General features: G+C 48.1%; 354 protein-coding genes across 354 annotated transcripts in view; 169 read left to right on the top strand and 185 right to left on the bottom strand.

The window, feature by feature from the left end:
* Positions 1-4,435, bottom strand: part of nte1 (lysophospholipase) — a gene marked incomplete at both ends in the record, with an annotated part of 4,448 nt that extends 13 nt beyond the window's left edge. The window contains 2 exons of the mRNA XM_040790119.1: positions 1-4,218; positions 4,281-4,435. The exon at positions 1-4,218 is cut by the window's left edge and continues 13 nt beyond it. Of these exons, the coding sequence (XP_040647072.1) occupies positions 1-4,218; positions 4,281-4,435 (4,373 nt within the window). The remainder of the gene's footprint in view (positions 4,219-4,280) is intronic.
* A 1,137-nt stretch (positions 4,436-5,572) lies between these two features.
* On the top strand, positions 5,573-10,116 carry PGRI_024050 (putative vesicle-mediated transport protein (Imh1); the record flags this gene model as incomplete). Its single annotated transcript, XM_040790118.1, has 6 exons — positions 5,573-5,581; positions 5,633-6,068; positions 6,122-9,074; positions 9,130-9,150; positions 9,531-9,565; positions 9,632-10,116. The coding sequence occupies 6 exons, from the start codon at positions 5,573-5,575 to the stop codon at positions 10,114-10,116; spliced, it is 3,939 nt and encodes a 1,312-aa protein (XP_040647071.1).
* A 385-nt stretch (positions 10,117-10,501) lies between these two features.
* On the top strand, positions 10,502-12,912 carry PGRI_024040 (anoctamin family protein; the record flags this gene model as incomplete). The annotated part of the gene is made up of 5 exons (XM_040790117.1): positions 10,502-10,580; positions 10,628-10,781; positions 10,840-11,125; positions 11,178-11,609; positions 11,656-12,912. 5 exons carry the CDS (start codon positions 10,502-10,504, stop codon positions 12,910-12,912), a joined length of 2,208 nt encoding a protein of 735 aa, XP_040647070.1.
* A 779-nt stretch (positions 12,913-13,691) lies between these two features.
* Positions 13,692-14,961, top strand: PGRI_024030 (bZIP transcription factor, bZIP-1; the record flags this gene model as incomplete). The annotated part of the gene is made up of 4 exons (XM_040790116.1): positions 13,692-13,745; positions 13,956-13,971; positions 14,144-14,409; positions 14,461-14,961. The coding sequence occupies 4 exons, from the start codon at positions 13,692-13,694 to the stop codon at positions 14,959-14,961; spliced, it is 837 nt and encodes a 278-aa protein (XP_040647069.1).
* Positions 14,962-18,061: 3,100 nt separating this feature from the next.
* On the top strand, positions 18,062-19,546 carry PGRI_024020 (uncharacterized protein; the record flags this gene model as incomplete). The annotated part of the gene is made up of 4 exons (XM_040790115.1): positions 18,062-18,319; positions 18,387-18,491; positions 18,621-19,057; positions 19,114-19,546. 4 exons carry the CDS (start codon positions 18,062-18,064, stop codon positions 19,544-19,546), a joined length of 1,233 nt encoding a protein of 410 aa, XP_040647068.1.
* A 313-nt stretch (positions 19,547-19,859) lies between these two features.
* PGRI_024010 (GMC family oxidoreductase) lies at positions 19,860-21,664 on the bottom strand (the record flags this gene model as incomplete). Its single annotated transcript, XM_040790114.1, has 3 exons — positions 19,860-20,809; positions 20,862-21,575; positions 21,625-21,664. The coding sequence occupies 3 exons, from the start codon at positions 21,662-21,664 to the stop codon at positions 19,860-19,862; spliced, it is 1,704 nt and encodes a 567-aa protein (XP_040647067.1).
* A 1,751-nt stretch (positions 21,665-23,415) lies between these two features.
* Positions 23,416-24,414, top strand: PGRI_024000 (uncharacterized protein; the record flags this gene model as incomplete). The annotated part of the gene is made up of 1 exon (XM_040790113.1): positions 23,416-24,414. The coding sequence occupies one exon, from the start codon at positions 23,416-23,418 to the stop codon at positions 24,412-24,414; it is 999 nt and encodes a 332-aa protein (XP_040647066.1).
* Positions 24,415-25,042: 628 nt separating this feature from the next.
* On the top strand, positions 25,043-25,639 carry PGRI_023990 (uncharacterized protein; the record flags this gene model as incomplete). Its single annotated transcript, XM_040790112.1, has 1 exon — positions 25,043-25,639. One exon carries the CDS (start codon positions 25,043-25,045, stop codon positions 25,637-25,639), a length of 597 nt encoding a protein of 198 aa, XP_040647065.1.
* A 233-nt stretch (positions 25,640-25,872) lies between these two features.
* PGRI_023980 (M20 family metallopeptidase) lies at positions 25,873-27,288 on the top strand (the record flags this gene model as incomplete). Its single annotated transcript, XM_040790111.1, has 4 exons — positions 25,873-25,965; positions 26,013-26,809; positions 26,864-27,003; positions 27,065-27,288. 4 exons carry the CDS (start codon positions 25,873-25,875, stop codon positions 27,286-27,288), a joined length of 1,254 nt encoding a protein of 417 aa, XP_040647064.1.
* Positions 27,289-27,919: 631 nt separating this feature from the next.
* Positions 27,920-29,814, top strand: PGRI_023970 (Major facilitator superfamily domain, general substrate transporter; the record flags this gene model as incomplete). Its single annotated transcript, XM_040790110.1, has 8 exons — positions 27,920-28,065; positions 28,118-28,211; positions 28,267-28,316; positions 28,388-28,444; positions 28,498-28,656; positions 28,706-29,075; positions 29,128-29,535; positions 29,614-29,814. The coding sequence occupies 8 exons, from the start codon at positions 27,920-27,922 to the stop codon at positions 29,812-29,814; spliced, it is 1,485 nt and encodes a 494-aa protein (XP_040647063.1).
* Positions 29,815-30,545: 731 nt separating this feature from the next.
* On the bottom strand, positions 30,546-31,592 carry PGRI_023960 (uncharacterized protein; the record flags this gene model as incomplete). The annotated part of the gene is made up of 1 exon (XM_040790109.1): positions 30,546-31,592. The coding sequence occupies one exon, from the start codon at positions 31,590-31,592 to the stop codon at positions 30,546-30,548; it is 1,047 nt and encodes a 348-aa protein (XP_040647062.1).
* A 1,535-nt stretch (positions 31,593-33,127) lies between these two features.
* On the bottom strand, positions 33,128-35,347 carry PGRI_023950 (uncharacterized protein; the record flags this gene model as incomplete). Its single annotated transcript, XM_040790108.1, has 8 exons — positions 33,128-33,366; positions 33,416-33,491; positions 33,550-34,057; positions 34,135-34,416; positions 34,466-34,568; positions 34,630-34,810; positions 34,882-34,918; positions 34,971-35,347. The coding sequence occupies 8 exons, from the start codon at positions 35,345-35,347 to the stop codon at positions 33,128-33,130; spliced, it is 1,803 nt and encodes a 600-aa protein (XP_040647061.1).
* Positions 35,348-37,715: 2,368 nt separating this feature from the next.
* Positions 37,716-40,159, bottom strand: cat2 (bifunctional catalase-peroxidase Cat2; the record flags this gene model as incomplete). The annotated part of the gene is made up of 4 exons (XM_040790107.1): positions 37,716-39,533; positions 39,594-39,631; positions 39,696-40,018; positions 40,104-40,159. 4 exons carry the CDS (start codon positions 40,157-40,159, stop codon positions 37,716-37,718), a joined length of 2,235 nt encoding a protein of 744 aa, XP_040647060.1.
* A 3,127-nt stretch (positions 40,160-43,286) lies between these two features.
* On the bottom strand, positions 43,287-43,852 carry PGRI_023930 (uncharacterized protein; the record flags this gene model as incomplete). Its single annotated transcript, XM_040790106.1, has 3 exons — positions 43,287-43,320; positions 43,374-43,644; positions 43,696-43,852. 3 exons carry the CDS (start codon positions 43,850-43,852, stop codon positions 43,287-43,289), a joined length of 462 nt encoding a protein of 153 aa, XP_040647059.1.
* Positions 43,853-44,306: 454 nt separating this feature from the next.
* PGRI_023920 (isopenicillin N synthase family dioxygenase) lies at positions 44,307-45,401 on the bottom strand (the record flags this gene model as incomplete). Its single annotated transcript, XM_040790105.1, has 3 exons — positions 44,307-44,972; positions 45,025-45,189; positions 45,246-45,401. The coding sequence occupies 3 exons, from the start codon at positions 45,399-45,401 to the stop codon at positions 44,307-44,309; spliced, it is 987 nt and encodes a 328-aa protein (XP_040647058.1).
* Positions 45,402-46,574: 1,173 nt separating this feature from the next.
* On the top strand, positions 46,575-51,012 carry PGRI_023910 (putative RNA helicase/RNAse III; the record flags this gene model as incomplete). Its single annotated transcript, XM_040790104.1, has 5 exons — positions 46,575-46,676; positions 46,914-47,166; positions 47,222-47,369; positions 47,425-48,486; positions 48,537-51,012. 5 exons carry the CDS (start codon positions 46,575-46,577, stop codon positions 51,010-51,012), a joined length of 4,041 nt encoding a protein of 1,346 aa, XP_040647057.1.
* Positions 51,013-51,203: 191 nt separating this feature from the next.
* PGRI_023900 (uncharacterized protein) lies at positions 51,204-52,457 on the bottom strand (the record flags this gene model as incomplete). The annotated part of the gene is made up of 3 exons (XM_040790103.1): positions 51,204-52,086; positions 52,148-52,383; positions 52,434-52,457. The coding sequence occupies 3 exons, from the start codon at positions 52,455-52,457 to the stop codon at positions 51,204-51,206; spliced, it is 1,143 nt and encodes a 380-aa protein (XP_040647056.1).
* A 241-nt stretch (positions 52,458-52,698) lies between these two features.
* On the bottom strand, positions 52,699-53,617 carry PGRI_023890 (pyrroline-5-carboxylate reductase family protein; the record flags this gene model as incomplete). Its single annotated transcript, XM_040790102.1, has 2 exons — positions 52,699-53,003; positions 53,068-53,617. 2 exons carry the CDS (start codon positions 53,615-53,617, stop codon positions 52,699-52,701), a joined length of 855 nt encoding a protein of 284 aa, XP_040647055.1.
* Positions 53,618-54,242: 625 nt separating this feature from the next.
* On the bottom strand, positions 54,243-54,681 carry PGRI_023880 (uncharacterized protein; the record flags this gene model as incomplete). The annotated part of the gene is made up of 2 exons (XM_040790101.1): positions 54,243-54,302; positions 54,361-54,681. The coding sequence occupies 2 exons, from the start codon at positions 54,679-54,681 to the stop codon at positions 54,243-54,245; spliced, it is 381 nt and encodes a 126-aa protein (XP_040647054.1).
* Positions 54,682-57,697: 3,016 nt separating this feature from the next.
* On the top strand, positions 57,698-59,192 carry PGRI_023870 (aldehyde dehydrogenase family protein; the record flags this gene model as incomplete). Its single annotated transcript, XM_040790100.1, has 2 exons — positions 57,698-57,727; positions 57,786-59,192. The coding sequence occupies 2 exons, from the start codon at positions 57,698-57,700 to the stop codon at positions 59,190-59,192; spliced, it is 1,437 nt and encodes a 478-aa protein (XP_040647053.1).
* A 347-nt stretch (positions 59,193-59,539) lies between these two features.
* On the top strand, positions 59,540-61,143 carry PGRI_023860 (amidohydrolase; the record flags this gene model as incomplete). The annotated part of the gene is made up of 5 exons (XM_040790099.1): positions 59,540-59,911; positions 59,964-60,208; positions 60,257-60,463; positions 60,518-60,572; positions 60,634-61,143. The coding sequence occupies 5 exons, from the start codon at positions 59,540-59,542 to the stop codon at positions 61,141-61,143; spliced, it is 1,389 nt and encodes a 462-aa protein (XP_040647052.1).
* A 111-nt stretch (positions 61,144-61,254) lies between these two features.
* Positions 61,255-62,358, bottom strand: PGRI_023850 (glycoside hydrolase family 88/105 protein; the record flags this gene model as incomplete). The annotated part of the gene is made up of 1 exon (XM_040790098.1): positions 61,255-62,358. The coding sequence occupies one exon, from the start codon at positions 62,356-62,358 to the stop codon at positions 61,255-61,257; it is 1,104 nt and encodes a 367-aa protein (XP_040647051.1).
* A 618-nt stretch (positions 62,359-62,976) lies between these two features.
* Positions 62,977-64,856, top strand: PGRI_023840 (uncharacterized protein; the record flags this gene model as incomplete). The annotated part of the gene is made up of 5 exons (XM_040790097.1): positions 62,977-63,387; positions 63,450-63,727; positions 63,781-64,299; positions 64,353-64,564; positions 64,615-64,856. 5 exons carry the CDS (start codon positions 62,977-62,979, stop codon positions 64,854-64,856), a joined length of 1,662 nt encoding a protein of 553 aa, XP_040647050.1.
* Positions 64,857-66,037: 1,181 nt separating this feature from the next.
* On the top strand, positions 66,038-67,268 carry PGRI_023830 (putative endo-1,4-beta-glucanase; the record flags this gene model as incomplete). The annotated part of the gene is made up of 4 exons (XM_040790096.1): positions 66,038-66,224; positions 66,290-66,635; positions 66,689-66,863; positions 66,909-67,268. The coding sequence occupies 4 exons, from the start codon at positions 66,038-66,040 to the stop codon at positions 67,266-67,268; spliced, it is 1,068 nt and encodes a 355-aa protein (XP_040647049.1).
* A 458-nt stretch (positions 67,269-67,726) lies between these two features.
* PGRI_023820 (NPP1 family protein) lies at positions 67,727-68,647 on the bottom strand (the record flags this gene model as incomplete). The annotated part of the gene is made up of 4 exons (XM_040790095.1): positions 67,727-67,827; positions 67,889-68,215; positions 68,290-68,354; positions 68,418-68,647. 4 exons carry the CDS (start codon positions 68,645-68,647, stop codon positions 67,727-67,729), a joined length of 723 nt encoding a protein of 240 aa, XP_040647048.1.
* Positions 68,648-69,139: 492 nt separating this feature from the next.
* Positions 69,140-70,134, bottom strand: PGRI_023810 (5'/3'-nucleotidase SurE; the record flags this gene model as incomplete). Its single annotated transcript, XM_040790094.1, has 3 exons — positions 69,140-69,766; positions 69,818-69,912; positions 69,966-70,134. 3 exons carry the CDS (start codon positions 70,132-70,134, stop codon positions 69,140-69,142), a joined length of 891 nt encoding a protein of 296 aa, XP_040647047.1.
* A 533-nt stretch (positions 70,135-70,667) lies between these two features.
* Positions 70,668-75,422, bottom strand: PGRI_023800 (putative ABC multidrug transporter; the record flags this gene model as incomplete). Its single annotated transcript, XM_040790093.1, has 13 exons — positions 70,668-70,762; positions 70,815-71,258; positions 71,313-71,472; positions 71,534-71,740; positions 71,794-72,104; positions 72,170-72,263; positions 72,312-72,487; positions 72,542-73,435; positions 73,489-73,768; positions 73,986-74,851; positions 74,935-75,070; positions 75,120-75,164; positions 75,219-75,422. The coding sequence occupies 13 exons, from the start codon at positions 75,420-75,422 to the stop codon at positions 70,668-70,670; spliced, it is 3,912 nt and encodes a 1,303-aa protein (XP_040647046.1).
* A 508-nt stretch (positions 75,423-75,930) lies between these two features.
* On the bottom strand, positions 75,931-77,928 carry PGRI_023790 (fungal specific transcription factor domain-containing protein; the record flags this gene model as incomplete). Its single annotated transcript, XM_040790092.1, has 5 exons — positions 75,931-76,479; positions 76,528-76,751; positions 76,807-77,105; positions 77,161-77,357; positions 77,428-77,928. 5 exons carry the CDS (start codon positions 77,926-77,928, stop codon positions 75,931-75,933), a joined length of 1,770 nt encoding a protein of 589 aa, XP_040647045.1.
* Positions 77,929-79,547: 1,619 nt separating this feature from the next.
* Positions 79,548-81,320, top strand: PGRI_023780 (putative MFS transporter; the record flags this gene model as incomplete). The annotated part of the gene is made up of 4 exons (XM_040790091.1): positions 79,548-79,800; positions 79,852-80,125; positions 80,177-80,808; positions 81,013-81,320. The coding sequence occupies 4 exons, from the start codon at positions 79,548-79,550 to the stop codon at positions 81,318-81,320; spliced, it is 1,467 nt and encodes a 488-aa protein (XP_040647044.1).
* Positions 81,321-82,707: 1,387 nt separating this feature from the next.
* On the top strand, positions 82,708-84,556 carry PGRI_023770 (putative MFS quinate transporter; the record flags this gene model as incomplete). The annotated part of the gene is made up of 4 exons (XM_040790090.1): positions 82,708-82,985; positions 83,051-83,240; positions 83,294-83,422; positions 83,477-84,556. 4 exons carry the CDS (start codon positions 82,708-82,710, stop codon positions 84,554-84,556), a joined length of 1,677 nt encoding a protein of 558 aa, XP_040647043.1.
* A 214-nt stretch (positions 84,557-84,770) lies between these two features.
* Positions 84,771-85,466, bottom strand: PGRI_023760 (uncharacterized protein; the record flags this gene model as incomplete). Its single annotated transcript, XM_040790089.1, has 1 exon — positions 84,771-85,466. The coding sequence occupies one exon, from the start codon at positions 85,464-85,466 to the stop codon at positions 84,771-84,773; it is 696 nt and encodes a 231-aa protein (XP_040647042.1).
* A 596-nt stretch (positions 85,467-86,062) lies between these two features.
* Positions 86,063-87,626, top strand: isn1 (IMP 5'-nucleotidase ISN1; the record flags this gene model as incomplete). The annotated part of the gene is made up of 7 exons (XM_040790088.1): positions 86,063-86,087; positions 86,138-86,148; positions 86,202-86,222; positions 86,269-86,283; positions 86,337-86,484; positions 86,540-87,474; positions 87,537-87,626. 7 exons carry the CDS (start codon positions 86,063-86,065, stop codon positions 87,624-87,626), a joined length of 1,245 nt encoding a protein of 414 aa, XP_040647041.1.
* Positions 87,627-88,349: 723 nt separating this feature from the next.
* Positions 88,350-90,840, bottom strand: PGRI_023740 (ATP-dependent 6-phosphofructokinase; the record flags this gene model as incomplete). The annotated part of the gene is made up of 3 exons (XM_040790087.1): positions 88,350-89,501; positions 89,576-90,037; positions 90,100-90,840. 3 exons carry the CDS (start codon positions 90,838-90,840, stop codon positions 88,350-88,352), a joined length of 2,355 nt encoding a protein of 784 aa, XP_040647040.1.
* Positions 90,841-93,480: 2,640 nt separating this feature from the next.
* Positions 93,481-94,765, bottom strand: PGRI_023730 (D-alanine--D-alanine ligase family protein; the record flags this gene model as incomplete). The annotated part of the gene is made up of 3 exons (XM_040790086.1): positions 93,481-93,642; positions 93,700-94,266; positions 94,334-94,765. 3 exons carry the CDS (start codon positions 94,763-94,765, stop codon positions 93,481-93,483), a joined length of 1,161 nt encoding a protein of 386 aa, XP_040647039.1.
* Positions 94,766-94,972: 207 nt separating this feature from the next.
* PGRI_023720 (Monooxygenase, FAD-binding) lies at positions 94,973-99,103 on the top strand (the record flags this gene model as incomplete). Its single annotated transcript, XM_040790085.1, has 8 exons — positions 94,973-95,215; positions 95,270-95,522; positions 95,579-95,749; positions 95,811-96,040; positions 96,103-96,143; positions 96,192-96,934; positions 97,613-98,157; positions 98,213-99,103. The coding sequence occupies 8 exons, from the start codon at positions 94,973-94,975 to the stop codon at positions 99,101-99,103; spliced, it is 3,117 nt and encodes a 1,038-aa protein (XP_040647038.1).
* Positions 99,104-99,501: 398 nt separating this feature from the next.
* On the bottom strand, positions 99,502-101,551 carry PGRI_023710 (mediator of RNA polymerase II transcription subunit 17; the record flags this gene model as incomplete). Its single annotated transcript, XM_040790084.1, has 3 exons — positions 99,502-100,772; positions 100,832-101,217; positions 101,280-101,551. 3 exons carry the CDS (start codon positions 101,549-101,551, stop codon positions 99,502-99,504), a joined length of 1,929 nt encoding a protein of 642 aa, XP_040647037.1.
* Positions 101,552-102,907: 1,356 nt separating this feature from the next.
* On the bottom strand, positions 102,908-104,786 carry PGRI_023700 (glycoside hydrolase family 1 protein; the record flags this gene model as incomplete). The annotated part of the gene is made up of 4 exons (XM_040790083.1): positions 102,908-103,825; positions 103,884-104,024; positions 104,089-104,511; positions 104,571-104,786. 4 exons carry the CDS (start codon positions 104,784-104,786, stop codon positions 102,908-102,910), a joined length of 1,698 nt encoding a protein of 565 aa, XP_040647036.1.
* Positions 104,787-106,086: 1,300 nt separating this feature from the next.
* Positions 106,087-107,313, bottom strand: PGRI_023690 (zinc-dependent alcohol dehydrogenase; the record flags this gene model as incomplete). Its single annotated transcript, XM_040790082.1, has 3 exons — positions 106,087-106,778; positions 106,832-107,122; positions 107,193-107,313. 3 exons carry the CDS (start codon positions 107,311-107,313, stop codon positions 106,087-106,089), a joined length of 1,104 nt encoding a protein of 367 aa, XP_040647035.1.
* A 423-nt stretch (positions 107,314-107,736) lies between these two features.
* PGRI_023680 (glycoside hydrolase family 76 protein) lies at positions 107,737-109,228 on the bottom strand (the record flags this gene model as incomplete). The annotated part of the gene is made up of 3 exons (XM_040790081.1): positions 107,737-108,306; positions 108,361-109,064; positions 109,120-109,228. The coding sequence occupies 3 exons, from the start codon at positions 109,226-109,228 to the stop codon at positions 107,737-107,739; spliced, it is 1,383 nt and encodes a 460-aa protein (XP_040647034.1).
* Positions 109,229-110,922: 1,694 nt separating this feature from the next.
* Positions 110,923-113,697, top strand: PGRI_023670 (putative glycosyl hydrolase; the record flags this gene model as incomplete). The annotated part of the gene is made up of 2 exons (XM_040790080.1): positions 110,923-112,206; positions 112,264-113,697. The coding sequence occupies 2 exons, from the start codon at positions 110,923-110,925 to the stop codon at positions 113,695-113,697; spliced, it is 2,718 nt and encodes a 905-aa protein (XP_040647033.1).
* A 476-nt stretch (positions 113,698-114,173) lies between these two features.
* PGRI_023660 (uncharacterized protein) lies at positions 114,174-115,355 on the bottom strand (the record flags this gene model as incomplete). The annotated part of the gene is made up of 1 exon (XM_040790079.1): positions 114,174-115,355. One exon carries the CDS (start codon positions 115,353-115,355, stop codon positions 114,174-114,176), a length of 1,182 nt encoding a protein of 393 aa, XP_040647032.1.
* Positions 115,356-116,044: 689 nt separating this feature from the next.
* On the top strand, positions 116,045-119,305 carry PGRI_023650 (Six-hairpin glycosidase; the record flags this gene model as incomplete). Its single annotated transcript, XM_040790078.1, has 6 exons — positions 116,045-116,450; positions 116,654-117,110; positions 117,787-117,824; positions 117,903-118,150; positions 118,206-118,655; positions 118,730-119,305. 6 exons carry the CDS (start codon positions 116,045-116,047, stop codon positions 119,303-119,305), a joined length of 2,175 nt encoding a protein of 724 aa, XP_040647031.1.
* Positions 119,306-120,386: 1,081 nt separating this feature from the next.
* PGRI_023640 (Amino acid/polyamine transporter I) lies at positions 120,387-122,086 on the bottom strand (the record flags this gene model as incomplete). The annotated part of the gene is made up of 2 exons (XM_040790077.1): positions 120,387-120,412; positions 120,484-122,086. The coding sequence occupies 2 exons, from the start codon at positions 122,084-122,086 to the stop codon at positions 120,387-120,389; spliced, it is 1,629 nt and encodes a 542-aa protein (XP_040647030.1).
* A 363-nt stretch (positions 122,087-122,449) lies between these two features.
* On the top strand, positions 122,450-123,974 carry PGRI_023630 (Pyridoxal phosphate-dependent transferase, major region, subdomain 1; the record flags this gene model as incomplete). The annotated part of the gene is made up of 3 exons (XM_040790076.1): positions 122,450-122,501; positions 122,554-122,658; positions 122,713-123,974. 3 exons carry the CDS (start codon positions 122,450-122,452, stop codon positions 123,972-123,974), a joined length of 1,419 nt encoding a protein of 472 aa, XP_040647029.1.
* A 734-nt stretch (positions 123,975-124,708) lies between these two features.
* On the top strand, positions 124,709-127,505 carry PGRI_023620 (Major facilitator superfamily; the record flags this gene model as incomplete). The annotated part of the gene is made up of 6 exons (XM_040790075.1): positions 124,709-125,019; positions 125,076-126,062; positions 126,118-126,249; positions 126,306-126,468; positions 126,759-127,276; positions 127,325-127,505. 6 exons carry the CDS (start codon positions 124,709-124,711, stop codon positions 127,503-127,505), a joined length of 2,292 nt encoding a protein of 763 aa, XP_040647028.1.
* Positions 127,506-127,587: 82 nt separating this feature from the next.
* On the bottom strand, positions 127,588-128,887 carry PGRI_023610 (uncharacterized protein; the record flags this gene model as incomplete). Its single annotated transcript, XM_040790074.1, has 5 exons — positions 127,588-127,938; positions 127,989-127,995; positions 128,051-128,081; positions 128,135-128,202; positions 128,253-128,887. The coding sequence occupies 5 exons, from the start codon at positions 128,885-128,887 to the stop codon at positions 127,588-127,590; spliced, it is 1,092 nt and encodes a 363-aa protein (XP_040647027.1).
* Positions 128,888-129,550: 663 nt separating this feature from the next.
* Positions 129,551-130,912, top strand: PGRI_023600 (O-methyltransferase, family 2; the record flags this gene model as incomplete). The annotated part of the gene is made up of 4 exons (XM_040790073.1): positions 129,551-129,730; positions 129,781-129,907; positions 129,972-130,544; positions 130,596-130,912. The coding sequence occupies 4 exons, from the start codon at positions 129,551-129,553 to the stop codon at positions 130,910-130,912; spliced, it is 1,197 nt and encodes a 398-aa protein (XP_040647026.1).
* A 527-nt stretch (positions 130,913-131,439) lies between these two features.
* PGRI_023590 (uncharacterized protein) lies at positions 131,440-132,421 on the bottom strand (the record flags this gene model as incomplete). Its single annotated transcript, XM_040790072.1, has 2 exons — positions 131,440-131,819; positions 131,872-132,421. The coding sequence occupies 2 exons, from the start codon at positions 132,419-132,421 to the stop codon at positions 131,440-131,442; spliced, it is 930 nt and encodes a 309-aa protein (XP_040647025.1).
* Positions 132,422-134,970: 2,549 nt separating this feature from the next.
* PGRI_023580 (glycoside hydrolase family 71 protein) lies at positions 134,971-137,040 on the top strand (the record flags this gene model as incomplete). Its single annotated transcript, XM_040790071.1, has 6 exons — positions 134,971-134,973; positions 135,030-135,561; positions 135,616-135,841; positions 135,915-136,372; positions 136,426-136,903; positions 136,962-137,040. 6 exons carry the CDS (start codon positions 134,971-134,973, stop codon positions 137,038-137,040), a joined length of 1,776 nt encoding a protein of 591 aa, XP_040647024.1.
* A 344-nt stretch (positions 137,041-137,384) lies between these two features.
* PGRI_023570 (mandelate racemase/muconate lactonizing enzyme family protein) lies at positions 137,385-139,846 on the bottom strand (the record flags this gene model as incomplete). Its single annotated transcript, XM_040790070.1, has 6 exons — positions 137,385-137,763; positions 137,827-137,966; positions 138,016-138,086; positions 138,591-139,333; positions 139,398-139,619; positions 139,671-139,846. 6 exons carry the CDS (start codon positions 139,844-139,846, stop codon positions 137,385-137,387), a joined length of 1,731 nt encoding a protein of 576 aa, XP_040647023.1.
* A 408-nt stretch (positions 139,847-140,254) lies between these two features.
* PGRI_023560 (FMN-dependent alpha-hydroxy acid dehydrogenase) lies at positions 140,255-141,843 on the top strand (the record flags this gene model as incomplete). The annotated part of the gene is made up of 4 exons (XM_040790069.1): positions 140,255-140,345; positions 140,396-141,159; positions 141,221-141,438; positions 141,504-141,843. The coding sequence occupies 4 exons, from the start codon at positions 140,255-140,257 to the stop codon at positions 141,841-141,843; spliced, it is 1,413 nt and encodes a 470-aa protein (XP_040647022.1).
* Positions 141,844-141,953: 110 nt separating this feature from the next.
* On the top strand, positions 141,954-143,121 carry PGRI_023550 (ketopantoate reductase family protein; the record flags this gene model as incomplete). Its single annotated transcript, XM_040790068.1, has 5 exons — positions 141,954-141,991; positions 142,040-142,133; positions 142,180-142,246; positions 142,302-142,498; positions 142,549-143,121. 5 exons carry the CDS (start codon positions 141,954-141,956, stop codon positions 143,119-143,121), a joined length of 969 nt encoding a protein of 322 aa, XP_040647021.1.
* Positions 143,122-143,746: 625 nt separating this feature from the next.
* On the bottom strand, positions 143,747-147,613 carry PGRI_023540 (DUF3433 domain-containing protein; the record flags this gene model as incomplete). The annotated part of the gene is made up of 3 exons (XM_040790067.1): positions 143,747-145,584; positions 145,634-147,331; positions 147,571-147,613. 3 exons carry the CDS (start codon positions 147,611-147,613, stop codon positions 143,747-143,749), a joined length of 3,579 nt encoding a protein of 1,192 aa, XP_040647020.1.
* A 728-nt stretch (positions 147,614-148,341) lies between these two features.
* Positions 148,342-148,878, bottom strand: PGRI_023530 (uncharacterized protein; the record flags this gene model as incomplete). Its single annotated transcript, XM_040790066.1, has 1 exon — positions 148,342-148,878. The coding sequence occupies one exon, from the start codon at positions 148,876-148,878 to the stop codon at positions 148,342-148,344; it is 537 nt and encodes a 178-aa protein (XP_040647019.1).
* A 1,718-nt stretch (positions 148,879-150,596) lies between these two features.
* On the top strand, positions 150,597-151,341 carry PGRI_023520 (uncharacterized protein; the record flags this gene model as incomplete). Its single annotated transcript, XM_040790065.1, has 2 exons — positions 150,597-150,876; positions 150,944-151,341. The coding sequence occupies 2 exons, from the start codon at positions 150,597-150,599 to the stop codon at positions 151,339-151,341; spliced, it is 678 nt and encodes a 225-aa protein (XP_040647018.1).
* A 347-nt stretch (positions 151,342-151,688) lies between these two features.
* PGRI_023510 (uncharacterized protein) lies at positions 151,689-153,932 on the bottom strand (the record flags this gene model as incomplete). Its single annotated transcript, XM_040790064.1, has 3 exons — positions 151,689-152,223; positions 152,288-153,590; positions 153,641-153,932. The coding sequence occupies 3 exons, from the start codon at positions 153,930-153,932 to the stop codon at positions 151,689-151,691; spliced, it is 2,130 nt and encodes a 709-aa protein (XP_040647017.1).
* A 374-nt stretch (positions 153,933-154,306) lies between these two features.
* PGRI_023500 (putative MFS transporter) lies at positions 154,307-155,848 on the bottom strand (the record flags this gene model as incomplete). The annotated part of the gene is made up of 3 exons (XM_040790063.1): positions 154,307-155,394; positions 155,454-155,661; positions 155,714-155,848. The coding sequence occupies 3 exons, from the start codon at positions 155,846-155,848 to the stop codon at positions 154,307-154,309; spliced, it is 1,431 nt and encodes a 476-aa protein (XP_040647016.1).
* An 826-nt stretch (positions 155,849-156,674) lies between these two features.
* Positions 156,675-158,768, top strand: PGRI_023490 (putative glucokinase regulator family protein; the record flags this gene model as incomplete). The annotated part of the gene is made up of 4 exons (XM_040790062.1): positions 156,675-156,838; positions 156,898-157,351; positions 157,403-157,782; positions 157,838-158,768. The coding sequence occupies 4 exons, from the start codon at positions 156,675-156,677 to the stop codon at positions 158,766-158,768; spliced, it is 1,929 nt and encodes a 642-aa protein (XP_040647015.1).
* A 173-nt stretch (positions 158,769-158,941) lies between these two features.
* On the bottom strand, positions 158,942-160,270 carry PGRI_023480 (Winged helix-turn-helix transcription repressor DNA-binding; the record flags this gene model as incomplete). Its single annotated transcript, XM_040790061.1, has 4 exons — positions 158,942-159,704; positions 159,772-159,895; positions 159,961-160,096; positions 160,148-160,270. 4 exons carry the CDS (start codon positions 160,268-160,270, stop codon positions 158,942-158,944), a joined length of 1,146 nt encoding a protein of 381 aa, XP_040647014.1.
* A 663-nt stretch (positions 160,271-160,933) lies between these two features.
* On the top strand, positions 160,934-162,010 carry PGRI_023470 (uncharacterized protein; the record flags this gene model as incomplete). The annotated part of the gene is made up of 1 exon (XM_040790060.1): positions 160,934-162,010. One exon carries the CDS (start codon positions 160,934-160,936, stop codon positions 162,008-162,010), a length of 1,077 nt encoding a protein of 358 aa, XP_040647013.1.
* Positions 162,011-163,854: 1,844 nt separating this feature from the next.
* PGRI_023460 (Male sterility, NAD-binding) lies at positions 163,855-167,175 on the top strand (the record flags this gene model as incomplete). Its single annotated transcript, XM_040790059.1, has 5 exons — positions 163,855-164,112; positions 164,167-164,394; positions 164,443-164,906; positions 164,959-165,982; positions 166,036-167,175. The coding sequence occupies 5 exons, from the start codon at positions 163,855-163,857 to the stop codon at positions 167,173-167,175; spliced, it is 3,114 nt and encodes a 1,037-aa protein (XP_040647012.1).
* Positions 167,176-167,463: 288 nt separating this feature from the next.
* On the bottom strand, positions 167,464-169,164 carry eng2 (putative GPI anchored endo-1,3(4)-beta-glucanase; the record flags this gene model as incomplete). The annotated part of the gene is made up of 1 exon (XM_040790058.1): positions 167,464-169,164. One exon carries the CDS (start codon positions 169,162-169,164, stop codon positions 167,464-167,466), a length of 1,701 nt encoding a protein of 566 aa, XP_040647011.1.
* A 4,216-nt stretch (positions 169,165-173,380) lies between these two features.
* On the bottom strand, positions 173,381-174,009 carry PGRI_023440 (uncharacterized protein; the record flags this gene model as incomplete). Its single annotated transcript, XM_040790057.1, has 2 exons — positions 173,381-173,748; positions 173,793-174,009. 2 exons carry the CDS (start codon positions 174,007-174,009, stop codon positions 173,381-173,383), a joined length of 585 nt encoding a protein of 194 aa, XP_040647010.1.
* A 1,604-nt stretch (positions 174,010-175,613) lies between these two features.
* PGRI_023430 (phosphoribulokinase/uridine kinase family protein) lies at positions 175,614-176,321 on the top strand (the record flags this gene model as incomplete). Its single annotated transcript, XM_040790056.1, has 1 exon — positions 175,614-176,321. The coding sequence occupies one exon, from the start codon at positions 175,614-175,616 to the stop codon at positions 176,319-176,321; it is 708 nt and encodes a 235-aa protein (XP_040647009.1).
* A 75-nt stretch (positions 176,322-176,396) lies between these two features.
* On the bottom strand, positions 176,397-176,979 carry PGRI_023420 (GFA family protein; the record flags this gene model as incomplete). Its single annotated transcript, XM_040790055.1, has 4 exons — positions 176,397-176,428; positions 176,482-176,602; positions 176,652-176,813; positions 176,872-176,979. 4 exons carry the CDS (start codon positions 176,977-176,979, stop codon positions 176,397-176,399), a joined length of 423 nt encoding a protein of 140 aa, XP_040647008.1.
* A 262-nt stretch (positions 176,980-177,241) lies between these two features.
* PGRI_023410 (translation initiation factor eIF-2B subunit family protein) lies at positions 177,242-179,969 on the top strand (the record flags this gene model as incomplete). Its single annotated transcript, XM_040790054.1, has 5 exons — positions 177,242-177,357; positions 177,410-178,478; positions 178,527-178,860; positions 179,029-179,489; positions 179,553-179,969. 5 exons carry the CDS (start codon positions 177,242-177,244, stop codon positions 179,967-179,969), a joined length of 2,397 nt encoding a protein of 798 aa, XP_040647007.1.
* Positions 179,970-180,231: 262 nt separating this feature from the next.
* Positions 180,232-183,187, bottom strand: PGRI_023400 (putative kinesin family protein (KlpA); the record flags this gene model as incomplete). The annotated part of the gene is made up of 4 exons (XM_040790053.1): positions 180,232-180,408; positions 180,462-182,026; positions 182,081-183,101; positions 183,170-183,187. 4 exons carry the CDS (start codon positions 183,185-183,187, stop codon positions 180,232-180,234), a joined length of 2,781 nt encoding a protein of 926 aa, XP_040647006.1.
* Positions 183,188-183,783: 596 nt separating this feature from the next.
* Positions 183,784-186,029, top strand: PGRI_023390 (coronin; the record flags this gene model as incomplete). The annotated part of the gene is made up of 9 exons (XM_040790052.1): positions 183,784-183,817; positions 183,867-183,895; positions 183,946-184,005; positions 184,074-184,216; positions 184,270-184,318; positions 184,369-184,472; positions 184,526-184,987; positions 185,039-185,789; positions 185,850-186,029. 9 exons carry the CDS (start codon positions 183,784-183,786, stop codon positions 186,027-186,029), a joined length of 1,812 nt encoding a protein of 603 aa, XP_040647005.1.
* Positions 186,030-186,518: 489 nt separating this feature from the next.
* Positions 186,519-188,764, bottom strand: PGRI_023380 (Zn(II)2Cys6 transcription factor; the record flags this gene model as incomplete). The annotated part of the gene is made up of 8 exons (XM_040790051.1): positions 186,519-186,960; positions 187,011-187,160; positions 187,218-187,377; positions 187,433-187,610; positions 187,669-187,735; positions 187,790-188,205; positions 188,314-188,572; positions 188,622-188,764. The coding sequence occupies 8 exons, from the start codon at positions 188,762-188,764 to the stop codon at positions 186,519-186,521; spliced, it is 1,815 nt and encodes a 604-aa protein (XP_040647004.1).
* Positions 188,765-189,023: 259 nt separating this feature from the next.
* PGRI_023370 (NuoB/complex I 20 kDa subunit family protein) lies at positions 189,024-190,203 on the top strand (the record flags this gene model as incomplete). Its single annotated transcript, XM_040790050.1, has 3 exons — positions 189,024-189,205; positions 189,273-189,710; positions 189,972-190,203. 3 exons carry the CDS (start codon positions 189,024-189,026, stop codon positions 190,201-190,203), a joined length of 852 nt encoding a protein of 283 aa, XP_040647003.1.
* A 351-nt stretch (positions 190,204-190,554) lies between these two features.
* On the bottom strand, positions 190,555-193,428 carry PGRI_023360 (RING finger protein; the record flags this gene model as incomplete). Its single annotated transcript, XM_040790049.1, has 6 exons — positions 190,555-191,584; positions 191,649-192,417; positions 192,472-192,712; positions 192,768-193,162; positions 193,225-193,334; positions 193,388-193,428. The coding sequence occupies 6 exons, from the start codon at positions 193,426-193,428 to the stop codon at positions 190,555-190,557; spliced, it is 2,586 nt and encodes an 861-aa protein (XP_040647002.1).
* Positions 193,429-194,347: 919 nt separating this feature from the next.
* On the top strand, positions 194,348-194,979 carry nctA (negative cofactor 2 transcription regulator complex subunit BUR6; the record flags this gene model as incomplete). The annotated part of the gene is made up of 2 exons (XM_040790048.1): positions 194,348-194,633; positions 194,723-194,979. 2 exons carry the CDS (start codon positions 194,348-194,350, stop codon positions 194,977-194,979), a joined length of 543 nt encoding a protein of 180 aa, XP_040647001.1.
* A 395-nt stretch (positions 194,980-195,374) lies between these two features.
* Positions 195,375-200,184, top strand: PGRI_023340 (Major facilitator superfamily domain, general substrate transporter; the record flags this gene model as incomplete). Its single annotated transcript, XM_040790047.1, has 8 exons — positions 195,375-195,383; positions 195,434-195,541; positions 195,591-196,273; positions 196,324-196,548; positions 196,599-197,964; positions 198,360-198,771; positions 198,823-199,069; positions 199,125-200,184. The coding sequence occupies 8 exons, from the start codon at positions 195,375-195,377 to the stop codon at positions 200,182-200,184; spliced, it is 4,110 nt and encodes a 1,369-aa protein (XP_040647000.1).
* Positions 200,185-200,582: 398 nt separating this feature from the next.
* On the top strand, positions 200,583-201,695 carry PGRI_023330 (lysophosphatidic acid acyltransferase LOA1; the record flags this gene model as incomplete). The annotated part of the gene is made up of 3 exons (XM_040790046.1): positions 200,583-200,613; positions 200,672-200,909; positions 200,972-201,695. The coding sequence occupies 3 exons, from the start codon at positions 200,583-200,585 to the stop codon at positions 201,693-201,695; spliced, it is 993 nt and encodes a 330-aa protein (XP_040646999.1).
* Positions 201,696-202,256: 561 nt separating this feature from the next.
* On the top strand, positions 202,257-203,855 carry PGRI_023320 (FAD-binding oxidoreductase; the record flags this gene model as incomplete). The annotated part of the gene is made up of 3 exons (XM_040790045.1): positions 202,257-202,459; positions 202,513-202,607; positions 202,675-203,855. The coding sequence occupies 3 exons, from the start codon at positions 202,257-202,259 to the stop codon at positions 203,853-203,855; spliced, it is 1,479 nt and encodes a 492-aa protein (XP_040646998.1).
* Positions 203,856-204,938: 1,083 nt separating this feature from the next.
* PGRI_023310 (lipase family protein) lies at positions 204,939-206,370 on the bottom strand (the record flags this gene model as incomplete). The annotated part of the gene is made up of 4 exons (XM_040790044.1): positions 204,939-205,233; positions 205,279-205,926; positions 205,984-206,137; positions 206,190-206,370. The coding sequence occupies 4 exons, from the start codon at positions 206,368-206,370 to the stop codon at positions 204,939-204,941; spliced, it is 1,278 nt and encodes a 425-aa protein (XP_040646997.1).
* A 1,504-nt stretch (positions 206,371-207,874) lies between these two features.
* PGRI_023300 (putative protein kinase) lies at positions 207,875-209,823 on the bottom strand (the record flags this gene model as incomplete). The annotated part of the gene is made up of 2 exons (XM_040790043.1): positions 207,875-208,422; positions 208,476-209,823. 2 exons carry the CDS (start codon positions 209,821-209,823, stop codon positions 207,875-207,877), a joined length of 1,896 nt encoding a protein of 631 aa, XP_040646996.1.
* A 2,316-nt stretch (positions 209,824-212,139) lies between these two features.
* Positions 212,140-213,359, top strand: PGRI_023290 (putative cyclase; the record flags this gene model as incomplete). Its single annotated transcript, XM_040790042.1, has 5 exons — positions 212,140-212,306; positions 212,370-212,481; positions 212,533-212,575; positions 212,628-212,732; positions 212,794-213,359. 5 exons carry the CDS (start codon positions 212,140-212,142, stop codon positions 213,357-213,359), a joined length of 993 nt encoding a protein of 330 aa, XP_040646995.1.
* Positions 213,360-213,593: 234 nt separating this feature from the next.
* PGRI_023280 (Zn(II)2Cys6 transcription factor) lies at positions 213,594-215,441 on the bottom strand (the record flags this gene model as incomplete). The annotated part of the gene is made up of 1 exon (XM_040790041.1): positions 213,594-215,441. The coding sequence occupies one exon, from the start codon at positions 215,439-215,441 to the stop codon at positions 213,594-213,596; it is 1,848 nt and encodes a 615-aa protein (XP_040646994.1).
* Positions 215,442-216,568: 1,127 nt separating this feature from the next.
* Positions 216,569-217,240, bottom strand: PGRI_023270 (protein transporter TIM23; the record flags this gene model as incomplete). The annotated part of the gene is made up of 2 exons (XM_040790040.1): positions 216,569-216,592; positions 216,647-217,240. 2 exons carry the CDS (start codon positions 217,238-217,240, stop codon positions 216,569-216,571), a joined length of 618 nt encoding a protein of 205 aa, XP_040646993.1.
* A 370-nt stretch (positions 217,241-217,610) lies between these two features.
* On the top strand, positions 217,611-224,424 carry PGRI_023260 (Armadillo-like helical; the record flags this gene model as incomplete). The annotated part of the gene is made up of 10 exons (XM_040790039.1): positions 217,611-217,714; positions 217,772-218,700; positions 218,752-219,730; positions 219,781-221,069; positions 221,120-221,260; positions 221,317-221,599; positions 221,651-221,945; positions 222,014-222,825; positions 223,039-223,374; positions 223,437-224,424. The coding sequence occupies 10 exons, from the start codon at positions 217,611-217,613 to the stop codon at positions 224,422-224,424; spliced, it is 6,156 nt and encodes a 2,051-aa protein (XP_040646992.1).
* A 1,145-nt stretch (positions 224,425-225,569) lies between these two features.
* Positions 225,570-226,813, top strand: PGRI_023250 (uncharacterized protein; the record flags this gene model as incomplete). The annotated part of the gene is made up of 2 exons (XM_040790038.1): positions 225,570-225,800; positions 225,848-226,813. 2 exons carry the CDS (start codon positions 225,570-225,572, stop codon positions 226,811-226,813), a joined length of 1,197 nt encoding a protein of 398 aa, XP_040646991.1.
* Positions 226,814-227,499: 686 nt separating this feature from the next.
* Positions 227,500-228,833, bottom strand: PGRI_023240 (putative endo-arabinanase; the record flags this gene model as incomplete). Its single annotated transcript, XM_040790037.1, has 4 exons — positions 227,500-227,562; positions 227,678-227,706; positions 227,760-227,938; positions 227,989-228,833. 4 exons carry the CDS (start codon positions 228,831-228,833, stop codon positions 227,500-227,502), a joined length of 1,116 nt encoding a protein of 371 aa, XP_040646990.1.
* Positions 228,834-229,671: 838 nt separating this feature from the next.
* Positions 229,672-231,834, bottom strand: PGRI_023230 (PX and BAR domain-containing protein; the record flags this gene model as incomplete). Its single annotated transcript, XM_040790036.1, has 6 exons — positions 229,672-229,767; positions 229,820-229,933; positions 229,984-231,033; positions 231,089-231,355; positions 231,406-231,674; positions 231,741-231,834. The coding sequence occupies 6 exons, from the start codon at positions 231,832-231,834 to the stop codon at positions 229,672-229,674; spliced, it is 1,890 nt and encodes a 629-aa protein (XP_040646989.1).
* Positions 231,835-232,520: 686 nt separating this feature from the next.
* PGRI_023220 (uncharacterized protein) lies at positions 232,521-233,507 on the bottom strand (the record flags this gene model as incomplete). The annotated part of the gene is made up of 1 exon (XM_040790035.1): positions 232,521-233,507. One exon carries the CDS (start codon positions 233,505-233,507, stop codon positions 232,521-232,523), a length of 987 nt encoding a protein of 328 aa, XP_040646988.1.
* Positions 233,508-234,657: 1,150 nt separating this feature from the next.
* Positions 234,658-242,003, bottom strand: PGRI_023210 (Peptidase C19, ubiquitin carboxyl-terminal hydrolase 2; the record flags this gene model as incomplete). The annotated part of the gene is made up of 6 exons (XM_040790034.1): positions 234,658-235,325; positions 235,382-236,018; positions 236,070-237,424; positions 237,492-239,235; positions 239,307-239,431; positions 239,969-242,003. 6 exons carry the CDS (start codon positions 242,001-242,003, stop codon positions 234,658-234,660), a joined length of 6,564 nt encoding a protein of 2,187 aa, XP_040646987.1.
* A 1,930-nt stretch (positions 242,004-243,933) lies between these two features.
* PGRI_023200 (F-box/WD repeat-containing protein) lies at positions 243,934-245,955 on the bottom strand (the record flags this gene model as incomplete). The annotated part of the gene is made up of 1 exon (XM_040790033.1): positions 243,934-245,955. The coding sequence occupies one exon, from the start codon at positions 245,953-245,955 to the stop codon at positions 243,934-243,936; it is 2,022 nt and encodes a 673-aa protein (XP_040646986.1).
* A 1,195-nt stretch (positions 245,956-247,150) lies between these two features.
* Positions 247,151-248,815, top strand: PGRI_023190 (autophagy-related protein 17; the record flags this gene model as incomplete). The annotated part of the gene is made up of 1 exon (XM_040790032.1): positions 247,151-248,815. One exon carries the CDS (start codon positions 247,151-247,153, stop codon positions 248,813-248,815), a length of 1,665 nt encoding a protein of 554 aa, XP_040646985.1.
* A 671-nt stretch (positions 248,816-249,486) lies between these two features.
* PGRI_023180 (serine/threonine-protein kinase RIO1) lies at positions 249,487-251,199 on the bottom strand (the record flags this gene model as incomplete). Its single annotated transcript, XM_040790031.1, has 1 exon — positions 249,487-251,199. One exon carries the CDS (start codon positions 251,197-251,199, stop codon positions 249,487-249,489), a length of 1,713 nt encoding a protein of 570 aa, XP_040646984.1.
* A 326-nt stretch (positions 251,200-251,525) lies between these two features.
* PGRI_023170 (chromosome segregation protein SMC) lies at positions 251,526-255,353 on the top strand (the record flags this gene model as incomplete). The annotated part of the gene is made up of 5 exons (XM_040790030.1): positions 251,526-251,563; positions 251,630-251,789; positions 251,838-253,048; positions 253,103-255,000; positions 255,061-255,353. 5 exons carry the CDS (start codon positions 251,526-251,528, stop codon positions 255,351-255,353), a joined length of 3,600 nt encoding a protein of 1,199 aa, XP_040646983.1.
* A 284-nt stretch (positions 255,354-255,637) lies between these two features.
* On the bottom strand, positions 255,638-257,160 carry PGRI_023160 (Winged helix-turn-helix transcription repressor DNA-binding; the record flags this gene model as incomplete). Its single annotated transcript, XM_040790029.1, has 5 exons — positions 255,638-255,948; positions 256,028-256,485; positions 256,537-256,660; positions 256,712-256,838; positions 256,918-257,160. The coding sequence occupies 5 exons, from the start codon at positions 257,158-257,160 to the stop codon at positions 255,638-255,640; spliced, it is 1,263 nt and encodes a 420-aa protein (XP_040646982.1).
* Positions 257,161-257,877: 717 nt separating this feature from the next.
* PGRI_023150 (uncharacterized protein) lies at positions 257,878-259,277 on the top strand (the record flags this gene model as incomplete). The annotated part of the gene is made up of 6 exons (XM_040790028.1): positions 257,878-258,048; positions 258,099-258,492; positions 258,543-258,660; positions 258,712-258,779; positions 258,831-258,861; positions 258,926-259,277. 6 exons carry the CDS (start codon positions 257,878-257,880, stop codon positions 259,275-259,277), a joined length of 1,134 nt encoding a protein of 377 aa, XP_040646981.1.
* A 621-nt stretch (positions 259,278-259,898) lies between these two features.
* PGRI_023140 (uncharacterized protein) lies at positions 259,899-260,291 on the top strand (the record flags this gene model as incomplete). Its single annotated transcript, XM_040790027.1, has 1 exon — positions 259,899-260,291. The coding sequence occupies one exon, from the start codon at positions 259,899-259,901 to the stop codon at positions 260,289-260,291; it is 393 nt and encodes a 130-aa protein (XP_040646980.1).
* Positions 260,292-260,853: 562 nt separating this feature from the next.
* On the bottom strand, positions 260,854-261,561 carry PGRI_023130 (GIG1 family protein; the record flags this gene model as incomplete). Its single annotated transcript, XM_040790026.1, has 2 exons — positions 260,854-261,377; positions 261,444-261,561. 2 exons carry the CDS (start codon positions 261,559-261,561, stop codon positions 260,854-260,856), a joined length of 642 nt encoding a protein of 213 aa, XP_040646979.1.
* A 222-nt stretch (positions 261,562-261,783) lies between these two features.
* PGRI_023120 (cytochrome b5 reductase family protein) lies at positions 261,784-262,883 on the top strand (the record flags this gene model as incomplete). The annotated part of the gene is made up of 4 exons (XM_040790025.1): positions 261,784-261,788; positions 261,853-261,986; positions 262,041-262,675; positions 262,734-262,883. The coding sequence occupies 4 exons, from the start codon at positions 261,784-261,786 to the stop codon at positions 262,881-262,883; spliced, it is 924 nt and encodes a 307-aa protein (XP_040646978.1).
* A 2,358-nt stretch (positions 262,884-265,241) lies between these two features.
* On the top strand, positions 265,242-270,391 carry PGRI_023110 (arginine--tRNA ligase; the record flags this gene model as incomplete). The annotated part of the gene is made up of 12 exons (XM_040790024.1): positions 265,242-265,463; positions 265,552-266,846; positions 266,913-267,326; positions 267,848-267,943; positions 268,074-268,261; positions 268,320-268,560; positions 268,633-268,891; positions 268,951-269,407; positions 269,459-269,538; positions 269,595-269,748; positions 269,799-270,076; positions 270,149-270,391. The coding sequence occupies 12 exons, from the start codon at positions 265,242-265,244 to the stop codon at positions 270,389-270,391; spliced, it is 3,927 nt and encodes a 1,308-aa protein (XP_040646977.1).
* Positions 270,392-273,414: 3,023 nt separating this feature from the next.
* PGRI_023100 (uncharacterized protein) lies at positions 273,415-275,406 on the top strand (the record flags this gene model as incomplete). Its single annotated transcript, XM_040790023.1, has 1 exon — positions 273,415-275,406. One exon carries the CDS (start codon positions 273,415-273,417, stop codon positions 275,404-275,406), a length of 1,992 nt encoding a protein of 663 aa, XP_040646976.1.
* A 1,368-nt stretch (positions 275,407-276,774) lies between these two features.
* On the top strand, positions 276,775-277,950 carry PGRI_023090 (uncharacterized protein; the record flags this gene model as incomplete). Its single annotated transcript, XM_040790022.1, has 1 exon — positions 276,775-277,950. One exon carries the CDS (start codon positions 276,775-276,777, stop codon positions 277,948-277,950), a length of 1,176 nt encoding a protein of 391 aa, XP_040646975.1.
* A 491-nt stretch (positions 277,951-278,441) lies between these two features.
* PGRI_023080 (guanylate kinase) lies at positions 278,442-279,074 on the top strand (the record flags this gene model as incomplete). The annotated part of the gene is made up of 1 exon (XM_040790021.1): positions 278,442-279,074. One exon carries the CDS (start codon positions 278,442-278,444, stop codon positions 279,072-279,074), a length of 633 nt encoding a protein of 210 aa, XP_040646974.1.
* Positions 279,075-279,418: 344 nt separating this feature from the next.
* PGRI_023070 (uncharacterized protein) lies at positions 279,419-280,952 on the bottom strand (the record flags this gene model as incomplete). The annotated part of the gene is made up of 2 exons (XM_040790020.1): positions 279,419-280,855; positions 280,914-280,952. 2 exons carry the CDS (start codon positions 280,950-280,952, stop codon positions 279,419-279,421), a joined length of 1,476 nt encoding a protein of 491 aa, XP_040646973.1.
* A 708-nt stretch (positions 280,953-281,660) lies between these two features.
* On the top strand, positions 281,661-283,127 carry PGRI_023060 (uncharacterized protein; the record flags this gene model as incomplete). The annotated part of the gene is made up of 7 exons (XM_040790019.1): positions 281,661-281,734; positions 281,787-281,989; positions 282,038-282,312; positions 282,366-282,432; positions 282,486-282,532; positions 282,592-282,764; positions 282,827-283,127. The coding sequence occupies 7 exons, from the start codon at positions 281,661-281,663 to the stop codon at positions 283,125-283,127; spliced, it is 1,140 nt and encodes a 379-aa protein (XP_040646972.1).
* A 624-nt stretch (positions 283,128-283,751) lies between these two features.
* dbp9 (ATP-dependent DNA/RNA helicase) lies at positions 283,752-285,783 on the top strand (the record flags this gene model as incomplete). The annotated part of the gene is made up of 4 exons (XM_040790018.1): positions 283,752-283,962; positions 284,017-284,093; positions 284,162-284,640; positions 284,697-285,783. The coding sequence occupies 4 exons, from the start codon at positions 283,752-283,754 to the stop codon at positions 285,781-285,783; spliced, it is 1,854 nt and encodes a 617-aa protein (XP_040646971.1).
* Positions 285,784-286,375: 592 nt separating this feature from the next.
* PGRI_023040 (Tetratricopeptide-like helical) lies at positions 286,376-289,753 on the bottom strand (the record flags this gene model as incomplete). The annotated part of the gene is made up of 9 exons (XM_040790017.1): positions 286,376-286,622; positions 286,712-286,891; positions 286,953-287,562; positions 287,633-287,820; positions 287,877-288,444; positions 288,501-289,067; positions 289,122-289,320; positions 289,388-289,658; positions 289,707-289,753. 9 exons carry the CDS (start codon positions 289,751-289,753, stop codon positions 286,376-286,378), a joined length of 2,877 nt encoding a protein of 958 aa, XP_040646970.1.
* Positions 289,754-290,432: 679 nt separating this feature from the next.
* Positions 290,433-291,480, bottom strand: PGRI_023030 (uncharacterized protein; the record flags this gene model as incomplete). Its single annotated transcript, XM_040790016.1, has 4 exons — positions 290,433-290,536; positions 290,600-290,844; positions 290,902-291,095; positions 291,148-291,480. The coding sequence occupies 4 exons, from the start codon at positions 291,478-291,480 to the stop codon at positions 290,433-290,435; spliced, it is 876 nt and encodes a 291-aa protein (XP_040646969.1).
* A 1,967-nt stretch (positions 291,481-293,447) lies between these two features.
* On the bottom strand, positions 293,448-294,572 carry PGRI_023020 (uncharacterized protein; the record flags this gene model as incomplete). The annotated part of the gene is made up of 5 exons (XM_040790015.1): positions 293,448-293,560; positions 293,609-293,779; positions 293,841-293,999; positions 294,047-294,143; positions 294,192-294,572. The coding sequence occupies 5 exons, from the start codon at positions 294,570-294,572 to the stop codon at positions 293,448-293,450; spliced, it is 921 nt and encodes a 306-aa protein (XP_040646968.1).
* A 563-nt stretch (positions 294,573-295,135) lies between these two features.
* On the bottom strand, positions 295,136-297,153 carry PGRI_023010 (Amidase; the record flags this gene model as incomplete). The annotated part of the gene is made up of 10 exons (XM_040790014.1): positions 295,136-295,314; positions 295,366-295,557; positions 295,615-295,734; positions 295,782-295,890; positions 295,957-296,352; positions 296,404-296,506; positions 296,560-296,576; positions 296,633-296,677; positions 296,726-296,827; positions 296,908-297,153. The coding sequence occupies 10 exons, from the start codon at positions 297,151-297,153 to the stop codon at positions 295,136-295,138; spliced, it is 1,509 nt and encodes a 502-aa protein (XP_040646967.1).
* A 3,206-nt stretch (positions 297,154-300,359) lies between these two features.
* On the bottom strand, positions 300,360-301,952 carry PGRI_023000 (uncharacterized protein; the record flags this gene model as incomplete). Its single annotated transcript, XM_040790013.1, has 1 exon — positions 300,360-301,952. The coding sequence occupies one exon, from the start codon at positions 301,950-301,952 to the stop codon at positions 300,360-300,362; it is 1,593 nt and encodes a 530-aa protein (XP_040646966.1).
* A 269-nt stretch (positions 301,953-302,221) lies between these two features.
* On the bottom strand, positions 302,222-303,552 carry PGRI_022990 (tafazzin; the record flags this gene model as incomplete). The annotated part of the gene is made up of 3 exons (XM_040790012.1): positions 302,222-303,035; positions 303,270-303,288; positions 303,354-303,552. 3 exons carry the CDS (start codon positions 303,550-303,552, stop codon positions 302,222-302,224), a joined length of 1,032 nt encoding a protein of 343 aa, XP_040646965.1.
* A 443-nt stretch (positions 303,553-303,995) lies between these two features.
* On the top strand, positions 303,996-304,480 carry PGRI_022980 (mitochondrial 54S ribosomal protein mL60; the record flags this gene model as incomplete). Its single annotated transcript, XM_040790011.1, has 3 exons — positions 303,996-304,036; positions 304,107-304,336; positions 304,428-304,480. The coding sequence occupies 3 exons, from the start codon at positions 303,996-303,998 to the stop codon at positions 304,478-304,480; spliced, it is 324 nt and encodes a 107-aa protein (XP_040646964.1).
* Positions 304,481-310,250: 5,770 nt separating this feature from the next.
* On the top strand, positions 310,251-311,498 carry PGRI_022970 (uncharacterized protein; the record flags this gene model as incomplete). The annotated part of the gene is made up of 3 exons (XM_040790010.1): positions 310,251-310,647; positions 310,821-310,901; positions 311,215-311,498. 3 exons carry the CDS (start codon positions 310,251-310,253, stop codon positions 311,496-311,498), a joined length of 762 nt encoding a protein of 253 aa, XP_040646963.1.
* A 3,078-nt stretch (positions 311,499-314,576) lies between these two features.
* On the top strand, positions 314,577-314,876 carry PGRI_022960 (uncharacterized protein; the record flags this gene model as incomplete). The annotated part of the gene is made up of 1 exon (XM_040790009.1): positions 314,577-314,876. The coding sequence occupies one exon, from the start codon at positions 314,577-314,579 to the stop codon at positions 314,874-314,876; it is 300 nt and encodes a 99-aa protein (XP_040646962.1).
* Positions 314,877-318,133: 3,257 nt separating this feature from the next.
* PGRI_022950 (uncharacterized protein) lies at positions 318,134-321,898 on the top strand (the record flags this gene model as incomplete). Its single annotated transcript, XM_040790008.1, has 1 exon — positions 318,134-321,898. The coding sequence occupies one exon, from the start codon at positions 318,134-318,136 to the stop codon at positions 321,896-321,898; it is 3,765 nt and encodes a 1,254-aa protein (XP_040646961.1).
* A 595-nt stretch (positions 321,899-322,493) lies between these two features.
* Positions 322,494-324,616, top strand: PGRI_022940 (uncharacterized protein; the record flags this gene model as incomplete). Its single annotated transcript, XM_040790007.1, has 5 exons — positions 322,494-322,697; positions 322,749-322,958; positions 323,011-323,489; positions 323,542-323,769; positions 323,827-324,616. 5 exons carry the CDS (start codon positions 322,494-322,496, stop codon positions 324,614-324,616), a joined length of 1,911 nt encoding a protein of 636 aa, XP_040646960.1.
* Positions 324,617-325,054: 438 nt separating this feature from the next.
* On the bottom strand, positions 325,055-328,379 carry PGRI_022930 (uncharacterized protein; the record flags this gene model as incomplete). The annotated part of the gene is made up of 5 exons (XM_040790006.1): positions 325,055-326,412; positions 326,474-326,834; positions 326,884-327,096; positions 327,151-327,901; positions 327,955-328,379. The coding sequence occupies 5 exons, from the start codon at positions 328,377-328,379 to the stop codon at positions 325,055-325,057; spliced, it is 3,108 nt and encodes a 1,035-aa protein (XP_040646959.1).
* A 976-nt stretch (positions 328,380-329,355) lies between these two features.
* On the top strand, positions 329,356-330,090 carry PGRI_022920 (EXPERA domain-containing protein; the record flags this gene model as incomplete). The annotated part of the gene is made up of 1 exon (XM_040790005.1): positions 329,356-330,090. The coding sequence occupies one exon, from the start codon at positions 329,356-329,358 to the stop codon at positions 330,088-330,090; it is 735 nt and encodes a 244-aa protein (XP_040646958.1).
* A 442-nt stretch (positions 330,091-330,532) lies between these two features.
* Positions 330,533-331,520, bottom strand: PGRI_022910 (Prolyl 4-hydroxylase, alpha subunit; the record flags this gene model as incomplete). Its single annotated transcript, XM_040790004.1, has 2 exons — positions 330,533-331,118; positions 331,225-331,520. 2 exons carry the CDS (start codon positions 331,518-331,520, stop codon positions 330,533-330,535), a joined length of 882 nt encoding a protein of 293 aa, XP_040646957.1.
* Positions 331,521-335,603: 4,083 nt separating this feature from the next.
* Positions 335,604-336,038, bottom strand: PGRI_022900 (uncharacterized protein; the record flags this gene model as incomplete). The annotated part of the gene is made up of 1 exon (XM_040790003.1): positions 335,604-336,038. One exon carries the CDS (start codon positions 336,036-336,038, stop codon positions 335,604-335,606), a length of 435 nt encoding a protein of 144 aa, XP_040646956.1.
* A 2,602-nt stretch (positions 336,039-338,640) lies between these two features.
* Positions 338,641-339,255, top strand: PGRI_022890 (GNAT family N-acetyltransferase; the record flags this gene model as incomplete). The annotated part of the gene is made up of 1 exon (XM_040790002.1): positions 338,641-339,255. One exon carries the CDS (start codon positions 338,641-338,643, stop codon positions 339,253-339,255), a length of 615 nt encoding a protein of 204 aa, XP_040646955.1.
* Positions 339,256-339,669: 414 nt separating this feature from the next.
* On the top strand, positions 339,670-341,401 carry PGRI_022880 (uncharacterized protein; the record flags this gene model as incomplete). Its single annotated transcript, XM_040790001.1, has 2 exons — positions 339,670-339,939; positions 339,992-341,401. 2 exons carry the CDS (start codon positions 339,670-339,672, stop codon positions 341,399-341,401), a joined length of 1,680 nt encoding a protein of 559 aa, XP_040646954.1.
* A 407-nt stretch (positions 341,402-341,808) lies between these two features.
* Positions 341,809-343,367, top strand: PGRI_022870 (putative mitochondrial carrier protein; the record flags this gene model as incomplete). Its single annotated transcript, XM_040790000.1, has 2 exons — positions 341,809-341,844; positions 341,943-343,367. The coding sequence occupies 2 exons, from the start codon at positions 341,809-341,811 to the stop codon at positions 343,365-343,367; spliced, it is 1,461 nt and encodes a 486-aa protein (XP_040646953.1).
* A 495-nt stretch (positions 343,368-343,862) lies between these two features.
* PGRI_022860 (GNAT family N-acetyltransferase) lies at positions 343,863-344,558 on the top strand (the record flags this gene model as incomplete). The annotated part of the gene is made up of 1 exon (XM_040789999.1): positions 343,863-344,558. The coding sequence occupies one exon, from the start codon at positions 343,863-343,865 to the stop codon at positions 344,556-344,558; it is 696 nt and encodes a 231-aa protein (XP_040646952.1).
* A 754-nt stretch (positions 344,559-345,312) lies between these two features.
* PGRI_022850 (uncharacterized protein) lies at positions 345,313-346,839 on the bottom strand (the record flags this gene model as incomplete). The annotated part of the gene is made up of 1 exon (XM_040789998.1): positions 345,313-346,839. The coding sequence occupies one exon, from the start codon at positions 346,837-346,839 to the stop codon at positions 345,313-345,315; it is 1,527 nt and encodes a 508-aa protein (XP_040646951.1).
* A 238-nt stretch (positions 346,840-347,077) lies between these two features.
* PGRI_022840 (agmatine deiminase family protein) lies at positions 347,078-348,229 on the bottom strand (the record flags this gene model as incomplete). The annotated part of the gene is made up of 1 exon (XM_040789997.1): positions 347,078-348,229. The coding sequence occupies one exon, from the start codon at positions 348,227-348,229 to the stop codon at positions 347,078-347,080; it is 1,152 nt and encodes a 383-aa protein (XP_040646950.1).
* A 479-nt stretch (positions 348,230-348,708) lies between these two features.
* On the bottom strand, positions 348,709-349,338 carry PGRI_022830 (histone H4; the record flags this gene model as incomplete). Its single annotated transcript, XM_040789996.1, has 2 exons — positions 348,709-349,010; positions 349,329-349,338. The coding sequence occupies 2 exons, from the start codon at positions 349,336-349,338 to the stop codon at positions 348,709-348,711; spliced, it is 312 nt and encodes a 103-aa protein (XP_040646949.1).
* A 1,309-nt stretch (positions 349,339-350,647) lies between these two features.
* On the bottom strand, positions 350,648-352,808 carry PGRI_022820 (protein phosphatase regulator GAC1; the record flags this gene model as incomplete). The annotated part of the gene is made up of 2 exons (XM_040789995.1): positions 350,648-350,908; positions 350,961-352,808. The coding sequence occupies 2 exons, from the start codon at positions 352,806-352,808 to the stop codon at positions 350,648-350,650; spliced, it is 2,109 nt and encodes a 702-aa protein (XP_040646948.1).
* Positions 352,809-359,994: 7,186 nt separating this feature from the next.
* Positions 359,995-362,801, top strand: PGRI_022810 (SH3 domain protein; the record flags this gene model as incomplete). The annotated part of the gene is made up of 2 exons (XM_040789994.1): positions 359,995-360,042; positions 360,111-362,801. The coding sequence occupies 2 exons, from the start codon at positions 359,995-359,997 to the stop codon at positions 362,799-362,801; spliced, it is 2,739 nt and encodes a 912-aa protein (XP_040646947.1).
* Positions 362,802-369,424: 6,623 nt separating this feature from the next.
* On the top strand, positions 369,425-371,542 carry PGRI_022800 (annexin; the record flags this gene model as incomplete). The annotated part of the gene is made up of 3 exons (XM_040789993.1): positions 369,425-369,741; positions 370,079-370,107; positions 370,161-371,542. 3 exons carry the CDS (start codon positions 369,425-369,427, stop codon positions 371,540-371,542), a joined length of 1,728 nt encoding a protein of 575 aa, XP_040646946.1.
* A 1,163-nt stretch (positions 371,543-372,705) lies between these two features.
* PGRI_022790 (uncharacterized protein) lies at positions 372,706-377,229 on the bottom strand (the record flags this gene model as incomplete). The annotated part of the gene is made up of 1 exon (XM_040789992.1): positions 372,706-377,229. One exon carries the CDS (start codon positions 377,227-377,229, stop codon positions 372,706-372,708), a length of 4,524 nt encoding a protein of 1,507 aa, XP_040646945.1.
* Positions 377,230-379,381: 2,152 nt separating this feature from the next.
* PGRI_022780 (SAP domain-containing protein) lies at positions 379,382-380,278 on the bottom strand (the record flags this gene model as incomplete). The annotated part of the gene is made up of 1 exon (XM_040789991.1): positions 379,382-380,278. The coding sequence occupies one exon, from the start codon at positions 380,276-380,278 to the stop codon at positions 379,382-379,384; it is 897 nt and encodes a 298-aa protein (XP_040646944.1).
* A 1,195-nt stretch (positions 380,279-381,473) lies between these two features.
* PGRI_022770 (uncharacterized protein) lies at positions 381,474-382,187 on the bottom strand (the record flags this gene model as incomplete). The annotated part of the gene is made up of 1 exon (XM_040789990.1): positions 381,474-382,187. The coding sequence occupies one exon, from the start codon at positions 382,185-382,187 to the stop codon at positions 381,474-381,476; it is 714 nt and encodes a 237-aa protein (XP_040646943.1).
* Positions 382,188-384,968: 2,781 nt separating this feature from the next.
* PGRI_022760 (NADH-quinone oxidoreductase subunit D) lies at positions 384,969-386,681 on the bottom strand (the record flags this gene model as incomplete). The annotated part of the gene is made up of 3 exons (XM_040789989.1): positions 384,969-385,006; positions 385,067-385,787; positions 385,857-386,681. The coding sequence occupies 3 exons, from the start codon at positions 386,679-386,681 to the stop codon at positions 384,969-384,971; spliced, it is 1,584 nt and encodes a 527-aa protein (XP_040646942.1).
* A 256-nt stretch (positions 386,682-386,937) lies between these two features.
* On the top strand, positions 386,938-388,185 carry PGRI_022750 (DNA-directed RNA polymerase core subunit RPC40; the record flags this gene model as incomplete). Its single annotated transcript, XM_040789988.1, has 3 exons — positions 386,938-386,982; positions 387,033-387,137; positions 387,211-388,185. 3 exons carry the CDS (start codon positions 386,938-386,940, stop codon positions 388,183-388,185), a joined length of 1,125 nt encoding a protein of 374 aa, XP_040646941.1.
* A 254-nt stretch (positions 388,186-388,439) lies between these two features.
* Positions 388,440-390,013, bottom strand: PGRI_022740 (NEDD8-activating protein UBA3; the record flags this gene model as incomplete). The annotated part of the gene is made up of 6 exons (XM_040789987.1): positions 388,440-389,197; positions 389,254-389,550; positions 389,600-389,679; positions 389,738-389,743; positions 389,794-389,895; positions 389,946-390,013. The coding sequence occupies 6 exons, from the start codon at positions 390,011-390,013 to the stop codon at positions 388,440-388,442; spliced, it is 1,311 nt and encodes a 436-aa protein (XP_040646940.1).
* Positions 390,014-390,342: 329 nt separating this feature from the next.
* On the top strand, positions 390,343-393,631 carry PGRI_022730 (telomere length regulation TEL2 family protein; the record flags this gene model as incomplete). Its single annotated transcript, XM_040789986.1, has 6 exons — positions 390,343-391,183; positions 391,234-391,584; positions 391,640-391,726; positions 391,780-392,323; positions 392,377-393,093; positions 393,148-393,631. 6 exons carry the CDS (start codon positions 390,343-390,345, stop codon positions 393,629-393,631), a joined length of 3,024 nt encoding a protein of 1,007 aa, XP_040646939.1.
* Positions 393,632-393,860: 229 nt separating this feature from the next.
* PGRI_022720 (Sec1 family protein) lies at positions 393,861-396,179 on the bottom strand (the record flags this gene model as incomplete). Its single annotated transcript, XM_040789985.1, has 4 exons — positions 393,861-395,351; positions 395,407-395,618; positions 395,859-396,054; positions 396,102-396,179. The coding sequence occupies 4 exons, from the start codon at positions 396,177-396,179 to the stop codon at positions 393,861-393,863; spliced, it is 1,977 nt and encodes a 658-aa protein (XP_040646938.1).
* Positions 396,180-396,540: 361 nt separating this feature from the next.
* On the top strand, positions 396,541-397,858 carry PGRI_022710 (putative plasma membrane SNARE protein (Sec9); the record flags this gene model as incomplete). Its single annotated transcript, XM_040789984.1, has 2 exons — positions 396,541-397,740; positions 397,799-397,858. 2 exons carry the CDS (start codon positions 396,541-396,543, stop codon positions 397,856-397,858), a joined length of 1,260 nt encoding a protein of 419 aa, XP_040646937.1.
* A 555-nt stretch (positions 397,859-398,413) lies between these two features.
* Positions 398,414-399,979, top strand: PGRI_022700 (uncharacterized protein; the record flags this gene model as incomplete). The annotated part of the gene is made up of 1 exon (XM_040789983.1): positions 398,414-399,979. The coding sequence occupies one exon, from the start codon at positions 398,414-398,416 to the stop codon at positions 399,977-399,979; it is 1,566 nt and encodes a 521-aa protein (XP_040646936.1).
* Positions 399,980-400,850: 871 nt separating this feature from the next.
* PGRI_022690 (C2H2-type zinc finger protein) lies at positions 400,851-402,026 on the bottom strand (the record flags this gene model as incomplete). Its single annotated transcript, XM_040789982.1, has 3 exons — positions 400,851-400,969; positions 401,024-401,502; positions 401,587-402,026. The coding sequence occupies 3 exons, from the start codon at positions 402,024-402,026 to the stop codon at positions 400,851-400,853; spliced, it is 1,038 nt and encodes a 345-aa protein (XP_040646935.1).
* Positions 402,027-409,843: 7,817 nt separating this feature from the next.
* PGRI_022680 (U2 snRNP complex subunit HSH155) lies at positions 409,844-413,536 on the bottom strand (the record flags this gene model as incomplete). Its single annotated transcript, XM_040789981.1, has 1 exon — positions 409,844-413,536. One exon carries the CDS (start codon positions 413,534-413,536, stop codon positions 409,844-409,846), a length of 3,693 nt encoding a protein of 1,230 aa, XP_040646934.1.
* Positions 413,537-415,059: 1,523 nt separating this feature from the next.
* Positions 415,060-415,885, top strand: PGRI_022670 (DUF3455 domain-containing protein; the record flags this gene model as incomplete). The annotated part of the gene is made up of 2 exons (XM_040789980.1): positions 415,060-415,704; positions 415,778-415,885. The coding sequence occupies 2 exons, from the start codon at positions 415,060-415,062 to the stop codon at positions 415,883-415,885; spliced, it is 753 nt and encodes a 250-aa protein (XP_040646933.1).
* A 228-nt stretch (positions 415,886-416,113) lies between these two features.
* PGRI_022660 (aminotransferase-like domain-containing protein) lies at positions 416,114-417,538 on the bottom strand (the record flags this gene model as incomplete). The annotated part of the gene is made up of 3 exons (XM_040789979.1): positions 416,114-416,573; positions 416,627-417,003; positions 417,065-417,538. 3 exons carry the CDS (start codon positions 417,536-417,538, stop codon positions 416,114-416,116), a joined length of 1,311 nt encoding a protein of 436 aa, XP_040646932.1.
* A 1,651-nt stretch (positions 417,539-419,189) lies between these two features.
* On the top strand, positions 419,190-420,132 carry PGRI_022650 (uncharacterized protein; the record flags this gene model as incomplete). The annotated part of the gene is made up of 2 exons (XM_040789978.1): positions 419,190-419,440; positions 419,490-420,132. 2 exons carry the CDS (start codon positions 419,190-419,192, stop codon positions 420,130-420,132), a joined length of 894 nt encoding a protein of 297 aa, XP_040646931.1.
* Positions 420,133-420,625: 493 nt separating this feature from the next.
* On the bottom strand, positions 420,626-422,015 carry PGRI_022640 (serine/threonine-protein kinase; the record flags this gene model as incomplete). The annotated part of the gene is made up of 4 exons (XM_040789977.1): positions 420,626-421,440; positions 421,491-421,647; positions 421,703-421,878; positions 421,943-422,015. The coding sequence occupies 4 exons, from the start codon at positions 422,013-422,015 to the stop codon at positions 420,626-420,628; spliced, it is 1,221 nt and encodes a 406-aa protein (XP_040646930.1).
* A 2,165-nt stretch (positions 422,016-424,180) lies between these two features.
* On the bottom strand, positions 424,181-426,256 carry PGRI_022630 (uncharacterized protein; the record flags this gene model as incomplete). Its single annotated transcript, XM_040789976.1, has 2 exons — positions 424,181-426,004; positions 426,062-426,256. The coding sequence occupies 2 exons, from the start codon at positions 426,254-426,256 to the stop codon at positions 424,181-424,183; spliced, it is 2,019 nt and encodes a 672-aa protein (XP_040646929.1).
* Positions 426,257-426,705: 449 nt separating this feature from the next.
* PGRI_022620 (putative serine/threonine protein kinase) lies at positions 426,706-429,288 on the bottom strand (the record flags this gene model as incomplete). The annotated part of the gene is made up of 1 exon (XM_040789975.1): positions 426,706-429,288. One exon carries the CDS (start codon positions 429,286-429,288, stop codon positions 426,706-426,708), a length of 2,583 nt encoding a protein of 860 aa, XP_040646928.1.
* Positions 429,289-429,445: 157 nt separating this feature from the next.
* On the bottom strand, positions 429,446-430,884 carry PGRI_022610 (uncharacterized protein; the record flags this gene model as incomplete). The annotated part of the gene is made up of 2 exons (XM_040789974.1): positions 429,446-430,619; positions 430,676-430,884. 2 exons carry the CDS (start codon positions 430,882-430,884, stop codon positions 429,446-429,448), a joined length of 1,383 nt encoding a protein of 460 aa, XP_040646927.1.
* An 871-nt stretch (positions 430,885-431,755) lies between these two features.
* Positions 431,756-432,922, bottom strand: PGRI_022600 (Peptidase A1; the record flags this gene model as incomplete). The annotated part of the gene is made up of 2 exons (XM_040789973.1): positions 431,756-432,654; positions 432,709-432,922. The coding sequence occupies 2 exons, from the start codon at positions 432,920-432,922 to the stop codon at positions 431,756-431,758; spliced, it is 1,113 nt and encodes a 370-aa protein (XP_040646926.1).
* Positions 432,923-435,537: 2,615 nt separating this feature from the next.
* PGRI_022590 (elongation factor 2) lies at positions 435,538-438,446 on the top strand (the record flags this gene model as incomplete). Its single annotated transcript, XM_040789972.1, has 5 exons — positions 435,538-435,545; positions 435,603-435,618; positions 435,773-435,875; positions 435,941-438,372; positions 438,429-438,446. The coding sequence occupies 5 exons, from the start codon at positions 435,538-435,540 to the stop codon at positions 438,444-438,446; spliced, it is 2,577 nt and encodes an 858-aa protein (XP_040646925.1).
* A 764-nt stretch (positions 438,447-439,210) lies between these two features.
* Positions 439,211-441,619, top strand: PGRI_022580 (CCCH zinc finger and RRM domain protein; the record flags this gene model as incomplete). The annotated part of the gene is made up of 5 exons (XM_040789971.1): positions 439,211-439,275; positions 439,361-439,479; positions 439,535-440,053; positions 440,264-441,243; positions 441,302-441,619. 5 exons carry the CDS (start codon positions 439,211-439,213, stop codon positions 441,617-441,619), a joined length of 2,001 nt encoding a protein of 666 aa, XP_040646924.1.
* Positions 441,620-441,767: 148 nt separating this feature from the next.
* Positions 441,768-442,469, bottom strand: PGRI_022570 (putative lactoylglutathione lyase (Glo1); the record flags this gene model as incomplete). Its single annotated transcript, XM_040789970.1, has 2 exons — positions 441,768-441,806; positions 441,861-442,469. 2 exons carry the CDS (start codon positions 442,467-442,469, stop codon positions 441,768-441,770), a joined length of 648 nt encoding a protein of 215 aa, XP_040646923.1.
* Positions 442,470-442,643: 174 nt separating this feature from the next.
* Positions 442,644-443,426, bottom strand: PGRI_022560 (O-methyltransferase; the record flags this gene model as incomplete). Its single annotated transcript, XM_040789969.1, has 2 exons — positions 442,644-442,843; positions 442,949-443,426. 2 exons carry the CDS (start codon positions 443,424-443,426, stop codon positions 442,644-442,646), a joined length of 678 nt encoding a protein of 225 aa, XP_040646922.1.
* Positions 443,427-443,934: 508 nt separating this feature from the next.
* On the bottom strand, positions 443,935-446,231 carry PGRI_022550 (transcription factor domain-containing protein; the record flags this gene model as incomplete). The annotated part of the gene is made up of 2 exons (XM_040789968.1): positions 443,935-446,088; positions 446,220-446,231. 2 exons carry the CDS (start codon positions 446,229-446,231, stop codon positions 443,935-443,937), a joined length of 2,166 nt encoding a protein of 721 aa, XP_040646921.1.
* An 899-nt stretch (positions 446,232-447,130) lies between these two features.
* On the top strand, positions 447,131-449,127 carry PGRI_022540 (Major facilitator superfamily domain, general substrate transporter; the record flags this gene model as incomplete). The annotated part of the gene is made up of 7 exons (XM_040789967.1): positions 447,131-447,602; positions 447,660-447,737; positions 447,791-448,222; positions 448,297-448,755; positions 448,831-448,925; positions 448,983-449,060; positions 449,113-449,127. 7 exons carry the CDS (start codon positions 447,131-447,133, stop codon positions 449,125-449,127), a joined length of 1,629 nt encoding a protein of 542 aa, XP_040646920.1.
* A 246-nt stretch (positions 449,128-449,373) lies between these two features.
* Positions 449,374-451,052, bottom strand: PGRI_022530 (uncharacterized protein; the record flags this gene model as incomplete). Its single annotated transcript, XM_040789966.1, has 3 exons — positions 449,374-449,395; positions 449,441-450,276; positions 450,327-451,052. 3 exons carry the CDS (start codon positions 451,050-451,052, stop codon positions 449,374-449,376), a joined length of 1,584 nt encoding a protein of 527 aa, XP_040646919.1.
* Positions 451,053-451,962: 910 nt separating this feature from the next.
* Positions 451,963-452,449, bottom strand: PGRI_022520 (uncharacterized protein; the record flags this gene model as incomplete). The annotated part of the gene is made up of 3 exons (XM_040789965.1): positions 451,963-452,078; positions 452,136-452,248; positions 452,301-452,449. The coding sequence occupies 3 exons, from the start codon at positions 452,447-452,449 to the stop codon at positions 451,963-451,965; spliced, it is 378 nt and encodes a 125-aa protein (XP_040646918.1).
* A 562-nt stretch (positions 452,450-453,011) lies between these two features.
* On the bottom strand, positions 453,012-456,682 carry PGRI_022510 (GTPase BMS1; the record flags this gene model as incomplete). The annotated part of the gene is made up of 3 exons (XM_040789964.1): positions 453,012-456,422; positions 456,481-456,551; positions 456,625-456,682. The coding sequence occupies 3 exons, from the start codon at positions 456,680-456,682 to the stop codon at positions 453,012-453,014; spliced, it is 3,540 nt and encodes a 1,179-aa protein (XP_040646917.1).
* A 543-nt stretch (positions 456,683-457,225) lies between these two features.
* On the top strand, positions 457,226-458,216 carry PGRI_022500 (urea carboxylase-associated family protein; the record flags this gene model as incomplete). Its single annotated transcript, XM_040789963.1, has 2 exons — positions 457,226-457,961; positions 458,020-458,216. The coding sequence occupies 2 exons, from the start codon at positions 457,226-457,228 to the stop codon at positions 458,214-458,216; spliced, it is 933 nt and encodes a 310-aa protein (XP_040646916.1).
* Positions 458,217-458,719: 503 nt separating this feature from the next.
* On the top strand, positions 458,720-459,088 carry PGRI_022490 (uncharacterized protein; the record flags this gene model as incomplete). Its single annotated transcript, XM_040789962.1, has 4 exons — positions 458,720-458,734; positions 458,783-458,823; positions 458,877-458,945; positions 459,001-459,088. 4 exons carry the CDS (start codon positions 458,720-458,722, stop codon positions 459,086-459,088), a joined length of 213 nt encoding a protein of 70 aa, XP_040646915.1.
* A 493-nt stretch (positions 459,089-459,581) lies between these two features.
* PGRI_022480 (alpha-ketoacid dehydrogenase kinase family protein) lies at positions 459,582-461,020 on the top strand (the record flags this gene model as incomplete). Its single annotated transcript, XM_040789961.1, has 2 exons — positions 459,582-459,778; positions 459,850-461,020. 2 exons carry the CDS (start codon positions 459,582-459,584, stop codon positions 461,018-461,020), a joined length of 1,368 nt encoding a protein of 455 aa, XP_040646914.1.
* Positions 461,021-461,108: 88 nt separating this feature from the next.
* PGRI_022470 (MmgE/PrpD) lies at positions 461,109-465,160 on the bottom strand (the record flags this gene model as incomplete). Its single annotated transcript, XM_040789960.1, has 8 exons — positions 461,109-462,247; positions 462,307-462,609; positions 463,055-463,261; positions 463,322-463,714; positions 463,783-463,914; positions 463,964-464,477; positions 464,540-464,845; positions 464,903-465,160. The coding sequence occupies 8 exons, from the start codon at positions 465,158-465,160 to the stop codon at positions 461,109-461,111; spliced, it is 3,252 nt and encodes a 1,083-aa protein (XP_040646913.1).
* A 512-nt stretch (positions 465,161-465,672) lies between these two features.
* On the bottom strand, positions 465,673-467,797 carry PGRI_022460 (T6SS phospholipase effector Tle1-like catalytic domain-containing protein; the record flags this gene model as incomplete). The annotated part of the gene is made up of 2 exons (XM_040789959.1): positions 465,673-466,943; positions 467,032-467,797. The coding sequence occupies 2 exons, from the start codon at positions 467,795-467,797 to the stop codon at positions 465,673-465,675; spliced, it is 2,037 nt and encodes a 678-aa protein (XP_040646912.1).
* Positions 467,798-468,402: 605 nt separating this feature from the next.
* Positions 468,403-469,744, bottom strand: PGRI_022450 (uncharacterized protein; the record flags this gene model as incomplete). Its single annotated transcript, XM_040789958.1, has 5 exons — positions 468,403-468,800; positions 468,850-468,914; positions 468,973-469,364; positions 469,414-469,521; positions 469,583-469,744. The coding sequence occupies 5 exons, from the start codon at positions 469,742-469,744 to the stop codon at positions 468,403-468,405; spliced, it is 1,125 nt and encodes a 374-aa protein (XP_040646911.1).
* Positions 469,745-471,294: 1,550 nt separating this feature from the next.
* PGRI_022440 (uncharacterized protein) lies at positions 471,295-473,304 on the top strand (the record flags this gene model as incomplete). Its single annotated transcript, XM_040789957.1, has 3 exons — positions 471,295-471,393; positions 471,448-471,570; positions 471,676-473,304. The coding sequence occupies 3 exons, from the start codon at positions 471,295-471,297 to the stop codon at positions 473,302-473,304; spliced, it is 1,851 nt and encodes a 616-aa protein (XP_040646910.1).
* Positions 473,305-474,176: 872 nt separating this feature from the next.
* Positions 474,177-476,232, top strand: PGRI_022430 (aminotransferase-like domain-containing protein; the record flags this gene model as incomplete). Its single annotated transcript, XM_040789956.1, has 8 exons — positions 474,177-474,347; positions 474,441-474,477; positions 474,551-474,582; positions 474,635-474,677; positions 474,734-474,901; positions 474,959-475,035; positions 475,089-475,913; positions 475,975-476,232. The coding sequence occupies 8 exons, from the start codon at positions 474,177-474,179 to the stop codon at positions 476,230-476,232; spliced, it is 1,611 nt and encodes a 536-aa protein (XP_040646909.1).
* Positions 476,233-476,563: 331 nt separating this feature from the next.
* Positions 476,564-486,293, bottom strand: PGRI_022420 (uncharacterized protein; the record flags this gene model as incomplete). Its single annotated transcript, XM_040789955.1, has 3 exons — positions 476,564-486,104; positions 486,155-486,190; positions 486,238-486,293. The coding sequence occupies 3 exons, from the start codon at positions 486,291-486,293 to the stop codon at positions 476,564-476,566; spliced, it is 9,633 nt and encodes a 3,210-aa protein (XP_040646908.1).
* A 341-nt stretch (positions 486,294-486,634) lies between these two features.
* PGRI_022410 (OSTA/TMEM184 family protein) lies at positions 486,635-488,793 on the top strand (the record flags this gene model as incomplete). The annotated part of the gene is made up of 6 exons (XM_040789954.1): positions 486,635-486,735; positions 487,008-487,095; positions 487,154-487,944; positions 488,098-488,179; positions 488,233-488,588; positions 488,667-488,793. The coding sequence occupies 6 exons, from the start codon at positions 486,635-486,637 to the stop codon at positions 488,791-488,793; spliced, it is 1,545 nt and encodes a 514-aa protein (XP_040646907.1).
* Positions 488,794-489,574: 781 nt separating this feature from the next.
* Positions 489,575-490,816, top strand: PGRI_022400 (uncharacterized protein; the record flags this gene model as incomplete). The annotated part of the gene is made up of 1 exon (XM_040789953.1): positions 489,575-490,816. The coding sequence occupies one exon, from the start codon at positions 489,575-489,577 to the stop codon at positions 490,814-490,816; it is 1,242 nt and encodes a 413-aa protein (XP_040646906.1).
* Positions 490,817-491,385: 569 nt separating this feature from the next.
* On the bottom strand, positions 491,386-495,553 carry PGRI_022390 (uncharacterized protein; the record flags this gene model as incomplete). The annotated part of the gene is made up of 2 exons (XM_040789952.1): positions 491,386-495,060; positions 495,125-495,553. 2 exons carry the CDS (start codon positions 495,551-495,553, stop codon positions 491,386-491,388), a joined length of 4,104 nt encoding a protein of 1,367 aa, XP_040646905.1.
* A 339-nt stretch (positions 495,554-495,892) lies between these two features.
* On the bottom strand, positions 495,893-496,855 carry PGRI_022380 (putative pyrimidine 5'-nucleotidase; the record flags this gene model as incomplete). The annotated part of the gene is made up of 5 exons (XM_040789951.1): positions 495,893-496,059; positions 496,126-496,551; positions 496,611-496,646; positions 496,716-496,728; positions 496,787-496,855. The coding sequence occupies 5 exons, from the start codon at positions 496,853-496,855 to the stop codon at positions 495,893-495,895; spliced, it is 711 nt and encodes a 236-aa protein (XP_040646904.1).
* A 414-nt stretch (positions 496,856-497,269) lies between these two features.
* Positions 497,270-499,816, top strand: PGRI_022370 (uncharacterized protein; the record flags this gene model as incomplete). The annotated part of the gene is made up of 1 exon (XM_040789950.1): positions 497,270-499,816. One exon carries the CDS (start codon positions 497,270-497,272, stop codon positions 499,814-499,816), a length of 2,547 nt encoding a protein of 848 aa, XP_040646903.1.
* Positions 499,817-504,264: 4,448 nt separating this feature from the next.
* On the top strand, positions 504,265-507,580 carry PGRI_022360 (KH domain protein; the record flags this gene model as incomplete). The annotated part of the gene is made up of 6 exons (XM_040789949.1): positions 504,265-504,783; positions 504,870-505,151; positions 505,204-505,665; positions 505,720-506,044; positions 506,097-506,461; positions 506,519-507,580. 6 exons carry the CDS (start codon positions 504,265-504,267, stop codon positions 507,578-507,580), a joined length of 3,015 nt encoding a protein of 1,004 aa, XP_040646902.1.
* Positions 507,581-508,174: 594 nt separating this feature from the next.
* On the top strand, positions 508,175-510,325 carry PGRI_022350 (glycoside hydrolase family 2 protein; the record flags this gene model as incomplete). The annotated part of the gene is made up of 3 exons (XM_040789948.1): positions 508,175-509,574; positions 509,655-510,071; positions 510,142-510,325. The coding sequence occupies 3 exons, from the start codon at positions 508,175-508,177 to the stop codon at positions 510,323-510,325; spliced, it is 2,001 nt and encodes a 666-aa protein (XP_040646901.1).
* Positions 510,326-510,709: 384 nt separating this feature from the next.
* Positions 510,710-516,167, bottom strand: csmB (putative chitin synthase; the record flags this gene model as incomplete). Its single annotated transcript, XM_040789947.1, has 4 exons — positions 510,710-510,807; positions 510,867-512,173; positions 512,227-515,814; positions 515,866-516,167. The coding sequence occupies 4 exons, from the start codon at positions 516,165-516,167 to the stop codon at positions 510,710-510,712; spliced, it is 5,295 nt and encodes a 1,764-aa protein (XP_040646900.1).
* Positions 516,168-517,899: 1,732 nt separating this feature from the next.
* chsE (chitin synthase class Va) lies at positions 517,900-523,625 on the top strand (the record flags this gene model as incomplete). Its single annotated transcript, XM_040789946.1, has 4 exons — positions 517,900-518,009; positions 518,072-518,260; positions 518,313-523,540; positions 523,594-523,625. The coding sequence occupies 4 exons, from the start codon at positions 517,900-517,902 to the stop codon at positions 523,623-523,625; spliced, it is 5,559 nt and encodes a 1,852-aa protein (XP_040646899.1).
* A 3,317-nt stretch (positions 523,626-526,942) lies between these two features.
* Positions 526,943-528,746, bottom strand: PGRI_022320 (putative alpha-1,3-mannosyltransferase; the record flags this gene model as incomplete). Its single annotated transcript, XM_040789945.1, has 2 exons — positions 526,943-527,430; positions 527,498-528,746. The coding sequence occupies 2 exons, from the start codon at positions 528,744-528,746 to the stop codon at positions 526,943-526,945; spliced, it is 1,737 nt and encodes a 578-aa protein (XP_040646898.1).
* A 2,978-nt stretch (positions 528,747-531,724) lies between these two features.
* PGRI_022310 (DUF3712 domain-containing protein) lies at positions 531,725-532,953 on the top strand (the record flags this gene model as incomplete). The annotated part of the gene is made up of 5 exons (XM_040789944.1): positions 531,725-531,885; positions 531,936-532,357; positions 532,407-532,421; positions 532,477-532,601; positions 532,654-532,953. The coding sequence occupies 5 exons, from the start codon at positions 531,725-531,727 to the stop codon at positions 532,951-532,953; spliced, it is 1,023 nt and encodes a 340-aa protein (XP_040646897.1).
* Positions 532,954-534,679: 1,726 nt separating this feature from the next.
* PGRI_022300 (sugar porter family MFS transporter) lies at positions 534,680-536,457 on the top strand (the record flags this gene model as incomplete). Its single annotated transcript, XM_040789943.1, has 6 exons — positions 534,680-535,514; positions 535,569-535,609; positions 535,668-535,936; positions 535,990-536,072; positions 536,120-536,205; positions 536,260-536,457. The coding sequence occupies 6 exons, from the start codon at positions 534,680-534,682 to the stop codon at positions 536,455-536,457; spliced, it is 1,512 nt and encodes a 503-aa protein (XP_040646896.1).
* Positions 536,458-540,367: 3,910 nt separating this feature from the next.
* Positions 540,368-540,895, top strand: PGRI_022290 (uncharacterized protein; the record flags this gene model as incomplete). Its single annotated transcript, XM_040789942.1, has 1 exon — positions 540,368-540,895. One exon carries the CDS (start codon positions 540,368-540,370, stop codon positions 540,893-540,895), a length of 528 nt encoding a protein of 175 aa, XP_040646895.1.
* A 71-nt stretch (positions 540,896-540,966) lies between these two features.
* On the bottom strand, positions 540,967-544,167 carry PGRI_022280 (ATP-binding mismatch repair protein PMS1; the record flags this gene model as incomplete). Its single annotated transcript, XM_040789941.1, has 4 exons — positions 540,967-543,767; positions 543,827-543,913; positions 543,977-544,073; positions 544,129-544,167. 4 exons carry the CDS (start codon positions 544,165-544,167, stop codon positions 540,967-540,969), a joined length of 3,024 nt encoding a protein of 1,007 aa, XP_040646894.1.
* Positions 544,168-544,441: 274 nt separating this feature from the next.
* On the bottom strand, positions 544,442-545,799 carry PGRI_022270 (serine incorporator domain-containing protein; the record flags this gene model as incomplete). The annotated part of the gene is made up of 2 exons (XM_040789940.1): positions 544,442-545,161; positions 545,212-545,799. The coding sequence occupies 2 exons, from the start codon at positions 545,797-545,799 to the stop codon at positions 544,442-544,444; spliced, it is 1,308 nt and encodes a 435-aa protein (XP_040646893.1).
* A 1,358-nt stretch (positions 545,800-547,157) lies between these two features.
* On the top strand, positions 547,158-548,967 carry PGRI_022260 (uncharacterized protein; the record flags this gene model as incomplete). The annotated part of the gene is made up of 5 exons (XM_040789939.1): positions 547,158-547,238; positions 547,299-547,370; positions 547,421-547,553; positions 547,604-547,708; positions 547,766-548,967. The coding sequence occupies 5 exons, from the start codon at positions 547,158-547,160 to the stop codon at positions 548,965-548,967; spliced, it is 1,593 nt and encodes a 530-aa protein (XP_040646892.1).
* A 1,052-nt stretch (positions 548,968-550,019) lies between these two features.
* On the bottom strand, positions 550,020-551,016 carry PGRI_022250 (putative GATA transcription factor (AreB); the record flags this gene model as incomplete). Its single annotated transcript, XM_040789938.1, has 2 exons — positions 550,020-550,688; positions 550,789-551,016. The coding sequence occupies 2 exons, from the start codon at positions 551,014-551,016 to the stop codon at positions 550,020-550,022; spliced, it is 897 nt and encodes a 298-aa protein (XP_040646891.1).
* Positions 551,017-552,863: 1,847 nt separating this feature from the next.
* Positions 552,864-555,230, top strand: PGRI_022240 (1-phosphatidylinositol 4-kinase LSB6; the record flags this gene model as incomplete). Its single annotated transcript, XM_040789937.1, has 2 exons — positions 552,864-554,360; positions 554,415-555,230. The coding sequence occupies 2 exons, from the start codon at positions 552,864-552,866 to the stop codon at positions 555,228-555,230; spliced, it is 2,313 nt and encodes a 770-aa protein (XP_040646890.1).
* A 1,682-nt stretch (positions 555,231-556,912) lies between these two features.
* Positions 556,913-560,790, top strand: PGRI_022230 (DEAD/DEAH box helicase; the record flags this gene model as incomplete). The annotated part of the gene is made up of 2 exons (XM_040789936.1): positions 556,913-557,942; positions 558,008-560,790. 2 exons carry the CDS (start codon positions 556,913-556,915, stop codon positions 560,788-560,790), a joined length of 3,813 nt encoding a protein of 1,270 aa, XP_040646889.1.
* Positions 560,791-561,746: 956 nt separating this feature from the next.
* On the bottom strand, positions 561,747-562,405 carry PGRI_022220 (med21 domain-containing protein; the record flags this gene model as incomplete). Its single annotated transcript, XM_040789935.1, has 2 exons — positions 561,747-562,304; positions 562,364-562,405. The coding sequence occupies 2 exons, from the start codon at positions 562,403-562,405 to the stop codon at positions 561,747-561,749; spliced, it is 600 nt and encodes a 199-aa protein (XP_040646888.1).
* Positions 562,406-562,540: 135 nt separating this feature from the next.
* PGRI_022210 (uncharacterized protein) lies at positions 562,541-563,515 on the top strand (the record flags this gene model as incomplete). The annotated part of the gene is made up of 1 exon (XM_040789934.1): positions 562,541-563,515. One exon carries the CDS (start codon positions 562,541-562,543, stop codon positions 563,513-563,515), a length of 975 nt encoding a protein of 324 aa, XP_040646887.1.
* A 200-nt stretch (positions 563,516-563,715) lies between these two features.
* Positions 563,716-564,431, bottom strand: PGRI_022200 (kinetochore Spc24 family protein; the record flags this gene model as incomplete). Its single annotated transcript, XM_040789933.1, has 3 exons — positions 563,716-563,893; positions 563,947-564,344; positions 564,405-564,431. 3 exons carry the CDS (start codon positions 564,429-564,431, stop codon positions 563,716-563,718), a joined length of 603 nt encoding a protein of 200 aa, XP_040646886.1.
* Positions 564,432-564,685: 254 nt separating this feature from the next.
* PGRI_022190 (mitochondrial fission 1 protein) lies at positions 564,686-565,430 on the top strand (the record flags this gene model as incomplete). Its single annotated transcript, XM_040789932.1, has 5 exons — positions 564,686-564,701; positions 564,763-564,781; positions 564,858-564,951; positions 565,032-565,322; positions 565,374-565,430. The coding sequence occupies 5 exons, from the start codon at positions 564,686-564,688 to the stop codon at positions 565,428-565,430; spliced, it is 477 nt and encodes a 158-aa protein (XP_040646885.1).
* Positions 565,431-565,688: 258 nt separating this feature from the next.
* On the bottom strand, positions 565,689-566,411 carry PGRI_022180 (beta-class carbonic anhydrase; the record flags this gene model as incomplete). Its single annotated transcript, XM_040789931.1, has 4 exons — positions 565,689-565,922; positions 565,999-566,138; positions 566,205-566,242; positions 566,326-566,411. The coding sequence occupies 4 exons, from the start codon at positions 566,409-566,411 to the stop codon at positions 565,689-565,691; spliced, it is 498 nt and encodes a 165-aa protein (XP_040646884.1).
* Positions 566,412-566,837: 426 nt separating this feature from the next.
* On the bottom strand, positions 566,838-568,280 carry PGRI_022170 (putative aminotransferase family protein (LolT); the record flags this gene model as incomplete). The annotated part of the gene is made up of 2 exons (XM_040789930.1): positions 566,838-567,510; positions 567,607-568,280. The coding sequence occupies 2 exons, from the start codon at positions 568,278-568,280 to the stop codon at positions 566,838-566,840; spliced, it is 1,347 nt and encodes a 448-aa protein (XP_040646883.1).
* Positions 568,281-568,985: 705 nt separating this feature from the next.
* Positions 568,986-570,134, bottom strand: PGRI_022160 (bZIP transcription factor; the record flags this gene model as incomplete). Its single annotated transcript, XM_040789929.1, has 2 exons — positions 568,986-569,999; positions 570,054-570,134. 2 exons carry the CDS (start codon positions 570,132-570,134, stop codon positions 568,986-568,988), a joined length of 1,095 nt encoding a protein of 364 aa, XP_040646882.1.
* Positions 570,135-573,404: 3,270 nt separating this feature from the next.
* On the bottom strand, positions 573,405-574,251 carry PGRI_022150 (uncharacterized protein; the record flags this gene model as incomplete). The annotated part of the gene is made up of 3 exons (XM_040789928.1): positions 573,405-573,680; positions 573,743-573,790; positions 573,916-574,251. 3 exons carry the CDS (start codon positions 574,249-574,251, stop codon positions 573,405-573,407), a joined length of 660 nt encoding a protein of 219 aa, XP_040646881.1.
* Positions 574,252-575,339: 1,088 nt separating this feature from the next.
* PGRI_022140 (glycoside hydrolase family 16 protein) lies at positions 575,340-576,514 on the bottom strand (the record flags this gene model as incomplete). The annotated part of the gene is made up of 3 exons (XM_040789927.1): positions 575,340-575,758; positions 575,822-576,382; positions 576,430-576,514. The coding sequence occupies 3 exons, from the start codon at positions 576,512-576,514 to the stop codon at positions 575,340-575,342; spliced, it is 1,065 nt and encodes a 354-aa protein (XP_040646880.1).
* Positions 576,515-580,015: 3,501 nt separating this feature from the next.
* acyA (adenylate cyclase acyA) lies at positions 580,016-586,566 on the top strand (the record flags this gene model as incomplete). Its single annotated transcript, XM_040789926.1, has 3 exons — positions 580,016-580,194; positions 580,306-586,192; positions 586,258-586,566. The coding sequence occupies 3 exons, from the start codon at positions 580,016-580,018 to the stop codon at positions 586,564-586,566; spliced, it is 6,375 nt and encodes a 2,124-aa protein (XP_040646879.1).
* Positions 586,567-587,539: 973 nt separating this feature from the next.
* On the top strand, positions 587,540-589,880 carry PGRI_022120 (putative sister chromatid separation protein (Src1); the record flags this gene model as incomplete). Its single annotated transcript, XM_040789925.1, has 2 exons — positions 587,540-589,110; positions 589,256-589,880. The coding sequence occupies 2 exons, from the start codon at positions 587,540-587,542 to the stop codon at positions 589,878-589,880; spliced, it is 2,196 nt and encodes a 731-aa protein (XP_040646878.1).
* Positions 589,881-596,183: 6,303 nt separating this feature from the next.
* Positions 596,184-598,354, top strand: PGRI_022110 (fungal specific transcription factor domain-containing protein; the record flags this gene model as incomplete). The annotated part of the gene is made up of 4 exons (XM_040789924.1): positions 596,184-596,743; positions 596,853-597,287; positions 597,355-598,237; positions 598,310-598,354. 4 exons carry the CDS (start codon positions 596,184-596,186, stop codon positions 598,352-598,354), a joined length of 1,923 nt encoding a protein of 640 aa, XP_040646877.1.
* Positions 598,355-598,491: 137 nt separating this feature from the next.
* Positions 598,492-601,244, bottom strand: PGRI_022100 (ATP-binding protein; the record flags this gene model as incomplete). Its single annotated transcript, XM_040789923.1, has 2 exons — positions 598,492-599,508; positions 599,562-601,244. The coding sequence occupies 2 exons, from the start codon at positions 601,242-601,244 to the stop codon at positions 598,492-598,494; spliced, it is 2,700 nt and encodes an 899-aa protein (XP_040646876.1).
* Positions 601,245-601,660: 416 nt separating this feature from the next.
* Positions 601,661-604,743, top strand: PGRI_022090 (serine/threonine-protein kinase; the record flags this gene model as incomplete). The annotated part of the gene is made up of 4 exons (XM_040789922.1): positions 601,661-601,895; positions 601,949-603,837; positions 603,890-603,952; positions 604,012-604,743. The coding sequence occupies 4 exons, from the start codon at positions 601,661-601,663 to the stop codon at positions 604,741-604,743; spliced, it is 2,919 nt and encodes a 972-aa protein (XP_040646875.1).
* A 572-nt stretch (positions 604,744-605,315) lies between these two features.
* On the bottom strand, positions 605,316-608,663 carry PGRI_022080 (DUF3591 domain-containing protein; the record flags this gene model as incomplete). The annotated part of the gene is made up of 1 exon (XM_040789921.1): positions 605,316-608,663. One exon carries the CDS (start codon positions 608,661-608,663, stop codon positions 605,316-605,318), a length of 3,348 nt encoding a protein of 1,115 aa, XP_040646874.1.
* A 459-nt stretch (positions 608,664-609,122) lies between these two features.
* Positions 609,123-609,987, bottom strand: PGRI_022070 (RNA methyltransferase; the record flags this gene model as incomplete). Its single annotated transcript, XM_040789920.1, has 4 exons — positions 609,123-609,367; positions 609,417-609,709; positions 609,760-609,858; positions 609,914-609,987. 4 exons carry the CDS (start codon positions 609,985-609,987, stop codon positions 609,123-609,125), a joined length of 711 nt encoding a protein of 236 aa, XP_040646873.1.
* A 183-nt stretch (positions 609,988-610,170) lies between these two features.
* On the top strand, positions 610,171-611,345 carry PGRI_022060 (uncharacterized protein; the record flags this gene model as incomplete). Its single annotated transcript, XM_040789919.1, has 3 exons — positions 610,171-610,344; positions 610,403-610,486; positions 610,539-611,345. 3 exons carry the CDS (start codon positions 610,171-610,173, stop codon positions 611,343-611,345), a joined length of 1,065 nt encoding a protein of 354 aa, XP_040646872.1.
* Positions 611,346-611,593: 248 nt separating this feature from the next.
* On the bottom strand, positions 611,594-612,510 carry PGRI_022050 (MICOS complex subunit MIC26/MIC27; the record flags this gene model as incomplete). Its single annotated transcript, XM_040789918.1, has 3 exons — positions 611,594-612,232; positions 612,310-612,402; positions 612,484-612,510. The coding sequence occupies 3 exons, from the start codon at positions 612,508-612,510 to the stop codon at positions 611,594-611,596; spliced, it is 759 nt and encodes a 252-aa protein (XP_040646871.1).
* Positions 612,511-612,726: 216 nt separating this feature from the next.
* On the top strand, positions 612,727-615,114 carry PGRI_022040 (mitochondrial intermediate peptidase; the record flags this gene model as incomplete). Its single annotated transcript, XM_040789917.1, has 1 exon — positions 612,727-615,114. One exon carries the CDS (start codon positions 612,727-612,729, stop codon positions 615,112-615,114), a length of 2,388 nt encoding a protein of 795 aa, XP_040646870.1.
* Positions 615,115-616,673: 1,559 nt separating this feature from the next.
* Positions 616,674-617,561, top strand: PGRI_022030 (uncharacterized protein; the record flags this gene model as incomplete). The annotated part of the gene is made up of 1 exon (XM_040789916.1): positions 616,674-617,561. One exon carries the CDS (start codon positions 616,674-616,676, stop codon positions 617,559-617,561), a length of 888 nt encoding a protein of 295 aa, XP_040646869.1.
* Positions 617,562-619,142: 1,581 nt separating this feature from the next.
* PGRI_022020 (uncharacterized protein) lies at positions 619,143-620,219 on the bottom strand (the record flags this gene model as incomplete). Its single annotated transcript, XM_040789915.1, has 2 exons — positions 619,143-619,588; positions 619,817-620,219. 2 exons carry the CDS (start codon positions 620,217-620,219, stop codon positions 619,143-619,145), a joined length of 849 nt encoding a protein of 282 aa, XP_040646868.1.
* A 1,320-nt stretch (positions 620,220-621,539) lies between these two features.
* PGRI_022010 (RING-H2 finger protein) lies at positions 621,540-622,554 on the bottom strand (the record flags this gene model as incomplete). Its single annotated transcript, XM_040789914.1, has 4 exons — positions 621,540-621,665; positions 621,716-621,743; positions 621,805-622,245; positions 622,295-622,554. The coding sequence occupies 4 exons, from the start codon at positions 622,552-622,554 to the stop codon at positions 621,540-621,542; spliced, it is 855 nt and encodes a 284-aa protein (XP_040646867.1).
* Positions 622,555-623,703: 1,149 nt separating this feature from the next.
* PGRI_022000 (uncharacterized protein) lies at positions 623,704-625,295 on the bottom strand (the record flags this gene model as incomplete). The annotated part of the gene is made up of 3 exons (XM_040789913.1): positions 623,704-624,630; positions 624,694-625,155; positions 625,209-625,295. 3 exons carry the CDS (start codon positions 625,293-625,295, stop codon positions 623,704-623,706), a joined length of 1,476 nt encoding a protein of 491 aa, XP_040646866.1.
* Positions 625,296-625,627: 332 nt separating this feature from the next.
* Positions 625,628-629,187, top strand: PGRI_021990 (putative DNA damage repair protein Mus42; the record flags this gene model as incomplete). Its single annotated transcript, XM_040789912.1, has 2 exons — positions 625,628-625,682; positions 625,733-629,187. The coding sequence occupies 2 exons, from the start codon at positions 625,628-625,630 to the stop codon at positions 629,185-629,187; spliced, it is 3,510 nt and encodes a 1,169-aa protein (XP_040646865.1).
* A 294-nt stretch (positions 629,188-629,481) lies between these two features.
* On the top strand, positions 629,482-631,096 carry PGRI_021980 (uncharacterized protein; the record flags this gene model as incomplete). The annotated part of the gene is made up of 4 exons (XM_040789911.1): positions 629,482-629,755; positions 629,816-630,462; positions 630,523-630,675; positions 630,758-631,096. 4 exons carry the CDS (start codon positions 629,482-629,484, stop codon positions 631,094-631,096), a joined length of 1,413 nt encoding a protein of 470 aa, XP_040646864.1.
* A 628-nt stretch (positions 631,097-631,724) lies between these two features.
* On the bottom strand, positions 631,725-633,577 carry zrfD (putative plasma membrane zinc ion transporter; the record flags this gene model as incomplete). The annotated part of the gene is made up of 4 exons (XM_040789910.1): positions 631,725-631,983; positions 632,036-632,135; positions 632,196-633,269; positions 633,328-633,577. The coding sequence occupies 4 exons, from the start codon at positions 633,575-633,577 to the stop codon at positions 631,725-631,727; spliced, it is 1,683 nt and encodes a 560-aa protein (XP_040646863.1).
* Positions 633,578-633,984: 407 nt separating this feature from the next.
* Positions 633,985-635,564, bottom strand: PGRI_021960 (serine/threonine-protein phosphatase 2A activator; the record flags this gene model as incomplete). The annotated part of the gene is made up of 3 exons (XM_040789909.1): positions 633,985-634,470; positions 634,523-634,874; positions 634,939-635,564. 3 exons carry the CDS (start codon positions 635,562-635,564, stop codon positions 633,985-633,987), a joined length of 1,464 nt encoding a protein of 487 aa, XP_040646862.1.
* A 153-nt stretch (positions 635,565-635,717) lies between these two features.
* On the top strand, positions 635,718-637,634 carry PGRI_021950 (uncharacterized protein; the record flags this gene model as incomplete). Its single annotated transcript, XM_040789908.1, has 2 exons — positions 635,718-637,452; positions 637,507-637,634. 2 exons carry the CDS (start codon positions 635,718-635,720, stop codon positions 637,632-637,634), a joined length of 1,863 nt encoding a protein of 620 aa, XP_040646861.1.
* A 1,092-nt stretch (positions 637,635-638,726) lies between these two features.
* On the top strand, positions 638,727-642,461 carry PGRI_021940 (M protein repeat protein; the record flags this gene model as incomplete). The annotated part of the gene is made up of 1 exon (XM_040789907.1): positions 638,727-642,461. The coding sequence occupies one exon, from the start codon at positions 638,727-638,729 to the stop codon at positions 642,459-642,461; it is 3,735 nt and encodes a 1,244-aa protein (XP_040646860.1).
* A 745-nt stretch (positions 642,462-643,206) lies between these two features.
* PGRI_021930 (Saf4/Yju2 family protein) lies at positions 643,207-644,408 on the bottom strand (the record flags this gene model as incomplete). Its single annotated transcript, XM_040789906.1, has 3 exons — positions 643,207-644,275; positions 644,324-644,333; positions 644,396-644,408. 3 exons carry the CDS (start codon positions 644,406-644,408, stop codon positions 643,207-643,209), a joined length of 1,092 nt encoding a protein of 363 aa, XP_040646859.1.
* Positions 644,409-649,021: 4,613 nt separating this feature from the next.
* On the bottom strand, positions 649,022-649,953 carry PGRI_021920 (aromatic alcohol reductase; the record flags this gene model as incomplete). Its single annotated transcript, XM_040789905.1, has 2 exons — positions 649,022-649,873; positions 649,924-649,953. The coding sequence occupies 2 exons, from the start codon at positions 649,951-649,953 to the stop codon at positions 649,022-649,024; spliced, it is 882 nt and encodes a 293-aa protein (XP_040646858.1).
* Positions 649,954-652,330: 2,377 nt separating this feature from the next.
* On the bottom strand, positions 652,331-653,609 carry PGRI_021910 (Transketolase, C-terminal/Pyruvate-ferredoxin oxidoreductase, domain II; the record flags this gene model as incomplete). Its single annotated transcript, XM_040789904.1, has 3 exons — positions 652,331-652,368; positions 652,425-652,990; positions 653,050-653,609. The coding sequence occupies 3 exons, from the start codon at positions 653,607-653,609 to the stop codon at positions 652,331-652,333; spliced, it is 1,164 nt and encodes a 387-aa protein (XP_040646857.1).
* Positions 653,610-654,440: 831 nt separating this feature from the next.
* On the top strand, positions 654,441-656,097 carry PGRI_021900 (argininosuccinate synthase; the record flags this gene model as incomplete). The annotated part of the gene is made up of 8 exons (XM_040789903.1): positions 654,441-654,455; positions 654,555-654,597; positions 654,646-654,687; positions 654,741-654,761; positions 654,816-655,012; positions 655,066-655,634; positions 655,686-655,761; positions 655,810-656,097. The coding sequence occupies 8 exons, from the start codon at positions 654,441-654,443 to the stop codon at positions 656,095-656,097; spliced, it is 1,251 nt and encodes a 416-aa protein (XP_040646856.1).
* Positions 656,098-656,447: 350 nt separating this feature from the next.
* Positions 656,448-658,079, bottom strand: PGRI_021890 (putative salicylate hydroxylase; the record flags this gene model as incomplete). The annotated part of the gene is made up of 7 exons (XM_040789902.1): positions 656,448-656,485; positions 656,534-656,862; positions 656,920-657,658; positions 657,709-657,766; positions 657,828-657,904; positions 657,973-657,977; positions 658,033-658,079. The coding sequence occupies 7 exons, from the start codon at positions 658,077-658,079 to the stop codon at positions 656,448-656,450; spliced, it is 1,293 nt and encodes a 430-aa protein (XP_040646855.1).
* Positions 658,080-659,937: 1,858 nt separating this feature from the next.
* On the bottom strand, positions 659,938-661,388 carry PGRI_021880 (uncharacterized protein; the record flags this gene model as incomplete). Its single annotated transcript, XM_040789901.1, has 2 exons — positions 659,938-661,278; positions 661,329-661,388. 2 exons carry the CDS (start codon positions 661,386-661,388, stop codon positions 659,938-659,940), a joined length of 1,401 nt encoding a protein of 466 aa, XP_040646854.1.
* A 1,706-nt stretch (positions 661,389-663,094) lies between these two features.
* Positions 663,095-666,268, top strand: PGRI_021870 (glutamine amidotransferase subunit DUG2; the record flags this gene model as incomplete). Its single annotated transcript, XM_040789900.1, has 7 exons — positions 663,095-663,292; positions 663,371-663,496; positions 663,550-663,603; positions 663,667-663,681; positions 663,733-664,275; positions 664,334-664,520; positions 664,572-666,268. The coding sequence occupies 7 exons, from the start codon at positions 663,095-663,097 to the stop codon at positions 666,266-666,268; spliced, it is 2,820 nt and encodes a 939-aa protein (XP_040646853.1).
* An 892-nt stretch (positions 666,269-667,160) lies between these two features.
* PGRI_021860 (putative LaeA-like methyltransferase) lies at positions 667,161-670,473 on the top strand (the record flags this gene model as incomplete). Its single annotated transcript, XM_040789899.1, has 8 exons — positions 667,161-667,219; positions 667,401-667,502; positions 667,572-667,837; positions 667,923-668,288; positions 668,706-668,785; positions 668,835-669,172; positions 669,244-669,703; positions 669,754-670,473. 8 exons carry the CDS (start codon positions 667,161-667,163, stop codon positions 670,471-670,473), a joined length of 2,391 nt encoding a protein of 796 aa, XP_040646852.1.
* Positions 670,474-670,841: 368 nt separating this feature from the next.
* Positions 670,842-673,556, bottom strand: PGRI_021850 (beta-glucosidase; the record flags this gene model as incomplete). The annotated part of the gene is made up of 3 exons (XM_040789898.1): positions 670,842-672,422; positions 672,475-672,726; positions 672,807-673,556. The coding sequence occupies 3 exons, from the start codon at positions 673,554-673,556 to the stop codon at positions 670,842-670,844; spliced, it is 2,583 nt and encodes an 860-aa protein (XP_040646851.1).
* Positions 673,557-674,605: 1,049 nt separating this feature from the next.
* On the bottom strand, positions 674,606-675,528 carry PGRI_021840 (peroxiredoxin; the record flags this gene model as incomplete). The annotated part of the gene is made up of 4 exons (XM_040789897.1): positions 674,606-675,034; positions 675,096-675,173; positions 675,225-675,328; positions 675,381-675,528. 4 exons carry the CDS (start codon positions 675,526-675,528, stop codon positions 674,606-674,608), a joined length of 759 nt encoding a protein of 252 aa, XP_040646850.1.
* Positions 675,529-677,098: 1,570 nt separating this feature from the next.
* PGRI_021830 (uncharacterized protein) lies at positions 677,099-678,900 on the top strand (the record flags this gene model as incomplete). Its single annotated transcript, XM_040789896.1, has 2 exons — positions 677,099-677,235; positions 677,541-678,900. The coding sequence occupies 2 exons, from the start codon at positions 677,099-677,101 to the stop codon at positions 678,898-678,900; spliced, it is 1,497 nt and encodes a 498-aa protein (XP_040646849.1).
* A 264-nt stretch (positions 678,901-679,164) lies between these two features.
* Positions 679,165-681,515, top strand: PGRI_021820 (putative DUF21 and CBS domain protein (Mam3); the record flags this gene model as incomplete). The annotated part of the gene is made up of 2 exons (XM_040789895.1): positions 679,165-679,422; positions 679,494-681,515. The coding sequence occupies 2 exons, from the start codon at positions 679,165-679,167 to the stop codon at positions 681,513-681,515; spliced, it is 2,280 nt and encodes a 759-aa protein (XP_040646848.1).
* A 506-nt stretch (positions 681,516-682,021) lies between these two features.
* Positions 682,022-683,643, bottom strand: PGRI_021810 (uncharacterized protein; the record flags this gene model as incomplete). The annotated part of the gene is made up of 2 exons (XM_040789894.1): positions 682,022-683,547; positions 683,622-683,643. The coding sequence occupies 2 exons, from the start codon at positions 683,641-683,643 to the stop codon at positions 682,022-682,024; spliced, it is 1,548 nt and encodes a 515-aa protein (XP_040646847.1).
* A 2,352-nt stretch (positions 683,644-685,995) lies between these two features.
* Positions 685,996-687,026, bottom strand: PGRI_021800 (uncharacterized protein; the record flags this gene model as incomplete). Its single annotated transcript, XM_040789893.1, has 4 exons — positions 685,996-686,285; positions 686,357-686,519; positions 686,599-686,934; positions 686,991-687,026. The coding sequence occupies 4 exons, from the start codon at positions 687,024-687,026 to the stop codon at positions 685,996-685,998; spliced, it is 825 nt and encodes a 274-aa protein (XP_040646846.1).
* A 354-nt stretch (positions 687,027-687,380) lies between these two features.
* On the bottom strand, positions 687,381-691,524 carry PGRI_021790 (HECT domain protein; the record flags this gene model as incomplete). The annotated part of the gene is made up of 3 exons (XM_040789892.1): positions 687,381-687,503; positions 687,556-691,249; positions 691,319-691,524. The coding sequence occupies 3 exons, from the start codon at positions 691,522-691,524 to the stop codon at positions 687,381-687,383; spliced, it is 4,023 nt and encodes a 1,340-aa protein (XP_040646845.1).
* A 496-nt stretch (positions 691,525-692,020) lies between these two features.
* Positions 692,021-693,538, top strand: PGRI_021780 (putative C2H2 finger domain protein; the record flags this gene model as incomplete). Its single annotated transcript, XM_040789891.1, has 3 exons — positions 692,021-692,220; positions 692,285-693,467; positions 693,521-693,538. The coding sequence occupies 3 exons, from the start codon at positions 692,021-692,023 to the stop codon at positions 693,536-693,538; spliced, it is 1,401 nt and encodes a 466-aa protein (XP_040646844.1).
* A 589-nt stretch (positions 693,539-694,127) lies between these two features.
* On the bottom strand, positions 694,128-696,976 carry PGRI_021770 (uncharacterized protein; the record flags this gene model as incomplete). Its single annotated transcript, XM_040789890.1, has 5 exons — positions 694,128-694,499; positions 694,664-694,842; positions 695,106-696,401; positions 696,459-696,674; positions 696,724-696,976. The coding sequence occupies 5 exons, from the start codon at positions 696,974-696,976 to the stop codon at positions 694,128-694,130; spliced, it is 2,316 nt and encodes a 771-aa protein (XP_040646843.1).
* Positions 696,977-698,791: 1,815 nt separating this feature from the next.
* On the top strand, positions 698,792-699,802 carry PGRI_021760 (uncharacterized protein; the record flags this gene model as incomplete). The annotated part of the gene is made up of 1 exon (XM_040789889.1): positions 698,792-699,802. The coding sequence occupies one exon, from the start codon at positions 698,792-698,794 to the stop codon at positions 699,800-699,802; it is 1,011 nt and encodes a 336-aa protein (XP_040646842.1).
* Positions 699,803-699,963: 161 nt separating this feature from the next.
* Positions 699,964-701,573, bottom strand: PGRI_021750 (hydroxyacid-oxoacid transhydrogenase; the record flags this gene model as incomplete). The annotated part of the gene is made up of 3 exons (XM_040789888.1): positions 699,964-700,970; positions 701,027-701,085; positions 701,149-701,573. 3 exons carry the CDS (start codon positions 701,571-701,573, stop codon positions 699,964-699,966), a joined length of 1,491 nt encoding a protein of 496 aa, XP_040646841.1.
* A 334-nt stretch (positions 701,574-701,907) lies between these two features.
* Positions 701,908-702,486, bottom strand: PGRI_021740 (Bys1 family protein; the record flags this gene model as incomplete). Its single annotated transcript, XM_040789887.1, has 1 exon — positions 701,908-702,486. The coding sequence occupies one exon, from the start codon at positions 702,484-702,486 to the stop codon at positions 701,908-701,910; it is 579 nt and encodes a 192-aa protein (XP_040646840.1).
* Positions 702,487-703,853: 1,367 nt separating this feature from the next.
* Positions 703,854-705,335, bottom strand: PGRI_021730 (arylsulfotransferase family protein; the record flags this gene model as incomplete). Its single annotated transcript, XM_040789886.1, has 1 exon — positions 703,854-705,335. The coding sequence occupies one exon, from the start codon at positions 705,333-705,335 to the stop codon at positions 703,854-703,856; it is 1,482 nt and encodes a 493-aa protein (XP_040646839.1).
* A 2,865-nt stretch (positions 705,336-708,200) lies between these two features.
* Positions 708,201-709,318, top strand: PGRI_021720 (uncharacterized protein; the record flags this gene model as incomplete). Its single annotated transcript, XM_040789885.1, has 4 exons — positions 708,201-708,359; positions 708,437-708,723; positions 708,796-709,009; positions 709,061-709,318. 4 exons carry the CDS (start codon positions 708,201-708,203, stop codon positions 709,316-709,318), a joined length of 918 nt encoding a protein of 305 aa, XP_040646838.1.
* A 789-nt stretch (positions 709,319-710,107) lies between these two features.
* Positions 710,108-711,393, top strand: PGRI_021710 (zinc-dependent alcohol dehydrogenase; the record flags this gene model as incomplete). Its single annotated transcript, XM_040789884.1, has 4 exons — positions 710,108-710,258; positions 710,338-710,711; positions 710,769-710,847; positions 710,909-711,393. 4 exons carry the CDS (start codon positions 710,108-710,110, stop codon positions 711,391-711,393), a joined length of 1,089 nt encoding a protein of 362 aa, XP_040646837.1.
* A 22-nt stretch (positions 711,394-711,415) lies between these two features.
* On the bottom strand, positions 711,416-712,475 carry PGRI_021700 (putative C6 transcription factor; the record flags this gene model as incomplete). The annotated part of the gene is made up of 3 exons (XM_040789883.1): positions 711,416-711,796; positions 711,851-712,298; positions 712,348-712,475. 3 exons carry the CDS (start codon positions 712,473-712,475, stop codon positions 711,416-711,418), a joined length of 957 nt encoding a protein of 318 aa, XP_040646836.1.
* Positions 712,476-713,454: 979 nt separating this feature from the next.
* PGRI_021690 (DUF967 domain protein) lies at positions 713,455-714,073 on the top strand (the record flags this gene model as incomplete). Its single annotated transcript, XM_040789882.1, has 2 exons — positions 713,455-713,481; positions 713,531-714,073. The coding sequence occupies 2 exons, from the start codon at positions 713,455-713,457 to the stop codon at positions 714,071-714,073; spliced, it is 570 nt and encodes a 189-aa protein (XP_040646835.1).
* A 363-nt stretch (positions 714,074-714,436) lies between these two features.
* On the bottom strand, positions 714,437-716,572 carry bipA (Hsp70 family ATPase KAR2; the record flags this gene model as incomplete). The annotated part of the gene is made up of 3 exons (XM_040789881.1): positions 714,437-716,108; positions 716,162-716,326; positions 716,391-716,572. The coding sequence occupies 3 exons, from the start codon at positions 716,570-716,572 to the stop codon at positions 714,437-714,439; spliced, it is 2,019 nt and encodes a 672-aa protein (XP_040646834.1).
* A 993-nt stretch (positions 716,573-717,565) lies between these two features.
* PGRI_021670 (putative translation elongation factor EF-1 subunit) lies at positions 717,566-722,526 on the bottom strand (the record flags this gene model as incomplete). Its single annotated transcript, XM_040789880.1, has 12 exons — positions 717,566-718,773; positions 718,833-719,015; positions 719,066-719,800; positions 720,011-720,061; positions 720,162-720,435; positions 720,801-720,913; positions 720,975-721,175; positions 721,224-721,654; positions 721,743-721,999; positions 722,058-722,198; positions 722,253-722,413; positions 722,493-722,526. The coding sequence occupies 12 exons, from the start codon at positions 722,524-722,526 to the stop codon at positions 717,566-717,568; spliced, it is 3,789 nt and encodes a 1,262-aa protein (XP_040646833.1).
* Positions 722,527-722,791: 265 nt separating this feature from the next.
* Positions 722,792-723,856, top strand: PGRI_021660 (fumarylacetoacetate hydrolase family protein; the record flags this gene model as incomplete). The annotated part of the gene is made up of 4 exons (XM_040789879.1): positions 722,792-723,068; positions 723,121-723,257; positions 723,325-723,694; positions 723,750-723,856. The coding sequence occupies 4 exons, from the start codon at positions 722,792-722,794 to the stop codon at positions 723,854-723,856; spliced, it is 891 nt and encodes a 296-aa protein (XP_040646832.1).
* An 801-nt stretch (positions 723,857-724,657) lies between these two features.
* PGRI_021650 (putative monooxygenase) lies at positions 724,658-726,934 on the top strand (the record flags this gene model as incomplete). Its single annotated transcript, XM_040789878.1, has 8 exons — positions 724,658-724,741; positions 724,794-724,920; positions 724,980-725,105; positions 725,185-725,413; positions 725,470-725,610; positions 725,664-725,732; positions 725,791-725,964; positions 726,046-726,934. 8 exons carry the CDS (start codon positions 724,658-724,660, stop codon positions 726,932-726,934), a joined length of 1,839 nt encoding a protein of 612 aa, XP_040646831.1.
* A 719-nt stretch (positions 726,935-727,653) lies between these two features.
* PGRI_021640 (uncharacterized protein) lies at positions 727,654-728,739 on the bottom strand (the record flags this gene model as incomplete). The annotated part of the gene is made up of 2 exons (XM_040789877.1): positions 727,654-728,198; positions 728,262-728,739. 2 exons carry the CDS (start codon positions 728,737-728,739, stop codon positions 727,654-727,656), a joined length of 1,023 nt encoding a protein of 340 aa, XP_040646830.1.
* Positions 728,740-729,279: 540 nt separating this feature from the next.
* PGRI_021630 (uncharacterized protein) lies at positions 729,280-729,777 on the top strand (the record flags this gene model as incomplete). The annotated part of the gene is made up of 1 exon (XM_040789876.1): positions 729,280-729,777. The coding sequence occupies one exon, from the start codon at positions 729,280-729,282 to the stop codon at positions 729,775-729,777; it is 498 nt and encodes a 165-aa protein (XP_040646829.1).
* A 574-nt stretch (positions 729,778-730,351) lies between these two features.
* On the bottom strand, positions 730,352-731,644 carry PGRI_021620 (transcription factor domain-containing protein; the record flags this gene model as incomplete). The annotated part of the gene is made up of 1 exon (XM_040789875.1): positions 730,352-731,644. The coding sequence occupies one exon, from the start codon at positions 731,642-731,644 to the stop codon at positions 730,352-730,354; it is 1,293 nt and encodes a 430-aa protein (XP_040646828.1).
* A 1,122-nt stretch (positions 731,645-732,766) lies between these two features.
* Positions 732,767-736,459, bottom strand: pan2n2 (poly(A)-specific ribonuclease; the record flags this gene model as incomplete). The annotated part of the gene is made up of 5 exons (XM_040789874.1): positions 732,767-733,739; positions 733,802-734,920; positions 734,973-736,135; positions 736,187-736,264; positions 736,331-736,459. 5 exons carry the CDS (start codon positions 736,457-736,459, stop codon positions 732,767-732,769), a joined length of 3,462 nt encoding a protein of 1,153 aa, XP_040646827.1.
* Positions 736,460-737,373: 914 nt separating this feature from the next.
* PGRI_021600 (fungal specific transcription factor domain-containing protein) lies at positions 737,374-738,974 on the bottom strand (the record flags this gene model as incomplete). Its single annotated transcript, XM_040789873.1, has 6 exons — positions 737,374-737,939; positions 738,036-738,144; positions 738,276-738,451; positions 738,504-738,652; positions 738,704-738,828; positions 738,882-738,974. The coding sequence occupies 6 exons, from the start codon at positions 738,972-738,974 to the stop codon at positions 737,374-737,376; spliced, it is 1,218 nt and encodes a 405-aa protein (XP_040646826.1).
* A 1,153-nt stretch (positions 738,975-740,127) lies between these two features.
* PGRI_021590 (type 1 glutamine amidotransferase) lies at positions 740,128-741,138 on the bottom strand (the record flags this gene model as incomplete). The annotated part of the gene is made up of 1 exon (XM_040789872.1): positions 740,128-741,138. The coding sequence occupies one exon, from the start codon at positions 741,136-741,138 to the stop codon at positions 740,128-740,130; it is 1,011 nt and encodes a 336-aa protein (XP_040646825.1).
* Positions 741,139-742,245: 1,107 nt separating this feature from the next.
* On the top strand, positions 742,246-743,376 carry PGRI_021580 (NmrA/HSCARG family protein; the record flags this gene model as incomplete). The annotated part of the gene is made up of 4 exons (XM_040789871.1): positions 742,246-742,425; positions 742,480-742,617; positions 742,680-742,731; positions 742,793-743,376. The coding sequence occupies 4 exons, from the start codon at positions 742,246-742,248 to the stop codon at positions 743,374-743,376; spliced, it is 954 nt and encodes a 317-aa protein (XP_040646824.1).
* Positions 743,377-743,778: 402 nt separating this feature from the next.
* Positions 743,779-744,510, top strand: PGRI_021570 (uncharacterized protein; the record flags this gene model as incomplete). Its single annotated transcript, XM_040789870.1, has 2 exons — positions 743,779-744,408; positions 744,460-744,510. 2 exons carry the CDS (start codon positions 743,779-743,781, stop codon positions 744,508-744,510), a joined length of 681 nt encoding a protein of 226 aa, XP_040646823.1.
* Positions 744,511-744,640: 130 nt separating this feature from the next.
* Positions 744,641-745,459, bottom strand: PGRI_021560 (uncharacterized protein; the record flags this gene model as incomplete). The annotated part of the gene is made up of 1 exon (XM_040789869.1): positions 744,641-745,459. The coding sequence occupies one exon, from the start codon at positions 745,457-745,459 to the stop codon at positions 744,641-744,643; it is 819 nt and encodes a 272-aa protein (XP_040646822.1).
* A 772-nt stretch (positions 745,460-746,231) lies between these two features.
* Positions 746,232-748,710, bottom strand: PGRI_021550 (ESCRT-0 subunit protein HSE1; the record flags this gene model as incomplete). The annotated part of the gene is made up of 9 exons (XM_040789868.1): positions 746,232-746,866; positions 746,934-747,134; positions 747,189-747,821; positions 747,873-747,993; positions 748,056-748,154; positions 748,230-748,305; positions 748,379-748,413; positions 748,489-748,538; positions 748,671-748,710. The coding sequence occupies 9 exons, from the start codon at positions 748,708-748,710 to the stop codon at positions 746,232-746,234; spliced, it is 1,890 nt and encodes a 629-aa protein (XP_040646821.1).
* Positions 748,711-749,751: 1,041 nt separating this feature from the next.
* pakA (mitogen-activated protein kinase kinase kinase kinase STE20) lies at positions 749,752-752,394 on the bottom strand (the record flags this gene model as incomplete). The annotated part of the gene is made up of 4 exons (XM_040789867.1): positions 749,752-749,856; positions 749,918-750,252; positions 750,300-750,399; positions 750,466-752,394. The coding sequence occupies 4 exons, from the start codon at positions 752,392-752,394 to the stop codon at positions 749,752-749,754; spliced, it is 2,469 nt and encodes an 822-aa protein (XP_040646820.1).
* A 2,603-nt stretch (positions 752,395-754,997) lies between these two features.
* Positions 754,998-756,269, top strand: PGRI_021530 (uncharacterized protein; the record flags this gene model as incomplete). The annotated part of the gene is made up of 3 exons (XM_040789866.1): positions 754,998-755,388; positions 755,456-755,647; positions 755,734-756,269. 3 exons carry the CDS (start codon positions 754,998-755,000, stop codon positions 756,267-756,269), a joined length of 1,119 nt encoding a protein of 372 aa, XP_040646819.1.
* Positions 756,270-758,059: 1,790 nt separating this feature from the next.
* Positions 758,060-759,164, top strand: PGRI_021520 (Glycoside hydrolase, family 43; the record flags this gene model as incomplete). The annotated part of the gene is made up of 3 exons (XM_040789865.1): positions 758,060-758,320; positions 758,392-758,862; positions 758,919-759,164. 3 exons carry the CDS (start codon positions 758,060-758,062, stop codon positions 759,162-759,164), a joined length of 978 nt encoding a protein of 325 aa, XP_040646818.1.
* Positions 759,165-761,065: 1,901 nt separating this feature from the next.
* PGRI_021510 (putative RNA binding effector protein Scp160) lies at positions 761,066-765,117 on the top strand (the record flags this gene model as incomplete). The annotated part of the gene is made up of 4 exons (XM_040789864.1): positions 761,066-761,447; positions 761,504-761,751; positions 761,810-764,084; positions 764,138-765,117. 4 exons carry the CDS (start codon positions 761,066-761,068, stop codon positions 765,115-765,117), a joined length of 3,885 nt encoding a protein of 1,294 aa, XP_040646817.1.
* Positions 765,118-765,871: 754 nt separating this feature from the next.
* Positions 765,872-766,628, bottom strand: PGRI_021500 (cytochrome b5-like heme/steroid binding domain-containing protein; the record flags this gene model as incomplete). The annotated part of the gene is made up of 3 exons (XM_040789863.1): positions 765,872-766,033; positions 766,178-766,457; positions 766,498-766,628. 3 exons carry the CDS (start codon positions 766,626-766,628, stop codon positions 765,872-765,874), a joined length of 573 nt encoding a protein of 190 aa, XP_040646816.1.
* Positions 766,629-767,362: 734 nt separating this feature from the next.
* Positions 767,363-770,979, bottom strand: PGRI_021490 (putative ubiquitin C-terminal hydrolase; the record flags this gene model as incomplete). Its single annotated transcript, XM_040789862.1, has 5 exons — positions 767,363-770,395; positions 770,452-770,569; positions 770,619-770,777; positions 770,827-770,906; positions 770,965-770,979. 5 exons carry the CDS (start codon positions 770,977-770,979, stop codon positions 767,363-767,365), a joined length of 3,405 nt encoding a protein of 1,134 aa, XP_040646815.1.
* A 93-nt stretch (positions 770,980-771,072) lies between these two features.
* On the top strand, positions 771,073-773,440 carry vps27 (ESCRT-0 subunit protein VPS27; the record flags this gene model as incomplete). The annotated part of the gene is made up of 5 exons (XM_040789861.1): positions 771,073-771,140; positions 771,236-771,368; positions 771,431-771,712; positions 771,772-772,543; positions 772,599-773,440. The coding sequence occupies 5 exons, from the start codon at positions 771,073-771,075 to the stop codon at positions 773,438-773,440; spliced, it is 2,097 nt and encodes a 698-aa protein (XP_040646814.1).
* A 577-nt stretch (positions 773,441-774,017) lies between these two features.
* On the top strand, positions 774,018-775,883 carry PGRI_021470 (uncharacterized protein; the record flags this gene model as incomplete). Its single annotated transcript, XM_040789860.1, has 1 exon — positions 774,018-775,883. The coding sequence occupies one exon, from the start codon at positions 774,018-774,020 to the stop codon at positions 775,881-775,883; it is 1,866 nt and encodes a 621-aa protein (XP_040646813.1).
* A 471-nt stretch (positions 775,884-776,354) lies between these two features.
* Positions 776,355-777,320, bottom strand: PGRI_021460 (uncharacterized protein; the record flags this gene model as incomplete). The annotated part of the gene is made up of 1 exon (XM_040789859.1): positions 776,355-777,320. The coding sequence occupies one exon, from the start codon at positions 777,318-777,320 to the stop codon at positions 776,355-776,357; it is 966 nt and encodes a 321-aa protein (XP_040646812.1).
* A 985-nt stretch (positions 777,321-778,305) lies between these two features.
* PGRI_021450 (uncharacterized protein) lies at positions 778,306-781,387 on the bottom strand (the record flags this gene model as incomplete). Its single annotated transcript, XM_040789858.1, has 3 exons — positions 778,306-780,894; positions 780,983-781,081; positions 781,151-781,387. The coding sequence occupies 3 exons, from the start codon at positions 781,385-781,387 to the stop codon at positions 778,306-778,308; spliced, it is 2,925 nt and encodes a 974-aa protein (XP_040646811.1).
* Positions 781,388-782,415: 1,028 nt separating this feature from the next.
* PGRI_021440 (Lipase, secreted) lies at positions 782,416-783,828 on the bottom strand (the record flags this gene model as incomplete). The annotated part of the gene is made up of 1 exon (XM_040789857.1): positions 782,416-783,828. One exon carries the CDS (start codon positions 783,826-783,828, stop codon positions 782,416-782,418), a length of 1,413 nt encoding a protein of 470 aa, XP_040646810.1.
* Positions 783,829-787,467: 3,639 nt separating this feature from the next.
* Positions 787,468-789,733, top strand: PGRI_021430 (dynamin family protein; the record flags this gene model as incomplete). The annotated part of the gene is made up of 4 exons (XM_040789856.1): positions 787,468-787,833; positions 787,894-788,508; positions 788,551-789,347; positions 789,397-789,733. The coding sequence occupies 4 exons, from the start codon at positions 787,468-787,470 to the stop codon at positions 789,731-789,733; spliced, it is 2,115 nt and encodes a 704-aa protein (XP_040646809.1).
* A 1,000-nt stretch (positions 789,734-790,733) lies between these two features.
* Positions 790,734-795,635, top strand: PGRI_021420 (BTB domain and ankyrin repeat protein; the record flags this gene model as incomplete). The annotated part of the gene is made up of 1 exon (XM_040789855.1): positions 790,734-795,635. One exon carries the CDS (start codon positions 790,734-790,736, stop codon positions 795,633-795,635), a length of 4,902 nt encoding a protein of 1,633 aa, XP_040646808.1.
* Positions 795,636-796,040: 405 nt separating this feature from the next.
* PGRI_021410 (cytochrome P450) lies at positions 796,041-797,778 on the bottom strand (the record flags this gene model as incomplete). The annotated part of the gene is made up of 4 exons (XM_040789854.1): positions 796,041-796,097; positions 796,157-797,233; positions 797,303-797,500; positions 797,563-797,778. The coding sequence occupies 4 exons, from the start codon at positions 797,776-797,778 to the stop codon at positions 796,041-796,043; spliced, it is 1,548 nt and encodes a 515-aa protein (XP_040646807.1).
* Positions 797,779-798,206: 428 nt separating this feature from the next.
* PGRI_021400 (NADP(+)-dependent, decarboxylating phosphogluconate dehydrogenase) lies at positions 798,207-800,157 on the bottom strand (the record flags this gene model as incomplete). The annotated part of the gene is made up of 5 exons (XM_040789853.1): positions 798,207-798,647; positions 798,711-799,139; positions 799,194-799,645; positions 799,708-799,895; positions 800,141-800,157. 5 exons carry the CDS (start codon positions 800,155-800,157, stop codon positions 798,207-798,209), a joined length of 1,527 nt encoding a protein of 508 aa, XP_040646806.1.
* A 1,014-nt stretch (positions 800,158-801,171) lies between these two features.
* Positions 801,172-802,263, top strand: PGRI_021390 (RNP domain protein; the record flags this gene model as incomplete). The annotated part of the gene is made up of 1 exon (XM_040789852.1): positions 801,172-802,263. The coding sequence occupies one exon, from the start codon at positions 801,172-801,174 to the stop codon at positions 802,261-802,263; it is 1,092 nt and encodes a 363-aa protein (XP_040646805.1).
* Positions 802,264-804,015: 1,752 nt separating this feature from the next.
* PGRI_021380 (uncharacterized protein) lies at positions 804,016-808,670 on the bottom strand (the record flags this gene model as incomplete). Its single annotated transcript, XM_040789851.1, has 5 exons — positions 804,016-804,653; positions 804,710-805,360; positions 805,408-808,230; positions 808,292-808,577; positions 808,629-808,670. 5 exons carry the CDS (start codon positions 808,668-808,670, stop codon positions 804,016-804,018), a joined length of 4,440 nt encoding a protein of 1,479 aa, XP_040646804.1.
* Positions 808,671-809,181: 511 nt separating this feature from the next.
* PGRI_021370 (WD repeat NOL10/ENP2 family protein) lies at positions 809,182-811,438 on the top strand (the record flags this gene model as incomplete). The annotated part of the gene is made up of 2 exons (XM_040789850.1): positions 809,182-809,398; positions 809,460-811,438. 2 exons carry the CDS (start codon positions 809,182-809,184, stop codon positions 811,436-811,438), a joined length of 2,196 nt encoding a protein of 731 aa, XP_040646803.1.
* Positions 811,439-815,546: 4,108 nt separating this feature from the next.
* On the bottom strand, positions 815,547-816,131 carry PGRI_021360 (mRNA splicing protein SMD1; the record flags this gene model as incomplete). Its single annotated transcript, XM_040789849.1, has 3 exons — positions 815,547-815,857; positions 815,969-816,018; positions 816,118-816,131. 3 exons carry the CDS (start codon positions 816,129-816,131, stop codon positions 815,547-815,549), a joined length of 375 nt encoding a protein of 124 aa, XP_040646802.1.
* Positions 816,132-820,752: 4,621 nt separating this feature from the next.
* PGRI_021350 (uncharacterized protein) lies at positions 820,753-823,443 on the top strand (the record flags this gene model as incomplete). Its single annotated transcript, XM_040789848.1, has 1 exon — positions 820,753-823,443. The coding sequence occupies one exon, from the start codon at positions 820,753-820,755 to the stop codon at positions 823,441-823,443; it is 2,691 nt and encodes an 896-aa protein (XP_040646801.1).
* Positions 823,444-823,939: 496 nt separating this feature from the next.
* On the bottom strand, positions 823,940-824,826 carry PGRI_021340 (anticodon-binding domain-containing protein; the record flags this gene model as incomplete). Its single annotated transcript, XM_040789847.1, has 3 exons — positions 823,940-824,053; positions 824,115-824,625; positions 824,696-824,826. The coding sequence occupies 3 exons, from the start codon at positions 824,824-824,826 to the stop codon at positions 823,940-823,942; spliced, it is 756 nt and encodes a 251-aa protein (XP_040646800.1).
* Positions 824,827-825,863: 1,037 nt separating this feature from the next.
* Positions 825,864-827,815, top strand: PGRI_021330 (Zinc finger, MYND-type; the record flags this gene model as incomplete). The annotated part of the gene is made up of 4 exons (XM_040789846.1): positions 825,864-825,980; positions 826,045-826,306; positions 826,365-826,942; positions 827,351-827,815. The coding sequence occupies 4 exons, from the start codon at positions 825,864-825,866 to the stop codon at positions 827,813-827,815; spliced, it is 1,422 nt and encodes a 473-aa protein (XP_040646799.1).
* A 115-nt stretch (positions 827,816-827,930) lies between these two features.
* Positions 827,931-828,704, bottom strand: PGRI_021320 (S-adenosylmethionine-dependent methyltransferase; the record flags this gene model as incomplete). The annotated part of the gene is made up of 1 exon (XM_040789845.1): positions 827,931-828,704. One exon carries the CDS (start codon positions 828,702-828,704, stop codon positions 827,931-827,933), a length of 774 nt encoding a protein of 257 aa, XP_040646798.1.
* Positions 828,705-828,998: 294 nt separating this feature from the next.
* Positions 828,999-829,554, top strand: PGRI_021310 (succinate dehydrogenase assembly factor 3; the record flags this gene model as incomplete). Its single annotated transcript, XM_040789844.1, has 3 exons — positions 828,999-829,214; positions 829,315-829,414; positions 829,484-829,554. The coding sequence occupies 3 exons, from the start codon at positions 828,999-829,001 to the stop codon at positions 829,552-829,554; spliced, it is 387 nt and encodes a 128-aa protein (XP_040646797.1).
* A 690-nt stretch (positions 829,555-830,244) lies between these two features.
* PGRI_021300 (GNAT family N-acetyltransferase) lies at positions 830,245-831,018 on the top strand (the record flags this gene model as incomplete). The annotated part of the gene is made up of 3 exons (XM_040789843.1): positions 830,245-830,626; positions 830,682-830,791; positions 830,848-831,018. 3 exons carry the CDS (start codon positions 830,245-830,247, stop codon positions 831,016-831,018), a joined length of 663 nt encoding a protein of 220 aa, XP_040646796.1.
* A 497-nt stretch (positions 831,019-831,515) lies between these two features.
* Positions 831,516-834,626, bottom strand: PGRI_021290 (KAR9 family protein; the record flags this gene model as incomplete). Its single annotated transcript, XM_040789842.1, has 1 exon — positions 831,516-834,626. One exon carries the CDS (start codon positions 834,624-834,626, stop codon positions 831,516-831,518), a length of 3,111 nt encoding a protein of 1,036 aa, XP_040646795.1.
* Positions 834,627-835,510: 884 nt separating this feature from the next.
* On the bottom strand, positions 835,511-837,013 carry PGRI_021280 (uncharacterized protein; the record flags this gene model as incomplete). The annotated part of the gene is made up of 1 exon (XM_040789841.1): positions 835,511-837,013. One exon carries the CDS (start codon positions 837,011-837,013, stop codon positions 835,511-835,513), a length of 1,503 nt encoding a protein of 500 aa, XP_040646794.1.
* Positions 837,014-837,643: 630 nt separating this feature from the next.
* PGRI_021270 (alternative oxidase) lies at positions 837,644-838,850 on the bottom strand (the record flags this gene model as incomplete). The annotated part of the gene is made up of 3 exons (XM_040789840.1): positions 837,644-838,175; positions 838,251-838,541; positions 838,594-838,850. The coding sequence occupies 3 exons, from the start codon at positions 838,848-838,850 to the stop codon at positions 837,644-837,646; spliced, it is 1,080 nt and encodes a 359-aa protein (XP_040646793.1).
* A 2,609-nt stretch (positions 838,851-841,459) lies between these two features.
* On the top strand, positions 841,460-843,568 carry PGRI_021260 (putative glycerol:H+ symporter (Gup1); the record flags this gene model as incomplete). The annotated part of the gene is made up of 4 exons (XM_040789839.1): positions 841,460-841,694; positions 841,756-841,823; positions 841,905-842,486; positions 842,555-843,568. 4 exons carry the CDS (start codon positions 841,460-841,462, stop codon positions 843,566-843,568), a joined length of 1,899 nt encoding a protein of 632 aa, XP_040646792.1.
* Positions 843,569-843,796: 228 nt separating this feature from the next.
* Positions 843,797-844,621, bottom strand: PGRI_021250 (putative HIT finger domain protein; the record flags this gene model as incomplete). The annotated part of the gene is made up of 1 exon (XM_040789838.1): positions 843,797-844,621. One exon carries the CDS (start codon positions 844,619-844,621, stop codon positions 843,797-843,799), a length of 825 nt encoding a protein of 274 aa, XP_040646791.1.
* Positions 844,622-844,967: 346 nt separating this feature from the next.
* PGRI_021240 (uncharacterized protein) lies at positions 844,968-845,448 on the bottom strand (the record flags this gene model as incomplete). Its single annotated transcript, XM_040789837.1, has 3 exons — positions 844,968-845,048; positions 845,136-845,241; positions 845,315-845,448. 3 exons carry the CDS (start codon positions 845,446-845,448, stop codon positions 844,968-844,970), a joined length of 321 nt encoding a protein of 106 aa, XP_040646790.1.
* Positions 845,449-845,688: 240 nt separating this feature from the next.
* PGRI_021230 (dopey family protein) lies at positions 845,689-851,577 on the bottom strand (the record flags this gene model as incomplete). Its single annotated transcript, XM_040789836.1, has 7 exons — positions 845,689-846,957; positions 847,010-848,475; positions 848,533-848,759; positions 848,811-851,035; positions 851,096-851,245; positions 851,302-851,383; positions 851,459-851,577. The coding sequence occupies 7 exons, from the start codon at positions 851,575-851,577 to the stop codon at positions 845,689-845,691; spliced, it is 5,538 nt and encodes a 1,845-aa protein (XP_040646789.1).
* A 299-nt stretch (positions 851,578-851,876) lies between these two features.
* PGRI_021220 (guanine nucleotide exchange factor MON1) lies at positions 851,877-853,988 on the top strand (the record flags this gene model as incomplete). Its single annotated transcript, XM_040789835.1, has 5 exons — positions 851,877-852,468; positions 852,521-853,377; positions 853,436-853,617; positions 853,679-853,913; positions 853,980-853,988. 5 exons carry the CDS (start codon positions 851,877-851,879, stop codon positions 853,986-853,988), a joined length of 1,875 nt encoding a protein of 624 aa, XP_040646788.1.
* Positions 853,989-854,219: 231 nt separating this feature from the next.
* Positions 854,220-858,593, bottom strand: PGRI_021210 (proline iminopeptidase; the record flags this gene model as incomplete). Its single annotated transcript, XM_040789834.1, has 15 exons — positions 854,220-854,531; positions 854,590-854,686; positions 854,751-854,889; positions 854,943-854,963; positions 855,014-855,178; positions 855,234-855,319; positions 855,390-855,634; positions 855,687-855,940; positions 856,502-856,819; positions 856,899-857,266; positions 857,323-857,679; positions 857,734-857,940; positions 857,998-858,121; positions 858,244-858,377; positions 858,433-858,593. The coding sequence occupies 15 exons, from the start codon at positions 858,591-858,593 to the stop codon at positions 854,220-854,222; spliced, it is 2,988 nt and encodes a 995-aa protein (XP_040646787.1).
* A 2,411-nt stretch (positions 858,594-861,004) lies between these two features.
* Positions 861,005-862,483, top strand: PGRI_021200 (pyridoxal phosphate-dependent decarboxylase family protein; the record flags this gene model as incomplete). Its single annotated transcript, XM_040789833.1, has 1 exon — positions 861,005-862,483. One exon carries the CDS (start codon positions 861,005-861,007, stop codon positions 862,481-862,483), a length of 1,479 nt encoding a protein of 492 aa, XP_040646786.1.
* A 230-nt stretch (positions 862,484-862,713) lies between these two features.
* On the bottom strand, positions 862,714-864,853 carry PGRI_021190 (putative Kelch repeats protein; the record flags this gene model as incomplete). Its single annotated transcript, XM_040789832.1, has 3 exons — positions 862,714-864,150; positions 864,206-864,351; positions 864,409-864,853. The coding sequence occupies 3 exons, from the start codon at positions 864,851-864,853 to the stop codon at positions 862,714-862,716; spliced, it is 2,028 nt and encodes a 675-aa protein (XP_040646785.1).
* Positions 864,854-865,226: 373 nt separating this feature from the next.
* Positions 865,227-869,903, top strand: PGRI_021180 (uncharacterized protein; the record flags this gene model as incomplete). Its single annotated transcript, XM_040789831.1, has 4 exons — positions 865,227-865,545; positions 865,612-869,156; positions 869,216-869,294; positions 869,347-869,903. The coding sequence occupies 4 exons, from the start codon at positions 865,227-865,229 to the stop codon at positions 869,901-869,903; spliced, it is 4,500 nt and encodes a 1,499-aa protein (XP_040646784.1).
* Positions 869,904-870,092: 189 nt separating this feature from the next.
* PGRI_021170 (uncharacterized protein) lies at positions 870,093-871,184 on the bottom strand (the record flags this gene model as incomplete). Its single annotated transcript, XM_040789830.1, has 2 exons — positions 870,093-870,944; positions 870,999-871,184. 2 exons carry the CDS (start codon positions 871,182-871,184, stop codon positions 870,093-870,095), a joined length of 1,038 nt encoding a protein of 345 aa, XP_040646783.1.
* Positions 871,185-871,958: 774 nt separating this feature from the next.
* On the top strand, positions 871,959-873,527 carry PGRI_021160 (telomere maintenance protein PBP2; the record flags this gene model as incomplete). The annotated part of the gene is made up of 2 exons (XM_040789829.1): positions 871,959-872,456; positions 872,517-873,527. The coding sequence occupies 2 exons, from the start codon at positions 871,959-871,961 to the stop codon at positions 873,525-873,527; spliced, it is 1,509 nt and encodes a 502-aa protein (XP_040646782.1).
* Positions 873,528-873,915: 388 nt separating this feature from the next.
* Positions 873,916-874,693, bottom strand: PGRI_021150 (uncharacterized protein; the record flags this gene model as incomplete). Its single annotated transcript, XM_040789828.1, has 2 exons — positions 873,916-874,418; positions 874,507-874,693. The coding sequence occupies 2 exons, from the start codon at positions 874,691-874,693 to the stop codon at positions 873,916-873,918; spliced, it is 690 nt and encodes a 229-aa protein (XP_040646781.1).
* A 2,140-nt stretch (positions 874,694-876,833) lies between these two features.
* On the bottom strand, positions 876,834-881,610 carry PGRI_021140 (FG-nucleoporin NUP159; the record flags this gene model as incomplete). The annotated part of the gene is made up of 3 exons (XM_040789827.1): positions 876,834-880,732; positions 880,789-881,470; positions 881,527-881,610. The coding sequence occupies 3 exons, from the start codon at positions 881,608-881,610 to the stop codon at positions 876,834-876,836; spliced, it is 4,665 nt and encodes a 1,554-aa protein (XP_040646780.1).
* Positions 881,611-882,156: 546 nt separating this feature from the next.
* On the top strand, positions 882,157-883,128 carry pup1 (proteasome core particle subunit beta 2; the record flags this gene model as incomplete). Its single annotated transcript, XM_040789826.1, has 3 exons — positions 882,157-882,282; positions 882,354-882,401; positions 882,469-883,128. 3 exons carry the CDS (start codon positions 882,157-882,159, stop codon positions 883,126-883,128), a joined length of 834 nt encoding a protein of 277 aa, XP_040646779.1.
* Positions 883,129-883,447: 319 nt separating this feature from the next.
* PGRI_021120 (uncharacterized protein) lies at positions 883,448-885,755 on the bottom strand (the record flags this gene model as incomplete). Its single annotated transcript, XM_040789825.1, has 2 exons — positions 883,448-885,387; positions 885,443-885,755. The coding sequence occupies 2 exons, from the start codon at positions 885,753-885,755 to the stop codon at positions 883,448-883,450; spliced, it is 2,253 nt and encodes a 750-aa protein (XP_040646778.1).
* A 542-nt stretch (positions 885,756-886,297) lies between these two features.
* Positions 886,298-887,166, bottom strand: PGRI_021110 (class I SAM-dependent methyltransferase; the record flags this gene model as incomplete). The annotated part of the gene is made up of 2 exons (XM_040789824.1): positions 886,298-887,004; positions 887,061-887,166. The coding sequence occupies 2 exons, from the start codon at positions 887,164-887,166 to the stop codon at positions 886,298-886,300; spliced, it is 813 nt and encodes a 270-aa protein (XP_040646777.1).
* Positions 887,167-892,007: 4,841 nt separating this feature from the next.
* On the top strand, positions 892,008-894,988 carry PGRI_021100 (uncharacterized protein; the record flags this gene model as incomplete). The annotated part of the gene is made up of 4 exons (XM_040789823.1): positions 892,008-892,574; positions 892,626-892,829; positions 892,882-893,212; positions 893,289-894,988. The coding sequence occupies 4 exons, from the start codon at positions 892,008-892,010 to the stop codon at positions 894,986-894,988; spliced, it is 2,802 nt and encodes a 933-aa protein (XP_040646776.1).
* Positions 894,989-895,521: 533 nt separating this feature from the next.
* On the top strand, positions 895,522-897,465 carry PGRI_021090 (uncharacterized protein; the record flags this gene model as incomplete). The annotated part of the gene is made up of 1 exon (XM_040789822.1): positions 895,522-897,465. One exon carries the CDS (start codon positions 895,522-895,524, stop codon positions 897,463-897,465), a length of 1,944 nt encoding a protein of 647 aa, XP_040646775.1.
* Positions 897,466-897,687: 222 nt separating this feature from the next.
* On the top strand, positions 897,688-898,943 carry PGRI_021080 (BSD domain-containing protein; the record flags this gene model as incomplete). The annotated part of the gene is made up of 2 exons (XM_040789821.1): positions 897,688-898,594; positions 898,657-898,943. 2 exons carry the CDS (start codon positions 897,688-897,690, stop codon positions 898,941-898,943), a joined length of 1,194 nt encoding a protein of 397 aa, XP_040646774.1.
* A 526-nt stretch (positions 898,944-899,469) lies between these two features.
* On the bottom strand, positions 899,470-901,636 carry PGRI_021070 (RanGTP-binding protein; the record flags this gene model as incomplete). The annotated part of the gene is made up of 5 exons (XM_040789820.1): positions 899,470-901,195; positions 901,248-901,348; positions 901,410-901,467; positions 901,525-901,556; positions 901,616-901,636. The coding sequence occupies 5 exons, from the start codon at positions 901,634-901,636 to the stop codon at positions 899,470-899,472; spliced, it is 1,938 nt and encodes a 645-aa protein (XP_040646773.1).
* A 432-nt stretch (positions 901,637-902,068) lies between these two features.
* PGRI_021060 (translation termination factor GTPase eRF3) lies at positions 902,069-904,269 on the top strand (the record flags this gene model as incomplete). Its single annotated transcript, XM_040789819.1, has 2 exons — positions 902,069-904,153; positions 904,207-904,269. 2 exons carry the CDS (start codon positions 902,069-902,071, stop codon positions 904,267-904,269), a joined length of 2,148 nt encoding a protein of 715 aa, XP_040646772.1.
* Positions 904,270-904,685: 416 nt separating this feature from the next.
* PGRI_021050 (pre-rRNA-processing TSR2 family protein) lies at positions 904,686-905,249 on the bottom strand (the record flags this gene model as incomplete). The annotated part of the gene is made up of 1 exon (XM_040789818.1): positions 904,686-905,249. One exon carries the CDS (start codon positions 905,247-905,249, stop codon positions 904,686-904,688), a length of 564 nt encoding a protein of 187 aa, XP_040646771.1.
* A 4,411-nt stretch (positions 905,250-909,660) lies between these two features.
* On the top strand, positions 909,661-911,254 carry PGRI_021040 (Ergosterol biosynthesis ERG4/ERG24; the record flags this gene model as incomplete). Its single annotated transcript, XM_040789817.1, has 3 exons — positions 909,661-909,737; positions 909,793-910,097; positions 910,149-911,254. The coding sequence occupies 3 exons, from the start codon at positions 909,661-909,663 to the stop codon at positions 911,252-911,254; spliced, it is 1,488 nt and encodes a 495-aa protein (XP_040646770.1).
* A 1,294-nt stretch (positions 911,255-912,548) lies between these two features.
* PGRI_021030 (ABC transporter, integral membrane type 1) lies at positions 912,549-916,704 on the bottom strand (the record flags this gene model as incomplete). Its single annotated transcript, XM_040789816.1, has 11 exons — positions 912,549-912,720; positions 913,161-913,343; positions 913,401-913,433; positions 913,488-913,859; positions 913,932-914,532; positions 914,622-914,809; positions 914,860-914,983; positions 915,037-915,399; positions 915,466-915,628; positions 915,690-916,435; positions 916,488-916,704. 11 exons carry the CDS (start codon positions 916,702-916,704, stop codon positions 912,549-912,551), a joined length of 3,162 nt encoding a protein of 1,053 aa, XP_040646769.1.
* A 2,183-nt stretch (positions 916,705-918,887) lies between these two features.
* On the bottom strand, positions 918,888-920,023 carry PGRI_021020 (oxidase ustYa family protein; the record flags this gene model as incomplete). Its single annotated transcript, XM_040789815.1, has 3 exons — positions 918,888-919,328; positions 919,416-919,684; positions 919,747-920,023. 3 exons carry the CDS (start codon positions 920,021-920,023, stop codon positions 918,888-918,890), a joined length of 987 nt encoding a protein of 328 aa, XP_040646768.1.
* Positions 920,024-921,454: 1,431 nt separating this feature from the next.
* Positions 921,455-922,183, top strand: PGRI_021010 (uncharacterized protein; the record flags this gene model as incomplete). Its single annotated transcript, XM_040789814.1, has 1 exon — positions 921,455-922,183. The coding sequence occupies one exon, from the start codon at positions 921,455-921,457 to the stop codon at positions 922,181-922,183; it is 729 nt and encodes a 242-aa protein (XP_040646767.1).
* A 2,964-nt stretch (positions 922,184-925,147) lies between these two features.
* PGRI_021000 (isoflavone reductase family protein) lies at positions 925,148-926,204 on the bottom strand (the record flags this gene model as incomplete). The annotated part of the gene is made up of 2 exons (XM_040789813.1): positions 925,148-925,553; positions 925,687-926,204. 2 exons carry the CDS (start codon positions 926,202-926,204, stop codon positions 925,148-925,150), a joined length of 924 nt encoding a protein of 307 aa, XP_040646766.1.
* Positions 926,205-927,558: 1,354 nt separating this feature from the next.
* Positions 927,559-928,528, bottom strand: PGRI_020990 (uncharacterized protein; the record flags this gene model as incomplete). The annotated part of the gene is made up of 2 exons (XM_040789812.1): positions 927,559-928,465; positions 928,512-928,528. The coding sequence occupies 2 exons, from the start codon at positions 928,526-928,528 to the stop codon at positions 927,559-927,561; spliced, it is 924 nt and encodes a 307-aa protein (XP_040646765.1).
* Positions 928,529-930,030: 1,502 nt separating this feature from the next.
* On the bottom strand, positions 930,031-931,057 carry PGRI_020980 (Concanavalin A-like lectin/glucanase, subgroup; the record flags this gene model as incomplete). The annotated part of the gene is made up of 2 exons (XM_040789811.1): positions 930,031-930,598; positions 930,714-931,057. The coding sequence occupies 2 exons, from the start codon at positions 931,055-931,057 to the stop codon at positions 930,031-930,033; spliced, it is 912 nt and encodes a 303-aa protein (XP_040646764.1).
* Positions 931,058-933,130: 2,073 nt separating this feature from the next.
* On the top strand, positions 933,131-934,993 carry PGRI_020970 (uncharacterized protein; the record flags this gene model as incomplete). The annotated part of the gene is made up of 1 exon (XM_040789810.1): positions 933,131-934,993. One exon carries the CDS (start codon positions 933,131-933,133, stop codon positions 934,991-934,993), a length of 1,863 nt encoding a protein of 620 aa, XP_040646763.1.
* A 2,834-nt stretch (positions 934,994-937,827) lies between these two features.
* PGRI_020960 (uncharacterized protein) lies at positions 937,828-938,473 on the top strand (the record flags this gene model as incomplete). The annotated part of the gene is made up of 2 exons (XM_040789809.1): positions 937,828-938,355; positions 938,420-938,473. 2 exons carry the CDS (start codon positions 937,828-937,830, stop codon positions 938,471-938,473), a joined length of 582 nt encoding a protein of 193 aa, XP_040646762.1.
* A 2,621-nt stretch (positions 938,474-941,094) lies between these two features.
* Positions 941,095-941,607, top strand: PGRI_020950 (DUF1993 domain-containing protein; the record flags this gene model as incomplete). The annotated part of the gene is made up of 1 exon (XM_040789808.1): positions 941,095-941,607. One exon carries the CDS (start codon positions 941,095-941,097, stop codon positions 941,605-941,607), a length of 513 nt encoding a protein of 170 aa, XP_040646761.1.
* A 1,911-nt stretch (positions 941,608-943,518) lies between these two features.
* PGRI_020940 (non-ribosomal peptide synthetase) lies at positions 943,519-948,522 on the top strand (the record flags this gene model as incomplete). The annotated part of the gene is made up of 3 exons (XM_040789807.1): positions 943,519-943,541; positions 943,674-944,456; positions 944,505-948,522. The coding sequence occupies 3 exons, from the start codon at positions 943,519-943,521 to the stop codon at positions 948,520-948,522; spliced, it is 4,824 nt and encodes a 1,607-aa protein (XP_040646760.1).
* Positions 948,523-952,548: 4,026 nt separating this feature from the next.
* On the top strand, positions 952,549-953,307 carry PGRI_020930 (type 1 glutamine amidotransferase domain-containing protein; the record flags this gene model as incomplete). Its single annotated transcript, XM_040789806.1, has 1 exon — positions 952,549-953,307. One exon carries the CDS (start codon positions 952,549-952,551, stop codon positions 953,305-953,307), a length of 759 nt encoding a protein of 252 aa, XP_040646759.1.
* A 1,777-nt stretch (positions 953,308-955,084) lies between these two features.
* On the bottom strand, positions 955,085-955,932 carry PGRI_020920 (uncharacterized protein; the record flags this gene model as incomplete). Its single annotated transcript, XM_040789805.1, has 2 exons — positions 955,085-955,778; positions 955,835-955,932. The coding sequence occupies 2 exons, from the start codon at positions 955,930-955,932 to the stop codon at positions 955,085-955,087; spliced, it is 792 nt and encodes a 263-aa protein (XP_040646758.1).
* A 1,233-nt stretch (positions 955,933-957,165) lies between these two features.
* PGRI_020910 (CDR ABC transporter) lies at positions 957,166-964,711 on the top strand (the record flags this gene model as incomplete). The annotated part of the gene is made up of 18 exons (XM_040789804.1): positions 957,166-957,622; positions 957,671-957,681; positions 957,732-957,903; positions 957,950-958,853; positions 958,909-959,031; positions 959,082-959,180; positions 959,227-959,351; positions 959,403-959,450; positions 959,506-960,172; positions 960,223-960,300; positions 960,347-960,908; positions 960,959-961,210; positions 961,259-961,548; positions 961,605-962,058; positions 962,151-962,195; positions 962,258-962,316; positions 962,901-963,512; positions 963,568-964,711. 18 exons carry the CDS (start codon positions 957,166-957,168, stop codon positions 964,709-964,711), a joined length of 6,102 nt encoding a protein of 2,033 aa, XP_040646757.1.
* Positions 964,712-964,946: 235 nt separating this feature from the next.
* Positions 964,947-966,847, bottom strand: gmdA (putative general amidase GmdA; the record flags this gene model as incomplete). Its single annotated transcript, XM_040789803.1, has 4 exons — positions 964,947-965,080; positions 965,141-965,549; positions 965,608-966,489; positions 966,572-966,847. 4 exons carry the CDS (start codon positions 966,845-966,847, stop codon positions 964,947-964,949), a joined length of 1,701 nt encoding a protein of 566 aa, XP_040646756.1.
* A 428-nt stretch (positions 966,848-967,275) lies between these two features.
* On the bottom strand, positions 967,276-968,428 carry alkB (oxidoreductase, 2OG-Fe(II) oxygenase family; the record flags this gene model as incomplete). Its single annotated transcript, XM_040789802.1, has 2 exons — positions 967,276-968,063; positions 968,134-968,428. 2 exons carry the CDS (start codon positions 968,426-968,428, stop codon positions 967,276-967,278), a joined length of 1,083 nt encoding a protein of 360 aa, XP_040646755.1.
* Positions 968,429-968,785: 357 nt separating this feature from the next.
* nimX (cyclin-dependent serine/threonine-protein kinase CDC28) lies at positions 968,786-969,932 on the top strand (the record flags this gene model as incomplete). The annotated part of the gene is made up of 4 exons (XM_040789801.1): positions 968,786-968,834; positions 968,897-969,402; positions 969,459-969,622; positions 969,674-969,932. 4 exons carry the CDS (start codon positions 968,786-968,788, stop codon positions 969,930-969,932), a joined length of 978 nt encoding a protein of 325 aa, XP_040646754.1.
* A 5,602-nt stretch (positions 969,933-975,534) lies between these two features.
* PGRI_020870 (transcription factor domain-containing protein) lies at positions 975,535-980,270 on the bottom strand (the record flags this gene model as incomplete). The annotated part of the gene is made up of 11 exons (XM_040789800.1): positions 975,535-976,450; positions 976,506-976,661; positions 976,710-976,934; positions 976,983-977,115; positions 977,168-977,376; positions 977,428-978,397; positions 978,510-978,592; positions 979,095-979,266; positions 979,327-980,073; positions 980,126-980,173; positions 980,225-980,270. 11 exons carry the CDS (start codon positions 980,268-980,270, stop codon positions 975,535-975,537), a joined length of 3,705 nt encoding a protein of 1,234 aa, XP_040646753.1.
* A 1,073-nt stretch (positions 980,271-981,343) lies between these two features.
* On the top strand, positions 981,344-982,469 carry PGRI_020860 (uncharacterized protein; the record flags this gene model as incomplete). The annotated part of the gene is made up of 2 exons (XM_040789799.1): positions 981,344-981,807; positions 981,860-982,469. The coding sequence occupies 2 exons, from the start codon at positions 981,344-981,346 to the stop codon at positions 982,467-982,469; spliced, it is 1,074 nt and encodes a 357-aa protein (XP_040646752.1).
* Positions 982,470-982,802: 333 nt separating this feature from the next.
* PGRI_020850 (PH domain protein) lies at positions 982,803-984,443 on the bottom strand (the record flags this gene model as incomplete). The annotated part of the gene is made up of 3 exons (XM_040789798.1): positions 982,803-984,077; positions 984,134-984,259; positions 984,324-984,443. The coding sequence occupies 3 exons, from the start codon at positions 984,441-984,443 to the stop codon at positions 982,803-982,805; spliced, it is 1,521 nt and encodes a 506-aa protein (XP_040646751.1).
* A 1,363-nt stretch (positions 984,444-985,806) lies between these two features.
* On the bottom strand, positions 985,807-987,849 carry PGRI_020840 (arrestin family protein; the record flags this gene model as incomplete). Its single annotated transcript, XM_040789797.1, has 5 exons — positions 985,807-986,688; positions 986,745-987,170; positions 987,221-987,539; positions 987,593-987,736; positions 987,788-987,849. 5 exons carry the CDS (start codon positions 987,847-987,849, stop codon positions 985,807-985,809), a joined length of 1,833 nt encoding a protein of 610 aa, XP_040646750.1.
* Positions 987,850-992,464: 4,615 nt separating this feature from the next.
* PGRI_020830 (SNARE domain- containing protein) lies at positions 992,465-992,954 on the bottom strand (the record flags this gene model as incomplete). Its single annotated transcript, XM_040789796.1, has 3 exons — positions 992,465-992,623; positions 992,733-992,841; positions 992,929-992,954. The coding sequence occupies 3 exons, from the start codon at positions 992,952-992,954 to the stop codon at positions 992,465-992,467; spliced, it is 294 nt and encodes a 97-aa protein (XP_040646749.1).
* An 880-nt stretch (positions 992,955-993,834) lies between these two features.
* On the top strand, positions 993,835-997,728 carry PGRI_020820 (FAD dependent oxidoreductase; the record flags this gene model as incomplete). The annotated part of the gene is made up of 10 exons (XM_040789795.1): positions 993,835-993,896; positions 993,949-994,075; positions 994,133-994,188; positions 994,242-994,331; positions 994,386-994,675; positions 994,755-995,476; positions 995,698-995,792; positions 995,865-996,207; positions 996,375-997,471; positions 997,536-997,728. 10 exons carry the CDS (start codon positions 993,835-993,837, stop codon positions 997,726-997,728), a joined length of 3,075 nt encoding a protein of 1,024 aa, XP_040646748.1.
* Positions 997,729-998,066: 338 nt separating this feature from the next.
* PGRI_020810 (RTA-like protein) lies at positions 998,067-999,181 on the bottom strand (the record flags this gene model as incomplete). The annotated part of the gene is made up of 2 exons (XM_040789794.1): positions 998,067-999,012; positions 999,060-999,181. 2 exons carry the CDS (start codon positions 999,179-999,181, stop codon positions 998,067-998,069), a joined length of 1,068 nt encoding a protein of 355 aa, XP_040646747.1.
* Positions 999,182-999,899: 718 nt separating this feature from the next.
* Positions 999,900-1,001,078, top strand: PGRI_020800 (uncharacterized protein; the record flags this gene model as incomplete). Its single annotated transcript, XM_040789793.1, has 2 exons — positions 999,900-1,000,343; positions 1,000,398-1,001,078. 2 exons carry the CDS (start codon positions 999,900-999,902, stop codon positions 1,001,076-1,001,078), a joined length of 1,125 nt encoding a protein of 374 aa, XP_040646746.1.
* Positions 1,001,079-1,001,998: 920 nt separating this feature from the next.
* Positions 1,001,999-1,003,105, top strand: PGRI_020790 (ankyrin repeat domain-containing protein; the record flags this gene model as incomplete). The annotated part of the gene is made up of 1 exon (XM_040789792.1): positions 1,001,999-1,003,105. The coding sequence occupies one exon, from the start codon at positions 1,001,999-1,002,001 to the stop codon at positions 1,003,103-1,003,105; it is 1,107 nt and encodes a 368-aa protein (XP_040646745.1).
* A 2,032-nt stretch (positions 1,003,106-1,005,137) lies between these two features.
* On the top strand, positions 1,005,138-1,006,854 carry PGRI_020780 (uncharacterized protein; the record flags this gene model as incomplete). Its single annotated transcript, XM_040789791.1, has 3 exons — positions 1,005,138-1,005,821; positions 1,005,876-1,006,250; positions 1,006,306-1,006,854. 3 exons carry the CDS (start codon positions 1,005,138-1,005,140, stop codon positions 1,006,852-1,006,854), a joined length of 1,608 nt encoding a protein of 535 aa, XP_040646744.1.
* Positions 1,006,855-1,008,376: 1,522 nt separating this feature from the next.
* Positions 1,008,377-1,009,875, top strand: PGRI_020770 (GPI anchored serine-threonine rich family protein; the record flags this gene model as incomplete). Its single annotated transcript, XM_040789790.1, has 6 exons — positions 1,008,377-1,008,425; positions 1,008,476-1,008,554; positions 1,008,606-1,008,746; positions 1,008,797-1,009,069; positions 1,009,411-1,009,545; positions 1,009,629-1,009,875. 6 exons carry the CDS (start codon positions 1,008,377-1,008,379, stop codon positions 1,009,873-1,009,875), a joined length of 924 nt encoding a protein of 307 aa, XP_040646743.1.
* Positions 1,009,876-1,010,454: 579 nt separating this feature from the next.
* On the bottom strand, positions 1,010,455-1,014,924 carry gem1 (ERMES complex Ca(2+)-binding regulatory GTPase GEM1; the record flags this gene model as incomplete). Its single annotated transcript, XM_040789789.1, has 7 exons — positions 1,010,455-1,010,501; positions 1,010,552-1,010,627; positions 1,010,683-1,011,166; positions 1,011,220-1,012,156; positions 1,012,233-1,012,410; positions 1,013,034-1,014,862; positions 1,014,915-1,014,924. 7 exons carry the CDS (start codon positions 1,014,922-1,014,924, stop codon positions 1,010,455-1,010,457), a joined length of 3,561 nt encoding a protein of 1,186 aa, XP_040646742.1.
* Positions 1,014,925-1,015,528: 604 nt separating this feature from the next.
* Positions 1,015,529-1,016,942, top strand: PGRI_020750 (SYLF and SH3 domain-containing protein; the record flags this gene model as incomplete). The annotated part of the gene is made up of 4 exons (XM_040789788.1): positions 1,015,529-1,015,571; positions 1,015,654-1,015,757; positions 1,015,814-1,016,871; positions 1,016,921-1,016,942. The coding sequence occupies 4 exons, from the start codon at positions 1,015,529-1,015,531 to the stop codon at positions 1,016,940-1,016,942; spliced, it is 1,227 nt and encodes a 408-aa protein (XP_040646741.1).
* A 1,642-nt stretch (positions 1,016,943-1,018,584) lies between these two features.
* Positions 1,018,585-1,021,154, top strand: PGRI_020740 (putative telomere silencing protein Zds1; the record flags this gene model as incomplete). The annotated part of the gene is made up of 2 exons (XM_040789787.1): positions 1,018,585-1,020,873; positions 1,020,930-1,021,154. 2 exons carry the CDS (start codon positions 1,018,585-1,018,587, stop codon positions 1,021,152-1,021,154), a joined length of 2,514 nt encoding a protein of 837 aa, XP_040646740.1.
* Positions 1,021,155-1,021,998: 844 nt separating this feature from the next.
* Positions 1,021,999-1,022,439, bottom strand: PGRI_020730 (YciI family protein; the record flags this gene model as incomplete). Its single annotated transcript, XM_040789786.1, has 3 exons — positions 1,021,999-1,022,031; positions 1,022,082-1,022,301; positions 1,022,360-1,022,439. 3 exons carry the CDS (start codon positions 1,022,437-1,022,439, stop codon positions 1,021,999-1,022,001), a joined length of 333 nt encoding a protein of 110 aa, XP_040646739.1.
* Positions 1,022,440-1,023,920: 1,481 nt separating this feature from the next.
* On the top strand, positions 1,023,921-1,025,677 carry PGRI_020720 (uncharacterized protein; the record flags this gene model as incomplete). Its single annotated transcript, XM_040789785.1, has 2 exons — positions 1,023,921-1,023,950; positions 1,024,058-1,025,677. 2 exons carry the CDS (start codon positions 1,023,921-1,023,923, stop codon positions 1,025,675-1,025,677), a joined length of 1,650 nt encoding a protein of 549 aa, XP_040646738.1.
* Positions 1,025,678-1,026,316: 639 nt separating this feature from the next.
* Positions 1,026,317-1,026,813, top strand: PGRI_020710 (peptide-methionine (R)-S-oxide reductase; the record flags this gene model as incomplete). The annotated part of the gene is made up of 2 exons (XM_040789784.1): positions 1,026,317-1,026,371; positions 1,026,434-1,026,813. The coding sequence occupies 2 exons, from the start codon at positions 1,026,317-1,026,319 to the stop codon at positions 1,026,811-1,026,813; spliced, it is 435 nt and encodes a 144-aa protein (XP_040646737.1).
* Positions 1,026,814-1,027,166: 353 nt separating this feature from the next.
* Positions 1,027,167-1,029,129, top strand: PGRI_020700 (uncharacterized protein; the record flags this gene model as incomplete). The annotated part of the gene is made up of 5 exons (XM_040789783.1): positions 1,027,167-1,027,275; positions 1,027,370-1,027,538; positions 1,027,592-1,027,636; positions 1,027,693-1,027,795; positions 1,027,849-1,029,129. 5 exons carry the CDS (start codon positions 1,027,167-1,027,169, stop codon positions 1,029,127-1,029,129), a joined length of 1,707 nt encoding a protein of 568 aa, XP_040646736.1.
* Positions 1,029,130-1,030,443: 1,314 nt separating this feature from the next.
* PGRI_020690 (putative integral membrane protein) lies at positions 1,030,444-1,031,630 on the bottom strand (the record flags this gene model as incomplete). The annotated part of the gene is made up of 4 exons (XM_040789782.1): positions 1,030,444-1,030,874; positions 1,030,931-1,030,998; positions 1,031,050-1,031,423; positions 1,031,490-1,031,630. 4 exons carry the CDS (start codon positions 1,031,628-1,031,630, stop codon positions 1,030,444-1,030,446), a joined length of 1,014 nt encoding a protein of 337 aa, XP_040646735.1.
* Positions 1,031,631-1,034,397: 2,767 nt separating this feature from the next.
* On the top strand, positions 1,034,398-1,036,718 carry PGRI_020680 (Zn(II)2Cys6 transcription factor; the record flags this gene model as incomplete). Its single annotated transcript, XM_040789781.1, has 3 exons — positions 1,034,398-1,034,880; positions 1,034,940-1,035,428; positions 1,035,504-1,036,718. The coding sequence occupies 3 exons, from the start codon at positions 1,034,398-1,034,400 to the stop codon at positions 1,036,716-1,036,718; spliced, it is 2,187 nt and encodes a 728-aa protein (XP_040646734.1).
* Positions 1,036,719-1,038,269: 1,551 nt separating this feature from the next.
* Positions 1,038,270-1,039,967, top strand: PGRI_020670 (carotenoid oxygenase family protein; the record flags this gene model as incomplete). The annotated part of the gene is made up of 2 exons (XM_040789780.1): positions 1,038,270-1,038,323; positions 1,038,375-1,039,967. 2 exons carry the CDS (start codon positions 1,038,270-1,038,272, stop codon positions 1,039,965-1,039,967), a joined length of 1,647 nt encoding a protein of 548 aa, XP_040646733.1.
* A 614-nt stretch (positions 1,039,968-1,040,581) lies between these two features.
* Positions 1,040,582-1,042,927, bottom strand: PGRI_020660 (putative chromatin remodeling complex subunit (Rsc9); the record flags this gene model as incomplete). Its single annotated transcript, XM_040789779.1, has 3 exons — positions 1,040,582-1,042,437; positions 1,042,498-1,042,836; positions 1,042,894-1,042,927. 3 exons carry the CDS (start codon positions 1,042,925-1,042,927, stop codon positions 1,040,582-1,040,584), a joined length of 2,229 nt encoding a protein of 742 aa, XP_040646732.1.
* A 1,103-nt stretch (positions 1,042,928-1,044,030) lies between these two features.
* PGRI_020650 (uncharacterized protein) lies at positions 1,044,031-1,045,639 on the top strand (the record flags this gene model as incomplete). Its single annotated transcript, XM_040789778.1, has 4 exons — positions 1,044,031-1,044,246; positions 1,044,320-1,044,454; positions 1,044,522-1,044,777; positions 1,044,834-1,045,639. The coding sequence occupies 4 exons, from the start codon at positions 1,044,031-1,044,033 to the stop codon at positions 1,045,637-1,045,639; spliced, it is 1,413 nt and encodes a 470-aa protein (XP_040646731.1).
* A 359-nt stretch (positions 1,045,640-1,045,998) lies between these two features.
* PGRI_020640 (putative C6 finger domain protein) lies at positions 1,045,999-1,048,638 on the bottom strand (the record flags this gene model as incomplete). The annotated part of the gene is made up of 5 exons (XM_040789777.1): positions 1,045,999-1,046,870; positions 1,046,929-1,047,518; positions 1,047,572-1,048,012; positions 1,048,064-1,048,176; positions 1,048,240-1,048,638. 5 exons carry the CDS (start codon positions 1,048,636-1,048,638, stop codon positions 1,045,999-1,046,001), a joined length of 2,415 nt encoding a protein of 804 aa, XP_040646730.1.
* Positions 1,048,639-1,051,423: 2,785 nt separating this feature from the next.
* PGRI_020630 (copper fist DNA-binding domain-containing protein) lies at positions 1,051,424-1,053,018 on the top strand (the record flags this gene model as incomplete). Its single annotated transcript, XM_040789776.1, has 2 exons — positions 1,051,424-1,051,499; positions 1,051,553-1,053,018. 2 exons carry the CDS (start codon positions 1,051,424-1,051,426, stop codon positions 1,053,016-1,053,018), a joined length of 1,542 nt encoding a protein of 513 aa, XP_040646729.1.
* A 2,842-nt stretch (positions 1,053,019-1,055,860) lies between these two features.
* Positions 1,055,861-1,056,841, top strand: PGRI_020620 (endonuclease/exonuclease/phosphatase family protein; the record flags this gene model as incomplete). Its single annotated transcript, XM_040789775.1, has 1 exon — positions 1,055,861-1,056,841. One exon carries the CDS (start codon positions 1,055,861-1,055,863, stop codon positions 1,056,839-1,056,841), a length of 981 nt encoding a protein of 326 aa, XP_040646728.1.
* Positions 1,056,842-1,057,354: 513 nt separating this feature from the next.
* On the bottom strand, positions 1,057,355-1,058,909 carry PGRI_020610 (putative alanine aminotransferase; the record flags this gene model as incomplete). The annotated part of the gene is made up of 2 exons (XM_040789774.1): positions 1,057,355-1,057,609; positions 1,057,665-1,058,909. The coding sequence occupies 2 exons, from the start codon at positions 1,058,907-1,058,909 to the stop codon at positions 1,057,355-1,057,357; spliced, it is 1,500 nt and encodes a 499-aa protein (XP_040646727.1).
* Positions 1,058,910-1,059,845: 936 nt separating this feature from the next.
* Positions 1,059,846-1,061,450, bottom strand: PGRI_020600 (proteasome regulatory particle lid subunit RPN7; the record flags this gene model as incomplete). The annotated part of the gene is made up of 3 exons (XM_040789773.1): positions 1,059,846-1,060,038; positions 1,060,095-1,060,921; positions 1,060,986-1,061,450. The coding sequence occupies 3 exons, from the start codon at positions 1,061,448-1,061,450 to the stop codon at positions 1,059,846-1,059,848; spliced, it is 1,485 nt and encodes a 494-aa protein (XP_040646726.1).
* Positions 1,061,451-1,062,909: 1,459 nt separating this feature from the next.
* Positions 1,062,910-1,064,723, top strand: PGRI_020590 (putative MFS phospholipid transporter (Git1); the record flags this gene model as incomplete). The annotated part of the gene is made up of 6 exons (XM_040789772.1): positions 1,062,910-1,063,083; positions 1,063,183-1,063,781; positions 1,063,832-1,063,850; positions 1,063,914-1,064,224; positions 1,064,287-1,064,557; positions 1,064,610-1,064,723. 6 exons carry the CDS (start codon positions 1,062,910-1,062,912, stop codon positions 1,064,721-1,064,723), a joined length of 1,488 nt encoding a protein of 495 aa, XP_040646725.1.
* Positions 1,064,724-1,066,401: 1,678 nt separating this feature from the next.
* Positions 1,066,402-1,067,359, top strand: PGRI_020580 (PEX11 family protein; the record flags this gene model as incomplete). The annotated part of the gene is made up of 3 exons (XM_040789771.1): positions 1,066,402-1,066,468; positions 1,066,654-1,067,131; positions 1,067,188-1,067,359. 3 exons carry the CDS (start codon positions 1,066,402-1,066,404, stop codon positions 1,067,357-1,067,359), a joined length of 717 nt encoding a protein of 238 aa, XP_040646724.1.
* Positions 1,067,360-1,068,902: 1,543 nt separating this feature from the next.
* On the bottom strand, positions 1,068,903-1,070,660 carry PGRI_020570 (uncharacterized protein; the record flags this gene model as incomplete). Its single annotated transcript, XM_040789770.1, has 1 exon — positions 1,068,903-1,070,660. One exon carries the CDS (start codon positions 1,070,658-1,070,660, stop codon positions 1,068,903-1,068,905), a length of 1,758 nt encoding a protein of 585 aa, XP_040646723.1.
* Positions 1,070,661-1,071,570: 910 nt separating this feature from the next.
* PGRI_020560 (Alpha/beta hydrolase fold-3) lies at positions 1,071,571-1,072,653 on the bottom strand (the record flags this gene model as incomplete). The annotated part of the gene is made up of 1 exon (XM_040789769.1): positions 1,071,571-1,072,653. The coding sequence occupies one exon, from the start codon at positions 1,072,651-1,072,653 to the stop codon at positions 1,071,571-1,071,573; it is 1,083 nt and encodes a 360-aa protein (XP_040646722.1).
* A 590-nt stretch (positions 1,072,654-1,073,243) lies between these two features.
* PGRI_020550 (uncharacterized protein) lies at positions 1,073,244-1,073,766 on the top strand (the record flags this gene model as incomplete). Its single annotated transcript, XM_040789768.1, has 2 exons — positions 1,073,244-1,073,331; positions 1,073,408-1,073,766. 2 exons carry the CDS (start codon positions 1,073,244-1,073,246, stop codon positions 1,073,764-1,073,766), a joined length of 447 nt encoding a protein of 148 aa, XP_040646721.1.
* A 4,499-nt stretch (positions 1,073,767-1,078,265) lies between these two features.
* acuF (phosphoenolpyruvate carboxykinase PCK1) lies at positions 1,078,266-1,080,576 on the top strand (the record flags this gene model as incomplete). Its single annotated transcript, XM_040789767.1, has 4 exons — positions 1,078,266-1,078,447; positions 1,078,507-1,078,582; positions 1,078,663-1,078,863; positions 1,079,236-1,080,576. The coding sequence occupies 4 exons, from the start codon at positions 1,078,266-1,078,268 to the stop codon at positions 1,080,574-1,080,576; spliced, it is 1,800 nt and encodes a 599-aa protein (XP_040646720.1).
* Positions 1,080,577-1,081,229: 653 nt separating this feature from the next.
* On the bottom strand, positions 1,081,230-1,083,229 carry PGRI_020530 (cytochrome P450; the record flags this gene model as incomplete). The annotated part of the gene is made up of 8 exons (XM_040789766.1): positions 1,081,230-1,081,517; positions 1,081,738-1,081,873; positions 1,081,921-1,082,081; positions 1,082,130-1,082,240; positions 1,082,295-1,082,624; positions 1,082,674-1,082,765; positions 1,082,814-1,082,928; positions 1,082,987-1,083,229. The coding sequence occupies 8 exons, from the start codon at positions 1,083,227-1,083,229 to the stop codon at positions 1,081,230-1,081,232; spliced, it is 1,476 nt and encodes a 491-aa protein (XP_040646719.1).
* Between the last annotated feature and the right edge of the window lie 3,202 nt (positions 1,083,230-1,086,431).

The raw sequence follows: 1,086,431 nt of genomic DNA, 5'->3' as shown, positions 1-1,086,431 counted from the left end.
CGGCGGGGAGCCATTGTCCGTTGTAGCTTGCGCTTTTCCTCGGTTTCCTCCGGGATAGGCAGTGAGCCCTCGCTCTTCAAGCGATCGAGGAACTCCTTTCCATATGCGTAACCAACTTTGTAGATCTCGTCGAATTTTCCGAACTCTAGGGTGCCGTATGGGTCGATAGGAGGACGCATGTATAGACAGCCAGGTGTACTCTTTGCGCGCTCGAGATTGTCGAATGATGAGACATAGGCCAGTCGTGCTTGGATTTCAGAAAGTGTAGGTGGGTTGGGGAGTGAGGAGAAGGGGTTCCACCGGTTAAACACAGACCAGAATCCTGACAACGAGTCTCCGAATCCTTGGGGCGTGGTGTCGTCGATAGACCCAACATCAATTGCGAAGATGACATCCGCACCAAGACTTTTCATATGTGCCACAGTGAGATTGTCGATGTAGCCACCGTCAAGAAGCATACTGCCTTCGTCACAGATAGGAGGCATCAGGCCAGCCAACGTCATCGAAGCCCGAACGTACCGCCAGACGTATCCAGACGAGTGATACTCGATTCGAGATCGGCTGATATTGGTTGTGTTGCAGTAGAACTCTAACCAAAAATCTTCAATTTGGCTGTCTCCAAAGGTCTTGAAAATACCGCGGTTGAACTCGTGACCCGTGGTGTAGGAAACGGTGGGATAGGTCAGGTCCAGAGCAAACCGCCACATACTTCCCATGCGGCCGGAGAACTTCTTGGCTCGCCCGTACATGGGAACAACATCAGCGTCACGCGCGTACAGAGCTCCAATGAAAGAACCGATCGATGTGCCACCGATGATATCAATTGGGATTCCGGCCTCCTCGAGCGCTTTAATGACACCAACTTGCGAAATACCACGCGCTCCACCACCGCCCAGTACAAGACCCACAGACTTGCCGCACAAACGCCGAGCCAGACGATGGAAATCACCCTTGAAAGGGGTCTGCGGGGAATAGAGTGGGGTTTGTTGTGCACGTCGGGACGTATACTTTTGAATCTCGGCTTGCAGGATTTGCACGCGCTGCTTCAGTACAGTACCAAACTTCTTACTTGGCTGATGCGCAGGGTCGGTGGTCGAGCGGAAGGCCATTTGGATGTGGTGATGGCCGCCGTTAATCCACACCCGGTTCTTGAGCCATTCTCGGGTGAGTCCAGGTGCACAGTATCGTTCCGCATGCAAAAGAACCAGTTCTTTGCGAGCAGTGGTCTTCATACCCAGTAGGAACCGCTCATATTCACCAATTCTTGGCGAAGACTCTGCAAGACCCACCAACAGAATAGAGTCGGCTTGTGCGATGCAAGTCTGAGTCCACGGTGCATTCACATTAGTGTCAGCGATGTACAAGACCATTCCGAATTTCTCTTCAAGGTCAGCCAGGTATTGGGAAAGCTTAAGCTTTCCCATCTTACTGAAGGCATGGCGCCCCAAGTGGTTCAAAATCGTCGCTTGGTTGAGTGACGTGACACCTCTAGTCACACCAACTTGGTGCAACGCCTGCAAGAGTCTATGACCAAATTCCACAACCGGGACGCCAGCCATGACTGGAAGAATTGCCACGGTGCGCAGATTGACTGTTGAGGTTGCAGTCTGAACACCACCAGCCTGTCTTTGTTCAATCCCCTTTTCAGACAGCGGATGCTCAACTAAATCACGCATTCGCTGGGCAATGAGTTTAGAGACCTGAATGGTAATTCCAGGATGTTCCTGGGCAAGACTGTTGAAAAGAGACCGGGGGAACTTGGCTAGTTCCGTTTCCCGGATGGCATGCAAAGTAGATGGTCTTGTAGATTCAGTCATGACTTCAAGTTCGCCAACACTCTCACCCTGACCGTGTTCGCCAATGACAGTAATCTTGCCGTTTGGCCCTTCAAGGACAGACCTCAGACGACCGTTTAGAACAAGATAAATAGCATCGCTTTCATCCCCTTGGTGATAGATCACTTGCCCTGCGCTGACCTGAACCCACTCTAGCGCGAAATCAATGTGAAGTAACAAACGAGGCAACAGTCGTGTCAACCGCTTCGCCAGCGTTAATAGGGCAGCTGGATGTCTATCTGCAATTCTCTCGAGGGAAGCACGGGGAAGGAATCCAACATAAACATCTGTCTTGGCCACGACATCGGTGTAGGAGCGGTACGATGCAAGAGCACCTACATACCCTTGAATGCCTCCAGGCTTGATCAGGTATAGCGATTTGCGGGACTGCGTTTTCCGTCGAGGGTCATTGCTGCCTGCTGCACCAGAGGCGGTGCGCGACGATGCTGTTGTTGTTCGTCTCAACTTCGGGAACAGGTCCTCTTGCGCCTGCGAAGCAGATCCATGAGAGGACCCAATAAGCGTGTCATCGCGTTCATCCGCCGGAATACCCGCGTCCAAGAATCCATCAATGACGTAGTAGAGACCTGGATGGCGCTCGCCCTGTTCCACCAGAACCGAGCCTTGTGGGAAGTACACCACTTCAATGTCATGGAGGAGGTCTTCCCGCAAATTTGTGATAGGCGAAGTCCCCCCTGCGCTCGTCACTGACATGGAGGACATCATGGATTCGCTTTCGCCATCACCGGACCCTTCGTAGGGATCCATGAAGCCAAAAGCATTGGAGAAGACTGCCTTCTGGCGGCGGTTATCGTAGGAGAGAAGTCTCGGCGACGCGTCCCCGGAGTGAGTGCTCTTGCGCAGATTATCGCGTGTGCCTTCAGTGAGTCCAATACCCTTCATCATACAGTCCAGGATCGATTCGCGGAAAATAGCGTCCTCGTCAACTGACTCATTTCGCTGGAAAGTTGCAGGCAGACCGTTCATTGCAGCAGATACAAATTGAGGTTGTTCCCGCTCAGTAAGAGGAGTCTGGATGCGAGGTGCTAAATGTTCATGTCGCGGTCCAAACCGGGACAATTGTATCGTTGATAGCAGATCACCGGGGCTGACACCTGCCGAGTCCCTATCAAGGAATACCGATGGTGGCCTTTTTGGGCTCAAGGGTGTGAGAGAGCGCTCACTGGCCACCTTTGCTTGCAAAAAGGCTTCTTTTCTAAGAGTACTGCTCGACCGTCCTCTGCGGCTGACAGAAGGATTGTGAAGAGCAATACCTTTTCCAATTTCCTCTGGCCCCAATCTCTCTCGCTCCCGGGTAAATTTGTCCTTCAGGCGATCCAAGACACTTCCTCGAAGATTATTCGGAAGGTCCCATGAGGTGTATTTAGACATTTGCCGTTCTATGCCCAAAACCTCACCAGTAAGGCCCAGATAAGAATGCGCTGTAGCGAACGTGACTCGCTGGAGACGTGTCAGGATAACCTGCACAATATGTGATGTTGCCCGTGGGTAGACCCTAGTCAGGCGGCGAAATGCGCTCGCTGGGATGATAGCAATCGTCGTGTCCACTGTAGCGCGTGCCACGATATCTGGATGTACCGACTTGCGGTGCTTTTTGTGGTCATTTTGATTAGTATCCGCCTGCGGGATCTCCCCGGAGTCCTGTCGGGGCATGGAATGGCTCTCTCCAATATTGAGCGGAGGCACCGAGGGCAATGTATCGCTAGATCCATTCTTTGCCGTGTTCAAGTTTCCGGAATCTCTCACGGTGGACCCAGGGCTGACAGCAAATGAATCAGGCACATGAGTCTGGCCAATACTAGGACTGGATATACTGGAGCTGTGACTTCGCGAATTGCGGAGCTCAATATCTTCAGTAAACAGTTGGAGAATAGAGAATAGAGACGACATCGAGGCACCATTCTTGACCTCGGTGAGGAGCTGATAGCCCTGCCGGTTGTGAATGTTCCGGTCCTCCTCGTCTGAGTAGTCATCATCCATGTGAAGATTCTCTTGCGAGCCTGACTTCCCATCGCGTGCAGATTTCACGAATATCTGGACTAGTCCATCTACAACCATACAAAATCCCTTCTCCTCCTCCAGCATGAGCGTCTCCCCCGCAATCAGCTTCCTGGTCTGCATCGTCCGGGTCAGCTCGTGGAAGACGGGTCGTTCAAGGTAGCCGAAGACTTTGATAGCGCTGAGGAATTCATCAAGGTAGTTGGCAAGCCCTGGCTTTGAATCTCCTTCTTGGATATCGGGGAACAAATCGATTTGGGCTTCTTTGCGTTGAGGCTCTGGGGGTAGACGGCTGTACATGTTCAAGTAACGGTAACGGATGAACCAGCTGACGGTCGATACCAGGACAAGGAATATTAACATTCTAAGGGTCACGGTTGATCAGCAACGGTATCTTTGAAGAATACAATCAAGACTAGGACTTACATGGTGGTGAAATTCATGGTGAAAGTCAAGCTCATGGAGAAGAGAGTGAACAGCCATGTGGGCAGTGTAATTGTCGAGAATGTGATTATCGAGTACAGAACGCTTGGAATAGTTTGGAATATAAAGGTAAACACCCATCCGATCCACCCCGCCATGGTGGAAGGCGCTGTATGGAACGGTGGGGGGGAGAAAGAGGTAGAAATAGAAGTCAGAGCGGTTGGCGCGCTGAGGCAGAGGGATGGGGCCAGGCCAGCCATAACAAGATTTGAGAGCTCCGCTTAAAGTTCTAAGCAGGTTCTAAGGTCCAGACTAACTCAGATATGACTTAGATCAATTCAAAGTACCCAACCGTGGGCCCGTTAGGCCTGAAGATTGAAAAGCATCGTGAGGTGGATAGGTGGAAGAGGAAGGGGAGAGTCCCGCGTCACATGCAACTTGCATTTCATACTGTCAAGGGTATTTTTTTATGTTATTCTATTACACGTTATATTCTATTAGTATTCTATTATATTCTCTTATTATGTGTTAACGTTCTGATATTCTATATTCTAATTAAACTAATAAATTTTCCTTATCATAGGGCCAATCCACAGTGATGTAATTGATTACTATCTTCTAAGCCTCAGACGTATATAGGCTTGAAATTTATATATCCTTGTAAAACCTTGGAATATTCTGGCATCTTTGACATACCTATGAACTTCAGTAGATATAATGATTTCAGTTACATATTTATTAAGAGAAACCAGATGTCAATACAAAAAAAAAAAAAAAAAAAGATTGGTTTTAGATTACAAGAATAGTCGGCGGCATAAGGGGCCTGAGATATCTTTTTGGTCTCTTTGGTCTTCTCAAAGATCATTCTGTTTACATGTGCCAGTTTTATAGGTCGACGGCAAAAAAAGGCGGAAAAGGGCTGAAAGTATAACCTTTGAAGTTATATTGGACGCTATCAAGTGCTATACAGCAAATATATATGCTACATTGCAGTACAAAAAAAAAGCAACAGAGAGAAATAGCAAGCTAATAAAAATACAGACTCAATTCTACCTGAGGATCTATGTTATTAATACACGTAGAATGAAATAGGTATCATCCAATCTAATCGTTGGCGAGTAAACAGCCGAAGGTGACCTTCCACATGGCAGTTCCGCCTTGGCTCTTCCAAATCAATGATCCCCCTCACTTCCATTTGCGGTCAACTGCTATTCTTTCTGTTTTTAGTAAATACACTAGCCAGTGGTCTTGCGTTTTTAGATTCAGTTGTCGTCTGGGTTCTCAGAACCGTGGCAATGTTTCAGGTACTTCTCCCTTTTGATGATCCGCGTGTACCTTGCCTAACTCCCTCACAGCGCCTCCGCGAGGCCATCGACTCTCGCATCGCAGAGGAACAAGCTCGTCAAAAGTCCGCCCAAGATAACATTGAGCGCTCCAACTCCGCTCGCCGTCCGCCTGGCCGCAACCAGTCCCCGAGTCGGCGCTCCCGTCCGAGACGCAATACCAGCACCCCCGTTCGAGGACCCGACCCCAAGGAGTTTGAGGCTGAATTTACTATCGGCGACGACGATGAATCTAGCAGGTCCGGTACCCCTCAAACAGATACACCAGAGGCTGCTTCGGAAGTAAGCGCCTCTAAGGGAGACAGCGAGATGGTCGACGGCAAACCGGCGGAGACGCCCGAGAAGGAGATGGCACAGGAGACAGAGGCTAAAGAGACTCCACCTGTGCTTCCACCTGATGTTCGTGCGAAACTTCGACGACTTGATAAGCTAGAGTCCCGATACCAAGGTATGCACCTGCCTGACTAGACTATACGGCGCAAGACTAATTGAACATACTAGATTTACTCAAGGCTTACCGTACTGCTCACTCGCGCGTCCTATCCATCGAACCCTTCGAAGCTGCCCTGCGCGAGAACACCCCACTCACCTCGATTGGCGAACCAAAAGCTTTCACGGAATACCTCAACCAATCCACCTTGAAAAGCGACATGGTCATGGAAGAGCTGAAGCGCGTAACCGAAGAAAGAGAAGACTTCAGAAAGAAATTTGAAGCAGCACAGCAGGCTACTAAGGATGCTTTGGATGAGCTTACTGGCCTCAAAACGGAGAAACCCCAAACCCACACACCCACGGGGACAGATGGAACCGAGGAGCAGACAAGTGAAGAGTTCTTTTCGTTCGATAATGAAGTTCCCCGACTGGAAGGCGAGCTTAAGGAGAAGCAAGAAGAGGTCGAGAGCCTTAAAACCGAAGTCGAAAAGCTGAAGCGCGATATGTCTGTCACCCGTGAGTCGACCGAAGGCATGGTGCAGAATTTGGAGACAGCAACTCGCGAGCTCGTCGAGCTGCGTGACACCAAGGACAACCTGGATGCCGAAATCAAGACCCTACAAAACGCTAAAAAGGCCGATGTCGACGACCTGAAGGCGAAGTTAGCAACTGCAGAATCCTCTCTCAAATCAACCACGTCCGAGGTTGAGAAGCTCAAGTCGCAACTCAAGGAGAAGAGCGAGGAAATCGAGAAGCTCCAGAAACAGGCTTCCGAAAGAACTGAGCCTGATTCGGACCTCGCTGCTCAGTTGGAGACGACCAAGGAGGAAAAGAAATCCAACGAGAAAAAGCTCGTTGTGCTTCAGGGCTTAGTTGACGGTCTTCGATCTCAGCTTAAGAACACCGAATCTTCCGTTTCGAAACTGAAGAGTGAGATCGACGAGAAATGCAAAAGCTCTGCTAAGCTACAAGACATCTTCGACTTTGTGAATGAGAACTTGAAGGAAAACGCGATGTGGGTATCTACAAGGGAGAAAGTCTTCGCTGGAGAGGCGGCCGACTTCAATGATGTCGTCAAGACCCTAGCGCCAGTCAAGGCAGAGCACGCGCCTAGAATTCCTGCTCCTGCTTCTGCCCCGACCGAAGAAGAAACACAGCCTGCTCAAGCTACTGGCGGTGGCAACGGAGGAAAGAAGAAGAACAAGAAGAAGAAGAAGGGCGGAAAAGCAGATCAATCTTCTAAGCCAGCTGATGCAGCTCCCGCAGAGCAATCGCCTCAAGAGGCGCCTTCGTCAGCTACCAATGAGCTAGATGAACTCAAGCAAAAGATCGAATCTCTCATCCAGCAATTGTCCGAAAAGGAGGCCGCCATCGAACGTCTCAGTTCTAAGCTGAAAGGCGAGCACAATTTGAAGGAGGAGATTGAGTCCCTGCGCGATGACCTTGTCAACATTGGCCAGGAGCATGTGACAGCCAAGGACAAGATTAAGGAGCTTTCAGCAGAAAAGGCTTCTCTTGAAGAAACTATCAGCAAGCTCGAGAAGGATTTAGGGGAACTCCGCACCAGCAACGCTTCGACCTCAGCTGACTCGGAGAAAGTGCACTCCTCACTGAAAGAGGAATTCGATAAACTCAAGGTCCGCTCTGCTACCTTGGAGACCGATCTTTCCGCTGCACAGCAGCTAGCTGCCACTCGGTTCAAAGACCTTACAGACCTCCGTGAGACTCTTCAGAAGGTTCAACCTGAGCTGCGTAGTCTACGTGCCGAATCTTCCGAGCTGAAGACTCTAAAAGAAACCCTCACCAGCAAGAATTCAGAGTTGAAGGCCCTTGAAGGCAAGCATGAGGATCTGCGTGCTGAGCTGAAGGCTTCCAAATCGAAGATCTCAGAGCGTGACACAGAAGTGGGCACCCTCAATAAGAAGATCCGACAGGAGACCGACAGCCGATTGAAGGCCGAGGAGAACCTTAATGTTGCCCAATCGAACCTGCGGTCTGCCGAGAGTAAAAAGCAAGATGCTATCAACGCCAGAGACAAGACTACTGGTGACCTCTCCAAGGCCCAAGACGCGTTGAAAAGTACTCGCGCCAAGATGCGGGAGATGGATGAGCAGATTTCCCAGCTGAACAAGGAACTCGGAAATCTCCGAGACGAGATTCAGCTAAAGACAGCTCAGCATAGCAGCGCCCAAAGCCTAATGAACAGCATGCGTGACCAGACCACGGAAGTTGCAATGCAAATGAAGGAGGCCCGTGAGCGATGCGAGAGCTTAGAGGAAGAATTAGCTGATGCTCATCGTCTGCTGAGCGAGCGAACCCGCGAAGGCGAGACCATGCGCCGTCTGCTCAATGATATTGAGGGTCGTTCGGAAGCCAAGGTGCGAGACTTTAAGGAACGCATGGAGGCTGCTATTGAAGAGCGAGACCGTGTCGAAGATGAGGCCAGCACCCAAGGGCGCCGGCGTGCTCGTGAGGTGGAAGAACTCAAGGCTAAGGTCCGTGAAGCTGAGCGCGCACTGCGCACGGCAGAGCAAGACAAGGAGGAGCTTGAACAATCCCAAAAGGACTGGCGCCGCCGTCGTGACGAGCTCGAGTCAGTCTCTGAAAAGTCTTCACAGGAAGTGACAGAGATTCGACAGGCTATGGCTGGTCTACGCGATGCCCTCGACGAAAGCGAGAAGCAGGTTCGCGACCTCGAAAAGGATAAGGCAGAACTTCGTCGTTCGGTGGAAGAGACAAACAACCGACTGGAGAAGCTTCGAAGATCCCATAAGACACTCGGAGAGGACGTTCGTCTACGTGGCTCCCCGTCTCGGCAATCCTCGCGGTCTTCTTTGGATTCAGGCTCTCGCCGGGCAGTTGTATCTCCTGGGAGGAGCGAGTCACTTGTTGGCCCACCCAGCAATGCATCTATTGACTACATGTACTTGAAGAATGTTCTTCTCCAATTTTTGGAACAGAAGGACAAGAACTATCAGAAGCAGCTGATCCCTGTTCTGGGAATGCTGCTCCATTTCGATCGGTGAGTTTCCTACTGAACCCTCTATTTAACAATGGCTACTAACTTTACAAACTAGAACTGATGAGCAAAAGTGGATGTCAGCTATCATGTCCAAATAATTGGCTTTTATACCCATAGGCGTGGATTGCATATCTTGAGTCCCTTGCTCTGTACAATATCCCTCTGTAGAGGTAATATTATGTTTCTCTATTTACGTTAAAAAAGACATTTAATTCACTGATATTCTCTGATAAGCATTGAAATATAAACATAGTATCTCCTCAAAAAGAAATTGAAATCCAAGTCAGCAAAAGTTGAACTCGTCATGTAAAATAAAAATCGGCAATATTGCCTAATGTGGAATAGTAACTCCTGGAGTTATTGCGAAGCTTAGCAAAAAGAAGCGCGCATATACTAGCAAGTACTAGCAAGTACAAAAGTCCGAAAAAGACTTCTGAGCTATATGGATTATACCAGTCCTCTCACCAAGATGACCGACCAACCTACCATTCGTCTCGCGACCCCCGAGGGCAAGTACATTGACCCCTTGAGGGCGCACCCCAACTAACACCAGGTAGATGTCCCTCTCATTCTCCAATTCATTTGCGAATTAGCCGACTATGAAAAGGCCCTCCATGAAGTCGAAGCCACGGAAGAATCCCTTCTAGCGACCCTCTCCTTCCCCGACACCCCGCCCCGACGCGGCGCCGTCTACACAGCTCTCATCACCCCTCCACCCACCGCCGAGACTCCGAACCCGATCCCTGTCGGCATGGCCCTGTACTTCTACAACTACTCAACATGGAGATCCGCCCCTGGTATCTACCTCGAGGATCTGTATGTGCAGCCCAGCGCGCGGGGTAACGGGTACGGCTTCAAGTTGCTTAAGTACCTTGCCAAGCAAGTGCTTGAGGTATCGGGTCGACGGTTGGAGTGGAGTGTGCTCACCTGGAACGAGCCTAGTATTAAGTTCTATGAGCAGGTTGGTGCGCGCGGTATGGACGAGTGGATGAAGATGATGCTCGAGGGGGATGCGTTGACTCGTTTGGCCGAGGATGCGTAGAGGGATGAGGATCATTTAACACTACAAAAGCCATTTGAATGATCGATTTAAAGCGGTTTATTTACACTGCAGAGCTCATTGCAGATTGGGAGCGAAAGTGAGCTGCTATACATGTACCTTTAGCATATATATCTATGATCACAGCTACATATATGTCTCGATATTATATTTTGAGAATGAAATGAAATATATCCAAATACAAGAATCTCAATCCTACGTCATCAATGTAACTAAATATAAAAGAAAACATCCAAATTGCGTAAATTGCGGTCTGATCGATCGCTTCGCCCCAAGCCCTTTTAGCGCCAGGTGACGGCATCGACCCGCAGATCTGTGATCCTCGATTTGCCTGTTCCACTTTCTTTCTCCTTTCAACACCTCAGCAATGGCGACGATTCCTGATAATGTTCAGGGGTCTAATCTCCATGTGGACTATGTTATCCGTTACAGCTTCGGAGACGTAGGTGAGTAAAAGAGGGAGCTCTGGTGGGGTACATCCTAACAATTGCAGACCGATCGCAGGCTATTGTGCAGCTAGAAAAATTGCTCCAAGCGCTCGCCCAAGTTGGTCTACAGGTAGAGGTACGACAGGGTGATGAGTCGTCCTTGCTTGTTTTTGTGAAAGCTTCAGAAAAGCGGCTGAAACAGGCGGTCTATCGGTCGCGGTGAGTGATGGATGATGTTGATCCACGCCAATGTGCTAATCCCAACTTTGTATTTTAGAGTACGCGACTGGCTATATGGCATTCGCAATGATGAGCCCACTTCCAATTCGAATGAGTCCCAGACCGAGGCTGAGCGCCTACGGGTGATCAACCAGATGATTACACTTCCCAAGGAAGAGGGCGGCGCCGCTATCACCCCCAACCATGGCGAATGGAAGAATGTCACTGCTATATTCCCCCTTCACGATGTCGAAACAAATAAAAAGTGGATACGAGCTTGGAGCTCAAAGACTTTCCTTTCTGATGACGACTTGGATCAGATCCGGAACAAGTTTGGTGAAAGTGTATGTGTAGTAAGCGGTCGTTATTCTTCGGCATGGCTAACATAGATGGCAGGTTGGATTTTACTTCGCGTTCCTGCAGTCATACTTTCGATTTTTGATTTTCCCGGCTGTCTTTGGATTCTCTTGTTGGTTCCTCCTCGGCGGATACTCGATTATTTATACTATCGTGAATTGCCTTTGGGGTATCATCTTTGTGGAATACTGGAAGCGCCAGGAGGTTGATCTGAGCTGCAGATGGCAGACGAAAAACGTCTCAGCCGTTCGAACCAAACGACGAGAGTTCAAGGCAGAAAAGGAGATTTGCGATGAGGTTACCGGTGAGACGCGCGGTGTTTTCCCGGCAACTAAGCGCATGCAACGGCAGCTGCTTCAAGTCCCGTTCGCTTTGCTTGCGGCAATCGGCTTGGGTGTCATCATTGCGACTTGCTTTGCCATTGAGATCTTTATCTCGGAGCTCTACAATGGGCCATTGAAGACATACTTGGTATGATGACCCTTCCAGGTCCTTGTTACCAATGCTTACTCTCTAGATTTTTATTCCAACAATTCTTCTATCAGCGCTCGTACCAACGATGAGTGCTATTTTGACGTCTATCGCAACGAAACTGAACGACTATGAGAATCATGAGACAAAGGATGCGTATGATGTTGCATTGACCCAAAAGGTTTTTGTTATCAACTTCATCACATCTTATATGCCAATCCTCCTGACAGCCTTCGTCTACGTCCCATTTGCTGGCCGAATTGTCCCCTACCTCGATGTTTTCCACTTGACAGTTCGGCCTTTCGTATCGAAAGAAGACGCCGTCGCAAAACAATCGCATTTCCAGATCAACCCTGCTCGCCTGCGAAACCAGGTTGTTTACTTCACTGTCACGGCCCAGATCGTTGGGTTCGCCATGGAGACTATCGTTCCCTATATCAAGCAGCATGCACTCCGCAAATATAAGAAGTACAATAGGGAGCGCAATGGTAAGATGGACCGAAACGGCGACAAAGAATCGCCTGAAAGACCCGTCGTGTCATTCGACGATCCAGCCGAGGAAGTGCAGTTCCTCACACGTGTACGCAACGAGGTCGAGCTTTCCGAGTACAATGTGACCGATGATCTCCGTGAGATGTGCATTCAATTTGGATACTTGGCTCTTTTCTCACCCACATGGCCACTTGTTCCCGTCTCGTTCTTTGTGAACAACTGGGTCGAGCTGCGATCTGACTTCTTCAAGATCTGCATGGAGTTCCGAAGACCTGTACCGTTGCGGACTGACACCATTGGACCTTGGCTTGATAGCCTGGGATTCCTATCCTGGGTCGGAAGTATCACCAGCGCTGCGTTGTTGTACATGTTCAGTGGCAATTCACAGCACGGGCCCAATGGCGAACCTACGGATATCAAAGGCTGGGCTCTACTTTTGACAATCTTCTTTTCGGAACACCTGTATCTTATTGTACGGTATGCTGTGCGGGCTGGTATGGCCAGGATTGAGCCTCCCAATTCCCGCAAGGAGCGCGCTGAGCGTTACCTTATGCGCAAGCGCTATCTTGAGTCGACCACCAATGTGGAGGTGGACGGGGAGAAGGATGAGGATGATATCGCATTCATGGCCGAGTCAACTGATATGTCACGCACGGCTCTTGAAGATGATGCTCGGCGTACGTCTTTGCATGGCGCCGACCCGGCAGCTCGTTTCTGGATGCACCAGCGGGGCTGGACGGAGTCAGCCAAGATCGGAGCTGGAATTATACAGGCACAGCCTAGTAGCAGTACCGCGAAGAAGCAACAATAGTGCTTCTGGGTTGTACAGAGGTAGGGTATAGGAGCAGGGGCATGAGTGGCTGACTGTGTTTTGGGGTCAATACGAGATCACGGGATTATAGAAATTTAGTTTAGTACGTGATGTGCAGATACATGACCATCACCGATATTGGTTCGATTTACGCATCTTGTCCATTCAATGGAATGGTTGTCCAGTTCCTCCTGGTGCCTGTCCTGAGACCTGTCTTGCCTCAGGCAGAAATGTCGGGATAGGCAATAAGTATGATGTCATGCTGACTCGTTCGGGAACAAGTAAACCCGTCCCGAGCCGGATGCAGGCGGAATGCAGAGTCAGCAATAAACCTATTTATGTACATGTTCATGGGTACAACGAAAGAGACAATTGGAGGAAGATGACGAGTAATCATGGGATTGTGATGCAAACCAATCACAACTAGTAAATGCTGTCTCAAATAAGTTTGATGGCAAAAAGTGAGAGATAAATTCCGGGGTAGAAGCCACCGCCTGGCTGACCGCCTGCTTAATGCATCCACTTCGCTTACCAACTCCTTACATAAATCGACGATCGCCCGGGCCCCAAATCCTCTGACTCAGAATCCTTAAGTAATCCTCTTCCTCCACCTGGGCATCATTTTGCTTACAGCATCGGATCTGTAACTGCTTACCTCATTTTGGCTGTATTCTGGTATCAGCAAAGCAGCTCTCTTTGCTCTGAATTCTCGTGGAAACTAAGTGTGCTGTGCAAAGTCACTACCCAATTTCATCACCAATCCCCTCTCTTCTAAATCAATGCAGCCTGCACTGGCGCCAGCGCCGCATCCAAGTATGCAGACTTCTGCTCAGGTAAGCAAACCATCTTGAACGCGTTTGTCATCAGATCTATATGAAGTCCCGCGTTGGCTACTTTCTCGATACTCCCGATACAAGGCAGTCATGTCGTGTTATCCGCGCGTCGGGAACGGAGCTCGACATTTTGACGCGTCGAGTCTCCATCCAGTCTTGCCGCGTCACGATTGTTATTTTCTATTGATTCATACTAACATTTGACTATAGGATCATGCGGATCAGGGTACGTGATTGCAGCGTAAAGCGTTCTTGACTCCTGATTGCCATTGATTTTTGGGGATTCGTGGGGTTGGGGCTGAAACCTACCTTACCCTGACTTTCTACATATCTGACCTCGGCATTAAGGCTGCGCGTCACATTTGATATTGGTTAAGTGCTAATACATGATTCCATAGTCCTCCATGACCAGCTTCTAGCTGCTCAGCACCACCTTGGTGGTCGCCCACAGGGTGCTCCAGGCCAGCAACAGCACTTGCAGCCCAGCAATGCTAGCCCGCGTGATCAGGCGAATATTGACCCTGCTATCTCCGGTGCAATGCTCGGCGCTCCCCAAACCCCCACCCAACCCCAGGGTTCTCCACCATCTGACGGTGGCTCCAAGAGCTACGGCAAGCGTGAGCTATCCACTTCTAAGCGTGCTGCTCAGAACCGTGCTGCCCAGGTATGTCCTTTTGATACCGTGCGCGGAGTAATTCGCTAATCGTCATACCAGCGCGCATTCCGCCAGCGCAAGGAAACCTACATCCGCAAGCTAGAGGAAGAGGTTAAGAACATTGACCCCCTTAAGGATCAGGTCAAGTCCCTGGTAGGCGAGAACTATCAGCTCCGTGAATATATCATCAACTTGCAATCACGTCTCCTCGAAGCTCAGGGCGAAGTCCCCGAGCTGCCGGCCAACATCGATTTGAGCCAGCCCCGCACCACCGAGATGGCGCTTGCCTCTGCCGGAGTTCAGAACTCTAGCCCATCGGGCTCGGTGCCCACCCCAGGCCCCCAGGGTCAGCACCCCGGTTCTGTCTCTGACGACATGAACTCTCTGAACCGTATTGCCGCCGCAACACTAGGCATGCGCAAGCACCCAGACGACACGGCCTTCCTGAACAACAACAACAACTTCCAGCAGAATAAGCGGGTGCGCACAGATGATAACCAGGATGGAAACGACGGCGTGAACAAGCAGGAGATCACGCACGGTCTCCCTATGGTCAACTGATCGCCATGTGCTTTTCATCGCCGTCTTGACTACCTGTGTTTTGCGATCACCTTTCGATACCCGCGTCTGTGTCTTTTCTTTGCTTATGCGTTGTTCAGCTTCGGTGTTGCGTTATGCCTAACGACACATGCCATACTTCTAGCTGGCCTATGCGGCTGGATCTCCTGCGTCTTTTTCCTTGACTGTTATGTCGTGTTTCCCCTTTGCGTAATGGTGTGCGGCGCAGCGAGTGATTCCATCCTCTTGATTTCGGCTTCGCGACTCGGTGGTGTTTTGAGATTTCTTGCCTCCATTGTGGCAGATTGATGGGGGACATTCCTTCTTATTCCTGCATTTTTTGATACTTCAATTTTATCTTTGGTCAACGGATTGGTCACAACTCACAGCTATACATATCTACCCAACAGGCCTTTAGTGCCTGGAATGTTCTTATCTGCTTATTGAGTAAAATTAATTTTAGTCCGATTTGACACTTACCTTGCTCTGTGCTATCGGGATTCAGTGAGTTGTACTTCATAATAGCTACAATCGTGCGGTTTGGATATTTCCTACTGGCTACACCAAGTATATGATGTGAACAATTTTATCCATGCACACTGGATATTGAATGTAAAGGCATCAAATGTCAGGTTGCATCGGGAATACTTCGGCGAAAAAACTACTAATCTTCATTGTCATGAGTGTGACACTACCATTCTTTGTTCTTTGTTCTTTTTTAAAAAAAATTCAACAATCAGCGACAGACAGTTATTTAATTGAACCCAACGTTCTGACCCAATTGGTTCTATCCGTCTCAACGCCACGGGTGGGGACCGAGGCGGATTACATTATCAGCATTTCAACGTATAGAGAACTTCATTGCTCAACGCCTGCCCACATAAAAGTTTTTTTGGGGCTAAGGATAACACCTCCCTCGGCTTGATGTACAGCACATCTATATATCAGATGATTCAAAATGCCAGACCCGACAACCGAGCCAGCTATGGGCCAAAAACGCCCGCCAAGGAGTGCGGGAAGACGCAGGCTCGATGCACCCGAAGCTATACTGTCCGAGGTATTCACTCTCCATGGAATTAATAAGGAACAGTGGGGAAATATCTAACGCCCCGCGCAGGATCGGCGAAGCCAAATCCGCCGTGCTCAGAGAACATATAGATTGAAGAAAGAAGCCAGCCTTCAACAATCACAGAAACAAGTGGCTTTCCTCGAACATAAGATGAAAAAAATTGCAGAGTCGCTTGCAGACTACAGAGTCACTCTCCAGTCTAGTCTGAAAGACACACATTGCGACCTTCTCAGGGATTTTGACAATATACTGAATATTTTGACTTGTGCACCGGAGGACTTTGTTCAGGGAACTAGTGTCGATGACATATCACTGAGAGATACTTCGAAAAAGTCTACTCCAAAACCGCCCAAGGACGTCCAGTGTGAAGACCATTTACCCGATGATATTATGTCTGATCATCAAGCCATTGCCGAGCCAAGCTCCACATGCATTGATACAACCCCGGAAACCGAGGTCAGCCCAGATCAAGAAGCCGGGGACAGCGTTCTTTGTCAATCCCAACCCCCACCTGTCATGCAGGAACAGAGGGGGTTAGACCACTACCAACCCACTGTGCAAATCGTCGATCGATTTGGTGGAGCCAATATTCATTCATATTCATTCCTAGAAAGCTCCTTCACTCGAAGACTGAAACGATACAGCCTGGAGCACGCCTTTCGAATATTCAATGATATACGCTCTGACCCGCTTGAAGTCTTCCGAATATTCAGACTTGTCCCGTGTTTCAGAGATAGGGCAAAGATGCACCCTTACTTCAGGGACCTGGTCACCTCTGGCCGAGGAGGTTCACTGGAGATCTCTACACTGCCATTTTATTGTATTGGGGGAGCCGGAACACATTATGCGCCGAAAGACGAAGAAGGAAATCCTATCTACCCGCCGAAGATGAGGCTTCCTCGAAGAATACTCGGTACTCTACCCATGGCCGGGATTCCTGGTGACCCAAGTTCTACCCATCAGGCTCAAAGTAATCTTGAACTTTGTGGCTTCGGGGGTCAGTGGTTTGATTGCCGCGACGTGGAAGGATATCTTAGAGAGCAAGGTGTAGATTTGGATGGCCCTGGTTTGTTTCCGACAGTACATAATATAGCATTGAGCCCAGGTCAATCCGAGCTGGAATCTGGTTTATTGGACACTCAACGAATATCATTTTCTGAAACGCAGATTGGTAAGTCTATATCGTTTACCCGAAAAACTTCAACTCACAGTTTACAGATGCTACAGTCTCGGTATTACCTCAACAACCATCACGTTGCGTACTGGATCTTGAATCCTTTTTAATAGGTGGGCTTTCCCATTCATATCATGTTTAAGTCTGTTTCTAAAAATTTCTTAGGACTCCTTCGCGGGGTGGCTATCTTAGGACGAGCACCCGGTTTCCGGCGATCTGATGTTGAAAATGCCTTTCGCTCAGCCTTGATGCGAAATTTATCTTGAAATAATCATGAATAATATATCTCTCTCAAATATCGGATAATATATATTAATAATGTAGACGGGGACCACCCAAAAACTTGGACTTTGAGAAGATGTTCAATATAGCATTCAGCATATGATTTAATTTGACAATGACTACATAGCAAATGAATGTACTTGGTTCATTTACGGAGCATCTTGACTATGCCCTTGCCTGTGTCTGTCCAGATGCCCAGGTGGAGCCCTAATTTGATTACATTATCGTGAACCTCCGAGGCCCCAGAAGTTCCATTCTAAACCTGGAAGACTCGAGAATTCAGAGCCCAACAATATAGAGTCCACAAATCCCTGAATTTCATGATATTTTTTGTTGAGTGATCCACCGTAGGAGCCTCGGAACCCATAAATACAGTTCCTTGCCACACATAAGACATATATATCAACTATCCTCCATCCTTAAACATTTCTTCCTGAATCGCAGAGACAAAGAAATACATAAACCTCGCTCCGACAGATACACGCTTTAGACGGCAAGCTGGCAGATGGGAACCCCAAATCTTGAGATTAATGCTGACTAGTGACACAGAACAAACACTTTAATTCTCCATTGACGGAATGTTGGACGCCACTGACTTGCTCTATACATTATGGAGCAAACATCGTGTGACGATTGCCATCGTCTTCATCAGCTACATAGCATTGGTTAACCTGCTTCGATACCGCCGCATGGCGAAGATCGAGGCCCCATTCACAGCCGGCAAGAAAGACTTGTCAGAAATGACAGTAAAAGAAGCACATGATATTCTGAACCAGTTACAAGAACTCGAGTTTCCACATGCTTTTGCCAAAGCTCGAAAAATTGCTCTGTTGAAGGTATGACAGCGAGTCATGGCCGGTTCAATCATCGTGGAGAATGCCGCTAAGTTGAAGTATCTTTTAGGCCGGAGGTATCCCGACTATGTCCAAACTCTTCGCTGTCACAGGGCAAAACAATAAGCGCAATTCAGGCAAGCGTGCTGTCGATACGGAAATCCTCTTGCGAGAGGTACAGTCAAAGCCTAGGGACTCTGATCGCTATTCATCGGCTGTGGCCAGAATGAATTTTCTGTATGTTTGAGTCCTCGAAACCAAATTCCCTTCAGTTCAAGGAAAAGATAATTCATTGTTCTGTTAGCTGACGTGGGATATCGTTAGCCATGCCCGTTACCGTCGTGCCAACAAAATAACGGATAATGATCTCCTTCATACTCTGGGCGACGGTCTTGCCGAGATCCTGAATGTTGTTAAAAGAGAAGAATGGCGCAAGCTTACTGACGTTGAAATATGTGCCCTCGGTATCTTTCACAAGAACTTGGGAGAAGACATGGGTATTCCCTTTGACGTGCTTCCTTCAAGCTGTGATGGATGGCAAAACGGCCTCCACTTTGCAGTTGAATTGAGAGACTGGACAATCCAGTATGAAGAAGAAGTGGCAAAGCCCACGGCGACGAACGATCAATACGTCCGAGTATATGTTGATTCGGCATTGTCATCGCTTCCTGGGTTCATCAGAACAAGTGTGCGGAAAATGCTTGGTAATGACTTGGACGATGTTATGAGAACGAGCCTTTGGTAAATTTCGTCTCTTATTTAACTATGGAAGTTTCTTTGTTTACTAACATCTACAGTCTTGAGTCCCCTGGGCCAGTCCTCTGGTTCCTACTGGCTCTCGTCCGAGAAGGGCGAAAGGTATATCTTCGATACCTTGCACTTCCGCGCTCTTCGTTCAGTGCTGTTAAACTAGTGCACGACATGCCAAACCAAGAAACGCATCTATATAACTTCCAAAGAAAGACACTGCAGCCTTGGTACGTGAAGCCGACCTTCTCGTCAAAATGGGGACTCGGCGCGATGCTTGTTAGAGCGCTGGGAGGAAAGGTGCCTGGGTCGCGAGGGGACCGGTATCAACCTGGAGGATACGACTTAATGACGATTGGGCCAGATCCACAGAAGGAGCACGGAGCGGATGAGATGATGTCCGATATTGAGGTAATAAAAGCGAGAGGTGTGGCTACATGTCCGTTCTCACAGGCAAAGACGAAGTCGGGTCACTTTGAGTAAGGTTGTTCACTTACATATGTCCTCAAGGATATGTGACGGGGCGGACAAAGAGCTCCGGAGTGAGTTTATGAACATTTATGCAACAGCATAGGCTGAGAAACAAATGGATAGAGATCCAAAATGTAATAGCATTTGTCGATCAGGATTAATGAATAACCCTGACCTGCCGATACCATGATATACTATTCTTGTGAGCATCTGATGTGACCCTATTTGTGAAGACTGCCAACAGATAGGTAGCTTCTCTTATTCTCCTTCTTTTCCCCGCATCAATCATCTTGATCACTTCTCCATCTCCATCAACATTTATCATCTACTGTTCATCTAGACCATATTCCTTGATAAGAACTTCAGCACAAGTGACACCAGTCAAGTAAGCCGTAGCCTGGGTGTGGTTGTTAGTGAGAACAGGAACGACACTCATATCAGCAACGCGCAGGTTCTGGATTCCCCGAACGCGAAAGTGAGGGTCAACAGCAGCGCCACTGGCATTGATCTTGCCCATCTTCACTGTGCCAGTCATGTGCCAACTAGAAGAAAGGAAGTTTTTCCAGAACTGGAGGATATCCTCGTCAGATTCGGACGCGGGCCCGATGAGCGTGGCGATAGTATCTTTCGCAAAGGCCTCTTGCCTACTAACTTCCAGTAGGTGTCGGTAGATCTCGATACAAGCGCGACGATCGAAGGGATTCTCGAGGAACCGCGGGTTGAAAAGGAGCGGAATATCTGGGTCGGAGGACTGTAGGGTCACTTCGCCGAGGGATTGTTCGTTCATCATGAATGCTGCGAGACCCACATAGCTGTAGTCTTTGAACATATCGGGTAACATGAAATGGATAGGGAGGTGGGTGACCATCTCATAGTGGGGGATAGTTTCGCGGTTCATGAATTCTTGGACGGATGCTGGAAGTGCTTTGAATTCAGGCGAGGAGGTGATGCGGTCTGATTTGAACCAGCCACAGCCGACCTGACAGCCGTATCGGGTCCACAGGCCGGTGTTGTTGTCCTCCCACTGTTTCATTGCAGTCTCCATGGCGGCGGGGTCTTGGAAGAACGAATTGCGATCATTTGTCTCGGGGTTACGAGCAAGAATCAGGGGAACAAAGTAGTGATCTCGGAGACCCTGACCAACAGCGGGAAGGTCGTTGACTACTGGAATGTTGAACTTCTCAAGCTGTGCAGCTGGTCCGATTCCAGAATGCATTAAGATCTTCGGGGTGTCCAGTGAGCCGGCAGAGAGAATCACATCCTGAGAAGCGAAGTCTATAAACCACATCAGATGAAGTGAATAGTACAAGTGCCAAATTGAACATACACTGCTTGCCCTGAGTTTCAACTCCAACAGCCTTTTTGCCTTGCAACAAAATCCGTCGCACTGGGCTGTCTGTGATAATAACAAGATTATCAGGAGCGTCCAAAAGCAGGTCAACAGCCGTGGTACGCTTTCCATTAGCAGCGGAGTTGATAGTAGCGGCCATGCCAAGCGGGTTACCCGAGTTGTGATCCAAGTTGAGCTTGTGTCCAGCCGCTTCGAATGCATCTAGTGAGGGTGCCAGGTCCCTTTCCCAATCCTCTGCGAATCCAATATGGAGAGGACCCTCATTGCCATGGTCGCAAGCAACTGATTTGGCATATTTTTGATTCTCCAAAAGTGTGACACCACCGTCAAAGGTCTCCAAATTCTTGAAGCGGGTCTGCATCTTCTTCCATCCAAAGGTATCATCATCTACCCCAGCTGCCCACTCATCGTAGTCGTCCCGTGCGCCCACAGTGTAGACGCCGAAGTTGATTGCTGAGCTACCTCCTAGACCCTTTCCACGGGAATAGTCAAGCTCGCGCCCATTGCAATGTTCTTGAGGTGTGGTCTTGTACCCCCAGTTGAGGCCTGCTTCCATGAATGTCGTCCATCGCTTTCCGTCAACTCGTAAAGCCTTATCATCATTGCGCCCACCTGCTTCAAGGAGTAGAACTTGAGGTCTTTGGGATGATTTGGCGAGCCCTGCAGCTAGGGCGCAACCGGCTGGACCACCTGCTTCAAGTGTGAGTAGGATAGACTGCATGTATATACTAATAATTACCTCCTACAATAATAAAGTCGTAATTGGTTTTTGTTTCCATATTGAACGTAGTAGAGCAACTGAAGAAATTCCAGGTCACAAGGAGTCAGATATCTTATTTTCTGGCGGGGCATGTCCCGCTTCAGCTGGATACCCCTCTTCGTGGAATGTATCAGCAGCAAACACTTTATAGGTGGGTCGTTAGGAAATGTATACCCACCATCGATTATCAATGCCTGTAAGAGGCATAGCGTTGATTTGACTGTATTCACAGGATATATATTGTATCTTTTCCATAGCTAAATGGAGATTTGAAGCCAGCGAGTTCCGTAATTATGTTATAGGTCAAGGTTGCAGGGATTGTGCAGATCGCATGCTGCAGGATAGGTTAATTCATTAGTGGCATGTCAGGGCAATGCTGCCGTATAGTATCCATAATCAATGGAATTTGTCCGAACTTCAGTTTTTGTTGCACAACATGGCTCGAATGGTAATTCTCGACATTAAGTACACGGTGTTGGAAAACCCCATGTGTCATAGAGATGAGTACCTTTTAACACTCGAATCTTCGCCAAGTGTGTGTAGCAAGCCCCATTGCACTAATTACTGACCGATTAGACGTCGCTGAAACCTAAAGTTGACGAGTATCCCAAGAAACCAGATGTTTAGATATTCCGAAAGTGGAAATAGTGCACGGTATTCCGTAGTTCGATAAGATCTAAGCTAATGGGGATCCACATTGTGACTAGAGAAGACTAATTATTAGCAGGATATCTTCTGAAACTAGGAGGTTTCGCTAGAGTTGAGTGTAGAGCAGAAGGAGTGGGAAATATATTCCAAATTTGTAACGGGAGACCTCACGTGCTTCACGTGAAGCTATAGCGGATGTCCGGATAATGCTCATGGCCTATATAGATCCGCGATATTGGGAAGATAATATTTGGCACGGGCCAAAGATGCAGGGACGCATTTCTAGAATATACGTATTCCCATGTTGAATTATTAGAGAAATAAGAATATGGCGATGTTTCCAAGATCGGTAGACGAAAACGCACGGTTGTTTCGGGTCATTCTCCGCAAGAGGGGCCAATTGTAAGTGAACCCATTCCCCACTGTATTCCGGAGGTTAGCGCAAAATTATGAAGATTCAAGAGAGTTAAGGCATCTTTGTGAAGGGAAGTGTGTGGAATACATGGTTGTTGTACCTAGGTAGTTCGTAGCCTCAGCCACTTTAACCACTTTAACCACTTTACCCTTGGATATTTAGGCAATTGAGAATACGAGAATCCCTGCAATTTGAAATGAGAAAGGATCCGATTATACCCCGTAGAGTCCGTATTAATTTCCGTAGAGAAGAACGCCCAAAAACAAAAAGGTCAAAATTCCCGTGTGGCGGTTCCCAAGGGCTGCCCTTTCTCGGCTTAGCTTGGCATCCGGGGGCAAATATGCTGGGGATTTCTTTTCTCCCTTTCGCAACTTCTAGAGGCTTCACTTCCTCCCCTTGAGTCTTTGATCTTTTTCTCAGAACCTCCAAATTTACATATCAGAAATTTTGCTATCTGATCCTTTCAGTCCCACTCCCGAAATACGTCCCACTTTTGTCAGCCGCAAACCTCGATACTTTCGAACCAGCATAGACATTGTCGCAAATGACTAGCTCGGACTAGCACAACTATGATGGCTACGGAGCTGGTACAATTCAAGCAAAGCATACTGGACTTCTCACTAAGCGGGCCATGAAATACCCTCCCTGCGGTCTTTCCAGTCACCTTGAAAATATACGCGCTAGCCAGGCTAGCCGATTCAGCAACCATGTCAGAGATATCGGAGACTCCCGAAGGGCTTCATGGATACCATGGAGATAGTATGGCAATACGGATATTGATGATCGTCTTCACCTCCGTCGCATTATACAATGCCCTTGAATTGTTCATATTGTTGTTCTTGACTTTCAATCATTATCGTGGACTCTACTTTTGGACGCTTCTACTCTCTGTAGTCCTCGGGGTGATCCCCCACGCCATTGGCTATCTGCTGGGCTTTTTTTCCCTAGCCCCATTATGGCTGTCCTTGACTATCACCACTGTTGGATTTTACGTCATGGTCCCGGGCCAATCGATGGTCCTATATTCTCGGCTTCATTTGGTGGTCCAGAACAACACACTGCTTCGGTTTGTTCTTTGGTTGATAATCGTCGACGCGATCCTCCTCTTGGTACCGACGACCGTTCTTACTTTCTGTACCGCATACGTTGGCACTCCGACAATCGTTCGCGGATACAACGTCATGGAACGACTGCAACTGGCCTGGTGGTGCGCCCAGGAGATTCTCATCTCGGGAATTTACATTGTTGAGACCGTGAAGCTGCTCAAATTGATGCCAGACAAGGACCGACGGCGGTCCAGAATCATGTATGAGTTGCTGGCCATCAATTTCGTCATCATAGCTCTCGACATTTGTTTGCTCGTTGTGGAATACATCGGGTATTTCATGCTCCAGACCACCTTGAAGGCCATGGTCTACAGTATCAAGTTGAAGCTCGAGTTCGGTGTGCTCGGCAAGCTAGTCAATCTTGTGCAGAATCCTCGATCGCAACCCACTTCGTCCGATCACGAAGAATACCCTGGCTTCGTGGACCCTACCCAGTTAACATCGGATGTCACTCATGCAGCCCCTCGGGAATTGCGACAGGTGGGACGCAGAGGCTGGAATACAATATCAGAGGAGAGCTTGCCCAGTTCTGAGCGCAGAATTCGCCCATCTACCCGGTCGACCGACAACAGTATGCAACCCAGTATCCATCCCTCCTGAGGTCGACAGGTGGCAATGAATATTCCTCTAAATTAGACCAAATGTCTAAAAAGCCAGCGAGGCGTGCAACCGCAGACATTGGTTGTTTACTCCCCACCGCGGCGTTCTGCTGATCACAGATGGCGAAGGCTTTCGAGTGCAATCCATGCCTTTAGAAATCCTGCTTCGTCTGCCATTCACAAGATGGCCACTCAGCAAATCTTCAAGATCAACCCATCCCGCTCATTGAAATCCAAATTTCATGTTTTCATCCCGCTCGTTCAACGAGATATTTCGGGTGGCTCGGCACATTGATACTTTGATGCCTGCCGATTTCCGCATCCCAGCGCGAAGTTCAACAGCCTTGCTGTCGACTCCTGTTGGCTGTACAATATATCATGTGGTTCAACCACCATACAAAATTTTGCTAAATATACCTTACCTCAGGGCTGTGGTGCTCACACCCAGATTTACATCGGACACAATAATTATTTAATACAGTCTATCGACGCCCACAATTTGTTGATTTTCAGCCTCATGATGTAACTACTTCAATGACAATATTACGTTGCCATGACATACCATCAGAGCTCAAAATCAGTTGGAAAAAATTTAGATCTAACACAGTTCCTTTCGTAGTCGATGCAACATGGAAAGCGCCGTCACGATCCACCATGGCCCCTACGAATCCATCCCTCCCACCGCTTCACCAGGTCTTAAATTTCTCCAACGATTCCTACCAGCACTAGACTCCCTAAGTCCCACCGAAAATCAAATCACGCCTTTCTTCACACCCAGCGCTCCCATCCTCGTCGGCAGCGATCCACCAACAGCCGCAAACCAGGCCGTTATTCTCCTCGAAGTGCGCAGCCATCATATGTGCAAATTCCATCACGATGTTCATCTCGCCTGGGATATAGATCTCGGAAGGGACATAGGCCCCGTGGAAACATCGTATAAGAGGACCGCCCCAGATGAAGAGACCGCCCAGAAGGGACAGCTCTATGCCCCGCTAGCAGGGAACATACAAATGAAGCGCACAGTCATGTTTGAAGCAACATCCGAATCAGTATTCGCTGCCGACCCTGACCAGTTCCCAGTCCGCATTCGCGAGTTTAACGTGCTTGATCTGGAAGGTCGTGATGAGTCGGATTTGCAGATTGTTGAAATGCGGATCTTTTTGGATCAGAGGCCTATCCAGGCCCATTCTGCAAATTTGTTTACGGGGGCAACTTACGGATCCTAGTGGATGCTGGAGTGGTAGATTGCATAATAGAATGTGGACGTGTCTTGCTTCTCCACTGCGGAACACTCTATGTCACCTGTCCCCACTTGGGATGTGTCTTTGATGTCTTATCTTCGTGCGGAGGTGATGTTCGGCATGGAGTTCCGTTTTCTCGGCTGTTTTACTTTACCCTTTAAGTTTACATTGCCCAGTGCCGGAATTCGTGAAAATTTTGGAACATTTTGCTATTCAAGATGTTGACGGTAAAAGGACAAGAAGAGATCATCCATAAGGTCTGTGAGGCCTTGAATAAGTATGAAGCCAAGCTGAGTGAGCTCAATCAGAAGGTGTGTATTATCACGGCTAGCACAGCGACTTGATTAACATTCGATAGATCTGGTCCAACCCCGAGCTGGCATTCAAGGAGTACAGCGCCCATGACAACGTATGCGAGCTTTTTGAGTCTTTTGGAGCTAGATACCAGGTTCATAAAAAGGCCTATGGTATTAACACAGCGCTCTCGGTGATTTATAGCCGTGGCGAGGGCGGAAGAATCATGGCTTTCAACGCAGAATACGACGCCCTTCCAGGCATGGGACATGCATGTGGACATAATTTGATCGCCACAAGTTCGATCGCAGCCTTCCTGGCCACCTGTGAAGCAATGGATACTCTGTACTCAGATGATATTGGCTATTCGGTTCGGCTGCTGGGGACTCCTGCCGAGGAGGGTGGTGGTGGAAAGCTCCTGCTCATCAATGCGGGAGCATACAAAGACGTGGACGCATGTTTCATGGTCCATCCATTCCCAGTGCTTTCTGGTGCCCCTGATCTTATTAGCTCGAGTTCCTGTACCGGGCAGTATCTTGCAAACGATAAGGTTAAGGTGACTTTCACTGGCAAACCGGCGCATGCTTCGGCTGCTCCTTGGGAGGGTATTAATGCCCTAGATGCAGTGGTGTCTGCCTATGTGAACATTTCAATGTTGCGACAGCAGATTCTGCCTACGCAAAAGATCCATGGGGTTATTTCGCGCGGTGGTGACAGACCAAATGTTATTCCTGCTTCTACGACGGTTGAATACTATATGCGATCGGAGACTGCAAAGACCCTCAAACCATTGACTGAGAAAGTTCTCAAATGCTTTGAGGCTGCTGCAACTGCTACTGGTTGCACGGTGGAATACGAATGGTATGATAACTGGCGACGTTCCTATTCTGATGCGCTTCGCTAATATATTTCCAGGGAGGCTGCGTATAAGGATATGAAGATCAATAAGCCCATCTGCGATAGCTACGTCTCTGCTATGAACTTTATGGGTCACAGTACTATCTTTGATGCCGCAGGGCAGGTAGGAGGTCTTAGCGGAGGGTCAACTGATATGGGTGAGTATTGGAGTTCATTACAGTCCACGATGCCATCCCCTAACTGTCCACTACAATATAGGCAACGTCTCATATGAAGTACCTGGCTTCCATGGTGGATTCTATATTCACACCGATGGTGTGAATCACACACCACAATTTACTGCCGGGGCTGGATCTGAGGAAGGGTTTAAGCGTAGCTTGCACTGTGCAGCGGGAATGGCCGTAGTAGCGTGTAGAGCTCTAGTCGATGATAGCTTCGCCACTGCCATCAAGTTGGACTTTGAGAAGGGCTTGGAATTGTGAATTCTAGGCTGGATTTAATGTACTTCTGTGTTCCGTGTGAGACCTTCCGAAATTGAAGTGCAATTGTATGATGACACGTATTCCCTGCTAGTACAAAGACTATTAGCAAGCGCGGAATAGAGCGGCCTTCTTAGCGCACTATTTTGAATGAGTTGTGTTCATACTGACCATATCGCTTGGACCCCTCCCTATGCTAGATACGGATCGTCGACAGCTAACTCAATTGCCGTTCTTGACATCCGTTGAGGGGGAAGTGGATGCTCCCCCAGATTACCTCCGCGCTGACTGCAACCCCGGGATTTTGATTGATTAATATCGTACTGTGGGGTGCCGAGATGTATGTAGTATCTGATTGGTAGCTCGCTTGTTCTCCACGATCAGCATCGCGGGGGAATTCTGATAATAACCTAAAACTAAACTATCTGTTTTGATTGGTAGAGACATTGAGCTTCTCCCCCTTGAAAGATGCTTTGCGATAGAGTCCATGACGGAACAGTACCGGGCTTTAGGTCTAATAGGTTTGAGAGGGCTTTGTGGCGAAGCAGTACAGAGCGATACCGGCTTCGTGGGATTTTGAATAAGAAGGACTATGCTCCTCATCTAGTGGACTTGCATTTGTGTCATATTCACGATGCGCTCTTACGACGCCAACCTACATGAGAAGGATTTGAAGGGAGGAAACGAGCCACTTGGTCGGGATCTCGATCTTGGGCAAGTGCTCGCTATTCAACCAACAGCTGAAGAGGAGCGCAAAGTATTGTGGAAGCTTGACCTTATGTGAGTATTCCACTGCATTGTATCTACGTGATATGTATCTGATTCAAGGAAGTCTCGTTCCATTGATGGGAGCCGCATATTTCCTCCAATTCCTCGACAAGCTTGCTCTCAGTCAGGCAACGCTGTTTAATTTACGCGAAGATTTGGTATTTATTCCTACACAGCTGTTGGCTTAGGAGGATGTGTTGACAGAAGCTATAGAACATGAAAGGAGCAGAATATTCATGGGCATCTGCGATCTTCTATTTTGGGTATTTCGCTTGGAGTTGGTATATATTCAAAATGCCTTTGCCTCTCATCACGAATACTGATCCGACAACAGGCCTAGTTCATATCTTGTCGTCCGATTTCCCATTGGCAAATATCTCGCTGTCTCAGTGTATGTTCTTCTCCATTAAAGGATATCGCCGACGATGAGACTGACTATACAAGTTTCCTTTGGGGCGGAGTGCTAATGTGCCATGCTGCTTGCTCTAACTGGAGTGGACTTATGGCCGCCCGTTTCTTCTTGGGGGTAGGCGAGGCAGCAATTGCGCCAGGCTTCACACTGCTAACGGGAATGTTTTATAAACGCGAGGAACAGCCTTTGCGGTAAGTCTTCCAAATCGGGGTAGACCTAGGACTCACTAACAAGCCCTAGACAATCTGCCTGGTTCTTCGGAAACTTTGTTGCTGTACTCATTGGTGGATTAATTGCCTACGGTATTGGGAATATTAACACGACAGCAATTGCCCACTGGAAACTCTTGTTTCTTATTCTAGGCACTGTCACTTCGACTTATGGTCTTGTCTTGTTTGTCATGCTTCCAGACTCGCCTGCCAAGGCCATATTTTTGAAACCTGATCAGCGTGCTATTGCTGTGCACCGAACATTATCGAACAAAACCGGAGTCATGGATACGGGGGTCTTCAAATGGTCACAGGCTCTTCAAGCCATAAAAGATCCCCAGACATGGTTTCTGGTTGTGAACTCTTTCGCCTCGAGCCTGGCAAACGGTGGTCTTACAAGCGTGAGTACAGATCCTATTATCACCAAAGCTGGAAACTTATGATTTTTTTTAGTTTTCATCGATTATCATCTCCGGGTTCGGGTTCAGTGATCTCAAGGCCCTTATCATGCAAATGCCTCAGGGCGCTGCCCAGATCGTGTTTTTGTTAATTACTTCGATCACTGTGACCTTTATTCCATCTTCCCGTATACTAGGAATGTGTGTCATCACAATGATATCTGTTATCGGTCTTATCCTGATCTGGAAACTTGACCCCGATGATCAAGTTGGGCGGATGGTTGGGTTGACTTTAGCCGTCGTCTACGCGATCAATATTCCGATGTCGCTGAGTATCATTACATCTAATGTGGCCGGATCCTCAAAAAAGAGCGTTGTTAGTTCATTGCTGTTTATTGCTTATTGCGTGGGAAATATCGTGGGTCCTCAATTCTTCCTTGCCTCTGAGGAGCCATCATACCCGGTAAGTGGCCATTTTATTCCTGGTACAATTTACCTTGCACGATAAATACAAAACTAATGCCATGGTTGGGTGATATAGACTGGAATTAAAGCCTCTATGTCCGGCTTGATACTGAGCCTCTTCTTCCTTCTGTGCTTATATTCATACTACACGTGGGAGAACCGTCGACGAGACAGGGTGTATGGTTCGCCTCAGCAGATGACCGTGGGGGCTGAGTTGCAGGATGAGCTATCAAACAAGACAGATCGCGAGATTGATAGTTTTAGGTATCTTCTTTAGATGACAACACAAATTTTAGTAAACATATAGCGAAAGTTGTTCATAAAAGGGAGAAGAATTTGTTCGAATCTTGCCAATGTTAGAATCCCCTGTCTCGTGCATATTGGCCACTATCCGGGGAAGACCGATCGACAAGCCTAGCGAATGGGAGAACGTCCGCACGAAGTGATTCGATAGCTCAAAACAAAGAACAACCCATGTCAATTTGGGAAACTCAGCCATCCACTCATTCATTTTCCCTTTTTCATTGTCCACTTGCCATGTCCACATTCTAAACCTCAGTGAGAATCTCATTTCCCCCCCTCTTTCCAAATCCCCGCTATTATTCAGACCTTTGCGAGATTGTCATGGCTTCAATGTAGATCACAAGTTTCTTTGTTATACCAGTATGTATAGGATCTTTCCTATCTGCATAAGCAGACCCCGGTGCACACGTGTTGGCTTTATTGGTCTTTTATCTTTCGCTATACACTATGTACCCCCAACGAGATGGATATCACGTAAAAATTGGATCGATATATTATGAATGCGTACACTTTTGAAACCACACAAAAATTAAAACAAGTAGCAATAACAACAACAGACATGTCTATAATGACAAGGGTATAAAGTGAAACAGATGGCCGCCCAGTGATGATTCATAATTCGACTATCCTCAGTCGAAGTTTCTCTTGTAGCATATAAACCATGCATGCAGAAGTGATATCCCTCAGATTTATCGAAACCTGCTCTTACTTCGGGCGCTCGAGCAATGTCATTTCAGCCGTAGACTGCGTGTCCGACGAGTGGATATGAGGCCGAGCACTTGCCTGTGACTCCATAGAATTCACAGTTGTCAATGTCTGGCGCATTGCCTCGTGGAAATCGTATGTACCACTGTGCGCTGAATGCGCCGGGCTCGTCGTCCCCACAACAGTTTGCATCTCGGTCTCCTGTGACCGGGAATTACGCCCGAACATGTCGAAGATATTGATTTCGGATGAACCACGAGGGCTGCCATTAGCATTTTGGCATAAAGCGCATGGGTAAGTGCGCGTTAGCTCGCGGAGCTGCATGAGGGCGTGGAATTCGAGTTTCAGCTTGATACTGTAGGCGACAGTTTTCAAGCTGATGACGATGTAGTGTATTTTGTATTCGGCGACAACGACTAATACGTTGAGTAAGATGCCGAAGAGATTAGCGATGATGATTCGGTAGATGATTTTTCGCCCTTGAGGGCCTTTGGATTCGAAGACGGGTTTGAGAGCTCGGAGTGCTTCACGGACGTAGATCGCACAGATTACTGTGTCTTGGATGGCGAATCCTGATGTTTGTAGGCGGTCGTAGATTGCTGCTGGGCGGTCACATGGTATATTTGCAAGGTTGAGACAATAGAGGACTGCCATTGGAGTGTGGAGGATGAAAAAATTGGCTATGATCATCCAAAGTACCCATCGTACATGGCGGATGTCGGCCACAACGAGATGGAGTCTTGAATACAGCACTACCGCTTGTCCAGTCACCATGCAGACCCAGCCTATGAGAAACAGGGGTGACATGGTAATGGGATCTGCCATTTGTATAAAGACAGCTTGAGCTGGAATGCCATGTAACAATATTCCCCAGGCTGCAATTTGCATACTCCAAAAGTATAACCCACGATACTTTTTGAACCTCTCGAATATGCCGAACACAACTTCTAACGAATTCCACGCTCCAACACTGAACATAGAGGTTATCTGGATGATCGTAAAGTTGGCCTTTAAAACGGCGCTCACCTCCGCAGGGAGGTTGCTCATTGGGGTATCCATGGCGCGTGAATGGACTGGGCCATACGGATAAATCAACCGTGGGAAAGAGAGAGGGTATATTGATCACAGCTCGGACGCAGGTCCCACCTGGCTGACAGATGTTATCATAATAGAGAATTGCCTTCAGCCCCTCATCTTAGGCCACGGGGCCGGACTGGATAAGGTTGACCGTTGCTCTCGAGGCTAACCCATGCATGCCACTGCCGAGCCATCCCCCGTCGCATAAATGAGAGAAAATGGGACAGATACGGTCTATGGTGCTAGGCACGGGGATCTATGGTAGATCTTCCGGTTCTATAGACAATTAACGGATTCCAAACCAGCTATTGGTGCAATGATCTTTGGGAATATGAAGATCCCAGAAGGATCCGAATTTCCCTTCCCCTTAATGATGTTGGATTGAGGGGTCATTGGACACGTTAAACGAATGGTCGAATGTTGAGAGGCTATCGGCGCGCCAGACAGGGATTCTCGGGATCCAAACAAAGAAACCCAGCCAGAATTTGTGCACTGATCACATTTATCGCTGGTGGCGCTCCTTAATAGGTAACAGGAGCCTAAGCCTCACTAACATGAATTGGGAGATTGGTAATTATATGAAGACATATGGAGTTCGGAGTTCTCCGTATGGAGTAGAGAAAGATGAGAAGAATGGGAATGGATTGACGATATATTGAAGGCTTGGCGCTTTGATATAAATCCAGGGGCACGGGGCAATTATGCACGAAGTCGCGTCTACTACAAAAGTACGGAGTACTCCTTACAAGTCTATATTTTCACCGCTCCGACATCCAACACATCCAAAACGGTGCTGACACGTCCATCGAGCCTATCTAAAAGTTCAAAAGTCCAAACGTTCCGGTGTACGGAGTAGATGGGATGAGCATGCATATATTAATTATTCTGCCATGCCATGTACCACTTATCATACAAGTCTAATCTTTAAACTTTGTATGATATTTGATCTCATGTCCTTTTGACGAGGATATGACCTCTAATTTATGGGTTTCTTAGTAAAGAGATGGGAAGCAAGCAAACAAAGTGTCCGCTTAATACTCCACAACCTGATTTCTTTTCCCGAGGGGGGAAGAGAAAACTCTATAGAAAGAATTGCCAGTCACCTCTAGTAATGTAGGCTCATTAAGGTCACTGTCCGAAGCTATTCACTATGCCTAAATAGGCAATCACTCGCAGGACGTTTTTGCCTTGAAAAGTAGTCCTGTGCGACATCACAAAATCAAGGATAATAACGAGATCAGATTAGACACGTAGCCAGTAGCTTTAAAATATATGAAGATCTTTACGGAGTAAAGCCTCGCATCGTTTCTATTGGATAGTACTCCATACTAGATACAGAATTTGTGTTGCTATTAATCAATTAACCCCCTCTCCATGACTTGTCAAAATCACGCTTAGTGGTGGCCATGCAGTATGAAAACCCTGCAAACTCTGCAAACAGCCAGCGCACTCCAACTCACGATATGAATGAACCCCAACTCGGATCTCAATAGGTAAAACCGCATTTAAATCGCATATGGGTTGGTGACAAGGTCCTGGTTGACTGTCGTGTCATCACAGCACAGCTTGTAATATCCGTTGCGATCCTCGAGACAGTCATCGTTGAAGTCCAGATCAGCCCAGTCACGAGGCCATTGTGCATTGAGCTTGCAACCGGGAGTCACTTTGGAATTGGCCTTATCATCGCCATTGAACTTGGAATAGATAGTTGCTGTGCTATTGGCCTTATTTGAATCTCGGACGTCTAGAACTGTCAGACTTCACACCCGATAAAGAGAAACGATGCGACTTACTATAGGATCCTCCACCCAAGGGCCCAGCGCAAAGCTTACTCTCATTGATCACAATGCAACCGTGATATGGAACATGCTAGCAACTGCATTAGCCGTGGATAGAATTGACAAAATGGCCCTTTTAGATGACTCACAATATTGGTACCCTTTATATTGTATCCATTAGGATCTGGGCAGGGGTAATAGGGGGAGTCTTTGAAATATTTTTGGTTCCCCTCCCTAGCCTCAGCTTTTTGGATCGTGTCGAGGGTGAGGATCCCATCTGTACACACTGGCAACTGGAAGAATCCAGCAGTTCGGACACTAGGAACGTCTTTGCCAAAGGTGCTCACGATGTTATCAGTGTTCATCCCAGGATATCCATTCTGCCCTTTGTTTTGCAACCACCCGGAAACGCTAGACTCAATTATGTCCTCAATGATGATTCCACCCCATCTGCTTCCATCCATAGTAAGATGGTCTCCACCTGGAAGCTCGGTTACAAGGTGCTGGCCGTGCTCAGTCGGGTGAGCGTTTAGTAGGTAATGAAGCTTGCCGTCGAAGCATGCATTGACCTTAGGAGGCAGGCTGCGAAGGCCAATAAGGTCATAGGTACTTTCGGGGACGGTGGTGGTAGTTCCGTCGCAGGGTTCCTCGGTTCGCCTTTAGTCACCGGTGCGAGTCAGCCTTTTTTATAGTCTAGAATATTGGAATTGACCGAATTGCTTAAGGTAACATACCAAATGAAAGGATGCACGTTATCCTGAGAAACAGACCATGCGTACGGGATCATCTGACCATAAAGGATCTTTTTGACGTCGTTGCTGGTGTCGTTTAGGTCAAGAGTATTCATGATTTCGCCCATAGCACCATTGTTAATCATGTTATAAAGAGTATTGGTGTCGGTATTCTTGTCGGAGAATAGGTCGTCGAGATAGTCAGACTCAATGCCCTTCCAGGCATTCATAGTCTCGCCTAGGTAGGAATCGATGGTGTTTTGAACCTGTAGACCCTCGATGGCACTATCAATTTGTTAGCTTGGGGTGTCTTAAAAGGGAGACGAGATAGTACCCTCTCATATTAGTCTTATAGAAGGCACCCACGGCGCCCATGCTAGCGGCTAGCGCATCGGCGACCATAGCTTTAGCAACGACATTCTCTACCTGCTTCATGGCTAGTCGGTAAAAGTTAGATCACATCTACTACTGCCGTAATGGCCAATAAAACAAACATACCGATGTTGAAGACTGCAGCTGAGCCTAGGCTTATAACCAACGCCATAGAATCGAAGATATTCTTCAAAGTGACACCCGTTTCTTTAGGCGGCTGAGGGGCGAAGGTGGAAGTGAAGGAGCCAACATCATTCGATACGTCGGCTTGGACATTGCCGATAGCCTGGAAAACTGAGGCATGGAGCTAGAGAACTAATGAGTACACTGAAACGCAGCAGTTGAACCCAAGGAAGGGCCGATAGGGTGGTGACATACTTGATGGATACCCGCAAATCCATTCAAAATCAGAGCGCTACCTTGCCATTAGCGATACCATATGAGAGGGGATAGATTATGTGATTTACCCGGCCGGGATAGTAGCATCCTTGCACTCCACAGGCTGGGAGCAACGGTTCTCAGTGGCAATATCGCTACATCTCATATACTGAGGGCCATGAAGAAAGCTGCTAACAAACTGGGATAAACCACCCTTCCGGTTCTGCATCCAGGAACTCATGGTTGTATTCCAGGCAGCATTAGCACCTGCCGCCTCCCATTGAGCCTTTGCATCACCCTGGACTGCGGAACATTCTAAGGTCTTCCAAGCATCACTGGTTGGGGAGGACGAGGGAGGTACCGTGGACGACGCACTCTCACCGCGAGCCTGGTTGGTGCGGCCTACGGAAAACCCGCTCACTGAGATGGCGAGGTTGGCTAAAACGCCAAATTCTAGAACTCGCATGTTGAAATTATAACCAAATAGATGGAGGAATATTCATGAGATAGAAGAGAGATAATACTTCAATTGGCATGATAGGACGTCCTTTATATATGATTTTGTTCTTCATATAGATATCCCCATGGGGAAAGATAGACCAACCGGTTTGTAGTATACAATGTTGAGACTGGCAGGTATACTACCACTTTCCAGAACGAGGAAATGGTAAACCTCAAGACTACTAGAATACTGATACTGTCAGCAGCACCTGATATCAAGAAGCTTCAACATTATCAGCTGTGCCCAGCGCCCAGTATTATGAGGTGTGCCAAGCGGTGTTGGGTGCTTGGCACGATTACTCGCCAGAGGAGTTATACTTTCCTCCCTATGGAATACGATGATTGCCTATCTTTGGCTAGACTGGTCGGGCAATTGATTCCGCACAATCGATACCAGAGGGCTGTCCATTATTAATGACGCTCCCAGTTTGGAATACAAGGACTTCGAGAATGATGACACTGTTCTCAGCACTATGGTCTCCAATAGAAGGTCTATGAACTGATCACATATTCACTAATCTGTATTGCAGGCTCGGTTTACGGAGTAGGTGATTCCAAGTTGTGTCTAAATATGTCAATCAATTGCCCCATTGTTGGTTGCGAACTAAGTGGGTCGGCCTCGGCCCCTGCATCTTTCGCTCTGACCCCCGGGGTATACAATGGTCTTAGGGTTTGGTCACTGTTCTGTCACCCCTGGTATTGCCCACAAGACAAATTGGGGAATCCTTCTGGAACTGCCAAGCCAGCCACAACATGCAACACACTTAGGAACTTCTTAATTAACATACCGTGTGGCATGCGAGATATGCAGGGTCTTCCTGGCTGAGATAAATATGGCTTATGTGGAGTTAGGGGTGTGAGAAAGCGAAGGATCCGGTGTGCGGAGGTATGGATGTGAGGAAGTGGACGGGTCGGTTAAACTTCATCAAGTTCGCCAGAGGGGAAAGGATTGGTGTGCCTTTTGACCTATATATAGCCGAGGGCATAGCTGAGGGCATGCTCCACGCTGAGATAGCTCTCTATAGATGTTCCCGGTTCCATAAGAAAGAAGCGATATGCCCCTATTCGAGATTAATAGCTATGGCAGACTGGCTAGTTTAATACAAGCAATTTGTATCTTATTATCTATAATGAACTTCAAACCTACAGCAATCATGTTCTCTCTTAGCCTACTCCTAAGACTTTAGGTGGGTATTACCATGGGCATTCTACTCCGTACCTAGGAGCCATTTAGAGTCAGATGTATCGTCCGCCAGTTATGTGAGACCTATGTTCTATGCTGGTGATAGCGCAAGAGCCAACATGTAAGCAAATTTCCAACCAGATTGGATTAAGTAGTTACTTCAGAAATCAGATGGGGGTATAATAACAAACGGATTATTGATCCATTCTTTTTCAATTCAGCATAGTGAAGGAGATGGGCTTTTTATTGAATAACTGCACAGATCACAGATATATATATTGAGTGACCCCTTAAGCGGTGTAAAGTTGGTTATTTGCCTTATGTATTTAGCCCCAAGCTTGTGTATTTATCCCTTTCATGATTGTACTAACCAGGTGGATCAAGTCGGTGGATTACCTATCTGGGATCTCCCGGGGTCGACATCTTGGAAGATTACGGGGACAGTCCACGGGTACTTAGTGGGATTTAGGTAACGATAGCCCTATCTTTATAGCATACCGTAGAAGAGAGACCCTGCGGAGAATCAGGTAGAGTATAATATCTTATATAGCTTACCCTTACCAAATCCCAGATTGAAATGTTTTCACGGGACAGTTTATTTTAGTGCTGAAGGATTAAGCTAAGCCGACTTAATTAATAGAATGACCTAAATAGGCAAAGGAATGGGCTTGGCATCTGCGAAGTTGTACTCCAAGAACCGCCAAGACTTGGCCCAAGTAGTCTTGGTGGGAGTTTCCGCCCGGGCGTATACGAGCAAATACAGTCATATTTCACGAGTACTTGCACCTGGGTACTTCTATGCTCTGCCGGAAGAATTTCGCATCCACTCACATATAATCCTAAATCAATACTAGGAGTAATCGAAAGGCGGGCGGTCATCAATACTCCCAACCCGTGGACATAACTAAGGTAGGACTAGAGCATAATGGTGCTAGACGGGCGCCGAATATCGGTGTTATAAGAGTGGGCGGTTAAGGGGTTAGACATTTAAAGTTACGGAAAGTTAGCCACTTCATTTTCGAACTCATGTTTCAGGGATGAATGTAGCGAAAAGATTGTGGAGCAAACAGCAGGGATGTCAGACCGTAAATTTCATTGGTGATTCAGCTAAATAACACTGGAGAAAACGATATAGTGATGGACATATTATTCACAGGCGAGGACGACCGGTCGCAGGCAAGTAAGGGATATCAAAACGATCCAAATTCATAACCTTGTCCCAGGCGGCAACAAAGTCCTTCTTGAACTTATCCTGGGCATCAGCACAGCCGTACAGCTCAGAAAGAGCACGGAGTTCAGCGTGGTGACCGAAGATCAGATCAACACGAGTGGCAGACCACTTCTTGGTACCAGTCTTGCGATCGAAACCTTCAAACTGCTCACTATCGGGGCTGGTGGGCTTCCAGACAGTGTTCATATCGAGCAAGTTGACGAAGAAGTCGTTGCTCAGCTGGCCAGGGCGGGAGGTGAAGACACCGTGGTTTGATCCATCCCAGTTAACGTTCAGAGAACGCAAACCACCAAGCAAGACGGTCAATTCAGGGGCGGAGAGAGTCAGCTGTTGCGCCTTGTCGATGAGGAGCTGCTCAGTGCGAACGCGACGACTCGACTTTCCGTAGTTACGGAAGCCATCGGCGACGGGCCGGAGCCAGCTGAATGAATCGACGTCGGTTTGCTCCTGGGTGGCATCGTTGCGGCCAGGGGTGAAGGGAACAGGGACGCCGGCGGATCTTTCGAGGGCGGCAGAACCAGCAAGCACGATAAGATCAGCCATTGAGACACGCTTTTCGCCATTCTGGGCATTGTTGAAGCGCGTTTGGATGTCCTCCAACAAACGGAGGACTTCTTGCAACTGGGCTGGGTTGTTGACCTCCCAGTCCTTCTGGGGAGCGAGGCGGATGTGGGCACCGTTGGCTCCTCCACGCTTGTCGCCGCCGCGGAAGGTAGAAGCCGATGCCCAGGCAGTGGAAATCAACTTGGCAGGCTCAATACCAGTGGAGAGAATCTCGTTCTTTAGAGCAATGATGTCGCCATTGTCAATCAGGGCGTAAGTCGGAGCAGGAATGGGATCCTCCCAGATAGAGACCTCCTTGGGGACCTCAGGGCCCAGCCAGCGAGCGCGAGGGCCCATGTCACGGTGGAGCAGCTTGAACCAAGCGCGAGCGAACGCATCGGCAAACTCATCAGGGTGCTCAAGGTAACGACGGGCGATCTTCTCGTAAGCGGGATCGAAACGCAGGGAAAGATCGGTGGTCAGCATCTTAGGCTTATGCTTCTTGGCTGAGTCAAAGGCATCGGGGATGGTATCATCCGCATTCTTGGCGACCCACTGGTTAGCACCAGCGGGACTTTTGGTCAGCTCCCAGTCGAACTTGAAGAGATATTCTAGGAAGGTGTTGCTCCACTTGGTAGGAGTGCTGGTCCAGGTCACCTCCAACCCACTCGTAATAGCATCGGGGCCTACTCCGGAGCCGTGTTTGCTGTGCCATCCTAGGCCCTGTGACTCAATTCCAGCGGCTTCGGGCTCCTGGCCGACATTGTCAGCGGGGGCAGCACCGTGTGTTTTTCCGAAAGTGTGGCCACCAGCGATCAAGGCGACGGTCTCTTCGTCATTCATAGCCATACGACCGAATGTGATACGGATGTCTCTGGCAGCAGCGACAGGGTCTGGGTTTCCATCAGGGCCCTCAGGGTTGACATAAATCAAACCCATGACGACGGCGGCCAGCGGGTCCTCGAGGTCGCGGGTCTTGATGTCGCTTTGCTTAGTCTTCTCCTCTGCGGTCTCGGCCTCATAACGAGCCGCATTAGTAAACCAGACGTTCTCACTTCCCCAGTAAACCGACTCATCGGCTTCCCAGACGTCAGGACGACCTCCAGCAAATCCGAAGGTCTTGAATCCCATAGATTCCAAGGCAACGTTGCCAGTTAGGAGCAGAAGATCTGCCCATGAAATTTTGGAGCCGTACTAAGTACCGGAATTAGTATATGAAAACTAGAAATACATGAGTCTATGCATAGTACTTACCTTCTGCTTGATGGGCCAAAGTAGTCGGCGTGCCTTATCTGGAAAGAAAAGGTGCATGTTAGCATGGTGTGAATGTCGCTCCAAGTATTATTGAAAACTCACCGAGGGAGACGTTATCGGGCCAAGAGTTCAAAGGTGCGAAACGCTGCTGGCCCTGACCACCACCACCCCGTCCATCGAAGACTCTGTATGTTCCAGCGCTATGCCAGGCCATACGAATAAAAAGACCACCATAATGACCAAAGTCAGCGGGCCAGAAGTCTTGCGAGTCGGTCATAAGGGCGTGAAGGTCCTTCTTGAGGCCCCAGTAATCGAGAGTGTTAAAAGCAGCGGCATAATCAAAGTCCTTGCTTTGAGGGTTGGTGGCATCGGTGTGCTGGCGTAGAATACCCAGCTTCAAAGCATTTGGCCACCAGTCAGTGTTGCTAGATAAAATCAGTATTTCGAATCGTACCGGTGAGGGGTATATCAAAAGTGCCGAGGGAGATTCAGAGAATTAGGGGACCATACCGAGTGCCACCACCAGCAACATTGCTCTTCTTGTGTGCAACAGGACATTCACCCATGATGACAATTTTTATAAATAAATGAGGAAGATGAAAAGAAAGAAAAGAAGGGAGGACAGAGATCCCCGCAGTTTAAATGGTACAACCCTTTGGACCCGAACGGGTCGCGTATTAAGCAGTTCTTTCCATGTTTGGGGTGGATATACTATTTGTTAATTTGAAATGGCACGAAATTGTATTTCTTCAGTCTATCATTGGCCATAAAACAAAATATCTGGGGCGTGCGGGGAAAGACATAACGGGGTGACCTCATGAGTATCAGCAAATTATTCATTGGCGGAATTCGCCGAGCTGCGCCGGGTTCTAATGTGAACACACTTAATGTGCTGACCAAATGGCCATTTCTAGACGTTGGAGAACATTTTCATAGAATGAGGAGATGTTGCGAAAGTTCTAGTCTTGGAGATCTGGCCCTCGAATCTGACTAATAACCCCTTGGACTAGATTAGGTAGCTTTTGTATGACAGGCCCATACAAAAGGTACAAAATTCACCTTAGACGCGAGCTATTGTTCAGAGCGATTTCTCAATTTATATCCATCTCTAAGCGTTTAGGCATTACAATGACTGAACCCACAAATATCAATCCCAATCGAAGTGCCATTTTGAGTAATGATGAGCCCCACCCAGTCAACAAATTTTCTGTCAAAATTAGGTATCTTTTATATGGGTTTACCATACAAAAGGTACAAAGCGCTTAAAATCCACAGCTCCCATTTTCTTCAATAAAAATAGATGTTATGATTTTTGAACCTTTTGTGCCATTTGTATGAGATACGCATATAAAAGGTACCTACAACATATTTTGAACATTTCATTGACAGAAAAATATCGTTGACTTGGGCCCACCATACCATCCGCTAGCGTCCGTGCTCTTTCCCAGCTAAGCCTGTAGACGAGGCTTTCTGACCATGGATAGAGGGAAGAGTTATTAAAGAGTTCTTCTCATGAAGTTGCTAGTTCCTAGTACAACGTTTCATACCAACTTACAGCTTGTTGCTATGATGGTGCAGTGGCACTAGAAAGGCTGACAGCAGCCCCAGCATCCCTTCATGGACAAACCAAGTCAAAATCGTGCAGGTTGCAAATGATTGGTTACTTGGAAGACGAACCTCGAAGCCCGAAGCCTTCTAAGGAAACAAAAAAAGATATGGTCAGCATATTATCGAGACGAGACTAAAATAGGTGAGAAGAGATCTTACCTGGCCATATGGACAACTCTGTGGATTCTTTTGACACACGGTGGCACAAAACGTGGCTTGAGCTTGATCAATGATCGTCAAACAAAGGATCGCAAGAGCCAGAGTCGGCAACCGGAGTATTCTTGCGGTCATCGCGGGGGGAATTGTGCCTAGACAGGTTTATGGAGAGAAGATAAATGGACGGCCTAAGTGAGAAATATTCTGTCACACCACTACGGGTATAGGCATCACCTTTCTCCTATGTACCGGGCCGATGCATGACTCGACTTGGACCTAACCAGGAGTTGCGTTGCACCGATCTAGTACGGAGTAGGCTAGTGGGAATTTGTTGATATAAGTACCTTTTGTACGGGGTCCCTATACAAAAGGTACGGGCTATCGGGAAGTATTCAAAATAATATTGACTATTCCTCCATCACAATATTATATACAGAGGAAAAGAATAAACGTCCAAAGTCATATACACACAAACTTGATATCCCCACTCCGCAAAATGTCTGGCCAACTACATACTCCTTCACACAAGCTCGCATCGCGCCTTTTATTCCATATGGTCTCAAATATCTGTTTGGCCATCGATGCATGAACCAGGGCTGTTGTCCGGGCGCAATTATCAAACCACGAGGAGAAGAACATTTGTAACTCGGGGCTAACAGCCTCACAAGCAGTGATAAAAGCCGGCCATATCAGCGCAGCGTTGGTACTGTCTTTTTGGCCGCTTTCCTCCTGTTCGATTTGGATTAGGTAGCCCCGAATTGCATCGACATTTCTCTGAAGTAGCGCGGGATCAATTTCGTATATTCTGCGATGGAAGAAAATTGATAATGCCGTGTACATTGCTTGAGCTGTCGCGGTTGTGACCACTGCAAGGGCCCCATCGTAAGTTTGAATACTGCTTGAATTCGCAGTCGATAGCCAATGATCGATAGCCCTTTCCAGACCCTTTGCTCGAGTCCAAAAGTCCTTGAGGCTGAGCGGACTTTCTGCTGCATCAGACATCATTGATAAATCTCGCTCGTTGGCAAGGCGAATCACTTGGGACAGTAACATAAGAAATATTTCATCGATACCGTATAGTGTGGGAAATAACGTTGAGCTCCATCGACCGGGTATCGCAAGGTGCAGGTCACGCTGGGCCATCCCCGGATCCTTTTCCATGCTCATTGTGGTTGTCGAAAAGACTAGATTGGGGTAGAGACGGAAGTCTCCTCCATATATTGTGTTGTCATGCAAAGAGCCTCTTGACCGAGTAGGGTTGATACTCAAACTATTAGCAATGCACGTCGTCTCAGCCATGATGCGCATATAAGCATAACAATGGTGCAGTGCTCTTTTGTTGGCTGACAGAGTTGGTTGACTGAGTCCCTTCACACAGATAAATTTCTCCGTTTGGACGAGATAGGCGCGTCGCATTTCCGGGTCTCCTTTTATCATCTATATTACAGCGAACGTTAGCGGTGTACAATGGAAACGTATTGATGTCATACAAAGGCATTTGAAAGACTCAGCATTGCCATGAGAATCTCCTTATATTTGCTCATCTTCGTAGTCGAGACACAGCTTTCCTCCATGCATCGTTGGAAGTGGTATTGGGCCCGTATCAAGTAATTTCCTCCCGAGACTGTCCATTGCTCAAGACACGGAACTGAATTATTTCCCAAGTGAAGGGCACTTGTGCTCCATACCGCATTTAATAAAGCAAGCCGGGCATGATTGGAAGACCCATTCAGCATCAGGTCTGCCAGAGTTGCCATTGCGCATGGAATTACCAGGTTAATCCAAGGTGTCTCCTGTCCACGGCGTAAAGGGGATATCAACGGGACGATTCGGTCTTTGTAATGAGATAGGAGACTCCATCCCTCAATATTACCCATGCATAAGTAGGGGCTGAGCCCTGTCTGTGGACTCGGCTCGTGATAGTTTCTTTCAATGCTCTGAAATGGCTGTAGACTGCACCCTTCTAACAGCAAATCATCACCGTTATCCTCGCTCAGAGTATCCAGAGCATCTAACCTGAACGGGAAGTCTTCGTCTCTTGCCAGCTCCTCAAGCTGCTCGAACCAGTCAGTGGGCGAAGCCGGATGATCATCTGTACCGGAAGGTAAGAGGTCAAGTGGGGGCGGCTGTGACCATCTGAAAGCACCAAAGGGTCCCCGAAATAGCGCGAATGGTTCCGAGCAACTGGTATCCGAGTCGAACCTTTCCAGATCAGTTATTGCCTGGTCAGGATTCTGATTGGGCACGGAGGAGACGATCTGAAGGGTCATGTCACGGCGTTCGACATCTGCCAAACGTTGTCAGATTTAGCCAATAGGAGCTACATTCAACAGCGGACCTGTGAAGATGGAGTGGCGATGCCTGGCAGCATTTTTCGCACTCAGCCATCGAATATCCTCTTTATCATGAATGAAGGTTAGCTGCATGTTTCCTTGCATCTTGAGGGATCTTGCGCCTTGGGGAAGTTGTGGTTCTGATAAATTCCTAGTCTCCATTGGCCAAATAGGAATGTGATTCCGATATTGACATGACCGATATTAAATAAATATGGCCGGGCCGAATGACTGTGTTTGGTACTTTTATAGCAAGCTTCCTTCACAATTCTTGAAAACATTTAGGTACAATGCTCTCAGTCGCAGAAATCAGTAGTTATACCTGAGAGACCCAAAATCGAAGGGTCGGGACTTCTTGCCCTCTTCGATTATTACCCCTCTGGTAAGTCTTAGTGTCCCAACTTTGTCTTGAACTCCCAATAAACGTTTTAGATGCCAACAACAATCACTACGGCGTCGAATTCCGAACTATACATTACATTCAAGGTCGACTAGCACGTTCACTCGAAAAGAATATAAACACATCTGATTGACGATTGATAACAATTTCACTTTCGACTTGATGGAGAATGGGGATATAAGTATGACTAGGCGCCTTATCTGACCAAATAAATGTTTAAGAAAACAACTTGGCAATCCGCAGATTGTTGTAGTCCCAGGCCGTGATATCCTCGTATTTGCACGGAGTAGCAGGTGTGACGAACTTGCTTAAAGGAAGCAAGGAAGCGACACGGTTCGGCTTCGCAAAGTAGGCAACGGAATAGCGCTCAGGGATTATCTCGTCAGAGCCCACTTTGATAGTGGGCGGGTAAGTCACCCGGTGACATGCAGCCATGAATGTGTCATTGGTTAGGCGTTGGAGCGAGTCGCCGATGTTCAGAATGATCTCCGACTTACCCCCTGACTCAACATCGTGGAAGACTCCCAGATTTTGCTGGTCTTCGACCTGCAAGCCACCCGTGGAATCTTGAAACAGCATGGTAATCGTACCAAAATCTGTATGCTCTGCAATCCGGGTGGCGGTCCCATCTTCTAGATCGGATGCCGGCACAGCCGGATAATGAAGTAGACGAAATTCATTCTCAGCCTTGTTGTGTAGTAGTTTCAGATCTGATGCTGAAATCTCCAGGGCCTTCGCCAACGCGTCAAGAATCACCAACTCGACTTCGAAGCAGCTCGCATAGAAACCCTCCATAAATTTACGGAATCCGGGAAGTTTCTCGTCAGCAACCCAGATGTTGTCCACAAGATTGTCGTGTGGGGAGCCCATGTCAAGCGTTTCCTGTCCTCGTCAGAATGGCTTTCGTCAAAATTACCACGCAGGAAATGGTTACCTTGATATCCCGAACTGATTTCCCTTGTGGGAGGCCTTTGTCATATCCACTGATTGAAGAGATGGATTCCTGGCCAACAAAACTGTATCCGCGGTTTGGGTTTGCCGCAGGTGGATGTTTGGCGGTCATCTTATCCTCCAGTGAAAGGGAAAAGAATTGACGGGTCTAGCAAAAATAGTCAGCTAAGGTGCAATCCCCAATCTTCCTTCAATCCAACTTACATAGTCAAACATCTTGCTGATGAGATCTTCTGGGAGACCATGGTTCTTTAGCTTGGCTACTCCACGCGTTTTGAGCGTTTCTAGTAGAGCTGCCGAAATCGCATCTCTTTGCTCCGGAGATCCCTTCAACAAGGACAGATCAAGAGCTTGTGACATATTTTAAATGTTGTTCCAAGAGATTCGTTTAGAATTGTTGACTAGTGCAAATATTTGCTCACTTTTCGTTTAAAAAACAAAAGAAAGTTATGGGATACCCGACTATATATATATTCGATCATGGATGGAGATCTATGACCAAAGGTCACAAGGATGAACTTCATCTGGAAGGTAATATTGGATGTATGACTAGCCATATCTTCAAGCTGTGGATTACCTTCCCAGTGAGTTAGAAATAGACCTTTGTCTGTCGTGATAAGCAAAAGCCCGAAAAGAACAGAAGTGAAATGCACGCCAAGATTACCCCAACAACACATCTTCCAATGAAGCAACCTCAGTGGATCACCTTCCTATTTCAAATTCTATATACTAGTTCTTATTATTCTTCTAGCTATAACACAAATGGAGGGATCAAATATACATGGGTTCATACCTATGTTGCTATTGGGACTAGTGAAGAGTTTGGATTCGAGTACATAGTAATATCCTACAGGATACAAAACAAAACACCAATATAACCATGGTTTGACTTGCCAAGACATCAAGGTGTCGGAAAAACATTCACTCCCATTTTTCTCACTTGGTTTGTGTTGGAAAAGATTGTTCCTCAATTTTAACCCAGTCGATACGTTGAGAGTGTTGATAGTGTTGTAGGACCTGGGTTCCGGGGAGGGAGTTTCTAGAAGTAGCAACGACATTAGCATGGTAATTAAACGAGATCAGGGCGGAATTGTAGCAAATTGCATTTCCAAGACCAATGCGATCGTTCTCCATGGAAATACCTAAAATCAAAAACGCAAGCCTTGGGCTAAGTGTTTGCATAAGTTCGCGGACAATGGTAGCTTCAGATGGGGAGATAGTGTTATGGGCCCATCTTTCGATATTCAGATACTTCCTTCCCTGTAAGTGCAGGGTATGAGATAAGCAGAAAAGTAAAAGAAGCAATGGGATGTAAGTCTCTTGATGTTTGTCGAAGTATATAATACCTAAAAGGGAATCGAATGGGCCGTGATGGTCATTGGACCAAAGCTGCGTGATGGCCGCTGCACCATGCCGTAGCTCACCCCACTAACAAACAGCTTCCTGGCGCTTGCTTCCTTTCATCTCTCTCCTTTTTCTTTCTTCAATACAGAGTCCATTGATTATAGTCTTATTTCAGACTTGATATTTATCATGGATTGCACGGGTCTGAGTAGTGATGGTGCTGCCTACCGGTCTCGCGGGTACCAACTGGAAATGTTAGAGGCTAGCCGTAAAGAGAATATCATTGTCGCTGTATGTTTTCTTGAGTTTTGAGGCTTGAAAGGATACTGACTGTCGATAGATGGATACTGGGAGTGGAAAGACTCATATGCATGTTTGCAGGTGACGCTCCTTTTATCGGCACATTTTCCTAACTCTTTTGTAGTGCCATTCTTCGGATTATAGATGAACTTGAGAACTGTGATTCCCCAGAAAAGGTGATACAACTCGTTAATTCTTCGACTTGCTTTTAGCTCACATGTGTCACAGCTTGTCTGGTTTCTTGCTCCCACCGTGGCATTGAGCCTTCAACAACATGAAGTCATCACTAGCCAGATCCTCTCTGTGAAAACTAAAGTTTTAACTGGTTTGGACAATGTCGACCGATGGACTGAACAGGGTGTATGGGACAAAGTGCTCAAGGATGTCCGCGTGGTTGTCTCAACCTATGCTGTCCTTGCTGATGCTTTAGGCCATGGTTTCGTTCGCATGTCCCGACTTTCTCTCCTTATTTTTGATGAGGGTACATGACATATCTGATGGTATCGCAAAGTCCATACTAATAACATGAAATGCAGCTCATCATTGCACAAGACGCCACCCGGCGAACAAGATTATGCAAAATCACTACCGTCCTACCCTACTAAGGTTCGGTCCAAATGCTGTACCTCGGATTTTGGGACTTACTGCTAGCCCAGTAGTCCGTTCGAGTCAGAATGAGCTTGAGTCAGTCTATCTACCACATGATAAGCCACCCGGCAACTGACCATCTTCCACCCAGGACAATCGAATCTAACTTGGATGCGATATGCAAGACTCCACGTGTCCATCGTACTGAACTTTTGGAGAATACCCATCGCCCTCGTCTTGAGCGTGTTAATTATATACATTTTGATGAAGCACAGTATGGCTTTGGAAGCCAGCTACTCTCATCTCTCATAGAATGTTGCAAGGCCTATAACATAGAGGATGACCCTTGGGTCGAATCATTACGGTCAAAGAATCAGACTGCGGAGCTGACGAAGGCCCTCACTACAGGTAAGACCTTCTGTAGCGAGCAACTGAGCATTTTCCAGGCGCGCAGCCGTCATATTTACGAGGAGCTTGGAGGTTGGGCTACCGACTTCTTCATCAGCACTTCAATTGACCAACTCCAGCTTTCAATCCAAGATGCTAGTGAGATGTCACATCTGGACCAAATGGAGAGAATTTACCTCTTGGAACTGCTGCGTGCAATGCCTGCACCAGGTTCAGCCGAGAGTGATCACGTATCCATCAAGCTTGAAATGCTTATCAACTTTCTCGAAAAAATGGATGGGCCTGGGTTTTCTGGACTACTCTTCGCAAAGCAGAGAGTAACTGTTAGTGTGTTGGCTCGAATTTTATCTTTACATCCCAAAACTAGAGATCGCTTCCAGTGTGCCGCTTATGTTGGTTGGGCGAGTGATAGAAGCCGCAAAAGCTGTCTTGGTGACCTACTTCATCGTGATATGCAACGGGATACTCTGGATGAATTCAAAGCTGGCCGCAAAAATCTCATTGTCGCCACCGAAGTCCTCGAAGAAGGGATTGACATAAGCGCGTGCAATATGGTCATCTGCTTTGACAAACCTGCGAACCTCAAGTCCTTTGTCCAGCGGCGTGGGCGTGCTCGTCATAGAGAATCTACATATGCTGTCATGATCTCAAATGAGGATGAGTTGTTGAGTCTTCACAAATGGCAGGAACTGGAGCAGGCTATGATTAAAGCGTATCAAGATGACGAGCGACATCGTCGGGAACTTTATGAACTCGAAGCCACCGACGAAGATGTCAAAGACATACTATGGGTGGAAAAGACGAGGTAAGTTGAATGAATGTCTTCTCTTGATATTTACTGACATCCGTTGGCAGTGCTCGGTTGACGGCGGACGATGCAGTGCAGCATCTACATCACTTTTGCGCTGTATTGCCAGTTGATGAGTTTTGCGACAACCGACCAATGTTTTCCTTCGAAGAGAACAGTGCGGGATTGCTTTTGGGCACAGTCACATTGCCAAATTCGGTGCATCCGACAGTTCGACGAACAACGGGGAGATCTTGGTGGCGCACAGAACGAGCAGCCAGAAAGGATACTGCATTTCAAGCATACAAAGCTTTGCATTCATATGGGTTAGTCAATGACAATCTTTTGCCGTTGACACGAAAACCAGAGTTGAGATTCACGGAACAGGCAACTCTCCCATCCATTATCCAAGCTGCAGAACAGTATGACCCTTTTGTAGAACTTGCACAAGGCTGGTCTTCCCGCCAACTGTGCCAGACACGCTTGAAGATATATAGTAATGGTTGTGTCGATGAAGATCTGGCTATCTCCCTAGTTTTGCCAAGGTTGACCCCGACGCCGCAGCCTATTCCTCTCTACTGGGAACCTGAAACCTCCATGAAACTCTACTTTGATCCACAAATGACGGATTTTGAGGCCACAATAGAGACATTGGATCAAATGAGAAAAATCACAGCTCTCTATCTACAAGCTCCAAGCTCACGTCAGCGAGGAGATGACCGTGACTTCGTGGCTCTCTTTGTCCCCAATATCTCACATGACCGCCTGGGAGAATGGCTTGCGGTGTATGAAGGAAAGGAGCCCGCGCTGGAAGCCTACTTGAGGAATCCAACTTCGCCGCCCATGGGTATCATCCGTGACCAGTCCAAATTCAGCGAGCCACGGACATTCAGCAGATGGATTGTTCCCACCGAAGTATCAAAGTCATCGCCTATTGAAATTGAATGTTCATCACTTCCCCGTCGACGAAATCTCCTCCAGGTGCGAGCCGTGAATGTCGCTGAAGACGGAGAGGTAGATGCACCAAAGAAGTCTTACGTCCTACCTGCTTCGGCTTGCATTATCGACAAGCTCCCAGCAAAACAGGCTCTCTTTGGACTTTTTATCTCTGCCATTCTAGACCGGCTGGAGGCATCATTGGTCGCACATCGATTGAACGATACCATTTTGAAAGGAATCGGAATCCAAAATATCGCTCATGTCATTACGGCTATCAGCGCGCCGATTGCACAGGCCAGCACCAACTATCAGAGATATGAGTTTTTTGGTGACTCCGTTCTCAAATTCACCGTTAGTTGTCAGCTGTTTTTCCGGAACACCAAGTGGCACGAGGGCTACCTCTCAGAGAGCCGTGACAAACTCATCCAAAACACTCGCCTTGCCCGTGCAGCCCTGGACACCGGCATTGATTGCTTTATTCTAACGAGCCGATTCACCCCTCGAAAATGGGCTGCACCGTTGATCAGGAACAAGTTGGACGCATCAACAGCCAAAAGAAACATATCAACCAAGGTCCTGGCAGACGTTGTGGAATCTCTCATCGGCGCAGCATATGTGGACGGCGGAATTCGCAAAGCGCAAGCCTGTCTCCATCGCTTCTTGCCAGAAATTGATCTCTTCACAAATGATATTTCACCCCCCATTCTCCCAGAAGGGAAAGGCGTGAGCAACTTAATCAACCAACACCGACTAGCCGGTCTGATCGGGTACACTTTCCAAGAACCAGCCCTCCTAACAGAGGCACTCACGCACGCATCCTGCGAGTACGATACATCAACACAATCGTACCAACGCCTAGAGTTCCTCGGCGATGCCGTCCTCGACATGGTCGTCATGGCAGTGATAGCAGCCCACCCCGTGGAAATGGATCAGGGTCCAATGACACTGCTCAAACATTCCGTCGTGAACGCCAACCTCCTCGCTTTCTTCTGCATGGAGCTATGCGCTCCAGATGAACCTTCCCACATCACCCAAATCAACGGTGACATCAACCTTGTGCCACAATATGACCAGATCCACTTATGGCGTTTCCTACGCTCCCATGGCCCTAACATCAAATCCGCTCGGGAAGCATGTCTCGAGCGACACCAAGGTCTCCGTGGTGAGATTCGCGAGGCCCTGGAACACGGAACTCAATACCCGTGGGAATTGTTCGCCCGCCTGCGCGCGGATAAATTCTTGTCGGATATCATCGAGAGTGTTCTTGGGGCGATTTTCATTGACTGTGGGGGTGATTTGAATGTGTGTCATGCATTCGTCGAACGTATCGGTTTGGTCTGGTACATTCAGCGTGTTATTGCCGACGGGGTCAATGTTGTTCATCCGCGGAACATTGCCCAGAACATGGTCAAGGGAGCAGGTACATTGGTCTTTAAGAGGAAGAGGGTCGAGTCGGGGGGTGTGGCTACGTATCGGTGCTCGGCGATCGTAAACCAGAATGAGATCGCGCTGGTCGAGGGTTGTGCTTCTGCCGAAGAGGCTGAGGTTAAGGTCGCCAATGTTGCTATTGAGCACTTGACGTTACACCCGATGGTTTCTACATGAGCTCGAAGTCAATGATTTGGAAATTGGCGTGCTCCGAATGACCTGAATGATTTGTATGATTTTGATTTTGCTAAGATACATAGATACCACGTGAGAAGTGTTGGATTTGGACTCCGGGAATACCTTCAATAGAATTGTAAGCGATGTAGCCAATTGGCATGGCCCAAATAAATAAAGTAGTCAAATCTGGTCTACTCCTCGGCCTTGTTTCCCTTTGCACCGCGCTTGGACCGTCGGACAGGGGCAGGCTTAGGTGCCTCTTCCATCTGTTCCTCCTCACTCGAAGCCACTATCACACCCTCTTCCATGCTCTCGGAGGACTGAGTATCCGTCTCCGCCTTCGACACAGGCTCCCAAGCTCCCTCACCTGGCACAGCATCTTGACGCAAGCTGCTGAGGATCTTCGTTGTCTCACTTTCCACGCCATTCCAAGCTCCACAGCTACAGCACCGCCAGCGGCCCAGCTCTTCCGGTGTTTTGATCCCGGGGGGTGCCTGACCGTTCACGAGCCGGCACGCGGTGCACATCATGACCATCCGGTTGCGGGGTTGTGTTTCATCTTCTCCCAGCAAAACGTCCAAGAGACGATCGTACCAGTGTGGCTGTTCGATGTATTGACCGTTCTGGGTGAATGCGTTCGGTGCAAAGCCAGGTTGATCGGTGGATGTTTGGGGAGGGAGAGAGGGTGGGAAAGAGGGCTGCTGAGGTGTTTGCGGTGCCTGGGGTAGCTCGAGAGGTGGTGATGGAGAACTGGGGAATGGCGGGTCATTCTGGGTTTGCGGTGCGGAGGGACGCCGAATGTTCGCAGTCGGTGGCGGAGGGAGACCAGTGCGGGCCACGTGCTGTTGCTGCTGGGCAGGCTGGCGTGTCTCGTCCTGTCCCTTGGCCGGTGAGGGTTTTGGGGATTCGCCGCCATACTTCTCTAGCAATTGCTGAGTGGAGTTGTACTTGGTCGCGACCTTGAGCTTTTCGATGGTCTCCTCGCGCTGCTTATGGAAATCGTCGAGGCGGCGTTGGATGCGGGAAATTCGGTAGTCGAAGATTCTAGAGCTGAGAGTGCGCACACCGTAGATCCTGGAGGAAGAAGAACTATATGTTAGCGATGTTGGAAGGTGTTGATGGAGGGCAGACGTACAGCACCGGCCCGCCTACTATGGCTGCATATTCCTTGACTCCCCAGCTCTCCCATCCTAGTATGAGGGCGAGAACGATAGAATAAAATAGATAGGCAAATGTCGAGTAGAGGGTCCACAGAGCTTTGATGCGCCGGGAAGACTGACGTTGCTGGTCGAGTCGCGCGGTAGCCTGGGCGATCTTAGTCGACAGCGTGGATAGGGTCTTCTCAAAAGAAGCCGCAGAGTTGTCATCGCCCTGGGTAATGTTAGTGGAAGTAAAGTGAAACAAGTAACCACATAACTCACCTTCCAGGGCCAAAAAGAAACCATTATTGTACATACATAATATGCCTGTGAAGAAGAAGCTCCAACTGTCAAGCTGTTCCAAGTTTCTGGAAGGCGATACGCACGGGCCACTGTGGTCGGAGTCGTGACTCCAATATTGGGCAGTCTACTTAAGTCCACGTAAATAGGGGCTAATTGTATTTTGTTTATTTGTTTCATTGCGCATGACTATCTTGGATATCATTACACAGATTCCAACTATTTAATTTTTGTTGAGTTGCTCTTTCTATGGCTTGGCGAGGGTGTTTCCAAGCTCAGCAGCTCGGGTGGTGGCGGCCTGGACAGACTTGTCGACAATCTCTTTAAAGTTGAGAGACTCAAATGTCTGGAGAGCAGCATGTGTGGTGCCGTTGGGGCTAGTCACATTCTTACGCAGCTGAGTAGGGCTGTCGGAGCTCTCAACCAACATCTTGCCCGCACCGAGACATGTCTGTGTAGCCAAGCGAGTGGCTTGTTCTTCGGGGAGACCTAGAGCAGTTGCACTTGCAACCAGGTGCTCAACCATGGCAAAGAAGTAGGCAGGTCCAGATCCTGATCAGGTTAGATTGATACGCGTTGATGACATGCCGTATGGCTTTTGACGCAGAAGACTTACCGGACAGTCCAGTGACAACGTCGAGAAGTTCTTCGCGGTCTACCCACTCAGTAGCCTTGCTAACACTTCCGAGCATAGCATTAACAAGCTCCTTCTCGCCCGCTGTGACATCCGCACTAGCGAAGGCACCCGAAGCACCCTCGCCAACCAAGGCAGGGGTGTTGGGCATCACGCGAACAGTGTGGGCCGTACGGCTATCGCTAGTCGTCAACCATTCCTTCAAGCTATCAAGAGTAATACCCGCAGCAATGCTGACGACAACGGGCAGAGTAGCGCGGGGTGACCAGGCACCACCGAGCTCCTCGCACACACCCTTGGTAACCTGGGGCTTGACGGCAATGATGACCAAATCGGCATCACCTCCAGCCTCGACATTGGAAGTGGTGGTGCGCACTCCGAGAGCGGCCATCTTCTCGCGGTTGACATCCCATGGCTCCGAAACGCAGATATTCTGCTTGTTGACGCCTTTGCTCAGCAGGCCGCCAATGATGGCGGAGGCCATGTTGCCACCGCCAATGAAGGCCAATTTGCTCTCTTGAAGGGAAGGCATTGTATAGATATATAGCTGAAACGGTTCGGTTGTCTAAGTGAGTAAATCGGGGAGTCCCGCACTTATGTAAAATCTTAGTGGGGTATCCGCTATCGCACCGGCCCGGTATTGCCTTCTACCCCCGTCATTTCGATTCCTGCGTTGATTCTTTTTACCTCATATCTGATTTAAGAGTTTAATTGTGACTCTAAGCAGATATGATATATCCCGAGGTCCCCTTGTCTCGGCTACAACTGGTATGTATATACACTTTCAAAACAAAGGCGGGGTAAATACACATTGAATTCCAACCTGAAGACATGCCATCGTTAGGAATCATTGATTCTGTCTCTCCAAAATTGATGAGTTAACTAACTAGCCTTCTTAAATAATCTCGTTTTACTCTAAGAACCTAGAGGAATGACGGCTGATTGATCAGTCTAGCATGGAATAACATCTACTTTTAGGTTTGAGATTACAAACATGACATCGTCTCCTTGGAGGGTTGGGGATATTTAACAATAACATTGAAAGATATGGCTCTTAATAGTACAGGTAAATCATAGTATCTCGGAAATAACAAAAAGAAACTCCAAAGCCTCAAGGCTTAATCATTCGTAACTCGTGATGGTATACAGGGTATCAATCAGTAGACACGGTGTGCGCCACGTCCATCAGTGCCATGCATGCGGCGGGTTCCAGCAGCCTAGTTTCAAATGTTAACTCAGATTCAAGTTCAACCATAAGAGTCATTCGATGCTTACCTTGATTGCGGGGCGATGCGTCAAGCTTCCTTTCAGCTTCAACATAGCGCCAGAGACTTTGTCACCAAGAGTGGGCTTGCGGTGATGGCGAGTATGCTTAGGTGTTGCATAGGCGTGCTTATGACCAAAACGACCTCCAGTAGGACCAGTACGAGCACTGTGGCTAGTATGACCAGTACGGTGGCCGTGGACGGGATTCTGGTGTGTTGTCGTTGTGGTTTTGACGGTGCGCGATTTCGCATGTGGCCCCTTGAGTTTGGTCATCAGTGTAGGCTTGGTGGTGCGAGTAGTTGTGGTAGCGGGGCGACGACGGTGAAACATGATGATTGATTGATAAAGTTGGTATGGAGTTTGGTATCGGATGTATATTGAAGACAAGATTTGGTGTAGTAGATTGCAGTGTAGTAGATTGTAGTGTAGTAGATTGTAGTGTAGTAAGTTGATCTGATATGTATAGTTATGTGGGAATCAAGTTGTTTAAATAAGCTACAGAGGTATAGTAATTCCTGCTATTTACTTTGATGTCAAACAAAACGTACGCCAAGCATCATATCGCCTTCGAAGATAGTAGGAGGTTGACGAAAAGGCGCTCAGCCGGCTCGTCATCCGAAGGACGATCTTTTCTAGGTATCCAGTCAACTCGCACAGGCCAGAAGACAAAATTCTACCTAAAATAACAACACATGTAATTGGTAGTGTGACTATTTCATAGACAAGAATATATATTGCTTAGGTACGTCTCAATGATGGCATAAACAAGATTCTGACAGACGTAGGCAAGTTGTAGACCCCTCCACGGTCATGTCAAATGATGAGACCGGGGATGATGTCACAGGGTCTGTGCGCCAAGACATCTCAACCCGTCAGTTAAATCCTTCATACATATGTTGTATGTGTTAGAAGATATCACGGTTATACTTGATTTGTGCTACATGCACATCATGTCTCTCAGATGTACCGTTGCCTTTTGGGTCTGTGAGGAAGAATGAGATCATTAAAATGAAGCACAATAAGATATTATCTTGCAAGCTGTAAGAACTATGCAAGGAGGGAGGAAATGGCGACTGCAAGTATTAGTACAGTCAATCCAATGTGACCCATGAGATACCAAATAGTTGTCTAATAGGACTTAATACGGGTCAAGTTCTTCGAGGCATCGAACAACAGTACCAAATTTAGTGTTAACTACAGTAGCACCCACGTAGTTACCCGTTTTATGGTATGAAATGAAAAGCAAGTAAACAGTCTAGATCTTGAAGGAGAAACGCAATGTACAACATAACATTTCGATTGATCGCGAAAACCTAAACTATATAAACCAAAGGACATCGTTATATATAACCACCTTTCTGTATGTAGAAAAGACGAATCCTATCTAGGACGCGACCGTCCTATTGTCGTATATATCTAATCAGCGCGCCTTGAACCGACCCAGATATGTATCCGTAGAACTGATCGCATGAGCTGCGCCCGTGTAGTCTAATCAAAACACATCGATTAGTCACAGATTATGGAACAGCATGATGACAAATTAAAATTTCACAATTTCAGCAACTCAGAGACCAGAATGAAACAATGTAGAAGGACACAGATTCAACACATTCTTTGCAGAAAGGGAAGAGGTCAATCATCATAGAGACTGTATTTGTGGCTTGCGGGGGCAGGGGTATGGGCATATTTCAGGGGTCGATAGTTACCTGGACCAGTCGGAGCACTCCGCCAAGTGGGGGGCGATAGGTGGCGGCGGGAACCCCCAGGCGCCGGTGTAAGCCACAAACTAGTACCTGGAGTGTTCCTGAAGTTGCAGCTAGTTAGGTTTTGTGGAATATGGATATTATTTATAGCGATCTGTCAGTTAGTTACAATGTAGTGGCGGGGGGCAGTGGATTTGTTTCGTCTATAACCCTGGAACGACTCCGAACGAGTACACGTCAAAAATGATAACGTGTTATTCGGGTGAATGCCTATGACTTCAAGGAGGGTTCGAGAGTTGAAACAGAATTCCCCTGAGTGGTCTTAAATACTTGCAGGGCTAGGGCATCGGCCCTATTCAGAAATTTACATGGAGAACTTTATTATGGGGAATTTTGTCATTGATGGAGCCGTATGACGAAGCTGTACCCACCTATATGAAGTGAATATGCATTGGTACAGAGTATGTATATAACTGTTAGATAAATCTCATGGTAGAAAGACTACAAATGTTCCTATAGTAATCTTGTCTACAAAGTGAAGGCCTTGGATTTACCCATTTCAGTCGTTACTTGATCAATACCTAAAGGAGGTCTATTGAATATCAGCTAGAGTATCACGTGGGCCGAGATGCATGTACAATATTTATAGGGGGCATTTTGTAGGAGACATTTCTAGAGATTAAATGAACTGTTCTACAAGTAATGCTTGAAGTCTACCCAATGAGCCTCATTAAGCGCCTTGATATTGGAAAGCGGCTAAAAGAGGAAAGACCCACCCAGGGGAAATATGCTGACATAATACAGATCAGATTGGAAGGTTCAACCTTCCCTTGCATATTTCAATGTGGCCTGCTTCTCACACCATGCAAGTGGTCATAATCACTATCACCAGTATTTGTGATTAATATTGTTAATCCGTCTGAATGCAAATCAACAATATGTGTAGGCTCGTATATATGCACCAGGCCGTGGTGTACTGAGGTGCCTCCTAAGGCTCAGCGCCCTGCGCTCCGTCGCTACCTACTAACAAATGCACGGCAACTTTTCATTAGTATCTATCTCATCGATATTGCGTAGGCTTGAATACTATGTTGTACATACTCCCTGCCGAGTCTAGCGCCCTAGATGGCGGGATACATCTAGTCAGCTGATCCCACCGTACGTTTGTCTCATGAACGCCCAAGTCCTGAAAGATGAAGTGCCGCACTCGAATCCCGTGGCACTTGACATTTTGGCCCCCACATTGACAGCTCCCCGGGGCTACTCATTCATTGGTGGTTCATGAAGAGGAAGCTGAGGGGGATCCTGATACCCCGCTGCCAAGACGCAAATTTTTTGAGGCTAGATGGCCGAAGCACAAAAGAGCGGGAAATGCACCACAGAGATCGTCCAAAACATGCCATTTAGAGAATATTAGCGCGAACGAAATGCACTGATGTCTGCATACGGGTCATGCCAACTTTGAGGGTATTTGAGGCGCATTTCGGTAACCAATTGCAGCTTTGGGATGCCTCTAGCATGCCATCAATACGTGTCATCAATGCCTTTAGCCCCGATTGTGAGATAGCTAGGCTCTATTTAAATCAATGGTTTCCACTCGTTCAATGCCAATCTGCTAGTATTGAAAGTTAAAGCTACTCAAAATGACTGACGCTAAAACATTAGATTTTTCTGTGAGAATCTCTAAAAGCTCGATGGCACCGATATCATGACTTATCTTTGCTGAAATAGACATTCCATAATGTGATCAATAATCAATTGACTACGACATCGGAAACCCGTTATGGAATCAACCCTGCGAACACTGAGCCTAATCCACCTGTACCTGTTTCCACCCAAGATGATCTTGACAAGGCCGTAGAGGCGGCCCAAGATGCTTTCAAGAGCTGGTCCAAGACCTCTTTTGAGGAGCGACGTAAAGCCCTGCATGCGTGGGCTGATGCCATTGAATCCAACGCCGAGGGATTCGCACAAACCCTCACAATGGAACAAGGAAAGCCACTGACTCAATCATCTACGGAAGTGGGTATGGCAGGTATATGGATTCGCGGCCTCACCGCCATTGAAATTACCGATAATGTCATCGAGGAAACCGAAGATAGGAAGATAGTGCAACGCCGCAAACCCATCGGCGTGGTGGGCGCCATTGTCCCCTGGAACTTCCCTGTCCTTCTGGCCGTCGGTAAAATAGCCGCTGCTGTATATACCGGAAATACCGTTATTGTGAAGCCATCTCCTTTCACACCTTACTGTGACTTGAAACTGGTCGAGCTTGCGGCCAACTTCCTCCCTCCTGGCGTGATTCAATGCCTGAGCGGTGATGAATCCCTTGGCCCGTTGTTCACTGCCCACCCGCGAATTGAGAAGATCAGCTTTACTGGATCTATTGCCACTGGAAAGCGGGTCATGGCTGCATGTGCTACAACTCTCAAGCGAGTTACGCTCGAACTGGGTGGTAACGACCCGGCAATTATCTGCGACGATGTTGATATCGATGCCATTATCCCCAAGATTGGAATTCTTTCCTATCTCTGCTGCTCGCAGATCTGCATGATGATCAAACGACTTTATGTTCACGAGAAGATCTATGATGAGTTCTTGGAGAAATTAGTCACGTTTGTCAAGACCCTGAAAGTCGGCCAAGGCACCGAGGCGGATACCTTCTTCGGACCTGTCCAAAATGAAATGCAATATGAGAAAGCCAAAGACCTGTTCAGCAGCATTGGTACTGAGAATCTGAAGGCTGTGCTTGGAGGCTCCATTGAAAAGTCTTCCGGGTACTTCATCCACCCAACCATTATCGATAATCCACCGGAGACATCGCGCGTGGTACAGGAAGAGCCCTTCGCGCCCATCTTGCCTATTATGAAATGGTCTGACGAGGACGAGGTCCTTGGGCGTGCCAATGCTTTGGACACCGGATTGGGAGCTTCTGTCTGGAGTAAGGATTTCGAACGGGCAACTCGCATGGCAGATCAACTCCAGTCCGGCGTCGTGTGGGTGAACAGCCACTTTGATGTGGCGCCCAATGCTCCCTTCGGTGGGCACAAGCAGAGCGGTATGGGTGTCGAATGGGGTCTTGATGGTCTGCTGGCGTACTGCAACTCCCAGACTCAGTGGCTGAAGAAGAGTTTTTAGTTCCTAGTATAGTGTCTAGTTTGGATAAATTGTTTGGATCTTGACACCAGAAACTTGGAATAGTTCGATTTGATGGACCCCATTCCTCAGTATATCCCGAAATATTAGATGTCACCCGTATCATAGGCAATGTGTCAACCTTTTCCAAGCTTCAATTGTTATCTTATCACGACCTGTGTTGTTTGTGCATCGGCAGACTCCGTCTCCCGGTTTTTTTCGTCAGATGCGGGGGTATCGAGTTTGACGATATAAGTAGCCCTGAAGCTGCATTAACCAGGAACTTAACAGGAAATCTCTGTGATTGCCGGTAACATTTGATTTCGGGTTTTCAGACAAGACAATTCGCCATGTTGTACACTAATGGCACTGTTGTGACCGTGGATGCCTCACGCCGTATAATTACGGACGGAGCAATCCGCGTACTAGGCGACGTGATTGTGGATATTGGCAAGACAGATATCCTTAAGGGAAAGTACGTAGCTGACGAAGATTGTGATCTATCTGGTCGGATTATCATCCCAGGGTTGATCTCGACTCACATGCACACAGCACAGACGTTGCTACGAGGCACAGCTGACGATCTCGAGCTGGTGTCCTGGTTATGTGAGAGGATCTGGGTGTTGCAAGGTAACTTTACTGCGGCGGACGGATACGCTGCAGCACGACTAAGTATCGGAGAGATGCTTAAATCGGGGACTACCTGCTTTTTGGAGAGCATGGTACTGTATCGCTTGATTGTCCTCGAGTACTTGGAGGCTAACCTCAATACAGTTTGCAGATCGATATGGCTTCGACGGGCTATGTCGCGCTGTTCAAGAGAGTGGCATCCGTGGCTGTCTAGGTAAAATTGTCATGGACATTGCAAAATATGCCAAAGACGATGCCTGGGCCATGCATCCTGGCCTTGTTGAGAACCGTGAAACATCCTTGCTTGGTACTGTGAAGATGTGGGAGAAGTGGAATGGTGCGGCCGACGATAGAATTAGAGTCTGGTTTGGTGCCAGGACTCCCGGAGGGTATGAGCTGAGGCTGCAATTCGGTGTCTCTTGCTAATGATACATTAGAGTATCGGACGCACTTTATAAGGAAATGACCACCATTTCCAAAGAAAAGGGTATACCCATTACCATGCATTGCGCTGAAGTCAAAGCCGATCGTGACTTTTTTGCTTCGGTGTCACACACCCCGATGTCATATTGCAAATCAGTCGGCTTGCTTAGTGACTCCACAGTCCTCGTTCATATGGTCCATCTGGATGACTCGGATATTGAGTAAGAGCTGAATATATGTGACTCCATGCAACAGAGACTAATGATATCATGAAGGATTCTTTCTTCTTCGGGGACGCATGTTGCACACTGCCCAACCTCTAATGCAAAGGTAAGTCGCATTGCTAGTTTTATTCATACGCACAGGGGCTTACCAATCTCACGCCATCTAGCTTGCTTCCGGAATCTGCAGAGTGCCAGACCTTGAAAAGGCCGGAGTCAATATCGGCCTGGGTACAGATGGCGCCCCATGCAACAATACATGTGATCTCTTGCAGGAGATGAAACTCGCAGCTATTATTCACAAGGGGATCTCGCAAGATCCAACTGCAGTTCCAGCCGAAAACGTGCTGGAGATGGCTACAATCAATGGCGCTAAAGCACTAGGCTTAGATGATCAGATCGGTAGCCTAGAAATTGGTAAGAAGGCTGACTTTGTGGCTATCGATGTTCGGGGAATCCACACCCAGCCTTGGTTTAATCCAGTCAGTGCAGTTGTTTATACCGCGAGTGGACGGGATGTTGATGTTGTTGTGGTAAACGGGAAGGTTGTTGTTAAGGATGGAGTGCTGCTGACGATGGATGAGGAGGAAATTGTACAAGAAGCACAGAGAAGAAGCAAGGAGGTAGTGGAAAGAGCCGGGTTGGGCAAGAAGGTGCAGGGCCGCTGGCCAGTTGAGTGAAGATTTAATTTCACACATCACATTTCATGATTCATGATTTTTCTCATTTCACTTAATTATCTAGTGCTCTATGATTCAAGTCGTTGCCACATTTGATCCCCATTTCATTTCTCACAACAAATCACGCAAGGCTTCTCCCAAAGCCATGATCGCCATAGCCTGACCATAAGGCATCGAGGTCAATGGAATCTTCTTGTAAAAGTCAAGTGAGTCACCCATCCCGGTGCCAAAGCTAGTATTCTGCAATTCTCCTTTCTCATCCACATATCCCATCACCGCAGCGATGGCCTTCTCAGCAACAGGACGGTATTGCGCACCGATGTAACGTTTCCGGACGGCCTTGAGGATACCGTAGGCAAATCCAGCGGTCGCAGAAGATTCCAAGTACGAGTCGGGGTGGTCAAGAAGTGTGTGCCATGCACCAGATGATGACTGAAGGCGCTGGAGGGCCTCACACTGTGCCTCGAGGGTATCTATCAGGTGGAGACGGATAGGATCATTTGGTTGGAGGTCGAGCAGCTCGATAATCTCGGGAATGACTATTGTGACCCAGCTATTGCCACGAGCCCAGCGCGCATCGGCAAAGTTGTGTCCACCGTCCTCAAATGTCCAGCCATGGAACCAGAGACCAGTCTTTGTGTCGAAAAGATATTTGATGTGAGTGAGGAATTGCTTTTTCGCCTCTTCGATGTAATGGGGACGGTTCAACAGCTTTCCGATCTTCGCGAGTGGCATGACAGTCATCATCAGAGTATCATCCCAGAGCTGCTGATAGTTCTCTGTGATATACGTGATATGCTGCATCCCACCATAGCGGGTGCGGGGGAGTTCGTGCATTGCCCACTCAGCCCAGGCATCGAGCCACGGCAGATAAGTGACATTGCCGGTCTTCTCGTAAACATAGGCGAGAGTTAAAAATGCGGCCATAGTATTGATATTCTTAGTGGTGCCACCTTCGGCAAAACGGGCAGCAAACCAGTCCTCGATGATGCGCAACAATCTCTCGTCACCCGTCATCTCGTAGTACTTCCACACGCCATACAGTCCAATGCCATGTGTCCACTCCCAACCCTGCCATGACTTTGTATCAATAATTCGTCCATCAGCAAGTGGCAGCAAGAACCGTCCTGTTTCATCTTTGATGTTGACCAAATTGTGAATTAACAGGTTGACGGTGTTATGAATTTCGGGGCCCGTGGGCTTAGAGGACGACATTGTGTGATGCTGGGAGATTGGCTATTGTATTCTTTCACGAGTAAGATTTTCCCACGACTTTTTTTTCCGGGAAACAAAATAATATGTTGCTTCGGGAGGTTCAACGCTCATAAATGTTAGTAGAAGTTGTTCCACTAATGAGCTCTTCAGCCAAACGCCACAAAGCATCCCCGCGCGAACAAAGCGTGATTCGGGTGAGAAAAGACCGAGATTGAAAAAGACAAAATTACCTTGAAACTAAGTTTTCACTAGCTTTCGGCCACCGGGGTAGTAGATCCCCGGATTTCCCTACGTGGTAGAAGACTAGCGTGATGTTCCTCCTTTGCCAAGAAAGCCGGGGGAAACGAAGGAGACGGAGGTGACTGCTTGACTCGGTTTAACTCGATTTGAGTCCCGGTTAATATGATACACCTACCAATTGTATAAGCCACATGACTATTTTAGTCGGCTAATCATCTTACATGTGGTTAGAACAACTTGCAAGGTTCTAGTTGGGATCATGCACGGCCCTTACAGCAAAATCCCACGGTTATTATAAGTCCGAGTGAATATCTCGCTTTCCTGTCCTCGTGTTTCTTGGTCAACTCCGTACTTGCACCTAATAATTTTCATTTTGACATGGCCGAGGGCAAAAATGACCCCCAGCAGGGGATTGAAGTTGCCCCTCAGGACATTACAGTGCCTGCTGAGGGAATCGAAGTAGTGCAAAAGCAGCACACTCAAATTGAGATGGGAGAGTATCAGAACAAACAAGATATCTCACATGTCGAAAAGGTTCTCTCGGGCGATGATCTTGCAAAGGATAACATTGATATCAGCCGTGTCGACAAGGAAATCCAAGCATATGCTGCCCACAGTCAGGTCGACATCGACGAGGAGACTAATACGCGCCTCAAACGTTTGATTGATCGTCGTGTGCTTGTTATCATGATTTGCACATATTTCCTACAGGCTCTGGACAAGGGAACGATGTCATTCTCGGCTATTATGGGGATTAGGACCGATACGAATCTGGAGGATGGGCAGAAGGTATGCGATACTTGTTACGATTTAATCTCCTCACACATACTAAATTTTGTTGCCCTCAATAGTACTCATGGTTGACTACGTGTATCTACATCGCTGTTCTCATCGTCGAATACCCCACCAATTGGATAATCCAAAGAGTTCCAATCGGCAAGTACCTGGGCATCAACATCTGCCTATGGGGTATGATTCTAGCACTCCATGCGGCATGCAAGAACTTCACTGGGCTAGTTATTGTCCGTACCCTCCTTGGTATATTTGAGGCTTGTTGTCAACCTATTTTTGTGACCCTTTCCTCGATGTGGTATAAGCGAGAGGAACAAGCAGCTACCGTAACATACTGGTACGTGGATACTCGTCTACCAGAGCGTGCATATTGATCTAACCGTAAAACAGGTACATGATGAACGGTGCGCAACAGATTGTCGGTGGTTTGTTGGCCTACTGTTTCAGCCTTATTGGAGGAGACAAGGTGCTCAAGTCCTGGCAAGCACTCTTCCTGACATATGGATGTGTTTCTGTTCTCTGGGGACTCTTCGTCATCTGGTGGATGCCTGACTCCCCTATGCGTGCAAAGTGCTTTAGCGAAAACGACAAGCGTCTTATGGTTGAACGCCTTCGCTCCAATCAGACGGGTATTCAGAACAGACAATTCCATGCATACCAGGTGTGGGAGGCGTTCCGTGATCCTCAGATGTGGTGCTATTGCGCTGTTCAAATGTTCACCACTCTCCCCACCAGCGGTCTCGGAGCATTCTTTGGTATCGTTATCAAGAGTTTCAACTTTACTACGCTGGAAACTCAGTTGCTTGCCATGGTGCTTGGTGCCTACATTATTATTGTTCTATTGTCGTCTGCATGGCTGGTGAACAAGTATAAGCAGAACACACTCGTGATGTTGTGCTTCATCATTCCGTGCGTATCTCCCATTACTCATTCTGTAGTGAGGCCACACTAACAGTCCACAGGTCTTTCATCGGAACTATTGTTCTCATGACAGTCGAAAACACCACTTTGCCTACCAAGGTTGGCCTTCTTATTAGTTACTACATCACGATGTCATTCTGGTCTGCCCAAACTCTCACATTATCTATGGTGTCGCGAAATATTGCTGGCCAAACCAAGAAGTCTACTGTGGTTGCTGCCACATTCGTGTCATGGGCTGCTGGTAACGCAATTGGTGAGTATCTCAGTTTCCCTGTATAGAAGTTTCCAGCTAACAGATAAAAGGCCCTCAAGTGTTTCTTGACACAGATAAACCACGGTATCATATTGCCTGGAGTGTTCATCTTGCTTGCTATGCTTGCATGGTTTCCGCTGTCATCTACCTTCGCTTCCACCTCAAGCGTGAGAACGCCAAGAAGGATAAGCTGGTGGCTGAGGCAGGTCTCAGCACCGCCGATCCAAACCTCGTTCATGCATTCGAGGATAAGACAGACCGGGAGAACTTGAACTTCCGCTACGTCTACTAGATACCCTATATTGTTGTGATGGTATGCGATGTGCTTGCTGGTGTACTTGTTAATGAAGCTGTCTTGAACCGCAAAATACTTTTATTCTTCTCAAAAATTGGACCCTCGATTTTGCTATTTCCCGAATACTTGGGTGAGGTGATCAACCATGCTGGGAAACGCATGTATATCTACGAGACATGAGGTCCAATGAAAAGCACCTTTGAAGTCAGCTACCTGTACCTGCATCTATAACCCAAACCCCACATCTTGTGAAGAATCATATAGCGTAAGGCAAAAGCTTATACTTCTCCCGAATATCTGCCGAAGTTGCCCACGTTAAAAATGAGTATCGCTAACTGAAACCACACGCCGAAGTTGCGAAGCTCATGGCAACACTATATATCACTTTTAGCGAGGATCAACGCGGAAACTCGCAATACCTTCGCGGAGTCAATACCTTACCTTCGGCCATAGTCTCCGTCTTGGCGCTTGGTTCAGATATTAAGCCACTGTTACATATCTTGCTCGTGAAGACAACCATGATTTACTCCCTTTTCCTTTTTCCTTTCCCTTCTTTTCTTCTTTCTTCTTTTCCCGCTTGACTTAGTTGGGTAATACTAGATCAACAATGAACAAGTTGAATACATAAGAAGGAAACAGATCTTAAATCACACCTTAGATCGCCTCATTCAACAGGGCCTTTCCCAAAATAATGCCAAGGGCGCCTACCGACACCTTGGAGCGCCAATGTGTCAGCTTTAGATCATAACTCAATGCGCCTGACCCCTCATTAATTGTCAGGACTTCATTCTTCTTGATGGATTTATATCCTGAGCTATCTCGACACGGAGTCAGCACGACATCCGCTGGTGGCGTCGTGACTTCCTGCAGAACTACCCCGTGGCTTGTCGTTATCCCGTGCAGAATGATCACTTTGGTTCTCCTAGAGGCATATGATGTATCCGATTGGTTTGATCCGTTATTCCTTGTAATTGACATCATGAATCCGGGGTAGGTATTTAGCCGGAAGTGCAGCACATGATGCCGAGTCTATACTCCTCTGTCTCACTATAAATATGGCCCTTCGGCAGTTTGAAGAGACAAGCACAAGTAAAGCTCAACTTTGCTACTATCTTCCACTCAATATATCTATTTCTTAGAGACTCGATCTTTATCAAGTTTCCTAGAATACAGACGCAATGTTTACCTTTCTCCGTCCCGCTCTATTTGCATCTCTCGTTGCGGCCCATGGTCACGTCACCAACATCGTTATTAACGGTGTCTCCTTCGATGGATGGGACATAGGAAGTTATCCTTATACAGATAACCCCCCTGATGTGGTGGCTTGGGGTACCCCAAACACTTCCAATGGCTTCGTTGCTCCAGGTATGCTATGCCATTGTTGTCCTCTTTAACCAAAGCCAATTCCTTTTCTAACTTTATAAAATCAGATGCGTACGGGACCTCGGATATCATCTGTCATCTCGAAGCTAAAAACGCTAAAGGTCACGCGGTAGTAGCTGCTGGTGATCGAGTCTTTCTTCAATGGACCCCTGACTGGCCAGAATCGCATCATGGACCGATCATTGATTATCTGGCTAGCTGTGGCGAAAGTGGCTGTGAAACTGTGGACAAGAACACGCTTAAGTTCTTCAAGATTGACGGCGTCGGGCTAGTCGATGGATCAAAGCCCCCCGGCTTTTGGGCCGATGATCAGCTCATTGCCCAAAACTCGGGATGGATGGTTGAAATTCCTGCCAACATCGCACCTGGGCATTATGTCTTGAGACATGAAATGTAGGTGAACTTTTTTTGGTTCTTTGAGAAAGCTTGCTAATCTTGCTGTGAAGGATCGCACTCCATGGAGCAGGCAGTGTGGGTGGGACCCAGAATTATCCCCAGTGCTTCAACCTACAAATCACTGGCTCGGGAACAGACAAGCCAGCAGGTGTCTTGGGTACCGATCTGTACAGCCCAACAGACCCCGGCATTCTCGTCAACATTTACACTTCTCTGGCAAGCTATGTAAGTGTTTAATCAATGCTGGGCTGATGTCTCCCCGGTTTCCAGTCTCTTGCTAATGCGTTTGGTCAGGTTGTCCCGGGACCAACCCTTTACAGTGGTGCTGTCTCAATCACCCAAACCACTTCGGCAATCACCGCTTCGGGCACACCTATCACAGGGACAGGTGGTGGCGGTACCGGTCCCACCACCACCTCCAAGGTCACTACCACAACACTAGCAACTACCACCAAGCCTAACACTACTACTAAGACCACCACTACTACTGCCGGCGGGGGCGGAGCAGCCCAGACACCCTACGGACAGTGCGGAGGATCTGGATGGACTGGACCAACAGCATGTGCGCCGCCAGCAGCCTGTTCTTCCGTGAACGAATGGTATTCTCAGTGTCTTCCAACTGGTGCTTGAATTCCTCTGGGATAAGACGATGTGAAACCTGTGGACAAATGAGGGATTCGAATAGGAGTAGGAAATGAGTGCTATTCATGGAATATAGTGATTGATATCAATCTGAGCCTTTTAAATGTCTTACATGACTTTTTATTGCACCGAGGCTTGAGTAGAAAGATCTGGAGTGAGAGGCCACGCTATATATTGAGGGTAGATACCATTATGTTTTACCATGGCTACGTCCCTTTCTGTTGGGTTTCTATAGGATTTCTACGTGCTGTTCTTAAATATTGCCTAGGTAAACACGCAGATATGATGGAGTTATATGAAGCCGATACCTCGGGGTTGCTCCCCTCCTCTCGTGATATCCAAAGTTCATGTACTATAATTATCCCGTATAATCCACCGGGACAGCACGTCGTAATGACTCTTCCTTAACCTCATGTTCCAAGTCGATGTCCTTCTTAGCTTTGAACTCAGAACGTCGCATTTGCTAGATTTTTGGCAAAATTGGCCTCGTTGAACGGAACATTTCCTGATCCAAAGTCTGTTGTATCCAAGGCATTTTGTACGACCTCTGAATGTCCCGGTTAGATCTCTAGTTACACCATGGGAGTGTATCTTGGATGGCAACTCACTTGACATCGATTCCCAGGCAACCAACGGCTGTCTGCCGCCGACGGTAGTTGTTAGGCCGCAGGCATGATTGACAGGCCAGATGGACTCGTATTTGATCAAAGGTGCAGTCCCATCAAGCGTATAGCCATCTGTACTGCACTCCCAACCACCATGTGCGGATGGGCAAACGGCCAGGATGTTCGCCGCATTTGTGTTGGCAGCGTTGGAAAGCCAGACAATAACTCCTTCCCAATCGTGGCGATGGCCGAGATCAGTGGAGGGGGAATCTTTGGGGAAGTACCAAGAATACATCAAGGCATAGCGGTCGCCGGAGGAAGCACCTCTCACTGTGGATTGCAAACAGAAGCCCCTTGGTCAGTATATCCCGGGCTATATGAAAGAAACTTCTAAAGTTACTCACCGTATATTTGTCCTGTGCTTTTATCGCAGTCACCACTTGGCTTTCCTGTTGGCTTGAGACCAGCACTAAACCACAAATATCAAAGTTAAGCGTCTGGAAACTTCTTGAAAGGCATTTTGCTCACTCACTTTGTGTTGCCATTTGCATCTACGCCTGGGAATGGGACGCAGCCATTGACAACATGTAGATCTGGCTGGTAGGCCAAATAGAGACCTCCGGTAGCTCCGGCTGGAACTGTCTGAGGAAGTCCTACAATGTCGTCGGATCCGACTGTTCCTCTACGTGACAACTCAACCGGGCTAGCCGTAACAGGCAGCACAGCGAGAGCAGTCAACCCGGCAATAAGTCGGGGAATCATGTTGAAATAGAATGCTGTAGTGAGCTCATCCTACAAACAGCTTCCCTCGATATTTATATTGTAGTGTTCATCCCGTATGATCGGCATGTCTCTTATCTCGTGCTCTCGCTTTCTGCAGGGGTCTTACTCCGGTGAAAACGGTATGGAGTCCCGATGAAGTATAGTGGACGATACTAGTGCCTTTTGAAACGTGAATTACAGAATAGATTGCTTTTCACATGTGCCATAGAAAGCTCCGGTGATTCGCCGTATCTTCCTTGGTTTCTCCGATGCAGAATGTCTCAGTCAGCTCATGCGATTTCTCCGCTTACTCAGGTAATTGATCCTCCTTAATTGAAGCTAGTCCGGATATTAGTATTCAGTAGTGGTCTTTATACGTATATAAGGGCCCCCTTAATAATATTCTCTTATGCAACACGGCATGGCTAGATACAACACGTGGTTATGAAGAACTTGATCTGCACATTCTTGGCATCGGCGTTTTTACACCAATCACGGTAGACAAGTCAACAAATTGCCCAGGTTCTTCAAAACAATTTCCTGCATTGTAGCATTGGCGTCGCTCTTTGAAGCTGCCATCCCGACCGAGACACTTGCATAGCATCCAGACGCTAGCGATACTTCAAGTTCGCTTGGCAATCTTGAGCTTCCGCACGTGGTCACATCATCCGGGGTAATAAGTGGAAGTGCAATATGGATGCGGGAGAGGACGAAAGAGAAATCAGCCGGATTGGTGCATTTTGAGTCAGAGACCTTCCCGAAATTGACATTCAACCAGACATCGTTCGGCAGGTACGGTTTGCCAGCAGCAACCACCTGGTTTGTCAAGTTAGTTGCCAAATCGGCATAGACATCACTGTAGTGAGGTCGCGGGGTGGTATCCCATGAAGTCTCGGAGCCAGTTGCACCTGAGAACGCAATAGCGGGGATCCCAGCGTGCGCAGCGTAGGTGGCGGCGCCTACTGTGCCAGAAATGTAAGCTGTAAGGCCAATGTTACTGCCAACATTTGGACCTGCGACCGCCAAGTCCGGAGGGCCGTTGAAGAACTGCGGGGCGCGCGAATCGATTCCATATTGCATCGATGTCACCGGGTAGCTATTGACATATCCCAGTCGGGGCTTTTTGTACGATCAGTCTGTCGTTCTAGTGACAGCGGGCACAATACTGACCTCTGAGGAATTAAATCCCACAGCCGGACTACCAGATGGGCAGCTATTGAATTGGCAAGGCTCAGTCAGGACAGTCGGCGGACTTTGCTTTGACCCTGTAGCGACGGGTCAATAAAGAGGGGATTATATAGGGGAAGCCATAACATACCCTTGCCACTTTGGTTTTCGGCCGGTGCAGATACAACAACCGAATGTCCTGCCGCTCCTAGTGACTCGAAGAAAGAGCGGATGTTCACTTCTGCCCATCCATCATCGTTGGATGAGACGATGTTGACCGCACTAGCAGCCAGAGGGAATATTGCAAGGTGAAACCGCATATTCAAGGTACCCAGGAGCGTTAATAATAGTCTAAAATCAGGGTTCCTTGGACCTTTTTGTATTCTCAGATGCCACTAGTACACACGCATGTCGATCTCCTCGTGATCAAACCGTTGGCTGCCATGTCAACGGCTCGGGTCGAACACGAAACGAACACGAAACGCACAGAAATTAAATCGGTAGATCATGTTCTATCTCACATCCAACTTCCAGGCATCCAATAATTTTTTAATTGTTTTAATTGGGCTGGTGGGACGCAAATTGCACAACTATGCTTCTATGCACAAATATATATTGCAACTTCGTAGTCAGGACAACTCACGGCACGATTCTTACCGATCGGTAGATAACAAAGCGGTACAAAATTCTCAGCACAAGATTAATCAATACCGAGGGAAATGATCCGGTAAAGCAAAGGTTAAAATAGCCCATATCTCTGTCATTGAGCCCCCGCAGAAATTGAAAAAGGAGTGAGGACGATGTTAGCTCAACCAAGGCCCAATCGCCCGTTAGCGAGGTGGCGATCACTTATTCAGAACGGGCACTCTTCGTCTTCTTGCTCCTGAGCTTCATCATCAAGAAGACCAAGGCATACGATGAGATGCAGAATAGTGCGGTGATACCGGTCTAAAAAGAAACGATTAGCATCGAAGCCTAGGTCAAATCAACCAGGGTATACCCACATCTCTCCATGAATAGTATTTTTCTTGAAGATTGAACGTTTTCGCGTAATCAGAACCTTCAGAATACGGACAGAACAAACATGTCCCAGTCGAGTTTCCATCAGCTAGATAACCAGTTTGCGCGGCTAGAAAATCAGTCATGTATTGGCCGCAGGTCTGACCCGACGGCGCAGTGAACTCCACAAACTCCGATGGTTCACACTTGACCTTGACATCCCAGACCACTTCACCAAACAGTCCACCAACCAAGTAGTTGAAAGGATCCAGGTAGTAAATCCAGTATCGCCAAAATGGTTGCATGAGGGAGTAAGGAACCACCACGCCACAGAAACTAATCAGGCCAGCACCGATCACGACGGGATTCATCACAGCCGCAAAATACTCGTTAGGTGCATATGCCGCAATTGCCTGACCAATAGAAGTGTATAGGAGCTCATAGACTGTGTTTGTGTTAGATACTAGAATCAATCCTTGAAGAATTTAGTTCAACTTACAAATCATCTGAAGATAGACATGTCCGGAAACACTAGCCTCCAACGGAAGCCCCGCAGTAAAGTACCAGCATGCAAAGTAGAGTGTGGCGCAGATGATAAGGTACGGAATCTCCGTCAGAGTCTGCGCTCCAATGAAGGCGCTCCAGTGGTAGGTTTTGGACTATATGGAAGCTAGTGTGAGCGCTACTTTCATGCCAGCATTATTCCGCTGGTGTACTCACCTTTTTCTCTCGGGTCTCAAAAATATCACGACTATGCAGGAAGAAGGGCTGCATCTGATTGATGCAGCCCGGGGCGACGAAGATGAAGTTGAAAATCGCAAAAAGTCTCAACTGAAGGTCGAAAGTGCCGTTCCCAATCTTCCAGAAGGTAAAGCCGCTGAAGAGTGCCGCGAAAATATGGAGAATTATCTTGTTCCACATGTAGTCCTATATAAGTCAGCTTTTGTAACCTAATTTGGTATATGCTTGGAAAGCCGTACTGGTGAGCGCCAAATATGAATACTGAGACGCTTAGAGACCATCTTGAATTGGAACCAGTGCGAGGTGGCAAAGTCAGCAGTATCTTCGACATAGTCGGAATTATTTTTGCTGGACTCGTTAAGTGCATCAAGCTGGAAGAGTGCCTGTTTGCGCTCTTCTGACTGGTTCCAGACTTCTATCCAATCCGTTTTGTCCGTAGTACCACCTCCTTGAACAACATCAATGATGTGCTCTGCTGGATTGGCATCTGGAGGGCACGGAGCTCCATTCCGAGCGAAGTAGTCCAAGATTTTGGTTGAGTCCTTGCCAGCTGTTATCATCAACCAGTGATTAGTTCCTTGGTTTTGACTAGTTGCCTCAAGAGTAAAAACTTACTTTCTCCGAAATATGTCATTTTTCCGCCCTTAGCTAGCAAGAGAAGACCGTCAAATGCGTCGAATAGCACAGCAGATGGTTGGTGGATTGTACACTAAGAAATTAGTGGGATAAAAAATATTGTGATATATTGAGAACTTACCAACACGGCTTGGCCGCCATCAACCAGCTTGCGAAGGAAACGCACAATGTTAAACGCACTTTGCCCATCAAGGCCGGAGGTAGGCTCATCCAAGAAGAGCAATGTGGGCTTAGCAACAAGCTCAACGCCGAGGGTCACGCGTTTCCGCTGTTCAATGCTGAGTCCAGCTCCCGGCACTGTGAGGTATTAGCATAGCTGTCCAGTGGGACCAAAACATTAAGCAAACTCACCTCCGATAAGTGCCTCACTGATATCACGCAACTCCAAAAGGTCGATGATATGTTCGACGTAGGCGATCTTTTCATCGTGCGAAACCGTAGATGGCTGGCGAAGAACGGCCGAAAAGTCCAATGCCTCCTTGACAGTGGCTGTCTCGAGGTGCACATCCATTTGTTCACAGTAACCCGTAGTGCGCTGAAAGCTAATTCCAACTGGGCGGCCATCAATCAAGACCGATCCATAGATCTCTCCGCTATCTTTGCGCTGAGCAAGCACATCCAACAATGTTGTTTTTCCAGCTCCAGAAGCTCCCATAAGGGCCACCAGATTTCCGGGTTGGACAAATCCAAATACCTTGTTTAGAAGCTGTTTTTTCTCGCCGTGGAAAGGCACATGGTAGTCAAGATCCTTCCATGTAAAGGTCGATTGCTTGACCGAGCCTAGAAGTGCTCCAGCATCTGCCTTCTTTGGAGACTCTGACTTCTCGTGTTCTTCCTTTCCATGAGTCTTTTCGCTGCCACGTTTGTAAAGCAGAACAGATGATCCACTTTGGCTGTTCCGTAATTCAAGCCCGAAAGAAGTCACAAAGATGAAGAAAATCCAACACCCAATGAGAACACCAAAACTTCTCCAGATGTGATGGACTGAATAACTATATTGCTCTTGAATGTATTTTTCTCCATCAATAATACCTTCGTCGTCGCTTCCAAGGACTGAACACCCACGGTGGGGAGACGCTGAGTTGGAGTATCCGGTGCCATATGGAAGATAGTCGGGCTCTATGCAAGTAAATTTCCGTCCAACAAACTCATTCGCCATGAGTGCTTCGAAGGCATATGCTCCAGGATTGAGGTAGAAGATCCAACGGAACCATACATGCATCTTGTGGAACGGAATAAGATATCCTGCAACTTGTCAGTTTTAATGCTTCGTATCAACGGTTATATTGGAAGCTCACCTCCATAAACAAAGAAGACAGTGGTAAGCAAGCCGGATATTTTGGACGCATTTCCAAACTGCTTGCAAACAGCGCCAACAGCTCGGAATATTTGTACAAAACACAATGTCTGTACAATAACGATGATCCAAAAGGTAAAGAATTTTCCTGCATTCATTTGAAGAGCAGACATGAAGTAAAGGATGAGCGAGAAGCAGGTCACCTGGAACATCACAACTGGGATATCAGTGATAGCATTTGCAATGGCGAAGGCTGTTGGCCGGTAAAATCCGAATCGCTTCTGACGAGAAAGAATCGGCCTGCCCATAAAAGATGCAGTGGTCTCCGACAGACTCTCAAGTAGGAAATATAACACTGGGAAAAAGCAAACACCGGGGCGTAAGAATATTGAGCTCGAATCCTTGTGGTTTCAACTGTCAGCTTGGTCTTCTTAAATCATCTCAGGTGGGGTGTTTCTTGGTTACCTCTGGTAGGTCATAGAACAAACTTCCACAGACCAGGGCCTGGATGATAGCTGACCCAACCTTCACGAATAGCGAGAGCTTATCACCCCAGATAACCTGGAACTGGCGGAGAGCACAAGCGGCAATCTGGTCCCAGAGATTCGCTGTATAAACACTGCTGTTCCGAGGAATATGCTGTTTGCGCTTTTCACTGGATACCGCCAGGTTAAGGTCTTCAACTTCGTAGCTCAGCTTCCCGGGGTCCACAATAGATCTCATTTGTTCTTTGCAGATAGAACTGTTTTGATAGCAGTTCTCGAAGTCCTCGGGTGTATTAGGCACCTTTTCTTCCCATCCGGGCCGGACTGTGCGTTCGGTAACAACAGTGACTGAAGTAAGGAAGTCTGCAATATTGGCACCGTTGGGGCAGATGAATCCTAGATCTTCGAAGTATTTCCTTGCAATATGACGAGGGCCATAGTAAGTGACACAGCCTTCAGCCAGAACAAGGACTTTGTCGAACTGGTCATAAATTCCATTGCCGGCTTGGTATGTAGTGGTAATAATTGTCTTGTCGTTTCGATTCGCTTCGCGTCTGAGCATTCGAGCAAATTCCACCGCTGATTTTGAGTCCAATCCCCGAGTGGGATTGTCCCACATTTGGACTGGACTTTGCCCAGCCAGGACCTCGGCAAGCGAAACGCGCTTACGTTCGCCTCCTGATACACCTCTGATGTACTCGTTTCCCACCAAGTTCTTCTTCGTGTGTCCAATTCCAAGCGACCCAAGGATATCGTCACGCTGGTTCTGCACAAAGTCCTTGCGGTTTCTCAGATGCTCTGGCCGCTCATTGGGGATCTTGTTCCGAAGAGCGAATTTCATTGTACGGTTGACGGTAAGGCTTGGGAAGTGGACATCGTCTGTTCTCAGTGCAGTTAGCATTGAGCTCTATCAATTCCAAGTTAGGATTGCATGCCTTCGTTGTTGAACATGATCTGCTGACGGAACTTTTTGGCAGCTTTGTGATCCATGCTTCCATAGTTAGTTTCGCCCGTGACTTCATCGAAACTGTCACGATCATTGGAGAGGACTCGAAGGAGGGAAGTGCATCCGGAGCCTGGACGGCCCAATACAAGAAGCTATATTGGTTAGTTACAACATTAATATTCTCTGGTAATAGCAGCATACCATCTCCCCTGGTTTTACCTGACCTGCAACATCCTTAAGGATCGTCTGGAAGTCAAGTCAGTATATGATAACTGTATTTTCATGGTTGAATATGCTCACCCTTTTCGGGCGGTCGCCGCGCTTCAGCAGTCCCCCCAGCTGTCGCGGGTCCACCTCTGACCACAGCGTGCTTCCTAAAGCAGCATCTGGTGCTGTAACTCGGACGTTCAGGTTGCGGAAGGTGACTGTGAGTCGTTTGCGGATCTGGCCGTAGCCGTGTTCTAGATCGACTGGTGTTGTTGTGCCAGAGGATGGAGTATCCATGACGGAGGCTTATATGCCTACAATAAAAAGGAACGGCTACTGGCGATTGTACCAGTTGAAGCGAGATTGGAGGAAAGTATCATCTCGAGGCGCAGAAGAACTCTTATACTGTCACCCATTTGTTATCGAATCTATATTTTTAAATCCATATTTCCGAAAGTGGGTCATAGTTCATAGTTCATAGAACACATCACGTATGTATCGCTGTGGCGAACTTATATGGGATATGCCTTCAAACAGGTAAAAGATCTGCGAATAATATCGTGTTAGGGAGGACATCATTGTGGAAGAGTTTCTCGGAAATACTTGCGGATATATCAAAGACCCACTTAATACACAACGGTTTTTCATTGGCTCAAATTGTGTTTCTGAAGCTTCCAGAGCTTCGATCAGATCCACATTCGGATATAGATCCACTTGCACGTATTAAGTCCGTCTCGGTGGAGACTAAATGGATACGGTATGAAGGATTTGTATTCTAGAGAAATTGGTTGGGACGAGGCCTCCATTAAAGGACTGGAGCATCATTCGACTGATAAACTGAAAAGAATGCCTCCAGATCCATGGTAGAGAAATCGAAATCCCAGCCCATGTCAGACTGAGTGAAATCAAGCAAGTCTTCCCCGGAGCCCGTAGACCCTCCGGTTTCAGGGGTTTGTGGTTTTTCCACCTGTGGAAGGTTCCAAGGAGATGTCAGTATGTCAGGCCGCATTCCCAGCGATGGGTGTTGAGGAATTGCAGTGTTGTTGAGCAGTAATCGATGTCCGCGGTCGGGAGTGAGGCCTTGATGTATAGCCATTCCTCCCGAGGGCGCAACTTTATCCCTAGTTGTCTCTAGTAAAGGTGACCATTCGTATGACGGATTGATATTGCGAAGGACGGTCTGCATGGCTGAAATTGTACTTGCGATCGGGTCCCCAGCTCGCATCGTTGACAGGGTTTGCAATGAAGCATAAACCCATGGCAGATAGACAGGCGCGACACTCGGGTTGTGGATGAACTCGTAGATGAGAGTAAATACAGAGCTGCCGAAAAAGTATCCATGGTATCGTAGTTCCTGTTACATGATTAGCAGAAGTTTTATGATAGCATGTGGTCTATTTACCAAGACGAGGTCGTTAACACTTGAAGCTTCACATAGGTGACGGAGGGTCTTTTGCGCGGCATTGATAGCAAGATTACAGGCTTCGTTGAGCCAAGAAGGCGTTTCTCTCGAGCGATTTGTGGGATTGGTGCTAGACTGATTGAGTGTGATATTCCTCTCTCGTTGCCAATGACCGCGAAATATCAAGAACGGGCGAAATGTGAGAAGGAGCGTATGATTGTATACTGACACGGGTTAAAGCGGGCCTAGATAGTATGAGTATGTCAATGGTTAACTTACGGGTGATGAAGATTATTTGTCGAACCCCAAGGGAGCCCGGCTGTATGCTATCGTCAAGCCCATGGCCCAAAGCTTGCTTTAGATGTGGTTCAAGACCACGGATCTCATTCGCAATAGATCGAGCAACCCTCCACATGTGCAGAAGAGACTCATGTCGCTGGCTATATATCTCATTGACAGACCGAGTGATAGTTTTGCAGAGCTGCGCTAACAGGCGAAGAAATGGATCCTGCGCATACTCGATTGCGACATCTCTAAGGGAGAGGGAGCTAGGGCGCCCTGTATGAAAGCAGAACCAGCTATACATAAGGTTAGTGACTTCATCAAATATCGGACTGAGGGTGGTAGATGTACGTTTCATAGACATAAATAGACCAGAAGGTTACCCGTCGTTCTTCAATGTTTTCTGGGGTTTGATCTACATCATGAGGAACATCCTTATGAAGACCTGCTGATAACGCTTTGCGACAAGCAGAACCCAAATGCAAGAACGTTGAGTTCGGTCGACCTTGTTCGTTCTGGTAATTGGCGTAAAGACCACAAACGTCAGTCTACACACAGAGAAACAGGAGTATAATGACTTATCATAAGCATAGATATTTGAATAGTCTGGAGATTCACCACGTCATCGAAGGCGGTCAACGAAGCCTTGACACGCTCGAACAACACATCACCCCAGGCAAAATGAGCTGTGCCGAGTGCCGCGGTTGCCATAACAAGGAGAATGATCGCTTGGGTGAAAGCATCTAAATGATCTGTAGGCGAAGAATGGTACATTCGGTCCAGACATTGCTCGTAATATAACTTGGGGCGAAGTGGCATCAGATGATAAAGGCTGGAGAGATATCGCGATAGAAAAAGCTTAGCCAAGTCATACGGCAAGAACATCATGGATAAATCCCCCGTCCCGGGTGATTTGTGAGTCTCATAAAAATCTGGGGTTCCGAAAAAAATGCGACGGAAGCTAAACAAGTCCAAGCCAGCTCCGGCTTCCTCGACCCCGCCAGAGGGTTCAGGCTGGGAGGTAGGGTTCGAGACCAGATCTCGGTAGATATGCTGCATAAGGGAGAAATGAGAGGTAGGACCATAGTACAGCTGCATCTGACATGATGGCGATGCCATATGTGTTGCAGACACACTATTTGGGAAGTCATTCATGACAGAGGTTGTGCGCTGCCCCGATGGCAGCACTCCACTTGCGGAGTCGTGATGAATGAAATTCCTCTCGCCAACTTCCTCATACTCATGTTTCTTGCGCCGATGACGAATGTAGTCTCTGTATATACAGGGCGTATTTCGCAATTGGCAAGTTTTGCACCTGATATTATATTAGCTCAATGTATTCATTATCCGAACATAGACTAGGGGATCTCACGGAGTCACGCCATTGCATTTGATTTTACGTTTGCGGCATTCCTGGCATGCACGAGGGATTCTCCAACCCGACGGAGTTTTATCCGACGCTTCAGACATTGATAGGGACGGATATATTAAATGATGTCAAAACTCCTGTCAGTGCACTTGGACAACTTTCATCCGTTTAATCCGAGAAACTTAGCCGCCTATATCCGAGTCACGTGATGTACATTCATATCACCATGGATAATATTTATATTCCACGGCTACGAACATCGGAGAAGCGGAAAAGTCAGGAACAATACTGGAGACTCATATTTAATTATCTCGGAATTTCCACTCTAATCATAATTAGGTACCATATCACGTGCTTTATGTCTTACCAACGAGGCACTAATGTTCTCTAACAGCACTGAAACTAGCTCGTTACAGGTCATCATGCATGAATTACCAAGGAGTACGGCGTTGTTATGAACACTCTGATAATAGCCTGAAATCTTCCAATAGGGGAATCTTCGGAGACCTTTGCACCGGGGTTGTTTCCGATCGGCTAGGTTGACCTCGTCCGTGCGTCCCCTAAGGCGTGCGTATTGGAAGACTTGGCGTTTTGGAGACAACGCTTGACAGAATCTGGGGTTATGGTTGGCCACGATGACAATCCAAGAGATATTCGGATGAGGAAGGTCGGCATTTCGTATGTTGACATCTACCATAGTCACATGACAGTCCTCTACATAGCAGACTCTTATTGTTACTCCCTACTTCCCTTCAGCATACTTCTGCAGTTCTACAAATTCAGCAACATCAAAAATATCATCCCTTTTTTCGTGAACTCATCTTGTCTGTTGACTCGAAGATCCTGTAAACTGGCCCCGTTATATACAATTTATCCCCACAAAACCTAAGAACCAGAATCCGGGTAGATCCACAAGTCTGGGGAAAACCTCCGAATAGCCTAAACCGGACACTTTGTGGGGGAAGGTTACAAAGTGCAATGTGCTTAGATGCTTAGACTTTATCTGACTTCTTGGCCTGTTAAAAATCATTTTATAATTGGACCTCCCAAGCAGCCACCTTTAACTCTTACTACCGATTGCCAAGGAATTCCTGACTAGTGCCCGTGTCAGACTGAGTCTCTTCACTTGGCAGCGGCAGTTTCAGACTACAAGCGATGAGAAAAGCCGAATATTAGTTCGGAGGGAGAATAAATCCGTGATCTCCCAAAACCCCAGATGTACCGTCTGTCTGTCCAGATTAGGGTTCTGATTGAGCTATATAATACCCGGTTGCCCCTTGCTCTATAATCCTGTGCCAGGATCCCTGTCTCAGAAATTCTTACCACCCCTTATTCACCTCAAGCTCAACTCACTACCCGGTACTCCAACATGGCCGACGCCGAGAGGGGCACTACGGTCATTGGAGATGAAAAGGTCATTTCAGATCATAAAGAGGGTATGATGAGGGATGTCGCCCATGATGCCGCAGAGAGAGGCCACCTCGCGACAGATGAATATGGCCAGCCACTGTTCCAATTTGATAAGGCCGCCGAGTCACGGTTGCGACTCAAGATCGATTTATACATCGTTCCGACTGTCGCGCTCATGTATCTCTTTTGCTTCATCGATCGTGCCAATGTTGGTGTGTGGCCAGCCCCTCTTGTCACTCCTAGATTTTTGATTTTTTTTTCAGTTCAAACACTAATCCGTTTCATGTCCGAAATAGGCAACGCTAAATTGGCCGGCTTCGATAAGGACCTTGGACTTGTGGGCTATGATTACAATGCGGTGCTCTCGATATTCTTTGTCGCGTATATTGCCTTTGAGATCCCCAGTAATGTCGTGTGCAAAATAGTCGGGCCAGGATGGTGGCTCCCAGCAATCACATTGGGATTTGGTATCTGTTCGGTCGCCACAGCTTTTGTCAATGATATGCCCGCCGCAGCTGGCGTCCGCTTCCTTTTGGGGTATGTGTCCTGGATTTTGCAAACTCGACAATGCTGACAACGCTCCTCTAGCGCGTTTGAGGCCGGTCTAATGCCTGGAATCGCATACTACCTCTCACGTTGGTATCGACGAAGTGAACTTGTCTTCCGTCTGTCGTTATACATTGTTATGGCTCCCCTCGCTGGAGCGTTTGGCGGCCTTCTGGCTTCAGGTATTCTGTTGCTCGATAGTTTTGGTTCTCTCCACAGCTGGCGAATGATCTTCGCGATTGAAGGCATCGTGACAATTGGAATTGCTGTCATCGCATTCTTCACATTGACTGACCGACCCGAGACAGCGAAGTGGCTCTCCCAGGAAGAGAAAGATCTAGCAATTGCCCGTGTTAAATCTGAACGTATTGGCACGACGGAGGTTCTTGACAAGCTCGATATGCCTAAGACACTACGTGGTATCTTCAGCCCAGTCACCTTCGTAACCGCGTTTATCTTCGGGATGAACAACATTACTGTTCAGGGTCTTGGATTCTTTGCGCCTACCATTGTTAGAACCATCTACCCTGACGCCAGTGTGGTGTCTCAACAGCTGCACACAGTACCCCCTTATGTCGTCGGGGGATTTTTCACCTTGTTATTCCCCTTCCTCAGCTGGCGATTCAATCATCGCCTCTTCTTCTTCGTTATCAGCCCGCCGCTAGTGATGATTGGTGAGTCTCACGGCCCCTTGGGCAGCCTTGATCCCAGGACATAAAGATTGCAGAGCATGTGTTGTTCCAGGCTAATCATCGGAATTTGTGTAGGTTATATTATGTTCCTAGCTAGCACAGACAGTATGGTAAGGTATGGGGCCACCTTTATTATTGCCTGTGGGGCCTTCCCCCTGGGCGCTCTATGTGCTGCACACGTATCAGCAAATGTGATCTCCGATACCGCGAAGTCTTCGGCTATTGGAACCACGATCATGTTCGGAAATATCGGTGGGCTGATCAGCACCTGGTCATTCCTGCCCTTTGATGGGCCCAACTACCCGATTGGTAATGGACTCAACTTGGCAACTTCAACTACGAGTCTAATCCTTGGAGGCAGCCTATGGGCCTATCTCGTATGGGACAATCGGCGCCGCGCACGTGTCGATGTCCACGGCGCCCTAGCGGGACTATCACAGAAACAGATTCAGGATCTGGATTGGCGCAATCCTGCGTTCCGCTGGGAGCCATAGCCTCTCTAGCTCAACCAATCACTTCTGTCCTGTATCTTAATTTTCCGATGTCATGAACGACTCCACCCCATTGCGCACTAGCCTTGGTCTGGAGCATCTCATTTGATTCAAATTTACCTTTCTGGTGCTCCGATTCTCGGATAAAGACGTACGTCATTTTAAAGCTTTGTTGGCTCCAGCACGCGTAGAAGTGTGAGAAATTATGAAACAACCCGTTCTTTTGATATGACTCTCTAGATCCAGCATTATTCTAGCCCATTGTGACACTATATGTAGCTTGTAAGAGAAAGCGACTTCGAAATGTGCACCTGATTCCAAAGGATGCATCCTGCAAGGATCAATATCTCAATATCATATTGTGGAAATAAACGCCGAATAACGGACCAAATGGTCTAGAGCTGTCCTAGTTGCTTCCTAGTATCGTAGAGATTAACAAAGAATGTCTCCGGGAGATTAAAGAACATCGATATATGCCTCACCGAGAGTTAAAAATTGCGGGGCGTCTCGGTGCGTTCTTCTCCGCGACATCATTCGTCAAAGCAGGTGAGAGGAGAAAAGTGATCGGCTTATCAAAGCGCACCCCACGCCAAGCAACGGTTCATCTTCCCTTTCCAGGCGGAGAATGGGGTAAACTTGATCTGTAAACCAATTATCAGTTTTGTATCAGTCAACGATGGAGCTCTACCTTTTCGCCCCCCGCCATAAAAGGCTGGCATCTCCCTTGTGGACCTCACGATCCTTGCAAGCCACATGCGGCACACACACATTTTCTTCGGAAACTGTCCGAAACTCACCGTCAAAGTTTTATGGAGGAAAAATAACCTTGGCGGTTCAGGTACTTCAGTACTGCGCGCCGAGTAGAAGGTCAACACTGTCTGAGAATGTAGATGCGAATATCCGAGTGAAAAAAGTGAGATGCAGCGACCCTGCAGTAATCCTGCAGTAAGCCTGCAGTGATCAAGTGAAGCCGAAGATCTGATTCCAAATTATGCGACCATGTGGTGGTTCGGGTCCTCGGCCATGTCCCGTTCAAGACACCCCGGGAAGAGAAAGACGGCGACTCCATCAAATTAGATTTGAGACCCAAGCTCTCTTGGCGTTTTCCCCCAACGCTTAGCCTATCGCGATGTATCATGCGTATAGCACGGCTCATTTTCACTATAGGGACTTTCTTCCTCGGTCATGACAGGATTCAGGAGTGCTCGGATTGAGATTTCCGGTATCACCCTCCCCCAGGATTTCCCCGCATATCGTAGACCAGGATTCCATAGCTATAAATACCGTTTGTCCCAGCTTATATTTGTTTTGCTTCCCTTTATTCTTACTACCCCGGCTTTGCCTTTGATATTATCCCCGCATTCAACTACATACTTGAGTGTTGCCCACCATGGCCGGCGGAGCAAAGAAACCAGTCAATATCTTCCGCCTCAAAGACCTCGGTGAGCCTAAGGAGGTCTTTAACTGGCGATTATGGTTTGCTGTCATTTCATTTGGACTGATGGGCGCTGCCCGCGGTGTTGATGAAGGTTTGATCTCAGGCGCATTCAACTCTAAAGACTTTCAACATTACATCAACTACGACTCGTACAGTGAAGTGGAACAGACCAATATTAAAGGAAATGTTACTGCAATGGTCCAAATTGGCTCCGTTGGAGGTGCTCTTTTGTGAGTTTTGCTTGTTCTCTATTGTTTCGGATGTCATGTCGCTAACCTGCTCTGTTCTTACATAGTGCATTCTTAGTTTGTGATCGCATCGGTCGTATCTGGGCAACTCGTCAACTTTGTGCTATATGGATTGTCGGAATTGCAATTTTCATGGGCAACGGGGGTAGCTTGGGTGCAGTCTATGCTGGTCGCTTTATTGCTGGACTCGGTGTGGGCCAGACAGTTGTCGTTGCTCCTGTATATCTTGCTGAAATTGTGAGTTTCTCGTCATCCAAGTCATATTTTTTATCAACTAACATCAGCAAAAGGCCCCCGCATCTATTCGTGGTCTCTGTACTTGTGTCTTCACCGGCTTTGTCTATTTGGGTATTGTACTCGCATATTTTGCCAACTATGGCTGCGAGCTCAATCTCGGTGACACGACTCACAACCGATGGGTATGTGTGACCTACCCTGAACCACTTATATTACCAATACTGACTTGAATATAGCTCGTCCCCACCAGTCTGCACATCATGTTTGCCGGCATAATCTTCATCCTCTCCTTCCTCCAATACGAATCACCCCGATACCTAGTCAAGCGTGGCCAACTCGACAGGGCCATCTCCAATCTCGCCAGAATTCGTGGCCTACCAACCGATGACGAATATGTTGTACGCGAGATCGCCGGTATTCAAACGACACATGAAGCTGAGATGGAAGCCACAATGGGATCCGGCGCGATCGGTGTGATCAAAGAAACCTTCCTAGTCCCATCAAACCTTTACCGGGTCTACCTCACATTCATGGCTCAGCTTCTCTCTCAGTGGTCCGGTGCCGGCAGTATCACTGTCTACGCGCCAGACTTGTTCAAGTTGCTGGGAGTTACAGGCAAGAACGAGTCTCTGCTTGTCACTGCTGTGTTTGGAATCGTTAAATTGATTGCCGCAGTTGTGTGTGCTCTTTTCTTGGTCGACGTCATTGGACGCAAGCGAGCCCTTCTTCTTGGTATCACTCTACAAGCACTCTCCATGATCTACATCGCCGGCTTCTTGACCTCCGTTCCCGACATGGGAGTCGTCGATGGTTACACAGTACCAGAAGATAAGAAGGGCGCTAGTGAGGGAGCTATTGCAATGATCTATGTTTCCGGATTTGGATGGGCTCTAGGCTGGAACTCGATGCAGTATCTTCTGACTGCAGAGTTATTCCCTCTGCGCATCCGTGCTCTTTGCACTTCTATGGCTATGACCCTCCACTTTGCCAACCAATATGGCAATGCGCGCGCCGTCCCCAACATGCTTCTCCCTGTGGCAAAAGGTGGAATTGACCCCAAGGGTACTTTCTGGTGCTTTGCCGCCATTACCATTATCGGTGGTGCCTGGGTCTGGTTCAGTATCCCGGAGACGGCAGGTCGTTCCTTGGAGAGTATGGATCGTCTCTTTGCTTTGCCATGGTACAAGATTGGCCGGTATGGTAATAAGGATGCCGATGAGCGTGACCAGATTGTAGATGAGAAGATGGAGATGGCGGCGGAGTCGCATGGAATGTCTCAACATGTTGAGAGGCAGGATAAAGAGGGCCGGGTTTGAATGTTACTTGGGCTGTTATCTTTTTTTTTTTCATATTAGATTGCTCTAGTTTCTATTTTCTGGACACTAGATAAGGGTCATCTATTTTGAATAACGACACTATCATGATGAATCAACTCCTTTTGAATTATAATAACCCGTTCTCTACCTTTTACCGCTGAAATACATAAGATTGGCTTATGCCATTTTGTTGCCCACTCTTTTCTCCGTTCTTTCAACTGTCCGTTGACATCGGCCCATCCAGAGGGATGATCACAATCCTCGCCTTGAGTGCAGCCTTATCCCGAGTTTCCTTAACAGACCTCGCAGATCCACTTGTGCGAATGTCCATCACTTTCATGTCATTCAAGTATTCATCCGGCAAATCGACCCGGATCAAGACACCCCTAGGCCGAAAGAAATTCTCGTTCCATTGCGAGATATGTCGAGCAAGGTGTTCACTTCCTCCAGCCAGCGCCGAAAGCAGGTTTCGTTGTTCTTTTCGATTTCTAGTGAGACGGGCAACGAATATCGCTGGGATAGCGCCCAGAAGGCCAACCATCAGTCCGCCCACTGCCATTACACCTAGGCCTTTGCCAACCACGGTGGTCCATTGCTGACGTGAAAGCTTAGCTTCATCACAGACAACTTGTGTGAACTGTGTCCAGTCTTCTTTGGATATGTCGTAATGAGATAGTTCATCTGGATACTCGAATCCTGATGTGCAGGCTCCGGATCTGGATGGTACTTGTAACCCCCGGCTAAGAGCAGATGCAATGGCAAGCCCGGGCTCGTTTCGCTCGGGTCGGAGGATCAAAGGAGGGTTGGCTTTTTCATCGAGGAAGTAATTGAATTCCTCCGATGGGGAATACATTGGTGGGTCCTCATACTGGCCAGGTGTGTTCATGGTTGGTGGAGATACAGCTAGCATTGATGTGATGGAGTGTAGAATTTGCCGGTGCTTTTGTTCGCCGTTGATATTCGATGGTTTTAGGGTTTTTAAAGTACAAAGCTGTCCTCATTGCAAATATTTATATTCCTGCTAGTCGATCTTAGGCGTCGTAATTCCAACAAAGCATCTACTGTCCCGATACGAGGTGGCCCGTCATTGTGACAACGTTGAGGGGGTTTTTCGGGCCTCGGAATCATCTCAAGGGCCTTCAAATTAGTGATGCCTTGTATAAGCCGCAAAATTTTGCAACTTAGTATTCGAGGCACTTTCGAGAGACCAATAGTAATTGCAGGCGTTACGAGCAGGGGTCCAGGCCCAGCCAATTTAGTACGAGAATATTAAGCTTGATTTAGGAAGAAGAATTGATTAGATGCATTGTCATCAATAATAAAAGACACATTGACCAATGAAATAACTAGTTCAACTCCGATATTGTTACTCCGTGATGTTGTATACTCCGAGCTCCGTTTGAGTCCGAGTGAGTCTCCGTGAGTCACCAAACCTTGGAAGGGACGTGCACTTGCTAAGCTCCCCTCATCTCCAGGCATCATCTTTCCCCCAAATCAATAATAATCATGACAACTCGTTACAGAGTAGAATGTACGTCATATCTGTCTTTATTGCATGATCTTCTAACTAATATCTCTTAGACGCCCTCAAGGTACGAATATCCCAAGCAAAGCAATATACCCCTCACTAACCCCTCAGCCGTAGACCCATCGCCGGGATCAACTGGTAAGTCATCACTACATCCCTCAAGAATCTGACTAACAGTATATAGATCGAATGGATCAAAGTAAGTCGCTCAGTCATATCATATTGGCCGACTCTAATCCCTCGACTTTGTAGGGTCTACTGGCCGTCCCGTTTGTCCTGCATTCCCAACCCACCGCCATCTACAAGGAGAATGGGGAGGTGCTGAAGACAGTCGCGGCCGACACCCACCATCGCTATGCAGAAATTATGCGTGATGTAGAGAATTTGATGCACGATCACAGTAAGTGGAATTAGTAAAAATCAAAAAAATAGGGGTCCCTAATCCCTCTTGAAAGTCCAACACTACGAACGCAATGCCCCCGGCAAATCCAAATTGAATCTCCTCGTACCGACCATCGGTACCTTTTTCACGAAGCTATATCTGGAAGATGCATTCAAATATCAAGATCAACAGCGATTCATCAGCCGACGCCGCTTCGTGGCCCCTTCATTCAACGATATCCGCCTTATCTTGAACTCCGCCCAGGTATTGGGTCTTGTTCGATCCAGCGATGTGAAACTAGTCACCTTCGATGGAGATGTAACACTCTACGACGACGGCGCCTGTCTCACATCCGACAACCCCGTCATTCCCCGGATTCTGCGCCTCCTCGAACAAGACCGAAAGGTCGGCATTGTGACAGCGGCCGGATACACCGACGCGCCGAAGTATTACGAACGACTCCACGGTCTGCTCGATGCAATTAACGACTCAACTACTCTCACCGACGACCAGAAACAAGGATTAATCGTCATGGGCGGCGAGAGCAATTACTTGTTCCGGTTCGACCCAACCTCGGACGCCCGACTCGTCTATGTGCGGCGGAGCCAATGGTTGCTGGATGAGATGCAAGTCTGGAGTGATGATGATATTACCGAGCTTCTTGATATTGCCGAGTCTGCCCTGCGTGCTTGTGTTGAAAATTTGAGTCTGCCTGCTGCTATTCTGCGCAAGGATCGTGCGGTTGGTGTCTACCCGGTGAACGGAGTTCGGATCAGCCGTGAGCAGTTGGAAGAAACTGTTCTGGTGGTGCACCACACGGTCCAACATTCGGCTGTTGGCGGACGGTTACCCTTCTGTGCTTTTAACGGTGGAAATGATGTCTTTGTTGATATTGGCGACAAGTCATGGGGTGTGCGCGCATGTCAGCGCTACTTTGGTGGAATCGATCCAGCCAAAACATTGCATGTTGGTGACCAGTTCTTGTCGGCTGGAGCCAATGACTTTAAGGTAAGGGAACTATTGAACTCCCCTGTGTTACTGATCAGACTGACTTACTTTCTTCTGATTAGGCCCGTCTTGCATCCACAACTGCCTGGATTGCAAGCCCCGCTGAGACTGTGGAGCTACTTGATGAGTTGGAGAAGGTGGTGCACCCGTAGTCCTTTGAAACCCAAACTGGAATAATGCATCTGTCTGGGTTACTTTTGTGTGGTTTCGGGGTCAGCGCTACGCCTAATACACCCTCCGCGATTTCATGGTTCTGTCTTTTAACTACTTCTTTGATCCTCACCATAGCACTTGTCAGTAGCGTTCTTGATTCATTTGAAATAATTGCGTGATTGAAATTGATGGGTCTATCTACAACGCACTTTATGTTGTAGACCAAGAGTGTTCAAGAAGGGTAAAAAAGTCATCAAAACACAAATACCCAAACTCCCAGGCATAAATGTCACATAGACCATCCTTGGTTCTGGAGGACTTGTTGCATAGCATCGTACAAAGCGTAACGGACGTCTCGTACGATCGTCCTCAACATCACAAGTTAGCGGATGGCTCGCCGGCCAGTATTTGGAAGAAACATTCGAGGATATCCCGGGTAAGTCATTGGGGTAAATTCAATTGTTGGTTGGAAAGAAGTTGAAGTCCTGTGGGTGGGAAATCCTTTCAGGGGGAAGGCGATCCGGGAACCGAGGGAGTTGGTTGAGCTGCCGAGCGATCTGCAAAGTAGGAAACGGGGTAAATGTTAACATCCGTCTTGGAGGGGAGCCAGAAGTAGTCACTGTACGGGGAAGTCGATCCTTAAAGGCCAAACGAGCAAGACCAGCAGAGCAAAAATAAATCGCAGAGGGGTGAACAAGCATAGAATCAGTGTCGCATCCAGGTTACGTACTTTCATAGCAGGACCAGGTTTCGTTCTTGGTAGCGTTCACACGTCCAGACAGAACATTGACAACATCCTGTAGTTCAAGCCAGAACTCGGACTTGGGGCGACGGCGCACCCAATCGGTTTCGGTAGCTTCCAGTCCATTTTCGCCACCCATGGGGGAGAATAGCACTTGCGATCCTTTGACACCGATCACAGCAGTAGACAGAGGATCCGCGGCAATTTCATCACGGCTCTTGTTGGCATATGATTCGATGTGCTGCATGCACCTGATGGACATACGCATAGCACGAACACGATCCATTGGCGAAGGCTTTCCGCCTTGTTGGAAGTGACCGGGAACAGCGGAACGAGACTCGAAGCGACCCTTGGCCTCTTCCTTGATCATATCGGCGATCACCTGGGTAGTGTATGTGCCGGACGCACATTCATTGCGCAGGATGATCTTACCCGCACGGTTAGCTCCTTTGTCACGGATGAAGTTTTCGCGAAGGAAGTCGATGTCGCGCGAAAGCATCTTGATATCAATACCCTCCTCGGGAATGTAAACTGCCACGGCACCCACAGCGAGGCCAGCTGTGGTCGCAATATATCCAGATTTTCCACCTTGGGTCTCAATCACGAACACTCGGCGGCGAGAAGAGGAGGCGGACTGACGAATGGCGTCACAGAAGTCGATCAAGGTGTTCAGGCAGGTGTCACTACCCAAGGAGTATTCGGTACCAGGGACGTTGTTAGAAATGGTAGCTGGGAGCACGATGAGCGGAATCTTGAACGCATCATACTTCTCACGAGCCTGGCGCAGCTCGCTGACGGCTGTGAAAGCCTCGAAACCACCAACAACAAACAAGGCGTCAAACTTGTACATCTCAAAGCACTTTGCAGTGGTCTCCATGTCAGCAGATGGCAAGCTACGGTTCGTTCCAATGTCTGAGCCACCCTCGTTGACCCAGTTATCAGCTTCCAGCCAAGTAACTTCGCGGACTGAGCTGACTGGCTGATCGTCGTGATGACGGCACAATCCGGGAAAACCGTTATGAATGGCCAGCGGGGTGTGACCACGGGTCAGGCAGTATGCAACGGCGCCACGGGTTGCTTGGTTCATACCACCGGCCGGCGCACCGACGTGAATAATGGCGATCCGCATTCTCTGCGAAGGAATAAGTATCTGGGGGGACTGGAAAGTCTACGAAGCCCGCATGAGCTGGGGAATTGAGTGCATACCTTGCCCTCTGGAAGCATTGTCCTCGGGTCGTTTTGCTTCGCGGTGGTCATATATGCGCTGTAGTACTCCTTGAATTCAGGATCACGGAGCTCCATGGCCCCATCGAAGTCCCTTTCTTCAATCTTCGCCGTGACATCTTTGGTCATTTGAACTGCTTCCATCAAAGGAGTGCGCATGATCTTGTTCTCGCGGATCGTGATCACTGGTGAGGGTGAATCGGGTGACATCTCTAGCACGGCACGAACGGCCTCCACACCCTGCAGAGTTGACAGCCAGCGGTCATAAGAGCATGCCGCGCCACCTCGCTGGGTGTGGCCTAGAATGGTGACTCGAGTGTCCAAGCCCAACCTATCTGTGAGAATATCCTTGATTTTCGTGCTTGAGACTTTGTTCAAATCGCGATCATGGGCTCCCTCGGCGACAATGACGATCGTACGACGCTTGCCGCGTTCGGTTCGGTTCTGTCAAACCATATCAGTCAGCCAAAAAAGAACATGAGGAGGAATATGGAATTCATCCCCACCTTGGTGATTACGGAGCACATGTCATCCTCCCAACCTTCCTTCGGGGGCATCTCAGGGAGGAACATCCAGTCTGCGCCGGTACTGATGGCAGACATCAATGCGAGCCATCCACAGTGTCGGCCCATAACCTCAATGACGAAGCCACGCTGGTGGGAAAATGCAGTATCGAAAACATCGTCGACTGCATCACAAATACGGGTCAAGGATGAGTAGCAACCGATAGTGGCATCTGTTCCAGACATGTCATTGTCAATTGAACCTACCAGGCCCACAATATTCAACACGGTGTAGGGTGCCACCTGCTCAGTGGTCAAATCCCCTGCGGCAACGAGATCTGCCAGTAAGCCGGGCCATTCGGCACGGAAGACATCGGCACCAGTCAAACTGCCGTCACCACCGCAGATGACCAGCGCATCGATACCTCTCAGGACCATGTTCTTCGCTGCCTGCATACGGCCAGCACGCTCACGGAATGCCTTACTGCGGGCAGATCCGATCAGGGTACCACCGCGGGACAACCAGCCGCGGACGTCCTCCCAGTGGAGCTGGCGGATCATGTTGCCGCCATTGACCAGTCCTTCGTATCCTTCGAAAATGGCGTACGCTTCGCAGTCGCAGTGAATTGCCATACGGACAACGGCCCGTACAGCACCGTTCATACCGGGAGCATCTCCACCAGAGGTTAGAACACCGATACGGCGTCTCTTGGCCGGTTGAGTGGCAATCTTGATAGGCTCCATATTGAATCAATTGAAGGCGACCTGGGATACAGGTCGGTCAAAAGAATTAAATGAGAGGTGAGGGAGTGAAAACAAGATGAAAAGAAGCTCAAGAGTTGTAAAGCTCCAATCGTGGATGGGTGGGATGTGGAGGGGTCGAACCCAATCCGGTGAGAGAAATCGGGCAGAAGTGGGTGCTTTGCGTCACAGACAAAACAACTTGAAGCTCAAGTACTATAGATTGTATTTTGAGAAACATAAGAAATTGTTGAGAAAGGAGTTACAATTTATTATTTAACTAGCTGTATATAATCATCTCCTAAAATTAAAAGTGGTGTGACCTTTTTATTGAGCTAATATCATTCTTAGTACCTGCTTTCCCTTACAATATGCCTGCAAGACACAATGTCACCGCTTGATCCATTTGGGTTTAGTGTGGGCGGTGAGTGATTTTGCTTGACGTCACTTGATCCTGTTTGTTTTGTTTGTTTAATTCTCCCCCGGATGTCTGGCTCCAAATGACATCTTCTCTCGTTTCTTTAATTCTTGTTATTTCCTGGTCATCGACCTCATCATATTCAATCATCTTCAATGTTGTTTTACTATGGCTTATTCCTTGTTATTATACAACTAACCAATCTTGGCAAAATATGGTCTGACTTTTAACACGAACTCGGTGCACAATAATTGTAGTTATTATCAATCAGTTGCCCATAGGTAATACTTGTGGAACTTGATCATCCTCCACTGGGTGGCCAAATGCTACACTAACCTCAGGACTTTTGCTCGTTGCCACCTGCATATGGTCCGTACAACATGGGGCCTCGGGCCACGTTTTCGCGCTGACACGTTGTCCCTGCAGCCCTTTGCTGGATCCTTGTGCGAAGTGCTTCACATACCTCATTCTATCCCGCATAGAAAATATATAAACTCCAGTGGAGTTATAGCGAATACCATAAGCATCACAATCACACCCGTTATACTAATCCACTTGCTAGCGTCGGAGACATGGGCAACAGCAGAACTGAGGCCTAAAAGAGCATCCTTGCATTCAATTTGACATGATTAAAAACATAGGGGTGACCTCGTGACGCCCGTGCGGATTAATGGGCTGATGTCTACACGAATATTGTGTCTTATTGCTCGTCCGAGACCCCGGTAATGGGTTTCCTCGGCGCTCGCCGGTATTGTCCACTTCCCCACGATAGGGATCCCACTTAATTCCTTCAGTATGTATCCGGAGTCAAATGACCATGGTACAGGGCCTCGGCCGAAATGGCCCAATGTTTACCTTCATTTGCCAAGATAAACCGGCATTTGCGTACTATATCTCTAATTTAGTTAAATAAAATACGATTGATGTTGCCTAGTATCCGCTGGCACCTATTCAACCCCCATCTGACAACTCGACAACATGACTTGCCTTAATGTCAGCCTGTTATCTAGAACATCTCTCCGCTGTTGAGTTTGCCCTTTCTGAAAACGGTCTTTACGACCTGGTGATTGCTATGAGGGAATACATCTAGTCTTCTACATTGAATCATTTTCGAATTTTAACTGACTCAGGGTTCATTTATATCCTATCTTTTGCTAATCGTGCAGCTAGTGTTTTCTTACGACCAGCATAACTTAGCTGTTACGTTGTCAGCTGCAGCTTTGAGGTTGATAGCAAATCTATGGCTTACCCTGAGCACGAGTGGCTTCCCTCTGTCGCTGGGTTTTTGCATCCACTTGTGCAAAGCTTGGGGTGACCAACATCGCCGGGGTTCTTGCAATGGAATAGAACATTCTTAACATCCTCCTTCTCTAGATCTGACCCCTTCAAAGAATCCTTCAGATCGGCCTCCGTGAACCCTATCATTTCTTCAATCAGTCTGGGCAGCGATGCTTGGCGGGGAAATAAGTTACCCTTGTCTTTAATCAGGACATCAGAGCAATAATCAAAGCTAGGCGTACACGTCTTCGTTGCTGCGAGACTAGTTGTGGCCAGTGCGGAAACTGTAAGTATGATTGAAGAGAACTTCATTGTAAGGCAATTTAAGATGTCACACAATGATAAAGCAAAATAATGTGGAAATTATTGAACTATTATAGCGAGCTCACCCCTCGAAATTGAAGATATGCTCGTAGAAAATAAGACTGAAGTCATCCACATTTTTAGTTCGACGGTCGTACTCGGTTGGTATGGAATGCCATCCATATGGAATGTAGTTACGCAATTTACATGCCTCAACCATGGAGACTCATATCCAGGATAGCCAAGATTCTTCAGTTTATCCTGTACAATGATCCTGATCTTTCATTTCAGCGTTAGGCTGTGTAGTATTGATATATTCGAAAGAATATTTCACATATCAATTATGTATAAATCTCAAAACCGTCTCCTTGCTGGTCATGCTTCTTCTCCGAACCATGTGGCGGCATGCAAAGAATGTGGAGCTTGCATGCTTAGCATTGCGTGTAGAGCTCCGGAAAATATTCAACCAGTTGGGCCCAAGTAATCCCTTGTAGTGCAAAGAAAAAAAAACCCCTCTATACGGTGTACTGTTTGAAATATTTCTCTCTCCCCGGGATCATAAAGCACTGAGGAACATGAATTAACGCCGACCATATAAACAAATATTGAACAAGGTACGTTTTCGAGAATCGTATTTGGAGTCTTCAATATGAGCTGACGCCGCCCCCACCACTATCCTCTACATTCCGCCTTTGAAGGGCGCTAGCAATGATTCCAGCGATAATGTCATGGTACTCCAAACCGTTATTGCGAGCGATGCAAGTGAACAGTGAATAGTCATCTCGTAGTCCAAACAATGGGTTGACCTGATTTGAGTCAAACCTGACCAAATTATACCGTCGAGTGGCGCATTTTAAACATACCTCTATAACATATGGAACAGAATTGTCCTTTTGAGAGCTTAAGCGTATATCAACACGCGCTGCATCTCGACATCTTAATACTTTATATGCCGATAAAGCAACATCGGCGACCGTTTTCACCAGAGGGTCCGCCATGTCCGCATGGACATGACCCATATCTTGGCCTGGTCCACGGCCAGCTTTAGAAAAGCTTGTAGCAAAGTCGATCGAGGTGTCATTTTCATGTCCCTCTGGGTTGTACCATGTCATTTCCAGGGCACCTAGCACTGTGGCTGAGCTGCTGTTTCCGAAGATAGCAACAGTAAATTCCCTTCCGCTAAGGAACTCTTCTAATATTATGTCCTGGCTTGTAAATTGACACCGGAGACTTTCAATGGTTTTCTCGAGGTCTTCGTGTCGGATGATCTTGTTCGAGGGTAGAATTCCATTTGAGGTAGAGGCCGCAGTTGGTTTTGCGAAGAGTGGATATGATAATTCCTTTGCCAATGAGCTATAATCGACCTTGTTGCCATATTTCGGGACCAATTCGAACGGGCTCGTTGGTATCCGATAATGCTGCAAGAGCATCTGTAGATCATAATCAGTGTGGGATGATGAGATGGGTGGGGTCTTGACCCATAATTGTCCCACTTACCTTGGTCTTCGCCTTGTCAATACACATCGTGAGCGTGGCTGCGTCAGAAAAAGTATATAGAACCCCATAAGCTTCGAGCAGTGCCGGCACTTGCGATTCGCGTGCGGAGCCACGGACACCCTCGCTGAAGTTGAACACCAAGTCCCAATTCTTTTCTTCACCTGCTTCTAGATGAGCAACGAGGTGTTTGATGCCGGGTACTGAGATTACAGAGTGACCGAGCTTGCAAAGGGCATTGGTCACAGCTTTGACTGTCACTTCATCGGCCAAATCAGCACAGTCTGTCTCCGAGTATCCCCTTTCAAGATAATAGGCCTTAGGGTCATAAATGAAGGCGATGTTCAGTCCAGTGTCTCTTGTGTTTCTCATGTCTCTCATGTTATCCTTTAGTGCTCGCGCGCATTGACTGGTAAAAGATGCATGACGCAGCATCGAACGAGAGGATAATTTTCTCTGATTAAAGACATCAAGCCTGTTTTTAGTTGTTTTCAACCAGCTTCAAGCATCAACCATGACGTCGCGGTCACATCATCGCGAACACTCATTTACTGTACAAGATTGTTATGTTCCTAGACCTAATGCTCGTTTAGAGGATTTCACACATCTAAGCAAGAGTATTAGAAATACACCTTTTTTAAAATGCGGTGTGCAACTTCCAATGTCGACCTTTTGATCATTGGTGCTGGGCCAGCAGGACTCGCTGCAGCGTGCTGGGCAGCTCGGTACAACATTTCAACACAAATAATTGACCAGAAAAGCGGTCGGACAAAAACCGGTCATGCCGATGGCCTACAAAGCCGGACTTTAGAAATCCTAGATAGCTTTGGGATTGTCGACCCAATCTTGAAGCAAGGGACTCCAGAAGTCGACATGTGCTACTGGGTTCGTTCTACACAACTACGAAACCTATAGAATAACCTACTCATAGAAATACAGGAAATGGACTCTAAGACAGGGAGAGTTCAACGTGTTGGAAGAGACAAAGCAGAGATTGGACGCATGTCCAGATTTGGGCAAATATTGCTTAACCAGGGATCTATCGAACAGAATTTCATTGACCATTTATGCGAGAAAAGCAATATTCGAATTGAATGGAACAGAAGGGCCGAGTCCTTAAAATTCGTGGCATCTGACGAGGATGGGGAAACATTCCCAGTGACCGTGGGGGTGGCTTGTCTTGATGAGGACGGTATATCGAACCTTGAAACTGGCTCTCTACTATACAGAATATAACTGATTCGCTAGAAATAGGCGGCTCGCATTCATCCGGTGCTTTGCAAATGATACATGCACGTTATCTGATCGCATGTGACGGTGCTCACAGCTGGGTCAGACAAAAGCTAAACGTTTCGACTGATGGGAATAACAAGAGCACAGATTGGGGTGTCTTAGACATAACCCCTACCACCGACTTTCGTACACCTCTCATCCTGCCGCAATTACCCTTAATGTGGCCCTCGTCTAACAATTTTCATAGCCGATATCCACCAAGCCAGTTCAATTCAATCTGGGCCAAATGGAAGCATTATGACGGTACCACGAGAGAACAGCCTGGTGCGTTTCTATATTCGCCTCCAGGACGGGCTGAAGGAAGACGGCTCGCCCTATTCCAGTGACCCACCAAGAGCTTTGGTCGAAATGGCTGAGCGGACGATGAGGCCGTATAATTTGACTTACAAACATTGTGATTGGTGGTCATACTATTCGGTAAGTACAAATAATTATCTCCAAAGGCTCAAGTTTTGCTGATAGGGGTGATGTAAATCAAGACTGCGCGACGAGTTGCCCAGAACTTCAGACCGCACAAGCGGTAAATGGAACCTTTCGAGAGTAAAAGGTATTGGCTAACTTCTTCAAGGGTATTCCTTGCCGGCGATGCAGCGCATACCCACTCCCCAAAAGGGGGACAGGGCATGAATGTCTCGATTCAGGATACATACAACCTTGTCTGGAAACTTGGAGCTGTGCTCACCGAGGGTGCAGATCCTGTTATCTTAGAAACTTACGACACTGAACGCCGTTATGTTGCCAAGAAATTGATGGATTTAGATGCACATCTTGTGGATGCATATGAAAACCATCAAAATGGAGAAAGTAGCGGAGTGTACGAGGTCCGCGAAAAATATTCCGCCTTTATGTCAGGAGTGGGCGTAACTTATGGCCCGAGTGTCTTGATCGCTGATGGTGAGACGCATGGCAACCCGGCTTTGGCACGAAATATCAATCTGGGTATGCGTCTGCCTTCCAATACGGTCACTTACCAACGCGATGGCGCTTCCATTCATTTGGCGCAGAGGCTTACCAGCGATGGATCGTGGAAACTCTTGGTATTTGCGGCTGACCTAGGTCAGCCGAAAAAAATAGAGACTCTGGTAAAGCTGGCAGATTACTTTACCGACAGGTCGCTATTGCGTCTACCTCAGAAAAAGGATGTGAAGAGCCGCGGACCTATGATCGATTTACTTCTTATACATACAAGTTCGAAGAACACAGACATGTTATCGGACTTACCAGAGATTTTCCATCAATTCGATGAGGTGCTAGGTTGGGATGACTGGAAAGTCTTCGCAGATGATAATGGACAGGCCTACGATGGCTACGGTATTGAAGCAAACGGTGATGGCAGTCTTGTTCTATGTCGTCCAGATCAACATGTTGCTTGGATTGGCGGATTGGAAGACATGTCCGGCGTAAATAATTTCTTTTCTTTTTTCTCCTAACCCGAAAGCTTTAATCATAGCTAAAGATAAAGGATTCAACCATCATTATCAGAAACAAGCATAGATCATCCCTCCAAGGTAGAACATCCTACTAAAGCCTAGCAACGTCATTGGGTTAGCTTAGAGTAGGAGGGAGTCAGGAGGCGTTAAGAGAAAGCTATGGCCGAGGCTCTCCCAAGCCATTATGATATAAATAGGCTGGTCCTTATGCGTACAGAAGTTCTCATTCCGCTCTACTCCATGTTATTTTCCCATTTAGGCAGTTCGACCCTTGGATAAGATCAACCCCGCACGATGTCTTCAGGGCAAGATCCATACGTCTATAAGTACCGGCTCCTATTCTCGCAAAATAGGTCTGTTGTTTCTGATTGAAAAATATCAATTGCAATTTCTTAATTCGTTAGTAGCCCGAAGTATCGAATCCTGGGCCTTTTTACATCCTTTTCCATGGCGCCGAATGATTCAGGTAACCCCAACTCCCCCATTCCTGGAGTTAACTGTTGTTATATATCATACTTGACGCTATCGTAGTATAGATGGAAAGGCTAACGCAGTCCAGTTCTCAACCTCGTTACAGCTGACCCAGGCCTGCCGCGACCTAATCCGACACAGTCCTACTGGCAGCACGTTCCACATGCTCTCGCCGATGTTCAATCCTCAAAATTGCCAACTGACCGAGATTTTGCGATCATTGGGTCTGGTATCACAGGTCTATCAGTGGCTAGATCCCTCTTAGAACGCCATCCTACTGCCACAGTAACCGTTTTAGAAGCCCGTGCACTCTGTTCAGGTGCGACTGGACGCAATGGTGGACAGATGGCTGCGAATGCCGGAGAGGAGTATTTGCATCTTGCAGAGACTCATGGAGTCGAAACGGCGGGCAAGATTGTCGATTTCACATTCCGCAATTTGGAGCAGATGCAGGAATTGATTAAAGAGTATGATGCCGTGGAGTTGAGTGAGATGCAACGACTGCAGAAGCTGCGAGTCTTCTTGACCCAAGGGAAGTTTGATGACTTTAAGAAAAGTATCGCGCGCCTGGAAATGGATCATCCTTCTAAGAAAGGGCTATATACAATTCTGGATGCGGATGCTGTGCTCAAGGTGAGTCTCATCGTACATGTGAACATAGACCTCACTCTGATATTCCTCTTGTTAGGAGTACGGAATTCATGGCGCATCTGGTGGAGCACTGCTTCCAGCTAGAACAGTTTGGCCATATCGTCTTGTCACCAAAGTATTCGCAGCACTCTTGGAAAGATATCCAGGCCGCTTGACAATTGAGACAAATACACCTGTTGAGTCTGTTGAGCACATGTCAACCCTTACATCGCTCACCTCGAGACTTTATCCGTATACACTACACACTCCTCGTGGTTCACTACGAGCACGGAATGTAGCTCATTGCACAAATGGGTACAGCGGACATCTTCTTCCTCGCCTAAGAGGGCTTGTCCATCCTTTCAAGGGCACAATGACAGTTCAAGATCCGCACAATGCAGTGTCAAATCAAGGCACAGCTGTATCATGGGGCTTCCACTACCCTCCATCCTATGATCCTGGAACCAAACGTCTTGGGTATGGACTGTACTACCTAGGACAGAGTGCAAAAACCGGTTATTTCTACTTCGGCGGCGAGAATGCGCGTCTTGAGGAGTCAGTATCTGCAGATGACACCTTCGTGGCCGACCACTCCGTTGAACACTTGGAGGTCGTGCTGCCACGATTCTTTGGCAAAAAGGACAGGTCCGATTGGTGCCTAGTCAGTGCGTGGAGTGGAATTATGGGTTATTCCTCTGACGGTCTGCCGTTGGTCGGGCGGTTGTCGCCAGCGTTAACGGGTCGGAAAGGTGACGGCGAATGGATTGCTGCTGTATTCAATGGATATGGTATGGCGAACAGCCTGATGAGTGGCGAGGCGTTGGCTATGATGATGTTGGGTGAGGATGTTAGTGACTGGCTTCCAGTTGCATACGGAATGGGCGAAAAGAGACTGCAAGAGACGCTCACAGTCTCAGGGGCCGTGGATGCACTACGCTCGAAGCTATGAAGCTATGAGAGATTAACCATGCTAGTCCTCGGTATCCTCATGCTCAGACAGAAGTGCGTTTCAATTCATCTTGTAGTCATGATTTGTACAGGGTATTCAAGTCTCTGTTCATTATGTGTTGATTTTTGCGAAAGTAGATGGGGATGAAAAAGTTTTTGCATAGGCCCACTTCACTTCGCGAGCTGTCATGACTTTGTTTTGCTCCGGCGAGGAAAAATATTGAGAAACAAAAAAGACATGGACTTGCAGGGAATCGAACCCTGGACCACTCCCATGCTAAGGGAGTATTATACCACTAAACCACAAGCCCAGTTATTGAAGATCGGTGAAGAAATATCGGCTCAAGGCGGTCCAGGGTGGAGTGGTTCGGCCCGATACCAATCTGCGTTATTTGCGGGTCACGCATGTGACACCACGGTGGACACAAAGTCCATCAGAGAGGGCTGGTTGGGTAATCCGGCAATAGGGGACGATTTCCAAGTACGAGGCGCTGAATGGTAAGAAGGATGTTCACATTTTCCACGCCCAGTTCCGTCAATACAACGCACGGTGTAGATCTCGAGAGACAACACTTGGCGGGACAGATCAATCTTCATCTTTTTTCGCTTTTCTGACTTGGAAGGCGAGAGCAGAAGTTCGCCATGTTGAGGGTAAATCGCTTCCCAGGTGCATTTCGCTTGGTCCTTGTCACTCTCGGACTTTGGTGAACCGTTCTTGGATGAGATAGTGAAGACAACATCAAGCAACAAGAGATGGGTGATGGCGGCTTCCACTTCTTCCCTATGAGAAAGTTTTCCAGGAGACCCAAGGTCCGGGTACTTGGGCATGTTGAATGACACATCAAAGATGGTGCCGAAGGGTGGTGAGGACAGGTTGGTGTGGATCGAGATTGAGAACGAACCCCGAGGAGTCAAAATTTTCCCATTGAATGTAGACAGCAAGGGAGTAAGGAACTGTCCAACGATGGTCTCTACTGTTGGAGCGGGAGAGGTTAGTCTCCCTGTTGAAAATATTTTAGCGGTGTACGCTGGAGGATTCAAATTTGCCGATTGCAAAACACCAAAAAGGTCATTCAGTAATGACTGAAGCCAGCGTACATCGGACATGTGCTTAATGTAAGCTAGAGCTGGCCGAATAAGTTGATGCTCAGGAATAGATCGCGTTTTCGGGGTCAGGGGCAACGGAAGTAGAGTGCGACGCCGCAAGTTTTGACGGTGGGCATACGCCAATAATATCCGTATCGTATGTGCCAAGCCCTCTGCAAGACATGATCCTTGTTGTGAGATATCTTGTTGGGGCTGCAACGCATTTTCGTCGGTATCAACCAAGTCCAGTAAAATTTCGAGATTATCGGAAGCAGGAATTTGAATGAGATTCTGACGCGTCGTTACGCCAAAGCTCGCGATCGCCCGGGCTTCTCGGACGAGCTCGTGGAAGAGCTCGTCTTCATAAACAGTATCGCGCGCTTGTAGAATGCGATCCTCAATCGTTCCGTCTCCGTCGAAGGCGGAACGTGTTGGTTTAGAGCTTCCCGAAAGCCGACCATCCTGTATCACCCTTACTCGGACATAACGGGCTTTAGATGGGACCAATCCTTCGTCCAATAGCAAAGCCCCATCCTCAGCTCGGCGTAATGAAGCAAGGCCGCGGTCGCGGAAAACCGGCGTGGCTGTATTGTGGTCAGCAGATGCTTCTTGCAGTATCAATGTCCCGTTGGTATGCGCTCACCTTCAAGGAACCCATATTGCACGCCTAGCGCCTGCCTTTCGCGTGGGAGACGGGAAATTTTCCATCCTTTGTCCTTAACAGCCAGCACTTCATTCCAATATCGAGTCTCCGACGCGACTTCGGTTTCAAGTCGGGAAGCGGCCTGCAGAAGCTTGTTCGCCGCAGCGTTGAAATTTTGGATCCGCCATCCTCTTGATACTGTTGATATATCTTTGCTCGTAGATTCTGGCTTCGGAGGAGGGTTCACGACCTCGGCATTGAGCGAACCAAGGGGAGCGACCTGTTTGAGGAAGGCAGACATGGAGGTTTCGGCCTGGCGCGGGGCCTGTTTGGAGAGCAAAAGGGAAACGAAATCGAGGGCGAACATGGTCTCCATGTGGGCTTGCCTAAAATATTATCAGTTCTTTTGCGCTGAGGACATGACTTTCAAGGCCATCATCAAACTCACATGGCGAACTGGGTGATCTCGGCACGCCGCTTGTACAGTTGCTCCAATCGCTCCGTCGAGTCAAGATCAGTCGTATCTTGGTCACTCTCGTCTACCTCATCCAGGCCATCTTTATCTTGCTCCTCAGCAATCTTGTTTCGAAGAACATCTTCGTTCACCTCGCGGAAAGAACCCCACTGGTTGTTGATTTGCGCGATCTCCACAGGCAGGGTATCTGGACAATCACGCTGCTCAAGGATGGGGCGCAAAGGCAGAGTGAAAGAGTCTGTCATGGCGTCAATTCACCCAAAGATCCACCCCTCTGCGACCGTGAGCTTGGAACTTAGTAGAACCAATGGCTTGAGAGAGAAGAGAAAGAAGAACGAGTGGACGGCCTCTCCAGGGCTCCTCAATCCGGTGACGTAAGGCGCACGTGATCGTACTAGTTATGTAGAGCGCAGTTGACTTTGCTTTCCCCCAGTTGTTGACTTTTTCTTTTGCTTTCTAACCTGGAAGTACCTGTGGCTTTTAGCGCACTAAGCTCTAGATTGAACTACGAAGTAGCAATGTGAAAGATGTAAGCATCAAAATCTGCAAGATATATAGCCGTAACCGTCCATGATACTGGTCAGGATAATTCTGTTCAATTGAAGAGTATTGCGAGTACCTCATCAGGGCGAGTGCAGATTGTCTAGTTAGACATCACTGATGAGCCCAGCGTGTAAGTGAGTGTGGTGGCAGTAGAGCCCCAGCTGCAAGGGAAAGGGCTTGACTACTTGGTCAACAACGCGGGAGTGAGCGACTAGTCCTCAACAGGACTGGAGGGCATATGAGTTGGATACTCCGTCCGAAGACCTGCTATGATACTGATCTTATAGGAACAATCTAAACGAGATGTTCAATGTCAATGTCACTGCGACACATATTGTATCGCGATCTTTCCTCCCACTTCTGCGCAAAGGCGAAAAGAAAACAGTAGTAAACATTTGAGAACATCGGAAAGAAACTGCGTGAGCGTTTTTATGCTACCCTAGAAAGCTGACCCAGAACAAGATCTAGCACTGTAGGCTCCATAGCGATGGCCGCTACATTTCCTGACCTTACAACGCCGGCATATAAGATCTCCGAAGGCCGCATTGAACATGTTCACTGTGCAATATGCCCAGCAATATGTGGATGATGGCTTCACTTTTGTTGCGATCAGTCCTGGCATTAGTCAACCCTGTTCTCTGTTGATCGCAAATTTCTCAAACTTTACTAACATAGAAAGTGGCTTCGGACTGACCTTGGTAGCGATCTGGCAAATCTTCGGGTTAAAATGGGTGCCGATCCTGGATATCATACAAAAGGCAACGCCGGATCAGAATGGAAAATTCCTGGAAATACATGACCCTGAGTCGGAGACGCAAGGCGATGCATATTAGTATGATGGAAAAGAGATCCCTTGGTGATCAGCGTGATATGGGGAAATTGGACCGCTACAGAAAATTGGCTGCAAAGAATAGATCACTTCATCTATCATGGTACGTGCCAATTTCCTCTTGTACTACTATGTACGGCTGTTGTCAAGAACGCGATCCAATCTGCTAGTTCATCAAGTCCATTCTTGGTTTGTCAATTTAGCTACCCGGTATTCCCTGTAAGACATTTCAGTCTTTGTTTGGCTGTCGAGTTTTCACGAAATCCACCAGGTCAAAGAAGCTCTTCTTGTAGTGCCGCTGCTGGGTCGTGCGATTGACCGCTTGAATGCCAAATTGTTGCGCGTAGTCCCCGAATTCCCAATTGTCAACGAAGCTCCAAGCAAGGGCTCCCATAACATGCACACCGTCTTCATATATTGACTTGAGAATCTCAGACATGAAGGAAAGATAGTAGACGCTGCGTGGAGAGTCGAAGAGCTGATCAGAGAGCTCCCGCTCCGCTTCTGCGTGTACCGGAAACCCAAACTCCCCCACCAAAATTGGATGCCGGAAAGTGTTCCACAAGTAGAAAAGATACTCTCGGAAATGTGTCGGTGTGATATACACGTACGATTCGGAGCGATACCCAATGTTCCACCCGTAGATATTCTTTGTTTCTTGCTTAACGCAATACGGGAAAAGCTCATTCGAGCTTGCCTGGGTGGCAGCGCAAGCCTTGATACCTTCATTGGCTGGAGATACTACCGTAGCAGTATACGGATCAATCCCAAAAAAGTCCGATGTGTTGTGAATGTACTTCAATTCGGATTTGCTCAAGGGCTTGGCTCCGGGGAGTGTTTCTAACACGGACTTTGGGTATTGCTTACCCAAAAATATTGGATTTGCGAAGATACCCAGTTGCATTTCTTGGAAGCGATCAGCTGCCAGGACATGGCTAGGATTTTTCGGATCTTTAGGCACTCCGAAGTTATCGTTGAACTTGATACCTATTTTGCCTGTAGCCTTCAACGTATCATGATAGAAGTGATAGACTTCTGCATGTGCCTTAACAACATGGTCCACTCCTTTAAAATTGTATGCGTAGAGCAGCGGCTCATTGAAGGTCACCCATATTGGGACTCGGTCTGCATAATGAGAAAGCAAAACCTAGGAAGCCATGTTAGAACCGCGTGAGAATTGATGGATCGCGGATTAGAACTTATACCTTTGCATAGTTGACAAATGCGTCGGCAAATGTTTCATTTTGATATCCGGCATTGTTGTAGCCAATATCCGGGTGTTTCGTGATGTTGTCGCTGGCTACAAACATTAATGGGCTGTCGAAATGGAGCATTGTAACCACTGGCTGCAGTGATAGTTAGAAAACTATAATTTAAAAGCCATATATCGAGATATCTTGGATTCCTTACCGTCATTCCTGCATCGAGGACTGTGTCAATCAAGTCATTATAATGATCAATGCCTTGCTGATTGACGGGTGTCCCGGGCAGAGCGAAAGGCAAAATGCGCGTCCAGGGAATTGTAAAACTGTAATACTCCACACCCATTGCAGCTAGTCGCTGTATATCTTGCTTATACAAGAAATAGTTCTCGTTGGTGACATAGTCCTTCGGCTTGCTGTCAGGTACTAGTTTCTCCAACAATGAAGGGGATCGGCCATCCAACCCAATTGCACCTTCAATCTGGGCTGCGCTCCCTGCAACACCAAACACAAAGTCTTTAGGGAAGTTATAGCAGTCTGTGGGACCAAAATAGTCGCGCGGCGGCAAGACCAGTTCGCTGCTGGGCACAGGCGTTGGGCTGACAGTTGTCGAAAATAAGCCAGTGGTAGTCTAATAGAGTGAGCTTAAACTCCATTTTGAGAAGGTAAATCCCAGGGCACACGACATACATAGTTGTGAAGATCCGCCTGTAACCACATCGAGGACCACGCAGCTTGCCCATATGGGTCCTCCGTGTCAGTTGCACTGATACTGGTTTGCTCTGGAACCCAGCTGCCCCACGTTGAAGTCGACCAGGTAGTGGTCAGATGCTTGACCGCGTCGGTATAGGGCGGCGCATACTTCCGTGTTGTCGTCGGAGAAGGAACCGAGGTTGCATATCTCATGCTTTGATTAGCAAGCGACACTGTAAACTGAATGTATATGATTATTACCGAACAGTCTCATTCAAGGTATAAGAGAAGGGCTGAAAGTGGTAATTCGGGGCCACATTCGGTTGTGTACATTGTGGTCGAGTGGAGTAACCGGTGGTTGTCAAGTATACTTCCTGTGCCTGTATGGGTACAGTCAAGGCAAGAAGGGAGATAAGCGTCGCTCTCATTTTTGAGTTAAACACTGGGCAGTTTTTCCGTCTTACACGTAAGTAGGTGTCCCTTTAAGGATATTCATCTTCAGATGTCGGTAGGTGTGCCGGCTAATTGCCGGCCCATGGGAATAGCACTACATGAGTGGTGTCAAACTCAAATGGGTAATGCCATCAATTGAAATGCTTCCTGTGCCACCTCCTCACGTATTAAGTTTGCAGGTGTTGATCGGCAGTCGAAGAGACATCGCTGGTAAGGAGGAGTTGCAATGTCTTGTTGCATGTGCTCAGGAAAGTCCCCCAGGTTCTCCGCATCGTAAGCCACTGCAGATCACCTGGAAAATTTGGGGTAGGAATGTCCCGAAGTTGAGCCGAGGATTTGTTCAGGTGAGGTCTACATTTTGCTGTCACGTCATATCAACGCGTCTATATATATTTCTGCATACCACCCCGTACTTGTGTTACCTCTTGAAGATAACCAAAGTGGGTCGCCATCAGCCCATGTAGATAGATCAGGTAGGTGTGATTATAAAATTTGATGTAATGTATGAGATATTCCTTGGAAAGTTGCTGGAATGTCGAGTACAAATGTGGGGTATAGAGCTCTTGGAGGTTACACAATACTGTCCAGCCGTTTAGCTTCATAAAGCACAAAATGAAAGCTTATCCCATTCAATTGGGCTTGTGGTTTAGTGGTATAATACTCCCTTAGCATGGGAGTGGTCCAGGGTTCGATTCCCTGCAAGTCCATTTTTTTTTGGTTTTCATTTTTCTTCCATTGTCTATAAATTTCCCTTATGAATCACATTAGCTCAGCTGCTTCCACCAATCAGCTCGCATGGCTTAGTGGTAAAGCGCATCACTAGTAATGATGAGATCCTCGGTTCGACTCCGAGTGTGAGCATCTTCTTTTTGTGTATTCTTTTTATGTATTCTGTTTGTTGTTGTTTATGTATTTCTAGTGGTATTCTCAGATATCATTCCGTTTAGATAGGTCGACGGCAAAAAGAAAAAAAAAGGCCCTTTGAACTGAAGCATATAATTTTTTAGAGCAGTTCAATTGAAAATCCAGCAACCGAGATATACTATCTACTTCCACCCGTTTACTCCTCCCAGTTGAAATTGATCACAATCCGCCCGGCCACCTCCCCCTTCCGTAGTTTCTCCACAGCCTCAGGGAACCGATTCACCGGATACACTTCACTAATTTGCCGTAGCGCTCCTCGTCGTGCAAAATCCAGCGCCATGGCAGTATCACTCCGGCTACCTACGAGGGTGCCCTTGATAGTAAGATTCTTAAAGACATACTGGCAGGGATCGGCTCCTATCGTCATTGACCCTGCAACAGGAAGACCAATGCACATCACAATGCCTCCGATCCGGTCTCCAATAAATGAGACTGCATTTTTATAAGCAGCAGGGGCTGCCACAAACACCCCATGAGCCCCGACCCCATCAGAAATTTCGATCACAGCTTTGGTGGTATCGGCAACTTCTTTGAAATCGACAAATGCCTCTGCTCCCATTTCGAGCGACAGCTTCTGTTTGGATTCTCCCGTGTCCACCACGATCGGACGCATGCCCATCGCCTTGGCTAGCTGTACCCCTTGAATCCCCACACCACCACCTCCGCCAGGGAATACAACCCAAGCCCCGGATCGAAGGTTAGACTCAACCAGAGATCGATACATAGTGCTGGCACTGCACATAATTGGGCCGGCAATTTCGTCGGGGACACCGTCAGGAATTGGCGATGTATATCGTGCCGGTGATACCAAGTATTCCTGGTAAGTACCTACTATAATGAGCCACAATTCCGATCATTAGAATGATTCAAGTCGGCCTTACCTGCCGTCATCAGACCAGTAAGAGTTGCACCCTTGCAGTATGTCTCCTTGTCCTCCCAGCAAAGTGCGCACGACCCGCATGTGTCCATCATCGGTTTGATTCCGGCTCTATCGCCTAACTTGAAAGTCTTCACGTTGGCTCCAACTTTGACCACTACACCCGCACCTTCATGTCCCGTAGATCGCACACCGAACGTTGACATAGGCGGAAGACCCAAGTCTCCTTGCATCATATGGATGTCGGACAAGCATAGTCCAGTATAGTTCAGCTTGACCAAAACATCGTCGGGGCCTACACAAGAGCATCAATGACCACGATCTTATGCATAATGGGATATCTGATACTCCAATCGGGATCCTACCTGGTTGTGGCACAGGCACCATCTGTACCTCGACATGGAAATCGGGGCCTTCATTGACCACCACTCCTGCTTTACAGTGTGTGGGAATCTCAACTTGAGAATAATCGATGACTGAACCCATGCTTTGAGGATTTGTATTGCGAGACTAAAATGGATGATTTTGTCCAGATAGTCATTCGATGGACAACATATAAGGAGAAAGCCAAGAACCTTGGGAACACAGCATGATTGTACGCCCCCTCTCTTTTTGTTGGTACTATTGTCAATGACATGGTCGAGTAGTACATTTGCAGGGATGAACTCTCGGTATATCCGCATTACATTGTATGACCTGCAGGATGGACGGAAATCCGGGAATCCGGAGCGATATAGCGGGGTAATTCAGTGCGAGAATGGTATGTCAGATTGAAACAAGTATTCACAAAACGCCACTAACCACGTCGTACAGGAGTTAATGTAAGAGAGCTTGAGATTAGCAAAATATACGTCGATGGCAGAATAAGACACATATGGAAAACGCCAAAAGAAATAAAAGAAATAAAGCTTAATCCCAAATCAGCCATCCAGTCGAACCGCCGATGCCAATCATAACCAGGAAAGTCAAAATGCCTGCGCCGGCCTTGTCGGCTGTAGTTATGTCGTAGTCAAGACCAGGCGGAATCGCTTTTTCGGGCTTGGTACCCGCATTAGGGTTTCCTTTGCTCGTTCCACCATCATCATTGGTGACTGGGGCTGCAACGCGAGTGATCAGATTCGCTTGAATGACTTCAAGAGCAGCCATCTGCTGACCAAAGTCTTTCGTCTTGTCCCATTTTTGCTCTGTCCACTTGAGACCACATACATTCTCATTGATACCACCAGTACATGTCTTGGCAGCTGCCTGTGCAGATGCCCTTAGACGTTTTATGATTGTGTCATATGTGAAAGGGGCCATCTGAGCAGTTTGAGCCATCCAGCGAGAAAGATATCCCTTGAAAGACCGTTGGTCGACCATGCAAGTATTGACCGTCTCGCAGGCTCGCTCGTACATCACGTTGGGTGGATCGTGAGAGAAGAAAACTCCGGAAGAATCAACGATCCTCTGGGTGCGCTCCTTCCACTTTGGATCTTCGGTCTGTTTAAATCGTTAGATATTGTTTCAACTACCGGAAGATAAGAGTTCACTCACCAGATTATACATGTTAGCTGCGCCAAGCAAGTATACCCCGGCATTGTAAGTCCATTCAATCTGGTTGATTGGCTTGCACTCAGTGAGATCACTAGCCCCATCTAAGAAGCGATACTCGGGGGTCATGAATCCGACTTCGGCAGTCCAGTCCCATGCTTTTTCAGCCCAATCTTGGTACGTTTGATTGTTTGTGTACTTTGCCAGGCGAGACGCTAGATTGAAGAATCCCCCAGTGGAGATGGTGTTCTTATAATTGTAGCCATTGTTCCACGTGAAAATTTGCCAGCGCAAGCCACCACCACACGAAGAGGTGTCCCACCGCGGAGCTTGGGTATTGAACACAGCTTGAGCCATTTCAAGCCATTGTGGTTGGTCAGCTGGTGGGTTTGGGAAGTTTCGCTCTGCCGCGGTCATAGCAGCGAAGGCCCAAAATACTTGGTCGTCATTTCCTTCGGTTTTACTCTGGTTGGCTGGCATGAATGCTTTGTTCTCACCAGCCTGCCAGAGCATGGCTTGTATCGTGACGTCGTTCCAAGTATCATCGCCCGTGTAGAACCAGTAGTCAATGAGGGAGTTGAACATTGCACCGGCCTCCCACCAGTAGTAAGGATCCGGCAAATTACCCGGAGTGTCACCGACATTCATACCAGTGTAGTAACTCATCATGTTGGTGGCGATATTTCTGGCTGCTTTTTTGATAGAATCTTTAATTGTGAATTAGTCGTTGTGTATAGACAGGTAGAGAAGTAAAACACTTACCTCCATCGTCAAGATCTAGCTCTACCGCTTGCACAGTTGAGGTGCCCAGTAGAGCTGCAGCCAGCAAACCCATCCATGAAGGCTGTAATGCATGATTGAAAACGCGCATCGCGACTGATATATCGATTGAGTGATAGCAAATTGGAACAACAGCTGCTTAAAAGCTTGGTTCAAAGAGGAACAGCTAAGCTTGAATCCTGCAAGGACCAAGGACGCTATCAAAAGTCGGTAGTCACTTTCCCCCGAGAATTAGTGCAGTGATCGAAACAAGACTCGTGTGTATTGGTTATTGAGACAACCATGGGTTTCAAGATGAACAGTGCAGCTTCTTCCCGCTCGTTGGAGTGACGAAGATACAGAAGGACGAAAAAAAAGCCACCAGCCAACGTCACACCCCTCAAGACACATAAGTAAGAGAGGGGGATACGCGTGTGGATTGAACGGCCACATTCCAACCGCCTAGGAGCACTGGCATGGTAACAAGGCATTATCTCCCAGATCATTGGCACCTCCTGTAGGGGAAATCGTCCTAGGGTGCCTTTGACGACTGCATTAAGCATCAAATCCACAATTCCATTGTGGTTCGATTGAAGAGTGGATGGGAGGAAGACGGGAGTGCAACGCGCTGCATCTTATTTCCATGGTTCTCGCGTCGGGGCTCCACGATAAGGGATCGCTGTCGCATTCCAGAGTAGCTGTCAAACAGATCGATTTGATCGGCCGAAGAAGCTGACGAATCACCGAGACTCATGGTTGGTTAGAGGAGACAGTGGATAAAGGGCGTAGACAGGGCAGTCTAGGGCCGAAAACGAACGCGACGCAAACGGTAGGGGCCCACGTCCTGTCTCTTGTCCTTACACGCGTGGAGTAAAGTACAATCAGATTGTTACCTTTCTCTTGTCTGGTAGACTACCGTCTCGCCGTAAAACAACCGGTACCCTTATTGCAGGAGTTGTGCAACGTAGGGGCTAAGAGTCAACGAATTCTCGGCATACCGCAGGGGGAACCCCTGAGGGAGGTTATTTCTGTTTCGAGAGTATTTTTTTCAGCTCAGTCCCCAGCTACTCATTCTTTTAAGAAAATACAATCATGCGACTCTCCTAGCTTTGCAAGGAGGTTTATTTGCTGAATGAGATGAAAACCGCTGGAGCCTTGGGGCCTTGGGGCCTTGGGGCCTTGAAGCCTTGAAGCCTTGAAGCCTTGATGCCTTGATACCTGAACGCTCCCCTGAGGCTTGTTAATCAGGCAAAATAGTCGCAAATCATCGTTGACACGGAGCTTACCGTCCACATTACTACGGAGTATTTATTCCAGTAATAGCATTCTGTTTTATTCCAGACACTGGATTTGATATTAACAAGAGATCTGCGCGGCAGGATGTAGCCCCCACAAATTCCAAGAGGGCTAAGAATCAACGATCCGGGTAAGGCCAGAATAGGAATATGCCCTGTCCGTCATCTATCATCGGGGCAGAAATGAATTCCGATCATTTCCGCAGCCCGACTAGCCAGGCTTCCCAACAACTCTGTTGGGAAATTCCCCTGGTGATCCTATGCAGAACCGGGAAAGACTGCAGGTTTCCCGGAATCCCCGTATGAGCTAGTCCTAGCCCAGAAAGTCGTCGGAGAAGATAATCCAAACAAAAGAACCTTTATCCCACGGTCGTATGAATCTTCAATCGCGTGACATAGTGTTACTTCGCCCTGAACGCCACTGGGTTTTATGTTTTAAATGAACAAGCCGTCACATACATCTTACGAGCTCAGCATCACTTTTGGTGTCTGAAGAACCAGAACAACCGAAATGGTCATGTTCAAGAACATGAGTAAACTTTGCATAGCACTGGCTTTTAGTGCCAGTGCTTGTGCAGCGGCAGCAGACCCCAAACCACTTGTCGCCTCTGCCGGTGACATTGCTGCTATCCCGGGATGGTACCTCCAATCAACGACCAAAGTATCAGAAAAGATGGATGTGCTCTCTACACCGGGGAAAGACGTTTCATCATGGCACCGGGTTGGTGCTCGTAGCACTGTCATGGCGGGGCTTCTTGAGAACGGGGTATACAACGAGACAGACTTGTTCTATTCAGACAACATGGAAGCTATTGCTGATCCCTCCACATTCGAAGCACCCTGGCTTTACCGAGAAGAGTTTACGTTGAACCCATCCGCCGGCCAGCACTTCACCCTTAAGACACACGGCATCACATTCAAGGCAGACATCTATCTGAATGGAGTGCTCATTGCATCGAGCGACCAGCAACAAGGCTCCTATGGGGGCCATCAGTACGATTTGACCAAACATATTAAGGAAGGAGCCAATTGTCTACTCATTCGTGCGTTCCCAACCAACTATCTTCGCGATCTTGCTATGGGATTCGTGGACTGGAATCCCTACCCAGCCGACAATGGCACTGGTGTTTGGCGAGATGTGGAGATTTCTCAGACTGGAGCGGTCTCAATGTCGCCGTTCCGCGTCCTCACCGATTTTACCCAGCCCAACTCCAAGCCGGTTAAGGTCACCTTCCGAACTGATTTGACCAACCACGAATCAACTGGTCAGCAAGTAATGGTCAAGGGTACTGTCAAAGGGCCAAACGGCTCTGAAGCTGTGCAAATTAGCGAGACCTTTGGCTTAAAGTCAAATGAGAAGAAAACGGTGTCCATAACTGCGACAATTGCGAACCCTGATATTTGGTGGCCTGCCCTCTGGGGTCAGCAGCCTTTATACACAGTACAGGCTGACGCCATAATCCAAAAACCCAAGCAGTTGGTGTCGGATAGTTCAATTAGCCAACAATTTGGAATTCGTCATGTATCATCGAAATTGAACAAGTTTAACGATACCGAATTCTCTGTCAATGGTGAGCCCTTCCAGGTCATCGGAGGTGGCTACGGGCCGGATATCTTTATGCGATTTGACCTTGACAGGGTCCAGAAGATTTTCGCTTACATGTTGGATATGGGACTCAATACTGTGCGTTTAGAGGGGAAGCAGGAGCACCCGGAGTTTTATGACCTCGCGGATAAAATGGGAATGATGGTCCTGGCGGGATGGGAGTGTTGTGATAAATGGGAAGGGTGGGACGTAAGTCTTTCCAAGACTCTACTTGAGGCAACAGACAACTGACAAAAGAAATTCTAGTACAATGACGAGGCCAACGGCGAAAAATGGGGGAAATCAGACTACCCCGTTGCTAAGGCATCAATGCTGCATGAGGCAGAGATGATGCAAAGCCACGCTTCGATGCTTGGATTTTTGGTTGGCTCAGACTTCTGGCCAAATGACCAGGCGACCCAGATTTATCTCGATGCCCTCAAAGTTATGGACTGGCCCAATCCAATCATTGCATCAGCCAGCAAGCGCGGTTACCCCGATGCTCTTGGGCCATCCGGAATGAAGATGGACGGACCGTACGATTGGGTGCCCCCGAATTATTGGTACAATGACAAGGAGGGAGCGGCATTCGGCTTTGGCTCTGAATTGGGCGCCGGGGTTGGAACCCCAGAGATGGCCAGCATGAAAAAGTTCATGTCTGATGATGATCTGGAAGCACTCTGGAAAGAACCAGATGCGGACCAATATCATATGTCCCGCTATGACTCGCAATTCTACGACCGCTCGCTCTACAACAAGGCTCTCTTTGCCCGATACGGAAAGCCATCTAGCCTGGAAGACTACGTTATCAAAAGCCAGATGGCAGATTATGAGGCCACCCGATCTCAGTTTGAAGGATACGCCACGCAACAGAATGCCACTCGACCTGCCACAGGACTTATCTATTGGATGCTCAACAGTGCCTGGCCAAATCTGCACTGGCAGTTGTTTGATTACTATCTCAACCCCATCGGAGCCTACTTCGGCACCAAGGTTGGTGCGCGTGAGGAACACGTGGCTTATGATTATCAGAACGAGAAAATTTGGTTGATCAACCACTCACTTGAAAAGACTGGAAATCGGCAGATCAAGGTCGATTTCATTGATTCAAATGGCAAGGAACTATCCGCGACCATAGTGGAGAGCAACACAACGCCCCATTCCTCAAAGATGGTGGCTTCGCTTGCGGGAGTTAAACAGCTCAAAGATATTGGCTTCCTCCGTCTCACACTCAGTAACCCTGAATCCAAAGCTGTCCTTAGCCGCAATGTTTACTGGCTCTCTCCTACTACAGATGTCTTGGACTGGTCCAAGTCTGATTGGTTCACCACGCCAGTTACCAAATTTGCCAAATACACCAAACTGCAGACCCTGCAACCGGCTACTGTGAAGGCTTCACTACAAAACATGCCAATGCAGACCCTGGAGTTGAAATCTCCAACAGAGGAAGGGTTGACTCATGCCGAGGTCCTGCTCGAAAATCAATCTACAGGACCGGCAGTTTTCATTCGTCTGAATGCTATCAATACAGCCAACAACGCGGAGATTGCGCCGGTTTATTGGTCTGACAACTATGTTACTCTTTGGCCGAAAGAACAGCTGCGGTTGACTGTTGCATTCAAAGGAGATATCAAGGATACTGTGATTGAAGTCACAGGAAGGAATGTGGAGAAAGTGACCCTCAAGGCACAGGACGTTTGAGGAAATCAACGGTTCCATGTAGCCCAGGGGATGATGCGCAGTTATATGAAGAGTCAGCAGCTTGCTTGTACATGAAGAAGCTTTTAGCTTGCTACATAATGAATGGCCTTTTGATATCACAAAAACAATGTTCACTGTATAAAGTGGTAACTGCTTATTGCTCGGTTGGTATAATTGGGCTTGACTTCATGCACCAAGAACATAATGCCGTTAATTGTATTTTGGCTTGGGCGTCCACCAAATACCCACAACTACGAACAAGTACACACAAAAGGGGCATCGGCTTTCAAAACTCCTCCTATACAGTGCCGTTATAATGTAAATAGAGTATAGGCATTCGATATGACAAAAGAAAAAGCGGAGACATGTATTCATCGGAGCCTCCGAGGTAGTATTTCCAAGATAAAGAGTCAAAATCAATATTATAATGCGCCTCGAATGTAAAGTGTACAAAAATCCAATAAAGGTAACCTGACCTATCTTGAGCGAGGACTTTCAATCTTTGTCTGTAATAAATCCAACAAATGTGACATCTTTGACCCAGTATACTCGATCCCAAGGACAGTAGGGGGTTTGATATCTTCAGAGTAAAATACATTTAGACGCTGGCCCTTCGAAGTGCACAGTGAAGGCGTCTTTGGAATGTCCGGAAAGGTTAGGAGACCCTTAGCAGGTGTACTAGCCCAGAGATAATATAGCGAGATACTTTCCAAAGCCAGAAATCCCTGACTCAGTTCCTTGAGAAATGGAGTCCAATCACTCCCTGGTGCTAAGGAAACATGGTATAATGTGAGTGAAGCCAACTTTGGGCGGATATTCACGAGTAATTTGTGGAGATCGGGTCCCCGCATAGATGTTCTGAACAAGGCGAGTTCGCGCAGTTGAGAAAAACTGGCACTTTCAGCCAGCTCATGCATAAATTCGGATGCCAAGTCGTGCGAGCCGAGATTTAAAAGGAGGGTTTGAAGATTTGGAGCGCTAAGAACCAGCTCAAGCAGGAAGCCGAAGTTGTCCAATGTAAGATATTGTTCTAAAGAGAGTTTTTGTAAATTGCCCCACACCATCTTGAATTCCGGTTGACGATAGAGGAGTTTTGGAAGACGACGCATGTCCATGATCAAGGTGCGCGAGTATTTGTTCGCGTATATAAGATGGAACGACGAAACCGGCAGACGAGCATCGACGACCAGCGCAAAGAAGACGGCAACAGCGTCTGTGATAGTGACATGGCTCATATCTGGATGACCTTCTGGGTATCGGCAAAAAATAAAGAATGAGCGACAATTAGTCAAGTTGTGGATCAAATTATCACGCAGAGACCGAATCGCCTCGAGTTCTAGAGGAGCGGAGATAGGACCCCATGGATGACGGTCCCAAACCAAGCCGCGACCGACACCATTTTGAAGCATGAAGGCTAGCCCATTCACATAAGGACATAGTGCGGTATTCTGCGACAGAGCATTGATACGGCGCAGACTATCCCCGGAGAGGTCAGTTTTGATGGATGAAAAGAACCGCTGCGCAAAGTGATGAAATGTTTTCCTCTGAAGATCGCGACAGGTTAAACGTAGTGCTACTAAGCCATCTGCATCGAGGAAATCTGCGATCAACTCAACCAGCTCAACTGGGAGGGGAGGGAGATAAGCGCCTGTTCTCATTGTGTATGTACACCTGGGCAGAGAGTAGGATGACGAAAGGTGGAGAAGTGGAGAAAAGCTTCCCCGGACTTTTGAAATCTCCAAAGGAGTCAGTCAGCCCTGGAGGTGGCCATATATTACCCCTCACTTGGACTTAGGTTTCTCAGGGATAACCATTTTCGCAATAGTCAAATGCAGAGAGGGGTACAGGGTCGTACGATGGAAGTCTTACTCATGAGAGACTCGACTGTCACGAGGAAACATGCCAAGGGACAGTGCAAACTGTTCTAATTCGTATGACCCCATGCACATCATTCTTGTGCTTATCATCAAATAAAGGTTTGCCGGGGGTTTCCTGGAGCTAATTCTCGATAAGCTCATTCTCGTTAGCTTTCGAGGAGCTGGGATACCAGTCTGCCTAATAGTCAGTTTATGCTCGCTTTGGCACTACTGGCAGAGCCAACTATGGACCATCTTGAAAAGAGTGGATGGGAGGCAGCATGCTCGAGGCCTGAAAAAAAAAATTGTGTAATAACAAGCGGCCTCCTTCTGACAGATTTTGGTGTTGTGTAGAGATCAAACGGATCCCCCAAGAGCCAAGGGCGACAAGCGCGGTGTACAAGCGAAAGAAACCCATCACGTTCCACAACTTACTCTCAACACATTCACGATATCCATTTCAGCATCGAATACTCCCGAGGTCGTCTCAAATGGCTGACATGTCGCCCGATGACACAGATTTTGGCGACTTTGTGAGCAATGAAGATGAGGAGCTTGATCTTGAAGAGCTTGTTGAGCCTTGGCATAAGTACGATATAAAGGAAACGCCGAACGTCTTTTATCCCGTTTATCTCGGTGAAGTGCTTAACGACAGATATCTGGTCGAGCATAAACTTGGCTTTGGCGGTGGTTCTACTGTCTGGATGGCTCGTGACCTTTATGAAAAGAGGGACGTAGCCCTTAGAGTGATGTCTTTAGGAGACTGGGGAGAAAACGAATACCATGTGCAGGACGAAATCCTGAAGAACGTGGAGGATACCTCTCACCTAATGACGTATCTAGGGACCTTTCTTCTTCCTGGGGATAAACATAGGGTGCTAGTGTTCCCTGTGATGGGTCCGTGCATTTACCCTATGAGTTAAAAAAAAATCCCTATGGCTAGTCGTATGTCTGCTGCTCGACAATCGCTAGAAGCCTTGGGAAATTTACATAAAGCAGGAATTGTTCACCGTGGTTAGTAAGCCTACTCCTTTCCCCCGTTTCTGTTGACTATACTCATTTTATGTTCAGTATCATATTCTAATGAATATTTTTAATAGATCTAAACGAGAGAAACTGCATGTGGGGGATGACCCCTCTCCATGATCTTAACAGGAGCGCAAAATATGAGGCACTCGGTCGGCCACTGAAGCAAACCATACCATTTGTCGACCTCTGGAAGAAGGGGGAGCTTGTTTCGCCAGTTATTGTCCCCGAGGATCTGCGCACAGAGGAATTCTTTCTCGGTGACTTTGGTTTAGCGAAAAAACTTAGCGATAGCGCGACTCAACGAGGCTACCCACCTTCGCAATATTGCTCCCCGGAACGTCTCCATGGGAAAGATCCAAGTTTTGCCTGTGTTATGTGGAGTTACATGGTTGTATTTTCTGTGATCTACCTTGGATTTGTGCCTTTCCCTACCTATCTTAAAGAGGGAGTAATAAGTGCTTTTGTTAGGTGTTTGGGTCCATTGCCTGAAGAATGGAAGGGCCTTTGCACGGATGGGCTTGATTCCTGGTATGATCAATCTACAATGCCTAACCCGAATCAAGACCTTGCTTCGACAATTGCATACTTTCGCCCCGATGCTGACCCGATCGAACGACAACATGTGACCTCTATCATGTGCAAAGTGTTTCAATATTGTCCAGAGAAACGTCTGACTGCAGCACAGCTTTTACAGGACCCATCTTTCAGAGCCATCATGGAGAAATATGGTTGCTGATCCTCCATCCTATTGTTTCCTCCTTCTGTTCCTTATGAAGTAGTACTGTTCTTTATTGCTAGTGCTAGTGCTAGACCAATGTGTCAAGATCGCACAAGTCGCTTGAATCTGTAATGGAAACCTATATCGGACTATTCTTTTGCTCGACCGCGATATTTCGATCATCAAAAGCTTGTAAAAGCTTGGCACTTTGTCTCCACTGGTTTTATACTCCACAATGAAACTGTTGACGACGCTAGCGCCGAGGATTACGCATGCCCGTCTATATTTAAAATGCCGAATGAGATTCTCTATTTGCAAGAAAATATTTTTTCCTCCTGCCTGTCCAACAGATCAGTCCATGTCTATTCTCTGACATCTTTCATTGGTGAAATTTGTGTTGTTTCACATACATCAGCTTGATAAGATGCACTTGGCTGGGGATTGGTCCCTCTTCAGAGTCACTGTCACTGCGTTACTACTTTCTAGCGTAGCACGCGCAATCGACTTTGATATTAGCAATGAAGGTACGCGTCGGAGATGAGGTTCTCGTTCCATGTCAATCACGAAGGGTAATCAGAACTTAACCGTTGGTTTTATCACAGATTCGATCAAAGATGCCGCGAGTACCTCAACTTACGCTATGATGAGATATTATTACGGCAACGAGACAGGCCAAATTCCTGGCGCCTTTCCAGACAAATGGTGGGAAGGAGCTACACTATTTCTTGCACTGTTAGAGTACTGGCACTTCACTGGGGACACAACATACAACGAGGAGTTAAGTGTCGGATTACAATGGCAATCGGGCACAGATGGCGATTACATGCCAAGCAACTACAGTTCTTACCTGGTGAGCGCCATCAGAGTCTCATAAGGAACCATGTCTTATACCGATTATCTACCAGGGAAATGACGACCAAATGTTCTGGGGCCTGGCAGCTATGACGGCCGCTGAGTTCTCATTCCCGGACCGCTCAACTGGATTTTCCTGGCTCTCTTTGGCCCAGGGTGTCTTCAATACTCAGATCAAAAGATGGGATACATCCTCGTGTGGTGGAGGCTTGCGGTGGCAAATATGGCCCTACCAGTCTGGGTATGGAATGAAAAATGCCATTTCCAACGGGGGGTTATTTCAGCTATCTGCGCGTCTAGCCCGCTACACTGGAGATGAAATCTATCTTCAGTGGGCTAGCAAGATCTGGGATTGGTCTGTCTCGTCACCTTTGCTTAGCAACACAACGTGGAATGTTGCCGATTCCACTGATGTGGCTAATGATTGTGCGACCCAGGGAAATTCCCAATGGACATATAACTATGGCACTTACCTGGTGGGAGCAGCGTATATGTACAATTATGTGAGCAATACCCTTTTTAAGATCTTCTTTCTTTGTTGTGCCAAAGTATTTAAACTGACCCCTCGTGTCTACAGACAAATGGGACCAACCAGTCCCAATGGCTAACGGCAGTAGATGGTCTATTAAACGCTACATTTGCCAATTTTTTCCTCACCGATGGGGTTATTGAGGACTACTACTGCGAGCCTACAGAAACCTGTAATAATAACGAGATCCTCTTCAAAGGGCTGACATCCACCTGGTTAGCATTGACTGCTCTACTTGTTCCGTCCACATTTGAAAGAATTGTCGCGAAGCTCCAAACTTCGGGCAAGGCAGCAGCCGCATCTTGCACTGGTAACAACAATGGCACTTGTGGTGTTCAGTGGTATAAGTCTACATGGGATGGCTGGATGGGAATGGAAGAGCAGATCAGCGCAACAAAGGTCTTCACCGCAAATTTGATCAATTTCAACAAGACTGCTCCGGTGACCTCGACCACTGGAGGAAACAGTTCGAGCAATCCAACAGCAGGTGAAGATGACACTGATGCTTCTAGTCAAAAGACGACTAAAATCACCACTGGTGATAAGGCAGGCGCTGCAATCGTGACCGCAATTTTTGTGGCTGTCTGGGTTGGACTCATGAGTTTCATGATGTTTGGCAGTTGATTTCGCTAGAATGTGTGTCGTCCTTTTTGACTTGGCTATTGTTCATTAGTACGTCTGGAGTTTAGATTATCTGGTGCAGAGCGACTACATCAACATATCATCTTGCATTTGGAATGTGATAAGTAAATAGATAAACCGTACACAATATCCACGTTGTTAGATTCTGGATGATGGATTGAGCTAAAAGTATTGTTTTCATACCTATAAAAATAGTCGGCCGTATAAGTGGCCTTGCGATTTATTTTCAGTGATCTTTTCAGTGGTCTTCTTAGAGGAGGTTGACAAAACTAATTGGCCATTACATTGAGTAGCTTATAAGCTTATACAATCTAGAACCATTTTCGCTTTACAACATACATCAGTATCTCTACCTGTCAAAGGGGAGAAAAACAAGTTCACGTACCAAGGCAAGGATTCTAATCGGCCGATCTCTTCTTTGATAGATCAGAAATCGATGTCCTCTTTTGATAGGAATTGAAGGGGATCATTTACGGTGAATTGGGCTGACTACATGTATTATAGGATGCTGACCTATGAATCAGGCCGAAAAGGCGAAGGAGAGGCCGCGAGAATATACCGAGTTTATAGGGGAGCTTGGCGCTACGTTCGGCAAGGTATGTACCGCGTTCTTATCCTCTTAAGCAAGTTACTAATCAAATTTAGAGAGCTTTCGAGCTCAGCCGTCGCTCGGCTTCGCCCCGGGCCCGTCAAGCCCCATCCGGGAGCGAACCCCGCCCCGCAGAGTCGAAGAGCCCCGTCCTGCCCCGTCCTGCCCATCCCAAGCCCAGCCGGCAATTAAAGCTTTGTGGGAATAGCTTTATTTTGCAAAATATAGAGATTTTATGGTAGGAATCATATTAACGCCCAGATTTAGACAAATCTGAGGTTTTGTATAGTAGGAATAGCCTTATTTTGCCTACCAATTTTAAATAAGGTTACAAGAGTATTGTCTTTATACCTACAAGAATAGTCGGCCGTATAAGCGGCCTTATGGTATCATTTCAGTGGTCTCTTGAATATTCTTCTCCGATAGAGAAGGTTAATAAAACTGATTAGCCTTTTTACCGAGTAGCTTACAAGCTCACGCAATCCAGAACCATATTCGCTCTATAAAATATACGTCAGTATCTCTAATAGTCTGTCAAAGGAGGGGAAAACAAGACAAGACGTTGACGTACCAAGAAAGTTGCGAGGCTTAGGCTCTTCCCACAAGGATTCTAGCCGGTCGATCTCTTCTTTGCCAGACCAGAAATCCATGTCCTCTACCTTGACAAACTTCGTTCTTTTCAGGAACTTGTAGCCTAGGAAAAGACAAGCAAAGATGGGAATGTCAATGTAAGGCGGGATGAAGGTCTTGGCACTGAAATGACCAGGAAAGAAAGCATCAAAGCCATTGAAGAATGCCACAGTCAAGGAGAACACTATCGCAAAGCAGGCTAGGAAGGGCTGGAAAGGTGACTTGAATGGAAGGGTCGACCGTGGGATACCATGGTATTTCAGTCCTTGATAGAAACGAACATAGGTCGCAGAAATTGACGACCACACGATCAATGTGCTCACAGAGCTTAGGTTGCTAATCCAGAAAAAGACTTCAGCCGAGCTTGATGCGACATTGAGGTACACAAGTAAGCTCAAAGCAGCAGTGACAGCAACACAGGCATATGGGACTCCAAACTTTTCAAATCGGAGCAGGCGAGGCGCTTTTCCGTCCAATGCCGTGGAATACAGAATTCTAGTTGAGGCATAAAAGAAAGAATTGCCAGCTGAAAACGCTGATGTGAGAACAACGGCATTGATGATAGATGGTAGCACCTGAATACCACCATTCTCGATTGCAATAACAAAAGGGCTTGCTCCCACGCCTGCCGCGCCTGCATCAATGGCGTTGAGTAACCTATTATCTTTAGATGAGACACATAGGCCGACAAGGAACACACTGCCAACGTAAAATATGGCAATTCTCCAGAACACTCTCTTGACTGCTTTTGGAATATTTTTGCGCGGATTCTCAGATTCTCCAGCTGCGACGACGACAATTTCTGAGCCACCATAGCTAAAGGTGGCTTGGATGAAAACTTTCCAAAAAGCTAGAAAGCGGCCTAAGGATCCGTCTTCCAAATAAGTATTCATTGGACCTGGATTCTCCCAGTAGCGGAATCCTATGCGGTCATGTGTCGGAGCTCCACCAAGTGTGATGATGAACATGAGCAACATCAACCCCACAATGGTTAAAAGCTTGATAGAACCAAGCACAAACTCGATTTCACCATAGGCTCGAACAGGAAGGCAGTTGAGGGCGAAAATACTCACGTAGAGTAAAGTAATCCACACGGCAGAGGAAATGTTATTGGGCCAGTAGTCGATTACAAGAGCAGCTGCACTTATTTCAATCGGAACACCTATGGCAAATTGATACCAATAGTTCCAACCCAGCGTGAATCCCAGAGCCTCATCAACAAATCGAGATGCATATACGGGAACAGCGCCAGGTAATGGAAGCCAGGTCGCCATTTCACCCATGCTGTTGATCACCGCGTACAGATTAAATCCAGTGATGAGATACGCAAGGACCATCGATAATGGTCCAGCCACCGAAAGGATCTGACCTGTACCCACGAAGAGACCAGTTCCAATAGCACCAGATAGAGCAAGGAATTGAACATGGCGTGACTTGAGCCGGCGCTGCAGGGTGCCTACTTCTGTCGGTATCCTGACCCCCTTGTCGAGTTCGGGGTGCTCATGATGCTTTGCATCGTCGGCTTTTTTATTGTCTGCTCGCATGTCTTATGCGTGGATTCGACTCTGTACCGTCAGGCTTAAAGATGGATGCTGCGGGCTGTTTGACTGAAAGTGGCGACCGCATAGTAAAATAAGGGATCCTTCCGGGCTAATACATATTTTGTATGGAATGCACGGGCCCGTGGGGTTAGATAGTCAACCTAAAGATCGACATGCGGAGTAATAGCCGGGAGCACATGGAGGATGCAGGGTTAGCATGGGAATTACTGAATAAGGAAGTGATCATGTCGGCAAATATTGGTTGGGCCAATATTATCCCATCTCATCAATCGTTGATCGGCGGGCCTATCGTATCACAGGGATATCGGAGGTCCGAGCCTTATGTTGTATTCCTCTGTAGCATCCATGTCCGAGAAGGGAAAGCGGGGATTTGCGGGGAGTGGAGAGGAAGGGGGATGTCAGTCGTTTTGGATAAGTTTTGGAACTGTCACTTCTTAAATCTGCAACAGATAACGCACTTGGAAACATGTCACCTCAATATGAGCCAACACCATTTGGACATGAAATGCGTCGGCACTTTTCCTTTGCTCCTGGTTATCGAAACCTGAATCATGGTACGAGCACCGATTTTTTCAGTACCTAGTTCACCTGATCAACACATACATTAGGATCATTTGGAGCATCACCTATCGCTATTCGAAACAAAGCAGATGAGCTCCGCGACGAGTGCGAGGAAACTCCATGTCCCTTCATCAAATATCGTTTCCCCGAGCTGTTGGACGAATCCCGGGCTGCCATGAGTAACTTCCTTGGTGTACCAGAGTCGACCATTGTCTTTGTTCCGAACGCTACCACTGGAGTCAATACAGTTATACGAAACATCGTATGGAGCAATGATGGGAAAGATGAGATTCTTCAGTTGGATATTATATATGGAGCATGTGGTAAAACGACCAGTTATATCTGTGAAGCCAGTGGAGACAAGGTTCGCACGCGGGAAATTAATTTAATACACCCAGTGGACGACTCTGAGATGATTTCTGCATTTCGACAAGCGATTAAAGCCTCGCGCATGGAAGGTTATCGCCCGCGCATTGCTATATTCGACACAATTTCGTCCAACCCGGGTCTTCGGCTTCCATTTGAGGAACTCACAGCTCTTTGCCGTTCAGAGGGCGTACTGAGTCTGATTGATGCTGCCCACGGAATTGGACAAATCGATCTCAATTTATCCTCGCTTGACCCGGACTTCTTGATCAGTAACTGCCACAAGTGGCTGTTTACTCCTCGCTCGTGTGCTGTGTTTTACGTCCCCGAACGCAATCAAGCCATGATGCGGAGCACCCTACCAACAAGCCACGGGTTCATTACTCGGTCGTCTGGGAAAGGGTCTTCCCTCAGTCCCAAGGAGCCTGTGAGAGAAAAGACAGAATTCGTCTCCAATTTCGAGTTCGTTGGAACAGCAGACAACTTTTCTTTCTTAACAGTGCCTGAAGCTATCCGGTGGAGACAGAGCGTATGCGGCAGTGAGATCAAGATTCGGGAGTACTGCATTCAACTTGCGTACCAAGGTGGACAGAGGGTTGCAGATATTCTTGGGACCGTGATCCTGGACAATGCTGCCCATACTTCAACCGACTGCTTTATGGTTAACATCTTGCTTCCTATCAAGAAACCCACTTGGGGAGACGGGAGTCTGGTTAAAAGTCAAGATCATCCAGATATGACTGTGACTGAATGGATGCAGCAGACCATGATCAAGTCATACAAAACATTCATGCCAGTGTTCCCTTTTCAGGGGTCATGGTGGGTTCGGCTGAGTGCACAGATCTATCTTGAGATCAGTGACTTTGACTGGGCTGGCTGGGCGCTGAAAGACCTCTGTAAGAAGCTACAGGAGGAAGATGAATCTGATCATCAAATAGTATAATAGCTATGCCAAGCAAATAAAGTGTTGCAACAAATCACTGACAATAGACTTTCCGACTACAATACAAAAAGGGTCATATTCATAACCGATATTATTATCTCGGTTCAACGAAAGGAAAGAAAGCTAACAAGGAATCAATAGCCCGAGCATAGTGGGTCCCGATCCCGACGGCTTCGGCACGAGGAACACGCCAAACCGGTTTCACATGGCAAGTCGGGATCGGTCTGGAGGCAATATATCATGTAAAGATGGTGCCAATGATTAATTTCAACCTGAAAATAACAACATCTTTGAAGAGTTTTTCGTCGCCTGAAACAAAACTGATAACGGCTATGATCGGTTGTCCTCGGGGGACCACTCTATAGCAGGTGGCAGCCACACCTCCGATTGTAGCCGAGAACGACCTAAATTTTAACTGGTCAATGACTTGCATGTGTCGCGGCAATTTGACTTGATAGTGGATCTTTAAAGCATTTAAAGCCACAGCGGAAAAGTATGGATCTTCCAAAAGTAATTTTTTGCCCTAGTACAGCTCGCTTTGCTACAATCAGGGCCCATTTTACTATGGATTGCGGATTAGGCCGAAGACCCAGAAGAACTAGGAAGAAAAAAAAATGTGATCAGGCTGACCGAGACAGGGACATATACTGAGCTTGCCTTCCTCGACTAGAGCCTTGTATATTCCCACACAAATTCTCAGTCTAATCCCAAAAACTTTGACATGACAGCATACAATGGAGCATATCAATCATCACCCAGACAAATATGAGCCAGATAACGACTATGCTATGGACGCTCGCAGCCATGAATCCGACGACACAATTGAAGAAATTGATACACTCGAGCTTACCCGTATCAATACCTATCGACTGCAACAGAAAACAACTGTAGGCTCTACGAGAGGGCCTACTCCCCGTGACAGATGGCTTCCCATGGGCGCTAACAAAGATTATCCACCCATGCTCCCGGATTCTGAAGGATATGTCGTGGAGTTTGATGGAGCCGATGATCCCTTACATCCATATAATTGGTCCACCTTTAGACGGTATGTTTCCTATTCCTCCTTTTGATATCAATATACACATGCTAATATCTTAATAGCATCATGCTAGTTTGCATCTTATGTTATGGTACCTTCGCCGGATCGTTTACTAGCGCTGTCTTTTCGGCTGCTATTTCTGGCTTCAGCAAGGAGTTCAACACAAGTACCGAAATTGGCTCCCTTGGCGTGACACTCTATGTCCTTGGCTTTGCAGCCGGGCCAACAATTTGGGCACCAGGATCGGAGCTTATCGGCAGACGTTGGCCACTATCTCTCGGTCTTTTCGGATGCGCTATCTTCACCTTAGCATGTGCAGTTGCCAAAGATATTCAGACCATCATGATCTGTCGCTTCTTTGCCGGACTATGCTCGGCCAGCCCTATTTCAGTCGTTCCCGCTGTGTTTGCAGACTTGTTCAACAACACCCAACGGGGTGTCGTCATGTCGATTTTCTGCATGGCGGTATTTATCGGGCCCTTTTCGGCACCGTTCGTGGGTGGCTTCATTGCAATGAGCGATCTGGGTTGGCGATGGACGATGTATATCTCTGCAATCATGGTCTTTGTTGGCTTTGTCCTAATCTTTGTCTTCCTTGAGGAGACTTATGCCCCCGTCATCCTTGTTCGCAAGGCAGCTACCCTTCGCCGACAGACTCGCAATTGGGGCATCCATGCAAAGCAAGATGAGGTGGAAGTGGATGTAAAGGAGCTTCTGCGGAACAACTTTGCTCGCCCCATTATGATGTTGATCACGGAGCCCATACTGCTTCTGGTCTCATTGTACATTTCCTTCATCTATGGCCTCATCTATGCTCTGCTGGGCGCATACCCTGTTGTATTCCAAGGTGTTTACGGCATGAATATGGGTGTCGGTGGACTTGCATTTGTCGGAATCATCATCGGCGAACTCCTTGGCGGCGTTTATATCCTCCTGATACAGGGTTCATATAGAATCAAGCTGGCGGCAAACGGTGATAAGCCTATCCCCGAATGGCGCCTTCCATCTGCCATCATAGGAGCTGTGTTGTTTGCTGGAGGGATGTTTTGGTAAGTACCTTGAAATCTTCAACAATGTGTAGTTTTCTGAGCTAATATTCAATAGGTTCGGCTGGACCGGATTCACTCCGTCCATTCACTGGATGGCTCCTATTGCTTCAGGGCTGATTACCGGGGCGGGGATCTTTTTGATCTTCTTGCAATGTTTCAATTATATTGTTGACTGCTATCCTACATTGTATGTTACTTTGTCTCTCCAGGGCTGTGAAAACTAGTGACTAACCGGATCGACAGGGCTGCATCCACTATTGCTGCGAACACAATCCTGCGCTCAGCTATTGGCTGCTCATTCCCACTTTTCTCCAAGCAAATGATGGAGAATCTAGGAGTTCAATGGGCGGGGACAATGCTTGGATGTATCGCGATCGTGATGATTCCGATTCCTGTTCTGTTCAAGGTATACGGTCCATGGCTGCGAACGAGAAGTAAATTGGCATGCTCGCCCATTTATGATGTTGAGAAGAAACCTTATGATGTTTAATAGATATGAATTCATGTAATAGATCAATATACCCCAATTTTATTTTGAAGATCAGATCGAGAGCATTGCATTCATAGATGCCCCCCAGGGCCGTAGTTATCGCTTAACTAGAAATGACGTCACATGTCAATTAAACAACCGATCTGTCGATCGATCGGATGGTCCCAGCTCGCGACAAAATCTAACTCTAACAATAGTCTTGACAGCCTTCCCCCCCGACACTTTTCAGATCCACGATGGAATATCCTACGAGTAAACAAACGCTTTTTGGTCCGGATTGGGACCACAATCGCTGGACCGCCTCCGACGACCGCGTCCGCGGTGGATCATCTGTGTCCCAACTCGAGCCTACGGAGGAGGGAGTAATCTTTCACGGTCACCTCGACATTGAGACACTTGGGGGCGCCGGTTTTGCCTCACAACGCACGGTCGGAAATGACCAAATATGGGACCTCAGCGGATACGATGGTCTTGAGCTACATATTGTTCCATTGGACGGAAAACGATACACATTCTCCCTGACAGACGAAATCCCACAACGGAGGCCAGACGATCGTGAACAAAGTGCTCTTGTCTGGGAATATGATTTTTACCCGAGTCAGACTGGACGCGAAGTGCGTATATCATGGAAGGATCTGAAACCGACATATCGGGGGAAACCGGTAGAAAATTCCAGGCCGTTGGACTTGTCGCATATAAGGAGGTTTCGGATCATGATGAGAAGGTGGGTCTTATGTCAATGGAGAATAGAAAATGGGTGCTGATTTTATAGTTTCTTTGGGGAGCAACACGGCGACTTTAGCCTGAAGTTTCAATCGATCGGATTGTTCCGCGAGAGTTATGTTGATAGCCCTAATCTCGCAAGGGAGAACTTGCGCTATGGCGACGAGAAAGCAGAGCCGGCGAATACTCGAGAGGGTAAAAGGTGGTTCTTGAGTTGTTGTCCATCCTAAGATGGTCGTATCGACAAATGAATGACCCTGGAAGAACCGCGTTCGCGTCGTCCAATAACACAACGAATGTTCCATTTTCCGCTTATGGGGCTTTTTCAGGACCCCTAAAAGGATTCAACTGTGGGAAACGTGAACTGTCCTCATGATCCTGCCGAGGCTCTTGAGACACGCGGACCTCTGTTGTCTTCCGTATTCCAACATCTCCCAATATATTTTCCTGACTAGAATATCGGCTATCTGCTCGGTCCGCTTGCGCCTCAGTGTGAGTGGCAAATAATGAAGCATCTGGGGCACGACGGACAAGGGGGATTGGCTTCTGTCGAGGGGTCGATTCTGAGCGCATGTACGCTGAACTCTTTCGGGAGCGTTGCAGCACCACTGAGTAGGATTGTCGGAGGGTAGGCAACGATGCACAGATGATGATAACATACATCTGGTCATATTCATAAGCTAGGATTGCTTGGAAAGCACATGATTACTTACCTCGATCCTAGATTTTTTATTAACTTTTGTGAAATTTTAGAAAGAAAGGATGAATGACTTACGTATACCAAATAGTGATGTCGGCCCAAGACCCTGTATGCGCTTAGCTGTTGTGCTCAGTGATATGAAAGCCGAGGAATACCCACAGGTGATATCGGCATGGGCAGGAAGGTTCTTCAGCAAAATGCATTTGACCACCGTGGCCGCCGCCGCACTATAAAGTCAGCCTGACGCTCCTAGTGTGTGATGGAAAGAGTGTGGTACAAGATACCGGCTCCCATAACGGAGATGATTGCGAACTTCATCTTTGAGGCGAGCTGGACGTGCCAAAAGATGTAAGCCGGGAAAAGGGCAAGGGCCAAATCGTTGAATGCGTTGAAGGCAGCTTGAGATATCCCGGCAATCAACTGAAAGTTGAGACTGAAGCAGGAGCCATCAACATTCTGGTTCCAGATACGCTCCGCGGGTCGACAGAACCCAATTATAGCCACAATAGCCAGCACATTCCACGCAATTGAGACTACCATGAGGATGTATAGGAACCATCGACGTGGCGCGGATGCCGATTGTCCCATGAGCCGAAGTAGGAAGATGGTCACACTTATCTTGCCAGTTGTGGTGCTGATAACAGAGAAGTTGGGTGCTATGACTGTGTACTTGATCGCCTGAATTTGTCGAGACGCATCTGAAATTTCGTTCAAGTGGCGCCCCAATCCGTAAGAAACGGCGACTTGCACCAAAGAAGAGCATACTAGAGCACTTGCCAGCGAGAAAGCGATGAAGAAGTCATCCCAGCCAGCACGTTGCAAAGCCACCACACGTGTGTACAACCTCACACTAACAACCGCCAGAGCCAAACCACCAAAACACCATGACACTGCCGTGATGTTGACGCTCATTGTGCTATGTTGCCAATGTCATCTCCACTCTTAAAAAAAAAGAGACCTCATACTCCGTACGCCATCGCCAAGCACCCCTTATCGTATTCGCAGCATCCTACTACTGCGTCGAGGCATTCAAACGTACTGAAAAATCCATCCCTGTCAACAAGCTGTCACTTTACAGTTAAAGGGAGAATATCCTATTGGCCTTGAGATCATCATCTTGGCAAACGCGGGAAGTATATTGTTTCCCCACTTAATGAACGGCCCGCGCGGAGTCCGACAAGGCGAATGTGTTTTTTTCTTTGTCCTCCATTCTTTGTTCCGCAAAGGTGAGGTCCTCTTGCTTTTGTCAAATTTTATAGGGGAGTAAACTATTGGCAAGTCCAATTTTGGGTATCATTCGAGCTAAAACGATCGTTTATACGCCATCTTTCGCTATCGCATCATGAACCAACCAAACACACCCCAGCATGGTTTATCCACTTTCTCGACTTTAAGCGATCACTAGTGAAGCCATCCAAAAAGGGGGGGGGGAAGCAAAAGAACCCAAAGGGCAAATCCTAGCATTGCCGCCCTCAATTTCCCTACCCTGAATTCTCCTTTCAGCTGTGATTCTGCACCTTCAAAATCGCAACAGCATATACATTCATACCTATATTTCTATCCAGAATACACAAGATGGAAACAACTGTGCTTACTGAGTCAATTGACCAACTACATCACCAAGTGACAGAGTCACTGGGAGCTTTCCAATGCCAGCACGAAGAGGCAGATCGTGTCGCCGCCCTGAAGGCAGCGCAAAAACTGGTGAATGCACTACAGAAGCCGCAGGATTCCGTCTATCATCTGGCCTATTCTGTAATTATTGGACCATCCAGGGCGATGACGTTGGTGCTAACCCGGTCTAGCCTACTCACGCCCTGTGTGTGCGCATTGCCATCGACATGAGTATATTTACAACGCTGACGGAGCGTAATGGGCCGGTGTCTCTCAATGAGCTTGCAGCTGTGAAAAATGCGAGTCCGATTCTAGTTGGTATATCATTTTCTATTCGCCCTCTTTTATTGCATAGGTGACTAATACTGAACCGATGGGATAGAGCGAGTCCTACGTGTCTTAGTTGGGATTGACTATGTTGGCGAATACGACACGCGCGTTTACACCGCGACTACAATGACACGCCAGATGACCGACCGACTCAGTATTTCGGTGATCAAGTTCATATTTGATATTGGCATGCCCACTCTTGCCAAAATCCCCGAATTCCTACGTGACAAGGGCCACCAAAACCCAGAGGGCATCATGAATGGTCCATTCCAATTTGCCGAGAAGATTGACGAGCCAATTTGGACCTGGTTCCAACGAAATCCTGAGAGGCTTGATCTTTCCAATACCTTTATGGAGGCTGACCGCGGTGCGCGGCCCAGTTGGCTTGAATGGTTCCCAGTGGAAGAGCGTCTTCTATGTGGTGCTCATCCCGATGCAGAGACGCTTATGGTTGATGTCGCAGGGGGTCGAGGCCATGATCTCGCAGCATTCTTGGAACGGTACCCGGATGCGAAAGGTCGCTTGGTGCTCCAAGACTTGCCACATGTTTTGGAAGAGAGTACTATAAACACGGAGCGTATTGAAAAGCAACCATTTGACCTGTTCAAACCACAGCCGATTCATGGTGAGTTTTGTTGTTTCCATGCGATTTGGATAATCGCTGACATAGTTCCAGGCGCTCGCATTTATTATATGAAATTTATCCTTCATGACTGGTCCGACAAGGATAGTCAAGCTATTCTTACCCAGCTGGCTGGTGCATTGAAGCAGGGTTACTCGAAATTGATCATTGAAGAGTTTGTGCTGGCAGATCGCGATGGTGCTATGCTACCGGCGATGTGGGATTGGGAAATGATGATTTTCTGTAACAGTATGGAACGCTCCCAGTCCAATTGGACATGCTTGCTAGAAAGTGCTGGATTCCAGGTTATCAAGTTCTGGGCACCGCCTGGTGATGGGCAGGGCATCATTGAAGCCGAACTCAAACAATGACGGCATTTTGTTCGGACTATATCGGCGAAGCGGTTCCTGGCTCTTTAATAGAAAATCACCTTTCCGAATTCGGCTTATGATTTTGTATATTATCTTCGCTCTCCCTAAAGATGAAAGAGTAGCTTTTCAGAAAAGATGTGAAGGATTTATTACACGGTGGAATACAATACCAAGCGTATGGCTTAGTCTAGGCCCTGTGATTCAATGGGCTCGATCAGGGCTGGGCTTTCTTCACTAGTACCTTATACATGGGCTTCTGCAATATATAGTCTGAATTTGGCTCTCCTAACACAATATTTGAAGTCTTTATTCTAATCATTTACGTACTGTACTGGCTGTTAAAGACTACTCCGGATATCAAAGTACTGCTTGCATGTCTCTTGAACCAATTAAATTTGTATTTTACAACGCTTAAAAGAAATGATAACGCTTGTAAGAGATCGGGCAGGAGCACCTTAAGGGTGAAAGTACCCGAAAGGTTAAATGCCAGAGTAAATTCATCACCCTAGGGCAAAGGTGCATTCTGCTCATTGATGTGTTCGCGATATGTGACCCCTGGCAGAAGAACGATCTGCCGTGATCGCAGAGACCGCAGAGGGAGTATCGCTATAGTTTGACACTGACGGGGCGCTGCCTGGGACACTACCCGCAGGGGAATAATGCGTCTGTGGGTGGTTCGTGTACGCCGTGTAGGAGCGGTTAACCTCGAGATCAGTGGAGGGAGGTTCTTTTATGGCCGCAAGGGGTATCTTCGAGTACGACTGACTTGAATTCGACAATTTGCTAGCCGCAATTCGTCGTGCCTTTGCTTTCCCACATGCGTAGTAAACTATGGCGACGCCCATGAATACCGAGATAAAACAACAGCCAAACGCAATTGCTGCGATATTACCCCGGTGGTTCCACTCTGGGTATTGTTAGTATGATGAATATTTTTGGGTATAGATTTGATGACTTACCGGCTAGCTCCGCTGCGGTCATGCTAGTTGGAGTTGTAGTTGCAGTATCTGTCGCCGTCGTCGAGGGACTGCTGGTTGATGTTGAGGTGATTGTTGTGACTGAGGCGCTGGCCGACACCGAGGAGCTGCTAGTAGTCGAGCTGGTAGATGTTGGGGTCGAAGATGAGGTGGTTTCGGTGGTAGTCTCAGATGTGGGGCTTGTTGTAGACTCTGTTGTTGAAGTAGTTGCCTCTGATGTGGTCTCTGTTGTAGTCTCTGATGTGGTCGACTCGGACGTGGTTGTCTCTGATGAGGTTTCCTCCCCTTTCTCCGATGTGGTTGTATCAGTTGTGGATGCAGTCGACTCGGCTGTCGTAGTGGTATCTCTAGCTTGGAGGATCTCGCCGTATCCACGTTTCCCGTAGAGCTGGGCTACCTCACTCGGCTGTGAGACTGGCCATGAATTCTCAACGGATGTTGTGGCTGAATTCCATGTGATTTCAGAGACATACGGGTGACCGAGTACTCGGGAGCACAGCACAGTGCAAAGTGTGAATATCGAACTCCGCATGCTGTCGCAATCAAACTGGAAAAGAAAGGTTTGAGGTGAAAAGAGAGATGGAATATCCTCAACAGAGGATCAGAATAATTTGAGACGCCGGCAGTTGATAGATGTGAATGGGAAGAAGAGGAAAAAAAAAAAAAAAAAAAAGCCACGCGGGGTGTCAGATTAGGTAGATGCATTCCCGATTGCTCTCTGATATTCCACCTAATAATTTGTGGATTCAGGAAAGAGAAGGTTTTATTTTGAACTGCACACGCATATGCCGCGCGGCAAAACTGATTTTATTCAGAGATCTTCGGCATTCTCTATTCGATTTCCTTACTGTATAATCATTATTCCCTTACAAAGGCTTCAAAACACGTCCATATCACATAACTCTCCCCTGATAAATTCATGGCTGCGCCCCTTCAATTTTTATTGTTTTTATGGGCAACACCTTGCAGAATGCCGACTATTTTTGGAAGTTCAATTTCACTGCCAAGAGACACTAAGAATGGGACCTGAAGATCATTCGTATACGTGTATTCAAAGAGTTGAAAAGAAAGATGCGCTCACAATTGTTTGAAGAAATTCGTGAGATCCGAGATACAATTTATTCATGGAATATCGTATTTTCTAAAAATATCCGACGCGAACTCGTGATCGTTGCCTGAGATATCAGGCATACGGGGTTCCTAATCCGGACAGTTGACTAACTTATGTAGGCTAACTACCAGTCCACTTCTGGCAATTGACTGGTGTAGTCACTGTATATGAGGTCCCTGAGTATCAAATAGTATTTTCACTAACCACTGACACGGGAATTGATGATAAAGCTTTAGGATGGAATGTAGCACGTGAGATATCAAAAGCCATGTACTTTCGAATATAGGACAAAGTAATGTTACAGCAATTGTGTTGTATTAATTGTTTGAAACTATAGGTTACCATTCTTCTATGCTTTCTTGGCCTACTGATTGTTACCTAGTATAATAGGTAAATGTAAACATAACCAACCTATGGTGTTGATTTCCCATAGTAATGCCAAGCATGTCGGCATTTATGAGGAACTCGGGACATATTTATTTGCACGCTTGGTATGTATGTGGATTATATCTCATGGACATGTCGGCCAATCACGCAGTTGAGTGCCCTGTGCAAATAACTTCCCGAGCGCCACCCAACATCGGGTGCACTGTACCTACTACCCGTTTGGGAAATGAGAGAGCAAGAGCCACACGCCTATTTCAACTACATCATAGAGGTAATTGGGTGTTAGAAATGACGTAAACGTTGCACACACTTCCAATATGGAAGAATTACCTTAAATGAGTAGCGTTGTGACAAGACCATGTGGGGTTTCAAGTTACAAATTTCAAGGTTATTGAGGCACCGCAAATGTTACAATAGGATGGTTACTATGTCAAATGTATCACTTTGATACCCCGGGGCCATTTGAGTTTCGCATGTAACATACTTCCCGAGCCATCAAACCCTAACGAGAAGACACCTCCTGGTCATACGATTAGGTAGTCATCTGTTGCATCGGAGAAAAGGATAGATTTGTATATTGTCATTCAGATCTCGTTTAGCAATTTAACTTTTGGGTTAATGCCCCATCAAAACGTTCTCGCTAACCTTTTAATGTGAATGTCGTACCTGTACTCCACAGTAACAAGCACGCCGAGTAAACTATACAAATCATGGAAGTAGCTTCCTTATTCCCGGATTTTCTGTGATCTATGCAAATATCCTTAGAAATAAATAATTTAGCTCGTGGGTTACATTCGGGAGGTTTGATATCATGCCGGTAAGTTAAGGTTCAGCGGATCTTGAGTATGTCTTCCGGTATTCTACTACAATGGATTAGTTATTATTACGACTACTATCATGATTAATGATCACATTGCATAATTCAACTAGCACAGTGAAAGGCTAGTCAGTAGAGATGAATTATTTAGAGAAGAACGATGAAAATACACATTCAACGGGACTGTCCTATTCAAGGAGATGTTGCTATTTTATTTCCTTATAATCATCGGCACGTATATATAAAATTGAACGGCCACTACAACCCCAGAAATATCCGGCAAATATCCGACAGCTACCCTGTGCCGAATTGCATCGGAAAAGCATGCAAGCTGCAAGATTTTGATCATGTGGACGTCAAAGCACCAAATCTACGGGTTTGCCGACCAACAGCTTTCTGATAACCACAAGGTTTATTGAATGAAAGGCGTTCATTGGGCTCGGAGAGATAACTGGTAAACATCACGCTCATTATTCTACTGATCAAACTTTCTAGGTCAGCTGCGAGAAGTTCCGCGGAGTCATCTGGTGTATCAAAGGTATATTTAAGGACGAGATACTCACACAAGAATTCGGATGCTACTAGCTAGAATTCAAAATATTACTCAAGATAAAAAGAGGACTTACAAACCATGACGAGGGTACGGTTTATTTTGGGCATCATTGCTCTGCTATCCATGACAGTGCATGCGGTGTCTGTGGGGGGTCGGGATATACGTACTGCTAAAAGGCAATCCACGGGAGACCGACTTGTCTTTGCTCACTTTATGGTAAATACGCTCTTAAATCCCCTCTTTGTGTCGGTGATATACTGATCATCTGAAAGATTGGAATCGTCAGCAATAGAAACAGCGCGGCGGAGTATGATGATGACATGAAGCGTGCTAAGTCTCTGGGTATCGATGCATTTGCTCTGAACATTGGCGTAGACCCTTATACCGATCAACAACTCCAACTGGCATACGAATCTGCTGCCAATAATGACATGAAAGTCTTCTTGTCATTCGATTTTAACTGGTGGCATATTGACCAGGCTAGTGCAGTTGGCCAGAAAATTGCGCAGTATGCTAGCAAGCCTGCACAACTTCTGGTCGATAACAAGGTGTTCGTTTCATCATTTGCCGGGGATGGGATAGATGTTGCAGCATTGCGAGCTGCGGCTGGAAGATCAATCTTTTTCGCGCCAAATTTCCATCCAGCTACTGGAACAGACATCTCAACTGTTGACGGTCTCTTGAATTGGATGGCGTGGCCAAACAATGGAAACAATAAAGCCCCAGTTCAAGGTCAAAATGTTTCCGTGGCTGACGGGGATCGAGAATACGTCAATTCCCTGGGCGGAAAGGCTTATATTGCCCGTCAGTCTTTTTGTTTTCGTTGATATTTGGAATAATATTCTGACCGTGAAACAGCTGTGTCTCCGTGGTTCTTCACACATTTCGGACCCGAAGTTTCTTATAGCAAAAATTGGAACTTCCCATCTGATCTTCTGTGGTACAACAGATGGAATGAAATCCTTGAACTGAAGCCGCGATTTATTGAGATTGTCACATGGAACGACTATGGGGAGAGTCATTACATTGGACCTTTGAACTCACCACATACAGATGACGGGGCCTCAAAATGGGTGAATGACATGTGAGAATATCAACCCCTCTCTTTCAAAGCTACAATCCCTGCCTGAACTGGCTCAACTAACGAATCATCACAGGCCCCACGATGGATGGCTGGACATTTCGAAACCATACATTGCTGCGTTCAAAGCAGGCGAGTCGTCACCGACAAGCCATATCACATCTGATGAATTAGTCTACTGGTACCGACCTGCACCACGTGGGGTGGACTGCAACTCTACAGATACCTGTATGGTACCAGCAAACAACGGAAGTGGAAACTATTTCATGGGTCGTCCGGATGGCTGGCAATCTATGGCCGACTCTGTCTTCGTTGTATCATTGCTTACATCTCCAGCCACAGTGCAGGTCAACAGTGGCGGCAGTGTCCATAATTATGAAGCACCAGCCGGTGCAAGTGCAAAGGAGGTTCCCATGGGAGTTGGCTCACAACAATTCGCAGTCATTCGAGATGGGCAGACTATTCTGTCAGGAACCAGTTTGAAGCCAATTATCAACGGGTGCGTTTGTGGGTTGTATAACTTCAACGCATATGGTAGGTGAAGGCATGACCACTAGTTATGACCCCTCTCTAACTGGAGTGTTTAGTCGGAACACTCCCAGCAGGATTTAGTGATCCCCTCCTGGCAGATGGGCTTTCTGCCTTTAAACAGGGCCTGCGTGATCAAACATGTCAAGCGACACCCTCTTTAGGTACAGTGCCGCCAGCTCCTCCAGCTACAAGCTCGACCAGCAAATTAGGAAGTCCTCCCCCGACTACAACACCAACATCATCACCTGGAAAACCATCACCCGGACAACCCACGACTACTGTGAGCACGGTTACAGTTACGAAGACTCTGAGTCCCTCAGCTTGTCCACCCCCAAACAGCAGCGGCGGTGGTACCGGTGGAGGAGGTGGCGGTGGAGGTGGCAGCAACAATGGAGGGGGTGGTAACAGCGGAGGAGGAGGTGGCGGCGGAGGTGGCGGCGGTGGAGGAGGTGGGACTGGCGGGGGTGGTGTCGGTGGGGGAAGTGGAGGTCGTACGTGTATTGCGGGAACTGGATCCGATAACTACATTGGGCTGTGTGTCTTCTGTTGCAACTATGGGTATTGTCCACCTGGACCCTGTACTTGTACGCAGTATGGGGGTGCAGTCTCGCCTCCGCCATCGACGGGAGCTCATGGAGCGCCTCTTATCGGTGAAGATGATTCCTATTTAGGTCTTTGCAGTTTTGCATGCGACCATGGCTATTGTCCATCCACAGCCTGCCGAGCTCTTTGATTACAACTCATGCAGGGGTTGAAATGCAATTCTCCCATCGATATGTGGACGCAATGGCATAACAACGACTGTCATAGGCTAGTCTAGGTTCCGATATTTCCGAGGATATATACAGGCCATGCGCAGAAATAGACTAGTATTTGTTGGATTTGAAATCTTTGAAGTTCAAATTGTATTATGAAGATTAGTTAAACTAGATTTTGTGGCACAATCTCTTTTGTGCATGTCTGAAAGAATGAAAGGCAAGGAATGCCAGGTAAAATGGACGATCTAGCTCAATCACTACAGCAATCCTACCAGACCTTGAACCACGGCACAAGCTAGTACGAGACTAGTCGGCCTTGACCGTCCAGCGATACCCGCCATGGGGGTAGGGCTAGCGGTGGCAGCAGGCGGCGATGTCTCACCACCCGGCGCCGCGGGCGTACTTGGAGTCGTATCTGGAGCAGTTGTAATTGGAGGAGTGGTAGTGGGGGTGCTCAAAGTTGCAACCACAGCATCAGCAGTGGAAGTGATTGTAACCGGCAGTAACGAGATCTGGTCCCAAGGGACGGTTGAGGTGCTGGTACCGGGCGTACTAGCTCCTTTCCCAGTGACAGTATCTGTACAGGTATAAGCTCCGGTCGGGAGATCGGTCATATCGCAGACAACGTGATTATATCTGTTGTATCAATGAGTCATCTATCCTAGCTCTCAGTAATGGTTGACGGTTTGTTAAACGCACATGTTGTCAGCTTCAGCACTGATCAGATATTCGACAGTAGTTGGGGCTGCGGTCAAAAATAGGCCAGGGCCCATACCACATTCTGTGCTATTGGTGCGGCCGGCCGGGCAATTGATACTATATGTAGTTGTTGCTGATTGCTATTTATAATTAGTTAAATATTCGTGGATGACTCGCATTGATACGAACCTCTGCCAAAACCTCCCCCAACAGTGACTGAGGATCGGCGTTAGGAATGAACAGAGAGACGACAGGATACTCTGCAGCAAGTCCCAGAGTTGCAAATGCTATGATAGCTTTCAAGATCATTATGTGCTGGTGTCCCTCTTTATCTTTATATTATGATGGAATACAAAAGAAGAAAATATATTAGATAGACAGCGATTTCTTGAGGAATTTAGGAGCCCTACATTTGAAGGATATGTTATATCTCCGATCAAAACACTGCCATCATCATTATCTAAGCCTGTCGTCTTATTGCGGAAATTTCTTGCGCGTGTTATTGTATACAGGGATGATGAAACTCTCATGTCATACGGATCAAAGGCCGGCCAACATAAGATTTCGATCTTATCATTCAACAGTATCAATTTACGCTCAAAGCAAAGAAGAATAGGGTGGAAAATGATAATATACCTTAGTGATTGAAATTATGATCTTGCTTCTTCACGTTGGTAAATGCACCGCATGCTGAATATTTAAAGACATATCTATAATAGAAATATCCATGTGCTATAGGCCATATCGTCATTATTACCACTCACGAATAGATCCATCCGGTCCAAAGAACTCCTTGGGCTGCCAAGGCTCTGTCTCCTTGCTAATCTTCCGCACCAAGTCTTCGTCAATATCAATGCCCAAGCCAGGCATACAGGGGGCAGCGACATATCCCTCCTTGATATCAAACACCGTCTTATCCACCAAGTAACTGTTCAGATCAATATCCCCAGCTTCAGTATTGTAGTGCATGCCCAGCGACATCTCTTGGATGACAAAATTTGGTATAGACACGGCCACCTGGAGGGAGGCTGCCAAAGCGATCGGACCCAAAGGACAATGAGGCGCAATAGCAACGTCGTAGGCTTCAGCCATGTTTGCAATACGCTTAGTTTCAGAAATACCTCCTGCATGGGCAATATCAGGCTGTAGAATATCGACCGAGGAATCCTCTAAGAATCTCTTAATGTCCCACCTGGAGTATAAACGCTCGCCAAATGCAATGGGAATTGTAGTCTGCTCGGAAAGTTGCTTGATCGCTTCAGGATGTTCGCACAGCAGAGGCTCCTCAATAAACAGAGGTTGGTAAGGTTCCAGTGCCTTGGCCAGCTGCTTAGCCATAGGTCTGTGTAAGCGACCGTGGAAGTCCAGACCGGCATCAAGACCCAGAGCCTTCACCTGCTTCAATCGTTCCACGCAGGACTGTAAAACGGCGGGTGAATCTAGCCAGTTGACATCTTCGGTGGCATTCATCTTGATGCACTTGAGGCCTTGGGCGATTCGCTCCTTCCTATTGACAAAATTTGTTAGTAATTCGGTTTTCTTTCCCCTTCATTTTATTTCTCAGAACTCACGCTGCAGCCTCAACATCACTTGGTCGATCACCTCCAATCCATGCATAAACCTGCACCTTCTGGCGTACCTTTCCGCCCAAGAGCTGGTGTACGGGGACACCCAGCTTTCGGCCCTTTAGATCCCACAAGGCGATGTCAATTCCCGATAGAGCTGACATGAAAACGGGCCCCCCGCGGTAGAAACCGAGTCGCCATACTGTCTGCCAAATGTGCTCAATGTCACTGTCAAAGGTGGTTAGACTCTTTTCTGGGATAAGATGCGTTCAAGCATACTCTGCTTCGTATCCAATAATTCGAGTGATAATCTCATCAAGTGCGCCTTCGACTGCAAGAGAATGTCCTTCCAATGTGCCCTCTCCCCAACCGAAGCGCCCCTCATCATCGGTGACTTTAACAAACAGCCAGCGAGGCTTGACACGGAAATGTTCGATAGACTTGATCTTGGCCATGATGGGTTATAGAATAAACGTCTTGGATATTGTAGAGCTCTGGAATGCGACCAAGTTATATTCTGGAGGTTCGCGACCCAACCCCACACCCTAAAACATCCCACGCGGGGATCTCGGGAGAAGTCCGGTTAAGCTGATTTTCATCTATGTATCAGTTCCCCCACGTTATTCCAGTATAAGCTTTGCCTGGTTGGTGGGAAAACTGCCCCAGAGAGGGTCAGTTTCATGGGGAAGAAAGAAGAAATGTGGGCCATCTGATGGGCCGAGCTATAGTTAGCCTTATCCTCTGCGTATAGTGAACCCCCACGCTCGGATAAGTTCCGGGATCGTCAGGCTTGGGCACGACATAACCGGGGTAATGATCTTATGAATGTCGCAGTTGGAGTTGGAAATACTAAGCACTAGTACATGATGAAATTCACTCGCCAGGATGTCAACAGACATAACAACCGGGGATCGTGTTGGGTCTCGATCCATGGGGCTGTCTACGATGTCACAGGTAGGGCCTCAGGATCCTGGGGGGCTACCAACACCAGCTGACATCTGTAGACTTTTTGGACTCTCACCCGGGGGGTGCAGCTGTGATTTTGCGCTGTGCGGGTAAAGACGCGACTGAAGATTTTGACTCTGTTCACGCGGTAGAGTTATTGAGGGAAGCACTACCTGAAACCGCACTCAAAGGCTACATTGACTCTGCTGAGTTGGTGAAGCCGGAAAACGAACCTGATGCAATAGACGAGAAGCAATCAGAGCTAGACCATGAGGGCCTTCCGCTGTTGCAAAGTCTGATCAATCTGCACGATTTCGAACGAGTTGCTGGGGAGAAGCTACGTGCCACGACATGGGCGTATTACTCGTCTGGTGCCGATGACGAGATCACGAAAAGGAATAATGCCCTAGCATACCAAAAGATCTCCCTTCGTCCACGTATCCTGCGGAAGATTTCTGCTGTGAATACAGCCACTGAAATCTTAGGGTACTCTACCACGTTACCGGTGTATGTCTGTCCTGTGGGTCTTGCAAAACTTGCCCATCCAGAGGGTGAGTGTGCGCTAGCAGCTGCAGCTGGCAGGGACGGACTAGTACAAGTTCTCGCGAATGGATCGAGCATGCCGATTGAGAAAGTGATGAGGAGTCGAACCTCACCGAATCAACCTATTTTCCAGCAACTATATGTGAACAAGGACATTCACAAATCTGTTGAGACTGTGCGGCGAGCTGAAAGATCTGGTGCTAGTGCTATTTGGTATACGGTTGACTCGCCCATGGTGGGCAAACGTGAGATGGACGAGCGGCTCAATTTGAGTGTGACGGTATGTAGTCTGTCTGGGTAGGCGTTATTGTACTGTTATTGTATTTACTAATGTTCTTCAGGCTACCGACAGTACTGCGGAAGGACAAGGGGTAGCGAAGGTCATGGCTAGTTCGATATCTCCTTTCATCGACTGGGAGATTCTCACATGGCTTCGCAAACTAACGGACCTCCCTATTGTCATAAAGGGAATTCAATGTGTGGAGGACGCCTTGCTTGCCTATGAGCATGGTGTGCAAGGCATTGTACTTTCAAACCACGGAGGACGCTCACAAGACACGTACGACCCCTCCCAACTCTGATCAATTGCCCTTGCTGGTGAAATGTTTACTTACATATAAATAGGGCACAATCACCACTTCTGACACTACTGGAGATTCGAAAGTTCGCGCCTCACTTGATTGAGAACAAAATGCAGATCTTTATTGATGGTGGCATTCGCCGAGGAACAGATGTACTCAAGGCTATTGCACTAGGGGCGACTGCTGTTGGATTGGGCAGGCCGTTTTTGTTTAGTTTGTCCGGATATGGCGAGAAGGGAGTGCGACGGATGATCGAGATTCTACGACAGGAGATCGAAATGAACATGGTTTTTCTGGGAGTGACGAGCCTTGAAGAGTTGAGACCTGAAATGGTCAACACCAGTCGTTTGGAGAAACATTTGATAGGTAGTGTAAAGCTATAGATCGAAAATGCCAAGACCATTGAAGAACCCAACCCCCACGCGGGGATCCTCCGATGCGGGGAAGAGTCGAGTCTCAAAAAGCATACGATTTTCTTTTGATCCTCACAAAAATGTCTGAGATTGATGTCCTCGTATATGGATTGGGAGCGTGAGTTCCCCTCTTTCATAATAACATCCTTATCCTGACTTTCTGTAGCATTGGCTCCTTCTATGCCTTTGTCCTGAGTCGATCCGACTCCGTACGACTATCAGTCGTGGCACGTTCGAACTATGACGCTGTAAAAGCAAATGTGAGTATGCCAGGTTCACGGCATCTAGATACTCCAGTATTAATAGCTGGGCTTCAAGGGAATTGTAATCAATAGCGAGAATCACGGCCAACATACTGTGCATCCAAACCGAGGTATGTGAGGAGATGCACGAACCAAATAAAAATATTTTGCTAACAGTCCAACAAGTCGTAAAATCTGTCGCAGAAATTTCACCAGTGGACTACATCGTCTGCACCCACAAAGCAATCGACCAGGATGAGGTGGTAGCTCAATTACAGCCAGCCATCGACGACAGGACTACCATTGTCATCATTCAGAATGGAGTTGGCAACGAGGAACCTTTCCGAAAGCAGTTCCCCAACAACACAATTATAACCTGTGTGGTAGGTTCTCTCCCCATTGTCACTTCCACAGTCTGATCTAACTTCCACAGACGTGGGTGGGAGCAACGCAGATAAGTCCTGGAATTGTCGCACATACCAAATCTGAGGATATGCAGATCGGCATATTCCCTAACCCCAAGGTCGAAAACCAGGTCGAACAACAACGACTTGAAACGTTCGCCGATCTTCTCCGAAATGGCAAGACTCAGTTCCAGGTTCTGGAGGATATGCAGATCCAGCGGTGGGAGAAAGTTGTTTGGAACGCAGCATGGAACTCATTGACTACGCTCACCATGGTGGATACACAAACGTGGTTGAAGTCATCGGAAGATGCGACGCCGTTTACTCGCCAGTTGATGAAAGAAGTCATTAACATCGCCCGTGCCTGTGGTGTACCACTGAAGGATGGCCTGATTGACCAGCTTATGGACAAGATCAATGCCATGCCTGGGATTGGAAGCAGCATGCAGACGGATTGCAAAAGTGGACGGCCAATGGAGATCGATGTTATTTTGGGATTCCCAGTGCGGAAGTCTCGAGAACTCGGCATTCGAGCCCCCTTTTTGGAGACCCTCTACGTTCTTCTTCGGGCGGTTGATGGCCGACTAAGGGCTGCGCGTTAGAACAGAATACGATGTTTGATTCGGCTTTTGCTCGATGATGTAAGGTTCGCTATGGAAGCTAGACAAATTAAGGATGTACGTATTTGACATATCCCACTCAAATGGGATTCAAGTTATTTCAATCGTCTGTGATATTCCAACGGACTCGGGGCTAAGATCAGTCGTCCATCCCACGAGGGTGGATTTCACCCGTAGCACCCATATACTGTACCATTTTCGTCAAGCCCGACCTTGCTCGGCGTCGACCATATCGAAAGCAGGGCTCATGCCGACATATCGTATTTCAAGACCACTCCCATGCATGTGTACGAGACGTTGTCTCTGAACATCTCAACATCCCCAAATCCCAATCAAAACCTCAAGACGGGGTTATATGCAAAAAAAAGATGCCTCAAAGAACCTAAAAAACAGTGTGAACTTTGTACAATATGCCAAAGCGACGTCCCCACCCGTGACGTCCAAAATGCAAGCGAGCAAAGCAAGCGCGAGCTTGCTCTTTGCCAACCATCTATCGCAGATGGCTCATCAAAATAAAATAGAAAAGATGTCCATATAAATATATACCCTCAAAACATAATATAACGTATTCAAATCAAATAAAAGGTCGTAGCACATAAATAAGTCATCAGGTCTGAGGAGGAGAGGGTGGGTGTCGGATCTCTTGTAGCTGGATCGATGTAGTCTTGTCCACCTCTACCTCTGGGGTGCCGCCCGGGGAACCAGGAGGTTCCAGATTCTCTGATTCCTGGTCCACGGCGAACCTCCAGCGGTTATCGGCACCCATAAACATGCGGAAACCGTAGCGTTTGTTCAGGGATGTGAGATGAGCATGCCGTTCGGCACTACTCCATTGGTGTGTATTGGCAAAATCTTGAAGCATTTGGCTGTGCGAAATCCAGGGGATGATGGCTCCAATGGAGCGTGGCATTCGTGGTCCTCGGAACCGACCGCGTCGTGTTCCAAACACAACAAGTACGACCAGCGCGTCGAAGATAATGATGGCTAGAGCGATAGCAAGTGATGGGCCCGACGGAACCATGCACCAAGTACTGCGGGTGATGGTGGCATTTGTGGCCGGGACTGGTTGGGCCAGAGGTTCAAGATAAATTTCTCGCCAAATTGAGAAGTATGTGCTATAGACCCATTGATATACAGTTTGAGTCATATTCGTCAGAAGATCAGGGTCCAGAGCGGCAAAGCTGGGGTCTTCGCGCTCGTACAGACGGGCGACAAGGAAACCTGCCCAATCATACGAAGATATGTTGTATGTTCCGTTCTGCATGGTGGTATTTCCTACAAAGTTGCTAGGGATAGCAGCAAAGACTTTGTTGAACTGGCCGAGACTCACGGTTGCATTGTCGTACATGGTTCCATGAGTGATAGATGTTTTGGGAACAGGCTCGTGCCGACAGATCTGTCCCTTCTGGTCGAAAGAGATTGAATAGTTTTGCAGCCTTGCTTGAGGTTCACAGTGCAATGCAATTGTGTTGTTATCCGTGATCGGGGTGTCCGCCAAGTAATCCCAACGGCCGACAACCACGACAGTCGATGTCTGGCAGATGTCCGTTTCGTCGTCATCATCTGGGGATAGAAAGTGAATAGATAGCGAAATTCCTTCCTGTTTCTTCTTCAACGCAGGCATGCGTGCCATACATTCCATGGAGGAATCGTCAAATAGTTTATATCTCCAATGCTGATGACCGTTGGCTGTATTATGAACAAGAGCGTCAGATGAAAGGGGCTGACACTTGAGCTCTGTTCCAACACCAAGCGTTGAGGCGCCATATGTCACATCCGGGTTACGGTTGGTCACGTGTACTGGGACAAAAGACTGATTTGGGCTAGTCCAAGACAACATAGGGACTCCGCTGCTGATGCTGGTCTGAATCAAATCATACTCTGTGAATTCCGCAGCGAAGTCGGTCTGCCAAAATGTAGACTGGCTATAGTTCATCCACAAATCGCTGGTGTCCAATGTTGAGGTTGTCAATTGTTGAGTGAAAAGCCCACCCGCAACGACAGTCAAAGCCATGTTAACGACGCACGCAATTGACACGAGGCCCAGCAAGAGATGTCCGTCACGGACTGCCTTGAAGAAAATGGCGAACGGACTGTGGGATGAATAGTTCAGCGACAAGGAGGTCTTTGCTGACGCGTTGCCGCGTTGGAGATGGACCCAAGGCTCTAAAACACTGAGATTGCGGTGAATCGATGTACACAAAGCTCCCACGGACGATGCGACGACGGACGGTAGGAAGGAAAGAAGAATTTGGAACACACTCGAGTCGGATTGGGTCATGTGGCGGAAGCGGCCGTTTCGAAGCAAAGATGAGACAACTAGTCCGATGACGATAATGACCCCAGCTAGGGCCAGAAATTCAATAAGAAAGAAAGGTATTACGAGAAAGTGAGGCATCGGATCGACACGAGTTTTGAGATTCTCTCCAAGCTGGACAGGGGAGCCTAGATACAGTCAATTAGAATTCTCGACAACGAATAGGGTGACACAAACCATCTTCAGCGAGGATATCCAGCCTATTGCCAGAAGGACTCGGTCGCCAGTAACATCGGGCATTTCTGAAGATACGACGAAGTTGCCGGGTAGAAAATTGATGAAATTCCGCCACCGGCTCTGCGAGGATGTTCGATGGGTGAAAAATATCTGCGGTGATACTGCACATGGCACCGATGGACCCTGGGTCACTTTGGAGAAACAGCTCACGGGAACTATACATGTAAAGAAGGTACAATGCGGTCAAAGTTGCCAGGATGAGAATGAGCTCAGACCACAGCGCCGCGAAGTTAACAACGGCGATAGCGACTTGGTTCGACAAACGTGAGGAGGTAACATTCCTTGGCGGGCTATCGGGATCAAACAGGCGACCGAGTGTGAGCACGAACGTCTGCTTGACATCCCGCTCTATCTTGTTTTCAAATTCGGTCTCTGCCATGACGGTCGATGTGTCAAGCACCAGCACAGGCTGTATATCTCCTATCTCCTGGCTGATGATAGGGAGTTCAGTGACTGTGCGAGCACCCGTGGTAGCATTTTCCCGGATGAAGAGCATGTCACTGGTGAACGGAGCGCGCTGAGAGAGTAGAGCTTGGAAATGTTCGATGCTGAACTCGGATTTTGTAAGCTTGCGTTTGGTAGCTTTATCGATATCAATAGATATGATAGAGCTGTTGGAGTGCATAGACACGCGGCCCTCTGCTTTGTGATAGAGAATATCACAGGCAAAGGCCGTACCGGACGCAGAGTATTCGCTCGCAGTCGAAGTCGAGTTTGAACTAGTCATATTGACTCCAATGAGCATGCCATATAAATCATACGGATCGCAGCCGAATTCTGTGAAGGCTTGGATTCGGTCCGGAAACGCTTCTTTGGCAGCGGCACCGATCATGGGCTCCCAATACCGTAGTTGAATATAATCTGTAGCCGGGAGGAAGACACTCTCGTATTGAAAGTCAAGAAGGCATTTTGGGGAGCTTCCATATGCATCATTCAGGTCAATACCACTGGCGTTCCATGAAATCGTTGGATATGCCGCGCCGGGATCATTGATAGCAACGGTGAGCTTGTCCTCAACTGGAACATTCTCACACCCAAGCTGCGCCCAGTACAGCGTTTGATCAAGAGTCCATATTATGCTTTCGTCTTGCTGACTATCGGGTATTTCCACGGGCGCCACAGCGAACTTGGAGGATCGCGACCTGCCCAATCGATCATCTGAGGAAAGTATGTCATCAATAGTATTGTCGGCCTGGGTTGAGATCCAGTTCGCTTGTGTGTTCAAATCCACCAGGTTGGGCCAGCTTTTTACGATTCCGTAGTCCACTACCGTCGCCTCGCGTAGTTCAAGTAGCGCACTCTGTAAAGCGGGAAGGATCATTCGGACCGAGAGTGTGACAAACGACACCCAGAGAACCACCCAGTGGCGGCGGCGTGCGGCATTGATCGGAGTCAGAATAGTTTGGCCGAAGTTGTAGTTGATGAACAGAACGGCCGCCGGGGCACCCTCGGGTCGGGACAACTGGAAGTATGGTTCCAGACGGAGAACATCGAAATCGGTGACGGTCCATACCACGACGAGCACTAGGGACACGATGATAGGAACATAGTTGTAGGCAAACGATTGTGCGGAGGTCACATCTTCTGTGTAGCCAAAAAAGACCAACCCCCCTTCGCGCTCGCTATACTGCCGCAACCCTTCCAGGGTCAGCAGCATCGTTAACATCAAACATATAAGGGAGATCAGGTAGGGTGGGCGCAGAGCCACTGGGCGCCAACCTCGAGATTGAGGGCGGGCTGGAGACAAACGAAATGGTGCAAAACGACCTAGTTCACATCATGTCTCGATTAGCTTATCGTATCTCTATGGCGTCCACGGGTTCGACGCGGAATGCGAAACGAAAAAAGGGGGTGTCAAGCCGAGAACCACCACTCACCGATCTGTCGTGCCCAGCGCCATACCCCATCACTACCAGACATGCTATATAAGGTCCCGAAGGCGGACAATGTACTTGATACAGTTGAAGGGCATTGCCAAATCAAGTTTCAACCATTCAATATGACTTTGCAAACATCCATGGTTTAACAAAAAAGAGGCTAGGTGAGGCAAAGGAGAAGAAGACTATTAAAGAGATTAAAAATGAAAATGATCAGCCCAAAGCCAAGAAAATGAGATGGATCTCGGGCATGACGAAAGAAAAGAAGGGGAAAATCGATTTTGTTGTGGCTGAGAGGCTGTGCTGTGTCTGTACCCACTAAGACTAATCCTCAAATGGACTCCGTAACTAAACATCTATCATATTTAGTAATCTGGAATTCGAATTTCTTACATTCTGACATTCTGATTGCAAACTAGAAAAATAAAAATCGTAACAAACATTCATCCTCAATTCGAACGAGTGAGAATTGGGAAATAACCTCTGGCAAAAGACCCATACAACATATACACGAATGAACGTGGTCAGATCTATGTTTACATAATTGACATCCATCCTAGGGAGGAAAACCGAGCAGCACTCAAATGAGAGGACGACGAAATGACGGAGTCACACTGAACGAAGAAGCAGACCCAGTAGGAGAAGTAACAATAGCGGAGGAAGGAGCCACAAAATAGGAAGCCGAAAAAAAGCTAGAAGGCTAAAGCGAGCCAGTTCCCAGCAGAAATGAGAGTAGGGGGTCAAGAGAGGAAGGGTGTCGGCGGCGCGTTTCTAGACACCTGCGGAGGCGATAGCACTGCCGATGGATTGGACATCAGCCAATAGAGACGGAAGGTCTGTTGGAATCGACAGAGACTCGCCGCGCTTCTGGACTCCAGCAGAGGCCAGCGCAGCGGCAGCTTCCTGGGCATCAGAAAGCAACGAGGGGAGATCGGTAGGGATAGAAAGTGACTCGCCGCTTTTCTGGGCGCTAGCACCGACAGAAGCGAGGGCTGCAGCCACTGACTGGGCCTCAGATGCCAGGGACGGGAGGTCCGTCGGGACAGAGATGGCCTCCCCGCGCTTCACGACACTTCCGGCGGTGATGGGGGTGGCCGTCGAAGGTCCGGATGCAGAAGGAGCATAAGAGGACGACAGCGGCGCAGTGCTGAAGGTAGAGAACAGGCTGGGAAGAGGTGAGTTGGTCGACTGATGGATAGGAGTCGACACAGCAGAAGAGTTGGATGCAATATGAGTACCATTAAAGAATGGGGCACCCACGGCAGAGCCGGACAGAGCGAGAGCGAGAGCGGCAAATGAGGTCTTCATTTTGAAAAGGGATTGAAAGAAAGAGGTGAAAATAGTGAAGATTTAAAAAATTGTCGGTCAACGATAGCTCGCACAGCGAGAGAAGTATATATGGAATGAAGATAATCACCGGTATACAAAAAGATTCCTCGATCTGCTTGATGAAAAGAATTGAACAGACGGACTCTAGGGACTTTATACCTTTGCTGGCCGTAGCACACCATCGACTCTCGAGCACAAATAGACACTGCTTGTGTCTGCACATGGTGGGTCATTTCCTCAATCAATGTGTTTGTTCCTTAAATTGAGACAGCCTTGACTGGTTGAGTATGGACGATCCCCAGATCTCGTCATCGGTTGGATATATTCTCGAACGGTCCTCGATATCCGAGCCCTGGGTGATGGACTTTCTTGATGCTCCATGTCGATTAACTGCCTAGATTGGGCTTGGGTTGGGGTTTGCCCCTGGAAGTATACCAATGGTACACATAGGGGCATGACCGACGGTAGCAACAGTCGCAAAATTGTAAACGTTGGAGATTGCCACCAATTCATTCCAAGGTTCTATCTCACATCTCCACGATATGTGCGAATAAGAGCAACCCGGATATCGGAGGCTGGTTGTGCAGGGACACATGGTGGAACCGATAGACGCATTTGGAATAACCCCCGGGGCCCCGTAAATATGGGGCATTAGTGGAGAGAACGATTGCGTTTTCATATTTGGAGATAAGGTCCACTAGTTTGCAGAAAAGACGATCCACCGTTGGGTACGGAGTACAACATAGAGAGGCTCTGGTTGACGATTTGTCTCATCTCCACTCAGTTGGCGGCTGAATTTTCCGCCTCATCGGGGAAGCCCCAAGATTCGGCATACGGGGCATACGGGACCCAGCATGTTTTAACTGTCCCATCCCAAAGTTATAGACAATCATAAACTTTCGCCTAAAATGGGTTGGCTATTCTTTATCCGTGGAACATCAAATATAGTACCGATATAGACGCCTTCTAGATTCGCAACACTAGACAGTTATCAGCGTCCCAAATGTTGTCCCACTGGAGGACAGGCTCCTGCTAAGGTTCCATAGTTTGAAGAAACTCGAGAAGCACCATGTAACAAGGAGGTCGTCTCGATCAGTGATACATGTCAGAGTGTTCACACGGCCCATGCACCAGGGGCAGACTCATCGGTTCCCTGTGGGGAGGAGGTAGGGTATCCAAGTTGGCAAGCTTAAAGAAGGGCGGCGCAGGTGCGTAATTGTGTTAATGCAGTTCTCATTTTCCATGGTAGCCGAGGAGGGGTTGACCTCCTCCATGAGCTCCATGGGTCGGTGTTTCGATAGTAGGAGAAGCGAGGAAAAGGAAGAAAGATGAACCGGATGGTCGGCGATCTGAACATTCGATGTGAGAGGAGAGGAAAGAAAAATAAATAGAGACATGAATTGGATGATAATTCTTAATCTGATGCAAGATCGTGTATATATATTGTGTTGCCGACAATTCCAGAGTGATATCTTCACTTATTCTTCCCACTACTGTTAGAATCAAGCTAATATTTCTAGAAATATTTCCCTTCAGTCTAATTACTGGCCACTACATTTCAAAGTATACAATGAGATATAGTTGATGAAAATGGTTTAAGGCCTTGGTCTTGGCAGTCGGAGCTTTCCCCGAGGTACCCGAGAGCTCCTCCCCTCTTGCTTCTTGCTTCTCACCTCCAACTCTTCCTCTCCTCAGTCATGGGTATTTTCAGCAAATTGGCCAAGACCACCATCGCAGGCAGTATTGCCTCGGTCGGTGTCTTCTGGGGCGCCACGCGCAATGACATCTTCGAGGCCATGGACAGCTCCGATCCCATCTTTCAATCGGCCTTTTTCCAAAAGTTCAATCCGAGCCGCAACCCAACTCTTCATGATGTCTGCGTCCGCAGAATTCCCCTAGACAAGATCCAACCCTCACTGATCGAGGAGAAGGGCAAGTTGGTGGAAGCCTTCTGTGCCGGTGTCTGGGGTGGCATGGGTGAGTCCTACACTTGGGAAGCTTTGTCGCAATGAAACAGACTCTAACATGTATATTTTCTCTCCAGGATACATTCCCCAGCGAGCCATTCTTGAACGGAAGTACCGTGGCCCCGAGACTGCCGACCACCTCTGGGACCGATCGGATCTCCTCTCAAACAAATACGAAGTGGGAACCATCGTCACCGATCACTTTGAAGTCGTTGAGAAGACCGAAGACCGGATTCTCATTCGCTGCGGCGACTCCCCACGTATCCGTGACGTGCGTCCCTCTGATGGCCTCTTCGAAATTGCTGCTGTGGTCAAGCCGGCTCAAGGCGTGGCCGAATTCAGTCTGAAGAGCTGCTTCTACCAGGGTCTTGGAAAGGCGGAAGGTGCTCCCATGGATGAAAAAATGGCTTGGGCACACCGTCAGTATACCAAGTTGCTGCTGGAAACTGCCGTGCTAAAGAAGTGCATCCGGTAAGGTAGAGTGGAGGACCTTTCAACCACCCGGAGACGGAATTTGTCGGCATACAAAAATCCTAAATTTTCGGTTGGGACATGCCGTGTACATATTCCGAATCATATATCCCTAATCCTGGTCTACGAGCAATCGAATTTTGGCTCAATCGGAACATGCTGATCTACAGTGTCAAACTTCAAGGAGCTCTCCTTTTACTTTACATATACACCGGATTTTAGGCCACGCGACATGGCTTTTCGCTTTAGTGCTCACCTACCGCTTTTTGCTCACTGAGTGATTTGAGCGCAGTGCGTGTAATCACGACTTTAGACTCGATTGATATGTTATACAAAGAATGGTTCCTTAAATCAAAGGGTGCCTTCCTTCCTCATCCCCTCAACCTTTCCAGCTAGGTTAGGGTCCTTCTTTTGGAGATACTCCACAAAGCTATCCATCATATGGGTCTTGATGGCATTCCGTTTTTTCCATGGTTCAACTTGACTAGGCACTGTCGGCCCTGTATATACCTTCAACGGATGTTCCCGTGCCTCCAGCCAGAGATGCTGAAGTCCAACAGATTGTAGCATGAGCATAGGATAGAGCTCACTCCAGACGAGGTTACCTAGAATGCGCATCCGGCCCTGGTATGTTGGGGTTTCCTCCTGGGATCCTTCCTTGGCCGTATCTGCACTTTCGCTTGCATCGGCACTCCCATCAAAGTCTGGATCGACGGCTAGCACTTGGCCTTGGAAGTCGCCTTTGAGGAGGCCTGTGTCCTTTGCGTAGGAGGTAGTAAACAAGTCTTCGGTATAGGAGCCCACGCCCATGTGATCGATTAGAAGGAAAACAGATGGTGCTACTTTATGGGCCCACTCATCCGAGGACCGGATATGTTGGTAGTGTCTATGAGAAGCATTAGTCCCTGGTTCATGTGAATCTTGAAATGGAGAATTTGAGGCCCACGAACTTCCTTGCTGATTCGACGGGGTTGCTTGCGTCGAAGCCTAGTTCCTTGCCGTCGAGCCAATGCAGTTTGAGCAGTGGTTTCAGCTCGTCAGCGCGCTGGACGCCCTCACTCCATGTCGAGAAGTGAGCTTCCACGTTCCGCTGTAGCTCTTCCCACTTCTCATCGGGGACGTTGTGCGCTGCGCGATAGATTGCCAATCCGAAGCCATAGTCTTGTCTTTCCGACGGGTCCAAGCTCTGGGTTGCCTCCTGCGCCCGAAGGAGTTGCTGGATCCAGGGCTGGGCAGGTGGTTGCGGCGATGGTGTTTGGCCGCGTATTTTTTCACGCAGTTCATCTTGTACTACTGTGCTAATGGAAACGCGCTCGCGGCGAGCCGCGTCACCCTCTGTTGCGCTTGGACCTTCAACCTTTGCAGCCTCGTTCTGAGCCTCTATACATTTTGTGAGTCGGCCCATCAGGAGCTTGGAAAACCCTGATCTCATGTCTTGGTTTTTTAGGTCAGGATTGTGTAGCCCAGCGACGATTTCAGAGGGGGCATTGTAGCCTTTGTACCCGTCCATGAACATCCAAATGTCGAAATCTGCCATAGAAGTGACATTAATAAGGTCAGTCCACCGCCGTGTGAAATCTTCCATCTCTGGGGTTTTTCCTTCCTGCACCTGGATCGCAGTGAAGCTGTCCAATGTCCGCTCACGCAATTCGGCGACGTGGGTCAGGACCCAGGAATGGGCGGTGCTAGTCATGACGTCGTACTGTGCGCGAATGAATTGTTCCCAAAGCGCAGTAAGGTCGAGTTCGGCTGAAAGACCTCGGGTCTTGCGCCGGGCATTCAACGCGTCCTGCATTTCTCCAAAGTCACTAGATATCTTGTTGAAGGTGTCACGCATGTTATTCCGGATCTGAGGAATATTGAGATACTCAAAGACGGCAATCACGGAGGTAAGGTATTCATAGGCGATCGCGAAATGTTCGGGGTTGTTGAGATCCTTTTCGCGCCATCGCGACGCGGGCACGGGGGCAAGGCCTCCCCACAGGCGCCGTTTGAGGAAGTGAATATTATGTCCAACTCGGCACAATCCACTCAAATCCTCTGGGCCGGTGATTCGCTGGATTGCCTTTTGCACAATTGGGAGATCGGCGGTGTTGAAAGGAGGAGGCGCCCACTGTGAACTCGGGGCCATAAACAGTGCGAATTCATCTGCATTGAGCAAAGGTAAATCGGTCTTCTTCCCGTTCGGCAGGACGCCGGACGTGATGAATTCGACGAAATGCAAGACAGCTTGCGGTTCAATCAAGGCGTCCACTAGTCTGGTTAACGAGGCCACAATCACACATTGACAAGTAGGATCATACCAGCTCCTACGTCATGGCCCTTCCAATGTTTCTCCGTGATGCTTGATCCCTTGTAACTGGTGGCGTCGAGAATGCCAACCTCTGGTTCTGATGAGCCAGAAGCTGTATGGGAAAGTCGCGTGGTGTTGGCCGGTTTTACGCGGCATGTCCACGGCGCGACGTTACGGGTATGGCGATGTGTCACCAAGCCAGTACGGGCACTAAGGCTCGTAATGCGAGGGATCGTGCGGGACGATAACCTGAAAGCATGACGATTGACCTGTAGCAGGCTTCGGGAAAGCCTGGCTGCCATGATGCGTTGGTTGGGGTAAGCTTGTAGGTGGAGGACGATCTTGGCAGATAAACTCGGATACGTACTCGGGGAGTTCGGGAGTCCGGGATAGCTCTGGAGCCCCCTTATTTTTATTTGTATTTTTTTCAAATCAGCCACAATGTAAATACAACACTAAGCTTAATGCTTGATCAAAAGTCCACTTATACGTACAATTATGTGGTCACTGAGTCATCCCCCTATGCTATTAAATACAGGACCTCGAGCATAAAGCGGCGGTATTCCCTAACGGGAAACTCGCGACTGCGGAAAATCTGATATACACTGCTACCTAAGTGTATATTTCGACAGCAAGGATTTGCCCTTTCCCTTAACCAAGGTTGATATACAAAAAATTAGGTCTTCACTTCCCGGGCTTCCTCCGCCTCTGGGTGTTTCTCCGTCTCTGGGTATTCCTTCTCATCCACAGCTGGTGTTTGCGTATCACTGGTCATAGTGATAGCCAGGACGGTTGGGATCGCGATAACCAACGAGCCCATGCAAAGTCCCCAGTTCATAGCGAATTGGGTCATTGCGGGCTTTTCCATGGCATTGATGCGCCACGCCATCGCACCACCAGTGCTCTGGAAGGTCTTGTACGCTCCGACCAGAACGGCTGCTGTGGCGGGGGAGTTGGACTGAGCACCCACGAGCCAGTAGCAGAATGATTGCCACAACGCATCATAGCAACCATAGAAGATGTAGAGGAACATCGGGCCCACTGAGATATCAGAATCGGTGTAATCGATATCCTGCTTTAGGCCGTGCTCCAAACGTTCATCAGACCACACCTGGAACTTATAACCACCACCCCAGATGACCATTCCAGTGACAAACAAGAATGCCCAAGCGATGCGAGCGCGGTTGGGTCGACTGACGCCGGGGATGTCGAGAATGAGACCCATGATGAGACCACCCAGCATCTGCGCAATCCAGTAAAGCGCACCGTTCAGGGAACGCGTCCGGATGTTGAAGTTCATACCGTTAACAGCATTCTGCTGGTAGGAGTAGAACACGTTGGCCGAGAAGAAGAGGGGCAGCATGCACAACACCCGCCAGTTGCAAATGACCTTCACAGAGTGGCGGACAATCTGGCGGAAGTTCTTTTCGCTCTCCGGTGTGACCTGCAACTGGGCAACTCTAACATACGAGGGCGGGCAAATGAGCGCTCCAAGCAGCCATCCGATGGCCATGATGACAAGCAAGGCAATGTATGTTGCATCGCTGACAGTGCCGGTCTTCGACTTGAAGTTGAGGCCGAAACTAGCGAGAGATCCAACGCCACCGCCGAGATTGAAGATGATCCAGAAGGCAGCGATTGCGCGACCCTTCTGTGACTCGGGCACATAGGTCGTCATGATAGCGCCCTGTGCCACCCACAAGAAAGACGCGCCCACACCGAGAATGGCACCGGAGGCAATGACGAATCCACCGTTAGCGGTTGCTGTTCGAGTTCTGTTAGCTGTGTGTATAACACAATGTGGGTTGACAGCTTGACCATACCGTTGAAACACAGAAGACTGCCAGAATACAAGGCGTATGTCCATCCTCCAAGCAAGAGACAAACTCTGGGTCCAACACGATCGAAGATAGGGCCGACAAGGAAAAGTGCAGTTCCTGCAGTACATGCCAGAAGAGCTACACTGGCATTTGCAGCGATGGTCTGATCAACTTGACCGGAACCTCCAAGACCACTGAGGGCATTGTACATCTAATGCCATTGTTAGCCCACATGTATTTGACAATAACCATGTAAAACTTACTCCCGGACAGCAGAAGCAGATGAAACTCATCAAGATGATCTGGAACCAAGAATGGGTCCAGATCTTGTATAATGTTGAGCGGTTTTCATTTTGCTCAAAGCCGGCGAATTGCCCTTCTTCGACTTGATTCGACATGTTGTACGTATGGTACCAAAAGTCCGGGGGGGGGAATAACCGGGGTCTTATGTTAGAGACTCCAACAATCCTTTCCCCTTCCTGTATCGGACTACTGCACCTGTGTGGGCCATCTTATCGAGTCTGGGGCCCCACGCGATAAGGGGCTAAGGTTGCATGGGAGAAGCGAAACAGGGATTAGCGATATCACCGGAGATATCTGTTGGGTATTTCGCCTGATGTAGTAGTGAAGGTGGAGAAAAGCCATGCGATTTAGATTGCATTGTATAGTGCAACTCCTTCATCACACGACCTTACTTTTTCTCGGCCGACCAATACCGGAGAATAATCCACTATCCTCCACATCAACCTCCTTGTTGGGAAAAGTCTGGAGAAGCAGTGAGATACCCACTCCGGTCGCTTACGAGCCGGACCAATCCTATGGCGTTAAGATCCTTCGTTGCTACTCTACTTTGTAACGCTCCCCATTTGAGGTGTTTCTAGAAAGCCAAGGGCTGCCTTAACCTTACGTACGAGAATTCCGTCAGTATCCCGCATCGGCATCGTCCTCGGGAAATGGGGCGATAATAGGCACTCGGCTTGTATAGCGCCAAATAGAAATGGGTCCAGCCTCGCGCCCCCAATCATCTAAAAAGCCCCCTTATCACCCTTGTCCGCATAAGTCTGATCGTGATTCGTGCGAAATTAATCAAGTTTTGACAAGAAACGGCGTCAGGCTTGTTGTCTTCTAAGTTATCACCCCAAAACACCCTGCATAATGGATCTTGGGAGTCTATCTCAACTCCAAACGGAGGGGGTTAATCCCCGAACCGTGAATATTGATCGCATGTCGACACTTGAAATGTGTACTGTGATCAATTCCGATGATCAAAAAGTCCCTGAGAGTGTTGTTCCTTGTCTGCCCGTTATTGCGGGAGCAATTGACGCATTGACCCCGCGAGTTCGACAAGGCGGCCGGGTCATTTATGTCGGTGCTGGCACCAGTGGAAGGTGAGTCACGTGAATTATGTTCCCCTATTTTGAAAACAAATATTAAAAACAAATTTTAGACTTGGAATCTTGGATGCATCAGAAATTCCTCCCACATTCAATGCCCCTCGTGGGCAGTTCGTTGGTCTGATTGCTGGTGGAGATGCCGCAATTCGATCGGCCCAGGAGGGAGCCGAGGATAATGAAAAAGCAGGCGCAGATGAGATGAAATCTCTGAACCTGAACCCAGAGCTTGATAGTATCATTGGAATTGCAAGCTCCGGGCGCACGCCATATGTGATGGGATGTCTTGCTTTCGCTAAGCGTCTCGGATGTGTGACCATCGCAGTTGTCTGTACAGTACCTTCGGCGATTGGGCTTTCAGGCGATGCGGACTTCCTTATTTCACCTGTGTCTGGGCCCGAAGTGGTCACTGGTAGCACCCGTCTCAAGGCCGGTACTGCCACCAAGTTGGTGTTGAATATGCTAAGTACTGGTACCATGATTCGCACAGGAAAGACTTACGGAAATATGGTATGTTGTAATATCCCCCAACTGTTGTGCTCCAGCTAATGCTCTTCCAAGATGGTTGATCTCGTGGCGTCAAATTTGAAACTCGAGCAAAGATCCCGCAATATTCTGCGGAGGTTGAGTCCAAAGTGCCAGTCCGCGCCTGACGCTGAACTGGATGCTGTCCTTGCACAATGCAATGGCAGTGTCAAGCTGGCTATCTTGGTTTCAGAGACCGGGGAGTCAGTTGAGACTTGTCGGGGATACTTTGACGCTGCAGCTGGAGTTTTGGCCAACGCGCTGGCTGCCATCTCTGAGCCCATCGAACCCAAGCCCACAAGTACCCCCACTAAAAAGTTTGCCTTGTGTATTGATGGCGGTGGTACAAAGTGCGCTGCTGTTGTGGCGGATGAAGCTAATGTCGTGGGCCAGGGTTCTGCAGGCCCCTGCAATCTGTATGATATCTTCTCTGGTTTTATCCTGTGGTACTGTGAAGCTAACTTTCTCCAGAACCGACAGCATTGGAGATATAGACGGAGTTATCTCCACACTACTTGATGCCGCAAAGGCTGCTCTTAAAGACGCCATGTCAAGCGACATAGAACGCACAGAGGCTCCGTGGAAGGAACTCCTTCAAACATCCTTTAGCTCTGTGTGGGTTGGACTGGCTGGTATTGACCGAGCTGGCCTGGAGGGAGTGCTAGCACCTAAGCTGAGACAAGCTTTCGGCATCACTCAAGAAAAGGACCTCCAGTTAACCAATGACGTAGACCTATTGACCGCTGGTGTTCCACAATCACTCGGTACACCGTCCGTCCTGGTGGTAATTGCAGGAACAGGGAGTGTTGCAATGAGATACAAATGGGCCGATGATCAACAAAGATACGCTCGTGCTGCCCGGTCCGGAGGCTGGGGTCATATGCTCGGCGATCAGGGCGGTGGCTACACAATCGGCATGAAAGCCATTCAACACACACTCGGAGTCTTCGAGGATATCACCTTGGGGCTTGATAAGACTGGAGGGGATGAACTTTCTAAGGCTGTCGCAGAGAAACTGGGGTGCCAGGTATCTGAGACAGCCAGTATCGACATGTTGAACAATATTCTGGCCCAGAACCATTCTCAGGGTGTGAAGTCACGCATTGCCAGTATTGCGCCGGTTGTGCTCGACTTGGTGAACAAAAATGAGACCGCAGCGGCTATCGTGAGCTCTCAGGTAGCTTTGCTCGTGGGCGAGACTCTTGGTCGCTTGGTGAAGCCTCAAGCTGCTGGGTACCAGCCATCCGAGGCCTCTGTGTTGGTGTTGGCAGGAGGACTGATGAAAAATGAAAGATACAAGGCCACATTTGAGAAGCAACTGGAGTCACACAGATTGTATTTCAAAGGAACAGTTGTTGTTGACGATGCCGCCCGTTCAGGTGCCACCTACTTGAGTCGTTAAGCCTTGCTGGGCCATTTTCTTCTATAAAAAAACATCAATAATTAGACTTCTTTTACTCTTTACACTTCTCCTTGTATGTATCTGCTCTCTTTTCTCTACTCAAACGCTCTATCTTATCGTCCACTGAAATGCAAATACCCAACCTGCTTAAACTTCAAATTTCACTATCTGTTCTATTTCAACATCGGAACTGCTTCAATCACCGATTCCATCGCCGGGCTCTGGTTCCAGATGCCCGTGATCTCCAAACCAGCACTATGCAAGAGATCTCTCCACTGTTGTTCTGACCGTTCGACACCAGCTCCAATACTCATCATCTGAATATCCAGTGAAGCCTGCATTAGGGGAGCATCGGTATCTGGGAGGACGAAATCCACAATGAGAATCCGAGAGTAGTCCGGCGCCATCGCTGATACCGTATTCTGAAGGATCTTCTGACTGATTTCGTCATCCCAGTCATGGAAGATGGAACGGAAGTAGTATACACGGGCGCCTTTGACGGGTTGAGAATCCATGAAATTATATCCCATCACCTCGATTCCTGCGCTCTCACCATCGACGCCCTCAACAACACTGGGTAAATCCTGCAGCACCATTCTGCCTGGCAGATGACCATATTCTCGGCGGAATTTGCCCAAATCATGTCCTTGGTTACCGCCAATGTCTACCAAGAAGACAGTATCTTTGTATGGCACGGAATGGCCGAACAGTCGCTCGACAGGGTATATATCGTACCACATCGGCTTACCCTCACGACGGCTGGCCATGTACGAGTTAAAAAGCTCCTGCTGTTCCGGATGACTCGAAAGCCACTCAAACTGACTCTGTCCAACCGCCCATTGCATAGGCGACTGAGTATAATCCTGGGGATTGGCATAATTATGGGCCTGCAGGTACTCTGGCAGTTTGCTCAATGTTGGAAAAGTAAGATCATAACTAAACGAATGGTCAGTGAGTGATGACAGGAAGATATGCAAGGGTCCAAGCCACATCACCAACATACATGCATGGGATTCCGTCCCTCCCAATCGGCTGAGTCAGTGCCACGGTCTTCTCATTGGCAACATAAAGCTCGGGGGTCGGTGTGACGCACAGCCCAAGAGAAGCCATAACGCGCATTAGTCGTACTAATTTACGGAATTAGTGTGATTCACAATGTGTGACGAACTATTGTCTCCACAGGAAAAGGTACCAATTAGATCTTCTTCGGCGCCCGTGTAGTTGGCTAGCTGAGCGGCTGAGAGCCCCGTTCCTCTGTGGCGCTTCTCCACAAGCATGGGGAAAATACCCAAATCGATAACAACTCGCAACGCAGCATTTTGAGGAGGCTAGAGCCCGGTCAGAATATGAACTCGATTATGGTTTGTGGAACCCCATACCTGGTAGATCAGACGAAGCACGGTTTCTGTCGGCGTTTCCACTGCAGACCTCAGCTGGTCGATCATTCGCAATAACTCGAAGTGGGCTTGCGGAGATGGATCTGAAGCTTCCTTCAAGGCCATTTGGCCGAGTCGATTAACCAAACAGTGAAAGGGTGTAGTAATCGTCATTCTGGCTGCTCAACAGAAATAAGCACCGATGTTCAATGTAAATTTGTGAGGCTTCGAGTTTCACAAGCTAGGATGAGTGAACTATTTGGATGGATCTCGATTGCATCTTATAGTCCTTGTTCCCCCCCAGAGTGACATCGGACAAGGCAAATAAATTAAGAACCCTTGTTTTCATCGGTGTTCAATCCATTCCTTCAACAGACGGATGCAATATAGGTAAGCTTACCCCGAAAACAGCTGAAACCCGGGGCATATCGTTTCTAGATGCTCCACTATTCAGTCATTCTCGGCCCGTCGTCTTAATATGCCGCATTTGAGAGAAGCTGACCTGATCGGGATAGTCTAGGAGGTACATGCTTTCCCTACGGTGTGTGATTCAAATCCGGGCTATTTGTGAGCGTGCGTTCTGTTCTGTATTGACAACCCACATCGGAATTTTCTTTTTTTTTTTTAGAAAAACAGAAAAAGAAAAACAAATCATTGAATTACAAGATCTGCACGGAAACAGAAATCTCCTGGTGATGTGAGATTGTGATTTATAGCATTGCTATAAAGAGTGTGAAGGAGAGCATTAACAGATGTTAGTTCCATATCAACCCTAAAAACATTTTAACGATGCATTCACTTTCAACCACCCCCCAGCCCGAACTCGACTTGCGATGGAAGCCAGCTATTGCAACAGTCAGTCTAGGAGCTGCTAATCTACACCCTATCGTCGCCAAACTTGATGCTGCGGCCATCAATGGCCAACAAGGCCTTGAACTATTTCATGATGATCTGGCAGAGCTCGCCAAGACCCTTCGTGCTCAAAGGTCCGACAGTGCACCCCGCACTGACCGAGACTATGAGATTGACGCAGCACACGCTATCCGAGATCTATGCGCCGAGCGTGATCTGCATGTTGTAGCTCTCCAGCCTTTCCGACACTACGAAGGCCTGATTGATCGAGAACGGCATGCGGAACGCATCAATGAACTCAAACATTGGGTGCAGTTATGCAAGATTCTTGGCGACTCGCTCTTCATCCTGATCCCATCATCTTTCCTCGACGCCTCCGAGATCACCTCCGACCGAGAGTGTCTTGCGGCAGACCTAGCCGAGGCCGCAGATGTCGCATTCCCCGTGCGCATCGCATATGAGGCCCTGGCATGGGGAACGCACATCAACACCTGGGAAGACTCTTGGGATTTGATCAAACGGGCCAATCGGCCCAATCTCGGCATCTGCCTTGATACATTCAACATAGCAGCGCGAGTCTGGGCTGATCCCACCTCCGCAACAGGGCGACAACCCCTAAGCGCAGATGAAGATCTGCGGGAATCGATGCATCGGCTTGTACGGGAGATCGATCCGGACCGAGTGATGATGGTCCAGCTTGCCGACGGCGAGCGGGTCGACCCACTCACTCCCTTTCTTCGGGTACCAGGTCTACCTACTCTGCTAGCCTGGTCGCGGAATGCTCGTCTGTTTCCGTATGAAGAGGATAGGGGCGGATACCTTCCGATTGGTGAGGTGACGGATGCCTGCATTAACGGTCTCGGTTATACTGGGTGGGTCAGTATGGAAGTCTTCTCAAGATCTACCGGGGAAGACAATCCGGCCGTTCCGATGGAGCATGCTGCCCGGGCTCGTCGCTCCTGGCTGCGGGTCCTGGAATTGTTGGAAAAGAAGTCGGAGAAGGAATCCATCTAGGTTTTGGGCTTGAGATCAGCGTATTTTGTTTCAGTCAGTGTTATGTATTGATTTTTAGGTTCATGAATGAAAGCTTAGGTGCATTCAACCCAGAGGAATGACAATGATGAAATTGTCTTGTAATCTCGTTGTACACCCCTGTCTAGAATTGTAGACTGGTTCTTAATCTCGACAAAATTACAGTCATGCTTGATGCCTACACACATACCCTAGGTTGATACAATCCAAATGTCTTAGATCTCAGGAATGTGGAATTTGGAAGGAATTACTGTTCCAGAAATATCTATAAGGAATGCTATACCGAACCAAACCATCGGGTACGGAGTACTTCTAACGGAACACCACAGCGTCATTCCCGATACCTGGAATGCTATGCCAACTATATTCTGAGACCCCAAGAAAGAAATATAAAAACCAAGTTAGAAATGATCGACATCAACCCGATCGAACGGATCGTACGGATCAGCATTCTTCAAATGGGTCCCCGGATGATTCCCGAGAACGCTTATCCCCATATAGATCAGAAACTTGGTACTTTAGGGCATTCCCGGCATTCCGGATCCTTCTCCCGGGCCGCTCCCGATCCTGTCTGGACTCTCCATACCAACTTTGGTTTCCTGAACACCTTTTGGTATGGATGATTTGAATTATCAGTTGACCTATCTTCCAAGGTTTTCTGCGTCACCCTTCGGTGTCATTCCCTCTGGCATCCAGGGATGTGACTTCTACGATTTGAGTGAGACATCGCTTGGCCCTTTACTCCTTGTCTAGAATGATCTTAGTCCAATTTAACACCGGATGAGGAGTAAGACTGGTATCCTACAATGACATCAATAGGTAGTTTAACAATATACTTAAAGGCCAATGAAACACCAAACACTTCATCGGGACATATCTAGACACAGCGTTTTGTGTAGCCTTTACATATGACACCCAAGAGGTTCCAGACTGAAGGCTGATGTTCACTGCCGTCCTCAGTTACACTGACTTGTACAAGTAGGTTTCAGAGTTCTTAAACATGATCTAGAACTATCAATATGCAGGTAATGTTACAGCTAGCCATTCCCTGACTATATCAAAAAAGAACCTCCTTTTCTCTCCGACTGAAGCTAACAATTATTTCGGGCTTTCCCAACGGTATTTTCATCACAACTGAGGCGGATGTGTCTCGGGCAGCTCTGCAGTGGAACAGATGCCGCTGGTTGCGATTGAAATTCCACTCCGAAGATGGAGAATAATGCAGAATGTATGCACTTAGTTTTAACGCTAGACAGGGGAGTTATTCCCCAAACTTGGAATTCGGCCAGCGGTGTAGCTAGTTTGTAGTTTAAGCCACACCAGACAGAGTAGACCAATCTTGCCGTCAAAGTAACGCCATTGTTGAATCCCGACGCATGAGATCTGTGATTTTAATAGTGTTTGCAGGTCACACAAATAACTCAGCCAATCCTTGTTGAAATTGTGCTGGTTGTACATGGAGATGTGCCTATGGCTGCCGAGAGCAATATTATTTCCTCAAATCCCAACTATTCAATACGCGCCTTGATGACTTGTGTTGGCATATGCATAACTATCACAACATGGTACATTGCTGATCCTGTCCGTTTGCTATTTGGCTGAATCCGTGCGATATGTATATCCTCCCGATGCAGAAAGACCTTTTTTTTTTTTTTTGCCGGGCATCCCGAAAGCAATCAATCAGTATAGGCTAATATGGTAATATGGATCGGCTTAGCGGTCTAAACAGATAACCGTCCTTTATATACGGCTTGACCCTCAATATCCTTCTAGAACACCAAGCTGCTGTGGCACCGTTCCTCTCCTATAATCCTTCTGTACTCAAAATGGGTATCCAACGTGGAACTCAGGCAGCACTCGCTGGTTCCTCTAGCAGTATCAACCCGTTGGTGCATAAGTTTGGATCTCTTCAAGTTCTCGACGACTTGATCCGGTTACGTGCTGCTGATGTCGTTCAACATCCCATTCTCGCCTATCCTCGTTTCGACAACGATGCAGGCTCCTATGGCTACTACACTGGGAAACATTTGGATGCTATGATAAACCAAGCTATCATCATGCTCATGGATGATGGCTTCAAGCAGGTTGGTCATGAGTCGCGCTGTATGATCTCAACCCTCTAACAAATAAATGTTTAGCCAACCCGAAGTCCATCAATCGTGGCACTTCTCACTTTGTCCGACCTTAACATGGTGATCACCCTTTTCGCTTTAAGTCGACTGGGCTATACTGTAATGATGCTCTCCCCCAGACTCTCGGGCGAAGCTTGTGTCTCCTTGCTGGAAACGGTCAACTGCGAGTCAATCATATATGGTCAATCCCCCAATATCCGTGCAACACTGGGCGAGATCCTCCACCGGAGGCCAGTGAGCTGCCGCCCAATGCTCCCGTGCTCTTTATACAATAAACTACAGCCGACGTCACTTGCTCTACATCACAATCGAAACCCTGAAAAAGTCGCCTTGATTCTCCATTCCTCGGGATCAACAGGCACCCCCAAACCGCTCTTCCTCACACACAAAGCAATCATGACCCACCCTATGAGAGGTCCTGGGTTTACCTCCTTCAATACCCTGCCATGGTATCACCTCCATGGGCTGTCCACCGCGTTGCAGGCAATGTGGATGAGAAAAACAGCTTATATGTGGAACGCTGCGCTGCCTTTAACCGCAGAACTCGTTGCTAGCGCCCTTAAAGAAGCTAGACCAGAATCCGTAGCAGCGGTACCATACATGCTCCAAGTTTTGATTGATGATCCCCGCGGCATCACAGCGCTGAGGCAATGCAAGTTGGTTACATACGGAGGGGCACCCTGTCCCGATGAGCTGGGCGATCGACTAGTAAGCGAAGGAGTACATTTTGGAGGTTCATTTGGCCTGTAAGTAGGATCCTGCGGATACCTACAGAGTTACACAACTAACGAATTGTAGCACCGAGGCTGGCCTTGTTGCAGAATCAATCTCCCGACCAAAAGGTGACCCATATTGGAACTATTTGAAATTCTTTGACAATATCCGTTCATATGTCTGGATGAAGCCTATCTCTGACTCAGGCTCGCTTTTCGAGTGCGTTTATCTTGCTGGTCATCCAGCATTAACAACCTCAAATTCAAACGAACCGCCAGGATCCTTCCATTCAAAAGACGTCTTCACTCCTCATCCTACAATTGCCGGAAGGTGGAAATACATCTCACGATTAGACGATCGAATCAACCTAGTGAATGGTGAAAAGGTCCTACCACTCCCGATTGAGGGTCGCATCAAACAACACCCTTTTGTCCACGACGCAGTTGTTGTCGGGGTTGGCAAAGCTGCTCCAGGTCTATTAATTTTGCGAGCAGACGATCAGGAAGCCAACTATCTCTCGGATGCAAAATACCTCAATACAATCTGGCCAACAATCCAAGAAGCCAACTCCCAGGCAGAGGCTTTCTCTCAGATCTCCCGGAATCTGGTCGCTATCTTGCCATACGATGCCAAGTTCGCTCGAACAGACAAAGGGTCCATGATCAGGGCACAGGTCTATCGAGAACACAGCGAACTTATCGAAAGCCTTTATGCCGAGAAGGAACATATATATGGGAATCTGCTACTTGACGTAGTGGAGACGGAGCGCATTCTTCTTCAACTAGCCCAGCATGAGCTTGGAATACCCATCTCTAGTGTCGATGCCAATTTCTTCTCCGAGGGCATGGATAGTCTTAAGGCAATCCACTTCCGACGTCTCGTTCTTCAGCATTTCAAGTTCCAGATGGGTCAAGCTCCTAGTCCAAATGTCATATTTGAATCGGGCTGCATATCACAGTTAGCTCGGCATATCTGTGCATTACAAAAGGGGGAGCTATTCGAAGATGTACAAAGCGATTTATCTGTGATGACTGAATTGGTCGATAAATACTCAGTGTTTGAGAGACACATACCCCAGCCACATTCTTTCTCAGGGCCGAATAGTGTGGTGAGTAACTATCCTACTGTCATAGTTCAGGATCAGGAGCTAACATAGCCAAGTTTTTAACAGGAGCCACTGGATCAATTGGTGCCCATGTCTTGTATGAGCTTCTCAACGACGACTCCATCTCCACAGTGTACTGTCTCACACGACGCGAATCGCCACTGGAAGCAATACTTTGCACTCTAACCGACAAAGATCTTTTCATATCCCCCGAACAAATAACAAAGATCGTCGCCTTCAATGGCCGTATTGACCAGCCCGATTTCGGTCTATCTCTAGATGAAAATACAATCAAACACATGCTCGACACAGTCTCGCTCATTATTCACACAGCATGGCCCGTGAACTTCAATCTCCCACTGGTTGAGTTCGAACCACACATCCAGGGCCTACACAATCTAATACAGTTCTCTCTGTGCGTACAGAGGCGCGAGCCTGCAGTCATGATGTTCTGCTCATCCATCTCCACCGCGCTCCGATCTCCATCAGCCGAGATCCTCGAACAACCAGTCGACCTGGATTGCGCCTTTATGGGCTACGGTCAGTCTAAATTGATTGGGGAGCAAATTGTGAGTAAGGCACGTCGCAGTGGAGCACGGGCTTATTCTCTTCGAATCGGCCAAGTCTCGGGTCACTCAAAGAAGGGTCTTTGGAATGACTCTGAAGCTCTGCCATTAATGATCCGGTCGGCGCTGACACTGGGTGCACTACCTGAGCTGTCACAGACATGTTCTTGGCTTCCGGTAGACAATCTCGCGTCGACTATTCTTGAATTGGCCAGGACTTGTGCTACTTCGAATATAGTTGGGGAAAGTCAGGCGTCCAATTCGAGTATGGTTGAGTACATTGATGACTCGATTTTCAATTTGTGCAATTCTCGCGAATTCACCTGGTCATCTTTGCTACACGTGCTGAAGAATTGTGGCTTCCGATTTGATGCTGTGCCTTTTGAAGAGTGGTTGCTAAGACTTCGTCGGAGTGAGATGCGGGGTGAAGAACTTGTCAATCCCGCGGTCAAGCTCATTCATCATTATGAGATGATGCATGGGAAATCATTGCAGAATGGGCCAAAAAGGTTCATTACAGAGAAAGCAGAGAGGAGTAGTGTGGCTTTGCAAAATGGCCGATTGAGAATTATTGATGATGGCATCTTGAGATGCTATGCTAAAGATTGGTTGGCGAGGTGGACAGCATAGGGAATTATTTGAATTTGGGCGAATAAGTGTGGAGTTTAGGGATAAACGGTGTTTGAATATATGGGAAATATTGCTAGTATTTCTAGGAGAAAAAGAATCCTTCATTAACTTTACACTTCCTTTTACCTGTAGTGTGTAAGAAAAAGTAAGACGCCATGGGAGGCAAAAGACAGACTGGAATCCAAACAAAATCAAGTCTCGGCAATAGTTAGGACCTGCTATACAATGAAGAAAGAAAGATTGACCGCCGAATTCGCACCAGTTTCAACAAAATCTATCACAGATATTTTAAGACAAAAGGGCAACAATGAGTCCGAGGAAGAGGGCGGAGATGCTCATAGACAAGCGATCAGCGGCCCCAGTGAAGATAGGGCCGAATCCAGATTGAGATCCGCTAGGGACATAGAAGCCAGATGTCGCAGATGCGGTCTCCTTCGGGGCTTTGGAAGCCTCGTATGGAACGGAGGAAACAATGGCAGAGGGGAGCGCAGAAGGCTGCGCCCACGAAGCACCGAAGGTCTCACCGGGGGCGGAAGTGTAGCTAGCGTGGCCCTGACCAACCGGGACAGATGCGTGGTTGGAGAGAGGGTCCACACCAGCGGCTGTGGTCATTACCTCCGTCTCTTGGCCGTGGGCTGGGGTTTGGACAGATTTCACAGTTGGAGTGGGTGCAGTTGCAACCACAGAGTGAGCGGCGGTAGCGGAGGACTCCTCGTCCTCGGGACAGAGGGTCTCAGTTGCAGTGACTACAGAGGTAACAGTCCGAGTCTTCTGGCTGGTGGCAGGGTGCTCGACTTCTTCAGTGGCATGGTTTTTGGTAGTAGCTGCGACGGAAGAATCAAACGCAGGAGGCAATTCCTGAATTGATCCGGCTTTTTGATCCTCAGTGGAAGCAGATGAGTGCACAGCAGTAGCAGTTTGAGTATGGTGTGTCTCAGCAGTTGTGTGTGACACCACAGGAGCAGCGGCGGTCGTATCCGGTCGGGACTCGGATGACGCAGGTGATGCAATTCCCTTAACACCAGTCTGGTAGATCTTGACCGAGTTGATTTCCCAGTAACTCTCTGCAAATTGGGTCGGGTTGTTGGCGACGTAGTTGTGACAGCTCTGCATGGAATCGCCGTCGGTCATGGGGCAACCAGAACCACCATACACATTACCCGCCCAGTCTCCACAGAAAGTGACATCAAATACAAATGACTGGGCCTTGAAAGCATTGGCAACGTCGCACGATTCCTGCACCACGGCCATTGGAGTACCAAATTGCGTTACATCGGGCTTGCCGCTGGTGATCGAGGGCGGGATCGAGTTTCGGGGGAAGTACCAAATTTTGAGGAATTCATTGGTCCACTGCAGTGTATACACACCTCCCTTCTTCTTGTTGAAAGATGTACCATAACTGCCCTCGTGGCCCTCGATCACACAACCAACCGTGCCTTGGTCCAGACCACACTCTGTAGCGTTGACCGAGCCGGTCATATCCGTGTCTGTCAAGGTGCAAGTGCCGGCTGTATGCATGACAATTTCGTTGTGATTATGCATGTTGACACCTTCGATGATATCAATCTCGCCATCTCCAGGCCAATTCCTTCCGACAGACCAGAAGGCGGGCCAGGTACCGCAGACGCTACCAGGCATGTGGGCGATGTCGGCGACGACGAGAGACTGGTCGTAGTATTTCTTGCTGCCAATGCGAACTGAATCACGGCCCCTTTTGCCCTTGGGGTCTAGCTTGGTAGCATGATCGACACCAAGATACACACTCCCAGAATCGGTGACCTTGACGAGGCCTGTATTTTCGGCGGTCTCCTTGTCGAGATAGTTAACAAAGCCATGGGTCGGATCAGAGCCAACGTGGAAATTGAAATAATCCAGGAAATTCTTCCCCTGCCAAGTCTCCACCAGGGAGTAACTTGTGGCGGCCACGGGGGAAGCTAATAAAGCGAGCATCAGCGATCCAGCGCTCAATGAACGTGTTGAAGAAACCATCTTGTCTGGAGAAGACGTATAACAAGACCAAATGCTTGTGAGATAATCCAGAAAGCAAGGAAAAGAGAAATAGAAAAAGTACAATCGATAAAAAGAAAAGTAACTAAAAGAAAGACTGACAATCCAGATTGTCAACAAGGAGAAAGGAATGTGAGCGTGTCGAACATGTCTGAGCAACAATGGGAGGTATTTGACCAAAATATCTTTCGCCAGGCGCACAAGCCATATATTATTTTATCCTAAATTATGCCGGATAATGCCTTGGAAACTGGAGATCAGTTTGTCCATCCAGTAACAACTCATCAGTACCTGGAACTTCGACTACAGTAGTGAGTGGAGGCCTATGATAGGCTGCATCGGCGGAGTCGAGGGGCCTCCGTGGCGTTCTAGTCCAGGAGTCGAAGTCCACTTATGATGATCCATTCTTCACATTCTTCACAGCAATAGGTCAAGTAACACAAAAAGATCGACTAGTCGCTGTCATAGCGGTTAGAGGGGGGTGGTGTGTCAACCTGAAACCTCTAACCCACCGGAGGGATAACCCAAAACAAACGGTGAAACAGGAGAAACTTTCCATTTGAAAGAAAGAAAGATATAAAGATAGGGAAAATCCAAGTATACAGGTTAATGAAATCTTCAAGATCTCTTCTCTCGACTTTGTTAAATCATTCACATTCCAAGTGAAAAGGTGAAAATGTTTACGCGGACATGTGATGCACGGAGTTACCGCTCTCTCCCCACTTCGCCTCCAAGGCGGCTTGATCTACATCTCCTCTTGGCCATTTTAGCGCTGAAGTCTAGACTTGTTCAAATATTTTCTTTGTATTCCACATTAAAGGAATGTATTACCAAAACACAGATCATAGGGGTCTCGGGAAATTATATATTCTATATTTATATACTCTAAGAGTACGATGAGCCAATGTTAGCAATAATAAGGGCTAGGGTATTTCTTGTATCGCAACTCCATACAAAAGGTACATGAACACAATAACCTCAATTTTCTTAGCCTCCGAATAGTTAGGAGGCAATGGAAGATATAGAGCGTAAATCAGTCACAATTCGTTAGAACCAATCTTTAAAGGTCCTTTTACCAAGTTACCTTAAAGCAAGAAAAGGGTTAAATCTTTACGTACAATGTTTCTGCACAGTGTTTCAAAGTACTCTTTAGACTTTGACATGGTATATTTATAATCCATCCTAGCAATAGTAATTAGGCCAGGCTTTAGTACCATATATTTTTTCTTATTTCCTTTAGCTAGTTTGAGAGTTGAGAAAAAGCCGATGCTATGGCTATGTTGTGTTTATGTACCTTCTGTATGAAGCTGATATATAGAGGATACCTTACCCTTACAATTTGTAATCCAGTACCTCAGCCCTGGAGTTGCCCACCAGTACTGGATAGGGGTTGTGAGCATGCCATGCTGAACGTGTCCTTGCAAAATCAAACCATATGCATCGTAGTTAGTATTCATCGCAGCAAAACAAACAAACTTCACACTGGCCATTGCTATACTCATCTCCAGTGCTGATAATATTTCATGGCTTGAGTTTCTATTCGGAATATATACCTCATGACAATGCAATAGAAAGTGCTGTTATATAGAAACGACTCATCCCTATGCAGGTCACATTCATAAAAAACAGAAGCAACTTGGGACATCTTCTTTAGCCGACTGTATACTCCTGAGTTCAATGCTAAGTGCATGCCCATATATTGGCGGCGTATTAGGGTAGGTGGTAATGCCGTGTGCTGTCGCACTTTGTCAGACACGCGATATATAATCTGTGGTTTGGGGGGTAAGTCCAGTAGGATTATAGGTCAGCTGTCCCTCAATATATACACCCTACGCAACCTGTTTCCCTTACTGTGAACTATTTTCATATTTCGTTCCTTGTTCTATTATAGGAAACACGGTGAAGGAAAATCTCTCCATTAAGGTTATATAGTAAGAGACGAACTACAAATAGGATCTCGTACTCGTAATATTTTCCATTTCGGGAGAACTATAGCACGTCTGATTGGACGATAAACCATGAGTGGAACAGAGAGACCATACTACAGAAACTGAACTGCAGCAAGCTTGACCCTCTTTCGTTCCCATCGAATAATTCGTATTTATATACTCAAAAGGACTAGTTTTTCATTTTTCAGCCCTCTCAACAAAAAGTGTTCCCTAGTTGTGGGGCTGCACTATCTTCTAGCTCAAGGCAGAGAAATATCAGCACAGTGTGCATTGATTAGACAAGATGAAAAGATATTTAAATAACAAGGTTCCTCTCATAAGATGGGCTGGATCTCCTTAGTGCATCTATTCAACAGACGAGCTTTCACTCTTTTCCGTCTTCAAACATCATCGTACCACTTTTCAAGACCAGTCGTCTTATTCCATAACCATTTTGCACGTTACGAACTTGAATTATGGCGGGAGAATTCAAGCTATACCATTACAATCCGTCTGCCGGTTCTGCTGTCGCTTTTGCAGCGATCTTTGGGCTCACTACCGCCATACACATGTGGCAATTAGGTCGGAACCGAACCTGGTACTTCATACCATTTGTCATTGGTGGCTTATGTGTGTACTCCATCTTTTCCTTTATCCATTTTTTGAAACTATGCTCATCATTATGAACTATTTCCAGTTGAGACATTCGGCTACTTGGCGAGGTATGCGAGCGCAGAGGAAGCCCCGGACTTCACTACAAAGCCGTACATTGCACAAAGCCTGATGCTCCTGCTAGCACCTGCATTCTTTGCGGCTTCTATATATATGGTTTTGGGCCGCATCATTCGTATGCTGAATGGAGACTCGTGTTCCCTAGTCAGGCCATCATGGTTGACCAAGATATTTGTGACGGGTGATGTGTTATCATTTTTCATCCAGAGTGGTGGTATGTTACATGGACCCTGTATCGCTTGGAAGGCCACTAATTCTGTTTCTTTCTTAAAGGAGGTGGTCTGCTTGCCTCGGCGAAAGACAACTCGAAAGTAAAACTTGGAAACAACATGATTGTGGTTGGACTTTTTGTTCAAATCCTCTTCTTTGGCTTCTTCATGATTGTTTGCTTGGTTTTCCACCGCCGCATGCTTGCTACACCATTGCATGCTGCGGGCGACACTCGAATTCCCTGGACCCGTTATATGAAGGTTCTTTATATCGGTAGTGTCTTGGTCTTGGTCCGATCAATCTACAGAGTGGCAGAATATGTCCAGGGCAGTGACGGATTTCTGCAAAGCAAAGAGGTATTCATATATGTATTTGATGCAGCGTTGATGTTCATTTGCTGTCTACTTTTCAACTTCTTCCACCCGAGCAAGATTCTCTCAGGCTATCACAAAACCCAGGACGGCCCGGATGTGGAATTGTTGAATCATGGTGGTTATACAGGATACACAGGACAAACCAGGTACAACCCCCATTAAACGTACCCTTTTTTGTCGAATCTTGCTTTCTTTTGTATAATAGACCTATTGATCAATGCCATTTGTGATTATTATGAGGCGGCCCGCCTGATAATGCTGAGACGATATGCTGCAAGGATTATTGGTAGTTAGAACTATGCGCTCGGGGCGTTTCCGGCGCTTTCTCGACAGTGATGGTGATGTGACGTATAAACCAAAGCCTTTCTGACCCTACTGCCTCGCCTCCGTATGTTTTGATAATTGTTACCTCCAATTTTACCTTTGTGGGGTAATCGATTTCTTCAAATATATGCATGATGTCAAGCCTTGGGGAAGCCAAAGATGTCGATCTAGCTATCGAAGACGAATTGAGTGCGAGGCGGGGCTATACAGCGTGAGCTTGAACGTTCCCATTTACCTTTTGACCAGTATCACTAAGACTTTCCAGTGCTGTGAGAAATCCTAAGGTATCCAGAAAGTCCAAGCGCAATGCATTGGACCTTCTCAATGATGAGATTGACGGGGATACACCTCGACATTACGTTGATGAGCCTCCCCGGGACCAGAGTCACCCGAGTGGTCTTAGTGATACGGAAAGGTGAGAGATAATTTACGAACAATATCGAGTCAATTCCTAACAATAGTCTATCCAGAACAAAATACGAATCTCGCCACACTCAAAGTGTAGATGAATCGGAGAGACTTGATCAGTTTCAATAGGAATCCAATTATGTTGACGTGTTTACGCATTCTAGATATTGAAATTTGTAAAGGCAAAGAATTGTCTATACTGTTAAAACTCTTGTGTTTTATCTATTCTAGGGGCGCGCTTAGCATGCTTTCCTCCTCTGGCCACCTTCGGAACAAATCCTGAAGATGATCCAGTGGAGCCGAGAGCAGCCCGACTGCAGTCTCATAGCGTGGTCTCTCCAGGCCATATGAATGGGACCGAGAGGGCACAAAGATCTTAGTGCGGTTAAGAGATTCAACCAACTTCTCACTCTCGTCAGAAGTGAGAGACTCCTCCAATATGACCAGGTCGTTTGTCTCTTCGTCTTGCATATGCTGGGCAAGACCTTCCATCAACGTAGTAATGGTAGGGATGAAGCGTGGATCGGAACAGTTTAAGTCCTGGAAAACGGCAAGCATTTCCTTTAGCTGTGCTGTATCAGCATTGCTCTCTATTAACCATCGAAAGATGTAACACTTGCCGCTGAATGTTCACGCCGATCATCATCTGTTTTCGCCTTGCCATCAGGGCGAACCTTTTCCAGTGCAGGGAACACTACTAGCTCCTCGGCGACAGCGTGTCGTGCAAGTTCCCAGGTGAACTGATTTTGAAATCGGGTTTGCTCATCTTCATCTTCAGAGTTGACGATGATGTTGTAATAAGATTCCAGTTTCCGGTGATCATCTTTGATCGCCTCGCTTATCCGAACCATATTGGCTTAGTTATTGTGAACAACCTTAGAAGTCATCTTAACATTTTTTTTTCTTACATTGAATATTACCTGGTTCACTGAAGCCATTATGACGTTTCAACATTTTTATAGTAACTGCGACATTCACGGCATTTCGTGGAACGTGGTTCCGAAGTGTACAACTCCCGATGGATATCCCCTGACGTTACTCTTGAGATAATATGACCCAAATATGTCTTGGAAAGAATTAGCATACTCATTTCCCTTGACCGCATGACCTTGGCCCTTCGGCCTAATATAACATATGCACAGTGCCCGAAGTGCGTGATTTGTTCATTCCAATGCAGGGGCTGGAGGGCCTGAGGGGGTATGCATGGAATATCTTGGGTACATATCTCGTATTCGGGCTTTTTTCCTTGTTTTTTTGTTCATCACCTTCCTGCCATGAATAAATCTTATCAGTGACGGTCCTAGTAAAAGGAGAACGTCGACCTCCCACGACAGCGAGTCGGGACCAGCGGTTAGAGGTTTTTGAGGATATTCCGTGATCAAGTCTGACAGGATCTACAGAGAATCGAGAACCAAGTCAGATTTCATCTCTCAGGACAGATTCCCTGTGGTCTTATACGAGCAGATGAAGGGTGGACTTTGCGGTCGCATCTCCCAGTGGCTATGGTCTGGATGGCGGGGTACGGCGTTTGAAGACACCCCGGATTTTCAAAAGCCATACCAACTTCACCCGGGGGACTGTAAAGCCTGTCGTGAGCACCGCACTACTTGTGATCATACACGACCTCAGTGTTCTCACTGTTGGTCACAACAGCTCTTGTGCTTCTATGTGGACCCCCCGAAACAGAAAAAGCATCGGAAGCCAACAGTCCGTGAAGTGGAAACGATTTCTACATAAGGGTTGATGAAAAATGTGATGTGAATATGACTTGTCTTCTTTGCTATCATCTGCCTTTCGAGGAATTTATCTAGATGGCTGGGGTTTTCTGGGATTTATCATGGTCGCAGGTCTAGCGTCTCGAGGCTATCATAGTCTTATTTGCCATGTTTTTGCCCAGGCATTTTGCGTTTTTGCGTTTTATTTTTATTTGGACAAAGACATTTCACTCGATTTAGATTCCAGTCTCATTTTACCAAAATCAAATGAGGGTTGAAGTTCATAAATTTGATTATAGGGTGTAACACCGGAGAATTGTGCCCCGAAACGATTTTTGGCATCAAAATGGGTCGAACCATCAGCATCTCCAGTTCCCACCCCCACCCCCTTTTTTTGATATAACCCCAGAAAAGGACCCCTTGCGAAGATTCTAATTGAGGAGAAATGCCGAGCCGGGCCAACACCGAGGGCCACTGTGTTGCTTCGGAATACTGTGACCCGATACCCGCTCCACCAACGCATACATAACTTGGCCCTGAACTTTTATCAGGCCATTCGAAGAATACCTGGATAGCTGCCGAATTTGCTCTTTGCTTTGCAGTATGATCCGTTGATTGTCACTAGCCGTGGTTGAGGCATCTACTTCAGTTTGCGTCACTATAGATATATCCATGTGCGATTGATTCAAGGTAAATCCTATCTAGGCCCTCATATTATCCAATCTAACCTCAGCCTACAGATGGAATCCGAATACCGGCGACTGGCAGACGCTATCCGCAACCAGGCCGATGCTCATCCCAAATCACGCTTCCTAGTTGCCATTGCCGGCATCCCAGGTTCAGGGAAGACCACCACAGCCGAGGCAGTAGTGCAACAATTGAATCAGAGCTCAACTTCCCGTGCAGCCCTGCTGTCTATGGATGGCTTTCATCTTTCCCGGGCAGCTTTAGATCAGCTCCCCAACCCCAAAGAGGCACATATCCGTCGTGGAGCTCCATGGACGTTTGACGTGAACCGCTTTGTAGCCTTTATCTCTCAGCTCCGCACATGGGCAGACGAGGTACCCCTAGCAACTCCCTATTCTGGAAACTGGTCGTCAAAAGATGTCATTCATGCACCGACATTTGATCACGAAGCGAAGGACCCTGTCGAGGACGGGATTGCGATCACGCCCGATGCCTCAATCATTATCATCGAGGGCAATTATCTGCTTCTTGATGAGCCCGGCTGGCGTGAACTTGCTAAGCTTGTCGACTATCGCGTCTTTGTCGACTCTGATCCGCTAGAAGCAAGGAGCCGACTGGCCGAGCGCCATCTACGGGCAGGTATTGAGAAGACGCTGGAAGATGGATATCGGCGGGTGGACAGCAATGATTTCTTGAATGCGATCTCCATTCGAGAGAAACTACTAGCCACAGATATGGTTGTGAAAAGCATCACAGTGTGATATGTGTTTTAAGACTACGTGAATAGACAGGCATTGCGCGAAATTGAGCAAACATTCATCCATTTCGTTTCTTCCTTACTCATGAACTTCCTGTTTGTGGAATACATCTACGGATATTCGTCAGTTAAAAGGAGCCAGAGGAGTAGCATACTTAACTCACTTGGAATTTCCGGCATCCAGCTGGCCCGAGCCTTGCAGAAAAACTCCCCTTTGGGAGGTAATGCTTCGGGATCGTCTAAGGATCCGACACAGATGTAGCGAAAATGATCCTTGGCAGCATCCTAATTTCTTTTTTAGATGAAAACTCTCGCGCGCCAAAAGCTGACATACCCCATATTCTAGGATGAAGCTACCACAGTTTTGACAAAATTCTCGATAAATCAAAGCTCCAGATCCGTTATCCGCAACATGTTCTTTCGGTGCCCCTTTGGTGAGATTAAACGCTTCCTTTGGAACTTTGGCTGTGAGGCCATAATTAGTTCCGAAAGCTTTCTGTTCCAACATTCCAGATTTAGCGAAATAACATTCCAGTTCAATTGCCAGTGCGTACCTTGCAGTTGCGGCAATGGCAGAGAGATGTTCTCGCATCGTCATTGGAAGCGAGCTTCAGCTCGTATTCAACATTCCGGCAGAAACATGACCCTGTAAGCGTGGGCATCTTGGAGATTTGGGTTTCTCTGATACTGGGATATACCAAGATGTAATGGCGTTACTAGGCTTTGGAAGGCTAATATTAGTTTGTCGAAATTAAATGAAACAAGTTCGTACTATCTCGAGAGTTGTTTCAACTTGTTTGTTCAATTAGTACTCTACGGTAGCACGATGATGCAATAGTGACGGGTTGCGGAGATCCCGAAACCTTGAAGCTTATCTTATACCTTAACTCTCTATCTTCCAAGGTTCCCATAAACGGATGCAAGATGAACCAGAGCAAAGAGCTTAAGAAAAGGTCTGTAGTATCCTCCTTCATCTGCTCAGACGAAGGAGAAATCAAAGTCGCCCTATTTCGGCGAAGTGAGAAAGTCGCGACCTATCAGTATATACCCCGAAGCCCTTAGTGTCATTTATCTCCAGACTAACTTCTCGAGGCACCACCTCGCTCCCATTTCAGGGAGCATTGAGAGCAACGAAACACCATCAGCAGCGGCATGGCGCGAGATTACGGAGGAGACTACTCTCACCGAACGAGATCTTGAGGTCTGGCGACAGGGAAAACCATACACCTTCTGCGATCCTTCTGTCGGTCGGCAATGGACTATTTTCCCGTTCCTATTTCGACTTAAAACCTGCCGCGAAGGTGGTCGCGGGGAGGAGGGTATTCAGATTGACTGGGAGCATGAAGGCTGGCAGTGGTTTAGCCCCGATACAGTCAAAGATGATGAGAAATTCGGCGGTGTACCACGTCTGAAAGAAAGCCTCCGACGAGTCTGGTTCGAAGGTGAAATGAACGAGCGCGCTAGCAAGGCTCTCATATCAGGCTTAGCAGAACTGAAGGCAGATCACCAGAGTGGATCACACGAGCTCACCTCGATTGCGCTGAAGGCTTTCCGAGACGTTATTGCGCAGATGAGCGAGGACATCGACACAAAGTGGTGGGAAACTGCCCGTATGGCTGCATGGCATCTGTGGAAAAATGGACGAGAAAGCATGGGGGCAGCCACCTTGAATGCATTTCTAGGACTGCTCGCCGACATGGAAGAGATCGTACCCCAGACTCTCAACGGCAAGGTCAAATTGGAACGCTTATTGGCTTTACTTGATCACCATTTGAGCAAGCGCAAAGAAATGCCCATGCGCATCAAAAGCTCCTTTGCGACCTATCTTCGATGTAACTTTCTGCCTACATCAGACACAACCCCTTCGCGCCCTCTTGTCATCCTCAGCTTCTCAGCGAGTTCTACCATACGAGATAGCATCCTGGAGGCCTTCGCATCCCTTCCAATTTCAAATCTGGAACTTAGGATACTAGAATCCCGCCCGCTTTGCGAAGGAGTCACTATGGCGTCTTCCATTCTCTCTGCCTTCCAGTCACGATTTCCCTCGTCTTCCGATCGTCATCTGAAATTAACTGTGTATACGGATGCATCCGCAGCTCTCGCCAGCAATGGGGTGGATTTCGTCCTTCTTGGGGCAGACCGGATCTCGGATTCAGGCGCAGTGAGCAATAAAACTGGATCTTTGCCAACTGTTCTGAGTGCCAAACAGGTTTGCCCTAGCGCCAAAGTCTTGGTTCTCAGTGAGCTGGAGAAGGTGGCCGAGCCTGGTGCCGATGGCAACCATAGCCACGAAAAAAATGACCCGAAAGAGCTACTGAGTTGTTGGGTGGACAGCGGCATGAAAGGAATTAAGGCTCTGGTCGAGGGAACTGAGATGGCAGGTCGAGATAACATCAACTACACAGTCGAGGTCAAGAACATCTATTTCGAATGGATTTCGGCTAATCTCATAGATGCGTATATCTGTGAGGAAGGGACGTTGTACGCCACTGCCATTCAAGAGAAGGCCCAACAGGTAAAACAGAAGGCAGATAAATATTTTGGTGAGCTTTAGTGCCTGGTCAAGACAATGCTTGATTGTTTACTTCTGCTTTTCCAGCTCCGTCTTATTATAAATGACGTCATAGTTTGATACTGCTATGAATGGCCTAAATTTGGATTTCGATTCTATACCGAGCATACCTTTCACAAATTGATTCTACTTCTCATAGTGTCGTTCCAAATGTCGAAAGTATTCCAATCGGGGATTCACACCTTCAATGTTCTCGCAAAAGAGTTGACATTTGAATATGTCGTGCATCGCCCATCCAAGGAAAAAGAAGATCCACACAATCTAATTGTTGTTCAATGCCCTGGCTGGGGCTTGGGATCTGAATATCTTGAAAATGGATTGAAAGCGTTATGGGAACCTGAAGATAGTAGCACAAATGCCAGCCGTTATACTGTCATCTTCTTCCATTCTCGTGGGACGGACGGATCATCCCGGCCAGTGGGTTCTCAGATGAGCAGTATGCCCGATCTAGCCTCCGACTTGGAGAATCTCCGCCATCACCTGCATCTGGAGCGATATCCCGTCTTACTGGGCCACTCGAACGGCGGAGCGATTGTGCTGGGGTATGCAGAGATGTATCCCAGCCGCGTTGGCAAGCTCGTTCTCCTCGATCACCAGTTAGTAGGATTTCAGGATAAGAGACTGTTGCAATTCGAAGCGACGCGCATAGATCCTCGATACTAGGATGCTTGGGACAGTATGCTTGTTCGGAAAACCGATACCGACGAGGATTTTACAGAATCAGTGCGAGGCATGTGGCCTTTGCACTTCTTTCATCCGCAGCAGTATGTACCACAGCTACTACGTGATATCGGCGATCGGAAGCTATCAGTTTGGTGCTATCAAGCTCAGGGTCGATGTGACAAGGAGTTGCTAGATCCAATGCAAATGGTGGAGAGGCTTGGAGATGTGCAAGCAGAAACACTCATCATATTCGGGCGCCAAGATATGATCTGTGGAACAGGAATTGCTGAACGGACAGCAAAGGACATCCAAAATGCCCGACTAATTACCTATGGCGAATGTGGGCATTTCCCTTGGATTGAAAAAAGGGAACAGACAATATTGGATATCCGTAACTTCATTCAAGAGGCAGACTAGCATAACTCTCGCAATATAAACCAAACAGATAAAACTTCCAGAGCTTAGTTCTGTGCATTGTTTAAACCAAATGTATCATTGTCCATACAGTAAATCACACGCTAAGGCAGGAACCGAATATCCCCAAAGGCTTTGACAAAGGACAAGAAACATCAATGACATCAACCAAGACGCCAGGGTAGAGGACAGGATCGTTAGAGACCCCTACCACATAAAGAAAACCAACAAAATATATGCAAAAAGTATTGAGGTATCGTCATAATCAGGCGTCACGAACACGCGCCTGCCGCTTTGCGGTGCCAATATGGGTGTTGTGTACTTTGGTGGCGAACTTCAAGCTGGTCAAAGTCTCCGACATGTGTGCCTGGAGCGGGCTGACCATAACAAACATGAGAGTCTTCGAGTTTCCACCCAAGGAGAATTGGAGCAGGTAGGTGAGCTAGGAAGTGAGTTAGTATCTAGCGAACAGAAATGGGAGCAAAAGAAACATACCTTGCTGTTCCGGTATGGGATGTGGCCTCCCTCTTTGCCTTGGCCGAGTGCTGCAATCACATCGCCCAGAGAGCTCAAGCTACGGTTGATGTTCTGAGTCTCTTTCAGACGCTCGCCTGTTGCACCACTGTGGCTCAGGCGTTCGCTTCCTGCCAAGTCAACGAGGTTCAGCGTACCTTCACTGCGTTCACCGGTGATGTGGTTCTGGCCGGTGAGCTTGAGAATGAAGACAGAGTGGGACCGCGATGAGCGCTCGTTAGCCTTAGTCGCCGCCACCGAGCGGTTGGCATCCGCATTCTTGAGAAGAGACTCAACCATCTCAGGGGAGTCCAGGTTGACAGTGGTAATGTCGGTGATAGTAGTCTTGCCCCGCTGCATGTCATGACGGATCTCATGCTTCTTCTTGTCCAATTCATCCGGATTGCCCAAGAGATCGTTGAGGTTTTCATTGTAAACTTCAACAAAGTTGCCGGCCATTGAGTACCGCCAACCCTTCTCTTCCAGACCTTGCGCGGTCTCGTAAATCTGGTGAACAGCACGTGGGATCATGCCGTCGGCCGATGACATCGTGTGCGTCTTGCCACTACCAGTTTGGCCATAACAGAAAATACAAACATTGTAGCCATCCAGGGCGCTCTGAACAAGCTGGCTAATCTCATCAAAAACCTCAGCGTTCTGGGCGGATGGATTGAATACACGATCAAAGGTGAAAGTGTTATTCTTCCGCGTAATTGTTCCAAGGCTGCTCTTCTCTTCGGGACCAAGGATATTAATCTCCTTTCCATCGTCGGATTCATCGGGATACTGCATGAGAGTGAGGTCGGAGGCAGGTTCACTGTTAAGCGAGGGGCGGACTCGGCAGAACACGCGGATATTGCCTTTGAGCTCTTGCACCTGGTTATGAAGCTTGCGTCGGAGTGTCTCTTCCCTGCGCAGCTTCTCCTTTATGGCCTCTGTTTCAGCAAATGCATCCATCATCTCCCGATTGCACCGCTCAAAAGATTTAGACTGCTCCTCCCTTCCACTTTCAAGGAACTCAATGCGTGCCTTAAGTGCACGAATTGACGACTCTAGCGTGACGCTGTTGCTGCTTACGGTATCCAGGTTGAGTTTGAGTTCCTGCACAGTTCTTCGTTCGCGATCAAGGTCTGCCTTCAGGGCCTGTAGCCTGTCGTGCAATGTCGTAATTTCGCGGTCCTTCCTTTCCAACTCAATTTGGGACTTCTGGATATCAAGTGCAGATTGGGAAGTCAGCTTGCCCAACGCACTTACTCGTGCTGCTTTCTCGCCTTCAATCTCACGATCAAAACGTCGTTTCAGGTCGCGGATCTCCTCTTGATGTCGGCTAGTGATTTTCTCAATTTCTTTCCTGCTTTCTTGTTGGGCTGAATCCAATTCAATGCGCTGGCGCTGATAAAGATCATCCAAAGCAATTTCATGATCTCGCTTATCCTCTTTGCGCGCCTGCTCTGCAGTATGTAATTGGCTTCGCAACGAGTCTAATTCCACGCGTTGGGTAATATTGAGTTCTTTCACCTCATCCCGAGATTTCTCGAGTTCGCTTACTGGACGAAAAGATTAGATTCGTTTCATCATGATCCTTATTCAACTCAACTTACTTCTTGCCTTGTAGAGATCAACCGTCTCCTTAAGACCAGAGCTTGCTTGACCTTGTTGGTTTACCTGGGCCAGCAAGGTCTGCATCAATCCCTCCATACTCTTTTCGCGAGAATCTTGATCCCATTCCGGGCCTGTGATATTGTCAAAACTTCTGATCGAAGACCCTTTGGTCAAAAACGCGGGATGAGAGGATTTATTGACAACGCGTCGTTGGGAATGTGATGGGGTTCGGGAGGGTGCGGTGGGAGCGGTAAAAATAGAAGACGAGGAGGACTGCACATGTCCGGGTGACTTTGGGGTGGTAACAGTGGAAACATTGCGAAACGGGGTGCTGGGCAACACGGGGATAGTTGCCAGGTTGGAAGGATTTGGAGAAGGGACAGGCTTCCCTGACACAGAGAGCGTTGCCGATTCACCATTTCCATTCCAACCTTCATCCAATCCGGAGGACACGGTTCCAACGGGACAAGAAGGGATACGATTGGGAGATAAAGGAAACTGTAGCATACCCTTTCGTTTTCCTAACACACTAGGAGAGGCGTCTTCCATATGGGTATCCAATGCGCTCGCTGCGCGGGGAATCGATGCGCCGACGGGTCTGCGACCGTTGAAGGACGGTTGATACCGGGACATGGCTGATGCTGGGCGTGTGCCGGGGCCGACAGTTGAAGAAAAGGAGCCGTTGGTGGAGCGAGTCACAGGTGCAGTGGGCCGGGACATGGTTGAAGATGAGTACGAGTTGCCTCTGCCATGCGCCTTGGTCGTGGCAGTTGCCTGTCGAGTGACGGATCCAGGTCTCCTTGTTTCCGGGTTTGCGGTTTTCGGGCGGGTTGCTTCCGGCGCTGTTAGTTCATGTTGCGCCAATGATTCAGGATCTTCCATACGCGACATGCTCATAGCTTTGTTTGCGATTGTACCTGGCGCCATGATACCGGAGCGCGAGTTGGTTGTCGCGGAGCTAGCCTCACGTAGGCCAGCCTGTGGTAGGCGCATCCGAGTAGACGCCCTGGTGGTTCGGGTCTGAAGATGGTCAATTATGATCCCATGTACAATGATGGAACACAGACTCAAAGTGGGGGGTTGCTTACCATGTTTTCGCCCTCCATATTGGGATCTGTTGACCGCCAGGTTACCGGCGAATAGAGTATCCGGGCAAGAAGGATGAGCTCACGTCCAGCCACTGTCTGTGTTGGCCACTGGGACTTGAAGTTAGCGACTTGGGATGAAAGGACGAGGTATAGGACATGCCAATGGATGGTCTGGGCAGTAACCTTGGAAGTATGAGCATCAAATGAGCGCAAACTCGTTTCTGGAGGGACCGAAATGCAAAGTAAACAAAGAATTGCTGACTCAGGTGGCGCTAGTCTGAACCCGGCAATGTGATTTACTCGTATTCGTATTACCAAGAATATTTGAAAACAGCACGTGATTATTTCAAGACTCGAATATGAAAGGCTTCAATGTTCAACTGAACAAAAACAGATCAAATTAGACAATATCCTAGAAAATATTTACTATTCTTTGTTGACTCCAGAGTCCTTTTGAAGTTGCCGAAATTAGTATTCGTGGGGCGTGTGCCTCCACTCGGATTCCCGAAACGGCCCCAGTAGCCCCGTTGCTTGAGCTTCTCCAACTCTTTCACCTACTCCTTTTTCCTACCTTTTTTTTTGTCTCTAAGTCTTCGTTTGAACATTTGGTAATCATGTCCGGGCGTTTTGTTCGTTCCTCCAAATATCGTGAGTTAATTCTATAATCCAAAATGCGCCTCCCCGCTGACCTTTACAGGCCACGTCTTCGGGCGATCGACGAGAAAGGTAAGGCTAACTCCTATACCCCCCGATCTCTCATTTTCTAATCTTTGCAGGATCAATGTTACGATAACCTTCGAGTCTCCCGAAACGCCTGGGATACCAACCTCCTCAAGGTGTGTGTTTTGCCTTCCGCATCACCCCTGACGTTTCACTGGCGAACCCGGTCTTACGGTGCATCTAGGTCAACCCGAAACACATTGCGGTCAATTGGGAAGCAGGTGGTGGCGGAGCTTTTGCAATTATTCCTCTTGAGGAACGGGGCAAGCTCCCAGAGCGCATCCCATTGTGCCGAGGCCACACTGCGGTTGTTTTGGACACCGACTGGTAAGGGATTCGAATCTAGAACACCCCCGCCGCAGCTCACTGAAACACTGCAGGAACCCTTTCAATGACGATCTAATTGCCTCTGGATCCGATGACGGCAAGGTATAGTGGGACAGACAACATCTATTAGCTTTGCGACTGACCGATTCCAGGTTTTACTCTGGCGGGTTCCGGAGAACTTCACTGTTCGACCTGAGGCCGATGCCGACGACATCCAGGATCTCGCGCCTATTGGCAAATTGAGTGGTCATCCTAAGTATGAATCCTTGCCCAAACCCGTTATCGCCTCATGCTTACCCCTCCCTGTAGGAAGATTGGCCACGTGCTCTTCAACCCCGCGGCAGAAAACGTGCTGGCAACGGCCTCGGGCGACTATACCGTGAAGATCTGGGATATTGAAGCTGGTGCACCGAAGCTCACCCTTAACATTGGCGATATTGTGCAGTCGCAGTCGTGGAGTGCCAACGGTTCCTTGTTGGTCACTACCTCGCGTGACAAGAAGCTCCGCATCTGGGATGTGCGACAGGAACGCCCGGCTCACGAGACCAATGGCCACACCGGTGCCAAGAATAGCCGAGCTGTGTGGCTGGGAGAGCGTGATCGCATTGCGACTACCGGTTTCTCCAAGATGAGCGATCGCCAGCTGGCGCTCTGGGATATCCGTGCCGTTCGGGAACCCATCAACGGTTTCAAGACATTGGATTCCATTTCTGGTGTGTGCATGCCTTTCTGGGATGATGGAACTAGCATGCTATACTTGGCTGGACGAGGGTGAGTGTCCACGATTGAATCCTTAAACTCGCATTTTCTGATAACCAGCAGTGACGGCAACATCCGATACTTCGAGCTTGAGAACGACAAGTTCGAGTTCCTCTCTGAGCACAAGTCTGCCGACCCCCAGCGAGGAGTTGCTTTCATGCCCAAACGTGGCGTGAACATGCATGAGAATGAAGTCGCTCGTGCCTACAAGACCGTCAACGATCAATACATCGAACCCGTCTCATTCATCGTCCCCCGCCGATCCGAGAATTTCCAGGACGACATCTACCCACCTACCGCCGGAGTGACCCCCGCCATGTCTTCGTCCGAATGGCTGGGTGGCAAGGAGGCACTTCCTCCCAAGATCTCCATGGCCAGCTTATTCGATGGCGAGGGCATCAAGGAGGTGAAAGGAGTTGAAGAAAAGCCAACTGGCTCCATGGATGCACCTGCGCCCAAGCCCGCCGATGCACCTCAAGCCACCGAGACCCCCAAGGAGACTCGCAAGACCCCAGAGCCTGCTTCCCCAAAGCCTGCCCCGGAGCCTGTCTCTGAACCTACTCCCGCTGCGCGCCCCGCCCCATCCATGAAGGAACAGGGTGCTTCAATGGCCGCTATGGTGAACAAGTTCGCCGATGGCGAAGACGCCACCGTTTCCGACGATGACGACTCGAGCTTCGAGGAAGTTCCCAAGCCGGTTGAGCGTCCCACTCGCTCTGTCGCTGCCGAGTCTGCTTCGCCCCGTGTCAGCAGCCCATTGAGGCCGAAGGAGGTTGAGACAAAGCCTCAACCCGCCGTGGCTGCGGCTGTAGCTGTAAGTTCCCTTTCTCCTCATTCACATGTGTTACATTGTGCCAGCTGCTAATAATCTCAGTCCCCTATTGCCCCATCACCCGCTACCGATGCCCCCTCGCCCACCACTTCCATCCCTAGGAATGACATCGAAGAGATCAAGAACCTGCTTGCCGAACAAACGAAGACTATTGCCGACCAGGCACAACAAATGCAAACACTGACCGCGGAGATTGAGGCATTGAAGAGCAAGCTAAACTAAATAATATGATTCTAATTTGAGTCTCTGGAGACTGCTAGGTTGGTCAAATATTATCTAGGTACATTCATTGGGGGACTATCGGATTGGAATCCGGTGTTTGACGTATATGAGGCGGAGTGGATAAGTTTTTTTGTTTCTTTTTAGCGGAATTGTCAATACATTGTCCAGTGAAATCAAAAATTTGGATATTATTTCAATCGCCTGTGTATGTAGTATGGTCTAGCACGGTGGGACCAATAGATTTTGTCGAGTATAAGACTAGTATGAAGCTTGGAATACATGCAAGAATTCATAATATATTACTTATAAATAGGTCAATCCAAAGTGCTACTCGTCAATCGTTTGAGTCATGTTAAAATTTGGACAAGCTGGGGTGTCTATTAAGGCCATGATATATATATTCCTCCTCTGTACACATCTCGATTTTTCCCTAGCGGATGGGGCTCTCCTATTTGGGATATATCATATTTGACACTATTATTAAGGATACTATACATCATCCTCACAATAAGCCGTAGATTGAGAGGGCGAGTTCAAAAAGACATCTTCAAACAAGTTCCCGAAAGGAAACGAGAAAGGAAACGCAATTCCGATGCCATCTTGCGGAACTTGATCAGATAACCCTCCAGTGGGGTTCATCTCACCAATATTGCTTTCGTTATCAAGTTGACACGAACCATTCTGCATCTCAGATCCTGCCGGACGCTCTGGTATCCTTTCGCCATCTTGTGCCTGCACACCTGCAGAGTATCGCCCGAGCAGGGATTCATAAATTGGATAGATGGCCGCAAGTACCGGGAACCGATCTTGCAATTTGTCAAGTATCGACATGCAGAAACGGGCACGATTCTGTGAGATCATTCGGACACCTGTATCGCCTTTGTGTATGTTGACGATATAGATCGCGAGAACCGATAGCACGGGTGCAGTTCTAGAAAAGGGTTAGTAACGCACGGGATGGCGCCTTGTCGGGAGACATACATGCTGGCTGCGGCTGCATAGAGAAGATTATTCGCCACGAGTATTTCGAGCATGTGGGAGATCTCTGTACATATCTCGAATGTCGGCGAGTCTGGCCCGATATTGAGAGAGAATCTTGGATTGCTCCGATGCAAAACTAGTCGGTATTCCCTGTAATTTGGAGTCAGAATGGAGGGACCCTGGAAAGTCATGCAAAAGTTAGCTTACTGGTAAAGTATATGAGTCAATATAGCCCACTTGCTACTATTCGCTGATAAGGACCTGAATTCCGGGGAAAGGGATGAATAGCACAAGGAAATCTGCTCTAAGCAGATATCTTGCGAATGGCCCGTATCTTTGTCGTATTTAATAGTGAAGAATTGATCCACTGTAATATTTGTTAGCAACTTTCCTTTAAAAACCCAGGATGATGGATGTCGAACCCGTCTGAGCTAGTTGCACAACGTTTATCGCAAATGTATTTGCCTCATAGTCGTTGTCTGTCTCTTGAGATCCGCCGACTTGTTCAAAATCTGCTTCTGATAGAGGAGAAACATTGCAAAGTCTTCCTTGTACGTGTGGAGGACGATCGAGAAGCATCGACAGATTTATGTCCATGGCCTAGTCTAGAAAGTCAGACTAGCCATACAGACCTGGGGCTTTGTGGGAAATAACCGACATATATCATCCACCACAATCTTCGCCATAGCTTTCGATCCTTCTCTTCAAGACGCACGTATGACTTTCTAGAATACCGATTAGTTGCCTACGGTCCATATTAGAGGGTTAAGTAAACTCACGTTTGATGCAGTCCTAAAGCCTGCGCTATTCCCACAGAGATACCAACCCAGTACCAAGGGTCTTTGTGCTCTAGAATACCATTCCACCAATAGCACATGAGAAATGTGGCTTGGATGGTCACAATAGAATCGGTTTCATATCCAGCATCATAAAGAGATTTGGCTCTCTGGTAAAAGGTGAGGCTTGCAGCGTATCGGGACACAAATCCGGCATCGGCAATGACAGAATCCGCACAATATACAGTAGCAGCGAGATAAACAGCATTCAAGAGCAAGTGCGAGTATTTACCTTCCTCGAGAGTGACAAGAAACCTTGACTTATCAAGAATAGGCAGTGCAGCAAGTGAAAAGTGGAAGTAAGCGCCGAGAAGGGCCTGACTAGTCTCTTGTGATGGGAGGTCAAAAGCTCCTTCGTACTTAAGACGTTCAGTAGTAGAGATACAAATTCTTTCGATCTCTTGCGTCGTCGAGCTGCCCAGGCGAACCAGCATTGACGCGTGGAGGTGATCCTGAAGTGGACGTACATCTGTCGAACCTCCGAAGGGATTCCCAAATTGTTGAACCAAGTAGTTAAGATTAGAAGAGTCTGCAACATACTGCGTTTTACCGCTTGGTCCAAGAGCTGGGAAACACGGCTCTTGCTGTGGCTTATCTCTATCGTCTTGAGCATGCGTGGCTAGTGGGTTTGAACTGGTCACTCCTTCATACGGCACATTGCGAGAGGTCATCGAGAGACCCCTGCTTGAGCCTGCTTCAGTGGGTAAGATAGGAAGCTTTCGTTTCCTAATTCTAAGTTAGTCCTATCATTATGGCCTAATGTTATGGATCCTACCGTCCACGCTGAGATATAATTAGCTCGCATTGGCGCCGGGCATTCCGGCAGTTGGAACACGCGACACCTTCACTGCGATCGCATTTGACACGCCGGTCATGACACAGGCGACAGGCGACTTTAACTGGACCACTGCGCGGCATTTGACAATCGTGAAAGGCAATTAATCGATTGTATGAAGTCGGCGTCTTGAATTCGGCGAGGTTAGCAAAATTGGACCCATCAAGTCGCCGAATTTTAACACTTCCAATTGGCTGAACTCTTGATATCTGCCCTTTCATTGGACAATCAACACCACCTGCTTGGAAATATCTATAAAAGTTCTCGAACGAGATGAATGAGGTGATTTCACCATTTACACTTGCCTCTCGAGCTAGCAAATATTCTGGTTAGCTAGCGACAATGCTGTTGAATACATCTTCTCGAAATATACTCCGTCGCTCCAATACAAAGCAATGGTCACTAGGTCTCTTGCCCACTATCGCAACGAAACGATACGTACGCACATCTTCAGAACCTAGCAGCTCTACATCTACACCCCTACCATTCAAGAAGGAGAAAGATGGGGCATCCGGGTATCTTCTGTACGTCAGATAAACCAATTAATAACTTGCATCCGATTGATCTGTACTAACATTTTCCCGCTATTAGGGCAAAAGCCGATGATCTAGTCAACTGGGGAAGGCAAGGCTCCCTGTGGCCCTTGTCATTCGGACTAGCCTGCTGCGGAATCGAAATGATGCATACCTCAATGCCACGCTACGACCAGGATCGCCTGGGCATTATTTTCCGCGCCTCGCCACGGCAAGCCGATGTCATGATAGTGGCCGGTACGGTAGTCAACAAGATGGCACCGGCAGTGAGACAACTATATGATCAGATGCCGGATCCGAAATGGGTGATCAGCATGGGCAGTTGTGCCAATGGTGGAGGATATTACCACTACAGTTACAATGTTGTACGCGGTGTGGACCGCATCGTGCCAGTGGATATCTATGTGCCTGGATGTCCACCAACTGCCGAGGCACTTCTGCAGGGGATTTTTCTTCTACAGAAGAAGATGCGTAGGACCCAGGTTACCAGGATGTGGTATAGGCGTTAGGTGAATGTTGAATTAGGGTATATATCGTGACGAAATCCAATGCTGTCACAGTTATAGAAGCTATGTATGCTGTTTGCTACAACATACGTAGTAGTTTGCTTGCTATTTTACAGGGGTATAAATACCCTGTATCTTAATAGTTTCTCCAATGCAGATCCATCTTCCTCATCTCTCACATTGCATGTTCAGTAATACCTTAGCTCAAGTGTAACAATGAAGCGTTTCTGTCGCAGTCTAAATTGTTTCAGGCACAGCGATGACAGGGAGTCCAGGAAATCCCCAGTCCAATCATCAGTCCAATCCCCAGTACAATCCATCATCTCTAGATTTCTTCATGAGGACTCCCCGGACCAATCCATCATCATCCTAGTTCCTGACGAGGAATCCCCGACCCAATCCATCATCTCTCGATTTCTCCACGAGGACTCCCCGGACCAATCCATCATCGTCCTGGTTCCCGACGAGGAATCTTCAGCCTAATCAATTATCACCCTAGTTCCTGGGGGGCCTCTTCACGTCCAGTAGCTGGTACATATGTTGTACTGGTAGACGATTTAGCTACAAGGATCACATGGATCTTTTTCTTTTCAACATCAAACAAGGAATCACCGCAGCAAGGCACAGATAGAATAGAAAATTCATTTTCACCACTTGGAGTGGCATTGCCTCTATTCATAAGAAGCCGTTTCAGATAGCTTACACAAATCCCATATCTACTGTTGAACAAGCTCACATACCAGCTCAAGGAGATAACATGCAAGAAAGTGAGAGAACAACCCTTGACGCCATGTCCCATGATTTTGTACGGAAAGCAAAAATCAAACTCCAAGCTTAAAGTTCATCTTCGTACTTGTAGTTGATGCGACGGCCCGCCACCATACGGTCCTGCCGGCTATCACGGCGGCGGCCAGACTTGGCCTTTTCACGATGCTGCTGCTCACGCTCAAGGCGTTCCTTATTGCGTGCTTCGCGCTCAAGTGTGTAAGGGTCTTTATCGGACTCGGCCTTCTTGGTCGAGGCTCCGTTCGTGTCTCTACTACGCTCCTCATCGCCACGTTTCACACGACGGGCTTGGGGATGGTCGCCGCCGGCGGTAGATGGGGATCGATCGCGGCGAGAACGCTTGCGATCACGGTCACGGTCACGATCACGATCACGATCACGCTCCCTTGGTCGATCTCGGTCCCGCTCGGGAGCTCTGTCTTTATCGCGGTCGCCCTCACGGCGACGTTCGCGATCAGAGTCGCGGTCTCTACCACGTCGATCGCGGTCTCGGTCTCGGTCTCGGTCTCGGTCACGATCACGATCACGATCACGATCTCGGCGTCGGAGATCTCGGTCCTGTTCTCGTGATCTGTCGTCTTCGCGTCGACTACCTCTATCCTTGGTGGAGCGGTAGGTGCTGCTGATTCGGCTTGCTAAATCCCGCGACTCTGGGGCCTCGGAGGACGCCCTGATCCTGCCATTTGATTCATCTTTCTCTGCAATCTTGTCTAGGCGACCAGAGGGACGGACATCACCGTTTCGGCTTGAGCTGCGGCTACGGCTGCGATGACGACGAGAGCGTTGCGAACGGTGCGTGGTTCTTCTATCCCGCTCCCGATCACTGTCGTGATGGCGGCGTCGCGAGGATGCGCGGGATGGGGAGCGAGAGTGACGAGCGTCGGATTGTAGCTCATCAACCCGATCTTGGCGTTTGATTTCTGCCTCACGCCGACTCTCACGATCGTCTTCAGTACCATGAACAGATAGTGAACGGGGGCGAGCGGCTGGATTCTGTGAGGGGGATTGGGATCGAGACTGCGCACCTTGGGACACGGCAGTGGATGTAGCCCTTGTGCGATCGTCCTCAGTGGGTTCACTATTGACAGTTAGAATTTATATCGTCAAGACAAAACAAAAGACAAAAGAGGGGAAGGTCTTACCCAGAAACACTTGCTCGTCCTTGAATCTGGAAGCCACGTTGTCGTAGCACACTGGTATTGGGTAGCCCCTGCCGCATGGCACGCGGAGCAGCTGGGGCACCTTCGACGCCAGGTCCCCGTTCTTGTCCATACCGACCATATCTGTATTGGCCATACCCATTACTACCGTATCCAGGGCCAGTTGGTACAGAATTATCAAGGCTGTCAATGGTGGGAATTCCCTGGGGTTGGTGTGTGTTTGTTGGGAGATCTGAATTACCCGGTACATTGGGTTCAGTTTCACCTGATTGTGTAGTCTCATTTGCTTGGATGTTACCTTGGGCATCCATTGAAGTACCGTTCAGACCATTAGGCATGCTTGGGTTCTGATTGGGGTAGCCTGAGTTAGCACCCTGACGGTAATGACCTTGCATGGGTCCAAAGCCACCACGACCGGAGCCATGAAACTGGCCCCGGCCTCGACCTCGGTAACCGCCACGACCATAACCGCCGTAGTAACCAGACTGGTAGTCTGAGTGAGAAGGGTAAGCAGACATATTAGACCCGCCAAATGCTCCGCCATAAGGAGGACCCGTGCCATTTGCGAAAGCATTTGGATTGAATTTATTTTGGCCGCCTTGCCACATATTGTTGTTCTGTTGGGATGCGTCCCATCCTAAGGATCCATACATGCCCCCGCTGTAGTTCATCCCAGAGTTCATGCCCATGCCAGCCATGTTCATTCCGTACATTCCCTGATTTGCCATCGGGTCCATCCCCATGGGCATACCTGTGGAGAGATTAGCGAGGTCGAAACGGCAAAAATTGGTAATATTGATCTTACCCATCGCGTTCGGGTAATTGAACATGCCAGCCATAAAAGGATTCATGCCGTTCCCGTTCCAGCCCATCGCGGGGAAGTTGCCGGTCATGTTCGGTGTCATCGAGTTGGTACCGGATTCTCCAGGAACTTCCTCTGCCGTGGGAGCAGGTTCTCCATTTACTGGAATTTCGTTGACTGCGGCATCTTCAGTCATAGACTCAGGGACCGGTTCGCGGTTGAGTTGATCGCCAGTTGCCTCGGGCTAAACAAAGGGTTAGTTTAGGAAAGTAGAGTGTGTGACAGTAGTAGGAAATTACCTGAGCTGGCTGATCTGCCGAATTCGAGACATTTGGCCCTGGAATACTCTCTCCAACTGTGTCCGGAGCTGGTGTGTCTATTCCCGGTTCTTGAGGCTTTGAATCTGCAGGCTCTGTAGGACACGGAGGTAGAGGTGCGTCGGTTTCCACAGATGTCACAAGTTCATCCCTATTTTGATCAGGGAATGAATCCTGGGCAGGTGTTTTTGTCTCTGCAGGAGTGACAATGGATGGTGTTGGAGGTGCCGTAGATTGGCGGTCCTTTTCCCGCTTCTTTTCTTCAGTGCGCAGGAAAGCCTTGAGAGTGGTTCGTAGAGCCTTGTTTGGTTTGCAGAGATCGGGAGAGACAGGGGTATGTGTGCAGACGGGACATGTATCAGAGAGGGAAGCTTGGCCTAGAACAGATATCAGATTAGCTACCATTTGCGACAGGTGCGAAAGATTGGTTCCAACATACAGGTCTCGCAGATAGACTGGTCACAACAGGGGAGACGAAATGCATTCACCGCCAGCTTATTGCAGATGGCACATCGTAACTTGAAAGGGATCTCATCTTGGGCCAGGGTACTGCAGAATCATTAGCATCATTCCGAATTTTTGATCGGCATGTGAGTACGTACCTGGCAATGTCCATGAGACCAGGCACATCCGCCACCGCCATGGCTGGTGATGGCTGGTGATGGCTGGAGATATTAGATAACCCTGATTAGACAGAGAGCTTCAGGGACATGGCTTCAATGTCTGGTAAGAAGTGTAGAGGTTGATGCTTGAAATTGGTCGGAAAAACTATTTCGCCGAAGTTACATGTCAGAGAGAAGTAAGAACTGAGGGATGACGTGGAGCACGCAAACAAGGCGCATTGTAGATATGATGAGACCCCTCAGATTAGATCAAGTTATTTTTGGTGTTCACAGAAGAAACAGCGATACGCTTATGGTTTCATCTGGTTCAACTCGACGTTTTTGGATTTATCGTCATCGGGTATTCTACGGGTGCCTAGAGAGGGGGGAGAAAGCAGATACTACCTACAATATACAGATAATTCAATATATTGAGATTTGAATATATAGAACAAAGGAATAGAGGAGGAGTACTCCATACAGGGAATAGGGATAGATAATATAATAAAAGACAAGAGTCAGAAAGGTGAAGAAGAGAATATAACAAAGAGAAGATGGAAAAAATAAGAACAAAAATGTAAAAAAGTAAAAAATAAAAAAATAAAAAAAACAGTCAAAACAGTCAAACCCGGTAAAAACATTACCAAAAAAACACACGACGGAATTTAAAAAGGACAGCGGCGCCCGAGTCGGGTTGTTGGATTCTCCTCTCCAGGGAGCTTGGGCCACCTACTTTTTCGCGATTCCACTTAATAAATTTTTTTTTTCTTGACCATGACAGAGGACAATTATCGGCCTCGCTCTCCTGATTTCTCTCTTCCTCCTCCTCAACAACACGTGCTTCCGAGTCCAATTACATCTTATACATCACCATTCTTCAATTCATACCAACCATACCAACGAAATCCAAGTCGCGTGTCCCAGCAGTACGTCCCGCCATATCAGCCAGACGACTCTGACATGGCTCGTCGCTCAAGCCGTCTTGCTCAGTCAGACCACGCCCCTATTCCCGACCATATGCCTGAAGCAATTCAACCTATGCCTGAAGCAATCCAACCAATCCCAGAGCCGATCGCAATGGCGCCAGTCCCCGCTGTTGCGCCGGAGACAGAGGAAGAGATGCCGCCGGCCCCTCCAAGTGTGGGGATTGAAGTAAAGACCAAGTTCCCCGTGGCGCGCATCAAGCGCATCATGCAGGCCGATGAGGATGTCGGTAAGGTTGCTCAAGTAACACCGATTGCTGTGTGTAAGTACATCCTTTGCGCGTCCCTTGAACGATATTTTTTTTTTTTTTTTCATGTTTGCAAGATGTACTGACCAGTCACTTTCTTATAGCCAAGGCTCTCGAACTCTTCATGATATCCCTCGTCACCAAGGCGGCACAAGAAGCAAAGGATCGCAACTCAAAGCGCGTCACAGCTTCGCATCTTAAACAAGCCGTCGCCAAGGATGAGGTACTTGACTTCTTGGCCGACATCATCTCTAAGGTCCCTGATCAACCTGCTAGTCGGAAGCACGAAGATGAGGGGAGCGATCAGAATGAGGGTCGCCGTAAGCGGGGCGGGCGGCGACCGAAGGATGAGAGTGATTGAGCTTGACCCGTAAATGATTTGACGACGTGCTAGATGGGATTGGTATCAGGCGCATAAATTCATGGGGGTTTTATTTTTTGGGCGTTTAAATAGTGGGAGGCAGATCTGGGAGCGCATTTCTCTGTGAATATTTTTGGTTTTGGAGACTCGAATGAGTCGAGTACCCCTTACACGCACGGTCTTTTTATTCAAACTGGACCTGGACTGACATTTTCTTCTTCGCTGGAACTGGAATATGTATGGCTGTAACTGTATAAATTTGGATTGTTGCGCATGTAGTATATTGGAAAGGCGATGCCCGTAATTGTAAAGCGGCGATCAGCGCGATAAACACCGTCTCCACTAATCCTCAACCCCGTCACTTTCATTCTGTGAGATCATGCTGTCCTCACAGAATGGACTTTGTACGTGCTCGTTCCTTCTCTATGGATCCCTACTAATATACTTAACACAGTGGTCTCGTCTTATCGGCGGCTCGCGCGCGCTGCCCAACAAATCCTCCAAGGCCACCTCGCCCACGGAACGTATGACTGCCTTTAAGCGTGCCTGCAATGCCCTCCAGGTACCAACACCATGTCCGCTTCCATGACCCCAACTAACTCAATTGATAGCAAATATGGCGTGCAACAAATAATCCTTCTGGCGAACAATCGGTTGCGCACGCGCGGACGTACGTTGAACGACTCAATTCGATTCTGAGCGAGGAAGCCCGCGGGCCCGCACCGCACCCCTGTGTCGCCTATGCAGCATCTTCCCAGGTTTTTGTGACAGTGACCAAGCTTGCCCTCTCTTTTTATGATGAAGGAGTCATCCGATCAGCCACGGTATTCTTCAACACGCTGATCGATGCGGAAGTGGATGGGGTTGTGGACAACCGATTGTTCGCCCGGGCGATGGTTGATCTAGTCCGCCGCGCCGAAAAGACCTCGGATGAGATCGAGGGCCGACTCGTCGAGCTGCTGTTTGGGATTGCAAACAACATTCGTCTTCAGCCTGTTATCCTGCCCGCATGGTTTGTGCCTCGGGTAACACCCACTGCCCAGGATAGCGATTCCCAAGCCCCAAGTGGGACGGAGTTTGCAGGAGCTACGAGGAAGGACGAATTTCCTCTGTTCTATCTGCTGGTGGACTATGTCCACCATGAAGGGCGCGCCGGCGACTTTGCCCGTACGGGTTTGCTCTACCTCATTGAAACCGCGTCGCGGTCCAAGAATCTAGAAAAGTGGCTGATCGAAAGTGACCTGGCTACGCTCATGGCCACTGGACTGGGTGCGCTATACAGCCAGCTGGGACAGTAAGTTTGTTTCTTTGATCGATATGGAACAGTACACTAATTGAATATAGCTTGTCATTTACTCCCACCGACGAGGACGAGAATGTTCCTCACATTATTGCGTTATCTGATCACGCCAAAGAAGAGACCGCTTTGCAGCCAACTCTAGGTCAAACAATGGATGCATTCATGTCATATCTGTTATTTTGGCAGGATACAATCGACCATTGCAAATCGGCTGAAGTGAACGACACTTTGCTAGATCATTTCCAGGTGCTGTTTCTGGAACAACTCCTGTCAGTATACCCTCGTCGCTCTGGGATAGATTCATCACTAATCCTAACAGATACCCCTCCTTGTTAGAATCATCAGATGTAGCTGGTGGCTCAACAGCGGCGGTGCTGACCTACATGTGCCGCATCCTTGATTCAATCGATCAAGGCGAATTGGTTCATCGAATCCTACATTTCTTACTAGCATCTTCCCCTCAACCCGAGGAGCAAATGGACATGTCTGCGAGTCGACGGAAATCGCTGAATGTGCTAGCTGCGCTAGCGTCCGAAGCGGCTCAACCATCACCGTCACTATTTAATCTTCGCGATTTGGCCCTACTGGGACTCCAGTCATCAAACAGCCAGACAGTTTTAGCCACACTGCGCCTGTTAAACACCGTTCTTCAAAGACACCATCTATTTGCACGGGCGCTAATCCATACCATTCCCACTCAGCCCGCACATCAGCGCCCGGTTGGCGCTTTGAATGCTGAGCTAGAGCAACTTTTGGTTATGGGAACATCCCTCGTCCATGACCCTACGCTGAATGAGTCGTATGACAATTATGTTGCAGATGCGACATGTGTGCTTGAATCCCGCCTGTGTCTGCCCATTTCATCGATGGAAGAAGACGAGGAGACGCTACCCCTACCATTACCGCTCCAGCAAGACGATCCAATAGTGCAGGCCCTCTTCACGTGCTTTGAATCTTTCTTTACTAACAGTGTCATTGTCAATCTGGCATTAACAGGTGTGTTCATGAGCCTGGCATCTTCACATCTCTTCTCTTTGGACGGGTTGGTGTTGGTTGATCCCAACCAATATGAGGCCCCATCCTCCGAAGAAATCGACGACGAATTTGAACACGTTCGTCGGGCCTATCAGGCACCAACTTGGCCTACCACAGCTGCTCCGACATTGACATTAGCGCTCCAAAAACTCGTGAACCAGGTCCGACAATGGCAACGAGAACTCCCTGACTTTGATGTACTGCTTGCTGCCCGACGAGAACTCTTGCACCAGGAAGATCGCCCACAGACGCCAGACCGATCACGGGAGCCCTCGGAGGCTCCAGTATCTTTAACGGATCGCTCCCGCCCGTCATACCCTGGTTCGCCGGATGCCTCTACTCTAGGTTCCCGTGGCCGGTCTCCGTACCCTGTATATTCGCCCCCTATGTTTTCTAGTCGGGATCGGGATGGATCCTCTGTCCTTTCCGACTCGCGAGGATCCTTGAACACCCGGGCTGTAGCCGCTGAAGCTCTTCGCCAGCGCCTTTCTATGCCGTTCCCGCCTGCACCCGCGGATCCACAGTCCCCGTCTGCTGAGGAAGAGGCATCAGGTTCAGAAGATACTAAGGATGGGCCTGTCGCGACTCTTGGACACGTGCTGACGAATGTGGTGATTCTTTATGAATTCATCCTAGAGCTGTCGGCAGTAGTACAAGTTCGGGGAAGCTTGTTTGAAGAGGCAGGATACGACTGTTAGGAAAGGGGTTTTGTACGGAGTATATAATGGGGTATACCTAGGCATCAGGATACTGTTTTCTTTCTGCCTGACAAATTCATCAAAAATATAAGAATTTGATATGTATAAGAATAGTACCCGTATACCCGTATACCCGGAAGCCAAGTCGGCCCCCTAACCCCTGGAAGAGAAACTGCCAAGACACCGTGCCAGATTCGCTTGCGACGATTGGCAACTTGGCTTACACGTACAACATAGAACTGTTCTCTTTCCTTTCTGAAACCTTTGACAATGGTCTGATTTTACCCTCATTTATACTATCCGATCGAACTTCTTTTTATATATACCCTCACTTGACGGTATGACAGACCAAGATGGCCTCCATACGTCATGAGTCTCTCGACCGCGAGGACCGCGAGGATGCCCCATTCCTCGACTCCCATCCGAGCACCTCCGGTCCAGCCCATCGTCATGTACATAGCAAGCCGAGTATAGGCAGCCGCCCAGTGAAGGCCAATGCCTCCGCCAGCGCCATCAGTTTCCGCCTTAAGGCGATCCTATTCGCCATGGTCCTCGCTGTTGAAGTCGGCTTCGCTTTCCTGGAGGGCCCACTGGTCCGGATCATGGAGTCTATTGCTTGTCGCCAGTATTTCTTAGTTGTGGATCCGACTAAGATCGGCATGGATGGACAAGTGCCCGAGGCCATGTGTAAGATCGGCGAGGTACAAGCTGAACTGGCGGCTGTGAAAGGCTACCATATGTTCTTTGATGGGTCACTGAGTACGTTAATCTGAATATTTAGGACGAAAATATTCTCTAATAAGTTCGCAGGCGCTCTTTTGGCGATTCCCTACGGTCTGCTGGCAGACCGTCGTGGCCGCAAATCTACACTCGCTTTGTCTATTCCCGGGTTTGGGTTGAATGCAATCCTTACACTCGTTATGTTGTGGTTCTCGGATATCTTTCCCTTGCGCGCGCTTTGGTTTACTGCCTTGACGTGGGTGTTTGGCGGTGGTCCAGTTGTGTCTTTTGCGATTATATGGACTATGATGGCCGATGTAACCAACGAGGCAGAAAGGTATGTTACTCATCTAACTTGAGTATATTTTATAGGTGCTAATTAAGTGGTATAGAGCGGGTATCTTCTTTCAATTTGCCATCGTATCAATGGGCGCCGACTTCGCTTCAAGTGCTGTTAGTTCCTATCTGATGACCTTGAATCCCTGGATACCATTGGTGATTGGATTCGGAATTGTAATGGCGGGCATGATGCTCATCTTGTTGCTACCGGAAACGAAGCATGCACTCCCACCCCGTAAAGCCGAACCATCAAATGTCGAGCTGTCAGATCTGACAGATGAGCCTGAACCAAAACATTCTTTACATGATCTCAACGAACGGGAACCACATTGCGCAGAACCCGACATGAATGGTGATCACGAGGACGAACCGCCGTCTTGGAGCATCCCCTCATACTCCCACCAATCTATTCTGGCAAAGGTCCGCGCAAATTACCGCTTCTACCTCAAGCCCTACCGGTTCATTCTCAATCGAAAACCAGTGCTTCTCCTTCTCACTGCATTCCTGGTATACCGCCTGAGCCGTGGCTCATCCTGGTTTTTGGCTCAATACATATCGACCCGTTATTCATGGACACTGGCGCAGTCTAACTTCCTGGTATCTGCTCGTCCGACTGTCTCAATCCCACTATTTCTCTTCGGCCTACCTTTCCTCAAAAGCCGAGTCCTCAACCCCCGACTTTCATCGACAGAAAAAGACCTCTGGCTCGCGCGGCGTAGTATATTCTGCCTTACAATTGGAACCCTTGGCATTGGTCTCTCCCCGAGCATCGCGACTCTGATCCCCAGCATGGTCATCCAGACTTCAGGATCGGGCTTCGTTTTCCTTGCTCGCTCTATCATTACCACTTTGGTTGAACGTGATGAGACCGCGCGTTTGTTTACTGCGATCGAGATTATCCAGTCATTGGGAAATGTGGTTGCGAGTTTATCTATCACGACAGTCTTCCAGATTGGACTGCGTCTTGGTGGGTTCTGGATTGGTCTCGCGTGGATGATGACCAGCACGCTCTTCTGCTTAGTTGGAATAGCCATCTGGAGTTTAAAACTGCCCCCAAGTTCCCCGACACCGGAATTCGTGGTGGATGATTACGATGGGGAAGACAGGGCGTGATCCTATAGATCTTGTATACTATTCATAGCTCCTGTGCGCATTCAAAGCGTGTTTTCTTTTTTTTTTTTTTTGGGAGGGAACCTGCTATATTAATGTATATCTTTGTATGGAAAAGATCAAACAAACCACATAGAGCCTTGGATCCCAAGATCCCTCGATGTCTACCTCGTACTCCTACCTACAGCGCTTATGCTTGTACAAGAAATGCGAGTTGATGCCTTAAGGCATAATACCACGTGACAGCTCCAGTCGCATGTGAAGATCACCAGCTTGTCGACTAGACTCCACTATCTGTCTCAACTTGTGCTCCTGGCGCATTCACCCTTGCTTAGCGCATGACGTGTTGGTGATTGAGCCCGTATCAAAGCTCATTCTGCCCAAAGCTGTCATAACAAGAGATGGAGAGATACTCTCAGTTCCGAGATCGAGGTGAGTTTCCGCTGTGATAACCAGCCCCTCAAAGTACAGTTATACTAACATCTCCCAGGCTCGGGGATTGCACCCTTCCTCCCGATTCCCATTGAACCACTCGGCCTCCAAGCTCCCCTTCGTATATTTCTCTTCTGCTTCCGGCTCCCGCTGTTCATCTTCGTCACCCTTAGCTATTTTTTGATATTACAATGGCTTCCTATCGGCTCGCTGGGCAAAAAGGCTGCTCTATGGTGTATCCTTGGAGTTCCTAGTATCTGGTGGATTGATCTCCAAGTGGACGGAGTGCGAAAAGGGTTCGCTTTACAACATTGGAACTATAGCCTCTTCCGCCTGATAACTAACACTTCCGACATAGGTCCTTGAAGCAGCAGCAAGCACGTCTGCCACAGCCGGGCTCGGTCATCGCCTCGTCCTTCACGTCACCCATTGATGCCGTGTATCTGGCAGCTATCTTCGACCCGGTCTTCACAGCCTCCTACCCCAACACTCGCCAAGTCGAGCGCATCTCTTTGCTCCAGGCCATTCTGCGAGCTTTCGCTTTCCCTGCTACGCAGCCGGCTCCTGGAGCCCGGATGGTGGATATCTCCACCCTGGTTGAGCAGTATCCCAACAGGCCGATCGTATTGTTCCCAGAGTGTACCACCACCAATGGTCGCGGCATCTTGACCCTGAGCAACTCCCTCCTCGGGGTACCTCCCAAGACCAAGATCTTCCCCGTCAGTCTGCGCTATACACCTATGGATATTGTGACTCCTCTTCCTGGGAGTTATATGAGTTTGCTGTGGACGTTGCTTAGCAAGCCGACCCACTGCATCAGAGTGCGCATTGCGGAGTCCATTACAAATAGCCAAAACACCGCTGATACAACTTCGTCTCGCAAATCTACCTATAATACTAATTACCTGGACACAATGGACCAAAATGGCCAAGGAGAACAGATCTTAGCTAGTGAGAAGGCGCTCCTGGATAACGTGGGAGAGTCACTCGCCCGTCTCGGCCGGGTCAAGCGGGTTGGCTTGGGAGTAAAAGATAAGCAGGAGTTTTCCCGAGCGTGGAGTCAGAGTCGTCGGACATGGTGATCTTGTACATAGTTATTTTTGGTATATTTTATAGATATTTAGCCCAAACATATTGTGTGGGGTCAAGCTATTTTCGCCGAAATTGCATATGGGTTACATATGCACCTTGCAAAGGTACAGAATTAATGGTAGAGGATGGATCTGGGCCGGGGTTTTGCTTTCTATAGAGACTCCGGATACTAATATCGGGTATATGTTCGCCATTGGACAGTATGCGGTCACTTAATTAGAACTTGTATCTTCAATGTACTCTCATGTTGATACCTGGAATTGTCCTTTTTAATTAGATTCTCTAGGGCTTTTGTTTTCAGATGTGTCAGGCCTTGAAGCGATCCATGGATGATAATCCTATGAGATGACTTCGGAAGCTAACAAAAGTGGTGTACTGAGGTTTGATCAACCCTACTTGATATAATCTTGACTTATTTGATTCCTGAGGTCCGTTAGGAGGTGACGTGGTACGTGGTTTCATGGTCCCTCTATACATCTCTCTCTCTCTTTTCCTTTCCCTCTTAGCTCCTTCTCTATAGACACTAAGGGCATATCTTGTCGAGACCAACCATGCTTCTTGAACTCCTTCTCCTGGCAGTAGGGGCCGTATCGGTCCCTCTTATTGGTTCTAATGTGGCATTGAAATCATGCTTCGAAAATGCTCTGCCAAACTGGGGAAGTTTTGCCTTTGCCGGGGATCCGTTCTACGACCGCATTGTGAATCGCTACAACCTGAACATTCCTGTTACCCCAGCAGCGATGACTTTTCCCACGTGAGTATTATTAGAAACAATAATTCATTATGTTCCTTGCTCATAGACTACAGCTCTTCCCAGGAGGTCGCTGCTATTGTCAAGTGTGCTGCAGAGCACGGATATCCAGTCCAGGCCAGAAGTGGAGGGCACAGCTATGGTAACCACGGTGAGATTCCAATTTCATCTCATTGGGGAGTAATCTGATATGGGGCCTAACCTGAAATATGTGACAGGGCTTGGAGGAATAGACGGTGCTGTTGCGATTGATTTGAGGTATCTCAAGCAATTCTCCATGGACAATACAACTTGGCAAGCTACAATTGGGGCGGGGAACTTGTTGAGTGATGTGACACAACGGCTGTATTACGCCGGAGGACGGACTATGTCCCATGGAATTTGTCCTCAAGTGGGCTCGGGGGGACATTTCACAATTGGTGGTCTTGGTCCGACTTCGCGTCAATTCGGTACCGCACTTGATCATATATTGGAGGTTGAGGTGGTCCTCGCCAACTCGAGCATTGTCAGGGCCTCAGACACGGAGAACCATGACCTCTTTTGGGCTATCAAAGGTGCTGCTTCGGGCTATGGTATCGTCACGGAGTTTAAGGTCCGAACTGAGCCTGATCCTGGTATTGCGGTGCAGTTTGTATACAGCTTGCAGATTGGCACCCCCAAGCAGCAGGCGGTCCTTTTCAAGAGCTGGCAGGCCTTTGTGTCAGACCCGAAGTTGACTCGAAAGCTGGCATCCACGCTCACTGTACTTGAGAAGAGTATGGCAATTACCGGTACCTTCTTCGGCACGAAGGAAGAGTATGATAAGATGAACCTCAGCAGCAGGTTCCCTGGTGCAAATGGTAGTGCATATATTTTTGATGACTGGCTAGGTATCGTCGCCCACTGGGCTCAGGACCTCGTTTTGAGATTAGGCGCTGGAATTCCAACAAATTTCTACGCCAAGTCTACTTCTTGGACGGCCCAGACCCTTATGACACCGGATACTATCGACAAAATGTTTGAGTATATTGGTACTGTCGATAAGGGAACTTTGGGCTGGTTCTTGTTGTTTGATCTTCAGGGAGGTTACACCAACGACATTCCCATTAATGCTACATCTTACGCCCACCGTGATGTGCTCATCTGGCTACAGTCCTACACACTCAACTTCCTGGGACACATCTCCCAGACTCAGATTAACTTCCTCGAGGCGCTTGATAAGATTGTCACTAATGGGAACCTTCCCCACGCTGCCTACCCGGGCTACGTTGATCCTCGTATGCACAACGCTCCCGAGGCATACTGGGGTACCAACCTCCCTCGACTGCAGCAGATCAAATACCAAGTTGACCCAAACAATGTGTTTCGGAATCCACAGAGCCCATCTCCTGTAAAGAACGGAGAATCCTTCCTTTTGTGACAAATTATAGGGTCTTCCACATTCAGAACTACGTTGAGTAGTAGATTTTGAATCAAGGCATAACCACCGTATTCTATAAAGTCTTTCCAGAACAATTGCTCAAGATACCATCTTGACCATGCTTTATTTTGATCCGTCGTATGCGTATCTCTATTCATTCTCGCTTTTCTGCTTCGCCGCCCACTCCTCACTCTGACGAGACGTCCATTCCCAACGAAGCGCCCACATCTCTCCATACAACTTCTCTGAGCACTCAGAACACATTCCCGCCTTTATCTGAAGCCTGTCTTCGGGAATCCCGATGATTCCAATATTGAGAGCTAGTAAAACACGTCCTGTACATCGCGCTCGTTGGAAAAATGGCACGCCGAACTCTTCGCAACGTTGAACTCGTCCTAAATGAATGCAGTTGCACATAGTCCACATGTCGTAAGTCTGTACACACATCTTGACGATAATTATTTCTGTGGCTTAAGTAAAGAAGGAACACAGACACTGTATCGTATGCTTGGGATTTCCGGAGGTTAGTTTGCGATATCAGAGAGCTCTAGATAGGATATAGATGGAGATTATATATTTGTGAAGGTAGAAATAGATATTGGACACTACAAATATGCATTGATCTTTGAAGGCATTGGTCTCTTATTCCATTTCTTTGTTTCTTTAAGGTGTTGCTTTGAGCTGACTGCTACTATTACCGAGAAACCAGTCAACAAAGGCATGCACAGAACATTGTCTCAATAGACAGAAATTTCCAATGTTACAGTGGAACCTAGTTGAAGAGTCAAATCGACATTGGTATAACCAGTAATAGTGAGTGATCTTTACGATCTATGCCATACATTACAAAGATTGATCCTCAATCATAGGTCTCACTCACATGGAAAGGTCGTCTATATATCTCACGGAGTTTGCCGCTGCCAACCACGTAAAGCATTAAGAAGCCACAGAAGCCAACTACTCTTATAATGGGGACTATAATCCAACATATATCGCCCGACGTAATGTATGTGGTGATTATCAAAATAGTACATGGGTATTGGATATTTTAATAGCTTGCTAATGGATACATATTGCGATACATCATAATTGTTTGCTCAAGGCACCTCTGGCTAAGGCATCAATACGGTGAGAATACAAATCCATAAAATGCATAACAGGGTCACCAAACACCACGCCTCGGAGTTCAGGGTCTGTAATACCACAAGCATCCACATTTTCCCGCGGAGGCAGGGCAGGTGGACCACCAGGGACTTGCGGCCCCAGAACCACAGGACGACCACTCCATTGATCTCGGGGGCGAAGAAGGACAAGTCGACCAGCGAGTGAGAGATCAGATGAGGGGATTCTCCAATGGACAGGAGCGGATCTCTTCTTCCTATCATAAATAGCTAGTAGTGACCCCGGTGCAGGCGAAACATACAGATCTAGCAATGAGAGAAAGTAGCCTTTGTCCGCACGGGAAACCGGGTCACCTTCGTTGATAAAAGCGAAGAATATAGACTTTGATCTCCGGGCAGTAGGAGAGAGCTGTAACGGACGGAGAGATATGGGCGGAGCACCAAATGTAACACAGTGGATGTGCTTGAAGCAGCCACGGAGATGAGTAAGTTCGGATTGCACGGCTACCGATTCCGAAAGGAGATGTAGATATAGAAGACTGGCCACGGCGCCGCCGGCGGAGTGACCGGTGAAGACTAGAGAATAGGACATGCGTGAAGGGTCTTCTTCAAGAAGACTACGTAGTCGGGCTGCAACGGGGGCAACCATTTTTCGGGCCACGGATAAGAATCCAGAGTGACAGCAGTTGGATGGGTCATCTAGAAAGCCGGTGGGAGAGGTCGGTGCTGTGTGAACGTTCACGGCCCAGTCTAGGAAACTCTGCGTGCCACGGATGGCGAAGACGATCGTGTTCATGTCGTCGAGGGGTAGTGACTTTACTACCATGGCTTTGGTACCCTGTAGCCAATCTGAGCTCACGTATGAATGCCGTTCACGACCTGAAGGTTTGTCGTATACGCGGCGCGAGTACTTGGCAGCAAGCTGGAGGAGGGGATATGTTGGAGGATAGCTTCACTTAAGATCAGCAAGTTGGGCTAAATAGTATCTGAACGGGAGGTGGTCTTACAATTTTAGTGGAGTTAAGTGAGGTGGTAACCGCGAATTGGCATATAGATATACCTTGGAGAAGTAATCTACAGATCCTGTTGATTTCTTCTCTTTTCGCTGTGATCGGCGATCTTTCTTCTCGTCTGACTGGGAAGGAATCCTACATGCAGCAACTATTCTCACTAATGAGTATCATTCGGTAATACGAATCGGAACTAGACTTACTGAGTTCATTTTCTCTCCCACAAAAAGATCCCAAGTCGATCGAGGTAATGACTTGATCTAATAACCGTGATGTAGCCTCTTTGACATTTGCACCACCACCCAAACTCTGGCGAACCAAATTCTCGAGATCGAGGATCGTGGAATTAGTCTTGTCGACTGTATGCGATACTAAGCTGGTCATGGATTGGTTCAGATTCGTACATGACGTCCATTTCGAGGGTTTCCTTGGTTGAGAGTTCCATGATGCACTGCTTAGAGCAATTCCTGGGGAAGGATAGAGTGGCTGTGGTGCCGGTTGAGGTTGTAGATGAACCGTAGACATTGCCATGCCTGGATTATATGGGACTGTAGACTGAAACGTGTTGACTGAATATGCCCCCGCTGGCAACGCATACGGATGAACATAGTTGTGTGGTACCCCTATTGTACTATGTTGTTGATTCGGACGTGGTGGTTTTGGCGGAGGTTTTGGAGATGACGATCTCTTTGAGCGATTTGAACGGCCAAAGGCCATGGTGTGTATCCCAATTCAATGTGTAGAATACGGGTGCACGGATTCATCAATCAAATCTAAAGAGCCCCAGCCCTTGTATATCGTACATGGAGGTAAGCAAAAAGAAAAAAAAAAAAAAAAAAAAAAAAAACAAGTTATGCAGGTTCTTTGCGTCAAACGCGCTGATTTGTAGGGAACACTGCCATCATGTGGATGTTCGCCTCTGTGGCCGTCGATAGGCCCTTATACGAGCACAGCCCCAGGGCGCCTCTACAACAAATGCGATTGGTCACATGTGAAGAAAAGCTTCGATTTCAGCTGACCCTATCATTTCGTTTCTCGACAAATTTCGTACAACAAAATCAAACCTCTGCAACTACGAAGTATGGGAAGGCTTCAATGAAGCCAAGACAAATACAACAATCTACGCCGAAAGTGAGAAATGACATCGGCTTGAGTCGCATTGTTAGACCAATGTCCTGTTTGAGAGCATATTCTCGAGGATATGTCGAGCTCACCAAGTTGCTGATCGGTTAGTAACATCAGAGTCCCTCCAGGGCGTGTATTAACGGAGTCATAAACTATGGCTTTTTCATAGTTGAATCGCCTAGATGGTATGTATATATGAGTCCCTCCAATTGCCTCATTCGTCACACGTACAAACAAGCCTGATGACGGAAGTGTTTTCCAGGTGGAAGGCCACACAGATTCAATGATACCAGTCAAAGTAACGAACGAGTGACTATATTTCCAGATAGTCGTTGACTAATCAGTTCACAACACCTCCAGGGCTGGGCGCCATCCACAACCCACAGTTGGGCATTGCCAGTTGGATTCATGCAGCAGGGAGCAGAGGGAAACGCGTCTTGTATTTTCGTCTCTTACCTCTTAGAGGTAGTTGTATGTAAAAAAGGGGTATAAAAATCGGTCTAGCCATAAGAACATAACATTCACCACATAATGACTCATTCAGTCATTGTGTCTCGTGAATAATCAGAATGGAAAAGAAATAAGAGAGAAGGTATGTGGGTCAAGAAAGAGAGGAAAATGGAGGATCATGGAGGCGAAAAAAAGAAGGGAAAAAGAAGGGAAAAAGAAGGGAAAAAGAAGGGAAAAAGAAGGGAAAAAGAAAGGAAAAAAGAAGGGAAAAGAGAATAATATACGGGACATCAACGCACATGGGAGACCGGCTCTATGGTACTTCTTTGTCGCCTCGTTTCAGACCACCAGGCACATCGATAGCATCACGCACCCAATCCATAGCAGCAATCTCATCAAGGGTCTTGCGCTTCGTGTTGCGCTTGAGAAGACCTTCCACGCAGTCACGAGCTCCCTCAAGTCCTTTGCCCTTCTCGGGGTCCCATTCCTCATCCTCGTCGGCATATCTATACCAAGCCCATTCACAACGTGCGATACGATGTGGAGTCCGGGCACGAAGTTTGGCAGGATCTCCGCGAGTGCCAGGGAGAACATCAAATGGTAACCGATTCTCCATGATGGCATAGAGTAGAACACCAAGCGCCCAAGCGTCAGTGGCGCGGCCATCGTAGGCCTGACCCATTAGAATCTCGGGGGCTGCGTAGTCTTCGCTACCACACCGGGTCTGCAGGAGAGGGCTCTCAGGAGGTTCGGGGATACGTCGTGACAGACCGAGATCACTGAGGGTGACCACGGCACGGTCGTAGGTACGCCAATCTTGCACGTCATCCATAACATGAGCAGGCATGGTAAGCAGAACATCTGGACAGATGGTTAGTATAATGTGCGCAAATTTTTGGCAAATTCTGACTCACTTTCTAACTTGATATCCCGGTGAACGATGTAATGAGCATGCAGATAACGCACAGCATCAACCAATTCGGCAAAAATGCGTCGGATCAACTCCGATGACATGCGAGGAGCTCCTGATGTGGCATACTCAAACAAATCTCCACCAGGGCAATAGTCCAAAACTAACAAAGCACGCTTTTCATCACTGCCGAATGCTTTTAGCTGGACGAGTGACGGATGATTGACCGACTTCAAGATTTCTACTTCGCGCTTGAGTGACACCTCCAGTCGGCCCTCATCGGCCCCTCCAGCAGGTCCATGTTCGATGATTTTGACAGCGACTAGCTTTTGGTTGTTGACAAACCCGTGGAAAGAGCTGGCTCCATCACCATCCGGCGACAAAGGCATGTCGGGGATAGGTTCCACGCGTGCTGCCAGACTGACCTGACTGAACGTGCCCTGGCCCAATATCCGGACTTTCTGGTAAATACGTGCCTGCTCTGTGCGGACGGACCGGACAGAATATATCTCCTGGGGTGTGGAGAGAGGGGCAGGGTGACAGATGACAGGTTCATTGTCACTATATCCACCGCCGCTGCTACGAGGCGGGCTAGGGGGACGAACAGTCGGCAACGTGATACCTCGGTGGACAGCGAGATATTGTTCGCGATGAAGTCCATTAGACTTCGAGTCTATACTCGACGAGGAGGCAATGCCAAGCCCGGTGTTCCCTGACACTGCAATCGGACGGGGAGGAACAGAAACCCGGCCGGGTGGCGCATAGTCACTCAGACTGCGGTTCCGGGAATGAGAATACTTCGAGGGCGAGTCGTGACGATTCCGATTGTTCACGGATGACCCTTCCCCCTGGCCATCGATGCCGGTGTATGGTTTGGCGCGCGAACGGGGTGTGGCAGGTGGCCCAAGCATCTGTGACGAATCGCTCGAGCGAAGACTGGAACCGTTGCGCGATGCGATCGATGAGGAACGAGATAATGACGGAACATCAGCCCTCCGCCACGGCGAGGCGCCTCCAATTGGCGACGGCAATGGAGTTATGTCACCCATCGCATTCAATTGGGGCGAGGACATGAAGGATGCCGGCGACAAGGAACCCGCACTGTGTATCGGTGGTGCGAAGAGGGCACGAAGACTCGGGGTACGACGTGGATAACTTCCAGACAAACTAGACGAAGCATAAGGATCGGAGTCTCGCGAACTGGATGGTCGAATACTAGGTAGGTCGGTGCGAATCTGGAGAGACGGCAGTGGCGATTCAGGATTAAGTATGGAAGGTAGGCCGTCTACCGAAAGAGTCCCGTCATTCTCCTCTTTCTTTGTACTTTCATTGTTGCTTGCATCTTGAAACATTGTTGACATGGTCGATAACCCGAAGTCGGATATCAAAATCGAAAAGTTGTTGGGGGAGGGGGATCGGCCGCAAACGGAAGACCGGGAGCGTTGAGTTCTATCCTCCGGGGCGGGTGTGGGGGGGTCAAAGTCACAAGATATAAAAATATAAAACGGCCAAAGATAAGAACCCCCAAGGCTCCCGACCTAAATGGCCTTGGCGTGGGAAGACCCGTTAAGGGTCACCTCTTTATAGAAGATGGGACATGTAAGATTATACGGTAAAGAACAAAAGAAAGCGAGTCAACAGACTATAAAAGAAGGAAAAGTGTCATGACTGGGTGGATGCAACGAAAAGAAAAGAAAACACTAAAAAACACAAAAAAACAGAACAAAAAAAAAACCAGATTTGATCGGGGCTAGTCAGCTGACGATCCTAATATGGTTAGCCTTCCATGTGTCCCCCGCAGTGTTTACTTGAGTTTATACTGCAATTTAATAAGGGAAATATGGAGATATTAGGCAAAATACAAAAATTGGGGTTATATAATTTTATATTCATAGTTACTATATATTGTAAGATAATTAGGTCAATGCAAGTCTGATCTCACATATCTTTTAATACTGTGTTAATACTGTAATCACCCAAAATGTTTGCTCCGAGTGTATTTTGTAGTTCCCGAAAAGGAAGGTGGTATGCCTATCATCTGCACTTTTTCTGTGGGGGCCTAAGGACTCATGTATACATATGTTGTAGATTAGAGCTATCTTGTCCAAACCGAAGATCATTTCTATACTCCCTACTCCGTACATAAGTACACATCCTCTTTCCTACATACTTCAACCCTTGCGGCCCTTGGGATAATTCGGCTGGGTCCGGAAGTGCTTTACCTGCAGTCATGTAGGGGTCAAACGCGTCCTGTACGCCGATACATATACCTAATTTTAGCTCTTACAGTGGCTTGCCTCCAAACCCAAAGTCGATGCACTATGCGATCCTCCGCCTTGGCATGACTATTGAACATATGACGACACTTGGCTTGTCATTTTAGACGTCCGTACTTTTTACACTTCTTAAGGTTGCCCAGTCTTTAACTCAGCAGATACGAACAAGGCAACCCATTCTTCGGAGTACATTCCTGAGGGTTGACGTGGCCCCGGTCCATCTCGTTATAACCCATTCTTCGGATAAATCAGCCCTGACAACTACAACATAGACATACCCCCCTCGAATTGATGTATTATACCACATATGTCACAGTGCCCTTGCCATTCAGCGCCTCTCCCGCAGCCGCAATAGTTTAAGCGAGATTATGCGGGGGATGTTTCAGGGTAAGAATGGCGATCACTGTACCCTTTCTACCATCGAGGCCAAGATAAACTACATAAGGAGCAACCCAATAGGTGGAGACCTTCAAATGAACTTGTCGATCTGTGCCGTGTGCGTCCCAGCGCCGTGCCCATTTGCTGAATAAAGTGGCTGGGAAGGGATCGGCACATACGAATCGCCGAGAACCCGACAGAATCCGGCTAGACCACGGTGGGGCTATATCGTCAAGTTTCAGAGCCAAAAACGATAGAATTCCAATGGATATCAAGTGTATTACAGCCACTCAAGTGTTGGATTTTGGGGCATCCTTCTCATTTGGCAGGTACATTATTTTGCGAACTCGTTATTCTCTAGGTCAGATGGGTGATAACCAGTTTGACTGACAGGTGAACATACACCACATCTTTAATATCAGCAGAAATACGGGTTCGCCCATTTCGATCCATTCAAATGAAGCTATGTATTCGTCCGGTATATGTTGCAAGGCTACAGATTTGGGACATGACGAGGCTGCTGTCCATCTTGTTCAGAAGCATGGCGAACTTGGAGGTCACATCCTCTGGCAGGTTCAAGCGATTCTCATCGCTTCCAATCGGGCACACCTTGTCGCAACATCGTTTAGGGCCTTTGAGCCTACACGATATGTGGTAGAACGGGAACAGCCTCCTTGTAACCTTGAATCCGAGTTTTAGAAACATGATAGGAGGAAGAGATAGGTAGCACTATCGAGACAAGTGTTGCATATAATCTCTTGTGCGAGACGCTGAATCCTGAATGCTGCGCTTGGGCAGTCGGGCATTTAGGCAATTAAAAACAAAACACAAACCCACCCGGATCTCACAATCTGACAGGCATAATCAAAACAATCGAGTTCCTCTTTCATCTCGTTCCTGCGAAAATCCCCCGACGGGTATTCGGGAAAGTGAAAGCCAATTTAATCGCCCAGTCTCCGGTTCAGTCTCTTTCAAAGGTTGTTCTTCAAGTCGGCCTTCGAACCATTCTAAATTATGGCATCTCTTCCCAACTTCGATGATCTCCCACCTGTCAAGGGGATGCCGCAAGGCTGTGCATGGGGTATCTTTGACAAAGACGACAAAAAGGATGTTCTAGGCACTCTGAATCTACTCACCCCAGAGGTTGTCAAGGATGCTGTCGGGGAGGTTCGCCAAGGCGTGTCTATATCTCTGAAGTGAAATGCCCTTCACTTTGTCCAAGACGTAATCCCTAATACCACTAGTTGGCCTATTGGAAGCATCAAAATCCCAGGATTCTTTCGAACAAGCCTTCGTCATAATGTCGTGGAATTGGAAGACCCAGCATCTGGCAGCCACTTTGGATTTGACGATGAGGTATTCTGCAACTCGTTTGTTCTATTTCTCACCAGAACTAATTAATCCCAGGTCGAGTTCAATACCCAGGCCAGTAGCCAATGGGATAGTTTCGGTGCGTTCAAGAACTCTAGTTTTTGGAATTGCAAAAATGACTTCCAATCCAGCTCACTTCATGCACCTCCCAACCGGCCTCGCCTACAACGGAGCAAAACCAACAGTCGAAGCATTTCAGACCCCCAAATCCGCCCAGCATCTTCCAACACTAGACCGTAAGAAGATCCCAATCAAACTCAAAACTCAGCACTGAAAAAGGCTAACGGAGAAAAACAGACTGGCACCGACGCGGCTGTGTGACAGGGCGAGGTGCACTAATCGACTTCAAGAGTTACGCGCAGAGCCATGGGATAAGCTACGACCAATTCTCCGGTTTCCGGATTGGGACTACCGAGCTAGAGTCAGTGGCTGCCTGGCAGGGGTTAACCTTCCGAGTAGGAGATATCCTCCTCATCCGATTCGGCGTGACAGAGACACTGGGTCAAATGACTGGGGCAGAGCAGGGGGCTGCGATGAGAAGCGGCAGGATGTGTGGGCTAGAGGGAAGTAAGGAAATGGCGCGCTGGCTTTGGGATCGGCATTTTGCCGCTGTTGCTAGTGATAACTTCGCTGTTGAGGCTATGCCGCCTATCGTCGATGGTGTTGAGCAGCCTATCCATGAGCTCGTGTTGCATCAGTGGTGTCTTAGTTTGTTGGGTATTCCGCTTGGTGAGCTTTGGGATTTGAAGGCGCTGGCTCATTCTTGTAGGGCTAGTAGGCAGTATTCTTTCTTGCTGACTTCATCCCCGTTGAATTTCCCTGGTGCTATCGCGAGTCCCCCTAATGCACTAGCTATTTCGTGAGGAAGGGGACATTGTTGCAAAGTATTAACTTGAATGGGCGTCAGTTTTTGCAGTTTAGTGCAAATGAACTTTCCGGTAACTTTGGAGAGATCTGAGATGAAAGTTCATATCTGGGGAAAGGGTTCAGTATCCACTTGCTCCACACGGGCATATGGCTTGGCGTCTTGTTCTGTGGGCCCCGAATATTGTACATGGGAATAAGATCATGAGCATTGGGTATAGTTCTATTTATATTCAAACAAGCATGATGTCAAAGTCAGCTTCCCTTGCAATATCCTGCCACTGTATATCGACATGGGATCCAGCCACTGCCCGTCGGTTCCACAGAGTTTGAACGATCTCACTTAATGCATTGATATTCTGGATCCCGTGCCGACTTTTACGGGCAAAAAATGCCAACATGCGATCTTGCAGATCAGGCCGCTCGCAATCAGCCGCAACCACAAAACCCGCCCAGTTATACGGATGGCCACCATTGTTACGCGTGAGCGCATCGACGGATTCCAGCTCGTGAATTGCTTTCTCAATTAGATCTTGGACATCGCTCAATCTTGCACCGCGTAAGCTGCGGCGGAAGTATGTGATCATCGCATAGTAGAATGAGTTAAGAGCGTGCTGGACGATGATCGAACCCGGGGCGTCTGGGTTTGACGGCGACGGAAAGTTCAAATAGATCTGGAGTTCGAGCTGGTCTAGTTCCTCAATGGACAGCTGTGTCCGAGATTCAACCAGTGTGGTAATTTGAGCAAGGCATTGGATAAGTGGTGTTGTAATTCCATGCGATTGCTCTAGGTAGTGATGGGAATCGGAGGGGCCATTGAGGAGCGGCATGAGCCGTTTGGGCAGAGGTAGACAGCACATGGACGAAAGAGACAAGTAACTTTGGATCATCTTAGCAGATATCGGACTTCGGATCCAGTCGCCATGTACCTCATTCTCTAGGAGACGAAGGCATCCAGCAACATGTGCTCTCCATCGGCTGCGGCGACCAGACAAACCTTCAGCTGTAACACAAGCGAGGACTGCAACTAAGGTGGGCTCATCTAGGCAGCGAGCGCGCTGCAGGCTTCCTCGCAGATGATGTAAAGCCAGCTGGTCATGGTGGACGGCGATGGAGTGGTACCGCGAATCGTGGCGAAGGTAAGAAAGGCTAAAGGCGGAAGAGGCACAAATCGCGTGGAAAATTGAGAGATGGATGTTAGACTCTGTTGGGGAGGCATTGAAGCCTTTCAGAGCTAGAGGTAAGAACACTGTCCGGCAGGGATTGTCCGGGGTGTCGATTAGGAGCATATTTCCGCTGAGAAAAACAACCCAGTAGTGGACCAACTCTATCTCTGCTCTTGGGAGACTCAATGGACTCATGGAATCCCAAATGGTAGTCCCACTTCTGTAAATATTTGATACTGGTGTGCTGTAGTCGTTCGGCTCTAACAGCTTATTTTTGGGATTTTCACGATGAATGACATGTGCGACTGCGTTGATAGAGATGTCGTCAACCTGATAATCAGGCTTTGATAATGATGTGCATGATTCCTCACGATTTTCAGATGGGGACGGTGCGGTAGTAGATGATACACCGTCGCATGCTGACCTTGAAGCTGATTCACCATCTCTATCGCCAACTGGTGAATTAATCAAGTCCGAGCTATGCGGTGTGTCTTCCCCATGCTGGGTTCGAAGTGCACCTTCTAAGTTGCGTAGATGAACTGGGTTTGCATCTTGGGTTTCAGGACTTGAAAAAACGGAAAACACCGAGAACGGCCCTCGTTCTTGGCCATAGCCATCCCCTGAACATTCATCCAATTCAACCAGTAGTGCCGTGACAGCAGCAGACGACAACCCATGGTCCACGTCTGGTACTGGGGATCGCAATTTGCGCCGATGAGAGGGTCCACCGGGGATTTTAGACCATCCTAGGCGCAAATCATACCCCTTGCAAGCCCAACCATTCCGCTGGCACCGCCGACAATGAGGGCGTTCCTCGTCACACTTCACTCGACGGTCTCGACAAGTCCAGCATCCAGTGAAGGTTTTGGTGCGTGGTTTAGGAGCTTTCGTATTATTTGATGATATATCTGGCATTGTTAACGTTCTGAGAAGGGTGAAGGCTCTGACGCGGGCGAACCAAAATTATTCCCCATTTGCCGTCGGTAGTAGCCGGTCCCTGATCATCGCCACATGAGCGCGGAAGTTAGCGAATATTTTGCAAATATACAAAAGAATAGCCTAATGTCCTTATGCTAGTAAATGCAAATATGTTTAGGGAGTAGGGGGAGATTTACATAAGAGCTTGGTGTTGACTATATGTTGTACATGGTAGTTAGCCAAATATTTCAGATATATATTAGTGAGCTAACCTTTCTCGGAGAATTTTATATTATATTCTTACTAGCTTGAATTAATCGAAAGCTTGACCCCAAGCATTTTGATATCGAAGAGACCATTACTCAATGCAAGTGAATTCCACATTCCTCCAACTATAGACAGATTTTAGTCCGTGGTTTCCGGATGGGAACGGGGTAGGATATCCTCGCTGGTTTATACATCGAAACTAGTCAGGGGTGGCAAGCTTTCAGATTAGACCATACATGTGTAGGTCATGAAATCAAAAAGCTGAACATCGGAAGCCAGAAGAGAAATGACGGGGTTAGACAATTAGATAAATATAGGAAGACGGCCCGGGTGCTTTAGCTGCCCTCGGGATATTAGCCCGAGAATCACTCTCGCAACTCTTGTGGAATTGGGATCAATCTCCATGCCCATCAATACGGATAGCCTCATTTTCAGCTAAAATGTCAGTAGGAATGTGAACTTCATTGCTTAGAATGATCAGGATGTATAAGAAATTGTCTATTGGAAGTCACTAGCAGCATTAAAATACGTTACTGACAAGACACTTGCGAGTGCCATAGCCAATTAATCGCAGGTATGCAAGAGACTTTTCTATGTACACAGAAGAAATACAAAGTACAAACCCAGTTGCACATCCCATTCCCAACCCACGCATAAATGCGAAACATAATGCTTGAAGCGCCGGAGTGAAGAGACCCGCAGGGGGAAATAAAAAATAGTTGTAATACATCGCAGATGGAAAGACAAAGCGAGGCGGCTAATCGTCAACCGCCAATGTCGTTGAAGGGTGGCGTGGAGGGTATGGAGAGTTGGAGAACCGAAAAGCGGGGGAGTATAAAACAAGCCATGCTAGCAATCTAGAAGAAGGCCTTTCGTGTCACCTGTAGCGTTGAAGTTAGCAAAAGCCATACAGCACATCATGACGATATACATACAGCCCAGGCACCAGCAATGGAAGCCACAATGCCTCCAGAGATCATCATGGGCTTAAGTCCGCGTGTGCTCTTGAAGATCATGCCGCTCAATGCGCCGGCGACGATGCTGTTAGACGCATCGTGCTTGCCTCGCACAACTCCGAGACCCGAGTTGATACCGTTGTAAACCATAGCCACAACACCAGCCGAGTTTCCGAGGAAGGGACCGCGACGGGTAACTGAGTTGAGTACAGCGTTAAGACGAATTTTAGGTGCTGCTGTGGGTGGCGTCTTTTTCAATCCTTCTACAAGTCCCCATGCACCTCCAGTGGCGAGTGCAACGAGATAGGTGGTTCCGGTACCATAACAGAGGTCGTCTGACCATCCACGGGATGGCAACACTGATCGGGAGCCGGGGAGGTTATCAAGGGCAGAGTCATCGAGAGAGAGGTAGTCGAGGGCGTCCTGGTTCAGACCAGCCAGGGGATGGAGGCGAGAGGGATCTGGAATAGCAACCTCGGATAGGAAGGATGTAGCATCTTGCGCGCTCGAAGGGTCGAAGGCATCGGGGCCTTGGTTTTGCTTGCGGCCGCTGAGGGAGTCCCAAATCGACATTGTGAAAAGAGGTATGATAAGATAGAGGATATGAGATAAAATTACAAGGACCTAAAGAGAAGGCAGGGGCGGATGACTGGAAAAGAAGTGATGACCCTGTGTTCGCAGCTCCACTGGCATCGGAACAGCAAAAACTTCGGTCCCGTGACTTCCGACGATCCAGCGGAGAATAGTTTGGCCGAGGATATGCGCTTTACCTGATACGGAATCCCACTTTTATCACTTGGCGGCCTGAGGCATCGCGGGGAGCATAAAAATTAATCGTCGGGGAGATCTTTCGCGCGGACCGTTATCCAAGATACAGAGGCTTGTATAATTGGTGGCTCTGACTGTTGATTCATGTCAGGTGCAACGTGTTGTACCAACTAAAATGGAAGATCTTGCGCAGAAAGTGCAATTGTTCTCGGAGAAAACCCTCCGAGATATCGCCAAAGGCCCATTGGTGAAATTTACACTGACATGCCAAGAGATTGAGTAAGTGAAGTATATGTTCGAATTCATAAGATCCAATTTGTTCTAATATTCCAAAAGAAAGGTGAACCGGGTATGGCAGTCGTTGGTTCATACGCTATCGACAGCATCTATCTCGCAACCTCATTCTGCAGAGGCTTGCAATGCTACCTCTGCTTTTATTGATGCTGCCACAAAGTCAAAATGTGATGCGACCCGACAGTTGATTTTCTCACCAGAAGCATGGCTGTCAATATTCGATATTTGTTTGACTCGATATGAAGACGCCAAACCAAAGCCCATTAAAAAGCTCCTCGCCTCAATCACTGTCATCCTAGCCAAAAGTCACCAAGGAGCGACAAGAGAAGACCTACAAACTGCAATCATTAACGCCCTAACTCCTAGCATTGTGCTTGGAGAGCCCCAAACACGACTCAAGGGGTCCCTAGTGTTTCTGGAGACATTCATTAGAAAGGATGCCCTGTTACCAGGCGAGTTTATCTCCTTAATTCGCCAGTGGCTTTTGAAGAACACAGATAGATGGCCGACCCTGTTCACCAATGATTCTGAAACGCTGTCTCTCGGCGAACCAGGCCCCGCTTTTGACACTGCATCTGGTAGCCTGTCCGATGAATTAGCAGCAAGGATCTTTGTCCTCGGGCTCTTGATCCAAACCAGCAATAGAATCATGGCCGTGGCAGCTGGAAACTTACTCGCAATGTTGCTCCAGAAGATGAAGGCTGAAACCTCTCCGGAAAAGCTGTCAGCCATGTGGGTAATCCCAGTGAGACGCACGGCCTTACAAAACATAGAAACGTTGGAAGATGTGTCCAATAGGCTCCTGCAGCCTCTGTTTACCATTGACCCCCATGGTTTCGAGGTCTTCCTTGACACCCTCCCAGTGAAGAGCCTTCTTAAAGGTGATATGACCGATGCGCCTGAGGCAGAGTATATGGTTCTTTTTGCTGCTTTGCAGATCGGCAAAAAAATCAACTTGGTTCACGAAGATTGTGGGTAGCTCTGTGAATCTAATTCTCTTGGGAATTTACTAACGTGCGCAGATATTTTCAACTTTGGTAAATCCAAAATCGACGAAAACGAGGTGTTGGTCATGAAAAGCGACGTCATTGGCAAATTTCTCCTGCATCGCGAGCCCAATATCCGTCTAGCGGCTCTATCGCTGCTGATCACGGCATTTTCGACGGTAAAGCCATTTACGGTGGGAGCGACGAAGGCTATCCTTCGAGGGCTACCCTCCATGCATGCTGAATCGGACGCACATACTCGAGGAGAGGTTCTGAGTCTGACACGCAAATTCTTTGTTCGTCTGAGAGGCGGCATTGTCAAAGATGAAGATGTTGTCGAAAAGACCGAGAAAACAGTCAACAAGACAGCTCAAGGCCAGGTCAGGAATGAAACCGAAACCACAGAGTTCCTAAAAGCATACCTTAAGTTATTGAGTAATGACTTGCGTCTGGCGGCCTCGTACCCGCGCCACATCACTGCTCTGAAAGCTCTGAAGCTCTTGTTGGACTCCGGTCTTGACCCGCGGATCCAGGCCAATCTTCAAAAATCAGAGATGGAAAATCTTTGGAAAGTCCAGGTCGAAGTGTTTGATCCTCATCTACTCCGGTTGTTGATTGATCTCCTGCTCGATCCGTTTGAGGAAGTTCGGCAAACTTCGCTTTCGATCTTGAGTTTGTGCCCCCGAGAGATTCTCCTCAACGGCTTGCACAACAACACAGACCAGCAATCGGCTGTAGGCATGCGGCTGACAGATGCAATTACCCGAGCGGAAAACCTGGCAAGTAACACGAGCAGAGCTGATCACGCTGATACTGTTGCTCGTCTATACCACATCATCTTTTGCGCAGCCCTGCCAGTCAACTCCGGTCAACCGGCTTCTGATTGGTGGACAACCAAGGCATCAGTTGTTGACACAATTTTGAAAAAGCTTGAGGAACGTCTGCTGGACTCCAAGACCCTTTTCAACTCCGTTATGCGCGAGGCGCCACTTCATGGATATACGTCCGGTCTTAGGTATGTTGTTTTGCTCCGTACATGAGATAAGATGCTAATCGCAATCCTAGGTACATTGTTCTTATGCCGAACTTCCACTCCCTGATATCTGACGAGTCTGGATCCACTGCTTGGCGGTCGGTCCATGACCGCATTGTTGCAATTTGCGATAAGATCTGGCTCGAGGCGAAGCCTTTGCTGTGCATAGACTCTCCCGAAGGTCACTCGGACGAGCCCACGGAGGATTTGGATGTGGGCCCCAAGGACGCCCTCTCTTATTCCTGGAGATCTCTTCGCGAAGCAAGCCTTTTGCTCCATGCCACGCTGATAAACACCAGTTACGGACCAAGCGGCGACCACGGCCTCAATCTGGCGGATTTCGCAAATATTGGAGGCGTGAGCTTCACACAGCTGGCTGAACTCCGTCATAGAGGTGCATTTTCCAACGTATCACAGACATTTGCCACATGCTGTCAACGATGCAGCGCCTCGAAGGATCCGTCAATTCGAGAACTTCCTAGGAGTTGGTATCAGGAAGCTAAATCGACTATTTTTGGCACGGCGTCTCAACTCACTCGTCGGTCCGCTGGCTTGCCTGCATTGGTGACCGGAATTGTTGGCTCCGACCCTGGAACTCCATTCTTCAATGATGCCATTAATGAACTCCATGAAATCTCATCTCTTTCCGTACAGTACGACAAAGAGAGACAGTATTTGGAGCTGCCCCAGGTTCATGCAATGAATTGCCTGAAGGATATCTTCACCAACGCGAAGCTTGGCCCTCATACAGAGCCATTTATCATGAAGGCACTAACGCTGTCCGCTGAACGCCTAGGGTCGCCAATTTGGGCCCTTCGCAATTCAGGCCTGATGCTCTTCCGTGCCCTACTCACAAAAATGTGTCGGGTCATTCCAGGCGCAGGACCTGGCTTTGGAGGAAATTCCGGCTCAGAGCCTGGATCCCGGATAACATTCCCTAAGTACCCTGGTCTGCTTGAACTGCTCTCTGGTCTTCTTACAACGAAGCTGGGTGAAGCAGCAGAGGGCACTGAAATTATCACCGAGCGTGTGTTCCCTGCGCTGGAACTTGTTGGTGACAAAGTCCCTAGCTTGGATGATCCTACTGATGATATGCTGCGAGGATTGGTCTCTGAGCACCTGCGCAGCCCGGTTTGGGGTGTTAGAGAGCATGCAGCTCGTGTATATGCATCATTACTCACTCGAGAACATATTCCGCAAGATTTACGCACCCTTGTTACGCTTCCCTCAGAGATCACCGAGAATCATGTTCATGGCATTGCTTTGTGTGTGCGATATGCTCTTCGCCGGTACTCCTGCACCACCGATGATTTCTGGGCATGTGAGTACACTGGAAAGTCCCCATCAATACTCGAGCTAACCAGTTGGCAGCAAACCTTGATGGCCTTTTCACGACGTTGCGAACTGTATTAGAAGTCCTATTCCGTGTTGGAAAATCGCCAACTGTAGCAGGCGAGCTTGTTGAAATCCTCAATGGCACTCTGGAGCGGGCGATTCAAGCACAGAGCGAAAGTAAGTGGACATCTATTTGAGCAAAAAGAAAAAGCCACGAACTAATCAATCTATAGCTCAAGTTAATTCTTTCATCAACAAGATGTTTGAGGCTCACGACCTCGATGGGATTTTGAGATTTGTGTTTGACGTTTCTCAAGCGGGATGGAACCTCTCAAGCACTGTTAGAGCATCTGCCATAGTTAGAAGAGCGCTTGCTTGGTGCACAACATTGAAATTGCTCATTTCACAGCAGTGGGAGCAGCTCCCAGCGTTCTTCAATGGAGTATCGCAGTTCGACGCAGATGTCGCTCGTTGGGTTTTGGAGCAGCTCCACGAGTCACTTAGTGAAGACGAGAGGTACAGACAGCCGTTGACTGACTTGTATTCGTCTGTGATTTTGGGAGATAGTCGGCCAGATGTGAAAACGATGGCCGCATCCAATCTGGCTTCTATTATGGAGAACTTGATATCATCACAGCTAGATTCTGTGTCAAGTATGGGCCTTCCATGGGATACCATTGCGGATAGCTTCCGCCCCGAAACAGATATCACAACTTGGAACCGAGAGGCAACAGATGCTGAGCTCCGACTTCGAGGCTGTCTACTGGCCATGCGGCTATCTGTTGATCAGACCGCTGCCTCATTCGAAGGAGATGTCCGCAGCTGGGCTATCAAGCTTCGTTCTGCCTTGAGCGAGGAAACGGTGAGTGTTGTCGTGGCATTTTCCCTTCAACAGAGTCATTGAGCTGACTCTCTTTTTTCATTTCCCAGGAATTCACAACCCGTTTTGCTGCAGCCATATCTGTTGCCAGCTTTTCACGGGCTCTTAGATCCCCCGGTTCCCAGCCATGCGTGGATGCGGTGCTGCTAGATATCTACCTGGTCTTGTATGACTTGCTTAATGATGATGACGACGAAATTCGTGATGTGGCAGCATCAGCTGCTTCCTGGGTTTTGTCACACTCGTCCGTTTCCCCTAACGCAGATGTGACCCTGGCGCCTTTGAATGCAAGCACCCTGCTCGCCGACTTCATCATCGATAATTATAAAGATTCCGCATACCTCGGGCAACGAGTTCTTCGATATTTGACTGGCCAAGAGCCAAGGATCAGTGGATCTGACGAATTCAGTCACTTGGTTGCCGTGTCGGACCAGATCAAAGAATATCGCCAAGAGAGCACCGTTCTCTTCGAAGAGGAGAAGCAGAATCTATTTATTGATGATGTGCGTGAGGTTGAGGTTTGGTCGCGTGCTCTGTTGCGGTTGACTCGTTCGACATACACTAAGATCTCCTTGGATGAAACTTCTGCCTGGGCCTATGACGGATTAACATATTTCTGTTCTCTCGTTGGCTCCGAGAAAGAGCCAGATGGACTTCTTGGTTGGGTCTCAAAGCCCGAGATCTTCAACCTGGGTCTCCGTGTTATTGTCATCTCTTCTGCTCTAAGCTCGGAAGTCTTCCAGGTAGACCTGCCGGTGCAGCCAAATGCCTTCCGGACATCGCTTGAATCTTTCTTAAGCGCGGGCAGATTGTCGTCAATCCATGAGGATTGGTTGTCGAAAATTCAGGCTGGACTGGAAATGTGAATGTAATGTCTAGAAAAGATAGAATCCAAGTGCATTAGAATATTGAAATATCCCGAATATACCTCGTTTGCCTTTGCGAGTCTGCTCCTTCCAATTTTCTCACTTTTGCTTTCTCACCTGACATCTCCCAATTAAGGCTTTGGATCACCTCTTGATACTCTTCTTTTCATTCCCTTGCACTTTACATTCTATCATTATTTAACGTGCAGGCACATCTTCAATCCACTTCTCCTGCACACTCTCCATCACCTCAAGCCAATCTTCACTGCTTACACCATGCAGAACAATGTTCTGATTGGGGTGCTTCTGGGGGTAGCATTCTCTATCCCAGTCTTCGCATGGTTGTTCTACCTTTGGTATAAATCACATCTCACCCAGACGCAGCAAGAATGTCAAATCTTCGAGAGAAGAAGCCAGGATCGCGCCCAGGCCAACTATGAGTCCGCGAATGAAGCCCCAAATTACACCATTGGACCCTACTTTACCCCTCGGGGTTGGGTTCGCCCAAAGACCCGAGGATCATCTCATGCCCTGCGTCCGCCACAGTATGTTCACCCTCAGCAGTTGATATCTACTGGTATGCCAGATTCTGACCAATGTGTGCAAGGCTAAACCAAGCGAACAATCAGAGTGCCCAGACGGTGAATCAGCAGCCAAACCTATTATCTAATCGGCAGCAAAGGAAACAACGAGCGTTACAAAACAAACAAAAGCAGCAGGAGCAACAGCCAAGTCAGAATGAGCAGGGGGGCAAGCAGAATCGAAACAACCAGCGAAAACAGAAGAATAAGAACCAAGGCCAGAACAAGCAGAAGTCCCCCACTGCTCAGTTTCCCAAAGCCCAATCACCCAAACCCAAAGGGGGCCATGGCGAGCAACACAATCAGCGGGGGAACACGGAAGGGCAAAATGACCAAAGGAGCAACCATGATGGTGGGACTGGCTGGGGAAATGGTCGAAGCTCATGGGATAATCCACACAATACTAGCCAGAAAGCTAATTATAACAACAACAACTTGGGCGGCAATGTGAACCATGGCCAAGGAGAGCAGAGAAACAGTCGATCACGTTCCCCACGACGAAATTCACGAGACAATCAGGAGAATCACGGCTGGGGTACGAGTGACCATGGTGCACAGCAAAATAGTGATTTACAGAGCCACCATTCCAACGAAGATCACCACCACCCCAACAATGGATGGGGAGATGACTACAAAAGTCAACACAAGGAAAACAAGAGTAACTGGTGTACATCCCCGGAGCCAGAACCAAGAGGACAATCAAGCCCTAATCGTGATTGGGGACATAATGACGATGAGGGGCGCAGAAACCACAGCCGTAACAGCTCCGGCAACTGGGGGCATGCAGAAGAACACCGTGGTGGTGACGATGAATCTTGGAGGAAAGATGCAAATGTGTATGGGGACAAAAAGAAGGGGAAGAGGGAGAAGAAGAAGAAGAAGGAGCGCTGGCAGATTGAATTGGAAGAGAATATGAAGAGAGGTCTTAGTCGAAGCCCCTCACGCGGAGGATCGGATCGAGGATGGGACGCGCGTAGCCGGGCTTCAGGCTGGAAAGAAACACAGGACTGGTGAAGCCAAAGTCCTTTCGTAGATGGGTGAGGAGTTCTCTGGGTATTATGGATTTGTGTTCATCCAGGCATGATATATGTATGCACTTGTATCGACTATTTTCTTTTTCCTGGCTAGTAGAGTTTTCCTATTTAGACTGCCGCTTCAATGAGGGCGCTAAGACTTAGAATAGTCCGAAGAGATGTGAAGGTAGTTTTATCGACTAGCCACCATTGGGGATCTCGGGACCAGTGGTTGATATCGCGTAAAGCCATAAATGACAATGGGTGCTGTATTCCAATCTTAGATTCACAATGTGAATTCAAGTTGTAACCAGTTCCAAATGCAGCCTCCGGTTTATCAGACACAATCCTGCAAGTACAAATCAAATGTCTCTTGGACGGTAGAAATTTCCCCTCTTCAACAACAGTCAACAGCAGATAAAGCTCAGATTAGGGAGCGCCCAAAACAAACCAGGATGGGAACGATAGGTGTGAAGTTACGAGTCGTAGCTGGGTTTATACATTTGAACTACACGTTAAGCACCCTTGAGTATACTGAACACTACACAGAGTCTATGATCTAGGATATAGGTTAAGGTAGCCTAGAGGATGGCAAATGAGCCATTCTAACACTGGCAACTATCTAGATGACTAGTGTTACGTGTAAAAGAGAGATAGGGGTGAAAACACCCCCTATCCATGTATTCCGTGGGATCTGTCAGTGACTACTGAACTCCAAGAGTTCAGTTACCAACTTATCAGGACTCGCACGAGAACTGGCAGTTTGATTTGTATTCGGACCTTCGAAGGCCTCAAGAACTTGGTGTTGATGTCTTTCGAGGACCACCCTCTGCGCTGGCTCGGTGGGCTACGGTGAGACAGGGAGGATTGGGGAGAGGAAGAAGAGAAGAGGAAGAAAGGTGGGAGGAATCCTTTTTTAGTCCCACGTACCTTCCTAAAATGGACTCTCCCCTGCACCTTCCTGAATTGTTCAATGTCACATGATAACTTCAAAGACATAAATTTCATGTGACCATAAACCCTTTAATTGGATTCTATTCGAAGTAACTAGTTATTGCCCTAGAACTAACACCATTATGCCTCATTCCTTCTCCATTGTGTATATGATGTATACTGAACGATACACGGCAGATATACCAGCTCCTCATGTGCGAGCACCCATTCCCCGTCCCTTCCGACAATTATGAGTACATGATGAAAATTGTTGGGTTTGTGGAAGACTTACCTGTTGGGTGGGAGTCAAAACTGGAAGAGCTTCGATTTATTTCTGAGCAGAATGCTACACTGAAGAAAGTCCGTGTCACAGACTACGGAAGCGCAGAGAAACCAAAGCCTACCGATTGCACTCGATCAGATGCTTTGGCACTGGCAGATGTGGTAGCTCCAGCTGAAGAAGGTCCAGCAGCGGAAATGCTCCTACCCAGAGACGAGACACCAACCCTGTGTCGCGGCAAGGAGCACCTTCCGCAATAGCCTCATCACCGCGTCTAAGGGAAGCTTTTGTCAAGAAAGCCAACAATCCGATGCTGGCTCCGTTGCTGTCGATCATGGAAGTTTTCCTGCTGTTTCGGCCATCTGATCGATCATCACTCGTTACGGTAACAAAGTTAGAAGAGTCGGTGTTATTTGAATCGTTAGACGAGCACCTCTCCCTGGCAGTTGATGCAGCAGAGGGCGAAGAGGAGTTTCCAAACAACGATGCACTATCGCATCTTCAGCTAACCGGGGTTCAGGAGGCCGATGAACAGGCAGGACTAGAGGCTCCAGCAAGGACATCCGAGTCCCTTGTCGGTCATGAATCAGAGCCGGCGCAAGAGTTGGAAGTTTGTCAAAACAACGAAAAATCCCAATTTGCGGCTCAAACAGGGACATCGGACCATCCGACCAATCCTCTCGAACCTCAGCCAGTCTCGCCTGAGATCTCTGAGAATCTTGAGCAAGAACAGTTAGAGGTAGCGGATGGGGCAAAGGACCCACTACACGTCCAGGGAGAACAGCAGCCGGATGTGTCAGATATCTGTCACGTCGTCGAGGAATCCCAGTCGGAGGTGCAAAGCGGGACACCTGAACTGCAGACATCTGACCTGCAGAACGATCAGCATGACCGTAAGCCAGCCCCGCCTGAAATCGTGAGTGGCCTGGAACAAGATCAGCTAAAAGGACTGGATAGGACACCAGACTTAGTCGACATCCAGGAAGAACAGCAGCCGGAGATATCGGAGATTCCCGAGGGTTCCAACTCTTCACAGCTAGAGATCATGGAGGATTTAGCGGCAGCCTCAGAGGACGGGAGAGAACAGAAACCCGGACGTCGGAAGAGACTGCGTTCACATTTAGGAGAATTGTTGAATCGGAGCTGGAAGCCATGGAAGAGGCGTCGGAAGCCTTAGGGGATCTTATACATCAACATATGAAGGCGAAGGGGAACAACCGAGACGAATATTCGTATTAGATTGAAACAGGGCGTGTCGGTTGATGTGTATGGACTGGAGTACATGATTTTTGTTTTTACCTATGTGCTTTCATTCTTGTGATTTGAATCCATTTTCAGTACCGAGCAATACATGAGTGAGTAACAGAATTTTCTAGATCAAGAACCTAGTTGGTTTTCGTGAACTATTTATTTTATACTTGTAATATTAGCGCAGGCTTTCTCCAACTTACTATGCCCAAATCTAGTAGAATTCTGTTCGCTTCCGCCGAAAAAGATGTATGTATTGGCAAGGTAAATCACAATTTACAAACACAAATGATCAATGTACCGAGAGTAACAAATTATATATCCAGGGCGTGTACACCGCAAAAATGTAGACGATGAGCTTTGGACAGAAAGGGTAACGCGTATAAGCAATGGGGTCGCAAGAGGTGAATGAAAGCAGGTCTATCGATGCGAAAGAGACGAAAATGCGGCTGTTTCAAGTATGTCGGCAGGCAAGGCCGCAGAAATGTGCATAATTCGAGATCCATTCTCGAAAGAAAAGGGATGAGTTGATCGAGATCATTTTGGATGTCTATAGTGGCGGAGCAGGGTAAAGTCGAGAACGGATAGAGAAATTAATGACGTGCGAAGGTGAGATCATCCCTGAGCGACGGGCCATCCATCAACATATTTGAGAGGATTGAATCCAAGGAAAGCGTCCTGTAGTTGCATGTGTTAGATCAGATCTTGATGACGTTTGTGTGTGGTGCAAGGGATAACAAAGAAGGATCGACAGGGGTGCATGAAGGTTGGCAATAGTTAAGTATGAGCTCACCTGGAATGCAAGACCAACTGTCGTGTTCACTGCGGTGAGGTCAGTATGAAGGTGAAAGAAAGGATATTTGAGGTAAACGCACAGTAGTGGTAGTAGAGTACATCGGTATCGCCGTCGCGTATGACAGATTGCCCACCTGGGGCATAAGTCTCTCCGTTCGAACCGTAGATAAGTTCACCGCCGCCTTTGACAAGGTCCGTACCAGCCTTGTCTGTGAATGGCCCACGGGGACTGTGAGAGCGTCCAACGCGGATGGAATATCTGGAGTACATAAGTATAGAGCAGTAAGTCACTGGATCACCAAGACTTACTCTTGGCCAGCGGGTGGCAGGTTATCTTCATTGAGATTGCAGCAGAAACCATGGCTGAACCAGAGATAGTACCATCCATCATTGTAGGAGATATAAGCACCCTCAATGGCATGAGGACCGCTCGGGTCACCGCAGATATTGTTGGCCATGCGATTCGGCGAGCCGAGGGATTCAGGCTCCCACGCCAGTTGACGTTCATCTGGTTTGGTAGTGCTGGCTGGGGAAAGAAGGTCCTTGCTCAGTGGAATTTGGAATATTCCTTTCCAGTAGCTTCCAAAAGTTAAATAAGCATGTCCATCGGGAGTGACCAATGTGCTCGGGTCTATTGCATTTGAGACAGTGTAAGGATAGATATCTGATCCATTGCCCGTGCCTGTTTGGATGACAACGCCATGGTCATACCAGTTCCCCGGGCCGGGAGAGTTGGAGGTGGCCACGCCAATAGCACTATCACGGCAGCCGGCCTTGCTAACACTATAATAGCAATAGTATGTGCCGTCCACGGCGATAACGTCTGGGGCCCAGGGAGCGGCTCGATCACCCTTCGGGATTACACTCTTGGCATCTAGCACACTGCCAACACGCTTCCATGGGCCAGCCATACTCGGCGCAGTGTGGATGAAAATGTGTTCGCCAACATGATAGAGATAATATTCATCACCTACACGCAGAATAGTAGGATCATGTGTATGTTGCTGTGTTTGACGAGGAGGAGGGAAGCGGCTTATAGCCTGGTCATTCCCCAGATCTTGCAACTTCTGACCATGTTCAAAGGTCTGGTCTCTTTTGATACCCAGGCCAAGACAGACGGAGAAGAAGCATATTAAGGCAAGCAAAGGAAGCATCTTAACCCAGCGTCGAGGGAATCTTTTCCAGAAAAATCGAGAAGACCGAAGTTGAAATTCATTGTGATAGCCAGGCGGCGATATCGACCGTGATAAGTGACTGGCCCTGGCGATCATCTTGATTGATCCAGGCACTCATCGTTTTCAGTTGACGCACGGCGTTGCCACCCTGGTAGGGTGGAGTTAATGATGCAGACAGGGAGGGAAGGAATTGCAAGGCAGTCTGATCAATAGAGGCCCACAATTGGATATGCCTGCAAGGTTTCGGAATGCCGAGAAAAAGTAGTTGGTTGTTCTGCAGAAGAACAGATCAATCGTTTTGCCTTGGCGCGATGGGAGCGGAAGGATTCACGGAAGGATTCGTGGCACAAAGGCCGAATGTCAGACCAGGTTATTGTGCAATTGACTGAGATAATCACACAATATCATCTTTACAAGTCACCTAGTGAATTAGCAAGGGAGATGACTTTAGGAGGTTGATCGGTTGCAGTGTCGATCTTCCTCTTAGCTCACGGGAAGTGATGGGTCTCGAGTTCGGAATGTGCCTATCAAAAATGAAAACGGATACATAAAACCCAGGAGCATATCCTTTCCTTGTAGACTTTTCAAAATAGAAAAATAGGAGTCGGTAGGGTTACAGGTACAAAGGGACACAGGTAAGACAAATTCCCCTTCAGGGCGACATGTACTACTTTCTATACAGCCAGAATGGCCGAGACTCAATTCAATATTTCAGAGTTGCATTTCCAGCTAAAGAGTAGGGCCAAGTAAAAAGTAAAAGAAAAGGCAAAAGATATCCTCCTAACACCAGCGCCGAGCTCCAGGCTGAAGGAAATATCTATCGAGCCACGATCTTGTCTACTTCATCTTTGGCTTCAGTCCATGTCTCCAGATTCTTCCGTGCCCAGTCCAAGTGACAACGAGCATATGCGACCTAGAATATAATTAGTCATACTCTTAAAATTGTGATGTGGCGCCATGCATACCATGTACCGTCGCAGATCGGCTTCTTTGTCCTTCTGGAAACGCTTGAGGTCATGCAGCACGCCCGCGCTCGCATCCTTGACGTCCTTTTCGGATACCTCTAACGCCTGCTCCAACTAAAATTGAAATTAGTTTTGAAATAATCTAAGAACTCTACTCCACATACCTGGATCAGACTCTCTTTAGTCTTTCCAATTTGGTCCCGTCGTGTTCGTTCGGGATCTACGTCCGCGAATCCATGGATAGCGTGGCTGATGCGACCGAATATTTTGTTCGCTACGAAAGTCCCGCTGGATGACTTTCGATGAGCGGGGGAACCTGAGACTGATGAATCAGACTTCTTGAGTCCTCCGCTCTGCGACCCAGGTGGAGGACTGGTGGAATCGTCATGAGTCGGTCTGGGGCCTGAGTCAGCTGACATAGCGGAATTGCCCGCTTCGCTAGCGGATGAGGTCGACAAAGAACGAGGTTTCGTTCCTCCGGATTGAGGACTGGTGCGGTTGAGATACTGCTCAATGCGCTTGGCCTCGAGTTCACTGCGCTCAAGGGAGTCTAGTAAGGTTTTTTTCTTCGACAATTCATCGCGAGTCATTTCTTGCTGTACCCGTTTGAGCACTCTGTATCGTAGCACCCCTCGAACAACACTAGCAAACTGGGCGCTCTCCCTCATAGGTTCCGCAAAACTTGCGCTCAAAGCCGAGGATAGTTCCTCGGTTTCAATGTAAGAAGTATCCGCAGCCTGGCCGATCCGCTCAATAGCAGCAGCCACTGTCGGTGACTGCTCTGAAAGAGAAAATCCGTTGTAACGCGCTCCCAACTCCATGAGGTCCGCTGAGAGCCCTGACAAATGCGAAAGAGTTCGTCGATTAACTTTTTCAATATTGCCCTGCAAGAGGAGTTCTAGTTCCCGCGTAGACGCTTCGAAATTAATAAAGTAAGGGTCTAGTTCTTGCTCGCTAAGCTTGCGTGATTCAGGAGGGAACCGCCCCAGGATCTCGGGTCCTGGGAACGACGGCGCCTCTGTCTCACTCGGTGATGTGGGCGCTGCTGCGTTTCCGCTAGCTGTAGTAATCCCACCAGTGGGCTTAAGCTTTGCAGATGTAGATGGAATTGGGAGCCAGCCATGGGCTGGGGTAGGGTTTGCGGGATCAAGAGGTGGCGCTTTGAGGTTATTTTTTGGGACCGATGATGCAGGATGGGAGCTTAAAACCTCGCTCTGAACAAACGTTAGTAAATAAACCCATGGCGCGGAACACCAAGCTCGAACACACCCAGCTGACGTTGGGATCAAGGAATCTCCACCACACTCCATCCTCGCGGACCTCCTTCATACGCCTGCAGCGGTTGAGGAAAACACTTAGCATGCGCTTTCGGAGATCTATAATGGCTGCATCATCTTTGGCCCTGGTGGGTTTGGCTGCATAGTCCGCCATGCTATGTTTCTCGGGAATCGGCGGAATGACCAAGGTGGGATGCAAATTCACAAGGGTTTGTCGCAATGATGCAAACTCAGAATATCGACGGCGCACTTCCAGGTCCTATCAAAACTCAGCATTGTACAGTGCTCCGCCGGGCACAATTCTCATACCGCAGTCCGAATAGTGTAAACAATAAAGCCCCCGCCGCCCTCATGATTTTTCCCGGCATCGGTTATCAAGATTGGCATCTCGGGGTTCTCATAAAGAAGCTGCTCAATCCGGCTGTCATAGACGCTTTTCCGGGGGTATTGATCACTGGCGGCACCATACTCGGCCTCATCCTCGGGATCGCTGAGGTCTTCGGGATGGGTGATGTAATCGGGAGGCTCGCTATTGGAGTCGCGGCTTGATGGACGGGTTGAGTCATGTTCGTAGATAGCTAGCTTGCGTGAGATACTGATCCACAGGCAGAAGGGTTAGGATGGGAGCCGAGCGGAGAGCTTACGAGGTGACAGTGCGGCTGAATGGAGGGAGTCAGACAGGCCAGACTGATGTTGGTCAAAGGCCCCGTAGGGATTGTTGTCTTCATCGTTCCACATTATGAAGGTAGACTTTGATAAGGTCAACTATCCACGGAACCTGAGTTGGAGAAGCTGTGCCTGGGGATCTGCGGGGGGGAAGTCGTGGTGTGGCTGGTGCAGGGCGGTGTTCACGATTACGTCATGAGCGGCTTGAACTAACTTAGTTACTATGAATAGAATAGTTATGGACAAGATATACTGTAGAAGGACGGCTGAGAAAAATTCAAGTGAGTTAATAGATATTTATTGTCCCAGAATATAATGATCACCATAGTTCCAGCTTGAGTCACAGGTTTCTCATCGATCGCAACGTCACCGAATGGTGATCCAAGAGCGGCCGATGTATATACTGAGGTAGCCGCAGACCGCATTAAGATATTTTTCACATAGAAAGCCAGTTCAGCTTTTCTACGAAGCAAGGAAATTACTCAACACAACAAGCAATTCTGGAAAGCCTTTATTTGAGAGTGACGAGGTAATAAACAGCCGATGTATCGTCAAGGTTGCATGTATGGCCAAGGGGACAAAGTAAAGAGATCCGAATACAAACATTTGCAAGGCCTAGAACTCATGACCGGTTTCATATCTTAAAGTCTCACATTGTGTTCCGCCATAGTCTGAGCAAGCATCGGAATCTGCAAAGCTTTCTCCTGTCGTCAAATGACCCTCACATCTCATACTTCGGGGTTTCTGTGCCCAGTGTCTCAGTTTCCATCGGCACCCGGAGAGCCAGCAGCATCGCGTGGGTTTCGTCGCACCCGCTCTGCAACACGCATAGCTGCAAAGGCCGGCTCCATTCCATTGAATGAGCTCTGAGCACGTCGTAGAGTTGGCTTGGGCGGCAGGGCCGGAGACTGGGGAGATTGCGGAACAGAGAGCGAGTGAATCCGGCGACTGGACTCATCGGCGAAGAAGGTAGGGCTGTTGTCAAAGCCAAAGCGGTTCAAGCCATGAGTAGCCTCGCTGATGGTGGATGAACGGTTCACGCGCTGAGTTCGCAGCTCATGATGGCCGGGAAGAGTGACGTTAGCTCGGTTCTGGCGGCGTTGACGTAAATTGAGAGGAAATTCATTGTTGACGGAGCCACTGGCGGAAGTGAGAGCGACAGATTCAAGGTCGCCTGTATGGAGGTGGGGGTCAACTGGTTTATCCGAAGTGTCGCTGCCAGGTCCTGGCATAAAGCTGGGAACAGTGGTGCGGGTGATGCCGAGTCCACGATGAGCATTTGCAGAAATTGAGTTGCGAAGAGAGACGTGGGGCGAATCGGGGGAATGCAGGCTGGGACCGAGATCAAGAACACTGATCTCACTTTCGCTCAGGACTGCAGCACGGGGTCGCATGGAGGTTCGGATCGAGTTTGGGACGGTGGGGCCAGGTTCTCCTAAACTTTCAGCTGAGAAAGGAGTTGCGCGTTGAGGAGGCACCTCATCAGTTGGATGAGACTTGGAATCCAGGGACCCCATTATCTTGAGACGCAAGGCTTCAAGCCTCAGAAGGTCGAGTTGGTCACCAGCACTTTGGAACTCCAAATGTCTATCCTCGTGCTCGGAATTGATCTTTGCAATCATCAAGCGGGCCGTGGCAGAGCTGACATTGATGGAATTTGGACACAGTATAGAGATATTAGGATTGAGTTCGTGCTCATGTTCGACGACTCCCCGACGTTTCGGAGAAGGTGCAGTGCGTCTCATCTTGGAATTGGTGCGTGGATGTATGCCAGTTAGGTGATAACGAGGAGGGAAGCGTGGCAATTGGAATGTAATTGTTTGAAGAGGATAAATCACACGCACCCAGCCCTAATACGGAAGGAGCGGCTCTGGCAGCTTCAGTACCTTAGGCTCCAAGGCCATAAAGCCACTTAACTTCCTTTTCTCTATGTATATAACCATATGATATGTTCATACTACCCTTTCAATAACCATCACAGCCAAGACTAGATGACTTGCGTTGGATACCACTTATATGCGTGAGTCAATATAGGACGCTTAAAGCCCTAAGATTCAGTATAACTGACGTTAAAGATGTTATATATGGTGAAAACTCTTCCATTGGCTTTACAAGTCCTTTGTACGACGTATGGAGTTTCACTACAAACATCCATAGGCTTGAACAACCATGGAAACTGCTAGCAATATACTACGCACAATTGCTATAGAGCAAACCAATGTCCAGAGTCTTGTATAGTGCTACATGTGGTGTTGATAAAGGAAGACTGGATAAGTTATACTATGTAGATGAGCCTTGGATGTATTGCCTCGTACTGTAATTTGCTTGTGAAGCAAGTCGTAGTAACCCTAAAACAACTATGTTACATTTGTACATTTATGATTAACTTAAAGCTCTTAGAGAGGCATTTCCTTTTAGATATTTTGTCTCCCTTGTTGGTTCTATAGGTAGGTAAACGGAAAAGGCGGAAAATGCATATGCGCAGAAGAATTTTCTATGCATAAAATAACCTACATAGCAGGGCTTAGGATCAATAATCATGTTGAAAGTGAGTAACTCTAGACTAATATTTAAAGAATGCTCATGCAATTATTGCTCTCCGGGCAACTAAAGTTGATAAGAATTAAGTCCAACATTGCACAGATCGTGTGCTGATAGTTAAGTGATGAAGTAGTGAGATAGAGAACTCCTACTTTCTCTCTGGCTTCACTAGAAACTTCTTTCACCTTGGTCTAAGTTTGGCCCTACTCTTACTTCGCTTTGAGAATCTGATTGAAAGTAAAACAAGAAATCATTTTTTTATTTTGTATGGGCCACCAGCCCCATCCCCCCTCCCCCCATCCACCTCTCCCCTTTTTTTTTGTTTTTTTTTTTGTTTTCTTTTTTTCATATCATTCATGGGTCCGAGGGCATCACTTCCTCGGACCCTACACGTAGCTCCACAACTGGGAGATCATCGGAGGAATCCTCCCCCTCACCCCCAGAAGTGAGACCAAACTGAAACGGAGGGTCGATGTCCATGCCATCACCCCATGGACATCGACCCTCAAAGAGGCCATCCTCGGCGGCAGCGGCAGCATTACCACTGGAAATCTGTGACATGTCGTGAGCGGCGTCGAACGACCAAGAGGGTTCCGTGAGCTTGTTGAAGGAGTCGACCTGCGATCCCCCATCTTCGTGCTCTAGGCCGAATTTCTTACCTTCGCTGCCCCCGTCCTCCGAGCCCGAGGTACTCTCCTCGGCAGAAGAGTACAGATCATTGCCGAGGGAGTCTTGCCCCCGGCTGACTCGGGGTGCCAACCCCCCGGCCAAGGCAGACAACCCCTTGCGGGGGGCGCTGCCAAGGATACGACCGCCGTCGTCTGAAGGTGATTGGGAACCACCAGGGCTGCGGGAACCGGAGGCACTGCCAGACACACTTCCTGAGTCGTTCCGATAGCCTTCAACCAGCTCCCGCAGCTCTTGGTTTCCCAATGCACGATCAGAGCGACGGCGGTAGAACAGGAGGTAGGCACCCGCCGTGATCATGGACTGCATGTTGGTGACAGTCTTCGCAGAGGTATCTTAGATTCAAGTCAGTAAAATATCTTCCAATCAGCATATCCAAGGGGCATCGAACCGTTGCAATAGACCCAAGCACCAGACACAAAGTCCTTGATGTAGGCAGTGTAATGACCACCACCCATTCCACCTATGTGGTTGTCGACAGCAATCAAATCGTAGACTGCACTCTTTCCATCGGTGGGGCCTTGCACTCGATGGCTCAGATCCAGTCCCTCGAAGGGGAAGTTGATGACAGTGCTGATTTTGTGTCCGTCTCTGCCGCGGAATTGGCTAAACCGCTTGAGCTGAACGACCATAATATCCGGAGTTCTCCACAACTCAAACTTCTTGGTGGCCGAAACGTGGGTCTTGCACTGGGGACAGAACCAGCTATCTGCCCGAGAAAGAATTTCCTCTTTGCTGAACTCGTCCAGACATTGGTCGAGAGTAACATCTGATTGCTTTGGCTTTTTCTGGCTTGCCACCATGGAGTGATCAAATACATTCTTGATGCTTAGGTAGGTAGGGCGACCACGGAGCTCCTCAGGGTCACGTGGCTTACCGCCGAAAAGGGAATCAAAGGCATCGGGAGTCCAGTCAAGGAGGACGGCATCGCCTTGGTGAAGAAGCGATGCTGCTTGGTCTGATTCATCTGCATCGAGGTCATCATCGACGTTGTCATCTACAGAGCTTTCGGATGAAGCATCAGATCCCTGGCGAAGGTTAATAGGCTGATCCGAACGGACAAGATGGAACAAACGAACCTTCGTAGAACTAGGAGATGCGATGCGAGAGGAAAGGAGGGGGTATTTTTTGAGTGGGAGAATATTGCGTCCGTCAGGCAGAGCAGCGTTTGTGGTCATGACTTTTGGATCGAAAAGCGACAACAAACTGGAAGCAATCTTTCCAGCAAGAGGATGCTGAGGGGTCTTTACAGATTCGGAGTCAGAGTCAGAGTCTGACTCGTCGGGGCCCTCTGTAGGCTCGGGCGCTTGCTCGGTTTGCATAGAAATATCAACCATGCTGTCTTCGCCGTCGACAGAAGATGTTCTGATTCTGGAATCTGCTGATCGTGCATCATCCTCGTTTGTGACCACGGTGTCAGAGTCATCAGTTGCATGGTCGTCGTTGCTGTTTTCCTCGGCAGCCAGAATGTCACGTGTAGTCATGTTGTTGGCCTGGACCAGTAGCTTGCGGTAAATCGCCTCAAAGTCTTGAGCTTCTTCACTAGAAAGACGTATGAAGGATGGAAATCCGAAAAGCTCACGAGTTGCCTCCTTGTTCTTGCGCGGGACAAGTTTGCGGTGGAAGATAGGTACAATGACTGTGTCATCCTTGGAAGGAGAATCAGAAGAATCGGCAGATGCAGGGAGAGGACCGAGATCAAAGAACACAATGGTGTCATCTTGGGAAATGCGGAGACTGCCGAAAGTGTCGTCATCGTCGCAAAATGTTTGCCAGAAGGAATTGTGCAATGTCTCTGCCGCAAGGATTCGTTCCCCATCAATTCCCATCTTTTGGGCGACGAAGTCCTTCCAAGCCTTCAAAGTATCGTGTTCATCAAGTCGAACTTTCAAGGACACGGGCGGGCCGTCAAGAGGGTAAAAGATAATCGTCCGAGTAATCAGCTTTGGACCCGTTGGGATAGGCACAGTGACCATTGTGAAGGGATCCATGATGATGCTGGTCTTTTCGCAGTTGTGGCAAATCAGTGTTGACTTGTACATTCCAGCAAACAAATCGGTGATAATGGAGGCATTGCGAGCCTCGTAGAGGTCCCAACATTTCTTTCCGAAATCCACAAGAGCATTACGATCGTGGATCATCTCATCAGTGGAATCAGGAATGACAGTGGATGGCTTGCTGCCAACGATCCGGCTTAGATCTTCCGACAGTGCATCAAGGAGAAACATCACAAATTCCTGGCTGTCATGTTGCTCATAGCCAGCAAAATCTTCACGTTGCCGACCAGCGGCAGCACGAAACCTATAGGGATTGACAGATCGCGGCTGAGGGTCCGATTTGTACAGGTCTTGAAGTAGGTTGGCCCATTGCTTGGCAATGACACCGCCGCATCCAAGAACGTTGGTCGGGTTAAGTTCTGGTTTGTACATTCCACCTGCAGATTAAGATTAGCATCAAAAGATGTCGTTCGTAGTATCTGACACCAAGCTTGGTATACTCACTAAGGAAGTAATAAGACAACTCCTCAATGCTCCGCACACATTGCAACGCGGAGTTCATGTAACAGGTGTTCCCAAGGTTTTGCAATCCCACGATAACCTGTCGACCCTTCCGACCTCGAGAGATGAGGGCTTTAATTGGATCGGGTGCCTGGGATGGAGTAGTTCTCCCACTGGGCTGTGGTTGTGGGCTCTTCACTGCGGCTTTAGCGGCAGAAGCTTTGGTAGCAGCATCGTTCTTCGGCTGATCCACAGGGATACCCAAACTCTTGAGAGTTCTGGCAGAGGCTTCAGACACCCATTCTCCACCTTTAGAGCTGCCGATCTGCTCCTCGAGAACAACACAGTTCGCCACGCCAAGGCCGGCCATATCCAAGGTCATACGACCATTGTAGTTTGCATTTTGGGTTTGGTCCTTCACATTATCAAGCAAAACTCGGTGGCTTCCCTCTGGGAGTTCGAGGAAAGCATTCAAATCGAAAAGAAGTTTGTCGTTGGGGTTTGAGATCAGAGCCAGTGGAGGAACAGGCGATTGGCTGCGGGAGGCAGCAGGAGTCGCCGAGGCCGATGCGGTGGTGCTACGAGGAAGCTGGAGAATTTTCCAAACTCGGACTTTTGTCGACATATCGATACCAGTCTGTTCTTTGGCATCCTTCAACCATTTTTGGTAGTTCGTCTGGCGACTAGCGAGGATCTTCACCGATGGCTTGACAGTTTGTCGCAAGACGGTCGGGGTGGTACCCGAGGCGGGATTGGCTAATTTGAAGATCGTGAAAATCGGAGGATAAGTCTCATATTCGATGTTTTTAGTATCGCCGGGTTGGTTGGTGTTGTGAGCATAGCGAATGATCACAGGTGACTGGTCGGCGAGACCATACCACTTCTGTATCAGTTCCCAACCATGCTGTGGAATTATCGCGAAATCAAGAGCATCATGCAAACCAGGGCGCATTGGCACAAATGGTTCACCGGTTTCGTCTTTGAAGCTGGGAGTAGTTGGGTCGGTGTCGAGCATGATGTTTAAATTGTTGACGGGACCAACGTCACCCTCCAATGACCCTTTGTCAGTGTGATCCGCATGCGCCGTAGTGCGTGCAAGCACCTTTTTCAGCCAAGCCATTGAAACCACAAAGCCCTTTTGTCCGTCTTTCAACGGTTCCTTCATAAGCGCATTTACCTCATTCACCTGCTCGTCGATCGTGGGAATATCGCCTGATTTGGGCGATGCTGGTCTGGACAGCTCCCCGGCTGAGGATGCAGACCCGGTGTGGTCATTGCTTGAAGTTGTAGGATATGTGGGTTCATCGTTTGTGCCATCGAATGTGCGGGGGATAATGTATGTGCGCGCGTTACTGAAGCCAGTGCTCACGCCTCCTTCAGGGTCGGAGTCGGTAATCTCAGAGGCCGGGCGCTTCTCACCGGGAGAAGGGGATCGTCCATGGGTTGGAGGTGTACCCTCTCGAGTATCGGAGGGCATATCGGAATGGTCGCTGGAGAGACTAAGTCCGGCGGTCGCGGTCGCGGGGGTGAGCGAGCGGCCAGGCGGGCTTCCAGACTGAAACTGCAGATGCGCAGGCACGTAGCGAGGCGGGGACAACGACGAACTCTGGCCGCGGGAAGAAGAGGAAGATGTGTGGCGAGAGTGTGGAGGTTCGGAGCGGCCGTGACGTCGAGCCCGAAGGCCTGGACTGGTGCGAGGCTCTGGGGAAACTTTTCGTCGCTTTGGTGAAGACGTCGTGGCGAGGAGCTGCGCACCTCGTGTCGCAGCTCGGGGCAACCAGGGGAAAATAGAAGACGGGATCAAAGCAGCACCCTTACTTCCTTTTGGTGGAAGTACAAGGGGATTTGGTTGTGAAGTGAATTCAACTGGCAGAAAATCCGAAGGTAATTTTTTTTTTCCGGAGCGGAAACGAAACCCAGGGCTATCCACAGATGACCAGCGTCTGTAGATGAAGTTAAGACAATTCGTGAACAACAAGAGAAAAAAAAAAGAGTACAAGTAGCAGAAGGTAGAAAGAGAAGATACGAAAAGAAAATTTATGGGAAGAAGAGAAGAAAGATTGGAAAGTTAGAGCTGTGAAGGTCTTATACTTGAAGGTGGTCTATTCAGAATAGTTCGCACAATGGAGAAGACTCGTGAATGGGACTGATTGTTTAATAGTTATTGTGTTCTTCACATGCACATTAATTGATTTGTGTGTGGGATGATTGTATTCCTATTGTTCCATTGCGATCCTATTGCGGTACTATTGATTGTGAATAAATTAGGGCACAATGCCCTCATTATCACGACTCATCAAACAGATTTGACAATGCAAACAATTATAGGCTTGATACCTAGGCACCACATTCTTTTAGAAACATAATTGAAAATTAAGCTCATTTCATATTTTCTCAACTGAACTTAGCTACTGTTGGTAAAGAGGGCCAGCCTCGGTGAGATAGGTACAGTAAACAAGAAAGACAATTTGCAAATCAACCCTGCATGTAAAGCCTGTAGAATGTGTTGTGCTCCGCCCCCGAGAGGATGAACTCCATGTCGGCTCGGTAGTGTACATGCTGAGACGGGTCATTGCGACCCCATGCAACAACAGCATTAAGGTCACCCTTGAATCGCTTGGCGAGGTTGAGACAGTACTCACAGAGCATCAGCCCGCATCCATGCGTTTCTGCATCACAGTCCACCACAGCCGCGTGAACATCGATTGGCTGAACTTCCTGGCAAGACCCGATTGCGGGTTCTCGACACAGGCTGCACCATTGGTAAATGGGACTTGGGTAATAAGGACCAGCCTGCCCAGTCTCGGTATCAATGAGTCCTTCACTTGCATCATTTAGAAGTGATAAAGTATTAGCCTTTTCTACTTCATCTCGCGGGACCAAAGACGTAGGTAGTAGGCCGAAAGAGTTGTGGGAGCATTGGATTATCTTGGATCGAGCCCATGTACAGTCGACACACATCCGGCTCTGTGATTTTCCTTCGGCAATATGGCCATCCTGAAGCTCAACAATTGTACCGTCGTCAAGCGTCAAAACCTCTGGATTTCGTGGACCGAGACCAGTGATACCATAAGCAAAGTTGTTACACCAGTCGCAAGGGAACAATCCATCCCGGTTATCTGCGAGAAATATCACAGGATGAGCAAGCTCAGTCCAGATTCGACGAGTGTTCGCAGACTGTGAGGCGATGATATTTGAGACAGTGTCGGGAGGGGGTGAGTCAAAGAGGTCGTCAAAGGGCTCGGAAATATCACTTGGCGAGTTCTGCTTCCCCGGGGTGTCGTCATCTGAATCTGTGATTTCAATTACCTCGTGTGGCTTCGGTCCATCAACGACGGAGGACTGTGCGTTGCTACGTGGTGAGTTGGAACCTGCTAGAGTATCGATCTTCGGGGAATTCCTTTTTCCCTTAGGGTTGGATGCCTCAGGGCCTTCGATCTCTGGGGATCCATGGGGTGAGTTAGAGATTGTGGGGGAATTGGCCTTCATGGGTCTGGGTTCTTCAATCGGCTTCAATGCCTCATAGCCATCGGCCTCCGGGTAACCATGTGGTGAGCTGGGCCTTGCTGGGGAATTGCTGTTTGGAGAATTCATTTGTTCCCTAGCCTTGGATTCCTCAAGGGAGTCGAGCCCCGAGGACTCATAGGGCGAGTTGGACGTTGCAGGAGAGTCAATATTAGGAGAACTGCCTGGCTCGCTTGGTTCACTCAAGGAAAATAGTGCAAAGGGTGGGTGTCTAGCTGGTCCAGCAACACATTCGAACCCATGATTTCGGCATGGGAGACAAGGCTGGGAATGGTCATAATCAGAGTAGCGATATGAGCAAACCTCTTTCTTCCGGCCTTTGCAACTCTCGCACGATCGCTTCCATTTGGGTGGGGGGCTCACAACGCAAAAGACATCATCCACTTCACATGTTGTGCATGGATAGGCAAACGGATTAGGGTCAGATGCAAGTGAACATTCTAGACCGAGTTCCTGGCAGGCAGCGCACTCTCTCACCAGAATTTCGTTATCAGCAGTCGGCTTTGATGACGAGGTCGCGACATTGGTTGCATCTTCCTTTTGTGGCGACCCTGGCACCGATTCCTTATTGCGGCGTCGAAGGCTGTAACGTGAGTTTGGTGTCCCGATCTCGGGATTTGTGGCCCAGTATCTGTCGCTGCTGTCGGGCTCACTGTGCTGGGAGGGCGTGGAAGGCTCTCCCATCTCTGGGCTCAATCGAGAACGGAGCGTCGAAGTCGGAGATAGGCTCCTGGCCTTTTTCTCGGACCGAGGGGATGGCTCGTCCTCATGGAAAAGAGATAGTTTGCGCTTGGTCGGCGTTCGCTTGGTCGAAGGTTGGTAGTCTTCATCTTGATCATTGTCATGCCACGACGCAACAACAGCGGCACGCTTGGATGCACGCTCTCGCAAGTGGTATGGCCCAGTCAGGTGCGGCCGTACATAGAAGCTTCTCGTGCTACGGTTAAACAACTCCTGAGCTCGCGCGTGTCTCTCAGCAGAGTATGCCATTGTGAATGGCCGAATCGCCGCGAGCTGTGAGCTGTGAAGAAACTGCGGCCACGTTTGATTAACAATTGTGATGGTTATAAGAGTCTCAAGCAATTAACTCACGGCTTTCTCAGGTCAAATCGACTGAGGATAGATGGTCAAAGACGAAGCGGCGGTGCAGCAACCTGAATTGCTGATATCAAACCGTTAATCGCTGATGTACAAGCAAAAGTAAATTAGAAGTGAAGGTGAGATGAGATGATACCAATTTAAATACTGAGCAGTTCACAGACAGCAGGATCCAAATAAGTCAATGGAGGTTGTAGATACTATTGTCCAAATCTCAATAGGAACAATTGAATAGAATAGAATTGTATTCATATCGTAGTAGGTGACAATACCTTTGGAACACACAATGTAGACTATAATCAATAGCAACTCCCATCCATTCATATCAATACACCACAAAACTCAGACCATCTCACCCTGTATTCATTATATTAATTGGTTAGAGTGGTCCCAATCCCCTTTTGTAATGCCTCCTGGTATTTCTAGGGTACCACCTCCATTATTGTGGGTGCATCAGAGTAAACCTAGGTAAAATGTTGAAGATGAGTTTGAGAGCACATTGACATGCGCGACGAGTGTTTCTCTTGTGGATAACTAAATATCTTGATAGTAGAGCTTCTCTCCTCGCATGTGATTCTGGAGGGCAAGGTCAATACAGATCGATACTTGAAGCTGGTGGCAACCTCTCTCTAGTCAACTTGTCCAACAGAGCATCCAATGAGCCATTCGGATTTTTTATCACTCCCATAGAGCAGGGGAGGTCACACCGTTCGTGAGCGTAGGGACGCAAGCCTTGGTCAAAATTGTAGATCCTACAGGATCCCCGGAGATATCAACGGCAGCGGTCATAAGGGTGGCCGGCCTGGGAGTAGACAGAAAGATCTCAGAAAATCGCCTGGGGCATTATCGAACCGCCCTGGTATATGGAGGTGTATGATATTACCTTTGATTTCTCCGTTTTTGCTCAAAGTATCAACGTTATGAACTGTGTTCTGTTCTACTAGACAAAGGCTAGATTAGATCGAATATCGGTTCGAGCGTCCGCTATGGTGATTATAGTTGTTATAAGTTGGAGGCATGGAGCGCATGGGTTCCGTTTTCCCTTTTATGTCGAGATAAAGAAAGTTAAATAAGTCGGAAATAGGGTAAAAGAGGGTATGGAGATATATTCACCAATTCAAAAAATGCAGAATTTGCGTGTGATCAATGTTAAAGCTCGACTCTGAAGATGAAATAGAGTCTAGAAGACATCAAGTATTGTCCGGAATTTAGTAGGGTGGGAGAACATTAGTACCTATATTGTAGGATCAAACACGCAAACAGAAAAGCTCGCAGGTAGTCTATCAATTTGGATAGAAATCTCCTCACCTTGGAAGTTAGGTAGAAGCCATCGAAGTTAAAAGCTTCCAAGGTTAACACGTTAATCTCAAACAGTCTTAGCGTCTCGGGACCGTCCCGTTCCTCCCGCAGCCTGAAGGTTGATTTTTCAGGAAAATCAAGATAAACCTCCTTGACTTGAAATGGAGTACTGGGTAATCATGAAGTACATATGTTTCCATTCATTTTCATTGATAGTGCTATAGAAACAGAGGCACATGTGAGGAACATGAAACCAAATAGATAACAGAAGGGAACAAGCAGTAAAAGCAAAATCCAGTAGCGCCTATAATGTAGTCAGTGGCAATATACGAGTCCAAACCATCGTGTTTGAGTCCAGCCACTTTTCCTCAATGCGCCAGGGGTATCCATTCATCCACCAGGGATGCAATAATAAAAACAGAGAAGATGACAGCGCCACAGTTGTACGCCCCATCCTATGATAACAGAAAAGATCTAACCAAAAAGGGTACTTTTCATAGACAAGTGAGAAGAAGATTGGCCATTACGCTCGGAAATCGTACATGCGGACTTGGTAGTCATCACCGCCAGTGATGAAGCGGCTGTCGCTCAGGCCGATGCAGTTGACAGCTGCGCTGTGGCCTTCATAGGTATCCTGGCCGGTAGGAACACGGGGATCCCAGATCTTGACCATGCGATCCATGCCACCAGACGCAATCCGCAAGGTATCAGCAGAAAGAGCCCAAATACCTTCGAGATGTCCGAAGAAGGTCCGGAGACATCTCCCGGTGCTAGTTTCCCACAATCGGATTGTTGTGTCCACACCACTAGTAATGATATATCGCGGGGGTTCCACGCGGCCTTGATCCTGGTCAAAGGAGGAGCCGAATGGTGAGTTCTGGAGAGACAAGGATTTGGCCTCGAGAAGAGGGGAAAGTGCGCTGAGGATGTTGTCGCCATTTTGCGAAGATGTGCTGACGTGGTCGTTCTCGCAGTCTGCGAGGTGATTCTCTAGTTCAATTTCTCGGGGCAAAGCAACAACTTGCTGAACGGCTCCAATGTGGTTATGGAAGACTCGGATGCAAGTCTTGGTGTCTAGGTCCCAAAGGCGTGCGGCACCATCATCGCAGGCGGTCAAAACTGTGCGTGAAAGGGAGTCGATTTTCACAGCATTGACTCCCTGTGGGTGGGGAAGAACAAAAGTAGACTTGTCCTTGAAGTTCCAAATTTTGACAGTGCGATCAACGGAGGCGGATGCAAGAAGCGTGCAATCAAAGTGAAGGGCGATGACCGCTTCGGCGTGGCCATTGTACTTGGAGATGCATTCGCCTGTGCGCCAGTTCCAGATTCTGATGCTGCGATCCAGACTTCCTGTGATCAGTTTGGTGTCATCGAATTGGAGGCACCGCACTCCAGCCATGTGGCCTTTGAGAGTCCTCAATTCTTCGCCGGTATCTGTATCCCAGATCTTGACGGTAGCATCGTAGGACCCAGTCATCAAGATATTATCCTCGAACTGTAGACACATAACACTGTCTCGGTGGCCCTTGAAGACCTTGACTGTGCAGCGCTTGTGCTTCCAATTCATACCAACAACAAATCGATCCCGATAAACCTCCTTCCATGGACGGTAACGAGTTTTGAAGTAGTTCTCGTCCTCTTCGGGAGGCTGTGGAGGCGATGCACAATGGCGCTTTGCAAGGCCGGAGACATCTTCACTGGATTCCATCTTACGTTTGCCATTGGCTGGGAGTTCGACTGTCGAGCAAGGTTCAACCAATGCGGTATCACTAGACCCAACGGCAGGCTCGTCGTTGCCCCAGTTGCTGGCACGCAGTTCAATCTCACGCTTGGCTTCGCGCAGACGCTTGCGATCCAGAAGAGGAAGACCCCAGCCACATTTGTTACACTTTCGACGGATATGCTGCTCACACATCCGGTGCCACACCACATCATCGTCGGCAAGGGCTCTCCAGCGGTGAGAAACTTGCGCCGCTCGGCACAAGGAGGCCGTGTCGAGGTAGCGGAGAATTTTGAAGGACAGCTCGGGAGGGAGAGCAGCGAGGAAATCAATTCGGATCAGTTCGCGGACACTGGCGGAGATATAGGATAGCTGGGGGAAGCAGCACTGAGCCAGGATTCCTTGGAGCATGAGAGTGCGTTGCTTCGCTGGAGCAGCGGAGAACAGCGACCACACATGGGAAATACCCTGTTGATCACTTTGAGGAAGTAAATTCAGATCGGATTGCAGCTGGGTCATCGACTGTTCATCGGCTTGGCGTCTGCTACATTTTGAGTCCGGCTGGTGACGATAGCAGTAGCTGGCATTCACCAGGTGTTGCTGTGATGGCGTTGAAATTTGCGAACGCAAAGGCGCATATTGTCGTGGCTGATATTTTGCGAGGAACGGAGCCACATTTTGCCTCGCGAGTTCCTCCAGGGTTTGTGTGGAGTTGTCTGTCTCTTTGCGCGGCAGAGAGCGGTTGGAGTCGGCGTTCGCATTGACCCCCGAATTTGCGACGACCAGGCTCTTTTGTGCGGATGAGGGGTCCTGTGCATCGGCCATGGTGAATGATTCGGGTTCCTGCGATGTGAGGGGGGTGGAACGACCGCTCGGGCGAGAGACGGTCGCGTCTGATGTGGCACCGAGATAAGAACCGGTCGCTTTGTAGGTCTCTTTGTTCTCCTGAGTTGAATTGTTCAGAACGAGGACGGATGGACTATAGATCAATATCGCGATGCCTTCAAGGGGCTTGAAAGTTTTCTCCAGCAATCAGACAGTAGTCAAGAGGGAGTGGGGGGGGGTCAAAGGATTATCGATTCGGACGATATGAGGACCCTGAGGAAGATTAAGATAAGAGGGTTACCGAGTTTGACTGAAATGAAATTGGATGATAAAGAGAAAGTAAAAATGGGGTCAAGCGAGAGTTTTAAAGAGAATAATTCTGAGTCAAGGAAAAATTGCACAATTTGAATTGTGTCTTCGATATCGCCATCGATGGAGTCCGGGGATTGCGTGACAGCGGTAGAGCGGCAAATACGTGATTTGGGCGGTGAACCTGCACGTGATATCCCCATTGCGCCATCTCCGCGCCGTCGCACATCAATCGACCCTTCCTACGCTTCCGACAGGCTGATTTGCTGTCTTTGGGTTTAACTGGGGTGAAACGGAGCATTTTATATTCTATATGATTGACGCTAGTCCGGTAGCTATCTCACACCGATACCCTTGTGAGACCCACTGCCCCTAGCTTTGTTGGTTACTACCATTCGCCCTGCTGTGGTCTATTTAAACCTTCTGTGAGCGGCTTGCCGTGTCTGCAATTTAAGGACCTGAACCTGGTCTCGACCGAGGCATCTGGAACTAAATAAATACTGGTAAGAGTCTGTTTCTTTGTTACTTTAATTTGCAAGTCATTTCTGGGCTGGAGCTCGTGCTCACTCTTTGCCGTGTGGAGCACAGCCCCAGCTCATTGCCCAGGTGTACTGAGTGCATGACACACAGCTCTGAGCTTGATTCACGAACCATTTCCATTATCTGGCTTTGTCCAAGTTTATGACAAGTCTGGTTTGTCAGATAAAGGCCTATACTGAAGTGTCCTAGGGTTTCGGTGAAGTGAAAGTGGTGCAAGCACCGCCTTTCCCTCGTAGCTGTTAATTTCACCATTACCCCTGAGAAATTTATCCCTTCATCAACCCTGGTCTTTCTTATTATTTTAGTCCGAATGCGCCATTATCAGGGTTATTAATTGACTCGCACAATGGCGTCATCTCACTCCTCCTCATCGTCTATTCGTCCGCAGGCTGGATTCAACGACGGGGACCAGCAGACCCTACCCCAGGTTGACACTTTGATCTCGTATCTGTTGGGTGCCAAACGTTCACTATCCTCCATTACTCATGTCTGGCGAGCCAATCAAATAGTCACTGCGTCACACAGGGCACTAGAGAAGAGTGTTATTGTATGCTCCCGGACAGGCTTCTTACGCCGTGGCCTCAATGGACAACTCCGGCTTTTATACGACGTTCGTACCGAGGTCGAACAGATATCATATCGAGGTCGTGATGAGTTTTCAGTGGCACTAAAAAACCTGGATGCTGCTGATGCCCGGCTCAGAAACACGCTAGATCTGCTCCGTGGGACTATTGTTCATGCATCATTCAGACCTGGCGATGAAGAGCAAAAATCCCTGCATGACTTTGTTGATGAGCGGGGCGTTGAAGAGCTACATGCATCTTTGAAAGCATCTATCGATCGCACTAACACAGCGCGTGGCGAATTGGACACATCCAATCGTGAATTTGATGACGAACTTCAAGCCATCAGACAGTCGCTTCGTCACTACCACACAGCCACCAAGTTGGCGTCATCCCGACTATCAATCACATCTTCCTCGTCATCCACTTCCGATTCCGGCCTTCTTACTTTGTCATCTATGCCGGGTCAGATACAATCGCTGGAGGCCCATGCGCAAGAAATGGCCATTCTTTTGGAAGCCCTGGTTCGGCATTTTGATCTTTGTGTCACCGCGGTGAAGCATACAGATGGTGGGGGAGCAGTTGCACGATCAATCACAGGGGATATGCCAACTGGTGTTGATGGTAGCAATGATGGAATGCCAAACATCGGGGCAGAGATCAACGCCAATTTAAATGCACCTCTTGATCCAATGACTGACGCCGAGTATCAAGAAATGGTGGCTGTGTTGATCAAAGATGCACCCGAAGCGGATGATGTTGTCATGGAGATCCAAGATCGCATCAATGAGATGGAATCGATATTTGAACAAGTGCAAGCTCAGCGAGATGCACTACTCTCCATCTCCAAAGCAACAATTCAAGTTCACAGCCACCTATCCTCTCTCGCCTCCTCCCGCTTACCCCGTTACATTTCTCAGGCACATAATTTTACCCGCGTGTGGCTTGAAGAAAACGACCGCATTAACTCTGGCCTCGCCGAACTCACTGATCTACACTCCCTGTACGACGGGTTTCTCAATGCTTACGACAGCCTGCTGTTGGAAGTAGCACGTCGGCGTCATGTTCGCCAACGTGTGGAAAAGGTGCTGCGAGATACCCGGCACAAACTGGACCAGCTCCACGATGAAGATGCTTCTGCTCGTGACACTTTCCGTGTTGAGCAGGGAGACTTTCTTCCCTCTGACATATGGCCTGGGGTTGGTTTAGCACCAATGCAGGTGCAGTTCTTGCGCCTCTCTGGCGGCCACCTGGATAATGAGCCTGTGGCGCAGAAGGCACCTGACCAACCTAGTGTACATGAGTATACGGGGACTGTCAAGGCAGGAGTATCGGATGAAAGTTCCGAGGGAGAGCACATCCCTGACCTGCCGAGAGACCTCATAGAGGCAGCTTATGCGCGGGTCAAGGCACGAAGCCAGGTCGTGCCCCAAATGCACTCCCCGTGATTTCCCCTAATATCTCTGATGTCAGCAGCTCTTTGCTTTCATTTGATGCATATTTCCTCCCGCTACCATCAGAGTGTTGCGCCATTCCCTTTGGCATCATCGGGCTCTGAATTTCCCTCTACATTTGTAGCTAACATGGAAATTGGATATGTGGCATATCAGTACCGCTTCTAACTGCTACTACATTTCTATGGTATTATTTTTTGACTTACATGACGAAGACACAATAGGTCTGACCTTCCGTTATATTCTCCTCATGTTCCCTACTTGATGCTCATTTGCCAGATGCATACTCCTGCGTCTTTTGCGAGATGTAAGCACTGCTTTGGCACTAATGGGGAAGTTATGTCGAGATGTCGGATTGGAGTGACGTCCAAAGAGAGCTCTGATAAGTTTTTACCTTGATTTTATTTTTCGAATTAATTGTGAATACCCTCCGTATACTATGAATAGTCTACTCTAAATGAGATTTCGGTTCAGGCTTGAGGAGCTTGCATCGCATATTTATTTATTTTTCCCATTTCTATCAAGTGTAGACCAAGGTATCAAATGCCCAATGCTCCATCCATATATGCATTTCATCATCAAATCATGCCCAAGCGGTAGCACAGTGCAAAAATTCGCAACTCGTGCACATGTAAAGAAAGATAAGGTCAGAAAGCTACGCGAGCTTATTTCTTCTTTCTACTAGAACCGGAAACAAGTTTCTTCTTCAGATGTTTCGGCATCTTCTTCGCTCGCTGCTCGCGCTTCTCCTCCTTCACCTTTGCCTTGTGGTCACGCTTGGAGTCTTTGTCTTCGAAACGCTTGCCTCGTGGCGGCTTGGGCGCGAACGGGTCTATTTCTTCCTCTTCTGAATCGGATCCTGAGACGGAGACACCGCCGCTTGCATCAGACTCAGCGTCTTCCTCGACAGCATCAGTGGCAGTGGCCTTCTTTTTGCCGCCGGCCAAGAGGTCACCGTAAACAAGGTCATCACCTTGGCCGTCGCGAATGCGTTCAGCATCACGCTCGACATCGTACACCTGCTCTAAGGTCTGGGGAATATATTGTTGACGGAAGACAGCAGTGTCGACATCCTCGGCCTCCTGCTGCACATCGTCACCCTCCTCACGGGCAACGAGGAGCTTTTCGATTGCACTCGTCATCTCCTCGTTGCCAGCAGTCCCATCAAGCGGTCCTTCTGGGGCAATGATAAACTGGAACACGGTCCGCTCGGGGAGAATCAGGATGTTCTTTCGGCGGAAGAAGTCGCTGACATTTTTGATATCCATGCGCAAGAATTCCAGACTGCGTGGGTGATCGTGCTCAACACTTTGACTGACATCGATGATATACAGGCGTTCCTTATGGTACAGAATATTGTACTCGCTCAGATCAGCGTGCACCAGACGGCAGGTCTGGTACATAACGCGCATATAGCCCAACAATTCGATATACAGTGCGCGCCAGCGAGTCTCCGGCTCAGGGATATTGAAGTCCACATCCTTGAGGCGCGGTGCGCCCAGACCCTTTGAGCTACCAATGAATCCCATGACAAGCACGTGTAGACGAAGGAAGATAGGTTCTGGGCAGGGAATACCAGAGGCATAGATTCTTCGCAGGTTTCTCATCTCCTTCTCGGCCCAAAGTTTGACCATGGCGCGGTTGTTACTCTTGTTGTATCCCTGACGGAAACGGAACTCTCCAGTCACGTACTTATCACGGTCCTTGAATACCAAAATACTTGTCTTATAGACCTTGATCGCACGGTGGAGTGGGGCAGCATCCTCATCTTCCTGCGAGATGGACATGGCATGGTAGACATTTGCTTCCTTTCCGGTCGACAAACATCCATGAATTTCCGAGACAAGACCTCGGTTGATCATCTGCAGCAGAAGCATCCTCGTACGGGGATCCAACACTTGTTCCGATGTGGCTCGGTCTGCCTTGTCTCCATGCTTGTTGCTGTGGCCCGAAATACCAGCCTGTTGGTCGTCCAGTTTGATCTTTGCGGCGTGGCGAGTAAGAGACTTGACCTGGTCATCGACAGACGCAGAGGTGTTTACGGTAGGCTTTTGTGTGTTCGTCTTGGGGTATGTCCATCTCGGTACATTGGAGTCGCTAGCGAGGTCGTTGATTCTGCGTTGGCGATTGTATGCTTTCGTAAGATCGGAGTTATCGGAAGAGAGAATATCTTCACGGTCCAATTCGTCGTCGAAAATGTCATCGTAGTAATCATCTTCCTCATACTCTTCCTCCTGCTCATCGGGCAAATCTTGCCCCGCCTCGGCGGAGTCTGCAGTATCAGGGTTCACGTAGCCTTCGTTAGGCACGTAGGTATGCGACGGCGCGAGGCCATCAGCAATACCAGTTGCCTGGGGGGTTTTCTCAATTGAAGCCATTCTGGATCTTCAATGTTGAGAATGTAGAGATTTGAATATGTCCGTCCGTCCCCAAGGTTTTTTTTTTTTTCTGTGGCCCAAATTAGGGCCACCGCCCGGCAGAACCCCGCGCCCAACGAGACGCGCTAATTTCGTTCCTCGCGTAGTCAATCTCCAAGGTTTTGCAACACAATCACCATACCACTCCGCCTTTGTTTGTTCATTGCTGGAAAGATCTGCTGGTTGTGCTTATTGTGGCATATTCTACCTTTAATTTTACTCTTGCGCCAAGCGCGTTATGCCGAGGGTGTTCTGATTGAAGCTCGCGTCGCGCGTTTCTTGTCAAGATGTATGTCAAGCAGATCATCATCCAAGGCTTTAAGAGGTATCTTCCACCCCAAACGCAATATTTATTTTTATGGGTTTTTTGCTGACTTCGCATGAAATCCAGCTACAAAGATCAAACGGTCATCGAGCCATTCTCCCCCAAACACAACGTCATTGTCGGCCGCAATGGTTCTGGGAAGAGTAACTTCTTCGCGGCCATTCGCTTCGTCCTGAGCGATGCCTACACTCATCTCGGCAGAGAGGAACGCCAAGCCCTTTTACACGTATGTATCCTGGTATTACTCAAATTTACATAAGTTGACCCCAAGCAGGAAGGTTCCGGTTCGGCTGTGATGTCTGCCTACGTCGAGATTATCTTCGACAACTCCGACGATCGATTCCCTACCGGCAAGCCCGAGGTTGTCCTACGTCGTACTATCGGTATCAAGAAGGACGAATACACTCTCGACCGCAAGAATGCCACCAAGAACGATGTTATGAACCTTCTCGAGTCGGCTGGTTTCTCTCGGTCAAACCCTTACTACATTGTTCCCCAAGGCAGAGTGACTGCGTTGACCAACATGAAAGACTCTGAGCGCTTAGTTCTGCTTAAGGAGGTCGCCGGTACTCAGGTCTACGAAGCTCGTCGTTCGGAGTCTCTGAAGATTATGAATGAGACCAACAGCAAGCGCGCCAAGATCGACGAACTCCTCGACTACATTAATGAACGCCTTGCCGAACTGGAAGAAGAAAAGGATGAGCTTCGGAGCTATCAGGAGAAAGACAAGGAGCGCCGCTGCCTAGAGTACACTATCTACTCCCTCGAACAACAGGAGATTGGTAAGGTCCTCAATGAAATCGAAGAGCGACGACAGAACGGAGTTGAGGATGCCGACAACAACCGCGACCAATTCGTCGAAGGCGAGAAGGCTATGGCTCAAATCGATGCTGAGATCGCTGATTGCCGACAACAGATTGAGTTCCTGAAGGTTGACAAGGCTCAACTGGAGGACGAACGACGTGAAGCATCCAAGACTCTGGCTCAAACTGAACTGCAAGCCAAGTCTCTTTCCGATAACCAGGCTGCTGCACAGGCGCTGAAATCACGCTATGACTCTGATCTTAACTCTGTTCAGGCCGCAATCCGCGAGCGTGAAATCGAACATCAGGAAATTCTCCCTCGGTTTAATGCGTTGAAGGATCAGGAAGATATGGTCAAGTCACAGTTGACAGATGCTGAGACCTCGCGCCAGCGTCTGTATGCGAAGCAGGGCAGAAACTCGCGATTCAAGAACAAATCTGAGCGCGACAAGTGGCTGAACATGGAAGTTCGCGAGAGCCATAATTCTATCAGCACTGTCCAGGGTGTGATCTCTCAGACGCAAGAAGATATCCAAGAGCTTGAAGGCGAGATTGCCGCTTTGGAGCCGGAAACTGAACGCTTGCGCCAACAAATCGATGGACGCGGCGACACAATGCATTCCGTGGATCAACAAGTTCAAGATGCCAAGGATGAAAGAGATCGTCTTATGGACCAAAGAAAGTAAGTTTCCTTGAATCACTAATTAGCTAAAACCAGATATTAATGGTTCCACAGGGAACTCTGGAGAGAAGAAGCAAAACTTGACTCCGTGCTTTCCAATGCATCCCAGGAGGTGGACCGTGCCGAGCGCAATCTCTCGCAAATGATGGATAATAACACTAGTCGCGGAACGGCCGCAGTGCGCCGAATCAAACGCCAGCATAATCTTGAGGGAGTCTACGGTACTCTTGCCGAGCTTTTCGATGTCAATGATAGATATCGAACCGCAGTCGAAGTCACTGCCGGCCAGAGTTTATTCCACTACGTTGTGGACACTGATGAAACTGCCACAACAGTTCTCGAGATTCTACAAAAGGAAAAGGCTGGTCGTGTAACATTTATGCCTTTGAACAGACTTCGCTCTAGGCCTATGAACATGCCTCGTGCTAGTGACACAATACCCATGATCGACAAATTGCAGTATGACCCGGCATATGAAAGAGCCTTCCAGCACGTGTTTGGCAAGACTATCATTTGCCCCAACCTGCAGGTTGCGTCACAGTACGCACGAAGCCATGGTGTTAATGCTATCACACCAGAGGGTGATCGCTCTGACAAGCGTGGTGCCTTGACTGGTGGATACCACGACTCCCGCCAGTCGCGACTGGACGCTGTCAAGGGTCTAGCGAAGTGGCGAGATGAGTATGAGATCAAGAGAAATCGCGGTACGGAAATCCGGAAAGAGTTGGAGAAACTCGACCAGATGATCACCAAGGCTGTTGGTGAACTGCAAAAGCTTGAGCAACAGAGACATCAAGTCCAGAACAGCAGTGGACCATTACGACACGAGTTGAGGGCCAAGCGTGATCTCCTACAAAACAAGAAAGATACTCTTGATGCCAAGCGACGCGCTCTTCGAAATGTTGAGTCTAACCTTGCGGCACTAAACGACCAGGTCAATGCATTCCAGACCGAGCTGTCCTCGCCTTTCCAGAAAGCTCTTACTAGCGAAGAGGAAGCTCGACTAGAAACTCTAAGCAGTACCGTACAAGATCTGCGCCGTCAATATCAAGAGCTTTCGGGTCAGCGCAGCGAGCTAGAGGCCCGGAAGTCGGTGCTAGAAGTTGAGCTTCGAGAGAACCTCAACCCTCGCCTTGACCAATTACTCAACAGAGATATTGATATCGCTGACGAGGAAGTTCAGGGTAACCTGAAGGAGACACAACGTGAAGTGAAGCGCATTGCTCAGGCATTGGAGAAGCTCAATGCACGACTGAAGGAGGTTGACACCTCAATTGAGGAAGGCAATACTCGCGTGATGGATCTGCAACAGCGTAATGCGGAGACCCGGCGAGAAATTGAAGAGCTCGCTCGATCTATCGAGAAGCATCAGCGCCGTATGGAGAAGAGCATGCAAAAGAAAGCAGCACTCACTAAGCAGGCTGCCGAGTGTGCGGCTAACATCCGTTCCCTCGGTGTTCTTCCTGACGAAGCTTTCACCAAGTACCAAAACACCGACTCTAACACTGTTGTCAAGAAACTCCACAAGACCAACGAGGCTCTTAAGAAATATTCGCACGTCAACAAGAAGGCGTTTGAACAGTATAACAGTTTTACCAAGCAGCGCGAGACTCTTACCACACGTCGCTCCGAGCTGGATGCATCTCAAAAGTCCATTGATGACCTCATTTCTGTTCTTGATCAGCGCAAGGATGAGGCTATTGAACGAACCTTCAAGCAGGTCTCACGAGAGTTCCACAACGTGTTCGAGAAGCTTGTTCCCGCCGGTCGCGGTCGCCTTATCATCCAACGGAAGACAGACCGTGCTACACGACTTGATGACGACGTTGACTCAGATGACGAGGAAGCTCGGCAGAGTGTCGAAAACTACGTCGGAGTCGGCATCAGTGTGAGCTTCAATAGCAAGCACGACGATCAACAGCGTATTCAGCAGCTGAGTGGTGGTCAAAAGAGTGAGCTTTTCCAGTCCGAATCTATTTTTTATTTTACACTTGCTAATTAACTTTTCATAGGTCTTTGCGCTCTCGCACTCGTTTTCGCCATCCAGGCTTGCGACCCCGCCCCATTCTATTTATTTGATGAAATCGATGCCAACCTGGATGCTCAGTACCGTACAGCCGTTGCACAGATGCTCAAATCTATTTCGGATTCGACCAACGGGCAGTTCATCTGCACTACCTTCCGCCCTGAAATGCTCCATGTGGCGGAGAAGTGCTATGGTGTGAGCTTCAGGCAAAAGGCCAGTACTATTGATGTTGTCTCGCGTGAGGAGGCTCTGAAATTTGTGGAGGAACAGAAGACGTAATCGTCGTATTGCCCAGGTGTGCTCTTTGTATATTGTAATCAACATTTGCTTCGATGGACTAGCTGGCTGGCGTACTCGAATACCGAATTCTTTTTTTTATTATTATTCTATTTTCATTCCAATTCTTGAGACGTAGTTCTTTCCATCTCAATGAATTGTACCAGATGTTTATTTACCTGCACAAAATTGTTATAAAGTGCCATGGTATATATTTGACAGGCCGTTCTTTGCCAACAACTATAGACTGATTTGCTTGGGAAACTTATACATTATGTCTTCACAGCTCAAGCTAGCTCACACTCAATCAAACTCTCGACGCCCCTTTGAGCGGTCCAGATCTTGACAATCTTCAGTCCAGCAGACTCGAGCAACGCATGCCATTGGCGCTCTGTGCGCTCGCCAGATCCGATCTCCATCATAATCAGGTCCAAACTCGTAGTTTCCCAGTAGGCCCCCGTGTCCGGAATCACATTCTCATTCACCAGTAACTTACTATAGCCGGGACGCATGGCCGCCACAGTGTTAGCGAGAATCTTGCGGCAGAGCTCATCGGGCCAGTCATGGAGAACAGAGTGCATATAGTATGCGCGGGCTCCTATGATGATATAAAGTTAGTAAATTCCAGCCATTTATTGCAATGTGCAAGGATAGGGCACAGTCTTCGGCTTCCATACCTTTGACTGGTTGCTCAGTAAAGAAATCATGACTAGTAACTTCAATAGAGGGGTGCAAATCCTTCACGGAAGCCACTACCTCAGGAAGATCCTGCAGCACCAGACGGCCGGGGGCGCCAGGCCATTTCCGACGGAAATCAGACAGATCATGGCCAAAGCTACCCCCGACATCAACAAGCAGAACATCGTCCTGGCCGATTGTAACCCCATCTACAAGTTGCTCTTGGACTGGGTAGAAGCCGGGATCCATCCAGCGGACTCGGCCTTGAGCGTAGACTGACATGTGGTCATTAAACTGCTTTGCTGTGATCGGCTCCTGTTGCACATGTCCGAAGAAACCCATGTTTGTTTCATAGCCCATCTGGAAAGCTGTATCTGTGGGACTTGTGGGGTTTTGGTATTTGTTTTTCTTGAGGAAGGCTGGTAGGGCCATAATGCCTTTGGTGAAACGGCGGGTCCTGAAATTGTCAGTTGTTGTTCGGGGCATGGAGTTTTGATTATAAGCGTACATGAGCGGGAATGCCCCGCTATATCTCTCAATCGTGAGGACCTTTGAGAACCCAGTAGGGCAGTATTCATTGTAGCCAGTCTCGGTTATTGTTCCCATTGCAGCGAGGTGCTTCATCAATCGCCCTATATGAATTTGTCAGGTATTCGTCTTGGTTGCATAAACAAGCCACTAACCGAGCAAGATTGGATCCACGCTGGTTGCCTTAGCAAGCTCAGCGACAGTCTTAGGTTTGTCATCTGTGCCGAGAGCAGAGAAGAGGTTTATATCAACCGCAGTCTCTAGGGCTGCATAACTCGTAGACTAAACAAATTCAATACATGTCAGTCTAAATGCTTTCCACTCGCTTCAAAAAAAAAACATGGGACAGTAGGCAACACACCTCGGACCAGCAGTGTCGAATAATTGCCTCTCGGGGTGTTTCCAATGCATAGGTCAATGACCGAGCAGCTTCTAGGAGTTTGGCCCGTGCTCCAGGATCCTGCGCGAGAAGGTCGTTGCCGTGTCTCGCAACCGTTTCAAGGAGATCAGGTACCGTATCTGGCAAATTAGAGGAGAGAGCAAGACGTTCTACATCCGCCACGTCTTTGACTGAGCCATTCGAATTTCCGTTAGTGTACGTCATGATCGACTATGACTGCAATGCATATGTATGAGAAGAACAGGTGGGATTAAAAAAAAGCCCCGTAATCACAAAATCTGCTACATATGTACACTAAATTCTAGTACATAGCTAACATGCACATGTAAAGAATAGCCGAACCCCTGACAGGAGCACTATATTTTAACCCACATGAAGCCGGCTAGTATGGTAGTTTGTTAGTTAATTGGCTCTTTTCTATTCCATACTCCGCAAATTATTAAATGTAGAACCATTATCCTAACCGAGGGAATCCTACGGCATTGAGAGCTCCACATAGTGATCCCGTCTCCACTAAGGGTCTACTTATTGGTTAGAAATTTGACAGTAAATCGAAGGAAAAAATGATGCGCAAGGATTATCTACAAGAGTTATAGCAGAAACAATAGTTTATATGTAGATCTATAACAATATAATATAAAAATATGAAGGATGTTGTATATACAACCTCGCTTATAGAAAAACGCCAAGGATATGGCCGGGGGCCAAAAGTCAAATCTACTTGTCTTGCAAGCCACATGCGAACTTCAGGGTTCTTGGCAGCGGAACAAAGTAATACATAGGATGTTTTGATTAATCTATTATTTCTTAGCTTTGATAGCGGTTTCCCGTCTATTCGGTAATTTCTAGCCCTCTTCTAAAATAAATAAAGGATATTGTGGTAACTCTCCTATCATCAACAGAGCAGCCACTGCTCTCGGCATGGCAGCCATGAACGCTGAATACATGAACCAGACAAAGGGTCCGCGCATTCTAGGCGTTTTCTGGGCCTTCTTCAGTGTAAGCGTGGTAATGGTATCTGCGCGACTTTATATTCGAGCCCGGATGTTAAGGAACATTGGGCTTGATGACTATATTATTGTGGCAGCAATGGTATGTATCTTTCAATTGAGCTTAATTTACACCTAATGCTAATTTTATAGGTCATGGTTACCGCTTATACAATTCTCACCACGGTGAATGTCCTTCTGGGCTACGGAAGCCATACCCCTACGTTGATGGCAAAAGGCGGCATGGACTTGGTCGAACACGTTCTAGTCGTTAATTATGCAAACTTCACGCTAGGAATCATGTCTTTCACAACTCCGAAACTTGCAATCGCTGCTCTCCTGAATCGGATAATGAACCCCAGCCGGCTTCAACGAATATGGCTGTGGGTATTGACAGGGTCAGTGTTCGTGGCATCAACTATCTGCATCATCGTTCTTTTCACTATGTGTGATCCTCCCCAGGCTTTATGGAAGATTCATCTCATGGCTGAAGGAGCAACATGCCGTTCGACAGAGATCCTGGTGGGCTATGCGATCTTTACTGGAGGTACGTTGACGGGCATGTATTTTGCAAACAAACAACTAAACCTTGGTCAGTTCTATCCGCGATAGTCGATCTATATCTTGCAATTTATCCGACTGTGATATTGCTACGACTTCAGATGTCGATTAAGAAAAAAATGGCCCTATGCGCGGCTTTGGGGTTGGGTTCCGTGTAAGTTGGTTTATATTATCGTCTGGGACAAGTAGCTGATCGTCCACATAGAGCATGTGCGATGGCTATTGTCAAGTGTCTACAACTCCCAGGTTTATATAATACGGAAGACTCGACATGTAAGTCGTTTGCATAAAGCGAGAAATCTATAGCTGACACACCATAAACAGATGCAACAGCAGATCTTGTTATCTGGACGAGGTATGTTTTCTGTCACTCCTTAAACACTGTTATACAAAGACTTACATTTCACCTCTTCTACCAGCGTCGAGTCGAATATTATCATAATGGCATCCTGCATCCCAACCTTGGGTCCGATGTACGAAATGATGCGAGGAAAACGTTCCTGGAGTTCTCACGGGCGATATGACAGCGGCAAGATGCGCTCTTACACGGATAGACCCACGAAAAAATCAAACCGCACTCGCGAGGACGATGATATCCTTATGACCACGAATATTGGGACTACGAGGAGCGGTAGCCAGCAAAGCATCTTGAACTCGGATCAGCTCCAGAAAGAGGGCCATCTGGTCGGCAAAATTCATCGCACGGATCAGGTAAAGATCGAGTATGGAGCAAGACCTCAAGGTGACCACGAACCACGACCTTCATGGTAGAAGTGGTCTATGTGCTATCACCGTTGATTTTTAGAGAACGCTCATTTTCAACCTTTTTCCTCTCGATGCTGTGAAAAGATGTAAACAGTACGGAGTAACGCTAGTCATGTCACCCTCTTTATAAAGGCCAAAACGAATTAGTTTATAACGGCGGCCTCTCCTTACGAAACAACCATACCTATAAAAACAGATGGTTTATCATCTAAAACCACATTCCTTTAACATATATATTCTACCGACATATATCAAGATGCATATTCCATTTTCAATTGCATTTTATCGCTCGTGTACCATATTTTTGCCCAGTTAATCAGCTTCTCTTTCTCCCTTCTTACCCGCGTTCTATGATCTGTATTCCTAATCCAGTGGGCAATTTTTCGTACAGGGGACGTACTGAAACTTGGAATAATATAAATCCAGTACCTACTCCCTGCCTCCCAACCACCGCAAGATCGCATCAACACCCATCATGTCGCGAATCTGATCACTTCGATTACAGAAGACGCCATACCCCTAGCTTCCAAACCACTCGTCTGACCTTTATCATTTTACAAACCAACATGGGGCTACACAATCTACCGGACAACCTACACTCCGCAATCTGATGCCGTTTTCCCGCGTATGGTCGACCTTGCCACGGCGTACATGAAGAATGGATTTTATGCAGAATACGAATCCTCCCTCCGCCACCCCAGGCCAGATGGGTTCACTAGAACTCCCTGGGATGAAATCTGGGTCAAGTACAAGCCACGCGTCGTTGAAGGTGCTTCCCAGTTCGATGAAGTATCGATAGATCAGGTCCGCACTCATTTTAAAGCTTGGGCAACTGAGCAAAATATGCTCGATCGCTTTCCTAGTTACCGCATGTTTATTGGGATTGACGAAGAGAATTTTCAGACACAAAACGCCCCACTTCCAGGGGGCCGGCCACAAACATTAAAGGATAGCCGGCGTCATTATGTTAAAGTCGTTGAGGAATTGGAGGAAGACCCAGAGCCGCCGTGTCCAGGGTGAATGAAGTGCTCCCTGGGAGGGGTTTACCTATGGCCGTATATGGGGGACGGGGCCTACCTGGAAGAAAGCTATTCGCTGATACCCCGCGGCACAGATGTTTATTAATTTACTGTGTTATGTGGAGCTCGAGGACTACTGCAAATAGACCCAAGACTGAATAGTTGTATAGTGTCGGCTCCGCGAACGATACCGTTCACTGCATTTAATCAATTAATAGCCCAAGATATGATTGACGAAGTATGTAGAATGTCACTATCGTTATGATTACCTCTATATCCTCTATAACGGTCTGGATTGGTACGTAGTTTTTTTATCATTTTCCTGTATGTAGCACTGAACCACTTGGAAGGACTTCTGTATAAACTATAAATGTATATATGAATCTATATGGTCACTTAGTCTCAATCTAGACTATCTAAGTCAATTTTTATCTCCGATGCATATCTACTATGTAGAACCTCAAGAATAGATGTGACCTCCTCTCCTATCGTCTATTATTTATGGCGTTGGTTATGATACTGGTACGGTACGCAAAAAAGTCATCAACAATCCCCTCTAAGCCTCACTCGTTTGCCCATTCGAATAAGATATCTTCGGGAACATCACGGACCAAAATATGGACATGCTCCAATGCCCTCACGCTCTGTAGACCAACCCAATTCTTAAACCACAGCACATGGGAATCAGGATCCGAGAAAGTTTGAGGATCCTTAGCCAAACGCTCGACGAAAGTCTTTCGAACAAAAGAGTTGATCATTGCACGGGATTCATCGGTCAAATGGCCCTCAATAGATTGTACAGGGATGGGAGTGCGCAACCACACGACGAGATGTGAGATTCCGGGGGTGACCCCATATGGCCAGTCATTGCGAAGGATCTTGTAGTCATCGGGATCCGCAAAGGGACGTGCATTCTTGAAGGTCGGCTTGGTTCCGCTGGCAGTGTCTAGCGGTAAATTCCACTTTAATCGCTGCTGGCAAATATAGTTCATGATCGTGCCATACTGGGCTTTGGTCTCTTGTGTCCAGGCCAGGTATCGGCGCAGATCGGAAGGCTTCCGCTTAAGTGCGCCGAGATCATTTCGCGCTATTACCGTATGTGGCATGAGAGGAAATGTTTCCCGAGAAGATTTGGAGAGATGGGAACACTTACCGATGATGCTTCTCAAGTCTTCCCAGTCATGGTATACAAACTCCTCATCGGTCATGGCTAGGAGCTTGTGGTCCAATTCCGTTAGATTAAAGGCAGGGACTTCCGGTACAACGGTCATTTTGAGAATTTTGTAAATGAAATAAAAGCAATGTAAATCCGCCAAAGTCCTAGTGGAAGTAAACAAGTCAACAGAAAGTCGGGGAAATCGTAACCCCAAAAGGTTGGAAATTCCGTTGGGCGGAGTCAACGGGTCCCCTCATTTCTTTTTATCTCTGTCTTCTTCTCTCTTCTCCTTTTATCGCTCATTTTTTTAAAACTACAATATCCGAGTTCTGTTATAATGAGGTGAGTTAATGTTCTTCACCTCTTTAGTCCCTACTATATCGAACAATGGCTGATTTCTCCCAAGTGTCGCCACCATCGGCATGGCCCTCGCGCCCTCGGCCGTACTCATCGCGGGTGCTTACGTCTTGAAGCCCGAGTTGATCGCCTATGCAATCGCCCTCGCTGGAATGCTGGCTGGTTACTTGGTTTTCAGCAACCGTGCGTGCATCTTTTATATCTCAGAGTGGAGCTGATTAACTGACCTGACCCCAGTAAACGCACAGCCTCGCAAGGTCTTGAACCCCACGGAGTTCCAGGACTTCGTCCTCAAGGAGAAGAAGGAAATCTCCCACAATGTCGCCATCTACCGTTTTGCCCTCCCCCGCCCCACCGATATCCTCGGCCTTCCCATCGGCCAGCACATCTCTCTCGCTGCTACTATCGCCGGTCAGCCTAAGGAGGTTGTTCGCTCTTACACCCCTATCTCCTCCGACAATGAGGCCGGCTACTTCGATCTGCTCGTCAAAGCCTATCCCCAGGGCAATATCTCCAAGTACCTTACCGAGCTTAAGATCGGCGACAACATGAAAGTCCGCGGTCCCAAGGGCGCCATGGTGTACACCCCCAATATGTGCCGTCACATTGGTATGATCTCCGGCGGCACTGGTATCACCCCCATGCTGCAGGTTATTAAGGCTATCATCCGCAACCGTCCTCGCAACGGTGGAAACGACACCACCAAAGTTGACCTGATCTTCGCCAACGTCAACCCCGAAGACATCTTGCTCAAGGACCAGCTCGAGGCGCTGGAGAAGGAGGACGATGGATTCCGCGTCTACTACGTTCTCAACAACCCACCCGAGGGCTGGACTGGTGGTGTCGGCTTCGTGACTCCCGATATGATCAAGGTAAGTTTCAGTGCTGTGCTCGGCTATGCTACATCGGTATTAATTAAATCCCTTATAGGAGCGCCTTCCCGCCCCCGCTGCGGATGTTAAGATTTTCCTCTGCGGCCCTCCTCCCATGGTCAGCGCCATGAAGAAGTCCACCGAGGCTCTTGGATACACCAAGGCGCGCCCCGTCAGCAAGCTGGAGGACCAGGTCTTCTGCTTCTAAGGGATTCGTTGCGAACAAAAAGTTCCTGTTTTCAAGCTTTCCCATGCCATTTATATATGTGAATTGGCTATTAGAATATTAGCTGGACCTGACCGCGAAGCATTTTTGTTTTGATGCATAGTCTTTGCTTGGTGTTTGGTTAGATGTGTCAATCAACCTCGGCCTAAAGGGGGTTACATGGTGTCCTTTGGGACTTAAATTTCTAGAATATCCACCTAGATTGTGGTATCAATACCATCCATGGATACTCTTAATCAACGTTACTAACTGTATACATGTAATTCTATTTACCTATTACCCACTCTGATCTTCGTCGTATGTGTATACCCGACGCTTTGGACATTGTTGTTGACTCCAATTCAAGGCCAAATGAATTGAAGTATGGCTGCAAGAAAGACGATATCGGTAATCCGGTAATCTGTACACTGACGTGGGACCGAGCGATTGTGAGAATATGGATATGAATGAGAATGAGAAGGGGAACGAGGAAGAAGGGGGGGTTTATACTCAGAGATGGGGACCTAGTGCCTTCCGAATCGAGGATTCCAATTACCTCACGCTTTATACGCGGAAGGAACGACGAAGGGGTCTGGATTTCCAAGGTTCAATGATAAAACTTAGTGTTGAACCTTTGAAGGTTGAATCGAATTCGGTGACATAGCACTCCAGTCGCTCTTTCTATGTTTGAATTGCAACCACTAATTGTGGCTACATCCGTTCCAATTCCATGGATCTACGCGATCCCACTGAACTTGTCTGTTATACACTGCCCTTGTCGTGAGTACATACCCACCAAGGTAGTCTCCCAAGGTCGGCCTGTGTCCTCTGAACGCTAATTGTCTAATCTAGCTACTAACGGGATGCCAGCTACAATTAATATATTAGAGAACGCGTTGGTTATTTTATCTAATGAGATTCTAAAGCTCCGAAACATTGAAAGCACACTAGTCATATTATAACTCAGAACTCAAGGATGTGAAAATTGTGTCTTAATTCAAATCAACCAACTAACCGACTAAGGGTCTGAGGCTGGGGCCCACCACTCTGGATGCAGTATAAGATCGCACACATTACCTCTACAGCATTCCTTACCTTCATAGAAGGGCTTCCGATCAAACAGCAACTCGCGGTTGATAGTTGCATTCCCATTGAGAATCTGGACCCTGTACCACTCCGCTAGATGTAAAGCGTCCTCAGCAGCTCCATCTTTGGTTTCATGCATCGTGGAGACTGGTAACGAGATACACCACCGACGTTGTCGATCCCACGGTTCAGAAGTTAGTTTAAATTTCTTCTCTCGAATACGTTCCAAAATAAAGCAAATCAGCGCCCCGTCAGTGCGAAGGTAAAAATAGTCCTTGACAGTAAAGGCTATGTTGACCCATAGGTTCTCAGGTCTCTCATCCACACCTGAGCCATGGTGTATGGTGATATAATATGACATGTCGATTAGCCCCCAAATTTCGTGAGTTTCAAAGCTAAAGGGCCGATGTTTTCCAGACGGCGACACATGCGGAGACTGATGCTGTCGGGTTATTTAGTTGCGAGATAATGTTGCTTTTTTTTGGCCAAACTGGGTGATTGGGATTCAAGCTTAATAAATACCTGGCACTGGCCGGCTATAAAAGAAAGTTCCCTATGACATATTATCTTGAGTGCTTCGACGAGAACAAAGGCATTATGCTCCAATCCCATTGTCAAGTCTTTGATGAATATGAATCAAGAGACAAAGCGTTGACATTATTTTCAGCGTTCATTGTTCGTTTGCAATTCTATCATACCCCATAATATCTGGCCACCTCCTGTCTGAAGCACCCCGCCGCCTAAAGGCCCCGGCGCATTGGAGTATAACTACATTTGAGGAACGAAAGGGAAGCGGTATGGAGCTTAACAAAAGTATCAGTAGCCTTTGCGATATCCCACGCTTAAGATTCGATCAGGGAACTACGGTGACAACATGAGTTTTGTAGTATGTATGGGCTTATGAAGTCCATAAGGTCTCAGGGCTGGATGAACACGTGACGCTTCCAGTGGATGGATGATGGCCCCTGGAGGGTGGATAACCAAGATAAGGATAAGATAGATAGCCACGTGATTTATCGCCTTTGGGTTGGAATTTCTACCTACCACGTGATTCACCGCCCTGTTCGATTCTGAGTCAAAAGGAAAGAAAGAAGGAAAAAAAGAAAAAGAAAAAAAAAAAAAAAGATCCCCGAGAGATTTCCCCCCCTCTTTATGGGTCATTGTCTAAGCGGGGCTCGGCGGTTCACAGCCATTTTTTCTCCGTTACGTTGCCCCTCTAAACCTTCGACTTTTCCGACTTTGCTGCGCGCATTCGGTACACGAAGATTCTCAATCATGTCCACAGCTTCTCTTCCCGCCTCTGTTGAGGCTCTCTCGCTCCAATCCACCGCGCAGACATCTCAGTTCCCAGGATGCTTCCCGACACTGAACCCGATGGATATTTACCGCCAGCACATCGCGGAGGAGTTGAGCAAAGCCTCCGGTATTGATGCTCAGAAGATCTACCCACGCATTGCCTGGACCAGTACTTTGGACAAGGGTGACCTTTCATTGCCGGTAGGTGGCGGCACATGCCAAGCGCAATTCGCATGTTCCGCGTGATAATGAGGCCTTGGACTAACAATGTCTTATTTCATACACTTAGGTGGCTTCGCTTCAAATTAAGCAAAACCCCGTGGAGCTTGCCAAGGATCTTGTCTCCAAGTTCCCCGCCTCCGACCTTATTCACCCCCCAACTCAGCTTGGTCCTCATATTCAATTCTTCTGCAAACGTCAGCCATTGTCCAACAATGTTCTTGGCCGTATCCTGAAGGAGAAGGCTGCCTATGGAACAAATGGCAACCAGGGTCAAAAGGACCCGTCCGACCCTTCCAAGGGCCAGAAGAAAATCATCATCGAGTTCTCGTCGCCCAACATTGCCAAGCCCTTCCACGCTGGTCATCTGCGCAGTACCATCATCGGTGGCTTCCTCGCCAATATCTACACTGTTATGGGATGGAACGTCATCAAAATGAACTACCTCGGTGACTGGGGTAAGCAGTATGGTCTGCTGGCCAACGGCTTCAAGGACTACGGCAATGAGGAAGCTCTTATCAAGGACCCTATCAACCACCTGTTCGATGTTTACGTCAAGGTCAACCGTCAGGTCAGTGAGCAGGATGGACCTATCAAGGAGCTGAAGGAACAGATCAAGACCAAGAAGGAGAAGAACGAGGATGTTGCTGAGCTCGAGGCACAGCTTGCCAAGCTTGTGGATGTGAGCGAGGACGAGAAGGCCCGTCGCTACTTCAAGAGCATGGAGGACGGTGATCCGGAGGCTCTTGCTCTCTGGCGCAAGTTCCGTGATCTTAGTATTGAGAAGTACAAGCAGACCTACGCTCGTCTCAACATTGACTTCGATGTCTACTCCGGCGAATCACAAATCAAGTCTGAGAGCATGACCGATGCCTACAAGCTTATGGAGGAGGCCGGTGTCTCCGAGAAGTCCGAGGGTGCTGTCATTGTGGATTTCACTAAGCACGGTGCCAAGAAGCTGGGCAAGGCTATCATTGTCCGCAAGGACGGCACCCCTCTCTACCTGACCCGCGATATCGGTGCCATCACTGAGCGTGATAATGAGTACCACTTTGACAAGATGATCTACGTTGTTGCCGCCCAGCAAGATCTGCACCTGGCTCAGCTCTTCAAGGTCACTGAACTTATGGGCCATAAGGACCTGGCCTCCCGTTGCCAGCACATTAACTTTGGTATGGTCCGTGGTATGAGTACTCGTAAGGGTACCGTCAAGTTCTTGGATGACATCCTGCGTGATGTTGGTGACAAGATGCACGAGGTCATGAAGAAGAACGAAGTCAAGTATGCACAGGTCGAGGATCCTGAGAAGACTGCCGATATTCTGGGTATCACCTCCGTTATGGTGCAAGACATGACTGGCAAGCGGTATGTACCGAGTTCTTTCCCACCCGTATCCTTTCGCCCATCGGTTTACTAATTGTATGTTTTCAGTGTTAACGGCTACGACTTCAACCTGGATGCCATGACATCCTTCGAGGGTGACACCGGCCCATACCTGCAGTACGCTCACGCTCGTTTGTGCTCGATGACCCGCAAGTCCGAGTTGGATGTTAACGAGCTGGTTAACGCCAACTTCGATCTTTTGACCGAGCAGCACGCTGTCGACTTGGTCCGCCTGCTGGCCCAATGGCCCGACGTACTCCTGCAAACTGCCAAGACTCTTGAGCCCATCACTGTCCTCAGCTATCTGTTCCGCATGACACACATGTTGAGCTCTAGCTACGATGTGCTAAAGGTGATCGGTAGCGAGCCCGATGTCAAGCAGGCGCGTATGGCACTGTATGCCTCGGCCCGCCAAGTTCTGAACAACGGCATGCGGGTTCTTGGTCTCAGCCCTGTTGAGCGGTTAGTCTTCCCCGCATTTATTAAACAAATAACCACTAACGCATTATTTTTAGTATGTAAATCCGGCTTATTCGCTCGATTTTACTCACTTTTCTGTGTGGTGTTTTCCCTGAGTATTTCTCAAAGACTGGTGTCTCTGGTATACCTTGATTTTAATTTAGTTGCATTGGGCGCCAAGAGCGGGACGAATAAAAATGGCATTGTATGCTTATTCTTTTACCAAATCATTCTCAGATTTCCACTTTTTATCCTTTGTTTTTCTTTCTTTGCTTTTTTCAAAGGCCGCATTGTTAGGGTAAAAAAAGTGGAGGATCCCCGAGCCCGGGGTTTGTTGGAAACTCGTGCGTTGACAAACTCATACGCACACATGGCAAAAGCGCCATTATTTCGTTGACTCAGATCCGGGGAATGCTTTCTAAGTTCATAGATTTTTCTTTGAAGCCCATCGGCATTTTTCAGAAGATGTCGTCTCTAGGGTTCTAGGTCTCGGGGGATCGGGGACCATTGAGATCTTATGTCAGCTCGGGCTCGAGTCCCAAGGTTGAGCCCTATATTCAGCCTAAGCCGGGGACCACCTCGGACAACAATGTGTTTGTCTCGACCCTTGACAGGGATTTGTAAGTCCGTGGGTCTAGGTACATAGAATATGGGTGTGTTTGAAATTATAAAACCTGAGCCCCCGAACCTAGACCTGGGTTGGATTCTAATTCTCTCGTATCTGCCGTAACTATTTACATTATCTTGCAGCATGGGCGATCATCCACCCTTGAACGCATCCAAGACCCTGGACCTGGAGCAAAATGACAGCGGACACTTCTTGATGAATGAGACTGTTCGGAACTTCTCCTGGCAGGGTTTAACGGTCACCGTCAAGGATCGTGAAACAAAGAGATCCCGCGATCTGCTTAATGATATTAGCGGTGATGTGCAGCATGGTTTGTGTCCTTGCCTATACTATACATCATGACTATCATACTGACACCGGTTATGCAGGGGAGCTCGTTGCCCTAATGGGCCCATCAGGCTGTGGCAAGACCACACTCCTCAACGTGCTGGCTCGACGTGCAGCGTCATCTGGTGCGAAGGTTCTCGGGGAGACCTACGTGAATGACGCAGAGGTAGACTCGCGGACTTTCCAGCGGGTGACCTCGTACGTCGAACAGGAAGATGTGTTGATAGGGTCATTGACGGTGCAGGAGACTTTGAAGTTCGCGGCGGATCTTTCGCTGCCCAGGTATGCCAAGTTGGAATAACAACCGTCCAATATCACCTATACAATCCGATACTTACCATTTCTATCTATAAGCTCTGTTTCGAAACGTCAGCGCATGGATCGGATCCGGACACTTTTGGAAGCATTTGGTATTCAGAACCAGGCAAACACGTTGGTCGGCACGCCGATTCGGAAGGGTATCAGTGGTGGTCAGAAGCGACGTGTGAGTGTGGCTAGCCAGCTCATCACTAATCCAAGAATTTTATTCTTGGATGAGCCTACAAGCGGTCTAGACTCGACCGCCAGTTTTGAGGTGATGTCGTATGCAAAGCAGCTCGCACAGGCCAATAACGTACGTTCATATCAGATGGGTCAGATGTCGCCCGCTAGTATTAACATTGTTTATTATAGCTTCTCATCATTGCGAGTATCCATCAACCATCAACCTCGACTTTCCGGCTCTTTGATAAGCTGCTGCTTCTCTCAGCAGGAAAAACATGCTATTTTGGGGCAATTTCAGCCGTGGAGAATTACTTCAGTGAAATTGGCTATCCAATCCCCGCGAATACTAACCCTGCTGAATTTCTCTTGGAGACTGTGAGTTCTGATTTTGACAACTCGAAGGACTTGGCGGAGGAGAGACTCAGGGCGATTCAGACTGCCTGGGCAAATTCCACTCAGGCAAAATCAGGAACAAGGCAAGTATCTGAGCGTGTACGCTCGACAGAGAAACTTGTCAACAAAGACTCCATGGAAGAAACGGCTCGAGCGGGAACCGGTTCGATTACTGTAGCTCTACTGCATCGCTCATTTGTCAAGTCTTACCGCGATGTCATCGCTTATGGAATCCGCATTGCTATGTATCTTGGTACGAACCATCATTCGCCTTTCAAAACTTACTGGAGCTAACGTGGCACAGGATTGGCTATCATGATGGGCACAGTGTGGCTACGTCTTCATCCATCGCAGGAGTATATACAGCCGTTTATCAACGCCATTGTGAGTTCCACATGTGCTTAAAAGGAAAGGGATATTGATACTAACATTGGATATAGTTCTTTGGCTCCGCATTCATGTCTTTCATGGCCGTAGCATACGTCCCAGCGTTCCTCGAAGATCGGGCAATTTTCACCAAAGAACGAGCCAATGGGCTATATGGTGTGACGCCATTCATGATCTCAAACTTTCTCATTGGCCTTCCCTACCTGTGTATGTATCCAACCATTTCTGCCACAATGCCCTCTTTCTAATCTGTTCAGTCTTGATATCTCTCCTCTTCTCTATTGTCTCATACTGGCTTTCCAATTTCCAACCCACCGCAGAGGCCTTCTTCACCTGGGTGATGTGGATATTCCTTGACCTTGTGGCGGCGGAATCCTTAGTAGTTCTCGTGACATCGATATTCCCAAACTTCGTAATTGCCTTGGCGCTTGTCGCATTTGCAAATGGGCTTTGGATGAGTGTCGGAGGGTTCATGGTCACGCAGACGATCCTCAACCCCTTCTGGAAATACGTGTTCCACTACATTGATTACCAGGTATGATCCACTATGGTCCGAGGTTTATCTTTTTGTCTTAGAATGATCACTAACGCGATGGTACTGGAATAGGCTTATGTCTTCCAGGGCATGATGGTCAATGAGTTCTCTAAGCGAAATTACTCGTGTGGTGCCGATTGCCGGTGCATGTGGTCTACTGACCTGGAAGATCAGTGTCTTATTCGGGGCACTGGGGTGCTAGAATCGTATGGATACTCCACTGGTAGAACGGGGAAGTGGGTTGGAATTCTTTTGGGCATAATTGCGGGATATCGAATCCTTGGCTGGATTGCTCTCTATCTGCGCAAGAATTAGGGGCCGAGCTGGAGTTGTCTCCGGTAAATTCTAGGGTTGGTTAGGCTAGCGGTACAGACTGCAGCGTGGGCTTATATTTCTCCTTGTGAATATTAATTAGGCTAGGTGAACATAATAGAGAAGTATTTGTTTTGAAACCACATTTGCTTCCTGGGCAAGGTTCGGGGAGCTTCATCCGGAAGGGCAGCCACCTACTCGATACCTTGAAGAGGCGCCACAGTCCCTAAATTCACACTTGGGTTCTGTGGCACCCTAGTAAGATGGCTTTGAATCGTAGCCACGGGGACACTTAAGTTACACTGTCTTTCGTACGACATCAGACAATGTTAATTATCCATTATTGCGTGCCAAGCCCTGACCGTGGAAAAGGCTATCTAAAACTGACGAATAATGTCCCATACAAAGGAAAACAGGATGCGATCACCATGCAAGTCATGTATACCGATGTACAATGTACACGAAACTTCTATTATGTTTCCGCAGCCTATCTTCCGCTTAAACCCCCGAAGCCTCTCAAACCGAGAAAGGAATAGAGTTGAACTAGTTTCCCCTCATCTTCACCCCCAGAATATCATTTATCGGTCATCACAAAAGAGCGGTGAACATATCGACCTCGAGGAGCTGATGCCATCTTGCAGAATGAAGCAAGGGGGTGGCTCCCTTGATCTGTTTTAGTTCTCAAAGGTGAATTACTGGCGACAGACGTTGACATGACCACACTAATTCGACATGCGAGCAAAGCTTGTTGGCTGTCTTGCCATGCAATTCAAATTCAGATATTTCCCGGTGCGCACGGCATGTTCCTCGTACTTCCGGGCCCGATGCAAAGACCTGTGATCGTTTAAAGGTGTTACGGTAAAGGAAAGTGAGAAAACAATATTGGAGCCGCATGGAGATCCTTAGTTATATTTGGAGCGGAGCCCTTTTCGCTCGACTTTTCAGCCTCTTACCCTGAAGATATCCACTCCAGCCTAATATAGCATTTTAATTAGATCGGAACACGCAGGGTTTAGGATGTTTTAGATATTACCCGCTACGTGTAGCTTAAAGTGGTCATTGCTATATACCTCGTTCTCATGGTATCATTCCTACACGTGCGGAGTGAAAAACTCTGCGAGCCTCTCAAAGGACGCAAGGGATATATAAAAGATATGAAGGAGTCAATGAGAATGATAGACTATGCTGCAAGTCATACCGATCTAGCCAGTTCTGCGTTCTGAGAGAAGGTTCCGGCAATTTAGTTCATCACTAGTACAGTTTAGTGTTTCGTGTATGGAATACTTCGAAACTTGTATGGAGTACAAAGTATAGAGTACCGAGATGGCATATTGTCCCAGGTTTTCCACCATTGTGAGTCACAAATGAGAAATATGCAGGCGGAGAAGAGACAACGGCCAAAGATATCCTGCCACATGGACGAGGGGCTCTGAGGACGAATGCCATGCAGTGCTCAGTCCCTCTTCTACTTCTAGTGTCGTTTGACATTTGTGATTTCTATGGTAAAGTAAACCTGACTTTACTCCACAGTGGCGATTCTGTGTCAACACAAACAGACATCTGCCTTCGATACATACAGGGTCTGCCTATATTGTACATACTATAAGTGAGTACGAAGAAGAGGCATCTCAGTGTGTTGCAGCCTAAGTTGCAGGATGGCCACCGACTTTTCCCGTGTCCCGGATACATTGTCATTGTACTTGTCCTGCATTGACCACGAAAATGAGGAAATTCGAAAATGGAACGATCAGAGAAATGGATAAACTAAACCCGAGAACCGAACAACCGAATTTAGAGGAACCTGTTCCTTTTCAACAGGGAAGACCCTTTACGGTGGAGGCGATCATTGGGCCGCAAACCCGGTTGGGCGTTAGGTGGGATGGACTTTAGGGAGAAATAGGAATACAACATCAACGAAAATCTATTCCAACACGGGATTGGGAAGGAAATAGATGGAAAAAAGGGAGGGAAAAAAAAAGAAAATAAATAAAGATAAGAGTAAAGACCAACCATGGATCCTAAAGAATTAAACCAAGGATTTCCCCTCCAGCGGGTCCCGAGCTTAAAAAAGTAAAGTAAACAATTTTTTTACATTACAACTTACAAAAAAACATATAATATACACATATCCATTCTGTATTCTAACTACCAGAGTATACAGAGTAAAATATATATAATTCTCTCTAAATAGATAAAACACTGATGACGCTATCCCCCACCTTCTTTTTTTTTTCTCTCTCTCTTTGGTGTTGGGTACCGAGAGCCTCTTCGTGAAACTTTCTCAATAATTTTTTTCTTTACCCTTTTTTTTTAAACCCTGTGCCCTGTGCCTTCGGGTGTTTACTCTTTCCCTTTTCCTCTTTCTCTTTCTCTACTATACTTCTCTCCTTATTTTATTCTCTGGATATCTCTCTTTCACTTTCTTCTGGATATCAATATCACCCCTCACTTCAACTTTTTATTTTATCGCTGCCCATTGACTCCACTCTCCCCACTGGGTTCTAAGACCGTCAGGCAGAGGATCCCAAATTCTCAACCCAACCTGTGCAGCTGCAGTACGCTCCACCACTCATCGTCTGCCAGAGAGGTCATTTTCTATTTTCTTCCTTTCTTTGACCCAACACTTCCGCCCGACTCTTAGCCTAACATTCCACTTCGATGGAGACGTTGCGATCTGAGAAGTACCATCTTATTCTCTCCGCTTGACAGAACCCGTCGCCCTCCGCCTGCCATCGCCCGTTGCGATCGGCAGGTCCGCTTACTTGTTTGAGTGGCCCGCTTCTAAGGGTTGGGCACTGGGGAGAAGAAGAAGAAAAGAAAAAAAAAGGAAGCCCATTTCAGATCTAGGACGGGGGTGGGAGAGAATAATATCTGACTCATCGTCAAAGGGGAGCAGTGGCTTGCTGTAAGTTGAACTTGTCTGGAGCCCTGTGGGAGCCACCCACGTCGCTCTTGTCGGAAACGGGACCAACCCTGTTTTTTTAATTTTTTTTTTTCAGACACCCGATCGCCTTGCAGCCCACATAATGGCCAGTAAGGGCCCCCGGCCTGCCTGCGTCGAGGATTACGACGAAGAACACAACGCCGCTCTACCCGACACTAGGCTTTCTGCCAATATTGCTGCCAATACAGCTGCCAAAATATCCTCGAGGTTGGAAAGATTCCAGGAGCCGCTGATCGACGCCGCCAGTGACTCAGGTTATTCTAGTCGCACCGCCGCTACGGTTAATAGCACCCAATCTGGGCCGTCGGGCGGAAAAAGTCCCCCTCCTCTTAAGCTGGACAACCCCAAACGTACCGACCTCGCCAGAAAAACTTCAACCAGAGAACGCAAGGAAAAGGAACGGTCTCGACCTTCGCGCGAAGAGAAGATGGTTGGTGCCTATCCGGGCGCTGCCCATCATGCTCACGTGCCCCGGTCGTCGTCCAAGTCTCGTCGACGAGAATCTTCCCATGCCCGCCAATACCACGACAATTACTACGAATATGGTGGTCATCAGTACCATCAATCAGCCCCGATCGAACATCGACAGAGCGATTATTCCTACTACCAGCGCCCACCTATGCCAGATTACTCATCGTCCCCGCATACTGCTCGATATCCAGCCGTCACAGAGCACATTCACGTCAGTAACCCTGGTCGACCCAGCCGCTCTCATTCTTACCACACCTACCACCCAAACGGGCGACCCATGAGTTTCCAAGGGGTACCGCATGGAATGAGTTCAGGAATGGCATCTCCGATGTACTCCCAGCACCCATACGATCATGGCCCACCACCAGCCAGCTCAGCATACATGCAACCATACTCATCATCTCCATATGGAGCACAGTCCTTTTACGCTCCATCTGCCTCGGACTACGCCCCCTCGGAGTATCCACGGGAGCGGTCCGAGTCCCGGGAGCCACGCCCTCGGTCCGGATCTATCTATGCACCCCCTCCCCCACCCATGGATCCTGGGCCATATGACTTTTATGATGACGAACCTATGGAACACTATTCCCCGCGAGATGTCCATGACCGTCCTTCTACAAGGCACCAGGAACAAGATGAAGATTACTATCGGATGCTGCCACCACCTAAGCCCAAGCCCAGGTCTACCCCGCAGATTCACCAGGCAAAGCGAACAGAGCGGCCAGATCCACCACGGAAGATGCATACCTCCGCCGGTATTGTCCCCCAACGTCGTCCATCCAGAGGCATGGACAGGGACAGAGGCATGGACCCCCGAGACAGAGGCATGGACCCCCGGGATAGAGGCATGGACCCTCGAGATAGAGGTATCGACCGAGATCTAGACCGCTTGGACATGCCGGAACTTGCATCTGCCTTGCCGGCGATTCAGGATCGCAGTCATCGTCGAATGTCAAGGGAGGCCGCATTGCCAGAAAGAAACCACAGCGTACGAGATACCCGACGATCAACATCCTACCAGGATAGTCGACGGACTGCTCAGGTGGCTGTGGCGAGCTCTCGGCGGCGCAGGCCAACCGAGTACTATTACGACGAACGATCCAGTGCCGGCGACCTCGAAGACCGCGAGCGTGAAGCCGAGAACTACCAGGCAGCCCGATCCGGCCGAGCCTCAACAGCTGCACTCCCTCTCTCCGCGGAATCCTTGCTCCCTGCCAAAGGGGCGCACGGCAACGGGAGCGATAGTGGCAGTCAGAAGAGTCGGTCGAATAGCAGCCGCGGAAGCGTCACGACCTCACGGAAAGAAGATGACAAGAATATGACCCTCACGTTGAACGGATTCCAAATTGGATTTACATCTGAAGCAGTTGCAGGCAAATCTATTAACATTCGTGCTGGGGACACCGGGGCTGTTCGATTAAACATCGGTGGCCCGCGGCCAACCAAGCAGCATGTGAACGGTACCAGCTCTGATTATACGGGCGGCTCCAGTCGCCGGGCACTTGAAGATGTGGCGCGACGTCCCCGGGATGATAGGCGGTCAGAACGATCTAGTCGTCGAGACAGCCAGTCAACCTATGGGGGTACTCGGTACCACCACTGATCTTGTTACCCTGTTAGATGCTATCCTTTTTGTGTTACTTTTCGTTTTTCTTGGTTAGGTTATTTATTTTGTTGTGATTCCATCTTGTGTATGCGGAGCCGTTTGTGGCCGGCCTTGTTCGTTTGTCAAAAGTTTCGATTGTGTCGCATATGTTGCGTTTTCTTTTCTTTTCTTTTTCTTTTCTTCGGGATCAGGTGCTTGTGGAACAAAAAGCAATGGTGAATACCTAAAGTGAGACTCTGTTGGGCGACTTGGGCAACAGACTGGACTTTGTCATGAAGTCCAGAGCTGCCTGTCGCCCGACAGAGCGTCTCTAGACTGGGAGGACTTTTGGTGATTTCATTTGCAACTGTCTTGAGTTTTCTATGTGTGGCAAACCGGTCACGAACCCCATGATGTGTTTTTGTTATGGCGATATGATTGTACGATTCTGATGACCTGCAATGACAAGTCTGATGTGCTTTACTTTCTGTCTCTTTTTGTCAGCGTTTCATGTATAGCCTTTCTTGTTGGGTCTGTGTCTTTCTCCCGGTTACTTTGTTCGCGACTCCGAGTGGCGGAGAGAGGTTATACCCATATCTGTTTACTTGTCATGTCTCAACAGGTCATCTTTTTCTTTGGCCATATCTATGATTTTATGTGTTTGGTTGGTATTTTGTCCCCGCTGGGAGCCTCGTAGGTTTGCTCTCGGGCTTTGTATTGATTCGGTTGATTTTCTTGATTTTCGCAGTCTCGTTGATCTCCTCTGTTTTATCCTCCACGGTGCTTTTCCCCTGATTTTGCTGTTTAGTTGGTTTTGATACCCCGCAAGCTGGGATCACAGCTTTTGGCCGTGCCTCTGAGGCTTCCAGCGGGTGGCATTTGTTGACTTCATATAATCCATAATTAAATTCGTCTTAAAAACGCCATGTTTCAGATCTAAATAGAAGTTGTGATCTCCGTTTTATAGATCGACCCACGGGCCCAACTCTACCCACCCGTGTCCAGGTGGACCCATGTGGGGGATGATGTAAGCTCGTTTCCCGTGACAACCATCATGTAAACACAAGATCCCCAGCCTCTTCTCCAACCTCCTCAATTTTGTGCGAAATCAAGCTGAATATCTGGGTTGATAATTTTTTCATCTTATCTTTAATCTTCTACTGACACTCATCTAGACACCGCTTCATTTTTGCCCACATTCCACGCACTCTATACCCACATTCCAGTGTGTCAGGGATCCATCTCTATCTACATCTAGTGCTGATCATTTGCTTCAATGTATGTCCATATACCTGACCTTATATTCTCAAAATGCTCGAAATACTAATAATCTAATAGTGAGTCCAGTCCTGGGCCCGGTGCTCTTGACTACTCTAATACTGCATCATGCCTCCATTTTGGCGGAACGGGGACTCCTCCGACCTTCCAGCAGCGGCCGTTAACGGGCTCTATGTTCGCGATGTCAGCAATGAGAACACTGCTAATATCTTACCTGCCATCAACCTTAATGCACACCACCTCTTCCCACGAGCCGATTCAGAAGATTCCTCCAAGCCAAAATATGGCCAAGGCACGATTGACCCACACAGCATCAAGATGCAAGGCCTGATGGCTTTATTTGCCATTATTGGACTATTGTTTGCCGTAGGAGCAATCTGGTTCTTTTTCTGGGCCAAGAACGGCGGGTTCGTCTGGCGCAAGGGCGACTGGGATGACTACAAGTCCACTGTTCTACGACGGAAGGGACCCGACGGCAAGACTCTCAGTAACGCCACAGCGAGTACCAACCTCGGCGGCGGAAGTATTGTCGGCAAAGGCTACAACGACGATGGATATTCGTACACAGAAGGATCATATACCGACACAGCGACGACCGTTACAGAGGAGAAGTCACGGGGCAAGAGATTCAGAGAGTCCGCCAAAGAGAAGCTTCTCCGGCGAAACAAGCACGAGCAGTGGGAAGGCGCAGACGATGCCGACGTACGCGCCTACCGAGAAGAGAAACCCGCTCGCATTGGCGGCATGAACCGTGAAGCCGATGGAACCTATAACGGCAGCGACTACGATACCTCCGTCCCGCCCACCTCCTACCAACAGAGCGAGATGAGCCAATCTTATGATTTTGCTTACGAGCAGCCACGCCATGCCCGCCGCGATCCCTCGGGCTTTTCGTTCACTCAAGGCAGCGAAGATGTTATCAGCCAAGTAACCGAAGAGCCTCGTGTCCGCGACCCATCCACCCGCCGCCACAACCGCCGTCGTGAACGTCGCAGCGAGGTTAACCCAGCTGGCCCACCGTCCGCACCTTCATCTCGTACCAGCAGCCCCCGCAAGCAGCGCGAACGCCGCTCCGTGCCGCAGGGCCACTTCACTGAACCCCTGGATTTCTCATCAGCAGGCTCCCGGTCCGATTACCAATACTCCAACGTTGATACAGAAGACTCTGGTACCAAGAGCTACAAGCATCCAATTCCGGGCTTGACGAAGGGATACCGCCGTGATGGACGGAGTCGTCGTCGTGATAGTCTGAGTGATAGTGAGGGCGAGACACAGTACTCTTGAATTACGACTGCAGTTTGGGCTAGGGCTCGATGTACGAGGTACCGAAACTTGTATGGATTTTATTTTGAACTTTCGACAATACTTGGGTTTGGAATCAGCGTCTTTTTTACGGCATTTGCCGGTCCACTTATGGATATGGATATGGGAAATTGTTTGGGTCATGTACATAATGAACAGAATCACGATACGAATGGATAACATCTCGATACAATATAATATAGCTGTATACCTCCATGTTATTATAATACATAGCCATATTAAAATACTTAATCTAGTTCATTCTCTGGGTGGACTTGTCGCTTCCATGAGTCGGTGCGGTGAGCGGTAAGGAGGCACACACTTCGCTCTCACCATGTGTTTTCCTCAAATGACATCTTAACTCTGACATATGAATATATTCTGTATCTGGACATCATCCCTGACTTACAGTTGACTACCTACCCCGAATACCCAGTATCTATCGTCAGGCCAGGAACCCCCTTGTTGACGACATGGCTCCCTGTACGTCATTAGTTTCTACCTCCACACCATTGATTCTCACCCCAACAGCACCTCAGGATCGGCGGCCTATCGTCATCTCCGGCCCTTCAGGCGCAGGAAAAGGAACCCTTATCCAAAAACTCATTGATGCCCACCCAAACACATTCGAACTAACAGTCTCCCACACAACCCGGAAACCACGTCCCGGAGAAACAGACGGTATATCCTACCACTTTGTTTCCGTCGAGACATACAATACTCTCAAGTCCAATGGGGATCTGATAGAAGATGCAATGTACGCCGATAATTTCTACGGCACGAGTAAAGCAGCACTCGAAAAGATATTCAACAGACGGCTCATTCCGATTCTTGATATCGACATGGTTGGCGTGCAGCAGGTGACAATAAATCCCAAGTTTAAGGCTCGATATGTCTTTATTAAACCGCGGGATCTAGCTGTGCTTGAGCAGCGACTTAGAGGGCGAGGGACCGAGAGTGAGCTACATATTCAGGCTAGACTGAATCAAGCGAGGAGGGAACTTGAGTTTGCTGAGACTACGGGTGTTTTTGATCGAGTTATTGTTAATGATGATCTGGAGAAGGCTTATCTCGAGCTTGAGGGGTTTGTTTTTGGGTTAGAGTGAGGACTTGTCTAGCTGGGTTATAGTGAAGCTCATTGGCAATGCTTGCCTATACATGACTTAAGAAATTATTATTTACACCAGTAGTAAGACCTACTGTGTGCCATAAAAGATGCTGAGCAACTGTTAGCCAAAAGTGCTGTGTAACCGAGGCTTTATATGAGGGGAGTATTGCTGAGAGGAGTAGTCCAGATTAGGGCTGAGATACCATGACCGTGTATTATGTGCGATCATCAACATGTAGTCAAGAGGTAAATCAAGTTTTGATATATTGTTCTATTACTACAAAAAGATATCCAAGCTCAATGCTGTCTATGAACGTCTAATGCTGCCAAGGTATGTATGCACTACATAGCTGATTGACTCCTAATATGTTCCACACTGGCCGCTCCATCTTGAAACCAAAGCATCATCGCCATCTTGCTAATATTATCCGACCCCCAGCCCTTATTATCCAGATCTATCAGTTCAGGTGCAGACTTAAAGCGCATAATCTCAACTCTTGAGTGCCGCAACCGATGAAGAAGCCATCGATTCACGAAAGTGCCTTTGTTGATAGGATGTGGGTGCGCGGACGCAAAGAACGGTGATGAATCCTCAAATTCTGATGAGTGTAGTGGATCATTGTACGTCTGATCCTCTAGTATATTGAGCATGAAATTTTGTCTCATCTTCTCTTCGTTTTCTTCCTCCATCTGCGCAGAGCGATTAGAATGTTCCGGGTGCGACTCGATGTGATGGCGGGTTATTTTTAGCTCGGTCTCGATTTTATTCTTTTCATCTTCGTATCGAAGGAGGAAGTTGAGTGCCGCGCTATCGAGTGGGATACCAACTCGTTCGCGAAGCTCACGTTGGTCGACAAGGACTAGGTATTCCGTCTCTAGCTGTGACAGTCGTTCCGCGAGTATGCGCGCCTCGCCAATCATCGAGAGGTAGTCAGCCACTTGGGGCACCACCTGATCTCCATAGTCCGAGGTATAGTCTGCCGAGGAGGATTCGGGGTCCGAGTTCACTGGTTGGAGGTGTGCCAAGGAGCCGCCTTGGTTCTTGAAAATGGTGTGTAAACTTTCTAACCGTCTGTCGTAATCGTATTCCAGCTGCGCGAGTATTTCTTCCTGTCTTTGATACTCATTTTCAAGAATGAAATAAGACGATGTCACAGCTTGGAGGTCGTTGATAGTGTGATTAATAGCAGAAATATCCTCATGTACATGTTCGGCAGTTATGAGATTCAATTTGCTCCGTAATGCAACCCGCATATCATCTTCCTCATCACGTTTCTGTCGAAGTATATGCCGCATTTCCCGGATACGATAGCGCTTGGCTGACACATCTTCATGTGCACTTAATACTTCTCCTATAAGTTTTGCCACATTGGCGCTGGTGTGGGCCGGTTCAGGGGGCGGCGCAGGTACGCGATACCAGTTGGTTGGCTCATCTATTTCAGGGGAGTACTGAATCTGAAATGATGCGACGGATGACTCGGTGAAGGCATCATATTCATTCCGTTGTTGGAGATTTTGTGACCAGGGCTCGTTTTCGGTAGCTTCATCGCCATAATCGACCGTGTCTGGTCCGGTGTGGCCGAATATTGGCGCTGTTGATGTCGTTATTGGACCAAAGTCTCCGGGAATAAGTGATGATAATGGCAGAGTTTCCGATGCTACGGAACTCCATGCTCTAGCCCCCTTTTGCGACTCCGGCCGTGAAGTTGGAGCAAATGAAATGTTGGGAAGGCAGACTTCACTCCTATCGTTGGTATAGCCGTCTGCCGTGCACGGCGGCTACAAAGTAAGACGTGATGAGCCTCGAGTTTAATGCATATATTATAGATAAACTCACCCAGGATCCACATTCCGCTACCCCTGGCCAAGATGTCATTGTTAAAGCGTTTCACAATATCTCCCGGTCACATTTCGCAACGGAGATTATAGACCAACAGATTCGAATGTTGGTAGGGTTGAATAGTGAAGGAAAGGGGTTATTCCAAATAGAAGGGGATCTTTGTCCTTAAAGTCACACGATACTCTAGCGGGGCTGTCGAAGGCGCAGTTACTCTTTGGTGCCCAAAATGAAATCTCCAATGGCCGTTGTTCTGGAAATCTCGTGCATTGCATTAGTGCCCGCGCTTCACTTTTCGGTTGGTGACCGTGCCCTATCAACTTCTATGCCAAATTATTGTATGTCAGCCATAAATAATATACCTCATTTATTTAACTGGCTCATTGAAATCATACTTGTGGTCCATGATCATGTACTAGTTTCCGAAGCTGCTCTTTTGCGAGTGAGCGCTTCACAAAAAACCAACTTGATTCATGCCATACGCGCCATGCATATCATATCCAGATAACATTGATGTAAAACGGTCCGGGCCGCTAGGGTACAGGTACTTGACGAGTTCCTGGTGAGGAATATAGAACCCCCAAGGCCTATATTTTCTCTGAACTTTCTCTATTTCTTTGTCAGATATGTAAAAGTCATGGCTTCGGACTGGATACTTCATGCTGACAACAACCGATGGGTTCGGTCCATCTACAACCATTCTGGTAGGCATCACTGGATACATAAAGGATGATTTAGCTGACCAAAATGAAAGGGGAGTTTCTGTACGAGTGGGACTACCCAGGTGGCGCGATAAGTCCTGCGATATCAGGTCAAGCAAGGTTAGTTGTTCAATCCTGTATGAGAAGTGCAAGTAATTAACGCGGATAAAAGCATTGCGCCACGCCAGCGAAGCACATCCAGATCCGCATTTCCCAAGCAGGACGATCCACACGGGTATCGGCCATTTGTCCCAGGGCGAGGCCGCCATGCACGTCGCCGAGAGAATATGCGAGACAGTCAAGCTGAAGCATATACCAATCCCACAGATCTCGACCGATCCCCTACCACCGTATATCAACAGTTCGCCAATCATTGTATGCACGATGGCATATACCCAAGTTTAAGTACAGGGACAGTAGCAGATAACATTCCGCCTGAATGGAGTCCAGACATGCAGTATGAGGCGCGAAAAACAGCCGGTCGCCCAACCGGGTCGGATATATCCGACCGCAGCGAAGCCACCGCCTCATCAAGAAGTGATGCATCCATTGCTCCACGAGTCCACGTCAACGATCTGCAGGGATTGAGTCTCGGGGATTCAGCCTCGCATGTGGTACTACCCTATGGGGCCAGCAGTCACAGCCATCGCGATGACCCCATTCGGGGGGATGCCCAACGCAAGTATGACAGGGAGGTGGTCAGTAATATTCTTTACTTTCTCTTTGACTATTGGCTGATTTAAAAATTCAGCAAAAGTCATTGGAGCCAGCATACGTGATCCCCGGCAGTAACGGCGAACGTGGGACGCTGGATCCTCGTAAGCAATGGCCTCTTCATGCACACCCGAAATAAACTGACGATAATTCATAGGCTACAAGAGGCAGAGCGATCCTCGGAAGTTTTTCCGGGTTGGCAGGGTTCGTTCATCTATCAGATATTATTGTTAATCCCTTGCTAATAATTGATTATCATATAGGTCTTTTCCATGCTCTGGCATGAGAATGCAGGCTGGCATGGAACTGTACTCAGCGAGAGATTTCCTCGTCCATCATCAAGCCCTTTCATCAAGGGAAAGTATCAAGAGCCCATATACAGTAGTATCCGACGCATGGTAGTGGTCAAAGAGCAGAAGGGCTGCTGCTGGTGTGTGTACGTGTCCACATTCTCATCCAACGTTGGTTGCACTGCAACATACTAATCCTTCGTTTTAGACCCATCACTACTTATAGTGGGCAAGGCGTGGCCAAAGCTGGGATTGACCGAAGTAAACATGCTGTCATTCATATGCAAGGTGAGAGACCCCGGACTGTGCAGGGCGAGCCCCGAATGGCCAAACAGCCTTTGGAGGTTGATCCTGCCAGGCCTGATCAGAAGCTGGACTGCATGTCTCGAGTGAACTTTGGCAAGGTTTATACTGTTGAGCACAATATCAAAGTCCTTCCCGTGGGCAAAATCACTGAAGCGTCTCGGGCAAGATTCCTAGAATATGCTCAGAGTGAGTTTGTCAAATAGGAATGAAGCGCGCGAGGTATTGGGGGATTGTTTTATGTGAGGATTTCTTCGTTGTCAGTCTACATGGTGTATGGATGTGCTTCGGCAAGTTATCGTCTAATTCAGTTTTGTTGTTATTGTTCTCGCTCTTTTTGATTTTGTTAAGCAGGGCGATACGTTAGATGGTATGCAACAAGGTCTGAAGCTATTTGATTCAATAAACAGCAATTTTTGATATGAACGCTTATTCTTCGATTCCATACCATTTGTGTCCGATCTTGGCAAAGAAACGGCAGTCTATCAAAATTCTTATTTAGGGCATGATGTATGCCAAGTAACTGCTAATATATATTTTCGGCTTGGAGTAAGATGCCAAAAAAGTCTTGTCTATGGGTATCTGTAAATTATATTACAGAGGATAAATCAACAGTAAAACATTGAATGCATCATTCAACCATTATACTAGCGAATTCTCAAAGACTCACAGACTTTTGTCGCCCATGTGTAGTTCTATAAATGTAGTTTCCGCCTGAGGCAGAGAAGATTATGTCAACATAAAATATTCTAATTCACCGCCCGCAATAATCTCACCGCCCGACAAGATTTCCCAAAAAAGTTTCAACTTTCGCAGATTCGATCAAGCAAATGCCTAGCACAATCACAATGAAACGCAAATTGGACGCAAACGATGTCCCGTCGCCCGACGCTGCTGGGGCTGAGGAGCAAGAACTAGACTTTGAAGCCCTCAACCTCGATCCTCGATTGCGCCAGGCTCTGATCAAAGAAAAGTTCACCAAGCCCACTCTTGTACAGTCGAAGGCGATTCCGCTCGCCCTGGAAGGAAAGGATATTCTTGGTGAGATGAGCATCTTCAATCGATGAAACAAAACACAGTTGCTAACAGAAATAGCCCGTGCGAAAACTGGCTCTGGCAAAACCGCCGCCTATGTACTCCCAATCCTGCAAGCCATCCTCCAGAAGAAGACAGTTCGTTCCTTCTTTTCCTCCCTTTATTTATACTTTGTATGGAGAGTGATCTAACTGTGTACAAATAGGCCGATCCCTCCTCAAAAGCCACAACCGCTCTTATCCTTGTCCCCACCCGCGAGCTTGCAGAACAGGTCCAGAAAGTGATTACGTCTTTTGCCAGTTTCTGTGGAAAGGATATTCGGTCCGTCAACTTAACACAGAAGGTGTCTGACGAAGTTCAGCGCTCGATGCTGGCCGATTTCCCGGATATCATTGTGTCGACCCCTACCCGAGTTTACAGCAATGTTAACAACTCCGCTTTGTCGCTCGATAAAATCACCCATTTGGTTATCGATGAGGCGGATCTTGTCTTGTCATACGGATATGATGAGGAAATCAATGCCCTCTCCAAGGCCATCCCACGTGGAGCACAGACATTCTTGATGAGTGCTACTCTCACTTCAGAGGTGGATACATTGAAGGACTTATACTGCCGGAACCCTGTCATTCTTAAGCTTGAGGAGAAGGAAGAGAAGGGTGCTGGTGTCAGCCAGTTTGTCGTCCGGTAAGACAATATGCTACACCCATCATTTTAGCAGTTGCTAACTCAACTTGCAACAGATGCGCGGAAGAAGAGAAATTCCTTCTCACCTACGTTATCTTCAAACTACAGCTTATCAAGGGCAAGGTCATCATTTTCGTAGCAGATGTCGACCGGTGTTACCGTGTGAAGCTTTTCCTCGAACAGTTCGGTCTCAAGAGCTGTGTCCTCAACTCAGAACTGCCCATCAATTCGCGAATCCACGTTGTTGAAGAATTCAATAAGGGTGTCTACGATATCATTATCGCCGCCGACGAGCAAGAAGTACTGGGAGTGACCAAATCTAAGAAGTCGATCGAAGCCAAGGAGGAAGCTGAGGAGGAAGCAAAGGAAGAGATGGGAAGCAGTGAAGATGAAGAGGCAGTTGATGAGAGCGGAAACGGAAAGAAGGTGCAAACCAAGAAGCGCCGTAAGATGACCAGCAAAGAGAAGGATTACAGCATTGCTCGCGGTATCGATTTCCAAAATGTCGCCTGCGTCCTCAACTTCGACCTCCCCACCAGCTCCAAATCCTACACCCATCGCATCGGACGTACTGGCCGCGCTGGCAAAGCAGGAATGGCTCTCTCCTTCGTTATCCCCGCCGATCAGCACGGCAAGCACCGACCCACCTCAATTCCTAGCACAAAGAACGACGAAGCCTTGCTCGCCAAGATCATCAAGCGGCAAGCTAAGCTTGGCCACGAAGTCAAGCCCTATCACTTCGAGATGACGCAAGTGGACGCCTTCCGTTACCGTATGACAGATGCCCTGCGTTCCGTGACTAGACTCGCAGTGCAAGAAGCGCGAGGACGCGAGATTCGCCAGGAACTGATCAAGAGTGAAAAGCTCAAGCGCCATTTCGAGGAAAACCCTGAAGAGTTGCGGCAGCTGCGCCATGACGGCGAGCTGCGTGCCGCGCGTGTCCAGGCGCACCTCAAGCATGTGCCTGATTACCTGATGCCTGCTAAGGGACGCAAGGGTCTCTCGAAGGAGAGTGCTGGGTATGTTGGGTTCACGAAGACTAAGCAGAATCGCATCCGCAAGGCGAGAGATCGCAACCGTGCTCGTGGAAAGTCTGGTGGGAAGGTTGATCCCCTGAAGACTTTTAATCGTTCGAAAAAATAGTGACATAGTTTTAAAATCTGCGGGCGTTTTGTCCGGATACCATTGTATAGTCAGACATGAATAAAATAGGTTCAATTGCATTTCTTATTACATGTGTACGATGGGTTTTTCCCGCTCAGTGATGTTACATATTAAGTATAGAATATGAAGACCTGTGAAACGCCGACAATGACGACTTTTGACGCCAGAAATGCGTTCCTTTCCGTAACTTTGGATGTCCAACCTCTTCCCACTGCCCTGTCACACCACTGATCTACACCCACCTAGCACTGTCAAGCGCTGTGGTCTTTCTATAGGCGAGGCTCTCTACATCGGGACGATGATTTGGCCTCCAAGGAGATGATTAAACGTAGTGTCTCAATTGGAACGGAACCCAAGGTGGCGTCACGGGATTTCTGCTGTAGTGATCTCTCCCCGGGGCTGAACACATCAGAGCTCGTTCTATAGCTAACAAGAGAGAGGCTATGTTTTAGTATGCAGGAAAATTCCTATACTGGCAAAATCAACTATGTACAAATTGAAGCTGCGGGCATGCACGCATGTGGTCAGCTAGATAGTTGATTCTGGATGTGAGTATATCATTCACAATGATCTACCAGAATGCATGAAAATTCATCATGGCGTAGCTCAGATCACTATCAGGTAATTCATGGAATCGCTGTCCTTGGATCTCTCTTCGCATTGCTTCAGCTTCAACTTTCAGCCGCGTTGCTTCCAGTAAATCACCTTTCAGCTCAAGAGCCTCAGCTAGCTTTCGTTGAACACGGGCGACTTCTCCATTGTCGCCCTTGGATGGCTGTTTCAATTTCGTTATGACGAGAACCTTTTGAAGCATCAAGCTTGAAAGTAAAACTCATGGTCAGTACTGCTTGATAAAATTGTGCCAACAAGAGGCGGCGAGTGTAACCAAGGAAGAATGGGAGCTCACATTGCCTCATCAAATTCCCCGCGTTTCATTTTGATCATGGCTAATTTCATTCGTGTTGAATTTGTCGTTGGATGTGTTTCATTCTCACGATTGAATACCCCCAAGGCTCTCAGCCAATGCCGCTCCGCTTCGTCATATCTCCCTTGCGAGAATAAAGAATTTCCAACGTGATAATCGGCCCTAGACATGGTCTGTATCAGCAGAACGCAATTTCATCCTCATGTAGAAGGTAATATCCTACACTCCATCAAAATGACAACCCTCTCCCAGAAATGCGACTGCCCATTTGCGACTCTGTTCTGCATGTTCAATTGATTTGTCGTACTGCTGCAAAACTTGATAAGATGCTGCTAGGTTGATGTGCGGTATATGGAGGATCTTTGTGTAGATCTCAGGGCCGTTCAACGTGAAGATGTCAAGCGCCTTTTGATAGTAATCGATGGCCTTTTCACAGGCTCCCTCTTTCAAGTCCTGGATAATGATATTCGCATAGTTATTAAACCCATTTCCGACTTCTGGATGGCTGTCACCATAGATTCGTCGCATGATTGCTAAGCTCGGCGTCATATACTTGTAAGCCTCGTCGCAATGTGCCCTTTGACACTCCATTTCACCTCTTGAATTCGCAAGAAGAGCGTATGTTTCTCCTTCTTTGTCTTCGCAGAGACTCATCGCTACTTCCATGAGCTGGATCTCTTCTAGACACGCGCCAGACTCCATGAGGTACCTTGAAATTGTAAGCAGGGTAGATGATGTGCGGTTCATTTTCTTACCAGCCACATGAAGTAGAAAGCGATAAAAATGGATCAAATTCTCCTTTGCTTTTCGGCCGGAATTTGTAGTCCTGCCACCTGGTGCAGAGCATCAATACATGCTGTATGTACTTTTTGCATTCTTTCCAGTATGGTCGCATTGACTGACCCAAAATTAATTTTGGGAAAGCCTCATTGAGCAAGATCGAAGCCGCAACGAAGGAGTCATGCCGTCCATCCGCGTCCAGACAATTTCTGAATTCTTCCTGTATCAGCCTATGAACGAAAAGTAGGTTCTCAGCGGGATGTTTCCTGATTAAAGATGAGCTTAAGAGCTCATTGAGAGCCTCCGAAAGTCTGTCTCTGGGTCAGTATTACTTCGATCCAGATCCATTCAGGGTTGAAATGCATACTCCCAGTCATCAGAACAAAATTCCATGCCCTCTGGAAGTCTTGAGCTATCAGCTGGGTGAAATAATTCTTCGGGCAGCGCATCCGGACCGAGATGAGCAATGATGCCGAGCAAACGACTGGCGGGTGGAGTGAGATAATCAAATGTTGTCTTCCAGCAAGTTGCAAGAGACAGATTGTAGTACGATTTAACTCCCTGGACTTCCTTGTTCAGCTTATTGGAGTATTTCTCATACAGCTGTACAAACGCTGTTATGGAAGACTTCCGGAGGCGAATTTGTGAAGACATGATGACCAGGGCCAGTGCAAGACCTCCTAGGCGAGTTGCAAGTTGACTAGCTGCTTGAATTTCGGATTCGTCGTATGTATTTCTTGCAACATGCTGCAAAATTAGGTCCCTCCCGCTGCTGTTGTCGAATACTTCGATCTCCATACCACCGGCTGCCGGATCTATGCTCACAATGTCCTTGCGAGACGTGACAAGGGCTTTTCCCGAGTCTGCAGCGGGCCAGGCATTACGAAAGAGGTCCAAGTCCTCAACGTTATCAAATATGCAAAGCCATGTTCTATCTGGGGAGGACAATTTTAGTACCTAAAAACATTGTAAAAGAATGATCAAAACTTACTCGTACGCCTGAGCCACGCTAGCACTAGGATCTTATTTTGCTCGTTTGTTTCATCGTCATTAGCACCTTCTAGGTGCAGTAGTGAGGCAACATCACGGAAGCTTTGGGCCAGAGATTGCCCGGTCTCGCAGTTAAACCACAGAATTGCTTGGGTACCTGAGTCCTTCTGCTGGTATGCATATGCGAGGGCAATTTGTGTCTTGCCGATGCCTCCAGTTCCATAGAGAGCGAAGCTGCGAAAGGAGCCGGTTGATGTTGGATAGTCGAGATGTTTTGAAATTGTGTCGAGTTCTTGCCTTCGGCCGAAGAAATTAGCATTTCGCGCAACAGGAAGGTTGTTACAGGGGAAAATATCCGGTTCCCCATTTGCCAACCAAGCATGTGTCGCTGTTGAAGGAAGTAGCCCAAGACGATCCAACTCTTTCAACAAATCTGCTTGGGAGTATCCTTGAACCTGGGCCATAGCGTTCGCCTTCTCTTTGATTTGCTCAGTCCGCTTGCGAATACGTTTTAAGGTATTTTCGAATTGTTTCTCGACGTTGTGCCAGGAACGCTGTGCAGACGAGGCTAGAGCCATCAGGGTCTGTCAATACTTCAAAGAAGAGACCAGGACCACCTTACCTCGTCTGTTACGATTTAGAAAATGAATTGAATGTGCCCAAAACATGATGATCTCCACAAAAACATTCATCAGCTCGTCTCCTACTCTAGGGTTACTCCGCCAGATCTCGCCGTAAAGCTGGAATATTTCGAGATCATGTCCCAACTCTTGGAGCATCTCGATGGTTTGAGGGAGAAGGGTTTCAGTTCTACCGGCCGCCTTTATAACGTCAGATCAAATTTGCGAACACGCCCTGAGGGATACAAACACGAATTAACAAGCTCACCAGGCCCCATATTAACCCAATTTCTCGAGGAATAGGTGACAAGCACACCGTTAGCAGTGAGACAAAACTGCTGAGGGGAGAGAAAATTGGCGCCAACTTATGTAACAATGTAGGCTCAGTGGGTTGTGCAGTTGGCATCCGAATCATAGAAATATTCTGTTTACAGTCTTCAAATGTCTGGATACTTTTCAAATTTGCGCGCTCACTCTCGTTGAGTTTTTCTTCACAGATGGCGATCGCCTCCGCCCATTTCGTATGACAATAGTCTAATCTACACTTACTGTCAGCTGTATTTCCTACTCCTACTAGGAAGACTTACGGGGGGGTTCCATCGTCGGGACTAGCGGGAGTAGGTACCCCCAACATCCTGTGAATCCTGTGAAGAGTGAGTGAATGGTCTCAAGATATTTGATGGGTGAACAAGATATTTGTTGCAACAAGTAGACACTAGTAGCTTCACAAGGCACGAAAAAATGATAATTTCAGCAAGAAAAGCTCTATAACATCCTAGGCACGGCAATACGTAAGGCTTGGCATTTTTTTAGGTATCAGCTGAAAATCCAAGTAAAACAGGAAGATCATTGATACTTGTCAACTACGAGTAAGTGACCTTGTAACTAGGCGGTTTAGGAATGTGACTGAAAAGCAAATGGGTACCCAAAGTGGGGGAAGTACATAGTAGTACCCAATGGAGTACAGTGCTGAGGACAAGACATTACGTATTAAAACGGTAATTACGGACTGTTCTAAAACAGGTAAATACTTCCTACGTGTATACGGTATACCTATTAGTAGCTGGTTATATCATACAAATTTCTATAAACAGAGCTCATGTATCATCTTAGAATCACTCATAATGGACAGAACTATAACATGACTCGTAGACGAGGTCATTATCGTCTTTTGTCTTCTGTGCTTGTCCCGGTCCTTCCACAGGCCTCGGTGACTTTGTTAGATCTCTCCTTCTGATCACTCGGCTGAATCAAGCTCGCTCTCATGTTAACCCTCTTGACCTCCTATGTCCTGATACCTATGGTGCCATCAATTAATTGTCAATCGGAGTGAAAACAATCAGTCTGACTTCAATACTGCTCCGCAATGGTGCGTCCTTTCGAGCTTCGGGGTTCTTGAATGCCGCGTGGGGGCAAGCTAACCGCATCATTTAGTTCCACCCGAGAAAAGAACAAGAAACCATATTCATGGGTAACTCACTCATCCATTTGGATCCCTCAGTCTTGCACATAGAATCATAGTTAACGAAAAGAAGGAGTTCAGATGTGGTCTGATTCCGTAACCAGTACCAGCGCTGATCGGGATTGAATTGAACGTAATACATTTCAACCGCAAAATCCGGAGTGACACGATCCGTAGCCATTAAGTCCTTCGTGTCAACAGTCTGAGGGTCACATATGGCGAGTGGACAATCCTCAATTGGATTGTCTATGGTGCGCCAAACACTATGTATAGTCAGCCTCCAAAATAATTCTCGAAAGGAGCTGGAGACAATTACATACTTAATAATGCGAGCCCTAAACTTGTCGTTCATATACATCTCAGTTTCTTCCTTGGTCAGATGCCTTCGAATTCGGTTTGGTCCTCCTTCTACCGTATGATCAATGTGAGCAGGATATACAGGTGGTGCAGCTATGTTTCTGCCTCTTTCTTCATTTTCTTCATAAGCGGTGATCTCCAAGTCACTTCGCCGAAGCTATCAAGATAGTCAGTGGGTTTTCGTCATGCGTTTGAAATCATAGACCTACCCGATAGTCATAACAGACTACATGTGTCGCATTGCACTCCCTGGAAATGAGTTCGGTAATCTCATGGCAGTAAGGTTTGATATCCCCTTTTACAAGGTCGAGTGGAGATTTGGTCTGGTAGGTTAAGACTTGGAAGCCATTTTCCGCGAGAGAGAACGCGTCTAGGCCTTGTTCCCGAATATCTTCGATAGCAATCCCATCTCGTGACGAATACTCAAGATTTGTTTTACGAAAAACCTGCGAGGCTTCATTGTGCGGAATTTTTAAGAAATATGGTTTCTCTTCGTCGTAGAGAGGTAGAGATTTTATAAACGTGAGGGTAGCGGAAATCATCTTGGGGGAACGTAGTCGCAGTCAGAAAGGTGGGCATCCCCAATATCTTATACTAGTGGGTACATGCTGCCCAGCACCCATTCTAGACCCGCTCTTTAGAAGAGGGGGACAAGCTTCCAATCTTTGGTTTGCTGAGAAATAATACTTGGTTGACTACACGCAATCTCCATGAAGGCAAATATCGAAATGATGAGCTTTGAAGCCATGAAATATTTCAACTCATATCTACACCACAGGCCCTCTTAACCCCTCAGTAAAACTACCGTCGCCTTTCCGTTTTACATAAATAGTAGAAAGGATAAGTTTCAAGTCGAACATTTAGCCACCAAGACCATGCTCGTCCTTTTCTGCCTTGAGACGTATGACAGTCTGCGAGCCATTCCCCGTCAAAAACGGCACAACCTCGGGTTCGGCGAGGAAAGCCCTCCAAGGTTGAACCTTGGCAGGAGCCTTCTTGATAGCCTCGCCTGACTTCAGCTCTTTGGTATCTTGATCCATTTGTATCGAAAATCTTCAAATAAAGTCAATTAACATTTTTAGATACTGGAAGATATACGTAAGAATATTGTTTTACCTTTCGATATGTCAATGTTGATCCAGATATGATAATTGGAGAATTTTCAGAACGAAACAGATTGCAAATAACTGTCTTGAGCCTGGAAAATGGGTTTGATCCTTCTCAAAGCCAACAGGCCTCAATATACATACCCCTCAGGGGCGGTCTAACCGCGGGCTGATTCCGATTCACCCGGGTGATTTTGTAACTACGTATTGAAGAGGGGAACGCTCAAGGCTATGTACACTCTGGCACACGGGTTGATTCAGCATCCGTAATTCCACGTTGTAGCTACCAAGACATGTTCAGGATTCTTAGACTTGCGTCCAAAGAGCGAATTCAGAGAGATATAGGGGTGTGTATTCTCTATCTATATCTCCTCCGCTGATTATATAACCGCCAACAACAGCACAGAAGAAACACGTAAGGACAATATAGGGCAGTACATGAGGAGAGAGCTGTTCCCCATTACAGTATGTAACTATCAGCAGTATGATGCTCATCACAGAGGATATCAGTTAAATTTTAATTGGCCAACTCATATGATATCACAGTGGTTTTTTTACTGGCTATTCATGCAAGAGGCTTATGCATCGGTAGATACTATTCTCGGGGAGGGCGGGGGGGATATGCGGCTCCTGTAGCTCCAATTAGAGCTGATCCGCTTTAGTCCCGGAATACTTGATCATCTGCCCATCTTCCTTCTTCCAGCGGTATGCGTCAATAAATACAACATACCATCCTTTTGCAGGAAGAGGGGCAAATATGCAGCCCGTTACGCATAGCTCTCGTGTCTAATCTGCCATATTCCCGAGGCATTTGACCACCCCCATTTCTAGCGGTACGGAGTATGCATATATACATCAGTAAATACGAAGAGTGGGGAACTTTGCGGTTTGCTTCCCTTAACGCCACTTAGAACTTGTCTGCCGTATACCAGGGGTCCTTGGTAATCTGGTCATCATTTGGCACTACCAATTCAGCAGATACTCTCTTGCTACAGCATATGAATATTGATTGCTCAGACCTCATACTAGTCATGTAGTCATTCATCAAGATGTGGGTGGTACGAGTGAGGAAAGAGCCTGTGGGAGCTCATCACAGTAATCCCAGGTGTAATAATGAAATTTCACAAAAAAAAAAAAGAAAAGAAAAGAAAAGAAAAGAAAAGAAAACATTTCATTTTAATACATTACAAACGAGGGTGTAATGGTCAACGTAGAGGTATTACAGAAACATTGAATGTGAGAAACAGTATTTGGTATCTCAAAGAGGGGCTCAAAGAAAGCGCAATCCGTAAAGGTCTTTGATTTGAGCATGAAAAATTGCTTCGGATGCAATTCCATTCAAGTAGCTAGCCAAGTTGGCTCAGAATAAGTCATTCATTATCAACCACATTCATAACAATCTTCTATGCAGATACATCTGAGGTTGGCGAGAAGAGAAGGATTCTTAGTTCAATACTCTCTCGTGTATATACTGAGTTTGGGAGCGTTGGGTTTTTTGCCGATGTATGTGGGCAATCTGCCGATAGTTAGTCTCACCCTTCATTTTGAGCTAATGGGAACATACATGGGGCGCCATTCCCCGGGTCACTGTCGTAGCTCATGAAAATAGTAGCCTCATTAGGCTTCTGGTGATCAATTCTGTACCAGCGGTAATGCTTTCTCGGCTTGAGCATGTAGACCTCGCCAACGTACTCGCTTAAGACCCGGTCGACAGCGACCAAGTCGTCTGGCTGGACTGTAGAGAAATCGCAACAAATCAAGTCCCAGTCTTCGACAGTTTCAAAAGGTCTCCACACACTGTGGTGGAATTTGTCTTGTCAGCGTAGTTGGGACTGGCGAAGAAGTTGGTACTTGCTTCACAACTCGCATTCTCCAGTCTCTGTTCAGATATTTCTCAGCCTCTTCGTTTGTCAAATGTCGCTTTGTGCGTCTTGCTGCCCCGATTGGGGTGAGATCTATGAATGTTAGGTCAATGAACACAAGTTACTAGGTCTTGATGGACAACCAATATGCGCGGCCTCTGCCGGAGTATCTGGATGTTCAGCTGTTCCCACTGTGATATTTCGATCAGTCGGTTTGCTGGAGGTACTCGATCGAAACTTTTGCCTCTGTTAGTAAATATGGATAGAAACTTGTAGACTACATACCCGGCAGTCATAACAGAGGGCAAAGGAAGCACCAAGAAGCTGTTTGATAAGAATCGTGATACTTTCAATGTACTCTTGCTTTTGATTCTCTGAGCCACGAATATCTAGTTTTATCACATCTTCTGGGACTTGGATGAACTGAAAGCCGTGCTTGGAAATCAGTAACTTGCGCTCTTCTCGCCGGAGGTCTGATACGGGTATATCATGGAGCATCCTATACTGAATATTTGTACGTGAAGGTTCAAGTTCCTTTGAAAGAGGACCAGAGAAATGATATGGCTTTGTATGGTCATATTCTGCAAGATCATCCAGGAAATTGAGGTTGATACGAGACGTTGGAGCAGCTGGAAAAAGTGAGCGGACAGCCATTTTCAAATCCATTTGAGAGGAATGATAAATTAGGGAAACACTGGGGGAAATGGATTTTTTTTAAGTTTCATAAGCACAGAGGGGTAATCCTCCGTACAGTTTTCAAATTAGTTCAAGTTTCATTCCAATTCTCACATTATCCATATTCATGCTCACCCAAAATCTAATTTGATTTATGATGTATCCTGTTGTAAACAGGGAACAAAAGGCATGGGGTAAATATTTGACCGAAGAAATTTCCTAAATTAGAATCTAGAATGGAACGCGGCAAGAACGTATATTGCACAGGGTAGTCCCATTTAGGAATCCCCTTGACCCCTGGGGCCACCACCGAAAGGTACATTTTACACCATAAACCCTAAGCCCTTATGTATGCATATTTTTATACATAATCGCTTCTCCCAGTTGCCCTCGGTGTCAACCACGGCCTCGAGCCTGTGACTACAGGACCATCAATAATAAGATAATCATTATAACCAAACAAGAGTTACACTATGGCGACACACATTCTTTACCAAGGCCCATTACCTACCACCTACCACCATAGCCCTTATATCCCTAGGACCATGGGGAATCTACCCTTCCAAAACTAACTCATCCAGTGCTGGCGGGTGACGTTCAGGGAAGGTAGCCTCCCATGCACTCTGGGCTTGAATTAAAAGAGCTTCCTGATGTGCTTTGGCGACAATCTGCATTCCAAAGGGTCTTCCGTTGAAATCCAGATACCCTAGGGGCAATGTTGCACCGGGATATCCTAAATAATCGTCAGAAGAGTTAAGAGACTTGGCATGCTACGATAACTAACCTGCTGCGCCGGAAATTTGAAACAGTAGTCCATCTCCTGGACCCATGAGGATATCCACACCATTCTCCTCAAGCGCTTTGTCAATACCTCGACGGCCGCAAGCATCTCTAGCAAAGTTGACAAGCTTATGATATTCATCATCCGACATGTTCGCACTGAGGGCTCTAATTAACCCGGCCTGGTTATCGGCACCTATAACAGTTAGTGAGGTGGTGCTGGTGTGCTGGTTTATAAAAACGAGAAGCTTACTAGGTGGAAGCTCCTGCTCGGCATGTTCCTTGTTGAACTCAATAAGATCTTCGAGAGTCTGGATTTTAGAGTCGTCAATGCTAGCAAGATATTCTCTGAGAAGGGAGCTGAAAGTTGAATCTATGGACCTATTAGCGTGACCCTTAATGAGGTGGAGGATTACCTACCGAACGCTTTCCAAACGTCCATCTTGCCGTCTTCTGTAGATTCTTCTATCGATATCAAGGTCACGGGCTTGACTTCCTTGGCGATAGTCTTGAGTTTTTCGTAGGCAGACTGCCAATCTCGTAGCTGAAGGAAATATGAGCTGCGGCTCCACAGTTGCGAGGGCTCCACACTTACCATTTGATCCGTTGCTTGTTTTTCATACTTTTCAACCTTGTGCGGGAACAACCACTTCTCCGGTTCTACAACACCGACCCTAATATCTCCCCAAGATCCAGTAACAGCGGATCGATAACCGCCTTCAGGTATATTATTTTTTTCTGAGTCCACAAGAACATCGAGAAGATCTGCAAGATCCTGGACTGATTTGGCCATTGGGCCAGCAGAGTCGGCTTCGTGAGTCACTGGGATAATCCCATCTTGCGAAATGAGCTTGACTGTGGGTTTGATTGTATAAAGAGCTGCTCTATCACTTGGCATGATGAGGGATCCCATGGTTTCGGTGCCGATCGAGATAGGACAAAAGCCAGCTGCGACCGAGACAGCAGAGCCCGAGGAAGAGCCACCGGGGTTCTATGGAGCAGTCAGAAAATATTTTCCCATGAGTAAAAACTTTGAATTTACGCTGTGACCACCACTAGTATCATCTTCGAGGAAACCGCCTCGGGCATATGGGGACTGAGTCTGGCCACCTACGGCAGACCAGCCAGAATCGGCCAAGTCGGATCTTGGTGAAAAAATTAACTATCATCCTGTTTCTTGACAATGTCATATACAAACCTGTACCAAGCCCATTCCTATGAAAGTGAGAAAGAGGCAACCACAGAATCATATACTGAGGGTGACCACTTACCGAAAGGTTGGCCTTGCCTAGGATGATTGCACCGGCAGCTACAAGCTTTAGAACAATCAGTAGTCAATCCTTGGATACAGGAATTCGACGTACTCGATCAATGAGAGACGCGTTCTTCCGTGGTTTTGAGCCGACGAGCGCGAGACTGCCACACGTGGTTGGAAGCCCTAATTCTGGGCCTGTCGCGATGTTATCCTGGAACTCTCGTCAGGCTGCATGAAATGTGCGCAAAATTTGCGGAGCAATTGCTTCTAGTTCAGAGGGTATATACTCACCTTGACGAGGATTGGGATTCCATGAAGAGGTCCACGGACAGAGCCACTGGCACGCTCGCTATCGAGCTCGCTGGCTCGCTGGTAGAGCAGATCTTCGGGAGTGGTAGCAATAACAGCCTTTAGGTACCCATTATATCGTTCTATTTGGCTCAAATATTGCTGGACAATGTCCTTGCTGGTAATGGAACCGTTGTTTAGTCTCTCCTGGAGAGATGCCGCTGTCGCTGTTAAAGGGTTGAAAGACATAGTCAGGCGTGAAAAGTGCGAAGAAAGGGAAGATTGAAACCGAAATTGGGATGGCTGCAAAGTAATACAGGAATGTACTGGTGAAGCCAGAAGGAAAAGCTGTGAAGAGCAGAATCGCATTGGAATTATGGTTTATACCACTCGTACCACTAGGTACGTAACATGGAATAGTGGAGGAAGCTAATGATAAGTGGGGGGAGCACGCAAGTCCCCCAGAAATGCCAAGCTTAAGGCTCAAACTGAAAAATACCGCTCTCAATTTTCACGCCTGTATGTAAACAGTTGTATATTGACTGTATTAAGTGCATGCACGTTACAGATTTTATATATTAAATACACATGTATTTGCATGTGATGATAAATTGACAACTTTTACGCTAAAAGCAAACTGCAGCAAGCCACTCTCTAAAAGAGACTCGCTATTCAGTCAAGTCGTAATCTTTGTTTGCCCTTTACAGCTTCTTGCTTTGCTATAATTTCGAGCCGCCGCTGCCTAGATGGAAAGAGGGGCTTTTAATAGATGTGGCCCCCTTTGTCTCTAATTGGAGTGAAATGCATGACTAGACCGCCTCACTTCTGTAACCCCTGGTATAGGCTGAGGGGTATCTTACGTACTTCATATACACAGTCTCTTTGATTGATTGCTTTTTCCTATGTAGCTATATTCGGAAATATTGATGGCTAATCATGGTGGTATGGATATACCCTTCCTAGGCCTTAGCACATAAGTAATTCAGAGCCAATTTAGCAATTTCCTTTATTCATAGTCATGGTCACCCTTGTCCTGAGCCTACAGGATGTATGGCATAATATACTTGCGCGGCTGCCAAACCCGTCTGAATCAACGAAAGCAAGATGCCGAACCCACCAATAATCACGACCGCCCAGAACGTCCACCACTGGTATGAGTTGCGCGTGTCTCGCCAAATCATGCGAAGTGAATTCGGGTTTTGTCGTAGAAGGTGGTCCTGTAAAGTAGATAATCGTGAAGCAAAGATTGGAAAGTCGGTTATCATGCTGTACGAGTCCCGTGGATGAGAAATGCGTGAGACGACGCCGCATAGCTGGCTAATTTCGGGGTCTATAGACCCAAATTTGCGCAGGCGCCGTAGCTCTTTCCGTTTGAAGAAACGCCGTGAGGAGGATGAATCACCGAAAACTAACTGGTACGATAATCGGATCTCCTTAAAAAAAGCGTTACGAGTAAAACCCGTCGGACGACTAAACTCGTCATAGTATTCATCGAGTAATCTGCTAGCGTCAGATGCAGTCGATATAATGAATCTAAGAAATCGATCCTACTTACCTGGATAGTGCGACAGATTGATGGTGATGGACTTGGCAAAAAGAAGGAAGACGGAACATGAAAAGCTTTTTGGCCTCTAAGTCAAAATGAAGATGCGAGCTGATATTGTCAATCCATTCGATCTGAATCCCACCGAGATTTGAAAGAGTTGCCGCGTTGAGTAAAGACACATAAAGAGAGTCGGCAAAGAAGACGGCGCCTGCCGTCCTAGATATGATCGGATCATTCTTGACCGGTAGGAGAGGACCAAATTCTTGAAGAAACTCACAAAGTGGAGTCTCGGCCCTGTCAGACGGTAGAGCGTGGACAATTGATGAGCATTGGGCATTGTCCAGGTATAGATTTTCAAAGTCTGGTTGAAAGCTTGAGGAGTAAAGCATTGTCATCCACGAAACGCAGCTGAAGACAAAGGTGCGGGCTCTATTTCTGAGAGGCGGCTGCAAGGCATCCGAACTCAAGTGTTGGTGACTCGGGTCACTCAACAACTGCACCGCATCATCAAGGCTTAAATGATGCTCTGTTCCCATGATTTTACCCAGCCGGGTGAGCAACAAGAAACATTCTGTCGTGAGACTCTCTGCTGAAGAATGAGAATTTCCAGAATATTGGCCTCGGACAAGCAGATCTGAAAGCTCGCTCGTAGGGTAGCGACGGACTTGTTGCCGTACATATTCAAGCCATGAGCGTTGATGAGAGGATAATTGCTCGTCGCTATCGACCTTGACCCCTGTAACAGCTTGAAGAAATTGTAGTTCCTGGGGTGTCGTTGCAACAACGGAGCTTGATCTCTCTACTATCACTTAGACCTTTCTGTCAGAATCATTCGTCAAACTCAACCTCAGGGAATTTCTTGAAATCTTTACCTGAGTCAAGTTGAGTGTCTTGGACTGCATTTGTGATATTTGAGATCGACCTGAGATAGCCCAGTGAGGTTATTGGCCTCTTCAACTGGGCAAGCATTTGGAGTGAATAAGGTGGTTGCAATCTCGACTTCTGTGTTTATTCTAGATTAGCGATTCATCCTACGGGCCATTACTTGGCAGATGTGATCTATATACATACCTCGTACTAAGTTAGAAAGGCTCCGCCACAGACAGCAGACAGTCTTACAGTTCGCATAAGTAAGCTAGCCTAAAATGGTTAGCTAAGTGTAGAGAGTATCCAGTGGTTTCTCAGCCGTACTTATGTATTTTACAGAACTTTAAACCTATGAGGAGCGTGATCGGTCGCTTTGGAAACTTATTGGTATTTTTGGTAGGTAACAGGCATCGTATTCAACAATAGGATAACTTCAAAGTTATTAATGTATTATTGTCTGAGGTCATCTGACCTGTCCTGTTTGCTCCCAGCTATCTAGTCATCTCTGTAGTCTCGCTCTCCTTCTCCTTTACACAATACAAGATTTCCAGAGAGCATACCAACTTGTAGTCTCCTAGATTTTCCACATGGTAAAGAGCACTAGTTTCAACACTATCCTCAGAAAAATGAGGAGACTAGTGAATTGAAAGGGATTGGCTCGCGATGCCACTGCGAGCTGGATCACCCCAGTGGTTCTACCCCTATGCACCTGCCATTCAAAGGGAAGAGCAAGAACTAGCTGGGCAATCGATCGAGCGGCATTTCCTGTAAAATGAAAGGGGCAGTGCGTCGGGCTGAAAGCCAAGGCACAGGGGTCGGTGGGGGCTAGAGGGAAAGAAAGGGGACAGCGATGAGTGCACGATAGAGGAATCGAAGGGAGGAGAGGAAGGAGAAAAGTGATCGACAGAGTGAGGTCGGGTCTTTCATGTCAAATCTATGGAGGAAGAGGACGGTGTATTGGGGCGCTAGGGCAGAAACGGCAAAACCGACTACATCCAGTAAATCACAGGTCTCAATATTACATTGTGCATATAGCAGATTTTCATAAGTAAACTGAGAAGTCCTGCCCATCCGGCAATCTGACCATCTCAGGTTCAACGTCTTGTAGCCCTGACCCCAGCTCGATTTCGAGCCATTTCCTCCCCCTCCTTATTTGCCGAATGTGCTTCAGTACATCACGCGCATTTTGGAGGTGATTTTCAAGGATAGAAGACTCCGACGAGTCATGAGACTTCGAATACAGAAAGCCAGTGCCGATCCCAAGCCATTCGACATCTCTCCAAGATCTGTTCCACTCCGGGCCAACAGTATCAGGGCTTTGTGGAAACCCATCCGGGTCTTTTCCAACCCATTTCAAGGCTGGTAGCCAATCACCGCAGCCCTCAAGATCCAGCCATTTCAGGCAGTAGGTCGAACGAGAGAGCTGGCGAAGGATAGTTGCAGATTCCGCCCAGTTGTCGTCAAGGGCGTCTGGGGTCAAGAAGCGGGCCACTTGGCCGCGAATGCGAGCGGTCGCAGCGCGTGGATTTCGGCACGGTATAGGCCAATGCGCAAGCGAGAGATGAGTGAGGGTTGGCAAATGCGCTAGAAGATTGAGAAGAGCGGTCCAATTCGCAGCACTAGGAGTCGGGTGTGCCAGGGATAAAGCACGGAGTTCGGGGAAGCGTAGGGTCTGGGTGATGGCCTTGGGTATGGGCGGAGCTGGCAAATGATCAAGTATAGCCTCCGCAGTGCCGTTGTGAACATGTTCGTCCCATGAATTTGGGACATCCTCCCCTATTTCGTGACCTGAGACACCCACAGCTGGATCTGGCGAGACCATCATCTCGTGTGTGAGCTGCTTTAAAGTTATCCAGTTTCCCAGCGCATTTCCCAGATCCAACCGCGCTATTTTGGAGTCCGCGTCAACAACCCTCGACTCGTTGAAATCTGGGTTCTGCTCGCCAATTTGATCCTGATCTTGCCGGGTCAAGAAAAGCGGCTTCAGCCCCTTCATGTGCCCTGCGAGAGGCGAACCTCTTGCGTAGACAGCAATGTAACTCAAAAGCAATTCCTTGATATGATTTGGAAGATGGGACAGAAAAGGTCCATCATATTCAACATGCCAACTCCAGTTCAAAGCCATGGATTTCAGCATCAAATGTACCAGGCTCCTCTGGTCCGGAAACCGCGGCCCCCGAAGGCGGCTTAGCCGGTGTATTTCCTCCCCTAAATCTCCCAACATCCGCCTATGCGATCCCTGGTCTCCCAATTCATTATTCCCAGAGAGCCAACTCGCAGGGGCCGGGGGCCCAACAGTTGGTCGAAATGGACGAACCCCGAATACCGTGCGATGAACGCCGGGGCGAGGTCGCGGCGGCGGCGGCGCGGGGAGTTCGAGTACATCCCGAAGAGCGGGATGGACTGAACGTGGAGCCACAAATGAGCGCTGTGGAACTTGAGAGCTTGAGGAATCATCATCGGAAGCACTAGGCGTCTGTGTACGGCGGAGGTGACTGATCAGGTCGTTGACTGACGTCGCTGACGCGGATCCCTGCACCCCAGACCCGCCATGTTGACGAGACCCAGATAATGCAAGTCTATGATGTGCAGAGTTGGCTGGCTTTGCGTAAAATCGCTGGCGCTTTTTGGGCATCGGTCGAGCTGCAGGTTTGGCCAACCTTGTGAGTGCCTCCGGGAAGCTGTCCCGCCTTTATCGCTTATCGCCCCCACATTTGATCCAATACAATAGTCACCGCCCTGGTACTGCCAGATCTTTACCTTTTGTAGCACAAAAGGTTGGCATTTAGGGCTGAAAGGGATAGACAACAAGAAGAAAAACTAGTAGAAAGTGTACCAGTGCCCATATCTCACTGTTGCTCATAATCAAATCTATAACATGTTGTACAATATGTGCATACGGGCTCAGATATCCCGAACCCACGAATCGTCCTTCATATGGCCCTCACGCTTGGGACCCTCCTCCAGCCAGGTCTCGACCAAGCCCTCCTTCGGGTCTTCATCAGGCAATCCACGCGATCGGCGAACGTCCAATACAAGGTTCCTAATCTTCAAGGTGACCTCTTTGCGCAGCTCGATAGCTTCCTTGTCGTTCAACAGCTCATCACTTAGCACCCCCAGAGGCATATCTCGGGAATCGGGGTGGCTCTTCTCGACCCTAGCTTTCAATTTCTGCCATCGAGATCTCATTTCCCCAAATACAACTTCCGATTCTACCTTGGAGCCGAAGGTAACGCTAACATTTTTGCCAGGCCGAGGAAGGAATCGCGGGAATTCCCGACTCTCGTGCATGACATCGTCGAAGCCTTCAATCCACATCGGAACCACATCAGGACACTCTTTGGGCTCTAAGATGAGTCGCGCGATTCCCCACTTGAAATAGCGCATGGTCTTTCGCGGTGACTGGTGAATCTTGCCTTCGGGGAAGATATGGACCCACGAATTCGAGTTACAGGAATATGCGGTAGGCGCCAGGTGCGAGTCCTTGCCATCGGTTGTGTAGGCAACTTGGAGGTCAGAAAAGGGATCCACACAGACATTATGCCAGCTCCAGCGTTGACGTTCAGGTACGGCGCGGTGGTGGTCAAGGGGGAAAGGACCCTTCGATAACAAGCGAATAGCCTCGGTCATAGCGGGTTGAGCTAGGCCACCAAATGTAGAATGCGCGGAACGGTGAGTGGGCAGCACCTGTCCCATGGTAAAGAAGAGCGACAGTGGTCTGCGATTACAATCAGCACAACAATCCATAGAAGGATTCCAGTAAACTTGTAAATATGTACCTCGTTTGGTAACAAATATCGTAGCTTCCAAAAGACCACCGCTTATTCCAAAATCGCGGAGGCAAAATCCCCCATAGTAATGGGTCATCCATTCTGGTATCCCGGCGCAATGTCAGCCATCTTCACATTTGGAGTATGGATTGTTTCGATCCGAGGCTGTTAGAGGCACGTACACGCTAATGTGATTAGAGACTATTTTCAAATAAATCAATTAGCAACTGTATCAGTCGAATGAACGTTGTTGTGTCCCGGCATACCTGTAATCAATCCTCGTGTCCGTTGCGAAACGTCACGTCGAGAGTCTAACAGCTCCGTGAATGCCTCTTTCCCGTGGCATTCTGCGTGACAGAAAACCGAAAGGAAACCGCGACATAGACCCGCCACTCCCCACATTGTTGTGTTGGATAAAGCCCTCCAAGGGAGGGACGGGGCCTCTGCAGTTGCGCTCGAGTCCATGATGGATGGTATAAAGCTGCTATGCGCAATCCATGAACAAGAAAACGCTTTACACAAGCTAATGATAGCTTGGAAAGGAGTATGTTCTCCGAAGAGCAGACGTAATTGACTCAAGTGTAGTTGTAGAAAATTATTGCGTCCCTGGAAATCGACAGATTACGGAAATCACATGATTTTGGTTGGGGTAACCATTCACAGTGAATCAACAGAGGCCAGCCTTACCACTTTTCAATAATATAAACTGCATAGTAATGAGCCAGTATGAACAATTAAGCTTATTGTCTAAGGTTAAGTTAGCAATATCCCTATATCAACTATATCACTCAGTAAATGATCCATTCAATCAGTAACTTTTTTATACATCAAGTGCACGGACCAACTACACTCCCGACTCCGAGCACGATTTTCTCCCGGCTACACCCTGACAGCACCACCAACCAACAATGTTCAAATCAACCCAAGCACTATTCGGCGGTCTTCTCTGGTGCGTCTTGATCCTACGACTAGAGTCATAATTAATCGAACCCAAGCTAACATTTCTGGCCGAATAATAGGAAGACCCCGTGGCGTCTCTCCTCCCCTCAGAAGGCACGACAGCGCAAGCGCCTGCGCAACGTGGATCGGGTCGTCGACACCGTCAGTGCTGCACTCGAGCGCAATGGCCAAACCTCCAAGGCTGTGACCCGGTGGTTTGCGGAGATGCCGCGCGAGGAGGAAATGCTGCCCAAGGACAAATACACTCTCTTCGATAAGAAGGAGAAGAGCTACCGGAAGAGCATTCACAGTATGTTTTATTCCCACATCTACATGTTTATGCCAATTGGCATTTTATGACTGCGTGGATCGGCTGAACTAACCGCTTTCTTCGCCTTCAGAGCTCCCCAAGTGGACTCGTGTCAGCCAACGTGTCAACCCTCCCGGTTTCTAAACGGATTTTTCTCCCCCGCACATGTACTATACATCCGAACTCGACTCTGGCGGGGGACTTGTCAGAGCGAAAAACAACATATGGACAACCGGAGTTTTGGCTTTTTGGAATTTGCAGCGCGGCCACTCTGAAGAGGATGGTGGCTTACAATGTTCCATGATTACCCCAGCGCTTAGATCAGGCTTTCAATTCAAATGCATTTTGGCAAGGATATTTCTTTTTGTTCAATCCCGGGATTCCCGGGGTATACTAATGATATAGATGCAGCGACAGACATGGTGGTAGTGGGCGTATAGCACCAGGAGTTTGAATGTGTTTCAAATGAATGCGGAGTGCGAAAAAAATATTGGGCTACAGGTCCACGAGTAAGGCAAGACAGAATGAACACAAGGGACTGTGTACAAGGCGACCGGTTTGAGAAAAATCATGAGACAAAGAAGTTTCAAGCTCTTCTTTTGCCGGGATCATAGCTTGGGATCAATTTTCCGGATGCAGTACGACAACGCTTGTTGACTTGAGCTGCCACTTCCTTGATCCTGCCCCGATTGACTCGGCCTTCGTGTAGGGCTTTGTGGACACGATAGCCTCGGCGGACATGCTGCCAGTCGTCAAGTGTCTCTTGCCAACCTGCCCCTCCTTCATACCAGGCATGTTTCTGCGCAGTGGACATCTCAAAGCCCTGGGGCGGTTTCGGCAAAGCCCAGCAACCTGTATCGATATGGCCATCTGGCGGATCCTCGACCGATTCATCGTACAGTGTAATGGTGCGAATGGCGTCTCGTATGCCAGATACCTTCCGCTGATTATTCACTGCGGCCCGCCAGGAGTCGATACGAGGAGTCTGCGCGCGCTTCTGTTTGGACGCAGGGTATTTTGGCCTGGGGCTGAAAACCGGCCGTGGATAAGGAACGTTGAATCGTGGGTCTCCCCACGCTCGACGTGCATCGGTGGAAACTCTGGATACGGGATCGTAAACAATCCATGTTTCTCTATTCAGCCAGTGGTTGGCTAGTAAGGCAAAGTGATATGGTTTTTGCCCTGGAGTGAATTCGTTGAAGAGCCATAACAATTTTCGATCCATCCTCTCCATCATTCTCACCTCCCAATCACTCAACTCATCCACGGCTCCTCCTCTTTTAAGCTGGATTTTATCTGAGAAGCATCGAGTGACGTCTATTCTCGGCCTTTTCCCTTCACGGTGGGAGATGGTAGGATGTTTTCGGTCACACAAAAGTCGCCATTCATCGGACAATGCTGGTCTCGCTTTCGAGTTGGTCGCTTTTCCTTCAGGATGGCATCTTGCTGGGGCTGAATTCCATTGGATTGTTTTCGTATATGTCTGCTGTTCACTTGAGGACAAAACTTGATTTCCAAAGAGGATTCTGGAAGTCAACGACGTTCTATCTTCCGAGATACGCAAGTGCCCTGCAGTGCTATTTCGCTTCCTCTTGAGGCGGCCACGAAGAGACGAACTCGGATCCGAGACATAGCTGACCAACAACTCAGTCCGGGGTGTCCCTGGAGGGCCAGATGAATCCCCTAAGTTGTCAAATGCTGCCTCTTTTTGTCCCATCTGCATTCGTGCTGACCACCCACGGTATCTGCGATGATTATCATGTCGATGAAATGGTCTGTGTTCTTTTGTATACGTTGAGCCACTCGGCTCCGCTATTTCACATTGAAGACCCTCATGTTGCACGACAGTTTCGATTTGACATGACATAGCTCGAGACCCCTCACCATGTGACCATGGTATTGATCCTCGCATTTGGTAGTATTGATTCTGTCGAGATGGTAATGACTGGACTTGGTGGAGTGGCATTGATGGGCGAGTAAATGGCTTTGCTGCATTCTTGCGAGAATTAAACCAGGGTTGGTGGTCAGAACTGCCATCATTTGGCTGTAGTGGGTCTCTGAGGAGTTCCTCCATGATTGAACGAGTAATAACTGGCGGGTTGTTTATCAGCTTGGATTGCCGTGGCAGGCCTGCTTCCGATATCTCCTCATGCGCGTGCTGCCGCCGTACAGAGCCCGTCGCTAGAATAGGTTGGGGCATTGAGACTGCGTCCTCCAAAGCTCCGTGACACTTCGGTGGGGAACAAGGATTCCAAATTTCATTGGCGGTCGGAAAATCATCATAGCTTTTAAGGCAATTTGGTATCCAACGAAATCCTCTCCGTTCTTGTCGCTTTTGCTTTTCCACATCGCCTGGATCCCACCAAATCCAACTGTAGTCGTCTCGGGTAGATTTCCACCCCATTAACTTCCAAATTCGAGCGAAGAAGTCATGAATTAGTCTTTTATTTCTCTCGTGTGTTGGCCACGCGACCCAGCCATACCATGTGCGTGCATATCGGGTGTTGGTATTTTTGCCTGCTCTCAGTACCTTGTTTCGATTGAATCGTCTGATGAACCGCCCAGTTTTCCAAAACAAGACTGCAATTATAAATATTCCAACAGTTCCAACCAATAGGTCAACAAATACCGAGGGTTCGATTGACTTATGAACTTTGACTGCAATGTTTGGAGGTCGGTTTGGGGGACGTGGGATGCCAGGAACTAGAGAGTGGCTCTGCCGAGTGCTCAGTGGTGCCATTTAGTGAAAGCTTGGTATACTGTCCAGAAATCGGTAAAGATATAGAGTAGGCGTCGTCAAGACTGTCTGCTCGCAATGTGCAAATGAGAGAGAGGGTGGAGAGATGAGGAAGTTGCAAGTCAGGCACAGAACTTGCCTACCATTTTTACTTCGACATTTCTTTCCAAATTTATTACAGCAATGTCTCTTCAGGGTGTTTATTACTGCGATGAAAACATAATGACAAATACTACATGGTTGCGAAATGTTCTACAATGGACCTAAACGTCTATCTATATCGAGCTATTTGCGGTACCTCCAAGTCATCGCCCATCAAGGACGAGCAAAAGGATTAATATTTACTATTGAATATAGAAACATCATCAGAGTCAGGACCCGTGTATGCACAGGTATCATCGAGACAGTGAATAAGCATTAACATGAACCATTCCTCATCGTAACAACCAATACAGTCATCTTTGGGAGAATCTAATCAGATCACCATATATATTTTTGTTGGATGTCAATATACGGCTACGTTTACCTAATTATGCTCGACCTCTGTTTAGGGCTAGCGTAGGCATTCGGATGGACCGGATTGTGCGGACAAGCAATTCAGAGTTGGCAACGGATACAATGTAGTGGTTGATCTCTGCTGAAGATCCCCCTCGATCAGTCGTGGAGAAGGGTTCTATTCGGCTCACAATGTTCCATAACTCAGGACTCCATGCTGTTTATCTCCGTGACTTATCCTCTATTTTTTGGGTTCCACTGATAATCACAAGCTAGATAGCAATGGTGGATATCTCCCACATTCATGTATAGTTCGTAGTGCGAAGTTTGCAGCTCCAGGCATTCACATTTTTTGACGACTCATCTGAATCCAACAGAATTTTAGACGTACCAGGCACCATTAGCGTGGCAAAATACGAAAGTAGAGACACTAACAAATCCCAAAATCCAGGATCAAATCTCGGAGATCAGCAAATGGATCTCAGATGAACTCATGACCCTTGGGAATGATCGACGATCGAGTCGGGGAACTCTCGATCTATGTCCACTTGCCAAATTAGGAAATGTATCGATCCACAGCCACACCGACTCCACTCCTTGCAGTTCTAGCCACAAATCAGCCACGCTCGAGCCACTTGCGGCTGGCATCGTGGCGGTGCGATTATTACTTTTTGAAACAAGGTTGTGTCTGTATTTTGCTTTTGCTTTTTGTCGGGCTTCAGGCTCTGCATATGCAAGGGTTATCATTTCCAGTTTTGATGGGTTTCCTTTTATCCTATTTCGATGATCATCGTTCTCGTCTGGTTAGGTTCAGCACCAAGTCCTGTCTCGCAGCTGCATCATTTCCCAGCACTTGGGATCAGACTTCATTCTGCATGCGCCTGCGTTAAAATCTTCTGCCCAATTAAGGGCTTTGGGCCAGTAAAATCAAAGGATATATCTTTTTCCGGTACTCCGCAGAGTATTTATTTCCACCGCACCGACGAGGCGTCAACTAATTTGAATTATTGATGAGATCGTCGGGACGATCGCCCAGTTCTTAAATGAAGTGATAGGATCAGACAAATGTTTCAAGCTTCTGGTGGAGTTCACCTCATATTGCGAACCAATTTCCCTGTCATCCACATGGAATATCTATCAAGAGGCAAGTCTCGACCGGGGCTAGTGGGGCTGATATATCCGGTTAAAAGCCCGCGGCTACAACATTTACCCACCAATCCAACATTCTCTATCCACATTAGGCATCACTGTTCTGATAGATTTTGAAAAAAAAAAAAAAAAAGAATAAGAATTCTCATCTCGCAAAATAGGCAGAGTTCGAAATGGGATATATCGGGGTTTCCGAGTGGCTATGATGTTCACTCGGCTCCGCAGACGCCACAGTCTACCGTTGGGGTGCGGCTTGCATTTGCTGGGTAAAGGGATTAGACAAAGCCAGAAATTCCTTTGGCCCGAGTCGGGGATCATATCAAACTAGGTGGAGTAGGAGTAGGCCCCTCCATAACAAAGCTAACTCATTTTTATGTGGTGCTCCATACCATGATACCATGACCAAGATGAGATACTTGCATACTAGTGGTGCGCCACATCCAACACGACCGGACCAGCATACTTTCATACTAGTGGTGCGCCACATCCCGGCTCAGCGGTGATATTTGCGACTTACCCAAGCGCCAGTAGCCGAATGACAAGAGGCCGATGCTGCGAGAGGGACGAAACGACGTTGGGCAGGACCCCGCTGCTTGATCCGTGCACGGAACTATTGAAAGGATAGGCCCCCAAGTCACCACACGATCCCCTTGAGGCCCTGTGTCTGAATTCAAAATTCCCATCGCATGAACGTCAGTCGTGCATGCCAAGCCGTTTCCATGTCAGATTTGTCAGGTTTTCTCGGGTACATCAGGGTGTGCGAAATAGCTTTGTTCTGGAGATTATAGTGGAACCCCTGCCGTGAGGGAATCCCGGGGCCGATCCTGACACTAGCTTCAGATCTCGTGCAGTGCATCTCGAACCCACAGATCCCGTAGCTTCTCCACGCTTGGTATTTTATTAGAACGTACCCGTCGATCATCCCAAATAGGAACAAAGTATGTACCTCCGTACACGCTCGCCCCACTGTTGGATTCTGCTGCCGGAACGTGTTGCTGCAAGGATCCTGCATTATGCCGCAGACCTTTTATTGAGCTCACAAATTTGTTTCTGCGGGGATGACGACCCATGGCCGTCCCGGCTACCTGGTCTCACAGACCATCGCTCAGGCTAATCGTGTACTTATGTACTTTTGGATGGTGGCGACATTTGAGCGGCCCCATCGTGAGTACCACAATTGAGGTTATGGGTCCAAATTATGTCTTGTATTGTTCTGGGCGAGTGTCATAAGGTATATGAAGCCCTGGGTACGACCATGTATGCTTGACCTGATTCTCGTATCCATTATTCTCAGAGCTCTAAATTGGGTTGCCCTATACCCTGATCCCATCGCATCAATCTCTCCCTATTCTTCTCGTCTCTCTTCCATCCAACTCTTGTTTAATTATACTTCACGGTTACAGGTCCAAGATCTCTTCACTCCCATTACTTCTCAATTGGATTGAAGCAGAAGCCTGAATCCCTTTGATATCAAGAAGTGACCCAACGCAACTCGTCTATCCCAAAACATCATACCATTCCACAGCAACAAAAATGGCCGGTCGTGAATTCACACTGTCCTTTGAGACTACTCCGCCAACGGCCGCCAAACCCGGTTCCCCTTTCACAATCCCAGTAATCATCGCCGTGAACCCAATCGGGACACCGGCGCAAGATGTGCAGCATCTTGTCGTGAGCGCCTCTCTGCGCGACGAATCTGGCACAGGAGCAGCCGTTGGCCTGAGTGGTAATCTCACGGCGAGCGTTCGGAGCCGAGCCGACAACTCAATGAGTGGATATGCGAAACTCAGTCCGCTCACTGTCTCGCAGCCTGGCAGGTTTCGGCTGCGAGTGATGCTTAGCGCAGCTTCGTATAACGGCGTGGTAACGAAGGAGTATGTTGATTCGACAGTGATCCATGTCCACGCCGGTGCGGCTGCCCAACGGCCAAGTGGGTCAATTTCCTTTGCGCTTTGTTTCGGATCCCTTTTTACCTTTCCTTCTCTTCCTTCCCGCTGTCTGTTGATCTGCCCCTATTCGGCCATGACACTCCTCCTATTGGGGCCAATATTTGCAGCCCCCTGCTTGCTTCTTTCAGATCTTTGCTGATACTCAAAACTCTAGCTCCCACCCAGGTGGCACGACTACAGCGGCTTACGGCTGAAAATTTGGACATCTCCGCTGCGGATATCGCCGCATGGCAGCGTATGTGACTGAATGATGTAAAGCATTCTTCCTTTTTACCTGATTCGGGGAATCTCCGGCGTTACTCATGTTTAACCGTTTAACCTGTACCTCAATGTTCTTTTTTATTCTTGAACACGCGGAGGATTGCCACTTCGGGGAGAGTAATATGTCCTTCTCAAATGCAGGACCATCAACTGGTCTCACGCAATTTGTATCACTTTATCTCTGATAATTTCTGATTCGTACCCTTAATCACATCATGTGCCGCTGACTATTCCTGGTCTCAAAGAGTTTCCCTTTATATATTAGCGCATACACTAACCAACGCCAGACCAAATGTTAATCTCCACAGATCTCAACGTCGTTGCATATCAAATAGTTAAGAACGAATCACGACCGCTTTCCCTCGGTCCATGTGGAAAAAATTTGGGACTTTCTCCTTTCGCCCTCCTAGCGTATGTAGGCTTCTGGGGTGACCGCCTATTTCTTCAAACACCGGTCTTGAATCCCGACCTCGCGCAAAATGTCCTCCCGGGGCAGCCCGGGGATATTGATATTCCTATCGTCTTCTTACTGGTTCTCGGCTCCGGGCAAAAGGACCAAATGGCCCCATAATCAAACCTTGCCAAGTGTAATGGGCATGGTGATCACCCAGTATGTTGTAGAATGTTCTAGTTCCGGGTGAACTCACTCCAGTCATGATTCCTGTTTCATAATGACTTGCATGAGATAAGCATCCACCGCTATAAATAAGGTTTGTAATAGTATCTCCATTTTCTTTCTAGAAAAGGGACGATAAATAGCCGCTGTGATAAACAGAATGGGGCCGGTAGCGCAAACTTTTGGCTTCGTGTATCCACAGGCTTTGCATAGAATATATTAATGAGAGGGGCAGATATATATATTATACACGTGTCAGCAAGTCTCATATGCAATATAGATACTAGATTAAGCATAGAGACTTCCAAGGTTATTCGCATCAGCAAAAGAACAAAAGGAAAAGGAAAAGCCTGCCTAATCTGACTAGACATCCGGATTTATAGTTCCGGTTTATAGTATATGCATATCCACTAGGCGGATCGAGTTCCAACATTCCTAACCTATTGAGGCAAGACCCACGTAGAAACATACGACATTCTGCATATGAGCGACGAATGATCATTTTGGCCAATATTTCGCCTGCAGCTCGTGCCGTGCCGGAACATGATACAATCGCCGAACTGGTGTTTAAGTGGGGTGCATGGCGGAAACTTGAGTATTGAGTGGTTTCGTATAAATGAAGGTATAGGATTTAGTATGGAGTATTTCGTATGGTCATTTCACGAAGTGGGTTTTTGTACGGAATTTTAAGGTTCAACATGTTTAACAGGTTGAAGGGTTCTATCCAATTCGCTACTTCCGACTTTTGAAGGTTAGAATGGAATTGCCGATAAGGAGACGGCAAGTACGAAGTTTATTTTTTTTATATTTTTGACTTTTGCGAGACATTGAACCTTATAATCATCTATACCTCATTCAGATCTTATTTAGGAAACTTGGAATCTCTTCGATATTAGGCGGCTCAAGTTAACTCTTACGTAGAAAAGAAATCTTGATTTAGGAAACTAGCAAAAAATCCTTGCTTCACCTCAGTTCTTTTGAGCACCTTTTAGGCACCCAAAAAGACAGATGGTCATAATTTCCAGCATATAACTCACCATTCTCAAGACTTATCCATCCTTTGTAGACCCCATCTTGTCTCACAATGAAACATGCCCTGCATTGTGTCCCGAGGAGCAAGAACAGACCTAGTACTTCATCCTCTAGTCGAATGTCACACCACGACTTTATGTCTCACGACTTCTTATGCAATCCGTGGATCACAATATATCTTGTCACAAATATTTGCAAATTTGAAAGGGGTCTCACACAGGGATATAGCAACGTTTCTCATTGGACTTTCCGATGAGGCTGGTTTTGCCTTTTTCGGTTGACACAAAAATATCTACTTTCTGGTATCTTCAAATCCTGAAATACATAAAGGTCAACAGGCATCTCTCCTAGGATTAATCGTCATGCGGAGCCTAGAAGATGGTCAGTGGCCTAGGAAAAAGTGGAAGGCGAATGTGCTTTCCTAGGGCTCTAGACCCAGGCTGTACCTGTGGCTCAATGGGCTACTGCCATACTGAATCGACCTGTGTTTATTTAACAGATGGCTGGTACCTAGGTATTCCAACGGTTCTTTAGTGTCGTATGCTTCCAAAAAATGGCTTTTCTATACATTTGCCTTCTGTTTGAGAGAATAATAATATCCAACTGTTTATTTTATTAAGACAGTAATTCAAGGGGGAAAAAAAAAACCTGAGACCTCCGGATAAAGCCTGTTTTCTTCCCACAATGTGGCTATTTTTTCAAGGCAAGGTGTTCTCGCCAAACTGCTCTACCTGAAGGAGTGGTGGAGTTCGGCTATTTCCCTTTTGTTGAATAAAGATACAATGTTTATTGATACTACTCAAATGGCCGAATATCAAATATTTGAACAAACCACTGCACCTCGAGAATAAAAAGGAAGGAATAAACGAGAAGACATGGTTATAATGAGTTCGGAGACTGTCGTATAGGTTATGACCAAATCTCTCTCAAGGATAGTTAGCGTTTTCTAAACTTTGACATCATTATAACCTCCCCACTGGGGGGATTTAAATGGTTGGAGCCAATTACTTGTCTTCATCGCTTTTATGCACTCGCTGAGCTGACAGACTTGTGGGGGCCAGGTGACTCACTCAGGTATCCCGTGTCCCTCGGTTAGCACGGGATTCTAGAAGGGTGCTAGAAGGAAAGTTAGCATATTTCATTGGTCGAAAGAAGAAAATGGAGCACAGGGATGTCTAACAGGGCTTCGTCCATTCCGAATTCTTGTTTATTCTAACCTGGAGAACCCACCAAAATGACCCACTTGGGCGTAATAAGTCACAATCCCGAAAGGAAGAAATATATCTATGTTTTTCTTTGCATATATTCCGAAGAGAGTACGGGGTATAGGAGTACAGAGGATAGGAATAGGTTTATGAAAACCTTGGAAGAATTGTTGACGTGTCAAGAAAACACAAAGGTCGGTGAATCTGCGGGGTCCAAAGAGCGGGAAGAGGAGGCTCTTAAGGCAGAAACAATTTCTGATTGGCTGATGGACGGGCAACAGGGCACTTTGACCCTCCAAACCTGTCAATCTCACCGACACACTAAACCCTGTGGATTCAACTTGTTCATTTCTTCTATTGGTTGAGATGGAGACTAGTCTATTTCCCTGTCATCTTCTCTAAAGCTGATTGGTATCTCTCTACTAGAGGCTTTTCTTTGTCCGTGTTTGACTACATCATAGCTACAATTTTGTACTTTGTGCTGCAGTTTGGTTGGTTGCCCTACAGGGCACCGACGATCTCAACTGGGGAATTACTTGAGTGTCTTGAACATAAATAAATCCCTCCCGCAGGCTTCTTCATTTCTGTTTTTCATCCTCTACTTCATATTTATCCTCACACTCGGGCCATCTATTTTAAGAGATCGATCTCCAAATCTCAACTACATCAGCTACCTCAGGCTCTAGCAAGTTTTCTCAAGAGTAGAACCACTCCAAACTGTTTTTTTTTTTTTTCAAAGACCTTCCGATCCAAGCCTTCTGCACCAATAGATATCTCAAAGAGCCACCAAGACACAATGTCGCAGCCTCGTGATATCCCGCAGAATCTCAGAACTTCATACTTCCCGGATCAAGGCTACATCTCAACCAGCCCCACCCAGATGTCCAGCATGGGTTCACCCCAGTTCCCTAAGATGGACTACACTAAGCGTGCATCTACTCTCAGCCGCAAGAATAGCGACGACTACAAACGCTACAGTGGAACCGTCAGCCACTACGGTCGTCACTCAAATGACTGGCTATTCGGTGGCTTCAGTATTCGCGAGACTGTTCGTGACAGCCTCGATAAGCTCCGCAGCCAGGACAAAGAGAGCTGAATACATGGCTCTGCTCTACAGTTTTGATTACGTCCAACATGTGTGATCCCTATCGGATCTACTCTGTCTGGTTTACCTCCTAATTCACATTCATCTTTATGATGACACCCACCCCGACCTTTCCGCGAGCATCAATACCTGATCCGCCATGATCTGAAAGCTGTTTTGCTTCAAGGTCCCGGAACCGAGTGTGGTCTGCCCTGTATGGGTGTGACTGCGCTCGGGCGTCAGCCGCTGGGTAGGCATCAGGGAATCATCTGTGACCAAACTTCGTTCTCAGCTCGAGTCCCTGCTCTCGTTCTGTGTCGCCGCCCGATTCTTTAATCGTGCCAATCGCCGCTTGTGCCTGCCGTGTCTTTGATATTTTATCGTTGTCGTGATCTCTTATGTTGCGTATTGCGTTGGATTTGATGTCTCATTGTCTGGACGATTTTGCGTTCTCTGCCGTTATGCAATCGATTCCAGTATGAAACAGATATTAAATTTTCCAAATGATATTCATATACTACGAAGCGCTCCAATGTGCACAGTAAAGGTGATATATAGACATGTAGAATTTAATGTGCATGTTCGTAATGCTACGCCTAATCGTCAAAGAATGAGTTCATCTTGCCAACATGGCAAATTCCAACATCAACCAGCCAAGTGGCCGAGCAGTAACTCAGCTATCACATCTTCCTTGGTCTAGTGGTGATGATTTCCGCTTGTCATTAAAACCGATAAGCGCGGGAGACCGGGGTTCGATTCCCCGAGGGAGAGATTTCTTTTTGCGGTTAATTTGTTTTTTATTCTTTAGCTCCAGCGCTTCTTGCGCGGCTATTTGTTTTTTTACTTAATGATATTGCTAATGATAGTCAAATATCAATGTGTATTGGCTCTGGCTCTCGTATATATATATATGGCTTTTACATGGACGAATTTCGTCAATGTTCGGAAATATATTTTGCGAAAGGTAAGGCGAAAAACATTCAGATGCGACCATATGATAAACAAAATAACATTAAATGTGGGAATGAGTTCTAATCATAGAGCATGAGAAAATAATTCCTAGCCATCATTACTACATTGTGTACCTCAACCCATCTACAGGTGTGGTAGGCCAAGTTTCTAGTGCAGAGATGAGGACAGTGATTCTCTCACTATAGTAAAACAACCGAGTACTTCCTCATCAAGAGCAGTAAGGTGAATTTGGATCACCTTCTGAGAAGACGTAATAAATTCCACGATCTTAACCAACTCGGAAGTCTGGATCACCTTGCCGGATTCCATGCTCCTTATGATCCTGGCTACGAGCTCTGTCAGGCCCACTAATAAAGTTCTGAGCTCCCCCCTCTTGCTTTCACCACAGCTAAGAAGGTCTGGGATCTAGGTGAGAAAGTGTCTGCGATATTCGCGGACCCTCCCACAGAGAGTTAAGACAGCTCCCATGGCTGCATGTTCTGGCGTCTACTCCCAGAAAAAACCTCCCCAGAAACTATTGACTGTGGAAACAAGAGAGAAGTTCTCTCTAATCCAATTGGTTCTGAAATAAACTATGTAAATTTCTTGAACTGCTCTAGGTTCAGATTCTATATTAGTTATAGCGTATCCTGCGAAGGGGTGAAGCGGCCACTGTTCAGTTTCAATTAAAATATGCATTGCTGCCTTGATGCCTTCTTTAAACACAGCAGAAACTTAAGGTACCTGAAATACAATCACAGAGCCTATATAAAGCACTGAGCGATTCGCGCCCCCTCCGTCGAGTCTGTCACTGTTGCCGAGTCTGACCTCATTGCTATTGCAGCTGTTCTATCTATCCTACTTGCTACTTACCGCGCACTGCCTGCCTGCTTCGTGATAGTATGTAGACCTCTCTGTATCAAAGGTTTATGCAGAGGCTCGTTCAACCGATCGTGATACCATGTTTACCGCGTAAGAGAGTTTTTAAGACCGACACGTGGACGTATCTTAGGGAATTTGTACGGTCGGAATGGCTTCAGAGCCTAAGGAAGAGAGGATTTGAAAATTTGTATAGTGTGAATAGCTTCAATCTAATAGTTTATGCGGCCAGAGGGAGGTTCAACGCGTAAGATTCGACGAAAACGATGATTTATAGGGTGGGAATAACTTCAATTTACAGTACACTCTATGGAGCGGTGGCGAAAGCGGTCTAAAATCAGGCATAGATTAGGCAAGTTAGTTAATTCAGGTATTCTAAGGCAGCCTTGCATATTTAATTGAAACTGAACAGTGGCGGTCATAACCTAGCTAAATACAAATTAAGCATGTTTGTATAGTTTGTAACTCGCTCTGGGTTTTACTGGGTCGTGCGGAATACTACTAGAGAGGCATTCGAATACTTTTATCGCTCCCTTAATTATTCTCTTAGTAATAGTAGTGCAACCTATGGTGTTTTATCAGACTTTAAAAGCTTTTATAACAGCTCTGCTAATTTGGCAGGGGAAAAAAAAAGAGAAGCCACTGGCAGGGGTCGAACCTGCAGCCTTACGATTTAGGCATCCGTGAGGATTTAGAAGTCGTATGCGCTGCCGATTGCGCCACAGCGGCTTTTGTTAATGAAAGTGGTTTTAACTAAATGAACTAGCTAAATCCATAATCGGGGAACTTCCAAGGTATGCAAGTTGCAAGTCATATACGCTATCTAATTCCGCCATAGAGGCCAACTGGTTACATAAATAGATAGCTACAAAATGAATACAAATTTCAAACAGTAAATTAAAGAGGCCGCGGTATTTTATTTCCCTTGTTATTACTGATCCTCTGACTCTAGATAGACACGGAGTACGGACCCGGCGTCTAAAGCCCAACCCAACCCATTATTGGGGGCCTAAAGCCCATCGGCACGACTGTATCTAATAAATTGGCCTCTGTGATTACTATATTACTACCTTTTCTATCTAGAGTTTTAGTTTAGGATATGAAATCTAATTAGCGGAAGTTATATATTGATATTGGATATATATTTTGTATTCAGACGGGAGTACCACCACCTTCTAGTGAACCCTGTAATTTTTGAATAAACGCATTTTTTTGCATTTTTAAACGTGATATTCATTCCTTTTGTGTGATCGAGTGATAAATACCCTGTATTTATTCCCACAACATCTAGGCAGGATTGCGCGATGTAAGAGAGACTAAAGGGGCTGATTTTGCCACGGGAGCCTAGATGAGGCTAATCGTGCTAAGCGTGTGATATTTATTTCATGAGACCACCTCTACCGCTTCAGACTCCTAGTCCAGCAATTTGCCAAAACACCATGGACCTTTTGGTTAATCTTCGTAGTAGAATGTCTGGATTGTTTGAGGGGAGTGATGGGTCCCCCAAACAGGAAGAGCCTCTTTCTCTACTCCACGCGGCAGTTGATGCGGAAGATGTGGACCAGGTGTGCCAATTGGCTGCCACTGCGGACCCTCTCGATCTGACTGCGGCTCTATGTCGATCTTGCCAATGTGGTAAAATAACCAGCACACAGGCTCTGCTTGAGACCGGGCGGTGTGATGTCAACGCGGCCGTTGATGGGGACACGCTTTTATTCCTGGCCGCAAAAAAGGTTCAGTTGGAAATAGTCAGACTCCTGCTCCAGCATGGGGCCGATGTCACGATCAGATCGAAGAATAAGCGGCCACGAGCCAAGCTCCCAGCCTTTACGCCCCTCCACGGAGTGGTGGACAGTCTGTATCCCTACCAAAAGCTGGAAAACCTGCCCCGCTACGAAGAGCTGATGCAGATGCTGCTGGATGCTGGGTGCGACATCAACGCACAGGATACCCACGGAAATACCGCACTGCTGCTTTCCGTCCACAAGGAGATCGCGTTGGTTCCGTTTCTCCTGGAACATGGCGCGGACCCGAACATCGCAGAGGACCGAGGGGGGACAGCTATGCATTTTTTCCACCATCCCTTGGACCACCCAGAATGGTTCAAGGGATTGATGGCAAAGGGAGCCCACCTGGATATTGTTCGAGATGCAGATGGTCATACCCCGTTGCATGCCTACGCTTCTAAATGGCAACTTGGTGATCTCTCACTGTTCCAGCCATTTGTGTCGGATTGGTCGATCACTGACGGTAATGGCGACACACTTCTTCATATCGCCACTGCGAAGCATCGTCGCGGGAGCAACACTATAGTGGAACTGCTGAAGCTTGGAATTGACCCCAATCAGAGGAACCACAAGGGGGAACAGCCTATTCACAAGGTAGAGGGACCCGAAGAAGATGTCCAGGATACATTGGACATCCTTTGCGCAGCCGGTGCAGATCTTGAGGCTAGAAACTATGACGGATGCACGCTTCTCACCAAGACCATGTACGGCACGCAGGGGTGTAATCGCCGCGAACTTCTTCCCTACCTCATTAGTCGCGGAGCCAATATCAACGCACAGGATTATAAAGGTAACGGCGTACTATCTTATTTAATCAAACCGTATCATTTTCGATCGGAGCACTTAGAATTTCTCCTGTCCCTTGGAGCAGATCCAAAAATGTCGAATTACGAAGGAGACACATTGCTGCATCATCTCGCAGCCAATTTTGCTACAATTGACCAAGATACGGCTCTTTTGGCCATGATTCAACTTATCAAAATGGGGGTCTCCTCGACCACGCCCAATTTCCGAGGTCGGACGCCTCTGCACATGCTATGCAGCCAGTCTTCAGACAATTTGTTTGCGGCAACCGCACAGGGAGGCAAGTGTGCTATCGACTTACTCCTAGATGCAGGTCTTGGCGTCGCTTTAAACATGAGTGATCACCAGGGAATACGACCGATCCACCTTGCGACTACGGTTTCTGAACACCTGGTCGGCAAATTACTCGCTCGCGGGGCTGATATCACAAGTTCAACAAAGGATGGACGTAATCTGTTGCACATTGCGTCAACTGCACGCCAAAGTAACTCTGTTGGGCTGATTTTGGACCATTGCGACTCTAAGAACCTGGTTTTGATGCTCAATGCACAATCAGAAGATGGGAGAACACCGTTGCATGTGGCCTGCCGCTCTGGAAGATTGGAGACAGTGAATCTTCTCCTCGAATACGGAGCAGATGTCAACATCGAGGACAAGCACAACCGTACCCCTCTAGACGCATGCGCCGAGTCCATCGCGGAAGACCAGCTTTGGCAGGGAAGTGACGACCAAGAAAACGTAATGAACACGCGCTCCGCAGGAGGCGTTTTGGTAAAAGATAATAATCGACCGACACAGCCTACATCAAATATGGAAACGAAGCACCGCAACGGGAAAGGTTTGGGGTGGGAAGGAGAAATCACATCTGAAAGTTCGACAACCGGAATTGGACAAATCATACGAGCTTTGGCATCTCATGGGGCTTTGGCATATGAAAAGAAGTCTGGTGCTGGTCCCATGTACTATGCAGTTGAGGAGGGAAATGAGGAAATGGCCGTGGAATTGGACAGGTTGTCCCGAGAAATGAGTTTTCCGATGGAAAATAACCGCCATACCAAAACGGAATACACTCTGCTGCGCTCTCAACACCTCCCAGACCTGCTCCGGAAGCAATTCAAGGAGTATGTTTCTGAACGTAATGTGCTCCCAATGGTCTTGCTCGGCCACCACGAGGAGGTCGTACAAGCTCTAGAATCGAACGCATCTGTTATCGATACTAAATTCTCTATGCCAGCGATCATGGCGTCGCTTGCAAGGTGGGGATTTTCGGAGCTCTTTGGCCGGATTGGCGATACGATGTCCGGCAAATGGATCAATGGCGGCGATACAAATATTTGGGGTAAAAAACTGACTCCGCATCTTCTGATGGCTGCTCAGCGAGACCTTCCCAATCTGGACGTTATTCGGGTCATGGTCGAGAAATTCAACGCGGATGTGAAGATCAAATTTCAAGCAGATATGGCAGATAAGCCTAGGGTGATCTGCCGAACAAAGATGACACTGGAGCGGCATTACAAGCCGGGAGACACCATCCTTCACCAACTAGCCCATGGCACGCACTGGTGGTATGGAGGGGCCATCCGGTACCTCTTGGAACACGGGGCCGATCCCAACGCCCAGAATGACCAGGGAAAGACGCCTTTATGCTATGCAGTTTCACGAGGAGAGCTGGGGGGCTATCGCCAGCTCGAAATCACCAGAATATTGCTGGAGGGCGGCGCCGATCCTAACCTCACTGCGACGTGTGGCTATACCCCGTTGGCTATGTCGGCGCATGACACCCAGCTGTTCCAATTATTGATTGAACACGGAGCATATCCATCTCAGGATCACCCCATGGAACTCTTCGCTGCATTGTCTAGTTTCAACAAAGACGTTGTCTCCGCTCTCTTAGGAATGGACTTGGACTGCAATAAGACGGTGTTATCTGATGCGCAGCCTCATTGGCACACCCACCGTGTTAGAAAGGTTCCGGAAATCCGCGGGGCCACCCTGAGCCCTCTTTTCTACATCTCAATGCTACCATTCAACGAAGCCAACTGCCGCGAGCACGCCTGTAGGATGATTGAATTCCTCCTAGAACGCGGTGCAGATTACTTCCTGCCTTGCAGCGATACCCAAGTCGTTCTACACGAGATTTTTGCGAGCGGAGGAATCGTCCAGCCTTGGCTAGATATGCCCAACCTTGACCTCGAACGACGGGACCCTACAGGAAAAACGCTACTATTGGCAGCAGCCAGCAGTACAACTGGAACCCACTCGTATGCCTGCTTGTGTTCGGCATACCCGCTCCGAGGTGGAGAAATTGCACTGGCGCCCTGGAAGGAGGGTGACCCCACGCGTGCAATGGCCCTGTATGAACGGGGAGCCGATTTGAGGGCAGTCGATTACGAAGGCAACAATGTGTTGCATTATCTGGCCGACCTTGATTGCTCTGACGATCACTTTGCGTCGATTGAGACTCAACGGACATTATCATTGTTTGTAGACAAAGCACCGGAGTTGGTGCAGCAGACCAATGTGCATGGGCAGACACCTTGGGCGATTGCAGCGGAGAAGAACTTCGTGGAGTTCATGGAGATTTTGCGCACAGATCATTTGCGCGCGGAATGACGATTTGGATGTGTTGGCAAGGGCAAGTTCTCCAACGAGATGTGGCACAGGAACGGCGTACATTATTCACATTCTATACTTAATGAGAAAACTTGTTATTCCTTTTGGGTATCCTTTTAAGACACCCCACAGTGCATTTGGGAGTTTTTTTTTTGTCCGCTTCAACATATATAGAGGACGTGAATAACTACAAGAAGGGCTACCACATGCGTAGTCATACTTATAAATAGTCGCTCAACGGTCCCATCTGGGAGAGAGCTCCTGCTCTATGTCCCCAGTTAATACTTCTTTATCAACATGTCTTGCGGCGATATTTCTCATATTCCTAGCTACAACATGAAGAAGCGAAATAGCCTTAAAATATATATAAAAAGACGCGCAAGACACCCGTGAAGACAACTAGGCATCTAAGAAGAGATATCTTAAGCAAAGGCTAGATCCAATCTACCTAAGGTTGGTCCCTGGAAGTGGTCCAAGCTCCGATAAGATATGACGTCAAACCCCACACTTTATCAACACGGGGTTTCGCGCTAGTCCGGACGTCCACGGGTCAAGTAAGCAATTCTCTTTCCCCTTTGCTCAATAACTATTGAAGATGAGCCATGGATCGCAAATGCCTGGACACTTGGAAGATGAGAGCTATGATCTCACCCAGACAGAGGAGGTTGGCCCCCTCGAGTCACTGAGCCCGAGGCCACCCACCACTCAATGGAAGGCATCGTCACGGAAAGTAGAAGAGACTCTTGCTCAGGGCCTGTCCAATGAAGATTTATGGATGCTGATCCGGCGATTTGACAAGGTTAGTGTGGTCTCCACCTGTGCTGAGAATAACTGCTGATATGTGAACTAGCAAATATACCATGTGAAAGCGGTTCATGATACCGCTGCTCTGAACTTGGATCTCAATCGGACAGAAAATGAGCAATTTCCACCCGAAAAGCTGCGCATAACGCTTGAGAGGTTTTATACCTCCGTGGTTGTCGGAGTGACCGAGCTTTTCCGCCATATCACGCGCCTGCGATCATGGAAGGAACCAGCGAGAACAACAATATTCTGTGCGGTATGTGGATTACAAAAAGTCATGCCTTTGATAAGATATTGATAATTTATAGGGTTATTTTGTTGCTTGGGCCGTGGATCTCTTAGTTCCAACCATCCTGGGTCTTGTTGTTGCCCTGATAATGGTTCCGTCTGTTCGACTATTATTATTCCCTGGCTTGGCAAAGACAGAATACTCAAATAGAAAGACCTCGGCAGACGGACAAGTTCAATCTGAGGATAGTCTCACGGGCGCCCCAGAAAACCATAAGGGTGAAGCCGCTGAACGAGAAGCCAAAAATCTAGTCGACAGTTTCGCCAACGTTGCTATGGAGAGTGCAGCGGCTAAATATGGGCAAGCAGTTACAGAGGACACTGACAAGCCTGCGCTTATTGAGAGCCCAGAAGCCGTCGAGACTGCAGCCGGAACCCCGACAGGCGATTCCTCTGAAGACAAAACCAAGAAGCCCATGAAAAAGAAGGTAGCCAATGCGACCGATAAAGTTATGCGTATTCTGAGCGATATTACTGATATCTATGAGAAATTCGCCAAGTGAGTCCATTCCAAAAGGATATATGAATAGGCGATATTGACGATATAACAGTATCCTTTCTCCAACACCTCCGTTCTTTTTGGTTACGTCTAGACTTCGCCTTGCGAGTATCTTTACCCTGGTGTCTGTTATTGTACCCTTCACATCTAGTTATTGGATCATCAAGCTCGTTGGCTTTGCGCTTGGACTGGGCTTCTTTGGGGACCCAATATTCACCTACACCCTTGACCTACTGAACAATAAAGTACCAAACTGGAAAGATCATCTCGATTTGCAAAAGTATGGATAGCAATCCTTTTTCTATAGCCTTTTTCGTGTTGCTGACTCGAGCTGCAGGACACTTTTGGCTGGCGTTCCTACAAACGCGCAGCTCACTTTGACCCTGCTTCGAATTGGCGAGATCAATTCTTCTCCACTACCACCCGCTCCATCCCCTGATGACGACGAGCCGGTATGGCCCATTCGCCGCAAAAAGTCACAGACACCCAGCTCTACAGACCTCACTACGCAGGGATCATCTGTGAGCCTCCAGTCGTCGAGCTCTACCACATCGCTCCCGGAAACAAAGGTACCGAAGAAGAGATTTGTGTTCAAGCTTTTCAAGTTTTTCCGCCGCACAATTGCCACGGCAATCAAGGGCCATATCGCCTTTGACCGAGCCATGGCCATTGCAGGATCAGCACATACGAAGAATCTGATTGGAATGCTTCAAAGCGGAAACTTTGCTGCTGCCGCAACGCAGTTTGGGCCTTTGAAGTTTGATGCAAAGTATGAACGCAAGAGAGGTGCGGCAGTCATTGACTCGTCGAAGGAGCCTCCCATCTTGTATTTCACTACATATGCATCTGCTGGGCTGGATGATTTACGCATCGAAAGTAGGAAGAAGGGTTCTATTCTGTTCCAGATTCCTGTCACTGAAATCAAGGAGTTGAAGAAGACCGAGGGATTAGGATGGAAGGGGAAATTGATTGTTGAATTAACAGCTGGAAGTAAGGAGGCTGCGGATGGTTTGGTTGTCACCGGTGATGAGCCGGGCCAGTCTTACCATCTCACTGGTATGCGATCAAGGAATCAACTGTTCAATCGGTTGGTTGCGATTGATGCGCAGTTCTGGGAAAGTCGTTGATATCCGGGTATCTAGCTCTATGAGATTGCATCTGGTATATTTACAGTCTACTACCAGCGTCTATAGTCCTGGAAAATAAGCATTATGTATGGTTACAGCTCTATGGGCGCATGGCCTGGAACCTCGGCCAGACACCGACTAGAGTACTGGTGTGTCAAATATGAATGTCACTAGCTTAAATCACTTCCAGAGATATAGCTGAGCGTCAAGCCGCAGTCTCGCTCATTGCGGAGTGCTGTTAGAAAAGATAACTACTGTCCTTCGGAGAGGAGTGGGATTCTGAAAAGGTTGTTCATTTCTATCTGAGTGGACGAGAAAGAGACTTCTATAGGAACTTCGGCAACTGCTGCCCTTGTAATACAGCCAGAAACTCGTCTCGGTCTATGATCCATTCCGATAAAGATTAGCAGAATAGAAAGACAAAAGGGAAAAGTTCGACTAACCTTTACTTGTTCGAAAAGAAATTGACATAGCACCCTCTCTGTTTTTGGAACTAGAGTTCTTAGGGCATCGAGCCATAACATTCATCATATCAAGTGTCGTACCACGCAAGTACGGAAGACGTGGAAGGGTGACGCGACTATTCTCTTTTGAGCAATCGATGAACTCTGACGGAACAGCCATGGTAAGCCACTTGTCCGGCACGGAGTCATCCCACCGTGTGGCAAGTTGGAACGTTGTTCCCCGACGCCATAGTTGGATATCGGCGCTGCCCTTACCGGAAATTTGGAGCCCAAACAGGGAATTGCCTTTCGTTGACAGCGAGTGGATACGCCGGGAGTAGAGGAGATCGTATAGAGGAGATAGGGAGCTGAGGAATGAGCGCGCTTCGAGGTCATTCTCGAACTCGATGGTAGTCTGGGTAGCCTTCTTGTCGCAATGGGAAAATGTGACAGGGCTTTCTGGATGGTAGAGCTGGTCAACATGAGTTGAGATGTAGTCTGTGTAGTATATGCGGGGGAAATGGATGCTGAATGAGGAGTGGTCGTATGAGTAGTCGGCGTCACGATAAATATAGTACAGTTCTGAATATCGCCATGATGCACGAGTGCGGTATACTAGCACGGCTTTGTATTGCTTGTGCTCAGTGCCAGCATCAACTACATTGTAAATGAGACCGGAGCTACTGGGCTGTGACCAGGAAAACTCAGGACGGAGGCTCATTTCTAGTACGGCTTGTTCAAACTCTTCCGCCTCTTGATGCATGCCAAATTGTAGACCGACGCCGATATTTGGGGCAGTGCCATCGTACACGTAGGAGTGCAAGGTGTTATAGTTGCCGTCAGTCTTGTCAGAGCGCGCCTGGCATGTGTCAGACCACTGCAAGAGCACCTGGCGGGACGTACGTCCTCGGTTGATCTGAACAACACTGAGAGGCATGAAAAGTTCCATAGTTCCCGGGGATTTCTCAGCAGCAGAGGAAGTGATCACCATGCGTCGGATAGACCGCCAGGCTTCTCCAAAAGACCGTTCCAGAATGCGCACCTCGCAGGATTTCACCGCGACAGGCGGGTTCATTGATTTCATGGTCGGCGTGTTCAACTGCTCAAACATATCAACCGAGGTCTTGAAAAGAACGCTCTCAGTAAATTCGGTTGAATCAACTGGTTCTCTCTGCCATACAGCATCGAAGTAAGCTTTCGGAATATTGATGAATTGTGCGAGATCCCCGTCAAACTGAAATGATATCGAAACGCTCATATCATCAAATTTAAATGGTACCGGTTCTGAGACCCGGGCACCAGGGAAGCCAGTCAAAGCTGCATTTGATAACTGGACAAGGGGCGGTAGATCATCTAGTGTGACTAGCATCATCGGTCAACTCCATGAGAGGGTAATATGAGAATCATCACTTACAATTTCGTTCTAGGCACAGAGTGCCACTTTGATTGCAAAGAACAATCTTGGGTTCGCTTTCACCTTCTCGTGTTGCCAGCAGGAGCATGTAGGGGGCACCCTTGGTGCGCATGCGATACTTTTTGCCACCGATGCCGGCATTGACAAAGGTGCGGTAGAGGACCTTTTCCTGTTCGTTACCTGCATCCTCTAGATCGACGGCGATCCAGCGTAAATTATCCAAGCCAAGATCTAGATCAATGCCCCCATCCCATGTTTCCTCCGGCTGCATGGGCTCCCAAATGGCAAGACTTTGGGTTTGCAGAGTTGACGATTCGGGAATGTCGATAGAAGTATATTGGGAAAGCTCTTCGTTGATGCCCTGTATTGGATTAGTCACAGGTTCTAGGAAACGATACGAAGACACTGACTTCAGAAAGCTCGACAATCGACTTGCGATCCTCATCAACCAAAAGAGAAGAGGAGATCTCTTCTTCCAGAACGATATCGTATAGGATATATGAAGCCTTGAGGAGGTCAAGATAAGCTTGGTGACTAGTTGACCTTGACTCCGTGGAGGGACTCATACTGCCACGGGCACTGACATAGTTGTGTCTGCTACAATTTGCCAAAGTCGCGCGTGCCTGGACAAGTAGTTAGTAGATATTGTCTCCTGTTGTTTTACATCGAGAGCTCACTTTCAACAACCACCAAGTCGCCATGCGGAGCCAATCTCTTGTGATTAGCCTCGTGATCTGCAACCCATCATTCACCGACGCCTCGAGTATTTTTAACATTTCTGCAGTTGGCTTATGTAGTTGGTTCTGCGGCTCAAAGCGTATTGGTCTTGAGATATGCTCCTGGTGCCGAACATCACGAAGATGTTGCATGGCGGACGTCACGGCCTCGGTAACGTGAGGATGGCCATGACCAGCATCAGAATAGGCTCTGGTGTGATGCACAACTTGCTTCTCCGTCAGGTCGGGGTCGTTCGCCCATATTCCATCACCAAGTGTCCGACCGTCAATAGAGCCGCCAAAGAGAAGCTGCTCACTGCGCATTCGCGTATGATGTATTCGGCCTGGATGAGGTAGGAGAGGTGATGTATTCAAGGATAACCAAGAAGTCGGCGAGTTACCATCAAAGAGTGAATCATCGGACCCAGTTATTGCCGATTCGGAGGATGTGGATGTATGTCTGACCTTGCTGCTCCCCGCGGAGCTTCTGTTATTAGCCAACTCCGACATTCTGACGCGGACTTCCTCGATTATATCGATTTCGCACTCTTCTTCGTTGTTAGCAGGTAGCTCAACCAAGCCCGGGCTCGGGGTCATCGGCGAGACAACGGAGTCTGTATCCCGAACAGGTGATGCCGCTGTGCTGAGAACAATCTGTTTATCCTCTTCCATTGCCAGAACCATTGTTTTCTCTATCCGAGCAAGAGAGTCACTAAACCAATTAGACTATAAACCTTGAATTTCGGACAGGAAAAGTACACTCACTTCCCTATACTGCTTACACACAGGCTGAGATTGCAGGTGTGAATCATAATCTTAGATCTTAGATCTTCAATCTGAGTTCTTTGTGCCACCCATTTGATCTTTTTCCAGAGGCCTTTTCCGTCGCTATTTTCGAAGCCTTTGAACGGGGCAAGGAGTTCTTTCAATCGCTGTAGGGTCGCGAGACAAGTACCGAGGGACCGTTCCAACGTCTGTTTGCGATCCTCATCCATCTCCTCAAAGAAGGATGCGTTAGAGCTCACCTTGTCGCCGAAGGTACGTAAAGTGCCTTGTAACGAGCCCAGCTCAGTCATCAGCTTTTGGAATCCTTCGGGAGCACCCTTCGCGAGGAGATTGCATTGCTTGTATACGTCCCATGCCACCTTGGCCAGGGCGGGGATATCGAAAACCCCGAGATTTGAAGACATTTTTGGCGACGAAATGTACTGCCAATGAGCTGGATTGTTTGAAGGAGCACGGGCAAGAAGCTGCGAGAGGAGTCTTCCCCACAGTCATGGTCCACAGCTCCAGGTAGATAGAATGCCTCTAACGGGTCCGAGCTGAGGTTGGAAGTAGAATATAACAAAGTGTTACCGAGAGACAAGCCTAATACCGCTTAACCATCACAGTAATAGCCGTGAAAGAGACGGCCTCAAGGGATAATTCGCCAAGGGTTCCGAGCCAATACGGGGATCAGGGCCGATTCCACTATTTCATGAGTGCACCCAACCATAGGTAATTTTTTTCCCAAGTCGGCTAGCCATTCACACGGTATTGCACTGAGAGGCTGTATCAATGGTATGAATGGGTATGGGTGGAGAATGCAAGCGGCCTTTCCCAAACGCATGTTTCTTTGATAACGCGTCACTAGGTGTGTATGCTGCAGACAAACAAAGAAGTTTGGGAAAGTGGCGTCGGCTGATTACAAGCTGGGCGGGAGCTATAAAATAATTGTGAGACCAGAGAACAAGATTTTGTTCTCCTAGATTGACGTTTTCCATCTTGGGTTGGACGTGAAGTTGACCGCGTAGAAACTGACCACTTATTCCCCGGATTTTCCAGAGCTCAAGTGAAGTTGAACATTGCAATATGCGGTGAGATGCAAGGGTGCAAGGGTGTTACACTGATTTCAAGTGATACAAACGAACTCTCAAATTATAGATATAGATATGACTATAGGACTACATGTTCTACTCTTCTACTCTTTAGAAAATTGTAAGTCGCGACCCACTTCTGCCTGAGGCGTCAACTTTTGATCGCCTTCAGCCCCTAATTTTTATTTTGATTCTCAGACTTCCTCAATTCATTTCACAAAGCATGAAACACACCTGATATTGTTAATTTTAGACATCTTCAAGATTAACTATCATATATCTGCGCGATCTCCAACTAATTAAATCCACCATGGAGTCAACCGCGTCCTTCACACTCGACGCGCCGACAGTCCTGTGTCTCGTGTTCTCACTTTCTATGATGCCAATCGCCTACTTTCTGAGCAGGAATCTTGTGCCAGCACATAGGACACGTGATCGCATCCTCTTCTTCTGGCACGCGTATGATGCCCTTACTCACCTCTTCATTGAGGGTTCCTGGCTCTATGAATGCTTCTTCAGCTACATCACTGTCGCCGACAATCATAATGTGGGGCCCTTCTTCCTCAACGACCCAACCCGTATATATGGTCCTGTCTACGGGACTAGACCTAGCTCGCGTTTGTGGCAGGAATACGCAAAGGCTGATCGCCGCTGGGCTGGCGCTGATTTGACTGTCGTTTCGCTGGAGTTATTGACTGTATTCCTCGGGGGTCCAGCTGCGATATACATCTGCTATCTGCTGTGCCGGTCGTCGAATGAGAAGATCAGTGCCAAGTCCCGTGGTGGGGTCAAGGCGACGCTGTGGCTGGTTTCAGCTATGCTTGCTACAGCCGAGTTGTATGGTGGATTCATGACCTTTGCACCGGAGTGGCTGACGGGAAGCTCGCAGCTGGCTACTGAGGATCCGGTTTACCTTTGGCTATACTTGTTCTTCTTCAATACCCTCTGGGTCTTTATCCCTCTGTGGGTGTTGTGGGAGGCGGCGAAAGAGCTACGCAATGCCTTTGTGGTAGCGGAGGCTCAGAATGAGAGGAAGACTCAGTGAGCTCGGTCTGAGCGCGGATGAAATTGGAATGCTCGGATGAACTTGTGCTTGAAGGTCTTTCTTTCTTTCTTTCTTTTTTTTTTCCCGGAAATCTTGATTGGTTGATATCCATCAAGTACAAAATAATGCTGGCAAAATGTCGCCACGTCTGTCAAAGGATTGTCATAGAATAGATTGCATTATAATTCCCATTGCCTGTCTCATGTTTTGACTTCGTGAGGCTTCCGTATAAAAACCTCCCCTGCCTAATATTATCTCGATGGAATATGAAGTTGAAGACAGACTATATATAAGTTTCGGTGTTCTAACCATACTGTCCTAACCATAAGTATCTCTACAGCCTTCTCCTGAGGTCTTTAAGATTTTACGCAAGCACTGGGTTGACCATTTTCAGGGCACTACTGGTTCATTCATTGTTTGAGGAGTGTCACCTATCAACTCTCTAAGCATCGCTATTCTCAACTGCATCAGTATTTTCGGAATATGCCGTCTCCTTACGCGTAAATATATTCAATCCGGACTTCCTGCCCTTGTGTACCGGCATACCCGCATGCCAGACCCCTGGATGGCCCGTGCCATTTTCGTATAGATTCCGCCAGAACACTGCATTGCCTTGGATTGGCTTGAAGCCAGTGCCACCAGCTGCGCGGTTATCTTCGTTATCCTCGCAGTCTATAAACTTACACCAACTGGCAGGGAAAGAGCCGCGGTAGTAAGGAAATTGGGTGGAGCCACCGACGCAATCGTCGCATTCAAGATAGGCAAATATGGTCGATACCCGAGGGTTTTCCATCCCCGCGAACCAATCAAAATGAGGTCGAAACTGGTCGCTGATCCCGTACTTGACAACCTGAAGATCCTCGAGGCGATTCAGTGACTGGTAGCCTTGGAAGTCCATTGTGCGCTGTTCAATACATGCCACCACGGGATCGCTAGGGAGAACTGCCGACTTCGAGGACCGAATACTGAGATCATACTCGTCGAGGCGATACCCTTTGGACACAGGTGACTGTATAAACAGAGGATCACTATGAAATATCAGTTGGTTACGAGTTCTCTGATTCTCTTTATTTCTCCCTCTCTTATTCTCGTGGTCATATCCACTGATAGGTATGTCTAGGGGCCATTACTCACGCCAAATGGAGCAGGTATTTAGTCTCCTCGTAGGATAGATAGTCTTCAATATAGATTATCATAGGATCGGTGGAGAAAATGCGCGTCTGGTGTTTCTGCACTGGACATTGTGCTTCATACTCTTGCCTCATCTGGTCAAATATGGCAGCCTCTGTGGATTCAGGTATGATATGAGCGCGGTTCTCTAGCGATGGCGAATTGGCGTGAAGCTTCGACAGAACACTAGTGGTAGACTCTATCCATCCTTCTAGGAACCCGAGCTTTGACTGGATAACACACAGACCCAGAAGTATCATTCCAAATGCAATGGTACTCCGAGAGAAATAATGAGAGCCGGATTGGGGTTTGATTGGCATGGTGAAAATAAATGCAATGTATCATAGTCCACACTTGAAAAAGGATATAGGATTTACAGAGACCCAGATTGGGAGCTTATATATGTTGGAACAAGTATAGATCTGGTAACCTTGTAAAGTCATACTTTGAAACATACAGGAGACCGAGCTAGTATAATAACATGTATCATTCCTGACGATACATAGTACATTTGTATTATTATTTATCTAGTACCTATTAATTGTCATTTATTATCATTTTCGGACTGGCCAGGTCACTACTTCAGTCTGTGGTAGTGTGTATTCTATATATTTAGAAAAAGCTATGCCCTTGATCCTAATACCTATCCCTATCCTCTTTTTGCGACAACCATCCCCCCCCTCAATTCCAATGAATGCCCAAGATGATTTTCAGTCCGACAAGGACTTTCCTCTTGAGTCACATGGCAGTGATTCGAACTCAACACTACTTCCTCGCGCCGACCCTTGGCTACACAGGAACCACTCTAGAACATCTTCCCAGTCAGGCTGGAGAGGGCAGATTTGCAGTTATCGAAATTGGCTAATTGCCCTTAATGCTCTCGTATTCCTCACTAGTGTAGGCTTGTGGGCCAGCAGCACATTTGCTGGGAAGTTCGAGAAATGCCATTGCGATATGCACTCGTGGGGATCCATGTTTGAGCCAGACTGTGAGAACATAAATTTTCCCTCTGGAGAAATAGTGGGAATAAGTTAGCTGATCAAGAGCTTTCTACATTACAGTGCAATATACTAGCCGGGTTACTTTCCAGCCTCATACTTATTTCGGCGGACCACCGTCGAACAAGACAGATGAAATGTGGAAACGACTTTCTCCCCGTGAGTAAAGGCCCTTTTACAACTAAATAAGATTATAGCTGATTTGCCTGTTAGCGGGTGATGGTATCGTGGAGCTTCCAATTGAAGCTGCAAAGAACCTTCCTCAGTCCTTGCCCGCCCCAAATAATCCAGATACTGCACTAGTTTACGGAGTGTCGGTTTTTCATCAACTACATTGCTTAGTATGGATACCTGAGCTTCCATTATTTTATAGTTGGGATTCCTATTCAGCTTGGAAATTTCTAATCTTTCATGCAGAACTTCCTCCGATTCGCCTATCACGCTTCAACCGTAAAAGATATGGATGCAGATGAAGTCGTACTCCATCGTGATCACTGTCTTGACTATATTAGACAAGCTCTCATGTGCCATGCAGACGCTACTTTCGAGCCATTGACCAGCGTGGGAATCAACGGCATGGGAGCTACCCATCAGTGCCGCGATTTCGATAAGATCTTTTCTTGGGCGTACGAGCATCGGTCAGATAAAGTGCATGGATCGGGGTATACGGGTGGCAAAGTTACCCATACACCTGGCGATCGGAATGATTTCGACGAGGCCCATGTAGGGCATGTCCATTGATTAAAGGAAAAATCCATAATTTAGGGAAACTTTCCTATGTATTTTTGGTCTATTATCTCAGAAAATGGGATTTACACTATTTGCCTTGCACAAATCCTTTCGTATTTTAACTTTGCATCCTTTGGTGATGTTTCATCATGTATGGACTACATGCAGATGCAATTCACTCTGCAGTATACACAATGTTATTATACTCTTAAGCAAAGCGGATCGGCTATCTTTACCTAGATACTCTGTACTTCCTCTGGTCAGATGAACACCAAAAAGTGACTGCATCTCCTAGCTTTTGAAAATACGCCACCGAGTGTTATCCCCGTCGGCTTCTCCGTCTTCCCTGTTGGCTTCCCCGCCCTCGGAGATACCTCGTCTAGCTGGGTATCTTTGCCATATTATTTCAGCAGGGCGTAATAAACATTGTAGAATATCACGGCCCAGAAAATTCCAAGGTTAAATGTCGTTATTATTATCAATTTGAAATATTGGTGTCTTATCAATGGGAAAGCGGAACAATTTGAAAATATCTCTTTGGATCTGCAGCTCTTGTTCCGCTCACCGTCTGATACTCTGCTTCCTTCCATGGACTGTCAACATGTGGCCTTTGAAAAGATATTCAAATTTGAAGTATCAAGAATTAAACAATGATCGAGAAGATACATCAACTCCGGTGCCTGAAGATCGACATTGGAACCTTTTCCTATACATTGTGATCTCAATTCTTGCAATTGGGTGGGCTACGACAGGAGCTCTCTATTGGAAATCATCTCCTATTGCTACTACAATTAAAGGCAAATTCCAGGTCACCATGTTGACCCCTATCCCAGAAGACGTTTTTAAGCCAGTAAGAAGGGTATTTGAACCAGACGAGAGATACGTTGGAAATTCAAAAGAGGTCGACCATCACTGGGATGCCTTAGTAGCTGGTGAGATGGGTGAACCGCTCCCTTCAATTTTTCAGCTTGTTTAATCATCATCACTTGTAGGTCATGATGCCGTTTGGATTGAGGACCCTGATAGGTGGGGTCTGCCCGAGGGTATTGTCGCGCCTTTCGATCATCCCAATATCACTGATCCTCCACAACATGATTTCTATGTGATCTCGATCCTTCACCAGCTTCATTGTTTAGTAAGTTTTTGGTCAGCATCATATTATCAAAGTACCCCGTCTGACTCTGACAGAATATGGTTCGCTTTCAGTTCTGGCAGGCTCGCGATGGTGTCAACCTCGATACAGAGCATGATGCGGTCAAATGGAATGTACATGTTCTACATTGTTTCGAATACCTCCGACAAGCGATTTCCTGCGGAGGTGATCTTATTATAGAGGGATCAAGCCCGATTAAAGTTGGCAAAGGTAAGCCGACTTTTTTCTGTCATGTATCCTTGCTATGGACTAATCTGATGCTTCCTTGCGCTTAGGGCATGCTACTTCCGTTACTGGCTGGGGGGTCGAGCACGACTGTATTGATTTTGATCTACTGCGTCAATTTCAGATTGAACAAGAAGGAAAATATAATCTGACGTGGCAGCATGACTTGGATAATCGAGTGAGATAAAGGCTGAACTATGGAGGTGGTAAGACATAGAGCACCCCCCCCTGGGACGGGGAGACCTATAGCATATTATTGAAGCAGAATTCGATTATTTCTCTCTCCCTTATTATCTACTACGTACCCCGCAAATTTCTTTTCAGTCATATCTACCGTCCCAGCAAATGCTTGACCAGATATGTTCTTTAAAAAAGAGATATTTAATATTATATTATCCACTATTACGATGTTGGATGTAACCTCAAGAGGAAGTATATCATATTTATTGCTTTATAGGAAAGGCGGTTATGGAGGTCCAACTTTGGTGAAACTGTGTAACTGACGTGTACAAATCACAAATCTTGGAGAATGTCTAACGTACTTTGTGTGTACAGATTGGATAATTAAGATATATAGTGCATTAAGTTTAGATTAAAAAAAGGGTCCGTGTATGCACTATAAAATAGGTAGTAGTTGCCCTTTTTGAACTAGCATGATTTCTGTATGATGTATGGCTTTGCACACTAGCCTTATATATAATACCTAGACCCAGAGGTAGCTCATACTTACAGTTACTTGGAGATTAGCAATGACTATTTGTTATTGACAATTAATTCACCTGCTGATGCCGTGCTCGCTTCACAGATTGATGCAATTTTAGAATCCAAATTAGAACTTCATTAGCCTATCTTGATTTATCGTCCATCTAGGGTGTCTCAGACCTTCCAAGGTTGCTCGTCTTTTGAAAGATAAGATCATCCAAGGCCTTTTTCCCATCTAGCGGACAAGATTCCATGTCGTCTATGTAAGGGACGGGATGGTATTTTGGTTATTCTACTCTATCTGATCTTAACACGATATTCTGGTACTTCATGCAGAATCCAAAGTCTTGGAGATTGAATTTATTCCATAAGAAAGATAGAAAAATGTAGGTCCACAATAGCACTCCACTCAACAAAGCATCCCCTCGTTAAATTCCTCTCTTGTCCCAAAATTTCGTGATGTGGCTCTTGATGCATTACTTCATTCATTCTTCCCGTTAGATTAAGTGACATGTAGCCCTTAGTCTTCGGTTTCCTTATTCCTTGACGGATACATAGACAGGCTCCTCAACCTCACGCTTCTTACCGGTAGAAGCCCAGACGTAAGCAGGCTCGTCAACCTCGCGCTTTTTACCGGTGGAAGCCCAGACGTAGGCGGGCTCGTCGACGTCACGCTTTTTACCGGTAGAAGCCCAGACGTAAGCAGGCTCGTCAACCTCGCGCTTTTTACCGGTGGAAGCCCAGACGTAGGCGGGCTCGTCGACGTCACGCTTCTTACCGGTAGAAGCCCAGACATAGGCGGGCTCGTCGACATCGCGCTTCTTACCGGTAGAGGCCCAGACGTAAGCAGGCTCGTCGACGTTGCGCTTTGCAGGCTCCTCAACATCCCGAGCCTCGGGGTTCATGACCAAACCACTGGCTAGTGCAGCCAATGAAACGGCCAAGGTTGCCTGAGTGATAATGGACCTCATATTGAATACTAGGTGCAATTAGCCTATTAATGTTCCACATAAGTGAAATATAACAACGCTTGAGCCCTCACAATGCGGTATTGTCTTCGGCTTAGAAGGTTGAAATGGATTTGAACAAATATGATGTGTTGGACTTCGATGCTGACGTCGATGAAAAAGTAGATTGGAGATGGTCAACACACCAAGTATTTATAGAATCAGCGGTACGTGCAAGCTGCTCATCCTGCGGCCACATAACCAAGATTATTCTCTATGCCGTCCCTCGTCCCTCGACTCGCAGGATCGGACTTGCATCGGCTATCCTTGCCTTCCCTGTGAAAATCGAACATTGTGCTAATGCAGCGCGGAGGTAGTTGTGAGGGATGCTATGTGCTCCGAGCCAATTACTTGACTTCCCCTTTCAGCGTCCGATGAATCCTTTCTATCAATAAATCTTTTACGTACCGAATATTGCCATCGATGATAAGATAAATGTGGCTTATTGTGCATCAAGCTAAGGATAGTACGTAGTATTTTCATGGAAGCTGTAATAGATTCCTTCATACCAACGCATTCTTACGAGTTACAGACTTGGAACGAGCATGAATTGCAGCAAATACTAGTAATTTTCGATGGTCTTTCCGTTAACACGGGGAGGGTAATATGAAGCAAGTCCGTGCTAGTATACAGGTCTTAGAATCGGGATTGTATTGCCCTTCAATCCGAGGCCATGCACTAGTTAATCAACTATGCTCCACTTAGCATACGTATTCGACCATTACTGCTCTATTTATATAAATATACGCCTTTCACTCAAAATTGGTATAGCTTTTACTCTAAGCATCTTCAATCACCGCTAAAATGAAAATTCCAAGTATACCATCAATATTTTCCAGGGGTTATACACGTCCAGATACATTCCCTGAGAAACACCCGCATGATGATGATGACGATGAAGGATCTGGCTCTGGCGAAACTCTTTTGGAAGAAACCAGCATGCCATCTCATAGAGTCAAGGGTCTTTCCAAGGCATATCTTATTCTTCTCCCCGTTGTCTTTGGGTTGGGACTTGCTCTTGGATTTACCAGTCTTGGATTCTTCAAGATGCCTGTGTCCGTTCAAATACATCTAAACACTCCTATACCCAACGAAATCTTTGATAAACGGGTAAAAATACCATTTGTGCCTGACAACAGGTACTATGGCAGTGGTGATACCGTCGATCAAGGCTGGAAAGAAATCACGAAAGGTAAGCTATTCTATTGTTATCTCACCAGAGGCGAAGAAAAGCGAAAGAAAAAGTATTGATTTCCAAAACGCAGGAGGTGATTCTGTTTGGCTGCAAAATCCATCGGATTATGGCCTAGACAAGGGTATTTCTGATCCTTTTCATGAGGATAACACGGATGAGCGATTCTACCTTTTGTCAAACCTTCACCAACTTCATTGTCTTGTAAGTGGCAAATGTCCAAGGAAAAGAATGACACATTCAGTATTGTAATCTGACATCGTGTTATGGTTTATTAGAATGTTGTTCGGTTACGCTTTCGACAATATGAATCTCAACTCAGCAAACCCGTCAACGAATCAGAAACTACAGTAGCGGACTGGAAAGAGCATACTGATCACTGCTTTGAATATCTCCGTCTTTCCATTACATGCGGGGATTTCCTTGTTATGGAACCTGCCAGTCCACCAGGAACACCACCGGAGCTGACAGCTGGCGGGCTGGGATGGGGGGTGGTACATGAATGTATTGACTTTGATGGATTACGAAAATGGCAAGCCGAAAAGAGGCACGAGTTTAAAGTTTCGCTATATTAGGTTACATTCGTGTTATTAGAAAGTATTTGGACTTTTGCTTTTATCCATCTACTACAATATATATATATATATATATATATATATATAATGGGATCTCCCGGACAGGATGGGTTGTAGATGGCCCCTCGAAGATGCTCTCATCCGAACAGCATTCCTTACCACTACACCGCACCTGGTATAGCTCAATATGTGATATATGGACTTGGAAGACGTTGTACGTTTGGATGGTTACATTGAATATATGGGTTATTGTCCTATTTCCGGCGGTTTGGATGCCGGATACCCGGATTCATCATGTTTATAAAGAAGATACACCCTGTATGCATATGTACCGATAGCTTTTGAAGTGAGTCCAATGACTAGTTCGAACCGTAATTCCTTAGTATCGTCACTGGTGTACTTGGATGTATTTACGGGTCGTACCTGGTAAGATCCAGATAACGCGGGGAATGACCAAACCGGTAATAATTGCCCGGGCCGAACCGCTATCTAGATGATCGACAGGGATTGGCTTACGGTTTGAAGATCGCTGTATTTTAAAACAGCCAGAAACAAGAAACGCCTTCAGCAGTCGGGCTTCCGACTCTGGGCCGGATAACGATATTTCGAAATTTCCATTATATTACAATTCACTAGCGGAAAATTTAAGGTTGGTCTAAGGCTTATCTAAGTACGCTCGTTAATTGCCCACTCTTGATTATACCACTTGGCTCTGGATGTTCTAAATTCACCACTTACTTACTTTTACAGATGATTCATTGTACCCTGGCTACTAAACTGTCATATGAATCAAACAAAAATGGCTTCTCTATTCACAGCATCTCCTACATTTTCGATTCCTAGTGAACGCCTCCATATATCCTACTTCTTACCCGACTCCCCTGCACACTGTGCCTTCCTCGTCAAACTATGGAACACCGAAGATTTTATCAAAGCCTGCGGCCGCACTGGCATTGATACGCCAGAGAAGGCCGCCAATTTCCTTCGCAACCGCGTCCACGCTGACTATACCCGAAATAAGTACGGCATCTTTGTGGTCTCGCTCAAGCCGCATGAGAGTGCATCTTTGTCTGAAAGCACCCCCATCGGCACCGTGTCGCTGATGAAAGGTGAACCACCAAATTCTTATTTGGCACCAGATCTAGGGTATGCGATTCTACCTGAGGAAACTGGAAAGGGATATGCCACCGAAGCGGGGGTCACATTGCTGAAATATGCGCGGAGAGAACTTGGAGTCGATTCGGCATTTGGGTTCTGTGCTAAGGATGACTCCCACAGCGCGAGGGTTTTGGAGAAGATCGGGTTCGAATCTCGAGGAGTAAAGAAATTGAAGGTTTTTGGAGGGAAAGAAAGTGCTGTTTATGTGCTTCCTGGGATGAGCCAAGATCTGACTGTGTATAACTTGAATGATTGAGCGAGAACAGTTGCACGCTCCTGTTCCACGATGCATGATATACCTCTATCTTACTAGGTACGACTCAATAACTTTTTCTTTTACGCTATTTATCTGAATCTTCGCTTCATATCAGATTAAGGCCACTGGAAGTTACGGTGCAAAGACGATTGTTTCTGGCTATTTTCACTGGTCCTTATATTTTACATGTAATAGTGCGATGAGTGCCGTCAATCTCTGTAGGCAGCTACGCGGGACTTTGACGAGGTAAGCAATCGGCATGGTGACCAAATGACCCGTCTATGAAACAGATTCCGCACTTCATTTCTACTCAATTTAATTCTACTTTCCATCACTCACCCACACACAGTCACCTTTTCCATCATCCAATCTAGCATTCCTCCCTTCTTCCATCGCATACAGGACCTAACAAACATGGCATTCTGTTTTCCCATCGCCCTTCTCCCTCTCTGTTATCCGACCCCTCATGTCCCAGAGAAGGGGTTCCAGGATCTCCCTGCGGAAATCAAGCTTCTTATCATTGAGTTCCTTGATCGTGACACCTTGACCCTGAGTCGTCTTGCTGCCTGTAACAGGGAGCTATATGACATGGCAATGCCTACGTTGTATGCTAATGTATCTTTGGGGGCTCCTACTCATTACCGGATTTGGCCTGGTTTGGCATGGCCCGCCGATCGTCGTTCCGTATGATGCCCCTCTTCCATGAATTAATTGCACTTGCTTAAGCCGAATACAGCTAGAACGCTTTCTTCTTACGATGCTCCGCAAACCTCACCTTGCTATACTTGTCAAATCCCTCGATTTGACTGACCTACACGACCTTTGCATCGCGCACAGGCAGCTGAGTGCATCTCACCCAAAGAGAAAACAGCTCACTATCGAGCCCCTCTGCCCAGAAGATCATCAAATGATTGTGGATGCAGCCACGAAGATACCATTGGGGAAGATAATGGGGGAGTCACTGGGGCAGGCCATTGAGCCCAATCCACCACGGTCAGACGCGTTAGTGGCCGTTCTTTTGGGATATCTGCCTGCCCTAGAGCGCCTTGAGATGCCAATGGAGAGTGATGACCCACCCCGTGATCCTACAACCACAGCCTGGAGCCTGACTGAACGTGTCTTGGTGAGTATGGCTGGCATGCGTCCGGGGGGCACCAGCGTCGTAGCTGGTGCACAAACCCTTATGCTATCTAAGCTCACTCACCTGAAAGTTGAGATCGATGGAACCTTTCCCTCGGCTGACATTGACTGGCTTATGGTTTTTCTTCAAATTCCCACCTTGACTCATGTATTCGGCACCAAATGGACCAACCTGCCGCTATGGGTGAGACCTGCATATCGCGATTGCCAACGCCTCGTTCACCTTGAACTTCGTGACTGTACCTTTAATGGCCCAAATCTCCGAAGACTCCTCAAATCAGCCAACAAGTTGGAAACATTCATCTACGAACGCGGCTGGACGAATAAGAAGGGGTGGGTCCTGAAATCTGCGGAACTGAGCCACGCGCTTCAATACACATCTCAGACCCTAACCTGTCTTGAACTGTCGATTAATCGATGTGCCCGGAAGGTATACGAGGAGTTGTATCTTCAACCTCTCGACCTAGCGGGTCTTCGTCATTTGAAGAAACTGCGAATATCAGCCGGCTATCTTGTCCAGACTGAATCGAAGATGGAATATTTTGAAGGTCGCTTCTGGAGGCTATATGACCAGGATGGAATACTGAACAGTGGAAGACCTTTGCACGAGCTGCTTCCCAAGTCACTTGAGCAGCTGCACATCGTCCAAATTAATGATGGGCTTGAGTTTATCCTCTTGTGTGAGAAGCTATCCCAAAGTCTCTACGGCAGAGTGGTGCCCATTCTATCAGAGGCTCACCAATTTCAACACCTCAAGGAGATTATCATTGAGGCCCCCTTCGAGGATCACGGCGAGCACTTATTTGAGACACTCTCCAAAGCCGCAAACCAAGCTGGAGTGAAATTGACAACAATTGACAACTCTACCGATTATGTCAGATCTTGGATCACCGGGGAGTCACGAGTATCTTGCCCAAATAAGAAGATCGACTGGGGGTTTGACGGCAAGATTCAGTGGGCACATCCATTCACTCGGCGAGGTGCGATGAATCACGATCTCCATTGATTATTTGAATCAGAGTTGGGGGTGGGGGATGGTGGTGGGGGGAAAGGGGGAGGAATCTGTGATTGATCCCAGGGATAAGTGAATATTGGGATGAGAGATGAAGCAATGCCATTTGTATGTAATGAGTAAGCAAGAAATTACTGCCTTGTGGCCTGAGACATATGATCGACATGACGTAATCCCTCCGCAGTGGACCTCGGCTTTTAACCCAAGAGATCACGTTCGTAGTTAATTGAGAAACTTCCCACTTTCTGTAAATATTATCATTTCAAATAATCTTGGAAATAAATTACCCATGCCTCGAATCCTGATTGAAACGGATATCAGAGGTTGAGGGGCCCAATCCGCAGAATAATAACCATCAATTATCCTCAAGCACCAGATTTCGAACTAGCCCGAGCAGAGCCATGGCTGAATACAAGCTATCATACGAGTCCCAGCTGGTGTGTGCTGTAAAACTAGCTAGCTTCCCTATTTCCTCATACATCCGCATCTACTTCCCTACACCTCCATCAGACTATACTAACATGCCGTATCCAAGGACGTTTACCATCCCTCCTACCGCTACGAGGCCCATGACCCGCGCGACTGGAAATCTGCCGCTCTCCGTGGACCAGCTCTCCCGGCCCTAGGGAATGCAACTGCCGGTGCAGTTGGCGCAGCCATCTCCAATGTGGTCGTCTATCCCCTCAGTGTCATCGTCGCCCGTCTACAGACCCAGAAGCAGAAAGGCAGCAACTCGAGCGAGAAATCAGACGATGATGAGAATGCCGACGAAGAATATAACAGCGTGGTGGATGCTGCCCGCAAGATATATGCACAGCAAGGCATCGCCGGCTTTTACCCTGGTCTGGCACAGGATACTTGGAAGACCATCGCGGATTCGTTCCTTTTCTTCCTTGCATATAGTGCCATCCGTCAGAAAAGGATAGTCGCGCATGTAGGCGCAGAGCGAGCTGCCAAGAGCAAAAATATAGTCCTCCCGATAATGGACGAACTTGTCGTTGGTATCTTGGCTGGCTCGTTTGCCAAGCTATTCACCACACCACTTTCGAATATTGTCGCGCGCAAGCAGACATCTGCGGGACGAAAAGGTGAAAATACGAAGAACTTGTCAACGAGTAATATCGCAGCACGCATTCGCGCCGAGAAGGGTATACTGGGCTTTTGGTCTGGATACTCGGCCACCCTGATTCTTACCTTGAACCCATCTCTCACGTTTTTCCTCAATGAGTTCCTCAAACGGACCCTCCTCCCACGATCAAAGCGCGACAAGCCCCCTCCGGCTTTGACATTCCTGGTGGCGGCCCTAAGCAAAGTTGCCGCTTCATCAATCACATACCCCTTCTCCCTCGCGAAAACCAGAGCTCAGGTAATGAGCTCGGACTCGAAATCTAAGTCTGGAGCTGCGCAGAAGACTCAGACTTCTATCCTCGCCTCTCTCACACCCGAAATACTTCGCACAGTTGCTACCATCGCCCGCACTGATGGTATACCAGGGCTCTACGCTGGTCTACAGGGTGAAATGCTAAAAGGTTTCTTTTCACACGGCTTTACAATGCTCGCAAAAGACGCCGTATACGCTTTTATAGTCAAGAGCTACTATCTCCTTCTAATTCTGAGACGTCGCTATCCTACGCCCGACGAACTTATTCAGCGTGCCCGTGAACAGGCCGAGGAGTATACAGAGATCGCGCGGGAAGGGGCTCGTGACCTAGCAGAGAGAACCAAGGAGAGTGCCGAGGAGCTGCTGAGTGCTAATTCTGGCGGTGTTGCCGCCGATGCTGCTAGAAGTGCGAACCGTGGCATTGATGCTTCTTCAGGTCTGAAGGGTGCTGTTTCATCGGTTTCTGATGAGATTAATGAGACAGCTGAGCTGGTCGGTGATTATGTTGAGGATGAAGCGGCTGAGTGGAAGAGTCTTTATCATTGGTTCTGGACAAAGGATCATGGGTCGCGGGATTGATTTGGGGGCTAAAATTATAGTGCTTTTGGGGTTTATTTAGGCATTCTTGTACGATGATCTCGTGTTTTGCGGCTGAAGTACATAACAGAATCGCATTCCTTGCAGTGATTTTGTTATTGACGGCATCGACTCTTAGTCTTCTCGGCCACTTGACTCGTCAATAACATACTACCATCTAGGATGATCGCCTAGTTCTAGCACCACCTCATAAGACACCACTTCTTAAGACTTAGGTTGGGTTACTGAGCAGAAAAGGGCCCGGGAAAGCTATGAGTCAAATACCACCTATCTATATATAATTTCTATACGAAGTCCGGAGCTCGGGGCTCGGGAGTACTCCGTTGTTAGCCCACCTAATCAGGACCCCGAGATTACTCTACGGGGACTAGCTACTTATCTTACCCCACTTAGGCTTATTTTTTTTTGCTATAAAGAGCAATCGATAATTCCCAGAACTACCAAGGCTTACATTCCAACAATTTCTAGTTTTCCAACATGGCGCCAACACCCCTAGGACAGCTTTCCAAGTCTAGCCGACTCGTCTACCGAGCCCCAGAGAACTCCGAAGAGGACATTGCATTTCTCCAGGATTACATTATCAACGATGAGATAATCCAAACACAGAGCACTGGACGTCTCCCACGCCCAGCTTCCAAAAAGTCCGCAGAGGAATTCATCAAAACTATCCAAGAATCCCTTCTAGGAGTGCTCATATGTCTTCCTCCTCAAACTTCTCCCGAAACAGGGACGGAATCTTCAGAGGCTCAAACCTCGAGTCAACCTGTTAAAAAAGCCAAGCCAATCCCAATTGGCCACATCAGTCTTTTCAGCCACACTGGAATGGGCTACGACCATCATCGCAATGCAATGATAGGCATCTCTCTTATTGACGGGTATCGGGGGAAAGGATATGGCGGAGAAGCTATTAACTGGGCACTGGACTGGGGATTCCAACATGCTGCACTGCATAGAATCGTCATAGGTGGATTCTCATACAACGAGAATGCATTGAGGCTTTACAGAAAGCTTGGATTTGTGGATGAAGGTCGTGAACGTGAGGCCGTATACCATTGTCGTGCTTGGCATGATATTGTCACTATGTCTATGCTGGAGCATGAGTGGGAGGTTTTGAGAGGAGTTGCGCCCGCTCAATCATATCGTGCTTCTCTCCCTGAAGTGTCTGATCAATGAATGCGCAACTGAGGCTACATCGTTGAAAGTTTCATTGCTCCAGTTTGATTGAACAGTTGTCGATCTGCGACAGGATTAGCCTGGCCTCAATATGGAGAGATTTGGAGGTATAGGTTAGGGATTTGACTTGGGGGCATTTTCATGGTTGGAGATAGTTGGATTAATGAGTACTATGCACTATACATACAGACAGGAGATGGTCAGGCGGTGTTTGTGGTGTGAAATTTTGTTTATCATTTTTTAGCAACCAAACGATGTATCACTTGCGGCAATGAACGAGCTAGGTATAGAACATTTGGAAATTGGCGTGACCACTTGCACGATTCGATCTTTTTCTAGTATCAAGGCTCAAATAATCCAATTCCCGGAGGATAGTGGCAATGTATGTGTTTTAGGAAAAAGTCATTTCACTGCTAAATATCCCAAACAAAATCACGCAAGGACCTGTCCGTTTCCAACGATGCAAACGCGAGCACGGCTTTGTTCAGCGGTCATAGTGCTAGGCTGTGCATGAACCCAGTGGAACCGTTCGTGGCCAATTGGTGAAACGAGCCAGTCAATTACAGACTATGTCGCACTCTTGTAGAAAGATATAGGGAAAGTATGAACTCGTAGCAAGATAGGTAAGGCTGATAGACTCTGGTTTCATTGAGAAGTGCTACCTATTACCCCGCCTTCATACCTAAGCTTGCTGCAGAAACATGACTGAAACAATAATATACATAAAAAGATTGCTGTTGAGACCAGCTCAGGACTATGGTGGCACTGCCACACGAAGATGTGCATCAACTAATTCAAACCAAATCTCCTGATATCCAGATTCCTTTGATGCCCTAGCCACCCTCACAAACTCCTGAAGCCGCCATGAACTAGCACTTTGGACTGTAAATGAGGTGGCCAAGCGTTCTATCAACACTTCTCCGGGCCCATCGATCTCAATCATAGCCATCGTCAAAGGAAACACCACAGGTAACGCACTAGATTCCTTTATATTGACCGCTGATTTGGCAAAGAATGACAATTCAGAAAATATTCCATTCGCAAGTTTCCCTGCTGCCTCGTCTTCGACTCCTAGCGGATATCTTAGGCGATGGATGACTAGTAAACCTGCCAGACGATAGACATTCGCTTGTGTCACCATTGCTAAAACCGCATTCTTCCCGTAGCTGTCGAACAGCCCGGTAGGGGTGTGGGGACGCCATCGTCGAATCGTCTCCTCTATTACATCCAGTTGGTCATGAATAGCTGAGTATGATTCGGATCCGGGATCAGGAGCGGTTATCTTCAATGTATTGCTACACTCGCAGATGTCGTAAAAATGAGGTAGAAGTGTTGCACAAAGACCAAGATAGCGGTCGACGATGACACGACGTTGAGGGTCGAGTCGTATTATAGGGATCTCACGGTGTACTAAACACTCGACTGTGTCGATCAAGATCGGAGACATGGTTATTGTGTCCATGATAGGGGCTTGCACCAATCTGGGAAGCCATGGTTTGGCTGAGATGAGGGAGCTCCGGACGATAGAGTGGGCGGTACGGGAGTACGGTGCCGTGAGTACATTGAACACGTACATAGTCTGGCCCAGGAAGAGAACACAAGCTGCGTCGTAGTCATGTGAGATTTTCACACTTCTCAGACGTTGCAATCCCTTCGCTGCCTTATTCATATCTGGTTCGTCCCGCCGTACAACGAGGGACTTTTGGTAATTTGACATCACTCCTAGGAATGCCAGGTATCCATCGATCAGGATGGGGGCGGATAGTTGCAAAATAACGTAAACAGTCTTCTGGGATGTCGGAATAAAGCTATCTCCTAACATGAATGGTAAATGTATGATTGAGAATTGTTCCACGTCCATAACGGTGCGCAGCGCATCTGATGTCGTTTCAAAGTTGCTCGGGGCGGCGAGTAACTTCTCTGGTGATACCGTCACGACATCGGTTTCTGGTGTCCAAGCTTCGTCAGCTCTGGGAGGTGAGCTTGAAGATGAGCGCTGACTAGATGAAGAAGACGAGGCATCGCTCTCGATTTCTTTGGACTTGGCGCGATGCAACATGATACTGGAAGGTCGCAAATCCGCATGTGCGAAGTTGTTGACAGGAGAGACAGGAGAGATAGGAGAGCGGTGTCCCATCCGCTTGACGCGACGGGTGGAGCTAATCTTCAGACCACTACATCTGAGGCATGCCGGACTAGCCGGACTAGCACCTGCACCTGCAGCTGCAGCATATTTCTCCTTACTCAGATGGTAGTGGCCGCAGGACTTTGGCGACATCATTCTAGCACAAATACGCGTGTGGAAATAGTAATAGACTACCGAGTAGCTCTGTGGTAGCGTGTTTGGTCAGAGTTGTTATGACTTTAAGTCAGATCGGCCGATTTCCCCGCTCTCCCCAGGATTTCCCCATAGCCGAGGGCAGATCGACACATGGACTTCCTTTTTAGGTTCTCAAATCAGATCTCATTTAATCTTCAAGGGTGTTAATTTGATATTTATTTAGTATTCAAGTACCTATTCACTCATCCACAGAAAGAACTGGTTGTGTTGCGCAGTGGATAACCCCCCCAGTCAACGGAAGTGCAGACATTAACACAGGCCGAACCACGCGATCAGGGCACAGCTTTTGAAACAGTACCAGTGCTTCCTGATCTCGCCGAATGTCGCCGAACTGTGGAAGTATAAGCCCCCCGTTGACGAAATAAAAATTCACATAGTTGGTCGCCGGGTCACTGCAAGACAAGACCCCAAAGACCTTCGGGTCTGGCTCGTCTACTGTGTGTACCTCAAAAGGACGACCCTTCGCATCGACTGACTGTCCCAGAATATCTTTGATCTCTTCATAAACATCTAACCATGGCCTTGGCACACTAGAATGGGGTCGCGAGAGGACGACAACTCCGGGCCGGATAAAGTTGACTTCAGCATCAGCATGCACATCAGTGACATCCAAATTCTTTCTGCCGGGGAACCAGATAATTTTCTCAACGCCCAAGAGACGTCGTAGCTCTGTCTCAACTTCGGTCTTCGAAAGACCCGGGTTGCGATTTTCGTTGATGATGCTGCTCTCAGTGGCCAGAAGTGTACCTTCCCCATCCACAACTAGTGCACCACCTTCCAAACAAAGCTTTGATTCCACTAGAGTCACCAGAGACGGGGAGGCATCCGCCAAGACAACCTTGCGGGCAAAACTTGTGTTTTCTTCGATATTTTCAGGTGTCATCACAGGCCAATCATCAGGCCCATTGGAAGCCCGTTCGTGGTGGGCAATATCATTTTTTCTCCCCCATTCACTGAAACGGAAGTTGATTGCGAAACGTTGCTTGATGGATTCGCCAACGCCACGTACATAGACAGGGCCTGTGTCGCGCACCCAGAGATGATTTGTCGGGAACGGAATAACAACGATGTTGGAGATGTTACTTGGGTATTTGGTGATAGCTTGGCTGACCATTGACTTTGCTTTGTGGATATCTTCCGGGCGCGTGTATAGTCGAACTGGTTCATGGACCGAAATGACAGAGGTCAGATTAGCTATGTCGACACATGCGCTTTCGTAGTACCTCGAGGCGATAGAGACTTGGGATGGGAATCCGAGAATGGTCGCTGCATGACGGGCAGTCTCTGGGGGTAAGAAAAACCTTCCAGCCTTTAATGAAGATGAAGCCATTTTTGCAATGGCTGGAATGCTAATGGACAGTCCGTATAAGAGGTGAGTGGAAGCTGCAAGCTATGTTTTGAAAGAATAATTTAAAGTTTGGGGGGACTCTCTCCGCCCGTGACTCTCCGCTTTACGATGACACCCCCAGCATAGCCAGTCTAGTCAAACTACTCTCAATTATTTGTTACAACCAACTACACTGAAGGACACATGAGCGATAGCAGACGTTGTATTGAACTCTATAGAGTCAACTCGAGAGCTTATCAGCAACTAGATACGGACACTCTTAGTCCATTACCCAAAAGACAATCCCAATCTCGGACGAAGAAATAGTCCCAAAAAATCCCATAAACCCCATAACCGTTAACGCACGAAAAAAAAATCCAGACCCATCACACCGTAGCGCATTAAATAAAGCCTTCACATCACGTCACGTACAGTGAGTGAGTAGCAAGATCGCTCAAGGCCATTCATGTCGTAAGACAAATTTAACCACCGAAACCGTAGAGAGTACGGCCCTGGCGCTTGAGGGCGTAGACGACGTCGAGAGAAGTGACGGTCTTACGCTTAGCGTGCTCAGTGTATGTGACGGCGTCACGGATGACAGACTCAAGGAAGGACTTGAGCACACCGCGGGTCTCCTCGTAGATCATGGCGGAGATACGCTTGACACCACCACGACGGGCGAGACGACGGATAGCAGGCTTGGTGATTCCCTGGATGTTGTCACGCAAGATCTTGCGGTGGCGCTTGGCGCCGCCTTTGCCGAGACCCTTTCCGCCTTTGCCGCCTGTTTGGAATTGTTAGTTTTTGTTTAAAGAATTTTATGAGGGTAGTAGGGTTCAGTGGGTATATGGGAAGTAGAAAATAAAATAGGATGAGAGGTAGGGGGGTATAGGGAGGTGAGGTGGTTGGAGGTTGTGTTAAGATGCGCAAAGGTCAATAGCTTTTCCTAATTAGGAAAGGTGGGATGCAGTTGATGCCTGAGGCTTGAATCACGTGTCGACAGGAACATCATCAGTTCCTTATTTTGGACTTCACCTTGCCACGCCGACAACAAAGAAATAGGGGTAATGGCAATAAGACATGAAAAGACAGTAATACTTACGTCCAGACATAGTTTCAGATATGAAGAATTGAAAGTATTAGAAATGTAGATGGATCGACGTCTGTGTTGACGATAAACGATGAAAAACACGCGCTTGATGGGTTGGCGTTGAGGTTAAGAGAGGGGAAAATAAGAAAATGACTAAATGGAGGGGGAAGGCAGTTTAAATAAGGGCGATTACGCGTGATCCGGGAAATGAGTATTTTAGGTAAGCGAGCGAGATTTACCCATCATTCTGCAATGAGGCGGTGATTGGTGGGCGGGGGGAAAAGAAAAAGGGCGTTATGAAGGGTCGGTTTCCAGCGCATCTACCAGGCATTGCCGCGCCCGCATTTTCCAGCGTCGAACGACATTGATACTGGTCACGTGGTGATAAGATAAGAAATGGAGCTAGCCTAATCGGGAACTATATACCAGGACTCCACTCGAATGAATGTGAACTCCATATTATCTACATACTCCTTGGATTGTCAACGCGTGACTAGCGTTTTTGTTGACTAGTGGGAGAATGATTTCTGCTTCAATGCTGTCTTAATCATCTACGAATGAGAAAGATCGATTCGGTCGCGTTCATCATGGCTCATGTCATTTCAAAACTACGTCGCGTTGCCTATATTGTAGGCAGTCATGGATCACTTTCGCATGCCCACGTCTTCATATCCCATTCCCACGTCCAACCATAAAGGTAGGTCGTATCCGTAGACTTGAAACCGGAATAACAGACGAAATAAAAACAGAAAACGCCAGAACACCATGCAATAAAAAAACCCCCATAAAGTGGAATGCGTCAAGATCACGAGCGGAGGCTGCATACTAAAAACTTTTTGCGTTGAAAAGGGAGGGCCATCCAGCAAAGAACAGCAAAGAATCGAAAAATGCCTCAGAAAGGAAATCGTAGCGTCATCATGCGTGGCCGAAGCGACACGCAGAAATAAAGTGAGAATGGCCGCACCAGACGAAAACCGGGATGGCCGCGTCGATAAATTGGGCCGACAACTAGTGGTAGCGAGCCGCACAGCGAATGATTCAACGAAACTTCCGCGGTTTATTATGCATCGCAGAGGATTGTACAATCGCTCACATGTGCTGCTGATCAAAACCACAGGGGATATAGCAGGTAGTGTGGTGAGGTGGTTAAAAAAGAAAAAATCCACCCATCAGAGTGCTCTGATAGATGGCAGGTTCAGAAAGACGGAAATTGGGCTGACGGGTCTGTCCAGTTCGAACCCCCTTCACGAAAGCCGTCAACGATATTATTCGAAGGCCGACCGGAAGGATGATAGCCAGGTTGGACGCTGTCATAGAACAGTCTATGTTACTCACCCTCTAATGACGGTTGGAGAGTGAGGGTCAGTCATGAAACCGCGGTTAAAAGAATAGCGAAAAGACATGGGTGAAGCCGAGGGTCGCGGAGAGGCGCGTGGATTAACAGCCACAGGAGCACTGAGAGGCGCAGGAGAGCGGGGAGACAGAGGCGGCGAAGGACAGGCTGGGGCAGAGATGTGCCTTGGGGCTTCGCCCTCATGACCGCTGGAGATCGATGGTTGTGCCTTCAGGTTCGATCCTTGCGGAGACCCATACTATGAGAAGTTAATTAACTGTCTAGGTGAGATTTCCTGTCGAGGAACTTACAAAGCAGTACTTATCAACCAACTCTCGGTACACGGAAGACTCGAGCTGTGGCTTGCTAGATACCAAAGATGAAGGTTTCAGATCTTCCACACGAGCTCCGGTGCGGAGAGTATGGCTCACTGCAGAAGCAGAATCCTGCTCAAAATTGGGGGTTTTGTTGGTCGGCTTGGAGGTATCTGACACTACGGTCTCCCCAGATTTCGCACGGGCGGTCATAGCAGTCCGATCCAGAGGCGCTTTGGACCGCATAGCAGCCGACAGGGACGCTCCGAAGTCGTATCGGTTCCCAAATGCCTTGGGATTTTCACGGCGTTTAGGCGGCTCGACTGTATCAATCTCATCCGAGGGCGTGCGAGCCAAGGGCGCATCATTCGCACCATTGAAAGGGTTTGTAAATGGCTTCTTGTCGCCGAGGTCGGGGAAGTCGTAGTTCGGCGGCATAGAGTGCGGCCGCATGGTATGAGAACTGGTGAATGATCGACTGCGTGGAAGAGCAGGGCGAGATCCGCCACTCGGAGGCTTGCTCGTGGTGGTCTTGGGCACTTGGTGGAAATCAATCTGATAGTTCACAGTATCATTGTTATCCCAATACTCTTGTCCTTGCACGTTATAGCGAATGCACATGAACATGGTCTTGGTCTCCAGATTGGCCTGATCATTCAGTTTGAGGTCAAACGAAAAGCGATCGAACCCATCTGCAGCTTGCTGGCGACGAACATCATGGCAGTATGATGCTGCTACCTCCGAGGTAGTCCTCCAATAATCCAGTGTGAAACGAGCTGTCACATTCTTGTGGAAAGCAATATTGGCTACTGCCACAGTGCCAATCAAAGTGCTCTTATCAGCCGACAAAAACAACCGCTCAAGGCGGACCGGACGAGTGGCGCGTGACGAGGTATCCTTGGGCCAATTGGCAAGCTTAATCTCCCATTCCCACAACGGACCCCGGGATTCAGCACCAGATCCAAAGGGAAACTCAGCCTTGCTGTCGTGGGTATCGACGGGTGATGTTTCAGTGCTGACAGCCAATGGCCGGTCCAGCTGGAGGAAGTGACGAATATGCTCCAAGTGGGAGTCGAAGTGCACCGCCTTGGAATAGACGGGGGTTCCAGGCATACTAGATGGTCGTCGCCGTGCCGAAGAAGGACGAAGAGCAGGTCGAACGAGCTCACCTGACTTCTTACGGACCATTGCAGGCTTGCATGACATTTCCACATCACTTTCTTCGGGCGAGCTAGTCAGTGCCTGCTCCCGAGCCAACTCGATGGCAGTTTCAGTGGATGATCGAGAGTGAGTGATCTTGCGAGCTTCTTTGGACAATGGTAGGTGGGGGAGCTTGGGTCGAGTGGGCTTTGCCTCAGTCGATTCCGCAGTCAAGGACCCAGCCGAGGTTTCTGAATCTGATTGACCCATTCTTTCCGGGGAACTCTCCCTCCTCAATTTAATCGATCGAACGGCAGCCTCCAGCTCATCAAACTTCACACCCTCACCATTCCAGTATGGTGATTCTTCATCACTGGAGTTCAGTGCAGACTCAGGAGGGGAGATTACCGCCCCGGGAGGGATGATAGCATTGCTTATAGGTGGTGGAGACTGGCGGAGACTAGCATGTGGATCGATTGAGGGGGAGGCCCGAGCTGGGGATTCTGGAGCGGAATGCACTGTCGGTTTGTTCGAAGGACTCCTCCGATGACGACGGGTGTATGAGGTGGAGGAATATGAACGGGAAGTCTGAACCCGTCCCGAGGAAGATCGAACCAAACCGGGCCGCTCGCCGGGCTCGGTTGGTTTTGAGTATTCAATATGCTGCGCGGCGAGCAACGTCTTCACCGGCGCAGTGTATGGCATCCGGCCGACTTGTGTGTCTCAACACAAGAAGGGGAGTAGATAAGAAAGGTTCAATTCACAATGAAGTGAAGTAGCTGTGCCGTCAGTAACGCTTTCATTAAATTGGTGGCGAGCTTGGAGTGGCAAAAGAGGCGAAGATACCTTGCCATAGGAACCATAAAAAGGGGAGGTAACACTTGAGGAAGGTGCGAATGGGAGATGGTATGACAGGTAATACCCTCAAGAAAACTGATAAAAGGGAATTGGGTTCTTGGGGGGGAGGGAGGGAGTGAGCTTATACCTTTTTGAAGTAGAGTAGGTATTAACCAAAGTATCGGGAAAAGTTTAACATACAAAAATAAAAAAAGATGAGATGTACATATATTAAAAAAAAAGAGCCGAAAAAAAAGAAGTGCAAGCCGGCACAGCCGTAGAGGGAGAGATGAGGTGATTTAAAGGTACCTTGGAAGTACTAGACCTTGGAAGTTTAAGGCGAAATCAAGCCATTCCCGCTATGACCGATGATAAGGGAAAAGAAGGATAAAATAATCCGGTATTATAGCTTTTGAGAGAAATCCAAAAAATAAAATAAAAAAATAAAAAGTGGAACATAAATAAAGATCTCTCTCCAAGCGCCAGAAAATTATTGTCCAGGTGCGTCTGCTTTGCATAGGACTGTTAAGGTCAGTGCGTCCCGTATAGCCCTGGAGGTGGGGGATAACTTCCTGGTTTTTTTTTCTTTTTTAATTTATTTTAATTTTTAGATCGTTTCAATCATTTCAATCATTATCATTTTCCTATTTCTATTTTTCTATGTATGTTGTATTCCTAGTTAAATGTCTAATATCCAATACAATATACCCGTGAACGTCCTAAATCGTATATATCCCCAGATATCCACGGTTGACTTTTCCCGAATTCTCCGATATCTGTGGTCTGAGACGATCATTGCAAGATAATGTGTAGTTCCTTAGTGTCACATTTAGCGGACCTCCACACTAAAAAGAGGCCCATGTACACTAACTTTGCTTCAACCTGTATTCCCTGTTTTTTTTTTTTTGACATGCATATCATTTTGTATCACCCATAATTCCAACATCAAACTGAGTCTGGGGTTGAAAACCGAATTATCCTATCGTCCAATTGTATAAGGATTCTTCTCTTATCAATTGCTAAAGGGGCGTGGTTAAAAGATTGGCCAAGATTTATGGATCGCCGAAAAACCTGTTTATCCCCGAATCTCCTTGTAGACTTTGTTCACGCACAGGTAACTAGGGATACATCCATGCAAGAGCTAGAAGCATAATTCTATCCCTGCGACTACACCGTCTTCAAAGATGAAGTTGTAATTTTCCAATGCAAAGGTTATGAAACGCAGAGTGAAAAAAAAGGGACAAAAGGACGAATACCACGTCTTGAACGTAAATTCGATTGATCATGCTACACTGTTATCGAGACTTTTTTGACACTTCCGAGAATCTTGGATCATGTTCTCTACAGATGAACTTGTCTGCAGTGGAACGCGAGACATTCCCGCGACACGACCATGGTCCAACTACGTAGATATCGAAAGAAGCCCGGTTTATGTATATAATCCCTTGACGTGCATTCATAGTCTCGTTGTGCTGTACTCCGGAATTTGGTGGATCTATGGGGCTCCACCGAACGTGCCGTCAAAAGCCGGGACTTAGATATTGGAGATAGAACAGTATAAAGATAAGTATCAAGACATGGAAACGTTGAATATAGAATTTAGATAGTAATTCAGGTTTCCAACTGGATTGTACAATCCAGAGAGAATTCCAATGTCCGAATGCAGAATCATATATCGAAGTATAGAGTGAAACAATACGTGGTAATTCCACGCGGATAGTCCATGATGTCAAGGCACATTTGATAGTCCCCGATTGCCTTGGTTTTTGTCGACTTGGCGGGAGGTCTGGACCCCCGGTCGCTCGTGCAGCATTAAATCTTTTTTTTTTCCTGTACTCCAAGACATTCACAACTTCTTATGGTATTTTTTTATATACTCCTTCTAAAAAGTTAAAGTGGCATGAGCCTATACATTCCAAGGTTTGTTGTAGTTCACTGTAAAAACCTCTTGCCTACTCCGTACATAGTATATTACATAGTATATCTAAATTGGATTCTACGTTTCACGATTCCTTCAGCCCCCAAGTAGACTCTTTCCATGTCTCACCAATTAAGTGTCATACTAGGCAAATGGCAATTATTATAAAATATTTACAAAGTGCAAGTAGAGCTCTAGACCCCAATGATACTATTCTCGTTAAACGCCTACGCCCGGACCACCAACCCCTTTGTTCTGTCTTAGCGTCGCAGAGTTTTCTCTTTTCGCCACTCTATATTGTATCCATTGAACTATCCCAACAAAATACAGTGGCTGCAAGTGGCTTTCATATGGCGTTATGGCGATTTATTTCTATTTCTCAGTGATCTCCTCGGACATCCCACGAGATTGGCGAAACCCTGAACCCCTGGCTCATGGTGGGTACCCATCTCGACCTTCGTCTGACAGTCTCGAACGCTTCTGATCTGCACAAGGCGTATGGTGTTGATCTCCAGGTTTCCCCCCACTGCTTTTGATGGAGTTTTCCCGCAAGACCCTACTCCGTACCAGGTATCCACTGACTGAATATGGATACTCGAGCCTACGGGCGTACCCGATACATCTCATTCTCTGGATCCTCATTGCCAATATGAACTTCTCGGTGAAGCGGCAAGGTCGCAACATTCCGAACTGCAGGGCGATAACGTCCGTTTAGCCCCTTCTTGCCGAGACCCTGGAAACTTCCGTGCACTTTTTTTATTGGTCTTTTTATTTGCTTTTTCTTTTCTTTTCTTTTTCTAATTCAATCCCGAAATCTACCCCTCCATCGGTTGTCCGGTCCACGGGAAACCCGAATCCGGTCATGGCCCGCAACCCCTTGAATACATATTAGAACGTGTTATGGGGTCGAAGCGCCGAAGCGGTCAGACTAGCACCTATCAGAAATATACTGTGTTCATGTTTGAACCTTGAGATCACAGAGTTCAGCCTTAGGATCTTACTTTATGGCGAAATGGGAGTCTTTGCTAACCTACTCTTGAAATGATCGCCCAGATGCGATCTCACACTGCAGTTTGCAATTTACAACCTGAGCCTGTACAAATTGACACATTTCCCAACGGAGTGGTGTGCTCCTTGGAATTTGCCCTATCTCGCAGGCAGCAATTCTAAACTGCAACTCACCCCGAGGGCGTTACTGGTGGCTGAACTCAGACCCTCATCGCCAGCCTAGTTTCCCGAGGATCGTCTCGCGCAATTCAACCCAATACTGCTAAGCATCCTGGTTCAGCTTGGTGGTAAAACACGCACCCGCTTTGGGCAGCGGGCCTGTCCAGACTGCGGTCACTGCTTGCCAAGAACAAAAGGAAATGGAGTGTTCATAGTATGCATTAATGAGACCAGGGCTGTGAAATGAGAGAGGGGCAGCGCTTGTGCTAGAGAGATCCAACTGCCCCGCGTGGATACGGCTGGCGTCAGCTCTTGCATTCGTGATGCATATATTGCGAACTCGGAGTTGATGCGGAGCCCGGGTATCGGAGCGACGCTGACATGCGTTCTGATCCCTTTTTCTTACCCCGCGAGTGATAGAGTTATACCCCGGGATTTGCATCTGGTTGTCAGTGACTAGGTCTGGAGAATCTGCGAATGGGAGGTGGTTCGCTGCACTATGGCTGTAGGAATACAATCTTGCCCAGATATCGTAATCGAAACACACTCGAATGGGCACACCCGTCGGCGATGTGGATGCACCATTCCGATTAGACCTCCATACAATTGTATGTTGTGATATGCCAACCCTCCCAATTAATTATGTGTAGCACAGAATAGACGTTTCAACCGTTTCGACTCTGGGCATTTCAAATTTATGATGCATGATAGAGAATCGGACCATGATTGGCCCGCCAGCTTACTGATAGCTCAAGAATAAGAAAATCGCACGCAAGCAGTGCATATTAGCTGACTATGCAATGTCGCACGTCACGCAAATCCTAGACGCGCCTCTTCTGCAATGCACTGCACCGAGCACCACCTGACCTTCCAACATCCCTGCGGGCCATACACGTTCCCAAGGGGAATCTGTATCCCGGACGTTGTATCTCCCAAGGGAAAAAAAAATTGTTGAGCAAGTGGCACCACCTTACACATCTTGGCAATCAACCACTGGCAAGATGGATAGACGATCAGGGACAGCCGCTTTGGTCGATTCCGTATACATCTAGGTGGTATACATGATGTGTACTATAGAAAAAGCACGGACCTTTTTCATGTTAGTGCATATCATAGTAACATTGATATCAAAATATATTGAACATATACTTCAGGAAGCCACCTATACCACAGATAACTAGTCGCTAGCCTCGAAGTAAGTATATTGGAACAGCCCCGCCCCACGCTTATGCATAGCATGCGAGAAAGGGCCCCAAAGCAACCCCCACCAAGTTCCAACACCGGCCAGAACGGAGGCGCGGTAGTCAGTGCGCGCGATCCCGGAGCTACTACTCGACAGTGCGGTGATAGTGGGGCGTGGATAGCTTGATTCGTCTGCGCGGCCGTGCATAAGGCTTTGCATTAGTGCGGCGAACTGACAATTGCTATGCATGACGGGGTCAGTGCATTGGTCGTTCTGGGCTGTTGGATGTGGGTTTTATCTCAGGGGTTTCATGTTGACATGGCATTTTTATACTTTGCGCTTGGTATGAATTTTGTCTTATAGGTATGGGGAAAATGATTTGCAACTTGCAGGTGTACCCCGAAGTTGCAGGGTTATATCTCCGCAATTGCTTTGCAGGTTGATTTAATTGTAAGTTGGATTTGATAGATTAATAAAGACCTCAATTGATATAGGTATCTCCCGTATCTCGGTTAATTACAAGGTTATAAATTATAGTGAGTCACTACTTCACTAGAACGATTACCTAAAGATCAAGCCATAAATAGAAATCAAACAGCACTCGGTTACAATACCCCGAAGCTAGAGGATTGGCTGATTTGGGTCTGTTATCATTCCACCAGCGGGAGAGGCGTTATCCCGCCAGCGCTATAGACTCATTTCTGATACGAGAATTAACGCCTGTTAAACCTTCGAGATCGGAAATCCGGCCCTCCTTGCCAGTCTCTTTGAATACACTTTAACGTTTGAATTCAAAGATAAGTACGCGGGGTAGAATCTTTAGGGCCTGGAATGGACGATGATCAAGTCGCTCATCTATAGCCTCAGGTCTAGGAGTATCTGAGTAATTATAATCGCTAGTAGGGTGATCGTTTACCCTTTCTTGCTATCAAAGTTGTTTTGTCAGCCAATTACTGGATATTTAAGAGCTCAAAGGAACCATCCTAGCAACCTCTTTATCAAGATATGTAGGTGCATAGTAGGTAACTAGTTTAACTTATTAATATCTCATATATACTGTAGGCTATAGTCCGCATAAGCAGACTAATCTTATGGCTAAACCAAAAAGGCAATATCCTGAACACAGAGTAATGTTCTCGGATTCCACGGACATTGCTATAAGCCGAGGTGAGTATGGCCTGTAGCCCTGCGCCTCTCAATTGCGGGGTGCATCTGCCACCTCATACTGTCCGAGCGAGAGCATCACCTTACTATCTAATAGTCTTCCGAGGTGTTTCATGCCCCAGTAAACAGCTGACAAGGTAGTATCACGAGACAAAGCAAACAAATCCCAGCGAATTGATAACGCACGAGCTGACGAATAGATCTGATGTTCCTGCCGTCCAAGACCTCTAGAGCTATATTCTCCTCCCTATTATCAAGCCACAGCGGGAGCCAGTGACCGGGCCCTAGAAGCCGAGCTCGACACAGACCTTCCCCGCAAATTGACAGTCATCGCACGCATCTGATCACAACATGCATCTTGCGCCGGATGATCCGTGAGGAAAGACAGCGTCTAACTCCCACGCGAGGTATGCACGAAACATAGAAACACATAAAGTTCACCTTCCCTCACATGACACCCATAACAGGTCTAGTTCCGACGTTCCGGGCTCACAATGTGCTCAGACTCCGAGGAAATGGGTTTTCCAAAGTCAATTCTTCGCTTTCTAGCAGGCAACCCTTCACCGCTACCAATGATAACTAGGTCCAACCGTAGGGATGGGAAACTGCTGTGTTTGCCACAAGAGAGGCGAGGTCTAAAAAGACTTCTCTTTATCCGCTTTTTTCTTTCGCTGGGGGTCATCATCCCTCCGTCCCGCCCGCTGTGGCGGTAGGACTATACTAAAACTTGACTGAAACTTTTTCTTCTCGGCCGGCCTGGTCCTGCTCAGGGACCAGTGCTCGGACTTGTATTGCGTTGTCACTAGGAGGTACCTCTGTCTTTGCGAATGGACCGTGCGTTTTGTGCTTCGATGGCGTTGAGGGACGTGTCCTGCATCTTTGCCGCCATTGCGTTGGCGAATAGGTGGTTTTGTCGGGGAGATGGCGAAGAATAGGACAGATCCATATAGTCTGGTTTTGAACACGCTATGCGGACCTGGTGTACCGGTATCGGGTTTGAATTTGAGTCCGTTGACCGCTTGGTTTGTTCTATGGAGGAAAGGCATATACATTTATTTTCGCAGGGTTTCTTTGACAAGGTCTTTGTGTAGCATATACCCCGCGGTACGACCTTTGATGAGGATATCGCAGTCCAGTGACCATTTGGAACTTGATGTTCAAGACAGGGATCTCGGTCAATTCGTTCCTTTGTTATTGCAGCAAGATGTACTGATATTCTTTGCTGTCTAGAGCTTCTATCTAAGCTATGACATAGGGAATCTCACAACAAATTGCATGTTAAGATAATATTTTGAAATCTCTGAGCCCTTTTTCCGCCTAAGGCCTATAATCTTCCTAGACAATGGAAGACTACTATCTTCCATCTTCCACCCATTACTATGTTCAACCATTTTCAAGTTTCATCGGGCAGAAACTAACTCAACCGCTTTGTAATAGTGGTAGGCAAAATCCTCCCACAGTCCATATCCAAAGGGAAGATACGAAGTTGAAGTATTAAAGTGTGAGAAGTGAAGGTGAAGGTGAAAGCGGGAGATCACCGGTCCATTGGTGGAGCCAACCTCCCACATTTACGACCCTCGGTCTTCACCTCTTGTTTACTTCCGGAACTCCAAAACTTGCTGATGTCTCAAGTTCAAAGTTCCGGATTGGCCGACCTTGAAAAAGAGCTGGTATGCTCAGTATGTACTCCCATTCCACCCCCTTACCTTTTTGTTTCTAACACCGCTCTTTGCCCCAGATTTGTACCGAGCTCCTTTACCAACCCCTCACTCTCCTCGACTGCCTCCACACTTTCTGCGGCTCATGTGTGAAAGAATGGTTCACTGCGCAAGGGTCGCGTCGCCCCCGCGCCTCATCTCGTTTCACCTGCCCGTCCTGTCGTGCTGAAGTGCGCGACACCCGCCCAAATGCCACCGTGACGACCCTGCTGGACATGGTCTTGACCGCACAACCAGATCGAGCCAGAGCGGCAGATGAAAAGGCAGAAATTGCCACTCGGTACACACACGGCGAGTCGGTTTTCCCAGCACTTCCTTCGGGCGGGGAGAGTGGGGAGGAGGATGGCGAGGACGATAGACGACTTCTGGACGAGGTACGCGAGCTGAGTCTACGCGAAAGCCGGTCACAAGCTAGGCGGGAGGCCCGTAGGACGGGTCAATCTTCACGGACGCGTGAGCGGAGTAGCCATACGGAGAGGCCTGCAGAGGACGGCCGCTCAAGGCGTCGGAGAGATGATGATACGACGCGGCAGCATCGCACATTACGACCCGATGATTCGGAGCGTACGCGACGGGTCGAGCACCAATCCAGTCTACGGTCATTGCTGAGTTTGTCTTCTGATGCGGAGACTATGGAGGCAGAGATCTTGCGGCAAATTCTCGAGGATGGATTACTGGACAACATCAACCTTGATAACCTTGGGCCAAGGCAAGAAGAGGAACTCAGTGAACGTATCGCGGACGCTTACCGTCGGAGGCATATGCAAAGATCGCAGTCTCGTCGGCGACATGAGCCTGACGGACCTACGCGGACGCATGCAAGGTCCGAGTCCGCCCATAGGACTGCGGAACCAACGGCGGCTACCCGAGAACATCATGTTAGACGACCGCCAGTTTCCAGACCTCATCTGTTCGGTCCAGCTCCCGCGCGGCCGATTATAGGCCATCAAAGACGCAATTCAGAACAAGTGGGTGGGCGCCGAAGGACCTCGCCCGTCCGAGCAAATCAGGCGTCTGCGTCAGATGATGCTATAAGGCCTGCTGCCCGATCTTCGAGTGATATTACTGCGGATCGCCCTGTTTCTCAGGCTGGGCGCGTACGATCAGAGTCATCATCGGCCAGGACGCGACGTGCCACGGAGTCTGAACAGAATCTCTCTAGCACATTATCCGTCGGAGGACGAGAACGAAGCTCTTCTAGGCAGACTAGGAGTCAATCAGCCACGAACTCTCCCACTTCTAGCGCTGCACCTTCAAATGCGTCCCGCCATACGGCCCACGCGGATCACGCCCTTTCGTCGTTGTCCTCGCCCCTTGTTCCAGGCCGATCAGACAGACGAACAAGACCATCTTCGTCCCGCTCCAATGTTCCTGCATCTCCCACTGTACAATTCCCGGAGCCGTCTATCTCCTGTGACCGTTGCGAGAAGGACAACATCCAATATGATCTATACAAGAGATGCACAAGTTGCAAGGAAGGAAACTTCCACCTGTGTCTACGATGTTACCGTTTGGGTCGTGGCTGTCTTCAATGGAGCGGATTTAGGGCATCCGCACATACCACCTTTCAAAGAATCATATCGTCGTCTACTCGACGCCCTATACATATTAATGACCCAGGCCATATCTTAATGTGGTTCAAATATCAGCGGCCCTCCGAGACTGCCCATCGAATGATGAGCGGAGAAAGACAAATGACCAGCGACAATCCAGTACGCCGGCTACAAAGCGGTCTCTTTTGTGATGCGTGTCAATCGTCGACGAACGACTGTTTTTGGAAATGCAACCAGTGCAACGAGGGAGACTGGGGTTTCTGCAACTCCTGCGTTAACCAAGGACGATGCTGCACGCACGCCCTGTTGCCCATCCGGCGCATTACCCGTAGCCCACCTCCGTCAGCACCATCTACTACGCCGCCACCAGCCGAATCAAATACTCTTCCCACATCCGAGATGGAGAGCTTCAAAATTCTCTCATTCTCAACAAACTGCGACATCTGCACCTACCCGATCCCAGCCTCAAATACCCGCTATCATTGTCTGGAATGCAATGGTGGTGATTACGATGTCTGTACAAACTGCTACCTCAAACTCGTGGCAACGGGCAAAATCAACAAAGAGAACGGACACAACGGATGGCGCCGCTGTCTCGCCGGCCACCGTATGATAGTAGTCGGATTCGAAGACCACGAAGAAGGCCAGCGTCGCGTCGTTGTCCGCGACCTTGTGGGTGGCCGCGCCCTGAAAGACGAACACGTAGCACAATCACAAACTTCCTCCCCAGGAACAGGTGGCCCAGTCGCATCCCCGGAGCTAGGAACCGGTGACTGGACCTGGAAGGATGGCCCCGAGCGCCGTAAGAAAGCATCCCGTCTGCGTGCCGGGCCTGCTGCCACGAACGATACCAGCAGAAGTACTGTCTCTGCTTCTGATCCCTCAAGCCCACCCCTTTCCAGTTCCACCGCAACTCCCATTCAGGGTATTCCGCCCTTCCGCCGGTTCCCGCCTGACGGTGGTGTCGGTCTCATTGTCCACGCTCTGTGGTCCTGGTACCCAGAAGAAGAAGTTTCAGACGAGCTTGTCTTCCCGCGCGGTGCACATATTACCGAGGCAGAGAATATCAACGATGACTGGTTCTGGGGATGCTATGCTGGTCGGACGGGACTGTTCCCTGGTTCGCATGTTCAATTCGTCCGGGAGGTCCTTAGATAAAGACGACCCGCAGATTTTGCTTTTTATGATCACACGCACCTATGATACGCATGACATGCATCGTATACCCGTTTTGCTTTTCCCCCCTTTGCGTCTGTTGCATGATTACGATGAATACGATGGTCGGAGTTATGAATTCGAATGCTGCATCTGCATTTCCTACTGTTACATACATAGCAGTATATTGTTAGATTCAATGAGCCATGGACTATATCTATATCTTCCATGATACCGGAGTACTCAAACGGATATAAAATGCATCCCTATCCTTATACTTAGGCCTTGGCTACATACCGAACACATAGACCGATAATCAATCCAATGATAGTGCCAACCACTATACCTATACAAAAATGCATGGCATAATACTTCACCACACGTGCCTTCGATCCATATCTCCACTCATCCCTGTAGTCTTGGTTGGTTTTGAGCTTCCGCTTTTGGCGCTGCTCCGGCAATTTCTCAACATCATAATCGACGCCGTCCGAACGAGGTGTATGTGCGTTGGTCTCTTGCTGAGTAGGCTCCATCTTGCGTGGTACAAAAGTCGGGCTTGACCAGTTGCTAGACGTGGTTCGTTAACCCCCGCCGATTCAAAATTTATGGACTTTCGGATTCAAAACTCACCTATACCTGATTTTCTTGTCCTTTGCTCTTCGGTGGTTTGAATGGCAATGACTTTTGCTCTGCGTCACGAGAAGAGTAACAAGGAAGGGGAGAATGATATCTTGGAAAGCTAGGGGATATAAATCAACGGCAACCGAGTTGTTTACTGTAATGATCAGAGAATTACACAATTGCTAAGACATTGACGATCACTAAGAAATAATAATGGAGTAGTTTGATACATATGTTGGGCTTGTGGGTCGCTCTATGTTAGGATTTGCATTGGCGTCAGTATACAATGTAGTGAGACTACATATGTGTACATAGTAGCTTTGACTCCCTATGACTGATGCCATGCGCAACATCCACGGCTAAAATACTCAGACACAAAGGCGTAGGTGTTTATATGTACGAATAAGTTGTCAGTATTTACAGACTCGAGAAACTAATTACGTAGAGCTTTTTCTCTTGACGATCGTTGGGGGCTATAATAGCTGTGGGTTGGGGGCCGTAAGAGTATTGTAAAATGCATTGATCTACATAGTACTTGAGAATCAGTGGTTCCAGCCCTATGTACGCAATGACTCTAAATCGTTAAAGAATATGTTAGACTTCTATACACAAAGATGGAAGAAGAAAGACATATCTTTAAAAGAGGGTGGTTATATAGTATGTCTCTGCTTAGGGCAAGGCTATACGGGGTCACGGGTTACCCGAACCGGTTAGCTCGAGTCCAGAGATGACCCGCGAATTTCCACCCGATTTCCAGTCTCACATCACCATATATCAGGATATCGGCGTGTAGCCTGGATCCCTTAGTGAATTCTTCCTTTTTCACTATCTGCATATATTTCAATATATCATTGTCATCACCCCCCTTGATGAATAGAACTTGTTCATCACTCGGCTGACAATCAGCAATCCGAAAATATCCCAGAGTGCCCAAAGAGAACATAAATTGGGCAGTCATGGGCTGGCTAAGTCACATGTTTCAGAAACTTTCAACGACGTCGGAAAAGAGAAAGCAGCAGAAGGCAAAGAAGCGCCGGGCTAAAGAACATCGGCGACGGGTTCGACAACGGGAAGAAGAATTAAGACGTCGACCTGGAGAAAAAGCGCCCTTTTTCTTTGGTTCTCCTTTCAAAACATACGAAGTGAACTATCGCGGACCTGCGGCCTGAACTTCAGGGTTTGCTCTTTCCAGAATGCAGACTGTCTTGTTTATTTCTCTTCATTGTACTTTGTGGATCAACAACAAACATCACCATCCAAGTACGCCGAACACGATAGTATTATAATGGTCTCACTAAATACTAAGCGTGGGTGAGTTATGCTTCATTTAGTTTTATCGAGCGACGCGCTAATATGGTGAGTACTTTTAGTTTATTATTTCCAGACGTCTAAGGCCTGTTCTGAGTATATAGATGACTTCAGCCATCTTTCTGGGCCTATGTATTTATACATGAATGGAAATATATTTCTTATTGTCTTCTCCAGACCCACCATCTCACTGTCCCTACAGAAGTTAAAGAATGACGTTAAGCTTCAGTTTGAGGCAAATGTTCTTATTCTGAAATATAAACTGTACCTTCCACATCTGAATTCAAAATTAATATTCTGTCAACGTTTCCTCGCACTGCAATATCATTTCTCTGGTCAACATCAACCTCGAAGAAAACTACAATGGCTTATGTATAGATCTCGCGAGATGGTGAAGGATGAGTTATATATGGAGCATCTGTTCCTAAGACTTCAATATTGTTATTCAATTCCACACTTGTCTCTCACTTCACTACTCCATTAGCTGTTCTCGCTTCTCCCCCATTTCTTTCTCATGGCTTTCTTGCTTATCACCTCTCACTTTATCTCATCAATGTCACAAAAGAGTAATCCCAACGTGGACTGGCATCCTACATTACATCAGATATGTCAGTAGACAATCTCTTAAGCAAGAAGAGATTGTAAAAGGGCATATCGGGACACCATCGCAGGTGTAGCCGCGATTAGAACTGGGGTCATAACACCAGTGCACGCACTCCGACCCCAGATCCGTCCTTGGATAAATTTCTCTTTGTTGTTTTTCCTTCTTTCCATCTTACACTTATATGATATCACCTTTCACCATGTTTCACAATCTTTACTCGGACATTTGCTTTCGTTGTCTTGCTTGCTGCTATGGCAGCAAGCTAGTGCAATGACCTTATCCACCTTGTGGGAAGTGCCGTAATATTTGGTAAGAAAAGGGGGCTTGCTATCTGAGCAGGTAAGCTTATGGGTTTTATTCCCTATATGTGGCCAAGACCAGATACTTATCAAGAATGGCTTGCCCAAATTCCCATCTAAAGATCCTACGATACAGCGTTGAGACTAACTTGAGTAGACCCCTTGTCCCGTCCCAGCTGCGCGTCATTGTTGGAGAATGTTCCAAAGCAACGTTGCAGATGGTTTCACGAAGCCATTTGAGAAGGAAGCACGCCTAGAGATTCTGACAATCAGATTTGAGATGGGAAGCGAGAAAAGTTGAGATTGTTATATCTTACCATCGATGCGGTGATTCGTATTCAAATTCCTCGTCAGTGATTCAATGTGACCACGCACACAATCGTTTTTGGCAGCCACGAGCCCACTGTCATAGACTCGGTCTAGGTTACAAAGTCTGTCAGAGCTACTCGAAGGCAATATTCGATGTCCTCTAGCACGGTCAGCCCGCGGGGGCCCACGTTAGACGCCGTCGAGATTCCAAAGGTTCGGATTAACCGCCCGAAGCCTACTATCAAATGCTAATGTGGTGGTAACATATAGGTACTGAACGAGATGATGACATATCGGCTTCGATAGTACTACGACCTAGATGCATCGCTGGATGGCTTTGCGGTGGTAGTATACCATTTGAATCAGGCCAACAGGTGGACGCCTACAGTCCCGCCGCTGCGAACGGCGGTAAGACCGATATTGTTTCTCAGTCGCCTATTGTCCATAGCCGAGAGAAATTACTAGCCGGCCGAACTCGAGGTCGCCTGTCGTGATCTACACAGATCACTCAGCCATCTGTTAGATTGCGCGGCACACTCACCCAGGATCATCGTCGGTCGACAAACTTAACAAGCGGCTGATCCGCGCGTCCTAATACTTGAGCCAATACAGTCATGATATCCAGCACCAACCAGGGAAATCGAAATTTCGAAGAAGGCTTACGCCGTCGACATTAAGCGACGTCAGTTAAATAATCCCGAAGCGTAACAGATTTTTTATACCGGCGAGGAATTAGTAAGGGATCGAGCCGACTACGATACTCATAGGAAAGCGTGGCTAACAGAGAGGAATGGGCAAAGTTCAGTCTCTAGAAGACGCTCGACGTGGGGGACCACGAGGATGAAGAGAACGAAGGACTTTTCTTTCTTTACTTTGCTTTTTCTTGCATCGTGGGGCTATCTGCACCTCAACGAGGACGTTAAGGCCTCAAGACAATATTCACTCATTTGTTCACCACAGGGCTAATGCAGTATCCTACTCCAACCGAAGACGTTGGGGATTCAAGGTGTCGGCAGATGTCACCTGCGGGTGACTTCAGCATATATCTAGTTACACTTAGCCATAATAATACATGATATTTACCTTCGCCTAGCTTTGAGCCGTTACATCTGGTAGTGTTTCCCCAAACCAGCAACAGTCGTGAGATAACTAGAAAGAAGCAATTTTCCTAACCCATGTGCAAACATCTCGTCAAGTTTCCTTCTGCGCCATATGTTCATTCTAGAAACGGCAATTTCCATAGGTGTAGCAAGAGATACATAATCCAGTAATGGAATCGGCAATGCTTCTTAGTATATGTTTGATATGATCCCATTTTCTGCATCCTTCATGGTTTGGTTTCTCCCTAATAGGATATCCAACCTCTGGTAATTATAATTCTAAGTTAAGTTAACACTCCATAGCAGCTCCCATTAATAATCTCCTGTGGCCACAAAAGCCAATCTCGATATTTCGGATCTAACACAGAATATAATTGTGTCATAAGGCGCGAGCTTAGACCTTCCATCCACCACATCCACTCGATCTGACGAATAGATGCACACCAATGAGCAAATATAATCAATGCAATCGTGTCTTCCTGACACAAGAGGTTTAAATATTCATCTGAGACTTCAAACAGCCACCGGAAGACATCTGCGATCTCGAGTTTCCGCGTGAGCCCAGGCCTCATGGCTATACCCAGTGTTCGGGCTAGTTCATCTAAAGCCTCTTGATAGGTAGCTCGAAGTGACGGATCAGCTGCGCACTCCCTTGATATCATTTGTTGCAACTCCCAAACATGTGGCCTGCCTTGCTCAAGCGCACATGGCGAGCGATAGGCAGCAGCTAGATATAATCCATTCGTGAAGATAGGTCCCAAGCTCCCGGTAAGAAGGTGCTCACCACCGGTATGGATAACAGTTTTTGTCCCTTGGAAAAGACGGGTCCACTCAGGTAGATTGCTACGCTCAGAGGGAACCGGGAAATCGCCGTCTTCTGGTGGCTTGGCACACGCGAACATGCATGTTAGAGAAGAGAAAATAAAAAGCGCTGCGCCATTATCTCGGGCGAGAGGTGAGACAAGCGGGATCATCTCTCTCACGGCGGTGCTATGGTGCATCTGTGCATAAGCAAAGCATGTTGCGCGTCGAGATTCATCGCAGCGAGCTAGATGTAGCGCAGAGCATGCTAGCAATATGTGCAATACTGGAGGCGTCGCAAATCCAATTCGAGGTGCTTCAATGCACCAGACGGTCTGCACAGCGGGACTTCGCGACAAGGTGTAGCAGGTTGACGTTGTCCAGTGGTGCAACAGTTCCAAGTCAAAAACTGCCAGCGGAGAAGGTAATGGCCCTATTGAGGACAGACTTGGTAAGGCTTGTGGGGTTACAATTGCTGTGGAACGAATTGTTCCAGATCCAGCGCTATCTGGACGAGATAGCGAGGAAGTCGATGCTGCTGAATCCACTTTTGGTGTAAAAAGGGCGGTTGTGAAGCCGGCGAAGGAACAAACGACTCCGTGCTTCTCGCAATTCCGACAACGTGGCTGGCGTTCATCGCACTGATACAGAATTATAAGCAAGTATTCGGTAGAAATATTGACGAATCCCTCACCTTGACTTTCCGCTTTTTGCATTGTAAGCACCCGAACCGCGATTTGCGGTGCGAACGGAGGCCTGGTAATGCGTCCATGTCAATCACCAGTAGACACCGTACAGCTATAGTGGATGCCGAGAGACATTTAATATAAATTAAAAGGAGCGGCTATTCTACGGGTGGAAGGCACAGTGGCATCCGAGATGCCAAAGGGGCACGCTAGCCATACCTGGCTAGCGCTATGAGATTCTGCGGGGAGAAGCCCGATTTAGGCTGTATATGATCTACCTAGGAGTAACATAAATAAATCTGGTGTCAAGCACCTCAGTATACTAAGTTTGACTATGGAGATATATGTTTTTGATCATACTCTCATGATGAGCCATTTCACTATGAACTACCTAGGTAGTTTTCAAGTTCCAATTTAAGTTCAAAGTTTCAACATCTAGATCCCAGCAATATATATAGTCATGTCACTTCCGCCTGATAGATTGATAAAATTTGATTTTCTTCAATTTTATGTTTAGCCTGCAGCCGGATAGGGCACTTGAAGAATGTCCCATTACGTTACTACACATCTCTGTCCAGGTGGTATGCGTTGCGCCTTGCATACTATGGGTTGCGCTATAATTCTTGATAAGGCAAACCGCCATCCATAAGATGGAAGCCAAGCACGGCTCCCCACTTGACCTGCATGTATGACATCGGACGCACTGCACGATATCTCAGCTTGGACTCTGAAAACTGACCGCTCTTCCTTGCCTAGTCTCCTTAAATGATGGAATGACCACCTAGTTGTAGCACCAATTCCTATACTAGCGAATATTTGGCAAGATCTCCCTATAGTAAGTTCTTGGCACTATTTCGTATTCCCATTGCTAGCGCATACTGATCCACCGATGAAATAGATGCCTCAAGGAACTGGAACTCTGACAAGTGACAAAGGACGAGTCCTTGGTCAATTTGAAGTCGAAGGCGCTCAGTATATTTTCGTGGGAAACCTGACTGGATTCGGGCAGTCTTTCTCCATTCCCAATGCCGACGTCACCTATGACTCAGCCGACCAATTACACAAGCAATCTGAAGATTTTGAAGACCTGCCCGTAGAGAAGGACCAGATTGAACTCAAGCTCAAGAATGGGGTTTCGATCACGGGCGGTTTTGATATGCCCTTCAGCGATGGCGAGGTGAAGAAAGGGACCATTGTTGGTGGTGGAGGAAAATGGTTGAAGTTATGAGTGTGTTAAGTCATGACTATTGGATGTGTACAAGGACATTAAGATTGCAATCATGGTTGATCGAAGGGGATGTGATAGACCGTGTACTCCGTATATGGAAAAAAGATCGTCGAAGGAGTAATTTCTTTAATTAGAAATACGAGGATGAACCATGGATACGAGTCCATGAACCATGGAAGCCTAAAGTAAATATTTGCTGATGTCAACAAATCTACAAAGCCGCAAGGCCATGAACGCCCCCCACCTTACTGCGCCACACTCCGGGCAAGCCGTTATAAACAACCCCTCAGCCCCTAACCCTGAGCCCTGACATCCACTTGACAGTCTGCATATCATGTCTTATAACCCTAACCGTGAGTCGCATATTAAATACATTTCTAATGACAGAAGCTAACCCTGTCAATAGAACCTCCGTACGGAGGATATCCGCCCCAATACGGACAGCAGGGCCCTCCTTCAGGACCTCCGCCTCAGGGTTATCAGCCGCCTTATGGTGCTCCTCCCCCACAGGGACACCCTCCTCCACAGGGACATCCTCCTCCACAGGGGCAATACCCCCCTCAACAAGGTCATTACCCCCCGCCTCAACAGGGATATTATCCTCCACCCCAGCAAGGCCAGTATGGTGCCCCTCCTCCACAGGGAGCTCCTTACGGCGCGCCATCTCCTCAGCCCCACGGATACCATGCTCCGCCCGCGCAACCTCCATACGGTCAGCCGCCGCATGGTTATGCCCCTCCAGGCCAACCGCCTGCAGGTGCTCCCGGATACCCACCTCCAGGTCAACCACCCGTCGGATACGGCGCACCACCACCCGGCGCCTTCCCGCCCCAGGGTATTCCATCACGGCCGTCACCTGGCTACACCCCTGGTGAATTAGCGCCAGGCGATTTCCGGCCCCAAGCAGATGCGCTTCGCAAAGCGATGAAGGGCTTCGGCACGGATGAGAAGGCCCTGATCGCAGTCCTCGCGAAACTTGACCCACTCCAGGTCGCCGCAGTCCGCGACACGTATTCCAAGCACCTCGGCCGCGATCTGTTTAAGGATGTCAAGTCCGAGACCGGCGGGTACTTCGGTAACGGCCTACTTGCCGTGATCGAGGGACCGCTGATGCACGATGTCGAGAGCCTGCACGACGCAATCGATGGCGCTGGCACGAAGGAGTGGTTACTTAACGATATCCTACTCGGTCGGTCCAATGCTGATATCACTGCTATCCGGACCGCCTATGAAATGAGATATAAGCGTTCACTGTCTAGAGATGTCGAAGGCGATCTCTCTTTCAAGACCTCCACTCTTTTCGCCACTGTCCTTCGTGCTACTCGCCATGAAGAGTCTACCCCTATCAACCCGCAAACGATCGAGGCGGATATTCGCTCTTTACAAGCTAAAGAGAGCGTCACAGAGGTGTGCGTGATCTTTGCTCAGTCGTCTGATGCTGAGCTCCGCGCTATTAGCCAGACCTTCGAGTCGCGCTACCACATCCCACTCGAGAAGCATATCAAAGATAAATTCTCCGGTCATATGGAAGATGCGCTGCTGCAGATGCTACGCTCGGCTACAGATCCTGCCTTGCGTGATGCTATGCTACTCGAGGATTGCATGAGCGGTATGGGCACCAAGGATGATCGCCTTGTTGTTCGTGCTGTCCGTGTCCACTGGGATCGCAAACACAAGGATATGGTCAAGCGCGCTTACCAAAATAAGTACAGGAAGAACGTGATTGACCGGGTGCGTAGCGAGACTTCTGGTGATTACGAGCGGTTGATGGTTGCTCTTCTTGAGTAGAAGGCCTTTTCTTTACTTTTCCTGTCTTATTCTATTCCTGTACAATTCTGACCTTTGAGTGACTCTTTTGTTCATTATTGGTTGCATTTACTTTGAGATACCATGGTCTGACATGAGGAATGTGAGCTACGCAAGTCTTTTCGTCCAGAGAGTTCGTATTCGACTTGTAACTCCCTTTAGTAGACGTTGTACATAATGGAGTCGTCTCAAGAGTCCTTGTGATGTCTTTTAAGCGGCCATTTCAGTAGCCTATTTAGTGATTCCATTTCACCACAAGGCCGCATAAGCGGCCGCTAAAACGCTACCCAGCCAAGGCTCTTCATTTGCACCTTTTCCCGTCGTCTTTCTCCCTTCATAACAGCAATGATCTCACCCAGCGTGTCTGGAACAGTGATCTGAAATAAATCTCCATCCATTTAGGAGATTTAGTAGAATTTTCCTTTTCCCTCAAACATCACTTCTCCCAACTCCGGTATACACATGATAGGCCTGCATTTCCCAAGTTTATACTCAACGGCAAGTCGATACCCCCAGCCATATGGTGTAGCCCAGTCGTCCTCGTAATCAAGGTCTTTGGGGTCCATTGTCCAGCCTAGTGGAAGACTCATCTAAGGTTTCTGTTAGTATTGCGTGCATATGATGTATGTGCTTGCTTGGGATCTTGGACTTACGGGGTTTCCACTGGCCATAGCGATTCTTGGTCCTAATGATTTGGAGATATGGGGTAATAGATCTGGAATCAAGCAGGATAGAAAACAGAGAGAGAGTTGAAGTTATCATGTAGAGAGGTCTGTCTGGTGCCAGGTGCGGTCTATTAACTCATAACTATAGTAAAACCTACCTAGCCCTAGAATCCTATAACCTATTTGTTAAGTCATAGATAAAAATTAAATTGATTGTCCATATTAAGTCCTGCTTATACAATGGAAATCCCACTCTATGGCACATATCATAGCATCATGCACGCCATATCGAATAAATGCAAGGAGAACAAAGCCTCTTCCAAACGCTCAAGAACAGACTTCATAAGACATATATGTATGGGTATTTTTTTTTCTGAATGCGTAGAATATCAGTCAATCATGGATCTCATCAAAACAAAAACAAAAAAAAAAAATAGAAAAGAGCAAAAACGAAAAAGGAAGTATATCAGTGCCGTTCGGTTACACACTAGCCGTGCGTCGCGGAACCTCACTAGGCTTCTGAGCGTATGCAATGAACATGCGGAACCCGGTACCGCGCTTCTGACATTCGCGGAGTACCTTGCGGTCATTCCAAATGCTCGGATGCTGAGTATTCCCATTCTCGAAAATCGGGTCCTCATAGCATTTCGAATACCACCAGCGTCCGACGCGAGCAACGATCTTAGCGATTGACTCATCATTTGCCGGCGACGGGGAAGGATCAGAGAGCAAATCGCCGAGAGAGATATTTGCATCATTGGGTGATTTTGAGTCAGTTCCCGTGCTCTGGCTACCACCTGCAGTTGTGACGGATATGGTCGGCAACGAAAATGCAGTAGAAGGGGTTGCTGTTGAAATGGAATGTGCTGATGAGCTGGAGTCTGAGGAATGGACGACCATGCCTGCGACTGGGATTCGAACCATGCAGCGACGGAGACTGTCGAAGCCCTGGGCGCCGAGCTCGCGTTGGACGCTGTCGCTGGTTGGTTTCAGGCTGATGGTTGAGTCGGAGAGACAGGTCATTTCTTTGAGTTGGCGGATGGCTTTGCGTGTGCGAGGGCCCATGTTAACCATGTCGCGGTCTAGAAGGCTCATTTCTAGATACCCTCCTGTGCGGAGAACGCGTTTGCATTCTTGGATGATGTTACCTTGGACGGTCTCGGCGCAGGCGGTGGGGAATCTTAGAACGGCGACGGTGAAGTAGTCCTTTGGGAAGGGGAGAGGGTTCTCCAGTCCTGCGTGATACACGATGTGATGGTTGGTAGGGGGTTGCCATGCTGCGGGGTGGGGAGGTGCTGTAGATACAGGACGTCCACCCAGGCTGTATACCTCGGCATCAGGATACGTCAAGGAACAGTAGAAAGACCAGTCGTCATTTCCCAGTCCGTCGATAACAAGAATTCGTCCGTGTCCTCCGGGCTTGACGTGATTATGTGCTGGGCTGAAAAGAACTCGACCGAAGGACAACCAGCGACTAGTCATGAGCGAAGCAGAACGCATGTTAGTCCGTGTTACTGCATCCCACTCACGCTCTGGAGATGCGGCTTCTTGTTCTCGATGGAACTTTGGTCTAGGTGAAGGAACAGCAGCAAGGGAGTTGAGAAACGTCGACTGCTGTTTACGTCGCTGATCTTTTGAAGAGTTCTCGGTGGGATCAATACTCTGCGTCTGCTGGGGCTTCTCCTCATCTAAACCTCTATACCCAGCAACAAGATCACTGTAAGACGGCTGAGATGAAGGGGCGGTAGACGATTGCAAAGCAGAGACAATCTGGGAGCGGCGAAGATGAACAGAGCTGCCACTCGAGCGGACTGAATTGTGACCAGGCATTGACTGAGGGTGATTGGCATTATTCAATCCGTCCTGAAGAGCCCTGCTCGCCACTGTCGCAAGTTCAAACCTGTCCTCTTCTTCGGTCTTTTCGGGATCCTCGGGCTTCGGTTCATCTGGCGATAGAACATGATCAATAAGATCATCGTACTCATTCCACACTTCGTCTTCGGTCGGCGGGGAACCTGGAACCGGAGCCACGGCTGTAACGGCAGCCAGAGCCCCAGAGCTATCGGACGAGGTTGAGCCTTTCTTCGGTGGGAATTGAAGGAACTCATAAGTTGTGAATGGTCCAGCAAGAAACTCCAAAGCGCTGGTCTGCTCAGAAGCGCTAAAGGTCGGGTTAAATCCATGGCCCCAGTCAAAAGATTCATTCGATCCAATCCCCAGATTCAACGGAATATTAGCGATAGTTGGAGATTCGTATGAGCTTTGTGTCGTTGGAATCGTGAGGGAAGGAGATTCGACAACACTGAACGGACGCGAGAAAGACTGCATGGCGGGTTGGTGGTGTCTATCGCGCCGTGAAACTACCGGTGGAATCCGACCGATAGAGGCCAAGCGCCTTGGACGTTGTTTGGGTGATACCTCGAGCTCCGGGTTCATAAGGTTACCGTTGAACATGGCGGTCCTCGGCGATGGGCGATCATCATTTTCAAACTCGCCATGCATCTTTGGCGGGGATGGCAATAGAATAGAAGGTTTTCTTTTTCTGACGCTCAAGCCTCTTGGAATTTCCACAGGATGGAAAATCGTTTCCTCTTCTGTTGGTGGTGAGTCTTCGATGTTGTTGATGATTTCATCGAGCTCGTCCGAATCAGCATCCACCAAGGCATAATGGGCAACGGGCCGACTATTCACAACTGGTGAGATCGCCGCATGGAGCTTCGCAGTTTGGAATGAGGTCGTTGGGGAGACTGAAATATTCTCCTCGTTGGCACGGTTCTTCTGGAAGAAGTTCCACATGGATGTCTTTCCTTTCTTGGCTTGTTTTGCAACCTGGTCGGTTTTGGGTGACTTCTCGGGGGACTTTTGGGCACGCTTCGGTTGGTGTGAGGTGGTAGTGCTTGGCTCATGGCTAGGAAGAGACGTGTTTGTGACAGCAGCTTGAGGGTTTGCAAAAATTCCGTGTCTCTTTCCTCTTGGGACGGGCATGCGCGACTTCGGTGCATTTGAATGATCACTCGCATTAACTTTGTACTCAAAGCTCTTGCTTCCAATCGGCCCGTTGTCATTAGAATAACTTGGCATAATAGTCTCACCGAACGTGCCGGTCGAAGTCGCAAGGGATTCGGTAGATTGGCCAGTCGAAGTTGAGTACGACAGGAGAGTTTGCCGCGGCAGATTAGAAGTCGACGCAACGCTGATGCTGCTGAAACTCTGCTCACTTTGCGTTCGTGACAAGGATGCACCGTCTAATCCACCACCATTGATAATAACAGGCTCGAGACGGCTCATTAGAAAATCGTCAATGTCTAACTCCGGGCGACTCGATTGACTCCCTTTGCTAGTGGCGCTCCGTGTCGTGCTTGTCGATCTGGTTCTTGTCCCGCTGCTGCTACTACCGCTTGCTTTGCGGCCGCGCTGTCCGTATTTTCCATAGCCCTCGTGGCCTGTTCCCGCTGCTGGGCCTTTGCGAGTGGCTCGAGCTTGCTCCGTTAGATTCTCTGACATATCCGGCTTGGACTTCTTTGTGAAAAGGCCAAACCGCTTTTGTGTTGGCATGGGCTTTGAACCCGGCTTCTCGTTGGAAGTCACTTTAGTCAATGTCTGAGGTGTCTTTTTGGATAGTATGGGAGATCCACCATCCCGAGAAGGGATTTGAGAAATGCTTCTTGATTGCAGCGAATCGATCGATGCAGCGGCAGATTGATTGGGAGTTGGATGTGGCCGTTGGGTTGCTTTGATCTTCTCTATCGACTCACGTCTTGTGTGGCCAGTTGTTCTAATATAGCGTAGATTGCTTTGAACAATTGGTGATGTCTCAAGCTGCAAACGATGCGTTCCATCTCTGCTCGGTCGTGGTGGAGTTCGTGGTGTCTCCGCATTCCGCGCGGGTGAACGTTCCATTGCCTTTTGTGACTCAAACAAACTCCTCTCGGCTTCCTCTACCTCCCTTCTAGCCTGCTCAACGTCGATTTCGCGGGCTTTTGGAGGGCTGAAATTGACCGATGACTTTCTTGGAGGCGGACTGGAAGGTGGACCTCGGGGTATTGTAGAGGGAGATTTAGATGGTAGTACTCTCTGGCTTTTGCCGGTTGCTCCAGAACTTGGAGCAGAAGGCTTAGGAAGTACCCGCTTTTGAGTCTTCAGCTCAAGCCGCTCTTGCTGAGGACTTGCATGTGCCGATGGAGGAGAAAAGACAGGCAATCTCGTTTGGGACGGGCTGGGTTGTCTTAGACGACCAATCTTTGTGATGCCGGGGGAATATGACGATAATGATGTTGGGGTAGACCCCCGACTCCAAATACTCGGAGACTCTGAGTATCTTGTTGAGGGGCTGCTTGACAATAAAAATGGAGTGGGAGGTGCTGGCAAATTTTGCGTATCAAGTGTCGTTCGAAGACTTGCCAGCTCTGCCGGGCCATTGAACCTAGACCTCACCGGGTTAACCGCCACATTGCTGTCATTCTTGTGAGCTGGTTTGTAAGAGGAAGCCGATTGCGCTGAAATTGAGGATGACGAATTTCCGTGTCCTGACACATTGTTCATAACGAGAGAATGGGGCTCTTGTGGAATAACAAGGCTAAGCTTGTCGGAGTGCGATTGCTCCACATGTTTCCCTATTGTCGGTGCCTTCCGTCGAAGAACATTCCGGGTTCGTTTTGGCGGGGGTAATTGTTGTCCAGCAACGGAAAGCGAGGGGTTATTAATCTCCGGGCTTGAAAGCGAGGAGGGAATTGGCTGGGAAGGATTCCGGGAAGAGGAAGCCAACAATGGCGTAGTTGGAGATGCTGTGCTACCAATGCCGGGGCGCGGAAGCATGGACAGGCGATTTCCACGACTGGTAGATCGCTTGATAGCCGAAGGCGCTGATACTGGGCCAGTATCTTCGGCATCTGAGAATGATGAGGTTCTGCTTCTAGGAGTGTGATTGACTGGTCTCGCGATTTGGGATCGCAAAGGTCGACCATAGACGCCATTGGTATGTGATAAGTTCGAAGAATCGTGCATGTGATGAGCAGGTCTGTACGACATGGCGTACGGATGAGTGAAAACCCCGGCTCCAATCCAGGGACAAATGATTAAACAGTGGGTACATGTACTTCGTTATAGTAACCATCACGTCGTTATTGGGGTATATAGCTGTTTAATTTAATCAGCTCATTAGTCCAACTTCATGTTCAGTAAAGCTCACGGTATCTGAGTCATATCAAACGAAAAATATCAATATTGTTGGTAGGGCTTGACGATGTATAGAATTAAGTAAATGTAGATGGAATTAAACGTAAACGGGTATCTCAAAGTTGCACAACTAAAAAGCAAGTGTCAATAGACATTGCAAGGATGTTTAACCATAAAAAAAATAAAAGCAAAAACACACTTACAAACGTCAGTAGATAAAAGAGAAAAAGTCAGTGGATCGAAGCCTTAAAGGTGCTTCGCCACAGTCCGGAGCAATGTGGCGTTGAATGTCAGTGTTGTTCTCTAGCCTTGGCCACGTCAGAGATAAAATCTGGCTGAAGACAAAAATAAATAGCATGAAAAGATCAAAATTTCCGAGACACCAAAGATTTATGTGTTGGGGGTTGCCCCTCGAATGTGGGGGAAATGCTTCGAAATCGCATATAAAAAGAATAGCCAGCGATCTCATTGGCAAGAAAGTAATGTGACTGTGATGAGACGGGAAGGAAAACTGCAAAGACCCTGTCAAAAGGACCAGCACGTTGTGGAAAGGTCTGAAGCGCCCCCATCGCAAAAAAAAGTCAAATTGAAATTGTACAAACCAGATTTCCTGGCCAGATCAAAGGTGCGCACAGGTAAATGTTGATCCACTGGTCCACTGGTTCTCCGGGGGGAGACTTGTTGGTCTTGGTATCGGCTGGCGATTTAGGTATCAGACAACGTGACAGGCTATAACCCGTGGCTTAGGGGCCATGGCTATTCGTGTAAAGGATTTCAACTTGCGCAAGTAAGATCAGCTGTTGACTCAAGCTGAGCTCTGCGGAATATACTCGTATTGACCAGTCTGGTTATCGCGTCTCTCGCCTCAACAACGCATTCGGAGACGCCGAATAACTCAAACCCAAATGGTAAAATGATCGACGTGAAGGGGTTTTTTTTATTTACTTTTATTTTTTAGCGCTTTGCAATTCCCAGGCATTCGGGGAATTTTCCATGAGGTTAAGAGGCTATGTATACCTATACAATTAGTAAAACTGACTCATCTTTGAAGTTGGAAATTCATCAATTCATCTTGAGACATGTCAAGTAAACTGGATTTCCCAACGGCCTTCATGGTTTGGTACAGAGGGCCCGTCCCGAACCTTTCGGAGAAATATCCTTCCAATCATTCATAGGTTGGTTTAAAACCGCAAGGACCTTAAAATTGTGTCTAACGTCTAGACTTGTAAGATTCGAACAAGCCAGTGATTGTCCATAGACGGCATTTCGTCCTTCAATGTTTGTGGAGCTTCGAGACAGTGGAGCCCGCTAGTCACTGTGATGGGCCACTGAACGATCCAGCAATGAACAAGCCCTTTACGACAATCAAATGTTAGCTTGCAGCCACCGTCTAAAAAAAGGCCAGCTACCTGTTGTGATTCGCGGGGAGCCATACCGATCTAAGTGGGGAGAGGGCGCTAATCCGGGCAATAGGAACAACAACGGCATTGACTGTACGGTGGATGGAGTACTTTGTTGGATATTGCAATTGTAATATTCCCCCGTACTTTATGCGAAGTACTCTCAGACTCTCAAAGATAACAGATGAGTTTGAGGTCCCACACTCACGGGCCTATCCTCGTCTACTGACTGGCCGCACTGGTCGACGTCCATGATGCAGGAACAAGCGACTAATGCACCCTTCAGCTGACTTCGCAGTCAACCCAGCCAAATTATTTCTGGGGAGAACTTGTAGATTGAGTTTTCCGTGAGACCGGTGCTTGGATATGGAGGATGCTCACATGGACATACGGACACGACTACTTCTACAAATATAGAGATTCATACACTTGTACATTTTCATTGAAACATATATTAAAACAAATCGAGTGGAATGACCCTGAAATTGTCCCAGCAGCATATCAACACACAAACGCCCATGATGAAAGAAGAGATAGAACCGAAGACCTAGTCAAATACCAGAGCAAACTATTGGAAACATTTAAGCAGCAGCGGCAAATCGCTTCTTGCGAGCCTCCATGGCCGCATTATCCTTCTCACTCCAAGTTTTCTGAGCAGCATTCCCACCGGCATTGGACTTCTTCACGCCAGCATTAGTCTTGTTACCACCATCGCCACGGTTGCGGTTTCCATCCCCACGCTGACGGTTGTTGCGGTTGCGTCCATTGTCACGTCTCTTACCTCCACGGCCATTCTGGTCGTTGCGGGAGTCGGTGCGGGCATCATTACGTCTCTTGCGGGAGCGTTCATCAGGAAGTGCCTGATCAAGACGGCTTACACCCGCAACAGATGTAGTCCCAGCCTCAGCACCGGTACCGAACCGCTTAGCGCGCTCCAGCTGCTTCGTCGCCTCCTTCAATGCTGTGTCGTCATCCTCAACGATGCCAAACTTCTGCGCGCGAGCCTTGCGCTTCTCAAGTTCCGCCTCCAGATCGGTCTGGGGTAGTCCTCGTGTGTAATCAACGGCAGGCTTCTGTTCAGTCGCAGCTTCGGGCTGAGTAGTTGGTTCAGCGACAGCGCCGGTCGCCTCGACCTTCAAGTCCTCAGTTGTGGCGGGGTTCTCGTCGAGCTGCTGATTTGGGACAGCAACGGGGTTGGAGACTGCGCCCTGGCCACCAGCAGCAATCGCTGCTGCGCCAGTTTCTGTGGATGGCTCGATAATGGTCTCTGCGGGTTCGTCGTCCCAGTCAATGACGTCCTCGGGGGCGTCGGTCTTGGCTGCGGCAGGAGCTGCGGCAGGAGCGTCGGTTGGCTTACTCTCGTCGTCTTCCTGGAGGCGCGAGACCATTTCGGCCTTCTTTCCAGTGTGGGGGAGAGAGCGAGCCTTAAGGATCTCAACCAACTCGGCGTTGGTCTTCTTGCTGTAGTCGGTGGCCATTTTGCGATCGGAGATAGGGTGCAATTGGTGAAGGGAGAGAGGGTAGAAGGAAACGTGATTATAATAATGATCAGATGTTCAATAACCACAGATCAAATATTTTATGTGGTAAACAAAGGAATGGAAGTTGAAGGAGAGCTCAGAGACGCGATCTTACCCAGTGGAGGTCCCCCAGAGGTGCAATTACAACAATTACATAAGCAATTCAGAATGATCCCATTGGCCAAGTAACAACCTTGCATATCCACCTTTTCTTGAAGCTTCTCGACTTTTTATTTACTTCGATCTTACTTCCCTCAAATTTTAACAATTCTATATTTTATGACCTTTCAACAGTTGTACACTTGGAATTAGCAACCGCTCGAGGATTTTTTCCCATTTTCGCACTTTTAACGTAGCCGTGTGTGCCGATCATTCTTGGATTTCTTTTTTTGCTTTGTTTCTCGATCTTGAATTCAGGCGAAAACAAAGATGTCGAAACCTCCACAGCCGCTTTAATCTCCGAATCAGAAGTTGACAACTGTACAACGTAGTGACAGCTTGTTGGGGGAAATATGGGAACAGGGCTGCATGCACTGCGCCACAATAGAACCAGGTTTACTCCGTATAAACTACATCATACGCCACAATGCTTCCTCAGGCATCGCATGAACTATAGGCTGTTATGTTGTATGTACCATGTCGTTGTCAAGACTACCGAGTATGAAGCTCCTGTCTCGATGACCTCCCATGGGGTATAGGAACGTGCTAGGCTATGGAGTTATGTACAAAAAAAAATTAGTGCGCCCTTAGAAAGCAACTCATTCAAAATGACATGGTAAAAGTACAGTATATGAAGAGACCTGTGGGTACAGTATGGATGCCAGGCTTACCAGCCAGCAAATACATATAGTCTAGTTACCTGCGAATGAATTAAGCATCAAAAGTTATACTTAGCAAAGTTCATTTCACAAAGCCTTTTCCCGCCTTCTCTTTGTCGTCGACTATAGAACTGACACATCGAAAGGATATATCTGAAACATTTTTCTAAAGAGACCACTGAAAAGACATCCAGGACCGCTTATGCGGCCTACCATTCTTGTTACAAAGTAGTTCTAGATGTGGCGATTTAGATATCTCGTAGCAATATCCAGACTTTGTATTTGAAGCATGAGGCTATCGTACATGAATTGTGGTGTGCCACTTTGGGTCCTCCTCATGGCTCCCACAATATTATCTTCTTGAAGAAAGGCCCTCGCCGGAAACGAAGTCTCCCGATCTTCCTGTATTTATCGTCTCCGTTGCCAGCTACCATTTTGAAGTCCAACCCAGGCACCAGAAATTCGGCGAAGCAGTCTGAGTAGGAGTCAGTCCACTTCCTCCAGCTCTCCAACCCTTCCTCAACCATAAGATTGCTCCTGTTCCGCTCGGCTTTCAGATCTGGCTGTGCGACCCATTCAAACAATTTCAGGTTTGGGATCACCATGGCCCAGAAATTATTGTCAGGTGGTTTCAGTTCCCCGGTAAAACATGGGCCAGGGGAGATGGCGAGAATAAATTGGATTCGCTTGAGATTCGCTCTGCTGAATGTTTTCTTCAGTGTAGCTTCACCTCCTTTGTTCAGGTAGATTTCGAACAAGTTGTCACCATAAAGGATATCCAGGCATTCGTTGCTCATTTGTTTGGAAACATGTAAAATGTTAGTCCAGCGAGGTCGGGTATTGGAGAACCTGTCGCTTGGATCCCGCGTAGAGACTAAAGGTTCGACCCCGTAGGGCCGATACCTCTCGTTTGTCACTCTGATGGCGCGTTTTGTGGGGATGCAGAGGCTAAAGATCTCCAGGCGTATCTCGGGGGGTAACGAGAGGAGTCGAGGTGTCGTAGAAGCTGGAAGCGGCCGCTGAGACTGCTGCTCTAGTGAGGTTTCCATTGATACCGAAGTGGCAGGGTGGGACTCAGTCGCTTCTCATGTGCCTAGGCCAACGGCTGGCTCGAGACTTTCATATTTAGCATCGTCACCCATGGTGTTATAGTGCACGATATACCTCATCAGGCTGGTCGGATCCGCGCTGGGTCTGGAGAAATATCACCAACTGGCTGCAGTCGTTGAGGGGTGTTGAAAAAGATGGTAGAGATAGCAGCAAGTAGATATATCCTTTCGGATATGTGAGGAGTGAGAGGGGCCCAAGTTGACAGCTGAGCCAAGTAGGGAGATAGCTTGAATGCTGTGGATAACTTGTGAGAAGAAATATGGGGCTGGTCAACTAAGTCGTCTGAAGATCGTGATCAGTCTCGTGAAAAAACAAACGGTTCATATACTGTGTTGACGGCCTCAGGCAGCTGCTACGCGGTGGTCTCAAGGCTCCGATGTGCAGAGGCTAAAACAAAACATTGAACGCGACGAGAGCAACAAGCCTCCACAATATTTGACTATGAGACCTAGCTCGCTGCTCGTGTACTTTTTTCCACGGTGTGCTTAGGTACGAAATGCTGCCAACCTTAAACCTTAGCATGTGCAAGACAGGTTTTATAAGGGAGTAGACCTCATCGAGACCGTGAAACTAACGAACTGTACTTCCCACAGCGGGGAGGGATAAATAACGACAGCATAAATCTGGCGGATTGTATAAACCCTAGGTACATGTAGGTACATATAAGTACACATGAGAAATCAGATACTCATGGGGTCTAACAGTATGTTGGAGGGCTGACTTAGTATTTGTCTTTCCTTTGAAATCCCTGTATAACCGCCTGTGCTGCGCCAAAGGAATCAGCGTGGCCATAGTCTGTAGGCCCAGCCGAACAAACCCAAGTGTCCACCTCGAAACACCCACCTTATTCCTCCGAGGTTGTAAGACCCTTTAGCACATGCAACTTTGAGTATTTCTTGCTCTGTTGAGGACCCCATTAATTGAGTCTTAATTGCATCAATCAGACTGCAAAGTGTTGTAGCAACCGGCGCTGCCAAGAAAGATGCAGATAAATGCAAACCGAGATGATCGTTAAGAATCACAGTGATTGCCACTATTAGATCCCTAAAGCTATCCTAAGATGCAAGCTGACAGCTGTACCGCAACGGAAAGCATTCGACCACAAGCCCTGTCCAAAGGCCTTCCATCCCTCTTGTATCGCATCGATGACGTGCCCGTGACTCTGACGCATATGAGGAGGTAGTCATTTGGCATGCGGATGTTGCCTTGATCTGATGAGTTCTCAAATATGGGCCAATAGATCCAGGATTCCTGGTAGCCCAAGAACTGGCGGAGAGGCAGGGATTTGGTTTGTTCTTTTAGTGTCTCGTATAAGCCGATGCGGACTGTGTCGTAGGTTACTGCTGAATGGGTTAGCATCAAGTAAGATGAACGAAAGAGATGGAACAGTTAGACCAGCATTGTCTCATAACACCCCCCGAAAGCTGCGTTAGAATTGTCGAAATAAAGTCATACAGAGGTCACATCAGAAGGATCGAGCAGCTGTCACCATAAGCCCAGGCTGAAGATTGAGGTTAAAACGTTAGATATGGAATGATCAAGCGAGCACGAGCATACAGACGTGTTTACCAAATGAGCCCGTCACGAACCCGGCATGAACATGATGGTAGACGGTTGCTGCGGTAGAAGCGACGAGTTGGTCGCACTCCTTCTTGGCATTAGCTTGGAGTTTGTAAGTACTAAAATAAAATAGTGGAATCGATAGAATATCCCAGACAGCTTCTGAGGGACTACGTTGTATGGACAAAGGGGGAGAGTGAGTCGCATTTGAGTCGCATTAGAGACGGATATCCCAAGTATCTACACTAGGAGGTTGTCCACGGCAACAGTAGAAACTAGCTACACAGACAACAGACAACTACTGAGATTAAAATGAACCGACTTCTTCTCCAAACGCCCGGACAAGCCGAACAATTGATGAAAAAGGAGTTCGCGTCGATTGGGGGTAGTGTGAGCCCAATGACACTGTGCGACGAGGCATGCGCAAGCACAGAGGCCAAGTCACGAGGTCCAAAAATAGGAATAATCAAAGTGTTTCCTGGACGGAAACTTTCAGAGATTAAACTGAAAAGAACAGATACTACACTTGATCTAAGCCAATAGGCAAAGAGAGCTGAAGAAGAAAGAAAAGAAGAGGAAGTTCTGGGGGCTGAGGGGCCTTCTTATATCCCCAAGGCGGTGACGGGATTATTTTTGCCACTGACAAACAAACTTGGAATGATGTAAGGGACATCAATCATTGATGATAGGGCATCTTTTATCTCTCTATAAAATATAACTTCTCAGTCAATGTAGGTCGTCTTAAGATATAGAATACTATACAAAGGTACCATGTATGATAGAGAATACAAGCTTGAACTCATGGTTAGATTTATGGAATAATACCTCTACATTGAAAAAAAAAGGACAGTTCACGGGAGAATCAGATGTTCACTATACACAGGGCTTGTCTGAAGCAGTAAAGGTAGAAAAAAAACAGACACAAAGGAGAATGACAGGACATAATAGCACAACGCCATGGGAAGAAAACATGGAACATTTGGTACACCTAGTCAGCGTCGAAAGTTCTAGGGTTTATAGATCACATCAAGGAAATGGGTGGTTCCTCTTTTCTGATTTTTTCCCCCAGCACAGGCGAATCTAACCATCTAAGAGGGTGCCATGGGAAGGTTTTCTTCGGGTTTGGTTTTTCTTTTTTATTATTGCGTTGCCAATATTGTTTACCGGTCAACTTCACCGAACACAAGATCCATAGTACCTAGAAGAGATTCAATGTTAGAAGCTAGAATGGAAGAAGACAACACAAACAAAAACTTACCAATAATTGCGACAGCATCGGCAAGCAAGTGACCACGAGACACCTGATCGAAGCCACCCAAGTGGGCGAAACCAGGGGCACGAATCTTGCAGCGGTATGGGCGCTCACTGCCATCACTGACCAGGAAGACACCCATCTCACCCTTGGGGGCCTCGATGGCGGAGTAGGTCTCGCCAGGGGGGACGGAGTAACCCTTGGTGAAGAGAAGGAAGTGGTGAATGAGAGCTTCCATGTTCTCCTTCATGGCGGCACGGGGAGGGGGTGAGATCTTGTAGTCCTCGACGCGAACAGGGCCGGCAGGCATCTTGTTCAGGCACTGGTGGATGATACGGAGGGACTGACGGAACTCCTCCATACGGCAGAGGTAACGGTCGTAGCAGTCACCGTTGACACCGACGGGAACGTCGAACTCGACCTGGTCATAGGCATCGTATGGCTGCGACTTGCGGATATCATAGGGAACACCCGAGCCACGGAGCATGACACCAGTGAAACTCATGTTGAGCGCATCGGTAGCGTTGACAACACCAACACCCTGGGTTCTGGCCTTCCAGATACGGTTATCCGTGAGCAGTTCCTCGGTCTCGTCAATGCGATCACCGAACTGAGTGGCCCACTGGTAGATGTCGTCCAGAAGACCAATGGGGATATCTTGCGACACACCACCGGGGCGAACGTAGGCAGCGTGGAGACGGGCACCGGAGACACGCTCGTAGAATTCCTGAAGTACCCGAAGTGTCAGTAAACAAGACCTGGCCGTAGTTGCTTCCCGGAGCTCTCAATTACTCACCATAAGCTTCTCACGCTCCTCGAAACCCCACAGGAAAGGAGTCAGGGCACCCACGTCCATTGCGTGGGACAGGACAGACATGAGGTGGTTCAGGACTCGGGTCATCTCGCCGAACAAGGTACGGATCCACTTGGCACGGTCAGGGATCTCGACGTTCAACAGCTTCTCAACGGCCAAGGAGAAGCACTGCTCGTTTGTCATCATGGAAACGTAGTCCAATCGGTCAAAGTAAGGCAGGGCCTGCATGTAGGTTTTGTACTCGATCAACTTCTCGGTACCACGGTGAAGCAAGCCGACGTGGGGATCGGAGCGAACAATCTCTTCGCCATTGAGTTCCAGAATCAACCGGAGCACACCGTGAGCAGCAGGATGCTGAGGACCAAAGTTGACAGTGTAATGACGAATCTTGCGGTCGATGCCTTCGGCCTCGGATTCAAGGGCAGCAGCCTCGGTGTCCTCGGGAGCACCCTTGTTGGCGAGGGAAGTGAAGGTCGGGTCGGTCGGCACAAGTCGTGTGGCCTGGTAGCTCGTAGCCTCTGCATGACGGCGCGGGACAGAGGTGGCTATCGAGCGGGAGCGAGGAATGGATGTGTTGAGTGAGGAGGGGCGGAGGCAGAGCCTTTTGGGCGCATTGCCCGCTAGGCGGGCGAAAGAAGCGGCCATGGAGGATGAAGAATTGGAGATCCAAGAGGGAAAAGAGGGGAGATGATCCTCAATCCACGCGCATTCAATGGGTGGATATGGCTCGCTACGGATAGGGAACTCGCTGAAGGTCTCAGGTTGGGAGTCGCATTTTGGCTCGTCACGTGAAAGCTGCCGGGTCATCAGCCGTGCGCTGGTTGGCTTGAAGGGGCCACTATACTGTCTTGGTACAGGCTCCACGCTAGCCTGTTATTGGCCTAGCCCTGTGCACTTTTGGCACAATTCCGCAAATATGGATTATATAATACTTATTCTCTTCACAGAATAAAGCCCCCATGTGCTGCCTCAGGCAAACTAGAAAATTGCTTCGAGAAATCTCTCTTATCGGTGATCGCGGATTTTACCTTCAACCTCCACCAGACCCTATAAATTACTCACCATGGCACCTCTTGTTCCCTCACAGGAGGAGCTGCAGCGCCGCCGTGTATGTCTTTAACAAGGATTCCATGTAGCTCAGAATACTAATCGTTCTAGATCATCGGTATCAATGCGGAAACCGTCACCAATATCCCCTCTACAGATTTTCCTGGCCATTGGCCCGGAGAGTCGCATGGATGGGCACTCGATGAATTCAAGAATGTATGTGCCCAAATATTACAACGAAGACATACTCTACTAGACTGAGTCAGGTCTGATCATTTCCATCCAACAGAATTTCCAGGTCGAATTCCACCGCAATGACCGGTTCGAGGCTTCCTTCTCGCTGATCGGTCTCGACGCCTCAGTCGCCAACGCTTTCCGTCGTATCCTTATGGCCGAGATCCCCACCATCGCCATTGAAGACTGCTTCATTCACAACAACACTTCCGTCATCCAAGACGAAGTGCTGGCACAACGGCTTGGCCTGATCCCCCTCAAGGGTTCTATCGAGGGAATCAACTGGATGCACTGGTACAAGAAGGCATCTGAAGACGGATCCGAAGAGGAAGATGGCCCCTGCGACTTCAACACCATTGTACTCCATCTTGACGTGGAATGTTACAAGAACGAGTACGCAGACAAGGACGAGCAGGACCCCCGCAAGCTGTACACCAATGCCCATGTTTACGCCAAGGACCTCATGTACATGCCCGTCGGTCGTCAGGAACAGTACTTCGTTGGCGATGGTGCTATCGCACCTGTCAACCCGGATATTCTGATCGCCAAGCTCCGTCCCGGCCAGAAGATCGAGATGGAACTCCACTGCCAGAAAGGTATTGGTGCCGACCATGCCAAGTTCTCCCCCGTGGCCACCGCTTCATACCGTCTCCTACCTGATATTAAGATTGAGCGTCCCATCATTGGTGACGATGCAAAGAAGTTTGCCAAGTGCTTCCCTAAGGGGGTGATTGGCCTCGAGCCTATCACCTCTGAAGAGGCTGCGCAACGCGGAAGTGGATATGAGGGCCATGCGGGCGAGCAGAAGGCTGTCGTGAAGGATGCGTTCAACGACACTGTCAGCAGAGAGTGCCTGCGCCACGATGAGTTCAAGGATAAGGTCAAGCTGGGACGTGTGCGGGATCACTTCATCTTCAATGTTGAGAGCACCGGTCAATTCGAGAGTGACATGCTCTTCCTGGAGGCTGTCAAGGTTATGAAGCTGAAGTGCAACCGGTGGAAGAGAGGTCTGACCGATCTGATGGGTTGATCAATCGGTCTTTCCCCTGCTACACCTTATTATATGCATTCTTTGGCGTTGGATTTTTTGGCTGCCTTTGCGCTGTACATTTACGAAAAGTCGATCAGGGCTTCGCCTCACGAGGCTGGAGTCTGGATGTGTTAATTGTCTTGGAATAGAGCCCAACAGCTATCTTTTGAATTCTACACAGTTAACTAGGCTAATCATCTCGGTCATAAAGATATCTGATTCCTTGTAATTTCCACATGGAAAGGCTAGGCAGGTTACCCTGATTTGAAGTGAAGGCGGAAACGGAACGTGGTGGTGTAGGCTGGGTCGCTGACAGCGACTTCCTCTCCATCCTCGACCAATTCTACCAGCTTCTTCACCAGGTTAGATCGACTCGTTTCCTCTAGCTGAGGTGGGAAGCGCTGGTAGAGGGTCTTCTCTTCGGTTCGCATACTAGGCTTCTTCAATTGAGCCTCGGCCCTTTCCCCGAGGCTCTCGATGAACTCGCCCAGGGTCATATTGGGATCCACGTTCAGCTTCCGAGCAAGTTCGCCGCACACGGGGCAGTCGGGCTTCTTCTCCGCCTCGAAGGTGTATGTGTACACCCCTTCCTCGCCAGCATACATCATGTAGTTCGTAAGGAATGGATTGCAGCTAGTGGCGATCTTGAGAACTTCCGAAGTTGTAGAGGCCGCAATGACAGCGTTCGTTGATGCGATAGCCGGAATGATATTTTTGACCACACCCTGGGTCATCTGGAAGGTAACGCCATGGATATGGAAATGCTGGGCACGTTCGTAAGCGGCATTATATATCCAGGATATGTGTTCCATGTCGTCGCTATCAAAGGTATCATCTTTGCGCTTCTCTTGCCAAGCGATCTGGTGGGCCCATTCAATGCAGTGTTGAGGCTGGCGTGGGATGGTAGCAATGGTGCAGAGTGGGACTGCTGGACGAGGTGCGTGCATATCCAGCTGGCACTCAATGCAGGATGAGATAGAAGGTAGAATGACACGCGCTTGGCCCTTGAAACCTGTTTGATATATTAAAAATATGTTCTCGGTCCAGTTTGACGATGCAAGTAGGTACCTTCAGTTCCGCCGTCGACAAGTGGCTTCAGGCTCAAAGGGTTATCTTCGTCGATCATCGAGATCAATGTGGAATTGATCCAGCGTCGAGCTTCGATACTGTCCAAGCCACAGACAACAATACTAAACTGCATGTAGTAGTCGTCATCCTTATCTTGGATCTTGCCGACGTAGGGTGTGATCTTCACTCCCTTCACTCGTTTTTGCACAAAAGCGGCTGCGACTTCGGCTTTGGGCTTCCCGATATCTGCCTGGCGGAAAAGGAACTGTCGGTTAAGATTTGATATGTCAATGGTGTCTGTCAACTGTAAGCTTCTGGACTTGGCAGTGTGAGTTGAAACACATACCCATGTCGATGACATGAATATCTTTGAATCCTGACAGTGCGAGATTCTTTAAGATCTCGCATCCTAGACCGCCAGCTCCGCTAGACCTCAGTCAGTCCTCCATCTTTATAGAATACCAGAACTTTGAGCTTGACAAACATCACCCTATAATTTATGTTAGCAAAAGTAATACCTCCGAATGTGAAGCAACTTACAAGATTTTAGAAGATTCCAGAGCACTGATAGGCTCGGGGCCAGGGTTCCAGTCATCATCCGTATAAGGACCACGTTTACTTAGGACATTGTAGAGGTGCTTCCTGTGGGGTATTAGGACGGATCAGAGGTCTGAAAGAGTCATCCAACGCACCATCGACCCAGTTGGTCCACGTAAATCGGAGCTTCTGGGGCATCTGTGGTTTTGACATCTATATCCATCGTGATAGAATCCTAATATAGGTAATTGGTGTGAGTAAAATAGGAGCAGTATCAATTCACGTTGCACGAGTCAACGCTTGTTGCGGTGGGGGGCAGACAGAGTGAGCTTAGTGGTAGTCGTATCAGGTACAGATCGGAGTTCAGCTTTTGATCAAATCACCAAATTAGTCAAGTCACTAGTAATGAAGAGGTTGAGTTGACAACATCACCGGCGCGTGGGCTGCCTTGACTCTTGAGGTGACTATGGCTGACTAATCTTAGGCCCGCCTACTGTAATCTTCACCTCAAGGCACAACGTATCTTTTCCCCGAAGTGAGTTCGAATCAAAAATGGAGGGCCTTCTGACGGCAGTGAAAACTGTCAAGCGAGATTCAGATGCCCTTGTTACATCTGCTGTCGAGCCTCTACGCGCTGATCCGCCGGCAAGAAACAACATTGACCCAGAACATCTATCATCACGTCACATTATAGATCTACTCAAATCCAGTCCCGATCGTGAACAGCTGTGTGCCATTTTGGCGGCCCTTGATCCTTTCAGCAAATCCAAAGCTACAAAGGACTTCGATCTCCGCATTGCAAGTCCTGTCACAGCACAGATTCTCCAAATATTAGTCAGCACCACGATTCCAGATCATTGGGGATCACTAGATGCAAAAGATAGCAAAGGGAAAGACACTAGAGCTCGAGCAGCATTATTGAGGTGTCTTAACAGTGTCGCGGGTCTCGGCTCCCTGGTGGCTCAGCTACGATCTCTAATCAATGCGGCCCGCGCTTCTACCCAGCAAGCCCAAGGTTCAAGCAGCCAACTCGGGATCCGGGATCTCTTGGCTGTGCTTTCTGCTTTGCTAGAGCCAAATGACTTTCTGCTCCGTCTTTCTTCTGACATTTCAGTCATCTACGACACCAAAACTCGACAGCAAGTTACGTGGAGAGAGCTTGCGTCGCTCGTTGCTGCCGGCAAGATTCTATCAACGGCAGCCGAGGCTCTTACTGTTGTCGATGACTCAAGCTCAGTATCTTCCACCTCGTGGGTTGGAGATGGTTCCCAATATGCGTCGTGGCTTGGGCGCAATGTTTCACACATAGCGGCAAGACTAGCCCCAGATAACGAAAGCGACTGGGCGTCAGTTGCTTTGTTAACAGGGCGAGCCTTAAGTCTTGGTTATACAGGTGAATATAGATCAACTGCTTTATCTAAGCTCCAGACTAACATCGCATAGATCAAATTGTCAAAGAAATCTACTCGGGTCTACTTCTTGGGCAGTCCTCGCCGGCGTGTTTTGGTATCTTATTAAACCACCTCAGACGGACGGAGCAGCTTGCATTTCTGGAAGCGATATTCCGTGATATACAACGAAAGCACTTTTCGGATGATCTATCTGGGGCAGTGAGCCCATCACGCACTCCTTCAGAGCTCATTCAAGGGGTGGCAGCTTTGATTTCCGCCGTCATTTCTCCTCATCCAGATCTAGAAAGCCAAGTCATGGAATGGCTCTCAAAATCGCAAGGTGGCTCAATAAACACGTTGGGACTACGCCGTGCATTATTAGCCACTTGTAGCAACCGCGGTAGTAAGTTCACGCCCCCGAATGAAAGACAGACAACGAAACTAACGACATGTATCAGATGTGTTGAAGTCACTGCTCATGCGCAGCCTTGAGCAATTTGGAGACAAGTTCTCTATCAAGCATATCCCAAATGTGGCTCAGAATGGTTCGTCAACAGTCCACAGTCTTTCCCAAATGATCAACTCTAACATTGAATAGCAACTGCACAAGTGATTCTGCTTGCCGCTGGCCACCTGTATCGACTGGATCAAGCACAAGTGAAAGAAGTAGGCCGGTCAGGAGCATATCTCAATGCAGTCTCCAATCGACTCGCTGCATCCTCTAACAGAGCACGACTTCTTGGCATGATCGTTGGAACAGGAATATCTGAACTCATTGAAAAACCAGACAAAGTGCTGAAATTTGACATTGAGGATATGCGAAGCGAGGAAGCTCTATGGTATCTGGATTTGACAAAGGTTCAAGACAAGGTCGGTTCGCCTGAATTTATCAAAGCATTGCAAGAGGCATTGCCACCAACACCAGAACCGGTCCGCTCTAAGCCTGCACAAAAGCCGAAAGTACAATTTTCCCGCCACCATACAAGCAAGATTGTTGCTATTGAGGAAGTCAAGGACAGTGATGAGGACGAAGACGAAGATGAAGACGACGACCTCATTCCGTATGAGAAGCCGGACGACGATGCATACGATTCTGATGACGATCCCACATTGGTCCAGCGGAATAAGCCAACAGCGCCTGTGTAAGTACAGATGAAGTTGCCTGTTTATATCGATATCGCTAACAAGTGCTAAGATATATTCGTGATTTGATCCCATCCCTCCGAGACACCGAGAATGTCGAGCGCTATCATCTCGCCATCACCACCGCCCCATCCTTAATTCGACGGAAGATAGGATTTGGAACCGAACTTGCCGAGCAGATCGAGGAGCTCGCTCTGACCATCGTGGGTCTTCAAAATGACAACAATCATCCGTCATTCCATGAATCTCGCCTACAAAGTATGATTGCATTAATTGTGTCCGAGCCCTTCAAGATGGGCCGTTGGTTTACTGCCATCTACTTCGATGGAGACCTTTCTCAAGTCCAGAGATCCGCTGTTCTTACAGCTCTGGGTCTCAGTGCTCGCGAGTTAGCAGGGAATGGAGAAGATGATGCCAAAGCACTACGTCTCCCAGCTACCGGTGATACCTCATTCCCATCCAAACGGCTCTCGCCTGCCCTAGAGGCGATGTACTCAGGAGCAAATGAGTCTCCCATTGCAGCGCTCACCCAGAAATTGTCACGCGCGTCCTTGGAACCGCTCGCAGCCAACGCAGCAGATACGATGGCTGGCCCCAACGCCCTCAAAGTGCGGACCTTCTCGTCGCGCATGGAGGTCGAGAAGAAACGCAACCAGCGTGACGCCCAGCGCCAAAACTCCACAATTAAGGATCTGCACAAGGTGCTTGCCGAAGGTTTCTTCTTCCCGCTGCAGGGCAGATTTGAAATAATGATGCTGCAGTTCTCATCGTGGGTCTTAAGTCCCCATCTCATCTCAAACCAGTTATACTAACCTCGCCCTAGGTCCTCCACGTCCTCATACAACCCATTCTTCATCCCCCATCTCCTAACCCTCTTCCTCCAAACCCTCACCCTCATCCTCTCCACAACAGGCCCTCATACCCCCTTCCTCCAAACCCTCACCCACGAAACCCTCTCCCTCCTCTTACCACTACATACAGCGTCCGTATCCAGCGAGCCAACGGTCACTGCCGCACTCCTATCCTTATTCCTCGCTGTGGTGGATCTCAATATTGCATCTGGTTCAAATGGCGAGCAGCGTCTTGTCACTGAGTACGCCACGCAGGTGATCGAGTTGCGCGAGTGGGCTTCCCAGGTCTTCGACCGGACGCCGCCTTCAGCTGCGCGGGCTGATCCAAGTTCAGCGCTTGCTGACCCACAGGAGCAGATACGTACCCTTTCTGCTGGTGTTATGGTGCGGCTCGGGGAGGTCATAGAACGGTACCAGGGTCGGTTGATGGGTGTTCATTCTGGATTCAGTTATTAAACCACTACCTGGGACATATCTCTATCTGTTTGATGAATTGGAATCTAGAATTGAAGCATATTATGGAATATGGACAGTATTCAGTCACTTCACGTCGAATACGTCAAAACAGCCATGGCGCGCCTTGGTCTTTACATTAGAAAGAAGACTGTAGAGCTTTCTGCTCCCTTCCTTCTGAAAATGGCATTCATAGGTATTATTATGATCACTTAAGCGTAGATTGACCCATTTACCCTGCTTTAGCAAAGCTACCCTTCTCGATAGCCGCCTCCATCATTCGATCACCACTAATGATGCTCGTGGTACAGATAATGATCTTCCTCCGCGGAGCCTCTTGCGCAGCAATGAAGCGCAACGCGGCGATCTCGGTGAATGTGATACCACCCAAGAAAAAGACATACACAGTCTTTGTGGCAAAGTTGCCACTCAGCGTTTGACGAGCCCGCACAGCCTTATCATCACCCTTCTGGACAATGCTGAAAGTCGCACCGCGGGCACTCTTGACAACGTCCTCGAATCCAAGCCAGCCAGGTGAGGTTATATTAGCGGTATTCAGCGCCGCAGCCGGTGTACCTCCCTTGATTAGCGAGACCATATAGGACTTCTGTAACACGCATTGAACCAGTCGGACGCTGAGGGGCGCAAAGCCACTGTACACGTAAGAAATATCGTTCGGATCCTTCTCGCTAACCTCTTCGATGACAAGACGGAGGTTCTTGCGCAGGTATCCGTAGTTCGTCTTTGATCCTGCTTGCGCGCCGGATGTAGGGAGGAGCATTGTCGTGGCCGAGGATCTAGGCTGAAGGAGTTCCATTTTCTCTAGCGCCCAGAATGTGAGGAGGTGCTGATGGCCGTACGCTTGGACAACCTGTCTCTTGAAACTCTCCAAGTCGCGCGGACGGAGACCGCCAGACATGCAAGACTCTAAGCACAGGAGCCGTAGCACAGTCTTTAGCGGGACGTCTCGAGCTATAAGCTCTTCGATTGTCTCGTGCTGATATGTGGAGTCGGCACCAGCTGCGTTGTTCTGTTGGACTTCTAAAGTTTTGCGGAAGGTTTCGGAGCGGGTGAGTCGCATTATTTCCTCTGCGAGGTTGGTATGGGTTCGAAGACTCTGGTGTTCCAGCTGGTAGGTTGGTAATCGATTGACAAATTCCCGAAGCTCGCCTGTCGTTTTAGCTGTGTGGCGGCTCTCATACTCATTTTCTAAGCGGCGTGCCACCTTATTCAGGATATCACCCACGATTGCAAAGTTTGCATCTCGCAGTTGGCTGAACAACTGATCCGAGGCATCAAGTTGGATCTTTCTCTTCAGCCCCTGCTTGGCTTGCTGGGGTGTCTTGGATGACTCTTGGGACTGTGGTGTAGGAGCAGGGCCGACAATGCTCGTATCAACGTCTGCTTGGTTGTTCTTTATGCCGACATATTCATCAATTAAGCCTTCATAGGTGAGCTGTGTGAGAAGAGGAGTCCCAAAGTCCACGTCACGGTCTATGATGATCAAATTCTCTACACTTGCACTTGGCAACAGCCCTCGGGCAGAGGGATCAGCCAATCCGGAGCTCTCCTCCGTATCGAGTTCTTTTCTCATGCGCAGCAGGAGATCTGCCAGGCGCCGGGCATTGTCGCCTTTTCCGACAATGCGTGGGAAATAGCCATGGCGCTGCTGGGCACCCATCAGAGCCTTAGCGGCATGGAAGATACATCCGGGAGCTTTGTGCTAAATAGCAAGGTCAGAAAATGTCTCATTCAAAGTTAGCAACCTAGCAACTTACCAAGTACAAGTCTCCAAACGATTCATCCAGTTCTAGTGACAAGATATCTTGTTCTAGGGGCATAAAATAGAGAGGAAGCTCGGCGATATTCACGTCGCCGATGATTCCCGCCTCTTCCAAGACCGCATTGCTTACAAGGGTCCGTCTTGGAGCGAAGAAGATAGAGAACTCATGTTCAACGTTCCCATTATTCTGCAGGCGTTTGATTTGTTCTAAAATGGAAATGTCAGCTCATCCTGATGGCACTCAATCAGAGATAGCAGGAAAGGGCCCTAATGAAACGAGCTTGAAAATGTTGTAAAGATAGATATCGATATAGGGAATCTTTCTCCAGATTACACAGAGTAGAAAAGCCTCTGTATAATCTAATGATAGCCCATCATGGACCCAAGGACGAGATCCAATCTACACCGGCCTAAGCCGAATGGGGGCAAAAAGAAACAATGTCATACCTGCCACAATTCGAACGTGGCGAGCTTTCTCGCCACGAACAAGGAATACAACATTGCGTTGTGATGAGTCGATGTTTGCATTTTCCAGCAAGAAGACCCGGTCCACACCATACTCCTGGAGCACGGAGAACTTGACGAATAGCCCCACTGGGCCGGCCAGCTCCTGGCTTATGACGAGGTTCTTCTTACCCCGGGCCTGGAGAATAGTTAGCGCAGATCAGAATATCAAAGAACTGTACTCACGCCTTCTAGTAAAGTCAGAAGATCCCTCCGCGCCTTGTCCCTAAAATAGTCCGCATCAGACCCCGATAAAGGAGCCATTTCATCCAGGCAGCAGAGGCAATGTTGTGGCCAAAAATAAACAGAGACGTTGAAGTGCCACTGCGCCCGCATTGGGTTAGCACTGCCACTGCTGATGTAACTGCGTAATTTTGGTATTGGTATGGTTATTGATGCCCTATCTGCCCTAACCCATGTGTGTAATATTCGTATTTATCCCGTATGTATATTACCATCAGGCGGCGATCTCGAACATCTAGCTCCCCTGAAGGCGTCTCACATTAATTCTTTCTTTTGTCTCATGTCATTCTATTTCTCCTTTCTTTCTTGTACTTCCCTAAACACTCAATCATTCTAATTTATTCCGCAAATCTTTACAAACCTACATAACACCCCCAACATCATGGGTCTTTTCAAGAAATCCGATGGCGACGATGACTCTAACCGCCGAGCACTCTTCGGCTCGCGAAAGAAGGACAAGAGCCCGCCGACCCCCTCCAACCCTTACGCCAAACCAATTCCAGTAGACCCATACACAAAAGCCAAGATTGGCGCGGGTGTTGCCCCCTTGCCTGCCGACCACCCAGCCGCCAACGGTGGCTCGTCGCAGAGCCCCCACTCCATTCCCTCCGATAACAAGTACTCGGCCAACAAATACGGTAACCAAGGCGGCTACGGCAGTGATCGATTCGGCGGATCCGGCGCAGGCGCTGGCTCTGGCTCGGGCTCCCGTTATGGAAACGGTGGCTACGGAGGTCTGGGCAGCAGCGATCCCAATGACCCCGCGGCCTCAGAGTCCGCTCGTAACGAGCTGTTCGGCAACTCCAACAAGAAGTCACCGGACAACTCGACCACCTCGCCACCACCGTACTCCGAGGGCCAAAATGGTCAAGGACAGAACAACTACGGTGGCGGCAGCAACGAATACAGCATGGCAACCTTCCAGGAGCGACACCTGACAGCGGAAGAAGAGGAAGAGGAGGAGGTTCAGGCGACAAAGAACGAGATGCGCTTCGTGAAGCAGGGTGATGTTGCGTCGACACGAAATGCACTCCGAGCTGCCGCACAGGCTGAAGAAACCGGCCGCGCCACTCTGGCCCGGCTCGGTGCGCAGGGCGAATCAATCCACGACACGGAGAAGAGTCTTGACATGACCGCTATCGAAGGCCGCATTGCGGAGGATAAGGCGAAGGAGCTCAAGACCCTCAACAAGAGCATGTTCGCCGTGCATGTGGCGAACCCGTTCACAGCCTCGCGACGCCGACGCGAGCGTGATGAGAAGGTCCTTAATACGCACCGTGCGGATCGTGAGACCCGCGAGGGCACACGGTCCGAGGCACACCAGACTAATCAGCGTATGGAGCGGGTATTCCGCGATATTGATCGCGATGCGGCGAAACAGGACAAGGGCAAGAAGGCGAGTGTCACCGAGCGTGCCAAATACCAATTTGAGGCGGATAGTGAGGACGAGCAGTTGGAGGACGAAATCGAGCAGAACTTGAATCTGCTCGGTGGTGCTACTGGTCGATTGAACGGTCTTGCCAAGGCCACTGGCAAGGAGCTTGACGAGCAGAATAGACATCTGGAACGTATCATGGGCAAGGTGAGTATTCTGCTATCCCTTCAATATAATATGTGAATATGAAATTAACTGGCTGCAGAGCGACTACGTCGACGATCAGATTGCCATGAACCGGGCCAAGCTGGACCGTATTCGTTAGATACTTGCTTGTTCAAGCAAATGGGGCTGCGGTATGCCTGGTGCTGTCGAGCTCAGTAATTTTCTGCGTGCGCTCTATCCTTTGGGCATGGATCACAAATTGGCGTTGGGGGTGGTTCTGCATTGTCTGCCGTGCTCATATCAGAACCGGCGACTAGGATATTGGTTGAATATCAATTATCATAATATCATCGCGATTTATTCCGACTACATCATACTAGAACTCCATTGGCGTACAACATAGGGGAGTAGGCCGGCTAATGTGCTTCGTGATGCTCAGACGCCTTTAGGTATGTAATACGACCAGGGTAGCTTTTCAACATTTCCCAATAACCCTGATAAATTTGTCAGAGAAATCTTAACATCCAACTACTCAACCCTCGCAATAGAATCCGACGGCGATCGACACCCCGACTGCGGGGAGTGTGGGGGAACACCCGAATGAACCTCCACAGAGCCCTAAGTGTAACAGAGTATAAAAAACACCACACTCCTACTCCAAGAGTCACTTACATCTACAAATCAGTTCCCCTCCATCTCCAAATCTCCAAATACCATGTCACTCCCCCAAAAAACCAATATCCTCGTGATAGGCAGCGGCAACGCCGGCCTCAGCGCCGCCCTCTCAGCCATACAAACAAACCCAGCCCTAAAAGTAACCGTAATCGACAAAAGCCCCGTCTCCTGGGCAGGAGGCAACACCTACTTCACAGCCGGCGCCTTCCGCACCACCCACAACGGCCTCGACGACCTCCTCCCATTAGTCAACAACACCGACGCAACCCAAGCATCCCGCATCGACATCCCAGTCTACACAGAACAAGACTTCACCACAGACCTACAGCGCATGACAGGAAACCGCACCAACCCCGCTCTATCAACAGCTCTAGTGCGCGACTCCCGCGCCGCCATAGGCTGGCTAGCAGCCAACGGAATCCGCTTCCAGCTCTCCTTCAACCGCCAGGCATACGAAGTTAACAACCGAATCAAGTTCTGGGGCGGACTCGCGCTGAAAACCCAAGATGGCGGGAAAGGTCTTATTGAAGACGAACTACGCGCCGTTAGGAATGCCGGCGTGGATGTGTTCTTCGATACAGCTGCCACGGCGCTAGTAGCTGACCCGACCAGCGGGGCTGTTACTGGCGTTGAAGTCGTCAACTGCGGTTCTGGCACGCGCAGCAAGACGACTATCGCTGCAGACGCGGTGATTCTCGCTGCTGGAGGATTCGAGGCAAATCCGCAGCTTCGTGCGCAGTGGCTTGGTCCTGGGTGGGATAGTGCGCGTGTGCGCGGAACACCGTATAATACCGGTGAGATGTTGCAGATTGCGCAGCGGGATGTGGCTGCTAAGGCGGCCGGGAATTGGAGTGGATGTCATTGTGTGGCGTGGGATGCGGATGCGCCGATGGAGTCGGGGAGTCGGGTGGTTTCAAATGAGTTTACGAAGAGCGGGTATCCGCTGGGGATTATGGTTAATCGGGATGGGGAGCGGTTTGTCGATGAAGGGTTTGATATGAGGAATTATACTTATGCGATGATTGGGCGACGGGTGCTTCAGCAGCCTGGACAGGTTGCGTTCCAGGTTTGGGATGGGCGGACTGTGGGCTGGTTGCGTGAGGAGGAGTATCGGGGTGAGGTTGTTCGGCGGATTGAGGGTGAGTCGTTGGAGGAGCTTGCGGTGAAGTGTGCGGAGGTTGGACTTGTTGATCCTGGGCGTTTTGTGGAGAGTGTTAGGGAGTATAATGCTTCTGTTGACGATGATGGGCAGAAGAGATGGGATCCTGCTGTCAAGGATGGACTTGCTACGAAGGGACTGGCTGTCCCTAAGTCGAATTGGGCATTGCCCATTGACAAGCCGCCTTTCCTAGCTATCAAGGTCACGGCGGGCATCACGTTCACTTTTGGTGGACTAGCTGTGAATCCTGAAACTGCGGCGGTCATTTCGGAGACGACGAATGATGAGATTCCTGGATTGTACTGTGTGGGTGAGATGATTGGAGGTATCTTCTATGATAACTATCCTGGTGGAAGTGGTTTGACTTCTGGGACTGTCTTTGGGCGTCGTGCTGGTCGAGCAGCAGCGGAGCAAGCTGGGAAGAGCGGAAGACTAGGACGGTTATGATGCTCATATCGAGAGACTAGATCCAGAAGGTCTAAAATACATTTAACTACGAAGTATAGAAATGTGTTCAGAATGTCTTTATTGATTAGACAATATATCTAGTAGCGACTGTGTAACTGGAACTAGGCCAGGCCCAGTATCAAAACAATAGGAACAATGCTTTCCTATGGGTATCACCAACACCAACCCAAATTTGCACGTTCTTGGAGGCGACTGGGGGAAAGAGAACAATGTGAATGCTTTAAGCCAAGCAGAATGCAGGCCATGGAAGATTAAGACCTCGGGAAGAAGGAAAAAAAAAAGAAGTCAGGGTATTGCCTTCAGAGAATATAAAGGTAGAAACATCGAATCATCACAAGCCCCATGGTATCGAGAAAAAGCAGAAAAGGTGACGCCCAGGTCTAGCGAAAGAATAAGAAATGAAACGAAAGCAACGCGTCCAGCCGGAAACCTCTATGGTCGTAACGTGGGTGAAACCAAGTATGAAAATGAGAAAGAAAAGAAGAAAAAAAAAAAAAGGCTCTCTCTTGCCTGCGGCCCTCGAATAGAACCCATTATACCCATAAATCACAACCCGTTTTGGAAGGAGTATGGTACGTATGAGTGTTTCTCTCTCCGATTAGGAAATGTTTCTCGGGAGTTGATGTAGGAAAGGTGATGAAAAGCTGATCCATGCTGTTGTACAAGGAGAGCACGAGCCGTTTATATAAAACATGCCAACGCGGTTGGTTCATGAACAGGCTCGTGGCATAGGAAGGACGAAGTTGTGGCGGGTGGAAGATCTGCGCTTTGTGTGGGATGGGCATAGGAGAGAGAGGACTCGACGGGATTTCCGCGAGTAGAAGAATGTAGTTGTATGGAGATTGGCAGATTACTCGTCGTCATCGCCAGAGCCGCTGTCCTTCTCACCCTTGTGGACCTTCTTGTGTCGACGCAGGTTTGAGACAACGGAGAAGTGCCGCCCGCAGCCTTCAACATCACACGCGAATGCTAAGAAATATTAGACCATGAAATTCAAATAAATTGGCTTCCAAGAAAACTTACGCTTTTCACCGGTGTGGCTGTACATATGTGTCTGAAGTGAAGACGGACGCGTGAACCGCTTGTCGCAGACCTTGCACTTGTGCTTCTTCTGGGTGTTGGAGGGCATCTTGGAGCTAAATTGGCTCATCATCGATTGCGGGCCAGGAGGAGCGCTACCGGCCAAAAGGCTGGTTGGCCGGGGGAGAGTGCGCGATTCGTATGACTCGGAAGTTGTGGAGCTGTAGTCTGTCACGGAGGAGTCGACGGAGCCCACCGAGGCGCTGTAGTAGGGGTAGTTGCCGCCGGAGGAGATGGATGAGGCGGAAGATTGGGTGGAAGGGAAACCGTAGGAATCGGCTGAGCCTCGCGCACCGCGAGGGCCGGGGCCGTAGATGTTGCGAGGGGTCAAGTCCTGGCTGAGAGCGACCATTCCGCGGCTGGCGTCGAGCGCATCACCAAAAGTGGGGGCCGAAGCTGAAGCGCTAACACGAGCGGCATCTCTGTCGATTATGTGTAAGTTTTTTTTTTTTTTTTTTCGCAACCCCGAAGCATGTAAACAATGCGGACTCGGAATTTCAACTTACGAGTGAGAGATACGACGGCTGTCTTGTGGAGAGGGGTGAATCGGGGCGTAAGCAGCATAGCTGGAAGGCGCGAAGTTGCTCATTGGCGGAGCGGTGGTGTAGGATGGCGCCTGGTCAAAAGTTGTACGCGGTACCTCGTGTTGCATTGCCATTACCTCAGGGCCATAACTGGCGGTCGCGTAGGTGTTTCCTGCCACCATTGATGGGGCGGACACAGGAATGTTGGGGTAGGGCATAGACATGGCGGTGCGGTTCACTTCCTCTTGCTTGACCTGGGCGAGGGCCATGCTGGCGCCATTACCCATGGAAGTCGCATAAACTGGAGGTGTCGAGTGCGACGAAGTGTGTGCCCACGGATCGGTGAATTGTGGTTGAGTGTGGTGATAGACATTGTCGAAACTCATGCCGCCATAGGGGCGGTTCTGATTTTCCATAACCATCGTCATGGGGGATATAGAGTCGCGAATCGATCGCGTGCAGAAAGTTTGTAGAAAAGGGAAGATCGAGAAGCAATAGAGAGATCGTCTGTGTTGATCCGGAGTATAAGAGAAATTGATAGACCCGATGATCAACAATTATATAATTTTTGAAGAAAAAAGAGAAAGCAGTCTGGGGAAGGGGATCGGCGAAGCTTATGAAGGAATATAAGGTGTGTGAGGCATGATCCCATATACTCCAAAGTGCCACTGACGACGTCCCGTCGGGGATTGCAGATCGCTGGAAATGATAATACCGGTATTTATTTTATTTTATTTTTTATTTTATTTTTTCTTTTTATTTGTAGTTTTTTTGGATTTCACATTTTAAGAATTTTCTTTTATTTTTCCCATTTTTATTTTTTATTTTTTATTCAATTTTTATCCTTTTATTATTTATTTTTCTATTCTTTTCATTGGTGACCAAAAAGTGGTCCTCAACGGGAACCAGTTCCTCGGATGTGAAATTACTCTTGATATTTACCAGAAGCATACTAGTAAAGACAATTTACCCTTTTTTCAATCAGTCTAAAATATATTAATTGCTTAAACATTAACTAGGCTGAGGAATGGAAGATCTAAAGAATCGGTTTATATGGATTTAAGTAGGTATGTGGAAATTACTCCGGCATCGGAACGGCAATTATAATGAACCATAGATAATCAGGAATAGAAAAAAAAAAGATTCTTAACAATATAAGGGGAAAGAAAAAGGAGAAAAATCATGAGACCTAAAAAGCAGTCGGTGACCTCAGAATCAAAGGGGGTGTTGACTAGGGGAATGTTCAATTGTTAACTAACCATGAACGCTGAGTGGTCCAACTGTGCCGTGTCTGAGAGAACGAAAAAGGTAATTCCATTAAAAAAGAATAATATATAAGAAAAAAAAGAAAAAAAAAAGGGACTGCCAAGAAATAAATTCACCAAGGTTCGCCCTGAAGGCGCTGTTTCAATGTAGCGGGGCAGATCCCAGTGTCAATGGGTATACCCGTTGCCGTGGGGGTTTAATATGAGTGATTATAGTGATAGTTCTTGAGATTCTATATATTTAAGATTCAAAAACATTCCCTTTTAAAGGAGAATTAAAACAACTATCAACATAAGAGTCTTTTATTATTGGTAAACCACAGGGAAATGTATTTAAATAAAATAAATAAATAAAAATGGCTTAAGCCATGGAGGGGCCTTTGACACGGCACAGAGAGGGTTTAGCGCGCCAACCCGACCTTACATAGAGAGAAGGGGAGCAATCACTAGCCGCCAACATTATTGACTGCATTCTAATTCCATTCGACCAAAAATGCGATGACGTTTGACATCCAAAGTCGAATCCTGTTTCAGAAAATTAGTATTGTATACAAACATAGCACAGAAAGAGAGTATTCCAATGCGGAGGATGTACAGTATCCGATGGAGCTCCACACGGGATAAGGAATGCCACACGAAAGTGAGGACCACTCTATATTATATTCCACGGAGGTTTTCCGACCATTTTCCCTCGGTCGCATAACCACAAACGCACCCGAAATACGAGGTGTGCAATGAGGTCGCAGCGGAACACAAAAAAAAAAAAACGCCTCCTGCACGAAGAAGGAATAAGTTTGAATTCCAACGCTGCCATTAGCCGGGCCATGCGAGCTGTATCACATAGGAAACACCCTTAAGTCTACGCCTAAGGCACCAGGACTAAAAACGGAATTATGACCTCGTATCGAGGGCCTGTGATGATAAGGGACCACCAGGCTGCAAGCCATGTTTTTTTCCCCTCCCCTGGGATTTAAACATCGACGTCAGAGGGGGGCGGAACAGTGCGGCGATGGGGGTGAGTGGGAAAAACGCCGCTTTGGATAGATTAGCGGGCGCGGCTCCCGCAATAGCGCGGTAGAGTGTACGGCTTAAATCGGATATATCACAACTTATTGACCTTTCCTTTTTTTTTCTCCTTATTGGATTGGGGAATTATTCCTAATCCTCGTGCTGTGGAACTCTTGTAGCCGACTAAATTTGGCATTCAATAGTGTATGAATATGCAATAAATAAATTTCCGATATGGATTGGCTATGGTCCCCGAGACTCGGGGATTGATGTCACCCCCGGAGGTCGCTCTACATTGTACGGGTACTCCGTACTTGCGTACAGGGTTGATCACAAGGTACGAGAGGGGGTTGATCGTCGAGTAAGAGCCGAAGAGGCTGAAGAAAAAATTACATAACCTTGAGTTCATCCAATCACATAGACTGTATACAAGTCTCCATAAATGATTGGCGTTTAGCCCGGGCCGGGGAGAAAAGGTATAGCGTGATACCGAAGTACGATGTACATAATATATTGTGTCGATAATGCAAGCATTCAACAATTAGGATCTAACTGCCGCTCTCCTAGGGAGGGCAAAAACATCCATGGAAATCCCAAGGTTCATCTCAGATCTATCTAAGAGGATACCTTGGGACAATCCAAAACCAAAGCCAAAGATAGTGCAGTTGGTTTCAGACTCAGCTTCTCCGCATTTTACTAAACCATGGATCACGCCACGGGATCCTTGGGTATCAGTTTTCTAGAAAAACTTCCACGTTGAAACCAAACTAATAATTAAGCAACTGGTGGGCCATGGACAAACATCGGGATTTCGGTCTTCATTCGCTCGCCTCATAAGGATTCCAGGGTTGTTCGGCCGAATGCAGTATGCGAGTGTGGATGGAAGTGGCTATCCATGGATAGCATAAGTGTGCCTCGAGGGCGACCGTGGTCTCGGGTCACCAGTTAAGATTGGGTAGCGGCTAAGTTTCTATCAAATTACTCCTAAGCACACTTTAGAACTCTAAGTATTATGCTTGCATCTATGTTAACCTCGGGACGAGCTTGTTGGTTTGTATCGTGCCAAACCATGGAAGTTACCTGAGACCATAAATGGATATATATTGTATAAACTTACTCCGTGTGGACCTCAGTTAGCTACTGAATTTATCCTTATACATCTCAAATATCAACAAGGTAAAAAGTCTTAGTAGTCCCGGTCTCTAGAGTCTCGCCAGAGTCCCGACCGTATCTAGACGGTCGGGGTGGACATTCCCTAAAAAGCAAAACACAAAGCACTTGGGCAGTCCGTCGGGTACCCATATTCAAAGTCCACACTGCATATCGAAAGGGGTAAACAGAAAATCCAGATACAGATTCGGGTAACCTTGAACTTCAAGTTGCCCCATTTTGAAAAAAAAAAGCCTCTATGGAGCCCTTGAAACTAAGAGGCGCGAACTCCCGCCAAACCAACACCAAAATCCAATAAAAGAAAAATAAGCAATGCAACAAATGGACTCTAGTTTAAGGGTAACCCCCCTTTTTTTCTCGCCATGCCGTGTTGGTGGACTTGGCATCTCACCGGCACAGTTCCGTCCCTTTCAACAAACGCCAACTGTGTTGGCAAATGTGGCGTTTTGGTGCTGATTTTTGAGTGCATGGCCAAGTAGGAGGGGGGATGTGAGTTCGAAAGTGTGAACGCCAAGATGTTTGTGTTTGGTGTGGATATGTGGTTGTTTGGTTCATCCCAATTTGTATCTGTATACATTGGCATGGCGTTCAGTAGTTCAAAAATAGGTGCTTTTTTTGAGGAAGGTATACCTTGGCCATAATATCGAGTCGGAGCGTGCCGGATGGACCAATTCTGACTGGAGTCAAGTACGGAGTATCTTTTCTATAGGTTATACTCCATACAGGTCCACCAGACCAAAAGGCCCCTGCTAGACACGGGAGGGGTGGAGCATCTTTCAAGGTGTTGTGAGGGACCTCTTCAAAGCGCTGGAGTGGTCTTTTAGGGCCGTGACAGCCCTGACCGCTTTTCTTGCTCCCAAGCAGGAAGCATACTCCGTGACACGGCTCATATGAATTACGCGTCCTCTGGGACCCTGAGATGTTTTTTATCAGTTTCATTTGATTACTCCGATTATCTGCTCTTCCGAGAAACCCGCTGGAAAATCCAGAAAAAGAAAAGGGCGGTCAGAAATGAATGTGACACTTCAACATGGAGAAAATATATCAAGCCCCAGACTTTGATTTACAATCCACATGCTGAAATGAAAATCCCTCCCAAACGCTGTAATCAGATCCTTATCTAGCACGTTGGCGATCCGCCTCAATGCCGAGTGTCAATCAGGTACCCTTGACCAACAAAGGCCTGTCATCTGCATGGGGCTCCGATCTTGGCGGTGCCCACACGGCAGATCGTCATTGCCCCTAAATCAAGGTTGACATTGTGTGCAAATCACCGTTTCCTTTTTTTTTTTTGTCTCAGGCTAGATATAATATCCATCAATGTCTAAAACTCAAACTAAGTAAATCCATTGCATTATGGTGGATATCAGTCCCCTGTTATGCATCATTGCAGAAATCACGCCTTTTCTATACATAGAACCGCTAAAACGTTCAACCGTTCTTTACATTCACGCAGCCACACAGTGGACCTGTGGGCTTTTGAATTTGTGTAGGACCATGGAAGGTCCAAGAGTCCGGTTAAAATGGATAAATTCAAGTTCCCATATGGCACCCACAGCAGTCCCTTTAAAAGCAACACGAATTTGGATCACCCGATTCCCCCAATACCCGATACCGGACCCTTTTAAGTTTGTTTCTATAGTTTTAGACTAGTCCGGATTAGCTCGGCCTACTTCGGACTAGTTTGGCTTAATTCCATTGGGTCCACATTCTTACATGTTTGCTGCAGAGCCTGTTGTTCAATCATAGATGAGTATTTGCAAGCCAGTCCCACCTGGAGACGGCAGATAGTCGATAGCCGATCTTGGCAGCTCCTGATCGACCAATTGTATCTGTAGGCCCACCAGGAGCTGACGCGTGCTCATCCCGCGCATTTGGGGTCAACGTGGTTATCCTCTTTGGTATACAAAGTAGGAAGGTTAACCTTGAAGTCGAAATATAGACCCTTTCTTCAACTTTTCTTTTAGGGTCCAACCTATGAAAGTATCTTTTTTTTTATATATATCATCTTGTGTATAACTTCATCTATTTTTATAGACACACTCGAAATCAAGTCAAATGACGTGACTATCCCCCGCAAAGCCCGTTTTGGTTCTTTATGATCCCTGCGTGCGATCCTGGTACTCCACATTTCCCGCTAGGAACACTGCCACCTTCAGGGTCAACGCTAATAACCTGAAACGCCCGTAAGTGGATCTGGAATTCGACAGTAATTCTTTTTTATTTTTCCCTCCTGTTCGAGGAATAGTTAATCGCCGAAATGCATTTAAGCAAGTAATTTATCACTAACCTTTTCTGGTATACATTTTGCGATTTTTGCATTACGTAGTGGGTCTCGTGTCAAGTCGGAAACTATCCGGAGTACTTCGGATATGACTAAGTCATTTATTTCCTTAATAGGCGATTTAACTCTGATCGGATCCTCCCGCCACCAAAAGAAGGTTTTACTCCAATCCCAGTTCCCCCGTTATATTAGATATCTTTGTAGGAAACTGCGGTGTGCGTTGTAACAACTTGAAATCAAAATTTATATTAAAAGTTCAAGCTTCCCCTTGTCTAATGTACATAAAAGACTCACTCGCAGAAAGTGGAGAGAGTACTTAATCTTGGCCTATGTCACCAGATGTACTCTGTACAGAGTAAACACTGTAGGGCTTTTAGAGGAGGGGCCGTCTTAGACTAAGCCCTAGTACTCCCAAACAAAAAGGTAAGCCAGATCCACAAAGTGAACGCCCCTCGCTGTGTGCCTCAACCGTCGTGAATGGGGCATCCTGCAGGGTTCTCCGATCCCTTGCAATAAAATATAAAATATATAAAATTACTCTGAGAACAGACTGTCTTACCTACAATGTATGGTGTACGTAGTTTTCTTTTTGATTGGTACCCCAGAACAGGGGGAAGAGAGACAAAAAAAAAAGAGTGCATTGATAGCAGCGTTCCACCAGCATTGTTGAGCTTCCAATCATCCGATGCGCAAGTCTTCTCCAATCTGAAATCCTTGATCCCTACAGCGTTGCGCAAGTCAATATTCGTATCCTTTGATTGGATTATAGCTCTCTATGCTTTATCCACATAACCTTTTTTTTGGTTTCCTTCGCTTGTACTCTGTACTCCGTATTCCTTCACATGAATCCGAGGAATCTCGGTATCTTGCATGCTTGACAGCTACATTGTACTTTGCGCAAACCCGCACGGTCCTTGGAGTGTAGATGCGCGACACGCGATCTTCTCCACTATATGTACAGAGTCGACATCACACATGTACAGTGTACTCAGTACATATCATATATCTGCACCTTGTACTCCGTATGCTGTACTCCGTGCAATATATGGAATATACTTTACACTTTACGCTTTACGCTTTCTCCGGTGGGGTTGGGGTTCATTCCCTGCATGTGCACGATCTGAGGATCTATGAAGCTCAATTTGGTTCCATGGTCCTTGCAGTTCTGTGCCGTGTTTGCCACTGCGCTAGAGGGATATTTGGGACTATGTACTCCAGTACAACTAGTACAACACAATAGAATATACAACTCCATAGTAACCAATGTAATATAAAAAGTAATAACCTTAGACTCCTAAAGTGGATAGTTAGACCCTGAAAAAAAAAAAGGATTTTAAGTGGAAATGGTGGAAAAGGTAAAAAAAGGGGCGTTACACAACCCCCTTATCAGGGTCTGTGTGTTCTCTGGGAGTATACGAGTACATCCATTTCCTCCATTCCCCGGTTCAGTAGAATTGATGGCCCTGAATTCAGGGGGAGGCTGTGTAGGAAGTTCTGTATGTGCATATTCTACATACTCCCCGATTAGGTTCCATTATGTTATATCATTTCGAAGCAGAGAATCAATATAGATATACGGAGTAGAGGGTACTTTATATGAGGGGTATTACAGTATTCAAGTCTTGATTATAGTATATAATATAGTTCCTAACATTATAGTACAACATACATACATATTCTATTGAAAAAAAAAAGAAAAAGGAAATTAAATCCCCACAAGAACCACATCTGTCAGAGCTTACGCGGCTTTTTTATGCCAAGACTCTCCCACGGCAAGCTTAGGCATTTGGCGCTCTTGGCAGGGAGTATGGGGGGGGGGGGGGAACTTCTCGAGGGAAAATACCATCTGCCCCTCTTTAATGATGACGACTCTTTCTATTTTTTGTGTGGCAAAATATGAGAGGGGGTTTGGATTCCCCCCTAATGAGTTGGGATTATTCTCAAACCTCACACGGTACCCTAGAATGTCTATACATATGCATGTTGTAGCAAAATAGTATCGATATTACCCCAGACTCAGACCCTGTTTAAAGATCTCGGTGATTGACATGATTATCGGCCTGAAGAGCGATCCCTGCCTGATTGCCCCTGTCACCATGCTTGGCCCTGTTATTCTTATACAATATAGAAACGATCGACTCTACACAATCTACACTCTTAACAGAACTGTTTTTTTCAATAGATATTCAAATCAATATCACAGTTTTTATGTAACTTTGCACATTTTTACACAAAACCAATAAAGAAATATGTATCTACGGCTTTGAATCACATAGTAAGCAGCCACAAAGTATATCTAGTGTATCCATCACAAAGCACACAAAGTCATGACTCGAACATTTGAATTTTGCTATTGAAATTTGAACTTTCGAAATTCGGATACAGTTACACATGAGACGCCATTCCCCCCAATACAAAAGAAAATATTGACGAAGAAAAAGAAAAACACCGGCTAGATAACACACCCCATAGAATCGGCAGCTAATGCATGAGAAGACCAATTACAGCGCCGTTAGATAATGATGGACAGTTCCGGTCGGTCCCCCTCACCCTCAATATCCGGGTAGTAGGGAATCATCGCATCGGCTCCCTGAACGTATGCATCATTGTACAGTCTCCAGTAAGGCGTACGAACCTTACGAGCAGGGTGGAACAAGCCAGCCCAGACGTAGTTCATAACAATACCACTACCCACGGCCATCCGGATGGCTTCGATGGCCTCAATCACACGATCAATGACGTGGGGACTGGTCTCGAAAATATTGGGGAAAAGCAGGTTGAGCAGATGGACCATCGCATCCTCGCAACCAAGACCGATAACACCGAGTGCGACGTGCTTAACTGCGCTAGCAGCGGTCTGTCGGTGAACTTGATCACGGTCGACAAGAGCATCCTCAAGTAGTGGCGTGACAGCATAGACATAATCCTTGCCCATCTCGCCAATGTACTCGAACAAGAAGGACAAAGCCTTGAGCACACCGTTCTGCACGTTGAGATCGGGCACCCGGTACTCGTTCATCAGTGCTGGAAGCACAGTGAATGGAGCACAAGTTTCGGCCACGATACCGATGGCGACAGCTGTGCAAACACGCGACTGACGCTCCTGCACTCGCAAGTTGCCCAGAAGAGCAGCCAGGACATCCTGAGGACCAATGGCCTTGGCAATGAAACCGAATGTGTTGTTGGCCGCTCGGCGAATTCCCTTCTTGTGGGCCTTAAGCATATCCATAAGCTCAAAGCAGATACGCATCCATTCACGGGCGTTCACAGACTCGGGACCGCGGTCGGCAATACGACCGACGAGATCAATTGTGTTCTCCTGCACCTTTTCGTGACGGTTGCGCAGAATGGGTGTAAGACGAGGAAGAAGATCGCGAATGGGTGGCTGCATCTGGGTGATACCGACCACGGTGACGATGGCACGCAAAGCACCCAGGATCGAGCCAAGAACCTCGGGATATTCTTCACCCAGATATTCGTAGAGCACAATACCAAGCTTGCCCATGAGAGCTTCCTCGTCACACTGCTTCATCACCAACGCAATGCGGGAGATAAGATCGGCCGCCTGTTGTCGAACAGTCGGGGACTTGTTGTTCAGACGCCAGAGAATAGTACTAACGATCTGAGGAATATAGGTCTTGCATCGTGTGCCAAGCGCATTGACCACCGTACCGAATCCATTAAGGATGACAAGGTCTTCGATGCTTTGTTCCTGGAAGGAGAAGAGGACACCATCAATGAGACGTTCTTCCAGTCTCTCAGAAATGTCAGCGGCTCCCAGGGATGCAATTAATTTCTCGACGGTTTCCACAGTCATCTTGCGATATGGCTCGCTTTCGTCCTTCAAGTTGTTGACGACGCGGTCGAGAATCTCACCGACACCCACTTTCTGGCCCAGGTCCACTGTGGTATCGACTACCTGGCGGTAGTTTCGTCGATCGAGCGCCATACGTCGCATCCAGAAGCCCTTGAAAAACTCCGCCAAGACTTTGTCCTTCAAGTACGAGGCAGTCACACCTGGAGTGCTTGCACATTGAGAAACCACTTTCAATACGACTTTCTTCATTTCTTCATCTGGGGAAGCGAATTCTCGGATGAGGATCTCCATGATTTGACTGGTGTAATAGTTGGCGTACTCTTCGTCCATAAGAGGAATGATATAGCCGACAGCCTTAAGGAAGGCAGAGAGACCCTTGCCACGCTGCTTGCGGGCGCCGGTCCAAAGAGGGCTCAGGATATCATCGAAACTTTCGATACCATATGGGTTCGCAGCCTCGGCCAAAGAGGCCAGGGATAGAGCAGTGACAGTCCGGACCTTAGCTTGTTCATCGCTAAGGTTATCTGAAACGCATCCGACCAGATCCTTGAGATGAGGGAGAATAGCGCAACCCATGAGAATAGGGATATGTTGGACAATCTTGACACCAGTGTGTCGGGCTTGCCATGACTTCTTACTGCGGCAGACAGCGCGGAGGAAAGGGAGGAGGGCGGGAATACCGAGGGCAGAGGCCACAACGGCAAAAGCGCGTGCTGTCGTGTTTCGCACATATTCATCAGCGTGGTCAATATCAGGACGCATAGTACTGATCATCGTAGCAAGACCGGCGGCCTTGGCAAGGTTCGAGATAATCTCTCGGCCTTCAACACGAGCATAGTAGTCTTGATCAATAAGCAGTGGTTCGATAACGACCAAGATCTTATGAACATAGGGACGGACTAGATCATCCAGTTTGTAGAGGATTCTGTCGATGACCTTCACCAGCAAATGGCGCTCCTGGTCTTCCAGGGTCCTTTCCATGAGCAGGGGGAGAATTTGATTGAAAAGGGCCCCAGGACCAAAGTCTCGGGCATTGTCTGTGATTTGACGCAGAGCGGTCTTGCGCATAGGCGGAGTACCGTTCTTGATCTTTAGAAGCAATCTCATAATCTTTCGCTCCTTCATTTCTTCCACAGTCATGCTGCTTTCATCACCATCCTCCATGAGCTTACCGAAGTAGGCCATGTCCTCTGCCTTGAAGAATTGAAGTTCACCCACACCGGGGATATCAGTTGGAAGATCTTTTCCTACAGACTGAACACTTTCTGGCTCTTGCATCATGAACCCTCCGACACCACCAGCGCTAGCCATGGGTGCTGGGGTGGCTGCGAGTCTGCGAGCGTGGGTTCTGATAGGTTCATATCCAGGGGGAGGGTCAAGGATCTTATAGCCATCAGCCTCACCGGGGAGCATGATATCGAGCTCCTCATCGGACCAACCAACAACCTGACCGGGGACAACGGCCACAGGTGTAGCCGCACCTGCAGATGGATGCATGGGAGTGGCGAGTCCTTGATTTCCAACGGGTGTCGCAGCTGTGAGGGATGGCGCTAGATCCCATCTCGATCGGCCGGTTTTGGGTGCTTCTGTGGGAGCAGGTGCTTGATCGAAACGTGATTTTTTGCCGGGTTCGCCAGCAGGCTCATCAATAGTACCCCATCGGTTCTTTCGCTTTCTTTCGGTAGCCACTGCAACGGTGGAACCCGCCTCGGCGTTCTCTTTATCATGTTCCACCCTCTTCAAGGTGGCCACGTGCTCTGTCGCGTCTTCGCCCTTCTCGCGCTTCTCTGCAATCAGCTTTTGAACGCGTTCTTCTTCTCTTTCCATCTCGCGGATGGCCATGACTTCACGGTAGGTTTGGCTTTCTCCTTCAACATTCGCATGGGCATTGGCAGCGAAGGGATCGGCGCGCGTCGGAGTTAGGGCGCCACGGTTGAATCGGCGCTTTTGGTAGTCTGTTTCGCGGTCTGCGATTCGCGCGGCCTTTTCGCGGCCTAGCAAAATGTCCTCTTCCTCGACGCCGGTTCCTCGCGCCATCTCATCGATCTGGCTTCTGGTAGCAGTGTATTGGCCAACCAACTTATGTCCTCCATTCACGTCTTCCATTTCTTCATCACCATCGCCATCGACGGCGATCGAAGTATCATATTTCGAAAGCATATCCGCTCCATCGCGTTCGTACAAAAAGGTGTCAAAGGATTCTGTCAGGGAAGCTTTGGTCGAATTATCCGTACGTTGAGAAGATTGATCAAAGGTTTTGGAGCCTTTTTTAGCACTGGAAGCAGCATTGCGCTCGGCCTGGAGCCGTCGAACGGCCTCGATATCGGCTATAGCGGGGATCAGTATGGGACCAGGCGGGAGAGCTTGCGAAAACTTACCGTCAGACATTGTGACGAGGTGTAAAAGTCGTAAGGATATGAGTGAGCCTGTATTACCGCAAAAGGGAACACCGCAGCTACATCCGGATTGAAAACCGCTGGAACGGTCACAATAATGGTAGTTGAGGATGCTGTGTTGCTAGCCGCCTCGATGAAAAAGGTCGTGATTAGGCTGCACGTGATTAGACACATTAGCTTCTTGAAGGTTGGGATTTGCCCCAGGCACGTGATTCGTGACATAATCAACCTTTTGGACCGTGCTAGGCGGTCAGTGGTAGCGGGTGGTCAATGACGTCCGGGTATCAATGTGAAAAGGAATAGTTGTATGCCAGGAGAGGAAGGAATTATGGATTGAACAGCTTCAAGACTGGAGTAGGAGATGATGCAAAGATTGGAGTGGGAGGTGATAGATATTCCTAGAAATGTGAGCCCCACAACACATTTTCCGTTTGTATAGGACCAAACCTCCCTGTGAGCTACATGTGTCAACCACTACTCCGTACCAATCGTTATCTAGGAAACTAATATTTCTACCTAGTATTGTCATCCTAGGTTGTTTAATATATAATGCTTTATACTTGGTCAAATCTCACTGTACTTATTAGATTAAAAATATATGTATTGCTACCTAATTTCTACTCAAACCTGTGGCGTTGCGAGGGCGCTTATGGTCTATTTATGTCATACACCAGTGTATCAGGGATATTAAAGGTCTGCACGGCTCTAGTGCTCATGTGCACTTGAAATTAATTGTCTAATTTAGGAATAAAGTTCTTAATATAACTGGGGAGAAGAACAAGAAACTCTCCGATGGCCAATGACAGATCTAGGTTATAGTAGATGCTTCAGATAAGCGCCTGCAGCATTCCAAGATTTGGATGGACTTGATCAATATGCCTTCCAAGGCTGACTTGGTAATATACTACTACATTGGCAAAATCTTACCTATATTCTAATCTTCCAAGATTGTCCAACGTCAAAGCAACAGTATGTGGCTGGCCGGTAACCAACAACGGTGGCTAGTGTAACCTACAAAGCCCTGTGGTTACATCCTTTCCATTCTAACCAACACAAAATTGAAAGCTCATTTCCCATCTCTCCAGCAACCTTTCAAGATGGGTGGGTTTGACAACAAAGAAGCCAATTTTAGCACGCCGTTTGAGCCCGCTGGCATCCGCAGTCAGCAGACTCGGATAAGTTCCAAGGTATACTATGTAGACAACACAGTAGTGCCAATTCAGATGGAAGCCATCATTGGTCTCCTCAAAGGTTCATTGAGCCAGAATCCACTACGCTTGGTTCAATTCAGTTTACGCCGAGAGCCCAGGTTACCTGTGCGGTATATCTCAAACTCCGAACATGTCCTTTGTTACATATTAGAGTAGCCTTGCGAACTTTCCATTAAATGGGATAAATCTCCCTGTTTGTTGGTTTTATCCTTGTCATAATACCCTAGTTCATCCCCACAGCCCAGAATTAGATTTGCTCAAGCAAATCGTCTACATCTTATAGATCCATAATCATCCGGTCACCATGATGCTCTTCTTAGTGCTGTCATTGCTCCTCTTAGCAAAAAATGTGAAAGCAACCTTTGATATTCCTCATCCTCTTTCTATTGCCTCCTCATTCTCCCACATCTACCACCAACTTGACAATATCAACATTGGGAATTGCTCTCTCGCAAATGTATCTCTCCCATTGAACGCGACAGATTCCCCACTTCCAGTCCCATCCACAAACCTAACTCTCAAATACGTTGCATTGGGTCGAGGAACACAGAACTACACCTGTCCATCAGATGCGTCCTCAGATTCCAAAACCACCACCAAGCCCAGAGCCATAGGTGCTGCCGCCACACTCTTTGACGCCTCTTGCATTGCATCGTCATCTCTAGCTCTCCTCCACGAAGTCCCCGCAATTATCAGCGCCACTCCTATTGGATCTCTCGCGTTCATGGCAACCCTTGTGGCCCAGGGCACGAGAAGTACCAATCTCATCATTGGGGAGCACCACTTCAACGCTGATGGAGACCCGGTTTTCGACATGGCACTGAGTGGCTCCAAGCTCTGGATTGCTACTAATAAAATAGCCGCTACCCCAGCTCCCAACTCAACATCAAAATCATCCGGCGATGTTCCGTGGCTTAAGCTAGGACACAAGAAGGGGGACGGTATTCAGGTAAGCTCATGTTATCTAACCACCAGACAACCAGATCTGGAGCATACATATCTGACTGAATTATTCTTTATAGGAAGTCTACCGAGTTGTGACGTCTCAAGGTGACCCGCCGTCTACGTGTGCTGGTCAAAACACAACGATTCAAGTTGATTATGCTGCAGAGTATTGGTTCTACGGGTGATAGAGACGTCTTGAGTTCTTTTTTGAGCTATATGGGGGATCTTTTGGTTTTTACAAGCGATATATACGACCGCGAGAGCAAGCCTTTCTAATATATGTATCTAGGACTGTGTGGAAAATGCAGTTCCCGAATTATGTTGGGATTTAACGAATGGAATAGTCTATATAAGGAACACACACTTTAATAAGGAAGACACTCGTGAATAATTGAGGTAGCATTCATAATCTTCTATTTGTTGTTTGTCAATATACTTCGAACAACAAGCCCTAGTCTCTCCACCCCCTCAACTAGCCGCCCTTCATCCTCCCACATGAAACAAAGTCTCAGCCTGCGATGCAAATCTCCTGGAGCATTGCCTCCTGGAACAGCAAATGTCTCACCGCCACCCAACACCAAATTTTGCGTCTCCAGTGCTTCCTGACACACCTGAGTCGCGGTCAATGCGGCCGGAAGCCGAACCCAGATGTAGTATCCCCCCACAACTGGACTACTCTCCGGATCAGGAGTAAACGAGACACCAAGATGACCAAGATGTGTTTTGATCGCTGATGACAGAATGCAATGTCTTCTCTGTCCTTCGGGGACTAGGATATCGGTAATGTATCGAGGCAAAAAGTTATCCTCAAGCAGCTCATTGATGAAAGTCGACGTTAGTTGCGAAGGAGCACCACCAGAGCGTGTAGAACCACTAAACGTTCAGCTTTTGGAATTCTGAATAAGAATGAAGAGATGAAGACTCACGCTTGAGAAAGACCATAAATGAAATCTTTGGTCCCTTCAGCCCATCCAACTCGACATCCCGGACCAATAAGCTTACTGAATGATCCATTGCTCATGACATTGCCGAATCGATCTGCTGGACCACCATCGATTACCCGATCTATATCCACGAGACGCTGACGCGGAACCGGGTTGGTGGGATGTGTCGCGCCCCAACTGAGGAAATCATATACATCGTCAGCGACGACGAGAGCATCGTACTTCCGCGCTACTCTGACGAGTGCCTCGCGCCGCGATTGAGACATCGTCGTCCCCGACGGATTTGAGAAGCTCGGAACACAATAGATGACATGCTTGTATGTCTTTCTATACGGCCTGTCGGGCTTGTATGTCTTCTTCTGTTTCTATTAGCATGGGTTATACCAAGAACCAGGCTAGCATTAAAGAGCGCACACATACCCGACCATATTGACAATCTAGATCTCCACGGTCAAATGCATCCAAAGCAATTTCAAGTGCAGCAACATCCATCCCCTCCTCATCCTCGGGTATCCCTCGCATCCGACCACTGAACCCAGCATCTTCGAATACCCGAAAGACAAGATAATATGTTGGCTCCACGAGCCATACAATCTGTGTCTGCGCTGGATCCGTGAATACCTGCAATACGCATGCTAGATTCTGGCTGGCACCGCCAGTTATGCATATCCGCTCTGCGCAGATGGGTTGCGCAGGTATATAGGATCGGGATAGCCACTCGGCTATATTTTTTCTCAAAGGGAAATAGCCTTCGTCCGGGCCATAGGCAAATCCTTCAGTGAATATGGTTTTGTTGGATAGGGCATTGTTAGCTGCTTGTTTAAGGCGTTCCACTGGAAGCATGGCTGTTGCAGGCCATCCCGTGAAAAGATCTATTTGAGTCGTAGGCGCCATTTCTGATGAAGCTAATTATACAGATATCTCGAGGAAAATCTACTTGCTCTTATACTTGGGGCTTCAAAGATTTGGACCATTCTTGCTTTGGGAATATAAGCGATCTAGCCAATCACATTGGACGCTCGCTATCGTTTTCCCCAGACAAAATGGACAATTGCTCATACGAAAGATTCTATTACTTGATTTCTTCTCTCTTGTCTATTCTACTCGCCATATATTGTTCAAAGTGAAACGGCGCTCTTGATCGTATTGCTAGATAATGAAAACCCTTGAACACCCGCAAAGAAAGTCACCCTTACGACTGAGATTAATAATGGGCCAGCGCCAGGACGATGCAAACGCAAAGAATCAAATGTCACCAGGCACGATGTAAATCCAGCCGCTCAAATCTCAAGGGGCGGGATTGCACTTCATGCAGAAAACGCCGATGTATGCCCCCACCCGCCAACGCAAGCCATCTCCCATTTCAAACATACCATGGACCAGCTCTAGCTGAGGAGCTGGGAATTTATACGTTGTCATCCTCGTAGACAAAGTTGATGTCGCGGATGCGACGGCGGTTGGTGGCAATGAACTCCTGGTCACCGGCGGGTCGCTCATTGCGATTGTTCGCAGTAAGCATGCTCTGAAGGCTCATGCAGACGCTTTCCACTGTCTGCACTGGTGACCAACCGGCGGAACCTAGGAGGTCAAGGCAGATAATGCCATTGCTGTAGATGTGGGGATGCATTGGGATTGTGCGCGGCGTGCCGGTGGAGGCGGGACATTGGATGAATTGGACCTCTGGGGGTTCTAGAATGATTGTTAAACCCCATAATGATCTGATAAAAAGACGAGACAGAGACAAACAACAAACACGGTGGAATGGAGCCACTGGGGAGACGATAGAGACAGAGGTTACCGAGAAGATACCACTCACCAATAGGATACTTGTTACTGAAGGTAAACTTCAGGCGATAAGTCTGATCTAGGTAAAGTGGGTTCTGGTCAAGGATCTTGATGTCCATTTGCCATTCCTCCAGATTGTCACATTTCACGATTGTAATTCCCGGCGGGAGATGCTCTTGCATCTAGGTCAAAATGTCAGAGAAACATGTTCACATAATGAACAATATGCAAGGGTGCGCCATGATATGCTCTCAAACCGTTGCCACCGGGACAAAGGCGATAAGGACGGGAGGGGAATTTGTACCTTAACGAGCTCCTATAAGTCATATAGAGTTAGCAAGATAAGCATTCTAGTAAACTTCAGATTAAAACTACAACTCACCTTGCTCAGACGCTTTGTAGCGAACATTGCTGCGATGGTGGAAAGAGAAGATTTAGATGTTTGAGCTCTGGTGGAGAAGGAGGGGCGGTGTCTCGATGTGGAGCAGGGCGGATGTATGACGTGAAGACGGAAAAGTGAGGAGCTTCTCAACAATGAGATTGATCTGAAGAATTAATCTAACGTGAAAAGAGCAGAGATCTTGTTTGAAAGATGATGTTCTAAAGCTAGCCTTACAAGTGGGGAGATTATATATTGATACACGTGATATCAACACCTGACTATATTCCTCGGGTCACATCCTACTTTCATACTAATGAACTACTCCCTGTCTAAAATAATTTTGGTTTTTACCTCCTTACTCAACTAGCTACGAGAGAAATGCCACAAACTCGTGTGCTCACATCCGAGCACGTGTCTCTGGACTATGGGTGCTCAGACTGGCGGACCATGAGCCAACGAGCCGCAGATCTGTACAGTACTGGTACCAAGCTTTGGACGAGAGAGGATCTCAAAGACATAGAAAGACAATTGGGCCAATCCTATACAATGGCTCGATTCTCCGTCCGCCGAATCGATGGAAGCATAGTCCAAATATCAAATCCTATGTTCCAAATACAGAATCCTATCTGGTACGGGGGTATTCTGACCCTGTTTCAGCCGAAATCTAAGTTCTCTTAGGAAACCTCATGTCAAGTACCAAGAATATTGGCAACTTGTGAAGACTCAACCCAACGGCCCGACCGAAACCTACCATTGCTCCTACCTGGTAGATTGGAGCAATCGGACTGCACGAGACTTTCGGGAGCTTATAGCGCGGCCTTCACAAGTCTTTGACGAGAAAGCCTACTTGTGGCGAAATAGCACAACTTGCAAGCTATTGACAGCTTTAGTACAAGACTTACTTGGTACAAATACCGTGAAGAAAGTTCTATGTTTCGGGCTCGGTGACTTCTGCCGTACCGCCCCTGAATGGCTAAGGAAGCAGCACGACTCTTGGGATGAGACTATGGAGGTGGAGAACGTGATGGACTGTATGATCCAGCATTCGATGGCTCTCACTATCGCTCAAATCTGTTGCGATGGAACGATGCTATTATATGCCCAGGACCCAGATTATACAAGCGTTGCAGAAGATATACTGACCAAGAAGAACTTCAAAATCATTGGACATCATGGTGCAGGAGGATTCGCAGAAATCGATGAAGAATCGATTGTGATCTCAGCATTTGCTGCTGCCCCTGTCAAGCAGATAATCGCTGATCTTGCTCGACCTGCGCTCATTCTTTCCACTGGCTTTGAGGTCTTCAACCGCAATGAGTGAGATCGCTTTCTTTGGATTTGAAATATTGCTAATCTGGACATTCTGCAGAAAGCCATTAGCAGATGCCGAATCTCCTAGAACCAGACATATGTGGCTTGAGTATGATGCCTGTAGCCTTCCAACCTATTCTGATGATGTTGAGATATGCGGTTCATTGAAAGGATTACATTTATATCGTAGACGCCAACAACCCTTGGATTCGCAAGGAGCCTGAGTTTACAATTTATTACAACTAGGGTTATTTGGAGGTTGGTAATTCTCTTGTTAACCTCAGTACTTTTATTTTATTTTTCTCTCAGGCTATATCAAATAAGAAAAACAAGCATTGCTTGAAAGTATGTTCACTCTGCTTATTGACTATGAAAAATGGGAATCACAGAATTATATCCAAGGAACCGCCAGGCACAAAGAGAAAAACAGGGCGGGAACGGCATAAGAACAGCGTATGAACAAGACGTAAGATATGGAAGCGACACAAAGCAGGGGAAACAATTTAAGAAGAACCAGCCTTTTCGCGAGCTTCACGTTCAACCTTCTCCCGCTCCTCAGCCTCCTTCTGCTCGCGAACCTTAGCCAGAACAACTTCACGGAAAATAGCACCACGAGCAGCGCTTGCCAGACTCTTCTTCTTTGCATGACCAGGGCTGGCAGGGCTGGTAGGGCTGGCAGAACTGGCATCACCGTCTGACACTGGTGGTTCAGCCACACTTGACTCTTCGGTTTGGGCGCCCATGTCCATGGGGCTGGGGATATCCTCTCCGTCCTCATCCTCGTGCATCTTGAGTGACTCGATACGGTTGGCGAGCTTGACGATCTCGATTCCGCGGCGGAGACGGGCACGTGCAATGTAGGTGCGGATTTCGGGCAGCAAGTCGCGGTCGCTCGCAGTCTTTCCAGTCAGCCATTCGTGCTTCAGGGCTTCCTCGGAGGTAACTCGTTTGCTGGGGTCCGCATTCAAAAGAGAGAGAATGAAATCTTTTGCGTCCTGGGACACATCACGCCAGTATCGCTCGTGGAAGATGATACGGCCTGTGCGGCATTCTTCGATGAGATCGGTCAGGTTCTCGGCTCGGAAGGGCGAGTAGCCACACAGCAGGGTGTAGGTGATGACACCGAGCGACCACATATCGACAGCCTTGCCGTGGCCCTGCTTGAGCATGACCTCGGGAGCAGCATATCCAAAGGAGCCGGCCATGCTGGTCAGTACCTCAGAGGGGTCGTGCAGCATCTTCGCGATACCGAAATCTGCCAAAACCAATTGAGAGTCGGCAGCGCGGGTGAGGTAGAGGAGGTTCTCGGGTTTCAAGTCTTTGTAAAGGTCAATTACGCGTAAACAGCTAGTACTTCAGGAGACCGACCTCGGTGAACGATGTTGCGCTTGTGTAGATAGTTGACGGCATCAAGCACCTGGCGGATGGTCTGCGACGCATCCTTCTCAGTGAACTTTCCATAGTCGCAGATCCGGTCGAACAACTCGCCACCGGTGGCTAGCTGTGTGACGATATAGAATTTGTCCTACATCTGGGGTTAGAGCTTCACAACGATAAGACTAACACATAGATGTGCTCACCTTAGATTCGAACCAGTCGACGAACGAGACAATGTGGGGATGTTGGAGGGATTGCAGCATCTCAAGCTCATCGTAGACCATGTTCTCATTGCCACGGACATTTTTCTTGAGGATTATCTTGATCGCAACCTTCTGTCCGTCGGTGGCATCCGCCTCGCGAACAATTCCGTATGTGCCTGCACCCAGGGTCCGTCCGAATCTATAGAGAGCTCTACAGCAAAAAGACCGGTCAGCGAATACAGGGCAAGAGGGCTAGGATAAGGCTGTACTTCTTTTCGTAGCTCTCTGGCTGTCCGGACAGCTTGTTGAGCATGTTTGCGACTGGAGAATTGATAGTTAGTAAATTGCGGGGCTCAGATGAAACGCGCAAACCAGATGACGCAAAAGACCCCTGGAGGAGCCGACCGAAGGGGAAGGGCATAGGAATTGCGACGCAGACCGTGACACAAAATGACAGCTAAAAGTCCTCCTAGCCCCCATATATTCCACACAGAGCTGACAGGATGGGTGTAAATCGCCATGGCAATTCCAAGTGAGGAGTCAGGTTGGGGACAAGGCTGACACGAGGCACGAGGCCGGACAATATTCGGACAATGCCAAATGACGAATCATTGCAAGATTGAATAGAGAACAAAAGTCCCATGAATATGAAATATCGACTCACAACTCATGATGTGGGGATGGGGCTGCAGATGCCCAAGGTCGTAGATGTGGTATGGGGCTCGAATGGGCACGATTCGTTAGGTAGCAACGTGAGGAAGAGAATTGATTCAAGAATTGAGGGGGTTTAAGGTCGAAAATTGAGTCCAACCTAGGGGAGAATGATCAGTGTGAGTGTCATATAGAAAACATATGCCAAGTTGGAGGGGTGACCATGCGCGGGGGTGGCTGAACGCAAGCAAAGTTGACATACCACACGCAGACAACTGTCAGAGACCGATGTTCAATGGCAATTCAGGAGATATTTTTTTTTACAAAAAAAAAGTAAGAAAAAGGGCTGAAGAGGGGGAAGATCAGTTCTAGACGCGATAAGAGGATTCGGGGCTGTAGGGTTTAGCGCCAAGCACAGCCACAACGGGAAATGTTACTGCCTCCAGATATATTAACATTGAAGGTATTAATAGTTACATATTAACAGTTACATACTAAAAGGAGATATCAAAAAGCAAGTAGACTCAGTATTAATTAAAGCTTTTGAATGTGTTGATACATGTCAAGGTACGAAGTATGTACATGCGAGAATCCACTCCTGATTTATGTCTAGTCACATGCAAGAATATACCCTTTTTTTTTTCTCGGAGTTATAGCACAAATAGACGCTTCAAGACTTATATATCTTTCATCATACTATGTATCAAATAATTCAAGGCATAGCACTAATTTGAACCCCAAGAAAATTAATATAAGAGTCCCTGGCATTCCCCACCAGTGCCTTGTGTGCCACAGCGTCACCAGACGTCATAGGCTTAGTTAGAGATATATAACAACAACCACGGACTTTCTTTTTTTTGGCTTATTATATTAAACTTGAGATTTACTATTCAACTTGAACTATCAATAATGATATCCCTCCTCTTCTTCCTTACCTTCCAGGTAATTCTACTTGGTGCTTGGGTCGCTGGTTATCTAGACCCATACCAGAAACAGCTTCAGGAGATGTTGCTAGACTATATGGGCGAGACAAAAGTGTCTTATGGACTGAAGAGTATGTTATATCAAAAAGAGAATGAAAGGAAAAAGAAAAAAGAAGTATACTAACCATATTTTACTTTATAGAAAGTCTGACTGGCAAGAAACTCACCGAGGACCAGAATCTAAGCAAGATTCAAGATCAACTTGGGAATCAATTGGGTGGCATATTCGGGAAAGGAGGTCTAGGAGAGGGTTTTGGTTCTATGTTGAGCAAAGGTCTTTAAGGGGATGAAGGACAAGAATGTCAAGGACCATTGGAATTGAGATTACTATCAAGATAAAGATCAAGGTTAAGAAACAAATCCAGCCTTGAAACACAAATTTTTCCATGTAACCTTCATTCAAGCGGTAATATACAAAAAATCATCGATGTCGTGATCTTTTGTACCAAACCGAGTGAGCGAAGGAGAAACGATGTTTTCATATACCAGATGGCATACTACTCCACCAAACCACCTAGATCCGCAATTTTGACGATCGAACACGTCTGGGACCATGGTAAAACCCATGATCCGAATTGTTGACCCAGGCAGTTTGAACATCCTCAATAAAAAAAAAAGGCTCCGATGTCATGCAACTGCATTTAGCACTTGTACGAACACTCAGCCACCGAAAAAGAACGAAAGAAAAGAACGAAAGAACGAAAGAACGAAAGAACGAAAGATCAAAAGATCAAAAGAAGATCAGAAGATCAAAAGAACGAAAGATCAACAGATCAAAAGATCATCGAAAGATGAAAATAACGAAAAACGAGTCAAAGGCAGCAATAGAATAAGCAGTAAAAGCTTAGTCCCGCTTCATCCATTCACGAGAACCATAACCAGTCTCGCCAAGCTCAGCCAAAGCAGTTTCGCAAAGTTTGTCGTAGTACTCAGCCCCCTTCCAGAAACTATGCTTCGACTGAATACCAATCTTCCAATCCTCTTGCCTGAGCCGCTTAATGCGCTGCTCCTTGGTCTCATTCCGAATAACATTTCCATATTCATCGATATTAGGGCCCTCAATCGCAGGAGGTTCCTTGGGTTCACCGGGCTTAGTCTTGACGGGAGAGAAAGTCCAGAAGGAGGCAGTGCGAGTCATTGCAGTGTTAGAACGATGAGCTTGCTGTAGTTCCGAAACATGTTTAATCTGCTGGCGAAGCTCGGTCATTTCCGCGGGAATATTCTCACGGAGCCACTTGATGGCACTGTTGAACTCATTGATCTGGGCCCGGCGCTCGGCGCTGATAGGCGCGGGGGAGGATCGCGGCGAGGGAGATTTGGTGGATTTCGGCACCGGCGAGCCTGCACGGCCGATGAACGTCGGTTTGATGGGGATTCTCTTTCTCATAACGGGGGAGGGCTTTGTCGAGCGCGGCGAGGGCGATTTGGTGGATTTCGGCACCGACGAACCTGCACGGCTGATGAACGGCGATTTGATGGGGATGCTCTTTCTCATCACGGGGGAAGGCGTCGAAGGAGTCGAGGGCGATTTGGTGGATTTCGGCACCGACGAGCCTGCACGGCTGATGAACGGCGATTTGATGGGGATGCTCTTTCTCATCACGGGGGAAGGCGTCGAGGGAGTCGAGGCCACAGGCGAAGGTTGGACGGGGCCTAGATGCTTAGGCCGCGGTGCTGGGGTTGGAGTGACCGGCTTCTTTGTGTTAGCATTCAGACATGCAGATGGGATTATCTTCAAAGGCAGCCGGGGCGGGCGAGCTCGAAAGGGTCGATTCACCTCAAACTTGGACGTCTCTTGCTTTGGACCTTCGCTGTTTACCATTGCAGGATTGTTGCACATGAATACCTCGCCGGAGGTCTTCCGGATGGCAAGCGGCGGTGGCATAAGCTCGCTACGCTTAACTGGATCCTCAAGTTCTCCCCGGACCTTGAACGGAGACAAACGCAGTGGTGGCTGACTTGGAATGCGAGGTTTTGCTGGCGCCTGGGTCACGAAAGGGTCGTTTTCACCCGCCAGCATAGAGTTATCAATCATCCGGGCAATGCTTCGGACAACAGATCCCCCGTTGGGAAGCCCATCTCTGGCGCTATTAAAGGAGACCAATTCGTTTCTCGTAGCTGTGCGAGCAGAAACTTCCTGTGGTGGAGGAGGGGGCTTGCGAGTCGGGGGTGGGATATGGAAAGCTGGGGGAGGAGCCCTGTAGTCGAGACGCGAGACTTCTCGAGCAGCAGGAGGTGGCGTGACACAAAAATCAGTGGTAAGAGACGAATTGGAAGATGAAGAAGCATAAGGGACAGGCATAGGAGGAGTGCAGACCAGGCTTGCATTATGAGCCGACAGATTTTCAACTGACAGAGCTTCAAAATTTGGACAAAGACCAGCGACAGCACGGTCCGGCAAAGGTGGGCTCCACGCGACAGTAGTCACGGATGACCGAGGAGATGAGCCAGGCGAATGGAGAAAAGTAACTGGGGAGTAGGTCTGGTTGGGATTCAGAGCTGGCAGCGGGACAGTGGCTGGCAAAGACTCATAAGCATTCTGAAACCGATCCATAGCATCAGTCAGAAGCGCGACTTTGACAGCCGAAAAGATGTGAGCTGCTCTTCCCATATACTCATATGAGGTGGCTGCATAATAGTGGAGATATGTCGCACGGATCGGATGGAGCTAATGTATACACCCGTTAGCTATCAGAGTATTAGATGAGATTTGTGAAATACAAACCGGATGAGACGCAGTGTCTATGAGCTGATTGCAACGCAAAGCACATTGTTTGTATTGCTGGTTGAAACATAGCCATTTCACATCGTGGAGGGCTCTCTTCCATTCATAGTGGTTCTTTGGAGGCGAGAAGACACCAAAGGGCAACGAGGCCTCTGATGGCTTTTCTGAGGTATTCAAAGATGAGTGGGAAGCCATTTTGGAAGCAGTGGGTACAAGTGATGGGGAAAAGAGATGAGGCACGAGATGGGATGTGAAGGAGGAAGAGAGGAGGAAGAAGAGAAGAGGAAGAAGGGAAGGCAGAAGTAGAAATGAAAGACTGGAGTGTAGCCCTCCCCAAAACGAGATTTGGGCACTTGAGGCACCAACCCAGAGAGAGTATGCTTGACAAGTCCAGTGCCTATCCTTCTATCTTGTTCATTCCCAAGACGATTTAGTCATACCTCGAAGGATATCTTTACGGACATCACAGTACCCATTTGCATCTACAAGGAAGCAGTGCCTACATCATCCTAGAAGATATGTGTAAATAAACATAATATTAGTTACTGGAGTTGTAGATAACTTGAACATCAATGATCCCACATAACTGCTTCTGACTAAGGATATTTGCCAGTAATAATATCCCACATGATCATAATGATCATCTAGACCTGCTCAGCAACAAGAGCACCATTCGGCTCATGTTTGATCCCGGCCCGTGACAATGCCTCACCAGTCGCCGAAAGTGACCCTTGGAAATCAGCCAGCAAACGATCGAGTTCTGCTGCCACCACGCCATCATCCATTCCTTCCATCAGACTCGCTGCATTCGGGGGATCGAGAGCCGGAAAAGGGATTGGTCCCTTATCTTCTGCCTGTGACACTGGGACCTCAGAGACATCGTGCCGTACATTTCGTACAGTTTCGAACACGGAAGTGTCAAACGCGGGAGATCCCGGTTCAGAGACTGGCCCCGAAGTCACCGAGGAAGCAGTGGGGGTTTGGGGAGTTGGAACGGCCGTTGGTAAAGCTGTCCTACTATCTTCAAAAGATGAACTGCTAGAGTGTCCCCTCCATACAGGGTGAGATTCTTCGTCCGGCCCAGGGCCATCGAGGATGCCGGATGCCTCATGTTCATTATAACCAGCTGATTCCACCATTGCGGGGAATTCCGTCTCGAAGAAATGACTGTGATGAAGCGAGTTTGCGCCCTCTGGAGTGTCGGGGCGATCGAAGCGGAATGGATCGTAATCTGAGTCGGAGGTATTCGATGCCGAAGTCGAAGGACGTGAGTCACCTGGTCCATCTGTTGACTGTGGCTGCGACTCTAGCGGAGGCTGAACCTCTGGCAGTGGAGCCCGGAGGGTGTCATGTCGGTCATCGTAGGTTTGGCTCTCGGGCACGGATCCCATGACTGGGAATGTCCACTGCATTGTGGCTCGCTTCTCAGCCTGGAAAGACTCCTCCTTTATGGGCTCCTGTGCAGGAGCTTCCTCTTCTTTTTGCTCTTCCGGTTGTTCCTCTTCATCTTGTACGAATGACGGGAATTTCCAGTCCATGGTGGGAGGTCGAGGACCAGACGGCACAAAGGTATCTTCGAGATTTCGGTCATCATCCACACTGCTAACAGACGACTTTGAGCTGTTCTCAGAGGAGGTCCTGTGTAATCGAAGACTGGAACGGTTCGCGCGAATAGTGTTTGCATCGACCAATTGGAAAGGTTGCGCAGATGGAGCTCCTGCCGCGTAGTGTGAGGCCTCGAATGACCCGATGTCGATATCGAGAAAAGTCGATGTGACAGAAGAGCGGTCTGTTTCCGCACGGAGGGGAAGATCTGAAGTGGACTGGGCAGGTTCGATGGGGACAAAGTCATTTTTTGTTTCATATGTGTAGCTGGGCTTTTCATGTTCAAACAGGCCTTCCATTGCCTCGGCGCCTCGGCGCACACGTTCATCGAAATTGGCCTTGTCTTCATAGTTAAGATCATCCTCTGAGAACTGTTCGTACATGTCCTGCTGAGACCCTGCATCGGTAGGACTGATTGATTGCTCCATCTCCGCTAGCGAAGCCGCAATCTCGTCCAGGTCAATGACAGAGAACCTTCGCTCAAACCCATCTGTTGTACTGAAATTCCAGTCATCGTCTGACTCCTCGATGCCTGGAGCTTCAGCTGCCGCGGCGCCACCTGGGTGGAACAAAGAGATACGCTGGCCTCCTCGCTGGGACCACTGGTAGTAGTTTCTCACCAACTCACTCACAGAGGCTGTAGGATATTCCTCTTCTGTATTGGCAATGTAGGGGTGGGCAAGGATATCTGCCATCGTCGGGCGGGTTTCTGGATTAGAGTCAAGGGCGTAGGCAATAAGATCTTTCAAGCCTTGGCTGTACTGGTCGCTGTCTAGCTGGGGAGTCTTGCGATTAAGCTGACGACCGATTTGCATTCGTTCTCGTAGGCCCGCGTTTGGCGGGTTCCCGTTCGCAAATTCGAACAGTGTGCAACCATACGCCCACACATCAATTTCACTCCCGTAGAGATGGGCCTCTCCACGAGTTGCAAACATCTCTGGCGGCATCCAATGGGGTGTTCCAATCCAGGTTGATCTTTTGTCCCGCTGCGATTGGAGAATGCCAGCAACACCGAAGTCACAGATTTCCAGACGACCCTCTTCATGAACAAGGATATTGGCAGCTTTCACATCACGATGAATGATCCCGGCTTCGTGAATAGCACGAAGTCCAACAGCCAGCTCACGAGCGATTGGAATGATGTATTTTTCATCGAGCTTGTCGTTTGTTGCACGCATCAAGGTACGGACACTGCCACCGGGACAGTACTCGCAAACCAGCCACAACTGGGAGTGAATTGAGATGGCTTCAATGATTTCGTTTATGTTTTTGGCACCAGAATCCTTCACTTGCTTCATCACCTTAGTCTCATGGATGAAATCCTTTATCGACTCATCTCTGAAATCTCGAAGCGATTTGTAGTCCGCCGCGTCAATATCTAGGACTTTGATGGCAACCGGACGACCTGATGGTTTTTGATGACCCTTGTAAACACGACCATAGGCACCTTTGCCTATCAATTCTTCAAACTCGTATGGTGGAGCCTCAGTTTTCGCACGACGACACATCTCTTGGACAGCCACCCCTTGTTCACGAGCTAGCTTGATTGCTTCCGCCTTGTGCTTGGTGATTGCCGCCATTGCAGAGGATGGGTCCAAGAGACGGGACGTTCGAGAATCCATTGGGAGGGATTATGATTTTGAAACGAGCTAGGTGTGGAATAAGATAGATGTAATAATAAGACAAGTGTAAAAGTGAGAAAGGACTTAGATAAAGATGCGGGCTGGGTGAGGTAATTTTGAAGTGAATGTAAGAATACGCGGCTCCTCTGGTATGAAGTTAATGATTGAGTGTTGATGGAGTACCCGGGCGTTTGCGGGTTTGACAACGCAGACGCTTGAGCTTCTTAACAAAACGTTTGAAGACTCTCTTGCACTTCTCTGTGCTCTTTTTCCCTGATGAGAAAGAGAATCTCGACGGACGAGAAGAGATACGTAGAGGCGTCTTCTGGTAATACCGAGGGGAATAAGCAATCGATGCAGGGCGCCCCTCAAGGATAGAGTTGAAGGAGCGCTGCCTTCTTATCACCTCACTGGTCGGACGAACTCGCGAGGGGTATTTGGGGAAAGCGACGTACTGGCTTCCGCGCTCCTGGGTCTGGCGAGAGATTTCAGGCTTCACTTGTTGTCCCTTGTGGTGGTCGATGGGGGGGCGTGACCCTCTGAAAGAGGTGCCGGGAGACAGGGGAGGGGCCTGAAACGAAAAGTTCCGAGAGTTAACGGCGGTTGAGACTTCGATAGAAGGCGGCAGAGAGAATCCAGAAGAACCAGTTGAGGGATTCCCCGGCCCACTGGTATCGAGTGCAGATGTATTGGCTTTGGCGCAAATTTTGGAAGGATCTTGCTCTCCGATCGGATTACTGTCACCGAATTCCTCAGAAAATCGGGAAATCCGAGGGAGGCTGGTCACAGATTTGATCTGACTACTGGCGACGGTCGATGTATTAGCCTGGGCACTATCTTTATGTGGCACTCGTTGGAAGTCAGAAGAAACGCGGGAGCAACTTTGGTCCCCGACCGTTTGATTGCGACCGGGAGGTCTTGGGAATGATTGAATTAATTGCTCAAAGCTCCCAGGCTCGTTCAAAGTCCTCGGGTCCTGGGATATTTCGCAATTGTCTTGGGCTCCATGGGTCGCGTTGAGGTCAACAACAGAATCGGGAGGCTCACCTGTTTCGCTATCATAAATTGATGGGCTCGGAGGTCCAACGGATCTAGGGCTTGCAACGTTCTCTGATGCCTTGGGGTATTGGGGAAGCTCAGAGGACTCGAGGCAGGGATGCTCGTTATCCGATGCAAGCTGTTGGAGTAACTCAGAGAACAGAGATTCCGAATCAGCGGCGATCAGAGAGGTCCACTCTTCTTCGTAGTGAACCAGGTCTCTGCCTTCTAAACCTTCGCGAAAGCCACTAGGACGATGGTGAGATGATGGATGTAACTGATTGGCGCGTTCACTGCGAGGGCGGCAGGTTAGTGTACAATCCACCCACTAAGCAGAAGAATATCTTACCAGAGCCTAGTAGATGCAAGTCTGCGACCAATACTGACTGAGCTGAGTTGACCAGATTGATCTCGGCTGTGAGTGGCCTCTAGGTCTGCACCAGGAAGCCCAGCAAATGGGTCAGACGAGCCGAAAAGACGAAGCAAGAATTGGTGCTCGCTCGGGGGGAACCCGAGTTCCTCAAATAGATTTTGGAGACTGGGAGACTCGTCAGCCATTTTGTTCAGAATTACATAGGCGGTATGTCAATCGAGACCGGGGGTCAATTTGATGATGGGAGAAGAGAGGATGAAAGCAATCATGTCGCGCCGTCCATAATTTTGGGGACCTCACCTACCTGGTCGCTTATTTAATCGAAAGACGAGCCACCACCCCGTCAACGAGTAGACACACCGAGTCTCTCCATTTGCCCTTTCAATACAGAATGCTTCGTAAGGCCTTCAATGGTAAACTAAAGCTGAGACGGATATTTGAGCGTCCACGGCCTAATTCACACAGCTTCCCACAGATATAGTATTAGACTTGAGAGGGGTCGGTATATTGAAGAACAGGAGGACGAAGATCGGTTGCCAGATGTCGTTGGCGTTGTTATGGCACGTGATATCTACACCCTTATCGTGATCTTAGGGAGCTGACCGCTTTGTTCTTCAAACGAAGGTTAGAATTCTGACCGCCATTAGGAAGCAGGCTTGGAAGTTCAGGTTCCTACAAAGGATATCAGTAAGGTCTAGTGCACAAGGCCTTGTATTTCCCAAGACATCTTATTGCAAGTAACTATTCGATGAATCCTATGGAGTGACAACCTCCAGGCCTTCCAACCTTGGAAGATTGGTTGAGATCTTATCGCTTATCGCTTATCGCGAACTATCGTGGACGGCCAGGCGGTGAAGCTTTTCATCTATTGTAGAGGCTCCTACATGTATGCACCCCGTACATGCACACTATCATACTAAAATTTAGGTACGGGGAAGTGATATGTGTATTAAAATCATAAACAAGTTTGGGTAGCTTCCTATGTTGCAAGGTGTGTTGTTGCCATGATACCCTTAGCCACTTATTACCGTACAAGAACATATTATACATTAAGTTTTATAAACAGAAGAGTGCCCAAATCACAAAGACAGAAAGGGAGAGACATAGACTAGCCCCCTCATCAATGCGGAAGCCGATGGACTTTTCCTTCTCGTTCTCATCTTTGGCTTCTGTATCATCTGCGTCGTCTGAAACTTCTTGCTTCGATGAAGTTCCGGAAACTGCATTCTTGCCAGTCGTGATTTCGAGAATTTTATCTTCGTTGGAGTCCCAGTTCCTCTGGGCAAAACTGACTTCGTCATTCCCCATATCATAGACAACGTAGATCTGTTGAAGGAAGTTTGCCCCAAGCACAACACTGTTTGGGTCCTCGGTATCGGCTTGTGACACAATGCCCAAATAGCAGATGTCCTCATCATTGAAAACGCTATGTGTTTCTATGAACGGACCAATATCTAGCTTGAAACTCGCACTTTCGAATTCGAACGTGAGTGTCGTGTGACTTGGAGTTTTATTGCATGGAATAAGCATTGGACCAAACGTTGCGATCTCAGTAGCGCCCAATTGAGATATGATATCCTGGGCGATGGATTCCGGAACATAGGTATAGGTCAATGAGGGATCAAGTAGAGCTTGAGTCGAGTATCCCTCGGGAAATACGGACGTCTCATTGATTGACAAGCTTGTCATATTGACCCGGAAGGCCTTTCTATCCTCGGTAGGATTGTTGACGATGGGAAGTGTGTGGAGGGTGCCATTGTATTTGGATTTGTTCACACCACCAAAAAGAAGAGTGCCTGATTTCCCATCCTGCGAGTCTCCTGTGGATGCAGAATATAGAGGATTTTCGATATACATGCTGAAGGCCGGGGATTTGATGGTTCCAGCATCAACCAATGCTTCAGTAAGGGAGATAAAAGACGAGTTTGTTTCGCCATATCCCAAGCCAATGATATCTATCCAAGAGATTAATTAACCGCAAATATGATCATATAGGCGTGTGGGCTTACTCTGCGTGACATCCACGTTCAGAACTCCGATCTTCATAGACTCCACGGTAGTGTCTCCAATGACAAGAGTATCGGTCACGAATTCCCCAGTGATGAGTAGAGATGATTCAATCGACTTGCTAACGGAGAAATTGGAATGCAGATCATTCATGCTCGTCGAAAGGCTCTTGTTATAGCCCCCAGAGGCGATGCAATGCTTATCGCCTCGAAACATACAAAGATGCGAAGTAGTTCTGGGCACCCAGCATTCATTGCCGACCGTCCGAAATGCCACATCGATACTCTGCGGCGGGATGCCTAGTGTGATGTTGGTGTAAAAAATATTTTCCTGAAGAGGTAAAAATTAGTTAAGGCAATAATATCAGGACCCGGACAAAGGCATTATACATCATCGCCAACTGGAAGAAGAACTGTATTCTCCCTCTTTAATTGGGGTTTAGCAGCCGATTTTGCAACTTGCTTGTGTTTCAATGGCACTTTGAACACAGCAGGTGTCTCTCTTTTTTCCAGGGATAAAGCATCTGTACAAGAGGCGCCCAGTAGAACCAAGAGCCACGACCCACTACGCATGTCGATCGGTAGTTAAGCGGGGGATATTTTGTAGCTCATTTTTGTACGGAGTAATTGGGGGTCATCGGGATTTTAATTCTAATAGGGGCAAAATTATATCTAGACAAATTGACGCTAAACCTCTAGCTTAGCGCAGAATTATCACCTGGCTTCGGGAGGATAACTCGCTTACCTACTAGAGGCTTTTAGCGATTGGGTGGCGCCCGCTAGGTGGTCGAGCGTTTAGGGTCTATTTTGGAGATTGACTGGAAGTATTAGCTTAAGGTGCCTATGAAGTGATATTTCATAAGAATATCTAACCACTTACGTAGCCTTGTGATATATGTTTGATGTCTTTTCGATGTCTTATATCTTCTTTTTAGATGCCTTGTCAGTAATGGCAGCCCGCAAAAAATGGCGGAAGGCTTAATTTGTGGAAGCGACTTTTCTATGCATACCTCTTGACAAATATATGTGGATAGTTAGAGGACAATGTTCTGTTTCTACCGGGCAAATTTGGGGTTCGCCAAAGCTAAGGCAACCTGGCACTTATCCTAAGCCAAAGCACTCTTGATGGTCTATGAAGAAGACCTATGTATTGCTTCTTGCGCTGGAGCACGTTAAGCATGGATACGGTAGTGACAGAAAGTATGTCAATTTTCTGGGATCTCTCGGTCAGGATCCTATGTTAGTCGCATTTAGAGGTATACTATAGCAGACTGGGCAGCCTTTCTAAGACTATAAGCATAGTGAGAAGGTAAAGGAGCTCGGATCACATCGTCCATTACTTAAGGACTATGTTCATCACAGTCACTTTCTGTATCGATGCCTTCGATATACAAACGGAAGTTGTTAAATAGATCCCGAAAAAAGCATTTGAAAGATGACACTAACGAGCAATGGCGGGGTACTTAATATCATATATGAGAATAGCGAGTATTGAGATTAACCGAATAGTCAAGATAGCCATCAATGGATTTTTTAGATGGCAAGGTGGCAGCCTTATCCTACCCATGAGCTTAGATCATGTTTTTTCGGTCGCGCCCAGCGTCTGGGGGATTAGCAATTAAGGCCATATGGTACACCTAGGTACTCCTACCTAGATAAAAGTGCCTATGTAATCTTGTCATATGTTTTGTTTGGAGGTCAAGAAACTCCAACTGAATCACACGATTCTATATTTATATAGCGGTGGCTGCCGGGACTGTGCACCGGAATACTCGGCTTTGAGGACTGTTCCAGCTTATTGTTTTGAGCTCGACTATGTGGCAGTAGAGCGAAGTAGTTGGCATATCAAGTCTTGATTTCATTGGTTTTGCTTTAACCACAGCTTCACGTTTCATTTCCGCCAATGTATGTTGCAGGTGTATGCAGGTGGGATGATTTGATGCCTTGATGCCTTCAAATGAGGAGTTGATTTGCCCCCCACTAATGCACGAGCCAGCTACAACATTACTCCGTAGTGAAACGGAAAATTTTGCGTGAGATGTAATGAGGTTTTTTTTTTTTTTTTCTCTTTTCTTTTTCTAAAAATTTTAAAAATTTTCTCAGCTATTTATATATATATGTTTTACAAATATACTTAGAGCTATATAGCTATAGACTTGCCCATCCATTGAGCTCTTTGCCTGAGGTATCTGCCCGCGTTGAGTTGGATTATTAATGTGCATTGCCCCACTAAGTTGATAGAGGGGTTTTGGGCAAGTCAAGTGCATAGGATCCTTGGAAGGCTAAAAAGCATGGGGATGAATCATAGGCTCTAAATTGACTCTTTTTTTTATGATTTACGAAGATTATGAACAATAAATATCATAAATATAGCCGTAAAGAGGATCGGAGTAGCTCTCGCTTGTGATATGTTGGTAAACGTCACCGGAGAACCCGCGGATGGCGAAAAAAGTCATTTGCAGTGAGTCAAGATATGAAATTATAGAGGATTTGAAATCAAAAAAAGGCTGGAATGAGAAGCAAATGACAGTAAGATGAGAAATTAAAAAAATATAAAATACAATTCTTTTTCTATATGAAAAAAAATTGGGCTAGTCAGCTCAAACGCACAAAACCGGGAGAAAAAAAAGTCCCCACTTTCGCTTTTCTTTTTTTTCTCTCCCACTTTCCCTTCCCCTCTCTTCTTCCTTTTCCCCTCTACCTCTGTCCTCCAGGAGCAGTTGCACATAGAACTTTTTGATTCAGCGATCGAGAATATCGATCCTAGTCATCTGTGTGCTCTTCTTCTTCTTTTTTTTTTCTATCCTAATTTTTTAAGGATCAACCGCCAAAATGGTTAAGTAAGTTAGACTGCTCTGACGATATTCCAGAATATACAGCTAACATGATGTGAACAGCTTCACTATCGAAGAGGTTCGTAATTGCCTTCCAAGGGTTCCAAGGTTATATCAAACATTACCAGTGGAAGGGACATTGCCCTCGATTGCTCACCCTTCATCTTCCCCATCTTCTATCTCCCATCCCCCATTCCACTGGTGATGCTTGAAAACCTTTGTCCCAAAAACAGCTTTGTCTGCGAAACATCATGAATGCCGATACTGACCTGCATAAGATCCGGTCCTTGATGGACCGTCGGGCTAACATCCGAAACATGTCCGTCATTGCTCACGGTAAGTTTTTATGGAAGATAGGATATGGTGAAATGGCTGATTCTAACTTTGTTTCTGTGCCTTAGTCGATCACGGAAAGTCCACCCTCTCCGATGCCCTTGTTCAGCGTGCCGGTATTATTTCCGCCGCCAAGGCCGGTGAGGCTCGCTTCATGGACACCCGTCCCGATGAGCAGGATCGTTGCATTACCATCAAGTCCACCGCTATCTCCCTCTACGCCAAGTTCCCCGACCCAGAGGATCTTAAGGAGATTCCCCAGGCTGTTGATGGTGACGAGTTCCTGATCAACTTGATCGATTCCCCCGGTCACGTCGATTTCTCGTCTGAGGTCACTGCCGCCCTCCGTGTTACTGACGGTGCCCTTGTCGTTGTCGACTGTGTCTCCGGTGTCTGTGTCCAGACCGAGACTGTGCTGCGTCAGGCCCTGACCGAGCGCATCAAGCCCGTTCTGATCATCAACAAGGTCGATCGTGCTCTTCTCGAGCTCCAGGTCTCCAAGGAGGATCTTTACCAGTCCTTCTCCCGTACCATCGAGTCCGTCAACGTCATTATCTCCACCTACTTCGACAAGGCTCTCGGTGACGTCCAGGTCTACCCCGACAGAGGTACCATCGCTTTCGGTTCCGGTCTCCACGGATGGTGCTTCACTGTCCGCCAGTTCGCTGTCCGTTACGCCAAGAAGTTCGGTGTTGACCGCAAGAAGATGCTTGAGCGTCTCTGGGGCGACAACTACTTCAACCCCAAGACCAAGAAGTGGACCACCAAGTCTGAGCACGAGGGCAAGACCCTTGAGCGTGCCTTCAACCAGTTCATCTTGGACCCCATCTTCAAGATCTTCGCCGCTGTCAACCACAACAAGCGCGATGAGATCTTCACCCTTCTCGATAAGCTCGAGGTTTCCCTCACTGCCGATGAGAAGGAGCTCGAGGGCAAGGCCATCCTCAAGCTCATCATGCGCAAGTTCCTGCCTGCCGCTGATGCCCTTCTTGAGATGATCTGTATCCACCTGCCTTCCCCCGTCACTGCCCAGAAGTACCGTGCCGAGACTCTCTACGAAGGTCCCATGGACGACCGTGCCGCCATTGGTATCCGTGACTGTGACCCCACTGCTCCTCTGATGCTTTACGTCTCCAAGATGGTTCCCACCTCCGATAAGGGTCGTTTCTACGCCTTCGGTCGTGTCTACGCCGGTACCGTCAAGTCTGGTATCAAGGTCCGCATCCAGGGCCCCAACTACGTCCCCGGCCGTAAGGAGGATCTCTTCATCAAGGCCATCCAGCGTACCATTCTCATGATGGGTCGCTTCGTTGAGCCCATTGAGGATGTCCCCGCCGGTAACATTGTCGGTCTGGTTGGTGTCGATCAGTTCCTGCTCAAGTCCGGTACCCTCACCACCGATGAGACTGCCCACAACATGAAGGTCATGAAGTTCTCCGTCTCCCCCGTTGTGCAGCGCTCCGTCGAGGTCAAGAACGCTCAGGATCTGCCCAAGCTTGTCGAGGGCCTCAAGCGTCTCTCCAAGTCCGACCCCTGTGTCCTGACCATGATCAACGAGTCTGGCCAGCACATTGTTGCCGGTGCTGGTGAGCTCCACCTCGAGATTTGTCTTAAGGATCTTGAGGAGGACCACGCTGGTGTTCCTCTCCGTATCTCCGACCCCGTCGTTGCTTACCGTGAGACCGTCGCTGGTACCTCCAGCATGACTGCTCTGTCCAAGTCTCCCAACAAGCACAACCGTCTCTACATGACTGCTCAGCCCATCGAGGAGGAGGTTTCCCTCGCCATCGAGTCTGGCAAGATCAGCCCCCGTGACGATTTCAAGGCCCGTGCCCGTGTCCTTGCTGACGAGTACGGCTGGGATGTCACCGATGCCCGTAAGATTTGGTGCTTCGGTCCCGACACCACCGGTGCCAACTTGCTTGTCGACCAGACCAAGGCCGTCCAGTACCTCAACGAAATCAAGGATTCCGTTGTCTCCGGTTTCCAGTGGGCTACCCGCGAGGGTCCCGTTGCCGAGGAGCCCATGCGTTCCGTCCGCTTCAACATCCTCGATGTTACCCTGCACGCTGATGCCATTCACCGTGGTGGTGGTCAACTGATCCCCACTGCTCGTCGTGTCCTGTACGCCGCTGCCATGCTGGCCGACCCCGGTCTTCTCGAGCCCATCTTCAACGTCGAGATCCAGGTCCCCGAGCAGGCTATGGGTGGTATCTACGGTGTCCTTACCCGTCGCCGTGGTCACGTCTACACCGAGGAGCAGCGTCCCGGTACCCCTCTGTTCATGGTCAAGGCTTACTTGCCCGTCAACGAGTCCTTCGGTTTCCCTGCCGATCTGCGCTCCGCTACCGGTGGCCAGGCTTTCCCCCAGTCCGTCTTCGATCACTGGGCTATCCTCCCCGGTGGTTCTCCTCTCGACCCCACCACCAAGCCCGGTCAGGTCGTCCAGGAGATGCGCAAGCGCAAGGGTCTCAAGGAGGTCGTTCCCGGTTACGAAAACGTAAGTCATCTTTTTGCTCACCATAATTGCTCTCAGTCACTAATCTGGTTCTATAGTACTACGACAAGCTGTAAAAATGTTCCCGGCCACCCAGAATTTCCCTTCTGCCAGTCATTCGTGGAATCTTTCATGAGATTGATGAATTCAATACAATTTCTTCGGTTCAACAAAATTTTATTCCCTCATTCGTCGGTACTTGCTTCGATCGTTCCGTCTTTAGAAATCCGGACATGAACCTCCCAGCCTTTGGTATCATTGGTTCTGTCCTTTCATTGCTGTTTACATTTGCTTTTCCCTGAGGGCTTTTCTGCTTTTGCGTTTTTTTTTTGCTGTAGTCTAGCAACCAGTTTCGATATGAAAATAAACTTGGTATGCTAGGCGCAGCTGTTCATCTGTAGGTTCAACGTAGCTTTTGCGAGTAAATGTACATGTAAATACCAAAAACGTCAAGAATTTGATATTCAAATCAATGAATGCGATCACGATCCTTGAAAGGAGCTTTGAGCTTTGAGCAGTGGGTGCTATGTCATTCAAACACGTGATCCCGGCACTCGCGTTTTTGCCTTCGACTTCGCGTTCCCAGCCATGTCCTTACCATTCCCTCACGGTTGGGGGTGAATGCTTATCAGCTTAAAATAGCTTATTGTGAAGCTTTATTACTTGAAACTCACAAAGCTCTGATTCATCCAATATACAATCCACTGCACACGAAGGAATCTTCCCGAGTTGACGGCTTTGTTGAAATCGACATCCCTGCAATCATCACCACTTCACATTATCGGTTCGACGCAATTCAACCCTCACAGTTTGAAATTGCCCGAAAAAAAAAATCTTCACCATGCAGTTCACTGACGCAGAAGCTGCCGATGTAAAGAAATGGGTGGTCAAAAAACTGGAGGACATGTGAGTAGATCAAACAATAGAATCGGGTCTTGACATGGGCCTCGTTAAACAAAGCAGCGACTAATCATCTTGAATCTGCCTCTAGTTCTGACGCGGACTCCGATGTGCTTGCAGACTATGTTTTGGCGCTAGTTAGGTCCGATGCGCCAGCCGAGGAAATCAAAAAGGTCTCAGTCGAAAACCTGGAGGATTTCCTGCGCGAACGTGCGTCTAATGTCTCAATCGTATTGAAATGTTTTATATTACTAACATTTACTAGACACGCAACCATTCGTCACTGAGCTCTTCACAACCTTCGGTCCTAAGCAACCTGCCCCTCCTACACCTGCACCTGCACCCCAGCCTCAGCGCCAGCCCCAACCCGCTGCCCACATTGCCTCTTCACAACCTCCTGAGAATGCCCCCAGCGGCCCGAGGGCTGCTGCTACTCCTGGTAGTGCCAATCGCAAACGAACTTTTAATGATGGATTCCAAGGGGAGCCGGAGAACGACGATAGTGGCTTCCAGAATCGCGCCATGAAGACTGCACGGCGTGGCGGTCGCGGCGGCGGTCGCGGCGACTTCATGGGTGGACATCAGATGCAGCCAGGTCAACAATATCCCCCACAGCAACAGGGTCAACCATTCCCTCCACATCAACAGGGCCAACCGTTCCCTCCCCAGCAGCCTGGTGGCTTCCCGCCCATGATGCCCGGTTACCCGCCGTTCGACTCAAACGATCCTATGGCAGCAATGATGGCTATGCAGAGTATGCAAGGTATGGGATTCCAGATGCCGGGTATGCCTATGCCCGGGATGCCTAGTGCTCCCGGTCAGCCAGGAGTCGATCAGATTCCACAAAGCAACCAGCGATGTCCGTTCTATGATACCCAAGGTATCTGTTACCTAGGAAATACTTGCCCTTATCAACACGGTGACGGAGGTGTCTCAAAAGACGATGGTTAGAGGAATCCATTCATCCTAGAAATACCATTGCTGACAGTTACAGAATATGACCCCAAGACTGCGGGCATGCATGCGCAGCGAGGCGGTGCTCCTATGCGCGGTGACCGAGGCCGCGGCCGTGGTCGCGGCGGATTCAGCGGACGAGGACGCGGCCGGTCCGATTTCTCAGCGGCAGGACCTAATGAGGACCAGTCTATAACGACGATTGTTGTTGAGCAGATTCCTGACGACAAGTTCAACGAGGATTATGTGCGCGAGTTCTTCTCTGAGTTCGGCACCATTACGGAGGTCACTTTGCAACCCTACAAGAAAATTGCTTTGGTCAAATACGAGACTTTCCCCGAAGCCAAGGCCGCGTGGTCCAGCCCCAAGGTCATCTTCGACAACCGTTTTGTGAAGGTTTACTGGTACAAACCGAATCGCGAAGAAAAGCATGACAGCGCACAGCCTGAGGCCCCAGCTTTCAACCAAGAAGAGTTCGAGAAGCAACAGCAAGAAGCACAGAGGGTGCATGAGGAGAAAATGAAAAAGCGACAGGAGACCGAAGCAGCCAAGCAGGCTATAGAGCGCCAGCGCGAGGAACTGCTCAAGAAACAACAAGAGGAGCGGGCCCGCCTGATGCAGCGTCTCGGAGGCACAGCAGACACGAGCAATGCCACCGGTACCGGGGATGCCATGTCCGTCGAACCTGCCGCTGATGAGAATATTAGTGATGAGACGAAACAGCTGCGAGCTCAATTGGCTGCCCTCGAGGCTGAGGCCAAGAGCCTTGGCCTCGACCCTACGGCCGATCCTTCAGCACGGGGTGGATACCGGGGCCGTGGTGCCTACCGTGGCCGAGGCACATACCGTGGACGCGGCACTTATGACCCCAATTTCCGCGGAGGCTATCGTGGGCGCGGTGGGTTTGCGGCCCGTGGACGAGGAGGTGTGCTGCGTCTGGATAACCGGCCTCGACGAGTTGCCGTATCGGGCGTTGAGCTCAACTCAGAGAAGGACGAAGCATTGCGTCAGCACCTGATGGTAAGTCATGTATCTTTCCAAGCAAGCCAAGCATTTATATTAATTTGTTTTATTCTAGGGCGTTGGCGAATACGAATCTATTGAGGCCCACCCAGACCAGCCCAACACAGTCGTGGTGGCATTCAAAGAGCGCTTCCAGGCCGAAAAGCTCATGTTCTCCCCTTGGAATATCCCCTCCGTGGGCGAGGTCCAGCTTGCCTGGGTGGCCAATCCGCCTATTACAGTTCCCGCCGCTGGGTCATCGGCGGAATTCAAGGGAGGTCTTGGACAGGATGAGCCAGAAGACACAGTCATGTCTTCAACATCGGTGGCCAACACCGCTACTGCGCGCGATATGGACTACGATGTTGCGGAGGACGACCGCTGGGGCGCGTAATTCTATCACCTTGAGTGTATCATCACATGTTGGTTGTATAGGCTGTATTAAGCTATTTTCAAAGGGATGGACGTTCCATTCCCGACCTGTTGTCTAAAACAAAGCGCTACAATCGTAGAGTGTATAGAAAAAGTAGATTCTCCCAGCATCATATGCTCTGAGGAATCAACTCAACCGTATATCCATCCTATCAGTTCGCATCAGCACATTCTTGTCTAGAGTATAGAACCATTGAACTCACCGGATCAGAAACCATAGCAAATTTCTCAAAAAACCACGCATAATTCCCATGAATCGCACCACGTCCAATCCCCCTCTCCTCCTCCCACTCAGAAAGAGGCACAGTCTCCCTCGAACAAACACCCACATCCTTAAGAATCGTAACCCCACCATCCCGCAGTCTCTGCACAGTAGCCACCACATCAGGAACCGTAAACCCTAGATGCGTGAATCCAAGATGCGGGGGTGTATTCCCCGTAGAAACAGAACCATCCACATTCTCCGTCCCATGCACATGATACAACTCCAGTAGTCCGCTCGTCCTAGTCATAACGGGGATTTCACTTGTACTCTTCGCCCACGCGCTTATATCCTCTTCGGTCTTTGCCTCTGCCGGCGGGTGTCCGAGGTAATAGATCGTAAAAGGCCCCGCGTTCATAGTGAAGATTATTCGCATGCCTAGCAGGTCCATGTAGAAATGGAGTGAGCGGGCTGGGTCCTGGATGCGTAGAGCTAGGTGGTTTAATTTGTAGTCTTTTGTTGCTGGTGTTGGCGGTGGGTTTAGGCTTGGTGCTGCATTGAAGTGACCTTCTTCCTGGGGTGGGATGGGTTGGATTTTGGTTTCAGACATGTTTAGTTATAGATGGATGTATGTATGGATGTTGGTGGAATTAAATTAAGAGAGAGATCAATGAGGGGTTGATATTCTAGGGCGGATCCCTGTTTGGCCTATCAAAGAGAGCGAATGTTGGAATAGCTCACATTCATCTTCGTATTGCTATGCTTTACTTCAAAAATTCAGCCTCTACTGATAAACAATCATATCCAAACCACCCTCATACGGCATCGTCACTCGTCGGAACCCACTACCTTCGGCATCAACATACGCAAAGAGCTCCTGATACTTATCACCAGACTTCACCGTATTATCAGCGATGATTACCGCGCCAGGTCGGAAGTGCGGCTGGACGAGCTTCAATGCGGGGAGAGCGAGAGGCGTCCAGACTAGTAGTGGTTAGTATGCCAATATCACGAGTAGACATCGAACATCAAACAGAAATAGACATGTACATGCATATCCATATCTTATAAAAGAAAATAAAGACTTACTATCCAACAACAAGAAATCCACCGTCCCCAAATCCGAAGTAAGAGTCTCACGTAGATCCCCAACACGAAGATCAATCACATCTTCAACATCGCTGCCCGCACTCGCCCAATGCGCTCGAGCCAGCTTAGCCTTCGACTCTTCCTTCTCCGTGGCTATGACACGGGGCTTGGCTGTAGCGCCAACCCGCTTCGCATTCTCTGCAACAGCGAGAGCGAGGTAGATGGTGCTAACGCCAAAGCTGGTACCGGCCTCGACGACTGTCTTTGCGTTGATGCTGCGCAGGATTTGGTAGACTAGTTCGCACTTGTCCTGATCCAGGGCGATGAACTTATCTAGCATGATGGAGTCGAATTCCGCGCTGCATTGTTTTGGGAGGCTTTTCCAGTCGACTGTTGATTCTTGGGTTAGGGATTTGGTGTGGAGGTCTTTGAGGAGGGTTAGGATTTCTGGGGAGGCTCTGAGGGGTGAGGGGGACATTTTGGATTGGATTGGTTATTTGGGGATTGGGGGTAGGTCTTCGGTTACTAGGGAGAATGAAGAGGAGGAAGAGAAGGAGAAGAACTGTATAATTGAATAAAAGAGGTCTGATTTCAGTCAGCTAGGATGGCTTGAGCAAACAGGCATTGGGTAGGATTGGGGAATTGGAGAAAATGTAGGGAAATAAGGGAAATTTGCATCAAAAAGTCCCTAAGCTCCGGGCCTAGGGCCAAATTGATATTTAGTGAGTCATCGGGGAGCCTTGCTCAGAGTCCGTACGATATGCATACGCCCTGTCGGAAATTGGGGTCAGACGGGTGAACACGACGAAGAGGAAGTGCCGAGTCTAGCCGATATGATTCGCTCGAGTGCAGCTATGGCAGCTGGGAATACCTAGCTTGCCACTATAACGACTATCATGGCCGTTAGTTGCTTTAGATTGACGCTGACATTGGAAAGATGACCACTATAACAATTCTATACAAGCACAGCAATAGTAAACTCCATTCTACTGCTCTAGTATGTCCGCATAACTATTCAAAGACCTCCCGATCAAAGAAACCATCTCCCAGATATAATCCGCTGTAAACAGCCGCGCCCATAATCGGGTAACCGCAGCACTGAGCCGGGTATTAGTAGCGAGCAGCCATTCCCTCGAAACACCATGCTGCACCTCCATAACCATCTCGAGCACGAAATCCCGCAACCGAATCTCCTGCTCTGTCAACCGCGGTTGCGGATCCGACACTGTAATCGCCTCAAGCCACTTAGCCAACAGCACCGCACACTCCAAGGAGCACAAAGCATGCTGGTTCGACCATAGCGCTACCTGCGAGTGCGCGACAAACCCAATACCGAGCTTGACGGGTGTGCTGAGGGCATGCGCGCAGTGGAGCGCTGCGCGCGTGAGCCGGTCGCCGCGACGAACGGAGAGGTTTTCACGGAGACTTGTTGCGATCTGAACGGGGTCCCATGTTTGCAGTTGGCGGGCTGAGCCACAGTCGGCGTTGAGTCGGATGTAAGCTAATCGAAGTAGAGCTGCTGATGTGAAGGATAAAGGGCCGTTCGGGCTGAGTGGATCAACGGATGATTCTTGATTGCGCTCCCAGCACTGACACCAACGTTCTAGGGCTTGTTCGACGTGTACTAGCTCAGGGGTGGATGTCATTGACGAGGTGAAGCGGTTCCGTCGTGAGACGGGCAGTCGACCCGCTTTCGTCATAAGCCATATGTCTTGCAGGATCGCGTGGATTAGCACGTAGCCACCCAGTGAGGAGAACCGTTCTACATTGTCGGTTGGGCCGAAGAGGCCGGAAAGGGCGTCTTGGAATTTTGGTTCGCCCGGGCTCTTCATGCGCTCTGCCTGCCAGAGGTCTGCGCGCGGGGCTTGCCATTCTTTTTCCGTACAGGGTAATTCGAGTGTGAAATCTTCTGTGAGAATCACTGGTGGGACGTCAAAGACGATGGTGTGGATGTTGAAGAAACAGAGAACAATTAGTTTGGTGCGCTTTACGCGTTCATGTCGTATCCAGCTACTCCATGTCCCGTCCTGCTCGGGTAGCCGGTTGAGGCCTCCTTTTCGGATGAGCATTTCCATTAGACTGCGGAGTGACAGCGCCTCGTGGTATGGGGGGTTGTTTACAAACCATAGAGACACTGAAGTTAGGTACAATAGAGCTTGCACGGTTTCTAAGGTATCGATATCGTCGGCCGCGTTGACCGAGGGTAGCTTGCCTGACTGGAAGACCCGACGGACATGTTCCAAAGTCACTGGTTTCGCAATCTGATAGAGACGCATGCTAGTGTCTGGCTCGCGGCAATACCGTGCACCCAATGCCGCCATCGAGAGAAAGAGCGGTAATGTCATCGAGTCTACATCGAGGGTCGGGATATGCACGACGGGGTAGTGATCATGGAAACCGGTTACATAACCGGTCAAACATCGGGATAGCGCATGTCGAGAGGGTAGTGATGGATCTGGAACCACACTTGCATAGTCGGATAACATATCCAAGAGCTTGTCCCGACATTGAGCCGTGACTGGTACAAATCCCGTGGGCTGGCGCGCCTTGGGGGAGATGTGATATCCCTCCGGCTGGAGTGAGGGCAACTGAGCACCATGTCGGGGAAGAACAGAACTCGAAGGAGTCGAAGGAGTAGTCTCGGTCAGAGTCCCTCTCTCAGAAGATCGATCATAGTCCGGAAGGGAGAAGTTCAATGGTGGGAATAGTGGGAGTGGCTGATAAGCCGGCGAGAATGGATGATTTGGCAAGGGGACGCTATCCAAAAATGAGGTAAAGTCACCATGATATGGTCCCGGTCCAAATCCACCTAGACCATATCCAAAATCCGGACCTGGTGGTGGGGTACTAGGTCCTATAGAGGGGGTGTCTGTGCTGGCCAACTCAGCACCCAGTATTGGGCGGTGCACGGCCGGGGATAATGCTTGGAAATGGTCATTGGGCCCCTGTAAAGTGCTACGATTAGATTGGGCATGGGTTGTGACTGCAGACGCCAATGAGTCTAGCCCATCCAGGGTGAGATGATTTGCGGGGGAAGGCGTCTGTGTCTTATTGCTGGCTGGACTGGCATCGGGGTTGTGAGAGAGACGCTCATGACGGGCCAGCAGATCCCTAGAGTTGTAAGTATCTAATATATCGTTCTAAATTTTTGGATTATGTATCATACTTGCGTGTAAAGGCTTTCGGACATTGGACACAAGCAAACGGTTTCTCTTTGGTATCTGTGGGGTATTAGAGGGGGTATATTCCATTCAAGGTCGTGGAAACATACGTGAGCGATCATGTCTTTGAAGATGCTCTAGACGAGCAAATGCCCTCGGGCATCGATGACACTGATAGGGCTTGCTAGCTAACATTGGGGATGGACATGTGGAGTGAATATGCGAGATACCTCGGGGGGTTGTAGCGCAACTCCGGTGAGTTGGACTATGCCATAATTGCCTAAATTTCCCCTATCACGCCCACACACCAGGTCGAATTGATTGGAATTGACCAGCTCTAGTTCTGCACATGCACTGTTGGCTTATTCTACTTGATATTGATTGTTAATCATCTCTATGGAATCAATCTAAATCTCCCGAACCCCGGACCCCCAAATCCCCAAATTGGGGAGATTTCCACTAAACAACATCGATGCCTGATTGCAGCTGTGGAGAAATATGCCCCGTATTGGATTGTACTCTGTACATGTTATACTACCCTCTCATTTTATTCTCATTTTATTCTCATTTTATTCACATTGATTTTCTAGCTTTAGGAGAAATAATTCGAGTCTTTTGCTTGTAAATATTTGATAGGAAGTGAAAATCCTTCAAAAAAGGGAAATAGAGCTAGTCTATATACAGTAGGCGGTGACAATCACGATGCCAAGACCTCGGTGCCATGGAATGCTGTTATCAGTTCCAAATTTGGACTTGGGGAAGATTTTTTTTTTTTTTTCTATGAATTGTAGTAACTCGGCATGAGACCTACCAATTGCTGCAAATGGTGAAAAGACATGATGAAAACATACTCCACATTAGGATGATATATCAAATTTGGGGTTGATTGTGTCTCTCGGTCTTTGATCCTTTTCTCCAATTTTCTGACTCCACGGAGTCCACGCCCTAGATGCTTAGCCTATAAACCACTAAATGTCCTTCGAAACTTAGAAAAACTCTTGCCATAATTTTGACTCACTACATGGCATCTACAATGCCTGAGTCAATTAAAACACGACCAACAGCCATGGAAAAGCGTGAGGAGACACCTGAGTCTCTATGCGGGTCCCAAGATATCGAATTTCGATATCTAGAGCTAGAAACGCCCTTACCGACGCCATGCATTACTTTACCTCCCGGTCCCGCTCAATCACCACCACCAGAACCGCCTAGTTTAGAGAAATACACATCTCCATTTCTCTGGCCACAATGGCGCAAGTCGATGATGACTTATATCGCCTGCGGGGTTACTGCGCTAGCGGGTTATGCTGCGGGTGAGGTCAGTCCTGCATCGGAAGAACTCACTAAACTATGGGGGATCAGTACTGTCGTGTATAATCTGAGCATCACACTTTTCTGCTGTGGCTTTGCTCTGGCACCGATGGTGCTAGCTCCGTTTTCCGAGATAAATGGACGGAGACCCATCTTCATCGCTAGTGGAATTCTCTTCGTTGGTATGTATACCGTGATTGCTGTGTTATTTGGCATATATTGACTTGCTATTTCAATAGCTAGTTTAGTTGGTTGTGGAGGTACGCAATCTTTTGCTGGATTGCTTGTAGCTCGTTTCTTCCAAGGTGTGGGTGGATGTATGTATAACCTTCCACGAATGATCGATTTCATATTGACTTGATCCTCACAGCAACATTCTCTACCATGGTTGGTGGTGTGATCAGCGATATCTATCACGCCAAAGACCGTAACACCCCCATGGCCCTCTTCTCAGGATCTGCATTGTTCGGTACTGGCCTGGCACCGCTGATCTCAGGCGCAATCATCACCCGCACCACATGGCGCTGGGTTTTCTACTCGCATGCAATTGTGTCTGCCGCATTCGTCATCGCCATCTACTTCTTCTTCAAAGAAACCCGCGGCAGCGTCCTACTAAGCCGCAAAGCGGCAAAGTTAAACCAGTACTACGAGCAGCTCGAAGAAGCTGGCCACCACGGTGTAATCCTGTCGAGGGAAGAGTCCGAAGAAAAATGCATTCGTCGAATTAGATGGAAGGTCAAGAGCGACGAACAACGAGCATCGATCGCAACCATGATCCAGATCTCGCTGTATCGACCATTCCGTAAGTCTACTCAAGCATCCTCAAAGATCAAAAGATGAACAGAGAGGGTAAAAAAAGCTAACATCCCAATCCAGACATGCTCCTTACCGAACCAGTGGTCTTCTTTTTCTCCCTATGGGTCTCCTTCAGCTGGGCAGTCCTCTACCTCCAATTCAGCTCAGTACCACTCATCTTCCGCACAAACCACAACTTCACAATCGAGCAGACCGGCGCCGTCTTCACCTCAATGTGCGTCGGCGTCATCCTCATCACAGTCATCAGTATCTACCAAGAACGCATCGCCATGCGTTTCGGGAAATACTCCACTTCTCCCGAGGGCAGACTGTATTTCGTTTGCATTGAATCTGTGCTTCTACCTATTGGACTGTTCTGGTTTGGGTGGAGTTCATTCCCATCCGTTCACTGGATCGTGCCTGCTATGGCCGTTGGTTGTGCTACTATGGGCATCTTTTCTATCTATCTCGCTACATTCAATTACCTCGCTGATACTTATCATCGGTATGCGAGTTCGGCAATTGCGGCGCAGTCTTGTTGTACGTTTTTCCCTAGGGCAGCTCTCTTGGTGAAGGTCTAGGTATGTGTTGGGACACTGACATCTTGCTTGATAGGCCGGAACATGCTTGGTGGTATCTTTCCATTGGTTACGAATGCCATGTTCACCAACCTTGGTTATCCAGAAGCATCAAGTTTACTAGGAGGACTTGTAAGTCGCAGTGATTACCCACAAATGAAAGAAAATTGACTGACTAGATCATAACAGGGTGCTGCTCTGACTCTAGTCCCTTGGGTGCTGGCCTTATATGGACCTCAGATTCGAGCTAGGAGCAAGCTCGCAAGTGTAAGTGATACCCTCCATTGATGTACATTGTTCAAGACTAATGGAATGACAGGAGCTCGCACATTAGATGATGTACAGCGCGTTCAAACCATGAAGACGACAAAAAGTAATTTAATAGTATTTTAAGGTACAGGATCACATAGAGCCAACATGCATATTATCAACTTTCAGGCCCAGATAGATGCCTGGTTTGAATTCTCCAGCAAATGAATTGAAGTCGTACAAACCGTACGCTTCCTGTAGTAGCAGGTTATGCCAGCAATTCAAAAAACCCCACAATGCTAAAGCGATGTACAAAATCTTAGAAATGCAATTACCTCAGGCGATCATGCCCTCTAAATGGATGAGCACCATTAATCCCAAGACGATATGATGCATACCGGCCCTCATCCTCGCTATCACTATCCATTTGATCCAAGAGGCGATCAATATCATCACCAGCATGAGCTTCCATCCCTGGTTTTCTCTCGGGCCCACAATCATTGTGAGATTCTAAGCTTTGGGAGCCCTGGCTTCCATTGCGGTGAGTTCCATTGCTGGGAGCGTTTATGGACTCATTCAGGCTGCTTTGCGTGCTCGCTGCTTGGAGAGGGCGAGGGCTGAATCGATACCCCGAGTTCTCAGGGCTGGACATGAACATCAGGGTTTCGATGGCATCTTGTTCCATAAGTGTATTTTCGGAATGGGTGCGCGGTCTATAGAAGCCGTTCGGTGTGGATGTTGGTGGGTGTGTGAGAGATGATGAGAGCGAGGGTATCTGAGGCCCTAGGACTTGGCCGTTGAGTGGTCGGGTGAGTGCATTCTCTTGATGTGAATGGTGGCGTCGGTGGCGGGAGATAGGGTTGTGGTCTGAGGGTTTGGAGACTGCGTTAGGATTCGGGCGACGGCGGTGGTTATGACCATTTGATGAGATGATATCGACAGGCGGTGCTAGCTTGGGAATTGGAATGAATTGATTAGATGAAAATGCTGATCGCGAGCGATTATGGCTCGGGAAATGATTGGAGTTTCCGTTGGAAGATGCTTGAGAATCTGGTGAAAAACGCGTAGAGCTTCTTGCCGGTAATGATGCGACGTCACTTGGTGCCGACGGGCTCAATGGCGACGCGCTGTTGTGTGTTCGCAATGCAGTTTGTGGGGTAGCTTCGCGCGACTGTCGGGCCTGTTCTACTTTGGCAGCCGCGTATGACAGGCGTGTACGGATATGGACCGACAACTGGGTGATAATGAGCTATAGACTCTTGAGTGGGCGGGTGAGCGCATTACCTGTGCAATCCTACTCCCATAAGCTGACGAGCCCGTGCTCTTCGAACGTCGTCGCGCAGCTCCATTCGCGTCGGCACTATGAGGTGTGGGTGGATCTAAAGTGGATTTGAAGTCGCCAGCTGCTGTCCGTTTCTGGCTTGGGGCCAAGCGAGTATCAAAATTTGACCTTGTGCGTGAATGTTTTGGTGATGGCGGCGGTGATATTGCAACATTGCCGGATTTGATCGGCGACAATGAGGGTTGCCATCGATCTATTGAGGCACCTCCATTCACCGGCTGCATGTGCGGGGCGAGCTGGGATTCCAATAACTCCCGGTCCACCCACGGTATCGATGTATGTCCATTCAATGTATGAGAGTTACTGAACTCTGCCGACTGGCTATTACCATTGGTCGAGGATGAAGGAAAGCTGGAAAGAGAGTCTGTGAGGGTGCTAGCGGAAAGGCCTAGTCGTCGGCCATCGCCTGACGTATCGCTGCCGCGCTCCGATGATTCGATATAGGCTGGGTTCGGGTTACCGTCGCCATGAGCGACGGTAACGGCGTTCAGGCCATCTATTTGTAGTGACAATGGTTGCGGCAATTGTGCGGTTTGGGAATCGGCCGAAGGAATTGGTTTGTGAGGCGCGGGAGACGCCGCGTTGTTCATAGAGTGGGTGTTCACACTGGCCTCCGCATGGAGCACTCCGCGATCAGACATAGCATCGCGACCGTCATTCATAATCATGGTTGGGATGCGAAAGATTAGAAGATGCTGGGATAGCGACAATCGACAAATACGCGCGAGGTAGCTTTATTCGCGAGTTTACGCGGCACAATCTCAACGTGCATGTCCTGTCCCGAGTCACCACATCGAGAGTCGGAAATGTTCGATACCAAGTAATTTAGATGCAACTAACAGGCGAGATCTCAACGAGACGCGTGGGGGTTCTGTGGGAACCAAGGAGCATCTGCCCGAGTGGCGATCGACCAGCACGCGCGCAAGGGTTGCGACAGCACGAGGCGGCAAATGAGTTTCTCCGTGTTTCTAACCCCGGATAAAGGACCCGACAACAAAAGAAAATAATGCAATAAGAACTACTTTGAATATAGATGCGCCACAATATGCTAGCACCAAAAGGAATACCCGTTGGGTGGTAGAGGAAGGGTTACTGGTCATGAAACACGCGTGAGAGGCGCGGTCACGTGGATATTAGTATTAAGCCAATTTTATCTGATTCGAGTAGTTCCTATAGAAAAAAGATAATTCTTAAATTATTTATATAAAGTTATTAAGATATGAAGCTGGGTAAAGATGGTTGTAAGTGGGCTTGGTGGGTTTGGTGGGCTATACTTCCTAAGTATAACACACCAACTACAAGACTAAAATATACAAGTCAAGAAAACAAAAGAATCAAATTTCAATAATAGTAAGATGCACAGGAACTATAGACCGAAACAATGACTCCACTCCTGACGACAGAGACAAGTTATAACTCAGCGGGAAGTAACAATAAAGATGAGAGAAAGAAGAACAAAAGATAGAACAAAAGAGAAGTGAAAAGAAACTAGAACACCTTTCCTCCATATCTCATCACAGGCGTCAGCTTGGCGAGCGTTTAATACCTCTGCCAGCACTGAGCCACACATCAACTGCCCTAGACGATGGTCACCGTTGAGCTCCTCATATACTCCGGAGTCAAATCACGAATGACCGGTCTGGCCTCCGGAGCCTCAGAAACATGACTAGCCACATGAGCAGCCTCTGGTTTCTCTACAAGGAACGTTAGCATATCAAGCACAAGTCCATTGCCGAGGAGGATCAACTTACTTGGTTCTTTGCCATGCCAGGCCCCCATTATCTTCTTGCAGCCCTCATACTTCGTGCAATCCTTAAACGTGGACTTCCATTTCATCTCGTACTTGGACTTCAAACCAAGGTAGCTAGTAAAATTATTAGTATTTCTTTTTATCATTAGGTGGATCATGGACTTACATGCTGCACCCCAAGCACACCACGAAGACACCGATGATTATCCCGAAGACAAGTTCCATGAGGGAGTATTCCTGCTCCATGTTAACCTCATATTTATTGTCGGTCCGAGGTGAGAGTGTGTTATTAGCAAGGCTTGGGATAGGAGCCATGTCTTTCTAATTCTTTTGATATTTGGGAAAGGTATTGGATGGTATATAGTGATTAATGAAGACTAAGGTTGGAGCTTGATGGAAAATAGATGTAGTTGGATAACTGAAAATCAAGGACAATGGGAATTCACCAGGATAATATAGATAGGACTGCGAGGCTACTAAGCTTCTTGTGGAGTGAAGCTTTGCGAGTTAGGGTTTGGTGTCCGATGATGGAAGAAGAATTAGTTTCTCTACTAAACCACATCCAGCATGAAGAATTCAAATCCTAGATTTACTATTTAGAACTTTCCTGCTTTAGGAACTGTCAGGTGCTCTCATATCAACTTTAACAGTCGGATATTTCTAATTCTGGCATCGGAGCCAACATGACGGAAGTATGGCTCTTGGCGTAGAAAGAAAGTATAGACGAAACGGGAAGAAGAAAGCTTGGGCAAACAGTATTTCATGAAATAGTTTTGATATAATAAACATCCAACATAATGTAGGTACAAGTTTTGGGTCCAAACGCCATTTATGCAAAAGACCCAAGTAGATTAAGACATGTCCAAGAACAAATAGATCACTTGCGCTTCTTGCCGCGTCCACGGCCACCAGAGTCTTCATCCGGGTTCTTGCGCTTCTTGCCCTCCTTGCGCCAGTAATCATTGCGCTCTCTCTTCTCGCGCTCGGCCTTCTTCTCCAGACTATCAGCCACCTTAGCGCGGTAGACCTTGCGGCGCTCCTCCTGCTTGGCGGATCGCTTGGCCTGCTTCTCGTTGCGCATGGTAGTGAGCTTCTGCATGAGGTCACGGGCCTTCTTTTCCTCGCCTCCGAGGACAACCGCACGCTTCTGCATGTAGGTCGGCTCCTTGTGGCCCCTCATCTTGGTGATCTGGGACTTGAAGGGGAGCTCGGCGGCAAGCTGTCTTGGAACACGGAGCGGGTTGAAGTGGCGTTCTTGTCTTTCGATCGGCTTGTATGTTGAGTCTTTGACTTGGGGGGTGGCGATGCCCTGAGCGTGACGGACTTCACCAGTCAAGCGCATGCCTTGCCATCCGCTATCACCCTTTTCACCATCGACTTGGTCCAACAAGTTGGTTACAGGATTGTAGTAGCGGTGCGGCTTGATGGGGTACCAAGCACGCAAGAAGACAATATCACTCATCAAGATCTTGTCCTCGAATGTAGCACGGAAACAGCCATCGGGCTTGGATAGCGCACGCTTGATCTGACCGCGAATGCCAGAGACAGTCTTGATGGATGCACCTTCGAACTTGGCAATTTCCAGCCCAGAGGTGAACATGTCTTTGATGAAGGCGGTGTTTTTGAAGATCTTGTAAGGGTGACCAGTGAGCTTGAGCTTCTTGACAATTTCGGTGTGCTCATCCACGCTTTGAACAACACCAGTGGCGGCAATGCGGAAACCGGGGTTCTTGTTCGAGAACGAGTTCACACATAAGAAACCGGTGTTGGGAGCGACAAGAGGACCCCAGAAAGTAGCGAAGCAGTGCATATGCTCAGGGGTGTACTTGAGCATACGGTTTCGCGTCCGACTGTCGGAGGTGCTGTAAATAGGCATGGTCTGGAAACGGCGCCAACCAAGTGAGAAGATCAACGGATCGTTGGTCTTGAGAATCTTCTTGTGCCAGCGATGTCTCTTGATCCGGATCTGCACGTAGCCGAATCGGTCCTCAGTAGGTGAAAGACCGCCGACAATGACAGGGAAGCGAGGGTTGAACTTGGAGACAAACTCGTAAGGTACGTTCTCGAGGACGATACGTGCGTAGGTACCGGCTTTGTAACCTTCAGCACGGGCGCGCGAGGCAGGGTCGAGTGTCTCAAATTCGGCGCGGTTGATGTCTGCCTGCTTTTGCAGCTTGGCTTTCTGCAGATCGTACCAATCGTCTTCTCCGAACTCGCCATCGATACCATCATGGGTCCCGTCCTGAACCTTTCCAAAGCCTTCGCGATCCTCTTCTTCGAAACGTAGCTTGAGTTCTTCCTTCTTTTTGGCGTTTCGCTCACGCTCGGCTTCCAGATCAGCGGCCGTTTCAGGTTCATCATCGCCTTCCTCTTCCTCGTCGTCATCGCCATCTTCCTTGATGCCGTTGAAAACTTCGCCAGACTCCAAGTCTTCGTAGTCACCGTCACCCTCATCTTCATCCTCGTCCTCGTCCATATCTTCATCCTCATCATCTGAACCACCACCGGATAGTTTGCCAGTGACGAATCGGAGTTTGATCATTTCGAGCAACTCCTCGTCCCGCCATTTCCGCTCCAACTCATCGTAGTCGTACTCTGGAACGGCACGGAAGTCCGCTTGGTCTTTTTTCTCGTTGTTTGTCTTCTTGAAGAAGTCCTCGCCTTCGTCGTCGGCGGTTCTATCTTCCTCGTCCTCATCGTCTGAATCTTCACCGCGCCATGTCTTCACGACATCGAGTGGAGTGATCGACTCGTCGTACATCATTCTTGACAGGTCGGTGACTCGGAAAGGAGGGCGCTTTCCGTGGAGAGACTTAGCGTTGGCGAGCATGTTCTCCTTCCATCGAACATTGCCCTCCTCGTCTTCTTCATCCTCGGCCTCATCCTCATCTTCATCGCCGCTCTCGAGCTCCTGGTCTGATACTGAAGAGATGGAGCCCAGGTCGGAATCACTGTCGGCGAAAGCCATATCTTCTTTCTCCTCGTCGTCATTTCCGTTCTGTTTGGCCTTAAAGCGGGCTCCAAAGTCTGCAGGTGCAGACATCTCGAGCTCACCTTCATCATCCGTCACATCATCCTCGTCCATATCTTCAAGGATCTCCTCTTCGCTATCGGATCCTTCGGGGATAACTAAGTCATCTGGTTCGGGTACGGCCACACGGGCACGGCGTTGATCTTTCCGGCCCGTCTCGTCGTCATCCGCTTTATCGATGGTCTCGCCGCTACGGAAGAGGCGAATACCCTGATCAGCCTCACCCAGCATCTTGCGTTCGCCTTGAAGGCCAACAACAAGGTGCTCGCCAAGACCACGACGTTCCTCATCATCCTCGTCCTCATCCGAGTCCCGATCAAAGGTGTTGGTCTTGATATCGATGTAAACTGCATCCTTGTCGACCAGGACACCACCGACATCGGACATAGGAGCGAAAAGAAGCTTCTGGTGCTCGCCGAGCTTGCGTCTGTTTGACTTTCCTGTTGCTTTAGCAATCTGCTGGTCCATGTAGGGTGTTGGGCATGGATCGGGCAAGCCCTCAATGTTGGCAACTGTCAGATCACCAACACCAGGAACGTGGACTCGGGCACCATGGGAGGGGAAGTTGGTGCCGCGCAAGTAGCCGTAGAGCGCGACTGTGCGATCACATTTCGGGTTCTCCTCGATCTGAGTAGGCGGCGTAATGTCCAAGAAACGATCTGCAAGGGCGTAAGGGTGCGAGTTGCGCCACACGAGCGGACGAGGATTTTTCATGACGGACAAGAATCGGGAAAGGTTGTGCACTTCACGATCGGGGTAGCGGCCGTTGATAACACCGGACAAGTAGAAGAGCTTTGCGCCCGCGTATAGCTCACTCCAGAAACGGTGCTTCAGGCGCTTCTTCGCATCCTTCAAGGTACTGTGTTTCTTGAATTGATCAAGATGGGTGAGAATACCGAAGACGTTACCCGGCATACCAGATGTCTGTAAGGCGTTCAAAAACTCCATGGTCTCCATCTCGAATCCAAAGTTTCCGTCAATCATGAGAAGCACAATATCTGCGATCTTGGAAACATCGATCGCAGCTGCAAGAGAGTCGGACGGGCATTCGATGAAGGTGAGACGCTTGCGCTTGGTCGTAACGACGGTCAACGGGCCTTGCGGTGAGCTGAGGGTTTGCTTGGTGTATCGGCGGATTAGAGACTTGAGCAGAGTGGTCTTGCCAACTCCCGGGGGTCCGACAATTGCAACAACGACAGGCGGGGCCTCCTCTGGCATACGATCCACGAGGGGGACATGGAGTCTCTTTTCTCTGACCTAGAGGAGAAGTCCGGGTTAGCATCAATTGACGAGTAGATATAATCTATATACATACATCATGCGATCGCGCAGCCTGCTTATTGAGCTTTCCAGGTCTGGAAGTGACAAATGCCTTTGGATTAGCACCTGTAAAAGAATGGCATTGTTAGCATGGGCTCGAAAGTAGAAAGTTTGCAGTTTTATCGGAGCGGTCCCATACCCTCAAACTTCTTCTTCTCTTTGGCAGGGCGATGCGCCCTGTTAGCCTGCTGCTCCATACTATCTGTAAAGAGGTATAATACCTCAACAGATCCACTGCTTTTATCAAAAAGAAAGAAAAGGCAAGCGCAATGTAGAGGCCTTTCTCGACGGCTAGAAAATTAGCAGTAAATTATTTTTTTGCCAAAGCGGAGTGGATAAAACCTTAGTCAGGATATCAGAGGACCTTTGCCTAAGGCACCAACATATCTTCCACTTTGGCCTGAGGCAGCTATCGTTATCACCGGCCCGGTTTTTTTAGCTCCACTGAGCCATGAGACATCAGACCCCGCAGCTTGAGCTTTCCTTGAGTCTACCTACGGCACTAGCCTCCGTGCGATAGCGCTATCTCGCACCATTCACCTTTTTAGAAATCGTAGGATGTAATTTCCCTTCACAGCTATCATGTGGGGCAGAGTTGACATCAGGGAAGCCTCCGATTATCCAGAAATATAAAGTACCCCCATATCGTCCCCCGTATTCTATAAATCCAATATCGCTCCGTGTCTACTAAGAACTTTGTGTAACATCCAATTTCTACACAACCCCGCAACCCGTATATAATGTCTGCGCGCCGGCCACCCCCAGCTTATACAGCGCCACCCGATTCGGGGGTTCATGCAACTTCGCAGTTGTACCGGTCAATCTCCGAAACCGCATGCAGCCCCTCTGCACGGATCCCGAAAGAATCATTCACTATCAGACCATGCTCAGCCCAAGCGTGGATTGTCCCTGCCGGCCACATCTGCCGTCTGACGACGCCGAAGGGACCACAGGTGGGCGACCTAAACATCTGGAACGCAGATAACCCCCGAGAACGGATGTGGGCTGCGCGTACCCGACAAATCCACGCTTCCCACGTCTCAGTGGGTGATCGGCTGTGGTCGAACCTGCCGTACCTACGACCCCTCGTAACGATAACGGGTGACTCGTTGGGCGGCGGGCAGTTGCATGAGGTGCTCGGACCAGATGGAAAGCGGAAGCCAGAGGTCGTATTCGGGACTACGCAGTTTGGAGGGCGGGTGCATGATTTGATGGGCACTCGATGTGATCCTTACGTGAACTTGCTTATGGGCGGAGAGACCTTTGACTTTCACTGTCATTCCAACTTGACTCGTTCTGTCATCCCACATGGGCTGACAGAGCTAGATGTCCATGATGTCTTGAATGTATTTCAAGTGACGGGATTAGATGAGGATGGAAAGTACTTCATGGAAACTTCCCCTGCAAGGGCGGGCGAGTACTTTGAGTTCTTTGCAGAAGTGGATGTTCTTTGTGCGCTATCTGCGTGTCCTGGCGGTATGGCAGCTTGATGGTACACGAATGTTTTATTTTTTCATACTAATGATACTTTCAGGTGATTTGTCCAATTGGGGTTGGGATGATAAGGAGGGAGATATGGGAGCCACTTGTCGTCCATTGGGTGTGGAGGTATATCAACTGGCAGATGACAAGGTTCTAGAGGGGTGGAAGGCTCCAGAAAGTCCTAAATACAAAGGGATGCACGGGATGAAGATGCCTCCCCGCCAAGAGGATGGTTACATTGGATTCTAGGGTAAAAATATTTAGTAAAATTATAGAGTCGTCTATTAAAGTGTTGAATACTATGCAAGATATATTGCCCCGCGTTTCTGGATATGATGTCATCGCCTTACATTGTTACATCAACGGCGATTCCCCCCTTTATGCAACAGACTTAGACCGGATTAGAATTATACAGGAAAGAGTCATTTCAGTAAGGGATATATTGGTAAATCCGACTTTTAGAGAGTGGTGTATACTGTAAAAGCCCTATGTCAGACATTGTAAGACCAAAAGTAACACGGGTAAGTCATTTCAAAAATATAGGAATAGTATGACAAGGTGAAAGGGGAGAGAGGAAGGGAACAGAAAAGACAAAGGGTGATTGGAAGGTACCTGCTTCAAGGCGCCTTCCAAGGTTCCCCCAAAATAAAGTGTAGCCTCAACCCCCGCTCTCTCCTATAAATTCTTTCTTTCGATTTCTCTCCCTTTTTTTCTTTCTCAACTTCCACTCTGGTACATCACCATCTGACACCATGCCTCTTTACAACGTGAGTTTAGCTTCATTTCTAAAATTATCCGGACTAACATCTCTCTAGATCACTCTCAAGGCCGACGCTCCCGTCGAAGAGCTAGACAAGTGGGTCACATCACCATTATCACAAGTACCTTGATACTAATATATCGCCTCAGAGCCAAGGATACTGCCAGGGAGAAGGGTGGCGTCATCAGACATGAATACAGCATCATCAAAGGCTTCACGTAAGTGTTGCGAGCTCGATCTATACCAGGCGCATACTGATATATGGATCAATAGTGTCGAGTTCCCTGAAGACACTGTCCAAACCTTCGAATCGACTGAGCATGTCCATGTTGAGCAAGATGGTGCAGTGCAGACTCAGTAGATGTCGCTGGTCAACATGACTAGGACTGAAGACTGCTGTCGCTAATGTTCTACTTTATGGTCTGGATACACGAACGTTGGGGGTTCTTTTCTTTATTTTTTCTTTATTTGTTTATTTTTTTTTGATTCAGCGAGATAACTTGATACCAATTACGCGACATGCTTTCATCCGTGATCCCATATGCATCCTATGAATACCTGACTTTTCCAAAAGAGGTACAGACATGCATACGGATACGGATAGAGCAATTTTCCTGAATCCAACTATCAGGCTGAGTTATGTGCACAGTTAATTTAATTGAATGAGCTCTGTGCAATATCCCGACAGTAGAATATAATACACCTTTCAGTGAAATATAGTAACCCGGGAAGTTTTGATCCCTGTTGATCTGCAATACATATTGGACCGATGATATCCGCACCGCCGATGCAGATCTTCCGTCCCGAGGGTTCACTGTGAACTCCCACTTATCTCTATCTCATAGCAATTCACAATGACAACTTCAATACCTAAAGCTATGCCTTTTCGGCCTGGCTGCCGGACCCTTCCGATTGTGCGGCCTCGCATTCTTCGGCAATCATCCACGCAGAGTGGAAATTGGGCTGGTCGCCCATTTGATGTCGCCAAAGACAATGTCGCGCAGCTGGCTGCGAGTCCCCGTCGACCGTTGACACTTGCAGACCTACTGAAGTCAGTCCTATTTATATATAACTTCCAATAAACTCCAATCAAAATGTGCTAAATTCATGTCAATCCCTCAGACACGGCCGCCCACCATTGAGCAAAGAGGCTCTTCTAGCCTCTGCCAACTTCACTCTCTCCCTCCTCCCCGCCCGACTAGCTTCTCGGATTCAAGCTCTGCGAAACCTTCCTTTCATCGTTGTCTCAAACCCTCATGTCTCCAAAATATACAACAATTACCTCCATTCACTATCGACCCTCATACCATATCAACAGCGCCGCATCACGACTCTCGAAGAAGAGAAGCAGTTTGGGGATGTACTGGCTGACCTTGTACAAACACATACAAATACAATCCCTGTCCTTGCCCGCGGGTTTCTAGAGTGCAGGAAATATGTCAGCCCGGCGGACGTGACGAGCTTCTTGGACACGCATCTACGTGCGCGTATCGGTACCCGCTTGATCGCGGAGCAACATCTAGCTCTTCATTATGCCTCACAGCCCATCAGCGATAACCCATCCGATGACGCTAACGCCCCTGCCACCAATAAATCAATTCCATCAAACTATATAGGTGTCATTGATACGGGGTTACAGCCGGCACGCATCATCCGGCTATGCGAGGATTTCGTTGGAGAGATCTGTGAACTTAAGTACGGAGTGCGACCGCGTTTGAAGATTGGAGGTGAACCCGAGGCCTCATTTGCTCACATCCCTGTCCACATGGAGTACATTATCACGGAGCTATTGAAGAACGCTTTCCGGGCAACCATTGAAAATGGAAATGAGCGTGAGCCCATTGAGGTGACGATTGCTGCTGCTCCAGATGTGCCCGGGAATCAGCCGAAGACCCCAGGTGATGCCGATGCCGACTTTGAGCTTGACTCAGAACTTTCCGCCCGCAATGAGAATGAAACCATTGGGTACTCGGCCCCGTCGTCTCAAAGTATTACAATCCGTATCCGTGACCGTGGTGGTGGTATTCCGCCTGAGGTTTTGCCCCATATCTGGTCTTACAGCTTTACGACTTTTTCCGAATTGGACTATCAAGGCTCAGAGAGCGGCATGGATGCCTTAAACACCATCTCTGCTAGCGGTGGCCAGCTCAGCACTATTGCAGGTCTTGGTTATGGGTTGCCTCTCAGTCGAGCTTACGCGGAGTATTTTGGTGGCAGCATTGCGGTGCAAAGTCTGTGGGGATGGGGGACAGATGTTTATTTAACGCTGCAGGGAGTTGGGAGAATCGATTGAAAAGAACGACAGCACTAGATACCCTGAACAAGATCATCCTTTTTGGCTAGTACAAGCAACTCATGGTCCCTGCAAATAGCTTTGCCTCCTACCATCTTGCCTTGGCCAATGGCTGCATAAACAGATCTATGAAATCCGAGATCAAGGTATCTGGATTTTGAACAGCACCCAATACCCGACCGATCTCTGTTGCAGAGAACATAAGCCCCATATTTTGGAAGAACTTCTCTTGTATCGCAGCTGGTGTTTGGGGATTTCGCGCATGTCCTACAGGATACTCAATCAGTATTTGAGGCAATGAGGACCCATCTGCGAGATGGACCGTCATCCCTGCACCAATACTCCTCTTGTCCAGTTCCAAGTAGTCCTCCGTGAACTTAGGGTCAGACTGCACCACGATCCTTTCTCGCAGGACTTCCAACTCCTCACTATTCGCCCATGGGCTCTCATCTAAATAGTCCGCAGCCTCTGGCGGACTACCCTTCAAAAAAGTCAAGGCAACCACATACTGAATGCAGTGGTCACGATCAGCAGCATTATGCAGCGGCCCATGTTTGTTGACGATCAAAAAGGCAGCAGCAGTCGTTCGCAGATCTATTCGCCGGATCTGTTTGAGAGGATCAGACAGCCCCCTCTGCCGAAATCGACGCGCTTGCAAAACGGCTGCCTCGACAGCCGAGATCGCATGTCCTTCTACGGGCATACTTTTGAACAGCACATTCTGCACCGTCCACGACCCAAATTGTCGTGGAAGTACAAATCCCTCCTCGCCAAAAGTTCGCTCCCAAAACCCCCACGGCTTCGCGCTCAACGCCCCTGCCGAACCAGGCTGGCCATCCTGCACCAGTAGAGCCAGCTGCACAGCTCTTCTCGCCGCATCGCCTGCCGCCCACCCTTTCCTCGGGATGGTATTTGCACCGGATCGATACACCCGGTTCGGGTGGCCATCCATCCAAACATGAGAAATAGTCGCCATGGCTTGTTCATCTGTCATCCCAAGCAACCAACAAACAACAGCAGCCGAAGCCAATTTCACTAGTACCACATGATCAATTCCATAGGCATTGAACGCGTTCCGCATTTGGTAACACCCTTGTATCTCGTACGCCTTGACCAATGCGATGAGCAGCGTCTGGATCGTCAACGGTGGACCATCATGAACCCGTCGACCAGACAAACTTGCACGCGATAGCCAATCCATGACGGGGATTATAGCACCGAGGTTATCTGCAATTCAATCAATATCTTAGCATCATGGGTTCCCACGCCCATGTCTTCAACCATACCTGAAGGATGTCCCCACTCCGCACCACCAAGCGCATCGTTATGATCCAAGTACCGAATCAGGATGCCTAGATCAAAAGCCCCCTTCACGGGATCGACCTGCAATTCCGTTCCTGGAACCCTGAATCCATCCGGCACGACTGTCCCCTCGACCACGGGACCAAGCAGCTTTCGGCACTCGGTGCTTGTCGCTGCTGTCTCGATGGCACAGCCCATTGCATCCAGCAGAGCTGTCCGCGCGCATTTCCAAATCGCTTCGTCATCTTGATTGAGGGAGGAATGGTAGACATAGTTTACTATGTCGACTATTGGTTGGTCGTATGGACGAGGCATATATGTATGTATGATTGTGTTTTAGCGGAGCTTTTGTTTACTTTGTGGCTCTTGAAAAATTGGGGAGATGGAGGTTTCTGATATTTGGCTCAGTGTAGGTACATGTAGAAGTCCTCGGTAGATTTCCTGGAATACTCCGGTCGCACACGGCGGCCTTTGACTCCTTGAATGCCAATATCAAATATTTATTCTTGCTTTTCACATTGGTAGCCTAGTACTTCTAGACACGAACTCCAGCACCAAGTATCTTGTAGGATGACATTCCTATAGGCCATTTATTCGCAGTGCCACTCCACAATATCTCTATACAAAAATGTCCTGCAGTAGAAGCACATAATCAAATGGGTTTCTAAAACCCGCCAACACCTCTCACTCGCTGTACAACTCCAACAACTCCCTTAAACCAACTGAACCGACCCGGCACAGGCCCAATCGAGCCCACCGCAATCTTGTCAGTTTCGGGATCATGCCAGCAGCCATCCTTTGTACTTGCAGCGCCGTATTTGGCAGTATTTTGGTTACGGTTGATCAACTCCGTCCAAGCCCGACAAACAAGCTTGGAATCAATAAGAACATTGACTTCCTGGCTGTGGAAGAATGACTGGGTGTCAAGGTTTCCATTTCCTGCAAAGATTGTTAGATACTTGTATAAGGCACATTTCTCCTGATGTTTGGGGGACTTACCTTGAATCGCAATCTGCTCATCAACGATCATCAACTTAATATGACAGCTCCGCTTCTTGAAGCTGTTATGAATCGGACGAGTCTGGTCCTTGCCGACATAATAGCATATTCGCAGACGAGATTTCTCTTCCTCGGTTTGCAGGGAATTGTACATCCTGTTTGCGGTCATTTCGTTTGTTCCATTTTGGAATGGGAGGAGCTCGCCTGCGTCATTGTAGCCAAGGCAGAGATAGCAGGATACCACGATGCCGCGGCGAACGGCGTTAATGAGAGGTTCTATTAGAGGTTCTGCGTTCATGTTTGGTGTCTGAATGAGGATTGAATTTTGGGCGTTGTTGATTGCGGACAGCCATGCCGTGTTTTGTGGGGTGTAGACGTTGCTATGGTTTGGGGCTGGAAGATTGAGAGTTAGAATCATAGTCGGTCGTCTGAAGGAGGTTCTCTTCGCAGTTTGGACTTACACCCATATGGTTCCCTGTTTACCACTGCCATTGCGAAGGGCTCGTGGTGAGGTAGGATCATATAAGGGTTGAACATGTTATCCTGGTCAATTTCTGGTGCATCACCTGTTGTGTCAGGTTGGATAGTTGTATCTGCTCATCTGTTAGTGATTATCATGAATAGTGAGCATCTTTCACTTACTAAGATGGCGGCTGACAGCCTGTGTGCGCGTTTCGCCGCCTTGTGGGTGAATACAACCGTTGACTCTCCGAGCTTCTTGTTCAAAGTACCTATCATAATGTGGAGATTTGGTAGTATGTTCAGGAAGAGCTATATCCCCATTCTCTATAGAACTACCACTATTCCTTGCTTCGTGGCATGGTATCAGAGCATCCCTGGCTGGAGAGTTCAGAAGTGGAAACGGAGGGTCGAGAACCTTTCCCCACGACAGCAAAGCAGTATCATAGAAAGAATCAACAATCGGCCCCTCGATATGAGCTAGCATCTCAAGGTTATCGTTGTCTTGAATATTGCTGCTTTGTATGATAGCCATTCGCCTGTCAATAACAGTGAATTTTGCATGGAAAGTTCCAAAGACAGGCCGGTGGAAGTTGATGACTTGGAGGTCAACATTAGGGATCTCGCTTGCAGGAGGTAGCCTCACTTTTCCAGCGATATATTGTTCTTCGCGGACACGCAATCTATTTTCCCATGCCTAGTGATTCATTAGAACCATGCCTACAGATTGTGTTCGATATGCACCAGAAGAGCACTCACCTGGCGAGGATCTCCGCGATCATATATCATCTTCATCACTATTTTCTGGCCCCTTTCTCCTGCTCGTTTGGATAGCTCTCGGATGGCATTTGTCACTAATGTCGATGCGTCCGAGTAGATCCAGAAATTGGTCCCCAAAAAGACTTCATGTTCAGCATGCACGATACAGTTCGCTAAATGGCGACAGAGATCAGGTAAAGGGCCGACAATTGTCAGTGGTAGAACTCCTGTGCTCCCCATCAGCCGGGGCGATACAACGCCAGACATTGGGTTTTCTTCCAAGCAACATAAGGCGTCATGATAGACCTGGTGAGCGAGTGTTAGATTCTTCTCTCCCAATACCGATCTAGAAAATTGATTCACCTTCAGGAATAGATCACTCGTTTCCACAGACCCGAAGTTCCCACAAGCGCGAGCTTTCTGCAATTCATTCATTGTTTCCCACTCCGATGCTTTGTTGACATCTGATATTTCCAAGTCAACGCCATCATATTTATGCGACGCATGATGGCTCTCGAACAACTCATGAAAGACCTCCTGTGGACATTGCGATGGGTCACGGGCCAACTCTGAGGTCACAGTATGCCGCTGGCACATATTATATACCTTGCGTGATACCATATTGTACTGAACTCGATGTGAATTTAGTGGTTGATCAAAATAATTACAAAGAAGGAAGGTGTGGCTTGACAAACTCAATATTATTTCTCCATGACTATGACGTAGAACACTTGGCAAGCTTCTTAGAATTCTGAGAGGCTTCAAGAAACAAATAGATATTCAAAATGGAGAAGAATTGTGATGCCTAAATATTTTGCCTTGGGCTTAATGCCCAGAATTATCTAACTTGATATTCAGCCCTATGACGTCGAATACTCCACAGAATCAATAGTTTATTGTTCTTGTTGGATTAGAAGATGCGCTTGGATATATCAGTATAAAGCTTCAAATACTAAGATAATTGTATTATTAAAGAGATTAAATGCGGTATACACAAAACATTAACAAACTATACATAAAACCCCGAACCGAAGGCCCACCTGTTTGTGTTGCCATCCGCATATACCTGCCAACACATATATACATTCTTTTCCGCACATGATTGTTCAAATCCAGGGTAAAAGAAAACACAATCACGAAACAGTGACTATTGTCTCCTCAGCGTATGAAATTTCTGAGCTCCTCAATTGCATCCCTTTAGTCCCAAAGCCCGTCAATTGTACACTTCTCTGTTGAGATTTCTCCAATCTGAACTCAGGTTGCAAGTCTCTAGCTTTGACCTTAGTATCTTCGGGTTCGATGACTTGGGGTTCAGTGACTTGGGGTACTTCGATCCCAAGCTTAATACCTCGAGCTCCCCAGATAGACCGGCGGGGTGTCTTAATCCCGGTCTTCAAATATATATCTAGTTCGTCGACATAATCGTATGCAGCCTCGCCGGTGATGGCCAACCTCTCATAAGAGTCAAGTCCTCCTAGACGCCACTCGGGCAAGGGCTTGCGCGAATTTCCCAGGTCATAGACATAACCAGGACGGCCATTCTCATCAACCACCTTCCGACGCTCAAACTTAACACCGCGTCCAATTGGCGTGTAATCCTTGATTTGCTGTTCCCTGAATCCCACCACTGGGTGAATAAACTCAAAGCTCTCGCCCAGTAGATTTCCGGCTTTGTCGAAACGATCATAGCTTCCAGGTGTGCGCCTCTTCGACCCGTTAAGGTAGTAAAATGCTGTAAAGCTGTCTTCCAGTGGGCCTGTTCCCCAGCCATAACTGCGTCTCTTCTCCACGGACTTGACGGATGCGGTGGAGGTACGTTTGAAAGCTGACGCTATGGCTGCTGCTTTGCTTTTAGCCCAACCCAGGACCTCTGTGTTTTCGATGAGCGTTGACATGTGGTATTCACTCTCTTCTCTTTCCTCGGAGATAGACTCCTCGTTGAGCGAGAGGTAGGGTTTGATCTGGTCCAGCATCCAGCAGAAGGTGATATGAGACATTTCTTCCATGTTACCCTCATCTTGGAGTGTTTCACTCGAGCCTCCGCCGATGTTAATATGATAACCGGGGAACCACACTTGTTTCAATGTTCGAGGGTGCTTCTGGTGCTTGTAGTCATCTTCCAACTTAATGAGCTTTCGGGTCTCCTTGTTCAAGTCTCTGGCAGTCTCATTTAACTTTCGCGCTGCGTTATTGACATCCTCATCACTAGCCCTGCCGCTACCCTTGAGGCTGATTGCGTCTTGTAAGATGTCATCCCATTCCTGAGCTTTCTGATCCACTATACCCTTCTGAACTTGTATCTGCTCTGAAGTGACATTTTGAAATTTGTGAAGATACCACAGAGTAGGCGAAAATGCGTTGCGGTGTTCATCGAGAGCCAAAGCCTGGAATGCATGTTTGACATCTGGGACCATTTGTCAGTATTTTTCACTCATAAAAAGGCCACACGGAAAAGAAAAAAAAAAAAAAAACGAGAGGATTTGTATACATACTAGGTGAAAGTCCAACATTTTCCCACCCATCCCTATGGGGCGACCACCACAAGAGCCACGATGGCAGCTTCACCCCTAACACCTCCGGCATTCCAATAGCGCCAACAGTATCAAAGACGCCAACAACCTCCACATCCCTCGATCCCTCCTGAGCCCAATCGCCCTGGGGCCGCTTTTCAAAAACAAAACTCTCACCCCGAGCGCCCTGCTTCTCATCCGCCTTTCCTTCCATCCACTCGAACCAGAGGTCGCTGCAATAGAACCGCTCGCCGGGCTTATTTTTCTTATAGACCTTCCAGAGATCGGGAAACCGGTTCAAATCCTGTTTCCGGCAAATCCCAATATCCGAGATCAAACCGGCAATAGCACGGGCTGTAAATGCACCTCTCGAGAAACCAAAGCACATAATCTGATCGCCGGGTCTGTAGTTCAGGACACAGAAGTTATACGCTTCGACGACATTGCCTTCCAGACCTAGACCAGTGGCGCCTTCGATACTTTTGCCCAAAGGACCTGAGGTTGTGCCGATTCCGGAATCATACCAGACTATTTGCTGCCATTTATCTCCTTCTTCGTCGGTTCCGACACTGTTGAGAGCGCGGCACAGACGTGTTACGTTAGATGGGACGTTTTTCTCCCCTGAGACGGCGGATTGCCATGTTCCGTCGCAGCAGATGATGATGCGCTTGCGGACGGGCAAGGCCATCGAATCCGTTCTTTGTCGGAGTACATATGGTGGCTCGTGATTATCAGTGCATAAAGACATTGTGAAAATAGGTGAAGTTCAATGTACTGTGGGATTTGAAAAAAGTCTTGAAGGTGGGTGTATGGCTCTATATATATTTTGTTTACACCGTCTATCTTATTAGTGTTTATGCACGAATAGGGTTTATTTCGCTTTGAATCATCGATCTTGTCGACTTGCATGAAGCCTCCCGCCGTAATACGGCCCCCCCGGCCGTGGGAAGCCTAACGCAATTTCGAGTCACACAGTTGCTGCATTGTTCGTGTTTTTTTTTCAGCCGCTGCAGGGATTCGGTTCACGGGGTCAGCTTACTATACAGCATAGCCAATAATCACTCGGGCATCAATGCCCTAGTTGCATTAGCCCCACATGCTCAGCCTTATCTTCAGGGTGTCAATCATCAGAGGGCTGTAACTTTTGGAGGGCATAGATAAAAATAGTGGATTTTCAAGAATGCATGTGCTAAAACCGGGGTGACTTTGTGGATTTGGTGGTCAGGGGGGGACGGGAGGGCTGAAGCCCAGAAGGCGCCGAGGTCAGCCCTAGGGGGCTATGTAGTTTATATGAATGCACTAAAACGCCCGAGGGCTAAATAGATCAATAATCCTTGTACATAGTGAAATTTTCTATTTATTCCCCTCTGACACTGTTTGTACAAAGGTCTTCTGTATCGTGACATGATTTGGTGACATCGGCTCAGGGTACAAGGCTTCCTGGCTGCTGTTGCTAATACTGAGTTTATTTCTCCGCTGCGATGAGGCTGCGACAACTGTACTCTGGTGGCCATCGGGGTCGACATCAGGGCGCCAGTATTTCGTGTTTTGCGATCCTCTTATAGCCTCACTTTGCAAGCTGGACAGTCGGTATGGCTTTGAATATTTTCCTTGATGAGGTGACTTGTGATTACGAGTCGAATGCTCATCCAAGAGCCAGCGGAATAGAGGTCGGAGAGTGATGAGACTGCCTGCTATAATTCCGAGTCCTGTTTCAATGACTGACCAGATAGCGATTTGGTAGGTAGAGTCTAGAGGATGTTAGACCTTGTTCTTGCGGTAAAGAGGTTAGCGACATACAAAGGAAATTATCATCGGAATAAAATCGCAAAAACGGAAGTCGGCATATCACTGCCACGCCCGCACTGTTTATGGTTAGCAATGATTCATCTCTTAGAATAGCTGGGCCGAAATAGCACGTACATTGCCCCTAACCCGAGGATTCCCCCTACTGCAAGCTTCGTCCGGCTATTCATTTGCAGTTTCCAGACGAGGAAGGCGGGTAACAGGCCAAGTGCTATATCGCAAAATATAGTCACAGAGCTGTAAAAATAAGCGATAGCCACAAGTGTGGACATGGGAAGACATGTTCCCGTGCTGGTTCCATCCACTCGTTCCCAGAAGTGGGCGATTGGATTACAAGCAAAGAGTAGAACAAGCCAGAACATAAGTCCGATAGCAGTGACAACACCAATAATGCTCCAAAGTATCGCTCGGTAAGACTTTTCGACGGCCAACCGGAGGAGCGCAACGGAAATTGATATTTTGGCTACCGCCGAGGCCCATATGTAGAGCATTTGACCGAGCCACCACCACTATAGAATATGGTTAGCAAGGAAGTCTTCCAATATGAGTATCACATACCACAAGTGCTTTCTTATAAACCTCCATACTCGTAAAATCTGTTCGCGTGTGTCCTACTCCATGCATTGCTCCATTTACGCAGCAGACATCCAAAAGGATAAACAGAATCTATCAAAAAATTAGAATCTTATCAGATCATGTCACATCATACGAGTTGGGGCCACTATACCAACGCAGCGACCATCAAAATATCATCCCAGCCAAATGCCCGAAGGATATTCAGTCGAACAAAACTTCGTAACAAAACTGTCACAATGGCGATAGACATCATCACAACTGAAACGGTGAAGATAGCGAGACTTCGGCCCACGAGGGGCATCGAGGCTCCCATCTTGACGCCTAAGTTTTACTAAAAGGCCCAGTCACTCATTCATCGCCCAATTCAAATTTTCACAACACCTGAAGCGAGTAAAGATTTGTTCGAAAAGCTACCGCCAAGGAAGAAAAAAGCAAAAAGAACAAAAATGAAGAAAAATCATCCGAGCCAGACGGTGTATATGGGATCCAGACTACATATACTTTTAAAATTGGAAAATCCCCGGATACTCCGTAGCGAAGGATCCATCGCCAGGGTTAGTGTGTTTTATGAAATAGTTCGCAGCGCCTCAGCGCCTTGATCGATTGAGAGGAACCATAGGCGATTATAGCGGCATAGGGGCGTGTTGCGCAGGTGTGTAGCCCCCCACATCCTAGCCCTGTTTGAAACAAAAGCCGTGCGCCATGGCATGCATTTGACACCAAATCAATCTGCCGAGCTTCCTTGATTATGAATACTGGAGATTTCGAGAAGCTATTGACCAATGATAATTGATGTGGCTGTCCCTGATCTATTCAACTAGTGAAATCAGGGAGTGTTTGCCGAGATCGCGTCTGGGCAATCTAAAGCGGGTTCGGATTCACTCGGTAGATCTTGTGGTTTCAAAAAGGGGCGTTTGGCTTCAAACAATAGGTTATGCATATTTCCGGATGTCTCGGCAGTTGGAATTTGTACAATGTCGTCACTATAGGATAATTAATCCTACAAGAAAGCAATATAGCACAATATATTATGATGAGACCCCTGAGTTAACGTCCCACTATATTATATATACGATGGAACTACCGAGACCCGTACCCACTGCTGTATTGGGAAAAGTGTACTCCGTATGTACTCCGTAGGCTGGGAGGAGGACTGGCTTTCGGTAAATTTTATTGTGGATTGCTCAATACAACGATATAGGCTGATTTACAAAATCCAATTTACAAATATAACGGACGGACCCTCTTGTGTCCATAGCTAAAGTGATATCACAGAACTAGACCAAACGCTTATTCTGAGGGGGTTTTCCAATTTGGGCCTAGAAATAATCTCCGAAAAGCCGATTTTTCTACGGTTTCTAGTTATAGATCTCATGTTGGGCCGAACTTTCCTCGCTCTACTGATGTGCTAGAACTTCTTCGAGTATGACATTTTATATACATAGAGGTAGGTTCTGCCCATGTGGACATGTGCAGGGATTAGACCGAATATGATATCTAGTTCGGAGACTGCTTCCCGACATACAACATAAGCATCATCAACCGCGGTCCAAAGAATAGCCATAGTTATTGGTTCAGGCAGAGGAAAATTTCTCAGGCAGTTCGGAGATGATCCTTTCGAATAAGATATAACCGAAAAATATATATGTATTGCTTTCTAGAGGCAGTCGTCGTTCGTTCGGCGCCCCCCGCCCTCGGAGTTGTGGCCGAGATCCCAATTCAAGGCTTCACAGATCCTGAGCTTTATCAGCAATGAACTTCCCCTCTCTTCTCGGTTTTACTATTCCAATATCGATATTTACAGACTCGAGACGCATCCTTTTTGCTATTCAACTTTTATAGTATCATAGAGCGCAGCTATGTATGGGCTCCCTCTATACAAACATTCCCGGATGCTCTTTTTGCTCACACAACACAAGGGTTTATACAGCATCTTTTGCTTTCTTCGAAGCGCTCTGGGAGGTATGTACTACATATGCAGTAGCAGCTGAATCAAGTCTGACCTTGACAACCTAGGGCGGCGTCAGCCATGTCTTTGTCAATTTGGGATCAGATCACCCCTCCATCCTCGAGGCAATGGTGAAGGGCCAGAAAGAAAAGAAAGACCAGTTCCCTACAATCATTACCTGTCCCAATGAGGTACGTTAAGAAATGCATCATGCGACTCACCAAGCATAGCGACAGCACTTCGGTTAGAGTCGGCAGTATAGATGAGAGCTTTACTTACGATAAAAATGTGATTAGATGGTGGCATTGTCCATGGCCGACGGCTACGCCCGATTGACCGGAAAGCCGCAGGCAGTAATCGTCCACGTTGATGTCGGCACACAGGGACTCGGAGCAGCCGTTCACAACGCTTCATGCGGACGCGCCCCGGTTTTAATCTTTGCCGGTCTCTCGCCTTACACAATCGAAGGCGAGATGCGAGGTTCGCGCACGGAATATATCCACTGGATCCAAGATGTGCCGGATCAAAAGCAAATCGTCTCCCAGTACTGTCGGTACACTGGCGAGATCAAGTCTGGAAAGAACGTTAAGCAGATTGTCAACCGCGCTTTGCAATGGGCAACTAGTGACCCGCAGGGTCCTGTGTACCTCACTGGTGCCCGAGAGGTCATGGAGGAGGATATCGAGCCCTACCAGCTGAACCAGGCTGTCTGGGGTCCTGTGGAACCGGCTGCTCTGCCAACCTCCGGTGTTGAGCTGATCGCATCTGAGCTTGCGGCGGCAAAGAGCCCTCTTATTATTACGGGATATTCTGGGAGAAAATCCCAAGCTGTGACTGAGCTGGTCGCATTGGCGGATAGCTTCAAGGGAATCCGTGTGCTGGACACTGGTGGTAGTGACATGTGCTTCCCTGCTAACCACCCTGGATGGCTGGGATTGAGATATCCAGGTCATGACGCGGTGGGAGCATCTGATCTGATCCTTGTGATAGATTGTGATGTTCCTTGGGTACCTACTCAGTTCAAGCCGTCTGCGTCAGCTAAGATTATCCACATTGATGTCGACCCTTTAAAGCAACAGATTCCAGTTTTCTACATTCACTCGATGGCTACCTTCCGTGCCGATGCTTCCACGGCGCTCAAACAGATCAACGATTACGTTGCTTCTCAGGAGTCTCTGCAGCAATTCATTGGTTCCAAGGAGAATATCACTATGGGTCAATGCCGAGACGAGGAGTATTCAAGGCGTCGACAAGAGATCTCCGATCTGGCCGTGGTCCCGGAGGGCGGGGGCGGAGCCTCCTTGAATATCAACTATCTCATGGCGCAGGTCCGCCAGGGTGTTCCAATCGATACCCTCTGGGCTATTGAGGCTGTGACCATGAGCCACTTTGTTGCTGATCAAGTATCAGCTACCCAACCCCAGTCATGGATCAACTGTGGAGGTGGTGGTCTCGGCTGGTCTGGCGGTGGTGCACTTGGCATTAAGCTTGCCAGTGACATGGAGAATGGAGGCCGTGGAAAGGGAAAGTTCGTCTGTCAAGTTGTTGGTGATGGAACATTCCTCTTCTCAGTGCCTGGGTCTGTGTACTGGATCGCCCGCCGATATGGAATCCCCATTCTGACAATCGTGCTGAATAACAAGGGCTGGAATGCCCCCCGGCGAAGCATGTTACTCGTTCACCCTGAGGGTGATGGCTCCCGTGCTACAAACGAAGAGCTCAACATTTCGTTTGCGCCTACGCCGGATTATGCGGGTATTGCCAAGGCCGCGGCAGGTGGTGAGCTGTGGGCTGGTCGTGCCTCGACTGTTGCTGAGCTTGCCCAGAAGCTTCCGGAAGCTATACAGAGTGTTCTGAATGGAAAGGCAGCGGTGCTGGAAGCTCAACTTGACGGTACTACAGGCAAATATGTGGAGAGCTCTTGAGGGCATGCAATTCGGAGAGTATGCGAGGTAATTGTGGAGTACTTAGAAATTTAAGTGAATCAAAAGTACTTGTTCCTTTGTTTCAAATACACACCTGGGAGCCAACCCTACGCCAGGTCTCTTTGGGGCCATGCCTTCCGCAACCTTATGCGTCACTTGCCTTCGGCATATAACCCGAAGGAGAAATAGTTGATATCGGGGTTTGTCAAAAGGTAAACCAGTCACTTAGATTGCTACATAAATGTCGTAACTCCCTGGTCCATACTGCCTGGAAGGTTACATTGGCTATGTAGATATAGTCATAAGCAACTTTCTCATTTTAGAATGATTGTATGTGAGTTTGGACTTTATAGACAAATCTAACCTCGATATATTCGCCAGTTGTATGTATTTGAAATCAATCGGGTCGACCGGTCCGGTTAACTGACCGGTTATCTTTTCCCCTTCGGTATTTTCTCCATATCAAAATGGATTGTGAAATGTTTTTATGGCTTTTATTTTATTTTATTCAAGCTATTAGTATAGATATACAAAAAGCGGATATATATTTATGATGCCAGTGCATACAATAGGGATATGTTGTATGCAAAGTACTTTGAAAATAATTAAACTCATCAATGATGTACTTCGTTATCTGATGAAATGAGTCATGTGGTTCGGAGAAAGATCTCGGGATGGAGAGATATCGAGTTCCGCTCCGCTTTCGCCGAGTTGACCTTTTGTGACTTCAATTTCTCCAGTTTCTTTCTTATATAGTCTGCTCTATCACTCACGGACACAGGCAAATACTACGAATCTGATATACCACCTCTCCGCACAACCCCCGCATACCCCTCCGATTTCGCACTTCGCACACCGCCAACGCAATCACAATGAGTCCACCCTCATCCGTAGATGTCAACCTGGTGGCCGTCACCGATACATCGGCTGTCCCTATCCCGGATCCATTGACCGTCAATGGCGTGCCGGCATGGAGAGAGAAGACGGCCAAGATCCCCACCGGCGTGGCCGCGGCATCCAACAGTGATATGTTTAAGAGCCCGGTATGATAATTCTAGATTGGGCATAGGCAAGGATATGGACCAAAGGACTCAATTGCAAGATGCAGAATACTAATATATGTCTGGGGTTATTAGATCTGCTATACCAAGCCTAAGGCTAAGCAGTTTGAGCGTATGTATACCGTTACCCTTTCCGAATCTATAGTTCGCACAATTATTCCTCTTATACTCACTTTTGTTCTCAGACCACTTTTCAATCGAAGCCAAGTCTCGCAAGGTTCGCACTTAATTGCGCAATGTGAAGCCCACTCTTGCTAATCCAACCTTAGGCGTCCACTTTGAAGACCGCCGCTCGTTATCTGAAAACCCCAGGTAATACTTCCCAATATTTTCTTTTTTTGGATTCATGGTCTAATTGTGCTTTCAAGGTCTTATTTCCCTCGGTGGTGGTCTGCCCTCAGCTGAATATTTCCCCTTCGAACACTTGGATATCAAGGTCCCTACTCCCCCCGGATTCTCTCCGGAGGCTACTCGGGAGTCAGGCACGGTCCTTCGTGCTGGAAAGCATGATATCCAAGAAGGAACTAGCACCTATGGTGAGCATCGATCCTTTTCTTGCGTCAGGAATGGTCTGGACTGACCCAATTCCCTAGACTTGGAGATTGCCCTTAACTATGGCCAAGCTACCGGAGCTGCGCCAATGCTTCGTTTTGTCACAGAGCACACCGAAGTAAGTATAAACCACTAGGCCTGTTGTTTCTGAACAGAAACTAACTAAAACAGATCATTCACAGCCCCCCTTACTCTGACTGGCAATGCACTCTGACCCCCGGCAGCACCTACGCCTGGGACACCGCTCTCCGTGTGTTCTGTGAGCGCGGAGACTACATCCTTATGGAGGAGTACACCTTCGCTAGTGCCGCTGAGACCGCCTTCCCACTGGGCATCAAGGTTGCAGGCATCCCAATGGACGAGCAAGGTCTCATCCCGGAGAAAATGGACGAAATCCTTAGCAACTGGGACGTCGCCGCTCGTGGTGCACGCAAGCCCTACGTGCTGTACACCATCCCAACAGGTCAGAACCCGACCGGTGCCACCCAGTCTGCTGAACGTCGTCACGCCGTGTACAAGGTCGCGCAGAAGCACGATCTCATCATCGTCGAGGACGAACCTTACTACTTCCTACAGATGCAGCCCTACACCACTGGTGACGCTACCCCAGTGCCTCCCCCTTCTACCCACGAGGAGTTCATCAAGTCACTTGTCCCCTCATTCTTGAGCATGGACACCGATGGCCGCGTCGTTCGTCTCGAGTCCTTCTCCAAGGTCATCTCTCCTGGTTCCCGGGTCGGCTGGATCGTCGCCTCCGAGGAGATCCTCGAGCGCTTCATCCGTACCTTCGAGGTTTCATCCCAGAACCCTAGCGGTATTGCCCAGATCACGCTCTTCAAACTCCTTGATGAGCACTGGGGCCACTCCGGGTACTTGGATTGGCTGATCAACTTGCGCATGTCGTACACTGCTCGTCGTGACTCTCTCGTCCACGCCTGTGAGAAGCACTTGCCCCGCGAAATCGTTCACTGGGAAGCCCCTGCCGCTGGCATGTTCGTAAGTTTTCTCTGTTCTATTCTATTCATCTGTCATAAGAAAATACTAATTTGGTAACTAGCACTGGATGGAAATCGATTGGCACAAGCACCCCGGTGTTGCCGCCGGTAAGACTCGCGCTGCTATTGAAGAAGAAATCTTCCTGTCTGCCGTGAACGGAGGTGTCCTTCTCTCCCGCGGCAGCTGGTTCAAGCCTGACCATGATACTATCGAGGAGAAGATGTTCTTCCGCGCGACCTTCGCGGCTGCTTCGTCGGAAAAGATTGACGAGGCTATCTCGCGCTTCGCCGAGGCTCTGCGCGCTCAATTTGGCCTGTAAACTGGCTTTGGCCTACGATTTTGACGAATCTCTCTTATTATAAAGAGGATGCATTAACATGATTTCGCGGTTTTAGATGGTAGATATTCGCGGCTTTGTAGAAGGGGTTTTCTTCGTGTTCTTATTTTGGTCAACCTTGGAACTTATTGATTTAGTCAAAAATATCTACGTGTTTGTCCTTCTAACCAGGATTCAGTGGAAAGAATATGTCTATTAATGTGATGTAATAATGTACAAAAACAACAAATGGTATCAGGCAATAAAAAAAAGGTAACAAGAAGCGTTCAAATGAATCAAGGGCATTAAAAAAAAGCACCTCCAAAAGAGAAGATCACGACCCCAGAATCTTGCCATAGGCATCCTCCACCTCCTTAGCAATCTCCAACAGCGTGACAATAATGATCTGGTGCGTCACATTAGGCAGCTTATCACGCTGCAACCCAATCCACTCCAATGGCGGCGTAGCCTCACCCATATCCCGTAGCTGCGGCGTCTCAATAACCGGCGGCTCAAGCGCAGTATACGTATATCTGGACTGGGGCACATTGACAACGGCAGTAATCTTCTCTTGCTGCTCAGAGCTAGCACCACCCCCTTCACCACTACCCGGCCCACCGGTGATGCGCACCGCAGAAGGCGGCAAGGGCTTGCCAAGTCGCGACGCGAGTGCCCGTGAGTGCGTCTCCCACATGTCGCGGATGAAACTGATGCGCGAGTAGTTCCAGCCGACATCGACTTTGCCCTCGAACGTGCTGCGGAATATGTAGTCGATTTGGTGGGTTCCTGGAATCTGCCATGTTTCCATGCTCGCGACTAGTCGGGGCACTTTGAGGATTGTTCCGCCGCGAGATGCGGCGGCCCGCTCGGCGATCTCGTCCACTGAGATTTCGTCGAGTTGGGCGGATGTGGGTCGCGTGATGCTGGAGAGCGCTACGCGGAGTTGGCCTAGTGTTAGGCCTAGGGCACTGTGGATTTTGTTGGCTTCGAGCGAGACGGCGAATCGGGCCTCGGCATCGTGGGCTTCGACCTTGAAGATCTGGTTGTCGAAGAATGAGCTGGGGAATGCTCCCAGGTTGACGTGGCGGATCTTCACGACTACTCCGGTGTGTAGAGAGATGGGTGCTTTTTCGGGTTTGTCGTCGTCTTTCTTTGCTAGAGCCTTGGCGCTGACATCGAGGCGCTCGGTGAGGAGAGATGACTTCCGACGGAGGTACCGCTCTACCTCGAGGAGTGATGTTTTGTAGGCTGCTTGGACGTCTTGGATCAAGCGCTGCCATGCCTGGAATAGCGCCAGTGTTTGTGATGCTGTTAGCGATGTGCAGAATAGCTGGACTTTTTCGCCTTCCAGGATACTGAAGAGGCGCTGGCTCTGCGCGCCGGATGTGTTTCGAACGTTGTACATCAAGAAATTGAACATGGCGATCTGCGCAACCAAGAAAGGTTGGTAGTCGAAAGACACCTTGGCTTGGAGGTGATGGAAGGCAATCGTGGCTTGAATTAACGGTGTGCGTACCATCCCAGGGGAGTTCTCGGGCCATTCGATGGAGGTATGAACCTTCAACTTTCCAAGTTCGACAATTCCACTCATGCGGCCCTTACTCTCGATCGAGACTGAGCCGAAATTGATGCACATGTTCTGCTCATTGTCAGAGGTCTTGCTAGTAGACACCCACAGATCAACAATCGCAAATTGTGCCTTGCCTAGCGTCGAACCCAGATCGAGTTGAATTTCGAGCTTCTCAATCGCGATAGTAGTGTTCCAGGGGAATGCGGACGCCGAAGCAACCTGCTGGTAACGCTGCACAATGTAGCTTTGCGCCTCAGACGGTTCTGGCTGGACGGGCTCACTCGAGCTGGTGTCATTGTCGGATGGAAGCCAGATCTCCTTGAAGAGCAAAGAGTCTTGAACTTGCTTGGCATTGACTGCGACCTTCATTGGACTGACGCGCAAAATAGCTGACATCCCATTCATTCGGCCAAGGTGCTTGCTGTTCATCAAGGACAGCACCATAGACTTGACCTCGAAGCTTGCAGTTGATTCATTGGAGTACACATGTTTTACAGATGCTTCCAGGCTATTGAAAGCCAAAGAGAGTGCAAGGAATCGGCCCTGCTCTTCCGATAGGACCGTGTTGACAGTCACGTAGACACTCTCAAACCTTGCAGTAGCTGCAACCCTTGCAATAGGTTGGCAGCTTAAACTAAACTCCTGCTTGTAAAACAGCAATCCCAGGTTTACCCTGCACCGACCGAGGATGCTGGTTGGATCGGTGGCACCAAATGGCTTTTCCTGCATTAGCTTTTGCGACTGTAACTTCGCCGCTGCAGAGGGCCTTCGAGACTGGCCCTGCTGGTTGCCCATGATCTCCTTGACCGTGGCGGTCATTTGCTTAACGAGGGGAACAAGGGTTGGATACAATGTATTCGTCGAGGGGTCGACCTTCAACTCCGCATTCAGTGCGGGATCATCCGTACCATTGTCCTCGAATTGGACTTTGAATGCCACTCCCGGCGCTCGGAGGGTTGCTGTAGTCGCTGCATCACCTTGCACATATTGGCCATATTTTGCATCAGAAAGTCGGCTACCCTTCCATGCAGCGGCTAACAATGTCTGGTGATCATGGCCAAGTTTTCCTTGAAGCGTGACAGTAGCGCCTGCAAAGTCAACATCGACGAGCAGAGACCGCAATCGTCTGTTGCCGAAAAGGTTGCGATCTTTATTGGTATTGGTATTTTCGGGGGAATCCGCCCTGGTTGCCCAGACAGCCTTGCCTTCACGAAGCGCCTCGCTTGCAGTAGCAAGTGAGTCTTGTATCATACTGGCCGGAATTATGAACTCCGACGTCGCACGGATGTCGAGAGACTTACCAGCTGCTTGGAAAACAAGCCACAGCTCCTTCCCTTTGGAGGAATACGCCACGTTGAATACCAACTCTGGCATAAGGGCCGAATTGAGCGAGCGCTTTCCTCTGTCTGCTCCGAATGGTACCATCTGAAGCTGCATGTTTTCAATTCGAAGTTTGGCTGCGTTCTTCTTCTTGTTGGACAGTTCAACTTGCTGGATTGAAAAGACCAAGTCCTCGGGCTGTCGACCAGACTTGCCGTGCATCGTGGCCATGTTCCAAGCGACTTGAATGGTCCGGAATTGTAAAGAGTAAAGAGCATTGAGGAATGTTTCCGGGGTAGAATCATCGTTGACATGGATTTCGGGGGCAGGGGGAGCCCCGTCATTTGTATCGATGTGGCCACCATGTCTCAATTTCCTAAGACGTTTGACTTCATGGGAAAGGTCAAGGGTCTTGATGCGCTCTTGTGTATAGACGGCAATGTCAACCACAAGGGCCGCGGACTCAGCGAATAGTTCGACATCGAACCTCTCGCTGGTGAAATGGTACGCTCTCGTGACCTCCCCATTCTCGCGTACCGCAGAGGTTCCCTGAAGCTTCACTCCAGCAGAGAAGCCGCCATATGATTGACTACTAGCCTTTTCTTGTCTTAGCAGCTCAAATCTAATTTGAGAGGCATCAATGTTGAACTCGGGATGTTCCATGGAGTATCCTCGGTCTAGCCCGTTTTGAAGTCGCATGCGCATCATTCCAAGGCTGAAGATCATCTCGGCAGAGTAATCTTTGCTATTAAGGCCAGGCGCAATGGCATGAATTTCGAATCCAGCCATTGTGAGACGGGATTTGTAAAGAATCTCCTGGGCGCCAGATGCTGGTTTGGGCTTCGGTGACCCCCTCTGTAGCGATAGGACATCTTTCAAGTGTGACTGAAGAACATCTGCATTCTGCTTGAGATCACAAACCAAATGGGAAACATCAGGCCCTGTCAAAACAGCCAGGAGACTGCGCACAGAACTAGCTTCTAAACGAATGAGTTCAATTGTGACATCAACCTCCACTTCCTTGCGTTCCGAGAAGAGGTTCGCAAGGATTCGCCCATTTACGGGAGGTATTTCCAGCATTGACAGAACATTGTATCTCTCGTCTTCACCCGATACGAACATGTGCGAGTTTTTCTTCACATCAAAATCAACCTCGATTTTGGATGCCTCTGCGGGCATCACTGACATGCGAGCTACCTCGCCTGAAATAAGGTAGGTCAAAGATGGCAGAAGGCTAAAGGTAAACCGATAGTCTTCTAAGAACATTGCCACATGGAAGGTATCACGGGTAGGTTTATTCGATGCGAGGCTCTGATCGAATTCTGGCTTTGGCACTTTGACACTATCCACAAGTTGCTGGATGTATCTGACTTCGTCCGCGATAAGTCTGTCTGCCGTGTGTGCCAAGCTGACAGGGTCTTCTTTCATGTCATAACGAAGCTTCCTGCAGGACCCAGCGAGCTTCCAATCATGTCTGCATTCGTTGCCATCTTCCTCTGATGTAAGCGAAAGGTAGATGTACGGGTCAGCAATTCTTGACAACATCAGAGTCGTGGATTGACTTTGAAGCTCGGATGAGCATCCTTCAGCGCTAAACAATACAGCGAGGTCTTCGTGTTCAGATATTTTGGCACCAAGCGACTTGTGTACAATCGATCCTCGGAGGGCTTTCGCTATCATAGAAAGCTTAACATTGATACCGTCGAGAGTGATGGAACCAAAATCAGTGCCAAAAATGAACTGCAGCTCCGTCGGTGTCTTCTCTTGGACTTTGTCACTTGGGACATGGCCCGGAGAGGATTCGAGTGTGATGTTCGACATGACCTTGACGACCCCTTCAACAAGGTCCAGAATTTCCCAGCGAAGTCTCAGAGCTATCGATCCGCAGTAAGAGTGCAGGGTAATGAGGTTCTTACCCAGCCCACCTTTACCTTCAGGCGAGTCCGGAGCAAATGAAGCAATCGTGGACAAATTCCCTATGATCAGGTCGCTTTCTCTCGGACCAGGATCCATGGAGAATCGGAATGTTTGGACAGTGGAGGATAGGAACATTGAAGGCTGGGAAGTCTGGTGTTCAACGGCGTGCGGCCAAACACGGCGCATGACATAGCTTTTAGCAACATGTGCCAGGTCCCAAGCCCGCCAGTGGTCAAAGCCGGATAATACAGCCTTTTCGGCATTCGCCGGCAGCGGGAAACTATCACACAAGCATTTCTGCTCTAACTCACGCTTGTGGTGAGCAGGTAGGCCTTTGTAAATCTTGCGAACACGAGATATAATTTTCCACGAGTCATGCTGACGTAGGTGAGTTGAAGCAACACGGAGGATGTAAGATATGCGAGCAAGGAAGATGGGATCCGGTGTATCGGTAGCCGATTGGGTAAGGGAGTACAAGAGGTACTGTAGGCGCTTCTCGCTGGACGTTGAAAGCCGCTGAAAGGATGACGCGACGGAATCAAACATGGTCGTAGCTCGACGAACGAGAAATGCAAGACGCTCCACAGACTTTGCTGATGTTATTGTATTGAAAGTCCGCATTTGAAGATTAGAGCGAACAGTGGGCGAGGTCACAAGCCAGAAATTCATATCTTCCAAGTGAGAGTTAAACACGGCTTTCTCGTGGAAAGAGTCTACTCGACTGCCCTCGACAAAAATTGAGACGTGCTCAGCTGCCGCATGTACCGTCACGCCTTGTTTGAGACCCTCAAGTAGATCGCCTTTCCGACGTTGCACCTTTCTCCGGAACTCAGTATGCAGACGACGGATCTCGATGCTGTATTCATCTCTGAACTCGATCTGTTTGTTGTTAGGAGCCTCAGACAGGTCAACTAGTCTTAGTTGAATGGAGGGAACACGTAGAGCAATAGCCGTTGAAATTCGCGGCTGGCTCATGGCATTATCGTAGCCAACGATGTTCGATATTACATCTTTTTGCAGCGAGTCGATAATTCGCGTAGGATGCTTTGGCTCCAACCCATCCAATAAAGTAGCTAGCGTTAGAAGGAATTTGGGTGTACAAAAGCCTCGAACACCAAGCGGGATCTCACACGCAAGATTTGTGTATTTCGTTTGATCATCATCAAATGTGAGGAATACGGACTTTTCATTCATTGCAGAGTCTTCACTCATCATGTTGTCTTCATCCGCAAATGGCAACGGAAGCTCAGCCGTATCTAAACGAAGCTTGTAGTATGAGAAATATGGCATTATCCACGGGTTTGCGTCCCTTGTCGCAGAAGATGAGAATGCGCCTGCCGGAGGCCCGGAGTTTGGTCCATATCTCGACCGGTTGGTTTTTGAGACGGACGCGCTCGATTCCCGGGTAGGCAAAAAAGGCCGTGACTTGGAAACGGGATCTGGGGCTGATCTGGGGCTGTTTGCGGTATGTATACGGACACTTTTCATACTTGATGCTTCCGACTGGACAAGGAAGCTCTTGGCGCTTCCAGTAGGACGACGCCCTGGGGCTCTCCGATATGATGGTACATCAATAGAGCCAACCCTACCATGGATAGGCTCAGGCATTGAAGGTATGGCCATGGTTGGAGGGAATACATCATCATCAGGAGGAAGCGTTGAAGCTGGGCCAGTCTCCTCCCAGTCAAAAAGCAACCACTGTGCCCTGTGAGTCCGTTGATCATGGATTCTGATATGTTCTTGCTGAAGTCGTCGACTTTCGGCAATATCGGATTTACGCAAAGCCATCTTCAGCCCAATCGTGAATTGGAAAAGTCCTATGGGGGAGATAATTTCTCCCGTTGATGGATTGTATTGAGAAACAGAGTGACGATCAACGGCAGCGATCGAGATATCCGGAACGAGAAGGCTCATACGTTTAGAAAACTTGGTGTTTGCCCAATCATTGAAGTTAACATTCAAGGGCCGTGTACTCAAAATCACAGCTGTTTGCTCCAGTAGCACGGAGATATGAATCGAGTCAATCTTTGCTCTTAAGAAAGTGACGTCAAATAGAAGCTCCGGGAACAGCGTTGGCAAAGCATTTTCCTCGTTATCAAACGAGAAGTCAAAGCTCTTCAAAGATGAAGTCAAGCAGGCCAAGAACTCGGCGGAGCATTCTCCGATAATTTTACCGACTTCAAAATCCCAGTTACAAACGTAGGTTGGTTCAAGCGGCGGCAAGCCAAACAGACGATGCCCGTAAACTGAGATTCCATCGATGAACAGCTGAGTGCTAGAGATAGCGGAAGCGCCATCCAGCTGTGTGGTCTCCAAATCAATTTTCAATGGGGTGATGGAAAATTGCAAGTCCATATAGTAGTTAGTGAAGCGCAGATCCGCTTCGAGTGAGGCTGCGCTGAGTCCCATGCACTTTGAGTGGTCATAGATATTCACAGGAAGGAAAGCACGGGGGCCGTCAACCGTGACACGCACAAGCACATCCATGTCATTCGACTTTCGGTTTGGGTTGATGCCTGTGGGATTTGACGGCGGCTCGTCGGCATAGACCAGCTCTTGATATTCTTCAAGTGTCTTAAAGTGCATCTCCTCGCCAAAATAGTTCTCTCTGATTGTCATGAAACTCTTGATCAAGAATCCAAAAAGGTATAGACGGGGTGAAGTACCATCGATGTTGAGCATCAGCGTGTCAGTCAGTTCGGGGGATGTTGACTGGAAATAGTTATAGGAGCCGTCAATGAATAAATTCTCAAGAGTGGCCATGGATTTTTGCGGCAAGAACTCGTGAAGGGTATCCCATAGAGGAGTTGTGTAGTCCACACCGCCATCTTCAAGGTTCACCTTGAACTCAATGGCATTTTGTTCAGGTTGGTATTTGTTCAATGGTATCATGACATTCGACGTCAGGCGCTTGCCTTTGATGACAATGAATCGATTGTCCTCTAGATCCGAAGGATTGTTGATGATATTTCGGTCGTTGACATTGATGTAAAGTTGGAAGTCGGAGAAATTGAGATCGAGATTGTAGATAAAAGGCACAAATGTGTAGTAGTCCGAAGGCGGTCCCGAAGCCCAGTCACTTACAAGATCCGTTAGAAGGAATATGTGATCACGTAGGAGGAAAAGCTGTAGGTCCTGGCTCTCGGCAGTAAATCTCCAGGAGCGAAGACTATTCCAGGAGAGCGGGTTGGACAAATCGCAAGTGACTTGTTGCCGAGGACATTGCCAGAGCAAGCCATGATTGATGCTGGATGATAACCTCGACTCTCGCAAGTCGATAGAAAGTTCATTTCGAAACCCGGCGCTGGATCCCACCATGTCCATAGTATAATTGATGGTAGAGTCGGCGGCAACACAAAGAGAAAGCCACCCAAACGGGCGAATTTCAGGGCCAATATAGCCCTTTTCACCTTCTTTGGCTCGAGGACTTTTCTGGTCATTTGGCTTCTTCGCTCTCGATGCACCCCTAACGACATCAGCACGACCCTTCCATTGCCAATCCTTGGAGGGCTCTCGTGTCGGAATGCGCAAAGTCAACTCCTTATTGATTTCCACGCGCAACCTAAATTCCGTGCTTTGTCGCAGAACACCAGGGGCTAGTTGCTCTGTGGTCTCAGAGTTGCGATAGAAGTTTGGAAAAAAGACATTTTGCAGGCCAACCCGCTCCCTATCAGCCCATGGTCCATAATTTATCGTACCTCCATCAATCTTGATGTCAATTCCCCATTCCGGAGGAGGCGCAGAGTTGATATTGTTGTTCATTGGTTGAGGCCGAGCCGTTGACGTTGGGTGAATAACGACTCGTCCAGGGATGTCCCAGAAGTAGGCTATATTCAAGCTAGGGCTATCCACGATGGTAGAAAACCTGCCATATTCAACTGAGTTCCATTTCTCATGGTCATCCTCGCTATCTTCATCTAGATAGCGAGATAGACCAGTCCAGCGGACCTCGGGGAACTCTGCCTGGCTCCTCGGCATACTATTGGCGTGTCTACCATCATTATGGAACGATTCGACAGATGTCTGGAAATATGGGACCAAGTCTCGAATGCTGTGCCATACTTTTCGCCTCTGGAATTGATAGTTGAAGATATTTTGCGGTTTTTTCTTCGACTTCAGTTCTTTCTCTTGCACGGCACCTAGATCTTTGGCGGTCGCCGACTGATTCTGCTTGAAGTCCGGGTTTGGCCGCATTTGAATCACTGGGTTATTGAGTTGAAATGAAAATATTTGACGATACAAATCAAGAGGGCCAGAATTGGAAGCATCAATGGTGCCCGTTCCAGTCTCGAATGTCGTTGCCAACACAGATCGGGTATGCTCATTTCCCATGACAATGGCTCCTTTTTGGCAGTCCAGCTTCACGGGAAGTAGTTGTAACATCTTGGACACAGGGTCTGATAGCTCTGATTCACCAGGAGTAGTCCCCTGTAACGCAGCGCCGTCCCTCTCACTCATGCTGCGCTCTGACATGGGTTTCATGGCTGGCCTATGGCTAGATGAATCTTCAAAACCAAAGCCATCGCCGGCGTTGTCAGTCTCTGCCGTTGTGCGAGACCCTGGGGGTTTTGAATTGTCGTCGTGTAAATCCGCATTTTTGGGAGAGTACCCAAAGCCTGCAAGGATACTGTCATAGGCGGGGGTTCGGTTGTAAATGAACCATTCAAGTCCATATGTGTTGATAGTAATCCGGCATGGCAATTTAGTCGTGTTTCCCATGCCACCTTGCTCCCCAAGATGGTCGTCTGTTCCATCGCGCGGGGACTGTGCATGTCCGTTCCTTAGGGTATGATGAGGAAGACCTGCCTTGCGTCGAATTTCTGTCAAGTCATTTCGCTCCACTGTACGCGTCCAATAGCGCCATGTTATGAATCCTCCATGAATAAAGATCGTCTCGTTCACACCATGGTACCGAATGCCCTTGAAGAAGATTCTCCCACCAAGAAGGGAGACTTGCAATGCATTGATATCAACATATGCGCGGTAGTAATGCCAGGTGTATGCTCGAATCGCGTAGGAGATAAGGTTCGCGAAGAGGCGATTGAAGTAGAGCAAAAAGAACAGAGCACTATGCCTATGATCAGCGTAATCCGGCCGCGTTGAACAGGGAAGTCTTACAGGATGCAGGAGACAATCAGTTCCAAGAGAAAGAACCTAAATTAATCAGTATAACAGCCATAACCCAAGCAGCGATTCCATACCAATTGAAGCTTGGATCTGGCGTCAGGAAAGCCGATGTCAAGCTTGTACTAGCCATCTCTCCCTGCCAGCCAACATGGACAGCGCCAGCGCGATAGAACGCGAATGACGAGCCAAAATTGACCTCTCAAACATCGACACCAAAGTGGCTGGGTCGAATATCCTGGAAGTCGCAAGGTGGGCGTTGTCTTGGAACCCTGAGAGCGGTGTCACGAGAAGATCGTCATCGGGCAACACGCCTCCTCATTCCGAACTGACATTTCCCCAGCTTGATTCTCCCCCCATTTCGGTCTTGACCAACATGTTTTGCCCCTCTATCGACTCCGCGGAATGAGCTGGATTATCTCCGCAGGCAAAAAGCGGTTCCCAAACCGTACTTGTCCCTAGTTTTCAGCAATCATGACGATCGCAGCTGGCGGAGGAACAGGCTCCAGCCTGGCACGCGCAATTATCATTGTCACAGGCGTCTCGGCTTTGGTTTCCTCGCTCTTGTCTTTTGTGTGAGTCTAGTCTACCCCGTGTATCTCAGTTAATGGGTGCGATCGCTGTAGACCCTCGAGCTAACATGTTGTCTCGAACCGCAGGTCCATATGGTTTCAAGCGTACGAGCTAATACCGTCCCAGTTCTCGAACCACAGCTCACCATATATATAGCAAAAATTACCGGAAACCCTTGCTCCAACGCTACGTGGTGCGCATATTGTTGATGTGAGTATTGGCTCCAGCATCAGGTCAGGGGGCGGGGATAAAGAGCAGTGCTGATTGAGCTTAGGGTCCCGATTTACGCAGTATCATCATGGACGAGCATCATATCGCTAACGGCGGCTCAATTTCTGGATCCTGTTCGCGATATCTACGAGGTACGTGGCGCCCTGTCCGATTTTGGGATAGGGCTGTATTAATGCATGACCTTGGCAGGCATTCACCATCTATACCTTCTTCCAGCTCCTCATCAACTTCCTCGGCGGCGAGCGGGCCGTGATTATCATGGCCCACGGCCGTCCTCCTATTTCCCATGCCTGGCCTCTCAATCACTTCCTCCCAAAGATTGACGTCTCCGATCCCCACACATTCCTCGCTGTCAAGCGTGGTATCCTGCAGTATGCTTGGTTGAAGCCAATTCTGGCCCTCGCCTCCATCATAATGAAGGCAACCGACACATACCAAGAGGGCTATATTGGACTGAGCTCTGGATACCTCTGGACAGGTATCATATATAATGTCAGCGTCACGATCAGTCTCTACTCTCTTGCCATGTTCTGGGTGTGTCTACATGACGATCTCATGCCATTCCGCCCTATTCCCAAATTCCTCTGCATAAAACTCATTATTTTTGCCTCATATTGGCAAGGTTTTTTCTTATCGATCCTGCAGTGGCTGGGGGCGCTTGGTAATGTTGCTGGGTACACCCCCGACAACCTCGCGGCGGCCATTCAGGACAGTCTTATTTGTTTTGAGATGCCATTCTTCGCTATGGCTCACTGGTATGCATTTTCGTGGCACGACTACGCGGACCCGACTATCTCAGCTGCACGCATGCCCGTAAAATATGCGCTGCGCGACGCATTTGGCGTGCGAGATTTGGTTGAAGACACCAAACTCACTATTCGAGGTAAAAATTACGGGTATAGGCTCTTTGACTCTGGTGATAATATCATCCCGCATGAGGAGTCGGGCTCACGGGTCAAGCGAGTAATGGACGGCATGAGGTATGAGCGTGGAGGTAAGGCAAAATATTGGATTCCCAGACCAGGTGAAGCCAACAGCCGAACGCCTCTATTATTGGGTGGTGAACCCAGTGAGCGCGTCCCCAGAAGTCCACGTGCCAGTCAGACCTCGAGAGAAAGATTCCGATCTTATAGTGAAATCGATGAAACCGCAATGGACGACGAGGACGAGCGACTATTCCTCAATGCTCGTGCACTGGAATTTGGAGATTGGAATGTAAGTTACTGGTGCAAGGTGTTCGTTGTGATTGCGATGCTGACCGTGCATAGTACCCGGTGATTACCGCCAACGAGGTGCCAAGAGACCAACGGCTACCACCCACGCGAAGAAATCAAGATTCGAGCCGAGGGGCAGATGTCAAAAAGGCCCGTAGGCACAGGAAAAGTCGCGCATCAGATGCTGTGAGCCGTCAAAGTCCCAAGCCGAATTCCAATAAGCCTGGCCCGAGCTCGGCGACTCCCGGTCCCTTGCAGCGAAACATCAGCTCCACTAGTTCCAGCGGTACACAGCGCAGCCAGCTGGTTGACCTTGTTGTGGAGAATACGGAGGCCGAGGAAGAAGATCGAGCTCAGATTCAGAGAGAATATGGCACTGCCTGGGCTGAACCTGAACCTCGCCGATTCGAGTAAGTTCCCAAATCATCGGACGGTAGCAGCCCTAGAGGCGTGAGAGCAGAGTTATTAACGCTTGTTCCAATTTCCAGAAGACCGTCCGGAGAGCCAATCGAGGAGGAGGAAGCCAATTCGACACAGCCAGAGTCTAACCATGACGATGATCGGCCCAAATGGGCCTACGACGGCTTAGAGCAGGACAACGTATGGGGTAAATAGCACGTCCCACAGCGTACCCTGTCACTTGATAAATCCTGGGCCATGATAATCTATCTTATTTACTCATTTTTTTCATTTTCTGTCTGATACATTTCTGTGTTCTGTATATATTCTTCAAACCGAAACAGAAGACTGTAAGACATTATGAAACTCCAAGAAAATTCTAAATATTCTCCTTCCAATCTCTGTAAGCGCCCAACTTTCTCATCACACAAAAAAGTACCTGACAGGCTTGACAGGGTATAGCTTGAACGAATAAGCACAGATGTGACCACTTGGGCACCAACGAATAGCAATGCTTCAATCAGCTCCGTAACCGACGATCAATGGGGCTAAATGCGCTGGCGTCAGGATGTATTTCTCGACTAGGCCTAGCCCCTGTTCATTGGTGCCCATAACGGTGTGTGCCCAGACGAATTAGGCAAATCGCTCACATTTGCCCTGGCTTATAGGATGTTCCCATCCCGTCTGAGGGGCTGATTGCCTGTGCTACAGGTTTGTCCCTTCCCCTTCTCTCTTGCCATTCCCTTCAAGGCGATGGATTGATTTTTTGCGCTGGTCGCCATCATGCTGGCTTTGGAGAAGGCGGGGTCGTTATTCACTGGTTGGATACGATCATGCCTGACATGTCTACCGGGCGAGGATGGCTGTCAACCTAGACAAGCCGAGAACGGTATGTGTTCGACTACGTCAATACTCCAGAGGTGATCCTCTAATACATATCGCAGGCGTTAAACGGGAGATGCAAGTATGCCACACTCAACCACACCTGGTCCCACCCATGAAGTTGGTGGTATACGATGACCTCCCTAGTCCAAGTATCCATCAACATCGGAACTCACTGTCATCATGGTTTAACGACAGTCGGAACTTGGCCTCGCGAGCCTCTAACCGGGCAAGCATGACCTTGAAACGAACTTCAACCACCCCATTGAAGATTGGCGCACCTTCAGACTTTCGCAGAGTGCAATCTTTCCACGATCACCCGTCTCAGTCATACCATGTACCTCCGCCACCAACCTATCAACCATTGGACCTTCGCATTCATCGATCAGGCAATCGATTGTCAGACCTACCTTCATTTGAAGGCTTCCAGCTAAACGAGAGCACCGAGCGCAAGCCGCTACCGGTGCCTCCGCGTGCCCTGACCACTTCGACCGGCGTTCGAGATCGATATGGCCAAAAGGCATTTGTAGTCTCGCGTAAGCCAGTCGGGTCCCAGAAACGCCGATCACTTGGGAACATGGAACCTTCGCTCGTAAAAGAGCCTGTTCGCATCACTAGTGCTCTAGTTCCGCATTTCTCGACAATCACTCCCACCGAGACCACTCTGCCAGAAGCCCAGGCAACATCTCCAATCCATAACAGATCAAAGTCGGAGGGGAACCAGCTTACGCTGAACACCCCATGGCCCATCGATGCAAGCATAGGCCAACCCTGGGAAACCGTGCCTCGGAATACACCTACATTCAAGAGCATAGAATCACCGGATACATCCTCATCCAAGTATTCGACGATTTCCAAGGGCAGTCCTTCGTCAGCTAGCTTGCGCACAATGCCATCACAAATCTCATCTCTACGCCGTCCCTCCATTCCACTCCCACAGAACCGGGACACAATCGATTCAGCCCGCTCCTCACTTTCCAACCGCGTAAACCAATGGATGTTCCCTACACCCACCAAGCCATCTACGCCCCCGAAGCAGGCCTCTTTGCCCGGGGATAACGAGTTTAATTGGGAGCGAACCCGCACGCTGAGCGGCACCACAGTCGCATCGACTACCACGACCATCACTGGCGGTGCCCGAGTACGGAACAATAGCTCTATCTCTAGTGCCTTCTCTACTGCCATCACTCCTCGTACCTCATTCCAGGTCCCCTCATCTTCTGCAGAAAAGGTTGCTGACGCTGGTGTCTGTTACCCGACCATCTTTGAGGGCCAGCAACAGCACCATAAATTCTCCCCGTATCACGATAATGGACATATGAGGTACCACGAGTCCAGTATTGGGTTGGCGTTTTGAGTTCTAACGACACGTTTACCCTTTCTATGATTTTGATAATGAGTTACTCAGTCTATTTCCTCCTCTCGTCGATTGAGGACTGTTTGGTTTTGGTCTTGGTTGGATATTTGCTGGGTGTTTACTTTTCGGCTCTATTTTTTTGTCTGCGCGTTGGAATACCCCCATTTCGATTCTGGTTGGTTAGTACTTTTTTATGAGGGGATTCACCTGGCTTACCTAGGAAGTAATAATGAATACAGTCTCGATATGACTACATGGGACCTTTAATAGCCAGGTTATTCTAAGAAGTATTCTAGTAGGGAGAATAGCATTCATACAACACAAACTCAGAGTTCAAGGTCCAGGTTGATACACATGGTATTTGGTCGTGATATCTGACCCATCTGGAATATACATAAGTTGATTGTACACAAAGTCTGACGCTAACTATCACTGTAGGGTATCTCGAAAAGGACAAGGTAGCTGCTGGAAAGACAAAATAGGGTACAAGTTAAAAAAATCACAGGATGAATGTCATGTACAAACGCGAAATATCGATGTGCTGGCTTTCATAAAACGAAATCCAAGCTTCAGTCCGCGGTCACTATCTCTACATCATCATCCGGAGCAGGTGTACTTATGGAACCCGCTTTGCGGTGTTTTTGCATGCCCAAGATCTGCCAGGCACGACCCATCATGCCATGACCTAAGCCCTGGGGGAATTCGACAGACGCCTTGTGAGCATGTCTGGAGACGCGATCACGCATTGCACGTTCCTGCTTGGCAGCGAGCAGGCGGTCCTGTTCACGTTCGTGATTGACAATTTCATCGCGCCATTCGGCCCAGTGTTCGAAGTTTTCACGCTGCTGCAGTACCTGGTAACGGAGGCGAGTCTTGGACGGGCGCCAGGCAGTGCGGCCGGCGTTGTCATTGTCGTCACTCGTGGGAGCAGCCATCGTGGATTTCAGATCGGTGACGCGGGACTCCTTTGTCAGTTTGAGGAGATGGGTCATGACGTCCCGACTTTCGAGAGCAGTGCGTTGGATCTTCTCTTGTTCGGGGGTTGGTTTAGCACGCGTGAGCGGCGCATCAAGCCAGGCGTGCATATCAGTAGATCGCTGGACAGAGTATGGGTCGAGGATGTTCGAACGGCGGTTTTCCTCACGCAGGAAACGCACGGCTGCTTGGAGGCTTTCCACCTCCGCGCGAAGAGACTCATTCTCGTCCATGGCAGCCAGAGATGCCTCACTAGCAATGACAGCGCCGTTACCCGTGGCTGTCAGGCCTGCGGTTCCAGACATGCGCTTCATTCGCTCAAGACGAGCCATAACCTCGTCTCGTTCTGATTCGGCTGTCCGAAGCTCCTTCTTTTGTTGCTCGACAATTTTTTCGAGTTCACTCCCTGCTGTCTGAATTTCCTCGATCTTGGCTTCGAGATCTTTGACCATGGCAGCCTTCTTATTTGCCTCTCGCATCCTAGATTCAAGGTGCTCAATCTTTAGGCCCTGCTCCTCAAGGGTATTGTCCTTGACCCCAAGCGCGGCCGATGCCTCGTGAATTTCATTTCTCAACTGGCGGATCTCCTCGTCAGCATCAGGGGATGTCATTTTGTTGGATTTTAATTCTGCGGCACGGGCAACCCATGGGAATGCAGCTCTCTCAAACTCGGTTGTGTGAGATAGATCTGACGAGATAGAATCAAGCTCCTCAAACTGATCGCCTACCTCCCGCAATCTGGTAAAGAGCAATGAAACAGGGTCGTTGCTTTCATCGGGGGTTTCGGACGAGGCAAAAGATACCGCAGCTTGGGACATGCAGTCTAGAATCTCTGCCGGGCCGAATGGCTCCGTGCGACCTTCATCACTCGTGAGGATCACAAGGTTTTCGCCGAGTTTTCGAGCAAGCTCTGAGAGTTGTCTGGTTTCAGTTTCGATCTTCTTGAAGGGTTCGTCGGCCTCTTTCGGAAGTGCAAGCGACCTTGAACGTAGATCATCAAGCGACCGGCTGACCTTGCCCATCGCGACCTTGTATCCACGGGCCTGTGGGGTAAAAGCGTCCAGTTTGTTCAGAGCAAGCAAGTTTTCCTCGTCGCTCTCTCCCGCTGCAGCCATTTTAGAACCGATAATGAGCTTAACGCGTGAGATTGCACCGGCTGAATGCTCAATGTACAATTGGGATAAATGGGCCCGCATACACAGTTCATCGGCAAACATCTCCAAGTTGGAAGGAAGAAGGGTTTCAGCAAGGTGGGCGAGGAGAGCGATAGACCGCTGCAATTCCACTGCAAGCTTTGCAAGATTCACTTCGTCCTTCTTCATAGGCTCGATCCAGAAGTTCAACATGCGCTCAACTGGCTCCATTTCGAACAGTGCGACCTTGATGCTACCAAATTCCTCGGGCGAGCAAGCTGTGATATAGTTCACGAATCGATCACACACATTCGAGATCCACATAAGGTGCTCCAAAACCACATGGGCTTGAAAAAGTTCTTCGTTGGAGACTACTGAGTGCTCAGAACCCTTTTCTTGTAGAGTGCTGCTCATAACGTTGGCTTTGAATCCGACACGTTTGAATCGAAGTAATGCTTGGATGGAATTCCTTTCGCTTTCAAAGTACTCCGGAAGATAGAGTTTGATCATTGAGAGGTGCTGCGCATTTTCCTCAGACTCCATACGATTCAGTTCGAGATCGATAGATTTGGTCAGGGCCTTCGATTGATTGGCCTGTAGTTTCATGTTCAAATCCTGCATCTGACGGTGGCGCATTGCAGTTTCGGTGGTCTCTGCCTCTGAAATTTGTTTGGTTGTGCGCATATCATCCAAGTCACACTGCAGGGTTGTCACCAAATCCCTGAAGCGGGTTAATGTGTATTCAAGATCTTCGATAACTTCGTCCTGTTGTGTGATTTTTCGGCATTGGTCGCTGAATAAACCCTCTCGGTACTCAAGTTCTTCTTGGAGTTGCTTCTCAGTTTCAATGTGGGTGTACTCCATCTCATCACTAATCTCTTTAAGAGATTCCAAATCTTCGATGGCAGCTTTCAGCTCATTAATCTCGTCTTGATAGCGCATGTTTTTGTCTGCTAATTCTTCAATCATTTCTTCAGCACCCAGTGCTGTTTCCAGCTGCTGCTTGAGATCATCGACATTGGCCTCAGCCACCAAGATTCTCTCCTTTGCGGCCTCGTAATCAGACTTGACAGCAGCGTACTCTTCGAGGTCCTCCTCCAATTCTTTAATCTGGGCCCTGAGATCAGCCTCCTGCTGCTGTGTCATATCTCTCAGACGAATGAGCGCCTCGCGGAGACGTTCATTAGTTTTCTCCATCTGCAGCCATCCATGAGTGGTTCTGTCTTCGGGGGTGATTTCCTGGCTGTATTCTTCATTCTCCTCTCGGAGGACCTCCACCTCCAAATTCAGCTCGTCCAACTTTGATCGTAGCGCTGAACATTCGTGCTTGAATGCTTCCGCTGTCTCTTCTGCCATTTCGCGGTCAAGAGTAGCCATTTCCATGAGCGATTCATGCTCTGCCTGCATCCGTTCCACGTCGTCAGAACGCGTCTCAAGTTCTTTCAGCTTTTTGCGCAACTCGGTGACTTCCAGTTGCTGCGGCTGATACTTGGCTTGCAGTTTTTGGATGATCGTTTCAAATTTATCACGTTCAGCCTGGAGTTGCTCGAGGGTCTTCAATTTCTCCTTGTCGTCCGCTCTTTTCTTTTCCATAACTTTGAGCTTGGCATTGAGTTCTTCGAGCTCGCGATTAACTGCACTGCTCTGCGCTTGGCGTTGAGATGCAGATAGCGAGGCCCCAGGACGCGAGGCTGCTGGGCGTGTAGCAGTCATCGACTGTCGAGAGGCCTTCGACGCAGTGACTCCATCTTGTGCACTCTCCCCTTCAGTGTCAGGCGACTCCGTATCGGTCGGATCTCCAGATCGCCCACTCATTCCCGTATCTCCTCCATCGGATGCTTTTGTGTTGCTAATCTGCCGTAATGAAGGGCGCTTTGTCAATCCTGCGGTTGATGAAGCAACAGTACTTTGGGAGGCCGGTCTTGAGGTTCGGGCGGCTGGTCCAGACACCGAGGGTCGCGAGCCTCTAGATGCTGCAGATTGTGTTGGGGAAGGACCCAGGGAGCTTCTGGTGCTGGGAGCTAGTCGAGGTCGATTAGACGCCACTGTAGATGTGCGGGAAGTACTGCCGATGGGTGGGCGAGTTGCTTGACTTGCAGTTGTTGCGAGCTGTTTTGTTGGGGACTTGGTCGGCGACTAAAGAACGTGGAGTTCCAGGTTAGCATAATAGGAGGAAATGCCATTGTAGGACATTACATACTCGGAGAGACGATCGAGCGACCACACCCTTCGGCGCCGGAGTAGGAGTGGAGGCTGCATTGGTACTCTGGCGCCTGACTGATGTAGGAGGCAGTCCGGTTTGCTTCCGCATACCAGCGGAGATCCCGGGTTTAGGCTGCATTTTGCTACCTGCGACACCAGTAGCCGGCTTGGTGGCTTGTTTACTCTCCGGCTGGGGCTGGACAATCTTGCCAACCACTGTTGGGCGGACAAACATGCCATATCCTGGGTCGCAGTCAAAATACCGTTCTCCTTGGACTGCACCATCATTTTTTCCAGTGGCCTCATCTAACTCGAGGCCTATCCACTGCCCGTCCGCAAAGTGAGTGGTGCCAATGAAGCGCACTGTTGCTTGTCGTCCATCGGGTAGCTCAATCACCGTGCCTACAGATAAGGCTTGGCCAGACATGCTGAATAGATTCAAGAGCTACAATGAGCTCTTGAGCGATAACTGAGATGTTCTGGTTGTCGAGAGAACGGAAACACGGCAACTCCTGAGTCCAGCGGAGCGCGTCAAGTGATTATTCACTGCCTGAGGCAGAAACTTCTAATTTATGATGTAGATCACTGCACGGATTGATGGAATGCTAAATGATTCTTTATTGTATCATTATAGCAGGCTCGAACGGTGTATTTGGATATATATATGTAGGGCCCATAGTCATAAACGTTCATAGTCGTAAACCAAAAGTCTAGAGGGAATAAACAAAGAGTCTCATGGTCATGTCCATATCTAAGAACCACCTTTTCACGGTTTCTGTTTGAACACGTGGGGGAAAAGCACCTGAAGCTCTTCAAGGCTAGAGATCGTGTACTTCGAAGCCGGCTTGTGTGGTGTGGGGAAACCCGGTTCGGCGAGGTGAACGGTAGTCCATCCCCGGGCATGCGCATGTACACAGTTCAAGTGGGAGTCATCTAGTTCAGCAGCATTAGAATAAAAGAGTATAAACGGTCATAGTCGTGCAACGGAGAATGACATACCAACAAAATAGCACTGATCCGTGCTGGGAGCACCGGCTTCCTTCTCCGCTTTGTCATACATATCCTGACTAGGTTTGCAAATCAAGGGCACATTTCCATAGTCACAATAAGTAATACCTTCGAACAGATCCTCGATACCAAGCAACTTCACCACACGGTTTGCGTGGTTGATATAAGCGTTCGTGAGTAGCCACGGCTTCACCTTTGTTGTGTCCAGGTTCTCCAACAGTTTGCGCAGCTTGGGATCAGGCTTGAGGATATTGTCAAGAGGTAGAGCATCATCAACCTCACGATTGAACGCAAGCGGGTCGATCTTGTGGTGGCGGGTAAGGCCTTCAATGGCTAGTCCATATTCCTTGTAGTATTTCTGGTGCAGCATATGGGCATCTTCAGAGTTAAGGTCGAGATGCTTCACAAAAAATTTATCTAGTAAAAGTGTACTGTGTTAGTTGTATATTCCAGCATATTGTACTGGTTTCACCCACTGATCAATGTCTGCATCTCATCGTGGATGTTGCAAGCTGCGCGGAGGTATGTTTGTCAGTAGTAGCTCAGATAGCTCAGAAAGAGCGAAAATCAACATCACCAACCTTTGGAGTAGAGCTGTAGGAACACATAGTAATTAGTAACCGAATTCCAACTTTAGGATCTCTCAACTTACACAGTTGTCAATATCAAAGAAAAAGATTGGCCGTGAGTCATTGACCCCGTTGGCGCCGTTGGTCGCCATCGATCTTGTATTGTGAAATCGCAAAGGTAGATAAGCAGGTGTAAGTCTAGACAAAGTCACAACAGGTCTAATAAGCCGGCAGGAAGATAACGCAAATGATCGATGCATAGATCAAAGGGAAGATCAAAGTAAGGTCAGCTTCCTTTTCACTCTTCTTCACTTTCCCGATGTCCAGCGCACACCCGTGACCTTACCTAATCAGATCTAGCGCCCAAACGGCCAGTAGGGTGGACTTTTAAAAAACCACTTCAGTTGCTCTACCTTCCAACTCTCAGAGCCTTTCTCAATCGTAGATTGGACTGAGTGGGTATTTAACGTGTGTAATACGCGTTGGCAATCAGCTCTACTTCCAGTCTCTCTCATCTTGTTTTAGCTTCACCGATCCCTTCCCTTCCCCTAGCTTTCCCTAGGACCATGGCCGCAACTCATGGGCCAACAACTCACCTTCCAGCAGGTCCCATGGCTATTTCAGCCCTTACACCGGATGATGAGGTCCGAGAGTACGAAAAAATCTTAGCCATCAATGAGCAAGTCTTCTCGGGCACTCATCCCCGTCTCAATGTTCCCCAGCACCTGGTGCGCAAGTCTGGGAAAAATAACCAAAATGTCCCTCTTCGAACTCATTTACCTAAAAACCCTTCCCCGAAAGCTGTATTAGCGAGTGAGCCTGTGGCTGCGACCACAAAACAGCCTTACAGTAGTTCGCAAAGTGCCTCGGCCAGAAACGCCTTGCCTGCTGCACAACCCGCCCGTGTAGCTTCAAAACCTACGTCCGAGATCGATCCAATCTTCTTGACCAAGTCAGATGACCTAATCAGGGCAGAACTACAGTTACAAAGGCAGAGATTGGAAAGAGTGCTGCGTGATCAAGTGGAGCTGAAGAAACAAGAGACCAAACAGAGGCCTGCGGTTCAAGACACGAAGCCTGACTTTGACGTCTCGGAAGTTTTCAAACAAGCTCTTGAGGCAGTGAAACCAGTCTCGCTGAGCGATGCGTCTGAGGCCAGTGGTGCTGGTGGTCCGCCCAGTGACTTCGACGACAATTCATTTTACTCCAGTAGAGCTCCTGACTCGCCTCCCCAAACTGGCGGACAACAAAAGTCATCACCCGTGGCTATACTTGCCCCCACAGGACCTGCCGCGCCTGTTCCTGTAACCCACTACGCAGATGAGTTGCAGCGACTTGAAGCTCTCAACCGTCCTGGATCCGATCAGGAAATGTCAGATGCTTACCATGTTGCTGACCAGCGTCACTCCCATTCTCAGAAGCAGGCCCGCTACCATAAGGCAGAGGCTCCCGTCAGCCGCTTCCGCGATTCGCATCAATTCGAGACTGTGGACGAACCCGAATATTCCCCTCCTGCTCCAGCGGCGCCGCCAGCAGATCCTCGTGAATATCCCCATGGGGTAGGAAGTGGTGCGGGAAGAAAATCTAGGCAAGATGTCAGACACACCGACCGAACCAGGGATATCCGCAAGCCCCCCTCTCCCGCAAGCGTGAAGGTAGTTCAAAACCATATCACATCACCGGCAGCTCCCCGGCCATCTCGGGTGTCACCTCTGGCCATTTCCAAGGTTCCCTCTGTCCAGCAAATTCGGGATGAACGAACTGAGCATGGTCCTGATCAGGTATATTTGGAACCTGATTCTGCTCGTGGCAGCCCCCATTCACCGGTCTTCCAAGTGATGTCCCGGAAACGGAGGAGGCTGCGCGAAGGCGATGAAGGGTCCCGTCCAGTCTCACGCAGGACACAAAATGCAGAACCTGCCGAGGCGTTCATCAAAGAGGAGCCTGTTTCACCGCCACCATTCGCCGACGATCATACTGTTGTTCGCGGCCGAAACCCTGCAGAACGCCCCATCTACATTGATATCGCCTCCCCCCAGTACGCCCCAGTATACGAAAGTCGGGGGCCACCAGTGCGAGAGCCAGTTTACGAGATTGACCCGTACCATGGGCCCCAACCAGACGCCGGTCCCCAGCGCACAATATCTCGTATGAGTGTCAGGCGACCAATTCGGGAGGAAGCCGATCTTCGGCGAGTTGCGAGCTCACAGTATGCTCGGCAATCAGACTATGCTCGTGAGTACATTGAGGCCCATCCACGCCCAGTTCGCGCGGCATCATACGTTGTGGAACGCCCGGTTCAGGAGCGGCCAAGGTACTACGAAGAAGCCCCTCCTTACACACAGCATCGTTACATTGCTGCGGATGACATGCCACCTCCAACGTACCGGGAGACTTATTACGAAGAGGCACCGCCGGCACGGATGATGGCACCCCCTCAACGTCGTATCGTGGTTGATGAGCATGGCACTCAGTATTACGAGTTGCTACAGGCACCAAGACTGCAGCCGATGGCTCCGCCCCCACCCCCGCTCCGGCCTATCTCTCAGATGCCAAAGGATGTTTACGATGAGAGAGTGCATCACCACGCGGGTAGTGTTCGTGCACCCTCGGTTGTGCAAGACCCCTACGGTGAACGACACTACGTGCAGGAAATGCCCCCGCCCCAGCCAGTCTACAGGCGAGTGACGTCAGAATATGCTCGTCCCGTAGCAGCCCATGAGAGACAAGGCTACGCTGCTCCTTTGGAAGGCCATGAACCTTACTCACGCAGCAGCAGTGTACAAGTAGCGGAGTACATTCCTCGGCATGCAGTCTATGTTGATGAGCGTGGAGTTCCCCAGGAGAGAATAATTCGAACAGCCAGTGTTCGTCCTCCACAGCCTCGATATGAAGACTCACATGAGGTTATTCAGCGAGTTGGGAGCGTGAGACCAACTGGGCCAGGCCGCGAGCCCAGTATCTTCATGGAGGATAGACAAGTCGGGGAATACGTTGAGAGACCGTACTACATTCGGGATCGACGGTACTATGAAGGTGAAGGCGAAGATGGAGATCGCATCGCACTGGATAGTGCAAATGATACCATTCAGCGGGGGTCACAGCGTTACTAGTGTCGTGTCGCGCTGATTTTTTCTTTGATCTGCACATCATATCATGACTGTATCTAATGTACTTTGTACTATTCAAGCGATTCATACATACCTTAGGCAATACAAAAGTGCAAGGTTCTAAAACAATTATCTTACTTCATAGCAAGTAACCTTTTGTTGATAGATTCGTACAAGAAATGATCATCGATTGATGTTGATCACAATTGAATCAGCTCAACATCCCCGTGATACATCATTGGAAGATCTCGCTATCTCGTTAGTACTTGTCCTCGTCGAAAATATTGGTAGCAGTCATGCCCCGAAACCTCCTCAAACATTCTTTCCTGTTGACCATGTTTCAGGAATCACTGCTGGAGGCATCATTTGCAAGGTTTCAGCCTAACAAAAGTGTCTTGGAGAAATTGAAAGTTGATATATAGGAGTCATACCAGAGCCCAGGTATCAATATGAGTTCTCCATATCAAAATTGCGGTATCATTCTTTTACCTGCAAATCAATTGTCAGTCCGTCGTGTACAAATAAAGGGAACCCACGCTAGGAAATAGCACAGGTAGTTTGGCCTCCGGGACTTGTATTCATTTCACGTCAGATGGCCAGATATTTTCAACATTATGAGTATCATGTCAGACTACGCCTTATATCATCATTTGAGAATTCTGAATCAAGCATTCCCGGAGGGCAGGAAGTTGGTGCATGGAATCATATCAAATCGCAGGTAAAACAACGAGTTTCAACTCACCACTCAAGGACCTCTCTCCATTCAAGATTGAGAGAGTTCAAACACTTTGTGGGGTATTCGACCTGTGTGATTCTTCTATCAGCCTAACATATTCGATCAAAGTCGGTAAATTATCCCATCAACTTCAAGGTAAAAAGCAAGATATGGCCTTGACTGCTTTCACTTGGATCAGAATGAGGTAGTTGTTCACATAAATGTTTCAAAGAAGGTAAATATTTCATCATGTGCAAGTAAAGCAATGGAGTATAACTATCTCGAAAATGAAATGTCTGAGGTGCTAACCATAATCATAGTTGCCGAGGGACGACGTGCTCGATTTATTCAAGCAAAGAGACACGCGAGACACAAGGTTGCAAGCTCTAGCCTATGCTAGGTCGATCAGAGACACCTAAATATAGTCTTTCCATGGTCAGCTAGTGATTCTTTCCTTATGATAGTGGTAAGGCAACTTGGTTAGCGACAACTTGTATCAGGTGATCTTGTACGACATGTTACCTGAGTAGATTGCATAGAGTAATTTGGTTTATCGTCCACGGGTGTTTGATCATCGCTTGTCAGCATGGCATAAGAATAATTAGGTCCATTTTGGGGTCCATGTTGTGCAACATCTGATCAGGGCCGAAGGTTGCTAGTGGGAAAGGGAGATCGCATTTCATAGGAATGAATGGATGGAGGAGATCTAGGGGGGCCATAGGAGTTGATCCCCATCATCTTGTGTTTCGGGTCGATATCGAGATTTCTCACTGGCTTCGATGAAAACTTGCCTCAAGCTTCCAAGGGACCAGGTTATGGATGAACGGAAAACTGTCAAAGTAAACGGACCAGGTTAGCAATTGTGACTGCTTAATCGGGATTGTTTAGTCCGGTAGATGTCAGGCACATCCTGAATTTTTAGCCATTCATATCTCGCATCAGAGTGACAATTTGTTCGTCATTGTAGCTCAGCCTTCGCTTCCATCATCATCTGCAAGGAATCATGGGACAGACAAGAATTGTATCCAAAAGAGACCAGGCATAGGGGTCAACTTACCACAGGGTATACGTATGTAACATCCCAATGTGATGTCTTTTAAAGGTATCAGGGCTTTCGGCCTTGACTGTTATTGGGCCACTAATGGACAAGGATGGGGAGATGGTTAGTTGACGAGGAAGGATGTAGAGTGCTTAAGGAAAGGTAAGCTGGAAGATGAGATGGGTCGCAGGTAAACAGAGCAAGAGACAAACTGGGTAGGCGTTAGAAAGCTCTCGCTTTGTTTGCCCACTACGGACAGTTTATATACACACAGCACTGTCACGGCTATTCTCTAAACTTTAAGACAAAAAATTTTAAAAATTTAGCTCATCTAAGAGATTCTATATATTCTAACATGGCAGCAAACTGCAGTATGGATTTATACTACATAGTGAATTAGGTTATTCGTTATAGATTGTTGTGATAGCATTCGGATATCAACGGCCTTCGAAAATAATAGCTGAGGCAATAAGCGGGCTGACAACTTAAATTCCTTCTTATAGTGTTACCATTCCAATTAGATTCTCCATGCTGGCCTCTGTGCCTTGACAGGCTTGAGCATAGCCTACTATCTTGGGTTGTGGTGCTCATAGTATCAATATATATATCTTGAGACTACCAATTTGTTTGGAAAAGGCGACCTGAATCACCACCTTCGACAGTAGACACCAGAACGTTCTTGGGCACAATTTGCCATGTAATTCAGACAATCTGCGGTTCCACGTGGTGCTCGAGAGCCTAGGTATATTCCCGAGGCAATTGATATATTTCCATTCACCCGCAGGGTTGAGCAACCACAAACAGGGCATGAATTGTGTCTATAGCAAGTTGAAAGATTTGTGGCGCAATGATACCTCGCTCTTATGCAGTTATCCTTATGGGGAAGTTTTTTGGATTTCCGGTTTGAATTGAAGTTATCGCTATTAATAGCCGGTGTTTGATCACTATATTGCACGTGATCGGTATACAACCTAGACCAGTGCTTCTACCATACTAGGAAGATCCGTTTGGACACTATAACGCTTGACGCGCAATTGTTTTGAAACATAGTTGACGGCTAATATAGTTGCCAACCCGTTTACCGTTATGTTCGACGTACAACGTAAGTATGTAATGATCGACCTGTAACGGTCGATCCGCCTAATCGACCCATAGAGTTACTCCAATCGAAAAGGCTTGTAATCAAAATTCCTACTATAGCATCTGTCACATTTACACCGTTGTGATGTTATATATCCTGGCAGTCAAGTGGATGATTTCTGCCGTCCGTACTTTGTAAGTTTGAATTTCCTAACTTTCTTTGTTTGAGAAGAGTCTAAGGAAAAAAAAAAGAATTCAAACTTATAGTTATATTTTATACAAATGACGGTTTCACTCAGGTTCTCATTGAAATGAAGCTCTACAAGCTAAAACAGGATGTGATGAGTCCCCTCTCACTTTGAAACTGGGGGACGCCCCCTGCAGTCTGATTTTCAAAATCAACGGTCCAGTCGGAATTGTCGAGTCCTTGTTGAGCTGAAGAAATGACCCACTACCGCTTATACGAGAAGATGACGTCGACTATTTGGAGGGGAAGTTATCCCACCTGGGCAGCTAGGCAATCCTAATTCCCGATTGCATACATAGTACATTGTTTTCGTGCATACAATTTACAATTACAGTGTATTGTATCGGAAGCACAACAGGTTGTCCCCGGGTGCCCATGGAGTCTCGACATGTCAGCAGAAATCAGAAATCAGAATCCAACACTATCGGTATGATCAACCTTAGCATCCACATACCTGACCTTGACCCCTCAATCCCAACGCCCGGCCCAGCCGGTCGCAGCGATGGGCGTCCTATCACCGCTTCTGGGCCAGTGGGCTGAGATACGGCGGCATACAGGGTTCTCTATCCCGGAGCCTATGAAAGGACCAACCTGTGTATGCTAGGTACGGTACGGAATGAATCGGATCCCGAAGCGCCTGGACTAAAGCCAAGTGAATCCACACAACCTTGAGAGAGGGCGCAGAGGTGGTCCATTGCATCTCATCACTTTCACATACGCACGTGATAAGGGTATGAGACACAATTTCCAAAACTTGAGATATTCAAGGTTGCTAGGTACTTTATATGAAATGAGATATCTGAGATATCTGTATTGGGTACTAATCCAATATTGGATAGATTCTATTTGCCAAGAAGACCCTTGCAAATGGACATTCAAGATCCTGCATTCTTGAAGGGCAATGTGGATTTGGGAAAAAGGTCTTAAACAGACCTTGAACCGTAAGACCTTTGAATCCTTTTTTTAATAGCTAAATATCTCCGTAAAGATGTCAAGAAATATATATAAACCAAAACTGCAAAATCAAGTAGACCTAGAAGACCCGCAAAGGACTGACGACATTTGATTTTTCTTCTTTTGTTTTCCTTTCTCTATATTTTTTTATTTCTAAGATATATATACATCTTTTTATATATATATATATTTATTTTGATCTTATTTGGCTTTTCTTCTCTCATATTAGAGATTTGCGTTGGTTGGCCCCATCGATCTTCGTTTCCACCATTCCCGGGTCGAAACGCCCACACAGGTCATTCCCATCCCTGTCGAGAACGGCCTGATTCCTTCCCACCCCCCCCAAACCCAATCCATCCACTCTTTCTCTCTCTATCCCCTCGACTCGCTCAAGGGGTTAGAGATTTCTCTAAGTCATGCACAAGATATCCAACTTCACGGGCCAAGCCCGTCATGGTTGGGAACGAATGACGCCGACTTTCGGGATGTCGAGACCTCACACCGACATGGCTTTTCGCCGACCACACGGTGCGCCGCCCATGACACCGCCGACTAGTATCGATCCTACAGTCAATCTGTCATTCAACGTTCCATTCTCGTCAACCCTAGCCGGTCCAGATGTCGAGGATGTGCTCCACGCCAGTCCCGGCGCTCTCCAGCGCTGGACTTTTCCGGAAGGCACACCAGAGGGCACATCGGTGCACCAGCTTCCCGTCCACACAAACAATGTTGAGGGTTTGCAGAGGCTATGTCGGAAGATCACAGAAGAGAAAGGAGGACGTGTGGAAGCTACGCTTACGACATCCGAGGCCAAAGCTGTGCCCTCGCTACAACGTCGGCCGAACGGCTTGGTGACCAACGTCTGTGTCACAGGTGATGGGGAGATGGCGCGGAAAATGCGGGCGAGAATCTTGAACGAAACCCCGATCATGCTGGTACGTGGACGAATTTTTTTGGTTCCGGCAATAGCAGGATTTTCAGGTCCACAGACATCCCTTGCTAACATTGAACCTTTCAATAGCGATGTGCGACCGTCGATGTGGATATGCATCTGATTATAGATGGATCACCGAAAGGAATTAGAGCTAGCGTCCTCGAGCATCTGGACACTTTGGCCGCCTACACCGGGGCTGACATTTTCCTGCTGACCCCGAAGCTCCATGATGCGGATAGTGCGGTAGTTTCGTCCTATGGATATGCGTCGGACAATGGCTTGGACCAGCGTTTCCGGGTTGCCATTTACGGCGATTTAGAGAGCTCGGAGCATGCCAAAACTCGGGTTTTGATCATGATTGACCAAATAGTACGTCTTTGTGTGCGTGTGTACTGAGGCCGGCAAGCTAACTGGAGACTAGCTCAAACGCCATGTGGACGCCATTAAGTTGGATTCGACTATGCACACCTTGGTCTGTGGTCGTACCCGCAAGAACATCAAGCTCATCGAGGCTGCTACAGGCACCGCCATTTACTTCCCTCCGCCTTTCCCCCAAATTTTCGGCTATATACCCCCCGGTGCGAACCGCCGAAGCGAGGATGAGGTTTATATTACCGGTGAGACGGCGGAGCAGATTGCTCGCGCCAAGCAGAAGCTGCGAGAACTTGTGATGGGAGTAAAGATCTTTGTCAAGGATGTGGTGGTCAGCTCGAGCAAGATCGATAACATCTTACTCGATCGTTTGGATAAGGTCCGGAAGGTAATGGAAATGAACGGGTCTTATGTTCTTTTCCCGCAGCTAGGTAGCCAACGCGGCCTTGTTCGGATTCAAGGAACCGAGGTGTTGCACGTTGAGCGGACGGTTCGGGAAATTATGGCTCTGGTATGTCGCTTGTGACCTTTTGGCGGAATGCTCTGCTAACTTTTGAATGTATAGGCTGGTCAATTCTACAGCGCCTCGTGGTGGATCATCATGCCCGACCCCGCCCAGGGTGGTCTCCGTGCTCCATCAACTGCCGATATTCGCTCCATGTTATCCGATATCTGCACCAACTCAGAAGCGGAGGTCAGCTTTGACAATCTGACTTTCACAATCAACGGTTCCGACGATGCAGTCAAGGCTGCCATGACAGTCATCAACCAGATTCCTTTCGTGATGCGAAGCCAATATCAGATGCGTGTGAAGATTGAGCTAGCTAACGAGCATAAAGAGTTTGTGAGCGGCAAGAAGAACGGAAAGATCAACAAGATCATGGGGCAGAGTGAGTTTTACCGGATATCTATCTATGACATGAGATGCTGACTCGCACTCAGGCAATGTCCAGATCATCTTCGATGGTTTCAACGAGTACAACTTCTATATCGACGTGTGCGGCAACCAGTATGAGTCGACCAAGAATGGCCTGGACTTGGTCGAGCAGGAGATGCCTGCATCGATCTCGTTCCATGTGCCTGACCAGTATCACAAACGGATCATCGGAATCGGTGGGCAGCATATCCAGCGCATCATGAAGAAGTACTCTGTCTTCGTGAAGTTCTCCAATGCTATGGACCGCGGTGGCATGGGCAAGGAGGATGACGATATCAAGGTTGACAACGTGATCTGTCGGACCCCTGCTCGCAATGCTCAGAGTCTGGACCTTGTCAAGCAAGAAATTATGGACATGGTTGAGAAAGTTGTAAGTGCTTACGGTGCCCACTGTTTTAATCTTATAATAGCAGCTTACAATTTACAGGATGCCGAATATGTGGCCGAGAGAGTCGTTATCAACCGCCTATATCATCGTGAGCTATTGGCCCGTATGACTGAGATCGAAGAGCTGGAGAAGAAATGGAACTGCAAAATCGAGTTCCCAAGCACTGAACTTGCCAGTGATGTTGTCACCATCTCCGGCCCTGAGTACCAGGTCCCCCAAGCGGTCGACGCATTGCTTGGCATGGTGCCAGAGAGCCACGAGCTGCACTTCCAGAGCTCGGCCGAACTCCAGGACTACTTCAAGTGCTCCGATTTCCTCGCCGATGTCCGGACTAAACTTAAAGAACAATACGAGGTCGATATCAACGTTGACGTCGGTACCGATCTACCTACGACACGCGAGGAAGGCTCCTCGTCACCTACTCCCGGGCCTGAAGACCGTGTTGTCCTCGGATACACGCGCAACAACGCTGGAGGATTGAAGGACGCAATTGACTTCCTGATCTCCCGCCTGGTTGCGCATGGACTCGACGCGAACACCGTCAAGGGTGCTATCCCGCGCCCGAAATCCGACTCATTCGAAGAGTCCTTGCCTTTCTTCGACTCGAAGCTACTGCAGCATGCCCCAGCACCTCTCTCGACAGACTCGCCCACCCGGCCGAACTTCTCTGATGAGAGCAGCGAACGAGGCTCGATATTCGAGCGCCTCCGCAAGCCCGGAAGCATCTCGTCCTTCTCCTCGTTCATCGGCCGCAAGAACCACTCCGCCTCCCCGGGATCGTTCTTCAAACATGCCTCAAGCAACGCTTCTAAGGCCTCACTCGTCTCCATGGAGTCGCGCGACAGCGGCTACCGCAACCCATGGAATGACTCTGGCGTGAATCTCCCGGAGGACGACTTGCCCGTCCTCGGGAGCTCGCACAGCCACAAGAGCAGTACCAGCAATGGCTGGCCCACGCGCTTCGACGCTAAGTTTCCCTTCGGCACTGCGCCGGGTGACATGACACCAAAGCATGACCCGCGCACCTCTTTTGATAGTGGTCGTCCTAGTACTTCCAATTCTACTTCTGGATACCCGGCCCCAATTGGGCCACCGCGTTAAAACCAAAATATCCATTTGCAGCAGTATACCCTTTTTTTGATTGAGTTGTTTTTGTGTTTGTTTTTTTTGTTATTCATTCCCAGCGTGTTTTTTTTCGGTTGTCTTTTTGTTGGTCTGTTGATTGATACCACGGAACGCAAGCAATGAAGGCGTCAAGAAAAGAAAACGAGATATCCAAGATCTGTGATAGAGCAGGGAGTCGTACTCCTGCCTCTTTGTCTTTTTTTATTTATTTATTTGCGCATTCGGAGGAAAGGGTTTGGATAGTCTGAATTGATCCTGGCATCAACTTCAGAGGAGTTTTCCGATAAGTTGGGTCTTTTATGTTGATGTTTTTACTCTTTTGATATCCCCAATCATCAATGAGATTTTGCCATTAGAAGATATTCTCCAATCTAAGTTGTTCTGAATACCTCGAGCCTGATAGTTCTCACATAGACTTGGACCCCTCATATACATGGCTTCATCTCGGTATGCACCCCGCGGCAAGTGACGTTAGACGCGGGGTTGACACCGCTACTCCTCCCTCAATTTATATTAAGAGACTGTAAACTCCCCATTGAATCACACAGTTAAACCCCCATCACACCCAGAATGACATCCTATCCCCGTCCAGACTTCCAACGTGTCCCTCTAAACTGGAACATTCTAGACGGCCCCTGGACCTTCACCTTCGACGACAAAGACGAAGGCCTAAGCTCCAAATGGCACAAAACCAGCCTGGAAGGAAAACCCTCCCACCAGATAAAAGTCCCATATGCCTTCCAAACCCCAGCTTCGGGGGTAAACCTCATTGAAGCACACGAGGTAATGTGGTACGAGCGACGCATCACAGACATCCGCACAGCCGACGAAAAGCAGAAGGGAAATAGACTCCTCCTCCGCTTCGGCGCTGTTGATTACGAGTGCTCTGTCTGGGTCGACGGTGTGTTTGTTGGCGGACACCGTGGCGGCCATGTGCCATTCGATATAGATATCTCGGATGCCCTGGCCGACGGCGCTACAGAAGCTCGTCTCACTCTCCGCGTTAGAGACTCACCCTATGACTTGACTCAGCCGCGTGGAAAGCAGTTCTGGGGCCCTGTTCCGGAGAATATCTTCTACACGCCTAGTGGGGGTATCTGGCTCTCTGTGTGGTTGGAGAGCGTTCCGGCTATGCGGTTGCTATGTGGGAGTGGAGGGACAGTGCTTCGTTCTGATGATATCGAGAACGGCCTGCTTCATGCGAAGGTTCATGTTTCCGGACGTCGGGTTGGAAGTGCGGCGAAGGTTGAGGTTGAGGTATCGCTTGCGGGACTGAGTGTTGCGAAAGGTAACGGTGAGCTACCGCGGGATAAAACTTATGTTGCGCTTGATTTGAGTATGAAGGTTCCTGAAGCTGCGGTGGCGAAGTTGAAGGCAGCGAACCCGGCTCTCTTTGGTGTTGATGGAGCCTGGAGTCGGGATGTTGCACTCTGGGCTCCGGAGCATCCTGTTCTTTATGATATTACGCTTCGGCTGTTTGATGGAGCAGGCGGTGTTGTTGATGAAGTCCAGACTACGACTGGCATGCGCAGTCTATCCTGGCAAACCGGTGATGGAACTTTCCGGCTGAATGGAAAGCCGTATTTCCAGATGCTATTCCTGGACCAGGGATACTGGCCCGAAACAGGTATGACGCCTCCTTCTTCGGAGGCTTTGAAGACAGACATCGAGCTGGCGCAGAAACTCGGGTTCAATGGATGTCGCAAGCACCAGAAAGTCGAAGATCCACGCTTCTACTACTGGGCGGACCGGATGGGATTCCTCGTTTGGGGCGAGATGGCAAATGCCTACGAGTTCGACTCTGACTATATAGAACGGTTTACCAGCGAGTGGACCGAAGCCGTGAAGAGGGATATCAACCACCCATCGCTGATCACCTGGACGCCACTTAATGAGTCGTGGGGCGTATCTGCCTTGAAGGACAATATCGAGCAGCGCAATCATGTTCGCGCTCTGTACTATTTGACCAAGTATGGACGACCCGGTGGCATTTACAATGTGTTTTCGCTGCTAAGATGAAATTGATGAACCTGCTAACACAAAATCACAGGGACCTCGACCCTAGCAGACCAATCAACGACAATTGCGGCTGGGAGCACGTCAAAACAGACCTAACGACCTTCCACGACTATAGCGATTCAGCCGAGCTGGGCGCAGCATGTGCCAGCATGCCAGGGATCCTTGAACCGAAAGGTGGGCATGAGATTTTTACTAAACCGATCTACTCGGGGTACTCAGGCTCCTTGATCATCGACAAAGGCGCCCAGCATACGCCTGGTGCACCAGTGATCTGCACTGAGTTCGGCGGGGTTAATATCGCGCCGCCTAAGGACTCAGCTGCTGCCGGAGAGCGGGACTGGGGATATACGACTGCGAGTGACCCGGCGGACTTCTTGGTGCGGTTTGAGAAGTTGGTCATGGCGGTTGTGAAGCCGGGACATATTTGTGGGCTTGTCTGGACTCAGTTGTATGTTGCATCGTTCTTGACTTTGACATTGGATCTGGGGACTTCTGCTAATATGGGGTTTCTTGTCTAGATGTGATATTGAACAGGAGGTGAATGGCCTGTACACCTACGATCGTAAAGAGAAGGTTCCCGCAGAGAAAGTGAAGGCGATTATGGATGCTGCAAGGGATCATTACTATCATCATCTCACCTCTCATCACTCGAAGGGATTTAGGAAGCTACTGGATCAGTATAAGCATGTTGTGCATCGTTAGGTCCAGGGATAGTCATTACTGGCTTTGCGGAGTTCTACTCTATCGATACTCAAACTCGATATATTTTATAGTTCTACGCAGTCTGAATGTGCAGGATAAAGCAAGTCTTGGCCAAGATCATTTATAAACACACAAAGGCTGATTTCAACATCGTCATAACATATATTATTGTCACTGGGCGCTAGATGAATAAATCTCATTAAATGAAGACTAGAGAGCGGAATAGCTCAAAGTTCAGGACGCTGGATGCTGTGCTCGAAAAAGAAAACCCCAAGCCTGAAAAAACTCCAGATATGCGAGACCGCATGTAAAAAAAAAACAAATAACAGAAATAAATGTACTAGGTGGATGCGGGATGCAGAATGCATATTACAAGAAAGTAAATCACATGTTAGCCAGTTCCTGGTCGATCTGCCGGTCCAGGAAGGCTCGCTTGTCGCCCGTGAGGGAGGCTTGCAGGCGCTGTTCGACAAGAACGCGAACTATTGGGATAAGGTTAGCAAACTGTATGGTCATCATTGAGATTGAGTTAGGAACGTACCCTGCTTTTTGGTGACAGTATCTAGATCGACCTCGGCCAGACAGCTGCGGATAGCCTCGGTGATCGCAAGCTCATCGGGTCCACTAGCAGCACGGAAATCAAAGGCGGTGCTGGCGGGTCGAGAGGGGTACTGAGGCAGAGGGCTGCGAGAGCCAGCGTTGCCGAGGAGGTTATCGCTGCTCTGCATCATGCCGAGGCTGTGTCTGCTCGAGGTCATCTGGTTATCCTGGTAGGCGCTGAGGCCACCCATGGACATGTGCCGAGAAGCCTGAGCAGAGTGGCCACCCATCTGAGCGCTCATCTGCGGCATATCCGTGTAGCGAGAGAAATTTGACATGTGCGAGTTGCGGTTACCGGGGATGTTACCGCCGACGAAGGGTGCGGGAGACTGTGGAGGCATGTAGGGCTGGTGACGGCCCTGGCCGGGGAATCCGGTTAGAATGGTGGAGGCTGGCTTGACGGATGAATACTGCGAGTGCAGATCATCCATCTCCATAGCCATATCGTCGTACCGGCCGGTGGCGTAGATCTTCTCCTGGCTGGCGCTGAGGTCGCCGCGGCGACCAGGGAGGTTATTAGCCATGGCATAGTCATCCCATCGCTGGAGTGGGATGCTGCGTGGTTCAAAGGGCTCGTCTTCCACAGCGATGACTCGCTTGTCGCCCTTCTCGCCAATGACAACACGGGTGGTACCCCATGTGAAATCGTCCTGTTTCCAGAAGGAATAGAGTGGTAGGATGAAGTTGTAGATCGGGAACGCAAGAAGGTAGATGATCATCCATCCAATGTGTTGCCACTGCCGTTTGACAATGAAGATAATCGCTTGCAGACCATATACACCAGCCAGCATGATAATCGAGATCATAGGGAAGGGACCTGTTTTGCTAGCAACCAGGTAGATCAGGTAGGTGAGGTATACGCAGGTCGCAGGAAGGATGAGAGTTCCCACCAGATCGACGAGAACGACGAAGCGCATACTGAAGCAGCAGAAACCGCAGAGATCTTCTAGAGCTGCCAGTTCAACCAGGTTGTGGATTGTGGAGTTGATCCAGCGGCGTCTCTGTGACATAAGCACACTCCAGGTCTCAGGGGCGGCTGTGCTTGCATAGGCATCAGGAATAAACTTGTATGACATCGCCGGGAAGTGTTTGGTCATGATGGTTGTAAGGTACCTATCCTCACCAAGAGAGAGGAGATTCTTCTTGTGGAGGGTGTCAACATCATTATCAGCATAATCCTGAATGACTTTGTCCGAGATGATCAGAGGACGTCCTTTGTCCGCAGTTCGAAGGCGGTACATGGTGAAACTAGGCATTGTTAGTATCATCTTGCTTGTGAGATGAAAAGTATATGGACTCACCATCCAGGGAGACAAGTAACGCTGCCGAAGAGCGACTCGAATGCTTTCGCCAGGTGATGCGAGATGTAGTATTCGTAAACCTGAATCATTGTCCACCAACTACGTTCCTCGTTCTGAAGACTAGTCTCGCCGCAAATGCCGGCGATCTTGGCATCTGCTGCACACGCGGCGACAAGGCGATTCAGAGAATCCTCCCTGACAGTGGTATCTGCATCAACCATGAGACAGTACTCATACAGCTCTGGATCCACACCGATGACGTTGTTGATTTGGTGGAACATTTCAAGTTCAAGGGGTGACATAGGTGAGCGGTGGTGAACGCGGTTCAAGAATTGCATGAGAAGGACCTGCGTGTCTCGCTTGCCACGATTGCCAGGTTTGGACTTGCGCTGCTCGGATTCCTTGCCAACCTTGACAACCACAATGTAAGGCACGACATTGCCTTCATACTCATAGAGTCCAGAGTAAACCTTGCCATAGTTCAGCTGCTCACTTCCCTGACCAAGGGACTTGCATGGTAGTGCCGGCGGGTCCATCTTAGGATCAACCCCGAGAATGTCCAGAACGATCTTTGGGGTGGGGCGGTCATTCCCGCCACCAACAATCATACCATCACAGATGACAAAAATCAGCTTTCTCTTGTTGTCGTACTGCAAGGCAGTCAGAGAATCAAGACCTTTCCGAAGATCATTCTCGCCCTCAGTGTATGCGGGAACCATGCAGATGACGAATTTATCCTGAGGTGTGGGCCGACGTTTGGACCCCAGCTGCAGAGCTGCCAGGAATTTGACGAGGATAACAGAGCAGATGAGAATGGTGAAGCTGAGCATGATCCAGTTGTTGACTGTGCACCGTGGACTGTCACGGAAATCAACTTTGCCGACATAAAAGACAAAGTCGAGACATGTCTGGGCATTTCTGAAGTCCGCTGTGTCCTGCCATAGGTCAGTAACATCCTCTCCCATGTTGTTCTTGAAGAGAGTAGTCAGAGACGACGGCAGCCAGTTGTATTGGTCGAGGTTGTTCATCCTTTTTAGTGTATAGAAGTAGTCTGTCAAGTCGTACACCTTTTGGTCATTGATAACCCAGTAACGAGAATCTGCGTCGGCCTGCTTCTTGATGGTATCCCTTGTCCAAACCAGGTCGCCCTTGTAGTATGTACCGATCTTTGGCAAAAATTTATTTTCATACCAGTTGTCCTTGCGGAGTGCCGACTTGGCCATTAATGACTGTTTCCCAGATTTGTGCTCGGCCGTAGGAAGGACAATAGCGTCTGTCTTGTTGTGCTCCAGGGCGATCAAATCAGACTTAACAAATGGGGAACAATACCGGGTAAGAGGAGGGGGAAAGTAGTCGTCTAAAATCTGTCCACCAAATTGGCGCATGTTGTCCGAGTTTGTGTCTATTCCAACCATATCACTGTGCTGCGTGCGCCAGAACTTGCTGATGTCGTAAACGCGGCCGTGGATGCCGACAAAAAAGTCATTATCATTTGTGTGCCAGCCAACCTCCTTCTGATTCCAGGCTTTATTCTTGTTGGGACACAGAAGGTCACCGAAGGCGATGATATAGAAACAGACAATTCCGTTGCACAGCAGGATCAAACACACAAGGACGACCTTTTCTCTCCAGGCCAGGCGGACATCTGGGCGCTTCATGCGGCCAATGTATCGAAGCACAAAGGAAGGAATCCAGAAGGTCATTGCCCAAACGAAACCAGCCCAGAGTCGACGGCCCCAAGTGATGGTTTTCTTCTCAATGTGCTTGGGATCACCAAACTCAGGGTCGAATTCGCCGATGTACCGGCCATATTCGTCGTAGTATGCAATGTCTCCTTTTTTGTCGTCACCTTTCCGGCCCAGGCCGTAGTCGCCGGTATTGACAGCATTGGTAAATGGCGCACTGGGGGCAATGGACTTCGCACCGCCCATCACACTAGGGGCTATGACGCCGCCAGGCGGCATGCCAAGAAGATTGGATTGTTCATGGATGGCAGTACCATCTGGGGTGAACCCAGTCTCGTACAACGCAGGGCCGTACATGAACGGATTGACGTGGGTCTCTTCTGGCTTGAGATCTAGCATACTCTCCGCTTCCCACCATGCCCCCTCGCGCATCCATACGCGCTGTTCCCCGACGACAGCATCGCCGTTGCTCCATCCTCTCTCGATGATCCAGTTCTCAACACCATCCTGGCCTTCGGCGCAACCGAGTCGCGAATACCGACCGACAAACTCTTCCACGTCGAAATCGGCAGTGAAATCGAGTTGCTTCAAACGACGATTAGCCCATTCCGGGAGTCGCCAGTCCCGCAATTGGCGGGAGACTGCACCCGCAGACCATGCTGTGGCTGAAGAAGACGCGAGCTGTTCCGGCATGTCATCAGTCGGATGGAGAGAGAGGTGGTACCAAACACGGCTACTGTTGAGAGTGGTGGGAAGATCGAATCGGCCGCGTTTCCCCACTGAGATACCTTCGGTATCAACGGGGAACAGGATGCGTCGGAGAAAAGCATCAATCTCAAGCTCAACACCAACCTTTTCCAATACCCCTTGCCGCTTATCGAGATCGTGTTCGCGTTCTCGCCCGGCAAGGCCTGTGGTGATATTGAGGTCCGGTTCGACTTGAGCCACCGCGGTGTTCATTTCACTGATGACAGAAGCTCCAATGGGCGGCAGAGGGATTCCGTCATCCTTCATTTCAGCGTTGAGACCAAGACTATCATCGAAGATACCTCTCATCATGATCGCTTTGCCGAGCGCCGGCCGTGGAATATCGACTACAGTCAGGTTGACTGTATCGTCATTTGACCATTGTGCTGCACCACCCCCATTACTTGAATCGTGTTCCAATGCAACCTGAATGTCGGCTGCAATGGCCTCGTTCGCTTTGCTGATGACCCAATCGACCAGCGCTTCGTATACTCCCGCGATCAACACTTCTCGCTCGTCAGTTGAGCATTTATGAAGAAGGATTTCTGGGTCAATTCCCAAAAGACCGCCAGCATCTTCGCATACCTCTTCTAGCTCTTCCTGGTCCACCTCGAACCCGACTGCATTGCCGAGCTTAAGGAGACCAGCAAGAACCGAGAGCAAACCTCGCTGAGCAGCACCTTTGATGCCAATTGCTTTCAAGGAAGCACGGAAGTCTTCTGCTGCAGCGGCATCGTCGGCTGTGGGGAGATAGTGTGGAGGATCATATGTGTTGGATCGGTTGAGCAAGGTATATGCAGCGGGGTCTTTCAGGTCCAAAAATTCACGCTCCGCAGCTGTCGACGAAGAAGTGAGGAGATAATAGAAGGCATCAAATGCACGGTAACCGGTGTCTGGTTGGATTTCCAAAAGACCCTTGCGCACATTGATGCCGGAGGTAGACAAGGCCAAGGAGAGGCCAACGACAGATCCTTGCAAAGACAATGTGTAAGTGGCGGCCAATGCCGAATGAAGAGAGTAGGAAGGGTTGAATAAGGTGACAGCGGTGAGGAAGGGTCGTAGAGCGGAGAGCGCGATCAGAGCTACCTCCGGTGTTTCCACCGGGATGGCCGCGATAAACGGTTCTAGCAATGAGGGTGTGGATTGATGGAGAGCGCTGTTATATGTTAGCAGATATGGTTTTCAGATAATACCCTTTTCAACATACCCTAAAACGACGCAGCCATCCTCAGCCCGGCGTCGAGCATGTTCCCACGCTCTGACAGCCAGGTCACGGTCGACCGTGGCACCAGTTCGCCCATCGGGTAAAGTGGTTGCTGCGGTCACCCATGTATTCACAACCAAACTCGTGGCTGAGTCTAGTTGATATGGTTGACCTGCAGTATAAAAAGAATGAAGGGCATTCAATAATGTTGTTGTTGAGACCTGAGTTCCATGTTGTGGTCTGGGTCCGGCGGAGAGACCCGCGGACTGCGTGGAGAAGACCGAATAACGGTTCGAGTTCGACATGATGAACGTGAGGGTGGAGGACCAACCAGTTCAGTGGCGAGGTGCGATGTCCGGCCTGTTCTTTTATCACAACCGCATTAGGGCACTGCTTTTGTATTGGTCGCTTTGTCTCGCTCAATGTACAGTGAGTGAGTGTGTAGAGGTTGTAAGAGAGTTGGATTGGGAGTAGGTCAGGGCTGAACGATCAAGGATTTGGATAATTGAGCGAGCGACTGGAGATGGAACTCCTGAATGGGTGAGGAAGAAGACAAAACAACTGAGAGGTTAGGCGTGGGGAGAAAGAAATCGATGGAGTTGAAAATTACGGGGTATAGAAAAATACCGTCGATCCTGACGATCGTCTTGACTTGCAGTACAGTACTTAAGCTTTTGGCACTTGTCTTTTTGGTCTCATATGAGGAAGAAACCGATACGATTCAGTTTGCTGATTTCAAATATTGATGGGTTTATTTGAAGACCGTATTTGCATTCAAAGCGGCAGTTTTTCTGTAATTTTGAAACCATATGTTTGTTGTCTTTCACCCTGATGGGTTTCTGCTTGAGAGTTCTAACCAATGAAATTGTATCAGATAAACAGGGGACCCAGAACCCGCCCAGAACCCTGTAGAATGATCAGATGAAGTATTTTATTTTCGTATATGTATTTTATAATGTATTAATAGTAGTACAAGTATTTTGGTATGCACTATATTTGGGATGTCTCACACTTATTTTTTTCTAACAGATGACCGGTTTCGCCACACGTATGATCGGAGACTTGATCCACTTGTGCTACTTCTACTAGTTTGTTTACTGGCCTATTGATAGTCGGGAGAATGTCGAGCCACTCTATCTTAGGCCGACCCAGAGACCAGTGCCCCTAGTTTCAGACCTTTATCTATTTCGTGGCCTCATATTTTCCGAGTTTTTTTTTTTTTTTTTTTTTTTCTTTTTTATATGCAGCCCACTTGCAAGGAGGTCAATATTGGCCACAATATGAGAGTTGACGTGTTCTAGGAACTTGGAACTATAACGTGTCGATATCTTATGTATTACTCCACACAGTACGGAGTAGTATTTAGTATCATGCACTGTGTACTCCATAGTAGCTCTAGGGACAACTGGAGCTTCACATGAGACTGTATTAAATTGAAAACCAGATTTTGTTTCTAAACCTTTCGGTTTATTTCCCCTTATTGCCTTTATATCTTTGTAACCATGTTCTCGAATATATTATTGTGGAAACACTACCAGCTCTAGTGGATTCCACCCCGAGACACATCCAATGAAGCTGAACCAAATTAAATATACAATCCCCTAATCCCCGTTTTATCGGTATGGCCGAGGTTCACCTATTCTTAGCGACCGAGCTAGTAATTTGAGTATTACACAATACACCTCCACCCCCGACCTCTTATCGATTTGTTGCGTTTTTTCCCTTTGTGATCTTCCATTCTGGGCTTCTGATTTCTGCTTCTGCTTCTACTTCGGTTTTTTTGTGTCTGTCGTTCACCCCCATACTCTCGCTGTTGCACCTCAACCCCATAAATTCGAATCTTGCTCCCCGATGTGTGCGATCTCGATCCGTTGCTAGGGGTCTTTATTCCGCCAAGTCTACAAGACATTCCTACTCTCGCTCCACGTTCATTCCGTCACTGGCTTCTCAAGCCATTCGCCCTGTCGATATTTGACATCCCGATTGCCCCTCATACACTCGTTCACGCCCTCAAATCTGAACTGAGGGGACCAAAATATGGTCAATACCTTCTCTGGGAGTGGCCCGGCACACGCTCAGCCCTCCCTCCCCTCATTGCCCGCCCACCTACAGTCTGATACACATCTCACGGCCCATCTCGCTAGTCGGTATGATGACCTCCGACCTCCTTATGAGTTAAGTGCTCGCTTATAGTTAACGTGTGACTCAGGTTCCATGTGGGATTACCAACTGCCCATCTGTCATCTCAGGCACTTATTGCTCTGAATACATATTCATCGGCAACCAAAGGACCCGATGGTGGAAAAGAGGGAAGCGCTGCGGGCGAAGCTGAAGACCTTGCGCGCCGCGCCTTCACTCGTCTAGGTGCACGCGCTGAAAACCAAGCCGTTGTTTTCTTGTAAGCAGAACTAACCCTCTATATAAAACCTAGATCTAACCTTTGATTAAAGAGGAGAGAGCGGATCCGGAAAAACCACCCTTCGCTCGCATTTGCTGTCTTCGTTCTTATCCTTTTCATCGACCCCGCTCTCCTCCAAACTTTCTTATGCCGCCTTTGTTTTCGACACTCTCACAACCACCAAGTCCGCCACTACACCCACCGCTTCAAAAGCTGGCCTATTCCTTGAGCTTCAATATGATGGATCATCCTCCGTGAACCCCACCCTGATCGGTGGTAAGATCATTGACTACCGATTGGAGCGTAGCCGCATCTCTTCAGTGCCAACAGGAGAGCGGAGTTTCCACGTGTTGTACTATTTACTATCTGGAACAAGTGCGGCGGAGAAATCACACCTAGGATTTGAGAATAGCATCCATGTCCAATCTGGGAGCAGGTTGTCTGGAGGAACTGTCAGCCATAAACGTTGGCGCTATCTCGGTCATCCAACTCAGCTCAAAGTCGGAATTAACGATGCCGAGGGCTTCCAGCATTTCAAAACCGCGCTACGGAAGTTGGAATTCTCCCGGGGCGAAATCGCTGAGATCTGCCAGATCCTGGCCAGTATCCTGCACATTGGGCAACTTGAGTTCGCCACGGGCCAGTCGACCACCACTGGCGCAGAAGAAAGTGGCGGCTATTCTCACGAGGGAGGCGAGCTTGTAACGGTCGTCAAAAACAAGGAGGTTCTCGACAATGTCGCTGCGTTCCTGGGTCTCAGTGTTGATGCTCTGGAAAACAGTCTCGGTTACCGGACCAAGACGATCCACCGCGAGCGAGTGACAGTCATGCTTGACCCAAAGGGAGCGCGGGAGAATGCTGATGCATTTGCACGTACCATTTATTCTCTCTTAGTGACCTACGTTATTGAAAGCGTGAACCAAAGGCTTTGTGCAGCCGAGGACAGTGTTGCCAACACCATCTCCATTGTCGATTTTCCCGGTTTTGCTCAAGCCCCTTCCACAGGGTCTACTCTCGATCAGCTTCTCAGCAATGCCGCAACCGAATCGCTCTACAACTACTGCCTTCAGTCATTCTTCGACCACAAAGCTGATATCCTGGACCGCGAGGAGATCACGGTGGCTGCGACGAGCTATTTCGATAACACGGATACCGTGCGTGGACTGCTGAAGCATGGCAACGGTCTGCTGAGCATTTTGGATGACCAAACTCGGCGTGGAAGATCCGACGCACAGTTCCTGGACAGCGTGCGAAAGCGCTTCGAGAACAAGAACCCTGCCATCTCTGTTGGTGGTAGCAGTGGTTCAGGTGGCTACATGTCTCAGACCCGGAGTGCGTTCACTGTCAAGCATTTTGCCGGCGAGGTGGACTACTCCACTACCGGTTTGCTTGAGGAGAATGGAGAAGTTATCTCGGGAGATTTGATGAACCTAATGCGCTCCACCCGGAGTGACTTTGTCCGTGAACTGTTCCACCAGGAAGCTCTGCAGACTATATCCCACCCGCAAGAAAAGACTGCTATCATGCAGGCTCAGGTGAGCTCCAAGCCACTGCGGATGCCTAGCATGGCGAGACGCAAGACCGGACCCCCGTCCCGTTTCGCTGCGCCTAGTGCTCACCCCGACAGTGAGGAAGGCGATGAACACGAAAGCCAAGTTGTAGGATCCAAGCGAGCCAGCGGTCGGAAGAGCGGAATGCCCTCCGGACCGGCCCAGGGAGCCGCCGGTCAGTTCCTTTCTGGCCTAGAAATTGTGAACAAATGCCTGAGCTCCTCCAACCTCAATCCATATTTCGTGATCTGCCTCAAGCCCAATGATCGTCGCATTGCGAACCAGTTTGACAGCAAGTGCGTGCGGATGCAGGTCCAAACATTCGGTATCGCCGAAATCAGCTCACGGTTGCGGAACGCCGATTACAGTGTCTTCCTTCCGTTCGGAGAATTCCTTGGTCTAGCTGACATCGGGAACGTTGTGGTAGGAAGCGACCGCGAAAAGTCTGAGGTTGTTCTCGACGAAAAGCGATGGCCCGGCAACGAAGCTCGTGTCGGTAGTACCGGTGTTTTCTTGAGCGAACGATGCTGGGCAGATATCGCTAAAGTGGGCGAGCGCGTGGTACCATCGTATGGAAACGCTGGCGCCGATGAAAGCGATGGCTTCCACTCTGCTGGTGGAAATCCAGACGCCAAACTCCGACTTCTCAACCCCACCGACCAGTCTCCAGGAGCTTTTATTTATGGAGATGACCCCAAACAAGGCTACTTTGGTAGCCGCGAACTAGATGGACGTTCTGATGCTGGAGGTTCCGCCTTCAACTCCGGTGATATGTTCAAGAATCTTGACACCAAAGAGCAAATGCTTGAGAAAAACAACGAAAAGAAGATGGAGGAGGTCGACGAGGCTCCGACATCTCCCGGTCGTCGTCGTTGGATGTTCTTGGTCTATCTCCTCACATTCTTCATCCCCGATTTTGTGATCCGGTTCATTGGACGAATGAAACGCAAGGACGTGCGCATTGCATGGCGTGAAAAGCTCGCTATCAACATGATCATTTGGTTCGCCTGTGGTGTAGCAGTTTTCATGATTGTCGGTTTCCCTGGCGTGGTCTGCCCAACCCAGGATGTTTACAACACAGCAGAGCTCAGCGGTAAGAATGGTAAAGGTCAAGAAGAGTCTTACGTTGCAATTCGAGGCGTGGTGTTCAACCTTGGAAGTTTCATGCCATCTCACTTCCCTGACATCGTCCCCCAGAAGTCACTTAAAGCCTATGCAGGCACTGACGCTACAAATCTTTTCCCTCTCCAAGTCTCGGCTTTGTGCCAAGGTGTGAGTGGCAGAGTGGATCCTAGCGTTCCATTAGACTATCGATCAAATCTGAATGATTCCGCAGCCACAGCCTCCAGCTCCACCTTTGATGTCAATGCCAAGTACCACGATTTCCGCTCTTGGACTAACGACTCCAGACCTGATTGGTTCTATGAGCAAATGGTCATGATGCGCTCGAATTACAAGAAGGGCTATGTTGGTTATACTTCAAAGGCAATGAAGAAGCTGGCGGTCGATGATTCCAGGAAAATTGCAAGTATCAACGGCAAAATTTATGATTTGACCTATTACATTGCTGGGCCCCGGGTACCTCGCCGGCCAGCCGGGAAGAAAGCCACCGGCAATGTTGACACCGATTACATGAGCCCTCTGCTTGTCGATATCTTCCAGGGAAAAGCCGGAGAGGATGTGACCAAGTATTGGGATGACTTGAATTTCGACACGGCACTCAGGTCCCGAATGCAGCTTTGCCTTGACAACCTGTTCTTCATTGGCAAGGTCGACACTAGAGACTCAGTTCGCTGTCAGTTTGCACGATACTTCATTCTCGCAATTTCCATCATGCTTGTCTCCATTATTGGCTTCAAGTTTTTGGCTGCGCTGCAATTCGGAAAGAAGAACCTTCCAGAGAATCTGGACAAGTTCATCATTTGCCAAGTCCCGGTGTATACCGAAGACGAAGAGTCATTGCGTCGTGCTATGGACTCCATGGCTCGCATGCGCTATGACGACAAGCGCAAACTACTTCTCGTTATTTGCGATGGTATGATTATCGGTCAGGGCAACGATCGTCCCACACCCCGCATCGTTCTTGACATTTTGGGAGTCCCCGAATCTGTGGATCCCGAACCACTCAGTTTCGAGAGTCTGGGCGAGGGTATGAAGCAGCATAACATGGCAAAGCTTTATTCTGGTCTCTACGAAGTCCAGGGTCACATTGTGCCTTTCCTGGTCGTTGTAAAGGTTGGCAAACCTTCCGAAGTGTCTCGTCCTGGTAACCGCGGAAAGCGTGATTCCCAAATGGTTCTCATGCGCTTCCTCAACCGTGTCCACTACAACTTGCCCATGAGCCCCATGGAACTTGAGATGCACCATCATATCCGGAACATTATTGGCGTCAATCCGCAATTCTACGAGTATATCCTACAGGTTGATGCTGATACCATGGTAGCACCGGATGCTGCCACACGTTTTGTTTCGGCATTCCTTTCTGATACGCGTCTCATCGGCTGTTGCGGAGAGACGTCTTTGTCCAACGCCAAGACCTCTATTATCACAATGATCCAGGTTTATGAATACTACATCTCTCACAACCTGACCAAGGCATTTGAAAGTTTGTTTGGATCAGTCACTTGTTTGCCCGGTTGTTTCACTATGTATCGTATCCGCACAGCGGAGAATGGAACCCCTCTCTTTGTTAGTAAGGGTGTGGTCGACGCCTACTCGGAAATCCGGGTCGATACCCTCCACATGAAGAATCTGCTGCACCTTGGTGAAGATCGCTACTTGACGACACTGCTCATCAAGCATCACCCGAAGTTTAAGACAAAGTACATCTTCAGGTGTCATGCCTGGACAGTTGCACCGGAAAGCTTCACTGTCTTCCTTTCCCAGCGTCGCCGATGGATCAATTCTACGGTTCACAACTTGATGGAGTTGATTCCGCTGCAACAGCTGTGTGGTTTCTGCTGTTTCAGTATGCGATTCATTGTGCTCATCGATCTGCTTATGACTGTCATTCAGCCAGTTACAGTTGCATATATCGCTTACCTGATCTATTGGTGTGTGACTGAGCCAGATGTGCTTCCCATCACCTCTTTTATTCTTCTCGGTGTTATCTATGGACTGCAGGCTTTGATCTTCCTTGTTAGACGCAAGTGGGAAATGATTGGCTGGATGTTGATATACCTCCTGGCCATTCCCATCTTCTCACTTGCTCTGCCACTGTACTCTTTCTGGCACATGGATGACTTCTCCTGGGGTAATACGCGTGTCATCACTGGAGAGAAAGGTCGCAAGGTTGTCATCTCTGACGAAGGCAAATTTGACCCCGACTCCATTCCCAAGAAAATTTGGGAAGACTACCAAGCAGAGTTGTGGGAATCCCAGACTTCGCGCGACGACCGATCTGAATTCTCTGCACACTCCTATGGTACCAGACTGCCTCCCTTCTCACAGTCCGAGTATGGATATCATACTAGCTCGCGCCCGGTTTCGCAGCTCGATTTGCCTCTTGGAGGTGGTGGCACTCGTTACTCAGTCGCCCCGTCTGAGATGATGAGCAACTTTGGTATGGAAGACCTCAGCCATCTACCTCCTGATGATGAGATTCTCGAGGAGATCCGCAAGATCTTGGCGACTGCGGACCTGATGAAGGTCTCGAAGAAGACTGTTAAGCAGGAGCTTGAAAGGCGGTTTGATGTCAACCTAGACGCCAAGCGGCCATACATCAATTCTGGTAAGTCAACACTTAGTCCACATTTTAATGGGACACAGCTAACAGATATGCAGCCACCGAAGCCGTCTTATCGGGAGTTCTTTGATCATCACGCTATTCCCTTTTCTGTGTTTGGTCCTTCTAAGGTGTGGACATAGGATTCATCCGACCAACGTGTGTTATTAAATTTTTTAACTTGTCCCTTGATTTTTCTTCTTTTTACAAGCGAACTTATGCATGGATGAGAGCTTTGCGCAGCGATTTCCTTTCAGCACTTGATTTTGAACATTTCGCCTTTTGCCTCATAAAATTACATATTATCTGCATTGAAATCGATAATTCCCAGAGGTTGCCTCTGGCGTTTGGCTTGTGGTCCATGTGAAGAACATTTGAGTGAATGATCCATCATAGTCTCATTAATCTATTCTGAAACACCCTTGACTAGATGAAGGACCGACCCTTCGCCTCATTCCTTCGGGGACGAGTACGCCGATGCTAATCAGTAGCTTTGCCTTGAGGTCTGCTTCATCGTGCATAGGGGCTATACCGGAGACGTCTTCCATCTTAATATCCCCATCATTGTCTAGAGTAAAATGCTCTTCGGTATCGAAGAACATCTCGCTATCATTTGTGGTGGATATCAAGTCAATAGCCCTCGACTCGGGTAGGATGCCAGAGTATGACCCTGCCATATACCCGGTCTCATTGTGTCCGGCATAGACAAGGCGTAAACAGAATACGGAAGTGAGGATAAGACGAAAACAAATATTATGATAAGCCATCACTCACCAGCCGCGGCCGTAATGAAAGCCATCGCGACTATGAAGAACTTTCGGTAATCGAAGTTAGTGGGATAACGGAGTGAAAAGGGAAAGTTAAGGTAGAGTTGAGAACACTCCCCATAGGTGAAGCTGGATGTTGAAGCTGAGGGTGGTAGGGGAGGGTACGAAAGATGGGAGGTAGTGTGGGAGTGAAAGCCCCTTATCAGATATAGGGGGTGGATATCCATCTTGATTTCCGCTGGTTGAGACCAAATTTCCCATTTCCGTATAATGGTGTTGAGAGTCTTCATGAACGAGGCCCAAAGACGTCTGCAAGGTTTCTCCACTCTCATACATCCGATTTGTCTGCTGGGGGGCTCTTGATATGTTAAAAGCAAGTGCACGAGGAGAATAGAATGTGAGGTGTTGAGAACTTTTTCCCCCTTGGTCTAGATGCCTTGCTAGCTCTTGTATCTGTACGGCTATTTATATAAAAGTATGCCAGTAGCGAAGGTGGAAGAAGGAAGGCGGTTGAGGTAGATGGTATAAGGAAAAGGTAGACAAATGATCGTAAAAAATTTGCGGAAATAAATGGTATCATCCATATTAAAGAGAATAAATTATACAGCAGCGAATAATGGATAAAAAGCAGGCAGAGGGGAAATGTGGTAGAAGAGTAAGTAATAGGTGACCAGAAATCAATTCGTGAGAAGTCAGTAAGAGAAAGAGTGAAAGAAGGAGAAATGTATTTGAAAGAGGGACGGATGAGGCAACCTTAGATTTGCCTATTCCTTGAGAGTGCACATTCTTTTGGCCTGTAGTCAGTGTTGAGGCGATCCCTAACATTCCAAGTTAGAATATTGCGGCTCAAATTAAACTGGCACTAGACCAAATCGGGACTAAAGGATCCACTTCGATCTACAACCCTCAAAGTTGGAAGATCCATCCATAGATATAAATAAGACGAACAAATGAGGAAGAGAAAAAAAAATGATCCGTGCCCCAATTACTTGTGGTGGGGGTCGAAACCCTGACCACTTTCATCATCACTGAGCTTCCCAATGCGGTATCACCCGTGCTCACTGTTTCACTCAGCAATCAGATGACCTCATGTCTCTCACCCACTCGGCCATCCAGGGAGGATTCTGGCATATTACATTTAACTTTGGTCAAGTAGACCATCTGGGCAACATTGAACCGAAATATCATAAGCTATGTAGCATCACTATTTACCATCTACCTCCCCGGGCCTTGCTCTCCCTATTACGAGGCCAGTTCATGCATCCTCACCTGCATTACTGTTTACGGGCCTTTGTTAAGTACGTTGTTGACGAATCCTTTCTTTTGCAACAACTCTGCCAAAATCTCAGGGTGCCATAGGCACCTTCCCGTTTCAGCTTAAACACTGCACCTTCCCGTTTTGGACCAAAATATAAACAAAACGTAGGCTAAATGGAACTATAAGGATCATTATATTGTCCCCAAAGAGTCCCTCCTATTAGAAGGGCAGGTAGTGTCCACGGGTACCATTCCAATCTACATACAAGACTGCAGGCTGACTGACAAACCTTTTTGTCTCTTTCTTTTAGTTCCTCACAGGTCCAAGTTGATCGAGATGAGGTGCGGAGCTATAGGGTACTTTAGATATAACTACTTCCCATTTACAGATGAATCCGGGGTACGAGGCACGTTGTCGACGAACTTTTCTTTTTATAGACCTACAAGCTCTACTACTAATCTCATGTTTTCGTAAGGGTAATCCCACACAATCCATCCATACGCTGACGATTGGCAGGTGCACTCCTATAAAACACTTCGTATCTCATCTTGACACAATGGATAAATGTATAAGTTTACATACATGTATGTACATTTGCGTTATCAACCAAGTGTGTTCAGCCTGTATGTATTTAGACTCGTCTATACAATTTTTGATAAATTCTTTGTCCATTAAGATATTGATATATATATAATTGGATGGGAGGAAAGCGGAGAGCAAAACAGAAGTCTCATTGCACTGCAAGCCTTCCCCCCTCCATCCAAAGGCCCATCCTTCACATTCTGTATATACTCTTCCTTTCTTCACATGTGTGTGGGGGTTTCGCTCGTCCTGGTGTCTCTAAGAGTATAGAGCATGTTAAACTGGGTAGATTTCCAATAAGGACACAGATTCAGAATACCAACCTTGGCGGTTCCTCTCGGAATTTGAATGACTTAAGCCCGTGTACCAGCGATTTGATTTGCATCGTCTATCAAATATATCAGCTTAACGATCATGATGGAGATACCATATTGATCCTTACCATATGTTACTGTGCCACTAGGTAATTAAGATGACATCAATGCGGGCACGACGTGCCTTCTTCCGCTGCCCGTTGTCCTTCTTGATCGCAGCGCCCCTTGCATTTTTCTGCTCACTATTTTTGAGGGAGGGCGGTGGAGGAGGAGGTTTGAAAGATTGAAAAGTCGACTCGGGATAATAGTTGCGAAGGAGCGTTGGAGGAGGAAAAAGGAAAGAGGTGTCGTGTATCCTTTTTTGCGAAGCCATAAGGTTGTTTCCATGCTTCTTGAGCTGACACTTGTCACCCCAGTCCTTAATACCTTTTGTTTGCGTGCACACTGGAGCATAGTCAATGCAGTCAGGATATATTCTTCCCCTGTGCTAGTTATCCACCGTCTTTGCTATCCCGATCAGCGTATCGATCCAATCGCTCTCCTCAGTTGTAAAGTTCTTTGCGGGGGAATTTGACAAGCAGCAGAGATTGTGCTCCTCTAGTTCCCAGGCTGGTGGAACTAATGATCCACTCTGCTCTTCCATATACATCTCGAATTTTCCGAGAACCCGTTCACTCGCAAACTTGTTCTCATATAACCAGCCGTTGAACCATAAAGGGCGTTGCTCACGATCCAAATGAAGAAGTTGGGGAGCACAGATAGTGAGGTCGGGCTCACGATCAGGCACCATTTCGCGCCCTATTTCCGGTGGGGCCACTGCAATTCCCCCGATGAACGTCGGTTCAGGCTGTTGATTAGTGGGGTTGGGCTTGGTAGATGGCTTGGTTATGCCCATGACTCCACAGTTGCCTGAGTGGAACGCATAGGAAGTATCACCAGTGAGTTCCCAGCCTATCCAAAAGGTTTCCTTATCACCTATGCAACTCTGTGGTTAGCAAATGAAGAACAAGAGTGGGAAGACACGTATCGGGGCAAAACGAACCGTATACCATATCATATGTCCCTACAATGTCCCCACCATTCCCATTCCTGTCTGGTCCATTCATTCTGCATACAAGTAACAATGCGATAAAGTGCATCCACTTATCCACAACAATGACTCCCGACTCTTGTACATGCGCGCTCTCCCCGGTCCACATTCTGGTATGTTGCACAGCTGGTGAAATCGGCTTCGGCAAGATCTGCTGCAACCATTCTTTCTTACTCTCTGGAATGATATTTCTATCTCTGAAGAAAAGGGCACCCGTACGCACGTACTCCTCGTCATCAAATAGTGATTCGGGGTTAACGAAGAACAGCGAGTCGGCGTCGATGAACAAGACTTCGCGGAAAGATGAGAAGAGAATGGCAAAGGGTTTCCCAGCCCATCCGTTGAGTTGCCAACCTTTATCGTTAACTAGTGTAGAGAGGTCACGCGTTGTGACGCCTGGTAGCGCCTCAAGCTGAGTCCGGAAGTCCTCGCTCAAATCGTTTTCGCCAAGATACATGACCTCGACGGGAAGATCGCAGCCCAAGAGACGAAAAGAAGGAATGGCAGCCAGTAAAAAATGCGCCTGTCCATTTCCCGCTGTCGTTACAATACCGCGGCCTCCATGACGCAAAGAAGCGTGCATGCTCATATGATCTGCAAAGTATGGACTCGTCCACGGAAACAGCAGCGCGGAGAATTTGGCGAGGAATTGGCGGTAAGATTCGTATTTGTGCAGCGCGTCGGAGAAGGTCGGCTCGCTGAACTTGTCGCGCAAGTAGGGGACAATATCGTCCCGTACGTAGGTGTGATTATCGTCGCTTTTGACGAGGTGGACATCCTCCCAAGCCTCGAAGAATTGTTTATATGCGCGTGTGCGCAAACCGAGCTCGTGCAGTTTTGCCTCGCCCGTGCCGACTACTGGCCGCAAGAGCTCTCGACGGTATATTTCGTTGGGAATTATCGATAGAATGTAGTCAAGAGAGGCGTCAAAAAGATCAGGTTCTAGATACTCTAGATTGGTGTTGGTTTCGGTGTTATTTGGCTGGTCTTCTACAATTTCTTGCAACTTTGGAATTTCCGCAATGGAGTTTTCATCGGGCGTCTCTTGCGAAATAGAATCATGTTCCGACTCCGTATCTGTGTTGACTGAGGAAGTCGATTGCACACTTGGGTCTGGAGCTTGTGACCTAAAGAGCAGAAATGATATTATCAACCACCCGGCTACTACCGCGATAATGAACTGGGAGGTCCGCAAAAGCATGCTTTTTCGTCGTGTTTTGGCTTTGGGCCTCGGATGTGACAGCGACCGGTGGTCTTTGAATGAAACTGAATATGGGAGCATGACAGAAAGAAAGAAGAAAACAAAGGGAATGTCTAAAAGGACCCGTGGACAACTCAGACTCTTAACACCGCGTTCTATGCCATTTCTAGTTAGCGTTATCCTGTTGGTCTAGATCCATGGATCTTTTTGCACTTTCTTTTTTAGGTTTCTGCGCTTTTTTTTTCCCTCCTTAATATATTTAATTTTGGCCCCCAAATATGATTCCATATTCCTCGTTTGTCTGTCTTTGATACACTTCAAGAGACTTTACTCTTCCAGGTTGCTCTGGATATTGAGATTCTATCGATAACAATTACTGGCTCGAATCTGCTAGAAAATCACAGCTTCCTCGCGGGCCGGGCCGATCTATGTTCCACCTTTCGCCCGAGGACTGGAATGGTAGAGATTTTCGAATTTCCATATGTTGTATGAGATAAAACTTGATATTTATCACTACTGTCTAGTTATATGGAGTATACTTTTGCATTGTAGCTGTAACCAGTTGGTTGTAGACAAAATCTTACACCAGCACCCCACTTTGTCAGATTCTTTCCCGTGCTTATTTATAGGGTTCCACACCCAGTACGGAGCAGAGTTCAACGCCCGTGAGCGACACTCATATATCAGACGCCAAAAAGGGTTATAACGCCCCAGAGAGGAAATTTTAAATTCATTGCTGACATCAGCAAACCCGGGGTTCACGCGTGGAGGGGTTGACGCCACGGGTTCAGCCACGTGGAAAGACCCAAACATGGAGATTAGTACTCCGTACCCATGGATTACTTCTTTCTGGGAGAAGAGAAAAATAGACGCAGAAAGCTCCCGGATTTAACGACTATTTACTTGGTTCAGCAAATCTTCCAAGCATACAAATAAATCCTCAAACACACCGGGGGCAGGCTCGGGCTTTCCTCCGCCGGAAACACCTGAGACACCTGAGACGGGGCCTCCGCCGAGCCATAACAACGTCAACGCCACTACCGTTTCTGCCTTTGCAAATTTGGAATGCTTTGGTCGCACCCTCCTAGGCATCACGGCCTTCTATGCTGCATCTTACCTACTGCTTCCAAACACGAGGTGAGAATATATCTTACAGCCTACACTAGCGCCGACCGGGCAACCTATCCCTGCCGAGTTGCTAGAAGCATTACGTCAGTTTTTCGGGAGGTTTGAACGACCGTGATTATAAAAATCTAATTCTAAAATGTCGAATTTTAATTTGCGTCTGTTATTTATGTTATACCGACTAGGAGATAGCAGAGAATATGAGACAGTGTCATCAAGGACATCGAAAGAGACACGAAAAGAGACATGAAAAAAAAACCCCCTGAGAATATACCAAGAGAGGTAGTGCCAGTTTTAGGCTACCCAAGTATATCTCTTTGATATACTTCATTTCCTCTATACATGTAGTTATAATATCCTTTGTTAAGAATCTAAATCATAGTTGCACCTGCTTGGATGTGTCGGAAGCGATGATCAACGACCAACACGGGCAGACCACACAAGGGCGATGACCGCCCAATCTTCACTGAACGGATCGACCTGGCATTCGAGCATGATACGATCAATAACTAGGGATAGTCATCCGGTTTCGCAGGGTGTGACATGCAGTCTTCATGGTCCCCATGTGGCCGTCAGTATTCATCGTTGATCATCGCTTTCGACTATCCAAGCAAGTTCAATGGTGAATCCGCTTGTGCTGTGTGTGCGGTGGAACTCGACAAACTTTTTGTTGTGAATGTAGAGAGAGATGAGGAAGAGGGAGAGTTCTTGATTGTAAGATCTATGGACTAGCAGGATATTTATTCCCTGTATATTTAGCAAACAAACCAGCAAACCACATAGATCTCAGTTTAAAATGGAATTAACCACAGTAGGAATGGGATCATCCAATAATAGAAAAGGAGGGCCAAGTTATATATTTGTATTCAGTCCATTTCAGTTGCCTACGCTTGCTATACCAAAACTAGCCCAAGGGTAATAGGCATTTCAGTTACCGGAGTATCCAGTATAGGTTGATGACTGACTTGCATACTTGGCCGCAATAAAACCGACCATTGAATCCATACCGCTCTTGAGGAGTTAGAATTTAAGGTAATCTGCTATGCTTTTGATTTCTACTTGGAGAAGCAACAATAGCCTACTCAATGAGATATTTCTTTAGCAAATGAACATGAGTCATGTCGTCATAATAAATAGCCTCCAGAAACTATGTACATATGTTGTAGTTCGATCATCGCTGTTCAAGATGAAGCTTCCACCTTTTACTCTTGACACTACAACATATATATAACTATAACTCGCTTAAATCCCCAGATTCATCTTTGCAGGTCGTTTAATCCACAGCCGAGGCCTGTCTCGTCGATCATTCTACCAAGTGCACGATCTGCAATTTATCAAACGCCATCGTGCTGATCACGTATCCTATACGAGGAGTATGAGGCACTTGACCCACTTTTAAGCCAAACTGGTTAGCTATTGAAGGTCTTGATTGGTCGCTTGGACTACTTTTCCAACACAAGCACTTTGCTTTGAGCCTCGTCTTCACACATTTATATACCGAAATTTAGTTCCCAAACTCGCAATGAAGCAACTTTAGTTGATGCTGGACGAAATACTTATGACGTCAGTTGGCGAGTTTGCGCAAAAATATTCTCGTTTAGAATAATTGCTGTGCACATCTCGCTATCATGTGAAAGGCGGGTCTGATCGACATGGGGTATACCAAAACCCGAAGCGACGACTAGCTTATGGAGTTCCTTCACTCACACCCCATATTTGGCTCTTCTCTACTACAACACCGTACGCTACAGCATGGGAAGCAGTTGTCACACTGCCATCTACTGGACTTTCACCGTCCACGACCTAGGATAAAAGCAAATATTCTAGCACTCATCAACATTGTTGCATCTATCATGTCAAAATCTGACATCTCAAGTAGTTCCGAGGCAGATGAGGCGCTACCGGCCCCAGAAAAGTCGACCTTATGGAGCCGCTTCAAGTCACATATGAAGAGGTTCTGGTGGGCATACTTGATCGCATTCTGCATCTCTGTCCTAGTCATCATTCTCCCACTGTGAGTTTTATCATAAAAGATTATAATTTTTTATACTAATAATTTCTCAGCTTTTATGTCGGGATTCCCAATTTCGCGAACGATTATATCAACAAGTATGAGTATGATTACGATGGCCTCGAGATTACCAACCCCCGGCCAACCGCCTTCCATGTCAAACAAAAGCAAAGCCTTCAAATGGGTGGATTTAGTGGTAGTGGTCATATGAATGCGTTCAATGCCACATGTCGTCTCGAAGACACTGACGAAGTTTTTACAGTCTTCCAAGTGCCTAATATTGCATTTGGAAACGGCGCCGCCCTTGAAATAGACCAAGATTTGGATTTGTCGTGTGTCGACTGTCTGTCGCGATTGGCCTCTGCAGCTGGATCTAACAAGAGCTCTTCTATTTTGGTTGAAGGTTCGCCAGATTTGAAATTTGGATCACTGCCAACCGCTCATTTGACCATTCATAAAATAATGGACGTGGGTGGTGAGTATACATTTCCGATCACATCGATGAAACAAGCTGACAATATTAGGTTATAATGTCACAGGTGAGATTTGCCCTGATAAATTGCCACTGGGGGTAAATATTTCTAACATTCGCAGACTTTATCAATGCCGAGGGAGCATTTAACGTCACCAGTCTAGAGTTGCTGGACCCTCCAGTTGATGGATACAATTTCAATGCCACAATCTCCGTGCGCAATCCGAGTCCGTTCATAGTTGAGATGGTATATCAATGCATTCCGTACATAGGGTATATTTATCGACTAACATGTTCAGGGACATGTGACTTTCAATCTCACCATGGGTGGTTCGGACTTGGGATGGGTCGATTTGCCCTATCTGCGTCTGGAAAAGACCATCAGCAACACTGTGGTACTCGGCTCGGTTGATAAAGAAATGTTGATTCACGAGGCCATTTCGGGTGACGATGAAATTGGCACTGTGACTATCGATGTTCATGGGAGAAGCTGTTCTTTCAAGGGTGTCGATATCCCTTACTTCACAGCCGCCATCAAGGCTGTGTCTGCATCGGCAAGAATCGATATATTACAATACGCATCAAGTTTGTTTTCTTGATGTAGTATATATATGATCGTGAGTACTTATGGGAGATCGTGCTATGCGCCTAGACTATGAATAGAACCGTTCGAATATATACTTCGAAAATAGGCACATTCTCACCGCAAGTGACAGAAAGATAGCAGTTGTAACTAGCCCATAAATCCGTAAAAACAGGAAACAGATGTGCTGATCTTCCACTTTGCTTGTTGTTCACTGATGAAACTCCTTTGTCTTCCAATAATTCAACAATCCCATTCACTGACTCAACTCCAGTGGTACAGTTGTCATTACTAATTCTTTATCAAGCCTATCCCTGTTCAATCCATATGAAATGGCCCCCTAAAAGAAGTAAAGAACCCAAGTGAGTCTTTGTGTCTTTGTTTCTTCTACGGCATTATCTTCTTCTAACTCTAATAATTGTTTCCACTCAAGGGAAATTGCATAAATAGACTCGGTCCCACCCTCTTCCCCAAAGTCGTCATCATTCTGATTCATTCAAACCATCTGTGTCAAGTGCATCTTCACTGATACTGCCAACTAACCTCACAGAATCTCCCCCGTTACTCAGGTTTGTTGTAGCTTACTGACTTAGCACCATGTTTTCCCGGAAGAGGAACCCCGAGCAGCAGTTTCTACGCATACGTACTCAGTTCAAGGCTGACCTACAGCACGAAATTGACGCTATCATGGCTCGGAAGAATATTTCGCCTCTCCGACTGGCGCTGGCAGTTGACAACCTCACGGATCTTATTGAAGAGGTACGTGTCCTTGAGCGGGCTAGTCCCGCTATGTGTAGGGAGATGCCAAGATGTCGTACCGTACTTGATTCACGCGGCTATTACGGGTACAATTCTAGGTTTCTCGAGAAGACTCATAAGCTTGAAGAACACTTGATTACGCTCAAGGACAATATTATGCCCCGATATTTTGATCGGCATTGGATTACTCGTCAGATTGGGGCTGTGAGTCGATACTCAGATCTTTAGTATAGGCCAGCTTATGTAACGAGGAATTTTTATACTCGAACATGCTAGAATCTTTCGTAGTAGCAGTTATCCATAGACCTTGATATCTTCGGTTTGGTAAGGACTATGACCAGTAAGACCCACAACGTCGGCAGGCTGTCCTTTTTAAGCTCAGGAAACTAGGTATACTCTTAGATGTTAAAGGAGATTTGCGTTTAAAATCAGTACAAACGTCTCAGCCTCTCAGGGATACATATCCTTCAGGCCAGCTTGGCTATTTATCCTGCACAATTAGGTATAATAAATATTGGTTCCTTTCAAGCATATCCAACGATCCACTGAGGTGGCTCGCTACTTGCAGAAAATTTACGTACGCGGTAATGTAATCTGTTCTATAAAAAAAAAACACGATCAATGGTTTTGTTTCAGAGCTGGAGCCCAAAGCATGAAAGTGAGTTTCCAATATGTGAGCTCAGGGTATCAAAGGCGTTAATGGCGCTTTTCCAAGGTTAAGACTGTCTAACCCGCGCTTCTAAAGTTGGAGTCTCATGAAATTCGTCAGTGTGGGGAAGTCCCCGCGGGGAAACGTATGCGCTAGTCTTATTTCGTCCCGAAGGTGAACATTACTAGTCCCGGACTGTATTAAACCGAACAGCCAAGGCTTCTCGGGGAAGAGTGAACCGACATGCTATGGAGTTGAGTTGAGATGGTTGAAAGCGTGGAGAAAAGGACCTGGGGCCCCAACTTCTCTCCAGTTTCCCCGACCAAAACACATTATGGTTCTACGCGGAAAATACCTACACTGGGCTGTGACAGCAGCAAGCTGTCAAGCCTTCCTTCTTCTGGGATATGATCAGGGCGTTATGAGCGGCCTGATTGGCGCGAACAATCAATTTGGACAAACATTCAACAACCCCGACAGCACGATGCAGGGTCTCCTTACTTCCATCTACGATATCGGCTGTGCAGTAGGCTGCCTCCTCAGTCTCGTCATTGGTCACAAATACGGTCGCCGCAAGATGATCATCGCCGGTGGTTCAATCATGATCATAGGAACAATCATCCTCGGCACTTCCTTTACCATTCCTCAATTCCTCGTTGGCCGAATCGTCACCGGCCTTGGCAATGGAATCAACAGCAGTACCGTCCCGGCATACCAATCGGAGCTAGCTCGCCCAGAGCAGCGAGGCATGTTGCTATCCGCCCAAGGCACTGTTACAATTCTCGGTCTCTGCATCGCATACTGGTTGGACTATGGACTGAGCTTCGTGGATACCCCCGTTCAGTGGCGGTTCCCAATCAGTTTCCAGGCTTTCTTTGCCATCTTCTTAGTTTTGCAGATGATCCCCCTGCCTGATTCTCCACGCTGGCTCTGTGAACAAGATCGCAGTGACGAGGCAGCGTCCGTTCTGGCACGTCTACAACTAGAGCAGCCTGCTGATGAGTCGAGTCCTGAAGTCGTTCTTCTACGCCACCAAATCGAATCGTCTATCGAGATTGAGTCTGCTGGCGGACCCTTCAAGTACAAGGAGCTCTGGTCGGGTGGCCCGATGGGGAATCTTCGACGCATGATCTTGGCTGCTGTTGTCAATATTCAACAACAGTTCACAGGTGAAAAATACCAGTTCAGGTGCTGTAGAAGATTAGCATATTGACATGTCCTAGGCTCTAATATGATCAACTACTATGCCCCTATTGTCTACCAGGTATGCTCCCATTTCCATCTCTAGGTGAACAAGTGAACTAATAGCACTTCCACAACAGAATGCAATGAATCTATCTCGCAACCTATCCTTAGTTCTCGGCGGCTGCACCTCTCTCGCCTACCTTGTCGGCTCTGTTATCCCCCTGTGGAGTATGGATAAATTCGGCCGACGGGCATCACTCATGTTCTCCGCCGCTGGTCTCTGTTTCTGTTTCGTGATGACTGCTATTCTATTGTCGATTGGCACTGAGTCATGTGCATATGCAGCTACCGTGTTTGTTTTTATATTCCAATTGTTCCTTGGCGTTGGGTATCTCCCAGTTCCCTGGTTAGTTTTTTTTATCTTGCTTGTGATTGTGTGCCACTGCTAATAATCAACAGGTTTTACCCTTCTGAAATATCGACTACCCGGATCCGAGCCAGAGCTCAGGCTTTTGGTGGCTTTGTCAATTGGATTTGTGTTTGTAAGTTGACTAGTCCCTATGGGAAGCGACTTCGCTAATCCTCGAAGTTATTGTTGTCCAAATTACACCGACGGCAATTGATAATATCGGATGGAAAACTTTTATCATCTTCGCCTGCTTCTGTTTTGCCTGGGTATGACCCTCATTCTGGACCCAATTGTTATCTTTACGATACTGACCGAACAAGATTCCAATGGTCTTTTTCTTCTTCCCCGAGACTAAAGGACTGGAACTGGAGGATGTTGATCACCTCTTCTCGAGAGGTGGAATCACCGGAGGCGTTTGGGAGACCAGAGGATACCCGGTCCACCCTGGCCACCACCGAACTTTGAACACCGAGAGGAGCGAAAAGCCAATGAGTGAGACTGCACACATCGAGGTATAAGACTGAAGTTGTGCAAACTATGTCCTCTGGGTTCTTCTTGTCTCTGTTTTATGTTTATATGTTCTTAGAATTTATCAGAATATAGATTTAGATTTCACAGATCCTTATTCACTGTATTCTGTATTCTTTGTAGAAGTTGACCATGGTCGTGGTCCTTCTATCGGTCACCACTTCAGCAGTAGGTATATGAACAAAACGTACAATATAGACTTGAGGGCAATCTAAGCAAATTACAATGTGCTTGGTCTTCGCACGGAATTCTGGGTTAGATGCTAAGGCAATAGCACCGTTGTTGTCAGCATATATCGGGGTTGGCTTTTCAAGAAAGCCCAAGATAACCAAATCGATGAGCAGCTGAGGAAGCCAGGTTGCTTCTTGTGTGGCAAGTGCCTTGGCACTATACTCGTTATCAGGTTGAAAGTGCTACACAGGATTATTTCTTGCGAAGCCAAGAGAACGTGAAAGTGAGATTAGAAGAGAAGAAAGGGCAAAAGCTATAGAGAAGCGATTTACTCTGTATCAAATATTCAAGCGCTTCTCATTTTTCTTCCTAATCACCCACAAATAGCTATAGCCAAGAGACCGAAGATGTAACTAGTGTAGAAGGTATGATGCAATAGCAAAAGTCTCTTGAATTCAAAGATAGATACTACGAAACCTACGACCAATCTTGCTTGATTGGAATGAAATGTTTCCAGGTACATCACTGACCAAGAGCATAGCAGGCGAATAATGCAATGTATACCCAGCCCACTCCGATCAGAGATGTAATGGATTTTGCTGTAAGGCCCTGCAACGTGCACTGATCCGAGAGTGTGATCTCTTCGGATCATGTACCCATGCAAGAGAACAATAGCTCTCTTATTGACCTGAAATCCCACTGCCCACTGAAAAGGCCCCCCCGAGGGCAAACAAGTAAACCATAAGGTTTGGAGCTCCAACTTGTTTCTTCGCTTTTTCAAAAAAAAGCGGGATTGCATGGCCATCTGCAAGGGACATCACACAGTGTGTAATGCCAAAACTCCGTCGAATGCACTGATCAACAATAACCTCAAGTTAGCAACAAAAACATATAGACTGGTAGGAGACTCACCTGGAATTTAGCCGGACCCGCGAAGACTGGATTGTGCATATCCAGTCCGACTTCAGGTCTTCCCACGAAGGTTCTGATGAGAGAAGACATGTTAGAAATGATAAGAAACCACATGCGGGAAAAAAACTTACCTGGACTTGCGTCCTGGATATGCCGCGACAAACGAAAATGACAAGCCGTATTGGTTGCAATGCGACCCATTCCGGGTCGGGCTGTCCCCCCCTCGTAGATTGATGGGCCTTAGATCCCATCTGCCTCCCCAAGGTTTACAGCACAACGTACCTCCGAAGACACAACGTGCCTCCAAAGAGAGCCGACTTGGTCCGGGCGTTGGCGACAACGAATTCTGTTTCAAGAAGAATGGGGTTAGAATTGGTAAAATGCCACTGGCTGGAGAACTCACCCCACATCACCAAGGCTGACAGTTCAGTCAAAGACCTTCCATGCTCAGTGCAGGTACAACTTTGGCACCACCCAACGAAGGTCCTGAGAGGTGACGAGTCAGCGATAGAGACAATATTGATACTGGCAGGAGAACATACAACCATGTCGCCGAGGCTTATCGGGGACCCCGATCTCGGTTTCCCAACGAAGGACCTAATCAGAAAAAGCATGAGTTAGACATGTCAAAAGCTTGTGGGTGGGAGTACATACCCAACCTGTTCGATATTTAGGAGACCCCGAAGGGTTCCCCGCACGTCTACTAAGGCTGTCAAATTGTCAGAAAGGTTCATGGACATATAATATCTTGATTGGGGAGAGAGTGTGGATGCTCACCTGTATCACTGCTCGAGTCAGGGAAGCCATACCAGATTAGATCCAGGAAGCTTGTGACAAGAGGTGGTTGACAAGAGGAAGTTCGAAAAGTCTGAGGGAAGGGGGCTTTTATAGGGGACCCTGCGACAGCTGAAGTTCTTGCGGAAGGTGCGACTACCTAATTAGGACGTAACTACCCTGAGCGTGACAAAAAAAATAAAAAATAAAATAAAGAGAACAAAGAAACTACATTGCCTAATTCGGAACAATGCAAAATAATAGATTATTTTTATAATACTACTAGACCTAATTGGGATTAGAGTTCAAGGTACTAATTTTTGATTTTCTTTTTTTGCTCTCAACCTCGCCAGGTTGTTTAATATTGCGTTATAGCGATTATAACAGGGTACACATCTATTAACCAGCACTTCAGGGTCCTGTTTCCTATACACATAACCCTGCCGCGATAGCTCGTGTGAAAAGGGACGCTAATGTATGCATGCCACCAATATTCAATATGGTATTATTTCAAAAACATTATAATTAATTAGATACAGAAAAAGGTGCACTCTGCGCACTACATAGCAATTGATTATCATTAATAAATGGCAACGGCATAACTGTCAAAAAGAGTCTTGTGGCATGCATTCATGTTTGTGGCATGTATGTTGTATGTCCCTTCACGAGCTGTCGTGGCAGCCTAGCTAGGTGTTGAATGATGAATGAAATATACCTCCCATATTCCTCGTCCATTGAGATAGAAGAGTCTACTTGTGTTGAGAATATTGCCGGAATACCGCCTGTTTACGTAAAGAGCTATGTATCCTGGGATGTGGTGTTGGGGTTCGATCGGATTTACTTCGTTTTGGACGTATGGAAATGAACAGAAGCCAGGGTCTCTCTGGGAAGACCGGGCCACGGGACAGCGGGATGTAAATGAGGATCATCCGATCGAACACAATTTTTTTAGCCAATCTTGGCTTGATATGAATACCTATTACTCGAACTCATATCATATCCATTTCAACTATATGCGAGAAGCGGATGGTGATCCCGCATACCCGCCGCCGGCGAACACTAGGTACCTATGTACCATTCCATCCAGGGATGGATGTACCATAAATTACATAATATTCTACGAGAGCTTCCAAGTGTACTGTTTCAGGAACCTTGGAAGGTACCTAAGTATTGGTGGTGAAATGGGTGGGGCTAAGGGGTGCAAAAACTTATGTCTAGTTACTGTAAGCTTTATACGTACCTAGGTAGTCCACGGGTGTTCATTAGTTAAGCGACCCGCTTCTGGCATCTTTTCCAACTATGGTTTAGTTTCCTAGACTCACTATATGTGCGGGTATGTCTAGCTCTGAGTTCACGAGGATTGCGTGGCACTCTGCCAATGTGAACAGCATCAACGTCAAGAACTCACTTTGTGCACGTCTCTCAGAGTAGGACTTTACTGACATATGAACCTGCAGTTTGTCTATTGTGCTTTCTATAGGCGTCCTATATGCGATACCTCTCATATTACATTGATAAAAGCATACTTTCGGATTATGGCACTCTGATTAGGTGGTAGTCTCTACCATAAGACCGTAAGACCGTAAGAGTTCGTAGTGTGTCGTTTATCTCTTTTGAGTATGGAGTCTTTTCAAGAATTTTCCTTAATAGTTTGTTCAGTCCTCCCGTAGTCTAGATCGTGTGCAGGGGACGATATCCGGGGCCTTTATTTACATGACTAAGCTAACATACCCCTATTTGAAAATATCTCTGTTATATTCCCTTTCCACAAGCCAAGTAAAACAAAAGGACCGAATGTTCTAGTCTTCAAGATAAACACAGCGCGATCAGACACACTGATCGACAAACATCCATTACTTAGGGCGGGGAACAGATGCTAATAGAGATGACATGTGCCGGGTGGGGTTGTCGATCTTTTGTTTTGTTGTACGGCTTTCTTATATCAGTAACCCGAGATCCAAAGATATACCTATAGATCCTATATCATCTCGCCAAAGATCATATTTACAAATCCAAGACCCGAACCAAAATAAAACAAGAACCATGGACAACTCCACCCCGCAACCGAACCCAAACTCAACCCCAAATCCAATCGCAGACCCAACCCCAAACACAACAGACGACCAACGACAAAAAGAAGCGCTGGCAGCCTTTACCGCAACCCTGCACTCGGTTGGGACGAACCTTGAAGCGCCACTCCGCGACCGCGCAGCAAACATCCAATCCAATGCGGTGGCGCTAGAAAGGCAAGAAGCCGAGCTAGCAGAGAATACGCAGCGACTTGCGCGGCAAAATCAGCAGTGGGTGGGATTCGCGGATGAGACGCGTGAGGGATTAAAGGAGATTGGGGATGTGCAGAATTGGGCTGAGATGATTGAGCGGGATTTGCTGGCCTTAGAGGATATGATGGATAATGTTGAAAAAGGCCATGGGGAACATGGGAGTGAGGATGACCGTGATATGGAACTGAATGGGGATATTGAGAATGGAAACGCAAATGGTCATGTTGATATAGATGCCAATGGGAAGAAAGTGGATCAGCCGGCGAAAGGGTGGTTGCGATGGTGGTGATGGTTCATATCTTTGTTCATTTGGGTTGTTCTTGTTATACATCTATATCACCCACAGGGTATCGTTATGGACTATTCTTCATCCTCATCTTCTTCTCCTTCCAAGTATTGTTTCCAAGGGTCGAGTCCTTCAGGTTCCTCAAATTCATTCCATTCATCCCACTGGCTCAGACTCATCAAGTGCCGCATCGTCGGTCGGCCATGGGGGCAATTCCAAGGTTTATCGATAGTACCCATGTTCTGAACAACTCGCTCCATTTGGCGGTTTGTCAGGGTCTTCCCGATCATGATACTTGAGCGACAAGCGCGCATAGCAAACATTTTGCGCACTTTGCTTGGCCGTGGTACTGACAGTCCATTCGACGTTGAAATTGACTCCGACAGCAACACGATCAGTTCCTCCAGATCGCGTACGCCGAATACCACTTCCCTGCTCAGCGGCAACGAGACCAGCTGACATCGACGACCGATAGGTTCATCGCCGCTTTCGTCGACAGTCACGAGGAAGCCGTTTTTCTCAAGAGCGGCCCTATTCTCAAGGACAACCTCTTCTTCAACGGCAGTCAGATCGAGGCGTTGTGGACGGACAAGTCGTTGATTTTGAACCACGGTTTCAGCCTGCAGGCGCTCGAAGTTGAATTTTTCATCAGAGGCATGCTGGTCAATGATGAAGAGTTCATCGTGGTCTTCTCCTGGGCGAACTGCGATGATGAAGCCCAGGTTAAACTGGCCGATGATGCGCATTTGGGCGAAATCGTTCTTGCTTACAGTCAAGGAAAGTTTGTCCTCGGCGGTTTTCTCGCCAAGGTCAGCGGCTTCCTCTGTGGTTATCTTGTTGCCTGCTTGCAGTGTTTTTTGCAATGTGATGAGTTGAGATTGGAGACGTCGAATAGACCCGTCTACCGTGCCGACAAGCTGTGTAGTTGCGTCGCGATGCGCAGCGCCCTTATTCATCTTCTTTGCACGGTTTGTGCTGTTGTCTTGAGTAAGCAAAGCAGTTTCCTCGGCCTCATGAATGAGCCGTTGGACTATAGCTTCTTCCTGTGCCTTCTTCTGAGCTTCGTCGAGATTGTCATCTGCGGCGGTGTCTTTGTCTATTGCCTCGGTGTTTTCGATTTCTGATTGAGCTGCAGCTAGGTCGGGAACATAGCCGCCATTCTCGGGCAGGGGTGAACCCTCGGCTTCGGGCTCTTGCTCAGTGCCTTGTGTGTCCTCGACTTCACTTGAGAGGTTATTTTCATCTTCTTCAATCTGGTCACCTTCACTAGCAGAGGCCTCTTCATCTTCATCTTCGTTTTTATCTTCATCCAGTTGTGATCCAGGAGCAGCAAACGCTTTCATGTGTTCGCCAAAAATATTAGGCCGTGATGGTGTGTGTATCCGTCTCTTCCGCCGAGGTGGCTCTCTCATTAGAGGTGGATCTTCCGATAATCGCTTCCGTGGAGGACCACTACCGACCATGGAGGTTATAGTTCGATTGCCAATAGTTATAGTAGCCAGTTCGGCGGGCTCCCTTCGAGGACGCATTCTATCGAAGGCATTTTGGACAATGTTGGGAATTTCTTCTGGATCTCCACGAGCACGAGAGGGAGTCTCGTCAGGAGGTGATGGCTGGGATGAGGGTTCGCGTAATATATGGGTCGGCTCGGGTTCCTCTTGGGCGGCTGTTTGGACGAAAAGCTCGTCGTCAGAAATCCCCGCAACAGACGCTTCTAGCTCACTTGGGGCTGGCGTCGACATCGAAGAGCGACTGGTCGCAGCACGGGGTGTTCTTATTGATCGAGCCGGAGATGGCGTGGCTTGAGCCCTTCCCGTGCCCCCTTGCGAGCTCGCGAGGCGCGGGATCATGCTCTGTTGACTTTTCCCGGGGCTCTCAACCACCTTCTCTTTCGTCTGATCTTGACTTGAACTTCTGAATCCACTGCTTTCGCTCAGTTCCCGAGCAGTGGTGAACCCTGGAAGCGATGCTAATGGTTGCTGTTTGGGCAAAGGCCTGGATTTGACCGCTGACTGCGGTACACTTTGGTCTGCATCCTCAAAGAGTTGCGTAAGAGAAACTTTGAGCGATTCAATCATTGCCCCCGCGTCATGAAGCAGAATCTGGCGCTTATCGGGTGACACATTGACATCATAAGCGTTTGTATCCATCTGAAAGTCTGCAAATATGAACGCAGACTGTGAGACATTGAACGACTTGTAAACCTCATTGAACGCCTTCTGAATCTGGGGCAGACCACATGGCCGCGAGTTGACAAAGAACATCTGACGATCTGGAGTCTGACGACCCTCGCCGAATACAGGACGCGAGATATGGCCTCGCACTTGAATTTTGCTCAGTTGTTCATCGCCAGCCCGTTTGGTAGCTGCCGCAGGCTCAAACTCCAGCTCTAGATCAAGGGATATCAGAGCGGATAATGTCTTCGCACCATACACATTGGCAATATTCTCCTTAGTAGTCTTATTTCCATTTGTAGAAAAGACCACCACGTTCCGTGTCTTGCCAACAGTGTTCCTGACGCTGAACCGGACCCCGATGCTAATGCATGCATAGGCATGGAGCAGATTCAAAACCTTCCCGTATTCGCGCTTGATATTCTTCTCCAGTTCCCGCCGACGTACCGGGAGCCGCTTGAAGATGCCTTCTACCGATGCAGTCGTTCCTTTCTGCCCAGCCACGATCTGTGTCTTCTGGAGTTTCCCGGATTGCTCAAAATCAAGTCTATTCGCGCGGGGAACTTGCTTGTCTTGTGCTGTAACGATGTGGAAGTCGGCCAACGCACAGAGTGAGGATATCGCCTCGCCTCGGAAACCGAAGGTGTGCAGGCTTGAGAGGTCATCGTATGACGATAATTTGGAGGTATAATGCTTCAAAGCTAAGAGAAACAGAGAGTCAGCTTGAGTGCAATGTACGCAGAAAGAGGCGAGAACCCACCGACGTTCTCATAGTTCTCTGGGGAGATCCCGCTGCCGTTATCTTGGACCTCAATTAGGTCCAGCCCATTATTCTTGAATCGGATCTCTGAAACCCACGAAATTATTAGAAAATGCATCACGAACCATAACTAGAAAGCTATTCACCCACCGATCGTCGTTGCGCCGGCATCCAGACTGTTTTCAACAAGCTCTTTGGCGACGGAGCACAAGTCAACGATGACTTGACCCGATTGAATTTGGTGCACCTAATCAATGCGCTGGTTAGATCGGGGCGTGGCGGGGAAACATCGAATTCCATACAGAGCGGGCCTCGATGGCTTGTATTGTCGCCATCTTCATCCCATGATGTCTGTTGGAGGATAAGTTGGCACGCGTCTCACTTAACGCGTGGTTTTGCCAAGCCCGCAGTGGGCCGTTAGAATACAGCTCTATACTCATTATTCGATGACGCCCCTGTTCTACTTTACCCAAGGACTTGTTGTTTGCGTACAATGTGGACATATTTATTTGCGGAATTGGAATTTTCATAACACTGTAATTATGGATATAAACCAAAACGGACAAATCAGGAGCAACAATCTCGCTCTTAACGCCCAAAAATCAATAAAGAAAACTAATAAACACCGAAGCGCTCCGGCAGCACAACAGGCGCAATCAGAGTCCACAGATAGATAGTATAGCAGACCCAGGAGCTAACGATCTTCACCCAGCTGGCCCAGTATGTGCGGCCTACTGGTGCGAAATCTGTCGTGGTATCCACCGTCAGTCCCTGGACTAACAAAGTAGCTACCCATGTCGTGGCGAGGAAGAAGATGATGTGGAAGAGCGAGTAATTGTATTGGGTTGAACCACGCTCGTCGTCTTTCGTGGTGTCATACTCATCCTCGTCATCACTATCATCCAGGGCACTGGCAGGAAGACTGCCGCTCTCAACAGCAGCCCGGAGAGCTTCGGCGCGCATCTCCCGACGGACGTTCGGTTGTTGGGTCACCAATCCGTGTTCGTTGTCATCTGCACCAAGTTGGATGTAGCCGTGGCCGCCCTTCGATCCCAGGGCAATTCCTTGAGTGGCAGCACGTGTGGTAGTGTATGCAATAGTCAGCATAGTAACAATCGCACCGAGAACGACCGTTGCAGTCCTGGTTGCTCCGTTGGAACGGACGAGGGGGTTGCACTGTTTATCATCTGGTTCCATCGAAACGGCAGACATGGTGAGGTACGTGCAGTAGACAGTGACCATTGCAGCTTGAGCTAGTCCTGCGCGGGAATTTGATTCTTGCACTGCTGGTTGAACAGAGACGAAAGAGATGATCAAAAATACGACTAGGTTAATCTGTGACAAGTTAGTTTGGGCACCAGATTCGTGGTGTGAGGGATACATACGGTGATGGCAGCCTGGTTCATAGAGCAACCGCTTTTCGCGAAGAAGATGTACATCAGAACGGTCATGACCAAAGATGCCAAATACATGCCGAGGGTGGATCCAATAAGCAGACCGCGCCATAACCGAGAGTCACTGTCTTCAATTTTCTGCAGACATAGCTCTGCCCACGAGTGCGCAAGATCCACCAAAAGGATCAAACCCAAAAGCAAAAAGAGCATTGCGCAGAAGAATGCGATATAGTTGCCATAGACAAAGAAGAAGGGTTCGGGGATAAAGAAAGACATGACGACAAAGGCCACCCAGAGAATGACTTTCGGGCCCCAGTATCCATTCTGGAGAGCGGCGCGAGTATCTTTCGAGTTTTTAACCCCGAGAAGCAAAAGAGCGAGGATCAAATGAAAGAGACCGAGGGCGAAATTAATACGATGGACTGCGACCCAGCCGTGACATTCCTTCCCGTCGCATCGAATCTCCATATAATCCAGTGTCAGATGTTGTAATTTCTTCAGAGCCCATGGTGTGAGCATAATCCAGGATATGATGGAGTTGATCAAAAGGATGAAGGCATAGGCGATTCTCGTCGCCATACTGTTGTCTTTGTTAGTCCGAGGTTCTCCGCACTAGGTGAATGATGAATGGTACCTGTTTTGAAATTTCCCGCAGGCACTACATACTGCAGAGCATGTCGCTGCTCCGCAGCATGATGTTGCGACTGTCAACAACTGAAATAAAATCAATTAGCTAACTGTGCAAGTGTATGGGTGAACTGGAGATAGGCGACAACATACTGTACCAACACTTGGCACGGCCAACAGGGGAATGGAAAGGAGGGCACCCATCTTGGGAGTGCAGGTATTCGATAACCCAGTTTTCTATAATGTACCTTGAAAGTGAATCAAGATTCAGATTCAATGAGAGTGTGGAGAGAGGCAAGTGATCAGATTGAAGATCATCTGAGACCGGCTCCGTCATGGCGTTACGTAATATCCCCAAGTCCAAAATATATCACGTGTCAAGCCTCTTTGCCAATTTAGGATTAGACTCTCTCTCTCCGCTCTCCTCGACATCTTTTGCATACTTCCAAGTTCAGTATCACACTTGAGTCCTGGATAGTGGTGATATTACCTGCAAAAAAAAACGATGCCTCATTAAAACTATCACTATCTTGAAGCAGAAAATCAGAAACCTACAATATTTAAAAATCTATACTTTGATTGTAACTACAATAGCCAGTTAGTTGTACGGCCTTATGTAGTTAGTGTTTCTGGGGGGGTGTTTCTTGTTTTTTTTTTCATTATATATCTCCACCTTCTAGACGGCTTTCATTATATATCTTTTGATATTGTGGGACAGAATAAGCCACTTTAGACGAAACTGGAATCCCCCGTTTTAACCCGTGCTATAACTCAGGCATTGAGGTTTTAAGGCATCCAGGGCATTACGTTTTTTTAGTGGAGATGGGTCTTATCGCGTGGAGAAACATCCGTGACATTTGGCTCTATGACGATTCACGATTCGTGCGATTTCGGAGGATTTGACGCATTTTCATACGGAACACAATCTTGATTATCAATGCAACGTAGGACCTTAGATATGTAGTACCCTACATTCCATTCCTTTCTCTTTTTACCTCTTATTTCAATCTTTCAAAATCAATTTCTATCCGTATTTACATATCAGTTGACGTGGAGCAAACTTTCTTGGCACTTGCTTGACGGTTGTTCCGACCACGCGGCCTCCGGGGGTGATCCATCTCCAAGTCCTTAAGTGTACGCTCCTGAAAACTCCTAGGCCTTATATTCCTCAATTCCTCTATAACTTCATTCGCTCTTTTCGCTCTTTTCATTTTCAGATCCGATGTTCCTCCTAGTAGCCTCATACCTGTCCAGGGCCTAATCAACCACGCCAAAACACTATCGCACAAGATATCAAGAGCGAGAGGAACATGTCCGGCTCTCTCCATCTAACTGCCCGAGTTATTTCCGTCATTGCAGGGACGCTGGTCGCCCTCTCATGCGGAACCAATGTGCGTGGTATCTCCGATCTTATCCCCATTTAGGACCGTTAAGGTTAACTCCCCTGTCAGTATGCATACTCCGCATGGGCGCCGCAATTTGCGCATCGAATGAAGCTCTCGTCGACCGAGAGCAATTTCATTGTGAGTTACCCCACATCCGGTGGCAGGAAACGAGTATTAACAAGCTCTAGGGTGTCGCGGGGAACCTGGGGATGTATGCTATGGGGATCCCAATGGGATTGTTGACAGATGCCCGCGGTCCCCGACTTGTCTCGTTAATCGGCTCTGTTTGCCTGGGCCTGGGTTACTTCCCAATCTATATGGGTATGTCTTGATATTACTTCTGCGGAATTGAGCAGCTCTAATGTTTGTAGCATATGATAATGGGCAAGGATCGATGCCGGTTGTCTTCCTATGCCTATTTGCTTTCCTTACTGGTATGGGCGGTTGTTCTGCCTTTGGCGGTGCCATCAAAACAGGTATACATACTATACCAAGAACTCTATTCGATACTATAGTTAACCTAATGGCTCTAGCGGCATCCAACTTTCCCGAACACCGCGGCACGGCAACCGCTTTCCCAATGGCTGCCTTTGGACTGAGTGCGCTATTCTGGTCGAATCTATCGACTCTCGTTTTCAAGGACGACACTGGCCGCTTTCTTCTACTTCTAGCCCTCGGAACCTCAATTCTGTCCTTCGCCGCAATTCCATTCCTTCGAATCCTCGCCAGCGAGCCCTACTCGTCTATACCCCACAACGCACGGGACTCCAGAAGAAACAACTCCAGTGACCTCCAACCCGTGCCGGAGGAGTCCGATCTACATGGCTCCACTGCTTATGATCACGAGCAGTACCCTGCGCATGCGCGGTCGCACTCGGTTGCCTCGAACTCCCAAGGTAGAGCATTCGCTAATAATGACGAGACCGCATCCTTGGTATCCAAGCACGACCGCCCACGTCCCTCTTTTGATACACTTGATGATGACTTCCTGGATGAAGTGGCCATTGAGGCGCACCAAACCGACATCAGAGGTCTTGCCATGCTCCGCAAAGTCGAGTTCTGGCAGCTCTTTTTGACCATGGGACTATTGTCCGGTATCGGCTTGATGACTATCAACAACATTGGCAACAGCGTGAAGGCTCTGTGGCTATACTACGACGACAGCGCAACGGACATGTTCATCCAACACCGCCAGGTCATGCACGTCTCCATTCTTTCCTTTGGCAATTTCCTCGGCCGTCTATTTAGCGGCATCGGCTCTGACCTGCTAGTCAAGAAGCTCGGCATGTCCCGTATCTGGTGTTTATTCCTATCGGCGGTAGTCTTCACCCTGACCCAGCTTGCCGGCACCACTATTTCCAACCCGAACAGCCTCGTCGTTGTTTCCGGCTTCACTGGAATCGCTTACGGCTTCCTGTTCGGTGTCTTCCCTTCCCTGACCGCACACACTTTCGGAATTGGCGGCCTATCCCAGAATTGGGGCGTCATGACACTAGCGCCAGTGTTTAGTGGTAATGTTTTCAATTTGCTATACGGTAATATCTACGACGCACACTCTGTTGTCGGCCACGATGGCGACCGCGAGTGCCCCGATGGACTGGGCTGCTACCGCTCAGCCTACTTTTTGACTTTCATTTCCGGGTTGTTTGGCATCGCAGTTTGTCTATGGACCATCATTCGCGAAAAGAACATCAATAACATCATGAGCAAGAAGTTGGACCACCGACTCGCGTGAATTTTATGATTCTTTTCCGTCAATTTGGATCACCTAGGTGCAGTCCTACCCGGATGGCAAGCATAGGCTTATGAATTGCTTTCTTGCTTGCACATTTGCCTAGACCTTTTTGCGATCTGTTATGACCTCTCATAGAGTACATCTCATGGTGGATGTTATTTGGCTGGTTTCCACATTTGGTATACCCATGATGCACTGTTTTCTTTATAGATTTGATACTTCGTGCGTCCGTCTTGCTTTGAATTATCCTACGTAATTTCCATAGGCCATAGCTTGGTCAATTTCATTACTGTATATTTGGAGCCTCGGTATTATTGAAGTTATTCAAGTAGTCCCTAGCCTCGGGCTCGATCTAAGCAGTAGATAACATGCTTCGTTGTTCCTTTCCACTTTCATGCTGCAGCCAAACAAGTTCTTAAGATTGATAGACGAAGATTCTGCAAGACGCGTTCATTTCCCTCTTAATACAGTAGATTTCACAACACAAAAAACGAAAACGTTCGTTTAAATCAACCAAAAGACAACCCGGCGCGTAGAACCACCAAGCTGGGCTAAACAATCAAAAACAGTTGCCTTGCTCTATCAAAGCAACAAACAGGAATAATAATGATTGCAAGCACCAACTAGCACATTGAGGAGAACATCCCAGGAAAAACACACCCAGACGACAAGACACTTCCCAGTTAGATCACCGATCCATCGATCTTCCACATCCTTGGGTTCTGGAAGAAGAGAAGGATGGGGATAAAGTATTGTATTAGAAGCATAGTGAAAGAGTTCATACAGCACACCGCAAGGAAAGCAAATTAAAACAAGACGTTTGGGGAACATCCGGACATAAGAAAGAGAAATTGAGACCATCCAATAGTAGCTTTTTTTGGGTAAAGTTCCAGCCAGTGATGACGAAGGAGCCATGAAGGGTATCAAGAATATCAGAGGTTGGAAGAGACCAACAAGCGTAATGCAGCTTATAAGCTTGTACTGCCTGTGGATCGATGATGGAATGAATAAGCAGATGGGAAAGAGCCAGAAATAGTAGGGTACCGCAAGACCTAAACGCTCTTGGGAGATTTAACCAACACATCCTCGCCAGATTCCACAACGTCCGAAAGCCGGATCTTTTTTGCGAGTGGTTCGCCAGACTCGGCGTCGCCAGCGCTGCTAGAACCAAGCTGACGCTCAAGATCGTTAACACGACGCTTGAGGTCCTCCTCACGGCGCTGAGCATCCTCAAGAGATCGTCTCAGACGCACCTCGGAGTCTCGTACGATCATCTCCGACCGACGCGCGCTAGCATCACTCTGCTCAAGTTCCGTGACGCGGCCGCGGAAGAGTTCGTTGACGAACTCGAGTTCACTGACGCGTGTCTTCAAAGATGTGTTGAGGGCCAGCAGGCTTTCAAATGTGTGGGGGGAATCGAGTTGGCGGTCGACTGCCGAGGGAGAAGGTTGGCGCATCTGCCGGGAGGGAAGTCCGCTAGAGGCATTCATGCTGTCGCCCAGGGTAACGCTGTCGAACATGTGCTGCGGCGCGATATTCGAGTTGTGCGCGTGCATCGAGCCAAAGCCAGGTGTCTCGGTCCGGGAAACGGGGGAGTTGGAGCGATCCGAATGACCCGGGGACATCTTACGCGACGCGCGACGGTATCCATGCGAGCCGAGGGGAGGGGTGCCCGCCTCAGATCGCGATGGGATGCCATTGGTATCAACAGGGCCGCCAGACTACGAAATCACAATCTCGATTAGCGGATGTTCTTATCTAAGATATCTAGGAGTTGGAGGCAGGGGACTGGAGGAAAAAAATTTTTGATCGCGAACTCACTTTGCGCTTAGGGCCCTGACCAGTCTTCACGCGATTGCGACTTTTGATCACATCTGTTTTCAAGCTTATCGGACGAGGTCGGCCGTGCAGTTTCAAAAAGAGTCCGCATGCGTTGCAGAGGACTGAGCCGAGTTCGTCCCTACGCCACAGGGGGGTGGTGGAGGTGCCACAATTTTGGCAAACGGGCTGTAATTGAGGTCGCTTGTCATCAGTCAATGTGGTCGCCATTATGAGGGTATAGAAGTTAGAAAGAGGAAGAGGATGATAAGATTGTGAGAGATTTGAGTCGATAAGGAAAGGGAAAAAGCGGGTGCACGGATCGAGTGGCGCCAAGACTTTCGATAACTCCCCAGAGATAAGACCTCCAGCGCTCCGATAACAGTTTCTTGATATTTCACACTTACAGGTCCACTCCCTTGTCCTCCTGTCGTAGCTGCTGGTGATGATGAAGCATAGGTCATATTTGCCATATTCATACTTGCATCACTGGATGATCTAGAAAAATGGGGGAAAATATATGGATTAGCCAATTGATTCAAATTCTTATGAGGGGCCAGATTACTGCTCTCCAAGGCCCGATTGAAGATTACGCAACGATATATCCAGAAGTCGATGGGTAGTTTCCATTTAGGACTGGTATGGGGTATAGAACGCACCGAAGATTTGAGGTTGGTGCTGAAGCGACCGACGCTAGAGCTGCTAGTCCTGGGAGCGAGGTGCTAACAGAAGAGCCTGGGTATCCGTCGCTCTCGCCTGAGCCGAATTTAGTCACGCTCTTGATATCCGGTAGTGTCGTAGAAAACGGTATGGATCCGTTGGACGCGTGACGGGCGGAAGAATTATCGGCAGACAAATCGTAAGGGAACTCACGCTCCTGTGAAGAACGAGATTTAAGAGCCGGGTCGATGGGCGACGCCCGATAGAGGGTGGAAGCCACAGTGGAGGGAGAAATAGGTGTCGACTGAAATCCGGCCCTAGACCGAATTGAAGGGAAACAGTGGGTGTCAAGCAAATCGCGCGCTAGATGGGGAACAATATACTCGGAGTAGGACTCGGAGTCAATGGGTCTATATCAAGACAATTCCTCAGTTGTCAATTCGTGAAGATCCAAGCAATGATTCTCAATATAGAGAAAGAGAAGATTAGGGTTCCCGATAATTATTGTGTCCGAGGATGTTAATTAGACCGAAGAAAAGAATGAAGTTTCAAATTAACGACATGATGGCCGAGGATAGGTGAGGGTAGGGGTTGAAAGAAGATGCAGAATTGAGATGGACGATAAGACGCGATAATAACAATCGGGATAACGATTGCCCCAGTATCAGAACATTATTTGAAACGGCATGTCAGGGGCGTCAAAGTTGAATATTTTGTCTCGCAAAGAATGTACTTCAATTTAACCTGCTTCTGCCTCTTCATTCTATATGTCCCTAGTCTTCAATTGATATCGCCAGGAAGCGCAGTTCTTTCTGCATGTGATTTGCTTACAGATGATCAATTCCTAGACGGATTTTTATACATAAAAATTGACGGACATTTGCCAGCGTGGCGGCTTTACTAACGCCGTATATATGGACTATCCCCTGAATATCCCAATCCGTCATTGAGGGGTCCCATATGGAGATCAATTGCGGTTCTGGCCAAGTTTCAGGGCTGTTTACGCATAATACTGGATGCATCCATCCAGACCCCCTTTCGATTAGGGGGTGGAGACAGAGTGTGGCGGTGCGTAATTGTATAACCGTTATTAACAGGGTGGACCTGCCCGCGTCACACAATTTTACTACAATTAACTCAATTCTGCCACCAATAACGCCACCGCCTGTGTAAATTAACTGTAACCATACTTTCGGGGACGCCCCCTTGGGCGTCTGGACATAGGTGACACTTATTTCAACTGCCTTGGCTCTATCAACTCTCTATTCTATCCCAGCGGTCTTTTCCTTCTCTTCTCTGTGATGGATTAACCTCTTTTATTGTCTTTTTTTTTGTTCTTTTGCCGGCTTTCCTCTCGCTTTCCTATGGGCTATTTTGCCCGTTTTCATTTCCCATAGATCCAACCACAATCAATCACAATGCCAAAGAATCGTCCTGCCACCTCGGGATACGCCCGACTCGCACAGGCCGATGAGGAACGAGGCTACCTTCACGATGACTCAGAAGACGACGAGGTTGGCGCGATGTCAACAGTGTCCACATCCGCTCCCCGCTACGCTCCCATCTCCTCCCGAGCCCAGATGCAGGCGTCCGGTCTCCACACTCCCCCAGGCCATCGACGTAGACACAGTGGTTTCCAGTATGCTCGAGGTCGTCGGAACTCCGGGGTGGATATTAAGGCCATCAATGCGCGTCTTGAAAAATGGGCGGACGAGATTGCCTCAAAATTCAAGATCAATCGTGTCAAGGGCAAAAGCTATGAGGAAGAGAAGCTGGAGATTTACCATTCAGTCTTCCAGGCACCTCCTGGAGTTACCCCTGTGAGCGCCGAGGCTCTCGAGTCAGATGAGTTTGAGGGTCAGCAACGGCAGGCTCGCGCGGAGTACGAGGAGATTATCGAAAGTGTGCGTCTCGCGATTGAAATGGACGTACATCCGCGGATGATCTCGCAAGGAAGTTCGGGCAGCTACTTTGCTCGAAACCCTGAAGGGAAAGTAGTGGGTGTGTTCAAGCCAAAGGACGAAGAGCCGTACGCCTCACGGAACCCCAAATGGACTAAATGGATCCACCGCAACTTGTTCCCTTGCTTTTTCGGCCGTGCGTGTCTCATTCCTAATCTCTCATACGTCTCCGAAGCCGCTGCATACGTTCTCGATGCTCGCCTGCGCACAAACCTCGTCCCTTACACCGGTATTGTACACCTGTCCTCGAGATCATTCTTCTACGATTTCTGGGATCGGAGAAAAGCAAGGAAAGGCAAGAAAGTTCTGCCTCCCAAGGCTGGCAGTTTCCAAGTCTTCCTGAAGGGATTTAAGGATGCCAACATTTTCCTCCGAGAGCATCCTTGGCCTGACCAGATGAATACTGGATTCCGTACCGAGGATGCCCCGAAGCGCAAGAAGCGGCCATGGAATGAGGCCTGTCGTCCATCGGGGGCGCAATCAGACGACGAGGATGACGAAGATCCGGGCTATGTGCCCTCGCCAGCCGGTTCGTCTGATGGAAGCGCCGAGCGCCGGTTTTACTGGACCGAGAATCTCAAACAATCCTTCCGCGAAGAGTTGGAGAAGCTTGTGATTTTGGATTATATCATGCGAAATACCGATCGAGGTTTGGACAACTGGATGGTTAAGATCGACTGGGGGACAGAGCAGGTTTCTATCGTGGCAGAGCCCCCAAAACATACAGAGCCACAGCCTAAGCACGATGATGACGAGCTTATGCCCCCGCCTCGTCCTGTTTCCGTGAATTCGAATGGCACCGCCAATCACTCCTTCCACCCCTACAAGCGGCATGAAACAATGATGGCTATCAGCCGCACGGGAACACCACTAGCCTCATCGGAACAGTCAGCTTCTGTTCAGCTAGGCGCCATTGACAACAGTCTATCCTGGCCATGGAAACACCCAGATGCCGTAAGTTTTCGAGTTCACAGGTGATTACAACTTTTCAACACTAACAACTTGCAGTGGCGCAGTTTCCCCTTCGGTTGGCTTTTCCTGCCAGTTTCTTTGATCGGACAACCCTTTTCGCAGAAAACTCGCGACCATTTCCTTCCACTATTGACCTCCACAGCCTGGTGGAGCGGTACACAGATGGCCTTGCGTGGTATCTTTTCCCAAGACGATGATTTCAAAGAGAGCATGTTCGCTCGACAAATTGCTGTCATGAAAGGTCAAGCCTGGAATGTGGTGGAGACATTGAAGCAACCAGATCACGGCCCGCTTGAGCTCACTCGACGGACCCGAGTCTGTGTATGGGATGACTTAGTTGATGTCCCCGTTGCTATTCCAATGCGCGCGCCTTCCACGGACAGGCAAAGGAACCGATCTATGAATTATGACCCTGATGAAGAAGAGATGGACATCGGTGCATCCGCATCTTCCCAACCGATCCCCGAACATGACTTATTAGGATTGAATTCGTCGCCAAGCGACCTCCCCAATCCAAACCGGTTCGAACTCACCCGTGGTCGACCTGACAATGACAGCGAACGTGCTGATGGTTCTGTCGGTAGCCCTGCAACTATAAATGACTTCGGCGGTCGAACCACCGGGGGTTCTCTAGATGGATGGTCTTCACTTCCTCCCCGTCAGCACAGGCATCGTAAAAACGGTGGTTCCACGTCCTTCCGCGTTCCTCATGTCAACACATTTGGTAGCGATGATCTCGAAGGTGACCTTGGCTACGCAGTTGCAGAGGGTATGGAAGGCAACCAGCGCAAGGTGATTGTCGAGCGCCTGGAAGCTGTGAAGAGCAAAAATCCCGTTTTCACCTGGTGTTAAGGTTAGATTGTGTCGTACTGCCCTTTTCACTTTTCTATATTTTTGCATTACTTCTCATTTAATTTGCAGCTATCTTCTGCATCGTTGTCTTCTCGGGGAAACAGTTTCCAATTTCTGTTCGAGATTTCGACTTGTGCGTCTTTTTTCTTTTTCTGCGACATTTCACACGAGTCCTTTGTTGGACATGCTCATGATTTGGGAGATTTTCCGTGTTGTATATAGACATTCTCTGGCTGTTCTTGGGCTGTGGCGCATTGATTGGGCGATCTGCCTCATGTAGCATATTGACGAGACTTAATTCTATGATACCTTCATCTATTTTTCTAGCCCAGGGGATCAACTTTGTTGACGTTAGTGGCATGTGACCCTGCAGTATGTCACAAGACAGCTCCTAACTCTACCATAGGGATAACCCGTACTCCATACTCGGTTTCTGCTCCACGTCAATAATATCTCATGTCGAAAATCAAGTTGATATTTGACGCAATACGTCCCTCAAAATCACTCCTATAAGTCTCAACTGCATGCATGACATTGTTTTGTGAGACATCATCTTAGCCCTCGCAAACACACCTGGGCCAGAGTCAAACAAATTAGCAATCCATAAACGTGACAACTCCACCTGTGTAGATAGTATGTGCCAGTAATCAAAGTATCATAGGAGAAACAAAGCCGAAACAAAGTACCTAGGCCTTAAGATCCAGTAAATCTCCACCATCTATAGAAAATGACCCGGGGGCAACTAATCACAGCGGGATCTCGGAATATATCTATGTCACGCTTTTAGATGCATACACTTTTTCGTCTCCTGTATTTTCAAAAGTCCTCTTTTTGGACTCGCCAACCTTGCAAAGTTTGATATAAATCCATTTAAGTACTTCCAAGGTTGCGTTCCCCATCACGCTATAAGCGCGCGGGCTGATAAGATCTTATCGGCGGGTTTCTCCGAGGACTTCAGCGACCAACTTCGTCATTTCGAGTTTCTAACAATACGACTGAGCTTACAACTCGAGCAGAAAGTCGCTTGAATCGAAGGACCCCCGAAATACTCGAGTTCAAGAAGCTTCCCCTCGACCAACACAAGAGCCACGGACCTGATCACGATTCCTTCGACGAGGCAAACAAGGCGCCGACTGGATTGCGACCACGAAAACGACGTGATTTCCCCTAGATAATATACGTTGATGACCGAGACAACTGCGCAACTCATGTTCCCCGCGCTTCTCTTCCGTATCTCTCACTTTCAATGACGCCGGAGATTTCGCGACTCTCGCGTCTGGAAGACGCACCTTTCGTTGGCCAGACCATTCGCATAATCACTTCGCTCCGACGTTAATATTTGATACGTGACATCAACCCTCAAAAATTTTGAACTTGATTGATCTGCCCTCACAATAAAAACCTACAACAAAGCAGGTGGTGAATCAATCCCAAGCCGCAATCACCTCTCTCATCCCAAGCCACCTGACACCGTCGAATACTTCTTAAATTTGAGCTTGGGAATTAAGCTTGCTAGTCAGAAAGAACTCGGTCCTATCTTTCTATTCACAGTAAGTCAAAGTAACAACGAGCTGAATTGCCCCTCCCATCCACTGACCTTCATCACTTTGCTTTCACAGCACCAGGCGACCTTGAATTTGACCAAACCTTATCCTGGATTTCTCGACAATAATTGAGACATCATGGCATCTCATGCTGCGATGCTTCTAAATCCCAAGGGCTCCAAAAGACAAGCTCAAAGCAATGGTAATGATCCCTTCTGTTCTCCCCCCGCGAGTGATTTGTCTCCCGTGGATGATGTCGCCATGTCCTCCGAGCCACCCTCGGACAAGTCTGGGCATATGACTTGTGCTGCTGCGCTTGATTCTCCTGGTTCCCCTGGTTCTTCTCCTCGTGTTTCTACCCTCCCTTGCGTGGATACAATGGATGCCTCGGCCGTGCCTAGGGACCTTCCTGACCCACCTGAGACTCCTGTCCATCTTGACACGGAGATGGATGCTCAGTCCATGCATACGAATATAACGCAGCCGGCTGAATCTGGTGTCTCCGATGCCCCTCATATGGATACTTCGGTTATGCATGGAGAGTTCCTTGGCCCAGCTGACTCTTTTCCCCCTTGTGCCCTCAATTCGCTTGATTCGTCTTCGAGTCTTTCTTCCCACAATTTGTCTTCCCCCGTTATCTCTCCCCCGACAGACCCGATGCTTCTCGACTCCATAGATTCCCAAGGCTCACTTCTGGAAGGTCCAGGTAAACAGCAAGGAAATGGTTCATATACTGCCTCTCCTATAGCTCCCGTGGGCACTGCGACTACTACACGCTTTGAACCACCCACTAGTCGAACCTCTCCAAGTGTGGCGTCCGAAATCTCGACCCCTGCTATGAAGTCAGAACCCAGCCTGACAGTGCAGTTCAGCACTACCCATGACGAAGACAACGAAAGCGACACGAAAAGAAGTTACCGCGAGATGAGTGACGACCAAGGCATCACCCACCGCCCCAATTTGATCGAAAACGTCTATGGCGTTGAAAAACGGAAGAACCAGCCGACCAAGAAAATGAAAACCGAGCATGACGTGGAAGAGAAAGCGAACATGGCGACAGCACCGGCGTCGATCTCTGGAGATAGCGGACTTGGGAAATGGATGAAAGAGGAGGATGTGAAGCCAACACCAATCTCCACTACATCCAACGTGGTGGATCTGACAGCAGGTATGAGATATTATATCTCTCTCATTTCGCCTGATTTTGTCTGGATTAATCTAACATTGTTTGAGATCTTGTGAACACACCTAAGGACGATGACGAAGTCCTATGCACTGGTTCAACGGACCTAAGCGCCCAGCGTGTGTGTTACGGCAAAGTCGAAAGCGCAATGGTCATGGCCTATTTAGTCCCCAAACCAGGGCCCTCTGTTTACACTGACTGGTCACATGCTTGGCCGTCTATTAAATTAGACTTGCACCGCCGGGCTGAGAAGGGCAATTTTAAGATCGAGGTCGCGGACCCTCACGGCAGGATCTTCGGTACAATTGACCCTAAGACGGCACAAGGGCTGTGTCCCCTCCTGGACTCCGAAGAAGCTGGCATTGAAGTGAAAGCCCTATTGGATGTCCGGAGAACTTCACCGAATGAAGAGATTTGGCATCCCACCTCAGGGCTATGGCGGGCAAGCCTCAACATATATGGCCAGAGAAAGAACGCAGAGGCTATTGGCAACTTCCTATCTCACCGCAATGTCTGGCTAGGAACCCCAAATTCTGTCGACAAAGGGACTACTGTATTCAACCCTCACGCAGAGAGCCGACGCCAGCTGGCCGCCGCAAACGCCGCCGCCAACAGCTCTGGGCGTTCTCGTCCAGGGCCAGGCATTAGATATGAAGCGCGAACTGCTGAAGAGGCCAATGATGCAGTCATGAAGATGTTCGACCAGCTTGCCAACGCGAACATTCCCACCATGGAGCCGTCTCATCATATCGAAACACCATTGCTCCATCACCAAAAGCAAGCATTGTGGTTCATGACAGAGAAAGAGAAGCCGCGGAAATTTGGCCGGAAAGAAGAAGACAACAATTCCTTGTGGCGAATGGAAAACACGCCCAATGGCAAGACACAGTACCGCGAGATCATCACTGGAATGATCTCAGAGCAAAAGCCCGAGGAGGCCCTAGGTGGCTTGTTGGCCGACATGATGGGGCTGGGCAAGACCTTGAGTATTCTTTCACTCATCACCTCATCGCTTAGTCTGGCTGATGACTGGACGGAGATGGCTCCTGATCCTGTTCTTGTTCGCCGAAATCCAGGAATTCGCAACACACGGACAACGCTATTAGTTGTCCCGCTGAGTGCAGTGAGTAATTGGGTTACACAGATCAAGGACCATCTCAAGCCACGCTCCATCAGCTACTACATTTTTCATGGTCCATCGCGTATCACTGACTTCAATGAACTTTCCGAGTTCGATATTATCATCACGACATACAGTACAGTTCTCAGCGAGATTTCGGGTCGTGGCGCCAGAAGTGGAAAACTCAGCCCCTTGACAAAAATGAACATGTTCCGGATTGTTCTTGACGAAGCTCACATCATTAGAGAGCAAAATGCGGCACAAACCAAGGCAATCCTCGGTCTCCACTCCGAGCGTCGATGGTCGGTTACTGGAACCCCAATCCAAAACCGCATGGAAGATCTCCTGTCTGTGACCAGGTTTTTACGGATTGTGCCTTATGACCAGCGAAGCCAATTTTCACAGCATATATCTAGCCCGGTCAAAAATGGTGACCCCAATGTACTTGCCAGGTTGCGAGTTCTGGTGGATTCGTTCACTTTGCGCAGAGTGAAGGATAAAATCAATCTGCCGCCCAGGAAAGACAATATCATCACACTAAGATTCACCGAGAAGGAACAGCAATTGCATGACTTCTTCCGCGCGGAATCAAATGTGATGATGAGTGTCATTGCTGGTGAGGACAAACGCAAGATGGGCGGTCGGATGTATCACCATGTCTTGAAAGCCATGATGATTCTCCGTCAAGTTAGCGCACATGGAAAAGAGCTTCTTGACATTTCAGACCGGGAAAGAATTAAGGGCTTATCCGTCAACGACGCAATTGACCTGGAGGAGGGCGAACCGGACGAAACCCGAGCCGCCATAGACAAGAAGGCATACGAAATGTTCGACCTGATGCAGCAAAACTCGGTCCCCCGGTGTGGTAATTGTAATCGAGAACTCGACGAACCTCTGAATTCAGTGGGAGCTGTCGCCCGTGATGCTCCGATGGCTATTGCCTTACCATGCCATGATATTTTCTGCCCCGGTTGCTTCTCTGGCTGGAAACACACATTCGATTCGTGTCCCGACACCCAGACCCGTTGCCCCAGGTGCGAAGGCTGGATTCACCTGAAATATTCAACCATCACACCTGCTGGCTTTGAAGAATACCAGGCCCAAAAGGAAAGTGAACGGCAAACCCGGAAGCTGGGCAAGAATCTCGGTGATTACGAAGGACCGCACACCAAGACTATTGCACTAGTCAACTACCTGAAGGAAAGTGTTGAAGACAGCAAGCAGCTCGAAGGCGAGTCGCCTATCAAGAGTGTTGTGTTCTCTGGATGGACCTCGCACCTGGATCTCATCGAGGTCGCCTTGAAAAACAATGGGCTTGATGGCTTTGTCCGACTCGACGGTACCATGGCTCTGTCAGCACGCACGAAGGCACTTGAGGAATTTGCCAAAAACGACCATATCACAGTTCTTTTGGCAACCATTGGTGCTGGTGGTGTGGCCCTGAATCTAACCTCTGCCTCGCGTGTTTTTATTATGGAGCCCCAGTACAACCCAGCTGCTGTTGCTCAGGCGATTGATCGTGTTCATCGCCTTGGGCAAACTCGCCCTGTGCAAACCTACCAATTCGTTATGAAAGACAGCATTGAGGAGAAGATTATGGATCTTGCCAAGAAGAAGCAAGAGATGGCGGACACGAGCCTGAATCGCGCAAAGCAAGACAAGCGAGAGACACAGGAGGCTCGCATGCGTGAATACCGCAGCCTTTTCAAATAGATTGTCTCATTTTCTTTTTCATCCTAGCCGAGCATATTCCCCGTTTTCAACTCCCATTTGCCCCTTTCTGTTCCCATTTGATTTTCTTTTGATTTCTATTTCTGCCCCAATGCCGGTGGCTAGCTGGTTTCGTTTCAATGATACCCGGAAAAGGAGAAGGCGTTAGTATCTATTATTACATCTTTGATTCTCCAGATGTCCTTATGGTCATATACCGGGCGTTTTATTTCCATGCTTCCTTTTGATAGGACAGTTTCTAAGCACGTTCGTTTGTACACGGTTTGCTTGCTCTACCCATAGAAATTCTTCTACGTTTTGAATTCCAGTGCAGCTCGTACCATTTTAAGATAGCATATTAGGATTAACCGCAAGTTACGAATAGAAATTTCATTTTTTGAGGAATTATGCCGTATAGGTACTGTTAATTCTTATTTTCTAGCTAAGCTACTGTAAGAGATTTGAAGACATTAGAAACATACCATGTCTCATGGCATCTAGTTACCAAAGTCGTACATCGTCAAAGATCTCGTCATAGAGTATCTATGGCTTTGGGTTGTATGAAGATGTGATTTGTTTTAGTTCCCATATTCATCATCTCAAAGTAAAAGACGACCAGAAAGTAATAATATCGATATCGATAGAACTTGCTTGGATAGCTAGGCCTATACAAACCGGCTTCGGGCAAGTACACAAAGACAACCGTTTTCTAGGTTTCGGGATAAATGGCATTAGCATCTTGCAAAGAAGTACTCCATGGCAAGGTTCGAAGAGAACAGAATGGTGTCATCATGTTGGTATTCGTGAGATTCATTCATATGCCTGTGCAATCGGTAAAAGACCTTCCATCACATAACGCCGAGAATATAGCAAGGAGAATGAAAAGTTGCACCAGCCCTATCCGTTTTGTATGACTCCCAAAGTGCAGCTTAATAGTGTGTCTCTGACAACACACATAATCACCTTCGAGGGTACCCATCCCCGTGGATTCCCACAGCCACAGCGCCGAGTACATCCTCTAGACGAGTCCTTAGCTTTTTCAACTCCCGGACTTTCGCAGCCCGCTCCTTCTCAACGTCTCTGAGCTCTGTCTCCAGTTCTCGGATTCTGGTCTCTTGCTCGGCCTCAGAGGCGCCAATACCAGGAAGCACAGAGATGAGGTACTCGATCTGCTGTTCCTTGATAATGAGATCGCGCGCAAGCTCCCGCTGCCGGCTCGCAAATGTTCTGGGTGAGTCTGGCGCGGGAGGAAGGTTGGGATCATCCCCTTCTCGTGCCGTCCCTGGCGCAGCTCCAGGTTGTTGAGGAGGCGCTTGTGGGGGTGATGCATTTCCTGCAACGGCGGCTGCACCCCCCGCTTTGTTTGCGATGGCTGCTGGGACCGGTGGCGCTGACGAGTTCTTAGCGATCTTGGCCAGGGCAGGTACTGCGTCGGGGACATTCGGCGGTGGTGTCGTAGGCGCATTGTCGTGGTATGTTGTGAGATAGCCAAGGGTTGCGTAGAATTGTGTTGCGAGCTATTTTGTCCGCATGATGAGCAAGGGTTTGAATGCAGGTATTGCGAAGCGGATCTTACCTGATCCAGGCAAGTCTGGAGCTGCGTGAGGATGTCAGCCATGGTAGCGACTAGAGGAGAAAATGAAAACGCTTAGAGTAAGTTAAGAAAATAAAAGTAGAATGCCTGGTCGTGAAGCGGAGCAAATGCGGAGAGAAGCTCCAATGCGGTGAAGCCTTTTCTTCCTCACATCACTCAATGCGCCTGTTGCGACTACGCCATGGCCTTGCTGCCGGATACTCCCACTTGAGACTCAAATCAAACACATATCGCTGCTTTTCCAGCTCCCAGGTTCATCATGAGCTGACACCGTTCACCCGCCGGCTCTTTAAACTCCCCTCAGCTCCATCTCCGCCCTCGCAACACCACAATGACTTGACGACCTTTCTCTCCTACGCGAAGCATAGTTCTCTTCCAGAGACGAGTTCGGTACATGTTGGTACACACTACGAGTATACAGTTCTCCGAACCCTACGTCGTTATGCGCTAAGTCTCGACCGCATCGGCGGTCGCGACGACGCCGGCATCGATCTCGTTGGCACTTGGCACCTTCCAGAGCGGGAGCGAGAGCGTGCACTCCGTGTACTGGTACAATGCAAATCGCTGAAGGTCAAAGTTGGCCCTAATGTCGTCCGCGAGTTGGAAGGAACCTTCCGCCAGGCGCCTGTTGGGTGGCGCACGAGCGAGACAGTTGGCGTGCTAGTGAGCCCGCGCGAGGCGACCAAAGGGGTTCGTCATACATTGGCTCGGAGCGCATATCCTTTGTTCTGGATGATGATCGAACGGGACGGAACCCTGAAGCAGGCACTTTGGAATGCCCGTGCAGAGGAACTTGGGATTGGCCCTCTAGGCGTGGAAACGCGATACGGAACTACAGAAGATGCCCGGTCTGGCTCGGTTGCAAAGGAAATGCTATTGACCTGGGATGGATGCGATATCCCTGATATGGACCAGGTGGAGCAAAAGCTTATCGAGTTCGCCGAGCAATGGGTCGCATCCTGGGGTATGGACTTGTCGGAAATCCAGAAGGGGGAGCTGCTAGATGCGGTAGAAAGAGTCCTACCGCATGACACCTCTACTCGACTGCTTGATAGGTCAATATCGGAGGCAGAACGGAAGAAGGTCGTTCAAGCTTTACAGGAGCGGCTAGAACAGCAGCCAGTATCCGAGTGAATGTGCTACTACCTGAAAAGATGTTATGTCCAGGCAGCCATATGGCTGCAATGTATGAAGAAGAATTGTATGACTTATGACAGAAAATAATCCAAGGGTATAGAAACACCAACAGCGAGAGAAAGACACGGCTTCCAGCCTCCAAAATAAAACGCCAAAGAGCACCGACACCAGAAAACCATCCGGTATCATCATCACCATCATCCTTGCATCGTTGACCAAAAGTAATTTGCGTAGAAGAAGCGGGAGAACTTTGGGTCGATATTGACGACATGAACATCGCCCTTGCGGCTATTGCGAATGACTGCTCGGTTGAAATTGCCCGCCTCATCGGGCTCGATATCAATACCAAGAGAACGGAAGATCTTGAGGCGCAGACTAGATAGATATTAGCAATAATCTCAACCCAAGACTGGGGCACAGGCACGCACATTGTCGCATCATCAGCCTCGCGCTCACGCCGCGTTGTCTCATCACCCTCGAGACCCTGGGACTCAAGGTCGACTAGTCTTTCCTTAAGCATCTCCAGCTCGCTCTCTAGGCGCTCGCTTTCAATCTCTAGTTCCGATGCGGCCTTGGCGATGCGAAACTTCTTGGTGTCCAACTCCACAATTTCCGCCGCGTGTTTGCCGGAGTCGTGCACGGCCACGGCTTCTTCGTGTTGGGTAGTTAGGGAATTCAGGTGGCGTGAAAGCTTTCGCATGGCCGACTCGGCCTCGCGAATGCGCAGATCGCGCGATTGCTGGAGGGTTGCGAGCGAGTCATTGATTCGTGTGACGGCTTGTTTATCGGGGTGGATGTTGAAGTTGCCGATCGTGTGATGGATGAGCTGAACCCGTTAGCAAATTCCTTAAGTGCAAATTATAAAAGCAAATAAATTAGTACATACAGTTCCAGGGTCCTCGTCGAGCAGCATGGTGTCGGTGGTTACAGATGTCGAGGTGGAAAGTCGGTTGTTTTGGGCTTGTTGCGGCAGCAACAGCCACAGCACCGCCACATATGTTGCTCCTCCGCAAAGTGACGTTGTGTCTGTGATTTCTCCGTCCTCGCTTTTGTCTTCTCGCCCAACACAACTAAGACTCTTACTTTTGACAGACTGTTATTGAATCGTTCAAATTCTCGTTCTGATCAATATCACTCCTTCTAAATACACCAACTTCCTATCTCGCCATGTCCAACCTTCCATGTAGGTGGTTTGTTCCGACTGATGCCTGATGTCTGAAAACTAATTTGCTTTACCCCTCCAGATGCCGCCGATGCGGAAAGGTTTGTTTTCCGCGAAAAAAATCTGCTAATGAAAATTTGGGAATTGTAAGAACTAACTTGACCATCACTGACACAGTCCCTTGAAACCCGCCGAGCTACAGGTCCTGAGAGCGCAATATGAGAAAGAAGGCGACTATGTCGGGATCCAGACAAAGTTCAACTACGCATGGGTATGGCTTTTCCAGCCCTGTCCAAGAATGCCCGCGCTAACCGGTGCTCCCCGCCTTTGCGGGGGTGATATTAATTATAGGGTCTGATCAAATCCAACATCCGTTCCGAACAACAAGAAGGCGTTCGCCTGCTTTCAGAGATCTTCCGCGGAGCTCCAGAGCGGCGACGTGAATGCCTCTATTATCTGGCCCTCGGCAACTTCAAGCTAGGGAACTATGGCGAAGCCCGCCGATACAACGATTTGCTCCTGGAGAAGGAGCCCGCAAACCTCCAAGCTGCCAGCCTTGGATCTCTCATCGATGATAAAGTCGCCAAGGAGGGCCTGGTTGGCGTTGCGATTGTGGGTGGCTTGGCTCTCGTCGCGGGTGTGGTTGGTAGTTTGGTGATCAAGGGAGCCAGAAGACGGTAAACACCCGTTTAGGATTGGCGTGGCCTACATAAGGCTGCGGCAGCCGAAAAGGGTGCTGTTGGAGTATAACCACCTATGTATATTTTTCTGTGGGATCTGGCTCATTGGCTATTGCGATTTCTTTTCTTGTCGGAGCATCCGAGGGCGTTATCTTTGTCTCTACTCTCTCTTTCTCTATTTAAGCCACTAGTAGGGTGGTGGTATGTTACATACCTGCCAAATCGCACATAATCCAAATTCGTCTCATCCGTGCATCCATACATGTAGGTTCTATGGTAAGATGACTTGGTCAGATTGCTACGTAGTATTATATATCGAAAGGGTCAATTATTGACTCTCTTCAACCAGAACAATCTTCCCAGTCTCTACTTCATACAAGTAACCTGTGACTGGAACATCCAAGACAAGAGGACTATCCTTCAATATCTTAATATCATCCCGAACACTCTGCTCGAGATCCCCGAAGGGTAGAAACGCAATGTGATCGACATTCTGGTGTAGATCTGCGCGGATCTTGTCTCTGATTCCCTCGTCGGTGAAAGTGAGCATTCCACAATTTGTCTGAAGATAAAATCAGCAATCGATTTAAGGTAATATGAAGCCAAGACCGAGGCTTAGTCTCAATGGGGTTGTGTACATGGTGCACAATAACGATCTCGCGGGTGCCCAGCAGCTGCTGTGAAATGATAATGCTGCGCAGTGCATCTGAGACTCTACCGCCAGCATTGCGGATTACATGGGCATCGCCTTCTTCAAGGCCGAGCACGCGGGCAGGATCTACCAAATACATAGTAAGTGTTAGTATCAATCTCTCATATCAGAAGTACTGCCGAGTATACGTACCAAGACGTGCATCCATACAAGCCACCACAGCTACCTTTCTAGAATCAAAGAAATATAGTCAGATGTGCCTGTTACAGGATACTGGTGTAGTAAAATTAGGGCTAGAAAGGTACAAACTCACCGCTGTGGGGGTAGCTGCAGGTCGCCTTTGGTGAAGGATGCGACGTAATTGGCATTGGCTGCCTCAAATTCCTTTGCGACGGACATGATAATTTTAGTATGCTTTGAATCTATTAAAGATTAATCTAGAGGATCTTGGGGATTGAGAATTGTATATAAATAACATGTACGTCCCGCTTATGGTGCAATATGACGGTTGAAAGGTGTGATCCTGAAGTGGGTGACCCTACATATATATACCACTAAAGCCAAGCCAATTCAATTCAATTCAATTTTACCCATTGACTTTGTTATGACCTTTTGGTCTTATGGGTAAACGCTTGGAACGGTGGCCGGCCTTTCCCTGGGTAGCCCTGGAGGCGAAGGCAGTGTCACCAGTCTGGCTTTGACCCAGTTACCTACTTATTACTTCTGGTCCGAACGTGAACCTGATTTTAAATGTATGGACTATTTGTGAATTTGAATTTGTTGCTAGTTACATAATGGTTGCTAAGTATGCTAGAGGCAGCCAGATCAAGCCTTGAACTCCTTCTTCGCAACCCGTTCACAGAGGTCACGCAAGACAACCCCAATAGATTCAAAATCACTTTTCTCCAAGTAAGTCTGGCCACTCAGACGAGTCCATAGCCAAGGTCCATGGCGGAAAACTGGCAGGAAAGTATTATGGTGATCCAACAGCTGCGTCTGGATCCAAGAAAATGCCTTGGGGGCTTCTTCCTCGGATAACACAACCAAAGGGTTGTGATCGAATGATCCAGGTTCCTTCTCAGCAGTAGCAACAGCAATAGGCAGCCGGACTGTAGTCAAAGCACACTGGCGCATACGGCTCTCCTGGCCAGGCTTCAGATCAGGTTCTTGCAGGACATCAGTACCGAGAGCGGCCGCAACAGCATCAGCGCCTTCATTTGCAACACGATGGGTGTAGGCAATGATAGCGTCCTCGCCTCCGCAGACTTCAGCGCGGAATTTCAACGCCGCCGGGACGCAGATGTACGCGGAGTCATCACTGGTGGCGACAAACTCGAAAAGTTGCTCGAAGGCAGTCTTTGTTACGGGGGCGTTGGGGTCTTCAAGGACTGAGGCGAGGGTTTCGGGAGACTCTGGGGCTGGGATAAATCCCCAAGATGTTGGCACAGTGCTGCGGATTAGATGCTGGTTACGTCGGGGTGTGTAGAGGACTGCACAGCTGCGGGGTGTGTAGAGCCATCTTTATGAAGCCGAGTCAATATTAACGATTTCTTAAGTTTTTGCAAAGGGTAGGATAATGGGGGATATTTCATACTTGTGACAATTTGATACGAAGAAGTCAGGTTGTAGCTTCGCCATATCGAGATGGATATTTCCAATACCGTGCGCAGCATCGATGACGCTCAAAATACCCTCTTCACGACAAATTGCAGTAATCAGTTCAAAGGGGAACCGCACACCCGGATTACTGACAATGGCATCGAAGACACTGGCCCGGACCTTCAGCCCCTCTTCACGAGTTTGACGAATTACCTCGCGGAAACGGCGCTCTAGCTCGTTTTCAGTAATGGGATACTGGAAAGATACCTTTTTGGATGGGAAGGAGCTATGCTCTTGTAACGAGACAACACCCTTCTCGACAGCACCGTAGACAGGCTCAAAATAGATGAGTGCCTCATCCGGTTGGAAAGCCAAGTTATACAGTACTGTTGACACGCCTGTAGTCGCATTCTTAACAAACACGCACTCGTCCCGCTGGGCGTTAAGAACTTTTGCGACAGCCTCACGAGCTTCGTCTAGATACTCTGCATGGTATCGGCGGATATATGGATCTGGCCGCACATCGGCAATATCCAAGAAGGCACGTTGTGCTTCTTTCACAGGAATTGGATGGGCACCAAATGAACCATGGTTAAGATTCTTATAGGCGGGGTCAAACATCCAATGCTTTAGCATTGGCTTGCCAAAGGGAGTTGGTTGACCGGTCATGATGTTGGGAGAATGTAGGAAAACTTGGAAAGGCAAGGATAAGTTCGGAACACCGTAACTTCAGCGGGATGAACTCAATTTAAACACGAGAAATGACTCAAATTCGCTTGATGATAAGCAACTTTGTTGCTTATGCCGAGAGGTTTGATGCCTAAAAACACAGGTGAGTCACGCCGAGCCAATAATGACTAGTGGATTATTGCGATGCTACCCGGAGATCCACATACCGGCCGAAGGGCGTGGAGGAAGAGTTACAAATCTGAGATAGGATATGGGAATATGCAGATCAGTATGATAAGTTGCATTGCTAGCATTGGCACGCTTGTATAGCAGATCTTGTGGACTAGCACAATGCGGCATTTTGCCCTGAAACGAGCAGACTTTTCTTTAGTTCATCCAATGAAATTGTAACGTAAATTGAATGGACAGGTGGGACATCGTCTTGAAGACCTGGAGCAGTCGCTGCTAGTACAACCAAAGGGGTACAGTCAATTGTCAATTGGCCGAATTGCTGGGCCACATGTCATATGTTCGTGTTTGCATTATATAGTTACAGGTAGAGATGTGTGTTATAAATCACAAAGATTATCAAAATCCCAGGGCAAACTTGTCGTTGCCAGACGAAGAGCTTTTTCAACACTCTGCTGTCGGAATACTGGTCCATTCCCAACGCATATACCTTCCTTTGAGAGGACTGCAGTGACATTAGTGGATATCTTCCGTACATTTTGTCTCCAAGAACTCACTTTTGACGAAGGTCGTTACATCAAGTGATGACGAGACTGAATAATCAAGATGACCAGAGGAATCAGAGGAATTTTCAATGATCACTCTTTTGTCGCACAGATATCTTTGGACTCCGTTGGCATCCAACCAATCACCAGAGGCTGATTCGAGCGCAATCTGCCATGTTCTAGATGAAACCTGAGGTTGTTCACCCGAGAGTATGTTCAGACTGGACCGCAGGGCGTAAAACACGTTAGACTTGGAATCTGCTAGATCACCGGTCTTGTCTTGCATGACAGCGCAAAATCCCGAGAGCAGACGATTGCGTTCTGGCAGACTCGGGATAGACCCAAAGATATGCTGGAGTATGGATTGGTTTGGATTGCTCAGAAGGAGGCGGTACCCATTCTGAGAACAAGCCCGGACTAGACGTTGTGCGATATTCCATTGCCTGCCCGGCGTTATAGTACTAGATAGTAGATCTAGCGTTGGGGAGTTTGATAACGGCGGAGTCATATAAGGAAATTGAACGGTAGGTGATGACATGAGGTTGAACGGCAGGACGGATTGATCTTGATATGGCGGGGTAGGAGGGCTGGGCCAGCTTGTGGTAGCTGATTGTATTATATCCTCGGCATCTGTTGAAGCTTCTGAGTAGGCGTTATCCAGAACTGATGTCTTGTCTGTATTATTATTTGTGACTCGGGACTCTTTTGCGACCCGAACGAGCGGGAGAGCCTCAGTCGGTTCATCACTCCCGGCCTTCGCAAGTGACACACATTGTTGAGTTAAGTTTTGAAGGGCCGATGCGATATGCGGATATTGTAAGAGGATTCGCTCTTCTATAAGAAGAGTACTGAAGGAGAGGAAAGACTGGCTGATATTCTCGATGCCGGTTTCTAATTCGTGTACACGATTCTGGAGGTTGCCGATCGTGGTCTCCTTTCGTTTGCGATATGCTTGCTGCGCGAGGCGGAGTTGTTTGCGACGTCTCTAGAAATTAATGAGTATAAGAACGGGCATTTGGGGCGTTTGGATCTGACCCACCTCTGGCACTTCTTGATCATCAGTCACAGTGCGAGGACGACCCCGTTTGCGACCACTCGGTTTAGCTATTTCTTCGCCCATTGTACAGAATTAGTGTGAAATATAGTGTCTTGACTACTCCGTATCGAAAATGTGTATGTTGGAGAAGAAGAATGACAAATGCGGAGGCGATACGATTATATGATCGGCCGAGGAATCGGCATGTTGAATAATCAAAAAATTAAGTGATGACATAATATGCAGGCATGCATCCATCCATGGATGGCCTTCAGTCGGTTCCATGGTTCGTATCGATCTTATGTAGGTAACCGCTTTTCCCTCCAAGGTTAATTCATGCTAACCTCATATTTATAGCATTCTAAGGTGTCCACGGGTTCGGAATGCCTATGTTGTATATATCGTATTTTGCTAATTATTCTAATTCTGGAATCCGTAGCCCGAAAGGAAAAACATCTCTGAGAAGACGACCAACAGGACAAAGATTTGACAAGGACGCATAAGCGGCCAACCATTTTTTCCCAGTAGCTGTTTACGGATATTGTTTCATTCACCGCACACAATACCTGGAATAGGCATGAAGAGAGCTCAGAGCTGTGAGTATCTACAGAGAATTCCCCAAATTGCTGATCATCTGTATGCAAGTATTCCAGTCCGCATCCCTCTTCTCTATGCTCATATAGGGCGATATCTGCCCTTTACAGACTCTACGGCCAGGCATTACCCGGGCCGCTTGTATCTAGGTACATGGGGTTAGCCCAATATTTTGGAGGTCCCACTGTATGTGCCTGAAGGGTAAATTGTTTTTGAGATCTACTCTACCGCTCCGGGGATGGATGGAGCACTTGGTTACCGTCGCCATGGTGGAGATTTTCGAAATTTCAATTTCGGAAAATTCTGGGTTCAAATCCTAGCATCCTTATCTTCATGAACCGGGTTGTTCGGTAGCAGGGCATGTGGTTTTCGTCCTGCAACCTACAGAAAAGTGGTCCTGATATAGAAGTGTGGAGTTGGTTTCCCCGCATCTTCTGCATCTTCTGGGGTTGGTGCAACTCTAGAAGCCTGTCTCGTCTCTGCCGAGAACCACATCACACGGGGTAATGGAGTATCCCAAATCTTTTCACAGGCCAGAGTGTAACAAAACAGCCGTTCGCCGGTGAGGCTCAAAGTTTACCGTAGGAAGTTCGGAACAATATCGTTGAAACAGTCATGTATTTACATCATAGTGGTAAGCTGCATATCGTCCAAAACGAGGGATCCGCGTAGATGAATCATCCATCCATCCATCCATCCATACTTACTATACCGCTTCATGTCTCGACACATAGGAGACATCTACAAGAGCGTGAAGGCACACGCTCTCCAGGACAAAAGATCCTCGACTCGCACAACAATCTCCATCGGCTTAAAAGCCTCCATCAGTAGCCCGATTGCCCAAAACACTTCATTTTCCCATCATAATTTCCAATCCAATTACCTATCTGAAGTTAGAATATAGTAATAATAGTTATACTTATTAGGACTTACTTGTCTCGATCGTGGTGTAAACATAGTTTCCAGCCGTATTCTTACAGTTGGCACGGAGAACTGTACCAGAAAGATTGACATCTTTACAGGATCCAGAAAATCCACCCCTGGAAACCAGTTGGTAATCTTAAACGCATATATAAAGAAATTAATATTTACCATAGCCGCCCAACAAGCTTGCCGTTTGTGTTGGCGAAACATGAATTGGCGTTGATTGCATTGTTGACATTGTATATCCCACTTATCATTCGGCAACTGGCGAAGATCGTCTTGTCTCCGTTCCTTGCATTGTAATACTGAAAGTCCTGACAAGATGAACCATAGCCACTGTCTGCAGCCACTTCAGTTATGAGGCTAAGAAGCACAAGCGGAATTGAAAATTTCAGGTTCATAGTGGGTAGGTAATGAGATTTTCAAAATGTGATAGGATAATGAAACCGAGTTAGAGAAGACCGAGGACTCGATGCCTTTAATAGAAAAAATATTTTCAACTTATGTGGTCTACTATTCCGTACAATATGATTAATTAAAATAAGGCGTTGAACGTGCATATACGCTGTGACTAATCATTTTGCCTTACAATAACTAACTAGTTATGTCTACTCTTCTAAGCTCGAGTACATTTTTAATCACTTCACACTTTCCTACGCTCTTCATATTAAATGAGAGGAATTATAGCACAATTAAACTACAGGAGGAGCCAATCGGTCAAATCTTCTATTACAGGATTGTTGGGATCAAATGAAAGGTTGGATTTAGGGATTTGTATTCTGGCTTGTAGGTGGCGCCCATTGGGCTTATTCGAGAGGACGACCGGGTCTGATTTTTGGCCTGTCACTCGCCCAACCCTGTTTCCCATTATTGTCCTAATTACTGCACTAGCAGAAGGCATATCAGCCGACCAGAACATCCAATTTACAACTCTTTCTCACATCTCGCCAATCAGGTGCCCCAACGTTACATTCGCATCATCGGTAATAGAACCAAGAAAACAGCTTGGAGATTAGACATGGGCTTCAAAGCAACCTTGGCTTAGTCTACTTCAATTCTCCAACCCATTCGCTCAAGAGAAGCCTATACTGTATAATGCACGGCAAAAGAATAAATCCTCGGCTGGGGCGGCGGATTGAGCAGGACTGGTGAAAGGGACAGTGTATTCGACTGAAAGTCAATGCGTCAAAAGTCAGTGGGGTCGACAAGAAAGGGGACCGAGCAAGGAGTGAAAGTACGTGGGGGGCTTCAGAAGAGGGAGGTGTAACGGATAAAGGTCTGTATAGCCTAAGAACGAGGTCAAAGGGCCTTGGCACGGACTTTATTGAATGAAGGATTCGTGCGGGGTTTGTTATATGACTGCTACGTTAGTATTCATAGAGGTTTTCTGTCAGCCGGAACACCTTTCCTGTCCCGTCATTTACTTCGATTTGTATTAGCTACCTTAGGTATCCACTTACTAGATAGGTTTAGCTCCGATACATAGACAAGTAACTCCTGTAGTTTAGGCGTTATATGAAAAAGATGTTTCAGGGAACTCATTGGGCGTTGTCATTATACCATTCAATTCACCTCAGGGAAACAGATCGAAACATATAAGGCAGAGAAGGTGGCAGATGCTTATATGGTATGGGTCATATCTGTATCCATGTGATTCTATATCCATCACAGCCATCATGCACTTGGCGTATCCATCCATGTAAGCCTCAAGAAGCAAACAATGTCAAAGGGGTTCCAGAAGCTAGCTTAAGTCAAGCAAAAGTAATGCCAAAAGCCACGAGAACAGAATATCCCTACTATCAAAGAATATAGAGATGAGAAGTTTCATCAACTCCCTTACCACTCATCCGTACCTTCGGTATGTTTAGACTCGCTATGTGTGGACTCGCTGCTCGTATCCTCGTCATCCGTACTATTCTGATCCGTATTGTTAAAGCCCAAATCCTCACTAAGCGTATCCTCCATACTACTTTCCGTGTCGTACTGGGAGTAGATTTCCTCAAACTCGATAGATGCCAAGTTTGGTAGGTTTTCAGATAGAGCCTCAAATCCTGCAATATGAAGGATAGCTGGTACCAGAATTCGAACATTCAACAAAGTTGGGAAGAGCTTCTAGATACAAAAAAGTGGCAGTTAGTTATGTGGTACAGCAGATGATAGTCAGCGCAACAAACCAGAATTCGGGCAGTCAGAGAGTCCCATTGGTCAGGGGTAGAAATCTTCTGCACAAGCGGTCGACAGAAAGGGTGTGTAGATTTGGCATATTCAAAGTCGGGATACCGATACCTTCATCGGGATCCAAGTCAAAGGATAGAGTAAGGTATAAAGTGTGTATCTGCGGAAATACCACGTCTTCTAAAGCTGATAGTACAGCTGATCTGGCCTCCCAGTTATAGGATGCTTTTACATTTGCAGTCTTCACAAGGCTGGCATAAGTCTGGTGGCGCTGGGGGGAGATTTTTGTCATGATATCGTTGAGATATTTCCCATGTTCTTCCATGTCACCCCACAAAATACGTGTTGCTTCATGGCACCACGTCTTATTTACCAAAGCGCAACTCAGTAAGTGGCTTGTGCGGTAATAGATTTCATCGTCCTTGTTGATCCAAAGGAGGATTTCACCCACGCTTTCTGGAAGAGTCAAAGCTCGGTGGGCAGTGAGGATACCGTTTTCGGCGCTCATTTTAGGAGATGATGGTATTCGACGGTGGTCGATGAGGTGTTGGGAATGGAAGAAGTTGATCTTCAGAGGCCTGGAATTTCTTCCATTTTCGTAGGGTCCGTAGAAGATCCATGGATCGCAATTCCTCCTGGCCCTATTCAGGGCAATATCTGTATGGAATATCTGAGTTATCCTCTCTTATATATACTTGGTCTTCTTAGATTGATATCTTCCGCTTACAGTTATATATCTCATGTTTCACTTTTCTACTTTAATTCCTCGTCACGGCCCTGCATCTGTCCTGTCAAGACAGAGTTTACCAAAATAAGAGACCTGTTGCTATTTTGGTACGGGAACTTCAGGCCAAGCCTATTCTGAATCTTGCTATAGATGTAACTTGCATGTCATTACTTTCTCACACCTTAATTTACACCGGCTTATAAAATTCACATAGGTAGTCGCTAACTCCATTTGGATGCACGAAGTAGAAGTGAGTGATACGTATATAGAAACATAGGACTGTCGATTAATGACCGGACTAGTAGTCCAGTGAGTATGAAGAATGAAAACACGTTATGTACGTAGGGCACGCATGTCCCATCAATTGGATATTCCCGTTTTGGCATCTATGGATGAAAGGTAAAGTGTAAACAAGGATATAAACTGCCTCTAAGGGCCCAAATGCTGCGACTGTTTATGTGAGCCGCTAAAGTCATCGCTCATGTGTCATGTCCAATAAGAATAAGCAAACGCCGGGCCCGATGAAGTCATCAATAATAATACAAAAGCGGATGCGTTCAATGCAACGCAAAAACACCACCAAAGAGAGCACACAAAGCACCTGCCGTCACAGGAACTGGGTATTCGCACTTCCTATCGATGGAAGATGAGAAGCTAAAGTCGCCGCTGTAGTCTCTCGAGTGAGCGTGTAGAAGTAATGGTAATAATGAGCTCAGTCGAACATGTGATTCGGCTCATCAATCAAGTCGAGGTTCCTCGCCAAAACTCAACGCCAAAGCGGGAAAAGGCAGCCGAAGAAAAATGCAACGCTGGTGACATAGAGCGGAAGGTAGACTGTAGGGAAGAAGACTCGGTATTAACAGACGAATCTAATTGGAAAAGGATTTGGAGGCTTGCTCACTCATTGAGCCCCCACCTGGTGGCTTGTTCTGGCCAGAGTTAGACTCCCAGTCATACTGGTATCCTGTAGACAAGGCCGTAGGAGAGCCGGATGCCACCCAGGGCCAGACATTTGGGGTGACCCAGGTTGAGGTTTCTTTGTGGGTCCCACTCCAGGGAACCGGGACGCTGTCGATGGTTGCAGTAATTGCAGGTGCAGGCTCGGCCGACACGGGCTCGGCGCCTTTGTTTCCATTGACTTTTCCCCCTTCTGCGACGATTGACTGCCATGAGCCACTTCGATCACCATATCTGTAGGAAGTTCCGGTGGAGTAATCAGTCACGGTCATTGACTTCATGTACATCTTGAAAGGACCTTGGCTATAGTCCGTTTGACCACCAGCCCAGTCTTCACGAACAAAAGTTGTTAGCAAGCAGGATAGGAGTAATTTGCAGGACAGTCCCTACTCACCAATGGTGCCCTTGGCATTGTTCGCATCACCACCAGCCCACACACCGACCTTGATCATCATCGGGCTTTGTGGGTATTGGTTGGCTTCTGCCGTCTCGGGAGTGAGAACACGAACAGTCTTGCCATCAACCGCCCACACAATTTGGCTGCTGGTCCAGTCGATGGAGTAAGTGTGGAAGTCGTCATGGTTTCCGGGATTATCGTGGTAGGCTCCACGGCTAAATGAAGTTGTGTCTCCTTTGCCGAAGTAATTGGTCTGCACTTGGGCATTGTTTCCACCCAGCCACTCCCAGTCAATCTCGTCCAAATCGTCGGACTGCAGAACTGCACTACTAACGATTCCAGTCCCTGATGCTGCCTTAATGGTGCATTCCACGCGACCGAACATGATATACCAGCCGGACTGAATCAGCGGGCCATCGCCCTGCTTGGCAATAGTAAAGGTTGCACCATTTGTTTGGTCAAAAGTGACGGCTCCAGTCGACTTGAAAGCATCAGATGAGCCACTTGTGAAATCAAACGTCTTGTCAGATTGGCCAAATGCAGGATCAGCAGGACATGCTGCTAGTGGTTAGTAACCTATCGTCAATGATGAACATGTGTCTTACATTTCTCTGTCGGATTGCAATCGGTATAGGTTTGGGCCGCGACTAGCGTGGAAGATAGCACTAGCGCACCAAGAAAGAATCGCATGGTGGGCCAAGTAGAATAAGCTATGAGTAATCTTGTAACTATTATGCAATGAAGATAGTGTGAGAATGTAATATGATAGGGGTAAAGGAGAAGGAGAAGTTCAAAATGTTTAGGGAAGTACACAAACGGTCTTAAAACAATTAGGGAAGGTGCCAGCCTTCCGTTTTCGTTACTTCTTTTTTTGGGTCGATCCCGTGGATCCTCACTCGTGATTGGTCCAATCACCTTCCATTCCGATCGGAGATGTTCCCACAGGTGGACAGCATCTACCGCCACGTTGTTCCATGGAGTTTACAGCTATTCCCATGTACACTCGACCTACGGGTGTGCAGTTCAGATGCCAACTAGTGTGCATGTACAATGGCCATTCTGGGTGCGTGACACAAAATGTAGTCAATTAGGCATCTTCGAGAGTATAGAGTACAAAGTACGATGTCCAGAGTATGGAGTACGGAGTACTCCGTAGATATTTCTTCGATAAAACAGTTTACCTGAAAATGAAAAAGCGGGAAATCCCAAGCAAAAAAATAGGTGGCAGGGGACACAAATGTATTATGACCCACTCCCAGCCTCCCGCGTACTGCGTACACCTCAAGGCTTTTATCATTAGAGATGTGTGATCTCATATTGAAAATCTTGATTCATATTTCATACTCTGGACTCATCATCTACCCGAAACAAATATGTTTAATAGGAACGGAGTAATAATACCAATCAATATTCCGTAGTCCTGATTTTAATGCTCGGGCTAGGGCTTCCTACCATTGGGCAGGTATTTCCCCATTAGCTCTAGTGGCCTTATGATGTGGCTTTAGCGGCCAACCTTGGCTAGGATATCTGCAATGCCCACTGAATGGACACTCGACAGAGTATATACTCAGGCTTGTAGTAACACAAAAGGCTGGTCTAGACCTTGGTCGACATACACTCACCGATCCTTGTAGGCGATCGATGTAAGGGCGATCTGCCGGGCGACAAATTGAACAATAACGGAAGAGAATAATCTGACTTCCAATGCGTCCACGGGTACGGAGTACTCCATCCATACTGGTAGTAAAATTGTTTCTTTGGCAATGAACAACCGTACACATTTTTGTTTAAAAGTGTCGCACTCAGACCTCTATATGATTAGGCGACAATCTTATCTGGTCTAGTACACCTCCTGTCTATATTTACTACGGAGTATAATAATGCGAGCTACGAATAAATAGGAAAAGCTTTAGGAAAGGATAAAGTGTGCTGTGAAAGTTATTATAGGAAGGGCGATATAGGTGGCACTACTTCCGCTCTTAGAGAACTAGTCTTCTTTAGGGCTAGACTAGGATGTTGATGTATAACAGATGCTTATAAGATAGAAGTAGCACGAGAATTTGCAAAAAGCGAAAGACTACTAATACATCAAAACAAGAGGTCGCGTGCGATACCATAAGAAATATCGTTGCAACTCATTTCGAATAGGTCCCGTCAGAACGGGATTATCTGGGTATATGGCCCTCACTGCTCTTCGGATACTACAGCTAACGTCAATCTCATCGATACGGCTTGTGTAAATACCGAGGGGTTATAGCTTGATCCCGATGGTTATAAATTAGCTATGGTGTTCGCACATGAGTGATTTGCGAACTTGACATCTGGTTTATAATATACAACATACTAGGGTTAACCCGTGAACCTGTATATGTACCAACGCGCTCCACTCTAGATTTGCGGGTCCCTGAACTAGCAGTTCCCACCTAGGCAGTGGATTTCCAGACCCACTTATTAGTTGTGTTTAATTTGATTCTTACGTTGCTTCTCTATAGACTTTGGGGAATCGGCGTTTCGTTGGCATTCGAGAATCGAGAGTGGCAGTAAAAGGCCGCTCACTGCGAGAACACCTTCGATGTCGGCGTTGCGACTTGTGACAGACCCACTACAGACTTCAAAATCTTTTAGTGCCTTATTCTCTCCCGCCTGGCCACTCATAACTATGTAGAAAGTTTTGACAGGCGTTGATTATGAGAAGTTTGGGATCTGGAAGTTGGAAACTTCCTTTGTGAGCTGTGACATTGACAAGAATAGTCCGCTTACGGGGCCTTGTGATGTCTTTTCGGTAATGTTGGCAGATATTCCGTTTAGTTCTCTTTAAGATATTTTCTCAGTTTTATAGACGACAAAAGAAGATAAGATGCTTAATTTGCGAAATGGACTCAAGTGAGCTTCCAACGTTAACTAAAACCGGGTCACGTGCCATGACTAAGCTTATTTAAAATGGATGACGGCGCTTAAAGTATCCATGGATCTCAGGCTATATCATAGAGGATTGCAACAAAGAAATGAGTTGTGCAACGGTAACAATACATTCCTTGGCAATCCGAGCTGTCATTTTCTAAGTGAAAAAGAAATATAAAACAAAATACGAGTAACCCAGGTGCTACAAGGATTCTTTTGTCACAGCCTCGATACCTAGAAAAGAGAATTCACTCCCCGGGGGCCGGCACCAATGACTCGAATTTGCTAGAAGGCTATGCAATGCAGGAATGGTCCACGTATATGGCTCATATGTCCGATAAAAAATCGAAAAATAGAACTGCAAAAGTGAAGCAGAAGACGGAGCTGTCAAGCACGGACAGCATCACGGACCATGCCCCATGAAAATAGGAACATCTATAAAAAAAATTATCAAAGCGAAGAAATGAAGAAATGAGCAAAAATAGAAAAAAATTATAGTTTCGAATACCTTTATTCGAGTAATTTCAAATAATCTTCAAGTTTCACTTGGAAGTTTCACTTGGGTGAAGGAGGTGTTGTGCCCAGGTGTCGGGCAAAGCGCTAATGAGCCTCATGACTCCGACCTAGTACCCGACATGGGTTTCTAAATCTTTTTCCTATTACATTCTCATCTTCAACATCGATCCTTTTTTTACTTTTCTCATTATAGGGATCTTGCCTTTGTTCTCGATCGTCATTACGTTGATCCGCCTTTGTCACGAGTCATCCCCACTCTTCCTCTTCCCCCCCAATTAACCCTGGACCTCAATAATCACCCCGTTTGCCAGTATGCGCCCCGGTTGCCCTTAACCGTGATCACTTCCTTAAAACTTCATGAAATAACGCCCCATTTTGATACGCCCGACGCTACACTTACGTCCTCGGTCTGCTTCAGCTTTCCTACGCCTTCCTCTTATCACGCCCCCCGCTCGCCATCCCAACTCCTTCACGCTCTTGGTGCCAACCCACTTATTTCCCTCGTCTCAAATTCAAATTGAACCCCTTTCGGAGTTTCTTCCAGCTATTAGACTCTCTACCCGCTTCGCTGGGTCAGCCTTCATAACGTGGCGCTAGTACCCGAGACAGCAGAATTGACACACGTTGCAGCTCCGCCGGCCGCCCACACCATCTGATAATCATCGGTTCTTTTAATGCTGGACGGCTCTGAACTATTACCCCACCCCAAGACACAGCTGGCTGCAACTTGATCAGGGTTGCTGTGGTGGCATTCGGCCGAGTCTGAGAGCAGCTATGCCGGCGCGGGATCGCAACCAACCTGACAATCGTCAGGGTTCGGAGAGCTCTGGAAACAGCTGGATGTCGCAAGATACCGTGCGAAATTCTGCGAGTCAGTCTTTGAATCAAGACGGGGCCTCTACGGGAGGTTTCAATGCCGACTCGTTTCCGGGTTCCTTGAAAATGGACTCCAAGTAAGCTTCTGTTTCTTCATACGGCCCGTTAAATCTCTACGCGACCATGGCGCGTTGAGTCGAAGCTCAAAATGAAGAGGCGCTGATTTTTTATTTTTTAATCTTTGCTAGGTCCGACAACTCGAAACCTCCTCGGATTGATTGGGGAAATTCCATGTGGTCATGGAACTCCCCGGGTATTTCCCCTACCGAACAACGCAAACCCTCCGGCTTTGGCAACCACCGCGAGGCTTTGGCTGTCCCAAGCAACCGAGATAGCCCGCCTCAATCATCCGTTTCGAGTCCCCGACCTCCACCCCTTCACTCGTCTCGCATCGACTCCGATGAGATCGAGTCGATTGCCCCGTGGTCCACAGCCCCTAGCAGTGGTCAGCCAGATACCAGCGGTACTTTTTATAACGATTACTCGGAGCATGAAGCCTCACCTGCGTCATTCACATTTCGGCCCACGACCGGCCGGACATTCGCAAGCGAACCCGCTGAGTTGGAATACGGGGAACATCGCCGGCCATCTGCCGCAAGTGCAACAACGGTTAGCAGCCAGGGCTCTAGATCTAGTATCAGCCAAAAATTTCGAAAGAAGCATTTGAAAGGCCTCCTTGGTGATGACTACCATTCGCCTGGGGAGCTTCAAACCGATGACGATGGTTCCCAGAACCCGTCGAGCAGGCGTGGGGGACCAGTCGACCAGTTGAAGGCACGCGAGAGAGCGAATTCAGATGGCTCGCGCAATACTCCCGAGGGCTCCAACTCCTCGCAACGTTCCCAGAAGCCACGGGCAAATATCCCCCTGCCCTCCAGTGACGTCACACCATGGGATTATCAGAGCTTCAATGACATTCCGCAGTATGGGGAGGCACCAGTGCGCCATGTACCCATCGGCCCCGATGGGCAGCGTCTTACACCCTCGGAAAATGGTACCTCAGGGCAGAGGGAGTCCAGCCGACGCGGGCCAGGTAGACATCGTCCTTCACGAAGCAAAGAAGAAAACCCGACTGTTGCTGGCGATCTGGCATGGTCCCAGCCCCGACCTGCCACCGGGAGGGACGACATTGGATTGCGGCCTTTTAATGAGAACTATTTGCATTCAACGACTGACATGAGTGACTCTACTGTATTTGGGGGCCGGTCGACAAGTCCAACACCCAGTGTGCGTAGCACATATCGAGACCACGATCAAAACTCACAGCATCCCAGACTCGGCGGGTTCATCAAGAAGATCCTCGGGAAGTCGCATGACAGATCGAGGAACTCTTCCCCGCCGCGACGCGATAGGCAAGGAAGCTTCGAAGGGAGTACCTCTTCTCGATACCCAGAGTCAGTAGATTCGGACCGAAAGAAAGACTCTGGGAAGGGCCTGGCTGTTGGAAGAAAGCTTGGTAATCGTCGCGTTTTCACTCATCAAGGCGGGGACCTTTATAACCCTAACAAGGACGACAAAAATCAAGAGGAGAACAAGCATTTCTTCCACCTTGATGTCGATATGGAAAACCTGAAAGGGATTGTCCGTCCACCTTCGCCTGGGCAAATGAAGCGTGTGAAAGATGGGACGATCACACCCGGCGACGATTCCAAAATCGAAAAGCCGTGGAATGCCCCTGAAAGTTGGCAGGTCAGGGGGCCCGTCGACCCTACTTTAGAAGAACCTACCTTGGAGGAACCAACCCCCGTCGGCCCTCGTGAACGCGAAGCTTCATACTTCATTCGGGTATTCCGAATTGATTCTACTTTTGCCACGCTATCGGCTGGCGTGAATGCTACCGTGTCCGAGATCCTCCTGATGCTTGGCCGGAAGTCTTTCTTGCAAGATCATCTCAACAATTATGAGATTGTTCTGCGGAAAAATGATCTCTCGCGGCAACTTGACCACAATGAGCGACCTATTCTGATGCAAAAGCGGCTGCTAGAACAAGTTGGCTATACGGAAAAGGATCGTATCGGAGATATTGGTCGCGAAGATCACAGTTATCTCTGTCGCTTCATCTTCTTGCCGACCAAGCTCAGCGGTTACAGCAGTCTCGAGAGTGAGCCAGGCTTCAACAAAGTGCAAAAGTTCAGCCATGTGGATCTCCAAGGCCGCAGTCTTGTCACCATCCCAATTACGCTGTATGCAAAATCCTCCGAGATTATCTCACTGAACTTGTCGAGGAACTTGTCATTGGACGTTCCCAAGGACTTCATTCAAAGCTGCATTAATCTGCGAGAGATCAAGTTCATCGGGAATGAGGCCGCATTTCTCCCACAAAGCTTTGGTTTAGCCGCCCGATTGACCTATCTAGATGTGTCAAACAACTGCCTTGAGGACTTAGATCATGCGCGTCTCGATCGGCTGACTGGCCTTGTTAGCATCAAGATGGCGAACAATCAGTTGACCAAGCTTCCCAGCTCTTTCGGCAATTTTCAGAATCTGCGAAGCCTGAACATGTCGTCAAATGGTTTCAAGGTCTTCCCGGATTTCCTTTACAACCTCAAGAGTCTGGTTGATCTCGATATCAGCTTCAATAGCATAGAAGAACTTCCCAATATTGGTCGCTTGGTCACTCTTGAACGCCTTTGGATGACAAACAACAACCTGAGCGGGCCTCTCAATGATTCCTTCGGGGAACTGGTGAACCTCAAAGAGTTAGATGGACGCTTCAATGCTATCACCAATATTGATGCTCTCTCTAGCCTTCCCCGTCTAGAGCAGATTTTCTTTGGTCATAATCTTCTATCGCGTTTCAAAGGCTCATTCCCGAGGCTACGGAGTTTACATCTGGATCACTGCCCTATGACGCAGTTTGATGTTGATGCTCCTATGCCAACATTGACTTCCCTAAATCTTGCTTCCGGCAAGCTCTCGCAATTCCGGGACACCATTTTCGAGCATTGCCCGAATTTGACGAAGCTGGTCCTTGACAAAAATCACCTATCTTCGGTTGTGCCTCAGATCGGCAAGTTGCGTCGACTGGAACATTTCAGTATGATCAAGAACCCACTTTCGTCTTTGCCTGCAACTATGGGTTGCCTTGCCGAGCTCAAACATCTTAATCTGAGGGAGTGCAATTTGACATCTCTGCCAGCCGAAATTTGGCATTGTGCTAAACTGGAAATGCTTAACGTCTCCTCAAACATTCTGTCGAGCTTTCCAAAATGCGGCGCTCCGTACCCTCAAATACCCGGTGAGCCTACAACCACACCTGCAGCTACACCGGGTATTGCTGGAAACCCCAGCTATGAAGAAATAGACCCACTGGATGAACCAGGTCTGCGTCGACCTAGTCAAACGTCGAATGGAATTACGAACTCGGTATCACCAAACGGCTATCGGAATCCTTCAACTGGTCAATCTGGTAGGAAGGTATCGGCGACGTCGCGATCATATACCGACCCGAACTCGGCGACCCGGAAGGACTCAAACTTCTCTCAACAAATGGCAATGACATTTGCAGCGTCCCTTCGAACTCTTTCACTTGCCGACAACAGACTTGAGGATGACGTCTTCCGGGAACTATCCTTGCTGCCAGAGCTGCGTATCGTCAACCTCTCCTACAATGACCTGACTGAACTACCGCAAGGAATTCTCAAAAGGTGGCCATTGATTTCCGAGCTGTACCTGTCAGGTAACGAGTTGACATCTCTCCCATCTGATGATCTGGAAGAGGGAAGCAACCTCAAAGTTCTTCATATCAATGCCAACCGGTTCCAAGTCTTGCCTGCAGAGCTTTGCAAGGTTAGCAAGCTTTCCATTCTGGATGTGGGGAGCAACGGGCTCAAGTACAACGTGTCAAACTGGCCTTATGATTGGAACTGGAACTGGAACCGTAATCTCAAGTATCTGAATTTCTCGGGCAACAAGCGTCTGGAAATCAAGCCAAATATTGCGTCGCTGGGTCCCCCGGCCGCGAATGGCGCTGACTTGACTGACTTCAACTCCCTGACCCATCTCCGTGTTTTGGGGCTCATGGATGTTACACTCACCATTCCCACCATTCCAGAGGAGACTGAAGATCGACGTGTGAGAACATCTGCCTCCTTGGCTGGCACCCTCGCCTACGGTATGGCCGACTCTCTTGGCAAGACCGAGCATCTATCTATCATTGATATGATTGTTCCGCGGTTGAAACAGGACAACGTGGAAACACTTGTAGGAATGTTTGACGGACAGACACTTTCTAGTGGGGGTTCTCGCGTCGCAAAGTACTTGCATGAGAATTTCACTTCTACTTTCTCGTTTGAGCTTAAGAAGCTGCAGCGAGATCAGGGTGAAACCCCATTAGATGCACTCCGACGGTCCTTTTTGGCATTGAACAAAAATATGGCAGGCTCTGCCTACAGGTCCATTGATGACCGTGAGGTCCGACAGTACCATCGAGGATCGACTGCGGCCAAACTGCTCAACCAGGACGACATTCAGTCTGGGGGTGTTGCTACGGTCTTGTATTTGAACAACATGGACCTGTACGCCGCCAACGTTGGCGATGCCCAGGCTATTCTGATCCGGTCAGATGGTTCGATGGTTTCTTTGACGCAAAACCATGACCCTGCGGAACCTAACGAGCGAGCACGCATTCGTGCAGCTGGAGGTTTCGTATCTCGCACCGGCAAGCTGAATGATATGCTCACCGTGTCGAGGTGCTTCGGACACTTCCCTATGATGCCTGCTGTCATTGCAGCCCCTTCCACGATGCATCTCACCCTGACGGAACAAGATGAGATGGTCGTGTTAGCATCGAAGGAGCTCTGGGATTATGTTACTCCCGAAGTGGTGGTTGACATTACTAGGAGAGAGCAGCTAGACTTGATGTTTGCGGCTCAAAAGCTGCGTGATTTGGCCATTTCCTTCGGTGCCACCAATAAGCTGATGGTGATGATCCTCGGCGTTGCGGAAATTCAAAAGAGACGTCCAAAGCCTCGTCCTTCTCTCAACACTGGCTCGTCGACATTTGCTGAAGAGCAGATCATCGCAACTGCCAAGCGTCCCAAGAAGCGCGATGGTCCTGGGGATTCGCGACTCGCGCGCTTTGAATCCGTGGATGCCCCCGACGGTGAATTGACTATCATGTTCACTGATATCAAAAAATCCACGAGTCTATGGGAGGTTTGTCCAGATGCGATGCGCTCTGCTATTCAAATCCACAATGACATCTTGCGTCGACAACTTGCAATCTTCGGTGGCTATGAGGTCAAGACAGAAGGTGATGCATTCATGGTAGCTTTCTCAACAACGACAGCTGCATTACTGTGGTGTTTCAACTGTCAAAACCAGCTTCTTGAAGCTGAATGGCCTACAGAGATTCTTGATCAGCCCCAGTGCCGAGTTGTGGTTGACATGGATAATAATGTTATATTCCGTGGCCTGTCTGTCCGTATGGGTGGCCATTGGGGCGAGCCTGTTTGCGCAAAGGATCCGGTCACCAGTCGAATGGATTATTTCGGTCCAATGGTGAATCGTGCGTCACGCATTTCTGCCGTCGCCGATGGAGGGCAGATTTTCGTTTCGTCAGATTTCATGACCGACATCCACCGCAATCTAGAGATTTTCGCAGATGCTGAGCGTTCTGCATCCACTAGTTCGACCGACAGCAGCCACCCCCGCGGCGATAGTATCGGCCACAACATTCGTCGCGAACTGCAACAGCTCAATAGTCAAGGTTTCATTATCAAGGATCAAGGCGAAAGAAAACTAAAGGGTCTGGAGAATCCGGAACCTCTCTACCTTGTGTACCCCTCCTCACTTTCTGGTCGCATGATCTCTTCAGAAGAATCACCGGATCGTGACAGCGCGGCTGCAACTATGAGCCCAGATAACCAACTTGACATCCAGACAAACGTCATTTGGCGTCTCTGGGAAGTCACGCTCCGTCTTGAACGGCTTTGCGGTGCTTTGGAGCATCCAAGTGAACCGAGCCTCAGAGAACCGAATGTCGCCCTCTTCAACATGGTCAAGAGGCACGGAGGTGAACTCAATGACTCGACTGTTCTCAGCTTGGTCGATCAACAAGTCACCCGCATCGAGGTTAGTATTACATGAATTTCACGGCAGTTTTGACTTTTTCGACTTTGAATCCTAACAAATTCCAGGTATGCATCAATACACTCTCCCTGCGCCACATGATGCGTCCCTTCAAACCAGGGGACACCCTAAATGACCACGCCGTACCCATCAACGAGGTACTACAACAACTACAAACACAACTCGCCGAATTCCAAGCTCTCAAGGAGCAGATGGCCGTTGATGCTGCAGGCAACATCGGTGGACCATCAACTCCGTATGGCAAAACGGGGCATTCAGACAGTATCGACAGCGGAATTACCTCCACTTCGTCGTCTTTCCTCCACCTCCCCGGCGATACCAATCGCTCTTTCGATTCCGGCCGCGGCTCCCTCTGATTTCTGCCGTGTGCCCTACCGGACTAATTTCAATTTAACTTTTGGTTGCCTTTTACTTGCTTTTTTGACCTTTCTATCTTCTTGTATTTCTCTGGCTTTGTTTTAGTGGGCGGCGTCCCACTGGCGGGGAGGGGGTCTGCAGATTGTTTTATATAAAGCATTATGGCATGGAGCCACGGTGATTGTTTCGGTATATTTTATTATTGGCTTTGATCTTCTTTGAATGTTAGGGCTGTTTTGCTCGGACAATGGATATATATTACAGTCTATATGATACTTTTATGGGCTTTCTTATAATTTTATTTGGCCTTAATTATATCCGAACATTCCTACTAGTACCTAGTGGACACCTGCTTCGGAAGTCTTTCGGATAGGCGTATAGATTTCGAGGGCTTGATCGAGATCATAAAGGTGAATATTTTCCACAAAACATTAATTTCTGATAGAAAGGTTAACGGTTTAAGACAGCTGTCAAATAGGGCTACACAATTGTTGACAGAGGCCAACGTCATCTTGGGTCACGTGCTATTGTTTATGCGTGCGTCATCGATTTTTGTTTTCTTTTTCTTGGTCTTCTCATCTCCTTCAGCTAGTAGACCGAATCCAAGAAAAGACAGGAGGAACATTTCTTGTTCATTGCCTACATTTGCTACATCGTACAAGTCATTAGTACCAACGGCCATTTTTCCCGCCCCGCCTGTTGCCCTGGCTACGAACTGAATGATCGAACCAGATCTGTCGTAATTAACAGCTCGACAAAAAAAAAAAAACAACACTTCTCCTCCCACAGTTAGAATTCGAAAAAGGGAGCGATCGCTCGCATTTCACTTGCATATTGCAATATTGTCCAGCCACGCACCTTGCTGCAAGTTCGCTGTCCATCGTAACAAAAGTCCCCCTGGACTACGCCATCTCGGTCGGCGTGTTCGCACAATAATCAGCCCGCAACGTCGCACATCGCACGCCACACAAAATGGCGGATGAACTGGAATACCTCCATCCAGATTTCGATCTGAACTCTCTCACCGTCCCTCGTCTCCGCTCCATTCTCGTTAGCCACGATATTCCCTACCCTGCGTCGGCAAAGAAGGCTCAACTGATTGGCATCCTCGAAGATGAAGTCCTTCCGCAGGCCAGGAAGCTCTTGCGCGATCGCGACACTGTTCGTCGGACTAGTATGGGGATCACAGACATGAGCAGTCGGTCGACATCAGTGGCTAGCGATGCAAACGACAGAGAGTCCATGCCTCCTCCAGCTACACCCTCAACCGTCGGATCCACAAGCAGAGGCCAGCGAGGTGGGTCGCGACGCAGCACTCGCCACTCAACGGCAGATGCCGATGATGCTTTCGGCCCTGCTACGCCTGTCAGGAGCACAAAGCGCGCGAGCGTTGCTCGCTCAGTGGGTAAACACCCTCGCACGTCTGACACAGACACCGGCGACGACACACTCGCCACTCCAGTCGCTGCTATTCGCCCTACGCCTCGCAAATCTACAGCTAGAAAAGTCGGACGGAGCGAGATCCTCCCCTCGACAGAAGTGGATGAACACACCCCCTATGTCAAATCAGAATTGCGCAATGAGAGCACGTTCACGGATGACAATCCTTTCCAAAGTGGTAGCCCTGAGGCTCCTAAAAGCGCAAGGATGAGCTATGATAGCAAGCGGAAAAGCGGTTCACGCTTATCTACCGACAGCCCAGCTCGGGGCCGCGGGCTTAGGTCGCGCAAATCAGCAACCCCGTCTGGCGTTCAGCTAGATGATGGTTTCCAACCACCCCGCCGGGATTCGTTTGATTTTGGCCCCCGGTTAGTGCCCCCACAGGAGGAGCCTGGAGAGGAGTCGGAAGATTCCGAGGAAGATGAAGAAAGCGAAATTGAAGCGGGTGAAGAATTCACGCCTGAGGAACAGCTCGCTATGTCTATGGAGAATGATCAGTACTCTCAACAAGTTCAGCCTAGGCGACGACCACAAAAGCAAGGAACTCTTAGTCGCTTGGCTCCTTGGGTGGTCATCTTTTCCATGGCTGGCAGTTTCGGTGCCTGGTGGCGCAAAGAAAAGCTCGAGATCGGATACTGCGGCCTGGGAAAGCCCACCTGGTCTTTAGCAGACACGAAAGTTCCTGATTGGGCGAATGTTCTAGAGCCTCGGTGCGAGCCGTGCCCGAGCCACGCCTTCTGCTATCCGAACTTTGAAGTGCGTTGCGAAAATGATTTCCTTTTGAAGCCGCATCCTCTTGCCCTCGGGGGCCTGGTACCGTTACCGCCAACATGTGAACCGGATAGCGAGAAAGAGCGCCGCGTGAAGGCTGTTGCTGACAAAGCTGTTGAGGAGCTTCGTGAGCGACGGGCCAAGTGGGAATGTGGTCAACTGAAGGAAGACGGCAAGGGCGCCAGATCTCCAGATATCAGCGAGCCAGAGTTGAGGGAAGAGGTGGCCAAGAAACGCCGCAAGGGTTTGAGTGACACCGAATTTGAAGAGTTGTGGAAGGGCGCCATTGGAGAGATCCTTGGAAAAGACGAAGTTATCAGTAAAACCCAGCAGTAAGTTTCTTCCACCCTAGGAGGGATTCTCGTGTCTCCTTGGCTTTGCTCATCGCTCTGGATTCTCGCATCCAGCGGCATTTCTTATAAAGATCTGGTCTGACCTTGTGTACCGGAACTGACAGAGGCGCGTTCGCAATCACAGAAATTCCGGCATCCTCGTCCTCTCCTCTACCTCCATTGCACGGCTCCCACTCGCATGTGCCGTCCGCCGCCACTTCCGACTCGCTCTCCTCGCGTATCGACTCCCTATTTCACTTTTAATCATGGCCATTGGTCTCCTTGTGTACGCTCGTGCGCGTGTCCTCGCACGTCGATCTGACATTGCCCGCGTGCCTGAATTAGTAGCTACAACCCTTGACCGACTTTCCACGCAGGCTGCACTATATGCCCGCGGCGATGCCAAAGAACCTTATATTGCCATCGGTCAGCTCCGCGATGACGTCCTCCGCTTTGAACTCCAAGGCAAGCGCCGCGAGGAGCTCTGGCGACGGGTCCGGAACTTTGTCGAGGGCAATGCTAACGTCCGCGCTTCTGTGCGAGAAGGACGTAGTGGTGATGTTTCTCGAGTCTGGGAGTGGATTGGTGGGATCAACGCCGTCAGCGAGCCGGAACATACTGTCCGCCGTGAGAGTACCCGATTCTCTATCCCTTCTCCATCCGGTAACATAGTGGCAAGCCCTCACACCCCTGCGGGCGAAAGTCAACTTGAGCCTGTTTCTAGTCCGAGGGAGTCTCGCCGCTGGGACGAGGGCCGTCCGATCTACTGATTCTCCTCCTGCTCTCTAAAGGATACTTTGGTATCTATGTACGCGGCTCCACTGTGTATTCCTTTTGATATCCTACGCGTTTTCCTTTTCCGAAGTATGAGATATGGCTCTTGTTTCCCGGGTTTCCTTGGCATCTTTACACACTTTATTCCCTTTTTTGTTCGTCTACTTCATCAGTACATATTATTTTCTTGTACATACAAATTCCGTCACCCATTCCAGTTAAAGCCGTGGCTTTTCTTCGATGTATTATTCGTATAAGCGGTGCTTTGCGCCCGATATGTAACATGATGTAGTCTAGCTGCAATTATTCCTATGGATTTTCCTAAGTGCCTAGCGCCAAGCCGAACCCTAAGCACAGCATGTATGCACATATGCATTACACCCTATCGAGTACTCATTTATATATTGCTATCGCTCCGATGACAGATGAGGGCTTCTTCTGCACGTGAATAGCCATAATCCAAAAGGGTTTACTCCGTACATATCCATTGCTAATGGCCTTGGAAGTTATAGTATCTCTGAAAGACCCAGTCCAGCCGATTCCAGCCCAACCGAAAATCATTACCCATACTATATTCCTATAGTGCATACTTCACTACGTTGCTCGGTTAACAGCCATGTGGAGAAACAGCCATTAGTTACTCCATAGTAAGCTCGTTCTACTCCGTATCGTGTGACCCGTGCGAAGGGTCAACCTTAGTACATATGTAATACTCCATACAAAGAAGAAGAATAGATTAACGTACATTTAGCATTCATGTGTTGTACCATTTACGGAGTACTAAGATAGCCAATCTACACAAAGTCAAAAAGTAAGTGATCTCGGTAAAAAAGTATATCGCTTTCGCTCTAGCCCGTCTCCATCCTTGATGCCCAACCTATTGAGCTAATCAATCAATATCCTTGTTAGCTCCAACGTGCATTTTCGTGGGTGTCATCTTCTAGATTGAGTGGGGGCAATATATATTGGTGTGGGGTTGGTAATGTTCTTTGTTCTCATTTTTGTTTCTAGGGCCATGTTCTTGATACTGGTAGAAACCAATGTATGCGCTTCGATTGAAACGGGGTAATGTGAAAGTGTGAAAGTGTGAAAGTGATGTTCAAGGCTACTGTAAGCCACGGGCGTTAGGTGTATTAGAGGTATGGAGTACTAGAATTTGAAATAACATCAGGGAACCATTTCCGCCGTCGTGAAGAACAGAGAGGTCCATGCCATAGCTGCTTCACATATGACTGGCTAGCACTGTACTACAGTTCAAAGGATTATCTGCAGGTGCACGGTAGTCCGTGGTTACTCCGTAGTTCGAGCATCGCTGGGCAGATATTCCAGCAAAGTCGAATCAGAAGCGAGGATCGAAGTGATACATTCGTACTCTCTCCGTATGGCGGTAGATCTTGTGATGAAAAGGAATTGCTTACTGCCTAGCCAACCAGCTTTCATATTTGCTGGGGGGAAAAAGTTTCCTGAGGAGACGGGGCTGGTTTTGTGTGCTTAATGTGACAGGCGTTGTGCCTGGCCAGATGCGAAAGTACCCTACATTGGTAAGCCCTAAGCTAAGAAGACTCTTGTGGCGAAGCCCAATTTTGACCGCTTCTTGAGGATCACTGTATCCTATCAAGGAGCGCTGGGAGCAATGGAGTGGGTACGGGCAGCATCCATTACCCGTACCTAATATGGTCTTAGATTTTCGTTTTCCTCCCTTTTCCCTCCCTTTTTTTTCACGAAATTGCCATTTCATCTCTGGCCCCGCTCTTCGTGCCGAGGTCAGTAAGTTAGGGCAACAATGTAATGGTCTAGTAAGGTATACTGTGAATAACTGCTTTAGGGCAACTTTGGAAGCTTTCTTCCTTGCATGACCAGGTGTGCCATCCCTCCATACAGACTAAGGTAGGGATACGAAGGGCCACGTAGTGTTGTGGCGCCGAAGATCGGTGAACGGGCGCAAGAGCTGTGCGCGGGAGAAGCACGGGGGATAGTGGAGATATTTAGATGGAGAATGCTGGCACGGAGTATGTACGTTGTAGTACTCCATATGTTGTATTGACATAGACTAAGATTGCAGAGTTTGCAGTTATGTGTCTAGCATGCTGCGTGACTCGGTTATATCGAGTATGCTCCTAGTCTAATGTATAGAGGAGAATGGACGAGTAGAGGGAGGAGAAGGGTTGTGATAGGTCTTCCCATCTTCGCAGTCAGGGCCTAGATTGTAGGCCATTCACTCGATATCTAAGCCATGGTTGAGTTAAGAATACCTTCTTCTTGGAAGATGTCCAAGGTTTTGCTCGGTAACGATAGACAAATCATGTACGGCACGGAATTATTCTCCCGGGAATTAGCGGACATCAAGGTAATGGATATGTCTCAAATCTGGAGGAGGGATATCTACCTTTTTTTTGGTCCTTTCTTTGTTAAAAAAAAAAAAAAAATCCAATCCAATCCAATCCAATTAACTATAGTCAAAGATCATGATACGGTGAAGTAGTAAGTCAGGAACAAGATGCATCGGAACGGGCTCTTCCTTCGGGGAACACTTAAGCCAGTCAGAGAGCTGAATTATGGTCCACCTGTCATTGGAAGGCTGTATGGCTCGGGCCCACTTACATATCCACAGGTGTTCCTGACTATTTAAAATCAAAATGTATAATGAGGTAGTTCGTACGACAGTGTATAATGTAATTATATTGGAGAATAGTTATATATGTTTTGCTCTAACAATTTAAAGTGGCAGATGTCATAAATCTAGTGACCGGAGCGTACCGTGGTTGAAAAACAAGCCCAATGCCCTAGTGTCCCAGTGGTTTGGGTGTCCCCATATATATATAGTGTTCCTCGTACTCCGTATGTTTGGGCGTGAAAATTCTTGACTTGTTCACCCATGGACTTCTCTAGAGTTAAACGTAATCTGGAGTAGATATAGACAGAAATTATACAAAGTCTAATAACTTTAGTGACTCACATATATTTGGTGGCAAAAACGGCTATAGTGGGGGTTCGACAGGTGGGTTTGCAAATCCACTCCACTACAAAGTAGGAAAATGCTAAGAATTTCTACAATATAAAGGATTAAAATCAAATATGCACATTGGAAACTCGGGTTTATCTGCCGGGACCTTGCGCATGAAAGATACAAGGGGTCAAGAACTGTATAAACTCGATTAAACAGAAGAACCTTGGAAGGAAAAAAAAAGTAACCAATCGGATTAACCAATGATGGTGAAGTGATAATCATAGATTCACCTGTGGACATGGATCTGGTCTTGGTTGGGTACATATGTACCTAGGTACCTAGGTAATAAGTTCGGATGTTGGTTGAACCTATCATTTACCCCGGAAAATAACTCCGGAGTCAACAAATTAGGGTTATGGATAGGATTGGAGGAATGTCAAAGATGAAGAACGTAAAAAATACTGTCAAATTAACAAAATTAACAATCTATAAACCAAATACATATACAAATAGGTAAAATTACTAACTTTATAAATCTCTATCGTATTTTATACTATCCCTCATAGTCATTATTCCTCTCATATAGACCAATATATCCGGTTATTAATTTGATAGATATTTGACGTCTGATATCAAACAATATTTCCTATAGCATTGACATTTTTGACATCTTTTTGTTGCTTATTTTGGGGACATGCCTTAAGAGGCCCACATCCGCCACTCGATCACTTTTACTATTTTTTTTAATATTATTTTGATCATTTCTTTTCCTTGTTATTTTGCTTATTTTGCTTATTATTTTTCCTTTTTTTTTTTCTATTATATCTATTTGCCCCCCCCCACTTTGCCCTCATTTCCCTTCTAATCTAGGCGCACAGTGCAGAATTCAGGTATCGTGCGGCCCCGGCCCCTCCTCTCTTTCTCCATTCTATAATTCTATGATCTGTCCGTCTTCCATGTGATTTGCTTGATTATCATGCTTTCATATGGTAGTTGGGCAGACAGAGAGTTGGGTTTCTGATTTGCTATTTATCACTTTGTTTTGCACGACTTGATGAGTGAACAGGCACCCCGAGGCTATAGGCCTCTTGCACCTCGCACCAGGCTGCTCGGTGGAAGTGGAGGGGAAGGGGGAGAGGGAGCAGGGAGTCCTGCTGGCGGGAGTGCACCAGAAGAAAAACGCATGAGGCGAGCATCGACAGCTTGTACAGAGTGTCAAAAACGCCGCACCAGGGTACACATTCACTGCGCTTTTCCCATTCTCCCCCCCTTGTTTCACTTATGTACTTGAGATCCAATCAATCTGACATGCTCTTTTCTTTCTTCTTCTTTTGTCAGTGTACCGGCCCACCCCATTGCACCGAATGCTCAACCCACGCCCGCGAATGTGTCTTCGATGAAGCCGCCGACAGACGGCGCAAGGCCTCCGCCAAGCGAGTCCAGGACCAATTGGACCATTTCCGGTCATTTGTGGATGATCTCATCGGGCTCATTCGAGACGGTGATGGAACGACAGTGCAGTTAATCGTCAATACCATACGATCGGGAGCAACCCCTGGAGAGATTCGAGATACCCTCACCCGTATTCTGGAAGACGATCATCAACCCCGCTCTTACACTTCACATGATCGCGACTCAAACCTGAACCTAAACATTACTCCAAACAATAACATGGGCAATTACTTCAACCACCCTCGTTGAGTTAAGCCAATCTCTCGGCCAATATATGCGACAAATATGTGCCAGCGTTACCCCGTCCCTCGTACCTCCCCCCCCCGTACCTTCTCGCCGAATTTTCTCGATCCCAAATCCTCAACCAAACGAACCTGTTTGTTTCATAGCGTTGCCTTCATAGCTGTTATTTGTGTTGTGTTGTTTCTCTTAAGATGGAGCAGGCCATTCAGCCGTCACATCCTCATTCTATTGTGGCCAGCTCCATCTTTATATTTATTGCCATATCTCGAGACACATTGAGATCTCGCAAAGAAACCAGACTGTTCCTATTCTCTTACCCCGGACCCTAGATTTTGTTGCATACTTTTTGCCATCCCAGAAGGGGCTCTTAAAAGCTCGCAAAATTGCGGAGAGACCCGACATACTTTGACGGAAGTGGAATATACCCAGAGATACCCAGTTCTAACTTGTCACCTTCAGACTTTGTTTCTCGGATTGGAGTTACACGCCGGGGTGTTTGTGGATTCGGAGCAAACGGGGGGTTTTTTATATTGACTTTCGCATCACAATCGAGACCTGGTACCTACTCAACTTTGGAATATCGTTCTCATCTTGTAGATAATATATTTAATGTCGTCCTAGCCTTTTAAAACTTCAAAGGCTAAACATGTTATATGGTAGTCTATATATTCCTGATATGGAAGGCGGTATCTAGGTAGAGGACTGATATACCTTTCTATCAACATCCTCACTGTTATATAGTCCACCTCCATCCACATTCCAAGCTTTCTTCTTTATTGGACTCTATATCAACATCTTGATCACTAAGCCATACTAATATACTAATATGCTCCTTTTATCCGCACTAGGTGTCTCACAGCTCTGTTAGCCAACTGGATTCTATTATATAATTTCTATATCACACTTACATGGACAGCCAATCTGTCTCTTCTGCCGACTACTATCTCAATCTCGTGGACATGATACCAGTCTCATTCACTTTCCCAGCTAACATAGTATATGAATCTACGGTAAAATTTGCTTGCTGTGGCTCATACAAGGTTCCCTTTCGATTTGTAGTTACAGAAAGCAAGACGATATCTATGCGGTCATCAGAGTGAATAACCCTTGACTCGATGAAAACTCGATTATAGAGCGATCTCAATAAACGTAGCTTGTGTACGCAGAAGCCGATATATCAAGTCACGAGAATCCGGGGAGGTGGAGGCATCCCCGCGACCGGAGATTTGCCGAGATCTTGTGCTTTTCCAATTTCCCCTCTTCCTCCGGATACTTCTCCTTTCTAGATACTTTGTACCTCTATCTCCTTTCAATATTACTCGGCAATTAATTCCCTGGCTCGGCCTGTGTTGCCGATCTCGATATGATAACCGCTAGCGTTACCATGGGATCTCCTCGGCCCGCGATCAAGCTAAATGAAACAATTTCAACAGAATTGCCCCCGTCCAACAAGAGGAAAGCATCCGACATATTAAAGAATGGTGTTGCACACCGCCAGAAAATTACCAGAGCTTGTGACTCGTGTAAAATAAAGAAAACCAGGTGTACTGGTACTTTACCATGCACAAGATGTACACGACTGTCACTGCCATGCAAATACAACGCCGCATATTCTCGGGGACTACCACCAGACCCTCTTCCTGCATCGCCAAGTCCAATGACCCCAACTGCACCTCGTGCATTTGAGGATGTGGATGTGCGTACGTCCAGCAGCCCCAATCTACAGGGAAATGATCGGGGCTCGACTGTGACCGACAATCTACTTCCAAACTCAAACCAGCACCAGCATGTGGTGTCATCACGGAACTCGCCAGAGCCAGGATCAACGGATTTTGAGGGCAATTACCTCGGTCCTGCATCCGGTGTGTCGTTTATCAATCGCGTATGGAGCCGTCTGCATCAAGATGAAACGACGCACTATCCGGATGAACTCCAAAATGAATCCTCGCGGAATACAGCTGTCTTTATGTTTGGCGATAAACCTTACTCCAACCCCCAAGAGGCGGAGTTTACCCTCCCGTCTCTAGAAAAAGCGCTAGAGCTGGTGGGGATCTATTTCGATTACTCTATGGTGACTTATCGGTTTGTGCATAGGGGCAATGTGGAAGAATGGACCAGGCAGGTTTACCAAAACAACATCGGCCTATCCAATCTCCCCGTGGGAATAATGGTTGCTCGGACTGCTATCGTTCTCATGATCATTGCTGTGAGTACTTTGTACGTGGAAATGAGGCCCAGGGGGACTTCTAGTGGGCGGGGCGAAAGGCTAGAAAGGTCAGTGATTTCCTGATGCGGTCCGAAAACGGGCCTAACGGAGATATTACAGTGAGCGCTGGTATGCAGCGTCAAAATACATGTCTTCTCTCGAGTCCGGGCCGCCGCGACTGGAAACCATCCAGGCCCGGCTCGGCCAATGCTTATATCTGCTGTCATCGTCACGGGCCAACGAATGCTGGTACTCATTCGGCACAACAGTGCAGATTGTGACTGCACTCGGGTTACACAGGAAATGGCCAGCCAAATCCTCGAATAACGGGTGCTCGTATTTAGAGTTGGAGCTGCGCAAGCGAATTTTCTGGAGTGTATACACTCTTGACAAATATCTAAGCATTATGTTCGGACGACCTCGACTACTCCACGACGAGGACATTGACCAAGAACTACCAAATGAGACGAACGACGATGACTTACTAGAAGAAGACCCGACGCGAAGAACAGGATCCACGGACAGCATGATGATTGCCTCTGTTCTTCATTACCGGTGAGTCCCACATACCCATACTATATTTATGCTCATGTAGTACTTGGGTACCTAATACCAAATACAGACTCGGTCGTATACTAGGCGATATATCCCGTCAACTATACAGCATAAACACCCTCTCTCGAGACTCCCCCCTCGAGACCGCAATCCGCCTAACCTCAGAACTCGAAAAATGGAAAGAAACCGTCCCGCCATTGTTCAACAGTGTTCACCCAACCAGTTTAATCCCGCCACTCTGTCGCCAAAGCCAAGTCCTCCAACTTGGCTACTCACACGCTATGATCCACGTCACTCGATCTTTCCTTTTGAATGATTTCACAGACCTCAGTCGCAGACCGAAAGTCCCGCATCCGATGGTCAGCTCGCATGTCCAAAAATGCATCCAGGCTGCTGAGAACATCATGACAATAACCGATGGCCTCGCGCATCAAGGTGTGCTCATGCAGTCCTTCTGGTTCACGCACTACGTGTGCTTCTGCGCTGTTTTGGTCGTCTACATCCATACTATCCAACAGCACCGTAAGTCATTGGGCGGGTCTAACTCTGCGGCTGTCTCTTCGGTCGGTAGTCCTGATGACCCGAATAAATTGCGCCAGCTCTTTTCCCTCGCTGAATCCTGTCAGCAGCACCTTGCTGAAGCCACTCGCAAGAATTGTCCCAGTCGTCGCTATGGGATTATTCTGGAGGAGTTGAGACGGGAGGTCCATCGGCAGATTGGGTCGAATGGACTCTCCGTTGAAATTCGAGCTCATTATTCTGGTGAGAAGGATAGTTTCCATGTGTCAGGAGAGATTTCACAGAATACCGATGTAAAATCCGTCCTCTTTGATGCCCAAGCGGTTGATTTCATGATGCCACCAGCCGATTTAGGAGTGAATGCCGGAGATGATGCAGGTTTTCTTGAGAGTCTCGAGGGATCAATCTGGTGGGCTCAACTTGACTCATGGGTATGTATAGACCTTACTTGGCGAGTACGAAATATTGCTCGCCTATACGCACCTTTCGTTAACTTTTTCTAGGCCTTGTCCAATCTCCCTAATGACCCATCTACATTTAGCCTCTGATTACAGGATGGATGTCGGGTACGAGTCATGAAATCAGAATCGCATTCAATTGGAAATATCCTACTACGGCTCGTATCACATTCTTGCCATGTTTCCCTCAGCACGCTATCCCGTCACAAATTTTGATTCAACGGCGCTCAAAACTGCATGAGACCACCGCGGTGGATGTTCTCCAAGTGATCATCGAACTTCGCAGACACCTCGATCACGTCCTTGAGATGATCATACTTGAGGACCTCTTTTTTCCATTTCGCGTACTGACGAGCAGTCGTGATGGCATTCCGAATTTGCCGACCATTCAACTTCTCCCTTTGAAGCACATCCAAGCTCCCCATAAGATTCTTAACATCAATACCGTCTTCATCGAACCCATCCAGCCGCTTGATAAAAGTATTCCAAATGATTCGTCTTTGCTCCTCGCCGAGCGGGGGATAGTGCAGTGCTAGCTGGATACGCGACTTGAACGCCTCGTCGAAGGTGCCTACCCGGTTGGTGGTCAAGATCAGGATTCCCTCGAAATACTCCACCACGCGCAGGAATGCCGATACGAGCGCGTTCCTGTTCAGATCTTCTAGACCGCGCTGCTCGAGGAAAACGTCTGCTTCATCGAGCAGGACTACACAGTTCCAAATCTTACCCAGGTGGAGCACGGATTCCAGGTACTTCTCCACCTCCTCTGGCTTAGTTCCGACGTCGCCACATGTGACTCGGTAGAGAGGCCTCTCGGCTATTTCAGCCACACTCTCTGCAGTCAGTGTTTTGCCTGTCCCTGGCCCGCCGTGCAGAAGCAAGATAAGCCCATTGCCTTTGCCGGCGATCAGATCGGCAGAGTACTCGGGCTTGACGTAGTTGGTCACCAGTGCTTCAATAAGGTCTCTGGATTTGGAGTCGATAGCAAGACTCTTGAAGGCGTCTTTGTTCCATTCGACATGCGAGATGCGGTCGACTGACAGATGGAACCATTTCTTGCGCCGAAGGTTGAAGCCAGTCACCCTCGGAGGCATCAACATGTTGAATGGCTCTGGTGGGGGTTGTGCTCTAGCCATGGCTCGATCGTCGAGTGTCTTATTGCGTGGGCCGTCTCGCAAATATCCGGTCGGGACTGGATGCAGTCTCTTGTATGTCTTCATGTCTATGATGTATCGGTCGTCGGCCTAGTGGCAATGTTAGTTCCGTTTATCATGGAAGGTTGGAAATAAGCACATACCATGGTCTGGAAGTTCTCTTCCTCGGTCGCCTGATAGGACACATACTTCTGTGTGCGGAATGTCCAGAAAATCTCCCCGCGGCGCTGAAGCTTCCGGACGAGATACTCAGGGGCATACTTGATTGGGAATACTGCAAGATCGGTGATATCACACTCTTTGTCCGGGTCACTGTTGGGTAGAGAATAATCCGCTTCCGGCGACGATGGCATCTCCATAACACGCTGTGACTTTGGCATCTCAAAACTGAGCCTTGTCCGGTATTTATAGAAGTCGCCATCAAAGTCCCAGGTCTGGGCATCGATCCACCAACAAACATTGCTGGTTCCATAAACGTCTAAGGCTTGAGATGGCCAGTCCCTGGCTACATAACCTATATGCTCCTTGTTTTGTGTCGAAATCAGGACTTGGTTAGGCTTGAAGAGGTATTGAACGTATTCGGGGCGAATTTTGCCTTTTTCAAAAAGCAGGTCTGCTGCAGTGTACTCATTGCCGCAAGTCTCCTGGACGTAGTCCATGAAGAGATCAAATTGTCTTTGCGCTTCAGAGCTCAGTCCTCGTTTGATTTCGGATTCTCCGGCACCCCGATTATGGTAAACAAAGAGGTAAGGCGACTGGACCTCTCCCCTTTCCCGGTAGTCGTTCTGCATGGATTGGAACTCTTTACCCCCGAGAAAGTCTGCGACCACATATTTGAGATCTTCAGACACTGGGAAAATGTTCTCGCTGAATGGTTCTGGCTTGCCATACTTTGTGTCCGATGACTGCCGCTCAAACCTTCTTCTGTAGTTCCGAAAAACTACAAAGGATATGTCTTTATTGAGGGCGAGGTACAGCTCGAAGTTGATCAGCGGATCATTGCAGCGTAAATATGGCGCACCCATGCTTCGATGGATAAGCTCAGGGGGGTCGGTATAAACGCCCATCCATGGAGACCTGGTTTGGGACCTAGCCTGAGACCTGTGTCGTCTGGGCCTACTAGGGCCGAATTCATCGTCACTATCGTCCACGCCATAGGTGCTATCTTTCTCAATCCGATAAAGGACCTGATACTTTGAGGCTATGGGCAGGGCGGGTTTTCCTTCTAGCTCCCGGACCTTGTCTCGAAGGGCGGCAATTTGGGCCTTGAGGTCATTGGCCTCTGATAAAGAGACACTTCCTTGACTGGGAGGAGTGTACGTGTCTGAGCGAACGGTGTTTGGGTACTGTGGGTTCATATCGTATGACTCCACAGACGGTGTACTGGGAACCTGAGGCCCTCGAGGAGGGCCTGGAGGAGGGTAAGGGGCATTGGTAGGATGCACCAGGCTTTGGGCATATTGATAAGGCACAGGACCTGGTGGAAAAGGACCTGGTATGTTTTGGTTGTTGAGTACCGATGGCCCAAATGAAGGAACAGGGAGGCTAGGCTCTACTGGCCTTTGGTATGCGCTGCTGTTTCGTCGAGCGACATTCTCCCGTTCTTGCAGCATCAGTTGGAATGAGTAGTCCTGGTTATTGTGGTTTTCTTGCTTCGTTCTAGCATTTGGAATGTAATATGTATCATCAATAGGGGGAGGAAATCTCCCTCCAAACGAAGCAGGAATCAGTTGCTCTTGTGAGGCGTCTTTGCTCAGGTCTTGGGAGATAGTGTTGGCCATGTACAGCTCATCATGAGGGCGAGCTGGATTTGAATGAGGAAACATTCTCATAAGAATGCCTTTCAAGAGAAATCAAAGAACTGTTCCACTGTCCAGAGAGAGTGGGAAACACATAATAAATAAGGGGATACGAGGAGATTCCAATACCAACCACCCCCGCGTCTTGAGCCTCTTGATTGTCATGTGGTGTGGCTGTGTGCATGTTCATACGTGAATATTAGGCTGGTTATATTTTCATGCATGGATACCTATCTGATGCACCTTGTCTTCTCCAGGTCTTCATGTACATGTACATAAAGTCGGGTGGTGCTTACCTTATTTCGTGGTTGCCAGCCCTAACAACATGAGTAATTTACCGCGAACACCAGAGCTTTATGCTTCCTTGCTCCATACATCTACTCAATATATTGTTAAAGTCCACAGATGGTTCATTCATCATTCATTTATTCTGAGAGGCAAATATGACAGCCTCCAGTAGGAAAGATACCACTCGACGAAGTCTTTTCAATCTCTGGATCCCAACTAAAGTCGTCGTCTCTGGAAAGGCAAACACATCTCCAACTGACTCTGGGACAACAGAGAGCCCGGCATCAGAGCCAATTATCCCAGGGGCGGGAAAAGATCGGCTTAGGGTTCGTTTGACACGCAGTGGCTCTAAGATTTTACTGTTACTAGGCTTGCGTGGTTCATCCAAGAGTGAGTAGTGGTGTCTTTCTCTCTATAGACCGTTTGCTGATTCCATCTGACAGGCAACAAAGGGTTTAGCGTCGACACCGATTGCTGTGGTTCAGTACAGGCTGGCGACGAAACCCCAGATCCTTCGAGCCCATCCTCCCCAAGTGGGAATGGCGATGATAGCCCAAGATATCTAACTGCAATTGAGTCCCCACGAAGTGAACCACTACCTGCCACTCCTTCGCTCAGTACCCCCACTGAGGGGATTCAAACATTGTCTGAGCCCCTGCCCGACCTTGGATCATCACCCGAGAGTCAGGTTGAATTGGCTGTTGTCGGCGACGGGAAGCAACATGCCACAGGTCAAAACCCTCCACCAATTGCGACCACTCAACAGAGCTCAACAAACCCGAGATTTGTCGATCGCTTTTCCCATAAGATCTCACTGGCGTTTGGCCAGCCCACTGTCATACGCCGGGCGCATCTTCGGTCAAGACCGAGCATTCTGCACGTCAATTCTCCCGTATTAGATGATATGAGCAAACAGAGTGATGGCGCAAATGATAGCTCAGACCCGTCAACTAGCCCCAGCAGTGGTGCGTCTCCAGCTGGCGGGAAGTCAACTCCACTGACTCCGCTCACCTCTGGAGGGCCGTCTCCTGCCTCGGATAAAGACAAGCTGTATGATGAACAGGAAACTGCGGCAACGCGCTGGCCCTCTCTCTCTGAGATTAATGAAGCCGCTAGCCATTCAGACACCAACGCAATCACTATACTGCCGTCAATCAAAACGGTGGAGGCGACATCAGCGGCAAAGATTTACTTGGAACTATACTTCAACTCCATTTTCCGAAGCAGAGATCCCCGTCAGCAACGTCAGCTCGAGTTGGAGCAGCATATATATGCTTACGATCTCACCCCAGAGGAGCGGTTGATGACAAGACACAACTGGGTCTTGCGGGAGAATGATTATCTACGGCAGTGCCGTGTGCTCAAATCAAATCGATACTGCCCTCAAAGCGAAAGCGCCATCACTGTCGCGGGGTACAAAGCTATAAAAATACTGGGAAAAGGAAGCTTTGGTGTTGTGCGTCTTGTTCGAGAGATTGGCTATGATTTGAACGGTTCCCATGAAGATGATCCTCTGACCCTAAAAGACAATGTCCACTCCAGATCCAACCCTCTTGGCGCTCTGATGTCTGCTGTAGAAGGTGCCAGACAAAGCCGTCGAAGGTATATGACCGGCGAAAAAAAGGAGGTATATGCCATGAAAGTCATCAAAAAGGCAGAGATGATCCGCAACTCCCAGGAAGGCCATATTCGAGCGGAAAGAGATTTCCTTGTTGCCTCTGAGTCCTCTCGCTGGGTTGTCCCTTTGATTGCCAGTTTTCAAGATGCCAACAATCTATATCTTGTGATGGATTATATGGTTGGTGGTGACTTTTTGGGGCTACTGATCCGCAAAGATACACTACGCGAGGACTGGGCGCGTTTTTACGTTGCCGAAATGATATTGTGCATTGAGGAGGCACATAGACTTTTCTGGATTCATCGTGATGTCAAGCCTGATAACTTCCTCATTTCTGCGTCGGGCCATTTGAAGATTTCCGACTTTGGTCTGGCTTTTAATGGGCATTGGTCGCACGATCAAGCTTATTATAACAGCCAACGCTACTCCTTGCTAGAAAAACTTGGCATTAATGTCAAGGGCGATTCCGAAGACCAGAAGGAGGCTACCGAAGCGAAAGAGCTCGCGCCTGAAATAAGATTGCACAGTCCGGATGATTATGTTCTTCATAGACCATCCCCGACAAGTTTGCTGGATTGGCGAGACAGCAAGGGGCGACGCAGATTCGCAAAAAGTGTTGTTGGAACTAGTCAGTACATGGCACCTGAGGTCATTCGCGGTGAAATGTATGATGGACGATGCGACTGGTGGAGTTTGGGTATCATTCTATATGAGGTAGGTCAATATCCTCGTTTCCTGTGTATCAAATTCTCAACGGCATTTGCAGTGTCTATATGGCTTTACGCCCTTTGCCTGTGAAAACCGCCACGATACGAAGATCAAGATCCTCGTGAGTACTTTCTTTGTTCCCTTTGTTCTGGTGGACTTTTTATACTGAAACTTCTCAAGCAACACACGAGGACCTTGCGATTTCCACGGGAGAAATCCACGGACAAGCTAGTCTCCCCGGAGGCCATGGATCTGATTACCAGGATTCTCCAAGAGCGTGAATATCGCCTGTGCTCCCCCAAGTACCAAGCCAATGATATACTGAATGGACGACCTGTCTCAACTCAAATGCTGTACTCCATGGACCCGCGGTACAGAAACATCGCGAGCTATTACGTATACCCCAACGATGCAGCAGACATCAAGATTCATCCATTCTTCCGAGGTATCCGATGGCAAGAGCTCCACATGTGCCAACCACCAATGATTCCTAGAGTCAGGAACTGGGAGGACACTAGGTATTTTGACGACTGGAAGTTGCCCGGTGATGTTGCTGAGAATGATGCTGGTACCGACTCGGAGGATCCTGAGCAAGAGCCTGGCAAAATGGCCCCTGGGAATCAAGGAATAAGTCCAGTGAAGGACGCGGTTAAGCCGCCAGCTGCTGAGACGGTTCCACGCGCAGCACAAGAGCAGGCGAAGGATGCCGAAAAGAAAAAGGAGAAGAAGCGCCCCCGTGATAAAGTACTTCGAGACAAACAGGTCAGTAAGACAGTCTTGGACATTCGCAAAAAGGGCGCTTTTCTGGGGTATACATACCGGCGACCAAACGACGTTGCTTTGGCTTTCAGCACAGAGCGAGGGCGTCGACCGTACACCAGAGGTCAATTGGCCGGCCTGTATACATCGTGACTACACAAAGCAAAGCAGTGGGATGGGGAGTTGATGCCCTACTCGATTTGGAATAAACCTGTCGGCTATTGTTACATTTCCATTCACTCTACAAACCATCATCCTTTCGGCGGGTCAGACATACCCACACAACCCTCCTTTCATCTTGTATAGTACCTCATTCCCTCATATTTGACTGTTCATCGTTCTTGGAACCACAGTCCTCACTCCACTTTCCCTCTTGTGTATCATTAGGAATGAATATACCATTATGGGCACAAGATGTTAGCCTACTGGAATAAAAAGTACCGGTATCAGATTGAATACATTTTATTTCCTGTGATACTTCATCAAATTTGAATGGAATGAAACACCAAAAAGGAAAAGCAACAGCGGGGGCAATTCATGCAGACAGCAGGGAGCAGGTGCTTATGTATGGTCTCAAGTCACATCTGATGGGCAAGGAACTGGGGTATCGGAGAGCAAATTCAGGACAGAGAAGCTTTTGGTGGGTATCAAGTTCAGAGATGGATATAAGAGGGAAATGATTAAGCAGAAAGGTGCAGAAGTGGCAAAGAAAAAGTGAACCGAGTTCACAGAACCGGCGCGCTCATCGAGAAGGCCGAATCCGTGACACGATCCTCGGGCTTCATGGTGCCATTGAGCAGTGGACAGAGCTTCTTGTTTGTTTTGATGTGTCCGACCTGGCCGCAGTTGGCGCACTTGCGCTGAGTACCAGCAGGCTTGCCGTCCGGATCGCCGGAGCGAGGAATGCCCTTTTGCTTCTCGCGGGCGAAACGACGCTCCTTGTTGCGGTTGAGACGGCCAAGCTCGGCCTCGATCAACCTCCTGTTTCGGGCATCCACTTCTGGGTCGCCTGTAGGCTGGAGAGATTCCAGCTTTGTGTGCATGGCTTCGTTGTGGTGACGGTGTTGGATGTAGTGCCTGATTACTCGGGGATCGAAAACGTGTTGCTCCTGCTCCACGATTTCGCCGTTGTCCAGCTTGACCTGGCGGGTGATGCGCAACACTTTGCCGCGCTGGCTGTTGAAACTCATTTTGCTGAACTGACTTGTTGTCTCATCGTCACGACGATATGGCCCAGGTGTTGGTGCTTCGGATCGGGGTGTTGGTTTGTTGAATTGATCCCGGTAGTCCTCTTCTTGATCCACGTCGCTTTCCTGGTCGGAATGCTCAATGGTGGAGGACAGGCTGCTTTTTTGAGCATCCCAAATCCGACGAATGGATGTTTCGTATGATCTTTGCTGGCGGGCAACATTGTAGCTGTGGCCGCCAAGTTCCTTCAGTCGCTGCGCGTCTAGCTTATCCTCAACACTTTCACCGATAGCCTTAAAGCCACCCTTCATGCTTGTTTTGATGAAGTTATAGCCCTCGCCACGGCCAGTAGGATCTCCTTCGCCGTGAAGTTTCAGCATAGCCTTGCCTTGGGAGGCCAACAAAAAGTTACGAGTTGCCTTCCAGGGAGCCATCTGCTGCTCAAAGCTCTCGAATTCTTCATCTTCTTCATTTTCACCACCGGTCTCCGCGTCGTTGCCATAACCGGTGTCGTGGAGGTGCTGCTGTCCAATCTGCATTGATTCCAGAAGACAAACATCTTCGGGCTGGACCCACGAGCGGATGGTGTCTTGGTCAGGGAGAACTGGATCCAGTGGCTTCCAATATTTAGTGTCTTTGTCGTGTTGAAGGAAATCCTTGACCTTTTGTCGGTTCTGCATATCCGTAGTGTTTGGTATATGAGCTGTAACATCGCTGATCGCGAGTCGCTCATCCGGGCTCTTCTTCAATAAACGATACACTAGCATCTTCATGCGATTCTTGGCGACAGTTGTCACCTTGCGTGAATGTGGTCCGGGGATGTCAACCGATGGGAATTGCTGTCCGGCAACGTAGAAATTTTCTATATTACGTAGGTAGTATTCACTACCAGAACCCCCAGTGGTGTTGCGGATCACGAGGAAGTCCGTTGATTTGGGCTGGTGCGGGAATAGTGGTGCTCGGTACATGGAGTTTGAGATTGCGGGGGAAATTTCGCCAGGGTCAACATGGCCAAAGATTGAGTAGGGACTTTTGTCCTGGGGTAGAAGAACAACCGTTTCGCCAATCTCCGCCCTTGGGCGAGTGGGATCATCGATGTTCTTTCGTCGGTAATAATTGATGAAACGGTTGCACATTCCAAAGTTGGCAAGCGTCATAGGCTGCTCCTCGGAGTACTCCACCAGCAAGACATTGGAGTTGTCTCCCATGGACAATGACTTTGTGGAATCATAGACAGTTTTCGCATCTTTACCACGCAATTGTTTGCGTCTCTTCTGATCGGGGGTCTTAAACCAATGCGTTTGCCCAGGCCGGAAGGCCAGAGCAGGTCGGTGGAAAGACCTAGCTTCAGCCTTGGCCAACTCAGTCTTGTAGTAGGGCCACTGCAAACGCAAGGCTGGCAGAGCGTGCTCGAGTGTCACGTTCCCAAGAGTACTGCGAATCTTGTTCTGATGATTCTGTTTGAGCATATCGTATGCTTGATCATTCGAAATGTTGTAACGCTGGGTGAGACGGCGTGTCAGATTCAGGTCCACTTCATCCCTGGTGCGAGGAGCAGCGTGTTTCGGCTTGTTTGACACGGCATCCACTCTTAATTCGTCGACAAGAATGTTCGGATCATTGAGGTCAATTGTGACTCTTTTTGCGACTTTCATTGTAGCTTGTTCTGGGTCATCCAATAGTGGGATATCAATGTGTGATAGAGCAATGACATCCATCGGAGCCGGGCCCGTCTTTCTTTTCTTATTCGGAAGCTCAGTTTCCATGAGCCAGTCTGCTTCATCCTCATCCAAGTTGCCATCTTTTCTTTGTGCCAATGGCATCTCTTCCGGGTCAATGCTGGAGACATCATCTTTAATATCCCAGTCCGCGCAAATTGTTCGAAGATCCTGCATGGTGAAGCCACCAGGCAGCACTTCATCTCCATCCGCGTCATCCAGATCGATGTCTTCCTTTGTATCCTCCTCCGCGTCTTCCCCCTCATCTTCGCGGTCCGACTGTGTGATCATCACCAAGCCAAGACTCTCATGATCGAGGCCACGCTTCAGGGGTTGACCAGTTCTGAATGTACGCTCATGATCAGCCGCCAGCTCAATATTCACTTTCGTGGGCAAGACAGGCTTAGGCGGCTTGGCCGGCTGTTTTCCGATGAAGATGGCCTTCTTGTGAGGAATCAATTCAAGCCAACGTGGAAGAGTGTTGCGATCGAATGAGGGAAAGAGGGAATGTAAAAGTTCCTCGTGGTTCTCAGGCGGCGCAGGTGGGTTCTCAACGCCTGACATGGCGAACAACTGCTGCTGAAGTTTCCAAGCGCGGAGTTCGACAGGGTTCATGTCTTCCGACAAGATACTATCATCATCCGGGAACTCATCTTCCTCCATCATAGGTGGCCCTGGCTGCGGTGCCGGGGCTGACGGGATGGGCGGTAGTTCAACGGGGGCATCTGTTAAGGGCATTTCTTCGTCTTCGAAAAGGCCACGGGTAGCATCATCCTGTCCAGCAGGAGGCGGCGAAAAAGAACCTTCGCCAAAAAGGTCATCGAGATTGTCATCCTGGGTCTGGGTCCCCTCTCCCTGGTCACCAAATAGATCGTCGCCGTTTCCGAAAAGAGCGGCGTCGTCCGAGCCCAGGTTCGCGAAAGGATCTTGACTCTCGTCCACTGCAGGCAGAGCTTGGGCTGGGCGTGAGATCTCCTCTTCCTCCGGAAGTTCATCGTCGTCGAAATCCTCGTAGTCGATTGCATCGTCAGCTTTTTCACCAACTTCCAGCTCACGCGACAAGAAATCTAGAGAGGCGTTTTCTTCGTAGTTGTTCAGTTGTCGCATCACATCGTCGAAATCGGTATCTTCCCCGCCCTCCGGGGCCTTCGGTGTTGCGTGAGGCATGACAGGCAAGTACACTTATGTTTAAGGTGAGAGGAGCGTTGTAAATGAAGAAAGCGTTAGATTCGACAAGTTGGTGAGAGAAATCGTAGGTTAAGAATGTAGGCGCGAGCCAGACAAGGCGACGACGCGATTCAGAATATGCACATCTGGGTATTATGCGAGTCTTCGATTTGGAAGTCGTTTTCGCTGTGGCTCTGGTCGCGCAGGATGGAGGAGAAGAGGAGTGGCGTGTCGGACAGGTGGTCGTAGAGAGAAAATGGGTTTCCAGGATAATCGCAAGGGACGGGCCACGCTAACCCGATAAGGCAATCAGCTCGATGCCTGAATTCGAATTCAATGCTTCTCATTGGGATCTTTACAATAAACACAAAAAACACAATGAAAAATAAATGAAAAATACATAATTTAAAGTAAAAATACATTTCATGAAATTATTGTCAGATGAATAGCAACCATAAGTCATGACACATTGAAATCACCATAGAAAATACACAATGCCTTGCTTGCACCCTCCATGCAATAGTGCATTACTGTAGCCTTCTCACCGTCAGGGACCAACTTTGCAATCTGCTTCAAATCAGAGGTCCTTGGGATGTAAAGAACCATATGCTTGCTGAATGCTGAGTATTCATCATACAATCTTTGGAGGGAATATGGCTCCATGGTCTTCAGGTTGAATACCTGATCTGAACGGTATCCCGGACCTGTCACACTTAGTTCATGTCACGGAAGCAAATATGTGATGAGACTTACCTCCCCACGGTGGACTGGCAAAGACGACACTGTATGGCGCCAATTCTTTAAGTTGATTCTTCAGAATCTCGAAACAATCGCCTTCGAACCAAGTGATTTTGTCTTCCACCCCATAGATTTTCGCATTGTGCTTTGCGCACTTAAGAACAGCAGGATTTTTTTCAATCGCGTAGATTCGTTTCCATTTCCCAGTCAAGGCAAATGCAATGGTGTTTCCGCCTGCGCCAGCGAAGGCATCCACGAGAATCCTGCGCCCAGCAGGCGCTGACTTGGCAATCTGTGAAGCTATTTGGCTAAAGAAATGTTAGTAGGAAGTCCGGGATAACAGAAAAGAGTCACGAACTTGGCGACTGGTTCTGGTGTTACGCCAAACCAAGCATCATCCGTCAACCATACACCATCATCGTACTTGGAGAATATCCGGTAGCGTTGGGCCCAATAGCTGGTAATTGGGTTAGCATTGGGGTCTTGTGTTTTTCAATGAGACTGGTACTTACTTCTGGATGTCCCATGGCACCTCGTGCAAACTGCTGTAGTGATGCACCTCCGGAGGCGCGTCTTCGTCTGCCATGATGCAGTGCAGCGATAAAGCGAGATGATCGATCCATTCTCGATAACTGATAAAGATGGGTGGTGTTTGCATTGTTTGCATATGTGTATCTGGCCAGCTCGCCCCGAGGTAAACATACCTGACCACAGCTTCCTTGTTCAGCCTCATTCGATCTCTCTGCAATCTGAATTAGAGCAGAGAATTATGTTCGGCGCATTAAATCGCTTTATTGGCCGGTTAGACGGGGAGCCTGGTCAACAGCCTCGAAACGGCCCTAGTGACAACGCATTCGGTTTCCAGGTCCTCCGCAACAAAGACCCGGAACTGCCTCTAGAGCCATGGTTTGACTTTATCGTAGGCATCAACGGTCATACAATTGTGAGTGCAGAGGATCATCCTACTCCCCGGTTATAAGATTGCTCACACCGACGTACAGGAAGATCCAGACCCGAACCTCTTTGCGACAGAATGCCGAAATTGCGCTGGAGGAAGCTTGACACTTGAAGTATGGAGTGCGAAGGTAAGCATAGTAAAATGATGTATGTAGTTCTAGCTAATCCGTATCCTCTCAGGGTCAACGAACACACACAGTCACTCACCCTATACCACCAACGAACCCCTCCCTCGGTCTCGCACTGCAACTTGCTCCCCTCTCTTCTACACAACATATATGGCATGTTATTGCCATTCCATCGCCACTTAGCCCCGCATACCGAGCCGGGTTGCTTCCTTACTCAGACTATATCATTGGAACCCCTAGCGGGACGTTAAGAGGGGAGTCGGCACTCGGGGAGTTGGTTGAAGATCATCTAAATCGCACGCTGGTTCTGTGGGTTTACAATAGCGAATTCGATGTGGTTCGTGAGGTCGAGCTTGTCCCTACCAGGGGCTGGGGGGGCGAAGGCGCCCTTGGTGCAGAGTTGGGATACGGTGCTCTTCACCGACTACCTATTGGACTTGGAGAAGAGGTTGAGGGACCAGGGGAGGTTGTATTCGAGACACGCGAGGATGGCACTGCTGCCCCAGTGGGTGTCCCTGCAAGCGCTGTCCCTGGAATTGCAGCTTCATCGGGTAACTTCCTGGTTCCAGCAAACATTACAGCACCACCGCCCCTGGCCTCCGCTCAAGCAAGAGGTGCTTCGCCCTTGGAGAGCAGATCGCCCGCCGGCCGTCGTGCAGGGAAATCACGGCCAGCAGCATCCCCCAACAGAGCCTTTGACGATTACTTTGCCGAGGGTGAAGAGAAAAGCCGGGCGCAAGACTATGCGCCGTCACGGCATGGAACTCCTCTACCTCCGCCGCCGAAGGCAGGAGTCTCACCTTCTCACACGGAGAGCCCTGCACCGGAAGGATCACCAGGACCTGCGCAGGAAGAATGAGTGGCTTAGAAAGATCAGAAATCAATTTAATGTAGAGTATGACGAAACCAAATTATGTCGATCATCGCAAGCTACCTATTCCCATGTGCAAACGTACGCTCATAGGTGCTCTTGTCAGACTACCTACTTTTTGACTGAATGGTTTAAAACGAAACGAACAATCCGGTTATGTCTTCGGATTTACGAGTTCTAAGCGTACATGTGCAACAAATGAATCCGCGCTATAGCCCAAAATAGCTGGGCTATATTTAGTGGCCCTTGCTCACCAGCTGCTCCAACTTCTTCCGAGTGTCACCAATCTTCTCCTCCATCATCTGGCGCGCCATTGCACTGTGCGCAATGCCGGTGTACCAGATGTGCTCCGCACGCTCACGAGCAGCCGAGTGCTTCTCCGCAAGGGCGGGGACCTTCTTCTCGTACTCCCAAACCAAGTCTCCGACATTCCGCATCGTCACGGGGAGAAGGGTGTAGGCGGCAGCAGTACCGAAAGCAAGCGGCGATGCAGTACGGAGGAGGATGCCACGGTTACGCGAGACAATCGAGCCGGCCATGGCAGCCACGACCACGTAGACACCGCCAGGCAGAAGACGCTCGCCGGATTCGGCAGAAGGTGCGAGCGAGGCAATCGTGTTGGTGAAGCAGTTTTCGATGTTGAGGGCCCGAGACAGGAAGTTGTTGAAGCCCTGCTCTGCGGCAAGGGAGTGTGAGTAGAGGAAGAGGCGAGCTTGTCGGACCTGAGCGGTCAGGATGTCTGTCGGGGTGGGCGAAGAGGGAGCTAGTTGCGCAGCCGGCGCAGAGATCAACTTGGGAGTGGCAGGCGTAGCAACCTGGGAGGGCTTGGAGTGTTCGGGGATGTCGGCTGGGAAGTCATCGTAGATAGGTTTCCGCTATATTAGGGAAGCAGTCGTGTGTCAGACCAAGCCTTTCAGACATTCAACATAGCCAGGAATAGATATGGTCATACAATGTCTCGGGGCTCTTCTGCGAATGCTGTCTTCTTAGGGTAGAGAGCAATACCTCCCGCAAGGAGAGTGGCTGCGATCGGAGCCACAGCCCGCTGGGCACAAATCAGCATGGAAACGGGACATTGGGGAATCAATTGCATCCAAATTGCAAGGAAACAATTATAAAGGCATACCTGTTGCAACATCGGCCGGAATGACATCCTGAGGGTGTGGGGGGGGGGAGGAGAATGGGGGGAGCTGGTAGTGAGGATGAAGCAAAGTCGTGTTGGAGCAAGACGGGAATTCTTCGGCTCGGCGGAACCTCCAGAAAACTCCGTCATTGCCCGTTCTCCTTGACTCTCATATTTCTTTGCATAGGGGATTTGTGAATCTACGATTTCCGATGATTTTAATCTGCTTTTGATATAGTATCTACAATGCTTCGCCCTTTGCGACGAACATGGACATGTCGCAAATGCCTACATCTGCGGCCTCAGTATCGAGCGTTCGAGAGCGCCGCATCTTCTCCGTCAACGTCGTTTGACTACATTCCAACAGATATCAGTGCACCAAGAAAGAAGACTGATGACCAGACTCTACGCCGCGTTTTTGACTCCCAACCGTTCTGGAATGAGTTCTCCCAGCAGCGCACAAGCACAGTCTCGAGGCGAGCTGGATTGGTCCAAAACCAATACCTGACAAGCCCAGAGGGTTTTAGGACATTCGCAAATGTCTCGCTACAGAGATGCCAGGCTATCGTAGCCAAGGTACTTGCCGCCTCGACTGTCGAAGAATACAGGGCCCTAGCACGAGACCTTGACCAGCTAAGCGATCTCCTGTGTCGCGTCATCGATCTGTCCGACTTTATTCGAACCATCCATCCCGATCCGCGGATACAAGAAGCAGCCACGCAGGCGTGGGCTCTTATGTTTGAATATATGAACGTTTTGAACACAACCACAGGGCTTCATGAGCAGCTCAACAAGGCCTTGAACAACCCGGACGTGACATCATACTGGACCGAGGCAGAACAGATCGTGGCACAGATCCTCAACAAGGATTTCTCGAACTCTGCAATTCACATGCCGCCCAATGTTAGGCAGCGGTTTGTGGATCTGTCGAATGATGTGAGCCAGTTAGGTTCCGATTTCATGAATGGCGCGGAGCCTGCAAGGTCCCAAGTTGTCTTTGGTGCCAACAGCCTCCAAGGATTGGATCCTATGGTCATCTCCAAAATCAAGCGGTGGAATAAGAAAGCGCCAGTTCCAACGATGGGGATTGTCCCTCGACTTGCTCTGCGCTCGGTGCATGATGAAGAAGTCCGCAAAGAAATCTATCTCGCCACGCGAACATCCAGCAAGCGCCAAATTCAAAGATTGGAGGAACTTTTAATGAAGAGAGCAGAGTTAGCACAACTTACGGGCTACAATAGCTTTGCGCACATGACTCTCGGTGACAAAATGGCCAAGACGCCCGAAGCAGTATCCAACTTCTTGACTTCGCTTGTATCAAGCAACCGGGGTCCAGTCCAGGAAGAACTATCTAGGTTGCAGGACTTGAAGGGAGACTCCTCCTTGCGGCCCTGGGACCACGCATACTACGTTCACAAGCGCGTTCTAGCGTATTCCCAAGCTCGTCGCTCTCGTCACATGGGTGTTGTCAATGAGTTCTTTTCCTTGGGAACGGTGATGCAAGGTCTCTCTCGACTGTTTGACCGTTTGTATGGGGTGCGTCTCGTCCCTCATGAAGCAGCTCCCGGTGAGACTTGGCATCCCGACGTTCGTCGATTGGATGTAGTAGATGAATCGGAGAACCACATTGCAGTTGTCTACTGTGACTTGTTTACACGGCCGAGCAAACACCCGAATCCGGCTCACTTTACTCTGCGCTGCTCGCGCGAGATCTCCGCGGAGGAGGTCGCCGAGTGTGCCTCTATGAACGAATCTGCGCACCCGAACGACGGCATGGCCACTGGTGTAGATCCGCAAACTAAAACTCTGCGCCAACTCCCAACCATTGCCCTTGTGTGTGATTTCCAGGAACCTCAGGCCAATGGCTCCGGCCAGCCAACTCTCTTGAGCGAGCAGAGTGTTCGCACCTTGTTCCACGAGATGGGCCACGCTGTCCACTCCATCCTGGGCCAGACGCCTCTGCAATCCATCTCCGGTACTCGATGCGCCACTGACTTCGCCGAACTTCCCTCCGTATTGATGGAGAGCTTTGCGACTGCACCAGAGGTTCTGAGACTCTATGCGCGACACTGGAGGACCGATGAGCCTCTATCTGAGGGCATGATGCAGAGCATGGAGCTAGACCGCACGGCGCATGGTTCCATCTACGGTGCCGTTGAGAATGAAGCACAGATCCTCATGGCACTCGTTGATCAGGCATATCACTCGATCCCAGCTGAGATCAGCTCAGCTGGCATTGATTCTACGGATATCTATCATCGAGTCTTTTCGGAGTATTCCAGTCTACCCGACCCAAATAATGTTCAGCCGCGTACCTCTTGGCAGGGCTTCTTCGGTCACTTGTATGGCTACGGTGCCACGTACTACAGCTATATCTTTGACCGTGCGATCGCGAACAAACTCTGGCAGGACGTCTTCCTGTCTGGTCAGGCGGCAACTGATCGTGCCGCCGGTGAGCGATACAAGAATGAAGTCCTCCGCTGGGGTGGTGGTCGCAATGGCTGGCAATGTGTGGCTGGCGTTCTGGGGAACAGCAACCCCTCCAACACCAACGGCCGGCTGGCTGAAGGTGGTGATGAGGCTATGCGTGAAGTTGGTCGCTGGGGCCTCGGGCGCGAAGGCGTGTCTACATAATACGGTTGTACTTTTATTGCTTTCTAGTACATGTATACCTGCCTTAAACGGCATTGTAAATAATCCCAAAACATAGATTTGTGATCTGAGCTTTCTAAATTGAGGCTTGAACCAGGTTCATATGGAATAGAACAAAGGACAAAATCAGAGATCTGGTCAACTGTGCTCTCGGTGTAACAGTAGGAGTACCAGTAATGAGGCTAGCCTTGGGCATATGGCAAATAACTATGTTGTACGTACAAATCCCCTTTACCGCCTGCTGTAAATGGATTAGCCTAGATTGGTGGCTCAATCCAGTTAGTGTACTCCGCTCCCTGTACCGTGGTTGAAAAAGGTCAGATGACCACAAATGCCTATATATACCTGCCGGGGCCGACAGAACTTCCTTTTCTTTTCTTTCTTCTTCAGCTCTCTTTGCCTATTGGCTTAGATCAAGTGTAGTATCTGTTCTTTTCAGTTTAATCTCTGAAAGTTTCCGTCCAGGAAACACTTTGATTATTCCTATTTTTGGAACCCGTGACTTGGCCCCTGTGCTTGCGCATGCCTCGTCGCACAGTGTCATTGGGCTTACACTACCCCCAATAGACGCGACTCCTTTTTCATCAATTGTTCGGCTTGTCCGGGCGTTTGGAGAAGAAGCTTTCAATATCTGCGACTCGTACTCAATATTTACTGTGTTCCCGGAAAAGGAAAAATGAATGTTCCTGTCATGTGTCACGTGTCTCACTCTACCTTGCCTTGCTGTCTTCCCCTTGTAAGTAACCCTTTGCCTCTCCCATGGGGAATACGGCCGCACGGACATGGCCACATGCCACATGTGAACCCATAACCAATAGGAGCCTATCAATCCAGTGATCTCCGTTGGACGCAACGTCCGAGATTAGGCTACCAAACCCCGTTCTGGGGACTTCGAGTTATCTCACTCTTTGTCTTGCTGAACTGGAACCTTGTTTACTACCTAGTTATGCTTGAATGGTCTTCAGATAGGTTTTTCCAGTAGTATGGAACCTACATAGTACAAACATATGGACCACCTTATTACACATTGACACCCTCTAGTCTTGCCTCTGAGTCTCTGACATGCTTCCACATTCAGGCTGCATGGTGGCTTGCTGTAGCGTGAGACCCTGGTACCCGATGGTAGGCAAAGCGCGAACTGATATTGCGGCTATATTGCCTAGTCAGATGCTCTTTGTGTGTAAATTTGCGGAATACTCCAAGTTACCCAAATTCCCCTGAGTGCTCTGATGAAGATCTGTCCCTGGGTTGTATTAAATGTAAGTACCTATACGCCCTTGAGCATCTAGGCCTTCTTGTCTTCTTATTATACCTGCACTCAATCTGCAATACAAGCACCCCCACCCCAAATATACTCCATGAGCATTCACCGCTATCTCTTGTTCGTTATATGGGATATTGCGATTTCAACTTCGTTGCCTTCGACTCCTGCTCCATCAAACTAAATACCGTTTGTTGCGTTTGGGGGATATTATTTATTCCCAGCCTGACTTTCGATTTCTTCCCTCTGACATCATTTAAATCAGTATACTCATATCAAAATGCCTGATGTCCTCATTATCAATGACAATGCTTCCTTCGCTTCAAGTGATATCTTGTCTACTCGGGATCCGATAGAGCAACCACGACATTCACTTCGTCGAAGACACACGGTTTCCCAGCTCACAAGAAGGCTGTCTAAGAGAATCTCTCAAACAATTGTCAGACCTGGAGTTCAGGAACATCAGCTGAGTGAAAAGAATCTCAAGAACCTCAACGACACAACAAATATTGATTCCCACAACATATGCTCGCCAGTTAATCAGGCTCATGAGGTTAAAATATGCGACCCTATTCACGAAGACATTGAAGAATACCCTACTTTCGACGTGGAAGCAGCGAGAGAGATGCGTCTTCGACAGTCATACGCTACCTACTGTCAAAGCTTTACGCTATCGGGGACAACAACGAAGAGTAGGAGGTTCGACTTATCGATGGGAATGGACTGGGCAGAAGGACATACTCGACCCCCTCAGGCGGATCAGACTCGAAAAGACAACGACACATCTGAAATTCCGGGACCTTATGCCAATCCCGAGCACATACCGGACCATTTAAGGCCTAGACCTTGCACCGTCCCATTCACAATATCATGTCCGTCTACAGATATTGATGATACACCAATATCACACCCAGCAACAATCGGAACCCCCTCTTCAGAATGTCCAGTCACGGAAACATCAAAGGTCGATGAAGACTTCAAAATAACACCCAACCCCAATTACCCCAAACCACCGCCTTGCATCATCACCCCAACTGTCTGGATGGAGATACAGCGCGACAAGCGAGAACGCAAAGCAGCTCGACGGCAGAGACTCCTAAACCCCTTTCGGTCGTGGTTTATGTCAAGCCGGCCCTCCTGGGGGCGGAGATATGGAGTTGTTGAATAACGGGATCTACAGTCAAACTGAGAAAAGCAGGTTTGAGACCTCGGGATATTGGACGCGTTTCAAATTCACTGGTCGTATCTTAAATGGAAATATATCTTAATCACACAACCCATGCTTGCTTTTTGCTTTGAAACAATACAATATCACACGCCTAGAATGATGCATCGCCGATCTCATCTCACCTTCCAGGCACCCAGGATTCAAGGCTATATACGTCAATCTTGAAATGGTCAGATGTTTGGATCTTTTTCGTCTGTGCAGTTCTACTCCACGAGACTTATCATGTTATCGCACAAGATATGAATAAGAAAGATACCAGTCAGACAGTCATAATCACTCTGCTCGAGAAATCTGCACCCTGTACACCACCATCTGAGCAAAATTCAAAGAATTGAAGAGGACCACCATTCACCTCGGAATGTCGGACTCTGCAGCCAGTCCGAGATCACACGACGGCAGTTGCCGCTGCAGACGGTCGGTTTCACGATGCAGGTCTCATCACCCATAGTTTGTTCTGGGGCGGGGAAGAAAAACCGTCAAAAGAGTTAAAAGAGTTGAAAGAATTTTCCAAGGATGGTCACAACCAGTAGTATCAACGGTATCAACGGCTATCTCCTGGTCTACATCCCATATGCCACCGTGACCTACCGTAATACCTGACGTGGCTGCTAAGGTCTGAAACGTATTTCCCACATTCATTGTGTGTCTTTAATAACTTCTGCTCCAATTATTTAAAAAGAAATAACATTTTTGAGCCCATAAATTACCCCTTGGCTTTTGCCCTAAGTGTGGGACTCGCATGGTGTATGGCATGCACGTTAGACGGTGTAAATGCTCGGTGTAAGCCCCTACTGGGGGAAAATAGCGTTCTATTTGGTGTAATTGTAAATTCTAAAAATATCCAGACGAATTAATTGAAAGGTGGTGAATAGTTACAAAGATTATATTGCGAGCAATCCTGGTGGCCCAGAATATATAACCGGGAAATGAAAAACATAACATCGAAATATATACTACAAATTTATATAGCAGCCGAAGGAAAGATAGCAACGGCACGCAGAATCAATAAAATAACACCCAAAGGTGCAGACAGGAACTATTATTATATGCATCAGTATTACCTACCGGATTTTCTCCTGTTTCAGCTTTGCGTTTCCAGTTTAATGCTCACTGAGCGCGGCTTTTTGCTATTATGGTAGTTAACGGGTACAATGCAAGGCGTCAAGTTTTGGAATTTGGGAATTTGAAAGATCTGAATACACACACTTCGAGCAACAGCAATACTATATTCACTTTCGAATCTAAGTTCTACTTCGTTTCACGATAACCATGGCCACGACACTGTAGTAGATTCTCCCTCTCCCTCAAAACACAGCCATCAATGAACTTCTGGGGGAGGCTAGCTAGCCATGAATCCATATTGCTTTCGGGGAAAATAAGACCCGCTTTCTCAAGGTACTTTGCCCTAAATATCTCCCATAGCTCCTGGCCTAAACTGTGTTCCATAAGCGGCAGAGGGTAATACGGGTCATTTTCGAAAAAGGCCATGACAAGATGCGAGACAAGCCCCTCGGGATTGTTTCAGGCTGCTATTTCATCCCAGATATGACATAGATTAAAGTCTAGTATCCACAAACGCGTTGTTCGCCTCTTGGAATTGACTGTGATCAGGGACTCGATATCTATGTGTGGCTTCATAGCGGCTAACCGCTGTGGAGTCAACTCAGGTCTGATTGAGACGGAAACACCCTGTGAGTAGGTAGTGTCGCCTTCACTCCCGAGGACAAACTCAATATCGTAGCCATCCACATGTGCGGACCAATGAATAACTGCCAAAGCTTCACCCATTGCACTCGCAAAATATTTGACGGGCGGATTAAATTCGACCATTTGGTCTAGATGGAGGTTGAAGTTGCGTAGTGTGAAGTTTGCGGACAGGATATTGAGGTGGCGGCGCCGACCCAAGTAAACACGAGCTAGACAATCACGGTTCTTGTCATTCAAGGCCGCAAGGGCACGAGATGGGGCTGGACAGTATTTGTCGATCAGAGCTTACCGTGCAACTTTTGGTATTGGGAGAATTCGCTGGCTAATCAAGGCCATGGCTGGGAGCGGGACTGATTCATGAACAGTTGGGAAAAAACTAATATTCTCCTGCCACCACTGGTGGTTGTCCTTTGGAATGTAAGAGAAGAGTTGAGGAACACGACATTCGATGTTTTTGTTTTTTTCCAGGTCAAAAGCTTGTCGCACACTGAAATGCGCCTTAAAGTCATTCCATAGAGTGTCTTCATATGATGGTTTGGCAATTTTTAGCACGTAGTTTCGTCCAGATCGCTCAAAAACAAGGTCACACTGTCCGAATCCGATCACACGATAGCCAACTGAAGTGAGAACTTGTCGACTTTGCTGTAACTGAGCGAAGGATGAGGATGAGGTTGTACTTGTAACTGAGTCTGAAGTGAGAACTCTGAGCAGAATATTTTCTGTGTATACAGAGTCATCTAGACTCAGTTGTTGGATCACATCGTCATCATGTGCCCCATCCAGAAGTGCAGAAAGTTGGTTGGTTAGGTTGATATTAGCACGCAAAGAGGAGCTGAGCGAGATCAGCGAATCCTCACTAGAGGTTTGGGCAGAGCGTCGTAGGTGCTCCATGTTGGAGACCGAGAGGGGGTCTGGTAAAGCGAGAACAAGGGACTGGTAGGAAATGAGAAAGTAGATCTTGGATGAAATTGCTCCTCTTCTCAAAGAGTAGGAATCGAACGAGGAAGATGTCGACCGAGAGCAACCTAGGATTAACAGAAGACAATACTGATCACAGCAATATTGTGATAGGATGATGATCGAGAAGGGGAAGATGAAGAGAAGTTATGATAAGAGAAGGCGAGGTTTGAGAGGATGAGGAAAGAAATGAGATGGAGAGGGAGAGAAGGAAAGAGCTGCTTAAATGCTCTATAGTTGTCATAGTACAACCTTAGGTATCAGACCCGTAACCCGATTAGGTACATACATTATAGAAGTCTACTATAAATATATGTGACAACCTTACATTGTGCAGGACATAAGGACATCCATGGACTACACCCGAGCGGTAAAGATGAACATATTTCAAAGCCAAACCAAATTTCTAAGCATAATTTCACAAAATAGATCAAAAATATACCCGATGGATATCATAAAGCACCAAAAAAAATGGACTTGCAGGGAATCGAACCCTGGACCACTCCCATGCTAAGGGAGTATTATACCACTAAACCACAAGCCCAATTGGATGGAAGGGGCTTTCATTTAGTGCTCTATGAAAGAAAGACTGAAATATGGTCTATCGAAGGGTTACTGTTTCATACTCCCAATGACATGTCGCAATAGATGTGTGCGGTAGATACAATCTTTAAATATAATGACCAATTGACGACTTCTTGACACACAACGGCACTCATGAATTATAAACAAACCGGAACCTTGGAATAGTCCACGGGTATTGATCTCGCTTAGCTGTGATGCAAGGAGAGCCGATCCAAATGTTGTATCCTCTTCGAAGATGAAATAAATATTCCCAATTTGCTACCGAAGAGAAATACCTGTGGGATGTGCGCTGGTAAATACAAAGGCAGGACGACAATGCGTGGGCTGAGTATGTGCATGGCGAGGAAGGAAAAGCTTTAAAAAAACAGCCTCCCGCGAAAAAAACCAGACCTGTTTCAATTCTGCGTCAATACCCTGTCGCAAGGAATGAAAGCCACTCAGAAAATGGGTATGGAGGAATAGAAAAAATCGCATAAGGAAATAAGTTATCGAACACACGGAATCGCTAAAACTGACAATGAAGCATGGCGTGAAACACATCCTGAAATAGAGGGGGAAAACAGTCCGCTGCGTGCAAATCATAATTTATATTTCGATCCTCACGCACTGCTTCCAAATCGGTTCGTAAACCAATTGGTAAATCCCCCTCCACTGCTACCCTCACCTCGACTAGACCGTCGATTGCTGGTATGCCCCCCCTCGGGCGTAGGGGACCGACGCGGTGAAATTCGTGGGGAAAGTCGGCTCGGGAATGAAGATAGCGAGGATTGACCGCTGCGCACAGTGCGAGAAGAACTATGCCGTCGGTGGGAGCTAGGCTGCTCGGGACTATCCTGGATCACTACCGGATTCTCACAAGTGCCTTCTCCGCCTCTGTGGAATATGTCGTTAGCTGAAAGTTCTCGCTTTCTGCATACAGCTCACATATACTTACGCTACATTTGAATTGATGCTGCGCCGGCAATGCGGACAAGTGTCATGTTGGGTCAGCCATGCATGGATGCAGTTGAAATGAAACCAGTGCGTGCATGGTAACACAGTGACCTCTAAGCCGAGTTCGACATTATCCATACAAATGGAACACACTGCTTTCCCTTCAGCTCCCATCATCTCTTCATTGACCTTTTTTCTCGGTAAAGCTTGGACGGCAGCATCAGATGCTGGGGGTGCTGCAGTGCTGGTCCCTCCGGTATTCTCAATCAGTTGTGTGATGACTCGGTCAAGCTCCTCCTGGGAATATACTGCGTCATCGCTTCGACTCATGTTAAGAATGGCCGACAATATTGACAGGGCATGTGGGCTTGCTGGGCCACGAGCTCCACGTCCGCGTCGGGTAGTTTGAAGCCCAATGTCAGCACGAATGGCCTCCATGATTCTAGTCTGATTAGCCTGCTATTATTACAGCTGATGGAACTATTACATACTCAGCTAGGTCTGTCGGATTGCGGTTATTAGGCTGCGGCCCATCTGCATTGCGGGGAGATAGACCTGGGTGATGGCCCGTGAGGTGGTCGTCCTCGAGCCAGTCAGGAGAGGTAGACGATTGAGCATGGAATGGATCATCTCCATATCCCCTGTATCCACGAGGATTTGGCTCCATCAAGGTCTGGAACATTGTGTCAAAACTTTGCATCATCATTGGAACCATAGGGCTCGGGCCATTGTTGCGCTGACCAGAAGGCATTCCGGTATCAAGCGTCGCGCTGCTGAATGAGAATCTCCCGTCGGGCGATCTATATGTACGCAAGGAGGAGTATGGAGGAGTACGCCCCCCGAAAAGCCCAGGACCTTGCTGTTCTTGTCTGTCTCGTTCACATGGGTTGCGGTCTATCCACGGGTTGACGCGTGGAGGCGACGAGGAATCGGCACGATGTGAGGGGGAACCTTCCGAGGGCTGCTCTGGGGGAATTTCAATCTATAGAAAAGGATGGTGTTAGGACGGAATAAACCAATAGAGAAAGCATTCACTGTACTATTTCTGTGAATTCAGATTCACAATGCGGGCACGTCAAACCACCATCCTTAAGCCAAACTCCGCCACAGGCATGGCAGAACATGCGGTCGCTGCTGTCCATGTCGCGAGATAGACTATAACCCAGAGAATTCTGAAATGTTGTACAACGCAGATGTTAGGAATGAAGCTGATAGAATCGATAAGCGCCAGAAGAGTCACGAGTCATGACCTTATCTGCGGGGAGGTCACAGTTGGTTAGATGAACATAATTTCATTGGACAAAGAAGAACAGGAAGGGATGGTTAATGTGTCACAAAGAAAAATCAACGTGTTAGAAGAAAGTTGTTGAAGTGTGATAAATCGATTTAGAACCCTGCGGGCGCTTGGAGGCAATGACGTTTATCAGCAATCGCCTCCATAAGGCGAACCTCATTGACTTATACCCAAGATTACATGGAACAAAGAACACCCACGTTTCATGTGGACAAAAATAGATGATAATGCATTAGGCAGCCTTATTTTCTCTTATTTAACGTGGTTTTATGCTGGGGGATTTGCTGCGACGCAAGGGCAAAGAAGGAGGTGAGGTATATAGCCCTATACTATTATTGAAAAAAGCCTCTTTTTACACCGGAATAATAAATAAGACTCAATCATATGATCAATTCATGAAGAAACTCGTACAAAGTATATAATAAATAGCAATAAATGGTCACTTTTTCCATGCAGGGATACAAATTCCTCGCGATCTTCTCATCCCTGCCAGATGCAGTGGGGGAGTGAACTGAAAAAAGAGACAGCAATGGATATCACAGGAATGATGCAATTGAACCGGTACCCTCAAACACCCCGATGAAAAGACGGAAAATCTCGAGCAGTTTACTTGATCTCGAGGAGCTTGACGTCGAAGATAAGCTTGGAGTTGCCGGGGATGCCAGGCAGAGCCTTCTTGCCGTATGCGAGAGAGGGAGGGATGGAGATGCGACGCTCACCACCGACAGCCATGCCGGCAACACCGATGTCCCAGCCCTTGATGACCTCGCCCTTTCCGAGCTTGAAGGTGAAAGGCTTGCCCTTCTTGTTGGAGTCGAAAACCTTGCCGTCCTCGAGCTTGCCGATGTAGCGCATAGCGACAGTGTTGCCACTCTTGGCAGCAACACCCTTTCCGAGCTTCTTGTCATCAATCTTGACTCCGCGGATCTCCTTAACGCCAAGAGTGCCAGTGGGCTTGTCGCCGGAGGGGGTAGGGCCCTGCTCGAGGTTCTTGGCGAACTGGACCTTCTTGTCGGTCTTGGTCTCCTTCTTGTCTTCCTTCTTGGCCTCCTTAGGCTCAACAGCGGCGGCATCACCGTTGTTCTTCTTGAGCTTCTTCTGCTGGGCCTTAGTCAAGGCGGGTTCCTCAGCCTTGGTAGACTTGGCCTTGTTGGCCTTGGCCATCAGATCATCGAGGGTGACTTCGTCCTCAGCGGCGCGCTTGTTCTTGCCCTTCTTGGACTCAACAAGCTTAGGAGCCTCCTCCTCGCTCTCGACCTCGGTGATTCTGGGGTCCTCCATGTCATCAAGGTCATCACTCTCATCATCATCCTGCATGGCGATGAGGTCTTCCATGTCGAGCTCGTCCTCATCGGGAGACAGGTCGTAGTCATCCTCGTCCTCATCATCGTGGTCATGATCGTGGTCGTGGTCGTGACCCTCATCGAGACCAATGACGTAGTTACCAGTGAGGAAGACAGTGTGGTTACCGGTGACCTTGAAGAACACGGGCTCACCCTCGCAGACAGTGATGTCCAGAGGCTGTTGGTAGTTCTATAGGGGCATTAGAAATCAACAATCAACACAGTTTTAAACACGAGAGGGCATTGGTCTTACCTGGCTGGGGCTGAGGGTGCAGATAACGTTCTCGTCGAGCTCCAGGCCTTCCTCGGAGTCGGAATCCTCATCGTCAAGAGCAGGGCCCTTACCCTTGATGAGCTTGGAGATGGCAGCCTTCAGATCGAAATCCTCATCATCATCCTCCTCGTCATCATCTTCCTCCATAGCGTCCTCGAGGTCCTTGAGGGCAGCAGCGGCCTTAAGCTTGCGGGCCTTCTCCTTGTCGCTAGGGCCACCGTTGGACTCCTCCTCATCATCATCGGAGTCCTCCTCATCATCATCGGAGTCCTCCTCATCCTCATCACTGTAGTCCTCATCATCCTCATCATCCTCACCAAGGCCAAGACCGGGAGGAGCGCGAACAATCTTCAGAGTGGAGCGGGAAGGCTTGCTCGAGTCCTGGTCATCCTCGAACTCTGGGGCCTCATCAGGATCGATAGCAGCCATGCTGATGCGGAACTAAATTTAATGTCAGCACAAGCTATCAGTCAATTGACCACAGTTAGACTGACCGAAGCAGCAGCGTTGGGGACTGCTTGGACCATGGCACCGGGAGGAACCCGGAGCGCATAGACTGCGACAGGCTGAACGGCAGACATTGTGAATATTAGGATAAATTGAGCAAGATGGAAAAAGATCAAGTTCAAAGAGAGAATGAACCACGTGGAAAAGATGTGGATGAAGGAAAGAAAACGGAAGAAAAGAAAAGATGCTACTAAGCAACAGATGCGGCAAAAAATTGGGAGAAAAAAAAATCAATCAATGATATCAACGAGTCGTTCACCGCTGATCTATTGCCATGGGTGACCGCTTCCTGTCAGCTTGGATCCACGTGATGATTGCCGAGCTTCGCGCGAAAGGTCAACATCTTTGTGTCTTTCTGTCTTAATATTCTATCTATTGTCGGTCATGATGGTCGTCGTAGCCCAAAATGGGCTCCCGTCATGAGATCAACTCCAGTGCAGTGCGCAAACGCATTGAAAATCGTACGTTCAGTCTGAATATCAGTCCTCCGCTCTTATCTGACAATGCCTAGATGACTTCAAGGATGAAGGAGGAGAGGAGTATGAGGCCTCCAGCTTCGGTGGGTTTGGGGACTACATGCGCCGGAAGAAAATGAAATTACAGAATCTTGACGCGGAAATTCGATCTTCAGCTGGCGATTGCCCGCCAATATTCCGTGGTGTAGTTGCCCATGTCAATGGGTACACTCAACCCTCCCTGCAAGACCTGCACCACCTGATTGTCAGTCATGGGGGTGGCTTCCTTCAATATTTAGATGGAAAGACTGCGGCCACTCATATCATCGCCAGTGCTCTGACACCTAAGAAGCGTGAAGAGTTCCGCCGCTACCGCATAGTGAAACCTGCGTGGGTGACAGACAGTATCAAAGCAGGACGTCTGCTGCCATGGGATGAATTTAGAATAGTAGATGAAGGTCAGGCACAGAGGGTGCTCAAGTTTGACGATGGCCGGTTTACCAGCCAGACGAATAGCCCTCGCCCAGGTTACAAAGACCAATCAAGAACTAGTTGGTATGACTCTCAGCTCCGAGATATGACCACTGCGAAAGAGGATTTCGGCTTTTCACCAAAGCCGGTGATCCCGGCTGCGCCGCCCAAAGTCTCACAGATGGTGGCACCAACCTTGCCGAGCCAGCTATCCCAGTCAGATTATGGCGATTTCCCAAGCTTCACTATGGAGGAAGAGGATGAAGCTCACGACCTTCAGCATCAAGATGAGGCATCCGCCAGTGATGTAACACAAGCCATAATGCCACATCAAACTCCCAACCCCAACCAAGCGCCAGCTTCACCAGATTCACCGGTTGGCCTCGGATCAACCATGCTTGCCGACTCAGCAAGCCCAACAAAACCTACATTAACTTCTGAAGAGTACAACGCACAGCTCCTTTCTGACCCAAAGATGCAGAAGTCCTCTGTTGTTAATCCAGAATTCCTGCAGCAGTACTATAGAGAGTCTCGCCTCCATCATCTGTCAACTTGGAAGGCTGGTTTGAAAGCCCAGCTGCAGGCTGCAACGAAGGAGAATGCACAGTCTCAGATATCGAAAAAGAAACCCGTGCCTGGATCGAGGCGGTACATCCTACATGTGGATTTCGACTCGTTCTTTGCAGCTGTCTCACTTCTAAATCATCCCGAGCTTCAAGGTAAGCCGGTTGCTATCGCCCATGGCTCTGGATCAGGCTCCGAGATTGCTAGTTGTAATTATCCCGCACGTGCCCGAGGCGTTAAGAATGGGATGTGGATGAAAGGTGCTTTGCAATTATGCCCCGATCTCAAAGTCCTGCCTTATGATTTCCCTGCGTATGAAGATGCGAGTCGCAAGTTCTATACGTCGATACTTGCCATTAATGGTATTGTACAGAGCGTCAGTATCGACGAGGCTTTGATTGATATCACGAATTTGTGTGTGGAAGCTGGCGGCTCAGATGGTAAGGCTATATCGGAAGGATCGATTTATCGCGAGCAAGCCAAAGCGGACGAAATTGCCCAAGATCTACGCGATTCAATTAAAGAGAAGACCGGGTGCGCAGTCTCTGTCGGAATTGGAAACAACATTCTGCTCGCGAAAGTGTCTCTCCGAAAAGCCAAGCCTGCTGGCCAGTTTCAGTTAAAGCCAGATGCTGTTTTGGACTTTATTGGAGATCTCACTGTTCGTGATCTTCCTGGAGTGGGCAATAGTATGGCAATCAAACTCGAAGAGCTGGGTGTCAAGTTTGTCAAAGACATCAGAGATCTCCCGAAAGAGAGACTGATATCTGCCCTGGGACCCAAAACCGGAATTAAGTTGTGGGAATACACTCGCGGAATTGACCGAACAGAAGTCGGCGATCAAACCATGAGGAAATCTGTTTCGGCCGAGGTCAACTGGGGCATTCGATTTGTCAACCAGGACCAAGCAGATGACTTCGTGCGATCTCTGTGCGAGGAGCTGAATCGAAGATTGATGGAAAATCTGGTGAAGGGGAAACAGCTCACACTAAAGGTCATGCGTCGATCGATGGACGCTCCATTGGAACCAGTCAAGCATCTCGGCCATGGAAAGTGTGATACATTCAACAAGAGTGTCGCTCTTGGTGTTGCGACCAATGTACCAGAGATCATTGGGAAAGAAGCAGTGTCGATGTTAAGAAGTTTCAACTTTTCACCTGGGGACTTGAGAGGTCTGGGTGTGCAAATGACTAAACTTGAACCAATCAAGCCTGGCCCATCAGGCTCTTCAAGCCATGAGAGCAGCCAGCGAAAACTCAACTTCCGGATGTCTCCACCTCGCAAGAAGGTCATTCCAGATACAGATCCCGACGAATTGGAGAGTCCGCAGAAAGATGACTCTGTTCGTATCCAAGCGGATCCAGTACTCAGCGATAGTGCCCACAAACCACTCAACATCTCCGGGTCCCAGTTCATTATGCCCACTCAAGCCGACCCAAAAGTCCTTGCCGAGTTGCCCACGGATATCAGATCAAGGCTTGTTGCACAAGCAAAGCCGCGCCAGGGTTCTCGCTCTGGGTCTCCTTGTCCTCCCCCGCGTGAAGCTCGACAGCCTACTCAAGCAGATCTTCCCCCGCAGTCCCAGCTAGACCCAGATGCATTAGCTGCATTGCCTGAAGATGTCCGCAAAGAAGTCTTGGAATATTATAACCACCCAGTCACTATCGCTACGCCGCCGGCCGCACCGGCAGTACCAATGTCACACCCATCAACCTCTGGCTCCTCCAAGCCGAGAAGGCCGGTATCACCACCCAAAAAGAGGCGTGGCCGCCCACCCAAGTCGGCAACGATTGCGAACAAGCCGAAGCCCAAACCTCTGAATCAATCGAGCTTTGGGTTCGTTCTTCCACGCCCAGCCGCCGTACCTACTAGTCTTGATGAAGAGGCTTTGTCTAGACAAGCGTCACCAAATGTTGAAGAGCCAGCCGAAGCTTCAGCCGAATTTCTTGCTGCTCTACCTGAAGATATCAGACAAGAACTGCTTGAAGAACAAAAACGTTCCCGCGTGCAACAGCGCTCACAAGCCACTGAGCCTACACAAAGACCCCCATCCCGGGCACAGGAGGCTCCTCCTCCTGCACCAATTTCTGTAGAGAAACTTCTACCTTTACCGCCTCTCCCCAAACGTCCCGTCTTTACATCACAGCGCCTGTCCCAATTACCAGATCTGCGAGATGCAGTTGGATCATGGCATGAAGTTTTTGCGGCTGGCGGCCCATATAGCGAAGACGTGACCTCATTATGTAAATATCTGTCTAGTGTGACATTGCAAGAGAAGGATGTGGACAAAGCTGTTTCAGTGGTGCGTTGGTTGATGTGGTTGGTTGGTGATCACTCGCAGCAACAGGGGTCTAAAGAGCCACCAGCATCCCGGCCAGAGGGAACTATAAGCTGGGAAGAGGCTATAGAGACCATGCAGTACAGTGTCCAGGTGGCTCTGGAGCAGAGAGAGCTTCCCCCGGTGGACTTTTCGTGAATGATACGATATTAGATATAACGTACTGTACATCCATAAATACCTAAATGAGCCTACGAAAGCAAATATTAATCAGGATTTGTATACCTATGTTGTATGCTTCGTATATGCCTAGATTATACCTATGTAGGTATATGATAACTATACTAACGGAGTCACACCTAACAATGCGGAAGAAATAGAGTATCGAGTGAGGCGGCAACCTTGGAAGGTCAAAGTGGGGTGCGCTCCACATTTATTCTCCGATCCCCTATCTTCTACCCCATTACAAGATCTTCACCCCTTAGACCCATCATGCCGCCTGTCACCAACGGTCAGTTCTCCTTCAATGTCGACACATTCTATGTCGCCGCGTCCGGAGGACAAATTCACCGCCGTGCAGCGCCAGCTGAGATAAAAGCTCTTTACGATACCTCAATCACAGACAAGAGCACACCCGACCACCCAGGCCATTGGTATGAAGCACAGCTCCTTCACTATGGCCTCCCACCGTCAAAAGTCAAGGCGACTGCTAAGATGAGGCTCCTGAAAGCCGTGCAAGACGGCGGCTTGAGTGTCCCCAAGGAAAGTCTGCAAATTGAAAAGAACCTGAAGAAGGAATGGAAGAAATAGGATTCGGATGAACAAGCGCAGGCTACTACCAAGGTTACAACGACGAAGACTGTTACCACCAAGACAATTACAGTTTCCAAGACTGTTGCGTCCAAATCCACAGAAAGCAAGACTACTGTATCCAAAGCCGCGGCTAAACCCACGGCTGTTAAACCTGCGACTATCAAAGCTGCTACGTCAAAGCCTGCTCTTCCCAAGAAGGAGACCGCGCCCAGGACTGTTGCTCCCAAGACCACTGCCCCAAAGGCCACTGCAGCTAAATCTGCTGCGGTCAAAGCTGCCACAACCAAGGCTACCCCCAAAGCCGCAGCAAAACCTGCTGCGATTAAGGCTGCTGTTAAACCTGCCGATGTTAAAATTGCAGCTGCCAAGTCTGCTACGCCTAAGGCTGCCCCGAAGAAGGCTACAGCTGCCAAAGCTGCTGCCCCCAAAGCCACGACAGCCAAAAGTGCTACACCTCAAACTATTGCAGCTAAGAGGAAGAGGGCGTCGAATGACGACGAGACGCCCAATAAACCACAGGCTGCGAAACGCCGCGTGTATGCCAAAAAGACACAAGACAGCACGAATGTGCCCACGGACAGCCACCCCGAGACCAGCAGATTGTCTGAGCAGCCTGAGTACCAGGATGCACCTCCCTCGTACGAATTCGCCTGCAGGATGGTAAATATCTTCTCCTCTCTCCATAAACCTGTAGGATAGTTATCTAACTTGCTCTACCAGGATGGAGAACATCCTTACAATGCTTTAGGTGACCTGATGGATATTGACGACGTGAGCGAAGATCCTGGCCATTCTAGCGAGTCTGAGGCATACCCTTCATCTCCACCCCGAACTCTGAAAAACCCCCTGGGGCTACTCAACGGGACGTACAAGGTTCGTTCCTGACATTGAAGGCAACTGGCCGAACGCTACGTCTGATGGAATAACCTTGTCCCTCCGCCTTAATGGGAAGCAGATTTGGGGGAAATACGAGTTTGGGGCGTTTAAAGGCGTACTGTGGATGCCAGAACGACCTATGAAGCCCTCCTTTGACAGATTTGTATTCAAGTGGCGTGGACGGGAGACCGGTGAGGGTGAAATGAGCTTCGGAGATGACCAGGAAGGTTGGATTGAGTTTTTGGGTGATGGTGATATTGTTGGGATGATCAACTGCTGTGGAGACCTCCATTTCCGAGGCCAGCGGATCGATGGCTATGTCCAGACTGCTAGTGAGCTGCGTGACGAATGGGATGGCTACAACGAAGAAGAGTATGGACGAGAGAACAGGGCCAGGTGGGGTGGTTGGGGTTGGTAAATGGTGAATGCTAGCTAATGGATATTTCGGTTCAATGATGCCCAGATGGTCTACTTGACCCAAGTTAAATGTAATATGCGCAATCCTCCCTGGGTGGCCGAGTGGGTGAGAGACGCGAGGTCATCTGATTGCTGAGTGAAACAGTGAGCCCGGGTGATAGCGCATTGGGAAGCTCAGCAATGGTGAGACTGGTTAGGATTTCGATCCTCGTCACAAGTAATTGGGGGGATTGACCTTTTCTCTGCTCTTGGTCTATAGCACCCCTTCACTCTTAGAGTCTATTCGGCTTGTCTCAGGTAGCGGTGGAGTAACTTTTCCAACAGGATATTCTCATACTGCACATGTGCATTAGCTTATCTTATATAGAAACCGTCTTGGGGGGATAATATGCACATTCATGGCGTTCTCACGGAACTTGACACTGGAGGTTACAACGGACCCGCTCTGCCGGTCTATATTCTTTTGCTATATATACTGAAAAGCCAATTCTTATGATGCGCCAATCGACCTTCTATATACACGTTTATACTAGACAGTTAGACCAGCTGAGAGTCTACTGACGGAGGAATCTGACTATCCGGCCTGTAACGGACCAAATATATTTCAGAGCATCTAAACCCCAAAGTGTTTAAGCCCAGGCGCCGACGATGCTCATGCAGAAGGCACCCAAAAACACCAGGATACAGGCATAAACCCTTCTCTTTCCACGAAGAATGCGCCAGCTCTCGTCACTAAGAAAGTCTTCGGACATCAATTCCACGAGGGAGGCAAATATCAGAAGTCCAGCTGACATGGCATTCATGACGCCGACGACGAGTAGACCGACCTCAGAGTCGGGGCTATATAGTGTATGAGTTGCGAGGCCAATAGCCTGACCGATTGGCGTTCTAGACCTCTGTCAGTACTGTTGAGTGTGGAGTGAATGGGGAATTAACTTACGTGCATCCATATGCAAGCGACATGATCCAAGGCTGGATTTGCTTTTCTGACCAGGGAAGCGAGGCAATACGAGACCCAAGCGCCAGACCTTCAAATGTTTCTGTAGTTGGGTTAGCCAAATGAACTGCTCCGACCAAGCAGACGTATATGGATAACTCACGATGGAACACAATGGCAATTAGTAGAATCACAAATTCATTCCCAACAGATACACTGAGTGACATGCCAATAAACACACTGTGGAAAAGAATTCCCATCTCAAGAAGATAGACCTGCATAGTCTCTTTCTTCTGCTTCTGCTCAGGGGTCAAGGCGAATGTGTCTTCATGACGCTCCAAGTCTGTCTGTATAGTCCCGTTGTCCTTCTCGTGATGAGTTCTGACATCAGGCGCAGATGCAACACGAAATACATCTTCAGTGCCTTCGCCCATACGATTGATAGCTCGGCTTATACTCGAAGACCTTCCAATTAGCGGACCCATATCTCGCAAATGGGATCGGCCATCATTTCCAACGGACTGCGCGCTCGGCGCTCTAGAGTGTTCAGAATAGTCAGGAACATCAATTGTTGGCGTTGAGGCTACCCTCCCACCCTCAGGGCAGGAAGCTGGCCTTTCGGCTGGGACCCGGGGTCCTCCACGGCAGATTTTCTGGGCTGGACTGAATACCATTTCGATGACTGTAACCAGGAATATACCACCCAAGGCAATGGCGCCCGGCATGGCTGGGTAGTCTTTTGTCCAGAAATTAGATAGACATGGGTCTCCCAGCGAAGTAAAAGCCGTGGGAAGGAGATGCACAAACGCTGTGGCGATGAGGACACCTGTTCCAAAATGGGTGACGAAAAAAAGGAATGCAGGCGGGATATGCATCCGCGGGAATCGAGTTGCAAGAATGGGGAATGCGCACGCAATGCTTGAAGTGGCTAAGATGATGAAGAGGGCTGCAACGTGCAGTGGTAGGTCGTATGCACCGCGAGTACCTCCCTGGGCACAACTTGAGCGTTTGACTGGCTCTGTATACTGCTGCGCGGAAGGTGCTTCCAGTATGAGAGGTTGTTTAGATGTGAAATGCCCCTTCAGACTGTCGAAGGAAATGATTGCTGAGACAAGAACCACGGAGAGGAGCCACAGGGCCCAACTTTTGATACTTTCATATGACGGGAAAACATTGTTATTTTGTTTCAGTCCTTGGTGACCGATTTCGATATTAGTATTTTGGGGAGCGAGGCGTCCTGTTCAGTTGTTAGAAGGTTATTTTAGAATATATCAATGATTGTTGCTGTGTCATACCTGACATTGTCAGGGACGCCTCGCACCCCACGCCAAGGTGATTCCCCGCATCCTTTTCTTGTAGCGGATGGACGCCTCTCCAATTAGAACTCCCCCGCAAAATACCTGGGCCAGACTCATCGTCTTTGTTCTCGCGCGTGTTTGAGATGCCATTAAGATCTTGGCGAGTGGTTAGGTCGGGAGAAAGGAATCGTGGGCTCTGATTCCACCCATCGTGCAACAAGTCGTCTGTCCGAGATGGACAATTCATGATGCTAACAATATGGGACCCTTTTAATCTGACTATCTGGCAGTGTAGGTGAAAATTACAACCAATTCGCCCCAAATGGGCAATAAGGCAGCACCGATCCCGAGGTCTGGGCATTGGGTGGATTCCGGCCCGATTTTCCTTGGCAGTGGACCGGCAATTATCGCCGTGATTCGCCTACACAGCCTATTCGATCCGGTATTGGCCGAGCCACGAATCTTGGGGGGCGATATGCTTACGTTGCAACTGAACTGCTACATGGAAATATACTTCCAACCTTGGGAAGGTTGTAGAAGGGGTATCGTCGGGGTCAGATCCGATGATATGCTACTATGACCAGGATCCTACACGAGCAGTTAGAAGAGCGCAGCAGTGTATATTGGTATTCGTAATATATTTTTTTTTAATAATCATTTTGCCCAGGGAGCCTTGGTATGCACATCGGCATTTCGATCCTGTGAAGGCGAAGGCCGAGGCTGAGCAGACCAAGGTGCTCTGGTGGGCGCCATGGGGCCTGAAGGCATCCCTGAAGTATCTGGAAGAGCAGAGGGAGCTCTGCTTCCACCACTAGGCATCGAGGTTGGGACCCCTTCTCTTCTCACCCCAGCCCATGGGGCCGCTGTCGACGCCGTGGGGGGAACTGCCTGGGTGCCTGGTCCAGGCTTAGCCCAGGGAGCCTGCGTGCCAACCCCAGGCATAGGACGGGCACCGGCAACAGAAGGGGGTCCAGAATCTGGCGCAACAGGGCGTGCCTGAGGACCAGACGTGGCATGAACTGTGGAAGGGGGCAGAGGGGCATTTGGATCACGGTCCCAGCTGAACAAGGACCCGAAAGGGAAGTGCTGTACCACGGGGAATTTCGAGAGAACTTCCGCGTTGTACATCTTGATCATTCCCTGGTGTGACCCGTCAGCGCGAACAATTTGACCGATTATCAAGATTGCGAACCTTATTGATTTTGCCCCAGCCAGCTGGAATACCAGAAATATCAAACAACATGCGACTGTGCTCCCAGAATGGGCCTCTCTTCACGTCATAAATGAACCCGATAGCAGAGAAATACAGATTAGTTTGTCGTTCCCTTGCAACGACATTTGCATTAGCGACTCCGCCTGGGTCAGGTGCATTATCCAGTGAGCCTTCTTCGGGAGTTAGGTCATCATCTTTGATTGCAGGCGAGAGTTGTGCAGATCCAAAGATATAAGGGGCGAAGGAATGATCATCAAGACCCCAGACGCCATGAGAGCCAGCAGGCTCAAGGTTGTATGTTTTAATAAGCAATCTGATAAGTTCCAGATATCTAAGTGACGATAGTCAGTAAAAGACGAAGCATATCCGGCGTAGTAGATTCTTAGTGGACGCACGGATGGACCACCCCGACAACGATAGCTCGCTCTTCCACGCCTGGATCGGCCTCGGGAAATCCATTCAGCCTCCATATTCCACCTAGGAAAGCCAGGAAGCTCAGTTCATGACCAGTACCATAGTCCAGTCGTTGGCCACTTCCCCAACTGCCCAAGAAATATGACTTCAACTCCGTCTCCGCCGTTGGGCCCCCATTCGATGATCGCATATCCAAGAGGTCGGCCGGTAGGCATTCCCTCAGCAGGCTGGACGCACGACTCTCGACCACCTCGCACCATCTTCGAAAGCTGATATTTCCAAACCTCCGCGGGCCGGTATCTGGTGGCACCTCCTGTATGATATCTTCGAGTTTCGAGAGAAGTCGCTGCAATTGTCGGACCGGAGCGGAATATTGTATCGCATCGCTGTTAAGAGGCCAAGTTTGTATAGTGTCATCGGCCAGCTTCACTGGGAACATAGATCGGTTGAGTTGTAGTATCCACGTCATGATATTAGTATAGGCTTTGGAGGTCAGGAAAGTCGATACATCTTGCGATTCGTGGATCTTCTTGCTCGGTTCGATAAAGGTATGCGGTGCAGAAGGTTCCAATGTTGGCAACACACGAATAACTAAGCCACTAGCCATGTTTGCTGAATTGAAAAAAATTAGAATAAAAACTAAGGTTGAAGTGGGAGGAGGGAGAGAAGAAGGTCGAACGGGAAGCGGGATGTGATTTGCGGCTCCACTAGAGCTCCTTACCGCGTCTTGCCCTTATAACTTCCCCACGCGTTTTCGAACATGGCGCCAAAAAGATCCAACAATCGATCTACGGACTATAGTCTGGGACTTTTGAATAATATAAATGCGCCCGGGCGCGACGCCCAGAATACACAGGACCCCAAAAGGCGCCGTACCCATGCCGATGTTTTTGATATTCCCATCTCTCCCTCCCCGACCAAATCCCGAAAGACTCCTCAAACCGAACCAAAATATACAAGGGGCCTGAATTTGAGAAACCGTACAGTGCGTAGACTCGCGCGATTGGATTCATCCCCAAGCATTTCCGACAACAAAGAAGACAAGGAGCCTAGCAACGACGGATCTAGGTCAGGCGATGACGAGTCTGAATCAATTCAAGATCGAACTGGTAACAGAAGGGAGGAGGAATTGGCTGATAACCGCGACGAGTTTGAGCCCGAGCCTGAACACGATCCGTTCCCCGAACCAGTCGATCTGTTCCCAGCCGAAGATGAGGATCAAGCTGACCATCAGGCTGTACACGAAAACAGAGATGCACAAGACGACGCACCTGGAGACGTATACAAATACGGCGAACAGAATGAGGCAGATGATCAATTTGGAGAGGAAGCTAGAGAGGAAGCTAGAGATCCGTCTGAACACGAATCCGAATATGAAGACGACGAAGAGGCAGATAACCAAGCCGAGGAGAAAGCTAGAGATGCACAAGACGATGCGTCTGACCATGGGTCCGAATATGAAGCCGAAGAAGAGGCAGATGATCAAGCTGGGAAGAAAGCCAGAGACACACAAGACGATGCTTTTGAGGACGGAACCGAACACGAAGATGAAGAGGTAGATGATCACTCTTCAGCTGATACCCAGAATCATTCAACACCCACCCAGCAGATAGCAAATGCAAACACTTTCGAGGTCCAAATCCTTGAGAGTGCACCAAGAAACAAAAGGGATGGCACACACATAAGTCGCGATGCCCGGGAATCCCAGAATGTCTCATCTCAGCTTCAGGAAGTACCAGAGACTCCCACAATCCAGTCACCTCGCTCAAACCAGGATAATGAAAGCATCCGCCCCACCATCTTCACGTGGCTAACAGAGACCACCAAAGAATCTGTTTTCAAGGATACCTGGGAAGCCATCCGCAAAACGAGAAAATCACTCAAGGCCCACGCCGATCCCTCTACGAAAGAGCATTTCAGGGGGATCATAAAGCTTATTGGGCGGCTACGAGATCTGTTTGAAACAATGACAAACGATCCTGCTTCAGCTTCTTCCTTGAAAACTCAGTGCAGCCTCATCGCCAACAGCGTTTTTAAAGAGACCCAGTGGATCGTTTACACCGAAGCCCCAGAGGATGAAGAGAATGGTGCACACCTGGTAAATCAGCTGGAAGCCCATATTATTCCCCGTCTGATTGACCTGATCATACTTGGATTCAAGACCTACAAGACTATAAATGATCGGGGAGCGCGACATTTCCGCATTATTCTGGATTTGATTTGGGGGTCCTGTGATAGGATATCTTCTCTCGCCCAGATGAATTATGCTATTAGTGTGAGCGTGATGGCTCGCTCTAGAAGAGTGGTGCACCACGTGAAGACTCTCAAGGACGCACTAAAAGACGGCCGGCTACGCGAGACACCTCATTGCATTCCCCCACGCACTCTACCGTACAAGCACTTTGAGTTGGAAGAGGTCCACAGTCATATCTCTTGTGGACGATGGACATATGCAGAGAAGACCGCACTCCGCGAGGGTTTACTACTATATGGGGGTAAGACTTTTCATTCTTCATGCTACATATATGCTATTCTAATAGTATGAATAGGGGAAGATCGATATATTGATATCAAGTGCGACCACACAATCGGTAGTCAACTCTCCGAGCGCATCTTACAAGATATCCAGAGCCAAACCGTTAAACTCGGGTTGCATGATTTATCCAGAAGTTCTTAGAGACTCATGTATTTTATACTTCCATAAATGTACATAGTATGGGAGTATGGGGTCGGTCCGCGAACCACAAATAGCGAACGATAGGCAATTGTTTGGAATATCCATGGATGTCAACCTACGTATGTGGAATCTTGGAGGTATCTATTATTTTGCCTCGGCTGAAGCCTTCTCCTTTCCAAGAAGTAAAGAAGTAGAGCACATTTATTGGAGTCCACTAGGTTATTGGTGAGATAGTCAGACTTGGCTGAGAAACCTCGTCCTTGGGCCCCTGATTCTGTTTCTAAGACATCTTGGGTACCTACCTTGGTACGTACTAGTATTGTGGAACAGAGACCCGTGAATGTGGCTCCGATGGCTGTAGTACACAAAGCTGCAAAGCAAAGAACATGGACTGATCTTGAAGTCAGTCAAAGTCCTATAGAAAACACCTATAGTTAAGTAAAAGAGCTAAGATAATGTAAGGGGATACCCCGGACCCATTTAGGGGTTGCCTACTCCGTACTCCGTATAAAGCAAAAGTATAGAGCAGCGGCGATCCCCCCCCCCTCCTAAATCGACACCGCTTTCTCTTTTTCCCGCTTTCCCCTTTTCTTCCCCAAAGCATCTTGACACCGTTTGCTTTTGTCGGTTAATTTGCTTTTTCTTTTACAATTGTGGTCTCTTGATCTGGAGATCAGTCTCGAGTAATTGTGAAGGAATCTTATTGGAACGGTTGTGCGGCGCGTGAGTACATTCTTCACTTTTCTGCATGTTTGTTTATAGACGGGAGCTTCGGTTGAGCTGGACGCCTGGGCAATGGCGCTCAATTATGTCATGGATAAAATTGGATTATCTTGCTCAATTGGGATAGATTCTGAGCTTGTACTCAGCATGCTCCAAGCTTCTGACGGGGGCCATTGGAGTTGCATGAATTCGAGAGCTCGAAGCTGGGGTTCAGAGCATACCAGCTGGACGATCATGTGTTTAGGAGTTCGAATTTCGCCCAACCAAAGCTGACAATGCTTTTTGCAGACAGTTCACTCGTACACGCCAACTGGACCTTACCACGAAGCTTGCCCTCTTTAATACATTAATCCCGAACAATCTGCCGATATGTCATCGAACGACGAACCGGTTGTCGCCCCTGCTCCTGTGGAGGTAGATGAAAATGAGCCCCCGTCTACCCCGGTAGAGGTGAGTGTCGTCTCCGGTGGTGAAGATTTGGTTAAGCCCAGTCCCGAAGTGTCCAAGGAGAACCCCCCAGCCTCTCTGGGCAAGGCTAGCCCTAGTACACCTGGTACCGCGAAGCGTTCTGCATCTGGAACAGCTACCACTAAACGGCCCACCTCATCCTCTGCATCGAAAACCACGACGGGGACCGCCCGCCCGACCACCACCACCAGCACCCTGAACAAACCTCCCACTCGTCCCACGAACACGACAGCCACCCGTAAGCCACTGAGCACCTCGACAGTCTCATCTCACCGGTCTCGCATGTCAGTCAGCAGCTCCGCAGATGAGAAGCCTCGGTCTGTGGCGAGCTCGGGTGATGAGAGGCGGGGAATCTCTGGCACCGCGAAGCGCATGTCTATGGCCAGTACCACCTCCACCCGCGCTCCTCTCAAACCCACCTCGTCTTCTATCGATCGTAGATCGAGTGTTGCTGGTACCACCGCTGAGAGGAAGCCCACCACTACAACTGCGCGTACGGCAACCTCGACGAGCAAACCCGTGGGGAGGCTGACTTCATCAACGACACCTGCAAGCCGGACAGCCACTTCCACCTCCACCACTAGACCTGCTACTGCTCGGCCAACTTCGACTGCGAGCACCGTAAGATCTGCCACTGCAGCTGACCCCAAGAGGCGATTGAGTACGGTTCCTGGATCAGCTGCCCGAGCTGGTGATTCCGACAAGCTGCACGCCCTGCAGACTAAGCTCACGGAGAGCGAGGAGACCGTGGCTAGCCTGAAGACTGAGTTGGAGAGTGTCAATGAGAAGCTTAGCCAGCTTTCTGTCTCGGCCGAAGAGCCCCTGGGTGATGCTGGTGCCACCGAAGCCATTCGGGCGGAGCACACCGCAGAGATTGAGAAGTTGGCGTCAGCCCATGCAGAGGAGCTCCAGGCCCTGCAAGAGCGACTAATCGAAGCAGAGTCCGAACGGAAAGAGCTCGAGGAGAGCTCGCAAAAGGAACTAGAGGAAGCTAGACAATCCGCTGCCGCGCAAGGGGATGACAAGACAGTTGCCCTTCTTGACGAGCTCAAGTCATCACACCAAACGCAACTTGAGGCCATCCAAAATGAGTTGGCAGAGCACAAGTCTGCAGCCGCTCACTTTGAGGAGCAGATTGGGGCTCTGAAGAAGGAACTTGAGTTCCAGAAGCTTGCCCTGGAAGAAGAGAAAGCCCTGAACCTCGACCATTTCAACAGAGAGCTTAAGGGCCGTGAACAGGTCATGGAGACCCTTAACATGGAGATTGTCAAGCTGAATACACTCAAGGAGCAGGAGGTTCGTGCTGCCGAAGAGTCAGCCCAGGAGAGTGTCTCTAGTCTTCAAGAGCAAGTAACCTCCCTCGAGGCGAAGCTTGCTGCGGCCGAGTCTGCTACCCAGGAAAGCTCCGAGAAGAGCACTTCGATCGCCGAGAAGGATCAAGAAATCACAGAGCTTAAGCAGGCCCTTGAGAAAATTCAAAGCGAACTCCAGGAGGCACGCGATACCGCGGCCACTGAACTTTCATCAAAGGTCGAGGAGCTAGAAACAGCCCATGAGGCTGCTATCGCAAGCCTCAAGGCTGAACACGAAATTGCTATTAGTGATCTTTCGGCTTCCCACGCAGAGAAGCTCACTGTTGCCATGGCGGCGGCGGAATCGAGCGGGACAGAACACACCAGGCAACTCCAGGAACTCCGTGATGCTCTCGAGGCGTCTAAGGCCACTGCCCAGAAGGGACAAGAGGATGCTGTTGCTGAGCTTAAGACCATGCACGAAGCAGAACTCAAGTTGCTGCAAGAAAAGCTGGCGGCTTCTGAGGATGCCCTCGGCGAATCCCGTCGTGCATTGGATGAGGGTAATGCTTCTGCACAAGACCTCGCCATCCAGGAGATTGATGCTCTTCGACACAAGTGTGAGTCTCTGGAATCACAGCTGTCCACTGGCACTGGGAAAATCAACGCACTACTCGAAGAGATGCAGAGCAAGCAAGCCGAAGCCGAAGCTATCTCGCGCACATTACGGGATGTCGAAGATCACTCCAAGCAGGAGAGTGCTCAGAAGGACAACAAGATGAAGGCACTGGAGCAGAAGGCTGCAGAAGCTGTGTTCCTTCTCGAGAAACACACCATGGAGGCTGCCGGCGTGTCGGAAAAGCACGCACAGGCTCTGGAAGAGTTGAAGGCCGAACATGCTGCTCACCTAGCATCTGAATTGGAACGAGCGAAGGAGGCATCGGGCTCCCATGACAGTGCTCTGAGTGATCTCCAGACGAAGCACGATGAGCTGCTTGCCGCAAACAAGGAATTAGAGTCTATCCACGCCACCCGGGTTCAGTCGCTTGAGGCTGAATTGAAGACGGCACTCGAAAGCCACGCTCGTGAGATTGCTACCCATACTGAGGGTCGCGAAAAGGAGACCGCCGAACTTCAGACTCAATTCGAAGAGACCCAGGCGAAGTTGCGAGCCGAGCTTTCCACTTTGCAGAGTTCTAGCAAAGCTGATGCCCAGCTTCACGAGCAGCATATCGCCGAACTGCAGAAGGGCTTCGAAGAGACCAAAGCCCAGCTCCAGGCTGAGATCGAGGCTGCCCAATCCTCCAGAGCTGCTGAGCTCGATGCTGAGCACAGCAAGGCAATTGCCGAACTGCAGGAGGGATTTGAAGAGACTAAAGTAAAGCTACAGGCCGAGATTGAAGCTATTCAAGCCTCCAAGGCAGCTGAGATCGATGCCGAGCACGGAAAGGCAATCGAGCAGCTCTTAACCATGCATGAGGCCAAGCTGTCCGGCCTTAGAGAAGAGCTCGAAACTTCCAATAAGACCAAGATTGACGATCTCCAGAAGGCCCACGATGCAGCACTGGCCAGTGTTAACGAGCAGCTATCTCAGGCCAAGGCCGCTGCCCAAGACACCTCCGCTTCGGATGACTTGAAGGCCACCGTCGCTGATCTGCAGGCCAAGCTTGCTGACTCTGAAAAGGCCCACCTTGCGGTCCAGGAATCTGCCACCACTGCTTCCAGGGAAATCGAGGATCGTTACTCCGCCGAGCTCGCCAAGATCCAGGCTGAACATGCTGCACTTGGAAAGAAGTACGAAGCCGCCGTCGCCCAGGTGAGTGAACTCGAGAAGCTTGCCAAGGACTCGGACAGCCATAAGTCGCACCTCGAGTCGATCATGAAGCAGCTCTCTGAGTCTCGCGATCAGCTCCTCAAGGTCAAGGCCGATAACGCCGCCATCTCCGACTCGCTCGTTGATTGCAAGAACCAAAACAAGACCTTGTCCGAGAAGCTTGAAGCTGGCGAACGTGACCTGAATGACCAGATCGACAAGAACATGGGTCTTCTTAACCAGCTTGGCGATGTTGATTCTGCCATCTCCGCCAGCCGGCGACGGGTTCGCGAACTTGAAACTGAGCTCGCAGTTCTGAAGGCTGACAGTGGCGAGAAGAGCAGCTCTTCGGGCTTAGAGGCTAGCCGGTGGGCAACAGCTGATGAGGGGAGCGAGAATGCTGAAGATGGGGGTCCAGCCACAACGGAAGGTGAGGACCTAGGCCCATCCATTGAGGGAACGGTGGGAGATCCCCGATTGAAGAAGTCTTCCTACTCATCAGATCTTCCCGCATTCCACCCATTCACATGATTATGAAGACTATATTAGCGTATACAGAGACTAATGCATTCCATAGATGGCAAGCATACAGGAACAGCTTAAGCACATTCGAACAGCCAATGATGATTGGTACAGCGAGCACCACAGGTCAGTCAAATATATTGTCTTTTTAGTCGGAAATGATGCTGATCCCCCCAGACTTATTGGCGAACTTGCCAATCTCTCCCGGCAAGCATCCTCAGAGTCTCCCAGTCCCGCGACCACACCCAATTCTGAAGTCCCACCAGCCCCCGAGCCAGAACCTGCTCGCACCCGCGCAGCAACAGTCTCATTTTTCGGTAAACGCCAAATTTCGCGTTGATTTGGCATCTTTCTGAGCTCTAGTCGTGATGCAGCATGACTTTCTTTTGTTGAATCCTGTTTCACTCTGCTCTTGTGATTCTACTGTATGTAATAACTACGCAGGATACCCTGTCTTACTATGTCGGGGTTTCCCACTATTCTTGTTTCAATATCTTTATCTTACATATACAACTTGTCTGAGTTGAACTTCGTACCATTTGTTTCGTATTACAATGGGTAATTGGCTGGTTCTTAAGGGCGGGAGATGCACAGGTGGTTTGATGCTCAATCCATTGAAGCAAACTGGGACGGATAATTCATAATGCTATCATCGAAAGTAGAACAAAGGTGGGTATCTTAACACATAATACAACAAAATTGAAAAAAACGCCTCTCCATATGTCCCCAAATCACCACAGACATGGGTTCGACATCACTCCGAATCGGAAGTGTAGTTGACCAGCGCTGGTTTTGGTGCCACGGCAGAGGATTCAAGTTCTGTGCCACTCGGTTTTTCACGGAGGGATGGAGTCGAAGTGTCGATGGTTTTCCTCTTCTTGGTGGGTTTCCATGCACTCGGATGAAGTGCATCACCAGCCAAGAACGGATCAATAATAGCACGAGTATTCCCAACCAGCTCACGGCGGAGAGAAGCTTTCCGCGTAGCAATCAGATCATCCTTCCTAGTCCGGTACACAGAACGAGCCTTCTTCTCACCCGATCCCGTCTTTAGATTCTCCGCCGGCTGCTCAAACATGGGCCGAACACGAGTCACGCGGGCAGCATGCGCGCCAATATCGACCGGCTTCTCACCGAACTCCACCATACTTGCTTTCTGCCGATCCCCCTCGGTTTCATCCAACAGCTCAATCCCAAGACTCATCTTGTCCTTCAGGGCCTCGCGCTTCGCATCGGCTTTCTCAAGGCCCTTCCTCTCCTGCCGAAATATCTTCCGCAACCGCTTGGACTTCTCATACGGATCCTCCCAATCCCGCTTCTGTCGTTCCTGAATCTCAAGGATGCGAGTCGCCTCCGTATTAGCACGAATCTTATCCTCAATCTTCCCTTCAACTTTTGAAAATGGATCCTTCTCCGCGGGATCTATCTCGCGTGCGTATGGCTTGATTGCAATTTCTCCAGGCTGTAGTTCTTTGTCCTCGCTGGTATCTCTTTTGCGCGCGCCTTCGGTAACAACGTAGGCCGTGTTCCGGGGGTCGGTCTTGATCTCGATGGTACCGCCGCAGACGGTGTGCTTCATGCGGAAACTGTAAATTGGCGTCGAGTAGTAGTTTCCGACCCTTTTCTTCTCCGCGTTGAAGCGTACACCCTGGCCGATAATTGTGGGGTGCGGTTTGCAAGTCTCGCACCAGACTGCGAAGGGCATCTCAAAGCGTACGATCAATGCGCCTGTCGTTTGGAGGTGGCGCGCGCGTGCGCCGAGTGGGTGCTTCCCTGCGAGTTTGTTTCCAGTTGTCAAACCTTCTTGGTCCGGGGGGACATATCTGCTCAAGTTAGTCGGTATTACGTGAGGATTTGATTGCTTTTCTGACCGTCCCATGTCTATTGAAATGCCATGTTAGTGACTATTTCATATGTTTTTCGGGGGTGGGATCGGGACTTACTGAACCCCTGCATCTTGGGCTAGTTAGATGGATGTCTCCGTTTCTGCGTAATTTGTGGTGAGATCTCAGTGAGTATTCCGGAAGTTGGAGGAGCAGAGTCCGAGCTGAAAGGGTCGCAGAAGTTATCGAATAATCGGACATCGGGAACTGACTTTCTCCGGAGATAACGGAATTAAGATAGATGACTAATCATTTCCTTTTTTACCTAGGCAGGTAGCTCTGCAGGTCCTACGTCTACCTATACTTGAAGGGGGCATTCATTACTAAGTAAAATCAATCAATGGACTACTTAAAAGAGTATACCAGATGTACTTTGAGGGACAGCGATAGTATTTGACAGAATGACTACATCGATATATATCGACTTCATCCTTACAGCACGAAGTACCATACTTCGTCATACACTCACTAAAGACATGGTCTTTTCGAATAACTTTTTCGTTGACCAAATTTAAAGAGCCGGGGGCTTACTATGTGGAATTTTTGGTCTTCAGAAGTCCATCGACTGAGCACTGCGAGTGTCAACTTCCCATCTGATTTTCTACTTCCCCGCGTTTCGATTGTTCCAGAGCTCTCTTGATAAGATGGACCATGATACACACCAAGCTACAAAGTCCCTACTATTGGAGCTGCTTCTTGAAGATGTGAATGACGAAATCGACGGGTTCGAAGCACAGCTGCTGGCGAAGGATACGAACCAACCAGCCAGCAGGCTAGAAGAGCATGACAGGGGGGTGGCACTTCATATATGGGAATCCGAAATTGAAAGACAAAGAGTCATATTGAGTGACTTTCAGATTGCTACAGCTTTGTCGTTAGGGGATAAGGCAGAAGAGACATTGTTGCCCAAAAAAAGAACATTTATCTCTACCTTTATTCAGAAGATAGTGCACTCTCTCAAGAGCATCATGCGTTCAATAAAATTTCGAACTGCAGATGACTCCTCCAAGCCTGATACCTGCACTTCCTGTAGAGAAATCTACAGCGAAGTAGTCAAAACACAGTGTTCTCACTACTATTGCAAGAATTGCCTAATCCGCATGGTCACGAAATATTTGCGTGATGAATCCTTATTCCCCCTTCAATACTGCAACAAGCCGATTGAAGGGTCATGTACAAAGAAGATGATAGGATATGCATTGGCCGAAGAGAAAAAGAAGAGAGAAACCGAGCTCGGCGATCCAGATGGAACCTACTGCTCAGATTCGGCATGCTCTCGATATATACGGCCAGCAACAAGATTTTGGCCTTCTACTTTTAATAGGGCTTACACCTGCCAGTGTGGCGTACGCACTTGCAGGAAGTGCAAGAAGAGTGCCCATAGGGGCAGATGTCTATATCAGCTAGACCGGTCATTGGAGAACTTGATGGTGCAGAATAAATGGCAACGGTGCACTAAATGTGGCCGTATGATTGAGCTGAACGGGGGCTGTCCTCATATCACGTAAGTGATTTTGTTGGCCCTCAACCCCCCCAAGCTACCCATGAAGCTCTCTACTGACACTTGATAGTTGTCTTTGCAGAGCCGAGTGGTGCTACCACTGCGGAAAGAAGTGGAGAACTTGCGACTGTGATTCGAATCGTATTCCATGAATCGAAGCAATAACCCGGGGTTATTCTGACAGAACTTGGTCTGGAGAATAAAATATGTGACTTCAGTACACTTGGCTTGGAGGACTATGGGGTATTATATCTGTGAGATATCTGAATTTGCTCAAGGCAGCCAATTGATCCTTTTATATTGCTATACAGGGGAAATATGATATACATGGCAATATAATGTACGATAAAACAGTAGTAGAGACGATCATCTCTGAGGCACGATAGTGCCAAAACCAAAGCCTCTGAAATATCGCTAGTCGTTGTTATTTGTGCTGCTTGAGCCATGTTTTCCAGGCATTCAACTAGTTAACTATAACTAGTTACGTAGCATCAACCTCACCACCAACCTATTTTCTCCCTCTGTTGTAAAACACCCCAACATATTCCAGGGAGTTTCTATATCTCTCTAACACGTCTATCATAACTTCAAGGACTTATTCTTATCACATGGTCTACGGTACTAATCTAGATACGAAGTCTCTAGTTTTAGAGCTATTTCTAGTGGAAACAAAGGAGGAGACAAGGACTCAGGGTTTATGAGATACAGGAGGAAGGGTCAGCATGAGCGATTTAAACATGGGCACTGCTATGTCAATGGGATTAGAGACAGAAGATGACCTGTCCAAGTACCAGACAAAAGGACCTTCTTACAAATCCCTCCCTATCGCCATTCAAACACTTGGTAACTCTCTCGAGAATGCCATCAATTTGGACGACTCCCCCGAATCCGCATTATGGCATGAGTGTGTCTCCTGCCGTGACGATCAACTCCAAGATGACATGATCAAAACGAAGTGCTCGCACTTCTATTGCAAGGCTTGCTTGATCCGCCTGTTCACGGATTCTTTGCGTGATGAATCCTTGTTTCCTCCCCAATGCTGCCAAAAATCAATTACAGTCTCTAAGAAGATTATCGGACCCGAATTGGTTCAAAAGCACAAGGAGAAGTCGATTGAGCTTAGCGATCCCGACAAGACATATTGCTGCAATGTGAAGTGCGCTCAATACCTCCCACGAAATTCCACACGGAACGGGGTTTGCAAGTGCGCGAACTGTGGAGTACGCACATGCAGAAAGTGTAAGAAACACGCCCATGTGGGAAAATGTGTATATAAGCTTGATGCGCTTCTGGAGGAATTGGCGGAGTGCAAGAAATGGCAACGATGCTCTAATTGCAGTCGTCTGATTGAGCTCAGTACAGGCTGTAACCACATCACGTAAGGGCAATTTCATTTTACATTTAGTTATTCTCTTTACCTTTGACAGTGCAAGTCTCTGGGCTCACATCTTCTAGGTGCTTTTGCAAGTTCGAGTTTTGTTATTTTTGCGGAGAAAAGTGGAAAACGTGCGAGTGTAGTTATGCAGACGAAGAGAATCTTTACGAGCGACCCTGAACGAATGCTCCAGGTTCTCGCAGCCGATAGGATAACCTACTGGTCACCTAGAAGATGGGGATACAATTGAAGTGCAGTTGAAAAGGAAAGGGTAAAGTATGTGCCTGGCACAGATGCCCTTGGATATCATTTATTTCTCAATTGAAAGCCTAAATTGCTCAATATATCACTTTTGTCTTCAAGAATTGGACAATTTCTGATCTATAGGAATTCACCAGTTTGACAGTTTTGGTATAAAACACTCGAGTAATAGCTGTACAAAGTTGGACACAGAAGCTACCATTACTTTTTTTTCTCAATTTTATATTAGAGACCAGTATGTATACTTGCAAACAAGATACAAACTCCTATTTTGCAGAATCTAGCGCTATATATGAAGTCATTTAAAGCTTAAAAAGGACAAACATGGCCAACATTTTTGATCTTCCACACTATTCTACTTCGCTCTGTAGGAGCAGCCAGAATTCTTTTCCTAAATACCAAGTCAAATGGACTATGATATGGACTCAGGTCGGAATAAAAATACCAACCGAGCATTATTACAGCTGGGAAATCTCAAGATTGAGACTGGGGGAGGCAGAGCAACCCTGAGGAATTCGAGAGGTGCACCCATGTCAATGGTTAAGCATATGGCCTTCGATAATAGCGATGAGAACTCACCTGAAAGCTCGAATGATGTCGCAGAGAGCGAAGAAAAGGCCAGCAATTCGTACCAGTGTGTATCTTGTATGGAAGAGTATCCAGTGTCGGATATTGTTCAAACAGAATGTGTTCACAATTACTGCCGCGAATGCATTGTACGCCTTTTTGAAAATTCCCTTGCGAACGAATCCTTGTTTCCTCCTCGATGTTGCCAGCTGCCGATTCATGTCTCTATCGCCGTCGAGGATATAATAGGCATCGAGATGACGAAGAGATACAAGGAAAGAAAGACCGAAGTCAGCGACCCCGATAAAACTTATTGCTCTAGCTCAACTTGTGCTCGCTATATCCTGCCGCAGAATATTCGTCGCGGGGTGGGAATCTGCGAGTTCTGTACCGTTCGAACTTGCACCGACTGCAAAAAGGAGGCACACAGAGGTGATTGCATCTACGCAAATTACATCAATTCTCATGATGAGAAAATCAATGATGATCTGCTGGAAGAATTAGCTAAGGAGAACAAGTGGCAACGATGTCCACAGTGCTTCAGAATCATACAGCTGAGCACTGGCTGCTGGCACATACGGTAGGCAGGATATTGTCCCCAACCTCACCACTAAAGGCTGACCACATCATTTAGGTGTCGGTGTGGAATGCACTTTTGTTATGTATGTGCGGCAAAGTGGAAGACTTGTAAATGTTCTTCTCTCGATCAATCAAGACTTCTCCAGAGAGATGAATGAATGTTCGAAGGTTATGCCACGTTCTCACAGCGCCTAGATATGAAGTGAGTCGTTATGAGTATGGGAAATTGAAGAGAGCAGTTTAAGTTTTTGTATGTTGGATTGGGTTTACAGTCCATTAAAAAGAGATCTAGTTAAAATCGAGCTTTCCATAAATCTAATATGACGGAATTCCTAGACATTTACCTTCTCTTGTGAATTCCCCGAACTGTAACATTTCAGGCTAGTTACATATCAAAGAGAACTCACTGGCGGATGAGGCTGCGGAGTTCCTCCTTGGATAGAGTCTTCAAGCCGAACAAATCGTTAGAAAGCTTCTCAGAATCGAAAAGAGAGCCATGTCCTTCGCCAAAGATACCCCGCACAATAAATTTCATAACAAAGACTGCCGGGTTAGGGTTCGGCTTAGCCAATTCTGCATAAGCCTCCTGTTCCAGGTCTGTGGTATGAACGACCTTCGTCTCAAGGTTCTTGCCGGACAATTCCAATAGCTCATTCTGTGTGACTCTAGCCTCATTGATATAAATTGGGGAGTTCTTAGTGGCTTCGAGGTTGTTGATGATCCCAACGACGCCTTTGCCGATACCACTGAGAGTGGTTGTACTAAAACGACGATCACCGCCATCATATAGTATAGACGGACCAGAAAGATTGAGCAAGAAGCCATGCTCAATACCCCAGTCGAGGAAGGGGCCAGTCATGAGCACCGAGTAGCTGAGGCCGGATTTCTGAGCGACGTTCTTGAGATATTCCTGAACGCTGACTTTGTCGCCAAAGGCAGGCAATTTGGCAATGAGGGGATGCGTGGTGTCGCAGCCAAATTCAGAAGGGATGAACCGCTTCACACCAGTTGCCACTGCCGCATCGATCAAGCGCAGATGGGTGGACTCAGGAACTCCTCCGACATTCAAAGTGTTGACTACAACATCCTGGCCGGACAGAGCGGCCTTGAGCGAGTCGAGGGACTCATAGTCCACTTCTGCGACATGCGCACGGGAATCAAAGGTTTTGTTATTGCCTTGTCTGGTGAGGACAGTCACGTCAAATCCTGCGGCAAGCAGCTCCTTTAGCACAGCAGGACCGAGATTTCCGCTAGCCTAGGGATAATGTTAGCAAACGGAAACGTATAGACATTAGACTAACATACTCCGACAAGGGCAACCTTGATGCTCGTCATGTTGAAATAAAGATGTAAGTTGAAGTGAATCGCGGATTGGTTAAAGAGATAATCAGGCTGGACGAAGCAATGACCAGGGTATGTGTCTCGTTTGAAGCCGGGGAGAGTGGTCCTTCATATAGCCATGCCATGGCATACTTCGTAATACTGGTACATGGTTAGGTGATCTGCCATCACAACACTTGATTGCAAAGGTATCCATCTATGGATGCTATTCGGAGTAATATGAGCGGAATTAAAGCCGAGCTTACCTATGTGAAACCTTGCTTATGTGAAAAGCTTATGAATCATCGGATATTTCCTAGTTTGGAATATCCCGACTACGCAGCCCGACACTTCTGGCTTATTGTAGCCCTAAGTCAATTATGAATATAGGTTGGAAGCTTTTGGTTCTGCATTGTTTATTTAAAAAATATCTCAAATGTTTTGATACTTGGTCTCAATCTTCAACCCCTAGTTGTACGCCTGGAAGAGGTAATCTCCTTTAATTCAACCCTTTCACAATTGCACAATTAAATCCTATGCCATCGACAACTGTTGCAGACTTGAAGTCCACAGTCCCCGCATTCGAGAATATAATCAGGCATCCAGTCACCACATTCCTCACATTCAGCGGCGATATTCAGCTTTTTCCACACTGCGTCATGATCGCAATCATGCTGCGCGACTAGGAATTGAGCTGCTTGCTCAACTGCCTGCGGTGCAGGACGGACTAACTGATTTCGACCCGCAATCAGCTGCGCTCGCTCTTGGAGTCTGTCCTCATCCCATTGAGCACATTCGCATCGCTTCCAGGGTATAGCACACACATAACAGAATTCATACCGGCAACGGCATCTATATAGATAATTGTATATTAGCAGAAGAGCCTGTAAGGTCAAGGAGATTTCACGTTAACGGGAGCAAAGTCTTACGTTATGTGATTGCAGCCGCTACGAAGCTCAATAATATGACTGCAATTTGGGCATCTTTGCCAACCTTCCGCTCTTGCGAGTTCCAATACCTCTGCAAGATCATCAACACATTCTCCCTGATGTATGATCTTCTTGCAGAGCGTACACGTTTTTCGGTTGCACGACCTGCAGGTGCCAATTGTACCACGGACATGGGCCGGTAGAATATATCGGGAGCAAGCTGGATCCGAGCAATAAGTACGAGATTGATCTCCATGTTCAATTCTTTTTTCCTCGAATCTCGCCCACAGCCCATCGTCAATCAAACCACGCGTAGCTTCCAATGGCAAAGGCAAGCGACAACACCGAGGAGGAAACAAGCTTTCATCCACCAGGGAGGTCTGAAGAAGGTGTATGACACATCCTCGGCAGTAGAAATGTGAGCAGCCATTCTGAATCATATCGCGCTCGGAATGTCTTTCCAAGCAAGCGATGCACTCCTGCAAGATGCCAGAAGTAGGCACCGTCGAAGTACTCGTGGAATCCACTCTCTGGTAGGCCTGAGGCTGAGCGCCTGGGGCAGGAATCAAGCCCGATGCACAACGAGGTCTTTTCTTGGGACGTTCTCGTGTTGGAGAACACGCTTGTCTTGAAGGTCCGCGAGCTGCCGGAGCTTCATTCATCTCGCGAGTATGAATATCGCGAAGAATGGCAGCCTGATCGGAACGTGATTGTCTCGATATTTGTATGGCAGTTCGACGATCCTGTTGGGTTCTAATTCGCGCTTGAAGCTCAGTTCGCCATTGCAAAAGAGCAAAATTCGGATCATCAATTCGCCCATTTCCGTCGATTTGATCACAAGCCAGTGGCCCCAAAAGCTCTTCAACATCTTGCAGTGCAGTTTGTAAAACAAGATCGGCTGTGTCAAGGTCCGTTGTGTCGAGATCCATGGTGAAGTTATTTCATCACAGAAATATAGTCCGGAGGCCGCGTTATTTTCTTTGTAGGTCAAGGAGAGTGTTCAGTGAGTTGTAATGGGATACTTTAAGCCTGCATTCCACCGCTCGATGACCAAGGGAAATGGTATATAATTTGAAACAGACGTCAAATAGGTAGTCGCACAGGTACACAAAAGAGATTCTGAACGCAGACACAAGTCAAAGGTAGAGATGATTGCGACATGAGACGCATATAAAACAAGGTAGAGACCTTGGGAAGAGTGAAGACGAAGAGACAGATGCCGGAGGAGTAACGTATAGTAAACAACGGGATACGAATTTTGGGAAAGAACAGTCAGGAAAGGAAGGCACCTCCAGGGCAACTTGAACACTTGTAAAAAAGACTACTTTAACTCAACATCCATATTGGTATTCTTCTTTTATTTGCAATTCCTTGCACTTGGTCACAATCACTAAACTTCGAGTGGATCTTGTACTTATAAATGACTTGTGCATTATTATAACCTCCTAGGAGATATTCCAAGTTCAATATTCAAGTGTTTGTTTAATTGCATCGTAAATTCCTAGATAATACCATCGGTTAGTGATAATGGGAAAATACAGGGCATTAGGTACTCACTTGCGACATCGGGCAGAATGAATTGCTCGTAGCTCAGCCCAGTATGTGTGCTCCATCCAGCAACTCGTTTGACTGGGGCTTCAAGGCGCAAGAATGCATTCTCCTGTATCGTGGATGCAACCTCTGCGCCGACACCGTAGTTGACCATACTCTCATGTACGACAATGGCTCGACCAGTCTTCTTGACACTGTTGATGACCGTTTGCCTATCCCAGGGATATATGGTACGCAGATCAATAAGTTCCACATTGACACCCGGCATGGTCTTCTCAATGGCGGAGATAGCAGAAGAGCACAAGTAAAGAGGTTGTCCATATGAAATGATGGTCAAGTCCTTGCCAGGTTTGATGATTTCCGCCTTACTGAGCGGAATGGTGTAATATTCATTCGGAACATATTCCACGGCTGCACGGTAGAGAATTTTCGGCTCCATAAAAAGCACTGGATCATTGTGCTCAAAGATAGAAGACAGAAGAAGTCCTTTTGCTTGGGCCGGAGATCGTGGCATGACTACTCGCAAACCCGGAATATGTCCGAAGAGCGACTCTGGAGACTGAGAGTGGTACCTATTTGATAGTCAATTAACATACCAATTTGCTTGGCACTTGGATACAACATAACATACAGAGCACCGTGTCCAACTGCACCGCACGGCATGCGGATGACGAGACCCCCAACATTAATGCCTGTTCCACCCTCTCGATACCGAAACTTGGCCGCCTCATTCACAATCTGATCGAACGCTGGAAATACGTAGTCGGCGAATTGGATCTCGGCTATAGGCTTCATCCCTTCCGCTGCCGCCCCAATTGCAAAACCCGCAATGCCTTGTTCTGTCAAGGGGGTGTTGAACACTCGATCTGACCCAAATTCTGTTTGGAGATCCATCGAGCATCGGAAAACACCTCCAAATCCAACATCCTCGCCAAACACGATAGTTCGATCAGACTTGGATAGTGCTGTCCGCATTGCTGAATTGATTGCTTGGTAAAGATTGAGCCGTTTACTCGTGGCACCTGCCGGATACTCTGATGTATTTGACAAGGAGGCTGCAGTGTGGTGTAAGATTGGAGTGGTTTTGTAGTCAATAGGTAGGTTCAGCTTTGCTGCCGGAGTGGGAGCTCCAGAGTAGAACCGCCGAGGAGCTTGGAGAAGAGACCGCAAAGCATTTCGTGAGGAAGCCATATTTGGCTAAAATTGTGAATATGAACAAAATGTAAATACATAGATTTTCTTCTCCGTAGGGATGCCTTTAAACTCCTTGTTCATTGTCCGGGGCATTGCGCGGGGAAACCGCCGCGGATAGCCGAGATAAGCAAATTGTGCAAACAAGTCAAACAAGTCAAACAGGAGCTATGACGAAGTGTGGACATGGGCACAGTAAGTAAATAATGGATTTGAGTGTATAACTATGCCCTACTACTTCGTATAAGTAACTAGATCATATATAGATGTATGGAATTATGGAGTTAACTGTGCCAAGCCCCCCACACATATTACCTGATGTTGGTGCTGTAGATCGAACAAAAGATGCTCGATTACTAGATTTGGAATCTAGTGAAAGATGTCTAGAGAGTATCAACAACCAACCTGTACAGCATACATATGTTTCTGCGCGGTTGGCACGGTTATGCTGAATATGCACTCTTGCCAAACGGGGTCTCTACATATGTGATAGACCCGACTTGGATCTTGATATGGTCTCGTATGTAACTAGGTGAAAAATACACACTTCCTGTCCATCGGACGCACTATAAGCCCTGAAATTGACCCATATATGATGAATCACACCAGTTTTATATACCTGAAATCTATTGAAGTTAGTCTGTACGACTTCGGAAATGATTCGGACTTGGAGGGGCAATCGATCTTATCAGGGCTCTATCATTTCCGGACCCGTGACTTGTTCCCCGGCCCGCACCAAAATTGCCTTTTTTCCCTCAATGACTCAATCTTCCCTTCTCTTTTATACTCCACGTTTATAAATCTTTTTGAGCTTTATTAAATACCCTCACAATGGCACAAGGAAAGGTATGAACTATTGCTTCTCCCTTATTCCCAACCTCAATTCTCCCAATTCCTATCCCACACCGCCACCTCCACACTTTCTCTGACAGTTCTATCGCACAGGTTTGCCTCGCCTACTCTGGCGGTCTCGACACCAGCTGTATCTGTATGGACATCGATCAATTGATTCATCGCCGATACTAATAAGCTCCAGTGAAGTACCTTATCGAAGAGGGCTATGAGGTTGTCTGTTTCAGTAAGTCGCGACAAGGTTATGTCAATTGAGATTAAGTACTAATATGAGTATAGTGGCCGATGTTGGCCAGGAAGGTAATTTAGTTCCGTCGACATATCATCCAGCACCGGTCTAATAACAATTCGCAGAGGACTTCGAGGCTGCCCGCGAGAAGGCCTTGAAGATCGGTGCCCTCAAGTGCGAGATTATTGACATCCGCCGCGAGTTCATCGAGGAGCTTTGCTTCCCCGCCATTGCTTGCAACGCCGTCTACGAGAACGTCTACCTGCTCGGTACTTCCCTGGCTCGTCCCGTTATTGCCCGTGCCCAGATCGAGGTCGCCCAGGTACGCTTTACTTCGCCGCCAGCAGAAGGAATGTCATACTGACCCAAACATAGCGCGAGGGCTGCTTCGCTGTCTCCCACGGCTGCACTGGTAAGGGTAACGACCAGGTCCGCTTCGAGCTTGCCTTCTACGCCCTCCAGCCTGACATCAAGGTCATTGCCCCGTGGCGCGAACCCGTCTTCTACGAGCGCTTCAAGGGCCGTCAGGACCTGCTCGACTACGCCGAGGAGAAGGGTATTCCCGTCACCTCCACTAAGTCTAAGCCCTGGTCTATGGATGAGAACCTTGCCCACTGCTCTTACGAGGCCGGTATCCTGGAGGACCCCGATACCACTCCTCCCACCGACATGTGGAAGCTTACCCAGGACCCCCTGACCGCCCCCGATCAGCCCGAGGACTTCACTCTTTACTTCGAGAAGGGTGTTCCCGTCAAGCTCGAGTACACTGAGGGTGGCAAGCAGAAGGTTGCTACCGACTCTGTCGAGCTCTTCCTCACCGCTAACGCCATTGCCCGCCGTAACGGTGTTGGTCGTATCGATATCGTCGAGAACCGTTTCATCGGTATCAAGTCCCGCGGTTGCTACGAGACCCCCGGTCTCACCTGCTTGCGCTCTGCCCACCTGTGAGTATTCTATTACAGAATTTTTTGACCACATAACTAATTCATGTCCAGTGATCTTGAGGGTCTTGTCATGGACCGTGAGGTCCGTGCTCTGCGTGATTCTTTCGTCACCTACAACTACTCCAAGGTAAGCACGATATCTCCGGTATTCGATTGTCTGATCTAATATCTCCAGCTCCTGTACAACGGCATGTACTTCTCCCCCGAGCGTGAGTTCCTCGAGGCCTCCATCACCGCTTCCCAGAAGTGCGTCAATGGCCAGGTCCGCTGCCGCGCCTACAAGGGCACCGTTTCCATCCTCGGCCGCTCCTCCGAGACTGAGAAGCTCTACGACATGAGCGAGTCCTCCATGGATGAGATTGGTGACTTCTCCCCCGCCGAGACCACTGGCTTCATCAACGTGTCCGCCATCCGTCTCAAGAAGTACGGTCAGATGAAGGCCGCCGCTGGCGAGAGATTGTAAATTATGTGTCCAAACATGACACGTATCTTCAATTTTGAATCGGAATGCCAAATGTTGACCATCCCTGGCTTTTTCGGGCCAACCTGTCAAGTCTCCTTGTCCGATGTTCCACCGGTTTATGATGGATGGTCTTGGGCTTGAATGACTGTATAATGAACTAGAAAAAAAATATTAGCACTGCGGGAATTTGTATTAAAAATGCAATGTCTTGGATGAATTGAACGATCGCCATCTTCATTATGTCCTCGTACCTTTTATGAAATGATATAGATTTTTAAAAATATGTACTCTAATTCTAGTCGTTTCTATATAGACGCTAGATGGGTAACGGAGATACACGTGATCGTACACTATAGATTGGCATTGGCCTTGAATTGTCCTTGATCTTCTGCCGACAAGTTAGCGCATGACACCCAGAGATAAAAAGGGAACATACCATTCCAAGTATCCAATGCCGCCTTCTCTGCGTCCCAACCCCAAAGGAACTCTTGTGTCCTACGGTCCGACCATTTATCGGGATTATTTCCGCTGACGGAAGCCTTGAACTGCGCATCTCGGGCAATTTGTTCAGGTCCATCTGGCAAATGTAACGTAATACGATTCTCGGATCCAGACTGCTGCACCGTCTCAGCACGGTTTTTTCGGGACTTTTCATAAGCACTCAATGCATTCGGGATCTCCTCGCGTGATGAAATAGCCGACAACACGACCCCGAGCGCGGCCGCATCCTCAACAGCCTGAGCAGCACCTTGGGCAAGATATGGACTAGACCAGCGAGATTAGTTTTCGAACCCAAATCAGCCGAAATTCATGAGCACATACAGCATGGGATGACACGCATCACCGATCAGAGCGACAGATCCCCGGACCCATGTCTTCAGCGGACGATGCAGACACAACTTCCACTCCAAAACTTCATTATCATCGACCAGGTCAATAAGTTTCTGCACCCTACTATCCCACCCCTCATAATTGTCAGCCATAGCCTGCTTGGATCCCTGCGTCGTCCAAGACTCATCAACACCGTGGCTATCGGGATGAAGCAGGACAACATTGTACAGCTCATGCTTGCGCACAGGGTAGGCGATGATATGGCGCGAAGGACCTAGCCAACGAGTCGCCAGCGGCTCGTTAATGAGCTTCTTCAATTCAGGATCCTTCTCCATAATGTGTCGAGGTAGCATGATGCGGTATGCCGCGTCGCCAGTGGCGACTGCTTTAATAGTCGAGTCTTCAAGCAGGTGGCTACGGATGGTGGACTTGATGCCGTCTGCACCGATTACCACGTCACCACGTACAACTTCGCCGTTCGCTAGAGTAACGCTGGCTGGACTGAACTGCACGCCTGTGACAAATGAGTTCTCACGAAGCTCAACATTGGGAAGAGCTACGGCCCTGTTGATGATAGCATTGTGGAGGTCTGCGCGGTGAATAACAACTTGTTGGCCGAATGTCTTATTCACTGGCATTGTGGCGAGGAGGTTGCCATTATCCCATCTTCGGACTTGGATGTGCTCGAGAGCTACGTCTTGGGCGTGAATTAGGTCCGAGACGCCCCATCCTGATGCCGATTAGCGTGGTTGTGTTATTCGCAAAAGGCAGCAGACTCACGCTCGAATAGACGCATCATGTTTGGAGACACTTGGATACCAGCTCCCACTTCCATGATCTATCACGAGTGGTTAGCCTTTCTTGAGATATTATCACATTCGGTTTTCGACCGTACATACTTTTGGTGCAGCTTCAAGGACAATGACACGGTGCCCTCGCAGACCTAATGTAAGAGCTGCCGCCATACCGCCGATGCCTGGTCCAACTATGTCAATACTTCATTTTCTCAAGCTATTGCAGCCTTTTCGTTCAGAAACACCATACCAGCACTACAACATATCAGTATAACAATCTCGCATAGACCATGCACAACGGAACACATACCCGACAACTATCACCTCTAAAGGCACATTTGCCATTGGGACCTTCATTTGGGAACTTCACGCTTTTATTGAGGGATGTAAGTGATATGTGATAGAAAAAAAAAGACGAAATAAATGATAAATCCAGGCCCTCAAGTACTTAATAAACTACTACCTTTAGTCTAACTATTTAAGGGCCCGGATAGGCGGGTACTTCGGGAAGGAGAAAGAAGAAATTGCCTAAAAGCCGAAGGGAATGTAAATTTCAGATTATCCCTTTAGCGCCTCCACAGCTTACTCCGTATCTATAGACCGGGGGAATTGGTATGGAGAACCCCGTGGATATTTCTTATACGTGGAGTCTTGATTCTTGCGGGGCCGGGGGTTCCCCTATCCCAGCATTGAATACTCCGTACATTGCATGTTGAAAGTACAACATAGAGTCTCTATTGCATATATATTTGGTATGCAACCCCAGTAGGAAACAAGGCCATACTAATAACATGTTAATATGAAGTCTTCTTTTTTTTGGGGCGGTTCGGGAATGGGGCAGAAGCCAATGGGGGGAAATTGGCCACGTTAAATCGGCTGTTTAACGTCCCTCCATCTGCCGACAACGTCAGGTCACTCTGCCCCCATCAAAACTGTGGGTTTCATGACTCTTCGATTCTTGCCAGTGCTGTTTTCATCTATTCATGTTGCATCTTGTCTTCACGGCAAATATACAAATTAGGTATTGCCGATCAGCTGACCGGATCAGCATCTTGCTGGTTTATTTAAGTAGACTATTGTTATGTACTCCGAAAAGCACAAGCCGAACTAGCTGTGGTCCGGTCAACTGTTGTTTCAGGAGAATGCTCATTCCATGCTTTGGGATCAAATCACAAATGTTGTCTATATACTCGGGTGCATCCTTCAGTACTGATTTTGTCAGAAAAATTGCTAGGGGCCAGACAGCTATATCTCTTCGAATATATCCTACAGGGTTTCTCCGTATCAATATATACTCTAGGATTCTACGATAGGCGTACAGCATTGAATGTTACGCGCATGCAAGTATCCACCAAGGGGCTTACATTGCGGCTAAGGATCGGTTCTCATTGAACACACTATTTGCCGGGATTATGGGTTGATTCAAATTAGCATGACCTTGAAAAGAACAGCTACCTAGCTTTAGTGCCGCGATAGGTTCGGCACCATTGTCCCATAGGTTGTAGATATCGGGCTAGACCTTGCCAATCGCTAATAAGAGATAGTTATTTTGTTATCCCCGAAGATCTTAGTAGCACAATGCTCGGTACTTTGTTTCCCTATCACAGCTAGATACAAGTATAGCATTTTCTGCCTTAATCATGCGAAATTTGAAGCTGTGAGTGATACTCAAGATAACACTGCATCGGGGTGGGCCCACAGTTCACATTGAGGCTATAGCCCCTAAACCAAGGACCTTTATCCTGAGAAGGTCAGATATATAGGTGCATGGTGGAATATGAGAGTGAGGCTGAAATTTTAAGAAGCAAGAAGCTAAATTGGACCATACTACCCATCTCTCTATATTCCCAACACGTATGTATCGTAGAAGATATTTTAAAACACGCAATTTATACAATTTTTCCCTAGTAGGGTGAGTGTATAATACAGCAAATGAGATGCAGCCAACAAACGCCAAAATATGCTCGCGTGAAGGAATTGCATTGCTGAAAATAGTTGGAAGAGAAGAAGAATAGAAAGGAAGGTGGTAACCATGCCCAAAAGAAAAATAGGTCGTGAAGATGTGACACATAAGTCATGGGTCGTCGTAAGAAGAGTTGGGTGGAGCAAGTAGCTGCATGGTCCGTATGGAGTGCATATCTACCCATTAATGAAATCAGGGGTGAAGATATGTATGTACAAATAAGGATTCTGTCGGGTGGCGAGAGTTCGGGGATCAGGAGGAAGAGGTGAACATAAGTCGTAGCCGGCTGGGACCTTTCTTTTTCTCCTTGGGCCGTTTTTCGGTTTCAGAGACATAGGTTCCATGTTTAGATGGGGTGCGACTGGGGGCATAACTGGGAGCTCGACTAGGAGCTTTGCTTGTTGCTCTGCTAGGTGTTCTGCTGGGGGCCTTGGATGGCGCCTTGGACCGTGAGGAGCTTCGTCCGAAGAATCCACTCGGTGCCTCTGAGGGAGCTTTTGATCTCCGTTCATGCCGCTCCGATGGTGCATGTGTCGAAGCTCGAGTGGTGCGTGACCGGCGGGAGCGTCGGGACGAAGCGACCGAGGCTTCTTCTTCGAATTTGAAACGAGGGTCGCGTCGCGCGCGAGCAGTGGTCACATCGATGCCCGACATAGCCGCTGCGGTTGGTGTGATGAATTCGCCATCAACAGATGTTCCAACGCTGTGGGCTTGCTCATCAGCAACCCCGCGTCTCCACATCTCAACAGAACTAAGATCTTCTGTGTTGAACTCCATCATTTCTTCCATTTCCATTTCCATTTCGGCAGGTTTTCCTTCTTCCCCGACAGCGCCGGCTTTGATTCTTTGGATGATTTTGTATCCTCCAAACATGACCACCGTCACGCCTAAACCGACTCCGGCGGCGATGAGGAATTGAGGACTGGAAAGAAGAGCGAAGACGGCTGGCGAGGCTGACTTGAGCGCGGTTAATGCTGCGGGTGCCATCTTGCTCCCTAGGTTGCTGATCTCCGCTAGAGTCAAGGCGACGGCGGCCATGGCATCTGGGTTCTTCTGGAGATGGGCGATGGTCGCAGTAGCACCATGTTGCACACAGTGCGCTTCTTCGAGAAGCCACTGTGCCCGGGTGACAAGACCATCAAGTTGTTGTTGATCACTCTTGGGCTCGGGGGGGCTATATCGAGATAAGGCTGCATGAGAGGCGTCCCCATATGCAAGATCCATGTCGATATGCGCGTCAGATCTTGATCGAGCGGTTGATGGGCGAGGAGCGTCTCGGACAGCTAAATCGTGATGGGTATGACGGCGGGCGATCGTTTGCCGGGGCTCGTAGTGAGAGTCCCGATGCGATACAACTGTTCGTTCGTCATCGTAGTGGGACGAAGCACGATGACTGCGGCCACTATGATGCCTTGACCGTGTCCCACGGCTTCTTCGAGAGGCTACCGAGGGAGCATCATCAATCTGATAATTGGCGAGTCCTTGGAGTGCTTGTTGCTCCGCAATTTTTGCATTGCGTTCTGATTTGAAGGCAGATTTGCGCTCGCGATAGGCGTTTTTGGCATGGCTGAAAACACCGAATAGTTGCTTACTCTAATACTTGTTAGAATGTGGGTCGGATTTCCGCTGAAGATCAAATTTACCGTGCTAACAACTTTGCCGGACTTGTCAATCACAGCGATCGTTTGACCGAAAGGTGCCATAGCAAATAATAAGTCGTTGCGACGACCTTACCGATAAATGGTCATCCAATGGTCAAGATCGACAGTCAACAAGGAAGCGGTGTAGGGGTTGAAAAAAAATAGACTCAAAAGAAATTTCCGGGGTATAGATCACAGGTGAAGGATCGAAGAGACAGGGTATGAAAGAATAAACAACAGGCTTGGAGAGTTATTGTAACGGTTAATAAGGCAGTTGGGTTGTTAACCTCAGGCCTTAGCGCAAAGGTCCGATCGGAGGCGTCCCAACGAGGTTTTAAGAGAAGTGATACGAGCATGGAATAGGGAGGCTGGGGATCAAGCGCATCCACGTTGGGCAGAGCAACGAACAGCGGACCAGGCTGCAGGAACTATAGGGCAGAATGGTTGGGTGCCACTTTTGAAGGCAGACACGTATCACGTATCAAAGGTTCGATGAGCTCACATCACATATCACAATGCTGTTGGGCGCCAAAGCGATCCTTGCGGTATAGCGGCATGTGCCGGGGGCCGGTAGAGAATTTCCAGATCTTAACATTATATTTAGATATTAATCAAAAAAGGAAAATAAATAATCCTCTTTTGAAATATCGTGCTTTAGCATTCAATCACCTGTTACTCTGTAGAGTACGGAGTCCACGGGTACCTCCGTATGGAAGTTGTGTAAAGAGCGGTGACATATGCTATCTGATTGGCTGACGGTGTCACCGCCACTGTGGCTGGTGTCACACAAAGTCAGCCATGTCAGCTATCTGTGGCGGTGCTGAGGCTTTAACATGTGAGGACTCGATGGCTTCGGAGACTTTCTTTATTTTTTCTTTCAGGGATATATATTATTTATCTACTTATTCGAGGTATAGTCCCGAAATGATGATTTAATGAACAGAATGGTGTCATTACTGTATCACTCAATTCCGAGTCACTTCCAAGGGGTTTGTAACATGACCCTGACACATTGATCAAAGATGGGCACCTGCAGGCCAATGTTTCTAGTCCAGAACTGAAGGACGAAAGCCATCAGGGGCTGTACCCAGTATGTCTTGGGCCGAGTCTAGTCATACCTACATGTAGGTATCTCTCTTTCTTATCAATAATAAAGAGCTTCCGAGATTTCAAGATTGGAGTGCAGATCAACATCGGTGTGCACTTCATTGTCTTTTTCATGTTGGACCGTTTTCATTGATACTCCAAACACATTCGACCTGAATCTATCCTGGATCTATTCTTAATCTATCATACACCCATATATCATGGTCGGCCGTCGCCCCAGTACCCCCTTAGCACGGCTATTGTGGGAGCCAAGGTATGTATCATAGTTATGAATTGCCTCATTGAATGGGCATGCGACCGTGATATAAACAAACCAAACCTAATTAATTTGAGAACTGATGGATTGTTCTATATAGAAGAACTTGTTGCCGGAATCAAAGGGATGCTAGGGATGGTGAGTCAAATATTTTATCGATGGTGCAATATCTTATTATCGTTTTTTTTATTTCCTTTTTCCGTACCGCCTCGATGATTCATATTCCTTCATATTCCATTCTGTTTAAAAAAAAATCATTCGAGTTCTTCAACAAAAAATAAAGAGAATGGATTGAATTCGGGAGATTTCCAGTATTCTGTTTGGTTGATTTGAAGCGGAGAGCATCCGAGAACACCAACATCACCTCAATCTCCACACATTGCAAACCATTGAGATTGGACTGATCATGGATTTAGTCGAATCAGAGAGTACTTCTGAGGAGGATCAGAAAACTTGGGAATCTGATTCTCATACTCAAGATGCCAGTGCCCTTCCCAATAGTGACTGCGGTATCGGCCACCGCGTGCTCGCCAGTCGCTCCGTTCTCGCTCTAGCCGTTGATGAACAATGTGTTTTTGCTGGCCTGCAAGGAGGAGATATTGTTGTAAGTTAGTTTGAATTCTTCTTTCAAAATGGCTACAATGCTCTACTACTGCCACGGTTCGAGGCTAAATCGTTTCAGGCGTGGTCCCTTGAAACTTATGATCTCGTGGTATCCGTCCACGCGCACAAAGAGAGTGTGCTAGGTCTATATCTCTCTGAAGATGGAAATCTACTATTTTCAAGCGGGGGCGACTCCGTGGTCAATGTGAGTCATAGAAATGAAGAATAGCACGAAATTGGAATTAATGACGCGGCCAGGTGTGGTCCACGCGAACATTTGAGCGTCTCTACTCGATATATTCACACCACGATGTGGGTGATATATTTACAGTAGTCTATTCATCGCATAACCAAACTATTTACTGTGGTGCGCAGAACACAAGTATACAGGTATTTGACCCTTGTCTGCGCCCCTATTTAGCAACATTCTAACTCGGATAGTGGTGCGATCTCTCTGAGGAGGGGTCAACATTGAACCAAGCATCTTCTGCGCATCCATCTAAGCGGACGCATCGCTTTTTCGATTCCCGAGGGCCGGACGGCACTCGCGCTGTAGGATCATCAGATGGTGCCCTCTCTGACGGTGGTCGTGTGTTGAGCTTCAAGCGGGATCATCATAAGCTCTTCGCGCATCATGGCTACGTCTACTCCATGCTTTTAGTTAAAGGTCTAGTTGAGACCGCTCCTTCAGAGGAGGTGCTTTTGACAGGCGCGGGCGACGGTGTGGTTAAGTTATGGCGACTGGGTCAGGATCCTGGCGCGTCCCCATCCCAAATCGCCAAGCTACAAAATGGAGATCCTGTGTTGACCATTGCCGTTGAGGGATCACTACTCTACTGTGGTCTGGCTGGCGGCGCCCTTAACATTTGGAATTTGGACTCTCAGCAGCTGGTCAAACGGATCACTAGACATACTGGGGATCTATGGGCTGTGCACGTCATCCAAGGTATCGCCATTTGTGGTGACTCTAGTGGGACGGTCAAGGTATGTACTGGTCTAGACTTTTGATGCCTTCCAATCGATTTCCGCTAACCAGTAGTAGAAATTCAACTCCCGGTTCGAAGAGGTCGGTGGCTGGGTTGCTCATGAGGGCACCATGCTCGCCTCGGCTGCCGGACGGTTCAAGGATCGCCAGATCTATGCCACTGGTGGCAATGATAATTCAGTAGGAATCTGGGATTTGACTGAATTCTTTATGACCCAGGAAGAGCTGCCTCCCATCAGCAACGGTACGTCCCATGCACGCTATTCGTGTCGACCACTCGCTAAATTTTTCCCAGACGAAATGGTCAACAGCCTTGCAAAGTTTGTCTCTTTCAAGACAATCTCAGCAAGTCCCAAATTCGCTGGCGAATGCAACCAGGGTGCTGCCTTCCTTCGGCGGCACTGCAACTACCTCGGCGCCAAGACTAAGCTCCTCACTACAGGCCAGGACACCAATCCAATTGTTTTTGCTAGATTTAATGCAACCTCACCTGACAAGGTGGACAAGACTATCCTCTTCTATGGCCACTATGACGTTGTGGGTGCAGAGACGAACCGACCAAAGTGGAGGACAGATCCTTATCAGCTCACTTCTATTAACGGGTTTTTGTACGGCCGTGGTGTCTCTGATAACAAGGGACCGATTCTGGCATCATTGTATGCCGCAGCCGATCTCGCCCGGACAAAGACCTTGCGATGCAACGTGGTTTTCCTGATTGAGGGTGAAGAAGAGTCCGGGTCCTTAGGGTTCCACGAAACGGTTCGCGAGCATAAAAATCAAATCGGACCTGTGGACTGGGTTTTACTCGCCAACAGCTACTGGCTGGACGACTACAACCCGTGCTTAACTTACGGGCTACGGGGTGTCGTGCACGCCAACTTGGTTGTTACAAGCGACCATCCCGATCTCCACAGTGGTATCGACGGCAGTACATTGCTGGATGAACCAGTGAAGGATATTGCCATGCTTCTTTCAACAATCGTGGGACGCAAAGGAAAGATCAATCTGCCCGGCTTCCACGATGCTGTTAGGCCTCTCACAGATGCCGAACAGAAGCGATTCGAGGCTATTGCTGATGTATTGCTTCTGCAACACCCAGAGATTCCAGACAGTCAGGCGCTAATCAAGTCACTGATGCATCGTTGGCGTGAACCCGCCTTGACCGTCCACTCGGTGGAAGTCCCTAGCAGCAAGAGCGCAACGACCATCGCGCGCCGAGCCAAAGCAACTTTATCGATCCGTATCGTACCAGACCAGCACGCCGATGAAGTCGCAGCCAACCTCACCGCATATGCGCAAGAGCAATTTGCGCTACTCGACTCACAAAATGACCTCACCGTCGAAATCACCGGCAAATCCGACGCCTGGCTCGGCGACCCAGATAACGAAATCTTTGCCACGCTGTCAGAGGCGATCACCGCAGCGTGGACCCCAGCCCAAGAGGACCCGAAACGCCAATACCCGCCCATCCCGCAAACAAATACTCGCATAGCGACCAAGCCCAAACCCAGCGCGGGCCCAATCCCAGACCTCCGCCGCAAAGACTCCGACGACAGCTTGGCTTCGCATGTGGAGCGGGTAATCACATCAATAACAACTTCATCAGCAGGCAAGGAGCGCAAACGGTGTTCGCAAACAGCCGCCACAGTACCAACGTCCTCCACCCTCACACAAGCCACACCAACCTCGGCTGAGGAGTCAGTCGCGTTGCCAATCCGGACCAAGCCTGATCCGGATGAAACCCCCACGAGAAATGGACCAGCTGTTGCGTCTGGCGTGGCTAAAGTGAAACCAATGTTCATCCGTGAGGGCGGGTCCATTCCGACTATCCGGTTCCTGGAAAAGGAATTTTCGGCCCCGGCAGCCAACTTGCCTTGTGGGCAGGCGAGTGACAACGCCCACTTGGATAACGAACGCATGCGAGTGGAGAATTTGTATAAGAGCCGGGAGATTTTCCGGTATGTGTTTGCTAATTTGGTGGATAAGTCTTGAGTGTCTTTCTCCTTTTTTTGGGTCCCATCGGTCTCATTTTTGTAAAACTATAACTCTCTTGACTTGCATTTGATGTGTATCTTTTTCCGGGGTCATCTTCGTCCAGACCGATAGTTTGTAAACTCAATGGGTTATATTTAGTCTCCCAATTGATGTCTAAAGCCCTAAAAGGAAAGACCATGCTCGTAGCGGCTCATCTCACCGTTTCCCCATATTCCACTCGGTATGGTCTCACAACAACCCGTACCCCTGCATAGAAAACGTCTACAACCTGTCTTGGAATAAACCCCTAAATCGCTATGCTTTTGAGTTGTTGTACAAAGTAAACTGCCTTTTCCCATGTGCGACGTCGTCCTGGGTACTGTTACATTTCCAATTCATCATTATCCGTGTCTCGTATAAATACCGCACCTCCACATGAAGTTTAATCTTGTCTTGAGCATTGGTTGATCCTGGGCTTGATGGTCAGGATATAGCCTGGAAGAAACTCCCTTCTAGGCCGAATAGGGGTTTGTGTGCATGATGCTGGCTTTGTTCGAGAAGACACCGGGTAGAGCCCCAACAACCTTATCCAATAGGATCTAAGACGTAGAAGAATATCGGATAGGTCAATTATGTATTCGATCGTGGCTTGGATTTAAGTATTAATGGTTATCCTTGGCATGGGGATCGGGACTAGATTGGTTTTTTTCTTTGTGTGTTGGCATGGATATTGAGATTGAGGTGAGGTTTGTTTGATATTTTGAGATTTGAGATTTGGATGAACACTCGAATATAAGAAGGTATTGATCCAGACCCATTTGTTTCCACTTTCTCTTTATATCGCGAAATGAATTCTTTCTCACAGAAACTTCTTTCTAGTTTATCCAGCCTTTTTCAAATCTTGGTCAATATGGGGAGTACATCTAATCCAATTTACTTACTGGGTCGAGATGAAGCTGAGACTAAACGGTATGTGTGAATTTTCCAGATTCCAATTTTCAAATAATATCTTGAAATATCGTTCAACCTTGGAAGATCTTTTTTTAAAGAAAGATATTAATGTTTGATATCCCCGGATTTCAAGATAAAAAACCCTTGCAGTCCCGACAGTTTGGGTCCCGTGTGTTTGGGTTTTTGCTAATAATTTTAGCCTCAATAACCAGCATCGCTTTCTCGTTGATCTGTCCAACCTCCTTCACCCTTCTATTCCAAGAAATATTTCAGCTGTCGCCGACTTGGGTACTGGTACAGGGTATGCAGATCTCCCTCTCTTCTTCTTTTCTCCCCTAAAACCTGTTACACATAAACTAACCCACCACAGCATCTGGCTCGAAGATGTCGCCAACCTGCTTCCGAACAAATCAGTCTACCTCCATGGCTTCGATATCTCATCAGCACAATATCCAAAAGGCCACCAGATCCTACGACCTGGCCAAAAGCCAATCCCACTAAGCGTCCATGACGCACTACACCCATTCCCAGCAGAGCACCATGGCCGATATGACCTCGTACACATCCGACTCTTAACAGCAGGCCTGAAACAAGCCGATTACAGACGGGTACTCGCCAACGCGCGAGATTTACTAAGTAAGTCGTCCTGTCCCACTTTTCTTTTTTCTATCGGCAAAACAATACCCACCCTCAACATTGAACTCCCTGCTAACAATCGCAGAACCAAACGGCTGGATCCAATGGGAAGAAGTCGACCACACGGCCTTCTGCACCGATGCAGTTCCAGAGCTAGTAGCCATCACCCGGCTGCGGGAATCCGTGATCGAAGCAATGCTGAAACTAGGCCTGTGGCCATTCGCTCCACAATGTGTTTACGATGAGGTCTCTGCGAACGGGTTCACCGATGTCGTCCGTGAGACTTACACTACTGTTGGGAAGTACCATATGCGACCTATCGCGCAGAAATGGGTTACTGGTGTGATGCGTGCACTGGTGCCTCCTTCGATGGTTGTCACGGGTCAAGCTGATGATATCGATCAGGCGCGTCTGATTGTTGAAGGGTTGGTTCGTGAGTTTGAGACTCATTGTGAGTCTGCGACGGCGCTAGTTAACTTTGGAGTTACGATTGGTCGGAGGGTGAATTAATATCTCGGTTTTGGGTTGGGGTGTTTCATGATCATTTGCTGTACTGGGAGGGTTCTTCTTTTTCAAATCTCATTTTCGCTGGTATTGGATCGACACATCGATGTACTATGTAGTGTAGTGCACAAATTAAACTGTGGGGCGGATTCATCTAAAATATTAATTTAAGACATGTCATGTACTTATCATAAAAGTATTCATCAATACATCAAGATGAATCATATATATCTCTATATCTATAAAAGTCCATTTCCCCTTTGAGCCGTAGAGCCCCAAGTGCCCCACAAAACCAATCCGGGGAAGAAAATATTTTTCAAGCCAGAAAAATTGAATCCTTCAAATTCCAGATCTACAATGTCAGCAATGGCAATGGAAATACAGGATGTTCCGCCCAAAGGGCGAAGCAAAATTCAGATTACTGCAATTATGGTAGCGCTTGCAGTAAGAATCCAAATCAAAACCCACATATTCACCTACTAAATCCCACTAGCTAGCGATGTTTATCGCCGCGCTGGATCAAACCATCATGGCTACAGCGATCCCAACAATCGCCGCGTATTTCCACTCCTCTGCTGGGTATACGTGGATTGGTGGAGCATACCTGCTCAGCTCCGCCGCCAGCGCATGCATCTGGGCTAAGCTTTCTGATATCTGGGGCCGGAAGCCTATCTTGCTTTTGGCTGTTGCGTGGTTTTTCCTTAGCTCGATTCTGTGCGCTGCTTCTACTAGTATGCAGATGTTGATCGCGGGTCGGGCATTGCAGGGTGTTGCTGGTGGCGGTTTGCTCCAGCTGGTTACCATTATTATTTCAGATTTGTTCAGTGTTAGGTGAGATACCTTGATATCTGCTTTTAATTGTGGATACTTGATATAGAAGATTTTACTAACTGTCGTAACAGACATCGCAGTTTATATCTCGGTCTGATGGAGGTCATGTGGGCTTTTGCTGGCGGTGTTGGACCATTGCTCGGTGGTGCATTCAGCCAGTATGTCACCTGGAGGTGGACTTACTGGATCAACCTTCCAATCTCTGGGGTGGCATTCGTGCTCCTTTTCTTTTTCCTGGATGTGCACAATCCCCAGACCAAAATCATGGATGGCGTCCGTGCCATTGACTGGTTCGGCAGTCTCTCTGTTCTTGGCCTTACTCTCATGCTTTTATTGGGGCTGGACTTTGGTGGCGAGACATTCGCTTGGAACTCACCGCAAGTGATCTGTCTAATTGTCTTTGGATCTCTATGTTCCTTGCTGTTCATCTACAGCGAGAAGAAACTAGCCAAGTATCCCTTGATGCCTATGGATATCTTCGCTCGATTCTCTAACATTGCTACCTTGCTGGTAGCATTTGCGCATGGTTTTGTCAGTATCTCCATTTCATTCATTGTCTTCAACAACTCACAATCCTATAGGTCTTCATCGCCGGGGAATACTACATCCCCCTCTACTTACAATCCGTGCACGGCTCCTCACCAATGGGATCTGGTGTCCTCATCCTCCCACTTGTCGTGATGGAAGCATTCTCTGGCATGTTCGCCGGCGCCATCATCCATCGTACGGGTCGATACCTCGAACTCGTCTGGATCGGCCTAGTCCTAATGACCATCGGGAACGGGCTGTACATCAACCTCGGCGTGGGATCATCAGTCGGAGAGATAGTCGGGTACCAGATTCTCAGCGGTCTAGGCGCTGGATTCCTCTTCCAAACACCCATCATCGCCATCCAGGCCATGGTCTCCCAAGAGGACACTGCCACTGCCACAGCAACAATCGGCTTCATCCGCAACATGGCAACCGCGGCCTCCATTGTGATTGGTGGTGTTGTCTTCCAGAATAGTATGGGCCAGAAGCAGTCTAGCTTGTTGGCTTCTGGTATGTCCCCCAGCATGGCGGCTCAGATGTCTGGGGATTCGGCTGCTGCGAGTATTGAGTCGATTAAATTCATCACCGATCCAGCGCAGTTGCTTGCTGTTAGGGAGGCTTTCGCTTGGAGTTTGAGGAATATGTGGATTCTCTACACGTGCATGTCTGCTGTTGGTGTCTTCTTTTCGGCTTTTATCCTCAAGACTAAGCTGAATAAAGAGCATGTTGAGACTAAGACAGGACTGAATGTCGAGAAAACCTGTCATTGAGGATGTTAGCATATAGGTTCTTGGCTATATTTATCTGTTTATATTTATCTGTCCTTTATTCCTGTGTATTATATATGAAGCATGGGGTTATTTGATACACACACAGTAACCCTATGGGGCGCTAAATTCAAATCAAAGAAGCATAAACCTATCGACCCACCTCTATCGATCCAAGACTCATCATATCTTGTTACGGTGGATCAGAGAGCAAACCGAAAAGCTAAGCTAAATCAAAGCAAACAGAAGGATGAGTATTATTCACAGGTGCAAAGCGTAACAATATATTCAAAACCAAGTTAAACAACCAAGAAGGCAATATAGACAAGCGAAACAAAGTGAACTGTTTATTGCAAAGCATTAACGTTCCCTTATTGAGCCGAACACTTTCCTCCAACCACGCAGAGGACAGGCAGATCAGCAACACTATTTCCAACCCAGATCTTAATGCCCTGTCCATTGACAGGGGCCTTCCAATCCTGTACGACAATATCCCAAACACTAACATCCTTCCGAGTAAGATGCAGCGTAACCGTCTCACTCTGACCAGGTGCGAGCTCCTTTGTCTTCTCAAACTGCCGGAGCTGCAACGTAGGTGTGTCAAGCGCCAGACTAGACGGAAGTTCAACATACAATTGGGCGACAGCCTTGCCAGTTCGTTTACCCGTATTCCGGACCTCCACCTGGACCGAAAATACAGTCTCAAAGAGAGCGGGATTTCCGCCCTCGCCACCTCCGGCCCGGGGGACTGCGTGCGGCTCGGTGCTATAGCCGTCCGGGTAGTCGTATTTCTTCGTTGGAGTGATTGACTCGGGCTTTTCCAGGTAGGGGTAGAGGTAGCGCCAGATGCGGGTGAAGCTAGTAGAGGACCAGGCGACTTCCGATGCGTCCGGGATGCTGGTATTATAGGAGGGAGTTGACGGCTTGGTGGGTCGTGCAGCTGGGTACTCTGAGTCTAGTGGAGTTCCCATTGACAGCGAAGGCTGGGAGAAGTTAAAGGTAGTATAGGAGAGGCCGTGACCGAATGGATACCGAGGTGTGATATTGGCCTTGATGAAGTGACGATAGTCGATATATAACCCCTCGGTATATGTGTCCTGGATCTGCCCAAATGGTTGGTCTATCAAGTCCACGCTATCCGGGTAATCATCTTCGCTGCGTGGAATGGTGTACGGCATGTGGCCACTCGGACTATAGTCCCCAAACAGGACATCGGTAAGAGAGTTTCCAGCCTCTTGTCCAGGGAGATGTGCCACTACCACTGCTTTGACGGACTTGAGTTCAATCCACTCTTCCATAAGAATGGGCCCGACGGTATGGACAATGACGACCACATTAGAGAACTTTTCTGCTGCTGCTTTGACGAGATCATCACCATTGTGCCAAGCATTGAGTCCAGCTTTAGTTCGATCTCCTGGGTTTCCTTCGACCGTAATAAAGTTTTCACCTGAATCGGCACTGATGAAAACAAGAGCGATATCCTTAGCATCGGCGGTAACGTCCGAGGGGAATTTGTCGGTAATGTGGAACTCAGCATTCTTAGTGATATTAGAGATTGCCTCTTGGGGCGTAATGAGATAGGGTAGCCTGGCTGTGCCACTTCCCCAGCCCATGGTCAAAACGCCTTTGTTGCATCCTTGATCTGCACATGAGTTGAGACCGTTTGGATTTCCACCCGCATCCGTGCCAAATACTTTGAGAGAATCATCCCTATTTAGAGGAAGAATGTCCATGTCGTTTTTTAGCAAATTAATTGCTTCCCGTGCGACTGCTCTCGCGGTGATGTTGTGATTGCCCCTCACATCGACAAACTGGTTAACAACACCAATTGGAGAAAATACGGCTCCGGGGTAAATCAGGCCCTTTTCGTTTTGAGTATTGGTCGAGAAGTTTGGCAGGGGATAGTCCTTATCCTGTCCGTGTTTATACCAAGTGGCAACGATACGTTGAACCTAGACCAGTGCATTAGACATGAAGAAAATCCCCATATAAAGAACGACGTACCATATCGTTGAGACGGTCTACGGGAACACTGCCATTCAGGATCGAGCGCGACAGCTCAGCACCCCAGTATGAATCCCCGAACAAGGGGACTGCTCCGTCGCCAGGCATCGACATGTCCAAGCCAGCTATGGCGGACGCAACGCCAGAGTAATGGCCCAACCAATCCGTCATCACAAATCCTTGGAAACCAAGCTCATCTTTGAGAATATCATTAAGCAACTTGCTGTTTTGGGAGCATGCAGAGCTATTGACCTATCAGATGTCAGCAACATACGCACGAAGATAGAATCGAAGACACCCACATCGGAATAAGCTGTCATCAAGGATCCTACCCCCGCACGAACACCCTGGGCAAAAGGCCAGAGGTACAACTCATGCAATGTGCGATCATCAATATTAGAGGAATAGCCCTTGGTAACAACACTGCTCATACGGTGCATTTCCTGCTCATTACCAATGTAATGCTTGATGGCTGCGATAGTCCCGGTACTCTGCATACCCTTCACAGTCTGGGCGCCTCCATAGCCCTGGAGAATTGGATCAGCACCGAAGCCTTCCCAATTCCGCCCGCCGCGTGGCTTGCGCCCGAGTGCTCCCACAGATGGTCCGAGGAGTACGTTAACTCCCTTGCCGCGAGCCTCTTCGCCGAGCCCAACACCTCGCTCATACATGAGGTCTTTGTTGAAGGTTGCGCCAACGGTGATACCAGGCGGGAAGGCAGTGTTGTGGTCCGAGTTGCGGACTCCTAGAGGACTGTCTTGGAGGCACAGGTTGGGCACACCCAGGCGAGGCACGCTCCCTGTCTGCCCTACACAGGGTCCCATGAAGAAGCCAGTGCCTGTCGTCAGGTTAACCTTCTCGGCCAAGGTCATATTGCTAACGAGATGATGCGCCTTGGAGTAGGCTTCACTCCAGTCGGGAATCCAGCCTCCAGGAGGGGTGGGATAGTATGGAGGTGATTCATAGCTTTCTTCTGCTCTCTTGTGTAGGTTTGTAGTAGAAGCGAATTCTTCTGGCACGGGGGAAGCCAGGATAAGCGGGGTTAAAAGAGAGACTAGAGCTAGATGTGCCCAAGGAACCATGGCGACTGATTCGCAATTAACCAAAACAATAAAGAAAGGAGTAGATAATAAAAGATCGTATTTGGGCCAGTCAAGAGAACGAGTGCATTATTTCCTCCAGGTTCAAACCTGCAGAATTGCAAATTGGCTCAGGGGACTACAACATATAAGAAATTGCAGACCCCGGGGAACTAGTCCTTTGCAGTAACAGGGAAGGAGCGTGCACCTCGGAGAAAACGCATATCCTTGCTGGATTAGAGGAGGATCGTCGTGTGATTCTATTGATATTGTGCTTGGCACAAGTGAACATGAGGATTTGGCAGAATTATTCATCGACTCGTGATTACTTTACTAGTGAATTCGCTTGCATAAATGCTGTTGTACGGAGTACGGGATATATTAGAGAAGTTTTATCGGTCTACCTAGTCAACGGTTATTGTCGGTGATGAACTCAGATGGTAACCAGGCAGCATTAGGAGGGTCAAAGAAAACTAGATAATATGGACAGATATATAGGACATAGTTGTACAACGTACTAGATAATAGGAGAGAGACCTGGAGAAACCATATACGTACAATATAGAAGAAGATGAGAGTAGAAAAAAAAAATATATATATATATATATATATATATATATTTCTCAACGCGCATTTTAAAACCAATACGTTAAAAGTGCGGCATTTCTAAGGTATTTGATTTCAATATTTGATACTCTTCGAGTTAGTTATTCTATAGCATGTAGAACACAATGTTTATGAACCATCGGGCTTGGTGAAAGCACAGGAGGTCACACCTACACTCGGGGGTTACCACCTAATTAGCCGGATTATCCTTGCCATAAAGAGACATGGCGTCGGGAATTGATGGAGCATGTAACCCCAGGACGCCCCTTTTTTTTTCCTCGACATACGAACCGACGGGTTCATTCCGATATTACTAATTCATCGAGATACCCCTGGGGCCGTGGACAGGGCCGTGGACCTGTGGACATATTACGGTAGAGCACGCGACAGCCCGTTTGATCAAGATAGATATAGTATTCAATTTCATCCGTTATACATGCACGTCTTTAGATCTTGGTATAGCGCAGGTAAGGCTTAACCTCGCGAACTTCACCAAACTTCTTTTGGGCATCCGGGGTACTGACGGTCGGAGGAACAATGACATCATCGCCAACCTGCCAGTCGATCGGGGTAGCTATACCTCTCTTATCAGCGGTCTGCAGGGAGTCGATGACCCGCAGGACCTCCGCGGAGTTTCGGCCCGTAGAGGCGGGGTACATCATCGTCAGGCGGATCTTCTTGCTCGGATCAATAATGAACACAGAGCGAATAGTAAACGCGATAGCCTCCTGTCCGATGTTATCCTGGTCGATCATGTCGTAGAGGAAGGCAATTTTGCGGTCGGCATCGGCGATTATTGGGAATTGGACTTGTGTCGAGCCAACTTCGTTGATATCTTTGATCCACTGGCCGTGGGAACCGAGCTCGTTGGCACTCTGGAGAGAAAGGGGCGCATCAGCTAAGGGTCTGTAGGAGTTGTAAATGGCGAAAACTCACCAATCCGATCATCTTGACCCCGCGTGCGTCGAACTCATTCTGTAGCCGGGCGAAGGCGCCTAACTCGGTTGTACACACCTAATTGTATGTTAGTTCAGCATCTTCGTAAAGTATATTGGTGAGAAATACGGGCGTGAAGTCAGCAGGGTGTGAAAAGAGGATGGTCCATTTATCACCAATGAATTCGTGGAAGTCAATCTCGCCCTTTGTGGTCAGTGCCTTGAAGTTGGGGGCTATATTATGTTAGCATATGATATGGCAAATGAAATCCTGTCGAGACTGTACCGGTTGAGCCCAGGCGCAGACGCGGCTGTTCCATCTGAGCCGAAAAGAAGCGGCGGAAAGCCGGGGCACGAGGCAGCTGTGCAGCCCACGGGGCCTGTTGAGCAGCTCTGAAAGTGCCAAACATCTGAAAACCAATTCTGGAAGCCATGATTATTATGAGTGAATGACAAATTCCAAATAAAGTTGACTCGGGAGAGAAGAACCTATGTACGGACTAGACGTCGGGAGGGCCCCGGGGGTGCCCCCGGGGACCCGTCATCATCTGACTAATCACCCACCCACACTTTTCCAACCTTTGGAAGGTTGGAAGGTTGACGGGCTTGGATGCACAATGCTTTTGTCAATTGAATTTGTCTATCTTTCATACATCTCATCTTATATTGAATCTAGGCATGTAGTAAAACCTCTCGAGAATCTTACATATTGCGTCACATAAACTGTAGAGATAATAAATAAGAAGAGTTAGTCGCTTACCAATGGTCTTTACAGTGGCCTTCTCAAACCACAATGTTACTATTACCCCAGAAGCTGGTATCTACCGCCATTAAAGACGTGAATCAATATCCGAACTCAAAATACCAAGCTACCTCCCAGTCGCAAATTTCCATAATCATTATGCACACAAGTCAATTTCATTCAAGCTCTGGCAAAATGCCGGTTCAACGAAAATGAGTGACAATCGCGGGAAAGACATCCGTTGTTGGTGAACCCACGTCTACGAGATGATATTCTCACAGATCAAAGTGCAGAACAGTACGTCCGTGAGTATTTTGCTGACTACTCGGATATCCTTGAGCTCTATTTCTCACTGCCAATCCCGTTTCTAAAAGTCGATCTCCTTCGTCAGTTAATCTTGTGGCCTTTCGCAAGACCGCGAGCCTTATTTTCGAACACCTTTACGCTGGCTCTTGGAAGGATGTTAATATTGGCAAGGCAAAATCGTGGCATATTCAGAACTTTGCATTGGTGTTGTACAACACGAAATATATGCGACAGGACGGGAATAGAAGCATAACCGATAGTCTAATTCTTACATACAGAATTATATTGATTAATGGCAAGAATAGTCGGCCGCATAAGCGGCCGTGCGGTGTTTTTTTAGTAGTCTTTTCAGTAGTCTTTTCAGTAGTCTTTTCAGATACCATTCTTTGTAGATGCCCTGCCACTTTTATAGGTCGACCGCAAAAAAGCCGGAAAAAGGCTTGCAAACAACTTTTAATCATCTATGAATCAAGTCCATTCTTCGTAGTAGACTTCGAAGGCTGGGGAGACAAAGAACCTGCCCAGGTGGGCATGTCAAACCTTGTGACGTCAGGCCGATGGCCCCGAGGTCGGTTCATGTACCCCACACGGGCCGCAAAGCTTAATCTATTGATCTACAACATTGAACATTGAGAACTTCACAATACTCTATGCATAATGTAGTATGTTGAATAAGGCTATTGATGGGTAATGAGTATGTGTATTATTCTTATTGCTTGATTAATTGATTTCTGAAGGCTGCCTTGGTTGGGGAGCCGTTTCAATGGGTAGTCACTCGCTTGAGCATTTTAGGAAGGAACGACTCACCTGGGAAGTTTAGGAAGGAACGCGTAGGACTGCCTATAAAACCCCACGGATTCTTTTTCTTCTTTTTTTTTTCTTCTTCTTCTTCTTCTCTCTTCCCATCTTTTACTTCATCTACTTTCGCACGCTTTCGTTTTTATTTTTTTTTAAAAATGTCATCTCTAGCGTGCGTCGTCCTCGTCCTGCTTGCTGCTGTAGCAGCAAGCTGCTACAATAACCTCGCCCACATTGTGGGCAGTGCCGTAATCTTCGGCACCATTCTTGTGTCGGGGCTCTGCTGTCTAAGCAGGTAAGTTTAGGAGATTTCATCCTTCACATTTCCCAAGTCCCATCCCAAGTCCCATCCCAAGTCCCATCCCAAGTCCCATCCCAAGTCCCATCCCAAGTCCCATCCCAAGTCGCATCCCAAGTCCCATCCCAAGTCGCATCCCAAGTCGCATCCCAAGTCGCATTCCAAGTCCCATCCCAAGTCCCATCCCAAGTCCCATCCCAAGTCCCATCCAAATACCCACTCAAATACCCACCCAAATACCCACTCAAATACCCACCCAAATACCCATCCAAATACGATTGATACTAACATCGAGTGTTTAGCCCCCGTATCTGGCTGTTCAGTTTGCTACAATCCGTAGCAAAGTTGGCTGTTGAGCCAACAAAGGAGAACGTCACCGCGGCCGAGGCCACCGAGGCCTCGGCCAGAAATGAGACGCTGAGAGCTCAGTTGGGTGTTTTGGAGCAGAAGCTCCGTGGTACGGAGGCACGAGCTCGTGATTCCGAGATAGCCCGGGAGACCGAAAAGAAGCGCCACGCAAAGGAGGTCCGCCACCTGGATTCTCAATTGGCGACGGTCACCCGGGGTATCAAGGAATCCCTGCGCGCTAAAGATCAGGCTGTCGGGGAGTGCCGCCACTGGCGGCGCAAGTTTGAGGACCTGGACGATCTACAGCGGCAGGCCCAGGAAGATCCCGTTCGCGGGATCAAGGGACGAGCTCGTTGGGCTCCGGCCAAGAAAAACGGAGTTCGGAAGGGGGAACGTGGTCGACCGGCAACAAAATTCACTGCCATTGCGCAGGTGGCGATCGTCAATGCGGCGTGGGAGTCCAAGCTGGTCAGTCTCGAGAGCGAGGCCAGAGACTATGTGGCCCGCACAACTGACCAGCTTGGGTCTCTTCAGGCCGCCGCCACCGCGCTCAGCGAGGAGAACGCTTACCTCACCCAGCAGATCCAGGCAAAGGCCAACATCCCCCACGAGCTGGCCCAGCAGCGACTGGATGATGCCGTGCAACGCACGGTGGCCTTTGCCGAGAAGCTGCATGAGGAGCGTGTCAACTCGCTGGAGCAGACTTATCGCAAGGAGCTGATGGCAGCCAAGGTCGACTACGAGCGGGAATTGGCAAAGGTAACAGCGGTATTCAAGGCGGAAGTTGATGCCGCAGCGGCGCAGCAGCGTGAGGCAGCTGAGCGAGCGACCCAGGAGATTAATGCTCTGAAGGCCGAACTCGCTGCCAAGGAAGCGCAGATGGGCAAGCTGCGGCAAGACAATGCCGAGATTGCTGGTGACCTGCAGGTCACAAAGGAAGCACTGGCGAAGACCGAACACGAGTTGGAGGAGGAGACCGATCGTGTGGTTAAGTCAGTGCAGAAGGGGGACGGCTACCTGCGAGCCGGCAAGAAGCTGTCGAAGAAATACGCGCAGCTGAAGTCTGAGCATGACGCTCTTGTGGGGGCGAATCAGGCCCTTGAGGACGAGAACGCAGCCCTCAACGAAGCACTGGAGGAAGAGGAGTTCGAGAACCGCGTGTTGGAGCAGGCGGGCGATCAGCTTATGAAGGAGACTGACCGCCTGATCCACGCGGCTACGGACAGAGTGAGCAACCTTGAACACCAGGTTGCCAATTACCAGACGGCGGATATTACCCAGGGTCTCCAAGGCTTTGGGGTGTCTGCTGACTAAGGGACCTGGCCTGGGTTGCTCACTCTGTCCTGGTTCTCGTTCCCCTCCCCTTCCAGTGCTTCTTGGGTTGCGCTAACTCTCCCAAGGGTCTTTTCCCCCCTCCCCCCTTCCTTTCTGTTGGCTTTGTTTATTCCCGCACCCCCGTCCATCTGCCCCATCCCCATCTGTTGCATCTCCCCTTCCCCTCCCTTCCTCCGGCGACCGACGGCGATTTGCTCATTACATCACAGCATGTCCCGTTAGTCACTCACTCACGCTCGTCTTATGAATTCTTCACCATATCGTTCGCTTGCCGCTCGGCCATTGTTGCTGAGTCTGGCCAAGCTTCTCCTTGTCGCCCTCTCGCAAATTCCCTTCACCACTGCTGCGCCTACCTTCTCCCCTCTTTTTCTATCATCCCGCGACACAGAACCACCAAAGGACCCGAGCGATCCGAGTTTATGGCTTTACTTGGGATTTTCAGCTGCTCTTGTGTTGAGCGGTGGAGCATTTGCAGGTCTTACGATTGCCTTGATGGGACAGGTCAGCTCTTTCCAACACCGCGCAAAATTCCCCGATGAACCAGACTGACATCCCGTTGCTTGGTCGTACAGGATGAAGTTTATCTCCAAGTCATCAAGACCTCCGGCGAAGGGCATGAAAGGAAAAATGCTACCAGCGTTCTCAAACTCTTGAACCACGGAAAACATTGGGTTCTTGTCACGCTTCTCCTCAGCAATGTGATCACAAATGAGACTTTACCCATCGTCCTTGACCGAACACTTGGCGGTGGTTGGCCGGCGGTGCTAGGAAGCACGGTTTTGATTGTCATCTTCGGCGAGATTGTTCCGCAGTCCATTTGCGTTCGTTATGGTCTGCCTATCGGTGCCTGGATGGCACCTTGCGTCTTGGTCTTAATGTACATCATGTCTCCAGTCGCCTGGCCAATCGCAAAATTGCTTGATAGGCTCCTTGGAGAGGACCATGGTACCATCTACAAAAAGGCCGGATTGAAAACACTCGTCACCCTCCACAAAACCTTGGGCGAAGCTGGAGAGCAACTCAACTCCGATGAAGTGACCATTATTAGTGCAGTTCTCGACCTTAAAGAGAAGTCAGTTGGGAGCATCATGACACCAATGGACGATGTCTTCACCATGTCTGCCGACACTGTCTTGGACGAACGCACGATGGATCACATTCTCTCCCAAGGATATTCTCGGATTCCCATCCACTCCCCCGACAATCCAATGAATTTCGTTGGTATGCTCCTTGTCAAGATGCTCATTACATACGACCCGGAGGATTGCAAACATGTCCGCGATTTTGCTTTAGCTACACTTCCTGAAACACGCCCTGAGACCAGCTGTTTGGATATTGTGAATTTCTTCCAAGAGGGCAAGTCCCATATGGTTCTTGTCTCTGAATATCCGAGTGAGGATCGTGGCGCACTCGGGGTTGTCACCCTGGAAGATGTCATCGAGGAACTGATCGGAGAAGAAATCATTGACGAATCTGATGTCTTTATTGATGTCCACAAAGCCATCCGACGAATGACACCTGCACCGAAGTCTCGTGTCGCCAAAGGCAAGATTGTGGAAGAGCCTCCCTTGAACGCCTCTGTTATTACCGATGGCGACTTGATCGACGTGGATCCCACACAACCCTCATCTCTCCCCAAACCGTCTGGCGTGATTCGACGTCGCAGCTCTGCGGAAGCACCTCTTCCCCGCTTTCAACTTCGCAAAACAAATACCGACATCAACCCCGATTCGGCAAGTGAATGGTTCACACAAGTCGGCGCCACAGATGAGATTCGAGAGCACCTAAAACATCTTGGTCCCTCCAACCTGGCCAGTAGGCCGCGCCAAACCCGTTACCACACCGTCAAAATCAAGCGCAACAGTGCCTCTCCGTCCCGTTCCGCACAAACTGACTTTGAGTCTGGACAGAGCACCTCCGACTCCCAGAAGCTTATCGCTTCTTCTACTGGATACCAAGGTGGCATAGGCGCGGGCTTGCTTAACTCTGCTGGACCAGATGCCAAAGATGGTGCGCATGCCCTCAAACTTGGCTACGGCACCATGGCTTCCAATGATAGCGTGAGCAAAGGCACCGCTTCTCAACAATACAAAGACCTTCCCCAGGTCTCCATTCCCGAGGCTGTCCGTGAGGAGCATGAAGACCAACCGCGTTCTGGGTCGGCGCGGGAGGCCAGTAGTGCTGTCTTACCGGACGATTCCGAAAACCAACCGCGTTCTGGGTCGACGCGGAAGGCTAGTAGTGACGAAGGCAGTGTTGAACCGTTTGATGCACCGGGCTTTATTTACCACCACCGCGGTCCGGCACGCAGTGGAAGCATCACAGAACAGGTTGTGGATGTCAATGGTATTCGCAAAGTTGTCCTCCATGCAAATTGTGCGAGCTCTTCGGGTGAATCCCATTCATCCGGCCATCATCGCAACCACCGTCATACCGATGGTACGGTCCTTGATACCGATGATGCCAAATCAGAAAACCCCGACAGTGGCCACGCAAAATCCAAAAAGAAGCGTCGCCGGAAGAAGCATGGCAAAGCTTCAAAGACAGATGGTGGTCCATCGGAGAACGAGGGCTTACTATCAACACGGTACTAGGGGGTGTATTGGGGGGTTAATATGTATGTATACAAAAAATTTTACATTTTTTACAACCATTTTTGAATAATACGTATTGAATATATCTCGTACAGAGTATTAAGCAAGTATTGAACTTATAACCTACACTATACTAAGTAGTTTTATTTGAGTATTTAGTATCCAAGATTTGTCTTTACTGAGTATTCCACAGTTAGTACTGAAGTTTTTAGTCTTAAGTATGGAATATATTAAGATATTGAGAATCCTAGAGTGACCTTGAGCAGCAGGTTGCTACCTACCAGAGGCCGGAGGACATCACCCAAGCAATACAAGGCTTTCCAAACTATAACGGCTCGATTGCAATTTACTAGATTTGAATTGCTAGAACCTGAGATGCATGTGTACTGCAATGAAAATTTGATAGCTGTGCAACTACATACAATGAGATGGGCATGACAAAATATCACGGCGAAATGCGAAGTATCATACCAGAATAAAGAAGAAAACGCCAGGGGTATAGATGATCAGACCATAGAACTCCGCTTTTTTTCAAGCTTGGTAGCAGTGTTTTCTTCCCTGTTCCGCCGGAAACCAAAGAAACTGCTCTTTTTCGGTTGCACTTGAGGCGTCGGCCTCGATACTGCTGGGAGGGCTCCACTACTGGTAGGTTGTTGGTGGAACCCAACAGTAGACTGAGGTCGGGGTCGCGACTGCATGAGGTGGGTGGAGGATTGGGCTCGGGGATCCATGCGCCCCGGTGCATGAAGGTATGGGCCGTTGGGTACCGGTGTGCCGTGGGAATGCTGTTGACGGGGATTATGAGATTGACGGGTTGCGGGCTGAGAGGAAAGCTGGACTGAGGATTGAGAGTATTGGTGGGAGTAAGGCTGACTACTGGGCCCAGTAGGTCGGGGTGGGAGATACGGCCGGGAAGATGGGGCTGGAGTATGTTGTTGCATTCTAGCTTGCTCTTCTTCTTTCCCGTATAACTGCTGCAGGCGTTTGGTTTCTTTTTCGACTTCTGCCTCCCGTCGACGCCGTGCTTTTTGTTCTGCGGCGAGAACCTCCTGGGTTCGTCGCTCCTCCTCCTGTCTTGCGAGTTCGTCCTGTCGTCTCCTCTCTTGCGGGGCTGGAGATGAGGAGTTCGGGATGCTGAGCCGTGGTGTGGATGACTTTCTATTCATTTCTGGTCCAGGAGGTCGGACCTGTGGATTCTTCCGATCGTACCTGGGATCACCAGGTGGTGTGGCCATCGCCGCAGTTGTAGTGGATACTCCTGCTTGCTTGCGTGCTTGGTTCGGCCCACCGGGGGTAATGTGAAAGGCCTCCTTGGCAGGCCCGAAGAAAATATCTCGAATGGCAACGGCAGCTAAGAGTAGCACGACCTCTAAACCCTTGGTATCTTCCATCTCGACGCGATAAAGATTGGGCTCGTAGAGAGTAAGCTCCTTGAGCCCTTGGAATAGAGCGACCGTAATATCTGGCTCACGGCTCTTTGTGCGCGTGTCAGGAATTGTTGAAGTTTTTCCGTGCAGCAGACATGTCAAATCCTTTGACAGCTTCCCATCCTTACGCCAGCTGAACCTCAACTTTGGAGTAACATCTGCAAGAGAGGGATCAATCTGAGTCTGGTCTAGCGCTGAAGTGGACGGAACCCGGAATGTCTTCTGCGGCATCTCAAATTCCCACCGTGCTGGTTTGTTCCACGATTTGGTATGGTATTTCACTATGATCTCCTGATCGGGGTTGTAGAGTTGGATGGTAAATTCCGTAGGGAGGATGGGTTCTGGGGGCGGTACAATGCCGCCATTTGCTCGTATTGCGTCTGCCGACAGACTCGGTTGGGTCCAATCTGGGGCCACAGCGACCTCGCCATAGACAACGTCTGTCACGTAAGGGTCGTACAGCGCGACTCCGTAGCGATTTTGTGATGTTGGGGAGGCAGGATCAAGGGTTCGCAGGGCGTAAGCAGGTTCGGGGTCATTGCCATGCTGACGATGGTATATTGTGCTGATCTGAGGTTGTTTTGAGTTGTTCTTGAGGAAGAACGCTGTCCTGCGGTCAGTATGTTGTACGATAATCAAGGTAGAGATGACGTAGCCGATAAGGCTAGATCTTACTTACTGGGTAAGTTTTCATCGATCATCTTGTCATCTGTTCGGAAGTAAACTACTCCAGGTTATGTGGAGGAGTTATATTGAGAGTTAGGAGCTTGTTAAAGAGCTTGTCAAGTCTGCAAGTCTGCGCCACGAGACTTAGGGGTGATCGGCACCTAAAAATAGAAGGCCTATCCCCGCTGATTCGTATGTTGAGGCACCAGCATTTAAACTGTGATCAACATAGAAGAAACGTAGGCATCGGCATTCTATGCATTCATGCATGAAATTTTAAATCTAAATTGTTCTATGTTTGGCCCCTGATCTAGAAGGTTGTACATACAAGTATCTAAATCTACCTAAGGTATAGATCTACCTGTCAAGATAAATCTTTGTATATTTGCAATATTTCTTCTAGATTTGAATAGGCTTAGCAGTTTTAGTCTTGGATATCGTATTTTAAAGCCAGATCAATAGCTTGTTTTTACTTTTTTTTGGACCTAGGCCACCCATCTATATTGCCCGAACAACGCCTCCACCAGGCGGATCATAAAGATGGGTCGCTTAGTCGGGCAATACTCGACATATTGAATTCCGTTCAGCATATATCATGTTAAATTAGTCTAGATATCCGTTGTGAATCCAGTGTATATCCCATTCCGTTATACCAAGCCATAGTTCAGATCACCCTATATGAAATTAGCCACCACAAATTTGAGGAGAGGACTTCGCACTATACATATCGTTCAAGGCCGCATAAGGGGACTGTTTACTTAGCTGATTGGGTAACTTATAAAGATGGGAAGGGGGTATGTCTATAATGCAGATTCAATTAGTTCTCTGTCTGAATGTAGAGAAAAGTCTTCCATGAATACTTAGCCATATTCTCATCAAGTGTTGTTCATATTACTCGACCGGGTAGTTCCTTTTAAAATCAATGAATGCCTATATGGCTGAAGTTAGTCACCAGGGATTGGGAGTAATCACTTAGCTACTTAGTGACCATACAACAGGTCGTCTTCTAGACGAAGATAAAGTCAAGGCTATATTCCAATGTTGTTATGAAACAGGTCACGATATAGCAAGCCACTCCACTATTAGATGCATCGGCGTAATATATCTGCCTGTAAAATCCAAATTAGCAATGGGGCTCAAAGGGACCTCGGGAGTGACCTAGCTGCTCGAAAAATACCATGTTCAAACTATTGGACAAAGAACCAAGTCCAGTCTATATTAGTTAGCATATCCAAATTATAAAGGAGCGTACGCAGTAGTGAACGTCACCCTTATAATAGCTGACCACAGTATAATGTGACCTATCGATGAGATATATCTAGAAAATTGCGATTAGTGACAAGAGCGCGGATAGGGACTCACCTGCTAGTGCAAGTACGTGTTAATATCCAAACAAGGAATATTGATGGACCTATGCTTTGTTAGTATTCAATCCATGCTGACAAGAATGGTAATAAAGGATCTAGCTATTCAGTTAGTTGATATATCTCAGCGCATGGCGAATATCGTACTGGGCGTGGTAATAGTATGGTATTTCAGACGGTATACTCGAATATTCTGGAACGATATCTGGTATGGTAATCTCTAGAACTCGTTAGTAAGGGAAGGTAAAGGCGGGGATAAGGGTAATCGAAGGACTTAGCCGTAGACTGATAATAAAGGATGTTTGGGTACTTCCAAGGTTGTCGTCGAATGTCATGCCCTAATTGTATGTTAGCAATGATGTGGGAAGACCCCTACCTGTGATATAGATATATATGATAGTGTATGTAAATGGTCCTAGATGAAAGTGTCAGTGTCAATCTCACAAACAATGGGAAAGGTACTTAGTAGATGATTTGCAATCCGTGTATGTATCGTAGGGAGATGGGTGTCGATCTCTATGTTAAGCAGGAATTGCTCCTGATGATAGGATTGAAAGTGACGGGCCTGAAGGCCATTATATAGACAATCATGTCCAAGACAAAGAGTGATTCAGTCCCTTATAGTTCTACATAAGCCCTTTGTCCGAATTGTCGAGGCTATGGTATACTTGGCTCATCGTGTTCTCAATGCCGAAGGTCATTATTTATAGTGAAAGATACAGAACATCTAGGAGTTAAGGACTCTACAATGAAGGCCTTCATACAATGCATGTTAGCTTTGTTCTATTGTTTGCTGAAACACCCCCGAAGGCTAGGTAAAATGGCCCAAGTGGCTTAAGAACCAAGGGGACTGGAATAAAGAAACCAACAATAGAATAAAAATTCTTGAACATCCAAGGAAATATTTTTAGTCTATGTCCGATCTATGTATATATTGGCTCTATCTTTGTAACCTGTCGCAACCGACAGCCGAAAAGAACAATAGCAATGTCCATCAAATCACACTTTTGTTCACTGCCCATTTCATACCCGGACGCCATTGACTTCCTCACCTCCAGTAGCCTTAGCCGCCTCCCGCTCAGCAGTGCTCATCTGCAATCCCTGGTCACCCCAGCCTTGGATGCCCTTCTTATACAGCGTCTTCTGTTCCTCCCGACTAGGCGTGGGTCCAGTCTTACCCCGGCGCTGCCGTGAGTCGCTTGTCTCCTCAAGTGAGGCATTATCACCATCTAGCGGGTATCCCTCCAGGTCATCTGTGTGTGTTTCCTCGGTGAAAGAAAAAGTGCGGTACTCGGTGTTGGACCAGCCGGTGCCTGCGAGAGTGGAAAAAAAAGGGTTAGCATAATTCCCTGCAATTGTAGCCATTGTGTATTATGTGACATACCTTGGAACTGGCTACTGTCTTCCCAATCTTCAGTGAAATAGTGCAAGAACCCGCCGTGCGTGACCATGACAATTTCCTTTTCCGGGCGGGCTTTCAGCCAGCGACGGGCCGCACGAGCACGTTGCTTGAGGGCTTGATTGGTTGGCGCGTAGCGACCGGATTGCTTTTTGAGAGACAAATGTGAGTATACTAGCGGTTGGATACTGTTGGGGCAAACCTCGGTAGGCAAGTGAGAAGCATACCTTGTTATTCCACCCATCATGTACAAGATCCAGATCAACTCCTGTCTTGAATTCCTCCTTCAGAGCAGAAGGTTCGCTGCCAGTATCGCATGCAACGTCTGAGGTTTCCTGGATATCAGGGAGGGCGATAATCTTCAAGTCCGGCTTTGACTCGAAGACGGGCGCAAAGCTCTCGAGCGCAGTATAGAGGGTGCGACGAAGGGGCGAGGCGGTCACCAGGTCGATATTGGCATGGCGAGGGAAATTCTCACGAAGTGTTCGGCATTGCTCGTGACCGAGGTCAGTGAGTAAGGGGTCGTGGATGACATGGTTGGCGGTGCAAAGGTTGTGCAGGCCCTGTTTGGTTGTTAGCTCAAATCAAAGAGGTTAACAGGGTATTTCTCTATACATACTTGTGCATGGCGCACGCAGTGGATAATTGGGGCCATGTTAGTAAATTTCAACGTTAAGAGAAGAAGTTGGAAGACCCTGAAACTGCGGGAGAGTTCTTATCGGATGTGGCGGCTCAAGGGAGTCTTTACCAAAGTAATTTGGCCTAAAAGATATTACATAGAGAAATGGTTAAGAGTCATAACCGGACCTCAGAAGTCCGATTTGATATAATTTTGCGTAGCGCCACTTCAGCGAACCACAGCTCTGCACTGGAGTCTGATGGAGATCTATACACTATGATTTGTCTATTTCATCTTTAAGATGTGTACTTGAAAATATGGGATTTGAATATGAGATAGAATGCCACATCGAATTATAGAACAAAGGGGTATGTATAGGTGAACAACTTTTTATGCAACGCCAAATCCTTGGGCATTTTCGAGAGCCTTGTCAAGCTTCTTCGCCAAGGCCTGCCTTGACGAGTACTCTGGCAAAAGCAAGCGTCCAAAGCAAGTCAAGCTGGTAGGAAGACGCTAGAAGAATAATCAGTATAACACTTGATATTATGTAGAAACTGGAACCCACTAAATCTCCGACGCCATTTTTCTGAATCACAAACATAATGCTTGAGATCCCGTTGACGGGGACTCGGTCACTAGCAGTGACGAATTCGAGTAACTGGGCCCTCTTTTCATTGGGGTATCCTTGGACAATATCCCAGAAGTCACGAATGACACGATTATCCGGACCAAATCCACCCTCGTACCGGGTATGGTTCTCGAGCTCCTTTATGTCAATAGATTGGATACCTTCTACCACGGTTTTGAGAGCTTCCGGGGAGAAGATGGACAGAGCCGATCGATCCAGGCACATGTTGAACCCCTTCTGGAAAGCTTCAAATTGTGGTCGAATGGATTTATCCGTGAGCCAGAAGATGTAATCCTTGACAAATTCATGTCGATTTTGATTGGTCACAAGGGCGGCCTCTTCAGTTGGGTGCCGAGAGGACTGAAGTGATATGGACTCAGGCACCGACTTTGTGGTAGTGCCTGACGCGGGTTCACGGGATGTGACGTCCGTAGCCTCCTCGGCTGCCATGGAGGTTGCTGACCTCAATATCTCAGAGTCGCAGTAAGCCGGCACATCTATCCAGGCGCTAGAACCCGCGACAGGAACCGGAGCCGGAGCCGGAGTGGCGATTTTGCTAGCAAGAGGCCACGGCGCATCATGATTAACCTTTTGCATATCGATTGTCTCTATACTTCCAAACACTTCGAAGCTGAACTCGTAAGTTCGTGTGAAAATATCGCCCACGTCGCCATCTTTCCATGCCAATAATGTGTCGAGTCCTTGACTAAGCTCCGGCCATCCATCTCGAATGTGGTCTAGATGCTTCACTTTTAGGCCCAACACTTTGCGATAAAAGGCAGTGGGAAGGTTCACGGGGAGGGTTAGGCCGTTGTAAATTGCAATAGACATCAACAGACCAATAAGTTCAAACTTATAAAGCGGTTCCAATGAGCACGGTTGAAACCAAGACATGCGGTGTTGAGTATCAACTGTAAACATGCCATAAGATGGATCAAAAGCTTGACCCATGAGCAAACGGAAGAACTCTTGTTGAACGCCACCATGGTCAAGTCCCTCTTCTCCTTCATCCATGCCCATTTGCACCTTTAAGGGTCGCATGAGTTCGCGCTTTTCACGCCGCCATAACTGGCTCAAGGCATCGGAGAGAATATTGTCCCGGCGGACAACAAGAACAAGGTAAGTGGACATGGATGTTTTCATGCGGGTGAGGAGTCGAGGGTCATCGGAAATTTGAATAGCGCCGAAGGCAGTCTGGGTGACATGTCTCGTGGTGGTCATAGCAGCCTCATAGGACTTGGTCATGGCGGAATAGTTCAAAGCACGAAAATAGATCACGAGAGATGATGGAGGGAAGAGGAACGAGTATGACAGAAGATGCATCGTTCGGTTGTTCGAGAGGCTACCGACCCATGCCACAGGCATATCCAAAGGGTCCAGACGCTCTGTAAGAAGGGGTGTATGGAAGTCTTCGGGTAAAAGACCTAACCGGTTTCGTTCCTTGTACATTGAGGCTAGAATCTGGACAGCACCACCGGCTGGGCTGCTACGAGCCATTTCAGGATTGCCATCCCATTCGCGCAGAAAAAGAGTGCGAAGCCACTCAACAATGAGTGAGGCGGGGCTAACAGACTCACGGGACTCATCGCTGCCGGCAGTATGAGACATGTGGTGCTCACTAAGATAGTCAACCACGAGGTCCAGCACGCTGGGCCTAGGCTGTTTTGGTAGGTCTAGGCTGTATACTTGGCGGGCTTTGGAGATTTCATAGTATGCTAGTCGTGCAGTGAGAGCCCGCACGAGACGATTAATGAGGCGGAGTCCTAATTCGTGCTCGAATCTGTCCGTCACCTCGATAGCTTCCTGAGCATTCTTCGGGGGTAGCTTGCGCATGTCCGATAGTGAAGCAACAGACCCAGCGGCACGCATACGAACGATCGTTTTCCAAGTTCCCAAGTCAATATTAGGCATAAAGCTGACCAAAGCAAACAAGACAACTGTGGTAATGTAGGCGGCCTCAGGATCCGACAGATGATCGTCATTGGCAGACTCAGAAATTCGTCGGGGTACAACTGGAGGGGGCGCAGGTCCTGTCATAGTCGAACAACGAGACGATCGGCGGGATGGCCGCCCAGAAGAGGTAAATTCCCGTGGGGGAACAAAGAGTTTGTCCAGAGAGGTCCATAGGCTGTGTAGCGCAATATCCCATGGGCAAATTATAAACAGGCGTTGCAGCGATGAATGCAAACGGGAAACATCAAGACGACTGAACGTAGCCCCGATGATATCCCTTGACTCGCTACCAAAGGAGCGGAGGATCTGATTGGGGCTACTGAGCACGAAAAATGCACTTTGAGCAACGAACGGAAATACTTCGCGTTGACGTAGAGTTGCAAAACGCCAATCGGGCTGCTCAAAACTGCCAGCACACTGGATACGATCGAGCTCCTCCTCCCAGCAATCAGCATCTTCGGCAGATTCAATCATGACTTGTGACAGACCATCGATGATCTCGGGTGTAAGATGAGTCAACGCCTGAGCCAGCGGGATCGTGTCTAGCGAGGGTTCGACGGGAGTTTGCTTTGTCTTGTGCTCACTGGGAGATTGGACAACAGAAGGAGGAAGAGAAGGAGGAGGCACGAGTTCCGTACTCGCCGTACTATTGATAGGGGATACTTCATCGAGCAGCTTCTGACTGTCCCAGGAGACACGCCGTTGGCTCTTGCGCTGATCCTTCAGAGGAGCTGGATCGACGTCCCCAATCCTTCCGCGGTGCTTCTGCGGACGGTGCTTTAACGCCGGTGGCGAGGGTAAGTTGATGAACTCATCAGACGAAGCCACTGGAAGTTTCTTGTTGAATTCTGGTTTCCTTTTATCGTCAAGGCTTGAACGTGGACTCTGGCGCCAATGGTCAACCTCAGAGACAGATAGTCGCTTGACGTGCTGGTTCTGAAACTTGAGCTCGACCGCGGAGGGGTGAGATCCCGATGTTCGCAACGAAGGAGTACGTGGCTGAGAGCCTGGTTGGTGTGTAAGTGTAGAACCGGGGATTTTGAGATCTCTGCCTGGAACTTTATTGGCATGGCAGTGGTGATTCTCAGTGGTGAATGAATGGCCTGCGGCTCCCGGTGCGGGTGATTCGGGCGTTGACTCTAATGTATCTTGAGCACGGCGAAGTGGAAGCCACTCAATCATACGGAGCGAGATTGTATCAAACAGGTTCTGTGTAAAAGACTTGGGGTCTTTTAGTTGTTGCTCGGCTGTATGGTCGAGGTCTTGAATATAGCTTCCACCAGCACGGATTTGGGCCGAAGAACCTCCTCCTTCCACTTCTGGGACTGTTGATCTACTGTGCGCAGGACTGGACATATCGCCGGCCGAGTACTCTTCGTCGTTCTGATCCAGTTTTGGTGATCTGTTAGCCACTGCCGTCTGTGCTTCAAGTGTACGTGTTCGGCGCAGGGAAATCCGATGGTAATCTTCCGCTGTCAATTGTGGTGGTGGCTTAGGCACGTTCAAACATAAACCGGTCTCTGCGTCGTCCAAGCTGGCGAGGTAGCATGCCAGGGTCCTCGCACTCAGTTCGGTGTATCGACGATACGGACCTTCACTGAGTCTTCGGCGATGACTAGCACATGTGGAGGTTCGACATGCGGGATCATCGCAGCCGTGAAGCAGTTGAGCTTTGTACCTTTTCCGCCAAACCGATTAGTGCCATGCGGAGTTGGGAGTTTGAGGTCTAGCGTTTAGCTCCACTCACCTGCGCACCAAGCCATTAAATTTTCGTCTTCGATCGTCACGATATCGTGGTAGCACCCTGGAGGGGTCGGAAACCTCGATAGTATTCTGTATGAGCACATCCGGTGCGTTTGGTGGGAGCTTTGACCGATAACTGTGAGTTCGCCCGTGGCCGGGGGATCGCGCGATGTCTGGGTCATCGATGGAACCTCCGCGGAGCCTTGTCATTTTCACCAGAGTCGCATATCTAACAGATTGAGAATAGCGGTATGCGAGTAGGTGCGCTAGTAAGCTGTCTGTTCCCAACGCGTTTGAATAAATGACGACCAAGACGTTCCAGCTCACCTATCGTAGTAAGACCGTGATGCCTTAGGCATAAAATATCCACTCTTGGCGTCGGAGTTGGCGGAAGTCAAATAATCCGACGAACTTTGGTTACTCAGCCCGCGACCTTTTTCGTTAATTACTAAGCCGTTTATGATCATCACGCTTACCAAAATAGTACTAGTAGCATTTTCAGAGTTTCGTCGATAAGAATAATTCAGATCAGCCCTCCATGGCTAGAGGTCGAGTGCATAAAGACTGACTCACAGAAGCATTTCCTTTCAAAATTTCTTCTCTTCTACATCCATCTGGGCCTCATCACTTTCATCTACTTTGATCCTCATTCTATACCCAGATCATCCAAAAAATCTTCAAAATCGGGTTAAGGCAGAGCCTTCATATGTACCCCGCCTACAACAAATATTCATCCCACAATCCACAGGGAAAACTCGCCCTTTCAACCACCCACGACTATCAAAAATCCACCGATATGTCGTCGATCAACCAAGACGCAGCCTCGCTGCAATACACTTGCAACACCTGTCTTGTTGCCTTCCACCGCAGCGATGCCCAGAGAGATCACATGCGCAAAGACTGGCAGTAAGTCATGATTCCTTTTTTCCTTTCATTTTTTTTTGTGGATTCAGTAGCTGATTTGTCCTAGTCTATACAATATGAAGCGTCGCATCGCTTCCCTGCCACCTGTCACTCTCGAAACTTTCAACGAAAAAGTTCTTGCTGCCAAAGCCACATCCAACGAGGCCGCCGCCAAGGCTTCATATGAAAAGACTTGCCACACATGCAACAAGGCATTCTACAGCGAAAACTCGTACCGGAATCATATCAACAGCTCGAAGCATAAGCAACGTGCGGCTAGCCTACGTAAGGATGGCGATGCTGCCTCCGTCCAGAGTTCCGCTTTCTCTCTCGGCGAACCCGTGACCAAGTCCGACAATGATGTCAACAAGGTCACTGAGGACCTTAAGGCTGCCACCATTGATGAAGAAGAAGACGAGGATATGGAAACAGATATCAAGAAAGACGCATTCTCGCCGTCTCGCTGTCTTTTCTGCAAAATCGATTCAACCGACATTCACACCAACGTGGACCACATGCGCAAAGATCATGGCATGTTCATTCCTGAACAAAAATATTTGGCGGATCTCGATGGCCTTGTGAACTATCTCTACCGAAAAATCACCGAAAACTTTGAATGTCTTTATTGCCACGCCATGAAGAACGACGCACAAGCCATCCAAACCCACATGCGCGACAAGAGCCACTGCATGATTGCCTTCGAGTCCGAAGAAGAGCAAGTTGAAATTGGACAGTACTACGATTTCCGGAGTACATACTCCGATGACGAGGATGAATCCACTGCCGAGAGCGGCGGCGTTAGAGTGAACGGCGACGAAGACCAAGGCTGGGAAACCGATAGTTCCGCATCCTCTGTTGATGAGGACGATCTCGACTCATATCGAAACGCGTCAGGTGCCTACGAGGCAGACTACGAGCTCCACCTTCCATCCGGAAAAAGTGTCGGCCATCGTTCGCTTGCCAAATACTACAAGCAAAACCTGCACAAATACCCCTCAGCCGCTGAACGAGCTGCCCGTCAGCTTGCCATCGCGAATGGAGAAATTGAAGAGGAACCTCGTGTGCGCAATAACCATCATCGCGCTCTTGTCACTCGTGCCAACGGTGGCATGGGCATGATTGGGGTCACCGAAGAGCAAAAGGAAGCTGCTCTCATTGCCGACCGCCGTGAGAGAACTCGTGCCCTTCGCCAAGAGAATCGTTATGTTGCCCGTGTCCAGCGTGCCAACAATCACCAGAAGCACTACCGCGTATGTTCAACCTGTGCTGTTCTTTTGTTTTACAAAACTAACTTCCTCACTAGGATCCCCTTCTGCAATGATCGCTTCATCACTACATCAACAGGAAATCACATCAATCGACCGGTTTTCATTTACGGCAACGTCTTTTGGACATCACCAACGAAATATCGCCAATACTCGCAATACCTCAACAATCATTGCAGTTCTTCAACTTGCACGCTCGTTACTCCCGTGCCTCCCGTGCCCGAAGACTGCTCAACTTTTGGCGACCTATGGGTTTCTCCAAGCCTTTCGAATCAACGAAACAACCAAGTGAGGTACTCTTTCCGAACCGGGCCATTTTCTCAAATGAGTTTTTCAACCCGGACGGTTTTAACGAGGCCTCACGAAACATTGGGCAACTTTATGATGGACGTATGGATAGGGATGACATGTTGCATATACCTTTTGTTGTCATTGTGTCGTCATCTCCTGTTATCTGGGGGAGTTTTTTTTGTAAAGAGCATTCATGTATCTAGTCTGACAAAATCAAAGCAAATCTGCACAATGTCTCTCCATGTTGTAATAGGTGTAACCGCATGTCTATTCTATCTCTCCAATGTAGCCTACGAGGTGTATGACTGAAATCTACCCTAAATAGTTCGTACCATATGTCAAATTTCCAGCGAATCAAGGGGTTTTTGCCTGTACACTTGCCAGAAAAAAAGCACTCATACCATATTGTTCAAGGTTGCTCACTCTGTCCGTAGCCGCGAGGATTAGGCGGTCAGTCTCCTTCATGAGCTGATCGCCCGCCTGCTCCAACACGCGGTTCTCGGACTCCTCTTCCTCCAGTGCTTCATTGAGGGCTGCGTTCTCATCCTCAAGGGCCTGTTTCGCCCCCACAAGAGCGTCGTGCTCAGACTTCAGCTGCGCATATTTCTTCGACAGCTTCTTGCCGGCTCGCAGGTAGCCGTCCCCCTTCTGCACTGACTTGACCACACGTTCGGTCTCCTCCTCCAACTCGTGTTCGGTCTTCGTCAGTGCTTCCTTTGTGACCTGCTGGTAGGTCGGACGATAACCTTAGAGCCAGGTGGAGATGAGGTCGGCGGAGGCCGCCCGAGCCTTGCAGACCCTGGGTAATGTCCGCGGCCTCCGCCCCGGGTAATTTGAGGAAGAGAGAATGGAGAGAGAGGGATAAGAAGTAAGGGAAGGGATTTAAATACCTTGAAGGATTCAAGAATAGTTTGGCCGCATAAGCCTTGTGATGTCTTTCCAGCGGTCTTTCCAGCGGTCTTTTTAGTGGTCTTTTTAGTGGTCTTCCCAGATAATTGAAATTCAGACGTGGAAACAAGGAGTTCAAGGGCGAGAGGGGGGGTTATACTCTTGGCCATAAGAGACGTGGCTTCCAAAATAATCAGTAACTAGCTATTTTGAATTAAACAAGGTTTATTAGGCGGGATGCTTCTTACAAGTAACTTGATTCTTTATCTCTAATACATCCAATATAATGCATTAACGAAAGTGTGTAGAGATACGTAAACTGCCATAGTTGAAAGGCAGCTTCAAAGCCGTTGAGTTATTATAACCGGAACCAATTCCTTCCCTGAAACACCAGCATTCACTAATCAATGTGCAAAACATATCAAAGTGTGACAGCACACGCACTCAAGATTCCAGTTTCCTTGGCCAAAGCAGCAGTAACATGAGCAGGAACTCCTCTGTCAATGCCAAGAATCATCAAGGCTTCGTTGAGTGAATGGCCATCCAAAGCTAGCTCTTCAGAGCCTCCATCCGCCGGAAGAGGCTTTGGCTTTTCATTGGTAGCTAGCTTGGTTGACACAGGGGCAACAGTCATGAAATTGATATTGACACCCTCTTGACCAAGAATATTCCCCACAACACCGATCTTTCCTGGCGAGTCATAGTTTTCACAGATCAACAAGGTTCCCTCTGGCTCAAAAGAAGCTTCAAATCGACCCAGGCGAGTTATCAAGGGCTGATCTCCGGAACAGGTGCCAGAAATAATTCGCTGCTGTTGGTCTGGAATGGACCCAATGGAGATGTCTCCCGAAGCTGGAGCTCGGGACGATGCCCGAGAGGGTGGACGTGCAACAAGAGTGACCAGCGACGAATAGGACGAGTGGTCTGCCGGATCGCGAGAGTGCTGCTCCGAGACAAAGATGCCACGTTCGCGAGCCACCAGCTCAGCATTGACAATATTAATATTGAGTCCCTCAATGCTACTAATAGGGGCAAGGAGACCCTTAATCAAAGCGGCGAAGAGCGGCTTTGTGTTGTTAATGCTAGCTAGCTCGCCTTGATAGATCAGATCAAAGGTGTTCCTGCCCATTGCTCCACCAGGAGAAGCTGCGTAGTGCTGAGTGTATAGGCTGCCCATCTTTTCGACCAGTCGTACAAATGGCTGCAGCTTTTTGTATTCCTCGGGCAGGATGAGAGGAGCATTGACAGCGCTGCGCGGCAACGACCCTTGCAAGATTTCCAGTACTTGTTCGCACACATCGACTGAAACGTTCTCTTGTGCCTCTACTGTTGAGGCACCAAGGTGCGGTGTTACGACTGCTCGTGGGTGGGCGATTAATCGTGCCGCAGATGAATCAGGAGCAGGAGGTTCTGACGTAAAGACATCAATAGCTGCACCGGCAAGATGACCTGATTCCAGTGCGGCAAGCAGTGCATCCTCGTCGAATGTGCCTCCCCGTGCTACATTCAATACCCGCGCACCTGGCTTCAGCTGTGCCAGCTCGGCCTCCGCGATCATCCCTCGAGTTGAAGCAATGAGTGGTGTATGGATGGTTAGAAAATCTGCAGATGCAAGCAGCTCCGGGAGCGAGGATACGAGGACAACCGAAGCCGAAGCCGCAACTGCCGGGGATGCATATGGATCGAGGGCATTCACATTCATGCCCAAACCCTTGGCCAGTCGTGCTACTGTCAATCCCACTAGTATAATGCACGGTCAAATCATAATTCCAAACAAGCCAATTGAGGGATACTTACCCTTTCCTAGACCGATGATGGACAAGGTCTTCCCCTTGACTTCCACGCCGACGAATTTACTTCGTTCCCATTTCCCGTCTTTGAGACTAGCACAGCTCTCGGGGATCTTTCTCGCCATGGACATCATCAATGCAATTGTATGCTCAGCGGCAGCGCCAATGTTCCCTGAAGGTGAGTTAACCACAACAATTCCGAGCTTTGTAGCCTCCTCGACATCTATATCACGATTAATAGCTCCCCACAGTACAACAGAATTCAAACATACCAACATTGTCAACTCCAACACCAGCACGTGCTACAACCTTGAGGTTTTTTGCAGCTCGCAGCACAGTTTCAGTAACTTTGGTCTCGGAGCGAACGAGAAGTGCATCGTAGTCTGGGATTATCTGAAGTAATTCATCCGCACTGAGACCTTTTCGTTCATGGACATCTAGTGAGCTACGCAGAAGAGCCAGTCCATCTGGTGACAGCTTTTCAGGCACGAGGACCTTGGGACGAGATGCTCTAAGAAGAGGCATGATTCAATTCAATTGAGGGGGAAAGAGAAAGACAAAGACAAGCCCATTTTAAGCCTTCGAATTTCAAGTTTACTGCCCGCGGCAGGCGCGCCCTCTCATCCTTGTCCAATCATCCTCTCTATATACAATATGTCCAGTTGTACAGAACGCGGGGTACAACCATGATCATTGGAAGCATCTACAAGGTACCCAGGACTAGTTACATATGTATTCTGCATCTGAATCTGACAAGTCCATATTCGACTTCAACATATCCATTCTCCGGTCTTCATGCCATTCCCCTTCCCCATATTCTCCTGGACATCAATGCCATATGTTGTTTGTTTAAGGTGAAATTTATCCACCTTTGAGACTTTGTCATTTTTCTCTTTCAATAGGTTTTGCTAGGAAGGCATTGTTTCTAGGAAGGGATGGTCCTCTGGAAGATCACTAACTGTCCAATAATGGACCGGAATAGTCTACTTCGACTCCTTCGATTCCTGGTAATCAATGGAGAAAACATCTATCGCAGAAATATCTCTTGCTTATCCATAGACTCATCATACAAGAGCGTATAGGCAAGCTGTCAACCACGTGGCTGCTCAGAACGCTCGTGGGAATCCCACGAGGCCGGTTACCATCCCTCACAGTATTCCCTTTTTATTCTCAAGGAAGATCACCAGCAGTTGAAGTATTTTTCAACTCGATTAAGATAAGTCTAATAATTGGAAGATAATTGCTCTCGTGACCAGGAGAGTTTCGGTCTTTCCGAATATCGCAATTTATAAATAGGGGTGTACAGAATGTTCGGGATTATGGACCTCGGGATCTATATATTGCTTTACCTTTTGAGGTAGAATCCCCCCCTTCCGTTGATCTGAACAGTTTTTTGATAAGGGGTTTTCTTATTTGTTGCAAATTCGAAAATGAAATGTAAATTGAATAAGTAAAAATAAATGAAGATAATGAAGATGAAGAAAGTTGAATATGAAGATCCGAACTTGAAACGGTTTTTCCCCGCAGGACCCTTTTGACGCTTGGCAAAATATCAACGGTAACAACATCCTAGGGCTGACAGCCTCTTCCCCCTCGAATTAGCTCTCTACTCAGCTCTTGAAAAGTTTATCCTCCCCAGGAAAATGGGTACTTAACTACACTTTCGAATTCCTTCTGATGAACTATACACTATGGTGGGAGTACCGCACAGTACAGGCTGTGCCCTGTGCCGAGAGCGACGCATCAAGGTCAATTTCCATCCAAGTAATATTGAGGCTCTCGGGCTAATAAGGTTCATAGTGCGATGAAGTAGTTCCAGAGTGCAGTCAGTGCCAGAAATATGGTCGTGCCTGTCCGGGTTATAAGCGAACCTTTCGCTTTCAAGATGAAGGTCCCAATCTCGCCCGGCGACATCGCTCCAATACGCGACGGAGGGGGAGAAGCGCATTGGCAGGCCCACCCGTATCGGCTACGTCTTCAACTTTAGACCGATCGCCCCCCGATGACTCCGCTGCCGCGGATGTAGTGCGCGGTAATGCGATTGCCCTCATGCGACGACACTCATCCTTGGGTGGCTGGGATGAAAAACTGTCGCCGTCGCTGGTACGCCAATCTTTCCGTGCCGCACAGCCACAATTATTTCTCGATTTCATCAGCACATCATTTCCGACCCTCTATTATCATAATCGGTTCCGATCTGGCAATTCACCCGGGTTCGCCGAATATATCGTCATGAACTTTGGCAAAGATGCTTACCTTGACTCCGCAATTTGCTCCTTGAGCTCGGTCTATTTAGCACACTTGACTCAAGATCAGGCCCTCCTCAAAGCAAGTCGACAAATGTACTCGAAGTCGCTCGGTGCGGTTATCAAGGCCCTCCCGAAACCCGACCATGCCAAATCTGACAACATGTTATGCACGTCCATCATCCTCAGTGTCTTTGAGATGTACGCGCAGACCACTCCCGACGCCTGGGTGGCGCACTCCGACGGTGCCAAGCGTCTGATGATAAGTCGAGGCCCAGCAGCGCACGAGTCCGGGTTCGGAAGATACTGCTGGATTGCATTCCGCGGCTTCTTCATCGCCACAGCAGTTTACGAAGGCAAACCCTGCTTCCTAGACCAAGAAGATTGGCAATCCTACGCGACGAAAGTCAGGACCGAAGACTGTCAGAAGTCCGGGGAGTGGTCTATATACGGAGAAATATCCGACCTTGCTTTTATGGAAATCGCCAAATGCCCACGGTATATCAGCGATACTCGCGATCTCCTTTCAGCCTCGACCGAGCCGGACTCCAATGCTATCACAAATCTCACCAAGCGCATACATGACACTTCTCGTCGGCTACGCTCGCTAGCCGCAGAGCTCCGGTCCTGTATCAGTGCGCACAGTCAGCGCCAGCAAGGTATCGTCCAGCGACCGGGATCTTTTGTTGGCCCCGTACCAGAGATATTCCCGGACACCGGTCCGTCGCTGCTCCTAAATGGAGCAGAAAATATGCTAGAGACGCTACAGCAGCTCTCCAACCGTCTTGAAGACCGATTACGCTTTCACCTCGTCGAGGATCATTCGCCGGAGTCCTCTGTCGTCACACCACCCAGCATCGATAGTGAATACTCCATATCCCCCTTTTCTACGACGTCGAAGACCTCCGCCATACCATTTCGCATTCATTCAGAGCTTGGACAAGGTCCGTCCAAGACCTCTGATCCACATGACCCCCGTGCTGTGATCTGGTTGGATCGTATAGCGTCGTCGATGGGTGTCCTCGGCGCAAAGGTCCTCCCGGGTGATACCTCGAGCACTCCACTACAGATCGAGAGCTCACCTCAATTATTGGAGCCGCAATAGTCAATGATTATTGTGCTGACATGAAATGTGATACGACAACATATCTGCTCCTAGCTGGCCTAGGATGAACTTCCACATAACATTACACTCTACTATCCCTGCCAAACCATGCGCAAAGAGACAACTCAGATATTCATGTGAATTTAGATGCATATACTACCCTAATAATCCAAAGACTGTTCCAGCAAGTTCCTCAACTCACCCCTCTCAGCCTCCAACTCCTTACTCAAACTCGGTGCGAGCATAAGCACCCGCTGCTGCGGAATAGTCCCATCAACCAACCCATCCAAATCCGCAGCCTTGAATCCTAAATCCTTCAACCCACGCGGCTGATCACCAAGCTTGACGAGGAACTCCGCAATTGCGTTGCCCAGTACCTCACCCGCACTCTCTCGCTTAACGTTGGAGATATCCACACCAAACGCCTCGGCCGCTGCAAGATGGCGATCAAGGTTTGACGCCGCGGTAAATCGGAAGACAGCAGGCGCGGTGACAGCCACAGAAACACCGTGGGGGATAATGGGGTGCTCGACCTCATAGCCCGCATGCTTATAGCCAGGGTTCTGGCTGGAGATGGGGTAGCTCATACCGTGGCAGAGATGAACACCTGCATTTCCGAAACCAACACCGGCGAGGGTAGCCGCGAGCAGCATCTCCGACTGTGCTTCGTGGTCATCTGGATCGCGGACTGCGCGCGGCAGGTACTTAACTGTTGCGCGCAGGGCGGCGAGAGAGAAAATGTCGGAGATGGGATTTGCACCCTGGTAGGCGGGCCGGTTAATGGGGTTTGCTGGGCGCGGAGTGCGCTCGTTGTATGGGATCGCGGTCCAGGATTCGAGGGAGTGGCAGAGGACGTCGAGACCGGAGGCGGCCGCCACAGCTGAGGGCATGGTGCGTGTGTTGAGTGGGTCGCAGATTCCAAGGGTTGGCTTCAGGTTCCGGTGGGCGATCCCAGTTTTGGCTTTCTTGGATACTAGATCGAAAATTGCCGTGCCTGTTGTCTCCGAGCCTGTGCCTGCTGTTGTTGGGACGGCGACGAGTGGGCGGAGAGTCCTGTCCACCGGCAGGCCTTTGCCCAAGGGTGCATTGACGAAGTCGAGGAAATCTGCTTCGGGGAAGACAGTGTATAGATTCATCAATTTGGCGGTGTCGATTACGGAGCCGCCCCCTGTTTTGGTGTTAGTTTGTATAAACTAGGGGCTAGGGGACAAGGGAGACACGTACCGACGGCTAGGAAGGCATCAGGATTATACGGCTTAGCGAAAGCAATAGCCTCTTTTATACTTAATTCAAAACCATGTTAGTACATAGTACAATAGTCATGCTTAAAGCTAGGGGGTTCTTACGAGCTATCCTTGGGCTCGGTGCGAACTTTGTCAAAGATAGTAAATTCAATACCCTCACGAGTAAGGCCTTCAACGGCCTGCTTCATAGCATCAAGCTTGGCGACATTGGAATCGGTGACAATGCACACACGCTTTGCGCCGAGGTTGGTAAAGTCCATTCCAACCTCCTTGGTTGCGCCGGGTCCGAAGCGAATGCTAGACGCCGCCATCTCGAAGGCATATTCCTTCTCGCGCGAGGGGTCCACAGGTGTGGACATGCGACGCTTTACATGGTTGAGCAGAGATGGGCTTTGCTTGTGGTTATGGTGATGGTTGGGGTTCTTGTGGCACGGACAGTTGGGTGGATGAGTGTATTGTACTGTGCGCAGCAGGTTCAGGGCACGATTGGCCGCCGAAGGGGCGACTCTGATTGCGGGAGAAACCATTGCTTGATTCTTTAGACTTGGATAAGAAGAGAAAAGAAATCTCAGTAGTTCGGGGAGTAAATAAGTAAAGAGCGTCAAAGTGATGTGGGACAAATTGGGGAAAATGCGGGGAAATTGCGGACTTCTCGCCGAGGCTCTGGGGAAATCCTTCAACTTCCTTTTCTTTCTCCATTTTGGGGAATTCATTTCTTCTATAACCGAAGGAATATTGAACTATGAGTTATATCTTCTGTGGTACGCATTCAGAATACTAATCAAACAGACTTCAATTTTATTTTTGACCAAATCCAACCCTAACAATCTCCCATAATTTTTATACTAAACTAAACCCTCCCTAGCAAAGCGTCAAGACCAAATCCGTCGCAGAATCAACAGCCCTAACCTGACTACCAGCAGGAGGAACCCCATCCTTCCAATAAATCGAAGGCTCAGCAGGCGCAAGATTCACCGAGTAGCCCACAAATGGATCTCCAAAGACATCAGACAGATCATACCACACTTTATCCTGTCTCTGACCCCGTTCCTTTGCAGAGGAAAGGTTGTACGCAAAGATCATCTGCGGAGAACTGTTGTACAGTCCGTCACGGTTGGTGCTGATTTTGATTGCGATACCGCCAGTATCGGGGTTTTCGCGGAAAACCTCACTGTACCGATCATTTGGAAGGATAGTTCGCTTTGGTCTGACCGTGGAGGCCACGGACCAGATGTAGACGGGGAAATAGCACTTGTTGTGCACTATCGCATGGCCCAGGTTTCGATATGTGGGTAGTTGTGTAGAGGATGGTGTCCCATAGCTTGAGGATGGGAAGGCACCGTATGGTATGTCTCTTGAGTCTAGGTTGTCGCTTGGGGTTGGGGTTGAGAAGGCGAGAGTGGTGAGCGAGAGCAAGGGGAGGATAGTTGAGAAATACATCTTTGGTTGATTGTAGAGAACTGTTGGAAATATTCTTTGGTGTGTGTTAGAATCAGGAACTGGGAGAGCTTTATATAGGCGTTTTCTGTCGCGCATCTGGTATCATTCTTCATGTTGCCGTGTTGCACTGCAAGCCTGGGTCATTGGATCTAATTCGTCATAGCAAGATGCTTGTAGATATTATGAACCTTGGCTTAGAGGAAATTGGACGCCACATTATGCGGTGAAATCTAGATGTGGTGCAAATGAAGGGGTGTGAAAGTACCACAACGTAGTAGTCAAATAGGAGACACATCCGATTGTCCGACAGAAGAATATGAAGAATGTCACCATTTAGTACCTACTTAGTGATATCGGTTTGTAAGATTCCCAAGTCACAGTAAGGAATGTACGGGCCTTTAATTCTATATTTATGTAGAGGATAGGATGAGAAGCGCCAAACCGTCGGATATTTTACTCGTGTCTAATCGAAAGGTGTTGAAGAATGTTACTAGTACTCTACTTCCTCGTATAACCTTTTTTTTTCATATAAACCAAGTACACATACAGTAGTAAATAGCTAAATTAAGAAGGATTAGGCTTCTTCAGAAACCTCTACGGTCAGTTACACCCGTGGACGGCATGACACACTCTGCATATGCCAATTGATACTACCCGAAAGTAGCCATCACGATTTACAGCGTAAAAGCCCCGTGGCTACGGCAACTGTGGCGTTTTATTCATTTTTCCCTGAGGAATGTGAACCTTCTATGGATATCACACGGGGAATTTCTTTGAGTTTGAAACCGCCAAGGAATGTTAGATAGAGAGCTTCAATAGCCGACATTAAAGGTATATACCGGTTGGAGAGAACCAATGTAAGTAAGTGCATACAAACTTGGCATAATTCGTGTGGCACACCGAAAGGGTCGGTCCTTCACTTCTGATATCATCGATAGTATGTCCGACGTCCATCTGAGAACATGGTGAGACAGACCTAACGGCCTTGTGCGGCATATGAAAGGTTTCATAGATGTAACACCATACCACTGTGATTTAGAGAGGACCTAGGAACACTAGTTCAGCTAGAAGACCCAAGAAATGGCATGGTATCTAAATCAAATTACCACTCTGCCTAGTTAGTGACAGGCTGTCAGCTCTTCGAAATCTTGTTTGAGATCAGGACGTGCTCAAAAAACCGTTGTATATTCAAGAGATGGTGCCAAGTATGTACAGAAAGAAAGGAATCATAAAGTGAGTGCGACCAAGTACCATGTATATCAAATGTGGAGTACCAAAGAAAGTATTCAAGAGGAAGAAGGTCACCAGAGAAACCTGAATAGGAAGGGCAATAATAAGTTGCCAACCACAACGCACCCTCGACCCGTTTAGAATGACACGATCTCAGAGGTGCCAAGAACGGTGGTACCCTTGCGAGCGACCACCTGAATAAAACTAGTAGGAGGGTCGGTAATAGTAGCAGAACTCTCGAAGCCAGTGCGCTTAACCGTGGCGATCTGAGTGTTGTTGGTAGAGGTGGCGGAGGAAGCCGCGTAGATAACCCAGTTGTCATATTCGGTAGCGCCATTCCAGCTCATATAGACGGTAGCACCAGTGCTGGTGCTATTGACGAATAAAGAAGGTTTCCAGAAGGGAGTGGCAGTCCATTGGTGGCGGTAGCCACGGTAAGAGGCAACGGCATTATCGTCACCGAACTGAGCGCCGAAAACCATGTTACCATCACCATCAAACTCCTTGACTTTGGAAATGGAACCATAGGCCAGGAACGCATGACTGTCCACTTCACTGAGGAGTTGATAGCTGCCCTGGCTGACAGAGTGGATGGGGTCATTGGGGTCGGCCAGGGAGCGGAGATTAGTGACAGTCTTATCGTTCAGGTCAATAGCCATGCTGATGCCAGTGGACTCGGTCTGTTCGTCGGTAGGAGTATTGGCGTTGTTGAACAGATTAAGAACGAGGCCGTTGTCGGTCTCGTTGTAGACGCGCATGTCATGTTGCCATGAGAATTCGGCGTTGCCAACTTGCTTGAAGTCGGCCCCGTCCTCCCCGTTCACCTGCCACAACACGCTGCCGTTCTGAGATAGATAGTAACCCGACCACATGTGACGCAACGAGACCAGATAGCCGTGATTGGTGGTGGCGATGGAGTTGATATGGTAGGCATCATAGGGAGCATCCTGAGTGCCGGCATTCTTTCCGAGACCCTGGTGGGAGGTGGTCAAGGGAATCTCAGCTTCATGGTCAAGTGCACTCCATGAGTGCAGAACCTTGTTGGTGGGGATATCTATTTCGTAGAATTGACTGTCCAGCATCCACTGGGAGGAGGTGCCATTGATGGAAGTCAGGTCATGCTGAGTGACGTTATAGGCGGTACAAATAAGCGTGTTGCGGGAGGTAATGAGGCTCTCGTGCATGTCACAGTATGAGTCCTTGGTTGACCCGTCCGGAGTAACGAAGTGACCGGTAAGTTGGACAGTGTAGATCTCCTTGTAGGTATCGTCAAGGATGTGCACAGTCCCGTAACCGTAGCCGATGGACATCATGTCTCCAGCCCAAAAGGTGAGAACATCCTTGCCGAAGAGCTTTTGCACCATGAAGTTAGCAGTCACACCTTCAGGGCCTTCGTACACCAAGTCACCCGCATCATCGTAAATGAGCGCAGCGATCCCAGCATCTTGAACGGCTCCTCGAGGACCGAGGAAGATGTAGCCGGGATCGGTAGTTCCGGTTTTGTTGACCTCGAGCTTCGGTGGCTGGAATTGGATCGATTTGTAGGTTGAATAGTCCCAGGCAGTTGCCTGAAGGGACAAAGCCAAGGCACTGCCTGCTGTATACCACCACGGAGCCATATCCAAACAAAGACTAAAAAGAGTGTATACTATAAAACTCAATAAAAGAAATGGCAAAATAAAGAATGACGATAGTAGGATCAATAAGGAGTGATTTAAGATCCGGACATGACAGGAATCACTTTGAATTAAAAGAACAAGCCTTCAGTAAATTGCAGCCCTGAAGATCATTACCTTTCCATCGGAGTCCGGTGGGTTTGCGATGAAGCCATTGCCCAACCAGATTGGCCACCAACCTCTACCTTCTTCAAAGATGTGGGACTGTGAATAAATAGCCTTGGCCATCGTCATTGCTCCACATGTATAATCCTTAAACTGATTGATAAAGCGTGGTATATTCGATTCATAACAAGAGACATGTTGCGAAGTAATTGACGCAGGAACTAACAAGACGGTGCACGTGAGAATAGTGCCGATCAAGATAAGACAGTTGCAGTAAAGACTCGGATTAAGTGATCAGCGTGACGATCAATTGTGGTCCCAATTTCCGGCAGTCATGGCGGCATGGTATCGCCCTCTTTTTGACATGTGTCGTCGCATCTTATCTTGGAGGAATTATTCTGGTCAGCTGGGCAAAGCACTTGCATCGCATTGTCCGCTCTTCCTTTTATCACTGATATAAGTAGCATACCCTGCTAGAGTTCAGTGATTCGCATCTTCTCATACACGGGCGGAACCACCTAGGCAGTTTAACTATCGATTCAGCTTCAAGATCTGTTACGGTGGATTTCCCGGAAAGGAAAGCATCGAGTATAACATTGAGAAATTCGCATCTCTTTTGTTTGATTCAAAGAGTACAGTCTCCAACCACCAGTGCTCCATAACAGATTTTCGTACAGTAAATCTGCTAATCCCATTTCTATGGTTAGTTATATTAAGCGATTGCTTACTCATTTTTCTACTATGCCCAGGTGGATCCGCCTTGTGGGTTATGAGACAGATCGGGGGCGTACTATATGTATTCTAACGATCCTATCACAACTCATAGGTACGATCGACTTGCAAAGAGACTAAATCTACACGAATTCACTGATTTCTTCCTTATTAAAATCGTTATGCGCCTTACAGAACACAGAAGTTACTAAATTTATTTTTCACGAAACTACAGATTAGGAGATGAGATGTACATACTAACATTAGCATCGACTGTTTCCAGGGGGAAAAACAGGATTTATTCAGATGTGTAAAATGCCTATATAACAAGACGCGTACGCAATTCGAATTTCTCCTCTCGCTAGGGCCAATGTGCCAAAGTACGAGAGAAGGATCTTAGAATGAAGTCAGTGCATTGGCTTATTAGCCTAATCTGTCGGGTTTAATGGCAGAATGAACTGTTACAAGGATTAAGAACGACGGTCGTGCTATGTACAACATAGTGGGAAGTCTTGGAATTGCACCAGGCATCGGCAACGGATATTTCCTTAAATAGGGACGACAAGCATGTAAACTCTTTTCACAGGGGAAATGCTAGTCTGAAATGCTCCACAGGGCTTTTTTCTAATATAATATGTATTAGATAACGGTATGGAGTACATAATAGATCTCTTTGAAGCAACTGCAGTTCAATGTATCGCGGAGTGTGAGAAATAAACAAGGGGAATGGATGTAGTGTGGTTGTGGAGGGGTTGTGGGTGGTGTTTATAAGAGATAATTTAGGGTCCAAGGCCCCAATGTTAAATTGCGAGGTTATTTTTTTTTTCTATATTAAACGCACATGGAGTTCAATGTTTCTACGAGTGATTGGGACATTGGGGTATATGTATTCAACTAATAGAAGATGTTTGCCTTTCAAGTATATTAGGTGTGATATTGTGCATACACTCGCGTGATGAGTCCCTAAGTGGTAAACTGTATACTCCTCGGGAAGTAAATGAAAGACGAAGAGCCGCCAACCCTGTGTGACAGGATTTCTTGGCATGGAAATGGTTTGATATGGCTTCATCTCTTCGGCAACTATGGGCACATGCTCTTTTTTTTTTACAAGATGCATCGGTAAATGTTCTATTGGTTAAGAGTTGAACCTTTGCAGATATCTCACCCACATGAACCTGTGGAGGAATATTTTAGGGGACAAGGCCATTCTCAAATCTCGGCCCGAATGGCCCCAAGGCCAGTTAAGAGGCGTCATAGACGGAGAAATACCGGGGAAATCGAATGTCTGACCTTTAGAGTTTTTTTTATATTAGTTGACTCTTTTGTGTTCTTTATATGTTGGTATTCTTTGTGTACAACATATGCTCTTCGTTAGGATTATATATAGCTTGATCATTGACATCTTAAACCATTGAAATCTGTAAATAACATCTACATTTGAAGAAAAAAATAAAATAAAGGACAAAACCACCGTGCATGTCTTAGCTTAGCTCGTATTTGTCCCCATAAAACGCCACCTCCGGTCCTCCGCACGGACAGAAATCGCGGGGAGAAGGACATTAAGGGAAAGACCAAGACTGTTTTGCCATGTGGGATCCATGGGTTTAATTAAAAGAAAATGGCTAAAGGGAATTGAGGCATTGAGGCACATGAAATGTTTCGATTTTTCGAGATTATCCCCTATTTCCCCCGCATTATACCCCCTGCTACAACGGTAGACCAGTGGCGTAAATTACTTTTTAAACCAAATTAGAAGGAAAAAATATTACGCTTGGAATTGCCGTTATTAGGTACACAATATATTATATAAATAAATCTCCTCGCTCTTTATTTTGAACCCTAGTAATATATGTTTGTGCGAGAGCGGCTCTTTTTTTGATATGCCTTCAAGGTTGCGCTTCATTTCTCTCACCTAATTATCCTTCTTCCATCTCGCCCCTTTAACTCTCTCTCTCTCTTAACCGCCCACACTTGACATGACTACAACCCACGATGGCTAGCGATCACATCTCGAAGCCCACCGAGGCCGATGCCCTGATCCTCGAAGCTTGGGGACAAGGTCTAATGGTCGGAAGTCTACTCATTATGGCTGCTATTACTCTTGCAAATATGAAGTCACATATTCTCCTGCATAAGCTGATTTTCGCCGAGGTCCGTGGGAGTCAAAAAAAAAGCCCGGTCATTATCGGTCCAATGGAGTTTCAGCTAACCTTTGCAATTGACTATAGCTCATCCTGGCCATGGCCCATGGTACTTTCATCTTCCCTCATGAACCAGTCTACGGCTGGTATCTATCCGTCACCGCCATCGGTCTTAACATCTCCTGGGCCCTACACAATGTGATCGCCTGGATGAAGAATCGCCCATTCCTATCACGAAAAGTCTCCCTCTTCTACATTACCACCGTGGTCCTCTGTTGGCCCTATTGGGGTCTGGAAATCTACGCCAATTTCACATACTTTAACAATATCAATAAGATTTTCTTGACGACTAGGCCAATGGAGCCATTATTCCGGTTCGCCATTCCCTCTTAGTCAAATACCATTTGCTCCTTTCTATCTGAATCCCTCGTCCTAACATCATACAGCGACCCATGGTGGATCTTCACCACAGCCAGCCTATTCTGGACCATCAAACGCGAATACAACTTCGGATTATGGGAACTAGTAGTCGTCAGCCCCCGCTTCGGAATCATGCTAGCAGCAATGTGTCTCTCAATCATCTTCATGATCGTCGACACCTGCAGCGTGCTGAATGTATTTTCGAGCAAGCTCCCAACAGGTGTCGAGCCATTCTGGAAAGTAAGTACCATCCCACATCCGACTCTAGTTTCCAATACTAACCTCACCCAGCTATCCTTCATCTTTAAATGTCTCTGCGACACGGTCATTCTCGACGATTTCAAAACCGCCCTCGATCACTTGCGGATACACTGGATGCGCAAGAAGAACGGCGAGCTGTTCGTCACGCCGCTCGCCACTAATTCGCCTCACTCCAGCCCTCATGCCAACAGAGTACGTAGGGATATCGAGACTGGCGATTCACATCTTTCACCGTTGACACCCACGAAGGGTTCTTATGCCCGTGCAGTACATCTAGACAATGTTTAGATCTTTAACGAAATACCCGACATTCCTTCGAGGGCGCATAGCTGGATTACGATTATTTTCTCTTTAGCCTGGGGGTTTGGCTTCACATTGTACATATGTTAGGAATGGTGTTCGGGACTCTGTTTTTCTTGACCTCGGTGTTACTGGTGAGGTTTGGCGTACCCGGAAATTATTGCAATTGTACATACCCCGATTTACTTGATAGTGATTTGAACCAAATCTCAAGAAAAGAACCAAAAAAAGGGAAGGCCTTTCATAGGTGAGATAGTTAATGAACATACAGATTCTCTTTTATATTAGAAATTCATAGGTGAGATAGATCTACACATTGTATACTTCCCCCCACTCACGGAGAATTGACTCGGAGAATTAGCGTGGCTTCATGTCGTGTCACATGAAGTTTTTCCCTTCTGACTACCAATAGTAAAAAGTACTCATATTGGGCATACTCTATTTATCCGAGTTTGTCTTGATATCCACATCTACATGGCTGTGATCTAGTTCCATCTCGCCTCACAAGAATATCACATCATTGACCAGTGAGGTCTGGATTTGGCCTGAATTGAAGAAAAGACCTCGTACAGAACATCATTTCCCGCTTCAATATACATCCCACGCATCACTTGACGTGCACTCGGAGAATTGAGGTGGTTAATGACACAACATCCCACGGTCCATCCTCAGTATCACAATGTAGACTCGAGTTTTGAATATAAATATAGCCATTTCGTCTGTAGAACACCCAGAATCCAGTCTCTTCAGAACACACTCTTCTATCCATTCTTCAACATGGGATCCCTCAACATTCCACAGACCCAAACAGTCGCCCTCGTCCGTTCACTGGGCGGCGAAGTCGAGTTTAAAACAGATTACCCCGTGCCAACCCCGGGACGCAACGAAGTCCTTGCCCAAGTGCTCTACACCGGCGTCTGCCAGAGCGGTATGTATACTGTCAAATGATCTAAGCACTCCCGCCAAGATGCTATCTCTCAACAAGACCTAACCTAACGCACCAACAGATCTACACACCAAAGCCGGCACCGCAGCTGGACCAGACGGTAACCCGATCACAAATATCAAACTGCCACACGTGGGTGGTCATGAAGGTATCGGCCGAGTGGTCGCACTTGGACCAGATATCACACATGCCGCGGGCCTGAAAGTCGGTGGCCTGGTCGGTATCCGGTTCGCGAGCCGCATCTGTCGACGCTGCGAGTTCTGCCTTGCAGGCACAGAGCAGTACTGTGTTGCGAGTACAAACCATCTTCACCATGAGGATGGCAGTTTTCAGCAGTATATTGCGCTCGATGCGGATTATTTGACGATTTTGCCTGATGATGTTGATCCGAAGGTTATGGGCCCGGTGCTTTGTGCGGGCTTGACTGCTTATAAGGTGCGTTGGGTGTTCTTGTTTGTGTATCTGGTCTGAGGCTAATGGGTGATTGATTAGGCCGTTTTGAATGCGAATGTTCGTCCTGGGAATTGGTTGGTGGTTGTTGGGGCCGGAGGTGGTCTCGGACATTTGGCTGGTATGTTTGCTCTTTTGTAGGGAAGCTGTGAGGCAAGTTGCAATCAACTGACAATATCCAGTTCAATATGCAAGAGCTCAAGGGGCTCTGGTAATTGGTGTTGACACTGGTCCCGGTAAGGGAGACTTTGTCAAAGGTCTCGGCGCGCAGGAATTTATCGACTTTGCCACCGAGGACCCCGTCAAGAGGGTGCAAGAGATTACTGGTTTGGGTGCACATGCTGCTGTAGTGACAGCAGGCAATGCGAAGGCGTTTGCACATGCTTGCGATATGCTGCGGGTTGGTGGTACTTTGAGTTGTGTGGGTATTCCCCCGGGAAGACCGACCTTGGAGACTCCTATCTGTACGATTGTTATCAAGGGCCTCAGGATCACGGGTAATCTGGTTGGATCTCTGAAGGAATGCATGGAAGCTGTTGATCTGGTACGACGTGGTATTGTTAATCCTGTGGTCAAGGTGCGGCCCTTCAAGGATTTGCCTCAGATATATGAGGAGATGGAGAAGGGTGATATTTCAGGGCGGATCGTCCTTCAGATCACAGAATGATCTTGTGAATATATCATTGAAACTAATGTTGATTTATCTGGAGATCCGATTGTACTAGCCAATCCAAGAAATCTGGTGTCAATTGATTTTGTTCGTCGAGCTCGCTGTTTGGTATGTATCCGGACATTTGGGCCTGGTGACGAAGTCCATTTTCGCCCGACTGTAGGCCCGCATCTTCCTCCCCGGCTGTCAGCAAGCGAGCTGGAGCTGCGACTAGAGCTTCGGCCGTTTTAGCACGAAGGATTGAATTCAACATAGCATCCTGTTCGAGAAATGGGACAATCTTCTGATACAATGCATGCAGAAAGTCCGGCGGCCCTAGTTCAAGCCGAGAGCTTATTTTGTGTGGAGACAAAAGAACCGTGTCCGCGAGCGAGTTCGCGACTTCGAAACATTTCAGTAACTGCAAAAGTACGTTAGTCATAACCTGTGTTTCTTTTATATCAAGGCTACTGACCTGGTCTCGTCCCAACGGGAGTAAATCTGTTTCGCTGAAGCCCCGCAAGGCTTGGAGTAAGCCACGGCTAACTTGAGCTGGAAACCCAAATTCCAAAACGGATGTGCATGCCGAAGAAGACAACAAGCCCATGGTGAGTGCCTCCTGCCAGAGAATAGTCCTCATCCATTCCCTTGTGATGTGATAGTCTGCTGTTCGGGTTGAAACGTGATTAGCCATGCTAAAGCTTAACGAGGCAAGCTTCGCCTCGGTGTCGGTCAGATGCGTAGCCATAGTGATCCCAAGGCGCGAATTGCGTCGAACCGAGATTTGATCAAATGCAATAAAGAGCTTGACAAGTTCTAGCAACCCTTGGGCATGAACATCGGCATTATTATTTCTCCCCAAATCTATTAATTCTGGGGGTTCAATGAATGAAGGGGAGAGACCCAGATGCAATGAATAACCTCTGTGGATAGTTAGTAAGTTATTCGGCGAATCCAAAGGTCCCTGCTTACCTCTCTGATACCCAAAGCAACGGAAATACCAACGCCTTATTTGCAATTACCTCATCTTCCTCGTGTGAAAACTCTTCATGCAACCGTAGAATACGAGCGCCAGCCATCGCCTCTTGCATGAACATCATTGCCGAATTTCGTTGGTTGACCTTGGCGTGGTACACATGCAAAAAGAAAGACACCAGAACGCTTCTCAGATCCAGATTCGCCCCATCGCTATTGCAACTTGCACGCATTCTTAGACAAGCTTGAGCCATTGTGGTACTATCCACTGTGTGAGATCCATCTACCAGGGGATCAAGATGCAACTGAGCCATTGTGGCTGCACAGAGGGACATGATAAGACACGAAGTATTCCCAACATTGTGGTCAAGACTTTCAGGATAGATATCCTCGAGCCTTCCTAAGAGTACTTCTGCATTGACTATAGGCCAGACATCGTATGAGTATTCCTGATATAGACGAATCACCGACGCAAGGATTGTCTTTGGAATAATGCACTGGGGCTTGCAGACTGTGGTAAATGAAGAAACGGTCTCATCTCTAGCGCTTTGCTTGCATGTATTATCTTGATCATTTTGCGGATTCCTTGTGGATTGGATCTCTGAAAGGTCGGTTTCTCGACGGCTAACTGCCCGTCGACATTTCGGGCCCCTCCTCTGTGCAGGCCTCAAGTACGTACATTGCACCCGCTTAACTGCGCTGCTACAGGTATCGCAGGGCCAGGAACCACTGCATTTGATTTTGCGAGAGATACATATATCGCAGGCTCGTTTTGGGGGCATGGGGACCTAAATGGTTGAAGGTGTCATGAGGAAAGATGCATGTTGGAATGTGGAGACGTTGGATTTCGTCAAGGAGGGGTATAGTCGGCAGGTTTGCCGATGTCTACATCTCGGAACATTTTATCTATGAAGTTTCATAGAATCCACTAGAGGTGCGAATAAATTGTCGAGACAATATAAAAGTCTAGATTTCGGCGACGTCACCGATGCAACGAGAGGAAGGTCCACCCTTGCCATCCCCACTACATAGACCATTTGATTCCCCTTGACACTTTTCTTCATTTATTTTCCTAAGTACTTACCAAAGTGAACCTCATACATCATGGCTCTTTCTGCACCCAGCACAGATGTGAGAAACTCTTCCCCAGTCCGAGAAGCGAAAGCTAACCAAGAAACAGCCGCATGCCCTAATTGCGCAAGAGACAAGCGCCAGTCAAATTTTCCACAAGTTCACAGCAGACACTGCTTGGCAACTAGGGAATGCACTAAGGAACCGAATCCTCCGCCTCCCGAATGGACAACGCAAACCCGCCCTGATCTCCATTGCGCTCAACGGAGTCCCGCTCCATGTGGTGTTCCAGTCTGTGACGGAAAGCGGGACAATCCCGGACAACGAGAACTGGGTGCGACGGAAGCGCAACACCGTGCTTCGCTGGGGTGTTTCGAGCTGGGCTATGAGACAGAAGACTATTAGTGGGCTTGCGGCTGGCGCCTCGGCCGACCAGATCGAGGCTGCTTTTGTTAAGAAGTATGCTGTTCCGAGTGCCACTGGGGGTGCTGTTGCGGATGAGTACGCTATCCATGGCGGTGGCTACCCGATCCGCGTGCATGGTGTTGATGGGGTTATTGGCGTTGTTGTTGTCAGTGGTTTGGCGCAGGAGGATGATCATCAGGTTGTTGCGGAGACTATCCAGGAGTTTGTGGCTCAACAAGCTAAATAAATGTCATGTTTAGTCACTGCTATAAGAACATTCAGCTGGGAGGGAACATCCTTGCTACATCAAAATGAACACAATATACAACTCTTTAGATAGAAATCCCATACCACAAGGACATTGCATCGGTACATAGTAAGGTCCGTGGTACCGTTTTCAATGTGATCACAAAGATTTACATGGAATGGCACTATAAAATAGTTTCATACAGTATGCAAGGTATCATTGTATTGAATTCTTAGCCGGCGTTCAACCGGGCCTAATGGTTGGATGGGACACAAACAGTGCCTCGTGTAGATTTAAACACAAAAAGTGACTCAAGCAAGAGAAAAAAATTGGAACTCCATGAATAATGCCTCAAAGATAATTTTACAGTTCGTCGTGGTCAAGAGGCTCGTCATCCTCAGGGGGAGAAGCAGAGCCGTAGAGCTTGCTGGTGATGGGGTAAGCCACACCGGAAAGCTGCTCCTTCTGCTCCTCGAAGTCCTCCATGGTAGCAGTAGCGGCGTTGTCCTCGAGCCAGTCGTTGACCTCCTTAACGGCATCGAGGATAGCCTGCTTGTCATCCTCGTCGATCTGACCACCCAGACCGTTCTCATCGTTGACCTGGTTCTTCAGGCTGAAGGCGTAGTTCTCAAGGCCGTTACGGGCCTCGATCTTGCCCTTGATGGCCTTGTCCTCCTCGGCATATTGCTCGGCCTCCTGGACCATGCGGTCAATCTCCTCCTGGGAGAGACGGCCCTTGTCGTTGGTGATGGTGATGGACTCGGCCTTGCCAGTGCCCTTATCGGAGGCGCTGACCTTGAGGATTCCATTGGCATCGAGGTCGAAAGCGACCTCGATCTGGGGAACGCCGCGGGGGGCGGGAGGGATGTTGGTCAACTCGAACTTGCCGAGCATGTTGTTATCCTTGGTCATCGAGCGCTCACCCTCGAACACCTGGATCAAGACGGTGGGCTGGTTATCGGCGGCAGTCGAGAAAATCTGCGACTTGCGGGTAGGAATAACAGTGTTGCGGGGGATGAGCTTGGTCATCACACCGCCAGTGGTCTCGATACCGAGAGTGAGGGGGTTAACATCCATGAGAACCATGTCGACCATGGAGTCATCGCCAGAGAGAATACCACCCTGAACGGCGGCACCGAAGGCAACGGCCTCATCGGGGTTGATACCCTTGCTGGCCTTCTTTCCGGCGAAGAACTCCTCGAGAAGAGCCTGGACCTTGGGGATACGGGTAGATCCACCGACAAGAACGATGTCATCAACCTCGGACTTCTTGACCTTAGCATCCTTCAGAACCTGCTCGACAGGCTTGAGGGTCTTCTTGAACAGATCCATGTTGATCTCCTCAAACTTAGCGCGGGTCAGGGTCTCAGAGAAATCCTCGCCATTGTGGAAAGCCTCGATTTCAATGCGAGTGGACATCTGGGAGGACAGAGTACGCTTGGCCTTCTCAACCTCGCGCTTGAGCTTACCCATGGCCTTGAGATCCTTCTTAACATCGGTGTTGTTCTTCTTGTTGTACTGCTTCACGAAGTACTCCATAACACGGTGGTCGAAATCCTCACCACCAAGGTGAGTGTCACCAGCGGTAGCCAGAACCTCAAAGACACCGTTGTCAATAGACAGAAGAGACACATCGAAGGTACCACCACCAAGATCGTAAACAATGACCTGGCGCTCGTCGCCAGTCTTATCAAGACCGTAGGCGATAGCGGCAGCGGTGGGCTCGTTGACAACACGGAGGACGTTGAGACCGGCGATGGTACCGGCATCCTTGGTGGCCTGACGCTGGGCGTCGTTGAAGTAGGCGGGAACGGTAACAACGGCGTGGGTGACAGTCTTGCCCAAGAAGCTCTCGGCAATCTCCTTCATCTTACCGAGAATCATGGCGGAAATCTCCTCGGGGGTGAAGGTCTTGGCTGCCTGGTTAACGTCGACCTTAACTTGGGGCTTGCCATCCTTCTTGACGACCTTGAAGGGGTAGTTCTTGGCGTCCTTCTGGACATCCTTGTCATCAAACTTGCGACCAATCATACGCCTGCGGTGCATTAGTCCTGAGTTCCTGTTTTGACGCGCGGAATGAAAGCTTACTTGATGTCGAAGACGGTGCGCTCGGGGTTAGCGGCGTATTGGTTCTTGGCGGCGTCACCAACGAGGCGCTCCTCATCGGTGAAAGCAACGTAGGACGGGGTGATACGGTTTCCCTGGTCGTTGACCAAAATCTCGACTTTGCCGTTCTGCATCACACCAACACAACTGCATTGAAAGTCAGCAACCTGTTTCATTCAACATCAATGGTTCTGAGACTGAGAAAACATACGAGTAAGTGGTTCCCAAATCAATACCAATAACATTGCCGTAGCTCTCGGGGGAGTTGTCCTCCTGGGCGTTGGCAGTGTTTCCAAAGAGCGCCAGAGGCGCAACGAGAACGAAGAGGAGGTAGAAGATGGTGGTCCAGGCGAAGGGCTTGGACGCGCCATCGCGTGCGGATAGGCGAGCCATTGTGAAGGGTGTATGTATAGGTGGATCAAAGTCCTTTTTAACACGGAGACAAAAAGCTGTCTTTATGGAAGCTTCGCGCGTGCCGACCTAAACAGCTGCGCGAACGAGTAAACACAAGGCGTGTTTGACTCTATGAACCCTTATGTTAGTCGATGATATGCCGGAAAGGGACCCGGGGCGAAGTGAAGAAATGGAAGAATGGTTTGGAGAAGAATCGAAGAGAGAGGACTTCTTGTACACGGACACGGCCCAGCGGCCATGCTGGCCTTTTCCCAGTTCAGGTCACTTCTCGTGCGCTGATTGGTTGTCTTGGCTCCGGCAGTGGCTGACTCAGAAATTACCCTGCAGGCACACCGCCTTCTTCACCAGGAAAGTTGCTACCTAAAGTAGTCTAGCGGCAGGGGTATATCCACGGACTACTCACGACTTCCACCAATCAACGACTGCCAAATGATCGAACTTGCTAGAAGGGGGCAAGTGTTCGCCCCTTCAAGGAACTCGATCTACTCAGTTATAGTCACTAAAAGTTTACCCGGTTGACTCATGTCATTACTACTGACCACGTGTTTCGACTTGTATGCTTAAAACAGCCTAATTCGATTGATGACAAGTGGCATCTCGATCGAGCATATGTGGTGTACTCCCTACGGGGGCTTAGACTTGGGGGGGGGGGGGATCTCCCGAGTAGGGCGTGGCACAGAGCACCCACCGTGCCCTGGGGATTATACAGCTTATGAGTCTAACTCTAATGGCACTACTCGTGCAACACAATCCAATAATTCGTTCAATAATTGAGGAAATTCTTTCTCAAATAATATCTGAAATCATTTACAACTATTATTGACTGGTCAACTTAGTGAATGGAGTACCATATCTATGTTTTATGATATATATATTTCTTACCAGAGTGGTGAATCATTCGGGCTGTGCTACCAACGAGGAACTAGATCACGAACAAGATGGATTTTGACTGAAATAGCTCACCGAAATAGCTTATTCTAATAAACCAGCAGCCACTGTTGAGCCTCCCGCGCGCAGGACAATCCTGGTCGGTGCTTCTAGAGGAACAGCATGATCAATTTCAACCACAATACGCACCACGACACCTGGACCCACGATCTTGGGGCGTTTCTTGATAGCCACCCCTGACGCTTTGTCTAGAGAGGCGACTAGCTTGCTGATGCGACCAGGCACATGTAGACGGCCACGGTGCACATCCACTTGCATGGGCATCAGATGTTCGAAGGCCAGAACCTTGGCAGTGAAAGAAGTTATGGTAGGGATGGGAGATGAAGGACGGCAGACAACATCACCGGAGCGGAGGTGAATAGGGTCAATGTTGGCAATGTTTAGAGTGACATTTTGACCTGCTACGGCCCAGTCACTTGGTTCGTTGTCTACCTCCAAACTGCGCACTGTTGCTGTTTCACCACTGGGCATGATCTGGATCTGGTCGCCCATCTGCAAGCTGCCTGCGTCGATACGGCCAGAGATGGAAAGCGGATTTTGTACGCCGCCTCGGAAGACATCGCCAATCGTCATACGTAAAGGCTTTTCGAGGGCATGTGTGTATGGCTCCGAAGTTTCTAGTTCTTCAATCAACGTGCGACCTGTGTACCATGATGCTTGGGGATCCTCAGTCCGCCGAGAAATGTTGTCCCCCAGAACTCCTGAACACGGCACGAATGCAATGTTACTCTCCTGGAAGCCAGCAGTTGTCAAGAATGCGGAAATTTGCTGTTCAATCTCCTCAAATCGTTCATGATCCCATTGCACGGTGTCCATCTTGTTTACAGCCACCACGATTTTTTGGACACCCATGCTGCGCACAAGCAGAGCGTGCTCTTTGGTTTGGCCCTTCAACCCCGACTCGAAATTGCCCACACTGGAATCGATGACCAGAACAGCAAAGTCTGCCTGACTGGCACCAGCGATCATGTTCGGGACGAAGTCACGGTGGCCTGGTGCATCAACGATCGTAAAGGCTGTCTTGTCCGTCTCAAACTTGTTGGTGGCGATATCTATCGTCACCCCTCGTGCTCTTTCTTCCGACCCTTGGTCGAGCACCCAGGCTAGGGCGAATGAACCCTTGCCGATCTTCTCAGCCTCTCGCCGATACCTATCTAGAGTCCGCTGGTCGATAGCACCTTGATCTGCTAACAACCGTCCCATCAGAGTGCTCTTTCCAGCATCAACGTGACCTATATGGTTGAGAGTTAATCTATATTCGGATCTTTTCGCCAGGGGAGGTTTGACTCACCAATAACCACAAAGTTCGCGGATCGCTTGCGAGTGGACTTCTTGTACTCTGATATAACATCAAGATTTTTGCTCTTGACGCTCACTTTGTCTTCCACTGACAGCTCCTTCATACCACCTGCCAGATCAGACTGGCCTTTCTTCCCCGCTGCCGATTTCGATGCGGCTGATTTCGACTTCATACCTACATATTATTAGGCAATTGCCTTTAAACCTTCCTGCGGATCGCCAAACCTTTCGCTGTGTTTTGTGCATTGAGAACGACATCGTCGGGGCTCGGTGCTGCAAAATCAAAAGGTTCAGCATGATCCTGTCCATAGATCCTCAGCAGGTCTGAGCTGTTGGAGTGTAAGTGGCTGGGCTCAGCCGCTGTCGGGCCTGTTGGTGCGCCAAGGATAGTGCTGGCAAATGTGGAGGGTGCGGCTCGAATGGTAGGCACTGTTCGCTCGGGTTCCGGTTCTTCTTTCGCTTCAAGCGCTACCCTTTGCATTGACTCCGAAACCTCAGACACCGATGGCTTTCTGTTATCGGATGCGGGCTGTTTCGGTATCGGATGCGGGGAGGGGCTTGGGTTGGCCAAACAACGTAGAGACCCATGACCCTCTGAAGAAGCTTTTGGTGTGGATCTCCCGCTAGCCGCAAGTCTGTCACGAAGGGAGCGCGAATTACCCGGACGATCAAGCGAGGACGCCTTTGGCTGCTCGAGGTTGGGAGTCGACGGAGTCGGAGTTTCTGGCAGGGATGGTGTCTTCTCGCCCTCTTTCTTTTTCCGGGCTGCAGCTAGGGCGGCCAATTTGGAAAGTTTTCCACCACTCTCCGGTGCACCGCCCAGCAGCCCCAAACGTGGATAAAGCGGCTCAACCAGGATATCAGCCTTCCGATGAGAGGGCACGTTGAGCCAAGGACAATCGCGGAAGAAATCGGCAGCCGAGAAGTGTGCCGTAGAGGGAGGAGCGGGATATGCTGGCACTGAAACACCTGTTAGAACGTTGTTCAATCTTCTGTAGCATCAGTTCCGAGTCTAGAGATCCAATGGGATGGATTTGTACCAGATGTACACACATTTTCATTCGCAAGAAACCGCAGCACCCATGATCGAGGCGTGCAGAATATCTCGTGCCCCAGAACCCGAGCCCAACGACATTTTAGGACAACAATTTTTCCATGAACACTGCTTACCTGGTTGAATCTTCGATTTCTGCGTCTTCGCAGCCTCCTTCTCTCTCTTGCCTGCACACGGAAGTTCGGTTAGCTTGATTTCACAACAAACAAGGAACCCCGCGATAGGTAATGCCTTGTTATATGGCGTATCTGTGCAAATTGAACATACCCCTCAAATAGTTGACCGACTTCTCAATATCATTGTAGTAGTGCCATAACGCGTCTTGGACTTCTTGTTTCGTGGCGGTCACTGACGGTTGCCCCGCACCGAGCTGTTGCAAAACAGCAGTAGTACACTGTTGCAAGAACTCCTGCTCCTCTGGGTCGACTGAAGCATCATCGTCGTCATAGAAATCATCTTCATCATAATCGACTTCCTTAATACGGTGTCGAGACATTACGGCGTGAGGCGGGGCAATGAACGGGGGGTTGTGATGGAGAAGCTGTGGAAGAACCGGTTATTTACGTAGGCCGAGCAAGGCTGATTGAGCCGACCGCCTTTCCCACCGCCTTCCTATTTACTTGAAAGCTTGGGATATCACATTTGTCACGTCTCCAATTGGCTCTGCGAAGCCATTGTCAACTTGAGGATAGCATAGTCTCGACAGGAACCGCAACCTTGATTTCAAACGGTTGAAGCCTAATTTAACATGGTCGTAAGTATACAACACACTAGTATAACATATTTAGCTTCTTGTACAGATCAAAATCCCCCTCTAGCTTTGTGCCTCCAGTGCAACCAAATAACGGGCAGGACACTTATGACCACCAGTGCGGACAGAAGCCCGGCGCAGTTTGTAATACCCACAGTTTCAAACATGGTAGGGAACCAGAATGGCCCTATGAAGCACCATGTCTGGCGAACCAACCCCAAGAAGATCGACGCAGTGGCGGCGTTATCCGAATGAATCTTCATAACATCTGAATGAATTGAATCGTTAGCCCCATTTCAGTAATCCAGGATAACCTTGCGCGAACTTACAGTTAATCAAAAAGTTGGACACTAATTGGTTTCCGAATCCTGCAACACCAATGCCAATAATCGGGGACACCTTGTAGTGCATAGGGAGTGTGTTGCCCAATAGAACACAGAAGACAACCAGCCCAACAATCATGGCGACGAAGCCCAGATAACTTGCAATCAGGTAATTCTTGGGATTCACAGCGTGCCTTTGATTTTCCACTGTTCGTCTGTTCATCAAGCTGAGGACCACAGCGTTGAACAACTCACCGAGTATGGTGCCAACGATGATACCAAGGAACTGGATACCAGTTTGCTCCGGGCCAAGCTCAAAGCGAGTGGCAAACAGCTGAGGGATCTCTACTGTCAACATTGCAGCCGAGAGACAGAAGATCATACTGTGTGAAAGCACAGGCAGCAACACGGTCATTTGCTTCCCCATTGAGAAGGGCCGGATGACTTCGGACATGGAGAAAGGAGTGGGATCAATTCGCGAGAATGTGATCAACTTCATGAAGCCAGACTTGCGAGTTGAGTTCTCCTGCTGAATGTACCTAGTCTCTGGGCTTAACAAGAAGTATAACACAAACTGTGCACCGCTGATGAGTGTGAAGATCCAATAGATCCACTGCCATCCAAGTCGCTCCGCAACGAATCCCATGACAAATGGACCTGTCAAAGGACCAAGCGTGACAAAAACACTGCGAAAAATGATGTGTAAGTAGTCAATATACTACATGACCGTTTCCAAATAGATTGCATAGGTGGAATAAATCAGAGAATACTTACGACCATGTTCCTAGCGCAATACCACGTTCGTGCTCTGCGAACGATTCCATCACAACAGGGGGCCCAAGAGCGATAGGAGCACCCAGCATGAGAGAACCTAGGATACGACAGACCAACATGGGTGCGTAAGTTTGGCTTTCTGCGCACCCAACGTTACAAACTGCCGTGAAGAGCGTGGAGATAAGCCATACAGGCCGGCGACCGAACCTAGTGGAAATAGGGACTAGAAAGAAGGGCGTAAGACCGGTACACAGAATCTTTTGAATCCATTAGCTTCTCGTGAATTTGGGTTGATGAGAATATTATGTGACTAACATGAATTGAGGTCATGTAGCTAACGTCCTGAATCTCGATACCGAACTTCTCGGCGAGGGTAGCATAGACGGGAATGATTCCAGCACCAATGAAATTGGTCATAAAGGCATGAAATGAGATTAGACTAAGGTTGATATTTCTCTTTAGATGATCAGTTAGCTTGGAGCGCAAGGTTGCTATGATCAGAAACTTTACCTTATATCGGGGCCAGTTGACCGGGTGGTTAGGATCATCACAGATGATGGCCGATGCATCCTTTTCATTTGGATTCTCTATAGGCAGAGAGTGATCTTCAACATGGTCGTTCATTGTACTGAAGGGGGCCTCTTCATTTTTCTGCGGATGATTTGGATCGGCTAGCTGGACGGTCATCTCGTCAAACGATTATACTCTGACTGGATGAATTCAAAAAGGTACAGGATGCTCGATACTTACAGGGATCATCCCCGGCATCTATAAACCCCGACATTAGACTTTCAAATTTGTGGGGTGGACTTGAAGGAGTTTGTGAAATCAAAGGTGGACCTGGCGGGAGAACTAGATCTGCCGCATCGCCGTCGGAATAGGTGAACTGCCATGAATTATTAGCCCTCACGGCCGAGATTGTTAGTCCGAAATTGATGGAAGGGGTCACGACAAGGACTGGTGGCTTTTATTTAAATTGAAATCTAATCCGGTGCTCTCTGCCGATATCTTCAATTCACTCACCTCAATTCCTTCAACTCCCAATAATTATGTCTGTTTCCTGGGAACGTTTGATCCGATTCGTCGCTACAGATGGACGCACATTGCTTGGTGAGCCGGTGATGCCATCGCCGGACTTCGATCTTGGAGATACTACAGAAGAAACCAAGCTGCAAGCCAAAGTGATCACCGGCTCAGATATCTATAACACTACCGGTGAAACTTATGTCACTGATGAAGTTGTGACTGTGTCGAAACTTCTTGGCCCTTTAACTCCGCAGGATATCCCCATCCTGCGTTGCGTTGGACTCAACTACCTCACACACAGTAGGTATTCGATAGTCCTGTGACATAAAGCCAAGACTAACGGTCCACATAGTCCGCGAGACCGGACGTTCGACTCCACCCACGCCATCTATCTTCTTTAAGCCGAATACAACGGTCACTGACCACAACGTGAATGTGAAGATCCCTAAGATCGCCCAAGATGAGCAGGCAGACTATGAAGGAGAGTTGGTAAGTCTTATACAAAACCCTTCCAAAAGCGTCCGACAATTACTGATCATATGTGTACAATTTCTAGTGCCTTGTGATGGGACAAGATGCTAAGGATGTCAGCAAAGAGGATGCGCTCAGTTATGTAGCTGCCTATACGGTTGGAAATGATGTTTCATCCCGTAAGCTACAGATCGACCGCACTATTGCAGGTCCAGTTCCTCAGTGGGGGTTCTCTAAGGGGTTCGATACATTCGCACCTCTGGGCCCCTGCCTTGTACGGAGGGATCTTATTAAGGACCCGAGTGAGCTTCGCCTACAGACTAAGATTGATGGAGAGCTTCGCCAAGACACTCTTGTTTCGGATTTGGTATTTGACTGTGCTGCTTTGGTCTCCTATCTGTCGACGGGTACCACCTTGCAGAAAGGAAGCATTATCATGACAGGGACTCCTGGAGGTACGTTGACATTCGAGTTTTATACTTTCAAAGGATCCATGCTGACCATTACTAGGCGTCGGAAACGGTCTCAGCCCTCCTCAGTTCATCAGACCTGGTACTCAGATGAACATCAGCGTGTCGCAGATTGGTACTTTAAAGAACGGGGTTGACTTTGTTTGAGGTCAAGGCTCAATATATGGTCAATCGAATTAGACTACTGGAATACTATAAATTAAAACTTTCTTACGAATCCTTTCCCTGGCTATATATCGTATCTTGATTGTAACTTGTTCATGCAATGGATAAAAGAAGGTGCCTCGGGGGTTAAAAGTCGATAGGGCCACATTTTCCGTGAATAAATACTTGGCCTGACTTAGATGTAGTTCTGACTATACCATGGACACGAAATTGTGATGGAGGTACAAATAGCTTTCTTTCGATAGGGTTGGATGTTGTGGGCTCTACCTAGATAGGAAATCCAAGATGCCCATGGACTGCCCATGTTGATGCAGCAGCATATTGATAGCAACTATTTATTTCCCCCACAACTTAATTTATTAATTACTTAGTTAGCTAGCGGCGCGGAGGGTAGTTCTGGAGAAAAAAAACCAACATATCTAATAATTAATTTGCATTGAAATGTTGCATTGCCCCTGTAGGTGATCTCCATGTGGGACCGTCGGCCGAACTAGATATCGCGCTGGATCATGCGGGAAAATGCAAAGCTGTTGCGCGACAACTGAGCTGGTAAGATTTTCCGCTTAGATTGGAGAGCTCTAATAACAACAATTGGGCAAGGGAATGTCTTCGTAACCCGACGTCCCTGTTTATAATGTTTATCTCCGCTTTAATGCCGGGATAGCTTGACTTCCTTTGCATATATGAGCTTGAGTTAATCAAGTCACCGCAGTCTCACGTATTCGTCTTTCTCTTCTAGCAATCTGTTCACTCAGTTTGTACTGTTATTTCTTGAGCTCAATAATGGAGACAACCGATGTTCTCATTGTCGGAGCCGGACCCAGCGGTCTCGTCCTGGGAGCTCTTTTGGGTCGCATGGGGATCAAGGTCAGTTGTACCGGTGCCCAATATCGCCGCAGATGCTGACTATTAAGCCTAGGTGGTCATTCTCGAAAAAGACAAAGAAGTCTGTGAGGACCCTCGCGGAATTGTTGTGAATGGCGATGCCGTTCGAATTTCATACCAGGTCGGAATTGGGGAAGGGTTGACTAAAAGAATTGGAAGTGGTGAGTTTGAACATCAATATGAAATAAAAATCAACATCTGACATCAATCTCTCCCTCAGATATCGGTGCGCTCAATTTCCACGCTGGAAACTTCCGACAACGTCCGTTCATGATTTTCGACTTGATGCCTGACTGGGCGGAACAATCACTTTCACAAAATATTACCCAGTTCCAACCAAACTATGGTCAGTTCTATACGCTTTAATAACGGGGAATAACGGGGAAGTCTGGTGTTTCTGTATAATCATTGACTGACATTTGCAGAACGCGAAATTCGAGCACTTATCAAGACTATTCCAGCTTGCGATCTCCGTGTTGGCTGCGAGGTTCTCAGCCGCATTGAAAACGAGGATCATACAATAATCGAATATCGCACTGCGGATGGCACACTTCAATACATTCGAACATCTTGGCTCGTGGGGGCTGATGGGAAGCGCGGCATTGTGAGAAAACGATTCCTTGAGCCAGAAGGAATCAAACAAGTGGACGCCGTGTAAGTTGGGTTATACCTATCGCACTGTTGGTACATATTCTGACTACATCATGAAGCTGGCCATACGTTGGCACTTGGATTGCGATAAACCTCGAGGTGGACTTACCCACTCCCAAGACTCATCCCGACTTCCCTCTGTGGGAACTAGGATATACGCCAGAGCAGGTGCACAGCACGTTCTGGCCCAAGGGGTTCCAGTAGGTTCTTTTGTGCACAAGCAATCTGATCATGCATGCTAATCGTCGAAAAGCTTCTGTAATGACACACATCGACCAGCAGTCAGCGGAAGATTTGGACCGAAGGGTGCCCGGTTCTGGAGGTAAGAATATTTCTGCAAAGCGAGTGTAGATGATTATGGCATATCTAATCTGCTATAGACATGAATACTCTATCGGAAATGAGAAAGAGCCCGAAGATTGCGAACAAGATTTTTGGAACCAGTTTGAGCCTTGGATGAACCTCCCAGGCTCTCAATTCTCATCGAAACTGAAAGGGCTCACAGTCGCATATCCAAGAGATTGCATAAAAGTCCTCCGGTGTCGTCCATTCAGGTAAGCCGAGTAATCCTCCCAATTCACTCAATGGATCCTCAATGGCAAGTCAGTGTACTAATTGAATTACTCGATGTCCAGATTCGCGACCAAGGTTGTAAACCGATGGTACTGCCGCCAAACCATGCTTATTGGTGACGCTGCGCACGTCTTCCCTCCCTTCGGTGGCCAGGGCATTGCAACCGGCATCCGAGACGCCCAAGGCCTCGGCTGGCGATTATCTATGATGATCCGTCTGGGTGTAACTGGCGCGGTCCGCGAACGCATTTTACAAGGGTGGAGTCAGGAACGTCGCCATGCTTGGGAAGCCGCTACCCTATCTACCAAGCTTAATGGGTCCATCGCAAATATGGGCTTTGGGTGGCGTGAAAGCATTTACAGGTTCTGTATGCGTCTGCTTTGGTGGTTACCAGGCGGGGCAAAGATTCGCACTCGCCGAGCGTTTAAGGACAAGTTGATCTACAACTCTACCACATGTCCCGATGGTTTCTTTCTGCAGTCTGCGGGCGGGGGACAAAAGATAGCACAAGTGTGGGTACAGCAGCAAGGGAAAGATCTGCCTCAATTGTCTGATGAGGTCCTATTGCGAGACAGATCTCATATCGCTGTCTTGGTGTTGGTTAAAAAAGCATCGGACTTTGACCCTGCTTCGGTGGATACCGCGGTTGAAGAGTTGAAGATTCCAGGTGATCTATTGGCTTCAGAAAACATTACCTACATCAATTTGACAGGAGGAAATCTGACGAGCAAAAATGGGGTGACAGCATGGAACCCTTGTTCAGCGGATGCTTTGGAACAAGCTGATATTACCCCGGTCCTTGCCTACAACAAAGACGCTCTCCAGAGCCGGGTGCCATCTTCGGCAAAATACGTTATCCTGCGTCCTGACTTCTTCATTCACTCAGTTGCATCTGACCTGAGAGGACTGAAGGCCAACCTACAACATGCGAAAGACTACTTTGGGGTCTAGACATCTGGAATGTCTCGTATTTAAACTTTGCTAGTTTTTTTCTTTTTTGTTCCTGTCTGAAGACCGAGGTCTTTTGCGAGATTCTGCTGCTTTTGTTCTTTACTGCATATAATTCGGACATCAATGGATATCAGGCTGGGGTGTGGGGAGCGGGAGGACTAGTTATCCCGCCGAGGGCGAAGACATACCCCGGTGCCCTGTCGAGACACGGGACCCCAGCTTTTTTTTATATGGGCTTCTCCATTATACGCCCTTCATTTTATTGCTGTGGGGGCTTGCAATTGCGTGCTGGAGGTTTTCTGCAATCTTAAATGATGTGCGATATGTTACAGCGCCCATTTCGTTAGTCAACTGGCGTGAATTGGCCATCGAATACCTATGAGTTTGGCTCTATACTATCTTGTATCTAGATTATCATTCACTCTGTATACAATAATCTAGCACAGATATTGCACTTTATCATCCGAATTTGTGGTATACTTCCTCACTAACATTCATTAGTTTGTTGTGACCGCACGTTTTCTTTTCACTCGAGACAAGGAGAACATGTACAACACTCGATAACGATGGCGAATGAACATTTGCATGGATACATACAAAAGCATCACACCGATATACTAAGAATTATACATAGTTTAGTCACTTCAAATCAATATGTTCAATAATTCCGACCAATAAGCTACTATAAACTCATATTCCACTGAACAAATCGTCATTCTCTACTGCGCAACACCTGTTAGAGGCCTGATGGGACCCCAGATGTACATCGAAGCTGCACCCTCACTTTGGAATCTCCCTGTAGGATTATCCTCATTAACCACATCACCATCGGCATAGTGTTCAATGCTATAACCACTAGGATCTTGCCAGTAGTCGAAGATCTGAGATCCGAGAACGTGCCGTCCAACACCCCACACAAGTTTGTGGCCCTTGCTGAGCAGGTATTCATGTCCAAGTAGCTGGGTATCAAAGTCCTCCACCTCAAAAGAGCAATGGTGGACACGATAATTTACTGGGTAAGTTGCAGGGACCCGGTTGAGGAAGAGTGTATGGTGGTCGGTGTAAATCGAGCCATGATCGAGATGCATGAACGTTAAAGTATCAATCTCTTGCCCATCGATCTCCTCATACAGGATATCGGACGGGACGAAGTTGAAATTGCTGGTGTAAAATTCGATGTCCTCATCAAACATCTTGGTCATATAGCCATAGTGTCCAAGCTTGTGTATCATGGCAGGTCCGAGTTTGAATCGCTGGAATTCTCCTATCAAGCAAATAGCGTTAGTTGATATTCACACGTTATATCGTAGGGGAATGGGAAACGAACCCTTTCTTTCTTTCTTCAATGTCGTATTGTACGCTCCCTTATGAACCTCGGTATGACTGACTGGAGCTTCGGGCTTGGGTCGATCCTGCTGGCCCCAAATAACGTGGATAGCTGCACCAGAAGGTGAAGGGATAGTCACGATCTTGCCGCCGCCGGGTCTTTTATGGTCTTGGATAGGAGACGCTCCTGGGAGAGCGGCACTTTTATTGAAATCGGCTTCGGTTTTGGCGATGAAAGCAGCGCCTTTAAAACCATCATCGTTGGCATCGCCAGGGAGGGCGACGTAGGAAATGGTGTCTTGGCCCCAACCACGATAGCAAATGACAGACTCGGTTTTCTCGACAACTTCAAAGCCAAAGTCGACTGCGAAAGTGTTGAACTTTTCTAGATCGGGATGTGAAAACAACACATGGCTAAGGCGTTCGAGTTGGATTTTCTCGGGATTGTTTGAAACGGGGGGAATACGACCAGGAGGCATTTTTGATTTGTATGGATTTTGATTTGTTACTATTTGAATTAAGTCTCATCTTTGGGGTATTTATATTTCAACATATCGGGCTGATTCCACTATTCCGCCGATGCGGAGTATCTTGTTCAGCCGCCGATGAGAATCACAATTTGTCAATCATTCTCTCTTCCATTGCGTATATCATTAATTAGTTTGAACTAATCTCTCTCACTTGCATTGCAGCAGGCGTCAAAATAGGCATGGCAATAAATTCGTTGGGCACATTTTACGTTCATCACCTGCTAGAGTGACTGTTTCTGAGTTTTGCTGATCATGGACTCGAACGCCGTTCTGGGGTACGCCTTGGAAATATGACAGGAAAGATGCCACCTCTCCACCAAGACATCTAGGGAAACATATTCTTAGACCTTGGGGGCTGAGTATCAGGCAATGTGGGGTCCAGTTTCAGTAGGCGCCTACCTACTCCCGCCGAGCCTCATTGACACAACGCGGGGAACTTGATCTTTTGTCTATTCTCTCTTCTCCCAAATTCCAAAATCCCTATTCAAAATGTCATTCGTACCTACCGATGCGGCCCTAAACAGAACCAGAGATGCCTGCAGCGTCCGCCCTGGCTTCTGGCAGATTCCCGCGGACGCCTGTGCAACTATGCCCGGTGGGAACATGACCAAAGTGATGAAAGACTGCTGCAATGACGCCCCAGTCTCCAAATATGACGACGGCTGTGGTATCTACTGTCTCGCCAACGGACAGGACACCGTCAAGCTCTCGGATTGCATCAAGAGCCAGAACCCTAACGAATTTCCCATCTTCTGTAATTTGGGCTTCTGCGAACCGGGAAATTTTAATGAGACTGCGTGCTCTACGTCCGCTCCATCGAGAACTGCGACTAGTACTCCCACTAGTACTCCTACTAGCACCCCTACTGGTACAGCCCCATCTGCTGCCTCGACTTCCCCAAATGTTGCGATCACGAATCAGCCAATCCCCAAGTCTGGCCTTGGACTGATTATGCTCCTTTTTGGTTCGCTACTGGTTTTTATTTGAATGATACTACACATGGCTTGATGTTTGGTTCAGGGAGGATTTTGGGTATTCCGATGACATCCTTTTGAGGTGTATCAGCGGTTGCGGTCGTGCTTGGTTTAGACATGATATCAGCATCTAAACTAGCGTCTGCTGTACATATTGGATTCCTCTGCAAATTGATATATTTTAATCGTACAAGTGATTGGATATTCTACTAACGAGGGGGACTTCTCGGCTAGGAATACTGGAAGAAACCTTTCTATACAATACAATGTTTAGGATAGAAAGGATGTACCTGACTCGCATCTATTTACGGCCATCACCAATGCGGCAGGCAAATAACTCGAAGTACTGATAAAGGCGGTGCTGGTATTTGGGTGTACTCGGAAAGGAACGAAAGTTATACATGACATGATTTGTACAAACATTATTGATAACCCAAAAGGAATGTGACATCAACCTTTTCCGAATCTCTTCTGTAAGGATTGAACGCCTTTCTAGAGAGTGCGATTAGGGAGACTAGCTTGCTAATATCAACAAAAGACCAGTTCCGTGCTGGGAGAGCTTGAAGGGAGTCTAGATGTTAATAAAATTAGCCTGAGTTTTCGGAATTGATAGAAACATCATTTTGTGCAGATTTCTGCATACCTCTGAGCACTCGTGCAATTGGCCACCATGGCGTAAAGCTCTCCAGAGATAGTCTTAACTTCTCAAGACTGATCCCTGCCGGGGAGCTTAAACTGGAAACGGATTCATCCAGTCCGGACATACCGTAGAGTCTCAGTCCGCAGTAAGCATGCCATAGGGCACAGCTGATAACCGGGTCAGCGTACGCAGAATAGCTGAATTGCCAATGGTCAAAGAGGGAAGCGATTTTTCGTGCGAATCCAATGCTATCTTTCCAGCTTTTCAGAGAGGTCGATGTTGAATCTGACGGAATATCCATCCCTGTCACAATCTGCTTGGTAGGTTCATGTAAAATAAGGCGCGCACTAGTGGTTTGACAGGTCAGCAAATGAAGTAAGTAAAGAGAGAAATAGACGAACGTGTTCAGCATGATATTAGTCTCAAGTCGTAATCTGTGTGCGTGTTCCTGCTCCATAAGGCGCTTAGTTGGACTGAAGAAATAGTCCGGTAAAATGAGATGGAGGGAGGATAGTATGCGATTGAGGGTATCTGCCCGGGAAATCTCTTCGGGGCAAAGCTTCGCACTGAGGCGCTGTTGGCATTCGGAGACTGCGCGTAACAAGGATACCGCATATAAGTGGGTGTTGAACCCATCTCCGGTATCCTGTAAATTGGGCGCCAAAATCGAACTCCAAGACTTGACTGGGTCCATTTCTGGAATCACCGGTACGATTGGCCCCAAGGCGTTGGCTGTGAAGTTTTGAACAGTCGTCGACACCAAGGCAGTTCCTACCATGCGACAATCGATCCCGAAAGGTGTCACCGTTGAGACGTTGACGGTGCAGTCTAACTTCCAAACTGTCCACCACACAAATCGTCGCTCTTCCTTTTCAGAATCGGAGAATTCTAGTGAGGAGTCTAGGCTGTCGATCTCGTGTAGCCGGGCAGCCAGAGCGAGACTCATGGCATCTCGAACAAGCAGCCATGCCCGACGGCTGGGCGCTGATGTGTAGTCATATAATGCGAGGAGACATGCGGCTTTGACGTCATTCAACTCCACTGGTCGATTCCGATCCATTTCCTGACGGAATCCTTTATAAGCAGCATCGAAGTAATCCTGCGGTTGAGTAGAAGAGCCTGAGCCAGCGTAACAGCTTGTGCCGGCGAATCTGGAAGAAACTGCAAACATCGAAAACAGGAGAGCTGGTGGGATCATATTCGTAGATAGGTCGTCGTAGAATAGAGATTTACGGAACATCGGAAAGACGGGTTGAATATGCTCGAAATATAGGTGCAATCTGTTTTTGATCAGCCTGGCTGTGCAGAGTTAAGCGCATGTAGGTCCCATACAAAGTATCCTTCTCTTCTGCATTCATGCTAACAGTAGTTTGGTCCGGGATATGGTGAATATGGCTTTCCTTGGAGATAATTGAGCTTGGCGGAGATTCCTGCTGATCTGGCGTTATAATGGATGGAAGAAGATTGTTGTTTGGTCCTTGGGAATAATTCTGAACATCTCCATTTGTCTCAGGTTGGAAATTGGATGGTAGTTCAGTGCCAAATGAGTCCCATCCATCTGCGTCAAATAATGAGGAATAGTTCTGCGTCGGTGGAGAATATGGCAGAGCAGATGCATTGCCTCCTTCTACCAGGCTTTGAAGTGTGTCTTCCAAATGACCTTGATATTGGGGATTAGAGAAAGCCCAATCCTAAGGAACACTTCACAATCACTTACGGACTTTATCAAGTAGAAAACTTGTCCGAGACTTGATGGAGCCCTTTGCGGGCCCCGGTCGCCTCTTGATTTGCCCATATTGGCACTCGAGTCCGCTGAGTTGACATCTCGAGCAACTTGGCTGTTTCCGATCACCTGAGACATGATGAGTCCTGCACCAATTATCTAAACGTTCATTCCTCACATTTTCTTTTCAGTCTAAAATATGCGTAAGATTAATATCAACCCATGCAGGTAAGAGAGCTTACCTCTTGCAGCTACCGCACACTTGCGAAGCACTTCGGCCCTGAACTTGTGCCTCGACTGAAGGGCTCATGGTCAACTACTTAAAATAGTGAAGTTCTCCCCAGACATGCGGAACATTTCATCTAAATACTCCGCTCGGCACTTACCCCGGGATATCCTGGCCAATCAAAGTGTCCCGGTTGGAAAAGACTGGGGCCGAGGAATTATAGCGGGGGGAGGGGGGAAAACAGGATTAGGGCAAATACTTTCCTTCATATGGAGACTCCAACTCCAATCTAAATAGTATAATATCTAGTGGAAATTCCATGTCAATTCATTAAACTTACCTACGGTTTTGATATACGTTGCGACATGATGTCGAGCCAAGAGAGCCAAATGAAAAAAGTTAAGAATATTCATCTATCGAAGTGGACTACCTCCAAAGAAATCACCGGTGCCAGGTCCAGAAAAGCTCCCGTTGCTCGGGGTCAAGGCAATTGATCGCCTGAAAGCCTGGCGAGGGGTGGTAGGGGCACTGGGTGGTCCACCGATGGGAGCGGCCGATGTTGGGGCAATTGGCGCCACGGTCCGTGTGTCCGGGGTGCTAGGTGTGTTGCGACCGCTGTCATTCTGCATGGTGACAGCGGTGCCAGGTCGTGAGAGAACAGTGATGGTGCCTCCATTTTTAGGAGGTGGGCGGAATCCTAGTTTCGAGCCCTCACGGAAGATCTCTTCAAGCATTTGTGTGACAATGCCTGCGTCCTCGTATTCCTGGAATTTTTTCCAGAGACGCAAAGCCATGCGAGCATCCTCGATCGAGTCATGGCCTTGTACGGCGTCGGGTGCAGGCTCCTCTTGGATATGTTCCTTGAAGACAGCCCAGGCTAGGTACCTGAGGCTGAGGCGGCGGTTCTTCCCGGGGTGGAAGAAGAGATATTGTGTGTCAACAGTTTGTGCCTTGGGTACTTGAATGTTGATTTTGCGGAAATCAGACGCCAGACCGTGACCAACAAATACACAGCCGAGGTTTAGAAGCAGCCAAAGCTTCTTGTAGGCAACCTTAAGTGGGACAAGATTGTGTTCACTAGTGCGCGGATCCAGGTCGCCAGGCTTGATGCCGGAATACTGCGTCACATAGTCCACAATTGGCTCACGGATGGTGATATAGTCATCAATGAAAGGAACCCCTTCTTGAACACCCATGCCGCGCAAGACAGAAACGCGGGCCAGCCCGCTTTTGTTGGGGCGCACCATTTCCTGTGATCCGTCTGCTTTGACATCAATCTCGGCTTTTTCGAGATCAACAAACTCGGTATCCAGTGCGACAGGTGTCCCGGGCTGTGGCTGTTCCTCCTCGGTGAGAGTTTGACATGACTCAACCTGACGGCCGCCACTACAAAACAATTGTTAGCGTTTACATTCAAGCATCAAGTGTAATCATGTTCGAAAACTTACTTCAAAGACCACTCGCGGAATAGTAGCGTTTTATCGAGGAGGTTCTTCCAAGAGTCATCGACAACATGCCGTGGGTCTCTTACTTGGTAAGCTAGCACGCAAGGTTGTTTCCAAGGCTGTGTAAATCGGAGTGCTTCGTCTCTGTCGACTTCCGTGACCAAGAAGTCATTGAACAGGTGCCATTTGCCTTGTTCTTCGGACTCCGGAGCTGAAATGGAGACGTTGACGAAAGATACCAGATGGGGTTTTTGATGTTCCGGGATGTCAATCTCCGCAACCAATCCAACCAGATCATATACCGCAAGCCCGGGTGTTTGATTTTGGATTCGGAGGCGAAGATCATCACCCTCAAAGCACATCACCTGTCCACTAGCATCAACGAGAACGCCAACGGCGTCGGGCAACCACCCTGGGATTGCCCAAAGCCGACGGCAAAGAGGGTTGGTCAGGGCGGCATTGAGCACGAGAATCAAGGGCATGCGGTGAATAGTCTTACGAATCGTCACTTGCTGGTAGCGACGACAATAATTGCACCATCCTCGGTTCTGTGTCTCTCGTTCAATGCTTGCGCGCAAGATATTGGAGAATCGGAATAGCGGATTGCGTCGTGCATGTTTAATGTCGAGATTCGGATAAATCAATTCATTGGCGAGTGAATTGCCAGGGCGCACAATTTCGTTCTGGCAGAACATACACCGAATAGACTCGGACGCAATGGTGGCTAAGCGCTGATCGAGCTCTTCGGAATTAGGCTGAATCATCCGGAAGTCTTGAGCTATTTGAGTCAGGAAGAAACGGTTGACTGCTTGGATCGCAGTCGAAAGAGACTTATTAGTAAGATTCTCTTCCAAGAGACCCAGATTTGAGGCTTCTCGGAAGCTACTGAATGTCTTGAGAAGGTTGGTGGCCTGACAATTTTGGCCGCTTGCCTTTTCAAGCATGTCGAACAAATAGCCCAGTTCACATAAAAGACAGTGCTCAAATATGCACGATCCCGCCGCATGATTAAGGGCAAGATTTCGGAAAAGTGGGATGAATTTGAAAAGTTGGAGAAGAGAGTTGGTAAAGGAGTTGGCGATGTGAGTCTCAAGGCCGGAGAATGAAGTCTTGTTATAGAAGCTGTATGGAACGTGAGCTAAGGGCAGCAAATGAATTGGAACAGAAGTCGTACCGGAAATCAAAGTCATCTACACCAAATCGGCTGTATTTGATCTCCACGTTGCTGTATTTGAGTAATGGGTCGTCATCGCTCTCTCCGTTGATCTTAGCGCCTGCCAGTGCCTCTGCAGCATCACCAACCAAGCCGTCCGAATTGCTGTAGTCTCGAGCTTTTTCGCTGAGAAACTTTGGTGCAATAAGAGCTGGCTCTGCCGTGGTCAGTGCGCGAGTGTTTTCTATTTGGTATCGACGAGTCTTTCTCGGGTTTGGAGCATGGTGTCCCATCTCTGCCGGACGTAAATATGGCAACATGGACTGATCCAAAGGAGCTGGTGGACTGCCAACCTCAAAAAGCAAATGGCTTGGCCATGCCGAAAAGAGGCGCTCGTGATAATAAGGCATCCCAACCATGTTCAATGGAGTCTCAGGAGACCAGTCCATCTGAGGAGGCCGCGTGGGAACGTCGGCAAATTCTGTCTCCTTGCTCAGTTCATTGAAATGAACCTTGGTCGGTGAGCCCCATAGGTGAAGGGAGCATTCGGCATCGTTGATGACCAATGCTTCTCCCGACGGTGACAGGTCAATACCGAGCACGAGTGACACATTGGCTTGTCTCAAGTTGACCGAATTCGGATTCATGAGATCTATCACTTGGAGTTGACCTGTTTGTGAAGCCACGAAGCTGGTAGTGTGAAGTTTGGGATGCATGCGCACATATGCTGCTCCAGCATGGAACGGGATCGGAGGCAATGGTGTTAACGTTTTCAGGTCATAAACGTTGGCTAGAGGGTCCACAATTGGGGATCCGAGATGGCGAACTGAGAAGCCACAGGTGACCAGTAGGTCATTTCGCGCATCCATGTCATTAACACCTGTCCCATGTGCTTTCCATGACTTGACAACACTGAAATCTAAGAGGCTGAGCGCATTGACTGATCCAGTATCTGTTGCAGCACAGAGATATCGACTCTTTTTCATCATTGTGTAGCCGTGCTCGGTGGGCAGCTTCTCCACGATTGTGCCCTTGTCAATATCCACTGTGAACATCACGCGCTGAGAGCCTGCAACCAGGATTCGATTGGTCTGGGCTGTAAAGCTCATGCAGCGGAGATCAACCATTTCGTCGTGAGTAAGATGCCACTGTGTCAAGCCCCGTCGGGTGATCATGTGCACACTCTTTGATGATAGCGAAATCACACCTCTTTCATGGAATATTATTTGCCGTACCGAGCCCTCAGAAACCGGATGCGCTCGAACAGAGGTATAACGTTGCAGCTCCGGCCCGTAAAAGGAAGAGACCCTACCCTAGCGAATTGAACACACTCATCAGCATCCCGCCTGGGAAATCTACCAGCCGAGACCAGCACTCACATATTCATTGCCCGTCCATAGAAGCTCCATCATATCGTCAAATGCCATCGCCGTTGCCACAGTAGGCATAGCATGTGGACTCGGCGGCGGCATTGGGATACGCGACAGCTCATCCCAGTCGGCCTCCATGCTTGCAGTAGCCTCTGCGGGCCGACTCCAATACCGTGATTATCGTGTGCGTTCTCGCTTTTCCTTAATATGCCGGCCTAGTAGGGCCTGGTGTAAACTGATGTCTTCACCCACGTGGGAACACAGCGAGTGTGGGCATCGTTCGGCGCGAGGGACGCGATTGCGGGGAAGCTATCAGACGATTTGTCGGTAGGGTTTTGACACAGAGAATTTTGGAGTCAAAAGGGCCCGAAACGTGAGAGTCGAAGCTCGGCTCGAAATGCCTGACGCGACGAAATAAAGAACGGTCGGACTCCAACTGCGGTGCATGATGCCGGCGAGGGACAGGAACGGTGAGATGTTGGTATGAATCACGTGACAGCAGGCAACCTTAGATCGCCAAGTCTCCAGGGCTATGGGGACCAATCCTGTAACATTCATCGATTACAGTGAAGATGACAGATGACCTAGAGAAATGCTATATATGCAGGAAATGGCTGTTTCAACAACAGGGGAGTAGAAATAGAGCTACAAATCGGCTCTCATTAGAAGAGAAGACCATCTATGTTTAATCCTGGAGATGCCAGGTGTAAACATGTGCCGACTAATTTAAGGTCACGAACAAAGAATCGCCATATTCTATATAACTCAAAGTGTTTTTCTCCCATTGGATTTTTGAATGGAAATATCATGAAGAAAAACAAGCCTAACTAAAAAGTGGATATGCCGTTGGAGTCTGATCTACAGTGGCTATGTTTGACAGCCACAACCTGCAGGTAAAAAAGACTGTTATAGTACGGACAAGCGAACCACACAAGCCGGATGAATTTGTTCACAAAGAAGGGTCTCTGCCTCTCTCCCCCAGGTCTGTGACAATTTCGGGAAGTTATTATCAAACTATAATTCTTTCATTGTGCAGGAAACTTTTATCCGCTCTATGGGCCGTTGAATACTTTCTCAATCTCCAACCAGTCGATGTAGTCAACCCCGGTCAGTGGCAATGTCGGATTGTGGAAACTTGAATAAATTCCTTCTGCTTCCCCAGAAAGATCTAGATCCCAATCTCCCTGCATATCAAACATCGCATCTGGTGCTTCCATATTAGACCATGGCTCAAGTAATCTGATCTCGTCTTGATGGTCGCCCTGACTACTCGAGGCCACAGCCATATATGGTGGAGAACCCGAGGAAGTCAACAACGCATCTTGTCTCGAGCCTGGACTTGCTGTCGGTGGCTGAGTCTTGTTCTGGGGGGCTGTATCGCTGTGTGAGACATTCGCATTGAAAGCATGATCCGGCCAAACATGCGAATAAGACTGTGCAATATCTTGCAGGCGTCGCTTGGCAGCCGAATTTCCAGACTCAGATAGAAACTGGAGCACTCTGAAGGCTTGTTCAAGCGCTGGGGGTGGTTGGCTTTGTGATTTGTTCAGGAAGCCCACCATGACCAGCACAAATGCAGCGGAGAATGTTGCGTCCAGATCGAAAAAGCCGTACCGGGCTGGGGAGATAATATGTCAGTCGTTGGTTTTGATAAACATGCGAAATATAATATAGGACACAAAGACTCGTTGAGAAGAACACCAGAAAGACTCACGAATAGTCTGCTGGCGACGAAGTGATTCAAGTATTGCCAGACTTCGCGTAGCTGCCTCATCACATGTATCACAGAGACGCAGTAGCATGCTAGGCGCTGGATCGGGTGACTGCGGTAATTGTTGGTTCTGAGCTTCAAGTCGCGCTCTTTGAAGTAATATGGGCCGTGTACATAGGATGATAGCCTAATAACGAATCAGGCACAATAATAATAGTATGTTCTTCAGGTGGACAGTCTCACCTGGAAAAGCATTAGGTACAATGATGCACCTGTACGAGTCACCAATTGTAAAGGTCGATTGAAGTCCAACATTAAAGATTTGGGGAATGACCGGCCGGTTTCATGCAACTCTTGGAGAATTTGCTGAATCTTTTGGACCAGTTCCAGTTGAGTGATTGACTTATTGCCATATAGAGCTGTTATGAGTGTATTAGCACAGCGTTAATAGTTGAACGGCGTATAGCTTACATGACATTATATCATCAGTGACACGCGCGATACGAACATTGATGGCAAGGGCAATTGGTGACTGGAATCCCATCGCATTTCGCGGGAGTTCAGTGCGTAGCTGTCGCTCATCGGCCCCTGCAGCTAGTCCAAGGCCTGAAGAGAGGCGCCTAAAATTGTAAGTTGAGTCCCAAACCACTAAATTTGCCAGAGATGCCTACCTGTCAAGCATATATACTGTCCACCATAGCCTTAATCTGTGGGCACTCTGGGAAGGGAGGCAGCGTTGATCGATTTCCCGCAGGTTGCATCCAAGAGCAATAGCCAGCCGCAGTGCGAGTCCAATCTACCACATGTCAACAATATGCGCGGGAACTTTGTGGATCTTGCATAACATACATAGAGATACGCATCATGCTTGCGGTCACACCACTGCAGATATGTAGCAATTAGTGTCAATATCTCGACAGCGACAACACCTTCCCCACCCATGTGATGCAACGGAGGAAGGCGTTTCAAAGCTTCAGCAAACAAGTCCGTTCCAGGTGTCTGTAATGCCGGGCTTTTTACATCCATAAGTTTTGCCATAGCCATGACTAAAAGATATTCTGTAAACCAAGGAGAGTTTAGCTGTTGTTGCCTTGTCTCTGGGCTCTGGAATAGCAACATAAGATCGTCCGAAAAAGAGCGTGGGTCAAAGAAGTGCTGGCTCACGCCGAGATAAAAAAGGAATTGATCAAGCAAGTGCTGTGATTCCTCCAAAGATGGAAAAGATACTCCGGCAACATTATCAACGAGCTCTTTGACTGAGGTCCATTGAGGTAATCGATCAGCCCGGTATTGAAAATTGGAAGTAGATCCATGGGAGTTGAAGTCAATGGAATGCGATCTGTCAAGAAGCGACCTGACCTGAGACTCAAATGCGGGCCCTGAGGTCAGGTCCGTTGCTGCACGTATAGTCAGTTTATATTCACAAGCAGACCAGGCATAAGAATGCGAGTTTAAGTTACCTGGACTTATAGCAGGATCGGTATCGGGATATAATAGCCCATCTTGCCTCTGGTTGGGGTGCTCTTTATTTCCAGGTGTTGAAGAACTTCGTTGCGCTGATTGACGACCTGGGGTCTCATCTGGTGCTACTGGAGAAGGAAATGAAGAGACTTGACGCCCTACAGACTGAGTACTAAGCTGCCCTTCGTACACTTCAATCTTTTTCAATAGATGTCTCACTTGGCTAGTTTGATAGTCAGCAAGACTGCCAGAGCTACAACGCGCATGTACTGACGCTTCAGAAAACCGTTTGCGACTGGAGTGACCAAAAGTGCATTCCCAATTGTGTTTGGTACATGCGCGACAAGGCTTATCACCGGAACATTTTACTTTGCGTCTTCGACATGTTTCGCATCTGCCCAGTTGTTACCATACATAGGCCACCACAGCCGGAGATGCAGACGCATTGCACACTTACGCGTTGGTAGATCGAGGATTAGAGCCTGCCATAATTTCAAATATTCCCGTACAGTTAATATTGATATTAACATGATACTCGCGTTTCAGTCACAAGTGTGAAAACGTCGGTCTGTATGGATCGGGTGCTCACCCGAGGCTGCGGGGACTTCGGCCTGGGCCTCCGAAGGCCCCGCAGTCAAGGTCGGACAAGACGATCAACATGAGGATGGATGATATCTGCGCTTGGAGTCCAGTCTTCGCCGGCGAAAAACAAAAGGACCGCCTCCGCTGCTATCTTAGAGTCATCATCATCATCTTTGCCAAGCACCACAGAGCGCCTGATGTTTCCTAAATGCGAAGCAATTACATCTGCAGGCCAGTCAAATTGATTGGCAAATTTATGACAGAGCTCAGCAGTTGCAAACGCATCGAATTCAAAATGACCTTGTAGCGTGAGAACGTGGCCAGGCTTGTAGAGGCCCTGGATTGGACATTTGAGGCTGCTTCCGATACTGAGCCACGGTTCAGGCAACATCGTCCCATTTCCCCGGAGAATTGGTGAATTTTCTGGTGTAGATATCACGGCATCCCCATGGATAACTTGAATATGGAATGGCTGTTCTGCAGTAAACCGAGCTAGAGGTGGGAAGTTTGAGACGAAAGCTGGGTTCAAGAAGATAGGATGTATGCCAATTTCGTGGCCATTAGACGAAGGTTCGACAGATATCTTAAATGAAGATCCTTGGGACGTGTAGCTTTTGTCACTTGCGAGCAGCGCTTGAGCTATAAGTTGATGTCCAAAGCAAGATCCGAAAATCTTGACCATCGGATAGTCCGTATACACCCTCTTAATAAAAGATCGCAAACTTGAAATCCAGCGTAGCTTATCATATACCGCTGCTGCAGCTCCAGTGACCAGAATCGCATCGATAGGACCTGGGAAGCCAGGGTGTCCATTTTCGCTCGGCGACCAAGGGGTGACTCGAAAGGACGCGAGATGTGGGAAATTACCTCCCACAACGTCGAACGCAGTGATGTGAACACCAAGAGATATTCTATTCTGATAGTATTTGGTTGCATTGATGCGATTTGCGGCGGCAGTGAGAAGAACGTTGAATTGTGAGCTATACAATCCTCGTTTGGCGTAGAGAGGGTAGCAAGGGATATCGGTGTCAAGGACAGCAATATGGATTGCACGGACAGACATGTTGGTCAGAATAATAACAAGACAAAGAGAGGGAATGTACAGAGCTAACGAATATTATTTTGTCGGATGAGATCCGAAATTCTCGGGAAATATGGCCGACAGATTGAACATAATAAAACTTTTTGGATTTTCTTCAGGCCAAAGTTCTTTATGATATTTTTCCTCTTTAGTAGTGTTCTGTTTAGATGTGCAAGTTCTATAGAGGGAAAAGTTTACTTTTCTAAGTATAACCAGTATAACCTCTGATGAAATAAGAAAGGAGTGGGAGAACACAACAGCTTCTCTTTGCGGACAAACAATACTTAAGATATCTGACCGTGACAGCTGATAAATTAAAAATTGGATTCATTATGTAGTCTTATGTATTAATATTCGTGTAATGACCTGGAACAGCCCTCGAAGATGAGAGGAAGTAGGTATACATCACACTTAATACCAGTAGTCCCGGAATTTACTGCTAATCACTCAGATTCGAGTACCCCCAAAAAGGCTCGTGAGCAAGAAATGCAAGACATGATGTGAGGGTATTCTTAGAAACTAAAGGTTCTAAATACGAATGTAATCTCTATTTCATGGATTCTGGAGATTATGTCTCACTTATATAAAGGATTTTACCCATACCATATTAGAAAAATAAAGATCGTCATAGTATTGACTCATCGTACCTCCGAGGGTTCCAAATATGCAACGCCGAGTCACAGATATTCTAGGATCTTTACAGTAGACTTTGAAGCGGATATTGAATTCCCCCGAGGCCGTGTACCAACATAGAAACTTTCAAGTAGTGGATATTCGGGGTTCGGGGTTAGACATATGCGAAACCTCCCAAGGTAGACATCCACATATTGTTTCTTAGTAGCCATAGTTATTATTAGAAGGATCATCAGGTTACCTCTATTCCGTCCACAGTCGGCTTGATTTGTAACTATCCAGTAGGACCGCTGAGGTATTGGAGAGAACTCCCGAATTCGAAGAGTTCGATAGTATAAGTAACCGACCTTTCAGCATGGATAGATATGAATATTCAGTCTTCTATCAAGTCTCTCTAGCTGTTTCATCCCTAGCTCCACTGTGCTATTACCTCTAAGTGGTATTCAATTCTCGGAAATGGCAGGCAAGAGAATCATCACTGTTATTGGAGCCACTGGTGCCCAAGGAGGTGCCGTTGTTGATGTCTTCCTCAATGACCCACTCCTGAACCAAGAGTGGACGGTCCGCGCAGTGACTCGAGATCCATCCAAAGACAAGGCAAAGAAGCTAAAGGAACAGGGTGTGGACGTGGTTGCTGTAAGCATTTTTGATGGTACATGAAATCTCCGTACTTACTGACCAACTGGGAAGGCCGACTTGAACGACAAAGCCTCGCTTGTGAAGGCCTTCACTGGAGCTACTGCAGCATTTGGCGTTACTAACTACTGGGAGACCTTGAGCATTGAAGCCGAAATCCAGCAGGGTCGAAACCTTGTTGATGCTGCGAAGGTTATTTCCCCTTTACTATTGCTGTCCTATAGGAATGCACGCTAACTCTGATACCTTGCTAGGAATCTGCTATCTCTCATTTCATCTGGAGCTCTCTGCTCAATGTCAAGGAGCGTAAGTATTATCTGGTTAACATTTGACTTGGGGAAAAGTTGACTAACATGAAAACCGCCAGTGACCCGTGGAAAACTTACCCACGTTTATCAATTCGATGGCAAGGCTGAGATTGAGGAATACGCTAAACAAGTTGGCATTCCGGCCACGTTCTTCCTACCGGGTATGTATATGCAGTCTGTTACGGGGGGTTTTAGACAGAACCCACCTGAAAATGCCTGGGTGTTCGCCCTACCGATGCCTGAAACCGCACCTATTCCTTTGTTCGACGTTCACAACACCGGAATCTGGGTTAAGGCGATTGTACGAAAGCGAGACCAGCTTCTGGGGAAGCACGTACTAGGCGCTACGCAGTATACGACTCCGAAGGAAGTAGTCGACGGATTCAAGCAGGCCTTCCCAGAGGCTGGCAAGGCAGCCTGCTTCTTCAGCCTGCCGCATGAAATGTTTCTGCAGGGGGTTAAAGACTCAATGGGGGTGCCGGATTGGGCAGCGGAAGGGATCTTGGAAATGATGCGCCTTGTTAACGAGGGCGGATACTTTGGGTTTGAGCCCTTGGAAGAGAGCCTTGCGGTGCTCGAGGACAAACCAACTGCGTGGGTGGATTTCTTGAAGAAGAACGAGGCTTTCAAGGACCTCAAATAAGGCAGATATATTGCTCTTTAATTACTTCTTTGGCATTAGTACTCCGGGTATTTGAAATGAAATTCTAAGCCACGTAATGTCGTCGATCTCGGGAGACTTTCCTTTCTATAGTTGGCCCCAAAGCTGAGCCTCATTTGTATTCACAGGCCGCAATAAAACTCCAATCAAAAGGCCGATCAAGTCATTCTTCCCAATAAGAGATAAGAAACCAATGGTTTAGCGTGCGCGAATTAAACTGGACCTAAATCATGTCATAGAGCATTAAGCCCCATTATATAACTAGCCAAGAACGCCTTGCCACAGCATCCCAGAGATAAAAGCCCATCATATCGCATCAAAAACTCCCATAAAAACCATCACTCATCTAGAATCATGTCTAAAGTCACATATACCCATGCACGAATGGACCGTTCCATCGCACCGAAAAGCTCTGCGCCGCGTTATGCCTTGAAAGCACCAGAGCGACAAGTCGCCTTTCGACGAGAACATATCGCGACAGAGAGAACAAATCTACTCATTAAGCCGCACAGGAACGACCAGTCAGACCGTGCATATAAGATCTCGGACGAAGAGGGCTCTACCGTATTCACAGCGACTGGTCGGAAATACAATGATCGCTCGTGTCGAGAACTCCGCGACTCATCTGGGTTACCGTTGTTTGACATCCACACGAAACCCTTGTTAAGTCCTCTAAGCTGGGTGGTCACATTGCCCGGGGGCAAAATCAGCGAGGGAACAGTAGCGAAGGCGACACCGAGCTTTCCCTGGTATAGCGACAACTTGGTCTTCTCATTTCGGAATAGAGCCTCCGAAGACAGGAAAAGCGTGGAGAATAAGCAGCTCACGCTAACTGTCAAGAAGCATAGTAAGGCGCTGGCCTTTTTCGATATTGTGGATAGGGATAGGAGGATTGCTGAGTTGCGCGAGAGTATCGTCCACAACGAGCGACTGGCTTTGAGGCGGACGAATCGCGGACGAGGCCATCGCCCTGCCTTGGATCTCATTGTGAGTCCTGGTGTGGATATTTCACTAGTAAGTCGAGGCCGAAGGCTTAACTGGGATATATCAGCTAATTCATAGTAGGTGACGGTAATTGCGGTCATTGTGTCTGACTGGTTCTTCGGATCGAGTTAAATAGATGGCAGAAGACGGTTGATTTTTATAAAGCGAGCGAATTTGTATTATAGATGCAATAGATGTCAAGATACTACTGGACGCATAACAAACGAACCTGTTCCCAGCTCCTCCATAGACAGAACACAAATTAACGATCAAACACTGGTTTGTCCAACCACGCGCTTATCTTGGACAAGGCAGAAACATCATGTTCCTTTGTCGATGTATTGTGGTCTTTGATTTCTCCATCTATCCACCCCCTAGTCCCTCTAATATGCTTCAAATGGGTTCCAATCGGCTGACATCCAGCAAAATCAATCAAAACAGGCATGCCCTCTTTGCTCACCAGAATGTTGTAGGGAGTCAGATCGTTGTGGGCCAGTCCATGTGTATGAAGATGATGGAGTGAGGACTCGAGGGCAACGATGAATGACTGTTTCTCAATTGTCCCGACTTGGTTTTTGAGATAAGTGTACAGATCATGCGGATGTTTGTCCATGACAAGTCCGATAAAGTACCCACGGAGAACCCGACATCCGTAATAGCGGATTATGTTCGGGTGCGGGTGCTGAGATAGCAACTCTAGGACCTCAGCCTCTGCTAGCAGGGATGCAGAGAGTTGGGACAATGCATCGTGCTCCTTCATCACTTTATACATTTGTGGGTTTGGTCGCTTGACGTAGACATCCTCGGTAATTGTTGCTGGGGCTTGCATCAACTCGGTATTAGGAGCTAGCCACCGAGTGTATAGTTCTTCATCGGGAACACTCTTGAGGGTGTTGGTGACCTGCTCAAAGGTAATATTGGCTTTGGGCGTTTCAAGCGTGCCGTAATAGAAGCTTTCATTGCCGTCAAATAACGCGAAAGATGTTTGTTGGATTTCCCCTGTTTCACCATCGCATTGCTCCCATACTTCAGTGAGATCATCCCAGCTGGATATTTGTGGTGGCATAATGACAGTGGACATGTATGTTCGCAAGTAGAGTGGGACTGATGGATATTGGGTGTGGGAAGTATATGACGTGAAGCTAGTTAGCTTCTGAGTTACTCGACTTTAACCGATCTAACAGATCAAGAAGAAAGGCCTAATCGCCGCAATATTTCCAGCAAGGTTAACAAAGACAAGAATGAAATGAGGCTTCAAAGAGGGGGAACAGCGAGTACCCGGCGAGGCCTGAGGCCACCAAGAACGAATCCCTGCATCTCTAGGTACCTATAAAACGTGCAGCTTGATTAACCCGTGGACCCCAGAACGGGTAGGAAAGTGTAGTTGCTGGAGCCATTTGTCTTGCTGAGGCCATAAATGGAAACGACGATCCTGGGACGATCCCAAAGAACAGTTGATGTCTGTCTCACACTTCTTCGTTTTTTGTCTCCTCTTCCTGGGCTATTTCTTGTTCATATTCACCTTGCTTTCAAGCGAATGGTAGGCCTGATTCGTGTGCGATGGATGGACTGCTGATGAGACCCCAGCATTCAGTCTTCAAAGATCGATTGTATCAACGCCTAAGCGATTATAGCACTAGTGTACGGAGAGATGGAGACAACATATGTAGTAACATACAATTGACGGCATATTCAAACTGTTGGCTAGATACATAACAGCAAAACGGCCAGCAAATGAGGGATAATAAAACGAAGAATACTGCTTGAAATGGCCACATACAAAGCCACCATTAAGGACAGTCAAGGTATTTATTCCTATTAATCGAATTAAGGCAGTCGAGACTAACTATCAATTATCGATAAAAGGAAGTTGGATTCGAACCAGCTGCTCCGCCCTGTGGAGGCTGGTACGCCTGATACTCGCCCGTGCTTGCGGCGGGAGGTGTTGGGCTATAGGGAGTATACTGTGGCTGCTGCTGCGCTGCTCCTGGTACCGGCGGAGGCTGGTGCGATGGAGGAGGTTGGTGAGTACCGGGGGAGTTGGGATACGGGGTTTGTTGCTGTTGCTGCTGGAACTGGTGCGGGATTTGTGGCATAGTGGAGACAGGCGGGACTTGAGCTGTCTCCTCAGCGGAGTAGACGGAGGGCGAGTAGTCTTGCTGCTGCTGCTGCTGCTGTTGCTGGAATTGCTGGTGGGCAACAGGTGATGCTTGTGCAGTTGGGGGGTACGGCATGCGCTGACCAGGCCCAGGAGCAGGGTGATCAACAGGTGAATCATAGACAGAGGTCCCCAATTCTTGGGGGTGATCGTATGTAGATTGCGGACGGTGGTTAACATGTTGGTAAGGTTCGGCATGGGGTGACTGCTGCGGTGCGCCGGCCTGGGCCTGGTTGCGAGGATCAGGGGAGTGAGAGGCTGGGCGGTACGGCATAGTCTGCTCGCTGACGGGGTACGGTGCGTATGAATTCGCCTGGGTTGGCGTGGTGTCTAGTCAAGGCAAGTTAGAACTGGGCGTCGGTAGGTAATTTGTAGGTAATTTGTAGTCCCCACTAACCTTGAGGTCGGGGAGTAAAGTATCGAGGATCCGCCTGGGGGCCAGAGGGGTATCCGGCAGGTGCAGCACCAGGATAACCATACTGTGGCTGGGCAGGGCGTCCATATTGAGGCTGTGCCGGATGGGCTAGCGACGCCTCAAGGAGGGACTCGTAGTCGCGACGAGCTTTGATGAACTTTTCATTGAGCTGGGTAAATTCATCTGTACATGTGTAAGCAGGACATCAAATGGCAAAACAAACAATTGACTGGTTACCTTTCTTTTGAGAATATTTTCCAATCAGTTCGATGAGTTTTGGACGAATTGCAAGCGTGGCTTGATAGAGTGTAGTAATCTCTTCGTTTTCTTGGACATTGAGATCTGAATTACGGGTGCTCAGTAGAGTTAGGAGCTTCTCAACGCTCTTGATCTGGCCAAAGACGTCCGCCTCCATTTGAGCCTCCCGCTGCAGTTCATCGACAGTGGGATCTGGGAGTTTCTCCACATAGTTGAGAGGGAAAATGCCGGTCTGGCCTCTCAAGGAACCCTTCCACCAATCTTTGTAAACAGACTCCAGGACTGCAATGGTATCGCCTTTGCGGAATTGAAGCTCTCCTGGCTCAGACGGTTGGAAGTCGAACAACGCTCTCACACGCGACACGGTAGCTACCGATGTACCTAAAAGAGCAGGTTGAGCCTCGGCAGGCTCCCCTTGATTTGTGGGAGCCGATGTGGATGCACCAGCAGCAGATGAAGTCTCGACTCGAGGGGCTGCCGCTGCCGCCACCGGAGCTGCTTTATCCTTAATCGACAGGGCTAGGGCCATCTGCAATTCCTCTTCCTCCATTTGACGATCAATATCAGTGATCTCACGCTTTCCAGGTTTCGACGGTGGCTGCAGATTTGGGTCTGGAATATAATCAGCGAAGTCCGATATCTGGGAGCCGAACGGATACTTACTCGTGGTTTTTAATTTCATGTATGCCTGTTCCATGATGCCAAAATCCGGGTTGGATGCGAACATCTTAGTCCATTCTTCCATGCGTTCCAGAATTTTAGACTTGACTTGCTGATGCGTATTCTAGACAAATCTATAGTTAACTCCCGCTATTTGCGCAAAACGAAGGTTCGAGATCTACTTACGCGATCGTTCGCCAAGCGTAGTAGCGCATCAGTAAAGCTTCTCGAAGCCAACTCGCGATGGATCTTCAAGCCGCAGTTTTGTGACAACGAATTTGCAAGCTAGAAACCAGTCAGTTATGCTCGTAGATCAGGGAACATTGGCGCCCCCAAGTTCACGGGTATCTCGCTACGAACCTCCAATGTATAGAGCTGGACGTTGGCATTTCGGTGAGCCAGCCTTTTGATCATCGCGGCCACGGCCTCTTTCGCTCTATATCACGGCAGTTAGCAGCGGTGTTTGGGTGAGCTTAGACCAGCCTGTGGTTTCAGAATTATCCACCTACCCTGATTCCTCTGAGCCAACTTTGTCACAGACATCCTAAACCACAAAAAGCCGAATCAGTTCCTATGTCCCGTGGTTATTCCGGCAATACGTAGATTAATGCAAACGCACCAGAATGTATTCCCAGTTCTCGGAGGTCAAATTCTCGTCCGTCGCCTTGGCTATACAGAAAGAGATATCGTCAGTAAACCATATATACAGATTCAATGTGCTTTCCGGGGGCTTCCCTTCAAGCCGGCCAGCTCCAGGAGTGCACTGTGTATCTGAAGGGGCAGAGAGCTAGCGTAACTTACCAACGGCGTCATCGAAGTGGTTCTGCTGCGCGCGAAACATTGCGAATGTATGTCCTCTTAAGTGTCGCAGGTAATCAGGTGTCTCGGGCAGCACTGCTTAGCTACTGACAAGCAGTTCGCCTTGTTTTCACGTGGTAAAAGTTTGGTAATAGGTTCCAATTAAATTTTTGTATCGAAAACGACGCTCTGTTTCAAAACCTGGTTGTGTAGCTCGTAGTGATGGTTATCCAGCACGGAATGCGGGGAGTCGACGACGGCAAAGGATGTGGCTAAGCGGGTTGATGCGGACCGCGTGAATGTCACAGAGACAGGAGCTTGGGAAAGAAGTTGCAAGCGACCGGTATTGCAACGCTGGATATTTATTAATCAGGTTGGGAATGATCAGGGACAGTCTTGGGGTACTGTGTATGGGGCGGAACTCAGTCACCTGAGTCAGCATATGACGACGGTGGGCCTGGGAGACTTAATTTAGTAGCTTTGGATTGTACAACTACTCCGTATAAGTTGACCGAGTTTTTTTTTCTATATTATGTCTGCCTAGGGATTGAGCTTCTATTTTTTCTTTCTGTTCTACTGTTCTCTTTTTTCCTCCATTCACTCTATGACTTCGCCCTGCCCATATAGGCTGCTGCGTTTCCTTTCTCTCGTTTGCTGATCTAGTGGCTGAACATACCTCCACTGTGGAGTATCCTAAAAAAATGGAATGAAAGAATGTTGAGGTCGAAGCTTGTCAACTGCTTGTATTCATCATAAGCTAACAACAATAATGGTCAAATAGAACTACAAGAAATTACATAGACACCATCCGTGCAGAGACATTGAGCGGCAAAGCAGATATCACAGGCAACGTGCTCGTGGAATGGAGTCATTTCCATCGAAAATCGACGTGAAAAAGTGAATAAAGGAGTACACTGGGTACATAAATGGATTCCAACAACGTACTATAGTGCACGTCGGGATCTAGAAGAAACATTGGGAGTGACGGGGTATCTGAGCAAGACGTCAAGAGATATCAAGTACGACGAAATAAAACCGAAACAGGGGGGGAAAAAAGGGGGGGGGTCATTCATCAGCGTCCTTTTCAAGCACCTCCTTTTTGAGCTTTTTCTTGGGCACGGCTGAGACGAGCAGCCTTGACCAAGGGGGCGAGATGCGATAATGGTGCACAGAGAGACATGAATGGGTGCTAAAGGGCAAGATGTCAGTTATCGCTGAGGAAGCAATGGGAAATAGGAACGAGTAAGTACCTTCAGCAGATCATGGGCCGACGCCCGCTTCTCCGGGTCAACCTTCAAGGCAAAGTAAAGGAACTCGCGGAAAACCGGGGATAGATTGTGCTCATCCTTGATGGTGGGTGTTCCGTTCGTAGCAATCAGATAGAGTGCTCGCAATGGGGATTCTGTCAAGTACGGCGGCTCGCCCTCGATCATCTCAATGGCCATGATGCCTAAACTCCAAATGTCGACCTTGCGGCCATACGCTTTGCGAGTCACGACTTCCGGGGCCATCCAGTATGGGGTGCCAACCATAGTGTTCCGTTTGTTCTGCGAGTCGTTGATTTGAGCACAGAAACCGAAATCGGCTGGATATTGTTAGCATGGTTTCCACACAACACGGGGTGAAACTCACTCAGCTTGATGTTACCATCCATTGCCAGGAGGATGTTGTCGGATTTGATATCTCGATGAATAACACCCTTAGAATGCAAATGCTGGAGGCCGCTCAGAGTCTAATCGAAATAGTTAGCACATCTTATGGTCTTATTTTGACATAGGATTAACCATCTTGTACTCACCTCTCGGCAAACAGCTGCGATCTGTCCCTCGCTCATAATGTTGAAGGTAACCACATCTGTCAGACTGCCACCTTCCATGTATTCCATAACAACCCAAAGATCCAGCCCATGTAGGAAGCTCTCTAAGAAGTTCACGATGTTCTTGTGCTTGCTATCTTTCATGACCAATATCTCGTTGATGATCAAATCCTTTTTAGGCTGCAAGTCTAGATTCATTTGCTTGATGGCAACACAGTTGTTGTTAGGATGCTCATACGCTGTGTACACACCACCAGAAGCACCTTGACCGATTTTGTTGAAGTTGTAGTAGATCTGCGTCGGGTCGCCAGGGTGGCAGATAGCCATCAAGCGTGCCCGAATATCCATAACGCTGCTCTGCCGCTGCTGCTGGCGCTGTCTAGGTCTAGCAGCGGGTGGAGCGCGCGTAGGTGACACCCCAGACGAAAGATCGGGTGCCGGAGCAGCAGTTGATGTGGAGATGGCGGGAGGCTGCTGTGCTTGCTGACGTTGGGTACGATTCCGTTCCAATGTCTGCTGAGCCGCGGCCATGACTTGCTCCTGTTGCCGCTGGTATTGTGTTGGGGAGGCGATGACATTGGGAATATTGGGGACGGGTGCAGGTGTGCCAGTTCGGGAGCTGGAGGGACTGCGGTGGGGCGATGCTGGCAACGGCTCGGATTCTGGGATGGTCGGAGTGCCAAATGTAGGTCCATAATTCTCCTGAGGAGCTCGCTGCGAGACTCCGTACGAATTCGAGACTGGGGGTTGGGGAGGCGGGCGGGAGGGGGTCAACCCGGTCGGCGGTTTCGGGGGAGCCCGATGGGGCACCATACCGCCTAGTGAAGGGGACATGACCGGCGTGGCTGCCGGAGGCCCGCGAGGGATTGGCGGGGGCGATCGCGGATTCTCGAAGCTGTTTTCGTGATTCTGCGGGAATCGTGGACTTCCCGGTGGCGATGTTTGCTCTCTTGGGCTGGTAGCTTGCGCGGCTTGAGCAGCTTGCGCATTGTCGAACTTATGCCAAACTTCATCATCGCTGTCGCCACGAGTGTTCTTTTCGTAGAATCGCATGATATCCATCATAGTCTGTGGGTGCTCCTCCTGCTCCTTCTTCGAGATGCCGTTCTCCTGTAGTAGTCGCTGCCATTCTTTGGGAAGACCAGTGAATTGGCCGGTCTGATTGTCGTAGCCGACGTGAGTGACATGCACTGGATTCTCTGGAGCTGAAATTTTCATATTGCGACCGGGGGTTCCAAGCATACTATCCACGAATCTGGAAAAGCTGGCCTTTTTGCTCTGTCTCGTTCGGGGTGCGGCCGGAGGATTGGCCTGAGGATTGGCCTCATCGGAATACCGTTTGTCGGGATTCGGAGGCCTTTCGGTCTCGCGATGAGCAAATGGATCCATTCGTTGCGTTAGAGTGGTGAAGCTAGCTGACTGGCGAAGTGAGTGGCGTCCACGGGTATCCGGACTGGTGTGGTGAGAGCGGAGTCCGGGCTTTTGCTGAGAGTGAGGATCAGTCTCGGCACTGTTCTCGTCCAATGCACTGAGCATGCCCCGCGTTTCGTAAGGGCCGTTCACTTCATCCGAGCTCTGCTCGTTGTAGGAGAAACGATTGGAACTGCGGGTTCGAGAGCGGGAGAAATTGGAGAAGAAGCCACTTGATTCGTCGTTGGAAGGCGATGGACCGCCACTGTTCTGATCCAGGGATGACGAGGATGAACCTGGGAATTGGGCGTTGGATCGCGATCGATTATGCTCACGACTGTTGCTGGGAGAGGAACGTGGATAGACGGGAGCGGATGGGGTGCGTTTCAACGATGTGGTGCTTTGGTGACTCCGAAGAATGCGTGAACTGAAGCTAGGGGGATCCTTGTGTAGTTTGGTAGATGCTCGACGGAATTTCAATGGGAAATTATCCTGATTCATGGTGGGCAGATTTCTGTCCCTACACGAGACAGATTGAAATTGGGCCGAGGAGGGGTCAGATGCAGTTGGTATTTTTTTGGACCAACCAGGTGCATCTGGGATTTTACGGAGAATAACCGAATCCCCCTAAGATTTTGAAGATGGGTGGAATGGAAGATTGGAAGCAAATATGGAGAAGAGAGGAAGTTTAGCACGTGGAGTCTTGGGAAAAGGAGAATCGGGTGGCTGGGGGTTTATGTTGATGGGGGAGTTTAACTAGGTATATCATTCTCACATACTTCATTTTATTATACAACTATCTTTATATCTACGGAGTAGACAGAATCAAGTTAACATAAAACCATTTACAAAGTGTTATAAGAATAGAACTAGAGACTTCCCCGTTTAATAGTCACAGTTAACGGTTTCTATACGAGATCCACTATACTTAAAATACTCCAGTAAGACATATATTTTCTATCAAATGTCTACTCCGTACTCCAGCAAACAGATAACTCCCCTTTTTGTTTCGTCCCTGGCAGGTAGCCGAACACGTCCCAAAAAGGTTAAACCGCAGGTGTGACGGGAAGCAAGCCAATATCACTCGGCACATCTTGGGCAAGACATTGGGCAGTTGGGAGCAAAAAAGCACTCTATCCTGGACCGGCTTCGGGGCATTTTTCTTCCATATGCGCCACCGTTACCCTCGGAGCCGTTTGCTTAATCTGGCACTATATTAGATTCTAGAATTATTTACGCTGTCTCAATATCTCCTAGTTTCTTCATTCTATTTTTAAGTAGTATATATTGGCGTTTACATCCTATATCGGGTTCAAATACTACGCCAGTGAAATCAAAAAGATCCGGGCTCTAAGCACGATTTTTGACTAGCTTTCGAAGACTGAACATTATCTGGATATCCTCTGCGCTTGTTGCTCCAAGCGGAAGCCAGTAGATATTGGTCCTCTGACTTCCATCTCTCACTTTGCTAGGCCTCGATATCTCCCCTTGAGACAGAGATCTGTATAAAATAAGTTATCAGGCAAATCGGTCGAAACTCGGATTATATCCTGAATTATCAGGCAGAACAAAAACGCCAAGAAATTACATTCCACTTCATGGAAATGCTTGTTGCCTAGACCTGACCAAAGCTCCTTCTCATTTCATATCGTAGAGTTCGAAAGCAGATTAGAATCTTCGACATCATTTGAAGCTTCCCGAGGTCTCTTAAGTTGAATAATAGCCCTTGGATACAAATCCCCATCCTTGACCAGCTTCAGGTAATATGACTCTGCTCACCTCCATATCTAGTGCGGGTGGCTTAGGTGGCTCAGGCCAATTACCTCATACCCTGGGCATTCGCAGTATATAGCAATGACTTTCTAAGAATCATTGGCCAAACCCCCAACTTGGTCCTCGGTGGAAATCATCACCCCTTGAGCCACGAGGCAAGTACCTCCATCCGATCGAAACGCGAGCTCTGAGTGGCCTGTTGCATCGCCGACTCAGCTAACAGCAAGTTCATCATCAAAATCCCAAGTCAGAATCGGCAAGCACACACTCATAGCCCACATGCTAGGGATCACCGTTCTATAGCAAATAGAAGCGTCATCCGCGACAATAGCGTCACTTAGACGGGACACAACGGTAGTTCAGAACGACCCTGTCGGTCCAAATGCTCGTGATTCCGCCGTCCAACACTTTGCTGCTGCCCAGAACCTCCTATTTTCGTCCATGACAACTGGTTTCTCTAGTTTACCGACCCATAGTATCCCTGGCGCCAATGGATTCACTCCAAGCTGAAGCTACCTGGCCCAGTTTTACTGGTTTGATCCTGTTACCAAGAATTTTCGTGTTGTTGCTGGCTTTGGTTGAGTGGCATCACCTTCTCGCCTGATCAAAATATTATCTATATCCTGGTACCCCGAGAGCAATGGCAATGGCTCTAAGGAAACCAGTTGCCATTCAGTCCGAACCAGGTTTGTTTGTCGAATCATAAATTAAAAAAGGGATTCTGTAGATATGGTAATACTTAAAATTGGTAAAAGCTGTCCTATGATGTAGCCTGAAACACCAGGCTATGGCTATTGCTCACATAGCAACCACGTATGGGCGTCTGACCTTTTCTTTTGTTTATCTATTACTCTTCTCCCATATCACTCTCTTCCATCCTCCACCAGTCTCTCCTTTAATCTATCCTTCCATCAACCCCATCCTTCTATCAAGCTACAGACTATCTGAATCAAATACACGACCTAGCTAGGCAACTCATCTAGTCAGGTTGTCCCTTCCTAATTGATAGGTCTTCTCTTGTTTTCACATCTCCTTCACTCGTTTCACATCTCCTTCACTCATTGTCTCCTATTCAATTCAGTTTACATCCCGCTCACTTTTTATCTGAACTCCGACGATTCTCTCAGTAACACCTAGCGCAGCGCCTTGTCGCTTTGAGCACTTCATCTCTTCCAATATCTTATCTGTCTTGTCACACGTCCCCTACAATAACCAGCTCTCATATTGATCCATTTTTACTCGTCTGTTCGTCTTAACGCGTAACTTCTCTTTATTGCATTTCTTAACTCTCGCGTGGCTACAGGTGCTTTTCTTTCTGGGAACCCGACACGATGGTGAAGACCAAATTTCCTGCTATAACTGCAGGCGAGGATGCCACTGTCAATTATTTGTTGTCCGGAGTCTTGTCTGGCGGCGAGATCTGCAAGGCATCGGAACTTGCTGCATGTCTTTCCCGGTGGTTTAGCGACGTTAAAGAAGATAAGCCAGTTGCTTCAGCTATCCCAGAGCTACTAGGGCGTCTTCTGCTCCCATTCGGCACGCCTACTGTCCTAGAACGCATGGAGAGATCCCAAACCCCCGACTCTTTTCCCGATAGACAGAGATGGATGGAAAAGCTTCGTGTTCTCATGGATGATGAGGCACATGAAAGGCTGTTGCAGAAGTTGGAATCTTTGCAAGATCAACAGCTGTCATTCAAAACTCTCTGTGAGCAAGAGAACGGTAAATTCCCTGTTCGCTTTCCCTCTGAGCCTCCGTAAACGGTACTGACATCGCGGAAATCATTAAGAAGACGGTATCAATGATGATAATCTCGCTGCTGACCCCGCCTTACACTTTGATTATGACTTGCGGGATATGATGATTCGGGGCGATAAAAAGGCAATGAGAAAACATCAAGAGGTCTTTTACGTGACCGGCTCTATTGCCTGGACAGTTCGATCTCCTTACTGGAATGTCGCATTGGCCATCGACAAGGAAGGTAATAGATTTCTCTCAGATGATGTCTTGGATGGAGTTCTTCCAAAATGGAGACAAATTCTCCACGGGAAAACAATCCCAACTCAGAAGTCGATTCTTTTCGTTTGTGGCTGGCTAGTGAAGAGAAAAAAGCCAATGATCTCGACAAACCCTGGCCATTTACCCCTTCTCGTGCGAACAAGTTCAAGTTTATAACTCCGGAACCCTATTCTCGCCTTCGCACATTGAGTACGAGCGGTCTCTCTCCGGTTGAATCCACCCCCAATGTCCCCAATGACCCGAATGATACCATTGTGCCCCATGTGCCCATTGTCACCCACAACGTGCAAACTGAATTACTTCGAGAGTTACTCGCGGAAGTGAAAGAATTGAAGACCATAGTCGGTCAAATTCTCGAAAGCAAGCAAGAGCTTGGGACTACAGAAAATCAAATGCATGGATCTTTGGAACCAGTCTATCCTCCCATTTCTTCGGCAATGCAACCGAACTACTTTTTGTCTCAGGGTCAATTTGTTGGTCCTCAATATCAGCTCGGGCCAGATTGGCAGCAACGCGGGAGCTCGCAGAACCAAGGTCCGAGTACCTTGCCAGACCCAGGAGCTGGTTCAGCTCGTCGTCGTTAAGCTCACCATAACCAAAGAACGGTTAACATTTGTGTACGATTTTGTGGGAGGGGTTTGACCGAAAATTGAAAAACGTAGTTGTGCTTTTGCGGGTGAGGGTGGAGAAAGGGCGACGTGAATTGGCTGCTATGGCTACATATGTTTCATGTTGAGCAGTGATTACTGTTCCTCACAGTGCTAGAAGGACGTGTGTCTGTTAGAGTTTTCCAAATGAACACAAGTTTGCTTTGCTACTGGTCGTATTTAACATTTTTATATAGGACATCTTTGTTGTAGTAGGGACTTCTATGTAATATAGTTATAAAACGACATGATCACCCTATGTATTCTGGTTTGAGTTGCAACTAGAAGTCATAAGTTTTGCATTTGATAGAAACGTATTCAATTCCATGTTGGTGCGGTTTTGACTTGTGCAAAAAATATCGGACGCGCGAGAAACAATAAACATTTCCCCTGCACCTTTTTCCTGTCGACATTACTTATGTAGACATTATTAGAAGAAATCAGCCCTATACCGGCAGTGCAACGTCGATATATCAGCCTCCAACAGCTCTTACAAGCCACCCCAGTTTGGCCCCAGATCATCGCTCACTTTGACCCGATCTCCAATATAGCGGTCCAACCACTATCGGCTGAGACTCAGCCTAGCTGAACGCTCTTGGCATGAGTAAGATCGCTTGAGAGAAACCCTGCTTAGCCTAGAACTAATGCACTTAAATCAGGCGTTGGGCCCTAAGCGGGGTTGAAAGAGGCTCAATAACACGGATGTCTAGCCATTCATAGATTGACATACATATATCACGGAGTATATCGGGTAATTTCAAGGTGAGCAGATCGAAATTAAACGTGTCTGCTTTCCCAGGACACCTGATGTGATTCATATCAAGTCCCGCTTTTAAGACCATCTGCACAGACTATGACGAATCCGCATGATACTCTTTTAATCTCAAATACTATTTGGTCAGATCTCACATGATTCCTAGATGATTGGCTTAGTATCTTCCGCAGTCCACATGGGCGCAGATCATCCACACGGCGTAAACAAGAATCAAGCCACACAAATTTGTGGAAGATGATTTATTCCTTTTTTTTCTTTGTCTGGAGATATCAAAGAGAAGATGAAATTAGCACTGCAAATTGACCCACTTAAAGCTGATCGAATTCACTAGTTTGGGGTAGGTCTTCTCTCCCTTGCTGGTGGGAATGTGGGGACCAACACACACCTGCAGCGAACAACACATCTTCTATCTTTCTGATGAGGTTGCCGAGACCTTAGCTCTTTGGATACGAGGGTCATCGCTGGAAATCATGTGGGGGATATGCAGAAGATCAAATAGAGCAAAGCTAAACACTTGTGTTGACTGCGCCTTGCACAAAAGAGACGTCACAACTATGGAATCAATAGGGAGTACTCCGTACGGAGTCGAGTACAGTAGGTAAACACCAAGTTAACCCTTTGGTTATGCAAAAAAAAAACAGTTGCTTTGATATGGATCTACAAGAGAACTCCTTAGAGTTGGGTAATGAGCTCATCCCTTTCGGCTCCTACTCCAGTTAGACTGAATTCACTACCGAAATGCACCTTACATCGTCCACCTGGGCAGAGACTATGTGCAGGGGTAACAGACAATGATTGGAGGAGCTGTTTATATGCGAAATGCCCAACCTTGGGGAGCTGCGAATGGGGTAGGTCAAATCGACATAAATTGGACGCCATTCCTCCTTCCCAGAGTGTTTTTTTTAATTCACATCCCCAATTCTCTTTTCCTCCCCCCTTGTGTTTATACATTATGTTTGGTCTCATTCCATTTCTATTTACTGCGCTCGCCAGTGCATACCCCAATCGGGGCCCTTGCACAGGCGACTGCTGGGCCCATGACCCTGCTATGATCCAGCGTGTGTCTGATGGGAAATACTACCGCTTTTCCACAGGCACTGGTGTCAGAATCCATAGCTCACCGTCGGTGAAGGGTCCATGGGCGGATATTGGCTCTGCGTTGCCAGAGGGGTCTAAGATCCATCTTGATGGTGTGGACAGCAAGAATATCTGGGTATGAAAGACCCGAAAATGCCTACGAAACAATATTAAGTCTAGTAAGAACTAACACGATCAATCTGATAGGCTCCCGATGTCCACTACCAGAACGACCAGTACTATATGTACTACGTCCTGTCGAAGATCGGCACCAGGAACTCACAGATCGGTGTTGCAACATCCAAGAATATGGAACCCGGTACCTGGACAGACCACGGCAGTGTTGGTCTCCCTCCAAACGACAACTACAACCGTATCGATCCCGCCTGGATTAGCATCGGAAACAAAAACTATATGAACTTTGGCTCTTTCTGGGGTGATATCTTCCAAGTCCAGATGGAGACTCCTTTGAAAGTCGGCGGCGCAACTCCCTACCAAATTTCCTGGAACGCTACCCTCAACCACCGCGAGGAGGGCGCGTACGAGTTCAAGCACGGCGATTATTACTACCTCCTCTATTCTGCTGGTATTGCTGGCAAGTACACAAAGACATTCCCAGCTAAGGGTGCCGAGTACCACATTCGTGTTTGCCGATCCAAGACCGGTCTTGGTGATTTTGTATGTATCCCAGCTTTTCTTCCATTGCAAAAGATGTTCTAATAATTATCTTACAGGTTGATGCCGACGGAAAGTCTTGCAAGGAGACCGGCGGCACCATGCTCCTCTCCAGTCACGGTCAGGTCTTTGGACCCGGCGGGCCTGGTGTTGTTCATGACAAGGATCTTGGTGTGGTCATGTACTACCACTATTACCCGCTCGCCATCAAGGAGAGCACCACGGTCTCGAATAACGCGAACTACAGGTACGCATGGAACGTCCTTGGCTGGAAGGATGGCTGGCCTTTCGTGAAGGCCACTTAATGCACATAATTTTCCTTGGCGGGCCCGCGAGGCCGATACATACATTTTACATTCATTTCTTTCTATTGTCAATGGTTGGGCTCTTATACTTTTTGAGGTGGAGGTATTGCACTCATTTATCGATACCCATGTCATGATACGCTTCTTTTTGTGCCTGACAAGTCTTAATATAATCTGGCCCCTTATATTCTTATTTGGGTCAATTGGCTGTTTGAATATCTGAAAATCTTCGTGGTTTAATCACGTACAGTCGTGGTATTCCAGACTCCATACATTTCCGCCTTCAGGTCGAGTCATAAACATCTCGCATTTCCATTCAATGCCTCACATATCCCAACTCCAATATCGAGGGCGTCAACTGCAAGATATAACGGAGCCTGGTTATCTCTGTCAGGGCTATTCTCTCCAATCATATCGGCAAGCGGTCCGACATAAGGTATGTCTCCACTGTTCCCACAATCCAACGGGCAGCGCCGCACAGGAATGCTGCCAGGCACCCATTACCCCCTAGAAGCATCGTTTCAGGCATCTTTATTGTAGATCGAGAAACTTCCCTTCTAAATAATTGGCAAAGAAGGTAATTCTCCAGTCTACAAATCTCAAGACAAAATTCTCCATGTAGCTGCAAGCTGCCGATCCTGGCTCGTAAAGCCTAGGGCAAGAACATCCCCAAATACTAGGGATGACTGGACTACTTCTCGGACCTTGGCAAACGGGGGTGCACATAGTTTGGCTGAGAGTCCAAATAGATGGTAACATTGACGCTGGTGATTTGTTGGTTTGATTGCTAATGGAGTAATATGCATTTCCAGCCAAGATTAAAAGAACGGTTCATTCGTATCGCTAAGCTGGTATAGGCATCTAGCAACTTGCTCGGGGGCTGCAATGCCATATAAGATACATGTAGTTATTAAAGAAGCCTCAAGAATACACCTAGAAAGGCCGTTAGAGATATTGCTGGGTGGTGTCATCTCTACACCCCATAGCTTATAGATTTCGAGAAAATATATAATCCAGACCCCTCAAAGGTCAAACTATCTAAAAGTGCAAAGCTTTACGGAAGTACATGTGGTTAATATCTTGAACTTGGAAAGTCCATATATATTGGTAGACTCTTGAGCCACAGTGACGTGCATCATCAATTGGCCACTTGCCGCACTGTGGCCACGTGCGGAATCCAATTAATATAAAATAGCTATATCGAAGTAACTTAGAACAGTGAATTTGAGATTTATATCAGTTCTCGGTGATTGGGCTTTGGGAATTGCGTTGCAAATGTTTCTCGAAGCGAACAGCTATTGCAATTGCTTCTCAAATTCAATCTGAACAAGTTCAAGGTCAATTGCTATCAACTATCTCAATTCTAGAAACAGAAAGAAAAAAAAGTGTCAAGTGCAGTGTAGGGACGGACTCGGAGAAAACTTCCCCGGAGACTCAGAGCTGGCCTTTTCTGTATTCTGGATTGTCCGGGGTTCTCGACCTTTTCCTCTCACCTCTCACCTCTCTTCTTCTCTCTTTCTCTCCCACCTCGCTTCCTACTTTCTTTTCAGGTGGCTCCTCTCTTTGAGCCCCTGTATCTTTCTTTTTGATTCTCGGCGCTTTGTCAGTCCAAATCGCTATTGCATTTTCTTGAGCATCCTCGGCATTCTCCTGAACCCCAAAGAAAATCCATATATCCTACTCAATTCCAAAAGAGGAAGGATACACTTTTACTTGTGAGTTATTTCCAAGTCCTTGTGCCATTGATTGCACCTGAGATTTATAGTGATCTGTCCTGATCTACCTTGATCCGTTATTGCATACTGACCCGACCCCGTCTTGATTGCAGGATCTTGTGCATAGCCCATTTAGCAACCTTGTCTCCAACCCCCGATTTACCCTGTCAACCTTCATTATTCGTAATGGCTTCTGAAGCATCTACCTCTGCCAACGGCGGTTCCCTCGCTGCCATGTTGGAACAACAGCACGCCCGCGACGAGGTGCACAAGCCCACTGTGGAAGAAACCGTGGATGAGGAGGACCTCAAGCACCCCCGTCTGACCGCGACACAGCCGGAACAGCCCCTCCTCGCTACCGCTGACACCCCCGAGCCTACCGTTTCCCCAGCGCCCACTCCCAAGCCCGCCACCAAAAAGGCCCCGGCATTCGACGTTCAATCCGAAGAATTGTTCCCAGCTTTGGGCAGCGGCCCGAAGCCTGCTGCCCCCGCAGCTGCCACATGGGGTGCGAAGAAACCCTCCGCGGCCGCTGCCATCGCAAATGGCTCGCCTGCGAAGTCAATGGGTACGTGGATTACACTGGAACTTCCCGGACCGGACAAATTTTTGACACAGAAATAGAGATCCCCCGCATCATGGCCCTCCCCGGAAAGCATATGGAGCAGCTCCGCCTAGCACCCTCCCAGATGCAACCCCGTGGACAGATGAAGAAGCCTCTCCGTGATGTCCTCCGGGATATCTCCCGCAGATCAAAGGCCAATGTTGACATGCGCGGTGGTCCTGGCGGGTCAATCATTTTCGAAGGAAAGGGCTCCGTAGATGCAGTGCGCCAGGCTCTCCGCGAGGTGGCTCAACAGGTTGGATCTAAGGTTTGTGGATTGGACGTGTGCAAAACGACTTTATAAGCTTACCAATTCGTCCCGATAGCAATCCGTCCGTGTTCCCATTCCCACATCTGCGCGCGCTCACATTATCGGCCGTCAAGGTACCGTTGTGCAGGATATCCAGACCCGCACCGGTGCCCGTGTTCAGGTCCCCCGTGCCGATGGCAATGCTGCTGGTGCCGACGAAGACGACGATGATACCATTGACATTTTGATTGAGGGAGATGCCGTGGCCGCAGAGATGGCCCGCCGCGAGATCGAGGCCATTGTCAAGGAGCGCGGCTCAAACATGAGTTTCCGATTGAAGACTGTTCCTCCCGAATTTTTCCCCTTCATTGCAGGTGCACATGACGCCAACGTGCGGGCCATTGAAGAGCGCACAAAGGCGAATATCAATGTTCCCCGCTATGATACTTGGACTAGCCAGCCCCCTCCCCAGGAAGCCAACCCTGGCCAGGTCCAGTTTGTGGCTGTGCCTGATAAGCACATTTTGATTTCTGGAGAACGGGCTGCTGCGCAGGAGGCTCGCGCTGAGATTGAGCGCTTGGCTGCGCAATTGCACCAGCAGCTTACTCTCCGCCAACTGGCCATTAACCGTGGCCAGCACCAGTTTATTTTGGGTAATGAGGCCGACGCTCTGCACAAGTTTGTTGCACAAACTGGGTGTGCCATTGTTCTCCCCCCTCCCTCCGATGAGAGTGAGTTCCTCACCATCACTGGTCCCCTTGACCAGATCGAGGCTGGCATTGAACACGCTATGGATCTTGCGACAAGCATGCAGATGGCTAGCATTGACCTGTCCCGCCAGCACCCCACTGCTCCTGCCGGTCCCCATGCCCACGCAAGCGCTCTCTCACAGTACCTTCGTCGCCGTCAAGTCATTAAGGAACTCGAATCCACATACGATGCGCACATTGCACTTCCTCCTAGCGTTGGTGGACCTATCACTTGGGAGGTGTACTCCCGTGATGGCAAGAACACCATCCGTGCCCGTTCTGATATCATGAACCTAGTCCAGGCTCTCCCGCCTTCTAGACTTCGCCACGTCCCTGTTGACCCATACTTCCACCAGTACCTGCGCGACCGAAGCGCAAGCGCTCTTCAGGGTAATTATGGCGTCCACCTAATGGTGCCAGACGACATCAACTGCCCCGAAGTTGTTCTTGTTTATGAAGGCCCGTCCGCAACTGCCTCCCGCTTCGAGGTCCCCAGACAGCGCCCCTCTCCCGCAGATGTTGCAGCCTTTGAAAAGGGTCTGCAAGAGGCCCAGGAATTCCTCCTCAGCACCCTCGGAGACCAGCGCGACATTGTTGCCAAGACGGTTTCCGTCCCTGCTAAATACCAGGAGAAGGCACGCAAATTTATCGCCCGTGAGCAGGAGGCTAAGGGCGAGGACAGCATCCCTGTGCGTGCCATTGTTGGTGATGCCAAGGGTTCTCAATGTCAGGTTTCCCTTCGTGGTCCCTCCGCCCTGGTGGCTGAACTTGCTGCCAAGGTGGAAGCTTTCGTTGTGGAGCAGGAGAAGGACGACCTAGAGCGCGGGTACATCACTAGCTTCGACTTCCCCCAAAAGTACGCCAACTTCCTGATTGGCAAGCGTGGTGAGAACATTAATAAGCTCCGCGAGGAGTTTGACGTTGATATCAAGGTTGAGAACGGAAAGGTTGAGGTCAAGGGACCCAAGGCCAAGGCGGATGCTACCCGCATGCGCATTATCAACATGGGCAAGAAGTTGGAAGATGAGACTACTCACATTCTCAAGGTCCCCGCCCAATACCACCGTGAGTTGATTGGCCAGCGCGGAAACCAGGTCAACCGTCTCCAGGATCGTTACTCTGTCCGTGTCCAGTTCCCCCGCGCAACTGTTGCCAATGATGACTCCACGGAAACCGGCAGCGATGCTGGCGGTGCTCGTCCCCAGCGTGCTCAGCAGGCTCCCGATGAGGTTCTCGTCAAGGGCCCCAGCAAGGGCGCTGACTCGGCCCGTGACGAGATCCTCAGCTTGCTTCAATATGTCATTGAGCACGGCCATTCCGCCGCCATCTCCGTGGCACAGAGCCAGGTCGCATCCCTGATCGGCCAGCGCGGCCGCGAGATGGACAAGCTCCGCGCTGATACTGGCGCCCAGATTGATGTTCCCAACGCCAACGATGCGCCGGATGCATCCGGCCGCGTGGAGATCCGTGTCAAGGGTACCAAGCAGCAAGTTGCCGAGGCCAAGAAGATCTTGCAGCAGCGGGCCAGCGAGTTCGATGCCACTGTAGTCAAGACCATCGAGGTTGAAAAGAAGTACCACAAGGCTCTGATCGGTGGAGGCGGTATGTTCTCATGCAAAGTGATATGCTAATTTCCAATTACTAACTTAATATAGGTGCCAATATCCGCAAGATCGTCACTGAGGCTGGAGGCCCCACTGATGGCAGCGCCGCCAGAATGGTCCGTTTCCCCCGCCCCGAAAGCACCGAATCGACCATCCGCCTCGAGGGCAACGGCAAGATCGTGGATAGCATTATCGCCGCTATCGAAGAGTTCGTCAAGGAGCGCCAGGACCAGGTCACTGAGATCCTCGATGTTCCCACCGCCCAGCACCGCATGCTTATTGGCCGTGGAGGCGATACCCGCCGTGGCATTGAGTCCAAGTTCAACGTCACTCTTGACATCCCCAAGCAGGGCTCTGGCCGTACCGATGTGAAACTGAAGGGCCCCAGCAACGCCGTCGAAAGCGCCAAGGAGCACGTCAAGTCCATGCTGAAGGAGCAGCACGCCGAGACCATCGATATCCCCAGTCACCTGCACCACGTCCTCGCCGACAATGGCCACATCTTCCGCCGCTTGCGCAACGACTACCAGGTCACTGTGGACCATGCTGGCCAGGCCGTGCCCGTACCTGCTCCCTCGGCCGCCGAGGACACCCGCGCCAAACCTGATGGCACCGATATGCCTCTGATCATTGATGACCCTAGCGTTACCGCCGACGCCCACTCCTGGACCGTCGTCGACAACAACTCCACTCAAGCCGCCTCTAGCCCCTTCCCTTGGGTTCTGAGCGGCACGCCGGAGAACGTGGCCAAGGCCCGCTCTATGATTGAGAAGGCTCTTGCCTCCGCTTCCCAGCAGACGACTACGGGATACTTGATCCTGCCCGATCCCAAAACTTACCGCTTTGTTGTCGGCCAGGGCGGCAGCCAGATCAACGCCATCCGCAAGAAGACCGGCTGCCGTATCAATGTGCCCAAGGACCAGGCTCTCGGTGAAGCGATTGAGATCCGGGGTACCCCTAGCGGTCTAGAAGAGGCCAAGGAGATGATTCTAGAGGCGGTGCAGAATGGACTCCATGGGGCTGCGCGATGAGTTATGGTTTATTGCGACAAGTGGGTTTGATCTGATATAGAAACCAACTCTTACACCTTCTCTGCTTTAAATTCGAGCGAGCGGGAACAGTATCATTTTAGTTTTTCTTTGGCTTTTTTACTTCAATTCTTGTTTTCATCTTTTGTTTTGGTATCTATTTCATGAATATTGGGTTTTAAAAGATTTTCTTTTTTGATATTGCTTTCGCATTATTGCTCTTGGTCTTTCTCATGTCTTGTTTTCTTGTAGCTACTTCAGATCTGATTCAGGTTTGTCTACGATGAATTGATGGACCTTGTTCTAGAGGCATATTGGCAGGCTTTCCTAGTAATTTGATTCGTTAGAACTTCCTTAATCTAGCCTAGAACATAATAAACTGCATAAGTTTCCTGAAGAGTCAGATTCAAAACGAAAGCTGTCGAATCAAGGTCGGACCCATCCCCCCCTCTCATGTCTGAGCTATTAACAATCACTTTTTCACCGGGATTGTTTACTCCTTTAGGTACGACGATCCCGATTTCCCCTCTCCAACTCCGATAGCCATTTATGGTAATCTTCAGACAGTATAATTTCCAAAATTAATCCAGTAAGGTATGTCGATATAGGGTAATAAAAAAGAATACTCATAAGGCCCGAAACTCAAAAAAAAAACGCTCTCTTTGCTGTTTGCTCTTTTAGCCATAGCGACTCCTATCCGTAGACAGGTCTTTAAATCTCAGATCTCCATTCTGACCACAGTCATCTAATTGACAGTTTACTGCTGCTGAGCCTGCTGCGCCTGGAGGTAGTTGTATGCGCCGTATGCGATAGCACCACCGATGAGGATGACAGCGTAGAGGCCGACGCCGAAGCCAGAGGCCGAGGAAGAAGAGTCCACGGAGGCAGTGACCTTGGGCTTAGGCGTGGGGTCACCGGGCTATTTGATCAAGTTAGTATTACGGATATGGAATGCCGGTGGGTGCATGTGATTTTTGTGGGGGAGGGGGGAGGGGGTAGGCCGAGGGTAGAAGGGGACATAGGTTGTAAGGAAAAGTTGCATAAAGGACGCTGGGGTTCGTACCATGCGCTTCACGTTGCCGATGAACTTAATCTTTTTGGGGTCGTCGAAGATCATGCGCGCCTCGTCGCTGTGGCCGACATCGTCGAAGGCTTCGGTGCAGTCCTGGCCGGCGAGATCGAGGAGGACCTCCTCACCACCGCTGTGGGATTGGTTAGCCGGTTCTGGGATGTAATCTGGGGTGGGGTGAAGCGATGGGAAACGAGTGAAGAGGTCGAATTGGGTTTTCTTGTTGTCTTTGCTTTCCTCTTCTTCTCTCGCTTGTTCATTCGTTTCGGATGGGCTAAATTCGGTGGCAGTGGGTAGATATGGAGACAACGTACGGGTGCTCCTGAGCGAAGTCGGAGCAGTTGTAGATCTTGTCTTCGAGAATCAGGTAGAGATCATCCTTGGTGTTGTGCTCAGAGACCTCCTGCAAGGTGAGATCCTTGGGTGCAGGTACAGCGTCAGACATCGTGAATTGAGGTATCTGAATGATATTGCCGTTAGGTTTCCGTAGACTCGAATGAAGAGTGAATGAATGGAGGCGATAGGAGAAAATGGGATATGTTTGGAAGATATATAACAGGCAACTTACAGGGATCAAGAAAATGAGTCCAGAAAAACGAGAGAAAAAGAGAGAGAGAAGAAGAGAGAGAGATGTCCAAAGAGAGAAAAAGTAACCCCCAACATTGTCGCTGGTACGTGCGGCTGGGCGGTCTCGTCTATGTGGGGCCAGGTACTCTGTACACAGGGACTTTTGATGCCGTGAATCACACCCGGGGCTTATAAGGGGAGAAAAGGGGAATTTCTAATTGGATCTTCTATTACTTTCTTACATTGTCTATGCAATGTGACTAATTGAATCTAAATATCTGACTAGGTACACCCTTGGATATAAAAGCCCATCCTCCGTTTATGTTGTGCTAGATATAGAGTGACGAATCAGGGGTTGCTTATTAGAGTATATCTGGCCTTAATAGATCTTCTATATTCCTAAATTCTATACAAAGCACACATGTAGCAGTAGAATATATATAACATATATAAACTCAACTGCCTGATCAAACTGCCTGATTCATCATATAACCGAGGGGATCCAATTCTCTCGGGTAGCACGGTGTCTGCTTTCCGCTCTCATTGGAAATACATAAACATAGCATAAAATATTCATATAATAAATATACCTCTATCCAATCATCAAAACGCTCATTTCGCTGGAACTCGCTCATAAAACACAATGTACGCTTGCTCGTTCTGTAACCGGTCTCGTGCCCGAAGATCCCGCGGGTTGAAGTCTGTGGCCCGCTCATCATCAAATTTCCGCCAACACTGCCGTTCCGCATCGCGGACTAGCGAGATGTAGTGTCCGCTGCCCATCGAAGACCCAATATGTCGCAGCACCGCAAAGGCATCATAAGTAAATGGCGGAACTGTGGCACCCGTGGTGGGTGGCGCGCCGGCCTCCAGAGGGGGAGGGGGAGGATGAGCAATCACGAAGTCGTCCATTTGTAGACCATGAAGCGGGAATTCGATGGGGGTGTGAATCTTTCGTGCGCTTTGAGTCTTGGATGCGGAAAAGCGCTTGAAGTGCACAACAAGAATCTGGGGCGCTCGCGTGATGATGATCTGCTTCGTTGCCATTCGCTTGCATTTACAGTGTGGGCACTTCCAGACCTCGTCACCGCTCAGCATTTCCTCCTGACAGTAGCTACGGAGACACTGATAGATATCACCGGTACCTTTTGGTGGAATTTCAACGCTGATACTATAGAAGGCCTCGTAGGTAGTAGATGTTTGTCGGCAGGTCGTGCAGCGCAGACGACTGGCATGTTGTCCTGCAAATAACGATGAGATAAAAGACTCCTCTCGGTGGCAGTACCGGTCCCATTCAATTCGGGAAACTTTGGTCATCGGCATTCGCTCTCTTTGCATCTCCTCCGAGAACGTCAAAGGTCGAAGCGGCGTTCGCTGCCAGTTTATATTCAGATCCTCGTGGAGGCAATCTACCACAAAATCGAAGAATTCTTTGGCATCTTGCTGCCGGTCGATGGCCCATTCTCGATTCAAACGTCCACAGAAGTTCCGGAATGAGGTCGGCATGATAACCTCGACATCATTCTTCCACAGCGACCTGGTCAGATTCGCATAAAGCCCCGGCATAACGCCCTGGGACCCCTTCCAATTCTTTTGTACATAGTGACGAAATCGATTATCGATGAAGAACCTACTCAGTGAAATCGTTGCGCTGAGGCATTGAATGGTGGAATTCATGTAGCAGGTCACACCAAAATTGGTCAAGCCAGTTCGCGGGAGTTTGAGACGATCTAAGCGGGAGTTTGAAACATACAGGGCTGTTTGATTCGCCGAATTCTGGCGTTTCAAATGGGGTTGGATGTGTCGTCCATCGGAGACGCCGCTATAGCTGGGACGGGGAACAGCAGGGGGTGGTCGAGAGGGGGCCACTGAGATGTGTGCAGCATAATTCGGAGCAACGGTAGGGGGAGGACGGTAATCCACGTGTGACATGGACTGTTTGACATCGTGCGGTTCAGGGAAACGCCGCAAGAAGGCCTCATATGAGTGAATAAATGGACTTGAAGGCTCTGGTCCAGTCTCCTCGGGTCCAGTTTCCTCGGGTTCCTCCGTCAGTGAGTCTTCCTCGGCATAGGTGCTTGTGTCAATCTCCTCGACTTTAGATTTCTCCATCCACTCGGACAACTCTTTCGAGTTCAAAGGAGTGAACTCGCGCAATCGTCTCTTTCGGATTTCAAGGCTTGAATTCGCACTAGCCATGGTAGGTACTCTCCCAAGGGGTCGACCAGGTCTAGACACGGGCTTTCTGGCCTGCAGAGAACTCATGACAGCAGCCGTTGAGGATGTCGCAAGGGACTGTTGCCCCAAAAGATCGACCCAGGCATCCAATCCACCAAGCAGGAGAGCTGGAGGCCGCCCGGCCTTCAACGGCTTGTATGCATTGAACTCGTAAAGAGTATCATGGAGAGCCCTCAAATGCGGTGCTGATGTCCCAACCGGTGAGCCGGCGAGATAGCTGATGGAATTAGCGCTTTGATCGTAGTAAACCACAAGGTCGAACTCATTTCGTTTCTCAAATAACGCCTGCTCATGGTCCGGTGAAATAACGAGTCGCTCCTCTAATTCTTCCGCCGACACGTTCTCCTTCAGAATCACAGGCTCTATACAGATGATAGATTTTGCATATATATGACCATTATCATACTGGCCTCGAGCCCGAACATCGATCAGGAGCACATTGAATTTCCGCAGATTTTCGAGCAGGCTCTGTGCAGTTATAGTTGTGTTGTACGGCAAATCGGGTGAGTTGCTTCGCGTCTCTCGTGCCGAATCCAACCCATTGGGCGTCAGAGATCTATACGGATTGTCATCAAAGCCTCCCCGGGTTGGACTGACACGTGGCGAGTTGCTAAATTGTGAGTATCTTGGATTGCCTGAGCGTGTGCTCTCCGCTGAACTTCTCGGTGGGTTGGATGCGGGTTTTGATGGCACGGTGAAGACAGGGCTATAGGCCGGGTCCGGGGCACGTGGTAACGATGTGTTAAGCGGAACCTTCGGTGGAATGGTCGGCATACTAGATGGAGAGCCCATGTCTCGAGGTCCTAACGGACGTCGTGGCGGCTGGGAGCTGTATGTCCCAAGCGATCCGTTGGATGAACGAAGTGAGGTCTGCCCTGCAGATCCTACAATTGGGCTTCCCGGTCCATACTGGTCGGAAGGCGGAGATGCTTTAAGTTTGGCAAAACGTTGCGCAAGCATATCATCTGGAGGACTGGAAAATCTTTGCAAATGTGCGTTCTGGTCGGGCATTCTTTGATACTCAGTCGGACTTGGCATTCTAGCTAAGCTTGTTCCGGACCCTTGATTCTCACGGCCCCTTGGCGTCACTGAATTTTGTTCTGGAGATCTGGATGTAAAGATACCAGTTGGCTGCATGCCACTGACCAAATTATCCTCGATGATGTCCTGCTTGATCGCATCCATAGTGCCTTGTTTGGACCGCACGGCCTTCAGTAGATCGGCGAAGTCCTTATACAAATTAGGGTGTTGGTTGATGGTTCGATAGTCTGGGTGATGGGGGATGATATTGATAGTGATCTCAGAGGCGCGAAGGTACTGGACGTAGGCTTTATCGTTGTAGTTGTCATCTGCGAGGTTCCTGGCCCTTTCGATTGCATCGGCAGCCGTTGGCAAGAGAATACTAAGCTATGATCCTGTTAAAAGGAATAATTCAAACAATTTTTAGCAAGTGGCACACATACCGGTGTAGTATCATCAACGTTTAACGCAGCAGCCTGGTCTTGCAGATCTTTGATATTGGGGAACCGAGGTCGCCGTGGTGGGATATGAGGGGCCTTGCCCTTTGGATATAAATCTGGTCTGTTGCCTTGTCCGCTAGAGTTCATGTCGCCGCCCACCGAGTAAGGACGTTGCCTGTCCTTCCACGGCGGTATTTTGGGGGGAGATGGCAAAGTCGCCGCATCGGAGGACATGGTAGATCCAGGCAGCGACAAGCGGACTTAGCGCATGGTTATGTGTAAGGACTGGGGGAAAGAATATAGGCAAGCCACTGGCGTAACCAATCCGCCTATGATTTAATCAAGTCCAAATAATACACACAAATATGAAAGACAGACCAGAGTAAAGAGGACAGATCCAGGAACGCAATGCGGGATGCCTCTGGGGTATCAGATGACAGTACTTCACCGCCCCCAGCCTATGACGCCAGGGCTTAGTCACTATTGAGGTGCCTGGAAGCTCCTCCTCCAACTTACCAGCTTGATCTTCATATTTGCTCCATTTAAGTGTCTTGGCTCTTTACAACACTACTTTGATCTGTCTCCCTTTAATCTTACACGCGTATCCGGTGTTTCGCCTTCACCATGGCAGGCTGGTTCTCTTCAACCTCGCCGCTCGATGAGCAAATCGAGCGGGCAACAGCTTCCTCTCTGTGAGTTTTGATTGCCGCCTTGTTATTATATTTATACGTACCGGTGCTACCGGGATGGTGTGAAGCTAATGAACATATGGCTAACTCACTACTAGAGAAGACATTGCCCTCAACCTTGAAATATCAGATATGGTTCGATCAAAGAGTGTTCAGCCCAAGGATGGAATGAGGTCTTTAAAACGACGACTCGAGAATAGGAATCCCAATATTCAGCTGGCTACACTGAAGGTGAGACATTAGTTTCGTTGATGATAGGTTTAGAACAAGCACTGATAAGCCCGCCCCTCCAGTTAACGGATACGTGTGTCAAAAACGGAGGCACACATTTCCTGGCCGAGATCGCGTCTCGAGAATTCATGGATAACCTTGTCTCATTGCTGAAATCCGAAGGCGCTCCACTTAATGCCGAGGTCCAGGGGAAAATATTGGAACTTATTCAGAACTGGGCTATGGCTGCACAGGGCCGTATGGATTTGATGTATTTGGGAGAAACATATCGCAAATTGCAGAGCGAAGGATACCGGTTTCCCCCAAAGACTGAAATGAGCGGCAGCATGTTGGAAAGTAGCGCAGTGAGTGAGCCTTGAAACCTTCACTCTGAAGCAGAAGCTAACTTGTGAATATGTCTCAGCCTCCAGAGTGGATCGACTCTGAAGTCTGCATGCGATGTCGGACTGCCTTCAGTTTTATGAATCGCAAACACCATTGCCGTAACTGCGGCAACGTTTTTGATGCTCAGTGTTCAAGCAAGACTATTCCTTTGCCGCATCTTGGAATTCTGCAGCCCGTCAGAGTAGATGATGGATGTCATGCCAAATTGACCTCCAAGTCATTTGCGCCACCAGGGGTTTCGGATCGATCCGCGTTCAAAAACAACTCCATCAGCAAATCTAATACAATGGAACCTCGTGCTGGTAAAGCGGATACAGGATTCGACGAGGATTTGCGTCGAGCGTTGCAAATGAGTCTCGATGAAGCCGAGGGCAAAGGTTCTTCCGGGTTTGTACCACAGACAGGCAACGCTCCAGAACCTGTCAAGACTGCCCCAGCGCTAGAGAATATGGACGAGGAAGATGCGGATCTCAAGGCTGCGATTGAAGCATCCCTGCGTGATATGGAACAACACAAGCAAAATCATGCGGCCGCATTGAAGAATGTGCCCACTCCAAGTTCTATCTTGCGCGATTCTTCTAGCACGCCCACTCCATTGCCTAAAAATCCATACGAACTAACCCCCGTTGAAACTGAGAATATTCATCTCTTCTCTACACTGGTTGATCGGCTCCAGCATCAGCCGCCGGGCACAATTCTGAGGGAGCCGCAGATCCAGGAGCTATATGAGAGTATCGGTGCGCTTCGGCCAAAGCTGGCTCGAAGTTATGGAGAGACCATGAGTAAGCATGGTGAGTTCAGCTTCTTACCGTCTTTATGTATAGAACTGGAAACTAATTGTCAAAGATACATTATTGGATCTCCATGCCAAGCTCTCTACGGTTGTGCGTTACTACGATCGGATGCTGGAAGATCGTCTGACCGTTGCCTATTCACAACATAACCTTGGCCATGGAGCTGTTCCTGGGGCGGCCCAATATCCAAATCTTCAGTCAGGGTTCCCTGCTCACGCTTCCGATATCCAGAGTGGAGCCGAGAATTTCTATTATGGAAATCAAATGGATAGCTCTCGCCAACCTAATACCATGTATGCACCGCAGCAGGTAAACGGCAACGGGTTCCAAGGTCCACCCAGCGCTGTCCAGAATCCCGCCTACCCATCACAGCCTCAACGCGGAGGTCCCACAAATGAACCTCACAGTCACACTTGGGGTGGAAATACCTACCCGACCCTCGGATCACCTTCACCTAGCAACACCATTCCAAATAACTATACCAATACCCCGGCTCAATATTATGCAGGACCGCACGATGCAGATTCAGTCAAGTCACCCGGCGCAGACCATGCATACCAGTCGTCACCCATTATGCGCCGGGATTCTCAGTATCAAGCCAGCGGGCCTCCCAGCGGTCCCACTCCTGTACCCGAGCAACATACACCTGCCGGCTATGGGCAATCGCCAGGCTATTCTGTGCCGCCAACTGCGCCAGCACTTCATCAGCAGGCAACAGGCCCTTCTCAGTCTTACTATTACCAGTCGGAGTCCCAACCTCAACAACCACCTAACACTGTGCCATCTGCTTACCCCTCAATTAATGCTGGACAACCGGGATATGCACAGGAGACTTCGCAGCCGCCTTATCAGCAACCAGCACGGCCAGTGGAGGAAAACTTGATTGAGCTATAGCGTAATTACATTTCTTTAGGCGTTATTTAGGGTTTTATCTTTGTGTGTTTTTCTTTCGTCCGATGATACCTGAAGACCTTTAGCAGATTGAATGTGTATGGTAGCTTGAAGCGGGTGAATGAAGAGATCTCAAGTATATATGAAAGGAATTGCGTAAGGATTCTTTTTCTCAATCATTACTGTTACTATGTAGCTAGGAGACTAAACCCGTCCTAAATTCCATTTAGAGCCCTTCTAAGCATCGTATCTGCCTTAGGCATTCCACAATATTGTTACCCGCTCCTTAATCGCCGAAGACAGCGAGATCACTCTCTCGCTTCTTCACTTCTTTAATTCGCCCCCGGATTACTGTCCTGTTCTTCTTCTCACAATCCATTTGATTCTTCATTTATCATTGGTGTAGACCGGTGTAACCCGGCTTCCAACTATTGAGTCTTGATTGCTTTTTGCCTGCATGCTCTCCGATCTGCCGTGAGACCTCTTACCAACTTGCCTCGGCCAATCCCCACATTCTACCCTCCGTGAGCACAGCTGATTACCCGCCTGTGGCTCCTCTGGGAGCTTCTCGCTTACCGCCATGCCTACCTCTAACGCCTCAAATACCTCTTCCCCTGTCAAGCGCCCCGGTCTCGGTCGCCGTGCAGTGTCATCCCATGCAGTTGTCACGCGCACCGCCAATCCTAATGACCTGTCGCTGTCTCACACGCAGAAGACAACTCTACATCATAAACCTCACCGCGCCCATGTTGTTGGTCGGAATCACCACCGCAACCCCTCTACTGGCAAAAATTTCAACAAACTCCAACGATTCCAACTAGCTCCTGAGGTTGCTGGGCGGCATCATCAGCGCAAGAAGTCGGCCCCCGCAACTCCAGTGGCGAGTCCAAAGGAAGGCGGGCGGGTTCGCTGGGGTAACGCCGTGGATGATCATACAACTGGTCCTTCCATGAAGAGAAACTATTCCACTCCTGTATTACGCCGAAATCCATCAGCTGTTGGGAAGAAAGCGTTGGTAACTGAGCGGCCGACCTCCAGCACGGTAAAGAAAAAGACGGTCGGCTTTGAGCTGGGGGACGATGAGACCGACGACGCTGAGTGGGAAGATACCACGCAATCACCCGAAAGTACGAGGCGCAACTCGGTCGCACCATCCAATCCCAGCGCAGACAATAGCACCGTTCTTGTCGACCACCTTACATTTGTCAAGCGACCATATCCTCAAATGCCTCGAGCGACCAGTCTTCCCGAGTCAATTACTACCAAGTTCGTCCGAGAACGCACTGAATTAGATGAGGATGAGGATGATGATGAGGAAGCTAAGCAACAGGACTCGGAAGAAGAGGCAGAGGAGCCTAGTCAGCACACAGAACAGGGTGACATAGCAACCCGCCTGCTCAGTCCTACGCACTCATCCAAAGCACCCCCTGCCATGTCCTCTATCTCGGCTATGGTGAAGCCAGAAGCCAAGAGTCCCAATCCCGCATCGCGTAGTAGCGCATCTCTCAACCTGGCTGCTGGCCAGGACAACGCTCGGCGCACATTCTCTACAACCAGCATGGCCAGTATGCCGGGCTCTAACCCTCAAGCTACCTCATCCTCTATGGAGGGTGGAGTCTCGAGGTTCATTTTGAACAACAAGAATAGCATGCAGGCATCTTCTCGCACCGATTCAGATCCCAATACCCCCTCGTCGTTCCTCCCGCACTACCACCCTGAAACGCCTCCCTCGCCAAACACTGCAGCGGCTAAACTGACCGCGTCTCCTGCGCGACCGCGTGGTGCCGACCTGCCTTCTCGCACACAACAGAAGCTCTGGCTTCAACGTACCGCTACCCTAAATAACTCTCCCCCTGATAACCATGGAGTGACCGCCGCAGTTCCGCCGTCTGCCATCGACCCAACATTTATTGCCGCTAGCCACGGCTCTTATGACGCCGGCAGGGGGCTCAATGGTGACGGTCGAGCTGGTGGTGCAGATAGCGAAGCCCGTCATATCCGCAAGGCATACGAGAAGACGTCTTTGGAATTGAAGGTCGTGCGACGTTTCCAGTCTCCCACCGGCCAGAGCTTCGCTCGTCTTCGTCATATTGTCCGAGCCAACAAGCCGGAGAAAGGATCAGCTCTCGGCAAACCAGTCGCCTCGGCACCTTCGCTGCCCCTTCTGCAGCAAGGCAAACGGCCCAATCGCCTTGGCTCTAGCCCTACATCGAAATCCCAATCGCGTAATTCAACCCCCGCCGTCTCTGAAGATCCAGCGACAAACCAACATATCAATACTGCAGAGGCTGCCAAGCCCAATGATCCATCTCATCGCATCCTCTCCACTTCAGCCGAAGCTTCGCGTGGTCTGAGTGGTGACAACGACGAAGCATTTCAGATTAACGACAGCGCCATGCTGATCCGCCGGATGTGGGAGAGCCGAGAAGTGGCCATCCCTGGCTAGTTTATCTCTCCTTTTATTTTCTCCCCCCCTTATGTTTATGACGGTTAGCTGTATGGTTCGGCGTTCGCATTCTGATTTTTCATTCACAGCGATCACGTTGAACATAATTTATCTTTGTCCCTTTTACTCTATTGCACTGCGCTTTTGCTTTTGCTTATGTTGATATGAGTAGTCAATGCCACAAATTTACATGATAATCGCAATCCACTATGCCCACTATTTCCAGTATGGTTTCTCCAGCCCAATTCTTCAACCCATAGAAGCTGCATATACGAGCGATCATACGTCAAAAGATATTCAACCACATCCCGGCGATGTTGTTCCACTAAACTTCGACGACCATGTAAACTTGCGTGTCCTAGATCTTCTAGGCCCAGAAGCAGGTTTGCCAGATCCGCGTTCTTTCTCTTGGCTGTATAGCAAACTGCTGACTTGCTATATAGCCTTAGCCCTGGAGGCTGGCACTTTTGTTTACTCGCCCAACAGTGCTTGCACAAGCTTGAAATAGTGTTTTCCAATGGTTTCGAGAAGAGAATTTGCCTCCGCATCCTTCTTTAACTCGCCTTCGAACCATGATAGTCGCGCTATTAGATCTTCATCGGTTTCAACGTGGGTATCGAATCCGTCAAGGCTGCCAACATGCTCGATCAGCACATGAGAGGTATACTTATGCCCTATGGTAGTAGCAATCCATATGGCTCGTGCATACTGTGCTCTGTCGGTGGCATAATGTCTGAGAATGTCGACTACTTCTGACTTTGCATATGTTGCGGCATATTGCAGGGGTGTCATATTGAAGTAGTCCACGCTGTTCACAAGCTGGGAAGGGTCTGAGCTCTCCTCAATGATGCTCATGAGCCAAGGAATATTCCCAACCACGGAGGCAACGTGTATTTCCCATGTTCGATTTTGGATTTTTGGCTTCGGTCCAGAACCCTCTAGGTCCTTTGAGGGGCTGTAGTCGAACCCTATAAAGCGCCAAAATAGACCCAGTGCAGAGTCATCAGCGGCAAAGAACGCCGAGTTATGCCTGAACATTGCTCTGCCATGTTTACCGCAATTGCGGGCATGTCTATACCAGTACATAAATGTGTAGCATACCAGCTCGACCTGCTCGGGACGAAGATTCTGGATTGTTGGTGAAAATTTCCTCGGATCTCTTCTTGGAAATCTAGTTAGATACAAACTACTCGTCCATTTCGGCGAGTCCGATAGGATATTTGCAGTTGTATATTCCAATTCCGGGGTCGACTTGAGACCCTCGAGACATCTACTCGCAATGTCGAAGTGTGCAAATTCTTCTGTGAACCAGAACTCTTTCAAGTCGGTATCGGCGATGGTTATGAGATATCCCTTTGCAGATTGATGGACGAGTCTGATTCTGCCCGAACGACCGTATTTGTCATTTCTGTGTACTCGAATAAAGCCGCCACACATCTTGATCAGATCTTGGATGGTTTCTAGTCCTGTGACTATCTTGTCAAAAAGCTCCCCTAGCGCCCACACTTGCGGGGTTCTCAGCGCTTAGGGAGTGATGGGCGTTGCATGACTCGGATACCCTTGTAGCGCTCAGAGATAGCAAAGATAGACATAGCGTTCCATTTTTACATACTTGTATAAGAATAGTGCGGTTTGGGGCGCTTGATCCTGGTAGCCATGCTGGTACTGGGTGAAAAGGAGTATTGTGACTTTGATAGGCGGTTACAAGAAAAGAGAACTGACTCGATTTGATATCAAGGGCTTGGGAAAGTATTGAGGTTTAATTATAGAAATAAAGCATTGCCTATAATTCGCCATACGATAGTTAGTATCGCGCACTTAATAATTAAATCCCTGTTCATAACACCATTTGAAGACCTTGTCCCCTAAACCAGTCTAGAGCGATGCAGATATAGAGATCTTCCGGTTTCAGCTAAATATAGACTATACAGGTGTAAAACCTCGTTGCCTATACTAGTCTGCAATTCTTCGCAATGCAAAATGTTTCAATTTTTTTTAATTTAACTCTAGTCGAAATATCAAATAGATCAAGAATCATATAGTCGTGAGAACGGGCGTCGATCTCCAAGAGACCATCAAGTCGTATCAATCATGCAGGGAATATGCCAGGTAAGCAAAGCAATCCCAAAACTTCGGTGAAAATGGAGAAACAAAAGACGCCCAAAACAAGACACAATCTCTATGCACATCGCAGTAATCAATCTGTGGAGTGTTCAGTCTATAAAATCACTGGCAGCCAACCGCGCAAGAAATGGTTTAAAAGCAAATCAAGAACTGAATCAAATGCAGGCCCAATCGCCTAACAAATTGTCACAGTTATAAGATGTTTCAAGGGGGGGGGGAGAAAAGATAGAGGCATGGGAGGTTGAAAATAGAATAGAAATCCAAAAGCGTCATTGCAATGACCATGTATACTTATACTTCATGACCAGGCATGGAAGCCTGGGAGCCCTGCTCCTCGTCTCCCACTACCACGCCGGGACCCAGCGGCCGACTCAGCCCCGCCATGATTCCCATGTCTACCTTCATCTAGGCTGCGCCGTGAGACGCCGAAGTCACTCATAGCGAAAAGGAGCGGCTCGTCGTCTTCGGGCGCTTGTGCGGATAGCGTCCGCCCCGTACCTGGCCGCTGCGCAGAACCGCGACGGATCTCTAACGTGGAGTTTCCGCTATTGCTTCCGCTGGCGTTGCCATCGCGGTCGTGATCGCGCTCTGCCAAGTGCGGGGCGAGATTGCCCCGGGCGAGGCTACTGGAAGCTGAGCTGAGAGAATGCCCGCCTGAATAGCCACGGCCACGGGAGCTAGCAAATCGGGGTTGATAGACATGGGGGTTGGATGAGGCTGAAGCGCCGGTTGGTCCAGACATCTGCCCACGGAGGGATGCATTGTCCCGATATGGACCTGTTACAGAGCCAGATGGGCCGCTTGGGTCCTCAGCCGGTGATTGTTGGCTTTTCTGGAACTTGTTTTGCTGTTGAGCGGTACCCAGGGTGGTATTTGAGGGCTCATCGGCCCCCAAACTGAGACTGCGCATGCCGAATGGGAAGATTTCATCATCTTCGCTTGTAACAATCGGCTGACCCAAGGCCACGGAGCTCGAGCGACGGTACGTAGGGTCAAAAATCCGCGGCGAAGCGGGGATATCGATAGCACCTGCGGTGGAGGAAGGTCCTCTAGCATTTTCCATGCCGGGATGTTCTTCCAGCGGCGAGTCGTGCTGTATACGAGGAATTCTTGAATGATGGTCAGTTTCAATGTCATCCGCAACGCTGTTCGAGCTCAGGCGAGAGCGGATAGCAGGAGTGTGGGGAGTATGAGGGGATATGGGTTTCCCAGGTGAAGAAGCTGTGGAGATGGATGTGCCCGCAACCATCGGCGGGACTCCTGATAGTTGCTTGCTCGAAGAAATGGAAGAGCGATGCATATGCATAGACTGTGACATCGAGTCCGACAACGCGGCATTTGAATCTCGCATACTGCGGAAACGTGCAAGAGCTGCTGCAGTGGTGTTATGCTGCTTAGAGCCAGGCTGAATAGATGCGGAGGTAGATGAATTCATTAGGTCCTTTTTCGAATCAAGCATCTTTAAAAAGTCCGATATATTCTCGTCATCTGCATGGATGGACTCAGCACTTGTGCCTGTAGCTTCCGTGAGTAGGCCAGACCCTGGCTGTGCATTGGATGATGTCGCACTGGCTCGGCCACTGGAGTTGTCATCTTCCAGTCTATTCGCCCCCGCAGAAAGGCGGCCTCGTCGGTGACTAAAGGAGCTGCTGTACCGTGATATCGGAGCAGGTTTCGGAGATGCGGAATTAGAGAATGATATAGCTTGTTCAGATGTAGCGGTTATAGGTTTGCGCGCGGAAGCGGCAGAAGAAGGGGGCGGCATAACGCGTGAATCGGCAGATGTTCCTGTGGGAACGCGAGAAGACATGTTGCGGGGAGACACTCCTAACGGGGAGTCTGCTAAAGCTGGGGAAGCAGAAAGAGGGGGTGCTTTGAAGGGTTGGAATGAAATGGAGGGACGGCGTTGAAAACCCGGGCCTCCACCTTCACCAGCAATCTGGGCAGCACGTCCTGAAGGGACTACTTTAGCAGGGGGGAGGAGTCCTTTGGGTAAGTCGGTCGGAGAAGGAGACCCAGCGCCCGAATCTCTCATTGCACGAAGTGCTGATATAGGACTTGCACCTGTTGTTGGGCCAACCTGATGGAAGGTCGAGAGACTGCCATATGCACGTGTGCAATCTGGGTTCTCAACGGTTCTTCTCTCCACTGGTACAGAACCAACTTCAGGATTTGGGCGGTTGACATCATCTGAAGGCAATGACGGACGAAAGATCTCGTCGTCAGCACCCATAAACCGCGAGCTTAGTAGCGCTTCTGAGTCGTCAACGCGGAAATCGCAGTTCGTCCGATACGTGACTTGAACTGAAAAGGGACCTGCAGGCGATTCCGTGACCCCAAAGCTGTAGGTGTCCACCACTTTTTCGCTTCCCTCACTCAACGGGGCTGTCAAATGATCCAGCGAGCAGTCATCACGAGCAGCGCTCCCATCTACCACACGGTACTTGATCTGGAGAGCTGGACTCTGCCGCAACTTTTTGTTGCGTTTAGAGAATCTCCATGCAGGCAAGAACTTAGAGTAGGTGAATAAGGATCGGAAGAGCACAATGCTTTTCTTATAAACAGTGGGTAGGATAGAGCCCAAATCTGCCGGAAGCCTACTTGAGGACTCTCCCAACTCGATTCTCCACCGCTCCAAGATAATCTCGTCATTTTCCGATTGGTATGGCTTTGCACGGGCGCCCTCAAGCACCGCGAGCGACTCGCGCACATCCCAGCGCTTCCCATTCTCGTCAAGAATCACCAAACTTTGATTATTTGTGAGACCCTTCGTGTCTAGATATGTTTCGATAACGAGGGGTGGTGGTCGATTATCCGTGGCATCGCATGTTCTCCAAGGTCGCAGGGGTTCCCGAAGGACATCTGTATCATCTAATTCAACGTTGAACTGGAGAGAACAAGTATAATTAGCTCTTGCCACTTTCATATGCTTGGCTAGTCCAAACAGCACCCCAACTTCTAAGATGGAAACGTACCCAGCGGTTGACTCTCGGGGACTCGGAACCCTTGTTAAAGGAGGGCGGCAGTGCAACTCGTGAATGTAATATAATCAAGGCGGCTTTTGTGTGATAGTTCTGTTGAAAAAGAGATTAGCCATCAATAAGCCTGATAAGCCGTTGGAGGGGCGATCTAGGTGACGATACCGATATTATCTGATTTAACCGTGTCAGGGCCTCCTTTCCTAGTGCCGCATTCCTCCCCTGCTCGGACGGCTGATGCCCTGGCTCTATCCCCAGCCCTCTGGCAGAATTTGATCCCATATCGACGGTTGGGGAGCTCGGGGCGGTTTGTTGTTCTCTGCGGTCTTCCCGAGCTGTCGATCTGGGGGGGAAGTTTGGCGCCGGAGATGGCACCGCCGATGATCGGGGATGTTGATGCATGATGGGCGCCTAATTGCAAACGCGTAGTTAGCGACCCATCAACATGTGAAGAAGAGGAACGATCTTACCCTGGAGCGGAAGTGTAGATTGAGTGTTATCACTGCCGGAATCTGTTATCAGGAACGCAATCGGGCAGCGATAGTTCCAGGGCTGAGGGCCATGCTAACAGGCGAGGAGAATGAGATCTTCTAAGAACGTTCCTGAATCTGAGACGCTAAATGATTCGCGATAAGACAATGGACGCCCGCATGTGGTCTGGGGTTGCCTCCGAGCTGGGACCTTTGGGGCAAGTCTAGATCTTCTCCGCACGGGCAAATGCAGTTAGGAGGAAATCGCCGTGCGAGGCGTAGAGAAGCAAAAGAGGTATGAGAAAGTGAGAAAGAAGTGATAGGAAACAAAATGTGGATAAAAAGAGAGAGAAGGGGTTAAATGAAGATAGTTCGTCTGTGACGCACATCCGGTGACTCGACAGGTCTCGAGTGTCCTAGTCAGCCTAAAACGCCACGCAGATGATGCAAACACGGGGATTTGTTGCCTATATTCTATATATCCTCTGTTATTCTCTGCCATTCTTTTTTTTATATCTCTTTCTCTTTCTAAGCTACATAGGTAGAAACCTGTTGTACAAAGTACCATGCACGGTCGCAAGGGTCAAGGTACCCTGGGGAACTGATAAGCACTTGATCACGACTTACAAGGCGTCATATAAACTAACATGTATCTATACAAATTATGGGCAGATGATATTTATATGTATCGTACTATTTTTAAGATCTTCCAAGATTTCCCCATATTTCATTTTGGCATGTTACACCGTTATCTGATTCAACGTCATATAACATTGAACTTCATTGCCTTCATTGATAAACATTATGTATTGAAAGAGTTATATAGACAAAGGATATCAAGTGACCAAAACAAAGAGATATGTGACACTTATAACTTATGTGCATATATATAAACATATACAAAAGTTGCAGCTCAAGCCCTATTCATTCTGACCAACGGCAGTAGATGTCAACATTCCCTTAGACGAGATTGCTGCGGAGTACTGTAACCGGATCACTCTTGAGCTTCGAGTCCTGCTCACCCAGATTGAACAGTCCATCAATGAGCTTCACGAGAATAGGCTCAAGGTCTGCACCAAGAGCAAGTGGGTTGAGAATAATGTCAAGCTTAGTATTCTTGGTGCAGCCACTCTCGGTCGTGCCAGCAAAGGCATTCTTGACAAACTTGATGACCTCGGGAATTGCGATAATCTCAGTGGTCGCATGACCACCACTGGCGTAATTTGTAAACTTGACGTTCGCGTCCCAACTGCACCAGGAATTAACCATCGTTTGGGCATCGGCATAAGGGATGACTTCATCCTTTTTGGCGTGGTACACAAAAGTGGGTGCAGTCGGAGTCTCATCCTTATTGACGCCCATACTGTTTTGCTTCAGCACTGCCTGAACGATTGGGTCGAAGATGAAAGCTTCGCCCATAGTTTGGAAGCCAGTGTCAAAGATTGACCGTTCGAAGAACGCTATTAAATCCGTAGTGCCACATTCAGAGTTGGCGATGTCTAGTATCTTTTGACCTTCAGGAGTCATGATCTTATTGATGAAAGGGGCTAAGGTGGCACCGTAGGCGGTTGGCTTTGAGAGACCAGCAATAGCTGCAGGGAGGAAGCCACTGAAGGCTGTGTTATCAAGCTGATACATTGTGCCGGTGACGTTCGAGGGAGTTCCACCCTGCACCCAACCCTTGATGTTCAGCTCTGATGCGTACTTGGGCTGCAAAGAGGCTGCCCAGCCGGTAGCAATAGCACCGCCTGAATAACCGACGCCGACAACCATAGGCTTATCGGTGAGGCCCAAGGTCTTGAAGCTGTTCACGGCACGGATATTATCCAATACACCCATTCCTGAGAGGCGACCAGGTCCAAAGGCAGCATCGGGTCCCTCATAGTCAGGAGAAGCAACGGTATAGCCAAGAGCAAGGTAGATCTCAATGATCAACAGCTCGACCGAAGAGATCAAACTGTTCTGTGGCGAGCCAAGCTGGTAGCCATAGCTGGGCTGGCATTTCGTCGCAGAACTATCGTAAGCCGTGGCGAAGGAAACGAAACGATCAAGCTTAGCGTTCTTCGGCTTGAATACCGTGGTAACAGTTGCAATGGCCGAGCCATCGATTGCAGTCGTGCGGTAAAGCAGCTGATAAGCTTCCACATCAAGCGGGATGATGCCGAAGAACCCAACTTCGACGTTTCGTTGGTTCAGGATTGTCCCAGGCGCCTTGGATTCGAACCCAGCAGGCGGCTTATAGAATGGATCATCGTCGGGTGCCTGAACCGTGCCGCGAGCGACGGGAGGCGCAGGCAGTGCTGAAGCAATTGGTGTTAATGCCACCAGCCCAACCAGTGCAAGGCGCACCATGCGTACAAGGGACAATGCCATTTTCCTGCTCCAAAATGAGAGTCAAGGCCGCAATGCTGCTGTACAAGGAGAAAGGGGGCGATCTTCACATTATATACTTTGTACCTAGACATGATACCTCTCATCGTGTGAATGTGATTGATATCTATTACCGAGGCTGGTGAATGGGGCGACGATCCTCACCTGGCTCCTCACCTGGCGCCTGTTGATGGGGAGCGACCTATTCAGGCCAAGACATACCCCGTACATATAATCTGTTTGATGCCCTCCAGGGCTGCAGATCCCCCTGTTGGTATGTTCCTTTTATATCTTTTGCCCGCAGTACGTCCATATGAATATATGCAATTCGATGAAGTGACCAGATAGACTCATCTCTTTACCTTTTTTTTTTTTCTGGATGAAAATTCAATCTCAATAAATTTTCAGAGAAGATCGGCGCCAGCCCCGCATTTCATTATTCCCGCCTGATCCGTAAAAGGGCACTAGTAGTATAGCCATAATCCAAAGATAATCCGAGGCTGATTGAGACATTTTCTCGGAGAAGGTCCATTCTGCGATGGATACGTTGTGGATACGGAATACACCTGCATCCGTGTTCCGTATAGTTTTTTTTTCTTAGCGCTACCCCTCATTCTGTGGGGAATTATCTTGCAGGAATTAGGTTCTTGCAAAAGATGTCATAAACGTATTAGCCCCTTCACGTGAAAGGGCTTGGGTTGCATTCTTTGTAATATACAAAACGTTGAGAGACAGATGACCACTTCCATTTTTGGTAAGGGTAAAGCCTAAGTCAGAAATGTGGGTTGGAATGGGGATATAAGACCGATTGGTAGAAGCAAAGACAGAGACATGTTTCTGACGGAGTTTACATGGATACTATGGGTTATACCCGGATATCTGAGGTCTGCTTTGGTCTTTCTCGGGCTTTCTCCCAATATTTCCCATTTATGTTGTACTCACATCCCAAAACCATGACTCTATGGATGCGCTAGTTTGGCCCCGCGGTTGATCAATCCAGGTAAATCTTCTAGAACTGCAGGTTCAGGCACCGTCGAAGCTCTTTTGTGGACTTCAGTTGTTGGGCCTCACTAAGACCAGGCAACGTTTAAGTTTGTCAGATTGCTTAGTGTGGTTTATTCTCCGAAACTACTCCGTGTTGATTGTGGGGTGAAGAACCGGAACTTTGGGTCGTCTGATATCTGAACCTAGTGGGAATCCACAGAACTCAGGCAGCTATATTGTACAGGGCTATAGCCCTGGGGCTATCTAGGTACCTACCTAGTTAGGTACACCTAAGTAATTACATAAGAGCAATTAACTGCCCAAAGGTGAGGCCAAAATATTGTAACTACAACGGCAACATGCGATGTAGTTGCGGTGGTATATATATCAAGCCCTAACATCTGTTAGGGACATCATGTTAGCGCAGACAGTTGCTACACAATAAATAAATCTTGAGAGGCCATCACAATCAGAATCATTCTCCAACCGCTTACTCACCGGATCCACATTCGAGATTAATCGCTCAATTGGCAAGTGTCTCTCGGTCCACAGGTGTGTTGTAGGTGTGTGATACCTAGTCAACTACTCTGTAGGTAGAATGTCAGCTGTGAAAAGTCAGTGAATGTTCCTTTATATTTTGGTTGGAAACGTATAATATCATCAAATGGGGCTGTGGCGCAACGGTAGCGCGTGCGACTCCAGTTCGCAAGGTTATCCGTTCAAATCGGGTCAGCCTCATTCCTTTTTGGTCTTTTTTTGTCCGCTCACAAGTAGTTATCTACCTACTCACTTGAATGAAGACTTACAAAAACAAACAGCCTCTAATTGGCCCTTAACATTTTTATTTGCAAAAAGTACAAAGAGTCCAAACACTCCATTCTTAAGGAGGGTCCGCCACCCACTTGAAAGGGATTTCCCATATGCAAGTGTACATCCTACTACAATGTACGCATATGTAGAAAGCATACTTTTATTGGCCACATTAGATATTATATATGACCTTTCATTTTAAGTAAACCACTAATATTGTAATATTACCCTAGTGCTTTTATGGGGGTTGAATGTCGAGTTTCAGATACACCTTTCTGGTTATATATTTATCGGGCGCATTGTGTGTAGGAAATTTAGGAGGTAACAGCAGCTAGTTTACTGAGTAACCCATAGTGAAACCCAAATTAAATACATACAATGAATATCTTTATTAGAAAATGCCATTATAGCAGTGAAAGTTCTTTGATTTTTCTCTCTTTATTCCATTGAAGACTCAACACATCGGATGTTAGATGGTCTACATAAATCCCATAACCCCTTTCAGACCGCATGACATGAAATCAATCAAGAAATCGAGCATTTCTTATTGAAGGATAACGGAGTATATAACAGAATACAGCAATCTCTTGCCAAAGGTCACCCATCCACTCTATCAACCAGTAAAATGCGCGTGCAGGCAAGCCCCTTCATAACCAGTCAGCATCATATTCCAGATCCTCATGACGATGGGGAGGGGTATTGCTGGGTCAGTGTTATACTGCCGCTAGAAGTGAAGAATGGCACCCATAGTGACGAAGAAATTATGCTCTTTGTAATCAAGAAGTGCAAAGCTGGTCAAACCGCTATGACACATCAACCGTTACATGGATTGGGTGACCACTGTATCTCGTTGCCAGTTAAGTGGAATGTACCTAGGCAAAACCTACGTACGGTTCGAGACCAGGCTGCAGTTCTTGCATCATGGTGGTTTGTCCAAATCAATCAAAAGAGGGTCACAATTGACCAGCAGATGATTTTTGATAGTCGCACTACAGGAGGATTCGAAAAATTGCTAGATGTGATCCCTCCCGAGTGGGAAAAACCCACGTATTCAGACTAAAGAAAATTATTAAATGGGTTTTTGTTATGGCCAAATCTTTATACTTTCTGTCAGTACCCTCGGGACGGCCCAGAAAGATAGAAAATGTGAAGAGGTTCTGCATCGATTGATTTCAGTCAATATAGTCAGTAGATCAATAAATTGAATTTTCAACATCGAAAGGGATAATAAGTAGTTGTTTGGACTAGTATATGGGTAGCTGAGCAGCTAGATAGGGGGGTTTTCTCTAGGGCTGGTAGTTCAATGACGTAGGCGTCATAGCATTATATAGACACGTGCCGTTGCACTTAATTCCACCGTGAACCGCAAACAGGGTTTACATCAAAATAACTGACCTTAACAAAAATTGATGATGGAAGACTGGAGGTATATTTGAAAGAGAGTATGCATGTGGCTGACACACCGGGCCTGCGAACTACGTCTGTGCTGGCATCTGAAGGACACTATATTGTTTTACATGTTGGAAAGAGCATAGAACAAGATCGAATGGTATGTATAGTGAGGATCCTTAGAATATAGCACCTTGATGAGGCGTGATTGCTAACTTGAGGCGGATGCCGATGGAGAGTCAAAGAATAATAACAAGATCTTTACTGAAATGGCCGTTTGAATAGGTGACAAAGAGGATGGGATCGAGAAAATTCCTGCAATATAACCTTGATCCTTACCACGTCCCGTTCTTTTCCCTTCCACATCTCTTTTTTATTTTATTTAGTAGATCGTCTAGATTCAACATTTTAGCCCTTGACCATCATCTCGCCGCCAATATGACAATTATGTCTACACCAATGTTGCCTGGCCAAGGGCTTGGTGACCCAGTGCTGCTGGACAAGATAGACCGGCTCCTAGCTTGCAACCTTGGTGAATATGTCAACTTGCCCCAGCTTGTTGTGGTGGGAGACCAGTCCAGTGGCAAAAGCTCTGTTCTTGAGGGTCTTACCAAGTTGCCATTCCCTAGAGATAGTGGGCTGTGCACTCGGTTTGCTACTCAGATCATCTTCCGACGGATTAGGGCGGACACAGAGAGGACTATCAGTGCTTCCATTGTTCCAGCACACGATAAAGACCCCGAGCACAGTTCTCGTTTGGCAGCATGGAGAGGAGTCAATATGGAGTCACTCGACGATGAATCCTTCGCTGAAACAATGCGTGAAGTATGACCCACTACTCGAGGAAATCACAACTGAGCTTCTGTTAATGACTAGTCACTATAGGTTCACCAGACGATGGGTTTGTCGGGATCCGAAACCAACACTGCTAAGCCCATCTTCACTCGCGACGTCTTCCGGTTAGAGATTTGTGGACCCGAAGAAGATAATTTGAGTATCATTGATGTCCCGGGTATCTTCAAGAACACTACTGCTGGTGTCACTACCAAGCAGGATATGGAGATGGTGAAGGATATTGTCTTGGGCTACATGCGCAACCCGCGTTCCATCAGCCTGACTGTGATCCCCGCAAACGTGGATATAGCTACACAAGAAATTCTGGAAATGGCACGCGAGTGGGATCCCAAGGGCATTCGCACATTGGGAGTGTTTACCAAACCTGATTTAGTAGACAAGGGTGCCGAGGACAAAATCATCGACTTGGTTGAGGGCAAAGTCCATTCTTTGGAGCTTGGCTGGATTGTTGTGCGCAATGCCGGGCAACAGCAACTACTTGACCAGAGCTCAGACCGAGACTTGGTCGAAGCCCAGTTCTTTAGGGGAACTCACCCATGGAACAATCTTCCAACGGACAAAGTTGGCATTGGTTCCCTCAGAAATCGCCTGCAGGATGTGCAGACAACTCAAATTCGTCGAGAGTTTCCCAAGGCAGGCCACACCGTCTCGCTTTTTGTTTGCAGGTTTCACTGACTATACATGTAGATGCGTGCCGACGTTGGTCGAAAGCTGAAGGACATGAGGCATAGTTTATCTGCTCTTGGAATTGAGCGAAGTACTTCGGAGCAGCAGCGAAGCTTTCTGCTCGATGTTATAACCAGGTTTCAAGAGATTGTTTCGCAAGCTATGGCAACTTCATATGGCACGTATGAATTGTTTGATAAAGAAAGTCATTCCCGACTGGCAACGATAGTTAGAAACCGCATGGACGTTTTCAAGACCGACATGGAAGAATATGGGTTTGAATACCAATTCATCGGTGGAATGTCTGATGAATTACCCGTACAGCTGATGGAAAAGGAAAGCGAGGAAGAAGATGGTGGAATCCCTGTTCGTAAGCATATGAATGTGTCAGAGCACAGTGGCGCTATTGATGGCATTCTTCACGAACAAGAGATTGTGAAAAAGCCATCGGATGACAACATTCTCGTATGGATCGGGGATCAGTATCGTGCTTCCCGCGGATTCGAGGTGGGGACATTTCAGACGTCCCTATTGTGCACTATCATGAACAGACAATCAGGTAAATGGGCTGAGTTTGCGCTCGGATATGTCAGTGATGTGATTGATATCATTCACACTTTCATGCTCAAAGTCCTCGAAGACATCTGCCCAGATGAGCAAATTTGCGACAAGTTAGTAAGTGTTCTCACCGACGAGCTGTCCATGAGATACAGAGAAGCCATCGAACAGGCCCAGCTAGTTCTGGATGTCGAACGCATGAACATAATGACTTTGAATGATAACTTTCACGAGAAACTTGAGGAAACTCAAAATAAAAAGTATGGACTCTTCGATTCGATTGAGATATACAAACTGACATTCTACCAGCCACCGGGAGAAGTATGAGTCACCCACAGAAAACGAGGCCAAGACTCCAATGAGTAACACCGAACGAACCGTCCGTTACATACACGATATTCTGGCAGCCTACTACGAAGTGGCATTCAAGCGGTTTGTTGACAACATCTGCATGCAAGCCACCGGCTACTGTCTGCTCACCGGACCACGCAAGCCGCTTGGACTTTTCTCACCCCAGTTTATTGCGAATCTCACAGAAGATCAGTTGTCGGAGCTTGCGGGGGAGAATGCTTCGCTGAGCCGGAAACGTGCACAGCTGAAGAAAGGGATTCAGGACCTAGAAACTGGTCGAAAGATTATGATGTAGATCTGAGGTACAGTGAAGGCAAGGAGAGAAACGAGTAACCTGAGAAACCCGGAATGAAATAAAACGTCAATACACAAGTGCACATCATCCTATCAGTTCCCCACGGGCTCTGCCCTGAATGATCCTCGCCTCTCGTCCGGGGGCATGGAGGGACGTGCGTGTCGTTATTGGTCAATGTAATTATACAGAAGTGGATAATGTCCATGTAGGCACATAATGCGGAGCATGGCTTCATTGGCTTATTGTACTTGAGAATCTCTTAAAAAGATACATGACACTAGAAGCTTAGAAGCTGTGGAAGAATTCTTTGAGTCTATGGGCTTTTAAATTATCTATATCGAAGTCTTGTATTCGACTTAATAAGTAACGGTTTTTGGTATGGATACATCTACTTGATTGTGAGACGTACCCTTGAATACCCAATTACTTCATTTTAAAAGACTAGAGTTGACCCTTTTATAGTAGTTTAACAAGCCCGAAGTTTCCCGGAACCTTGCGATATATAGATGTACTACTCCGTACTGTGTACATATATGAGATTTTTACCCGCGGTGTCGTTGTCGCGGACTGTTCGGCGATCCATCCACGGATGACATCGAGGACAAACCGGCCGAATTTCTGGCAGGACACCTTTCTTTTTCCAACCACCTGAATCTCGAGATATTATCCATCTTCGATACCATCCCAACCCGTCGAATATCCCCTCGTTTCTCTTCCTCAAAAAATTTCGAGTTGCCCCGCCAAATAATCACTTTCGCCACGCGCGCAAACTCCGAGCCCACAATCAGTCGATTTCGCGTCAAATTCACTTCAGATATTCAGTGATACCGAGATCGAGATCGAGATCGCGTCGACCAATATAGTCGGCAATTTTTATCTTCCCCTCGGACCAGAGCTCTCTTATCACCCAGCTCCCCCGTCGCGGTTCACCCCACTGTGGTGACGGCGACGCTCAGCTTGGGCCTGATAAGAGATTTGGCGCGTCGACCACTCCGGGCACATGAGTAACAGACTTTGGGAGTGTTTCATTCAAGATGATGTCGAGCAGTTCCAGCGGTTTCTGGCGAACGCGACGTTCGCGGGACCGCGAACTGTAGGAGTCTCGGGGGGTCCCTCCGGAGCTGCGACGAACTTGTCATCGAAGGCTGGAAGCCCCGGGTCCATGATTTCCTCGTCTCCAAATCCACCGAGGAGTAAGAAGAATATCGACTCATCACCTGGGACGCCTGTATCTGATCGGGTATCCTTCTCGCGCGGGAACGCGACTTTGTCGCGCGCCGATGTCAATGCCCGCGATAATTACGGCCGTACACTGCTGCATCATGTCGCTTCGTCCTCAAAACCTACTGCTTTGAAATTCGCACGCGCCTTGTTGGAAGTTCCATTCGTCGATGTCTATGCACAGGATTGGGAGAGTGGATGGACGGCTCTGCATCGGGCTCTTTACGCTGGGAATGCCACAATTGCTTTGGCGCTCATGGAGCGCGATGTGCGTGACATGACAGACTTCAGTAAAGGTGGGAATACGAGCCATCCGAGTGGCGGCCTGATCAAGATCAAGGACCGTGAGGGTTGCAGTCCCTTTGACGTTTTCGGGTCGACCATTAGAGCCCGCGACATTAAGCATCTCTCTGAAAACTGGCCGACCTCAGATCTTGATGACGATGCACTGGGGAGCGATGCTGCCTCCAACGCTGCTGCCTCGAACTTTGGAGATGACGGAGAAGATGGACCATACGCTCTTAGGAGTGTCCTGAAAGGGGCTGTGGATATCTCTGCCGATGAAGTTTTTACCCTAGGAAGCAACAAAAACCTGAACCTTGGCCTAGGTGACCAGGATGATAGACAATTTCCCGAGCGCATCGTGTTGAAGCGCCCCGGGCACCTTTTGCATCGATTTTATCGTGAGTACCAAGAGAAATTGGAACACCTAGGGCTTGAGGACAGCGTTCCCAAGAGCAAATCGACCGAGCTGCCCACTTTGATCACAAACAAGCCAATGAAGTTCCAAGACATTATCATGTCCAAACTACATACCGCCATCATAACAGATGACCCCGAGGCTAATCTATTTATGTGTGGATTTGGACCTGGAGGGCGCTTAGGAACTGGAGATGAGTCGACACGTTTCTCCTTTGTTTGTATTGAAACAGGCGGACTGGAGGGAAAGAAAGTCGTATCAGCTGCTCTGGGCCAAGATCATAGCCTGGCAATTACCGAGCAGGGTGAGATTTTCAGCTGGGGAAGCAACAAGTTCGGACAACTTGGCTATGGGCTGCCCAGAACTAGCAACAAAAACGATATTCCTATTCAGATGACTCCTCGCCAGATCTTCAACCCGTTCAAGAAAGAAACGATCATAGGTGCGGCAGCATCGTCTATCCACTCGGTGGTCTTCAGTACCTCAGGTCTCTATACATTTGGCAAAAATGAAGGTCAGCTTGGCTTGGTCGATTCCGACGCTCGTTCGCTTGAGGTACAAACGACGCCACGGCGCGTTGGAGCGTCTCTTTTCAATTGTCCAATCAAGATGGTGGCCGCTATTGATCGTGCTACGTCTGTGCTTCTGCAAAACCACGAAGTCTGGGTTTTCTCGTCATATGGCTATTCGAAGCTTTCATTCCCACTGGAGGTGAGCTCGAGATTCATCAGGGATAGCTTCATGACAACCAGATACGACAAGACTGCGAACCGCATCGTCAAGATTGTATGTGGAGGCAACACTATATGTGCATTATCCAGTTCTGGTGATGTGTTCACTGTTCAAGCCAACCAGTCTGATAATTCTTCGGCTTTAACGTCCACAACCAATCCTGCAAAGATTCGGAATTCGTTAGCCACCCCTGTTCGAGCATGGTCCGTTAAGAAATCATACATGGCAGCGAGCGATGTTGATGTTGGACAAGATGGTTCGATTATCATCTGTACGACATCTGGATCTGCGTGGAGAAAGGAACGCCGAACAAAGAACAAGGAGGGAGCCTCGAAAGATTATAAGTTTGCCCGCATACCTGGTCTCTCGCGGGCAGTGGCTGTGCGAAGCAATGCCTTTGGGGCCTACGCTGTCGCTCAACGTGAATGTGAAGTGACCAGAGAACAAATTCATATTGAGCAAAGCAGCCTTTGGGATGATATGTTGCCATTGTCCCCCTTTACAATGCCAGGTCTGGAACAGTTAGAATCGATCCTCGATGACGACACTCAGAATATCCCTCTTGTCCTTTCCTCCGGAAAAAGTATCCAGAGAGCCATACTTTCGTCCTCAAATATCGAAAGCCAGTTCCTTTCTGTATGGACCGAGGGGACGGTTTGGGTGACCAGCTCTATGTCGGACTCATGCATTCCTGTGCATGAGTTCCTTATAGCTGGCCGTTGTCCAATTTTGGGGAAGGCATTGGCCGAATTCCGGCAATCATATTATTCATCCGTCCCAGACGTGTTTGATATTGAGTACGGGAAGGACGGACACCCCCAGATCTGCCTCCAAAATGTTGATCCCTTGACCGTTATGAACGTGGTCTTTTTCCTTTACACAGACGGCATTCTCGATGTTTGGCGCCTAGCCAGGAGCTCGCCCGCAAACTCGGCCCGCTTCCGGCAGGTTCGCACTGAAGTTATGCGGGTTTCTACGCAACTCGGCCTGCCAGCGCTGGAGCGGGCGGCTCGATTAATGGTTGAGCCGCAAAGAAGCCTGAAAATGGATATGGCTCATGCCATCAACCACTCATTCTTATTTGACAGCGCAGACGTGGTTGTGCAGCTCAAAGGCGATACAATCAAAGTGCACAGCCAAGTAGTGTGTCAGAGATGCCCATTCTTTGACACCCTTTTCCATGGTTATGCAGGTGGAAGATGGCTAGATTCGCGCAAAGCGGACCCAAACCAGAGTGTGCATGTCGACCTAAAGCACATTGATCGCTCTACATTTGAATTTGTCCTGCGTTACCTCTATGCCGATACTGAAGAACGGCTGTTTGATGAAGTCCGGACCAATGATATTGATGACTTCATTGACTTGCTTCTGGATGTAATGTTCGTGGCAAATGAGTTGATGATCGACCGACTATCTCAAATATGCCAGAAGATGCTTGGTCGTTTTGTTACGACGCGCAACGTGTGCTATTTGCTCAATTCCGTAGCACCCTGCTGTGTCACAGAGTTCAAGGATGCCGCCCTGGAATATATCTGTCTCAATCTCGAGGCCATGCTGGCTAATAGATATCTCGAAGATTTGGATGCTACTCTCCTTTGTGAGTTGGATCTGATCTGCCGCGAGAATCAGTTAGCATGCTGGCCCATATCCCGTGGGCGCAATTCCGAGGAGTACGTCTTCGAGAAATACCCCGAACTTGTCAGCTCCGTGGAAGCAGATAAGCAACGAAGGATTGATGCCATGGCTTTGCAGTCCCGCCTTGGTCGTCTAGAACCTTATGATGCGCGAGCCCGACCTACGCCTAATGAGAAGGCCACTGCATCTCCGTCTGTGCGCAAAGCGAAGACCAGTGTTTCCGGAGAGTCACCAAATGTTAGTAGTACCCCAATGCTGAAACCGAGGCAGTCGGCTGGGGATCTCATGTTTCAAATGGACGATGAAACCCCTATGTCGCCAACTCCGTCGAAAGGCAAGGGTGCTATGCGTGGATTCCGGCTCGCTGAAGGCATACCTGAGAATGGATCACACCCTGACTCCCCAGCTTTGGGGGCAAGTGTCCTAGATGCGGAGTCCTTGGGCGATCACAGTTTCTTGAAGAATCAGATGTCTTCCCCGCAAGCCTCACTACTAGCAGAGTCCCCGTCCGAGTCTAGGGCAACCGCGCAAAACCAGAAACGTACCCTGGCATCACCATCTAATTCCTCTTCTGCGCCATGGGCCTCGCCAATGATTTCGAGTTCAAAGAAGGATATCAAAGACATCATAGGAGAAGCGTTGCAGTCCCGAGTATCAAATCTCACGCTGGGCATGGCAGATCGACGCGAAAGCAGCGGTAGCTTTGTACCCAAAATCTCCCAGAAGGAACGAAAGAAGCTTCAGCAACAACAGATACAAGAGCAGCTGGCTGCCCAGAAGAAGGCCAAGGATACACCACAGAACCCCTGGCAGAAGCCAGTAGTTTCTTCTCCACCCTCGCTTCCTCACCTCGATCCTCTGCCAGGTCAAAGCGCGCTAGCTTCTGAGGCTGTTAAATCACCTCCAAGGTCAATGACTATGCGGCAGACTGTGGCTGGCACCCCACCGCCAAAGTCAAAGCCAGTAGCTACACCTATGCAAACACCACACCGCGGTGTGTCAAGCGATCCACGGCCCTCTTCTCATTCGAAACCCTCCGCTTCGGGACCTTCGACAGCAATCCGTAACAATCTACCAACCTCACCACAGCCAGCCATTCAGTCAATTCGTCACATCCCACGCCCTGACCCAATAGGATTTTCTCCATCTTCTGGCTCGTACTCACTATCGACCATTTTACTCCAGCAACAGACCGAAAAGGAAGCGATCCGTGAAGCAGCCACAGCCAAGCATAAAATGCAAGAGATTCAGGCTGAGCAGGAGTTCCAGCAGTGGTGGGACCAAGAAAGCAAGCGTGTGCAAAGGCTGATAGACCCCCAGCCAAATGAAACGAGCTCTGGAAAGGGCGGACGAGGCGGTAAGGCGCCTGGTGCTGCCGGTGGCTCGCGGAAGCGTAGAGGCAACAAAAATACCGGGGATGGACCGGCTCCCCAAGATCACAGACGTGTATCAGCTCCAAGCTCTGGGCATACAACCCCCAAGACGAATCCGAATGGCCAGACCCCAACCCAGTCTCAAAAGACCCCGAATAAGAATCGGGCTGGAGGTGCTGGAAATGCTAATGGTCGTCGTGGAGGTGGTAATCAACGCGGTAGGGGCAAGACCGATGCATAAAAATGAGAAGAATGCATTTCTCTCATTGGCTTTCTCTAGTTTTGTATTTCAGGTCTGGGAGTACTTCTTAATGTACATTTTTAGCGTCCATTCAATTTCCACCGAGAATTGATTGATACCAGCGGTTCTTGGGATCCCCCACCATCTACACATCTCCCTTTGACCTACCCGCCATGTTCGGTATTGTTTATCAATTGAGAATCTGTTTGGGCGACTTTGGCGTTTAATCGAAGTGCTGGTCACTTTTAGAGACAGGTATAGAGCGTGATAGACTGTTTATGATTGATACATTACTTCTTCTAAATTTATGACTTGTCACTTTCAAGGTACAACCATTTAGACAACTTTTCTAGAATCAAAAGTCGATTCGCCGAGACCAAGACTGACGATATTCAGTTCCCAGCTCTATGAACGGACTTCCCATCGCACAGTCGCCGGCTGCACAGGACGTGAAAAGAGAGACTAGAAAGAAGTTAGCCAGATATTCTCATCAACCCAAGCCAGAATACTAAAAGACTTACCGAGTAATCCGTGTCCGGCACTCCCTCCATTCCCTCAGGATTGAAAAACTTGAACTCCCTCACAAGGGTGGCAACAATAACCCCCAAATTAAGATACGCAAATTTCTCCCCAATACAACGATGTCTGCCTGCCCCGAATGGCAAGTATGGACTGCGTGTTCCCTTGGAAACAGCACCATACCCATAATCCACCGTATCAGAAGCATCCTCAACCTCAATCCGATTCTCCCAGCGATGAGGATCCCATCGCAATGGATCACGGAAATAGCGCTCATCCCGCGCCGTAACACCAGGCGAAGAGAGCAACGTGTGCGAAGGCGGAACAACAAATTCAGTCCCAGGCACCGGCATCGGATTCTTCACCTTTCGCATAAGCGTATGGATAGACGAGTGGATACGTAACGTCTCCTTGATCACGTTGTGATGCAGCGGGAGTTTATCCATATCCTTGTACTGCAACGGTGGGAGATCAGCACCCAAGTTCTGGATCTGTTCGGCGTACAACTTCTCCGTCATCTCGGGCTGCGAGGCAAGTCGGAGAAGGATCCAGCAGCTAATTGCGGACGACGAGTGTTGGCCCGCCATCAGCAGCGTGATCATCATATGCGCGATCTCCTTGTCTGGGATTGGAGTCCCGTCGCGGTATACACAACGCATTAGGTTTGAGATCATGTCTGTGCCTTTGGATTTATCCCTGCCATTGACGTCTGCTTCTCCGGCTTCCCGTCGTGCTTGGATAATTCCCAGATAGATCTCACGCATACGTCCGTGAGCTTTGTCTCGCTTGCGGTTGTGGGGTAGTGGTGCCCAGGGGAGCATGAAGTTTATTGGGGTGAAACCGAGGTCGAGGTCGTGGAAGAGCTCGGCGAACTCGGAGGTCAGCTTTGAGCGTACTTCTACGCCTTGGAGGGTGCGTGCTGCTGTGAAGATAGTTATCTCGGCCATGGCTGCGGCGAGGTCAATGGTGCCTGATTGGCCTTTGAAATTGGGGGATGATTTTATGTAGGCGCTTGTTTCATCGGCGATTAGGGGGACATAAGATTCTAGGGCTTCTTGGCTTAGGCCGTATTTAATGAACTGGTTTAGGAGAGTTGAGTATTAGCTCTGGATGTGAGATGTGTGATGAGCGATCAGAAGCAGGTATACCTTCTTTTGCTCCATGAGTTTGGAGTTAGGACAGTCGTAGACAACGTCAGATCCGAAGACGGGTGTTGTTAGCTTGCCGTAGATCTCTTCGGCATTGACGTCCTTCAACTTTCCATTGAGAATGAACTCATTGCCTTCAACCCCGAGGTATACAGTTGTTTTCTTGCCTAGCAGGATGAAAGTAAATATGTCGCCATACTAGGTGTTTTCGTTAGTCGGCATTGTCTTTGGAAGCATCAAAAGCTGCAAGATATACGCACCTTGGCACGAGAAGCGAAGAAGAACTGGTACGGGTCCATGCCATAGGCGACTGTACTTCCAATGAAAGGAACCCAGTGAAAGACAACAGGTGGTTCCTTTCTGTTGTAGAAGATGAGCTGGTTGATCACATTGAGAACAATGGACACCAGAACAAGTCCGGTGGTATAGTATGCGATGCGCACGATTTGGCCTACTACCAATGGGACAGAATCCATGATTGTATATTTGATATGAAACAGAAGTAGAAATTTGGAGTACAACAGTATGAAGCTATATAGTTAGGGTTTTGTAGGACAAATCAGGAGTACGAGATTGGCGGTTAATAATCAGGCCATACCCCCCTGCCCCGGATGCAAACCAGCCGACAGAAGAATGTCTGGGGCCACTGCCAGGCACCCGATTTGTTTTGGATCTTCATTAAACTCCCACATCGGTTAAAATGGCTAAATCTCCAGATGTCTCCTAGACACAGTGTCATTCTTGTACGAGCACCTTGGTCTGTGCTGGAGGCCCACTTAGGTGGATAGCAAAAGATGTAAAGAAAGAAACAAGTGACTTCGTTACGGATCATGGGCATTCCATGGAGACATCTAAATACATTGAACATCCAATTTTTTTACCCTTCTAACAAACCTCAACACGCTTATGCGATGTAGGTCGAGGCAGACACATCACCACCACGACCGGTCCAGTTAACGTGGATATCCTTGCCCTCGGGGAAGGTCTCGCTGGCGTTCTCGGGCTTGATGCGGAAAGTGTGGGCACCGAAGTAGTCACGCTGGGCCTGGAGCAGGTTGGCGGGGAGGTTCTTGGAGCGGTAACCGTCGTAGAAGCTGAGGGCAGTGGAGAAGGCCGGAGCGGGGATACCCCACAGAGCGGTCTTGCTGATCACGTTACGCCAGCCGCTCTGGGCGTTGTTAATGGCCTTGTTGAAGAAGTCGTCGAACAGAAGGTTCTCAAGGTCGGGGTTGTTGCGGTAAGCATTGGTGATATCCTTAAGGAAGACGGAGCGGATGATGCATCCACCGCGCCACATGAGGGCAATGGAAGGCTTGTTCAGCTTCCAGTTGTACTCCTTGGCGGCCTATATTGGAGACAAAAGAGTTAGGAATCGACTATTAGTGGAGGTTGACAAGAAATGACTTACGTTCTGGATGAGCATGAAGCCCTGAGCGTAGGAGATAATCTTGGAAGCGTAAAGGGCCTGCTCAAGGTCGTCGACGAAAGCCTGCTTGTCGCCCTCGAACTTGGGGGTAGGACCGCTCAGGATGGAGCTGGCGCGGCCACGCTCGTCCTTGAGAGCACTGAGGCAGCGGGAGAAGACAGCCTCGCCGATCAGGGTGACAGGCATGCCGAGGTCCAGAGCATTGATGGCGGTCCACTTGCCGGTACCCTTCTGTCCAGCCTTGTCGAGGATCTTGTCAACAAGGGGAGTGCCATCGTTGTCGTTGTAGTAGAGGATATCACGGGTGATCTCAATCAGGAAGGAGTCGAGAACACCGGTGTTCCACTTGGCGAAAACATCACCAATCTCCTTGGAGGAGAGACCGAGACCGCGCTTCAGGATATCGTAGGCCTAAATAATGTCAGTGGTTGATCGAGAATATTTTGCTTGGAAAAGTAGCCTTACCTCGCAGATCAGCTGCATGTCACCGTACTCAATACCGTTGTGGACCATCTTAACGTAGTGACCGGCACCCTCGTCACCGACCCAGTCGCAGCAGGCCTCGCCGTCGCTCTTGGCGGAGATGCTCTGGAAAATGTCCTTAATGTGGGGCCAGGCATCCTCGTTACCACCGGGCATGAGAGAGGGACCGTAACGGGCACCCTCCTCACCACCGGAAACACCGCTGCCGACAAAGCTGATACCCTTGGAGGTGAGGTACTGAGTGCGGCGGTTGCTGTCGGGGAAGTGGGAGTTACCACCGTCAATGATGATATCACCCTTCTCGAGGAAAGGCAGAAGGGACTCAATGAAGTCATCGACGGGCTTGCCGGCCATAACGAGGAGCATGATGCGGCGGGGGCGCTTGAGCTTGGCACAGAACTCCTGGATGGAGTGAGCACCAACAATGGACTTGCCTGTTTTATAATGAGCATTTTTGACAAGGAATTAAGAACTGTCATTTTTTTGTAGAGCTTACCCTTGGCCTCGTTCTCCAAGAAACGGTCAACCTTGGCAGTTGTACGGTTGAAAGCGCAGACGGTGAATCCGTGATCAGCAACGTTCAGGATCAGGTTCTGGCCCATAACGGCCAGACCGATGAGGCCGAAATCAGCACTGGGAGCAAAGTGCGCCGGAGCGCCGACATTGATGCCGGCGAGACGGGCGCTATAGTCAGCGATAAATGTCTCTCGTCAATAGCTGGGCAAAAGTCACAATAGGAATGCGAAGGAAAGGACATCCGTGGACTTCCGAACAGTATCTCAATTGGTATCATCTTGCGCGAGCATCTATATGGATTCTTCCAGATAGAGCTGTTGCATGATGGAGCAACATTGAAAATGCGCTCTGTCCAAGAGGGAGGTGTAGCCACCATGAATTGGTGGGGGGAGGGAAGAAGGTAGATGACTTACACAGCCTGGTCAGCCATGACGATTATATGTGAGATAAAAGGGTATTGAATAAAGCAAAGGTTGATCTAGAGAAGAAAGGAAGATGAAGAGGGGGAGGGGGAAAAAGAAGAAGAAGTAGCATTGGCCGGCTGACGGAGCAACTCTTCCGTCATCTTTGGTGGGACATACCGGAGGGGGTACCGTGTACCTCACTTGTTCTTACTGTCTCCGGTGTAGCGCCAAGTATTGGGTACAGGAGCAGAGTCGTCCGGAGTTAACCCACTCGGGTTCTGTTTGAAGGGAAAGCATTATCCGACTATCAATTGATTTCAATTCTCTATACAAATACATATATGTTATAAAATCATATGCAATTCGCATAGCTTTTACTTTGGTATACAATAGCGGGGTATGGAGGGGTAACTTCTGTTGAAGAATTGCAATTGCATGAAGAATTGATATAGAGCTCTGTACTAAGTAAAATTGTAAGTATTAGAGAATGATGAAATAGAAATACCCGAATATCCATGTAACCCATCGAAACCATCCGAATCAACATGTCCACGCATCGGTGAACTGTTCTGGTAGAAATGCGACGGAGAAATCACTTGCCGATGCGTTCATAGCCCGCTACTAATGAGCTAACCATTTTGGGACTAGAGTGGGGGTTACAAGCTTTGAGTCAGCAATTGGCTTATGTCATTACTGAGTCAGAAAAGCTTGGTCAAGTCATGTGATTCGGCGCAGCCTAGCCAGCGCATTCAGAGACAAAAAAAAAGTCACTTCTCTTTAACCATTAACATTCAGCGCAGTCCTTGAAGACACACATTTCCCTAGTCCAGGTTTATCACAGTGACTATTTGCAAGCTGCGTGACGCTTCGCCTCTTGCAATCACTCATCCTTCGGGTGCCTATCTCAAGCGTGACGTTTGGCGACTGACTGCGGCGTCAGTCAGGCCCTGAAGGTACGTTGCGGTTGCTACTTTGCATCTAGCATTTTTCTCTCGCGCGTTTTATTCATTTCATCTCTCTCCTGGAATATCCCGTTCATCATGCCTCTTCCGCCTCCTCCAGGTCTCCGACAGACTCCCTCGTCGCTTCCGCCCCGCCCACCTCCATCCTCCAACATCGCGCAGCCTCCTGCCAACCCTGTAGGCCATGGCAGATCTCGACCAACAGGCTACAGTGCCTTCACGGCGTTCCAACCACGTGCGGTAGCCTCCAGTCAACCGCGCGCGAACCGCCACCCGGTCTCGAACCCCTCAGTCTCTGCTGGTTATGCAACCCCCGTCAATAGTTACGTCAATCACTATCAACAGCCACAGCCTCAACCATACCAGGGTGCGCCTTCCTACTATGGACAACCTCAATACGCTGAAAACACATACGGTCCGGCCGTCCCACAGATTGCGAATCCATACGGTCCGGCCGTCCCGCAGATTGCGAATCCATTCGGACCTACGCCCACCCAGACCAACAAAGGGTTCCCACAGAATTCCAACGCCCCGGGTTTCGATGCAGAGACTGAAGCTCAAATCGCGCAGTGGCAGAGCGCCTACAACAAACCAAGTGAAGATACCGCCAAGCAAGGCAACCAGCCCGGTTCAGGCGTGAACACAGGAGCGGGAACCCCAACCGTCGGCACTCCCACCCCGCAGGCCGAGTCAAAAAAGACTGTCATTCGTTCAGGTGGTGGCCAAACATGGACTGACCCTACCCTCTTGGAGTGGGATCCGGCACACTTCCGCCTTTTCGTGGGTAATCTTGCAGGTGAAGTCACGGATGAGTCTCTGCTGAAGGCATTCTCACGCTACACATCGGTCCAGAAAGCGCGTGTCATTCGAGAGAAGCGAACCCAAAAGAGCAAAGGCTATGGATTTATCAGCTTCAGTGACGGCGACGAATACTTCAAAGCCGCAAAAGAAATGCACGGAAAGTACATTGGTTCGCACCCGATTCTCCTGCGCAGATCCGAGACTGAAGTTCGCCCAGCTTTGGACCCAAAGCATGGAAAGAAACAGGGTAAAGGCAAGGGGCCCGGAGGTAAAGCTGGAGCAGGTGGAGCAGGTGGAGCAGGAAAAGTGAAACACGATGGTATCAAGAAGTCCGCCAAAACCAAGGGAGGGTTGAAGATTCTGGGTTGAGTCTAATATCCATGCGACCGCACTTTATGTAAGAATACCTTTTTAATGACAATGTCTTTCGATTGCTATGTTTACTATTTTTTTATTCTACGATAAATATAAAAAAAAAATCTACCCAAGCTAGGGTTCCTATCGTAGACGGCCAGAGTCACGTGACTATATTTGTGGCCTTGAGCCTTATGGACTTATACTTCGAGGTAACTACATGTAATCCGTAACTACATATGTTTATGTGTGTACTATGTAGCTACCTAGAGGTAGTTACTAGCCCTGGAGGGCAAATAATTGGCTTTATGAGCCGTTTCAGTAGTTTCAAATGTCTTGTCAGATAGTTCCGTTGGATCCTCTTTCCCTTCCATTTAGTGCTATATGAAAGATCAAAAGTATTAGCGATATTTAGAAGATAGTGAAACCGGGTTGAATTGTGCAAAATGACCTTTCCATGTTTAAATATAGAGTGCTTTAATAGTTTTTAGCCCATAACGTATGTAGTCACAGTATGTGGTTAGTACAGTGCTTCCCCAGCCCCTCTAAAAAAGCACATGGCTGGGAGAAAAAAAAGTCCTGTTTAAAACCCATTCACATTCCATCTAATTCTCTTTATTTTTCTTTCCTCACATTCTTATCTATAATTCTATAATCTCCTTCCCAAAAAAGGAGAGTGTGTTGCGAGAGCCCAACGAGGCTGTATACTTCACTGTATACAAATCCACCCAACGCATTGCTGCCCACCTGTACACGGCCTACCTTGATCTGCACGCCTTGTTTTGATTTTACCCTATCGCCTTGACAACCAGCGATTAAATATATCTACACATCTCGCCAATTCATTTACCTCCCTCCCGATCTATACCGATCTGTTGATCGTCTCCAGCCAAGATGGTTCAACGCAACATGACCATCGCGATTATCATCATCGTCCTCTTCATCCTCCTTGCAATCGCTGGATTTGCTATCTGGGCGGCAAATAACCACGTCTCGTTCTTCTCCAAGAAGAAAGAAGGCGATGCAGAGAGTGCAGATGGGTAATAAGGCAGGGTAGCAGACACTGCACCCTTGACCTTCGCCTTGAGCTCTCTCGGTCTTGCTTTACAGGCATTGATTGCTTCTTTTTCTTTGAATCACATACGTATACGATCACACACACAAATATCTACGATCACGACATTTTCTGCGACACGATACCCTTTCTGTTGGCAATCGATACTATCTGCCACGATGATGAGCTGCGTTATGAGTCTTTTACGATCACACACGCCTTTCTTTGTACAATTGTTGGCGATTGAAAGCAATCAGTACATACATTGCTTTCGATGTACCTTTTTTTTGGAGTTGGAGGGGTTTTTTCCTGGTTCCGTTTCTTTCTTGAATGTACTTTTGACAAGGATTTTGGTGCACATTGTTTGCTTAACTCGATGCATATTTATATTGACAGGCTGAAAATATCCTAAGTTGACAAAGTTCTAAAACAATATCAATCCATCTCTTACATATTTTCAACGTTCTATAAGAAATGATTACTGGGTAGTGTTCTCAAGACATATGTAAAGAGATATCTATCGATATTGGAAGAATGACACCAACATTCTCAATTATGATCATGCACAATAAACAAAGGGAATTCAAATGCACTGCCTCCAGGGGTATACATATCTACCCAAACTAGGTAATAAAACGTCCCACCGCCGAAAAAGCCTTAACATACATGAAATCCCGAAGAAACCATAACGCCCTAGTAATAATATGCCTCGCTCAAAAAACATAACTCAAAAGCTCTTGCGCGCGAAGAGCTGTAGCCACATGCCAAGGCAGTGTGTTATTTTGTACACTGCATATGCCCTTGGCCCGGGCAAGGCAGCCTATGTCCCGATACATACTTAAGGTATCCTTCAGGACAATGTCGTGGGATGCGGGAGGACGCGGGGAATAGATGAGATTGACAGAGATGGAAAACACGCCGTCGCCATCAGTAGCGCCTTTGCGGCGGAGGAGATACCCGCTGGATAGGGCGGGTCGGAATTCGGTGAGGTGGGGAGAGCTGTTGAGTCGGTGTGATAGGATAGCTAGCCAGGAATCATCACAGATATCAGTAAGTATGGCTTCTGAATCTGTTTCCAGTGATGTGTCCGTTGGTGTGGGGGCACTGTACGCGACAGGACCAGCGCTGGTCGGAGTGGCTGCGTTGCCCGATTGTTCGGGAGATGCAACGCTGGCACTTGGATTAGGAGTCGACACAGGTGTAGATGAGGACAGTATATTCAGCATAGCCATTGATATCGGTGGAACTGGTGGCTCAAGAATCAAGTCGGGAACTGTGTTGACAGCCAGGATAGTCAATTCCAAGGACCCAGGTTTGGACTTATTGTGGTGGTCTGCTAGACTAGCCCATGCTACGCGAATCTGTTAGCAACTTTCCCTCGATATCAGGGAAAATAAGAGGTAGTACCTTCAATCTCATCGGTTTCCATAGGTTCGGTGGTCGCCAGATGAACTTTCCATCGTGCTTGGAATTTCTCCATAATGTGTTTTGTCGTAGCCCAGATTTCATTTCTTACCTCGGAAATCGGTCTGGAACCGCCTGAATGACGATACCGCAGGCAGTAAGACATGGTCCTTTGTATAGAACCTGGCAAATCAGTCCATGCCACTGATATCCAGCGTTGATCAAGGCTTTTGGAGTAGGCAATATGAAGACTTCGCCCATCTTGAAGCGGCGAGGATCTTTCAGGGGCAAGTCGGAAACTAATGGCTCTCGGGAGAGCGTCGGCTAGAAGCATTGGTGGCGCGCAGAGCAGAGGGCTCCTATTCCCATCATTTGGGCGACACCGGCTGTAGACCTCTAGGGCTAAATTCAAATAATCCGCCTGGAAAGGTATAACCATCGTTTCGCTCGACATGATGAATTCCAGCGGAATTATCTGTAGAACAAGCTCTGTGGCATTTCGAGTCTGTCTTCGCTCAGAACCGGCTATCAATTGCTGGAAAAGGTGCCAGAAGGCGGAACAAATGTCTGCTAATGCCGCAGCGTGCGTAAACGGGTTGATGATATAGACAACATGGTTATCAGCAGTCGCTGGCGATTGCGAGAGCTCCGAGCCTTGGGAATTGTTAGCAGCGAATATGACCGTCAGAGAAAACACATACCAAGTTGCTCGCAAGTTCTCTTTAGTACTTGCATCATCGATTCATAACTAGATGTTTCAGATCGCCAAGGCTTCAGCCCGTCTTCAAATGCCACAGAATCTTCTCCTCTGGTATGGGTTCCAAAGTTGCAACTTTGGTAGAGAAGACCAAACCGTCTCAAGAACACATCTGCTGCTTCTGACGCAGCTTGTGGGTGAATACAATAAGCAGAAATGTTCTTTGGTCCATGAGCAGGCTCAAGACCAAATGTTTCCCAAAACGATATAGCCGGGGGAAGAGCCTCTAAGTATTCTTTGCCTCGACGTACACGTACGTGAGGAGCCGATAACTTTGAAATGAAGCTCCTAGGGGTGTCTTTGGGCGGCGGGGGGTGCTGTGATGGTTGCTGTTGCGTCTGATTCGCAACAAATTCGTCCTGCAATGAAGTGTATCTTTTGAAGTCCAATTTCGAGGTCTCGCCCAAGAGGTTTGTCTCGTCGAGAATTTGCAGTGGCAGAGACTGGCTTTCGAGATCAAAAAGACCGATTTGCCCATCAAGCGGATGCTTAAGGGAGGATTGCGTTATTTGGTCGACCAGCAGTTGCGCAATTTCAAGCTGACCTTCACGACGAGGAAGTACAGGGAGTTGCTGAGGTGGAAACGCAGAGAAATAACCAGTTAAGGTCCAATCAGAAAAATTAGCTAGAAAATTGCCGAGGAACGTAGAGTTCTCGGCTGCGTATGCAGAACTTGCTTCTGTGCCGACCACTGACTTCTCTTGGGATGCAACTGACACTATATCAGATTCCGAAGGAGCTCGTTTGCGCTTCAAAGACGGCATTAAGGGGATGGCCGCCGGAGTTGGAACGTGCTCAGACATGATCTCGATACTGTCGTCGCTGCTGTCACTGCTCACCGATGCTGATCGTAGACCATTTTCTGACTGAATTAGAGATAGACTGGCTCTGTTGCGTTCTTTTGAGGAGCCAGGTGCGTTGGCGCTGCTTCGGTCACGGTGAGGAATGCCAATTATGGGTATGGCAGATGTTTGATCTAGCGTGTCCAATGAGCCACCACCAGAGAACCAGAATTTGCCAGTTGCTCCGTACTTCTGGTCCCAATCACTGAGTTTCTTTTTGAAGGCCACTGGGTGGTAATGCCCTTGCCCGCGGTTATCTGTAGACTGTTGATGCTCCTCTCCATCGGGCCCCGGAAACAATATCTTTTTCACTTCTACCGGACTCAAGGGCGGACTGATTGTTTGACCTGCGCGATCAATAGGCGTATGAGTTTGTTCTTCGGGGGCCATAGGCCCTTCAGATAGATGTGGGGCTTCGTGGTGTATCGGAGATGCCTGTACCTCATGTGTTTCGACATGAGTCGGGACTTCCCGTGGCTGATTAGGGGAGGGTTCTTCATCAACCATGGCCTCGGCCTCCGATTCGCTCCGAGGATGAGATGCTCCAAGAGTTCCATCTGCATCCTCTACACGAGAGTCACCGTCCATACCATCGAAATCAGGGTCATCAAAAAAGCTGAAGTCCGCATCGGTGATACCTTTCGACCCAAAATCTCTTTCATTCATTTCTCCGAAGAGGTCTTCTTCATCGCTTGCATCATATCGACCAGTGCCAACACCAAGGCCAGTATTTTGAACGGGTGATATATCAGATCCTGGTGCATTTCTTCTTGAACTTCGTTGTATTGTATGGGGTTGTCCAAAGTCAGAGTCCTCAGCGAAAGGGTCAGAAGGGTTTGGGTTGTTCAATCCAACCGCTGCAGCTCCATCTGGAGGAGTTGGGTAAACAAGATTCATGCTTTGCAAATCGGGATATTGCGCAATTCGGGATAAACTCTCTATGCTTTCCAGCGTTTCGACCTTGGGTGGCGATGACATTTCTTGGTCTTTTGGCCGTGGGTCTTGAGTGATAGGGGTGTTTTGAGCAGTATTGGAAATATGGTCTAGCTTGAGAGAACTCGTCATTGAGGACCATTGCTCTGCAAAATCTAGAGGTTCGTCAAGAAGGGAACCTTGAGCCCCGGAAGAGAAATTTGATGAGCTAGCCCTTTTGAAGCAGAATCTCGCTGGCCATAGCATGCATTTCAACGGCAGTGCGGATTGACTATCATCACTCTGTCGCCATGCTTCCCCGGCAAGCCTGGCGAAAAATGGCTCCCAAACCTCCACTTCCACCCAGGGTTCTTCGTCAATTGCGCCAACGTGCATACCAAAATTCCGCAGCCATTGCACAACATCCAATTTCCACTGTATTCTTTTTGCAGATAGGTTGCTAGATGTGGGGTAGCCCAAAGGGGGAACGGTTGGCGAGTCAATATTAGCCGTGACAAGCCTAGCGATAGTACCGTTCGGGCATAGCCAAAGATCAATTCCAGGCCGCACGTCAATTATTTCAGAGATATTCTCGTGTGGACTGCATAGTCGCGTAATGCCCGTTTGGGATATAGTCTGGGTGGAAACGGTTATTGTCCCACTCATAGTTAGCTGGATGTTGAGTGTAGTTAAGCAAGAAGAGGATAGAACACTGTCATTGTCGATATGGGGACTGTCGTATCCCGATTTTTCGACGGCAGTGAAAAGAGTACGTGATCCGAGGGGTAGAGCAGCATGGCGACGAATCAACTGGAGGCCGATTGAACCAGTGACAGCAGATATGAAGGAGGCATAAATGGCCGCTGAACTGCTGTAACCGTCTTGACGCCGAGATGATGGTTGGCTCTGATTTGATCGTGGCTGCCCAGCGGGTTGGGTACTGTGCTGACTCTGATTGTCGGACGACAGACCTTTCACCAAGTCCACCGAGGAGACACTTCCCAACGCAGAGACTATTGTAATAAGATTAACAAAAGATTCTAAAATGAGTATCCAAGGTGATTGTGGGCATACCTTTCAAAGTTGTTGTACCGACGAGGATTTTATTTGATTCTGCGTCACTTCCCCTCACATACAAAGGCTGCAGGCTTTCGAACTCGGGAGTAGGGGAGAAAACCCAAAGTCCCAGGCGCCTTGGGCATGACGCGAGGCAATTCAAAAGTCTTAATCGAGCCTCTAAATCTTTAAGGCGACTCAAGTGCTTGAGAATAGTGTAGCCATTGGCGGGGCCTTCTTGTGGATTATTTGCGATACCAGCTTCTTCCGTGTATATTCTCCAGTAAATATTGGAGAATCCATCCTGATGTGACGCGTCAGCATGCGAATGTACTCTAAATTTTACAACACTCACAATAAGATGTATGTTGGTGTTTGCGCCGCCAGGGAAGTCCATAATTCAACGGTCGCGGACAGCCCCGGAAGCCTTTAAAGATAGATGAAATTTTGAAGCTGACTCTGGAAGTCATTTCCAATCGCAGGTTGCATGGTCTGTGGCAAGGAGCGAAAGCGCATAACAGAGAGATCAACAAACAGCAAATACATTAGCTGGTTGATACCATGTTGCGCGGAACGAAGCGGTCAACAAAGATTAGGACATATAGCACAACGCTCTCACTCAAATGAAATCAGCGCACTAAATGAGACCAAGTAATGATTCAACCACAAGGCTTACCGCATGAAGTCAACAGAAAGTTGAAATGCGTAATTCCGGGGGACGTTCGCCAGGGACAACTCGGACCAATCACCAGGCCCGAATATCACGTGATCGCTATCAGCGGCTTTTTATCGCAGTTTTTTTTTTATCTTTTGCAGGTTTGCTTTCGCCGACACCGATAGGTTGCAAATAAGTTGCAGCTCAGCTCAAAACAACTGGCTTGACCTTCTTCACGCCAGAATATACCAGCATGAAGCTGTCCAACCCGTCCGAGGTCCCGGTATATACCATATCGGGTTCAGACAGTGCTCGCCCACTTCCCGAATGGCTTGCTAGACGCCGAAAGCGCAGCTTGAAAAATGACCCCGAGTATGCGAATCGTGTTGAATTACTGCAAGACTTTGAATTTGAGGAAGCAAGTCACTGTGTCCGAGTCAGCGAGGATGGAGATTGGGTTATGAGCACAGGTTTGTACTACTGGTCCCCATCTATTTCTAAAAGCGCATACCCTAACACTATTGCTTGCAGGAACTTACAAGCCACAAATCCACACCCACTACCTTCCACAGTTGTCCCTTTCATGGGCGCGCCATACAAGTTCACTCAACACCACGTTCATCCTATTGTCTTCCGATTACACCAAGTCCCTCCACCTCCAGTCTGATCGATCTCTTGAATTCCACACTCCCTCTGGATGTCACTACACCACCAGACTTCCCCGATATGGACGTGACCTGGTCTATGACCGCCAGTCGACCGAGGTGCTTGTTCCTGCAGTTGGTGTTAATCAAGATGGCATGGGAGAGGTCTACCGATTGAACTTGGAGCTAGGCCGATACATGCGGAGTTTCGAGATTGATGTCGGAGGTGACGATTTTACATCCACAGGTGGCGGAACTCTCCAAGGTGGAATCAACACTGGGTCGGTCAACACTGGTGCTATTGCGGAGCAGAGTCACAATTTGTTGGCCTTTGGAACTTCATTGGGCACAGTTGAGCTATGGGATCCTAGGGCTAAGGGACGTGCTGGTGTGCTGCTTCCACCCACACCAGTTGGATTAAACGATGAGCGATCAGAGATCACAGCTTTAGATTTCAATCGCTCCGGTATGAGCCTTGGAACTGGCTCGTCTAATGGTCTCATTCACCTCTACGATTTGCGTTCACCCGTCCCCTTCCAGGTCAAGGACCAAGGATACGGGTTCCCTATTCACACTCTCCAATTCCTCGAGCAGTCGTCCGCAACACAAGCCGCGACAATCGAACCCAAATTGCTCTCGGCTGATAAGCGCATCATCAAGCTTTGGGATATCGAAGATCAAAAACCTTGGACTTCCGTTGAACCGGCTGTGGATATCAATTCTGTCGCTTGGTGCAAGGATAGCGGCATGCTTCTCACAGCCAATGAAGGCCGACAGCAGCACTCATTCTTTATTCCGCAGCTTGGCCCTGCGCCTAAATGGTGCTCATTCCTGGACAACCTGGTTGAAGAGATGGCTGAAGATCCAAATGATCCCAGCGCATTCAAGTCTGCTCAGTCTAGTTCTGTTTGGCCTGGCTTCACGCTTGTGCCCAGTGAAGAGGTCGCGAAATGGGACGCCAAACTCATCAAGGCAGGCGGAGAACCCATTGATTTGGCATCCTACATGCAGTCAGGAAAGATGGTACCTTACTCTAAGGGTTACCAGGTATCTAACTTTGTTTATAACTCTATCACCGGGTTGTTCCCCGATACAGAGAACCCCAGAGCGAAGAAGGTGGCCGAAATTATGAACAAGGAGCGGGAGAGCCGCATTCGCGGCAAGAAGAAGGTTGCTGTCAAGGTGAACAGGCGACTGGCCGAAAGGATGCTGAACGCAGAGGAGAAGAGGGAACGCAAGCACGCCAAGCGCCTACTGGAAGGCTCAGGCGAGCAGGAAATGGTCGATGCTGCTGCAGCTCCTTCCGAAGGCGAAGAGAAGAAAGTACTAGGCGGTGGCCGTTTCGCCCAGTTGTTCGAGGACCAGGATTTCGCTGTCGACGAGACCTCACGGGAATTCCAATTGCTGAACCCCAGCACGGTTCCTCAGGCTGCTGCTCCATCAGCTCCGAGAAAGGAGCGTGGCTTGACGGCAGTCGAGCAAGAAGCCATCGACGATGTGCCCGGTTCAAGCTCCGACTCCGACTCCGACAGCGAGGCGGAAAAACCTGCGAAGACAGCAGCTTCCAAAAAGATCTCTTCTGCAGACTACAAGCGGACGAAGCGTCCTCCACCTCGTATGCAAGTGTCTTCCTCAAACCAATCCCACTCCACCCGAGACCGCTCCTTCGGCTCCCGTGCGCAGAACATGAAGTCGAAGCAAAAGCCTGCACGACGAGTTGGTGTAGTCGGCGAGCAAGAGATGAGCTTCAACCCGGCCGGGAAGCCGAAGCGCGCTGCCCCCGAAGTGCGTTACGACAAGACCGACACATCTTTCCGGTCCAAGGAACGCCGCAGTGCTTCCAACAATACTTTCCGCAAGATGTAATGTGTCTTGTCATTATTGGCCTTTTATTGTGCCATTTACTTGACGCCATACAACCTTGCCCGGCCAAGAAGTTTACTCGCTCACACTCTACAAACCATGCTCTTGGCCCTTCGCCTACCTCATTGGGTCGAGCCTTCTTAGGGGGACGCCTGTTCGCCGCCGAACACCAGGACCAACCTCATGGCAACTTTTATTGCTCCCATGTGCAATCAGCCGCTGTGCGAAGTGCTTCTGTGTTGATCCCTGGGCCACGTTTATTTGAACCTACGGCAACTTTCTCAATACCCTATTTGCACACTATCATAGACAGCTTTGGTGTGACATCCGAGAATTCAAAGCTCTGGTGCACATATTTTTGGAATGACCACTCTGTATCTTAATGTCTCAAAAGCGATGCCAACAATCTTAAATATCATTCAGCTATTTTTTTTTTCCAGTCTGCTCCTCAGACACCCCAGACTATATATACCTAGTCAGTCAGCCATGGTGGATGACTTCCAGGACTCGAAATGCGTAAGTAAAAATGGGACAAAATATTTCACCTAAGAATTACAGAAATGCACCCAAACTTCTAGGTCTAATCCAAGTCCGAAATTATATAGATGCGGATATATACATTTTTATCTTCTCTCTTACCATCCCCACATTCCAACGAGCTCTCCGGGCTCATACCCTGTTGTAATCTACAATCCAGTAACTAGATGAGATCGTAAAGATGAAGCACAGTATGAAGATATTGTGGAATGCTGTAAGGTATATAAGGGTGAAAATGGCTATAAGTCTACATACTACCATATTGCCATTTGACATATGTGGATATTAAACCGGGTACAGTACGACCAGCTCAGCTCAAATTAGTCTAGATGTGCTCCTCATTGTATGCAATATCTATTAGACAACGGGTCTCTGTTAACTGCTACCTTGCTTTTCGAGATCTACCAAAAAGATGCCCAAGAACGTCGACATTAACATAGTCGAGCAAGTTCCAAAACCAGATAATGGTAGGTTTATATTATAGACTCTTCGAGGTAGTGCTGCAGGCCCATCCCCAAGGAGCCGTCTTAAAGAGTTTACCGTCAAAATCCGGGGTCTCCGTAGATACCTAAATGTAGGTTTGATCAGCGGAATCTCTAATAGGATATTCCTCTCCTTTAGATCTATACATAGTATGTCATCGCTAAGAGGCGTTACACTAGTTACCACGTAGATTTAAATCTAATCCCAAGCCACTATTGCGGCTTTGCTCGGGGCCCTTATTACTCCTAGTGAACATGAATTCCACACTTTGGCGGCTTATAGTAGGAGCTGAAGTATTTAGAGTATTACCCTAACTCCATACTTCGGCCCCGGCCCCGGCGTTTGCTCCAGCGGCTATAACGATGACCGAACAGCCAAAGAGAAATCCATGAGCTTTTCATCTGGCATTAAAGTAGGCACATGCGTTGGCGTTGCGCCACAGGCTATCTTAGGTATTCTCGGAATTTGACTTCCGGTTCTCTATGGGCGAAAACGCCAAAAGCAATATGGTGAAAAGAAAAGGAAGCATATGAGCTCGTCGAGACTAGGGGCATTAATCCCTAGCATGCGATTCATGAATTAGACTACAACACTGTCCTTGGGAAGGATGGCGTTCAAAGGCCACATTCACGATCTAGAGAACTAGTTCAGCTGAAAGGGCAAAGTACGAGATTAGTGGATTGTGGATACATTGCGTGATCTCACTGTCATTGTACGATTATAACGTGTTCAGGATTATCACTTTGGACTCTACTCAGGGCTTAATGATCATCCGGAGAAGAAGCCATAGCCCTTTAGCCGCCTTCGGTAGAAGGGGGGAAATGGTCCGGATGCTGTCAACACGTCCGTGCTAATTGACTTCAGCGCGTTTGAAAATGATTTTAGACTAGTTTCCTAAAGAGTAATATAGCTTCCTTATTAGATCGATAATCAGAGTTTCTCTCCCTTGGCGTTATATATGTTGCATAACCATGTGGAGCGTAAAACCATTTTCCTAATGTGGAAACCCTTTCTAGATATCTTACTATTGGAATTACATAGTTAACGTCAAGAATGTAATTGGCTCCGTGTCCGATTGAGTGGAGGTCATTCAGAATAAGCGAGAACGTGTACTTGGACTCCATAGTACCCACAATGAAGAGCACCCCACGTGGGCAGCTGTCATCGTATGTAGATCTGGTTTCTCCCAAGTATTCAAACGTCTTTTTAAAAGACTATTCACCGAAAATTTCCTGAGTGTAAGCAAGGGAATCAAGCGGCAATCGGAATCCGCTTCTGGCCCCCAAAACAAAACGGGGACCGGGGATATCGAACAACTCCGTACAACAGTACACGTGCAATATTATTCTATACCCACTCCTATCCTTGAGATCGGCGGTGGCTGTTCTGAGAGGGCCGGTGTTCTAGGGATATTTTAGCGAAGATCGTGGGATTGTTAATTATTGGCAAGATTGACGGAGTACTAAATTTCTAACCGAGACATGAAGGCTTGGACATCTTTGTGTCGTCTGAAGCGCCACGGAGTAGTTGACAACAATATCCGGCAAAGAAAAATCATATCAGACCCGATCTAGTTAGTTATCTGACCCTACGATGTATGTACTTGTACTTCGTATACTAAGACATGAAAGAAGACACGTCAGACTAGAACCCGCCACTTTTGCAAAAAAATTCCGAAATTCGATAACTTCAAGCCCGGTTTCAGAATTTAAAAGCAAAACTTCTTGATCTAGGTATGTATACGGGCATGATTCGCACACGGAAGCCCCTGAATAGAAGGTCCCTCTTAGCCCCCAAACCACGTATATTAAATCAAAACTTGGCTTGAGAACGTTTAACCCGAAACAGTCTACCGTGGCAACCCTGTTAGTTTAATGTACTGGATCAACAGACTCCAGTTCCTCTAGCTTGAAAAGGACTACGGTGACGGCCTTATTGATCCAATAGTTCGGGACTATATCCCGGTATTCTTGAAATACCGAAAACATACGGAGCTACCTAGAGACATCTTGGCAAGCTTCAAATCATTAATCTATCCCAGGAGATAGAAGACCTGACTCGTTGCATAATGGTTTTGTAGCATTGGTTGAACAGAGATAGGCTTTTTTATGTCTTAGATATTCGCGTTCTTCATGCAGATCACTGGAGCGATCATCAGGGACCACGACAATGTTTCTAATAGCACCCATCGGTCCCATTTCACCTACCTATTAGGGTAAGATGTAGCCACTCAGTATAACCTTACCTCTAAATTGACCTGCGACATTCTGATATGAACGGGGTTCGCCAAGAAGTTGTGGAGAAAGTAATACATTGCGCAGTCCTTCTGAGAGTAATCTGCAGATATTTAGAGATAGCTGTTTAACTAACGAGAGATCTTCGAAGTCAAATAGTGTCTCAGGTCCCTCTCAATCACATGTCTCAACCTAATTACCAACCTCGGATCCGCTGTGGTTCTACAATCGTCATGTTTCTGTTTGAAGAATTAAATGGAACAAGAGAATATGTTGTAGGTCATACTATACACTATACGAATTACAAATTACTTACAGAATAGCCCTGAATCTATACGAGAGTTCAGCATATGCACGATATACGTACTTACAAAACTAATATGATGTTTTTTTGATACCTCATTCAATATTGCTGCCGCCTAAATCATATGCAGTTTCATTTCTAGACACCAAAGCCTCCCTTGGCATATAGCCATTGTCGCCTTCACCCTCACAAGGCCTGGAATCGTGCATTGGAGGCGAATGAAAACAAGGTGGATCTAATCACAGCCAAATCGTATGTATCCTTCTCTTGGGGGGGTTCCACAGTACTTTTGATAGCTAATGATCAGCTACTTTTTCTGCCAAAGCCTTAAACTCCGAGTACATGATCTCGAAGAGCGCAAAATTCTAAGTGCGGGAAAAATTCCCCGGTAAAATTGCTTAATTTTTCAGTATGTTACCCATACCCAAATCGAACCCTGGCCTGGGTAGGAGAAAAAAAGGAACAGATTGTATCCCATGATGCAAAATCAAACCGAATTTCGAAGACAGAAACAAACGCCGGGTTGTTCTCTCAGAAGAAAACAAAAAAAAATCTAGAATCCACGACCACGACCACGACCGCGGGGGGGGCCTCCACGTCCACGGCCTCGTGGTCCACCACGACCACCACCGCGACCACGGTCTGCCTCCTTGCGTGCCTTGTTTTTGGGCTTGGGGGCGTCGTCGACAAGGAGGGTATCAAGGGGAAGGCTGTCGGGGAGAATGTAATAGCGGATCGTGGAACCGCGAATGTTGATGGTGTCGAGCGAAACGGGGTCACGGCCCTTAGGGGTCATCTTGACAGCCCGGAGAGAAGTGTTCATCTGAGGGGAGACAGACACGATAGTACCGTGAAGGATTGTACCTAGATGAGGGACCAAAGTTAGGCAAGACAGTTCTTTTGCCTATTTCGAGGATTGGCATATTTGGGGGGACTTTAGGTTGGAGTCTGCGGGGGTTGCGCGGGGGTTCTGACCATTCTTCAATTCAACAGTAACCGTCTCATTGGCGCATTTCATCAAAAAGCTACAAGAATCATTAGATGTCAGTGGGAGTGGGTTTGATGGTGCTGGGTGCGCCAAGCGGAGCTGGCGACTGCCGCGCACAGGAAAGGTGACCACGTACCGGACGAGTTTCATGATGAATTAGGAAGCTGTAAGCTGAGGACGGTTTCGATTTAATATGAGCTGTCAAAGCACTAGCAGGTAGCTAGAGATTGTGGGGATAAAAAATTGCGTTCGTTTTGGTGATGCTGTTGGACCAGAGTCAGAGAAGATCTGATCAGGTGAGATAAGTCACGTGGCAATCCTCACATTCGATCGAACCTTCCAAGGTTGCGAATTTCATTCTTGCTATACTCGACCTTCTCTAAGCATGTTGGATATATCTATTATAATGATGATGGCATAGCAATTGGCCACTATGGTTTCATGTTTGATATACTCCGTGAGATGCTCAACGCAGACCAATCCTCTAGTCCAAGTGTCGAGAAATGTCGAGGCTCTAGGCCATCTAAGCAAAATTGAACCTTGGATTCTTGGCAGCAGGCGATGTGACTGAAAATAGCGAACTTCAGCGTGACTTGCACCCGGAAAAGTTCCATAAGCTTTAACAGCTTTCATGCACTCATAGTTGATATGCAGGTGAGCGGTGTGTCAATGTTGCATCGTATCTCATAGGATCAACGTGGGATCACCGGAATACCAGGTTTACGTTTCTCCTAATGCGCTTTAGTTGTTGACCTGAATTTGGGCAGAGTTGATATGTCCAACGCAGCGTATCTGCAGACTGACGGCTCCCATCACTTTACCACTCCACTAATCATTTTGTTTTAGGGAAAATCCCAGAAACTCATGAACTGAACGGGTGTGCAAGTCTTGGTATATGATATTTCAAATCTGCCGTCTGCTGTTGACAAAATGACTGAAAACCTTTCGGCAGACTTGCAATTTATGTCAGCCGAACGAGACAGAAATGGTTGTTTCACCCAATATCATAGGTCCAATACGCCATCACCTACATAGTACATACTGCGAGCAAGGTATACTGGATAGTACAACCTTGTAAAAAGTACCTCAGGCCATCCAAATGTTGACGAGGCCCCAAAGCCCGAAGATACAGTGAATGAGATCAATCAACGAAAACCAGAAGCATTGAAAGGTTAAGGCTCAACCGTATGTGATATTATAGATATAACAGTATGGGTGATATACAGGGATAGATGCATATAGAGTGATCTAGTGATCTCCAATGCAGAAGTACATAGCAAAATGATATAACTGCGGATCCCCTGTGGAGCCCGGATTGGAAGGCGCCTTCTGAAGTTCGGGAATTGGTAAATTTCCAAAGCGCTAAATAAGAGAACCTATGAATTTTTCAAATTACAATGTCTTGGCTGTGTTTTTTTGTGTTTTACTGTGACAAGATCCACCATTTCCTTACAGCCTTGCCATTTTGATACACTTGCCTGGCCCAGCATTTTGGATATTGGTCCATTTATCCAAGACCTTTCATTCCATTGAAATGAGGTAATTTTTCAAGCTAAAACAGCCGCGTAAGATCCCTACTAAAATGGGATTCTCTGGGGCTGGAAATCTTAGCATTTACCTAGGGTGTAATACTATCGTTGATATACCTGGATGGGGACTTCGGTACTTTTTGAGTTCTTCTTTTTATTTCTTTTTTAAAAAGGAACAAAATGTATTTCCATTAGAACTGTGGATGTCATATCTTTCAATATCTAGAAATCTACTTTTTTTTTTTTTCCAACGGCGCGTTTGTGGGGGCCAAGACTGATAGGGGGACAAGCATCGGGCCGGGGATGGCGGACCTTTGACTTCAACTTACTGAGTTTTTTCGTATTTCCAATTTTTTTTCTCTCTTTCTTCTCGAATTGAAGGTGAAATTCCGGAATATCCAGTCACGCGCTAGACTTATCCAGAGTTGTCATGGCCCCCATTCCGCCCCCATTTACTATAATGGGGCTAGAAATATCCTAAGATTGCCAACTCCCCTGTTAAAGAGGATCATTACTGTACAGCACTATGGCCCCAGTCGCAATCAGTTCCGAGACCTTTTCCCGCATAGTATCCTCTGTTTTACCCGTCATTTGTGGGGGTCGAAAAAAAGCCCGACTTTCGCTCGTGATAGTTCCCATCGGCCCACCTCATTTGAAGATCCTAGGATTTCTTTTTTTTATTATTTCTTTTTACTTTTCTCACTGGGATTCCTACAAGATAATAAATTGTCTTATATTACAGATGCAAGACGGTAAATAAGCGGGTAGTGGGTACAAGTGCATAGTAGACCCGGTCCTGATCGAGGCACACGAAGTGGCGCACAAGGGAATCTAGAAGTTGTTGGTTTTTGAACTTGTGGGCCAGCAAGGCTACCCAACGGGGACCTCTCAGATCATAAAACGATTGCGGGGGTCACTAGTAAACGCCCATTGTTAGATATGGGCTTTTAAATACTTCATCGCGCCCTTTCCGTGCCCCCAATTGAAACAGAAAAAAAAAGCTTTCATATCGACAGGATACATACTTAATTGAGACAACTGTATGTTGACTTTCTCTTACCAGTGCCGCCTATCCCCTTATACTTGATTTTGGCCCCCTCTTCCTCAATGCTTGCAATCTCACAGGTCCGGGACCTATATAGTTCCTAATGTTCCCTGGACCCTCTGGCTCACAGGAACCATTTTCTCACCGCAGGAATCAATCAAATCTACCCTCAGACTCACAATCGAACGTGAGGCTCTTGTCTCCGCTAATCCAGCCAGTGGAGGCTAGTGACTTTTCAGGCAATCTCCCTGGACCAGACTCTCAGTGGCCCATTCAGTCCATTCAGAGTTCTATCTCTGTACAAGGGAGTCCACAATCGACCCAAGCCTTTGAACTGGCACTTCCCCCGCATCATTCAACAACGCTGGATACCAATACAGGTCAGCCTCACACTCTGCCAGGGTTGAACTACCCATCCAAGAGGTCAACAGCCCAGTCTTCTATTGAGGACACAACTGTCATTAAAGAAGAAATTGAATCGGAAGATTCACGGTACGTCAAGCTAAATTGTCATGAGAAATGACCCAGACTCTGTGCTGACTAGGGCATCCCCTCAGCAGCGGCCTTGGCATCTCATCATACCCCATGTCAATAGTATCAGACACTTATTTTGCTGGCCCAATGCAGCAGAATACTCATCGTACGAAGCCCCAAGTGTGGTTTAAGGGGTTTTCACTGACGCTTTTAGAATATGCGTGGGCAAACCGGCCTTACCAGCCCTTGCAACCGCCATCAGGGCAAATGAGTCCATCATTTCCATCTTCACATCCGTCATACCCTCCATCAAGCTATCCGATGGGCTATCCCAGTCATCCAAACATGCCAATGCATGCATACCAACAGCAAGAACATCAGATGCCGGCATCTTATTCCGCAGCACCTGGCAACGCTCCACGTCACAGTCAAGCTCGAAGGTAAGCCGATTGATTACCTGACCTCGGAAAAGACTGACATTGCCAATTCAGTCCACCAATAGCCCGCCCCTTTCACCCTCAATCCATTTCGGGTACTCCTCAGCCCGGGCAGCCTCTCATGACCTCGTATGTCGAATGAACCGTTCCAAGCATAAATGATCGAATGACCTGGTTACTGACATTTAGTGGTAGTTCTCCTTATATGATGAACCCTGCCTACTACTTCCCCGACACATCAGCCATTCCGTGAGTTGTGTTGATAAACCCGAAGACTGTAGCATACTGACCGGAAACCGAAACACTAGACCGCACCCTGCCTCCACCAGCTCTCAGCCATCGATGTCCGCCCCCGAGCCAGTTTATTCTTCACCAGAACCCGCTGCTGCTACAGATTCTGATCATCCAGTCAGAGTACTCAGCTTGCGACCGCGACCGCAATGCTGGGACCATGGCTGTAACGGTCGTGAGTTCTCAACATTCAGCAATCTCCTCCGCCACCAACGAGAAAAATCAGGAGTGGTGGCTAAAGCAGAATGCCCAGTATGCGGTGCAGTATTTACACGTACGACAGCCCGCAACATTCATGTTGCGCAGGGCAAGTGCAAAAGCTCAGGCAGGGAATCATCTGCTGAGTAGACATACGGACAATTTTCATTTCGGCGTTAAAGCGAAGGCGCCCAGCTCTGGAACTGGATTCCTTATAATGTATATATATTTGGAGGCAAATTCTCTGAGAGAAAAAGAGGCCTAACAGAACTTCTCTTACATACAATTTCTTGGCATCGGATAAATAGCCACGTGATGCTTCGGCCCCGTGCCATTTGTGAGTCAGTTGAACTACACACCTCAGCAGATCATTCAATTCTACAACAATGCTTTATTTTTCTCGAGTCTTTTTAGAAGTGCATAATTTACCATATTCGTGCCTATTACCAATATCTTTGTTGCCGGTTTGAATTGTAACAGTGCCCATGGCATCCATCTTCACCTATGACCCTGACCCACCTCGGGTGTCATCACCGTGGTCAACGTCGGGATCATCGACTCCCCAAATCAATACGTCCGGTAGTCGGGGTTTAGCTATCCGCACGCGTTCCAGTGCCAATCCCCTACGCGTCAACCCTGACTTATTATCCAATTATGGAATATCCAAATTGGAGCCCGAGCCCCAAGAGGGTCCCACTGAGTACAAAGTGCATCTTCTGCTTCGACCTAGACGCCCCTATCTTTCAATGTCGACTGGGCATGTAATAGCGGGTTCGTACCATCACAATTACCGCGTTATGCCCACCGCACCTATCTCTGCCTCTCCGGGCGTGGAATCAACCCCCAAACCTATGCAAGCCAAGTCTAGCCAGAGTCGCCATCAACGACTACAGGGGTTGACTACCCAGTTATTGTGGCGTTTGCAACAATCGTCGCCTTTTCACTCATCCACTACCTCTAACCTTGTGATACCTGTCATTCCCGAGGCAGCCCTGGAATTGGGTGTACCCTCAAAACCCGCCCGCTTGCTTCCCGGTCTTGAGGAGAGTCAAGGTGCTTTGTATGAGATCGGTGTTGGCGATGACGGCACTTTCGTAGGCCTTACGCAAGACGAATTGGAGGAGAGCGTGAATAACCTGCAGGCTATGGCTGCTAGTCTTGGCTGCAAGGTTGAGATTCTTCGCCGAGTTGTGGTTGGGAAGTGTGAATGGACCGAGGTCTTGCCAGCTGCAACTGTTGAGCAAACCACAAACAACACTGAAGTCTTACCATCTATAACTGTGGAGCAAACTACAAACAACACCGATGTCTTGCCAGCTGCAACTGCGGAGCAAACCATTAACAACACCGAAGATCTCTGGGTCGCCGAGGCTCTGGTTAGTCCCGATCTGGACTTTTACAATATCTCTCCGATCAAGTCCAAGCATGACACAGAAACCGATGCACACTCAAAATCCGGCAAAACGTCAGTCTTGGATCAGGACTACTCCCATACAGAGCAGATTCGCATTTCTCTCGCAGGTCCAAGCACCGCGGGAAAATCTTCTTTGCTGGGTACATTGACTTCGTCTACGCTTGACAATGGAAGAGGCAAAAGCAGGCTAAGTTTGCTCAAGCATCGACACGAAATCTCATCGGGCATTACCAGTTCGGTTGCGCAGGAACTGATTGGATACACGGATGAGGTTCCGCCGACTGTGATTAACTACGCCTCCGGTAATGTTGCCGGCTGGGATGATATCCATGCCGCTTCGAAGGGAGGTCGTTTGGCTTTTGTGTCCGATTTACCAGGCTCTGTTCGATATTTGAAATCTACCCTGAGAGGACTTGTCAGCTGGGCTCCACATTATGTGATGCTTTGCATTCCAGCCAATTGCGGCAGTGAGATGCCCAGCAGCGAGCAGGCAGGAACCGAACCATCAGAAATTGATATGTGTTTATCATATCTAGAACTTTGCCTGAAATTAGAGGTTCCTGTGTTGATTGTCATTACCAAATTGGACCTTGCTTCCCGCAGCGGACTGCGAGACAATCTTGGAAGAGTTCTATCCGCGCTTAAAACAGCCGGACAACAACCTGCAATGCTACCTGCATCGCCTGCAGGCGACAAACCACTTGACCTCCAGCAAGTTAGCACATTGGATAGCACCCAAGTACAGAAAGTCCTGGTGACAGCTGATGGGAAGTGGACACACACCGTACCCATCATAGTCACCAGTGCCGTGGATGGCTCTGGTATTGGAAAACTCCATGCCTTCCTCCGATCTCTTCCCATTCCCACACGACCCCCTCAGAGAACTCTTCACATCCCTAAAGGCCTGCCAATGCCCTCTCTTAACTCAGCCAACATCTTCGATGTGGATGAAGTGTTTGCAATCCCTCCCTCCAAAGTCTATTCACTAGACTCGGAGAGGGGCGGCCAAGAAAACCGCGGTATGGTTCTCTGCGGGCTAGTTCGTCGCGGAACTATTTCCATCGGCGATGAAATGGTCATTGGCCCCATCTTAGTGGATGTCCCAAATGACCAAGGCAATGAGCCCCAACCACCCGGAGGCTCCCTGTCCCGCAGTGGGCCCGGCCCCTCGGGTGATCTTCCGGCATCCTTCCCGCAGACCTCATTATCCGGCAAGGATTCACAAGCAAGATGGCAACGTATCCGCGTTGTCAGTGTAAGAGATCTCCGACTTCCTGTACGTCGCCTAATTAGAGACCAAGTCGGAACCATCGGGATTGAACCCATCGGCGTTTCAGAGGATGGCCGTCTACCCCGTTTCGGCCGGATCCGCAAGGGCATGATTCTCTCCAACTTCCACGCCCCACTCTCGTCGGATGGCACCTCGCCTGGCTCCTCATTATTAGCCCTACCCTTCCACACGGGCTTTACCGCCACCTTCCGGTCTACCGAGTTCTCGGCTCCAAATTCACCCCCGCTCTTGCTTGGCGGTAACGCTATTGCTTACATCGCCAACATTCGCGCTACTGTCCGTGTCATTTGCATGGCGTTAACTGGGTCTGGCGAGGAAATATCTTCCGAGCCGCCTTCTCCATCAGAGCCTGAATTCTTCAGCTTTGACGGCGATCCTTATCCTGGTGAGAAATCAAACACTAATGCTACAACAACCAATAGCATGGACGGCGCAGGTGATATAGTTCGCCGCCGTCCATCGACAACGGATATCAGCAAAGTAATGTCTGGCGCTGCCTCTGCCTCCATTGTCGGAGCTGCTTCTTCTGCAGAAGCCCTGAAAGAGGACGTCAAGATTACTTTTGCGCTGGTATCGTCTGTTGAATGGGTGGAACTTGGATCGCAGATTCTCGTTATGCCTGGTGTTTCCATGGCGTCTGCCCCGTCTCAATCTGGGGCTACGGTAGCATCTGCACCTGGCTCTAGCTCTGCTTCTGGGATGGCGTCTATGTCAGGGTTAGAAGGGTTTGTGGGGACAGTATGTGAAGTCGTTCCTGGGAGAGTTCCAGTTGCGGAAAGCTAAGCGAACTTTCTTGTTTTCTATGTGATTCCCATGTTTGTCAATACCTGAAATGAGTCTTTACTTTATCAAAATAGGACGCATTTACAGAAGTTCAAATGTTTGAAGAGTGCAATATCATTGTCCTAATAAAGTGTTGTAGCAATTGAGGTTACTATGGATTGCCTAGTATTCTCAGCTTGAGCGCACCGACCCGCCAAAGAGCGAGACACGAGGCAAATCAGTTGGCAGCAACGCAAACGGTCCAACTTGCATGGCAAGCAGATATAGTTCCTTAATAAGGCATGCCATTTCCCAAGCACAAGCGGTCAAGAACGCGCAGTGTCCCGTCGGATCCGCTTTCGAATCATCTCTATCCCATTGCAATATCGTTTTTTTCTCGCTTGGGTATTTCCATCAATTTTGTTGATCAAGCGCCACTAAGACGCTCGAATCGACGCCAGACCTATCCACAATTCATCGGAAGACCGTGTTTCTGGTATTTGCGTGATTGGGCGCATTATCCACCTTTGCGCTGGTCGTTAGGGACACTAGGGTGGCGAGAGAAGGTGCTAGTCGAGCCGATTGTGGCACTGGCATTGCGAAGCTCAATCTTCTTGCGCTCCATCTCGAGCTAGGTTCCACGCCATTAGCTTTGTTTTGCGACTGATGACTGAAGTAATTAGATAACATACCACCTTGCGCACTCGAGCAAGAGCAGCCGTATCGCCCTCCACAATCGAACGGCAATCGTCAACACGGTAAGGAGCAGCAATTGTCACAGCATCGGCGACGATAATATTGTGGCCGTTCCATCGCGCAGGCATAGTGCGACTGAAAGCATCGAATAGATCCTGCGCCTGAGTAGTGACGCCCTTACCACGACGCGCCTCACGGTCGAGTGCTTCGCCGATGGCCTTTGACTCACGGGCCTTGAGCGCACGGGTATCGAGTGCCTGAATGGTGGGGTGTGCATCCGTGAACGAGGACGAGATGGAGTTCGAGGGCGGGGCGAGGGCGAGGAGCTGGAAGTGCTGGATGCGCGAGACAGGGACCACACGGTAGTCGCCGTTTTGTGCCTGTTTGGCATCACCGGGGTTGGGTGCGGGGGCCGTGTTGACGGCCACGAGGTTGGTGATTGGGCATACTGTGAACAGTGTACCTTCAAAAACCGACTGGAGTGGCTGCGCGGTGGTAATACGCACGCTAAGACAAGAGAACAGAATAGGTCAGCGCTGCAACTATGTATACACCATCGTTGGGAGATAAGACTCACCGGGCACCGATCGCCCCGCTCAGTGCTGCCTCCAAGGGCACTATGGGTGTCGCCATCCCTGAGCCTACTGCGTTACCAGATTGTTTCTGCGCAGAGGCTTTTACTGAAACTTGGCGCTTGTTCTCCGCCATAGACTATAGCTCTTCCACGTATGAGCTGCTTGGCGACCACGATAGGCTGATCCCCCGAAATGAAAGTGTCCCGTTGACTGTTTGTAGCGCGGTAGTCAAGTCCTATAGGATGAGGTCAGGACATTGGAAGGAGGTCAGTACAAGTTAAAGTCGGCTTGCCCTACGAGGAGCTGCTGCACCCCGGGTTGTTGGTAGAGGTGGGCTGGACGGTGCTGTCAATCGGCTCCTCAGTTGAGAAACGAGCGTGGTTCAGGCGGAGCAGGCAAACTGGCACAACCCCAAAAAAAAGGAGAACAAACAGAAAACAAGCACCACACCCAAATTAGGAATTTATGGGAGAACAATGGGCTTGAGGGCTCCCGATTAGATGGCAGGGTCGACGTTGCACGAATGCCCTTTCGGGTTTAGTGCTAACATTCGATTACTTCATCGTCGCCTCAGGCAACTATCCATATCGAACAACAAACCTCAACATTGATACTCCAGGACTATATCATGCATACGGCGAAACAATGGATTTATACTGTAAGATTGGGAATTTTTAACATGTGCATTACTGATTGGGTCTTCCCACTATAACAGACTGAACAAAACTGCGCCCCTTGGAAATAGCATAGTCATTCTTCCTACCATACTATTTTGGGACATCTCGAGCTCTAGAGATCTCAAGACAATGGAGATACACAGAATATCCAGCCAATGTTAGATATGAGCTGATCGTGAAATAGAGAGTATTTCAGCCAGCAATTGAATAAATCGCAAACCCAAGTTCAAGCTTGCGATTGATCTTAGGATGAGCACGAAGGAGGCGAGCTCATGTTTGTTTAGCGATCGTATAAATCGCGCCTTCCTTCTTCACCACCGACAATGTTTGTTATTATGATATGAGCCCGGCGGTGATGAGGATTTGCAGCATTATCAAAGGTGGCAATCTAGTTTCTCCAGGTGTTTATTCTTTTGTCGCGTTCTTTCTTTTCAACCATCCTCAGTTGCGCGTTTCATGCTTCGAAAATCTTACTGAATAACTTACTTTCATCATGCCGAGATTCGACAAGCTCCTGAATCCCGCATTCTGTGCGAATAACGTAAATTCGCCATGTCCCAATAACACCTCCAAGGCGAACAAGGCCTGCAGCCGTTGCTTATTAGTTGTGGTCAGTCGCAAACTCTATGATCTCCTCAAAGCCCTGCATCATGCTCTAACCAATATTAAAACAGTACTGCAGCGAAGAATGTCAAAATGAGCATTGGCCCACGCACGAGAAAGACTGTAAGAACATCTTCACACAGGAGTCATGGAAACCACACTGGCATACAGCAGACCGAGTGCCAACTTTCCGCAAGGAAAGCGACCCGTATGAACCGAACACGAACAAAGGCAAAATATCGTGGTGGGGATCCATGCCAGCAGTGGATTTGCTAAAACTGGATGCAAATGAAGGCCAGGATGCGCCTCCCAAGCTCAGTATTCTGTTCGCAGGTAAGAGTCTATCTGTGGTCCAATGACCGGTTCTTTTGACTAACATCATTATTAATAGCATCGCACGATATTCGAAATATGGTCGAGACAATCGCTCGTCTGCCAGATATGTATTCCGGACAATGTGAAATGGTGATGAATGGCATCCACCCCGAGATTTTCACTCAGAATATCATCCTTGTTTTAGTAGCTTTTCATTTTCCACCAGAGGAGGCCGCTCCTATTATGATTCACTTGTGGTATTCAGCTTTGATCCCCTCATCTGTTCTTGCAGCACTTCGAGCGAAGATCCTGCCATTGATTCATGAAGTCTGCGTTCCAGCTGACTACGAACCTTACGTCCCGGTTTACGAAATGGTGTGCAAGAAGAACAAAGCATCCCTATGTATCGAACTTCCGAGAGAGGAGTGGCACCGTCTTCGAAAATACCTTGAGGTTCCTCCTCGCCTCTCTGCTACCACGGCTGCCGAGAATCGACACGAAGTCACCCTGGCGCTCAGCAGAAAGGATGAAATCCATAGGTTCCTATACACGCAACCCCGATATTGGCGTGTTTCCTCGGTAAAGTTCCGCGCTGATGGCATATTGTTACCCTTTGGATGCTCACGGGAAGAATTCGACACCCCTAACCCGTTAGTATCTCCAACTCCCATTTTACTCATCAGGCAACTAACATAACTAGGACACTATTCCATGATAGCCATGCTTGGCCTATGCCAGACACTGCAGATCCACGCACTAGCTGGAGCCTCCTGGAAATATGTAATGGATCATACACTGCTAATTATTCTGCAAGGAATGATCTGTACGGTTTGATATTCATCCATCTCCGAGAGACTCTCTTACGTTTCTGTCGCCAAATTGCGAAGCGAGATATTAGCATTCGACTTATTTCTATCGATTTACAGAAGTTGCCGATATATTTCGATCAGCAAGATGAATGTGTAATATTTGACAGAATTGAGGTATTTTCATCACCTTGACCTCCTCAGATCACCGTTTTGGGGATGGATATGTTCTTCAAAAGATACTAATGCAATATAGACATACGCAACTGCGGAAAGCGAGATCCTTCGCATCGAAAACGTCCTCTCCCTATTTGGCCACTTACTGAAGCCGAAGATTCTAAACCCGAAGGCCATGCTGCTTGTCCTCCTTGTCCGCGACATTGAGGCCATGTGGACTGGTGAATCAATTGATACCGAACTAACTCGTGTTGCAAAATACATCCCACAGGCTAAATCAACGAGTCGCAATGATGCTGACTATCTGAAGTCTTTGTTAGCAAGCACTTTTTTCCGCGATGTCACCAAATTGTTCGATCTTTACAAGAAGGCCGCAAAGTTTGATGCACTCGCAAGATACGGATTGAAGATAAGAGAAAAGAGTACAGTCGTGCCCCACTGGCCAATGCGACCTGGAAAACACCCTGCCCAGCAGGTGTTTGAAATCCTCCTGGCATCCGGCGCTACTGGCCTTGAGCGGTACATCGAGTGGGAACGGGAATGATTTTCACAATTGTGAACTACCAGTTAGTTAATGTGTGTGTGTGTGTGTGTGAGTCTTCTTATTTCTTGCTTTTCATCAATTCGCAAATGGTATCATCGTTGTTCAATTTATCTATTCATGAGCTGTCCTTTCTCCATATCCTCACAATAATCAATTTCTCCCATCCAGCCTGCATGCCACTCGACCCCGCTGTCTCAGCCTGCCAACCACCCCAGCCACGGATGCGCTTCATAACCTCATCAGGCCGGTTCTGCTTACAAAGTAAGACATAAGCCACACCACGTACTGACAACACGCCAGGAATAGCATCAAGCAGCCTATCCGTAGTTTCCATACCATCCGCCCCGCCAGCATAGGTCAATGACAAAAAGTACGAGTCATTATCAAACTTAGCAGAGCGAGACATGGCCTCTGAAACAGCAGGGTCATTTTCCGCCGCAGAAGGCAGACGCGGTAGATCCTCAGTCGGAACATAAGGTGGGTTGAAAAGGAGCACATCAACGCAGCCAGGGCGAAGAGGTGCACAAAGATCGGCTGTCAATGAAGATATGTGCACTGATTGCGATGGCTGCTGTTCAGCCTCAATGGCTGTCGTTGCGGTCTTCAGCGTAGCGATGCAAGCATTGCGGTTCACATCAGTTCCTAGTGTGAGAATATCACGTCGGCCGAAGATCTGTTGAGACTGTGCGGCTGTGAAGGCTAGCACAACACCAGAGCCTGTGCCTACTTCGACGACTAGTGGTGATGCTTCTTGGTTCTTTGGGAATCGTTCAGAGAGCCATTTTGATTCAGATGCCGATGATAATGTGTCTAGAAAGAGGTATGAGTCCTCAGATGGCTCGTATATGGTGTCAAAGGACACATGTGAAGTATCTGGTGTGGGAAGCATGGTGTGTATGTTCTTGGAGATAGTGGGGTTATCTCGAGATTATATGCAGAGTGCACGATCTTTATCTGAAGCGATCACAGATTTCAGACACAAGAAGAATCAATGCACTTAGAATATATGGAATATAAAATAGAAGTATCAGCAAATGAGAAGATAAAACCAAGGCTATAAATCTTTCAAGATCCCGAGACATCCCGACCTTTTGATTCGCGCGTTCTCTTCGCCGCCTTTGCCTCGAAAATCCCCAGAATTATGTCATATCACCCTCTTCCCTAAACCTCCCAAATATTCAAGATGCGGATTGCTCAGCGTTTACTCATGGCCACGCCGGCCTCAATCGGCTCCAAGTCCAGCCTCAGTGAGGCTCTCGCCCTCCTCCCGCCGCTACAGCTTTACCGGCGCATTCTACGCGTCCATCGCAAACTCGATCCCGAGATGCGCGTCTTGGGCGATTCTTATGTGAAGAATGAGTTCCGTGCGCATCGGGGTGTGGAGAACCCATTGCATATTGTATGTTTATTCTTGTCTTGCGTTGTTATACCGAGTTGAAGAGAAGGGAAAGCATGGAAGGGGAAAGACTTGTTGCAGTCACTAACATCGACACTAATAGATCGGATTCTTGACTGAGTGGCAGCTATACGCGCAGAAGTTGGAGGGTGATCAATGGGCAGGAGATAAGCTGGACAAGGCCAAGCTGGATAAGATGAGTGGTATGTTTTTGACTGTTGTTTGTGCTCTCTCTCGGTTGATCAAATTGTTAACGTTTGTTTTCATTACAGATCAGCAACTTGGACAGTTACTCGAGCTTATGCAGGCTTTGAAGAAGGAGGGAGAGGGAGAGGATCAATGAGTTCTCTATCGATTGCATTGGACCGAGGTCAACACTACCACGAGGAGACTTGATTATATGAACTTCAAACAATGAAGTACCCGCTGCCCCATCAAGCTAAACTGATCATCGAATACGGAATGTTTGATCTCAGGGTGGTCAGGCGTGTCTGGTAGGGCTATAATGGGATATGCAGGCATTTCCCATTCCCCCAGCCCATATGTACATATTATGTGTAGGATTAGAAAAGACGAGATTCTCACTTGATTTAACGAAAATTCAGGTCTCTACTTTATATATCCACATTGGAGTATGATCTTTCTATGCCCATGGAAACCTTATAATGGTAGATTGCGGAACAACTCCGAGAGATATACCTGGGCAAATTTCACACGGCAATTGACGAGGTGATCTCGGAGTATACAAAGAAACAGCTCAACCTTAGATCCTTCAAGTGTTCTATCATGTTCCAGCACATAGCAGAGGAACCCGAACCTACTCCAACATCAGTGGAGAACGCCCTACCAATAACAAGCTGACTCATGCAAAATCGGCTCCGATACCGATATGGAGATGGAGAAGAGGGTATATCAACCACCAAATTCCCTTTGATCACTGTAAAATTGTCCAATTAAGGTCATATCACACATATACCTTATCCCCAATCCAATCTCAATCCACACATCCTAAAAAGAACTCTATTCACCCAAAATGCCCTCCATCCTGGAAGATCCCTCAACCCGCAATCCCCCACCAAAAACACACACAGATGCAGCGCCGACCCTAACAGCAAGGAAAACCACCCTCCCAAAGTCCTCCTCCGCACCGATGACGATCTACCCCATTACAGGAGGACCGCAAACTATCCCAAAAGACCTGATCAAATTCCTGCACTCAGAGTTCACCGCGGAGATTCTCCGCGGCGGGACATACCCCATGGAACAGCCGATGGCGCTGGATCAATTCGCTGACTACTGGTTCGGGACGTTTGCAGCTCTGGCGATCTTAGACGATGAGGGCGAGGGCCTAAGGGAAGGGAGGGATTGGGAGAATGTTTGTATGGGAACTTTTTATATCAAGCCTAACTATCCTGGTATGTGGTTTATCAAATTTAAATAAATATAGAAATATAAGACTAACTATAATAGGCCGCTGTTCCCACAACTGCAATGGAGGCTTTCTCACCACCACTGCCGCACGTGGAAAGGGTGTTGGACAGGCTATGGGCGAAGCCTACCTGGAATTTGCGCCGAGATTGGTTCGTTTTATACCCGGCTGCTCAAGCAGATACATAACAATGCTAACTTCTTGTAGGGATATACATATTCTGTCTTCAACCTGGTCTTTGCCAATAACCCGGCTTCTATCCGTATCTGGGAGAAGCTAGGGTTTAGTGTTATTGGACGGGTCCCTAAAGCTGCGCGGTTGGCGAATAGCGAGGACTTGGTGGATGCGTTGATTTTTGGACGTGAGCTGGGAAATTAAAATGGCAAGTTTCAGTTTTAATCTGAACTGTCCATCATGTTTCACATATAAAGTCATGTTTGAATGGCCGTTTCAAGTATAGAGGATCGTGTTGATATGAATGAACATACTACGAAGTACAATGAACAATAATTTCATCTTCAAGATCAAAGATAGAACTAGATAAAACTACAAGGAATAATATTCACAGGGAAGAGAAGAGTGATAATGAGATCAAAAGAGAAAATAAACTGGGAAACAGATGACCCCAACGCTCAGACCATACCATGCAAACAATGGGGATATCACGCAAAACCTGACTCAAGATGACTCCCCTTCTGACTTAACACCGATTTGGAAATCGAGATTGAACCGGGAAGGGGTGTAATGCACAAAAAAATAGATAAAACAAGATCGTAGAAGTGTAAGGATGATGGAGGAATGAGAAAGAGCAGATGATGAGGGCTATGGGCATAAGAGATGTAGCCACGGAAGGGCGATACACAACTCACTTGCCTTTAGCGCCACCGTGGACGTGTATCCACTGGTTTCGGGGTTGCTGGCTCTTTCTCACGCCTGGGAACAGGGAGTAGACTGGTTCGCCTGTTGCTGGAATGGCCTAGCGATGTACCTGGCCGTGACGATTTGCTTGGGCTCTCCATACCATCCTTAGTTCCTGATACACTTCGACTGAAAGCTGTGGGCGGGCCCGCAAAGCTCTGGCGACTGCGAGGTGTGCTCGACATCCCTGACGGTCGATGGAGCCGGCTGTACGGCGGTGGGTCGAGGAGCGAGGGCCGCGCTGGTGTGGGAGAGGACACGTTCCGACTGGGACTTCGGGAACCAAAGCGGCTCGAGATGCGACTGGTTGATCGAAGACCGCCGGGAATCGGGGATGCAGATGTATCTCGTCGGGAAGAGCCGGGGAATGGAATTGTCGAGGATGGCCGGGGTGTACGAGCGAGTGGTGTAGATGACTTCCGCAGTGTCGAGCTGTGACTGGAAGACATGTCATTTAGGTTGGTACTGTTGTTCCAGCGCGGGCGATTGGGAATAGTAGATGACGGCGCTGGTGTACGAGAACGAGCACCTGGGGTCGGTGTGAAGTAACTTGTGGATCTGTAAGACGGAGTAGGAGACACAAGCCCTGTCGGTTGGGGGATTGCAGACTTTCGAGTAGTGTAACTCGCTGTTGGCTGCGGCAAGCTGGAATAACGACGGTTCGGGGGCATAGTCGAGCGGCCTGTGGCACTTCCGACTGAACTTCCGCGACGGCTTGAGCCGCCCAAAGGCGTTGAGGCGCGCTTGTACCCGTTGCCGGTAATAATGACGGATGATGCAGGCGAGCTTCCCGGAGTCTCGATGGCACTGCCTGTGACTGGACTGTCCATGGTCATGATGCTGGAGATAGAGTCTCGTAGCTGGTGGCCCTTAGTAATGTGTACATCTTCGAGAGAAGTATCCATGACCCTGATGCTAGCCTTGAGAGCATCCATGCGGGATGTCATGTCAGATAGCAAGCGCAGAATTTCACCATTGACAGTCAATCGATCGTTGACGCCCTTTTGAATGATGGAAACCACACGCTCAATAGCAGGAACATAATGCATTTTCTTCTGCTCAAAGCTTTCAATGAGCTTGGCCAACGTTGAGGGGTTGTGCACCTGCATGCCGCTTTCCAGCCCTTCTTGTAACTTTCCAATGCTGCGTTCAACCGATTGGAACATCTTCTGTGCCTGGGCCCCAGCATTGCGGAACACGAGAATCCATTTATCTTCTGCCAACTCCTTTAGGAGAGCTTCAGCATCGGTCTCAAGAACTTCATAGCTCTTTAGCAAGCGCTTTCGCCGGTCCTCAATTTCCTCACATGCACTCGGGAAAATCGTCTCGGCGCGGCTTTGGAACATTGATAGTCGCATGGGCAAAAATTCCAACGATGCGCGCAACGGCTGCATACGTGCAAAAATAGCCATGAGGTTAGAGTGGCTCGTATCGTCCTGCGGTGTTTTGATAACGGGGGTAGTAGACGCCGAGGCCAAGAGAGGTCCAATACTCAGACGTTTCTGCGTATGTCCGCGGCCTTTGGAGGGGGACTCTTCCACAATCGTCTCCAGCTCATTAATGTCAAGCCCGCCACTGGTCTCGCCTGTATCCATCAACGCTTGATGTCGCTTCTCTTCCATCTCAAATATCAACGCGCTCAGGTTGTCGACTTCCACGCCCACATCACCTAACACGTTTGACCAAAGCTCTTCCCACTCCATTGCTAGCTCCACTTGCTCTTTTACCCCTCTCAGTTTTTTCTTGATCTGAGTCCAGTTTGCTAGAATGCTCTCCATCTGGCTAACGATGGTGTTCAAGTTATCCGCGTCCACATTGGCAATGTCGTCTCGATGTTGGACATTCTCAATGGCCCTAACATACACATTAACCAGGGATTCGAAACGCGTGATTGCTTTATCGACTTCGTCCAGCCCTTCCCGGCCGCCAGCCGCAGCCCATTCCACGTCATCTTCAGAATCCAAGCCACTCAGCACATCTGAGGCCTTCTTAATCCAAATCTGAATTTGCTCTGCGGCGCCGTTCAATGCCCGAACCGCAGACAAAGCCGTGGAAATGTTTTCGATGCTTGCCTCGAGCGAAGCTGGTTGTGGGAGAGGGATAGAGGTTAGTTGCGAGAGCTGGTTACTGAAGGAAGCACGGGAGAAAGAGTATATTGAGTCTGCGCGCTGCAAACCCATTGGGTTGAAATATGATTGCGAGTTGGAGGTGGATGAAGAACGCGAGTGCACGGCGTCTGCGGGAGGCGAGTCTTTGGGAGGGGGTTTTGGAGCCGACTCCTCTTCAGCAGACCGCTCCTCTCTTCGTGCGGTATCCTCAACATATTTCTCGAAGTCAGTTCGGTCATCTTGAGCATTATTGGGACCTTGTATGTTCGACATGGGGTCTGCGCGCTGCTGCGCGAGAACCGGCTCGGCGACAGACATAGGCGTGGGTGGGCTGATGTTTTCCACAGGCTGGGCAGTCACCGGAACAACAGTGGTAGCTAGAGTGGGCAGTTCAGGACCGTCCACGACTGCTTCGGATAAGTCCGGGCTCTCTCTTTGCGCGTCTGCAATTTCTCGAAGGATATCCTGGTGGGGTAGCTCCAGCTGGTTCGACGCGCTCCGCTTGAACTGGGTTTCTCCGGGTGATATTGCACCATTCCACGCCTGGCCTTTCCTCTTTACCTTGATCGACAGATCCTGGTGAAGATTATCAAGCTCCTTCAGGTGCTCTTCGGGGATCCGACCGACTGCATTGGCATGCCGGTTCTGCACCGTGGACTTATTACTGCTGTCCAGCAGTTTGACCCGAGCGGCGAGGGCGGGAGAAAGTCGGCGGAGGATGGATGTTCGGCCGGCGCTGGTCGGCTCAGTAGGGACAGGTTCTTCTTCGTTGTTACTGCTTCCTAAGCTCCACAGGGATGATTTGGACTTCAAGCGTCGGAGGGTGGAGGTGCCGGAATCATTTGGAGAGACGGAGAGCGCGGGGGTGAGCGACGGGGGGGATGTAGGTGTTGCGGCGTTATTTGGAGGATGCGTCGCGAGATCGGTCGCAAAAGTTGGACTGTCGGCTGTGGCATGCATGGAGACAGGCCCTGGGGGGATTGAAAGAGCAAAAGGACCAAAGGACGTGGTTCAGACAGGGATACAAGGAATGTTTCGTCTTGTTCGGCGCCCGGTAACAGGGAAACCCCTTCTCACGGTATAAGGCTGGCTTTTTGGCTGTTCAAAGTGTCGGAAAGAAAATCTGCTACATGACAAGAACTAGTAGATGTTCTAGATGCAATGTCTCATGAATTTGAGGGAGATATCGGGCAGCAACTGTTGAAACAAAAAGAGGGATAAAGTGGCCATGTATGGCCGTTTACTCTGCAGAATGGGGGTACCTCTAGCCCCGTACTATTAACTATGGGGCCTAATGTACCTCCTCGGTATGTAATTCAAGGGGATCAGCGAGATGAAATCATTTCATTTTTGTTTTGCTTTTTGTTATTTTCTTTTTTAAATGGTTTCAGTTAGAAAAGGATCTGTTCCTGTTAACACATATATCATTCTAATTCCTACTATTTTATATTGTACATATATCATATCGTACATCTTCTATGCACGAGGTCAGGTTGAACTACTCATACTCCATGCCTTAATTATAAAAAGATTTAACGCCCAAAGGAGTTAGTCCCCTATTTGCATATTTAGATCAGCCACATGTCCCAACGTAGACTGAGCACAAAATTAAGACAGGGGAATGAATGTACAAAGCTTTGATGCACGTACGCGTCTATGGAATGAAACAAAAATAAGATATATGAATACAATTCCAAAAGAAACCAAGAAAAACCAAAAAATTATATGCGGAGATAGGCAGAATAGTCGGCGACAATTCAGGGGTATCAAGTGCCCATAAAGATATCAAAGAGAAAAAAGAAATAACCGAGACGCAAATATGAACTTCCGAGCCTTCAATAGCCTCAAATCAGCCCAGCACTTGGGGGTCGCCCAGGGTTAGCCGCCTGCCAATCGCGCACCAACTCTTCACGAACAGTTTTACACCAAGCCAGCAGTGCAGTATCGAACTGCTTCCAGGCGGCAATGCCACTATTCTGTACAACACCCATAACATCCACATCCAACTTGAGCTCCCACCGGAGTTGTGCAGCTTTTACCCAGAACTGAAGATTCTCAGTCTGCCGGTATGGCTTGGCAATATCCAGGTGGTAAGCCGTAATCTCCCCAAATTGGCGTTTCGACTTCTTGATCGCAAGGTTGTGTAACTGGACCAAGGCACGTCCGTCCCGGAATCTATCAAGAAACGCGGTGGGAAGGGAATCCTCGGGAGCCTCCTCAACGGGTGTCCAGGTCGGCAAGGAGTCACCGCCAGGCAATAAGCTTCGTAGGAAGGATTCCTCGCGTGAGCGCTCACGACCTCTCCAATCGCCAGCAGCCCAATCCCAGTTCTCTCGCTCTTGGGCTTCAAGGTCTTCCAGCGCTTTCTCGCGGACCAGCATGGTACGCACGGCCGCGATCCACCCCTGAATTCGCCCACGTTCCTCCTCACGCAGGCCGCTGGCAAAATGCCGCGCAGCCCACCGCTTCAAAACTTCCAGGACGTCAAAAAGTTCCTTGCGGATTTCCCGTTCACTCTTTATTGTTGCTAGGCGCTCTGGCTTCTCATGGGTGGTATAATAGATTTTGGCTGCGCGGATTGCATTCGTAACATCGTCCAGGATGCACATGCCCTGCGCTTCCTCCTTATTCATCGGGGTCGGGACTTGCCCGGATGGATCATCTTCAGGGATATCACCCGGGGAAAGACTCGACCGGAGGATTGGGCGAGGAGGGGGCTCCGCGCCATTTTCAATTGCCTCAATATTAGTCTCTGCCTTATCCAGCGCGAGCGTCAGCTGCCGGCGCAAGAAAATTAGATCTGGCGGAGGGGGAATGTGATGCGTTTTGATGCTGTATGTGCTGACTGTAGGCGGCAGCATCACCTCGGCGTCTTCATCTTCGTATTCACCCTCCGGATCTGCCATATCTGTCGGGCTCGCGACCAGGTCATCATTTATGTGTCGTTGATTGGGGGTGATCAGGACCCGGGGCACATTATTTTTGTTTTTCTTGTCCTTTTCCCACTCACGGCCCCTCCCGCTCTTCCCGTCCAGTAAGCCCGTCCGGGCAAAATAGTATTGTAGGTGGGCGATACTGCCGAGGCTCATGACGCTGTCGCGGTGGCGGGCAGAGTCCGAGAACTCGGCCCCCAATGCACGGGTATATCCATGGCGGCGAGAAGATGTTGACACGGACGATCTTGCATCTGCAGAGGTGGCGGAGGAGGCAGAGCGGGAAGATTCGGAGGAAAATGTGCGATCTGGAGAGGAATATGAGGATATCGCTGGTGTTGCTGGGATAGATGGCGACGGCGAGGAGGCTCGCATGCGCGCCTTAGAGTCCATGGAATTTCGTGGCGCATCCATCTTTGAATTATTCACTGTGGGCTATATTTCACCGGGCCAGATTTGGTGGATCTGAGTCGCGTGAAGATTAATGGAACATTCACAGTGACGGAAGGCTATTCTGCGGGGGGAAGTGTGACGTTAACAGGGCTGGGGCGATCCTCAGAAGAGCAACAGCTTTTATATAAATGGATTAATGAAAGGACGGAGGTTTAATGAGACCTGCAGGATCGACGGACGAGAAACCACATTTGGGCCAAAAGGGGGGGGTGGTTTCGACTAACGGGGGCTAAAAGGGGAAGCGGGTCAACTGCCCACATGTCGTTGAAAGAGATGTTTCTTTTCCACCAAAAATAACTTTTGCAAACCATTTCCTTGAAACCCCTTTTTGAGAATTGGAAGTTATGAAGTGACAATATAAAATTGTTATACTTCTAAAGAGCCTCGATGTTTCTGAATTACCTGGTTAGGTCTAGTTGCCCCGCGTTCCATGGTTTGACAGGCTTCGGCACGTTGCAAGGTACAAGGGGCAATCTTCTACTATACTATATGTTGGAACTTCGTACATGCAAAAAAAGAGACGAGATACTATTTGATCCTTTCTGAACCTAAAACACCATTTTTGAAACGCCGTTAAAAATTTCGAATGCTTCACTTCTTGCCCGATTCAACCGAAAAGATTTCCTGCCGATCCCAACCCTCTGGCTTCAGGTTATCAATGCCCTTTGTTGGGTGACTTATGTTAGGATCGGTGTACTCAATCTGGTAGGGGTTGGGGTCGTAAGTCTGCTTGAGGTTGGCGAGAGTGTGATTAACCTCGCGATGCTTGGCTTCGTCCGCGCGGACATACAACAACAGGTCCCTCATCGTACGCTGACCCTCTGGCATCCGCCAGTATTTGACCGCAATCTCGGGTGATTCGAGATTATTCCACTCCGGGAGATTGCCTTCTTCTAGTTCTGCAATAGCACGGGTGTAAGTAATGACGGCCTCTTCCTCCAGATATCCCACAAATCTATGGCAGATGCGTGGAGAAATCAGGTATGACAAGAAGAAGCCATTGAAAAAGACACCCTGGGCACCGATAACCATCAGGCGCATGAACCAGCCTGGTTCGGCCAGTTTCAGGAAGGTAAGGAGGTGCATGCGTTCATTGAATGCTTCTTCGAGCAACGTTTCAATCCTAGATCAAAGGATTTAGGTTAGCATTGACGCAATATGTTAGGATCTTGGATCCTAATTTGCATAATTGACGTACCATCCATTATCTCTCTTCATCTTGCGAAGACTACGGAGATGTCGCAGCATACCGCCCACCATCCCAGGGACACCGGCCACACTTTCCAAGAAGATAAACCGATTCAGCCATTTTTGCTCAGTCATTTTGAATTTGGCCGGTAGTTCCTGGCCAGGCTTGGGATGTCTGTATCCTGTCACGGTGTCCATGCCCCATCGGAAGACGCGTACAGTTCCTAGGGCAATCCAGTCGGACCAGTTTGAAGCTTCTCTGTGGGCGATGCGAATATCTCGCATTTGTGCCTCGGTGTATCTGACATACAGTTAGCGTCTGGGGCAGAGCCAGGGGCTACGGATACACTTACACCGGATGCACCCATGCTGTTTTTACCGCTTTGACATTTGGAGTCTGTGGCGCTGGGAAATATTCCTCAATCTGGTTCTTGGGTGTTGATGAAATAGGGCGTTTGGATGTGAGGCTGAGTGTCGACGTGCGATTTTCGACTCCACATGTGGGATTGAACCTTGTTACTGCGATGCCTGAGTAGGTTCGTACAACAAGGTGCATGTGCTGCAGCCTTGCTGCAGCCCGCAAGGGAGCCCTCGTTGATAGTGTATTCATGATGTAACCAAAGAGATTGAGTTCAAGTTCGGTCACTATCGAGGGTGATGAATGTGTTGATGGTAATGATACGAAGAAGAAGGTGAAGATATAAAAGTGATTTAGGTGAAGTCTTGTGACTGAAGAGAGATGAAGGTGGCTCCCCCAATATTTAAGGCTTTTAAATACATCTAAGCAAATTTTGGGACGAATAAAATCAGGGGCATTTACCAAAAAGTCAAAGGGAAAAAAAACCTCCCGAGATGTTAACCTTGGATGGTTGCGTGCCATTTGGAAATGATGACACTCCGTATACTTCATTTCTCAGGCACTTGGATGTTGATAGCTCTATCTGCCTTTCATTATATACCCTCCCTCAAGATCATATCACCATTAGTATCCTTGAACAAGAAGTGAATATATCAGCCTTCCCATTCTTTCTGTATATTAATTACAATCATCAATACTCTTGCCTCCCGAAACGGTCAAGTTCTTGCTAGCAGGTGACATCGGGAAGGGCCGGGAACGGCGAAATATGACTCAGCCCGTAACCACCCCGAGACAGCCGTTTGCAGTGAATCCCGAGAAATATTCGAACATCAAAGCCCGGACTTTTGAGGTCATTTGCGAGATATTGAGATCCATTTATTATATCTCACCGGTGACTGAATAGACATTGGTACCTGAAACAAGAAAAAAAAAACCTCCCGTTTTCTGCCGACCCAAGGCACATGAATATCAATTGTGTTTTTCGGCATACGAGATCTATACTTACATACAAATGTAAGTAGGAGCTATACAGTGGCATCTCTACTCTGCTTAGCGTTCCCACTGAGCCCATATCCAACATCATTCCCTTAGACGGCATTCCTGCGTCGCCGAATCGCTCTTTTTAGCCTAGGAAAGCCAATAAAATCACATTCCTAGTAAAGACAGAGATGTGATACCTAGATCCAAGATCCAAAAGAAGAAGCTACTACTACTAGTACAAAACGGTCTTTCAAAATTTTCAATTCCAGAACGAAAACTATTTGTTTACTTGCTCTAGTGGGCAAAGGATCTTGAAGCTTATTGAGGATTAGAAATATGACAAAGTCAGCCATCACTGGCATCATTCAATTCGCAAATTCTAGAAAGCATAGTGCTGTGGTCCAAACCATCTGAACGCTCAGACTCCAGGGCTGGTATGGACTTATTACCTAGGTAGTACCAAGCATATCTGCTTTAGTATCAATTTTTTCCATGCGTCTAGGTAACAATCATTGAGTAGTCTTCTCGGCATGAAGAAACTCATTGTCTAGGCTCGACCTTCTGATTGTTAGACTGAAAGAAGCCAACCCCTAGTTCCCCGGTTTAAACATAGACTCTGCTGTCCGCATCACAGTAAACCCCTCCTCACTATCAAGTACGTCCAGATCCCGCTTTTCCAGCTTCACTACATGAGACCTAGGAGGGCCTTTATCGATGCGCTGGAGGAACTTGCGCACTTTTTCTTCGCTGCCCTGGGCCTCGCCCTCGACCTGAAAATATCCCTGTAAGCGTTATGTTTTGAGATACAGGACATCCCCCACCTTTCCGCAGGTTGTATTCCTAACCCAGCCATTGACACCATCGAGCCTAGCACATTTTTGGGTGAAGTCCCTGTTGCGTGAGGTACTGGTTAAACAACGGATTATGATGTCATCCATCTGAGCTGGGGATATTACCTGAAGCCGACACCTAGTTCATGTCAGTGACAAAGTAAATGGTAATATTTGAAGATTATGAGTAAGTTACGCGGTCTACCCACCTTGAACGGTGCCATGGACTTTGAAAGCAATCTGAAGTAGATAGAACATTAGCATGGGAAACTTGTGGCTCTAGTTGTGTAGGCTGCCGATGTGCATAATAGCATAAAGCTGAATGGGATATATATCAAGGCACATACTCGTATGTTTGACATTTTCCTTAAATAATGAGGTTTGAAGAGTTGGTGGTGTCCAGGTGTAAAGTTGAAGTGTAGCCCTGGAGGTTGATGTCAAGCCTTGGAGAATATCGGGTGGAAAACCGTATACAATTCCGTCTCAGGCCAAAGTTATCATTAGAGACAAACCAGATACAACCTCGATTTATTATTATCTTAGATTCTTAATTTGATCTTTTACGTCTATAGCCATATACCTGAATAATACCCAAATTCATCTGATTAACACACAATGCCCAGCCCTGGGGGTGCTTGGCGCCCGCAAAGTTATTGCTTAACATCAAGGGTCAACCACTGTATATATGATATCCTTTGTGGAAGATGTAATCAGAATCTATATGACATTAACTCCATATGGAGTACCCATATTCCGTAGGATAATATGCCTTGACTATACTCGATATGATACTAGCGCTGATTGGGGGATCTACAACCTTCAAAGGGTTCCTCAATTGGAATTACATATTTTGATATGAAATGAAAATCAAGAGCTCCGGTATCGACTCTAGTTTAATTTTAATTTTAGATTGGAGATCCGTGTCGAGTTAGTATATGGGATTGAGGCCACATAGGGACCGAGTGGCGGCCCCTGAGTAAACACTGGAATCTCAACCATCTCCGCCTTCAACCTCTCCAAAACTTGCGCCGGCCATGCCACTGTTATAAAATGCCCTCTATTTTCGCCTGGCTTCGGCGGATCTACTCGCTAGACACCCTTGACACTCGTTTTACCTCCTCCGCAACCACTGCCGATACACGATCTTCCGCAAAAGATGCCCGCAATGCCGTCGCCCAGGGCGCGTCACCTTCCCTTTGGCGCACACCAGAATTCTTTGTCTACTATTTGTTCTTTATTATCCTTGTCCCGTTGATGTTCAAGACTGTCATCGATGTCTCGAAGGGTAAGTGTAGGCTGGAGAAAATGCCGGACCTTGAAATGCTGACTGGGGTTCAATCTCACAGAAAGCCACCCAAGCTACTCCACATACTCTCACCTTTTATCCCCCGGCTGGATCCCTGGACGTAAGGTGGTAAGTGTGCTACGCTCAGCGTACAGCTATCTACATCCATGAGGCCAGTTCCGACTGACATCATTGCTCCAATGCTCTTAGGACAACTCCGATTCACAATATGAAGGCTTCCGCGACAATATCCCTATACTTCTACTACTCCTAATCGCCCACCCTTTAGCTCGCCGTGTTTATCAGTCGTTCGCGAACCGATCGAAAACAGAAACGAAACAATTGAGCAATTCCGTGAATGGTGCGGCCGAGGCGCAACTTGAACAGCGAATGCGCTTCGACTTTTTGTTCGGACTAGTCTTCATAACAGCACTTCATGGAGTATCCGCTCTCAAAGTGTTGTTGATTCTGTACGTCAACTTCCGAATCGGCAGAGATCTTCCTCGTTCCTACGTGCCCACCGCCACATGGACCTTCAACATCTGCGTCTTATTTGCCAACGAATTGAGTGGTGGTTACTCTCTCGAGCGGATAGCGAAGTTATTCGCTCCCGGGTCTGGGACGTCAGAAAGTACGCCCACCGGGCTAGTCCAATGGGGTCAGACTCTAGATGATTTTGGGGGACTGATGCCGCGATGGGAGATCCTTTTCAAAGTCACTGTGTTGCGCCTCATCAGCTTCAACATGGATCACCACTGGAGTGCAGACTACCCCGCGGCAAGTCCAATTGAAGTAAGTCTTCCTGTGATCGATAGACCACCAACCCCCATATGACAATCAAACTTACCGAGTTCCACAAGAAGAAGCAACTGGACCCTGCGGCACTCTCTGACCGTGAGCGGGTCAAGATCCCCGCAGAACAAACCGCTTTTTCATTCCGCAACTACATCGCCTATGTACTCTATGCGCCTTTGTATTTGGCCGGTCCGATTTTGACATTCAACGATTACGTATCTCAGCAGCGATATACGCCGGCGTCACTCACTCGAGCTCGCATTATGATGTACGCTGTCCGCTTCGGCCTCACTCTGCTCTGCATGGAGCTTATCCTTCACTATATTTATGCGGTGGCAATCTCCAAAGCTGACCCGGACTGGTCCATCTTCACACCTGGGCAACTGAGCATGCTCGCATTCTTCAACCTGCACATAATCTGGCTGAAACTCCTCCTCCCTTGGCGATTCTTCCGTCTCTGGGCCCTCGTAGATGGAATTGATCCACCGGAAAACATGGTCCGCTGCATGTCCAACAACTACTCCGCCCTCGCCTTTTGGCGCGGCTGGCACCGCTCCTACAACCGCTGGATCGTCCGCTACATCTACATCCCACTCGGCGGTGGTGGCGGTGGACGGCGGGCACCTGGAGCACCCAAACCTGCGTCACCTCCTCGGTCTAACTTCATGGGCAAGTTCCTCCAAATTCGCAACTTTCTGCTGGTCTTTACCTTCGTCGCCTTATGGCACGATATCAACCTTCGCTTGCTCATGTGGGGCTGGCTCGTTACCCTCTTCGTTCTACCAGAAGTTTTGGGAGGCATGCTTTTCCCGGCTCATCGTTGGCGCTCTCGTCCCACTACGTATCGTGTCCTCTGTGGCATTGGCTCCGTTGGGAACGTACTCATGATGATGATCGCAAACTTGGTCGGCTTTGCGTTGGGTATGGATGGATTAAAGGATCTGCTTGCCGGCCTAACAGGCTCATACTCTGGCCTGGCGTACATGGTTTCCTGCTGCGTAGTACTTTTCGTCGGCGTGCAGGTTATGTTTGAGGTTCGCGAAGACGAGCTTCGTGCAGGCATCAACCTGAAATGTTGAGCCTTTTTACATAACCATCTTCAGCATGGAAATTTTAAAAACTTGATTTTGCCTATTGCGTAGAGCCTGGCTATAATGAGATAAAATATACACAAGTTTTGTTTTGGATGTCACATTAATATTTATCTATTGTACAGAATTTTTGGTATCAATTCATAAAGTCATCAAGAGAACAGGGCGAGGCCAAGCTCATTCTCAGTATACACGCACAAGCACACACACAAACCCCTAAAAGAAAGCACCACACCTTGAATCCTCATGAACCTTATAGCAATCCAATCCACAAGTCCTCAAATGACAACTCTTGCATCGAATCTTCCCCCAATACCCACACATACAACAAAATTGCCGTCCCGGCCGCCCCGACGTCGGCGGCTTCGCACGCGACGCATTATAAGAAAGCGGCGCCTCCGCCAGCAGCCGCTGCATAAGCCGATCAGAAGGCACAGGGGGCGCATACGAGCGCAGCAGGGGATCATTATCATATTCAGACTTGATAAGTTTCGGCTTGCGCGGCTCATCGTCAGTTTCCGCGTCCGTCTCCTGCGGCGTCGATGCACCGGTCATAGTACCCGCCGGACGTTTGATACCAGCTGTACTAGCCGGTGTCAAGCTGCGAGCCGCCTTGCCTCCCTTAGCCGCGATTATGGCGCCTCCCGCACCTTGCATGCCTGCTACGCCTCCGCTACCTGAGGATATGGCTGCTTCTTCGTCGTCTAGGTGGTTCCGGAAGGTCTTTTGGGATTGGAGGATGCGGCGGACGTTCGAGGTGGTTTTTGCTCGTGTGCCGCGTGCGCCGGCTTCGCGGGCTTGTTTCACGGGTGCTGGGATGGACACATCGCGCTGGTTCTCGCGGTCTAGTTCGGCGATGTGGCGGGCGATTGCGTTCGCTTGTCGCGAGGAAATATCGCCGCCTTTGCCGGCGTCGCGGATGCCGCGTTTGCGGCCTAGAGTTGGGGCCATCGCTTGGGTGGGGTCGAAACCCCGGGTTGGGGCGTAGGACCAGCCTGGTGTGGCTGTTGATGTGTCCGATATGAGTTCGACGCGAAACATTTTGAGATTTGGGGTGTTGGGATGTTCTGATGATGCGGAAGTGGATGATGGGGGAGTTTGTTGGAGATCATAAAATGTTTGTTTTGTTTGCATTGGAGCTAGGTAGTTGGAGAGAGGTACAGGGCTATAATGATTTTGAAGATTTAGGTCAATTACAAAGGAAATGCTGATATTCGAAAAGCCGGGACTAATCTCATGCAAAAAGTAAAACAAAAAAGCTATGCCCTGGTCATTAAGAGAGTGACAATGGGCTTCATGTCCAGGTTGACAAGCTTCATGCACAGAAAACAAACACACCCAACACCATAATAAATACACATATCAAAGGCACTTATTTCACTTTCACTTATTTCTTCTGCAGCTTATCAACCCTGGTCTCCAGTTCTGTAATGTATGACTGGAGCTTGATGGTAGCCTTTTGAAGTGCCTAGCAGACAGTTAGTTCTACAACCTAATTTCGAGAAGGAATAGGGAGGCTCTCTTCGAGCCCGGGGATCAGCAGCTAGAGACATACCGCAATGTCATCAGACAGCATCTCATTGGCCAGTCGGTACTCTGCTAGGATGTAAAAGTACACTGACGCGCCAGCGGCGACAGATCCAGTCAGGAAACCAAAGACACTACCGGATATTAGCAAGATTGCCTAAAAATTTGCGACCATTTCAAAATGGATTAGAAAAGAAGTTCTCATACCCTCCTCGGAAAGCTCCAACAGGCTTGCTTGACGGTAGCGGCGCGGCGGACTCCCAGCGAGCGCGGGATGATGAGAAGGACCGAATACCAACGCGTCCCCGCAAAGGAAGAAAGATCTTTGTCCCAATGGGCATATTGACAATGTTATTTCAATTGTGGGAAATTTATGGATTGTTTGTGGAAAATGGTGGCAAGGGGAAATTGTTGGAAAGTGACGTTGATGAATTGCGGAGGTCCGGGCGGCTCGGAACCTGGAGACCTGAGGCCTTTTATATACAAACAAGGGAGAGACTACAGCCACATAAGAAGATTATATTTAGGATTTAGGATCAGCAATATCTAGTAAGAAAACTAAAGTTGATTTATTGCTTCGCTTAATTGGCCATTGTGCTCTCGTTGAAGAGATCCGCCAACAAATCATCCCGGCACACTGTCACATCTACGCTGCCCATGCCGTACGTACTCTCAAACACATAGATACTCAACCGAGCGAAGAATGGTCGGAGAACCCGCTCGATAATCTCATCCTTGGCCGTCTCTCGGATCCAGTCTGAGATAAGCCATGGCCGCTTAAGACCACTGTGAGCCTGTGGCTCGTTGGTCTCTGTGGGGACAGTGGGTGAGCCTGCACTACGCGGACCGAAAGTATGAGAAACTTCATCTGCGAGAGCGATGGGCTCCCATCGGTCGGGTGGATAGACCGCATCAATCGTGTCGGTTACGAAAAGCCATTCAAGGAGCTGGAAATCATCTGGCGCGAGGACAAGTAGTACATCGAGAAGCTTGCACGCTTGAAGCAGCGAGTAAGAGTTGTAAAGCTCTGGCTGAGAGCCCTGGGGTACTGCGGAGATGGCTTCTTGTAGTTCTGTGTTGATCAGAGGCCAGAATGGCGCCATGGTCGAAGTAGAAGTCTTGAGTGCGACTGCTCGAAGGACCATGAACACTTCCGCCCGAGTGGCAGAAGATGGCGACGAGGAGCTGGTGGCCGCAAGAAGATCTTCCAGTTTCTGAAGCAATGCCGGCAATTCACCAACAAAGTAATCATCGCTCGCGGAAAGCACGAGTAGCGCGATTCGCCGGAGGTTGAGCTGAGCTTTGCGATCGGCTTCCAACCGGGCCGCAGAGGCTCCTACGCCGAACATGATACCCGCTGAGCTTGGGGGTGGAAGGCGGACAAGAAGCTCGAGTAGCCTTTCCTTGTCGGCAAGAACCCACTGGCGCAGCAGGTCCATCCAGCTGGTCCTTACCAAATCCAACTGCAATCCAAAGAATCGGGCATCATTAAACGCATCGGATATGTCCTTTTTCCACATTTTCGCAGCAGCTGGTACTTTTGCCATTTGCTGTAGAAGAACCATCACATTACGATTGAGATTGTTAGGGAACAGACGTGACCGAATGAGTGGGCCCACTACGTTAGTCGAGACACCAGTAATGGCGGTGTTGATCCGATCTGAATCACCCAGGGTCGTGATAAACGACGGCATAGAGACTGCTAGAATGCTGAGCATGTCATCGGGCCCAGTATGAGAGACCGAGGTACGATCATGCTCGTTCGAAGATCTTGCCATAGACCCATTGTCTTGGTTGAGACCTAGGGGCTTGCTGGTAAAGACTGCCGTAAGTAGTCGTAAAAGAACATCCTGCGATATAGTTGTTAGTGACGATGGTAGGACTAGTAGCGAATATACTTACTCCAAGTTCCTTCCGCATACGGCGGTCCTCGCCAAAGGTTGTATTCTCCAATTTCACCCCCAAAATAGCCGCGAATTCAATCAAACGTGGAAGGATCTGCCGGTGCGGGAAAGGATTGCTAAGAACGTCGCGCAAGAAAGTTGTGCAGTCCGTCCAAATCTCATCAAGGACATCATCGTCCAGTGAGCGGGCATAAGTAACCAAAAAGCTAGCAAGCTCGGACTCAGAGAGATTGGATGTCAACGAGGACTTCCGGCTAGGATCCAAGGCACTGGGATTAGTGCGAGTGTAAATTGCATTGAAGATGGCAGGGATGGTGATTTTTGGGCTTGACCCGTCGAGTGTATGGAGGAGATTGAAGATAAGTGACGCTGTCTCCGTGTCAGCCTTACTCCACATTTCCACCAAGGTCTCAAGACATTCAAGTGCCTCTGCGGTGAAAAAGTGCTCCAAGATTCGCCGTGAGCGATTTCTCATTCGCAACGAGGTGTATTGGAATGAGGCCAGAGATTCGCAATCAGGAGGAGAGCCACTGTGATCTCCCGCACCCCATGCCCAGATAGAGAAGCATAAGCGAACGGCATCCTGGAAACAGAGAAGAACAGTTAAACGGTCGTTGGCGGTATTTGGGCGATTTTGTCCGCCTTCCGAATTGAATACCCCAGACACCATGTTTCCAAAAAAGCCCTGCGCTTGGTCAGGGCTCTTGACTGCTGGGACGTTGGACTCTTCCATAATGAGACGTTCGTGAGCATTCGCGATACAAGTCTCGAGGCCACTCAGAAGAGCAATTGTGACATGCTCAGAACGGTCCTGCGGCCAATCCTCTGTTTGCTGGAAGGACAGTTGAAGTCTGCCATATGATGCTCGGATTTCCCTGCAGAAACATTCCACAAGCATCAATAGGATCTGAAATATAGAACCTGAGTATAGTGGGAGCACCTCGCAGAGCAACACTATCCACTTGTCAACAATTTCTCGGGATTTAGGTGAGCTGATTCCCTTTAAAAGACAATCTAGAAGCCGCTCTGGAGGCTGCGGTAGCTGAGGTAGCGATTGTCTCCTGTCTCCCTTGTCACTGTGGAAAGACAATATTGAAGGACTGGTCAGCCGATCTCGAGAGCCAGCTCGGAAATGTTTCGGCCGAGGTGGGGGTGGTGGTAGATATGCTTGCGCAAATCGAACCTTCAGAGCAGCAAGGAGTGCGTCGATTAGTGCACCCTGCACCGCAATACTGCCCCCATCGGAAGAGACAAGGAGGCGTTCCACTAAGAAATCATCAATGCCAGACTCCACTAGTTCTTCCGCTCCGGGCCCAAGAAGAAGTTGCCGCATGAGCTGGAGTGCGTCTTTATGTAGTCGTTCACCATCTAGATTAACTTCCATAGGAGCTGGGGGTTGTGTGCTGACGATTCGAAGAGACGCCTCAAATATGGCAGAATGGAGACTTTTGACGTCTGCGTTTTCTGCCCAAGAATCCATATTAGCATTGAAATTGTTTCGCGAGAAGAGAAATTACCCACCTTCTGGTTTAGATGTCTCTATGCGCTTCTCATTGCCTAGCACATGAGTAAGAAGCGCGACCCATCCATTTTGCGAGAGCGCGGAGATAATGTTAGAGGCTGTCTGTAACAAATAATCACACTCTTTATAGTCATCTGGGGAGATTGAGTGACTATCTGTCGTGTTCCCGCTGGTTTCATCATGTTCAGAAAGCTCGTCAAGATTTGAGATCAGCACATGGAAAACCCTGGTAAAATATTAGATATAAATAACGCGTTAGGATGAGAAGCCGACTTACTTGTGGATAGATGGCAAGTCTTGCAGCCATAGTTGAACGCTCTGTGAACTATCGCTTGACTCTTGGGAGAGAAGATCAAGGACAATGAAAAGCGGACGTTCAAGCATAGAGCACTGATAAGAGAACAGGGTCCCTCCAACATCAAGCACTTGTTTTGGTGGCTGCTCATGTGTGTTATGATGACTATGGTTCCACAAGACGTAAAACCGCTCGGCTTGTTGCTCAGACGAGAGGTGGTGGGATGATGCAGTTGACACATTGACCATTAAAGCTGTTAGGGACGCCTCGACAAGGTGGTCAATCCAAGAAATTGAGTGCAGGAGCCACAAACAGCGGACGGCTTCCACGTGGAATTTTGGACTAAGGGGGGATAAGTACCACCAAAGCTGATTGACAAGAGGCGTAATCAGATCGCAAGCATCCTCATAGCTGACGTAGAAGCCGGGGGTGTGAATGAAAAATAAACTCGTCACCGTCGAAGCAATTGTCGATATGACTGAGAAGGAGGCGGTTGTCGGCTTGTCCTTCCCTGAACCAAGTCGTGTAGAGAGCGCTTCGTACAATTTACGGTCCCGTAGAACGCGGGACTTTGGAAGCTTCTTCAGCAAAGCCACAAGGATATCCAGGGGTTCATGAACAGATAGGTTGCCATCGTGGCTTTCCAGCGCCGCAATAGCTAATTCGTGAGCTTCTCGAATGATCATTTCGCCAAGATTCTTGGGGGCGTAGGGAAGAGGTGGAAGCTCCAAGCTATTTTTGCTTTGTTCATAGAATCCGTGGACAGTTTCCAAGATATCAGTACCGCGGCCCTTTGTGTCATTGCTAGAAGTCTTTTCAGATCCCGTCTTTCTCGAGAACGCACGCTCTGTGAGTAAACCAGTCAACGATTTCAGAACATTATTCAATGCAGCGGTCACGGCCTGTTTTTTGGCAGTGCTCTTCTTGGATGAAATCTCTCTCATCTTCACGAGCACTGATAATGTTAGTAGAGGCACATGGATCTGAACCATGTCCTCCTCGCGCACATTGAAATTCTCAATGATGAATTGTGCGAGATCCAAGTCGCGCAACACTTGGTCGCTATCAACGTCGACATCAGAAGATTGGAAATCAACCAATCCCAGAAGCTCAGAGAATATTACGCCACTTTCAACGCCATCAAAAAAGGCGCTCGCACTGCGGAAGACCTCTTCAAAGTGGTTTTTGGGGGCAGTGGATTCATATGCCTGAACACTGCGTACAGTGGGCAAGAAAACTGCAGGGACAATGTATCCACCAATTTCCCAGCGATCCATTAGCGACAAAGCTATGCGAAAGGGTTTCGTTCTATCGGACGGAATACTCGGTGCCTGTTTAATCATATCCAGTAGGCCAGTGACTAATGGCTGTAAGCCTACCCGGCTGAAGTATTGTGATTGTGTGAGTTCCTTTCCATCAATGGAGGCAGATCGAGCGGTGTCCGATGAGAATTTTCGATCATCCGCCGAAGAGCTATCGTTTGGGGAATCTGGTCCCAAGAACCAAGCCCAGAGTCGGCGGTTCAAGCTCATGTCTCGCCGAGTGACCACTCCCACTGCTGCAATTACCAACGTCCGAAGATCACTAGCCGCAATTTTGCTTTGCAAAATCGGAGAGCTGAGTGGGAGATGGGTGACAAGAAGATCAAGGAAGTTACGTTGGACAAGGAGCTGGTCGTCGTATAAGCCCGATGCAACACATCGAATCAAGAGGCCAGGCTCTGGTAGAATGACAGAGTCTGCTGCGGCCAATATCTCAGGTGGGATGTTCTGTGGATCGCTCCCACCAGCCGTGCTTGACCGACGATCTGAGATACCTAGCTTCGGGAGATAACGGTTCAAATATGCGAGGACGCCAAGCCGCCGACTAGGGTTCGTGATAGATGCGAGAAAGAGACATTGCCAGAAATACTGTCCAGATGCCCCGGCTTCAGACGTCCTTTGTGTTTCAAGTTGTCCAGCAGCGTCTCGCAATTTATTAATCGTGCGTAGTGTTGGCTCAAAATCGTCACTTGTTTCCTCTTCGAGGCCTGGAAGTAGGGCTAGAATTATTGCTTTCAAGGCGGGCCGAATAGCCCATGGTTCTAAATCAACGATATATCCTTCGACCAAAGACAAGAACAATGGGCGGACGGTAAGAGAGGCGAAAGTCAACGTTGGCGCAAGGCCAGGGAGATACAAAGGCAGGTCGTGCGATAATCCCTCGAGCTAGTTGTAAACAGATGCATCAGTAAACACAATATCAGCCTTTCAGAGGGCCACCCATACCTTTATCAATCCGAATATGTACGTGTAGACTTCAAGTGTCTTTTGGTGCACGCCTGATGGCAACGAGGGATTCAAGCACTGGGCGAGTCGCTTCGACACTAATACTTTATGAGGGACGACAGGCTGATCGGGTGGATGGGTTTGGAGTGCCTAAACTTGATCATTAGCGAGCCTACACAGCATTGCCACTTATTGAGCGAGCTCACTTTCAAAAGGCGACCGAGGAACGAGATATAGTCGGCCCATTCTTGGAGAGCATTGTCGAAGAGCGAAAGCGCTCGTTCAACACTAGATGCATATCGGCGATAGTTCTTGTCTTTTTTGAGGGACCCTATAACAACCAAATATAATTAGATACAGTACTCTCGTGCGATTCTTTGAGGGAACATGCCTTCCTTGCCTTGTAAACGGGAGCGTGTCAAGAAGCTCTCGGAGCTTGCGGGGGAGTTCGACCTCGGAAAGGCGCTGGGATCAAGGCTCATGGTGCCAGAAACGGACGTAAAATTGTTGTAAAGACTCTGAACTACCCTCCGTCATATTTAGGACATTGAGGATGACCCTATGGGAAAGGGAGTTGGTAGCTGAATGTTGACTAGGAGACACGCAGGCGGCCACGTTCAATTGTTTTGTTCCGCCTTGGGGAAGCTCCGACTCGCCGACGTCAACGTCTAGCAACTATTAAATCGACAACACAACTGATCAGGGACTCCGAATATTCAAATTAAGCAATGTGCATCTAATTACCTGAAGACCCGCGACGAGCGACCGCCTCAAAAAGCGCATGCCCGCAGCGGGGATGAATACACAGCAAGACCCAAAGACCGACGGCCAACAGCCTGTCGAGCCCTCCAAGCAACTGTATATTTCCAAGCCGTCAAGCCCAGAATACAATGGGCGCAGTGATAGCTCAGAGGGAGAGCGGCCGCCTTTACCTCCGCGACCAAATACGTTAAGTCTATTGAATGATGAAACGGGCTCTCCGGCAACTCTACAGGCAGGGGCAACGACAGCTATCTCACGGACCGATATCCAGACACAATTACCCGAGGCCACTGAGAGCGCTTACTCGACATTGGCTGTTCACAGTCCGGCCCAGGCTCCAAAGGCCAGGGCGAGCCTCAGCCAGTTGGCGAGCGCGCGGGGCAGCGAAGCTGGTGACTCCACTAGCATTAGAAGCTCAATCCCAAATGGCGATTCTGGTGACGTTGAATCGCTATTCATGGACTTTGCTACTACAGCACCCAGTAGCCAAAAACACGAAGCCATAGGTCTACTTGACTTCCCTGAATTTGCAGCCGACGATATAGACGACGATGGTATCGTAAGCGAATTTGAAGCGGTTGGCGAGCTTAATGAGGAAGGTGACAATGAAGGTTTGGGTCAATAAATACTCATCTCTTTGTTCCAAATACTAACGCGTATCAGAGTTACTACTCCAGCGGTGGAAAGCAAAGCGCAAGCACTATATCATCCTCTCCGCCGCCGGGAAGCCGATTTGGACAAGGCACGGTGACAGCGGCTTGATATCTGGGTATGTCGGCGTCATTCAGACCATTATTTCATTTTATGAAGAAGCAAATGATCACCTACGAGGCTTTTCCGCTGGCGACACTAGATTTGTTGTATTGACACGAGGATCGTTACATCTTGTCGCAATCAGCCGTATGATGGAGAGCGACAATCAGCTGCGGCTTCAACTAGAGGCATTGTATATGCAGATCTTATCTACATTAACACTGCCTTCTTTGACCCATCTCTTCTCGGTGCGGCCTTCTACTGATCTATCGCGGCCCTTGCAGGGTTCGGAGTCCCTTCTCTCATCTCTGGCAGACAGTTTCACGCGAGGATCTCCATCTACATTGCTATCGGCTTTGGAGTGTCTGAAAATCCGCAAACAACACCGACAATCGATCAGCAATGCACTTCTGAAAACCAAAGCTAAGAGTCTGCTATACGGCTTGCTTGTGGCCGGCGGACGGCTTGTCAGTGTTATCCGACCGAAGAAGCACTCCTTACATCCTGGCGATCTACAGCTCTTATTCAACATGGTTTTTGAAGCCGACGGAGTGAAAGCTGGCGGCGGAGAAAGTTGGATCCCTGTCTGTTTGCCTGGTTTCAACAGCAGCGGTTATCTATATATGTATGTGAGCTTTCTTGACATTCGCGATGATATCGAAAATAGCGCAGATATCACCAAAGACGAGTCTGTTGCCATTGTCCTTATCAGTGCGGACAAAGAGGCTTTCTTTGAGATGCAAGGGATGCGTGATGCTCTTGTGGAAGTAAGATCGAACAATTCCCACCCAATCAACATGGAACGTGGTACTAACGATACAATAGCAAATGGAAAGAAATGGCAGTCTGAAGGAGATCAAAACTGCAATTGACAATGGCCGACCCGCAACTACTGATATAGTTCCTGGAACTGTGCTCCATCATTTCCTTTACAAATCACGCGCAAACGTACAATTTACCATGTCATCGTATGCCCCTGAATTTTCCTCGGTTACTCGACGACGAAGGTGAGCAATACCCTGCTGTTACTGAATGCTTGTAATCTCAAATGATTCTGACTGTCTGTAGATTGATGTCGATGTACAACAACTTGCATGCGAGCATCCACGCCAAGAATACCCACGTTAAAGTTCATCACTGCGTTTCGCGGTCAGCCACTTCCTTCGGATGGGTAACCCCTGTATTCGAATTCTATTGTATCGCTGAGCCGAACACTAATCGAAATGCGCTTGCCCAAAGCGCTAGCAAAATTGCTCAGTGGGTACAACGTGAGGAAGAGAGGTTATTCATCATTGGCGGTGCGGTACGTGCTTTGTCTCCCTCGATGAGTATTACAGCAAAGAGTGGGAAAACTGATCATATTGAACAGGTTTTCTGATATCTCCCGATACTTTCACTCCCAGAAAATGAAGAAAGTTCTCTGTATATACTATTTCCTGATTTATTATACCCAATACTACGTCCGTGTCAACTAGACATATTCCCTTGTGACGTATCTTAGTCTCTACATCTCAAATTCTGTTGTGAAATTTACTGGTAGGTATCTGAGTATATCATGTTGCTAAAATAAATCCATAATACATACGAAATGAGAGACGGTGCATTTGTCTTAATCAATCGTGTCCTCTCTCAGGTTGAAGAGTTGGCGCATGATCTCACCCGACTTGCTGCGCAGCGCATCGTGATACATGGTGTTGGTGATGAACTGCTTGGAGTTCTTGATCTTGGCAGCAGTGGCTGTGGCCAGGTCAAAGTGGACATACATATCATCAATGTAGGTTGCAGCATAGACCGGCACCTCATTTTTGGCTAGTTGAGCCTCGTCGTATAGGGCCGGCCATTCGTCTGTTGTAGCTAGGATTTCAGCTGCTTCCTTGAGCTCTGAAAGTTCCGAGTAGGACTCGAACATATCCTTGAAGACCTAGGGGGAAAATTGGTTAGATCTTTTCGAGGATTCTGGACTGGGTTAGGCTATTTACCATCTCGCCGGTGAAGTAAATCTCAGGCAGCGAGTCATCGATCGAGAATTGTGGGTTGCTGGCGCGCAACCTGTCTGCAGCCCAGAGGGATGGCTTTCTATATTCATTGTTAGACGCAGATATGTCTTGGAAAGTGGACAGCACAGGAAGCTTATTATTACCCTTGGCAATAGATTGATTCATGCAGGATTGCATAAATGATGTTCTTGTCCATACCTCCATTGCCGTCAATCACAGAAAGAGTTGGCAGAGTAAGGAATCCGAACATCTCCAAATCATTAATCACTCTGACAACAATGTCTAAATTTGGGTTAGCATCTGTGCTGCTTTTCACCATACAAAGCAAAGCTTACCGTGTAGACTGTCCAAACCACCTAGGCCGTGTTAGCTTTAATAGCCTAATTTCCTGAATCGAGCGTCTTACCGTGAAACCCAAGCAAAATGCCCAGTTGCTGGAAGCGAGCTGCAGTGAGCAATCCGGATGGCAATGCAACCTTGTTTTCGGTCAGGTATTGCATAATATTCTTGACACGGTCCACATCCTCAGGGTATTTCTCGTAGTAAGCCTCGTTCCTCTCCTTGACCTTCGCTGTTTTTGGGTCAGTATCACGGATAAACCACGGCGAGAGAACAGAGGAGCGCACCATAGGTCTTGGCATAGACAGGATCGGGCCCGTTGATAAGAGGGGGAAGGCCACCAGTAAGGAAAGCTTCTCTCAGTCCCTCCGGGCTGGAAGTTTAGAGGTATCAGTGGAATGATCAAGACCCAAACATGAAGATCAATGACTTTCAGGACTTACAACTTTGACAGGTAAGTCACGGCACAGAAGCCACCGAAACTTTGCCCAAGGATACTCCACCGGCGCTGGTCAGCCGGATAGTCCTGTGTCAAAATATTACGAATGGCTTCGCAATCACGGACAATGCTGTCTGCACGGAAGTTCTTGAGATATTCGGCCTGTTTGATTGCATCTCCCTGACGGGCAAGGGTTCCCGCTGTGAGGGTCGAGCTGAGGCCAGTGCCTCGTTGATCCAAAAAGAGTACCTAGAGAATGAGCATAAATCTAACGATAGAATGTATAAAAGGCATGACACACTTGATAACCCTTGCTGAGCATGAATTCAACCCAGGGGTAAGACTGCGGGGCACCACATCCAAAGCCAGGGCCACCTTGCAGGTAGACCAGCCAAGGAAGCTTGCCTTCTTTAGCTTCCTTGCCCTCTTCTTTAGTAGGCTCAATAGGTTTATTCAATCGACTGACACTTCGTGCAAAGAGCCTCAGTGTATCCCCAGTGGGCTTGCTGTAGTCCACAGGGACGTCGAAGAACAGCTCGGAAACCCGAAGTTTGCCTAGATAAGGTCAAATTGGTCAGTTTTGAAAACAGTGTGCTAACTAGTGACAATTTATAAGATAATACACACCTGAAACATTATGGAAACGTCGATCGATTAGTCTGGCGGCCATAACTGCGGTGTTGATGCGGACTAAAATGAGGGCGCGTTGGCGATAAGCCGCTTTGCGGAGAAGCGTACCATTTTTTTTAGTCGGGACCTTGCAAGCTCCCAGCCGAGCAAACGAAGTTTTGTGTTTTTCCTTTTGTCTACTTCTATTTCATTTGTCTTTCATAAAGGGATGAGTACTATTGTCACTTAGTTATGGATGATTAGGACAGCCTTGAAAATAACATTGGTTATACTACCAGGGCTGTCTATAGGTATACATAGCTATGTCTACCTAGGTAGTATCGAATATAATTATGTTGGATGCTGTGTTCAATACGACTATATTTTAGTATGTCTTGGGATGAATACATTGTAGCGAATCGACATTAGGCGTTCAGGGAAAGAGTATTTCTCCATCTTGTCCAGAAACGGAACATTGAACTGGCCATTTTCAACTTGAGGCCGTACCTGAGTGTTTGTTGGCCGCGAGCTGCCGGCCTCCCTTTAGCAGTAGTAGAGTCGCTGGGAGCTGAGCAGCCGCAAATCCGATCATGACAATCAGCTGCGTATTAAAACTACTAGCGAAAACATTCTTCACATCCGCCTGTAGATGGGGAGATAGAGACTTTATCGATCTCACATTCTCAAGGAGTAAGTGCAGTTCGTGCGACGTCACAACACCCTGCAAACGCTGCGCTAGACGGCCGTTTAATATATTAGATGCAATGGCAAGACCAATAGCACCGCCAAGGAAACGGATTTGAACCACTGTGCCAGTGGCAATTGCTACAACAAAAAGTGAAGGGCCAGTTAGTCAATGTACCAGTCACTTCAATGTCAAGAAATTTCTCGGGAGAACACATACCCAGGTCTCTGTCTTCGACTATATATGGTGTCGACAGCACCAAGATGCCCATTGTCAGACCCATTCCCGTCCCAGCAATGACTAGGTAGCCAATATCTGTTGCGTGAAAGCCCCTAGAGGTGGCAATGGTTGAGAGAAGCCCAATACCAACAGTGTGAACTGTACATCCCACGAGCAGGGTATAAATAAACGGGATGCGTCCTCTAGAGCTAGCAATGTTGACAACGGCCGCTGAAATTGCCGCAACAGCAGAATACCCAATCAAATAAATACCAGCATCCAAAGGCGACTTGTCTAACAGAAGCTGGGCTTGCTGTGGAACATATACTAGGACAACATTGTATGGTGCGCCGATGACAAACGAAGAACTAAAGGGGTGTCAGAAAAACGCTGCACGATATAGGTGACCTTTAAATTGACCCACATGAGAATTCCTATCCATGGACGATCAAAAAGCCAACGCTTGGGAAATATTGGGTCTTTGCCTGGTATGCCCGAGATGTACCATTCCCAGACAAAGAAAGCAATCCAGGCAAGACCAGTAAGCACAAGGAGCGCAATTGCATCCCTCGAGGACCATGAGAATGCCAGGTTGGTTTCGTTCAAGACAGCGACTATTAGAAATGAGCCAGCCATCATCAAAAGCGACCCAATTATATCCAGATTAGCAAATGAGCGATATGAGGCTCGTGTTCGAAATGAAGGAGTGTGCTGGTCAAGGCCAAAATTTTTAGGCATTGCAACGATGATAACAACGATCGCAATAAAGCACAATGGTGCACTGATGATTTAATTAGCATACTTTTTTCAACATAGGTTCTCAGCATTCACATACTTGACGAGGAAAGTCCACCGCCATGTTGAGCCTTCTGCAAGAGCGCCTCCGATTATTGGGCCTATCAGAGACGCAAAAATAAGGCAAAATGACATGAGACCGCTGTAGGTTGGAAGCTTCGATTTAGGAGCTATCTCGTAGATGCATAGGGTTGTCAATGCATATGCACCAGCACCTCCAATTCCTTGAAGTGCTCGGAATATTATGCTGCCTCAGTAGTTAGCCTTTGGACAAGAAATGAGGGCAGAACTGCGTTAGACATACAGTTGGTCAACTGTATGAGCACACCCACACCCAATAGAAAACGCGAGTAGAATAACAAGAGAAGCGATTGTGGTTTGTTTCCTGCCAACTATATCGCTGATTTTCGTCCATATTGCCATAGACCCTAGGAGTAATGGGCATTAGTACTTGGGGAAGGTATTTGGTACTTTCGGAGACATAGATTTGGGGGAGGGGAAAAAAAAAACAAAGTGAAGAGGAATAATAGAATCGGTATTTGGATCATACCTGTGTAGGTGGCCAGATATCCAGTAATAATCCAGCTTCTCTTCTCGAAGCCTTCTAGGTCATCTGTGATACTCGTGAGAGCCGAGCTTACAATTGTGACATCCAAATTAGAGAGAAAAAATCCAATCAAGAGTCTATAGATTATCAGCCTTAATTGAAAACCCTATGTCAGTTTTACTGAGCACATACCCTGTGGTGGTAAGCACCAGTCTCCATCCTGTCGGGTAAACGATTTCACTTCCTGGAGACGGTGCTCTCTGTGCCGGCCCCTTTTCTTGGTTGCGCCCCCTAGCGTGGTCTTTATTGGCTTGGTTCGAGGTTGGCTCTGCAAATTTGATATGACTAGACATGTCGGCCTTTCAACGATAGGTGCTTCAAGAATAGGTGAAGTCTGAAGTGGCAGCCATTGTTGCAATGAGAGAAAGTTTTGAACGTGACTGTCAATGTAGGACCAAGCCCCGCGTTATCTTCACCCCAGGGGCTTCATGTGGAACGCAGGAGACGCGCGATGATAGAATGTGGATTATTTATCTGCATAAGAAGAGTGATCTGCGCCGATCATTGAACCTAGATACGCCGGATTGTATATGGCTTGGCATAAATTTGCTTTTCTGGGGCATGCGCTACTGAAATTGGAATTTTTAAATGCTTTTCTGAGTCTTTTTCGCCGTTTTTTTGAAATTGCGACATGTTCTGGAAGAGGCGATTGCCTTGATAATAGGCATTGGTCAGACCCGTTTTATTTTCGTCCGAGACAGATTCTCCTTACTCAGGGCTGATTATGTACCCCTAGGGTAGGCATACACTATATACAACATAAGGTCGTTCAGTGTCGTCAAGTAAGGACTTGTGCACTGTCGTAGATTCGGAGAGTGACGCGGACTTGTAGTGACTTAGCAACAAGTAGGCGAAGTCAAGATGAAACCTCCCGTACCTTCGCTGTTCGACCACGCTGATCATACTGACCCCTATCACTATTCCTGTTACACAAAACAAACAGCATTTATCACGTCGACCATTGAACTATGCCCTTGCACTATTCCACAGATCATGTGTTGCAATGGTGAGATCTTTGAGTGCCCTATGTCTTTGGATGGAGTTTGTATGTTCCCTTTCGTGGTGGGTGGGGTCAGCGGTTCAGCCCTGTTTCTTGCATCAGATATATATATCATATGGCAAGCAGCGGAAGCATACGATAAGAAAACATACCCATAAAATTTCAATTCTACCAGAAGATCGACATTTCGATTGAATATGGGATCTTTCATGAAGGTGGCGGCGGCAGGGAGGCAAGGGAGGTTCGCGTTGGCTAAAGCATTAGTCAGTCTATATATCTTTGTCCGGTGCCTTCGACATGCTATCCCTGAGTGCATTTGATATATTGGTCGTGATATGCTCATGTGTATCAGGCAGAACTCACCTTGTATCCACGGGGGAGCGTCTGATGTGATCAATTGGATACCTAAACTTAATGCACCCATCCAGTTTGATTGCCTCAGTTCCGGTTAGCATGATTCATGAAACCCTCGATGTCTGACTGCCTCCTTATATGTGTGCCGGTTGTGATGACGAGGCGTGGGTTTGAGTCGGAGTAGTAAAGGTGGACAACGTAGACCTCGAGCTAGTGAACAGTTCTATCCTTGTTATTTCCTTGCTCTTATTTGACGGGTTGGATGAGCACTGCTTGGTGGAGTGTTTGTTATTAGGCTCGTGAAATTTGCAAGTGACGTTGACGGGCGATGGCGTTTGCGGCTATGTGGATAATTATCAGTGCGACAGGGACTGAATTGAAAGGCTTCGATTCGCGGAAATGAAAAGGTCGGCGAAGGTGTTGTGAGTATACCGAGTTAATGGAATTGGTAGAGTAAGGAGGAAGTCTGGAGATCCTGTTACGCGGGGTCCAGATGTACGGAGACACTTGTGTGATAATGCTGGTTGGGTGGGCAAGAATGCTGGGGTTTGGCCTAGTTGGTGATGTGCGAGAGCACTTGTGTGGAATCTCCGAGATACCGGTGTCGGAAGCACCGACATGAGCCACTGGCTATGGAGAGGCACTGGCCGTATGCGATACTGGCTGTGTGTATGATAAACAAGACGCACTGGCTGCATGAAGGTGTAGCGACAGCAAGATGTCGACGATAAGCTGAGGATACGTGCAATGGCTGAAAGCAGCAGAAACGCGAGCTATTGCGCTCACAACCTTTTTGGGTGTCAGTGCCAGACTCTCAGATTAAATTCAATTGCACCGCTCGATTCCACATCATCCACCTAGATAGGCGAGGGGCAATATAAAAGGAGGCATGATGAGGGTGAGAAAGGCAAAATTAACCCTAGAGATTACCGGTACTTCTCAAGTGAGTTCCTAAACAAACTCGGCGCCTGAGCTAGTCAAGCAAAAGCCATCAAGCTACATGTTTTCAAGGCTCCATCTATCGCCATTGCCTATAAGCTTTTCATCTGGCAATACTATGTTGTATACATCACACGCTTTTCAAACTTCGGACTTCGGACTTCGAACTCCAAATGCCCCACTCATCCCGCTCCTTCGACTTCAACGTTCCTTCTGGGCGTATCTTCCAATGATATCTGTCTGAATCTGTGTACCCCTGGAGGTAACTTTATATATTAGACTAGTCTAATACTGCTTTTGGGAGGTACAGCCGAACCTTATAAAGGGAGCCTCAGTTTCATATCCCGAGATCCCGGAGTTGTTATAAATTGGCGATACTGTCTGACTCCCACCGAGACACACATCTCAGACATGCAGAAAGAATTCCAAGATCTATGGAAGGCTGCCCAGGGACCCTGGGAGTCAGGCGTTCTCCCTAGTGCTGAGAGCTTGGCGCGAGCTAGAGCTTCTCTCCCCTCGACACTTCCAGATACAGGATCTAGTCTCGAATCTGTGCAGCGACACATTTCCGATGATATTGTCCCGGCATTCAACGGAGGAAGTCTAAGTGCCAACTACTACGGCTTCGTAACTGGTGGAACCACCCCGGCAGCACTCTTTGCGGACAACGTTGTATCTGCCTACGACCAGAACGTCCAGGTGCATCTCCCAAATCACTCGATTGTGACCGATGTGGAGTACAACGCGATTGGTCTCCTTTTGGATCTCTTCCGACTAGATCGTTCTATCTGGTATAATGGAACGTTCACTACTGGCGCTACAGGAAGCAATATCCTTGGCATAGCATGTGGTCGCGAGTTTGTTTTGCAAAAGGCGGCGGAGAGGAAAGGCTGTCACCTCCAGAGTGTTGGCGAAGAGGGCCTATTTGAGGTATTGAATGCACTAGGTCTTTCCGGGGTGCAAGTATTATCAACACTGCCACACTCGTCCCTCGTGAAAGCTGCTGGTGTGTTAGGCATCGGTCGTTCCAATGTACACAACATATGCCGAGCCGACGACCCGCTCCGCTTTGATATTGATAAGCTTCAGAAAGAACTTGCGAGAACTGACAAAGTCAGTATTGTCGCCATATCTTGCGGGGAGGTTAATACTGGCCGTTTTGCAACAAGCGGTGCGGATTTGAGAGAAATTCGCCAGTTGTGTGACAAGTACGGAGCCTGGATGCATGCTGATGGAGCATTTGGAATCTTTGGCCGCCTTCTTGATGAGAGCCCGGAGTTTGCAACAATTAAGAAGGGTTGTGAAGGAATAGAATTGGTCGACTCAATTGCCGGTGATGGCCACAAGCTTCTCAACGTTCCCTACGACTGTGGCTTTTTCTTTACTCGCCACCCGAATGTGGCATCGCAGGTATTCCAAAATGCAAATGCAGCCTACTTGGCTTCTGGAAACTCCGATGGCCCTTCCATCCCCTCGCCTTTGAACATTGGCATGGAAAACTCTCGACGATTCAGAGCGTTGCCGGTTTATGCATCGCTATTGTCATACGGCAAGTCTGGATATCAAGAAATGCTGGAGCGTCAAATAAGACTTGCCCGGAAAATTTACGGATGGATCTTCGAGCATTCTAGGTATACAGCTTTGCCAGAAGCACTGTCCAAATCTGGACTACTCGATCAGGCGTTTATGGTTGTTTTGTTTCGAGCGAACGATGAGGGCTTGAACCGCGAGCTAGGGAACAAAATCAACGAAAGCTCGCGAATGTTCGTCTCGGGTACTAGCTGGGATGGATCTCCTGCTTGCCGTATTGCAATCTCAAACTGGCGTGTCGATGTGGAGCGAGACTTTGCACTGGTGACAGACGTGTTGGCAAAGGTTGCCCAGAGCTAGAGGAATATCAATAGTAGACACCAGAGAGACAGACTTAGAATAACAGTCCATTTCACAAATTGAGCCTTTTTCTGACTTTTTCGGTGATCGACTTATAAAACCGACAACACATGTAAACGAAATGATATCTGAGAAGACCACTCAAAAGATATCAGAAGGCTGCATAAGAGGCCAACTATACTTGTGGACATTCAATACATAAATTCTTCTTGGCATCTCTATAGAGGGTATCAGCGGCGACGACCAGCTCCTCCCATGTTCTCGGTACGGTCAGACATGTTGACAACCTCCCCAATACCTGCGGCTTCTTGCTCATCTTCCAGAGCCATGATCTCCTCTCGGCTATCCCACCACTTTTCTTCGGACATGGAGAAAGCTTCCTTGCGCAGTTCCTTGATGGTTTTTTCACTAGTCTGTTCCTTATCTTTCACAGTTTCCATCACGATATTCTGCCATTCTTCAGAAGTGCGGCTGAAGAACTCCCGCAAGCTCTCAAACGGCCGAGGCAAAGGTCTGCCGTCATTGGCAATTTGCTCTTCTGACTCCTCAACTTCAAGTTGTTCCATGTCCTTGCTGACAGATGGCACCGTCACATCTGTCGGGGCAGGAGAAGCAGTATCAAGAGACATCGCTTCGGCGTCAGCCTCGTCTTCTTCATCCATTTCATCTTCGTCGTCTTCGTCATCCATGTCTTCGTCACTATCTTCGGCTTCGTTCAAGAGGTTCCAGTTCTCAGGCTCTCTGTAGAATATCTCCTTGACGCCATCCAGTTTGACTAGATCAATGGAATACATATCGTCGAAAGTGAACTCTCGGTCGCCCTTTTCGAACGTACCGCCAAAGATGAATAGGGTATCATCCTGCACTGCTAGCTGGGCATTGAATCGCTGGTGGGGCATTTCAAAGCGAACAACTGATGGCTTTGAGGGCTCCACAGGCTCCTCAGGCTGGGGCGTGCTTGTTTCCATATCGTCGTCATTGTCATTGTCCCGAATTCCGACTTTAGCTTCTAGGGCTTTGAGGTTCGCCAAAAGCTCTTCCTCGTCGGCCTTGCCCCTGTTTTTGGACTTTGCATTTTGGTTTGCCTGCTGCTTTTTGCCGGGCGCGCGGGGACGTCGCAGCGTCAACGGGAAGAAACGGTTTCTGTCGGTGGTCCAAGCAAAGAGGGTGTTAAAGAATTCGCTGTCAATGCCCTCCTCTGTTAGCTCCACGTCGTGGACACCACCAAACATAATTCCACGTCCCTTGTGGTATGCCATGGTAGTGCCAACACGGGGCGGATTGGGCGTATTAGCGGGCTTCTTTCGTCGCTCCCATCGGACTGTAGGTGCCGTTGATGATGGGGCCTCCGCTGGAGGGGGTGTGATTCTCAGGAACCAAGTATCCTGGTGAACCATGGGCCGGAGAGCCATCTTCTGGGGGCCACCACCCTTTCCTTGCTTACCACCACCTGCAGATGCCTTCACTCGGGAGTAACCTCCGTAGAGAACAGCTCCAGTCTCGTGCGGTAGCAGGGAGAATGACGAGCGAGGGTCAGGCTTTTGGGAAGCAAGGGTCAAGGTGGGATTGGACCAGGTATACTGATTACAATCATAGATCCAAAGGTCCTGCAAGTACTTAGTTTGCTGGGAGGTATCTTGGAATCCACCGAAGAGGATGATGTAGTTCTGTCTTTGTATTAGCTCTAATATACAATAGAGACCCCAAAATCGAAAAATATACCTTGAAATAGGTCATGCGGTGACCGCTTCTAGCGGGAGGACCTTTGCCTTTAGGCTCAAGGCGAGTCCATTCCCTTGTGGCTGTGTCTAGGTGCCAAAAATCATTGTAGTGATAGAACGTGCCTTGCTTCGGTGACGAGAACTCTCCTGCTGTTTGTTAGTTTCCGCACAAACAATTTCAACATATTAAGCAAGTAATGTTACCTCCGAACATATAGATGCCTCCAGAGTTTCCTCCTCGGCACCAGGCATGGCCACTTCGAGGAAGCGGACTGTTGGGACTAGTCACTTCTCTCCATTCACCACGATCAATCAAATAGACAAAAAGATTGTTGAAGAAAGTGGCATGCGTTCCGTCAAAGTACTCTCCGCCATAAAGCAGCAGCTCATTTCGGTTCGACGGAGAGGCTAGTACGGTTGCAGATGAACGTGGTACCGGCGGCTCGGAAGGAACTTCAGTGACCTTCAAGAATTTAGCTTGTTCTTCGGCGTACTGGGCCAGAATGGCATCCAGGTCTGCGTCTTCAGCATCACTGTCTGCATCTTTGCCCTTGGCTTTGGATTTCTTTTCTTTCTGTGCGGTCTTCTTTGACTGCTTTGCTGCTACACGGTCCTTGTGTTCAGCGGACTTCTTATTCTTTTTAGCCATTTTGGCTGTTGGATACAGAAGGTGATTTTTCGCGATCTGCTTTTTCGTGGGGCAAAAATTATGCCTTTCCCCACACTGAATTGCCCCCCTTCTATACCAGATCTACGTCTATAGGTGTGTTGCTTGCGCCTCTGGATTTTGTTTACATGTAAATTAGAAAATATAAGAACATATAATAAGGATAAAATCATGTACAAATTTTATTTTCCATAGCTCAATTTGACCGTGTAACTTGCAGTTGAACGTAGTTGCTACCATAGATCGATTTGTTTGACCGCTCACGTGCCGACGCGTCTACAACATAGATAGGTTTCGCGATTGTTCTGATTACTGCAAACATCAAGATCGATGGCCATGACAGCAACAGGCCCCCATGACGAAGAATAACTTAGCGACTCATCTCAAATGGTTGATAACCCAAGGGAAATCTCTCTACCTTCCTCCGGCTCAAACCAGCTTGCCTGAACGCGACAATCACGTATCGCAGCAGGCGATTTCCCCCACCGACGAATTCGCGACCCTCGATGATATCCTTGAAGTCGCGGAGGATGAGACGGATATATCGATGGCTAGATTGCTACCCCAATCGGCGAGCAAGCCTCGAATGCTGAGCCGAAACGACACGGTCCCCACCAGCACTCCGTCAACTATAAAGAAACGAGCTTCGCCGAAAAAATCAAGCATAGCTCGAGGTATGTGACCGAATAAGACGAATTTTGTGGGAATAATTAGACTGACGCAAGCTGCACGATGATCAGAGTCCTTCCGAGAACCGCCGTTGTCATCATGCAAACCTGCCCAAAAGTCGACTCCATTACGGCCGGGTAGTTTCCACGCATCTGGATGTGATGATATTGAATCGATTGACTTGACAGGTGAGATCGATCGAGTTGATCGATCCATACTATCATCCTCAGAGACTATCCCGGGTGGTGAGACGCGGGTGTCATGGACAGAAGAATGCACACCATGCGGAACTCGTGAGAAACGCGGCAAAAAGCGCAAAAGTGACGAGTACACATCCGATCTTCTTTCTCCATCGAAATATGCGGCGAAAGTGCGAACTACTTCAAAATCGGCTCGGCCTCCCACCGCTAGAGATATTGTATCGGAACAGCCCGCAATCCCACTCCAGACAACTCAAACAACTAAAACAAACCCACAAAGCACAGCGAAGCAACCTGGTTATCATTCACCTGTTGTCCCACGGAGCCACCGGAAACGAGTGATTGCGGATTCAGATGATGACGATGATCTCTTTGACGACTGGGCTGACGATGAAGACCCCGCCGCTACGATGATTCTAGATGCCGAGGAGAGCCTGTACCCAATACTCCCCGCGATGAGTCCAGCGGCGGACGAGACGAAGATCGAGATCAAGCATTCGCGATTAGAATCTACGCCAAAAGCACCATTCCCAACTGCGCAACCATCGACCCAGTCAAAGAAAAAAGCAGATGCTAAAGATCCTATGCCGTCAACACCCTGGCCGAAGCCGTCCAATTCACAGGAAAAGAATCCGGATCTTCTTAAGTTTTTAGCCCTTGGAAAAAATGCCTTCGGGCATGCTATTTCTAAATTGAGGTCTACTCTGCAGAAGAATTCCGAGATAGTCTATCAACAGGCCATGGAGGGCCAACCGGTGCCAGAATTGATCGCTGAGAACAAGAAACTTGTCACTCAGATCGAGGCGATTGAATTGTTGCGAAAACATCAAAACGCCCACAAAAGCAGTGTTTCTCGTAAGCAAGATTTGAAGCAAAACCTGATACGTGTGATTTCACAAGGTCTAGACCCAACAACTATGCCAGAAGAGCTTGCGCAGAGTCGAGCAGTTGAGGCAGAGTTGGAGCAAACCGAAACAAAAATATGTCAACTTCTGTCTCAAGTCAACATCCTCGAGTTGGCACACGATTGTCCCTCCGACCCTCCTCCAACGGGACATACTCAGCCCACCTTTGAGACTCACGCAGCCACACGGGGGGGCACTTTTTTCTCTTCTTCGCGGGCCGACTTAGACACAGAATTCCTTGACCAACAGCGTCTACCTCCAACCAGTCCTAGAAAGACCAAGGAGACACATCGGACGAATAACAATAAAAACTGTATTTCTCGGAATATGGGCTCCCCACAGTTGGATTCAATGGATCTTGATGAGTTCGACTGGAATGTCAGCGATGATGAGATATTAGAGGCGGCAGGGGACCTCGATGGTGCTCATCAGGTACCCGTTCGCGAGCAAGTCAGTCAAACCCGCGAAGTTTTCGCAGAGACTTCTGGCAACATCCCCAAGGCCCCCGTCCCCAAGAAGTCGCCCGGTCATAGTGCCTTCTGGTCAAACCATCCATGGTCTCAAGAAGTAAGAAGGGTGTTGAAAGATCGATTCCACCTCCGCGGATTCCGGCCCAATCAGCTTGAGGCAATTGATGCAACACTTGCTGGCAAAGATACTTTTATTCTTATGCCTACTGGAGGAGGAAAGTCGCTATGCTATCAGTTACCTTCCGTGGTTACGGGCGGACGCACCACGGGCGTGACGATCGTGATATCTCCATTGCTAAGTTTGATGGAGGATCAGGTATCACACCTCCGAAAACTAAAGATCAAGGCATTCATGATTAACGGCGACACCGACCAAGAGGAAAAATCCTGGATCATGGGGCAGCTTTCAAATGCAGGTGGCGCCGGGATGGAGGTCCTGTACATCACACCTGAGATGCTCAGTAAAAGCCAAGCCTTGATCAGAGCCCTTGAAAAACTTCATCGAGGAAACAGACTAGCGCGCCTCGTCATTGATGAAGCCCACTGCGTCAGCCAATGGGGACACGACTTCCGACCTGACTATAAAGAGCTAGGAGAGGTTCGAGCCAGGTTCCCTGGTGTACCGGTTATGGCCCTCACAGCCACCGCCACTGAGAATGTCAAAGTTGATGTGATGCACAATCTGAAAATCACCGACTGTGAGGTGTTCTTGCAAAGTTTCAACCGCCCTAACCTCACCTACGAAGTACGGCCGAAGGGAAAGAGTGATGAAGTTTTGGCCAGCATGGTGGAAACCATTACAACCTCATACCGAAATCAATGCGGGATTATCTACTGCCTCTCGCGAAGGACGTGCGACAAAGTTGCAGAGGATCTCCAGAAAAAGTACCGCCTCAAGGCACAGGCTTATCATGCGGGTATGACATCAAATGCAAAGTCGCAAGCTCAAACCAACTGGCAGGCGGGCCGAGTGCATATCATTGTTGCCACCATTGCATTCGGAATGGGAATTGACAAAGCTGATGTGCGATTCGTCATGCACCACAGTATCCCGAAAAGTCTCGAGGGGTATTATCAAGAAACCGGTCGTGCTGGTCGAGACGGCAAGCGTTCTGGCTGCTATCTTTACTACGGCTACAAAGACACAGCAACTTTGAAGCGGATGATTGATGCAGGAGATGGCAATGGTCAACAAAAAAGCCGTCAAAAACAGATGTTGCGGAATGTTGTTCAATTTTGTGAGAACCGTAGCGATTGCAGACGAGTGCAAGTCCTCGCCTATTTTGCGGAATACTTCCGCCGAGAGGACTGCAACAACACTTGTGATAACTGCAAGTCCGGTTTGGTGTTTGAGCTCCATGATTTTACTGAGCAGGCATCGTGGGCCATCAAGATTGTGCGACAATTCCAGAACACACAGGAGAAGGTCACTGTGCTCTACTGCTGCGATATACTTCGTGGGGACTGTAAACGGCCTAAAACTCCAGAGCATCGCAAGATGCTGGGGTATGGAAAGGGATCCGACCTCGACCGTGGAGCAGCCGAACGACTGTTCTACCGACTTCTGGGTGAAGACGCATTGGCCGAAGACAATGTGATCAATAAAAGTGATTTCGCTGTTCAGTATCTCATCCTCGGTCGTCGTGCAGCGGAGTATGAGAGTGGACAACGGCAAATGAAACTACAGGTTCGCGCCTCACCGAATAGCAAGGCTAAAACCAAGAGCAAGCACGCGCCGAAGAAAAGGTCTAGCAATTCAGGTGGCGATCCTCAGTCCACCATGGTATCTTCTCCGGTGCAAGCTGCTCAAGACCGCCGCCTTGATCGTTATCAATACACCGGCGCTCCAGCCGCACATCTCTCGGCCGATGAGGATAGTGATGGCTTTGAGCCGATTCGGACCACCGGCAAGCCTCGCCGCGCAAATACACGTGAGATGGGCCCTCCAATTACCAGTGATCAGAAGTTAGATCGACTTGATCATATGCATCGTGTAGTCGTGGAGGACTTCCAAGAGCATGCCAAAATCATGCTTCAAGACGTGAGTGATCGCGGTAATTGCCTATTAATACACCGCCAAGAAACTGACAGTTGCTATAGCTTGTTGTCAAGAAGGGACTTCGGTGCCAACCGTTTTCTGACCAGGTGTTACGTGATATGGCCATCTCCTTCCCCAAAGGTAACTACTCATTTTTCGATAAAATTAGAAGACATAATTAATAAAGAAACAGATCTTACTGAGCTTTCTGCGATCCCGGGCATCGACCAAGATAAGGTGCAGCGCTACGGCCGGCAGATCCTGGCGCTTGTTGAGAATGCAAAGCGGCGCTACCTGGAAATGACGCAGGAAGCAGAGACCAGCGGCATTGTTCCGGATCCCAACCACCATAACGTCATCAATCTCAGCAGCAGCGATGAGTACAGTGACGACGACTTGTTCATGGATGAGGTCTCCGCCTTCAATCTGGACAATCCCATCTCGACCGCACCCAGTAATGCAGCCGAAAACATCACAAGCCGCTACTTCCCTGCACCAGCATCTCCGGGGTATGACTCTGGTGACGGCTGGGAATCCGGCACTGCGCCTTCTGGCTCGAAGACTCGCAAGCGCCAGCCTGCCAGTGGCAAACGACCAGCACGGCGGAAGCATGGCTCTACTGGCAGCTGGAAGGGCAAAGGCGCGCGGTCAAAAGCAAAAGCTGGCGATCGTTCTACAAGCCAGTCTGCGCCACGAAAGAACGCCAAGGCCAAAACCCCCAAGTCCACGATTGGAATGATGCCTATTTGATGTCTTGTTATTGTTTTTCTCGCTTTTTAGCGGGGTATTTATGACTGATTTGGCGTTTACACAAGCATCTCTTAGGTGCGGGTTGGTATTTAACATGTTTACAAGACTAGGATATAAGGAGATACATGTACACATCCACGAATCAATAATACCATGTTGTTGGTCAACATTGAATCGTCAAACCCACATTCAATTCCCTAGTGAGCGACCAAAATCAATCAGCCGAAGCCGTCGTGCATCTCGAGGGTGAAACTGCGCGACCTTGGCTCTGACGAGGAACCTCGAAGACGCCGAATCGCGCCCCAAATCGATATAGGAGGAGTTAGCCTCCAACATAGCGTCGAGGAGACTATGCATCTCCTTTGCAGCTGCCTCCCTCTTCTTCGTAAGAGGTTCATCCGCGTTGCGTTTCATAAACTTGTCAATCCGCTGCTGTGACCTGTCCTCCGATTCTGCCGGTTCTTTCTGCTTCTTAGGCTTGCCGTGTGCTGTATAACCTGCCTTCAGAGTAGCATCCGAGACCTTGAAGTCATCGCCCACAGTCGGACCGCCTAGATCCTCGGCAGCAAGCATTGGAGCAAGAATCTCATCGATGAACTTATCCAACGAAACCTTGAGGCTCGCGGACGTGCGGTCCAGCTCTTTATTTTGGTGTTTTTGCAGGGCGAGCTGTTCGCGTGCCACCTGTGACGGAGATTGCTCTTCCTTTCTCGTGTTTGCATTGCGGATTCTCTGGATCCGCTCTCGAAGGCCGCTTGCGATTGATTGAGAGTCGCGTAGATTGGCCTCTTCGACTCGCAGGCGCTCGCGGTCCACAGACAGCTGATCGGCAGTCATTTTGACAGAGACTTTGTTTTCTTGAACAAGCTGTGCAGTTTCTTCGATGGCTAGAAGTGATGGCAAGACTGAGTCTGTTGCTGGTAGCTCATCGCTGGACTTGAGAAGCGAGTCATATGCTTTCTTGGCTCGTCGAGCCTGAGAGACGCGAGCCCAGGAATCGGTGCCCGTCTCTGTTAGGTCAAGGGAATTGAGCTCCCGCAGCTATCAAACGTGTTAGTCGAGGCTTTCTACCATAATGATAATCTCATAACATACCTTGTTCAATTCATCCTGCTGGCGTTTGACTTGCTCTTGAAGTCCTTGTAAGGTTGCATCTAAGCGTCGCGTGTAGACATGTAATGCAGTCCCACTGAGAGGTTCTTTTGCTGCCTCGTACTCTGCTTCTTGACGTTTTTCTGCGAATTTCTGTATCTTCTGCACGGTTTGGTTGGAGATATCCATGCTTATTGGCGAAGTAACGCGAAATGCCAATATTTCCTTCTAGAAGCAACAAGAATATTATTGGAATTGTAATTTAAACTTGTAAAATGTTTGAAGCCTTAGGGGCAATCAAAATCTTGAACACGAGACGAGATGCATCACGCCCATGCAACATGCGCGTCATGTGACCAAGCTTCGCGCCCTCGACTTCCTTCCCCCATCGTCAACTTTACCTCTTCTCCTTTATCACCGTGATTTCATTTCATCACCTTCATCAATTTCATTGTTCTCACCTTCATTTGCCTTTTTGCTGTTTCATCGTCAATTAGGCTATTAACTCGTTTTCGAGTTTAGCCCACACCCTTGAACCTCAGATTCAGACGTTATCAGAGGCTACAGTGTGGTACAGCAGGCAACTTGCGCTTGACTTCTTACTTGCCTCATTTCCTATTTCCCGTCGCATTCACCCAAGGACCCCGTTTTCACCCTTTCCGCTTTCTCGTCCCTTTCGAGCGTCTCGTCAAATCCCGTGAAGCTTCCCTGGTCGCGACATCACTTTCACACTTGAATCTACATTCCTTCCCGTCTTACACCGGCACTTTCTCAGTACCACCTTTTTTCCTTAACAACCTCTTCATCTTCTTAAAGCACCAGTCCCCCTTCAGATCGCTAGCACCAGCACCTTCCGTGGGAAATTCTGGTGTACATAAAACGATCATAACAGAAGAAGATTTCACTCTTAGCAACTTTCCGATTTCACTTGTAAGTGAAAGCAAACAGCAGCACTGACCCAAGATGTCTGCTTCTCCTTCCAACCTTCAATCGACCAAGCGTCCTCTCGAGGACCCTTCGTCCCCTTCCGGTCCCAATGACCAGCCTGAGGCCAAGCGCCCGGCTCTGGACAAAGTAGTCAAGAGTGATGCCGAGGCGGAAACCGATGTTGCGAGTAGCCAGGTTCCTGCTGTGGAAGATGCCAAGGACACCCAGGGAGATACCGTGGTTCCGGATGCGCCCAATGGCAAGGGTCTCCCTGCCGATACTCAGCCGATCCAATCAACCGCTTCCCAGGCCGACCGAGCCGGATCCGACCAACCCCCCCAGGACGAGTCGAGCTGGGTTCACATTCGTGCTGTGATCTCCAGCCCCGAGGCAGCCACCGTGATTGGAAAGGGAGGTGAGAACGTGTCGCAGATTCGTCGTCTGTCCGGTGCCAAGTGCACCGTCAGTGATTATTCTCGCGGTGCAGTGGAGCGTATCCTGACCGTCAGCGGTCCTCAGGATGCTACTGCCAAGGTGAGTTATTCTATTCAATGGGCTTGTTGATAATGTTCGAGTGCTAATGACAAACACCAGGCGTTTGGTTTAATCATCCGTACCCTTAACAATGAACCTCTTGAGGCCCCTTCTACGGCCCAGTCCAAGACGTACCCTCTGCGTTTGCTAATCCCTCACATTCTAATCGGTTCCATCATCGGCAAGGGTGGTAGCCGCATTCGCGAGATCCAAGAGGCTTCCGGCGCTCGCCTGAACGCTTCGGATGCTTGCCTCCCTCTGTCCACTGAACGGTCCCTTGTCATCCTCGGTGTCGCAGATGCCGTCCACATTGCTACTTACTATGTCGCCGTCACCTTGGTCGAGCAGCTGTCTGAACGTTACGGTGGTCCCGCGGCTTCGGCATATGCCACTCGCAGCGGTGGTCCTGCCGGTGCTGTCCCTGGTGGTATGCAGGTTGTGCCATACGTTCCTCAGCCCGCCGGAGGTCAATACGGTCACCCTGATACCTTCAAACGTCACCATCCTCACGCTAACCGTGCCGGTGCCGGTGCATTCGGTGTTCCCTACCTGCCTGGCCAGCCAGCTCCTGCTCCTGTCCCTCAGACCCCAATGCACTTCCCCGCCGCTCCCCATGCCCCGTACGGCGGTGCAGGACCTCACCAGCCCGCTCCCTATGTCGGCGGTCCTCAGCAGCCGACTCCTGGCCGTGGACCCCCAGCAGCCCCTGCTCCTGTGGGCGGTGCCATGCCCGGTCAGCCACTGACTCAGCAGATCTACATCCCCAATGACATGGTTGGTGCCATTATCGGCAAAGGTGGTGCTAAAATTAACGAGATCCGTCATCTCAGCGGCAGTGTTATCAAGATCAACGAACCCCAGGAGAGCAGCAACGAGCGCTTGGTTACTATCACTGGTACTGCTGAGTGCAATCAGATGGCTTTGTACATGCTCTATTCCCGACTCGGTTCGTATTCTCTTTCCCTTTCCTCATCCTCTTCGTCTTCCTCTTCATCTTCCTCTTCCCCGGATGATGTTTTTGATACCCAGGTTCTAATGGATGGATCAGAGAGTGAAAAACATCGAATCTAAGTCCAGCAACGCAATCTACGCTTGCTATGAGAGTCTTATTTCGGGGTTATGCCCAAAAGTCTACGGTGGTTTATGAAGTCTCTTTTTCTTTGCCTTCGATTTGTCTCAGGGTGTCATTGCTTTTTTTTTTCTTTTTACTTTCTTGTTGTATCTTATTCCAGGGCGTGTGATTTGATTTTTTGCTTGCCTTTTTAATAACAATTCCCGCAATTATCCCTTGAATTAAGTAGCCCTTTCCCATTCCACTACCTGCTCTAAGTACCACCGACATCCTATCATCCAGCACAGCTCAAATTACATCCAAGCCCCAGACACTAATCCACGGTGGCTCACTCGTTTATTTTTCTCTTTTCCATTTTTGGCTCTTATTTTTACCTCCTCGGGACATTTATCCCTCAATCTTTTGAAAACTGACATGTTTCATCTCCAACCCAGGAATAGGCGGCAGCATCTTCTCCCTCAGAGGCGCAATACTTTGGACAAACTTCTCCGTGTCCTTAGCTTTGAGATGCGCATCTATACTATCCCAGCCAACAACGAGGAGGTGCGCGAAAGCTTGCCCAGTTGGACTCTTCTCGTGCGGTAGCTTACTCGGCCGGTCGACATGCCCCATTGACCACGACCGCGGCCCTGCCGACTGTGGCAATTGCTCGACCAGCGCGGTGCGGAAGCTAATCAAGTCCGCGTTGATCTTCTTCACTGCTGGTACATCCAGATCGGTAGGGAACGACAGCGTGCATAGCTCAGTCACCGGGTTTCTGGTCAGTGTGCCTGTGCTGGAGAGTGTCGGGCTAAACGTAACTCGGAGTGACGACGGCGGCTGGGGATTGTCTGGAGCCAGAAAAGGGTCGAGCTGTTGAATGTTTATTGAGCTGCGAGCGTCGGTCCAGTCTGTTGATTTGGTTAGGCCGTAGGTTGTAGGTTTGTAGGGGGAGTATGGTGTTGCCTAAGTGTGGTTTCTGGGGGATGCTGAACTTACCTACAACCCAGACGATAGTGTCTTCATCTTCGGAGGTGCGTCCCCATGCTGAGTTCTCATGGCCGCTTTGCAATTTGGTTGCGCGGAATACCCTCAGCAGAGCCTCGCCTTCTTCACTGGACGGGTCTTCGGGCTTGACGGAAGATTTGACGCGGAAGAAGACGACCTGACTAACGTTTTGAGACATGATGGGTTGATGCTTTTCCCCAATGATGGTGTTGGTTTGGAGAAACATCAAAATAACAGATGGCTGATGTCACGGGATGATGTCACTCCTAGAATCCCAATTGGGTAACTACCTTGTACCTTCCTCTTCTTCCAAATTCCCTATCTTATGTAGTCACCTAGTAATTTCCTCGGAGTCATGGAGTACTTGATATCTTTCTTCTCTCACTTGTCATCTCTATCCTCAATATCATGGAATCAGTCACAATGGTCGATTTAGCCATTCCATTCCGACTTACAGGAACTTGACTGTATTTCCTCACTTCCGCTTTATGCTACCTCGTACGCCCTAGCTTCACTTTCCATCTAGTGAAATGGATACTCTTCTGGGAAGTTGTGCTTCTCCTCTGGCTGCTACATTCTATCGCCCTCGAGTTGTTGATCTTGTGGCTTCTCATCTTGTCGGAAACTGAGACTATAGCTCATATCATACCTGAGTATCATCATTGGCTACGGATGCTGGGGAACTCTCATATCCAACGACTCCCATCTCGCTGTCACTTCGCCTGAACATCCATTTCTACCGAGTGCATCTTGCCCCTCAGTGAAATCGAGCCCCCCTACTAGGGACCGTCTGGCTGCGCAAGTGAGAGAGATACTCCACAAGTTGAGTGCAGATTATGGTGACTTCCTTCTCACAACCTTACCTAGGGTAAGAAGGAGCAGAATATACCTCTTATAATTACTTACCCCAGTTTTTTGACCCTCTTGACCCATCCACGTTACTTATTTGACTAATTTAACTATTACAGCTATCGTGTTGGGTTTAGGGTTCAGTTACCTTTCCATCAAGCATGTTAAGATTTTGATGGCAGTTCAAATTTGTCGGGCTAGAATCACAGACTGTCGAATTCGATCACAACATGGGAAGTTACGGTTTAGGTGCTATTTGTGCTATTTGCTACCTGTGGAATTTTACGTCTGTTCCCATGTGTCTTGTTCCTTTTTCTTTTCAACATAATTTCTCTACTCTTCTATCAAATACCCTTAGAGAACCCTATCTACTGCATATCCCATACCTCTCGCCTTAATCCGATGCAAGAATAGTCACTTACAGTCTTTTGCACATCTTTTTCCATGGTCGTTTTGGTGGTCTCGGATATGAATGTCTCCACGAACTAAGGGAAAAGCACTGTCCGGTCAAGATGAACCTTTCCTTCGCAGATTTGACAAAGCTACCAGAGTGCCTGCTCCAAGGCCTTATCCATGACTACTTTCTCGTCTTTCTTACCCATAATGTATCCATCTACTGGTAACGAGAGACACAAGTATCTATGGTAATGCTGTGCGGAGCAATAAACACTAACCTTGCGCTGTCGAACCTGCTGAACCACAAACTGCATTATATCTGCATCACTATAGACTCCCTTCATAAATAGAGGTAGTTCGATAGTAACCCAAATGGCTCCATTGTTGTCGTCGGGGTCCTCCATATGCTCGGGACCTACCATGAAAGGAGACTTACCGTTCGGGCGTACCATATTGCTGGTAAATAAGATCGGTGTAAGGGAAGTGTTGGTTCGATATTTGGAGGGTTGCTGGTGCTGGTATTGCTAATGGTGTTGATAGATATATAGAGACACAAGGGTATCGGCCTTTTATATAGGTTCTAGCTTTAGGCTAGAACAAAGACGTTTTGCCATTCATTATACAATTGGTTTTGCTAGATATATCTATGTCTTTGAAGAGCAGCCCGTGGAGTTACATATTGTTGTTATATCTGCATTCTCCGTCTTTGTTATTTATGTCCCAACTATGCCATTGATCGAGTCGGATTCTTTATCAAGCGCCATGAACGAGTCTAAATATAGGGAGCTGATCGAGTGACTTCCAAAAACGAAAGTAGGTTCTACATGCGACGGGATTTGACTAGACCTAGACAGGTAATGGAGAAGTGCATGTAAAGGGCTTGCATTTGATAGCTAATTTAACCACTCATGGTGGCGCTGAAAAAAAATCCGCATATGTGCATGCCATGACTCCCTGGCCCAATTAAGACCATCCACCGACCAATCCACGCTGAAAGCAAATTCCCCAAATCTCGGAATCTTTAGAGAAAATCAAATGAGAGCAAATAAAAAGATAAGAAAAGAAAAATTGATCTACCACTCATCGACGGCGCGCACCTTCGCCTGCTTGTCCTCGAAGGCCTTCTTCAAGTTGGCATTCAAGTGCTGGCGACGTGACTTCTTGGCCTTGTATTGCACGGCGTCTTCTTGTGGGATAGCAAGCTCGCCAGCACCCTCAACGCTGCGGAGACGGCTCTGTCTCACCGAGGCATTGAGGCTGGCCCGGAAGTTGAGACCGCGCGAAGCGGATTCGGGGGTGTGATAAGCGCTACCGTCAATCGAGCCTCGTGACCCAGGAGTCATGGGAATGCGGCCACCAGCGCTCTTGCGAGGAGTAGAGAAGGGGGACCCCTCGCGGCTTGGGGGTCCAGTAGGAGCAATGTCCACGCCGAGCTTGCGCATCTGTGCCTCGAGAACATCGATGTCTGTGCTCTTTCCCTCGGCCATGCTCATCATTGTAGCAATGGTCTTAGTGACAGCCTCAACGGTTGGTCGGTTCCTGCCTGCACCATTCGCCTGTGGGATGTCGGCAATTTTGGCACGCAGAAGCGAAACTGCCTGTTCAAGAGCGGCTATCTTGACCTGGATATCGGTGAATGTGGTGCGCAGATCATGCTGGAGCGCACCTTGCTCGGCAGAAAGCGGTGCTTCGAGAATAGCGCCAATATCAGTGTGTGCGTCAAGAGTCTTGCGGATGCTTGCGAACTGGCCTCGCAAGGTGACAACCTGCTTTGTGAGTAGGTCACGGCAGGCATCGAGCTTTTCATCCACTCCCTGGACTCGCTGGTTGTCCAATGATTGAGCAACTGAAGTAATCATTTCTTCGAATCTTTCGATGTCCTTCAAGGCCATCTTCGTGTCGAGAATATCAGCGGGCTGGTCGCTGTTGAGGACCATCACCCAATCATCAATATCAGAGGGCTTCTTAGGCTGTTGGTAAAGAAGGAATCCCGCCAATGACCTAGCATTTATGCCCAGTGTATCTACCATAGAGTTGATGTCACGATAGAGTCGTTCGACCTGGCCGGCAATTCCTGGCTTTGCAGTCTCGCCCATGTAGTTTTGGTGAGGCAAGAATGGATCAAGAGTATCAACGGGCTCAACGGGCTGAGCCAGCTCATCGCGGAGTTTATCATCATCGTCGTCGTCTGACAAAGATAGATCATCTTCCTGGAGCTGGGCTGCTGCATGTGCGCGCGCTTGCTTCTCTTGCTCCTCGCGGGCAACATCACTGGCCTTTCTCAAGTGGCCATCACGCTGGGCAATCTGGGTAAGAGATGCCTTACGCGAGTGCAGCGCGCCTGTGGACCCCTTGCGGACATGGGATTTCTCGGGGAATAGCACGTTCTTTTTCCCTCCGACCCGAACCGGGCTCGGTGACCGGTAGGGCTCACGGTTAATGGGGCCCGGGGGAGGAAGCACTGGCTGCTTAGACATCTCCCCGAATAGCTGCCGGGGTACGCGGCCTTTGTCGTCTGCTTTTCGAGCGGGGCTACTGAAGAATCCTCCAGTGGAGCTTTGCTCGGAAACTGCACCAAATGAGCTCTGGGCCGATGGCTTGCTTTTGCCGATGAATGCTTCATCGTGTGTGATTTCTTCACCACTATCACTAAAGTCCGACTCGCCTGCGGCCTCGGAGTCTTCGTCGGAGATGCCTGATTCATCAGATTCGTCTGGGATCGGGACTGCCTCTTCCACAGATTTGGTTTTTGGATTTGCGGTAAAGTCAGGCGGCAGGGGGGCGTCCTCGGGGACAACTGCAGCCTCGGACTTCTTGGGCTTTGCTAGGAAGTCTGGAGGAAGCGGAGCATCGTCTGCCTTGGGTGCAGACTTCCTCTGAGTGAGGAAGTCAGGAGGTAGAGGAGCATCCTCCGTCTTTGGTGCAGATTTCTTCTGCGCAAGGAAATCGGGGGGAAGGGGGGCGTCATCCGTCTTGGGTGCGGACTTTTTCTGTGTAAGGAAGTCGGGGGGGAGAGGAGCATCCTCTGCCTTAGCTGCAGGCTTCTTCTGCGAAAGGAAATCGGGAGGGAAAGGAGCGTCCTCTTCAGATTTTGGTGTAGGTTTCTTCGCCTTGGTGAAATCTGGAGGAAGCGGGGCATCCTCAGCGGAACTCTTCGACACGTTGGATGAAGCAGAAGTATCTCCGGCGGCATAACTAGCCCGGCTGGTGGAATCTGGTGGCAATGGCGTCTCCACATCGATACTTGGCGTGTTAGGCCAATTCTTCTTGGGTGTCTCTGTCTTATCAGACAGTGTTGACAGTGGGCTGGTCACGCGGTTTTGGGTGGCATTGGGGCCAAACATCGACATGGTGTTCCCGGCCGGAGTCGTTGTCTTTGAACTGAACATTGACGTAGGGGTCTGTGAAGCAGGTTTGCTTACCCCGCCGAAGATTGAGAATGTCTCCTTATTCACAGGCTCGATATCTTCAGTGTCATCCATTGATTCACTCGGCGACGAGCTTCCCTTGCGGGACGTTGATACCATTTCTTCAAAGGAGCCACCAAATGAAAATGCTTTAGATGAAGTCTTGTCTTCTTTTGGCTCCTCTTTGAGAGGCGGGACTTCGCTTTTGAAGGTAGATTTGAGTTCAAAGCCACCTTGCGCTGCGGCGCCAAAGGGATTCTTGACTTCAGTTGAAGCTGGAGGCGGGAACGAGGTCTCAGGTTTGGCTCCAAATGGTGAGGCAGAGGTTTTGGCGAAAGCACTTTCACCAGAAGAAGCAGCTGCGAAGGGTGAACTTTTTGTCGCGCCAAACGGTGACTCGCCTGACTGCTTGGCCGCGAATGGTGACGGGCCCTGCTTTGCCGTTGCAAAGCCACTGAAGCCGCCTCCACCGGAGAAAGAGCTGAATCCGCCGCCACTAGATGCTGCCCCACTAGCTCCGAATGGGTTTGCTGGGGTACTGGATTGTCCAAGCCCGGAGCCCATGGCTCCGAACCCAGACTTACCGAACTGTGGCTGTCCCGGAGTACTGGGAGTTCCGAAGGATGCACCCGGCTGTGAGGGAGTCCCGAAAGTAGGAGCACTGGTAGGAGTTGATGGCTTTCCAAAGGCCGGGGTAGAGCTTCCACCAAGCTGAGACGGACTACCAAATGCTGGAGCACTTTGTTTTCCAAAAGCAGTCGCCCCCATGGTTGAAGCGCCCATGCGTGATGGACTACCAAAGGCAGGAGCTCCCGCTGGCTTCCCGAACCCTGACTGACCAAATGCCGGGCTTCCAAAGGCTGACTGGCCAAATGCAGGCTGCTGGGCAGGGGCCGGAGCCGGGGTCGGAGCTACAGCCTGTGGCTGAGAGGGAGCTTGGGCTGTCTGACCAGACGAAACCAACCCAGAATACGGAATGCTTTGGCGAATGGAATCAGCGTAAACGAACCACCAAGATGAAAGAATACCATCATTATTCAAAAGAAGAACCCCGGGAAGAGGTGTTGAGCTCTCCAAGATGTCGGAACCCGGAAGCGGTGCAATCACATTTTCCGTTGCTGACAGGTTTTGTGCCAGGCCAATGACTGATGTCTCATCTCCAGAGTCCTTCAACGGGACACTGGCACGTTTGGTATCGTCGCTTACTTCGGTAGTCATGAACTGACCAACGTGAGATTTGGTTCGCTCATCGTTCGCCAGAGGTTGGTCAGAACGCGTGATGAGTCCAAGATCAGTCGACGCAGTTGAGGCGACGATCAAGACATCTTTCAAGTGAGGCTTGTAGTCTCTAATTCTGGTGATAAATTGGAATGCGGGACCACGCTTTAGCATGAAGCCCATAGTTGAGCAGACTTCTGGCAATTTCTGGATAAGGAACGGCGCCTGCTTACGGCGGGTTATGATGTAGTATGAAGAAGCTGGGTTCATCCCCATATCATCCTCTGAAACATTTGGTGTGTATGTCACAAAGAAGACATCATTTTCAAGCCATGAGATTGATGAAACTGTATAATCGTAAGTAAAGGCACATATTTGGTTTGTGCAATCGTCTGAAACTTACTGTGGCAATCTCCCTCCAAATCAGATGGCCGAGGAATTTCAGCCTTTTTCGTTCCGTCTGGGGTCATCTGGTAACCAGTGCCATCGGCCAATCCAGCAACAAGCTGCTTCCCTTTGTTGCTCCATGAAGCACAACTGACACCATCCTTGAGGACAGGGCCATTGGGTCCAGGAACAAGGCTCCCAGCCTTGAGGTCGGCAATAAGAAGCTCGCCGTTAACAGTGACTAGCGCGACAAGTGTGGAGGTAGGGTCGGGGTTTGGCGCCAGGGCTCGTAGCGACACGCCATTCGTGGGAATTGAAATCGCTGGTTGCGCATTTCCTTGCATAAGGGCGTTTGTGTCGAAGACCGAAATTGCGGGGCCATTCTCTGAGGCGAGAATCAAGCCGTCGTCGCCCGGTGTGAATGCCACATGGGTGGGACGAGAAGGAAGAGGAATTGTGGCGACGGGTTGAAATGGCTTCGTTTTCTCCATATCTTCACCAGCTGGCGCCTCGATTGACTTTCTCACATTATCAGCAGTGCTTATCACCAGCGCATCTGGGCCAGCGCCGACAATGAGTCCTTTGGTGTGTGCGACAGCCAGAAGTGAAGAGGTTGGAGCAGGAAGCGCGTCGTCGGGCCATGCCGTTTGGAGGAAGCGGATATTCGCGTCTCCGGAGACACCTTTGAAACCGACTTCCTATAGCTATATTAGAGAGGGTAATCATATTTAGTGGGAGTTGTAGTGGGACATACATCGGTAAAGACATCGGGAAGCTCTGAACCAAGCTCCGCAGAGGCGCCTCCCCCAGCGGGGTTGGCCGCACCGAAGAAAGCCATTCTAAGTTTTTCCGAGTTGAATGTCCCAGAAGGAGAACGTGTGCTTTCGCTTAAAGGAGAGTTGTGTCTGATAGCATTAGGTGAAGGGGAGTTGGGAGGTGTAGAGAGCGAGCGTCGATGGAGTGACTGAGGACTCCGGGAGAATAGGTTGAGAGTATGCGCGAAAATCTTGAGGTTGCGCGGCTTCCCAGGGATGAGAAGACAAGCAAAGAATAAAAAGGGACGCAACGAGTATCGCCGATGCGCAAAGGGTTAGAGAGAGAAGTCAAGAGAGACTACATAAAGAAGAGCATTGAATTCGAAAATAATGTCCGGGCAAAAACACCTTGTTTATGCCTGATAATTAAGGCGCCGATTTAGGCTGCGGGAGCTTCGTCACTCCAAACAGCTCACTTCCTCTTCACTTCCATCTCCAGCTTGCTATCCCATTAACCAATCCATCCTTCTTATTCTCCCCCGATATTCGGAATCTGCTCTTGTTTCTTCCTATATCTACTCTCTATCCTGATAATCATTTAGCTGGTCGCGAATACCAGCGTTGTCACGATGCCGGGCTTCGATTTCACAAACTACAACCGCAATGCGGCGCTTCATGCCAGGGGTGTTCCCCTTCCCAAGGCCACAAGTACTGGTACAACAATTGTGGGCTGTATCTACGATAAGGGTGTTGTGGTACGGTCCCAAGCGATGCGAGGAGATTCCAAGAGCTGTGACCCAGGAGCTGACTCGAATCGCCATTACAGATTGCAGCAGATACCCGAGCTACCAGCGGTCCTATAGTAGCAGACAAGGTAAAATATACCGATCAGACCGTGTTCATTTTCTTTTCGGAAGGTATCTGACATTCTTTGTCTCTAGAACTGCGAGAAGCTACACTACATCGCGCCGAAGATTTGGTGTGCTGGAGCCGGTACCGCCGCCGATACAGAATTCACCACGGCACTCATCAGCTCCAACGTCGAACTGCACTCGCTATCAACAGGCCGTGATCCCCGTGTGATCACTTGTATGACGATGCTCAAGCAGCACCTCTTCCGCTACCAGGGCCACATCGGAGCGTACCTGGTTGTTGCAGGCGTTGACCCGACCGGCACGGGACTGTACACTGTGCACGCACACGGATCCACAGACAAGCTTCCCTATGTGACAATGGGATCCGGATCGCTGGCTGCGATGTCGGTGTTTGAGTCGACCTGGCAACCAGACCTGGACCGACAGGGTGCCATCGATATCTGCGCCGAGGCAATCAAGGCCGGTATCTTCAACGATTTGGGATCTGGTAGCAATGTCGACGTGTGTGTGATTGAGAAGGACCAGCCCACCCAGCTGCTCCGCAACTACATGAAGCCCAACGAGCGCCCACAGAAGGAGCGCAACTACCGCTTCCCCCGTGGTACCACTGCTTATTTGGACCAGAGGGTTATCAGCAAGGAAGATATGAAGAAATATGTCACGATCGAAACTCTGTCGGGTGATGATAACCTTACTACTGGGGACCGCATGGAAGTTGATACTTAGATTTTCTTGGAGATGCACTGACTGGTGGTCTTCTTGGATTGATTTAATGCACGCATGGGTTTATTCTGTCTCAATACGTTTTCTTTACGATCGTACTTCAGGCAAGACCACGAACGTAATGTTCGTGCAGTTATGCTACAAGGTTTAAAGCAGGTATGGGCAGGACAGGAAATCGGAGTTTCAAAAACTTGATGTATCTCTCATGTAGATTGTAGGCTCGCTTAGCACCCTCTGAGCAAGGGAATATCGAAGCAGGGGTATATCGTATCGCTCTATTTTACAAAACTTTCTTGTGTAGGCTTCCATTCACATACCACATCTACCGCCAGTCAGGCCGCGATTCACCAATCTGAGCCGGAGCAGTAAGCTCTTCAACGACACTAGAGCCTTCAAACTTGCCAACGATCCAAAGAATGTACTCATACTGGGTAGGCGAGACACGGCGACCGTCGCGACGGTACCGCACAACACCAGCATGATACAGGGCCCGCACGAACTCTGGATCCACGGGCCCGCCGTGTCTGCGAAGATACCCGTAGAGCCAATGAACCATATGGAAGGACTGGGACGGAGTCAGGTGCTTGCAGCAGGAGAGAGAAACTGCCAGCTGGTTTATGAGGTCGACCGCAGCATGGGGATCGGGGCATCGGCTGTCTCGTGGGCCTGGGTGGTATCGCACGAGGACTTTGTCATCGGGGTGTGGGATGGGCTGCCAGGCTTTGTGAAGGCTAACTTTAAATGGGGTGTTGTTGTTGAGAAGTCTGAGGATGGGCCAGATGTTATTTGAGTCGCCTGATCGAACAACATTCAGGATCTCTTCAACTGTGGCCGGGTTGGTGAGGTCCATGCGCTGGAACATTTGGTCGAATGTGGTGTGGAAGAGTGTTTGTATTCCCTTATATATGGATGGGTTTGTCCACACTTCTGCTAGGGAGAGCTTGGAGGTTTCCAGTTGTTCGAGGGTTCTGCGGGTGGTTTTGGTAATGGAAGTTTTGCCCTTTTTGTTCAGGGCTAGGAGCAGAAGGCTGTTATATGGGAGATCGAGGTCATGGATTTCCCGCAGGAAGTCCGGGAAGAATGTTCCACTGGTGTCTTGTATCACCGTTTGGTAGAGGTTGAGTAATGAGTAGATCGGCTGGTCCGTTGTTCTTGCACTCTGGTTGTACATGGGCCCAGTGGATCGACCAAGCGTTCGTAGAAGCCAGAGTCGCAAAATGATCTGACGTTGAGTTGAGTGGCTGAGAGGGGCATGCTTGACTTGTGTTTGAACACATGGGAGAGGGAAATCGAACCAGACCTGTGACTTGGCAACAGTTGAAATGACTTCGGCATTCGATAGGCAATCCCGCCATCTTTCAAGCAATTGATTTCTGGAGACCCTGTCTGCTGAAGACGATGCCAATGACTCTGTAACCCGAATGACACAGTCCGCCGCACTGTTCACATCCAGCTGGCTGAAGATCTTGTCTGGAAACGGCAAGCTTGTTTCCGAATCGACTTCCATAGTCTCCAACCAAGCTTGAACCAAAGCAGAAGGCCACTGGCTGCGACTGTCTGCATCGTGGGTTTCGATGATGATTTCCTCGGCAAAGCGAAAGCTGCGAGTGCGTAGGAGCTCTTCAAGCCAAGCATCAACAATATCTCTGTCCAAATCGTGATATCCAAGAATGTTGCAGGACCCAATAGCTTTCCACATTGCCCGATAGTGCTTCAGCAAAGCTTTATGGTCCCATGTTCCCAGAGTCTTGTTTCGTTCGACAATAATATTCGGCAAAGCGGTAATGATCAGACAGATCTCATCAGTTGAAATCAACCCCAGCTCTAAGGCACGATTAATCGCATTCAAAACAGCGGTTCGCTTGCCGCGTTTCTTTTTCGTTCGAACGAAGATTTCGACAGCTGCGGCGTAATTTCCCGATCCCCGGGTATTCAGGAACGGATCATCCAAGAAGGCAATTGCTTCTGTAAGGTCTGGGTCTGGGCGAGCAAGTAACCGCTCGAATATCTGCCGGCTGTATCGGGGCTCCCGGTGGAGGTCAATTCTCAACCGACGAGTGAAATCCCTTGCATCTTCAATGCCCCAATTATTCCCATCCAAGAATTCTTTGAGAATTTGCTCGCGCGTAGCTTGGTCTGACTTGTTGAGGTATGATGCAGGAGCATGCGTAGTCTGAAATTCGCTGGGTTCGGGTTGAGGCTCCGGGTTCTGGGAGAAGGAGAAAGGTACTTCGGGAAGGCCCATAGAATGATCGGCAACACCTTCAAGAACAATTAGCGGATTCTCAAAATAATTTTTGTGTCTTGTAATACATACTCTGGGTTTCGAATGGTGCTCTCTGCCACGGATGGTCGGTCCATTTCATATGTTCCCTCCCATTGCGGCCAAACAAACACGCGATATCTTCAGCCGGTCCCCCTCCTATGCTTGCCAGAGCAGTGTTCCTTCGTTTTGCTAGGCGTCGACGTGCTTCCAATGGTCCGGGAACACAGCTCCCATGGCGCCGTTGACCGTTGGCGAAGCGACGAAACGTGGCTGCGAGTAGGTCATCACTGATCCAGAGATGGTCAAGTGTTGGAGTAGCTGGAGGCTTGAGAGCATGCCTATAGGCATGTCTGCCGAAAGACATGGGATTGGCTATGGCATGTGCAGGCCAATTGTTGTCTTAGGCGTGTCGCAAGCACTTGGCATCAACTTTCGCATGGCGGCTTTCCGATTCTTGGCATGCTGACTAATCTCCGCGACGCTCCAGACGAGTCAACGGGCCAATCCTTGGACCGCTATTATCACCTGTCTACAACATACATATGTCCACGTCTTTTTTTATCCATAGCAGTTGTTGTCACCATTCTTCTCTTGTTTTAATTATTCTACTGATTTTATGTCTAACCTATATCCATGTCATCTTATGCCATTTAATCGTTCAAAGCCGAATTTGTTTTGGACGCTGTTTATCAAATGATTGTATACCAATATAGGTATAGAAATGGTTTCATATAGAAGATAAAAGAAAGCACTTGGAATCATGAACACAACACCAATGCAATGCAATGCATGCAAAATCTTGCCCACCAATGGTATCACATGCTAATCATCTGAGAGAGGACATAATGGAACGGTGTGATAAAACGTAAGACGGTCATGACGAGGAAGCGGGGAGATAATAGGAAGTCAGGAAGCGGTTTTGAGTTCATTAGGAAGAGGTTTCCGTCCTGTCACCACATAAAAGTCCATATAAGCATGGATACTCCGGTCCTGTATACTTCTCCTCACATCAACAAGGAAGACTTCAATCTCAGGTTTCGACCACCCAAGTTCAAGAAAAGGTTTATATGACCACCCTGACAAAGCATCGAGCCAATTGCTCTCACTCCAGGCGCCGATGGCTTTTAGCTTCTCGTCTTCCGGCCAGGGGTTTATGGGGATTTTGGAGAGTCGTTGTTCAACGTCGACGAATCCTATATCTTTCATCCACTGTGCAATCCGGTGGGCAATTCGGAATTGCCTGGGTGGGTCGGACTGACGGCCCGAACGCACACTAAGATCTACCCAGTCGTGGATGGCGTATGCACTGTATCCTCCGTCTAGGTTTTCGGGGGGCATTGTGCCATCGTCACATTTTGGTTTGGGGTCAAGCTCGTGACATTCCATGTATGCCCCGGGTTTGAGGTGTTTGAATGCCTGTCGTAGTACCCGTCTGAATGATGGCAGGGATCCAGTCATGTGGCCGGTATGAATCAAATCAAAATGGTCACTGTCCCACATCCACTCTTCTTCAGTGGCATCATCAACCAGGAAATGGACGTTGGGCGGTACTTCGGTTGGCTGCACTGGGGATAAGTCTGTCCCTATTATTTCGGCATTTGGAAACACGGCCGCTGCAAGAAAATTTGAGATCAGACAGGAACTTCGAGGTTGGAGCAGTTTATCATACCCATATCCATTGGCCATATCCCGGAGCCAGTACCAATATCAAGAATCCTCTTTGGGTCTCGCAGTGGAGCATGGAATACCTTTCCGCCCATCGCAAGTTTGAACATATGATGTTGCATGTCTAGACGATCTAATTCCCGTTCATCATTGGGGTATACATAAGCTAAACCATTGAATTAGCATGCTGTATGGGATCTGACAGAGCCGGAATTGCAAACACACCTCCCTCGTGATACTTGTGATAGGTTCTTCCATTCTCGACAGGATAATCGGTTACACTGTCAGTCAATGACTGTGTATCACTGTTATGATATGGTCAGTTACGCCAGTCTTTGATTGGGAAATGGAATAAGAAGCGAGAAGGGCCAATGGAGGTATTATTACCTGTCATCATCAAATACCTGCATCATTTTACGTTAGCAACAAGAACATCGATCAAGTCAAATGGCCACCAGAATATCAATAACTGTAGGATATCGACATGGTGACCATATTCCAGAGAAACAAACTTACCGGACGCATATTACTCATGATCACCTCGTTCTCAACGGGATCAAATAGCAAGTATCAGTGCGTTCTGCAGGAAGGCAGGCTATTCTTTGAAGTGGAATCAAATATAAAGCTATACTCGTATACTCGTATAGTCCGTTTCAAGTCCCAATATAACGGTAAGACTCAAACTGCAAATCCAGACATAATTGAAAGAGGGGAAGAGCCCGACAGCTTGGGTTAAGTTATAATCTGGCAGGACGGGACCCGACAACTATAATTCAGCGTAAGATCGACATTATCCAAAAAGCAAAAGCAAAGCCCGATAAGTGGAGCTCTAGTTCGTGTGTAAAAAAGTAACTAAGTATTAAAGAGATACCCAGGCGCTTCAGGCGTGAAATTTGAAAGCGGAAATACGGAGTACGGAGTACCCATGTAATGTTTCTGTTTTTGGGGATTTTGAGGGAAGATGATTGGATAGAATCAATTTCAATTTTTATTTTTTTTAATTCATTTTCTGAACATTTTATTTTTTTTCTATATTCAAGATTACAAAAAGAAAAAAAAAGATTTCTAAGTCATAAAAGTCAGAATCTTTGGTATATTCTTCTCCCAAGTCAGATCCAAAGGACTCTTTTTCCGGTTTCCGGTTTTCTTGACATGGGATCCTAGCAAATGTCGGAACCAAGAAAATTATTTTGATGGGGGGTCGATCGACCAATAAAGGTGGGTTCCGCCTAGCTGGGAGTATGCAACCCGCCCAAGCCACGGGCCGCCTTCAACCTTCCTGCTGGGATTTTCCCTTTACATTTCTTTAGATTTGATTCCCTACTGCAGAATCCTAGGAATAGTCGGTATGCTATTCCTTGTTTTCTTAGAAAAACGAAAGGTAAAATGGATTGACCCCCGTATAGATGTACTGTTGGGATCTTACATCTCAACATGAGTGCATATAATCTGTAACTTAACTTGTTAGTCATTGCATATATCGTCCAGGTTTATTTCTTGATTTGAACAAGTGTCGGATTTATTCCGGAATATTTACGGAGTGCTGTATAATGCTTGCATGCTCGCAGTTTCTATTCTTTTTTCTCTGCCTCATTCGGCCCGAATAGATAGACTCCTACCTTATTTAGGTCTCGCGGTGGGAAAAGAGGAGGTGATCCGTCAGATTTAGCGTCACTTAGGGGAAAGTCTGGGCTTTCCAAATTGCTCCCAGAAAAAAAGGAGGGGCACATGGGATCTGGGAAATGCATCACGGAACATGCACGGAGTAGAATAGTTTCCGGTTCTCCGGGTCTGCATATTCACGTCTTTTTCTACTCCGTACTCTTACTTCGTATAAATATACGAAGTACAACATATGATTTATATTGCTTCGCTTCACTCCGCAACAAAGTATCTAAGTAACAATCCCAAACTTCGGGGCCTGGTAATATTCTGTGCTCTTGTGCAAGTATTAATAAAAAAAAGAGCGTGGTTCTAAGAGCATATATAGACGGAAAGCACAAACGTGCCCAGGCGTTTCCCACAAAAAACCAAAGTTACAAATGTACCAAATCCTCTGTACCCGGAGTACACCGAATTAAAAAGCTGCTATGTTATTATTCGGAGAGAAAGAGGAAAAAAGAAAACACGTCAACCCTGCAGATAGAATCCCAAGCACAGCATCCCTGCAGCCGTCCCAGAAATAATAATCTCGAAGCCATGGAGTCGGGTTCCCATCTAAAGGGAACATCCCGGGAATTTATTGTTTTTAAGTCAAAACAACCTTGAAATTCTCCCGGACCCGGCGACCAGGAAAGTTGGTCGGTTCCAACGTGTCGGTAACGGCCCCAGAATTTTCGAACTACCTTCTTTAATTTTCAGTCAGGTCATTTTTTTACTTAATTACCTAGGTACTTTAATACAATTTTTTTTTTCGGTTAAACTCTGCGTCTCCGATACTACATAAGTACAACAGTAAATGCGTGCTTTGGTGTTTACCGAATCACAATCATGAACTTTTAAATTGTCGCTCCGCAGCGGAGCAGTTTAGGAGTGGAGTCCTTGGCGGTTTATCTCTTTTGAGATCCTTGCTTTAGTCGCTGACATTTAAAAGTACCCACTATATGCGGAACTTGTACAGAGTGCTGGGGTTTCTTTCATGTGGGGAGATAGGAAATTGGAAATTACAGGGTCTATTTGAGTGTTTACCACCGAACAGCTCCGAATACATGTACGCCCAAGCCAAGATGCATATTACGCAATATCCAAGACGTTGATGGCGAGATAAAGGTTGCATCCGAGCCCAAGAAACCACGTACTCACTTTACTATATTCACTAGGCTACTTTGTATGTATCTAGTGCCTAGCGGCTAGAATTGTGCATTGGCAAGTTCAGCTAGCGAATTCGGATTGGACCCTAGGAGGAAGAGCAAGTGACAGGCGTGCTAAGCAAATATATGCAGCGTGAATCACCCTGAGCTGCAACTTGTTCTGTCCTCGGTTAATTCCGACTATATGCGCCTGGAAGCATGTGCCTGATTCCATTCTTGACAACTCATCGATGTTGTACTTTTAAAATAGTGTAAGTCTAATGGAAGTATTTCGGAGTCAAATAAGATATACGACTTGTGTTATCCTTGACAGCGTGCATACAATCCAACCCATCCAACTTAGAGCTTTCGTTACATCTACTTGATACAACGTGTCTGCATATAAAACAGTTGCCTGCTGGGAAAATGGTAGACCGCTCGAATAATTTCACAGATATTTATTCCCAGATGATATCACTAGGTTTTATTGGCTGCGGGTGAGGAATATCTGTCTATCCGCAAGAATTATCAAGGCAACCTTTTGAGCGGCTTGTGGGTTGCAATAGGGATGCACGACAATACAAAAACAAAAATTAAAATAAGAAACTTCCTATTTAAAATTTCCTATCTAACACCCAAGAAATCCACTAACTAACACCCAAGAAAGCCATCGTGTTGTGCACGGTGCGGGGTGAATTGTTCACAGAAATGATCGGCTACAAAAGGTCCACACAGTCCAATTCAAGGTCTCAAGGAAAAACCTTTGAACCCACGTTTCACGCCTTTGTACATTGGGAATGAAATTTTCAAAAAGAACACATCGCTCAAGTAAAGTGAAAAAGAAAATATTTGGAATTGGGGCTGTGAATCATTTAGTAAAATATCAATTTGACTAGCCACGGGTGTAGGCCAGGTGCCCAATCGGCACAGCTCATTAGGCAAAGGTGTGTGCGCACAACTGTCAGATGCAAGCGAAACGTAGATCATGCACGTCTACAGTTGCTATAGAGAGGGAAATTATCCCAACACCGCTACCATCCATCAATAACGGGTTAGTGTTAAAATGTTGAAGCTATTGTCAGTGCTGACTTGCCTTTTACGGCCTGGTCTTATTCAAAAAAATAATTCCTTTCATTCTACTCGCGCTCTAGAACCTTTATTAACTCTCCAAGACGGCCTAAATGATCAATCGGTAGGCAAGTTGTATCCACTGGTGTGAGGCTTATTGGTGGGAAAGTTTCCGTCCTATCAAACTATCTTTGTGAACCAAATAACGGATGGGATGTTCGTTGGACGCAGTATAGTAGATTGGAATACTCAGTACATATGTTACATATAATGAACAGTATTTGTATATGTATATCGCTTTGCTTGTTGTCTCTAATTCCCAGATCTATTTTATCTGCTTATGCGCAACTCTTTTCAGGGGACAATATATTATCAGACAACTCTTACAGTTGCGTTGTCGTTCTATTGTGTCTTCCGTGATGATTGGTCGATCGTGACTCAATATCAAATACGTGCTTTCCATGGATGTCTTCAACCTATGTCTTAAGGGATGTATTACTTCTTTCGACACGGGATTGAGTTAAACTTGGCAGGCTGTAAGGTTTGATTTGTTTCACCTATGGAAGTCTTTTTTTGTAGAAGTTGCGGTCAAAAAAGGACAGTGCAGAGATCCTAAAGTGGATATATAAATTAACGTTTTTGCGTGTTTTAGTCATCTAATATATAACTCAAGTAAAAATTCTACAAGATGTAATATGTACACTATTGTCCTAGTTACTAGAATGATAACAATATCGACCAATAAACCATTTAAATCCATTGATAAATGGGATTAGTCGTGAATAGCTTACTTCCTAATTGGGTTATATTGATACGGCACGGATAAATTAAAATCCGACATGACGCACCTTGTGACCTGGACGACTTGAAATGCAGTTCAGCAAAGCTTTGGGGAGGAGTATTCTGCAAATATCATCTGGGAGTAATACTGAACATTCTGCATTTTGTTTATTTCATGTTTTTTCTCATTGAATCTCCGAGGGCGGGGTACTAAAACACCACTTTGAGTGCTGATGCGCGACGCGTAGACCCTCATCAGACAAAAGTCCCGGAAACTTGCCGCATGATTCTGCATTTAAATAATTTGGCTTACAATGGTGCGCCAAACACCAGCCCGCTCCACGCGGAGCAGGGCGACCCCCTCCGGTCAACTTAAACGCCAGAGACATACAGATGATCCTGCTACAGATGTCTATCAAGAACTGTTGGAGGAGGCTGAAGCTAGGGACCCCGAGCAATTTGCCTCGGACAGACCAATCAAGAGGCGCAAGGCTGGGCATATGAAAGCGATCCCCGTGGGATTAGGTGTCTCGGAACAAACGCATCGGGATGCAGAAGCAAATAAGGATAGCACCCAACCAGTGCAAACGGTTTACGATTCGTCGACATCAGAAGAGTCAGATGTTGACTGGGAAGATGTTGAATTACAGCAGCCGTCTCAGTCCTTGGTGGATAGACGCTTCGCGTCTCAGGACGGCGACGAGATGCTCCAGATCACACTAGAGCAGGAACCCGAGACGCACAAAAGAGCAGTCCAAAGAAGGAAGCCCTTGAATGGAGCCGAGAGAAAAGCCAGATTGGATGTGCACAAATGTCATGTTCTTTGCCTCCTAGGCCACGTTCAGTTGCGCAACATATGGTGCAACGACGAGGAATTACAGGTGAGCGTTGGTCTGCTTTGCCATATAAACTGGGACCTAACATAATCATAGGAGTTTCTCAAGAAGACGCTGCCTAGAAAAGTAATTGCTCTTCTTCACCCAGATGAGGGTAAACCACGTCATAGCAGATCCACCACGTTTATGGACGGTCTCAACCAGGCTGCAGATGTCTTTACACGCAGATTTCGGGTTACAAAACCAGGAATGAAACGGGCCCACTGGGCTGAAGATGAATCGCAATTGAAGCAGAAATTGGTATCCTTGACAAGTTTTCCATCAATAATAATTCACTGACCCGAATATATAGGAGTCCATCATGGCGAATGCTGAGGTCTTCTTATCCAAAGGAGATTTCCGAACCCAAGCGAAGACAATGGAAGGATCCCGAGATTTCGGGGCCCAGCTATTCTGTGCCCTGTTGCGGTCTGTAGCCGTAGAGGCGAGACTTGTATGCTCATTGCAACCTTTGCCATTTTCTGGCACTGTGAAAGACATGACGCCGTCTAAACCGAAGAATCAATATATCGTGATATCCTCAGATGACCCTGGATCCTCAACAGATGAACCCAATAAGAGTGAAAAATCACCTACAGCTTCAAGGCCTCGACGGATTGGACAGCCCAAATTCACACCCTCGCGTCCTCCTCAACCAAAATACCATTCAGGCATGTGACTTCCAGTGGCTGAGAGTCTACGCCTAACTAACATCCGTAGCCCCGATCCCGACCCCGCGAGAGTCGTCATTTCCGGTATTCTGGGTGGAAGCTTTCAACAACGCTGCACAAAAATGGGTTCCAATTGACCCTGTCGTAACGAAATCCCTTGCTAAACCTTCGAAATTTGAACCGCCAGCGAGCGATCCGTTAAACTTGATGAATTATGTGGTTGCTTTCGAGGATGACGCCTCCGCAAGAGACGTCACTCGTCGCTATGTAAAAGCGTTTAATGCAAAGACGCGGAAACTCCGCGTGGAAGTCACACGGAATGGCGAGGAGTGGTGGGATAAGGCACTAAAGGCCTATGAAAAGCCTTTCTTCGAGGACCGGGATGAAGCAGAGATTAGTGAACTAACATCCAAATCGGCGGCCGAGCCCATGCCACGCAATATACAGGACTTCAAGGACCATCCCGTCTATGCGATTGAGCGACACGTCCGTCGCAGTGAAGTGATCCATCCCAAACGAATCATTGGGCACGTGGGGTTAGGAAAAAGCACAGCACGGAGTGAGATATCAGAACCCGTTTATCGTCGGTCTGACCTGCATATTGTGCGAAGCTCCGATAAATGGTATCGCCTTGGGCGGGATGTCAGAGTGGGCGAGCAGCCTCTCAAGCGTGTTGCTGCAAGTCGAAACAAGGGCGGGGGCTTCAGTGATGACGAAGATGAAGAGCCCCAAGAGACTGCATTATACGCCGAGTTCCAGACAGACATCTACGTCCCACCGCCGGTAGTTCAGGGAAGAATTCCGAAGAACGCATATGGAAACCTCGATGTATATGTGCCTAGTATGGTTCCGTCTGGCGGAGTTCACATTAAACGGCCGGAGGCAGTTCGAGCTGCTCGAATCCTTGGCATTGACTATGCCGACGCAGTCACTGGATTTGACTTCAGAGGCCGTCGCGGGACGGCTGTACTCGGGGGAATTGTTATTGCCGCCGAGTATCAGGAGGCGCTTGAGGAAGTTTTGAGGGGTCTCGAAGATGAGAGGCGGCATGCTGCACTGGAGGCAAGAACTGCGGAGGTCCTGCGGTTCTGGAGGCTCTTCTTGATGAAGCTGAGGATCGCGGAAAGAGTCAAGGAGTATGCTAGCGATGATGAAGAACCACAGCTTGATGAAGAAATGGGAGTTGAAGATTATGGTGGTGGTTCCATTCCCGAACCAGACCAACCAGCCACAAGCCCACCTCTGAATGCTAAGGGAAAGGGCAAAATGGTACATGATCACCATTTACCTGAGGACTACACAGAAAGAGAAATCGAACCGTCACTGGAAGAAGAGCATCACACTCTAGGAGGGGGATTTATTGCCGATGATCATGATCCAGCTCCAGACCCGGTGGAACCCCCCAAACCTACGCCTTTGCCGATGAACCCGACATCGATTCCTGAGAGTATTGCGAGGAGGAAAGCGTCGAAAATGCCTCGTTACTCACTGGTGGTTGTCCCAAACCATGGCTCAAACCCGACATCTGTACCCCAAGTCCTCGCAGGATCATCTGACCAAGTTCCTATCGCAGTAGATTCATCCACAAATGCTGGATCCAACTCCGCAAGTGTGGTCACTATCTCTCGGCCACCGTCACCAGTGCCTAATTATGATTCTGATAGCGAGATCGAGAAGGGATCTTTGCTTTCTGAGGACCCTGAAGATGAGGATGCAATTCCCGAATGGTTGATGTCTGATGAGGAATAATTAGACCTGTTTTATCTTAACTGTATAGAGAATAAAATATTCAAATAAAAAGAACCAAACTGTTATTAAGACTGCCTTTGATAACCGCTTCACCATCACTCATACTCGATTTGGTACAACCCTACAATCTGTTTTTGGCTTATGTAGTCTAATTTCGCTGCCTCCTTCAACAGCCCGGCCGGGCTAGCTCAATCGGTAGAGCGTAAGACTCTTAATCTTAAGGCTGCGGGTTCGACCCCCGCGTTCGGCTATTCCTAAAAACCAAACCTGAGATTTCTTTTTTTGCTCTTTGTTAATTTCTTTTTTTTTATAATTGCTTTAGTCGGGATAAAACAGTCCAAATAGGAATAATTGCATTGTTTGTCTCGTGTCATTACTGGACTCCATTGTAAATGCAGTCGAAACTATAACGCACGTACCAAGTCGATATTAGCGACGCGTCGACGCGAACTGCCTCAGGCATTGGCTAACGTCATATCATTTAAATTTAGGCTCCAGTCCAATATCTCAAAGCCTGAACCATTGCTGTTGCGATGAAAGAACTGCATGAGTCTAAAGATCTGCCAGAGACCCCTCGAAATCAGTTCCGTGCTCCAAGAACGCCCAGTACACGAGGTCTTCCAACTGCCACAAAAGCCACCGCACGGAAACGATCACCACACTCATTGACATCCACGAGCACTCGTAACCGAACATCGCTGTCACGAGTTCAGTCTACTCTCACACAGATTGACTTCGTGACACAGCCTACACCTTCGATTGACGACCAGCTTAGCTACATTGACGAAAATAAACGTCGCGAGACGCAAGACACAACTGAGCATCCAAATGTAGATGATGAGTCGGATAAGGATTCGGACTATCTTCCTGCTCCGCCAGTTCGGTCGGCTCGTATCTCGAAATTCAAGATGAGCGAACGAGAACGCGATTCGGATGAACGACCGCAGAAGCGGAAGAGCTTGGGAGTTGCCAATCGAGATACACACCCAAGTCATAGACCACGGAAGAGCGAAACACCAAGGGCGAGTGTTCGTCCGAGAGGTGGTCGAAAATCCCTGGAGAAGTCGGCAACCAAACGGGACAAGACATTGACTCAGATGGACTTTGTACGACGTTACATTACCATCGATGATGACGACGACGATGTGAACATGGGATATATCCAGCCGACACCACAGAAGAAGGATATAAAAAAAGAGAAGACTGAAAATGCGCCCAACTCGAACCAATCAAAGCCTACGAAGCGTCAGACCCCCGCCAAACGGAAGCACAGAGTGTTTGAAGAAGAGCTGGATCTCTCAACCGGGGAACCTATATCTCAACAAAAAGATGCACAAGAGTCAAATGCTGGAAGTGGAGCTGAGGGCGAACGGGTATCTACAGCTCCTGTTACACCGCGGAAGCTTAGGACACGCGAGATACCTTCTTCACAGACACCAGAAAGCCCCGGTCTTGCTATCATAACCTCATCTCAATTCCGTAGCGCTACTCGATCTCCTTTAAAACGGAGACCGTTAAAACTCACCGATAATCCCATACAATCTATCAAAGAAGAACCCCCGGAGGTTCGGCGTGTGGTCGATGATTCACAAGTCCATGGGGGCGATTCCCCAAGCATCTATAACACCTTGAACCACCCAACTCCTATTGAGCAATTCCCTTCGTCTGCACCTCCGACGGAGTCGACTGACCAGGAATTCCCCACTGAATCAAACGATAACTCGAGAAATGAGCCTACTAAGAGGGAGAGGACAGTCATCTATGAAACGGATGCGGACTCAGATTACGGAGACTTTGAGGACAACCTCGACATAGGTTCCGTGACACCAACCCCGAAGAAAAGACAACAAGCAAACGATCCACTGGACGGATCACAGGCGAACCAACACAGCCCAGAATCACCCCAGGATTATTCCCAAGACCTTCCTCTACCAGCTGTTCAATCGAGCCCTGGATTGGATGATGCCCCTCCATCCGAAGGTCTAATGTCTGATGCCTCAATTTACTATCAAAGAATGCATGCAGCTACACAATTCCCGCATGAGCCAATCCCCATGCTGAATACACAGAAGATGTCTGAGCTTTTCCCTCACGGAGGCAGCACCCAGTACCCAAATCTGGAGCCATGGAAGCCTTCTGTTCCAAAACAGGCACCGGTGCTATCGTCACAGATACAGACACAGACCCAAGAAGGCGACAAAGAGTCTACAGAAATGGTTCCCGAGTCGTCACCCATTCGGGAACAAGAACGTGAAGTCGAGCTGGGCGATGGTTCGTTCCGACGACCTCGGGTCCCTGGATCAGTGGTCCAAGTTGAGTCCTCCCAGGCGGTCGACCGAGATCCTCAATGGCAGGGCCGAGTACTCTCTCGCAGCCAACTTCTTACATCAAGCGTCATGGAGAGCATTCCGCTTCCGAACTTTTGGATGGGGAGTCAGGATAGTGTAGGAGAGCCTTATAGCTTACCTGAAGGATGAAATTGTTTCTGAGGTTATCGTTTAATAAATTATGAATTATGGATGCTTACATATTATTAAATATTACTACTACATATATTATCACAATCCTTTTGTCAATTTGAACGTTGAAGGTAGATTTTGAAGATCGTCGCAAGCGGGGCGGTCGGGCCATGGGTGAGCGCGGAGCTGCAACCTTGTGTTTCCATTCGACCCTCTTTTCCTTCTTGCAACTTCCCAATCATGGATATCGCATACGATCACATCCTAGAGGAGGCATACTCCAACGAAGACAGGGCTTCTGACTCCAAGCCCCAAGAACCCAACGCCAATCTCAACGATGAGCTTCAAGAGACCTTCCGTGCCTTCTCCAACAGTCCGTGGGGCTCCCGAATTGGAGGACTATGGGACAATGTACGCAAACAGGGAGAAACATACTACGAAGGTGCTCGCCAGGAGTACGCAGCTGCCAGCGAGGAAGCCGTGAAAGGATTTTCAGACCTTAAGGAAACACTCGCCGATCGGACAAAGGGGTTGTCTCTCAGCACAGCTGCCTTGACGGGGAGTGGTGAGGGACAAAGTGATGCAACCGCCACACCCAAGGCTGTAGCCGAAGGAGAATCTAGCGACAAGGGTGAAGGCGCTAGCGCCAGTGGGGAAAGCTTTATTGCCCGGTTGAAGGCAGAAGCCGCTCGACGACTGAAGGAGATTGAGAAGGCAGAAGAAGCAGCCGATGAAGCGATTCTGCGATTCGGAATGAACATCGGCCAGAAGCTGCGCGAAGCTGTTAGCATTTTGCCCCCTGATGCCGATGAGTCCGGCAAGCTTCTTTTCGAGAGCAAGGATGCCGAAGGAAAGCGGGTCATTCATGCCACACGGTTTGAGGCACAGCTGCACGTTATTCATTCGAATCTGGAAAGCTTCAGCAAGGACCCGGTCAGCGACGAGTGGCCTGCGTTTAAAAAGGAATTCAATGTCGAGGTCAAGACCGATGAGATCGCCGCCGATTTAGAGAAATACCCCGAGCTCCGTTCCGCCATGGAGAAGCTCGTGCCGGAGAAGGTGGAATACGTGGAATTCTGGACTCGTTACTACTTCTTGCGTCTCGTCGTGGAGACCGAGGAAAAGAAGCGCAAAGAACTTTTGAAGGGTATATTGACTCCATCACTCCGGTGATTTTTGTATTCTGTTCTAACCATTTCTACGTTACAGGTGCCAATGCCGAAGATGAAGAAGAAGTCGGCTGGGACGACGACTCTGACTCCGAGTCCCAGTCTCCTTCTACTCCCCAGGTCCCCTCCGGTGCCCAGACTCTTGCTCCCATCAAAGAAACCCAGAAAGCCGAGCCTCGCCGATCAAACGACCAGCACTCCCAGGCCGACAGCGAATCTAGCTATGACGTGGTGAGTGGCGCTGCTAGCCGCACACCTGGTAGTCCCAAGGAGAAGAGCCCCACCGCTGCGAAGGCAGACGACGAGAGCGACGAAGACTGGGAGTAACTCACCTGTCTCTTTTCAAGGACGCATCGGCAAGAGTATCTAAGTTAGTTCCGAGGGCACCTGTCTATACCATATACCCCCCGAGAGCGTGATCTTGCTACTACGCCAACTTAGGCAGGGCCAATTGCCCGCTGGAGATCTGCTTTGGTTGGAGTTTAGGAATGTTGGGTCTGTTATTTTTGGCGTTTCGGGCTTTCTCTCTCATTTTATTCCCGGCTCTGTTTTTTGCAACTTGCTTTCAGCGAGCGATTGTATCTGTCTATGCGGTTGATATCTGAATACGCACGCCATTCCTTCTATCTACATAGTCTTCTAACACGGGGGGTTTTACTATCTAAGCCCCTAGGTAGACCATTACCCGACACTCGACGGCTGCTATGGATGATGGCATTCGCTAGAACAATTTAACATCCAGTAGATGATTCGTCCGAAGGGCAGGGAAATAAATCAAACTTGTTATGCAGTCGCTATCTCATAATCTGTTCATAATACATGTACAAGGCATGATATTCTACTCATTTCCCATTCAATTTGTAGTGCCAGACTCTAGGTCTCCATCATTCGGAGACCTACCCATCTTTTTCGAAAGGGGCGACTCAGCATATGCCGGCCTCATACCACGCAGACCACCTGGACGGACGCTCGGCGAGCCTTGGCGCACCGGCGTCTCTGGCGTACTCTCCCTAGAACGAAGACGGAATCCCTGCGCCCGCCCACTAGGCGAGTAAGGATCGCCGCCATATTGGGGACTACTACCAGGTTCCCAGCCGTACTGATAATCCTCGCCGCGGTGTTTGACGGGGCTCTCATTGTAGGGATCCCAGCCGACGCGACGACGGGCCTCGGAGCGGAGGCGCTGGCGATGCTGCTCGTCGCCACCGGCGCCGGTGGTGGAAGATTCTTCGAGGAAGAAGTTGAGGAGCTCGTCGCTGATGGAGAGGTGGGATTGTTGCTGGAATTGCTGGAGGGATGTTAGGCGGAGGAGGGTTTCGAGGAGGGAGAGGGAGGTGCGGATGTTTTCGAAGTGAGGGTTGGAGACTGTGGTTGTGGGGGCGGCGGATGAGAATGACTGGTTTAGAGGAGATGGAGCGTGTGATGAATGTCCTTTCTCATTAAGCGACAGCTTTGCCATCATGTTTGGGTCGAGGGAGGGCTCATCGGTGGAGGATTCGGGATTTTCAGCCTCGGACTCGGTATCGGAGGCTTCATCTTCGTTATAGACTTCAAATGCTATCCATTCTGGATCTAGTCCAGGAGGTAGACGCCATTCTTCGGGTATGGAGTCTTCATGCAGATAGTTGAAGCTTCTGGTTTCGGGATTGTCGTATCCGTTCAGCTGTGCATCGAGTTGAGCTTGCTCCTCATCCTCTGGTTCCTCGGGTTCTGCTTCAGGAAATTCCTCTACCTCGTCGCGTTCCATCATGCGTCGTGGCGGGAGAGCATTTAGGTCCCGTTTCAATAGTAGTACCGGGTTGTTTGTTTCGCCCTCTGTGCTGATGTTGAGGATCCTTCCGGTGTCTGCGTAGAAGATTTTTGAAATTTGATGAATAGGAAGTATCTCCCGGATTCCTGCCGTTGAAACACCTTCATAGTTTTGGGGCTGCGGATCATTCTCGTCGAATGTGTGGACTCGGCCATCATCTAGGTCCTCGATGATAAGGACTTGATAGTAGTATTCATCGGCCCCGGCTGTTCCTGGAAGTTTTGTTCTTGGGCGTTGATCTGGAGACTGCAATGAATCTATTGGAACACGGCGCAGCTTCAAACGTGCCTTGTGCATGACTTCCTTCCACGTGGCCTCGCGGACGGATTCTTCGTCATGAGGTCGTAAGTGGCTGGCAAATAGCATGTACATCGATAAGGTAAAAGTCGGCCCTACTTGGACTGCTTGGGCTGGGGTCATTGAATATTGTGTATCGCCTGCCGTGAGAAACGTGCTTGCTTGGAGGAGTCGGGATGGCGACACCGTTGCGGGCAAGTTGGTGGATAACTTGGCCCCAGAGGTGGTGATGGCCAGGTTCATCAGTGGCACTGTATCCTCAATTCGAGCCAGCAACTTCTTAATATCTTTGATAATAAGCTTGATTTCTTTATCGCTGTTCGTCTGATCTTTGGCCGATCTGGCTCCTTTGCGTCTCAACTCTTCAGATGCCGCGGCTCTTCCCAGTCGCTGCCCTAGGGCTTGAATGTCCCATCTCAGGGATTTTGTGAGGGCGACAGCAGATTCCAATGACGTATTTCCTCGAGCAGCACTAGACCAGTTATGAGCTTTCTGACAATCCAACCCAGTGTCGGGTGACTCACATCAATTCAATCATGTCAATAGATGGGGCAATAACTTGTATCTTGCTTTCTAGGCGTTGTTGCAAGGCGACTAGCTCATCTCGATCCTCACTTTTGACATTCTGGACAAGAAAATCACACTGATCAGTACTGACTTCTTCCCGCAACTGCAAGAACACTTACTCTGAGCAAGCGCGACGACTGACGCATTGCATAGCTAGCAGTTATCGCAATGCCTGACCTATATGACATAGTTTAGCATTGAAGGGTGACATTTCTCAGTCATCATCATCCATACCGAATGGCATAATTCATGGCCTGCCGAGTGAGCTGTATGCAATGGACAAATTAGCTGTGTGTCCCATAAGAAGTAAATATATGTAACCAACCCCAGTTAGAAAAGCATCCATTTTGATTTAAGTTAAAGGCCAATGGCCCTTAAAACTTGTGTAGATTGTATTGACAGATATAAAAGGCCCCTTAGCGTGGACATGCAGGCGTGGAGGGGTGCTTATCGATAAGAGAAAGGTCAAAGAAGTTGCCCAGGTGAGCTCAACTCGCCGACAAGGTTGTTTGAGAAAAGAAAAAAGACAATCTAGTGAGATCAGATATTTGAAGAAGCTATAAACTAAAACAGAATAGTTTTCCAACAAGCATTCACCTTACAAGAAAGAACCATTCAATATATATCACGTGAAAAAATATCGCGGGGTCTTAGTCATTCATCGGTGCAAAATCAAAAGGGCACTGGGGCCCCTCTTATTGACCCAACTTATATTTCTCCAAATCCGTCTTGGTTAGTATTTTCGTGTTCTTGATTCAACTTTGAATCTTATTTCACGATGTCAAACCAAACCCCTGAATCCTGGGAGGATGATCTTTCCCGACAGGCTGAGGGCGTTAACCTGAACGCACAATCTCGCCCTCAGGCTCAAGCACCCTCATTCCAACCCGGCGCCGCCTCTTTCACGCCTGGAGCATCTGCCTTCGTTCCTGGACAGCAGTACCAACAGTATGCTGGTTATCCCCAGCAGGGATACCCCCAGTACGGTCAACAACAGGCCTATGGTGGTTACCAACAGCCCCAGCAAGCCTATGGCCAGTACAATGCCTACGCCCAGCAGCCTGGTGGCTACAACCAGTACGCCCAACAGCAGCAATATGGTGGATATAACCAACAGGCCCGCCAGAATGCGCCTGTAGCAGCACAGCAACCCCAGGCTGCAGCACCGGCTCAGTCTATCCCCAAGCCCGCATCGACTACCGCCGCCCTGCCCCCCAAGACCAAGGTTCTCTCTATTGGCGCAACCTCCTCCAGCGCTGCCCCCAAGACCAAAGTCCTTTCGATCGGCACTCCTACCCCGGTAGCCAAGCCTGCTGACGCCGCCCCCAAGGAAGCCAATGGTGATACTATGGGCGCTGCGGCTGCTGAGGCAGGCTCAAAGGTGGCAGCCTCCAAGTCTCTTGACAAGACAGACAAGGCCGCTGTCTCTGGAAAGGCCTCTCCTACGCCATCTTCTGGTCGTTCTAGCCCTGGACGTTCAAGCCCAGCCCGCGGTGAGACAGCCAAGCAAGCTCGCGAAGCCAATGCTGTCGCAAAGGCACAGCTGGCTGATGTTGATGACGCAACCCTGAAGGAAATTTACGGAGAGCGGAGAGAGCACGTTAACGTCGTCTTCATCGGCCACGTCGACGCTGGCAAGTCTACCCTGGGAGGTTCATTGCTGCATGCTACCGGCATGGTCGATGAGCGTACCTTGGACAAATACAAGAAGGAGGCTAAGGATGCCGGTCGAGAGACCTGGTATCTCTCGTGGGCTCTTGATCTGACCCAGGAGGAACGTTCAAAGGGTAAGACAGTCGAGGTCGGTCGTGCCTTCTTCAAGGTCACCATTCCGCACCCGGAGGGTGATATTGAGCGTCAATTCTCCATCTTGGATGCACCTGGTCACAAGTCATATGTTCCTCATATGATTGGTGGCGCTTCTCAGGCTGATCTCGGTTGTTTGGTTATCTCTGCTCGTAAGGGCGAGTACGAGACTGGATTCGAGAAGGGTGGCCAGACCCGCGAGCACGCACTCCTTGCGCGTAACACTGGTGTTAGCAAGTTGATCCTTGCTGTTAACAAGATGGACGACCCTACTGTCGAATGGAGCAAGGCCCGATTCGATGAATGCACCGTCAAGGTCACCAAGTTCCTGGAAGCCCTGGGTTACAAGAAGTCGGACATCTTCTGCATGCCTATCTCTGCCCAGCGCACTATTGGCATCAAAGACCGAGTCCCCAAAGACGTGTGCCCTTGGTACGACGGCCCATCCCTGCTCGAATTCTTGACTGCATTCGAGCTCCCCGAGCGTAAGATCAACGCGCCGTTCATGATGCCGATTAGTGCCAAGTACCGTGATATGGGTACTATGGCAGAAGGTCGCATTGAGTCCGGTATCATTAAGAAGAGCGGTACTTATCTCATGATGCCTAACCGTGAGGAGGTTCAAATCTCTGCTATGTACGGTGAAACAGAAGAAGAGATCCCGACCGCCAAGGTTGGTGACCAGATTCGCCTGCGTCTCCGTGGTATTGAAGAAGAAGATTTCTTCCCTGGTTTCGTGCTCTGCTCACCTAAGCGTCCCGTTCACTGCGTGTCTGCTTTCGAGGCTAAGATCCGTATCTTGGATCTGAAGAGCATTCTGACCGCCGGTTTCAACTGTGTTCTGCACGTCCACTCCGCTGTCGAGGAGGTTACTTTCGCCGCTCTTCTTCACAAGCTCGAGCCCGGAACCGGCCGCAAGAGCAAGCGCCCTCCTCAGTTCGCCAGCAAGGGCCAGACTATCATTGCTCGTCTCGAGGTTACCAGCACCGCCGGCGCGGTTTGTGTCGAAACATACGAAGAATACAACCAATTAGGTCGTTTCACCCTGCGTGACCAGGTATGTTTTTCTACACTCCTAATCTTATCTCCCCACTAACATATCGATTGTAGGGTCAAACAATTGCTATTGGTATGATCACCAAGCTCATCACTTCCGAGACCGAGGCCCAGTAAAGTGCTTTTGCCACCGAGGATACCTGAATGTCCATATTCTCAAAAGTACAACGAATCGCCAAAGAAAAACGATATCAGCGATGTGCTTGCGAGAAACTCTAAACAAGGAGGTACGGGTGGGCAGAGGTCGCGCAATGATACCACAAACAGTCCACAACTGACGATGATGAACTTTTCTTTTTCCGCCTTATTTCTTCCATAGACTTTGCTCCATCTATGAATCCAAGCGGTTGAACCGTATACGGATTGGGTTATCTCCGGCCAAATAGGGGGGGTAGCACATGCAAGCTAGATCTGATGAATGATCAATCATTGGTAATAAATGCATCTATGTAACTAGAAAAGGATATCTATCCGAGGGGCTTCCTATTGTCAAGGCAAAATGGAAATAAAACAAATATATTCAGAACCCACATCTACCTCCTCTTTCCAACAACCTTTGTAAATCCATCATCATCAATCTCAGGCTCAGCCCGCTCCCTTGGAGCCCGCACCAAGTTAGGCGCATCACCCATCTCAACATCCCCTTCCTCACTCTCTTCGTCTGTCTCCTGATCCTCATCCGCAGCCTCAACCCTCTGGAACTGACTCGCGGCAGACCGATTTTGGCTCTTCTTCTGGAATTTCTCCAACATCTGCTGGATAGTGCCGAACTCGCCACGATCTGTCTGTGCCTTCAGCTCCATGATCATGTCCGCAACGTCCGCGGCGCTCTCATCGTCCACGGCCACGTCAAACTCGTCGTTCATAACCTGGACGAGCACTTCTTCCAGGTCCTCAGCGTCGGTCTCAGGTCGATCAGAAAGCATATCGGAGATTGCGCCGCAAAGCCAGTCCCGCTTCTCGCTTGAGTTGGGACCACCCCAGTTTGACTGCACGGCTAGTGAGAGAGCCGGCCAACTGTTGATTGTGAGGGTGATGGCTAGGTCGAGGTGAGAAGCGGCGTCTGTGGCCGGTTGAGGGGTGGAAATTGTCGCCATTTTGGAGGTTGGGTTTATATGGTTGTTGGAGCTGAAGTGGGTTTGCGATTCTTTTCTGGCGACGATTGATAGTACCCCGCGGTCTCGGTGGAGAAAAAGGCGCTTGCTGATGGAGTCGGTAACGTTTGGTGGGTAGTAATGATTGAAGCCGTCAATTTTTCTTTGAACCTCTCCGCGATTGGTGTACGGTAGTGCAATTGAGCTCTTTTTAATACTTGTCTTATGTATATCGAATTTTTTTTTTACAAAAAGATCCGATTAGATATGATAAGGTCAGGTGATCATGACTCTTGGCACTATTTCTAATATAAAAAATCCTTACCAAATTGAATTTCCCGACACAAACAACCAGGAAAAAAAAAAACAAAAAACTTCGAAATCTAGAAGTATAGCAAAAAGATATAATTTTATAAACTCCGATAGGGGGAATCGAACCCCCGGCTGTCGTGTGAGAGACGACGATGTTAGCCACTACACCATATCGGATATTGGATGGTAATAGCGCCAGTATATTTAATGTTAACCCTTCTGGTTTAGCGCTCCTTGTCCGCGTAACGTTGGTGTGCGTGGTTGTATATAATCCCCTGCTCTTCCCCCTCTATCTAACAAACCTATTCTCTTTTTCGATTTCCTTTCTCCCTTCCTAGGCAAGGCATTTTTGCTATTGGACTAGATCACCGACCTCCTCCTAAGCAACGCCAACCCCTCTTTCGTGCCCCATGTGACTTGTCGGCTTCTCTGTGATCCCGCATCTGCAATCTGCTCCTTGATCTAAATATTGACTACTGCTTTAACAGCTCGTTTAATCAGTCGGTCGATGGTTGATATTCCGTACAGGTAGGTCCATTCGCTCTACACTCTTTCGGGGCAATCGCCCTAATGTAGCGTCGCTTTAAATCCGCCCTAGCCTCCTATATCGTATCACGAAGTTTCTAATCTTGGCCCGCGTTCACAGCATCGATACCTTTGGAACTGGGATCAGATTACTCAGCTTTTTTGTGAGTGACCTGCGGGTCAGATGTCGCAATGGCATGAGTGACGGGATAAACAAAAATAATCGATTCTCTTCCTATAATGTATTATTTCAATCATCATGATCTCACCAAGTTTTTGATCCGCTCATTGATATTGACTGCTTCCTTTCTTCCCTTCTAATCTCTACTATGAAGCCAACAAAACCACGATGTGCAACGAAGCCCGACTCGAGCCCAACAAGAAGTTCAGTATTTACTATACCCGCTTAAAACTCTAGCATGATTACAATGTTGGATGGAAAACCACTTTTTTACTCCCTTATCCAATCATTCACTTCTCTTGCCTAGGGGTATGTTATATATGCCTATAGGGAGATGAAGGAGGAGAAAAATTGATGATATTCATAAAAGCTAGGGACTTTATACCCTAGAGAACTAGCAAACATGCACGGCCTGACCAACAAGGCACATGGGATGAAGCATAAGGTTCCCCCAGGATGTGCAGCAAAAAGCCCTACAACATTCTCATATTAAGCAAAAGAAATCCTCCATCAAAATCAATCTTCAAGTCCTCTACCGTCCTCAATTCAGATCAGGTTGTGCCTTTTCTTTTTCAACATTCAATTCGACTTCATTTCTTCTTATCAGTGATCAAATTAGCTCAAATTAGCTTCAATTCCCTTGTTCGTTTTTATTTTCTTTTCAAATTTCACTTCCCTTATTTGAAAGTCTCATAGCAGCAACGTTTTGAAATTGAATCTCATTCTGGGTGATCTAGGTACCTATCATCCACACTCAAACCCCAAATAGAGGCAAGACAAATTCGGCGCTGATAAGGATCGACCTGATAATCAGTAGTATCCGTAGTATATAGGTAATTATCAAATGAGAAGCGATCAAGAAGAAAATTTTCCCTTTCCTCACTCAGTTCAAAGACACGCGATCTTATGCAACATCCGCACTCTTGAGTGCAGTGTCCCACACCAAGCGCCCCGGCTGAAGTATTTGAGCGTTGAGTATCAAGACAACATCCACAATCACGACCACAACACCCGCCTCTAGATTTGCAGTCTTCAACAAGAATTGGATGCATATACCACAAAGGATTAGATCTCCATAACTCAAATGCCCGTTGTAAGGGCCCGGAAATACCAATGATCGAACCACGGGTATACCACCAGGCTCGTGTCTGCATCCAATTCTCTTCATAGAGCGTGCTCATCTCGTCCTCAAAGCTTGGAAGGTCGGGGACCCAGAAACTCGCATCATTCTTCGCTTTGTGCCGTAAACTAATCTCCGCTTGACAATTCCTTCGCATCTCCTCTTCATAGTAGAGTAGGTCGGCAAAGGTGTCCCAATCATGGACCGTTGACTCTTTTTCGTATAGATTGTATCGAAACACTTGGAGATTCCTGATACATCCTTCTCGTTCTAGACGAGCCTCTTCCGGTGTTTTGTCCCCCGGTAAAGATAGCATCTTGGGGTCCGATAGCTCGTCGCCCTTGTCAGAGCTGGAAAGGGTATGCGTACAATCACAACAGGCCATGGCAGCTCAAGGACGTCCGGCGGTTCGAATTTTCAACAGCCTTGAATTCTCGCCGACGTGAATAATCTATAAGATTCCAAGAAATAGCCGAAATGGCGAGTCGTATTTAACCGAAACCCACAGTCAGCTCAATGTACGCCTCATTATGACGCCACATATTTATACCTCTATTTGAACAGTACGCCGATATGGGTTTCAACCCCTTGCTAAGCTTGCTTTACAGAATGAGTACCTTGAAACAAGTTCGCTAGTCTGTATCCGCTCTAGAAAGTTAGTATGAAATTGCTTTTGGGATCAACATAAAATGATATCCAAAACCCGCTGAGGCATCAAATATGCACCCTTTGTTTTTCTTATTATTTTCCAAAAGGAGATCAAGACGTATCAAAGATCCCCGCTGCATTGAGATGTAAGATATAAGATGTAAAGATGCCCTTCAAAATATATGCGGTTATCTAGAAAGGGCCCATAACGGTAGCCACTAACCGAGAGGTATCAAAAGTGAACAACAGCACTCGTCCCGAAGAACAACCGAGAGCGTAGCTGGTACTCCAGTACAATTCTGTTGGATGCCTGAGGCATCATTGGGTGATAGAACCTTTATGTATATAGGTGTTTGATAGTCTCACTCATCCCCTTCTCTTCCTCTCTTCCCCATCGATCCATCACTAGAATACATATAGTGCTTTCTCCATTCGTTCCCCATTTCGTATTCTCATCAAATTCCTAGGATTCGATAACTACATAGTAGGGATAGACCTGGCAGTGACCCTGCAGCTGGATGAGGGTTTGAAACTTTCGTAGTTGCTCTATGATACGAGATGCCTTGCCTTGCAGAATCGGGGCATAATCGAGACCGCGCCGCTTCAAATATATGGCTCGGTGTTTCTTTTTGCACCAGAGAGGAGCATTATTATAAGCATGTTCAAGGATCAGATCCCCGTGTGGATCGACAGCATGCCAAAAACACAGCCAATGTGGAGTCCGGAATTACCGAGACTTCAACTTCACACTGACCGTGTCAAGGCAGTGTCATTTTCCAGTAAGGCCCAGCTGCTGGGGTCGGGTTCAGATGACAACACAATACAGCTCTGGGTCCCAGGACAAGAGCCCGGTGAGTCGTCGTTCGTGGCTCTATCAAGTCCTCCTAATCGCCCATTAAACAAAGACCCTTACAATATGATTTGACATGAGATATATGGGGAAGAATGGGAGCACTTCAGTGAAAGGACCAAGTTACATCATTGTTGCAAGCTCCAGCGCCGGATATTCGGCCGGCGATGGTCTATTGCAGTTAATCGCTTGTCTTTTCTTTAAGACCCTCAAAACTTTAATGACACAAGCCAACCTTTTCAGTAGAAGCTCGGACATAAAGAGTAGATTCTACAGACTAGAGCCAGAAGACCTGATACCCATGGTTACTAAGCCGGGGTGACCGTCAGTTGACTGAAAGCCCACGAGCTGTAGACGTACGTGTAGTGTACTCGTTTACTTTCCAGCAATGCCCTCTACGAGTGTTTCAACAATTCGACTCCCTTATCCCCATTCTCTGTTCTACCAGACCCACATATCTGCTTCTTATGGGATAGCCATGGCTATTGTGGAGAATCAAAGGGACCCACAGTGACACCGGCAACCAACCTTTCCGGCTCGGACGATCTCAGTGCTGCTTACCTCTTCGAAGCTTCCCTTTACGCCCGTACTGTAGCATACAACATTTATATAAGCCCAAGGTTCCAAAGCCATTGAGACACCCATAACACTCTTTTTTTCCCCCTTTCCTCGTTGGATTCTCTAGTATACGTGCGCCTTGTGACAGCTCTTGTCGCACCTGCGTTACGCCACCCTATATTTGTTCTCTAGAGATATTCCACCTCATTTCAAAGACAACATGGAACTGAGAAAGGCTTCCAAAGCTACGGTCCCGGTTCAATCGGTTTCGTGGAAACAAAGCCACAAGTTGAAAAGGTCATATATGGTCCCAATGGTCACATGCTTGATCCCCAAGATTAACGTTCAACAGTTTCGGCGCAGTTGCATTCATCTTCGGTCTCTCGACCCTTATCTACATCTTCACTTTCCTCTGTAATGATGTGTCTGGCTGCCCTGCCCCATCGCTGCTCGATCCATCGACATTTTCCATCGATAAGTTAAAGGACGAAGTTGGTTGGCCTCAAGACGGTCTCAAAGCCTTTTTTGACGTGCGAGTGACATTGTGGGTGCTGAGTTACTACTTCCTCAGTTTGACTTTGTACGTGTTTCTACCTGGCGAGGTGGTTGAGGGCACAGAATTGGCCTGCAAGGGGAGGCTTCGGTATAAGTTCAACGGTATGGAACCCTGGATGCTCTTTTTATGGTATATTACTAATCGGGTTCTAGCATTTTCTTCTGCCATTTGTATCCTCTCTGGTTTAGCTCTGGGCACATACGTGTACGGTGCTGATTTCATTGTATGGGTTTTCATCTGGGACAACTACTTGCAGATTATCACGGCCAACTTGATAATCTGTATAGCCCTCGCCACCTTCGTTTATGCAAAAAGTTTCTCGATCCCTAAACCCGGTCAACTCAATCCCGAACTAAGAGAGTTGGCACCGGGTGGCCACACCGGAAATGCTCTGTATGACTTCTTCATCGGCCGTGAGCTGAATCCGCGGATACAACTGCCTATTCCTTTTGTCGACGAGGCCTCACGAACAATCGATATCAATGTATGGTGTGAGATGAGGCCAGGACTACTTGGATGGATCATATTGAACTTGTCCAACATGGCCCGCCAATACAGAACGTATGGCTATATCTCAAACTCTATCGTACTCTCGACCGCATCCCAAACCTTCTATGTGCTGGATGCGCTGTACATGGAACCAGCAGTTCTGACTACGATGGATGTGATTATGGACGGATTCGGTTATATGCTCTCTTTTGGACACCTGGTATGGGTACCTTTCATCTACAATATGCAAACCAGATATCTTGCGGTTTTTCCACTAGAATTGTCCTCGAGAGATATTCTGTTAATTCTGACCATTACTGGTGTGGGGTACTCGATCTTCCGCGGCGCCAACAATCAGAAGAACCGTTTCCGTACGGACCCCAACGACCCCCGTTTGAAGCATATCAAATACATCCAGACATCAAGTGGCTCCAAGCTGATGATTTCCGGCTGGTGGGGAGTGGCGCGCCACATCAACTACTTAGGCGACTGGCTGATGTCGTGGTCGTATTCATTGCCTACCGGGGTTTCCGGCTATATCATGATTGAAACTATGAACGGCGCTGGCGACATACAGAAGCAGGCCGTACAGATCCCTGAAGCCCGCGGCTGGGGAATCATTTTCACTTACTTCTTCATGCTTTATTTTGGTATTCTGCTCATCCACCGGGAGGCGCGTGACGAAGAAAAGTGCAAAAAGAAATATGGCGCCGACTGGAAGCGCTATACGTCGATCGTTCGCAGCCGCATCATCCCCGGTCTCTACTAGTCATCGAAGCCTAGGAATTGTACCGGAGTACCGGCCACGTTCTTCTGCAGTGTCACCCATCGATTGTATCTCTCGGTTGTTCTTCAGGATGGTGCCATTCATCTTCGGAGAACACGCCTGAGTAGATGGTGCGCATTTGCTTTATGATTGTCGATCTTTCTGACTCGTCAGCACCTAGGTTCCGAGTAAGCGGATCTTCATGCGAGATCGCCCCATGAAGATGTTGATGGAGAGGAGCAAACTAGCTAAACTTCTAACTACCCGAAAACCTGTGTGAGACACCAACAATATCTTTGTGCTCTTGTGGCTACGTGGCTAATCCTTCTTTTCGGCTTTTAGGGGCTTGTTATAACTTTAGAATTGCACCGCAACATGTATTTGTCTGATCCATTGCAAATCTCAATTTCCCGGACTTTGTTTAGTTCCTTACACTCAGCGACTAGAGTACTCCATTACGCCATGAGAATGGATAAGTTTAAAGTTCCTGTTCGGTCGCTTTAGATGAAGTACAGGCAACGTTACAACAAAAAGGGTCTGATTGGGTCCACACAAGATGAAACTAGACTTAAGCTTAAAGCCTTATCGAGAACGGGTAGTGGGGCTACCGGTATAGACACCAGTGGTTAAAATCCCATTTCTAGAGAATATCGATGCGCACCGGTTTATCAAAAGGTTGAAAGCTTATACGGCAAAAAGCATAACCGTCGACCTATACAACTGGTATATCTAAACAGAATAACTGAAAGGACCACTGAAAAGACATCACAAGGCCGCTTATACGGCTGACTATTCTTGTAGTAATTCAAGTATCTTAATTATTCTGCTGGTCTTATTTCAGAAAATGAGGCATCAGGGCATCGATATTGCCTAGAAATGGGGGTTTGACACCTGGCGTCTATACCGCTGCGTAGTGGGGCTCTAACCTGTGGGCATCCGTAGAAGTCTAGAATTGTTTGAATTTTTTCAATGCGACTGCAAGCTACGAGATATAATTACTCTTTATATCAACTTGGCTTTTCTCCTTGAATTATATCATACAGGTGTAATATTCACGTAGAAACGATTCATATATATATAGCGGAGCTCTCTCCTAGATCCCGTGGGTAGGTAAACACAATACGCTATTTCTAAATCAAGATTGTTGAGATTCTGGCCTTGCACATTCTTCATGAAGAGGTATCCTCCGTGGGTTCGCTGATTGTTGAGATTCAATAAATCGATAGACCTTTAGTACGTGGACGGTGTTGGGATCAACATGATTGAATGCAAATTCTTGTGTTGTTGCTTCAGATGCTTACACGCCACCGTACTTCACTGCGATGTGGTCGGAAATCTTGATGACTTCGTCGCCGTACTTTTCACCCCAGATCATCCCGCCCTCCTTTTCCGCCTTGCGGCAAAGGTCGATCAGCCATTCTTCATCCGCTGTAGCGATATGAGAGGGCTGCAGAGCGGAGTCTGAGAAGCTGAATGGATTGAATGAATGAGTATTTTATACCTGAAACTGAATTCTCACGATGATTGCTAGCGAAATGAAAGAGAGGCTTGCTGGGTTGGTGAGTGGGGAAATATTTTCGTAGATGCCCACTTGAGGGTATGGGGAATGCTACGAGTACAACATAGAAGACACAAGTAGAGGCCCAGTTCACCCAAAGCCCAACCCATTTGCGGGTTGGGCTTCGGGCTTTGTGGGCTCTGCGGAAGTCTGCTATAACCCAACCTAACCTCTTCTTGGGCGCTATATACCTTTTTTTGTAAGCGTAAAAAAGAATTAAGCGGTTTCTGTTCAAAATATCTGCTATGAATTCAATGATATCTAGATTCAACATACATGCACAGCTGAAACAAGCCCAAAGAGCCCTTTCAAAGTGACTGTTCTAATGAGGCCGAATATAGTTCCCTGAACCTTGAATCCCTGGCGAGTAGAGCTTTCGGGGTATCGCATTCAACGACTTTGCCTGCTTGAAGAACAGCAACACGTTCGAAACGATCAATATAGGCAAACCGATGTACAATCGCAATGATAGTACGGTCGACAAACTCCTCATCTATCACTTTCTGCATCATTCTTTCAGTCTCTGTATCAACACTGGATATACCTGGAGATTAGCAATAGCAGGCTAAAATAAAGAAGGAAACAACTTACGAACTAGTCGCTTCATCAAGAATGACAATCGGACTGGTTGATGTCAACGATCGTGCCAGTGCCAATAACTGTCTTTCTCCAGCTGACCAGTTCGCGGGCTGGAGATCGGCATCCAGCCCGCCATTGTGGGAAATCTTTTCCCAAAGGCCAACCTTTTGCAGCGCAGACTCGATCAAACTTTCTCTCGCAGTCACGGTAGGATTGAGGTTGAATCTCACGGTCCCCGGGAAAAAGAATGGATCTTGTGGGATGACATTGATTCTCGAGCGGACATCACTAGGCTGTAAGCCCGACAAGTCGCGGCCATCGACAGAGACACTCCCTGATCGAACATCTATCATTTGAAGCAGTGCCAAAACCAGCGATGTCTTGCCGCTTCCCGATGAACCGCAGATTGCAATCTTTTCTTTTGATTTGATTGTGAGGTTAATATTCGCGAGCGCTGGAGGCTCATTCGAACTGTAAATAATGCAGGTGTTAGTGCTATCAACTGAGATTTTGGCTACGTGGAGTGCAAATGGGCCCACAAACCGATAAAAAGCAGTAACTTGATCAAAGACAATACGTCCTTGACTGGGCCAGTTATGAAGAGCCGAGGTCGCCACCCAAGGACGGTGTTCAGAGGGGGTTGTATCTTGAAATCTTTGCACGCGTTTGACTGCACCCATGGAGGTCTCAAGTTGCGTCCATGAGGATATTGCCTGTGCTAAGGCGTCATTGAAAGTGAGAACCAGATTCAAGCCAACACCTATTTCCGCAGGACTGAACTTGTCTTCAAAAAATGTGGCGATGCAGACAAGCACCACAGCCATCACAGCCACCACGAGATCGAGAACAAATGCCAGCCACTCCTGAATGGACAAAAGCGTGTAATATGGTCGTTGTGAAGTATTTATATGTTCATCACATGTCTTCTGGAATTGGCCCTGCCACCTATATGCCTTGATTGTAGAAATTCCTGCGATCGTTTCGCAAAAATGTGTGTATAGTGGTGATTTTGCTTCTATATCGAGAAGTCGGACTTGCCTTGATGTCCTGAGATAGTACCGCTGGATGAACCAAATGACGAGTAAAAGAAAAGGCATTGTGATAGCGAAGTATTTGCCGACCACACAAAGAAGTATCGCCTTGACTAAACAGAGGGAAGCGGCTATTGAAGTGATGGGGTTTTTCTTAGACTCATGAAGGGCTAGTGTTGGACGGATGGAGTAGACAACATACCTCCAGCAAAGCCAATCGCAAACATTGGAAGCTTCATATCAATGAGGTCCATGTCCTGGTTGAATCGATTCATTATCGTGCCACTATCAGTGGACGAGAAGAAACTCCACGGGGCATTCAGAGTGGTTTTTAAGAGATCCGAGTGCAATGAGTAAGCTGTATTGTTTATGATCCCGATGATGAGTGCACTGTTTGGGTATCAGCGACAAGATATTCAGTTGTCAATAGCAGTACTCACTAGCAACTGGCGACGTAGAACCCTATATTCAAGAAAACGAAAACAGTGTAAACTCCAAGATACAGCCCGGGGTCTGAATTTGGCCGTTTGGCGTTTGCCTCAGACCAGCGCTGGATCCAAATAGCTAGAAGATGTGAGTCTCACTGCACTTATGCGGAAGAAATATAAATCACTCACTGACGATATTAGCAAACACGGCACTGCTTAGACAGTAAAATAGAAAACACGTAATTTTCCATCTACCAGCTTGGTTGATATAGTACAGGGACGTGCTCCAGCTGCCATCAGACTTGGAATCATCTTGTTCTGGGTCCAATGTTGGATACGAAGGCGTTGGTTGTTTCGGCCTGGCCCCAGCTATGACTAGAATGTCATCAGTGGCTACCTCAGGCTTATCGCCGATGTGCTCCATGATTTCAGTTTTTTCTAAATTCATCCAGCGGGTGATTGCTGGCACTCGCGTTATCACATCCTCGTAGGATCCAGAATCAGCTATTGACCCTTCCTGAAGAACGACCACATGATCGACAAATGGAGGCACTAAACAGTATTGATGAGCCATACTGCAGAGACAAAATTATGGCAATAGGGAAGAGGAAATCATACCCTCATGAGCAGTGATTATGACAGAAAGCCCTGCTTTTCGACAATAGCCGTTGTCTCCAAAAATGTTCTCTTCAACAAGTCTTGCATTTTCTGAATCCAAGCCACTCCAGACATCATCAAGGATAAGAAGCGATGACTTGGAATAAAGAGCTCGAGCAAGGGCCTGGTGGAAACGGAGGATTGTTAGACGGCAGGCTGGCAGTTTCCTATTATTGTAGACTTACGACTCGCTTCTTCTGCCCTCCACTCAAGGAGCTCCCATTAATACCTGCCCGATGCAAATCGCCCGCAGGAAAGGCTTCGAGGTCAGACGTGAGGGCAGCCAACGAAAGACAGAATGTATACCAGTTTTTGTCAAAGTGGCCATTTACACCAATAATATTGTGTCTGATAGTGTCACTGAGAATCCATGGCGTTTGCGCACAGTATCCTACAGGGCCAAGTGGCACAAGAGGAGTGCCATTAATAACCGCAGCATCACCCATGATGCTACAAATCAGTGTGGACTTACCGGAGCTGGATGGGCCAACTATAGCAGTGATTCCCTTGTTAATGGTCAGGTTGAGATCCTGGAAGATTGGGTCAGAGCTCAGCGACCAGGAAATGTCAACTCCTTCCATTGACAGGAGAACTCCATCGTCAGGTCGAGCTTTCGTATGTACCGCGGAGAGATTGTGTGCTTCTGGTGACACTAGTTGGCGCACCGAACTTTCGCTTGCCCGACCTTCCACTTTTTCTGGGTTCTGATCAGTTTCGGAAAGATAATTCTCGATTCTCATCAGACACCCCAAACATTGTGTAAACTGCGGCAACGACTGGATGAACTTTAGTAGATGGCTCGTCAGGATCGAAATCAGCGATAATGACGTGAAAGCTTTTTCGGCGAGTAGCGAGCTGCTTTGAGTCTTCAAGGAGATAATCGCATAAACCAGAAATGTCGCGTAGGGAGCAAAGTCCGCCGGTAAATTTGCTGTACCCACTGTCAATACTGTTTTGCTTCATACTGTATGATTGGGACTCACAAAGTGTGATAGTGCATATCAAGAGCTTTCGAAAGACCTCCGATGTCTTCAACTCTACTTCTCGTAGATTGGAAACAATTGTATTAAAAGTCCCAGTCAGCCCAAGCATTTTGATGGACTTCATGTTCCCCAGCATCTTTATGGTTGTCGTCATTCGCTGTTGCACTCGAACGACCCATTGCTTCTGTGCGGGAACGATGTGCTTGGATACAGGCATTGTCCCCAATATACAAACTGTATGTCTCACGTCGCCGGTCAGCGTGCAGTTTATGATGAGTGAGAGACGATATCATGAACAAACCTAGGGAGACAACTGTCGGCACCACACACGTCACACCAACCTGTCGCTCTAAAAGATAAACAGCCACCCCTATCTCAATGGTAGAAATCCAGCATTCATGGAATGCTTGCAAGGTGTTGCATATGCGCTCCACGTCCGTTCCCATCAGAGTTATTGCCTGCGAGTCGCCAAGTTTGCTATTGTTCAATTTTGTTGTGCAAAGATAAATCATGGACATGAGGCCTCCGCGTGTTATAGTCATGATACGGTTAATCAATCGCGCATAGACTGCCTTCGATACCTAAAATTACCACGTTAAAAAGGCTCGGTCTTTGGACACCGATTCTCGGTAAGACTTACAGCCATCCCGAGATATACCAACACAAAAGCCCCCACGAGCGCTTTGCCATAACTCTGTGTGGCTGGTGAAGACCGTTGCTCTGACAGTCTGATTGCGGTTTGAATGAGAAAGGGTTGACAAAATGTGAAGCCACCGAGAATCAAACGTGGTGGGATGCAAATCAGAATTTCTCGAGCGTAAGCAACAAATATCGCTTTCAAAAGGCGATAGCGCGGTCTGCAACGACTCCAAGCCTTTTCTAACTGACTGCTGGGTTTGTCACCACCGAGTGAAGGGTCTAATTCGGGAAGATTTGAAACCTCAAGGATGGTAGAGTAACCCTGCCTCAAAGTGGGCAAGATCCAAACAAAGAGACTACGTCCCCAAAATCCAAGAGCCTCTTCCCTGGGGTATTTTGGCTTCAACGAACTAGCAGGGGTAAGTTTTCTCCCACATGATTCTAGAATGGCAAGAAGTACAGTCAAAATATACTGCGCTGTCCACAAATTCCGCGGAAGATAAATGTCAGGACTAACCCAGAGTGAACGTAGTCGTGGAATGTAGATAATCACAAGGATGACATAGTAAATTTCAAGAAGTGAAGAAGTCCCAAACCGTTGAGCATCTAGAAATGACACCAATATGGCACCAGCGGTGGCGATCGTGCTGATGGCTCCTGCCGCCGTGGATATTGCCGTGTGCAACCGCTCATTTCGATTACTCAGGATGGTATACACGATGTTCAAACTGCACAATGCACCGAGACAGGCCTAATAAGAGAATAAGCAGTTAAATTCGTACATTGCGGTTGGTGCTCACAATCTTGAAACCTCCCGACTTGTGTAAAACCCTCTGCGCCGGGTGTTGCAAAAGATGATGAATGCGGCTGGGAATGAAGAGTAGAAATATTATAGCTGGAAGAATTAAGATTGCATCTTCGAATAAAAAGGTGAAGTCGAAATCTCGACACTGGACATTGACACGTGGACCGAATAGGTTGTCACTACCATGTAGACAGTTGGATCTGATATATTCAGACATGGTCCAACCTTAGAATCTACTAACTTGGCCCTGACTACTTGTTAAATCTCATAAAAAATAGAATATAGACTTAGCCAACTCTTCTTTACGGAGAAATGTGGTATTAGAACGCATCTGACAATCTGGTACATTCTTGAGGTGCAATTGAAAAATGACTAGCTGTGTTGCCAAGCCAATATTGTGCAAGGATTTGAAACCATGTCGATCACAACAATTCCTGTAAAACATGAACAAAAAGCGCTAGTTGCGGTCGTATAATAAATATTGCCATGAAAAATACAGTAGTTGCTTGTTTTATTAAGAAACATCCATCGATCCCCTCATTTTTAGGCCTGTTTATAACTTCACACTTGGTGGATCACTGCTCTACTATTGAATTCACTTGCTGGGATATTCTGCATATATCTTTTTTAATACTTTTTTTAGAGGTCCTATCAATATTGCGAAGTTGAAATATCACTAGGGTACAACGAACTAGGTACATATTCCTAAGATATACATTGTACACAGCATCTATTGGGTTTGGAAAACTGCCAATGTCAGTGGGGTATACAGCGGGATTCTACGTATTCACAATTAGAGCTTAAACAAAAGACAAAGAATATCGAAGGCACGAACAAAGATTGACAATATGTTATATGGTATCCAAGTCAAATCCCAAGGTTTAACAGGGCTATTTTCTCAGCGGGGTTTAAACTACACGTCGATCAAACTATACCTAAATGATAATTCCACCACATTAATTCCTCGAATGATGATCGTGATTTTTGTGTGGATCACTGAGAACTTCCCCCTCCTGCATGTGATGCTCGCCCAATTTGGTACCAAGCTCGTAGTCCTGTTTTTTCCAAGGCGCAGGCCACACGAAAGCATCTTTAGGAGCCGATACTGCATCGAATTTATCGGCGTCAACCGCATTGTCGTGCTGCCACTCCACCAGCGCATTGAAATCGCGACATTTCCGATTCACGCTGAAGTCTGGCCATGGTGCCTGGCGGTCCTCTACCCAGTCCAGGGTCAAAACCTCCGTATTTGCATTGCATTGGAGGTTTTGGAGAAGTATATCGGTGCAATGACCAAGATGAATCCACCACATCTTATCCTTGGGATCCATCTCTGGTTCATAGCCCGGATAGTCCTCGAAGGCGGATTTGCGGAGCAAGTTTAGACAATGAATTTGCTACTCATTTTTCGTGTTAGCCACTGCAAGGTTTCTTGTGTCATCTCAATTGAAGATGCCAGGGACGAGAACAAGGGAAGATCTTACATGCATCACATCCAGCTGGACCATATATGCATCATCTCCCATTCCCCAGTACTCATCATCAAAGCGAGCAACCTTCTCAGGATCTTTGCCTAGCTTGATTATTTGCTCGCGAGTGACAACATGCGTCAAGACTTTCTCATACTGATGCCAAGCTGCGTCATTCTCGGCACTGGGCTCCTGGCGGGCAATCGATATCTCTGGCAAAGGAAAGAGCGTGCCATTCAGTGTTGTTTCATATCTTGGAATCTCTATATCATCAAGGACGGGTGCTAAAATGTGAAGAACCGTTGTCAAAATGGAGCAGTACTTTGATCAATGCACAGAGACTTACACCACCATGACACTGGTCTGAGAATGGCATTTTTCTGGTCACTTGAGAAGGTTCTCTTGCCACTGAATGCTAGAAAGATATTGATACTCAATATGATCACATTTGTAATGGTCAAGAAGATCCAGGCGGTGGAATGAGCTGGATTTCGTGCAAGAGTCCTCTTTCTGAGAAGCTCTTTGGACTCAATACAATCCTCTTCGTCATTATCAGTATCACTCCTGAGGGCGTGGAATTCGGGCTTTCGTTGGAAACGTTCCAAGATTTGCGAGAACCGCATTGTGTTTGCGCGGGGTGTGGTGAAGAATCCGCCTTGGAAGGAATAATTAAAACAAAGAACAAGTAGCTCTCACTCTGAAGATACCAGAGCGTACTGTATGGGGCATGGGTTATTACGATTAAAATCAATGTTGCCAAGGTATATTAGAAATCTTATCTTTAGCATTATTCTGGAAATGATGGACGGCGATCTGCGCATATTCAATGACCTACGTGCTGGGCTGAGCTGAAAGTAAGCAATGCAGATCGTGCTGTACTCTGTAAGGAGACTATTGAAATTGTGCATAATGATAGCTCCGATAAAACTATTGAAACCAGATTTGGGTGAGCTGATCTCGTCATACTCGCTGGCCATTGGGAAATACTTCTTGGTATTGGTTCAAATTTACCCACTTTGGTAAAAGAGTGGACGGGTCCATTTGGTCACAGCCTATAAGCCATTGAAGAAGTGACTTTGAACACTCGTGTCTAGCGTTATGGTGGTTTTAGTGTTACATGGAACGTGCATCCGGGGATGGCCAGAGGATGCAATCCCGAGTGAGCCGAAGTGAATCTGCGGATACTCCGTATAGATTTTGCAATCACACCTTCCTACTACTACTAGCGCATGCAGTGTTGTTTTGGGCTTCCTGCAGGTTTCAGCTAGACGGTCTTGCTGCGGCACTGATCATTGATATTGTGAAATAATGATCTATAAAAACATCGGACATCCAAGATTACCAATTAACACGATTTCATCGCATGAGAATTTGCTCAAGTCAATTTGACATGCAAACACGGAACATACTTCCCGATGATAGATAGCTGGCAGCTGGCTGGAAGGCCGAGGGTGCAAGGCAAGTTCAGCATATGCAATCGATAGCATCCCCGCTCGCACGAGATCTACCATACCAATCGAGAGGAACGATGTGATTAAAGTATCATGCAGATGATAGTTGGGTACAGTCTCAAGCCAGCTGACCATTACCAGGGTAGTCTTGGACAGCCAGCGCCATGATACACTATACTAGCTCGGGCGAGAATGGACGCTAATGCATGCACGCCACCAATAATCAGGAATTACTGCCAAGGAAGTGATCGTGGCATGCATCATTAGCGTCCCTTCTCGCCCGAGCTAACAAGATAGTGTAGGTTACCTGAACCCAAACCAACTGAGCGCCATCGGAATGAGCAAGGACACTCAGGATCTTGGGTATCTTGGACGAATGAGCTCCGTGATTCAAGCCCGGATATCTGACCGCCATTAGGATGACCCACAGGAGCCGGGATCATGATTGTTTGAATGTACAGAATGCCAGATAGATGCTAGTATCGCTCGGGTCATGACTTATAAAGAGCCATGACCCTACTCAGGAAGATACGGCTCATAATTCGGAATCAATCTTTTACCATTTGCTTATCAAGCCACTGAAAGTTTTTTTTCGACCTCAAGATGCACTTCTTTTATCTTGTTGGTCTCCTCGGATCCATTGGGACCACCTTCGCGCTCCCGGTCTCCAATAATGACCAGGTAGAGTCGGCCCCTCTAGATGTCGAGAAGCGTTTCTACTACACCAACTATGTGGCTCCTGAGAAGCGTGATGAGAATGTCGAGAACTCCGAAGAAGAACTCGAGAAGCGTTTCTACTACACCCACTATGTGGCTCCTGAGAAGCGTGACGAGAACCTCGAGAAGCGTTTCTACTACACCCACTATGTGGCTCCTGAGAAGCGTGACGAGAACCTCGAGAAGCGTTTCTACTACACCAACTATGTGGCTCCTGAGAAGCGTGATGAGAACCTCGAGAAGCGTTTCTACTACACCAACTATGTGGCTCCTGAAAAGCGTGATGAGAACCTCGAGAAGCGTTTCTACTACACCAACTATGTGGCTCCTGAAAAGCGTGATGAGAACCTCGAGAAGCGTTTCTACTACACCAACTATGTGGCTCCTGAGAAGCGTGATGAGAATGTCGAGAACTCCGAAGAAGAACTCGAGAAGCGTTTCTACTACACCCGCTATGAGACTCCCGAGAAGCGTGACGAGAACCTCGAGAAGCGTTTCTACTACACCAAATATGAGGCTCCCGAGAAGCGTGACGAGAACCTCGAGAAGCGTTTCTACTACACACACTATGTGGCTCCCGAGAAGCGTGATGAGGAAGCCACTAACAGTGTATAATTGTCGCTCAATTATATCACTGGCCACGAGAGCAGATGAATGGCACGTGGACGCTTGAAGCGAGCTGTATAATTGCGAACGGAACGTCTCCGTCCGGGATTTTGCACGACTTCCCAGGTTTGAGTGTGATTCGCAACTGGTTTGACTTTTCTAGTTTGTTGGTGGATGTTTGCAGTTGTTGCTAGCTTACTCCACTTTCAATGTTTCGTTTGTTTTGAGTCGTTTTCACTTAGTCTATCTCGGGTTTCCAATACAATGGATATAAATTGTCTTCCAAACTGGAAAATTAATCAAACTCGATTTCTATAAACAGGAGAGAGTAGTTTAAGGAATTGAAATATTCCCCACTCTGTACTGCAATTTCAATACAATGTTCTTTAAACAAAGTGGGCTATAGTATCTCGAGGGGGCTTTTTAAAAACAACCTTGGAAACAATGGGATCGCCCGGATCGGCGTTGACCACCATGTACAGTGGGACCTTCGAGATATTGGGCCAAACCAGTACCCAGATATACCGCCCTGTATATCGTCTTTTCTATTATTCCACTTATGCTGGTCTAATCCTACAACATATATTCTATACAAATGATATGCTGTAAGGCTGGTACTCAAAGGGTTGTATATAGAAAAATCATTTGCACAAATTTGAGCCTTTTCCTGCCTGTTTCTGCCGTCGACCTATATAAACAAATTAAACAGAATGATATCTGAGAAGACTCCTAAACCTACCACTGGAAAGACCACTGAAAAGATATCACTTAGCAGCTTATGCGGCCCTGTATTATTGTGGCAGTATAACTAAAAGGAAGGCGGCATAGAGGGCGGTATGGCTGGGTACATAGACTTGGCCCAATATTTCGGAGGTCCCACTGTGCATGACCAGGCTGATGAGATCTACAATATGAACGAGATCATCAAAGTGTGTACAATGTATGAATTGTATTGAGAAGTGGTAGTTGTAAACTACTGGAATAGGAAGAAAGGACGGAACTATCTACACATTGGCATATGACTCTGACATGTGATGCAGAGTGCCTTCAACAGCAGCAATCTCGCGCGCCACATTCTTCAATTATGCAAGGCAGGTGGGGGTGTTTCTCGCAGGGATTTTGAAATATGATTCATCAGTCAGATTTGAAAGACATATCACACAATCGCTGCTGATCACCTTGTTGCCTTTGGTGATCGACAAGCCCATCGCATATACGGAGTACTCTTTTCTGCTTGTACGAAAACCCCGCACTCGCTGTGAGTTTTGAAAAACTGGTCATTCTAAGAGTTCCGTTTCCTAAACCCATTCCTATTATCCTCGATGAGTATACCTAGCCCATCGCCAGAGCTTGGCCACTCTGATGACGAGACTGGCCCGTTCCTCTCAAGGGAACCAAGCGACCCACTCACCCCGAGTCAACCTGAAGAGAGCGATGGCCAGAACTCAGGGCTGCCAGAAAGTACTCGGCTTCGCATGTTAATCACGCTGATTGTGATATTATTATCATTTGAGATTGGTGGCCAAATGATTACTGGTCCGATGGTCCGGGTGATCGAGACCATCGCTTGTGATAAATACTGGCGTCGCCATGACCCAGCTCGGCTACCAGCGACAGGTCTTCTCCCCGAACATTTGTGCAAGATCGCACCGGTGCAAGCAGAAGTCGCGACGATCAAGGGATATTCCGACTTGTTAGAGGGCTTGTTATGTTTGTTAATCTCACTCTGAAGAGAAACCTCAGTACTGACATTGCTAAAAGGCGCAATATGTGCCATTCCGTATGGAATTTTGGCAGATCGATATGGCCGCCGACGAGCCATCCGCCTCACTGTGCCCGGATTCTTGCTCAATGCACTAATCACCAACTCTGTCTTGTGGTTCTCCAATACTCTCCCTCTCCCTGCTATCTGGATCGCAGCTTTCAGTTGGATTATAGGCGGTGGACCATCAGTGGCGCTCATCGTGATCTGGACCATGTTAGCTGATCTTACCACAGATGCTCAACGCCCAACACTGTTCTTCCGAGTTGGACTCGCCAGTCAAATTGCGAGCTTTTTTGCTAGTGCAATCAGCTCTGCGTTGATGACTGTGAACCCTTGGATACCCTTATTGGGTGGTTGTGGGACAGTGATGATTGGTCTATGTTGCGCACTTTCCCTTCCTGAGACCATGAACACAGTGTCAAAAAAGACAGCAGAATCTGAGCAACCATTCTCAAACGAGCCATTATCGACATCCGAATGCTCTTTGGGTTCAGAGCCTGTACATCGCGTCCTGCTCAGCAAGATTGCCCTGCTCGTTCGTCCGTACCTCTTTATCTGCAACCACCGTCTACTTCTGCTTCTATTCTCCTTTGGCATAATCCAGGTTGCGCAGACTTCTTCCTCCTTCTTAACCCAATACATCTCCACACGCTTCACATGGACCTTGGCACGGGCTCACTTTCTTACTTCCTTCCACATGGCCGTCGCTATTCCCGTATTCCTCTTTTTGCTACCATTCCTGTCAAACAAAGTTTTTCATTCTCTGTCTCTGCCGAGGAGAGATCTCCAGGTCGCGCGCTTGAGTGATATTGCTCTCATCTTGGGATCACTTGGCATTGGTCTCTCTCCCTCCATTGTATTCTTGATTCCTAGCATCTTCATCCATGCCACTGGAGCTGGGTTTGCTGTAGTCACACGGTCTCTCGTAACGGCTTTGGTCAAACGAGAGGAAACCGCGAGACTTTACTCAGCGATCGAGTTGATGCAGATGATGGGAAGTGTACTGGGCAGTCTCTGTTTTACGAATGCTTTCAAGTTGGGATTGAGGATGAGTGGAATGGGATCTGGGCTGGTATGGTTATTGGGAAGTCTGCTTTACACACTTGTGGGTATTGCGCTCGCTTTTGTTCGGGTATAAAGATATCTCACTACTTCAAATTTCAACACATTTTCGATTGACTGCTGTCGGACTGTTTCCCTTTCAGAGCTCATTTTATCATTTTCTTCAAGGCGCTATCTAAACTTTCCCGCGGCAAGGATAGCAAGTCATTCATGCTCTTCTCGTACTGCATATAATCCCCGCCATACCCGTCGACACATGTAACGTACCCCATGAGCGTTGGGAGACCACTATAGTCCCGCCGAGACAGTTTCTCTGATGCTAGCTGTCTCTGCTCTTCGGCATCATGATATCTCACATCCCATTTAGCCTTTGTAAGACTTTCCACCGAAGACAAAATTTCATTTTGTGATACGTTGAAAGACTCGACAAACACGTACTTGTTGACAATTTCGACGGGGGCTGAAATGGCGTTTTTGACTGCGAGAGCAACAGTGCTAAGCGTTGTAGTAGACCAGTGGTGATCAGCATACTGCTTCAAGATCACGGCTTTCCTGTTTTGAAAATCGAAGTTTAACAGATGGGGGATTGCACTGAAACATCCTGCGTAAGCTCTTTGTCACTGCTCCTACAGACGCCGTACAGGGCACCGTTCATGTTTGTCGCTCCGGGTGGAAGAATACTCACGTCTCGAAGAATGGCCCAGTCACAAAAGCGGTCCACTTCAATCCCTCGGCCTCCTTGCTCTGTAAATACTCAACAATTTGCTTTTTGTGGGTGAAGAACCAAGGGGGAAGCAATTGCGCCGCCCGCTCATTTCGTGTATCATGACCATACTCCGATGGCACAAAATGCTTCACTCCAGCTTTTACTGCGGCATCAATGATTGGCTTTTGCTGCAAAATAGCCTGTGCGCCGATCGCGCTGATAACCACATCTTGTCCTGTGAGTATTTCGACAAGGTTTGCGTCGTTTGCGTCATACTTTTTGACGCGGTGGACTGGAATGTGCTGTGGGATTTTACTGCAGTCCGATGCATCGCGACACAAGATGGAAACCTGGAAATGGGGGTCGCTATCAATAGCTGACACCAGATGGGGTCCCAGATTCCCAGTGGCGCCGACAATGATGACCTTTTGGGAAGCAGATGACATATTTTTATCCAATGTGAAGTACATGTTGAGTATGGGAGCAGTGCGGAGCATTTAATACGCAGCTCTTAAGTCGAGAGATCTACTATGTACCCAGGTGCCTGCATCTCTTGCTTTTCCGACATACATTCGAACCGGAATCACACCATTGCGTTCGTTCACATCCTTGTCCGTTTTTAGTTTGCAGTTCCAAAAAACAAGGAAAAAAAAGCAAAAATAAACCAACCCCTGCGTTTGGTGGTCTGCATATATTACCTTGGCGTGCTGCTCAGCTGGGTATTACCTTGTATTTGAAGAGATCATCGCAGATTCAGCAACGCCACCTCACTTTGATTGCAATTGACTCGAAGACTCAACGTTACAGAGTGAAAAAAGGATAAGAACATGCAGCGTTATGAGCCTAAATCATGAATCGAAATTAGCCGGAGAAGATTTTCGTCACCAAGTTCAGGACTTTATATTCATTCCCATTTCATATACATTTCCAGGTCTATGCGGCGCCGAGTCCCTTTGTCAGCTGCATTATCTCGATGAAGCCTTTCAGCTTTCACGATATGAACTTATAGCACGTGACCGAAAGGTGCTTTGAGTTCTGTGGAAGTGCAACATACCTGCGTAGCGGTGTTTGACTTGAAGATGAGATGTGTACAAAGTTAGGGGTAAACTCCCCCCAGAGCTTCGCAAAGCCCATACATGGGCCCAGCTTCTAAAGCCCAACCCCACTCCAGGCCCATTGGGCCCCCATTAAAGCCTATCGGTATCTAATAAATTGACCTCTGTAATTACTGTATTATGACCTTCTACTGATCGTATAGGGCTTAAAGTCAAGATATTAAATCGTAGTAGCTGTATAAGTATATATTCTCATTTGAACGAAATCTAATCAGTGGAAGTCGAGATATTACGGAAAGTGTTAATGATGATGTTGTGATCTCAAGATATATATTTTAGATTCACCCGGGAGTACTACTTTGTAATTTTTAAACTATCATTATATACGCGTTTTGTCGCGTTTTTAAACGTGATATTAAGAACTAACTAATAATAAGCTCTGAATCATTTGAATAAATAGAATATTACCTTGAGGATAAGGCCTAGAAACGGGGGTAAAACGAAGCCCAATTAAACAAAAAACTAAAGAAGGGGTTCAACTTTATATATTTGCATTGTTTGGTGCTTATTGGGCTTAATGGGCCCAAGGATAGGGCCCAAAGCCCAACTAATTAGTGGGTTGGGTTGGGCTTTGGGCTTTGTGGGCTTTGCGGAGAGTCCGCTCTATATACACGTAACCAAACATGATCTCGCCTAGCGAAGGTCGAGGGTTCGACTCCAGGTTAGATTGAACTTTACATACAGACGCTATATTCCTCGGCCTGACAGTAATTTCTATTTTCCCTACAGTCTCAACTCATTCGCCTTTTCTGAATTCCTCATCTAGCTCTTCGTATCGAGCAGATCGACGGTAAGAAAATGCACCCTTTAAACGCCTTTGCATGACATACCCCACTGCACCCTCTTCGTCCTGTATCGATTTCCATTTATCCCAGTCATCGCCATCTTTATAGTCTTGACGGAATTTGCATAGCGCAAAATCGATCATGGTCACCTTGAATCCATTCCCCGCGTCCTCACGCACAATGAAGCTCCTTGTTTTAACATCCTCATTAAGTATTCCTAGATCACCGATACGATTAATAACTCGAATGGCATCTTCGCAGATAGCCTGCCAGCTTTCTCTTGGTGTATATTCTTCAATATCGGTCAATGGGAAGCCTTCGATATATTGCAAAAGAATTCCAGGGATATCGGTATATTCGCTGCTCGTTTGACCTGGGTAGGATATAGGTAGAATAGCGGATGCAAGGAGTTTTGGTATGTCGGTGCCTTGAATCTCCTTCAGGTTGCTGTATACCTGGACCTCTGTCTTGTACAAATCCATCATGTGATCATGAAGATAAGTTTCGTCCATAGCCGCACTCCATGTACTGCCTTCAGGTGTTTCACCGTCGTTGAGATGAGCAACAAACTCTGATGCACCGCCATCAAGGATGAATTGATGGTACTCAGCCTCTATTTGTGGGGTCCAGGGCCGAATCTTTTCGTCTTCCCGAAGTTGCGTTGCAAATCGCCGATCAAAGAGCTTCAAAATCATGTCGCCTTCTAATCTTAAAGAGGAGCAGGCAATTTGAATAAGCATCACAGAGGAAAGAGTGAACGGCTCGAAGACTTTAATGATATTGGCATCTGCTGTTGCCTCCAATCCATCTAGTGTCTTCAAGTGAATCTTAATCACATTACCGACGGCATATGGACATCTGAAATTATTAGTATGTGTATATTCTAGATCTGTAGGGTGCCTACTCGAATTCGTGGGTCATCGCGATTAGATGTTGTCGCCGTTATAATTCCACTGGGATGATGAGAGAAGATTTGCCCGATACTCTATGAGGCTTGACGTATCTTGCAAAGTCTCTGCAGCAGGCCCTGACTACAACAGGGGTAGTTCGAGAGTGAAGTTGCAAACTTGATTTGGCGTTGGCTAGGCGGTCACGGTAACCCAATAAGGCCATGGACAATGGGGTTTCCAAAGTTCTGCTATCCGTCCATGGATGCAGAAAATTAGTTGTCAGCCGGAATTACACTTTCCCCGTACCGTCTTTTTGTCATTCACTTCTTATTCCAAGGTTACCTACCTAGGTAGGTACCTAGGTACCTTGGTACGATGGTTGGCTGACTAGGTAAATTTCGGGACCATCCATCCATGGGTAGGCCCGGGGTAGACCCCCTCTTATGTAAATCCAGATCGAAACCCCAACAAACCTTGATACCTTTAACTTATCTGGATGTTGCAATTTCCAAGCGCTTGAACGTCGCTGGTCTGTCAAAAGTCTGTCGAGCTTTGCCGATCTATATAATTTTCTCGTTTTTTGAACCTAGTGTCGCGGAGAAAGATGGTATGTAAAGTTTCCTGCCATTCACATTCAGTCAATAACGCATCTCCTATATGATAAGGGCAAAGATAAAGGTGTAAAGAACAAAGCCACCATTCAAGAGTACTGTGAAAACCTCCGATATGGGAACGCTGGGTTTTACTGGGACCCAGCAGGTCGATGGCTTAGAGCACATGGCGATAACAAGTCGACGAGTGGTGGAAAGTTTTTCACTGAAACCATGAAGAGTTCTGGCGACAAACCGGTTTACAGTGTCAGAGTTGTCCAAGGCGATCGCGTTGTACTCAAGTTCGAGATGCCTGGAGAGGCCCAGCCAAGCGATGATGATGTAGTGAGAGAGCTGAAGCGGAGAGTTTAAAATAAGCAGCATGACCTTGTTGAATGCCACTCCTAAGATCATCTGGCTGGTGGCTCCTTCCATGATTAGTGGATTCTTATACTCTCTCTGTATCTTATATTTCTCCATACTTTGATCAGCCCAACAATAGTATTGTCTGCTGTTTCATGATCTTATCTACTACGTAGGCACAAATAAATTATAAGCCCGGGAGATCGCTATTAATTTAATCACACGATTTGTCAATATCCTCGGTTTTTGTGGTTTGGTGTGGGGGTCTTGGCCCTATACAGAGTTATTCTATCGCCTGTTATGCGGGATTTACCTATTTATACAGTATAAATAGTTTTGAGACTGATAACTTGCTATCGCAAGGACTTGCTTTACTAAAGAGACTACCGGTTTTATTATTCAAAACAAGGCGTTGGAGCATGCTTCGTTTGGATCAACAGCGCACTTTCCATCAATACAGGCCCACAGATCGGAACAATCTCCGCTGATCGTGCATGCAGCATCTATGTGGCCATTAGTACCAAAGGAATCTTTAGAAGCTGGTTTGAGGTAAGTGGACCATACCTAGGCAATGGCGCTCCTACTCGGAGCCGCAGATTCCATTTACGCAGTACCAGGGATCGGAACAGTCGTCATGGGTAGTGCACTTGGTACCTGCACAATGTCCTTCCCAGGCACATGTGGTAGTAGGTCCCGTAGTCGTGGTTGCTTTGGTTGTTGTTCGCAGGGAAGTAGTAGTGGTAGTTGGTGCTTCACCCAATCCAGCGGCCTCCTTAATATCTGCAATTGATGTTCCCATCTGGATTCGGTAGACGTAGCTATCAATCTTGATAGCCTCGCCCCGATAGATACCGAACTTCGGCTCAGCTCGGCCAGGGAAAGTGTTTGCAGTCAACCGAGTTGTTCCAGATGTAGAGAAAGTCTGTTTCTTGCCATTGAAGTATAGCTCGACCCATCCTGGGCTCCCTGTGTTGATCACAATACCGAACGAGTACACCGTATTTGTCTTGAGAGTCTGGGACCATTGGTGCTCACGTTTTGTGGTGTAGGACGATTGGTATTGCAGGTGAAGTTGACCACTCTTGAACTCCAGAGATAGTGGGATATTAGCACCGCCGTCTGTAGGATTGTTGGCAGCGTATTCCTTGCTTTGGTAACCAGTTAGCAGAATGCACCATGAAGTATTCTTTTTGACACATAGGTAAGAATGGGGTGTTAGGAGAAAGAGAAGGAATAGAAGAAAACGGAAAAGAGAAATCGTACAATTGCCAGATCATCAAGCTCTGCTCGATATCAGCAAGAGAGAATTGGTATCCAAAATAGTATGTCTTATCCGCTGTAAACTTGTCCTTCAGGTGGTATTCTGCCCGAATATACCCTTTATCCCGATGATAATGCAACGCGGGGACTCCCTTCGGGTCTTGTCCAAGCTTGATGTAAAGTTCATCAGTATTGACAGAAGTCGATCCATCCTCGCGGGCTGCTTGCATGTTGCGGACGCCAAGCATAGAGGGATTATCCCCACGAGCGGCGGAGAAGTCCACCAGAGATGCCGAGAACACGCCTGGCAAGCATGCCAAAAGGCACAAGTAGCGGGAGAACACCATGTTGAGGTAAATGTTGATCAAGCGATTTGGACGAAGAATCCTTGCCTGAAATACGAAACCCGCTTGATGTCGGTGGTCTCTTTATAGTCACTTCATGGCCCCTTATGACCCCTGTATTGTTTGCTGAAGTAATGGCCCCGTATGGACTAGCCTCAAATGTGCACCAATCCTCGCTCCCTATCTGAAACATTCACCTTCGCCGTTTGCTTAGCGCGGGGGCATCCGAGGCTCGTTTCTAAAATTTTGACCTTTTTACTCGAAGCCATTCATGTGACCAAGTTGGCAATATGACAATGTACGGTAAAATCACTGCTATACAAATATCTAACTGCCGAGTAAAAGTACCATATCGTAAGTTGAATTTCGCTTATGCAGTTGAAGGGGGTCCGTGTATATAGTACTAAAGTACCATAACATTAGACTTATGCAGTCAAATGGAGTCTGTGTATCTGTGCTCAATCCACATAGAAAATTCACTGCTCCTGATTCGTCCATTCAAAGAATATGGTGTCCAGTCAGGAGCTCTTAGCTATGCCGTCTATAGTTATAGTAACCCGCTACGGAGTATGAAGCACCGGGTTGCCATATTAGTCCAGTTCATAGGCTGTTGCTGCTTGTGATGGAATCTCATGGTAGTATTTTCTCCAAGTGCTACTCGTTTGCAGTCTTCTCACAAGGCGTAACTGTGATTGCAGGTTAGAAGGGCAGAATTGTTATCTGAAAGGCCTCCTTTACCAGCTCGTTGTGCGCTTAGAAGTCTGCTGGCGTCCTGAGTGAGCCGAGGCAATTAAGGTATTTTAATTAATATCCTATGGAGCCACTAATATACAGCGATAGAAAGTGTTTTCTTGCTCCACTTAGTCTGGTAATACTCTCAAGTCCGATATTAGCCAAGTCACTAGTACTACTTGTCTCGGAAAATATACCCGAATCGCGTAACGTAATGTAATTAGGTGGTTTTATTGGAGCATTGGACCTATCAATAATGGTATTTCTAGGTATATTTCTTTCTGGTTTAGAAGTTAAAAAATTGAGGTTCCATCATTTATATAGAGATGAAATGCTTCATTTTTTTTCAACTTCTCATAAGTGCCTAGCAATAAAGAGCTACTATAACAAGAATAGTCAGTGGTAATGTCTTCTTGGTCATCTTTTTAGTTGTCTTGTTAGTCGTCTTTTTAGTAGTCTTTTTAGTGGACTTTTTAGTAGACGCTTATGTGGCCTTCTCTTATCGTCCTATTCAGATATTTTATTTCTTCTGCCGCGTTTGATTCACGCCCTAATGCCACACCCAGGCATTAAGGCAGCGGTATTTACCCGTAATAGGGTTGTGGCAGCTGGCGCCTCTGCCACTGCACACGCCCACAAGATCAACAATGCAATCTGGAGAACAAGGCTTCTCGGATCTTCATACCTTCCACTATCGTGGGACTTCGACCTCTGCGGACAAGTTTCTGATTGTTCAGTATAAGAAAGCTGGGCATGAGGGACATAGCACCGCTTGGAACGACGGAGTTGAGCAGTTGGATCGATATCTAGCGGCGATACATGGGACCCATCGGTGTCAAGAGCGCAGTCCCGTTTATAAGATTGTTGCGGTAGGCATGCACCTGCGAGTCTACAAGTATGATGACATCAATCGACGCGCCGTGATTAGAGGCTTTTAATATTTAAGAATTGAGCGCTTCAAGAGAATGATATCATAGTGAATGCTTGATGAAGAATCAAAGGGTATCTGGTTTTGTCCCAAAGTTATTTTGGGAAAATTGGACGGCCATTTTATATTACAATTACAATTGCCACCTGGATTTTGAAAAGCAACCTTAATATAAATTATAGAAGATTATTGCGAAGGGTATAGTGAATTTATTGCTCGGCTGTTATGCAATGAAACAAATACGAACGCGAATGGCATGTTGCCATTATCATTTGTATAGATGGAAGCTCCCAACCTCGGGACTTCGGGACCTCGGGACCTCGGGACCTCGGGACCTTGAGAAAACTCGATGACTCAGCAGGGCTATAAACTTTGAATCCTCAGAGATTTTGGTGGGTTGAATATCACTAGTTCACATGACTTTCACTCGCCCCCTACCCATCTCCGGGGTATGGGGACACCCTGATGCCTACATTGAGGCCCTCCTTTGCTTCTCTACCACGTCGGTGCTTTTTATGAATTTGTGCGGTGGTGTGCATATGGTCGACTTTCTGACCCGGGAGCCTGACATCTATACGCAAATTCTGCCAAAAGATTGGATATCGTTCTTCGAACAGCATGATATTCATGATATCATACATCTACTCCTACGAGAGGACATTGAGCACTTACGAACCGGCGAGCCTGCCGTAGATCAAAGTAGCCGTACTTGGAATGGAGGAGCAGTTCCTCCTCAGAGCCTCTTGGACTATATTTCCAACATCCGTCTACTGATACTCCAACGAGAAATGTACATCTCATCGAAGCGGATCGCATTACCAAAGCAAGTTGCTATGCATATGAACAAAAAAAAGGTTCACGAGGTTGAATGCTTTTCTCGACATGTTGCATCTCTATCAGACACTGTCAATAAGCGACGAGGTGAGCCAATCACTCATATTGTGGATTTTGGGTCTGGGCAGAACTATCTTGGACGGACACTGGCTAGTTCGCCTTACCACAAGCATATCATCGCGATTGAGCGCAAGCATCAGTTCATTAGCGGTGCCAAGAGTATGGATGTTCGAGCCAAGTTAGCAAAAGACCCGAAAGCTCAAAATTTCCACAAGGACAAAAGTTCACCCGATGTATGCAAGGGAACTCCGGAAGTGACCGTCTCTGAAAGGACAGATACATCCCACCCAACGATAGAGGACTTGCAGGTCTCAGATGGCCCTTTGCTGGAGATGCTGGGCGAGATTAGCCTTCAATCTGACGAGCTACTTGGATCCCCCACCAAAGGCCCATTATCAGAAAAGCTGCCGAATCCAGAGATCCATACCCGCGGTACTCTAAGCTATATTGAGCATGAAATCCAAGATGGCCACTTAGAGCCCATTATCGACCATATCATCCGCCCATCCCGCAGTGGAGCTCCTGATGAGAATGGAAAGGAACCAAGCGATGCCAGATTGATGGTTGTTTCCATTCACTCTTGTGGAAACCTTGTTCACCATGGTCTACGATCTCTGATTCTAAATCCTTCGATTGTGGCTGTCGCTATGATTGGCTGTTGCTACAATTTGTTAACGGAACGTCTTGGTCCAACCACGCATAACCTCCCGATTCTTCAATCACTCCACCCTCGACTTAAAGAGACTGGAACATCATATGATCCGCATGGGTTCCCTATGTCTAAATACTACGAGAATTACCGAAGTCCCGGCGCAACGGCTGGCGTGAAGCTTAACATCACAGCTCGTGCACTGGCCGTGCAAGCTCCATACAATTGGGGCCACGATGACAGTGAAGTATCTTTTACGCGTCATTTCTTCCGTGCTCTCCTCCAGCGCATTCTCTTCGACCGTGGTATTCTTCCTGAGCCTCCTGTGCCAGATGACGTCTTCTCCGACAAAACTGGGCCGGAAGCTAAACCCAACTCTATTATCATCGGAGCATTGCCTAAAGCTGCCTTTAAATCTTTTACTGCATATGTTCGTGCTGCGACGATCAAGATCAGTCGAGACCCGGCATATGCTACCCAGATGCAGGAGCATATTGCTACCATGACTGATGAGGAGATTCACTGCTACGAGACTCAGTACCACCACACAAAGAAGCAGATGAGTGTTATGTGGAGCTTAATGGCATTCAGTGCTCAGCTCGTCGAGACTATCATTGTCGTAGATCGGTGGCAATTCCTTCGTGAACAGGACTCGGTCAAAGACTGCTGGGTTGAGCCAGTGTTTGACTATAGCGAGAGCCCGCGTAACCTGGCGGTCATTGGACTAAAAAAGTGATGAGTAGTGGGAAGAAAAGTTTTTGACGTCATTGAATTGGAGTCCATCGTAGGTAAATCTCAATATAAGTGTAAGGTACCATGGTCTACATGGACTAGCGATCCTCGAGGTCAGGCCACCGACCCTGGATCGAAAAAAAGCCCGGAACCCGTATATACCTTTACTCCTCTATCATCCATCCACAACGTGCGGAGTAGGATATGCTAGCTCCAGGCAATTAGATGGTTGTGGGTGAGTTGTCTCAATCTACGGCCCGGAGGAGGCTATATTCCGTTGTGACATTTAGCCCAAAATATGTCCCATGTCGATTCAGAGATGACATTACACATTGAACTCATGATTCGTTGAGACTTAGTTTACAAGCAATCTACATACAGACCCTGCTACTAAGTATCTACCCACTGCCCATTTTCCCACCAAAACTGACCGAGTTTGAAGTCTATTCTCTCGATGAATTTATATTGTAACCTATTTTTATTTATTTTTTATCTTATTTATAATTGGAAGCCCAATGTAATATATTATGAAATTATATCCGTAAGTATTTTTCATAGAGTGTGGCCAATTTTCAAAGTCATGATAGAGATTCTGATCGCTAGTTTAGTATGGGAATCACTAGCTCCCGCTATATATAATGACAATTTATTTTGATATCTGAATTTCAACTACTTGTCACTCAACAGCCATATATATTGCACTATTCGGAAAGAGCTATTTTACTAATCTGATAATGATATTTTATTGAAAATCATCAGAAAAATTATTACAATATAAATTTATTGAGAGATATAGGGTTCAAAGTTGGTCAGTTTTGGTGGGGAAATGGGCAGTGGGTAAATACTTAGTAACCGCTATGGATTATTCTATGAGTTCTAATGAGAGGATGGTGGCTAAGTTGCAGGAAAGTGAGACAAGAAGAAATGTATTTGAAATAAAGGCGGGCGAAGTAATCTCAGACTTACCTATTTTTGGGAGTGTACATTCTTTTGACTTGCAGCCACTAGTGACAAGAAGTACCTATCGAATTTAGATATTGCGGCTCAAATAGAAATGGCACTAGACCAAATCGGGAGTGACGGCTCCACTTCGATCTACAACCTTCGATATATCCACAGAAATAAATAAGAAGAATAAATGAGAAGGAAGGGAAAAAAAATGATCCGTGCCCCAATTACTTGTGGAGGGGGTCGAAACCCTGACCACTTTCATCATCACTGAGCTTCCCAATGCGGTATCACCCGGATTCACTGTTTCACTCAGCAATCAGATGACCTCGTGTCTCTCACCCACTCGGCCATCCAGGGAGGATTCTAGCATAGTACATTTAGATTGGGTCAAGTAAACCATCTTGGCATTATTGAACCGGAATTTAGTTGATGACTTATCCCAACACAGCCCGACTTTCTACATAAGTTGGGCCTCCTACCTAATTTGATACAATTGGAATATCCCAAGACATGCTCTCATATTTATTTTTGAATTATTCATTCCGAAGACTACCTTTAATACTGCTGAGTATGCTACCCACATTGTCCTTATTAATCCCACAACCCCACAATTCCTACTGGCTAACAATTGGACTATCGGCGCCGCGCTGTGTTCGCCTCTCCTGTTTCCTGTGATGGATGACTTTGGCGCTCGACCTGTCTTTATCACCGCCAATTTTTGCTTTATTCGTTTTTGAATCCAGTTGGACTGCCACCAAACTTTGTCACCGTGGTTGTTGTTCGATTCATCAGCGGACGTGTTCCCCCGATAAGCGACACCGTTACCGGTATTAAATCGAATGTTTCTCACGGTGATCGAGCTCGGAGTTTCCAGGTCTTTCTGTACGTGACCATCTATCTGGCGGCGACAAGGCTGGGCCCATCCTTGGGTCTACCATCCTGCAATTCCTGTCATGGCGCTAGATTGGCTACATCGAGCTGATTTTGGCCGCTGCTATTTTCCGATGCTGATCTCTAGTCTGCCAGAGAGCTGCGGGTCGGCGATCCTGCGCGCTAGGGGAAGAATGCCTATACGACCGAGAAGATCGATCGGGAAACATTGCCACGGCCTGTCCCGCAGAGCGTTCAACGGCCTCCGTACATGCTACATGCTATGTACTGGAGGTGTTGTGTTGTGATGGTGTGGGATACCTTCAGCTTGGGAACGATATATCCTTTTACGCAATCGGTCGAGCAGATACACAAGGAGCTATACGGGTGGGATCCTATCCAGTGCGGGTATAATCGGGGAAATCCTGGGTGGTGGATTTGAATCTTAACCAATCCCTGGTACTGTGCATCTGCTACCCGCTGTACCAAGACACAGGGTACGCCGATCCCGGAGCTTCGGCTACACGCATCGATCATTGGTGCATTCTTTGGTGTCACGGGTGGACATCGTACACTTCCATCCATTGACCGACAGTGGGGCCTGGGACAACAGCGGTCATCGTTGGAAATGCTAATTACCTTATCCACGCGTACAGCAAGTGTGCGACGAGCGCCCTCGGGGTGCATGGACAGCTTGACCCACACCTATATCGCGCCAAGAAAAATGAACGATCGGCAATCGATGTTGATTTTTAATGAATCACTGTGTGCTCAGGGGCATGCTATGTATTATTTACTGACAATTTGAACCGCACGATCCGTTCTTGGCCGGGGCCATAATACTTCCTGGCCCCCAAGCTCATGTGAAAGACATCGCGACCTCTATTCTCAACAATTTCTCTGAATCATTACCCGCTATCTGTTCCTCTCCCTGGTCCTGTTGTCTCAATTATTTGGACCTGACCACGACGAACGCATACACATTTCTCTTGCTCCTGACGTCTATATTCGAACACAATGGACGCAGACCTTCGGGCTCCACCTTCACCAGTCTGTCTAATTAAAGGCCACATAACCGAGCGGGAGTCTGTCATATGGGTAAGGGTTCATGACCGCCATCTTCAGGATATCACAATAGCGGGCGATGACGGTGAAAAGCTGTTCTCCGTCGAAGGCCCAGGGGGTTACAGCTCGATGACGCTGAGGCGACCATTGAAGGATGCATCAGGCCAGCCAGTATTTGATCTGCGACGTAAGATCGGGTGGCTTGTAGAAGACGCCAGTGGTAGCAAGTTCGCGGAGCTTTGCCATAAGAAATTCTTCACCTCGCAACACACGGCTATTGACGGGAAAATCTTGAGCTCGGGCGAGCTGGTCGAGATGCGACCGCGCGATGCAATGGGGATAATAAACTATGTCAATATTGGAAATGCGACGATTGCGGAGATTGCAGTGCATTCAAACAACATCAAGAAGCGTTTTGTGCGGGATCGGGATATATCGGTCTATCGGGTTCGGGTGGCTCAAGGGGTAGATCTCAGCTTGGTATGTCGAATACTTGCAGGATCTCGGGATCGTGAGAGGCATGGCTAATGGTTAATGGTAACAGGTCATCTTGATGGCAATGATTCGAGCGGAGATGGCGCATGTTTGGCAGAAATAGGTCTCTAGATCCGTTGGTGGTTTAATGCCATGAGAAGCCCGCGCGTACTCCGATATCTCCTTGTGTAATGAGATCACCTTTCCTTGGTCCTACAAGAGTGTCGGAAACTACAAGTCTCTTGTAGTTAGTCAGGGCACTTTCCTACAATTGCATAATCCCCTGAGAAATTTACTTACGAATGGATCAGTTCCTGGTATCAAGTCACCGTACTAGCTACTCAAAATTCCTTGGAGCAAACACACCTACGGGACCACACGACTATATTTCAGGATACAAGAAAAATGCTTCTCCTCACTATGGAACTGCATTTCCCACTCCCAAGTTGCGAATTAGACAGGTTGTTCTGTCAGACATCCTATGTCGTTTCTCGGATGGCCGTTAGCTACTTCTGGGCGTCCGCCGCCTCATTCTCAGCGGTCCTCACCTCTCTTTCAGCTCCCAGGGCATGGGCCTTGTACTTGTCTGCGTCGCCTTAGCGACCTCAACGATAGAATCCTTGGCGGGCCCGCGTTGGCTCTCGTGATAAAGGTGGAAGGGAATTAGGATCAGTGGTACAGGCTGGCTGGAGTTAGCCCTGTCATATTAGAACCAGTGGTCAAAGCTTGGTGTCACGTACTCAACCCGAACAAATTGATGATGCCTAAGGATGTGTTCCGCTTGCCGCTGTGCATGGTGGGATATTGCAAAGGCCCATTGGAGCGATCGCAAAGAACTCTTGGACCCTAAGCGAATTACGGTCAATTGTGCCAACCGTCGGCATGAACGCTCATTGGCAAAGGAATTGGGTTGCATTAATCACAGTGACAAACTTTGCGCTGTAGACCATTTTGGAAATGTCGTTTTGGGACTTTTCGCATGAACCTTGACTCCGATAGCTATGTATGTTTCTCCTCTTGTTGGGTCAAACCAATACTGGGCATCGAATTTCTGGATAGGCTCGAGGGAAGTCAAACGAGGTGTTCAGTCGAGCATCCATCGCTCGCTTGTGAAGTCCTGCTGTCGCGTAACTCTCAATGTAGGGGCAAATTTAACCATTTGTTCCGAGTCATGGGGCCATAGCAAAAGATCATGCTTTAGTTTAGCCTTTGATTCGGACCATTCTGCTTCAACAAGAATTGTCCACCACTTTGCATCTCTTCAAGGTGTATGGGCAGAGATGTTCTAGCATGAACCCGGGCACGCTTACTTTGTGGAAACACCCTCAAAAATCGCACTTAAATTGATAAAGCCCATCTTGAATTCTTGAATTCTGAAATTCTGATCTTAGGCTCGGTAAGATAATTTCTGTCTTTGTATGTGACGCTCGTGGACCTAGATCAAGTTGACGTGGCCGGACCGGGTGGTTGTAGTGGGTGGGATGGCGGGACAGATCAGGCGAGTGACTATGGGGTGAGATAAAGAGGAATCCTAAAAGAAAAGTACGGGGAAAATTTGTAGTTCTGACGATGACCTTCAATATTGTTGTTTTATTGATCTTGCTGTATTATGAATCGATACTTCGACTAATGTGCAGTGTCCTTATCCTAAGCACAACACGCCATTTCCACACTTACCGTATCACATATTTCTATTTCGAGACCACTTTTGTCAAGCTATCTCACCTAAATTATTTCATGGAGCCAGAGCTGGATAAGCTCAAATGGGACCTCGGGAGCCCGAGCGGACCGAGCGGAGCCACAACCGGGAGCTACCCGAAGACCTCGGGAGCCCTGGAGGTATGACTATGCTTACGTTCGAGAGCTAATGTACCGTTCATGGAAGTTATTATACCCGGATTCTAGGCTTCATATCATAAAACCATTCCTTGGGTTTCACACAAGTCTTTGTGAATTGCAATCTTGCCCGTATCGGGCGGAGCAACTTTACGAGTACGAAGCGCGGGATGTGAAGGAAGCCATTCTGCCCGAGGTGTATAACGTTTGCTTTCCATTTCTCCCAGTCAGTAAACATCTCAACAACCAAAAATATTATGTCTTATAGAGGCCACTTTGACAATATAGTCTCATAGAGAGAAAGAGACAACAAAGCTACAGGATGCAAAGAACAAGCCCACTAGCCTGATGAAGTGGCTAAGAAAGCAACAAGAGAGCGAGTAATACCCTGCTGCAATAATAGTACTTGATATTGTGCAGATATAAGGGAAGCAACGAGAGACGGTACTATACTTAAGAAGTTCAAATTTAACCTAAGTATGCCTCACAGTTTCAACCTTGCAAATTGAGAGTTCAAATTACTAGACATGGTATACAGCCATTGCCTCTAAGTAATATAAATGCGCAATAAGATCCCAGACCATTTTACCAGGACCGAATATCTTCATTGTTGCTCAAACCAAAGTAGAATATAGTACACCCGATCTACGGTGCTAGCTCCGAGGATCGGATCCAAAATAGGTAAATGGTAATGAAGATCATTGCCAAGTCCAACGCTCGCCCCTTCGGCCTAGATAAATAATCCGAATTAGTAATCAATGGATTGCAAATCAGTAGAATACAGTGGTGAGCATAAGAATTTATATTGTTTGGGGAGGATATCGTATATTAGGCGTATTCCATTCCCTTCGGTAAGACATTATTACTTCACAATCCAAAAGCTCACAGAACTCGAAGTTCAAACTCAACATGGCCTCCCCATTCTACAATTACACTATCGCCACTTTCACCAGGGGTCTCAATACCGTCTCTACCCTCCTGAAAAAGGGTGAAGAGTACGCAAAAGAAAACAATATCCCACTCGATGAATTTCTCAATGCCCGCCTTGTCGAGGACATGAAGCCTCTCTCCTTCCAAGTTGCGACTGCCACAAATACCGTCTCCAAGGCCCTCGCCCGCGCAGCATCCGTTGAGCCTTTGCCACAGCAAGAGCTGGATAAGACCTACGAAGATCTTTACAAGCGCATTGATAGAGCACTTGCGGAGCTCGAAAAGGCCGATCCGGCCAAGATTGCCTTGAAGGAAGGGCAAGTTTTCAAGGCTCCACTGGGAAAGGAGGAGTTCGACTTTACGCTCGAGGATTATTCAGTGCGATTTGCCATCCCCAATTTCTATTTCCATGTTGTGACGGTGTATGAAATTTTGAGGGTGAAAGGTGTGCAGATAGGGAAGATGGATTATCTATCGGACTTTATGGCGTAGTCCAAGCCCGGTTTCAACCGATTTAGCCTCACTTGCCGATGTAAATTCGAGCATCCTAGGAACAGTGGGAACGAGGGGCTAATGTCACTTTCGATACCGGAGGGGCGCGGGTATTCATTGAATGTGCTAGGAACTGCAATCGTAATCGTAAGAATCAAATACGATCTGCAATCGCTTCGTTATCACTGACACAATGGCGGCATTTGTGTGGTATTCGTAACCGAGTAATTAGAATCAGGACATTTCATTGGTTATATTTATACTCCGTAGTAGGCTTGGAATTTCCCTCGGTTTTTGGTCGGAAGTACGAGCGTTAGTCGAGGCCAGTCTAGTTTGTCGTATTCGTCACGTTGGCCTCATTGAGATCGGCGGTTTGACGTCGAAACTTGAAAGCTGAAGAAATCAAACTCTATGGCCCACGATAGCCAGTAAATTCTCCACGCGACAAGTACTGAAACGGCCGTAGGGGGGACACCTTATGGATAAAATGAACGGGATCTGCCTTACTCCCTCCGACACAGAAACAATAGGGTTACATCGGTCCCTGCCAAGACACTTGGCAAAGGTTACAAGGTTTGCCAAGAAACGGATAATTCTCACTGCAGAAACGGGCCTCGTTCTCCCTGCGTAGTAGGGTTACATGTACCTTGTGTAGTTTGACAGCATTGCTAAGGGCCGATCTTAGGACGAGACCGTTTCAAAGCTTAGATCATATCTAGATAGCAACTCGGCCAAATATAGCAAATGGCCTCCAACTTCCTATAAAGTAATGTGGAATTCGCCACCATCTTAATGTAGAAATTCGTATACAATACGACGTATCTGTACATATTTACTCACGCAATGGTGTATATATATATATATATACAAGGTTGATAGATTCTATGTTGGTTGATCGTCTCTAGTAGTTACTATGAATCTACATACACGGCCCGAATCATGCGGGTATGTACGGAGTCCGACAGGAGTTTCCCGTGTTACACCCATGTGATATACGGTGTTGGCACGGCCCTAAATTGCCGATCAGAGATCCTGCGGTCCGCATAGATCCATTCCGTATGTGCTTTCGGGGACTTTATTCTTGAAGGGTTGGTCCGATAGAGTGACTGAAAGCTACTCTGTGAAACATGTATATAGATACCCATGGACAGTATACATATCCCAAACTATGTAGATGATCACTATACGACATTTAGAGTGCCAAGTGTATAAGTAGCGTAGGAGCGGGCTTATCTCTCTTTATAATCATACCGGTAATATTACTGCATTCGTTAAAGGAAAATTCGTACATATCAAAAAGAGGAATTAATAACCAAACGATCACTTGAAACAGGGGGCCGGATTGTGATACTCGGCCCCGGGGAAACTACAATGTCTACCAAGGCTCTAGACTTTGACCACATCACGGCCCTTGAATGATATACGTGATGATGGCTCTATCTCTAGCCAATACCATCCCATCTAGACGCACGATGTTGCGTACTCAGAGCTGAGGTGATCATCCCGATCATGAACGGAATTCCGTAGGACCAGCCGGGTCAAGGTTGTGAATCTGTATGCAATGCGGATCTTTCTGCTTTAGGGTCTTACGCAGTTCGCTGGCGTACTGTATGTTGTATATGAGGAACCACGATAACTATTAGATCCACGATGTGATTTGCAAGTCGTTGGTGGGTTGTGTGGATATTACTAGGGTTTGAACTCTGAAGGATTTCTCCTTTGGGTAGTACATCGGGTTAGCATTACTAGGATTAGGTGGCGGCATGTGCAATGAAGGACTTTACTTTTTGGGTTGTAGATCAGGTTGGTTACTAGCGTGCTGTGGTAGCATATAAGTTATGAATGAGTTCTCCTTTTGTGATTGTATATCAGGTCGAGTTCAAAAGTTGTTTGCACTAGATATACTACAATATGGCAGATTTACCACGATCTTCGTATGTTTTATCACATCTAGCATTTTCTTATATTGGCCTATTTACTCCCTTTTTAATTTGGGCACTCGGTTTAACTTCCTTCCAATTCTGACTGTCAAACAGACTTGTAGATCAGCTTCTACACCTCCGCAGTGAGGCCGCTCACCCAGACTCTTCCCACCATCTCTCTGCTCTACTATCCTCATACACCGGTCTCTGGCCCACTCGTCACCTAATTTCAACCTTCCAGGACATCTACAAGTCCCTCCCAGAATCCCTCAAGGCCAATAACAATGAATCAATTACCAGTCTCCGTGCACAGGTCAAAGCAGCCACACCCAGCGTTGCAGAACTAATAGGGACAGACTCCCGCCCCGGCCTAATTGATGCTAATACCGGACGGCATTTGACACATAATGCCATCCGGCAGTTCTTAAAGAATTTTAAGATTCCCGTGGGACCTTCCCGTCATGGAAAGCCCCGCATCGCTGTCATTTTGCCTAACGGCCCTCTTATGGCATTGGCTGTTCTTTCTTTTGTCAATAGGTATACCATTGTCCCTATGACAACGAACACGGTGCCAGAGCAGCTGCACGTGGATATAGAAAATGCGGGAGCTGATGCTGTTGTCGCGCTGGATGCTGACGTTGGCAAGTTGCAGTTGAACAATGGTAGTCGGCCAGTGTTTGGCATTGAGCAGCTTGAAGACATGACTTTCCGGGTGGTCTCTGCAAAGAATGCCTCTAGTGCATGTGAGGTCCACCCCAATTCTGGGGACGACATTGCCATTATCCTGTTTACCAGTGGTACCAGTGGTACTAAGAAGCTGGTCCCCATCACAACTTACAACCTCATTGCGGGTACTATGGCTACCATCGAGTCGGTGGAACTGTCCGAGACAGACACATGTCTAAATATGATGCCGTTGAATCATGTGTATGTCCCAAGCCAAGTCATATCATAGGAAAATATTAACATCATTAGTGGTGGCATCATGCGCAGTATCTTCTCCCCAATCCTTGCCGGCGGTGCTACAATATGTTGCCCATCGTTTGACCCCAGCATGTTCTGGGATGCCGTGCAAACCCCTCATATGACACCAACCTGGTATTACGCCACACCCACGATGCACCAAATGTTTCTGGCGGAAGCCGAGCACCGTCCTGATGCTGTCAAGCAAAGCGCAATTCAGTTCATCTGCAACGCTGGTGGTGGTCTTCCTCCGACGCTTGCTGTGCAGCTTCATAATACTTTCCATTGCGCTGTTCTCCCCAGTTATGGCATGACTGAATGTATGCCTATTGCTGCGCCGCCGAGGAACTATAATCTTGATCGCGAGGGGACATCGGGAAGAATTGTTGGTCCTGAAGTTGCAATCCTGACCGAGAATGGCGAGCCTGTCTCGCAATATGGGATGCTCGGGCACATTTGCATTCGCGGATCACCCGCTTTCGAGGGGTATCTGACTCCCGAGGGCAAGATTGATACCAGTGCATTCAATGAAGCTGGTTGGTTTGATACTGGCGATCTTGGACACCTCGATGCCGACAACTACCTCTACATCACTGGCCGCAGCAAGGAGGTCATCAACCGTGGTGGCGAAATTATATCTCCCGTCGAAGTTGAAAACGCCGTGCTGACCTCGGCCAAGGATCCCGGATCCCCACTGTATGGTCGCGTCACCGAGACATTAGCCTTTTCTGTCCCAGATGAAGTGCTACAGGAAGTCGTCGGGGTGGTTATCGTCACACCTCCGGGCTTCACTAGGCCAGATCTTCGCCAGATACACGAAGCCCTGCAGCCTATTATCCATCAACCTAAGTGGCCGGCTCTGGTAGTATACATGGACGGTGTGCCGAAAGCGAACAACAAGATCCAGCGCATAAAGCTTGCAGAGAGGTTGTCTCTGGAGACCTTGACCACGACCACGCCCCTGGCAAACCGACACTATGAAGCTGTCTGCCCACCCACTGGGGCTCCGCTCACTGCATTGATTCCGAAGACAGCCTGTGTCATCGATGATAAAATTATTCGCTCGGTCATTACCAAGAAGGAGAGTACCGCTGAAGTGCACGTACAAATAAGCCCGCGTGACGGGCTTGCGCAAGTTGCTTTGTTTGTCCAGAACCCAGATGATGACCATGTGACGCCCGCAGAGCTTCTCAGCCAGCTTGATGGCTACCTCATCCCTAGCCGCATCATTCCCCTCAAAGGTCCCATGCCGGTGGATTTCTATGGAAATCCAGACCAGGCTGCTATCAATGATGCCATCCACGCCCGCAACTCGGATGGTGACCTGTCACCCACTCAGCGCCGCGTGCGTGAGATCTTTGCTGCTGCCTTGTCCTGTGCACCAGAGGAGGTATCCGCTATTACAGACTTTTTTGCTGCTGGTGGTGATAGTCTTAGTGCTGGTCGTATGGTTTCGCAACTTCGTCGCGAATTCAATATCTTCCTCGCCGGTGACATTCTCTTCCACCACAGCACCATTGGAGAGATAGAGCAGAAGATAATTGAAGCTGTTGAAGTCAAGGCTGCCAAGGGCGACGACGGGGAAGTTGAATTGCCTGGGTGCGAGAAGACATACAGCAGCACGAACCCGATTATCTTGATCCTACACCTGTTCCCGACTGTGTTATTTTTCCCCATGAAGCGCGCCTTCCAGTGGATGATATTTGCATACATCGTGGCCGAGTGCTCAAATCGGTTCCCCGTTCGTGATAACCTCATCGGTCGTTTGATGCTGGTTGTTTTTGCCGTGATGTCTGCTCGCTTGAGTTCACAAGTTGTGTCACCAATCCTTGCTATCACATTCAAGTGGCTTGTCATCGGTCGCTACAAGGAGGGCATGTACCCAATGTGGGGCCCGTACCATACGCGCTGGTGGTTAACGCAGAAGGCATTGCAGGTGTGCGGAAAGGGCCTCTTCAACAAATACAATTGGTCCCGCATCCTCTTCTATCGTTTACTAGGAGCAAGGATTGGATGGAATGTTACCATGTCCGCATCTGCTAAGCTGGGAGAGTATGATCTGATTGAGATTGGTGACAATGTCGTTTTGGATACTTGTCTTTGCCGTCCCTTCGGTGTGGAGCGCAACACGTCTATGCTTTTGAAGCGCATTCGCATTGGCAAGGACTCATCTATTGGCATCAAATCGGTTGTTGCTCCTGGTGCTGATATCCCAGAGAGAACCTGTATTGGTCCCAACTCGTCCAGCTGGGAACTCCAGGACGCCGATGAGTCTAACCGCCAATTACTTACCTCTCAGATTCCCCAGCCTCACTGGTTCTGGGTTCTCATTATCGTGCAGCCAATCAAGTTGCTCACCTGGATGGCTGCTCGTGTCACTTGGATGGGTGGTCTTATTCCTATGGTCCTCGAGTTCCCTACCCCCGCGGCCGACATGTTCCGGTCTACCTTAGATTGGTATACCAGTGATCAACGGATTGCATTCCATATTACCGCAAGAATCTGTCGTGCTGTTGGCGGTCCGATTGTGCTCTTCATTGCTGTGTTGATTATAAAGTCTTTGCTCGATCTCGTCTGTGGCAAGCCAAAGCCTGGTCCTGCATCAAAACAGACCACTCGCCAAAAGGTGCGCAGTGCTGTACTTGCGCAGATTCTACCTGCCGGTGACTTCCACGAGCTCACCCGCCTTACTGGTCGTCATTATGAATTTGTCTCGATGGCTGTCCGAGCCCTTGGGGGCAAAGTTGGCAAGCATGTCTACTGGCCCAGTGTCGGTCCCGTCACTGTAGACTTTGATCTTATCGAGGTTGGTAACGATGTTGTCTTTGGCTCTCGCTCGACTCTGGTCACATCTGATGGTTACGGTCGTGATCGCATCGTGATTGGTGACGGCACCATGGTTGGTGATCGCGTCGTTGCTTTACCTGGTGCTACCATCGGTCGTGAAGCCATGATCGGCTCTGGTGCTCTACTCCGCCGTAATGGTGACTATCCTGCCAACACTGTCTGGACTGGTAGCAAGGGCGGCGAGGCTATACAGTTCCCAAGTTCTACTACCACCTCAACCTCTACTTCGACCGCCCCGACTATCATCGGAGACAGTAGCAGCAGCCCTAGCAGCGACAACGAAGAAGAGAAAACAATTAACGAGAAGCAACCCAAGTTTGACAGTAAGAATAAGAGCAACGCTGTCACTGAGATTGCTGAGAAAGTCACCGATACGTGCAAGCCATTCGGTCGCGCCTTCTACCGCGGCGAAGCCAACTACTACGTCCTCCGCATGTGGCAAATTGTTATCTATTCTGTTTTTTCAGTTATTGTCACCACTGTCTATTGGCTGCTTACCGTCTTGTTCTCCCTTTTCGCTCTCCGTGCTGTCCTGGACTATAGTGATGCCGCTGGTTTCAAGCAGGGCGCCTGGCGGCCATTCGCTCTCTACGGCCTTCTCGCCTCGATTCTATCTGTGATCACCGCAGCTCAAGTTTTCCTCGCCTTTGGCATTGTTCTTTGCATTAAATGGACGGTCGTGGGCCGTCGCAAGGAAGGTGCCTTCCACTGGGACAAGAGCAGTTACAACCAGCGCTGGCAATTTCTCCTTTCTTGCGAGACGTTGATCAAAGACTGTTATGACGGAAATGGTCTCCTACCCATGATAAGTGGCACCGCCTACATTTCCTGGTACTACCGCCTCTTGGGTGCGAACATTGGCAAGGACTGTGCAATCCACGCCAACGGTAGTCCCAGCATCTTCTTCACTGAGCCTGATCTCCTCACACTTGGTGACCGTGTTGCTGTGGATGACGCTAGTTTGGTGTGCCACTTGAACTCGCGTGGTGGATTTGAGCTGCACACCTTGAACGTTGGGGACCGGAGTATCCTGCGCGCTGGATCACGGTTGATGTCCGGTGCTTCAATGGGCCAGGATGCTTGTCTTTTGGAACATACCCTGGTCCTTTCGGGTGACCATGTTGAGAATGGGGATACGCTTCAGGGATGGCCCGCTGAGGGCTTTGAAGGGAGACGTGTTTAATAGCTTCACACTCTTTTTTAGTTTTTCTCTTTGGTTGCTGTTTTCTTTTGCGATGGAAAAAATATATATGCTAGAACGTATCTTAGAATTGGTAGATAGGACATGGGAAATTTTATTATCGTTATATTGTTAGGAGAAGACCAGGCGTCGCTTGCACAATTCTATGTGGACTCCTCAAAAACTATAGCTGTTTAAATTGAATCCTTTCAAGATTGAACTCTCCTTCCCAGACGGCAAAGAAAAAGGTAATCCTTACTCCCTTGAAGTCGACATCTCTCCTTTGTTTCTTTATTCTTTGTCGAAGAAGACGGGGACAGTGATGACTGAGAGGCACAGCATGACGCCTATTTGAATCAATGAAATATACCAGTAGGGATTTTCGTTTTAACTTTTAGGAAAAACTTGGGATGGCGGCATGATTGATTTTTGTTTATCCCGTCACTCATGCTATTGCGCCATCTGACCTGCAGGTCACTCGCGAAAAAGTTGAGTAATCCGATCCCAGTTCCAAAGGTATCAATGCCAATTTATGTGAACGCAGCCTCGGCCAAGATTAAAAACTTTGTGATATAGGAGTGGCGGATTTGAAGCGACACTACTCCGTACATTAGGGCGATTGTCCCAAACACTGAATTTTATCTCGCCCCGAATATCCCACATTAGCCGAGTATTTCCATATAATCTAAACTTCCTAAGAGATTTCTATGCCCTAGTGCATCTAAATTTGCAATACAGAAACCGCCTAATGCTAGACATCTATGAAAAGCTGTATCGAGGGTACTTCACACTTTTCCATAATGTTCTTTGATCTCGTATAACGATAACCACCTCCGCTTATAGAAGCCTTTCTTTCAAAATATAGGAATAAATTACTAATTAATTGGAGACCTAATTATATCCTGTTATATCAAAGGAATGTACCGAATATTAAACATCACATGTACTTCGAACTCTTTCATTATATAAAACTCAATTCTTTTATGGAAATCACTTCTTTGACATCCAAAAAGCCAGATTCGAGAGCTGACTATGATACTCTTCGTTATCCTATAAGATATTATACATATCAAGCACATATAACATTCCATCTCCTCGAGCCTTTCCTCCGTTTTCACTTCCTACCGTCTTCCATCATACTTCATTATTCGGGTCTTGCAGGATCGACTGTCCTGTTATATATCCTCTGTCAAAACTTTGTTAGCTGCCTTGGAGAGGTGAGATTTTCATGGTTTATTATTGAAATGTCAAGCTAACGGTTATATTCAGTTATCAGCAAGGAAATAGTCGTCGGATGCTTGACCAAGCTCGATTATCTGACAAAGTTAGGGCGCGCCAGCCTGGCACGGCTATCTCCTTCGCCAACGAAAACAAGCCATTCATGATTCCTCGACTCGTGAATGATTTCTACCGAGGAAGAATAACTACTTGGAGCATTTGTTAGAAAAGTTCAGCTTTTCCTCAGTCAAAGGCTTGGGACACGAGCGCCAAGTGATCTATATCCATGGTAATCAAGGAGCTGGAAAGACGCATTTATGTTCGAGGTTTATAGAGGAGACCAGGTCTAACATTTCCCTTAGCTCTCGCCTCGTATTGGTATTTTGCTAACTATTTCTTTTCCGAGGGTTAAGTTATTGCGGCGTTTCTCAAAATGATACGAAGTCTCGACAGATCACAGAGTTGAAGTGTGATAAGGAAAAGTTAGATTCTTTCGATAGCCCCTTGAAGTCACGAGATGGCATTGAATGGCTGTCCACTGTTTAAGAGCCATGGCTCTTGATCATCGATAACGCCAAAGATATGAGAGAAGCAAAAGAGCATTTTCCTCCTGGCGACAAAGGGCACATTGTTTGTGTCCACCAGATCATCGCTACCTGATAATGCATACTATGCGTGATGTTTTGTGTCCATTTTGATCGGAGCAGTATGAAAGCTTGCCTTGGAATGACTGAAGAATTTCACTCGAGCATAGGCAACATGAGGATTAACTCAAGACCGCTAGTAATCCCAAAATACCACCTGCAAGTGGGAAAAGCGAGCGAACGGTATTGAGGCTCGCCCATTTGTTTAACAGGGAAGCCAATTGTGCTCCATCACGGGTCGTGGTTTGTGACGAGTCTTCCATAGTGGCAAACTCGAATATGCGATGGTTTGTTTCCAACATGAAAAGAAGGGTCCATGGTACGATACTAATGTCGAGAACAGCAGCTGCCCAGTACAACAAAGAATGAGACTTCAACGCCAACCAAATAAAACTTCCTGCTCCTAGGGCAGCAAAAGGAGGGCCTAGAAAGTGCCCCTTATGGTAAAATGCAGCCCATTGTTTTGCACCTAGATGAGGAGAGGTTCGACTGGCGACCAAAACTGCGGGCACTGCGCCCCAAGAGTAGGTAAATATCTCGCCTATCTTATTTCTTAGTATTCCACGCTTTTATTCATTCAAGATCGATATATACATACCTGATAGCCAAAGGGACGACGAGATTGCAACAACTTGTGTTAGAATGCAAGAGTTCATGTTGGCGGTACTTCCATGGAATTTCTCACACAATATTTACTTCAAATCACTTCCGACTTTATATGGAGAAGAGCCGAGAACGTCAAATGGAAAGTCACGCCAGAACCCGAAGATACCGAGTGAACATTCTTCATTTCGGATATCGGGTTTAGGACATCTCGGGCCGAGCCAAAGACCGATATCTTGATGCGCGGGGCTGGAGTGGATAGGTCCACCGCAGCCTCTAACCGCCATAACAGATTTGCCTATCGCTCTAATTTTTAATGCTCTCTAGCTATGAAATTCAACACGATAGGATAGGCATCAAGTTCGAAGCTTGTTATACTTAGATAGGATTCAACCAATAAATTTTCTCTATGAAGTCTATCCTTGATTTTATATACTATGCATGATCTTCGTATTCAAATTTGGACTTGTATTCTTAAAACATGCATTCATCTCTTCTAAGTAATTCTCTCTACGTTTACATCCTAATATCTAGTATTATATCTCTCTACTTGACTCAAATAGTAGTTTGATAGACATAATGGACTAATTATGTTGTGAAACTAGCGTATAAATTAAGTTTAACGATCTAATTACAAGGTTTTATACCTTAACCGACTTAAGACTTTTGTGACCTAGCCTGTTGTATACAGGCAAAGTTGGGGAACTATTCCGTGAGAGATGGGACTTTTAGGAAGTAGGATTCCTTGACTTCGCTCAAAATGGGGTGTTTGCGGAGGAGTCTGCTCTGATTTGGCTCAAAACAGCACAGCAGATGGCCGAAATGGCTCCAATCAACGGTGTCAGTGACGAGCGGGATGTTGGAGAGGCAGCAACAGTGGAGGACTCCTATTAGGCTCATCAAAATAGTACTTGAGCAGCCAATGGAAGAGATTGAGGGTTGAACAGCATTTGGATGGAATATGCTACTATGGCACATGAGTGCGCACAAACAAGGCATTAGTGTCTCACATCCCTGCTATGGCGCCTGTCGCATCCCGTGGTTAGCCCAGTTTGTATCTGGCCCACACTTCTCTTCTCAAACTGGTATGCGCCTGTTGAAAACTTGGATATGGATGTCAGTCCATATACTTTTTTTCGGGCTGTCTGTGGGATCGACCCCAGATCGACATCAAGAGCACTCCGGTCTGCCTCTCCAAAAAGCCGTATCGCCACTGTTACTTCTGGCCCTACTCCCGCTTCCAGCCCGACCCTGTAATCCAACTGGTCAGCACTGTCGCCGCCAAGCTCCCTGTTGATGACACTACCAGCCTCCTTTCTAGTATTTTATATAAAATTGAGGAATGGTTAATATCTAATATGTCAATCTGACAGAAAACAATACAACCTCATATGGTTGGTGGTGGCTATGATTGTGCAGGGATTTGGTACGTCATCTCGATGTCATGGTGGTCAACTCTTGTTATTTGAAGTATAGAAGACCAGCGGAATTTCAACTTTACAATTTGCTAATCTAAGAAAATCTCAGTTCATAACGTTCCAATCCCATACTACATCCTGCCACAATGCCTCCTAAAAAAGTCCTCATTATCCTCAGTGACGCGCACTCCTTCCCCCTGAAACGGAATACCGGACACGATGCTGGCAAGGTTATCGATCAGCCTTCCGGAGTTTTCCTCCAAGAGCTCGCAAAGCCGTTACATAAAATACTCAGCGCAGGCCACGAGGTGACATTCGCCTCACCAAAAGGCCATGAACCTGCCCTGGACCCAACCAGCCAATCACTTGTTGCGAATGCCGGCAATTTCTACGAACGCCAACGGGAAAATAATCTTATCGAACGAATGAAGCGCGAGAACGGATTCAACAACCCGCGACCATTCAGCACCATCAGTAACGATGAGTTGACCACTTTTGCGGCTGTCTTCATCCCAGGTGGACATGCACCGCTTCGAGATCTTGGAGGAGATGCGGAGCTCGGACGGATTCTGCGTTATTTCCACCAGGAGAACAAGCCTACAGCTGTGATCTGCCATGGACCTTATGCCCTATTGAGTACGAAGAAAGCGGGTGATGGCTCCTTCGTTTATAGTGGGTATAAGATTACGTCGTGGAGCGATGCGGAAGAGAATCTAATGGAGACCTTGTGGGGTGGGGAGGTCGAGAAGGTTGAGTCAACGTTGAGAAATGAAGGTGCGGTGATGGTTGAGGGTGTATATGAAAAGACTGGTGGTACCACATTGCATCGGGAGCTGGTCTCTGCAGGAAATCCTTTGGCGGCGAATGCCCTTGGTGACCGGTTTGTCAGAATGATCAGTGTATAATATTTTATCCAGCTTATACTAGGATGTGGGAAGAAATAAATTTCTGCACTTGTTTCTCGGAAAACTTATCGACGTTGAACTGACAAGAGGTTTGATTCCCATGAATCGATGACATACTGACCATCACAAACATATTTCTATGCATTCAAAGAAAGGTACTCTCAGGGGCTTGAGTCTCGGTTCTTCTCCATACACTCAAACTATTAAATTCCAAAAGTAGACAATATTTGGCCTGACAGGTGGTTTTATAGATCAATTTCTCTAATAGAAAACCCACCTCGGATTATTCCCAACTTCATGTTAACTTCTGGCCGGATAATAGCGATGAATCTATATGTTTTGGCTGACTAGTAATATCGAAAGACCAGTTTCTCGGGGGGGCCCTGGAGAGTGAATAGCATCTACGTACTCGATGCCCACCTATAAACCTGTAAAGCTGTTGTTTCTCCGGATGCGTCATTATTAGGCTTAGGCTCATGACTCTCATTGGAAGGGTAAGACTATTTGGAAACAAGTCCGAGAAGTAGAATGATGTAATAATGAATGCACGCCAAAAGTCTGGGCCTCATACACTGCTCTGCTCTCGTTTATTAAGTTCAAGTTTCCTTCATCCTTAATTCTATTTGCAACATACAATCTCCGAGTTTCATTGAATCATAAGTATGGACTATATCCGCCATTCATTTCCACATGCAGCAGTGAGACAGCATCTCCGCCCATCTTTGGGACTTCAATCACCTCGACCTACGTCTAGTCAAAGACGTTTCGTCACTCAAAGATCGACTGGACAGGCAAGCAACTCCCGGTGGTCAGTCTCCCTTTTAACATGTGCTGCACCAATTGCATCTGACTTATACTGAATACTTTCTTTATAGGTTACTAGTATCAATTGGTATTGGGCTACCAATATCATACTACTTATGGCAGAGAGGCGGTTTCAATAAGCCTAGCAGCACGTCTGAGGCTCCGACCCCGAAAGCGCCACGCGGAGCAAATCAAGAGTATAGTCAAGGGGCAGAGGGCAATGAGAACGTTGGGTTGAATGTCAACTCGCGAACTTTTACTCGTGATGAGGTAGGTCCCTCCTTACTATATTTCGCCTTCCGGGCTTGTTTGGCATTGTCGTCATTGGATCGGGGTATCAAGGGATTAAATATCTAACTTCTACATAGCCTCGAGGAATGGGCCCACCTGATGGAACTGGAAGCATTTCACTCAAGCAAGAAGGTATCGACAATGGGGATACTATGAACCCATTTGTGAACGAGCCTGGAAAGAGTAAAAAGGGCGAGGGCGAGACAGAGACTGTAAAAGTCAAAGGGACGGTTAGGACAGACAGACCTCAAGTGTGAGTTGTGAAATGATTATATCTTTCGAACGAAAACGAAAAAATTATTATGTACATAAAAGTTCAACCCTTCCTCATAGGCATACCAGCAATATATTTGGACAGAACAGGGAAGTTCCGGTGAGACTTTAGGATTTTATGTTCTAGACATCATGGATAAAGTGGGAGATAAACCCATTTCTATCGCATCTTACGCGTAAATGCGCTATATCATCGCATATTTGCGCCAAGGTTACGGCAAAATATCATTCCTTGCTATTCATCACTGTGTGATCCGGCAGCCCATCGCAACCCGAGGCGACAATATCACCGTCAACAGTATCATTTAAACAATACATCAGATTAATGTTTAACGCAAACCATACTGATTGTACTCAAAAATCCAAGGCGAGTCAGTGACAGAGAAGATGGATGCAAAATGTGGCATTCCTACCACGCATTTGGGAATGCCTTGTGGTGTATATATTCCCCCTTTTGTCGCTGATAGAAACCCATTGCCTCATCGCAGACTTCCATATTCACCACATTCATTCGGATATCATACTGCTTGATTCGCTTCTCCATCGGCTCCGCAATTGCCATATACTCAGTTCTGACAACAGCAGTTTGAGCAAGGTCTGGAGTCTGATGTAGTGCAAGCTGACCGCTTCGCAAGATAGAATAGAGCAGCCTCATGTTGTCAATTTCACTTTCATATGCCTCCAATATATGAATCACAGATAAGAGAGTTGAAAGCGACAAGCCCTGGAAAAGCTTTAGCGAGGCAATTCCATTGTTGGTCTCGGTTCGAAGAAAATGACGCCGAAGAACTTGAAGCTCGCCAACTCCATATGTGCGAGTCAAGCCGGCCCCGAGAGAAAGTGCTTCGAGACGCTCGACATGATACCGATCTTCGTTGTCGTCGATCTGATAAAGACCCAGCCAGACTTTCTTCCACAGTTTCACAATGCAACTCTCCAGCTGGCTGCGAGTTGAAACTGGCTTTTCAAGGGCTGCACCACCAAAGGTGGTATACTGGGGAGGATCATCATTTTGATCATCCACTTCAGATTGGTCATATCCTCGGGCAGCGACAATGCTGTGTAGAGGAGATGCGGTGGTAGCAACACACCACAGCTTAGCACTAGACCACCCGTTAATTTTTAGTCAAACTGATACTGCTAAAAATTGGAAACTTACTTGCTGCGAGCCTTGGTTGCTCGTTTCGATGAGGAAGCAGATAAATGGAAAAATTCCAACACCTTCCGGAGGAATCTGTGAGCGCGATGGGGCTTCATTGCTATCAGAGTCGCAAGAGTACTGCGCAAGAGTTTAGGATTCGTAGTCTGAGAGGCACATCTGCCCTACTCTCAGAGAGGGATTTAGAGCTTTATCACTACTGAATCTGAGAGTAGCATGTTGTAATCATGGCGTGCTGTCCTACTGTTGATCAAGGAATGATAGTCCGTTCATACTTCTTCTGTTCAACTCGGTGAACCCCCCATACGCTCTCTACCGACTGGGCCAGAGCTGACTAAATATTTATATTTTGAATTAGACCGTAGACTTCTGTAAGGTATTTTGTCGAATAGTTTATCTAGCTTTAGTCTGATAATCGTCAATATTTGTCTGATTGTGTATCTCACAATCAACAACCATTTCCCAGAATGACGAGACCATGATAATAAAATTACTCTCATGGAATCTTTGGTAAACTGAAACAACTAGAGTTTTCTCGTCCCATAGTAAACAAATTAGTAGTTGTCGGGAACCAATTCCGTAGATGTTTATATTTTCCTATCTTGGTAGGTAATGTTGACAGCACTGCCCGTTCTATCTTCAATAATGAACTGTCATATCCCAAAATAAAAGGCCTAAAACTTGCATGACCAACTTGAAAATCAAATAATGAATTGACCTTCGTGAATGGAAAATAGACGACTTTCACACGTTTATCAACTTGCATATCATTGCCTAGTTCTTAAGGTCTGAGAACGCATCATCTGATTACAATTTGTAGTTATATGGAATACTTCTATAATCCAAGACATGGTGCCCGTAGATAGAGGACTTTGAATCCAATGAATTTATATGCAATGTATTTATCGAGCCCCTGGGGACCTTAAATACAAAGATATCACTGTAATTTATTTATTTGAACTTGGTATTAGCTTAGAAAGAGATTAAAATTGTGGAATATGAATATATCTTGATGCGATATTCTAGACAGAGTATACCTCCTAGCTTGGAGGTCCTAACAAAATATATTTACTTTCGGCTCATTGATGTCCCGATATTTGTGCAATGATACTTGACGTAATTGCTACATTCCCGATTCCTGTTTTCAATTCTAATTTCCTTCACACATGCTCTTTTGTTAGTATCTGTTTTGGTTATCTCTTTTCGACACAAAGTATCGCGCTCAGCATATGAATAGTCATTTAGTATCACCTTGTAATCGCGTACCACAGACCTGGAGATATTTAAGTTGAGCGTCTGCATCTCAAAAGGTCCCAGCTCAACTTGAAAGAATGACGGCAAACGGCCATTCTGTGGGAAATGAATCTACTTCAGCCGCAAACCCAGAATACACCCCTCGGCGTTCCGTTTCTTCTAAGAGTTCATCGTCACCAGCCAATTCGGTCCCTCCCAGAGATTTTGCGCCAATCGGCACCACCCCACCAGACTCCTATGCAGATTCTACAGGGACAAAGCCAGACGATGCTGTCGCACGCACTAAATCTCGCAGACGCAGTTATGCGTCCGGTCATGAGACCAGAGAGGAATGGGCTCAGATAGAGAGACTGATCTCACGGATGTTCGGCCCTGACCGCAAAGCAAATTCGGAAGAAGAGAAAACACGTCATGTTGGAGTTGTATGGAAAAACCTCACCGTGAAGGGCGTGGGCCTTGGTGCTGCTCTCCAACCTACTAACGGGGACATTTTGTTCGGGCTGCCGCGCCTCATCAAGCAACTATTTACCCGGGGTAGGAAAGGGCCCGGGGCCGGAAGAGCACCGATACGAACGATAATAGACGATTTTACTGTGAGTTTGTCTCTCATTGCCAGGAGGCCACTTGACTAATCGCCATCAAGGGCTGTGTTCGTCCAGGAGAGATGCTTCTTGTTCTGGGTCGTCCTGGCTCTGGTTGTTCCACTTTCCTGAAAGTGCTTGGTAATCAAAGAGCGGGCTACGAAAGCATTGAAGGCGATGTACGGTATGATGGTACCGATTCAGAAACAATGGCAAAGCACTATAGGTCTGAAGGTGTGTCTTTGTTTCTTCTATTTTAATTCTGAGCTAAACCTGTTAGTCTTGTACAACCCCGAGGATGATCTCCATTATGCAACTTTGACTGTGCGAGATACGCTGCTTTTTGCCCTGAAAACCCGTACACCCGACAAAGCCTCACGTATTCCAGGAGAAAGCAGACGGGAATATCAGCAAACCTTTCTCACGGCTATAGCTAAATTGTTCTGGATTGAACATGCTCTGGGAACCAAAGTTGGTAACGAACTTATCCGTGGAGTTTCCGGAGGCGAGAAGAAACGAACCTCAATTGCTGAGGCTATGGTTACAAAGGCCAGCACACAGTGCTGGGACAACTCTACTAAGGGATTGGACGCCAGTACGGCACTGGAGTATGTCCAAAGTTTGCGAAGTCTAACAAACACCGCCAACGTTTCAACGGCGGTAGCGCTCTACCAGGCCTCGGAGAATCTCTTTGATCTTTTTGACAAGGTGATTCTGATCGAAGATGGGAAATGCTCTTTCTTCGGACCTACCCAGGATGCTAAGAGCTATTTCGAACAGCTGGGCTTTGAATGTCCCCCGCGTTGGACAACACCAGACTTTCTGACTTCTGTCAGTGACCCTCATGCAAGACGTGTCAAAGACGGCTGGGGTGACCGAATCCCGCGCAATGCAGCTGAATTTCAAGCTGCATATCGCAAAAGCGATACCTACAAAAGCAACCTTGCGGATATTGCAAGCTTGGAGGCCGATATCGAAGCCCGAAGGCCGGAGAGGGAGGCTGCGAGAAGTAGCAACAGACGGAGAAACTTCACCATCTCGTTCTACAAACAGGTTATGATTCTCACACATCGCCAGTTTCTGGTCATGTTTGGTGACAGGAAATCTTTGATTGGAAAGTGGAGTGTGATAACTTTTCAAGCCCTGATTATCGGTAGCTTGCTTTACAACCTCCCGGATACCAGGTAAGTAATTGGCTTTCCAAATACGATGAGATGACATATAATTGACGGTTTCAAGCAATGGTGTTTTTACGAGGGGCGGTGTGATGTTCTTTATACTGCTTTTCAATGCATTACTTGCCATGGCAGAGCTGACCGCAGCATTTGAAAGTCGACCAATCTTGCTGAAACATAAAAGCTTGTGAGGACTACAGAGAAAAAGGGGAAACTGATAGGACTAACCCTGTTTAGCTCTTTCTATCGTCCTGCGGCATACGCACTTGCCCAGGTTGTTGTCGATGTACCTCTTGTGTTGATACAAGTCGTTATATTTGATCTCATAGTATACTTGTGAGTCGCATTAGATCATTCACGGATAAAGCTGATTAGTACATAGCATGGCAAACCTTGCGCGAACAGCTTCACAGTTCTTCATAAATCTACTTTTTATTTTCTTTCTCACAATGACTATGTACTCATTTTTTCGTGCCCTTGGGGCTCTATGTGCCTCGTTGGATGTTGGTAAGTAAAGCAACACCTCATAATCAAGACATCTCCAATAACAATAAATAGCCACACGTCTCACTGGCGTTGCGATACAGGCATTGATTGTTTACACAGGTGAGCCTGGTGCAATGCAGCATTGCGCTCAAATTTGATGGCCAACGTGATCTAGGTTATCTCATTCCCCCATGGAAAATGCACCCGTGGTTAAAATGGCTCATTTGGATCAATCCTGTCCAATACGCATTTGAGGCGTTGATGGCTAATGAGTTCCACAATCTACCGATAAAGTGTGAACCGCCCTGGGTTGTGCCGGATGGGCCAAATGCGGTGCCTGGTCACCAAACCTGTGCAATACAAGGCAGTGATCCAGACCAGTTGATTGTTAATGGTGGCAACTATATCAAAACGGCATACACCTACAGCAGAGCTCACCTGTGGCGAAATCTCGGAATCATCATTGGATGGCTGATACTTTTCGTCTGTTTGACAATGTTGGGAATGGAATTACAGAGACCTAACAAGGGTGGTAGCTCGGTTACGGTGTTCAAAAGAGGCGAAGCCCCAAAAGCAGTTCAAGATGCCATCAAACGATCCAATCCCCCAGCAGATGAGGAATCCGTGGAGAAGGATGGCATGGCTTATAACAAAAGTGACGGCCACTCGAGTGAATCCGGTGACAAGGTTCAGAACATTGCTAAAAACACCGCAATCTTTACATGGCAAGATGTCAACTACACCATTCCATACAAGGGTGGGCAGAGACAGTTATTGCAAAATGTTCAAGGATATGTGAAGCCTGGTCGACTGACTGCACTGATGGGTGCTTCTGGCTCAGGGTAAGATACAAAAATGGTTGACCCTGTTCTCGGGGCTAATGATTGACCAGGAAAACCACTTTGCTCAATGCGCTAGCACAGCGAATCAATTTTGGTGTGGTCACTGGTAACTTCCTAGTTGATGGGCGGTAAGAAATCGTTGATATATCTTATTATGCACTCTAACATTTTCAGTCCTCTCCCAAAGAGCTTCCAGAGAGCGACTGGATTCGCCGAGCAGATGGACATTCACGAACCGACCGCTACTGTGCGGGAGTCTCTCCGGTTCTCTGCTTTATTACGGCAACCGAAAGAAGTCCCGTTACAAGAAAAGTATGATTATTGTGAGACGATCATTGACTTGTTAGAAATGCGGTCCATCGCCGGAGCAACTGTTGGATCCATGGGCTCTGGCCTCAATCAGGAACAGCGCAAACGACTTACTATTGCAGTGGAATTGGCAAGTAAACCGGAGCTGTTACTTTTCTTAGACGAGCCGACGTCTGGCCTTGATTCCCTGGCAGCTTTCAACATCGTACGCTTCCTTCGCCGACTTGCAGACGCTGGTCAGGCGGTGCTCTGCACAATCCATCAGCCTTCTGCTGTGTTGTTTGAAAATTTTGATGAGCTCTTGCTGCTGAAAAGTGGCGGAAGCGTTGTTTACAATGGCCCGCTTGGAAATGACTCTAAGATGCTGATTGATTACTTTGAACGAAATGGCGGGAGGCAGTGCTCACCACATGAAAATCCGGCAGAGGTGTGTACCCCAAACCCCTAGCAATTGCTTCTCGCTGACATTTCTTTCAGTATATGTTGGAAGTCATTGGAGCCGGAAATCCTGATTATAAGGGACAGGACTGGGGCGACGTGTGGGTCAACTCTCCAGAATCCAAGAAGCTCTCTGGGGAGCTAGAAGGTATCATCGCCACCCGTCGCAATGCTCAAAATGATGAGAAGGTCAACGACGATCGCGAGTATGCAATGCCTCTTTCCGTTCAAGTAATCACAGTTACCAAGCGCGCATTTGTGGCTTACTGGAGGGTCCCAGATTACATTATTGTAAGTCAGTATCACTAAACATGGATAACTTGACTGATCATTACTCAGGGTAAATTTATGCTCCATGTCTTCACCGGCCTTTTCAACACCTTCACATTCTGGCATCTAGGAAATAGTAAAATCGACATGCAATCACGACTCTTTTCTGTTTTCATGACATTGACGATCGCTCCGCCGCTGATACAGCAACTCCAACCGCGGTATCTTCATTTCCGTGGTCTCTATGAATCTCGCGAAGCTAGCTCTAAGATCTATTCTTGGGCTGCCTTTGTGACAAGTACAATCATCCCAGAACTGCCATACTCGATTGTTGCCGGGTCAATTTACTTTAACTGTTGGTAAGTTCCTATTGAAGTGAAACTTTAATGCATCACATCTAACAGGAATACAAAAGGTACTGGGGAACTTGGTTTCCGCGCGACTCGTTTAGTTCCGGCTACGTTTGGATGGCGCTGATGCTCTTTGAAGTATACTACGTTGGACTTGGCCAGTTCATAGCTGCACTTGCACCTAATGAGCTATTTGCAAGCTTGCTTGTGCCAACTTTCTTTACCTTCATTGCTTCCTTCTGCGGTGTTGTTGTTCCTTACGCCGTGATGCCGCATTTTTGGCAGTCATGGATGTACTGGCTTACTCCTTTCAACTATCTACTTGAGGGATTTGTTGGAGTCATTACTCATGATGTCCCCGTACGCTGCATTGAGGTTGAAGAATCCCGCTTTAGCCCTCCGGCTGGCATGACCTGCCAAGCATACGCTGGGTCTTATGCGGAAAAAGCCGGTGGATATGTCCGAGATGCTGGGAATGGGATGTGCTCATACTGCCAATTCGCGGACGGTAGTCAATATGTAAGTCGTGCATCATCGTGCTGGTCCTTTCTTGGATGTCTTCATTGGCCTGCTTGGAGTATGGCTAACTAGAATTTTGTTACACTCTCCAGTCCAAGAGCATCAATGTGTTTTACTCGCACAAGTGGAGAGATTATGTGAGTATTGTGCTTTTTACAACTCCCGCTAAGCTATCCCAGACTAATCTAACATCTATTAGGGAATCCTCTGGGGATATATAATCTTCAACTTTGGACTTGTTTTCGCCTTCTCCTGGTTGTATTTGCACGGTGTTCGTAACATAAAACAATGGCTCAGCGCACGTAAGACGAGAATGGGCAGAAGCCATTCTTGAACATGGTTACACCGTGTCTTCCATGCGCCAGGGTGCATCGTGTGCTAGTCTCTCCAGTCTCCAGTGTCTACTCCCTCTCCCGCGTATCATTAACTCAGAATGTCCGAGGGTTGGCAAAGTATGGGATACTCGGTCTCTGCACACTATCATAACAAATATATAATCATTGTAATTCTTTCCGAAAGAACAAACTATTTCCTTGCTTTTGATTTGCTGAGAAGTACTATATGCACCTAGGTAGTCACATCAATTCTACTTCCATTGGTCATAGTTACATTACAGAGACTACATAATCCTGTAGGTAACATTCAAACGGTTACACATATGCGATTTCATTAGAGATCAATAAGTCCGACATATTGTAAATCTCCATGTGTTTTTGTAAAATTACTCGCGCTCCGAAAAGCTTGGCATTTTTCCGTCCTCCCTCCCATCTGGCGCGTTGAATTTTGCCTATACTTGCTGCTTCTTGGCTACATCATATGCCATGACTTTTTAAACTAACCAGAATTATATTCAATTTACCTGCTTTTTATACTTCCTCAACCATGAAGGAAGAAACAGAACCCTCCAGAGATACCCCCGAAGGCTCAACTGCCGGTGACGAGTCGAAGGCCAGTCTTGCTGCAAAGGATCGCAAATGTCAGTACTGCAAACAGGCATTTACGTCCTCATCATTGGGTCGACATCTCGACCAATTTCTTTTTAAGAAGAAACCCGACGGAATACACGATGTCGAAGAGATCAGACGAATCCGCAGTGGAATCACCCGACGCCAGGCCCGAGCATCCACCGCGAAGAACGAGGGCAGTCCCGAACGAGGCCAAAAAAAGGGCACCTCAGAGCCGTTTACAGCCACAGAATCAGGATCTAAGTCGCGCGAGGCTCCGGTTCGAATGATGTTTAACACACCTACCTGGCACGCGACTGGTGTCATCAATGATATCCCCAACCCCAGTCGCGCGCCGGATGGGCCTCGTATCGCGCCATCGCAGTCTCGTACAGGGTCGTTACAACTGCCGGACTATGCGAGTAGAGGTGCGAGTTCCAGCAACCCGGATACGATGCGAGCGCTAGAGCTAGCACTACGCGAGGTGCTTGATAATATCAAAGCTGCGAGGTATGCCGGCTCATTTCCATCATTATATCTAATCGGTAAACTTACAAAATACTAGCTCTCGTATCCGGCCTCGGCTGTCTCCGTTCGACTTCGACATTCAAAGCCAGACCTTCCCCTCAATGTGCCTGCAACTCCTCCCTCCTCCTCCAAGCCTCTTTGCAACACATCCGTTTCCCTCCTCCACCTCCTTCCCCCTCCAGCCACCCGGCGCCGAACAACTGGATTTAATCCGCCAAGCCCTCCGCTCCAAGGTCGCACAATGGCAGACCGACCAACTCGCAGTAGACTCAACCGGTGTGGCTCACATGAGGCATGGGAATAGCGGGGTGGATCCGAGCATGATATACCGAAGCGCACAACAACACGAAGACATCAGTTTTCGACACTTAGAACTGGCGTTTAATCATTGGAATTCTCTGTCTCATGAGACCCGTCGCGACGCCTGGCAATTGGAGATGACACGTGCGTTTGCGAGGGAGGCAGAGAAGCGCAAAGCCTCGGACGAGCAACTCGCCCGAGTGCAACAGGAAGCAAACCAACTGCGTGCGCAGGTCGAGCGGCTCGGATCATGCCAGTGGCCTCGTGAGTTCGCACTGTTTCCCCCAGACACGCTACCCCTACCACGGGAAGTAGCGCGGGAATTAGACGCGCAGGAAAGCCATATCAGCGCCGACTCTACACGATGGGACTACGACAACGTGGTTGCCAAATGGAGACGTGTTGTCATGCACGATAAGGGAATGGGTCGGATTGGGGTTGGATATGGAAACCCCAGCCAGCCGGGAGATGGAGAACAAAGTCAGCCTAAGCAAAGCTCTGATGTCCGGCCACCCCGCCCAGGTGAAGACACCACCTCTCATCCGAATCGCCTGCGTCCTTTACAATCTGCTACGGCTTTGAGCCCAGACGCTGCGGCTGCCTCCACCCCTGCTTCATCTACACACTACGCTTCACCACATTCCTATGCAGATCCTCGCAGCCCGCCCAACGCCCTACCCAGTGGTATGTCCCAGGTGGGCGGGCTGCCTCCCGCCAAGCGACAACGCCTCATGAATGGTTCAGAAGACCCGTCTGGTCCTTCCGAGTCTGGTCATGCTCCGTCTTCTGCAGCAGGCAAACCTTGGGGATCTTCCACACCCCATTTATCCAATCTTGCTGCACCCTCGGGACAAACGCCTCCTTCGTCGTCCAGGAATTGATTCGATTTGGAACACAATATTTGTAGAAAAGCATTGGACGAGGCGCTTGGGGCTATTATTTAATACTTTGCATTGGCTTTGGCCAGTAGGTCTGGTTTGATATACTCTCCTTCCTTGAGAATATCATGGTCATGAAATCTTAATTATTCATTTTTAATCGCAATTGATGCCCAGTTGCTCTATTATATTGACATGATATTGACAATAAAAAGCATTACGCGCTAGATACAGTCTCTTAGATCCTCTCCTTCGCATCTCGGGCAATCTCTTCGCCCAGATACTCAGCTAGAGTCAGCATCTTCTCTTCCTGCAACCTCCTGCCTACGAACTGCACTCCCACAGGGGCTCCATCATAGGTTTCGGCATCATCTATATGTTGTACATGGATCAGCATGAGATCGCAAGAAGGAAGATACGGGAGAAACTCACAATCCCACTGAATGTGCTCGGAATCATCTACAGAACTATCAGCCGATCGCACATCGACCTTTTTATCCGCAAATGTGACCGGAATTGCAAGACTAGTATAGTCAAGCAGATTCACAAATCCAGTATATCCCACAAACTTGTATTCGTTGGGAATGACAGCAGCATGAGGCGCTAATGGACAAAAGAGCCCATCAACAGGGCGCCCGGTGCCTGTCAACTCAGCGGTGCTATGCCAATAGTTGATGTATTGTTTCTGATACTGACGCTTTTCAACATTGAGTGCAGCAATCTGAGACGCTGTCATCTCAACACCATTGTCGGTACTGATTATTTGCGGTGCTGCGGATTCCCCAGATAGACCGAAATGATGTCTCGAGTCTGCACCGCCGTCCATCTTGAATACTTTACTCTGCCATAAGTTAGCATCGTGCTGAATCACACGCAAATGTAAAGCCAAAGGTACATACAACTAGTGCAGCCGCAGTAGCATGAGAAGGAGGCTTCCACTCAACGACCCGATGGCCCAATCGCTGAAGCGTTTTCTCAACGATCCGAAGTCCTCGCGCAATCGGCGGATGAACAAGAGCCACACCATCATATTTCATAATACCGAATGCAAGCGTCGACCCCCCACCCCGAGCCTTCTCAATCAAAGCCCTAGTCTCCTGAACAACCTCATCCCGCCACGGCAATTCCAACGCAAGCGGATCATACAACCAAGGTTTCTGACCAAGAACAGCCTTGAACAAGAGCGTCAAAGACCTCGCCGTTGGCGCAATGGGCCCAATAACAGACAATATAGTGCCCTGGCCATCCATCGAGTTCGCAGCGCCCTGGTAAGGAATTCTTCCGGCCGAAGGACGAAGCCCATAGAGGAAATTGAACCCAGCAGGGATGCGCACACTGCCTCCGATATCAGTGCCAAAGCCAGCAGGCGAGCCGCGGAGCGCCATCAGGGCTCCTTCGCCGCCAGAGCTGCCGCCGCACGACAGCAGACGGTTCTTGGGGTTCCAGGTGTAACCGATGATGTGGTTGACGGTTTCACCAGCCATGAGCGTGGCTGGAACGCTGGTCTTGCAGTATAGCACTGCGCCGAGATTGCGTAGTTCGCGGACGAGTTCGCTTTCTTCTGTGCCGGTCCGCGGGTCGTTCTGTTGGCCTTGGAAGGTATTTATCCAGCCTACGTATCCCATTGTTGTTTCGACGCCTTTGACGTGGAACTGGTCTTTCAGGCTCACTGGTAAGCCGTGGAGGGGTCCTATTGGGGTTTTGTGTTTTGCGAAGTATTCGTCTTGCTCTTTTGCATCTTTGAGTGCTGCTTCGAAGAATACTTCGTGCAGACAGCTGACCTAATGTTTTTTTTGTTCATGGTTAGTCTTTATTTAGGGCTCTAATGTTGGTGTATTCATGAGTGCTGTTGTATAAACGTACGAGCTGGTGGGCTAGTGCGGCCCGGTGACAGAAGGCTTCTGTCACTTCAACGGCCGACCAGCGGCCTGTAGATGTCTGCTCTACGATGCCTACGGCATCTGTCTCTGTGATCTCAATCTCATGCTTGGTGAGGTATTGCCGAATATAATCTCCCGTGACATCACGTTGCTCTGTAGCTGGAGGCACGGAAGAGTTCAGTCGCCATTTCTCGGGGATGGCATTTAAAATTGACTGGCGTTTGGCTTCGCCTTTCAGTTCCCATGATATACCAGTCATTTTGAATTGTAGATGTTCTTTGTGATATTGTTAGAGACTATATGCAAAGAGTAGAGTATTTATCTAGTGCGGGGTTATTGGAGTCGGCTGAAACAGTTGGAGTTCTATTCACCGCACTACGTCGGGTTTGATTTGGAGTACAGAGATAGCCCCATATTATTAGTTCTATCAAGTGCAATTGATTCGTCTAATTTGTTCCTGGAGAAAGTAGTTGCCTATCACCACAACCAGGGTGGACCGCGGAATGCAAATCCGCGTTGCTCTCCGAAAGACAAGAGTATCTTGTCAACGGTAGCCATGCTTTTGGTATTGGATTGGGACTCATTGGAACAGCAAATCTGTGCTCGAGTAGCCCAGGATATAAGGTTGTCCACGTTTGGACCAAGGAAAGAATCTGAGCACATTACTGACATCTATATTTCGGATTTTCAAGTGTGATCTGCTCTTTCTTCGGAAGCCTGGGTGGTCGTCATTTGTCGAACGTTCAAGTTGACGCGTTTGCTGGACATCCAACCCTTCCACATCTCGTATGGACCAGGCGGCATTCCCGGAGCAGATTCTCCAGACGATGGCCAGTTGGCCAGCCATTTCGGGCAAGTCGATGGAAGAATCTTGGGGACTCCGTGCCAGGCGAACCGCGATTTGCCGCTCATGTAGACAGTATCGCCTGAGCGAAGCCGAATGATCTCGCAACCATTCCCATCGTCATGGCTAGCCAAGAACAACCCATCACATCCAAAACTCACGCTAATCAGACCTACGTCACACTCCTCACTCACATCCCGGTGTACGCTCAATGTATCCCCGGCGGAATACAGATTCAAAATGGCAGCCTGGGCCGAGGTTGCTGGGAAGGCCGCACGTAGCACCTTTGCAATATCCAGCGGGAAATCTGGCGGGGTTCCAGGTGGGTACACTTTGGCGGTCCAGTCGTACTGTCCACCCAATGTGACCCAGCGCAGCTTTTTCTCCAAGAGATTTTGAACCGTTATAGGCTTGTGCACCTGAGAATCCTTGGGCTCGAAACTGCGAGTAGGATCATCTGCGAAGAAAGACTTGGGCATGCAGGTGTCTTCTGATTCTTCGGGATACGTCACATCGTAGTGCAGATGTAGGTTTGTCTGATGCTCGGGGTTGGGTAAATCTCGGTGGAATAGGCGAGAGAGCAATTCGATTTGAATAGTAGGAGGGAATAAGGCGGGTATCATTAGGAGACCTGTCAGGAGGTCAGGCATGGCTCTTTATTCTGCTGGGTCAGTTCCAAGTTTAGGCGATACAATGCTAACCGGAAATCGATTTGTGAGCGAATACTGGAATCTCCTCAGTTAGAGGGCCATCCTCTTCTGTTGTGGTATGGTCTCCACGAAAGAAATCATCAAATGCCAATCGCAAGTCCCGGCTGGACATGTACTGCTCGATCGTCACTCCATCGGGCAATTGGTCGGGATCGATCCGTTGCAAGTCGAGGATCCCCGGATCATTGTCAATTTCGGATAAGGCAATTTTAGAATATTTCTTGTAGCAAAGTCTCACTGGCTCAGGGGGACGATCATAAGCACTAAGACCTTTAATTTGGGCCATTGCGAAGAGATGAAGTCAGAGAGAAAGTTGAACAAGGAAAGTAAAGGTACGCGCCTCACCGCCCTATGTTCGGCGCGGGGGTTGTTTGTTTTGTGTCTTTCTCTCCCCACCATTGAAATACTGTCTTGTCAATTATCTCTTCAACAATTTGCTTTTTTTCGATCTCCAGGTGGAATTTGGAGAACTCGCTGTTGCAGCTATTCTCAGAGATCAACATCCTCGGAGTAAGTAGTAACTATCTCCTCTCCTTGCTTCTACAAAATCTTCTTGGCAAGATCCCTCCAATCTTTGTCAACTTCCCATTCTAGCCTTCCTGTTTCGACCTTGTTAATCTAATTAATAGCAGCAAAGGACTGGATGGCGGCCACCATGGATAACTATCAGAAAATTGAGAAAATTGGCGAAGGTATGTACCCTTGACGCAGCTATTGTCACCTGCAGCCTAACTCACGCGTCGATGCTCCGTAGGTACATACGGTGTGGTCTACAAGGCCCGTGAGCTCAGTCACCCCAACCGTATCGTTGCCTTGAAGAAGATTCGCCTCGAAGCCGAAGATGAGGGCGTCCCCAGCACTGCAATCCGCGAGATTTCTCTCCTCAAGGAGATGAAGGACCCCAACATTGTCCAACTGTTCAACATTGTCCACGCCGATGGCCACAAGCTCTACCTCGTCTTCGAATTCCTCGATTGCGACCTTAAGAAATACATGGAGGCTCTGCCTGTCAGTGACGGTGGCCGAGGGAAGCCATTGCCCGATGGACTGGGTGGTGTCACCCTAGGCCTAGGCGATGCAATGGTTAAGAAATTCATGGCTCAGCTTGTTGAGGGTATCCGATACTGTCATAGCCACCGAATTCTGCACCGCGACTTGAAGCCCCAAAACTTGTTGATCAACCGTGAAGGCAACCTAAAATTGGCCGATTTCGGTCTTGCCAGAGCGTTCGGTGTTCCCCTTCGCACCTACACCCACGAGGTATGCATTGGATTTTCGATTCGGTGGGATTCTACGTTTACTGACTTGATATATAGGTTGTCACATTGTGGTACCGTTCTCCCGAGATTCTGCTAGGTGGGCGTCAGTACTCCACAGGTGTTGATATGTGGTCGGTGGGCGCCATTTTCGCAGAGATGTGCACACGCAAGCCTCTCTTCCCCGGTGACTCTGAAATTGACGAGATCTTCAAGATCTTCCGGTAAGATTGACTTGGTTCTATTCTATGTTCAACCGTATTAACGAATTGCAGCATCCTCGGTACCCCTAGCGAAGAAATCTGGCCCGGTGTGACCTCCTTCCCCGACTATAAACCTACTTTCCCCAAGTGGAAGCGCCCTGATGCTGAGATCGTTCCCGGACTGGAAGAGGCTGGATGTCAGCTCTTGGAATCTCTGCTCGAGTTTGACCCTGCCCACCGACTGTCGGCCAAGCAGGCCTGCCTTCACCCGTACTTCCGTCATGGCACCGCACACTACTCCGGACGTGGTTCAAGTAACGGCTACCAATAGGTAATGATTCCACACATTTGTGAACTCTTCACAGTGGGGAATGATATCAGGGCATGGTTTCTTTCTCCTTCGGCGTTCAATGGGGAGTGATATGGAGGGCGGGTTTACAGGATACGAAGTGCTTTAGTGAATAACAGGCGTACATACCCTTTCTACCCTGTAACCAGATATGAAAAATGATCATTGTATTCAGCTTTTTCAGCCTCAAGGGAGTCATCGGCATGTCAGCTGAACTTTGGCCCACATAGCCGAGCATCGTATCCAACTTTAGTTCCTCCCTTGCTTTCTCACTGCTTGGTCACATCTCTACTTGTTTCAGGTCAAGTCTGTTCCGGCCTAAATTCTCACAATTCAGGTTTTAAGTGGCCGTTTATCGGGGGCTGAGAACCGAGGTGGGGGCCAAAAGCACAATGTGTTGTCAGATTCGCTCGTTCTCACACTAGTTCAATGCACATGCAGCCTTAAGAACTCTTTTTATGGAGAGCACGTCCACGCCCAGCCAATCGATACGAGGAAATGAAGGCTGAGACTATGTGCTTGGCTCGGAGTGTCCGTGTGAGGGGAAAATTGGGGGAATCTCTTCCCCAAACGCTTAGAAGAACAGTTCTATTTTCATCCCTGATCGTCATTTGAGAATGACGAGTCTGATATAAGAGAAATAGCCGCCCAAATATTCCCACCGTTGTGTTTCTTCCCCAGAGTGACAAAAACAAGAACCCAAACCCCCAACTAAGCACAGAACATCAATCCAAGACACTCTGGACTATGGAGTTCGACGACGAGATGGGCTATGCCGTCGCAGGACCAGGTTCCTCGCGCTCAAACAGCCGACCGCCGCGTCCACGATGTCAAGCACCCCAGGAATCCGTCAAACAGTTCTGGGAACAATTCAATACTAAATACCCAGGCAAAGTATACACGGTTCTGCCGGACAATCCATACGCCCGGACTCGAGCCAAGCGTGTGCAGAGCGGCCGTATTCAGGGCCACGAAGCTGTCAAATCATACGAGCAGGCGCGCGAGGAATGTCAAAAGTCCGTCGACCGTATCGTCAAGGAATGCGAACGTGTGAATCAGAAATACTCAGACCCACACTTTGATATCGAATTAGACCTGAAGTCTGGTCGGAGACACTATCTCGATGGACTGGACAAACCGAATACGGAGATGAGACCGCGGGGCGTGAAGAGAGTGACCGTTAGTTCGAATCGGCCGTGGGTGGTCGATGCGTGGTTTGCTAATGATATTAATATAGGAAATTTTTGAGAATCCGCAATTCTTTGTCAATGGACCTACGGCCTCAGACGTGCGACAGGGATATGATGGGGATTGCTGGCTCATGGCTGCCCTTTGTACTATGGGCAACAAGGAGGAGCTGATTCAGAAGATTTGCGTTGCTCGCAATGAAGATGTTGGAATTTACGGATTTGTGTTCCATCGAGGTAAGCGTGTGGTTGGAGACTGATCGGATTTGGAATCATGCTGACTTTTTCAATCAGACGGCGAGTGGCAGCAGTGTATTGTAGATGACAAGCTATATCTCCGCGCTGCTGACTATGATGAGTCTGTGGATGAGCGACCTCTCTGGGACGACATTACCCGAACTGATACGGAGGAAGAGTACCGGCGAGTCTGGCAGACGGGTTCGCGGGCCCTGTACTTCGCTCAGTGCGTGGACGACAATGAAACCTGGTTACCTCTTCTGGAAAAAGCCTTCGCCAAGGCCCACGGAGATTATTCTGCGATCGAGGGTGGATTTGTTGGTGAAGCTATTGAGGATCTCACCGGAGGTGTCACGTCTGAGGTCTTATCCAGCAACATCCTCAACAAGGACCGCTTTTGGACCGAGGAACTTATGAAGGTCAACCAGGAATTCCTGTTTGGTTGCGGCACTGGCATGTTTTCAAACTGGTTAGATCCTCACTACCGAGGTCCACCGAGGGATCGAAAGGGTATCGCGGAGGGCCATTCCTATTCCATCATGGAAGCCCGGGAGATTGACGGGCATCGTCTACTGCGACTGAGGTATGTGCACGAATGTACTAGTCAAGGGTAAATGAACGAAAAACTTATAGTAGCTAGGAACCCATGGGGTCGCAAAGAATGGCACGGTGCTTGGGGTGATGGATCCAAAGAATGGACGGCCGAGTGGATGAACATTCTTGGCCATAAATTCGGCAACGATGGGGTAGGTATTAATCTGTTGCGCATTCAGTGAATATGCTAACCTGGCTCAGTTCTTCTGGATCTCTTATAAAGACCTCCTCAGGAAATACCAGCACTTCGACCGGACTCGGCTCTTTGGACTTGAGTGGACCATTACCCAGCAATGGACTACGTTGAATGTTCCCTGGTCTGCCGATTATCACAGCACCAAATTCATGTTGGATGTGACCAAGAGTGGTCCGGTTGTCATTGTTTTATCCCAGGTTCGTTATGCGCTGTTTACTCTTGCTAGTGTATAGTGGCTAACCGATACAGCTTGATACGCGTTATTTCAAAGGACTAGCCGGCGAGTACAGCTTCGTGCTTAAGTTCCGCTTGCAGAAGGTAGGAGAACAGGATTATCTCGTGCGCAGTCATAGCAGCCACTTCATGGGCCGGTCTGTCAACGCCGAGATCAACCTTGAGCCGGGCCACTATCACGTCTTGATGAAAATCACAGCCTTCCGCCACGAAGATGTAGCCTCTACCGAGGAAACCGTCCGCCAGGTTGCTGCGACTAGAAGAGAGAAACTGGTGCAAGTCGGCCTTTCATACGACCTTGCGCACGCGAAGGCGATGGTGGGCGAGACAGATCAGGAAAAGCGTGAGCAGGAGGCATTCAAGGCACTCGAACGGAGAAAGCTTCGCGACCAGATCAAGAAAAATTTGCAGAAGGAATGGATCCGCCAGCAGAAGAGGGATGCCCGAGAAGAGCGAAGGCGCATGAACCGCACCCCCAGCAGCAGCTCCTATTTCAACTCCGAACGTGATTCTATCCCCAGCCAGATTCTGGCAGAGAAGCCAGTAGAAGAGTCTCCCGTCGACGCTGCAAGCGTCTCGAGCGAAACTAGTGACCGTCGTGTCAACGGCTCCGTCCCGGTCATTCACGTCAACGGCGGGAAGGGTCTGCATGCAAGACATGCGGGCAGTGGCTGGCGACGCGGGCCCGACTCTCCGCGTCCTAGTCTGGACGTTCGTGTTGCTACAGAGGCTTTGGACCCGAGTGACCTTGAGATACTAGAAGGGTTCGAATTCGACAGTGATCTCGATATGCCTCCTGATGAGGATGTGAAAAATCACCCTCCATCTACGGACCGTGATGGGCCTCCTGTTGACCCGTGGAATGCGGTCTGTGTGGTTGGGCTGCGAGTCTACTCCAAGGATCCGATGTTGACTTTGCAGGTTGTGCGTCCTGTGCCAGAGGACGATACTGAAGCTCCTTTGGACCGAGATGACCCTGCGGCGTCGGCGACGACCTCTCAGCGAAACCCGTATTCGTGGAGGGACTCGTGGAGCAGTCAGCTACCCATTTAGTGCGTGGCTCATAGCGCGTTTTTTGTTTTGTTCAAATTGGAGAGCTGTAAAAATTGCCATTTGCATGACTAGCTTATTCCTTAGCTGTTGGGTTGATTAATTATGAACATATAATTGTATGTAACAGTTCAGACTGAAAATGAACATATTCAAAGTGAATATCACAACCATTCGGAAGTTATTGTTGAGATTCTCGTATATTGCCAGATTATTCAGGCATAAATGACTTCCGATACCAAGGCCAACAGGCCAATCCATGACAAGTTTTATCAAATATCAAAAGCATACTCAATAGTACCATGCGAGATATTATCTGCTCATCCCGCGGAGTAGCCCTTTTCCTGCGTCGCAGCAGGCGAACTGCGCATATTTCCGTCGCGTATTTCCGATGTTCGCGATATTCGACCGTTTCATCTGATTGCACAGATGAGACAATATGTCTCCCCATTGGAAACAATGGTGCTATATCTCTCAGGTGATATATGCCTTTCCTTCCCAATCCTAATTATACATGCTAACCTCATCCCTAGAATTACGCGACCGAGCGCTTTGAGCCGGTCTCACCAGGGGTCCCCAGGAGGCCCAAATGTGATCCTCTACCTTCCGCCTGGACCTTTGTTGCAGGGGAATGGCACGAGCGCATCTCAAAAACATGAAGGTCTTGAAGCTGATCACCAAGTTGGTGAAAACAGCACCTTACCCTCTGCAGGTTCACCCCAGCACGTCTTAGCATCTACTACATCTGCATTGGTAGTCACAGTCAACTACCGCCTCGGGGAGATACAAACACCTATTTCCCCCTCAGACGAGGGCTCAACACAAAAGCCAATTGGATCCTCAGACCAAACCCAGGCACCAAGCAACCCCCAACCAACCTCATACAAATACCCAACCCCAGTCCACGACACCCTAGCCGGATTCGACTGGATCCGAACTCACCTCCAACCAACCAAGCTATCCATCTTCGGCACCCACATCGGAGGCTCTCTAGCTCTAATGCTATCTCTAACAGAAGCCCGATCCATCCAAGCCGTCGCCGCCATAGAACCAATCTGCGACTGGCCGGGCTTAGATGAATACTGCACACGCGAAAGCCCCAAACTAGAAGCAGGCGACAATACCCCAACACCCAAACACAAACGCCAAAGAAAAAAGCAAGCACCTTCAGACCTAGTCCCCCTCCTTGAAGCGCGCTCGAAATTCTTCTCATCCCCAGAGCGCTGCTTTGACTCCTTCGCATCACCGATCCTCTTCCTCCGCTCTGCGGGTCGGGACGTGCCGCGCACTTTCCCGCAGTATCTCACGGGATCGGAATACCCGGTCCCCGTGTTGAAGGAGATGCGAAGCATAGAGCAATACGCGTCGGACGGGTCAATCCGGGATCGGGATGTGTATTCTGATCTGGATGGCGATGAGGTTGATATGAGCGCTACTGTTACGCGACGTCGGAAGGCGCTTTCGCGTTGGCCGCCGTATGGGTTGGATTATGGGCTTAGTGGGGATACGTGGTCTGGGCCTGCGGATGGGATTGGGCGGTTGGAGATGACTTTGCCTTGGGTTCGGGTGTTTGTGAGAGATGGTGCTGGTTTGGCTTCTGGTTCTCTCTCTGCGATTGAGTTGAAGAAGAAGAGTAGAGAGGGGGGTCTTGGGACTACGGTTCTTGCTAAACAGGCTGATGAGATGGTTTCTGTTATGCGGCGGGCTTGTTTTTGGGGTCGGGAGAAGGGGATTGGGGAGCGGAGGGTTACTTTATCTCAGTTGAGGAGTGATATTAATGTGGGAGAGCAAGTGGGTGATTGGTTCAAGGATGTGTTTGAGAGAAGAATGGATGATATAGATTAGAACCGGTTGGAATGAATAAGATAACTTCAGATCGACTGTGAATTCATGAAGGCCCAGGTGGAAATATACAAATGTGGAGATAATGGTACATTTATGTGAGCGCCCTCCTAGTGGAGTGATGTATATCATTTGGTATAGCATATTCATCCAGGGCAGCAAGGTGAGACAAATTTGGCGGCTCAATGGTGCAAATATTCAGATATGCAAAGCAAAGACTGTGACTAGACACCCAATAATGATTTTATGGTGGCATTGAGTTCCTCGTATAGTTTTCCGATGCCCACCATCCATCAATGGCCGCAATGTCTGATAGCATCCCAGAGCCCTCGGGGAAAGGGGGAGAAGGAATCTGGCCCATGCCATTCAGTGCGTTGCCATTTTGAGTCTCGGACAAAAGACGCATGTCCGAGTTAGGGATCCAGTCTAGGTCGCCTAGATGGGAATCGTGGACGGGGAAGGAGGTCTGTTGCTGATAAGAGCTTTGTTGATGATATTGGTGGTGAGGAGGCAGCGTTTGCTGGGAGAGATGGGAGTATTGGTTGCTAGTCACAGGTGCTGCTGGCTGTATATGAGGAGGAGCCCCGGAAACGGATAAACGGGATTTCTTCCGCGAGCCATCCGTTCCGTGAGCATTGGCAGCTCGGTTATGCTGTATAGACGGTTTCTGCGTGCCCAGCGACACCAAGTTAGCACTGCTGTTTTGGCGTTTCGCTGCGGAGCCGGATCGTCGCATGTTTGCTTGCCAACGTCGCTGGAGAGTAACAAGGTAGTCGCGGGTGCGCTTGGCATTGTCGAATGATTGACCCAGTTCATCGAGAGCACGGAAGCATAGATTGAGATATGCTACCATTTCCGCGTTGCGGGGGTATGTCGGGCTATCCCCTTGTTTGACTGGACTCATTGGGGACGTGGATACTGTAACGAAGAGGAGCATGAGCGCTGCGCTGAAGATTATCGCTACGACTTGGTTGTTCATGCGGCGGAAGGTGTAGTGTTTCTCGAAGAGTTGAAGTATTCTTGCGATTGCGGTGGCTGATTCCACGCACATGCGCCGCGCGTGGTGATACCCAGGCCCTTGACGGGGACTGCGGGGCTGAATATAGCTTTTGGAGAGCCATGGGCGGTGGAAGAAGATGATGATTTGGTGGTATTGCATGCTGCAAGAGACTGTTAGTATGATTCCAGGCGTCTATTGTATTAGAACAAACTTACTGGAGCATCATCAAATGAGGCAATATTGGTGATTTATCATCGTCCAAATTAATCTGAAGGGTAGAAGGAAGGTTTGCTTTCCAGGCGAACAAATCTTCCGTAACTTGATAGCAGATTCTTTGCAAGTCATGCCGAGAGATATCGGAACATCCATACCTAAAGACATGTTAACATTGTACTGATTGATATCCAAAAATCACTCACAAAATATGACCAACTGGAGAGATCATCTCCCATAGGACGACAAATTGCCTACATATTAACTCCATGGGGTTCCTCAGGCCGTTCTCCGATAGCGAATGAGCGGCTTGGTGGCCATATGGATGCCAGTTTTCTTCCTTTTCAGGACAAAGAGCAGAGCCAGGTTTGGGGACACCTATATCACCAGCGTTCATGCGGAACGGGCGGCCCAAGTAGAAGCCCCAGAAACTAGCTACTGTTAGAGATAGTCATAGCATAAAAAGTGCCAAAACTCACTGGTCTGCAACATAGCTACCCCAAAAGGTTGCACGACGTACATCAGCCTCAAACTGAGTAATATCGCCCTTCTCGACATAGGCCCTCATATCTAAATGTAAGCCAAGATCGAAAGCAAGCCGCATAGACATTCCTACAATGTGGTTAGTCAATTATAGTTGAGGGTTGCCCATCTTCAACCTTACCGCTATACAGCCAACCTCGGGCATCGCGATTTGATGCGCCTTCATGGCAGCTCATAATAACAAGTGCCTGAACAGTAGCAACACAAGGAGAGTCGAGTTCGATTTCCAGAAGGGCTTTAGCCCGGTCTGCGAAGAATTCAGAGAGGGATTTGGGGAAAGTGATGAACGTAGGGTGATAGCGTGCCTCAAAAGCACTCCCTATTGCGCACCTGCAATATGTCAGCAAGGCCCTTAACGACCCGAAAATAAGTCGAACTCACATCGCATTGGTCAAAACCTCCGAATAGAACGGAGTATCGTCCAATTCATCGCGCCATTTAGTTCGTGCCATCATGAACATCTCTTTGTCGACAATGTATGTACTGGGGTTTTGCCAGGTGAAATACAACTCTATAAGATGATCCTCCAGGGCTTGGTCAACAGGTTGACCAACCCGAAGGTGATTCAGAATATCCTGACCATCGTGACGCACAGTCCGCGCGTCTGGTCGCTGCCGCTGCTGTGTCGCAGACACGTCCACCAGATTGAGGTTGGACGTGGCACCGTAGAATCGCAGGTGGCCATCGCCTGCAATTTTCAAAGTGCCAATGCGATGCGATAATTGCTCAATAACATCGTTTTCAGCTTCGTCCTCTTCGCCGCTGTCCGAATCATTTTCTCCGTCATGGGGTAGGTGGCCTAGCGAACCCCCTGGCTGATGAGCCTTATCCATGCCAAGATGGTAGTTATGCGGGCTCATTTCAGTGTTAACGGGCATTCTAGGCATTGTTGGGGCCCCTGGTCCTCCGTTGAGATTAGCGTAAATCGTGTCCAAGCTTTCAGCTGTTGGCAAAGTGAAGCCCCAATGGACAAAGTTCTGATTGTCGGAAGCGCCTTGTACCATTCCAAATGGATTCCAGCCCTCCGGCGACGGGAACTTTCCACTAGATGGTGTATCTTGGGCAGGGGATGCACCAGAAGCAGCCAAATTAGTGATCGCGGTTTGTCCCTTGGTATTCACGTTAGGCAGATCTTGAGGCGGTGATTTGCTTGAGACTCCAGAGACCGTTGGCTCATCTGCTGGTCGCTTTTCATCGCCCACTGCCGAGACTTGAGGAAATCCACGCGGGATCTGGAGTGTATCCAAGACCCTATTCATGCCAGCCTCATCCTCTGGATTCATTGGCGGCGGCTCTAACCCTTGTTCCTTGATGAAATGACATAGCTGATCAATTCGGGCTGAGAACAGCTCTGTTGATGCTCGTAGAGACACTCTATTTCGTTTTAGCTTTTGAACATTAAGTGATGTATCTCTACGATGGCAGCTTCATTACTTGGACAGAAGAACGAAGGTCATACTTACTTTCGCTTGTCGTCTCCATGTTGGTATTTGCATTCTTTTCCTTTGCGCTGACAATTCTGGCAGTGCGGAGTAGCTCCATCACACTGCAAGCACATCAGATTTCAATCCCATTTAGGCTTTTTCCAAGCTCAGAGACCACATACCCTGATTTTGCTCTCCCGACATGGCACACAGGCAGTGGTGACATGTTTACGGGGTGCCTTTTTTGTTTTCTCGGGCTCAGGCGACATGGTTAATATAAGTTCGAGGCCTCCCCGATTCTTCCAGGTGCTAAAACCCTTTGGGGTTGTGGGGTGTGTGGCGATGAATCCCCGCAAATGAGAGGAAATGGGTGAGACCACTGTCTAATTCATCTCGCGCCAAGTGTTGAAACGTTCAAAATTTTTCATTGTCAAGCCATTGATAAGGGAGGTTTATATAAAATAAAATAAAAGTCTCCAAAGATTCCAAATGTTCAGAGGGCGGGGTGGAAGAGGATCCACCTATGAAATGGTGGGGGATAAGCAGATTTTTGATCAAGTGACATCTAATTTAAGACAGTATAAGTACGAATAGTAGTACATGTATTGACTAGATTTGTACTACCAGTCACCAGTGCGCTTGATTCCCTCGTTCTGCACAACTTCAATCCAATATCCATCGGGATCAAGAATAAATGCAATGTTGTGCATCCGACCGTCAGTCAGGCGCTTCTTAAAGTTCACATTCAGAGACTCGAACCGTTCGCACGCCGCCGGGAGGTCGTCAACAGAGATACCTGATACAAATTAGTAACCTTGGAAAAAAACAATCAAAAGTCGTGTGATCGTCCACTTACAGATATGACCGAAACCTTGGGGTTCAGTGTTACCGTTGTGGTAGACAGGGCCCTCCTGCTTCTCAGTGCCGTAGTTCCAGGTTAACTCTAGCAGACCTTCCCAGTCCGCCACCGGGTTGCTGCCCTCCTTGGTCTTTGGGTTGGACGCAGGGTACCCCAGGAAATACAGGTTGAACTTGTTCTCTGGATTTTCAATGGTGCGAACCAAAGACATGCCCATGGATTCCTGGTAGAACTTCAAGCTGGCTTCGGCATCCTTCACGCGCAGCATGGTGTGGTTCAGGCGGTAGCTACCCGGGTCGGTGGTGGTGCTGAGATTCTCGTCGGCGCGACGAATGATCTCAACCCAGTATCCATCAGGATCCTTGGCGAAGGCAATGTTTCGCATACGGCCATCGGTCAATTTCTTCTGGAAGGGGTAGCCAGCATCTTCAATCCGCTTGCAGGCGGCTTCGATATTGTCAACCGCGATGGCAATGTGGCCGAAGCCACGATGCGGCTCTGTGTTTCCGTTGACCACACTGTAGTTGGGGTCGTTCTCAGTGCCATAATTGTGAGTCAATTCCAGAACGGCGTTACGATCGGTCCAGTGACAATCACTCCCCTGGAGAGAGGCGGGGCCGTCATAGGCCAGGAAGTAGTTGCAGAACTTCCATTCAGGCATATCAATCTTGTTGACCAGGTTCAAACCGAGGAATTTGTAAAATTCCACCGATCTCTGCGGATCCTTGACCCGCATCATCGTGTCTATAATGGTCTCATGTTAGTGATTGTCTGGAAGGAGATTGAATCCACGAACGGTTGAGCTTATAGGTGGAGGTATCGGAAGCCATGGTTGCTAAAGATCCTAGTAAATTTGTCAATATAGGTTCATCAGCTGAATATGAATTCAGCTTACTGATTTGCACAAATCTTTGCTTGACGAGGGAAAGACGAGCCAACATTGAGGAAGAGGGGCAAAGAACTTTTTGTCAGCCGTGAGGAGACCCGTGGACTGTGGGGCACATGACGCTATTATACAATATAGCTTTTTGTATAGCTACAAGAATTATATAGATGTAAGAGCAATTAGATTCTATAATATATATAGTCTATTACTCTTAATAGAAGCTGTATCTATTTAATATGAAACAGAAAATATGAACCTTGGATGTATATTTAGAACATAGAATATATAATATATAATAAACATTTGATAATACATGTATTATAGACAAGCATAATATAGAAATGTAGAAATGAAGGAAGTATTCTGTTTCAATCTTAATAATGATACTTCGTATTAACAAATATAATATGCAGCTATAAACCTCCAACGTGTTGAAACGTCATGCGGGAACTCCACACGGGACCTTTTCATCTCCAATTCCTCTTCTCCTCTTAACATTCAAGGCTCTCCCTCAAAACCCCCCCCGGAAATCCTCCAATCCAACCCCAGTTTCGTATAAGCCAGGTTCGTGGAAATCTTCTTGCATGTTCCTCCACACTCTCTTCCCCGCTCCCGGTTGATCCCTTTCCTACCATTGGCCTCTATCTTCACCCCCGGCTTCGTGTCGCATTCGGAGCGGTCCTTCAAGTTTTCGACTTTCTCATACTGCCGCGCTTAGCCCTCAGTTTTCACGTATCCCCCCTCTTTCTCTCCCAATCATGTCTTTGCTCATGTACACGTTCGCCCACATTTGCCCCGTCGCTAGGGTCTACCCATTGCGGAGCCGCCAACGCACATGACATGGTGGTCCTACCAGGCCTCATAAAGCTCTGTTTCCCTGTCATTTTTTTTCTCTGTGCTACCGGACGCAGTTGAAATTATCGTGACTTTCCATCTGGACCAGAGAGCTCGGATGCGCATGGAGTCAACGGTTCCAAAGTGTTGCCTGTTCCCCTCATTTCCTGTAATCTAGCTAGCCAAACACTGGCTATGAAAACATTACCTTCTTCCCTCGTGTCCTCTTGATTTTACTTATTTTGTGGGGAATAAACAATCCCCACGTTATAATCTCTTGCCGAGTCCGCATCCATGGGTGTGAAGATGGCTGAGTGCGAATATCCAGTTCCCGGCTTCTCTGATTCGATCTCCGATAGCTCCTCAACAACTACACCCATATCAACCTCCCAACCTCCCTTCGAACCGACCTTTCTCCCCTACTGGGCCCGCTACGAGACAAAGTGTGCTCAGAATCTACTGGACTACTCTGACGAGCCGATCGAATACGACCTCGACGACGAGGACTACCAAGACAACTGCTTCTTCTTCCCAGAAGACTGCTCGTGGACTCCACCAAAAGATTGCATTGCAGAGCAAGATCACGTATCACTGCAAGAGGAACCTGAGACCAAGGAGGAATACACGCCCTCGGTAGGCCAGGACACCGACACCGACACCATGATCCCCGGTCTCCCCGATATCAAGATGCTAGACGCAGAAGCGCTAAGCGATCTCCTGGAAGATAACCTATCCCCACCAGAGATCACAACAATCATGTACGCCCGCCGCGCTTCCATCTCAAACCCCACCTAACCTAATCGTTCACAGTGTCTTCGCAACAAACGGCTCCGTCTTCGCCCACGGCTCCCCCCTCTCCTCACGCCAACTGCGCAACCTAAGCGCAACCTACGGCGCCGCCTACACATGTTACGCCAAGACAGCCTCAACCGGGAACCTAACAGGCGTGAACCCAGCCAGCCATCCCTCCTCCTACGTGACCGCCAAGTCGATGTCACTAGGCGACGTCGGCTCGATCGTCTTCGAACTCGACGACTCAGTCGCAGTAGTAACCCGAGTCGCGGATAAAGTCCTCGTCGCAGCAGTCGGCCCATCGAGACTAGACAAGTCCGATCCAAACGGCGCTAACGACGCCATCGCGACCGACGGCGTGCCCGATGCTGGTAATGGGACTTCCACGCCCGAGGTCTCGGGTGATACCTCGCGCACACAGGCCGTGCCTGCGTCTCCGAACCCGCCTCAAAACGGCCACCCAGATCCGCAGTACGAGATCGACCGCAGTGCTGATCTTGCGCGGTTGGCTAGCTTGAATCTGTCAGCTTCGCCGGGTGTCTTGCTTGCGCTGGAATCTAAATGTGCTGCGCTGGGACGATTCCTCGGGGAGAAGTTGGATGATTTGGAAAGTCCTGAGGATTTCTGATGAAAATGTCTGCAGTTATTGCTGGGACTACGGACTAAGTCCATGCCTGTATTTACATAGGCTATGATATGATTCGACGACACATTTCTGCCAGCTTTGTGTATTTGAAGGATCTTCGATCCGATTAGCGTTATCTGATTGCATTTTTTTATTTTGAAAGGAAATTCATTAAGTGGTATATATCAAGTTGACAGTGCTCCGCTCTCCGCGTGGATGAATGAACGCTACACCCTAGACGGATGAGATGCACATGCGTATAATGTGTTGGGGTAATGCAAGTCCAAAAAAACCAAAAGAGCATAAAATGTATGCCTAAACAGCATGGAAATCATCTCATGACTTCTCCACGGCGGAGCCGCCGGGAGAGGTGTGGAAGTGGCTAGCCGTGCTGGCTGTGCGGCTAATGCCCTCGGTCGGACTAGCGACAACAGGGGAAGCGGCAGTAGCCGGAGCAGCCTGGCTCTTCTCCATCTCCTTCTCGGCGTAGGAGGGCGGCTGTGTCTGTCCGGACACGTTACGGGAGGGGCTAACAGAGCCCGCAGGGGACGTGGCCACGGGAGAAGCGAGCGTTGGCACAGCAGTAGCCACTGCCGGGCCCCGGGTAGCCTCCTTGATAACGGACCACCATTTCTCAGCGTCATTCGGGGTGTGCGCCTTGAAGCTGAGCTCGGTGTTTGTGTGGAATGCATTTCCGATTTTGCCGCTAGAGACATCCTTGCCCTTCACATTGAACTTTATGCCATCGATAGCACCGACGATGCAGTCAGGCAGGTACAGCGAGAGCTCGGGGGTGGGGTCGCGACGGAAATCATCGTTGTCCTTGAACTCGTGCAGATAGCGGGCCGGTGTGACGACGTAGTAGCCAGTGCTGTAGCCCTTGATGACGGCGCGCGAGCGACGCTCGAGGGAACCCTCGATCAGAGGCTGTGTGGCGCGGTGCTCCATGTTCGGGAAGGTGATGCTGGAGAAGGAGCGTGGGGGTGAGTCTGGGTTGACGAGGGCTGCGTCGTTGCGCACGCAGAAGTTGATCCATTCGAAGTCCGGTGGGATGCGCTGTGCGGTACCGAGGATATCGGCGTACATGGCGCGCTGGCGCTCGAGTTGTCCGCCCATGTGCTGGTGGAATTGGTCCAGGGTGCCTTGCACGGTTTGCAAGACGTGTGCTTCGAACTGCTGGAAGGAGTTCTGCACGGCGAGGATATCCTGGCGGTGGTTGTTCTCCTCGTTCACTTGGTTGTTTAGACGGTGGTTGATGCCGCGCTTGAGGAGATAGGGGTCGTGGTGCTGCTCGATTTTATTGCCGGCGGCGGCGTCGAAGGCAGCGGAGTTCTGGCCCAGGAGCTCGATGTGCTTCTGGGTCAGGCTGCGCGCCTTTTCAACAGCCTTGGCTCCCTTGCTGGCACCGGTGCTCAGCTCCTTGGACTTGTTCTTGATCTCCTTGTGCAGACGCTCGAGGGTAGGGAGCACGGCGGTCTTCAGGTTCTTTTCGCCGTCCATGTACAGGGTGACCATGCCCTGGGTGTTGTTGCGGATGTTTTCAAAGAGACCAGCTACACCACCTCCGCTGGAGCTGAAGTGGTGGCCCTCCTTGAGGGGTTCGTTCACGGCCTGTTTCCATTCTTTGTCAGTCCTGGTTACTCCGACCCATTGGCATACACACTGACCTTCAAGATCTTCTCATAATCCTTGGACTGGGACTTCTGCACTTTGGCGGTAACAGAGAAATACTCCTCGAGATATCCGCACATATGCTTCCAGGCTCGGAGACGCTCAAGCAGGAGAGTTGTAGTCTGGAAACAAGCATACCGTCAGTACTAGCTATTTCTTTTCTTCCAGGACATCGCGAATACGCACCTCACTACTATCGGTCTCGGGGATAGCCTCATCGTCGCTCATAGAAGTACGACGAGTGACTGTGCTGCTCACGGTACCAGACCGCACAGGCAGCTTCACATCCGTGGGGGTCGTGGACATGGCGGAGAAATAGCGGGGTAAGGTGAGTTCGGGATCTAATTCAAGTCGTCGACAGTTAAAGATGTCGAAGCTATCTTATCCCAGAACCGGGTGAAGAGTTAAAGTGGCTGAAATTGAATAAATGGGGGGTTATTAGCAGTGGCTGTGGAAGACCAAGGCGGGGTGTGCGCTAGTCTATGGCCGGTCTAGTCCACTCAATAGTTAGCAACAAAGAGATCCATAATCGGAGATCAAACTTACACAGAACAGCCCAGAGTCAATAGACTGACATAGACTGACAATATTGAGAGATATTGTTAGGTGAAAAGATTAAGGCGAAAAAGTTCATTCTTAACCGATCGACAAACACCAATGAGGTCACTGCTCAGCCCAAAGCCACTTACAACCCTATCAGGCCTTACTGTGGCTTTATGTCCAACTCAATAGTCAGGTTATATGCACGTTACGTATATATTTCGGAATAGGTTTGAATGTAAATGTAATGCATCCATACCTACAATACTCGAGGTAAATTGTGCTTACTACTGTGTACAAAGGACTGGGTAGGTCCTACTATGTACTAAAGGTATATTATGTCGATAGCTTTCAATTCTAACCAGACTAGAAGACCATGATACGTATAGATAGTAACCAAAAGCGGCAGAGGCCATGTGCCAATGGAGCCCTCAATGTTACATCTATCGAAAGCGAAACAATGCCATTGACACAAGAAATCAAGTCCGAGAGCAGGGCCAGGGCCTCGGAGAACATTACCTAATATGATCGACAGCTAATTTCCTAATTAGGCTATGATATCATCGAAGATGTCGAATCTGGTAAGCATTGAAGAGTTTGGTCTAATCAACAAAATAATTAAGTACATGCGGTAAAGGCTTGGTATGCGTCGCTCGTGCTGATGGGCATTTTTTTTTCAATGTCGTGCAGCTCGTTCATATCGGATCCCATTCGTAAGGTAAAAAGAAAAAAGCAGTAAAAGATCAAAACACTGTGCGTCACCGTCTATGAAAATATTCCTGCCTGTCTATGCCGAACGCCTGAGAGAGAAAAAGAAGTTGCAAGGAAAGGAAGGGAAGTGAGAAGAGGTATGAAGCTGCCACGGTTGAGCAGTAGAGCGAGTCAAAACCATGTTGCGTGAGAAGTTCCAGGTTGACCGAGGCTGAGGCTCAAAGGGGTAGTTAATGCTGGGGGCGTGATCATTCGTGGATAAGGACATGAGATAGAGGAGGGCAAAAGTGGAGAGAAAAAGGAAAGAGTCGTGAAAGAGCAGGGCGGTTCACAGCGGTCTCAGTGTCCAGCACCGGTAGGAGAACTTTTGGTGGAAATTGAAGGCGGATCATGCATGGGTCGAAGGATTAACCCCGCCTTATGCTCTGGCGCGAGCTTGCACAAGTCTAAGTCTGCGGTCCTCATCATCAGCATGGGTGCCGTGAGAGTGGAAGAAGCCGAAGCCGGGGCGATTATGCACCTCTATGGGGGTTACAGGGCCGCTTGCGCGGCCGCTGCGGATATAAGCCTGCTGGGGAGATTGTGGGACCGATAGTGTGGGAAGGCTACTAGCAATCACGGCATTGTAATCGGGAAGACCAGAGTCACATGGACGCACGGCACAGCGCACTGCAGTCGAATAGCTGGGAACCCGACTAAGAGTCTCCACCTCATCGTACTGGGGGTGAAAGGGAGTTGCCATGCCTGAGGGAAGGACTTCGGGTTCCACTTCATCGGATGGCCGACGGGAGAGTTCTGGACTGCCATGGCTGTGTGAGTTTGATCCGGAAGCTGGTCCGAAGTAGTCATTGGAGACACCCAATTGGCGATGAATGTGGTGAGTGTCTATTGGGGAGTGAGATCCGTGGATTGGCTCGCCAGGAGTGACTGTACCAGGAGTAACAGGATGGTGGAATGGACTCGAGTTCAGGTTCGTAAGACGGTGATGCAGCGCTGAAGCTGAGATATTGGTGTTGGTTAGGGCGTTCATGGAGGCCAGGTTCTCTGACGAGATGTTGCGACTGAGAGGAGTGAAGGGCGTCCCCGGGCCACTGCTGGGACCTGGTGTGCGATATCCGCTGGGGTCCACCTCGCTATACAGCTGATCGAACGTGTGCTCGCCGTAAAGAGGGGGTGCCTGGTGCGCAAATTCATCAACGGCGATCCGGGTAGATTGGGGGGTTTGAGCAAGAAGGTTATTGTTGTCATCGATGGCAATGTGTGGTGAGATGAAAATCGAAACTGGAAGAGTAGCTCGGAGCTGCATTGAGATGTTAGCCTGACAGAAATATGATCGGTCGCTCTACCATTACTCACCTCGCTGACGTGGCCGTCGGGGTTGTGTAGCTGAATACGGAACTTCAACTTGTGGCGGACTTTGATCCCCTTGGTGTCTGTATCCTGCAGGCAGCGGGTCAATGTCTGCGGCATGTCTAGGATACGCGTGCATTGGTATCCCTCCGCGGCTTCATCGATAATTTCAATGTTATCCTCATCCAGCTCATGCTCGTCGGTCAAGATCGTTCTTGTGGTCTTGTATGTGTTGCGAATGGCATCCGGATCTTCTGGATTGAGCGTAAGGTCATGGCTTTCAATTAACTGCGATGTAATTTGACCGATTCGAAGACCCTTAAGAAGGGGAATCAATTTGAAATCAACGGTGATGGCGGTTCCAAAGACAATGGCTTTCGTCGGGGTACTAATGGAGTATTCAATTTTGTTGGGCCAGATGTTGTCCACAGACTAGGAAATTCGTTAGCAAAATTTCATCGGTTAGGCCGATAACCACTTACCATTGCATGCGATAGCTCCAGAGCGCTGGGGTCCAGAGTCCGGATGATTCTGAGCGGTTTGCGCGCGACAATGTCCTTGACGTACTTGCGGCCGATCTCGGCCTTGAAGCGGTACATCACCCATGTCTCAGCGAGACCTTCCACACTCTCGGGCATGGAACCCTCAAGTACCACATCAAAAGGGTACTCATAGTTGCCTGCAGGGAGGACCTCGGTTTTTCCCTTACCCGGCTCCCGGAATCTCCAGGTTTTCTCGTAGAACACACGCTCGCGCCACGACTTGCGGCCACCGCCGGCTGCACTAGATGGAAGGTGCCAGCTGTAGAATTGCCATGTTAGTGATTATTCAGACTCGGATAGTGCGACACATACCAAACACGGGACATGCCCGTCAGCTGGAGTCGGATATGTTTGATGGTGAGCGGCTCGGACAAACAGAGAATCAGAGTGCCCCGCAGATGCGCGCTCGCAGCTTCATGTTCACCGCCACGAAAAACGATATAATCATCGTTCAACCTGCATAAAGTCAGATGTGCAGTTCACACAAGATGCAGGTCCCCCACTCACCGAATGTCAAAGTACTTGGCGCTGCTGGCGCTCCCGCCACCGCTGAAGAAGCTGAGAGCCATTTGGAATTTGCCAGCAATGGGCAAGAAAGTTGGGTAAAAATATGAAGAGGAGAGTAAAGAGTAAGAAGTAAAAGGAACTTCAAGTTGTCTGGTAAGCTCGGTATTTTTTCCGTTTTTTTCTCTATCGTTGATCTACCGGAACATGGCCAGATACGCAAGGCTGGTCCGAGTCGCGGGTCCTCAGTGGAGTGTGCCGGAAGCGGCGATTAATTCGCTTTTTTTTCTCTTTTTTCCTCTTTTGATTATTTTTCTTTTGTAGTGGCGAACAAAATGACTAATCTCAAATAGAAATATTGAGAAATACCAGGTGAGAGGTTAGGCTCCGACTTAGCGTATATAGCGAGAAAATGCAACAATGGCGAAACACCGGGGTTTTAAAGGATTTGAGAGATCCTAAGAAGAACCTTAGATCCGTTCTAACCGGTAAATCACATCAAAATGAGTGCCTGGTGTGTTTTACGTCAGCGCTATCATATGTCAGGCCTTTGCATATGCATATGCACGTGTCTTCCTATACTCCGAAGCTCCCAAAGAGCACACATATTTACTTTGTTATATCATTATTTAGGGCTCTTTGATATCAAACACAAATCACATTCTCTTCAGAATAAGATTTGAATACTATCACATTCATAAATGAAATTAATCAGGTCTTCCGGGTCTTCATTTACCCATTTTATGTACCACGCCATGCCATGTTGCACATACCTCGGGATCACCCTTCCCGCATGGGTTGAAGATCTCTTACGATGCAGAATGCCAACGTACATGTGCTTTTTGAAGTTACACGGCATGAAGTGATAGACAATATAAGGTTCATACTTCAAACCTGATCGTCAACTTTGACCTCCACTTTTATAGTAAACAGGGTATTCCCTATCTAGGCTAATCCTGTATATGCACTCCACCAGTCGCGGCATATACACTGCTCCTATCAGGCTCCAGATGGCGCCACTCAAATGGAAAATATACTTTACTAGAATTTCAGCCTTGTTTCAATCTAACTGCCGTTCACGCCAAGAGTTGGCACTCTACCAAACCGATACTGCCCAGATACGATGACAAATGCAGTTTCAAATATCCCTGTCCTCCGTAGGTAGGGGTTCTCCCTGCAGGTGGCGTGCCTAAGACACCCCTGCAAATTCCCGCTGCATGAAATCTATACTTCGTATGTTGTACCTTTGATGTTAACCTAGCAAGCTTCGTTTCTGGTTTCACCGGGAGCATTCGGAAATATCCGTGATCTACAGAGTATAGTAACCTAAGACTTACATCACTCGAGTCCCTGATGAGCATTGCGGTAAGAGCGGGAACTTGGTAGTGATAAACAAGCCCCACCTAGCTGTCAATGCCCGTGGCGTTGTGATAGGTTCAAAGCGGGTCATATTGTGAGCGATTTCAACCTTGGAAGTGTAAAACCATATGTAGTCCATAGATAAGGTCTCAATACAAACATCTGATTACAGGCCCACTTCTGCGGACTTGTTTCGGATACTCCGTATGTTGTACATTTTTGTCGCAAAGCTAGGACTCGGGGCATTCGAAGCCGTGGGCCCAGGTCGGGATGCCTTCGAATTTCGGGCATTTCCGCTTCACCCGGATCGGAATCCCGATTGCTTGCCGATTTTATCTACCCGAGTACACTTCAACGCGTCTTTTTATACTAGGCTTCCCGGTGTGCAATTTTAGGCTAAAACTGGTTTTCTCTGTTTTTAATTATTTATTTGACATTGTCCACCACGGACAATTATTTACCTTCCCACGGTGTGCGACCCGTAGCTAATCCTTTGTTCTAAACCTTGGAACCTTACGGCCTGCTTAATTGATAGGCCTAGAATCATCCAAAGACAATTGAGATATTTTACATTATCTCGAAAGGGCAACAAATATCAGCCAAGGGTCAAAGCTACAAAAATTTTAATTGACCGGCCCCACTCCGACAAGATCGACGGTGAACTTTTGCAGACACTCCACTATAAAATTCTCTGTGGGTTCCAGAACTTCCAAGGTCTTTTCTTGTCCAGGGCTCGGATCGCATCATTCCGATTTGTTTGCTGATAACATTTATTATAAAATGTCGTCATCCTGATTGACTCATTATTGCTATTTTTATATTTTTATATTTATATATTTATATATTCTTATACATTTTGTCTCAATTTCATTGTCCTACTATAACAAATATATGGGTCATGATGTACTTGAATATTAATAGCTGTCAAACTGCCCAGGTGGGCACTGTACACATAACCTGTAAAGATCTAGGCATGCTGGCAAGCTAACGCTAAAATTATATTGTCATTACCAAACCATATCAAGAGACGCGTCAAAGAGTCAAAGCGCAACTAAATATAGCCAATCACAAATCAACTGTAAATATCAACAGGCCTCATCTAGTCTGAGCTTATCAGTTCGGTTAATTTTTTTTAGATAGGCGCTTTAAGGCAGTGGGGCCCTGGTACCTTCCTAATACGGGTCTTCGTACTCCGTATACGTATACTAATAAGGATTGTTAACTCCCTCAAGATACATGTGAAAGTTACGGTAAAATTAATTTAGAGAAAACCTCATAATTCAGATAATAAATAAACAGCGCACAGAGACAACTCTTGCTTTCAAACGCAATATAAAACTTTGTAGTTCTCGGCCCGAATACCCATAGGGCATAATACAGCTTCCGGTGATCGCCAGGGGCTAGGTCGCAATGCCTAGCGGGAACTAAAAGAGATCGCGTGGATCAACTCTTTGCCAAGAACGGGAAAGAATTTTTTTACACTTACGACGGCCTCGGTTGGACCAATTGTACACCGGAATCAGTCCACATGGGCAGTGAGGGTTTTTGGTTCAGCTTTTACGGTCTAGAGGTCTAGATCAAAAGTGGGATGTATATCGTACAAAATACCTAGACGTTATGTCAGTCGCCAAAAGAGGTAATACGCTTTCAATGCTTATATTCTAAGCGTCGATCATTTTAGCGATCTGCAGTTGCAAATCAAAATTGGAAACCCCTGTCGAAGCAATCTCATACGGCTTTGTTGCAGCGGGATGATTGAAGGTAGGGAGAAACTTCACTATGCCCAGATGCTTAGCTTGCTAGTTGTATGGGAACTGGTTTTCCTTTTTGTTAGCAGGCTTTGTATGTCGTCATGGGTATGTAGCTAGGCAGCCTCGGCTGTCGGAATAGCGTCCAGCGCAACCGCCTCGGATGCAGAACCGCAATGCCGCTGCATATACCAGACGAGACATGTGGAACTGATATTGTTAAGCATCTGTCCCTGTTATGCACCATAGGATTGGCTGCCCGATCAGAGGAATGAACTCATAGGCGGATATCATGCCACTCGAACGTTGAAGAACCGTTTCATCGGACCTCCTGGTCAAATTAGCACCATGTACTCCGTATGCAGTGTACCTTTGTCTAGCATTGTCTAGGGTTGAGCTCGGTGTTACAATCTTCAATAGGTCTAGTGATGTTACAGCTTCCTATAGTGCTATGTTGGATCATACTCTGCACTTGTTATGGTTAAGTTAAGATGCGCACAGTATGTCGATCAAGATGCACTGTGGTACCAGTGGTAGCTATTTGCTGGAAAAAAAAGTCTCTTCCTTGATCTCTGCGCCAACAGTCAACTTACCCCAAGCCCAGATGGTATTTCAAGGCATATTTGCCAAAAATAGCGTTCTGATATCAAAACTAGAAATGTGGCACACGACACAATAGAACAAGTGTTTCAAGTCTGTATGATAAATAAACTTTCCTGACTCCTACATCTGATTGGAGGAGTGAGAAGAAATGGAGCGAGAAAAGAGTCTAAGTCGGACTTTCATTATGCCCCTACTACCTCCGTTTTTGGTTAGCTCACATTGCCACAGATTTGGTGAGCTTAAACTGATAATTTAGTATTAGAGTTTTTTGGGGGTAGATCCAATATATTATGGGGTAATGGACCACTTGGTGATGTCAGTAGAGCCTTCCGGGGAGCCGACGGGTACAATTTAGATGACATTGACCAGCTGGTACATATATCCACCTGATCCATTGGTATACTTCGATTACGCAACGAGGAAATACTGGGGTATGGCCGAACAGATCTAGTGAGATGGGGATATGTATTATGTTCACGAGTAAGCACAGTATTAATGACATAGAAAGGGATAAGCAAAAAATGCAGGTCGCAGTGGGATTTAGAGCCAGCGGCTCCAAAGAAGAAAACAGAACCACTTGGGCCGATTTGCAAATCATGAAAACGTCAATCAAGATAACCCAGAGGCCGGAAGGTGACCAAAGTGGGTCGAAGGAGGTAGGGGTCGGGTCGCAATGTCTATAACAGGCACAGCCTGAGAACAGGACGAGTATATTGAGAACGACGGGGGAATCCTGGAGCACAGCATACACTGCAATCCAATGTACCATGCCATGGTAAGATTGAGCGAAGCACAGATGCGGCCTATGAGACGAAAACAACCCAGCACCATCGAATAACATGGCAGGATCGGGTCATAAATGTTCGATAGCAGTCTCGGTCCAGCAAGCGCATCGAAGATTGAGGGGGACGGGGGATGTGGGTGACGGGGTATCGAGGAAGCAGCAGGTTGAAAAGACGCAAGAAGTGCTTCAGAAGATCCACCCAAGAATGATATAGAGAGCGATACCAGCAGCGATACACATGGCAGCGATCTTCAGCACGGCCACAGAATCGCCTTGTTTCGCCATCCGCGTCAGTCGAGTGGCGCTGCCTTTGAGATTCGTTGAGAAAGAGGAGAATACATCGCTCTAAGAAGGCAGTATTGTCAGTTGCAAGTTAACCAAACCAAGGCCCCAGTCAAAATATCCTCAAATTTCGAGTGATTATCGGACCAGGGAAAGGTTGATCAAGACGTACCGTATGGTCGAGAGTGTCCTGGTCCCGCGCATTATCATGGATATCGATCGTCACGGACCGAAGGGCTGAGACTTTCGAGGAGAGGGAATTGAGGAGCGCATTATTCTGCCTGTTTCAAAGTATTAGCACTCAGATCAAAACATGACTCGTTTCATAGGGATGTCCGACAGGACAAGGCGGCGAAAGGGGGACATACTGCTCGCGTTCGTAGGCGTCACTCATTTTGAATACTTCCAAGTTTTCCTTGATAGTTTCGCAGTGTATGTATTAGAAGTGACGCAACACAGAGACCGGAGAAGAGTACACGGAAATGAGTGAGGCGGAGGTGAGTGGCCAAAAGCTTCGAAGGTTGGGGAATCGGAGCCGACGTCAGCTCAGTGACAGATCACATGATCATCGATCACTATGGGGAAATTTACAAATTTCAAGTCTTCATCTTTCATTATATCTCTAACAAAATATACCGAGTTGCACAGTCTCACGCTTTTCAGGTCGCAGGAACCCTGCTTGTATGCCTAGAACACCGTGGACTAAGTCGCGCATAACTTATAACACGCAAATTCGAGTCCCATATTGTGCAAAGTGCTCATCAAAGCCTAGATTTGCTATATTGCAATTGGATGAGTTATGATGATATCCCTGATTAACAGCATAGACTACATGGCAAGTTGGGCCATTTGAAGTCCCTCAGGGCTTGTTGTGATAGTATAGATTAAGCGTGAGGATATCAGCCAAAGCCTTGCGTTGTCCACCGAATCCCAATTGACTCTTCGGCTGTTATTACTGTTTCCTTCTACAGTCAGAGGATGTGGGTGTATATAGAACCAACGATGACTTAGAGTCAACAGGGCTTGAATCGACCTATATTCATCATTAAATTTCTGCTTGGTTATTTGTCTTAGCGTGTTAGAACTGGAAAATGTATAATAGTAAACATATTAGGATAAATTCCAATTTGGAAATAGCGACATAGAACAGAAGCTGGGGGAGCTTTGTATGCATTTTCTTTCGGACCCACAGTCTGCAAAGTCGTTCCCCGCCTTAGATCGACGTTTTACCCCGAACAGCTCAGATCATCACACTTTATGGTGACATACGCAAAATGGCGTCAGCGGAGGACGAAAGACCAGTAAAACGTGCTCGTCAGGCCTGTGAGCCGTGCCGGTGAGCTTGAACTTCCCAAGTTGAGAGGCAATTCGAACTGACATTCCTCTAGCCGGAAGAAGTCGCGGTGCCCAGGAGAAAAACCGAATTGCTCATACTGCGAGCGGCTGGGTCAACAGTGCGTGTATGCGGGCAATGAGTCTGGAGAGGAAGTATCATGGCAATCACAGAAGATGATGGTAAGTATAATTGATACCTGCGTGTGTAGAACCTAGACGGATTCTAATGTGGCGCAGGAACAACGCATTTCCGGAATTGAGGGGAAACTAGAGCAATTGATGGAATATATCAAGTGTGTTGCAATTGCGTCTATACCCTGTTCTATTTGGCTGATTGAGGTCGTAGGCGACCTGCCTCTAATCACCCCTTGGCGCCAATTGTCCCTGAGAAACACCCCCAGATACCAGAGCTTACACCTCTGGAGAGCTCTTCTATGTGAGTTAAGCTTGGGATAAGCTTGTAGGAGTTCTTCATTGACCATTGAAGTAGAGCTGGATCGTCCGGGATCCCGGATGCTGAGCTTTATCTAACCTTTTGTAACGCGCAGCCCCTTTTATTATTCCCACACAGGTCCTCTCTGGCCTCGTTGGGGAAGCGGGACCCCGAGCTTTTACTCGCAATTGAAGCTCTCGGTGCTCGCTTCAAAGGAATAGGGGCCATTGACCAAGACATACAATCGGAGGTGAAAAGAAAAACAGGAAGAGCCTGTCAGATGGTCATGATGCGTTTGGCATCCGGCACTGTGGAGCTATCTACGATTCAGACACTTTGTCTTCTAAGTATGCTGGAATTTACAGGTAAAACAGCCCTAGCCTGTGTTCTTGTCTTCGCTTCTAACATTGTGTTTCATCTGCCCAGCGGGTCATATCATTCGAGCAGGGTCTTATACTAGACTCGCCACATATTTCATGAAAAACCTCAGAATAAGTGGCCTGGAGTCTTTAAACAACTTGGAAACTGAACGTGATGAGCGCAAGCTCTGCTACATAAGCCTCGTCATGCTCAAAAACCTCCAAGGGTCTCTACATCCACCTGGAGACAGCTTGGACTTACTTGCAGAGCCTGGTGAAATCGTCTCTCCATTGGGTGCCATGATTTCCAACAAAGACATTAGCCGTGGTAACAGCGGTGTCTCAAAACCGGACATTGGTATCATTGGTAGTAGTGTTTACACAAGCGAGCTATGGGCGATGTCATGTAATTATGCCGCCAGCCATGTCGGCGTTGACGCTCATCCCCCGTGGTCTCCGAACTCTGATTACTCCATGATCAATTTCCGACACTGTGAGCACGAGAGTCTCATGCCACTCAGGTTCCGACTGCATGCAAGTCGCTTCCAAGATCATCCAGCCGCCGAGCTTCAGGCTCGCCGTGACTACTGGAGCCCATGGCTATTCTTCCAGCTCGTTTGGCACGCAGTTCCCTGTTTGGTAAACCATCCGTTCCTGTTATCTATGCGACTTCGGAACTTCCGGAGGACAATGCCTCAGTCATTCCTCCGAAATTCTTTCGAGCAGCTGACCTTCCACTCGGGTTGGGTTGTTCATTTTCTCGAGCTTATCGAGGCGAAGAACTTCGAGGTATCTGACCCGACCATAGGGCAGTGCGTGGCAATTGTTGCCACGATCTACCTTCAACATAGTTTTGTGGAAGATCAAGCTTTTAACAGAAAGGCGCAAACGGGATTTGAGAAATGTCTCAGATTTTTACGCAGCATGGGTCGTCGGTGGCCACACATCGATCGCCAGGCCAGTCTCTCCCAGCTGTTACTTTGGTGTATTGATTCTGATGTCTACTTTAGGTCCAACAACTGCAACAACTCCGGGATAGCGTTTCTCCTGGAGGCCTTATGACAGACAACATCGCTCCGGGAGGAACCAATTCTCGCCAGAAGTGGTCTGTGAACTTACAGTTATTATGGAAAATCTTAGTATATGCCCATGCAAGCAATATATCAGATCCTGCTAGCGACATCTTCGGCCCGGAACTTGCCAAAGACAGTGTCGGATGCTCAGGGGACCTTTCCGCTGGTGCTATCACCGAACGTGATTTTGCTTTGATTGGATCTGCTGGGATCTCAGGCCACAAGACAGTGGCCGCCGAGTGTGTCACCTACCCACCTGAGCAAAATGAGGATCCCATACAAGCGCCGAGTCAAACCTCTCAAACCTCACCGCGGATGGACTTTTCGGGGATTTCAGGAGATCCTAGTATGGAGTTTGGTGGTGGTGACACGTTATTCCTCCAGCTACAAGATTACGGCAGAGCATTTGAAGACTGGCTAAGCGTTAATCCGACTTCCACAGGCGAGGTTGGCATCTAGGCCTTCTTCATTCATCTTCTCACCCGGGGAACACGGACCGGGTGCCGACCTTTCCGAACGCCAAGACTCGGTACTGAGCCGGCCTCCGCATTTTATAAGGATATATCCTCCGACCGGTGTAGTTCAACGACACTCCTCTGGCTATTAATGTATAGCTCAAAATGACCACATCTAAGACAGACTCAATTCTGATCGTGGGCGCTGGCGTCTTCGGTCTTTCGACCGCTCTTGAACTCAACAAGCGCGGATATACGGATATCACCGTTGTCGATCGATTTGTTCCACCATCAGCAGATGGAAGCAGCGTTGACATTTCGCGCATTATTCGCGCCGACTACGCGGATCCAATCTATTCCCAAATGGCCAGGGAGGCATACAATGGATGGACTACCGAGTACAAAGACCAATACTTCGAATCAGGATTTGCCTTGTTCTCGGAAACGCCTAAGAACGACTACATGGAGAAGTCCAAGGCTATAATCCGGGCGGCAGGCGGCAAAGTAGACGATCTCGACGATGCCATGGATATCCGCAAACTCTACCCCAGTGTACAGGCTGATTTCTCTGGCATGAATGGATATCACAATCCGAGAGGTGGCTGGGCCGATGCCGCAGGCAGCATTCAGAAGCTGGCTTCCAAGTGTACTGTGGCGGGTGTTTCGATAATTGCCGGGCCTCGCGGCACTGTTCTTTCCCTCCGTCGGGCGGGCTCGCGCGTTGTTGGTGTCAACCTTGTTGGAGGGCAGGTATTACTTGCTTCACAGGTGATCTTGAGCACTGGGGCGTGGACTAACCGTCTTTTGAACATGGGCCATGCGGCATCTTCCTCTGGCCAGCCTGTTGGTTTCATTCAGTTGACCGAAGAGGAGGCTCTCGAGATGAGAAAGATCCCTGTCATGATCAACATGAGCTCCGGCGTGTTCTCCTTCCCTCCTACACCGGACACAAATGTTCTCAAGCTTGCGCGCCACGGTTATGGGTATGCGACAGACATCAGTGTCAATGTGGATGGTGTTCAGAAGACACTTTCTTCGCCGAAGTTCGAAACCAGCAATGCGGCCACTGGATATCTGCCTGATGACGCGGATGAGTCGTTGCGAAAGGGGTTGCGTCAGTTCTTCCCCAAGCTGGGCGACCGTCCTTGGATGAACCGTCGCCTGTGCTGGTACACGGATACCCCCAATGGAGACTTCATTATCGATCACCACCCAACCATACAGGGGCTGTTCATGGCTACTGGTGGTGCAGGACAGTAAGTGTCGATTGAAATTATTACTCTGCACATTATGTCTTCATACCAACTAACCCGATTTTAGTGGATTCAAATTCCTCCCTATCTTGGGCCAATATATCGCAGATTGTTTTGAGAACAAAGCACCCGAAGCTTTGCGTCAAAAGTGGAGGATGAACCCTCCCCGGGATGATTCAAACGGGCCTATGGCGGGCGATGGAAGCAGAGCAGGGCCCCCGTTGAGGAAGCTGAGTCCACTCGAACAGGCCAAGCTGTAAATACTGGATGCAATGAGATATGATTGATGAAGATTGGTCCCCAGGGCCCCGGGGTCAAGCAAGCTTGGAAGACAACCAGCCTCTTCATACTCGACTTATATATAATCCTCCTAATGGGTCTTGGGTAGAGGTAAATGTGGTATATCTCATAAGTCCAATTGTGAGTCATATGATAAAGATATATTCTTCGAGTAAATTGACGTCCAAGTCTAGGTTTATATAAACATATTGGGAATTATTCGCAGCCAGCAAGGAAGAAAGGCATCATAGAAAAAACTAAAAAACACACAGCATCTTCAAATACAATATATACAACAAATCATGTCACACATCCAGTATCAAACAGGAGGACTAAGTGGAGCGAGATCCTTTTCGTCCTCAGATGCAGCCCTCGTATTGGTAGCAGTCCCCAGAGCAAAACTACCATCCTTGCACACAGGCCATTCACCTTCCCGCAGCCAATACTTCTCATGAGAAGGCTCACCTTTAAGCACCCCTTTCAAATCCAACGGATCGGCAAAGGTCTCCCACTGAGAACGGCGGTCAATCCAGCCGGGACCCATTCGCTCGGTGCGACCATCAGGACAGAGATACCGTAGCTTTTGACGGGGCAGATGCCGACCAGGATGCATTAAGTTGAGCCACCAAGTGAAGAGAAGCATAGGTCCCAACTCAAATGCATATAGATACCATTCGTTGCTGACAATAGGCCCGCAGTTCACCCGACAACCAAGATTTCCAAACATCTCGAATGCCTCGACGGCGCGGAAGATACACCGTAGCAAGACAAGACTCGATGTCCCGTAGAGTGTGATGCAGATCATACGAACATTTGGCGGGAGCATCCGTGCCCGAGAACAGCGGGTGTGAACTGTTGCAACGACCACGATCACGCAGCATTCGACCACTGCTTGGAGAACAAGACCTGCAGCAATGAGTGTTCCACCGGACTTGATCTTGTCCAGGTCAGAGCCGGCTGATGCGCTCTTGGCTGCTCCTACGACTGTAATTGCTTCCACGGCAGCGCCGACATAGACGAAGAAGATGAGGACACGGTTTGGATTGAGGACTGCGTGCATTGGTAGGTAGTTCATGAGACGCCCGATGAGGTTATAGGCGGCGGCTGAGTAAACTGGTGGGCCGACATAGATGAAGACTGTTGATGCAATGTAGATGTTTAAGTTTGCTGAATGATAACTTGATATGCAGCGGAGAATCCAGCCCACAGTGAACAGGGCTCCACCCCAGCAGATGAAGAATGTGACGCGCCAGAATCGATAGCGACTAAAGGTGTTAGAACAACTCCGGTCTCAGGTTGTATATCAACTTACTAGTTTTGGTAAATATGTAGGAATAGAGACACGCCGACCAAGGCCGCAAATATAGCTGGTAATATATGACTTGGATTGTACAAGTAGAGATTTTCCTCTGCATGAGAGTTATTCGAGGTCATGATGGAAATCCAATGAATTATGGATGGATATACGAGAGGGGAATAGAATGCTTAAATATCCTTTCACTCACCATGTATACACACTATGAAGCGGTGCATATGTCTTTATCAGGTTAGACAGAGCTGTACTTGTCGATATTCCGCCCCGTAGCCCCGCCCATATAGTTGATGAACTGGCCAATCAGCGACGTTTGACTCAGCCTCACAGAGCGCTACATTTAACTAAAAGCGGTTAGACTGGGTAGCCCAATAAACCTCAATTTGGGTGTTTTGGGCCTTTTCATCCTTTTCTTTCTTAGTGCGATATATTACGATTTTATAGCCTCTAACGGGGTACCCCTGTACTCCATAGCCAGGTCTCTGAACCACTGCAGTGTCCATTTTGAGATCCACGCTCCGCTTCTCCCGTGCGCCATGCCAGGTGTCCCATCAGGTCGGGCCTGTGACGCATGCCGCAGGCAAAAGAAAAAGGTACCGATAAAATCATGGCACAGAGTGCTATTTCTAATATGATACAAAGTGCGATGAGAAACAACCTGCATGTGGACGATGTCTTCGACTTAAAGTGAGCTGTGTGGGGTCCGGTCAGCAACGATTCAAGTTCAAGCAGGAACACTTTTCCCAGCCAAATCAGAGCCAAATGACTTTCGCCTTAAAACCGATATCAACAAATAAACAATATCATTTTCAGATACCCCGCGCATGTCCTGGAAACAGTATGACATCATTGACCAGTTCGTTTGTCGGCGCCATAAAACGATCCACTGATCTCCGATACAATTTGTGGTGGGCTTTTGGCATTTTCTTGGAAGATGTACCCCGACGAATCGGAAGTAATGAAGCACTTGACCGTGCAGTTGATGCTCTTACGACTGCCCATGCTGGCTTCTGCGCGCGCCAACCAATTTCGGTTGAAGCACTAGCCAAGTATTCCCATGCGCTCAGAACGCTAAGAGTTTATCTAGATGACCCGCTCCAGGCGAGTGCTTCCAGTACGCTGTGTGCCGTGATGATACTTCTGCTCTGTCAAACATTCATGGGAAATAACGCGCAAATATCAGGACACGCGCAAGGGGCCGCTAGCATTCTAAAAGCGCGAAAGAACTTTGGCCCACGCGATGACTTTGAACGTAGATTGTTTCTCTCTTTACGGGGAAGTGTGGTAAATCACCCCAGACCCTCATCTCCCTCATAAGCCAAGCTGATCACACCCAAGTTATTCGAAGGTTTATACAATGATGCTATCGACCTAAGTCCCGAAGAGTGGGATGCCTTAGTCAAGAATGACTTTGATAATAACCAACCGGAAGGCCAGATTGTGCAATTTCTAGCACAGGCTCCAGTCCTAATAAAACGTGGCAAACGAGCTATACGCGACGGCGAAGATGTAACGCCTTTGGCAGAGGAAGTCCGAGCAATATACGAAGAATGCAAATTGATTCTGGGCGAATTGAAAGCACGAACAGTTGAAGCTGAAACTTCGCTCAGTGCTAGGCCAGAAACCTTCATGACCCGAATCTTGCGAGCACATTATCTCCGCACTCATGGAATTGGTATCGCAATCACAACATTTTTCAACTGCATTCTTCAGGCACTAGACCCCGGTGACTACATCTCCCTGCTAGACTCAAGCTGGCTTGTTGAGGATACTCTCATACATGCTCAGAAGTCCAATATGCACCGACCTGTTGGAGCAGGATACGTACTACTGTGTCTATCAGCAGCATGGATCGTTACTGCAGACCCCCAGCTACGGTCAATGGTGGAAGCCGCCTTGTTTGACTATCATGGAGACTTTGTGGCGCATAATGGCGCGAAGATATCCCGGGAGCTGGAACGGGTGAAAGAGAATTTATGGCTCGGGTCGATTGCTACCTCAGATGAATGCAGTTTTTGACCCCTGAGAATATGCAGCTGTGCAAGATATCTAAATATAACTTATTGCCTTTATTCAGTTCTTAGTAGTATTACAACGGTTATGGGGGTGAAATAATGAGCATAACTGCACATCACCTCAAATTCAATGGCGTGGTCGCAATCCACTCTCAAAGATCATGAACAATGTGGGTGTGTCGGACCCAGTCCCGACGTTAGCTATTGAATGCACCGTTGTTGCTTGTGTATGTATATCAATATCCCTTTCTGAGATCGCATATCAACAGAGTTAGTTCATCTTCGTCCACCTGGATCGGGATTATAATGATTTCAAGGAGGCTCACGTCGTTATGGTTGTTTCTCATGTTTGGACATCCAACAAAGTAGAGTCATAATACCTAACAGAATATGTCATTCTGTCCAGGCAAATTCGAAAAGCTTAGAAGTCATTGTCATGCCAAGATAGGTTCTACTGCAGACTACGAGATATCCAGATTCAATTGATAGCCACGAATAGCTATTAATCGGTAGATCATAGACCATTGATCGGCTAGGGTAGTTCAATCTAACTTAGGTGAATATAAAGCGACAGACGCCTGACAAACGAGGCAGCCTGTTCCATTGTAGTCTCAGTCGGTCGTCTCTAAAGTCTCTTTCATTCACTTTCCTATTACTCGGTTCTCACAACTAGGCACCTGTCTTCTATCTTCCCTTTCCTCTTCTCTTCTCTCGTCAACCTCAACTCTCTCACTCTGATCATGTCTCGCCAACCTCATATTTCTCACTCTGCTCATGTCTCATCCCCTCGCATTTCCTTCCCTGTTGCTCTTGAATACCAGCCCAGTCCTTATCATTCCAGCTGGTATCCTCGTTATTTTTGTGACAACCTTCCTCCCGACTCTCACATGTCCAACACTAACATGACTTGTACCGACAGCAACCATGTCACTCGAGTGGCTGCCCACGGAGCTCATTCTCATGATTGAGAGCAACATTGAGTCCAAGAAGGACCTCAATGCCCTCATTTGCACGAACACACGTTTTTTCCTGATGTTTGAAGACAAACTCTACAAAACAAACACGGCAAAGGAACACGCCGCCATTATTTTATGGGCAGCTAAACGAGGCCTCTCTGGAACCATCCTCAAGTGCCTCACGGCCGGTGCCACAGTTCCGCTGCTAGATCGATTCAAATCTCATTTGAAAGATCGCAATGCTCCCGAGTCCATTACTGTGCTCCCACGATACCCAAAGCCACACCCTTTGACTGTAGCGGCCGAAATTGGCTCGATGCCTTGTGTCCGTCTTCTCATCCGCCAAGGTGTCAATCCAAACTTTCTCGACGATAACTACGAAACCCCGATGCGACAGGCCGCCGGAAATGGTCACGTCAAGGTGGTCAAGTTCCTACTCAAGGATGCTGATGCATTCACGGGTGAATTCAAGCTGCGACGGCCACTCAAGCTTGCTGCAGCTCGGGGTCATTTAGAAGTTCTCAAGGTTCTGTTCTCCTTCCTTGACGAAGCTCCTCGACTCCTTACCGTCAAAGATGCTGCACAGATCATCATGTACGAGGGACTTTGGCACTGCCACGAGGATGTTGTCAAATTTGCACTTAGCAAAGGTGCCGATGTGAACGACGAAAGTCCAAAACCCACGTTGCGGTTTATCTCGGATTTACGTTCAGACGAACACCCTTACCGACAACCATTCAAGCTCACCCAAAAGCACAAGACCATACAGATGATTGACGGAGTTGAGACCCCTGGCTGGGTTTGCGAAATACCAAATCCCCTGTACGCTGCACTCCTCAGTCGTAACGAAAGGATTCTCCTGTTGATGTTTGACTATGGCTGTGATCTTCAACAGCTCGGTCCTGAGGCCTTACGATATGCAATCCTAAAGAAAGACCACGTACTTATTTCTAGGTTGTTGCGTATGGGGATGATCTTCACCCCCAGATCCTTTAGCGGGGGCTTTGAGCAGCAAAGTCAAAAGTGGGAGAACTTGATGATGAGCAACATGAACGAACTGGGATTCAGGGCTTGAACAGACTCGCACGTTTGTTCCACGTCACACCGAGCCATCATATCGACACACATCCCTCTCAACAAAGCATTTTATCAATCGCCTGCTTGTGCACTAGCGTGGGAGCACCGAATGAAGAAGGATTCAACACTTGAAGAGATCGGTACATTTGTTCTGCGCCACTGTGACATTACCACAACACATATTCCTCTCAAGAAAGCATTTGATCTATCGCCTGTTTTTTGTGCATACTCTCTAGTTTTCAGGACGTTTCCCCCATCTTCTATCTAGAAGATGATGATTACAGAAGCAATGCACAAACAATCAAGAAAAGAAAAAAAGCAAAAAAAAAAAAAAAAAAGAATTTTTGAACTGCGAAATGAAGCGTTTGATCCTTTACTATCCAATAGTTATTAATGTTCCCTGATTAGGACACTAACACAGTCCATATAAGTAATGGCCTCCTTTGAATGCCATACTATATGGGCTGATATTGATTAATAGCCTAAAAGACCTGGGTCGAATGTCCGTGGGGGCCTATCCGATCAACAAAACATATGAGTAAGGACAAGCCTGGTATTTTTCCTAATCAAGTATCAGAACCCCATTTTGCGTACAGTCGTACAGTATGCTTGAATCTCTCCTCACTTTGAACCTGCGATATGACCAAAAAAAAATCCAATTGAGTACTTTCAACCTCAAAGGGAGACTTTAAGACGGTCATCCTATCAGAAAGCATCTGGGACGTTTACACATCTCTGCACTCTTCAGCATCCTCTATCACAGGTGTTTACCCTAACTCGAGCTCGGTTCAACGAAATTTCCAAGGCTTTCCAGGTGGAAAATGAGTTCGTTTTCCAGGCTTCCAAAGAAACAGCTTCGTCAGGGCTCTTCCAAAGGATCAGCTCTAGACTGAATAGGTACGAAACCGGATTATGGCTAAAGAAACGCCTTGATCAAGCTCAATCCAACTTCTTCATTGGGGATGAAAGGTCGAACTGGTACCAATGCCATGGCTGGAACATTGCGGGAGGCAAACCTATTGCGAGATTTGGGGGGCGATAGGAGGCCCAGCAAAGGGTGGGCAGGTAATTGTCATAATTAGCAGATTGTACTTTGCTAGATTGCTCGTTTTGCTCACTTTCCAAATTTGGCTGTCATAGGCTGCAATATCTTCCAACTTGAACTGTTCTTCAGCCTAGAAGTACTTACAAGCCTCAATACCACTATTTTAGCTATTTTCATTAGCATTTGAGTCATATTGTGTTCACGGCCATACCTTTATGTCTAGTTTGGCGAGAGCCAGCTAAGTCCCAGCAGCCAGTGCCACCGGTCTCTTATATATAGTGCTAACCGATAGAAGAGCTGACTATTCCGCGAATTCAGAGCGCAAATATTTTATGGCCTGACTAGGTTAGATACAGTTCTATATTATACCTCGAATATCTTCTAGATATATCCTCTCTTATATAGTCTCAAGTCGTCAAGTTCGCAAAGCAACACGTAGATAAGTTAAGCCATTTATTTTGATTGACCAATATATTAGGACTCGGTTTCTCATCTTGATTGGCCTTCCAGTCATACTAATGGACCTCTAATGGAGCTAAATTGCCCTACTCTTATAGCGTAATGCTGCCTAAAGTCAGATAGCCCCCTTGCAGGAAAATGGGAGAGAGGATCTAGGGTATCTGTTAAACTAAGTACTCTGACCTTGGGGCTGTGGAGCAGTAATATGGACCATAGGAGAGAGTCCTGTCATTATATGATCTTAGAAATTCTAAAATTGACATTTGACTAAAAAGAGAGAAAAGGAAGAGACCTATCATGAGCAAACACACTGGATGTTCGTCCTTGATTGCATGATTGCCTGAATGCCTGATCATGACGCGCCCTGCGTTTGATGCTTTCCATACCTGGCTATATAGTCTTCCTGCCTTTTTCTGATTTCGCTTATACCTCGTCGTCTCTCGCTTCCCACAACCCCCTCACCTGCAACCCCCACGATTACTAAAAGGCCCCAACAGGAGCTTTTCCTACGTGACAATTTAACATCATGGCATCCCGCCCTCCCTACATGAATGCAGAGGAGATAGAAGAGCATATGAAGCTGGTAAAAGCTGACACCAATTCTTTGACATACGACAACACCCGCTTGGAGGAGGAGGTCATAACGGCACCTTTATTCTCCCTTTCAGCATGTGAGGCTCTAGATACCCAGCGTCTGAATAACGATAAAAATCCCAACGGGGAGCGAACTTACCCCCAGTATGGACTTCTGGGTCTCCGCAAACGACCTGCTGGCAACGCACCGGCACAAGGTGATCTTGTGTATGCCAACGTGTCGGCACCATGGTCTACCTTCATCTGTGGCAGTCAAGGAAGTGGCAAGAGTTACACACTGTCTTGCCTGCTAGAAAGCTCATTGGTTGAATCCTCCCCTGCCGGCAAGCTATCCTCACCTCTAGCCGGACTAGTGATTCACTATGATAAGTTCACGACCTTCTCCAGCACGCAGCTGTGCGAAGCGGCGTATCTGTACTCCTCAGGCATTCCCGTGCGGGTGCTGGTGTCCCCCACCAACTACATTGCCATGAAAGCGGCGTACACGAAACTGGCAGGCGGTTCAAGAATGCTGAAGGTTCAGCCATTGTATCTGCCGCAGAAGGATCTCAACATTAGCATGATGAAGACTCTTATGGGCATCGGCAACAGAGCCGAGCAGCCCCTTTACATGGAGGTATGTCTACACACCTATCCATGGTGACCATGTACTGATAGACGATTTATATAGGTCGTTATGAAGATTCTTCGCGACATGGCTATCGCCAACCAGGGTAGAGCTGGATTTGACTACAGCGCATTCAAACATCTTCTTCAGCGCGAGCAGTTCGTGAAAGGCCAGATGATGCCTCTTAATATGCGCTTGGATGTTCTCGAATCGTTCTTTGAGCCTGGATCTGTGCCTGGCGCAAGTCTGGATAAGTCCAAGCACCCTAATGTTGACGATACCTGGAGGTTTTCTCCAGGCACGTTGACAATCATCGATCTTAGCTGCCCATTCGTTGGCCAAGATGATGCCTGTGCTCTATTCAACATTGCGGTTTCATTGTTTTTGAAAAACCGTCACGACACGGGCCGCATCATTGCTCTCGATGAGGCCCATAAGGTAAGTGGATCCTTTCTCATATGTGATCCAATACTGAGACTTGGTTCAATTGTAGTTTATGACTTCGACCTCAGCAGAGGCCTCAGATTTGACAGAGACACTGCTCTCCGTCGTCCGCCAGCAGCGGCATCTGGCCGCGCGAGTGATAATAGCCACACAGGAGCCGACTCTTGCGCCGTCACTTCTCGAGCTCTGCAATGTAACTATTATCCATCGCTTCTCATCTCCAGCTTGGTTCAAGGCTATCAAGTCACACATTGCGGGAGGTGGAAGTGAAGACCTTGATGGAAAGACGGCGGCCTCGTCAACCATCTTTCAGAAAATTGTCCGTCTGCCAACTGGTGAGGCATTGGTGTTCTGTCCAACGGCCCTGGTAGACATCAAGAAGCAGGAGAATCAGCAGGATCAGGGGTTCTCGAGTGATATCTCATCCTGCGAGTCAGATACTTCTGAGAGCCCGGACTCTCAGACTGCGACACCCGACTCAGACCGTCAAGATGAGCCTATTCCGCATCGTGTCATTCAACTTGGAACTGCCTACGCCCACATTCGAGTGCGGAACAGGGTCACTATCGATGGTGGTCGTAGCGTGCTTGAACGTTAAGGTGGACTTGAAGAGGAAACCACAAGGTGCACAGCAAGTGTGGAAATTCCCCCGATATGGAGGGAGCTATCGAGAAGACATGGGTTTCTATGTACTACCAAAAAGTGACAGTTGAGCAATACAATGAAATCGTCTTTTAATCTTTATTGTACGTAGACTGGTTTGCGCATCTAGCCACCATGATGGAAAACTAGATGATTCACAGTCCATTCATAAAACAAGTAACTACCATACCCAATTTTTCTTTAGATTCCTCACATATTCCACGTCATAATTGATGAATTGATATGTTGCTGACGACGACTATTGACTTGGCCTAGCAATGGAAGTGTCGGAGAACACAAACGCACATCGAGACCGAACGGGGGATCTTTAGTTACGACAGTCACAAGGATTTCTCCCGACGAGTAACCTGGATACCATTGAACTATTTTAATATCTCCCAATGGTTGTCCAATGGGTGCTGTTCCGACTTTGTGTTTATAATTCGTGCAACTTCTTATATACTGCAAGACCGCGTCCTAGGCAACCATTTTGGAATGGCAGAGCCTCGTTGGAAGTGATATTGCCTTTGCTCTAGTAAATCTAAAAGATATGGACTTGATTTTTAACCTTCTTGTCATTTTCGCGTGTGGACCGGGGACCGGTTGAGAATATGAAACACCCTTGGCTTTGTGTTACTGAGCTCATAACGACCAAGAGGACTCAGAACACAATACTCCCGGTGTGCTTAGACCTTTCGGAGTTAATGTCTCACATTTAGTAAACGATCGAGGTTATTAAATGTCTGTAAGGGAGTGACTTAGTTTGTTAGAGGTCCAATATTCTGTGAATATAGAGTTCCGTATAGGCTTATTACAACGGATATTTGATATAGATATAAGCATTAGAACCCTTTCATAGATCACTCACGGTATCGAAAACTAAGACGCATAGAAAAAGCTAATCATCTCTCATCCCTGAAAATCACAATTGAATCTAAACGGGCCGCAGCAGTTACCTTAGGGGTACCGTGCTCTAACCAACCATCATTACGCCGATTATATGCACAGACGATGTATGAAATGTCTTCATTGCGATACGGACAGGAACTGTGACGCGTGTCCGGTCAAAATCAGAGATGTTGTACATGGATTGAGCCAACGAAATATTCCCATCTGGGCTGAAGATGAAGTTGCAAGCTACAGAATCAACAGTCCTTCCTCTAGATCCCTTTTACTGCATGCAGCGCAGTAGTAAATACACATCACGGGGACTAGGAAATATGGTCCATCTTGTACTCCGACTGGGAGCACGAGGGGTGATGGATCAAGGCACGGCAAATCAGCCCAAAAATAAAGATTGAGACCCTGGGATAAAATCTACTAACGGCAGAGACTATAAAGTATCAGGTTCCCATCTTATATCACCCCTGAATTTGATATCCTCCAAACTAGCGAATATATTGTGGCTCAACAATCCAAGATTGACAACTATTTCCTCGAATTACTTCACTTGGTATTGGTTACTAAAGCCAATCAGTATGCGGATTAATATCATCTCTTTGGTGGCTCTAGCTGCTACAGCTTCGGGTATGGCAATTCGTCTAGGGGAGTACAAATAAATCTAACAGTGAAATTAGCTCTCCTTGTTACCTCGCCACAAATTGGTGAAAAGATTGATCCCGAAATGCCCCTTACTATCAAGTGGCAGACTGTCGCGTACGTCCCCAGATCTTCGATCCTACCGGCAATATGCTAAGAATCATATAGAACGGACCCAGATACCTTCACTATCCAGCTGGTCAACCAGAATGTCTATCCTCCGACAACAGAAGTGGTGGTAGAGGATGTAGACTCTTCCAAGGGCTCCTACACCGTCAAAGCAAAGACATTCACAGGTGTAGACGATGGGTATGTCCAATTTAACTGCATTTCCTTTCATCTACTGATATTTAATATAGAAAGGGATATCAGATCAACTTCATCTCTCCCACCAGTGGCATTTTGGCTCAGTCTCAGCAATTCGGAGTCACTGAGCCTGGTGCAATTGCTAGTAGCTCTGGTAAGGAAACCAGCACTGCTCTTGAAACTTCGTCTGCTCTTGAATCATCGTCTGCTCTTGAAACCTCGTCTCTCTCGTTGATGTCTTCCACCGCGTCGGCCACTGATCTTACATCGACTCCTTCCGCGACTGCTTCCTCTCTGTCTTCGACCGCTACTCACTCTTCCAGTGTGTCTGCCCTTACCTCGTCCTATTATTCTTCTTCTATTTCTACCCCTACAGCATCTTCTCTTATAACAAGCTCTGCAAGTGCGTCCACCTCTTCCATTTTATCTCTCGCTTCCACTGAAACATCCTCCCCTTCAACATCTGCTATTCCCACTTCTACAACAATACCCTTGACATCCGCCTCCTACACGGCCTTGAGTTCAACCTTGACACTTACTACCCCAGCATCTCTCTCAGCCTCTTCTATATCTACACCTCCAACCTCTTCCCAAGTCTCTTCTATATCTCCACTTGAAACCTCATCCTCAATCTATTCATCTCCATCTTCTTCGTCTTTCATTACAGCCGCTTCTTCCTTCATTATATCCACTACCCCAACTACTTCCTCCACTACCGCTTCTATATCACCTATATCCGCATCTCTCTCGACTCCAAGCACAATTCCTTCCACATCCCATTTTACCCAATCCACTACCCCTGGTTAGTAAGGCGGAAAGCGAGGCTTTCGAACATTTCGCTTTCCACCCATCCATCGAGAAAACAAACACTAACTCTATCAATAGTATCGTCCGTTTCGGCAATGGCTTCGTCCTCGACCATGTCAACCGCAACCCATTCAACCTCTACTTCCACCACTCACCGTACCTCATCCGCAACCTCCTCTGCTACGGAGTCGGCATCTACCACGAATGCTGCGGCTCTCCTCATGCCACCTGTTGGAAGTCTGCTTTTGGGCTTGCTTGCTTTGGTTCTTTAAATCCCCGCCCTTTATCCCTCTGGCAACCGGTCAGTTGGAGATCCTGGGATTAATTATAAGTTGGGGATAGTGGGTTATTTGTGGTAGTTGTTACAAAGGCTACTGCTACTATTCGGTGAAGGGTGGAAGTTGGTTCAGTTTAGTGATGATTTATTGTGCTTGATGATGTTGATGTTGATGATGGGTCTATGGACTTATTTTATGCCCCCTTACATTAATGAGAAATGCGATAATGCTGTCTGTTTTATATTGGAATTATACTGCCAATCACATCTTGAGTTAGCTATTGCTCTATTTGTATGAAATTTCTCTGCCAAATAGGGTAACCTGTATCGTCGTCCTTTTAGTTAGGTTTGACGTCGATTAGTCTCTCCAAGGTCATTCTAATAGTTTCACATATAGAATAGTGCTTAGATGCGTCATCAATATGTAGATTGGTAAAGGTAATATAAACATGGAAAAAGATATCATAGGTGTCAGAAAACAAAAAAGCCACGCTAAAAAGTGAACCCCCGATTGGTAACCTCCAGGGTTTCCAAAATTGTTGAGTCGAGATCGATTCCATAATGCATTTGATAAGGAGTCTCGAACCATCCTATACCTACAAAGTGGACTGAACCACAAATGGAGCATCATGACTTGACGCTGTCGCTGGGTCGATCCCAAGTGCGAATATGGCCTGTCAGAATTTTAGCATAAATCGTCCTCGAAGAACTTCATTACACGCACCTTCAAGAGACGAAGTCATAATGCAATCTTTCTGGAAGCCAAGCCAGCAGATGGGATCTTCGCCGACGATTTTAGACTATGGGTCTGTTAGTATCTCACATCTAACACTCTGGACACCAATCGATGCTTACCATGATGGGGGGCAAAAGGGCAGTTCGAGACCGGGGTTCCACCGGGTGACTCGGGGTCTGGTCGATAAATTCATCGTACTTTTCGGTTTCGTTAGAGTCCGAGCGCACACGGTTATCGCCGCTGTCTGCACGGTGGCGGTTAGCAGTTTGTGAATTCGGCAGTACTATGCTAGATCGGTTTCGAGTTGAGGCTTGGTGTGCGCGAGGACGATGAAGCATTCCAACGCTGAAATCCCACAATAGGAGGCGGCAATCATCGCCGACGCTGCCGAACCGGTAAGTCTTCTGGTCACAGCGCCAAGGGTCGAATGCTACTGCTGAAACCCAGGAGTTGTGTCCTTGACATCTGGCAACAACCTTGCGCTCGGGGAAAGACCAGATCGTTAGTAGATCATCCTGGCCTCCCGTTACGATGTATTTGCCATCGGGCGACCAGCAAACACAGATCAGTCCGCCATAGTAGCTGCGGAATATATCTAGTACTCTAAGAAGGTGTTAGTTGGGAATTGTTGGGTTCTATTGACAGAGTACGCGTACTCCTCTTTCAAGTAATCCATGAGCCGCAGCGAGCCATCTTCGAGAACCACAGCCAGATGCCTTTGATCCGGTGAAAAGGCGAAGCTTGAGATTTTCTGGTTCGCCATTTTCCAGAATGAGACCGGATTGGTCTTCTGGTTCTTCGAGTTCACAGACTTAAGGATGTCCAATGGTAATCGTCCAACGTCATGGTCGGCATGTCCATTCGCCTCGGGGGTGAAAAGGGCATCCTCTTTCTCTTTATCGTACACGACCAGCACACCGTTAGCATGGGACGCAATGAACAGATTCTCAGACCCAGGGAGCCATTTTATGTGGGTGACGGGGGAGTTGTTGATAACGCCGTTCTTATTGATTCGCGCGTATTTCTGCGACATAGGCTCATACCATATGATGTCGCCCGCAGAGGATCCCATCACAATATCCAAGTGTGAGGATGTCTTGGTAACTTCGTTGACATCGTGACAGAGCATGTGCGCCTTGGTAAAGAGAACTTTGGTAAGATGCTCCTCTTTAGTAGGCGAACTAAGGTCAAGCCATTGGAATGCTCGGTTGATATTCGCAAAAGCAAAAACACCGTTCGAGTCGCGATCGCCCAATCGCTTGACAGATGTTTCGTGGGTGATGACTCGCGAGACGAAGGAAGAACTGCTCTTGATGATGTTGTTCTTGGGCTTCCTCCGCTTCGATGCGTCCTTCGCTGCCACCGGTGGCGCCGCAAGCGCGGAGTTTCCATCTCCAAATTGGGGAGGTGTAACAGCCGACTTCAAAAAGGTGGGAGGCTTCTTTCGAGGATCGAGAGTAACAAGAGATAGCTTGACGCCAGATGTAGGGGGTGTGGGTAGAGTCGCAAGAGGGTTCGGGTTGATTATAGGAGCTTCAGATGGGTGAGGAGGGGGTGTCGCGAGGAGCAGATCATCCTGGAGTATGTAGGTTCCTGTCGCAATATAGTCAGCTACTGAGATTCTGGGATCGGGATATTTAGAGAATATTAGCAATGAGCGCGCACATACCCTCGCCAACTTGCAATGGACACCCACGCTCTGGGTGAGTAATCGTATTGTTCGTTTCCACAACAGGGACCGCCATACCATTTGCCGCCCCCGCCGCATAGGCGACAGGGATGGTATAGCGTGGAGGGGGAGGGGGAAGGACACTAATACTGTCAGAAAATGAAGTGATCTCCGATATCTGATAGTCTTCAAGATTACGTCGGTAATAGTGAAAACCCCCCAGGTGTTAGTAAAGTCGGAAGAAAAAGAATGCTTACAACATGACGAGACGTCACTCAGGGAGATCTGGTGTGACCAACAGCCCAACCTTGGAACCGATCAGGCAAACGCGCAAACTTTGCCAGGTCTGTGCCTTTTATATAAAAGCTTCCTGTCTCTGATCTTATATATCGATATCTGCAAGCTCTTATGTGGAGAGAATGAGCGACAGATTGCAGAGATAAGGCTGGCAGGGGGCGAGAGTTAAGGAGAATAAGTCGAGAATCCACGTATATATACTCAATGATAAAATGTGTATAATAATATTGGAGATTCGAAGGTTGGAGGTTTCAAAATACAGAAAAGAGGATCAGCAAGGGAACTGATGTCCGGGGTAAATGTTCGAGCGGAGAAGAAACGTGCCTGGGACCGGCTTAACTCCGGCGGAGCCGGCCATGTGCCTGACTAAGTATCATCAAGAATATATCATTTACATTTATTTGCACATTAAACTATGGGATATGGTATAGAACATGAATGAAGACCCTAATTTCCACTGCCAACTCGTCGCCAGATCATCACCGCCGCGGCGCCCGCACAAACCACGGCTCCCAGGGCGATTCCCCACGACATCCATTTACCCTCAACATCCTCTTCACTACGTGGGAAAGCGGTACTGGGCTCCATGGCAGCCTCAGCAATATGGACAAACACCTCCTGGATTGAACTCCACGTTACACTCACATGGAGCGGCGGACTGGGCATGTTACGCATAGCTGTATATTCGTGAGGTTGGTACTCGGCTCGCTGGGTCGTCCGATCCAAGTCGGCCTTGAGGGCAACGAACACACTCGGGAGCTCCTCCAGATGAGGATATTTTGCTAACAATGCAGGAATGTATGCAAATGAGTCCGGGTCCGAGGAATCATACGTGTACGCAATCACGTCACACTGATCCAGCATTTTGGACTGGTTCTCCAGCAAAGCAGGTTCCAGCTCACCTAATTCATCCAGAATCAGGTAGCATTGTTTTCCGCCCGGAAGCTCCACCGTGTTCACTGCGGTACGCGGTTGGATGGTAGGGTGATATGTCGTGCTGAATCCGCGGGACAAAAGTGCATCGAGCAGGGCCGATTTTCCGGATCCAGGGGCTCCCAGGACATGGCATTGGACAACATTTCGTCCCACACGTCCCGGGCGGCGACGTTTTCTTCGTGGTCGTGTGACTTTCAGCGCCGCAGTAATAGATTGATCGCTCTCGGAGGGCTCAAAGCCCAGGTATGCCAAGTATTCGAGGGTAGTTTTGGGAGACAGGAAAGTAGTCATGCTCCACTGAGCAAGCCAGCCTTGCAGGGTTACATGTCCTGCCTCATTTCGGACTGTGGAGGATGGGAATGAACCGTCGGCCCATGATGCGGGCAACCCCGGGGTGGGAGCAAACAAGGATGCAAGTTCAGCCTCATTCAAGCCCCCATCATTATCCTTGTCGGATAAAAGAAAGAGGTTCACAAAGAATCGATAGCCTTCAGGTGAGAGTTCGGCAGAAGCGAACGGCGGTACTTCGAACTTCGGGTGTAAGAATTTCTCCTGAAGGGAGAGATTATCCGTGTACTGGAATGCTCGCAAGATTATCCAGACTGTTTCATGTCGCCCTTTCTCCGAGTACAATTTGTTCAGATGAATAAACCCTTGGCAGTCAATGCCTGACTCCGTGACCGACTCTGGACAGGCTTTCTGAATAGTGTCCTTGATGTGATTCAGATCCGCTTCGTTCAATGGTTTGGAAAAGCACCGGACCTGGAAATCCTCGAGCTCCTTATCTGATAGATATCCATCGCGATCTTTGTCGCAGAGATAGAATATCCTTTGCAAAGCTGCTACCGCAGCGGGCTTTAAAGCAGCCTCTTTGGAATCGAACAGCGGCGCGATGGGGTGCGTGACAGCCTTCTGACAAACAAAGAAGGCTTCGTTAACATTACGATGCTCCCGAGCACTCGTACGTATACATGAGTCAATTTCCTTGAACTCTGCCATCAAAGGAAGCATCTCCTCTTCAACCACTCGCGTCTCACTGTGACCAGTCGCCAGGTCGGACTTGTTGGCACACAACACAACCGGGACATTGACGCCCAACGAGCGGAAGTACGGTAGCCAAAACAAAGCTACCCGTTCATAGCTGTAATGGTCGGAATAGACGAGGAGGATCACATTGCATTTCCGTATCTCTCGTGCGAGATTGTTCCGTTCCTGGGGAAGGGCCGAGGTGTCGACGACGGTCGTGGTGGTAACATTTTCGGGGGTCCCGAGGGTAGGAGGGATGGTAATTTGGGGGAGGACTGGTTGAATCTTGTTCGTAACAAACACACCTTTGACGAGCGAGGTGATGAGACTGGATTTGCCAGTTCCCTCATCGCCGCAGACGCAAATGCGAACTAAACGGGTTGACTGTTAGCAGTGTTTTAGAGATTGAGATAACCAACATACCTGATGACATTTTCGCGTCTAGCGAGTCACGTATTGATCATAATCCAACCATGCCCAGGTGGGTTTGTAGTTAAGTGTATGGAGGTGGATAACCTTGGAAGTTCCAAGGTTCCGGATGAGACAATCGCGATGCGATAATGGCCTTGGCGCCTGTGACATTCTGCAAGTAACTACGTGCTATACAACGCTTTATACATATTCTTCTACACATAGGGACATCTAGAGATTATTACTCTATCTACAATCTTTTTGTTCTCTTTCTACTAATATTTAGTCAATGAACTCACTTTGCCAAGCAACTCTCCTTTTGCTCCGCCACAGACACGAGACCCCATAATTGGCAAAATACGTGGGATATCAAACTATAATGAGTATATTTGATCTACAATTGAGTATTCGGTTACTTTATTGAAATTATCCCCAAAATTGTGCTGAACATAATAATCCAAGGAGTTCTCTGCGAGGTACATCTTGAGCCTCCCGCGTTAGCCGTCATCACCTGGGGCCCACATGCAACTGACTAAACGTTACCCTCGAACCCTGGAGACTTCAGCTGCACATCTCCCTTCTTCCTCTTTCGAGTTTCCATTCTACCTCGATAATCACCACCCAAGATGCCTCTCGGGATCAACAATCCGTTGCCCTCGTCTATGGCCAGTAAGTTTCATCAATCTCCGAAGCCCACTTCCCCGCAGTCGTATGCGGCATATCCGGCTGACAGTGGATGCTATCTTAACAGGCGAGTGCAAAAAGGCAGCAAAGATCTTGACATCATTCGTTGATCCTAGGCAATCATTCGGTCCAGACAAGGTCATTCCCCCAGAGATTTTGGCCAATGCAAAGGTACTTAAACCCATCATTCCCCCGTTGCGCACATCCATGGCTAACAGACCTTTTAGGGTCTTGCGGTTCTCACGGTTCTAAAGGCCGGTTTCCTAGGCTCTGGTCGATTTGGCTCCGGTATCGTTGTCGCTCGTCTTGGCGATGGGACCTGGTCGGCTCCATCAGCTATTGCGACTGCAGGTGCTGGAATTGGAGGACAGATCGGGTTTGAGTTGACCGACTTTGTTTTCATTCTCAACGATGCTGCCGCTGTTCGCACCTTCTCGCAAGTGGGAACACTGACGCTGGGTGGTAATGTATCACTTGCTGCTGGTCCGATCGGCCGAAATGCCGAGGCAGCCGGCGCAGCCAGTACGAAGGGCGTTGCGGCCGTCTTCTCCTACTCAAAAACCAAGGGTCTGTTCGCCGGTGTCAGTCTCGAAGGTAGTATGCTGGTGGAACGCAAGGATGCGAACGAGAAATTGTACCGCAGTCGTGTCTCCGCGAACCAACTCCTCACCGGCAGCATTCGCGCCCCACCGGCCGCCGATGCTCTGATGCGCGTGCTGAACTCCCGTGCATTCCAAGGAAATATCCGGGGCTATGGTGACTCCATGTACAATGATATCCCTGTCTATGACGAGAGCCATGACGATGTGGTCTGGGAGGGACGCAAGGGCGAAGCCTACGGTCAAGGTACTCAGCGTGGTCGATCTAACACTGAAAATGATTACGACTACCGTGATAAGCCGCGCCGCGCGAACACCTGGGCTGATGATGTTTATGATCGGCCTGCCTCGGGACTCGGTCGTTCCGCGACAACCCGGGCCCCTGCCGGCGATTCATTTGATAGCTATGGCCGCAACCGGAGTAACACTGCGCCATTCGAGGAGGAATATGTCTATTCGGATCGCAGACCTACTCGTCCAACTGCCCCTAAGCCGGTTTTCCAGCAAAAGACTGGTGCAGCCCAATTGAGATCAGACCAGGCGGTTGCCCTTTTCACATTTGATGCGGATCAGGAGGGCGACCTTGGATTCAAGAAGGGTGAAATTATTACCATTATGAAGCGCACGGAGAAGGCGGAGGACTGGTGGACTGGTCGCATTGGTGATCGCGTGGGCATCTTCCCCAGGTAAGAACTTGTCCCAACTTTCTAGAATTGGTGGCTAATTCATTTACAGCAACTATGTTGAGGCTTCTTAAGTTTTATGCGCATCGCATCGAATTGTCCATGTAGCACTGTGATGAACTCTGGACATTTCTCTGGGGCTTGATGAACATATCCCCAACTCTTGCCCTACATATATCCTGGCGTATACGGATTCGTCAAACTTCTTTTTCTATTCGTTCGTTTATGTTAAAGTTGGCGCCATTTACATTCTTCAGCGTGGAGTTTCTCATACTTTTTTTTTTCTTCGGGGGGTTGCTTGGGGATACTGTCTTGGATCGTTTTGGTTTTATGCAGAGCATTTCCCATTGATTTTCCCCGGGTTTTTTTCCAGACTTTCTATGCCTCATCTCTAGTTTTTGAATACAACTTTCAGATCTATGTAGGCCTGACATTTTAGGTTTGATGACATCCTATGCCCTCGGCCCTAGAGGTCTTTCTCGGTTTGAAATTTGCGTTCTGATCTAGCATTTTTCGTGTTATTTATCAATTGTACAAACCTTGGAATACTTGCGTGGTGATATACGCAGCATATCCAGCTATTGTCGGTCCCCGAGGTTGAAGAAAGTTACACGACTTTCTATCGAATCTCAGGTCTGACCCCATCTAGTTCATCTGTGGGCTTAAATTATAGACAAAGGGTTACCTGGCGGCTTTCCGATGGCAAATTCGAAGTGTGATAACCTCGTCAATCCAGCCCTTGAAAGATGTGATGAGTAGGCAATTCAGCCTTTGAGGTACATTGTGGTGTCACGGATCGAAGAAATATATAGTCAGCTCTGAAAGATAGGTAGTACTTAATTCTTTGAAGTCCGGTGTTAGAATCCGAACCAAAAGGTATCACTGAATTCAAGTGAGATTCAAGTTGGGAGGGAAGAAAGAAATAGAACGTGGAGGATGTAGATCAATCGATCGTCCACCATTTTCCCCCCCGTTTAAGTGGAGACAATAAGTTTCTCAATGAAATAAGATCTCAAAAGGACCTAAACAACCTAAAAGACCTTAGTTCAATTATATATATATAAAAAAAAAAGTAAACTAGATAGAAACTCTTAATATAGAAAGAATTGTATTTGGAGTGTAAGATGTCAGGTGCGGAGGTCACTATGTACTCTCTCCGCCCGCTAAACTCCCTCCTCCATTCCTCCATCCTTCTCTTTCCTTTCTTCTCTCAAAAACTTATCGACTCATGACGCTCATTTGGACTCGGTAGTATCCGAATGCATACGCTGCCCTTTGTCTCCATTCGTCTTTCCCCGCTTCGATGACCCGTTCCTCCTTGCTATCCAACGTGGACACTGCCCCCTCCTCCTAAGCTTCTGCCCTTCGGGCTCCGTCTTTTGACGTCTTCTGGTCCCTGTACAACTGGTTTCCCATGCAGGTGTGTGGATCTCCTGGTCCTTTTTTTTGGTCCATGTGGGTGTGACTTTTTTGTCAGCCCCTCAACCTCGAACCCCTCAGGCACACCCACATTCCTACCGAATTGGACCCCTTCCCGTGGACCTTGAAAACAGGATCTTGGCTTGAAACTGGCGCATTTGATTCTAATGATTTTTTGTACTCGATCAGGCTTCCACGACTGCCCACGAGGCTGGCGGGCATGCGACGCGGAGAGGTCATGCCGCCCATCTATCAATCAGCGATCCAAGCCACCATGTGACGGAAGCTATCGGACACATGTATGACGACGACGACTACGATCGTAATGATCCGAGACGCCTGAGTTATATAACGACCCCCCTCGGCGAGTCAATAACAACCATCCCGCGGGCCGCCGCAGGCTCCGAGTCACCTCTTTCCCCGTCCTCGCCACTTCACCAATCCTCGTCAGATGGGCACACGATACGGACAAATGGAAATCAACGACCGCCACTTGTTGCAAACCGGTCTTTTGATCGAGAAAGTGATCCCGGGAATTCCGGTGGTACTCGTCCCTCAGACACCGCAACCTCGTCTTTCCCTCTCAACGATATCGACTATGAATCGAACCCCGCAGCCGTCGTGCAGGAAATGCACAATCTCGCTGCGATTCGGCGCATGTCAATGGATGTAGCCGCCGCCGGTGACCCTGATCTCCCAGGCTTCGCATCACCCCCCTCGCCCTCGGCCGACGAAGATGACGCCTCCCGGTTATTCTGGGTTCCTGCGCGACTGCATCCTGAACTCGCCCCGAAAGAATTCAAGTCATTTCTCGATAGCAAGGCAGATCATATCAAACGCAGATCCGGCGAGTATTCGACTTTAGGGTCTGAACGCCAAGGATCAGGAGGTGGTCTTCATCGCAAGCGCTCTATGTTATCGAGACAAATCGACAATTCTTCAGGTTACACAGATGGTGCAGATCGGTTGGAACATCAACGCTCTCAGTCAAGTAAACGAGGTGACATGTTGAGTCCCAACCTGCAACAGTTGGGAAGCTTGGTGGATGATTCGAAACCGATAGACAAAGAAGCACTCGTGCGCGGAATGCAGAATGCCAGTATTGCAGGAAATGACGACAGACCGATCCTTCCCCCCACACTTCCGGGAAACAGCTTACGCCGATCAACCCGGACACAATATATAAAAGCAGGGAGTGTGAAAAAGGGTGAAAAGTTGCCATACTCTAAACGAGTTGGACGGGGAGCATCTGAATCTGCAGGGAGTGATGCAGGACCTCCTGTGGTTCTACCGCCTCAAGAACCCACGATTCTGGGGCTCACCCGTGTCTCGACTGATCCTACTCCCAAAACGACTCGTGCGGCTCGAGCCCCTTCTGCCTCATCACATAGCTCAGCTTATGCCCCAAGCTCAACCGCGAGTTCGACATTCGATTCAATTCCAGACCAGCCTGAGACCGAGCACGAAGGGTTGCCCACTGGTGTGCAAACGGATGCTACTTTGGATCGATCCGAGTCGGGAGATGGGGCCAATACACGGAAATGGCATTCTCGTATCAGCTCGAATGGCCGATCCACCATGAACATAACCCCAGGCGACCAAAAGATCCCTGCAATAATTGAAACACCTCCCAACACTGAGTCCAACCGCATACCAAGTCCCCCTTCACAAAGTATGCGGTCATCGGATCATGCTGCGGCATCTACACCGTCGTCGAAACCCACGCCTTCCCATGACCCGGCACCAAAACGACCTAAGAATCCTCGCCAACCTCCTCACGAGCCCGCATCTTCACTTAATGACTTTGCTAATAACCCCCAGATGATACCTGGCAGCAGCACCCGCACTGACAGTCTTTCTTTCATCCCTACCATCTCAGAAGAACGCAAACCCGAAGACCGGAAATCTGAGAGCAAGAAATCAAAAGACAAGAAGGACTCTGATGGTAGCCGCAAGTCCAGTTGGCACTGGTTACTGGGCAGCGAAGAAAAAGACAAGAAGAAGGACAAGGACAGCGATTCAAAAAAGACCAAATCTAAGGTTGTTGATAAAACCCACGACAACACACGTCTAGATGTTCTACAGTCATCTATCGAGAGCACTCCACGTGGACGCGAAAGTCTTGTTTTGGACCGCCTCGATCCGAAGCTTGAGGAAGAACGACGCAAAGACAGTGCGAGGAGAGCATCGGGTGACTCGAAAAAAGAGAAAGACGGCATTTTCTCTTCTATTTTTGGCGGTGGACGGAAGAAGCACAGCAATGAAGGCCACCACCGAAAACATTCGTCACGAAACCTTTCTCCCGAACCACCAATTCGAGTACTTCGTGCCGACGTCGATTATCCATGGTCTCGCTTCTCGATTTTGGAGGAGCGAGCTATTTACCGGATGGCGCATATCAAGCTCGCGAATCCCCGGCGAGCTCTGTACTCTCAAGTATTACTGAGCAACTTCATGTACTCATACCTGGCCAAGGTACAAAAGATGCACCCACAGATGCCAGTGGTTTCATCTGGGTCATCCCAGAGATCGTCAAAATCACGAGATCAGCCAGATGAGTATCTGCAATATCAGCGATACCAAGAGGTAAGCGAATGGCTCTCGGCTTACGAATGAGCCAGATTACTAACAGCCTCGCACAGTCTCAGGAGCAGCAACAACAAAACTACGGAGAAAGTGCCTACGATGACTCTTCCATGTACGACTATGATGACGATCCGCATGATCGCTATGGTAGCCACGCGAGGGGCGACAAGCAGGCCTATGAAAATGGCCAAGCTTACGGCCCGGGCCACTACCAACCCGGACACTCGTCCTTTGGCGACGACGTCCAACTCGATGACGACGATGACGATGATATGTGGTGAATCCGGGGCTGGAATCCTCACTCGTTTCGTTTCTTCTCTTCCCACACTTCTGCTTTCTCGTTTTTAGTAGCGCACGGAAATACCCATGCTTTTTGTCAGTTCAGGATCTTCCTAGAACATGTACATTCAAGCCGCGTTCTCCCATCTTCATGCATTACCCACATCCTTTCAAATGTTTCTTCATAATTCCCCGTGTACCAATTCCCAGGGCTCGTATTTTTACGCACTCATTGGCATCTAGCAGGGAAGGTGAAATGCGGCTTTTGTTAGGGGTTTGCCCTCTTTGATTACTGCATCTTTTTTTCCTGGTTTGGTATCATGATCACCTGGCATTAAAGAGCGCAGTATATTCGGCCTAACGTGGGGGCCTAGTGTCTTGTTTCGGCACAAGCTTTGATTTATCTCTTCGCATAGCGTCTGGGGTTTTCCTTTTTCCCTTCCCTCCTAGGTACACAATCATCCTATACCTTGTCTGTATCTCATTATCTTTTTCCAGACGCTTTAACATTCCTACACGAATGAATCATGGCCTCGTTGATGTGTTTGTCAATTACTCATCTTGTTGAACTTCGAAGGTTCCAAACATAACATTAGTCCATATCTCATACTCTCGGGGTTACTTTGATGCTTAGATTTGTATTCATAAGAGTAGTAGGTGACTTGTAACCTCCGTCTTTGACAAAATAGGACTTCAATAATCAGAGCCACTTGGTTCAAATCATTACGAACGTTATATTGAAGATTGCAAAGCTCAATTCCTACAGAACCCCTTTCTCATATCCAGCCAGAGGTATCCAGCCAGGGGTTGCATAAACTCTATATATAATTCAACCACCTATATCCATCATGGAAGCGGCTCTCGAACAGCTGCAACATACTAATTTATTAGCACACCCATGCAGATTCAGGAATCAGGATTCCACCTACAGGGATAATTTGTGCTTTACTCAAGTCCCACACGCCACTAGTAGCATAAACGTCTTTCTCGAGAATGGCGCGGACTTCTTCGGCATTATTGGCAGAGTACACGATCACACTACCCTTAAACAGAGCATCTTTGCCCTCTTCGGGGTGTTTTTCAAAGATGGCACCTCCATCAACAAGCTTTCCGGCTGCTATTAAGGGTTTGATTCCGTCGTAGTGGATTCTAGCCAATATTGTTAGTTGTGCTCGGATCAACTTGTATGTCTAGAGCTATGATGTACCTTTTAACTTGTTTTCTAATGGCCAGCACATTCGGATTGTCGGGAAGGATGCAAAGGAATTCTTTTCTTGTGGTTGCCATGTGTTTTACCCCGGTAGTTGAGAATCTTCGCGCTGGCTGGGAAAAACAAGCTAAAAATGCAGTTCGATTCGTTCGAAGACAGGATGAAAACATTATACGGAGGCTTTTGATAATTGAATAAAGACAAATCTGTTTGAACGGGCTATCTAGATTAGTATATTTGTTGAAAGATATAGATACGTCAGTAGGCAGTTAAAGTCGGGTGGGCGTGCCGATGTAAATTGCTCGGGCCAGATCCCGATGTTCGCTATGGGTTTGCGATAATAGTAAACCTTGTGGAACTTGATAAGATCAAAAATCGATACATTTAGGGTTGGCCGTTTGTTTATTACTGTGTGGTAAGAATGTTATATCGCTATTATATATTTTGATCCTTCCAGTACACTTGGATGACTGGTCTAAACGCATCTTTCTGCATATTCCTCATCATTCTTCAATTAAAGTGTAAAGTATATAAATTTGTCCTACCGAGAAGTTCTACTAATGTTTCTTGACTGCCAAGCTGCAATCAAGTCATCTACTCTGGAATAATACGTTGAACAAAAAAATGGGATTCGCATTTGGTTATGTCCCCAGTTGTCTGATGATATGCTTAAGATAAATTAACTGTAACAAGAATAATGGGCTGCATAAGCGGCCTCGTGATATATTTTCAGTGGTCTTTTTAGATATCATTCTGGCTAGATGTCAGTTTTGTAGTCGACGGCCAAAACAAGGCGGAAAAAGCCCTAATTTGTGGAATTGACTATTCCAGGTATAACATTTGATTCTCCATTGTACAGTGTTTTCAATAAGTTGTCTATATACCTAGAGCCCCAATATAGCTACATGGGGGAAACAGAGTTGAACCTATAGTTGCAGGAATGAACAAACGGGCTGTATCGATCAAGACATTCCAAAATCAATGTATTATATGCTCTGGACACAATGTGTAACTTATCTATACATAGTTAGAAGTCTCAGCGTGCCTAGATACTGCGTAGCTTACACGAGGCAGATATAGGGAGCTCATGTAGGTGTAGTAGATTCTGGCTGATTGGACAGAACAAAGAAATACATAGTACGACCATATATATATTCTTATCAGTAGCCTCTAGGAACTCCTCTAGGAACTCTATTTAAGTCCTAATATCGGGTCCGTTCAATGTTTTATGTTGAGGTTTGATCGTATCATTTCAAACGGTCCATAACATGGCATCTAGCACGTGATCTGTGTATGCGTGCAACTTCCTACCTAGGATACCCCACCCACGTGATATACACACGTGATCTATTGTTTGGCTCTGTGATTGGTTCCCCCATCATTACCCGCATCGATCTCTATATCTTATCGCAGGTATCAAGATCATCACGAGAAAAAGCCACTTTTCCCCTTTGTTACCCCCACCAACATTCCTTACAATTGTCCATCATCACAATCCTTAACAGGGAATGAAACAAGTACCTTTATCATCACTGCAACTAAATCCATCATCACAGCCATGGGGGACTGCAGCGATGAGCTCCTCAAGGTATATCGTATCCCACTGGTCCACACACAATTCACGCATGTCTTGTTGATGTACCACTTGCTTGTCATGATCTCTGGTCTAATCTTTGATGTTTGATCTTTGTTTAGGAGCTTGAAAATACCTACTGCCCACCAATTGACCCCGCGTTGTTTGCTGCAATCGTATCAGACTTTGATTTAGCGATCCCCACTCAGGTCGAACAGTTACGTGAAACCCTAGACGTGTTGAACGCATCTGCTGTTGAGCAAGAGAACTTGCCATTTGACCCGACAGGCACAACCAACCTCCGCAATTCTGACGTCTCGGGATCTGTGATCGAATCGTCTGACGATGCACCCTCCGATTTTACAAGCTGGCCATCGCTTGATAATCAAGAACACGATAATGACAACCCCAACTCTGCCAATCATGAGGTGCAAAAGCTCAAAGGCTCTAAGCTTGCATACACCTTTCTGGGTATGACAACTGCCGAGAAGGCACAGAATTTGATTAGCATGTTCCCGAGTATTACTCGCCTGGAAGCTGAACGCATTCTTGAAGACTGCCATGATAACCTTAGCCGCTCGATGGATGTATTGCTCAATCTTGCTTTTATTGAAGAAACACAAATTGCTAGAGAAATTCCTCAACAAACCCCCAAAGAGACTGGTCAAGATGGTGCATCCTCCATTCCCAAGTCAATCGATGGCTTCCAGGCCAATGAGGACCTGAACGGCGGGGGCAAGAAATCTCGAAAGAAGAAAAAGCAGCAGAAACAACGTCGAGCCGAGTTGGCCTCCCAGGCCATGAACAACACCGCTACCAATAAATGGGAGACAGGAAAGAAGGATATCGACTTCATTTCCTCGCGAACGTGTGCTCTGCAGAGAGAGAAAATTGCGTCAACTTATCATGAAAATTCAATGTCACTCTGTGCAACAATCCGAGCCTTGGCACAGGCCCATGCACCAAAGGATATTCATGAGATTGATGACGATCCTGTACTCGTCACGCAAGTGGGGGAGCTCAGCCAAAAGTACCCCGGCGTCCAACCTACAACTCTGATTGGTTTGATTCGAATTACAAACAATCAAATTTCAGCTGCGGATGAACTGGCCGACACCTTGTCCCGTCGACCTGAACTTACCTCTGTCTCAAACATCATCAGCTTTGTCTCGTCCCCGGTCACCCTCGACGAAGAAGAGGAGAATGTGGCTCCAGCCCACCACGGAGAAAGTGCTTCGGACTTTATGGATTTCCACGAAGCTGCTTCCGCCGCCAACTCTCACTTCGCGGCCCGATCACTTGCCCTCGCCCAGGCATCCCAGTCCGCCCGCCGTGCTCGCTCAAATCCCCTCTACGGAGGCGCCTCTGCCTATTACCGGGACGTCGGAAACGAACAGCGTCAACTTGCCATGCGCCATCTAGCGGTAGCTTCTGACCGACTGGTGGATCGCCAGTCCTCGCATGCTGATCTCGATCTGCATGGTGTGACCGTTGACAATGCGGTCAGAATCACCCGTGAGAGGGTGCAGGCGTGGTGGGACGGGCTGGGAGACCAAAAGTACGTCCGTGGCGGAGGCCGGAGTTCCCACGGCGGGTTCAATATTGTGTGCGGTCTTGGTCACCACTCCCTTGACCGTAAATCACATATTGGACCCGCCGTGTGGAATATGCTGCAGAAGGAGGGTTGGCGTGTGGAGCTCAACCGGGGCTCCATGCTGGTGACCGGAGTGAACCGGCGCTGAGATTTGTTTGAGCTTTTCTTTTCTTTATGCTCTTCCGTTTTCGTTTTTCTTAATCTTTTTTTCCCTATATTCTTCAATATGTTGGATTTTGTTGAGATACCCCTGCACTGCTGGAGTTTTCCCAGGTGGGACCTGGGGCTGATTTGGAATCAAACCTTTTTTTTTCAAAAATAAAGTGTAGGACACGGAACATATAAATCTATGCTATAGATCCTGGACGGCAGCGATGTCAGTCTAGGCCTTAAAGAGTCCCCGACACCCGGGAGTTTCTCCCCGCATGATGACGTAAAGCCCCTGTGGTCAGGCGCCCATATGGGATTAGCTTCACCCCACTTTCATCTCTCTTCAGCTCCCAGTGACTGCTTATTTTCTCCTCAATTCCCTATCAAGATTATTTCTAGGTCCTATCGATTCTTCCATATGCGATCCCAATTATCTCGCAATCTTATTTCACCTCTCAGACACCAGACCACCCCTATCCGACTTGCGCCGACATTTTCCTCCTCGCGATTTTTGTCCTCGACGCGCAAACTTCCCCATTCGAAGACAAGCACTAGGGTTCTTAGAGCTGCATCAACCATTCCATTTTTCGGTGCCTTCTTTAGCTCCAACCGTAATTCCGAGAAAACAACCGACACCATGCCGCCCCCCGACCAGAGAAGCGAAGACCAGTGGAGAGCTGTTTTGAACCCAGGTTTGTACATCATGGAAGGTTTAAAGTCCTAGACAATATATGGCTTACAAGAACGACTGCAGAACAGTTCCGCATTCTCCGTGAAAAGGGTACCGAGCGCCCCGGCACCGGTGAATACGATTCTCACTACCCCTCGAAAGGCGTCTACAATTGCGCTGGTTGCGATGCGCCACTTTACACTGCCGAGCACAAGTTCAAATCTGGCTGCGGCTGGCCAGCATACTTTGATTCCATCCCTGGCGCTGTGACTAGACATGTTGATAACACATTTGGCATGAAGCGGACAGAGATCGTATGCACCAACTGTGGGGGTCACCTCGGCCATGTATTCGAGGGTGAGGGGTATGATAATCCCACGGATGAGCGTCATTGTGTGAACAGTGTCAGTCTGCGTTTCACAGAAGATACTAGTGCTGTTAAGAATCCTCAGCCGAAAGCCTGAGGGGCTTGAATGAGATATATTCGATCATTTTGTTTTGCGGGGACCAAGGCTGCAGAAAGGCCGACATGCATGATACGGAGAGAGGCGTCGTTTTTGGACCAACCAGATTTTGTAGATTATAACTTTAAAAGAAGTTATTCTATCAAAGTAAATATACAAAGTAGTTAATATTTGCAAAGATATGTTATTGGGTAGTGACCTGTTACTTTACTTCAAACTGCGTGACTGGCATTTTCCCCCATCCGTATACACACCGCAGCCTTAGGCCGCACGGTGCCGACCGCCACCTAAGAATAATTAGGTTGCTCTCATTGTTTCTTTATCCTTTCACCCATCCATTAGGTGCTGCTATAATGTCTCGACGTCCTACTCCAGGCCAAGCGGCCCAGAACTCGCAGACTATCAAGGCTTTGCTGAAACTCGAGCCCAACAAGATATGTGCCGACTGTAAACGGAACAAGCGTGAGTGGTCCCCGATCCCCTCCTTGAGTTGCGCCCACGCTGGCTTCATCTCCATCTTTCTTGGCACTTATATACTGAATTGTTTTATGAATAGATCCGCGATGGGCTTCCTGGAACTTGGGTGTCTTTGTTTGCATTCGGTGCTCGGGCATTCACAGGGGTATGGGTACGCATATCAGCCGAGTTAAGTCCGTGGATCTCGATGCGTGGACCGATGAACAGCTTCAGAGTGTTGTGAGATGGGGCAATGGAAGAGCAAATAAGTTCGTTGCAATCAATTGACCGGCCACGTTGGGCATGGGCTAATAGAATGCAGATACTGGGAAGCGAAACTGGCACCCGGCCATGTTCCCTCCGATGCGTAAGTGCATTCCAATGGCACTTGTTCGGTGATGGTTTCTAACTAGTTGTGAACAGGAAAATCGAGAACTTCATTCGGACGAAGTACGAGAGCAAGCGATGGGTAATGGACGGTGAGATGCCGGATCCCTCGACCCTGGATGACGGCGATGACGACGTGGTGAGTGATCGCATGATAGACCGGTCAGTTAGCATCAGTAACTGAACGATCAGCCTCTTGCGGTCGTACAGGAGAAAGCAAAGATCGAACGTTCCGCTTCGCAACGTGTACCCGCTCCCAGCCAGCCTCCGGCGCACCGTCAGCAAGCCTCGATTGATTTGTTTGGCGATGATATATCTCCTCCGCCTCGCCCTAGCACAACCGGACCTACTCCGCGTGCGCCACCTAGACAAGCACAGCCTGCACCAGTCAAGACTCACAAGCCCAATGATTCATTGCTGGGTCTCGACTTCTTCGGTAGCACCCAACCTTCTACTGGTAGTCGCCCGTCTAGCACAGCATCCACACCAGCACCACCAGCCGGAATGTCGCGACCGGACCTCAAACAGTCGATCTTGTCATTGTATTCGAAGCCGCAGCCGCAGCCGACACAACCCGCACAGCACCAGCGGGGCAACTCCTTCGGCGCCATGGCCTCGCCTCCTGCCCCGTCCCCTTCGTCTCATATGGGTGGTCTGACAGATGCCTTCAGTGGACTGAGCTTCCCGAGTACTACTTCCCCTCCACCCGCCAAACCGGTGGAGAAGCCATCGGCATTCTCCAATCTTTCATCTTTCGGCGGCGCCAAGTCAACTCCTGCTGCCCCGAAGGTCACATCGCCATCGGGATCTGCGGGCGGCGACTTTTTTGATAGCTTCGCCTCCCCGACCATGTCTGCCCCGAAGCCCCAGCCCCAGTCCCGAACAACTTCTGTCTCCTCTAATGGGCAAGATTTCGGATTCGGCGGGTTTTCTTCCCCGACTGTTAAGCCTAACCCTCCATCATCGTCCCTGTCAAATGACCTATTCGGGTTTTCTTCTCCTCCTGCGTCTGCCCCCACAGTCTCGCCCCCAAAGTCTACCGCAACCTCTCCTCAGCAGGAAATGAAATCTGCGTTTAATATTTCTGCTCCTCCGATACAGCCTCCTGCTGCCCCTAGGGCGCCATCGGCCAGTGCTGCGACCACAGCAGCAGCTAACATGATGTCTGGAAGCCTCGATCCATGGGGCGGAAACGCATGGAGCACACCTGATCCTGCTCCATCGGCTGCTCCTGCCGCACCCTCGCCTGCATCCATGATGAAGGTCCCTGACACTTTGACCCCGAACGATGTGGGCCACGGCTGGGGTGCGCCTAGTGCTGCTTCCAAGCCAGCACCCACTGTTGCAGCGGACGAGGATTTCGGTGGCTGGGCCAGCGCTGCCCCAGTCTCCAACACTACCTCCACGAACACGAACAACAAGTCCGGTGGATTTGCCGGATCTGACGACCTCTTCTCCAATGTTTGGGAGTAGAGTAAATCTTCTTTGCAGCAGATGCACGATTCACCACGATCTTGAGTCTGTAGGATTTGCATGATGACATCTGCGTGTTTGCAAGCATAATTTCGCATTGCACATTGCATATACCAGTGTTCATCTTCCAGATCCTTGCCTAGAATTCTTTTCGATTTTTTCCTTTTGCATATTCCTTGTCATGAGCCCTTAGTCTCTGAAATGTGGGCGGCTTCCGAATGTACAATGGGCGGGTCTCATGCATACTGAATGATTAGCTCGTTTTGTTCGCTTCGACATCTGTACACTTGTCTTTACAATGCATTCATAATACCCTAGAGCTCGTGTTTGAAGAATTTGTACGTAGCACTGAATGATTTTGAAGTTACGTAGTTTGCATTTGGTTTAGCGGCCTAATACGCCGTCACGTAACATCTCTTTAAAATGATACTAACTATAAGGTCGTGTCCAACTCTTTGCCCACTTCACCTCGACATCCTCAGACCTGGAAATTCTACGGAGGGAAAGAGGCTACTGCATGCTTATCAGATATAGGGTTTCTTCTATGTCAACTGGACTAGCGACGCGGACTATGCAACCAGTGGGAAGACATGTTCCGAATATAGAGGATCATCTTTTACCCTTACTAGTATGCAGTGATAAATGAGAAAAGTAAAAAGTCACCACCTGGATTGACCGGCGATCAAACGGCACATTGGGTCCAGGCGATACGGAAGGACAACACCAAAGATAGGGTTAAGGGGATAAGAAATACACCCCAAACTATTAACCCGCTAGACTATGGTGTCCACCTACCTTACTAGAGCAGGGCAAGTGACGATCTATAACACCCATAACTATGAGGTCTTGGTTTTTATATTGCATCACGCTATCCACCTTTCATGCATAGCAGACTCAATCATCATGTAACTCTCTCTAGCTTGGCCTAAGCGGCTCCTCCAGCTTTGAATCTTACCATGTGGACCCAAAGTCGTACTTTTACCCTTGGCATTCTCCGCTACCTAGGTATATCATGACGATGACGTGCCTCCACAAGCGCGGGCCATAATAAGCGCATTACCGTGGACCATCTCACCTACCGCTCGCCCAATAATGGCGACTCTAGCCCCCAACGTGTCAAGTAGGGGCTCAAAGATCTTCTGGAACCTGGGAATCACCCACAGCAAGTTCCACTGCTCGTATGTTGTATATCTTCTTAAAGCGGACAAAGTCAGTCTCTACATAAAGCCATAGAAATACAAGAGCAAAGGTAAAACCACCAAAAGAAAAGTGAAATTTATATACAAAGAACTCATTAATCCAAATCATTATAGATCAAAAGCTATGCTTCTTGACCAATTCCTTCGTACTGCCCATATCATCGTTAACAGCAATCCTCGAATGCGAGGTTCTTTCCTGCGTAACATTGGTCGTAACCTTAATGCCCGCAAAGGCTTCTTTCGTCGGTTCCTTGGTATAGCTATTGAACGAACCAGACGGCGACAGATCTTCTAAATCGTGATCGTAGCCCGAGTGATCACGTCCGCCGACGACAGAAGCTAGAACTTGCGTGTTTCCATCGCCTGTGAGGACACTGCGTCCGTTTCGGGAAGGTCGTGTCGTCTTGCTGCGGTAGCCGTTGCTTCGGGTTGAGAAAATATGTGGCAGGAGTTTGGAAAGGAAGGCGCGTGTGCCTGGGAGACAGGCGCAGATAATTGCTACGTTGCACTCGACGGCGGACCAGGTTGCTGCACCGACATTGTCATCTGTGGTTTGTTAGATATGGGATGGTAGGAGGTCGTTGGTAGATGGTAGTACTTACAGGTTGGGTCTGTTGAATTGGAGATAATGAGGAGTGATTTGAGGCGGAGGATACTTGTGATCAAGACACTGGGATAATAGTCAGCATTGTAGATTGTCGTGATCTAGGGCTAAACTTACAATCCACCTAGGGCGAAAACAGCCATGAGAGCGAACTTTTGCTTCCTGGGCAATTGTAGTGATCTCAGGACTGGCATTGGGTATATGAGGATGACGATATCGGTAATAATGTGAATAGCTGAGTTGGAGAACCACAAAGCTTTTTTATCGAAACAGAAGCCTGGGACGGTATCATCCCAGAATTTGGCGAGAGGGACACAGTTAGCCCAGGCGCTAATGATGGTCCATGTTCCGTAGACGCCTAGAACACCGATCATGAGCCAGCATGCTAGACGCATGCGTGGCGTGGAGAAGACTCGTTTGTATTGGAGAAGGATTGACATCTTTGTGCTGATGAGGCTTGTTTGGTATATGGGGACTGAAGCCCAGAAGTACTGTAAGAGAATCATGTTAATGGAGCTGCACTGTTTTTGGAGATATTCTATTGAGATGGAGCGTACAATCATCTGAGCTTTGAAGATTGGGGCGGGGATATCGGTATAGTGCTCGCCCATGCCGTGGAAGACTTCGCCTACCATCAGGCCGAAGAAAATCCATGAGAAGGCTAGAGAGACTAGGATGACATAGTCATCCGCTCCCATTTGTTTGACGAGAAAGGCTCGTGTGAATATACGGACGGCAGTAATGAATGTCGCTATAGTTGTAAATACTGCACTCACGGCGAGGGCCTGGTGGCCGCGGGCTGTTGATAGTGTAGTCATCGTATCATAGAGGCGTATATAAACGAAGGACAAGTTTGTGCACAGATTGCGATTGTGAACAGGGGAGTATCCAATGCGCTGAAAGAGAGATCGCAAAGTTCACCTGTTGACTTATAGTAGATAGGACCGCCACTTTCACAATGCTCGAGAGGAAGTCTCCCGGGATCACGATGTGGGGGAATGGCCCGCTTCTTAATACATATGTACGAAAGAGGGATCAAAGACTATCAATTATTGCGCACAATAAAAATAAAATACATAAATAGGCAAAAGCCGAGAGGAACACGAGATCCTCCCCACCGGAGTTGAAGATCACCAGCTGGGCATTCAGCCACCGAGCTAGAGCAATAGGAGAACTTTTAATTTTGAAGGGCTATTATATTCGCCTCATTCCCCTGGTCATGAAACACAGGAAACGCCAGCCCTAGACTCCTAACTCGTCTAATGATTAGTAGGAGCTGTGACCAGTAGTCTTGCTTTGTATATATTATTATACGACAGAGGCGCCAGGACTTGGACGGAAAAGGTACCGTGGTATATGTATAAAGTCCCATTTAGGCATAGTCCCCATATGGCATGAACTGTGTTTTCGGTATATCTCCATCTGATTGGTTTATATTTTGGCTTGATCCATGGTAATCTCGTGGTTAGATACCATGGACGGCCTATACATTCCCTATTAGGAATCTCCCTCTCTACCTACAACATACAAGTTCACAATCGTACTGCCTGAAGTACGAACTACCCCTAGCACGTGGCAATAATTGCTTTGTCTAATATGCGAGAGATTGGTTCATATTAAAACCCGAGATACTAGCTGACCCAATAACCTGGGTTCCAAGTAACATCCGCGCATCCGCGTCTGGCTAAGAGCCAAGCACACTAGTCTGACAGGAGAAAATCCACTTAGATTATTCAACAAAAAGCAGGTGGGTTCCGCTAGTGTTTTTGCTTTATTGCCGAACCTGCGAATGAGATATGTTTCACCTTATTTATCCTTTATCCATCTATCCACATTTCCCTCGCTTCCAGTTCGTGCTCGTTGGATTATATGGCTGGAGGCCGTCATAGTGGTCTATGAAATCAATAGCGTCAAATAACCCCATTAAGATCCAAGGCAGGAGCAATAGTCTAAGTGGGGACAACCCTAATTGTTCTTCCGATCTGCAATCAATGCTGCAGCCCATTTTGTACCTGCACGATCCTGGACGATAAAGTTCAATTTCGGGGAGTTCGGGGATACTATCTCTTGTGGAATAGTATCTCTTGATCGAAACATTTCAATATTTACTGCCTCTCAACTCAATAATTCCTGCCAAGGGTTTATTCGTGAAGTCAAAAAAAAATCTGATTGTTGAATGCTGATCTACATTCGCCCCTCTTCTCCGAAAAAATGCCGCGTGCACGGTGGCGGAGAATTTGGATCTACGAAGAGCATTGACTATGTATTAGGTGGTGCTTATTTCCGATGAATCTGATTGTGGTCTACTTATGAAAATTCATCCTGGTTTGGGAAAGTCATCCGTGCGTTTTATGGACTATTGGACCTAGTAGCTACGCTAAGAATCGGAAATATCCGAAGAAGACATCAGTGCGCTATCTTGTATAAAGGGTCCCCAATTCCACTGATGTTTCTCTCTGGGGCATCCATGTACCATACAGGCTATATTCTAAACTCGGTCCCGGGATACGGCATAGACGCCCTCCAATGGCATTACTATCACTATCTTTGCGCACCAGGTCCTCAAATGCGCTATTCGCCTTGACTCCACCGAACAGTCCCCACACACTCGCAATGTGAAAGTATAAGAGAAACAATCTCGACTTTTCTCGTCTCTCGTCTCTAAATTTGAGTTATAAACTAGATAATTACTTAGTGAAATTCTAGTGCGGTTGTGAACTTACCTACCTGGGTCTCGTGAATTGATGCATCGTCCATATTTGCGGTTTTCCCTTCAACTTGGAAAGTTAGATGGTGAATCATCCCTACTTATGCCAGCATATGCGAATCTTCCATGTGAGCCTTTCAATATTGCGAACGGTCTCGACCTCCTCCCTCCCAGCATCAGGTCGCTGATTTATATACTCCAGGTAGTTTGTGGTTGAGGTCGGCTACTTTCTTGCCATTCTAGTTAAGTTAGCACACATGCCTACGCCTAAACTAGTATTAATACGTCGCGTATACCATATCGAATAGACATCAAGTCTATATTGTCTTATGCGATGTGAAGTTCATCACTGGGATCATCTTCCCTCGGAATCTCCAATGCCTCTATACCAGTGACATAAATACTTTTAGGATTTAGGAGATAAAGGAGCGATACTCCTGAAAACATCCAGAAATAGAGAATGTGATCTATCTATTAACAAATACCATGATAGTTTAAACTATTAACCTATTGAATGTCTAAACATCAACGTCGATTCTTTTTATATACATTTGACAAAGATCATCATATAACCAATTCGATCTCTGATTGGCCAGGAATGTCTAATGTGGATAGCTTTCGCGGGGGGTCAAAGCAGCAAGGCAGAACCTCTTAAAAGCTTTGGATCTTCGACACGAACGTGCATTGCATAAAATATCCGACCTATCTCAAGTCCATTTACCTATATCCGGACTAGATAATTGGGTCCACGCAAAATAATGGCCGATCCCGGCCAAGCCGGGACAACCCACTCACGGTCCTCCGCACCGCGGGTCCGCCTTACCTGTGAAGCATGTCGCCAGCGCAAAGTGAAATGCGACAAGTCAAGTCCTTGCACAAGTTGCCAGAGACTTGGTCTCGTGTGTGTTCCGGTGGAACGTGCGCGTCTTCCACGCGGTCGCACGCGAAAACCCGAGCGGGCTGTAGGCTCGGACAAAGAACTATCTGAGAGGGTAGCGAGACTCGAGAAACTTCTAAAGAAAGTCGCCAATGACCGAGGAGACGAACTACAGCTTGCATCGGCAGCCCCTGCGCCTTCATATCCGGTCACAAAGCAGGAGTCGGCGGGGGAGGCCAGCAACGCCGGTCCTGCGACATGGCAGAATCATAATGACTACTTGTCCGGTGCAGCTCAAGCACATCTTCCTCGGCCTTCCACTGCATATGTGGGAGGCTCATTTTGGGAGGATATTATGCAGCAGGTGAGCTTGTTAAACTCATCATTTTACAGGTACGAGTCAACTCATATTGCAATCACTAGACCCAAGAATTGCGCAGTGTCCTGGAAGGTCGTCTAGAAAATGAAGACCATAATTTCAAAGACACGGCACCTGGCTTCGGTGCATCACTTGTGAGCTCAGAAAGCCCTGATAGCTCGTCGAGTTCACCTCAAGCCAACAAACCATTAAATCTACAACCCCAAATTCGGCGCAGGTTATGTGACATTTTCTTCCACAACGTCGATCCTCTCTTCAAAATTTTACACCGACCGTCAATACAAGCATTTCTTAGGGATGGCAAGCCTTATCTTGACTATGAGCAGGACCACCAAGCTCCAGCCACCCTTGCTTCGGCTATTTATCTTTGCGCTGTGTGCACTCTGAACGAAGTGGAATGTCAATCAATGTTCAACGCGAACAAAAAGATAATAGTCGCGGAATTCCAGAAAGAAACCGAAGCCGCCCTCGTAAGGGCGGACTTTGTCACGACAAACGATCTCACTGTCCTGCAAGCATATATTATCTCTCTAGTAAGTGCGACCACATGTTTCTCGTCTTTTGCGCCCCGTTATCTCAAGATCGGAACTTAATCCAAATGCTTTTAGCTCGCCGCACGATCTCAAGACCAAAGCCGAAGGGTCTGGACCATGTTGAGCATGGCACTCCGAGTAGGCCAGGCATTATCCCTCCACATGCGCCAGCCGCCATTCACCATCCGCCCTTTCGAGAACGAGATGCGCAAACGAGCGTGGCTAGGAATCGGTCTTCTCGATGTAGCAGCTTCTTTGGACAGGGCATCCGAGCCGATGATGCAATCCGCATGGCTTGATTACAACCTGCCGTCGAATATCAACGACGAAGACATATGGTTCGACATGCCAGACCCAATCCCCGAACACGCAGAAGGCACATTCACCGACATGACGCACACCTTGGTTGTCGCGGCTTCAGCTTCCGTGTCCCGAGCACTTGCCTTTTCGGACCTCAGCCAGCCAGCCGTGACCATCATGAGCTTGCGACAGCAAATCGTGCACGATTTCCAACAAAAGGCTTTAGAACTTCTAAGCGGCTGTAGGCCAGATTTATCAGACTTCCAGTGGTACGCGCAGAAGACAGCGTGTGTCATGAGCAGCTGGTTGCAGCTAGCTTCTCTCCGGCCACTACAACGAAGCCATAGCTTTATACCCCCGAAAATCCAAGAAAATGCCCTCCTCAAAATCGCAGCTGACAACCTGCAGTGGTCGCAGGAGGTATACAACTACCCAGGCGCCAAGTGTTGGCGATGGTACGGTTCAATGTGGGTTCCATGGCACGCATTGGCCGTGGCCCTTGCCGAACTCTGCGTCTGCAAAAGTCCCGCGGTGATATCGAAGTACTGGGCCGTCGTTGACGACGTCTACCAGCGCTCGCGACTGATAATTGCAGATTCTCAGCACGGGATGCTCTGGAGGCCTCTGGAGAGGCTTATGTCACAAGCGAAAACGCGGAGAAATGAACTCCTCGGGGTTGACCCTTCTCACCAAGTGTCTCAACATCCTTTCGGTGGCATTTCTTCGGACATTTTCCCAAAACAATCCGAAGATCGACCGGACCTTACGGGCTTTTCGGTTAATTTGGGAGAGACAATCAATCAACCCCGAGATCCGCACATCGCAGAAGTGCCGACGTCCTTTGAGCCGGTACCTTGGCCTAATGTGTGGGATGCGATGGATTTCAGTAACCCGGCCTTGCAAAGTAACGATGACACGGCTTGGTTGAACTATGAGAACTTTATCGAGAATGTTTATGATAGCGCTGATTCCATTTTTTTGCCACGATGAAAACTGCTATTGGGGAGGCAGTGAGGAACCTGAATGGCACAGAGTGTCCAGGTACTATATCCAGTGATGTACACATAAACAAATCTCCGCTCGTGTCATTATCAAATAGACACTTCATATTAGTTTAATGAATAAATATCTCGACCTCGGGTAGCCCACAGAAGACGTGACAGCATGGAGTGATTCGATCTTTCAAATTCCAATGACATATTCTCTGAGCAGAGGTACGCGATCATCTTTAGCGGAGGAATTCGAGCTGTTCGCCAATGATATCTGACACATTCAGAATGTGTTATACGCCCAACAGCATCATTTATAGTATACCATTTGTCTTGGAATCAAGCAGAAATTATATACCTGATCTCGCATAAGGACTTGTCGATTATTGACCCTTCTAATCACCGAAACGGCATCGAGCAAGAACCTCCTTATTCCATGGATATAGTGTTGCAGGTCCAAGGTCCCAACTCGCCTCAGAAACTTTGGGGACTTCATCATTCGTACCTGAACTTTCGACATCCTGGCTCTCCAGTAGATCCTGCGATGTAGATGTCAAAGGAATCTTGTCGAATAAAGGTGGTAAGCGAAGCTGTTCACCGAGACGTTGATAAGTGCACTGTCTTTCTCTTTGGCTGCATTCAGCACACGGCATTTCCCCATTACATGCTTTCCTAAGGCTCGCGCAACTATCACAGGCACGTTTGTGTTTCCCACCGCGCTCCGGCTCGGGGATTGCATGGCCGCTATCTACTCGAGCCTTGCACGATTTCCAGTGTCTCCGTAGTACATCTCTAGGTTCTGTCAGCATGACAGGACATATCTTCGGGAGTGGAAGATGACACACCCTCGGCTGAATGCAGAGCTGCAAAATAAACAGACGTGGCTCTTTGCCGTGTGATCTGTAGGAAGTCATTACTATATTCATTCTGGGTATCGTTGAAACATACGAGTAAGGGCGTGGCGTTTCATATGATCTAATCGCTGGAAATTTGAGGAACATTCTTTACATTTCCACATCTTTAGGCCTGCAGTCTCGGGATTCTGTTGTCGCTTCATGGGGGGTTGGCGTCGGTTTAATAGAAGACCCCGAAAAAGTATCCGAGGTTGTGTATGATTTGTCTGACGGGGGGCTGTAAACTGCCTTCAAGTGGGTGTATCCCGCTAAGATGACCCGGATGGTATCAAAAATTCAATGTATAATCCGAGATACAAAGTTAGTTGCAGACTTGGCGTGGCTTGAAGTGACGAGGATGAGCGAGACTCGGTAATTCGAGGTTGGCGATTGGTGAGGGAAAGGAGATGTTGTGTAATTCAGCCCCCGTCGCGATTCCCCCGCTAATGACGATCCCACAATCAGGCAAACATAGTTAAGAGGGATATCTTCAAATCAAGGGGGTTAAAAAATATATAAAAGGGTGGATTGTCAGAGGAAGACAACTCTTACAGCAAGCCGACCTGAAACATTAGGCAACTCAACCCATAGGCAATACCCTCACAGATCAATCACAAACACTTGGAATAATTCATACTATTACTCCAGACTCAGCAGGCATGGAGAATCATACAGATAAAGATTATTATAACAACTGGCCAAATGACAAAGGTGTAAGTGAGGTAGACATCTCGATCTATATATACTTGGCTAATCCCTGCTAGTTCAATCCTAAATACGAACAGCGCGAACCCGTCGAATTGTCCGTGACAGGACATATTCCTGCCTACGCTGCTGGAACTCTGTACCGTACAGGACCAGGGAAAAATCAAGTTGAAGCTGAGAATGGAGAAACGCTACGACTTTCCCACTGGTTCGATGGATTCGGTCAAACCCATCGTTTCCAAATCATTGCTCTAGACGACTCTACTTCGCCTCGGGTTTTCTACAACTCTCGCTTCTCAACCGACGACCTGATTGAAGAAGCGAGAAAGACAGGATCCCTAGACACGTTTAGTTTCGGACAGAAACGTGATCCTTGCAAGAGCGTCTTGGGCAAAGTCCAGAGTGAATTTGTTCCGCAACCTACTCCATCGAGTAAGAACATATCCGTCACCCTTTCAATCAATGTCCCGGGCCTCGATCCCAAGCCCGATGAGTCAACTTCTCGCTGGGGCGATTCTCGGGGAATCAGAACTCTCTATGCAAAGACCGACTACAATGCCTTCAAGAAGCTCGACCCAGAAACCCTGGAGCCCATCGGCCTCGCCTCACAGACTACCCTGCATCCCGAACTTACGGGGCAACTCTCTGCATCTCATGCACGATCTGATCCTATCACGGGAGACATGTTCAACTTCAATCTCACCCTAGGACCTACCTGCACATACCGTGTTTTCGGGGTCTCAGCTTCGACAGGAAAAACCACAATCCTAGCAACCTTCCCCGCAACACCAGCTTATCTCCACTCCCTTCTCATCACCGAGGACCATGTTATATTGTGCGTGTGGAACGCGCACATAGACCCACGGCTAATGAACTCCTCATTTATCGAATCAATCCTACCAACAGACCCAAGCCAGCCGGCAGTGTGGTATGTCATCGACCGCAAACACGGACAGGGCTTGCTCGCGACATACGAAAGCCCTGCATTCTTTTGCTTCCATACCGTCAACGCATGGCTCGAACCCTCAGAGAATCCAGCAGAGATGGATATCGTAGCAGATATCGTGCGAACCGACAGTTCTAAGTTCCTCCAGTCTGTCTACTACGACAACCTGATCTCTTCATCGGACACAGCCAAGACCTTCCAAAAGAATAGAGACGATTCATTCCGCACATCTTTTACCCGGTTCCGCCTGTCCGCGGTGCCTTCCGCCCCATGCACAGATCGCAAGAAAGCAACAGTCGAATGGTCCGTTTGCAAATCGTTGTCCCCTGAGCTACCGACTATGAATCCGAAAATGGGTACTCGGAAACATCGATATGTTTACGCTACGACCTTCCGTGGAGAGGCGACTCTGACAGATGGAATTATGAAGCTTGATTGTGATACACAGCAAGTTCAGCTGTGGGCGTGTCATGGCCAATCGCCCGGTGAGCCTATTTTCGTTGCTAACCCTGATGGCACGGGTGAAGATGATGGTGTACTTCTCAGTGTGGTTCTCGATGGGATGCGTGAGAAGAGTTATCTACTTTGTCTTGATGCTCGTAACTTGTCGGAGATTGGTCGAGCGAATGTTGATGGGGCTGTTGGGTTTGGATTCCATGGTCAGCATGTTCCGACTATGGGTGGAATGCCTACGGGGGACTACTAGGGTTATGGTCATTTAGATATCATAGCACATAGCATGTTTATTACACTTTATGTTTGGTCTATATCCTTGTCCTTTTACCTACAATCATGAAAAGCTTCACCATAGTCACAGTCAATATGGTAATCTTCATCCATCACTTCCTTATAGCCTGCAGCTCACAGGAACAAAATATCCCGAATCCAGTGGGTGGCAACTCAGGCGAGGCGATAACCTTTGTATTAATGAATGCTCAATCTCGTATATTGTAAGCTAGAAAAGAGAAATACTAAATGAAAGCGTGAATTAAAGCCCCGGTGTACTAACTAATCTCGAATTTCTATCCTAAGAAACGCCGGGAAAGTAAAACATCAGCCACCCCATACCTAGACCTAGGTAGTAATGCAACTCCTTCGGGGGCCATTTTTGCGAACTTAGGCTTAGACGAAAGCGAAAAGCCAAAACAAAGAAAGAAAAACACCGCGAATGTGGCCCTGGCTCTTAGATATTGTACATTTAGACAAGACGGAGGACCTGGGAACCAGAACAGTGAGAACATGAATAATCAGGGTATTAATCGTACAGAGATATTGATTCATGAGAAAAAGAGGCAATTGTGACATCGAAAAACAGGAAATTTAATAGTCTACCTCTTTCTCAATCACCATGATCAACTCGGTAAGTTCCTTCCGCAGCGCACGGTTTCGGTCCCAGACTTCGACGATCTTAGGGCGTTGGCTCGTGAAGCAGGCTTTCTTCCAGGGAAGACCGCCGTATTTCGATGTGGTTCGGTTTGGCAGGCCTCGGGCGATGTTGCGTAGCACTAATGCGGCTTTGTAGGCCACGCCGAATGGTTCGCCCTTTTCGTTGATTGGAGTATCCATGTAATACCATTTACGGACGATTCGCTCTTGGAGAACCACACGCTTGGCGGTTGTGGGCTGTGCGTCTGCGGGACGATCTTCGGGCAAATGCGACGAAACGTGGCCGGCGACCATAGATGTGTTGGCGCTGGGCCCAGATGCTCGGAACCGTGAACAGTGGTCCCATTGGCAGGTGTGGATGGGAGAATCTGCAGGATCAAGCTTATACTGGCCAGGAGACTCTGTGGGCTCCAGGTTCATGTGGTCGCCGAAAACATGATTCCGGAGATCTGTCGGAGATGTGAATGCACGCTGACACATCTTAGAAGGCTTTGAGTTGTCTGCCCATCTGCAGTAGGAATAAGGGAAGCCTTCAAATGTGTGGGCAGTTTCTAAAGGTCGGATGCCCTTGATAATAAATTTAGTGGCAGTGCCAGGGCCGTTGATGACCTGTGCCTGGGCGTTTGTGAATGTGTTGCTGACGTTCTTGATGAACTCTGCAGCGGGAAGGACGCCGCCTCCAGTGACACGAGGATCTGCGAATCGGCTTTGGTAGGCTTGCCATAAAGCGATCTGTGTGATCTCGCATTCTGCATCCTCGATGAAACAACAACGCAGCCATTGGGAGCTTCGCTCAGGCTCGGATAGTTCCATGAGCTTTTCCAAAAGCTCAGGGGATACACGAGGAATGTCAGTAGGGGGAGGTGCGACTTTTTCTTCCTGAAGAACAGTTTCCTTCTTGGTAGGCCGTGCTTCATAAGTCAGAAGTGCGACCATTCGGGGAACAAAGACGATTGGGAAATTGAGGACATCCATCAATGTCTCAATATTATCATGACTGAGCGTGTATTGATACCAGAAGTCCAGTGCACCACTCAGAATATCCTTGTCAAGATCAAGAAGCGTGTGATAGTACATCTGCTGGAGAGTCGGTTTGGTCAGAGTTTCCATGGCCCGGTTTGCATCCGCATCGTCCAACTCAGTTCCGAAGTGTGTCAAGGCCCACAGGGACCGCACGACGTGGGCGCGGTCTGGGGAGTCAAGGCAATTGACCAAAGAAATCCACAGCGGATCTTCATGGTCTGTTCGCAAGAATTTGGTGACTTCCTCCGCAATATCTAACGCATCGTTTTTGATTTCAGTGAGTCGAGGTTGATTGGGAGCATTGATCAAGATAACCAAGAAGTCCCTCAATAGACCATTGGCATAACGCGACACATAAAATGCGTTCTCCTTTAGGAGCACCATGTTTCGCAACACTAAGGTGGCCTCTTTGATATTTCTCAGCCGATGGTTGAATTCGTACGTCTCAAGGCTGTCGTCCGGGAGGTTGACTGGGATTTTGCTAATTTTGTCCAGAATATCCCGGGTTCCATGCAGAGAATTGAGCACGTTGACACGGTCAATCGGCTTCCGAGGATCATACTGGAATTCCCACTTCACCCCCGTGCAGAGTTGTGTAATGTCGAGTGCTTTCTGCATCAAAGTTTCCGCAAGCAAGGGAAACCCTTCGAATTTGAATTTATCCCATCGTTGATTTGAAATTTGTACGAGGTGGTACAGCGCAAAGTCGACTTCGTCAGGAATACCTGACTGCAGACCATAGTGGGCACGTTTGTAGATATGATCGGCTAAAGAAGACAAGACCCGTCAGTATTTATGCAGATTCATGGGATGCAGGGGATACCGACTCCTTGGAACCTCGAGATATCTCAGTGGGAAATAAGGGTCATAATAATCCAATTGCCGGGGCATTTTCGAAGGATCACGCAGATGGGCAAAGATGACTGGTCGGTTCCCTGGGGTCGGGACTTCCCTCGTTGACATGGGAATTTGTCGACTGTCTTTTCCTTCCCAGCTATCAACCGCGAACTGTGCGCTCTGGGGATTGGCGGCGGGATTGATGTTTACATGGTGAGGGCTGGTGGATGGTTGAGGTGATGTGAGCCCATGATGGATGTGAGATCGACGAGCAGGGGTTGTATCGGGGATGAAGGGTTGATTAACTTTCGGAGCATGGCGTAAGCCCTCTGTGGGTGGCGTTAGTACAGATACCACACCTGTCGTCTGAGAGATGGCAGTCTTACGTCGCAGCGAGGTGCGAGGGGTATTGGCAGACATTGTACTGTTGAAGGAGCGCGACAGCTTTGCGCCGTTCACGTTTTCAGTTGCACGAGGTGGTTCCGTCGTTGCAGCAGATGAGACCGACAAACTTGACCTCGATAATTGGAGGGACAAATCGGAGACAAACGCTTTCTGGTCTCAAGATCGAAGACTTTGAAGGTATGGTTCGAGAGATGCTGCCCTTGATACGTCTTTGTTTGCAAACGAGTTGAGCAGGAGAATTGCAGGGGCGTCAAACTGGCGACTTCGTCCGGCGTCTGAAGGATCGGAGTAGAAAATAGATACAAGGTTGAAGCTGACCGAAAGAGGTGATAGCGACGGCCAGTGGCTGTGACTCGGATTGAGTGGTAGTATTCGCGCGTTTGGATGTCGGAGGACTGGATGCGACGATGAAAAGAGAAAAGTACTCGGTAGCAACGGCAGTTCTAAGGGTGTAGTAAATTTGCGCGTAGGCGATCAAAATCAACGATAGGGTTCGAAAGTAAAATAATTGTCAATGCCTTGCGGCCCTGGAGGGCTAGAGCTGGGCTTGCGATCAACGGCACTGATCAGCCAAAAGTCCGCGCTTCTCCAGGGCGCGTTATCGGATTATTGGTTGTTCCTATTGATGACTAATGATCTATTGTGCCTCAGGTATATATTGATGCCTCAGGAATAACATTCCTGATCAATCTTATAGACACAACAAATAGAGACTGAGAACAATAGACTGTCTTATTTCCCAATTGCATTGATTGAGATAATAGGAAAATAATCTCTATTGGCTTTTTACAGAGCTATATTGTTGCTGGGGGAACTCAGCCATATCTTTTCGAGTCTCGACATTACTTCTAGTACTTTTAAGAGTAACAATTTGGAATGTGAAAATATACATTAAACTTACTGGATCTATAGTGATTTAATTGCACCATATGTAAAGATGCTAATGGGGTGGGCAATTCTAATTAGCAGTGGGAGTGTTGACCAAGGGTTCTCAACTTTGCCCTCTTCACGATCATTCCACCAGGCACCACGATCTTTCATCATCTATATTATCCATGAATTTCCATGGATCTCTTCTGAGCTGTTATACCATCTATTGATTGCCCTTTCTCTATAAGATGCAGCATCTGCAGCCACCCATCCCTCCCCAAGTCCTTCGTCTAGCCATCGCCAAGTTCTCCCATACAACCACTGCCATTGATCATGTTGGTCCACTGACCTGGAATCATATCCCTGGAAATGGAGATCTTGCATGCATCTTTGAGAAGTTTCTAGATTCCGGGCCTATACCATCAAAGATGATTCAGAAAGTGGTTCGAGGTGATGGCATCCTGGTACACTCTCACTCTCACTCACAGATAAAGCCTTGATAACCAGTAATGCTGAACATGTGATCATCCAATTTAGGAGCATCTTGATCTCGTATTCTTCACTCGCATGGCAGCAATGCAATCCCAGCTAATTCCACCACCAAGGCCAAACTTTGCTGTCGTTGTGAAGTCGCCTTGTCTTGCAGTCAAGTATCCTTATGGTGGAACACAAGTGTGTATATTCTACTAAATATTGCTTCGGTTGGTGATTCCTAACAACATCGTCTTCGACTGTGCAGATTCGTCGGTTTCAGATCAAGTTCACCACAGAACGTGACTATTTCACAGCATTGGCTCTTCTGGGCGAAATCAACTGTCCATTGACAGAAGGCAAGATACCAGTTCCACCAATGCAACGATTTCCTTCAGTCTCATCATGGACATCGGGGAACCTTTCTTCCATTGTCCCCAGGACTACAAACACAGCGGCAACTTCAACCGGTAGCAATGGAGCCCACTTTTACCCCACGGGGATGATAGGATCTGGAATGACAAGTATGCATTTCTCTAACCACAACTTTAGCAGGTATCTAACATTTGCGCTTTGGTAGCACCAATTCGAGCCTCATCTCCCGCAAGCACTATTTCACACCCCATGTCCAGATTGGGCCCTGTGCCAGCTCTCAACCCACCCCAAAGCATGGAACAGGTCGATTTGTTTCACCCACCGCATACCTCTGCTCTCGCACACACCTCAAACAAAGAACCCGATCCACCAAGCTCTCAGCTTTCTGCCATATCTGCAATCCACGACGTCGACCAGTTAAACCAGATGCTCCCTCCCAAGAGAGACCTGCCCTTCTCAAAGCCAACCGCAAAGAAACCGCGCGCTGCAAGCTCAACTCGAACAGCACAGGAGCATCCCCAGTCAGCTCCGCCGCCAAGTTCTCAGCCCATTGAGCCAACCAAGGATCCAGAACCTCGTCCACATCTTGTGGTCAATCCTAATACTCAATCTGGGGTCCCAGACTCTGATTCCCAATTCTTATCCCAACCAAATCCTTGCCCAGAGGCTAGCCAGCCACTATTGCTCTATGAAGAGCCAACTGCTTCGCAGAACACAGTTCCGATCTGCGAGCCCGTCGAACGGATATCCCAAGTATCCAGCGTTCAGAACAAGTCGCAAACACAGAATAAACTAACTAACCCGAACAACAACTCGGCCAGCAAGCCAAACGATAAAGACCCAGCTTCCACAGAAGACCATCTTGCGCGGTATCTATCTTCACCGACGGCAGAGCGAATTGTCTTTCTCGAGAACTGGATGTGTGAGTTGATTGACGATGACAATTTCATGGCTCTGTGCGAGGACGTGGATGGAACATGGAGGCGGTTTGCGTTCGGACAAAAGCAGTGAGAGATGAGGAAGTTCTGTTCGCTTATTCCCTGGTATGGTGCATCTTATTTTACTACAAGTATAATATACCATATCATATTATATTATATCATACCATATGAAGGAATGCAACTTCAGATATACGGGGATACTGATATGTTACAAAAACCATACATGTATTCCATTCAATAGCTAAATTCAGCTTCATAACCGAGACGCGACTACAGTAAGATACAGGAGAGACTTGAGCCATAGAGAAGCCCAACCCGTGAACGCAAATATTACATAAAGAAACCCAATTTCTGACATGCCTCCTTTGTTCAGACGAAAACAAGACACAGGAGGGTTCAGAGAAGACGGGGCTTGATCGCGAAGCAAACTTAACGTGTGCGACGGTAGATCAACCCAGAGAAAACGTTGAGATATCCCTCCTTAGTGAGCATAGTGAAGTCAACAACAACACGCCCCGACCCGCCCTGCGACTGGGTCAACTGAGGAGCAAGATTCTGATCAGCTTCGCCCTGTTCATTGACAAGACCAGGTGGGGGCGTGGACTGCGCATTCTGGCCAACAGAGCCCTCAGCACCGACAGCAAGATCAGCAAGGTGCTGGAGAGAACGTTGCTCATTGGGACCCATCACAGGTTGCTGGGGCTTGGCGTCGATATCAGCTTCCTGTAGCTGGCTCTCTTGAGACTTGATACGGCGCCACTCGAGGAAGATGCGGATCTTGGAGTCCCATTCAGGGGTGGCGAAGATATTATCGAACTCGGATCCCTCTGCTGCGCGCTTGGAGCGGCGGTCGAGGATTTCTTCGACTTTTTCAAGAGTAGACCAACACTCACTAGCATGTTCCGGGAGAACAGTCGCCTCAAGAAGAGTCATTGAGGCGAGGGCTAGACTGTGCAGGTCGAAGGGTGACGGGAGGCGAGATTGCATGGTTGACTTGTGCATCTCGTTGATGACCTCCTGTGCGCAGAAGATGATCTCGTAAGGGCTGTACACGAAGACGTGGCGCTTGATGAGCAAACGGACGGTCCAGTAGAGTTGTGCCTGGAGACTCTCATAGAGTGGACGAGTACTAGAGTTCTCGGGTAGCTCGTGGATCTGGAATATGTCCTCCATCTCCGCTAGACGCTCCAGGGATGAGACTAGGTTAGCGCCGATGATACGACCTAGGCCGGAATTAGTCTGGCACACGTTGTGGTCGACGGTAGCCAAGGTTACCATCTCGGAAAGGAACGTTGAGTAAGCTGGGACGAAAAGAGTCAGTAAAACAGCATAATTGTAAAACAAGGAAAGTCAACATACAAGCAATTCCGGTTGTGATTTGGCCAACAACCCTTTCATCTTCACGGCCGCCAATCTCATGACCGCCTAGAACGGTGGCATCTGCCACACTGATAGCGTACCATCGGGCCAAGATAACCAAAGACACCCAGTTGCGCCGGGTGAGATTGGCATCCGAGTCGACATCGGGATCTACAGATCGCTTGTTCTTCAGCTGGCCTTGGCTCTTGGCCAACTCGTATCCAAGCTTATTGGCTGCCTGGACCAAGGTGCCCTTGGGAACGCCATCTTTCATAACGAAATTATCTGGTCCACGAGTGTCACAGTCGATAATCATCAGCAATAGCGACTGAAGCCAGATAATGTTGACAGGAGTCGTGTAGACAATCAACGGCTGGCGGGTGTGGAATATGAGGAGATCCTGAGCATTGTCAAAGCTGTTGATCTTCTCGAAATTGCCCGCCACGCGAGACATGTCAGTTCGAGTAACGCTGTACAACGCGTGGCAGAAAATTTCCTGTGCCTCGCGATTGCATTGGCGCAAAAGCTCCAATGTTCGCTCCTTGGTGTGGGGAAGAATCGGCAGAAGGGTGTGGATCTTCTGATAGTAACTGCAAATCCAGTGTTAGGTAGTGGTTTTCATAATTACGAGAGGTATACATACGCGTCAAGAGCTCCTTCATCCAAAGTCACTGGTGTCAGATCATAACCTTCATGCTTTGGCAAATCAGTCATCTCAAGGCCGCTCGGGAGGTCATTCTCATTTCCAGAGGGGTTCCAGAACAGATTACCAGGTTTCGGTGCGCTACCGTTGGCGACAGCTGGGTTGTACGGGTCTGCCGCTGTCTCGGACGCGTCGAAGGCATTTTGCGATACGCGGGCGTTGAAAGAAGGTTGTGCGAACGAGGAACTGGGAAGACCTTCGAAGACCGAGTAAGTCCTCTTGCGATTGCCAGAGGTCGATTCCACCGGTGATGCGAAATCCTGGTAACCTCTTGGTAGCGACACGTCATTCATGGACTGGTACGGCACGTCAGGCTGAACGATCCCTGGTTGCATCTGGTTCTCGAGAGTATGGAGTCGCTCGGCGAGTTCTTTGATGTAACTGTGTCTGTTAGCGCTGGCAGTTCTTTCAGGTGCACTTGTTTTTACATACCCTTTACTAGGGCCGCGTTTCATAGGGACACGACTGAACTGGCACACAACGCCGAGGCGTCTGCAGTTGGAACATGTCTCAAGGCCGGTTTCCGAGCTCGCATCGCATCGAACCTATAAACAAAAACGCGTCTTAGCTTTTGAGGTATACAGTCGCGTTCAAGGGAGTTATCGTACTTTCTTTCGGCGGCACTCATCGCAAGCCCGTGAGATCTTCGATCGTTTGCGCGCACTCTGTTCGCCATAGCTCAAGTCATGGTTAGGGTCGACACCAACCTGCTGACTCGGCGGGAATTGGAGCATGTGCTGGTGCTGGTGTTGATCCTCCGAAGAGGTTCGACCCATGTCAGCAGCATTGGAGGAACCCAATACCATAGACTGACCATGGTGAACATTATTATTTGATTCGCCCATACCTGGACCAGAAGCATCACGCGAAAGTTCCGCGGACAGCAGCTCGTCCGTGGTCATTTGGCGATTGCCATAATACGAGGGCACACCCTGGGCCATCTGCGCACCGTTAGGAGACGGGTAAGATGGCGCCGGAGGCATGTCAGACTGCTCGCGAGAGTTCATTGCACGAGATAAAGCTGAAAACTTCACGAGAAATGATGGGTTGTGGATAAAGCGGACCTCCGGGAGATGGAGGGAAGAGAGTGTAGGACGCGAAGTGCAAGAGGTGAAGTTTCAACTAGAAATTTCGCGGGGGAGGAATTTTCAAGGGGGCTAGCGCCGAGTGCGCCGCATTGAGCAACAACATTTTGCACAGAGGATTCACTGGAATTAGATATTATTTTGAAGCTATATACAGTTGTTTACTTCCCCGAGTCTTTTTTGGATGATCCCACGGAGGACGGCCTTTCGTTTCTGCGTGTCGAACGGATTAATACTATTTCCCCTTCGGCTTCGGATGAACTACGACTCCTAAGGTTACACTTTTCCAACATTCAAGTTGGAATAATACTTAGAATACTTTTGATATATACTTGGCCCTGCCATATTCCAAGCATATTGGTCCAGTTTAGACTGTGACTGTATATCAATTCTCTTTGGAGATTATGCAAATGGATGAGTATGTACCTACACCTTGTACCAGTGCCACCACTCTACGGTACTGGTCACAGCCTTAGTATCAACCGTGCCTTCAAGCTGGCTAACAATATCGGATTTGGTGAATGTTTTACATACTATATTGCTTTCACTTTTCGCTAAATCACCGTGGACCTACAACATAGAGTCGCAAATGATGTTCTCTCACAGTACTCTAGTTAAACCCATCATTTTTCCAGAAACCAGTGATACTAGTCTTTGATTACCGGTATCTAATATCTGCCCGACAACGTATGTTGTAAGGGAAGTGACCAATGATTTGGTCGATATCTAGAACCAGCTATTCCAGCCTGATGCTAATAGCCACGGGTTGGAGTTGGCATTATTCATTGTGGGAGTCCAAAACCAAAGAGTATCAGAGAGTACAGAGTATAGAATTTATGATTGGTTTCCAAGGTTGCTCCTACCTTTCATTACGTATCTGGCATTTTCTTTGCTAAATGAGTACACTATCTTGTTTATGCATAATGTCTCATACTTGATCGCTAATATTACCCCTGGAAGAGATTAGCGCTTTTCTTGTTAAGGGGTGTATTTCAATAACTATGTGTTCGTTAACATCCAAGACAGAAAGAGTCAACCCATCTTTTTACATGCGTAAATGAGAATTATGTTGTTAGAGACCATCCAGATATATACATAGTAGATGTAGATCGCTGTATAAGTTCAACCCTAAAGCGGCTTGAATTTTATGATGGTATGGTTTCCCATACTTCACTCAATACTGTATAAAAACAACAGAAAGATACTCTGAATTGAATTGAATATGTCATTGAATAATATGTCCAAGAATCCAGACCCTATATCAAATATTACCTAAATATGAATCCTATAAAAGTAAAGAACGGAGTAAAGATGCAGATCAGGGCCCTGAACTCTCACTGCAGGCCGCTCGAAGCAGGAACACTGACGCCATCAACCCACTTTGGTATGGCACGCATGTGTATTGTACTAGTATTGATAACACGTAACTGACGATGTATACGTGGACTCCTTCCACTGGCTTTTCTACTTTTCCCTTTATTTTTATCCCTTTATCCTTTTTTTTTCTTTTCTTCTTTTATTATTTGCCATTTCCAACCTGTCATCAATTTTCTATTTCTACTGAGTGCAGGGATTATGGAATGTTCTTTACCAATTTGGAAGCGGTAACGGTAAGACCCCTGGATACACAATCTCATAGACTCAGCCCCAGTAGATAATATTTCTTATGTGTCAACCTTGGGAGGTCGGGATGTGCGGCCCCAGATTTAGATAGTGGGGTGAGTTCGTCAAATGCGCTAAATGGATTTTTGTAAAAGAGCATTCGGTTTATTATTTTGTATTCTATCCGGTTGGGGCTGCCAGTTCGGGCATTTAAGTAAAAAAGTAAAAGAAAAAAAAAAAAAAACAAAACAAAATTATTAACAAAAACAACAAAAATACGATATAAAAAACTAGCAGATAAAAAAGAAAGCAAAACTAAATTCAAATCTTGTGCGGAAACCCTACCATGTGGAGAAAGGGTTTGCTGTTTTTTTCAAAAGAATATTTAATACCATTACTATATTAGTGTTATCAAGTTGAACCATTGCTACATGTAAAATCTTTACCAAACCAGTAAATAAAAAGCAGTTTTAAAAAAAGTGAAAAGCAGTCAAAGCCCAGTAAAATACACACTAATACGGTCACCTTTAAAGACCAGTGGCGCAGCGAAAATCCTCGTTCCATACCCCGTTATTAACGGCCTGCCCGCCCTCCTTCCTCTTCTCTTTTTCTTCTTCATAAGGTGTCCAACGTCTTCTTTTATCGAACGCTTTGTATCTTGGCCGCCACTACCGGTACTTGGTGTCCTGTCTAACGGCCGGCGCCAAACGGTGCGTAGGCTTGGTCCCCCTCTCTCCTCTCTCTCTTACTCTCCGATCCCTGACCTCCCCCCCCCCCCTTCTACCTCGCGCCTGAGATACCCTTTGGATTTCATATTTCTCTTCTGTTTTCTGTTCCAATCACTACGGTGGCTCTCAACCGGAATTTTAAACTGCTAGTCCGGCGTTCTGTGAACTCCTCCGCGCATTGGGAACTCCGACTATACGATTATACCCCTTCATTTTGTTCTACCCGGCCCAATCTCTCTCAAAGAGGTCGTTGCCAATCGCCTTGACGGCTTGATATCTCGGTCTCTTCAACCGATTTCTTTTATTTCAAATACTTCGATTTTCTCTGATATCCCTCGCGAATCATCGCATGTGTACCTCCCAGTAACACCGCAGCGATGCTCATCGATGGTGAAAAGTATGCTTGTGAAGCTTGCGTCCGGGGTCACCGAGTCAGCAGCTGTCACCACAGCGGTATGCTAATCTTAACCAATCTTTCAAATAATAATATGCTAATTACCCCCTAGACCGCCAATTGACCCACATCAACAAAAAAGGCCGCCCAGTCTCTCAATGTGCTCACTGCCGCGGCCTACGCAAGTCTCGGACAACTCACACCCAGTGTGATTGCGGCGACAAGAAGAAGAAGGAAGACTGCCATGCTGGCGTTACCCATGGTCGCTGTGGCTGCTGCCATGGCCAGCGCTGCACCTGTGCGCTCAAAAAGGAACACCTAGATACTGTGCCTGAAACCGGTCTTCCCTTCTCCCCGCCCCCGCTTACGATTGAAACCCCACGGAAACCCCCTCTTACGTCTACCAAATCGGAATCGACGCTCACGATTTTCCGCGACGGTCATCATAAACCCGCCCACAAGCATAATGACATGGCCCACAAATGTGGATTGCCTTATACGATCCCACGATCGCATACCATCCACCACCCAACCGACCTACCTCGTCGGTCGGTGGATCATTTGCCGCTAGGCCAGTCGGCCTTCATCAAGGAACCTCTTACCCTGTCCGAATTTTCCACATCACAACAGACGTCGCAAAATGGTTCTCCCAACAGCGCGCATGTTTCGGGCTCCGAAGACGATTATAAACCCGCTCCTCCTGATCACTTGTACATCGACAATTTCGCCACGCCAGCACCTCCCGCCCCATCAATAGACCGATCTCAGGATGTGCTGTCAAATCCGACATCTACCCCTACAACCATGGACAAATTCCCTCTCGAGCAGATTGTCACTAGTGTTCCTCCCCTTGACATCTCCTCTTTCGCCTCCTTTCCGACCACGAGCACCAATTCTCCAATCACCTGCATGCCATTCCAAGAACCTTACCAAGAATGTTATTTCACCTCTCCGGATTCCGACATGCCCCTGGGGTCTGCTGGCATTGGTGCTCCCTCGGTCGACTGGTCAAGTTTCCCTCTATACTCCGACGTGCCTGCCGCAAACAGCACGCAAGCTCCTTCATATGCTAGCTTTGATTACAACGCATATCCCTCGGGTCTGCCACCGCCCTCGTCGTCCGGGGACATTTCCGAGGCTGACGAGTTTGGACCGCTTCCAGGCTTGGGTCATGCTAGCAATGACATGCACGATCTGCACAGCGTGAGCGAAGCGTCTGACATGGAGCAGCTCCGCGTCAGCTCTGCATCCTCATTGGTCGGTCTACCTCAGGCCCGTCTCCTGTCATCCAATGACCTGGACTCGATCAACATTGATGACTTCCTTAACTCGACTAATGAGTCCACCGCTGCGCTCGAGCACCAGTTGCAAGCCAGCATGAGCATGGAGCCAAAACCAGTCCCTGCCCAGGATATCTACAGCATGTCGCAGATACCATTGTACAAGCCCATGACGTCGGCCCCGATTACCAGCGCTCCCTCGCCGGACTCCGTTCCTATCTGGCCTGGCGGTCTCTTCGATGCTGGTTCTACTCCGCCGATTGATGACAACTTCTTCCAGCAAACCTGGGCCCAGTAAAAGCGGTGCTCGCTTATCCTTGCTTATATTCTCTTCTTATACTTCATTTGTCCTGGGGCTTGCTCTCTTGTGGCAATCTACCACCACCTCTACACCGTCTTTATGACCTTGATGAGAGATGATGATAAATGCCTGATTTGTCCTGTTCCATTAGCCAGTCTAGATTCCTTCCTTGATAGTCATTTAATCTAGAGGGGTTGCGATTTGGACACTTGCACGTGCCTGTACATTCTTTTGCTTTTGCTTCCGTACACGCGCTTGTTTTTACTCCTTGCATTCTCGCTGATGTATAGACTTTTTTTTTTCATTTGTTCTGTTTTTACATGTACAATGACTTGGGCGGTACTTCTCTATACCCTTGCCTCCAGTACCCAGTTCCATGCAAAATGTGGATCCTACAGACCCCCAGGGTTTGCTTTTGGATGTCCCTCATCATGCACCCCATATTTTATTTTACAGGGCAACACAGAACCCTAGCTGATATATCCCAAGCCGATATCACAAATCAATTACCTATCAACTAGGTAAAACAATTTTGATAAATAAACGATCTGTATTCTTCGACGCTAGTAGCACCCGGCCCGGGTTGAATGCAAAGAGGATCCCGGTCAGGCGGGATGTAGCGGTGAGAAAATCCAAGCTACACCCACAGTGGCACTCAGCTCCCTCATGGATCAGGCTAACTCGTGGATTGGTCAGGCTCAAGTGTCTTCAGCCTTCGAGGTTACCCTCTTGCCCTAAACTGAATGATTGAGTTACAATCCTTTACTCTGAGACATCACCTATACGATCCTCCCCCACGTTCTGAAACAGTGGAACAATATCTATGTTGTATATCAATAATAGCAATTTACAATACCAAACAGAGAAACAAATCATTTACATTTAGTACGTTGTACCTAGTATATCACACTACTCTAACCAAGACTAGAACCAAACAGCTCCTCTATCTCAGCTTAGTACTACAAGCAACGTACACACATACGTACCCTACCCGTCCAGCTCGGCATCCCAACAGAACCATACATACATAATGTACGTGACACGTACCGTGCAACAGGGAACACCCCTGTAGCAACGCCAACCCATGGCTAAGCATTAGCCAAGACAACGCAAGTCAGGTTTTAGAGCACGAGGTGCCGTGTGACTACTGTATGCTGCACCTGTACGATTAACTGTTGCGCGATCTAGAGTTGTATGCCGAGGATCCGACAATACCGATGGCCGGTTACCGAAAACATATCGTCAGGTGGATGTCTGTGAGTGGATGGGTTTGTTTATGCGCCTTGCATGTGTATGGGTCTTAGGTTGGGGGTGCATGTTGTATAACGTATGTGTTAACGTATGTGTTGGGGATCTGGGAACTATGGATGTGGAAGGATAGAAGAGTTCTTATAGGTTATAATGGATCAGCCGGTGTATGTTTATGTTCATTTTCATTGTTGCTGTCTACAGCATACGGAGCCATGTTTTCACCGCTTCTTCGCATCGTGTCACAGGACATGTCATATTGAGGTATAATATGTATACTAGTGCTTGATCATCTAGTAATAGCAATCCTCTTGGGCTCACGTGTAGCTGGGTGCGGAGTACTAGATCCTAGATCGTGCTCTATCTCCATACAAGGGATCGGTTTGGTCTTAGCTTGTTGGGATGTTTAACGTAAAAAAAATTACCGACTCTGCATATTCTCTAATTAGCTATATTTGTATCATTATAAAATGTATATCGAGTTTCATCTTAAACCTTTTGAAGTCATTGGTTGGTCCTTAGTTGTCTTTTGTTCTCTCTTATTAGGGTTATGGTAAGTCCGTCCCCATATATATATCGAGCCAAGCATGGAAGAGCATTGTTTAGTCGTATTTTATTGTTTTTCCGCTTGTCTTGAAACTTCTAGTGCATTAGTAGCACTATTTACGTCTGTCTGCCACCTACCCCAGCATGTTAGCTCAGGGGAAGAGCGCCGGGCTCATAACCCGGAGGTACGTTTCACCGCAAACAAATAATTCAACAACATCAAACTAACTCACAATAGGACCCTGGATCGAAACCAGGACATGCTATGTCTATCTTTTTTTTTTTTTTTCAGCCAGGCTTCACCACCAGCTGACGCTAAATATAACAACAGCTTTTCGCTTTCAGGGATGAGGGATGTTTTTTTTTTCGCGTCTCTCCACGCACCACCTTGAGATATCGAGGTCCATTTCATTCTGCATATTTACCCCTTAACGAATGAGTAACCGACTATTAAATCTACCGGTGGACGTCGTTCGGGTCCTTATTCACCGTCAACCTCTAGATTAAATTTAAGACCTTAATTACCCGCGTTCAGCAGATAGAACTGTATGCGGAGGATTCAAATATTTCGATAGATCATGTGGAAGTCGACGCTCTTTCGATCGCAGCGTCGACCTATCCACCCAAGGCTGACTGGCGTTCAATCTTCCTTCACATATTTGAGCCACACCTTCCGGACGACAGTGCATAGGGAAGGATCTATGAATCTGATGAAGGATACTACTCCGTCTACACGTTTCTTATATTTAGTACGCTCTATGGGGTCACCAGAACTGATGAATTATAGGGGTTTACGCATGCCCTGAAGACGACCTATTCAGATATACCTCTGGCCGGTGGCTGTTTTGCGGATATCCAAATGATACATACAGTCCGATCCAGATTTGGGTATAAAAATCCAACAAACAACTCAGCCTGAGGCTGAAAGCTTAACTAATCCTAAAGCTACAGGGCTAGGTAACCGCCCCGGCATTAATTGACCATAAACCTCAACCTTACAAGTGATCTCACTCTCATGGATATCTACGCACGTATCCGAACAAGTATGGCATCCTGGAAACACGACACGCCTCTTCCAACCAATGTAAAAGCAGATTCAAAATTCCAGTTATGGCACCAGTTCAACCCCAACTCCCAGCACTGGGATCCAGTAAACAATGAAAATGCCGAGCCAACACACACCGATACATCATCCGATCTAGTGCTCTTGACATGGAATATCGACGCCTTCGGCGAGCTGACCCAAGAACGCATCGCAGAAATACTCACCTTCATCACCGAACTCAACTCCAAGGTAGACGTGATATTCCTCCAAGAAGTCTCACCCCAGGCCTTAGGATTAATCCTGGCCGATGAGCGTACCCGCACCTCATGGTTCTCAAGCGAAGAAGAAAACAGTCCATGCAGAAATTCATTTACGACCATGACCCTGGTATCCAAGACACGCTTTGCATCGCGACTCGGCTCTGACAAGAGCGGGTTTGCTCTAGGGCCTGTGTGGAGGGTAGAGTTCCCTAGTCATTTCGGAAGAGATGTACTCTTTTGCGACCTCTTCATTCCTTCATCTACAGACGCTTCTACGCGAGTACGACTTGCAAACGTTCATCTGGATTCCCTGCCTATCAAGCCTTCTCACAGACCCCAGCAACTCTCTATTGTTTCCTCGTTTTTGCGTAGTGCGGGATGTGGTCTGGTTGCTGGTGACTTTAATCCGGTTCTGGATGAAGATGCCGTGCTCATAGAGTCCAATGGACTCACAGATGTCTGGTTGGCGCTTCGTCCTGATGAACCGGGGTATACGTGGGGTGCGGATGGGAAGCAGCGGTTTCCGCCAAATCGGATGGATAGGATTGCGCTGCTTGGTCTTAAGGCGCGTAAAATTGAAATATTAGAGGCGCGGCGATTGAAGGATGTGGAAAAGCAGAATACTCAGGATGACACGGAACTTGAGCCCTGGGAGAGGCCGACAGTTACTCTCTGGAGTGACCATCATGGGTTGCTTTGCTCTTTTCAACTTGCAGAGTGAATAGAAATATTCGCTGAGCCTGATATTTGCGCTATCACTTTATGTTACCTCCACTTAACCCTCAATGTCTCCTAGTCATCCCTCTCTCATTCGTCTACTTCCAACAAAAGATGAAAGCAATGGCAGGAACAGGACGAAGATACAAGAACTGGTTAGGAATCAATGAAGCTGAATTCATTCTCTATAAAAGGCAAACCGAAATATGTAGTACCTAAATCAACTAGAACAAACGACGCAAATGTATGCCACCATTCAAAATGCGATGCATAAGTGCTTCAAAAGAGTATCCAAAAATGAGGATCAAAAATAGCCAGCCCAATAGAGTCAGTAGTCTAGAGGTATCGAGGGCAAACCAATTCCAGATCCATATCCAATTTTAAATATTCGAAACATTGCGTCGTAGAGGGGTATATGAACTTATCCACACATAAATGGACAATGATCCATCTCGTATATACGTGAACAGGTGGCGATGGATGGCCAGTTCACATTTATACCGCTTCTTGTTTATGTTCATCGGTACTTGTCCATGAACTCAGAGTGGAACTTGACGATGCGCTCAACCCAGTCGGTGCCAGGGGCAAGGAAGGTTGTGCGGAAGTGGAGAGTGCCCTCCTTCTGACCGAAGCCTGAGCCGGGGACGACGCAGACACCTGTGGCATCCAGCAGGGCCAAGCAGTAGTACTCATCGGCGGGGCGGCCCTCGGCGGCGGCGGCCTCAACGGCCTTTTGGGGGAGGTTGATAGTGGGGAAAAGGTACATGGCACCCTGTTGAGATGATTAGTAAAATGCGTAGCAATTTGAACGATTCTATAATACGTACCTGGGGCTCCTGGAGCTCAACACCCTCCATGCGCTGGAAGGCGTTGAACAAGGAATGAGCACGCTCGCGCAGACCATCCGAGATGGAGTTGTACTCCTTCTGGTAGAGAGGGTAGCTAGGCTCGCCCTCGAGGGGAGGGTTGACCATACACTCGAGCAGGCACTGTGCGACGACCGGCGGGCACAGGCCAATGCTGACGAGCTTGTAAATCTGCTCCTGGACCAAGGGGTCGAAGCCGGCAAGCTCGAAGTAGCCACCGCGGTGACCACACTCACCCACCATACCCTTGGAGATACTGTGCAACGAGACCAGCTCGACGTGGTCGTATGTGCCGGGCTGCTCCTGCTGGAGCTGGCGGAGACGCTTCTTGAAGGAGACAAACTCGCCCTTGAAGACGTTGGTTTGGTACACCTCATCAGCGATGACCACCAAGCTCTCCGCGGCAGCGACATCAAGGACCTTCTTGATATCGTCTGAGCTGAGAGAAGCACCAGTTGGGTTGCCGGGGTTGATCACGACAATGGCGCGCACATCGGTGCCGGCGGCCTTGGCCTCCTCCATGGACTTGAGGATCGCATTGACGTCGGTACCCCATGCCTTCTCCTCCTCGAGGAGATAAGGAACGCACCGGGCGTTCAACAAGGTCAAGCTTGCAGTATAAAGAGGGTACTGAGGGATGGGGACCAGGACACCGGCACTGGGGTCGTTGCAGATGACGTTCAAGATGGTGCTCACACCGGATGAGGCACCAGCAGTCAGGAACAGGTCCTGGGGGTTGGCAGGGAAGCCATCACGTTTCTCAATGAACTTGGCGACGCTGTCCCGGATGCCCGGTGCACCCTGGCTGTGACTGTAGGCACCAACGCTCTGCACATTGGCCAAAAGGGCCTGGGCTCGGTCGATCACATCCTGCTTGTATCCAAATGACTCCTTGAGGACCTCGGGGTTTTTCAACAACAAGGGGTTCTCGACAAGACTGAGGACCTGGCGGAAGAATGTGATGGGCTTCTGATCGAGCTGCTGGGGGTTACCGATGTTGGCGAAGATGACGCTATCAAAGGGCAGGGACTTGTCGCCATCAATCAGACGCTGACGATAGGTCTCAGCCTTGACGGCCAATTCACCGCGCACGGCGTACTTGGCCTCCCGAACATGCTGGTTGATGTTGTCGACGTTCAGACATTTGCGGGTGGGAACGGCCGACAGGGTGCGCTTAGCAGTATAAGAGACGGTGGTTTGAGTCATGATGAGCTCTGGATTGACCCGAAGGAGGTTAGTGGGGTTCAGACTAAGAGACAATGTAGTATCCCTAGAGCTAGGAGGATCAAGTATATGAAGGTCGTAAAGATGTTGAAGTCACAACCAAAAACGGGGAGATATAGTCGAAACAAGTAATCACACCATAAATTGAGGTAAAATGCCCAAGGAAGGATTGTGGAGGCACCCCAACTATGTAAGCTGGGGTGACATCCGGGATCTCACGTACCTGATCTAGCGGAGAGACACCCCGCAGCGCCACGTGCGGCCGGGCGATGTAGGAGACCAGTCCGGCTCATTGCCCGGAGCGGAGAGGCCCGCATACTGGATGCTAGCTTATATTGCCAGGACATTTTGACGAATGGTCAATCAAAGAATAGATTGATCAATTAGAAAAGTCCTTTCGGCACCCCTGTCGTGATTGTCCGATTGCGATCGGGAGAAGAAGGAGAAAAAAAATATCCTTGACCATTGGGCGGTGAACCTGTGAGTCAGCATTTTCCCCACACCCGCCGGCAAGCCGATTACGATAAGAAAAGATTAAGATATCAGACATTTGGAGTCAAGGAGACCGGGAGATAACAGAAGATTTTTGATGAGAACTACTGTGTATACGAACATTGGATTGAAGATCATCCACGTTCATGCATGATAGCATGATCGGCGACGATCATTTTCCGAGGGAAATTCACTCCGGTTGCCCGATGAGCGATTTTCCGGAGCTGCCCGGTGCGGGTATTCAAAGGATTTACCCGTGGACTTTTAGTCAAGGATTGATCATGTCATGAAATGGGTGGCATGTCATAGGATTTAGGTCAATTCTAAGTTTAAGAACACGCAGTAGGATTCTCCATTCAGGCATACATAGTTGATCATAGGTGGGTTAGGGGCTAAGAATGTCTCCAAGTTCGTAGATATACCACTTTAGCTTCGCTCACTCCCCCGAAGGCGCACAGCTTGGCCGTACTTCTGAATCTTGGTAATCAGAGAGTCACCATGCTTCACCACATCGGCATACTGTTTGTTTTTGTCATCTGGCCGATTCGTCTCGATGATACCATTGACACGATCAATCGTGCATGCAATGCGGTTGTTTGAAATAAACTTCGCAAGGTCCCTGTGATTATTGTCAGCAAATGAGTGGACATTTGAAGAGGTCCAGACAGCACATACCGGTCCAAGTAGTCCACCGTCACACCGAAGTCGTTGGCCATACCACTCAGCCCGACTACACGGTAGCTCTGGAGAAGCTGCTGGTAGGCGCGCAGTCGCATCTCACGAACGAACCAAGCTCGGTGCTCATGCAGATACCGGTCTTGTGTCAGGAATTGGTCCTCAACGGCAGCGAGTGCTACAAAGAACGAGCGGTAGTTGCCGTTGTAGAGACTGGTAACGAGGTTGGCGAGCGGTGCGAAATCGACGGGCACCTCGGCCTCTGCTGGCACGCCGGAGCCGGTTGAGAAAGAGGAGATGTTGACAGCGGTCTTGGCGCCGGCGGGTATGGGTTGTGACACAGTTGTATCCTTCATCTGCTCATCCCGGGCACCAGGGCCTGAAGAGATCTCTCCACTCAGCGCAGCCAGTTGGTCTTCTCCCGATCCAAGGATGGCCTTGATCTCTGGTGCATCCACTACCTTCGCCTTGAAGTCCACACGCTTGAGGGACAAGGATCCCGCAAGCACCGAGTAAATCACCAGCGAAGAATAGCTGCAAAGTTCGTAGCTTGTGAAGGTGGACAGACTGTCGAGAAGGAGAGGAGCGGCAAGGCTGTAAGAACGAATGGTGAGCAAATGTAATCCCTTGTATGCCTTGAGACGGTTTCTACGGTCCCAGTCTCCACCACTCTCTACCAAGGTCTCTGCTCGCTCAATGGTCTTGTTCACAAACAAAAGGTCGCCGAAGAAGAGTCCAATACGGAGCATAGCCATCACCAGATCAATCTTGGTGCCGAGGAATCCGGTCTTTTCGAGGAGGGCTTCGTGCGATTCGAGTGCTTTGTCCTATTGGAATACTAGTGTCAGCTAGCAAACTCAGAAGCTTGATGAAATATAGAATAATCCTCACCTTATCTCCTACACGAGCCCAGAACTCAGCTCGCTTCCCGCGCGCAGCTTGTACCTCAGTCTCCCCAGCAGCCTCTTCCGCGTCATCTTCCTCCTTCTGGAAGGTTTCCAGTTCTTTCTTGTTATCCTCCAGTAGAGACTGGTAAAGCTTCTCATCCCAAGGGAAATCAAACTTTAGTGGTGTTTTGCGAGATGCAAGAAGATTGGACGTGATGAGAGGCTTCGTTGAGTTGCCTCCGTTTTGTGGGAGCTGTGTTACGCCTTCGCCGGAATTGTTTAGGATGCCTTCGGTGGGATGGGCTAGGTGCCGGTAGAAGGGAGCCATTTTGTGCTCTAAGATGACATCTTGGAGCTTCTTCAATGATGTCTGCTGGACGGCTGGCGCGCATGCTGGGTTGGAGAGGTTGAAGACATGTTGGGCGATGGAGAGGTTGGGGAACTTAATGTACTGCGGATCAGACCCCATGGTGATGATGGGAAACTGGAGATGCTGGCAGAACTGTCACGAGTAAAAGACGATGCAGTAGGACAGGGAGAAGATGGGAGCTGGTGATGTTGGTGATGAGATCAAGCCAGGTGCATCACCGCAACCCGAGCTCAGCTGGCGGAAAGTTTATCCGTGCCGGGCCTTCCTTAGCCTTCTCCCTTCGAACGTCAAGGTATCTTGTATGAGATCTGGTCGCTTTATGTTGTAGTTTCAAATTACATTTCAAAATATGTCTGTTTTTATTTTTATTTTATTTTTTTTCCTACACAAACAAAATATTTCTACTTCCATATCTCGTCATTAAAAGAGAGAGAGAGATATATATATATATATATATATATATATATTTGCAATATGTCTAGCTCGTGTGCTCTGCCTGGCATAGTAATCATGTTAGATCAAAGTAGATTTGAGGACATTCTATGAGTGTCATGTGTTGGTTTGTGTAAATGAATTATAGCTGCAAGGTATGTTAAGGTCGGAACTGAGGATTCACAACCTGATAATCTACAACATAAGGCTGAATATAAAAATCTAAGGTCTATTACCCTATTAGGCTTGAGTTCACTGTTTTAGGGAGTTGGGTCTTTGGAAGTCCCTCGATCCTTCGAGACCATTTTCATTTAGAAATTTAAGACTATTGGCTAGTTTACCGTTGATACCTGGGTAACTCCATCAAAACAGTCAAAATACGGAAGGTGCTTCCAGCCCCCAATCCAAATTAGGGGAACTACTAGAGCACGTGCGCTCGGCCCTTCAGTATCAACACACCTTGGACACCTCAACCTCATTTACACATCTGAATCAAACGTGAACCTTGGAAGCCGTGTGTTCACTTTAATAACCGATATTAACCCATCTGCCTGGGGTCTTCGGAGTGGCCGACTCTTATGGCTTAACTGCATATCCCCCGTTTCTCAAGTAAGACACACCATTGGCTAGAGAATGTTCCTTGATATTTACTGTGTCTATCATTGGCCTACACATCCCAAGCGGAAATACTCAAAGCTAAAGGCTTAGAATGATCAAGCTCGGGGGGCCGGGTCCCACTAGGTTCCCAATACTTGGCTAAACCCTGACCGTTGCACTCTCTGATAGGTACGTGGTACTTCCCCCCATGCGACCTAGGGTGATGCTATTCCCGCGCAATCTTGGTATTTCCTTTTTTTTTTTTTTTTTACTTTTTTAATATATATATTTTAATTAACACCTTTTTTTCCCTCCCATGGGCTCTTTTCCTTCTCTCGCTGCTTCAAACATCTTCTTTCTCTGTTTGAGAGGGAAAACGCTCGTAAACGATCGACGCGACCCTTATTGTGACCCGGTGACACAGTAGCTCTGCATTGGCCGCGTGCCAACTTCGCTATCCTTTTGACGCTCAAGCTCCCCGCGTGATTCAACACAGCCAAAGTTTTTGTTTCCACCCAAAGCCATCGCAATGGCCGAGCTTCAGTCCTACCCCAAGGAAATGTCCGAGAAGGGCGCGCATCCCATCGAGGAGCAGCCTGTCGATCTGCCGCCTCTTGACGAGATAAAGAAGGGTCGCTGGGAACGTAGTTGGCCCACTATTGCCTGTGGTGCTGGTCTCTTCTCTGATGGCTACCTGAACGCGGTATGTTGTGTTTCCTATAGCCCCGCAGCTACACTTCCCCACATGGCTGTGCAGCCTGGTAAATGCTTATCTATTATTTACTGACACACTTGAATATAGGTCATTGGCCCTGTCGGCACCATGCTTCAAAAGATCTACGGGGATGGATACACCAACTCGACCGCCCAGCAGAATGTCTCTTCAATTGTTTTTGCCGGCACTGTTGTCGGTATGCTCCTATTTGGTTACACTAGTGATCACTGGTCACGCAAGTGGTCCTTGATGATCTCCACCGTTATCTTGTTTGTCTTTGCAGCTCTCGGTGCTGGCTCCTATGGAGCTGGCGGCAGCCTGGGTGGCATGCTTGCTGCTTTGACGGCATACCGTTTCTTCTTGGGCATTGGCATTGGCGGAGAATATCCTGCTGGATCAGTAGGAGCAGCAGAGAATACCGGAGAGCTGAAGAAAGGCCATCGCAATCGTTGGTTTGTCATGTTCACCAACTTCCAGATTGATTTTGGTTTCGTGGTTGCTGCTCTGGTGTCTATGATTCTCGTCCTGATCTTCACCGAGAGGCATCTGCACGCTTGCTGGCGTGTGGCTTTGGGACTGGGAGTAATCCCCCCTCTGAGTCTAATGTACCTCCGACTGAAACTGAATGAGCCCGAGGAGTTCACTCGGGAGCGCATGCACAAGTTTCCGATCCTTCTGATTATCAAGTGAGTATGGTATTCCCTAGTGCATGGATTTCTTTACTAACAAGTTTTAGATTCTACTGGAAGCGCTTGGTAACAACCCCCGCCTACATGTTGCCCTTACAGGTGTGAACCGACTGACTGACTGATATATAGGCTGTTGTTTCTATTATCTGGTTCCTTTACGACTTCTCTGCCTACAGCTTCAGTATTTATTCTTCGGCCTGGCTGTCGATTATCTTAGGTGATAGCGCCCCCTTGTGGAAGAGCTTTGGCTGGTCTACCTTGGTCAATTCTTTCTACATTCCAGGTTCCGCCCTTGGAGCCTTCCTGAGTGACTGGATTGGCCCTCGCTACACCCTTGCCCTTGGTGTTGGGCTCCAGGGTATCATCGGGTTCATCATGGCCGGGTGCTACAAGTATCTTGCGACCCCAGAAAATGTGGCAGCCTTTGTTGTCGTATTCGGGTAAGTTTACCAACAAATTTCTTGAACTTTAGCAATCGTCAATGCTAATATTTTGAGCACAGAATCTTCTCTGCCCTTGGTGAAATGGGACCTGGCGACAACATCGGTCTCTGCGCTGCCAAGACCAGCGCGACTGCTATCCGTGGCCAATACTACTCATATGCTGCCGCTATCGGGAAGGTCGGAGCTTTTGTGGGCGCGTACGTGATTCCAGTCATTCAAAAGAACGCGCCCAACCCGATCCGCGCAGGCCAGGATCCATTCTTCGTCTCCAGCGCACTGTGTATCTTGGCCGCCTTCATGGCCATTTTCATGCTGCCGCAGATTAACCAGGTATGTATTACTGCATATTGAGTACCTTGTTGATGTGCTGACCTTTTCTTAGGACACAATTACTTTCGAGGATGCCAGATTCCGTGCCTATCTCGAGGCTAATGGCTACGATACCACGACAATGGGCGATCGCAACCGCCAGACCGTCACTCGCGAACAAGAGTAATTCGGTCACCCAATGACTATGCCCACTGCGCCTGACACACACTTGCTCACCCCTTGAGCCGTTGTGTTCCAATCAACTTTGACTAATTCCACCGATCCCCCCACACGCGGCAATGCACAGCAAGTAATACCAACGAGGAGATACCATCAATACGACAGCGACTACCTGGCCCTTGCGACTCGAGATATCCCACCCATTGCCTCTACGACATGACCCATGAATGTATGGGAGGATCGCTGGCATATCCTGTTTAATCTGCTGGTGATTAGGCTAGGTGCTGCATTTCGCGGGACAGAAGATGAACTCCTAAGTTACAAACAATTTAATTCAAGTGGTACCCAATCTACATGTTGTCCACATAATCAGATCATAAATTGGCTCATCTGCTCACCCTTCGTTCTTATAGATCGAACCTCTGACTTATGAACAAGTTGCGGTTATCTTGATACTACCTCGGTATCCTCGTGCATTTTCACATATTGTCGACACACTTGGTATATATTGCTCTTCGCAACCAAGCATATCAACACAACCATTGACTACCGGAAAAACATCCGACAATCTGCTCTACTGTTTCTTACAGTTGAGAAACAATGCGCTGCATAGAGTAGAAACATATTGTAATATCAAATATCGAGTGGAACTATGGAAATCTTGTATGTCGTAACCTTGGAAGTTCCGCCATATTTTATATCAGCTTTTTACCCCGGACTTACTCCAGATTTGTGGCATGATCCACTTCCAAGTATTGTATGTCCAATCTTGGTGCCTGTCGCCGCCCTAGATCTGGGATGCAGCAAAGAACAACAAATGATCCGTTCCACTCTTCCTTTGGAGACAGAGTAACGCTGCCAGCAACCATCGCCAAAGCTACGATGTTATTTAAAACATAGGTTTAATTGGTGGTGAACCCGTATTCTTCAACAGCTCGTCAGACCCCACAGAAATATTCGGTGGCCTTTTTGCAAAACGGATGATATAGTGTGATCTGAGCAGTATCGAGATCGGTATTGGGTATCGTAGCAATGATACTGGCCCGGTGAATGCTGTCTGATCCGGAACTAGTTTGCACTATACCGTGGGTACCTCGGATAATCAACAAATACGGAAGGTATCTGTGAGAGCACGGGATAAGAAATCTATTTGCTTGACTTAGGATAGGACTGGGAAACACGAGTATAGGGCTAACAAGAGTGCTTGATCCAATGTTGATATTGTAATAATATTGATATGCGTGCACAGATGAAATCGGAACTAGACTAGATTTGGATCTCTAAGGTGCGAAGAAATAATCAAGAATGGCGAGCATAAAACAAGGGATAAAATATGAGATTATACACATATCTTAGAAGATAGACTCACGTGAAAAGGAAACAGAAGCCGAGTGCACATGTGGATAGAACGATCAAATGGAAGGAAATCAAGCATTTCAAAGAATTTCAACGTATTTCTGGCGAACAAGGGTTGAAAAGACCTTGATACATGTAATAATGGTAAATACATTACATCGTACCTCCGGATCTCTCCCCACACGCACGAGTTCAGCCGAGGTCGTCTTCCGGCTCCATACACCGGTCAATTACCGACTCCCCTTTCCTTATGAACTATCACATTTAATTCCTGACACTCTCCATCCTCAGCCGTTTGAAGCTTTTCATCCATTTCCATCGCCCTAAAAATGGTCGCTAACACTCTCATCTACCACCCTGCGCTGGCGCACTGGCTACGCTTCGTCGCGACAACCGGTACGTGATACAACCCCAAACTCCAAGGAACATCCAGCATACCTCTATGCATACACGAAAAAAATCCCCCCTATTCTGCCTCGCGACTACAGCAAACCACCTATGTGGCGAGCACTCGGCCGAGAAGCCCAGCTGAGCTCTCCCCGCCCGTACCCGACTAAGCTAACCAAACACGCAATCTATAGTCGGTCGCGACAAGCTCCTCCGCACAATCCAATACTTCTCCCGCTTCTACGCGTGGTACCTATACCGGACGAACAAACCCCAGTCCGCGATCGATCCCTACAATGCCGTGAAGAAGCAGTTCGGCACGACTCGCAAGATTATGCGTATCGGCAAATTCCTCGAGCATCTCAAGGCCGCCGCTATCGCTTTCGATAACAAGAGCCCCGTTGACCCCGTTCTGCGATACCTGGCTATCGGTCGTCAGCTCGGTTATGCCGGTTACCTGACCCTTGATGCTATCACAGTCATCGATGTGGTCGGCATTCGGAAACTGTCTTCCGCTAAGCGGCTGCAGGATTCCGCCTACCGCTCTTGGGGCGCTGGTCTGATTTTCAGCGCTGTGGCTGGTGTTTACACCCTTGTCCGTCTCCAGGAGAAGGAGAAGACTATTGACCGCAAGGAGGGTGAGGGTGTTGTTGAGGCTAAGAAGATTGAGAAGTATGGGTTCCTACTTATTACTAGAATGGGAAATGGATGGCTAACAATTCTATTAGGGAGCGCTCTGCTGCTCGGATACAGCTCATCTCCGATCTTTGCGATCTGACCGCGCCCTTGTCTGCCGTTGGTATCGTTAACCTCGACGATGGCCTTGTCGGTATCGCTGGTACCGTCAGCAGTTTGATCGGTGTTTGGTCTCAGTGGCGCAAGACTGCCGGACCTGTCTAAGCGGTGTATAGTTGACCCGCGATGAAAAGGGAGGTTGGTGGCCCTCTTCTTGGGTGATTTTGGGGTCCCAAAAGGGAAGAACGAGAGGAAGTATTCTTATTGCACACTCTATATCCTGATGGTTGTTTGTCGGCTATGACCATTCTTATGTCTTTTTTTTTCATTTCAGGGAACTGATTTAACGTCATTTCTTTTGTTTTCGTACATAACAATCACACTTGGTTTCGGATAGATTCGAGTTCATTCTTGTCATCATATCATTGCTATGAACATATTATATCCCAGTCCTGCCCTGGCTCATCCTCATGTCATCACACCACAAACAGTCCTAACTCCGGTACTCGTCTAAACACTCGAGTAGGCCGATTCAATAGGGTGTACCTTAAACGGGGCAGGTCTAGTACGGTTAGTATAAGCTCATATATTTACTACAGAATCAACATACAGCACCGCAGGAGCCACAGCTCTTGCCAGAGCCGTCAGTGGCGACACCACACTTGGGGCAGGCAGCGTGTCCGTTCATTGTTGATAGTTGAAGTAGATCTGATAGAGTTAGTAACCACCAAGGTCCTCACAAGAGATACTATAAGACAGGGGCTATACCTCTTAACTGAATAGTTGAAAAATGTGTGAGAAGTGAAGTAGAGCTTGGGAAAATTGCTGACTTTTCTACCCCGCCTGACTGGTTGCCCCGCTTAGGTCTATCCATATTACCTCTAGCACATGATTTGATTTAAGTACAACATGCATGATATTCTAAAGAGAATCGCTAAGATCTTGAAGAATGACTCAACTTCCCATAGACGTGTTCTACAGAATCTATCAATCTAGACATGCAATCTGATGAGAGTCGACGGAAACCAAGTATATCCACCATACCCCCATAGACGAATATGTGTGAAAATCTTTGTTATTATGGTCTATACGCTGCTTATGGTCACCCCGCCAGCTGTACTGTTATGGTAGTCTTTCTAGGATGGATATGACCTCGTCCTCTGGGTAGCTCATGCATTTAGGTTGAAATGAAAAGAAGCAATAATAATCTTAGACATTGTTGCAAAGGTTACACATGGGAAGGTCGTCTGCGCATTTCAATACATTTTTGACGACTATCTATTAGACCAGCAAGGGGGAGAAAATACCTAAGAAAGATATCTGAAGGATATCTGAAAAGACTGCTGAAAAGACCACTTAGAAGACCACCTAGAAGACCACTAAAGAGACTACTAAAAGATACTAAAAAGATATCCTCTGGCAGCATAGGAGACCGACTATTTCTGTGAGTAATCAATGCAAATGAATATAAAAGAAACAAGAAAACTTTATGAGCAAGGCACTCCTCTCCAAGTTGCTGGATTCCTCCAAGCTCACACTTCCGGCTCTAGTTCATGACCCTCATCCGACTGAAGCTCTTCCTCCAAGTCTTCGTCCCCACCATTAACCTAAGAAGGTCGGACGCCATCCATGGTCTGTTCAAAGCCCGCATTCAACTTTCTCTTCTTGGTGGGATCGGACTTTGCTTACAGAATTGGCTGGCTGGCCCTCACGGGGAAAGTGACTGAAGAGCTCGTCTGCCGATAGACTTAAACCAATCTCGGGCACAGCGGCGGACACACTCATCCTCACAAGCACGCTGCTTATGGAAATAATTCAATGTCTCCATAAACTGAATGATAGCGGAGATGATCGCCATGGTCTCCTCGTGGGGCTTGTTTGCCTCGACGAGAGAAGCTGTCAAGTACCAATTAGGTCGGAAGAACAACGGACCTTGATCATCACGGGGGACTAGGTGGAAACACTCGCCAAGGGCACGGGTGATTTTCTCCTCGCGCTCATGCCAAGTAGGATCGGCTTTGTCCATCCTGACCATCCAGGCAAAACCGTTCCACATTATGCATATCTGATTGTCGGGCTTAGGAAGGTTGAAGTAGCTAACGACGTAGTCTGTAAGAAGTGCCATTTCCCAGCGGAACCGGATAGTTGCTGCAAACATAGGCGCCCGTTCCTTATACTCGTCGCGCTCAATGTATGCTCGCAATGTTCCGCCGAATCCTACCATTCGTCCTCTATCCCAGTCTCCGGGGCAGGTTTGGCGGAAATGTCGGCCCATGGCTTTGATCCGTCCGTGGGTAATATTATCCGTCATTTGTTCAACAATCTCGCTTGCGCTGCCACTGCTTGTAGGGCCAGCCCCAAGAAAGCCAGAGCTGTTTGGTTGTGTGTTTCCAAGGTCACGAATAAGCGCTGGTCCGGTGTAGGTGTAAGGGGTGAGCGCCTCCCACCGCCGTTCAAAATAACTCAGTGGCACGCCGGTTCGTCCTGTCCAGGAAGAATCCCAATGGTCATCCTGCACGTTGGAACTGAAACCTTGGGCATTCCAAAGTCGAGTTACACGCTGTTCACATGTTCGCGAGATCGAATCGCATAACGCATTATATGCCAGCGCCTGGCATTGATCAAGGCCTTCAGGCTGTATCGAGGGCATGGTTTTAAGAGAACTTGATGGCTCGGACCTTTCGCTGGCGCAAAGGAGTGGGCTTGCTGCGCTGGACAGACTCTCCACGATCGTGCTCGCGAAGGCAGAACCGCAGGTCCGGGCGATACTCTCCAAATCGGCCCGGGCATTCGCCTTTCCCACATTTTCACAAGTAACGTAAGCTGCTGCCATGGTGGTGTGGTTGAAATCTGGGATTGTGACCCAGCCACCGGAGTGACATGCCGTAGCAACTAGGCTGACATGTACTCCGGGCTCAAGCACACCTTTTAACCCGGTGGCAGTTAGACCCTTGTGCTTGGTCTCATTGCCTAAAAGAAAATCAAATCCGGGGAGTGTGTGGCAGAAGACAAGGAGAAGAAGGGGTGCTGAATGTCTCTTAGCCACCTCTGAAGCTTCCTTCGCTTCTATTAGGAATTGATCGATCATTATTGCCGGGTTAACCACCGTTACAGGCGAGAACTCATTGTTGTCTATGAGTTCTTGGCTTAGACATATCCTGGACTCATACGGATTTCCATGTAGGTATGATCCGTATTTCTGGACGAGCTTCGAGGGCTCCACGGCAGTTAACCAGGTCTGCTTCATACCGAGCCCTTTGAGCAGATAGTTGAAGGCGTAAAAGTCCGATATAAGCCAACCATCTTCTTGTGGACCAGCTGTGGAGAGGGTGGGTTGAGTAACTGCGAGGATGATTGTGTTTTCATGCACGATAGGCACTGTCGAGGAGATGAACATCGAAGGTGACTTATCCTGTCGACGGGCATAGCCTCCCTGGAGGGACATGTAAGATGATGCGGAGGCCATAATAGTGGAGTATAGGCTCTCTGGAGCAGAAGCCAGATGGGGATCTGATAGAGTATATAACAGGAAGTTAACGGCCAGAGGGGTATAAAATATAGATCTAGTTAGGTATGAGATGAGAATAGACAAGAATAGACGAGGATGTGGCTTATATCTCGTGAAATCTCCTAATAACGTATCCGACTGGCCTAGAAGTGAAGGTAGAGTGAAGGTAGAGTGAAGGCAAAGTGAGAAAATAGTGAAGAAAGAGTGAAAGAGATAACTAAAGGGTAAGGGGTGAAGTGGCCGCTGCTCTTCGCATCAAACTCTAACCTAAACTTGCCAACTGTCACGTCATGCACTATATATATATCAGAGCCTGGAATATCTGAGCATAATGCTCAGACATAATGCTCAGTTATAGTGGTCTTTTTGGCCTAGTGTGTAACTCGCCAGTCCAGGGGCAGGTTGTAACACCAACCTTGGAAGGAACAGGACTCGTTTCAATGTTTAGTGTCCTCCCTTATAACCGTGACATGCCCTATACTTTCTCCCGGACCTAATATAAGTTTCTAAAATCCATAGGCTATGAGTGAGAAATAATAGAGTATGAGGGATAGCCAAACTAATAGATGCAAGAGTAGTGGGCAGCATAAGCGGCCTTGTGATGTCTTTTCGGTAGCCTTTTTGGAGGTCTTTTCAAATATCCCTTTTAGATATCCTGTCAGCTATTGTCGACAGCAAAAAAGGAAAGGCGGAAAAGGGCTTCGTGAAATGGACTGTTCTAAGTATAGCCTTTGATAACCATTAGGCCTCGAGAGCTCATAAAATAAGGCAGTATATAGCATAAGTGAAAATTGTAGCGTGAACTCGAATATGTACAAGTAGTATACCAATCCATCTACAGAGAGTGCCTTTAGGCTGTAAAGTTACCTCAATCCACCTTCCATATCACCTTCAACTGGTTAACAGCATCCCCATACATCTTCTCACGCACTTCATTCCCTTTGAAAAAAGAGGGCTTCTTATCAAAGCCATGAACAATGTCCTCAACTACATACCCACCTACACTCGCCATCTTCCCTTCCTCAACGAACCTACCTAGCTTTTCCCGGAACGTATTCCCCTCAACAAGCAACTGATCCCACCCACAAGTATAAATCGCCACAGAAGGCGGATAAGCCTCATACAGCAAAGATGCAGGTGCCAAACCAGGCGAAAGATAAGGATGAGACATATCCACCCTATCCGTACCAGGCCGTTTCGGCAGTCCGGCAGGGAGAAGGTATGAATCATCAAAGAACTTGAACAAAGAAAGAGAGATCATGGATTTTTCCGCAGCGATAGGATTTGTCGCATTACGCTCTATCCGCGTTCGTGTCCAGTCGGTGCTAGGGTAGAATACTACCAATCCAGCCAAAGCTAGCTCCCCGCGTATCGACGCCCAGCTCGACGCCCAGCGATTTTTCTGTAGTTCCTCGCGCAGCCGGAATGGTACTCCTAGAGCGAGGTTCCCGCCTGCACTGGATCCACTGATTGTAAAGCGCGTTCTGTCAAGGTTGTATTTCTGCGCTTCTTGCCATAGCCATAGTATAGCGTCCACGCCGTCCTCCAGCGCGACGGGGAAGGGATGCTCAGGGGCTAGGCGGTAATTGATGCTTACGACTACCGCATCTGGATAGGCTTTTAACACGGCTCCGGCCCAGCGGGCGTCGTCGAGAGCGTGGCCGATTGTGAAGCCGCCGCCGTGGAAGTTGATTAGGACGGGGCGGGGTGGGGATGGTTTGGTTTGCTTGCGTGGTGAGAGGGGGTTTGAAGGTGCAGTGAAGAAGTAGAGTTGGATTGAGCCTGGGGCTTTGCTGACTTTTGAGGGAATGGCGATTTCGATGCTTGGTCCTGGCGGAAGCGGCCAGGAGAAGTATCGGTCTAGGATGGAGAGAAGTGCTGAGAGGTTGCGGTATCGATGGGCCTTGTTGCTGAGGGTGCAGCGGGATACAGCGGGTGAGGCGGATGCCATGTTATATTGCAACGTAATTTGTTCTGTAGAAATACTATGCAGCGGAAGAAGTGAGGATATGCCCATGTGCCAGGTGTGATGTTTATATGGATGATGTAAGTTGTTAGTCACTGGACTTGATCCCAACAGGGCTGTCAGATTTTAAACTCAACCGGAGATGATGGCTGTACGGGTTAAGTGATATCAAGTGGAATGTCAGCAGTAAAATGCTAATAGCCTCAATAGTGATGTACGACAGTTCGATGTTGTGGAGTCTGCGCAGGAACCGGCAGTTGCGAAGTATAAAAGCTTAAATTAATACAATCCATGGTGAACCTGGATTTTATGAATATCAAACATCTTACGGAGTAAGTAGTTAGATTACATTCCATATGATTCCAATAGTCTCAAATTACTCTCCATATGCCGCTAGTCCCAAAATCAACATCGTGGGGCTCTGTCGTCTCCACCCCGAGCCGCATCTAGTAGGTCGGACTCCGAACTTCTAGATAAAGAGGAAGATGTCTGCTCAGTTCATAGGATTCCCAGTTAAAAGTTCCAGCACTTCAGAAAAGGAATACATATCTTTTACCCATTCTTTGCACCTCATAATGTCCTCCTCTCTCCCAATCGTGGTCTGTGCCCTAGACTCCGCCATCGGCAAGCCGGTCTCCGAGCTCCTCCTCCCCGAATTTGAAGGTTAGTATAGCATATATTACTCCTTGCTACAATATGATCCAAATTATTCCAAAGCAAACTCGCTAATACCCACTAGTAACCCATTTCATCCAAAGCTTCTCAGCAGCGCAATCCGAAATTCCCCATCTCCTCGCAGGCCGGGATCCTCAATCCCCCCACGTCAACGACGTCGGCACAAAAGACTACAGCCGGCCAGTGCGTGCAATCATCTTCGGCCGTGGATTTGACTTGGAGGATATCCAGGCATTACGCGAGAGTGTCCCTAGCATCTCGCAAGATCCTGTTGTTTGGATCGCTGGTGACCCAAGCCGAAAACCTCCTCCTGGTGCTGTTCCACCACCTAACTACCACCAGCTTGTTGCAGGAATTGCACGGAAATTGCTCAGCGGGTGGGTTGAGGCTGGTGCTGCTAGTAATGAGGTTATCTTGTATTAGAGTGTTGTATCTCTTCTGGTTCAAGTATTGTGTTGTTTCGGAATATTGAAGCATAATCAGGTTACTTTCACCGTAAAATACTACTGGAAATTGTCTACCTAATACCAGTAAACACTGGCTGATCTAAGCTATGCATATCAGGTAAATCTTCAATGGTCTTCTCAATGTAATGGGATATCATTATACTGCAAACTGCAGTTTGGCATTGGTAAGTTCATAAACAACAGTGACAGATCTCTAAGTACTAGCGTTTGTGGAGTGGATGATAAGTGAAAACTGAATGTAAGCAACATCAACTATTCGTGACATCAATCATATTAGCTTTTCCCTTTCGCTGTTCCAACTATTCATTCTTTGCTGTTTCCTTGTCTTGTGCTTTCGTAGCTATTTGTCACTCTAGGAGCAGGGACATCCCGCATATGCAGCGATGTTTGCTTCTTGAAGAGATTCTTTGTTCCTCAGGCCCCTCAGGTCTATAAGTAGAGCCATCCCTCACTTACCTTTCCCTTTTCCAGTTCTCCTCATCCTTACTGTCTTTTATCTCCTCCACATCTTATACAAAGGTAAGTTAGGCCTTAGAGGTGTCATCTGTACCCAACTTACCATGTTTACAATCTAGGTCCATGGATTTCAAATGACTATGCTGGAGGATCCACGGCCTAGCAGAAATGAATACATCGGCTGATAATCAAAACCAAAAGGAGCCCCGATGTCTTCACCTTGATATTGATTGGTATAAAGACTATATTGTACGCACACTGTCTTTTAATTGTCCCGTTTTCTTTTAGCTAACAGAGGTGAATAGAAGACTAGCCGAAATTTCATCAGCAACGACTAGTATGCCAGAGACAAGCCATGTGGCCGCCTCGAGAAGTCTCGCGATTGCTGCGGAGGCTACCAACTTAGCCTGTGATGGAGGCAGCAGAAAGACTGGATGTATGTTCCCTAACCTTCTACTCTATCATTCGTATCAAGGCTCACACTGCTAATCTTCAGTATATATAGTGGCCTGCTGTATCTTCGATGTAAGCTGAAACGTTCTACAAGCAAAACACTGAGGCATGATTGAGAATAACGGCTGACCTGAGAAATTATTATAGGCCACGAAAGAAGTATATCAGTTGTTCAGATCGAGCCTGGTAGGCCACAATCCGGAGTTGACCCCTTGACGCTGGATCACGGCTGTCATAGCTGGAACAGACTACCTGGAGGCATTCTTTGCGACCGTGAGTCCTCATCATTCTGATGCTAAGAGGCACTATGGGAAATCGCTAATGGACTTTGTGTCTAGAGTGGAAGAAAACGCAAGTCAGCCATTATAGCCCGCCATTCGATAGAATTATCTTTATATTTGCATATATGCAGGAGTCTCGGGCCCAAAGGATGTATAATGGACGCGACGACACGCAAGGGGCAACATAAGCCTGCGGAAATTATAGGCTCTTCGAGAACTATGGCGGTCTTTTCGACGATGGACAGATTCTTGGACACCAAGATTATGGACATCGATTCCATACTAGGGATAGATCGTGAGGAGGCATCTCGGAGAGGAACGTGTCCATGGAAACACCAGATGGACTCGGGATGTGGAAGAGAGAAATAGTGTTATACATAGAAAAGGCCAAGTACAGGGAGACGGCTCGAAGATACAGCCAAAACCCAGAAGTAAAGGCCCAAATCAAAGCTAAATACTGAGCGAAAAAGAACAGTTCGACGGAAGAGGAAAATGAAAGGAAACTGAAAAGGTTTTTTTTTACAGAGATGGATAGTACAGCTGAACTAATCTGGAAACATATTAGTGTCGCAAATGGCACAGCTATACCATAAAGAATAAAGAAGAATGATGCCCATCATCTCGCAGTCCATGGGACACCAACGACCAACAAACGAGTACTATCTCCAGACCGAGCGAGAGCACCGACAGGTTTGTTCGCAACATATGACCAGGAGAAAAAGCTTGAGATATAGCAGAGAAACGAGACGTTTGATGAGAATATTGAGTTAGTTAGTGAAATGAATGTCAATTTGAAAAAGTATTGTACGGTGGACAGCCCCTTTGAAAATGGCTTAGGACACATAGTATATATTGTAGCGGATGGTTGAACTATCGTGTTTGGTTCAACCCAACTTATTCAATATTCTTTCACTTGACTTGAACTGTGGGAAGATCCTGCCCCGTTATAGAATTTGATAGCTCATTTCGTTACCTTCCTAATTCGTCATTGCCGACATATTCAGCTGCCAGGCAACCCGGAAAATACGACATCCTTGGGCGACTATACTTTGCGCACTAGGACGTGGCATAATAGTCAAGGCCAAATTGCAATCGAGACCAATATATCATTTGATAAACATGGCCCGAGCCACGATGTAATAATCTGTGGGTTTTTACTGGTAGCTCATTAAAGACTTCAAGCCCACGCTATACCCCGCATCCGCAGTTCAAGGGAGACCACGCGACAATTTCCCCAGATAAAAGCCAAGACGCCAAGAGGTGCGTCTCGACCGAAATGTATAAAGATCGGAGCAACTACTGCGAAATGCCACGAGTCATGGGATCAGGAACGAAGCTGAGCAGTATAATTGCGTAGTTTTTGTCTTATATTGTTGTTTCCCTGTACTCCGATGAAGTAATAATATCAACAATGACGTGCAGCCGAGCGCTAGTGTGAGTCTCGGGGAAAATAGGAGATGAGTTGATCTTCGTTTTTCTTTAAATCGGTCCAGGCCATTTTGAAACCACCGGCACTGGTTGGGCAGATATTTTAGATAAGTAGACTCGAATGAAAAACAAGAGCGATATCACAACGGGTAAATTAGGAAGCTAAGTTTCAGAAATGATTGGCTATGGTTGATATCAAATACCGAGAATCTACTAGTTATATTGATAAAAATTGATCCGGATAACGGACATAAACTAGAAAATGGGATGAAAAGGGTCATAGCGACATTCCCGGAATGCGTGAATAGATTCAATATCACATGCTTGGCTACTATGACGATACTTCTATGTTTTGTGGAGGAGGAACAAGGGGAAACCCCTTTCTCCACTAGCCCTTACCCCTTCAGGGTGTGAAAAAGAAAAAGCCTCAAAATAGTCCATAGTTCTAGCCATCAGGTATTTGTGTCACACGCAAGGCAGGAAAAATGAAAATGATCAGCAGGGATTAAAAAGCGAAGTCACTACGTAAGATGAAACAAATCGCGCAAAAATAACTAATTGTTTCACGAAGAATGCAAGGAAAAAAAAAGGAAAAAGGTCAAGTTCCCGAGGCCGTAGCCGGTTCGGGATCCGCCGCTAACCACGGGGAGAAGGATCTGGGGTTATTGCACAAGCCACATCTGTAGTATTACACAGCCCGAGCGGCGGCGGCGATGGCGGCCGATAAAAACACTTAGAATCACGGCAGACCGCTCATGTGCGATGTTATTTTTGAGTCATTCTTGAAAAGTATAGGTTCCAGACCATGATTTTTCGGCGTTGGGACGTAATATGGGTTCTTTTGTTTCCATTAGGGCTTGGATTTGGAGTATGGATACCCAGGTACCGGTCGGGAGACATGTTGATATTATTGCATAACCAAGTAAATTATCTTCCGGCCAGTGAAAACCAGTGAAAAATGATGTCTAGGACCCAGCGGCAATATCTTCTGCCCACCCGACCATCCTAGGAGGTGGAATTATACGGATTCTGATTGGTCGCCACCGCCGCGATCGATGGATGCAGGTGCCATCATCCTCGGCTGGTTAAACGCCGTTATTTGCTGCTGAATTTTTGCTCCCAGACAATTCCGATTTTTTGCAGCCGAACTTGTCATTCTCCGGGGTTAGGGAGATTTTCATTCTTTTTTGTCCCTCGGGCAGTACATTCCGATCTTCGGGTTGATTAAAGCCGAAAACAGAGAGAGAGAAGAGAATTGTCAAGGGTCAAAATTACATTTGATCGACAAGATTATGTCAGCTCCCCGCGATTTTAGGAACTATGAAATTTTTAGTATCAAGTTAGTGAAGTCATTGTGCGTCATTTCTGTCATCCGTGGCTGAAGATTTACTAAATTTCCAAGAGAAATACACAGGTTTTTCATAATATCAACTAAAAATGATTGACGAAATTGTAAAATTGAACCTAGGTAGGGGAATTTACCGCAACCGTCAAAGCAGCATAAAAGAATTCATGCAGTAGACACATCAACTTATCCTTGTAAACTACTCAAAATATCAATGAGTTATTTTTGATTCTAGAACGCCCATTTATTTGCCGCTCTTCGCCTTCCCGGTCATAGAGTCCCTTAGTTCCGAATCAACTTCGTGTCCACTTGAACCATTCGGGTCAAGTCGGACTGCGCCTCGAGGCATTTGCGACCTACGGACTTCATCCCATCACCAACCGCGTGTCCGCTTCAGCTCGGCGTTTCAGCCCCGACATTACCCGTGGAACTGTGGAGAAACACTACGGAAAGTGCACGAGAACCTCCTTCATACCAAGACCGATCGCGACCATGGCCTCTGCCCAAAAGGATTATATACCCCTCGACCGCTCCGATTCTCCTGGTCCTCTGGCATCAGATTTCACTCAACAGCAGATCGCGAAACAACGCAACAATAACTATCACTCTACTTCACTCAGAAAAATGGTTGCCACATCAGTAAATCGCACTGCCTTGCACCCTGGTGGTGTTCAGTATGTTGCCTTCCTACCTCATCGTCCTTACCTCATCGTCGCTAACTATCTTTACTTAGGCCTAGCAAGGGTCACACCGAGCTTGAGGAGGAACTTCACGAGACTGCTCACATTGACTACGACCGAGTTTCTATTGTAAGACTTCACCCTTATGCTTGACATTTGATCGCAATGTCTATACCATCTTCATATCTTCATGAACTAACATGGTTTAGATTGCCAACCCCTCTGTTCCTGCACTTTACGAAGATGCTCTTGTCTACGAGACTGGTACTGCTGTCACCTCCAGCGGTGCTTTGAGCGCATACTCTGGTGCTAAGACTGGCCGTTCCCCCTCCGATAAGCGTATCGTCCAGGAGGCTTCCTCAGAAGGCGATATCTGGTGGGGACCCGTAAACAAGCCCATGACACTTGATGTGAGTACAATTTTTTTTCTATATTCTTGCGCATATTCTTGCGCGATTTTTACTTGATATTTGCATTGTCGTTGGAGCACATCCTTGCAGATGGGACCGATGAGATCCACTTGTATCCCTTGCATATGCATCAGGAGGAGGTCAAGCTTTGTGGCAGGACTTCGTGCAACTTTAGGGATGCCGTCTCTGCCGAAGTTTACCTCTTTCCGCTTCATTGAGGGAATATTTCCTTTCCCCCATCTTTTTACCCTTTTTTGGCTCCAATTTGCCCCTCGGCTTTCAGATATTGCTCCGCATCCCCGCCCTTGATCCGAGGCTATCACGTGCATGACGTCAATCATATAAGGCTGGTGACTAATACATTCTCCACAGGTCTGGCGTATCAACCGTGAGCGTGCTGTCGACTACCTTAACACCCGTAACCGCATCTATGTCGTTGATGGTTACGCCGGCTGGGATGAGCGCTACCGTATCAGCGTTCGCGTTGTCTGCGCTCGCGCCTACCACGCTCTTTTCATGCGCAACATGCTGATCCGCCCTACCCGCGAGGAGCTCGACCACTTCCACCCCGACTATGTCATCTACAACGCCGGCTCTTTCCCCGCCAACCGCTTCACTGAGGGTATGACCTCCGCCACCTCCGTGGCTATTAACTTCGCCGACAAGGAGATGGTTATCCTTGGTACCGAGTACGCTGGTGAGATGAAGAAGGGTGTCTTCACAGTCCTCTACTACGAGATGCCCGTCAAGCACGACGTCCTCACTCTTCACTCTTCTGCCAACCAGGGTGAGAACGGTGATGTCACTGTCTTCTTCGGTCTGTCCGGTACTGGCAAGACCACCTTGTCCGCTGACCCCAAGCGCAAGCTGATTGGTGATGACGAGCACTGCTGGACTGACACCGGTGTCTTCAACATCGAGGGTGGCTGCTACGCCAAGTGCATTGGTCTCTCCGCCGAGAAGGAGCCCGATATTTTCAACGCCATCCGCTTCGGCTCCGTCCTCGAGAACACCGTCTTCGACCCCATCTCCCGTGTTGTTGACTACGATGATGCCACCCTTACCGAGAACACTCGTTGCGCCTACCCCATTGAGTACATTGAGAACGCCAAGATTCCCTGCGTCAGCGATAACCACCCCACCAACATCATTCTGCTCACCTGTGATGCCCGCGGTGTCCTGCCCCCTATCTCCAAGCTCACCCCCGAGCAGACCATGTTCCACTTCATCTCCGGTTACACCTCCAAGATGGCTGGTACTGAGGACGGTGTCACTGAGCCTCAGGCTACCTTCTCTTCTTGCTTCGCTCAGCCCTTCCTGGCTCTTCACCCCATGCGCTACGCCCACATGTTGGCCGAGAAGATCAAGCAGCACAAGGTCAACGCCTGGCTCCTGAACACCGGCTGGGTTGGCGCTGGCGCCACCACTGGCGGTAAGCGTTGCCCTCTCAAGTACACCCGTGCCATCTTGGACTCCATCCACAATGGCGAGCTCGCCAAGGCCGAGTACGAGACCTACGCTACCTTCAACCTGCCCGTCCCCACCTCCTGCCCTGGTGTCCCCAGCGAGCTCCTTAACCCCGAGAAGAGCTGGACCGCCTCCACCTCCTTCAAGGATGAGGTCACCAAGCTTGCTGTCCTCTTCAACGAGAACTTCAAGAAGTACTCCGATGAGGCCACCCCCGAGGTCCTTGCCGCTGCCCCCCAGGTTTAGAGTGTTGGAGCAGTTAAAAATTGGGTTTTCCCCTTTCTTGTTCTTCCAAACAGGATGAATGAGTCCTTTGCATGGCGTTTTATATTTTTTTTTTGGCGATGATCTTTAGATCCTCTCGCCGACGTCTGCCGCTTGTATCGGGACGAGCGATGGATATGTTTTGATTTCCCCCCGATTTGGGTTTTATTTTATATTCCGCCATCTATTTGGCTGGATGGAGTTAGTGATATTCACCGAGCAATTTCTTATACGATAGTCAATGCAATCATACATTTCAGACATATCTAACTTCTTTTCGTAATCAAACATCTAATTTCCTAATGTAGATCGCGTAATTGGCTTGTTTCGTGGTCTCTTGCGGGCAATTCGCTGTTATCAAAGCCTCGTAAACGACGAGGTGCATATAATCGCAAAACGTGATTATTAGATGAGCATCGCTATCGATTAGCAGCAATCAATCATTCTAGAGATTTCTTCAAGGACCAGATATGACATCAGAGGTCGCGACCTTTGGAAATCCATCCAATTCTGCCACCATCTTCCTCACCGCCTTCCTCACCTCCTTTGTTGGTATAAATACCCCCAGCCTCCTCATCTCTTCCTCTTCTTTTTCTTTCTTCTTCATACTTACCTTGTTTGGGTGACTGCGATCATCAAGGCGGTTCACCACAGTCTGGTCCCTGCATTGCACAGCGCGGAGGAACAGACTGTTCAATGGCCTTCGGGTCATTGACAGGCGTATTCTTTGGCACCCTCCATTCGTGGATATTTTTCTTTTCATCAAGTTTTGAGCCAGTGGCTCGAGGTTGGAGAAGAGATGTAGCTTTGTAAATCATCCTAGAATCGCGTCTCGTAGTTACCCCTGTATCCGTCAACTCATGTCGCAGCCGTCTCCATTGTGTCACGTCCACTGTCCCCTCGACGGTATCAGCACCTGTTGGCTATCGTGATCAGTAAATAATACCAAAATCACCTCGTGTTTATTTTACAGTGCTCACTCTGTACGGAGTAGTTTTCTACGGTCAATTCTAGATTGGCCGGTCTCTCACTTGGCCCCATTTTGTTGAAGACAATGCGACCACCATCCATTTATCAGAGCATTACTTAACAACTAGGGTCCGAACCTTTCTCACTTGTCCAGAGATCACCCAACACCCTTACTTTGACCGGATGATCAAATACAATGACAAACTGATCCGTCCACTCCAACTCCGGCCTCGGTAGCGGACTCTCAAGCTCAAGTACGAATCGACTAAATAGCGTCGCGAGGGTCATGTAGATCTCAAGATACGCTAGACTTTTACGAGTTAGTAACAGCCCCGAAAACGAAATGGACCTGCTCACTGGATCCCAGGGCACATGCGACTGCCAGTGCTGAATGGTATAAGAGCCCTTTCCATCTCAAGTGTATTGTCACCTAGCCACCGCTCGGGCTTGAAGATGTTTGGCTCGGAGAATAATGTAGCATCGTGGTGGATCGTGTACGGGGATATCGATACAATCGTCTATGCATGTTAGATCTAGCCACAGAGAGACCCGTTGAGTCGGCTTACACCACCGGGTATGAAACTCCCATTATACGATTCGCCCTGTGGCGGGACAATGCGTGGCATTCGACCCGGGACCGGGGGGTACATGCGTAGAGTTTCTTTGATAACGGCTCCCTGAGCATAGTTAGCTTTGGCTATTCGAAGACGCTTAGGGTGTTATGTTCGTACTAGATACGGCAGTGTTCGAACTCGTTGCGAATCAAGCTCGTCTCGAATGAAAGGCGTTGCTTCTCGTGTCTCGCGACACACCTGATTTTTGATCTCCGGAGATGAGAGAATGTGATAGAGCGCGACTGTCATGGTGAGTGATATTGTGTCTACGCCTGCGCCGACGAGGTTTAGGCCGTGGTTCACTAGATCCTCTTGGCTGAGATGGACTGGCTGTTGTCCCGGGGATGGTGTTGTTAGGAGATCGAAGAAGGTGGCGTTGTCCGTTTCAACTGATGCAGATCTGGTTTTATTTCGTTCGAGGGCTTTTTCAGAATGGCGCATGCACACCTGTTTCAGTTCAGTGAATGTGACTTCGAAGGGGAGACGTAGATTATACCTCTATCAGACCTGCTAATCCAGGGAGTGAGATCTTGAGAAGAATACTCGGTAGCTCAGCTAGGATGGTAGCGAGATATGGAATGTGAATCACTTGGAGATTCAGCATGTGTGTGGTCTTTGGATGGGCTGGGGACATACTATACCACATCTGGCCGACTAGGGTGTCGATGCCATCCCATAGTTTGTGCGCGTACCCGGGTCTGTCGATTAGGCTCATGTTCTCTCCGAAATAGTGGGTAGAGACAACATCTCCCTAGATAAATCGCAAGTTTGTTAGGAAATATAGACCACAGGGCGTAAGATATGCATACTGCGATTGCGCGGATGAAATTTTGAGCGTCAAAGGATTCTGTAATCAGATCGCACGCATGATTGATTGTCGTTTGGATGTCTCCAGCCATTTTATCGACAGCCTGTTGGCTAAACAGTGGGTTCACTCGGCGACGCAAGATGCGATGTTTATGGGGATCGCATATAGTTCCCATTGCATCGGGAACGCCCATCTGTTCGTAGAATTTTGGGTCTTTGAGGTAATCGGAATTGACCTTTAGCATCCTGTGGGAGTTAAATTAAAATCGAATGATTTATTTGTATTGCATTTGGAACATACTTGTAGTGAAATTCAAGGTCGTTTATATGGAGGTGATTCGGTCCGATGCGAATTACGTTGGAGTTTGAAAGGAAGTCAGTATAGTTTCCATTTCCTGTGTCAATATCACCTACTATATTTTCGATGTAGCTCAGTCACCGATCGTGGAAAGTTGCTGCATATCATGTCCTGCCATACTTGCCAAAGGCCAGAGATACTAGCTAATGGAGGCCCGGGAAATTGGCTGAGAGGATGAAACCAGTGTCGATATATGACGAGAGTGAGGAGAGCCCCGATAGAAAGGCTGGCAAAGATTGGACTCGACTGAAAAAGGCTCCCAATTTGCGAAAGCATGGCGCATAAAATTAATTGTCGGTGAGATACAAATTCAGGTCTGTAAGGGTCTATTTAAATGAAAGCGGGGGAAATATCATGTGCTCGTTTACAGGGATTGTCTTGCAGACAGTAGACAATCTACACCTTATTGCCCATATTCAGTTGGTGAGTCCGGAGATGTTAACCACATACCAATGATCTTGGCCTTCTTTACGAGACTCGACGTTCCACAGACCTGCGTGTTTCTGTCCAATCATACCCTTGCGAACAATAGCTGAGAACGCCCAGTACAAGGAACTATTTAACCTATCGAACAGAAGGATATTGCATTTTACTTCTTATACTCCCTACTGACTTCTCATTTAGATCAAATCACAAACATTCGAGCTGATTCATAAATCTAGTTTTTAATGAACGGCAAAGGAAGAAAAGGAAAAATCATTCTTTCGGCCAGGACGACCAAATCAGCCAAGTAGTGACCTATCACTAGGTCAACTGCATCTTTGCGATCGGTAAGTCGGAGTACCATTATTGTTGGACTATTCAATCTCTAGACTTTGTCAAGCTCGTTGGTGCAGGGTACTTCGCAAGGGTACCCTTCTTCTTCCTGTTCCTCCTTTCGCTAGTAGCGATAACAATTGCGATGCTTACATTCGACTCTGGGGGCATTCTCGGATGCCCGAAGTAGGCTTGACAAGTTGCAAGCGAGGTCAACCATAAAGCTCCCAGTCCCTTCGTGAAATTGAGCGAAATGGGGACTTAATTTTTCATAGGAGGAGGCAATAAACCCATACAGCTCTTTCCGAGCAGGATCCATCTCACTAATTGAGAGCGTGTTTTGATATATGATCTGAACCGCTTCTGCTAGACAGAGACTCGTTGATCTGGGAGAATAGCTGCATTCTTTAAGGCAAGGCTCAAAACAGCCCTTCATCTGAGTGACAGCGAAGTTTTGTAGATCCTTCATGAGATATTGATGGCCAAATGAGTACACCTTTGCATGTAACACTATCGCATTCCCTGTCAAGCTTCGGATGTCAGACGGGGTGCTTGTCTTGGCATCTATATGAAGAAAATAATGAGTAAGCAAAAGTTTGAGCTCTACCTAGGTAGCTCTGGAGAGTCCCACAAACTATAGAAGATTCATTTAACTTACCGGTATCAGCATCCAGCTCGGTAAATCCTGGCTCTCGCTTTGATTCTCCTTTGTCTATAGCTGATTGCCATGGGATATCATATCGCCGCTGACCATAACAAAATCTTAGGACACAATCAATGGTCTCTTCGTCAAAAGTAGACCAGTCTAATGTCTCTGGTCCGGCATTCTTCCATGGCCCAGTCAACCTAGCAGTTAATGCAGAATTTCCCTGTAGTAAAGCACCGGGCTGGACATAGAAGATAGTTTTGCTTTTGCCAACAATTGCCTTCCTTGGGCCTTCCTTGAAAATGCTTCTCCGTTATTAGTGAGCATAGGAATAAAGGGAGTGGAATGGAATGATGCCAGTACCTTTCAAATGCCTTCCCGTCCACCGAGCCCATAATGAATATTACAATAAAACACCTAGTTGAATATGGTAGCTTTAAGGGAGAGGATTGAAGAATTTACGTGGAATGAAGAGAAGATATAGACATAATATGAGGGCTGACGGAACCATCCATGGATGATCCCAAGATGACCGTGACAACATGTATAACAACTGAATAATGAACCCATGGAACCACATGGAAATATGATGTTTATACGCAGTACATAATTCAAAAATTGCTTCTAATTCAAGATGTAAGAACTAAAAATACTTGAATAACTCAAAGGGAAAAGAAAAACCACTCGAGATATTGCAGCTGAGCGCAGCGGTAACGGATTAGCTCCCAGGAAAAGACTCTGTGCACTAGGACTGGAAATACCCCTTGAAGACGTTATCGCGGGAAATGCGCTGGCCTTTCAAAATGGCATCATTCAATCGATTTGCGACCAATGAGGCCTCCCGCTGTCCAGTGGTGAGTGGCAACAAAGTCACACAGCTCTCTACGAGCAGGATGGATGGCAGCCGTTGACGGCGTGCTGCTATAAATAACCAAGATTGCTTCTGCTAGACATAGTATCGCCGGGTCAGTTTGAGTTCCGTATTCTGCAAGAAAACCCATGAAACAATCCTTAAGTTGAGCAAGGACATAGTGCACCAGATTTTCAAGAAGGTAGGGCTCGGCAAATCCGTAAACCTGTAAACCTTTGCATGAATGATCAATGCATTTCCCATAGAGACTCGGCGGGGCTGCTGAGAAGAGCTTGACCTAGAATCTAGGGAAGTAATTAGTAGACTGAGGGTCGAATTGTTGAAACTTCAGTACTCACCATCTACCACCCTGAAGTTTCAACAATTCGACCCTCAGTCTACTAATTACTTCTTGCTGGGTCTCCTCTGCTAGCACTTGTTCTTCTTTGCTTGGGGATAGCCATGGGACTTTGTAATACTGACCATAGCAAATTTTCAACACGCAATTGACTGTGTCTTGATCGAAGTCGGACTAGTCCAGTGTTTCTGCATTATTTTTCCATTGCCCGGTCACTCTAGCGGTTAGTGCCGATTTTCCCTGGACCAGTACGCCGAGGTGGACTTAGTATCTGGTCTTGTCTCTCCCCACGGCAACCTTTATCGGGCTTTCTGTGCAGGTACTTTGTTGTCATTAGCGCTTGGACGAGGCAAATGAAGAAATGGCTTTGTTACCTGTGGCACTTTGGCTCTTCTACCGAGCTCATAGTGACTCCCACGCAGTGTTTCAAGAAGGATAGAAGGGCAGGTGAAGAAGATTAGAAGATAGAAGAATAGAAG

Source organism: Penicillium griseofulvum (genome assembly GCF_001561935.1).
Source record: "Penicillium griseofulvum strain PG3 chromosome Unknown contig_80, whole genome shotgun sequence".
Classification (NCBI taxonomy): Eukaryota; Fungi; Ascomycota; class Eurotiomycetes; order Eurotiales; family Aspergillaceae; genus Penicillium; species Penicillium griseofulvum.
Note: the sequence above shows the minus strand (reverse complement) of the source record. Positions and strands in the feature narration are given on the sequence as shown.